Below are 1153433 nucleotides of genomic sequence, written 5' to 3' on the forward strand. Positions count from 1 at the left end.
GATTGTCAGGTGGGGGGGGGCAGGTGCACGGCGCGCCAGGCCAACCCTGTGCGCCCTCTCTGTGCGAATTATAAAGCCGTCAGCCTCCCCCAGAATCTCCCGGAACATTTCTTGTAGGAAGCTCGTGACACTGTCCCCCTCAGCTTTGGATGGAATGTCTCGGACCATAATGTTGTTCATTCTGGACCGGTTTTCAAGGTCCTCCGTGTGCGCCTGAAGATCAACTTGTTGCTCTCGGAGGCGGATGACTTCTTGCTGGAGTAGTTCCACTTCTTCACTTCTGGTCTGTTCCGCCTCCTCCACCGCCGCCACTCGCTCGCCCAGTCCATCCACTTCCTGACGAAGTTCGCGGTGCTCTCCGGCCATTTCCTGCTTTACTGCTTGGAAGTCCTCGCGTAGGGAGTTGAATAAAGTTTCAAGGAACGATTTAGTGATGGGCACCCCCCCATCCCCTGATCTGTGGCCTCCTTTACTGCTGTCGGGGATGGGGGACCCTTGTCTCCCTTAGGGGTGCCCTTAACAAGCATGTCCCTGATGGTGCGCCCGCCTCTACGCCCTGTAGTGGCCATAGTTTGCAGTCAGCACCGGCTGTGGAGGAGCTCAAGGGCCCATACACGCGAGGGTAGTGTGCACCGGCGCGCGTGCCACCAACCAGAGTGTCTCAGCGTCGCTTGGGCGGCAAGGGCCGAACCCCTAGTCTCGCAGCTCCCCCACTGTGCCCTTACACGTTCCTTATTGCGGTGCTCACTGCTTCTTTGCTTCAGCCCCAATGTGGGGACAAGACGCTGTGTAGGCCCGCACCGGTGTAGGGGGCCTAAGCAGGCTTGATGATAATTTGGCTGAGGCTAGTCCTCGCGCCCACAGGGGCATCGCAGGCCTGGTCGGATGTGCCTCTTGGCGGACCCCCCACAAGTCCCAGTCGCCTCTCTTGAAGTCCCCGGGCGAAACACTGCAGGCGCAGGCTGGTAATGACCGCTCCCTCCACTCCTCACCTTCCAGTCGCTTGCAGACCCTCACCGGCCCGGGATGTGCAATCGGCGGGCTCGTCACTCAGGCCCCGCCGCCTCGGACTCAATTTCGCGCCGTCCCGGTGGGCCTTCGCTGGGCCCCCCACCCCCACGTCGTCCCGGCCACACCAGTCCCGCCAGGCCGGCCCCCTCCTACGCCGCACCTTCAGTCTGGGGGTGGCGGACCACCGCACAGGCCTCGCGCTCCACTCTTTGCTGACCCAGCGGGGCCGATGGGTACAGTACGGCGGCAGGCCCCAAAGCCCGGACCTCGATTTTCGCGCCGCCCACGGCCGGGAACTCCCGCGGCCGCCGGTGACCCTCGCTGTAGATCGCCACGACGCCGATGTGCGGCCGCGCCGCCTCACTCCGCCTCGCTCCGCCGACCCCTGGAATTGATTGTGGGCCGGTGTCTTCCGGGCAGGGAGCCCACCTGGTTGCTCGCAGGCGTTGGGGAAGTGCTGCGTCCAGCTCCGCTCACTGGGCCACCATGAAGCGGCAGTGCCACTCGGAGCTCCACGCAGCAGATGAATGGCACCTCGCCCCACTCTTCGTCCCGAGATCAGCCACTCGTTGTGTTAGAGCTTCCGGCCCCGATCCATACCAGAGAGGGGCTCAGGTGCTGAGAAAAGGCCTCAATGGGGGGCCTGGAGTGGGGAGCCTCACGATGTTGCTTCCACTCAGGTCGCCATCCTGGCCACGCCCCCTAAAGTTTATTTTTGAAAATGAAAAAAGCAATGACCCCCTTACTGTGGGAGTTTTCTCCTATAGTGTGGGAATAACTTTGCAAGGTTCACTGCTCCTTATCGCCATGATGTACCTGGCGATGGAGGCCAGTGAAAACTTGCTATTTGTCCACCTACTCAAAAGAGGACTGGCGGACAAATGGCAAAACCTCTGATAGCCATTACCCTGTTGGGCTGTTGGTGGCATATGACACCGGTGGAGATGGACTAGTCTCTGCCGTCGACATATTAAAGGTCTGCCTGACTCTAAATGAGTCGGGTGGACCTTCAGTTTGTCATGGAGGGTACTCTGTTGCAGTTGTGACAGCGTTCCCTCTCCCCCAAACACTAAATTGGGCCGTTAGCCAGAAGTTAAATTGTCTGTCCAGGACTAACGTGGTTGATGTATTCGATCCACCCGCCACCATCGTCAGCCTCAAATTGCACCTAGGTCCTGGTCTAACACTACCATTGACTATCATTGGGTCTTTCAGATTTTTGACGGCGTTCCTACTTAAATATTTAAATGATCATATCTTTGGTTCTTCATTTTGGATTTTTATCATTTTTATGTCATTTTGTTAAATATATTTATTTAACTAATTTGGTTTGGAATACTTATTGTTTTACATTTTTGGCTGTATTACTGTTATGCAATACTTTAAAAATTACTCCAATTTAAGCCTGTCTGCTCTGTGCCATAGCAACCAGAGTGGGCAAGCTCAGGTTAATTTAGCGACTTTAAGAGTTCACTGATTTTTCCATGAGGTGCACAGCCACTCACCCCAAATAATAATCTAATTTCATACATATGTTCTAAAGTATAGGAATTCGTTCTGCCTCGATGGTTAATTGTGACAAAAAGCAATGACAGTTAGGTAATATTATGAAACATACTGCATAATTTGCTTCATTACTCTAAATATATCACTCTTGATTCCAAATGGTGGTGGCAGGAGATGATTAGGAGGAACATTTATTGTTATGCCTTATATCACAGTAGTTTTTCTGTTTTTTATTGCTTTGCTCTTGAAGTGTATTTAGTGTAATACATTGTAAATCCCGTGCCCTCCCTTATTCTTAGTAAGTCATGCATTATATAAGCAAAATAAATAATTCACAGTCGAATAAAGACATAACAGTTCTGACTGCTGCACACGGCTCCAATGTCTGTGGGAGTGTTGACATTTATACGGTATCCGTGAAAGCCTGTGGGCAGAAGGGGAGGTCCCGGATTTAGAACCCGCTCCAGGCGCTTCCTGGATCTTGTTGCAGACAGAGTAAAGGACTCCAACTGAAGCTGCCTCCCAGCTACTCCTCGCGCACGGAAATGGCTGTGGTAAATCTCCTGGCCGAGGTCACCTGCTCCATTTGCCTGGAGTACTTCACAGACCCGGTGGCCATCGAGTGTGGCCACAGCTTCTGCCGCGGGTGCATTAGCCAGTACTGCAGAGGGGTCCAGGGCGAAGCCTCTTGCCCCGAGTGCAGGCAGGGTTTCCAGCGGGACGACCTCAGACCCAGCAGGCAGCTCGCCAGGGTGGTGGAGATCTCCAGGCAGCTGAACTTAAAGCTGAAGCTGCAGCAGGAAGAGGGGAAGTGCGACGAGCACCAAGAGAAGCTGAAACTCTTTTGCGAGGACGACCAGAGGGCAATCTGCGTGGTGTGCCGTGAGTCGCGGGATCACCGGTCCCACAGCGTGGTGACCCTCCTGGAGTCTGTGCAAGAGTATAAGGTACTAAAGCTTGCAGTGTAGATGTCGCTATGTGCGCGCACTCCACCCTTGTTAAGGTACACACATGAGGCCTCATTTATGAGGCCGTGCGTCACTTTTTGCGTAAAAAATGTGCCTTGTTGCACCATATTTACAAAGTGACGCATCTAGGTAGATGCGTCACTTTGTAAACCCCTGCGCTACATTATACCTACGCCAGGTATAATGTATGCAGGGGGGCGTTCCGACGCAAGAAAGGGTCATTGCTGGAGTTGCGTTTCTTTTGTGACACACTCTAGCAATGCGTCACTTTTGCGCCATACAAATACGTCAGAAATACTGACGTATCTGTAACTCCTTGCGCCATGATGCGTCATACTGTAAATATGATGCATCATTGGTGTCGCAAGGAGGGCGCAGTGAAAAGTGACGCATCGCTGTTTTTACGCAGCGATGCGCCACTTTTCATAAATGAGGCCCATGGTTGCCATGTTCCTAGTGTGACTCTGTGTGTCACATTTTCATGTTTTCAGTGCGTTTATGTGTGACATTTCAATTCCATGTGTGACACTTTGAGTGACACTTCATTGTGAGTAAAATAAAGCTGTTCTCTCCATCTAATGAAATAAATATTAGAAAATGCCCCTTTGGCGCGAGTTATGGTCCTCTGAAAATACAGAATGCAATGTGGCATCCGCTATAAAGCTTTGACTGGCCGAGTGTATTGGTCACACAAGTCACAGGGTTGTTTGGTAGCTCTCCAGTGTGCTTATACTTTCCTTTCTCCCTTCCCATTCTCACCCAAGGTAATTTTATTTATGTCTATTTACCTTGTTTATGACAAATATAGGACCGGCAAACAAAATTGATGGACAAAGATAATTTGGTACTTTTGTACAAATGAAGTGACCCAAGACAACAGTTACAGAACTTCAGCACTTCGTTAAATGAGCCCTGAGGACTGGGGCATCCATTTTTCAGTAACATCAGTCATTGTATACTCAAAAGCAATGTTTTCCTTCACCTCAGACAGATGAAAGTCCCTGCAAGTGTTTAAACATTTAGCCTTACGTTTATGGGAAACTCTTCACAGCAATGTCTTAAAGTAGTTAGCTACCTATTCACAAATGGATATTATGTCATGAAACCTTTCAAACGTACTATATCTGCAAATGTGACAAACGCACTCCTCGAAAGAGGGCTTTATACCAGCGTTCAAAAACAAATGCTAAATCTAACTTGTTAGCTGGACCTCGAGTCAGATAATAGCTTCTAAATGACCCCATGTTATGTATAGTAACTACTTTTCCTTACCTTTTTTTTGCCCAATGTTACTTTGCATTCTGGGGCATGTATTTTTCGTGTTCCCTTTTAAGGCCCAGTATGCCTGTTTGCTGAAAATTCAGATCTGTATGTATTTGAATTCCACACCCAACCTTTGAATCAAGAAAATATTCATACCATTTAATCACAACAGAAGACAGGTGAGTGGTGCATACTTCATAAAGAATACTTGTAGGAAGCTGGCTCTCTATATAGTGCACTTAAACTAAGTACGCCGTGAAGAGAGCCCAGTGGATCCCAGATTAGTATATAGAGGCAAAAGTAGATAATACTAATGCTCTATTGTGGTAGTGTTGGCGAGCAGTTAGGCTTATCAGAGGGTAGTGCTTAGCATTTAATGTACTCAGAGAGGCAATAAATGATACACACACTCAAGAATAAATCTGAGACCAATTTGCAGAAAAACAGTTTTTTATATAATTTTATATAATTTTTAAGACCAAGAACCTTGTTTACAGGCAAGTACTTTTTAAGTAATGAATTTTTAAAGTTCGGAAGGTAATGCACAGTTGTTCGCAATTAAGCACAATAGAGGTCAATGGTGAAAAACCACAAAAATGCATATAAAATTGTGCAGTCGGTTGTCAAGGGTTCACCTTCTGGATTCAGGGTAGCATCAGGCCAAGGCCCAATGTTCCACCAGTGGATCGTCTGGAGTGTCCCAGATTCGGTTGGGAGCAGGTTGCTGAGGTCGTTAGTAGCTTGTGTGCTACGAAGAATGGGGGCACTTCAAAACAGGCTGCACAAGGGGACTTACAGATAAGTCCGGGGGACCCCAAATGAGGGATCGGGTCATAAGGGCCTCAGGACCAAAGAAGCACAGCTGGTTCGTTGGCACCCAGGCCGTGTGGGCTGGGTGCAGAGCAGATACGTCAGCCGGGCTCCATGTGTCAAGATGGTCTTAGTGGGCAGGCAGGTTGCAGGGACGATTTCCAGACAGCTGAGCAACTCACAAAGTGGGTCTCAAAGTCCCTTAACTGATGCTTGCTTCCTGGGCAGTTGGAGTCCGAATTGGACTCTTCACCTCGGTGTCAGTTGCTGGTGGTCTGGTACTTTGGGTTTTGCTACAGCATGGCTCTGGTAGACACTGGTATCCTCTCACTTTGTGGGGGGACAGATCTGACCCTCTGGAGCTGGTTTACCACTTTTAGTTCAGTTGCTGCGTCGGCGTCGCCGGAGAGCAGCTAGTCGGTAAGTCAGACTCTGCGGGTTCAGTGCCTTTGGACTGCAGGGAAGTAGCGCCTTTACTGCAAGGAGTTCTCCGGTAGTTTGCAAAGGAATGGATGTATCAAAAGACACCAGAGCACATTATGTTTTGGTTACTCTCATCCTCCGTGCAATTAGCACACTTCTGCAGTGAATGTTCTTGTGTTATAGAGTTCCCAATCAATAAAGATCACGTAGTGTAGATCAATCACGTTTTATTCCATTCTAAGACACAATGTTCCACAGCCGACGCGCGCTTCGCCCTATCAGGGCTTCCTCAAGGCTCGCTGGCAATATGATTCACACCCTATTAGTCGCTGCAGGTAGGAATTTTGAGAATAAAATATCCAATATCCACGATACTTGATGTAAGATTCACTTCTTATTGTCCGCACTAAATCGTGCACTTCTTGTGTCAACTGCTAATCATCCAAATCACCCTCTGTATGGAGCCATGATATGTTCCATCGCATGGTAAACTTTTCCTCAGCATCCGTGCATGTCCAAAATCCAATGTAGGACTGGATGTACTCGGGGTTCTTGGAGGACTCACAGAAACAGGACGAGATAGCACACTACAATGGTTGAGTCCTTGGAGGCAGCAGGCAGGGTTTCGTGCCATAATTCTGCAGCAGGTACTCTGTTCTTGGGTCAGCAGCTCTTCTTTGTTCGGTTTCTGTTTAGATCCATCGAATCTAAAGTTCAGGGTTCAGGGGTGCCACCAAAATACTACATTGAGGCGCATCACAGGCGGAGACAGGTAGTAGCCGATGTGCTACCTACCTTTAGGGTGTCTACACCCTTTATGTGACCACTTGCTTAGGGGAATGGACACAACCCTGACCCTAATTGGCTAATTTACTCTTAAGCAAGATAGAGGAAACGGAGAAGTGGGCACACATTACCTGCCCTACCTTAGGGGTGGTGTTGGCTGAATGGGGACCACCTCCTAAGCTAGCTAATTGTCCCGCCTGTCCGTCCACCAAAAGTAGAGAATGACAGGGGCTTGGCATCCTCCACTATTCCGAGATGTCCGGGTTATATTTCAAAGATGGCATCGCCTTTGATGCTTCCCGCCTTGGAATGCCATTGTAGCCTGGAGGAAGTGTGAAGAACCTCCACCCAGAGTAGGCATTGTTCATGTCTTCTGGGAGCACTGGCTCTGACCCCATGAGGTTAGAAGCATGTTTGGTGGTGGCAGAGACCACACCAGTGTTTGGTAGGTTTTCAGGGTACCCTCTAAGGTGTTCCCTGTCTGCTTTTATTAATAAATCCAATTAACAATAAAGGGGAGTGATTCAGTTGAAGTGCAGAGGCTGGAACCAGTAAAACTATCAAAAAAGAGAAATACCTCTGACACCATCACCATCAATGAGATTTTTCTTTTACCGCAGTGGTCTTTTTAATTAACCCTGATGATGGATTAAACCCAGATCAGTTGGCAGGGTATGCCCAGACGTGGGTCCCTTGCTCACTTTGCCACAGGATTAAAGTTAGCCTGGCTGATGACGGCTGATTAGCCAGAAACCAGTCCCAGGATGCTTGTTTCCGGCCCAGGGAAGACATGGCTTGGCAGCTCGGGCTGGACTGTTCCCATGAGGCACAGGGTCAGACTGATTTGCATATGGCCATGTCTGAACTGGGGTGGCGGAGTGAGCTACAGAATGATGATGGATTAACCCTAGATCAGTTGACTGGGGGTGAGTGCTTGCATTGTTCAACACACTGTCCATCATCCCCTTTGGTTTTACTTTGTTCGCCCTAAGTTGGCAGGGTATGCCCAGACGTGGGTCCCTTGCTCACTTTGCCACTGGATTCAAGCTAGCCTGGCTGATGACGGCTGATTAGCCAGAAACCGGTCCCAGGATGCTAGTTTCCGGTCCAGGGAAGACATGGCTTGGCAGCTCGGGCTGGACTGTTCCCATGAGGCACAGGGTCAGAGTGATTTGCACATGGCCATGTCTGAACTGGGGTGGCGGAGTGAGCTAAAGAATGATGATGGATTAAACCTAGATCAGTTGACTGGGGGTGAGTGCTTGAATTGTTCAACACTCCGTCCATCATCTCCTTTGGTTTTGCTTTGTTCGCCCTAAGTTGGCAGGGTATGCCCAGACGTGGGTCCCTTGCTCACTTTGCCACTGGATTCAAGCTAGCCTGGCTGATGACGGCTGATTAGCCAGAAACCTGTCCCAGGATGCTAGTTTCCGGTCCAGGGAAGACATGGCTTGGCAGCTCCGGCTGGACTGTTCCCATAAGGCACATGGTCAGACTGATTTGCATATGGCCATGTCTGACCTAGGGTGGCGGAGTGAGCTAAAGAATTATGATGGATTAAACCCAGATCAGTTGACTGGGGGTGAGTGCTTGCATTGTTCAACACTCCATTCATCATCCCCTTTGGTTTTGCTTTGTTCGCCCTAAGTTAGCAGGGTATGCCCAGATGTGGGTCCCTTGCTCACTTTGCCACAGGATTAAAGCTAGCCTGGCTGATGATGGCTGATTAGCCAGAAACCAGTCCCAGGATGCTTGTTTCCGGCCCAGGGAAGACATGGCTTGGCAGTTCGGGCTGGACTGTTCCCATGAGGCACAGTGTCAGACTGATTTGCATATGGCCATGTCTGAACTGGGGTGGCGGAGTGAGCTAAAGAATGATGATGGATTAAACCTAGATCAGTTGACTGGGGGTGAGTGCTTGCATTGTTCAACACACCGTCCATCATCTCCTTTGGTTTTGCTTTGTTCGCCCTAAGTTGGCAGGGTATGCTCAGACGTGGGTCCCTTGCTCACTTTGCCACTGGATTCAAGCTAGCCTGGCTGATGACGGCTGATTAGCCAGAAACCGGTCCCAGGATGCTAGTTTCCGGTCCAGGGAAGACATGGCTTGGCAGCTCGGGCTGGACTGTTCCCATGAGGCACAGGGTCAGACTGATTTGCATATGGCCATGTCTGAACTGGGGTGGCGGAGTGAGCTAAAGAATGATGATGAATTAAACCTAGATCAGTTGACTGGGGGTGAGTGCTTGCATTGTTCAACACTCCGTCCATCATCCCCTTTAGTTTTGCTTTGTTCGCCCTAAGTTGGCAGGGTATGCCCAGACGTGGGTCCCTTGCTCACTTTGCCACTGGATTCAAGCTAGCCTGGCTGATGACGGCTGATTAGCCAGAAACCGGTCCCAGGATGCTTGTTTCCGGTCCAGGGAAGACATGGCTTGGCAGTTCGGGCTGGACTGTTCAAATGAGGCACAGGGTCAGACTGATTTGCATATGGCCTTGTCTGAACTGGGGTGGTGGAGTGAGCTAAAGAATGATGATGGATTAAACCCAGATCAGTTGACTGGGGGTGAGTGCTTGCATTGTTCAACACTCCGTCCATCATCCCCTTTGGTTTTGCATCAAAGAGGATGGGCAGACTAATCCTTGTCACCAATCACCAAGTTTTATAGACTTCCGTCCCTGTTTGCTTAAATCTATTGTAATCTACTTTAGTTTGTTCACTTTGAAAAACAACACTACAGTTTCCATGATGTATTGGTTGGTTAAATGTAAGGCCAGGAATGAGCATTTTGGCAATGGAAATTTTAGCTCTTAAAACAAAGGATTTGTAGAACGTCTTGACATGTCTATTGCAAACAATATTTTCAACTGTTTCACTGTCCATGCATTCACACTCTTATTTATTATAACAATCAATTACTTTTGTTATTAAACAGGTATACGTCTGCACTTCATTTAATGTGTTACTGAATTGTACTGTAACTCTGATTCATGTTTTAGATTACATAAGACTTTCCATGGTGATACTCTCCAAGTCTTCAGATGATAAATAAGCATGTTTGTATTACTTACGGTAATGTTCATTCCTCCGATTAGTAGTCTTCCTCATCTTAGTCCTTAATAATGAGGCATTCACATCTAACATAGAACATCAACAATAAAAAAGCATAATTAACCTACATCAGGGTGAGACCCACCCCTTTAATGGTGTTGAGATAAATGAAGGATTAACTCTTCTTCATATCCTGTTACCCCCCAAGCATCATATCAAACAAATCAAGTAGGACCATATAAGTAATTGGGAGAGAGGTCAGGGTTGGAATGTAGGACTTTGACGATGAAGACTATTACTTAGAGTAATTGAGATTACCAGTAGGTAATCCGAGAATTACCACCTCTTCTTTCTTCCTTGTCCCAGTACATACTAATGAGGATATACCCAAGCTTTCTCTCTTATGGGGTCATACAAAGAAGAAAGAACACTAGAGACATGCCATATGCTGCACCCAGTATATTTATTCATGATACAATTCAATCCGACAATGCCGACAGAACCCCTGAGCCCAATGCAGTGGAACTAAACCACCCTCACTGGAGCCTGTAGTATGACACAAATGTATGTGGAGAGGCCCCAGTAGTTGCACACCCTTGTATGCTACTAAAAGTGTCCATTGATTAAAATGAAACATGTATTAACATAGAAATCTAAATGTACAATGAAGAGTGTAAAACCTAATGTTAAACTGACACGCATTTGAAATGTGCTTGACCTTAAAAATGACCTGATTTGAAATGCTGTCTTAACTGCAGATTATTCAGGTTTAACAAATGTATTACTTTATAAGCAACATTTTATTGTGGACTGTAATAAATTTCCTATCTTCTTCTTTCATATAACGTTTGAGTAGACTAACTTGTGCCGTAGGATTCGAATTAGAAAGAATGGATTACCTATGAGTGATTTTGCCTTTTAGTTAGTAGGTCATTGTACTTGCAATGAAAGAAGTTGAGATGTAGAAGATCAATTGGTGTTTAAGGCCTATGGAAACCAAGCCTGATGTTTCCAGAATCTAATTATGCAAGACTGACTGTAGCTAGCCTTGTGTTAAAAAGTATAAGTCGTATGTATTTCCGTGAGAACGAAGGAGCTAAATCTGCTTACCGGAGAACCCTGCTGTCCTATTGGTCATTGGAGAAAAGAGCTAGTTACAATGTTTTCGACGTGTCTTCTTGACTTTTATATTAGTATGTGTTCCTACATAGCAGTTCCTACATAGCAGTGTGTAATTCTTTGGAGTATTTGACACTTATCCTTGATGGTTGTGGCTTCTGCTGCTACTGTTTTCCCTCTCTTCCTTACTTATGCTATTTGACTTGATAAATTGCTACTGCAACTGTATGCTGATGTAATTGAATTTATTGAGCCTTGTCTGAGTCTTATAAACTACTCTTTATGGGGAGTTTTACTACATTAATTTGGCTTTGAAATTCTATGTTCTTTTGATCTCACTCTTTTCCTTGGATTCAAACTCTTCAGGGGTTCTTGAAATCCAAAATTCTGAACCTGATCTATAGATTATTGAACACACTCCTTTATGGAACACACTTAATGCGATCTATATTTTGATGCGTTATTCTAACTATCTTTCTCTGATGAGATTTCTATAAACTTATGTGATTCATGAACTAACTGAAATAAAGGAAAAAATAAAGAAAATAACTTTGCTAATCTATTAATGAGAAATGGAGCTTTGAAAATACAATATAACTCTCATCATTGACTAAACTTAATTGCTAATGAAATTTAAGATTGAGATGTCTGTTTTGCTCCTTGACTCCTAATAAAACTTTCCAATGCCGATCACTGAGAAGAAGTATTTACTGCGGAAAACAGGGCCTAACCCTACAAGATGGTATTTTGGTTTGGATGTTAAGAAATTTTAGGGCCCAGTCTGCGCTATCAGTTTTCTGGTAGCAGAGTAGTGGTCAATGTTTGGAGCAAGGAATTTTAAATAATTACTCAAGTTAGAATAAAATCCCAGAATCCTGAAAACCAATGCCTAGAGCTTGAGGAGCTGACAAGGTACGGTTTTCGAAGGTGGTCGCTGGTTTCGAGGTGGGAGTATTAATAGGGTGATGCGATGTCTATTGTAATTGTAATTGTGTTATTGATGTGTTATTGGGTTGATAAATGCAGATGATTATTGTTATATGTGAAGAAATTGAAGAATTCAGACTTGGCGTAGTCTAAGATCCTAGGATAATAAAACGATTTAGATAAGTGTAAAAGACACTTGAATAAGCCATCGTTGAATGGTATTTCTTGTTTGCAGAGATTTTGTGGTGTAGAGTGTGAGGTATCATGACCTACACAATTGAGATAGAAATACTAATAAACTGTTTTGGCTGTCTAATAATAAATGATGTTAGCAGAACCTAATTGCACACACAGGGGAAGCTGCCTTGATTAGGGTGATTTCACGTAGTTCAAATGAGGATTTCTGGTTGAATGATAAAAGTCGGAATGTGTAAAACCCTTAAATTTCCGGTTGTTGAATTGCTATTGTTTTCCTTTTTCCAAAGCAAAAATTAATTTATATATGTTTTGATTGTTAAAATGTTTTTGTGATCTTTGTTGTGGAAATTGTACAGGAGGGTGAGCTGCTGCAAGGAGTGGGCCACCGGAGTTGTTTTACTACTATTGCTGCCTTTCCTGCAGGGAACTAAATTGACCAGCTACTCAAGACACCAGGAGGCGGTCCTTGGTGCTTATCTCACCTGTGCTGCATCAGCCCTATGACGTGTTTCCTCTAGTCCTGCCGCACAGGTCACTGGAGTTGTTTTACTGCTATTGCTGCCTTTCCTGCAGGGAACTACATTGACCAGCTGCCCAGGACCCCAGGAGGTGGTCCTTGGTGCTTCTCTCACCTGTGCTGCATCAGCGCTTTAAAGCGCATGCACTAGTCCGGCCACGTGGGTCACCGGAGGTATTATACTGGAGAGTTTTCTTGGATAGAGGAATAAGCTCCTGGAGAACTGCCATCATTAGGGGGTTGGATCCCTCCGACCCCAAATGAATTGTAAACTGATAAAGTTTCTGCGATTATGACCAAGCAGTGAAAGCAGAAGGACTGAAATATGATAACCTTAACAGGGGAGGAAAGCTACTCCAATTTGCTACTGTACAGGAGGAGACGACACAGGCGGCCATCATCGATTGCCTGAATTAACAAAGTGGCCCTTTTCAGTAGTAGTGCCAGAACAATTCTGTTAGTTAAGGGACATTGGTCCCGATGTAGGGAAATCTGATTTACCGACTCTAGAATACCGAATTTTACCGATTCGGTAAATCAGATGTAGGAAAAAATTCGGTAATTTTTACCGAATCTGTATGATTCGGTAATTACCGAATTTGTATTTACCGATTCGGTAATTGCCATTGATTTCTATGGGCCATTATTTACCATGACATAGTATGTCATGGTAAATAACGAATTCTTAAGGGCTGGTGGCACTGTTTTCAGTGCCACCTACATCTAGGGTGACCAACTGGCATTGGTGGAAATTCAGGACGGTGAGTGTAAAAATTCAGGACAAAGGGTCAAAATTCAGGACACAAATTCAGGACAGGAGGTCAAAATTCAGGAAAAATCTTCAGGACAATTGGATAAGTTTTACAGACACACCAGAGGTCGCACAATTGTATATAAGTAAGCCCAGCCATATCTAGACCTATTCAGCAATTTGCAAATCTATCCATCATGTATCCTTCCATCTATCATTTCACTCATCCACCCCTTCATTCATCCTTTCACTCATCCATCCGTTTTCCATCCATCCGCCCATTCACCCTATCCATCTGTACACTCATCCATCCACTCTTCTAATCATCCATCCATTCACTAATCCATCCAGCCATTTACCCTTTCACCCATCCAGCCATCCTTTCACTTACTCATCCATTCACCCAGTCACTCATCCTTCCACCCATCCACCCTTTCAGTCATCCATCATCCTCCCTTTCTCTCTCCATCGACTCTTTCACTTAGCAATCCTTCCTTCCATCCATCCACCCATCCATCCATCTACTCATCCGCTCATGAATCCATCATTGACCCTATCACTCATCAATCCTTTCTCTCATCCATTTATCCTTTCACTCCTTCACTCTTCTATTCATCATTGTGTCCATCTACCTTCCCTTTCACTCACTCATCCATCCTTACATCCACCCTTTCACTCATCCGTCCATCTATTCGCCCTTGCACTTATCAATTCATCAATCCATCCATCATTTCACTCATCCATCCACCCACTCACTCATCATCCACCTTTTCACTCATCCATCCATCCTTTTACCCATCCAGCTACCCTTCTACCCATACATACAGCTATTTCCATTTTCTCTCTTACATCCATCCACTCACTCATCAATCCATCCATCCTCTCCCATTATCCATCTATTCAATCTTTCATTCATCCATTTACCCTTTCACTAGTTCATCCACCCATCCCTTCACTTACTCACTCACCCACCTTTTCATATTAATTTTGAGCTGAGCCTTTTTGACAAGAGGCCCATCAAGAGGGGCGGCAGGAGCCACCACATGGGGGGGAACAGGATCCACCAGGGTGGGCACAGGGGTGGGTATGCAGTATTCTAGTATCATCTGGGTCTCTTCCAGGGTGGGGGAGGGCTCCTTACCCCCTCCTGGACAAGACAACGAGAAGACAGGCTCTGTTTCCAAAATGTTAGTTTTGCCCCCCTCCCCCCACAGTGATGTACAGTACTGAAAGGAGATACTCCGAGAGACCGATTTAACTGATTGTCCTCCATACTTTGTTAATCAGTGTGGGTGGGATTGTGCCATTTCTTTATTTTATTACAATACAGACTGCATGTTTGTAAAAAAAACCTCCATTCTTCAATTTAGTGACAGTAATTAAGCCCTGTGAAAAGAACCATGTGCTGCCTCGGTGTAATCGGGGCCGGTTCTAGGATGTTTGGGGCCCTGGGCAGAAAGGGAATGTGTCACACCAATTGCAGATTCATGACGCATTGAGGGCTGTTTGCATCTGAACAGATGCCCCCTGCTCCTGAAGCCACAGCCCCCCGTCTCAGTCACCTTCAAGCACCTCTTAACAGCTCATCAAGGGCTGGAGGTGTGAGGGTTGCCATCCCGCTGTGCCTCTCCAATGCTGCTGGGTATCTGAGCTTTCATACAGCATCAGAGTTACACCCGACCTTAACAGCATTGGAGTCAAGCAGGGAGGTGGAGGCCAGCTGTGCCGGTTGTGTGAACAGTTAAAATTACGGACAAATGGCGTCCGTTAAAGAATCCTTCACGGACAACGGACAGACGGCCGAAATTACGGACTGTCCGTGAAATTTACGGACGGTTGGTCACCCTACCTACATCACAAATTAGCGATTCGGTAAATTTGCCGATTCGGTAATTTACAGAATCGGTAAATTTACCGAATCTGTAAATATACCGAATCGGTAAATTTAAGGCCCCCTACATCTGAAACTCCAAATACCGGTTGGTAACGGCCGAAATCGGCCGTTACCGACCGGTATTTGGCCTCCTACTTCTGGCCCTAAGAGACTTACAGACGTAACTCATAGGTATGTAGGAAATAAATAATTAGACTAACACCGTTAATGTTTATTTATTTATTTAAATCTTTTTATTGATGACATTATGCATATGATACAAACAAATTGACACCGTATTGTAGAGAGCATTACATTGATATGGATTTTGCTTCCCTACGCTCCACACTGTCTATCTCTAATCCGCAAGTGGGCCTGTATTTAGGGTGTACCTATTCATTCTGTGACTGTGGAGGTACGGGGACTTGCAAATATTCCCTTTATAATAATTCCACTGTCCCCATATTTGTGACCACTTTTTAGGACATCAACTAGATTCATATACTGTTCGCTCCATCAACATACACCAATCCATATCCCTTTTCCATGCAGCGATCGTCGGTGCCTCTTGTGCTCCCCATAGCTTAGAAATGTTACGTTTCGCTATCATCAGTCCCAGTGTCACCCAGGTCTTTGCCTTACTACCAATATATTTAGGAGGCACAATCCCGGTTTTAGCTCTATTGGGATTTGTAGAATACCCCCATACATCGAGTTTCTTCAGACCAGTATCGTTGAATGTGTGTACACTCCCAGATGATGTGTATGAATGTGCCCTCTTTACGAAACCCTCTGCCACAATCAGGATCCTCCCCGTAGCCCCTTTTTACCAAAGTTGGATATGACAGGTACGCCCTATGTAAGACCTTGAGTTGTACGAGTCGTAGTTTTGAGAAGATCGCCGTCTCTCGAGGGGAGGATAGGGCTTCCTTCCAGTCCTCTTCTTCCATATCCACTACATCTCACTCCTAATACTCGCGCAATCTCCGTAGGGGATCAGTTATGTTGTTAATTAATTTTTGGTACGTTAACGAGATAGCTTTCTGGGCCATGTACCTATCGAGGATCCGGTCATCGAGAGGGATGGATTCTACCAGAGATTCTTCCTTTGGTATGGCTGCTTGTAGCGCATGTCAAACCTGCAAGTATCTAGAATACTCTGTATCTGCTAGTTCGAATTACGTCTTCAATTGCGCAAAGTCAATCGCTCCCCCTTTTTTCCACAGGTCCCCAACCCTTGAGATACCAATCATGTCCCACCAGTCAAAGCCTTTAGTGTTTCTTAGTGTACCAAATCTGTCTGTGTCCCATAGTGGGGTCATACATGTGATTTGTCCTGTTCTACTCAAGCTTTTGTTTGCAATATGCCTTATTTGAACCGCATGCTCAGTGGGTCCTGTCAAATACAATTTAGTCGGATTGGCATATAATGCTCTGATATAGTCACCGCCTGGGAAAAGCCAGCAGTCCATATTATAACCAGGGTCATCCCGGGGCCTGTATATGCCATGATTTATTGCTGCTAGGTGTGATGCCCAGTAGTACCTTTTAATATCCTGCAGTCCGAAGCCCCCGTCGTAACACCCCTGTTTAACTTTTGGGTTGCTATTCAGGGTGGTTTTCCCTCCCAAAGGAGATCTCTCTGCTCCCTCTCAATTGCCCTGAAGTAGTCAGTGGGAACCAGGGTCGTCGAGTTTTGTAATATGTATAAGAAACAAAGCAATGCTATCATTTTAAATAATGCAGCGCGGCTGAGCGGAAGAGACCTCCAGAGCCGTACATCACTCCTAAGTTGCTGCAGCGGGGGTAATAGGTTACGCTCATAATATGCCGTACGATCTTTGGTGACGTATATTCCTAACTACTTAAAACCTACTTGTGCCTCCTCTATCACGTAGCTTTGGGGCAAGGGGAGGAATTTCTCACTCAGTACATAGAGGACTGAGTTATTCCAATTTATTGTGTATCCGGATTATTTCGCAAAATTTGTAAAAATATGGAGTGCTCTATTAATTGAGGTTCTCGGTGAGGCCAGGTATAGTAATATGTCATCGGCCTACAATGAAATGCTGTCTTCCCAAATTTCCGACCATCGTAGGCCTCTTATAACAGGATCTTTCCGTATCCACAATGCCAACGGCTCCAGCATGAGAGTGAAAAGCAAGGGGGATAGGGGACAACCCTGTCTAGTTCCCCTCTTAAGAGTAAATGTGGGTGATTTTCGGTTATTGACTGCCACCTGTGCTAGGGGCTCCGTGTAGAAAAGTTTTATCCAGCTTAAGAATTCAGGGCCAAAACCCTTTTTTTTTTAGGACTACATACATGTATGGCCATTCTGTAGTGTTGAATGCCATAGTGGCGTCTAAGGAAACCACTACTGCATCTTCATGCAGGGTATTGGCTCTGCACAGCACACCATGAAGCCGCCAGAGGTTAAGTGAGGTATTTCTGGCTGGCATGAAACCCAATTGGTCCGGGTATACCAATTTTGTTATGACTTGGAGCAGGGGGGGTGGCCATCAGTTTTTCCAATATTTTAACCTCTGCGTTAAGCAACTATATCGGTCTATAGCACACGCATTTGTTTTTCAGTTAACCACTCTTTTGGATGACCACAATTTGTGGCAAGTCTCTGGTCAGCTGGAAGTTTCCCTTGTTCTCGACTTTCTACGTACATCTTGGTGAGGTGTGACGCTATTTTACTAGAGGCAATTTTATACAATTCAATGGGCAAGCCGTTGGGGCCCATCGTCTTTCCAGCTTGTAGTTTCCAATGGCTCTCTCAACTTCGGTAACTGTGAGTTCTCTTTCCAGGGCCTCTCGGTCGTCTGGGGACAGATTTGGTAACAGTATATCTGATAGCATGGACATCGACTCCCCTCAGTGGAGGCCACATGGGATCTACAGGTTAGCTTAAAGTGAGTTGCCAACTCGTCTGCAATTTCTTGGGGGTCTGTAATTTGCCTATCCGCTTCGTCGATTATCTCAACAAGTAACCTGTTGGCTTGCTCCCAACCAGACCAATAACTTCCCTGCCTCATAAATTCTACAGTGCGTGGCCCTGTATTAGGACTGTGCTGCATCTGTGCCTAGGTCTTTATATTTTTTCATCTTTAATTTTAATAAGTGTGTATTTTCTCCAGCACTAGGATGTCGGCTTCTAGCTTGGTGAGTTGTGCATTTTTTTCTTTCTGGGCTCCAGCAATCAGGGAGATTGCTTGTTCCCTGGCAACTGTTTTGAAGGCCTCCCAGATGATCAAGGCCGAGCTCACCGAGCCGACATTCTTCTCAAAGTATAGATTAATTTCTTGCTTCACCTTTGTCTTAATTACGGGGTTTTTCAGATACCAAGGGTTAATTGAAGCAACCCGTCCAGCTTGCGGTTCAACTACCCCCATTAAAACCCATACCAGGGAGTTATCCAAAATACCCCTGGCCAGGTGACGTACTTGTGTTATTTGCCCTATCTGACCTGATGGTACTATGATGTAATCAATTCTCGAGAGGCAGTTGTGCGCCCCAGAGTGGAAAGTAAACTGCCTCTCATCCGGGTGAAAGGTGCACCATGTGTCTGTTAGCCCCACCATTCCCATGAAACCATGTATTTGCACTTGTGAAGGTGGCACCTCCCTTGGGGGACTACAGTCTAGCTGACCTGATATTATCGAATTGAAATCTCCACCAATGATGAGCCTATCCTCTGGGAATGTGAGCAGGATATCTCCCTGAACCTTAAAGGCCGATTCCTGCAGGCCCGGTGGGATGTACACAGGCATTAACGTGAGTAGTTTGCCTTCCCCAAGTTCCCGTAACTGCCACATATCAACTAAGTTTATCCGTCCAAATCCAATCAGTAGTCATTATGAAGTTTTTCTTTATCATTATTCTGACTCCTCTTGACCCTGCAGTGAACGCCGAGTGAGCTATCAATCTATATCCCCACTGTGTCATGGCCCCACATGCGTTCCCAACCAAATATGTTTCTTGAAGGAGTACAATGTCCGGGGCATGTCGCTTTATGTATTGGAGCACTATCCCTCTTTTGAGTTTATCTCCTAAACCATTTACATTCCAGGACAACCGCCTAACCCCCCTCGTACAGCCAACTCCACCATTCCCGATTTCCTCTGTCACTCGTGCTGTATGCGGATGAGTTGAAATGGCCTGTGTCCCCGCCCACACATTCAAGCTCTCCTAAAGGGAGGGCCTGCCCTTGTGAGACGTTATGATGATGTGAAGTTGCCATCTCTGCCCTAAAGTGCTGTCATCAAAACTAACCTTAAAACTAAGTAAACTAGTGGGCCGTGAACGGAACCTGAGACGGCCTGATCGCACGACCAGCTTGCAGGAACGGGGGGCAGCGGTTGCCTCCGTTGCATCTGTGACGGTGCCATCGTCACAGGCTAGCTCTGGGGCGGCTTGAGCCTTGCAGCGAAGACCTATGGCGCCTGAGGGGCCCTTCGTCTTCAGGTACTGTGGGTAACATGTACTTTTGGGAAGACACCACAGTCCGGCCCTCGGAGGGCACACACACTGGTGCCCCTTCCCCCACCACAAGGGGGCGACTACACTTGCCCTTGCATGGGAGCTGTTGTTACCCGTTTTGTATCCTTCCTTTGTTCTGCTGGGTTTTGGGTGGGTCGGATCCGGGATGGTGTGTTGAGGGAGTGGGGAGGGCGGTTGTAGGGGAGTTGGTGGGGTTGCACAGGGGGGTGGTGGTGACCGGAATGTGTGGTTGGGTATGACTGTTGCTTTTGGTTTGGTACTACTTCTGGGGTTTGTTGGCGCGAGCCTTGACTATTGTGCCAATTATACTCCTTGTTCAGATGCTGTCGAGCTGGTGCAGACAATGGCAGGACCTTTGGTACAGCCTGGGGATTGGCTCTGGGGGTTGCGTAGGGAGGGGGAGTGGCAGCCTAGCGAGAGGGGAGGTGAGGATGGAGTGCAGGGGGGGTACAGACGTGGGAGGTGGGAGGTATGTTGTGGTTCTTCGACAAGGTGATAGCTGTGCGGCTGGATTTAATGTTTTACGATGCCAGTTAGTATTGGTACTTGGAATGTGAAAGGTCTGAACTCTCCGCAGAAACGCCAGAAAATTTGGAAATACTTAAATGATCACCAGCTGGATGTGGTGGGCCTCCAGGAGACTCATTTAGCGCGCAGAGATGAGCTACGCCTTAAGCACAGGCATTTCCCCCTCATTTACAGATCCTCCGCCTCCACTAAACATAGGGGGGTGGCCCTTTTATTTCGCGCGTCCCTCCACTTCCAGCCAATGGGGGTGAACTGTGATAGGGAGGGCCGCTGGCTGATGGTCAAGAGGCTATTGCATGGTAGGCTCTGCACTTTTGTGGTAGTATATGTCCCCAATGCAGGTCAAAATAGCTTTCTCCAAGATCTGCCGCGTAGGGTGGGGGACTTTGTAGAGGGGCACTTGTTTCTGCTCGGTGACTTTTATATGGTTTGGGACAGGGACCTAGATAGCTCTGGCACTCAGAGGTCCGACGCTGGCCTGTTTTCTACTGAAACACAGCGACTGGTGGGTGAATTGGGCCTGATTGACGGCTGGCGCTCCCTGCATCTCCAGTCCAGAGATTACACCTTCTTTTCGCATGTCCACCATTCCTATTCCCGCCTAGACCATATCTTTTTGAGCCAAGCGCTGAGGGGAGATGTCCGCGACTCCAGCATTTTTCCACCATCTGTGTCTGATCATAGCTTGCTGGTCCTTGGGATACACCGGGCGGCGAAAGGTGACAACCTTCGCAATTGGTACTTTCCGGCCGCGCTGATACGGGACGACACCTCATGCAGGGAACTACGAAAGGCCATTCGGGACTTCCTGCCCCTTAATCCCGTCTCGGACACGTCTGTATTCACCACTTGGGATGCTTGCAAGGCCTCGCTGCGGGGCACTTGCCTGGCCCTCAGTGCTCGACTTAACAAACTGAGGAGGGAAGAGCGGGAAGGGCTGGAGGCGGAACTCGCTGCCTTGGAACAAGCGCACAAGCTCCGCCCGTCTCGACTGACCCTTCGCCCCTTGACAGCGGTTAGGGGGAAATTAAAGGCCCATTACAATAATCGGGCAGAATTCACCCTCCTACGGCTCCGGCACCTCTCGTACGCTCAGGGGAACAAGGTGGGACGACACTTGGCCCGCCAACTTCGGGATAAGAGGGAGAGGGAATACATTGGAGGTCTCCGGGACTCGTCAGGTGACCTGCACCACCGAGACGAGGACAAGGCGGCACTTTTTGGCCGCTTTTATGCCGATCTCTACGCGGGGGATGTCCTCGATTCTGAGGAGCAGACGAGTTATCTAGCAGAGCTCCCTATACCCCAGGTTTCTGCGGAACGGAATGACTTCTTGACTGCCCCCATCTCAAGAACAGAGGTGCTGGACGCCATCAGGGCTCTGAAACTCCACAAGGCGCCGGGTCCCGATGGCTACACCGCCCTTTTCTACCAGACGTTCGCATCGGAGGTGTGTGACTACCTAGTCTCCCTCTTTAATGAAATGGTGTCGACTGGGAGAACTTCGGGATCTATGGCTGAAGCGGTGATCTCCGTTATCCCTAAGATGGGGAAATACCCATCCAAATGCTCTTCATATCGCCCGATAGCCCTCCTCAATATTGACGCTAAATTATACTCTTCTATCCTTGCACGTAGGCTCCAGGACTTAATGCCGGTCCTTGTCCACCCGGACCAGTCCGGATTCATCAAGGGCCGACAGACCCATGATAATATGAGGTGAGTGGTCCACCTGATAGAAAAAGCCAATATGTTTCATATCCCAGCCGTGCTGGTGGGCCTTGACGCCGAGAAGGCCTTTGACCGCATGGACTGGGGGTTTCTATTCCGCACCCTGGCCGCCTTTGGCTTTTCGGATAAGTTTATAACCATGATACGGGCTAACTACAGCGATCCCCGCTCTAGAGTGATGGTCAATGGACACCTGTCCACCTTCTTTTCGCACTCCCGTGGTACCCGACAGGGCTGTCCCCTCTCCCCCCTGCTCTTCGCGCTGAGCATTGAGCCGTTGGCGCTAGCAGTGAGGGAGCATGAGGGAATCCAGGGTCTCCCCTTTACCGGTGAGCAACACAAAATCTCCCTGTTTGCGGATGACGTTATGTTGTCCGTGGGGGACCCAGCGCACTCACTCCCACACGTCCACACGGTCCTCCGTCGCTTCGAGGGGGTGGCCGATTTTAAGGTAAATTTTGATCAATCGTATATCCTCAATCTCACACTGCCTCCTACAGAGATGGAGCGAGTGCGGCTATTGACCCCTCTGTCTTGGGCGACCACCTCCCTCCTGTACCTGGGAGTTCGTCTGACGCCTACCATAGGGAAGTTGTTCTCGGCGAACTACCCACCGCTGCTGGCTTAGGTGCGAGCAGACTTAGATAGTTGGAAACCGAAGTACATCTCGTGGCTGGGTAGAATCCACGCTCTAAAGATGGTCCTCCTCCCCAAATTTCTGTACCTCTTCCAGGCCCTTCCCATTCCGATGGATCTGGACTTCTTCCGGCGCCTTAAGACCTTGATGCTGCGCTTCACCTGGCAGGGGGGTCGAGCGCGTTTCTCCTTCGCTACTCTGCAGCGACCGCGGAAGGAGGGGGGGGGGGGTGGGTTTCCCCGATATACACCTCTATTATAAGGCTGCGCAATTGCGAGTGCTGGTGGAATTGTCTCAACAACTCTCAGAAAAACACTGGCTGCACATGGACAGGAGTGTCGCAGGGAGGTCCATCTGGGACCAGGCTTGGAAACCTAAGGTGGACGAGCACTGTACTGAAAGTATGGGACACAGTCTCTGGTGATGATCGCTAGACTACGTTTCCCTCCCCCTTTACACCGATCCACTTCAATCCGGCTTTCCCGCCGGCATTGCAAGAGGGCCCCTTTCCAACTGTGGAGGGAGGGGGGCTGTAGGGCCCTTACACACCTGTTCCACGGATCTGCCCCACTCACCTTTGCTAATTGCATGAGGGACTATGGCGTCCCGGCCTCGGAGCGGTATCACCACCTCCAGCTTCTCCACTGGGCTACCTCCTCGGGGATAGGCGACGCAGCCACTAGACCCCTGTCCCCATTCGAGGCCTTTATTCTCCGAACCAACACTATGAGAGGCGCTATCTCCTTCCTTTATAATCTGCTGCTTACCACTGCTGTGGCACCCCCTCCCCGCTATATGGGGCACTGGGAGGAACTTCTTTGGAGGAATGGTCGGGTCTTTGGCGCGACATTACGACGCACAACCACTCCGTAGACCTACGTGAAGCCCATCTCAAGACCCTTATAGATTGGTACTTGTACCCGTCCAAGTTACATCACATATTTCTGGCCTCCTCAGATCGGTGTTGGAGGGGCTGTGGTCTCTTAGGTGACTTCCGCCACATCTGGTGGGACTGCCCGATCATCCGCCCATATTGGGAAGAGATTCTGTCCCACATCAAAGACATTCTCGGATATCCGGGGGCTGATTCCATAGCCCATGTCCTGCTGGGTCTCCGGGACCCAGCTCTCGAACATCAAACCAGAGCTGACAAACAAATCTTGTGGCTTTGCCTTGGCGCTGCAAACTCACCCTGGCGGCAGCCTGGAAGAAGCCAGAGGCCCCGGCGATATCTTTGGGGCACGCGAGACTGTGGAGACTATTGAGTGTGGAACGAGTAGCGGACATCTTCCTAGGAGCCTTCAAAAACTTCATGTTTCGATGGGGTCCCCTGGTCCGCTTTCTCTCACGGGGGCTACCATCGGCAGTCTGTCCGTCCTCACTACGCACACTCCACCTCTTCCAGATATAACCATGGCCGTATGAATGAAGGGATGCATGTGTACAAGAGTCACCACCACCTGGGGGGTGGGTAGGGAGGGGGGTGGGGAGGGGTATGGTAGTTCTGTTCACTGTTGCGACGCCCTCAAGGCATCTGGAGGCTTCAAACTTCTTCTGCACTGTATCAATCGCCTTGCTTCGGTACCCCTACTTGGCAGAACCCCTACCCTCCGGGCTTCGGAGGAGGGATTGACTTTGATTGACATCAGAGACTGATCTTTCCAATTGCACTGTGGTACCTGTTATGACGATTACAATGTGCTGTTTGCCTCTTCTTTACTCCCTGTGTGAGAAACACTACGGGGCTGTCGCTTGTATTATTTTCTATGTTCTTCAAAACAAACACAAATAAAAATTTTACAAAAAAAAACTAAGTAAACTTCCCATACCCCCCTCCCTGCCTCCCTGCATTCTGGGCTTGAAACTGCCCCTGTCCCCAACTATGCAGAGTGCCTTTCGCCCCGTTGTGAACTAAGTTAGAAGCGGTGGCGGGGTGACTTCCCTACTCCCATACACTGATGCATTTAAGATATGACATATTAATAAAACGATAATAGGTCAAAGTAGAAAAGTCACTTAGCCAATAGTTTAGGTGATCTGGATACAGCGTCTTTACTCGTGTCAGTTTGGGTTCTTTTACGGTGGCTATATCCTTTTAGTGGTGCAGCTGCCAATGCGAAGAGGCTATCCTTCCGGATCAATGTCTTTGGCTAGTTAGTTGTCTTTGTGGCCCATCTGGTCCAGTACGCTGTCTGGGGGACCGTTCGCTTCTCGATTGGGTACCATGTCCTTTCAAGGGTCTCCACCCATCTAGCCATTCTTGTGTCGCTTTCGGAGTATCGAAAAACCAGGTCTTACCCTCTGCTTCCACTCAAAGTTTGGCAGGAAACAGCATTGAGTACCTAAATTCTTTTTCTCTAAGCCGGGCCATGACCTCTTGGAATGAGTGCCTCAGTCTTTGCGCGTTTGCTGTATAATCAGGGAAGAACTTCACAATGCTATTTTCAAATTTGACCGGTGGAGCAATGCAGGCAGTGTGTAGGACTGCATCTCGATTCCTAAAATTAAACAGTCTCGCCAACAGCGGTCTTGGTCTGCCCCCGGACTTGATGCACCCTTTCCACCGTAAAGAAGTTGGAGAGATTTTTGGGCTGGAGGTATTTGGTGATTAGGTCTTCTACGAAGAGGTCTGGAGTGGGCCCTTCGGCCCGTTCTGGTAGTCCAATTATTCTAATATTATTGCGGCACAACCTGCCTTCATAGTCATCTAGCTTAATTTATATATATTTTTTTTTATTTATTTAAAAGGTTTTATATAGTGCTGCTGGACCCAAGAATATCAGAGCGCTTTACAAGGTAGGTGAACATATTAGGATACAATATACAATTGAAAATGTGCAGAAAATTCACATGAGATAAAACATTGCATTAAATGAGCTACGGGGGCAAAGAAACAGAGGGATAGCTAAGGGGACAATGAATATTGAAGTAAAAGAGAGAGAGGGGGTGTCAGGAAGGGGAGTGAGAATATGAGAAGAGGGCGAGGAGTTGAGTGGAGGTGTGAACAAGTGGAGGGAAAGAGTGAGCAGAGTCAGAATCAGAGACGTTAGGAACCCCAATATTTGTTGAGGAGAAACACTTTGAGTCTTTTTTTGAAGAAAGGGTAAGAGGGGTTGCAGCGAAGATCTTTGGGGAGAGAGTTCCAAATCGTAGGAGCATTACCTGAGAAAGCACGTGATTGGGTCTTTTTACATTATAGTCTAGGGGGGATCAGGACAAGGGAGTGAGTGCTTCTCAGGGACCTGGAGCACCCTGCTTTTTGTAGTTTGCATGAAAGGTAAGAGGGGGTGTTTTGGTGAAGAGCTTTGTGCGTAATACAAGCTATCTTGTAGTTGGATCGTCCTTCAATTGGGAGCCAGTTGAGATTTTTGAGGACGGGAGAGATGTGGTCAAATCTTTTACAATCAGAAATAAGTCTGGCAGCTAGGTTGAGAACAGATTTAATCTGTGAAATATGGACTTTAGAGGTGCCAGCAAGTGTGGCGTTGCCATAGTCGATCCTGGAAAGTACAAGAGATTGGACAAGGATTTTGAAATCGTCAGCTGGAATGAAAGATTTGTTTTTTTTGAGGTGGTGAAGGGTGAAAAGAGCAGCTTTGGCTGCATTTTTAATGTGGGGGATGAGATTAGTATTCTGATCGATGCTGATGCCTAGGGATTTGACAGAATTAGAGGTGGAGAGGGAGCAATTAAGTGCTTTGATATCGTTGATCCAGAGTTTAATGGGAAGGGAATTGTTTTTGGGAGTGAAAGGGATGATTTCAGTTTTTTTAGGATTCAGTTTGAGATGATTGAGATGGAACCAGGCTTGGACTTTAATCAAGGTATCATTGAGGTGAAGCATGTCATTGTGGGATTTGATCTTGTAGTATAGTTGAGTGTCGTCAGCATAGAGGTGGTAACTGATTTTAGCTTGTTTGAGAATGAGGGTGAGTGGTTCCATGAAGAGATTGAATAGGGTTGGGGAGAGGAGAGATCCTTGAGGGACACCGAGAGAGACAGGTTGAGGTTTAGAGAGGCAATGACTGAGCTTAATTTGTTGTGATCTATTTTGGAGGAACGAGGAGAACCATTTGGGTACAGTGCCTTCACAACCAAAGCGATCTTTGAGAGTGTTAAGAAGGGTGGACAGTATCAAATGTAGCCGAGAGGTCAAGGAGGATTAGTAGTGAGGATTCCCCTTTGTCTAAAGAGCGATGAATGTCATCTGTAATGTTGAGCATAGCAGTTTCGGTACTGCATCCCTATCTACAACCGGATTGGAAAACGTCAAGGAGATTGAAGGAGACAATATGGTTATCTAATTAAGACAGGACACATTTTTCAAGATCTTTAGAGAGGAGGGGAAGGTTAGAGATAGGGCGAAGATTGTTAAGGTCATTAGGGGCAGCAGAGGTGTTTTTAAGAATAGGGGAGATATGACCTAGTTGAAGGGAGGCAGGAACACAGCCAGTGGAAAGAGAGGAGTTGATGATATCGGTCCATATTGGGACAATGATGTACAGTGGCGTCACTAGGGGGGTGCGGGGGGTGCGGACCGCACCGGGTGACACCCATCATGGTGTGACACCAATATGGTTTAGGTTACGGAGCTCCTGTAGGGGCTTGCGCCGCGCGCGATGGACGTACAGACGCATAAAGAGAAGACATTGCTTTTTTACTGTCATATTCCCCAAGCTTCAGTCTCTTTAAGAGGGTACAAGTTATGTAAGCATGCATCCGTGAAGTCAGATTGTGAGCCACGGGAACATTAAAGAGAAGAAAAGATGGCGTGATTTTACAAATTAGCTGTCTGTTAAAGCACGTGCACCCTGTTAAAAGAGGCAGGTTTGCCATTTTTTATTTACATCGATTTCTTGCTTGGCATTGTGATACAGGTAGTTTTGCGTTTTGCATTTTTTCAACGAAATGTCCTGGTGCTCCTCAAAGGAACTTGGCAATCACAGACATTTTTAAAGCTGAGTGCCACCTGCTGGCATGCAGATCCGGTAATTTCAGAAGTCAAGAACAATCGTTGTTCTGCAAGAGAGAAACCCATGGGTCGACGACATCACCGAACCACGGAAACCCAAATGAATTCTAAGCTGATTTAACTAGGAAAGCCATGGCCACATTCCACCTATGGCGGATCCTCGAACTTTCAGGTAGAGATGTTGTCGGTACGGGAACCACAGAGGCCCAAAACATGCCACCGGCATTGCGTTACTTTTTGTGGAGCAACTCAGCTGTGAAATACAGCCCTGTCATAGACCCCCTGCCTAATTGTGCCCTGTCCACTTACTGGGACCAGCGTCGAACTGGACCAGAAAGTAGAAGCTGGCACAAAAATGAAAAATGAAAGTGATCCTCATTAGCGAAAGAGATAAATAAATACTAATTGGATCCGTTCTGCAAATCAGGGTAGTTTTGTATCTATAAAGAACATGCTGTATAGGTGGAGTGCATGCATTTGTGCTTGTTTCAGGCAATCTGTGTCATATTGTCAGAGAAATGTAAAGAAAAACTATCCCAGTAACAGTCAAAAAACGGCTCACCCACTGACCTGTCAGACCAGCCCTTCTGGCTGGTCTGACCCGTACAGGTAATGCCCCACCTACCATAAGTAGGTGTTTCAGGAAGTCACGGGTTCTGCCACCGAAATATGATGCACTTTCGGTTCCCTTCGCAGGGAAGAGTAGAGTGACATTATACGCATTACGTATGCCACCTCTGTGCCATCTGCACGCGAACGGAGGGCGAAGATGGGTCACGAGTGAGAATCGATGGGCCTCGGTACCTTCCATTCGTTGCACAACAGAATCTCCCAGTAGGTGTTACTGAGTTTAGGTTTGTTAAATATCACTGAGCTGCATCCGTTTTCCTATAAGGACCCTCAAGTACTGATAGGCACCGAGCGATTGCCAGAAATAGTCCACTCTTTGGGTTTTCCAACAAGAAGACATTTACCACTTCAAAGCCCCAATACCAACCTGTTAATACAAAGGTATTTATTCAAAATCCTGTCCCCCTGAGAGCCTCAGCCCTGCAATCTCCCAACAAAAAAAGTCACAGGCAGGCTCCAAATTCCGCGAAGGCATTCAAATTTGAGTAAGACTTTGCCAGCTTCCAGCCACCGCCCTCCCCTCAGGTGTGCTAGCCCTTCTGGCCAGCTTTGTTCTTTCTAAACTCCTAAACTGTGGTGTGGAAGGGATGCAGCGAGGCGCTGCTGAGATCACAAGACCCCTCAATAGTGATGTAGCCAGGAGAAGGAGCCAGTGCGCCCTTGTCATGGGAGACAAGAAAGGCTCATAGCCTTGCAGTTTTCTGCGTATTAGCATTAGTTAATTGCCTATGCTTGCTGCTTTTGGAGAACAAGAAAAGAGAATAAACAGATTTTCAACACAGATAAGCAGGCTTGGGCCTGGCTCAATGCCTTTGTGTTTTAAGATTGTATTGCCAAGCTGCTTAATGCCTTGGGTGTTTTTGGGGTGCAGTGTGACCCGGCGAGCATGGCATTACCAGCGCCTCCATTGTCCGGGCATTTAGACATTTAGGTAGAGCTGCTAGGTTGGCCTCTCTGTGCACTTTGTGGACACCAGTTGTGCACTGGCGTATTTTTGCCTCCTAATAGATTGATTGGTCGTACTGGCGGTAAGTCAGAGGAAGTGAGGAGGGTGCGGAGAGTGAGTCGCTGCCTCTCATTGACGGTCAGTGTGAGTCACAGGCACTGCACGACAGGCCGCAGGGCACTGGGTTCGTCGGTGGTAAAGAGCGACCCCTTGTGGACACTGATTCAGCCGGGAGGGGGGGTGTATACCCAGAGACCGCGAATTCGGCACTCCATCTGATCTGGGCCACCGTCCACCTCCGTCACTTCTTTCCATTGACGTAAGAAAGCACTTCGGATTAATGCTCCTACTGCAGAGATCCGATGGTCTCAGATTCAAGCTTGGGTGGGCTACCTGTGGCCTAGCGGCTAGAGCTGCAAACTAGGTTCGAATCCCAGCCACAACTCATCAGCCTGTGATTCTGGGAAAATCACTTAACTTTTCCTGCGGAGGAGGTCCTTGCGGTAAGTCGTGAGGGGGGGACACCCATGAGTTCCCCGCACCGGGTGACACCAACCCTAGTGACGCCACTGATGATGTATTTGAATTCTTGAACTGAATGGGCGGGAAGAGGATCTTTGGAGTGTGAGGATGGTTTAAGTTTAGAAATGATGTTGATGGTTTCTGATAATGGGCTAAATTCGCTCCATGAAGCATTGTTTTTAGCAAGGTGACCCGTGAGGGAGGAGTTAGGTTGGGGGAGAGCAGGGATGGGTTGAGAGGGATCGAGATGTGGGGGAAAAGAGGACAAGAGTGGATTAGGAATGTTAGGGGGGCTGTTTTGGTTGAGTAGAGGTTTGAGAGAGAGAGGGGGTGAAGAGAAGGATAGTTCGATCATGTTGACTTTATTCGTAAAGAATGTGGCAATTTCTTCGCATCTTTCCACAGAGGCTACTAATTTAGGAGGGCAGAGGAAGTTTGTTTTTTAACGATGTTAAAGAGTTCTCTGGGGCGGTTTCTAGCCTGGTCAAGTTGTGACCGGAGAAAGGAGTCCTTTTCATTAAAGATATGTTTTTTGTAATGGGCTCTGTTAATTCTCAGGAGAGCCAGGTTATCAGCGGTGGGATGATTCCTCCAAGCACGTTCTGATTGCCTGAGGGCCCGTCTTTCAATATTGAGTTCGGAGTTGAACCAGGACTTGGGAGAGATTTTTTTTGTTTTTTGAGTTTGATTGAGGCAATAAGGTTGAGGGCGTCAAGAACAGAATTATTGTAATGATCAGTTAGGTCGTTGGTATTGTGAGAGGAAGGGGGAGAAGTAAGCGAGTTTTGATTGTGGATTCCAATACGCCAGGTGGAATAAGGTGAAGGTTGCGAGTAGGTTTCATAGATAAAGTGCTGATAGGGGCGGGCCGAGCAATGGGGCTATTCAAGGTGAAGAGGATAAGGTGGTGATCAGACCTTTCAACCGGAAGTATGTTAGAGAGAGGGGCCAGATCCTTGTTCGTCAAAATAGCATCGAGGGTGGCACCTTTGTTGTGAGTGGGGGCATGGCAGAGTTGGGTTAGGTCAGTGATGTCCAAAGCGTCTTTAAATAGGATGACAGCAGGGTCATCATTTTTGTTCCAGTGGATGTTATAATCACCAAGGAAGAGATTCTTGGAGTGGGAGAGTGATGCTTGCATAATAAGATCAGACATCTCTTCAGTAAAGGCAAGACAATTTCCAGGGGGGTGGTAGATAGTGTGAAGCCGAATGGTGGGGGAGCCAGGAATAGTGAGATAGGCGCAAAGGTATTCAAAGGATGAAGGGTCTTGGAGAAGGACAAGTGAGATGTCAAGTTCATCTCTAAAGATAAGGGCAAGGCCTCCTCCTATTTGCTAGATTCTATCTTTCTTAATGATAGAATAGCCTGGGGGAATGAGCAAGTCGAGGATAGGAGTGGAGTGGGCGTTGAGCCAGGTTTCAGTTAGGAATGCGATGTCTATGTTTTCACTGAGAATGGTTTTGGCGATCTCAGTTGCGTGGCGAGAGGCAGATCTGCAGTTTATCAGCATGCAACAAAGGGGAGGGGGTCAGGTAATTGGGTGGGGGGACAAGGGGGATAGGTCTAAGTAGTTGGGAGGATCTAGGTGTTATCGGAAGAGGGGGGAGTCTGTTCGTTCCTAAGAGAACTGGGATAGTAGAATGCGAGATAGAGGGTAGTGGACGAGGATGATGAGGGAGAGACAGGGACATTCCTAGAAAAGTTAGCTCTCAAGGTTATAGGGGGGTCAGGTAATTGGGTGGGCGAACAGGGGGGGATAGGTCTAAGTTGTTGGGCGGTCTAGGTGTTGTCGGAAGAGGGGGGAGTCTGTTCGTTCCTAAGAGAACTGGGATAGGGGGGATAGTGGACGAGGATGATGAGGGAGAGATAGGGGAGTTCCAAGACAAGTTAGCTCTCAAGGCTATGGGGCAAGTATCAAGTTGTGGAGGGGAGGTTGTGTTGTCATTGCAAGGTGGGACAATTAAGGAAGGTTCAGCGTGTTTGGATCGGGTAGTGTAGTTACAAGGGGGGGAGGAGTGTCGGTGTTGGTAAAGACAATTAGTGGGCTGTTTGTGGGTGGATTGAGAAGAGTGTTGATGTGCGAAGATGAAGTGTATTGAGATGAGATCGATGTGTAGGCATGATCTGGGGAGTGGGTTTTTACAAGGAGTGAGATATCACTTCTGAGTGAGGAGAGTTCAAAACGAGGTACAAGTTCAACATTAAGGAGAGATTGAGTAAGAATTGAGGAGTAAAGTTGGTCAGTAGTTATAAGGAAGTTGGTAAGGTTAGAGTTATCTAGTGGGGGATAGTCTGGGGTGTAAGGGGAGGAAAACCTGGAGGAGGGAGGAGGGGGGAATTGGAATGTGGGGGAGGATCATTATTGGGGAGAGGGGGTAAACCAGAGGTAGGTGTGGGGATGGCATTCCTTTTAGGCGAACAGATAGGTGAATGAGGCGGAGGGATAGTAAGGGTTGGTGCACCTGGTGTATTGTGGGTTATTAGAGAGAAAAAGGGAGTGTGAGAAAGGGGTGTCGGTGGAGGAAATGAGGGAGCTGTTGGGGGGGTGTGGGGGACGGATAAGTGAGGGGGGAGTGAATGAAGTGTATCAGAGGGTGAGGGGTCGGAGGAAGGGAGGTGAATAGAGGAGAGAGCATTATTGGAATAGGGGGAAATGAGGGGGTAAGTGGGGGAGGCTGGAGGCGTCGCTGATGAGTAGAATAAGGTGGAGGATGAGGGGAGATTGTTCAAGAGGTGATCAAAAGGAGGGGAGCGTGTAGTCAAGCATAGGGAATTAGGGGTTAAAGAGGGAGTCAGAGAAGGCAAAAGGGTAGCAGGGGAATTAGGCAGTTGAGGGGGGGTGGGAGAGTCATAGGTGGAGGAGGATGGAAGGGAGACATGTACATTAGGGGACTGGGAGACAAGGGTGTCACAACAGGTTGTAATGTTGAGAGCGAGGTTGGTAAGTAGAGATTGAGAATAATCAACTTGATTGGTGGAAGGGGAGTGGGAAATAGTGAGAGAGGATAAAGGTGGTAGGAGGTGAAGGGAATCAGTATTTGAAATAGTGCTGGAGATAGGGGAGGTCGGTTGCGATTGGGAGAGGATAACAGTGTTAGGTGTAAGAGAGGAGGAAGGTAAGTCAGGGAGAAGAGATAGGGGGGTGGGAGACGCGATGGGTGATGAAGGAACTAAGATTTGGGGTACATCCGATAGAAAAGACAGGGGGGCCGGGGACAAGAAGGGAGGAGTTGGGTCTAGGGGTTGAGAGGATTGTGTTAGGGATTGGGATAGAGCGCTCAAGTGGTGTTCAAAGAGGAGGAGGTGGTTTTCATACGCTTGGGTGAGAATGGTTCCCGATTTGAAGATGGAGATATCTATTTCACCCAGAAAGGAAGGGGAGGGAGTGGTGGAGAGTTTCCCTAAGCTTTTGGACATGGCGTAGCGGTCAAGTTTAGTTTGGTGAGTGCTTTTCGCGCCTTTGCTTCCAGACATTATTGGATGTGGTCGCGGAGAAGAGGGGTCGCCGGGGAGGGTCTTTTCTTTTGTCATGGCCGCTGTTACCCCAGGCTACTGCTTGCTGCCTGTCTACAGAGCGCTATCACTGTGCGCCCCACGCGGCCTTTCGGGTTTCACCCAGGGGACGGGGAAGTCTTTGTATGTGCGAGAATACTGTGAGTTGATGCTCCTTCTGAGATGACGATGCACATAGTGGGAGGCCCGGGCGGATCTCCTGCCGGCGCTGAGTGGAAAGGAGCCCCTAGACTCGTCACACACTCTCAAGAATTCACCCCACTGTATGGATAGGGTCCGTGACCCCCAACGCCTCCTTTTATCACCCCGGCTGCAACTCGCGACCCCAACTTCAGGGCAGTAAATTCAGACCCAGTTGGTCCCGCCATTCTGACCACAGGGCGACCTTGTGCCACTCTTCATTACAGCGGTCTTGTCACCGGTAGCGCAGTATCAGGAGACCGCTGCCAGGATGATGTTTTTTGATCCAGTATTAATCTGCCACTGGGGCACCGCCGCGCAGCACAAGGATTCACCTACATCTTCTTTCCGGCAGCTGTATCCACTCCGGGGCAAGCAGCGTTCCTCAACGAAGGCCAGGCGAGGCATTCTATTCAACACACTAAGCGAGCAGGACCAGAGCACCACCTCCAGGCCTCTCGGGAGCTGCTGGCACTCCGCTGTGGTTATGGACCCTCTCACCTTTTCCAAGGTGCTTCCTGTGGGGAAATCAGCCCCTCATCCTCCTTATCTGCGGCCGCCATCCCGGGGGCCTCCACTGCGTGCCGCTGAGGCACCACCCCGCATGCAGCGAGAGTCCTGGCTCGACTCACCCACACCGAACAGCAGTCAAACTGGGCTGCTATGGGCCTTGGTAAGGCGGGTCTGATGATTTGCACTCTCTGGGACCAGGGGAGTACTCTGTGGCCCCCAACTGTCACGGGAGCACCGCTGCCCTCGCGCGGCTCAGTCGACTACGCAAGCCAGCGGTCTCCGTGTGACTCTGGGCCCCGATGCGGGCGCGATGATTCCAGGGCTCCGGAGACAGTCGACTCGCCCTCAACTACTTCTTCAGCTACACACCGTCCTGGGCGTCAATCCCTGGCAGGGATGGAGGATCTGTGGACCGGATTAATTAGCTGCAGGCATTTTACTTGAGCGAAGCTACTCTGACTTGCGTCCTTCCATTTTGCCACGTAGGCACGCCCCCAGCGTAAATGTTTATTTTTATCACATGCACTTTATTGGTATTTTTGCATGGTTAGCTTGTACAACAAGGAAGTAAGAGCAAAGTGGACACGTGTTATATACTGATTTTTATACTTGCTGCTTTCTTACCTGTGTTGCATCAGTGCTTTAATGCATAAAGAACAATTGATGGACAGAATGCAGAACAATGTCATACATTCACCCCAGTACAGAGATCTGGGCCTAAATCCATAGTTTTTTTGCTCCCCATGCCATTCCAGTTTGAACCCAGCCAAATGCAAATCTGTCTTGACCCTGTCCCCAATGGGAACAGTCCAGCCCGAACTGCCAGGGCAGGTTCTCCCTAACAGTGCTATAAAGCGCCTCCTCTAGTTCCACCATGCAGGTCACTGGGACTGTTTTACTGCTATTGCTGCCTTTCCTGCCGGGAACTACATTAACCAGCTGCGGTCCTTGGTATTTCTCTCACCTGTGCTGCATCAGCATTATAAAGCACGTCCTCTAGTCCCGCTGCGTGGGCCGTGCCCAGGCAAAGCATGGGCCCATTCTGCACCCATCAGTGACACAGTATTTGGAGAGTGGTTCTTGCATCCCATCTATGTTGTGTTTGACTGCCCTGACTGGTGTGTGAACTGCAAAAGTCTTATGTGCCTGTGGCGTTGCACAATTTACAGCCCAGGAGATGATGTTTTGCTGGTCCCACTGAGGGAAGAGTGGCTTTGTCCCATGGCCCATAGGAACATTGTCGTTTTTCACTAACTTAGCATGAGCACTCTGCAGCTTGCCTGCTTCTTTGCACGTAACTACACGTCTTTATTTTTGTAATCATTTCCATGACTACTTTCACATGAGAACTCATCGCTGTGTTTGCTCTCTGCATGTTCCTGGGATTTTGACTGAACATTATGTGCAAGGTCAAAGAACAATGCCCTTGTTATTTTGTTCTGACCAGTCCTTAGACCTTAGACAAAACATACTGATGCAGCCGTTGTTTGGACAGTGTACCTTGGTTTTTAGTGGGGTACACAGATAAGTGTCACACCTTTCTAGGGATTAGAGCGAGACAGCGCCTATGATGTAGATCTACCATCTATAGGCTAAGGTATGGGGTCTGCTGACAAAGCCCAGAGATCTTCTCTTATGTAATAAAACTTCTTCTTAGCAAGGGGAGGGAGGTTAGGCACTATTGCCCTTTCTCCATTGTCGTTTTATGATGACATCTCCCTTCTTGATTTATGGACTATCTACCATTCTGACTATATTTGTACTATGCATTTTTCTGCTTGTTGTGAAGGAAGTGACCCAATTAGGGCCACCACTGACTCCATGTCCGTGAAGGGTTATGAGCATTGGAAGGACATAATTGGTTTAAAATACATCTGGAGTACTAGAGATTGGCAAGAGCATGGCACTGAAGCGTTGCATCGTGCATGTCTGATACCGTCTCAAATATTACTTTTTAATTGACACGGTACAACAGACTGCTTGTTTTGGATTGGCCATCTTCAAATAATCTAGAAATTCCATCCATTCCATTATTGCCTCCATATAATACATGGCAGGCACACACTAACTACACAATTGAAGACTTAGCGATCTTATTTCAGAATGGCACACTTAACTCTTCCAATATTAACCCCTTGGGATGGTTAGTATGGCCAACAACTTCAAATGCATGTCAATTAAGTTTTTTTGAATACTACAAAAGGTTTTACACAGAGTAGACCTGATCCACGCTTCCCACATTTGTATGCAGTTACCATACATTCAGTGGTAAATTATGTCAGCAATTGTTGGAACATTCCACACTGTCGTCTGTGAAATAACACCTCCACCATTTGTCAAGTGACATTGATTTGGCTGATTTTCTTTTAGGTCAGAATTCCCCTTGAACAAAATGTTTTATTTATTCTGCACATAATGAATTTTGGGAACTGTCGCAGATGGAAGATGCGGTGCGTATCAACCAAATTGACCAGGCTAATTTAAACAAGCATTTACAATGCAACGGTTTCGCCTTTGCAAAAGTTAGAGCTATTGGTATTGTAAATGACAAAAATGTTATTTATGTGTTGGTTTTGAAATCAGATAAATAAATGGCATTGTCATTTACATTGCCAATAGCTTAATCTCTCGCAAATGTGAGACCTATTGTACCGTACTGGACGAGCTCAGCAGACAGCAATTACTATCACACACACACACCCAGAGCCACAGACACTCAGAGCCACACACACACAGCCAGCCACACACACCCAGAGCCACACACACACACACACACACACACACCCAGAGCCAAACACACACACACACACACCCAAAGCCACACACACACACACACACACAGAGCCACACACACACACACACACAGAGCCACACACACACACCCAGAGCCACACACACACACACACACACACACCCAGAGCCACACACACACACACACCCACACCCAGAGCCACACACACACACACACACACCCAACAGCATTCTGTGAGTCGATGATAACAAAATATGCGTTATCCGATCGGTTGATGCGCCAGATTCAAAGTTGTGCCCCATGAAGTGTGGAATAAAGTGCACAAAGCACTTTGTGACTGGCTTTACCGCATGGTATTCCCTCTACATACTGTTTATGTGTGCATGTCCTTCGGCGTAGGACCTGGAGGAAATCGTGCATGCAAAACCCAAGGTGCTAACCATATGTACTACCACATTGAGTCACGTATTTTACCATAGACACACAATGGGGAAAACCCTTTAATACATCAAGCCCCGAGAACAGATGGAATACCGGATGCAAGCAAGCACTGTTTTACAGCAACCACACTAATCAGCTGGAAACACTGCAGGCCCCTTGCATCAGCAGCAGGGAGTAAGACGGGAAGATGCATGGGCCCGACCAGGGATCTTTGCCTGCCTTCCGGAAAGATAATACATTCTACAAATTATAGATCTGAAGAAGGGAGATGTGCATTTAACCCCCATCCCTTTCAGTCAGTGCTGCCCTGACTCAGGCCCGTCTGAAGTAAAGCAAGACTTGGCAGTTTACATATACAGTTGATAAATCATTCAGACACCGGCTTATTTATTCCCCCTACTAAGCTGCACACTTCCACAGCGAGATGAAAGGATTTGGGCTGCACCGTGCTGGTTGGTGTAAGTGCCATTACAGGCAGCCTTCTGAATTTGCATGAATGGGTAAACAAGGATGGAAGATAAAACAATTTTCCCTTGTCGGAGCAGCGTGCACGGGTGGCAGGGCGAGCACAGCTGCTGTTACGCACCTCCAGGCTGCCTCCCGTCTCCGGTCCTCTGTATCCTTCTTGAGTGCCATGGAAGCAGCGAACTCCATCACTTGGACTTGTGGGACGAAAATAGGTCTTTAGCTCAGCCGGTCAATAATGGCTGAAATTATAGATCTGAAGAAGGGAGATGTGCATTTAACCCCCATCCCTTTCAGTCAGTGCTGCCCTGACTCAGGCCCGTCTGAAGTAAAGCAAGACTTGGCAGTTTACATATACAGTTGATAAATCATTCAGACACCGGCTTATTTACTCCCCCTACTAAGCTGCACACTTCCACAGCGAGATGAAAGGACTTGGGCTGCACCGTGCTGGTTGGTGTAAGTGCCATTACAGGCAGCCTTCTGAATTTGCATGAATGGGTAAACAAGGATGGAATATAAAACAATTTTCCCTTGTCGGAGCAGCGTGCACGGGTGGCAGGGCGAGCACAGCTGCTGTTACGCACCTCCAGGCTGCCTCCCGTCTCCGGTCCTCTGTATCCTTCTTGACTGCCAAGTAAGCAACGAACTCCATCACTTGGACTTGTGGGACGAAAATAGGTCTTTAGCTCAGCCGGTCAATAATGGCTGAAAGCGCATAATACTTGAAAGTCCTGCCTAAAAGCATCCGGAGTGAGTTTTTCCACTGGACTCTGGTCTGCAGTTACACAGTCTCAGAAGAGGGCACGTCGTCGGGGCCCAGGAACGTGGCCTGCTTCCAAGTAGCAAAGTAATGAGACCCCGCCGTAGTTGTACGTTTTCTGCCTCGAGGAGGTACGGGGCTCCGGGCCATTTATTAACTCTCCCCCTTGCGTCCTTGTCGTAGTGCTGTGCGGCAGGGCATAAGTCCTAAAACAAGCTGGAGCAAGGGTCAGTCGGGAGAGCCAACCACATTGGCTCTTCCGACCACGAACAACGTAGGAAAAAAAATAAAAGGCCACGGACAGTGGGGGGGGAGGGAGGAGGCACGGACATTGGGCGGGCGCGCGGGAGGAAGAAGGCACGGACAACGGGAGGGAGGGCGGGAACAAATGGATCGCTGACGGCGGGAGGAGGGCGGGATAACTCCTCGGCGAGAGGAGTGGGCGGGAGGGAGGAGGCACGGACAGTGGGCGGGCGGGCGGGAGGGAGAAGGCACGGACAATGGGAGGGAGGGCGGGGGATAAACAAATGGATCGCTGACGGCGGGATAACTCCTCGGCGAGAGGGAGGGTGTGGGGGGCGGGACTTAAAAAGAGAGTCAGAAACGCCCACGATTCGCGTCGTGACGGGGAAACAGTGATGGACAACCATGTCTTCCAATGGCTAGCCTCCATTTATGGAGCTAGCCAATGGAAGAGCAGGCGGGACAAAGCCCCCGTACTGTTCTAACATTAGATTTCGCCTGCGCGAACGCTGCTGCGCAGCAAACGCCAGGTGAAACCTAAAAACCTCAGTACCACCTCCAAAATGATCTCAGGACTGACAGGAGTGCTGTCAACATATACCAGATTGTGTGCAGTACTAATGCCACTTACATAACTTTGTCATCCAAGGGAATCCGAATCAGAATATTTTATTGTGTGATTCATTTAAAGAATTGCAAAATGAACATTACTGCCCTTATGGAGATGTAAAGCCCAAAACAGAAAAATATTTAATTCAACACTGAAATACACTTTGCTAAGATATTGTTATAAATATTGACAATAAAAATAAAGAATAAAAGGATATAATTAAATCTGATAAAATAATGTGTTCACTCAAACAATAATGAATTAAACCCAAATCTGTGCTTTGACAGAATCTCCAAAGGTGGCACTTGTCCTTAAAAAAAATTAACAAAGTTTGCCATTGGCACAAGATTTTGCTTCAAAAGGCAAAACGCCAGTGCGATGCAAGATTGACCTAAATAGCATGCGAATTAAACTAGGAAGTATACATGTGACCACCTCGTGGCTGGTGAACCTTTACTGTAGGTCACATTCATTGATCCAAATGACGACATTAATGGTTTCTCCGTTGCTTTCAGACACGTTGCGTAAGAGAATGTGTTGTCTTTGTTTTTGTTTTCTCTCACTTTTCTGTGGCAAGGATTAGTAGGAGCATGGCAGACTTACTGAAGGAGTCACCTTTAAAGGGGCTGGGGTCTGTATGTAAACGACCCTTTTGTCTGCTGTTTCCATTAATTAGTTTGTTGTATTATTGTGTTGAAATCATCCCTTTCACTTGACCTGATAAAATTAGCAATTATCTGATAAGAAAGTTACTTAAACAAGTGATGCGGATACACCTGCAGGGCAAAATAAAGCCACACTGGTTTCGGTTATGTGTTTAACATATTTCTACAAGAATGCTTATCGTGTCAGGCCAACTTTTAAGACATGTCCTGATCTGAAAGTTGTCAGCAGTGTGTGTTTCTGTATGCGGGACCCACCCTCATCTCTGCTTGTGCACACCTACTCTCCTGCGAGCCTCGCTCCCTTTAACCCCCCACCCCCTACCCTCTTTATCCAGGGTCGAATCAGGCAGGGCCCAATGGGCTGGCCTGATAAGACTGCGTGGGGTCGGTGTTTCGGCTGTTTTATAGTGCACTGGGTCAGTTTTTACTTCTGAATTCTCCGATATTACTGCAAACATTGCTCAGAGCTGCTGAATTTGGAACTGAGGCACCCATATAATCTCGGCGTCAGCTCAACATCCAGAGATTCTGAACAAATCAGTTCATCTTCCCGTGCCTAAAATAATAATGAATGTGTCCGTGTGTAATGTAGCTGGGCCTCGTGTAAAGCGCTATAACAACTTTGGGTCGAGTGCGCGCTATATAAAACTACAAAAAAAGCTCAAACCCATGCATTCGTCCAAATGTTGTAAAAAGACTTATACAGCGCGTCTTTCAAGCTCAAAACCGCCCCACTATGCAAACATGGGTCACTTTTTATAGCGATCATCTGATCTTTTATTTTGTATCCATGTTAATTTTCAGTCCTAGTCCGACCCTGTCCTTAATCCTTATCTTAAAGCCCTGCCCCCTCTACCTTGAGACCTCCTCCTCCCACTCCTCCAATTCCCTGGTGCCCCTTGCCCTCCCCCACCCCTAAGCCACCCTGCCTGTCCCCTGTGCGGCCGCCCCCTCTCCTCACCCATGTGCATCCTTTTCACTCCTGCCCCACCCCTCCCATACTGCCCCCCGTCCATGCATCTCACCTGTGCCCGCAGAGTCGCGGAGGAACGGGACCCTGGATGGGACGAGCCCGAAGAACAAGGTCAGGAAAAGCAGTCCGAAGAGGCAGCCCAGCTTCACCTGCAGCAGGTAGTCCATGGCGGCGGGCAGCTGTCGGGCGCTCCAGCACACTCTCCGCTGCTGCTGCCGCCAGAGGGAAGCTCCGGCAGGCTCTGTTCCCGGCGGCTTGAAGCTAGTTCGCTTCGGGATCTCCCAGCCGTGTTCTGGGCCTCCCTCGCCGCCCACCTCCCGCAGCGACCGTCCAGTCCAGAGCGCAGGACCCAGCCACGCCCCGCCTCCTCACCGGCCCTGCCTGCAGCCGAGAGTTTCCTCGAGGCGCGCTACTCGCTTCTGAAGCTGCCCTGTGGGTGCACATGGCAGGATTTACCACAGAGACTGCCGCTGTGAAACTCAATTTCACGCAGACTTTCTGAAACCTGTTTTCTCATCACGTATCCTGTAAACCTTAATCACGCTCCTGTTCACGCCCATGCCTGACCCAGCTTCCAACTTTGTAGCCTGGGTATTAGTCACAATCTGGAAACTTTTTCTCGCTTTAGTTTAATTAGTGAGTTAGGGTTTTCGAGTGAAAAATGAAATTTATAGACAATTCTGGTGGATCTTTATTTATTCGTTGCTTTATTCAGCGCGGTCTTCGCCCAGCATGGTTTCAGACACAAAACAAGTCAGGTCCCGGGCCGGCAGCCAATCACAGCGCGGCCCGGGGAATGACGTCAAGGGGGTGTCCCGGCCGGCAGATTCGGGGGCGTGTTTTTCGTGCTCTCCCCTTCCCATTGGCTGGAAGGTAAAATTCCAGCCAATGGGAAGAGGAGAGGGCGGGACTTAAAACAACACACGGAAACGCCCCCGAATCGCGTTTTCACGGGGAAAGCGTGATTGACAGCCAATCTCTTCCAATGGCTAGCCTCCATTTATGGAGCTAGCCAATGGAAGACAGAGGCGGGACGAAAGCCCCATATGTAGGACATAAGATTTCGCCCTGTGCGGGGCACTGCTTACGCAGTGCTACGGCCAGGGCGAAACCTAAAAAGTCCTTGCAGTAGTAGACAATAGTGTTAATACGCTGTCTTCCTGTATATACCCTTTGGATAATATTGTATCATCTTTCATTGACATTGTTCAACATAAAGTGTCTGTTTTGTATCATGGTCAAAATCAGTTATACTTCTGTAATGCAGTGTGCTTGGACATTGCAAAGTCTCAAAAAGGGAAAAGAGCCATGGGATTATTTGAATGCTTCTGCACTGTTTCTGCAGTTTAATTTAACTGATAAATGAAAATAATGTCCATGAAAGATGCCACATACACATCGTAACATGTTGAACAATTAGAACAGTTACTGTTTTCGGTGGCCAAGACTGATTCAGCTAAGTGGTTAACACATCGAGTTATTTTATTGCCTATCTCCCTATTTCAATTCACAGTGTGAATGAAACACCATCATGTTGGGAGATATAGGCCCCACTGCAATAATTATGTTCAGGAAATATGGTTGTTACCTTTCGCTTACAGATGTCAACACGCAGAGAAGGAAGTTTTCCTTAAAAGGGAGGACTGTGATTCCACAGTAGGACTTTTCCTAGTGTGTAAAAAAAGTTAAGCTTCACGGAGCCAGTAACGTTTTGGCCCTTAATATGGCTTGTTTTTTTAAGGGTACCCCCTGTCCCGAGTATTATTCCTGTATTAACTTTGCTTTCTAACGGTAGTTATCTTATTTGGAATAACGATGATTGCTGCGGCTTGAGAGCTGGTGTCCTGTATATAGTAACAGTTTCTCAGCGAGTTACATGTTGCAGCAATGTTCTGTTTCCAACCCCATATGGGATTGTAGATAGTTAGCTTTGGCCTTCCATTCCAACTTTGAAGAAAGATTTCAATAAAATAAGCAGACTCAGAGGGCTATTGTTTCAACAAGAAGAGACTCTCACATCAGCTTTAGAGACCTTCAAATTGCAGGTGACAAAAAGAGCAAGAGAAATACACTGCTAAACACAAATATCCTAATCCAATTTGGAGAATTAATACATCAAATCTTTAATGCGACTGATACGAAGGGCCTGGCTCACTTTTTTAATCTGCTGGTGTGCGGCCTTGTTTCTTCCTTTCAGACTCGGTGGGGGGCCTTAAGTCTATTAAAGGCCACCTCACTGCCAAAATGGACCAAGGTCTGTCCATTAGGGGACTTATTATACATCAAGGGGTTGATACAGCTGTTAGCCAGGCAATTAATGTACCAAAGCAATCTCATATTTCCAATGGGGCAGTTATTAGCGAGGGCCCGTTAGAAGTCCCAACAGCAAGCACCCTGAAAGACCATAAAGAGCCTTTTGAGACCAGCATACTTGACCCAGGCAGTACATGGTAGCCTGCAGTGAGGTGGATCTATGGCAAAACCTATCGTTCCCCAGGTACAAACTGGCAATAGTAACAACAACTTACCACCGACTGTTCCCAAAGACAGGGTAATTCAAAGAAGGCAAAACCACACAAATAGTCCTCTGACTGGGTTTCGTCTGGCTATGACTAATGTTCCAAAATTATCAGGTCCAAGTCGGTTTGAAGACAAGGAGTCCATTAATAACAAAGTCACACATTGGATAAGGTATGTTAGGGGGTGTTGTTCGGTCAGTAGATATAATATCATCAGTGCCAGAAGATGCTCTGAAACAGCTGTGCCCTAAGATAGAATTGAGCTGTTTTTTATGATTGTTTTATTGTACTTTTGTGATTGTCAAATAAAATTGAATAAAGTAATTATTGATTTTGATTGAGCGGTGTCTAAATGATAGGTACAAGACTGATTGCCTGGTTGCTTTGAACATCAGGTCCTGCCCCCCAAATAAATCCAGTATCAACTTCAAATATCTAGGGTCAGGAAACAGCAGGTCCACTGTTATGCGTAACCCAGTTGGCTCGTTAGTAGACCAGTCAGGGTTGAACATTAATGATGGACAAACTGAAGATTCTGGCGCTATTTTGAATTCTCTATCTCCATTGAAAGCTTTCCCTGCGTACCCCCATTCTTGTAAGGATTTTTGTGCCTTAGTTCCAGTAGCTTCCACCAGCAATTCTTCCATAGAAGGTGCCAACCCGAGGGGATCTAGCCCCTTATACAGCGTACAACCATGTAATCCTCTAATGATAGTAGCCAAATGTCACATTTCAGGGTTTACATGATACTGCTATAATGGGCTTATTTGACCGACCCCTTGTTGATGGCATATTATCTCTGTCCTGTGATGTATACAACTCTTCTCAAGTAATGGAGACCACTTTACAATCTCCCACTAACCATACTGCTTCCCAGGTCAACAACATGTCGGGTCTATCTGGTCCACTGTATGCTGCAAATTGATTATTAGAGCCCAATGTCTCCAGTAATTTAGGTACTGAGTTAGAAGGTATTCCACATCCATCGAGGGTAATCTTGAAAATGATTTACCAATCTTGACCTCAGTAGTTTCTTGGAATGTGGCAGGACTTAGGGCTAAGTTGATGCAACCCCAATGGAGTGAATTCATCAACAATTATGATTCCAAGGAACCTGTTGCACTGAACCGTTATTTAAATTGGACTATCTATCATATTAAATCCCAGCCTTGTCGAGCAAGTGCGGGAGGCACACAGGTGCTTTAACAATATGTGTGAAGCCTTCTTCCAATTGTAAGATTAGCCAACTGGCAGTTGACTGCCGGGACATACTAGTCATTGAAGTAAGTAGAGGGAGGGACCTAAGTGTGAAATGTTTTAATATCAAAGCAAGATGGGTTAAGGGTGGTCTTGCTTCTATGACTACACAATGTATTGAGGTTTTCATGGACAAGTACCAGTCACGCTCAAATTTGTTCCTCGCCGGTACTTCGATACCACGTTTGAGCCCCTTGACAAGGAAGATATTGAACTCACAGCATATGATGACAAATTATGAGCTCTCCCCCTACTGGAAGTTAACCCTGTCAAAAGATGGACACAGACCGCTATCCAACTAAAAGCTCATATTGTCGAACTGGGTGTTAGGGCCACTAATGGCCAAACTAAATCAGACTCCAAAGTGGCACACCCATTTAATAACCATTGGTCAAAGAGCTGCCTTGACTCTATTTTGGTTGACTTAACCCCTTCCACGCTCATGACGAGCTGGGCTCGTCATGCAGTAGCCTCCTGCTACACTGATGACGAGCCCAGCTCGTCATGAATAATGGTGTTCCTGGATTTACAGCACAGGGGAAAAATCCCCATAGCGTTCAAGTGGTTAAGATTGTGGTCCTGAGTTGATTACATGGTCGTACGGGAAAGAGTGGCGAGCGATCATAATCCCTTGTGCCTTATGATGCTTGCTTTGTTTGATACATTTTAGGCGATTCTTCAACTTTTATTAGCACTGGCAATGTTGTGTACACACTTGCTAGGCGTCGCCTTAAATGGCGAAAGGTCGTCGCAAGACCAGAAATTCTTTTAAATATTCAGAAAGATGTGATGGCGATACTGCCTAAAATAGCAGAAGGCAGTGAATGTAAATGTAAATGTAAATGAATTTATATAGCGCAAATCACCGAGCGGTTTCTAAGCGCTTGCTTAGGGAACCCATCCTGGTATTCCCCTGTGAGATAACCCCGGCAGGGTATCCGCAAGGTGAAAGCCAGGCATCCCACCGCGAGGGGCCGTTGTGGAGATTAAGCAAGCTATTGCCCAGAGTCGCAGAGTGTGAACCCGTGAATCGAATAGGTACCGGAGCGAGAATTGTCGAGTCCATGGACATTTTAGGACTCAAGACTCCGCCGAGCTGGGAATTGAACCCTGGTCCCAGGCTGACCTCTGCTTCCAGGTCTGCCGCCTCTAACCAGTGAGCCACACTTCTCCACTTCTCCACAGTGAAAAGGAGGGTGACCTATCAGATATTAGAAAGTTGCATAAAGTGTTCTTTGAGAACATGGCAGCTTATTACCAGTAAGAAGTTCCCTCAAAAAAACCAACAGTTGGTTTAATAATGTAAGGTACTGGGGGAGGAGCCAAGCTCGCGAGCGTAATGGTCGTCTTGTAGCTCGGCTCCGTCAGCCCTCTGGCCTGACTCGCCTATCCTGTTGTATATCCTGCCCAGAGACGACACAATTCAGAAGAAATAGCAACGCAACGTTTTGCTCTTACTCACCGTTTGGCCTGGAGACTCCGGCGTGCTGCGGTTCCGAAGTTGTGCCCCCCGAAGGGACCTGGGCCCTCGTGGTGTTGAGACCGGGGCCTCGCCTATCGGATCCGGCCTGGCGTTGTGGTGACCGTCGGCCCCGGCCGAGAGACTGCGCCACTGGTGAGAGCCGTTGGGAGAACATCCCGGTGACCCTGATCCGGGCCCGCCTTGACGGCCGTGAGGCTGTTGCGGGGCGCGGTGCTCCATGGACTGATCGTGGGAAGGGGTCCCCCCGCCGCTGCTCCGTCCATCGACCCTGGACCCTCGTCTTCGGACTCTGTTTGAGAGGAGCGCCAGCGATATTGCAGACGGCCCCCCGCCTTGGGCAAATCTCCTTTTTTCACCGAGGCTGCCATTGCTGGGTCCCCCCGGAAATCTGTAAAGGCCCGCATTTGTGAACTGTTCCGAGAATCGCGGAGGGTGGTGAGGAGGCTGAATTCACAAAATGGCTACCGACGACCTGTGCTGTGGGTCTCCTCGTGATGACGGCCTTGGGTTGCTGGACTGCACGGGGGCCTGGACGTGTGTGCGTGAGCCTACGATTGGAGACGTTCTTGATGCCTTACGATCCTTACGCGCGGCCCTGGCCCCCGGTGCTCCGGAAGACTCGATTCGTTCCACCGCCATCTTGGATGAACGCTCCTTCATGGTCCCCTCTTGCCTCAGTGATGCCACCGCCTCGCCTCCCCAGGTTGCTACGAGGGATACTGTCACTATCCATCGACGGGTCTGCTGGCCGGTGGATTTGGAACCTCCTGCTCTTTGATGTTTGGAGTTTGGGGACTTGGATGTCGTGCGGGGATCCGATCCTCCCCGTGTGCCTGAGACCAATGGTGGACCGCTGCCTGTTGTTGCCTTGATGAGGTCGTGTTTCTATTTTGCAGGGACATCCCCGCTTTTCCTAACGGCGAGACTGAACTCCTGTCTATTATTGCCCTTGTTGCTATTGCTGAGACATTTGAACTGCCTATTTGAACTTTTGCCCGCTTGCTTATTGATTGCCCTCCCTGGCCTACGTTTTGCTCGTACTCTCTTTCAATTGTGTGCTTGCCTCGCATCGTGTTGTTTACCTCACACTGTCCTGTGGTGGGTGGTAACTGTGGTTAGGAAGGGACTGGGGTGAGATGCACGGCTCCCGGTGGTTTATTGATGTACAGATCTGTGGCGACGTTGCTCATAATTGTTGTGCTGTGGGAGACCCCCCCCCCGTACGTTTTTTTTTTTGGCGCTCGAGATTGTGTCGTTCTGGTTCACATGTAATATGATCGTATGGTTGGGTGGAGGGCTGTAGCCGACCGTATTTGTTTCTGCCCTTAATCTCCTCCCTCCCATCTATTTCCTTTGTTTTGATGTCCTTTTTTGTCTCTATATTCTTCCTTTCTCTTGTCTCTACTACATTTCGGGTTCTGGTTTAGGGCGACAGGCGCGCTGTTTGGAGGGTAGGCCGTAGCCTTCTGCAGGGGTGCTGGGTGGGATGGGTGGGTTGGGTCTTATTTGATGTTTTATTTTCCTCAGTTCTATGGCCCTTTTGTATCTCTTTCTTGGAGTGCCGCGTCTGTCCTTGCCTTCCGTGGTATGATTGGGGTGGGGTCTGTAATGTCGCTGTTCTTCTTTTTGTATTTCTGCTGCTTTCCATTGAGACTCCCATGTCCTTCTCATTGTTGATATTATTGCTCTTTTATGTGTTCCTTGCTACGGGGTGCTTGTTTAGGCGCGGCAGTCTTCTCTTTCAGTTTGTGTTTTCCTTTCCCTCTCTTCTTTCCTCTTTCCCCCCCCCCCTCCTCCCTCCCTTTTTCCTTCTCTCCCAAGGTTAGTATGACGGGTTAGTCTTGGTGTTGTCGCTATTCCGGCCCCTTTGTTCTGTTTCCGATGTGCTACTGGGTGGTGGGGATGCAAAGTTGTTCTTAATTATATACTGACTTATGTTCACGGCCCTGTTTTTATACTGATATATACAGTGCTGACATTCCTGCATGGCTGCCCTTTAGCCGTTCTGTTACCGATGGTTTGATTTGGGAATCCGGATTCTTCTATATTGTCGCCGAGCCTGTCATACTCCTTATCGCCCTATTATAAAAAATAACCTTCTTTGCTCCTGTTTGCTGGCCGTTTGGATCCTCTCTCCTCCCCCCCCTTTTTAAGATTGTATTGCTTACGTTTCTCTATGATTGATTCTGTAACTCCATTCTGGACTTCTTGACTGCTTTCACGTATTATGGCCGGCCAGTTTGGTTGTAGGCCCAGATTTGTATATCCTGTCTATACCAATAAAGGTTTACAAAAAAAAATAAAAAAAAAATAATGTAAGGTACCTTGGCCAAGGCTAGAAAGTTGAAATCATTGCCCTGATATCATCTACCAGGAAAGCATCCAGCTCAGCATGTGGAAAGCGAAGAAATAGGGGGAGAATAACAGATGGTGGTATTTAGCAATGCATGATTGTTAAAAGACCGTTCATGCTTCTGGAAGCTGGTTGCCAGGAGTGAGAATTCTTTAGACTTTGAGCCCCAGAACTGTGTTCCCCCTTCTGATTGGTTTACCCATTTTTCAGCTTTATACCATGATGAGGTTACCACCACTACTGAAGGTGCATTGAAAAGCCTTCAAAATGTTAACACCCCACCATTTATTGTGGCAGATGTTATTGACTCTCTGACGACCATTACGAGAGGTAGGGCTTCAGGTCCAGAAGGTCAACCAGTAGACGTTTATGTACACGATATTGATGCCTGTAATGATTATATATTAGCTCTACCTAATGCTATTGCGATGGGTGCCCCTATCCCTGATTTGTGGCAGGTAGCTGAGGTAATACTGGTATATAAAAAGAGCATCTATAGTCTTCCTGGCCAAATACAGGCTCATCAGCCTAATCGATTGTACACAAAAAGTATTTTGCGGTATGGTTATAGTAAAAGTTCAGCACTGGATTTCTGAAAATGATTTCAAAAGCCTGCTTCAAGCTGGGTTTTGAGCAAAAACATCTACCATTGACCAGGTATTTCGATTCATTACAATCTCTTAGAAGACTGTTTTGATCAGCAGGGGCAACTTATATGTTGCCTTTGTCAATCTAAAATCCGCTTTTGACCTAGTTCCTCGCCTGAGGCTGTGGCAGGTTCTTAAAGTGATGGGCATTCCCCACAATATTCTATCTTTATTTTTTTAGGGTTCATGACAAAAAATGTGCTCGGGTTAGATGGGGAGCACAGGGCCACTTGACGGACATGATCTCGGTGTAGAAAAGTGTACACCACGGGTGTGTACTGGCTCCTATTCTTTTTTCTTGTACTTAAATGGTTTAGTAGACGATCTCCCTGAGATCCCGGCTGATGTCCCTTCCATAGCAAATGTCAAGACTCCTATACTGTTATTTGCAGACGACGCCTTATTGATTTTGAAAACTCTGAGAGGTCTGCAAAAACCTCTTAACAGATTTAGTGTCTTCTGTCTGGAATGTGGCTTAGAGTTTAATATAGCCAAAACAAAATTCATGGTACTAAACCACCATAAAAAACTACAAGGGTAGCCTAGCAATAGGGGACAAGACACTGGAGAGGGTTGAATCTTTTGATTATCTGGGCATTAAACTCTCGTCCAATATATCATGGTGCTCACACATCAACATGCCGACTTAAAATATTGACAGATTGTTGGTGCAATTCTAAAAGAACTTTGTGCCTCCTTCACAAAGCTAATTGCACCAGCTCTACAGGTTTGTGAGGCTACGGCTCTGGGATCTGCTTTACATGGTGCACAGTTATGGGGTTCTAGTGATGCCTCTGACCTAGAGAGATCATAGAATATATTTGTAATATCATTATCCTCTCTTTCAACCAGTACACCGTAGTATCCTCTATCTTTTGATATAGGCTTAAAAAGGTAGCTCTTAAGGAATCCTTACATCCTTTGCTATTTTGGCAAATAATTTGGGCTACCCCAGAATTGGTGCACTATGCTGCCGCCCTACAAGATGTCATCAAGGTAGACATATTCATCAAAATTCCTTGGCTGATTTCATTTTAAAAAACTGTTGTTTTTTTCAGCCTTGTTGATTTTTGGTTCCACTCGACTGCAGTCCAAATTCCTCCTAAGGGCATATTGAAAAATCTGAAATGGCTATTTACATTACACAGGGAGGAACACGAAGTTGTGGGCACTACCCTGACGTGGTATTTCTTGAGTTATAAATCTATTTATGGTCTAGGGAATTATTGGGATTTGATCACAGTTCCATTAGACAGGAAATTATACCATCATTTCAGAGTGGGGTAACTCCCCTTTAAGTCATTTACTGCAAAGTGGGCGGCATCAGTGTCTGCTACATACCATTTATGTGATGATCAAACTGAGTCCGTACTGCATGTGTTACTCATGTGTCCGGCATACATCCAGTTTCGCTCTACATGTATGCCACCTATCTGTAAACAACTGGGCACTTCCAGCCATCGTACTGCCTTGAAGATGCTGAGAGATGATTCTCATCCATTGTATGCCTGTGCGGTCACAAACGTTCTGGGTCTGATGTGGGCAAGAAGAAGGACTGTCATTAAATGACTGTAATCATTTTTTTGCGACATCTTGGAACATGCTACTTGGAATCTGTATCATTTAGCGCTTATATGTGAGAAACCTGTGCACTATTTATGACTCGCACAGATATGTGCTGCTAATCAAGACTTCTTACCCTTTTTCAAAGTGTTGTATTTTTCATATTTTGATCTTATTCATTGTATACTTTTATGGCTTTTGTCAAAACAATGTTACAGTTGACTTTGACTTTGGCTCCAAGGAGTGAGATCCTGCATCATAGTAAAGCACTGATATTAGAATGTTGGCGTGCTTTCGTTGCTGGGATTGGTTGTCGACATCAAGGTGGCACGCCGTGATAGGTCAGTGATTTTGTGAATGCTGCATTGGGATTTGTTAACAGGATTTTTATAAATAAATGAGACAACATTGGAAGGAAAATTTTACTTTTGCGGAAAATAATCATGACTTTGAACTGTGAATTGGTTACCTTACAAATCTTGTGAAAGCATGACATTCTTTAAAGGATGCCTGAGGGTATGCCTGCACATTTTATGTTGACTGAAGTGGGATTAGAAACAGGTTTTTGGCTTTGTCACTGGTGCAAAATTACTGAGAAAGATGGTCCACTAAGGTTCCAAAATACAGAAGTTTTGAAATAAGAATAAGTGACAAATTAAGGGAAAAATTATGTGAGATTAAGCCACCATCTAGACCATGGCTACTCACAAACTTTCTCTCGGGGCCCGGGGCCAAATTTAAAGTGTGCTTTGTGGCCGAGGGCCGCACCGGTGGGGGCGAGGTCATTGGGGGCGGGGTCAGTGGAGGCGGGGCTAGAGGGTGGGGGGAAATCACTGCCGTTTCAAAACATTACTAGACAACGCTGTATTTCCAAAGCAGATGTAACTGCATGCAGCACATGTTTATAATATTTTTTTATTAGCAGACAATAGCAATTTTAAGTGGGATTGCAAGACAATTTGCAGCAACCGGATATTCAGCACATGCCCAGTGCAGCACAGGCTTCAGAGTCCCAAAAATAGATATGTTAAAGACAAACACTACGAACTTATTTTACATTTCATGTCACCAATTAGTTTTCTGTAATCTGGTACCAAATTGAAAATGGCAAGCCTTAAGAGCTGCTCCAGATGTATGTCTGTAAGCTTATTTCTGAGTTTGGTCTTCAACAGTCCCATTGTGGAAAATGAACATTCGCAAGCATATGTAATCACAATTTTTAGTATGTTTTTGGCATTTCATTGCCCAGTTACAGCTTATTACGTTATATAATTCAACCAATGCAGTTTCTTAAATATCTCCAGCTAGCTGAAAGTACAAAGAAGGAAGCAAGCATTAGCAAAGCCAAAAGGTCTAGCCTTGGCAAGATTGCAATGAATTAAGAGCTTGCTGCCGTCTTTGGTGCACTCGCCTAAATTCTCAATGTGTTTAGATTTTATAATCATGGCTAGTAACAGTGTTTTCAATATTGTGACACAGCAGTAGCTCACTGATGTCTGTGACACCACTCTCATTTGTCATATGTGAGTTCCTGTTTTGATCTAACATTATTACAATGGCATGTGAGACAGGTGGGGAGAAAGAGAGATGATACCCCAGCCCTAATGGGCAATGAGTTCTGAGGGGCTTTTCGAATCTACATTCTGGGGTTATTATATAGCACCCAGTTGCTCTTTACAGTACCTGAATTCTTAGAGGATGTCATCAGGTAATCCACGTATGCTATCTAACCCCACCCCTGTTAAAAAAAATGTGTTCAACAGAAAAGAAGGATTGGAATGGAACCAACAGAGCCAAGGTTCATGAGATGTTTACCTCATGGTTCCTTCGACTGGTCTGGTCGCATTTTCAATCACTTATCTGTTCCGGCATGGGAGGGGGGATCTCTCGATCCCAATGACCATCCTTTCACCTCACTAAAGACAGGTCAGCATCATTAGAGTTAATTGCAACCTTTATGGGAACGCTCTTTACAGCCCCAGTACATGTGGGCACAAAGTAAGAATTAATCTTGCCACGGCACGAGCCTCTACCTCCATAGCATATATATATATATACAGCACTTCATACCACTAATGAGGCACTGAAGTGCACCGTGGATGGTGTGTATACCTTTTCATTGGCTTTGCTTAGTCTGAAGCCTGTAGGTTTGTAGTGAGGCCCTTGGAGAATGTGTTCCGATATTTGTGGTTTTACCAGACCTTTGATCTTGTTATGTTATTATATGTCAATGAGATTTGATGTGAAAGGTAGCAAATATAAGGCATTTATTTGTTTGGTTGAAAAGGCGACGATGTATGCTTTGACCTATATGAGGATTATTTTGGGGTTGTGTCTGATTGGCTGTTCATATTGTGTCACATCACACTTATAGCAGCACTTGTGCATTAAGTAAATCGAGAGATAGCTTTTTTAAGGGAGTTTTATATGGGGCAAACTCGACCCGAAGGTATCAGAGCGCTTTACACGAACAGCAGTTGCCTCACAGAGGGACACATTCATTTTGTTAGGCACATGAGATTAAGTTACTTGCCCAGAATCACAATATGTTGACCTTCTCAGCCGAGACTCGAACCTGGTTGCTTGACCTGGAGGTCGACAGCTCTAGCCGTTAGGCCACATCAACATGTTTGTATATCACACAATGCACAACTTAAACAGTTCTAGACACTCATGTAATAACTTTTTAACAAAGCCCCCTATCCAGATAAGTGTTTGCGGGGGTGGCAAGGTCTCAGTCTGACAAACAGAAATGTAAAACATTTAAAGCGCATGGAAGGGGTGATTATACCGGACTGGAAACAGAAAGCTGTTCTGCAACATATTTTAATATCGCCTCCTGTGCGCCATACATGTGCTATCTCCTGCCGTTGCCGGGTGCAACTCTCCCTAACATATTGCATATTTGACTATGTGGATCAATTTCAATCACAAGTATCTCACTCTGTGGAATAACGTACCTTCGGATTTACAGGGGTGGTGAAAATACAGGTTTCTTTCTCTTCTTTTGTCCAACCGTATTTCACACAGTAAATGATACCCCGAGTAACAATTAACAAAAGCAGTGGTGACAGCCTGTGTGTTACGGTAATGAATGTCCGTCGGAAGCGGCACACGGGCCGTACTATGAGTACCCCTGATCTAGACCTTTGCAATTTTAAACTTTAAGCATATGGGAAAAGACTGCATGAGACAAAGAAAAATAAAGATATCAGAAAAGGACAAAAAGAGCAATGCATAAGTATGCAGATGCTTGATGGGATGGGAAACAGCGGAGATGGAGGAAAGCCATAGTTGGAGGAATTAGAATATATCCAGCAATTGTACTTAAATGCCGGAAAAAGGGAAATAGAAAAATGCTAATGATATGGAGGGCAAAGAGGACGACAATGAGGCAGACAGTGATTCAGGTTATGAGATATTAGGAGAAATGTTAGCTGCACGAACGCCGCTTTATGCAACCACAGCTGATAGTCCTGGAACTAGTGCCACAGCAAACAGTGCAATAGCGACTGCTCCTATAGAAACTAGAGTGGTACAGATGGAGACACCACTTCAAGTGTTGCAGATTGCCTCACCACAAGTTGCTCAGAGACAGATCGTTTCTCCATCTGTGGTAAATCCACTGGTTATACATATACAGGTGCAAGCACCACAAGTAGCGACTGTACAGACAGTGCCTAGATCAGTAGCAAATTCCCATGTCAATGTTAATTTGATTCCAGACACACAAGGAGCTGTAGGAGGTTTACCAGCAACAGGATTTGTCCTGACTGCAGAATTAACAGTTTGTTGTGTTAAGACCACCTCAGACAGTTCAAGCACTAAGTGTTGAGGGAAGAATTGTCTTTACGACACCAATAACCCAAGAGGAAACTAACCTGTTTGAAGATAGAATTTTCCCACCTTGGTTTGATGAAGTTTTAGGTATTATAAAGACAGAAGACTCAATGCAAGTGACTAGCCCATAACCTGAGAAGGACAAGGCCATTAAATGTCCCAAGATTAAAAATTGAACTAGAAGAAATTATTTGGGGATGTTTGGATTTAGAATTTTTGAGAATGTATCAAGAAAAATAATTGATTTACCTATGTCAGGAAATAACAAGGCAAGCAGCAATTACACATGAGAACCTGACTGAGTTATCTCAGAAATATGAGGTTGAGATTTCAAAATGCTCTCCTTATCAAGATAAGTTATAGGGTACAGTTGGATGATGCTGCAACTGAAAACATGCATCCTACAGTAATGCTGATGCACATTACAGAAAGCAAATGGGCAAAGAAACATGAAAAGAAAAAGAAGCAGCTAGAAATAGGGAAGGAAAATAAGAAGCCCAACGAAGAGGGCTCTTCAGTTTATCCATTTAGGGAAATAGCGGGAGGAGTGTATGTTCATGTGCCTTGGAGCAGAGGTAATCTTACAGCATTTATGAACAATTTCCCAAAACTTAGAGACAATCCTGTGCAGTGGTACATACAAGTTGAACGATTTGTAAAAAATGTCGAAGGTGTTGTGGATTGATGTGGATACCTTATTTGAGATGGTGGTGCCAAGTGATGTGTGGGCTGAGTGTAAGACTACGTACAATGGCCACGTGATGAGCCACCAAGAAATAAATGCACAAATGCACCATCTTCCATAGTTATTGGTGAATATGAAGCAGTGATTACTTTCCTGAAAGTTAGAGTGCCTCCTAAAGATTTAGATTAGTTTAAAATAAATCAGACCACATAGGAAGCAAAGGAATCATTGATGAGTGTTATGAACATTTGTTGCAGGTATTTCACCAGCACTGTGGAAGAGAATAACCTGAAGAGAAGGACATAGGGATTTTTGTATTTCAGTTTATGTTAGGATGAAGACCAGAGAGTAGTTCCTGCACACCGCAAATTATAATATGTTGGCATAATAAATCACTTGATGAGATCCTGCAAGATGCAAAATATTGCAGCGACGTATTGGAAACAAAGCAGAAAAAGATTAAAGAGAAATTTATGTTGGCACAGTCAAAATTGGCTCAGAAAGGTTTCCAGAATTCTTCTTTTGCGGGAAATCCAGGAGGTATGCAAGGTGTTGTTGTTCCATGGACTAGTTTTAGGGAAATTCCGAAGGTTATGGAATTTCACAGAATAGAGGAGTATCTATTAGTCCAGTTTCTGGAATGGAGGTTTCAGTATTAAAGAAAATGACTACTTGTCGCATCTGTCACAAGTTCTGGCATTGGAAGAGGAATCGCAGATTTAATTCTGATAATGCAAACAGAAATGTGCCAATACAGAGAGGACTAGAAATGCAAAATATACCAGTACAGCAGATGCAGGTGACAATGCAAAAACTCGTCCCGGTGATGCAGGTTCCACATGCTCAAATGATCCCACAGAACATGGGAAACACAACATTTTATGTAAATCAGATGCAAAAAGCAAATCCAAATTCTTTCCAGAGTATAAATCAAAATACGTTCCAGCAATCGTCAAAGGCAGGTCGGAATGTTTATGAGCAATTTACTGTTTTTGAGAGTGATGGCTCAAGTTCAGACACTTCTCGATGACGGGGTCTTACAGGGGAGGAAGATGGAGTGATTGGCACAGTCTTAGAGGTAGACAAGAGTGGTCCGTTTGTAGATGGTGAGGTAAATGGCCACCCCTTATAGATACTAGGACTCCCAGATCCACTGTTAGAAATGTGGAAGTCCCAGACCTGCCCTTCTGGGGAAAGACGATCCTAGTTGTAGAAGTTTCAAATAGACAGATTACCAATCCTTTCTTTCTTTAAATACTATATTTCGGTCCAAGACCATAAAAGCAGCAAAATATAAAAACACATTACATCACTCATGAATCAATTCACAGCAGCAGTCTTGGATAACATAATTTAGATATTTTTTCTGATTTAAGCCATATTAGAAATTTGATACTACACATGAGAATTTAAAAGAACTAGATGCTCCAAAAGGGGTGATCAAAGGAACCGAACCAGAGCTGAGAGGAGAGATGCGGAGGCCGCTGCTGAGCACCTGGTGGGCCTGACGCGAGGGCGGTGGTGCTGCATCTACACGCCGCAGGGCTGCCTATGATCTTGAAAACAGCCCGGGGACCAGACTGCGGCTTTCCGGGGGCTTGGCAGCAGACTGATCGTGTGGACGCGGTAGCGGGCAAGAGCAAAGGTACGTGAGCACCCGCCATTTTACCTACTGGCCTGCTGAGGCGGCGTCTCCTTGCCGACGGCCCTGAATAGTGCTTTGGGGCCCCTTTACTTGACCCCTGCTGCACACAAGCCTGTTCCTCCTGCTTGGCTTAGAGTATAAGCATCGATCACATTACGAGCGCCACACCCTCCTGGGACAAACCTGATGTACATCCACCATTTTGAGAGTGGTTCTATAATCCCTGGCCTCCACTAACTCAGCCTAGGAATCGCGCCCGTCTGCGCTACGACCTGCGGTCTGCTGCCCTTACCAGCTACCCCCTAATAGAAGTTGCCACTTACGGCCTTGTGGGATTCTGCCTGGTGCCCGATTGACAGCGTGGTAGAGGCTCCGGGGGCCTGTCCTACTGCTCCTCTCCTTCAGGCCTCTGATACCAACCTGGGCTACTATCAGCAGAGTGGCAACTGTTCTTGCGACAGGACTGGCACCCCGCATCTTCTTTAGTTGCCCCAAATAGCTACATGAGACTTGTCTGGCTTGCGGCCTATCTTGACTCTGAGCCAGCCCTAGTGCCCACCGGAGTAGGGATCGACTGGCCCTCTCAGCGCAGCTTTCCGAGCAAAGAACGCATGCAACTCCCTGGGGCCTCGTGAGTAGATCGATTGTGTTCCACATGAGCATTCAAGCATAGACCATGGAGATGGATGTCATAGAGCGCAGCCGGAGGGGCATATGGAGTGAACACCTCTCCTGATCAGCGGGTTGCCTCTCCGCGGCTCTTGGTTCTCCAGATATCCTGCACTGTGTTTTTTCTCAGGACCATTTTCCCTTTAGGTTATGCCTTACATACAAACTTTTGTCTACTGTTTCTTCTTGGGGTTGAGTTTTTGTGGGTTGTGTTCTTTTATGTATTGGTTGGCTTTCTTTTAGAGGTTTCCTGTACCAGTCTCTGCATTCCCACCCTTCACTCGCAGGCCAGCTCTCCGCTCCGCCCACATACCGTGCTTCACACCCTTTATTCACAATGGGTCCTTTCAGTCTAACTTCCACCTGTTATGCCTAGACACCTACGGATTTTCAGCCTCAATGTGAGGGGCCTTAATCACCCTACAAAACGTGCAGCGTTTCTCTCCCTATTAGACCAGTACGAGCGAGACATATGTCTCCTCCAGGAGACCCATCTGCTTGCCAAAGACACTCCCCGTATGCGCACACGGCGCTTCCCCCGTCAGTATTGGTCTTCTTATTCAACGAAGAAGAATGGGGTAGCTATCCTGCTTGGGGCTAAATTTGAGGGTAAGGTGCTATCGACTCTGTATGAGCTCAAAGGTAGGGTCCTAGCGCTCCGAATTCAATGGGGGTCCACTGTTTTCACACTACTCAACATTTATGCACCTAATGCCCACCAGGAGGCTTTCCTTCACCGTCATATCTCAGAGGGTCTTTCCTCCCCAGACGCTCCTTTAGTGATTGGCGGCGATCTAATATTGGTCATGGATAGTGACTGGGAACGATTGGGCCAACAAAACTCTCAGATGGGAGCCCTCTCTCCAGAAGGCAAACAATGGATGGCCGATAATGACCTTCATAACATGTGCCACATCCAACATATAGCATAAACAATATAGGGTTCTGGCCTAAAATCAGCAAGGCTAGGCCAACTCAATAATCAAAACACAAAAGTGCCAATGGTGATACCACTGCTACAATCAATTATACCAATCACTCGTGTCACTCATAGTGATTGAAGAGGATTTTTGTCGGATTATTTTAATTGATTTCTTTTTATTTAGTATTTTAAATCTATTATTTGAAATCTTTTTCTTTTGATATACAAATAATTCAAGTTCAAAACAGGACCAAATAACAATATTTACATAATACATATAATTACATCCATATACATTTGTACAAAGCAATCAAGCTAAAAACCCACTTTCTCACAATAAATCAAAAAAGAAATGCAAGAAAAAATCAAGAAGAAAAGAGAAAAATAAGGGACTTTAAAGAAAAGATAAAGAAGGAAAAAATCTCAACACTTAATGGCAAAAATAGTATGAGCTTCAGGTTTAACCAATGGAATCCTTTTGATTTAAATATTCTTTAAATAAACCTGACACCGTTATTTTTTTAAAACGTAAGTTTGCCAAACACAAAACAGTCTACGCGTTTCAAACCCTACATATCATTAAACGGGTTCTCCTCAGGACCATGGGAAAAGGGCTGTGAAAATAAAACAGAAAGTGCCTGTGTTACATACATATATCATTCATTCAATCCTACTACCACACCACAGCTTGCTTAAGAGTGGAAGTACCTCAGATATTTCTGCGAGCGCCCATCATATTCAAAGTCTTATGCAGACGCTGTCCTATGACCAAATAGTTCTGCCAAACATAAGAAAACATCAGAAGACCATTTAATTGAAAGCATAACCTTAGTGGCAGTCAACACACCTAGACAACAATCAACCAGACACATTATTCGGGAACACTTACTTCCAACTTCACTCGGCGGGTGCCACCATAAATCTCTGCACCATGCGTGTGAGCAATTCTATTGTAACTACAGGAGAGATAATGCATGTGAGGTTCGAATTACTCAGTTAACCACAGAATCCGTAAAAAAAAAATACAAATACAAACATACTTTTCGGTAGCTTTTTAACGCGAGTAGGGGCATTGAGACTCCCACAAGCCGATACCGCAATATCTGAAAGAAAGCCGGAGAGCGGGTATTTTTAAGAAAGGGAGAGAGGATGGACGTTCGGTCAATACCGCATCCCTTTACCAGCCACAACACACAACAGCAGGCTCAATTACCTTAGTTTTCGCAGCTTCCACCATAAACCGATGTCTTCCGTTCGGCGTTTTACTCCACAAAGGGATCGGGTGTTTAAATCACATGACTCAACGCACGACGTCTGACGTCATCATAACAACACGATCAAAGCCAGCTTTATTGCGATTTTTTTAAGGGACATACACAAAACTGTACAACGTCACTAAAGAAACGGTGACAGTGGAGAATATTAGCCACCAGTAGTCGATCTACGCGGTGCTTGGATTATTGTAACAGCCCTCGATGCTGCATTAATAGCATCCAAGGTTGCATCGGCTTTCAACATGCCTTTTTTTTTTTTTTAAACTCTATCGCAGTCAAGACACACACAACACATTTTTTTGGGGAGCACTTTCCATGCACATAAGAAAAATTCTTTTGAGGGCACATGGTTATTAGAAGGCCCACTGACAATTAACACCAAGCCAATGATCCCAACCTGAAATCAGTGAAGAACACATCCTGCATTCTAAAAGTTCATTTTTTAAAGTTTATAAATTTCAGATAGTTCATTAAGTCCATCCACTGAGGTGTTAAATTTGACAATAAGCATTGCCTCACGTTCTGATAGGACTTTTTCAGGATCACCACTTTTTGGGTTATTTTCAATCTTAGACAATACAGTCCATTTCAAATCTTTAATGGTATGGTTTTTTGTAGCCCAATGATTTACTAAAGGGGCATTGGTCACTGCTCTCCGACTTCTCGACAAATGTTGTGTAATATGTTGTTGTGCTTCTTGGGTGGTTTTGCCAATATAAAGTTTTGGACAAGGACATACGACACCATATACCACATTTTTACTCTTGCAATTGGTGAATAAATCATGTTTCCATCTCAAGCCATTGTACTCTAAAAGAGATCCCTCGATGGTTTGTGAACAGCACGTGCATGTTCCACACTTGTGGTGACCAGTAATGGGAGGTAGATTCAGTTGTGCTCTTAGCGTCTGCTTATTGGTCGGCTGTTGAACTGCTGCACGTATAATCTGATTTCCAACACTCCTATCTTTTTTAAGGGCAAACAAAGGTTTGCTCCAAGTTGTGTGTATTTTTTTGTACCAGGTGCCAGTTTTGGTTAATAGTGTAACAGCACCTTTTGACTAAAACAATAAAAAGATTTGTTCCATAAAAGAACTAGGATAAAATGCAATCAAGTCTAAAATTATTGATTTTGTAGGAATAAAAAAAAAAGACGTGTTAGAAAATGGGGTAACCAATTCTACGGGGGTAGCATGGTGCAGAACGGGCAGGCCAAACTCCTGAGGACATGTGTCAAGCCTCCACGCAGTACACACAGACGACACACAAGGCACACCACAAAAAGAGACACAACACCAGTTTTGGTGAAAAAGAATAACTGTTGTATTGTACCAAATCTGCAACAGAAATCACAGTAATCACAACGCTGCGCCAACTGGCGCCATGGCAATATATACATGGGGATTATTTACAGGGTAAATGAAAAAGAAGAAAAAGGTAAGTCCATTAGTTGCGATGCTGGAATAGAAAACATCAAACGTTATCACTTTGGCATGAGACGTTAGGCTTGAACCCTTCAGGGTGCACCTTAGGGGCAGCATCAACACAGGGTGCATGGCATTACACAGGGCCTAGAAACCCTCCCTAGCATGAGCCCCTCCAACTTGGGGGGCCTAACCACCAGCATGATAATCATGAGTAGGGCATAAGATCCCGTGTAGCATGAGGCAGAAACAACCCTGCCTGGGTGACACTGGCCCACAACCTTTTTAGCATCCAAGTTTAGGCATCACAGGAGCATAGGACTACGCATTTGCCGAAACACCCGGAGCATCTCTCAGGAAGCCTAAGAGCAGGAAACACGCTCAACATGGGGCATTAACCCGGGCCAACAGGACCTTAGTTAAGTCTAAGTAGAACCATTCCTTGGGAACTCAGGTAACCTTTCATTAGGTCGGCATAGATAACAATACGGGTCTTACACAGATTCTTTATAGCCACAGTTCCTAGGATCAGGACCATTAAAACACATGAACTCCAACTTATAGGGCCCCTACAAGATCACAAATCCAAGTACTGTGTGTCCCCAATCGTTGCCACCGCCCACTATCCGATGGGGCAGTGGTGTCCAGCAAATCAGTTTGGGGCCTGGGAGAGCCCCCACAACAAAACACGGGTCCCAGGGGAGGGGACCGACCCTGTGCCCCGACATACCCCCAACCACCACACAGCTGAGCCATACTCACCGGACTCCGGGACTCTTCTCCGATTCCAGGCTCTCCTTGCCGGCCTCCTTGGGGCGTGCGGCAGCAGCAGCGCCTCTCCCGCGGCTTCAGGCCGCCGCCGCTACTTAGCTCTCCACCCGGGCTTCTCCGGGGCTCTTCTTTACTTCCTGCCAGGCACACGGGGCTCCTCTCAGCACACGGGGCCCCGTCTGATGTCTTCTGGCAGGGGACAGGCACCGGTGTGTGCCTCCGCCATCCCCGGCTCACTCCAGGCATCAAAGGGGGCCGCATGCGGGGCTCTCCCCACACTGGGGGCCCCGCCCGCGCTCCGGCAGCCTTCCTCCTGACGGCAGGGCTCCCTCGCCACACACAGCCCTGCAGGTGGCACGCCGCTCCGCTCGCGGGGCACTTGCCGGCGGGGTAGGCTCCCGCTTGGCGTTTCGGTTAACAAGGGGCTCCCTCTTGGTCACGGGAGCTCCGTCTCCTCCGTCGGATGTCTTCTTCTCTCCGATGACTGGCTTCCGTCGCGCAGGCCTCGCCCACCTCCAGGCAGGCGTCCACGCTTCCGCGTCTACGGCGCCTTTTCTCCCCGGGCCGCATAGGTGATCTCGGCGGTTCTGGAATGCGTGGTAGGCTCCCGTCAGTCCCACACAGGCACTATATGTGCGGCACTATGCGGGGTAGGCACCCGCTCAACTTTTACGGCAGTAGTTCTTTTCGTTGCAGCCCGGCCACGGCGGTGATGGTGAGGCAGCCCTAAAGTGCGGGGTAGGCACCCGCTTATCAATTATTTTTTAAGCAGGGTAGGCACCCGCGAAAGGGGGCATTACAACGCGGCAACACGCGGGTTAGGCACCCGCTAAAGGCTGCAACATGCGGGGTAGGCTCCAGCAGCTCTTTCCCATCAGACAGCTCATTTTTGGCCACACAGCGCTTAACAGGCACAGCGCTTGAAAAGGCTAGCGCTTAGGAGACAACAGTCCTTCCCCTCACCCACAGCGCTTTGGAGGCAGCAGTTCTGGACCAAGTAGCGAGTAGGGAGACAGCGCTTCGGGGTTCAGCACTTCAGGTGGGCAGACAGTCCCAAAAGCAAGCCTCAGGGGCCATAGGGTAACGCTCCTCACCTCCTGGGAGGTCCAGTCCAGCCCCAATATAGCCCTCTCCTCTTCAGGGGCTTTTAAGTGTAGCGCTCGCGTGGCGCAAGGTCCCACCAGCCTCAGGGACCTAGGATGGCGCTCCTTCTTCATGGGCCAGGTGGCAGAGCAGCAGGCACTACCGGGCCAGGTCAGCAGTCAGTTGGTACTCATCAAGACAGGGCGGTGGGCTTTCACCATCCTCCACTGTAGCGTGGCACTCCTCCTGTACAGCAGCCTGTACTCCTGCAGTGGGGCTTCCACTCACCAGGGTGCATTCCTACGATGGGTGTTAACAAGTGCGCACACCATTGCATTACATTTAACATGGCGTCTCACACCGCACATGGCCTATACATCTTTCTACCAAGGGGGAGACATCTTAAAACAGGGGGGTGAAAAGCGAAAAATTTGGGAAAAAATGGGCCAAGTCCAACACAACTTCTTCCCAGCCAAAAGCCAGGGTAGACAGATCATTGCCTTGATGGGCTTCCCTGCATGGTGTGTGAAAAGGTGGAAGCAGGCCCGCAACTGCAGGGCATCTGCAGGTTCTTCGCCATTCGGGAACCCGATGGTTCCCTCCCTCAGTCCTCCCTTCACCAACCAAACCATCCCACTGAAGCTCTCTAGCGGGATGTGGCCAGGACTGGCCCTTGCTCTCTTACAGAGTGGGAGGCTTTAGCCCCAGGCCCGTAGTACCCTTTTACCACTCTCCTTCTACCAAACTGCCACTGGTCCTCCCACCTGGGGTCCGCACCCTCAGGCTGACCAGCCACCAGGGGCGAGGCTCTCCTCCCCCTACCTCTCCTTCTGGGTTCCGCCCTCTCCTCCTACGCGGGACACCCTCAGGACACCACTCTCTCCCCAGTCCAGGGCCTTGACCCTGCAACTGATTCCCCAACATAGAGTCTAAACCCTTAGGTTGGACCGGTGACAAGGGCGAGTCCTACCTCCCCCTGCACCCCCTCCCAGAGTTCCGCACCCTCCTAACTGGAGTAGTACCACTGGAAGTCAATTCTGGGGGGACACTGTTTACAGACGTCCCACCCGCCGGGCCAGGCAACCTCTGAACCTGGCACCCCAACCCAGGATCTAAACCCTGCGACTGAGTAGACCCCCGAACCTCTGGAGCGCCAATTACAGATGCTCCGGGTTCTCCTGACACGAGGGGATCCCTTTTACTGGATGGTACATCAGGACAGCCTAGGCTCCCAACCTGGGGTTCCCTTCTGAAACTCTCCAGGCCCTGAGACTGCGGTTGGGGCACCTCGGGACTCCTCCCTGTCTCACTCCTTCCTGTACATAGGATGTGAGGCCCTACAACCCTCTCACTTCCCTGGGACCTAGCTGGGCTATTCCTCACCTTTCCCGCCTCGCTGGGTCGGAAGATTCCTGCGCCACTCCCTTCGGGATCACTCCCCAATGTCCTCTCAGACTCTCTGGCACTTACCCAAAGGTCTGCCTCCCGTGCAAATTCCCTGGGGTCTGAGAACCCACACTGCAACAGGTGGTGACGCAGCCTTGGAAACAACGCCTTAGCATGTGCTCCCTGATAACTGCCTGGCACAGCCCTTCCCAATCCTCCACTGCTCTACTCACCACCCAATCCTCCAATGCAGTCCAACACTCCTCCGCAAACTCCCCCCAGGACTGGTGGGACAGTTTTTCCCTGCCCCTGAACACCAACCCGTCCCCCTCTTCCTGGGTATCAGGCACCGTCTCCTGGGCTCTGGGAGTGGGACTCCCTGCACTGGAACCACTCTCGCTGCCAACACTGGATCCCACCCTCACTGGTGAATCCAGACTCCTGAAACCACTCTCAGGGGACAACCTACCCTCCTGAGCTAGTCTCTCCCTGGCGAAGACCCTCTCTGCCTCCGCCATCCTTTCCTGTGCTAGGACCTTCTTGGTCTCTAGTCTCTTCTCTTCCACCCTCAGCTGCGCTAATTCTTTGGCATGCTCCAACCTGAGCTTCTCCAACGCCAGCTGATGTTCCCTTTCTTCCCTCCTATCTACCCACTCTTCTGGGGACAGGGAAAGGGATGGGGCAGTGCCCCCGGGACTGGACCCAGCGCGGGACTCCCTATCTATGGTGTCCTCATTAGCCACTGGCGTCTCAGCCCTATCAATTTCTTCCTCCTCCTCAGAGACACCACCCTCCAGGGTTATGGACTGGGTGCCCTCCCTCTGGTATCTACCAAATCCACCCTTTACATACGCGGAGAGGTAATCGTACAGGTCCCCACAGGGCTTTAAGTGTTCCCCCCTCTTGAGGGGCCTCATAGAGAAACAGCTTCCTGTGAATTTCACCTACTGGGGGTATCCCTCTCTCTCGGCAGAAATACAACACTTCCTGCTCGGTGTACTCCATGAGGTAATCCTCATCGTATATCAACCCCATCCTGGCAAGGTACACCCGGGACACACCACCCACAGTGCAACAGGGGGACACACTTCAAAAAACACTTTTAGGAGGAATACAATAATCAGAAAAACACAATAATCCCCAAGAAAAACTGTGACTACTTCTCAATGCTCAATTTGCAGTGTAACCTGTGGCCCCTGTGGTACTGCGCAAACACAAGTCCTATCCCACCGCTTGCCAACAATGTTAGAAATGGGGTAACCAATTCTACGGGGGTAGCATGGTGCAGAGCGGGCAGGCCATACTCCTGAGGACATGTCTGAAGCATCCACCCAGTACACACAGACGACAGACAAGGCACACCACAAAAAGAGACACAACACCAGTTTTGGTGAAAAAGAAAAACTGTTGTATTGTACCAAATCTGCAACAGAACTCACAGTAATCACAACGCTGCGCCAACTGGCGCTAGGGCAATATATACACGGGGATTATTTACAGGGTAAATGAAAAAGAAGAAAAAGGTAAGTCCATTAGTTGCGATGCTGGAATAGAAAACATCAAGCGTTATCACTTTGGCATGAGACGTTAGGTTTGAACCCCTCAGTGTGCCCCTGAGGGGCAGCATCAACACAGGGTGCATGACATAACAGAGGGCCTAGAAACCCTCTCTAGCATGAGCCCCTCCAACTTGGGGGGACTAAACCACCAGCATAAATCACATGAGTAGGGCATAAGATCCTGTGTAGCAGGAGGCAGAAAAAGCCCTGCCTGGGTGACACTGGCCCACAACCTTTTTAGCATCGGAGTTTAGGCATCACAGGAGCATAGGACTACTCATTCACTGAAACCCCTGGAGCATCTCGCAGGAAGCCTAACAGCAGGAAACACGCTCAACATGAGGCATTAACCCGGGCCAACAGGACTTTAGTTAGGCCTAAGTAGAACCATTCCTTGGGAACTCAGGTAACCTTTCATTAGGTCGGCATAGATAACAATACGGGTCTTACACAGATTCTTTATAGCCACAGTTCCTAGGATCAGGACCATAAAAACACATAAACTCCAACTTATAGGGCCCCTACAAGATCACAAATCCAAGTACTGTGTGTCCCCAATTGTTGCAACCGCCCAGTATCCGGCGGGGCAGTGGTGTCCAGCAAAATCAGTACGGGGCCTGGGAGAGCCCCCACAACAAAACACGGGTCCCACGGGCGGGCACCGACCCTGTACCCCGACACACCCCCAACAGCTGAGCCCCACTCACCAGGCTCCGGGACTCTGCTCCGATTCCAGGCTCTCCTTGCCGGTCTCCTTGGGGCGTGCGGTAGCAGCAGCGCCTCTCCCGCTACTTGGCTCTCCACCCGGGCTTTTCCGGGGCTCTTCTTTACTTCCTGGCAGGCACATGGGGCTCCTCTCAGCACACGGGGCCCAGCCTGATGTCTTCTGGCAGGGGACAGGCACCGGTGTGTGCCTCGGCCGTCTCCGGCTCACTCCAGGCATCAAAGGCGGCGGCACGCGGGGCTCTCCCCATACCCGGGGCTCCGCCCGCACTCCGGCAGCCTTCCTCCTGATGGCAGGGCTCCCTCACCACACGGAGCCCTGCAGGTGGCACGCCGCTCCTCTCGCGGGGCACTGGCCGGCAGGATAGGCTCCCGCTTGGCGTTTCGGTTAACACGGGGCTCCCTCTTGGTCACGGGAGCTCCGTCTCCTCCCGGCCTCTGTCGGACGTCTTCTTCTCCCCGACAACAGGCTTCCGTCGCGCAGGTCCCGCCCACCTCCAGGCAGACGTCCACGCTTCCGCGTCTACGGCGCCTCTTCTCCCCGGGCCACAGCGGTGATCTCGGCGGTTCTTGAATGCGGGGTAGGCTCCCGTCAGTCCCACACAGGCACTATATGTGCGGCACTATGCGGGGTAGGCACCCGCTCAACTTTCACGGCGGTAGTTCTTTTCGTTGCAGACCGGCCTCTGCAGTGATGGTGCAGCAGCCCTAAAGTGCGGGGTAGGCACCTGCTTATAAATTATTTATGAAGCGGGGTAGGGACCCGACCAAAGGGGGCATTACAACGCGGTAACACGCGGGGTAGGCACCCGCTAAAGGCTGCAACATGCGGGGTAGGCTCCCGCAGCTCTTTCCCATCAGACAGCTCCTTTTTTGCCACACAGCGTAAGCGCTTAAAAAAGCTAGCACTTAGGAGACAACAGTCCTTCCCCTCACCCACAGCGCTTTGGAGGCAGCAGTTCTGGACCAAGTAGCGCGTAGGGAGCACAGCGCTTCGGGGGCTCAGCACTTCAGGTGGGCAGACAGTCCCAAAAGCAAGCCTCTGGGGCCCGAGGGTAACGCTCCTCACCTCCTGGGGGGTCCAGTCCAGCCCCAATATAGCGCTCTCCTCTTCAGGTGCTTTTAAGTGTAGCGCTCGTGTGGCGCAAGGTCCCACCAGCCTCAGGGACCTAGGATGGCTCTCCTTCTTCAGGGGCCAGGTGGCAGAGCAGCAGGCACTACCGGGCCAGGTCAGCAGTCAGTGGGTACTCATCAAGACAGGGCGGTAGGCTTCCACCATCCTCCACTGTAGCGTGGCACTCCTCCTGTACAGCAGCCTGTATTCCTGCAGTGGGGCTTCCACAAGCCCTGGGGGACAGCAGAGGCGTTTTGGTTGGGTGCTGAGTCCAGCACACAGGCCCAAGTGGCGGTATCCCCTGGCAGCAGGTCCCCTCACGTTCATGTCCCTGCTCTGACTGAGCACATGGTGGCACATCCCCCTTATTTATGCGCACCTCACCCCACCACCAGGCAGAGCCAGAAGCTTCTAGAATCCTCTGGGGAACTGGCTCTAACTGGCTCAGGAGGAGGAGTAGAGCATCCTGGGTCCCAGGCTTTCCCTCCAAAAGCTGGGATGGCTCGGAACCGAACATCTAGACTGCTATCCTACCACAACCAGGTGGCACAACACACAGCCACGGCATCCATTTTAAAAGCGACATCTCACCAGGGTGCATTCCTACAATGGGGAACTCACACCACACATGGCCTATACTATACATCTTTCTACCAAGGGGGAGACATCCTAAAACAGGGGGGTGAAAAGCAAAAAATGTTGGGAAAAATGGGCCAAGTCCAGCAACATGTTAATAAACTTAAAAATTGGATAAGTTAAAAACAAGTCAATTGGCTAAGATTTATGACAAGAGTTTTCTTCCATGACAATGAATCAGTAAGGATGCAAAGGTTCAGTATTAAATAATGCTGTTGTACAAACTGGCCACCATAACAAAGCTGTCAATTACTTTTGCCCAGATTATTAATAAATTCTTCTGCGCATCGGAAGTAGCTGCTACTTGTTTTCAAAACTTACAAGGAATATGCCAGGCTGGATCAAGATATTTGGCAACAGAAAATACGATGCCTAACCTGCAGACCCTCAAGGCTAATTTATAATGAGTTTCTACTCAAGGGCACAATCCAGCGCCTTCGTTGTCTCTTGTATATAGGACACAAGAAAATGAGATGGTTGTCCGTTTCGTCAGTTTCCCTACAAGCTTGCCAAAGTGCACTGCCCTCTGGGCGACACCTCCACTTACTAGTGAAAGATGCTAACGGTAGTGTAGCCAGCCTAAATATTATGTACAATGATCTAGTAAATGGTGCGTCAATCCCATCAAGAAGTGTTTCGAATTTTGGTTCATACTTATGATTTAAGAGGTACTCAGCCGTTCTGCCATGGCTTGTGGATTGAAGTAAATTCATCCATTTGCAGTCTCAAAAGACGCTTTACCTTTTTGATGGAGAAAGAGGTAATGGACTCAGGGTGTTGTCAGATGTCAGGCAATCCCAATGTATAGAGGGTCTTTATAAGGTACTTCAGCAGATACCCAAAGGACGTCCACTTGCTATTAAACTGGCTGTCCTATCAGGTGTAGATTATAATTAGGGAAAACAGAGAGTTTTCTTAACATAACCTTCACCCACCAAGGCGACCCAAGGTGGCATGCTTCATCATCGGGTTCTTCCCGCCCCGCTGCCGGAAGGAGCGTGCTACGACCGATGAAGATGTGGGAGCACTTTGTAGGGTGTTGACTATGAAGAGATAGAAGCGGGAGGGCCAAAAATAAGTGTGTATCATTAAAAAGTACCTGGCTAAGTGGAATCTAACTTTTATTAAATCCTTTAGCTGGTGCTGTTAAAAAGGGGGGAATGGAGACTTATACTATGATGGGTGATTATCACCCTTAAGGCTTTTTGTCAGGACCAGATAAATGATCCCTTGTGCCACTCCTAAGAGAACCTTATCGATCTATTATTTATACTGATACTATAATGATGTTGATGAAATGCTAATTCCATGCACATACAATACGTAATCGGTATGTTCTTTGAAACAAGACCTGTGAAGATAGGACAATATAGGAAAGTAACAAGTAAAATACAAATAGTGGAAAAAGTGATATATTTTTCACTCGTACACGACTAGTCATATTGGCTTATACTGATGGCTGTGTCGTGGTGCTCTAAAAACGAACAAGACAATAAATAACATGAAACATGAATCACACAGTCTATAATGAATTTCCTTGACGTTTGCGCAGGAGACTGTGATGGTTTGTCCATATTTATGGGTTTAGAATTTAGAATACAGGCTATGAGAAAAACATAAAAACATACATTACTGTTTGTTTTTTAGAGCCCCATGAGCTCCACACTGGACGGAAGGGGCGCTTGTAGTCACAAAATAGGAGGAAAGTTATACAAATTAGAAAAAAACGATAGTTAACATGAAAACAGAACTCGTAATGCTAGAAAGATGCTCGTTGTCGAGGGGATAACAAGGAAGGTGCGCATCTGTCAGCTTTGGCGCCTATGCCATACTTACGTTATTAAAGCTGCACGCTTGCCTGGCAAAATTGCCTTACCTGTGGCTCAGAAGAATGTGGTCTGAGCAAAAAATGGGTCCAGATAAACCAGGGCCTGCTTACGTCCACATGGAGGTGTGAACTAGACCACTACTTTACTCAACATGGCGGCCTAAGATGGCAACACTTCTTGTGTTTTTCGTTTGGTCATAGAAACTTTGAATAGATCGGATCTTGCTGTAATGAGCTACGCTGGAGTGTGGACTTGCAAAACTGGCCAGTTTGTAAGCATGGATGTAATGTTACTATATTGTTTCAGCATATGAGACTGTGCAGAGACCTGCCTACCTAGGGCGTTTCCTATGTTAGTATCCTCAGTTGGGTCTAGAGAGCAAAAACGACCCAAAATGGCCGCTCACATTGGCAACCAGTGGGATCCTCGTTGCCCTTGCTGAGGTTCAAGCCTACAGGGCGGACCGGAAAAAGATTCATAATAATAAAATTAAAAGAGAAATATAAAAATGAAAGTAAAGAAAAATACCAATGAAGAAAAAAGCTGTTTTGTCATAATAGGAAAATGGAACATACAGATACTGAATAAGCAAAGTTGTCGTCCTATGCAACAATCCATTAGGAGATGTGACTAGGTAGATTCGCACCTCACCTACTCCCAGAAACAAGGCGATCAGTGTTTAAATTGAGAGGCCAAATATATGGTGGCTCAGTGTGCCAATTAAAACTAAGCTGAATGATGCTGTGCAAGGCGCAGAAAGCGGGAACTTGCAAGGTAGGACTCAAACCGAATCTTCACAGTGTAAGAGTTCAGAACTAAGGTGATATGTCAAGAAGTTATATATAAAAATATGAGGTCAGTACATTTTCTCATTACTTTCTCTTCGTTTGTGGGAGAGACAGATGCATGTAAGGTACTGTTAGTACTGTCTTCTTTTGTAAAGAAGCTGTCATGTTGTCAGGTGAAATGACTCCACGGTATATCTTCGTTCAATCCATTGGTATGGGTACCCAGGCGGAACACCCAGCGCTGTTCTTTTTCGAACAGTTGGGATTCATTGGAGACTTGTTTGATGACAGTCCATTGTTGTTCCCATATGGTGTGTCCTGTCTCCATGTAGTGGGTGGACATTTTTGTAGTTGCTCTTTTCGCATCTCAGATTGCTGTGATGTTCACACAGGCGTGTCTTGATCATGCGTTTTGTCATGCCAATGTAGTGCAGCTGGCAGGGACAGGTAATCATGTAGATTACATTCTTTGAGTTACAGTTACTGAAGAGCCGCTGTTCCCAACTCGTGTTGTTATTAAAAGTGATCCTTTTGCTCTTTGTGGTCAGATGGCAAACACTACAATTACCACATGGATGATGACCAGTGATGGGGGGTATGAAGTTGTGTGATATTTCTTTTGTCAGGCTCCGCCACGATTCTCCTTGGGGCAGTGTTGAGAGACCTATACCCACACCCACGCAACCACCCCGCGGCCCGGTATATGTCACAGACCAACAGGATGATTCCGCGAGCGCGGGGAAGGAAGGGAACAGCGGAGAGGGAGATCTGGAATGACAAAGACAAGGTGTTTAGAATCACACCCCTCCCTATCTACTCAATAACTCTGAATCACAATCAGTGTAGGCAAACTCCTTTCTTACCAAGACTCATTCATACCTGAAAAGGAAAATGCATAATCTGTGTATATAGGAGAGGGAGGTAAGGGTCCTAGCTGTGCCAGCAATCAGCTAAACAAAGGAACAAGAATAAACATGAGATTAGATATCCTTCTCACCACATTCCAAAGTTTCTTACAACACCTCACATACCACTTTAAGACAATGTTCTGCCTTGCGCCACCTCTTCCGTGTACGTAGGCACCCCCCTTTGTTGTTCCTCTCCTGCACCGTAAATAAAGCAAAAAAAAAAGAGGTTGTAGGCAAACAGATAATAAACAATATGTTGAAGGTTCACTGCACCTTCATCTCCTGTTTTTTCCCAGCATTCCAAAATGATAACATGTTACACAGGGAAGAGTTTGTACCCCTCAGTCTGGAGTTCTAAATGCACTCTTCCGTTGATACTAATTTGCTCCCACTCGGGTGAGACTTGGTTCGTATGTTTCAATACCCAAAGCGCAATCCTACTTGCTCCAAAGGTTTTCGTTATTGTTCGTGCCAAAATTGAGTCTCCTAAAGGTTTCCCCCCGCAAGAGAACGCAGCCGCAATTCTCCGCAACCGGGGCAAACAGTCACATGTATAACCAGGACTCAGAGGGTCTGACACACACAGCCGTGTATGCCCTCAGAAAGGGACACAGCGCAGTTCCGCTTGTCACGGAGTCCGTGTGCCTCCAGCCGGCAACCACACGGAAAACTTCCTACTCACTGTTACTCCGATGAAACGTCCTCCACCCGCCTCGTCTCACTCTCGGCAAAATTATCGGCACCATTCTTCTCCGGTTCCTGGCTTAAGTTCCGGGGATGTGCGGCTGACGTCCTGCGCAACGTGACCCCATGGCCCTCTGGGAGTTGTGGTTCCGGTAGCAGGGGTTGCCGAGTACCACGCATTGCGCGGACAGCGGCCCACGAAGGTCCCAGCCTTGACAGTACATCCCCCCTCACAAGGGACGCTGTCCAGGGGCTGGACGATCGGGATGTAGCCTGTGGAACCGGGACACCAGACGGGGAGCATGCACCGACCCAGCGGGTTCCCAAGAGTTCTCCTCCGGCCCGAAGCCCTTCCAGGAAAGCAGGTAGTGGAGCCGCCCCCTCACCCTTCTGGAATCCAACACCCTCAAGACCTCGTATTCCCGATCCTGTTGCACCCAGACTGGCACAGGTGGTCTGCGAACAGGAACCCGAGAGGGTTTCAGGAGGGACACATGAAACACGGGGTGGATTTTGAAATGAGCAGGCAGCCTCAACCTCACAGCTACCGGGTTCACCAGTTTCTCCACCCTGTAAGGACCAATGAATCTAGGGTTGAATACGCTCTGTCTCCGGAATCTGATATGTTTAGTGGATAACCACACCAGATCCCCCTTCCTATACACAGGACACGGCCTACGGTGGATATCCGCATGTGTCTTGTACCTAGCCTTGGCCTGAACAAGATTCCTGCGCGTCGCTAGAAGGATCCTGCGAATGCGCATCAATCTTGCCTTTACGTCTGGCAGCCGGACCGTGTTTCTGGGGAGGAGCAATGGATTAACCCTCGGGTGGTGGCCATAATTGCTGAGAAAAGGGGAATGACCAGTTGAGGAATGTTGAGTGCTGTTATATGCCAACTCCGCCACCCATAACCAATCCACCCAGGAATCTGTATCTGCCTGAACATAGCAACGGAGGTACTGTTTCAGTGCCTGATTAAGCCTCTCCGTTTGGCCATCCGACTGGGGGTGAAAACTGGTGCATAGGGAAGATGATATGTGTAACTCCGCACACCATGCTTTCCAAAACCCTGCAGTGCATTGGGCCCCCCTGTCCGACACTATCACTTTCGGGAGTCCGTGTAACCTAACGATGTGCGTCAATAGGAGATGAGCTAAATGCCCCACTGTAGGTACTTGATCACAAGCGATAAAGTGTCCCATTTTTGTGAGAAAGTCCACCACCACTATAATGGCCGTTTTCCCTTGGTCTTTCGGCAGGCCCACTATGAAGTCCACTGAGATGCTTTCCCAAGGCAGTTCAGGAGTGGGTAAAGGGTGCAAGAACCCCTGGGGTCGTTGCCGATCCGATTTCATCCTGGCACATTGCACGCACTGTTTTCCCCAAAGACTCAAATCCTGACGGATAGAGGGCCACCAAAATTGTCTTAACGCTTTTTCCAGAGTTTTCACATGTCCCATATGTCCTGCACTAGGCAATTCGTGGCACCATTGGAACACAGTACGTTGCAGGGCTTTTGTAGGTACGAGCACTTGTTTTCCCTTCATGGCTACCCCTTGTCTCACCTTCCACTCTGGGTGATGACGAAGCCAGGTTCTCCTAACGCATGACTGTATCCCCGAACGTACTGCTTGAACAAAGTCTCCGGATTGTGCCACACACACCACTTTTGCTGGATCTATGATCGATCTATTCGGGGTCATAGTATGCAACACAGGATGTTCTTGCCGGGTCAGAGCGTCCGCCTTCTTGTTGTTTACTCCCGGTCTGTAAGTAACAATGAAACGATACTCTTCAAAGAACAGCATCCAGCGTAATTGTCTGGGCGTAAGATGACGGGCCGCTCTTATAAACTGCAGGTTACGGTGGTCCGTATAGACCGTAACCTGATGGACCGCTCCCAACAACCAATGCCTCCACTCCAAAAAGGCGTCTCGTATTGCCAGCAGCTCCTTTTCGGCAATGGTGTAATTTACCTCCGCCGGGCTGAGTTTCCTTGACATGTAGGCGATGGGGTGCAGGATTCCAGTATTTTCATGTCTTTGTGAGAGAACCGCCCCCAACGCAACTTCAGACGCGTCTGCTTCCACTATAAACGGCAATTCGGGGTCTGCGTGAGTCAATATAGGGGCACTGACAAAGGCTTCTTTCAATCCATCGAACGCCCGCTGCGTATCGTCATTCCAATGAAACGGGACGTTCTTTCTTGTCAGACGGGTTAAGGGGGTCACCAGGGCCGAAAATCCACATATGAACCTTCTATAAAAGTTAGCAAACCCTAAGAGACACTGGATATCCTTAACTGTACGCGGACGAGGCCAGTCCTTTATGGCTTTGACTTTCCTCTCAGCCATTACCTGGCCCGATGGCGTGAGCATCACTCCCAAGAATTCGACGGTGGTCACGTGAAACTCACACTTCGTGATTTTACAGTAAAGATGGTGTTTCATCAGTGCTTCAAGTACTCTGCTCACGTGTCTTCGGTGTTCGTTCGTTGTGTTGGAGTATACCAAGATGTCGTCGATATAGACGACTACAAAGAGGTCTAAGAACTCCCTTAACACCTCGTTAAAAAAAACCTGGAACACGGCTGGGGCGTTACACAGCCCAAAGGGCATCACTAGATACTCAAAGAGCCCATACCGCGTCTTGAATGCCGTCTTCCATTCATCGCCCCTTCTTATGCGAACCAGGTGGTATGCCCCTCGCAGGTCCAACTTGGTGTAGATTGTGGCTGCTCTGACTTGTTCCAATAAAACAGGAATCAGGGGCAAAGGGTACTGATTCTTGATCGTGATGGTGTTTAGGGCGCGATAGTCGATGCAGCACCTTTTGTCGCCGTTGGCCTTCGGTATAAAAAATAACGGCGATGAGGCTGGTGACCTTGAAGGGCGAATGTACCCTAGAGCCAAATACTTGTCCAAATATGCTCTCAAATATTCGGTTTCCGGCACCGTAAGGGCGTAGAGTCTGCCGTTCGGCACGACCGCTCCTGGAACGAGATCGATACGACAATCGAAGGCTCTGTGAGGCGGAAGAGCCTCCGCCTGTTCCTCACTGAACACTGATGAGAAAGCAGAATAACAGGACGGAAGGATCACTTCTTTTTCGGCTGCTGTGGCGATGTTATATACCCTGGCCAGGGTCTGGTATGGACTCTCTGTGTTCACCAAACACCGCTCTTTGCAGTAATCCGAGACAAAATTGATCGTCCTCGATGTCCAATGGATGTACGGTTCGTGTTTTTGAAGCCATGGAAGCCCCAAGATGATGCCATACTGCGGTGCTTGTATGATGTTAAACACGATTGTTTCCTGGTGCAGATTGTTGCATATGCACCGATATTCCGGGGTGTGGTATTTTATGGGTCCTGCAATCAGTTCACTACCATCTACCGCATATACTGGTTCAGGTTGTTTCTTTACTATGAGTGGTATCCCCAACCTTTCTGCTTCAGTATAATCCATAAAACACCCAGTGGCCCCGGAATCCACCATGGCCTTGACTTCCTTTTCTCCGGTCTCCATCACCAATGACATGGACAGGAATACGTGATTCCTTTCTTGATCGCAACAGGGCGTAATAGAAGGGATGATGGTTCTGCTTGAGGGTTCCCCTCCTTCCACTCTCAAGCACTGGAGTTTTCCGACTTCTTCTCTAAGGTTCTGGCTGCGGCTTGACCGGTCCTAAACCTTCCGGGTTTTGGTTTCACTGGACACTCCCGCAGGTAGTGCCCCTTTTTTCCGCAATACAAACAAAGGCCGTTTTTTCTGCGATGCTCTTTTTCGCTGAAAGACAAAGAAGCCCGGACGGCTCCTATCTCCATGGCATCTTGTGCTGAAGCAGATTTCTCGCCACCTCCTCCTCGCTCATGAACCACCACTACCGGTTCTTTCTTTCTTAGTTCGCCTTTGCGCTCCCTTATTCTGTGGTCCAGACGGAGCGCAAGTTCTATAAGCGCAGAACAAGTACGTGGTTGAGGGTCTATATGTGCAAGCACATCTTTCATTTCGTCATTCAATCCTTGGTAGAATAAGGCGGATTGTTTGACCTCAGGCCAGTCTGTTTCCGCAACCAAGCGACGGAAATTGTTCAAATAAGACACCAAGTCCGTTGTGCCTTGTTTAAGAACTAACAACTCACGGTCTGCTGAGAAAGTTTCAGCTCTACGGTCGAATGTCTTTTCGAATTCTACCCTGAATTCGTCCCAATCGTAGAGTAAGGGATCGTCTCTTCTCACTACGGGGACCGCCCATTGTGCTGCCTCCCCACCAAGGTATGATATTTAAAATGCCACCCGGGCCTGATTTGTGGAAAACATTTTCGGTTTGCACATGAAGTGTAGGAGTATTTGCGTCATGAAAACCTGCACCTTTTTGTTATCCCCGTAAAACCTCTCAGGGGGAGCCAGCGTTATTTGTGTGGGCATTTCTACGACTAAGGAAGGGGGGGAAGCAGAGCTAGCCCCAGCGTCAAATGGATTCCCCTGCATCCTATCCATGCGAGCTCTCAATTGAGCATTTTCTGTTCTGGAAGCAGCAACCTCTCTATTGGAGGCAGCCATTTCCGTCTGGACTAAAGCCAAGGCCGCCAGAACGTCGTCAAGTGAGGCCATTCTCCGTCAACACAGCCAAGAGGAGGTCAGTTTCCGTGGGCCGATAATTCTGTCAGGCTCCGCCACGTTTCTCCTCGGGGCTGTGTTGAGAGACCTATACCCAGACCCACGCAACCACCCCGCGGCCCGGTATATGTCACAAACCAACAGGATGATTCCGCGAGCGCCGGGAAGGAAGGGAACAGCGGGGAGGGAGATCTGGAATGACAAAGACAAGGTGTTTAGAATCACACCCCTCCCTATCTACTCTATAACTCTGAATCACAATCATTGTAGGCAAACTCCTTTCTTACCAAGACTCATTCATACCTGAAAAGGAAAATGCATAATCTGTGTATACAGGAGAGGGAGGTAAGGGTCCTAGCTGTGGCAGCAATCAGCTAAACAAAGGAACAAGAATAAACATGAGATTAGATATCCTTCTCACCACATGTCAAAGTTTCTTACAACACCTCACATACCACTTTAAGACAATGTTCTGCCTTGCGCCACCTCTTCCGTGTACGTAGGCACCCCCCTTTGTTGTTCCTCTCCTGCACCGTAAATAAAGCAAAAAAAAAGAGGTTGTAGGCAAACAGATAATAAACAATATGTTTAAGGTTCACTGCACCTTCATCTCCTGTTTTTTCCCAGCATTCCAAAATGATAACATGTTACACAGGGAAGAGTTTGTACCCCTCAGTCTGGACTGGAGTTCTAAATGCACTCTTCCGTTGATACTAATTTGCTCCCACTCGGGTGAGACTTGGTTCGTATGTTTCAATACCCAAAGCGCAATCCTACTTGCTCCAAAGGTTTTCGTTATTGTTCGTGCCAAAAGTGAGTCTCCTAAAGGTTTCCCCCTGCAAGAGAACGCAGCCGCAATTCTCCGCAACCGGGGCAAACAGTCACATGTATAACCAGGACTCAGAGGGTCTGACACACACAGCCGTGTATGTCCTCAGAAAGGGACACAGCACAGTTCCGCTTGTCTCAGAGTCCGTGTGCCTCCAGCCGGCAACCACACGGAAAACTTCCTACTCACTGTTACTCTGATGAAACGTCCTCCACCCACCTCGTCTCACTCTCGGCAAAATTATCGGCACCATTCTTCTCCGGTTCCTGGCTTAAGTTCCGGGGATGTGCGGCTGACGTCCTGCGCAACGTGACCCCATGGCCCTCTGGGAGTTGTGGTTCCGGTAGCAGGGGTTGCCGAGTACCATGCATTGCGCGGACAGCGGCCCACGAAGGTCCCAGCCTTGACATCTTTGTTAGCATTGTGCCGTGATCTCGTGTGGCCAATCATGTCTCTTAAAACTCTGCCCCTTCTGTGGGAGAACATAGGTTTCGGGAATTGTAGAGTTCCACAGTTAAGAAAATGCCAATGTTTATTGATTATTTTGCTCACTTGGTTAGAAGCAGTATTATATGTAGATATACATATTGGTCTTTCCTCTTTTGGTTTTGGTTGTCTTTCTTCTAACAGGGCCTCGCTGTTATTATTTTTTACTAGTTTCATTGCTTTGTTGATGACTCTGGGCGTGTAGTTTCTCTTCACCAACTTGTGACTTAACTCCTCTGTCTGGTCTTTGAAGTCTTGGAGTTCTGAGCAGTTTCTCCTAAGCCTCAGGAACTGGCCAAATGGGAGATTATCCCGTAGGTGTCTGGGGAGGAGTTACATCACAAGTTGGTGAAGAGAAACTACCCGCCCAGAGTCAACAAAGCATGAAACGACAAAAAATAATAACAGTGAGGCCCTGTTAGGTGCAGCTTTGATAACATAAGTACAGCATAGCCGCCACCGCTGACAGATGCGAACCTTCCTTGTCATCCCCTCGACAACGAGCATCTTTCCAGCATTAAGAGTTCTGTTTCATGTTAACCATCCGTTTCTGTAATTTTTATAACCTTCCTCCTAGTGTGTGACTACAAACACCCCTTCCTTCCCGTGTGGAGCTCATGGGGCTCTAAAAAACAAACAGTAATGTACTTTTTCTGTTTTTCTCATAGCCTGTATTCTAAATTCCAAACCCATATATTATGGATAAACCATCACGGTACGGGGCGTGGCCAGGCGCCGATGGAGAAGGAAGCCTAGATCCGCGCTCCTGCCGGCAATCCCCCATCTGGTGCCATCTGACCATTACAGAGGGGCCCTATAGGAACAACCTAGCTCTCCGACTCCCGAAGCACGGGGGAAGCGAGCACCTTGCACCTGACTGGGAAGAAAGAAGCAGAAACGAGCCACAGATCTCCTGACAGCAGGATCGCAAGTGAAGACAAAATGGTGCCCGCAAAGCAAAGCTGAGTCTGGTGGTGGAATCAAGGGGCAGAGATGACCCACAGAGCCTGAAGACTATGCCACCCCCCCGAGGCAGGCTAGAGCGCGGCCACCCAGCAACACACAGCAGCAAGGAAACAGAGACTCCTGGCGAGGATGGGGGGCGAGGATATTACCGGAACGGAGCCAGCATCAGGGCAGGGAGCCCACGACCTAAAGGGGAATAACGGTGGAGTGCATGAGCGAGACCCTCGGAGTGGTGCAGAACTTTCACATGTCAATGCATATGCTCCTTTTACTTCAAGTGGCCTTTTGCCCACGATTTTTCAGGACTCAATCACTTTTGCTTGGGGCACTTCAGGGATTAATGTTTCGGGGGACCTCTTCGTGGGGCGTCAACTTGTCTCATTTTCCGACCTTCAAATTAAGTTTGGTCTTCCCACAAGCCATTTAAAAAAAATATTTACAACTCAGGAGTTATCTGATACAGCACGTGACAACCAGAGCAGACATGTTCAAAAGCATTCCATTAGTGGGGCTCGTAGAGAGGAGATCTAGGATTGGGGCCTTATATCAAACTCTTATTTCTGAGCTGCCTGAAGATTTAACGGATCAGAATGATAAATGGGACAGAAAATTCGCCCATGGAGGGACTGATTTGGGCGTTCCCTTGGAGTTGGCTGATCAGATGTTAATTACTGGTAGTCTGCGGTCCCAATTTTATATGTTCGCTTTTGATTTGTACTATACGCCATCTAAAGTTGCTAAATGGTCTAATCACCGAGGTAATTCATGCAGTAGGTGCGGTGTCCAGGCTGCGGACACAGTACATATGTTCTTTTCTTGCTCTAAACTAGTTAAGTATATAGAAGACATTGAGCAATTTCTTGCTCAAATGACTGGTAAAGCCTTAACTCTTACACCAGCTCTGGTGATCTTAGATTATGATCAATCACAGAAAGACCCTTCTCGTAGTAAACATGAGCAAGGCTTCCTGTTCATTGCAATGTCTATTTTTAGAGCATGTATTACTTTAAACTGGATTAGCCAGGATTCTCCTACTTTTTGTAACTGGAGGACTCGCTTGCTGGCAGCATATAATATGGAGTCTGCTGTATATAGATCCAAAGGTCGTAAAAGACAGGAACTTGGTCGGAGGGACCTTAGAGCTAGTCCAACCCCTAAACTTACCATAAGTATACAACCCCAGTCCCTAGGACTTCAGATTACCCTGGGCAAGACTCTGCAACATATATCTTGGACCTTTGACATTCGTGCGCCCAGACTTTTGCCAGAAGACTGTTGAACTACGCTGGCATTTCAGGCAACTGATCCCTGAGTTCCAGGCAAAGGGGTCTCAGGTATTTCTCCTGAACCCGGCTAAATTGAAGGTGATCTTCAAGGGTCAGACTCAATTTTTCCACACAGAGGGGCAGGCCAAGGAGTATTTATCAATCCTGAAGGCAGGGTAGTGGATCATCACTGATACTGGTCTGGATGGTGGTCTCTTTTCAAATGTATTTTGCATGATGTGGACAACATTTTTTGGTGTCTCTCCCTGTTGGACCTCGATTGGATTTCTGGACTTTTTGCTCCCCCCCCCCCATCTTTTTTGGTTTATGACATTTTTCTATGTGGTTCCTCATTGCTCCTGTTAATCTGTCCTTGAGAAAATGTATGGGTTTAGTGGTGGTTTGAATCGGGATCTCGCAGCTCAACATCACCAGGGACAGTAGTCCCTATGCCTCTGATAATGGGAAGGGGTAGGGGGTGGGGTAGTCAGGGGGGTAAGCAGTGGGGGGAGGAAGGGAAGGCAGGGCACGGTTGTGGGGGGTGGAGGAGGGCACTGCTTAATTACGCACAAGTTAGTTATGGCAATTTACATAAAAAACCTTTTAAGGCTTTTTGCTTGAATCTTATTCTAGGAGCTATCTCAGTCAGTGCTATTGCCAGGTGGAGTTAGAAATGTTTTTTTTCTGGTCAGAATGATATTCAAGAATGGGGGTAGACATGATTTGATTCAGATTTGTTCTCTGAACTGCTGCAGCATAAATGATAGAAGGAAAAAGGGGGTGCTTGCGAAGCTGATTAGACACTGGGATTTAGACGTTTTATGCTTACAGGAGATGCATGCCCCTTGGAATAACCGAGCTTGGTTAAAGCAACTTGGAATGGACCTGATTTCCTGCTCACAGCAAACAACCACTACTAGAGGGGTAGCTATAATGGCCAGGCGGGGAGCTAGCACCATTAAGCAGGTTAAGGTGGATAACTTTGGCAGATGGGCTTTGGCTGACATAACTGTCAGGGGATCAGCATATACCATTTGCTCACTGTACGGCTCCAATTTGGACGACCCCTCTGTTTTGCACTTTTTAAATGTTGAATTTGCCCTTTGGCCCTCCCCATAAATAGTATGTGGATATTTGAATTTACATTTGAATTCAAATGTTGATCTAAACTGCAATATTCCATACCCTCGGAGGAAAGGCAAGACATTTAAGGGCGTACAGGCGCTCGGCCTCGAACACGCCTTGGTAGATGTCTGGCAGAAGCTGTATCCGACTGATCCTGGTTATACTTTTTATGCAGCCCCCAACAGCAAATTAGTCCATTTAGAATATTTCTTGATTTCCGATTTGATTCTCGAAGGGGTCATTTGTGAGCTGCATTCCCGAGTCATCTCTGATCATAATCCACTGATTTTACAACTTCCATTCAAAGGGACAATGTCTCCTGGGTCAGCTTAGTAATTCGAGCGGAAATTCCTGCTCGACCAGGACTATTGCAGCCATATGTCAGCATGGATAAAATATTTTTTCCTGCGGAATAATGTCTCAGCTCCTGTGGCCATTGTATGGGATGCCTTTAAGGCAGCAGCGAGGGGCGAGACTCTTAGCTTTATGGTACATCGTCAAAAGAAAATCAAAGAGAGGGTTAAAGATTGGAATAATCAGCTACGAGAGGCAGAGAAATCACTAATTAGGTTTATCTTTGATGAGGCAAAAAGGAGGAATGTCTCAAACAGATAGCTATCTGTAGGAATAATATCTATCAATAGTTTGCTGAAGAGCTTGAGGCCAATTTTGTTCAGTACAGAACAGAGATCTATGAGTACGGTGAAAACACCGGGAGACTGTTGGCCAAGAGGCTACAGCACAAGGGGGTTCTGAATAGGATTAGTCGGATTAAGGACAGCGCTGGTCGGATACACGATCAACCGGACAAGGTCCTTGAAGTGATTCAGGAATACTATAAATTCCTTTATTCTCCCAATGAGGCTGATGAGCCGGATTCAGGGGAAGAGTACTTATCTGAGTATCCAACTTCGACGGTGACACTGGAACAGGCATCGGCTCTCTCCTCCCCGATCTCTAGGGAGGAGCTCGAACTAGCTTTAACATCATTGGCTGCTGGTAACGCAGCAGGCCCCGACCTGCTACCCTTAGAATTCTATTGCACATTCAGGCATATTCTACTAGGGGAGCTAGAAACCTTATTCACACTGGCCCAGAAGGACAGACTCCTGACTCCTGGCGCAAGACCACAATTGTAATTTTTAGGAAGAAGGACAAACCAGAGCTCAGTCCTTCATCTTACCGTCCGATCTCATTAATTTGTGCGGACAGCAAAATTTATGCTAAGATCATCGCACTTAGATTAGGCAAGGTGATAGCCACTCTAGTTTCAAATCCCCAACATGGCTTTATACCTGGCCGTGACACCACAGATCACATCAGGCGAGCAATCGCCTTATTTGATTGGGCGCAGGTATCCAAACAACACCTGGCCATGATGGTGTTGGACGCCGAAAAGGCGTTCGACAGGGTCTCCTGTTTTTTTTTATGGCAACTACTCAAAGCTAAGGGATTTCCACAGGATTTCATCCGGTCCATACAAACTTTATATGCTTTTCCAGTAGCCTCACTCCGTATCTCCGGGCAAGATTCAGGTCTTCTAGCTGCGATGGAAGCCCTGCCTATGGGTGGACCTGGGGAGGGGCTGGTTACACCCCTTCCCCTTTGTCTAGTTTTGTGCCAGAGCTGGGGCTGAGTGCCCCAGCAACCGGTTTGAACTGGGAAATGCATGGAGTACCTTGTGTGCCCCAGGCATGTCTGATAAGCATTCACTGAATGCAACCCACCCTGCCCCAATACACTAAAGCCTGTCTGGGGAGGTGCCAGCACCTCCCTGGACAGGAAACCTATTGTCCAGGCCTCCCCTGCCGGAGTTTCGTCCAGCAGCAGGAGAGCAGACTTGTGTCTATGGCAGCAGCATCCATTTTGTGATGCTGGGGCTCTGTTTAACTTTAACCGGGTGTACCAGTAACTACATGTCTTCTCCCTCTAGAAGGGTGGAATGCTTCCCCTGCCGCCAGGACTGGCGGGAGGGTAGTATTCCAAAGCGTTTGACACCTTACACGACATGTTTCGGTAAAGCCAAACCAAAGTTAGCATTAATGTCGAGGATTATAATGCACTTAAGAGTATATGGTATGGCTATATCATAGAACAGCTATAAGGAGATGGTTCCGAAAGCTGCAGAGGGGCTCAGCTCATGCTAGGGCACCTTCTCACACAAAACCAAGCACTCTGCCTCCAGTATTGTCAAGGCCTGCCATAGGAGTGACTTATAGGTTGATATGTGTCTATATATATATATATTCACTGAAAAAACCATAGGTTATAGACCATATATAGTTAGGAATTAGCATTTACAAAACCTTGAAAATTCACTGAAAAAACCATAGGTTATAGACCATATATAGTTAGGAATTAGCATTTAGAAAACCTTATTTTACTCACACAAAACCATTGAAATTCCATATATAGTTAGTTGCACTAACTATATATCGCGCACCCGCAATCCACTGCTGATGATGTCACATATTACATCATTCATGACATGGTCAGTGACATCACTGATGACATCACTGATGAAATCTCAAATGACATCACTGATGACATCATCTAGTGTCTGTGTGTTTTTGTAAAGTTTAAATACGTTTTACATATTGAAGAATGACTGGATGTATGGAAGACTGAGTGTGTGTGTGGCTGGCTGGGAGGTGTGTGACTCTGTGCATATCAATGTGTACTTGTATCAGTGATTGTATAAGAGAGTAAGTATGTGTTAGTATATGTGTGAAAAGTATGGTGTTCTGTGTTTAACTATAGATGAGGAAATCGAAGTGTGATTGATTCTTCACAGGACTGACTAGGTGTATGAGTGCATATGATAGTGTTCTAATAATAAGTGACTGTATGTATGAGTAATTGTATGGGTGAATGAGTGAATGTGTGTGTAGACGTACGAATCAGTGAGTGCGTATGTAGTAACTGGTATTGGTGTGTCATGATGTCATCAGTGATGTCATTTGAGATGTCATCAGTGATGTCATTTCAGATGTCATTAGTGATGTCATCAGTGATGTCACTGAAGTATGGTGTTCTGTGTTTAACTGTATAGATGAAGAAATGGAAGTGTGATTGATTCTTTACAGGACTGACTTGGTGTGTGAGTAACTCCATGGATGAGTGGCAGTGTGTGACTGTCTGCATAGGTGTATGAGTGCATATGATAGTGTTGTAATAATGAGTGACTGTATGTATGAGTGATTGTATGGGTGAATGAGTGAATGTGTGTGTAGACGTAGGAATCAGTGAGTGCGTATGTAGTAACTGGTATTGGTGTGTCATGATGTCATCAGTGATGTCATTTGAGATGTCATCAGAGATGTCATCAGTGATGTCATTTGAGATGTCATCAGTGATGTCATCAGTGATGTCACTGACCATGTCATGAATGATGTAATATGTGACATCATCAGCAGTGGATTGCGGGTGCGCGATATATAGTTAGTGCAACTAACTATATATGGAATTTCAATGGTTTTGTGTGAGTAAAATAAGGTTTTCTAAATGCTAATTCCTAACTATATATGGTCTATAACCTATGGTTTTTTCAGTGAATTTTCAAGGTTTTGTAAATGCTAATTCCTAACTATATATGGTCTATAACCTATGTTTTTTTCAGTGAATTTCATTGGTTTTTTAACAGCTAATATCTGTAGCTGTAAAATGAATTCTTCTTTAAATCCAAAAATATATTTTATATGTTTATTAATAACTTTTTTTTAAAATATTTTTTTTTCTTCGTTCCCGCTTCGCGAATCGGGAAGCTTCCCGTTAGCTGACCTTGATGCCGCGAAATAGACCGCGAGCCGGTAAACGTTTCTTTACCGCAACTGCCGCGTTAGAAAACAACATCGTGACGCCTCCCGTCCGCATGACGTTTCGCGTTGTCGCGTGATACGTCATATGACGTGCTACGTTAGCGAACTGGTACGCTTACCGAGTCGCAAAGCACAGGTTTCTGGAAGCAAACCGGGAGGCCCTGCAAAGCGCGTAACGTAAACACAGCAGGTCATGTGACTTGGTAATAACACTTTTCATTGGTTCATTTCACTTTTGGTTTCCTATTGATGTAAGACTAGGTCATATAATCTAAAATGAACACTTTTCATTGGTTGAGAACTATTGTTTTTCCCAAATGATGAAAATCCCTCCTTCTTTCCTCACTCTGACTTTCATCATTGTGAGAGAAAGACCCTTTGTTACCAGTGAGCAATGGCTTCTTTAGTAGCTTCAGCTGGTGCTTCCCCACCACCTCCACCACATCCAAGGAAGAGTGGACCACCTGCTGAAGTTATAATTCAGCAAGAAGAGGAAGAAGAGGAACAGGACGACGAGCACGAAGAGAGGCACTTTTTGCCTGAGGAGCCCAGGACGTCTCACCGGAAAGAAAACTTCATTTGGCAATTTTTTAAAATTCCCAAAGGTCAGAAAAAAGTAAATGCAAGATACGTAACTTGCCTTATATGTCAAGATAGACTGTCCAGAGGGACAGACAAAAAATACAGTTTCGGAAACTACACAATGCATCGCCATATGACTAGGTGGCATCCTAACAACTACAGTGCTGCACAGTTTCGTAACGACCTAGATAATCTCCCTATTATGGCCAGAAGATCTGTTGTACCGGAAGTAACGGGACCAGAGGGCAGGGAGATGGTGCCAAATATACAAACGAGATTTCGTGAAGTAAAACAAGTCTGCGTACATTGCAGTGGATTCATTTGCTACGGAGAAAGTAGCATCACTCTGATCAACAGAGCTATTGACTATCATATGCAAGTTTGTACGAAACGCCCCAAATAATAAATTCTTTTTTTTTGTTTTGTTGCTCCTGTTGAGCCCTTTACAATGAATCGTTTTCGTTGCCCCCTCCGAAAAAACCCCCCAAAAAATATAAAACTGTTCAGAAAAATTAAAAAAAAGTAAAAAAATGTTCAGAAAAATAATAAAAAAAATATAAAACAACAAAAACAATAAAAAAAAAAGTTCTTTTCAGAACTACCTCCCCGTTATTAAAAAATTGGTACAATATTTGGAACTGTGCCAACCTCTATTTCTCTTAGTTCGCTTCCCAGTTCGCTCCCCGGTACGCGAACCGGAAGCGAACCAAAAAATTTTTTTTTTAAAAAAGAACAGTAAGTATAAGGGAAGGAAACAGACAGTTATGTTAAAAGAAAGACAGCTATAGGGGAGTAAACTAGAGATACTATTACCCGTAATCCACTGCTGATGATGTCACATATTACATCATTCATGACATGCTCAGTGACATCATCAGCAGAGGATTGCGGGTAACAGTATCCCTAGTTTATTCCCTATAGCTGTGTTTCTTTTAACACAACTGTCTGTTTCCTTCCCTTATACTTACTGTTCTTTTTAAAAAAATTTTTTTAGATCAGTCAGAAACAGTGAAAGTAATGAAATATAAAAGACTACGTAGAATATGAGCACTGTATGCAACAACTTTGACACTTACAGAAACCTCACCTTCTCCATGCCTCCTACACAGTTCTACATGTACATCATAAATGCAAACAGAACAGAATTAATTATACATGTTAAATGGTTTATTTTTGCTGTTCTCAGAATGTATCAAATTTCACTAAAACAGTGACTTGAAGGTATTCATCATATAACAGCGGGGAAAAAAAACCACAATCAAAATGATTGTGTTTAAAAAACCCATACAACATAACAAATCAGAATTCAGAACTCCTTAAAGTTACCTTACTTTCCATGACGGCCAAGGATGTCCTATGAACAGCTTACACTCTGTTATGCTGTTATTACTTTCAACCCGCCACTTTCTGAAAGAAAACCTCCATCGTTTTCAAAAACATGTTACATACAATAAATGACTTCTCGCTCTCTACCACACGTTTCCACAAGGCCAAATCGTGTCTGAGCCATTTATAACTCTTAGAATTCTTTTAAGCCAATCCCGTCAAGTTGTATTTCCGCAACTTTCACAATTAAAATGTTGAAGATCATTTTCATAATCCTGGACTAGTAATATCTTCCCCTTCTTGCTCAATCATGTTCTACATTTCCTATCACACTGATACTGCTTACTATGAAGCAGACTTACACTACCTTTATGACTAGTACAATTATTTAATTCTCTACATCACTTTTAATCACAAAGCAATGTAAAACAGTAGACAGCATTGCAGACTTACATTCCCTCTACTCCATGTTTTGATTGGCTGCTTCAATTAGCTTATAAAAAGAAACAGTTTTTCTAAACTCATTCAAAGTGCACGTATTTCTCCATGACGTCCAGTGTTATGGTAAGAAGTTATGTCTCTGTACTACACTTATCCTCAAGGCCAAATCGTGTAGGAGCCATTAGAACTTCTTGAAATTCCTCAGAGCACATCCCGAGATTCTTTCCCTAAAATTTTGGTTTTAAATACACCAGGTAAGAGTTTTTAAGGTCATAAGGCAATTTTTTTTTGAAAATTAAAACAGAATCATTGCAGAATGACCAGCCATTTCTACACTTTAAATAAGCTGTATAATGTCCTGATGTTATTGAAGGACCATCATGATATATAATTGCTACAGTTACAAAAGTCCTTCCTGATATTGACAACTGTGAAGCCACAAATTTTTTTATTAAAGTTGTCAATTTTGTTCCATCAGGCCTACATCGTTGGAACATTAAAATGACATACTGGCCATATGTTCGTATAAATAATGTGGACATCATTTCAGATTTACATTGGCTACACTCCATGTTGTGATCAGCTGCTTTTACTAGCTTATTAAAAGAGACTGATTTACTGTCTGGCAAAGTTAAATATATAAATCTTTCTGAGTCTACACTAGTAGTACTTGATACCCTACAGTTCTCGCAGTCATGCTGCCATTGATAAGAAAGCCCAAACAGGTGATCTACATCTACACCTTCATCATGCAATACATCAAGCATATACATTAAAAACTCCTGACAATCTTGCTGACTATTTTGAGAGAATTGTGTTTGGCCTGAACATCTGTCTAACAGATTTCGAATTTCAGACACACTTTCTATGTTTGTTCTATCAGTGCTACATTTCTCTAACACAGAATTTAACAAACTGCAAAATCTTTGATCAGAATTGACCACAATCTCTTCTTTTACATTTTCTAGAGAAAACAAAACATTAACCACTACATTAGCATAGCAGTTGACACCAGAACTGTTTTCAAATTGAAAACCAACAACATCTTCAACAGAATCCTTTTTGTTTCTGCTTATAATTTCAGGTTCATCGACTTTTCGTCTTTTTGCTACAACCTCCCCAGTATTGGTCACATTTCTTCGTTTCCGGCCTACCACACGTTTCTCAAACAAAGGATACTGAGGCAAATGTGGCGCATACTCTCTTCTTAACCTATTGTATTCCTTAACACAATCTAGATCCGCACAAATGTTTGTGACATCACACTCAATCAAGTACAATCCCGATAAAGTACTAACTCGTGACAATGCCACATATGCCATACCCTCCTTGAACACAGAACTGCCAATATTCACCAATGCACAGTCTACACTTAAACCTTGTGATTTATGGATTGTCACCGCATATGCCAAGCAAACAGGAAACTGCTTACGACGAACATATAAGTCTTTTACAAGCAAAAATCTAGCAGAACAACGAGCAATTAGCTGTACTTCCTCAATGCCATCAAATTTAATTTTTAAAAATTCAATTCCATCTCTATTTCTGTATTTCACAAAATCAACAACATTACCCATTGATCCATTTACCAGACCTCTTTCAACATGTAAATTCCTTCTTAAAATTATACGGCAGTTCAAGCACACATTCAGAGTCTTTTCAAAACCCGCAGTTTTAGATATACTCTTCTCTAATGAATCCAATTTTGTTTTCAGATTCTCAGACAAAATAATTGTTGATCCCATATGCTCTACTCTGTCAATAGCTTCCAGTTTCACAATCTCTTGCTTTTCTAAATGCAACATTTTGTTGTTGAATTTGGCACATTCTGCAAGAGTTGGCATCAAACATATTCCAGATTTTTTCTCAGTAACTTTCTGAAAAATATTCTCAGGCACAACATCTTCGTCTGGATATAAATTTGTCAGTAATCGTGCATGTAAAGCTTCTTTCCCATGCTCGGTCACTTTTCCAATTCTAACATCTTGTAGAATAGTCTTGTAAACTTCATCCTTTGCCTGACGCATATTTTCATGCAGTTCAGCATAATTGAAGTTTAACCATATATTGACGTTGCCAATGCTCCCTAAGCACTTCCTGGTATCTTCATGCGTGAGCATTTTGAACACAGGTTGCCCTTTCACTGGTGTCAGCTGCAGAAGATCTCCGAAAACAATGACGTGTTTGCCACCAAATAACACATCATACTCTGTTTTGAGAACTTCTTGCATTCTCAAATGCACAAAGGCAAGCATGACATTGGAAACCATGCTTACTTCGTCAATGATAAGAAGTTTCATTTTTCTCAAGACTCTTGAAACTTCAAAACAAGCATCTCCAGATAGCTTGTGATATTCTAATTTGTTGTCATGCTCCACTGGCAGCATCAGTAAACGATGTAAAGTAATCCCTTTAATGTTATGTGCTGCCAGTCCAGTTGGAGCGGTGACAACACAAGACAGCGATGACTCTGTCCTTTCCTGCAAATAACATGAAATTGCTTTAATAAGGAAACTTTTTCCAGTTCCCGCTTCTCCACTCACGTACAGTCGGACAGGCTTCAACGACGTACATGAGCACTCTTTCTTGTCATGACTTAATCCATGATCAATTTGCATGGTAAGTTCGTCATATATTTTCCTCTGCTCAACGTTGAGTTGTCTTTCCAACTCTTCTAAGTTAACCGCATCCTCCTGAGCATGTGCCATGGCTCTTTCCTCTTCATTCATAGCAGTGGCAGCTTCATTTTCGATAAGAGGTCCTCCTAGTGGATCCTGACTCAATGAAGCAGAACTCTGACTGTCCTGAGAACTGTCTCTGGCAATCTCGGCTGCAATCGTTGCTTCCTGCTCAATTTCCACATTCAACATTTCTACATATTTTGGAAAAGCAGGACATTCTATGGTCTCCTTGGCAGCATTGAATGAGTCTTCGTAACAAAGGAAATCTCCAAGCAGTTCCTCTTCTGCACGCCAAGGCTTAAAAAGTTGCAAAAGTGCTAAATAGAAAAACTCCTTTTTTTCAGGAGATTCGCCACTCAATTTTCGATGGTTTATCAAGTGGCATTTTCTTTGCTTGACCAGACATCCCTCACTTCCTATTACAGCATACACTCCTTTCTCAGTATCTTCTTTGATGTTCCTCTTGAATATGTAATTTTGCAGAACCTCATACAGACAAACATTCTCGAGGTGACTGCTTCGATTTGGATAATATGTATCCAACATGTTGCTCTTCAAAATGTCGGTACTGTTTGGCTCCTTTTCCGCCAAATACTCAATTTCCCGCACAGGTTTCAGAACTCGATTACGCGTTGCAGCAAGACCAACACTCGCCCAAACGATACTCCTGGACTTGGCATAGAGACTTGCTGAAGACAACCGGTCAGAACATTCGTAAGCTCCGATTTCTCGATGCGACAACATCTTCAGACTGAAACTGTACAACTTCTTGCTGAGGCTCTTTTCATGGGAAATGTCCTCCCACATATCCTTCAATTCTGTCTTCTCTTTTTTGGTGATGTAAGATGTCACATACCGAGCCACAGCCATACAGTTATCAGCCACAAACTGTATATCCATGTTAGCATTCCACATGGACAAAATCACCGGGTTGTAGTCGTTGATGTACTTAGACTCTTCGTTCCTCTTCAAATTGTATGTGTTTTTAGGTGATTTCTTCATCACATTATGTCGCAGCGAAGACATCAAACTGTTCACTCTTCCTTTAGAAATCACCGGTCGTGGAAAGCCGAAACGACATTTGGTGTAGAACTTGTCTTTGTTCCGGAATTTACGACGACAGTACTTTCCACATCGATGGCTTTGGAAACGTAGAACTTTTTCTCTTAGGCTTTTTTTCTCCTTTGCGTTTGGAACAGCACACGTAGAATACTGTTCTATGAAACTCATCACTGAGTCTTCTGCATCCGTTCCAAATTTAGGTGCATCCTTGATCCACAGCAACATATGTATATGAGGAGCACCTCTTGCTTGGTACTCCTTCCTCCAGAAGAAATCCAACACCTCTCCAAGAGGTGGATTCTTCTTATTCATGATGAAAGACATCATACCTTCAAATCTATGATTGAAGTACCTACATACATTGACTGGATCCAAAGAGCACAGTTCTCCGGGTGTCTTGAATTCGATGTTTTCTACGTTAGCATTTGCCTCTCGTAGAAATTCAAGTAAGTCTTCCCAGCCATACTCAGCACAGCTCAAAGTGAGGAACCATGTGGGAGTTCCTAAGTTCCTCAGCATACATTTTAAATCACCATGACGACGGTACCAGTACTCATTAGTACCACGCTGACACGCCATGAGATTAATCAGGTGAGAATCCAAAATACTGTCTTGGACATTGACTTTATCCATAAAGTCACTTGCCGAGATGTTTTGCATGTGTATACCACTTTTCAAGATGTGGTTCACTGCATATGACAGTCCAGACAGATCGCTTTCAAACAGGAGATGAAACAAATAAGGAATGCATTGTCGAAACCTAGGATCTCCTGCATACAATCGCAAAGTCCGGTATTCAGAAGCAGGAATTTGATGAGGTCGCTCATCATATCTTCCTCCCTGACCTGTTGGAAAAAGCTGTGGGAAACACCGAGCTTCCAAACTTTCCTCCCAAACACTAATGGGACTCCCTTTCGCTTGTTTCATTTGAAACAACTCAATAGCATTCCCCATGACTTCCTTGGAATGCAAAGGATGAACACTATAATGTTCATATATTTCTTCACTAGTACAGGGTTCTACTTTCTCAATTTGACCAGCACACAAATCGCTATCCTCTTCCTCACTTACTTCCTCTTCTGCAACATATACATTTTTATAGTATTTCTTATATTTTTTCAAATACAATGTTGCCCTTTTGACTTTCCTAACATCTACTAAATCTTGCCATATTTTCTTATTCTTTGTCGGAACCCCATTAACTAAGATAACAAGAGGTTCCTCTTCCACTTTTTCTACTCCAATTGTGTTAATGTTTTTCTTCAAATCTAGAGGCAAATAAACAACTCTTCCCTTTAATTCTCTCTGTAAATCTGATGGAGGCAATTTCCCTGTCTTTGGCTCCATTCTTACAATAGCCTGAAAGGGATGGATACTTTGAATCAAAATAGATTCATAAGTATTTAAATCCTTCAATTCAGAAGGAATCTCAACCAATTCCAGATTATTATGAACTGCTCTAGCAGGCATCTGGTTTTGATTTAATTTGTTACAACAATAAGTACACACACGTTGATCCAATCCCAAATCAAAACAATTTTCTACCATCAAGTATGTTGTAAAATCCTTCCATTCACTATTATTTTCCCTTTCACTTTTTGCATATAAATCCACTAACTTAGTCTGATTCTTATAATAAGTGCGTCGACAACACACACAAGTGAAATTTGGCCTCTCACTTGATTTCACCTCAAACGTCGCAATTTCCCTCTGGAAATTATCTGTACTGGAAACCTGTACACTATCTTCCACATTACTCTCTTCTTCTTGGTCAATTTCAACATTCTCCTCTTTACTTCCAAAGTAACAAAACTCAATTTCTTCACATATATTCTTCACATCTATTTCAGAACCATGCAAAAGAGCAGCGCATAATTGTTTAAGCATAATTGCTGGACTCTTAGCATAATACAACATTCTAACTAATTTCCTCACTTTATTATGATGCACTGCTAGCATCCTGAAATGATGAAAAACACTCTGGCATACTCTCCTGGAAAGACAAGCCAGTGAATGACCATGCAAACCTATCACTTCTCTCACTCTGCAAGGATCTAATTCTTGCAACAACTTCATTTTCTGCTTCAAACTTTTCTTATTAAATGACCGTATAAAATCACAAAGCAAATTGATGGAATCCTGTCGTACACTGCAAATACTACTACACTTCCAGGTGTACACAGGACCCTTAGGACGTCACCCTAAAACCTCATTACCTAACACCTCTTCTATCTCTGTTGTCACAAGTTTTTCTTTTTCAACTGGACAACCATCTTTCACTTCATAAGCTCGACCACTGGTGTCAACTGCATGCACCAAATCATTATCCTGGAAATAACTCTCCTCATTAAAAAATGCCTCAGAGCTTGAACTATGCATCCATTCTCCAGAAAAAACTTCACAAAAATTACTACGATTAACTATTCTCTTCCATCTACTATTTCTTTTGAAATCATAAATTGCCTTGTTTAGCTTCCTAATTCTATTGATTGTCAAAATAAATAACTTACGTTTAATTTCAAATGCCTGATCAATAACTTTCTCAACTATTTTTTTTCTCTTATAAAAAACCACTTTCTGTTGACCTTTCTTAATATTTTTTAACAAATTGCCAATTATCCTGTTGCGGAACATTCGTTTACGAATGTCCCTAAACTGTTGTTTCCTTCTACTTTCATGCATAGAGTTATCTCTTACTCTAGCAGTAACATTTCTCATTGGCCTTTCCTTACCGTTTGAATTGCTTCTCCTTTTCTGGACTGAAACATTTTCTGTAGTAATATTTTTTTTACTAGAGATATTTCTTATGAATGTTTTTGTACTCTTACCCGGTGCTTTCTTGGTGACTTGACAAATCTTTTTGTTAGAGGACTGCTGCTTTTTTTCATTCACCTGCTGTCTTTGACGTTTTGCAGCCTTTCTCACTCTTTCTTTGCTTGGCATCCTAAAATCTTGAAATAATCTGCAGTTGAATCTGTGGTAAAATATAATAAAAAATGTTATTAACCACTATTACCCAACAGTAAATTAATAACAGTCATCAAAAACTTAACACACTACTTAACATTTTTACATAGAAGAATTTATTGTACATGGCAAATTTAGAATACAGAAATAGCAGAAAAGAAATGGAATTTATATTCATTTTACCTGTGCTGTTTTATATATGAATCTGATCTAATTTTATGACCATATTTTAATATTTTATTGAAGACACTACCCATAACCTGTTTTTGAAGGTGTCTTTATTTTTAAATTAAACGGTTTACATATTTACTTTTTATTTATTATAAATTTATAAAATAAATGTTTATAGTTCCATAGGCTCAAGCACGTCAGCTTCCCATCCTATGTCATACACTTCTGACAAATCTGCATCCTCATCACGTTCTTCTTCATCCTCAGGATTGAAATCATCCAAGGGATCAACATCCACTGATGTTTCAATTACGAGTTCAATGATGAGGTCGAAATCAACTGATTGCTGATTGTCGCTCATGTTGATGTTGTCTTTATCTTTAAAGAAAGATAACAACAATGAGATGTTGCACAGTAAGAGACAAATCTCAGAGATTATAATAGTAAAATTGTTTAACAAGAGTAACATTTTGCAGCTATTATTTAACCATGTCCAACGATGCTGAGGAGCAGAGGAGGTGAAGCCTATCTCCAATTTTTCACTGAACAGGACTCATCTCTTCTTAACCTTGGATAAACCTCACCGACTCTGTGTCCCCTGCACATAATTAAATGTAAAGGGGCAGATTTATATTAACTAGCACATCCCCAGGGATGCACCAGTTAACGTGCACCGCTGCTCTGCCACCCACGGTGTGCCGCATTTACAATCAGATAGGACAAAGCTGCATCAAAACCCTGCGCCTGCTTGAAGCAGGCATAGATCTTGACGCAGGTAGGCTGAAAGCTAAAGCAACAACTAAGTGTCGTGTGCAGAAGTTGCAAAAAAGGAAAAATGGCGTTTAAACCAGTAATGAGCCCATGCTAACTTAACACAGTGTAAAGATATCCAGGATCTACATCAGTTTGGGGTTCACGAACCTGGCAGGTACAAGGCACTGAGGCTTTGCACCGTGCATATCTCATCCCAAATCATATGTTGTTTGTGAATGAAACAATTTCCCAGACCAAATGCTTTGGATTGGCTACTTCTAAAAAATTAAACACCCCTACTATCCCGGAGTTAGAGGAATATGATGGTTGGAGTAATTTTACTCGGTTGTCCATTAAAGATTTACAGGCCCTACTCCGTAATTCTTCCTTTAACATTTCCAGTATAAATCCAAAAGGTTGGCTGCTTTGGCAACGTGCCTTATCCACGGTTTAATAACGCTGCCTTTTGCTTTATATAAGTTTTCAAATTGTATGAAATATATACCAATAGGTCGTTATGAACCTTTAGGTAGTGGTTTTCTTCATGAGGTCTGGTCGCTTCCATACACATACAGATTTTCAAAGATGATCAAGAAGTTTATCTGAATGGAGAGGAATGCACTGAGACGCCAGATCATTTACTAATGTGTAGGCACATACAGTTACACGGTTCATGCAACAAACACCGACCAAATATGGCTTGCGTGTTGCAAGGCACGCCAGTTCCTGCTATCATCCCCACGTTCAAGTTGTTGGAAAATGGTAGTTATTTGATGCTCAATAATGAAGATTGTTCTGGGTTAATTAAAAGTATTCCTTTTATCGTAACAGTAAGTGAACGGGTTATTTGCTGCAGAAATGTTCTATTTCCTCCCACACATGAACATAGGGAGTTTTCAATCTGGCCACAAATACCAACCTTGGGAGCACATTTCAACGGCATGGCAAGAATAAGAGCTCTTTTGTCTCAGAGAGAGGTGGCCTTGAGTTCGGCCCGTGAAACTTTCGTGCTTCACATAGCGAACACCCGTACAGAGGTGCAGACCCTTTTAAATACTGATTCGCCTTTGCATTTCAGCGACATGGTTCGGACTATCTTTAACGCGTCCTCCACAAAGGGCCTGGCGCACTTTTTTAAACTTGTTACCAGTGGTCTCGTGACTTCATTTGAGAAAATCTTTGGAGTCATCCCTGCTTTCTTTCATTCTATTTTTTCCACTGTGCTTGGTGGATTCCCATTTTTACTTGCATTACCAACGGACGCTCTTGTGCTTTTTTACATTTTTAAATATGGATGTCCCTCCTGTGCAAGCTCCCGCCCTGCAGCTGCTGACGCTGTTCCGCAATCGCATGCTTGAATATTATGGCACAATGCCGTTGGCGATATTAAGCACGGCATATGGTTTATCTTTTCGATTCTCCTACTTCACCTGTGTCCAGCCTGTATTTCACTGCCTGACCTGTGATTTCGATTGGGCCATTGATTTGTGTCTCTGCGGACCGGTTTCTCCTGACGTCGACTTTAATCAGCTGATGACTCCTATCATTACTCACGAGTTGGTTTGTCCTGGCGAAAGGATTATGGCTGTGGCATTGATGCATGGACTAATTGGTCCTTGGAATTTACTGGCGGCAACACAGTCTTTCTTGGAACAGAGCTTTCTTGAAAACCCACCGAGCTGTCCTCTGATGGTGATAGAGGATCCGGTGCTGGAAGAGCACGTATGTTCTTTTCCGCTTTTAAATTGGATGGCTGAACTCTTTTCGGATGAAGACGGTGACTTCCTATTAGAGGCTGTTGCAGCTTATTTTGCATACACAGTTATGTCATAGACCTTTTTCGTGTTTGATATGCTGAGTACTAGCATTTCATTGACAATTCATTGACTTATTTGTCAAGTTTTTATTATTTAGCTTGCCTATTGGCTTAAGCCTCGATAAAGTAGTTGGCTGTTTTCTTTTTCTTTAGCATTACATTTTCCTAGTTTTTAATGTTTTACCTTGTGGACCGTCCACATATAAAGTTGCAATCTGCTCTCATGAGATGGCACTTCTATTATCTTATTCAGTTCGTTTCCGGATCATGGGGAGGTGTCATGTAGATCCTGGATATCTTTACACCGTGTTAAGTTAGCATGGGCTCATTACCGGTTTAAACGCCATTTTTCCTTTTTTGCAACTTCTGCACACGACACTTAGTTGTTGCTTTAGCTTTCAACCTAATAGTTCATCGTGATTTACATGAGAATAATATGTTATTGCTCTACTATCTGCTTTACTTGTTAAACTATATCTGTACAGCGAGTGCTGAAGTTTCAAGAACAACACGATACAGAATTGTTATGAGGTCTGATCTCCACGACTTCATACTCATAACATAAGTGCAGCTTCTGCCAATTCTGGGCATGAGGCGGGTTTTATATTGCTTTGCCGAACACACATACACAACACTTGATGCGGTTCACATGAAGAGAGAGCTGGTGTATGCTGATGTGATTCCTTCAAATCTAAGACACTAAAGTATGGGCACGCCCTAAACCAACACAAAGAGACCTTCTTAGCAAATAATATAATATGTGTATTAGGGAGGGTGAGATATAAGCAGCCGCGGGCCGTGGAGGGAGTTACGGTGGGGCAGGGAGGCGGGGAGGGGGAGGGGCAGGGTGGAGCCCTCTCCACCCTGCCCCTCCCCCTCCCCGCCTCCCTGCCCCACCGTAACTCCCTCCACGGCCCGCGGCTGCTTATAAGTGTTGCTAACTCTTATTCATTTACAGCATGTTAACATACTGTCACCATTCGCTTTTTATGTACTAGTAACTATGCTGGTAATTTTGCTACTGATAATATGTGTACTTGTATTATCTAAGATACTACGCCTGAGAAGACGGCATTAGTAAATAAACATTTCAAATACACATGTGTTCTTCTTAACTCCATGTTCTGGTTTCTAAGAAATATATAACGACCGACTGTTCATGAGTTCCACGTATCCTGAGGTACTATAAGTTCATATTCTGGATTGTCTAAACATTGAGAGTTTGTTATATCCAATGTGACACTGTACCTAGCTTGCTAACGGGTTTTTGATTACTAAGGTGAGTTTTGGGGCACCCTAATTCGCCGAGGTTCCAATCCTCTGTCCACAGTTCTGTGTGAGAACAGAAACCCTGCGACAGGGGCACCCCTGAGCCTTGCTGGAGCTTCATCACACTTGCGATACAACTCCAGCAATGCGCCACCTTTACGGCACAGATACGTCACGCATCTGTGCTGTTTTTGCCCCATGATGCGCCGCATTGTAAATGCGAACAATAAAGAATTTGCTAGCCCCCACGAAAATAGTTAGATAAAGGATTTTTTAAGAAAAGCACGAACAAAGGAATTCTTCTGCTCGTGCAGGTATTTTATTTAAACCTGTTTCAATTTTTTATCAAATTTGTTTTTTCATGGAAGAGAAAGGTACTTATGAACCACATTTATACATATTTACAACAATTAACCGACAAACATATATACAAATATAAACAATTATTGCACAATCTTCTTTTACAAAAGCTACGTATTCACAAATATTAGTTCTTTGTGAAATATTTCTCACTTGTGATTACCAAAAAATGAAAACAAGAAAAAGCAACCCGATTATTGCAAGGGGAAGATCAAAAACAATTAGTAATGTGATCAGAAATGAATTCCTGTTCCCTTTCTTTAAGTGCCGACGCGTTTCGAATCTGAAGATGAATGACAGATTCTCTTCAGGGCGCTTTCATTGGGGGTAATCTTAATCTATGGGCAACGCGGTCCCGCGGGTCCAATGTATGTAACGAAGCTTATGACTCCTTGGGTCCTTTTGCTGTAACTGTGGACCTCTATTGGTGTCGGAAACGTGGAGGTTTCTTTTTTTCTTTTTTTCGAATTTCTGAGTTTTATTGGAGATGTCCTCCGTACTCGCACTGGGGTTTCAAACTCCTGCGCTGTTTTCTTTTGCTGCACAGAGAATTATTATTATATATATATATATATAACCAATGGGTATTGGTTGATGGTTTACAACGATAGGAATCCATACTGAGTGGAAGATGTACAGAGCGAATTAAAACGCTGCTGATTGTACCGCGAAGTATGCTGGATCACGGTTCTCACCGGTGATAACAACACAGCAGAAATATACGAGGCCCGCGAAGAATAATAATTCTCTGTGCAGCAAAAGAAAACAGCGCAGGAGTTTGAAACCCCAGTGCGAGTACGGAGGACATCTCCAATAAAACTCAGAAATTCGAAAAAAAGAAAAAAAGAAACCTCCACGTTTCCGACACCAATAGAGGTCCACAGTTACAGCAAAAGGACCCAAGGAGTCATAAGCTTCGTTACATACTTTGGACCCGCGGGACCGCGTTGCCCATAGATTAAGATTACCCCCAATGAAAGCGCCCTGAAGAGAATCTGTCATTCATCTTCAGATTCGAAACGCGTCGGCACTTAAAGAAAGGGAACAGGAATTCATTTCTGATCACATTACTAATTGTTTTTGATCTTCCCCTTGCAATAATCGGGTTGCTTTTTCTTGTTTTTATTTTTTGGTAATCACAAGTGAGAAATATTTCACAAAGAACTAATATTTGTGAATACGTAGCTTTTGTAAAAGAAGATTGTGCAATAATTGTTTATATTTGTATATATGTTTGTCGGTTAATTGTTGTAAATATGTATAAATGTGGTTCATAAGTACCTTTCTCTTCCATGAAAAAACAAATTTGATAAAAAATTGAAACAGGTTTAAATAAAATACCTGCACGAGCAGAAGAATTCCTTTGTTCGTGCTTTTCTTAAAAAATCCTTTATCTAACTATTTTCGTGGGGGCTAGCAAATTCTTTATTGTTCACATTTAACTGGTCCAGCTTCCCCTGCATCCCAGGACCACACTCCCCTTTTTCACGCATTGTAAATGCAGCACACCATAGGTGACGGAACAGCGGCACAGAATGACTAACACATCCCTGGTGATGCGCCAGTCATCATAAATCTATCCCTATGCTTCTTATCTTGTTAGAGATGAACCGCCATATGTATCATCAAAGTTTTTTGCATTTCCTAAATAGCGAACTTTAAGGAATAAATAGCGATTCTTTACCATTCCTAGTTTGCGATGAGCTATTTGCTAATTACAAATTACCCATTCATTTCCATGCAGCAGGAGGCCCATAGGAATGAAGGTGCAATTTGCGATTAGCAATTACCTCATCGCAAATTACGAATTTTTCCGAGGGTGCAGGGGTGTCTCAAGAACACCCTGCTGCACCCCTGAAAAAGAAATTTGGGGGCATATGGCGCACATAAATTTTGAAAACATTCCTTTACCTCAAAAACGATTTTCAACTCATAATTTGAAAACACTGCACATGGGGAAATGACTTAAAATGTCCTTAAGACACATAAAAGCGTTTTTTGATTGCCTTTGCAGCATGTTTCAGTCACCTTTAACATGCCTATGTAACGCAAACATTCAAAATCTAAATTTGCCATGCACAGGTGGGAGCATATTTACAAGCAATTTGCTCCACAGACAAACTTCTTACATTGAAATGGGAAAAATAACATCAGAGACTCTCAATTACCTTATAAAGAAACAGACACCATTATGTCCTTGTCATCAATATTAAAACCATTGCTTTTTCTCAAAAACGATTTACAAGTCATAATTTGAAAACACTCCACAGCTACTATGCACATAAAAACCCTGTCAGTACTAATACTTCACATTTTCTCCAATTACAATTTCTCAAAGAAACAAAATCTATTTGTAAAACACTTGAGACAAAGCAACATTTGAAAAACACAACTTTCTTCATAATTTTCTCCTTAAAGCACACTATTTTCTATCTAAATTAAAGAAATCTTTTCTCACCTTAGCAAATACTTTGAGTTTCAAAACAGTCTCAGAAACACACCAATTTGTCTTCAGCAGAGCAAAAGGTATGCACTCCAGAGTCTGCAGCTATCAAAAGCACAGAAATGCTGTAATTCTTCACACATAGCTCTCATGTCACCCAATCAAAACTCTTCCCTCACTTTTTTTCAAATCAAAACCCTTCCCCCCTCTGCCCCCTCTCTGCTTTTTCTGCATAGCAACCACCTCTTGCAAGACCTCTGGTGTTTCCAAGTTCACACAACAATGTTGCAATTGAACTCTGAACTCTCAGTGCACCTGCATATCCAGTGCAATCTTTCATTTAATGATTTTTTCTTCGCCACTCAAAATACATCTTTCAACGAACTCATCCATGCACCCTAACTTTCTGTTTTCAGCAATCAAAATCCACCAATCACTCTTACTGCTTCATTAACACAGAAACTCCTCTGTTTTTTTCATTTTACACTCTCATTTTTTCAACTGCCATTTCATTGCCACACTTCATCTGACTGCAGGAGAACCTTCTCTCGCCATGTTTTCTGTCTGGATTGTTGGACATAGTTACATCTATTGGGCTCAGAGGTACGCTGAAAACAGGAATTTACCTAACCTCAATTTACAAGATGTGGAAATTAAGTGGTTTGGCCACAGAGGATTAAAATGTCACCAATTGATACCATTGGTGAAAACCTTTATGCATTTGCCAAAACCTGACCTGTTAATTGTGCACTGTGGAGGTAATGATTTGGGCACTTTGACTGGGGTAGGTCTGGAAATGCTTTTAAAGGACACCTTTGAGCAATTGATGGCACTTTTTCCTCAGACTGCCTTGGTATATTCAAATATATGCCAAAGACAAAAATGGAGGTGGTCGAACCAATTTTGTCCACAAATTGAGAAATCGAGGAAGCATGTAAACAAATCTGTTTCAGCTTACATGAGAGACCATGGAATGGGCTCCCTGTACAACAATAACTTGCGTTACTACATGCAAGATATCTACAGAGGAGATGGAGTTCACTTCTCAGATGAGGGCAACAGAATTTTCACTCTGAATTTAAGACTGTGCATTGGTACCTACTTATAAGTACCTAAATTTACCATAAACCCAAAAGCTCTTCTCAGAGCTACCCTACATCTGATCACTCACAATTATTATTTTACTCTAACTTTTTTCACTAATTTTCAAGAAAGTACGCTCCCCAGAACGCTTCCCGGTTCGCGAACCGGGCGCACTCCACGCAAAAAAACTAAAAAAACGATATTTTTTTTTTTGCCCTGCGAGACCCTTTTAAAGCCTCCACATCAAACCTAGGGGGTCAGGGAGGATCTACTATGCCCCCTTATGGTCATTTGCCCCTTCGCTTTGGCCTCCTCTTGTCTCTCGATCCTACCGAGAGACAAGATGGCGGCCGCTACGGACTGTTTGGAATGTTTACAGACGCCGAAGAACCAATCAGCTTCGCAAAGCTCCGTAACGCGAAAAGTACGCGAAGCGGAGCGCTGTTACAGATATATATCTTTTTTTGAACGTTAATTTCTCAAAATCCACTGGAGCACATATATTGAGACCTAGCAAAGGCACATCGGGCTACCAGTCCCTACAATTTTGCCAAGTTTCGTGCAAATCCATTCAGCCGTTCGATTATTATTATTATATTTTTTTTTGCCCCGCGGGGCCCTTTTAAAACCTCCACATCAAACCTAGGGGGTCAGCGAGAATCTACTATGCCCCCTTATGGTCATTTGCCCCTTCGCTTTGGCCTCCTCTTGTCTCTCGATCCTACCGAGAGACAAGATGGCGGCCGCTACGGACTGTTTGGAATGTTTACAGACGCCGGAGAACCAATCAGCTTCGCTTCACAAAGCTCCATTGCGCGAAAAGTACGCGAACTGGAGCGCTGCCCGGTCCGCTGTTACAGATATATATCTTTTTTTAAACGTTAATTTCTCAAAATCCACTGGAGCACATATATTGAGACCTACAAAAGGCACATCGGGCTACCAGTCCCTACAATTTTGCCAAGTTTCGTGCAAATCCATTCAGCCGTTCGGGCTAAAAGTGAGGCCAACCGCCCTATGGAAAACTCAATGTTAAAAACACGTTTTGGGACCCCCCTTTTTTCTCGACCCCCCCTGGACGAACCCCACCCCCAATTTTCAGGGGCTGCTCAGAAACAAAATGTGCCATTTTCCTGAAAATTTCAGCCAATTCCGTCCACAAACGCCAAAGTTATTAGACATAGAATTTTCAAAAATCCCATAGAGAAAAAATCCTAACTATATATACCTACTGGCGACCGCCAGTAGGTAATATATAGATATAGGGCAATCACAGGACATGATCAGGCTTATCTGGTTGCCAGGCATTTTGAACTCAAACATACGGGCAATCCTTGCAATCTCCAATATTATCTTATTGATACAGTCTTTCCATCCAAAAGAGGAGGAGGAGGTGAGGCTAAACTCTGTCTCCTCGAGACAAGATATATATTGGAGCTAGATAGTAAAAATCCCAATGGATTGAATGACAGGGAAGATCTATATACCTGTATTTAATAATTTAGGATTAAATTATTCAGAAATGGCCTGTCCGGATAATGTGCTCCCGAGTAAGATTCTTGTAAAGATATGTGTAACTCAGGGAAATTATGAGGTTGAGCTATAAGTTGTTATGGTATTTTTTATGAAATTTCATGGAATTTCAATGGTTAGTAGCAACTCAGTTTCTGCCTCCGCTCGGCTTCTCAATGGATGAAATTAAATATGTGTGTAGAATTAGAAATAATGTTTTATGATTCTTTAATTATATATTTGCACTTTAGGCGGTTTTTGCACATTTTGCACTATCCCAATATATTCGCAAGTGGTGTATCGTGGTGGTTCAATGGTGCTTATCTGCCAGTGTCGTTGCATCGCCCCTGTGATGGCTCTGTGACGTAGGAACTGGCCCTGTGGGATGTCCCAATCTGTAATGAATTCTTCGAATGGAAGAAGCTCCCCGTCTCTATACAAATCCCGAACCTTTGTTGCCCCTGCCTGTACCTAGCCATCGAATCCTCCCCATTGTCCCCCATGTGGTAGCGCCCTAAGCGTCACCAGTGGCAGTTCCGGTGAGTAGGGGTATTTGGTCTGGGTCCTCTGGAGGCATCTGCTCCAGCATCGCTGTATCACTCTATGCTCGTTGGTATGTATGTGTTGTGGCTTTGCAATCCTAATTAGTGTTCAGTGCGCTAAGAGATGCGAACGCCACCACTGCTCTGTCACTTTCCTGTTGAGTTTCCTCGTCTGTAGGCAGGTTCATCGTTTTCCCACCTTTTCCTCCATGTCTGGTCCTGCCTCTATCCTGTCCCTCGCGTCTTTGGTCCCCACCGTCCTGTGGATCATGCTGGTTGATCCACTCCCACACCTCTTGCGGCGTCGTGAAGAACTTGGTCCCACCTGCGATCGACAGTCTTAATTTGGCCGGAAATACCATTGAGTACTGTATGTGCAGCTGTCAGCCTCTGTTTGGCAGAGACATATGACGCTCTTTGTTTCTGGACCTCCCAAGAGATGTCCAGGAAGATCCTGACCACGCTGTTTGCCAACTTGAGCTGCCCTTTCTCCCGAGCCTGCCTCAGCACATGGTCTCTGTCCTGGTAGAAGAGCAAACGTGCCACCACCGGCCTCGGCGGCCTTCCTGGCTGAGTTGCTCTTGCAGGGACCCTGTGTGCTCGCTCTAGCGCAAACTATTGGTATAACCCCTCTTCTGCCACTTTGGTGTGGATCCAGTGTTCCAGGTAGGCCATCATGTTGTTTTCCTCCATCTTCTTCAGAAGGCCTGCTATGTGTAAGTTATTATGCGTGCTCTGTTTTCGGCGTCCTTCGCCCTAAGTTCCAGAACCTGTACTCACTTCTCAATGTCGGAGAGCCTTTGGTTAGACGCGGTCACTTGGGGTTTTAGGTCATGAACCTCACCCTCCATTGCAAAGACTCGATCTGCTAGCTTCCGATGGTTTGCCCTCAATAGGCCCAAGTCTACTCTTAGGGTGTCAATTTTGGTTTCCACTGCTGTCCTTGATGCCTCTATTGCTCAAAGAATGCCCGATAGAGAGGGGTCTTCCAGGGCCTATCTTCCCCCATTTCTGCCCATTGTTCTTGTGGATGTAGACCCCTGGTTCATCCCCCGGCACCTCTTGTTCCTGCTCCTGCTGTTTTGTGCTTTTACTCATGGTGCCCACCTCCTTATGGCGAGATCTGCGTGGTAGTTTTCTTTTGCGTAGTGCGTGGTGGAATCTGACTATATGGTTACCACCACTGTTTGCCTGGTGTTTTGCTGGTTTTCAACTTAGTTGGACTGGGACCCTGCTATTCCGGGCCCCAGTCTATCTGCTTTCTCTATAAAATGGACTCCATGTACTTTAGGTACATACCAGATTGGTTACTGGGTCACCCTTGTGAGCCCCTGTATATGGTACCCTAGGTACCCAGGGCATAGGTGCCCCCTAGGCCTACCAGGGGCTGCAGCATGTATTATGCCACCCCCGGCTGGCCTTCCAAACTGACACCACAGGTCTGCAATTGCAGCCTGGGTAAGGTGGTGTAATCACCCCTTACTTAGATATATAGGCTTTCCTGTTTTCAGTTTCTATTTTTGGTAAATACTGGTGGGGGGTTTTCAGTGTTTTCAAGTGATTTCAATACGTTAAAAATAAAGCAGTTATCAGTGGTTACACATTTTTGCGTCATTAAAAACAGCAGAAACAGTGTTTTTCCATTATTTGCTTTCTGCACTGATAGCGCATGGTATATAGCCACTGTACGTATAGTGTATATGAGATCCAAATAGATTTTTGAAAATTAAACTTATTGAAGTACACCATACAATACTTATTCCGTGAGCCTTGGTCATGTCTGCTCGCTCTTTCCTTCCTAAGTAAACTTCCCTGAAAAGGCCCTCTCAACATTGTCTCTTGAGAAGAGCAACGCCAAAACAGCCAGTAAACAATGTGTTAACTCTGGCCACTAACATAGCTTTCCATGCCAATACTAGTGCACTTGAAGATTGCGATTCTCAAGGCAGGGTCTGCAACAATTGCATTGAGCTGAGTTACTGAAGCGGTCAAAAATGAAGCAGCACCTTTAAAACTACAGAGGAAATTCCTCTTTAAGGAAGAGATCTAGAACTTTTTTTTAATATATCCACTACAGCAGTTATGTTTTCCTGTAAAAAGGAAAGAATGCAGTAGAGTGTACTTTTTTCACATCACTATTAATATGCGACCAAAGATCCTCACATTTCTTGCCTTTGGCATCACTCATCAAAAATTATGTAAATGGTTGCCACATGGGTAATATAGCATTCATAGCCCCTTGGACTGAGAACAATCAGCTAAGGTACACAGTTGGGATGACTCTTTCTTTGAGGCCACACAAAGCATGAAATGATAAATATTTGCATTTTAGTTCCTGTGCATAAGAAAACAGTGCACCAAAATGGACTAAAAGTCAATAGCATTCCTTATTAACTCTGAAGATTATCAAGAAGCTTACAGCATACTATCTAACAAGTGGCAAGGATCTCTTACAGGGAAGCACTGCAGCTCAGCTATCAATTTTGACAGGTCATCACACAAAATGTTCGTATACATAGCAGGAATCACTGCAGATACGAACAATATCACTCCAATCTTTGTTGATCTTGGAAACAACCTTTTTTGCAGAGCATTCCAAGTGACACTGCGTTCCATGTTTTCAAAGTCTGGTGTCAAGTTTTCACCACTATTCGAGATGCTTGGTGATAGTGCTCTTTTCACATATACTTGTCACTTTACCCTGCATTGAATGTTTAAAGCCTGAGGCGTTGGCAATTCACCTACTATCAGTACTGACTCACTAGAAACTGGGGGCTGAAGTATTAAGGGTTTTTACCCACTCTCTGTGGGTAAATGTGATAACACATATTAGGAAAGATTCTTATGAAACCAGCCATTTTACCTATCAGTAAAAGAATCAAACACAGCTAAAATATCAAATAGGATTTTGATATTTCCTGATTCTCTACAGTTTATAAAATAATTAAACAAAACCTAAAACATGCTTCTAAATCCTTCATCTTTAGACCAAAGACAACAAAACTGAAAAAAAGAAAAAGGAAGAAAACAATATTTTTGTGATATCCCTAAACAACAAAACTCAAGCAGAATAATGTTAGCCCAGTCTTTCTTACTGCTAGCATGTATAACAAAGTTACATTGTATTGGCCCCTTCAGGAAGGAAAAAAAAAGACTTACTCTCTTTTTCCTTTCTTTGAATGGCATTTAGTTTGTGGTTGTGCAGGTTTTTTTTCAGTGTTTATATGTTTTCACTGGTGAGGGCTATTTCTCTTTCAGTGGGGTTTTATCAGTTATTTTAGGTTTAAACCTAAAACCGGACATCCTGGATATAGCATACCTATAGCTATATACAAAGAATCGTCACTACTTACAAGCCCTTGGAAGGCAGAAATGACGAGGAGTAGACCCGGAATTTGCTGATGCAAAGTTTAAAGTAGTTTTATTATGCCCAGTGCGTCCACTATGACGCGTTTCGCTTCCTCACAAAGCTTGATCACATGACATACTACGTGCATTACTGAAGGGCTTTTTAAAGTGACAGTGCAACAAAAAAAAATCATCATGACGAATGCATCTACATTGATAGGCATAAAGGTAGAAAGAGTACTGTGCAAAGTACCGCATTGTTACTATATACAATAAAATACTGTTAAGTAATATAAAACATCACGAGAGCAGTGCTATGGGGCTCATAAAATATGTTTAAAAATATATAGTGTATAGAAATAGTTATATCAGCAAGAGCAAAGGTGGAAAAATACAATCCCAGTCACACCTATCTCCAATTCTTTTTGATAGCTGATATCTAGTTACCCATACATATGGCCCACCTACATAGCGCAAAGAAGAAATATTTCTTCCTCCCGAATTGCACAGTACCCGAAAAATACATTGAATTAATGTATCATACAACCTTAATTAAGGCCCGTTGATTTCATAAAGCCCACAGTGGGCAATAGATATGCATAACATTTCTGGAATTCAAATTCCAAATCGTCTGCGGATTTTGTTCCAGACCGAGAAGGCCGAGTGTATAACCTTAAATGTAACTTTCTTGTAGTAGCTTGGTTCGATGTTGCTAACCAAGCGATTACAAGCAGTCTCTCCAAGAAGTAACTCAAAGATTGAGGGTCTTGAGTGTTCTGGCACCAAAGTCTTCCCAGCAGATATTAATGGACACATGTGCTGTAGGAGTGCAGCCCAGTGATACAACAGCAGAGAGGGCATGCCCCAGCCACCCCTTAGTCTAGGGAGTATCATCCACTTCATCTCCCTCTGTGCTTTGTGGTAGCCCCACAAAAACCTTGAACACGCCCTTTCGGCGCTTAAAGTACAGTGTGTTGGGAATTCAATGGGAATAGAGCGGAATAAGTAAAAACAAATCGGGAATATAGTCATTTTGATTACGTTGGAACGCCCATGGAGTGAGAGATGAAGGTGGTCCAATCTCTCCAGTGAGTGAACAGCCCCGAATCGTTCGGGTAGATCGTAAACTGCCGAAAGAGCAGGGCATACCTCTGTTGTGAAAATGGCAACGATGTCGGCGTATGCCAGTGTTTTATAGGCTACTCCGTTGACCGATGCTCCCTTAATCCTTAAGCTATTATCTAGTTTGCTCAGAAAGGGATCAATATAGATTGAGAATAAGAGCGGAGAGCAGGGGCAACCCTGGGGGGTGCCCCTGCATCACTGACGTACACCCTGGGACAGGTCATAAAGTTAAGAACTTCCATCCACATGCGGCGGTGGAGGCAGACATGGCGACCCCCTGGCCACTGCCTACTGTGATCTGTCAGACCTGTAAGCTGCCACTTACAGAGATCAACACAGAAGAGTGTGTCAGGTGGGAATGGGATGGTCTACACCGTTGGGTACGACTGCAATGCTTCTTTGCCCCGTCCATTCCCATGGTGCGCAACCCATTGCTGCCTGCCCTGCAGGATGATGGCGCCAGAGCAAGAGCACACAAGTGGAAACTTGCTCAGACATCCAGTATTCTTCTGAATTTCAAGTCTCCAGGTACCAGCAAAAGGCTGCAGATGCTTGCCTGCCTGCGCAAAGTTTGCCGACCTCTACCCTGATGGGCAATTTCTTCCACCTTTCGCACTGAATGAGTCCTCACTCCTCATGCACTGAAATATTGTTTTATCACCAGATCCACACCACATGCCGTGCACTGCATGACACATTTCTTGAACCTCCGCCCATATTACATGCCATTAAGCACATTTTGACAAATACCTCCTCCTGCAGGCTCCGGTTATGTGGGACAAGAACCCCATCTGCACCCTCAGCAGCCCATGATGTCTGTGCCATGACCTCAGATTCCCCCGTCTCGTGGATGACCAGAGGAAGTACTCCTGCGAACAGACTGCGCCTCTCTCGCCTAATTACGTACTGAGACATTTTAAGTTCCACCATCAAATGTATTGTACTGTGAGAAGATGGCCTGGTATATGCTGTCCACTAATTAAAGTGGGCAGCCTGTACTAGTCCAAACAACCCTTATGGTGATTTAAGAGGTCAAAGATAACCTAAAAAAGCTATCCAAGTGGTAGCTGTGGAGAGCAACCTTCAGGCTTAGTCTTGAAGGAATGTTCAGCAGCTTGTTTTACCAGAATGCAACATTATAGTATTGGTTAAATGTAAGGAGAACCACACAGTAGTTATAAAAATATGTATTTATTTATATAACATGATTTAAGTATGACAGTATCTTCTGCACGAAAATACTCACAAAGCATACAATACTGTAGCTCAGAAACAATAGTAAATAGTACTAATACACAGTTGGCTCCAGGGGGAGACCAAACCATATACTAAAATAGTGGTATAAGAACCACAACTTTAGTCAAGACAGTGTCTAGAGGATGTAGATTCGCTGGGACCCCAAGGAACCACCCAGGGTGAGTAAGTAGGGACCCCACGGAGGACGGGTGCAGTGTGGGAACATGACCGTGTGCACCATACAATTCTATGGGAGAGTCCTGATTGCAGTTTTAAAGTTTAAGGACCCTTCTAAGTGGACTTCGAAGAAACCCTGTGGAACTTAGGAGGCTGGAGGGCCACCCCACCCTTGAAAACCGAGGTACCAGAGTGACCTATCCCAGGAAAGCCAGGTGCATAAGTCTGAAGTGGCGTCAGTACCTGCCGTCGATCTCTATGGAGGACTTCGAAGAAGAGCCACTGCTGGGAAGAAGAAAAGTGTCCATCGGAATCCAAATTTGGATTCTTGGTGAGTACATGAAAGCAGAGGGGACAGAGTCTGGGTCACTCAGGAGTGACCAGGGGCTCGGTAGACGAATGCCCACCGATGTTGTGTGCTTCAAGTGCGTTGAGGGGGTTCTTGACTCTGCAGCCATAGGGATCAGGAGATGTTGAGGACAACCAGGATCCGGATGCGAGCTGTCCCACAAAGGATGTTGAGTGCTGAGGGGTCAGTGTCCGGCTGGAACACCAATAAGACATGGTAGGGGCAAGCCACGCAGAAGGTCAAGGAAGGTTACTGTTCAGACAAACGAGGTCCTGGAGACTCACCAAACACAGGGGAGTCAGAGCAGGCCTGGAGCAACTAGGGGAGCAGTGTTGACCCTCAAGAGAATCCACAGGCTGGAGGCACAGGAGTCGTGAGGGGACCTCGAGCAGTTTCACAAAGCAGCAGCCCACGGAGCACTCTGTGCTAGGAGGCCAGAGTTCTTTTTAGGAAATGGTGCCAGAGTTTAGGGCTACTCGGAGCCCAGTGCACTTGTTTTTAAAACACCAACAAGCATATGCACTTGCAAAAGTACGCAGTGCACAGAGGTACAGGTATTGCAGCCCCCATGAGGGATTCTGACCTCAAACTTGGTAAGAGGGCAGCTCAAACCTCAAGCGACTTGAAAACCACCTCCTGTGTTGCTGGAGCCTTCGGAGTCCGTAAACGGTGAGGAGCAGCAGGCTGGTCAGTTTAAATGTGGTGCCTGCGGTTGCAGGGGAGTGACTAATTCACTCCAAAGGAGATATCTTCTGTTGTCCTTGATGCTCCACAGGTCCGGCACGGAGCCTGTAAGGTGCACTGGAATAGACAATGCTTTGGACGGAGAGGGAGACGAAGTCGGGCCCAAACGAAGTCCAGTGAAGTACAAAGTGTCAAGACAGTCGAAGGTCAGTGGTTTCTTGATTGAAATCTTACCCACCTCGAATCTAGGGTCCTACAGTCAGGTAAGCCCTTTTGTTCCCACTGGAGAGGGTTGGACAGAGTCAGGGGACCCTCCCAGGAGAGGGTCTGGACAGTCGGGAGGTTACTCCCATGTCCTTTGTCCAGTTTCGCGCCAGAGCAGGAGCCAACGGCTCCCAGGACTGGTTTGAACTGGACTTACCACAGAGACACCAAATGTGCCACTCATGCAGATCTTCAGTCTCTGCCAAGCGCACCCACCCAGGCCTAATACACTAAATCTTGTCTGGGAGGTGGTCACACCTCCCTGTGAGAGGATGCCTATTGTTCTGCCTTCCCCTGCTCGAGCTTGGCTAAGCAGCTGGAGGGCAGAAATGTGTCTCTGGTTGGCAGAAATCCTTTTGGGCTGCCCGGGACTAGAAGGCTGGTACCGGGAACACCAGGGACCTCACAAAGCTCATTTCTGAGAGGTGGAGCCATACCTCCCACACTGGTTACCGGTGTGGGGTTATGATTCCACAATGTTTGACACCAAACACAATAGGGTTACTTTCAGCCGTTTTGGAGTTGGACACTACGCAGTCGCATAATTCCACTCTACATGTCGTAAATGGCTGCAGCACTAACAATGCGGGAGAATGGACTCTGTAGGCTGCAGGGGTGTCCTGCTCAAGCAGTGGCACCCTCCCACCTAGAACCAAGCACCCTGTCTTCAGGATTGTCAAGGCCTACTATAAGGGTGACTCATAGGTTTTAAGTGTAGTGACCCTTAGATATAGCAAACCTATATCTTAAGTAAGTGGTGCATGCACCAACTTACACAGGCTGCAATGGCAGGCCTGTAGTTCCATTTTTCATGACCTCTCATGGGTGGCATAATACATGCTTCAGCCCATGTGAGGCCTCTGGGGTACCTTTGCCCTGGGTACATGTGTACCCTATACTAGGGACTGACAAGGGTACCCCAGTATCCAATCTGGCGTGTACCTAAGTTCAAGATATAACAGTTTAGGGAGAAAGCAGATAGACTCAGGTCCTAATTTCCAGGATCCCAGTCAGACTAGTCAAAATAGTATAACATGAAGGAAAAATTGTGTGTAACCATAAGAAGCAGATCCTACTTTCCTACATACACTGATACAGTTACCGAGCCACTTTGTTGACTGGTTGAGGGGACCTGCTCCCATATTTGAGTTCTGGTTGCAAGATGCAGCCTATTGCCAGGAGCAACTGGCCGGCTATTGAGAACTAATAAGGCCGACATCTCGCCCTAAAGACATCTGGGAACCATTGCTATCGTACTTATGACAATGAAACTCCCCACCTTGATCACCTGCAAATGTGGTCTAGCCTGCTGGTACTTGCCCCCTGATCCTGCAGTGGCAACACCTCTATAGGCGTGTAGGAAGGTGGAATCTGACTATATGGTTACCCCCACTTTTTTTCCTGGTGTTTTCCTGGTTTTCGACTTAGTTGGCCTGGGACCCTGCTATTCAGCGCCCCAGTCTGTCTGCTTTCTCTATAAAATGGACTCCATGTACTTTAGATACATACAAGATTGGTTACTGGGTCACCCTTGTGAGCCCCTGTATAGTGTACCATAGGTACCCAGGGCATAGGTGCACCCTAGGCCTACCAGGGGCTGCAGCATGTATTATGCCACCCCTGGTTTGCCTTCCAAACTGACACCACAGGCCTGTTCTCACAGCCTGGGTAAGGTGGTGTAATCACCCCTTACTTAGATATAGTATACCTGATGTTAAAAATTGTCCAAGTATAACTTCTCGAAAAGAATTTTATTCTGAAGCTACTGGACAATGTTAAAAACAGTTGTGGGATACTAGTGTTGGTTCAAATGACCAACAGTATCTAAGTGAATGGAAAATAGCGGTCTGACGATTTTTAACATCACTAATCCTTTTTGTTTTTGCACCACACTCACAAAAAAGAACCCGCTCCACTGTAATCAGGGGTCGCAGCACACCCGGATGGCACTCGGCAGTCCGGGTGGGAACCCGATGATAAAACATGTCACCAACCAGGTTGGTGAGTGAGGGGTCTTTTAACAAAACAATATTTTTCTTTTGTTACATCTCCATCTCCCTACATCCCATTCATGGCCATTGATGTGGTCCAATGGTGATACTCCTTTTGTTGTTTATTTAGCTTAGGGCCCAGGGGACCAGGAGTACCTCCTTCCACCTCCGTGGAAAATCCCTTACTCTCTCCATTTGTTATTTACGCACTGTTCTATGATATAGCCATACCATATACTCTTAAGTGCATTATAATCCTCGCGGTTAATGCTAACTTTGGTTTGGCTTCATCAAAACATGTTGTGTAAGGTGTCAAACACTTTGGAATACTACCCCCCTCCCCCCCGCTAGTTCTGGCGATGAGAGTAGCATGCCACCCTTTAGAGGGAGAAGACATGTAGTTACTGGTTTACCCGGTTAAAGTTAAACAGAGCCTCAGCATCACAAAATGGATGCTGCTGCCACAGACACGAGTCTGACCTCCTGTTGCTGGACGAAACTCCGGCAGGGTAGGCCTGGACAATAGGTTTCCTGTCCAGGGAGGTGCTGGCACCTCCCCAGACAGGGGTTTTGTGTATTGGGGCAGGGAGGGCTGCATTCAGTGAATGCTTCTAGACACTGCCTGGGGCACAGAAGGTGCTCCATGCATAGCCCAGTTCAAACCTGATGCTGGGGCACACAGCCCCAGCTCTGGCGTGAAACTGGACAAAGGGAAAGGGGTGTAATTACCCCCTTCTCAGGTCCACCCATAGGAGGGACCTAGCCAGGCAGTCCAGCCCCCATCCTTAGTATAAGTATAGGAGCTGTGTCCCTAGGACTTTAGATTACCCTGGACGAATCTTTGAAAGACATATCCTGGACCTTCGACATTCCATTTCGACTGGAAGACGGAAGCTATCTCCCTTGTGGTCAAGGAGTGACCACCCTGTGCAAACAGGCACCAACAGCAACTTCGCCGGTCTGTATTGTCGAGGCTCCTCTCGGATCCCGAAGACTCTGTGACTCAAGAACTGGACTTGCAGACTTCTCTGACCACGACCCACATCCACAGCAAAGCTGAGACACGTGGCGGACATGAGAGACGTGGGCCCGGAAATCTTGGAAATCCTGCATTTTGCTACCTGTACTCCCTTCCTGAAGCCTCAGTAAGTTGTGCATTGGGGTACGAGAAGCCTCAGCCTCGAGCACCATTTGCACCGAAGCCCAGGCCCTCACACTCCGCGAGTGTCCCGTGGGCCCCGCCTTTGCATTTGAGCTCGACGCTTCTACCCGGTACCTTGCCCGTTGGCTTGTGAGCCCCCTGAAGACCTTCCTTTGAATTTAACTTGCTTTCCTGGTTGCTCCATGCTTGCTCCAGCTTCCCTGAAAAGGAGAAGCTCCACAGACCTTGCTGGTCTGCAACAGAGCCAATCTCGACATCCTGCGTGGGTTGTGGTTGCCAAGGCTTGTTGGGTCCAATTCAGATACCGACACCGCAGTCATCTAGATCCATCGTGGGACAGCTCGAATCCAGCACCTGGTCATCGCCGATGCCTCCTGGACCTCGTGGCTAAAGAGACAAACTCACCTTCTTCACCTTTAAGCACCCCGACATCGCCTGGTTCCTTCCTGGTACCTTCCTGGTACCTTCCTGGTCACTGGCTAGTGACCCAGACTCTGTCCCCTCTGCTTTCAGGTTCTTCTCATCTCCGATCCACCCTTGGATCCACGTGGACACTTTTCCTCTGGTCGCCTGCAGCACTTCTTTGCAGCTCTCCATAGAAAACAATGACGAAACCCGACACGAAAAGACACCTATGCACCCGGCTTCCTTGGGTGAGGTAACACGAGTACTCCGGTGCTCCCGTGGGTCTTGACTCCCAAAGTGTCCGAGTTTAAAAGGGTTCCATCCTAGTCCATCCGGAAGTGTCCTTAAATTGTATATTTGTAACTTTTACGATCTCCATAGAAAGTCAATGGTAACCCGCTGCTGTGTTTAGACACTGCACGCGTCTCCCGTGGGCTTCCTCCTTCCTAACCTTTGGTTGATTAGTGTAGCCCCAGCGATTCCACAGGCCCAAGGCCTGCTTTCTAATTCTCTCGTGGTACCACTTTCTTAGTATTTGGTTTGTGAGGTCCCTAGGGCATAACGTATACTGTCAACTTATCGTATATTTACTGTGTGACTTGTATTGTATTTTTACCTCTGACCTCATAAAGAGTGCAGAGGGGTTGTGTTTAGATTAAATACATATACATTTGATCTATACCTTGTGTGGTGTCCTTTTATTTGGTATTCAAGGGATTATAAATGGTAAAACAACTTGCTTAACTCGCCTACTGAAGTCTTAGCCTAAAGACTGCTGGTTCATGCTACCACTAGGATAGCTTTCTATAAGGTTGACTTTACAACCACCATCAATAAGGGTTGATTAGACTGGTGCAAGGTGCCCACTAGAACTAGTGGACATCATATGCCAGGCTAACTTCTCACAAGGTGCACCTGTATTATCGAGGAGCGTTTGGCTCCCCCGATGTGTGGTGCTGCATTGGAGGAGTCCTATATAACTTTACATTTTGGAGGGGCCTGGGCTGCACTAAGCTTTTATCTTTAATTCACCGATTCAGTAACATTGTCAGACGATCTCTCTGTTTCTCACCATGGGATACTGTTCTGCTCTTTTTGAACTGACCTTCCACCCCCCCAAACCCTCCTTCCTTCCCCCCATTTATGGTTGATTGTTCAAGGCCCTCGCCTCTATGTTGTTCTTTATATCGCATGCCAATAAACAAATCATTTAAAAGAAAAAGTATTTTTGACTCTCCCATCTTCAATGCTGTTGTCTAAGTTCATTTCACAAGAAGATAAAATGTTGCTGTTTCGATGTTTTCTAGGAAAAGATCCAGAAACGCTTGGACATACTAAAGAAGAGCTTGGGAAATCTTACCAAGTTTAAAAGTGAAGAGGGCATGAGATCTTCAGAAATAAAGGCAGGTGTAATGTACCTTCTTTTTAAACCGCTGAGATACAACTGTATATTTTTAGATTAAATAAACATTACCCGTTGCATGTTGTTACCCTGGATACAGCTCTTTAAAAGCTCCATTAACATAACATAACATTACATAACATCTGATTTATTTTGTGTTACATTAAAGTGAAGGTTCTAGGAGAAATGCCCATGACATATATCAACACTCTGCCTAGGTTTCAAAGATCAGATATTCATTTGTGGTTCATCTGAAGTAGTAATTACATGGATTTCTCTCTATTTCACTGTGTGTATTATTTTTAATCAGGCAAAAATCAAAGCTGAGCGAGAACAAATTGAGTCTGAATTTGAAAAACTTCACCAGTTTCTGATAACGAAGCAGCAAGCCCTTCTTAAAGTACTGGAAGAGGACGAGAAGGAGATAGAGCAGAAAATGGAGGAAAACCAGAGCAGACTGTCAGGTCAGGTGTCAGACCTTAAGGAGCTGATAGCAGAAATGGAGGCAGCGCTTATTAAGCCAGCCTGTGAATTACTGAAGGTAAGGCTCCTCTTTTAATTACACTGCATGCCATTGTATTCAGCTGTGCTTCCTTGGTAGTAACCATTAATGTGGTATCCATGTCAGGTCAGTGGTTTGAACCATTACAAATAGGTAGGAGGAGTTTCATGCATATCCTCTGTAGCTTTCCCCTGCACCCCAAACCCTTTCCAACTATGAGGGCACCCTCTCCTTTCATGAATAAACAGTTCCGCACATGTACACCAATCTATCTCATTACCCCACTGCTAAATGGTAAGAAAGGCGAACGTCAGCGCCTAGCTATATTATAGCAATCCACTACCAAGCCCACATTACAGAACATGTCTGTTGAAGGGCAGTCGGCATAAATGCGTGGGCATAAACGCAGACGCTGGTACCGGAAACCAGGATTCGAGCCTCAAGGTCGCGTCCACATCCAGTGATTCTGGGCAAATCACTTAATCTCCCCGTGCCTGAATGTGTAATGTAAATACGGTGCTCATGTAAAGCGCTCCAATACCTTTGGGTTGAGTTCGCGCTATATAAAACATGCAAAAAAAAAGGGTGCTTCCGTTTCTCCCGCAGACCCCCAGCACCTCCAGTACATTATTAATTATATTCTTGTAAATTTGGGATATGCCGTCCTTACTACAGGCTCTGTCTGTGTTCGATCCTCTAGAGGTTTAATATCTTCCGCCTTCCGGTCTTGTGGAATCCCGCTGCAGCAGGTCTGAGATGTAAGTAACGGAACCACTCATTCCAGCACCGGCATTACATCCTCCTTCCTAAGCATCTGGAACGCCTCATGTGCTGTACTTTTGAGAACATTATCCTCTCCACTTCTGTATTTGGGAGGGAGGAAAGGGGGGCAAGCAGCACCGACAACCATTTGTGTGTGTAAACGGCCGCTTTATTGGAACAGGTGCACATTACACTTTATTAAAAATTGGCACTTTGCCTCACAAAACTAAAACCTCTCTAAACATCGAATTACCTGACCCCTTGACATTTCCTCTCCCCACCCCTACGATCCCCACATGATAAAAAAAAACACCCTGCAACATACAATACATAACTTCCAATACATTAAATAATACAACATTTTATCACATAACATTAGAACTCCTACCCTCCCAAGACCTACAATCCTATCTGCCTTTCTGCAACTGTAACTAACGACCCTCTAATGTAAACTTCCAAACTGCTTGACCTTTCCCCGCTCCTGTTCACCAACTCCCCAAACTTAAGGATAAACTACCAAACTCCAGCCAAACTTTGCAAACTTCAAAAACAATTCCGCCAGCACCTGTTCCAAGTGACAACATTACAATAACATAACCCCTATGTACCTGTTCTAACAGAAGCCCCTATCCAAAAACCTGCTAAAAACGCCTCCCACAAAAACCTTAAGTCCAGGGAGGGTGGGCGGGGCCAGAAAAACCGGACTACAGCGTTCCCAGCCACCAGGTCACCAGAACCTAAAATGGTGGCTGGGACAGCGCTGATACCCTAAAAGCAGCAAAATGGCTGCTCCCTGCTCGCCCCCCCTCCCCCTCCCAAATCTGCCCGGGGGGCAGACCTCGCGATGCTCGACTGACCCCCAAACCCTCCGTGGTAGGGAGGAAAGGGGGGCAAGCAGCACTGACAACCATTTGTGTGTGTAAACGGGCGCTTTATTGAAACAGGTGCACATTACACTTTATTCAAAACTGGCACTTTGCCTTACAAAACTAAAACCTCTCTAAACATCGAATTACCTGACCCCTTGACATTTCCTCCCCCCACCCCTACGATCCCCACATGATAAAACAACCCCACCCTGCAACATACAATACATAACTTCCAATACATTAAATAATACACAATCTTATCACATAACATGAGAACTCCTACCCTCTCAAGACCTACAATCCTATCTGCCTTCCTGCAACTGTAACTAACGACCCTCTAATGTAAACTTCCAAACTGCTTAACCTTTCCCCGCTCATGTTCACTAACTCCCCAAACTTAACGATAAACTACCAAACTCCAGCCAAACTTGGCCAACTTCAAAAACAACTCCGCCACCTAGGAAAAGGCGGAAGGGTAGGTGATTACACCGCCTCCACCTTTTCTTGCCCCCCCGCCTCCATTAACAGTCGCCCTGATGCCTCTCACCCATGGTTCCTCACTCCCGACACACACCCAACAACCTGGACAAAACCTCCCGTAATTCTAACAGATAAAGGTCCATGCCCATGCGGGAAAGGTGAACCCCGTCACCCCGAAACAACTCTGGCGCATCGTACCTAATGTCCCGATGCCAAACCCGTGAAAACCCCAAGTGCCTACAAAAACGAACCATCTCCATATTGATCTTCCTCCTGGCCTGAGGCTTCACCACCCCTCTCCAGACCCTCCGCGGAACAAACTCGGTCCAGACCACCGTACACTCAGACCACCGCCTCTTAATTTCCTCCAAGTCCTTTTTCATGGCCCTCATCAAGACCAACCCCGTCTCCTGAACCATATAATTCTCACCCAAATGGAGAACCAACACATCAGGACATCTACCCGCTACCAACAAACAGTTAAGCATGCCCACCAACTCTTTCCAACGCATACCCCCTCTCTCAAACCAACTAACCTTAAAAACAGTAGGATTAAACCCAAAATTTTCCCCCAAATAACTGTCCCGGGCTTGCACCTGAGCCTGTTTGACAAATCAGTGGCCCACTATCCACACTGCCATATCACGGGGGTGAGGGGACCAGCCACGGAACCTGAAACGAGAAACAAGAGTAAGTACACAGGCCACAAAAACAACCACGCTATTATTGGTCAACCTCGCCGGGCACATATCGCCTGTAACAATCGGACTACCACCTCCCCAAGCGCATGATGTCCCCTCGCCCCCACCCCCGTCTGTGCGCCTCCGACGCTGCGCCAATGCGAAACGAGTACGTGCCGTAATTCCTCCCATCCACCCCCAGCAAAGCCAACGTTTTCCGCAACACTGCCAACAGCTGCGATCCTGTCACCCCCTGCCCATCCGTGTGCCGAAAGACCAACCCCTCCGCTGGTTCCCTCGCCCGCCATAGCAACCCCCACCGTACCGGGCACACCTCCTCCAAGGCCACCTTCCCCAACGATACCCACCTACCAACACTCCTCTGGTCTGTCTTAGACTTCCGCAACCAAAGGTGCACCTCCTCCCCTCCAAAAGCCACCTCTGACCACCTTATCCCAGTACCTTTTCTCGACCCTAGCAACTCAGACACTCGAAAGGCCCCCGCGAACATCCACGCCATTGAGGTAGTGAACAAGCAAGCCTCCCCCACATCCCTGCAAACCAAAGGCAAGGCTCCTACCACCCTCCCCAACATAGCCCACAACAAGGGTAGCCGAACCTGACCCAACTTCCCACACTCCTGGGCCCAACCTTCCAGCATCTGCGACCCGAGCTCGCCTGCGGACGGTGCATAGCCCCACAAGAGTTTGCCCATGAAGGCCATACCCGACAGCTTGCCCGCTATCGTGATCCACGTGAGGCCTTTGCCGATGAGCGTCAGGATAAATTGTATAACATCCTCCTGTCTCTCCTGCCCTGGAGCCCGCCATTGCGCCCCTGACGCCACAAACTCCCCCCATGCAGACACATACGTTGTCCTCGTCGACTCCGCCAAGGAACCTAGAACCAGCTGCAACATCCTGTGTATACCACAGCTGCGGAGGCATGCATGTCGGGTCTCGATCCGCGTCCTTGGCTAACCCACGGAATCTCCCCCACTGCGAACGAGACAAAGCATCCGCTATGTCATTATTGATCCCAGGCACGTGCACCGCGCGAAAAGCAATGTCGTGGCGCAGGCAACCCAACACAAACACCCTCAGCAGTTTCAGCACCTGTTCATCCTTGGCGGACTGGCGATTCACCACCAGCACCACCGCCATGTTATCCACATGAAAGGTCACACGTCTGTGGGCCAACACCTCCCCCCTCAGCGAGACCGCCACCACCAGAGGGAAGAGTTCCAAGAACGCGATGCTCCTCCCTCCCCCCGCCCACTCCGGGGGCCACTTCTCCGCACACCACCGCCACTGCCAGTAGAGCCCAAAACCATTGCTCCCTGCCACATCCCAGTCCAGGTCATCCCCCCTCTGCATGGGGACCCCATTAAAATTCTGCAGAAAAAACTGCCACATCCGCAGTTCTTTGCGAATCCCCGCAGACACCGTGGTCTCCCGCTCATCAATGTAATCATTTACCGAGCCACCCTCAGGCCACGACAAATGTTGAATGATGCGAAACTGCCCCACCTCTTTCTTTGGCACCACCCCAATGGGGGACACATTCAAATCCTCCAACGGCCAGTCCTCAAAGGGCCTGTCATGGTTAAGCATTGATAGACACTGTGAAGTAGGAACATTACACGGTATGACTGCTTACATCTAGCATACTACATCTCCCAGCATCCTCGGGTGAAGAGACAGGTCAGTTGACCTGTGTACATAAACTCCTCCCACGCTTCACTCACGGCTTGTCACTCGAGTATTCCTGTGAGCACGAGAGCGAGCGTTGTATTTTCAAGCTTGCTAAGCCCTTCTCACGTTTAGAATTGGATTCCTTCCTGTTTTCTGCCATCGGATCGTTTCAAGGAAACAGAACTTCAGTTTGCCACCGTATGGACACAGCTGTGGGCGGTAATTGACATCAAGCCCAGGCCGGCGTCTTCGGCTGGGTAATTGTTTACTGCTACGCTGTGAGCACGCTGGGTTGCCTCAAAGACTATAGTGCACATTGAGCATTTTTTACTGGAGCATTCACACTCGCTCTGAGATCATCCTGCAGCTGGAAATACTTTCTCTGCTTCACACGAGCGTCCTAGCTCCTAAAGAACCACCGACCCTGATTCAGGATATATACAACTCGTTGGAAGACAATGCATTTCATTTCATCTAAATAACTATTAACCTCTTGGCATACGCGCTATGGAAGCGCTATTTTTTTGTTCGAATTGAAAGCCTCTGTACATGCTTATCGTGGGCACCAAGAAAGTATGATAATCCCCCGGAACAGTTTAGAGTTATGTCGCTAGATGGCGCTCTAAGCTCATAATTGCCCTACATAGCCTCTTCAGCTTCAGATCTGTTTGGAAGTGTGGGGATATTTTGGAAACGACATCATAGGAAGTCTAGATGTTTAATAGCACCAGAAGAACATACCAGAGGATTATCGGATGTAAAATAAGTGCCTCTAATATTTACAACATCAAGACTATTGTTCATATTTTGATTTTGTTTCTTTATTTTTGCTATTTTTGTGACTTTTACGTTGGGAGATGTGCAGGAGCATGTTATGTAAGTTCTGTAGTAGGGGATCTCTGTGTATAGTCATAACCTAGTGAATAGTCCCGCCCATGTGCGTGGACCCAGTAGCAATCAAAAATAATCTCTTAAGGTGTCGAAAAATGCAGAACTGCACAGACACTTAAGAGAGAATTAAAGACAGATAATGCAGCCTATCCACAGGCTACACTGTCCAGTACTTCAACTAGAAATTCCACCAAAAATCCAGAAACAGCACAGCCTGTCCAGATTTCTCTTGCCTTCACAGCAGAAACCCTCTGGAATGATAGAGAGGAAGACATGGACAGACAAGCCCCATAGGCTGCCATTATGTGGCTCAGAACAGGATACTGTGCCTTTAAGAGAACTTTCCAGAACTTCACAGTATCCCAGAATGCACTGCAGGTCCATTTTACTTTCAGTTCTTTTTTCCGGCTCCTGCAAGCAGGACCCTGGAGCATTGAGCTCTCCCTTTTCAAGGGTTTATTGGTGGTTTTTTCACTTTTTTCAAGTTCTTTGAGTACTTTTCCGAAGTACTTTGGTGTTTTTCTTCCTGTTTTTCTTTTGGTGCACTCTTTGATTGTCAATATGCCTGCATTATTTGACAAATGTCCAGAGTGCTCCAGGAAGAAGGCCAAGTCGGACCCACACGAGGTGTGTATCATCTGCCTTCCCTCATCTCATGTCCCAGAGGAGTGTGACATTTGTCAGGGCTTTTCTAGCAGAACCCTGAGGGATAGAATGAAGATCAGACTTCAGGGCCTAGAGGACAGAAGGCTGAAGGCACAAGGTGGGTCTGGAGAGGCTTCCTCTGCCCGTGCTGAGGCTTCTGGGGGGCTCCCCAGGGGCAGGAAGACCAGCAAGTGTCCCCATTCTCCGTCTGTGTCGATTGCACTGACTACGGCGTCGAGAGGGATGACTGCAGTCTGTTCCCCGTTTCCCCAGGGCTCTGGGTCGAGGCGACGTCGACGTTCGGCGTCGAGGGAACTGAACAGACCGCCGTCGAGATCTCCGGTGACTATTTTGTCGTCGTCCTCGTCGGAGTCGTCGTCGAGTATTCGACGTCGAGAGGCCCGGCGTCGGCGCTCGCCATCGAGGCGACACCGCCGTTCGCCGTCGGCGAACAGGAGAAGGTCGTCGTCGAGGGGATCCTTGACGTCGAGGAGAAGATCGCCGTCGAGGCGAAGGAGGTCGCCGTCGAGGCGAAAGAGGTCGCCGTCGAGGCGAAGGCATTCGCCGTCAAGGGAGAGACGGTCGCCACCGAGGAAAAGACGCTCGTCGTCGAGGGGCCATCGCTCGCCGTCCGGTCGCCGTTCTTCGACGCCCAGAAAGCGCAGAAGGAGTTCTGGCACCAGGAGTCAGTCTAGCAGGCGCCAGGTGACTGTGGGAGACTCACCAACGTCCCAGCCTAGAAAAGAAGGCGGATCAACGGGTTCGGTGTACTCAGTGGTGTATACTGTAGGAAGGTGGATATCTGACTATGGTTACCCCCAACTTTTTGCCTGGTGTTTAGCTGGTTTTCGACCTAGTTGGCCTGGGGCCCTGCTATTCAGGACCCCAGACTAATTGCTCTCTCTGTAAAATGGACTCCATGTACCTTAGGTACCTACCTAATTGGATGCTGGGTCACCTTATCAGCCCCTGTACAGTGTACCTTAGGTACCCAGGGCATAGGTGTACCCAGGGCCTACCAAGGGCTGCAGCATGTATTATGCCACCCCTGGCTGGCCATCCAAACTGACACAACTGGCTGCTAAGACAGCTGGGGCAAGGTGGTGTAATCACCCTTTGCTGTAGATATAGTATACCTATATCTAACCCCAAAATGGACACATATATTCCTATAAGTCACTCCTATGGCAGGCCTTATCAATCCTGGAGGCAGAGTGCTTGGAATTATGTGAGATGGTGCTCTAGCATGAGCTGAGCCTGTCTGCAGCTTGCGGAACCAAGTCCTTATAGCTGTTCCATGATAACGCTATACCATATACTCTTAAGTGCATTATAATCCTCGCGGTTATTGCTAACTTTGGTATAGCATTATCAAAACATGTCGTGTAAGGTGTCATACGCTTTGGAATACTACCCCCTCGCCAGTTCTGGCGACGGGGGTAGCATTCCACCCTTCTAGAGGGATAAGAGATGTATGTAACTGTGAACCCCGGTTAAAGTTAAGCAGAGCCTCAGCATCACAAAATGGATGCTGCCACCACAGACACAAGTCTGACCTCCTGCTGCTGGGAGTCCTTCCAGCGAGGGAGGCTTGGACAAAGGGTTTCCGGCCTTGGGAGGTGCTAGCACCACCCCAGACAGGATTTTGTGTATTGAGGTAGGGAGGGCTGAAAGGAATGAGACATGCCTGGGCACACAAGGTGTCCCTGTGCATACCCCGGTTCAAACCAGTTGCTGGGGCACTTTAGCCCCAGCTCTGGCGCGAAACTGGACAAAGGATAGGGGGTGTAACCACCCCCCTTCCTGGTCCCACCCATGGGAGGGACCTAGTCACTAGTACAGCCCCCTTAAGCAGGATAAAGGTAGGAGCTGGTCCCATTCCAGATTAGATTACCTTGAACAACTCTACAAAGAAGAAACTCTGGACTTCGACGTTCTGCTCCACAAAAGACTGAAGAATCTCCCTTGTGGGCAAGGAGTGTCCACCCTGCAACTGCAGGCACCATCAAGCGTCCTAGCGGTTCACTTTGTCGTCCTTCCTGCCGGAACCAGACTTCAGAGCTCGACGAGACCCGGACTCCCAGACCTCTCCGACCTCTACCCACATCTGCAGCACAGCTGAGACCCGTGGGTGCGACGAGACACGTGGGACCGGCCATCTTGAAGAAACTGCACTTCGCTTGGTTGCTGCTCGACGCATTGTCTGGTCACTTGCCGGCTGGCTAGTGACCTCCTAGACGACGATCCACGAAATCTACACTGCTGGTCTGGTTGCTCCAGACTGGCCCTTGCTCCCTTCAAAAAGAGGAGCACCCCGGACCCTCCTGGTCTGCACCAGACGCCTTTTCCACTCACCGCGTGGGTTGCCTTTGCCAAGACCCGTTGACGCTGAATCCGGAACAGACACCGCCGACAGCGAGAACCTGCGTGGGACAGCTCGTGCCTCCATCCTGGTCGTTGAAGACACCTCCTGGTCCACGTGGCTGCAGAGTCAAGCGTCCACTCTTCACCTGATCGCGACAACAACATCTGGTTCCTTCCTGGTTCCACACCGGTCACTGGCTAGTGACTTTGAACATTGTCCCCTCTGCTTTCAGGTCTTCATCTTCCTCGATCCACCCGTGGATCGCTCCGGACAACTTCCTCCTGGTCGCCTGCAGCATCTTTCTTCAAGGCTCCATAGACTTTGACGCGGAAACCCGACACACTTTGACACCTATGCACCCGCAGCCCGTGGGTGAGGTAACAAGAGCATTTCGGTGCTCAATGGAAGATTGACTCTCCTAGTGTCCAGGTATACTGTCGTTTTAGTCGTAACTAGTAGGAACTGTCTTTTACTTACCTTTTCGTAATTTGTTCTGCCCATTGACTTTGTTCCGCATCTCGCATGTGAGTTCACACTCTGCACACGCGTCCCGTGGGCCTCCTGCTACTTTCCTAAGGTTAGGGTAGTGTAGTCCCAGCGATCCTACAGCCTCTGGGCAGCTCCATTTCCTCTATCGATTTCCTTAACCCATTTACTTAGTATATGGTTTGTCGTGCCCCTAGGGCACCATTGTAATTTGTGCAACTTACTGTGTTTTTCCTAAAGAGTATTGTTATGTGCTTAGCCCTCTGATCTCAAAAAGAGTTCAGAGGTGTTTGTTATTAATAAATATATTGTTTATTTTCATACCAACCTGTGTGGTGTCCTTTCATCTGGTATTCAAGGGGTTATATGTGGTAAAACAGCTGGCTTCACATGCCAAAAGAGTTTAGCCTAAGACTGCTTTGTTCATGCCACCATTAGGATAGCTGGTCTATAAGGTTGACTTACAACCAATCACCATAAGGGTTGTTTGGACTGATACAAGGTGATCACTAGAACTAGTGAGCCTCATATATCAGGCCAACTTCTCACATATACCCCTTCTAGACAGAAGTCGGTTATGCCCCCGCCTCCCTTGCCGAGGGGGCTTCCTCCGCGGGCTACCACTCCTCCTTCGCTTCCACCACTTCCACCGCGTCCTCAACCTCTACCTCAACCTCAGCTGCCGGCAGACAAGCCGCCTCCGGTTCCTCCGAGGTCGGTTTCACGGCCCTGATATCCGTCTCCTCCCAAGGGCACCCCTCGGCCGAGGGCCCCTACCAAGCCAAAGTCGCCCGCCCCTGTGGAACCGGCGGATCGACCGAAGCCAAGGAGGTCGCGATCACGCTCCGGACGGAGGGGGAGATCGAGGAGTCTCCACAGATCCTCTACTAGGTCAAGACGGCGCCATAGGAGGCGCGGATCACTGTCCCGCACGGGCTCTTCCAGGACCAGGACCTATTCACCGACTTTGTCGGAATCCCCGGGGACGAGAGTGTCTCCTGTGGACGACATCAGCACGTTCCAGGATGTTCTCCTGAGGGGTGCAGCAAAATTGGGAATCACGGTGACGGCTCCAACACCCACGACGTCCGTGATTTTTGAGACGCTTCATAAGAAGCATTTGTCTCGCCCTTTACTACCGCTAGTGCCAGGATTGGTAGAGCCTGAGGAGGAGCTGTTCCTCCCGCCAGCAGTGACGAAGGCCGCTCCCTCCCGGCTCCTGAAGAAGTACAGGGCCCCGGATTCTGACCCGGCTTTTCTGCGGATGGATCCGATTCCGGATTCTGTTATAGTGACGGCGGCCAGGAAACAACATTCTACCTCCCTGTCTTCTACCGTGCCTCCGGATAAGGAGAGCCGATGGATCGACTCAGCAGGCAGGAAGGCCTGTGGGACGGCATCTATGACCATGAAGGCTTCTAGCGATGCGGCTCTGCTAGGGCGGTATGATCGTGCCCTGTGGGAATCCCTCCAGCAGTTCACGGAACTCCTGCCACGAGAAAAGAAGGAGGATTTCCAGGAGATCCTGAAGGAGGGGATGCTGGTATCGAACCAGGTCATCAGCGCGGCTGCTGATGTATCTCTTTTGGCGGCCCATGGGTACTGTCATGGGATCAACCAACGGCGCCATGCTTGGCTTAGGCTCACATCACTCAAGCCGGAGGCTCAGCAGCGGGTGGCCAATCTGCCCTTCTCGGGGGAAACCCTGTTCGGCAAGCATGCGGACGATGAGATGGCCCGCATGAAAGCAGAGGCGGAGACCCTGATGGCGGTTGGGTTGGAGAAGCCCAAAGAAAAGAAGGCCTACCGCCCGTTCCAGAGACGGTTCGGGCACAGGGCAGAGGGCGAGGGCAGGCTTCGGGACAGCAGCAGCAACAACAGCAGCAGTTCCGGAGACCCTTCCAGAAGCGCCAGAAGGGTAGAGGCGGCCAGCAGTCCTCTACAGCGAACAAAGGCCCGGCTGGGTCTCGACCTTGAGCGGTTACTTCCCCTACATCCGTTACCTGCTCCGGTGGGGGGAAGCGTTCAATTTTTTCTGGCAGAGTGGAGAAAAATTACTCAGGACAAGTGGGTGCTGAATATTGTTTGCAATGGATACAGTCTTCGGTTCACCAGCCCGCCTCCATCAATTCCACCGGTCAGCTCGCAGTTTTAGCTGCGCGAGCTCCAGGCGGAGGCCGATATCCTGTTAAGGAAAAGGGCGATAGAAGACGTACCTCTGTCTCAAAGAGGAAGAGGTCTGTACTCCCGGGTTCTTTCTGGTTCCCAAGAAGGACAAGAACAAGTTCAGGCCCATTCTGGATTTGCGGCAAGCAAACAAGTGGATTCGCAGAGAGAAATTTCTCTGCTTGTTCAGACGGACAATACGACCACGATGTATTACCTCAACAAGCAGGGGGGGTTGAGATCGCGCACTCTGTCGCAGGAGGCGCAGGCGATCTGGCACTGGCTTCTGGCCAGAGGACTGACGATAACGACTGCCCATCTACCAGGGATGCAGAATGTTCAGGCAGACGCACTGAGCAGACTGATTCAGGAAAACCACGAATGGGTCATAAACGACGAAGTACTAGGAGAAGTCTTCGCAAGGTGGGGGACTCCAGACGTAGATCTGTTCGCCACCGCCGAAAACAGCAAATGCCGAGACTTCGCCTCCAGGTACTACCAGCCAGGGACTCTGGGGAATGCGTTATGGATCAACTGGTCGAACAGCTTTCTGTGCGCTTTTCCACCCATTCCCCTGATTCCGACGGTGCTCATCAAACTGTCCCGCTCAAGGGCGCGGATGATCCTGATTGCCCCAGAATGGCCCAGGCAGTGGTGGTTCACGGACCTGCTTCACCGGTCTCTCCTTCCTCACATACGGCTGCAGTGCAGGCCGGACCTTCTCACGAAGTTCGGGGGGCAGATGTTGCACCCCAACCTCTCGTCTTTGAGTTTGGCGGCATGGCTCCTGAGATAGTGCAATATGGCCATTTGAATCTACCTGAAGATTGCATGGACATACTGAAGGAGGCTAAGCGACCTTCCACTCGGACTTCCTATGCTTACAAGTGGAAGAGATTGTGCATCTGGTGCAAGTCCAAGAACTATGACCCAACGACGTGTAAGGAAGATGTCATCCTTCCGTATCTTCTACATCTGGCCCAGTCTAGCCTTAATGTCCATTCCATTATGGTTCATCTTGCTGCGCTGACTGCCTACAGGAAAGGCCCTTCACAGACTTCCTTCTTTCAGATCCCTGTGATCAAGGATTTTTTGGAAGGCTTGAAGAAAGTGTTCCCTCCTGTCCGGCTTCCTTCGCCTTCATGGGAATTGAATGTGGTGCTGTCCAGACTGATGAAGGAGCCTTTTGAACCCATTCATAAGGCTTCGTTGCAGCACCTGTCCTGGAAGGCGGCGTTCCACGTGGCCATTACATCAGCCCGCAGGGTGAGTGAAATTCAGGCGTTGTGTTGCCAAGAACCTTATACTGTATTTCATGCTGCTAAGGTTGTTATGCGTACTCACCCTAAATTTCTTCCAAAGGTTATATCTGATTTTCATGTTAACCAGACCATAACTTTACCTACGTTTTTTCAGAATCCTTCCTCTCCAGCGGAAAGGTCCCTATATTCCCTGGATGTTAGGAGGGTGTTGAAATTTTATCTGGATAAAACCAAGGATATTCGTAGGTCAGACCAATTGTTTATCAATTATGGATCAGTCAGGATGGGTCTTGCTACCTCCAAACAGTCCATCTCGAGGTGGATTGTGTCCTGTATACAATTGTGTTACCAAAAGGCTAATAAGACCTTAGGGGGTAAACCTAAGGCTCATTCCACCAGGGGCAAGGCTGCCACGACTGCTTTGCTCCGTAATGTTCCAATTGCAGAAATCTGCAAGGCGGCCACTTGGAAGTCGGTCCATACCTTTGCTAAGCATTACTGCCTGGACACTGATGCCAGGGCAGATGCTCAGGTTGGGCAGGCTTCGCTGCGAAATCTGTTCGCACAGTAGTGGTGTTGTTTCTCTTTTCTCCACCGCCGCTTTGGTGTGGGGATGGGCTTCCCATTCTATTCACTAGATTATGACTATACACAGAGATCCCCTACTACAGAAGGAGTAGTTTCTGTCCTGTAACTCCAGTTCTGTAGTAGGGGTATCTCTGTTATAGTCATAAGCGCCCGCCCTCCTCCCCGGTGGAGAGAGATATTCATGTAAGGAATGGTACAGGTCTGGCGTGTTACGCCCTCAAAAAGAGCTGAAAGTAAAAGGGACCTGCAGTGCATTTTGGGATACTGTGAAGTTCTGGAAAGTTCTCTTAAAGGCCCAGTATCCTGTTCTGAGCCACATAATGGCAGCCTATGGGGCTTGTCTGTCCATGTCTTCCTCTCTATCATTCCAGAGGGTTTCTGCTGTGAAGGCAAGAGAAATCTGGACAGGCTGTGCTGTTTGTGGATTTTTGGTGGAATTTCTAGTTGAAGTACTGGACAGTGTAGCCTGTGGATAGGCTGCATTATCTCTCTTTAATTCTCTCTTAAGTGTCTGTGCAGTTCTGCATTTCTCGACACCTTAAGAGATTATTTATGATTGCTCCGGGGTCCACGCACATGGGCGGGACTATTCACTAGATTATGACTATAACAGAGATACCCCTACTACAGAACTGGAGTTACAGGACAGAAACTACTCCTACTACCACACATAGGGGCACAGGGGGTGTGGTTGTTATGGAGAAGTCTTCTTATGCGTGTATTGTGTTTCACTTACAGGGCCAGTGGGGTGGATTGTAGGAGATCCAGGTACAACATCTCTGAAGACATCCCTTATCTGAACCTAGCAGCTGCAACTTTATTGTTTCTTTTGTCCCTTTTTCCCTTTCCCCGGTAGTGGTGTTATCCGTGTAGTGTTACATATTACTCATGGGTAGTACCACGTAGGGGAAGGGATTAATTAGCATCACATCATTCCCGCTGTATCCGGCTATAAGGTTAGCGATAACCATCCTCTCTATACGACAGGGCCCCGCCATGCGGCCCTCACTGACTACTTTATCCAGTTTGCCCTGCACCACCTCCGGGTGCTCCCTGGCAGACCTCAAATTGTTGGCCCATCTCCGAAGCCATGGCCCCTCATAGCCCAAACAAAATCCTTCCAAAAACCCGGTCCGTAATCGATCCGCGGCCCCTGTGTCCGGGTAACCCTGCAGGGCTGCTACCAAGCGATCCACCTTAACTGGAGTACGAGCCCTTCGGCCCAGACCCCTTACCCCCTCTACCGCCTCCAGATTGCTGGGTGTTCCCTGTCGGAACTCCCCCAGCCTGCCCTTGTTGACCCCCTTGGTGCTTCCCCGAGGGCCCCCCAACATCTAACCATGGCTGGCCGTACTTACTGCAACCTGAACATTCATGCCGAAACCGGCAGTGTTCCCTAGCACACACCCTTTATTGTAGTCCCAACAGGACCGCACAGACCCCGACTGAGTTTTGGCCCCTGCCCCCACCCCTCCGCGGGTGGGGCGGCCCTGAAAGGGCTGGTAAATAATGGGCAACCCGTTTGCTGTAAAGATGGTCTTACCTGACCCAGCCAGCCCCATAGTGTGCTGCCATAAATCGGAATCGAGCTCACCCCATTTCACCTCGGGGTCCCACGCCATCCGAGCCCTGAACTCTTCGTCGTACTGGGCCCACGCATACCCACCCCCGTGATATGGGCCTTCCTAATGACGTCCATGTACTTAAACATGGAAACCGACCGCTCTGGGAATTTTTCGCAGTAAACGCTGGCCTAAATTAAAAAGGCTGCCGTCCAATTTTCGATCTTGAGAGGCACCTTCGGCCTCTTCTGGAGTTCATACTCCTCCTCCTTTGAACCCTCCTTTGCCCTCACCTCCCGGTGCAACAGCTTCAGCAACTCCACATACTCCCCCTACCAGATGTGTTCCTTAGTAGACATCATCAAATGCGCACCCAACGGCTTTGTAACCCCCATGTATATCAGCCGCTTAATCTTTAGTTCTTTACTCTCTGGCTTTGCTGCACCTTCTCCAGCCGCCCCGCACCCACCGTGCCAGCCCCGCTTGATGCCCCGCCTGCACCACCATCGCCAGTGCCTTCATTCCCACCGGGCCCCACCACCCCATCCTCCGGGCCCACTCCTTTATCCACCACATACTTCCCCTTCCTCAGACGATCCCTCCCATCCCCCACCTCCCCCGCGCCCCCACTGACACAATGTGCGCCGCCCGATTACCTGATGCCAAGGACGCCACACGCCGATCCTCAACCCTCCGATCCAGGGACGCTGTCCTCGCCTCCCAGTGAGATGTCCGGGCCGTCCTTTCCCGCGGGTCCCGTGACACCTGCAACACACTACCAACACTGTTGTGGACACCCCACCGCCCTCACCATCCCTCAACTCTCCTTCTTCCAAGCTATCCTCATCCTCAATTAACTGCACCCCGCCGTGCACGTAACTCCACCCGGCAAGCGGCACCGACTGCACCCTGCCCGAAACAGCAAACACATCCTGCACTCCTCCTAAACCCGTAAAAACATCTGATGCGGTGCTCCTCTTACGGCGGTGCCCCCCAGCCCTTGTGGCCCTGTGGGTGGAGGGGTCGGCGAGCCCGTCATGGGCCTACTTCTGTCGGCCACAATGGGATCCCCCACCGGTGCCGGGCACGCCGCGGGTGGCTCAGCCCTCCCTACACCTTGGCGCCGAGGGGCCGTCCCTAGCCCTGCCAAGTCCGGAACCCCGCGGAGTACGTCCTCCTGAAAAAGAAACGGTAGGTCTGGTGTGCTGGGTCCCTCAAACTGAACCTGCCCACCGCCTCCGCAACGCCCCCACACCAACTGCACGCCTACCGCCCACGCTCCCCCAACTTCCACCTGACCCCCTGCCTCAACCCCGCCCTCCTCCTCGTCGCTCCAAACCAACCCCCCAACCCCTGCCCCACCCTCATCTGAAGAAACTCTCCCAACCCCTCAATCCCGCCCTGCCGGCGCCCCTCCCACCCCTTCTCCTCCAACCCCGGAATTCCCTCCCCGCCATGAGGGGCCCGCCACCTCACCACCTCGATGCACCTCGCCCCCAGCCGACCCCGCACCTCAAGTACCCCCTCCTCCCAGGTGTCGAAACAGCAAAGGGGACATCCCCCAACCTCCACACGCCCACCTCCCCTTCCCCCAGGCACTTCTCTTAATTCCTCCCCCTGCCGCTCCCCCTGCAACCCACCCCGTTCTCATGCATCCAAATCTGCCCCCCAACCATCTGTGGCAAACTGAGGCCACACCCTTCACTCCCCCACTCTTCCCCCCCGGTCCCCCCGCCTCCTTCTCGCTCTGTACTGAGTTAAATCGCTATGGGGCGGATAGGCTCTCCTTCCTCCCCCGCATGCCCCCTAGGCCTTTCGCCCCCTGTCACAACTGGCCCCTTCCCCCCTCTCCCCCTGGGAGTCCTCCGCTCACCATCACCCCTGCTGGGCCCCGCCCGCTCCCTCACGGCCGTCCCCTTATCACCGGGGCGGCCAGAAACTACAGACTCTTTCCGCGGTGAGACTCCCCTCCCCCTTCCCCCGTCGCGCGCCTCGCAGCCTTGCTGGGGCCCCCGGCCTCTCGCTCCGAGGCCCGAGCGGTCTGACGCAGCGCCCCACGCCCCTACCCCTGCATTCCGACCACCCCTGAAGTACCCGGGCGGTCATCTTCTATTTGGCTCAGCTGCGAGGAGCCGCGGCCTCCTCCCGCCCGCTACCCGGCCTCCTTCCCACCATACCTCTGCCGCCTGCCGACAGCGCTCCTCTGCTGCACCTTCTTCCCGCCAACTACCCGGCCCCCTTCATCGCTCACATTCATAACCAGGGCCGTGCCCCCGGCATCCGCGCGGCCCTGGTCCCTCACCTGAACACGCGCCGTCTTGCGTGGTGGCGAACAGGCCAAAACGGCTGCCGTCACGCCAGCAGAAGCACGCCTCGCCAAGTGCGCCGGGCCCTCAGGGCCTACCAGCAAATCCTTCGGCCATGCTTCACTAAGCAGGCGGGTGGCTTCAAGCACTCTCACGTCGTACAGGCCATCACTAAAAACCACTCGCCAACGCTGAACCAAAAACCAGCAACAAAACGCCACAAGCCTCGCCAGAAAAACCTGACTACAGCGCTCCCAGCCACCAGGTCACCAGAACCTAAAATGGTGGCTGGGACAGCGCTGACCCCCTAGAAATAGCCTTGGGCTAAATTTTCAAATTCGGCTGCCTTTGGGCTACTCCCAAGGCAGCCCAAAGCAGCAAAATGGCTGCTCCCTGCTCGCCCCCTCCCCCTCCCAAATCTGCCCGGGGGCAGACCTCGCGATCCTTGGCTGCCCCCAACCCCCCTTCTTAATCGAGTTTCCGATCTTTGCTCTTAGTGTGCAGTCATTTTGGGAATCCTGACGACACTCTAAACGAGACTTTAAACTTTGCTGCTATTCAGCTTCTTCTGATAAATCACCTACTACGTTCTTTTCTAGAAACTATCCCTACTTAACTATCTTACCGCAGGTTCTTTGAATTTATTTCTGCAATATGAACAAATGTTTGATCCACCTTGCCACCTATGTTGAAAAAACTTTACGAATAAAAATAAATGCATTAAAATACATAACTAACAAGTCTCATTTCATGAGTCAGGAAACCAAAGGTTACCGCTTAATAAAAAACTGAAAAAATAGAATGATACAGATTATTTGAATTTGTAATGTATTTCAGATAATTAACACAATTCCATTCTACACAGTTATACAACAGACGCCGGGTTAAAGGACAGGTTAAAATCACCAAACTTAGGGGACGTGGCTTGGGAAGCCAACATGGCGGACGCAGCCTGATCGGGCTCTGAACGTCCACGCCATTATCCGACCAAAATCCGACAATTATCCTGTCCGGAGGACCTGCTGATGTGTGTTTCCTACTCCTGTCCCCCCAGCCACATTTTCAGAGCTCGGTGGCTGCAGAGTCTCGACGCACGTACTACGCCGACCGAGCGCCGAGGGGAGCTGCGGACCGGGACCTGGCGCACACCTTCCACCTGAAAGCCGGTCCGGCGCTCTGAAGTGCACCGAAGGCTGGGGGCTTGGTTGAGGCCCTGGAGGTGAGCGGGCGGGGGGGTGCGCACAGTGCGTCACTGCTCCCCAACTTTAAGTGGGGCCTGTTGGCGGCGGGTTGCAAAAAACAACAAGTGATGGACTGAATGTGGATCAATGTCACACACTCCCCCAGTCAAAAGATCTGGGCCCAAATCCATCGTTTTTTTGCACTCCCTGATCCCTGATCTTTGGACTGGGTAAGAGTGGTCTGCTTAATTCAGACACTCTGTTCATCACCACCCCCTTTTATGAATCGTTTTTGGCCACTATAGGTGTGGCAGGGTATACTCAGACATGAGTCCCTTTCTCACTGCTCCATCAGGATTCAAGCAAGCCGGGCCGAAGAGGCTGAAATGCCAGAAACCGGTCCCCGGTAGCTTGTCTCCTTTCTGGTGAAGAATTGGCTTGGTAGTTTGGTCTGCCCTGTTCCCATGATGCACTGGGCCAGGGACAGACTAATTTGCATATAGCCAGGTTCTGAGCTGGGATGGGGCAGTGAGATAAATAACGGTGATGGATCAAGCCCTGATCTTTGGACTGGGTAAGAGTGGTCTGCTTAATTCAGACACTCTGTTCATCACCACCCCCTTTTATGAATCGTTTTTTCATACGATTCAAGATAGCCTGGCTGATGAGGATTATGAATCCGAAACCGGTCCCAGGATGCTTGTTTCCGGTCCAGTGAAGACATGGCTTGGCAGTTCGGGCTGGACTGTTCCCACAAGGCACAGGGTCAGACTGATTTGCATATGGCCATGTCTGAACTGGGGTGGCTGAGTGAACTAAAGAATGATGATGGATTAAACCCAGATCAGTTGACTGGGGGTGAGTGTTTGATTTGTTCAACCGCTCCGTCCATCATCCCCTTTTGTATCGCTTTGTTCGCCCTAAGTGTGGCAGGGTATGCTCAGACGTGAGTCCCTTGTTCACTTGGCCACTGGATTCAAGATAGCCTGGCTGATGAGGATTATGAATCCGAAACCGGTCCCAGGATGCTTGTTTCCGGTCCAGTGAAGACATGGCTTGGCAGTTCGGGCTGGACTGTTCCCACAAGGCACAGGGTCAGACTGATTTGCATATGGCCATGTCTGAACTGGGGTGGCTGAGTGAACTAAAGAATGATGATGGATTAAACCCAGATCAGTTGACTGGGGGTGAGTGTTTGATTTGTTCAAGCGCTCCGTCCATCATCCCCTTTTGTATCGCTTTGTTCGCCCTAAGTGTGGCAGGGTATGCTCAGACGTGAGTCCCTTGTTCACTTGGCCACTGGATTCAAGATAGCCTGGCTGATGAGGATTATGTATCCGAAACCGGTCCCAGGATGCTTGTTTCCGGTCCAGTGAAGACATGGCTTGGCAGTTCGGGCTGGACTGTTCCCACAAGGCACAGGGTCAGACTGATTTGCATATGGCCATGTCTGAACTGGGGTGGCTGAGTGAACTAAAGAATGATGATGGATTAAACCCAGATCAGTTGACTGGGGGTGAGTGTTTGATTTGTTCAAGCGCTCCGTCCATCATCCCCTTTTGTATCGCTGTTGGCGGCGGGGCCACCCCTGCCCCCAGGACATGGGGCCTCTGCCTACGGACCCGAGGCACGACCGCGCCACGCAGGGACAGGAGCGGCTGGGCGGCTGGAGACGTGGCCGCAGCTGATCTGTTCCACCATCTGGAGCTCTGCGAGTCACGTCTGAGGCTGCAGTGCCGCTGAGCCACGTACGGCCCTAGCCTTCACTGCAATTATCGTGTGGCCATTCCCCCCAAATACGATGCCATTGATCCAATGAGGCCTACCAACCCTGCATAGCACTTACAAGCTTATGTGATCACGGGCCCGTTAACTGGGGGAATCACACGTGGACGACTTTACTCGCATTCCCGGCTGGAGGAGCCCCACGGGCAGTGATCACAAGGGCCACACAGCCGGCCACGGGGGTCCTCAGCTCCTCCCTCCGGATACGGACAAGATCGCTTGTATACCATCCGCCTCCATCAACGGCATGCCTGCAAGAGGGGTAAGCGAGGTGGACCTTCCAAAACAATACCCCTCGACGGACAGGGGGCCCCCCACCCCCTTTAGCATTCAACCATGGGAACATCTGAGGGCAATGGAATACACCCCGCCCCTAAAGGCTCCACCACACCGCTGAATACCAGAGGCAAGAGGGCCGGTGGGGAGTGCTGTTGGTGGGCGGTCCGGTCCCCTTACCGGGCCTCGGTGGGTGGTTGTGGACTGCAGAAGCGGCCGGGCTAGGCTCGGTGCGGCTAGCGGCCCAGGGACCACCTGATTCCATGAGGACCCGCCGACGGTGCTCCACTACACCGAGCCCAGCAAAACTCCTCGGTCTGGAACCATACGTCCCAGCGACAGAGCAGCCCCGGACCAGGCCTCTCACCCCACGAGTGGCCCCGGCTTACCTGAGCAGTTACTATGGGCAGAGACTCAGGCCCCAAACAAGGCACCGTGGACCAGTTTACTAGCCCTGCCCGTGGGGCCACCGGTGGTGACGGAGGGGGTGCGGTACCCGACATTGCTGTCCTCCTAGCAGCGATCAATGACGCCAGAGACCAACTAGATGCTAAAATAGGTGCAGTGGGGTCAGAGGTCTTGTTCCATCGCTAGGACCTTCAAAAAGCTGTGGACTGCATCACTGAAGAAGAGGCTCGGGTGTCGACGGTGGAAGATTCGGTGTCTACCCTCTAGGACTGATAGGTGGTTTCCCTAGAACTAGCCTCCAGGGTGGAAGATGATGCAGGTCGTGTGAGGTGCAATAACCTGCGCGTCGTAGGCTTGCTGGAGGGGTGCAAAGGATCCTCTATGACCGACTTTGTCGCCTGGTGGCTCGTGGATCTTATGCCAGCGGAATTGCTATCTACATGTTTTGTTGTTGAGCGGGCCAATCGGGCGCTGACAAAGAAACCACCCCGGGCGCGAACCCCAGACCAGTGATTGCAAAACTTCTGAACTACCAATATGCTATCCTGCAGTTCGCCAGGTCTCATAAAGAAAAGTTCCAATACGACTCAAAGCCAATAATGATTTTTCCAGACTACACGCGCCTGGTGTAACAGCAACGCCAGTCCTTTGTGGCCGCAAAGCGTAGGTTATAAGAACTTAACCTGTAGTATATGATCCTGTATCTTTCCAGGATGCGATTCATCTTTTTTTTTTTTGAAAATCTTTTTATTAGCATAGTTTGAGAGCAATAACAGCATACAGTTGCGCATATACAAGTCTGGCGTTGAACTCAGTATTACATGTATACGTTTGCCCAGAGCATATATATAGACATGGTAAGTTCGATTTTTTCATTTCGTTGATGAATCATAACAAACTAACAAACCCCGTTCACGTCCGTTCCCACCCTCCACCCCTGTGAAATCCCACCCTTCACTCTCTAAATAGGCACATGATTGAAATATCGCTAAGTGGGTCACACTCCATTCATTTACACATAGTTGAGGTTAACACACATACTGGGTGGGTAATGTGACAGACGGGTCTGAGCTACCCGTTCCCCCTCGTAGCGCACCGTGGGTAGTGGTCGTGGCAGCGTATAGGAGAATGAGTCGGGGCATAACATCACCCCGATCGGCTATTCACTAACATCCTCTTCATCATTGTCATTGCCAGCCTCGAATACCCCCAAAGTGGCAAACCATTCCAGTGAGATAGGTGTTTTGCGGAGGCCCCTACTCTCCTCCCTTTGTAGTGCCTCGCCCTCAGCCTTACCCCAGCGCACAACTTCCGCCCGCCACAGGTCAGGGTTGGGCGGCTTCGATGATTTCCATCGTATCGTGATGGCACGCTTCGCCAGCAACAGGGCCAGATCCGAGAAGCGCGCCGCCACGGTCCTGGTGCGGGTCGATGGCCCTAGCCCTAGGAGTGTGTGTTCCAGTGTAGGTGATCGGGCCAGTGTACCAGCCTTCTCAAGTGATTCATGGACAGTGGTCCAGAAATACCCCAGTTTGGGGCATTGCCACAGCATATGTACCAGAGATGCGTCGTCTGCATCGCATCGGGGGCAGTTGCTCTTGGATGTAGGGAACATCATATGTAGGCGGTGCGGTGTTAGGTAGGCTCTATGTAGCAACATCAGTTGGATGAACTTGTATTTGGGGTTTCTAGCTACCTTCCTGGGGAATTGCAGTATGCGCTCCCACTCCTTGTCTCGCAATGGCCTCCCAATATCCGCTTCCCATGTCGATCGTAGTGGTGTCAGTGTAAGTGCCCTCCCCGATTTAATGCTAGCAGTGAGCCACTTAGTCAGATGGCCGCCCGTTCCCATGAGGTAGAGCATTGTGACTAGAGGATTCGCAATAGGTTCCCGTCCGTCGGGTGACCAATTGCGTGAGATATAGTGTCGGAGTCCGGCGTGTAGGAGAAAGGAGCCGCCGGGTATGCCTTGCGTGGTTCTGAAGTCGTCGAAGGACAATAAGTGCCCCTCCGTAAACAGGTCACCCACATGTGTCACACCAGCGTCATGCCAGGGCTCCAGTAGAGTCGTCGTGAGTGTGCCCGGGCCTAGTGGAATGCCCAAGAGTGGTATCGTGGGGGCATAAGGTGTCCCAGAGGACGTGTATTTCAATGCCCTCCGCCAGTGTGTGATCGCCAGTTTGAGGAGTGGCGGGGCGTTTCTAGGTAGATCCGAGGCAGGTAGGAGCAAGATGTGTATTTTCCCCTTGGCATGGTCGTCTTGTGATAGATTAATCTCATGAAGATTGCGGCCCGCCACCCAGTAAGCCAGCCATTGTAGCTGACATGCATAATGATAAGCCCTAAAGTCCAGTAAGCCCATGCCTCCCGAGTTGGAGGGGAGCTGTAACTTGGCCAGCCCTATGCGCCTGCGGCCATGTCCCCACACAAGTTCGGTGAGCAGGGAGTCTAGGGTCCTGAATGTTACCGCTGGGATCTGGTACGGCAGGTTGGTGAAGTAGTAGATAAGACGGGGCAGCATCACCATCTTGGAAATTGCCACCCTACCGGGTATGGAGAGCGGCAATGTTAACCAAAATTGAATTTGTGACTTCAGCGTCATAATGGCCCTCCCCAGGTTGCCATCTATCATCATGCTCGCCTCTCTATATATCTGTATTCCAAGGTATCGAAAGGTGGTGTCCGCCATCTGGAATTCATGAGGGGCAAAAGGCAGGGGGGTCGACCCACCTGCAGCTGCAAAGGTGAACCCGTAGGACTTAGACTCGCTGATGGTGAGGCCAGAGATTTCTCTAAAATCCTCAAAAACCTGGGAAACTGGGCCCAGGTCGCCCCTCAGATCTCGGAGATATAATATGATATCATCCGCGTACGCAGAGACAATGTGGTCCGTACCATGTCGCTGTATGCCATAACGGGGGGCCAGCAGCCTAAGTCTACAGAGCAATGGCTCGAGGGCAAGAACGAAGAGGAGAGGGGAAAGTGGGCAGCCCTGCCTGGTGCCCCTGGCAATGGCCATGGGGCCCGAGATTTGGTTGGAGGTGCGCACCCTGGCCGTGGGGACGGTGTATAGTAATCTGACCCAATCGAGGAATTCCGGTGGTATCCCGAATTTTGACAATGTGGTAAACATATAGTCCCACCTTAAGGAATCAAAAGCCTGTTTTAAGTCCAGAGAGATGCACCCCTCGGAGCCCACGTCCGCATCGTCCCTGAGCATAAGTTGGGCCAAGCGCCTAAGGTTCATGGCCGTATTACGGCCTGTGACAAAACCGCATTGGTCCGGGTGGACCAGGTGAGGCACGTATTGCACGAGCCTCGATGCCAGTACCTTGGCCAAAATTTTTGAATCAGTATTAAGAAGGGACAGGGGTCTGTAATCGGCCAACTGCAAACCATCTTTGGCCGGTTTCAAGAGGGACGTAATCAGTGCTTGCATGGATGATTGTGGTAGAGATGCTGTACGTAGGGCTTCCAGATAAACAATGTGTAGCCGTGGGGCCAGGAGATCTATGTAAGTGGCGTAGAAGTCCGCTGGCAGGCCATCCGTTCCAGGGGCCTTACCCTTTGGAAGGGCTCTTATCGCCTGTCTGATTTCCGCCAACGTTACGGTACGCTTTAAGGCTTTGCGCTGATCAGCAGTAAGCTGCGGGAGATCCAGATCCGCCATGAAGGCCACTAGTGCGGGTTCGGACAGGGGTTGTGGGGGGCCGTACAGTGTGGTGTAATAGTCCTTAAACGCCGTATTAATCCCTACTTGGGTGGTAGCTGGTTGGCCAGATTGGTCCAAAACCCGCAGAATGGGCTGGCTGATCGGGGAGTCCCGCAGGATGCGGGCGAGTAGGGGGCCGGCACGGTCGGCCTGTGTATGTTGTCTATTTGTGTACTCCCTATAGTCGATAACCCGCAGCTCTTCCAGCAGCTCCGCATGTCTAATACGTGCCTCCTGCAGTGGTGTAAAGGGAGCGTTGGTGCCCGCTGCCTCGTTCTCTAGGGATGCAAGTGAGCCCTCCACCTCCTTCAGCTGGCTAATCACCTCCCGCCCCCTCCCCACCCTAGTAGTCATCGCAGCCCCCCTCAGACAGACTTTGAAAGTGTCCCATTCTACCTGCCGGGAGCTAGCCGTGCCCGCATTCGTGGAGAAGTATGTATCTATAGTGTCGGACAGGGAGGACCGGAAAACCGAGTCCTCAAGGAGATCAGGGATTAGTCGCCAGGTCGGTATGGGGGCCAGCCTCCTACCCCACTGCCATGTAATTTCCACGGGGCTATGGTCCGATAACGTTTTCCCCATGTGTTGAGTCTGGACAATCAGTGCTGTAAGGGACCTGGAGCAGAAAACATGATCGATTCTGGTGTGAAGCTGGTGGGGAGGGGAGAAAAAGGTGTATTCCCTTTCCATAGGGTAAATGCTACGCCACACATCTGCCAAATCCCAACCCTCAGCCCAATTCGCAAGCGCAGCAGCCTGTTTCCTGCTCTCAGTAGCCTGTAAGGGGGGATGTGACCTATCCAGCAGAACATCAAGTACAGCATTAAAATCACCCCCTATTATCCAGCGAAGGTCAGCCCAGTCTGCAAGCACCCCGTTGACAGTGGACAGAAATTCCGACTGGATCGTATTAGGCGAGTACATACATCCCACGACAACTGCCTCCCCATCCAACAGACCCCGCACAAATACATAGCGACCCTCCTTATCAACCCGTTGCTCCAGCAGCTGAAAGGGGAGAGAGCCACGGATCCAAATTGCCGCCCCCCTGGAGAATGCGGAATATGAGGTAGCATAAAGCTGTCCTCTCCATTTCTTTCGCAATTTCACCGCTTCAGCAGCGTTCAAATGTGTCTCCTGCAAGCAAGCAATCTGTGTCCCCCTCCGGTTGAGTTGTGCAAGGATTCTATGTCGTTTATGCACCGATCCCATGCCACGCACATTCCAGGTGCACAAATGGTAATTGTTAAGAGGTCCCATCCCCATCTGTGCGGTGTGGCAAAGTGTAACAACTGGGTGACCCCACATGTCCTGCTGTGCTAAAATATGAGAGTGTCTCGCAAACAAGTAACCCCTGAACAAAAAGGTCCCTGAGCCAACGTACCCAGGAGCCAAACCATGGTGTCCAACGTGGGCACAATACAGTCAAGTACGTGTGCATACCGGGGGGTGGTGGACCTCCGTCGATTGGCACTGAACTGTCTGCGTGGGCATGAGAGCCCACAATACAATGGATCCCTTCACATACAACCCACCATATGTGAGGGAGGGGATTAGACATACGTTACCACCTGGAGAGAAGTAATCGTATCGTGGTTCAGAACTCTGCAGCCATCTGGGCCGTGATCTTCGGGAAAAGTTGCAGGCTGTCAACTGAACCAGACACCTCAGTGCGAGTGTCAGTGGTGACGGTGAGTCTGTCTCCGGTTGCTCCCGCGTCGTGGGCAGCCAGTGCCGCCTCAGTTAGACGCTGATGTGTGGATGATGACGTTTGGTCTGCCGCCTGGCGTCCGAGTGTATGCGCCGCCTCCGATGCTCCACGTGATGAGTGATGTCCAGGGCTGTGAGCGTCGTTCCGTCGTCCTGGCGAGTCCCCGCAGGTGTCACTGTGGTGGCCTGTGAACTGGTCCCGCGATGCCGCCGGAGTCAGGGCGACCTCCATCCATTCTGTCGCTTCCTCAGGCGAGTCAAAAAATGGGACTTGTTGTTATCTAGGATTTTGAGCCGAGCAGGGAACAAAAGTGCATATTTCATGTTCCTGTCACGCAATTTGCGTTTCACCCCCATGAAGGTGGATCTGGCCCGCTGCACAGTGGGCGTGAAATCAGGGTAGACCGAGATAGTCTTGTCCTCGAAGCGTATTGGCGCTTCCTCCCTGGCCGCCCGGAGGACAGTGTCACGGTCTTTGAAATGGAGGAGACGGGCGATCAGTGGGCGCGGGGGTGCCCCAGTTTGTGGGGGCCGTGATGGCATCCTGTGCGCCCTTTCCACACTGTAGAAGGCGGTGATGTCTCTCTGGCCCACCAGCTTCCTAAGCCAATCCTCCACAAACTGCGTGGGGTCTCTTCCTTCGCTTCTCTCCAGAATGCCCAGGATGCGGACGTTGTTGCGGCGGGCACGTCCTTCCGCCTCGTCCACCCTCCCCCACAGCTGCTTCAGTTGCTTCTCCACGTTTTCTAGTTTCGCGGAGTGTTCCGTTTGCTGCGGGATAATGTCGTCTAGCGCTATTTTTTGCTCCGCCACACGATCCGCCAATTTGTTGTGGTCCGCCTTAAGTAAGGATAGGCCGGTCGCCATATTGTCTATGCGCAATTCTAGCGCTTCGCGCGTCGCGCGTATTTCATTCAGGATCAGATCTAGCTTGGCGTCTTGAGACCCCTTACCGGTCGGCGGGATGATGTCCATATTGGAGGAGGCTAGTGGGTCCTCCGAACCCGTGGACTGCACGTCCGTTCGGGCGCCCCGGTCCTGAGGCTTGCCCTTCGTCCTGCCCATAGACCTTGTTAGCAAGGTGGCGCTGTAGTAGAGGCAGCAGCCCGCCGTGTCCCCTCTGAATGTACGGCAGTGGTTATGGCCTGACCACTATGTACTGCAGAGAGGTAGATGCAGCGTAGATCCCAGAGCTGGCATGGGTGGTGCAGGATACCCAGATGAGGCGTCAACGCAGGGTGGGTCGGTGCGCCACTGGTGCCTCGGTGAGGTCCGCAGAGGCGGTGAGGGGGGCAAGGGTGGTGTGAACCAGATCGTTGCAAAGCGAGTGTGTCGTGGCTGCCGAGAGCGCAGTCAGGTCTGGGCTGCAGCGCTGCAAGAAGGCGCCAAAGCGCGAGGCGCACCACCCCTGCACAGGCCCCCACACCCGTGAGCTGCTGGTCTCCAATGTCCGCCGCCTTGTTTCATGCGGCCGGCTCTGATCCTCTGAATGGCGGGCCCGTGGCAAGTGAGGCAAGACTGCCAGGGTCCGAGGGTCTCCACTTTGCCCCAACGTAATGACAAGATGGCGTCAGGATGTTCTCAATGCCAGCCAGATCCGCTCTGTGACCCTGGTAGCCTGTGCGGGACAATGCTGGTTTGCGGCGCCGGCTGTGCCGTGTGTGCCGCCTGTTCTGCGTTCTTTGACCCAGTGGTGGCAACGCCGGAGCCCCGCTAATCAATTGGACGGGCTGGGGGGACAGCACGGAGGCGCTCCCGCGCCTCGGAGGGGCTGCGCAGCAATGTGGACAGCCTGTGTTGTAGCAGCCGAGGGGAGGGGGGGGCAACGGAGCCCTAGCGGGGGGTGAGGACTCCGTATCGCACCCCGCGGTACTGGTCAGCGAAGCGGCAGCAGTCCAATCCTGGGTCCCGATTGGACCGCGAAGGAGGATGGGGTAGGCCGGTCAGGCCGATCACCCGAGGCCGGGGCTTCACCTCGGTCAGCAGGCCGCAACAGGGTCCGTCGGCAGAACCTTCCACAGGAGCGGTCCCAGAGGGGCTACGTGGCACCGTTACACGCCGCCTGTCACCGGAGACAACCTGGGTGGGAAGCAGGCGGGTTGCAGGCAGGGGATCACAGGATAATCAGCTGGTGTTCAGGGCATAGGACGGAGCTGGCAAACTACACGTCCACCATCAACGGCTCCAGGCCACGCCCCCCCAGGATGCGATTCATCTTTAACTCTAAGTCATTCTTCTTCGACTCACCGGGGGAGGTCTTTGCATGGACTGATGAACACCCACATCTCTGACCACATACACCTCCGTCAAGGGAATCTGACTCTTCCCAGAGCTCACAGCACAACAGGTCTCTCAAGACCAAATCTAAAAGGCGCCACAGATCCAGCTACGACAGGCGGTCCTCAAGCCCAGATTATATCACCTGAGCAGTTAAATTGTGCCATGGCGGCAAAACCTGCTAGTTATAAGCCTCTTCTCACTGAGACTATATTTGTGGTTAATGTCCTTTGAACGGGCGTGGACGCCCAGCCACTGAGTGTCTGCGCCCCAGACTTTTTATCCCTCAACGTTAATGTTTTGTGGGTGGGTTGGGTATTGTTGGCGTAGGGGCCTGGCATCCCCCTGCTGGGGTACGGTGAACCGTACCCCACGACAAATGTTCCTAGTTTTCGGAAGTGTCAGGTAGGGGGAGGCGGTATTTTGGGGAACCAAGTTATAAAGTTGTTGGATATACAGACTTTCTTTCTAGACTCAGACTGTGCCGTCATCTGTGTCTCTGTAGGCATAGTAAGGATACTGTCTGACAGTCCACCTTATGGGGACCTCACAGTGATTTCGTGGAATGTCAGGAGACTTCTCAATAAGATTAAATGAGGCGCGGTCCTACGTCAAGCCAAACGCTTTGGGGCCAACATACTCCTCCAGGAGACTCACCTCCTGGGTACCAAAACCCCCTGTCTTGCCAGATTCGGGTTCCACCAGGTATATCACACAGGATTAACCAGAGGGTCACGAGGCACGGCCATCCTAATTCACCGCAGAGTCCCCTTCCAACACTCACACAGCTGGGTAGATGCTTGGGGCAGGTTTGTCCCGATCACAGGCACACTCCACGGGGAACATATCACCCTAGGCAGTATTTATCCCCTTCCCACCATTAGGAGCCACATTTGTTGACAGGGTCTCCAGACTTTGCGGGGATCTGCCGGGGGTCTTCACCCTCCTGGGCAGCGACTGGAATGACACCATGGGCCCCGCTGACAGGCAGCATAGCACAGACGGTCCTTCACCAGGGGGTCCCTCTAAACTGAATATCCTGGCATCCACCCTAGGCTGGGACGATGTATGGCGGGCAAACCACCCCACTGAGCTCGATTTCAAATTTTTGTCGACGGTGCACAGCTCCCAATCCCACCTTGATCACTTCTTTACGTCTCATCCATTTCTACATAGGGTTTCACAGGTCACACATCTTCCTAGAGGGCTCTCGAATCACTCTCCGATATCTTTAAAATTACACACCACCTCCCGTAGACCCCCCTTTAGGTGGCTGATATCCCCATGGCATCTCAGAAACCCAGACTATCAGGACATGCTACATACGGCAATAGTGGAATATCTCGACACGAACGTCGCTTCCGCTCTCTCTAAATGTATCCTCTGGGAGGCTCTGAAGCCCACTATTCGTGGTGCTGAAATCAGCCATCTGACGAAGGAGAAGCACACACAGCAAGATACAACTCAACTTAGCCCCCAGCCCATCTCTTCGGCGCAATTTGCTACACACGCAATCAGAAATACAACAATATCTACTGGAGGAAGCCAAGGAGATATGGGTGACATCACAAAACAGGATATACCAGTGGGGTGATAAGTTGAGTTAAATGCTCCACAGGTTTTGCCAATCTGACAAATCGCCCGCAGTGGTCCCAACCATACATGATGCGGGAGGAGGCCTATGCTCTTCGCCAGGCCAGGTGGCTCGGGAGTTCGCCCGGCACTTCTCCTCATTATATGACAGTCGCAAGCAACTTTCTGAGCCCAAATAGCTGAATTTCTTACAGACATCCCACCACGTAGACTCGCCGACTGTGTGCAAGACCATTTAGATACCCCTATCACGCTTGATGAGCTGACCGGGGCCTTCCACGCTCTCCATCCAGGGTGGGCCCCTGGACCCAATGGGTTCTCTATGGAGTTCTTAAGACCAAATGTGAATATACTAGGCCCTCACCTACTGGCTGCCTTACAAGATGCACACAAACCGGGTATCATACCTCGGGATTGGAGACATGAGGAGATAGTCTTGTTCCTTAAACAAGGGTGCCCCCCGGAGGACCCATCATCGTATTGCCCAATTTCTCTCATTAACTTTGAGCCCAAGTTACTAGGACAGGTCCTAGCTGATCGTCTTCGGACGTGTGTGACAGACCTAATTCACCCTGACCAATCGGGCTTTATACCCCACAGGGCCACCCGCCATAATATACGGAGAGTACATAACACCCTAGAGATGGCCCCCACATTGGGGCGCCCAGCAGCCCTGTTATTAGCCGACATAGATAAAGTGTTTGACTCACTCAGTTGAGTCTATCTGTTGCAGTTACTCAAGGCGGTAAACTTCGGTCCTCGCTTTCTAGCATATGTCTGGTTACTTTACACTAGCTTAACTGCTTCTGTTTGTATAGCAGGGCATCATTCTGATCCACTCCCCATCCGCAGAGGTTCAAGGCAGGGCTGTACCCTTTCCCCGCTACTGGAACCCTTGGCGGCCTGGCTTCGTGGGAACCCGGTGCTCCATGGGTTTGAATGGTCCCAATCACACTCAGACTGCATCGCGTTATATGCGGACGATGTCCTCTTCTTTATGACGGATCTGTGGTTCTCCAGACCACGTATCCTACAAATCCTTAGATTGTTCGGGGAAACTACTGGCCTACATATCAACCCTGCCAAATCTGTGCTCTTCCCAGTATGCGGCAATCAGGGACGGGGCACCAGGGTGACATTGCTGTCTCACGGGACAGATGGTTTCAAATATTTGGGCATCTTCATATCACCAAGCCCTAAGATCTCGTGGGCCAACAATATCAGCTCACTGCTCACGAGCCTCACTAGTGAAACAACAATATGGTCCTCCCTTCCACTATCATGATATGGTCGATCTGCCATCTTCAAGATGGTCTCCTTACCCAGAATTCTCTATAGACTGCAAAACTTCCCTTACAAGATTCCGCGCTCCTGGTTTGCGCAAGTAAATGCCATACTTAATACATTTCTCTAGAACGGCGGTGTGATAAGAGTAGCGCTACGCAAATGCACAGTTCACATATTGTGAGGGAATTGCAGCGGCAGACGTCTATACGTACTATGTCGCCTCTCATGTCCTGATAAATGAATGGTGGTACAACTCCTCAATTGACCCGGCTTTCGCACTCGAGCAAGCTGCAATGGGGTGGACTCCCCTTCTTCCAGCCCCTCTATCGTCCAGACTCCCTGGAGCTGTTACCCTCAACAAGTAAAGTGGTCATACAGCTCTGATCGGACACGGTCAAGCAGATGGGGTGGCTTGGGACACTAACTCAAAGAATCCCCTGTGGCACGGTACATACCTCCGTCCGGTGGCAGCCTTGCGGGGTTTCCGTGGTAGGGATCTCTAACTGGGTGATGTGATGCGGGGTACTACACTGAAATCCTTCCATCAACTCCAAGTAGATTTTCAACTGCATAAGACCCAGTTCTTCAAATACCTCCAACTCCGCCATGCTCTGACCCCCCCCTGATCCAGAACCTGGAGTCCCTACCGGAATTGCATCCTCTTGAAGGGCACCTTTTAATGGGATATTTAGGCCTACACCAAATCAGACAAATCTATCAAACACTGACCACTCACACCGACTTCCCTCGACAAGACCAGACACGCGTGGCAGGAGGACATTCCCGACCTGACCGGCGACGACTGGGCAGAGGTCCTAGAACACCACAACCGCGCATATTATACTCAAACCAGGCTCTGGAAGATGGGCTCCATCTAATCCCCTGCATGCATACGATGCGACGGAGAAGGAGGGACATTTCTCCAAACAGTCTGTGGCTGCTCTGAGTTGCAACCCTTCTGGCGCAAGGTATCCTCCTGCCTCAGTGAGGTATTATCATGGGAACTCCCATATGTTATGTTATGTTATGTTATTTATTACTTGTAAAGCGCGCATACGCCCAAGGGCTTCTTGGCGCAACTCTTCCTCTTGCATATTACGGATGGGATAGGGGCAATAAATATAAGCAACATTTACTCTTTTTGGCCCTTACTATCGTCAAACGCAAGATCGCACAGCTATGGAAAGGGACCCCCCCCACCCCCGACTTTAGGCAAGTGGAAGGCAGAGCTAGATAAATGTTTGGGTGCGGAGATTGCAGTGTTTCTGGCACATGGTTGCCCCCATAAGCACTGGAAGATCTGGACTCGCTGGGCAGAGTATCGTGGGATCGAGCTCCCTCCCCTACCATCCCTGGACCCCTGACCGAAATTACCACATAGGTATAATCCTCTGGATATAATCACTCTACACTACACAATTGTTTGTCATTCTGTGACCATATCTTAGATATAGAAACGCGTCTCTGAAATTGTATGCATAATGTTTTGGTTGTATTTCCCTGCATCCGGTATAACCAAATAAAATGTGCTTTAAAAAAAAAATCATAACCAAACTTAAAATAAATAGTTTAACAAATACATTTAAAGAGGGCTAGTTACATAAAGTGCATAGTATTGTAGGCAAGATAATTGTTCATTGTTGGCTGCAAGTGCATGAGTCTGATATTAAACAGGCAGGGACATTAATTTCCTTGCAAGTAATCTGTTCACCAAGTCAATAAATTTGATGAACCTAACAACAGCATGACAGAACTCGCCACACTAGCTAAAAAGGAAAAAAACATTCAGTAACATTAGCCTGCGCTCATGGATTTGGCTTGTACAGGTGCAAAGCATCAAACTTCGTGTGTTTCTGGGTAGCCTGAGCAAAGTCGACAAATCTGGTTGACGTGCCTTTCCTTCTATTTGGGCATGAAGTCTAAAGAAGGTAGTAGGCCAAATCAGAGCTGTTTTAGTCTGGTTTTGTAGTGTGCTTTAAAAATCTTGCCTAAATAGTCTTGGATTCCATGGATATTATATGAATGTATTCCTGACCAAAGATGGCTTCTTCTGCTGAGCTTCTGCTTGTCTGTTCATTTGGCAGCTTTTTGGTTGCCTGTGTGGCAGATTCTGATATCATAAGCCTTTCATACCTTCTAGTTTCAGACATGCAGACAACATAATAGCCAATGAGTGTTTTTGTTGGTAAGGCCAGTTTGAATTTCTGCCAAATAAAGTTCTTCAGAGTGAAATTGCGTGCATGTTTCAATGTACACGCGTATTTTAGAAAAGCTGCTTTTTGGGCCACTTGTTCCAGTAAATTGAATTCTTACCTTATTCGTGCTCGTGGAAGTCGGAAGAATGACCAGTGATTTTACTTTGAGTGTTTTAAAGGAGAAAGCTGAATCTGTCAGAGAAGGCTTCCATTCCATATGCCATGGTGGGAATAAGTGCTGCTTTGATTACCTTATCGGTATGAGTGACTAGTTTCTTATTTTCGTAGAGATAAAAAAACAAATCGATAGGAAGAGGCTTTTGGCTTTAGGGAGTTCAAATTTTGGGGGAGCCCCTTTGATCGTCCTACCACACCCTCAAATATTTGCATTTATTATTTTTACTTAGCACCAATTCTCCAAATACCAAGATTCGTTCCTAATTAACTTCCTCCCAAAGATTACTCTATTTGTTTTTTTGAGGTCAACTGCCATTTAATTTGTTGTGCAGTATTAGTTCAGAACCCTAGCAGCCTCCGAAAGCCAAGGGCAGTTTGATTTAAAAAGACCACTTTGTCCGCACGCTAAAGGAGAGCTGATTCTGTACAAGTTGAATAATATCGGGGCATGGACTAATCTTTGTTTTATTTTAGCGGATATCCTCCATTTGCCCCAAGCTTAACGCGTACCTAGGTATCGGAATATAATAATTAAATGGCGTGTAAGAGATGGTTTGGGATATTTTGCCATGCAAATGTTTTTCCATAGTATGTTCCTATTATAATGATGGAATGCTTTACTAAAAGCCACCAAGCAGGAATATAGGAGCTGGCCCTTTATCTACTTTTTGATGGGCATTGATAATGCAACAAAGTTATCAGTCGTCTTGCATTGGTTTAAAGCCAGTTTGATTAAACGGAATCAAGTTATTACTTTGTGCCCATATCTATAGCTCTTTTAGGAGAAGGGAAGCATGGTACTTGCACTCCGCATCCAACAGTGCTGTCAGGCAGTAGCTGTTCGGGCTAACTTTTTTTTATAGATTGGTTGCAAGGGTGAGCCTCGCCATGATAGCGGAATTGTTGAACTCATTGGCAATATTCAAATAGTTTGTTGAAGAATTGTGCCCAATGATCAGAGTTGTGCTTGTAAAAGGCGGGTGGGAGGCCATTAGGACCACGGTGCTGGCCGCTTTACTTCTCTTAATGCACTCTTTGATTTGGTTACTATTATAAAGAAGTTCTTTAGAATCATGTACTGTTCTGAGATATTGGCTTTTGCTGGGTTCTTCAATCTATTTTACGTTGGACGGTGGGCCACTTATGTGATCTCTTCATTTCCCTCCTGTTACTTGGCATTGGCTCTGATAATCCACAAACAGTAAGCTGATATGCTTTATTCAAGCTTCTTGTGGAACAATATTCCCATACAAGTGGCTAGGGCCCTTACTCAGACGTTGAATGGTCAGCCAGAATTGTATTATTTGAATCTGCTCAGAGGTAGCCATAGTGCCACAAATCCAAGATCATACCATACTATGAAAAGAGTGTTACGTTGAGTCATTCATCTTCTTTTCACAAAGCATAGCATAATTTTATTTGTAAGGAGTGAATTCTGCAATATATAGGAGCTGAAGGGTTATTTTTTCTCGACAGTCCTTCAATAAACATTCCCTGCACTTTCGCTGTCAGTTTCTGTTTATCCTTTCTATAAAGTGGGCAGAAAGGTTTTACTTCTTTTCTGTAACAATTCCACCTACCGGTAGGCTCTGATAAGGGCTTATTTTAGTTGATTAAAAATGTTCTGCGCCTTCATATTGGAATGGGTTCTGCTATTCACTGTGGTCAGATGCTTTTTTAAGCTTTAATTCTGGCAGCAAAAACCGTTTCCATAAAATAAATTGTCAACGAAAAACGATAAAGAGTGTACTTGTTGAATATGGAAGCAAAATTGATTACAATGATAAAGAATTACATTTTGATTACTTGCAATCATCAGTTAGAAATTAGAGATACAGTGCATAAGCATCATTAAAGAATAAAAGCGGAAACCGATGGTAATAATGAAAATTTTAAATCAGGTGATCCCACTGCTCCATAATGAAAGTACCTCTGTAGTAGGTGCACAAATGGAGACCTAGATTAACAAAGATGGGTGGTAGTTTGTACACAGATATGAGTTATTATATTAGGATACAACCATGGTATGATGATTATGATTATGGGATTACAAAGGCATATATGCATGATTATGGGATTACAAAGGCATATATGCATTTACATTATCTGCGTTTGAAACTGGGTATAGAAAACAAAATCAGAGAATGAAAAAGACATAGATAACAGCTGATATGAAAGTAACCATGCTAAAATCTGTTAGTGAGAATGGAATTAAAGGAGCATTGGAGCAAAGAAAGATTGATGTTACTGGAGTTTGAAAGCACACTGATTGTGACCAGAGTATAAAGCAAGGACAGATTGAAAGATTAGATTAAAAGTGAAGACACCGAGTGGAATTGTGAAAGTTTAAAAGCAAGAGTAAATTGGACACAGCAGTGTCTGACATTTGGTGTCATGAGAGATTGTATTTACCAAGTGAGGTAAAATATTGGGATAAGAGTAGGTGTGACATATTTTCTGTTGTTGGCATCAAATGTTCTTTAAAATACTAGCAATTCATTTATTTAAGTATTCCACATTTTATATAGCACACCTTTACCCATTATAGGCAGTGGTGAGCTAGGGAGAATAAGTATAATAAGTTAGAACTTACATTATACTCAGCATCAAAGGAAGAACACAAACATGCGTGTCGGCAGACGTTGCATTAAGAGGAAGAGATGGGAATTGAAGGCAGTTGTGGAGGGGGTGAGGAAAGGAGAGAAAGAAAGTAACCATAGTTTGGACTGTGTTAAGTTAGAAGGAGAGCAGTGGAGACAAAGAGGAAAAGGGCAATAGAAAAAGGGAAATTATAGATCGAGTTAGAATTTAAACATGGTTGTTTCAGTGGAAATGAAGGACATCTTCAAGATGCCTGGTGTCTTTCGCGAAATAGTTCCATACTGCTGAGCTGCACCAGAGAAGGACTGTGTGGTAGGTTAGTGGGATTTGCAATTCTTGTAAATCGTCATCCCTTGATTTTCTAGTACAGCAGAAAATGATGGCATATTCCCTCAGAAGTAAATTTAGTCATTATGAATATTTGGGCTATGATATGAAAATACATTTTCCTTATGTTTTTTTCCAGACAGTATCTTAGAATAAATTGACTTTGGTATTGGGAAAGCCAGCCCTGACAAATTTGAAAAAGCCTTTCTGCCCTCTACTTAGGATCTGAGCAGCAGCTGTAAAATGCACACCCTGCTATTTAATTAGAGGAAAAGGCAATTTGCAGTATCAAAGCTGGCAGCATATTGGCAATAAGAGTGTGTGTACCCCTCCCCCATTGTCATTCCCACAGACAGGCAAAGTAGCCCCTTGTATCCATCTTCTTTGTATGCCTGCCTGCAATTGCTTACCTGCAATTATATGCTTTCTGCTTGGGTAAGTAAACATTCAATATGTAGTGCTACTTTTTCTTAGGTACACCTTTGATGTACATTTACATGGAGTCTAAGGTCTGGTCCAGTTAAATACTTTCAGTCCGAGAAAAGGAGAATATCGCCAACAAACGTCTACATTTTGCATGTTCTGTCCTTGGTATAGGATGCCATACCAATAACATATCAAGGGATTCTACTCAATAGACGACTGTCCACGGTAAAATGTTTACATTAGCATTTGTAAAGAATTCCAAAACCAATATTGTTATTTTGTACAATGTACTTACAATATAAATACTTTGAAGATTTGCGTCTTCATTAGTATGAATTGCCATGTTTTTATAGTGAATATTCAGTGATAGAATGGGAACCCTTTGACTGCAGTGAATACCCCTTTGTGACTAGCTTACTGCACATAGAAGGAATATATTGGGGCCTTAGATAGTATTTGAAAATATGTTCATCTTGGTACACAACACCTATGTGTTTGACTTTTCCCATAGATTTCCATCTTGGGAATTTCTTGCACTGTATGAGAGAAACTGTTAGTTGGTTTACAGTTATATGACTCTTGAATAGTTATTATATGGTCATTAATTGTCCTTAAACGAACCAATTCCTTAATTCTAACACATTCAGGTGGCTGAGATGTGCATGTAAGTATATGTGCATAAGAAGAGGAAGAGAAACCTTATGTTCATATGTGGGGGAAAAAGTTATGCCGATCGTTGACTGAATAAAAAAGAAAGAAGGGTAAATAAGAAGAGAGGTAGGACAAGGCTGGAAGAGTGTGCAGAAAATGAAAGATTTAAGTTTTGGGAAAGCAAAGAGAGGCAGGATTCAGACCGTTTCTGTGCCCAGGGTGTTGCCATGGGTAATGGGAAATTATATGCTATCCTTGTTCAAAAACTGGAGATGTCATATGTGTGGTTGTATTTTATGGTGTAGTAGGCTTCAGCCATCTATTGTCCATCAATAAACCTTTCGTTGGAAAAGACAACTCTGATCCTATGCTTATTGAAGGCTGGAGAAACTGATTTATTCCTGCAACCTTCATATCTGGCAGAAAAATGTATTCCATACAACACCGTCCGTACCCTTAGGTCCGGCAATCAGCTTCTCCTTCGAGTGCCCACTGTGAAAAAGACAAGTCAGGGCGGTAAAGCCCTGTCAGTGGTCGGTCCTGCTCTATGGAATAAACTCCCTCTTCAGCTCAGGCAATGTTCGGACCATCTAACTTTCAGGAAAAGGCTGAAAACGTTCCTGTTCCTGATTTAGCTTCCTCTTTTTTATTGTCCTCTTTCCTTCCATCAGCCACTGGCGTGTGAGCGCAGAGATACTCCTTCGGGAGTCAATTCAAGCGCGGTATAAACCCATAAATAAATAAATAAATAAATAAACCAGACAACAGTGCCAGGACATTGTGGGCCTGCACCAGGTAGGGTGCATTTTCTCCATCTTCACCATTTATGCTAGTTCAGAATTGGGGCCTTCCACATCACAGAAGCTTGACATGCATCAGGCATCAGACTTACATTGGGACACCAGACTCATGTGATGAACTCTATTGTGTGGCAGTAAAATATTTATTGTGTGCACTGTTTAAAAGTCCTCATTGGTGGGGGTGGGAATTTCTTTGCACAGCAGATTCCCACTGATGACACGGACCTTCAAAGACCTGCATATAAAATCATCAGTGTGTACCCCACAGTAGATGAACCGAAAGGCATTAAATAAGCATTAGGTCGTACTTTTAAATCCAACTTTTTGGTAGAAGTACATTTAGATCTTATTCAAGACATGGAGGTGAATGCTATTAATTAAACTTCTTATCACTCAGCTCCAAAGTGCAATATGACAATTCAGAATTATTAGGGTAGTTAAAAATAAAACAAATAAAGGCAGATTTGGCAGCATTAATACGGATTCTACCAGTGCCCATATGCTTCTCCTTTGACAAGCCCTTGCTAGTCGCTATGCCATGTTAGATATGCCCACACTGCTCCACATTCACCTTAAACACCAAGTCATGATGTTAATTTTAGACAATATGTGTTCGGAACTCCTTTATAGAGCTGGTAACATGCAGAGTGTCTAGATACAATGGTTTTTAAATGTTCTTTGCCCAATGAAAGTATGTCCTCATAATCTATAAAAGGTAATCTTGGTCTGAATGCTGTGTCCCATTGTGAACAGTTGCATATCATGGGTAAAACAGTACAATTTTTTATGTGGAATGAGTGTGATACTGTTCAACACAGCACCTACCATTGTTACGTTTGGCACTAACCAGTGCTTTTTCCTCACTGCAGGAGCATATTTGGGGGAGGGTGTTTCCATTGCTGAGGCTAAATTAATAACAGCGATCCTATAATCTGACACATAAGAATGTGTAGAAATCCTAATGAGGATTGAGGCTGAGGAATTCCCAATAAGTGTCCTTTGTATTGTGCATCTCCAACTAATGTTTTCTTAAAATAACTATCTGTGATGAACCACAAAACCTGCAGAAGAAGCGGGCGAAAACGATTCAATAATAGGTAATCATTCCTCCGAGGCAAAGAGGATGCGTCTGCATATTAAGACAGTGACTCAGACTGGGTGAAGGATGAGAAAATAACAAATACTGGTCTTTGAGGGGCTGTTTGGATAGTGAATTCCTGCCACAATAACATCTCTAAAATTAAGTTGAATATGATATAAATGGATGGATCAGAAGAAGTTTTTGACACTGTGTGAGAAGTTGGCCTTGTATACACTGTCCACTAATTAAAGTGGGCACCTTGCACCAGTCCAAACAACCCTTATGGTGATTTAAGAGTTCAAAGATAACCTTAGAGAACTATCCAGTTGGTAGCGGTGGAGAGCAGCCTTCAGGCTTAGTCTTGAAGGAATGTTAAGCAGCTTGTTTTACCAGAATGCAACCTTATAGTATTGGTTAAATGAAAGGAGAACCACACAGTAGTTATAAAAATATGTATTTATTAATATAACACTCTCTAGTACGTCACAGTATCTGCTACACACAGATGAACACATAGCACACAATACTGTAGCACAGAAACAATAGTAAATAGCACTAGTACACAGTGGGCTCCAAGGGGACACCAAACCATATACTGAAATAGTGGTATAAGAACACGACCCGAGTCAAGACAGTGTCTAGAGAATGTAGAATCGCTGGGACCCCAAGGAACTACCCAAGGTGAGTAAGTTGGGACCCCACGGAGGATGGATGCAGTGTGGGAATACGACCGCTTGCGCCTTACAATTCTATGGGAGAGTTGCGGTTGAAGTTTTAATGTTTAAGGACCCTTCCCAATGGATTATGAGAAAGCCCTTTGGATCATAGGAGGTTGAAGAGCCACCCCATCTGTGGATACCATAGTACCAGAGCTACCTATCCCAGGGAAGCTGGGTGCATAGGGCTGAAGTGGTGTCGGAAACCGCTGTCGATCTCAATGGAGGACTTCAAGGAAGAGCCACTGCACGCAAGAAGAAAAGTGTCCATTGGAATACAAAGGTGGATTCGGGATGAAGAGTACTTGAAAGCATTGGAGACAAAGTCTGGGTCACTCAGGAGTGACCAGGGGCTCGGTAGACGAATGCCCACTGATGTCGTTTGCATCAGGTGCATTGAGGGGGTTCTTGACTCTGCAGCCACCGGGACTAGGAGACGCCAAGGACAACCAGGAGCTGGATACGAGCTGTCCCACAAACATATTTGAGTGCTGAGGGGTCTGTGTCCAGCTGGAGCAGCAACAAGCCTTGGCAGCGGAAACCCGTGAAGATTTTCAAGAAAAGTTACTGTTCAGACCAGCAAGGTCCAGGCGACTCACCAAACACAGGGGAGTCGGGGCAAGCCTGGAGCAACCAGGGGAGACCAAGAAAAACAGTGTTGACCCTCAAGAGACCCACAGGCCAGCGGCACAGGAGTTGCGAGGGGACCTCAAGCAGATTTACAAAACAACAGTCCAAGGAGGCCCAAATTCTCTGGTGGAAATGATGCCAGAGGTCGGGGTTACTCGGAGCCCAGTACACTTGGTTTGGGAACGCCAACAAGCATATGCACTTGCATAAGTACGCGGTGCACAGGGGTATGGGTATTGCAGCTCCCATGAGGGATTCTGACCTCAAACTTGGTGAGAGGGCAGCTTGGACCTCGAGGGACTTGGAAACCCACCTCCTGTGTTGCTCGAGCCTTTGGAGTCCGTAGGAGCTCAGGAGCAGCAGACTGGTCAATCTCGATGGGGTGCCTGCGGTTGCAGGGGAGGGACTCCTTTATTCCAAGGGAGATATCTTCGGTTGTCCTTGATGCTCCACAGGTCCTACATATGGCCTGTCTGGGTGAGGGTGTTTCCATAGCTGAGGCTAAATTATTAACAGTGATCCTATAATCTGACACATAAGAATGTGTAGAAATCCTAATGAGGATTGAGGCTAAGGAATTCTCAATACGTGTCTTTTGTATTGTGCATCTCCAACTAATGTTTTCTTAAAATAACAATCTGTGCTGAACCACAAAACCTGCAGAAGAAGTGGGCGAAAACAATTCAATAATAGATAATCATTCCTCAGAGGCAAAGCATATTAAGACAGTGACTCAGACTGGGTGAAAGATGAGAAAATAACAAATACTGGTTTTTGAGGGGCTGTTTGGATAGTGAATTCCTGCCACAATAACATCTCTAAAATTAAGTTGAATATGGCGCACGGACACAGACGATGCTGCAGACTGAGTGGGAGACAAAGTCGGCCCAAACGAAGTACAGCAAAGTCCAAAGTGTCCAGACGGTCGAAGTTCATTGGTTTCTGGTTCAGAATCGTATCCACATCGAATCTCGGGTCCTACAGCCAGGTAAGCCCTTATGTACCCACGGGAGAGGGTTGGACAGATTCAGGGGACCCTCCCAGCAGAAGATCTGGACAGTGGGGAGGTAACTCCCATGTTCCTTGTCCAGTTTCACGCCAGAGAAGGAGCCAACGGCTCCCGTGACTGATTTGAACTGGACTATGCACAGGGACACCAAATGTGCCCCTCATGCAGACTTTCGGTCACTGGCAAGTGCACCCACCCAGGCCTAATAAACTAATTCCTGTCTGGAAGGTGGTCACATCTCCCTGTGGCAGGATGCCTATTGTTCTGCTTTCCCCTGCTCTTTCCTAAACACTGTTTTGGCTAATTATGATGGGGGTAAATGACTTAGTTTTCATAGAAAGGATACTTTATCTGGGAGGAATTCAGCATTTTAGGCGGGAGACTGGATTAGACAGATGATTGTAGGGGCTGATGCCAATTAAGGTAGAATCCTTGTCTTGTAGTAGAAAATTTACTTTGTCTAATAGGAGGGAGACTGGGTCTACAAGAAGGTTGAGTCTTAAATGTGCTAGAAGGTGGAAGATGGATCTGATATGTGGAGAGAGTTTGGATCTGACAGGTAAACATTGATTATCAGAAAGCTAGATCTGAAAGAAGGACTGGAGTTAGATCTGACATAGGGAATATGGATCTGATGTCATGATTGTGCCTGGATACAATAAAAGGAAGGCAGTATTGAATAGCAGGAGGGATGCTAAATATCAAAGGTAATACACTGGATGTGATAGAAAACTTGAGTGAGAAGCATAATAGAACCATCTGTTACGAGGGTATATTGCATAGAAGGCAGAACCCTGAATCTGATGAAAGAGGCGAGGCTGTGCTGGATGACATGGAGGAGGCTAGATCTGATATTAGTCAGATATTATGATATTTCTTATTTTATAAGGCAATTTTGTAGGTTGGACCGAGCTCTAAGGGCTATCTAAATTCTTTAAAGAGCATTCTAAACGTGAGAAGGTATATGTAAACCAGTAAGGTGCCTGGGTTCTGCATCAGCAAGAAATACAGAAATTCTTGGAAGGATTTTTTTTGGACTTACACTTTTTATTTGTATTCGGAAATAAAACTTATGAAGATAAAACTATTTGCCTAGAGCCACAAAAAAGCTCGGATAAGAACTTAGATTTCCAGGGTGAAGAGTATAGGCATTAGACTCAATCTCCTTCCATAGCAGACTGGTGGTGGAAGGCTTATTCGGATGGAATATAAGAGGCTGATTAATGTAAAAAAGTCAATTTAGAAGAAACTGCTGAATGACATAGAAGGCTGGATTTGATAATATGTCGGAAGCTGCATTCAGTAAAGGTAAGATATTGAATCTGATAATGACATGATCTGATAGAACACTGAGAAAGTATGAAATTAATGTTCCACCTTTTCTAACCTTTTTTTTCTTGTATATCTTCTGTCATGTTTTTATGTGAAAATGCATGCTTTCTTGAAAATGGGTTGAATTTTTTTAATTGTAAGATATCTATGATAAAAGGTCAATGCTAACCTAAATTTAAAAGTTGTAACTTCCATTTTCTCCTTGTTTTATTTAGGATATTAAAAACACAATGAAAAGGTATGTTTTCTCTTTTATCATTCACTCGCTTTCCTATTTCTTTTCTTTCCTGTTGAGTTTATTCGTACAAATATAGGCATGTGTTTGTGTGTTCATAGAAATAGTTTCAACTTTGGTTTAGATACTGTCAAACATAGACTTACAGTTGATCCAGTGGGTTAACTAGAGTCCCGTGAGACATGAAGGAACATGACAAACTATGAACATTCATGTCTTATGTTACATCCTGTGACCCAGTATAGGAAGTAATGAGTCTGTTATAATGTTGCTGCTTCCTGTGCACTAGAGTGACAGACACAATGAGATTTTATGTATATAAAATAAAGGCAAACCCAATAGAGATCGATTGTGCACTGTTGATGCACACATGTGTAGACTGATTACCAGCACACTCTACATTCACACTAAAGCCCCCCACGCAAGCTGAGCAAAGTAGATTTATGAGTCTATGCATTCAAGCTGACTGCCCTACAGGCAAGCATGCGGTCACACACCCGTGCACACATAAATAACATCTAATACATACATGTCTGTACACAGACAATGCAGAGATGAATATACCGATGCCGACTCCGCAAATAAATAAATGTGTGTCTATATGCGTTAGTTAACATATACAAGTATGGATGGATGCATGCAAACACAAATGTTTCATTGTATGACTTTTTTTTTTGGGCTTTGAATAGAAAGTTATGGCAATACATAGTTCGAAAATTATACAGAAAGTTAACATAAATTGATACACGATACAAATATACACAAAAAAAGAGGAAAAGAAACAGCAAAAAGGGACAAAGAGCAAATAACAAACATAAACGATAATCAAAAACCAGAAATTCATCCTAACCAATCCGTGACAGGAGCCCATATTCTGCGACACATTTCCTGTCTTCTCGGGCCTTTTACTCTGTACATGGCTGACTTCATATTATATGTTGCCAATAGTTGAGCCCTCCAGTTAATAAAAGTGGGATAATCCGGACTAATCCAATGTAAAGTTATACATGCCCTAAAAATAGACATAGCAATGAACAGAAAACCTCGCTCGGGTTTACTACGAAGGAGACCATTTTGTGACTGATCGACCCCCCCCAAATCACTAAAGCAGGTGTTAAAGTTAGGGCTTTATCAGTGATTTGAACAAGAAACCGCTCGACATCTTCAATATACTTTGCTAGCTCAGGACAGGAGAAAAACATATGTATTGTATCCGCCGCCCAGGTCCCACATCTACTACACAAGTTCCCACGATGATTAGACCATTTACCAATTTTGCCAGGAGTATAATACAAGTTGAAAGCGGCCATATAAAATTGGGACCTTAAGCTACCAGTAATTAATGTCTGGTCGGCCAACTCGAAGGAGACCGCCAGATCGGTCCCTTCTTGATCAAATTTCCTGTCCAACTTATCATTTTGAACAATTAAATCATCAGGCAACTCAGAAATGAGAGTTTGATATATAGACCCAATCTTGCATCTCTTCTCAATGTGCCCCACCAGCGGGATACTCTCAAACATATCTGCTCTAACTGTCACATGCTGTAAAAGAAAGCTCCTCAGTTGTAAACATTTTTTAACATGTCTGGTGGGAAGGCCATACTTGGCTTGAAGATCTGAAAAAGAAGCAAATTGGTCCCCCTCAAAAATATCACCCAGACCTTAATCCCCCGAATACCCCAGATGAAAGTAATCGAGTCCTGAAAAATCGAGGGCAAGAGGCCATAGGAGATAAGAGGAGTGTATGCATTAATGGTTGGGATACCAAATCGTCTGCGGATTATTTTCCAGACCGAAAAGGTAGATTGTATAATCTTGAATTTAACTTTCTTGTAATAGCTTGGTTCGATGTTGCTGACCAAGCAATTAGAAGCGCCCCCCCCAAGGAGTAGCTCAAAAATTGAAGGTCTGGCAAATTCTGGCGCCATGGTCTTCCCACCTGATATTAGCAGCCCCATGTGCTGCAGAGGTGCAGCCCAATGATATAACAGCAAAGAGGGCATACCCCATCCGCCCCTTAATCTGGGAAGTATTAGCCACTTCGACGCTCTTCTTGCTTTGTGATAGCCCCACAAAAACCTTGAGCAAGCCCTTTCAGCGCTCGAGATACAATACATTGGGAATTCAATGGGGATAGAGCGAAATAAATATAAGAATTTTGGAAATATTGTCATCTTTATTACATTGGAGCGACCATGGAGTGAGAGATGAAGATGGTCCAGTCTCTCCAATGATTGATTTACCTCTTTAACGATCGGTGGCATATTAATTTGCAAACACAAATGTTTATTGTATGACTCAATAGATGAATATGTGTATATATATATATATATATCATCACACAAAAGTTACCACACTGGAAGAAGCCACAGGTAACTGCAAATTGTTCCGTTTATTTTATGGCATCTGCATTCTATGTAAAATCAGAAATTAACATTCTCACAGTTCAGACTGCCAGACCGGTTTCAAGAATTGTTCTCCCTTCCTCAATGGCGTGCTGTGGATGAAACGCCGAGTTTCACGTGCACTAATGATTATTAAAGATCCTGCCCCCATGGGCGTGGCTGTATGCACAGCCTGCTGGTCTCTGTAGTGCTACGTGTTTTTTTACTCCAGTGAGTTCGTTATTCAAACACAGTCAATGAAATTAATTTTAAACAAACCCATGTGGGTTAGAAGTTCACTCTTCCTTAAACACGAATGTCTCATTCAAATGCCATTTGGAAATCACCTCCCTTTCACGGTGGCACCTTCTATATGCAAAAAAGAAGGAGAGAACTCTGGGTAGTTCCCAAGTTTAGGTGGAAGGCAGCTCCTGTATAGAGCACCCTCAACACCAGTGACACTCTAAATTTGCTCACCTCAAATGTCTGCTTTTCTATGTATGGCTCAATAGATGAATATATATATATATATATATATATATATAAAACGCTACACATCTCCTCTCCTTCCAAGAAAGACACAGCACTCACGGGGGAGAGTCTAGATTTTATTTAGACTCTCAAACGCACCAGACGCGTTTCGGCATTCGCCTTCATCGGTAGTACGAGGGCGCGCCAGAAACGGCCATATTTTATTGTTTACATTGTGATCACATCATAAGCATTAACATAAACGAAGGACTAATGTATTTACACAAAATTAGGCGCCATCTTGGAACAGAGTGAAAAACAGAGTGAAAAACCGAAGTATATACATCAGAGTCCAAATATATACAGTGTCCCAATCGTTTGCCATATTGTTAATAAAACTATAATTCATTATTACGATCACATTCGATATAGGCAAACGGTCCACTCTATTCTCGCCCTAGATGGGCTACTCGATATCGTGCCCCGCTAGTTCATCACGCCCTGGATGGGCATTAGTTCCCATACACAGTCCCACAATTTCAGAAGTGCTACAAATCCTAAATTAAATATACCCCCCCAAAAAATAAATTAAATTAAATAAAAATGATTAATTATTAGTATTCAATCTCGCTGCCAAATGGAAATTACAACCTCACATACAAATCCTATAATCCTATGGATACCGTGCTCATCTCCTCTATTTACATATATGTGTCATCTTATGTTCCTGAACTATGATTACAGTTTGACTAATACCTGGTTCCCTTTCTTTTGTCTCTGCCAAAGGTGAAACCCTTCCTAGGAGTAAAGAGCCCTTTACCCCAAATGCACTGCCATTTCCTCATTACTATTTAATCCCCCAGGCGTTTTAGTACATAAATCGATAATATACCTCGATTCTAACCTTCTTAATCTCATAGTACTATCCCCTCCCCTTACACTTTCTGGGACATGGTCTATGGCAAAGAAGGTTATCAGGTCACTTCTACTTTTATGGAATTTCTCGAAGTGCCTGGCCACTGGGTATGTTGCATCACATTTACTGTTTGCACGTAGATGTTCTAAAATGCGGATTTTAGTCTGATGGATCGTGCTACCGATATACCGCAGCCCACACGGGCAGGTTAAGCAGTATATGGTATAGGGAGTGCTACAGGTCAGAAATTTTCTAATCCACCTAGTTGTCTCGCCTACTTGGTACGATCAGATTTTCTTGCTATTCCTGCAAGCTTTGCACCTTCCACACGGAAAAAATCCGTGGGGTGCTTCACCAAATTGTTTGGGTATCGTACGTATGAAGTGGCTCTTCGTAAGTGTATCCCTTAGGGCTCTCGCTCGTCTAAAGGTCAACATAGGACGTGTAGGTAAATCCGTCCCAATAATGGGATCCGTCTGCAGTAAGTTCCAGTTTTTTCTCAGGACAGTTCTTAACATCCCTACTCCACTGGAGTAAGTTGTTATCATTCTGAACGGATTTTCTTTTTCTGTACCTGTTTTCTGTTTAAAAAGTTCTACTCTGGATTTCTCTTGTACCTTACAGAGAGAGTTACTGAGCGTTTTACTGTAGTAACCCCTAGTTCTAAATCTAGAAATGCTAGCTTCTGCATGGATCTTAAAATCTTCCTCTGTGCTGCAATTTCTTTTAATCATGAGTAGTTCCCTATAGGGAATACTCTGGATTAATCTAGGTGGGTGACTGCTTGTTGAATGCAAGATAGAATTCCCAGCTGTGGGTTTGCGATACAGCCTAGTGTTCAATTGCCCCTCCTTCACTACTATTTCTAGATCCAGAAAGTTCACATTCTTACACCTGATTTCCGCTGTGAATTTCAAATTGTAATCATTTCTGTTCAACTTATTCACATATTGGGTAGCTGACTGTTCTGATCCCCTACATATGACGAAGAGATCGTCTATGTACCTGTACCAGGCCACGATGTTCTGTGTATATTCCCCATTGGTAGCGGCCCAGGCTACTTGCTCCTCCCACCAGCCCACGAAAAGATTCGCGAAACTTGGGGAGAAGCAGGTGCCCATAGCCACGCCCACAAGTTGTTTATAATGTTGCTCCTGGTACAGGAAGATGTTATTCTCCAAGCTGAATGACAAGAATTCTAGCAACATGCAATTATGTTCTGAGAATTTCGCTAATCTTGTGTCAAGAAAGCTCTTTATAGCTCTCAAACCGTCTGCATGCCCTATATTAGTATACAGGCTGGCTATATCTATAACCAGCATGCAACCCCCTTCTCGCCACACAAGTTTCTCTATGTGTACAAGAAAGTCCTTTGTGTCTCTAATATAGCTGCGTAGGGTTTTTACAAAATCTGTCAAAAAATAGTCAATATATACAGACAAATGTTCCAATAAGCTACCTTGTGCACTCACGATAGGCCTTCCCGGGGGTTTAGTGTTGTCCTTATGTACTTTTGGTAGATGGTAAAAACTTGGAGTCAAGGGGTTTACACACCTCAGATATAGATACTCCTCAGTTTCCAATAGACCTTTGTCGTACCACTTCCGCAACATCTGATGGCAATCCGTAATGCTCTTTACATATTCACACTTCTCGATCTTTGCATAACAATTGCCATACCTTAGCTGTCGCATTGCCTCCTCATTGTATGCTTCATAAGTTTGCAACACTATGTTTCCCCCTTTGTCCGAAGGTTTCACAATGATATTTGTGTCATCTTGAATGTTTTTGATTGCTTTCCAATGTCCCAGGGATAGATTGGACTTGTTGTTACTTTCTTTTTTTCTCCATTTGAGTAATTCTTTAGACACTGTATCCACAAACACATCAATATTGTCATTGGGCATCTGGGGGATAAAGGTGGATGCCGGTTTGAATGGACTATCCCCCCCCCACTTGTTCAATTCCTGTGGTGGCCATGATATCACTAGTGTCTTGACTTCCATTCTCCATCCCTAATTCTTTCAAGATCTGCAATGCGGGAAGGTCATGCCCATTCAGGATATCCATTTCGCTTCCAGGTTTGCTCCTCTTAGTGTCTTTCTTCGGAGGCAACTTATACAATTTATGCAATTTCAGTTTTCGTGAGAATTTGAATAGGTTAATTTTAGTCTACATATATTCCAACTGCTTTTGAGGACAGAATGAAAGTCCCAGTTTCAATACATGTTGCTCTTCTTTTGTAAGTGTTCTGGGAGTCAGATTGATAATTGTTAAATTGTTCTTTGGGACACTCCATCGCATCTATCTCCGCTTGTTGTATCGCTTGCTCCTGGTTACGGGTGGTGAGAAGTTGCTTTTTACGCCACTTGCCTCCCCTCCGCGTTGGTCGCCTCTTTGCTGGTCTGGAGGTTTGCCTCTTCCTCCCTTCTGCCATGTCTGCCTTAATATTTGAAATTCCTCGTGAAAAGGGAGTTTCCTTGCCCCTGATGAGCCGGAGGCGCCATTCTTGTCCCGTGTTTGCTCTGTTTCAGATCATTCTGATTCCGTTGTGTCCCCATGTTCACTTACCTGAGTCATGCCTCTTTTATTCACCAACGCTTGTATTGGTGCATCATAGCACTTGGCGAAGGTCAATACCCTCCCCATTTCGTAGTCCCGCTCATCGCGTTCATACTTTTCTTGTTTCCGTTGTCTAATCTTGTCTTCATAGGTTTTCAGCCTTTTACCCATTGCTGCACGATACTCCTCCTGTTTCTGTTTGTCTTCATTTTTACCGATCTCTTTCTCCAGTTCCGCAATTGCCTTTCTTGCTTTGTCATGGTCGCTCCAAGCGAACTTAATCAGGATCTTCAACATCCCCTGACATGAGCCCGCCGTACACTCCGACCATTCCTCCAACAGTTGAGGGTCGTAATTTTCATAAGCGGGGACTGTATAAATGCGGAGCCCCCTCGGGACTCTGCCCACTTCCACATAGTTCTGTAAGGAAGTTGTCTCCCACCACTTCCTTACTTCTCGTTCATACAGACCCTCCAGGCACGTAAACTGGTTTGCTAGCGATGTTCCTCCTTTTGGGTCACCTTCTTTTCTGGTGATGCCACTCTGTGATCGTTTTTTAAATACATTTGAAGCCGCCTCCTGGCGATCCGTGTCACTATACATTGTATAGTGTTGCCCCGCTGGGCATTCCCCGGGGCCTCAATAGCGCTCCCGGTTACCCCCTCGTGTTACCGCCAAACTGTTGTCTGCTCCAGCAGTCCTCATGCGCTCTGGGACTGCCTCTTTCGTAACCTCCTCAGATGTATCTGCTTCGTTTGCGCGGCGGTGCATGAAACATAAATCTTCGCTCCTCCTGCACCTACTCATGCATTCTCACACGGGTGCTGTATGCGGGGGGTGCTCCTGCAAATATAACGCTACACGTCTCCTCTCCTTCCAAGAAAGACACAGCACTCACGGGGGAGAGTCTAGATTTTTTTTTAGACTCTCAAATGCACCAGACGTGTTTCGGCATTCGCCTTCATCGGTAGTACGAGGGCGCGCCAGAAACGGCCATATTTTATTGTTTACATAGTGATCACGTCATAAGCATTAACATAAACGAAGGACTAATGTATTTACGCAAAATTAGGCACCATCTTGGAACAGAGTGAAAAACAGAGTGAAAAACCAAAGTATATACATCAGAGTCCAAATATATACAGTGTCCCAATCGTTTGCCATATTGTTAATAAAACTATAATAAAATGATTACGATCCCTAGATGGGCTACGCGATATCGAGTAGCCCATCTAGGGCGAGAATAGAGTGGACCGTTTGCTTATATCGAATGTGATCGTAATAATGAATTGCCGCTTATTTTCCTAACCATAGAGATATGCGTTTACTTTGATTTCTCTGTCTGCAAAAGTTGGAGGATTTTGTAAATTGAATTATCTGATTATCTTGCTAAGATACAGAAGTTAAAAGGTAAAGCTATGGGATATCAGTATTTTTCTACCACATAACAACATTTAAATTCCTGGAAAATAACTGTACAAATATTTCAAACTATTGGAAAGCCCAAATAAACCACATTTTTTTTAATTCTGAAGAGAGATGGAACCAAAGATTTAATCAGAATCAAAATAAATCAAGAGACATAGGGACTGATTCACAAAGGGGAACTTACATGTTTGTGTACGTTTACTATTTTTTTGCTATTCATAAACTACAAGTTAATAGCAAGTTTATAACTGTGGAGACTCTGCTGTCGGGTCCGAGAAATCAACACCTAAAAAGATAGGCATGTCCTGCTTGTGCACTATGCAGTTTCAGTAGTAAAACTGCTTGTGAGCGTGAATTTTGTGGAAATTTTAATGGAAATGTTTCTGTCTGTAAACGATGTTGCACTACCACACCTTGCTTTAATAATATATTTGTGACATTTTGCTCTAGAATGCACCACTGGCTATACACTCTTACTACTCTTCTGCTGAATGGGTTTGCTGATTTGCATTTGTATGATGCTTGGATTTTTTAAAGGTTCTTTGACTTCAGTGAAATAACATTGATGGCATCACACCCGCTCCGAAATTTGCTCCACCATTACTGTGTGTGTGTGTATGTAGGTGTTCAACAGTATGTAAAATCGAGACCTATTTGCTTTGTCGGTGCTCACTGTACAATGGCATCCAATTGAGCTAACTTTTGTATTCTAAATATAAACAAAAAAGATGATGGCTCTTCCCTAAATGTTCATGATTTCATTTTCACTGATGAAATCCTCATTGTTTTAACCAGATCTAGTCTTTCTCTCTCATGCAGGTTGGTAAACTTACCCACACTTTATACCCAGTCGTTGTCTTTGTAAAGTTCCATGTTTCTCACAGCCTTCAATGTGATGAATGCTAATTTTTTCTTTACATTTTAACATTGTTTTAATAATTGATTACAATACATGTGCACTCTTATGGTGCCCTTTCTAATTTATTTAGTCTTCTAACTTTACTTTCTATAAACTGATATTAAAGTTGCACCACATTCCAATTTGTGTACAATCAACTCAATTTGTATCCAGGCCGTTTTAACAAGGTGACTGAAATGTCGTCTTTATTGCTTTATTTTCTTTCTTTTTAAATAGGCCACAGCCAACGCGTTTCGTTTTGCAAACAGAACTTCTTCAGGCTGTAAATTTAAAACACATATGAAACACTACATATAAAAACAATGATAAACACAAGCATTATATAAATGAAATGAACTGAAAGGAACATTTATAAAGCGCATGGCTACCAGAAGGTCTCCCGGTGCTAGTCATGACTAGAGATCAAATGGAACAGCATAAGTTAGGGGAACAGAAGGGTTTTAAGTTGTTTCCGGAAGGCAAGATGACCAGTCTCTTTCCGGAGGTGGAGGGGCAGTGCATTCCAAATCCTACCGGCATTCAGGGAGAAGAGTCTGCCGCCACTTCTGGCTCCTTTGATTCTAGGGGTGTCAACAAGGTTTAGTTCATCCGAGCGAAGCTCTCTTCTTGCTTTATATGGGTGAATTACAGCCGAGAGAAGAGGAGGACCAATCCCCTGCAAGGATTTATGGATGATACAAAGGGATTTAAAGATGATACGCTCTTTCACTGGGAGCCAATGTAGGAGGCGGAGGGCTGGTTTTGCGGAAAGGAATTTGGGTGTTCCCGTCAACAGTCTGGCTGCACAGTTCTGAGCAATCTGCAATTTATTGATCACTGAGGTCAGGGCTCCCAGATAAAGCACATTGCCATAGTCCAACCTAGAGAGTAATAGAGCTTGAACCATAGTTTTCTTGGCTTGGGAAGGGAGCAGGGGAAGCACTTTCCTGGCCATTCTGATCAGGCCAAAACATGTTGCAACTGTCTTTCTAGCTTCTGTTTTGAATGTCAAATGTTGTTCTATCCAGATGGCCAGAAACGTTATTTCTGGCTTGGGGGTAGGTAGCGGGCCCATGCATGCTGGCCAGATGGTTCTGAGTGTCATATTGTCAAAGTTGCCCAGGGTCATAATCTCGGTCTTTTCTCCATTTAGTTTCAAATGGGATGACCCCATCCAATTTACAACTTCCGTAAGGCATGCTTCCAGGGTCGTGGAGTATTGTGTGGATTGATTTAACGCTACGACCAGTTGGGTATCGTCGGCGTAGGTGCCCATACGGATCCCAAAAAGAGCCACGATTGAGGCCAAATGGGCCATATACGCATTAAAGAGCATAGGGCTCAAAGATGAGCCCTTAGGTACGCCACACAGGAGAGGCCGAGGTATGGAACTCACACCTTCTTCAAAAACCTGGAACGATCGTCCTTTTAGAAAGGAGCGCAGCCAACTCAGGGCAGTTCCGGCTACTCCCATGTTGATGAGACGATGAATCAGAACTTGGTGGTTCACCGTGTCGAATGCCGCGCTCAGGTCCAATAGTATGATGGCAGCTGACCCTCCGGCATCTAGGATTTTCCTGCTTTCCTCCACAACCGCTAGCAGGGCAGTTTCTGTGCTCTGCCGAGGCCAGAAGCCTGTTTGGACAGATGTAGCAGGTTAAAGGTTTCAAGGAAATTTGTAAGGATATGATTAACATATTTTTCAGTGATTTTTGCGATCCCAGGCAGAAGAGTGATATGGCGATAGTTGCCCAGGCCTGCAGGATCCATTTGAGGCTTTTAAGAAGGGTTTTGACCATTGCCTCTTTCCAAAGGGGAGGGACTACCCCTGTGCTAAGTGAGGCATTGATAACATGGGTGATCGTGGGGCCAATAGTAGCTGCTGCTTTTATTAGGATGTTCATGGGAGCTGGGTCTCTTGGTGATCCGCTTTTTACTGTGGACATTAGGGTCAAAAGTGTTTCCAATGGGAGAGGAGGAAAAAGCTCCAGGCGATGATTGATGGAGGGGGGGTCGGGAGGAAAGTTCATGCATGCGGGGTCGATTTGAGGGAGAGTTTTGATGATGTTCTGAATTTTAGTGTAAAAAAACTCGCAGCGAGTGCCATGGGGGTCAGTGGGAGCAAGGGGGAGTGGGCTTTTTTATGATGGAAAATGTCTCTGGGGGAATTGGCGGCTAGCCACATTTTTTCCTCGTAGAAGGATGCCTGAACTTTCTTCATTTTGGCTCTGTATTTGCATATGGCCTTTCTGTAAGTGAGCTTGCTGTTGGAAGCAAAGTCTTTCCTCCAACGTCTTTCTAATATTTTGCAGCTCTGTTTCAGGGTGAGTAGTTTGGAGAAGTACCAGGACGATCTGTGTGAGCTGTTCTTTTTTATGGTTCGAGCTTTAGGGAGGACCTGGTTCAATGAGTTCCCTATGCAACTGCAGAAGTTGTTATACATTATAACTGGGCAGAGAACCAATTGAGGTCTGTTATTTTCCAATTCTTTAATCAATTTCTCCTGAGGGAGCTTAGCCCATGGTCGGATAAGGGTCCGTGAGGGGTGGGCGGGGAAAGTGGGTAATTGGGGATGCCAAGATAAGGGCACCAAGTGGTGGTCAGACCAGGGAATTGGGATAGGGTCATTTCTCTGGAAATTTTCCAGATTAGAGACCACAGGATCAAGACAATGCCCCAGCGCATGTGTGGGGAGAAGAACTTTTTGCACCAGCTGGAGTGTCGCAAGGTCATTTGCTAGCTCGACTGCTGAGGTGACTCCAGGATCATTGAAATGCAAATTAAAATCGCAGAGGAGCGTAAAATTGGCGGATGTGCTAGCTAGATTGATGGCTGTTTCTAAAAGAGAATTACAAAAGGAGCCGACCGCAACTGCGGGGCAGTAGATCAGAATGCCTGAGAGCGAGAGGAGAGGGGAAAATTCTAAGGAGAAGCATACATTCTTGCAGTCCGGGAGAGGACTGCCGAGTAGGTGGCAGGTGAGGTGGTCCTTATAGACGATCGCGATTCCCCCGCCTTTGCCTGTGATTCTGTCAACTCTTTGAATCACATACCCCTGGGGCCGAGCTTGTGCTATGTCAGGCTCAGAGCTAACGTTGAGCCAGGTTTCAGTTAAAAATAGAAGCTCAGGGGCGGAATCTTGTAATAAGATTGACATTTCTGTAGAGTGCTTGGGGAGAGATCTACAGTTTAAAAGCAAAATTCTATAAGTAACCCTTGAAGGGGCAGGTGGCCGAATGTGGGGAGAGAGTGTGAAATGGCAATGAGGACACTTTGATATGGATTTTTCAGCTCATATAAAATGGAGACAGTTGGCCCTGGGATAGTTATTTAACTGGAGCAATTGCGCGCTAGAATACCTGAGGCGAGCTGGAGGAAAAGGTGCAGGGGTCCTGGCCCCTGGCCCCGGTCGGGCGAAGACAGGCTTGCCTTAGGCGTGCCCGCTGCACGCGTCTGCTGGACGGTCGCGTCATGGGCTAAATTTATGCAACTTCCTCCGATGCCGGGAGCAGCAACTAGACCGCTGCCCCGTGCATCTGAAGTGCTTAGACCAGAAGTGGTGCATGGGACCTTCCTACCCGCCGAGCATTGAACACAGCTGATACCGGGAGGTTGGTTCCCACGTGCAAGTGCCCAGAACACACAGTGAAGTAAAAATAGGCAATGTGCAAAGTATAGCAAAGATACAACAGTATTTTTAAAAAGGTCACGAGATCAAAGTCCATTCCCTGTAGGAGAGCTCTGCAAACAGGCTGAGAACATGTCTACAATCAGCATGCTGCTGTATCGTCAGAATGTAAGATAGCTCAAAACCCTCCACTGTACAATCTTGTGGATTTGTGGACAATTAGTCAGCAGGTCACTCTCTTCCTTCTGATCTTCACCAGTGATCATGAGAATGGTCATGTCTTCCCTTTCCTGGTGTGGTTTTAGATGGTTTACATGAAATACTCAACAATTTGGGGTCCTCTCCTCTCATCTACATCAACCATCTGAGAGGCCTGTGGTCAGTTGAATCAGGGCGTGAGTCCCAAACAAGTTGGGCTACAGCAAAGGCTTCCCTCTCAGTGGCATACAATTCTTCTCTGGGGAGAAGTCACCTGTTGATGTAGGCTACTGGCTGATCTTGGCCTTTATTGTTGGTTTGTGCTGCAGTCCCATATTCAGAAGCATCTTTTTGAACAATTAACTGTGTCCCATAGTTTGGTGCTTTTAAGACAGGTGCTGAGCACATGGCTGCTTTACGGTATCAAAGGCATTTTGAAAGCCTATGGTCCAAATTTCCTTCTTGGGTTACTTCTTAGATGCTAACTTCGTGAGAGGGGCAGCAATGGTACTATACCCCTCCACAAACCTCCTATGGTAATTATTCAGGCCAAGGAATGCCCTGACCTCAGTCCGTGTCTTGGGAGTCTCCCAGTCCAGAATGGTTTGGACCTTAGGTTGCAGAGGTCCAACTTGGCCTCCACGTACAAGGTGGTCCAAGTAGACAACAGAGCTCTGCCCTATTTAGCACTTACCTTGATAGTGAGGCCTGCCTGTTGCAGGACCTGCAAAACTTCTCTCATGTGAACCAGGTGTTTCTCCCAGTTGGAGTTAAAGACAGCTATATCGTCCAGATAAGCTGCACTAACGTCATGAAAGAACTCTATTCACCAACCTTTGAAAAGCGTCAGGTGCATTATTTAACCCAAAAGGCATCACTTTGAACTGAAAGTTGCTCTCTGGGTGGAGAATGCAGATCTCTCGTTGGTCCTATCATCCAGTATCCTGATGTTAAATCAAAGGTACTGAGAATCCTGGCAGCCCCTAGCTTATCAAAAAGCTCATCTGCTCTTGATATGGGGTGTGCATCAGTCTTGGTCACTGCATTCTACCCCCCGGAGTCCAAAGAAAAAATGTCATCTCGACCTTGCCACCCTTTGAGTGAGGTTTGGGGACCAGTGCCACTGGGCAAGCCCAGGGACTGCCAGAAGGTTTGATTACCCCAAGATCCAGCATATTATTGACTTCAGTTTTAATGCATGGTTTGACTTGATCAGACAGTCTATAAATCCTGTTTTTGACAGGTAAGCTGTCACTGGTGCCCACATCATCGGGACACTATGTTGGCTGACCGGGGGTCAAAGAAAAGAGCTCCGCAAACAGGCTGAGAACGTGTCTACAATCAGCATGCTGCTGTATCGTCAGAATGTAAGATAGCTCAAAACCCTCCACTGTACAATCTTGTGGATTTGTGGACAATTAGTCAGCAGGTCACTCTCTTCCATCTGATCTTCACCAGTGATCATGAGAATGGTCATGTCTTCCTTTTCCTGGTGTGGTTTCAGATGGTTTACATGAAATACTCTGCAAGGACTTCTAGCTGTACCTAAGTCAACAAAGTAGGTGACTTCCTCTTTCGTTTCCACAATTGGATAGGGCCCATCCACTTGTCCTGGAGGGCCTTGTGAGCCACAGGCTGGAACACCCACACCAACTGTCCTGGTTGGTACTCAACCAAGGCTACCTTCTTTTCATCCCAGTGCTTCACAAGATCCTGACTGGCCTAAAGATTCTTATGTGCTTTCTTCATGCACTCAGACATGTGTGAGCTTAGGCCAAGCACATAGTCAACTGTCTCTTGTTTGGATTGCTAGAGGGGTTTCGCCCAATCTTACCTTACCAGACTTGAAGGGCCCCTTACAGGGTGTCCAAACAGAAATTCAAAGGGATTGAATCCAACCCCCTTCTGAGGAACCTCCCTGTGTGCAAACAGGAGGCATGGCAGTAAGACATCCCATCTTCAAAGTTTATATAGGAGTTCCATAATCATGCCATTAATTGTCTTGTTGAATCTCTCCACCAAGCCATTAGTCTGGGTGTGATGGTGTGGTGAATTTGTAACTCACACCACATTCATCCCACACAGCTTTCAGGTATGCAGACAACTTCCTTAGGGAACCCAATCCTGGTAAAGGTACCAAGGAGGGCATTTGCCACTGCAGGAGCAGATGCAGTCCCAAGAGGCATTGCCTCTGGATACCTAATAGCATGGTCCACTACTACTAAAATAAATCTGTTTCCAAATACATTAGGTGGTTCAAGGGGGCCAACCATGTCCCTCCCTATCCTCTCAATGGGAGTCCTAACCACATGTAATGGGATTCAAGGAGTCTTTGGTGATGCACCTGTCTTGCCACTGACCTGACAGGTTGCACAGGAGTGACAACACTCTTTTACTTTCTCAGACATCTGGTGCCAATAGCAGTGGGCATCTAAACCGTCCAAAGTCCTCGACTAACCAGGGGGATGTCATGAGCTATAGTGACAAATAATTCTCTGTATGCTTGGGGAACCACCACTCTCCTGGCTGTCTCTGGTTTGGGGGCCCTGGCTTCAACATACAGCATTTCCTCCTCCTAATAAACCCTGTGAGTGCCCCTGGCATCTCCCTCTTCTTGCCTGGCAGCATGCTGCCTGAGGCTCTCTGGTGTTGGGCATGTCCTTTCTCATAGCAAAGTTTCTCTCTTTTAAAAAAATCTTTTTATTGAATATTGTGGAAAACACACATATAATTGTATGCATCACTTCAGATCAAAGACAGGAGTTTACAATACGATACTTAACTTCCCTTCAATTATCTCCCTTCCCACCCACATTCAGGATTATGTCATGCGTAAGTCTGGTCCATTTCTGTACTCTACTGGGGAGGTGCAACTATTACCACAATATACATTCCATTTCCCCCATATATTATCCTACTTTTTGGGGCAACCTCTGTTTGTATAGACTGCTCACTCTGCTAGCATACACCAATCTACATCTTGTTTCCATTCTACAACCATTGGTAGGTCTGGAACTCCCCATTTACGGGCAATGTTACGCTTCGCGAGTGCAACCCTGTTGGCCGCCCATAGTTGATCCATGCGGTTAAAATCAGTTGCGTCCCAGATGTTGAGGAGACATGTCTTGGGGGATAGTGCTAAGTCAATTCCACTCACCTCACTACGTGGTTGACTGTCGCCCCATAACTGTTTCAAGGGACATTCACAGAATATGTGGTAGAACGTACCGGTCCGCCCACACTCCTTCCTACAGTTCATTGAACTACTGTGGCCCATCTTGACCAATGTCATGCATGCAATGCATGTGCAGTTGTTAGAAATGGGATTTCTGGTTGGCTAGGGCAAGCGCCTAAGCCAAGCAGAAACCACCACTCTAGTCAGGGTATAGGAGCTACACACCGAAGATAACCCCTGGTCACCCCCTTGGTAGCTTGACACGAGCAGTCAGGCTTCTCCCAGAGACAATGTGTAAAGCATTTGCGCCACACACTCACACAGCAGAGACACACTAGGCACACCACAAAAGAAACTCCTCACAAGGTTATATAATAAATATACTTTGTATTTACAGGGGACTCTATACATTACAGGGCCAATCGGGCTACTGTCAGAACCCTTAGAACACACAAGTAGGGAAAATTGTTTGTAATATGCCAGAGAAGAAATACCCTCGTTAGTTGAGAGACTTCCCTCAGTCCTTTTTTCACCCGAAAAGAGCAATGACCAAAGGGCGACCGCCTGCTACTCCGTGGTACAGCTGCCTCCGTGTAGAGAAGGGGTGGATTTCCCCCTCCGGTCAGCCCCTCCGGACTCACCCTCACTCTGGAGAGCCTGGGAAGCTTCTCCACCTGTCCTTTCCTCGCTGGCCGCTGTTTACTCGTGCTGCCACACTCCGCCAGCCCACGAGGCTCAGCTTCTCCTCGCTGTCCGGTGATCTCTGGGGACCCACCTCTCCCTCTACCAAGTGGGGGAGGCGGGAATGTGGAAAATGGAGCCCGCGAAGCTCTGACGGCTCTCGCTGCCACACAGACTTTGCAATGCGCGGGGCTGTCCTCAGACACGACAGCCCCGCTTACCAACAGGCACTGACTTCGCCTGACTTTAGCTCCTGCTGCATTTCCTTCATCCGGCCCCCAATCAGGCCGCAATCGCCTAACTTCTTCTTTGAGGGCCATGGACGATTCTCGGAGCAAAGTCTCCGTTGCTCCTGCTGCCTTCCCTGCCACACAATACGGAGCGGAGCCTCCGCAACGTCTTGGTTTGAGAGCAGCTGCCCCATGCCCACAGCAAGGCCACACGCTCTCATGGTACAGCTCGAGGGGAAGACCAGGTGAGCTCTTCATGGCACAAAGGCACACTGCACCTGCCGCATCCAGCAATGTTGAGCCCACTTCTAAGGCTCTAGGACAGGAAGCAAAAGCGCTCAGCACGCGCTTTCTGCAGATCACCCCCCTCAAGCCTGGGCAGTGCCCTCCTTGTGCCAAGTGCGCTCTTCAGGGCAATGGCCACCCGCTCCCAAGCAGCATGGGGAACAGTCCAGTGCTCACCACGCTCTAAGTCCCATGCCACCAGGGGCAGAGCTGGGCACAGGCAGGCCAGCACATACGGACCCCCAGGAAACTGCAGCTGGGTACCACAGCAGTTCCACCTGGCAGTCCAGCAGCCTGCCGGCCACCAGTTTCAGGTCAGCACACGCAGCACACGCAGCACATTTTCATGGGTTCACAGCCCCAATACTGTTTGTTCTCGTCCTGGCCCAGGGCTCTGCGCCTGTTCCAAACCAGTTCTGGGGGCACTCACACCTTTCTCCAAAGGTGCACCACCACCTTCTTTGACAGTGTAGGCTCTGGCCCCAGATACACCACAGGGGGCAGAGCCAGCATTGTGGAAGGCAGGCACAGTCCCATTCAGTCCCAGGTGCTACTCCTCCCACAAATGCAGATGGGCCTATTCAACCTATCGCTGACTCACCCAGCCCCTGTCACTCCAGAGCCATGCATGCAATACACATCAGGCAGGCACAAAGATACATAGCACACAGAAATGCCCACTTCTAAAAGTGGCATTTCTAAAATAGTGATAATAAATCTGTGAACACCAATGCACAGCATTTATTACCACCATTCCAAACATACCAAACGTGATCACTCAACTCCTCTCAGATCAGGAATTACCACTGAAGCCCATATCAGGGAATCCCCAATGCATTCCTTTGAGAGGGCAGCCTCACAGTAGTGAGAAATCAAAATGGCTGTTTGTCACTACCAGGACATGCCACACAGTTAATGCACAAGTCCTACCTTTTACCTGCAATCGACCCTGCCCATAGGGCTATCTAGGGCCTACCCTAGGGGTGACTGATATGTAGTAAAAGGGGAGTCACAGACGCGTCACACATTTTATGTCTCACATCACAGTGGCAGTAAATTAAATGCACAGGCCCTGCAATGGCAGAGTTTGAAAGGCTACTTTGGTGGGTGGCGCACTCAGCGTTGCAAGCCCACCAATAACATTTAATTTACTGGCCCTGGGTATTTGGGATACCGCTTTACAAGGAACTGACAGGTAAATTAAATTAGCCAAACAGGTGTAGCCAATCTTACTATGTTTTACCCTAGAAAGCACATGCACTTTATACTGGACAGCACTGATAAAGTGCCCAGAGTCCTAAAACCACCAACACCAGGCCAGAAAAAATACTAGGAGGTAGGTTAAAAGTCCAGGGATGACCCTGCAAAAAGGGCCAAGTCCAACAGCGGTGTAGAACTTTCAATCGTACCAGTCGCAGCCTTGATGGTATGGCTACCTCACGGTGGAGGAAAGTGCATCGCGTCAGTCTTTCTCCTCTAGGTCTCCTACATCAGATTGCCAGCATTTATATAGGGGGGACATCAGGTCAGGTAAATTATTAATTATTTTCCGGTATGTGAGGGAGATTGCTTTACTCTAAATGGGATCTGCCAATAGTCTGTCTTCCAGTGGAGTGGCCTCTAATCCCCTCTACCTTTTTTAGTTTCTTCTAGTAGGGCATGCGTATTTGTAAGTATCAGAAGGTTTCTCCAACGGATAGTTTATACTCTACTTGTAGTTCTGTAAAGGTCAATATTTGACCATTCTTTACTAAGTTGCTGACTTGAGATATTCCAATTGTGTCCCTATTTATAGAACCCTTTAAAACTACTTAAATTACCCAATATATTATGTATTCTTTGAGCCAAGTCTTGTAGTGGCAGTGTGCCATATGGCAACTGTTAGTGCCGTGGGCCCAGTGAGCCATTGGGACCATAATTTTGTGTACAGTGCCTTTCTATACCCTCCATTGTCCATCAGTGATCTGTCCATCTGACACGCTGGGTCCTGTTATTTATAATTGACAGGTGGGCAGCCCAATAATAATGCTGGATGTCCAATAGGGCGTTACCCCCAGCAAAGTTCCTCTCTTGAAGGTCCACCTGCATTGAGAAGCTCCGCCAGATCAGGCCATGCTTCCTCATTAGCAGTTCCCTTCTCAGGCATCAGGGCCTCCTCCTGGGAAGAGAGTACTCCCCCTGATCCTGTGTATCTTTAGAAGCTGGGTAGCAGTCTTCTTGCCCTTTCGTCTTGTTCTTAAAGTGCGTGGTAATTTTTACAGGCTCCAGCTCTTTACGTTTACCCAGATGTGCAGTCTGTGCACTAGTTGTCACACACACCCACTCAGGCAGAGCCAGCATTTCTCCATGAACCGTCTTTTCTACCTCCACCCATGCAGATGTCTCCAGATCGTTGCCTAACAGACAGTCTACTGGTATGGTAGGAGACTCAACCACCTTTTTCTTGCCAGTAACTCTTGCCTAGTTAAAGTTCACCAAAGTCATTGGCTGAAGTTTAGTCTCATTAGCAGCATTGGTAATGTGATGACTGACACGAGGGATCATTTGATCTGGGGAAACCAGTCTTGCTTCTACCATAGTAACACTAGCACACGTATCTCTCAGAGCCTCTACTTCAGTACCATTGATTCTTGGCCTTTGTCTTTACTTCTCCATGCTTGAAGGTAAGACGGCCAAGGCTTTAATGTCCACCCCTGACAGGGAAGCCACATTTTCCTCAGTGTGACCTCTGGCCCCTCCAGAGCACACTTCTACTCTCATCCCAATAATAACAATACCCTTTCATTGTCCACCAGTTGGGGACTTCTTGTTGCATATTGTATCACCTCTCTTGTGCCCTGCCTTCTGCCAGTCAAAGCAAGTCTCAGCCTTCTTGGGATATAATTTTTTACTTTGATACCCCTTTGATTTGGACTGGGAAGAGTCTCTGGGCACACTCTCCCTGGAAATCTTTTGTGGGCCTGGAGAGACCTGTCTTTTTACCCTTGTCAGTGCTCACCTCCTTCCCCTGTTGGGAAGTTTGAGCACCCTTATTGGAGTCACCTTCAATTGGGTCTTGTTCTGGATAACCCTGGATCTGACCAATTTATCTGCAATCTTTCCCAACTCTCTGGGAGAAAATAACTCTGAATCTACAAGATGCTGTTGTAATTCTTCTGTGGAACAATTTGTTAGCATGCACTTTTTTACCACAGGATTATACAGCCCTACATAAGTTTCCACATCATTACCTCTAATCCAACCTTCCAGTACCCTCACTGAAGAGTCAATAAAATACGTTTTATCCTTTATGGTTGTCCCTAAATCATCTGATTCTGTACTCCTCCGTAGTGAGACCAAACCCCTTCCATCAGGGTGTCTTTCATGTGATAATAGGACATAGCAATATCTTCATCTAGGGTCAGACTTCTATCTCTGCCCTTAATTGGTATTAATTCCCACAGTAGTAAGCCCCAGTGTTGGCGACCTACTCTTCTCATGGTGCAGGCTCTCTCAAAAGTTGCAAACCATTTTAAAATTTCATCTCCATCATTGTAACTGGGGACTATGCCCTTTGGAATTTTAGGGTCACAAGATTTTTCCTTGACCCTATTAATTTTGCTGCTACCATCTTTGGGCTCTAGGCTCTGATGAACCCTTCTGTCTTCTAGTACTAGTCTCCTCTCCTCACGTTCACGCTTTCTCTTCTCCAAGGAGATTTGGACAAGCTTGTCCTCAAGGTCTCTTACCACCCTACCCACAGGTTTACCACTAGCGTGACATCTGCCAATACCTGAAGGTGAGGACGGTCTTTGGAAGTTCATGAGATCTTGGCTTCCATCTTCTTCACTTACTTGCTAAGTCAAGATATCTTCCTCTGCATCTGGCTCACCTGATGAGATGTTCCCTGTTCGACCTGGCTCATCCTCATACTCTTGGAGGGCCTGTACTATATCCTCCTTTCTGGCAGTGGCTTTGCAGCTAATGCCCCTAAGTGGGCACAAAGCTCCAGAATCCTGGATCCTGAGAGCTGGGTGAGTGATCACCTCGAGTTCGGGTGCACTCTGCATTGTGCTTATTTTATCTAGAAAGCGGGTAACCTATTTAAAATGATAAAACTTTAAAAATACTTTGGTCTACTTTCTAAAACACCTTTAAACTTTGTACTCTTTAATTTACTCGTGAATAGGAATGTGATAACAGGGCCCTGTCAATTTAAATTTAAATTTTATTAAAAAATTATGAAAATCGGAAAAGTTAACTTTTATGTGTCGAAAGTCAAATTAGCTATTCTCGTACACAACAATATGCTTATGTCTAAGTGGTGAAGTGAAAGACAAGTTCAGGAATCCCACTGCTCAAACAACAATGTTGCAAGGTGAAAGTATTACTTACCATGTAATACTAGCACAGTACACAAAGATGGACCCTGGGTACTCTCATGTACACCTTCTCTCAGTCCCCGTAGAGTGGCAAAGAGCAGACAGGCTACTTAGAGGAACATGTGTTAAACATTTCACATCACCAACATGGATGATAATTGACAGGACTCGAGCGAAATCCGACACAAATTTATACAAATAGAGCTGATTTTTATATTTTTACACATTAAAACAAAGTCGATATATAAAGGATAACCGAAGTTATCAAATTTCAGCCATTAAATAACTTAGTACTTGGCAGTGTAAAACATTAATGTTGCAGTCAATAGGAAAAACACATATATTAAATAGGTTACTTATGGAGTGAGCTCAACAGAACCCACTTTGGGGTTAAGGTCCCATGAGTCCCTAGACCAGTTCACAACAGCTAGCACAATTTTACCTGGATCAGGGGACCGCTTGCAGAGGTGAACTTTAGCTGTTAACCCGAGCAGTCAATCAGGCATTCGGTCTTTAAATGGCTACCTTAGTAAAAGGTACTTGCGGGGCGAGTGGCGCAAAACCCTTTGGAACTTAAGGAAGGAGCTAGCAGAGGTGCTTCTAGCTACCCTTGGTGCTGAACAGGATCCGCAGCAACTAATGCTGACAGGTGTGCCAGGAGAGGGTGAAAACAAATCCAGAATTTTTACGATGGAGCCACAGGAGTGGTTGGTCATTCGTGCAGGTGGATCCCTTCCCCTGAAGCGTTGAATAAAGCAGGTAACAGTTGGCCTGACAACCAACTAGCCTTACTACGTACAAGAACTGTGATTGAGGAAATCTTTCAGCGGACCAGGGGTATGTTGTAGAAAGCTGAGCCTTGCTGAGGGTAGGGACTACAGTTCTCAGAAGCCACCTGCCCATGGACTTTCAAGAGGCCACTCCGAATGGCTTGGTGGACAGTACTTCAAGGTCATGGATTTCGCGGTTTGTGCCTGCTGACTACAGGAGATTAGTTCCTCCAGCCCAAGGGAGTTCTTGTGAAGTCTGGAGTATGCAGAGAGGTTCACCATCATTTTGGTACTGGTCTCCTGCCACAGTTGCAGAGCTTAGCGCCTCTCTTCTTGGAGTCCTGCCTTGTCGTGGAAACGATGTCTTCTTGATATCACGTTGAATCTAAGGTCCTGGGATGCTCCTTAAATCCTGGATTTAGGGGGTGTTGAGGGGCATGAGGACTAGTACCCAATGGGCATCTAGTCCTGCGGCTAATTTGCCCCAGTAGTAACCACATCTGGTGGTTGTAATTCACTGAACCAGTCAGAACCTACTTTTTAGACCACATTCAAGATGGCCCAAACCATCCGCAACTGTGCACTTCAGTTACAGCGCCCTAGAGATATGGCCAGCCTTGTGGACGTGTTCTCCTGAATAGCTATTTGTCCTGCCTGCCTGCGAAAAACAGTGACTGGGGTAGGGGGAGGCTTTGTCCTCGAGTAGGGCACAAGTTCCTTTTTCCAGCAGTGCCAGAGAAGCCTGTAAGGCTCACCGCCATGATGGTTCTATTCACTGGCCATCCTGTGTGGGCAGAAGTGTAATCTCCTGCACACACAGGTCTTTCTTTCTGACCTCTGGGAGTAGCACACACTTCCCAATATGAGATCAGATCTCTGTCTTGGCGGCAAACCCTCGAAAAAGCCCACCAAGGCACGAGAACACTGGTTTAATTTGGTGGGCTCTGTCTAAAGTGACACCTAGGTACATGCTGGTTGAACTTCAACACCACCATTGTATTAGTGGTTAAAAGGCACAGTGTTTGACACCAAACAAGAAGGAAATTGACCGTTCCATAAAGGAGCTTGACATCTGGGGATGTTCAGTGTCCATCCCATGTTATCCTATGGAGCGTCGATCACCACATGCTTGCAAATATATTGCAACATATATAACATGATGCACCCTGCCTCCTGGGCTATAGGAGGACTACCATAGGGTGGCTAACCTATATTAAATGGAGTGAGGTGACCCTGTCACACATGGTGTGTTTAGGGTCGTACTTGAGCAGGCAATCTGCTCGTACAGGGCTGACATGGTATAGTGCCCATTTTACATCCCTTCCCTACCATATGGTAGGGCCTTACAGGGGTGTCAAAGTACTTGCCAATTGGGTGTACCAATTCACATTTACAGTTTAACGGAAAGAGCACTGGTGCTGGGGCCTGATTAGCAGGGCCCAGCACACTTTCAGATCAATTATCACATCATCTAACAGCAAAAAGTGGGAGGATGGCCATCCAAAAACGGCACTTTACAACAAGATAGCATTTTTGTGTTTGGAACATCTCTTCGGGTGATTAATATTTAATGTGCAGTAGTATCGATCATTTCCATAGAGCACACTACACAACAATTACTGGATACATATTATTTGTGAACGTGTCTTGTTATCCTAAAGCTCACAGTATGGATTTAATCTTCATTGTGTTACCATTTGCAAGGGCGGGACCATATCACATGTTCTCCTTTTTGAAAGTCAGAACCTGCTAGTTAATGTTTGTAGTGACGCAGAACAGGGAGCACATATGTGCCACCATTTTCCTATTTGCACAATAAGGAATGGCCCATAATACATAAAGCATTTTGCACCAGATGAGGAAGAAGCGAGCACACAACATTTGTCCTATTTTTGTTTTGTTTGCAGTACAGCAAATAAATGTTTCTTTTTTTGAGTCAAAATTATTTAGCTCATTTTCCTAATATGAAATTGGAAGAAATAGTACAACATTATTTTTCCATTTCTAACAGCTGCCTGAGCTTGATTTTTTTGGTCACAAACATGAAACTAAAATGCTATTAAAGTGTGTTAGATAACTAGATATGGTGTTTTACTCTAGCAGAAGCACAGATGGAAAGAGTGTTGTCAAAAAACTACATGGATTTTAATGTCTGGCTTGACAGTTCAACTATCACAAACCTTCTTGATCAACAAAAATGACCTTTCAGAGATCACCCGAGAGAGTCACTTAGGCTACACTCACATGTTGGTCCCCCGGAGTACAGGGTTTGATTGGACCGAATTTCTGTGGTGCCACCAAAAGGACTGCATGTATTGCAACCTTTACTTGTGGCAAAGTTTCTACTGTATGCAGCAGCCCTGAATTGGTTATGTTGACAAGCCAATAATTATGGCTGCAGGCCTGATCTGTTACGAATTGTTATAGTAAAGGTTCTCGCGCTGATGTATTTATTGTGAAAAGCATATGTTAAAGTCGATCTGCATTTAGGTGTGAATTTTACTGTGTGTTATAATGAGGTATTTTGTTGCATAGAATCTCACAGATTACCATAGTAGGCAAGGGTTTTGACATTGACCATCATCTCTGACAAATCCTAGTGCGTTTCACTGTGATGATTCTTGTAAGGCCCTATTGAGAGGTATTTTATATTGTTTTGCAAGGGTTATTTTTCTACATATTTGTAATTCCTTAGCTGTGTGTAAGTTTATGTGCACTTGAATAGGTTGGTGTTGGATAAAGTGTAAAGCCAATGTTAAAGGCTTCATCAGATTATTGGAAAAGTATGCCAAATTTCATAGGTTTTATCTGTTTATTGTGAACCGTTATGACAAAGCCAGTAAGCTATTCATTGGATGGTTTGTTATTACACTGTGGTAAAGCCTGTAGGCAGGCACTTTATTATATAAAATTTCCCAGATTACTGCAGTAGGCAAGGTTTTTGGTGTTGGTGATATTCCTGAATAAATTGTAGGAATGGAAGAAATGCACTGCAATAATCCTTATTAGGCTGTTTTAGGAGAGATAGTAATTTGTATTCCCAACTGTTATTTTGTATACTTTTATGACTCTTTGCCTGATTGCCCTGTGAAAAGCTTTTGCTCACTTTAATGTGCTCCAGTGGGTTAGGATGACAACCAGTTATGAAGGCTATATGCCTGATTGTTTATTATGAAAAGTTATGATTAAATCAGTGGGCCTGTCGTATTGATTGTGCAAAGCATATGTTAAAGTAAATCGGCATTCAAGGGACGATTGTTATTACTCAGAATTCAAGCCTACATGGAATTTCATAGATTCCCTAGTAGGCAAGGGTTTTGGTGTTGGTTGCCCTGCCCCCGACTAACCGGGAGTTTAGAAGTTTTACACAGTGAGAATCATTATTGAGTGCTGTTAGGAGAGATACTATTTTGCTATGCCAAGGGCAATTTCTATACATTTTTAATTTTATGACTGTGTGCCTGAAGGTTGCTTTGTGGGAAAGGTTACGGTCTGTACAGTAGGCCTGAGTTGGTTATGGTGACAAGCCAATGTTAACAGCTTTAGGCTTGATTGGTATGCATGGAAATGTTATGCCCTATACCATAGGTCTGGCCTGTGTATTATGAAAAGTTGCCTGGCTTATTCATTGTGAAAAACATACGGTAAAGTTAGAAGACCTAAAACAGTGTCAGTCAGTCAAACCACTTTATTCCATTACTTAAAATCATAAAAGTATGCTATACATATTCTAAAAATTTTAACAATTGATAAAAATGTAATATACAAGATAAGAATACAAGTTCATTAGAACAATATTAACAATCATTTCTAAAAATTAAAGCAATTGATTGAACTATAAAGTCATTGTATTAAAAAGGTTGGATTGCTTGTGCGGCTTTCTGTCTATCCCTCTTATTTCTTACAGACGCGGCAAGAAAGCTAGCAACACAAAACATAGTTACTGGAGATTCCAACAATTGTAAAAACAATAAGGCAGGTTTACATTGGATAAAATTCATTTTCTTTAGTAGAGGAAGGATAAACCTTTTCCTGGCCTCATGGTACAAAGGGCAGAAAAACATAAAGTGCATGGTGTCTTGGCGGGAAAAATCATCACATTTACACGGGGCGGCATCTTCAGGTTTTCTCCAACCATCCAGATCCCAGAGTACAAAATGAATTTGGTTAAGCCGGAATTTTGTCAGTAGCCATCTATGAAAAGAATTAGTCACTATAGACAGATAGGGTGACATCGCTAATGACAAAGTAACCAAGGCATGGCCCCTAACCGATATTTTACCTAGTTCTGCTGCTTCCCGCTCTGCCTCCCTTAACCTAAAGAAGTTCATTTTTACCCACTCTAGGTCCGCCTTGCATAAGGATTCTGGATTAGAAAAGATCTCAGGTCGCCCCATATACATGGCTAACATTTTTATATAGGACAACCACTGGATTTCTTTCCTATTGTCAAGGTTGATACAGTCCATTAGGATCTTATGATTTAGGGAAAGGTTCGGATTCAGCCAGATTTTAATCCAAAGCAGTATGGGGGCTATTTTGATTGTATCTACTATGTAACCTATCCCCAATTCAAGATGGACAGAGTGGGTAGCTGTGGATTGAGGGAGGCCTAGGAGGGACCGTAAAAATGTATTTTCCTCTGGTTGTATTAGGTCGGATTTGGTAAATCCCATATTGATGCCCCATACCGTGCTATAGATATGGTCTTGGCTTTATAAATTGCCAAAATCGCCTCAAAAGGTTTCCCCCCCAACCTTTTGGCAAAACCTAACACTGCGGCTGAAGAACTTCTCACAGCATTTACCTTTATTGAGAGCTGTGGGGACCATGAGCCCCTATCATCAAAAACTACTCCCAAGTAGGTAAATACCTTCACTCTGGAGATTACTTCTCCGCCACAGTAAAAGGACTTCACTTTATTCCTTGAGGCCCCCAATGACATGACATGAGATTTGCCATAATTAACTACCAGATCCAGGCTTTTCATAAAGTCCCCGAATGAGTCCAGCAATCTTTGCAGACCCATAGGGGTCCTAGCTAATAAAACAGCGTCATCCGCATATAGGAGCACCGGAACCGGTGTACCTCCCATGCGTGGGATGTCAGGAGTCGCTGTTAACAGGTTTACCTCCAACGAGTTTATATACAGCGTAAACAACATGGGGGCCAAGATGCATCCCTGTCGCACCCCTCTACCGGACTTAAAACTTGACGTGCATTTCCCCTCATTTGTCATCCTAATTGAGGCATTTAAGTCTTTGTGCAAGTCTTTGTGCAACTCGGCCAGAAAATACACAAGAGGCCGATCAAGGCCCAGCTCCAGGAGCATTGTCCACAGCTTTGACCTATTGACTAGGTCAAAGACAGTGGACAGGTCCATAAAACCCCAAAAAATAGAGCCCCTAGCCGCCTTAGTCTATTTGGCTATTATTAGGTGTAGGTTCAGACATTGGTCCTCCGTACTCCTCCCCGCTCTAAAGCCATACTGGGCATCTGACAGTATGTTGTTGTCAGTAGCCCACCCAGTTATCCTTGCTAAAATGACCTTCCCCAGGATTTTTATGGAAGAGTCCAACAAGGATATGGGCCTATAGCATCTGGGGTCTCCCCTTTGGCCCTTCTTGAATACTGGGATTTTTGTCGATCGGGACCAAGATTTAGGGAATCCTACACAGGTCGAGGTATTAAAGACATTAGTCAAGATGTTTGCCCAGTACAACTAGTTTGCCTTGTACATATCTGTGGGAACCCCATCAGGGCCTGGTGCCTTTCGTTCAGCTGAGCCTTCAATTCCTTTAACAACTTCCGCGAGATGAAATCTTACTGGCATGACAGGATGTTCTGAGGCTGGGGCCACAAAGATTTCTAGCTCAAGATGGCTTCCATAGATTTGTTCAAAGTGGCTTAACCAGTCCTCCTCAGCTATATTTACTTCTAAAACGTTATTCTGTGTATTAGAAAACAGGGGCGTATTAATGATAGTCTTTTAAAGTTGCTTTGTCCATAAGCTCCTCCCACGCTTCATGTTTAATTTCCTTTTTCCTTTCATGAACTGCTCTTGTATACTCTCTTCTAAGCTGAGCAACCAAAGCTTTATTCCTTGGTAGTTCCTGAAGAGCTTTTTTGAGGAGATTATGGGATTTAGTGCATTTATGGTCAAACCAGCCTTTTACCGGTTTATTTTTAGTAGGTCGGCTTTTGGACGTAAGTTCTATGGCTACTTGGGAACAAATAGCTTCATAAGAGGTTATTACCTCCTCCGCAGTTAAAAGGGGATCTCCGCAGATGTTTAAATCGTAAGCGGCCTTAACAATAATGGTATTAAAAAAGTCCTCAGGCACCACCTTACTCCACTTTAACCTCCTCCCCAGGTCTCTGGCTTTAACTTCCACTGCAGCCAGTGTCGGAACTGTTTTGTTTAAAAGAAAAAAACCATTTATCAACTCAATTACCACTGGATTGTGGTCACTAAAAGAAGACGGTATGGCATTATAGGAAATAACATATTTTAAAAGTCCTGAGGAAAGAAATATGTAGTCAATTATTGTTTCACAATCCCTACCTATATAGGTGGCAACACGAGTACTTCTGTCGGAAAACCCTGCTTCAAACAGATCGTTATTAGACAGAAGGTTCTCCAGAGCTTCGCCCTTACTGGAATGCTCAAAGTGTTGCGGGGATGTGAAGTCTGGCCCATCATTATCAATTAATAAGCAATTCTGACTACATAAATGCACATTAAAATCACCCAACAAGATATATTGGCAGAAAGTGGTTTGCTTTGCATTATGATCTTTTAAAAATTCAGTCAACCATACCAAATGTTCATTTGGGGAATCCCCTTGCTGCGAATTATAGCAGTTCACTAGAATTAATTTAGTGTTATTTGTGGGATTTAGTTCCAAAATAAGAAAATTATGGGAGGCACAGTCTACTCTTTTAATTTTCCCCCTTACATTCACAGATACCAGTAACACAAGCCCCCCTCTATCTCTCCCGGCTGAAGATCTTAGTGCAGGGACAAAATACGAGGTAAAACCGTCCAACCAAAAATCACAATCCTTATCCCATGTCTCTTGGAGAGCCACAATATCATGTTGCTTGACAAGATTCAGCCAGTTACAGTCCTCTCTCTTGGAACGCAAGCCCGCAACGTTCCAGCTTAACATCTTGACTGTTTCCCCCTCAGAGTTATACATAATTACGGGGTTACAGTGGTTAGTGAGAGGAATCAAAGTGGGGTGATCAGGTGCCGAGGAAACCAAGCCTGTAAAGGACTCTTTTCTTGGTCCCTCGCTAACTTCTCGTCAATCGCACAATTCCAGACCAGAAAGTGCGTCAAATCTATTATGTGTGGCAATGTTAGGCCCATAGTTAAAATAGTTCTCTCCACCAGGTTTTTTAAATGAGCCCGGCGACTGGGCCATGACAGGAGTATGTGGTCTAATTCTCGCACTATGTGGGGGCACTCTTATGGGCTGCTTATAAAAAAAACAAGAGGTCGCACACAGATACTATTAGCATCATACATCAGGGAGGCGGCCCTTAACAGAACTGTGTCCACATGTTGTGGGTGTCTGAAATTTACAATTACACAGTCCCCGTTACACGTCTTTCTGGAGGGCCCTATCCAATTTGCCCTTCTAGTTGTAATAATATCAGGGGCAAATTTTATAGGGAAACCACACTTCATGTTCAACCACGACACGGTTTTGTTTTTAAGGGAGTCTTGCGATTCCTCAGGTGTCTGGGCAGATTGCATATCATGGGCAGGAACATTAGTTAGGACGATTACGTAGGGGATGCACTCCGGCGGAAGGTTTATAGATTTACATCTCCTAGCCGGGTTAATGCTAGGTGTGACGTCAGGCACTGTAGTTGGTCGTGTGGCTACACACACTACAGTAGTAGGGACTGATGTAACTGGGTCAGTTCTAATTGAATGCTGGGTAGAAAGCTGCTGGTTTTCCACTCTCACTACCTGCTCTGTCCCAATACTCTATCTCCTTGCTCTGGCCCTCCTAAGCCCTTTTCCGCCTGTTTAGTGCTGTCAGCCATGGATATATGTTTAGACAGCAACCCTCCTAACCTTTTTACTTCGGCAGAGAGCGAAGTAGTTCAGCAAATTGATCTGGACTTACTGTGTTACTAACCACATTGCATTCATCCTGTTCTTTAGTTGACTCATCAGTGTTATTCTGAACTGCTAAGGGGGTATCTACCCTTCTTTTAGAATGCTTCCCCCCCTTTTTATTTTGTTGTTTCCTACAGTTTCTAACAGGTCTAGTGATAGGCAATGCTTCTTCATTATCATCGCTTACAATATTTAGATCAACTACTGGGGGCTCGGTGTGAACCTGGGCTACCACCATAGTTACCCCAGTAGGATCCAAATCGGGAGTAACGGTCTCAGGGGGGTTCTCCAAAAGGATCGGGGGATCTTGGTTAAGATTGGGAGGACTACCCCTCCCCAAGGAGGCCCTCCTGTCGTTGTTTATTTTATTTACCATCTTCACAAGATAATTATCAATAGGGCCAACCCCCGAAATAAATTTTTCCTTTGTGCCACTTGGCATGGTTTAACCTATGACCTAAGATTAACAATACTGGGGTGACAATACAACCAAATATGTATCCGATGCAGTACAAACAAGTCTATAACTATAATGTAGGTCGGCGCTTTACCGGATTCAAATGTCCTTAGGCTCCGAAGGACCAGATACTATTTTGGCCAGGATATATGGCCCAGCCCTGTCTCTTCCTGTCTATGACTGTCATAGACAGTCCCGCCCTTGTCCCGGGCTTCTCCCAGGCTTCTCCCGCGACGCGGGGGTAGCGCTGGTCTTTATGCGCCTCCTGGCGCGAGATCACGGTGCGCGGCTTCCGGCCGCTGAGGATCCTGGGCAATGGAGTCCCACAAGCTCTGCTCTCCTCAGTGCGACGGCATTTTAGCTGACAAAAAGTGCGGCGGCGAGAGGCTGGCTGTAGCGGCAATTCTACGATGGCAAGGTCCACTGGTGAGGGCGCAGCAATACCCCCGTGGTTATTCTCACTCTCCCCCGCTCTGCCGGGGGTAGCGCTGGTCTTTATGCGCCTCCTGGCACGAGATCATGGTGCGCGGCTTCCGGCCGCTGAGGATCCTGGGCAATGGAGTCCCACAAGCTCTGCTCTCCTCAGTGCGACGGCATTTTAGCTGACAAAAAGTGCGGCGGCGAGAGGCTGGCTGTAGCGGCAATCCTACGATGGCAAGGTCCACTGGTGAGGGCGCAGCAACACCCCGTGGTTATTCTCACTCTCCCCCGCCCTGCCGGGGGTAGCGCTGGTCTTTATGCGCCTCCTGGCGCGAGATCACGGTGCGCGGCTTCCGGCCGCTGAGGATCCTGGGCAATGGAGTCCCACAAGCTCTGCTCTCCGCAGTGCGACGTGACTTTAGCTGACAAAAAGTGCGGCGGCGAGAGGCTGGCTGTAGCGGCAATCCTACGATGGCAAGGTCCACTGGTGAGGGCGCAGCAACACCCCCGTGGTTATTCTCACTCTCCCCCAACAGTGGAGTTTTGTCACATTATGTTACAGTCCATTGAAAGGTATTTGACTACGTGTAATCCCACAGATTAGCCCAATTGGCAAGATTTATAGTGTTGGTCACCCACTCTAACAATCCAGGGAAGTAGAATTTCACTGTGATGATTATTGTTAGGCCATACTAACATAAACTGTCTGTGTGTTTTCTTGCCAACTGTAAACTATTTTCATATTTTAAATGCTATAAATGTATGCCTGATTGTTGCCAGCTTCTGTGCACTTCTGTAGGCCTGTGTTGTGTATAGTGGCAAGCCATTTTTAATTGGTGGGTGCCTTATCAGTGCACTGGGAAAAATTGTCAGATATGTTCATAATTAAAATGCATGACAAAGAAAGTTGGTCTTATGTGCTAAAGGCACACAGCTTTTAAGGGTAGATTGTTATTACACTGTGTTAAACGGTTGTATGATGTTACAACACATTCCGTTGTAATGCATGCCTTAACCACGCATGCTTTACAACGTGAATGCTATTACCATGCATACCCTTTACCACGGAAATGCCTTTACCACGCATACCTTTACAATGATTTTCATTGTAAAGCCATGCATGATAATGGCATTTTCATGGTAAAAGTTATCTCCGATCCCTGCCCCAATTCCTTTCATGCTCCCCTGCACCCTCACCCCTCCAGCTCTTTTTGTTTTTATAATACCCCTTCACTGTACCCTTGTGCGACCCTCTGCCCCCATTCCTTCTAAGAAATACCCCTGCCCGGAACACTAAAACTCTTGCCCTGCGCAATTCCCCCACTCACTAACCCTTCTATCAAATACTCCTCCCCTGAACCCTAAAAATGTACCCCTACGCGACACCACCACCTCATTCCTTTATTTATTTATTTATTTTAACTAAAAGAAACCTTACCTCTCCACTTCCTCTCCTCTTCAAGCTCTTCCGAGGTGCGTTGCACATCATAAAAAGGAAGCGGTAGTGTCTTTCCGTTTCCTCGGACGACGCCGATTACCTCCACATCTTTCAACAACTGAAACAGAAAACGACGGTAACAGGTGTGGGTTTTTTTGGGAGGGGGAGACCCCCCAAGCCCCCTTTTTGAAACACACGTGTTTTTTTTGGTGAGGAGACCCCCCAGGCCCCCTTTTTTAATTGTACCTTTAACACACATGCCTTTACTACATATCTCATAGTAAAGGATTGCGTGGTAAAGGCTATGCGTGGTTGAGGTTATGCGTGAAAACGGCAGCGTTGCAGTGGCTATTTCCCATGCTAAACGCTTTAGACAGGTATTTTGTTACATGGAATCTCACAGACTATACTGTAGTAGGCAATGGTTTTACATCTTACACCTAGACATCTCTCTTCTGCTTCAGTGCAACCTTGATCTCACCTTGCCGTTTTGACTCATGTTGGTGTTTGTCTCCTGCTGTTTTCCTGTTAGCTGCTCATTCTGTCCCCGACTTAGTACATGCACTTTCTTTGTTTATGCCATCTGCTCTGTCTGGCCCCTATCTCTGTTTAAGTGCTCTTTTTTTGCATTATTTGTGCCTCTCAATTGCTCCTTTTTGCATCTTATGATTCTCTTACTGCTCTGTTCTGCATCCTGGGCCCTTCTGTCAGTATTTGACCCCCTCCACTTGCTTCACCAATTGTGTTTTTCCTGCCTTGTTGCTCCTGTTGGACTGTCTTGCTGAGCCTAGCCAACGGCCCCACGCTTCTCCCAATATCCAAGGCCTGACCTAATGGAGACCGTAGGGCGCCCTACCACCGGCGCTCCAAAGTCAAACATGTCTGCATCCATCTGTGCACAGTGGAAATACAAGGACCAACACTCAATTGATAGCTTCCTTCCTCTCCAGAAGAACATGACAAGTTAGGCTCACACCATTCACATCACATCCTAGGGACCTCATCTGAGGAGTCCCAGTGGGATCATCACTCAGCCTTAAACTTTCCAATATGATCATAACTTCTCTGGCTAACATCGATCCCATGGAATTAACATCATCCCCTACTCTGATGACACGCAGCTCATTGTTTCCCTTTCAGACAACACAGTCACCACCAAGACAAACTTCAAACTATGCATGACCAGTGTGGGCTGTTGGATGAAAGAAAACTGCCTCAAGCACAGCACGGACAAAACTGAAATGCTGTTCTTTGGAAATAGGAGCTCAACTTGGGACTCCACCTGGTGGCCCACCAAACTCAGACCCACACCCATCCCAACTGACCACGATAGGAACCTAGGCCTCATCCTGGACACCACCCACATCATGAAGTCCCAGGTCAACGCTGTCACCTCCACATGCTTCCACATCCTCGGTAATTTGCGTAAAATTTTCAAGAGCCTTTCAGTGGACACCAGGCTTTCATCACAAGCAGATTGTAGTACGGCAATGCACTCTACGCCAGCATACCAAACCAACTTCTTCACAGACTTCAAACCATTCAAAACGTCTATCACTGTGCCCTATGCACAAGACGCCATGGTGCCGCCATCGGCGACAAAGCCCTGGAATGGATCCGCTCCTTCTTTGCCGGCCAAACACATAGAGTCAGACTACCTCCGTTCCTCTTGGAACCTAGACAGATCAGCTGTGGAATACCTCAGGGCTCCTCTCTGAGCCCCACGCTTTTCAACATCTACATGGCGCCACTCACTGCCATCCTAAGGAACCACGGGCTCAACATCATCTCTTACGCCGACGACACCCTAATGTTCTCTCCCTCACCAACAAACCCAAAGTCGCCAAGAACAACTTTCACGACAGAATGAAGGCTGTTGCCACCTGGATGAGGAACATCTGCCTCAAGCTCAACTCTGAGAAGACCGAAGTCCTCATCATGGGCTCCACCCTTTCCACCTGGGAGAACCCCTGATGGCCCACATCACTTAGAACTCACCCCACACTGACAGACCACACGCAGAACTCAGCATCATCCTGGACTCCTCGCTCACAATGAACCACCAGATCAACTTTGTCTCATCATCCTGCTTGAATGTATAACGTTACATTGCATACATTCACTACTCATGGCTTTACAAAGCATTAATACACGCGTGCCATACATTGCAAGTCGTTTCATTGACTTGTTGTAGGGGGCGCGCTGGACTTAGGAATAGTATTAATTACTATTCCTGCTGCTGTTTGCGCAACAGCTGGGAAGGTGCTGGATTTAAAATCCAACACATTTCCTGGTGTTGCATGCCCCCTACAGCAAGTCATTGATACGACTTATGATGTAATGGCATGCGTTATAATGACCGTGTTACAAAGTTACCATATTGTGTTTACAGCATTTTAAACGCTGTTTCCCTCCTGCTTCTACACGCTATGCCTGCTCTGAAAAATCTTCACATGGATCCCCACTGAGTCTGGAAAGACGGTCACTCACACACTAGTCAGCAGCAGAATCGACTATGGCAACACACTCTACGCCGGCATCACCCAAAAACTCCTCAAGAAACTGCAAAACATCGAATGCCTCTGCCAGACTCATCCTCAACATCCCCACCCTAGCCACATCTCCAGTCACCTAAAAGACCTCCATTGGCTCACAGTCAACAAAAGAATCACCTTCAAGCTCCTCACACACACACCTACAAAGCCCTACACAACACCTGCATACCTCAATGCCCGGCTCACATTCCACGCCCCCCCCAGAGACCTTCACTCCGCCTAACTGGCCCTGGCTTCCAACCCACATATCCGCAAGACCACAGCCAGAGGAAAATCCTTCTCCTGCCTCGCAGCAAAGACCTGGAACACCCTGCCCCTCCACCTCAGGCAATCTCCGTCAGTGCCTCAATTCAGGAAGAAGCTCTAGACTTGCTCTTCGACTGAACCATAGCGCCCTCGTTGGACCAGCAGCTACTTCCCCCAGCTCCTTGAGACCCTTACAGTTGAGCAGTTGCGCTATGCCAGCCACTGATTGATTGACTAAATTATGAAAATATAGTGTGGTATTTTCATTACATTAATATTATTTTTTTGAATCTATAATATTTATTAAATATGGTCATAAATATGTAATTAGTTTTTTACATAGACATAAATATTTATATTAACATATTTATATTTGTTGTTATTTAATACAGTTCTTAAAATATTTTATGTGTTAGAAGAGAACTATTCTCTCTCGACTGTTGCAGAGACTAGAGTGGGAATAGTACATTGTGACCCCTGCTGAGTCCAACCTTTTCCCTACTGTTGCACACACTGGAGTGGGGATAGTACATTTTACCCCTCTGCAATCCAACACTTTCTCTACTGTTGCACTGACTGGAGTGGGAATAGTAAATGTTACCCCTCCTGAGTCTAGCATTTCCTCTACTGTTGCACAGACTGGAGTGGGAATCGTAAATGTTACCCCTCCACATTCCAACACTTTCCCTACTGTTGCACCAACTGGAGTGGGAATAGTACTTGTCATTTACATTATAAGTTTAAAGAAACAATATTTTTGTGTTAGATATTTTTGACTCAATATTTATATACCATGATAATAATGGATTTGATATTTTGTCAGTGAATCATTATTTTCAATACCTTTTCAAAATGAATGCCTGCTTTTATGTTTTGTTTTGCATGTGTTTTATTGCATTTGTTTGAGAGTGAATGGAAGGATGAGTCAGTAGACTGATGAATGGACATGTGAGTGCAAGGGTTAGTGACCAATTGCATGTTTGATGACTTGTTGAGTTTCTACATTCATCAGTGACATTAGAGGCACTTTCATTCATAAGCCAGACATATTGGAGTTGCCAATGCTTGTCTAATATGGATCTGCACAATCTATATTGCATTGACTGTAAGTAAACTACCTGTCAGGGCAGGGGGCCAAGTGAAGGGAGGAGTTTTCTTTTTTGCTTAATTTCTCGGACAAAGGATTCGTTTTGGACTGCTGCTTATCCCCATGAACATGTTCCAATGGATCCCAGAATCTTGCAGAAGGAACCTAATCCAAGCTTTGATCCTGAGTAGAATTGACTATGGAAATGCATTATATGTTGGCATGGCCTATGGTTTGTTCTCAAGGCTTCAAACCATCCAAAATACAGCTGCCAAACGTATTTCCAATGTAGGTAAATGGAGCTTAGCATCGTCTTGCCTAGACCAGCTTCATTGGCCACCAGTCCGCAGATGAGCCATCTTTAAGTTACTGTGCCAAACACACAGAGCACTTTATGGTAACAACCCAAGGCTGTTGCTAAGTAAAATTAATTTTTACAAATCTACTCGGAATCTCAGATCAGCTAGTAAGGCATTAATATCCTGTAAAAGAATTATGAAATCCCGGCTTGGTGGATGCTCTTTTAATTTTTTTCCCACCACTCATTGGAATAGGCTCCCTCAGGATCACTGTGTGGGATTTGCTGACTTTCAGAAAAAGTTGAAGACATGGCTGTATCCACTTTAGGCTGTTAATCTGAACCAGTTATTGACTCGGTCTAGCACTGGAATATCCCTCTGTGGGTGAGTTGTGTGCTTTACAAATACTAAATACAAGTATTGTCTGTCATGAAGTGATGCAATTGAAAATCATGATGTTTGGCAATGTTGCTAATAATCCCCAATATTGTGTTCTTAGATATGAAGATGCCAACCTGGAACCACCTATGAAGTTTTCTTATGAACTCCAAGCTTTAACATACAGAGCCCCTCAGTTGTGTCCCACTCTGAATAATATGACACAAAAAATGAAAGGTAAAGCTGAATGTGTGCATGTGGTGATGATGCTATCTGTATCCAGAATTAGTAGTGCAGGGAAGCAAAGAAAGTGCACTGTCTGTACACTAAGGACTCACTGTGATTTAGACATTAGCATATTGATGCAATTTTTTTTCTCACCTTCAGTCTTCCCAACATTCTTGAGGAGGTTTAGCCGTTACATCTTTTGTAACAGATACCCTTTCAATTCACGTGGTACTCATTGTGTGTAATGATACTCACTGCGGTAGAACTTCCATCTTCTTGTATTAACCTTACTAGTATTCTAGTGGCATTCATGTCTCTCATATAATATCCTATCTAAAAAGTTTTAGGGGGAACTACACCTTTCCTTTTCTCTAGAACTTATTTTATCATGGCAAGGTGCTTAACGAAATGTCTGAATTAAATAAACAGAATTTAGATGCGTAGTTGTCAATAATAGTGTTAATTTCCACAGAGCGCTTCCAAGCCATATCAAATACACAACAAGGCAAAGCTTGAGTTGTCTATGAGGTTACATGAAGCATCATAGATAACTCCACGTTATTGACAGCTACACCCCTATAGTTTTATATTGTGTATGTCCCAACTCTCTCCCTGTGATCATTTCAGCTGTTCAGTAGTAGAGGCCCCACCGCCCTCATTCCCTGCACTTTAGATACTCCTTTGTGCTGTTCCAAACACCCCCCATATACTTGCCATCACGCTTATCTCCCACTAAAATACATTAAGCAAATTCTGTCATCATACCAAGTTTGACAGTATACCCCATTTACCTATTAAACAAAATTCCTAAAATTCTACCACCGCCACTAACCATCTCCTTCAACATCACAGTATTAAAAACCCCTGTCCTGCCACCATCCCTCGCCAACCCCTTCCACTGTGGCAAGTCTTCCTCTCCCTTAACCACCCAAGCCACACTCTCTGTGCTTGTTACTAGAGCATGCTGACATCAGCTCTCATGCTGTAAGTGGAGACCTGTATTTCCCTGTCAGTTGTGAATCTGCAGACCGGCAGCTGGAATCAGAGGCAGCAGTTGGTCCAACATTCATTAGCTTTCCTCTGGTCTTCAGAGATCCTAGAGAGGAGGCCCATCCGCCTTCATTTCACCTCCTACCTTGGGTCCATAGTAAGATCCTGCTGAAAAAATATTCAGACAGTATTTCTGATTAAAATTGGATAATTCAGGGCCGAAAGAGTCACGTATAAGGTGAGGGGGTGCCCAAAGAAGTTTGGTAGGGTGTGGGGCAAATGGCGCCGTCATCATGGACTGGATGGAGGGCTTTGATTTGGTAAGGGGGCTTGGGTCTCTTTTCTCCATTGAACAGAAATGGGTTTGTAAACTGGGGCTGGTATCAGTGTGGACTTGGGAGAAGGACTTGCCTGAATTATCGGAAAGAAGACACTATGCCTGGTCCTGGAGGTGGGGAGGGGAGGGCGGGGTAAGGGGGGTGGGTGTGTTGCTCGATACTGACATGCTTGTTGTATGATTTCGCACTGGAAAAGTCAATAAAAATGTTTTTTTTTTTTTTAATTGGATAATTCAGAAATATAGGCATCACTATTAGCTTCTGTGCTTGAAGGAATCACAGACAGGTTGTATATGTTCCACTCAGAGAAAACAAGTACATATTCTGTCCTCGTTTTGAACTTTTATCCCAGCCCAACCTTGTACCTAGTTAGGTCATTAACCAGTCTGCATGTGATTAGGCCATAGCACATGGGGGGCGGGGCTCGGGGGTTGGGCATGTGGACGATCAGTAATACACCTATGTAACGATGCCGCAGTTTATCGTTTCTGTTCTGTTACAAACGTTTTTTTTGTAAGTTGTTATATATATATATGATTTGTCACTTTCTACAAGGCTAGGGCGCATTGACCCCTCTATACTGTGGACACTCTCTGGCGCCCAAGGCGGTAGTGCATATTACCTGTGTGTAAAGTCATAATGCATTATGATTATGTCACGGCGATAGGGTAATTCAGGCCTGGCATGGCTGAAGAACTAAACTGTCTATAATGCTGCCCCTACTGCAATGTTGAATTGTTCTCTTTGTTTAAAAAACACATGCCAATAAACAGAGTTGACAAAAAAAAATTAGGCCATAGCACATTTTAGGATCTATGATGACAATGACTGGTGCCAAGGTAATTACTATACCTTAGCATCACCTTTAAGTTCTGCATCAGGCTTCATGGTTTCTTCTCAGAAATATAATCCAGGCTGTTTCACATTACACAATACACCGACCCTCATGAGGCCTGATACTAACATCTATTGATCTGAAACTTGCGATTTCCTTTTGTGCACGATGCTTGACATCTGCCAACTTCATTTGCTTGTAGATAATTCACCCTAACATATCGGTATCACCTCCCCACCATCCGCTCTCACTAGAGGCAGAGTTGCTAATTCCATATAAAGAAAATAGCATAAACTCTTTATGCCATCCTAGTAGCCCAATCACAATGCTGTTGCTAAATGTTCTAGGAGCCTAGAATGCGAGCTTCATAAAGGAAATGAACGATACCAATGTATTTCAATCTTATAAACATAATTTCGTAACATTTTTCACGGGCAAAAATCAAAATCCTCATTTTTTAAATGTTAATAAGATTAACATCAATACATTAATTTAGTAAGCAGTGGTCTCGCGCTGCAGGCTTACTAATAAATTATCCTTTATTACGAAGTTATCACCTTAAATGAGGTTCCCGGTCTATTTTGGACCAACTGCAGGTTGAAGGGTGCCAAACTGAAGATGAGGATAGCAAGCCCACAGCAAAGTTTATAGGCAGTTCTGCCCCTTTAATTGTGTTCCTATTCGGTTGTATGTTTTTTTAACGAACTCCGTTGTAACGCATGCCTTTACCACGCATGCGTTACAACGGAATGCTATTTACACGCCTATCTTTTTCCACGTATTTTAGCGTGGTGACGTCATAAGTAAAAAAAAAACGGCTGTTTCCTTCCTCTGCGATGCCGATCACATCACATCTAAAGGTGAGTGTTTTTTTGGGGGGGGGGGAAGCCCCCCACCCCCTTTTTTTATATGTACCCTTTACCACACATACCTTTACTACGTACCTCGTAGTAAAAGTATGCGTGGTAAAGGCTGTCGTTGTAACCACGCATGCGTTGTAATGCATAAGTTTTCGTTGAAACGGCCTCGTTGTAGTGGCCGTTTCCCACTTTTTGTTCCCTTAAAACAATCTGATTCCATGGAATTATCATATTTTTGATAACCTAGGAAATCAGGCACCGTAATGCCACCTTCGCAAAGCCCTTGTCTACACAGTCCATTAAGGAAATTATCATTAATGCATATGGAATGCTTGTGCTCCCATTTTACATTTGTCCTCTTCCAGGTTTTTGGCCATTCTTCAAGCTCGTACAAATTATAATTATCTTTTGCCTATGACTATCACCTTCTGCTTTCTACATCTCACCATTTCCTGGCAACTTTTTTAAAATACACTTTTTCATCCAAGATTTTTTACTGAGGTTTCCCTGTTTTACATTCAATACGTTTTACATCCTCTAGTATCTTTGAAAACTTTCTTAACTTCATAATAATCAATTATTTAACAGACCGACTCTGCGAGTTATAACACCAAATGTTGGATCAAAAGAGGCATATTAGTCCCTTATACATTTTGTGAGAGACGAGAGGTAGGATACATAGTTGTCATTTACGTATAACTGCCCATAACACATTTGCTGTCATACTTATTCAGTAAACTAAAGTGCTCGTAGGACACCTTTAGTGGTAGAATTATATTGCAAATGTTTTTTCTTAACCTTTAACACCAACTTTAAGAATATTACATTCTACTTGTATAGTAATGAATGCCTTGACCGGAAGGTGTTCCCTACCACTCTGATTAGTTACTCTGAATAATAACGCCCAGTAAATGTGTATAGGTTATTGATAGGATAGGTGGTCAGACCAAAACAAACGGTATTTGTGCTGGTTGGTCCTCACACGATGGAATATTCCGTGCATGTTTAAGTTCCATTGCCTCTAGCTGTTTATTTCCTCAATGTGTTGTATTTTGACAAGTTGTGTGGCCATCTTCTCACTTTGATACTCTCTTTCTCTGATTCCTGTGTGTCAATTTTGTTTCCCTGATGTGCCACTCTAATTCCTTAGTCCTCGTTCTGGCTCTGATTCTTACACACCACCAACTCTCTAAAAGAGTACAGATTCTCATACATGCTCTATACCTCCACCCAGGCGTAAAGATGTGCCTCCACTGATCTTTTTCTCAATCAATTGGCACACTACACGCTCCGGGTTTACACATCGCAATCCTAACAATCTTATCCACATTCAACATACTCGCATTCTTTCCGGCCTCAAACCACATATATGCTCCATGCCTCGTGTATGGGTAATTCTTGCTGTGCCAATATCGCTGATCTCTTACTGATAAGTTAAAGTCCTATGCATTAGAGAAAACTGGCTCATTGCACATTCACAGTTCTTTATGGTGTCTTTAATTACAGAGGCCTACTCCTTAATTTGCAAAGACAACCAAATTAAATATTGGGTGAAGTTGCTAGAAAGCATGCTGACTCAATCGTGTGCTTACAAATTCCCACAATCACATATTTGACTTTTGAATGTCTCAAAACTGCTGTTTTCGTCTCATCTTTCAAAAACGCCCCCTTAGCTGCATATTTCTGACTGCTTCACTATGGGCCACATGCCATAGTTGAATATATTCCTTAATGACGTTAGTACACTTTGAGGAAGTGCAAAATGGAAAACTTCATCTTAATGCCTACATTTCTACACACACACAAAAGGGAGGAATTTTGGTTGCTGACTCCACGGCGATCAAATGTTTCTCCCATTGTGGATTGAGTTGTTTGACCATTTGCAGAAGCCTTACTGGGAGATTCCTTTTCATTTTCGTTCTTTTCATTTACGTTCTTTTCATTTATGTCATTCCGGGGTATTTTTAAATCCTGTTGTTTCTGTCTGGGGGAATCTTTCCTTAGCCTCTTTGGGTATCTCTGATTCCCTTGTGAGAGGCCTTCCCACTGGTCCTGGACCTGGTCCTGGGCGGCTTTATTTTTTCCTGAGCGCATTTTTAATTCCCTTACTGCACCTTTGTTGCACTTCTTGCCGTTACTTTTCCCCTTGCTGGATGTTAAAATGACCCCTGACTTTTGTATCGATTTTTACCCCCTTGCTGTTTTGCTCGATAGCTCCTCCGGCCTTTCATTCTTGGATTTAAGTGACAAAATCTCTGTAAGCAGTACTCAAAACTGTACTCAAGCAGGAACCTCCAGCAGTGATCCGTGCCTGTCTTCTCTATTTTTTTTTAAGTATATGGTGAATATCACTTGCAATACAGATGGCAATGTAACTGAGATTCTATGTCAGGACAGGAGGCTCCGATTATGCTTTCTCATTTCTTTAATGAAATGCTCAGCAGCCAATAAAAAAACAGAACTACAAATCCCATGAATACCTGGGAACAACCATAGAGTATACACTATATAAGCTCCAAACACTAGTCCTTCTTCCTCTTTCTTTGCTGCTCCGCAGCCAGTTAAGTCTATTTACCTTATACTGCTTATATTGTTGTTGTGACTTATTATTGTTGTTGTTTATGCACTTGCCTTATCTTGCGCTGCTTTGTGATACCTGCGCGCGGCTTGTGTATACTGTGTTCCGGTCCGCCCTTCGGTGTGCCGGTAATCTTTTCTCGTCCGTTTGCGGCGTGTTTGTTGGGAGCGCGTTGCTTGCCTCCCAGTGCCTGGCCGCTTGTGCCGGTCGCTTTCAGTGGAGCGGGAGCAGGGGTCCGCGGTTCGCATTGGGAGCGCGAGCGCTCTCGAGCCGGTGTTGTTCTGTGGCTTTGCAGCGTCGCGCATGCGCGCTGCTTTATTTCCGGCTCGAGGCTTTTCTTCTCAGGTCCTCCTGCCGGTTGAGTGAAGGACCGCCGTTTGTCTGCGTTCAAGCCCACAGCCCTGAACTTTTGACCCCACTTGACGCCGGAGCACAGGAAAGTGCTTCGGTTGTATTATTCTTCTGCATAGGCTCTGCCTAGAGTGTTTTTTGTCGGCAGGCTTATCTCCCTCCACATTCAAAATTGTTTTCATTGAGTTTTACCTCAGTTTAAGCCTGCTTGGGGTTCACACTCCCCCTTTACTGGTATTTCAGATACTCCATATTTACTACAGTCTTGTGGGCATTGACTTTTGCATATTGTTGCAATGGCTGAGTATTATGACGCAGATGAAGACTGTTACTATGATGAGGAGGAAGATACTTCTCTTGAATATGACTTAGTGGAGGAGTTGGATAAGGGTGTTCAACTTTCAGTTAACAAGGCACTGGTAAGGGCTATTAATCCCCTTAAACGCCATCTTAATGAATATGCAATTCATCAGGGCTGGTTGCCTCCTTCTCAAAAATCCGCAAAGTCTCCTGGTAACTCTCACTTTCGATCCTGAGGACATTGTCCATCCACATTCCACGTCATGGTTGCCCGCTCCAGCGGTGGCGGCTTATCTGGAGGCGCATGTTCGCCAACCCTTTGAGGCGCCTGTCCGGGCTCGACTTCGCTCTGAGTGCCCGAGACCTGACCTGGCAGACCATATTGCTGAGACCCCGGAGGTGGACCCTATGATGGTCACCTACCTTAAAAAATATTCTAAAGACCCCAAGAAAGGCTTGGACCGCTCCTGGCGGTCTTGTCAAGACAAGCTAATGGACATGTTGGGTCCCCTATCCAAGATCCTGGACCTAGGTTTCAAGGCCAAGGAAGCCTCGGCGACAGTTAACCCTGACGAACTCATCGAATGGGCACAGAGGGCCGTCTGCATGTTTGGGAACGTTAATTGTGCCATTTCAGCAGAACGTCGTCGATCCATTCTCCTGAAACTGGATCCAAAGTTAGCGGAGTTGGCCACCTCTGAGGCAGGTCCGGAGGCGCAGGGCCTTCTTTTCGGAACTGGTAATCGAATCGGATGCCAGTCGATGGGGTTGGGGAGCCCGTTGCGGGTCAGTTTCGACAGGAGGTCGTTGGTCTCCTCAGGAGTTGTCTCTCCATATCAATTGCCTGGAACTCCTAGCGGGTTCCTTTGCGATTCGGTGTTTCTCCCCTCTACAGGCGAATTGTTGCATTCTTCTCAGGATGGACAATGTTTCGGCAGTCCGCTATATCAACAAACTGGGCGGGACACGGTCCAAGATATTAGCGGAGATTGCCAAGGATTTTTGGCATTTTTGCCTCCACCGGAAGATCACGGTTATTGCAGAATATCTCCCGGGCCGCGACAATCAGGTTGCGGATTGGCACTCCCGACATCTTCGGGACTTCAGCGACTGGAGACTTCACCCTCGAGTCTTCCGTGCCATTCTTCGACTTTGGGGCCAGTGTCACCTAGATCTTTTCGCCTCTCGCCTCAATGCACAGCTTCCCCGGTTTTACAGCTGGAGACCGGACCCCTTAGCACTGGCCACGGATGCTTTTCTCCAGCAATGGCCGTCGACTCTATGTTATGCATTTCCCCCGTTCATGATGCTTCCCAGAGTCCTTGCTTACACCAAACGATTTCGAGCGGAGCTGATTCTGATTGCTCCCTTATGGAAGGCTCAAGCGTGGTTCCCGGTTCTCTTGGAAATGTGCTGTGCTCCTCCTCTCCTTCTTCCCCCGAAGAGGAATCTATTGCTGGATCCCCTCGGAGATCCGCATCCCCTCATTCTCGCCGGCACTCTCCAGTTGCTGGCATGGCGAATCTCGGGGAACGTTGGTCAGTCCCAGGCATTTCTAGCGACGCTGCCACCTTCATTAGTAACGCATGGTCTCCCAATACCCACAAGCGGTATCGAGGAGCCTGGAAACGCTGGAGTGATTGGTGCGTTCAACGGGAGGTTGATCCCGTTTCAGCGGATATCAGTTTAGTCATTAATTTTCTGACCTCTCTGGCCACTTCTGGCTTGGCTTACAGAACCGTTAGTAGTTTTCGTTCTGCCATTTCGGCGGGCCATATCCACGTCGATGGTAAACCTGTTGGTGAACACCATTTGCTTTCCAAACTCTTGAAAGGTATTCGCCTCGCGAAACCTCCCACACCGAAATATGTCTCTTTGTGGGATGTTTCGATTGTTCTGAAATTTTTGGAGGCCTGGCCTACTAATCTTTTGTTGTCCCGCAAACAGTTGTCTGCAAAACTGACCATGTTACTGTGTCTTGTTTCTTGCAAACGTGTTTCGGATATTCGTGCTCTAGACCTTGCGGGTCGCTGTTTCACCCCTGAAGGTGTTACTTTCACACTCTCTAGGAGAACTAAAACCAACACCTCTTCCATAACGTATCCTTCTTTTCCGGATCACTCCAATCTTTGTGTTGTCCAGTGTTTGAAGGATTACGAGGTGAGTACTGCTTCTTTACGCTCTGACATGCAGGGTCAGTTGTTGATCGCCTTACAAAAGCCTTTCCGTCCTGTTGCACCGGCTACTCTGTCTCGCTGGGTGCGCTGGCTCATGTCTGAAGCGGGCATCGATGTTTCTGTGTTTGGGGCACATTCTGCTAGGGGAGCAATGGCCTCCAAGGCTTATTCCATGGGTGTTACTCTATTTGACATTATGAAGGCTGCAGACTGGTCTTCGGATTCTGTTTTTAAACAATTTTACTATAAACCAATTGTTAGTATTGCTTCTGTTGTGGTGGACGAGCTTTAAACAAGCATAATCGGAGCCTCCTGTCCTGACATAGAATTAAAAATTTGCAAACATTCGTGACAAGAATTTTCAATTCTATTAAGGACTAGGAGGCGAGGATTATCCCACCCTATTGTTACTATGTTGCATTATCATGTATTGTACAATATTGCATACTGTTGCAGTTGTTATTTCCTTGTTTCTTTCCCCCCCCTGATCTACTTTGATTAGTTTCTCCATTATTCGGATATTACGGCTATATGTCTTTTGCAGGTTCTGACCAGAAGTGATATGGTTATTCTGCCTCGAGAGTTTCCTCTTCCTCCTTGTTCACGGACCCAGGATGCCTCCATCTTCTGCTACAGGATCCTTTGGATTTCGGCAGCTTGTTTGGAACTTTTATTGTTACTGTACCTGGGATTGTTTTTTGATGTGGACCTGATTACCCAAAGAAAGAGGAAGAAGGACTAGTGTTTGGAGCTTATATAGTGTATACTCTATGGTTGTTCCCAGGTATTCATGGGATTTGTAGTTCTGTTTTTTTATTGGCTGCTGAGCATTTCATTAAAGAAATGAGAAAGCATAATCCTCGCCTCCTAGTCCTTAATAGAATTGAAAATTCTTGTCACGAATGTTTGCAAATTTTTAATTATTTACTAATGCCAGTGATAGGCTTCATCCACCGCCACGCCTTTGTTTACATAGACCACCGTCTCCTGTACTCACAGACTCTCCATGAATGCAGCGCAGCTCCTCACCGTGTCTTCACAGGGTACTTGCTCTGCTGCTCTCAAAATGAATTGCAGCAACTGACAGGAAGGAGGGAACTCATGGCTTTTCTGCCACACACGGCAATCTTTTTGCTGCCCCCTTCCGCGATGAGGAGCCCACACGGCTCACACGGTCTGTGCCGCACAAGAAACCTGCAGCTAGCAGAAGGCAACACTCGGCTCCCACCGCACTGTGAGGCACTCAATAACGCCCTGCGATCCTGCCGCGTTGGGGACAAATCGCAGCTTTCTTATATAAACTAAATTGCGGCCCCCGCCGCACTAGGAGGTGACTTGCGGCTCCTGCCGCACATGAAAGCAATTTTCAGCTCCCGCCGCACTAGGCGGCAACTTGCGGCTCCTGCCGCACTGAAAGGCGACTCGTGGCTCCTGCCGCTCTAAAAGGCACATTGCATTGTGGCACTGTGAGGTAACTTGCGGCTTTCTGCCGCGCTCAGAAATGCCCGGCGGGTGTTCCCGCGATGAAGAGTGATTCGCGGCTCCTAAGTCCTGCCGCGTTGGAAAGGCGACTCGTGGCTCCTGCCGCTCTAAAAGGCACTTTGCAATGTGCACTGTGGCACTGTGAGGTAACTTGCGGCTTTCTGCCGCGCTCAGAAATGCCCGGCGGGTGTTACCACGATGAAGAGTGATTCGCGGCTCCAATAGGGTGACCAACTGGCATTGGTGCAAAATCAGGACGGTGAGTGTAAAAATTCAGGACAAAGTGTCAAAATTCAGGACACAAATTCAGGACAGGAGGTCAAAATTCAGGACAAAACTTCAGGACAATAGGTACGTTTTACAGACACATCAGAGGTCGCGCAATAGTATATAAGTAAGCCCAGCCATTTCCAAACAAATTCAACCATTTGCAAACCTATCCATCATGTATCCTTCCATCTATCATTTCACTCATCCATCCCTTCATCCATCCCCTCATCCATCCTTTCACTCATCCTCCATTATCCATCCATCCATCCATCCACCCTTTTACCCTATCCGTCTGTACACTTATCCATCCACTCTTCATCCCATCCATCCATTCACTCATCCATGCAGCCATTTACCCTTTCACCAATCCAGCCATCCTTTCACTTACTAATCCTTCCACCCATCCACTCTTTTAGTCATCCATCCATCCTCCCTTTCTCTCTCCATCGACCCTTTCACTTAGCCATCCTTCCTTCCATCCATCCATCCACTCATCCATCCATCTACTCATCCACTCATGAATCCATCCATTGACCCTATCACTCATCCATCTATCATTTCACTCCTTCACACATCTATTCATCCTTTTGTCCATCTACCCTCCCTTTCACTCACTCATCCATCCTTACATCCACCCTTTCACTCATACGTCCATTCATTCACCCTTGCACTTATCAATCCATCAATCCATCCATCATTTCACTCATCCACCTACCTACCCATCATCCACCCAACCATCCACCCACCCACATCCACCCACCCACTGATCCATCCTTTCACCCACCCACCATCCAATCCACTGATCCATCCTTTCACCCACCCACTCATCATCCATCCTTTCACCCACCCATCATCCATCCATCCTTTCACCCACCCACTCTCCATCCATCCATCCTTTCACCCACCCATCATCCATCCATCCATCCATCCATCCGTCCTTCCCCTCATCATCCATCCATCCTTCCCCTCATCATCCATCCATCCTTTTCCCTCATCATCCATCCATCCTATTCCCTCATCATCCATCCATCCTTCCCCTCATCATCCATCCATCCTTCCCCTCACCATCCATCCATCCTTTCACCCACCCCCTCATCATCCATCCATCCATCCACCCTTCCCCTCATCATCCATCCATCCACCCTTCCCCTCATCATCCATCCATCCTTTCACCCACCCCATAATCATCCATCCATTCCCTCATCATCCATCCATCCATCCTTTCACCCACCCCCTCATCATCCATCCATCCATCCACCCTTCCCCTCATCATTCATCCACCCTTCCCCTCATCATCCATCCACCCTTCCCCTCATCATCCATCCTTTCACCCACCCCCTCATCATCCATCCATCCTTCCCCTCATCATCCATCCATCCATCCATCCATCCTTCCCTTCATCATCCATCCTTCCCCTCATCATCCATCCATCCTTTCACCCACCCATCCATCCATCCTTCCCCTCCATCCATCCCCTCATCCATCCATCCATCCCCTCATCCATCCATCCTTCCCCTCATCCATCCATCCTTCCTTCCCCTCATCCATCCATCCCCTCATCCATCCATCCTTCCCCTCATCATCCATCCTTCCCCTCATCCATTCTTCCTTTCATCCATCATCCATCCTTCCCCTCACCCATCCATCCATCTCATCCATTTATCCTTCCCCTCATCCATCCATCCTTCCCCTCCGTCCATCCATCCATCCATCCTTCTCCTCATTCATCATCCTTCCCCTCATCCATCATCCAGCTACCCTTCCACCCATACATCCAGCTATTTACATTTTCTCTCCATCCTTTCCCTCACTCATCAATCCATCCATCCTCTCTCGTTATCCATTTATTCAATCTTTCATTCAGCCATTCACCCGTTCACTAATTCATCCATCCATTCACCCATCCCTTCACTTACTTACTCGCCCACCTTTTCATATTAATTTTGAGCTGAGCCCTTTTGAGAAGAGGCCCATCAAGAACTTCACCTTCGCTGCAGGGGCCGTTCCAGGACTGGGACAGAAGCCACCCAGGGCGGAGACAGGATCCACCACAGGGGGGACAGGAGCCATCACAGGCAGGGGGTGGACTGGAGCCACCACATGTGGGGGACAGGAGCCATCACAGGCGGGGGATGGACTGGAGCCACCACATGGGGGACACAGGAGCCATCACTGAGGGGAGGGCAGGAGCCATCACAGGAGAGGGAACAGGATCCACCAGGGTGGGCACAGGGGTGGGCATGCAGTATTCTAGTATCATCTTGGACTCCTCGCCCCCTCCTGCACAAGACAACGAGAAGACAGGCTCTCTGTCCAAAATGCCATCCCCCACTGTGATGTACAGTACTTACAGGAGATAGTCTAAGAGAACTGATTGAACTGATTGTCCTCCATACTTTGTTAATCAATGTGGGTGCGATTGTGCCATTTCTTTATTGTATTACATTATAGACTGCATGTTTGAAGAACCGAGGTTTGCTTACAATTTAGTGACAGTAACTAAGCTCGGTGAAGAGAAGCACATGCTGCCTCGGTGTAATCAGGGGTGTAATCTGGCCGAGTCTAGGAGGTTTGGGGCCCTGGGTAGAAATGGAATGTGTGAGCCCCCCTCTAAATAGCAGAGACATGACACATTCAGGGCTGTTTGCATGTGAATAGATGTCGCTGCTCCTGAACCTGCAGCCCCTCCCTCTCAGTCACCTTCGAAGCACCTCTTAACAGGTCATCAAGGGCTGGAGGTGTGAGGGCTGCCATCCCGTTGTGCCTCTCCAGTGCTGCTGAGTATCTGAGGAGCTTTGGTGCAGCATCGAAGTGAAGAAGGGAGGTGGGTGCAAGCTGTGCCGGCTTTAGGGAGGTGCGACAGGTGCCCTGTTAAAATGACGGACAAATGGCGTCCGTTAAAGAATCCTTCATGGACAACGGACAGACGGCCGAAATTACGGACTGTCCGTGAAATTTACGGACGGTTGGTCACCCTAGGCTCCAAAGTCCTGCCACGTTGGAAAGCCCGGCTCACGGGAGAGGACTCTAGCTCAAGCAGCAACAGCGGTAGCTTCTGGCGTCTGTCGTCATTTTTTAGATGAGAATTCTTTTTTCTAATTTACCCCTCAGCAAAATAATTTTAATTTAATATATGTCAGGACTGTCCGGGGATCTGTCTGTCACACAGTCGCAGGGATGTGGGCCAGGACTGGTGGCTGGATAGAAAAAGTAAGCAGAAGGAGATATATAGCACTGCCCAGGATCACACAGAAAGTCAAAGAAGAAAAGGACTGAGTGGGGAAGCCTGCACAAGGGATCAAGACGGGTAAGACTCAGAAGGGACAGGCAAGGCAGTAACAGCAAGGGTGAAGAACTAAATACACAGCCACAATAGACAAGGAGATAGCAAGGAGGAGTGCTTAACAGGAAAGAAGTGAAAACAAAGGGCACTCTTGGCAAAAGGTACAAAACAAAGCCCACAAAGATACAGGAAGCTGTCTAAAGGCACATGAAGACAGCAAGGTAGAAACTGGAACAAAAGGTAAATGGAAAACAGGTGGGGACTGGGAAAGAATAAATACAGAAGGAGATAGTCTACAAGGGTGCACTCAATAGTACTGGTTCAAGAAACAAGGTAGCACTGAAGGTAGAGCTGGACAAGGAACAACTAATTTAGCTACAGCTCAGAAAGCAAGGAATCAAGGTACAAGAAAGAAGGGAAAAGAAAGGGCACGCTTTGCAGAAAGCAGGTAACAAATATACAAATAAGCTAGACGCAAGAAGTAGGAACAGGAATTCAGCAAACTAGGAACTGGAAGAAAGTTAATGGGAAGAAAAGCAGTGACTGGGAAATGGAAATACAGGGGCGAGGTTTCAAGGATGCATTGAACAGTACTGGTTCAGGAATCAGGGGAATAAGAAATAGCTCATTCTGTTATGTTATGTTATGTTATTTTAATTTATAAAGCGCACGTATACCAGGAGGTGCCTTGGCGCTATGGACAGCGGGGATCTACACTGACAGCTAGTTCTGGAATAGCCAGGTCTTCAGGCCCTTTCTAAAGGCGATGAGAGTGGGGGCGCTTCTGAGCTCAAAAGGTAGAGAGTTCCAGAGCTTGGAGGTATAAAAATGGAAGCTGCGACCGCCCCATTATACGGTGCGGATTTTTGGCACCCGCAAAAGTTTAGTGCCTGAGGAACGGAGGTGTCTGGAGGGTTCGTACCAGGTAAACAGCTTCTGCAGAAAGACCGGACATTTTTGGCTCAAGACTTTGTAGGCTAAAGAGAGTGCCTTGAATTTAATCCGTTGCTCCACTGGGAGCCAATGCAGCTTTCGAATTTCAGCGTTGATTGAGTTGGTCCTAGGGATGTTAGAAAGAAGTCGTGCCGCTGAGTTCTGAACGCTTTGGAGTTTTTTTAAGCATTGTTTCTGTGCATTTCCCAATAGTCCGTTACAGTAGTCAAGCTTTGACTGTATTAAGGCTGTCACTACCGTTTTCTTGTTCCTACCGGAAGGTATGGAAGAATCTTCCTTATCTTTTTAATGAGAAAGTGACTGGCTGAAACCGTAGCATTAGTGTGTTGGATAAGAGAGAGTTTATGATCCAACCACACCCCCAGATTCTTAGCTTTTGGCACCGGTTTTGGGGGTTCACTCATCTCCCCTGGCCACCAAAGGTCCCCCAGCTCGGTAGTAAATTGCCAAAGATCAAAATCTCTGTTTTGTCCGAGTTTAACTTGAGACAATGAGTATTCATCCATTGATTGATGGTGCGCATGCAGTTTTGGAATTGTGCGGTAGGAGGTGTCTCATTTTTATGTGATGTTACGACAATCTGGGTATCGTCAGCGTAAGAAGTGAGACAGAAACCAAAGCTCTGAATTAGTGGTGCCAACTCTGAAACGTACACATTGAAGAGTGATGGGCTCAATGAAGAGCCCTGAGGCACTCCACAGGGGAGGGTGTACGAATCTGAGTGGAAGACATCGACCGTGACCGTGAGCCTCCTATCTTTAAGGAAGGAGGATAGCAAACCCAGTGCTGTGCCCCCGACCCCTATTCTCTCAAGCCACGCATGCAAGAGAGAATGGTCAACCATATCAAAGGCGGCTGACAGATCAAGGAGTATCAGTACCGCTGCGCCACCCTGATCCATCACCGCCCTAATCTCTTCCGTGGCTTTGATAAGTGCTGTCTCGGTACTATGTTCGCGGCAAAAGCCAAACTGAGAGGCGTCCAACAGGTAATTCTCATTAATAAATTGGGTCCGTTGAGAATTCATAATTTTGTCGATTATTTTAGCCGGTAAGGGTAACCGAGCAATGGGCCGATAGTTATTGGGGTCTGAAGCCTCCAGTGAAGGTTTTTTCAGTAAAGGTAAGATGGAAGTGTCTTTCCAAATAGACGGAAAGGATCCTGAAATAAACATGGAGTTAAAAATTTCTGTGAGACCTGGACTGCCAGGTTGGCAATTTTTCAAAGAATTTTTGGTGGGCAGGGGTCAGTGGGGGATTCTGATTTAGACTCTTGAATATATCTGGCTACAGTGTCAGAAAAGATAGGTGAGAAAGCAAGCAGAGTGTTGGTGTTGTGCTCTCTAATGGCAGGCTCTCTTGGGAGTGGATGGGTAGAATCCTGAAAGTTATTGAAGATATTGAAACACTTTTGTTTTGAAGGCGAATGCGATGTTGTCGCATAGCTCTCGGTCACTCCTGATCCCTGGAGTCTTAACAGTGGCGAGTTTGTTCACCACTTTGAAAAGTTCTATGGATGAGTTTTTTGCTTCCTCAATTTGTTTGGTGTAGAAATCTTTTTTTCCGGCTATAAGATGGCCTTTGTATTGGGATAGGGCTGTTTTATAAATTCTTTTCTCGTTTGGGCAATAGCTAGCCCGCCAGCGTCTTTCTAGTTGCCGGCAGATCTGTTTTTCTTTCCAAAGATCTTCGGAAAACCAGGGTGCTGAGGGGTTTTTCCTGTTTCCTGAGATTTTTGTAATGGGTACTACGGTATTGAAGGCGTCGTTTAACCATTTAAGGTATTTCGGGGCTGAGCCCTCGGGCGGCCCTAGAAGTTGAGAACGGGACGCCTCTAACAGGGAGGGGAGAGATTGTCTAACCATTAACTCCCAGTTTCTTTTTGTTGCAGCGGGGGTCTTGGATGCCTCGGAGGGTCCCAAGGTGATTATTGGAAGGGTGAATTTAATAAATGAGTGGTCAGACCAAGCTAAAAGCCAGGGTTTCAGTAGGGACAAGGCTGTTAATTGATGTAAAAATGCTGTCTAACGTGTGACCAGCTTCTTGGGTGGGGGTCTGGACTTTTTGCTTAAGACCTACTGCTTCCATGGTCTCCAGAAGAGCCTCAGTCTCTCTGTTATTCCTCTCTTCGAGATAAAAATTAAAATCTCCTAAAATAGTGAATTCGTCATTTTGTAAAGTGGGCTCTAGGAGGCTGTCTAAGTTGGAAATAAAATGGCTCCTGAAGCCAGGTGGCCGATATAGGAGAATACCCTTAAAAGTCTGCTTTGTGTTAAGCTCGATTATAAAGAGTAGGGCCTCATAGAAAGGGGTGGAGGTCGAATAAAATCTAACCGGGAAGTGTTCCCTTAAGATAACGGCCACTCCTCCGCCTCGTTTAAGAGGCCTGTCCACCCTTAGCGCCTGGTAACCTGCTGGGGTAGCGGTTACAAAGTCCGGGTCCTCACCATCAAGGTAGGGCTGAAGACAGTGCTAGTTCAGAAACAAAGATTAGCTACAGCTCAGGAACAGCAACAAGGAATAATTGTATCTCAGGAACTGAGAAAAAAGGAATAGCAAAAGATCAGGAAACAAGGGTCGGCATTATAGGAGCACAGTTACAACCCTGAACTAAATGGAACTGGGGCTTTAAAGAGCTCACAGTGATCACATGCATCAGATGTTAGCAGGCTATCAGCTGCTAGCCACAGGTGTGCTGAATTCTTCCACCCAATCTTGGCCTACAGGGGATTATAGGTAGTGGAGTTTCAAGCCTGAGCAAACTGGCTTCAATAAAACCCGGCATGGATTGGAAAGGATTCGAAATTTCATGATAGCATCCAAATTGCTGGAAATCAGTATACACATACAGAGGGAGGTCTGGAAGCTTATTAGAACACTGGACAATCCCACAATTCAGCCCCCTGATGGTGGGCACGAGAGCGCAGGGAGCGACTTGTGACAATATATTTAATTTAAAGATTTACCGCTAAATATAAGCTAATGGTGCTGTAGCATTTTTTATTTAGTTCTACATTTATAATAAATACATACAATTAATTGGAACAAATATGTAACATAAAGATATTTTGCACTACATTTGTTGAGGTAAATACACTTTTTCCCTATGCTTTACCATAGATGGACTCAACAGTCAGGTTGGAACTCTGCTGCCTTTAGGCAGTAGACACTCAAACACCCTTTTTGCATGCTTCGTTGAAGCATAGGAAAAGTTATGCTAAAGCGTTGCGGAAGGCTCCTCTTCTCTTAAAGCATCAGCTACCTTTCCTCCATGAATATCTCCCCCTCCCTGCATGAACCACTTCACTTCCCAATGTGTCGCTCCTCTTCCCTTTATTTATTTATTTTTTATTTTTTTATTTTGAAAGTTTTGTATAGCGCGAACAAGATCTTCGCAGATATCAGAGCGCTTTACAGAGGAGGGGAGCATGTATACGCAGATACATCAATCATGTTAACAGTACATTGAAGTGATATCATAAAACAATCAAGTAAGTCAATTTCAAAGTCAAGAATAAAAAATATAAGGGTTCGAACAATTAGTACAGATGAGTATCGAGTCTTTGTAGTTATTCCTCAGTAGTCGTTCAAGTGTATTTAGCCATGAGGATCGCTTTTACTTCTCTCTTGAAAAGTATGGTAGAGTTGATAAGCCTTGTTTCAGGGGGGAGCGAGTTCCAAATCCTGGGAGCCATTCCTGAGAAAGAGCGTTTAAAGGTTTTTTCCTTGCGGAATCTTTTAGGCTTTAGCAAAAGGTTGTTTGTGCCTCTAGTGTTTCTGGAGCCTCCAGAAATCGTCAGCTTCTGAGCGAGGTATCTAGGTGAGCTCAGGTGGACAGCCTTGTGGGTCAAACAGGCTATTTTCAGGTGTATTCTGGCTTCAAACGGCAGCCAGTTCAATGATTTGAAGTCAGGGGAAATGTGTGAGTGTTTTTTTGATCCAGTGATAAGTCTCGCTGCGGCGTTTAGAGAGGCTCTTATGGGTGCCGTAGTCGCTAGGGGGAGGCCGCAGAGGGCGGTGCTGCCATATTCTATCCGAGGTATGACTAGTGATTGTACCGCAGTCTGGAAGTCTTTGGCTGGAAGGAAAGGTTTAAGTTTCCTAAGGGTGTTGATTTGGTAGTTTGCTCCCTTAGTTGCTTTGTTGATGTGTTCCTGCATGCTGAGATTGGTGTCAAGTGTTATACCCAAAGATTTAGCTGAGTCCACGATGGTGGGTTGGACATTGAGCGCCGTTAGGTCTTTAAGCCACATTTGTGCGGTAGTGATCTTCGCTGGAGGTGAGATCAGAAGGAACTCTGTTTTTAGGGCATTGAGTTTGAGATGATTAGTGGCCAACCAAGATTGGGTGCTTCTGATCGTTGAGTTCAGGAGTGTGATGTCTTTGGGTGATTATAGTTTGAGATAAAGTTGGGTGTCATCAGCATACATGTGGAAGTGTACATTAGATTCTTGCAGCAAGGTTGTGAGAGGTTCCATAACTAGGTTGAACAAAGTTGGGGATAGGGAGGATCCTTGTGGTACGCCTAGCGATACGGGTCTTGGTGCGGACATCAAGTTATATTCATCAGTAATATTCCCTCCATACATCCATGCCACTTCCCTGATCACCTTAGGGTATTAGTGAAGTGCAACAGCCTTGAGAATTTGCAACAGCTCTTATGTTTCTCTAATTATCGATGACTGGGCTTACCCATCTGTGGAGATGCTCACCCTTAACACGTTCAGAGACTAGTCTCCATAGCTGAAACTGATATGGGGCTCAAAGCCCAACCTTGATTCCACCATGTGTTAGTTTCATGTAAGTTGGGGTGAAGTCATTTGACCCTACTTCACTTTGTGATCAGCTAGGACTGTGAAACCTCAGAGTCAGTGAGAAAGGCTACACTGCCCTCAGAAAGATGAGCAGAGGTTAGGAGCTGTGGTGGGAGGCAGTGAGTCCATCAGTGTCTACCTCCATTTGGAGCCTGTTTGGTGCCTTCATCCTCTCTACCTTCAGCACAGAATGTGGTTAAATGTCATTCAACATTTTGACAAATAAGAGGCAGTGCAGGAACAGGATTGAAGGTAAGTCTCAACTAGCATCTACAGAGGTCCAAAAACCTAACAAACCCAAACCTTGTTTATTGAACATGCCTAGATTCTTTTGCACATCATCACGCCTTACCTACTCATGGAGTCTGAATTCCCTTTAACTGGAACCAATTTAGTTATTGGAAGTGCAAAAGGAGCAACAGATAATGACCTGCCTGCCTTCTAAATGGACCCCAACTCCACATAAAATGCCGAAAATAAGAATAACCCACATGCAGAGTTAAAAAACTGAACATCAAAATGGCTAGCACACAGCACTGTAGTGGCGCCTGTGACTTTAATTCCTTACTTTTGACTGGCCGTGCAGGCCAGCTGTAATAAGGTGACACCGGGAGTCAGAATGATAGAAGTAGTTGGAGGTATTTAATTAACAACCTCAGCCATCACGGTCACAGTAGCAACTGTCAATACCTAGAACCCCCATGTGCAAAGTTCCATGTAGGAACATCAGAATTGGAACCCAGATACATCACATATCTCCATTCCTATATAAACAAATATAAACAAATACATTTAAACTTACAAGAGAAGAAAGTGTCACAAATGACATGTTATCTTACAAAATCTTTCAGATAATCAGGAGCTCTACCAACTCTGAGACTGCTGCGGTTAGTAGCATTACTGGCATCAGAACTGGATGCACCACCACCAGAGGACGCATGAACTTCTTCAGGATCCCGTGTAAGCAGATGCACCACACTTATGATTCCAAATACGCCCATCATCCGTTTTCACAGCATTTTTGAAAAGTTTGATAATAGTTTTAGCATCAGTAAACTTTGACCATTTCTTGCACCCCACCGGAACTCTAATCTTAACCAAGTCCCCTATCTTAAAATTCGAAACCTTTGCAGATTTCCGCACATCATAGTATACTTTTCTCTTTTCTTGTAGTAGTAACTCTCCCTCTCCACTGCCCAATCTTATTATCTTTGAAACCTTTATCCAAATTCATCCAACCTGACACAAACTGGTATTAGAAGACCTCACTCTAAACAATTCAAACAGAGTTCTACCAGTGGTGGAATGAGGTGAAAAGCGATATGCAGAGATTCTATTCTGTAGCTCCACCCTCCAATCAAGGCAATTAACTCTAGCCAACTGAACACACTCTTCAGCGTTTTGTTGAACTTTTCCAAAGAGCCATTTGACTCTGGATGATATAAAGAAATCTTTCTGTGAACAACACCACTAGCAGACAGATAATTCTCCATCTCATCTGAACAAAATTGTGGACCATTATCTGAAAGCAAGGATTTCGGAACGCTCTCTCTCTTAAAGATTGAATCCAAAAACTTAATCACACACCGAGAAGTTACTTCACGCACAGCGCTAACTTCCACCCAACGAGAGTACAAATCCATCAAAACGAACAAGTAAGGAGTTTGCTGTTCACCATGCAAGGGACCCACTATGCATATTACAACTTCATCCCAGGGACACAAAGGCAACTTTCTACAAACCATGGGAGGACGTCTCGGATTAAGAACTTTATCACTCAACTGACAAGGCACACAATCGCGAACCACTCGCTCAACCATTAAATCTAGACCCGGCCACTAAAAATCCTGCCTGATACGTTACTTTGTTTTCGAAATCCCCAAATGTCCTTCATGAGCCATGTTTACAATGTTACTTCTCAAGACTGCTGGAGGAATTAATCTTGTGCCCCTTGCCAGAACACCCTCAACAACGGCCAACTCATGAGCTATCAAAGACCATGGTTTAGACAACTTTTCATTCAAGTTCCTAGACAACAAGTCCATAACTTCCACCAGCTCACCATCCTTAGCTAATTCCTCCTTCCACTCATCCTCTTTTATGGCACCAAGAGTAATATCACACACTCATCAGCACACTCATCACCATTGCCATCTTTAACCATATTTTCAACATTATTCACCAAGCGTGACAAACAATCGGCAGAAACATTACTACTGCCAGGAATATATTCAAATTTAAAGTCAAATTCTTGTAGAGAAATGACCCACCTTCTAATCCTGAAAGACACAGAATCAAGACCTTTTTTCTCCAAAATTTCCCTTAGTGGTTTGTGATCTGATCTTACTACAAAAGGGATACCCCAGACAAACTTTCTAAACTTATTGACAGCCCAAAAAATGGCAAGCGCCTCCTTCTCAATTACCGAATAATTAAGTTCGGCACCCGTCAAACATCTGGAAGCACAAGCTATTAGATCCTCACTACCCTTCCTCACCTGAAACAGTAACACTCGCAGACCTTTACTGCTGGCATCTGTGACAATAAATGAGGGATCACCAGGTCTAAAGGCTTGAAGATTCGGAGCATTTTTAAGTTCTTTCTTAATTTGAACAAATTCCCTGTTACATTCATCCGTCCAAACAAACTCACTTTTCCTACACATCACACTCCTGAGTTTCTCCGTCTTATCTGCAAAATTCTTTATGAATTTATTGTAAAATTCAGCCATCCCCAAGAATGACGAAAGTTCATCTTTTGAACACGTTTACTTCAGCTCTACAATGGTTCTGATCAGATCTTCCTTAGGTCTCATACCCAAACCTGAAATGTGATGTCCCAAATAGTCCAGTTCCGTTACACCAAATCTGCATGTGTCACGTCTGAGAGATAACCCCGCCTTTAACATTTTCCCCAACACGCGTCTCAATCTCACATCATGTTCCTCCTTTGTACTGCCACAAACTAACACATCATCCTGGTAACATCTCACACCAGTCACACCTTTAAACAAATCATTCATAATCCTCTGAAACACTGAGGCAGCGGAAATTAGGCCAAACGGCATCCTTAAAAATGTAAATGATCCAAAAGGAGTTATAAAAGCTGTTAACTCTTGTGACTCCTTGCTGAGTGGGACTTGATGATAGGCTGAAGCCATATCCAATGTTGTAAAAAAACAAGCCCCATCCAATGTGGCAACTAACTCTTCAATATTAGGTAGCGGAAATTAATCTACCACCACCTCCTTGTTCAAAGCACGAAGGTCCACACACAGACGAATTTCGTTATTGGGCTTCCTGGCAACGACAATGGGGGCCAGCCATTCTGTTGCCTCCACAGGCTCTATTACCCCCGCCTTCAACAATTGATCAATTTCTTTCTTTATCTTGCATACAAATTGGGATCCGTCTCACTTTTGCCGCAACAGGGGTTGCACCACACTTTAACCTTATCTGGTGTTTGTACCCTTTCAAACATCCAAGTTTCTCATTAAATAAATCCTTAAAATTCTCCACAAGTTCTTCTCCTACACCCTCTGCCGATTGAACCTGAATGGAGGGTTTAGCATTAGGATTGAGTACCACACCCAAACCTGCTTGATGTGACCAGCTTAATAAGCTATCGTCTTTTTCAGCCACATACATTTTTGCCACCACAAACCTCCCATTATATTCTATGCTTTCACTAAAACATCCCAACATTTTGATGGGCGTTCCCCCATACCCTGTTGGTTTTACATCAGATTTTTTAACACAATGTTCTTAGAGAAAAACTTCAAAAAATCTTGCTTCGAAACAAAAGTCAAGTGAGAGCACGAATCAAATTTCATTTTTATCCTTACACCACCCACATTAACCCACTCAGATGAATGTTCTACCTTATAGTCATTTATTTGAAAGGTGACTTCTTTAGTCTCAACCCTAGCATCTCTTCTGTTTTTTAAACGACAATTCTTCCCAAAATGACCTCTTTTGCCACACACATTGCAAATTACTTTCAAGACCGGAAACTCTTTAGCATTAGCCATATGTCCAAATCTGCCACAGCTAAAGCAGTTGCCTTGAAAAACACCCACATCTTTCTTCTCTATCGATGTTTTACCAGCTAGGTTATCACCCGAACTACTTTTGACATCAGCTGAATCTTTCCTCTTTTTGTCATCTGTAATCTTCACTTCTTGACACTGTACCTCTTCTACCTTTTCACTATTAGTCCCTGTCTTACCCGCTTTACTCAATTCACCTACACATTTGACCATATGTTCAACGCGCTTAGCTATAACCATAACTTCATCCAAAGGTGGCTCATCTTTCAGCCAAAGTTCCTCCCTAATTTTGTCATTCGAGCACCTTAGCACAAACTGGTCACGTATTCTTTCCTCAACTAATTCCCCAAACTTACAGCTCGATGTCAACTTGCATAAAGCAGTGACAAATTGCTCGACTGATTCTTCCTTTCCTTGTTCCCTTAAACCAAATTAATATCTCTCCATAATCGTACTTACTTTCGGTAAGTTCAATTGCTTTATACAAATCTCATATTCATTTAGTCCCCTTTGATCTGCCTGACTTAGCTGAGGTAAGTTCTCCAAAACTTCCTGTCCTTCACCCCCCAGACAATGCATCAAAAGTGCATGCTTCCTTTCTGCACTCAGATTCGTTCCACAGACCCTCGCATAATTTTCAAACATTTTCCTCCATTTTTTCCACCTAATAGGTGGATCACATGGATCAGAAAGAAAGAAGGGCGGTGAAGTCACATTCTGCATTTTCTGTCACAGCTAAAATATTTTTAAATTATATTCCTCCAACACTAATATACCTCAGCTAAACACACTTAAGTTCTAATTGAATTCACTTAAAGGTGTGCCTGTCACCGTTTCTACAAGCACAAAGCTAAATGAATACACCTTAAACTAAAATAAGTTGTACATGTAACCCCAACAGGCTAATGAGCATTCAACATTACTTAAAACAAAATAACACTTGAGGTGTGCCTGTCACCGTGAGCACAAGCACATAAACAACTTTGCTTTCCCACACCAAAACAGAAGTGAGTATGTTCCTCTTATGCCAACGCACAAATTAACTTGTGTCTTCTTCTTATTATTTTTAGTCAATCTTAAAGATTTCTTACAACTTCTCCAACCTTCCTTTACCGCAAAGCGTCCCGTACAATCCCAATGCCTCTTCCTGATGATCTTGTTTTTCTCAAATAGCAGTACCTTTTGAGAAATCTTCTCCCGATTTCCTCACAACCGCTATTAATTCGTTTAGAAGAATAACGCTGGCAACCTTACTCCAACTGTAGCGATAACGATAAAAAAATTCTCACAAAATGTCCGCCGATGACATCATAGCCCCATTAAGACCTCTTTCTGAAAATGATTGGGCTTGTTTCCTCCCATACACCTTTGCAGCTTGCTCCAAAACGAGGTTTGAAACGCGGTAGACACACGCGTCACTCTCAAATCTCAAACGAGGCTTGACTCACACGTAGATCTCGCGTTTCAATGATATAGGCAGCACACTACGCTTCTTGAAACGCAAACGCCAGACTGCGTGTCACACGTGAAACGCAAATGGGGCCTAGTGAACACCACATCCAAATTCCACCTACCGGCTGTCCAGGCACTTACTACGCCACACCGCAGCCAAGGTAGGTCCAGTTCAAGTAGTATTCTTCACCCCACAGCGCTTAAATCGTTGCACAAGTCTCCGTTTTGGCACAAAATTATTCCTCGATGTTGAGGTTGTTTTTTTTTTTCTTCTCCTTATCACCTTGATTATCTGCACATGAACGTCACCAGTGTAATAAGGTGACACCGGGAGTCAGAATGATAGAAGTAGTTGGAGGTATTTAATTAACAACCTCAGCCATCACGGTCACAGCAGCAACTGTCAATACCTAGAACCCCCATGTGCAAGGTTCCATGTAGGAACATCAGAATTGGAACCCAGATACATCACACCAGCTAACAGCCATTCAAACATATTGACCTAGAGGTGCTTACGACCCAGTATGTTAAAATGTAGAAACCAACTTAGACCACTATTTTCATTTCAGTTCTAGACTTTACTTTATCCTACACTGACTGTAAATTTATCGAGAGATTCCTATCCTTCCTGATTAAAAAAAGAGCAGCTTCTAGCTTTTCACATATTTGTTTCCTACCCCAGCTGTTGGTGGAGACGGGGCATCTGCTTTCTCATTTTACTTGCTCTCACAACAGCTTTCTCCACATTTGAAATCTGAACTCTACCTTGGAAAGCAGCATGAGACTTAACGGCTAAGTACTGAGTTGTTTTTTTCTTTTTTTGTGAACACCCGTTCTCCATTGGTGAAGATTGTAAGTTACTCCTGAGGAAGCGCCGCATTGACCTGTGGTGTAGAACATGTCCCAGCTGAACACTGGTTTTGTTCAGCTTGTATCATGGGCCACTAAGTATGTTATTATTAGTGGTAGGGGTCTATGTACATCACAATAAGGGTGTCACTGAAATCTACATAAACCACTTTCCTTAAATGACTTATGTTACGAGCCCCCTAAACTCCAATCTTTTAGGGCTGACAATGTTTAAATGTAATAAACCACGACAGCGGGGAGGTTTGAAAATATCACCAGAATTCCAAGATAGAAATATTGGGCCATATAATACATGTCAGCTGTATATATTTTACATTGTTCATCTTTGTTTTGGTGTAGTTAACTTGAAAAAGTTACTTTATTCAGGTAACCTTAACAATAAACATCGGTTGGAATTAGAATGTTTAGGATTTGTTTATCTTTCACGAATAAATTGTTCATAAAACCATGGACAGTGATTAGCGCTAGTAGATGTATGTGAATCTGTGGATGCTATGTTTACCTCATAACCATGGATTTAGCGCATAATTTGTTTTTAGCTCAAATTGCTAAAAATAATAAAGCCAGAAAATTATTTACATTTTTTGCAAGTGTGTATATACCAAAAGGTGAATGACCTCCGGAATCGATTCAGGAATCACAAATCAGCGCTAATTAATACGAAACTTGACCAACCTGGAACCGATCATTTTACCTTTGTGAACCATTGCTATTAAATTTCAAAATGTTTCTCTGTGGAACATGCCTTAAGGGAAGAACTACTGGACTCCAGGGGAAACTTCTGGATGTACCATTTTAAAATGTTGCCTTCAGATGGACTGGCCATCATTGACAATACCACTCGATCACTGCACATCGCAGGACTGCATTGATTCCACATTCCAAGTCGAATCTTCACTCATGATAATGTTTGAACACCCAGTAGTGTGAGCTGTGCAGCCACTGAGCAAACAATCTTGGTTTACCTGAGCGAGGCAGAAGCTAAAACGTTTTATGGCAATATATGTTTGTTCTCAAGCTCTTTCAGGAATCGAGGAGGATTACAGTTGCTGTCAAGTCAAGATGCTTGTATTTTTTGCCTGGATTTCTCGGTGTAACACATTTCCCTCCGAGGGAAAATGTGATATTTAGGAATCAACGTCTTCCACACGCATGTAGGTTGAATCACTTAGGTTTACTTCTGTACACCTTGGCCATAGTCAGCTAGGCAGTAACTGACTCAGAATGTTTCCTGCTTTACAGTTATGCAACCTTATAGTACAAGTTTCCTAATTCTACTATCCTGCACATGATTCCATATATCTGAGATCCTTTAATTAGCTGGAGCATAGGCAAATTCCCGTGAGACCAGATCATATAGGAAAATTGGTTCATGCTTTTCTGGTGAATTATATAGGGTTTCGTCCTTCTCAGGCTTTTTCAAACACTGTATGTTCTCTGTACCATGATTCTTTAAGAAAGTGCTATGAGCTAAAGGAGCCGTGTTAGGATATGATCCAATATTGTGTGTTCATGATTGTCGGTCAGGATAAGGATTTCCCACAAAGAGTGTGTCTGGACAAGAATGCTGCCAGAGATATCACGTGTAGCCCTATAGGCCAGCTCCCTCTTCCACGGCCAGACTGTGGATATTAATTTACTAACTCTGTGCCTCTCATTCCTCTTTCAGTAGTCCGATTCAACTTAGAATTGATTTAGAGGTGGCGCAGGCTGAGGTCAATGTTTGCTTTATGTTTTTGACAAACCTTAGTGGTCCAGCTGGGCTTAATCCAACAGCTGCAAGAATGTTGGCACTCAGACCACAGCCATCATGATGAAAGGCTAGCCAACCCTATGTTTTGATGTTCTTAGTAATCATTACAGCTTGCATCACAATACTGATGCTATAGTCGAGTCATACCTTATGTTTGTTTGACTTTTCAAGTTTTGTCACATGAATTCTCTGGTTCAGAGCATCAGCCTTTACTTGAGTCTTGGCTGCAGAAAGTGTCCATGTAGCTGTAAAATGTTATTGCTTTGATACTCTTTGGCCTCCAGCTGTTACACTATGGAAGAGAGAGACCATATAAGTAGTGAGTGAACCAGATGCCAGTTAAACAGGAGAACTATCTAATGTCAATGAGTTTCAGTGAGAGTAGAATTGATTTACCTTTGCTAGCTTGGCCTAAATTTACAGAATTTCCACAGAATAAAGCAAAACTCAAGTTCATATAAATCCTCCCCTTGACTATTTCCACATTAACCAAACCAGTAGTCCAAGAGAACATTCCTGATTTTGATCCTGGCTGGCAGCTACTCTCACAGAACAATGAATACAGGGTGGCTCAGATACCCATCTGAGTGAAAGAAACCAAGCAACTTTCACATGCACAGGTTCCCTGCAGAAGCACAGTAATTCTCAACAGTCCTTCCCCTTCTCTTGCTCTTAGTATACAAAAGGCGTTGCACTCTCGTTCTGACAAACCTTAAACTGGTTTATTAGCATCAGCCAATTAACGTTTTCTCCAACCCTGGAGATGCACTTATCCATGTCCTTAATCTCAGTCTGAGAAAAATATTAAAACTTCTGACTCCCATGCTTCAAAAAATACATGTAATATTCTGGAACTAGTTTTTGTTTTGTGTGGTTCAGTCAAACTTATATGTGCACTTAAACTGTTAATTGCCATCACCAAAGTCTATTGATCAGTTTTGACATTGTGTTGAGGCTGAAAAGTCTCTTCCTTCGTGATGGATGTGATAAGTTAGCTAGGCATATGATGTCCACTAGTTCTAGTGGGCACCTTGCACCAGTCTAATCGACCCTTATTGATGGTGGTTGTAAAGTCAACCTTATAGAAAGCTATCCTAGTGGTAGCATGGACCAGCAGTCATCAGACTAAGACTTCAGAGAGCGTATTAAGCAAGTTGTTTTACCAATTATTTGTATTTGTATGTGGATTTATAAAGCGCGATTGCTGCCCAGGGGCGTCCAAGCGCTAAGAACCAACAGAAGGGAGAGATGGCATCAGGGGGGTAGATGGAGTAGTTACTGAGGGGAGTTGAAGAGGAAAGTTTTGAGTTGTTTCCGAAATGAGGAAAGGTTGGAATTGGCTCTCAGATGGAGGGGCAGGGTGTTCCAGGTCTTGGAGGCATTGTGGGAGAAGGTCCTACCGCCGGTTCTGGCCTTCTTTATTCTGGGTGTTGTGGCCATAAAGGCCAGGTTTGATCGAAGATTCCTAGTAGGTTGGTAGTGGGAGACTAGGTTACGGGTGATGAGGGGGCCTGTTTTCCAGAAGGCCTGGTGCGCGATACACATTGCTTTGAAGTGTATTCTTTGGCGGACTGGTAACCAGTGTAATTTGATCAGACCGGCTCTGACAGATTGTCAGCGAGGGAGCTGAAGTAATGTGCGGGCTGCACAATTCTGCACAGTTTGAAGTCTGCGTAGTGTATATTCTGGGGCAGCGAGGTAAAGGGCGTTGTTGAAGTCCAGGCGAGACTGAATCAGGCCCTGGATGGCTACCTGGTTGGCTTCCATGGGTAAAAGATGGAGGATCTTCCATACATCTTAAGGAGGCCAAAACAGGTAGCTGTGAGTTTGGTGGCTTGGGTGCCAAAAGAGAGGGATCTATCCAGCCATACCCCAAGGCTCTTGATGTTGTCCTTGGGGGGCGGGGGAGTGCCCGGGCAGGGTGGCCAAAGAGCATTAAAAGATCTAGGGTCGGCCGGGCCCAGGAGCATGAGCTCTGTTTTGTCCCCGTTCATTTTGAGTGATGAGGAGGCCATCCAGCTCTTTACTTCCTCTAGACATTTTCTGAGCCCTCCTGTCTTAGGCAAGTTAGCTTCCTGCGCCAATGAGACCACCAGCTGAGTGTCGTCAGCGTAGGAATGATCTTAACTCCAAACTGACGGACAACCTCAGCCAGTGGCCTCATATAAATGTTGAAGAGCGCCGGGCTTAATGAGGAGCCTTGTGGTACTCCGCATCTTAATGGTCTGCTGGTAGATATTGCCTCGCCGTCGAATACCCTAAAGGATCTGTCCTTCAAGAAGGACTGGAACCATCTCCATGCTTTGTCTTTTATGCCGATATTCGACATCCGGTCAAGCAAGATGTTATGGCTGACCGTGTCGAAGGCCGCGCTTAAGTCAAGGAGGATCACTGCCACTGATCCTCCTTGGTCCAGAATGGTTCTGGATTCCTCTGTTACCATGAGAAGTGCGGTTTCGGTTCCATTTTTAGGTCTGAAGCCCGTTTGGGTGAGGTGCAACAAATGATGGTTTTCTAGGAAGGCGACGAGTTGTCCGTTGATGTGTCTCTCTAGGATTTTGCTCAGCCAAGGCAACAGAGAGATTGGCCGATAATTGCTGAGGTCTGAAGGGTCCAGGCTAGGTTTCTTTAGCAGGGCCCGGACCATGGCTCGTTTCCATGCAGGCGGGACTATGCCGGTGTTGATGGAAGAGTTCAGGAGGTCCATTATGACGGGCAGAGTGACTTGGGAAGCTGACATGACGACATCTGGTAGGGCTGGGTCATCAGGGGAGCCTGATTTGACTTTCCGGGCCACGGATCGCAAGATTGAGGGGGGGGGAAGTGGTCCAGTGTGGGAGGAGGCTGAGATACAGGGGGTGTCAAGTTGGGCTGAGTTGGGGGGATGGTAGATAGGGGGGAAAGGATTCATAGATTTTATTAATTTTTTGAAGGAAGAAATCTGCCATGTTGTTTCAGTGTTCTGTGGATTTGTTCTCAAGCAGGTTAGGTGGCAGTTTAGAAAGGTGTTTCGCAATTTGGAAAATTTCTCTAGGTCTAGATTTAGCTGAAATAATTTTGTTAGAGAAGTGAGCTGCTTGACTGGCTATGATTTCTTCTTTGTATTCTTTGATTACCTTTCGGTATTGAGTTTTGTTTCCTGGTGAGGAGTCCAGACGCCATTTCCTTTCAGCTTGCCTACACTGGCGTTTCTTTGCCCTGAGGGCTTCTGAATACCAGGGAGCGGACTTGTGGGGACGTTTAATTGTAGTTTTTCTTTTGGGTAGGGAGTGATCGAGTGATTGGGTGATCCAATCTTGATATGTCTGGTTTGCGAGGCAGGGGTCCTCATTACGGGGAGGTAGGTTGCTGGCCAATTTGGTGGTCCATTTTTCGGTTGAGAGGCGAGACCAGGGTCTGGCTATTCTTACTGTGGGTCTGACGGCTAAAGGTCTAGGTGTGGTCCATGAGAAGGGGATCAATAGGTGGTCAGACCATGGAAGGGGGATAGGTAAATCGGTTTCCAGATTTACGCAGTTGCTAAATACTGGATCTAGCAAGTGGCCCTTAACGTGGGTTGGAGAGCTGACAGATTGGAGTAATTGCTGCGCTGCTAGGTCGTCTGTAAGTGTGCTTGCCGTATGGTCTGCTACAGAGTCAAAGTGAAAATTAAAATCTCCTCGCAAGGTGAAGTTAGAGGAGGTGCTGGCTCGTTCGCCCACAATCGAAGCGAGATGGTTGTGGAATTGCTTGGGGGGACCGGGGGGGGCGGTAAATTAGAGTACCTGATAATCCCTCGAGTACCAAATGAAAGTACACCACACAAGGTATATATCAAATATATATGTATTTATTCTAAACACAACCTCTCTGCACTCTTTATGAGGTCAGAGGTCAAAGTACATTACAAGAATCTCAATTAGCATACAATAAGTTGCACAATATACAGTATGCCCTAGCGGCCTCACAAACCATATACTAAAATAGTGGTCTGAGAACCACGTCTGGAATAGAAAGTAGGCATAGGGCCTGTGGAATCGCTGGGGCTACTCTAAACAACCAAAGGTTAGGAAGTAGGAGGCACACGGGAGACGCGTGCAGTGTCTGAACACAGCCGCGGGTTACCTTTGACTTTCTATGGGAAACAAAGAAGTTACAAAAGTACAATTTAAGGACGCTTCCGGATGGACTACGATGGAACCCTTTTAAACTAGGACACTTCGAGAGTCAAGACCCACGGGAGCACCGGAGTACTCGTGTTACCTCACCCAGGGAAGCCGGGTGCATAGGTGCCTTTTGGTGTCGGGTTTCGTCGTCGTTTTCAATGGAGAGCTGCAAAGAAGTGCTGCATGCGACCAGAGGAAAAGTGTCCGGGTGGATCCAAGGGGGGATCGAAGATCTGAAGAACCTGAAAGCAGAAGGGACAGAGTCTGGGTCACTTGCCAGTGACCAGGATGGCGATGGAAAGCTGCCAGCCAATGCCGGGTGATTTCAGGTGAACAAGTGAAGCTTGTCTCTTCAGCCACGAGGTCCAGGAGGCATTGACGATGACCAGGAGCTGGATCCGAGCTGACCCAGAAAGGATCTAGTTGGCTGCAGTGTCGGTATCCGGATTGGACCCAACAAGCCTTGGCAACCGCAACCCACGCAGGATGTCGAGATTGGCTTTGTTGCAAACCAGCAAGGTCTGAGGCGCTTCTCCTTTGAAGAGAAGCTGGAGCAGGCCTGGAGCAACCAGGAAAGCAAGTTAGATGTAAAAGAAAGTCTTGGGGGGGCTCACTAGCCAACGGGCAAGGAACCGGGAAGACACGTCAAGCTGAAATGCAAAAGCGGGGCCCACGGGACACTCGTGGAGTGTGGGGCTCTGAGCTTCAGTGCAAATGGTGCTCGGGGCTGGGGCTTCAAGCACCCCAATGCACAACTTCGAGATGCTTCGGGAAGTGAGTGCAGGTAGCAAAGTGTGGGATGTCCAGGAGTTCCGGTCCCACGTCTCTCGTGTCCGCCATGTGTCTCAGCTTTGCTGTGAGCGAAGGTTGGGGTCAGAGATGTCTGGAAGTCCATGTCCTGTGTCGCAAATTCTTCAGGAACCGTCGGGAGCCTTGAAAATGCAGACCGGCAAAGTTGCTGTTGGTGCCTGTTTGAACAGGGTGGTCACTCCTTGACCACAAGGGAGATGTCTTCCATCTTCCAGTCGAAATGGAACGTCGAAGGTCCAGGATATATGTATTAGAGTTTCGTCCGGGGTAACCTTAAGTCCTAGGGACTGGGGTTCTATCTTTATAGGAAAGATAGGGGATGGACTAACCCTATGGCCCCTCCTATGGGTGGGCCTGGGGAGGGGTGGTTACACCCCTTCCCCTTTGTCCAGTTTCCCGCCAGAGCTGGGGCTGAGTGCCCCGGAAACTGGTTTGAACCGGGCTATGCATGGAGCACCTTGTGTGCCCCAGGCAGTGTCTGAAAAGCATTCCCTGAATGCAACCCTCCCTGCCCCAATACACTAAAGCCTGTCTGGGGAGGTGCCAGCACCTCCCTGGACAGGAAACCTATTGTCCAGGCCTCCTCTGCCAGATTTTTGTCCAGCAGCAGGAGGGCAGACTCATGTCTGTGGCAGCAGCATCCATTTTGTGATGCTGGGGCTCTGTTAAAATTTAACCGGATTTAACAGTAACTACATGTCTTCTCCCTCTAGAAGGGTGGAATACTACCCCCGCCGCCAGGACTGGCAGGGGGTAGTATTCCAAAGTGTTTGACACCTTACACGACATGTTTTGATAAAGCCAAACCAAAGTTAGCATTAACCGTGAGGATTATAATGCACTGAGTATATGGTATGGCTATATCATAGAACAGCTATAAGGAGATGGTTCCGAAAGCTTCAGAGGGGCTCAGCTCATGCTAGGGCACCCTCTCACATAAAACCAATTACTCTGCCTCCAGGATTGTCCAGGCCTGCCATAGGAGCGGCTTATAGGTTCATATGCGTCTATATATATATATATAGATATAGGTATACTATATCTAAGTAAGGGGTGATTACACCACCTTACCCAGGTTGCAATTGCAGACCTGTGTGTCAGTTTGGAGGGCCAGCCAGGGGTGGCATAATACCTGCTGCAGCCCCTGGTAGGCCTTGGATGCACCTATGCCCTGGGTACCTATGGTACACTATACAGGGACTCACAAAGGTGACCCAGTAACCAATCTGGTATGTACCTAAAGTACATGGAGTCCATTTTATAGAGAAAGCAGATAGACTGGGGCCCTGAATAGCAGGGTCCCAGTCCAACTAAGTCGAAAACCAGCAAAACACCAGGAAAAAAGTGGGGGTAACCATATAGTCAGATTCCACCTTCCTACAATGGACACGGATCCCTGTCAGGAGTGCCCCATCTGGGTGGGACACAAATTGGAGGAAGAGAGAGCAAGGCTTTCCTGCGTGTTTCAAAAGTGCTCTTTGATTCTGAAAAGGTCACATGTTAGTGGGACCTGGGGACATCGCAGGAAGGAGGTGTGGCTGATAAGGGAATCATAAAGAGTAGGGATGTGGGCATTTGTAGCCATTTGTCAGGCATATATCAATGAGGCTGATGTTCAGTTGTGGTCCACAAGTAACTCTCATGGCTGTTTTGTAAGGATATCTGGGGTGGAATCGCTCATGCTTTGACAGACTACTTCCGGGGCAAAGGACAGGACAGAAGAGTGGGCACTTCAGAGGAGGCATCACATGCAACACAAACCTCAAAGCATGAAGCACTAAAAAAAAAAATCTTCTGGAAATGGGTTATAAAAAGGGAGCCAGAAGCTCCCAAATGGTCATTTACCAAGCAGCCGGCGTGGGCTGTATTTCGACGTGGAAAAGCTAAGCAAGAGTTCTGCTTTGTGTGACAAGGACCGGGGAATAATGTCTGCCAATCTCCTAGCTGGGTGAGTGGATATCGCCCAGAATAATCAAGATAATCTGCACTGTTGTCTGGAGCACCAGTTCCACCCTCCCTTCCAATACCAGAGGACTCTGTTAGAAGAGCAGAGGACCTGGAGGGAGCAAGATCCAGAGGGAAATCCTGTCAGATCTTTGTAGCGAATAGTGAGAACGTGCGGTTTCATCGATCGTGCTGTTGCCTGTGTGCAGACTAAAAGATGACAACCTCATAAGCCAGAGCGGGCTACCGTGAAGTCAACTGCTGTACTACAGATCGGGCTATTGCCCAAGTGCAAACTAAAATGTGAGACCCTGTATTCTTGAGGAACCTGCCATGAAGAAAAGTGCTGTTGCAAGGTTTGGGCCCTTGCCCATGTGCAGACTAAAGTTGGCGAATCTGTGTGACAGAGGGGGCTGTAGTTGCATCGATTGGGCCGTTGTCTGTTTGTAGACTAAAAGACGGCAACCCCATTTTCCAGAGAGGGTCGCTGTGAAGAGATTTGCTGTTTCCCAATCGGGTTATTGTCCATATGCAGTCTAAAGTTGGCAACCCTGTGTGCCAGATGGGGCATTGTGAAGAAATCTGCTGTGGCAACCAGTTGGGCCGTTGCTCATGTGCGGACTAAAGTTGGTGATCTGCTATGCTAGAGGAGGCCACTGTGAAGTGCAAGGGCTTTTGCCGGGTGTATCGTGTGACCAAGAGGAAACAGGCAGTCTGGATACGTGTGCCCAGAGCCCGATTCACTGCACCAGACCTGCAAGCGGTATTGTAGGAACTTGCTGAACCATCCCAAGGAGTCCAGTGGATGACCAGTAACCTGACCAGCAGAGAAGAGACTGTTGATCTACACTGGCAGCCATTTAAGTCCACTGCGACGCTGAAGTATTGAACTCCCCTGAATAATGCAACACTAGCTAGAGTTGGTAAGACTGATCACAGGGCGGTAGAGCCAGCCCAGGGGAACTTGCTCTGCCTCACATTGCTATAGTGCCAAAATACTTTGATTTTAAAAAGTCATGATGGGACTGCTAGGACTTGGACTTGTAGTTGGACTTAACCTGAATGTTGTCTATTGTAAATGGGAAATAACCACTGCCATTGAACTGAGAAGGAGAATTCGGGGCTCTGCCCAGACAACGCTAGTAAGCTGGCCTTAGGAGGGCTGTGTATATTGTTTGTGCATGTCGTATTTCATTTTGCATCCGTATATAAATAATACGTTTTTCATAAAAGCTAGCATCTGACTGGGCATTCATTTATTGGGGTTGCTAAATGTATTTTTTGTATTGAGTCTGTGTTCCCCTCACACCTACCTCTCCACGGAGAAGCCTTGGACTGCTTGACCCGCACTACCACTGAGGGTCAAATGCCTAAGGGGTACTTGGCCCAGTTGCTCAGGAACCATAGTAGGTCAAGCCCAGGGACATCAGGAGTAAAAGGCCACAACCACCCTGTTTGGGCCCAGTAGTTCTTACATGCTTCGTAGCCCTCTGATAGGGGTCTGTCACATATGGTATGGCTTATATTGGAGAACATTATATCAGGCTAAAAGCCTGCATTGTGACGCTACATGTGAGAAAGATATGCTTCGGGTTTGTGTATATTATATGTTTTGTTTACAGTTGATGAACTCGACTATATATGCAACAGGATTCAGAAATATGTGTAATTTGTACAAGTTTTTAGATTCTGTACAGTTATTATTACTATTTTACCCTTCCCACTGTTAGCCTTATGTTCTGACCTTAGGGTGGAAACAGGAGCTGCATTTGAAGAGGTTAGAAGTGCCATTTGTACAGGGCATAGAGATGAAGAGTCCTACTAGGCATAAGGTAACAGCAGGATACAGAACCTAGCAGTCCAAAAAGTAAAAAAACAGGACAGTGGACTTTTCTAAAGTTGAAATCCTTGTAAAAAAATATAACAAGATTTGCCGTTCAATTTCAGCAATTTAAACCTCAATATTTTTATCCCGCACTTTTTTATTACGTTGTTGTACCACGTGTACGTAGTTTTGCTTTTTGTTATTAGAGAATATTATGGGACTGCTTACAGAGTCCCTTAAATGTTTTTCGAATAGTAATGTGCACAAGAAATCAACTTAACATTGTTGTCAATTTCTACTATTCCCTATCAATTGAGCACTGTCAATTGGATTCAATCTGATGAATTTCAAATTGCATTATCCTTTTATCTGTATTATTATATTTCTCATTCTCTCCTGGGCGTATCTTCCAAACGTAATCCATTCATTGTTTTTCTCCTAGTCTCTGTAGTGGATTTGACGTTAAACCCTAAGACAGCAAACCCTTCGCTTGTCATATCCCAAGACCAGCAATCTGTTCGGCATGGTGGCTCTTGTCAACATCTATCAAATCCAGAGAGATTCTTGACTTCCTGGTGCGTTCTTGCAACTCAAGGCTTCTCATCAGGAAGATGGTGCTGGTTGGTCAAAGTGAATGATTCTGAACGCTGGGCAGTGGGTGTGACTAATCACTCTACAAGGAGGAAGGGAGCAGTCAGACTAGACCCAGAGGAAGGGTTCTGGGCAATTGGTCTTCTAGATGGACAGAACTATGCCCACACCTTTCCAGAGATGACAACCCTAACAAAGGAGAAACTCAACAGAATTAAAATATATCTGGACTATGAAGGAGGATGGCTCTCATTTTTCGATGCTGACACAATGGCTCGCCTGTACACTTTCACGGCCTCATTTCATGAGAAAATATATCCTTTCTTTTGGCTCAGGCACTTGGGAACAGAAATAACACTGAACTCATAACATATTAATTATACAACTGATTCCATATGTCTGTTGCCATTGAACAACATGCATGTAAACATGTCAAATGCATATTATCATTAAAAAAAGTCTCTCAGTTGCAGAAAATATTCAACTATGCAGTGTTTGCATGTATGCTCATGAGGCTCTAATGTTTTTCATTAAGATATTGTGCATTTTAATGTCTCATATTTTCTTTGATTTACAGTTTTTATATTTTGGCATGCTTTTTGCACAGACATTTTTTGTGATTTTACACCTGCCCAACCTAATTTGATTATTCATAGCTGTGTTAATGACATCATGTAACAGCATTCCATCATGGCTCGCTTTCAGTTGTGATGGGGATCGTCTGTTGTTAATCCTAAAAACTTTGCCCCTAAGGCACAGAGTGACTGAATCACTGTGGAGGCAAACGTGGCATGAGCATTCTACGTCTCACTGTGCTTTTGGTTTGGTTTATTAGCCCTCCTCTGTTGGTCTACACGGTGATCTCACCATTAATCCCAAATAGTGATCTCAACAGTTCAGCAGAAGTCAGTGGCAGCTCTCAGCTTTAATTTAGAGCAGGCATGATTATGGCTTAGAGAAGTGGAGGCACACTTGGCGGTGGACAGCTGCTGCACAAGCCGCACCGGTCACTTATCCAGCCGCTTCGGTGCTACCCATAGCCATGGCACTAACTGCACCACAGCATGGCACACTGGAGCTACCTGCAAGACCCCCTCCGCACCTGCTGCACCAGCCGCTCTCTTCTGCCAAATCTGCTGTTACACTGCCTGGAATGGGCCCAAAATAGGCCGCCCAATCAGTCAGAGCATTGGCGCCATATTAAGCAATGAAGCCATGGTGGTGAGTGATGGCAATAGCTGGGTGGTGGTGTATGCAACAGTGGTGGTGGGTGCAGCAGTTGATATCTGAGGTGTTGGCAGCAGGCAGCTAACATTTTTGCCAGTAGGCTTGATGGGGCGGTAGGAGGGATCCCTCACTCCTCTCTCATCTTTTGAGGAGTCACGACCACTAGATATCCTGGGATTCCTGTGATCACTGCTACTGTGCTGTGTCGTTTCCTCAGTGCTCCTCCACTTATGATCCCTTCATGTAGCTGGTGTCCTCATTAGTCTTGCTCCCTTGCTAACGCCTTAAAAAAATTGATGTGCGGCGATTTTCATTTTTGATTTGTATTTTTGTATCATTAGAGAAGTAATTTAGCTTGGGTAGACATTGCTAATCCGGGCTGCATTTTTCTGGATGCCATTTTTCCAGCCCGAACTGCCAGGCCAGGTCATCCCTGGACTGGAAATAAACATGCGGGGACTGGTTTCAGGGTATCACCCCTTATCAGCCAGGCTAGCTTGACTTCAGTGGCATGGTGAGCATGGGACCCACGTCTGGGCATCACCCTTCCCACTTAGGGCGACATATGCAAGAAGAACGATTTATGGACAGAATGCTGAAATAATGTCAAATATTCACCCCCAGTACAGAGATTTGGGCCTAAATCTGTGTCATGTTCTCTCCATGCCACTGGAGTCAAGCTAGCCCGGCTGATAAGGAGTGATACCCTGAAACCGGCTCTAGGATGCTTGTTTCCGGTCCATGGAGGACCTGGCCTGGCAGTTCGGGCTGGACTGTTCCCATGGGAAGCAGGGACAAGACTGATTTGCATATGGCTAGGCTTAAATTTGAATGGCATGAGAGCAAAAAATGATATGTTTAGGCCCAGATCTCTTAACTGTGAATGTTTGAAATTGTTCACGATTCTGTCCATCAATTGTTCTTTTTGCATTTGTCACTCTGAGTGGGACAGGTATGCCCAGACGTGGCTTCCATGCTCTCCATGCCAATGAAGTCAAGCTTGCCTGACTGATGAGGGGTGATACCCTAAAACTGGCCCCTGGATGCTTGATTCTGGTCCAGGGAGGACCTGGCCTGGCAGTTCGTGCTGGACTGTCCCATGGGGAGCAGGGTCAAGACTGGTTTGCATATGGCTGAGCTTAAACTAGAATGGCATGGGGAGAAAAAAAATATGGGTTTAGGCCCAGATCTCTGTTTTAGGGTGAATGTTTGACATTGTTCAGCATTCTGTCTATCAATGGTTCTTTTTGCATTCGACAAGGTGCACATTGCTAATCCGCATTTTTCTGGGTGATACCCTGAAACCAGTCCCCGCATGTTTATTTCCAGTCCAAGGATGACCTGGCCTGGCAGTTCGGGCTGGAAAAATGGCATCCAGAAAAGTGCACAGCAGAATGTGGATGCCCTTGAGGGAGGAGCAGTGTAGAGTCTGTGAAGATATTGAGCTTGCAGTTGCTTTTATCCACATGCTGATGCCTCAGGTAAGTTTTCTGTGTGTATGTAAATGTATTCCCCCAGAAGCTCCAGAGTTATTGGGGTGCCACTAGAAAGAAACGACAAACCAACTAGGTGGTCTGAAGAATTCACTAGACATATAATCATTATAAGTTGAAGATGACCCCCAAAAATGTGAAAATCATAGAAATCTTATACTTGTTATTTTGGATGGCTGTGAAAGAAGGATTTAAAATATGCAATGTCTGCTGTATAAAAAGCAGGAAGAATCTCCGCACCGGGACATACTCTCCAGCTTGGGCCGTGCTCTCTGGCTGGGGCCGTACTCTCCGATGTAGTGTCCAACCACCCTTTTCCCTGCTCAAACTGATTTTCATGACCCCCTATACCATTTATCACACGTTCCTAATGGTCCTTTTTGTAAAACATTTTATTTTGGCCCATTGATTACACTTCATCCGAGCCGGAGTGTACTGCCCCAGCCTGAGAGTACGGCCCGGGTGCAGAGAGTATAGCCCAGGTGCGGAGATTCCATCCTGACTGCGGACGTAAAGATACGACTCGTAAATGACCTCTGTGAATACCAAAAGCCGTAGAGTTAGACTTTTGTCTCAGATTGCTTTCAGCCTTTCAAAAATGAGAACAATATGGAGTTCCTCTGTTGGAAATGATTGTGGTAAACCATGAAAACGAAAAATATTTTTCAGAAAAGATTGATTCATTTTTTCTGAGATAGGTGACTTAGGCAAATTAGCAGTCATTTAAAAAGTATACGCATAGCCCTTATAACTCAAAGCCCCTAAGAGTGTGGAAGATCTATTATAAAGTTTGAGATTAAATGCTACGGTTCGGGAGCCACAGGTAAAAGTTTCAAATGTCCAAAAGGTTTGCAATAAAATTTCTTTTTTTTAGCACAAATGTGAGGCACATGTATTCTTGATGATAAAAATGAACTGCAGGTCACCATACAATTTTCAGAGCTAGATTTGAAGTGGCTAATACTGCTCTTTGGACAGCAATAGCTTCATCTAGCCACATCACATCAAGCAGTAGTTCACAATTAGGAATGAAAATAGCTTTTCGGCTGGAGTGCAATCCATTCGTTTGTGTATGTGGTGGCTTAAAATGAAGATCTGACCCCCTTAAGATATATATTTATTCTTGATTTTATTTAACTCTTTCCAAAAGAGACTGAACAGTTCCAATACCAGTTCCAATACCATCATAAGAAGGAATTAAAGGTTGATCATATGTGGATGCAGACTTGATGGGATGATTCATCTGCTAAAAAAAAAAAAGTTGTAGTATCACTATAAGCAAACACAATTTGCACCTGCCATGATGGCTGTTTCTGCACTGAAACTTTTTTAGACGTAAATTATGAGGACCAATTTGAATTTCAAAAGTTTGTCTGGTCTCCATCTATTTATGTCTCAGTTCAGTACAAGCCATCTTCATAGCCGGTAACTCTCTTTGAAGAACAGAATAGCTCTGTTCATCCTCTGTCAAGATATGAGATGGATAAAAAAGCATTATGTTTCTATCACTTACTTGCATCTGTAATAAAAACAGCCCCATTGAGTTCTTGGAAGTGTCAGGGTCTATTATGAATTTTGTAGAAGTACGTGGATGACACAAAAATGGGTCTTACAATAAACACTCTATTGATTATGGACAATAAAACACCATGGTAGCATCAACACACAAATAGCTTACGTTCTTTTCATGAATTAATTTATTTTATTGGTTATATCTGTAAAATCTTTGATAGAGCCACAGTAAAACTTTGCAATCCAAGGAGACTTTGAGTTTCTTTATCACTGATAGATGAAAACCATTCAAGAATGTCTGATAGTATCTGTGGCTCGATAGCAGAAATTATCAGGAACTGTGACAGCTTCTGGTTCACCTAACATGTCATGTGCTAAGATGAAATATGGACCTCAAACACCCTGAAAGCATTAGTTTACTGTAGAAAAAAATCATAGATCAAACTCTTGAAGAAAAAGGGGATGAGGAAAAGAAAAGAGAACTTCTCAGTAGAGGCAGAGGGTTCTGGTGAAGGATGGAATCTCCACCAGACAAAACATATGAAAGGTAACTCTAATAAATGGTAGCTCTTTACAGTTAAACAAATCCTTCCATATCTCAAATATTTCATTATATTACTTGATAGTCTGTTTTCTCTGTAACATAAATCCGTTGGGCTAAAACGAAATAACAAAATGAAATACAAGTGTTTCTAGATTTCTGTTCTCTTTTAGTGAATATTATTTAAAAAGTCTCATTACCACTACTTAAGTGGTCTTTAAATGTAAAGATACTGATGATATAAATTCACATTCTGAATTCTTCCACAACTTTTCCTTTACCACTGGGGACCATGTTTGAGAAATTATGGGCCAGATGTACTAAGTAGTAGTATTGCTGCGAACACTCCAATTTGGCAGTTGTGACCATTAAAATGCTTTTTCCTATGTTCTAATCTCATTTTAAGAATCATAAATATTTTGCTGACTCCTACAACAAGATTCAGAGTGGATAACCATTCAATGTCTGTGAGGAGTGTGCTGCAGGCATCCCTTCCAAACAATTAATGGGTTTGCTATACTTTTTTACCAACATTTGCTCACAAAACAATAACATTTTAGACACCTCAAATAAGGTGGTAATGCATTCACAAAAGGGAATGTACGCCTTGGGACATGATGGTCTACTGACCCAGCAGGTCACCATCACTGAGATGGCCTCCAGTCGTAGTGAGTCTTATTGTGCAACTTACCACATTAATATTAAGATTATATTCAGATTGTTCAAATTGCGACCCACTACGATTTTAAACTTTAAGAACTGACCAATCAGTACATTGGTCAATTCTAACAATTCTTTACTTGTCTCAAAAATACCAGAAAATTGCAACCAGTAAATATTACTTTTGGCCCTATATCTTTTAAAAACCAACAGAGTCTGAATCATAAATCATTCATGCAGCTCTTTGGGGATAATAGCTTTCTTATCTCCAAGAGAAAAAACAAGATAAAAATGAATAGAGTTCTCCACATTAATTGCTGTTGTCAAACATTCTTTATCGTTGCACTCAATTTCAAAGGATATGTCTGCCCTCAGAATATTTGCCTTATGTAAAAATAATTAGAACATTGGAATGTTGGGAGCTCCATTGAAAACAATGGAGTGCTCTGGGCTTATAATGGCTGGTATAAGCCTGGAGCTCCAACATTCCAATGTTTCTTTGTTCACTGCTCTGGCTGTGAACATAGGCTTCAGGGAACCTGAGGGGATTCCAATCCCCTCACGCTCCCAAAAGGCTTTGTTTTTTTTGTTAGAACATTCTGTCCTCTAGTGACAGAATGTTCTAATAGCCTTATAGCCCTTCGTAGATGGACTATAACGCTATTAAAGTCCCTCTCCAATGTTAAAGGCCCTCGCCTTCGGCTCGGGGCCTTTAACGCTGGAGAGGGCCTTTAATAGCCGGTATAGCCCTCTACGGCGGGCTATAAGGCTATATTAGAACATTGGAATGTTGGGAGCTCCATTGAAAACAATGGAGTGCTCTGGGCTTATAATGGCTGGTATAAGCCTGGAGCTCCAACATTCCAATGTTTCTTTATTCACAGCTCTGGCTGTGGACAAAGGCTTCAGGGAACCTGAGGGAATACTAATCCCCTCACGCTCCCAAAAGGCTTTGTTTTTTTTTGTTAGAACATTCTGTCCTCTAGTGACAGAATGTTCTAATAGCCTTATAGCCCTTCGTAGATAGGCTATACCGCTATTAAAGTCCCTCTCCCTTGTTAAAGGCCCTCGCCTTCGGCTCGGGGCCTTTAACGCTGGAGAGGGCCTTTAATAGCCGGTATAGCCCTCTACGGCGGGCTATAAGGCCATAATAACCGGAAGATTGCAATACCTTTAACGAAAATAGCTGTATCAGAAACTACCAAAAATATCTCTGAGACAGTATTTGAGAAGGTCTGCCTGGCTTCTTCCAGCTTCTGATATATGTCAGTACATGCGAAAATTAGGGGTACTCAGGAGATATATTTGTTCGACTTCCAACATGGCTTCTTCTCGAGAGATGAGCACTTTTGCCTACATTATTTCTTCAGACTATTTATCAATGTAATCATTCTGTGTACAGCTCATTACTGATGGACCTTTACCTTCCTTGAGAGGAATCCACTGAAGAATGTGCTGCAGTTTTCAGATTACGCAGAGGAGAGATCCCACTGAGATCAGAGTGTGGTGACGTCAGCTGAATTTTATGTTAACAAACAATCCTTCAAATGAGTGTGAAAGTTCATCCAATGCACTACAAACTGCCATTCTCTTAATACATGAATAGTGACTAAGGCTTCTAAATGACAGAAAATTCCTTCTAAATCTAAGATATTCAACTGCCTCCTTCTCAGATTCATATTTCTCAGGCTTACAAGTTAAATTATGTTACAGAAAACTGGACAACAAAGGTTCATGTTCTCAACCTCCAATACAGGTTTTAGAAATAAAATTAAATGTTATTCAGATAAAGTAGAAATGAAATAATTCAAGATATCAGAAAAAATTGAATCCATCTTGGACAGTGGTAATTTTCCTTCCCAACCACCCCCAAATAACTTGCCTGGGGTGAAATACAGGTTGAAGACTGTTTTGTAGTGTTGAGCCTTCAAGTTGGTTGAAAGCAATATCTTCTTGGCTAGAGCAATAGACATGCATAAATCCATATTTTTTTCCCTTGCTTCCTGGCCCAAGTAGATTCTACTTCCACTTGATCGTCCGAGGTAGCTTCTAAAATAATGTTATATACGTCTTTTATCTGGCAATCAATATGAATAGCAACTTCTAAAAGAGGAATCTTCTCTGTAGAAAACACTTCGGAATTGAACTGTTTAATAGTTTCTTTAACTTGAATATACGTGAAATAAGACCCGGCATTTATCCCATAGTGCTCCTGTAGCTCGCCAAAAGAAGCAAATGGATCTATAAGAAAGGGTAACAAGACAAAATATTGAATTCAAAATATAGAATTGCCATAATATCGAAGTCAAAATATAGAATGGACAAAATATCGAATGGACAGAATATAGTGGTGAAAAATATCGAATTGAAGGTAAGTAATATAATATCGATTTTTTTAAATATAGAAAGTCAAAATATCGAAGTATATAATATAGGTATTAAAATATATCGAATTTTTAATAATATTGAATTTTGTTAAGTGTTTTGTATGTTAGTATATTTGTGAAAAGTGTATATTTTTTTGTAATTTATTGTAAGTAATGAATTTTATTTTATTTAATTTTTGTGTAATTTAATTCTGTAGCGGGTTGTGGGTTTATAGGGGAATAGGGTGGGAAGTAATTTAATTATATTGAATTAAATATTAATTTTTAGAAATTACAAATTATTTTTAATTTAATTTTGCGTTTTAGTTCTGTAGCGGGTTTTGAGTTTATAGGGGAATAGGTTGGGAAGTAATTTAATTGTAATTAATTCAATATGTTAATTTATTTATTGGTATTCATTTTGAATTAATTAAATATTTTTTTTTTTTTTTTTTTTTTTAAACCTTTATTTGAGCAAGCAGAAATGTACAAGGATGGGCCTACAACCACACGGGCCAGCCGCTAAAAAGGAGTAGACACATATCACATATGCCCGCAGAGGTAACCGTCAATCAACAATGCAATACTCCACATTATATACAGGACCAAAACAGGTTTTATATATATGAAAGAACAAACATACAGAAAGGCGAGAGTGTATCACTGAAGGTCAGCCCAAGGGACGCAAGGGGGGGACAGCAGCGGAGGTGCAGTAGTAATATCCTAAGCACTAAGGAGTATGGAGTGGGGGGGGGGGGGAGGGGGGCAGAGATCAGGAAGAAGAAGGGGGGAAGAGCCGGAGACACCAGCTCAGTCCCTATATGAAGATTCCGGGAACGCTAGCCTAAGGAGATAGGGTAATCTCGATAGTGTCCACAAGGGGAGGAGTACAAATGTCGCCACGGTATTCGTTCCATTGACCCCACACCTTCACCCATGCCCTGGGTCTACCCCTGGCCACATAGACAGTTTTCTCACGGAACATGGACCAATCCATATTATCCTCCCATTGCGAGAGGGCAGGGGGCCTGGAGGCCCCCCAGAGTTGCGCAATATCTCGCTTCGCAATCATATAGCCCAGGGTGGCCCATCTAGTCTGTGCCACCGAATAGTCCGTGGGCTCCCAAACATTCAAAAGACAGCGACGAGGTTCCGGTCGCAAGGATATCCCTGTCACCACAGACATCAGATCAAGCACGGCCACCCAATAAGCAGCCACCATCGGGCACTCCCAAAGAATATGCAGGAAAGTAGCACGCAAACCACATCCACGCTTACACAGTCCATCGGAGGAAAAGCCCATCACCATCAGTCGCGGTCCCGTCACGTACACCCGATGAAGGATCTTCAATTGGACCAGACGGAGTCGAGCCGGTATAGCCACCTCCTTCGGAGAGGAGAGGGCCGATTGCCAATCCTCATCATCAAGTTCCAACCCATCTCCCATCCACTGTTCCCGAAGTCGGGCCAATAAGTCAGTCCGATTGTTAATCAACTTTTTATAGATCAGGGAGATAGTGCTATCAGGAAGATGTTCGTCAAGGATACGGTCTTCAAGTGGGGAAGAGTCAGGCGGAATCTCACCAGGAGCAAACACCGAAACCAAAGCGTGCCTGATCTGTAAATAACGAAAGAATTCCCGACTACTCAGGCCGTAGTCAGCCTGGAGGGCCTGAAACGGGCGCACAGAACCCTTAGAATATACATCCCCCACTTTAGAGATCCCAATCAAGTCCCAACGGTCAAAACCCTTGGAAGACCAAAGACCGCCCAGACGTTCTGAAGCATAAAGCGGCGTCGCCAACGTCAAGCGATCCTCCCAGCCCAGGCTCACATTCGCAGCACGCCACACTGTCAAAGCAGTCAAAGTAGGTCCCACAAGATGGCGCCCAGCGGAGCGAGAATAGAGCACTCTATTAAAGTCACCTCCCGGAAGCTGAAGTTTATCCATCTCAAACGCCGGATTACGACCCGGAGAGAACATAGCGTGATTAATAGCGGACAGATGGGAAGCCCAGTAGTATCTCTTAATATCGGGGAGCGCCATGCCCCCATCGTACCACGGGATGGAAAGTTTCGCGAGAGCAATGCGCGGTCGCCCATCCCAAATAAGTTGCCTCTGAAGGCTCTCAATCTCCCGAAAATAGGTCTTGGGGATAGGATCATAATAATTCTGGAGAGCGTAGAGAAACCGCGGTAGTGACATCATCTTAAACAGGGCCGCCCGACCCAGTGGAGACAGGGGAAGTTTGCGCCAGCGGGCAACGTCCAAACGGAGCCTAAGCAACGGGGGAAGGAGATTACGATCAAAACGAAGGGACGGATCCAAGGTAACGAAAACCCCCAAGTATTTGAAACCATCCCGGACCACCTGAAGAGGAAGTCTACTCGGCAACGGAGGCAAGATACCAGATAAAACGTATACACAGGATTTGGACCAGTTGATGACGAGGCCTGAGTTAGCGCCAAAGGACGCAAGAACGTCAAATAAAACAGATAAAGACTTGCGAGGAGAAGTAAGATACAAGAGGATGTCGTCCGCATAAAGCGAGACGCGGTCTTCGAAGTCCGGGGCCCAACGAATACCTTTAAGGGACGGTTCCCAACGGAGCCAGGCCGCCAACGGTTCAAGAGCGAGCGCGAACAACAGAGGGGACAAGGGGCAACCCTGACGGGTACCCCTGCCCAAGGAGAAGGGGGCCGACACTCTACCGTTCACTACAACTTGCGCCAGAGGTTCCGCGTACAACAGCCTAACCCAGCTAATAAACTCGCACCCGAATCCAAATTTCTCAAGTGTCGCCCATAAATAGGGCCACTCCACAGTATCAAAGGCCATGGAGGCATCCAGGGACGCCAAAATGGCCGGTTCAGTCAAAAGCCCCGCCCTCGCCAGCGCGCCGTGGAGGCGACGTAAATTCAGAGCAGTGTTGCGATGCGGGATAAAGCCAGATTGATCCGGATGGACCAACTCCCCAAGAACCGAAAGGAGACGGGTCGCCAAAAGTTTAGCCAACACCTTAGGTTCAACATTTAATAGGGATATGGGCCTATACGAGGAACAGAGGTCACGCGGTTTACCCTCTTTGGGAATGACGACGATTGTCGCCAGACGCTGATCATAAGGAAGTATGTTCCGCTCACGAGATTCTAGAAACATGGCGCGGAGATACGGCGCCACCTTATCGGGGCGTAATTTGTACAACTCAATAGGCAAACCGTTCGGGCCCAGTGCTTTGCCCGAACGGAGCGATCGAACTGCATTGGCTATCTCATCATTCGTAAAAGGGGAGTCCAAAGCAATACGGTCCAAGTCGGTGACACAGGGCAAAGTGATATCACGCAGAAGAAGGCGGGAGTCGGCAACATCCCTCACAGACACGGGAGCATATACCACACGGAAATATTCCGCAAAACGATCAACAATGGCGGTCGGATCAATCACATTCTCACCACTCGCAGACTGAATCACGGGCACCACACGATTAACTCTTTCTTTCTTGTCCAACCACGCTAGGAGTTTGCCCGCCTTGTCACCCACATCGTACAATCTGCCCTGCTGCTCACGAAACATCACCTTTGCAGCGTCAGTGACCAGAGATTTATATGCAAACTGTTTTAGACCCAGGGCATGGAGTTTCTCAGGCGTGACACCAGATTCCAACTCGTCCTCCAAAGCAGAGATCTCCCCCTCAAGGTCCACCACCTCCTTCCTCCCTGCCCTCTTAGCTTCAACAATCAAGGAAAGGGCCTGTCCACGAATCACAGTTTTAAAAGCTTCCCACAGGGACACAGCCGAAGAGACCGACCCCTCATTTTCCAGGAAATATGCATCCATGGACTTGAGCAAGAGGGTACGAGTCTCAGGGGAGGAAAGATACCAAGGGTTAATGGGAGCCACTCGGCCCGCCGCCTCTACCCCAACCTCGAAACGAAGCCAGAGCGGCGAGTGATCAGAAATACCCCTCGGCAAATGTAAAATCTCGCGAACCGCCGATGATTGGGCTGCGGGCATCAGGAAATAATCCAGCCGAGACAGACTGCCATGGGCCCCAGAATGGAAGGTGTATTGGAGCTGAGTAGGATGCAACAGTCGCCAGCAGTCCACAAGGCCAAAGGTATCTAAAAACCCACCCAACCACTGCTGAGCCTGCGGGGTATCTCTAGGGGGATGGCGATCGTGAGGGCCGGAAAGCACCGAATTAAAATCACCGGCAAGAAAGAGAGTGCTATCAGGGAGATCTAACAAAACACGGCCCAAGTCAGTAAAAGTAGAGGCCTGCAAACCCGGGGGAACATAAACATTGAAGAGAGATAGGGTGCGGCCTTCATATCTACCCACCAGGACAGTATATCTCCCACGGTCATCATGAATCACCTCATCGATAGCCAGGGGGAGGGAGGTTCGAACAAGAATACCCACACCCCTAGATCCGGAGGTAAACCCCGAGTGCGCCACAAGGCGGTAGCCCCATCTATTCATTGCATAACAAACATTACCAATCAAATGGGTTTCTTGCATGAAAACAATGTCCGGTGACAAACGTCGTATACATTTTAAGACCACACTGCGCTTAATACGATCTCCCAGGCCATTAACGTTCCAGGAAAGAAATTTCAACCCTCTACCCCCCATCCCAACCGCCCGAGCCAAGACCCCTCGTCCATGAGCTAGACATCAGAAACAGCAGCAAACACAGGAGCAACTCGCCTTGAAAACAACACACAGAAAAGAAAAAACTTCCCAACCCCCCTCCCCCAAACTGAAGAGAAACACCCCCCACCCTGCACCCCTGCAAAAAGCTAAAGAGCCACCCCAACCTGCAGTGTGCCTGTCGCCCAAGAACCCCTATTCTACACAAAGACCCCGGAGGAGGAAAGGTCTCCGTTCCATCCACCCCCCGACCTCAGCAAGAACAAAAATAACAAACGAAAGACAGAATGATCACAATGTAGAGGGATGCCGGCCAACACTCCTGAGAATGTATTCAAAATAAGACATAAGAGCCGAACAGTTAGATCTCCACACCACCTTCGGCACCACCAGGGTGAGCGGCGGAGTCTGTCTCAGGAGGACGGTCAGGCAATGAGTCCAGCCAGTCATTAACAGCATCTGGCCGATCAAAGAAAAGGGTACGTTCATTGTATTCAACCCGGAGTCTAGTGGGAAAGAGCATGGCGTAACGTAGGCCCCGATCCCGGAGACGTTTCTTGGCACCACGAAACTCCATACGTTGTCTCTGAACCTGTTGGGAAAAGTCCGGGTAAAAGTTCACCGTAGCATTCTCAAAGGCCACCGGGCCCTTCACCCGCGAGGCCTGCAGGATAGCGTCCCGGTCTCTATAATGAAAAAGCTTCGCTACAATGGGTCTCGGCGGGGCTCCCGGCTTGACTTTGCCCCCTGGAACACGATGTGCACGTTCCACCGTGAAAAATTTTGTGAGACCAGAAGGGGCCAAATGGTTCAAGACCAGATCCTCAACCAGGAGATCCACCGAGTGGGGTTCAGGGTTTTCCGGTACACCAACCAGGCGAACATTGCAGCGACGCGCCCTATTTTCAAAGTCCTCCAGGCGACGGGTCATGAAGTCGTTCCCCCGACGGAGATTTCCAATCTCTGTTTGGAGCTCCGAGACGTCATTCGTAAGGCTAGAGGATTTAATATCCAGTGATTGTACCCTCTCATTCGTCTTGCCGAGATCAGCACGAATCAGATTCACCTCAATAGCCACGGTGTCAAGTTTGTGGGCCAAGGCCTCGTACTGTAGGCCGATGGATTCCCTCACACCCGAGATGGCGCCCATGATATCCTGTAGGGAGGGCTCCGCCGACTCTTCCAAAATTCGTTCGGACGCTATACTAGAACCAGGCAGGGCAGCTCCGGGGGACCCCTTAGAATGGGTATAACGGTCCATGACATTTGATTGAACTGGAGCTCCGCGCAGAGGTGTTTTCGTCTTGCGCGTCTCTCTGTCCCCTCTGCCCGCCATTTTGAAGATGCGTCACAGGACAAGCCACCAGGTTCGACGGGCCCGACACCCAAAGTACAGGATCAAAAGTACATAAAAAGGGGGCACAACTCGGGTAGAGGTCGCCAAGCCAGCAAATAGGTCACATGAAAGCCCAACAGCCGATCTGCCTCCAAGTCTCAGTCGCAACACGACATCCACATCCGTGGCCCAAGTCGGAACGGAATCGAAACCGAAACTTAGGAAGGGGGGACCCACAAGGCCAGATCTCCTGCCGTTGTTGTTCAATTGCAGGACGGCTACAGTACCGCACCCCGTCCCGGGCGCACCTCAAGGGCGGAGCCCAAAAGTTCAGAGCACCATATCTCAGGAATACGAGATCCAAATCGATTTCTGAAAAGTGCCAGGGTAATCAGCCAAACGTCCCCTACACGAATTCTTGCAAGAAATCAGGATTCAGCCAGGATAAAATGTCGGGAGCGGCGAGGGTCCGGAGAGCGCTGTGCTCAAGCGGCCATCTAGGATGCCCGCCAAGCTCCTCCTCAATTAAATATTTTTAATTGGTAATTAATTAATTTTCAATTGGTAATTAATTTTTATTAATTGATTAATTAATAATTATGTTAATTCTATTAATTTATTTTCCGTAGCGGGTTGTGGGTTTATAGGGTGGGAAGTAATTTAATTGTAATTAAGTCAATCATTTTTATTTATGTATTATTGGTATTGATTTTTAATTTACTTTCGATTAATTGGTAATTAATTTGTATTAATAGGCAATACATTTTAATAACTAATATTTATTTGTATTTTTAATTGAATAATTATTACATAATATTAAATTGGTAATTACTTTTAATAAATTTTTTATTGCTATTTATAATTAATTTATTTTTATTAATATATTACATCTTTACTTTCCCTACTGTTAAACTCACTAGAGTGGGAATAGTAATTTTTACCCCTAGGCTATCCAACAATTTCACTACGGCTGCACTCTCTGTAGTCATCAGAATAGTAATTTTTACCCCTACGCTATCAAACGCTTTCCCTACTGTTGCATTCTCTGGAGTGGGAATAGTAATTTTTACCCTCACGCTATCCAACGCTTTCCCTACTGTTGCACTCACTGGAGCGGGAATAGTAATTTTTACCCTCCCTCCATCCAACGCTTTCCCTACTGTTGCACTCACTGAAGTGGGAATAGTAATTTTTACCCTCTCACTATCCAACGCTTTCCCTACTGTTGCACTCACTGGAGTGGGAATAGTAATTTTTACCCCTACGCTATCCAACGCTTTCCCTACTGTTGCACTCACTGGAGTGGGAATAGTAATTTTTACCCTCCCGCTATCCAACGCTTTCCCTACTGTTGCACTCACTGGAGTGGGAATAGTAATTTTTACCCCTACGCTATCCAACGCTTTCCCTACTGTTGCACTCACTGGAGTGGTATTAGTAAATGTTACCCTTCCGCTATCCTACCGTAAAATATTGTATATTTTTATTAATATTATGTTAATATATATATATATATATGTTTTAAAAAATAAAATTGTATGTTTTTTATAAATTAATTAATTATTTAATAATTTTACGGTTATTTAAGTATTTATAAGTATGTTTTAGTTAATTATATTTATTATTTCATTAATTTTAAATTACTTTTAAGACATTTTAAAAAAATCGATATTTTGACTAACTATATTTTTTAAAACGATATTTTTGATTCAATATTTTTGTACTTACATGTTTGTAGATAGGAATTCGATATTTTTGCATTCTATTTTTTTTCCTCGATATTTTGGTAATTCTATATTTTTTATCCGATATTATGTCAGTGATCCATAAGAAAGTTACCCCCTGTTTTACTTATGCCACCTTACTCCCATTATCTTCCCATCCCATCATAAAAAGTGGCTGAAAAAACTGATGATCACCACAAGGGTGTATATCTATGATACTGTGGTAGCTTCAGCAGTTTGCCTACGTTATGCCATACATTCCAGGCTCCTTTAATGAACTTGAAGCATATTTATTTGTAATAACTAGTCTCCAGCTATCGTATTAGCACCCGGTGCTGCTCTTTCGACACCGAGCTCATATATAGAGGGGGGAGCATCAGGTGACTGTATTTCTGTATGTCCCTTGTCTGGTGAAAACCGGATTCCCATCTGTTGGAGCATTGTGGCCCAATAGTAGTAGACTAAATTCGGAACTGCCCAAACCCCTCGTTCCTGAGGGAGGGTTAAAAATGTTAATGACCGTCTGATTTTCTTACATTGCCATATGAAATTTGAGAACAATGCATCAAGTTTTTTGATAAAAATAGCTTCGACCTCAAGAGGGATAGAGCTGAATAAATAGAGTATCTCTGGGAACCTAACCATTTAAAGGATGTTACACCTCCCAATTCTTGAGAGGTACAGCTTGTCAACTTGAATTCATTACTGATTTTAGCTATCAGAGGGTCCATGTTCATTTGCCAGATTGAATCCACATTTGAGGTTACCCTGATCCCAAGATATGTGTAGGAGGTTAGGATCTGCTTCTTATAGTTCCCCCCACTTTTTGCTGATGTTTCACTGTTTTCAACTTCGACTGACTGGGATCCTGCTATTCAGGAACCCAGTTAAGCTGCTTTCTCCTCTAAATTGATTGCATGTACTTTAGGTACACTCCGGATTGGATTCTGGGGAACCCTTATAAGTCCCTAGTATATGGTATAATATGTACCCAGCGCATAGGTACCCCAGAGGCCTCCCAGGGGCTGCAGCATGTATTATGCCACCCCTGAGAGACCCTTCAAAATGACACCACTGGTCTGCTACTGCAGCCTGTGTAAGGTGGTGCATGTACCCCTTACTTAGATAAAGGTTCAATATGTCTACCCCCTATCACTGCACATATAAACCTATCAGTCAACCCTATGGCAGGCCTTATCAAACCTGAAGGCAGGGTGCTGGGCTTTATGTGAGAGGGCGCTCCTGCATTAGCAGAGCCCCTGTGCAGCCCTCAGAGCCTATCCTTCAGGGTTGTTTGTGATGTAGTAAACCATATATATTTAAGTGCATTGTAACCTAGCAGTAAATGCTAACTTTAAAACGGCTGCTTGGAAACATGTCGTCTTTGGTGTCAAACACCTTGGAATCATACCTCCCTGCCAGGCACTGGCGGGGAAGGTATGATTCCATCCTCCTAAAGCATTACTTCGCCAGTCCTCAGGATCGGTTTGATGCCAGAATTTGTCAGGTATGCTCCGCAGGATAAAGTTATTGCTAATAGGGGGTCCACCTCCTGATGTCACCAACACCCTGAAGTCATAACACAGGGTGTTGAAACCATCAAGCGAGGGAAAGGAAAGGGAAGGGGACAGCAGGGAAAAGGACCTGAAAAAACACAAATACAATATTATAAACAAAGCAGGTAACAGATAACTACTCTCGTGTGATCTCACTAGAATGGGCTATACCTGTTTTGTATTAAAGTGACCTCTTAAGGTAACAGAGTATCCAAGACCATCCTTCTCCAGGGACAAATCTGTAATCACAGGAGAGACACATGCAAATGTATTAACACACTTCCTGTAAATACAACCACCACTCAGTTTGTTCATAACATGCTCACATACCATAATTAAGGTAGTCACTTTCATGGAATGATAGCCACATATATTGAACTCTGATAAGGGATCCTCCCTATATCATGGATGTCGCTATTAATAAAGTTTGAATCCTTTTCACTTAATGAATATCAAAATATCAGAAAAGAAAAGCATGAGTCTTTAGCTATATACTGTAAGGTTAGGCAAATAGAAAGCCGTAGTCTTTGCCCAGGCTTAAATCAAATAAGAAATCCAGGAATGTGTGGTTACGTCACCACCACGTTCCGCGTAAGACCACTGTGCAAGAGTAAGCAAGTTCTAGCTCCTTCCGCAAACACCTACGGTAATGTGTAGTAGGTTACCACGACGCTCTGTAAATCAGCGAACTCAGAATAGGAAATAAGTGTAAATACGGCAACGCGTGGTTGGAGACCTCACCACCGCGCTCCGCTTCACAACTTCCCCACAGTGCAATAAGTCATTAAAATATACGGCAACACGTGGTTTGAATTACACCACTGCGTTCCGCATTACATACTTCCCCGCGAAGCAATAGTATTTAGATATACGGCAATGCGTGGTTTGAATTACACCACCGCGTTCCGCACTACAATAATCCGAGAAAGGGTGGAGGGGGGGAAACTCTGGCCAGAGTACGGCAGCGTGTGGGGGAATACTCACAGCGCTCCGCACAACGATACAATGAGACGATCATTACCGGAACCTTCAGCCTCCACTGAACAACAGCAGACGTCAGCCCTCCCGCCTAGGAGGCCGAATCCAAGGAAACAGCAACAAAACGAAGGAACGCTGACTAACTTCGTCAGCTGCACAGGGTCGGAATAAGAATTACGCGTGTTAGTCCCAGCGCGACTTCACCATAAGTACCTGCCCTGTAGACAGAGCATCATGGGAATTGTAGTCCATACTATTAGGCATGCGCGACTCAGACCAATCCTGACAGTAGGTCCTCCCTCCTAGCGCCTCCTAGGTCCAGGTTTGCCAGGAAACTGCACATGAAAGTTACGCACAGCTGCAGGAGCATGAACATTGCCACATGGCTCCCAGGTGTCATCCTCGGCTGAATACCCTTTCCACGAGACCAGATACCACAACACACCTCTTCTCCATTTGGAATCACGAATGCGCTTCCCTTCATAATCCAACCCCCCATCGCACAGCACAGGCGGGGTAGCACAACGTCTTGCAGCCAAAGACGGCTTCAGCAAACTACAATGAAATACAGGATGTATCCGGAGAGTATTTGACAGTTTAAGCTTGAAAGCCACAGAATTAATCATCTTCACTATGGTGTCTGACCCTATGTATCTTGGATGGAACACAATGCGTAACTTGAAACGGATGTTACTGATAGACAGCCACACTCTATCACCCAATTGTTATTCCGGCCCATTGATACGATGCCGATCCGCCCATCTTTTGTACTCTTGTTTGGCTTTAATCAAGTGTTTAGTGATCTGTCGATAGACTGCATGTACTGTTTTCATCCTACTCATCACTGACGGTTGATTTGCCACACTCAGGAATACGGATGGGAAGAATGCAGGCATCGAATCCGTAGGTAGTATAAAAAGGAGACACACCCAAAGAACTATGCCAAGCATTGTTGTAAGCCAACACCTGAGATAGCGCTATATCCCTTAGGAGTAACGTCTCCTCGATGCACTCGGAAGGAAAATTTGCTGTGTTTTTCAATAAAAGTCAATATGTTTGATTGAAAAATTCTTGTCTTTATTTCTTATAAGTAGTGTTCATACTTCATATTATTGTCTTCATAATATGTTAAGACATTTTCTTCATGTCTACCCAATGCATTTCGGGCGCCTGCCCTTCATCAGGGCACTTATTTCTGAAAGCAACCAAGTATGGCACATGTTTTAGCGGATCATTCTCAAACAATAATTACATGTATTTACATCTCATGCTTTAAGATCAAGTGGTATCATGTGAACAAATTGTTAGCTCATGAAAAGGGCGGACTTGTGGCAGATGTTTTAAGAGCGGTGACTTGTGTGTTAAGGAAAAAACAGGCGATGAAAGAACGGGTGCGAATGCCGAAGTGAATAAGGATGGTTGTAACTCAGATCCACAAATGAGTACGTGCATCTTTTTAATATATTCAGTGTAAACCGTAGTTTATAAAGGTGCCCAAACGAAATGGTGAAGCGTCAATCATGTGAACATGCATTATTAAAAAGTGTGTTTCCGTCAACAAGGCAATTCCCAGCCTAACCTGTATAATGAACGTGAAGATTCACGTACGGGAATTACGATTTCAAACGACCATCTGTAAAAAAAACATGTGGCGATGGCATTAAATTAAGTACAAAAAACTTCCCTGCTCAACAAATTATCAGAGCTTGTGCAGTTGCGCGTAAGCTTACCGGGGTTATAGTGTAAACGATCTTAATCTCCGGTCCTCGCGACTGGTAGACGTGGTCATCACCGAGTGTACGGCACCATCTTTCAAACGCCGATGTTTTAAAGACAGCCTATTCCGATAGGGGAGTAGGTGTCATGTGACTATAGAATGTGCGATGCATGTAGAGTCACCGCTCTTAAAATTTCTGCCACAAGTCCGCTCTTTTCATGAGCTAACAATTTGTTCACATGATACCACTTGATCTTAAAGCATGAGATGTAAATACATGTAATTATTGTTTGAGAATGATCCGCTAAAACATGTGCCATACTTGGTTGTTTTCAGAAATAAGTCTCCTGATGAAGGGCAGGCGCCCGAAATGCATTGGTCAGACATGAAGAAAATGTCTTGACATATTATGAAGACAATAATATGAAGTATGAACATTACTTATAAGAAATAAAGACAAGAATTTTTCAATCAAACATATTGACTTTTATTGAAAAACAAAGCAAATTTTCCTTCCGAGTGCATTGAGGAGACGTTACTCCTAAGGGATATAGCGCTATCTCAGATTTACACACCCTCAGCACAGGGGTTTACTTCGATGGCACCACCTACCATACGAATCAACATCAGATCACCTCATAATTAAACCCGAGTGCGATTTCCACACTCCGTTTATTGGACACCAAACATCATTGTTCTGTGCAACAGTGGAATCTGCACCAATCACCTATCATGCAATTTGATGACATCATGCAAACCACCGATCAAAGAGCAGAAACACTCGCATTTACAGAGGCTGACTCCCAACGCATATATTCTCTCATCCAGGATGATGTAGGCCCAAGTACCAGCACAGGATCAGCACAAGCTAATATAAAATAGCTTATATACATGTCAAAACGTATAATCAATCAGCGTTTACACGCAAGTACTCTAATAAAATACCACAAGGCACAGAGAATCCCACGTGGCCTTAGGATATCACTCAAATCAACCTTGTGCAAGAATAACGCACATTTCACAGAGAAATGGTTCGCTATACTCAACAAATGTTCGCTAGACTTGATATTACTCAAAATTGAAGAATTGGCCAAACTCATAGAGGAACTCAATATAGAGGCACACCAATTAAAAGAAGAACTTAACACTATGATGAATAAATAAGAATGGGATGAGGTACTTAAAGATATAAACCTGCAACTAGATACATATACGAAAGAAATCAATGATCGCAAACTACGAAAGTTTAAAAGAGATACCACAGACTACCGAACAGGAGAAGTATACACCTGGGCTGACATCTATGCCCGACGCCGACAACAAAGACCGACACAGGATAGATCATCTGATGAAACCTCGTCCAATGACTCTCAACATAACAAAAGATTACCAACATATCAAAGAAAGGAGAGATAGGGTCAGGGTGACTCTCCAACAACTGATAACCAAAAGACAACAATCAACAACACCCGCCTCTTTTTTAGAAAGAGGCCACGGATGACAGGAAGAACCAGGAGGGGCAGGACCAGGAGCAAAAACAGGACCCTTATTAGAACCTGTTGCCAAGAACACAAGGAGTCACAAAATTTGATAATAAACATATCCAAACAAAAAATTACGGAATTTCAAATTCAAACGTTACAAAAAGGTGCCTCATTTGTTCCAACATACCATTCGAATATCGTGGAGACTCAAGTTTGTGTATATAAATTGTTAAGAAGTTTACGCCTCAGGCATTTTTTCACGAACGTCATTGAAACATCTGACAAAGCAGAAACATCAAACCAAGGCGTGCTCATGGGCTTAAGGAATCCCAGTAGATATCAACCTCCCATCAGTCATAAAGTTCTAGATGCATTTGAAAAAGTTGTGAGTAAGGACATTGTTCAAATTTTCTATTCACCGAGATCGAAAACCACGAACATGACACAAAAAGAGAAACAGGCCTTACAAACTCTAGCAAACAACAAAGAAATCACCATACGTCAGGCAGACAAGGGTGGTGCTCTCATAATCATGGACACAGAGTTCTATGCAAAGAATGTGAACAACCATATCAATGACACAGAAATGTATATGAAAATGGAAAGTGATCCTACCAAAGAAATTGTCAAAGTTCTAACTAAAATCATTGATACTGCCATTGACACAGGAATCATAAGCACAAAAGAAAAAGACTTCTTAATCAAAAACAACCCATCAATTCCGTACATCTATATGATCCCGAAAATCCACAAACATCCTACCATTCCGCCATTTCGTCCAATTGTTTCAACTATTAATTCAATCCATGAACCCGTGGGCAAATTTATTGATAAACATTTACAACCTCTGGTGCAAAAGATACCCACATATATCAAAGACACCATGCACTTCCTGAACATCCTGGAAGAACATAAATCATTATTTACCACCGATATGATCATGAGTACCATCGATGTGAAATCATTGTAAACTTCTATTCCCCATAATTTGGGGTTAACGGCAATAGGAAGTGTTTTGATAAACAGTGACAAGGATGAAAAATTAAAACTCCTGCTGATGGAGTTGATGCATTTCACGTTATTTCACAGTTATTTTCAATGGGACAATCAATTTTATGCACAATGCTCAGGATCATCAATGGGAAATTGCGCAGCTCCATCATATGCGAACATTTTTATGCATCACTTTGAAACAGACAACATACTTACCAATTCAGAATGGAAAGACAATCTCATCCTTTACAAATGGTACATTGATGACATTTTCATCTTGTGGAAGGGATCCACCATTACCCTGGAAACAGCGATTCAAAACCTCAACAAAGTCAACGATAGAATTCAATTTACATCAACCATCAGTGAAACGCAGTTATCATTTTTGGATGTCATGGTTACTAACAACAAGGGCATACTACAAACCAGCTTATACCAAAAAACTACGGACAGGAACAATCTTCTTCATTTTCATAGTTTTCAACAACCGTCCTTGAAAAAGTACCTTCCATTTTCCCAGTTACTGCGAATCAGACGTATCGCCTCTTCTCATGAAATTTACGAACAGCACAAAACCATTACCATCTCAAAGTTTAAAGACAGAGGATACCCTGATCCCATTTTGGAACAGGCCGCTGACAGAGTACAAGAACTAAACAGAGAGCAATTGTTATCATCAGCACATGGAAAGGACGAACCCAGGGCAGTGTTTGTCTCCAAATATTCCACAAGAAGTCACCGCATTAAAAACGTTATTTTGAAACACTGGCCTCTACTTGCCTTGGAGGAAGATTTCAAAGGCATATTTACACAGAATCCTAGATTCACTTATGAACGAACGAAAAACATTAAGGAACTTTTAAACTCTAGGATTATTACTTCTACAAAAGCATTCAAAGGAACACTTCCTTGCCACAATTGTGGCAATTGTAACTCCATCATTAAAGGAAATGAAATCACACATCCTTCTTATGGCACCAAAATCAAACTCAACGTAACCGGAACTTGTGACAGTACAAATCTTGTTTCCATGTTGAAATGCCCATGTGGGCTTGCATATGTGGGCAAGACAGCCAGAAAGATAAAAACTCGAATAGTGGAGCACAAAAGCAACATTAGATTAAAAATATCGAAATCAACTGTGGCCACTCATTTCAACACGTTGAACCACAATCCCAGCCAATTACGTTTTTGTATTTTGGAAATGGTACCTGTTTTACCCGGGCGCGACAATGCCCAATATTTACTAAGACGAAAACTATTTTGGATACATCGTCTATCATCGGTACAGCCAAAAGGATTAAATGAACGTTTGGAATTCAGTTGTTATCTTTAATCATTATACTTAATATCATGGTTGTTACCATTAATCTTACAGTTTACTTGCAATTTGCCTCACTGTTGTATTCCTCCCTTCTTTTTTCTCACGTTCCATTCACATTTTTTAATGTAAATTTCATTTTTCTAACACACATTAATTCTCTAGCCACTTGGTTAACACCGTTCGTGGTATGTATTAGTTTTCACGTTAGGTACGTTTACAAACACTTGAACGATAAAGTTTCATATACAAAACCAGCGTTTGGGCTTAACGCGTTCGCACTGCACCACGTGACACTTATTCACCTATCTACATGCGTCACACATTCTATAGTCACATGACACCTACTCCCCTATCGGAATAGGCTGTCTTTAAAACATCGGCGTTTGAAAGATGGGGCCGTACACTCGGTGATGACCACGTCTACCCGTCGCGAGGACCGAAGATTAAGATCGTTTACACTATAACCCCGGTAAGCGTACGCGCAACTGCACAAGCTCTGATAATTTGTTGAGCAGGGCATTTTTTTTGTACTTAATTAACGCCATCGCAATGTGTAGTTTTTTACAGATGATCGTTTGGAATCGTAATTCCCGTATGTGAATCTTCACGTTCATTATACAGGTTAGGCTGGGAATTGCCTTGTTGACGGAAACACACTTTTTAATAATGCATGTTCACATGATTGACGCTTCACCATTTCGTTTGGGCACCTTTATAAACTACGGTTTACCCTGAATATATTAAAAAGATGCACATACTCATTTGTGGATCTGAGTTACAACCATCCTTATTTACTTGGGCATTCCACCCGTTCTTTCATCATCTCTTTTTTCTTTAACACACAAGTCACCGCTCTTAAAACTTCTGCCACAATTCTGCCCTTTTCATGAGCTAACAATTTGTTCACATGATACCACTTGAAGCATGAGATGTAAATACATGTAATTATTGTTTGAGAATGATCCTCTAAAACATGTGCCATACTTGGTTGCTTTCAGAAATAAGTCCCCTGATGAAGGGCAGGCGCCCGAAATGCATTGGGCAGACATGAAGAAAATGTCTTAACATATTATGAAGACAATAATATGAAGTATGAAAACTACTTATCTATACTACTATTATAAAGCGAGAACTGTGAAGCTTTGAGGCGGGTAAACTCAGGAACCACAGCGCCAATCCAAACACCCAATACATCATTGTAATTGTCAGGGTCTGCAGAGTGACATAGGCTATATACCACAAAAAATATACGTTCCTTAAAAAATATACGTTCCAAAAAAAAGTAGTCCCTTGGAAGTAGCGCTGGCCGTGTGTGCTAACGACGTGCGTGCTGACATCATCAGGAGCGCTTGGAGGAGCGGTGGACAGGAGTGCAGGGAGGAGCGGTGAACTTTGGCGGACTGGAGCGGGCTGAGGTAGGTCAAGCAAGGGGAGGAGCGGTTAACTTAGAAGCTCAGGGAGGAGCGGTAAACTTTGGCGGGCCGTTTGGAGCGCGGGGAGGAGCGGTAAAGTTTGGCGGACTGCCTGCGCGATGCCTGATTGCCCCCGGAGGGTCAAACAAAGAGAGGAGCGGTAAACTTTGGTGGACTGGAGCGGGCCGTTTGGAGCGCGGGGAGGAGCGGTAAAGTTTGGCGGACTGCCTGCGCGAAGCCTGATTGCCCCCGGACAACGTCTAGTAAGAAATAAAGACAAGAATTTTTCAATCAAACATATTGACTTTTATTGAAAAACCCAGCAAATTTTCCTTCTGAGTGCATCGAGGAGACGTTACTCCTAAGGGATATAGCGCTATCTCAGATTTACACACCCTCAGCACAGGGGGTTTACTTCGATGGCACCACCTACCATACGAATCAACATCAGATCACCTCATAACTAAACCCGAATGCGATTTCCACACTCCGTTTATTGGACACCAAACATCATTGTTCTGTGCAACAGTGGAATCCGCACCAATCACCCATCATGCAATTTGATGACATCATGCATACCACCGATCAAAGAGCAGAAACCCTCGCATTTACAGAGGCTGACTCCCAACGCATATATTCTCTCATCCAAGATGATGAAGGCCCAAGTACCAGCACAGGATCAGCACAAGCTAATATAAAACAGCTTATATACATGTCAAAACGTATAATCAATCAGCGTTTACACGCAAGTACTCTAATAAAATACCGCAAGGCACAGAGAATCCCATGTGGCCTCAGGATATCACTCAAATAAACCTTGTGCAAGAATAACGCACGTTTCACAGAGAAATGGTTTGCTATACTCAACAAATGTTCACTAGACTTGATATTACTCATAATTGAAGAATTGGCCAAACTCATAGAGGAACTCAATATAGAGGCACACCAATTAAAAGAAGAACTTAACACTATGATGAATAAAGAAGAATGGGATGAGGTACTTAAAGATATAAGCCTGCATCTAGATACATATACGAAATAAATCAATGATCGCAAACTACGAAAGTTTAAAAGAGAAACCACGGACTACCGAACAGGAGAAGTATACACCTGGGCTGACATCTATGCCCGACGCCGACAACAAAGACCGACATAGGACAGATCATCTGATGAAACCGCGTCCGATAACTCTCAACATAACAAAAGATTACCAACATATCAAAGAAAGGAGAGACAGGGTCAGGGTGACTCTTCAACAACTGATAACCAAAGACAACAATCAACAACACCCGCCTCTTTTTTAGAAAGAGGCCACGGACGACAGGAAGAACCAGGAGGGGCAGGACCAGGAGCAAAAACAGGACCCTTATTAGAACCTGTCGCCAAGAACACATGGAGTCACAAAATTTGATAATAAACATATCCAAACAAAAAATTAAGGAATTTCACATTCAAACGTTACAAAAAGGTACCTCATTTGTTCCAACATACCATTTGAATATCTTGGAGACTCAAGTTTGTGTATATACATTTTTAAGAAGTTTACGCCTCAGGCATTTTTTCACGAACGTCATTGAAACATCTGACAAAGCAGAAACATCAAACCAAGGCGTGCTCATGGGCTTAAGGAATCCCAGTAGATATCAACCTCCCATCAGTCATAAAGTTCCAGATGCATTTGAAAAAGTTGTGAGTAAGGGCATTGTTCAAATTTTCAAATCACCGAGATCGAAAACCACGAACATGACACAAAAAGAGAAACAGGCCTTACAAACTCTAGCAAACAACAAAGAAATCACTATACGTCAGGCAGACAAGGGTGGTGCTCTCATAATCATGGACTCAGAGTTCTATGCAAAGAATGTGAACGACCATGTGAAAAATTAAAACTCCTGCTGATGGAGTGGATGCATTTCACGTTATTTCACAGTTATTTTCAATGGGACAATCTATTTTATGCACAATGCTCAGGATCATCAATGGGAAATTGCGCAGCTCCATCATATGCGAACATTTTTATGCATCACTTTGAAACAGACAACATACTTACCAATTCAGAATGGAAAGACAATCTCATCCTTTACAAATGGTACATTGATGACATTTTCATCTTGTGGAAGTGATCCACCATTACCTTGGAAACAGCGATTCAAAACCTCAACAAAGTCAACGATAGAATTCAATTTACATCAACCATCAGTGAAACGCAGTTATCATTTTTGGATGTCATGGTTACTAACAACAAGGGCATACTACAAACCAGCTTATACCAAAAAACTACGGACAGGAACAATCTTCTTCATTTTCATAGTTTTCATCAACTGTCCTCGAAAAAGCACCTTCCATTTTCCCAGTTACTGCGAATCAGACGTATCGCCTCTTCTCATGAAATTTACGAACAGCACAAAACCATTACCATCTCAAAGTTTAAAGACAGAGGATACCCTGATCCCATTTTGGAACAGGCCGCTGACAGAGTACAAGAACTAAACAGAGAGCAATTGTTATCATCAGCACATGGAAAGGACGAACGCAGGGCAGTGTTTGTCTCTAAATATTCCACAAGAAGTCACCGCATTAAAAACGTTATTTTGAAACACTGGCCTCTACTTGCCTTGGAGGAAGATTTCAAAGGCATATTTACACAGAATCCTAGATTCGCTTATGAACGAACGAAAAACATTAAGGAACTATTAAACTTTAGGATTATTACACCTACATAAGCATTCAAAGGAACACTTCCTTGCCACAATTGTGGCAATTGTAAGTCCATCATTAAAGGAAATGAAATCACACATCCTTCTTATGGCACCAAAATCAAACTCAACGTAACCGGAACTTGTGACAGTACAAATCTCGTTTACATGTTGAAATGCCCATGTGGGCTTGCATATGTGGGCAAGACAGCCAGAAAGATAAAAACTCAAATAGTGGAGCACAAAAGCAACATTAGATTAAAAATATCGAAATCAACTGTGGCCACTCATTTCAACACGTTGAACCACAATCCCAGCCAATTACGTTTTTGTATTTTGGAAATGGTACCTGTTTTACCCGGGCGCGACAATGCCCAATATTTACTAAGACGAGAACTATTTTGGATAAATCATCTATCATCGGTACAGCCAAAAGGATTAAATGAACGTTTGGAATTCAGTTGTTATCTTTAATCATTATGCGTAATATCATGGTTGTTACCATTAATCTTACAGTTTACTTGCAATTTGCCTCACTGTTGTATTCCTCCCTTCTTTTTTCACGTTCCATTCACATTTTTTTTTCTAACACACATTCATTCTCTAGCCACTTGGTTAACACCGTTCGTGGTATGTATTAGTTTTCACGTTAGGTATGTTCACAAACACTTGATCGATAAAGTTTCATATACAAAGCCAGCGTTTGGGCTTAACGCGTTCGCACTGCACCACGTGACACTTATTCACCTATCTACATGCGTCGTACATTCTAGAGGGTCACATGACACCTACTCCCCTATCGGAATAGGCTGTCTCTAAAACACGGCGTTTAAAAGATGGCGCTGTACACTCGGTGATGACCACGTCTACCAGTCGCGAGGACCGGAGATTAAGATCGTTTACACTATAAGCCGGTAAGCGTACGCGCAACTGCACAGGCTCTGATAATTTGTTGAGCAGGGCAGTTTTTTGTACTTAATTAACGCCATCGCCACATGTATTCTTTACAGATGGTCATTTGGAATCGTAAGTCCCGTATATGAATCTTCACGTTCATTATACAGGTTTGGCTGGGAATTGCCTTGTTGACGGAAACGCACTTTTTAATAATGCATGTTCATATGATTGACGCTTCACCATTTCGTTTGGGCACCTTTATAAACTACGGTTTACACTGAATATATTAAAAAGATGCACGTACTCATTTGTGGATCTGAGTTACAACCATCCAAATTCACTTGGGCATTCACACCCGTTCTTTCATCGTCTCTTTTTTCTTTAACACACAAGTCACCGCTCTTAAAACTTCTGCCACAATTCCGCCCTTTTCATGAGCTAACAATTTGTTCACATGATACCACTTGATCTTAAAGCATGAGATGTAAATACATGTAATTATTGTTTGGGAATGATCCGCTAAAACATGTGCCATACTTGGTTGCTTTCAGAAATAAGACCCCTGATGAAGGGCAGGCGCCCGAAATGCATTGGGCAGACATGAAGAAAATGTCTTAACATATTATGAAGACAATAATATGAAGTATAATCATAACTTATAAGAAATAAAGACGAGAATTTTTCAATCAAACATATTGACTTTTATTGAAAAACAACGCAAATTTTCCTTCCGAGTGCAACAAGGAGACGTTACTCCTAAGGCATATAGTGCTATCTCAGATTTACACACCCTCAGCACAGGGGGTTTACTTCGATGGCACCACCTACCATACGAATCAACATCAGATCACCTCATAATTAAACCCGAGTGCGATTTCCACACTCCGTTTATTGTAAGCCAACTCCGCCATCCATAACAATGAGACCCATGAGTCCTGAGCCGTAGCAGCATAGCATTGAAGATATTTTTTCAATGTCTGGTTTAATCTTTCAGTTTGCCCATCAGTCTGAGGATGAAAACTCGTGGAAAGCGTCGAAGAGATGTGTAAGGCCTGACACCAGAATTTCTAGAATCTGGCTATGAACTGTGGGCCTCTGTCTGACACATTTACTCCTGACATTTCATACAAACGTATGACATTGGTTATTAACAATTGAGCTGTCTGCCCTGTAGTAGGAAGTTTGACACAGGGAATAAATTGACCTCATTTGGTGAGGCAATCAATAACAACCAAAATTGCAGTTTTGCCTTGATCAGAAGGAAATCCTGTAATAAAATCCAAGCTGATGTTTTGCCAAGGTTTGCGTGGAGTAGGCATGGTCATCAATCTCCCTTTCCTCTTACCGGTGTCATTCTTGGATCTGGCACAGTCTTCACATTGAGCCACCCAAGTGGAAACATCATGTTTTAACGTTTTCCACCAGAAATGTCTTTGTAGTAACTGGACTGTCTTCAGCACTCCTTGATGTCCTGCCACTTGAGAATCATGACACCACGTGAATGCCTTTTTCTGCAAACCCAAGGAGGGCAAAAACAGTTTGTTACTGATGAACGGGAGCCCCTGTTTCATGGCACTACTGTCTACCTATTTAACCCAAGACTCCCATTTGGTATTAGTCTTTGCATTTCTCACATTGTTCAAGAAATTCTCAGCACTTAACCCACAGTTCACTTTTGAAGGTTCAACTATAGATTCTAGTACGGGTTTGATATGAGCTTCTTCAGTATCCTCCTGTCTGGACAATGAGTCAGCCTTTCTGTTGTCAATCCCTGGCCTAAAAGTAATCACAAAGTCATATTATGAAAAAACCAGAATCTACCTCATTTGTCTTTGTGTGAGATGCCAAGCAGTTTTCATGTATTGGAGATTCCTGTAGTCAGAGTACACTGTAACTGGGAAAGCAGCTCCCCACAAATATTGTCTCCACTCTTGGAAGGCCTTCTTGATCGCTAGCAATTCCTTTTCAGATATGGTGTCATTTCTTTTGGCAACACTTAATTTCTTCGATGGGTAAGCCACAGGATGTGTTGACTTGTGGTTTAATCCCTTTGTGACAATATGGCTCCAATCCCGTCATCACAAAAGGCAATTCAGGTTTAGGATGGGCAAGCACTGGTGCTGACGTAAAAGCTTGTTTGAGGTATTCAAAGGCCTCATCCGCCTCACTGGACCAATGGAAAAAGACTCCTTTCCTGAGCAATCGTGTCAGGGGTACAGCAACCTGAGAGAAATTAAGGATGAACCTCCTTTAGTAATTGGCAAACCCCAAAAAACATTGGACTTCCTTCATGCTTTTGGGAGTCGGCCATGTCTGTACTGCCAGCACCTTACGTTCAGACATCCTAAACCCTTCGGGACGAAGCATGACCCCCAAAAATTCCACCTCCATCACACCTAATTCGCACTTACTCAACTTGCAAAACAATTTGTGTTCCCTTAATTTCTGAAGTATCTTGACAACCTGTTCTGTATGTGCCTCGACTTCCTTTGAATAGATAAGGATGTCATCTATGTATACCACTACTCAGATGTCCACATACTCCTTCAAAAGATCATTTAAAAAATACTGGAATGCCGCCGGGGCGTTGCAAAGGCCGAACGGCATTACCATGTATTCATGTAATCCATAGTGAGTCTTAAAGGCAGTTTTCCATTCATCTGCTGCCCTAACGCGCACCAAATGATACGCCCCTCTCTAATCCAGGCTACAATACAATACAATACTATTTGTAAAGCGCGCTACAAACCTGTGGGGGTCTCAAGGCGCTGAGGGGGGGGCTGCTACCGATCGAAGAGCCAGGTCTTGAGGAGTCTCCTGAAGGCCGGCAGGTTCTGGGTCTGTCGCAGGTGGGTAGGGAGAGTGTTCCAGGTCTTGGGGGCGAGGTAGGAGAAGGTTCTGCCGCCGGTGGTGGATTTTCGGGTGTGAGGTACTGTGGCGAGGGCGAGGTTGGCAGAGCGGAGGTTGCGGGTGGGGGTGTGGAAGTTGAGTCGGTGGTTGAGGTATGCTGGTCTGGCGTTGTGGAGGGCCTTGTGTGCGTGGATGAGGAGTTTGAAGGTGATCCTCTTGTTGACGGGGAGCCAGTGCAGGTCTCTCAGGTGGGGTGTGATGGGGTTGCGTCGTGGGATGTTGAGGATGAGTCGTGCCGCGGCGTTCTGGATGCGTTGCAGCCGCTTTAGGAGCTTGGTTGTTGTTCCAGCGTAGTGGGCGTTCCCGTAGTCCAGTCTGCTGGTGACGAGGGTGTGGGTGACGGTCCTTCTAGTGTCGTGGGGGATCCATTTGAAGATTCTGCGGAGCATTCGGAGGGTGTTGAAGCGGGATGCAGAAACTGCGTTGACTTGCTTGGTCATGGAGAGGGCTGAGTCTAGGACGATCCCCAGGTTGCGTGCGTGGTCGGTGGGTTCTGGGGCTGTTCCTAGCGATGATGGCCACCAGGAGACGTCCCAGGCTGAGGGGGCGGAGCCGAGGATGAGGACCTCCGTCTTGTCTGAGTTCAGCTTCAATCTGCTGTGCTTCATCCATTCGGCGACGGCCTTCATTCCTCTGTGGAGGTTGGCTTTGGCGGTGTGGGGGTCTCCGGTGAGGGATATGATCAGTTGGGTGTCGTCGGCGTAGGAGATGATGTTGAGGCTGTGTTGTTGCGCGACGTGGGCGAGTGGTGCCATGTAGATGTTGAACAGCGTCGGGCTGAGGGAGGATCCCTGTGGGACGCCGCAGATGATCTCGGTGGTCTTGGAGAGAAAGGGTGGGAAGCCGACGCTCTTGGTTCTGCCGGTGAGGAAGGATGTGGTCCATGCCAGGACCTTCTCTTGGATTCCGGCGTCATGGAGGAGAGCTGTTAGCGTGCGGTGGCAGACCGCATCGAAGGCTGCTGATAGGTCTAGAAGGATGAGGGCAGCTGTTTCTCCTTTGTCCATCAGGATCCTGATGTCATCGGTGGCAGCGATGAGGGCGGTCTCAGTGCTGTGGTTGCTGCAGAAGCCTGACTGAGATGGGTCCAGGATGTTGTTGTCTTCGAGATAGCGGGACAGTTGCCTGTTGACAATCTTCTCCATGACTTTCGCCGGGAAGGGGAGCAGGGAGATGGGCCGGAAGTTCTTGAGGTCGTTGGGGTCCGCCTTCGGTTTCTTCAGTAGGACGTTGATCTCGGCATACTTCCAGCTCTCCGGGAAGGTTACTGTCTCGAAGGAGGAGTTGATTGTTTTCCAGAGATGGGGTGCGATGATTGCGCTGGCTTTGTTGAAGACGTGGTGAGGGCATGGGTCAGATGGGGATCCGGAGTGTATGGAGTTCATGGTCTTGCTGGTGTCTTCGTCGCTGACGTTGGTCCAGGTGGTCAGGCGGCTGGTGCGGGTGGACGCATTTTCCTCTAGGCTGAATAGGTTACTACTAAGATTATTTAGGACATTTTCCTGCAATAATCTGGGGATGTTGTTATAAAAATGTATTATGATCAGATTTGTATCTCCTCCCCGAGTAACTGTTAATATCTGATAGTACTCTGTTGCCATAAATTTTACAACTGATACTCCTCCTGAGGTCGAGACATAAGTGCATAGCCCCCCTTTATTTCTCCCCTGTGAAGAGATGCTGGCTGCTGTATTAAAGGTTTGGTAACCAATTATATGAATTTCTTGAACGGACCAAGTTTCTTGAAGACATATTATAGTGTGGTCTTTTATTAAATCTAACCACTGGGGAAGACCTACTTTATCCGACAGGCCAGCAATATTCCAGCTCAGGAATTGATTGTTTAGGTTTTTCCTCGTTTGGGAAAGCGCTTTCTAGGATCACCTCTTTATTTCCAGCATTTACTTCCCGAGTTTGTATCAATCCTGCTGTTAAAGGGTCCTGTCTTATGCCCTTGGGATCCTTAAATTTTCCTACCTGTGCCTTCTTCTGATCACTAATAACCTCTAGTGGAGGGATACATATAACGCCATGGTCACAGTGGTAGCTCGCCTCACCTCCCAGAAGGTTATACCTATTAGGTTGTTGCAATGGTAAATTAATTGACTTTGTGGGTGACACCCCCCTCCTGTTCCTTCCCTGTCAATCTTGTTCATCCATAAGTGATAATGACTCGTATCGGTTATACAATGGTATGCTCCACCGTGGAGTGTCTCGCCCACTGGGTACTTTCGTGTTGATTCATAAAAGACCTATCTTTAAGTGAGCTCGGAGGATAAAAGGCCCCCAAGGAAATGACGCTTATGGCGTTATGTTCCTTCACAAAATATCTCATACTTAATTAGATTTTATGGACCAGTTTGGGATCGCTGAATGTCAAGACTATACAGTCTCCGGATGATGTCTTATGTTCCCTCCTGACCCATGCGACCCATCTAGCCATCTTAAGGGATCTGAACAAGATATTAGTAAGACCAGTTTGGTTCCCTAGCCAATGAAGTGACTTATTCCTAAATTCCCTCCATGTTTCCAGCGGCGTGGCCAATAAAACAGGGAAAATTGTAAGGACCACTACATATGGCGTAGCAGCGGGTGGTAGAACAAGGTGGTGTAGATCAGTCAGATTGGATTGACCATTAGAAGTTATACATGGGCTTCTGCTCACGTTAGTATCACGGGCCTCAGTTACGGGATTAAATGTGTCAGGATACGCATTTCCCTTTTTCTTGTTTGCTATATTACTGGGGCCTGGTTCCCTAGTAACTACTTGTGGCTGTTCAGCTATTGATGTTAGTTTGGGAAGAGTAGTATGTGGACCTATAATTACTGTGTCCTGTGTTTTTAACTGTGCCGGCCTATAGTTGTTCACTATATTTGCAGAGTTTTTCCCCTTAACTGCGTCCTCCAGGTTTGTCAATCTATTTGCTAGGGCCTGTATCGCTTCCCCCAGGGTGCAGCGTAGTGTGTCTATGCCTTTGGTAAGATTTTCTATAGCCACTATGCTGCACTCGGATAATGTAGGCAGACTCATTTTTCCAGGATTTGTATAGCCAATTAGTCGAAAAAGGACTTCGAATACAGCAATTTAGTGTGGGTAAGTCTAACTTTGGAAGAGGACTTGCCAGTCATCTTAAAATAAAATGCGTCCGTATTAGATTGATTACAATCAGTAAAATATGTAAACTTTTTCAAAAGAGTCTTTGAGCTTCCCTCAACCGGAGAGGGACAATGTTCCCATTATGTGTAATTAACCACATTTCTAAAGGTGTTTGCTTTGTGCAGAAAATGATTGCCATAGTGCTAGTAGCAAAATAAATCAGCATCATTTGCAGACTCTAAATACAAATCTTCATAATCAAAAGCAGGATAATATTTCAAATCAGAAAACAAAGCCTCTACCGCTTGGACCTCCCAATCATCAGAGAGTATATTTTGTTTAACCACGTCCCCCATTGAAACAAGTAGTACATTGGGAACATTAATAACCTCTGTAGGGCCGTGGATTTGAAATCTGACAGCAACCCATTCAATCCCATCTGATATGGGCCAAGCAGAGATATTAACAAAAGTCTGATCCCTCTTCATGATGTGAGATGAAGAGTGGGGTGCCAAAGTTCCATCAATAAGTCTAATTGTAGATCTTTCTTTAACATAATGACTGTTAACAAAGCGGAAAAAGTATACCACAAATACAATGGACATGAACAAAAAAATTGAGAAAAGCACTAGCCAAATGTAAGTCCAAAGGATTATCAAAAAATGTTTTTTAACAAAACAGCAAAAATAGAAATGCTTGAGGCTGACTTTGATGTGGTCGATCCAGTGTCAAATGAAAAACGTGACTGGTTAACTGTAGATGTTTGCAAATCAGGCATTGAGTCTAGGACGATACCCAGGTTGCGTGCGTGGTTGGTGGGTTCTGGGGCTGTTCCTAGCGATGATGGCCACCAGGAGACATCCCAGGCTGAGGGGGCGGAGCCAAGGATGAGGACCTCCGTCTTGTCTGAGTTCAGCTTCAATCTGCTGTGCTTCATCCATTCGGCGACGGCCTTCGTTCCTTTGTGGAGGTTGGCTTTGGCGGTGTGGGGGTCTCCGGTGAGGGATATGATCAGTTGGGTGTCGTCGGCGTAGGAGATGATGTTGAGGCTGTGTTGTTGCGCGACGTGGGCGAGTGGTGCCATGTAGATGTTGAACAGCGTCGGGCTGAGGGAGGATCCCTGTGGGACGCCGCAGATGATCTCGGTGGTCTTGGAGCGAAAGGGTGGGAAGCGGACGCTCTGGGTTCTGCCGGTGAGGAAGGATGTGGTCCATGCCAGGACCTTCTCTTGGATTCCGGCGTCATGGAGGCGAGCTGTTAGCGAGCGGTGGCAGACCGCATCGAAGGCTGCTGATAGGTCTAGAAGGATGAGGGCAGCTGTTTCTCCTTTGTCCATCAGGATCCTGATGTCATCGGTGGCAGCGATGAGGGCGGTCTCAGTGCTGTGGTTGCTGCAGAAGCCTGACTGAGATGGGTCCAGGATGTTGTTGTCTTCGAGATAGCGGGACAGTTGCCTGTTGACAATCTTCTCCATGACTTTCGCCGGGAAGGGGAGCAGGGAGATGGGCCGGAAGTTCTTGAGGTCGTTGGGGTCCGCCTTCGGTTTCTTCAGTAGGACGTTGATCTCGGCATACTTCCAGCTCTCCGGGAAGGTTACTGTCTCGAAGGAGGAGTTGATTGTTTTCCAGAGATGGGGTGCGATGATTGCGCTGGCTTTGTTGAAGACGTTGTGACGGCATGGGTCAGATGGGGATCCGGAGTGTATGGAGTTCATGGTCTTGCTGGTGTCTTCGTCGCTGACGTTGGTCCAGGTTATCAGGCGGCTGGTGCGGGTGGACGCATTTTCCTCTAGGCTGAATAGGTTACTACTAAGATTATTTAGGACATTTTACTGCAATAATCTGGGGATGTTGTTATAAAAATGTATTATGATCAGATTTGTATCTCCTCCCCGAGTAACTGTTAATATCCGATAGTAATTACCAAAAAGGGGACACTGTTCCTAATACAAGGTGCTGAAAGTCACCAAATGCAAGGGGGTGCAAAAGTCACCCATATGTGAGGAAAGGAAAGTAAAAGAAAGAGAATCCTTAGGTAAGGGAACCCACAAAAAATATGTAAAGGGGAAACCATTTTGTGTCCTCTGTTGCCCTCACACACCTGGAAAGATGTCATGCTTCATCATCGGGCAATTGCTCCTCGTAGGGCCGGCGCTGCAATTCCCTACGGGCCCCCCAAAGGGACTCTTTATCGGAGATCTTTTATAGGACTGCCGGATGGTGCATGCGGGTGTGTGGGGTAGTGGGTAAAAAGAGGGAAATAAAGGGTGCGTGCAAGTGTAAAGTGAACATCATACTGGGTAACCATGCAGCAATTGTTTCAATCATGTACCCAGAGCAGACTCAACTGCTAAATGAAATCTAGCCCCAGTGGCATACTATGCCTGGGTATAGAAGGACAAAGGTCAACATGTTTCGCGCCTGCGTCGCCTTAGGGGTCGTTGGCGCTTCGTCAGGACCAGAATTCTAAAAGGTAAGGTGCACGTGATAAGTGAATTAAAAATACCCTCATAATCGATCAGGGCGGGCAGAAACCCCATTTTAAGAGGTGAGCAGATCTCCCATAAGGGACCCTGATACCGTGAGCGCTCAGTTCTCTTTATATGACTTCCCGTGTTTGGTTGTTAACCCCATGCTGTTATCTTTACAGCTCTTTAAATTGGTTGAGTCCATTGATTGAAGCCAGAGGATCGTTCTCCTCAGCATTGCGAGGTGAGAGCGTATTAATAGATGTCAATTCTCGTGGGCACTGACTCTTGACGAGGTTTTTCGAGAATCATTTTTTAGAGTGGTTGAGACCTACTGTTACAAAATATAGGGGCACATTGGGTCCTACCTCACCCCCTCATTTTAATATTACCTATGTGAGGGTCATGCATCCAATTTTCTGGGCCTACTCATATGCAATCCTTACATCTTACTGGCCCTGCAACCTCCAACTTCCTGGGATGAACCTGTGTCCCATGCGCCTGCTATCCTTGACAATCTTATGTGTGGATGTGTACACAATGTGACACATAATGTGGCATCAAGGTGTTCCTGATGCTTAAATGTAAATTTAATTTAAATATACTTCTTATTTTGTTCTTTCCTAGGTACTGACCAGGAGCGGTTACAAATATGCAGCTGTAGCCAGACTTGGGGTATACAGGTTTCTGCCCGCCCTGATCGATTATGAGGGTATTTTTAATTCACTTATCACGTGCACCTTACCTTTTAGAATTCTGGTCCTGACGAAGCGCCAACGACCCCTAAGGCGACGCAGGCGCGAAACATGTTGACCTTTGTCCTTCTATACCCAGGCATAGTATGCCACTGGGGCTAGATTTCATTTAGCAGTTGAGTCTGCTCTGGGTACATGATTGAAACAATTGCTGCATGGTTACCCAGTATGATGTTCACTTTACACTTGCACGCACCCTTTATTTCCCTCTTTTTACCCACTACCCCACACACCCGCATGCACCATCCGGCAGTCCTATAAAAGATCTCCGATAAAGAGTCCCTTTGGGGGGCCCGTAGGGAATTGCAGCGCCGGCCCTACGAGGAGCAATTGCCCGATGATGAAGCATGACATCTTTCCAGGTGTGTGAGGGCAACAGAGGACACAAAATGGTTTCCCCTTTACATATTTTTTGTGGGTTCCCTTACCTAAGGATTCTCTTTCTTTTACTTTCCTTTCCTCACATATGGGTGACTTTTGCACCCCCTTGCATTTGGTGACTTTCAGCACCTTGTATTAGGAACAGTGTCCCCTTTTTGGTAATTAGTATTATAATAAGGAGCATGGACACTGGACCTGTTAAAAAGCTCCTTGGTCCCCCTCCTCTCCCTTTTGTGTCATATTGAAGTACGGCTTGCCAGCCGAGGGACCATTCTATCTCTTTTTTTCCTTTCTACAGGCGCATTGGACATATTTTGGTTGCCAGTGGGGTTTGCCAATCTATATTCTTAAGGGTGAAACAGGAGATATGAAGATATTCGCATTAGGAGTGACATTTTTACCTGAACCCTCCACATAAATAAGTGTTTCTTAATCCCATGGACAGACATTAATAATTGGGACCCCCATTATATCCACGGGGTTAACATACTGAAAAGCGGGACTTGTACTGATTTGAATAGCTCTCGTCATCTCAAATCTGGTCTCCGAACACGAGTAACTTCCCAAGTCAATTCCCATTACGAACCATTGTTCTACCGTGTTGAACCATTTCATTATTTATAAGTAAATTGAGTAGACGTGAATTTAGAGCACACTTACTGCGCATGTATGGGGGAGTAGTTCGACCGAGGTTTCCGCACATGCGTGGTACGTTTAAACACCTAAGCATGCGCATTGTCGTTTTCTAACTAATAGGATGTCCCGGAAAGGGTATACGCCCAGCACACCTGACCCATCCAATCTGGCTATATAGTTACTGGGGAGTGCCGCGGCAATTCCTGGCCGACACAATGATGGGGTAGGTGTGGAGGAGGGAGCGCCCATTTTAAGAGGTGAGCAGATCTCCCATAAGGGACCCTGATACCGTGAGCGCTCAGTTCTCTTTATATGACTTCCCGTGTTTGGTTGTTAACCCCATGCTGTTATCTTTACAGCTCTTTAAATTGGTTGAGTCCATTGATTGAAGCCAGAGGATCGTTCTCCTCAGCATTGCGAGGTGAGAGCGTATTAATAGATGTCAATTCTCGTGGGCACTGACTCTTGACGAGGTTTTTCGAGAATCATTTTTTAGAGTGGTTGAGACCTTCTGTTACAAAATATAGGGGCACATTGGGTCCTACCTCACCCCCTCATTTTAATATTACCTATGTGAGGGTCATGCATCCAATTTTCTGGGCCTACTCATATGCAATCCTTACATCTTACTGGCCCTGCAACCTCCAACTTCCTGGGATGAACCTGTGTCCCATGCGCCTGCTATCCTTGACAATCTTATGTGTGGATGTGTACACAATGTGACACATAATGTGGCATCAAGGTGTTCCTGATGCTTAAATGTAAATTTAATTTAAATATACTTCTTATTTTGTTCTTTCCTAGGTACTGACCAGGAGCGGTTACAAATATGCAGCTGTAGCCAGACTTGGGGTATACAGGTTTCTGCCCGCCCTGATCGATTATGAGGGTATTTTTAATTCACTTATCACGTGCACCTTACCTTTTAGAATTCTGGTCCTGACGAAGCGCCAACGACCCCTAAGGCGACGCAGGCGCGAAACATGTTGACCTTTGTCCTTCTATACCCAGGCATAGTATGCCACTGGGGCTAGATTTCATTTAGCAGTTGAGTCTGCTCTGGGTACATGATTGAAACAATTGCTGCATGGTTACCCAGTATGATGTTCACTTTACACTTGCACGCACCCTTTATTTCCCTCTTTTTACCCACTACCCCACACACCCGCATGCACCATCCGGCAGTCCTATAAAAGATCTCCGATAAAGAGTCCCTTTGGGGGGCCCGTAGGGAATTGCAGCGCCGGCCCTACGAGGAGCAATTGCCCGATGATGAAGCATGACATCTTTCCAGGTGTGTGAGGGCAACAGAGGACACAAAATGGTTTCCCCTTTACATATTTTTTGTGGGTTCCCTTACCTAAGGATTCTCTTTCTTTTACTTTCCTTTCCTCACATATGGGTGACTTTTGCACCCCCTTGCATTTGGTGACTTTCAGCACCTTGTATTAGGAACAGTGTCCCCTTTTTGGTAATTAGTATTATAATAAGGAGCATGGACACTGGACCTGTTAAAAAGCTCCTTGGTCCCCCTCCTCTCCCTTTTGTGTCATATTGAAGTACGGCTTGCCAGCCGAGGGACCATTCTATCTCTTTTTTTCCTTTCTACAGGCGCATTGGACATATTTTGGTTGCCAGTGGGGTTTGCCAATCTATATTCTTAAGGGTGAAACAGGAGATATGAAGATATTCGCATTAGGAGTGACATTTTTACCTGAACCCTCCACATAAATAAGTGTTTCTTAATCCCATGGACAGACATTAATAATTGGGACCCCCATTATATCCACGGGGTTAACATACTGAAAAGCGGGACTTGTACTGATTTGAATAGCTCTCGTCATCTCAAATCTGGTCTCCGAACACGAGTAACTTCCCAAGTCAATTCCCATTACGAACCATTGTTCTACCGTGTTGAACCATTTCATTATTTATAAGTAAATTGAGTAGACGTGAATTTAGAGCACACTTACTGCGCATGTATGGGGGAGTAGTTCGACCGAGGTTTCCGCACATGCGTGGTACGTTTAAACACCTAAGCATGCGCATTGTCGTTTTCTAACTAATAGGATGTCCCGGAAAGGGTATACGCCCAGCACACCTGACCCATCCAATCTGGCTATATAGTTACTGGGGAGTGCCGCGGCAATTCCTGGCCGACACAATGATGGGGTAGGTGTGGAGGAGGGAGCGCCCATTTTAAGAGGTGAGCAGATCTCCCATAAGGGACCCTGATACCGTGAGCGCTCAGTTCTCTTTATATGACTTCCCGTGTTTGGTTGTTAACCCCATGCTGTTATCTTTACAGCTCTTTAAATTGGTTGAGTCCATTGATTGAAGCCAGAGGATCGTTCTCCTCAGCATTGCGAGGTGAGAGCGTATTAATAGATGTCAATTCTCGTGGGCACTGACTCTTGACGAGGTTTTTCGAGAATCATTTTTTAGAGTGGTTGAGACCTACTGTTACAAAATATAGGGGCACATTGGGTCCTACCTCACCCCCTCATTTTAATATTACCTATGTGAGGGTCATGCATCCAATTTTCTGGGCCTACTCATATGCAATCCTTACATCTTACTGGCCCTGCAACCTCCAACTTCCTGGGATGAACCTGTGTCCCATGCGCCTGCTATCCTTGACAATCTTATGTGTGGATGTGTACACAATGTGACACATAATGTGGCATCAAGGTGTTCCTGATGCTTAAATGTAAATTTAATTTAAATATACTTCTTATTTTGTTCTTTCCTAGGTACTGACCAGGAGCGGTTACAAATATGCAGCTGTAGCCAGACTTGGGGTATACAGGTTTCTGCCCGCCCTGATCGATTATGAGGGTATTTTTAATTCACTTATCACGTGCACCTTACCTTTTAGAATTCTGGTCCTGACGAAGCGCCAACGACCCCTAAGGCGACGCAGGCGCGAAACATGTTGACCTTTGTCCTTCTATACCCAGGCATAGTATGCCACTGGGGCTAGATTTCATTTAGCAGTTGAGTCTGCTCTGGGTACATGATTGAAACAATTGCTGCATGGTTACCCAGTATGATGTTCACTTTACACTTGCACGCACCCTTTATTTCCCTCTTTTTACCCACTACCCCACACACCCGCATGCACCATCCGGCAGTCCTATAAAAGATCTCCGATAAAGAGTCCCTTTGGGGGGCCCGTAGGGAATTGCAGCGCCGGCCCTACGAGGAGCAATTGCCCGATGATGAAGCATGACATCTTTCCAGGTGTGTGAGGGCAACAGAGGACACAAAATGGTTTCCCCTTTACATATTTTTTGTGGGTTCCCTTACCTAAGGATTCTCTTTCTTTTACTTTCCTTTCCTCACATATGGGTGACTTTTGCACCCCCTTGCATTTGGTGACTTTCAGCACCTTGTATTAGGAACAGTGTCCCCTTTTTGGTAATTAGTATTATAATAAGGAGCATGGACACTGGACCTGTTAAAAAGCTCCTTGGTCCCCCTCCTCTCCCTTTTGTGCAATATCCGATAGTACTCTGTTGCCATAAATTTTACAACTGGTACTCCTCCTGAGGTCGAGACATAAGTGCATAGCCCCCCTTTATTTCTCCCCTGTGAAGAGATGCTGGCTGCTGTATTAAAGGTTTGGTACCCAATTATATGAATTTCTTGAACGGACCAAGTTTCTTGAAGACATATTATAGTGTGGTCTTTTATTAAATCTAACCACTGGGGAAGACCTACTTTATCCGACAGGCCAGCAATATTCCAGCTCAGGATTTGATTGTTTAGGTTTTTCCTCGTTGGGGAAAGCGCTTTCTAGGATCAACTCTTTATTTCCAGCATTTACTTCCCGAGTTTGTATCAATTCTGCTGTTAAAGGGTCCTGTCTTATGTCCTTGGGATCCTTAAATTTTCCTACCTGTGCCTTCTTCTGATCACTAATAACCTCTAGTGGAGGGATGCATATAACGCCCTGTTCACAGTGGTAGCTCGCCTCACCTCCCAGAAGGTTATACCTATTAGGTTGTTGCAATGGAAAATTAATTGGCTTTGTGGGTGACACCCCCCTCCTGTTCCTTCCCTGTCAATCTTGTTCATCCATAAGTGATAATGACTCGTATCGGTTATACAATGGTATGCTCCACCTTGGAGTGTGTCTCGCCCACTGGGTACTTTCATGTTGATTCATAAAAGACCTATCTTTAAGTGAGCTCGGAGGATAAAAGGCCCCCAAGGGATTGACGCTCATGGCATTATGTTCCTTCACAAAATATCTCATACTTAATTAGATTTTATGGACCAGTTTGGGATCGCTGAATGTCAAGACTATACAGTCTCCGGATGAAGTCTTATGTTCCCTCCTGACCCATGCGACCCTTCTAGCCATCTTAAGGGATCGGAACAAGATATTAGTAAGACCAGTTTGGTTCCCTAGCCAATGAAGTGACTTATTCCTAAGTTCCCTCCATGTTTCCAGCTTCGTGGCCAATAACACAGAGACATTTGTCAGGACCACTACATATGGCGTAGCAGCGGGTGGTAGATCAGTGTGGTGTAGATCAGTCAGATTGGATTGACCATTAGAAGTTATACCAGGGCTTCTGCTCATGTTAGTATCACGGGCCTCAGTTACGGGATTAAATGTCTCAGGATACGCATTTCCCTTTTTCTTGTTTGCTATATTACTGGGGCCTGGTTCCCTAGTAACTACTTGTGGCTGTTCAGCTATTGATGTTAGTTTGGGAAGAGTAGTATGTGGACCTATAATTACTGTGTCCATGTGTTTTTAACTGTGCCGGCCTATAGTTGTTCACTATATTTGCAGAGTTTTTCCCCTTAACTGCGTCCTCCAGGTTTGTCAATCTATTTGCTAGGGCCTGTATCGCTTCCCCCAGGGTGCAGCGTAGTGTGTCTATGCCTTTGGTAAGATTTTCTATAGTTACTATGCTGCACTCGGATAATGTAGGTAGACTCATTTTTCCAGGATTTTTATAGCCAATTGGTCGATAAAGGACTTCGAATACAGCAATTTAGTGTGGGTAAGTCTAACTTTGGAAGAGGACTTGCCAGTCATCTTAAAATAAAATGCGTCCGTATTAGATTGATTACAATCAGTAAAATATGTAAACTTTTTCAAAAGAGTCTTTGAGCTTCCCTCAACCGGAGAGGGACAATGTTCCCATTATGTGTAATTAACCACATTTCTAAAGGTGTTTGCTTTGTGCAGAAAATGATTGCCATAGTCTAGTAGCAAAATAAATCAGCATCATTTGCAGACTCTAAATACAAATCTTCATAATCAAAAGCAGGATAATATTTCAAATCAGAAAACAGAGCCTCTACCGCTTGGACCTCCCAATCATCAGAGCGTATATTTTGTTTAACCACGTCCCCCATTGAAACAAGTAGTACATTGGGAACATTAATAACCTCTGTAGGGCCGTGGATTTGAAATCTGACAGCAACCCATACAATCCCATCTGATATGGGCCAAGCAGAGATATTAACAAAAGTCTGATCCCTCTTCATGATGTGAGATGAAGAGTGGGGTGCCAAAGTTCCATCAATAAGTCTAATTGTAGATCTTTCTTTAACATAATGACTGTTAACAAAGCGGAAAAAGTATACCACAAATACAATGGACATGAACAAAAAAATTGAGAAAAGCACTAGCCAAATGTAAGTCCAAAGGATTATCAAAAAATGTTTTTTAACAAAACAGCAAAAATAGAAATGCTTGAGGCTGACTTTGATGTGGTCGAGCCAGTGTCAAATGAAAAACGTGACTGGTTAACTGTAGATGTTTGCAAATCAGGCATTGACAAGTCTGTAGGGTAAGTATACTCAGTATCATCAAGGGGATCACCAGCCGGGGAACTCAATAAAGGATTTGTAACTGAAGGCATCTCTATGGCAACTTCAGGACCGGTGTTACTTGACGGAGCCAAAACAGAATTTCGCAGCATCGCTGGACAAGAGACCGCAGGTGTCATACTAAGAAGTATTGGCCACTCACTGTAATTTGACATTGTCAATGGAGATGTACCTGTTTTCCTTGCGACCAGGAAGTGGAGGTAAAATGACTGTTCTTGTGTCCTGCATGCCAAGTACAGGAACTGGTGCTCGATATGAGGGGCCAAACTCCTTCTTGTTCTCCACCTTCTCACGTACCAGATCACCAACTCGGGTTAGCCAGCCAACTACCGGAATCTGAAGAGCAGCATCAGATATGGAGGGCAAATGTTCCTTTGCAAGACTGTCTCTGGTCTTTTGTAGATTCTGTAAAACATTAGAATGTTCATCTACGTCAAAGGATGCGGCAGACGCAGCAATATCTAGACCCTCAAGGTCCGGAACAAACATTTTGATGCCAAAGAGCATTTCGTATGGGGGCTGCCCACCCAGAGACCTTCTATGGAGATTATTTAGTGCACGCTGTATGCTATAGAGATGGGCCAGCCAGTTCCGGCCTGTACCTATAATCTTAGCTGTCAAAGATTGCTTTAACACACTGGGATGGCTGTGGGAAACCACAGCCTGCGTGGAGCACAGTGAAAGACAGTGACGTCTCACCAGAGTATACAAAAAGACATGTGTGCTCTAAGGCAAAACAATTATCTTCAAATCATCCATCATATATTTATTAACAATATTTGAATTGAAAACCATCAGTGTTTGAGATTATGCACTCAATTAAAATATAAACGCAAAAACTTTACCGAGGTCAAATCTCATTAACAAGTAAACATAGAACCACAAATTTTTTGGGAGTATCAGCAAAATTCAAAAAGACAATCCCAATGCATTTCAGGTTCAAATTGAACCCTTCATCAGGGGATAAGTATTAGTAGCAGGTAGAAGCTTTAATCAATCAGCCGCGTCCTCCTCAGGGACCTGCAACACAATGGTTTATATATGCATGAACAAATTGTTCATGCATAGCTCAGCTCAGCTGCTCGAACCCAAAGCATTTTGTGTTTAATTGTGCTACCTTTGGAATCACGATAGTCATTCTGAGTCCAAAAGAACAAGTTGTACACAGTAGTAAGAGTAGCTTACAATAAGAGTAGTCACACTAGGATCAGCGTACTCCACTGCAAGCACCAGAGCACGGAACTCTGCCAATTGGGCGGTACAGTCCCCCAATGTCTGTGTATGCACGACATCGGACTTGAACTCTCCATTCACCATGGTACAAGCCAATATTGCGCAGTCCGCTGAATAAGCATGTTTAGACCTCGTCGCAGGTTGCGCCGATCCGTCTGTGTAAATGATACAATGGAAATCCTCCAGCGGGCACATGGTCAGAGGAGTGGGATGAACAAATTCATACTGCAAGTAATCTTGAGTCTGCAAAGAGGAATCAAAAATGAAGGTGACATCCGGAGACGTCAAAGATGTGGCCCATTGTATCCACCGGGGGTGTAAAGCTTTCGAATTAGGTACACTAGTTTTCGTCACTGCCTCCAAGGCAGGATACAGAGTAACAACCAACATGCGTTTCTCCTGCGACAGCGCACGTTCTTTCAGAATCGGCATCTGCTTTTGCAGTCAAACTTTTACCACAGAGGAAAACCGCATTTCAGCCGAAATGTACAAGTGTGACTTGTAAGCAATAAGGACTGTGTCACCCTCATTAAAAGTCAGGGACGTGAAACCCACCGCCCCAGGACCAATTCTTATTATCAGGTTGGTGTGTTTATCACGAATCATTAAGAATTTAGATTCAAGAAGATCAGACTGCAAAGATCGCAAAATTGCAGAATGTTCAGGCAGCCAGCAAGATTTGGAGAAAGTAGGTTGTACCAAGGCATAAAGCGGTTTGATACGCTGGGCATAATCGGGAATGTAAGTACGCCCCAAATAAAAAACAAAAATAGCAAAGATTGTAGTTTCTTCAGAGTTGTAGGATAGCGCATTTCAGCGTATTTCTCCAGGAAGTGAGGTACCAAACCTCGACCTTCATTGTTGAGCTCATAGCCCAAGAACAACACTGTGTACTCCGCAATGCGTGATTTTGCAAAGTTAAATTTGTAACCGAAGTCCGTAAACATACAGATGATGCGGTCAACACGACAAAGATGCGCCATATTTCGTCGTCTGTGAGATAAATGTCATCGACATATGAACATGCATCAGGGTTAAGCCTCTACAAAAGAGAGGCTGTGCGGGCGGCAAAGACGCCAAGACTGTTCTTATAGCCCATAGCTAATCTTCGGAACTGTTTTTTGTTTACCACCACAGGTGAAAGCTGTCTATTGACTACCACTAGAGAACAGATTATGGCTAAAAAAGCCATTGGATATGTCAAGTGTGGTCTTAAACATTTTACGCACAAGACTCTCCACAAGGGCAAAACTGTGAGTATTCTGTACCGTGCAGGTCCGACAATGGGAGTGCCGGTAATCGAATACCAAACGGTACGAGCCATCAGGCTTGGTCACAGTAAAAAGAGAATTATGCATCGGAGACACACACGTTCCAATCACACCTTGATATTCCAATTGTTCAAGGATTTCTGCCATGGGAGCTTTCACTTCACGTTGTATGGGGTATTGGGGTTGAGGCTGTGGCATAGACCGCAAAGGAATCTCATGTCTGGGCGAAAATTTGTCCCATCCACATTGAGTATGGTACAATGCAGGTGCAAGCACCTTAGCCCACTCTTCTGCAAAATGCAGGGCCTGCTCCTTTCGCACAGTATGTGCAAAAGCAGGGAGGATTACCTCCTCCCCTTGCAGAGCGGCTAGAACGAAAGGCAGGGGCCAATATACTTCCGCTAACAAAATGTCATAGGTGGTCAGTAGATTTTCCCAAAATACCCTTTTATAGTACGTTGTATCCCACCTTCAATTAAAAGGACTTTTTCACAAAGTATTTCAGGGGGAGCCACTCTAGTGTCAGCTGTCTCAACAGCAACGAACGTGTCAGTTGCTGTCACCTTCAGAAATGGACACAATGCTTCCTGCACTACTATAATTTCTGCCGCGCTGTCTAACAGCGTCAGCGCCACATCAGGTTCCGAAGCAGTGTTCTCACTATCCATGGCATGTCTCGCTATTAAGGCAGCAACTTTCTTCTTCTGAAACTGGGGTCGAGGACGTTGAAAGTCGTCTTTCTTGCCTTTACTGTCAGTCTGGCGGGGCTGCTCACGGCTTTGCTGGGTACCCAGACCTTTGCCGCCGTCTCCTCCACCGGTTGGTGAGGCTGATGTATCCTGCAAATAGCGAGGGGAACGTTGATCAGGAACCTGAAAACAATCAGGTGACTTAATAGTAGCGCGGGCACGCAAATCATATGTGCGCTCAGTAGACACAGGTATGGGCGAAGAAGGATGTGACCCCTGGTTCTGCTGCTTTTTCCCCTGTTTCCTATTCCTATTCCAATTCTGCTTTGGAAAATCAGAGCGGTCGTGTTTAGAAGACTTCTGCTCTTGAGATTGCTTCTGCGCTGTTTTAGCAAAAGGCTTAACACCCAAACTATTCCAGCCAATGGTCTTATAAGCCGCTGTAATGATTTTTGGTAATTGATGGGGTTTATCGGAATCGGGGACACCGCGCAAAGCATTAGACACCTGGAAGCTTACAGCATTACCCTTGACATTAGCAAGGACTAGATCAGAAACCACGTCAAACACTCCCACGAGTTTCATTCACAATTCAACAGCCGCCTCCGCTCCGTGTTCATCTTGCACGCACTTAATGACGGAGGGTAGGACAGCCATAGACGAAGTGCCGAAGCACTTAGCATAGACTGTCACAAAAATCTTGCCCCAGGTTTTCCAATCGGGAACCTCTGGTATTAAAGTATTTCTGCAAACTAATGGTGAGAATCCTGTGTTTTTCAACTGGAGTCATGTTAGGAAGCAATGCTTCCAGTTGGTCAAATTTCTCAGCAAGAAGGAAAGGCAATCATCCTTATCTTGGGGGTGCTTGCCCCTAACCAAATTCACCATGACGGGATTCATTTTTATCCCGGCCGGTCCAACTGGACGTGCTGCAGCACCAGGTGCCCCAACCTGGACGTTGCGTGTTACATAGTGCACTAAAGCCTGGTGCACTCTAACCAAAGAGGTATAGAGCACACGCATCTCTTCTATAGTGACTTGTTGATAATGCGGATGTGGTGTGTAAGCGGCCATAACCGGCCACTTGGCCCCGAGAATAGACAAAGGGCCTAACCGAACCGCCGTTAAAGACTGGGGAAGGGCGCCATCAAACCAAACGCGATGCTGCCAAGCATTAATAGGGATCTCCAGTGTCCTATACAGTGTGTAATGCAGAGGCACGGCTGTGGGAGTATAAACGTGAAACAAAAAGGTACCTGCATCTACCGCAGGAAAGGTAACCCATGAGTAGAAGAGCTCAAATGGGTAAGCTGCTTCAGCACTCACCACAAAAACGACTGCCAAGCCATCCACAGTGACGCCATACACCAGCAAGTGATTGCGGATGGCCACCCTACTATGCTGTGGGGTGTCAACGTCAGCCATAAGGACACAGTAGAGAAGAAGTACAAAAAAAATGTAGCACAGCACTAAATGGTAGTAACTCAAAGTTTGAACCTTTTTAAATTATCAAGCTTGAAAAAACCTATGTAACTATAGGTAGGTCAATCCGTCACCACTGTCAACCGGAAACAATAGTGAGGGTGTTGTGGACTGATATAAGCACTACTCGAGAGTCTCAAAAATAAGACCACTACGTTAAGGGCGCCATGTTGCAGGGATTCTGCTCATACACTAGAACTTTGCACAGAGACCCAGGACATCAGTGAATTGTGATAGACCAAAAAACTCACCTCAACACCTAGAACCCCTAACCGACTAGCATCAGTGTCACATTAGCTCTTCTTCTTATATTAAAAGTAACCAATGATTAAACAACCCAGAACATGCGACTTAGGTTACTCTCAGGAATGGTGGGAATCAAGTACACTCTTTTGTTTGTTATTCTTATACTAGTCCACAACATGGGTAAAAAAGAGACACAGTAAAATTTAAAATGTTTATTTTAACAACGTGCTCTAAGATGCAGTATTTTTGCTAACATAAGCAGGCATATGATAAAAAATAATATGATCAGCATTGTTACAATTCCATAAATAACAAAAGAAGAAATCATATTATAATGATGGTGGAAACAGGTCTTATAGCGCCTTGTATGCCACCCTCCCTACCTAGGAACTATGTTTTATAAAATATAGAAGGTCTCTTAGGCTTGAATAGGGGATCCCATGCCTCCAAGATCAGCAGGAGTGAATCACATTAGGATCTGCAAAAGCTCTCTGTCTCTCTGGAAACTGAATTCTTACAGTGCCTAAAATCATGTATGTAAGGCGCCAGAATTTCAGTTAACTGCAGCTGAGTGTATGTTGTGTCTAAGCGTGAGCCGATCAGCCCGAATAACAGCTAACATTTGTTATGATAACCTTGGAGGCTTTAGCACTCACTATGCAGACTAAGGTTGCGGTGTAAGTCTAGAGATGTCGAAAACAAGCCATTCTCATGTGAAGATATTCACGCTGTCAAACTTACAACAACAGCTACCTGCAGTGTCGTGTGCAAAAGTGGCAAAAGGGCAAACTGGCATTTAAACTTCTAATAAGCTTATGCTAACATAGCAATGTGCGCAAGCAAAGGTCTGCCTTCACTACAACATTACCTTTGGAGCTAGAGTCAGAGACCATAACACTTAAGCCTCAGTGACTCATGAGCAGTCTGAACGAAAACTGACATATGACATTCAAATCAAACTCTCCAGTGTATGAAATGCTGTAGGTTAGAGTTTGCCCATATTGACATCATTGACAGTGTTGAATGGAAGGAAAGAGAAAGAGAGAGAGAAAAAGAAAGCAAACCAGGGGGAGAGAAGATTTGTATTCTTTGGGCTAAGACCCAAGGAAAGAGGTAGCGAGATAGAAAAAGAAAGAGAGACAGAGGGATAGAAAAGATTTGTATTCTTTGGAATAAGACAAGCTCATGAAGAGAGATATTCAAACAAGGAGTAAAGAAAAACAGTTGTCAAAGAAAATAAGACTGCCTTTATTTTTGACTGAGAAATCACAACCCGATAAATACCAGGCTTTGAACACATTTATTTTGGAGTAAGAGGCCCACTGTGACTAAATCCATTCTCCACAAAATTTTATATATGACATTCAAATCAAACACTCCAGTGCATGCAGTGCCATAGGTTAGAGTTCACCTATGTTGACATCATTGACAGTGTTGAATGGAAGGAAATAGGGAGAGAGAGCAAAAGAAAGCAAGACAGAGGGAGACAGAAGTATTCTTTATTCTTTGGGGTAAGACATACTTGTAAAGAAAGATAGTCAAACAAGGAGAACGAAAACATTTTCCAAAATGTGTCAGGGAAAGTACCATTGCCTATAACTTTACCTAAAAAACCACAAGTGTTTGAAAGTAGGATCTGCTTCTTCTGGTTACCTCCACTATGCGCTTGATGTTATACTGTTTTTGACTAGTCTGACTGGGATCCTGCTAATCAGGACCCCAGTCTATCTGCTTTTTCCCTAAATGTATTAAAATGTACTTAGGTACACTCCAGATTGAATACTGGGGCCGGCTCATGAGGCACGCAACTTAGACCTGAAAAAGACCAATGTGTCAGTATTTTCACAATTTTTGGGGGAAATTTTACTACGCTTCACCTAGGGCCAACTCATGCCCTGAAGCTCAAACTGACAGCTTATTTTTGCTACCAGTTTGTAGGACTCTAGGCTAATAACTTTAGAACTGAGTATCATTTAGTAGGGACCATCAGAGGTCCTGATGAGCAGGCAGTAGGGGACTGCCTGTGAAACATGTCGACCTGGTAGTTAGCTAATAGCTCTACCTCACAACCCCTTTTTACCATTGCCAGCCAGAGAAGCGAATACATTATTTTTTCTACTAGCCAGGGAATTTTTAACTTTTTACTCACATAAATAGGTCCCTACACTTCACTGACATCACCAACACTGCACCAACACATAGCCTTCTGTCACAAAAACAGTGCTCCCACGTAATCCGTAGGTTGTAGCACGCCCCGCCCCGTAGAGGGACGGGAAGACCCCAATGATGAAGCATGACACTAAGGGATTCTTAGTGTGTGAGAGGTATTTTAAAAGCACATAGTGCCCTCGTCTCACCAATCTGAGAGAGAGCCCAACACCACACTTATAATTTTGCAAAAAAACCAAAAATTAATATTTATCACCATCACACATTGATAGAATCTTTTTGTTTATTTGGATCTGCAAGGAGGGTGATTCTATCATTTCCTCTGTACTTCCTCTATTGTTTTGGAGCACCCTTATAAGTCCCTAGTATATGGGACACATGTACCAAGGGCATAGGTACCCCAGAGGCCTCCCATGGGCTGAAGCATGTACTATGCCACCCATATGAGGCCATGCAAAATGGAACTACAGGACTGCCATTGCAGCCTGTGCAAGATGGTGCATGCATCACTTACGTTAGATATCGTTTTACTATATCTATAGGTCACTACACTTAAAACCTATAAATCACCCCTATAGCAGGCCTTAACAATCCTGAAGGCAAGGTGCTGGGTTGTATGTAAGAAGGTGCTCCTGCATGCTCAGAGTCCTTATGCAGCCTTTGGAGACCATTCTTCCTGGTTGTCTGTGACACAGCCAGTCATATCTGTAGAGGTGCATTATATCCGCGTGGTAAATGCTATCTCGAAAACGGCTGAAACAAAACATGTTGTGCTTGGTATTAAACACCTTGAAATCATACCTCCGCACCGGTAACCGGTATGGGAGGTATGATTCCACCCTTCAGAAGCAAGCTTTGTGCAGTACCAGCCTGCTCGACCCGGAAAGCACAAAATGGTTGCTGTTGACCAGAGACACATTTCTGCCCTCCTGCTGCTGAGCCAAGCTCGAGCAGGGGAAGGCAGCACAATAGGCATCCTGTCACAGGGAGGTGTGAGCACCTCTCAGACAGGATTTAGTGTATTGGAGCTGGGTGGGTGCACTTCCAAAGTGTTTAACACAAAAAGAGCCGCTCCCAGTATGGTGACCTAAGTGCTACAGTGTTATTTTGTGAGTGCAGGTATCTCACAAAAAGTGAAAGACTGGTCTCACACACCACCTGGTGTCATCCTTCATCATTGTCTGAAAAAGGGGGGGAGAGAAGGAGGAACAAAAGACTAGGTCGGCCTCCAGGGACGTAATCAAAACAGTAGGACCCAAAAATATTGGGTTCAGAGACCTAGCTTGTGTAATGGTCCCTGATTTAAATTAATCAGTACTGACCAAAAAAAAAAGAAAAATTTCTTTTTAGTGTCCCCTCACTCACCAGGGTTTCCCCACGGTGACATGCTTCATCATTGGGGCCATCCCGGTTCTCTACGAAAAGGGGCGTGCTGCGACTCACGGACTACGCAGGAGCACTTGATAGTGAAGGACTATGTGTGGTGCAAGTGAGAATGGTGTAGTGAGTGTGAGTGATTAAAAATACCGTGCTAGTGGGCCTCAACAACTTTATTCACTGCTCCTAGGTAGGTATATTAAAAGGGGTGTCACTGTATTTTAACCTGTAATGAAGGTTAAATCAGTGTTTGGTCGACATGTTTCAAGCTCCCCAAGCTTTTCTTCAGGACCATACAGGGACCAGCCCTGTATATGCCACTCCTATCAGTTCTTAAATTAAAGGTGAAAATATTGCATATATTACTTATACTTAACGCTGTTTATACTAAAACATGCGTATCATACATACGTTTTGTACTGTTTTGTTGTCTCTGTAAAAATACCAACACATGGTTAGTTGCAAACCCCCCCCCCCCCATCTCATAAATACGCTGAAGGGTTCCACATTTTTACCTTCATGCTGCATGCTACATTATATGGTGATTGTTTTGCCCCATATTGGTGCGTGCAGACTTTCAGGTCCGGTGCTCAATACATAAAAATAGTGGCGATTGTGGTTTGTGAATTCACACATATAAACTACACAGGACTTAATATGACAGTAGACAAAAGACACACATAAAAGGAACATAGATCTTATTCCAATTTCAAAGATTGCATATTTACATTTTGTAAGGCTTATTCGCACTTCATGATCACTGGAGGGGGGCAGGGTCACCTAATGGAATCATTGCTGTCAAATGGAAAAAGCGATATTAGGCTTCCACCCTTACTCTTACCGCTTGTGTAGACGTCAGTCGGCAGGTCAGAGTTTTCCGTTTCTAAGACGGAAAAAGGATACTTACTTCCTTCGCGGTGAGACCGCACAGAAATACCTATGGGTTCCCCTCCGGACCGCATGTTACTGCGCGGTATGTCTTGGAGTGATTATAAATCGTTGGCACTTCCGGGATGCGTAAGGGCAGCACTAGACTGCGCGTTAAGCGCGGCCATCCTGCTATTATGCTATTCATGCGATTAGTAAAGTTTTGATTGAAAAAAAGGGAAGAAAAGAATCGTTAAGTAGCACGATTCACATCATAATTCAGTTTACCATTAGAGGCAGTTTTTTCATTATAATTTGGCCTCAGTATAAAAAACGATATTAAGAGACGGTATTCAGAGATCAAGTATATACCAAAATTAATTCTGCTTATAATCTTCGTTGGGTTTGTCGGTACATAGAGTCGGAAAGTGTCTTTTGTTAATTTCGTTTTCCACACATTTTTCTGGCTAAGAAAGAGGGCTCCGATATTTGCTATAGGTTACAGGTATTTACTACAAGGAGTCTAAAGTGTTCTTTACCTAGTGCATGGATCAATTTGGCTCCCCTGTTTACTTACTGAATGCACCCCAAGGAATGTCATCGTTGAGTCCTTGTGAATCAGTTTGCAATTTAAAAACCCATCTTTGTTCTCGTTTGTGCAAAACCCTCTCAACATTCTCTTTGTTTTTGACGCACTCCAAAACTACCCAACTGAGGTCGTTTGGTGTATGCTTTTTCTCTATGAAGTGATTCGTCATTCTGGTAGTGGCACGCTTGCTACGGATGTTGCTTCTGTGTTCTACGATGCGGGTACTCACCTTTCTCGTGGTCATGCCCACATAGTGTAGGTTGCATACACAAGTTATTAGGTAAACCACCCGCTTGTATTGCAATTTGAGAAATTGCGTAATTCCCATTTCGTGTTGTCATTGAAGGTTACTGATTTTGTCATGGTAGTCAAATGGCACACACTGCAATTATTACAGGGGTAGTGTCCAGTGGGTAGGGATTGACGTCTCAATGTTGAGACAGTGGGTAGGGGACGGGTATGCACCAGAAAGTCTCTAAGATTTTTACCTCGGCGATGACTAAACATGGGCATTGGTATGTTTAATCCCCCACTGTTAATCATAGGCCAATGTTTTTTCACTATTTTTGTTACATTATCAGAGACCTGGTTGAAAGTTGTGATGCAGATGGGTCTTTGATTTTCTGTTGGGATCTTAACTTTCGGTTATAGCAAAGCATCCCTGTCGTTGTTGCTTGCTCTCTTTTTTGCATCCTTCACCAATTTTTTGGGGTACTTTCTGATTTGTAGTTTTTTACTTAAATCTTCCGCTTGTATGAAGTAGTCCTGCTTGTTGCTACAGTTCCTTCGCAATCGCAAAAGTTGTCCGAAGGGAAGGTTCTGTTTTAGATGTCACGGGTGAAAACTATCATAGACCAGTAGGCAGTTCCGTGCAGTTTCTTTGAAGTGTGTTGTTGTGGTCAGTATGCCTGAGTCTGCCCAGATATTCAAATCTAAGAACACCAAATGTGATCTACTCATGGTGTTAGTGAAGTTGAGGAAATCATCTTGTGCATTGAGCCAGATGAAGAAAACATTGCTTGCTCTTCAGTCCCTTGCCAAATCAATAGGACATTGTCTATATAGCGTTTCCATAATTTTATATGGTGCCTATAGGGGTTTTCGTTGTTCAGTATTTTATTCTTCTCCAAATGATGAACGTACAGTCCAGCTATACTCGGCGCGAAGGTGCTGCCCATGCTGGTCCCATGGCGTTGTTGATACAATGTCTCCTCAAAACGAAAAAAGTTCTCTGTAAGGGCTAAATGACAGCACTCCATCACTACATGGCGTGGATTGTGGTATTTCCAATCGCCATCGAAAAGGACTTCCTCGAGTATTTCGAGGGTTTGTTGGTGTGGAAGGCTTGTATATAGACTCTCCACATCCAGACTGATGAGAATACTGGATGTGGGGTCAAAAGTCTGTTCTTTCAGAAGGCACAGAACGTCCTTAGTATCTTTAAGATAAGTGTCAGTCCCTTGTACTAGTGGTCTTAGAAATGCATCCGCATATTTGGAAAGAGGTTCCAAGATTGATCCAATTCCCGAGACTATAGGTCTCCCAGGAGGTTTTTCCAGTCGCTTGTGGATCTTGGGAATGGTATAAAAATATGGAACTATCGGTTTCTTGTTCACCAGGAAGTCTGCTTCCTTCTTGCTTATCCAGTCATTTGCAAGAGATTCCTCAATTAGGTATGCTATGGATACCCTCAGGCGTTCTGTTGGGTCTTCCTTTATGATGGTGTAGTTTCACAAGGACTCAACGATGACATTCCTTGGGGTGCATTCAGTAAGTAAACAGGGGAGCCGAATTGATCCATGCACTAGGTAAAGAACACTTAAGAGATCAAACCCAGTTTTTATAACAAGGTACTCAGAAAGAACCTCTCCAAGATGGCCGCTGCATTTTAGACTCCTTGTAGTAAATACCTGTAACCTATGGCAAATATCGGAGCCCTCTTTCTTAGCCAGAAAAATGTGTGGAAAACGAAATTAACAAAAGACACTTTCCGACTCTATGTACAGACAAACCCAACGAAGATTATAAGCAGAATTAATTTTGGTATATACTTGATCTCTGAATACCGTCTCTTAATATCGTTTTTAGGTTTCGCCTATTATCATTCGCTTGCGAATGTAATAGGCGAAAATTCAAGGGCTCGATCGACTAGTGAAACCACTGCGGTTTCTTCACAGTGCATGTGAGGTCACGTGGCCACAAAAGCGGGTCACGTGACCACACAAGCACGCGCATCTCCCTAATCCGCCTCCCACCTCCCACGGCCGTCCTTTCTGCCCACCAGCACTTCAGTTCCGTCCCTCCTCCCCCCTAATTACATCCCTGTTCACGGCCCTGTCTCTCTCTGGCTCGCGCTTTACTTTTCTCTCTCTCTCTCTCTCTCTCTTTCTCTCCTTTTGCCCACTCCTGCTCACGCTTTACTTTTTCTTCCAACGCGCATCTCCCTAATCCGCCTCCCACCTCCCACGGCCGTCCTTTCTGCCCACCAGCACTTCAGTTCCGTCCCTCCTCCCCCCTAATTACATCCCTGTTCACGGCCCTGTCTCTCTCTGGCTCGCGCTTTACTTTTCTCTCTCTCTCTTTCTCTCCTTTTGCCCCCTCCTGCTCACGCTTGACTTTTTCTTCCAAATGTGGTACAGCGTGAAACAGCCACCATCTTGTTTTATCCATGTCTCTTCTTGTTACGTTTCGCTGCAAAGCATGGCTTTACATCGCTCTCCATCAGAGCCTCCTCTCCGCCTCCTTCCCTGCTGCTGCTCGCATCGCACTCCCTCCTCCCCCTCCCTTTTCATCAGCTTTAATCAGGCTCATCTGCTGCTGCCTTTCTCCCCTCCCCTCCAGTCCTTCTTGTTATACTTAGCCAGTGAGGATTTGTATTTCTCTCGTGGTTCAGACTCATATATATAAGACTGTAAACATGCTCATTTAAAACACAAACCCAGCTAGCTGCCTTGTACACTTGGGGGTATTACTTTAAATTGATTAGTACTTTCGGGATAAAGGTATTTCTTTCCACCCAATTGCCAAACGCGTTCCCGAGGATGGGGGGGGGGGGCGGGGGCAGTTGGCACTACACCGCAACACACTCCAGCCGCAGGGGCCGGTGCAGATGAAATTAGCTCTGTTCTCGTGTGACTGCAGCGGGAGAGGGAAAGAGGGAAGAAATAAATAACGATGGGGATACAGTACTGATGGTGTCAACAGAAACTAAAATCAAAACATGGTGTCACTGCCGACGGCGCATAGTCAAATAAATCGCAATCCTGATGAGAAAAAAGTTTGAGATGCTACCATCACGCAAAGAATTAGTGTTATAGCAACACCGTTTTGTTTTCACATCTGTAACGCGACAGATATGAATGCCACGGTTTGCGCTACACACAGACTTGGGCAACTTTCAGTGATTAAAAACCAACGCCTCCAATATCCCACATTCGATGTTTACACAGCAACAGCACTAAGAAGTAAATGACAGCATGCTTTCAAACTCAACATCTTTGCAAACATGCTATAGAGAGGCCAGCAGTGCCACTCATATCAAAGCATCTGGTGTGAGCGAAGCAAAGCTTGCCCTTTCATCCAGGCAGAGCTGCGTGACTGGAAGAAGCATCGCACTGGACTGGAGGTAGCCACGAAAATCCATACACAACTGCTTTCCCGCTTCCATCACCCCCCTTCAGACCTGACATGTATGTTCCGCTTCCGCTTCAGACACCCCAGTGTACAGACAATACCACATATCAGAGGGAAGCCATTCTCCTAGCCCTGCCACTGTAGGGACGTGGGGCTTTGCACTGAGGAGACCCGTGGTAACAGAGGGGCTGGTCCAGCCACACAGAAGTGTACATGGCAATATTTTGGAAAAGAAAAATTGAAGATTTTTTTAAAATAATCGGGATTATGTATTTCTCCTATTAACTTCTTTTGCTGCCTACGTCGGTCTATTGGCATGTATGGTGACTTGCAAGTGTGCTGCTGCAGGAGTGGATATCAGAAATACTAATATAGATTTTTTCCTTGCCTGTCAGGAGCACAGAGAAATTGCTATGGCAGGTAGAGAGAACGTGATAAAAAGGGGGCCTGCAGGAGCAGTTTACTGGCAGTTCATAATTCGAGTAAAACAAGACCAGTCCTTGCTGTCTGAAGCCGCCAAGGAATCTGGTTTTTGCAGGCAGCAATCAGCAGGTGGAAGTCTATCCTTGAAATCAGTAGTCTCCCGCCTGATTCGGGGATGTTGACATGTATGCTGAAGTCCGGCACACAAAGGCGTGGTCCAGTTGCACACTCGAGGCCCTTTAAAGCTGTTCGCCCAAACCCGGGAACCCTGCCTAATGTCCCAGCACCAAGCTTGTTATTTTTTAGCGTGCAACTGGCGTAGCGCTCAATTGGCCATAAGACCGGCATCTCCGCGCTTTTGTTTGTCCACCCCTATCCGACTTGTTTCATTTCGCTATTGCTTGTTTTTTGTTTTCCTTGAAGCTCTTTTTTTGCACCCACCCCTTCCCGCTTTGCATTGAGCCCCCGCCACCCTCACTTGGCACAAACACAACCTCACCCTTAATAAGGCGACAATGCCTCTTCAATACTTACTCCTCCCTTGCATCATTTGCTGATTGGCTGTCCGAATGCAGCAGACATTGTACCTCAGATTGCAAACAGATTCGCACCCCTGCTGACTCCGGGAACTCCGCCTCCCTGCCCCCTTAATGCAGCCAGCGCCAGAGCATTCCAAATCCTGTTCCGACAATTGGACAAATAATTAGAGAAACACTCGTTTTTAGGGGGAAAGGTCACATTGGGTTGTTTAAAGGACATGTCTGTCTTTAGAAGAAAGGGCCACTAACCAGATGACTCCCTGTCATCAAGGACACCGTGTTGTAGTCATGGGATTTTAGTTAACTCTGCAATGAATTCTGGGACTTGTAGTCAAGATGCTCATATGGTTGCTCACAATTTTTACTACCTCATGTATTTTGTTTGCTCACAATTGTCACTATTACCTTTACTACCTCATGTATTTTTGGTTGCTCACAATTTTTACTACCTCATGTATTTTGTTTGCTCACAATTGTCACTATTACCTTATGTAACGTAACGTATGCTTTTGTAATCTGTTCTTTTGTAATGTTTCTCATTATGTTTCATTTCTGTTCCTTTTGTGAAGCGCTCTGACACCTTCGGGTAAAGTCCGCGCTATATAAAAATGCATAAATAAATAAATAAATAAATAAAAACATGACCGATAGTGAAACGACGGGGGAGGGGTCGGTGGGGGTATGGGGAGGGGGCCGGTGTTTAGGGAAGGATTGCGTGTCTTTCTTTGCTTCTTAAACTCCAATGTTGCCAGCAACACCTCCGAAAATTGGCCAAATTCGTTCAGTATGCCTACAGGCTTCTAGAAAAATTGGACTGCTGTGTAGCATAATGTGTTCCTAACCCCATTTGCATTGTCCGGTAGTGCTATTTTTAAATTGATATGTTGCAGTAAGCACTGATAAGAAAGTCACATTTTATTCTGTTTTTATTTTCTTTATTTTTTAATCTCTTTTAAGCTGTAAGATTGTATTAACGTGCTGGAAGAATCTTTTAAAGATATGTTTTATATCTAAATAAAGAATTTATTACATTACATTACATTACAAACCTCCGAAGGGGCCTCGGAGACGGAGAGCGCTATCGGCCGCCTCGACAGACGCAGGGCCTCGAAGCATTAGATAAGCGCAGGCCTTCCACAAACAAGGCTAGGATTCCCAGCTGGGACCCATGAGATCAGCATTACCAGCCTCCCCCGGTAAGGAAGCGCCGAAGCTTAGAGGGTGATCAGCAATTAAGGGGGGAGGGGAGGGGTGGGGGCAAATGAATTAGGAAGAAGTCCCACCAGCCTGCTAAAGTGCTCCTTCAAAGTACTGTCACTTTTATCGCAGGGCCACCAAAAGTGCCCTTGGGTGTGACTGGGGGAAGCCAACACCTTCTCCCTTTAATTGGAGCAGGCCGACACAAAGGCAAGCTCTGCACACACCAGTGGGCGCTATAATATCACACCCCCTTCACCAATGAACGGGAAGCCCACAGGGGCCTTGTGAAAAGAAAAGGCAGTGGTGAGAGTTTGGACAGTACTTGTCGCCCAATAAAACTGGTTATTTGGAGAAAGTGTCGAAATAAGACAGCGTCCGCACATTTATTATTACAGTTCAAAGGTCAAAGTGCCTGTTATTACTGGAGTAGTGCCGGGTTAAGAGACCGCGCCTGCCCTCTCACACATTCCTCTCATACATCTCTGCAGAAAGACGCACTTTACAGCACTTTATCTCAACCCTCGAATTTAGCCCCTGCTCTCTGGTTTGACTTCAGCGCCGGATTCAAAATCGAGGCCTAAATGATAAATGCTGTTTATTACAATTGTTGAGGGAGGGGAGAGGCATTACGACCCACCCGCACAAGACACATGTTATAGAGGTTTCCTTACGTTTAAAGTACAAAAACTGTAAGTGCAAAATCAATATTTCACAGCGAATATTTTCATTGTTCATAGGGGCAAACAAAGTCATTGGGGCAATAAAGGGCGCAGAGTAAAACACTCTATAAAGATGCAGCTTCAAAACTTTTAAAATACTTAATTTAAAGAGATTTTTAGGGAAAAAATAAATCAAAACCACTCTTCGACAACAATACCCAGTCCACAAGAACACAGTACACAACAGATTCATGAAGATACACCTTTTGTGCAGTGCCATGGAGTTATTTTTTTATTTAAAAAGAACACATTATTTGATGCGCTTCAGTACTTTAGAGATGTTTTTGTAAGTTTTAAATTCCGTATCAAGACAACTACAGGTTGTTTTTAATTATAAATTAACTAAAGAGCTGGTTTTAATGCCACATTCTAGATATAAATATAAAATGTCATTTACAAAACCAATAGCTCCAACTTTCCAAATGCAAAACCTATTGGCAACGCCAGTGCTTGTTTATACTGAGGCCAAATTATAATGAAAAAACTGCCTCTAATGGTAAACTGAATTATGATGTGAATCGTGCTACTTAACAATTCTTTTCTTCCCTTTTTTTCAATCAAAACTTTACTAATCGCATGAATAGCATACTAGCAGTCTAGTGCTGGCCTTACGCATCCCGGAAGTGCCAACGATTTATAATCACTCCAGACATACCGCGCAGTAACATGCGGTCCAGAGGGGAACCCATAGGTATTTCTGTGCGGTCTCACCGCGAAGGAAGTAAGTATCCTTTTTCCGTCTTAGAAACGGAAAACTCTGACCTGCCGACTCACGTCTACACAAGCAGTAAGAGTAAGGGTGGAAGCCTAATATCGCTTTTTCCATTTGACAGCAATGATTCCATTAGGTGACCCTGCCCCCCTCCAGTGATCATGAAGTGCGAATAAGCCGTACAAAATGTAAATATGCAATCTTTGAAATCGGAATAAGATCTATGTTCCTTTTATGAGTGTCTTTTGTCTACTGTCATATTAAGTCCTGTGTAGTTTATATGTGTGAATTCACAAACCACAATCGCCACTATTTTTATGTATTGAGCACCGGACCTGAAAGTCTGCACGCACCAATATGGGGCAAAACAATCACCATATAATGTAGCATGCAGCATGAAGGTAAAAATGTGGAACCCTTCAGCGTATTTACGAGATGGGGGGGTTTTGCAACTAACCATGTGTTGTTATTTTTACAGAGACAACAAAACAGTACAAAACGTATGTATGATACGCATGTTTTAGTATAAACAGCGTTAAGTATTAGTAATATATGCAATATTTTCACCCTTAATTTAAGAACTGACAGGAGTGGCATATACAGGGCTGGTCCCTGTATGGTCCTGAAGAAAAGCTTGGGGAGCTTGAAACATGTCGACCAAACACTGATTTAACCTTCATTACAGGTTAAAATACGGTGTCACCCCTTTTAATATACCTACCTAGGAGCAGTGAATAAAGTTGTTGAGGCCCACTAGCACGGTATTTTTAATCACTCACACCCACTCCACCATTCTCACTTGCACCACACATAGTCCTACACTATCAAGTGCTCCTGCGTAGTCTGTGAGTCGCAGCACGCCCCTTTTCGTAGAGAACTGGGATGGCCCCAATGATGAAGCATGTCACTGTGGGGAAACCCCGGTGAGTGAGGGGACACTAGAAAGAAAATTTTCTTTCTTTTTTGGTCAGTACTGATTAATTTAAATCAGGGACCATTACACAAGCTAGGTCTCTGAACCCAATATTTTTGGGTCCTCCTGTTTTGATCCTTCATCATTGACCAGTCCTCGCCCTCTAAAAACTTGGTTTGATGGAGGGCGGGCATACACCTGAAAACAGGGATGGACTTCTAAAGCTAAGTGGGGGCCCTTGCAAGAAAATTGAAATTTAAAAGGCCATTACGATGTCAAACTTATTTTTTAATATAACTGGTACCTGTATGGTGGTTAAAAAAAATGTGCGGCTCGAGGAGTTCTGGGGGGAGAACATGGCGGCAGACGGCTGAGCTGCCGTGGTGCTCCGTGATGCGGACCTCTGTTTACCTTACTCGGTGACCTAGCCTGACCGGACCGGGCCTGCATTACTAACGAGAAGCGGTCGTCAAAATAATTTCACCGCCTTCACTATTTTTGCCCGTTTCAATAGGAGAGATGTAAAAACCTGCAGGCTTCGATTTTCGAATTTGAACTGGTTACCTTAGAGCGGGAGTCCTTTCACCGTGTCTATGCCCTGTTACTGCAGCCGCGTAACTGCGGCAGTCTTCCAGGATCCAGCGTCAGCGTCGGGGGTCGGTGACTACGGTACGGCGGTAAATCTTTTTGACCCGGCGTCTGTGTTCGATTACAGCGATGCCGCTGTAATTCCCTTTGATGTGGCTGGAGTCGGCGGAGGCGAGGAGACGCTACACGCGGTTTTGAGGAGCGAGCTTCCTCCTGTGATACCGCGGCGGTGGTCTGTAGCAGCCCTGGAGCTGAGGAGGGGGAGAAGAGCCCGAAACCTGGTGAGAGTTTCTTGTGGGATTTCAACCAGAAGCGGTGAGTTGTCAGCGTCAGTACCTCCTGAGAGAGTGGCTTCCGAAGTGGCGGAAAGGTGTTTCAGCGGTGGTAGGGGGGGCCCTCAAGAGGTAGACAGCCCTGATTTGTGTTCTTCCACTCAGATCAAAACCAGGTCTAAGGGGCAAAGTGGTAAGAGAGGAGGGAAAGTGCCAGCAACTCCATCTATTAAGCAACCAGCACTGAAGGAAAGTGGGTCTTCTTTCTTAACAACTGAGGTGAAGAGTAAGGGGACACGCTCAAACACTGCTAAAGTAAAGGCTAAAACCAAGGCAAACACTAAGAGCGTAATTGCTACAGAACTAGGTTCTAAAATTACACCATCATTACGCTCATATTTTAAGGCTTTGCCGCAAGTGTTACGCCTTTCTAAGAACCAGGAAATGGCAGTCCTCAATTATGGCGTATATGCTGGCCCATCGCTTGCAATGGAGCAGGATACTGCTCTTAACTCTCAACCTACAGTGGGCTTGTCTTTGGCTCCGTATACTAATCCAGATTTGGGCACAACTACCCTCCCGCCCTCAGCATATGAAGGTGTAGTATCTGCAATGCCTACAGTGCCTGTAATACCTCAAACTGAACTCCCGGTTGGTATTTTAGACTCTCTAGGAAGTGGGAGTGAATCATTTGCAGCAAACAGCTTACCATCAGCCTCGAATTTGGTTGAAGAGGGGATGAATATAAATATGAACAGCGCCGGAAGCCCAAGGGGGTACAGGTCCCGATTGGCAAGAACAGATGGTGTTGGAGCCTCCCGTCAGGATTTTTGCTGACACTACAGAGGAGTTGGTAACTGAAACTGGAACAAGAGGCGAATGCCCCATTGTAAGCAAAGTCGGTGATGAGCTCTCATTGCAGACTCCTGCGCAGAGTGCCTCTGCTAGTTTAGCACAAATAGATACCGCAGTTGCATCACAGCAGAGTCGTTGATGGCAATGTTTTCTACACTTTCCCAAGATATAAGGAGGGGGTTTGAGGAGTCCTCGGCTAATCAAGCGGAGATGAGGAGTTATTACGAGTCCCTTGATACCAAACTAGAGGGCCTGGCATCAAGAACAGGCATACTAGAAGAGAATATGGGAGCATTGTCACTGCATGTTGACAAGGCTGAGGAGGACATAGTGAAGTTAAAGAGAGAGGACCAAACCCTTCAGGACAGGATGGAGGTGTTAGAGAATAACGCCAGACGCAGTAACATACGGGTCCTCAATGTGCCTGAAGGATCTGAGGGTTCTGAAATTAAACAGTTCATGGTCCAGCTTTTGAAGGTTTCACTAAGCCTAGGATGTTCAGTAGAGGAGCTCACCACTGACATCCAACGGGTGCACAGAGAACCTTTTAAACATAACCCACAAAGGACTAAACCTCGTAAGATCCTGATTAACTTCCACACATATGCCCTCAAGGAACAAATTCTCAACCAAGCTCTTAAACAGAAATCTCTATCAGGGAAGGGATTCTCTTTTCAAATAAGATCAGACCTGGCCAGTGTCACACTTAAGAGACAGTGGGAACTAGGTAGGCGTTTAGATGCTTTCAGGAGGGCGGGCGCTACAGCAAAGATAACTTTTCCTGCAGCGTTAAAAGTTATGCATAATAATAAAATGTATAACATTAGGACAGTGCAGGCAGCGGATGAGCTTCTGTTGGAGCTGGGTAATAAGGCTTCTGCACTATAGGGGAGAACGGGTTTCAGAGGGCCCTTAGTAATGCAAATTGTGGGGTCTCCCCTTTTTGTTTAGGAATACAGTTAAAGGTTTTGATACTTGATACTAAAAAAATTTTTTAAAAAAAGGAGAGTAAAACGGGGAAAAAACCTGGTAGTTATACATATATATGCACTCAATAGAAAAAAGAAAAAAATATATAAAAAAATAAATAAGTGAGAATAATATTTGGTCATTTCTATTACCTTTATCCTTCCATATCTTCTAGCACATAAAATGGCCTTTACACAAAGGGTTCGGTTCCGGTTTAGGTTGGGACCGGGTGGGTGAGTCGAGGTCCGTAGTGGGGGTGCCATCTACTGGATTTGATCCGGTTAGATACATCTAGGGTTCTCCACGGGAGGGGGGGTGGGAAGGAGCGGGGAGGTCGGGTGGGGGGGTTAAAAATAAAACAAAATCTCATTTGTCACTTTAATACGTTGTTCTATGAAGTTCAGTGGGCATTGTATGGCCTGGAGATGAGTTTGTTCTGGTTAGAGCCCTGGTTCAAGTGGTATAGCGGTATTCCCAGCTCTCAGCACTGCTATATGGTAAGAGCTTGGCTGATTTTTGTTTTTTTCTTCTTCATTGGGGATGGCTAATCTAAAGATATGTTCCTGGAACATAAATGGCCTGCGGACTAAACCCAGAGCTTGAAAATTGTTCCAGTATCTCCGGGATATGGACGTGCAGGTGATTCTGCTCCAGGAAACTCATCTGACCCAACTTGAGTTAGCTGATTGGGTGAAGAAAAATAGGTGGATCGATTTTGCGGTTTCTACCTCCCAAAGTACAAATACAAGGGGAGTATCCTTGATTTTTAAAAAAACAGCTAAAGGAAAGATTGTTAAATTCCATGGTAGACCCTGGGAGTAGATGGGTCATTGCATTATTAAACATCTTGGGGGCTCAATTTACCTTGGTGGGGTACTATGGCCCGAATCAAGATGACCCCACAGTATTAGAGACCATCTTTATTCACCTTTTATCTTTCCCTGAGCCTGTAATATTCGCAGGTGATTTTAACATTGTACTTGATCCAATTTTGGACAAGTCTCAAAACAATCGGTCCCGTATCCCCTCAAAATCTAGGTCTTTTTTGCTTAGTTCGATGAAGCAGTTTGGGTATGTGAACGTCTGGAGGGAAAGGTCTGGGACTCAGCAGGGGGTCTCTTTTAGAAATTATAAATATCATCATCAATCTCGGATTGATTTCGTATTGGTCAGCCAGAGTTTAGTGGCAGCTGTTAAAGATATTCATTATTTACCTATACACCTATCTGATCATGCGGCCGTGGTATTGGATTTATTAGTAGCCCCCAATGCTTCATGTAGAAGATGGACATTTGATCGTTCCCTGCTCTCCCACCCCGATGACATCTTATTTCTTAAAACGGAGGTCCGGCACTTTCTTAATGAGAATGTTGGGTCAGTTGACAATGGTATTGTCTGGGACTCCCTAAAGGCATTCTTATGAGGCCTTATCACCGCTAAGGTGTCCTATAGAAGGAGGGAGTATAGGGAGGCTGTTGCTTCGGTTGAAGCAAACATAGCTAATCTTCAATATGATATTGATACCAACGGGGCCTCATCGGCAACTCTTTTATCAAATTTACAAAATAAACTTCTCTCCTTAAAGGGGCAATTAACCTCAATCTTGAACCAGCGTGTTCAAGAAAGATGGGACGCTAGTAAGATCGCCCATTTTGAATACGGTGAGGGCGCAGGGAAATTATTAGCCTGGAAATCCAAAACCGATCAAATTCGCAACAACATAGATTTGATCACGGTTAACAACATATCAAAAACATCAGATATGGATATAAGACAGGCTTTTAGAGACTGTTTCCAGGAAATTTATCATGAAGATAAAATAACTGAACCTGGCCAAATTAGGAAATGGCTGAATCAAATAGCTTTACCAACTCTATCGAGTGAACAGAGTGAATATATGGATAGTATAATCTCAGAGGGAGAAGTTGAAAAAGCCGTTCAATGTGCAAAAAAAGGGAAGGCTGCAGGACCGGACGGTCTACCAGCAGAAATCTACAGAGCATTAGTGCAAGAACTAGCCCCCTTTTTGACAATTTTATTTAATCAAATTCTACAGGACGGTGTGCGCCCTCCACTATTTTGGGATAATGCCTCTATAACCTTAATCCTAAAGCCTGGAAAGGTGCCTTCCGCATGTGGGTCGTACAGACCCATATCAATTCTGAATGTGGATTATAAGATCTTTACCACAATACTTGCTAAGAGACTAGCAATGGTGGCTCCTGGAATCCTTCATTCAGATCAGAAAGGGTTTGTGAAGGGACGACAATTATACGAATGAACTTATGATCTAATAGGGGCAATAGATATGGCCTCTCTGGAGTCCCTCCCCTTAACGATACTCACGCTGGACGCAACCAAGGCCTTTGACAGGGTGAACTGGGTTTACCTGTCGGAGGCCTTGGCGAAGTTCAGAGTGGGTGAAAAGATGCGGAGAGCAATTACCCTCTTGTACCAGAATCCGAGTGCCTGCATTTTGGTAAATGGTATACTATCTGAGCCTTTGAACATCTTGAGAGGTACCAGGCAGGGCTGCCCTCTCTCCCCACTCCTGTTCGATCTGTACATTGAACCATTTGCCCAGAGTCTAAGGGAGAACATTAACATCAGACCGTTCATGTATAAGGGGTGGGAGAGAAAGGTGGCCCTATATGCCGATGACATTCTGGTATACACCTCAGAGGTACACACCGCGCTTCCAGCAGTTTGAAAGCTTGCCTCGGAGTTTGGTGAAATCTCTGGGTACCAGATCAACCCTGATAAAACAGAGATGTTGATTTGGAATGTAGATCAGATTCCAGCGGATATCACGATACGCCCGGGGAATAAGTTGAGATACCTGGGTATTAACATCATCAAAGATATCAATCAGATAGCCAAGATAAATGTTGCTGCTGTAGCTAAGGAATGCCGTAAATTACTATCGTCATGGGCACAACTTCCCTTATCATTTTTAGGAAGGGTTAATTTAAGTAAAATGTCTATCCTACCTAAGGTTTCTTTTCTTTTTAACACTATTCCGTTATATTTTGATCCCTTATTAATAAATAAACTACAATCTGATATTAACTCCTTCATCTGGAGTAACCGACTTTCGAGGATCTCCTGGAAAAAGCTTAGGAGGGGCAGAGAAAAAGGTGGAATCGCGGCCCCAGATTTCCAATTATATGTATGGGCATTTCAATTATCACATGTCAGAGTGCTTCTTAAAAATCCATCAGGGCACGGGGTCGATTCTTTGTATTCCACACTTCTCACAGGTGAAGGGGTTAGTCATTTAGGGTTTTTGTTTAAGTTTGGGGACCCCAAGTTTTAAAAAAAAATTAAGTTGAAGACTCTGCAAGGATTGGCCAAAATGTGGGCACAGATAACTAAAACTATTAAGGTAGGGTATTACAACAGTAGGACTCCACTGTGGGATCTCCCTGAGACCCCCACCTGGTTGAGAGATAGTCTAGCGACACCAATTAAGGAAGCTGGATTGGTTGTTTGGGGGGATTTGTTTATAGAAGGAGAGCTACTTCCGTGGGAGTATCTTAGAAACATCATTGGCATAAACTTTGCTAGGTTTAAATATTTGCAAATAGACAGCTGGTCCCACGCATATGCTTCCCGTACAACGCGTGGAAATAAATTCCCCATAGGAGGTTACAGCCAATTAATATCATCCTTGGTTGATAAACCTCCTGCTAAAAAGGAAATTTCAACATGGTACAACCTGATTATGGAGGAAAGGGATGGAGCTTTCTCACTACCAGAGGATCTTTGGTCATCAACCATAATGGGGCGTAATCTACAAAGCCTTTGGAGCCTATCCTGTGGAATGTTGTGGGAGGTAGTGAAACCATCCTGGCTCCGTAGAAATCACATCTTTACTATTCACAGGGCCTACTACTCTCCATTAAGACTTTTGAAATTTACACAGGGGAGCCAGGTAGCATGCCCTAAATGTGGTAAGGTAGCTGTTTCGGACTGTCATATGTTTTTTGAGTGTCCCGTTTTGTCAACTTTTTGGGAGGACATAAAAAGAACTGTGTCCCTATCTTTGAACTCAAGGATAGTCCTCGATCTCCCACTGATCATCTTTGGCATTATGGAGGGTCTCCAAAGCTCAGAGAAGAAGCTAGTTTTCTATTCTATCTTGCTTGCTAGGAGGGAGATATGTAGAAGATGGAAAGACCCTTTGCCCCCTACAATAGAAGACTGGTACTCCTCGATCCTATCTGTCCCCAGATTAGACCTGGGTAGGTCTAGTAACTCAAACAAAAAGGCGTTTTGGTATCTACTAAATTGGGCACATTGAGTTTCCGGTTTCCCCCCCGTCCCCCCCCCCCCCCCGGGTCCAATGATTAAGCCACTTGGATATACCCCAGGGCCAGGCATTATTGTGGAATCTTCCACTTTTTTAATGGTTGGTTTCCGTTTGATGAAATAAAGTTGGTTGAGAAGGAGGAGCTGAGGGTTAAGTTTCGATAGTTAAATCTGAACCCCGCCAGCTAAAATAACTGCTGAGACAGCACCCCGCTCGGATACCACTCGACTTCATCATGGAAACAAATCATTGTGGCAAATGAGGACAAAAAAAAAATGTGCGGTGTGTTGGGGATTCTATTGTCCCCCCTCCGTTATGTGAGTGGTCGACATGCTTCTGCCTGTTGGCCCAGTTGGGTCCATGGCATTCACCAGGAGCTAATTTAAACAAAAACGGGCTCCACCCTTACTGTACTATGGGGGGAGGGTTCCACTGAGAATAGGGCCTTGATGGTCCTCACCCATAGCGCAGATTCAAGTGGCCACCCTGCTCCTAAAAAACAATGGAAAGTGAACAGGAAAATAGTTCAAGTAAAAAAGAGGGAGGGAATTGCAAGCATGGAAATTTAGGACTCCAAGGACTTTAAGAAACTGTGGGTGCTCTTGAAACAACATATTTGGGAAGCAGCGCCCGGTCTATTGAATAACTTTTGTAATTAAATCTCTAAAGTTTTGGATGAAACCAGAGTCACACTTGGAAAAGTTGATAATGCACTGTCTACCCTTATTCAGGCCTTGCAGACCTTGGTTTTTCACCATGAGGCTGCTCAACTAATAATCTACCCTGCAGGGGCCCATACCTCTACTCAGGCCCCTCCAGCTAACTCTAGTGCACCAGGGATTGCGGCACAGGTTTTGAACATGGGAAAAAGCCTATCCCGACACCTATTAACCCACAATGGTGGTCCGATTCAGAGGGGACACCAGCCATGGCAACGGCCAGTCAACAGTGATAGTTGGTCCACCCCAAATAGCCCTGACCTACCAGTATTAGACCTCCAAACAATTAGCTGCCCCTATACTGTGGTCCTGGTAGGGGTCCCAGGACTGAATAGCTCAAAGGACGAGTCCACAGACCAGTTGATTAATAAAGCAATTCACTAGCTATGTAAATATGTGAGGTTTAACATGGCTGATCACAGGCATATTTTGATGGCTAGGAGGGTTGCTTGATCGGTAGGACCAAGAAAATATTTAAAGGGGATAGCGTGAATTTCACCCTTAGATACCCAGAATTGGCCCATAAGATCCTGTATTGTACCTCACAATCATTTTCAGTTGAATCTGGGATTAAACCCCTACCTTTGCTTTTTTTTTTAAATAGGCCACCATTTATTCCTACACATCCCCAACGCCTTGTTGATTAAGAAGAGGGATCTACTCTTTGTGGGGGATTTCTGATATCACTTAACTCATTTACCCCCTTGAGGGATCTTAATGATATAGACTGACTATGAGCGGGGGAGGGCACAGGCAAAGTCAGTGATATTTTGGTCAAACCTCCTGTTGAACCCTATGTGACAGGGGAGACCAATTCTGGGCAAAAAACAGGCTCCCCATTCGAGCTTAGGGACCAAAGTTACATGGGGTCAAGCACTTCAGGGAAGGTTTGCACTGCCCCTCCTTTTTTCAGGGTGGGGTCAGGAGGAGTGCCCTAAAAATAGTCTCCTGAATGTGGTTGGTTTAGCTAATACATTTTGGGATGAGCAGTGTCAGTCAGTCAGTCAAAGATACTTTATTCGGCAGCCAAAAGCCATAAAAGTAAACATTTTAAAAAGCACAATTGAGTGAAAGATATTAATACATAAAAACATAGGTCACAATAAAAGTTTGAAATATGCCTGTACAAAAAAATAAAAGGGCATCCGGCTTTACTATTTCATCAATCATGTATAAATCTACAGATAGTGCAACAATATAAAGTGCAAAAGTTCTAAATATAAAACCAAAGACTATAAGGACTATCACATAAAGTGCACATTAGGTGAGAGAACAGACTGGCTCCAGCCATTGCAATTTTTTCCTGTGTCTAATAGCTGCTATTAAAATGCTTGCAAACCCCAGGCAAACCATGGGGGGATAACATTTGAAGATAGATCAAAACCGGCCTCGCTTGGACGAACTAACAGTCTCTAAGCAGTGGTAAAATATGATTTCTGCACTGGGAAATTATCACGGGGCAGGGTTTAAGTGAACCAGGTTTGGAATAGCCTAGATGAAATGCCAGAAGCCAGTTGACCAGATTCAAACGAAATCTGGTCAAAACAAAGCGATGGTGAGCTTTGTTCACATAAGATAAATATGGCTGCATCTGTGGGCCAGAGTTCAATATGGCAAATCTTCTCACAGACGGTTTGGCGAATTCCGCCTCCTCCCTAAACCTCTGCCGCTTGTCCAAAAACTGCTTTTTGAATTCTCCAATGACAGTCTTGCCAAAAGATCCTGGGCTCAAGAACAGGTCAGGACTACTGAGCCATTTAGTCTGTTCCTTTATGTATTTCAGCCAGGGAATAAGTAACACCCCCTCCAGTGAGATGCAGTCAGTATTATGAGTTGATTTAGATTTGGGGTCAGGCTTGCCCAAATTCTGAGCCAGTGCAGCAATAGGGCAACCGCGATCTGGTCTGAAATGCAACACACTCCCAATTCTTCATGTAGGTTAAATACAGGGGTTGCATTGGGGACCGCAAGGAGTTTTTGCATGAAATTATTCTCGGCCACCTTCACATCCTTGTAACCCCAAATGTCACTCCCGTACGTAGCCATTGGGATACATTTTGCATTGTAGACCTTTAATGGTGCGGGTAGTGGCTTTGACCCTAGTCTTTTAGCAAAATTCAGGGTGGCCCCTGCCGCTCGGGCTAGGATATTCTTTTTAAGTAAAAGTTGTGGGCTCGAAGATCCTTGCTCATCAAAAAAATTACCCCTAGGTAGGGAAACATTGGCACGTTGGTTAATTCTGCCCCCTTGCAATACAATTTGGCCTTGGCCGCCTTTACGGAACCTATAGTCATAGTGTGTGATTTCTTATAATTCATAGTTGAATCTAGTGTCCATAAAACGTATAAAACAGTTCAAAAGACATTGTAGACCCAATGCGGTTCTAGCCAGTAGAACCGCGTCATCGGCGTATAGAAGTGCAGGAATCATTTTGGAACTAGCTCTGGGTATATCTTTGCAACAAGCTGCTAAGGATTATCCCAATTTGTTAAAATATAGTGTGAATAGCAAAGGTGCCAAAATGCACCCCTGCCGGAACCCCTTTTTACTTCCCAAGAGCTTGTCAAACTGCCATCTGTGTTGTACCTTACCGCTGCTGTGGTGTTTTCATGGGTAGTATGCAAAAAGGAGACCAGCTCTGCATCTATCCCCAGATCACGTAACACCAGCCATAGCTCAGACCTGTTGACATAGTCAAAAGCTGAGGGTAAGTCCATGAAGGCAAAATGTAAGACTCCCCTCTTGGCGATGGTGTACTTCCTAATGACTAAGTGCAGGTTAAGGCACTGGTCCAGGGTCCCTTTCCCCTGCCTGAAGCCATACTGAAGATCGGAGATGATATTAACCTGATCAAGATAGCCTGTTAGGTGATCCAGAATTACTTTTCCCAGTATTTTAGATGCAGAATCTAGGAGGGAGATTGGTCTCTAACAGGCTGGATCGTCCCGGGCTCCCTTTTTAGGTCTCGCCTAGCGTTGCAACGCGAATTTGCTGCCATTGCTTAGCGAGGCATGCAGTATATACTGTAGCATGGAAGCTTCGTGGAAGCTCCACCCACTCTCTGCCCATTGGTATGTTATGTTATGTTATTATAAGCTTGTAGAGCGCTTTATCACCCAGAGGTATCCAAGCGCTAAGCGTATCTGGCTTTTGTCTTAAATGCTGCCTTCCGATTGGCTTGAGACTTGTTAGTCCCTCTTCATTCATCATTGGTATCCTTCCACAGCTACCAGCCCCTTTACTTCCATCAGTATTTTTCTTCCCCTGCCTTTTTCCCACCCCTCCCGCAGTCCGTGACTGACACCACCCCCCTCACTCCTGTTTGTGCCTTCTTCCCACCCGCACTTCCGATTCTAATGCAATAGGTCCCACGTAAATGTGAGTCCTATTGCATTCTCAATGCTTGCTTATAAAGTCCTTTCTGTGACGTATAAGGCATATTGGATATCCCGGCATGCCTCTGTTTGCACTTACGTCTCACTGTTTTTTTAAACAGCTTGCTTTTTTTTTTTTTTTTTGAGTGCTTGTTTTTTTAATGCAGATTTATATAGTGGGGGTCATGAGGAGATTAAGTGATTTGCCCAGAATCACAGGATGGGATGCAACCCAGAGGCTCCAACCTTGATCACCTACACGGAAATCCTTGCAAGTTACTTTTAAAACTAAATTGTTTAATTTTAACAGCTATCGCGTTAACGATGCCTGTTAGGAAATGCATTACTTTTTTGAGTCAAACTAGGTATCTATACATTCTATAAGTGGTCCCTGCCTCCGCGTGGCTCTGCCTTTCAATTAAGAGCTTGAAAGAGGCTCAGCATGGTGCCCCAGAGTTTCATTATTTATTGTTGGAAGGCGCGCATTTTTTATTTGATCCCCAAGGCGCCCTCATCACGGCCGCCATGCTTCATGTTTTAGCATGGCGGCCAATTGCTTAACTAAATTCTGCAGGCGGCATAGAACAAAACATGATCAGCTATGGGCTGTAACTTATGTTTTCATCTTGTTTCTTGTTTTTATTTACTTTGGCTCTGACTTGCATGTATTTAAGTAACCCGCATCAACGTAATTGACTTCCAAGACAGCTACACCACGTCCCGTGCTAGTGCAAAGTGATTCCCCCCTCAGGAGGTGGGGTTATCATGCCTCTCAAAGGGTGAACACTGTCATTGCATTCCAGAACATTGCAGTGGCTGGTGATGTAAAGTAGATGCTTGTCCAGCTCCTCCTTCGCCCAAATAATCCAGACCACACACATTTTGTAGCAGAAAAGGCCACTTTATTCAAGACAGATGAATTCCCATCAAATAACCATTTTATTATACCGATGCAATTTGGCAATTAAAACCGAAACCATTTGTCATCTTAAATCTGCAAATATATATAACATCGCACCAAAACCATCAATATAATTTTCTTGTGTCACAATACTGATTTAAACTTCCCCAACCTTTTTTCCTTAAATTCTTCCCCTCAATTGTTCTCAATAAACTCCCCTTATCCCCCCCCCACCAAGGACTGGACAAGCCCGCTCTAGACTTATGCTCCCCCGATTTACGCCCTTAAACCTCTGCTAGGGAATATCATGTCTTGAAGTGGCAAAAATAAGCTTTCATATAACATTTTCATCTTTTTTTAATTTTTTTTTGTTTTTTTAGGGTGGGTGGATGGGATCTAACGAGAAACGCACCCTGCCGCCTCAGCCTCGCTCGCGCTCCTAAACACCCTGCCTACGCACCTACGAATTCTCAGCGCGCGCCCCTACCTGACGCTCCCTCAGCCAATCCCCGCATGGCCCGCTCCATGTGCGCGAACATCCCCAGGGGGAGACAGCTCGTGCCGCTCCCCCTGAGGGCCCATTGCAATGTGAGATTCCTTTTGCTCATCAAGTGCCTCACTAACTAGTGCTACATGCTCAAGGAAGTGATGTGCTTTCCGCAAAAGGGCAATTTGCTCCAGAATGCAGCAGACTCGCCGAAGTATTGGGGCCCATCAGACATGTCACTGTGTCTATTTGTCCTTCTTCTATGTCAGTTGTTATCGGTACTGCTCTTCTGTTGACCCACTCAAAAGCCAATGGTTGCTGCCTGCTAAGGCTGTGCACAATGAAAAAAATTGTTAGGCAGCAGGCCGACCAATCGTACGGTGAAGTAATGGGCAGTGCACAATTTGAGCGGGTGCCAGCCATTCCAAAGAGCCACTGGTGAGTGCCATGGAGGTGAGGGTTGCTTTGTCGTGCAGTATTTACATCATGCAGAGAGCCTTCTAAGGTCACGGCAGGGCCCACCTTGGCCTTTCATCTTTTCAAGTCAAGACGGTGCCTGCCAGCCTTGAAGATTCATGCACTGGGAGGGTTATGTGGACTCTTTACCGTCACCTTTCAAACAGTCAGTGCTAATATTCCTTCTCAGAGCGCGTCAAGGAGTGTCTTGTCACTGGGAGAGAAAAAAGTCGTACATGCATTTCAAAATCAGTGCTCTTCTGTTTTTGTCACATGGTGGACCAGGGATGAGTTCTCTTTTAACACAGTTGGCATAAAATAACCATTGTCTGATTTGATCCAGAGGGCATTCACACAGTCTGAGGGCTTCATTGACAACGCACGTTGATTGATGTGCTATTATGTGTGTGTTTTCAGGAAATGTAGCGAGCGTGCTCGCATCTAAGTGTATGTATTTCATAGCAAAAGTCATCAACAGGTCAACTGTTGTGAAGTGGAGCCGATCTCTGAACTGTGTAGATTAGTGAGAGGTAGTTCACACATATTCCCCAGAAACATACTTAGGGGTCCATTACGATGCCGGAGGAAATCCGCCCGACATCATCAGCCCAATTCCCCCCCGCCAGATTTGGATGGCGGGAGGGACCGCGGCGGTGTGAAACACCGCCCGCCTGTTTTCCGCCCAGTCGCCTAGCGGCCGGGGCGGAAAACCAGTAACATGGTGGCGGTGTTTTTTAGACACCGCCCGCCATATTACAATGGGCTTTGCACAATGCATTTCCGTGGCGGCAATACCGCCACGGAAAGGCATGCGGAGGCTCCCGCGGGGCCCTCTTGCGGGCCCCCTGGGAGTCCGTGGCTTGGGGGGTGCACATGGGGGGTACCAATGGTACCCCCCCGCATTTCAAAGTGCAACATGGCAGGCACCGCGCAGTGCCTGTCATGTTGCGCTTTGAAAAGCACAACGTGCACTTTTACCATTGCGGCGGGCGGAGATTCCTGCTCCGCCCGCCGCAATCGTACACATACAGGATGCGCCCGCCTGTGTGGCGGGCGCATCCTAATGCCATTGTCGGGACCCCCGCACTGTTAGCGGGCGGTCCACTTCTCCGTTAGGGTGGCGGGCGGGCAAAGCCCGCCCGCCATCCTAATGGGCCCCTTAGTGTCTTGAGATTTAAGGAGCGCACACCCACTGTCTTGTGTGTGCGCATGCGTGTGTGTGTGCGTGTGTCTAGGTGTGTGTATGTGTGTATAGCGTTAGAGTGATGTCTCCCCTGGTGAATGGTGTATTGCAGAGTGGCTGGTAATTAAAGTGGAAGTGATTTATTTTATTTATGTGTTTTTATATAGCGCGGACTTTACCCGAAGGCGTCAGAGCGCTTCACAATAGAAACAGTAATGATACATGAGGAGAAAATTACAAGTGAGCAAATTACAGAAAACAAACATTAAATTACATGAGGTAAAAGTGACAATTGTGAGCAAACAAAATACATGAGGTAGCAAACGGTGCAATACAAGAGGAGAAAGTGACATGTGTGCGGGTTACAAGAGAAAACAAAGTACAAGTAGAGGTATAATACTGCAATATATGGCAGACACTCACGCACAAGAGCAAACATTACGTAGGCAATGGTGGCACTTGTGCAAGTATCTAAAGCAAACAAAATGTGAGAGGTAGCAAACCTGTTACAAGAGAAAAGTGGCGTGTGCATGTTACAAAAGAGTACCAAACACAGGTACAAGGATAATACTGCAATAAACGACAAACACTCCAAACTCAAGAACACTTCCATAGTCATGGAAGGCACTTCCATAGTCGTGGAGAATACATTTTCCCATTGTGCAGGGTCTTCCTTCAGATAATAGAGAGGGAGTGAATTAAATTTGGAAGTGCCTTTGGAGGTGGAGAACTTTGAGGTAGGTTTTGAAACCTAGGAGGAGGAGGTGGTCCGAAGCTGAGGCGGAAGTGAGTTCCAGATTCTCACTGCGTTGCCTGAAAAGGATTGGGCCATCGATCTTTCCTTCTTGAAAGTGGGAGGTTCAAGCAGTAGATTTTCCGCATTACGTGATGGTCTAGAGCCTCCAGAGAGTTTCAGTTTATTCGCCAGGTAGCGTGGAGAGGAGGAGTGCAAGGCTTTGTGGGTGATACAGGCAGTCTTGTAGATAGCTCTAGCCTCGATGGGAAGCCAGCGGTGGGAGGATAACATTGGTGTGATGTGGTCGCTTCTTTTGGCCCCATAAATGAAATGATCTGCTGAATGGTTAACAGATTTAAGGGGGGACAGGTGTGATCTGGGGAGGCCAGTAAGAAGAGAATTGCAGTAGTCTAGTCTGGAGAGGAACAGCGATTGTACCAGGGTTTTAAGGTCTTCCTCCGGGAAAAAGCGAAAAATTTCCCAAAGAAGGCGCAGTTGGTATCGAGCAGACTTTGCAATGGAATTGATGTGGGAGATTAGATTGAGTTTTTTGTCGAGTATGACACCAAGGGATTTTGCGCTGTCGACAATGATGGGTTTATTGTTAAGTAGATTCATCTGATCCATCCATGATTGAACCGGGGGAGGAGAGGAGGAGGAATTCAGTTTTGGAGGGATTCAGAATCAGTTGATGAGTTGACGTCCAGTTTTGAATGGAGTGGAGAGTGGAGCTTAGGAAGGCGAGATTGTGAGTGGAGGCAACCTTGAGGTAGATTTGAGTGTCATCTGCATAGAGATGATAGTGGATCCCGGATTTACTTAGATTTCCCAGTGGTTCTAAATAGAGATTGAACAATGTGGGTGCAATTATAGAGCCTTGAGGAACACCTTGACCTACCGCGAAAGGCGATGAAAGACTGTTCGCTATTTTGATCATTTGGGATCTATCAGAGAGGAAGGAAGCAAACGGGTCAGGAACATTGACAGCTGAAAGGGGTAGGATGTGTTAAGTGAGGAGCGGGTGTAGGAGGAGCCTAGGCAGATTGGGTGTAGGAGGAGCCTAGGCAGACTGGGTGGAGTCAGAGTGTAGGGGAAAAGGTGAGTGGGTGAGCAAGGGATGATGACCAAGAAGTGGTCATAGATGGAGGAGGGGCTTGGGCACAGCAAGTAAGGGGAAGAGAGGTGGGGGCAAAGGTGGGCACTCATGCAGTGGTTGCTCAGAACACAGGGTGATTACAGAGATCAGGACTTATGGAGGTTTACCCCAGTTTTTTTAACTGCACCCCCTTACACTCTCTAATTTCGGGGGCAATCACATTTGGGGGAGCTAATCAAAAGGGGGTTGGGCTGCACTATGGAGGGAGAAGGGGTCACAGAATGACATGGCTTCCGGGAAATTTTGGGGGGCTATCCTTAGGTTGTATTGCTTCCCTTCTTCCTTATGGGGTGCACTCCAAAAATGATAGGGGCATCAGGGGGAATAGGGGGAGTGAGCAGGTTTGTGACAGTTTAAATTACCAAACACTAGGGGGGTACCATACAATCCTACTGTGGCTATGGTATTGAAAGGTACAACAAGGAGCATGTGGTGGTATTTTTTTCAGGCGGGGCTCACCAAGATTTTATAGACTCCCCTGCATGTGGCAATTAATAGGAACCCTTGGAAAATTTTTATTGCAATCAGACACTACAGAGATTCCCGACATGATATCTGGGAGCACGATTGATTCTCAGTGGGAGGGGCGTGGCTTGGACGCCGACCGGGATGGCGGCGTGAGCCTGAAGCTCCGAGCCTGATCCCGTCAAACATCCTGGAAAAGACAAGCAGCCCGGGAGCCCTGCACAGAGCGCCAGGGGAACAGAAGTTCATTGTCGCGGGCCAGCGCGGGCCTGCCGGCGGTGCCCGGACCCGATTTTGGACCCTGGGAGGGCTGCGAGCCGGACTCAAGATGGCGGCGGCCCGGGGCTGAGAGAGCTCACCTCGGAGGCGAGCGGCGCCGCAGCCGGAACACAGCGACGGTACCAGTGCAGTGGTGTGAGCGGATGGTAGCCCCTGCCGCGGAGAGCTCACTGGTCGTGGGGGCGGCGGGGAGCGGCCCCCGCCGTACCGGAGGTATCGGACCGAGGCGCCCCTCCCCCGGCACCTGGCACGAAGGCCTTGTGCTGAGAGCGTAGCGCCCCGGCAGGACCATCTGACGACTGCAGTGGCGGCGTGCCGAGCCTCTGCTTGGGGCCTGAGGGAGCTGTCTAGAGGTGGCTCTACACGGATGAACACGGAGGAGTTGGGACTGGAGAGCTGGGGGCCAGGGGCGGTGCACGGCCTCGGAACAGATTGTTGACCCCGCACCGAGGCTCCTGGGGGGCATCTGCTGACCGAAGAGGGGGGTGTACCAGGGAAGAGGCCGCGGAACCGGGCGCCCATTGACTGGCGGCAGGACTTAGACGCCGCGCGGTTGCGGTGAGAGCGGTGAGTCGGGGACCTGAGCCGACAGATGATTGGCGAGATAGACTGTTGTGGAATGACGCCCCAGACCTGGTCCAGTTCGGAGTAGCGCTGATCTGGGTGGCCGGGTGCGGACCGCTGGACACCTCACGCCCCTGAGTGGCACCCTGCTTGTCGCTTGCCTGGGATAGAGGGTGCCGGCGCTAAGAATAACGGTGGGCGAAGTAGAGCAAAGCGCTGGAACCGCATTGTGTGCACGACTGGATGGTCGGAGGTGAACGCGGCCTCCCAGCAAAGTGAGGGCCAGACAGCGAGCGGCCATCTTTGATAACCGGTGGGAGCCCGAAGGGTACAGTGGGACGGACTCTTGCTGGTGACCGCGCTTCTGGGGGGAACGCTGAGCCACTGTGTGGATGGGGAGTTCAAGGGGCCTCCTTCGCTGCTCGGATGGACGTTCGGTCCGGGATAACCCTCGGAGGCGGCCTTGGCCCGATTTCCGCAGAGAACAAGATGGCCGCTGAGGGCGGCGAACTGACGCTGCACCGGGGTCGGAAACGGGCGAAAATACCGGACGTCGGTGATGGAGCCCATGAGGACCAGGAAAGCTCGGCGCAGGAAAGGAGGCTGACAGCAAGGCTGGATGGGATACTGGAGGCGATAACCGCGACCATGGAGTCCCTGCATCAAGATATAGCGCAAGTGGCCAAGGGGCCTGGCCTCCTGAAGGCGGGCCACGCTAAACTCAAGGATAGGGTGAAGGAAAATGAACTACTGCTGCAGGAGCTGAAACCGGCGGTGGTGACCGCGGAACATAAACTGTCGGACATCCTCAGTCGCCTAGCGACGCTTGAGAGACGTGCAGAGGACTCCGAAGGCCGCAATAGGAGGAATAACGTGCGGGTGGTGGGCCTGCCGGAGAAAGTGGAGGGGGATGACGCAGTAGTGTACATGGAGACCTGGTTTAAGACTGTTGTGGCCCCGGAGGGACTCTCCCCCTTCTTCTCTCTGGAGCGGGCACACAGGGTCCCGGCCCGTCCGCCTATGCAGGGCCGCCCTCCCAGACCGATGGTGGTCCACCTGCTACACTTTAAAGACCGTGACCTGTTGATACAAAGGGCTCGCTCTGTGGGCCCCTTCCAAGTGGATAACAGCCCGGTCACGGTTTTCCCTGACTACATGCAGGAGGTCCAAAGAAGCAGGGCCTCCTATCTGGCCGTGAAGAAGGAACTGAGAGAGGAGGGCATACAGTATTCTTTGCTCTTCCCGGCAAAGCTGCGAGTGATCCTAGATGGTGCGACCCATTTCTTTCAAACCCCTGACGAAGTGTGGTCGTGGCTCGAGTTGTACCGTGCTGGTACGGATCGTAAAGGTAAAGGAGGTAGAGAGAGGCAGCCATTGGTCAAGGTGAGGAAGTCACAGCGCCTCCGCAAAAAGGATAAACTCAAGAGAGCGCAGCAGGCGGATCAGATGGCGGCGGACAGGAAGGGAGCACTTGCCACGACGGCGATCATCACGGGCTCGCAACAGGAGAGAACGCTGCTGGAATCGGACCCTGGCGAGGACGATGGCAAATCTAAGGGGGACGTTTCGGATGTTGATAGCTCCGGGGGGCCGGCGGTCACCCCACAGACGGCGGATGGTCTATTTAATGAATAACACTGCCAGCAGGCCCTGTGTTCTGGACTCCTGATGGGACGAGCTGCCCTGGTGCTCTGAAACTTGGCAGGTACTGTGCGGAAATGCTGACTGGGGTCAAGGGCTCGGGGCGAGGGCCTCGACTGCTCCAGGTCGGCTCTGACTACCCCTTTTGTGGCCCTTAAGGCCTTCTGTGGTGACGACTACAGACTAAGGGACTGGGTGTTGTGTTACAGGTTTGGATGGGGTCTGATGCAGTGTTGTTAGGTCCTGTTCTGGGGAGTGGGGTTGTGGGGGTTTTTTGGGGTGTTTTGTGTGGGGGGGTTCAACTGCATTGATGTGGGTAGCGGGTTGATTACGAGACAGTGGTTGGGTGATGGCAGCAATGGGGACGTTACCTAGGTTGAAATGCCTCACATGGAATGTTCGCGGACTTCGAACTATGTCTAGACGATATAAGGTGCAGGCCCATTTGGCGAGGCGAGGCGTCCAGATTGCACTGTTACAGGAGACTCACTTGACCAAGCCGGAATGTGCTGCACTGCAGAGGAGGTGGCATGGCCAGGTGTTTGGCACTGTGTATTCGGCGTTTGCCAGAGGGGTGTTGATATGGGTGAGGGTGGGGATCCCGTTTCAGGCTACGAACCAGTTGGTCGACCCTGAGGGACGGTTTGTGGTGGTAGAAGGCAGATTGTATGGCCGTGATGTGGTGTTGTGTAGTGTGTACGCCCCCAATTCTGACCAGGCCCGGTTTTTTGACAGCTTGTCCGGCTCGCTGGCCCACTTTCTGGCGGGCCCCATTATCCATGGTGGTGACTTCAATTCAATTACTGATGTTTCACTAGATAGGTCACATCCCCCACTGTCTGACTCCCCAGTACGCAGGCTAGCAGCCAATAGGAAAGATTGGCAGGAGAGATGGGGCCTTATAGATGTATGGAGGGAACAGCATCTTGAAGTTAGGGATTATTCCTTCTTCTCAGTGCTACATGCGTTACACGTTAGGATAGATTCCATCTTGTGTGGCGGCCCTTTGGCTGCCATGACAGCACATTCGGAATACCTGGCTAGAACAATTTCGGACCATAACCCCCTACTGGTGACGGTGCAGTGGCAGCAGGCAAGATCGGCGGTTCCATCTTGGAGGCTGCAGCCTACTGCATTGGAGGATCCGGTGTTTGGTGACACGGTCCTCCAGGGAATCGAGTATTACTTTGACGAGAATGAAGGTTCTACCACCACGAGATCGGTTGAATGGGATGCACTGAAAGTGGTGGTGAGGGGTGTATGTATGGGCAGGTTTCCGAATGAAAGAGCGACGGTTGTGGCTGATCTGGAGAAGGCGGAAGGGGTGTTGAGGGATCTAGAGCAGCGTAGACCGGAGCGACCGGAGTTGCAGGGACGACCATATCTAGTTCAAGTTCAAGTTCATGCATTTATAAAGCGCACTACTCACCCAGAGGGTCTCAAGGCGCTGGAGGGAGGGGTTTATTGTTTATCGAATAGCCATGTTTTCAGTTCTTTTCTGAAGGAGATGTGATTCTGAGTAAGGCGGAGGTGGGTGGGGAGTGAGTTCCAGGTCTTGGCAGCCAGGAAGGAGAAGGATCTGCCACCCATGGTGGTTTTTCGGATGCGCGGGACTGCGGCGAGGGCTTGGTTGGATGATCTTAGTTGGCGGGTGGGATAGTAGAAGGACAGTCGGGTGTTGAGGCATTCGGGTCCTAGATTATAAAGGACCTTGTGTGCGTGGGTAAGAAGGCGGAAAGTAATTCTTTTGTTGACGGGAAGCCAGTGGAGGTTTTTTAAGTGACCGGTGATGTGCTCTTGGCGCGGGATGTCTAATATGAGTCTCGCTGATGCGTTTTGGATGCGTTGGAGCTTTTTCTGCAATTTTGTTGTAATTCCGGCGTAGAGTGTGTTGCCATAGTCCAGTCGACTCGTGACCAGTGCATGGGTGACAGTCTTTCTTGTTTCGAGGGGGATCCAGCGGAAGATCTTTTTGAGAATGCGAAGGACGTTGAAGCAGGAGGACGATACGGCGTTGACTTGTCTGGACATTGAGAGGGAGGAGTCTAGAATGAAGCCAAGGTTACGTGCATGGTCTGTGGGTGTGGGCGCAGATCCCAAAGCGGAAGGCCACCAGGAGTCGTCCCAAGATGAGGGGGAGGATCCTAGGATGAGCACCTCCGTTTTGTCTGAGTTGAGTTTTAAGCGGCTCTGTTCCATCCATTCGGCTACTTCTTTCATACCTTCGTGAAGGTTGTTTTTGGCGGTGTTGGGGTCGTTGGTGAGGGAAAGGATTAGCTGGGTGTCGTCGGCGTAGGATATGATGTTGAGGTTGTGTTGACGTGCGATGGAGGCGAGGGGACTCATGTAGACGTTGAAGAGGGTGGGACTGAGTGAGGAGCCTTGAGGTACGCCGCAGATGACTTCGGTGGGCTCTGAGTAGAAAGGGGGGAGTCGGACTCTCTGGGTTCTCCCGGCAAGGAACGAGATGATCCAGTCCAAGGCTTTTCCTTGTATGCCGATGTTGTTGAGGCGTTGTATGAGGGTGTTGTGACAGACAGTGTCGAAGGCGGCGGAGAGGTCGAGTAGAATGAGGGCCACTGTTTCACCGTTGTCCAGGAGTGCTCGGATGTCGTCGGTCGCCGCAATGAGGGCGGTTTCGGTGCTGTGTTTGGCTCGAAAGCCGTTCTGTGAGGGATCCAGGGAGTTGTTGGATTCAAGGAAGGCTGCGAGTTGGCTATTGACGGCTTTCTCGATGACTTTGGCCGGGAAAGGGAGGAGGGAAATGGGTCGGTAGTTTTTCAGATCTGAGGGGTCTGCTGTTGGTTTTTTCAGAAGGGCGCTGAGATCGGCGTGTTTCCATATTTCTGGAAAGGTGGCGGAGTTGAAGGAGCAGTTGATAACATCTCGGAGTTGGGGAGCGATGATGGAGTCAGCTTTGTTGAAGATGTAGTGGGGACAGGGGTCAGAAGGTGAACCAGAGTGGATTGAGTTCATGAGGCGAATGGTGTCTTCAATGGTGATTGGGTTCCAGGAGTTGAGGTAGTTAGTTGGAGGGGTGGGATCTGAAGGGGGTGGGGTGAGTTGGTCATTGGGAGTATTCTTGAAGCTGTTGTGGATGTCGGCAATTTTGTTGTAGAAGAAGGAGGATAGCGCATCGCAGAGGTCTTGGGAGTTAGTGATGTCGTTGGATGCTGCGGGAGGGTTGGTGAATTCTTTGACGATATTGAAGAGTTCCTTGCTGTTATGGGAATTGTTGTCGAGACGGTCCTTAAATGCTGATTTCTTGGCGGATCGAATCAGTTGGTGGTGTTTGCGGGTGGCTGTCTTGAGGGATGCCATGTTGTCTGAGGTTGGTTCTTTTCTCCAATTCTTCTCCAGGGTGCGGCATGTCTTCTTGGATTTTTTAAGGTCATCATTGAACCAGGGAGCTTTTTTGCTGGATGATTTTGACTGGTGTTTTTTCAGGGGTGCTAGTTCATCCGCACTGTGGGTAATCCATTGCCTAAGGTTGGTGGCCGCTAGGTCTGGGTCCGTTGCTGGGGTGGGAGTGTTTTGGCTGAGTGATGTGAGGAGTTGGTCGGTGGTGATTTTGTTCCATTTTCTTCGGGGAATGGGTTGTGGACGGTTATGGGTCAGGGTTGTTTTGTAGCTGAAGTGAACACAGCTGTGATCCGTCCAGTGGAGAGCTGTAGTGTGATCGAAGGAGATGTGCTTGCTGGAGGTGAAGATAGGGTCGAGCGTGTGGGTGTGTCAACAAGTTGTTTGAGTCCGAGATTGGACAGGTTGTCCAGAAGGGTGGTGGTGTTGTTGTCGAGAATGTTGTCAAGGTGGTAGTTGAGGTCTCCTAGAAGAATGTAGTTCTCGGAGGCGAGGGCGTGCGGGCTGACGAAGTCAGTGATGTCGTCGCTGAATTGAGATCGGGTGCCTGGGGGCCTGTAAATGAGGGTTCCTCTAAGTGTGGTCCTGGGGTCGGTGTGGATCTGAAAGTGGAGGTGTTCGGCGGTTGCAAGATTGACGTTAGAGCTGGTTGTAATTTTGATGGTGTTTCTATGGACGATGGCGATTCCTCCTCCAGTTTGGTCGGTGCGGTCTTTTCGAATGATCTTGTAAGTGTCCGGTATGGCTATGGCGATGTCGGGGGCAGAAGATGCATTCATCCATGTTTCAGTAAGGAAGGCGATGTCAGGTGACGCAGTGTCGATTAGGTCCCAGAGTTCGGTTGCATGTCTGTGGACCGAGCGGGTGTTCAGTAGGATGCATTTCAAGTCGTTGGGTTCGGAGCTGTGTGTGGATGAAGTGTGTTTGGTGAGGGTCCTGAAGCAGTTGAACTTACAGGAGAGGCAGGAGAATGGGCCGTGGGTACGTCCTGGGGTAGCTTCGCAGCAAAGTGGGGTGCGTCCGGCGTTGAGGGCGAGGAGAGTAGCGGCATTATAAGTTACTCTGGGGGGTTGGGAGCGGCATAGAGCAGGGGGACGGGCGCTGGGCGCGGTCCAGGCGTGGACGGGCGTAGACGGGCTTACCTTTGGTGCACCTTCGGCGCGACCGCAGCGCGTGACCGCTGCACGCGTAGGCATCTGTCATATGTGAATGGTGGAGGGGGGAGGGGCGAGGGCGGGGCAGCTGGGAGGCGGGATCGGGGTCGAGGGCCGGTCTGGGAGGCACAACAGATAAACAAACACAAGATGGCTGCAAGCCACGAGAGGGAACAGGACGAGATTGGTCATATCTCGCTCTACGCGGACGATTTGCTGCTGTACCCCGATTTTGAATTGTATTACCTAGCGGCTCAGTTACAGGTGTTGACGCTAAATGTAGCTAAAGAATTTAGAGGACCGGAACGGGAACGAGGGACCGGTATACAACGGCATGTCCTCTCGTATATAATACTGCGGCAGAAATTAGACTTGAAAGGCTTGTCCGTGGAAGAGAAGACTCTCCGGCTGAGCTGGAATAGAAGTCTGCGGAGGGCGAAAGCAACTCGTCCGTACGCGCCGGAGGTCCCGTTGGGGATGTTGACTGCGCTTCCACATGGGGGCGATTGGTCCCCGTTGTTGGAATGGGAGGAGCTGGGTTTGCTAATGGTGGGGGACTTATTTATCGACGGGATGTTGGTCCCCTTCCGGGTACTGCAGGACCAGTATGGCCTCCAAGATGGACACTACCTATTACATGCGGCGGTGGTGGCAGCGATGCAAAAGTATTGGAAAGGGGGTCTCACAGAACCGGACACAACCTTGGCTTGCCAATACGTGGTGATGGCGGCAGGGACGATTAAGGTGGTGACGTGCCTTCACTCTAGAATGCTACGTGAAGGGTTGGAGCCGCTGACTACCCTCAAAGAAAAGTGGGAAGAGAGTGTGGGCAAACCGATACCAGACACGGTCTGGAGCCAAATATTGGAAAGGACATGGAAGAGTAGCAGGAATGCCCGCTTCCAGCAGGTGCATTTCTTTGTGCTGCATAGGGCTTACCTAACCCCGGGGAAGATTAGACGATACTTTCGGGTGCAGGACGCGGCGTGCCCAAGGTGCTTAGTGCCGGAGGTGGAGTTGGAACACCTATTGTGGGATTGCCCGAAATTAGGAACATATTGGCCCGAGGTGGGAGAGCTTTTGAACACAGTAACTGACAAGGAGGTGGAATTCGACATGGCGACGTGCCTACTGCTTTGGTTCCCCCATACAAAACGGACAAAAATTACGAGTAAATTCATAGACCTGGGACTCGTATTGGCCCAAAGAGAAATTACCTGGCATTGGAAATCCAGGGAGGGCCCGTCGTTCAGGAGATGGTTGAATGAGTTGCTGAAGTGGTCCAGATGCGAGAGTGAGGTTAAAATGCGGTAGGCCGCCAAGACGGGTACTGAGAAGGGCTTGGAAGCAGCGAGAGCTTGGGAGACGATTGTGCAGGCGCTGCGTGACTACCTGACGTTGGATGAAGGGCGAGAGCAATCAGAGAGTGAGGTGGTGTGAAACCTGGAAGTACGATCAGCTGACCTAGCTAAGTAGGGAACCCTAGAGCCGAGTCCCGTGAATATGACCCACATCAACAGCAGTTAGAGGGAGGGGAGGGAGGAGGGCAGGTTTTGGAGTCCCGCTGTAACTCTAGGAGAGGTGCCTGTAGTGGGGACCCGTAGCACGTGCCAGACAGAGCAGAAACTGGGGGTGTAGAATCTTGGGAACAGGCGTAGTGGTCACCGATAGGTTTCAAGACAGCTACCAAGGGGGGGTACTGACGAGGATCTGCAGAGGCGGGCACTGTTGATAATGACGCAGCTGAATAGGCTAGCTAGCTACACTAGGCCGAGCTTCGAGGGGGGGGTTTTGTTGGTTGGAAAATGCAGATACTACATTTGGTTGTTGACCAGGTACCTAAGTGAGAAGGTCACCGTGACACTATGCCGAAATACTGATACGCCACCCAGCCTCCGGGATGTGGGCGAAATGGCTGTGTGCAATTTTGTTGATACTACAAGGCATTAAGGTGACAAGGGTGTAATGGTTGACTTGATTGGATGCTTTGGTTTTTTTTTAATTCTGCAATAAAAACATGTTTAAAAAAAAAAATGATATCTGGGAGCACTAACATTTGCTAAATAAAGGGGGGCAGTGGAATAGACGAATGGGGCAGCGTGTTTGTACCTGTGGCAATTGGTTTGATGGGTCATAGAGAATAATCATGGCATGCAAATACGCAGCAGTGCAATGATTGGCAGCATCTGTAGAGAGATAGATATACTCTTCAATTTATGGGGCGATAATCCACAGAGGGAAGGCCAGGCCTAACTGTTAGGCAGAACATGTTTTTATAATTTAAAGAAATGTAGTCTATGTGTGCTGTGAGGGGATGTACAGAGCGGTAAGTACCTGTATATATACCCAATCAATATGCATTAAAACTGTCACTTGAGACTGAACAGTGACAGAAGCAGCTGGGTTACTGATGGAATGTGAACGTAGGGCAGAAAGGAAGGGTGTTTGTGGTCAATCAAAGTATTGAAACATTGTTGGTGCACTGGACCACCTCCTTCCTCTCCAGCAGTCCGCCTCCCCCATTCCGATCTGAAGCTACCACGATCACCTGCGGTGTACCCCAAGGTTCATCCCTCAGCCCGTACAAAAGGGGGTGGTGATTAATGGAGCATCTGAATCAATCAAACACTCACACCCAGTCAAAAGATCTGGGTTTGATCCATCACCGTTCTTTAGCCCACTCTGCCACCCCAGTTCAGACATGGCTATATGCAAATCAGTCTGACCATGTGCCTAATGGGAACAGTCCAGCCCGAACTGCCAAGCCATGCCTTCCCTGGACCGGAAACAAGCTTCCGAGGACCGGTTTCTGGCATTACAGCCGTCTTCAGCCCGGCTTGCTTGAATCCAGTGGCAAAGTGAGCAAGGGACTCACGTCTGAGCATACCCTGCCACACTTATGGCGGCCAAAGCGGTACAAAAGGGGGTGGTGATGGACGGAGCATCTGAATCAATCAAACACTCACACCCAGTCAAAAGATCTGGGTTTGATCCATCACCGTTCTTTAGCCCACTCTGCCACCCCAGTTCAGACATGGCTATATGCAAATCAGTCTGACCCTGTGCCTAATGGGAACAGTCCAGCCCGAACTGCCAAGCCAATGCTTCCCTGGACCGGAAACAAGCTTCCGAGGACCGGTTTCTGGCATTACAGCCGTCTTCAGCCCGGCTTGCTTGAATCCAGTGGCAAAGTGAGCAAGGGACTCACGTCTGAGCATACCCTGCCACACTTATGGCGGCCAAAGCGGTACAAAAGGGGGTGGTGATGGACGGAGCATCTGAATCAATCAAACACTCACACCCAGTCAAAAGATCTGGGTTTGATCCATCACCGTTCTTTAGCCCACTCTGCCACCCCAGTTCAGACATGGCTATATGCAAATCAGTCTGACCCTGTGCCTAATGGGAACAGTCCAGCCCGAACTGCCAGGCCATGTCTTTCCTAGACCAGAAACAAGCATCCTGACTGACTGACTGATGATATTTCTAAAGCGCACTACTGCCGAGGCGTCTTGGCGCTGAGAGAGGTAGCTAAACCAGGTGCTAACCAGTGAATCATTGAGTGAAAAGCCATGTTTTGATTTCCTTCCTGAAAATCCTCCGGTTAGGGATCAGTCTAATGTGTAGCAGCATTAAATTCCACAGTTTGGAAGCCAAGTGGGAGAAAGCCTTGCCTCCCCAACATAGTCTTTGTATCTTGGAGATATTGACAAGACCCTGAGAAGCAGACCTCAGGGGTCGGGTTGGCTGGTACCGGGAGAATAGGGATTGAAGATCGTATGCTCCTTCTCCAGACAATGCCTTGTGAACTAAGCATAATCCTTTGAAGTCCACCCGCCGTCGTACTGGCAACCAGTGTATTTGTCTGATTGCGTGAGAAGTAGGATGGTGTTTAGGCAATTTGAGAAGTACTCTCGCTGCTGCATTTTTAACTGATTGCAGCTTGGTCAGTTGAGCAGTACCTGTTTCCAAATGTAGGGCATTGCCATAATCAATTCTCGAAAAGATAGTGGCGATTATAACTGTTTTCCTAAGGGGAAAAGGAATAAACGGTAATATCTTTCTAGGTCCTTTTAACATAAAAAAATATGCAGAGGCCACTTGATTTATCTGTGGCTTCCAAGACATGTCTTTATCAAACATTATGCCAAGGTTCCTGACTTTAGCCACTGGAATGGGACAGGCCCCTGCAGATATCGGCCACCAGAGCTGATTCCAGATAGATGCTTTATGGCCGAACTCAAGGACTTCGTTTTTTTCAGTATTCAGCTTTAGAAAGTTATGATTCATCCAAGACATAACCTCAGACATACAAACGGAACAATCAGCTGCCTTGGCTTCCACTGAATGAGAAAGTGACACTATCAGCTGAGTGTCATCAGCATATGACACTAGCTTGAGGCCTAGTTTTTTTATTAATTTTGCCAGAGTGGCAATATAGATGTTGAACGGTGTGGGTGACAATGCAGAACCCTGAGGGACTCCTCCAGGAAGTATAAATGTTTCCGATTGATAGCCATCCCAGAAGATAACTTGTTCTCTATTTGACAGAAAGGAGGTGAGGAGGTTCAGTGCTATGGACTTGACACCCGTGTCCCGAAGCCTTTGAATCAGTACCTCATGGTTTACGGTGTCAAAGGCTGCTGTTAGGTCCAACAGGACCAAAGTAACTCTGCCACCCTCGTCCATGCCCTTCCGTATCTCCTCTGCTGCCATGATCAGTGCCGTTTCCATAGAGTGTTTCCCACGGAAGCCATGTTGAGTATTATCGAGAACGCTGTTGATCTCGAGATAAGATGAAAGCTCCAGGTTCATGGCTTTCTCTAATAGTTTGGCTGGCAGAGGTAGGCAGGATATAGGGCGATAATCTTTTTCCTCAGTGGGATCTAGCTTCATTTTTTTTTTAACAACGGACGGATACATGCCGTTTTCCAAGCTAGCGGGAAAACTCCAGAGGTAAGAGCCTGATTCATAACAGGAGTTAATAAAGAACTAATCTCTATTGGAGCCATGTGCAGAACATAGGGTGGACACGGATCCATAGGTGATCCTGACTTGGTTTGTAGCAACAGATCTGCCACGGTGTCCTCATCAAGTAGAGAGAATTGAGACAGGCCCACTTGAGTGTTGCTAATATCAGGTTGCATAGCTTGGTTGCTTTCTGTGCTCTTTACTGCGTTTAACAGATCGTTGTATACTGATTGTACCTTATTTCGGAAAAAAGAAGCTAGTTTATCCGTAAACAGTTGATCTGGACTAAAATGTACATCCTGTGGGCATTTCAACAGAGAATTGACTGTTAGAAACAGTTCCTTTCCGACTTAGAGCCTGTAGAACTCTGGGGCTATCAGGAACCACCCAAGGTAGGGACGCAGGAGACCCACGGGGGACACGTGCAGTGTCTAAACACAGCCCAGAATCACCATTGACTTCTATGGAGAAAGTTAGAGTTCCAGTTTTAAAGTTTAAGGACACTTAGGAGTGGAATGCGAGGGAACCCCTTCAGTACTGGAAACTTCAAGAGTCAAGACCCACAGGAGCACTGAAGTACTCGTGTTACCTCACCCAGGGAGGCCCGGTGCATAGGTGTCTTTTCGTGTCGGGTTTCGGCGTCAATTCCTAAGGAGAGCTGCAAAGAAGTGCTGCAGGCGACCAGGTGAAAAGTGTCCGGATGGATCCAAGGGTGGATCGGAGATCTGAAGAACCTGAGAGCAGAGGGGACAGAGTCTGGGTCACTAGCCAGTGACCAGGATGGCGACAGGCAGATGCCAGCCGATGTCGGGTGCTTTCAAGGGAAGTAGGTGAAGCTTGACTCTTCAGCCACGAGGTCCAGGAGGTGTTGTCGATGCTGGATTCGAGTTGTCCCACAAAGGATGTCGAGTGCTGCAGCGTCAGTATCTGGATTGGACCCAACAAACCTTGGCAACAGCAACCCATGCAAGATGACAAGATTGGCTTTGGTGCAGACTAGCAAGGTCTGAGGAACTCACCTTTTGGAGGGGGGTCAGGGCACGTCTGGAGCAACCAGGGAAGCCCTAGAAACAAAGTAGATTCTTTCGTGGGGACCCACTAGCCAACGGACTAGGGATCGCGAAGGCACCATGAGTGGAAAGGCTGAAAGCAGGCCCACGAAACACATGTGGAGTGTAGGGCCACAATCTTTGAGGCAAAAGGTGCTCAGGACTTGGACTACAAGTAGCCCAATGCACATTATCGGGAAAGCTCAGGAAATTGATGCGCTAGCAAATGTGCAGAATGTCCAGGAGTTCCGGTCCCACGTCTCTCGTGATAGCTACAGGTCTCAGCTTTGCTGGGGACTCGTGTCAGCCTCGGAGATGTCTGGAAGTCTGTGTCCTGTGTCGCAGATTCTTCGGGATCCGTCGGGAGCCTTGAAAATGCAGACCTGCAAGATGCTTCTTTGGTGCCTGTTTGAACAGGGGAGTCACTCCTTGACCCCAAGGGAGATTTCTTCCGTCTTCCAGTCGATATGGAATGTCGAAGGTCCAAGATTTATGTTGCAGAGTTTTGTCCAGGGTAATCTAAAGTCTCAGTGACTGGGTTCCTATACTTATACTAAGTTTAGGGATTGGACTAACTCTAGGGTCCCACCTATGGGAGGACCTGGGGAGGGGGTGGTTACACCCCTTCCCCTTTGTCCAGTTTCACACCAGAGCTGGGGCTGAGTGCCCCAGCAACTGGTTTGAACTGGGAAATGCATGGGACACCTTGTGTGCCCCGGCAGTGTCTGAAAAGCATTCATTGAATGCAAACCACCCTGCCCCAATACACTAAAGCCTTGCTGGGGAGGGGCTGGCACCTCCCTGGACAGGAAATCTATTGTCCAGGCCTCCCCTGCCGGAGTTTCATCCAGCAGCAGGAGGTCAGACTTGTGTCTGTGGCAGCAGCATCCATTTTGTGATGCTGAGGCTCTTTTAAACATTTACCCGGTATACCAGTGTGTACATGTCTTCTCCCTCTAGAAGGGTGGAATTCTACCCTCGTCGCCAGAACTGGTGGGGAGGTACTATTCCAAAGTGTTTGACACCAAACACGACATGTTTTGATGCAGCCAAACTAAAGTTAGCATTTACTGTGAGATTATAATGCACTTAAGAGTATATGGTATGGCTGTATCATGGAACAGCAATAAGGAAGGGTTTCTGAAAGCTGAAGAGGGGCTCAGCTCATGCTCAGCTCATGCTAGGGCACCCTCTCACACAAAACCAAGCACTCTGCGTTCAGGATTGTCAAGGCCTGCCATAGGCGTGACTTATAGGTTTATATGTGTCTATATATATATATATGTAGATATAGGTATACTATAACTACGTAAGGGGTGCTTACACCACCTTACCCAGGCTGCAAGTGCAGACCTGTGGTGCCATTTTGGAAGGCTTCCCAGGGGCGGCATAATACATGCTTCAGCCCCTAGTAGGCCTCTGGGGTACCTATGCCCTTGGTACCTAAGGTACCATATACTAGGGGCTCACAAGGGTCACCCAGTAATCAATCTGGTATGTACCTAATGTACATGCAATCAATTTAGAGATAGAACAGATAGGCTGTGGTCCTGATTAGCAGTGCCACAGCCAGACTAATGTCGAAAAACCAGTTAAACACAGCAAAAAGTGGGGGTAACCATAGAAAGCAGATCCTACTCTCCTACACGCCCGACTTGCTTTTTCCTGCACTTCTCTTGCTTTTTTTCTGTACCTTTCTTCCTCTTTTTGGCCTTGTGAGAAGTTGGCCTGGTATGTGCTGTCCACTAATTAAAGTGGGCACCTTGTATCAGTCCAAACAACCCTTATTGATGATTAGTTTAAAGGCAACCTTTATAGAAAGCCATCCTAATGGTAGCTGTGGAGAGCAGCCTTTAGGCTAAGCCTCGACGGAATGTGAAGCAGCTTGTTTTACCAGATCATAACCTCCTGAATGACATAATGAAAGGAGAACCACATAAGAGATATATAACATATATGTATTTTTTACTAAACACTCTCTACTGACCTCTTTATGAGGTTAGAGCACAAAGCACACAATATTAAATCACTAGAGCAACAGTAAATAGTACAATACACAGTGGGCTCCACGAATTGACTAGACACAGTGCCTAGAGCATGTAGAATTGCTGGGACCCCAAGGAACCACCCAAAGTAGTGACACAGGGGACCCACGGAGGACGGGTGCAATGTGAGAACATAGACACAAGCTCCGTACAACTCTATTGGAAAGTCGTGGTTGGAATTTTAAAGATTAAGGACACTTCGGAGAGAACTTTAAGCAAACCCTTTCAAACATAGAATGTTCTAAGGCCAGCACCCATATGAGTCCCAGAGTACCTGTGTTACCTATCTCAGGGGAGCCGGGTGCATAGTTGTTGTTAAAACTAGGGTCGGGGACAATCGATATTTGCCCGGCGGTATTGCCTCTCTGTGACCCACGAATTATTAATCAATGAAGAGGCAGGCGCTGGAGACTGGAAAGCAGGAAACAAGGGTTTATTCTCTCCGGAGGAGAACACAGCAAAACAGACAGCAGGTATCGTTCTGAGGTGCTCTAACTACATTTCTGAGGCCTGGCCTCTTATACACTGGGTTATGGTTTTATTGCAGATTACATATTCATGGCAATGCTTTGATGTACGGAAAGACATTCTCGGAATTTCCCCTTTGGGCCCGTTCCCACACACATTTACAGTCGAAGTCCCCACCCTAGTCACAACAGGTGATGAGTATCGCGCAGCTGGATATTCCGCCGATTCACGGAATGTGGGGGGTTTGATCGGATCTCATAGGGTGGGTGCTTTGATCAATTCGGGGGTCCTTTGATGGGGGAAGCTTCCTACTGTACGGGGAGGGGCAATAAACAGTATCGGCAGAGCTAGGTGTCGGCCTGGGAACGAGGAAGGCAAACGGGCACAGGAAAAGGGGGTTTTGCATCAAAAGGGCCGGGGACTATGAATGGAATGAAGGGAGGTGTCGCGCTGGGAACAGGATGGGGTTCTGAGTCGGGGCTGCGCTGAAGAGGGGTTTATGACTCAAAGCAGGTGCGAGCGGGGGGGGGGTTGGTCAGCGTGCAGGCTTGGTGAGGGCGAAGGGCTATGCTGGGGGGGGCCAGTGGCATGCAGAAGAGGCTGTTCTGTTCAAGGCACCTAAAATGGCGGGGCGCGCACGACAAAAAGTGTGGCATCAGGGGAAAAGGCAAGATGGCGCAGATAATGTTCACCAAACCGTACTAATTTTCCACAGTCCTCCCTTTAACATATTCAAGACATCTTGCTGGTTCATTTTCTATTCGGGTCTATTATGGTGGGCATAAGGAAAGCAGTAGAAACCCAGATGAAGGAGTCGTAAACATTTAAGATTTCTAGTTTTAGGAGGCGGGCCTAGTGATAAACTTTGACAAACTTGTTTGCAGGAAAATCATAGAAATGCAATATAAAAACGATTCTGTAGCGAGAGCAGCGAGTACATTTCATACTGTGAACTGATAGGTTATTACATATATCAGATTCGGATTGGAGCATAATCAATACAATGGTGGCTGGGAGAGAAATGAGGCGTAGCAGAAACGGTGATTGAGGATGTCAAATGTTCGAAGTTAACGAGTTCTCAGTGTTCTTTGTTGTCTTTCGTTGGCGCTGTGGAGCACCGGCGGTGGAGCTACGGGTCCAGCTCTATTCTAGGTCTCGCCTTGCAGGGCACGACCTTTCCCTCGCATTCCTGGTCGGAAAGGTCCTTTTCGCCCTGTGTCCTTTGAGGTGATTGTCAAAAAGTTCAGATGGAAGAAGGGTGCGTGTGAGCAGTCCTTTTGGGTAGGTCGGAGGAAAAAGGGGGATGGAGCAGGGCCAGATCGGGTACAGACTAGGGGGATGGAGAATTTCAAATAGGCAGGCTCATGACCGAATTCAAAGAGCGGGGACTTGTCGGCAAACACTGGACATCGAGCAGGGGCATCAGGTCGGCCCTTTCTTCTCATTTTGTCGAAAACAGTGCCTCGTCCTGCAGCTCTTTTCTGTCGCGGTCTCGCCTTGGCCAATGTCGCAGGTGTTCCATAGTCTGCAGTCAGGCCTCGTGCTTCCACATCCGGTCCTCTCTCTCCCGACAGCCGTACCCTTAAACGAGTTTGAAAAGACAGTCTTTAGAGAATTTGCAGAGGAAGGTAATCACAAAAGTCTATTTCTCTCCCAGCTCCAGGCAAAAATGAAAACGTCCGTTATATTAGTGTTCACAACTGACATATGAATGACCGATGACGGGCCTGTTGGATTTACTATGACTTTCCTTCACAATTATTTATTACAGTTACGACAGTTCATCTGATGGAGACCCACCTTCGTAAGACGAGCCTGACAAAGATATGCCGTTCTCTAGGGTTTTATATTTACCAAGGGTACTGTGTGCTATCGACATGGTACTAAACAGGTATTTTGCTGAGGGACGAACATAGGCTAAACATTTCTTTTCTATCAATGCGTCCTGTTTTTCAACTAAACAGTTTCACTTTCAACAGGGTTCATTTCAATGATTTCTTCACTTTGGTCTAGTCTTTTAACCTTGTAAAACATCATTCTGGTTCCTACGTAGCCTCCTACGGCCTGATTTCTTAATTAGAAAAGACAGGGGTTTTATGGGAAACAACTAGGGACATAGAAAACTTGTGGTAAGGGCGTAAATCGACCCATCTCTCACCACCGGGGATGAGGGACAGTTTCATAACTCCCGTCTGGAGCAGCTGATATGGGGACAGGGGCGTTCATGGAACATGAGGATGTTTTGATAATTTTTACTGTTTGGGTATTGCAACAATTCGGGGCGGGGAAGGTCGCGTATTCTGAGGCCTTTTATTATAGCACAGGAGCCGCTGACTTGTAGTTCCCTTATTACGGGTCAGATCAGGGAACCTCAGTCGTCTTACCTGTCCTTTCCCTTACGGCCCAACCTCGGTTTCATCGACTTTTTAGCAGAAAAGGAGAGGTAATGACACGGTCTCAGGGTGATTGTATTAAAGACAAGTTTTGTGCAAATACTGGCGGTATTTGAAGCCAATTGGGTGGTGTGCTAGGGGTGGCGGTTTGCCAATTTTGGTGCTAGTCCTTTAGAAGAGTGAGAGTGTGGAGGGGAGAGAGAGAGAGAGAGAGAGAGAGAGAGAGAGAGAGAGAGAGAGAGAGAGAGAGAGAGAGCAACAATAGGCTAGACAGTACACGTGCAACATAGGGAGCGGCCATGTATTTAAGATAGATTTTATTCAGCGCATTACTCGATACAAGACATTGCGGGTCTGTGTTAGTATTTTGTAAGCATGCGGTTCAGGACGGGCGAGCATTAGGTCGGGTACGGGGGACATGCGTTGAGGAAAAGGAAAAAGGGGGCACCATTGTGTCGCCCTCCTTGCATTCTTGGTCCTTTGACCAGTTGAGTCAGCGCTTCAGTCACACACACAAACGTTCTCTCATAGTCTCATTCACACGCGACATGTGTCCATTCACGCATCATGGCTTAGGTGCCACCTCGCGGCGCTAGTCTGCTTCGTGTATCAGGCATGGCAAGGCTTTAGATCTTCGCCGCGCCTCGGTTGTGATTTCTGGTGTAGCCTGCAGAGGGAGGAAAAAAAGGGAGGGGAAGGGGACAACATACGGGCATATTAAAAGCACGGGTACGAAAGTTTTTTACTTACCTCATACTCGTCTTATCTCCTTGGGATAGAATCCCGGGGGTATGGTTTCTGGGGTCGGGGGGGGAGGGGCAGTGTGCCCTTATAGGTCGGGTGTAGGAAAGCGTTAAGAAGAAAACCAAAGATACCTAGTGCGAGGTATCTAGTTGGTAGATGTATCTAGCTATCGGGGTCCTTAAATCTCCTTCAACGCTGTGACATTCTAAGGTTCATTAGTTCTTCGATCAACTCTGTTCCCTAGTACCTTCGAGCGTTGTACTTCATAACATTTACATCGTTTCATATTACCCATCGTTTACATTACGCCATTTCGTTTTTACCCATCCCCAGAAGTCGGGGTCTTTCTCCATGCGCGAGTCCCGGAGTCAGTCGCATTTTTGACGGCGGGGTGTCGTGTCTCAGATTCGATCCTCCATCCGGGGCTGGGCAACCATCTTCTTTCAACCTTAAAGAGAGAGCAGAGTAGGGTGCACAGAAAAGAATCCTCCCGCCGATCCCACATTTTTAAAATAAAGCATGCAATACCCGTTCATGGTTTCGAAAACCTTTATTTTGCAAAATCATTTCAGCACGTGGATTATGAGGGTGCGGTCATATTTGGCCGGACACGGCAATGGCTAAAGTGCGTACAGTGGGGGGTGTCGTTTTGCAGCAATAAAAACATTAGAAAGTTTTATTCATTCATTTGTAAGAAACTAAAACGTCTATTAATTGGCTGGGGGTTCGGGGGCATTTATTTCATAATTTAGAAGTCTAGTCAGAATAGTTGCAATCAGGTTTCCTATATGCATACCGTATGCGTGCGTCATAAATGAGGTTATACATCAGCTATAAAAATATAATACACCGTACATTTGTAATCAACATTTTTAACGGGATCCTTTTACAATGTTCGTCGAGTGAGCTCTCCTTGTCTTTTCTAGCCAAGTGTACAAAGGATCATATATGTCTCAGAACATCAAGTTTGTATTAGTGCGAAGGAACACCACGAGGTGTTCGTAAGTTCCTATTGATACCAGCGCCATTTTGGGCGGGGCCGGTTCAGTCCGGAAGTAGCATCAGGGGGAAATGTTTCCTATACTGGCAGTTGGACCAGAGTCCTTTTCGGCAGTTCAAGAATTCATGCTAACAGAAGGAGTGGTAATGTCATGCCTGTTTCGTTAGTGATCAAGGCAGTCGTCCCTTACCGGAAGCCTGCAGAGGCCGAGGGCTCCTCCGGGGACTTTTGTAGAATCTTCAAGGCTGCGGAGATGCTGTCGGAGGTGGGGGCTCGTGCCCCGGTGGGCGAGCGATCGAGTTACATTGCTGTTCAAAGTTACTCTAGCGGCCGAGACCCGCCTTCCAGCAGGCCCAGACGCCATTTTGAGGCTCTGCAGGGGTCACCCTTTGCCGAGTCTGCAAGAGTGGAAGAGGCCCTTCGGAGTGAAAGGAAAAGAACTCTGTGTTGTGGAAGCGGGACGTTCGGCTGGGGTGCAGCTGTGGCGCCCTCACCTGGAGGGCGAGGGAGGCTCTTTCGCGCCATCTCCCACTCCCGGTGCATCCCAAGCTGCACTCTTTCATCGGCCTGCACGAGGGTCTCTCCACGTCCTGTGCTCCACAAGCCTCGTGCTCAGTGCTGTGGGAGTATGGCCACCTGCGGTGCACATTCGGTGCTGCACAAGTATGGGCACCGTTGCATGTTCGGTGCTGCGCAAGTATTGGCGTCGCCGCTTGGCTGGAGGAGTTTGGCGTTGGGCCGGGGCTGGGAAGCCTCCTATCTGTGGAGGTGGGAGAGGCTCGTCCGCGTCGCCTCTCCCTCCCAGCCCGACCAGGACAAATTTTTGTGGAGGTATGGACAGGATATCCCGCCGCCCAGAGCTGCTGCGGCTGTCACGGAGGGGAAAAGAAAAAAGTGTCCCGTCTTTTCTCTGGGACGGGCCTCCTTAGGTTATCGGCTGCAGCCGGACTCAGTTGGCCCCGGTCCCTGGCCATTTGGCGGCCGGGCCGGGGGGGACATGTGGCGGGACTACCTGAAACTCCGATGCGCCACCAAGGCCGGGCCGGGAAGGCATGTGGCGGGACTGCCTGCAACTATCCAGGGCCGCTGCGGCCGGACTCTGCTGGCCCCTGCCTCTCCTCCGGCTTCCCCATATGTTAAGATTTCCTGACCGAGAGTTGGCAGCGGGGCCCGCCTTATATGGGTTGCCGCTGGTTGGGCGTGGCCGTAACCCTGCCCTACTTTGGAAGGTTCCAGAATGGGGGGGGGGCGAATGTTCTGTTTGACTTTCATTTTCTACAGTTTACCGTTCTTGTTTCTAGCATTATTGTTTCTTGTTTGTTATGTTAAAATAAAAGTTCAAGTTCATCAATAGCCTACGGATTTTGTTTTACCATTTCTTTCTTTCCAGGTTGTTTTTATGCTAAAGTTTCTGCTAACAGAGGTTAAGTAACACGGAAACACGTGTAGAGGGATGACGCAGATTCGTACATTACATACACACAAACTCAGACGGGGGGACAGTACAAGTACGACATACAAAGACCCAAGACAAATATAAAACAGTTATTGGCCATAATTATCTCTTTCCGTCTGTGAATTTAAAGCGAGGCTGGGTTCCCGTCTTTACATTGTCCGACCTAGGAAAACTCGAGCATGTCGCTGAAATCGTTCTGGCGAAATCTGTGCCATCGGGCATAATCGAACGTGGTGGTTCTATCTGGTCTGTCTATGTGAGTCGGATTCTTCTTTACCTCGCGCTTTTTCTCATTCTGCCGGCCTGTCGTTCCTGTCGGCCCTCTGCCCCTACTCACGCTCAGTAGAGTCGGGCATTGGGCTTTCCAGTGTCCGACATATCTACAAAAAGCGCATTGGTCTTGCCCTAAGTCTGGCCGTCTTTTGCGTAGTGTCGGGGGATAATTTTTGGGTCGTGGTGCCCCGTGGTTGTCCTGTCGATATGTTTCTCTACCTGATTTGTCCTCGTCTTTTCTCTGTCGTTGCATAGCCTCTCTGCGCCACATACCGAGACTGTCGAGCATAATAGGTGTTGTCTTATTATTACGAAGGGCTATTTCTAACGTTTCTATTTTATCAAGGTCGAAGGATCCTACCAGTGGCCACTGTTTGTCTTGACTTTCTTTGGTATACCTGTGCCACAATTTATTATAGGCTATGGTAACTAATCCATAGTTTATGAACATGTCCTTATTAGGGGTGCCTTCCAGCGGAGCTAGATGATCCACCTCTAACAAACGGTCCGGGCTGAACCAATTATCAATCAGTGGGGAGAAGACAGACATGACGGCTCGCGAGCGAGGGACAAAAAGTCAGCACTGCCTATCTTATCACTGGGTGCAAAGACTGGACAGAATATTTCTATTCTACGTTGTTTGCAGGCAGTGAATACCTCATGGATCAAAATAACAAAAGACCAATAAATATTCAATGGGGAGAATAAGTAGGTCCGCAAAGATCTGCGTTACCTACCCCTTTCACTATCTGCAAAAAGGGAGGTCTCTTCCCTGTTTGCAGACAGAGAATCTCCAGAAAACAATAATTTTGCGAACAACAGTTCAGTTTCAAGTAATTTTTCAGTGGGGGAGAAAAAAAAAAATAGGCACGACGGCTGCCTTACCTATCCTCCACTGTTTGCAAAGAGAGAGCCTGTTGTTTCTCCGTTTGCAGACAGCGAATCTCCAAATAAATAAAAGAGTAATACTAGTATTTTTTTCAAACAATCAAGCAATTATTTCGCAACTTGTCGTGTTTACACGACCTTACCCGGACCGCATGGACAGTTTCTTGTCTTCCGAATCCAGCGCCCGTTCGTCCTCTTTTTCTCGTATTTCTCACGGCACTCCTAATGGTTCCCAGTCAGGACCGTAGATCACTCGAGAGAGGTCTGTTCGGAACTAGTGAAGTTCGGATGATCGGCTGCCAGACGAGGGTCTATTGGGCAAGAGCTCTCCCGATCGTTGCAGTCGTTCACTCTGTCGTCGGGACCTCTCCCACTGGATCCACGAGTCGCTGATGGGCCCCACGCTTGGGACGCCAATTGTTAAAACTAGGGTCGGGGACAATCGATATTTGCCCGGCGGTATTGCCTCTCTGTGACCCACGAATTATTAATCAATGAAGAGGCAGGCGCTGGAGACTGGAAAGCAGGAAACAAGGGTTTATTCTCTCCGGAGGAGAACACAGCAAAACAGACAGCAGGTATCGTTCTGAGGTGCTCTAACTACATTTCTGAGGCCTGGCCTCTTATACACTGGGTTATGGTTTTATTGCAGATTACATATTCATGGCAATGCTTTGATGTACGGAAAGACATTCTCGGAATTTCCCCTTTGGGCCCGTTCCCACACACATTTACAGTCGAAGTCCCCACCCTAGTCACAACAGGTGATGAGTATCGCGCAGCTGGATATTCCGCCGATTCACGGAATGTGGGGGGTTTGATCGGATCTCATAGGGTGGGTGCTTTGATCGATTCGGGGGTCCTTTGATGGGGGAAGCTTCCTACTGTACGGGGAGGGGCAATAAACAGTATCGGCAGAGCTAGGTGTCGGCCTGGGAACGAGGAAGGCAAACGGGCACAGGAAAAGGGGGTTTTGCATCAAAAGGGCCGGGGACTATGAATGGAATGAAGGGAGGTGTCGCGCTGGGAACAGGATGGGGTTCTGAGTCGGGGCTGCGCTGAAGAGGGGTTTATGACTCAAAGCAGGTGCGAGCGGGGGGGGTTGGTCAGCGTGCAGGCTTGGTGAGGGCGAAGGGCTATGCTGGGGGGGGGCCAGTGGCATGCAGAAGAGGCTGTTCTGTTCAAGGCACCTAAAATGGCGGGGCGCGCACGACAAAAAGTGTGGCATCAGGGGAAAAGGCAAGATGGCGCAGATAATGTTCACCAAACCGTACTAATTTTCCACATTGTCAAGTGATGTCAGAAACCTTTGTCGTTTTCAATGGCGTGATGCGGAAAAGTGCTGCTGCTGGGAAGATGAAAAGTGTCCGGTGGAATCCAAGCTTGGATTCAAGGTGAGAAGAACCTGAAAGCAGAGGGGACGAAGTCTGGGTCACTTTAGGGTGACCAGGGGCTCGGTAGACAAATGCCCACCGATGTCGAGTGCTTCAGGTGAGCAGACTGGATGCTTGATTCTGCAGCTACGGGGAACAGGAGATGTCGACAATGACCAAAGTCCAGAGGTGAGCTGTCCCAAAAAGGATGTTGAGTACTGACAGGCCAGTGTCTGGATTGAACACCAACAAGCCTTGGCAAATGCAACCCATGCGGGCAGAGGAAACCAGTCACGGTGAGGACTAGCAAGGTCCTGGAGACTCTCCAAGCTATGGGGAGTCAGGGTACATCTGGAGCAACCAGGGAAGCCCAAGATAAATTAAAAGTTACCTTCACAGGGAGCCACAGGCCAACTGACCAGGGATCGTGAAGGGACCTTGAGCTGAATCACCAAGTACAGGCCCACAGAGCACTTGTGGAGTGGAGGCCAGAAATCTTTGGTGGAAATACTGCCTGGGGTCAGGACAATATGTAGCCCAAAAGCACAGCCTCAGGGATTGCCCAAAAAGCATATGTTGCTTCGAAAGTACACATTGCACAGGGGTTCAGGTTGCACGATCCCCACGAGGGATAGAGGTCTCAGAATTGCTGAGAGAGCAGGTCGACCTCCAAGACGCTCAGGAATCCACCTCTTGTGTTGCAGCAATCATCGTAGCCCTCAGGACCTCAGGAGATGCAAACTGGTCAGATGTGTTAAGAAGCCTGCTTCAGCAGGGGAGTAACTCCTTTACTCCAAGGGAGATTCTTCTGTCGTCCAGCGTAGTGTAGATCATCGAAGTACACCAAAAGTTGGAGTGGTGCACTACCCAGGTGATATTCTTAATTAATTATGTTGACTTGTTTTGTTGTATCAAATAAATCCTTTATTTTCAATGTCTTCAGACAATACAAAGTTCCAGCCAATGTGTTTCGTTCATTAAGCAATGAACTTTTTCAGGGCGTTCGCAAGTATTAGGACGGATGAAGAGAAATATTCTTCAGGTCCCTGTGTGATGTACTGTGTGATGTAATAAGCGTGATGCGAGCTTGCTCGAGTATGCTTGTGGTAGTTGTTGCAAGATGTGTCTGTCTAGCAGGTGTGAAGTAATACAATGGATGCGGCCTCCTTGATAAGGGCCAAGATCCGTAGTTCTGTAGTGCAGTACACCTGGGCAATTTTTAATCCGGTCAGTCGGATCAAAATTAGCCCAGGCGTACTGCACTACAGAACTACAGATCATGGCCCTTATCAAGGAGGCCACATCAATTGTATTACTTCGGATCACACTTATTACATCACACGGGGACCAGAAGAATATTTCTCTTCATCCGTCCTAATACTTACGAATGCCCTGAAGAAGTTCATTGCTTAATGAACAAAACGCGTTGGCTGGAACTTTGAATTGTCAGATGACATTGAAAATTAAGGATTCATTTGATACAACAAAACAAGTCAACATATTTTATTGAGAATAACACCTGGGTAGTGTACCACTCCAACTTTTGGTGTAGTTTTCTCTCTGCCTGGCAGCTGGCACCCAACAATGGCAGATGCCGGAGTTGTATGTGCACACCAACTTGAACTATCTTTTGACAAACTATAAAGGGAATATAGCAGGGAAGTGCGGCCATCATGGTCCGCCGTTGTTCGCCTTCTTCCATTTAGATCATCAAAGTACTTGGTTTCTGCTTGCAGAGTTTAGTCCAGGTAAAATCTAAAGTTCTGTAGTAAGAGTTCCTACTTTATACCCAATGAAGGGGTTGGACAAACTCTGGGGATCCACCTATTGGAGGGTCAGGACAGAGGGGTGGTTACACCCATGTCCTTTGTCCAGTTTTGTACCAGAGAGGGAGCAAATGGCGCCTGCAAACGGTTTGAACTGGACTATGCACAGGGACACCAAATGTGCCCCCAGTGCAGACTTTCAGGTACTCTCAGAGAGCACCCACCCAGCTCCAATACAACAAATCCTGTCTGGGAAGTGGTCACACCTCCCTGTGACAGGAAACCTATTGTCAAGCCTTCCCCTGCTCGAGCTCTGCTCAGCAGCAGCAGGACAGACACGTGTCTGTGGCTGGCAGTATCCATTTTGTGATGCCCAGGTCAAGAAAGCTGGTACCGGGTAGACCGGTGACCCATAGTAGTGGTTCTACAAGAGAGGATTCATACCTTCCACACCAGTTACTGGTGTGGAGGTATAATTCCAAGGTGATTGACACCAAACACAACATGTTTCTAAGCAGCCGTTTTAAAAGGTTAGCAATTACCGCGAGGTTGTAAGAAGTTGGCCTGGTATATACTGTCCACTAGTTATAGTGGGCAACTTGCACAAGTCCAAACAACAAAAACACAAAGACCTAGACTATAGAAGCACATGTGAAAAAATTCAACCTTCTTTTTGAAATATTTTGTTCGTTGCTATTCTTTAGCAAACATAACTCCCCTTGTTACATCATTAATTGGGGTAGCCAAAATATCTGGGGTTGGTGCTTAATTCAAAAAATTGCCTGATTCTCATATAACAGTAAAATACAGTTGCGAGACCAATCATACCACACTTAATCTCGTGACAAAAACTAATGTAGTGATAAACCGAAAAAAGTGGGTGAAAGCGAGATGGCACCTCACGGGCGCAACACCAAGCGGGGACCTGACTGGTACTCGTCAGGACTGCCCTGTTGTCATCATCGGTACCATCAAGCTTAGAACAGAAAATAGTGTCCAAATGCACAAAAGATTTGTGCAGGAAAAAGTGCAGTGAACAGAAAACAAAAGGACCAAAATAGTGTCAATCAACACCTTAAAACACTCATAACACAACACAAACACACTACTTTTATTCAATTTCTTGTGTTGTGTATGGAATAGTAAAAGAAAACAAGTAGAGATGGTTATCACCTATTCAACCATTCATACTTGTACTTGCCGACATGTTTCATTGCCTAGTGAACTTGTAGGCAATTTCATCAGGGCATCATATATATTAAAGCCACTGCAGGTGGACCCACATGTCTTCGCAACTGTAAATACATAAAATCCGCACCATTGTGGTTAACATAAAGCATCTAGTCCGTGTCTTACTCTCACACACGGTGACTCTCTGATAATTACCCTCAACAGGCCATAGGTGCTCCTACCAGCCAGACGGGACGAGGTTGTATTTTTTAAAAAATTGATGATAGAACAAATCGCAACAAGTCGATTGTTCACTTCTCCCTTTGCCAGTGCTATGGAGGTGGGAGAGACAAAACACCATACTTAGTTCATATTTAAACATATGTATATCATGCAAACCATTATTCACTTATAACTACGTTGTACACAGTGTGTAGATAAAGGCGGAGTGACAATATGCCATGACCATCTATATTATCCTCCCCAGTTACCAAGACTACACCGAGTCACCAGCGATAGGCAAAAAGCAAGACTGTGCATTGCTCAAGTTACCCAAAACGCCCTGCACGTTCCACACATCGCGTTAGATAAAAAACCTGTTAGATAAAAACGGATCCCCTCTGATGCCTGCACCAAATTGCAGCGTGCATGGAGATCGGTTTCCAGTGCGGACACTGCGTGTCTCCAGACCATCGCCTGTGCCTTCTACGCATATGCGCATAACATCGCTTCCTGACACCCTCCGTTTGAGACCCCCAGTCGCCTTACCGAGCAGTGAAGAAGCGGCTGCTGTATCTCAGCCCGTGTCGTGTTTTCCTTTGCATTAGGAAAGTACTTGTAATGCCGCCCGTGATCTCGCGCGAAACCGCGTCGGCCATTTTGGATTGGGCAAGTTCATATTCAACAAAGCGAAAAGTGCTCGTCAAGGTGGAAACTAACGCGAGATTTCGGCGCGTGTTCTCGATCTCACTTTTTACAGCACATTTAAAACTTTATCCACCTATCTGAAAACAATCACATCTTGTATGTAATTTGCAAATAGCCAGTATGCACATTGCAAAATATATTCAACTGGGATCCATTACCACTGATTCAATTCAAAGGACCTTATGGACCAGCCACAAATGTTAAAATTGGATGGGAACAATTGCAGTTATTTTATCATCAACCCAATTTTTATTTTGTGAATCTAATGAACGTGCTTTCATATCTTAGACAGAATACATATTTCAAGCCCATAGTAAGAACACATTAAGGGTGCTCCAGTTTGTATGCATAAGTGCACCCGGGACATGTCTTACAGCAATAGGAGTGTACAAGCAACCTCATACAGATGCCAAAGCGAAACTTAGTGTATCTTATTCCACTCCAATAAATCATTCAATCCCATCTTATCTGATTTCTCCTGGAAAATCCATTTAGCTTCCTTTCTGGCTAACAAACGTTCCACTGTGTATGTGTCCCCTGTCACCTTCTCGAGAACTACCCACTTGAATGTATGTTTATTTGTGTGGCAGTTTTGTACAAGTTTCGTTGTCAGCTTTCCAGATTTTATGGTGCTTAGGTGTTCTTGGATGCGAGTTTTTATTTTCCGTGTCGTAAGGCCTATATATTGAAGGCCGCATTCGCAACTTAGTTTGTACACCACGCATGTGGTATTGCAATTACTAAATTGCCTGAGCTCCCATTCTCTGCCTGACTGTAGGGTGACCTGAGTTGTTTTTTCAGTAAGGTGACATACAGAGCAGGTGCCACAGGGATGGTGTCCCGTAAGATGTATTTTGCTATTCGCTTTAGTTGTTTGTACACGAGTGTGGACCAATTTGTCTTTTAGATTGCTGGTACGTTTAAAAGCAAAAGTGGGTTGAGGCATTTTGAAGTCTTTATTAGAGAGGATCGCCCAATGTTTTCGTATTGACTGCCGGATTTTGGAGGCTAGAGGGTTAAAAGTCATAACTACCGGTAAGCAGTCCTTTTTCTCTTTTTTATTTACTTCTAACAAAGCACTGCGTGGTGTATTAAGGGCTCTTTTCTTCGCAGTTTTAATAGTCCTTGCAGGGTATTCTCTTTGTAAAAGTTTCTCCCCCAACACCTGTGATTGTTCCACAAAAGTCTCGGTGCTAGAGCAATTCCTCCTGTACCGGAGGAACTGGCCTACCGGCAGATTGTCCCTGAGCGCCCGCGGGTGGTAAGATTGGTAAGATAGCAATGAATTCTTATCCGTGGGTTTCTGGTGCACGCTCGTGGTCAGGGTTTTATCTTTGACAGTAATGTCCAGATCTAGATACACAGCGGAATCCCTGCTGTAAGACCAGGTGAATCTCAGGCTTTGATCTTGACAATTGAGCCAATTAAGAAACTCCAACAAGGTAGTCTCATCTCCGGTCCAGATGCAGAGCACATCATCTATATATCTCCTCCAGAGACGCACATGGTCTCTGAAGGGATTGCTGGTAGGATAGGTTGTTGCAAGATGTGTCTGTCTAGCAGGTGTGAAGTAATACAATGGATGCGGCCTCCTTGATAAGGGCCAGGATCCGTAGTTCTGTAGTGCAGTACACCTGGGCAATTTTTAATCCGGTCAGTCGGATCAAAATTAGCCCAGGCGTACTGCACTACAGAACTACAGATCATGGCCCTTATCAAGGAGGCCACATCAATTGTATTACTTCGGATCACACTTATTACATCACACGGGGACCAGAAGAATATTTCTCTTCATCCGTCCTAATACTTACGAATGCCCTGAAGAAGTTCATTGCTTAATGAACAAAACGCGTTGGCTGGAACTTTGAATTGTCAGATGACATTGAAAATTAAGGATTCATTTGATACAACAAAACAAGTCAACATATTTTATTGAGAATAACACCTGGGTAGTGTACCACTCCAACTTTTGGTGTAGTTTTCTCTCTGCCTGGCAGCTGGCACCCAACAATGGCAGATGCCGGAGTTGTATGTGCACACCAACTTGAACTATCTTTTGACAAACTATAAAGGGAATATAGCAGGGAAGTGCGGCCATCATGGTCCGCCGTTGTTCGCCTTCTTCCATTTAGATCATCAAAGTACTTGGTTACTGCTTGCAGAGTTTAGTCCAGGTAAAATCTAAAGTTCTGTAGTAAGAGTTCCTACTTTATACCCAATGAAGGGGTTGGACAAACTCTGGGGATCCACCTATTGGAGGGTCAGGACAGAGGGGTGGTTACACCCATGTCCTTTGTCCAGTTTTGTACCAGAGAGGGAGCAAATGGCGCCTGCAAACGGTTTGAACTGGACTATGCACAGGGACACCAAATGTGCCCCCAGCGCAGACTTTCAGGTACTCTCAGAGAGCACCCACCCAGCTCCAATACAACAAATCCTGTCTGGGAAGTGGTCACACCTCCCTGTGACAGGAAACCTATTGTCAAGCCTTCCCCTGCTCGAGCTCTGCTCAGCAGCAGCAGGACAGACACGTGTCTGTGGCTGGCAGTATCCATTTTGTGATGCCCAGGTCAAGAAAGCTGGTACCGGGTAGACCGGTGACCCATAGTAGTGGTTCTACAAGAGAGGATTCATACCTTCCACACCAGTTACTGGTGTGGAGGTATAATTCCAAGGTGATTGACACCAAACACAACATGTTTCTAAGCAGCCGTTTTAAAAGGTTAGCAATTACCGCGAGGTTGTAAGAAGTTGGCCTGGTATATACTGTCCACTAGTTATAGTGGGCAACTTGCACAAGTCCAAACAACAAAAACACAAAGACCTAGACTATAGAAGCACATGTGAAAAAATTCAACCTTCTTTTCGAAATATTTAGTTCGTTGCTATTCTTTAGCAAACATAACTCCCCTTGTTACATCATTAATTGGGGTAGCCAAAATATCTGGGGTTGGTGCTTAATTCAAAAAATTGCCTGATTCTCATATAACAGTAAAATACAGTTGCGAGACCAATCATACCACACTTAATCTCGTGACAAAAACTAATGTAGTGATAAACCGAAAAAAGTGGGTGAAAGCGAGATGGCACCTCACGGGCGCAACACCAAGCGGGGACCTGTCTGCCATTGGGGTGGTCGATTGGCAATGGCAGACATACTCCCCAAGACTAACTCGCAGCAGAGGCAGACAACCCCAATAAACAATATTGTGGTCAATCTCTCAGACTACCAGCTTACAGAAAGTGAAGAACGTGTCCTTAATAAAGGGCTGGGTTTTGTTCCGACCCCTACTCATGATCCCTTTCAGTGCAGGGTAGAGTTTTTTGAGACGATCCGAAAAATTAAACTCAAAAAGTTTTTTGCCACTCACCCCCAAGAAAAACAAGGGGGCTATAATACTGATCTTAAAAGACCATCTGGATTTACTCCCTCGAGTGCAGTAGTGGGACCAGAAATTGCTGTGTGTGAAGCAAAAGTCCTAGAGGACATTGAAAAATTGGAATCCCTTAATCAGAATACAGGTTACAAGAACATGTCCAGATCTGATTGGGAAGCAATTAAGTCCCTGCAAAACAACACTAATATCACTATCAAGAGTGCGGACAAGGGGGGAGCGGTGGTGATTCTTAATACCCAAGACTATGAGGCAGAAGTCTTACGACTATTAAATGTCAGGGCCAATTACCAACCGCTAATACGTGACCCCACGCAAGACTTACAGAAACAGATCAAGAAACTGGTGGCAGATGCTAAAGAGAAAAAATGGATCACGAGCAGGGAAGCAGAATTCCTGGTGAATATGAATCCCAGGATGCCTGCATTCTATATCCTACCGAAAATACATAAGCCTGCCCGGCCACCGCCTGGCAGGCCGATTGTATCCGGAATCCAGTCGATCCTTGAGCCTTTGTCTCAGTTTGCCGACTATTTTTTACGGGAATCCGTAATTACACAAAAATCTTTTGTAAAAGATACTATGGATATCCTGAATGTGATCGGGGAAATTTCCTTTGACCCCACGTGTGAGATATTGGTTACCATCGATATCGAATCTCTCTACTCTTGTATCCCTCAGGACGCCACGCTGGTGGCAGCAGCAAGGGCCCTGAGGGACCAGGAGTGGTTTTATGATGCCCCGCAGACATTTGTACTTCAATGCATCGAAATAGCACTCACTCGCAATTTCTTTTGCTATAAGGACAAGATGTATCTGCAAACCACGGGCACCTCGATGGGGGCCACAATGGCACCGAGCCTGGCATGTATATATGTAGGCCAATTCGAAGAGCACATCATCTATCCTACCAGCAATCCCTTCAGAGACCATGTGCGTCTCTGGAGGAGATATATAGATGATGTGCTCTGCATCTGGACCGGAGATGAGACTACCTTGTTGGAGTTTCTTAATTGGCTCAATTGTCAAGATCAAAGCCTGAGATTCACCTGGTCTTACAGCAGGGATTCCGCTGTGTATCTAGATCTGGACATTACTGTCAAAGATAAAACCCTGACCACGAGCGTGCACCAGAAACCCACGGATAAGAATTCATTGCTATCTTACCAATCTTACCACCCGCGGGCGCTCAGGGACAATCTGCCGGTAGGCCAGTTCCTCCGGTACAGGAGGAATTGCTCTAGCACCGAGACTTTTGTGGAACAATCACAGGTGTTGGGGGAGAAACTTTTACAAAGAGAATACCCTGCAAGGACTATTAAAACTGCGAAGAAAAGAGCCCTTAATACACCACGCAGTGCTTTGTTAGAAGTAAATAAAAAAGAGAAAAAGGACTGCTTACCGGTAGTTATGACTTTTAACCCTCTAGCCTCCAAAATCCGGCAGTCAATACGAAAACATTGGGCGATCCTCTCTAATAAAGACTTCAAAATGCCTCAACCCACTTTTGCTTTTAAACGTACCAGCAATCTAAAAGACAAATTGGTCCACACTCGTGTACAAACAACTAAAGCGAATAGCAAAATACATCTTACGGGACACCATCCCTGTGGCACCTGCTCTGTATGTCACCTTACTGAAAAAACAACTCAGGTCACCCTACAGTCAGGCAGAGAATGGGAGCTCAGGCAATTTAGTAATTGCAATACCACATGCGTGGTGTACGAACTAAGTTGCGAATGCGGCCTTCAATATATAGGCCTTACGACACGGAAAATAAAAACTCGCATCCAAGAACACCTAAGCACCATAAAATCTGGAAAGCTGACAACGAAACTTGTACAACACTGCCACACAAATAAACATACATTCAAGTGGGTAGTTCTCGAGAAGGTGACAGGGGACACATACACAGTGGAACGTTTGTTAGCCAGAAAGGAAGCTAAATGGATTTTCCAGGAGAAATCAGATAAGATGGGATTGAATGATTTATTGGAGTGGAATAAGATACACTAAGTTTCGCTTTGGCATCTGTATGAGGTTGCTTGTACACTCCTATTGCTGTAAGACATGTCCCGGGTGCACTTATGCATACAAACTGGAGCACCCTTAATGTGTTCTTACTATGGGCTTGAAATATGTATTCTGTCTAAGATATGAAAGCACGTTCATTAGATTCACAAAATAAAAATTGGGTTGATGATAAAATAACTGCAATTGTTCCCATCCAATTTTAACATTTGTGGCTGGTCCATAAGGTCCTTTGAATTGAATCAGTGGTAATGGATCCCAGTTGAATATATTTAAGCAATGTGCATACTGGCTATTTGCAAATTACATACAAGATGTGATTGTTTTCAGATAGGTGGATAAAGTTTTAAATGTGCTGTAAAAAGTGAGATCGAGAACACGCGCCGAAATCTCGCGTTAGTTTCCACCTTGACGAGCACTTTTCGCTTTGTTGAATATGAACTTGCCCAATCCAAAATGGCCGACGCGGTTTCGCGCGAGATCACGGGCGGCATTACAAGTACTTTCCTAATGCAAAGGAAAACACGGCACGGGCTGAGATACAGCAGCCGCTTCTTCACTGCTCGGTAAGGCGACTGGGGGTCTCAAACGGAGGGTGTCAGGAAGCGATGTTATGCGCATATGCGTAGAAGGCACAGGCGATGGTCTGGAGACACGCAGTGTCCGCACTGGAAACCGATCTCCATGCACGCTGCAATTTGGTGCAGGCATCAGAGGGGATCCGTTTTTATCTAACAGGTTTTTTATCTAACGCGATGTGTGGAACGTGCAGGGCGTTTTGGGTAACTTGAGCAATGCACAGTCTTGCTTTTTGCCTATCGCTGGTGACTCGGTGTAGTCTTGGTAACTGGGGAGGATAATATAGATGGTCATGGCATATTGTCACTCCGCCTTTATCTACACACTGTGTACAACGTAGTTATAAGTGAATAATGGTTTGCATGATATACATATGTTTAAATATGAACTAAGTATGGTGTTTTGTCTCTCCCACCTCCATAGCACTGGCAAAGGGAGAAGTGAACAATCGACTTGTTGCGATTTGTTCTATCATCAATTTTTTAAAAAATACAACCTCGTCCCGTCTGGCTGGTAGGAGCACCTATGGCCTGTTGAGGGTAATTATCAGAGAGTCAACTGTGTGTGAGAGTAAGACACGGACTAGATGCTTTATGTTAACCACAATGGTGCGGATTTTATGTATTTACAGTTGCGAAGACATGTGGGTCCACCTGCAGTGGCTTTAATATATATGATGCCCTGATGAAATTGCCTACAAGTTCACTAGGCAATGAAACATGTCGGCAAGTACAAGTATGAATGGTTGAATAGGTGATAACCATCTCTACTTATTTTCTTTTACTATTCCATACACAACACAAGAAATTGAATAAAAGTAGTGTGTTTGTGTTGTGTTATGAGTGTTTTAAGGTGTTGATTGACACTATTTTGGTCCTTTTGTTTTCTGTTCACTGCACTTTTTCCTGCACAAATCTTTTGTGCATTTGGACACTATTTTCTGTTCTAAGCTTGATGGTACCGATGATGACAACAGGGCAGTCCTGACGAGTACCAGTCAGGTCCCCGCTTGGTGTTGCGCCCGTGAGGTGCCATCTCGCTTTCACCCACTTTTTTCGGTTTATCACTACATTAGTTTTTGTCACGAGATTAAGTGTGGTATGATTGGTCTCGCAACTGTATTTTACTGTTATATGAGAATCAGGCAATTTTTTGAATTAAGCACCAACCCCAGATATTTTGGCTACCCCAATTAATGATGTAACAAGGGGAGTTATGTTTGCTAAAGAATAGCAACGAACAAAATATTTCGAAAAGAAGGTTGAATTTTTTCACATGTGCTTCTATAGTCTAGGTCTTTGTGTTTTTGCTGCATACTGAGTGGAGGGCGACCTATTGACTGACTTTTCCCTCTAAAGCTCCTTCTTTTTCTTTTTTTTAACAAGTCCAAACAACCCTTATTGATGATTAGGTTAAAGACCACCTTTATTGAAAGCTATCCTAGTGGTAGCTATGGAGAGGAGACTTCAGACTAAGTCTCGAAGGAATGTAAAGCAGCTTGGTTTACCAGATTATAACCTCCTGAATGACCAAATGAAAGGAGAACCACACAAGGTATATATAAAATATATGTATTTATCACTAAATACTCTCTACAAACCTCTTTATGAGATTAGAGAACAAGGCACAAAATAATACAGTACTAGAACAACAGTAAATAGCACAATTCACAGCGGGCTCCAGGGGGAGACCGAACCATATACTAAGAAAGTGGTATAACAACCACGACTTGACTAGACACAGTGCTAGAGCACGTAGAATCGCTAGGACCCCAAGGAAGCAAAAGGTAGTGACACGGGACCCACGGGGACGTGTGCAGTGTGAGAACACAGCCGCGAGTTCCCTACAATCCTATGGGAAAGTCACGGTTGGAATTACAAAGTTTAAGGACACCTAAGAGAGGACTTTGAGCAAACCCTTTCAAACTTAGAAGGTTCTAAGGCCAGCACCCACATGAGTACCAGAGTACTCGAGTTACCTAACCCAGGTGCATAGGTGTCAAATGGTTTCGGGAATCTTTGTCGTTTTCAATGGCTTGATGCTGCAAAGTACTGCTGCCATGAAGAGGAAAAGTGTCCAGTGTGATCCAAGGCTGGATCGGAGCTGTGAAGAACCTGAAAGCAGAGGGGACAGGGTCTGTGTCACTTGCCAGTGACCAGGGGCTCGGTAGATGAATTCCCACCGATGTTGTGTATTTCAGGTGCGAAGAGGTAAAGCTTGACTCTGCTGCCATGGGGACCAGGAGATGCCGAGGATGACCAAATTCCACATGCGAGCTGTCCCACGAAGGATGTCAAGTGCAGGGGGGTCGGTGTCAGGATTGGACACCAACAAGCCTAGGCAACTGCAACCCATGCAGTGAGAGAAAAGATGCTTCGGTGAGGACCAGCACGGTTCTGGGGACTCCCCAAGGTATGGAGAGTCAGGGCACATCTGAAGCAACCAGGAAATCCCACGGAAAGTCAAGTTACCTTCACAGGGACCCACAGGTCGACGAACCAGGGGTCGCGAAGGGCCCTTGTGAGGAATCACAAAATACCACCCCACGAAACACTCGTGGAGTGTAGGCTGGTAATCTTCTATGGAAACTCTGCTCGGGCGTGGACTACAAGTAGCCCAAAGCACAGCCTCTGGAATCGCAAAAAACATATGCTGCTGCAAATGTGCATGGTGTCCAGGGGTTCAGGTTGCACGGTCCCCAAGAGGGCTGCGGGTCTCAGGTTTGCTGAGAGCACTGGTCGGCCTCGGGAAGTTTAGGAACCCACCTCCTGTGTTCCAAAATCTTTGGAGTCCGTCAGGAGCTGCATAGATGCAAACCGGTCAGATGCGTCGAGGTGCCTGCCTTGCAGGGGAGTAACTCCTTTCCTCCAACGGAGATTCTTCAGTCATCCAGCAAAGTGTAGATCGTTGAAGGACACTTGGTTTCTGTAGCAGAGTTTAGTCCAGGTAAAATCCAAAGCCCTGTAGTCAGGGGTTCCTACTTTATACCCAAGGAAGGGGTGGGACAAACTCTGGGGACCCACCTATGGGAGGGTCAGGACCGAGGGGTGGCTACACCCATGTCCTTTGTCCAGTTTCGTACCAGAGCAGGGGCTGAGAGCCCCGCAACCGGTTTGAGCTGGACTACACACAGGGAAACGAAATGTGCCCCCAGTGCAGACATCAAAGCACACTAGGAGTGCACCCATCCAGCCCCAATACACTAAAGCCTTTGTGGTAGGTGGTCACACCTCCCTGTGGCAGGAAACCTATTGTCCAGCCTCCCCTGCTGGAGTTTCATCCAGCAGCAGGAGGGTAGATGCGTGTGTGTGGCTGACAGCATTCATCTTGTGATGCCAGGGTCGAAAAAGTTGGTACCTGGTATACCGGTGCTGTCATATTTATCCCTCTAGGAGGGTGGAATCCTACCTCCCCCGCCAGTATTGGCGGGGAGATATGATTCCAATGTGTTTGACACAAAACACAACATGTTTCCTTGCAGCCATTTCAAAGTTAGCATTTACCGTGAGGTTATAATGCACTTAAGAGTATATGGTTGACTGCAACAAAGAACAACCCCAGAGAATAGGTTCCAAAGGCTGCAGAGGGGCTCTGCTCATGCATGGGCACCCTCTCACTCAAAACCTAGAACCCTGCCTTCAGGATTGATAAGGCCTGCCATAGGGGTGACTGATAGGTTTATATGTGCAGTGATATAAGGTAGATATAGGGAACCTATATCTAAGTATGTGGTGCATACACCACCTTACAGAGTCTGCTGTAGAAGACCTGTTGTGTCATTTTGAGTGGTCTCCAAGGGGTGGTATAATACATGCTGCAGCCCCTGAGAGGCCTCTGGGGTACCTATGTCCTGGGTATATAGTATACAATATATACTAGGGACTTATAAGGGTACCCCAGAATCCAATCTGGAGTGTACCTAAAGTACATGCAATCAATTTAGAGGAGAAAGCAGTTAGACTGGGGTCCTGGATAGCAGGATCCCAGCCAGACTTAGTTGAAAACAGTAAAACATCATCAACAAGTGGGGGTAACTATGAGAAGCAGATCCTACTCTTCTACACAGCCCCCCCCCCCCCCAAACGTCAGGACATTAAACTAACCTTGACCAGTTGAGTCTTCATGTTCTAAGTGGAAATATCTGGAAAGTCCTTCTACATTGGCATAGTTACTCCCAGGTATGGTCCACCCCTGAAGGGAATTGGAACCACCTCAAAAGTTTAGGGTTTTCCCTCTTCAACTCGTTTGCCATAAGAGGGGCTTATGGTCTGTCTGAACAATGAAGAGAGTGCCAAACAAGTAAGGCCCCATCTTCTTCAGAGCCCAAACCACATCAAAGGCCTCCCTCTCAATAGCTGACCAACGTTTCTCTCCAGGGGTCAGCCTTCTGCTAATAAAAGCTACTGGCTGATATTGACCTTCATCATTCAATTGTGATAACACAGTCCCTACCCCCAACTCAGATACATCTGTTTGGACAATGAATTGTTTGGAGTAGTCAGGACTTTGCAGAATAGGAGCAGTGCACATGGCCTGCTTCAGGCATCAAATGCCTTTTGACAGCTAACTGTCCACTTACATTTCTTTGGAATTCTCTTGGAAGTTAAGTCATTCAAAGGGATCGCTATGGATCCATATCCTTTGACAACCCTCCTATAGTACCCAGTCAGGCCCAAGAAAGCTCTGATCTGAGTCTGGGTGGTTGGAGCAACCCAGTCCATGATGGTCTGGATTTTGCTCTGCAAAAGTTGAACATGACCTCCACCTACCAGGTGGCCAGGTACACAACTTGGCTCTCCGCTATCTGGCACTTGGTGGCTTTGATAGTGAGGCCTGGTTTCTGCAGGGCCTCCAAAACATTTTTCAGGTGGACCAGGTGATCCACCCAGGTGGTGCTAAAGACAGCAATATCATCTAGCTATGCTGCACTATAGGCTTCCAGGCCTGTAAGGACTTTATTCACCAACCTTTGAAAAGTGGCAGGTGCATTCTTCAAACCAAAAGGCATCACCACAAATTGGTAGTGCCCACTAGGGGTAGAACATGCAGTTTTTGGCTTTGCATCCTCAGTTAATCTGATTTGCCATAAGCCAGCTGTCAGGTCAAATGTGTTCAGAAACTTGGCCGAGGCCAAAGTATCTATAAGCTCATCTGCCCTTGGGATTGGGTGAACATCAGTCCTAGTGACTGCATTGAGACCTCTGTAGTCAACACAAAACCTCATCTCTCTCTTACCATTCTGGATATGCGGTTTGGGTACCAAGACTACTGGACTAGCCCAAGGGATATCTGAGGGTTCAATCACTCCCAAATCCAACATCTTCTGGACTTCAGTCCTGATACAGTCCCTGACATGGTCCGATTGCCTGTAAATCTCACTTTTAAGAGGCAGACTGACCCCAGTTTCCACTTCATGAGTGCACCAGGTAGTCTGATTTGGAGTCAGTGAAAACATATGTCTAAACTGCTTAAGAACTTTTCTGCAATCAGTTTGTTGCTGGACAGTGAGGCTGTCTGCCAAGGCTACACCATCAACTGAACCATCATCAGGGTTCTGTGAGAGTAGGTCAGGGAGTGGATCACTCTCTTCCTCCTGTCCCTCATCAGTAGCCATGAGCAAGCCCAGGTCTGGCCTGTCAACATATGGTTTGAGCCTATTGACATGGAGCACCCTATGGGGGCGCCTGGGAGTTCCAAGGTCCACCAAGTAGGTAACCTCTCCCTTCTGCTCAACTATGGTATGAGGGCAACTCCACTTGTCTTGGAGGGCTGCAGGGGCCATAGGCTCCAACACCCATACTTTCTGTCCTGGCTGATAAACAGTCAACACAACCTTTTGGTCATGCCAGACCTTTTGCAATTCCTGGCTAGCCTCAAGTTTTTTGAACGCCTTCTTCATTTACTCATCCATCCTGGAGCGGAGACCAAGTACATTGTCCACAATATCCTATTTGGGAGTTTGAGAGGTAACACCCATCCCTCCTTCACTAAACATAAAGGACCCCTAACTGGATGTCCAAACAGACGTTCAAAAGGGCTGTAACCAACCCTCTTCTGATGAACCTCTCTGTAGGCAAAGAAAAGGCAGGGCAAAAAGAAGTCTCATCTATGCCTGAGCTTTTCGGGAGACCTTTAATCATGCCCTTGATGGTTTTGTTGAATCTCTCAACTAACCCATTGCATTGTGGATGATAAGAGGTGGTAATTGTGTAATAGCACTTAAGTAACCAGACATAAAGTTTACAACTCTGTCTGATACTACCTCCTTGGGAAAAAACACTCTGGAAATTATTCCCATGAGGGCTCTAGCCACAACAGCAGCTGTAGTATTCCTAAGTGGAATTGCTTTTGGATACCTAGTGGCATGGTCCACAACAACTAGTATGAATCAGTGCCCAGATGCAGTTTGAGGATCTTTGGGACCAACAATGTCAACCCCCACCCTCTCAAAGGGAACCCCACCACAGGTAGTGGTATCTGGGGGGCCTTTGTAGTACCACCTACCTTACCACTGGCTTGACAAGTGATTCTGGAGCGACAAAACTCCTTCGTGTCCTCTGACATATGAGGCCAATGAAAGCGAGGAACAAGTCTGTCCCATGTCTTGTTTTGGCCTAAGTGCCCTGCTAATGGGATATCATGTGCCAGTGTCAATAGGAAGCCCCTAAACTTCAGAGGTATAACCAACCTCCTGGTGGCACCAGGTTTGGGGTCTCTACCCTCTGAGTACAAGAGTCCATCATACCAGTAGATCCTGTGGCACCCATTGGCACTCCCAGCTTCCTCAGCAGCAGCTTGCTATCTGAGGGGTTCAAGAGAGGGGCAGTTCAACTGCTCCTGGCTCAGATCTGCCCTGGAAGGGCCTCCTGTCCCCAATAACTCAAACTGATCAGGTTCAAGTTCCTCTGATACAGTTCCTTCTCCAGGAATAAGATCATCTCCCTCAAGAGACTGATCTGTATTCTGAGGCAGGAGGGAAGACACCGCCTTATCCCTACTGCTCCTTCTCTTGGAAGGCACCTGGTCCATTATTCCAAGATCCAGGGCCTGTTCACTGGAAGACATTTTTGCCTGTGACCTAGTCATGGCAAACACATCTGCAGGGATGACCAACATTTCTGCATGAGTCCTGAGTTCCACTTCAGTCCAAGCTGAAGTTTCTAAATCATTGCCCAACAAGCATTCAACAGGGAGGTCTGCACTTACCACTACCTTCTTAGAGACAGTTACCCCTCCCCAGGTGAAATTAACAACTGCCAAGGAATGGTCTATCCTGACATTGCTAGCATTGGTCACTTGGTACATCTCCCCAAGTATGATTTGCTCAGTAGCCACAAGATCTTTTGTCACCATTGTGACACTTTCTCATGTGTCCCTGAATTCCAAGGCTTCTTTGCTATTTATCAAAGGCTGCTGTCTGAATTTGCCCAGATTACTAGGACTGACAAATAAGGAGGCCATATCCATGCCTCCGTCACAGATCAGTACAGCCTGAGTAGGAACTCTGACTAGGCCAGAGTCCATCTCAGATCCCAGGGTTAACCCGACTGCACCCTTATTCTGAGTACCACCACTTGGAGCTGAACTAGGGGGAACAGTTACCTTAGGGGCAGTGGTGGTTGGAGTTGAGTCCTTGGACTTGTTACAGTCACTTGTCCAATGGGTCTTCTGTTTACAGATTTGACACCATGGTTTCTTCCTGCCTTGTCCCTTGTTGGATTGAGACTCCCCACGAGTAGAAGATTTTTGGGGCCCTTGAGAAGACTTCTGGTCTTTACCCTTCGCCCCACCCTTGTCTGAGGCTTCTTGGAGTCACCACCTTGGTTCTGAACCTTCTGTCTCACCCTGGTTCTGACCCATTTGACTGCCATATGACCCATTCTTGGGAGAGGTCAGATCAGAGTCCACCAGGTACTGATGCAACAACTGATTTTGACAATTATTAAGGATCTGCTCCCTCATAATTAAACTGTTTAATCCTTTAAAATCACACACTTTACTGCCAAGTGACCAGCCTTCCAGGGCCTTAGTAGCACAATCTACAAAGTCAACCCAGTCTTAAATCTGTGCCTTCTGGGTGTCTCTGAACTTAATCCTGTATTGTTCAGTGGTTAAGCCAAACCCATCAATCAGAGCACTCCTCAAGACTTTGTAATTATCAGCATCCTCTTATCTACCAGTGAGTAGCTTGTCTCTACCTTTATCAGCATAGGAGAGCCACGAGATTGCTGCCCACTGCTCCTGAGGGGCCTTCTGTACTTTACAGGCCCTCTCCAGTGCAGTTATCCATTTGTGGGTGTCATCCCTACTCTGGTAGTGAGGGACAATCTTGTTCAGGTTCCTATGGTCATGAGTATGTTGCCTACCTCTAGGGACACTGTTGCTGCCACCATGGGGCTCTAGCCCCAACCTTCTGGAAGCTCTCTGGAGCTCTAGGGATTCCCTGTATAAGGCAAACTGTTCTCTCTTGATTCTAAGCTTAGCTTTTTCAAACTCAAGCAGTCTGCACTTCTTATCATAGGAGGATTCTCTCCTGTGAGATGTAGAGGTCCTATGAGAAACAGAGGTCCCCACAGAATTACCAGAATGATTAGATTACTGAGAAGGAGATCTGGATCTTCTTGGTAAACTGCTAACCCTTCCAGGTGGAGTAAAGAGAGGGCAACTGGGGCCTTCTCCCCCATCTATAGGAAGAATTGGTTTGTCCGGGTTAGAATCATCTTGATCATCCTGATCAGCTTCAGAGTCTAGGTCCTGGATGTTTTCACTTCCAAGCCTTTCCTCCTCTGCTGACCTACCCAACTTGCCTGCCTCATCAGACCCTGGGGTCTTTCCATGGTCACATAAAAGCAAAGCCTCTATGAGGTGTTGAGTTCTAGGGTTATTCCCTGTCTTCAGTTTTCTAGATGCACACATATTCCGCAGTTCCTGAAATGGAAGATGGTCATACTTAGTTAGCATAGAGCCACTGGCTTCTGCCTTTGAAGACATACTAGTATTATGTGGTGTAGGCACCTACCTAACCTAGTGGGAACTACTAAACTCTCTTGAGTTGGAGAAAGGGTGTGCTAGAACCTTGACTTACCCAACTCTAAGTTCAGTAGAACTTACTTTATTCTAGACTTGATTTATATGTACCTATGCACCTTTAGTGGTTTTCAGTTAGTAACTCAATGAGATTATCTGGTAAAGCAATGACAAGCTTGAATCCCAACCGCTGCACACCAATGTGAGAATTTTGGCCTGGTATATGCTGTCCACTAGTTATAGTGGACATCTTGCACCAGTCCAAATGACCCTTATTGATGATTAGGTTAAAGATAACCTTTATTGAAAGGTATCCTAGTGTAGCTATGGAGAGCAACATCAGGCTAAGTCTCGAAGGAATGAAAAGCAGCTTGGTTTACCAGATTATAACCTCCTGAATGACCAAATGAAAGGAGAACCACACAAGGTATACATAAAATATATGTATGTATTACTAAATACTCTCTACTAACCTCTTTACAAGGCACACAATAATACGCGAAACAACCTTCACAACGCAACCATTACATCACACTACATCGCAACATCCTTTACAACACATGACATTACAATGCATACCATTACAACGCATACCATTGGAGTTAGAATAGTAATTTTCAACACCTACACTATCCAACATTTACCCTACTGTTGCACCCCCTGGTGTTAGAATAGTAATTTTTACCCCTACATTATACCACACTTACCCTACTGTTGCACCACCAGGAGTTAGAATAGTAATTTTTATCCCTAGACTATCCAATACTTACCTTAAATGCAATGTAATGGTATGCGTTGTAATGGTATGCCTTGTAAAGGTAGTATGCGATGTAATGGAATGCGTTGTAAAGGTAGTTTTTAAAATGCAATGTAGTGTCATGCGATGTAATGGAATGCGTTGTAGTAGATGTTGCGATGTAAAAACTGCATTGTAAGTGCGTGCGTTGTAAATGTATGCAGTATAACATCATACATTCCAATAATAAAGTACTAGAACGACAGTAAATAGCACAATACACAGCAGTATAACAACCACGACTTGACTAGACACAGTGCCTAGAGCATGTAGAATCGCTGAGACCCCAAGGAACCACCCAAAGTAGTGACACAGGGGACCCACGGGGGATGCTTGCAGTGTGAGAACACAGCCGCGAGCTCCGTACAACCCTATGGGAAAGTCGTGGTTGGAATTTCAAAAATTAAGGACACTTAGGAGAGGACTTTGAGCAAACCCTTTCAAACTTAGAAGGTTCTAAGGCCAGCACCCACATGAGCACCAGAGTACTCGAGTTACCTATCCCAGGGAAGCCGGGTGCCTAGGTGTCAAATGGTGTCAGGAATCTTCGTTGTTCTCAATGGCGTGATGCTGCAAAGTACTACTGCCGTGAAGAGGAAAAGTGTTCAGTGTGATCCAAGCCTGGATCAGAGCTGTGAAGAACCTGAAAGCAGAGGGGACAGAGTCTGGGTCGCTTGCCAGTGACCAGGGGCTCGGTAGACGAATGTCCACCGATGTCCGATGTTTTAGGTGCGAAGAGATGAAGCTTGACTCTGTTGCCACGGGGACCAGAGACATGCCAATGGTGACCAAAGTCCGCTGGTGAGCTGTCCCCCAAAGGATGTCGAGTGCTGGGGGGTCGGTGTCTGGATTGGAGACCAACAAGGTGAGAGATAAGATGCTTCGGTGAGGACCAGCAAGGTCCTGGGGACTCCCCAAGCTATGTAGAGTCAGGGCACGTCGGGTGCAACCAGGAAAGCCCACGGAACACCAAAGTTACCTTCACAGGGACCCACAGGTCGACGGACCAGGGATTGCAAAGGAATCACAAAATACCAGCCCATGGAACACTCGTGGAGTGTAGGCCAGTATTCTTTGGTGGAAACACTGCTTGGGGCATGGACTATAAGTAGCTCAAAGCACAGCCTCGTAAGCACCAAAACGCATATGCTGCTGCAAATGTGCACTGTGTCCAGGGGTTCGGGTTGCACGGTCCCCATGAGGGCTGCGGGTCTCAGGTTTGCTGAGAGTACTGGTCTGCCTCAGGGAAGCAAAGGAATCAACCTCCTGTGGTGCAAAATCTTCGGAGTCCTTCAGGAGCTGCGTAGATGCAAGCCGGTCAGATGCGTTGAGGTGCCTGCCTTGCAGGGGAGTAACTCCTTTACTCCAATGGAGATTCTTCAGTCATCCAGCAAAGTGTAGATCATCAATGGATACTTGGTTTCTGTAGCAGAGTTTAGTCCAGGTAAAATCTAAAGTCCTGTAGTCAGGGGTTCCTACTTCATACCCAAGAAAGGGGTGGGACAAACTCTGGGGACCCACCTATAGGAGGGGCAGGACAGAGGGGTGTCTACACCCATGTCCTTTGTCCAGCTTCACACCAGAGCAGGGGCTGAGAGCCCCTGCAACCGGTTTGAGCTGGACTAAGCACAAGGACACCAAATGTGCCCCCAGTACAGACATCAAAGCACTCTTGGAATGCACCCACTCAGCTCGAATATACACTAAAGCCTGTCTGGGAGGTGGTCCCACCTCCCTGTGACAAGAAACCTATTGTCAAGCCTACCCTGCCGGAGTTTCATCCAGCAGCAGGAGGGCAGACACATGTCTGTGGCTGGCAGCAGCCATCTTGTCATGCCAGGGTCAAGAACGCTGGTACTGGGTGTACCTTTCCTTTCACTACCACCACCTTCAGAACCCCTCCCCCAAGGCCCTCTCCTCTCTCCAGCAACCTCCTCTCGTCAGCACTCTTTTCCAGGACCCCTTCCCCCACACCTACTGTCACTTCCGAGGAGCGCCTCTTCTAGCGCCCCATCCTAACACCTTCCTACACCAGCAATTCTAACCAAGCAGCTCTCCACCTAGCAACACCCCTGCACCTCTGTACACCCACTCTTTTCACCTGTACCCCTTCTTCTCCAGCCCCTTCTACTTACCACTAACCCCATCCCACAGAGCCTGCCCACTCACCAGCACTCCCCTTCCCGAGTATTGCTTTCCTCAGCACCCCTTCTATTCATAACCCCATCAGTAGCACTATTCCTCCACAAGCACCCCTACTCTCACCAGCACCCTTTGTCAATTAACACTCCTAGTCTCACCGGCACCCCGCTTCTGACCAGCACCGCACCCCCACACCCCTTGGTCTTGGGCGGGAACACCCCGCTGTCTGCCGACTGCCACTGCCTCCTGGACTGGTGGCTTGTCCTAGCACCCTCATCGTGGGTCTGCGACGTATTTAAACAATGTTTAACCCCTTCCCCCTGTCCACCTTTCGCATTTCTCTCCCCTCTTAAACTATTTTTTCTGTTTCCCCTTTTGTAGCCCGCTCACCTCTTCTATACCTCTCGCCCAAGAGCCTGTACAACCCCACTCTTCCATCCTGCCCGCTTTTAGTTATGCTTTAAAGTCATCGCATATCTCCGTTGTCCTCACTCAAACTCCCTCGTGTGTACTGTCTACCCCCATGCCCTCCCCCCACCCCCATATTTCCCCATCCCTCACAGTTCCTTTTCCACCCAATCCTTCATTGTCCCGTTACACTATGCTCGGGATGTCCACCGGTGAAGCCCCGGCGCAACTTAGCTCCCTGAAGCCTGCTAGTGCTATCTCAAGGGTAAAGGGGACTCATTTCCTACACATCTTTCCTACTCTATCCCTTCTGGGTGGCATTGATCTAGCTGAACACAAGCTGTGCCCCCTCCACGCCTGACACAGCAGGGGGGTGTCTGCCACCGGCACTTAACCCTGAACACACTGGGTTGCAGCGAGCGAGGATGCTCTGGCCGGTGCAGTGTGAGGGTCGGGACCCAACGCTCCTCAGTTGTGTCTGCGCACTGCATGTGTCGCTGGTGCTCTTCATTACCAGAGCCTCTGAGGACGCCTGTGAGCAAACACGAGACGGTAGCGGTGACGTAGGGGGTGGCACGAGACGACAGCGGTGACGTAGGGGAGGCAGGAGAGGCGCAGCAGTGACGCAGGAGATGGCATGGCTTGTAAGAAGCAGCTGTGGTTGAGCCCTAGTTCAGCTCCACCACCGCCACCCCAAAACAAAGCAGCGATGCCGTGAAAACACCAGATGCGGCAGCAGCCCTGCAGCCACATTCGAATGAAAGAAACTATGCCACTGACTCTCCTGGACTTCTTTACTTTTCTTTTATCCTGGCCGCCATTGTGCTGCTGCTCGCTGCCGCTTTTCTCTGGACCCTGACCCGCCACCTTGTCCATTCCCTCGTCCTTTAACCTTTTCCCTAGTTTCCCCCTTGGCGATCCTCAAATGTTTCTTCCCTTTTCTGATTTGCCTTTTCTCCATACCCTTGTATCCCTCCCACCCTCCCTTGGTGCTGTGACTGCATCCCCCCTCTGACCCCACTTAATGGAACTCTGCTCTTCTGTTTTTCCTTTGGATCTTGACCTGAGAAAATCCACTTTGTGTGTATATGTATATAGAGATAACTCTAATCACTAGTATATGCAGTAGACCTTTGTAGTCTCTACCATTCCTATGTGACTCTTAGAGTATATCCATTCGTATCCCTTCCCTATGTATATAGAGATAACTCTAATCACAAGTATATGCAGTAGAACTTTGTACTCTCTACCATTCCTATGTGACTCTTAGAGTATATCCATTCGTATCCCTTCCTTATGTATATAGAGATAACTCTAATCACTAGTACATGCAGTAGACCTTTGTACTCTCTACCATTCCTATGTGACTTTTAGAGTATATCCATTTGTATCTCTTACTTGAGTGACTCTACTTTTTGTACATTTGCAATTTTTCTATCTGTTTGTATCTCTTCCATGTGTGACTTTACATCTTGTACATTTGCATTTTTTTTCTGTTTGTATCTTTTATGTAACGCATGTAATCCTAAGTCCTTATGTTTTGCAACTGGTTCTTATGTAAAGCGCTCTGACACCTTCAGGTAAAGTTTGCGCTATATAAAATCACATTAAATAAAATAAATAAAAATACAGGCGGGGAGGGATGATTCCAAGGTGTTTGACACCAAACACAACATGTTTCCTTGTAGCCATTTCAAAGTTAGCATTTACTGCGAGGTTATAATGCACTTAAGAGTATATGGATGACTGCATCACAGAACAATCCCAGAGAATAGATTCCAAAGGCTGCAGAGGGGCTCTGCTCATGCATGGGCACCCTTGTGAGAAGTTGGCCTGGTATATGATGTCCACTATTCTAGTGGGCACTTTGCACCAGTCCAAACGACCCTTATTGATGGTAGGTTGTGTAAAGTCAACCTTATAGAAAGCTAACCCAGTGGTAGCTGTGGAGAGCAGCCTTCAGGCTAAGACGTAGAGGCGAGTTAAGCAAGTTGTTTTACCAAATATAATCTCTTGAATGATCAAATGAAAGCACACCACACAAGGTATATATCAAATATTTATGTATTTATTCTAAACACAACCCCTCTGGACTCTTTATGAGGTCAGAGGTAAAAGTACAATACAAGGAAGTTAATTAGCATACGATAAGTTGCACAGTATACGTTATGCCCTAGGGGCCTCCCAAACCATATAATAAAATAGTGGTATAAGAACCATGTCTGGAATAGAAAGCAGGCCTAGGGCCTGTGGAATCGCTGGGGCTATCTAGAACAACCAAAGGTTAGGATGTAGAAGGCCCACGGGAGACGCATGCAGTGTCTAAACACAGCCGCTGGTTACCATTGACTTTCCATGGGAAACGAACAAGTTAAAAATTTACAGTTTAAGGACACTTCTAGGTTAACTACAATGGAACCCTTTTAGACTAGGACACTTTGAGAGTCAAGACCCACTGTAGCACCGGAGTACTCGTGTTACCTCACCCAGGGAAGCCGGGTGCATAGGTGTCTTTTGGTGTCGGGTTTCGTTGTCGATTCCAATGGAGAGCTGCAAAGAAGTGCTGCAGGTGATGGGAGGAAAAGTGTCCGGGTGGATCCAAGGGTGGGTCGAAGATCTGAAGAACATGAAAGCAGAAGGGACAGAGTCTGGGTCACTTGCCGGTGACCAGGATGGCGATGGGAAGCTGCCAGCCAAAGTCGGGTGATTTCAGGTGAAAGAGGTGAGGCGTCGACGATAACCAGGAGCTGGATTCAAGCTGTCCCACGAAGGATCTAGTTGACTGTGGTGTCAGAATCAGGATTAGACCCAACAAGCCTTGGCAAATGCAATCCACGCAAGATATCAAGATTGGCTTCGGTGCAGACCAGCAAGGTCTGAGGAACTTCTCCTTTGGGGAGAAGTTGGAGCAAGCCTGGAGGAACCAAGAAAGCAAAGTAAATGAAGGATTGGTCTTCGAGGGGGTTCAGTAGCCAATGGACCTGGAACCGCAAAGACGCGTCAAGCTGAAATGCACAAAGCAGGCCCACGGGACACTCGTGGAGGGTGGGCCTCTGAGTTTCGGTGCAAAAGGTGCTCGGGGCTGGGACTTCAAACACCCTAATGCACAACTTCGGGATACCTCGGGAAGTAGGTGCAGCTTGCAAAATGCAGGATGTCCAGGAGTTCCGGTCCCACGTCTCTCGTGTCAGCTACGGGTCTCAGCTTTGCTGGGACCTCGGGTAAACTTCAGAGATGTCTGGAAGTCCATGTCCTGTGTCGCAGATTATTCAGGATCTGGCGGGAGCCTTAAAATGCAGACCGGCAAAGATGCAGTTTGTGCCTGTTTGAACAGAGTGGTCACTCCTTGACCACAAGGGAGATTTCTTCCATCTTCCAGTCGATATCGAATGTCGAAGGTCCAAGATATATTTTGCAGAGCTTCGCCCAGGGTAATCTAAAGTCCTAGGACCTGGGATCCTATTCTTATAGCAAGATTAGGGGTTGGGCTACCTCTAAGGTCCTTCCTATGGGTGGACCTTGGGAGGGGGTGGTTACACCCCTTCCCCTTTGTCCAGTTTTGCACCAGAGTTGGGGCTGAGTGCCCCAGTAACCGGTTTGAAGTGGGATATACATGGAGCACCTTGTGTGCCCCAGGCAGTGTCTGGAAAGCATTCACTGAATGCAACCCGCCCTGCCCCAATACACTAAAGCCTGTCTGGGGAGGTGCCAGCACCTCCCTGGACAGGAAACCTATTGTTCAGGCCTTCCCTGCCAGAGTTTCATCCAGCAGGAGGAGGGCAGACTTGTGTCTGTGGCTGCAGCATCCATTTTGTGATGCTGGGGCTCTTAACTTTAACTGGGTTTAACAGTAACTACATGTCTTCTCCCTCTAGAAGGGTGGAATGCTACCCCCGCTGCCAGAACTGGCGGGGGGGGGGTAGTATTCCAAAGTGTTTGACACCTTACACAACATGTTTTGATAAAGCCAAACCAAAGTTAGCATTAACCGTGAGGATTATAATGCACTTAAGAGTATATTTTATGGCTATATCATAGAACAGCTATAAGGAGATGGTTCAGAAAGCTGCAGAGGGGCTCAGCTCATGCTAGGGCACCCTCTCACACAAAACCAAGCACTCTGCCTCCAGGATTGTCAAGGCCTGCCTTAGGAGTGACTTATAGATTAATATGTGTCTATATATATATTTAGATATAGGTATACTATATCTAAGTAAGGGGTGATTACATCACCTTACCCAGGTTGCAATTGCAGACCTGTGGTGTCAGTTTGGAAGGCTAACCAGGGGTGGAATAATACATGCTCCAGCCCCTGGTAGGCCTGGGGTGCACCTATGCCCTGGGTACCTAAGGTACATTATACAGGGGCTCACAAAGGGGACCCAGTAACCAACCTGGTATGTACCTAAAGTACATGCTATCAATTTAGAGAGAGGACAGCTAGGCTGTGGGCCTGATTAGCAGGACCACAGCCATACTAAAGTCGAAAAACCAGTGAATCTCCGCAAAAATTGGGGGTAACCATAGGAAGCAGACCCTACTCTCCTACAACCCTCTCACACAAAACCCAGCACCCTGCCTTCAGGATTGATAAGGCCTGCCATAGGGGTGAATGATAGGTTTATATGTGCAGTGATATAAGGTAGATATAGGGAACCTATATCTAAGTAAGGGTGCATACACCTCCTTACACAGGCTGCTGTAGCCGACCTGTTGTGTAATTTTGAGTGGTCTCCCAGGGGTGGCATAATACATGCTGCAGCCCCTGAGAGGCCTCTGGGTTACCTATGCCCTGGGTATATGGTATAAAATATATACTAGGGACGTATAAGGGTACCCCAGAATCCAATCTGGAGTGTACCTAAAGTACATTGAATCAATTTAGAGGAGAAAGCAGCTAGGTTGGGATCCTGGATAGCAAGATCCCAGCCAGACTAGTCGAAAACAGTGAAACAGCAAAAAGTGGGGGCAACTATTGTATTGTATTGTAATTGCATTTGTATAGCCTTACTACCCCTGACAAGGCGTCAAATCGCTTTTTCGACAAGTAGCAAGGTACTGCGGGACCCATAGAGGATTAGTGTTGAATTAGCATAGTGAAACATGCAAGTAAACTTTAAGTGGTGGATATGTTAATCAGTTATTTGGACTCGGAAGGATAGCAGAAGGATAGAAGAGGAAATAAGGTTTGTATTAATATAACGCTTCTTACCCCTGATGGGGTCTTGAAGCGCTTTTTTGGAGAGTAGCACGCTACTCTGGAAACCCATAAAGGATTACGGGTGAATAAGTATGGTGAAGTATGAAAGTAATTTGAGTGGTGGATATTAGTCAGTTATTTGGAGTGAGGAGGATAGCGGAGGGATAGAAGGGAAAGAAAGGTTTGCATTCATATAGCGCATGTTACCCCTGATGGGGTGTTGAAGCGCTTTTCTGGTGAGTAGCAGGCTACTCCGGAACCCATAAAGGAATAGTGTTGAACATTAGTATAGTCAGTCAGTCATAATGGCTTTATTTCGATAAAAACATATCTTAAAAGCTGTGGAACAAGAATAAAAAGCTATACAGTTAAAAACAGGGTACTTTCTAATAAATAATAAATATATCCAAATCATTTGACTAAGAAAATACATCAACGGTCTGATAATAGGTGTTTAAAAACAGCATCTCGAACATAAGAAAGGTTCAACGTGCAAAAAACAGGAAACACATATCAGGGGAACTGTTTAGGGTTTGGCGTTCAGGATTCTTGATCTAATGCTCCATACCCATCTCAGGAATTTGGCCAGACCACAAGCATAGAGATCCCGCGCATCAGTTCTTAAAATGCGCAGTGCATCAGAGTGGCTGCGTGTGCCCAACTCTCTACAGAGTGGTCTGAGCCAACGCTCCCTTGGCGCTTTGTAGGCTGGGCAAGCGAACATGATATGCGCCGTTGACGCGATAGTAGCCTCACAAGTCGGGCAGAAAGCTAATGTTTGATGGGGAGGCTTCCATTTTGCAGTCAACTCTCGTGTGAGGAGTGAACCTACCCTGAACTCAAAACACAGGGCTCTGGCATATGGCTTTTGTATGACATCTAAGTACGGTTCATAACTGGTAAGGTTCTTATGGTGCGTAAACTCCTCTGTCAGCCTACCTGCTTTGGGGTTAAGGAGACCCTTGTTATTGACTCAAGCCCAATAGATCTTCTTTAGTTCTGCCTTTGGCGGAGCTGTTCTATTTAGCCATACCTCTTTAAGGTCAAGATCATACAGAAGTGATTTTAGGTCCTTTAACCATTTGATCTTATGCCACCCATCCATGTTCATTACTTCGCTTAGCCCCTCAGCATACCTGGACAGTTCTGGTGTCTGCCACAAGCGGGCCCACAACAGGAGGGGGCGGAGTCTTGCTAGATCTTTGATTGAGTGGCACCCTAGATCTTGCAGTAGAGGCTTGGTGGGGGTCCTTTTGGGAAGCATCATTAGCTCTTTTAAGAACTTGTTTTCAGATCTCACAATTTGGTCCGAGTTGGTGAAACCCCAGAGTGCGGCACCGTAAAGGGCCAAACTCACTCCTCTAGCCTTATAAATTGTGATAGCGGGGGCAATAGGTCTGCTTGTCGAAGAGCGATGCTCTTTAGATATTGCCCCCACGACCCTTTTATGGTTCAGGAGCATTTTTTGCATGTTAGAACTCCAGAGCATAGAGTCGGAGATGCGAATACCCAGATAATCAAATGTAGAGACCCTCTCTAGTGGGACAGAATTTAGTGTAGGTGGGGTCCTAAGATTTTTCGGGGGGTTTAATTCTAGGTACTTGGTTTTCTCGGTATTAATAACCAGCCCTCTGTTTGTACAAAATGACTGGAAACTGTCTAAGAGACTCTGTAGGCCCCTCTGGGTCTTTGAGATGAGGAGGGTGTCATCAGCGAACAGGAGAGTTGGAATTTTTTCGTCCGCCAGGATTGGAGCGTCAGATGGTATACGCTGTAAATGTTCAACCACCCCATTCACATACAAGGAGAATAGGATGGAAGCTAGTACACAGCCCTGGCGGACACCCCTGTTCACTGGCATTCTGGAAGTTTTCTGCCCTTGAGAGCCCCATCTCACTTGGGCATAATTGCCCTCATGGAGGCAAACTAACAAGTTTAGGATGTACCTAGGGACCTATAATACACACTACATAGAAGGGGATCCAAGGGCTGGTTTAAAGACTCACAACTAGATACACGCCCCTACTTATAACAACTACACACACAGAGTATCTAGGAGTCAAGCAATGAAAGAGGAAAGAAAAGGAGAAGCTCAATTCATCAAAGACCCATGACAAAACAGAAGAGATTTTTTATATTTTAGATAACACCACGTGATATGTTGTGATCGAAATACATGTGATAAATCAACTGGGAAAAAGAAAACCCAAGGGTAGGTGAAAATATTCCCATCAGTTGTCGATCTGTACCGCCACTTTTTTCATCATGTGGGTTCTCCTTACCCAGGAGTCAGTGCAATCACAGTCAAAAAGATGTGGAAAAGACTGCGAGAGCCAGAAGACTCTTGTATCTACAAATTTGGCAGTGCAGATTAAAGAATCAGTGTGGGAGGACAACTGAAAAAAAAGCAGTGCAAAAAGTGTGAATAGTGATAAGATAAAATTGGATAAGGCTGAGTAGAAGTGTGATTTTAATGATTTCTCTCAGCTCTCCAAGAGTAAAAACACTTGAAACAAACAGATTTAACAGAATATCTGTTCAGCAAATAATGGTCGACATGTTTCTGCATAGATGGATAGTGCCAATGCATTCATCAGGACCTAAATATTGCTACTGCTATTCAATAAGTGAAAGAAGGAATTATATCACCTGAGTTTGAGGTTGAATACTCCACCACAATCTAAGGTATCGTCATGTCAATGGGAAGAAGAATGAAAGGAGACAGAACAAAAGTTAAATTAGATCATAATAAACTCATATGTAGTTTATATTTCATTTAAAAGATTATACATATCAATGTTTCGCCACTCACCCTATATTTGTGGGAATAGCGCCTCACCTCACCTGGCTGCAGCTCAGGTAATGAGGAGCACCGCTCTGTTTGAAAAAGAAATATATCTGTAAATGTTCCGCTGCTAGTTTTATCCGGAAATTATGACCATATAGTCAGAAAAGTACTCATTAGGGGGTGTTACTAGTTAAGTTTGCAAAACCACAAGTAAGCAGTATGAGCGTGGGGTTTGGTCTGCGTATTAATTAAACCGACACCCCTGCACTGACAGCGTAAAAATTTGTGGTCTCTTATGTGTTTATACTATAAAATCAAAGTTTCAGAAGACAATTCTCGATGGGCAGGTTAATACTAATCTTTTGAACCTGATTTGACTTAGTGTGGAAGGTGTTGACAAATGTTATCCTTTCAGTCTTCTCTTTTGGTACTGCTACTTCAAGGAGGGCGTCAGGGTTGTTATTGGACGCCCTTTTCTTGGACTGGCGTATAATCTTAGTAGGATACTTCTTCTCACGCAGTTGTTCAGTCAGTTTTGCAGAATGTACCTCAAATGCCTCTTTCGTAGAGCAATTCCTTTTAACCCTTAGAAATTGACCAAAGGGCAAGTTGTTTCTAAGTGCTCTAGGGTGACAGCTTTCATAGCTTAAAAGTGCATTACGGGCCATGGGCTTTCTGTACAATTCTGAACCCAGGCCTTCTGCGGTGGCCAAGATGGTGAGGTCTAAGAAGGGTAATTGTGTTCTGCTGGATTCAACTGTGAACTTCAAGTAGATGTCGCATTACATCGTGACAATTACTGATCACTCTTCTGAGTTTTTCCATCGATCTCAGACATTAAAATCACAACGATACACCTGGACTACAATTTCCATAATACCTAATTGTGGTCACGTGTGAGGAAAGGCGTTTCCCAAACAAATAGTCCTCCCGAGAGACGTTCGGTGCCTCCCCAGTTAGTGCAGAGGAACGCCGGGAGACACCGACGGAGAGGTAAGGAATGGCGCTGCTCGAACGCTAGCTGACACTAGCGGTGCCTTGCCTGATATGGCCCACGACAAGCGCCGCTAGAGCTCTAACTTACGTTAGCGGTGTATTGCCAGACATGTTTAAGAATGGCCTACGACAAGCGGCCACCTCTACAAGTTCCACCACGATTCAGCGAGCCGTTTTTCGGAAGTAACTTTTCATTTACGGACACCTTTTTTTTCCCAAGTTCTTTCCTAAACGAAGGAACTGATGGAAAGCACTTTTGGTGACAAACCCCTGCCTTAGTATTAACCTGCCCATCGAGAATTGTCTTCTGAAACTTTGATTTTATAGTATAAACACATAAGAGACTACAAATTTTTTCGCTGTCAGTGCAGGGGTGTCGGTTTGATTAATACGCAGACCAAACCCCACGCTGATACTGCTTACTTGTGGTTTTGCAAACTTAACTAGTAACACCCCCTAATGAGTATTCTTCTGACTATATGGTCATAATTTCCGGATAAAACTAGCAGCGGAACATTAACAGATATATTTCTTTTTCAAACAGAGCGGTGCTCCTCATTACCTGAGCTGCAGCCAGGTGAGGTGAGGCGCTATTCCCACAAATATAGGGTACGTGGCGAAACATTGATATGTATAATCTTTGAAATGAAATATAAACTACATATGAGTTTATTATGATCTAATTTAACTTTTGTTCTGTCTCCTTTCATTCTTCTTCCCATTGACATGACGATACCTTAGATTGTGGTGGAGTATTCAACCTCAAACTCAGGTGATATAATTCCTTCTTTCACTTATTTTGAATAGCAGTAGCCATATTTAGGTCCTGATGAATGCATTGGCACTATCCATCTATGCAGAAACATGTCGACCATTATTTGCTGAACAGATATTCTGTTAAATCTGTTTGTTTTTACTCTTGGAGAGCTCAGAGAAATCATTAAAATCACACTTCTACTCAGCCTTATCCAATTTTTATCTTATCACTATTCACACTTTTGCACTGCTTTTTTTCAGTTGTCCTCCCACACTGATTCTTTAATCTGCACTGCCAAATTTGTAGATACAAGAGTCTTCTGGCTCTCGCAGTCTTTTCCACATCTTTTTGACTGTGATTGCACTGACTCCTGGGTAAGGAGAACCCACATGATGAAAAAAGAGGCGGTACAGATCGACAACTGATGGGAATATTTTCACCTACCCTTGGGTTTGTTTTTCCCAGTTGATTTATCACGTGTATTTCGATCACAACATGTTACGTGGTGTTATCTAAAATATAAAAAATCTCTTCTGTTTTGTCATGGGTCTTTGATAAATTGAGCTTCTCCTTTTCTTTCCTCTTTCATTGCTTGACTCCTAGATACTCTGTGTGTGTAGTTGTACCTAGGGACCCCCTGCTCAGCTAACACCTGCCATAGGCGCTCCCGGCCGACTAGGTCAAAGGCAGTCATTAGGTCGATAAATGCAAGAAAAAGACTGCCTTTGCCTATCTGAACCACCTTCCAGTGGAGGAGGACTAGCTTAAACACCTGTTCGATTGTCCCGGTTCCAGCCCTAAAACCTGCTTGGTAATCGGAGAGGACCCTGTTTTCATCAGCCCATGCCAAGATCCTCTCCAACACCACCCTCCCGACGATCTTTTGAACTGAATCAATCAAACTTATTGGTCGATAATTAGCGGGATCATCCCTGGCCCCCTTTTTGAAAATGGGGACGACCTCGGCTCCCTTCCAAGAATCAGGGATAGGGGAGCCGGTGTCGATAGCATTAATTAGAATAGTAGTAAATTTTGCCCATTTTGTAATATCTGCACGGAGAAGATCCCCAGGAAGGTCATCTGGGCCCGCTGCCTTTGCTGGAACAATATGCCGAATGGTGGATGACACTTCTAATTCAGAGAAGGGATATCTATTAGGTTTCCCAGAGCCTATTCTAAAGTCAATGGCTAAGCCTTCACACGGGGCTTCCCCAGCGTTAGAATAGAGTTTAAAGAAGTGGCCATACCAGGTTTGGCTTAAGATATTATTAGTGATTGATTCACAATCGGGTCGCACCTTAGTTCTAATCAAATTCCTTCTCCAAACTGGCCATTTTCAGGGCTTGCCAATGCTGCTCATTCCATTCTTTCTTAGCCTAGGATACTACCATCTTGTACTCCCTTCTTGCTGACCGGATCATGGAAGGAGACTTGCTTTTCACGGCCAGGACCAGAGCGGATTTCTTGCGTCTACAAGTATTCGTATACCACATATCATTACCATCGGACTTCTTACAGGATGTGGACTGCCCAGTCCCAACAGTTATGCGGAAAAAAGCTCCCAAGGTGCTGATGTTTTTTTCGTATATTTTGGTTAGCATAGCAGTGGCATCTAAGTCTGAAAGGGCCCCTCCCATTTCTGCTAGGGCCTCTGCAAGGGTCCCTCTAATGCAACACATTTTATTTTCATATAATACAACTCTATTCCATTTCAAGTATCTACCGCAGTTTGAGGGAATTACCTCCCTTGATGACATTGGGATTCCTATATCTGTGGGTCCGGGATTGGGCAGCCTTAGAGATTTTAAAATTAGACATAGCGGGTTATGGTCGCTATCGACAGTCGGTGTTATTGCCATGTCTATTAGGTGCCTCCACAGTTTATATTTTAATAAAATATAGTCTATTCGCGAGGAACAACCCACCCTATTATAGGTGTGTGCCCCTAGCGGATCAGACTGCGACCTGCCATTGGTAGCCCTTAGCCCATATTCTAGAGTCAGAGAGTTCAGCTGAACAGCCAGTTGGGTCCACCTTTTTATCAGGGAGATGCTTAGCGGGGGGATTCCCCGCTTTGCATCGTCCTCTTCAATGTCTAAAACATCCCCGGCAGCGAGAGGTTCATAGGTACAATTGAAATCTCCCGCTACCAGGGTGTTCGAGTCATGGGGACAGTTGGAAAGTTTGGCTTCCAAGGAAGCAACTATAGGTGATTGTGCTCCACCCTTTGTTCCTCGAAAATAGATGTTAAAAATGTGCAGCGTTCTGCCTCCTTTATTATCCCTGATAGTTAATCCTAAGAGATCAGGGGAATCGCATTGGATCTGTTTCAATGAGCAATGTAGAGCAATGCTGATCCATATTAACAGGCCACCGGAAGGGCGCCCCTTCCCTGATAATGATGGTACTGCTGAGACATAGTAAGACACAAAGCCTACTTTGTGGTGGGGTATCGTGCTCCAAGTCTCTTGAAAGATACAGATAGTGTAGCCTTCAACAAAGTTGTTCCAATCTGGGAGAGACAGTTTCTTAGAGAGGCCGGCTATATTCCCACACAGAATCTTTAAATTTAGGCTATCCGCTTTAGGGTTCCCTGACACATTGGATGGTTTGGTCTGAGTGCGGTTAGATTCAAGGGAATGATTAGTCAAAAAGGGGCTTGCAACTATATGCATGGGATCTAAAATCCTTCGAGGTGGGTCTGAGAATTCTGTTTGAGTTAGCCTTGGCTGGTTAAGTGCACACTGTAAGGCAGTGGAAGCAGTAAAGGCAATAGGGGTCGTGTCTGTAGCATCTAATACTCATTCATATATGTGCTCCATTTGTGTTTGGGGAGTTGTTAACAGTCAATCATTATCGCCTAGCAGCGACCCTCTGGATAACTCAAAGGCCCCATCCTTCATGGCTATGTTAGAAGCCAATGGGGAACACCTGCATTGGATGCCTGAGGTACCAGCGGGACAAGTTCTATACTCTAAAGCAAGTAAACCCTCAGCCAAGTTAGGGGAAGTCCGCAAAAGTTCGATAGTGTCTAATCGTTGGGCTCGAGAAGAATGCCTTGTTGCCCTAATGATGTCCTCTCTTATTATGGATCGGCACCCTCTAGCGTGTCGAATCCAATGTGTGACTTTATTAGTCAATGAATACACATATTCATGGACCATAGGCTTAGGGACGTTTACCATAAAGACTGTCTGGTTTGTGGGCAAAGGACGGGAAGGGCGTCCGATAAGGCGTGGGCCGCGCACTGCTGCTTTACATGCGGGGGCCTGAGATAGAGAGGGATTTTGAGAAATATGGTTAGTATGATTGAACCCAGAATGGACGCTAGGTTGCTTCCTACACTGTGCTGATGTGATGGACTCGCTAGGTGGTACTGGCTTGTAGGTTGGAATAGTATGTGTGACATGGTTTTTTACAGTACCTGTTCTATCTGCTAGGTTGATGTTTCTTGGCAGTGGGTTAGAGGGCTGGGGGACTGCTATAGATTTGTGTGGGACATGATGCAACATTAATGCTTCCACAGATGCCCTTAAGTCTGTATCCAGAGATTTTAGGTCCCTCACCTCCATTTTCAAAAAGTTTATGATTGATAATAGAATTGGAGTCCTAACACTTGGGTCCTCTACGCCCCCCACTTGTAGCTCAACTGGGACTTCCATTGGGCCTTGAGTGGGTAGGTCGGGAGAGGAAGCTGATTCATTAGCCAGAGCGGAAAAACGATTGGAACAGACTATAACAGTGGGTTCCAAATAACTCGACCTATGCTGTGTCAGAGGCTGAGATGGTATTTGTGAGAGTGAGGGAATTTCTAGATCAGAGCTAGATTGCCTCGAGGGCCAATCCTTGGTGACATTAGGGGTGTTCAAACAAGGCGATTTGCGGAACATCGGAGGTATATGGATGTGGGTTGACTGGGAACTTTTGCCAGATTCATCAGTCCGAGTTTTGGTGGTATCTAGATTTATAGCAGAGTCTCCAGCTAATATGCTCCCACACTCATCTACGAGCACCTCTTTACGGTCCATAATGTCAGTTTTATGAGTTTTTTAATTATTATTTTTCTTGACTTTCTTTGCTCTCCTCGGGCCTTGTGTTGAGTTCACTCCTGATCCCCCCCCCCGCCATAGCTTTTCTTTTTCCCATAGAAAAAGGCCTGGAAGGCCGTATTGTCACTTTCGCAATTGTTTGTGGGCTTTATAGCCTTGAGATAGAAACAATACCTTCAATGGCAGTCGCGGGACAGTGCGACTCAGTCCGTCGAGTGGCCGTTATCGGATGTAAGAGGGGTGGCCCTGACCTGGCTCTTCCTGGCTATGACGGGCTTAGACGTGCCCGCCCTTGGCCCGGGCTTCGCCCGGCGCGCGCCCGTGCGTGTCCCGCGGGCGGGAACAAACAGGTTAGCTAAATCCTCCTGGTGAGAGTGAGGGAGGGGCTGACACTCCACACAGTGCCCCGCTGGCTCCTGGGGCTTGGTGTCCGTCCGTCTGCCTCTAGCGCTGGCCCCCTGCTGCAACAACAAACAACGCGGCATCTCCCGCGAAGCGGGAGGCGCAAGGAGTTCTTATGTGCCTGGTGGGAGTGAGGGAGGGGCTGACACTCCACACAGTGCCCCGCTGGCTACTGGGGCTTGGTGTCCGTCCGTCTGCCTCTAGCGCTGGCCCCCTGCTGCAACAGCAAACAACGCGGCGTCTCCCGCGAAGCGGGAGGCGCAAGGGGTTCTTATGTGCCTGGTGGGAGTGAGGGAGGGGCTGACACTCCACACAGTGCCCCGCTGGCTCCTGGGGCTTGGTGTCTGTCCGTCTGCCTCTAGCGCTGGCCCCCTGCTGCAACAACAAACAACGCGGCATCTCCCACAAAGCGGGAGGCGCAAGGAGTTCTTATGTGCCTGGTGGGAGTGAGGGGCTGACACTCCACACAGTGCCCCGCTGGCTCCTGGGGCTTGGTGTCCGTCCGTCTGCCTCTAGCGCTGGCCCCCTGCTGCAACAACAAATAACGCGGCGTCTCCACAAAGCGGGAGGCGCAAGGAGTTCTTATGTGCCTGGTGGGAGTGAGGGGCTGACACTCCACACAGTGCCCCGCTGGCTCCTGGGGCTTGGTGTCCGTCCGTCTGCCTCTAGCGCTGGCCCCCTGCTGCAACACCAAACAACGCGGTGTCTCCCGCGAAGCGGGAGGCGCAAGGAGTTCTTATGTGCCTGGTGGGAGTGAGGGAGGGGCTGACACTCCACACAGTGCCCCGCTGGCTCCTGGGGCTTGGTGTCCGTCTGTCTGCCTCTAGCGCTGGCTCCCTGCTGCAACAACAAACAACGCGGCATCTCCCGAAAATTAGTATAGTGAAATATGAAGTCATTTGAGTGGCGGATATGGTAGTCAGTTGTTTGAATTGAGAAGGGTTGGGAAGGAGTAAAAAAGGAAAAAAGGTTTGCATTTATATAGCGCTTGTAACCCTGTAAGAAGCAGATCCTACTCTCCTACACAGGTTATAATGCACTTAAGCATATATGGTTTGGCTGCATCACAGACAACTCCGGAGAATAGATTCTGACAGCTGCAGAGGGGCTCAGCTCATGCAGGGGCACCCTTTCACACAAAACCCAGCACCCTGCCTTCAGGATTGATAAGGCCTGCCATAGGGGTGACAGATAGGTTTATATGTCTATTGATTTAGAATAGATATAGGTAACCTATATCTAAGTAAGGGGAGCATGCAACACCTTACTCAGGCTGCAGTAGAAGACCTGTGGTGTCAGTTAGAATGGTCTCTCAGGGGTGCCATAATACATGCTGAAGCCCCTGGGAGCCCTCTGGGGTACCTATGCCCTGGGTACATGGTGTACCATATACTAGGGACTGATAAGGGTACCCCAGTATCCAATCTGAAGTGTACCTAAAGTACATGCGATCAATTTAGGGGAGAATGCAGCTTGACTGGGGTCCTGAATAGCAGGATCCCAGTCAGTCTAAGTTGAAAATCAATCAATCAATCATTACCATTTATAGAGTGTGCTACTCACCCGTGAGGGTCTCAAGGAGCTAGGAGTGGGGGGTGGGGGGGCGCTGCTACTTCTCAAAGAGCCAGGTCTTGAGGTGCTTCCTGAAGCTGAGATGGTCCTGGGTCGTAGGTAAGTGGGGAGGGAGTTCCAGGTCTTCGCTGCTAGGTAGGAGAATGATCTTCCCCCGGTGGTGGTTCTGCAAATCCATGGGACGATGCCGAGGGCGAGGCTGGCGGGTGGAAGTGTAGAACGAGAGGCGGCCGTTGAGGTATGCGGGTCCCATGTTGTGGAGCTCTTTGTGTGTGTGGGTGAGCAGTCTGAACGTGATTGTTTTGTTGACTGGGAGCCAGTGGAGGTTCCTCAGGTGGGTGGATATGTGGCTGTGGCGAGGGATGTTGAGGATGAGTCGTGCGGAGGAGTTCTGTATGCGCTGGAGGCGATTCTGAAGTTTGGTGGTGGTTCCTGCGTATAGGGCGTTCCCGTAGTCCAGCCGGCTGGTGACGAGGGCCTGGGTGACTGTTCTTCTGGTTTCTGTGGGGATCCATCGGAAGATCTTTCGAAGCATGCGCAGGATGTTGAAGCATGAGGATGAGACGGCGTTGACTTATTTGGAGGGAGTAGTCCAGTATGAATCCCAGGTTGCGTGCGTGGTCCGTGGGTGTTGGTGCGGTGCCAAGCACCGAGGGCCACCAGGAGTCGTCCCAGGCAGATGGGGATTGTCCGAGGATGAGGACCTCCGTCTTGTCCGAGTTGAGCTTGAGACGGCTGTGCTTCATCCATTCTGCTACCTCTTTCATAACTTCCTGAAGGTTGGTTTTGGCGATGGCTGGGTCCTTGGTGAGGGAGAGTATCAGCTGGGTGTCGTCGGCGTAGGAGATGATGTTGATGTTGTGTTTTCGTGCGATGGTGGCGAGGGGGCTCATGTAGATATTGAAGAGCGTTGGACTGAGTGAGGATCATTGAGGTACGCCGCAGATGATCTAGGTGGCCGCGGAGCGGAAGGGGGGGAGGCGGACTCTCTGGGTTCTACCGGAGAGGAACAAAGTGACCCATTCCAGGGCCTTACCTTGGATTCCAGTGTTGTTGAGGCGGTGCATTAGGGTGCGGTGGCAGACGGTGTCAAAGGCTGCTGAGAGGTCTAGGAGGATGAGGGCGGCTGTTTCTCCGTTGTCCATCAGGGTTCTGATGTCGTCAGTGGCTGCGATAAGGGCTGTTTCGGTGCTGTGGTTGGCTCGAAATCCGGACTGGGAAGGGTCGAGCGAGTTGTTTGCCTCGAGGAAAGCAGTCAACTGTTTGTTGACGGTCTTCTCGATGACTTTAGCCGGGAAGGGGAGAAGAGAGATGGGGCGGAAGTTCTTGAGGTCCTTGGGGTCCGCTGTGGGTTTCTTCAGGAGGGCGTAGATCTCTGCGTGTTTCCAGCTCTTAGGGAAGGTTGCTGACTTGAAGGAGCTGTTTATGACGTTCCGCAGGTGGGGTACGATGATGGTGTATGCTTTGTTGAGGATGTGATGGGGCGATACAAAAGGGGATGATGGACGGAGCGTTTGTACAAATCAAACACTCACCCCCAGTCAACTGATCTGGGTTTAATCCATCACCATTCTTTAGTTCACTCAGCCACCCCAGTTCAGACATGGCTATATGCAAATCAGTCTGACCCTGTGCCTCCTGGGAACAGTCCAGCCCGAACTACCAAGCCATGTCTTCCCTGGACCGGAAACAAGCATCCTGGGACCGGTTTCGGATTCATAATCCTCATCAGCCAGGCTATCTTGAATCCAGTGGCCAAGTGAACAAGGGACTCACGTCTGAGCATACCCTGCCACACTTAGGGCGAACAAAGCGATACAAAAGGGGATGATGGACGGAGCGTTTGTACAAATCAAACACTCACCCCCAGTCAACTGATCTGGGTTTAATCCATCACCATTCTTTAGTTCACTCAGCCACCCCAGTTCAGACATGGCTATATGCAAATCAGTCTGACCCTGTGCCTCCTGGGAACATTCCAGCACGAAATGCCAAGCCATGTCTTCCCTGGACCGGAAACAAGCATCCTGGGACCGGTTTCAGATTCATAATCCTCATCAGCCAGGCTATCTTGAATCCAGTGGCCAAGTGAACAACATCACCACCCCCTTTTGTACCGCTTTTGGCCGCCATAAGTGTGGCAGGGTATGCTCAGACGTGGGTCCCTTGCTCACTTTGCCACTGGATTCAAGCAAGCCGGGCTGAAGACGGCTGTAATGCCAGAAAACGGTCCTCGGAAGCTTGTTTCCGGTCCAGGTAAGGCATGGCTTGGCAGTTCGGGCTGGGGACTGTTCCCATGAGGCACAGGGTCAGACTGATTTGCATATAGCCATGTCTGAACTGGGGTGGCAGAGTGGGCTAAAGAAAGGTGATGGATTAAACCCAGATCTTTTAACTGGGTGTGAGTGTTTGATTGGTTCAGATGCTCTGTCCATCACCACCCCCTTTTGTACCGCTTTTGGCCGCCATAAGTGTGGCAGGGTATGCTCAGACGTGAGTCCCTTGCTCACTTTGCCACTGGATTCAAGCAAGCCGGGCTGAAGACGGCTGTAATGCCAGAAACCGGTCCTCGGAAGCTTGTTTCCGGTCCAGGGAAGGCATGGCTTGGCAGTTCGGGCTGGACTGTTCCCATGAGGCACAGGGTCAGACTGATTTGCATATAGCCATGTCTGAACTGGGGTGGCAGAGTGGGCTAAAGAACGGTGATGGATTAAACCCAGATCTTTTGACTGGGTGTGAGTGTTTGATTGGTTCAGATGCTCTGTCCATCACCACCCCCTTTTGTACCGCTTTTGGCCGCCATAAGTGTGGCAGGGTATGCTCAGACGTGAGTCCCTTGCTCACTTTGCCACTGGATTCAAGCAAGCCGGGCTGAAGACGGCTGTAATGCCAGAAACCGGTCCTCGGAAGCTTGTTTCCGGTCCAGGGAAGGCATGGCTTGGCAGTTCGGGCTGGACTGTTCCCATGAGGCACAGGGTCAGACTGATTTGCATATAGCCATGTCTGAACTGGGGTGGCAGAGTGGGATAAAGAACGGTGATGGATTAAACCCAGATCTTTTGACTGGGTGTGAGTGTTTGATTGGTTCAGATGCTCTGTCCATCACCACCCCCTTTTGTACCGAGGATGTGATGGGGGCATGGGTTGGAGGGGGAGCCGGAGTGGATGGTGTTCATGACGTGGATGGTGTCTTCACTGCTGATGGGGGTCCAAGAGCTGATGGTGGTGAGGGTCGCTGGTTTGGTGTCTGGAGGTGGAGTTTGGGGTCCGAAGCTGTCATGTATATCTGCAATCTTGCGGTGGAAGAACGCGGCGAGGGAGTTGCAGAGGTCTTGCGAAGGGGTGATGTCGTTGTTGCGGGCGTTGGGGTTGGAGAGCTCTTTGACGATGCTGAAGAGTTCCTTGCTGTCATGGGTGTTGTTGTCCAGTCGCTCTTTGAACGATGTCCTCTTGGTGGCCCGGATCTGCTGATGGTATTTGCGGGTGGCGTTTTTGAGGGCTGTCATGTTTTCTGTTGTCCGTTTGTGGCGCCAGGTCTTTGAGTGTTCGGCAGGATCTCTTTGCGGTTTTGAGGGCGCCTGTGAACCATGAGGGTTTTCTGGTGGCGGTCTTACCATGGGGGTTCTTCAGTGTGGCGAGGTCATTGGCGCAGCTGGTGTTCCACTGTGCAAGGTTGTGGGCTGCGTCGTCGGTGTCGGGTATGCTGGTGTTCTGGTGGGTTCTGGCTCAGTGATGTGGTAAGTTGGTCTGTGGTGATTTTGCTCCAGCACCTGCGGGGGATCTGGTGCGTGAGGTGGTGAGATGTAGTCTTCTTGAAAGTGAAGTGTATGCAGCTGTGGTAGGTCCAGTGTAGTCCGGTGTAGTGGCTGAAGGTGACTTGGTTACTGGCGGAGAAGATGGCGTCGAGAGTGTGGCCAGCGAGGTTGGTGGGGGTGTCCACCAGTTGCTTGAGTTCGAGGTTAGCGAGTTAAGTTGTCGAGCAGGGTGGTGGTGGTACTGTCGTTGTTTTTCTCCAGGTGAAAGTTCAGGCCTCCTAGGAGGATGTATTCTGGTGAGGCTAGGGCGTGCGGGCTGATGAGGTCGGCGATGGTTTCGCTGAATTGTGTGCGCGGGCCCGGGGGTCTGTAGATGAGTGTTCCTTTGAGGGTGGTCTGGGGGTCGGTGTGGATCTGGAAGTGTAGGTGTTCGGCGGTGGAGAAGGTCTCTTCAGTGTTGGTCATGATGCTGATGGTGTTTCTGTGGATGATGGCGATCCCTCCTCCTGTTTTGTTGACGCGGTCCTTCCGGGTGATTTTGTAGCCATCCGGGATGGCTATGACAATGTCGGGGGCTGAGGAGGCCTTCATCCAGGTTTCCATGAGGAAGGCGATGACAGGTGCTGTTGTGTCGAGGAGGTCCCAGAGTTCGATGGCGTGCTTCTGAACGGAGCGGGTGTTGAGGAGGATGCACTTGAGGTGGTTGTTGTGGTGTGGTTTGGTGGGCAGGGTGCGGGGTCAGAGGCAGGTGAATTTGCAGGCTTGACAGGTGAAGGGTCCGTGGGTGCGCCTTGGGGTGGCTTGATAGCAGGCAGGTGGTCGTCCGGTGTTGAATGCATTGAGGACGGCGGTGTCGTACTTCGGTCGGGCGTCCTGGTTCCTGCGGGGGCCAGGGGTTCTGGTGCTGGGCGTGGTCCAGGCACGGACGGGCGCAGACAGGCTTGCCTTTGGCGCGCCTTCGGCGCGTCCGCGCGGTCTCCTCCATAAATGGCGAAGTGGGAGGGAGGAGCAGCTGGGAGGTGGGAGCGGGGCAGCGAATGGGCATCCGGAGCGGGTACAGAAGAGAAAAAGGGGCGGGGCCACCGGGGAGCAGCGGCGGGAAGCGGGGAGTGGGGGGGGCACAGAGCGGGAGAAATAGGTTCACGGGGGTGCAGAAAACAGAAAAGAGCTAAACACAGGGCAAAAAGTAAATACAATAATGAGCACAGTAAAACACAAAATACTCAGAGCAGACGGAGCACAGGAGCAGCGGCGAACTCGCGGCAGCAGCGGTGAAGGTCCTGGTCACACACGGGGAGCCGTGCAGTGCGTGGTGCGACCGGCCCTGCGAGCAGGGTCAAGGGTCACATCTCACCACTGCGCGGTCTCCTCCATAAATGGCCAAGTGGGAGGGAGGAGCAGCTGGGAGGCGGGAGCGGGGCGGCGAATGGGCGTCGGGAGCAGGTACAGAAGAGAAAAAGGGGCGGGGCCGCAGGGGAGCAGCGGCGGGAAGCGGGGAGCGGGGGGGGAACAGAGCGGGAGAAATACGGTCACGGGGGTGCAGAAAACAGAAAATAGCTAAACACAGGGCACAAAGTAAATACAATAATGGACACAGTAAAATACAAAATACTCAGAGCAGACGGAGCACAGTGTGAGAAGTTGGCCTGGTATATGATGTTCACTATTCTAGTGAGCACCTTGCACCAGTCCAAACAACCCTTATGGTGATGGTTGTAAAGTCAACGTTATAGACCAGCTATCCTAGTGGTAGCATGGACAAAAGCAGTCTTAGGCTAAACTCAAGAGGGCATGTGAAGCCAGCTGTTTTACCATATGCAAACCTTTTAATACCAAATCAAAGGACACCACACAGGTTATATATTCAAAATATATATGTGTTTATTTCTAAATAGATCCCCTTAACTCTTTATGAGCACGGGAGCACAAGCGTATAACAAGTAACTTAATATAACATACAAAAGTTGCACAAATATGGATTGGCCCTGGTGGCCCGTAAAACCATATACTAAAATAGTGGTATAAGTCCCACGTCATGAACAATGGTAAGGCCTAGGGCCTTGGGAATCGCTGGGGCTACACTGGACTAACAGCAGTTAGGACGTGGGAGGCCCACAGGATGCGGGTGCAGTGTCTAAATGCACACGCGTGCACCAATAGAAGTCAACGGGTGCGTAAAGTTAGAAAGTTGCAGATTTGGAAGTCTTCCGACTGGACTAGAACTTAACCACTTAAAACTAGGACACTAGGGATGTAAATCTCTACAGGAGCACCGCAGTACTCGCGTTACCTTACCCACAGGAAGCGGGTGCATAGGTGTCAAAGTGTGTCAGGTTTCGTCGTGGAGTTCTATGGAGCCTTGGTGAAAAGATGCTGCAGGCGACCAGGAGAGAAGAGTCCGGTTGGATCCAAGAGTGGATCGAAGATGTAGAGTACCTGAAAGCAGAGGGGACAGAGTCTGGGTCACTAGCCAGTGACCAGGAAGGAGCCATGCGATGTCGGGTTGCAATCAGGTGATGTTGTGAAGCTTGTCTCCACTGCCACGTGGACCAGGAGGTGTCGACGATGACCAGGAACTGGGCATGGACTGTCCCACGAAGGCTCTCGCTGTCGGCGGTGTCGGATCTCGATTCGGAGTCAACAGGCCTTGGCAAATGCAACCCACGCAGGAATCGAAGATGGCTTCTGGATCAGACCAGCAAGGTCTGATGGGCTGCTCCTTTTCAGGGGAGCAAGGGCCAGTCTGGAGCAACCAGAACAGCGTTGAAAATTTGAAGGTTCATCGTCACAGAGGCCACTAGCCAACGGGCAAGTGACAGATGCGTCAAGCAGGAAAATGCAAAAGGGCCCCACGCAGCACTCGGTGAGTGTGGAGAGGTGATCTTTGTTGCAAAGGATGCTCGGGGCTGGGGCTTCTCAATCCCCAATGCACAGCTTCGAGGGTGCCTCAGGAGCTGCACAGAAAACACTTCGCTGGCTTTCCAAGATGGCCGGTCCCACGTCTCTCGTCGCCTCCACGGGTCTCAGCTTTGCTGTGGTTGTGGATCGGGCTGTTGGATGTCTGGAAATCTGGTTCTTGTCGGTCGTTCGAGCTCCGGCGGGAGCAACAACAAAGCAAACTGTTGAGCGCTTGATGGTGCCTGCTTGCACAGGGTGGTCACTCCTTGACCACAAGGGAGATTCTTCAGTCTTCTACGTCGAGTAGGATGTCGAAGGGTCCAGAGTTTCATATCAGAGTTTCAGTCAGGATTACCTAAAGTCTTGGGACACAGCTCCTACCTTTATTCCAAATCAAGGGGCTGGATTATCTGCTAGGTTGCTCCTATAGGTGGGACCCAGGAAGGGGGTGGTTACACCCCTTTCCCTTTGTCCAGTTTCGCGACAGAGCTGGGGCTGGAGTGCCCCACCACCGGTTTGAACTGGACTATGCATGGGACACCTTGTGTGCCCCAGGCAATGTCTCGTTTCATTCAGCCCTCCCTGCCCCAATCCACTATCTCCTGTCTGGGGTGGTGCTAGCACCTCCCTGTGACAGGAAACCTATTGTCCAAGCCTCCCACGCTGGAAGGGCTCCCAGCAGCAGGAGGTCAGACTTGTGTCTGTGGCAGCAGCATCCATTTTGTGATGCTGAGGCTCTGGTTAACTTTAACCGGGATTAATGGAAGTAACATGTCTTCTCCCTCTAGAAGGGTGGAATGCTACCCCCGTCGCCAGAACTGGCGAGGGGGTAGTATTCCAAAGCGTATGACACCTTACACGACATGTTTTGATAAAGCCAAACCAAAGTTAGCAATAACCGCGAGGATTATAATGCACTTAAGAGTAAATGGTATGGCAATATCCTGGAACAGCTATAAGGACATGGTTCCGAAAGCTGCAGACACGCTCAGCACAGAGCGGGAGAAATACGGTCACGGGGTGCAGAAAACAGAAAAGAGCTAAACACAGGGCACAAAGTAAATACAATAATGGGCACAGTAAAACACAAAATACTCAGAGCAGACGGAGCACAGTAGCAGCGGCGAACTCGTGGCAGCAGCGGTGAAGGTCCTGGTCACACACGGGGCGCCTTGCGGTGCGTGGAGCGACCGGCCCTGTGAGCAGGGTCAAGGGTCACCTTGACTCTGACCCTTGAAAACAATGATACATCAGCAAAAAGTGGGGGTTACTATAAGAAGCAGATCCTATACTCCTATAGCACTTCTCTAGCTTCTTCCTGCACCCTTCTTCCTTCTTCTGCACTTTTCTTGTCTCTTTGTGCACTTGTCTTGCTTCTTTCTGCACCTCTCTTGCCTCTTTGAGCACCTCTCTTGCCTCTTTGTGCACCTCTCTTGCTTCTTTCTGCACCCCTCTTGCCTCTTTCTGCAACTCTCTTTTTTCTTTCTGTACCTCTCTTACTTTTTTCTGCACGTTTCTTGCTTCTTTCTGCACCTTTCTGCACCTTTCTTCCTCTTTCTGTACCTTGCTTCCTCTTTTGGCACCTTTCTTCCTCTTTCTGTACTTCTCTTTCCTCTTTCTACATCTCTCTTGCCTCTTTCTGCACATCTCATGCCCCTTTCTGAACCTCTTTTGCTTCTATCTGTATCCTTCTTGCTTCTTTCTGTACCTCTCTTGCTTCTTTCTTTACCTTTCTACTATTTCTGCACTTCTCTTGCCTCTTTCTGCACTTCTCTTGCTCTTTCTGCGCCTCTCTTGTATCTTTCTGCACTTCTCCTACCTCTTTCTGTACATTTCTTGTCTCTTTCTGCCCCTCTCTTGCTTTTTTTCTGCACTTCTCTTGCTTCTTGCAGCACCTCTCTTGTTTCTTTCTGCACTTCTGTTACCTCTTTCTGCACACCTATTGCCTCTTTCTGCACTTCCCTTCTTTCTTTCTGCACCATGCTTCCTCTTTATGCACTTCTCTTGCCTCTTTCTGTACCTCTCTTGCCTCTTTCTGCACCTCAGTTGCTTATTGTTGCATCCCACTCTCCTTTTTGCACCTCTCTTGCTTTTTTCTGCACCTCTATTGCTTCTTTTTGCATTTTGCATTTCTCTTACTTCTTTCTGTGCTTTTCTTTCTCTTTCTTTCCCATTTCAATCTACCTCAGTCTCCCCCACTACATTCTAATCTATCCTACTCTATTCCACCCAATCTACTCCACTTCAATGTCCCCCACTTCACCGTAATAAACCCCTCCACTCCAATCTATCCTACTTCAATCAATCTACCACAATATACCCCAAGCCAAACTACCACAATCTACCCCATCTACTTCACTCAACTCTAATCTACCCCACTCCAATACACCCACTCTACTACACTCCAGTCTACCCCACTCAAATCTCCACTCCACTCTATCCAACTCCTCTCTGCCCCACTCCACTTTAACCATATCTACCACACTCCAGTCTACCCTACTCCAATGCACCCACTCTACCCCATTAAAATTGTGTCCACTCCAATGCACTCTCCCCGATCTACTGTGCTCCTCTCTATCCCATTCTACTCCACTTCATCCCAGTCTATCCCACTCCGATTTAATCCACTTCACCCCAATCCACCCCACTCCAGTCTAGCCCAATGTACTTCACTCCAATCTAGTCCACTCTACTCCACCCCACTCCAATCTACCCAAACCATTCCAACCTACCCATCACACTCTACCTCACTCCTATCTATTTTACTCCACTCCATCCCACTTCAAACTATCTCATTTCAATCTACCACAATCTACCCCACTCCAATATACCCCAAACTAACCCACTCCATTCCAATCTACCCTACTCTAATCCCGACAATCTACCCCACTCCAAGTACCCCACTCTACTAGACCCAAATCCATTCCTATCTAACCTACTCTAATCTATCTAATATACTGTACTCCAATTACTGCACTCCACTCCAACCTGCCGCACTCAAATCTAACTCAATCCACCCCACAGCAGTGTACCTCATTCCACTCCAATATAGCCCACTCAAATCTACCCCACCCCGCTCTGATCTACCCCACTCCAATCTGACCTGCTTCAGTCTATGCCACTCTAATCTACTGCACCCCACTCAATTCTACCCCCCCTACTCCAATCTACCCAACTACACTCCAATCTACACCACTCTACCAGCCGCGGCCGCTGAAGGTGAGAGCAGTGGTGCGTGGATGATTTCAAGAAAAGACCACAAGGGAAAATTAAATAAATAATTCATTTTCCCTCGTGGGCGTCTCTTAAAATCCCCCCAGCCCGCTCCACCACTCTTACCTGCAGCAGCGGCACTCTACTCCACTGCAATCTTCCCCACTGCAGTCTACCTCACACTACCCCAATGTACTCCACAACAATCTACCCCATTCTATCCTACACCAATCTACTCTAAATCAATCTAACCCACTCTGTGCTACCCCAATCTACCCCACTCTACTCCACCCCATGCTACCCCACTCCAATATTCCCCACCCAATTCCAATCTAACCTACCCACTCCATTGGACCCCACTCCAATCTATCCCACTAAAACCTATCCCATTATAATCTACCCAATCTACCCTAGTCCCCTCCAATCTATCATAATCCATTACAATCTACCTAACTCTAATCCACACAATCTACCCCCTCCATTCCAATCTACCCCACTCCTTTCCAATCTACCCTACTATAATCCAGCAAATTGACCTCACTCCACGTACCCCACTCCCCTCCAATCTGCCCTACCCTACTATACCACACCCCACTCCAATCTACCCCAACCCACTCTACTCTTCCTGAGTCTACCTGACTCCACTCCAATCTACCCCAATATACCTCACTCCACTCTGTCCCAATTTACCCTGATCTACCCCATTCCTATGTACCCCAATCCACCCAAATATACCTCATTCCACTTCAATATCTCTCACTCCATTCCACATCAATCTACCCCTCAACTCCAGTCTACCCCACTTCACTGCAATCTACCAAAGTTAAAGGTACCCCACTCAACTACAATCTGCTACACTCTGGTGTACTTACTCTATCTAGTCCAATATACCCCACAACAATCTAACTGTTGTATTCTCAATTAGTTTATGTTGTTCTTTCCCTTTAAGGGTGGTGTTCTTTATAGATCTTTTGTTGTAAGGGTGTTCTATGTCCTGGCTTGAATGGGCAGTTGCCTGCTAGCCTGGAGGGGAACACCAACTTATCTCTGCTATGCTGAATAAATAATCTATATTTTTATAACAATTTATTGTGGACCTTATGTCCTCCTTTACAACAACTGGCGACGATCGGCTAGCAGGAGGTGAAAAAGAAGCAGGGAGAGTGGAGCAACTCAGTTGGTGTAGAGAACCCGCGTGAAAAGAAGAAGAAGTGATGAAATCAATTCACGCTACAGAAAAAAAAAAGAAAAGAAGTTATTCCCGCAATTTAAGTGAGTGTCGGAAAGAAGAAGAGTAACTTTGAAGGAAGAAGGGAATGTGCTTGAAGTTAGAAGTATCATCCTTTTAAATAATGGATTAAAGGAGGTGAAATCAAGAACGGATGAAAGAAGAACAACGAACGATTTCGACCGAGTGAGTAAAAGGAAAAATTGGGAAGGAAGAAATATTGTCGAAAATGCAATGTTTGGTTGCAAACTGATGTGCGACTTTTGAAAGTTCTTAAAATGCTTACCGCGAGCCTAATGGGTGACGTTGCAGCTCGCGTGTGAGGAGTAGGAACGTAACTGCTGAATAACAAGTGGTGACGTAGTGAGCGAGGACAACGTCGGAAGGCAGCAGAAGGTTGTGATACACTGCGTATGGAACGTGCGCAACATGGGCAACGTAACAGTACGTAGTGGCCATTTTAAGTGCAGAGAGAGTGTTGCTTAGCAACAGGAAAAGTCACGCAAGCGAGGTACGGAGAAATCAAAAAGAAAGGAACTAACAGGTGTTGGTTCTAGGCGTAGAAGGGATAACTAGAGTTAAAAAAGAGGACAAGCAGCGGAATTAGTAGCTGATTAACAAAGAGCGGAGCCTGCGAGCAAAGGTAAAGAACTTCAAGCAATATTAAACAAGCATTTACAATGCAACGGTTTCGCCTTTGGAAAAGTTACAGCTATTGGGAATGTAAATGACAATGCCATTTATTTATCTGTTTTCAAAACCAACACATAAATACAAATTTTGTCATTTACAATGCCAATAGCTCAAACTTTTCCAAAGGCGAAACCGTTGCATTGTAAATGCTTGTTTTTCATGGTAACGTAATAAAATGCATAATAAGAAGGTGTTAAGAGTCATGAAGACTGAAAAAATGAATGATTAGGAGGGTGAACATAATGAGGGTAAAACAGCAATGCAATTATTGGGGCGAGGATCTCTAATTACAGATGAGAATAATGTTATGAAGGTTTTTATTAAGAGTTGCCCAGCATCATTAAATGCAATATTTATTAGAGCTGATAAGTTTCTCAAATGATCAGGTACAACAGCTATCACCTATTTTATGCTGAACCCTGAAAAATGGACATAATGTAGATTTTGATGTTTTCTAGACTGTAATCTGCATGTTCCAGTTGGTACCGAGCCTTATTCCCCCCGTTACAGTCTGGCAGGTTTCACCTGCTGAAAATTAATGCAGGTAGTGGGCTTTATTGCACCCACTACTAGGTGTCATACAGTCCACACAATTTATACTTCTAACTCTTGCACAGATAGGAGTTTCTGCAAGGGTCCAAATCTACCAGTCCATTCGTAATCAAGACCTAAGGAAAAGCATTAACAGCTATAAGGATTATTGTAGAAAATAAATACAATTATATGGTAGAGATTGCATGAAGGAATACTTAATACACTGAGAGACATAATCAAGGAGTTTGCATCTCTGCAAACAATCTTGAATTAAAACTTAATTACCATGTTTATCATGATGAACGTTAGATCATACTTCTTACAAGGGAACGAAAATCTCATGCGGTTGTATGTGTGTCATTTTTCATGCCGCATCTGTTTTCCTTTTCTGCAGGGCCCACTGTGGATTCCTGGTACACTCCCTCAGCCCTCCATGGCCATTAATCAGTCACAATTTCCAGGATATCTTTAGCACCATAACTAGTTGGTTAAGATGATGACTTTCTGCAGTCTCCTCGCTCCCCTTCCAAACGTAACATATTACCTACGCCACAGTTGAATTTTCCATTACACTTCTTTAGGTACTACTCCGAGTATGTCTACTGCCGTTGGTCGTCATCACATCCAGCTTCCGTACATCCCAGCCTAGATGACTTTGTGCCTCTTCATGGAAGTCGAACCTTTTTCTTATAGCTCAGAAATGAGAAAATAAATTATTTTGACTTAGATTAGGCAATTGGCAGTGTAACTGGGGAGGGTGGGAGTAATGTTGTGGGCTGGAGCGAATTGGCATGTTAAGCAATGCGAGCATAACATATTTTTGGGAGGTCATTGCTTCAGCTCTGTGCTTTCCCCAAAAATGTTTAATTGAATCAAGCCCAAATTTTGCTAAAGAACCGTTACATGGTCCTTCCTTTATTTAACCATATTGTTTTGAGTTGTGCATAAAAAATAAAAAAATAATCAACAAGAACATTCTTGCGGCGATCGACATACAGTATATGTGCAACAAGTTGAAATATATTTCTTCAATCCATTTACTCCTGGCAAGAATGCAGGTAAAGTATAAGATGGGTCATGCCATTTTCTTATCCGTGGTCACCATTGAGATGGGAGGTCCAGCAACAGAGACAACTCATGTTTTAAATTGACAAGAGCCTTTCGCTGTGGCACCTGTGTGTGGGTAATTCACGTGTCTTTAGATTCTATACATCATGGTATACACGCCACTAACTGCGGTCATGTATGTATTAAATTCCACAGACCTATCACCCAAATAATACCTTGCTATCTTCCTTATCCATTATGTTCCCGTAATTACTTATGTATCAAGGACTTAGCATGCTTGTTTGATGTAGGGAGAGGCGGGGCGGTTTAAGTCATTTCCGGTTAAAGTTTTGTATGATCAAATATTTACGGACTTTGAAGTGCAAACGGTGCTGTGTAAAGCCAGCAGGTGACATCAAAACAACAACATTCCATGCCTTTGTGGAGTTAACAATTCGACACTAACATAACATAATCATGTGCATCTCATGGTTCGCTTGATGAAAGGCATAGCGTAAGGCGCCGACACGTGCATGTAAATTTGCCAGGAGATGATAAATGTCACCAGGAGCTTCTCGTGCGGAAGCCAGTAGCGAGGCAGCGCTCGCGCATTACTGCGGCTTCAGAAGCCTGAGTCACCCGAGACAGACACAGGCTGCAGTCCAGTAGCGAGGCAGCGTTCGCGCATTACTGCGGCTTCAGAAGCCTGAGTCACCCGAGACAGACACAGGCTGCAGTCCAGTAGCGAGGCAGCGCTCGCGCATTACTGCGGCTTCAGAAGCCTGAGTCACCCGAGAAAGACACAGGCTGCAGTCCCAGCCGCTGACGCAAGCACTCGAACAGCTTGTTTTCGCGGTGGTCGTCTTTCTGTGCGCTTCGGTTTCTTTTCAATTCTCAAAATGAGTAGGCAATTTTACTGAGATGGGACAAAAATATTCACTACTTGAATGTATTCTGGGAGTCAAAAGACATGTCAACAGCGCACAAGAAGTAACAAGAAACAACGGCACAAACAGGGGGGGCAGAGGCTTACCTCATGGCCTTGGTAGACGCTGCTCGGAAAGCACAGCGTCCTGTAGAGATTCGGGGGCGTGCTCTCCCCTTCCCATTGGCTGGAAGGTAAAATTCCAGCCAATGGGAAGAGGAGAGGGCGTGACTTAAAAAAAGACACGGAAACACCCCCGAATCGCGTCAAGGCGGGCCCGAAACTCAGTGACGCTCCTCTCCTCCAATGGCTGGCCAGCATTTACGAGGCCAGCCAATGGAGAAGAGGGGCGTGTTCAGGCCCCCATACTACTAACAAAAGATTTCGGCTCCGCCCACCCACTGCTTACGCAGTGGGACGGTAGCCGAAACCTAAAAATATATATATTTATAAGGAGGAAAATATAATCGAGGTAAACAGACGTATGGAGGGTTGTCATTGGAATTAAGGAGTGCTGTTGGAAAATTGTACCGCTTTGCTAGAGACTGAAGAGTAGAGTAGATTTGGAGTTAAGAAGGGAAACCTCAGTCACTGCATAAGGCTTGTTTACATTTCTGAGGTGTGACACTGTGTTGGCATTATGGAGAACCACAATATGATGATGCCACCACTATTTTTACAGCAGAGTGGTGATCCGCCCATTGAATGGGAAGAATGGATCGAGATCTTCGAAAATTATATTGAGGCCCTGGATGGAAAGGACTTCAGTGCAACAAGGAAGAGGGCTCTATTATTGAGTACTTTAGGAAAGGAAGGACAGCACGCGTTCAAGTTTTTACCTCATGGCACAAATGCAGAGGGTAGAGTCATAACGAATGTTTATTTGGAGGCTAAAGCGCACCTTAAGAAACAATATTCAAAGGAAGTTAACATCGTAATGGCAAGACATAAGTTCTACACCCAACCACAGTGGCAAGATGAGACAGTTGATCAGTTCGTCACTCGTTTGCGGGAATTGTCTATTAAATGCAATTTTTGGGAACATCAGGGATGAGATGATAAGAGATCAACTCATTGTACAGTGCAGAAATAAGAAGATGCAGGAGAAACTATGGGCTGCAAAGAACCCATCTCTTCAAAATGCGATAGATATCGCGAAGGTGGTTGAGGAGTCGAGTGCGTGTATGAAGGAAATGGAACGCAAGGAGGGTTTGAAGGAGAATGTGTCGTGTGTGGAACAGGTTGAGGGGGTTGCGGCTGTAGGTAGTAAAAAAGTGTATGAGAGAAGTGAGAAGAGTGTGGGGAGAACGTTTGGGAATCTTTCGAATAGCGTTGATCAGTATAGGAGTAGGGACAAAATATGTTCAAGGTGCGGCAGTACTTACCACACTGAAGAGTACAAGAAGTGCTTTGCATTGGATAAAGATTGTAAAAAATGTGGAAAGAGGGGCCATTTCTACAAAATGTGCAGGAATGTGAATAAAGGGAAAGTCGCCATCATTCAAGACGAGGTTGCGTGTGTCAGCTTGAGTGCCGGTGTAGAGGGAGCAAAGAAAATTTTGTGTGTGAGCGATGATGAATCTGACATGGAACCTGGGAGAAGAGTGAGACCTAAAGCAATGTTTGTGATCAAAGGGAAAGAGACAGAGTTGATGGTGGACTCTGGCTCATTCTGGACTATTATACCAGAGCGTTTGTTTAAGGAGAAGTGTCCGGAAGTTGTTTTAGAACCTAAGGATATTAATCCAAGTGGGTACCAAGGGGAGAGGATCGACATTATAGGTAACATGCTTTCCAACATTATATTTAAGAGCAGATCAGTTAAAGGAAAGGTTTATGTGGTGCAATCTGGTCCACCAATTCTAGGGTGGGGACATCAGTACGACTTACACATCATCATTAACCCGAGGGCTAAGGATCAGGTGATGGTGGTGGAAGAGATTTCGACGGAGTCTATTGTTGATGGGATGCCTGAACTGTTTAAGGAAGAGATAGGAGAACTAAAGGGATACATGCACAAGGACATGCTCAAGCCTGATGCAGTCCCCTTGCAGCATAAGGTTAGGAAGGTGTCCATAATAGCTAGAGCTGAGGTAAGGAAGATGGTGTGTGAAATGTTAGAACAGGGTGTGATTGAGGAGATCGAGACATCGAGTTGGATTTCGCCAGTGGTGATCACGACGAAGTCGGACAGCAAGTACAGGTTCTGTGTTGATTTGCGCAGCTTGAACAGAAACATAATAGTGGATAGTTTTCCCCTACCAAACATTAATGAGTTAGTTTTGTTGTTAAAAGGTGGTACGTTTTTCACGAAATTGGATCTACGCAGCGCGTATCACCAGATTAGATTGCATGACGAGTCAAAACCGTTGACGGCTTTTATTATTTCGGAGGGTGTCTTCCAGTTTACCCGCATGCCGTTTGGCCTGGCTTCGGCCGCTAGGGTTTTTCTGCGCATGATGGGTTTGGTTCTGAAAGGAATAAAGAACGTAGTCTATTTTCAGGATGATGTATTGTTGTTTGGGAAATATAAAGAAGAACATGATGTGATTCTAAAAGAAGTGTTGAGCAAAATGGAGTGTGCTGGATTGACATTGAAGAGAGAGAAGTGTAAGTTTGCGGTTGAGGAAGTTGAGTATTTGGGTTACACTTTGTCGGCGGAGGGGGTCAGACCTAAGCGTGATTTGTTAGAGTCAATAAGGAGAGCACCTGCGCCGGTTGACAGAGACCAGCTAAGGTCATTCTTGGGACTCATAGAGTACTATGCAAAGTTTGTGAGGAATTTTGCAGACAAAACAGAGAAGATAAGAGAGTTACTAAGGAAAGGTTGCAGGTTTATGTGGGGAGAAGAACAGGAGAGAGTGTTTATTGGGATAAAGAAGGAGATTTGTGGAGCAGGAATTTTAACACCGTTTGACACAGGGTTGGAGTCTGTCTTGACCGTTGATGCGAGCGCTGTAGGAGGGTTGGGTGCGGTGCTTGCACAGGTGCACTCATCAGGTGTCAAGACTGTGGCCTTTGCTTCAAGATCCCTTACTGGGTCTGGAAGGAACTACTCCATTATTGAGAGGGAGGCACTGGCGGCAGCCTGGGGCTGTGAGTACTTCAGGATGTATTTGTGGGGGTTTCATTTTAGGTTACAGATGGATCACAAACCGCTAGTAAGGATATTGTCACAGGGTGGTGCAGGAAAAGGTTCGGCAAGGTTGGCAAGATTGGCTGCCAGGATGCAGGAGTTTTTGTACAAAGTGGAATATATTCCAGGTTGGAAGAATAATCAGGCGGATGGTCTGTCTAGGCTTCCGTTGCCTTGGGAGGAAGTGGATCCATCAGGTGTGGAGTCACTTTTGTGTGAGGGCTCAGTCGCGGCGGTAGATGATGTTGTGGAATTTTGTTCTGGTGCAATTGGAGGGGAACAGTGGAATGAGAGTATGTCTAAGGATGGAGTGTTGCGCTGTGTGAATGATTTGATTGTAAAGGGTGTGAGGCGTGAAAGCACTCTTGAGGTTGGAATAAGACAGTTTGTGAAGGTTTTGGATGAACTCTCAATTTTTGATAAAGAGGAGAATATAATAATGAAAGGGGACAAATTTATACCGCCGGATGATTTGAGATTTGTGTTATTCAAGTTGGCACACGAGGGGCATTTAGGTCAGTCTCTTACTAAGAGGAGGTTGAGGGAGTACTTCTGGTGGCCTGCAATGGATCAGAATGTTTCTGATTGGGTTGAGAGGTGTGTCGATTGCTTAGAGAGTGAAAAGAGGTTGAAGGTAGGCAGCCAAGTATCGCAGGGGACAATTGGGGATCCTCAATCTCCTTGGCACTCGGTGTGCATGGATTTCATTGGACCGTTTAGTGGTTTGAATATTGATATGAAGTTTGCCTTAGTGATGAATGATGTAACTTCTAAATGGCTTATTGTAAAGTTGTGTAGGGAGATAACAACTAGGTCCACCATTCGTTTCTTATCTGACATTTTTAGGAGGAAGGTTTTCCAGTCAAATTGATAACTGATAACGGGACTCAGCTAACTTCTGATGAGATGGTGAGGTTCTTGAGTGATTGTGGGATTGTTCATTGTAGGACATCGTTGTACAACCCACAGGGGAATGAAATGGTGGAAAGAGCGAATCGCATGGTGAAGGGGGCAATCCAGATGGCTATGAGCAGTGGTGGTGCAGTCAAAAAAATGGTGGAAGATTTAGTATGGGCGTATTGCACTACCGAAAACAATGTGACAGGAAAGGTTCCTTTTAGTGTGATGAGGGGGCGTTCGGCTGGAACGAAGCTTATTTCTGCCTGGATGAAGGATTGCATTGGTTTGGCTAATTTAGAAAATGTCAAGGATGGCGATGGAGTAGCACAGGATGGGAGGAACAAGATAATGGTGAATGAATGGGTGAAAGTTAAACCGGGATGCATTTCTAGTGGGTTGACAAAATTTAGGGGCCCATTTAGAGTGAAGTCTGTTCATAATAGATTTGTTACATTGAATAACGGAGAACATTGGAACCTCAGGAGGGTGGCCTTGTACAAGAAGTATAAGGATGTTGGGATGGATAGTATGCATCTGAGGGGGAAGGATGTGGTTGATGTTGACTCTAGGGAAAGAAGTGTGGGTGGTAATTTAGAATCTGCGGAGAAAGTTATTGACTTTTCTACTTCAAGTCGGAGGAGCAGAAGACCGCCTACTTATCTTCAGGACTATTATTGTGATGATGCATGAGCTTTTGGTTTCATTTCATCTTATTGTTTTTTTTATTTTTAATTTAGTAAAGTGAAGGGAAGAGTATAACTTGTATTCTCAATTAGTTTATGTTGTTCTTTCCCTTTAAGGGTGGTGTTCTTTATAGATCTTTCGTTGTAAGGGTGTTCTATGTCCTGGCTTGAATGGGCAGTTGCCTGCTAGCCTGGAGGGGAACACCAATTTATCTCTGCTATGCTGAATAAATAATCTATGTTTTTATAACAATTTATTGTGGACCTTATATCCTCCTTTACAACACTAACCCATTCTTCCCCACTCCTTACTAAGTCATTCTACCCCACTCTATGTTGCTCTACTGTAATCCAACCTACAACACTCCACGGTACCCCAATACACGCTACTACTGTAAACCAATCTACCCACTCCACACTACTCCAATCTGCCCTTTTCCACTCCACCCCAATCTACCCCACCCCATCCCACACCATTAACATTCAGACATGAACAGCAGCCAGTGTACAACATGGCTAAACACATTGCTAACGCAGATAGCTCGCTCACATAGACGAGACCTATTGGATTTGCAAATGCTTGTTATTCTCTTTTCCTCGTGATCGTTTTGTTCCATTTAGTTAAACTAATCTTTACATTGTGTTTAGCATTCGATATCTTCCGTTTATGTTTCTCTTATGCTTTACATTTATATTAATATTTTGAGACTCAGTGCAAATAGTCAGAGGTCAGCACAGGATAAATAAACAGCAGTTACTCAATTTATTGAGACGCTTTCTGTGTGTCCCAAGTGTAGGCAGAATGATGATGAGTGCATTTCTAGCAGCAGGTCAGCTCGGAGCGCTGCTGTTTCTGCCTGCTGAAACCGATACAGAGCCGAGGTTTTGTGAGCTGCGAGCACAATAATGCTTTTACTGCGCTTGCGTGCGGGTTTTAACTGTATGCGCAATACTTGAATACACATTGGCAACAAGAACAGTGTCGTCTTTCTGCTCATGCGCTGTGTGGAAGAACCCGCGCGCACATTATCTTATGTAGGTAGTACGCATGCGTTGAGATTCTGTTGTGCACGAAGATGGTGCAAAGCTCCGGAATTTAAAGCATCTTGAGGTGTTGAGAAGGGGCCCTAGAAGCTTCAACCAAGCTGCAAATTTCAGTGCGAAACAGGTCAGCATCAGTTTTATTTTTATTTTCCCCTCATCTTACATCAGCAAAAGGCATATGTGTAAGTAAGTGCAGGTTGGTGTTATTAACTCCAAGGATGTCTTAAGTACGAGGACACAGACTGGTGACACAAAGAGTATGATTAGCCTTAAAAAGATGCTTTGTCACCCAGTCGTGTCGCTTTTGTTTAATAAAGCCGTCTTGAATCTATACTCACAAGTTGCTCCAAGACATAGCATACGATGTGACTCTTAGAGTATATCCATTCATATCCCTTCACTATGTATATAGAGATAACTCTAATCACTAGTATATGCAGTAGACCATTGTACTCTCTACCATTCCTATGTGACTCTTAGAGTATATCCATTCATATCCCTTCCCTATGTATATAGAGATAACTCTAATCACTAGTATATGCAGTAGACCATTGTACTCTCTACCATTCCTATGTGACTCTTAGAGCATATCCATTCATATCCCTTCCCTATGTATATAGAGATAACGCTAATCACTAATATATGCAGTAGACTTTTATACTATCTACCATTCCTATGTGACTCTTAGAGTATATCCATTCATATCCCTTCCTTATGTATATAGACATATCTATAATCACCAGTCTCTTCTTTGTGTGACTTTACTTCTTGTACATTTGCAATTTTTTTCTGTGTGTATTGTTTATGTAACACATGTAATCCTAAATCCTTATGTTTTGCAACTGGTTCTTATGTAAAGTGCTCTGACACCTTCGGGTAAAGTTCGCGCTATATAAAATCGCATTAAATAAAATAAATAAATAAAATAAATAAATACGTAAATATATTACATTAAACACGAGTAGCAGTATTTTCGACAGCAGGTTCACAGTGGTAGCGAAACAGCACATTGTTTTCAGTATTTATATGGCGCGTGCTCGATTGGATCCTGTACATGAGCACCAGTGATGAATCAGGTGCCCCCCCCCCCAAGTTGGAGTAATGGCAGTGCTTTAAATGGGCCGGTTCTCACCGGTACTGAGTACCGGCACTTCTTATTTTAATCCCTTCAAGCACCGGCACTCCCCCCCCCCTCCCGCCAAGGAAAGTACCGGTACTATAGTCTGATGCATTGCTCAGGGTGGCGCCTGCCTCTGATATTCTGACAGCCAAAGTGCCCTTGTAGCCCTGTGCTGAGCCGCTGCGGAACTGAAAAAGTTCATCAGCAGCTCAGTTGCATTATGTATTTCAGTTGAAGGTGTCGATAATTTCACCTTCACGCTGAGCTTGACAGAGCAGTGTCCATACCATTCAGACACTGCTCTGTCAATCACATTTACACTTTGATGTGCATTGTGTGCACCCTGAAATCCAGATGACCCACTGAGAGCGGCAATTAAGGAAGCCACGGGAGGTAAGGAGGTAAAAGGGTCCTTTATCCTGTGATCCTTTTGTGCGAGTGTGTGACGGATTGTTAGTGTTTAACGGCTTGTGTGTGCCGTTAGGTGTAAGGGAAAGAGGAAGATATAGAATCTAGGTAGAATGGGTGACATCATTATCCCAGAACTAAAGAAACTGCAACAGTTGGAATTTAAAACAGAGATTTTGGAAAATAATTTAAGACGCAGTAATTTGAGGTTTATTGGTATTCAAGAAGGAAGTGAGTCGCAGGGGCAGAATCAGATCGCCTCCAGTTCAATCAATCAATCAAGTAATTTGTAAAGCGCGCTACCTACCCGCTAGAGTCTCAAGGCGCTTGGGGGGTGTGGGGGGGGCTGCAGTCAGTGGTCAAAGAGCCAGGTCTTGAGCAGTCTTCTGAATGCCGGGTGGTCTGTAGTCTGTCGTAGGTGGAGGGGTAGGGTGTTCCAGGTCTTGGCGGCGCGGTGGGAGAAGGATCTGCCCCCGGAGGTGTTCTGTGGATGCGCGGGACGGCGGCCAGGGAAAGGGCGGCGGAGCGGAGTTTCCTGTTGGGTGCGTAGAAGGAGAGTCTGTTGTTGAGGTAGGCTGGGCCGGTCTTGTGGAGTGCTTTGTGTGCGTGGATCATGAGTTTGAAGGTGGTTCTTTTGTCGATGGGGAGCCAATGCAGGTCTCTCAAGTGGGGGGTGATGTGGTCTCTGTGAGGGACGTCTAGGACCAGGCGTGCGGAGGCATTCAGGATTCTTTGGAGTCTGCTAATGAGTATGGCCGGGGCTCCGGCGTAGAGGGCGTTTCCGTAGTCGAGTCGGCTGCTGATGAGGGCGTGGGTGACTGTTTTCCGTGTGTTCGTTGGGATCCATCTGTAGATCTTGCGGATCATATGGAGGGTGTGGAAACATGAGGAGGAGACTGCGTTGACTTTGTTGGTCATGCTGAGCGTGGAGTCGAGGATGATCCCTAGGTTGCGTGCGTGGTTGGTCGGTGTCGGGGGGGGGTTCCCCAGGGAAGGAGGCCACCAGGAGTCGTCCCACGCCGATGGGTTGGGCCCAAGGATGAGGATCTCCGTCTTGTCCGAGTTCAGCTTGAGCCGGCTTGCCTCCATCCAGTCGGCGACGGCCTTCATCCCCTGGTGCAGGTTGGATTTGGTGGTGAGGGGGTCCTTGGTGAGGTAAAGGATCAGCTGGGTGTCGTCGGCATAGGAGATTATGTTGAGGTCGTGTAGTCTGGCGATGCGGGCCATGTAGATGTTGAACAGCGTCGGGCTGAGGGAAGATCCCTGAGGGACGCCGCAGATGCTTTTGGTGGTTGATGAACTCTCTTCTTAAAAAATTCATATTGCCAAATGCCCTGAGTGATTTATCCATCATGAGAGCACATAGTGTCCCGCCCAGTATCCTGTCAACGCCAAGTACCCTTGGACAATATCAGTTAATTTTGCAGACTTCCGTATTAGAAAACAAGTCTTGGCTACGGCAATCCATCAAAAATCGTTCCTTATTTCTGAAACGGTCCCTATGAGGGTTTTCCAGGATCTGGCTGCACTAACTGCCAGATGCCGCAAGGCTATCCTGGGCCTGATCCAAGAATTCAAAAGCCTGGGGGGGCAAGCCTCCAAGATACAACAAGCTAAACTAAAAGTATTGGTGCAGGGTCAATTTAATTACTTTTCGTCAGTACAAGATGCAAAGGTTTTTCTATCAAACTTATCTCAAGATAAGATGTATTGCATGAGTGGTCACATAATCTTTGATTATTATTGTAGGAATTTGCTTTTTTCTTCCTTTTTTTATCTTTCTTTGTGGGAGGGTAGCGTCTTTTGGGGGTATAGTCAAAATATCGAGTTTTTAATATCGACTAGACACAATATCGAGTAAAAAATATAGAATGGACATAATATCGACTAGACATAATATAGACTACAAAAATATCAAATTTAAGGTAAGTTAATATTATTTTTTATTTTTTGTGTAATATAATTCTGTAGCGGGTTGTGGGTTTATAGGGGAATAGGGTGGGAAGTAATTTAATTATAATTAATTAAATATGTTAATTTATTTGTTATTTATTTAGAATTAATTGTTTATTAATTATGAATTGGTAATTAAAATATAATTGGTAATTAATTATAATTGATTAATTGATAAATATGTTAATTTTAGTTATTTATTTTCTGTAGCGGGTTATGGGTTTATAGGTGACTAGGGTGGGAAGTAATGTAATTATAATTAATTAAATATGTTAATTTATTTATTGGTATTTATTTAGAATTAATTGTTAATTAATTATTAATTGGTAATTAATTAAAATATAATTGGTAATTAATTATAATTGATTAATTGATAAATATGTTAATTTTAGTTATTTATTTTCTGTAGTGGGTTGTGGGTTTATAGGGGAATAGGGTGGGAAGTAATTTAATTATAATTAATTAAATATGTTAATTTATTTATTGGTATTTATTTAGAATTAATTGTAAATTAATTATTAATTGGTAATTAATTAAAATATAATTGTTGAGGGATCTGAACAGGGGTTATCCGTTGGTTTAAATGATGACAAAGCCATCCCTGGTGTTTTATTACCTCCAGTCTTGCCTGTAAGTTTCCAACTTTCTCACTTTGACGCCGGCCCCACTCTTTGTCCACCATGCCATGCCACATCTGGCCCGGCAGGAGCGGGGAAGGAGGTATCCAATTTGTGTTTGTTGAAGTTACGGATAAGTTCTTGGAACATTGCTGGACTTGAATCAAAGCTTGACTTGCCGGATTGGGGGACCTTTATTGACCACTCTGACATTTGGACATTTCAGGAAACCTGGGCCCTCGGGCCTATTTTTCGTGCTGGGTTTCTGAATTACTCTAGACCAGCTGTGAAGGGTGCAAGGGGCAGACCAGTGGGTGGCCTAGCTATCTGGGTACGCCAACATGCAGGTGTAACGGTGGAGGAGTTCCCATTGGATAATCCCGACATATTGGCCATACGGGTAATCTCGTCTTCTGGACTAAATATGGTGATTGTAAACATCTACATGCGGGGTATCCAAGGGGGAAAATGCTCTCCTGTTGCTTTGGTGTTGGACGGATTCCTAAGCTCACTACCGGTGAACACAAACAGGGTGGTATTGGGGGATTTCAATACCGGTTTCGAACCTATGGGGTTGGACGATGGTATGCTCACCGAGGACGAGGATTCCCTGTGGGGCATCCCGGGTCTGGAATTACAACCCATCAAGAAATGGTCTCAATCAGCCATATTTTTGAAGGGTCTCTGTTTGAATCAAGGATTGCGTGCAGTCAATGGGCGTCTGAAGTCCGATAGGACGGGGGCAATGACTTTTGATAATGGCAGATCCGGCTCTCGCATTGACTATATCCTGGTGAATGTGGAAATGTGGCCCAGTTTGCTGGATATGGTGGTTGGAAATAGAGCTGAAAGTGACCATAATCCTTTGGTTCTATCAATCAAAGAAGGTGCTTTCGTAGTGCCCACGGTGGCAGAGGCGTCCCTGCCACAGGTTTTAATAACCAACAATGGAAGAAGGGTTAGTTGGCCCAAAATAGCCCTGGATGAGGAGGTTCTGTTAAGGATTAGAACCATGCTGAGGGATACAATGACCCAAATCAGCGGGTTTAGTCAGGAGTCGGCCTTACTGGACAATATCACTTCACGACATAGGGATCTTTTCTTAAATCTCAAAACCTTTTTCATTAAATCTACTGGCCCTAGTAGGAACAAGCCAAAGCCCCTAACCTGGTATGACAGCGCCTGCAGGGATTCACAAAAGGCGCTACACGCAGCTTTAAGGTCAAGAGACCAGACCTTAATCCGCTGCTGCAGGGCCACCTATAAAGTTGTGCAGGCCATTGCTAAGAAGAATTGGGATGAGGCCCGTTGGAAGGAATTGCTGGAGGCTTGCCAGAGTAATAATATGACCAAATTCTGGCGGCAGCTTAAATGGGGCAATCGCCCACATGATAGATCCCCCACAAATAGTGTTGAGCCAAGGGAATGGGTTGAGTACTACGGGAACCAATTCAAAGAGAATGTTTCCAGCCCCGCCAATCTGATGCACATTACCACCAACGAAGCTTTGGTTTTTACGCCTACAGAAGTGAGGGCGGTGTTAAGGGTTATTCCGGGAGGCAAAGAACCAGGTCCCGACTGCATACCAGCTGACATGTTTAAGCAGGAACAGGACCTCTGGGTCCCATATATTGTTCTCTTGGCGAATGCATTGGCAAGGGGTGCGAAAGTCCCCGAATCATGGCTTGGGGCGGAGATCCTCCCCATTCATAAGAAGGGTGACCGCTCAGTAACGGCCAACTATCGACCCATAAGCCTCATCGATGTATTACAAAAGATTGTGGCCCGCCTTCTTTTGGGTAGGATTCAGACTTGGATTTCTGACCATGATGTTTTAAGTCCTCTCCAGGCGGGTTTTCGGCAACATATGGGGACCCTAGAGCAAGTTTTTAGATTTATGTTATTATATTGGAAGGTGGTCCTTCTTGGGGGAGGCCTGTTGTTTGCGGCATTCGTGGACCTCAGGTCAGCCTTCGACCTTGTACCCAGGAGTAAGCTATGGGAAGTTTTGCTGGATCTAGGCATGCCGAAAGAGCTGGTGGTGCTGTTGATTAATTTGCATACAAATACCTACGCCAAAGTAAGATGGGGTGGTCCAGGGGAAGTCACTGATAGCTTTAAAGTTGCTAAGGGGGTTAGACAAGGGTGTGTGTTGGCCCCGACCCTTTTCTCTTTGTTTATTAATCGGGTGACCAAGTATTTCTCTAATTTCCCAACGGACGCGCCCACTGTTGCTGGAAGGAAAATTCCCCTCCTCATGTTCGCGGACGACACTCTTATTATTTCTAAAACGAGGCAGGGACTGCAGTCCGCCCTTGCTTGTTTTGAGTGTTTTTGCAGCGAGCATGAGTTAGAGGTGAATGTCAATAAGACCAAATTTATGGTTCTGCGAGGCCCCAAGGCTGTGAAGGCCAAGGTGTCAATGTGCGGTGCCATTTTGGATCAAACGGAGGTCTTCACATACTTGGGTGTCACACTAAGTGAGAATTTGAGCTGGAAACCACAAATGGATCTTATGACCTTGAAACATGGGCAACTTGGGGGAGCCTTATTGAAGGAGTACGCTAAATCTCTCACCAAACCCATGGCACCGTTGGTTAAAATTTATGGTTCCAAGGTAATTCCTGCAACTATCTATGGGGCCGAATTGTGGGGGTATAGTGATCTATCCTCTCTGAGGGTGGCTCAGAACAGGTTCCTGAGAATGGCAAGTGGCCTCCCACAATCGACACCCTGCTTACCCATGCAGTTAGATCTAGGTGTCAAATCCATTGAGGATGAGGTACGGTACAGACCACTGGCGTTTTGGCGGCGTCTGTGGACTACACCGGAATTATCCCTGTTTGCTGAGGCCATCGATGATGTGAGGGGTCTTGAAGGGTCTCACAGGGTACCCTGGTTCTGTCACCTCAGGACGCTCCTGAAAAATTTAAACCTGGAGGCACTATGGGTAGATCCAGCCTGCGCGACCTTTCCTACAAAAAAGGCACTTAAGGATATTTATTGGCACTGGATCACTGAGAGGAGATCTGTTATGGTTGATGGTCCGACCATGACACTGGAATTTTTGGTTGTAAAAGATGTCCCTAAATACAAAGCTTATTGGGACTTAATCACCAAGCCAAACGATCGCAAACTGTACCACCAATTACGAATAGGCTCGCTACCTGTGCGGGGGCTCACGCACTCTTGGACAATTGGTGGTAGTGATAAGTGCCCCTTCTGTGTAACTGCAGTAGAGAACATTGAACACTTTTTTTTCTGCTGCCCCATGTGTTTGCTACCCAGGAAAGTTTGGCTTCTACCAGTTTGTCGGTTATTAGGCACCAGATCTGCTGTTGCAGCGTTTAGAATTCTTAAAACTGATACCTCCCCCTCTATCGCTATTGGTGTAGCAAAATTTGTGAGCTGGGCATGGTCAATTCGAACCCGTAACCTTGGCAAATGAAGTTCCCATTGTACAGTTTTTTATGATTATTAGTTTTAAAGTAACATTGTTCTTATGTAGCAAGGGGTCATTTCGTCCATCATTGTCTAAAGAATTTAATATTTTTTTAACATGGTTTTAAATTGTAATGTATTTATTATCTTATATGCAAAACGAATTATTTTTTATATGTATATGTATTTGTCTTTTATGATGTAAATCGAATAAAGACCTCTTGACTGACTGACTGGTATTTATTTAGAATTAATTGTTAATTAATTATTAATTGGTAATTAATTAAAATATAATTGGTAATTAATTTTAATTGATTAATTGATAAATATGTTAATTTTATTAATTTATTTTCTGTAGCGGGTTGTGGGTTTAGAGGGGAATAGGGTGGGAAGTAATTTAATTATAATTAATTAAATATGTTAATTTATTTATTGTTAATTAATTTGAATTAATTGTTAGTTAATTATTAATTGGTAATTAATTAAAATAAAATTGGTAAATAATCTTAATTGATTAATTGATAAATTTGTTAATTTTAGTAATTTATTTTCTGTAGCGGGTTGTGTGTTTATAGGGGAATAGGGTGAGAAGTAATTTAATTGTAAGTAATTATATTTATTAAATATTTTTTGTGTCTCATTTTTATTTATTTTTATATTGTAAATTAATTTATTGGTAATTGGTAAATAATTAGTATTAGTAGGTAATTTTTATTATTAGTTAATTTTTATTTGTAATTTTAATTGAATAATTAATATATTTTATACAATTTTAAAATAAATTAATTATTTTGTAATTGAAAATAATAATTATGTTATTTATATTTATATACGAAGTATTTACTTTCCCTACTATTGCACTCACTGGAGTGGGAATAGTAATTTTTACCCCTACGCTATCCAACGCTTTCCCTACTGCTGAACTCACTGGAGGGGGAATAGTAATTTTTACCCCTACGCTATCCAACGCTTTCCCTACTGTTACACTCTCTGGAGTAGGAATAGTAATTTTTACCCCTACGCTATCCAACGCTTTCCCTACTGTTGCACTCACTGGAGAGGGAATAGTAATTTTTACCCTCTCACTATCCAACGCTTGCCCTACTGTTGCACTCTCTGGAGTTGGAATAGTAACTTTTACCCCTACGCTATCCAACGCTTTCCCTACTGTTGCACTCACTGGAGTGGGAATAGTATTTTTTACCCTTACGCTATCCAATGCTTTCCCTACTGTTGCGCTCACTGGAGTGGGAATAGTAAATTTTAACCTTACGCTATCCAACGCTTTCCCTACTGTTGCGCTCTCTGGAGTGGGAATAGTAATCTTTATCCCTACGCTATCCAACGCTTTCCCTACTGTTGCACTCTCTGGAGTCTGAATGGTAAATTTAACCCTCTCGCTATCCTACGGAAAAAATATTGTATATGTTTTGTTAATAATATGTTTATATATATTTTTAGTATTTATATTTAAAGTTAAATTAATTATTCATGAATTGTAAGTTTATTTAAGTATTTTAAGTATGTTTAAATTAATTATATTTATTAATATATTACTTTAAAATTACTTTTAAGATATTTAAAAAATTCGATATTTTGACTGTCTATATTTTTTCCTATCGATATTTTGGAGTCGATATTTTTGTACTTACCTGTCGATATTCTGGCATTCTATATTTTTACCTCGATATTTTGGCAAGTCGATATTTTGTCGATATTATGTCAGTGATCCTCTTTTGGGACAGGTGTGGCAGCATGGCACCAATAGATGACGGGAGGGTCCATGGCTGGTTGGTGTGGAGGTCCCCAGCGCTGGGAAGAGGGCAGGGGAAGGTTTAGGAGTATGGAGGACGAAGGAGAATTGGCAGACGAAAAATTAGCAGGGCAAGAGCTAATGTGCTACAATGTATGTCCAGTAGAATAGTAAAAGATAGTGAGAGTAAAGACGCAATCCGGCAGATAAAACTGGTGCTAGTCTATACTGGCCGTGTCTGGTGGCTCAGTGGACTAAAGCAGCCACTGCAGAGGCCTGTGTTCGACCTCATGGTCACAGGTTAAAATCCCGGTGGGTCCACTCAACCTTTCATCCATTTAATGTCGATAAAATGAGTACCATTGAGTTGGGTAACAATAAACATCTGTTATTCAGCGCCAGGACACCTTCGGGTAATCGTGCGCTTTACAAATACACCTGTTATGTTACTACAAAAAATAAAAGGGATGTCACAATATATTAAAATAATTTCATGTAATGAGAATGGGCTCTTGAATCCATGTAAAGGTAGTGCTCTTCTGAAATGGCTAGTGTCATTTGCCCTGGAAGTAATTTTTCTGCAATAAACTCATTTTAGCACTATTGTTCCTAAGATTAGCCTGCAAAAGCAATATTCAATATAAGCTTACTTCTCTTCTGCTACTATTCCGGTTCAAGAAGGTGTTTTAAAGAATGTGTGCGGACTGCTTTGTACATACATGTGTGCTCAGGCCTGTGTGAGTGTGTGCTCGGCCTGTGTATGTGTGTCTGCACACGAGAATTTGAGTACTAAGCACAATGCAAATAAATAATAATAATCGGAGCCACTGTAATTATGCATCAGGGTTGATTCATTTTTGCAGCAGGAAAAGGCAACTTATGCTGCGTAATGCAGAATAGTTCCTGATTGTATTACGTCATTATTTTGTAATTTGACTTGTTAACACTGTCTGGGCATAGGTTGCACTTCAGTTTAAACATTGCAATAAGCAACAGGAAGGTGAGAAGTCAACTTTTGGAAAGGGCCTTCCACTGCGCAGAAGCACGTGTGGGTACGATTTTACTAACTTTTGAACTGTTAGTGGTAGATGATGTGCCAAATGCGGTAGATCCATAAATGATGTGAAAAGGAATCACATAATTCCACTTTCCTGACAATAACAGTGTGGCATCAAGAAGCTGCACTAGATAAACAAGTATTGGCAAAGCCATTAGCTGTGGTCTTGGTAACGCTGGTGCAATCTGGCCTCCATGTCTGGGACCACCTCCAACACCTAAACCTTATATAAAGAGTTTGGGCGTATGGCTTGACGATAAACTTAATCTAGGTCACCAAGCCACTGTCTTAGCATCAACATGCTATGGATTGTTAAGAATGTTGCGGAAAGTTCTTCCTCTCCTACCATTTGAAGCACGCAGGACCATGATCCAGGCGTTGATTCTGTCCCGGCTGGATTATGGGAACTCCCTGTACCTTGGAGCCCCATTATCCACAATAAAAAAACTTCAAGTGGTACAGAACAGCGCTGCAAGATTACTCCTGCAAGTCCCGAGGAGGCAATCTGCTAGGCCCGCCCTTCATCAACTGCACTGGCTTCCTATGGGAGCCAGGATCCAGTTTAAAGCACTATGCATAGCCCATAAGGCCATCTGGAAGACAGGTCCTACCATCCTTCACTCAATGGTAGTACTTTACCAACCTTCCAGATCCCTTCGTTCTAGTAACCAAATCCTAGCCACGACCAGGAAGATAAAAAAAGCTAGGTGGGGAGGCCGCTCTTTTTCATACTCAGCGGCCAAACTATGGAATGCCCTCCCTCAATTAATAAGAGACACCCGTAGTTTAATTGCCTTCCGCAAACTTTTGAAGACCCACCTATTCGAGCGATAGCCTTGTTACATCTTGGGATCGCCACTTCTTGGATCTGAAGCGCTGCGAGGCCTCCGGGTAGCATGGGCGCTATATAAATATTCTTTCAATTCAATTCAATTCAATTGTTAAGTCAAAAAAGATTGTTGCACTAATATGCCACAAAAAATGAAAACATGCCTCCTATATGTGGTAAGCTTAAGCATCCAAAAATATATTTAAATAAAAAATTATTTACCATTGCATATAATTTAACAGTATCAGTGCGCCCTATCAGGCATGTGACTTAGAATTGTTTTTTGATTGGGGCAGGGAGTTTTATACAATGCGAACTAGGCTCCAAGGTATCAGAGCACTTTACATGAGCACCAGTTGTATTACAGATGGACACATTAATTCTTCTGCAAGGCACAGGGAGATTCATTGATTTGCCCAAAATCACAGGATGTTGAGCATCCTTGTCGAGACTTGAACCCGGTTCTCCAGCTTCAAGGTCAACTGCTCTAGTTTTTCGGCAACATCCTCTCCTCAACTGGTTTAGAACCCCTTTTTAGTTTTAATACACATCACATGGAAGTATGATTCTTATTGGTGCAAGGAAAAGCTACATTGGCCCTTAATTACTGTGACTTGGAGACCTATTTTAAACAAACACAATGACTAAAAATGGATAAAAACGGGAAAGAAAAAAAGAATTGCCAAACTAAAGTCCTGGCCCACCAGCCTGGCAGTGAAGTGCACTTTTTAAGGCAAATTTGCTCATGTGATTAGGAAAAATGTCGTCAGTCACAGTGCAAGGTGGTTAGTTGCCTTCATGGGCTGCCGCTGTACCCCATGCAATTTGCTGTGGTGAGTGGGCGCAGAATGTAAATGATAGCTGAACAGACCCAGGGATGCAGGCGACTTAGTGAAATTCCCCTCTACATGTTTATTTTTTATTTATGGAAATTAATTTCATAAGGCTGATGAGACAGCTAAAGCGTTTTCTGACCAGACCTTAAAATGAAAAGGGGGTTAGCTGGGATGAATTTTTCTGCAGGATCTGAAAAAGGACAGATCTGTGATGTTCTTTTGCTGCATTAATTGTTTTCTATTGTCCTGAGTTAAGATGAGAGGACTAGGGGCGTATGTGTGTGCATGTGTGTGTGGGATGGTGGGTAGGGGACAGCAATTTTTTTTTTTTTTTTTTTTTTTTGGGGTTATAAACTTTTATTCGTCATCAATTCACACACACAGCTTTCCGCCTACAACCCTGGGGCCGGCAGCAAACTAGGACTATGTCAGTACAGTAAACAAGACAAACTCATAAAAATTTGCACATCACCATCGTCCTAGGGACCAGTTGACCAAGTCTCAAAAATAGTACAGCCCCATTAGTGTTGTGTGTATGCCTACGCCCCGAGTCCGTACCCCTCAATCCTTGGTGCGTGTGAATTTGGCGGTCGCCAGGGAGAGGTAGGTATTAACATCAAGTGTGTGTGTCCAACAACGAGATCTAGGTCCAACCTTCCTATCGCAACAATCCCACTAAACCCCCCACCCTCCTCCCCCGACTGCCTGCGTGCCTTCCACTATTATTACACTGCCTTTCCAATGCTATTTGTCATTCCGCCCGCGCCTATGCTGTCCTATGTTATGTTATGTTATGTTATTGATTTTTGTATCGCGCACAGCTGCCCCAGCGAAGGGGCGTCCTGGCGCGTGAACAGGTACTGAACATAACAGAATAAAAAGGAAGGAGTCCTAGACAAGAGCAGGGAACAGAAAAGTTTTAATCATACGTCTAAAAACAGTAAGATTATTCAGTGCACGAATATGCACCGGTAGAGCATTCCACAGGCCAGCGGCCAGTACTCGGTAAGATCGACCACCCATCCTACTGAGCTTAAAACGGGGACAAAGCGCCAAATGAAGCGCCTCCGAACTTAGAGACCTCAGAGGTACATACGGAGTTAGCAAATTCGCTAAAGCCGGCGGCGAGGAAAGCTTCAGAATTTTGAAGGCCAAACATAGTGACTTAAACTGAATTCTTTGCCTGACCGGCAGCCAATGAAGAGCGGAGATCGTGCTGGACACAGAGCAATATTTAGGAAGGCCAACTATCGCCCTTGCTGCAGCGTTCTGCACCCTTTGGAGTCTAGATGCTTCGGCCTGATTGACCCCCAGCAGCAACACACTGCCGTAGTCCAGCCGAGATAGAACCGTGGCTTGAACCGCGATTTGCCGAGTAGAAGAATCGAAAAACTTGAGGATGGGTCTAAGGCCCCGCAAAATGCCATAGCAGGTTGCTGCGACCTTCTTCGTGTGACTCGAGAAGGATAGGGCAGAGTCCATCCAGGCTCCTAGGTTCTTTACCTCGGAGACAGGGACGGGAGTAACGCCCAATTCCGGCGGCCACCACTGATCGCCCCAGAGCTCTGCGTGTTTCCCCAACACCATAACTTCCGTTTTTTTGGCGTTCAGTTGTAGGCAGTTAGATCTTAGCCAGTCTGCCACGGCCAAAAGTCCTGCTCGGAATCTGGGGGCATCTATCTCAGGGTCACTGCTCAGAGTCACCCACCCAAGTGCCTCGCCCATCCTGACCTCCCGTCTAATGTGTCTCCCAGTGTTTGCAGCCTATATGTCTACGTCTTCTAGCTTCCGTGTATACCCCTGTGTCCCGCCCGTGTGCCCCCACATGCCCCAGTACCATGTATCTAATCCTCTTGGCCCTCCTCCCTTTCCCGTTGTACCTCTGTCTCCTCCTGATCCTCTTCCGCGGTGTTTCTATTGGAATCGTAGGTCAGATACAGGTCCCAAAAGTTTTTCGGCCTACTAACAGGGGGAAGGAGTTCACTATATAGCTGTGATTGGGTACAACTGTACAACATATCCCTGTCCCATTTTCGTTTCGTTGGTAGCGGTCCTCGCATCCAACACTGTGCCACCGCTCGTCTAGCCAAAATTAGCCCTATGTCTGCCAAGCGACGCGTCGCCAGAGGAAGAACTCTGGTGTGTCCCAACAGTGCCAACGCAGGATCTACCGGAAACTCAATCTCGAGTATTCGACCCAGCTCTAGAAAAACGCCCTCCCAGAAGTTATTAATACCTGGGCAGGACCATGCCAGATGTAGGAAGTCCGCCACTGGCGCATGGCAGCGTTCACATTCGGGCGTCTGTCGGAGCCCGTATCTGTGCAAGCGTTCTGGAGTGTAGTACACACTCTGTAGGAATTTAAACTGGATGAGTCTGTGCCTAGCATTCAGCGACACCTTTTTCGTGTTTTGGCAGCAATACTTCCACATTGCATCACTGATCTCCGTCTGTAAGTCTCGTTGCCACGCCAGTCTGGCCTTCGAGGGTGCCTGTTCCCGGTGACACTGCCCCATCTTGTATAATCGCGATATCAAATTGCGCGATGATGGCGTTTTATGACGTACGTCAGTTCAGGCAGTTCGGGGGGTTCCTCCAGGTTTGGCTCCAGCAGTTCCAGCAGCGCCGTGCGGACCCTATGCAGGTGAAAGCGGTGCAGCAACGTCGCCGGGGCCTGGGAGGTAGCGACCCGCACCCAGGAAACCACCCTCCCCTCCCTGAACAATAGGGGACAGCAATTAATAGAATCTGGCATGGCTGCATAAAATGCATTAAAATGATTCAGTAGGTTGTAAGAGAAGGATACTCTGCTCTATATTATCAATGTACCAATCTTTAAGATGGGGAATGGATGAATTGGGTATGATTCCAAGACATGTCCGTCAAGCAGAGAGACTTGCAGAATCCGTCCGTTGTACTTAGTGAGTTCTTTTAGGCTGTCCTTTCACTGTAGGCAACACACCCCTGTTAAATCACAAATCTGAAAAGGAAATGTGGGTTGTGAGCTGAGATTCCTTCTGATCCAGAAGACACCACAAGTCAGTCAGTCTTGATTATCTGAAGCCTCAAACATGTTATGTAGGATAGGTAGAACCAGGACCCTAGAAGTTCCTAGATGCTTGTTGTCTTCAAGCAGAGGGTGGCAGATGCTAAGTATTCTAAAGTGTGGTGGCTGTAATGTATGAATAGTAATACTGTTCAAAGAATGTAATGTCATCTTTAGGGATAACCAAGCTAAAATAATGAGATGTCCATAGTGTTACAAAGAATCTGCCCTAGAATATTTATCTACTCATCTTCTGATACCAACTAACAACGATGTAAGAAGACCAGGTGTGAGGAAGATACGATTGCACATCTGCCGATTGCACATCTGCCTTCATGCTTGGCTGTGCCACACCTGAGCTGGGGGATTCACGACTCATAAAGAGGGATGATTGAGATGTTTGACATCCCCCTTCCAGAAGCTAAACATGTTTGTCATCGATTTGTTTCCATAGCGCTTAAAAACCATTAACTAACACAGGTCCCACCCATCACTGCCTCTACTCTGCTCCGCACACCCGCTGCAGACCCAGTATGACAGTGCTAAATTAACAGACTAAACTACCAACATCCAGTACCCCACATTGCTGAGATCTCATTGCATATAAGAAGAAATGAAGATGAGCCCTTTAAATGAGGATCTCTTGAAAACTATGGTGCTAAAGGAGGGACGATGCCCAGGACTGTACAAATACGGTTTGGTGTTACCTAGTTTAAAAGAAAAAAAAATGGTAAAGCAGTAGTCTAGGAGTGTGCATATTGATGCTGCTGGGCCAGGGTTTTCTCCTGCAATCTCCTTTCATGTAGTAAAGATAGGTGGAAGGACCATGGCCACTTACATTACAGACCACCAATGTATACATGTCAACATATTGGGAAAACCTAATAGTTATTAGAGAGATACATTTCAATTTTATTTTCTGTTAGCTTTCTTGAGAATGAAAGAAAAGGGATGAGAAAGTTAAATTATAATTTAAAGCTAAAAGTCTCCCCTGTTTCACAGGTTTTTGCATGCATGCCAATATGAACTAAGTGCTATTCTTTGTGAGCTCATCCTGATCTTTTCGTAGTCTGTGTTCTCTGTGAAAAGCACGGTACCGAGCAAAGATCTGAAAGTTCAGAGGCAAGGTCTGATAGGGCTGAACCAGGACCCCACATCACTGGCACAAGATAGTACAGTGGTGGCCCAACATCACTCAGTGCTGGCCTAATTCACAGCAATGGCTCATGATCAGACAAGGAAGGTTTAAAAATTACAGTGTTGAGCAGTGTGAAAAGATTTCTGGCCAAGGACCACACAGAATATGTGAAGAACACTTTAAGTGCAATGGGCTGCATACTTATTTTAGTGGATCATAACAGCAAAATGGCTATTCATTACTAAGCATGTATTATGTCACATTTGTAGAAGGAATCTGTACATATGGGGCATTTAAGATTACTAACAAGGACAATGCAAGTACAAAATGAATACACATCAGATGGAAGAAGTGCCAGTGTATCATATCCCATCCCTAGCCCCGCCCACTAGCCACACCCCTAACTTAATTTGATGAGTACCTGCACTTATTTTTTTCCATTTAAAGCACCGAGTAATGGCCTCTTTGTTTCAAAGGAATACTGCATCTCTTTTGTGATAACAGATTTCTTGCAAATATTACCTTTTTATTTTAGTTTATTTTTTCTGTTTAAGTCCAAGTTTCATCTACAGAAATAAGCAGCTCTGGGTTTATTGAACAATAGTTGCAAAATAATGACCGGTTACTTACTGTTTATCTTCATTACTCTGAGTTCTACTCTTCTCCATAGTCCTTACATATTAAGTGTCTGCTCCTCTCATCAGACAAGCCACCAAGTTTCAAAGAATATTTATTTATTTATTGCAGATTGATATAGCTTGAACTCGACCCGGAGGCAGTGGCGCACTTTACATGAGCAATCACAAAAAATGACTTGCTCTAATATGGGACAGCCTTCGTGAGCATACCCAAAGCCATATCTTGGCTCTAATATTTTGGTACCAGCTTATATAATGCTGTCCAGGTGCTCCTATCCCTAGTTTAAATATTGTTTAGTGTCATTTACCAGTATACAACCAAACATATATATTTCACAACAAAAGTCGATGTGCATATCACAACAAAGAAACACGCTTTGGCATAGCAAATAGGTCTCGCTTTTGGGACCTTATAAGTAATTAGTTATGCAGCAGAATATCCTTGGTGCAACAACACCAACTGTTGCATGGTTAAACACTTATAAGTGTCACTTATAACACTGGAAGGGGAATAATGCTGGGGAAGGCGGAGGTGGTTTGTGGGGGTGGGGCGGATGGTCAGCACGGAGCGGCATAATGGGGCTCCACTCCCGGATTCGCCGGGATGCCACCTTGCATTTGATTACAACAAATGCATTTGTAAACGGTGATTGGAACAGACGCAATGTCTTGCTGAGCAATAGTGCGGCTGAGCGCAATACACAAATAGTGTCCTCATTCCATTAGCGGTTGGTAGCGGCTTTTGCAAGATTTGGTATTACCAATGAATAATGAATGAATACACAGCTCCTAGCGACAATGTGGTTTACTCTCTGATGGGTTGCATCCGCGGCCGCCTATGCCGGTCGGAGGAGTCGGATGTGGAGTGTGCGCATCTGGTTGCGAGGGGCCGTGGGTGGTCGTGGTGCTTGGATGTGGCATATGAATGCAATCGTTCAGGGATGAAGTGCGACAGAGGGATGGGGAGGACCACAATGAAATTGGCAGTGAAGTTGTGGATGGGTGGGCTTCGGGGTGCACACAGGAATGCTTGAGTGCAGGAAAGGGCCCTCTAGAAAGGGGGTGGGTCTCGGGCTGTGGGATGCTCAGTTGAGGGTTGCGGAGGTGTAGATGGTGGTGCTTTGGAGCACAGGGTGGCGTAACAAGACAGACGGAATGGCGGGTGGGGGCTTATGCTCGGAGCTGCTGATCTTGGAGGGGGGTGGGGGCTGGGTTTGGGTCTCGGCGTGGTTCAATGTCCTAGGCAGGGTGATTGGTCTCGTCGGCGGGCTCAGCTGGAAGGGTCAAGGAGGGGATACCGTGATTGGGCAGCCTGGGGAAGGGGCAGCGAGGGGTTTCATTGCGAAGTTAAGGAGAGCGCTAGGAATGCCGGATGGGAAAGCGGCGGAGCGCAGGAGCAACGGGGGGGCTTGCAGGAGGGGACGTATGCATGAGCTGGGTAGTCTTCATGCCATAACCTTTCATACTTCTGAGCCCGGTGTGGTTGGTTACAGTTTCTGTGGGCGCTCGGGAGACATGGTGAGGGGGCCGGGCATGGTCATGGGAGGGGTGAAGGGGTGTATTGCAAGGGAGGATGCGGGGAGGGCCGAGGGTGATGGGTGCAGGGGTGCTGGGAAGACTGTCACCCTCAAAGGTGGGAGTTAATAGAGCCTGGCTGGGTGGAACTTGGGGGCTGTGGGGCAGAGGGTGTGCGGTTTCCAAGGGGAGGTTGGGTGCGGCTGCACCCGAATCTGGGCCCAGGGCCACCTGACGGACCTTGCAGCGGTGCACATGGAGGATGGTGGTATGGTTTGGTTGCCATTCAGGAGGATGGAGGTGTTTCCGGGCTCGATCTGCTAGCAGGGGGCTAGTTGTGGAGAGTTGGGAAGGAAGCAGAGGTTTCAGTGAGCGGGGGAGGGGGGTTTGGGGGGCAAATTAAGGATGGGTGACTCGCATGGCTTGGGAGGTGGCGGAAGGGGGAAAGGGTACAGGGGGGCGCCCAATAGGGGGGATTGTGTCCCGGACTGCGGGAGGTTTCAATGGAGGGAAGGAATGCTGGGAGGGGGGTCGGGAGCAAGAGGTGGTGGAAGCAAGTAACAGTGGGCGGGGTCGCTGTCTCAGGGGAGGAGACAAGCTTGTGGGCAAGGCTGGGTAATCCAAAAAATCAAAAACACATACACGCTGACTAGGGTTATAAGGCAACAAAAGCGCGCCGGGGGCACCAATTTAAGTGGCTAGTGAAGAGGCGGCAACGGGTCGGATTACAGGGTAAAGGAGGGAGGGACCGGATTGGGGGGCTGAGGCCTTCCAAAAGGAGGAATTTCTCGATTAAGGAGATCAGGGCGGGCGGGGGATGACCAGTTGGGTGGTCCGTTAAAGCTGGGCAGTAACAAACGCTATGCTCTCCTTCCATGGGTGAAGCGGACGGTCTTGCATTTTAACAATTGTGGCGAAGCATGGTGGCTTTTATAACAACTTCAAACTTGATTTGTGTTTAATGCTAGACTGGCATGTACATACTATGGTACGTCTGCATTAAAAATACATGCAGTTACGGTTGGAAGGCAAAGTTGTGTGGCCTCGAGCACGGCATGTGGGAAGGCCATGTAGGGGAGTTAGGAAGCCACATCCGTCCACGTCTGGAATGGTTGGATCCAGCGCATGAATGGTTGCAATGAATGAGCTTGTCCTTTTAAGCGGGGCCAGGCTTTGTCAGGACAGTGCTGCCGAGTGTTAATACTGCCGTGTTTGGAAGCCTCTCTAGCAATCCCTCTTATGAGAAAAATGAAGGATGTTGAGCCTGTGTAGCGAGGGGGTCATGTCCGGTCAACGTCTGTGTTGAAGCGCACGCTTGGGAGAGCAAGCCCGCGAGGAATGCACATGCGGCCGTGAAAGTAAAAGACAAGACAAGACAAGCCCGGCCTCAAAAGTGGTGCACGCGCAAGCGCCAGCCACGGCGAAAGTGATAGCACCGCGTTTTAATGAACCGTGAGGAGGAAAAACAGATGGCGACTGTGCGCATGACCGCAAGCTTGAGGCCACCAAAAGCCTGTGGAAACACTTTCAAAACCTGCTTACTAAATGTCTCGCAGAGCAGCGCATGCACTGGCTCAGGCGAGTCCTAAAAATGTGTGAGAATTTTGAAGGTACCTCATGGGAACACCACCATGGGAGCTGCTGGTTGGTTCTCACCAGTGTGCTCTGGTTCTCATCATTAGCAAAATCAAAACCATAAAGAAATAGTGTGAAAAAAGTGCACAAATAATTTGAAAGTGTGAAAAAGGTAAAACACGCACTTGAAAAAACTTCTGCGTGCAACCCAATTCTGACCCCCTACTATCGAAGCAAAAATTCCACAGGTTTTTTGCTTCTACAAACTATAAACGAGCTAAACGACTGTGAGAAGGTGGCCTGGTATATGATGTCCACTATTCTAGTGGGCACCTTGCACCAGTCCAAAAGACCCTTATTGATGGTAGGTTGTAAAGTCAATCTTATAGAAAGCTATGCTAATGGTACCTGTGGAAAGCAGCCTTCAGGCTAAGACTTGGAGGCGAGTTAAGCAAGTTGTTTTACCAATTATAATCTCTTGAATGATCAAATGAAAGAACACCACACAAGGTATATATGAAATATATATGTATTTAATCTAAACACAACCCCTTTGGTCTCTTTGAGGTCAGAGGTAAAAGTACAATACAAGGAACTTAATTAGCATACAATAAGTTGCACAGTATACGTTATGCCCTAGGGGCCTCACAAACCATATACTAAAATAGTGGTATAAGAACCACATGAGAGTTAGAAAGCAGGCCTAGGGCCTGTAGAACCGCTGGGGCTACCTAGAACCACCCAAGGTTAGGATGTAGGAGGCCCACGGGGACGCGTGCAGTGTCTAAACACAGCTGCAGATCACCATTGACTTTCTATGGAGAACGAACAAGTTATAATTTTAAAGATTAAGGGCACTTCTAGGTGAACTACGATGGAACCCTTTTAGACTTAGACACTTCGAAAGTCAAGACCCACGGGAGCACCGGAGTACTCGAGTTACCTCACCCACGGAAGCCGGGTGCATAGGTGTCTTTTGGTGTTGGGTTTCGTCGTCAATTCCAGTGGAGAGCTGTGAAGAAATGCTGCAGGCGACCAGAGGAAGAGTGTCCGGGTGGATCCAAGGGTGGATTGGAGATCTGAAGAACCTGAAAGCTGAAGGGACAGAGTCTGGGTCACTAGCCAGTGACCCGGATAACGAGGGGAAGATGCCAGCCTATGTTGGTGTTTTCAGGTGAAAGAGGTGAAGCTTGACTCTTCAGCCACGAGGTCCAGGTGGCATCGATGACGACCAGGAGCTGGATTCAAGCTGTCCCACGAAGGACCTCGAGTGCTGCAGCCTCGTAATCCGGATTGGACCCAACAAGTCTTGGCAACAGCAATCCACGCAAGATGACAAGATTGGCTTCGGTTCAGACCAGCAAGGTCTGAGGGACTCCTCCTTTGGAGAGGAGTGAGAGCATGTCTGGAGCAATCAGGAAAGCTCAAGAAACAAGTGATTGCCCTTTGTGGGAGCTCACTAGCCAACGGACTAGGAACCGCGATGGAGCCTCGAGCAGAAATGCACAGAGCAGGCCCACGGGACATTCGTGGAGTGTGGGCCTCTGAGCTTTGGTGCAAAAGGTGCTGGGGGCAGGGGCTTCAAATACCCCAATGCACAACTTCGGGATACCTTGGGAAGAAAGGTGCAGTTGCAAAAATGCAGGATGTCCAGGAGTTCCGGTCCCACGTCTCTCGTGTCCGCTACAGGTCTCATCTTTGCTGGGAGCGCAGGTCAGCGTCAGAGATGTCTGTAAGTCCATGTCCTGTGTTGCAGATTCTTCGGGATCCGGCGGGAGCCTCGAAAATGCAGACCAGCCAAGATGGAGTTGGTGCCTGTTTGGACAGGGTGGTCACTCCTTGACCACAAGGGAGATTTCTTCCGTCTTCCACTCGATATGGAATGTCGAAGGTCCAAGATATATGTTGCAGAGTTTCGTCCAGGGTAATCTAAAGTCCTAGGGACTGGGATCCTATTCTTATAGCAAGATTAGGTGTTCAGCTAACTCTAGGGTCCCACCTATGGGTAGACCTGGGGAGGGGGTGGTTACACCCCTTCCCCTTTGTCCAGTTTCGCGCTGGAGCTGGGGCTGAGTGCCCAAGCAACCGCTTTGAACTGGGAAATGCATGGAGCACCTTGTGTGCCCCAGGTAGTTACAAGCTACAGAACATCCAGAACGCCGCCGCAAGACTGGTCCTCAACCTGCCAAAACACTGCCACATCTCCCAGCACCTGCGCACACTCCACTGGCTCCCCGTCGAGGCGAGAATCACCTTTAAGATGCTCACCCACGCACACAAGGCCCTCCACGGCACCGGACCAGCATACCTGAACAGCCGACTCAAATTCCACGCACCCCAAAGGACCCTACGATCAGCCCAGCTTTCCTACGCTGTGGTCCCCCGCACCAGAAAGACCAGATCGGGAGGCCGCCCCTTCTCCTTCCTCGTGGCCAAAGAATGGAACGCCCTTCCGCTCCACCTCAGACAGACAACATCGCTCCCCATCTTCCCAAGAAACCTCAAAACATGGCTCTTCGACAGACCCCCTCCTTGATGGAATGGAACCTGCACCCCCCCAACCCCCCCCACCCCTAGCGCCTTGAGACCCTTACGGGTGAGTAGTCGCGCTTTAACAAACTCCTGATTGATTGAGGTAGTGTCTGAAAAGCATTCACTGAATGCAACCCACCCTGCCCCAATACACTAGAGTCCATCAGGGGAGGTGCTGGCACCTCCCTGGACAGGAAACCTATTGTCCAGGCCTCCCCTGCTGGAGTTTCGTCCGTCCAGCAGCAGGAGGGCAGAATCATGTCTGTGGCAGCAGCATCCATTTTGTGATGCTGGGGCTCTGTTTAACTTTAACCGGGTTTAACAGTAACTACATATCTTCTCCCTCTAGAAAGGTGGAATACAACCCCCGCCGCCAGAACTGACGGGGGGGGGGTAGTATTCCAAAGTGTTTGACACCTCACATGACATGTTTTGATAAAGCCAAAGCAAAGTTGTCATTAGCCGCGAGGATTATAATGCGCTTAAGAGTATATGGTTTGGCTATATCTGTAAGGATCCCCAAGCAGTTTCCGCAGGAGTGCCAGGAACCGAAGACAGACCCAACCCTTCCCCTCTACCCGGATTGTGTCTATCAAACCCTAGAACACAATGGTGATATGAAGGGAAAGGAGGGAACAAAACAAAGGAAGGCAGGGAAAGAAACAAGACTCCACGGACTGGTACCCTCCAAGTGGAAGCAGCAGCTAGAAAGAATAGGTGCAGGTTAATAAATAACAATAGACAATGATGCACAATAATTGGTATGATGTCTGTATATTCACCTCAATACTTGTATGAAGTGCAATGACCAACTCAAACTTAAGTGTGATATTCCTCTCTCCTCTGTGACACAATACATGCTGCAGCCCCTGGTAAGCCTCTGGGGTCCCTATCCCCAGGGTACCTAAAGTACCATATAAAGGGGCTCACAAGGGTGCCTCAGTAACCAATCTGGTATGTACCTAAAGTACATGGTATCAATTTAGAGAGAGAACAGCTAGGCTGTGGTCCTGATTAGCAGGGCCACAGCCATACTAAAGTCGAAAAACCAGTGAAGCACAGCAAAAAGTAGGGGTAACCATAGGAAGCAGACCCTACTCTCCTACAACGACCACTGGCAAAACCATCAATGTTTAATGACTGCCGTGTGTCTGCTCAATTTAAAACCAAGACCTACTCTCGCACTCCATCAGTTTTTATGGAAAGCCATAAAAACTGATGGAGTGCGACAGTATTGGGTTGCACGCGGAAGTCTTTCCAAGTGCGTGTTTTACCTTTTTCACACTTTCAAATTATTCGTGCACTTTTTTCACACTATTTCTTTATGGTTCTGGAGGTTGCCAGTAATGAGAACCTACCAGCAGCTCCCATGGTGGTGTTTCCGTGAGGCACCTTCAAAATTCTCACACATTATTTCTTTGTTGTGATATGCACATTGACTTTTGTTGTGAAATGTATATGTTTGGTTGTATACTGGGGAATGACACTAAACAATTTTTAAACTAGGGATAGGAGCACCTAGATTGGACAGCATTATATAAGTTGGTACCAAAATATTAGAGCCAAGATATGGCTTTAGGTATGCTCAGGAAGACTGTCCCATATTAGAGCAGGTCATTTTTTGTGACTGTACATTTTTTTTGATTGTATTCTTTGAGTGGAGGGCGACTTGTTCTAGATCCTTCTGAAGCTCCTTTTTGCGCATGGCACGTTACCTGAGCACCAGTTACGTTACACAAGGACACATTCATTTTGTTTTGTGGTAGGCACGGGGAGATTAAGTGATTTGCTCAGAATCACAGGATGGTGAGCCAATGCTGAGACTTAAACCTTGTTCCCAAGTGCCAAAGTCTGCAGCTCTGGAGGTAAGGCCACATCCTCTCTCCAAAGAATAGTTCCCCGTCCTCCTAAAAAGGCCCCAGCACGAATCCTATGTTCAAAAGGGCTGGGGGCACTACCTCACATCCTGCAATACGAAAGAAGTAAGACGAACCAAAAGGAGTAGGAGGGTTGGAAACCTAGACTGTGATGGGAAAGAGTAGAATTACAAGTAAGTAACTGAGAATTAACTTTACGCCCTTCTTCCCTGTCGCAGTCCTTCTATATTGCGTGGCTACCCATGCAGTGAAGCAGCTTTACTCCAGGATGTTTAAACACAAACAGAAACCAAGGAATACAGAAACTGATTACATAACTCATTCAGTCATGAACCAAAACTGATTTGAACACTGATGTTCCATATGCAGTTGAACCAGATCCTCCTAACACTATCTATGTCTTATGTAATTGCTAGGTGAGGCCCATGTGCCTACGTTACAGGTTTCACACAAGTTCTATCATTTGGATGCAACTCAGGAAGTAGCAACTATCTGGGGGATCTCCATGAACCATCCCTGGCGCCTGTTTATGTACTTTTGTAAAAAGGTTAAGTGCGTCCTCCCATTCAGATAAAACAATATGAGTTCCTTACTATGTTCTTTCAGTTGTTCATTTTGTTTACAGTGAATGTTTCAATGTATCCATCAATATTGAAGTGTTGCACAGGGTAACAAATACAAAAGCAGCTGAATCATGTTTTGCCCCGTATTGCCTGGGGCTTTCTCAAGGCTCATAATTAGAAGTGCAAAATCAACTGTTTAAGTTCCATATGGTTCATGTTTATATCCAGTGGTAATCAAATGAACCAACAGGCTAAACATCTTGATATATTTTGTCTAGATAAAACAAGTAACTATGTGCAGCAAGTAAACATTGCATTTAGGTGTTTAGTACAATTAGCATGCTGGTATTCAAGATGGCATATAAATGTTGGCATGTCATGGAAAGGCAAAGCATCTGCCATAGTGACCGCTCTTAAACACCTGAACCAGATTTTTTTAGAATCAAAGGCAGAATAAAGTAACAGTATGCTGTTCTATAAACTTAAGTGTCCAGTATTATGGTACAGGTAAATATTTAGAGGATTTGCGTAAGGTAGTACACCAGGGTGACATTCTGTATAGGGAACGTGCAGAGTGAAACTTGGAGTAAGTTACATCCAAAAATAAAGACAAGAGGCGACCCTCCATCTTTTCAAATCACATCACTGTTTCATCAGGCTGCACTAGAATGACAGTCCCTGAGATCGTACTGCAATCATGACAGGTTATACTGCGACATGACAAGGTTTAGGACCCCCCACATTACCGTCTTTTATTGGATAACGTATATAGCTGCTGTCAGACAATATGGAAAGCGAGGTACATATGCTGTATTCCCGTTCTATTGTACAGCGTCATGCATTCAAATACAGTTAGGTAAAGGTTTTTTCCCCACGTAGTCTGTAGCTACGTGATCAAACATTGGGGGAATATATAAAATTTAGTTACGATGAGTACTCAAAGGAATGCTGTTGGGAAGAGGATCACTTTAGGGACACCCAGTAAATCGAGGCATAAGTGGGACTGGTATTGGGTTCTTGATAGAGCACAAAGTTCTCTTATCTCGTCCTGGGTTAAGTCCCAAATAATGATTTGCTAGCATTTCATCGGCGTGGTGCTTTAGCACCATTTTTAGGGTGTATGACAGTCGCTTTTTAGTTTTTAGTAACACGTGCTGGACCCAGAGGTAAAATAGGTATGGGAGGCCGCCATCTTAGAATATGTGACAGATGACATTTTTACTTTGGGTGAAGTGAAACACCCATGGATTCACGTAACCGTGGTATCTATTAAATTGATTTTGTACGAATTTAGCAGGAAATGTTAGTTTAACACTGTATGTTAGTGGAGGTCACACCAGGCCAAGTAATATCCTAAACTGTGTGGGCTTAATTTCCAGTCCATGCAGCTGATGGGAGCCCGCATTCTTGAAATGGAGAATTAGATACAACATTTAATAAATTCAAGAAAGAGAAGTGGCCTTATTATGTGGCAGATTCAATATATGTCCTTATTCCAATTAGAAGGCAAGGATACGCAGCGTATAAGGGCTATGGGAGGCCAAGAGATATTGTGCAAGCTTAATCCAGAGTCTATGCGGTGGATGGGAGGTCGCCGTCTTGAAATTGAGAATTGGATACAAAATAAAATAAATACAGGAAAGAGAATTTGCCTCGTTAGGTTTTAGATTCAAAAGATATCCCTAATTCCAATTGGAAGGCTAGGATATGCAGGGTATAGGGGCTATGGAAGGCCCAGAGATACTGTGCTAGCCTAATCCTGAGTCTATATGGGCGACCGGAGCCCTCCATCTTGAAATGGAGGATTAGATAGAAAATGAAATAAATATGTCGGGGGGTAATCCTTTAAGTATCTAAAATCCTTAATCACCACATCTGCAACAAAGGGAGGACAAGCAAGTTTATTGCATATGCACAGAATATGACAGCTGGAAGAGTGACCGCACCATAAGAGAAGCACAATTCAGTCTCAAATTACACAGGCTGTGAGTCCATTCTTATAATATAGTATTGTTGGCAAAAAGCCATACCTTCAATACAATATTTAGAATAGAAAACGCTTCCTCCTTTTCCGTTCTGTCCCACCCAGTCTGCACATATTTCCTCTAAAAGTGCAGCTTTCCTCTATTCTTGACTGTAGCAGTCACGCTACCTATATAAATCTAAGTTTGGAACATCCTCTGCTGCTCTGAATTTCCTGCAACATATTCAAGTCACAAAGGTTCCCTGTAACACACCCTAAGAAGAAAGAACTCTTGAAAGTCAGACCGCATTTAGACCTTTTTTCAAAGCAGGCTGTATATTATTACCAGATAAAATGTGTAATTTATACATGCACTTTAACCATACATTTAAACATCCTCATACAAAATTTCCTTCGTTACACGATAATAATGCTTTTCTGTTTCTGGGTGAGAGACGGGTAAAGCAGAATAGTGAACAGAATGATTAGGGCCTAAAGCTAAATTATGGTTTTGATTCCTTTCATTTCCCTCTCTAGTCGATTCTTCGACTGTTTCTTCAGTATGCCTGTACATTTCTACAAGTTGTGTATTATGCATCTCTTTATTTCTTATTATAGGAAACATACCTCCCACTTTAGCTGTAACCCTCTTGCAACATACTAAAATAATCTGAATTACTAGGCACATCAATAGAAACAGAATTATTATAGGTAACAAGGCCTTAAACAACCCTGACATCCAGGACGGCACCCAGTCGAACCAGCCAGGCAACCACTCGTTTGGGCATTCCCTTCTTTCTTTATCTGTATGCAAATTATGCAAAGTCAATAGGGCCTGAGGCAGGTTTCCTTCATCTTCATCATTTGCTGGTATAAAAGTACAGCATACAGAATTAATCTTTTTACATACCCCTCTTTTGATTGTTGTCGTCAAGTCAAATATATATCTTTGTTCCTTTACCTTAAGTCTAATTCAACGCAGTTCCTCTTTAATGGTATTAAAGTCAGTCGCATTAATGGTCTTTATTAACTCCCACTCGGTAATTTGGACCCAGCGAGCAGCTGCTTTTGCTTGAAACACGTGTAACAGACTCCCAAAAAAATGCTTGGGCGTCATTGAACAGCCTATACTCCTTGGGCACATCCTGCCACACTGAGGTTCCAAAGTACTCAGCCATCCTTTTTCTTCTGTGACGATGCAGCAAAGTTAATGCTTTACTCATAGAAAGCAAATGCAAATCATTTATTTCTTTTGTTGGTATTACCATAGATGGGGTTTGTAGAGTCACAAAAGAGCAGATTCCACTCAAGTCAGGGGGTAGATAAATGTATATTCAAGCGCCATACTGCCAGGAAATATCCATTAGGCTGGCGGTGCCACCCTACATATCGGCATTGTATATAGTTGAGCTACAGTTCCCACGTTAGCAATTCTATTTCCCTGAAAGCAAAGAGAAAATCTCATTAGTTTTGCAGCCAGTTTAGGATGACTTTTAGTTCCAGTCAATGTATATCTCTGTATGTTTTCATCTCTCATACTTGCTGACATGATCCTTTTATATCATCAAATCTCAAAGGACTATTAGTTTCTGTGTCATTCCATAAAGATATGGCCCTACATGTGAACCTTGCTCCAGTAAACCATTTATTATTGGTAAATACCGATGCTTCAATACCTAATACTGGCCTGACAGCACAATCTAGGAGTAGTGGTTTTTCAGAATAATTACTACAGGTGAATGATGGATTAGATCTCCATAGAATACCTCAATCTAAAGCCGCTTTCTCCCAATTTAAGTAAGTATAATTCTGCCGTGCTCCCTTCATTCTGGTTATCTCTTTCTTTATCTGTCCGAATTTGAAAAATTTCAGGGGTTGTATCAAATCTAATTATATTAACTCAGGCAGTCACAGGACTAACATGAGTTGGCTGTAACTGTGCTTTTATCCTACACAAGAAAAGTTGCAATAAACAGTTTGTTTTGTTAACAGGCACTTCTTTAGTATACATTAAAGGTGGTGTTTCTATGGCATGGCGAATAAGAGAACATACATGACAACTATCATTTTGTGTATTGGTACCAATATTATGCATACTTTTATACCACAAATTATCAAGTAAAGAATCATGCAAAGGAAGTACATCTGTTTCATTAAGAACAGCTCTGCGAAAGCTTAATATTTCTTCCCTATGGGTGTGGTCTTTTGCATCTACATAACACATAATACAATAGCAAATTATAAAAGTAATAATCATAACCACTGAGCTCATTTTCGTAATACGAAAAATATCATTTAACTGTCTCTTCTTTGTGTCATTTATTCTTTGACCATTGCCCCCTCCCCTCTATGTGGGAGTGACACCAGAAAGGGAATAAGGTCAGTTACGTGCACCCAGTTTCGCATCACCCCCACTTTTACTGCTCTGTGTTACTTAGAAGGGGCCTAGAAACTTGGGGTCTTTCCATGTCCTTACGAAGTGGCGCACGGAGACCCAGGAACCAATGCTTATTGCTGTAGAAAAAGGCAGGGGTGGTGCAGTAGTACTGTTGGCCTGTTGCAGCTGAACCTGTTTACAATAAACCTGCACAGCTTTGGTTAAGGCAGACATGTATGCATTCATTTCTTGCCAAACACTTTCTGATGCAGACTTCGTATCAGAACAAATCATTTGATTTTGTTTGAAGGAAAAATTAGAATGCCTACCTGTTACGACTTGGTGAGGGGTCAAATGATGATCCTTTGAAGGGGCATTTCTCAACGCAATACAGAGCAAGGGGAAGGCAGTAAAGCCAATTCTTTTTCTTGCGCCGTGACACTCCTCTGAGTAGCCGCGCGCGTTATAAATCACCACGAACATAACATTTTTCAGTGTCTCACACATTTTTGACAATTTGCTTTTTAAGAAGCCAGTCTTGACTATTCCATTACTTTCAGGGTGGTAAACTGAGGTAAACTGGTGTTCTACTCTTAATATTTTAGTAATTTGCTGAAATACTGCATTAGCGAAGTGTTTGCCATTATCGCTGCTCATTGCTGCTTGAGCCCCCCACCTCAGTAAGACATCTCTCCCGAGGAATTTGGCTGCCTGGTCAGCATCACACCTGGAACAGGGTCCCCCTTCAATCCATCTTGAAAACAGACACACCAATACTAACAAGTACCTATATCCGTTACATTTTTGTATTATATCGACAAAGTCTATGTGTAACTCTTTGAAGGACCTATTGGTCTTGGAATGAAGGAGGATGAAGCCATTTTTGGTTATCTCGTATTGGAGTACTGATAACACATATGACATGAAGCTAGGATACATTAACTAATGGTCCTAGATTAGAGATAAACCAGTTTTTATTTAATTCATCCATCATTTCTCTTTTAGAATTGAATGTTGGTAAATGAAGTTGTTGAAGGGCTGTTATTAGTAGGGACTCGGGCATTATAACTTTATTTGAAGTTGCTGATCTATAAAGGAGATCTATAAATCCAGGCACTCCCTCCCCCTTGATTTTCAGCGATGTTTCTCATGTTGTGGTACTGCATTTTGAATGTCTAATAATGCTCGTGTAGAAATATTCTCATAGTGTTTTATCTCAACTTCATCATCTGCATCTGAAGTGTGCATACTGCATGTTTTCATTTCATATAAATTAGCTTCCTTCATTGCTGTATCAGCAGCTTCATTTCCCTTTAACACCAGTTCTGTTCCTTTTGTATGTGCCTGGCACTTAAGCATTGCTACTTGACAAGGTATGTGCAATGCAGCAATAAGGTCAGCATGAAATCTTTGTCATTCCCATCTCTTCAGTCCTGAGTGAACAGTGGAAGCTACATATGCTGAATCAGTGTATATCATTACTGGCTGCCCCTGACAAGCCTGTAGGGCCGTTATAAATTTTAACTCAGCCACTTGGGCTGAGTCTTGGGATGGCAAGGGTAAGAGGTGCAATGTGTGTAAGATATAATCAGTAGATGTACCAATAGCCTCAACAACAGCTGCACCTCTATGCTGTCGCCTGGTCTATCCATCAGGAACCATCAATAAACAATTGTCGGCCATCAGACAAGGGGTCCTTATGTGCCTGGTGAACATCCTCCTCCAATGTTACGCTACAGTCATAATCAATGGGCTCTAGTGTGCGCATTAAAAAAAGTTGCACGATTGACTGAGTGCACTCGCTCAATGCAGATAGAAGGATTTGACACTATTACTTCATAACCTTTCACTCTTTGAGTGGTCAGTGTACTTTTGCTTTTCTGCAGCACAGCAAATGGAGAGTGCTCAACATACAGTGTGATTGGGCATCCTACCTTGATAGTACTACTCTGTTCTACAGCAAAAGCTGCTGCAGCAAGTGCTCACTCATAAGGAAAGTGACCTTTCATTACTGTATCTAATAGTCCACTAAAATAGGCAACAGGTTTGTGACCCATTGGGTACTTTTGAATAAGGACTGTTATGGAATCCTCTGTGGCAACGGATAAAGAACCCAAGACACAGAAGCAAGGGAAAATGGACAAGTTCACCAAGCAATCCCGCCGCTGGCTGAATCTGGCAAGGCGGATCTACCGGGCACCACTACCATTCTTCAGGCGATCCATGCCTCAAGGGAAGCCATCGAGGGCAGGATGGCTGAGATCAGATCAGAGGTGACCCTCCTGCGGCAGGATGTCCGCAATATTGTGGACCGAGTAACACAGGCGGAAAAACACATCTCGGAAGTAGAAGATACGTCACATGCATTCCAAAAAGACATTAAGGAATTTCAAGCAGATATGCGGGAAAAGGCCTGGCGGGTGGACAATGCTGAAAATAGGACTAGGAGAAATAATCTTCGCTTCATTGGGTTTCCAGAGGGACAGGAAGGATCCGACCCGGTCGCCTTCCTTGCGAAGTGGCTGCAAAATATTCTCCCATTCTCCGCCTGTTTTATCATCGAAAGGGCACATAGGATGCCCAATGTGAGGCCCCCCCAGGAGCCCTGCCACGCCTCCTGAATCCAAAATTCTTGAATTATTAGAATTGAGATATGATCCTCAGTGAGACAAGAAAAGTAGGGGAACTCAAACTGGCCAATGCCAACATTATGATTTTCCCCCGACTTCTCCAGGGATGTGCAGAAGATGCGGCAAACCTTCGATTCCATGAAAAGCAAACTTCGAATCATGAAACTTCAATATATACTCCTCTTTCTGGCTAAATTGAAGGTCCTATTCCAGGGAACCGCCCAGAACAAGGCTGCTGCGAGACACAGTTGGGACAGAGGGTCCGTCCAGGGAAACCCCCCAGGTGGGAACCTAGACCACAGAGGATGAAATTGAGGAGGTAGCTAACAGGGAATCTCAAGAAGCCCGGTGGTACCACATTGCCGACCACCCTGTATGGGAGACAGTGGGCGGCCTCGGAGGATGGTACTGGCCGAACCAGAAACCCTGATGGGGACTCTAACCAAGAGGACAATGCGGAGACTGTCCACTCCGATAGTGCCTCACTAGCTGAGACCAATAGTGATCATCCGTTACTTAAGGCCATCAACAATGCAGAGAAATCGGGCAATGTGATTCAAGAGAAAGAAGATGTTCCCCAAATGCAACACAAGGAGGGTGGTGAAAAGGACTAAGCTACGGGTGTGCGATGAGAGCAGAACCGCAACAGACTACTGCTGAGGAGGCCCGCCCCCCCACCCCCTCTCCCCATCCTCCCGATGGGCCAAATTTGAGAGTCTGAACTCCTTTCTCTCCAACACCATATATCCTTTTGTTGTTTGTTGGTAATTTGGAGTTGGGGGGGGGGGGTGAGAGGCGAGATCAACAGACTTCTCGATGGATACATAAACAGAGTTGTCATGTTGACATTTTGGGGAATAGGAGTACTGTGTGGGAGTAAGTGGGAAGGGAGTTCGGAATGGGGAGAAAGGTAATCCTAGTTTAAGGATTAGTTTTGTTCTTCAGTTAAATTGCCACAGAATATCCCATGACAAACTATTGAGACAGATGGGCTGGGGGAGGGAGGGAGGGGGTGCGATTGACACCTACGGTATCACTGCCAAACACATACATTATGGCTGACCTACCCTATACAATTATGACCTGGCATGTCAATGGTCTGGGTTTTACAGAGAGTATTGGTTAATCAGTACCTTAAGAGGACCAGGCCCGACGTGGTTCTCCTCCAAGAAACCCATCTCCGGGGCACGCAGTGTACATTTATAGGTAGAGGGACATAAGTCACAATAGTACACGCTGGATTCTCCCGAGGGGTTGCGATCCTCATCAGGAAAACCTTGCCATTCCGCATTGATAGGTCCTGGATAGATCCCAATGGCACTTATGCAGCTGTCCGGGGGGTGTGGGGAAGGAGGGAGATCACACTGATTAGCGTATATGCCCGCCTAAACTACAACCCCAAACGCTGGAGCAGTTGCTAAGATATTGTTGGATTCAGATTCCCCGATACACATTATCGGGGGTGACTTTAATGATGTTATGGACCCGTCTTGTGATCGGTCCAGAATGACAGAGGGGACCCGAGTCCCCACCCCGCTGGCCGAATTTGTGCGGTCAATGGGGCTGACAGACTTGTGGCGTAGGCAACACATGCTTGCACGCACCTACTCATACTTCTCTGGGGCACATAAGACTTTTTCAAGATTAGACTAATTGTTTGCTCCTGCAGGGGAAGTACGGACAGTTGAGGAGGCAGAATACCTGGCTAGAGGCATCTCTAATCACTCACCATTAAGACTACGTATAGGTGGGACCCCACGTGGAGCATCATCAGATTGCCGGCTGGCCGCATGCGAACTGCGGGATGTTGCAGTGTTGAGGGTGATCAAACAAGTCACTGATTCGTTCTTTCAAGAAACCGATGGCTCGGTCCTCTCCACGGTTACCCTATGGGAAGCCTACGAAGCAGTTATTCGAGGCAGGCTACAGGACACAATAGCGAGGAAACTCAGAGCGGAAGCCCTTGAGATAGAAGCCTTAGAAAGCCAACTTCTCGACCTCAAGCAAAATGTCACCCCTGAAAATGAGGCTATCCTACTTAGATAGCTGGAGATTACCTGCCGACTGCTCCGGGCGATAACCGAAAGGGAAGTTCAGTCTCAAATACTGGTAACACAACACAAACTTTATGAGTCAGTTGACAGGGCAGGGAAATTCCTAGCATGGCTGAGCTGGAAAGAGAGGGAGGCAAATTTGTTCAGCCAGATTGTGCATGCAGACACACACCATATCACTGCAGTAGGCACAGTTGGGGCGTTTGAGTGATACTACACTAATCTCTACCTTGCAAAGATAACTGTCGATGAGACTGATATAAGCGGTTACCTCAGTGCTATCGACATGCCAACCCTGAGCCAAGAGGATACTGATGCCCTGGAAGCAGACCTTACTTTGGAGGAGGTGCAGGCAGCCATTGCCAAGCAAAAGTCTGGGAAAACCCTGGGTCCTAATCGGCTACCGAGCGAGTTTTTCAAACTACATGGTGGTCTACTGGCCCCACACATCCTCCGAATGTTTCTGGACGCCAAGAAAGAGGGGACATTGTCCCCAGACCTCTGTCAGGCCACAGTGGTCGTAATATCAAAACCTGGCAAAGCCCTAGATGATTACGGGTCCTACCGCCCAATCTCGCTTTGAGACCAAAATCCTGGCTTCCATCCTGGCTACGCGGTTGCTGATGGTCATCAGGTCATTGATTCATAAGGACCTGTCAGGCTTCATTCCCGGCGTTCTACGTGCTTTAACCTGCACTGACTAGCACATTAGATGACACGGCCTAAAGAGGAGATAGGCCTTGGAAACTCCTGTCACTTGACGCCGAAAAGGCATTTGACACGGTCCACTGGCCTTTCATGCGACTGTGCTCCAAAAAACTGGGGTTGGGGATAATTTTCGGTAATGGATGGATTTATTATACACTAACCCGACCGCCAGAATTAAGGTCAACCGAGTCAAATCAGTGACTTTTCCCATCTAGCCAGGGGCTCAACAGTGTTGCCCCCTGTCCCCTCTGCTCTTTGCACTAGTCCTTGAGCCATTAGCATGTCTAATCAGAGCACTTCCGGCGCTGAAGGGGTTTCAAGACACAGAGGGGCAGGTGAGGGAGGAGCTTCTCTCCCTCTACACAGACAATATCTTATTATACGCTGCAAGCCCGGACACAACACTACCTGGGGTCTTCGAACTAATCACGGAGTATGGTAAACGAGCTGGATATAATAGTATTTGGGGGGAAATCCACCATCTACCCCATTGGCGGCCCCACGGGCATACAATTTGTACCGCTCCGTCTCTCGATTGCAGCCAAGGGCTTTTAATATCTTGGACTGCTTTTCTCCCTTAATGATGTGGGCTCTCTTACCCACAATATTCAACATGTCCTGCAAGAATTTCGAGAGTACGTGGCCAGATGGCGGCACCTTCCATTGACGTTGCTTGGAAGGGCTTCCATGTACAAAATGATCACTCTCCTAAAGCTCCTATATATTTTTCAAAATACGTTTCATAAGATCCCGGAGACAGTTTTCAGGGCTATAAATGATCAAGTCCGTTCACTGCTGTGGGATGGAGGCACTCCAGACACTCCAATGCAGTAAAACTGTGAGGGTTTAGAGGATGGGACATTATCGGAATAACTAGCCTGGGAGACATAGTCAGACAAGGAGACTTGATGACTTTTCCACAACCGCAAGAGGACTACGACCGGGCAAGCAATATTACAAATATAAACAGCTCCGCCATGCATGGGCGGCGCAGAAACCCGACGTTGTCGATCTTCCCGAATATGCTCCTTTGGAAGGTAGGCTGCTCCAAGAGGAGATATTTAAGAAGGCAGTTTTGTGGACATATAAGACCCTAATCAATAATATGTCCGATAACTTATTGGCATTGAGACGTAAGTGGGAGGCCATGACGGGGCGAGGTAGAGGACATAGATTGGGAGATGGCCCTAATGCACCCTAGAGAAGTGCCAATAAAACTCAGGCTCTGATTGATTCAATTTAAAATATTGCACAGAGTGTACTATGATAGGGCAAGACTCCACACCATGGGCAGAGCTGAAACACCTGAATGCCTACGATGTAAAACTGAGAGGGGCTCCTACATTCACACGTTATAATAAATATAATTCACCAATACTCGACACGGGTGATACAATAACTAACTAATATACTTGAGACACAAAGCCCATTAGACCCTAAATATGCCCTGTTTGGTATACATACTGATTTTGACTTGCCTAGATATAAGCTTTTTTTAGTAACTTTGGCCTCATAGTGGCAAAAGGCGACACAGCCAGGAATTGGGGAAGAGTAGACCCCCCCCAACTATGAAAGAATGGAGGGCTTGCATGGATATGTACATGGGAGCTGAAAGAACAGTATACCAGGCAAGGGGGGGCCCAACAATTTTGGAAGATTTGGCAACCATGGTTGAGATACTACAGGCTAGAGATTGAGGATGGGGACATGGACATAATGCAATTGTTTTTCACGGGAGAGGGCGGATGTAGAGCATCATTGTTATGTAGTCCACACAGGACTGTCCTGGAGACATAGTTTGCGTCTTCAATGTCCCAATGTCTTGTCGGTCTGGATACCTATTCCTTAATTTAGTTCACACCCTAGAGCACACTACTCCAAAAGCAGACCCATCATGTTTTCCTTTAGTAATAGTTACTCTTTGTATCCTTGCACATCTCATTATACTGTCCACCGAATCCCCTACTATGTAGCTCAACAACCTCTGTAAATCTCCAAGAGCTAAAGGTATCCCAGCCGTTGCATTTTCAAATGCTTTTATGCTTTTCCCTGCTCCTTCATGTAATGGAGGCAGGCCCTTTTATAGATTTTCTTTATCCAAGTGTTGCCAAGGAACATAGACAGGCTGTGCTCCCTGTGTCTTATACACCAGTGGTATCTGCATTACAACAATATCCCTGCCACCATGTCCCTCCTATGGTGTCTCAGACCTTATAGCATATTTCTTCCACACACACAGACTTTGTTGCATGTAATCTTAATCCCCCTCTAGGTCCCCATAACCTTGAAAAGTACATAAATCAGCCATATTTATCAATTCAGGGTCAAAGGATCCTGCTCTTGGCCACGCTTTTCATCCACGGCACCATACCTTCTGTCCACCCTGCAAGGTTATTAGTAAATGGGACAACATTATACCAACAGTTTTCTCCTATTCCCTGTATATTTCGTGCATGTAGCGTTCGCACACCAGCTGGAGGGGAACTTTGTCCTAACTCTATCATATCCTCTGCTAGAAATGGACGCCCGGTACTTGTTATACTAGTGGTAAACATCTGCTCTCCTCTTGTTTGTTCCCTTAAAGCACTTTGTTCCTCTAATCTTCTTTTATTTAATTCAGCATTTCTGTTTTCACGGTCAAGAACCCTTCTAACTTCACTCCCAACTGAGTTTATTTCTTCCTCGTCTTTCTCATCTTCTTCTGTCACATTCTCAATTTCTATATCATATCCTGTATCCCTTACAACTGGCTTTTCATCTGTGTTATATAATATAGATTTACATATATTTGAACAGTCATCAGCAATATGGCTTAGTCTCTCATCGTGTTCTGTCATCCCTTTACACTGGTGGTCATGTCACGATAACCCTTATCCTCTTCCTGATACACCTTTGATCGTGACCCTTAGTCAAACTTCACCTGTGGGGTACCAGTATAGTATCCATTTCCTTCACTTGAGTTTTGGGGAATCTTGCTAGCCCATTCCAATATGTCTTTTGACTTTTGTTCCATCAATTTTTCATTATTGTCATGTCTTAATTATACTGAAATGTCTCCTGTTAGGGACACTGTTACCTCTTATACTTTTTCAGTTTTAGGAGAATCTAATAATTGTTTGAGCAAGATCAACCTCCCCCTTGTTTAACAAGTCAAGTTCAAGTTCAAAGTTCATTGTGTGATTACTTAAAATCATTACAATTTACAAAAAAATAAAATATCATGAAATGCTCAACAAAAATAGTCACTGAACCATAACAATCAATGTTCACGAGGCTGTGCCAGACAACATATGATAAATAAAATACCAATAGTATAAAATGTAATACACAAATGGGTCTTTGGCTAAAGTGCTGACTGCTCTACCGCAGGCGAGAGTTCTTCCGAGTTCTTCAAGTATCATATTAGCGCTTTCTGAACAGACATGGATGTCTTTCTGAGTGCCATATAGCCTTATAAGAATTTGTAAACAGCAGCCATTGGCGTTCGCTGCTTAGTGGAGCTTAGTCGGCACAGTTAATCTGAAGATTTTGCAGTGACTCAAGCCATTTATTTAAAGTGCTGAAGTGCCTAGAAGAATTGGGCCTGTAAAGTGTAAGCTACCACAATGATACTTATGTCTATCTGTATTTGAAAACTTTAAAACAGGAAGTTCAGTGCGTTTGGAAGTTAATAAAAATATTGGTCATACGACAAGATCCTGCTGTAAGTTTTATCCAGTTTAAAAATTGTGCCTGGGACCCTTGCTTGTGTGAATGTATAAAGTGCAACAGAATTTGGGCCATGTCCTGAAGCTATTCTATCTTTCCGTTTTTCTCTGAGTCTGCTTGCCGCAGAAGTTTCCTTAATTCCGCAAAATATTTTATGCCCCGGCAGGACTAAATGATTGAGGAACCTTCCATCCAGCTTATCACAGCTTGCCTGCATGTACGGATGTTCGACTCGTTAAAAATAGATTTTAAAAGCAGTTTCCTCAAATCCTTGACTTCAGGGCATGTGCATAACAATGAGTTATTGTTTCGTTAGCGTAGCCACATAATCGACAGTGTGCTGCTTGGTCTTTACTTTTCCACGATGGCTGTGGGTCCTTTGAGTTGTGCATTCCTAAGCGATGATGAATAAAGCTCTTTTTTATCTCAATGCTGAAATGCGCAGACAGATAAGCTTGAGGCTTTATATGAGTGTAGGAATTAATCCCTGTCCATGGGTGAAGTCGTTTGGACAATGTTTTTTTGTCTTCCGAGAGAGTTTTTTTTCTTTGCTGAATCGTTGCTGGATTTGTTAAAGTTCGCCTGATCTACCCTGCGGTCCTATGCTGGTTTGATATAGAGTTTGGTCAAGGATTTTCTTGATCCATCTGGCCTTTGATCTCTTCCCAGCATAAACTGTTCAATGTGCCAGGCTCGGATTATCTAAATCTATGGCACAGCTTCGCAAAGGAATTCATGCCCCGGAATTTCTGATTCTGGAGGCCGAATTCCAGCCATAACTGTGCAGGGGATGCCGACTTAGGGAGATTGAAAACGGCCTTATAGACCTTTGTCTGGAGCTCGTTTTATAATTCAGACTCCTTTCCACACCATGTCTCTAGACCATATGACAGGGTGGGTAGGGTTTGAGCTGCCATCACTTTTAAAAGGTGGTTGTGGGCCAGGTTGCCCAGTTTTTTATTCAGTAGTCTGTAGGCGAAGATTAACGATTGTGCTTTAGCTCTTAAGTCCATTTTTTGTTCCTTATGGGAAGTTCCCCGCCCCAGTTTTATACCAAGATATTTATAAGATGCTACAATTTAAACGTAGTTTTTTGGGGTTCCACTAGGCTTACCACCTTGGTTTTCTTTTTGTTCAACTCAAGGTTTTCCTGGTCCAGGTAAATTGCTAGCTTGTTAATTGCTCGTTGCAGGCCAATCGGACTTTGACTCAACACCACAATGTCGTCAGCGTACTGTATAAAGGGAATTTGTTCTTAGGCCAAATTTGGCGGGTGACACTTGGCCGATTGCATGTGTTTAGTTATGTCCGCAAGAAACAAATTGAATAAGCTTGGAGCCAGGACGTAGCCTTGTTTTAGGCTGTGCTCTGTTTTTATGCTGGCTGTTACTCTACTCCCGTAGACTTGCCCAGGTTTCGGTATATAGAATGATCATTGCTTCCAGTAATTTGCTCAGTAACCCCCAGGTTTTTAGTTTTTCCCAAAGTTGGTTTCTGGTTACTCTATCGAACGCTGATTTCAGGTTGATAAAGCACGCATATAGTCGAGTTTTCCTTTTTGCTGCTTTTTCTATTAAGAGTGCCAGATTTGTAGTTGTTCCCATTCCAGGCCGGAAGCCTGTTTGAAACTTTGGAATTATGTTCTTTTCGTCTACCCAGTCTCGACGATGAACTAGGCGACATGATGCATATAGTTTAGCCTCCCCATCGATCAAGGATATCAATCTGTAATTTTCTGGCTTACTATGGTTTCCTTGTTTAAATATAGGATGAATTATGTTCCTTTTCCAGGAATTGGGGACCTTATTCTGGCTATAGATGTAGGTAAAGAGGGACGTAAGATGGTCTGCCCAAAAATCTGGAGCTTGCTTGAAAAGTGCATTGGCGAGCCCGCTTGGTCCCGCTGTCCCCTCCGTTTTAAGTTTTTCTATTATTCCTCTTAATTGTTTGGTGTCGGTTAGGTTGTTTTGTTCGTTGCTACTTACCTCTTGTTCTTTTTGATTACATTCTTCCTGAGGCTGGGGAGTGATTTTTTCTGCTCCAAAGATCTGTCCACTGGGTGTTTCTGAAATAACTGTCGCTTTGGCACACTTTTTATGCCCTACCTTGTTGTACATGTTTTGTACGTGTTGTGTCCAGGTCTCTTCACTAATTCCTGTTTCTTGCCAGAGTCTTGTTTCCTTGGTAAATTTATTCATGATTCCACAGAATTCCCTGCTTTTTGGCAATTTGCTTACCCACAGTAATTTTTTCCAGATGGTTTGTACTCTTTTTTTTGCATCCTCTAATTTTTTCTTGTATATTTTTCGCATTTCCTTGAGATTACCATTGTCTCTTTTTTTCCAATTCTTGCTGCTTGAAGTTGGACCTCTCTCGTGATCCTTCTTTTTTGATATCGGAGTTCAATATTAAGCCATGGCTCCTCCAGGTTTCTATTTACTTTTGGCGTCCGGGAATGACTGGAAATTTTTTGATAAGAACTTGACCCAAGTGTTCTCAGTTTTTTAGAAAATCTGTTTTCTCTGTCCCTGTTTGGTTCACGTAATGCTGGATTGTATCCATTATTAGCTTCGTGTCTGATCCTCACCCCTTCAATCTCCTGAGATTATACTTTTCTGGATATTGTAGTAAGGATTTTCATTTTTGTGCCTGTGCCAATTTGATGTTAATTTTCGTAATATGCGGGAAGTGGTGGCTTTCTAGGCGTGGGCATGAAATGAATCTATTATTGGATAAGGTTACTGCTGGTGATGGTGAAGTCTATGGTTGACTGACTTTTTCTGCTCAAGTGCGTGATGGCCGCTGCTCTATCTCCGGTTACGTTGCCGTTCAGAATAGTCAGGCCTTGGGCATCCAACTCACGAATTATAGTTTGGTTTCCCTGGTCTCCCTGCCTCTTTCTTTTTTTCAGTTTATTTAATATGAGGTTGCTATTGAAGTCTCCAGAGATAATCAGATAGCTTTGTTTGTCAGTCATTTGCAGTACCTTTATCAGGTTCATTAGTGTTAGGGATTTTTCCTTCTGCGTCTTTTTTTCCGGATGGATATAGACATTAATTAATATTAGTTGCCAACTTGAAGTATTAGAGTGAAGCCTACCAGTAAGTTTTAAAACATGCAACCAATTTTCTCCGGCATCTAGTTCTTCTGTTAGCCAGCCATATTTTACCGTTGCGTTAGTTGATAGTCCTCCTCTAGGATGCCCGAAGCTTGAGAATTTTTCTGCGAGAATATGATGTTCTATATATCCCGAAATTGGAACGGGTTTCATGTTCCATGTTTCTTGAAGCAAGATGAGATCTTGTTTTTTCAAGAAGGACAGGGTTTCATGGTCTTGGCCCATTTATTTGAAGCCCGTGGACGTTCCATGAACAGATCTTGATAAATTCCAGACCAGAAACTCCAGAATCGCGGTTGTTCCTAGTGCCATTCTTAAATTCCTCCCCGTTGTTCCAGCCTGGATGCACCCGCATGGTGTCATTAGGTTTTCATCAGGTACGTTTTTTGGCACCCAGGACCAGTCCAAACTGTTATCTGTCTGATGTTCAGAATTTAATGGACTTGCTATAACCTTGTCCTGTGTTGAATTATTTTGATTGAGCAGCGTGTTGTTCCGAGAACCTCGTAGACACATTTTTTGGCCCTTACTGATGGTTTTTTCCATTTGTGGAATTGCTGTACTTTTTAAAAGGGGATATGGGTACTATGGGGGTTTAGAAAGCCTCAAAGTAATTCCCCAGGCTTCAAATGTTGTTCTAGTTCCATAGATCCTGTCCACTAGTTCCTTAGATGTCCAAGTTGTCAAGGACTCTTCAATGTCTGGGGCAGATGCTGTTTGCCGGAATTCTACGGCTAGAAGATTTTGTGATGTTATCCGCTTTAGTTCTGGTATCTCTTTGAACAGCGTTAGTAGGTTCCCTTAATTAAGGATATCTTGTCTTCCTTTGGTGGAGAATTCCCGAATAAATGTCAGTTTTGATGTTGTCTCTGTGGTGATGTTTTGGAAATTGGCAATTTCATTTTTGCTTGTTGTTGTATTAGTGTGTCACATGTTTCGAGGCCGGTTTGAGTTTCTTGGCCAACCAGTTTGTTAATAGCTCTTTCTTGTGATGTGGCCATGAAGTAGTGTTCTTTTATTTCTGGCTCAGGGTTCCCAGGGTTTTCAAGTGTTGGTAGCCATGAAGTTTTGATTTTTAGCTCTGTGGGGGAAAGCCTACATGTACTGCCCATTCTGTTTATTGTGACTGTTATCAGGATTTGAGTGCTTTGTTCCTTGTTTTTTGTCTTGTCATTAGCCTTTTCCCCTGTTTCTTCCATGTTTTCTGGTTTAATCGGTATGTGCTCCAGCTCTTTCATGCTGGTTCTTTGTGCCCCCTTAGCTGGACTTGGGCCTCTAAGATCTAAGGGTGCCTTTACGGACAAGACCTGTGGGATTGTTGCTTCCCCTTCTCCATTGTTTATCTATTTATTTGGGGCTGGTCTCTGCTTTTCCGGTCCAGGCTTTTGTGCCACTTTGTTGGCCGTTTGATAGTTCGTGATTGTGTGATGTTCCTGGCTCGTATTGTCTTGGTTACCGGGGGCTTGAGAGCGAGGAGCACTTGGGTTTTATTTGATTTGTTGAGGTCGACCTGGTTGTTTAACGAGACTGACTCTGCAGTTGAGGTATCTGACAGTGCGTCTTTATGTGACCTGTTTTTTTTTCTATGTGTTGTTTAGTTAGTGAAAATTGAGTAGATTTTCCCAGGACCTATAATTGTTTGATTATTGTGCTTTAGCCTAGCCTTCCTGGCGCGTTTTTGTTGCCTTTTTGTAGGTTTTCCGATTGGCGTTGGGTTGACAGTAGTCTGTATTGCCTCTGCTTGGATGTCTCCGAGATCCAACTTGTCCTCTGTTTCCTCTTTCTCTACTTCCTCTTGGTTTATACTGCTTGTCACTTTTATTGTTTTTGTTTCCTTCAGGGACTCTTCTTTGTCCTTATTCTTATCATTCTTTTGCGTGCCAACTGTTGCATATTTTTTGATGGTTGTACTGCCCCTAGTATGTCTGTTAGTATTTCAGGGAGTTTTGCCCATTTGGCGATTATTTTACCACAACCGCAGTCAAGCTGCGGTTGAGGATTGCTTATGTGTGGCTCTGTGCTACCCCTGCTTTTAAGGAGAGTCGTGATTAGGTCCGATTTGATGTTTATGCCTTAAATGTGTTCTGCAATTAGGTTGATGAGGTCTAGCTGCACCTCCAGCTTGTCCAATTGAAAATTCAGTACCCTTATTTCTTGCTCCAAAGTGACTAACAGGGATTTACTCCATGGGGCTGTTGGTATCTCTTGGGAGGACTGTCCTGATGACCCTGTCCCTAGTTCAATCCGGCTTACTGATGAGATTGTTATTGGGGATGACAGGATTGTCTGGTTTGTTTTTATTGAAAAGCTTCCATCATTTGATTCTCTCACTTGGGGATCGATTCTGTGGAGCGAATTTAGGGGGGGTGGAGGCTACCCCCGCTCCGCCCGGTTCCCGTTGCGGTGTGGTGAGGAATGGAGGTAGTTTTCCTTGAATGGCTGTTTCTCGTGTGTCTTGTTTTAGCGTGTTGGTTTCCAAAATTTGGAGGAGGTTGGCATTGTTAGATAAGGAAAAAGAGCAAGACCAAGCTTCATCCGAAGGGGCTACCTGTTTGGCAGCATTGTCTAATAGATCTTCCCTGAGCTTGTTTTTGTTGCCCGAGTTTGATCTCCTTCCGATTTCTTTATTATGCCTTGCTAAGGAAGTATTCTGGTGCACCTGTGCCGTTGTGATTAACCGTCTTTTTTCTGAAGTTACTGGAGTTGTTCCCTGTGGGGCTGGGTTCTCTTTTTGAGCTTTGCTACTATCCAACTGTGTAAGAAGAGAACTAGTTTTAACCGAAATGGAAGTACACATGTCTTGCTGTTCAGATGTTCCTAAATTAGGGTGACTTTTTTGTCCATATTGTTTGGAATTATTGAGCTTGGCAGACCTGAAATGTCTTCTGTTGGAGTGCAGATTGCAGCCATTGGCTCCTGTAAAAAGATAAAATGTCTGTTTTCCGGCTTTAATACCAATGTTAAAAAGTGTTGGTTCTGGCGTTGGTGCCGAAACAAGCCTCTCTCTCAGCCCGAGCGTTTTCCCTTTTTTTCTTGTCGAGGCGGTTAGTGCCATTAAGGAGGTATTTTTTTGGGTTTTCTTATTACCGCCTGACGAACTCTTCCTGGTCTCATTTTCCCTGAGTGGGTTGTTTTCCCTTGAAGTAGACTTGTTTATTTTATTTTTGTGGTTGCTTGATCCTTGTTTGTAATATATTTTAATGTTTTCTTTTCCTTTCTTTTCTTCCCTCTTCTTTTTTCTTTTTCTCTTTGGGGTGTTCGCGACTGGTAGCTGTTACCACCGCAGCTTGGGAACCCCCTGCTGTCCCTTCTCCTCTGCTTCGCCTTGCCTGCCGTTGCAATCTCAGCAGGATCTGAGTTTTTCAGGGGTGTCAGGAGACCTGATGCCGGGTAGCAGCCAGATAGGAGGGAGCGTAGTTATAATGGAGACCAAGCGATCTGCTGTCGCCTACGACATACTGTTCCTTATGGGTTTTCTTTTGGATGTGAGCTATGGGTTAAGCCGGGGCTGCGTCTGGGGGTGAAGCTGGGACTAAGCTGGAAAAAATGATAATATTTGGGGGAGAAGAGCGTTGGGGGAGAGTGCAAGGACACGGCCTGGGATTTAGGGACTCGCCCAGTCTCGTGTCCAGTCAGCTTCCCTCTGCCTGAGTCAAACCGAGTTAGGTGTCCTCCACTACCTATGCAGGCTCTGTGCAGGCTCAGCTCGGCACCTCTCGTTCACCTCTCGCTCTACTTGTAGTCTGAGATCGGGAGCCGGCAACTTGCGTCTCTCTCACGTCTCTCACCCGCCCTGCAATCAGCTAATCCACGCCGGGGGGGCCATGAATCTGGAGCCCGGAGTCTCGCACAGCCAGCAGCCTCGCCCAGCCTCACAGCAGCCTGAGGCCAGGGGCCGTCAACTTGCGTCTCTCTCATGTCTCTCACACCCCCCTGCAATCAGCAAATCGGCACATCTGGCCCACCGGGGGAGGGGGGCGTGAATCGGGAGCCTCGCACAAACAGCAGCAGCCAGCAGCTTCGCACAGCTTCACAGCAGCCTCTCACACTTCCGGTTAGCAAGTCATCAACCTTTGGTGGAACTTTGTTTATGTCAGTTAGGGGTATTAATGTCGGGTCTTTGTAGCCTACAGATAGAACATCAGTGTCCACTGAGTCTCTTGAGGTAGTGGATTTCTCATCTTCCACTGACAATGATGGACAATGATGGATCATAGCGCATACCTGCACTATAATCGTCACACCCACCGCTGCTTTAGCGGGTCTTACGGCAGGTATACACGCTTCGCGGCCATCTTGGGGGTAGGTAGGGACGTGTTGTGGCGCCATTTTGGTGAGCGCTCCAGTGCTCATGCGTGCAGGCGAGTCCCCTACTTAAGACAAACTTTTCTGGCAGTTCGGCCTTGGATAAGGTATGTGTGTGTAACGCTGGACATTTAGACACCACGCTCTGGGCGATTTAATTTGCGAAAGCGAGATCGCTTTTTTAAAACTCCCTGTTCTGTCAAATCTTTATTTAAATTCCTTTATTATACCCTGTTTTTAATCGGAATCATAGCGCATACCCGCACTATAATCGTCACACCCACCGCTGCTTTAGCGGGTCTTTCGGCAGGTATACACGCTTCGCGGCCATCTTGGGGGTAGGTAGGGACGTGTTGTGGCGCCATTTTGGTGAGCGCTCCAGTGCTCATGCGTGCAGGCGAGTCCCCTACTTAAGACAAACTTTTCTGGCAGTTCGGCCTTCGATAAGGTATGTGTGTGTAACGCTGGACATTTAGACACCACGCTCTGGGCGATTTAATTTGCGAAAGCGAGCGCGCTTTTTTAAAACTCTCTGTTCTGTCAAATCTTTATTTAAATTCCTTTATTATACCCTGTTTTTAATCGGAATCATAGCGCATACCTGCACTATAATCGTCACACCCACCGCTGCTTTAGCGGGTCTTTCGGCAGGTATACACGCTTCGCGGCCATTTTGGGGGTAGGTAGGGACGTGTTGTGGCGCCATTTTGGTGAGCGCTCCAGTGCTCATGCGTGCAGGCGAGTCCCCTACTTAAATCTGTCATGGAGACGCGCAGCCCCTATCTCAGCCTTAGCTGGACTTCCCTCGGAGGTATCTTTGCATACAGAGTCGAAGGCCCCTCGTGATCTTATAGTCCGGAGTCTTAATGTCAGATCCTTGGCTAAACATCATTCCGGTATTTATGATCTTATTACCGACGGGGCCCGGATATTTTCTTCATGACTGAAACATGGTTACAGGATGAAGCGACGGCTATAGTGAATCTTGCTATTCCTCCGGAATACTCCATTTACACCCATAATCGCAATTATAGCGATGGGGGTATTGCCGTTATAGTTAAATCTTGCTTTCCCTGTACTTGGAAGGTTTTGAAGGTGGATGGCTGTGAGTGTGCACATTTTAGCATAACGGTTAACCATCACTTCTCTTTTTCGGGACTTTTGATCTATTGACCTCCCGGAAATGATACTGCTTTCAGGAAGGCTCTCCCAGAACTGGTGAGTTCTCTTGCGATAAGCTCTGCTCATTTTAGTGTTCTTGGAGACCTTAATCTCCACTTCGACCTTTGCTATACTCCAGCTATCAGTAGCATTCTTGCAGACCTGGAGGCACTACAGCTTAGCCAGCCGGTGATCCACCCTACGCATGAGGGCGGACATATTCTGGACCCCATATTTACAAATCTAACAGGAGCTAAGGTGTCGCGGCCCAGCCCAGTAGCCTGGTCTGACCACTTTCTTGTGAAACTTCATCTCATGCTCAAGGGCCCCCTCTTTAAACCCTTAGAGAAAGTTGCTTTGAAACGTCCCCGGAAAAAATTAAAGCTTGTAGATTTTCATAGATTACTTGATGAAAATCCGCTTGGTCCTTTTACTGATGTGGAACTTGGCTATGATCTATTTTGCGATTGGATTACTCGGGCTCTTGATCTTTTGATCCCTGCCACTTGGAGTAAATGTCGCTCCCAAGAGCCCAGCCCATGGTACAATAGTACCTTACTGCCTCTGAAAAAAGCTTGTAAACAAGCGGAAAGGTGCTGGCGTAAAACCTACGAGGCTGAGAAGAAAGTATTGTATCTTTCTAAAGTTAAAATCTATCATAGAGCCATTTGCAGAGTCCATGCGGCCTACTACGCTCTAGAGTTCAAACCTTGCTCCAATACCTCGAAGCTGATTTTTAAAGTTCTTAAAGACCTGACTGCCAAGAGAGCCCCAGCAGCTGAAATCTGCTCGGTGGCTCATTGTGAAGACTTAGCGGCCTTCTTTCTTGAAAAGATACAGACCATTTACCGCTCCTTCCCTAGCTCCATCTCACTGAGTGAGGCCTTGAGGCCTAGCTGTACCACCGATGTGGTCCTTTCGATCCTCCCTGACATGTCGGGGGAAGTATTCGACAGCTTGGCAACTAAGGTAAAATCTGGGTCCCCTGCTGACCCACTTAGACGGCACAGTTGAGAGAATCCTCTACCCGATGTCTGCCCCATGTGCGCCATCTTATAAACCTATCTTTTTCAGCAGGCATAGTCCCATCTAAATGGAAACAGGCCTATGTCACTCCCATCTTGAAGAAATCCACATTGGATCCCCTCAAATTAGAGAATTATCGACCTATTTCTCTTCTTCCATGGGCCGCGAAGGTCGCTGAGGCCCATGTAAATAACATCTTATCTGAACATCTGCAGAGGGTCAATATTTTGGATTCTTCCCAGAATGGATTTCGTGCTGGCCACAGCACCGAGACAGCTCTACTCTCGATGACGGAATATCTGCGGACTGTGGTGGATTCTAGTCAAACTGCGGCACTGGTGTTACTTGACCTCAGTGTCGCGTTTGACACAGTCTCCCACACGATACTGTTGCAACGGTTGGGAGATGCAGGTGTCTCTGGCAGAGCTCTCGAATGGTTCCGGTCTTTTCTGACAGATCGCTCATTCAGGGTTGCCACTTTGCCCTTTGAGTCTAAACCTTACCCTTTGGAATTGGGAGTGCCTCAGGGATCGGCATTGAGTCCCACGTTATTTAATCTTTATGTGCAGCCGCTGGCTGTGGTCGCCAAGCTTTGGGGTATGACTGTTGTCTCCTACGCTGACGACACGCAGCTGGCGGTTACTCTTAGTGGGAACTCCGACATCGATGCCCTTAGGCTTCGAAATGGTCTCCTGGCAGTGGCCGGCTGGATGACAGCTAACTGTCTTCAGCTCAATGCCAAGAAAACGGAGGTCCAGATCGTGGGCAAGCAGAGCAACCTCTGGGGTGATAATTGGTGGCCCCCAGAGTTAGGTATCACTCCTACCCCGGTCTCGGAGGTTAAAAACCTAGGTGTCTGGCTAGACCCGGCCCTTACTTTCTGTGGCCATACAAAAAAAGTAGCAGCGACCTGCTTTGGGATTCTACGTGGTTTGAGGCCCGTATTAATTTTTTTTGATGCCCCTACTAGGCAGTTGATTATTCAGGCAAGCATCCTATCCCGACTTGACTACGCCAGTTCACTCCTGTTAGGAGCCAATCAAGCGGAAGTTGCCCGGTTACAGCGTGCACAGAATGCTGCGGCTAGGGCCGTGGTAGGTCTACCGAGGTTCTGCTCTGCAAAAGGAACTATTCGTGCACTCCACTGGCTACCGATGGCGCAAAGGATTGACTTTAAGACCTTATGTCTCTCCTTTAAGATTCTCAAATTGTCCTCCCCTCGGATTCTTAAGAATCTTCTTACCCCCTACGTCCCCTCTCGATCTCTGAGGTCTTTTGGCCAAAATCTGGTTGTTGTCCCACGGTTTAAGCTCTGCAGAGCAGGTGGACGATCCTTTCGTGTTGTAGCTGCTAAAACTCTGGAATTCACTTCCATGTCATATGCCTGCTCTCAATGACTTGCTTGAGTTCAGGAGGGCTATTAAAACTTTTTTGTTCCCTCCCGCACCTTAGTATTTTGTCCCTTCTGGTTTTTCCTCTTGTTCTCTGTAGTGTTGTGTTTCTTCTGCCTATCCTAAGCGCCGGGACGCCCCTTTGCTGGGGCAGCTGTGCGCTATAGAAGTCTTTTTAACATAACATAACATAACATAACATACCCTGATGGCATATCACAATATGTTGGGGTGCTGTGGATTCTACATGGGAATCCTGACTGAATATCTTCCACATGTCTGATGACTAATCTTTTTGTTCTTTTATCTCCTTTATATGCTCCTAAAATATACAGTATTACATGGGCTATCACTGTATTATCAAAAAAACATCTGGGGGCAATGGAACCAGCAAAGTCCTTGTACCTTATGCCCGCTCCTGACAATGTCTTTTTATCCTATCGGAGTCTCCTGGAAATGTGGAAATTATGTGTCATAAAGGAGTCCCTTTCTCTCCCTGTGTAAGATTTCTTGAGGAATAGCATGAGCTCACAGTTTTTTTTATTATTATCTACCGGAAATTCTTACTATTACTGCTTGTGCAGAAAAAATACTCATGGACTATAAGACAGACTACTCCCTTTTGTTTAGGCTCGTCTTCAGTTATCCCTAAATGAGCAAGTTGTTGGAGAATTCCAGAGTTTTCCACGACACACCTACACTCAAATCAGATGGATATATATTACACAGAATAAATCTACCTGGTATCCTAGTAGACCTAACTCTTACAATTCTTAAAGGCTCCTATTCTAATGGAGTTAACGGTAAAAAAATGTTGGTACCTCTGATAATGCAAGAGAACTCATGATCTATTACACATGCTATAATAATCACAAATCTATCATATATATATATTTACGTTGCATACTGGGAGGCGAAGTCCGTAATATGTCTTCCTCCCAGTATGCAACGTAAATCTCATCCTGAGGCGACCAATCATGGCGTACGATATTGCTTAATTGGCAGGTAAAGACGATTGTGCGCTTGTAACTGCATGACCCCCGGAAGAAGAGGGTAACTCTAAACGCGTGGGCTGCGGTTTTATGCTTGTAATAACTGGAAAGTGCAACTGCCTGTACCTGAAATAAAAGCTTTATGGGAAAAGCATTCCTGTGCCGAGTGCGGCTCTACTGTTGGACCTACCCCAATGAGCGTGATATTTAGCGGCCGTCCTGCCGCTGAGTCCGCAACACCCCTAGGCAAGGGGGCCACGGAGTTCCAAGATCGAGGGGCTCCTTGTATGGGATACAGGAAAAGGATTAATGGCAGTACCGCTTTCCGGGGCTCATGGAGAGCTTTGAAGTAGCAGAAAATAAAAAGCGCATCCATTTGTGGACATATTACGGACTTCGCCTCCTTGTATGCAACGTAAATCTCATCCTGAGGCAACCAATCATGGCGTACGATATCGCTTAATTGGCAGGTGAAGACGATTGTGCGCTTGTAACTGCATGACACCCGGAAGAAGAGGGTAACTCGAAACGCGTGTGCTGCGGTTTTATGCTTGTAATAACTGGAAAGTGCAACTGCCTGTACCTGAAATAAAAGCTTTATGGGGAAAAGCATTCCTGTGTCAAGTGCGGCTCTACTGTTGGACCTACTCCACGGAGCGTGATATTTAGCGGCCGTCCTGCCGCTGAGTCCGCAACACCCCTAGGCAAGGGGGCCACGGAGTTCCGAGATCGAGGTGCTCCTTGTGTGGGATACAGGAAAAGGATTAATGGCAGTACCACTTTCCGGGGCTCATGGAGAGCTTTGAAGTAGCAGAAAATGAAAAGCGCATCCATTTGTAGACATATTACTGACTTCGCCTCCCAATATGCAACGTAAATCTCAACCTGAGGCGATCAATCATGGCGTACGATATCGCTTAATTGGCAGGTGAAGACGATTGTGCGCTTGTAACTGCATGACCCCCGGAAGAAGAGGGTAACTCGAAACGCGTGTGCTGCGGTTTTATGCTTGTAATAACTGGAAAGTGCAACTGCCTGTACCTGAAATAAAAGCTTTATGGGGAAAAGCATTCCTGTGTCAAGTGCGGCTCTACTGTTGGACCTACTCCACGGAGCGTGATATTTAGGGCCGTCCTGCCGCTGAGTCCGCAACACCCCTAGGCAAGGGGGCCACGGAGTTCCGAGATCGAGGTGCTCCTTGTGTGGGATACAGGAAAAGGATTAATGGCAGTACCACTTTCCGGGGCTCATGGAGAGCTTTGAAGTAGCAGAAAATGAAAAGCGCATCCATTTGTAGACATATTACTGACTTCGCCTCCCAATATGCAACGTAAATCTCAACCTGAGGCGACCAATCATGGCGTACGATATCGCTTAATTGGCAGGTGAAGACGATTGTGCACTTGTAACTGCATGACCCCCAGAAGAAGAGGGTAACTCGAAACGCCTGGGCTGCGGTTTTATGCTTGTAATAACTGGAAAGTGCAACTGTCTGTATCTGAAATAAAAGCCTTATGGGGAAAAGCATTCCTGTGTCAAGTGCGGCTTTACTGAGCGTGATATATATATATCCAAAATACGATTGCAGTGCTTCAGCAGAAATCAGCCGTCACTCCAGAGAGTAAGTCACTCTGCTTTTTATTACGTGATGATTACATCGACGCGTTTCAACAGCTTCTCGCTGCCTTGTTCACGATGTAGGTGAACCATCTGTTTCAGTTAAAATAGGCATTTAGAAAAAGTAAACATGGGCGACAGACTAAATGCAAACATAGAGTAAATGCTGTGCAGTACATAGCGGCCATCTTAGAACATTCGGTTCAAAGAGAAATAACACTTGGAATTACGATATATAACAATATTGAACACTTTTCAGCATTTCAGAGTGCTTACTTGGATAAAAAATGTCTACCAAAATTACAGCAGTAGGAAATAATTACAGCAGGAAAAGTAATTCCTTGCATTTTTCATTACATTTCCTTAGATACCTGCATCATATTTTAGAAACATGTTGGAACATTCATTTGTCAATTTTATTTAAACATTGAATTGATTCTGATTAATAAAAGGGCCAGTGCCTCATTATTAATATTTACAATTATACAAAGTGCAAGTGCTTTATTTGCCTTCCTTTCCTCCAAACTACAGTACTAAATGTTATAAAGTGGTAATGCTTTCTATACATCACCTTCCTTATGTTTCTTTTGGCAGTTACTAGACATGCCAATGATTCTCACTGTTCACAATAGTGAAAAAGTGCAAGTGCTTATTAAGTGCTATTATATCTCAATTGCCTTTTTGTTTGCTTCAGCAATTCTAGAAAGTGCAAGTGCTTGTTTTTTCACAGTACTAAATATCATATTTTAATCTCTCTACTCAAAGTGTAAGTGCATTATAGTATATTACTTCTGTAGAGAAGAAACCCAGGATATAGTCATATACCTCACTATAAACACTCCATATTTTTTTACTATTATAGCAACGATTTAATAAATATATCTTTGTTAAAATCACAATAAATATATAAATACCCTGCATTCTTAAAAATCAATATACGGAAAAACACGGGGGAACATTATTATTTTTCTTCTAGTGGATGTTTTACCTCCCTTGTTTTACTATCCATTTAACCACAAAATAATACTCTTCCAAAAAAATATAAATTTGCATTTATACAATGTACTGTTTCATTTAATCAATTTTAAACTTTCATCTTCGCTTTATGATTCGTCTGTTCCATCCCATGCCCACTTCTTCTAGCAAAATTTTAAAACAAATTCTTCATTCTCATGTGCAGCAATTTTACATTATCTCCAATATCATCTTTTCTTTAATTCAGGCAGGTATACAAATCCTCATCAATATTTAGACTATAGGGCTCTTTACTATTAAATTCTCAGATAAAAAAAGTTTCGAGTCTCCTAGTTCTTTTTCCCTGTCTCCTCCTCTCTTCTCTTTGGAAATTTCTGCTACACAGCTGTACTGTAAGCTAGAGGGATTACTCTCATGATATGTTTCGAAGTGCCTTGCAACTGGGTATGTTCTATCCTTATTGATTATCGCTCTGCGGTGCTGTAAAATTCTTTGATGTACAGATAGAGTGGTACTTCCTATATATACCTTCATACATGGGCATTGTAACAAATACACTAGAAAACTCGATTTGCAGGTTAGATAGCCTTTAACTGCGATAGTTTTGTTAAAAAATGTCTTAAAATGCGTGTGGTTCAACCCATGTTGGCACGCCTTACATTTAAAACATTTTTTAAAACCCATCTTTTGTTGGAGCCAAGTAGCAGTTTCTTTCTTCCTTTCCTGAAACTCGCTCCTTACCATCAGATCTTTCAATGATTTTGATTTCCTGAACGTTATGTCTGGGTGTTTATTCATTTTTGGGCCCAAAATCGGATCATCCCTTATCAGATGCCAATGCTTATTTAGGATTGATCTGATTTCTTTATGTTCAGTGTTAAAGGTTGTTATAAACCTCTGACCATCCCACCCCTTGTTCAATTTCTTCATCTAGGTTTTTGATGGATCAAATAACAATTTTTGTCTCTCTGGGATTCTTGCTTTCTTAGCTGCCCCATTAATGACACTAGCTGAGTAACCCCTTTGAATAAATCTAGTAGTCATTTCCTGTTCAATTTTAGAGTATTCATCCAGACTGCTGCACGCCCTTCTAGGTCTATAAAATTCCCCAAAATGTATACTTCTTATTAGTGGTGCGGGGTGAGAGCTATGGGCGTGCAGTATGGTGTTCCCAGCGTCGGCTTTCTAATAACAGTGGTTTCCAACCTATCTTCCTGTGGTGTAACTTTAATATCCAGGAACTCTATAGATGCTCGACTGGAATGCCCCACAAATTTCAGATCCAGGGTATTCTGATTCAGGTCATTTATGAATAGTTCTACCTCGTCTTCCGTGCCCTGCCACAGCAGAAAGACGTCGTCTATAAACCTGACCCACAGTAGTATATGTTCCGACCACTGTTCCAGGGGGGGGCCCCTGACCACCTGCTCCTCCCACCAGCCGAGATGTAAATTGGCATAACTGGGGGCGAAGCAGGTGCCCATCGCCGTCCCCTGCTCCTGCTGGAACAATTCATCACTGAACAAAACTATGTTCTTTGTTAAACACCATTCCATCAATTCCAAAATCATAGAATTCTGTTTCGCAAATCTTATGGACCTCCTATTTAAAAACATACTCGGTTGCTTTAATGCCATCTCTGTGTCTTATACTCGTGTATAATGTGGCAATATCTAGGGTCACCAATACCATGCTATTCTTGTCCCACTGTACATCATATATACACTTTAGGAAATCCGTTGAATCTTTAATGAACGATGTTAATGTCCGTACAATGGGGTTAAGAAAGTAATCTATATATTTTGAAGCGTTCTCAAATAAACTGTCACAAGAGGAAATAATAGGTCTACCTGGTGGATTAGTGGTGCTCTTATGCACCTTTGGGAGCATATAAAATACTGGTAAAACAGGTTTTTCTTTTTTAATGAGCTTGAACTCATCTCAACTGAGTAGCTCTTCCTGTTTCCATGCTTCCAACCTTGTGTAGAATTGTTCCTTCATTTTCTCATGATTCACTGTGCTAATTCTGGAATCGTATTCACTGTTGTTTAGTTGACTTAGAGCTTCCTTTTTGTATAGTTCTCGCCCCCATAAAACAACATTCCCCCCCTTATCTGAGGGTTTAACCAGTATACAGTCCTCTTTCTGTATTTTTGTCACTGTTTTATGTAGCATTGATTTCCTAGGATTGTACTTTTTTTTCTTTGAAGAGTCTTACCATATAATTGTTTAAGATCTTTAATTACATTTTCCCCAAAGATATCCAAGTTATCTTGTGCTCCCTGTGGTGTAAATTTGGAAGGTAGACGGAATGGGGTATGATCTTCTCTCCCTAATTTCTCAGAATTGGCTTCTCCTGCATCAGCATTTCCCATTGCTTCATTATTAATCACTATTTCTTGACTATTATTATTCCATAATGCCAACAGATCTCCAAAGACAGGTACATCATTCACAGTTAAACCACTGGGTTCTTTGGGTGCATTCGGATGGGCTATTTCTCCAGAAAAGGTCTGAGCATTTCTGTTCATATGGATTTTGGACAGTTTCAACTTCCTAATGAATCGGTATAGATCCATCCTACTGTTTGGATAAACAAAATTATTCTCATCACAGTAGCTAAGTCCGAGTTCTAACACTGATTGATCCTCTTTAGTTAAAACCATTGTACTCAGATTGATCACTGTCTTACCATCAATTATTTCTTCATTGATTTCTTGTCTTGGGAGCGCATGGATCTGTTTATTTGCTTTTTCTAATTATCCTCCTATAACCTTCTCCTCCTCTTCTCTGTTTCCTCTTCCTCCGCTTCTTCCCCTCCCCTGGCCTCTCGTTATGCGATGATGGGTTTGTTGTTCCAATTGCATAAAACGGTACTCATCTGTGACTGCAAGTCTTACATCTTTTGTCCCTCTTCTCCTTTGGTCATCCTGTTCTTGTTCCGAGCCCGTATCTGAGCTTACTTCACTCTGTGACATCACTTGTTGTTCCATTGCCCCACTCTGGATTTTCTCTCTTCTGATAGAATCATACTTTTTAGCAAAAGTGTAAATTCGCCCAGATTCATAATCAAGGCGGTCACGTATAAACTTTGTAGCTTTTCTATCTTTAATACGCTTTTCGTATTTATCCAGTCTGATTTTCATGTCACTTTTAAATTTAGTTATCTTGGCCTGGTCATCGCATTTCTCGAAAATTGCATTTAATTCCTTTATTCTTTTCACTATTTCCTGTCTTTCCAGTTCTGCATATTTCACCAAGATATGCAGCATATTGGTGCAGCTTGTGGCACTATTTTCTGCCCATTCAGATAGCATTTCAGCCATAGGATTTTCATATTTGGGGGTAATCATTATACGTAGTCCTCGTGGGACTCTCCCCACCTGCAGATAATGGCGCAGTGATGCAACTTCCCACCATCGTGAGATTTCCCTTTTCTTTAGTTTTTCAAATTCATGTAACTGATTTCCCAAGTCACTTAATCCAGAAGGGGCAGCCGCCCCTCTATCACGCTGCACCGGTAGCGTTACTTCATCAAAGAGTTTCAAAGCTTCCTGTTGCCTCGCTGCACATTCCTCATCATTAATTTTTCCCCGTTTGGTGACTCTCCTCTAATACGGGTAGTAGCTTTATAAAACCACGAGTTTACACTTCGTAGCATTGCCGCTCCCCAATCCAGCTCCCGCTGCTCTCCTCTCCTGCTTCGCTTACCGGAGTTAGCCGCGAGCAGTTTTCTTCGTTTCGGTGATCCTCCGGACGCCGGTCCCATATTCACCCTCGCGAAAATATATATATTCACTGAAAAAACCATAGGTTTCAGACATGTTATAGTTAGGAATTAGCATTTAAAAAAAACTTTGAAATTCACTGAAAAAACATAATTTTCAGACATGTTCTAGTTACGAATTAGCATTTAAAAAACCTTAGAAATTCACTGAAAAAACCATAGGTTTGAGGGGTGTTATAGTTAGCTGGACATTTCACTCGTACAAAACCATTGAAATTCCTCCGTTATAGTTAGTTGTACTGAGTATAACTTGCGCGCACGCAATCCACTGCTGATGATGTCACATGATACATCATTCATGACATGGTCAGTGACATCACTGATGACATCATCCAGTGAATGTGGTTTGGTTTGATATTTAACCCCTTCCATGCTCATGACGGAACGGTTCCGTCATGAGCGTCGGTGGTCCTGTGCTCATGACGGAACCGTTCCGTCATGAGCCCATAGGTTCTTTAGAACCTTCAGCACTGCAGCGGAATTCGCGCAGCGCTGAAGGGGTTAAATAAGTATTATATATATATAGCAATCTGCAATGAAGACTGAGTGGATGTATAAGTGTATGAATGGAGGATTTAGTAGCAATGTGATTGACTGTTTAAATGACTAATTTAAAGTGTCTCACTAAATATATGTGATAGAGTGATACAGGTATTCACACAGTTTAATCACTATCTCTTGTGTAAACTACTACATAAGTTGGTTACTAGCTATGTGAAAGTCTATATTAGTATTAACTAGTTAAGTGAGTATTTGTATGGGATAGTGAATGTGTGTGTGGTTGGGTGGGAGGTGTGTGACTGTCCAAAGATGTGTAAATAGTTGATTTACTAGGTATATGAGGTTAAGACTGTATGTGGAAACAGTTGTTTGGGTGGGTGAATCTCTTTATGGGTGTGGTGATGAGTAAATATATTTCTCAATGATACATGTCCAACAAACTAGAAATATAAAAGGCAGTGTATGTGACAGTTGTTGTATATAAATAAGTATACATAAGCCTCAGTGATTATATGAGTGACTGTATCGAAAACTGTATACTTGTAATAGTGATTTTATAACACACTAAGTATGAGTTACTATCTATACGAATAAATAAAGTGGTGTTTGTATAAGTGTGTAGCTTAGTAAATGTAAGTATGATCAATTGTTTGCATAAGTGAGTAGGATGTCTGCATAAGTGAATAGGATGTGTGCTGGTCTGTAATGTCGATGTAGGTGTATAAGTATATTTAATAGTGTTCTATTGATCTTTGTTAGCATGTATGAGTGAATCTAAAGGTAAGTGTTTAGATGTGTGTGTAGATGTAGGAATCACTGAGTGGGTTTTTAGAAACTGGTATTGGTGTGTCAATGGTTTCAAATATGGTACTCCATATTTTATAATGAGTGTTGAAAGGTTATACTAGTGTATGATAAGATGTACCAGATTGTCACGTGGATGATGTCATCAGTGATGTCATTTGACATGTCATCAGTGATGTCTCTGACCATGTCATGAATGATGTAATATGTGACATCATCAGCGCGAGTTATACTTAGTACAACTAACTATAACAGAGGAATTTCAATGGTTTTGTACGAGTGAAATGTCCAGCTAACTATAACACCCCTCAAACCTATGTTTTTTTCAGTGAATTTCTAAGGTTTTTTTAAATGCTAATTCCTAACTATAACATGTCTGAAACCTATGTTTTTTTCAGTGAATTTCAAAGGTTTTTTAAATGCTAATTCCTAACTATAACATGTCTGAAACCTATGGGGTTTTTAGTGAATTTCAAAGGTTTTTTCAATGACAATTTTTAAATGTATTAATTGTTGATTTTTTTTTATACGGATTTACTAATTTTTTTAAAACTATTTATTTTTAGATATTTTATTTTTTTAATTACATTATAATTACATTACAAAATATACTTTCTCAGAATGAATTACTTTAGTTTAAATACTTTGCAAATAGGCAATAGAAAGTACAGTAGTTACAGTTGTTGCAATGGGCAACACAATTTCAAACACAATGCAACATTGAGCTCAATGTGAATTTCTAGTTAAATGCAATTAGTTAGCAGGTAAGTAGTGTTATCATTACTTTTTCTTAATCAGTGGTGGATCCTGGATCCAGCACTGCTGCATCTCCTGTAAACAATTGAAAGAATGCATTTAAGTCATACAGGCGATTATTTAGGAATATTTTTAGTTTGTGAAAATAGACACTTCGAAACTTTTCTGGTGAAAACCAGACAGTGGATTCCTATGGAAGGAAATACAAGTTACTGGTAAGTACGGTTAGAATTACTTTTCAGGGTCAGTGCTGGGCTAAACGATGCAGCACTGGGTTCTCTCCTTATAACAGGTAATTAAATCGGAATTTGTTGTTTGGATGATTTTAGGTGAATATTTTAAAGTTCCAAAACTCCACACTTAGAAGAATTTCCAAGTTAAACAAGTCAATGTTAGCCTATTGAAGGAAATTCAAGTTACTGGTAAGTATGGTTAGAATTACTTTTCTGGATTAGTTCTGGGCTCAAGATGCATCACTGGGGTCTCTCCTGATAACAGGTGAGTAAATCGGAATTCGTAGTTCTGCTGATTTTATAGGAATATTTTAAAGTTCCAAAACTCCACACTTAGAAGAATTTCCAAGTTAAACAAGTCAATGTTAGCCTATTGAAGGAAATTCAAGTTACTGGTAAGTATTGTTAGAATTACTTTTCAGGATCAGCACTGGGCTCACAGATGCAGCACTGAGGTCTCTCCTGATAACAGGTGAGTAAATCGGAATTTGTAGTACATCCAGTAAGCGCCACAGAGCTGCGTAGCAGAGAGATGTAAAAAGGGGCACGGCCTGCACCACGTCTCTGCAACGCAGCGCAGCGCAGTGGCGCTACCTGGAAGCACCTGGGCGGCTACTTGGCCCCCATGGTCCCTAAGGATTGAAGTGGAATTTTTTCCCCAACTTAAAATGCGCCACAGGACGTGTTTGCACACATCACGTCAGGCCCCCTCCTCTCCCTTTACCACTGTGTAAACGCGCCCTGTCAACGTTCTAAGTTGAGAGATTAAGTCCCCTTCAATCCTAAGGGTCCCTAGGGTCAAACTAGCCCACTAGGTACCGCCAGTGAGCGCCACAGAGCTGTATTGCAGAGAGGTGTAAAAAGGGGCGTGGCCTCAGAACACCTCTCTGCAACGCAGCTTCCTGGCGCATAATGGAGGTGCCTGGTGGGCTAGTTGGCCCCCAGGGACCCTCAAGATTGAATAGGAATTAATTCCTCAATTTAAAACGCACCACAGGGCACGTTTGCACAATGGTAAAGGAAGGGGGCAGAGCCTGAGGATTGACGAGGAATTAATTCCCCAACTTAAAAAGTGCCACACGGCGTGTTTGCACACATATCACCTCAGGCCCCGCCCCTTACCTTCACCACTCTGCAAACGCGCTTGTGGTGAGTTTTAAGTTGGGGGATTAAGTCCCCTTGAATCCTAAAGTCCCCTGGGGGCCCACTAGGTCACCAGGTACCTCCAGTAAGCGCCACGGAGCTGCCTTGCAGAGAGGTGTAACAGGGGCGTGGCCTCAGAACACCTCTCTGCAACGCAGCCCCCTGACACATACTGGAGGTTCCTGGTGGGCTAGTTGGCCCCCAGGGACCCCCAGTATTCAAGGGGAATTTGTTCCCCCTCTGCAATGCGCCAGGGGGCGCGTTTGCAGAGTGGTGCAATGAAGGGACGTGGCCTCTGGCTATGATCCCGTTTAAATAAAAAAAAATTAAGAAGAGGGGCTGTATAGCCCCCCTTCTTTTTCTAATGTTTTGGCCCCCCCCTCCTGAGGCCAAAATTGCCCCGGGGACCTCATCCCCCGGGGCATGGGCCTTTTTTAAAAATATTTTTTATTTGGAGGGGGGCTGCCTTGCCCCCCTCCTGTGGCCACTTATGGCCCCGGGGACCCCATGCCCTGGGGCCGGCCCTCTTTTATTATTTAAAAAAAATTTTGGGGGGGGAAGGGGGCTGCTTGGGGACCCCATCCCCCGGGGATGGCCCACTCCGTTGGGGACCGTGGGGGGGTTACCAATCCCCCCACGGTCCCAGCCGGCTCCCCGCATCCTGCGGGAACCAGCATTGCTTTTTCACATGGGGAGCAGCTAACATGCTGCTCCCCATGTGGAAAAGCAATCTGCTTTGCTATTTGGAAGAGAGTATGTTTCTTGCTCTCTCTTCCAGATAGCAAAGCAGTTTGCAATGGCAGGGTGGGAGCCGCGGCAGTGTCCCGGGGTGGGCACCTCAGGACACTGCAGGAGCCGGACCTGGGCGGTGGCGGTCCCCAGGGCCATCAAGGGCTCCAGGAGGGGGGGCCGTGCAGCTCCCCTCCCACCATTTGAAAAGCCCCGGGGGGTGGTGGGGGGTCTCAAGCCCCCCATGTGGCTGCGGGGGGGGCCTGAGCACCCCGCATATATTAGCCCACGCTTAGTTTTTTTTTCATCGGCAACATCCGCGCACCCTGCGCGGATTTTGCACAAAAAAATGTTGTTTTTTTTTTTACTCTGGGGGTCCTTGTGGGACCCCCTGAGAAGGCCTAGGGGGTCAGGGTGTTTCTACCCTGCCCCCTTTCTGCGTTTTTCGCATTTGTTTCTTAGTTTTCTTGTGCCTCGGTTCTACCGAGGCACAAGATGGCTGCCAACACTTCCCGATTTGGAGTGTTGACAGCCAATTAGAATACAGCTCGTGCACGGCAGGGTGCGCTTAGGGTGCGTAGATCCTGCGCTGCTATAGATATATATATATGTACTTTTAAATGTCATTTTCTCAGGAACTACTGAACGGATTTACACCATTTAAGCAAAAGTCTGAACTAAGGACTACCTCTTTGCCAAACTTAGTGTAATTCCGTTCAGCAGTTCGGGCTGTAGCTGCGGCAAAAGGTCCCTATGGAAAATTGCATGGGGAAACTATGTTTTGGGACCCCCCTTTTTTATCGGCCCCCACTACACGAATCAGCCCGAGACTTTCAGGATAGGAGCGGACCAGAGCACAAGTGTTTGGCAAGCAATGCTCCTTTGTCTCCTTCTCAACCCTCCTTGCTCCCTCTGACTCCCTCCCGGTTCCTGCAAACCCCAGGCCCGGCTCGCTTACGGCGTCCCTCACTGTCCAAGCCGCAACTCTCCTGAGTTCTCATCCTTCCTGGGGGGAATCCACCACTCCTCAGACCACTCCTCGCCCTCATCTTCACCGTCCTGGACTCCACCGGCTTCCTCGATTCCCCGCAGTGCCTTTTTTGGATCCTTCTTCGGTTTCGGTGTTCTGCAACTCCTCCGAGTTCCGCCTTCCGGGCTCCCTCGTATGATGTCCTCCTTCTTTCTGTTCCGCCTTTTCTTTACCCAACAGCCCGACTGATTGGTTCCCTTCTTACGTACCGCCTCCGCTTGACTGCAGGAAAGAGTTCCCGGACCATGGATTAACCAGACTATCTCCTGAGCGATTTCTGCTTTTATGGCTGATACTTCCCTACAAGGTATGATCTGTACATTGGGGTGTACGTCGTTGGGATCCACCCGACAGAAGATTAGTTACATTAAGTGATGTGAAAAGCCTTACATAATGACCCTTTCTCTCCACAGTCTTGACTCCAGAATTCGAATTGACATTTTTAAACATATACACATAATCTAAAAGCAAGCCACCAGTTAGGATAATATTATTCATAGCAACCTCATTGATAAAAGAGACTCCTAGAATGTTAACGCTCAGGTCAGTGTTCATTGGTGGTCTGTCACACCACCTGCAGGAGTGCAGTGTAAACATGTGCAAAAATAACAGTCCCAAGATCCCATAACTCTGGAATATTCCTGTTACAGTCTGAAAAAAACATTCTCTGAAAAAGTGCCCTCAGAATCACTTTTATACAGAATCTTCATGTTAAATATACATTGCCCTTCTAAATAGGCCAAGACAGGTTTAGTTTTGGTTAAAGCATGCCTGACAGCAGAGTTGAGAACCACTAATAAACTAACCATTAGTATGTTTATGGCAAACACTGCTACCAATATTTGCGCTCTACAACTTTGCGGTGTAATTGAAACAAAAGGAAAAAAAGATATATCAAAAATCTAAATTCTACTTGTCTCTACTGTGCAATCACCATAACTTTCAGTTTGTTTTCAGTGTAAGTCTGTTTGTTCAGCTGACTTCAGGACTAGAACTCTATAATCTACAGCATGATATTCCTAAAGGGACAAAAGTCCTATAAGGTTCTTCTGGAGTCTAGGGGCCTAATATCTTTACAGGATACTTAGGATATAAAACATGAATCTTCAGTGTCTGGCCTTATGTCACTTGAATTTAGTCAATAAAATATTAATCTTCACTGAGGTAGAAGTTGTTCACGGGGGTTTCTCAAAAGCTTTTTGATGATGTTCACTCTAAAGCGACATCAGATCATGCTCACTTTCAGCAAAGCATATCTACTCAGAAACTGAGTATCTTCAACTAGGCACACTTTGTCACTTTGATCTTCTGCCTACTGGTTGCTCACTGTCAATTTATTTTTATTAGCTTGGCTCAGTTTCTTCTCTGATTGTTTCTGGAATGTGTTCTGATGATGCAACAGCTCTCAGCCTCTCACCACTCTTCGTCCATCTCCCTCTCTCCTTTGCTATCCCCTGGCCAAAGTGCTTGCACCTTCTTCCAGCTCAAGTGCACACTTGTTCTCAGCAGCTTGGTTCACTATGGTTACTCTAGGCTCACTCAACTCAGGCGGTGCACTTATCTCATTTGGACTTTGAGGCACTTGTGTGCAAACTTCTCCTCCCTCTGAACGTTCCTGTGCTTGAGATTTGACTGTGCAAATCAGTGGTTGTTGTCTCCACTTCTTCACCGGTTTGTCTCACTCTCCTGGTGAGGGATTTATAGATCCAATCCGAGAGACCCCACATTTCACTGTAGTGTTTGTCACACGGATGACCTGGAAAGATCCCGCCAGTGGGGTTCGAAGCACAACTTTCTTTTGTGGTTCTACATCTGCATTCAGTCTCATGGGTGAAGGTATGACACTGTTCTTGCGTTGGAAATGGGGTCTCCAAGTCAATCTGATGAGATACAGAACAAGTTAAAAAGGAAAACCGCTGCACTCCTTCTTAAACAAAGTTATCCACAGGCAATATAAAATGTTGAGGTTTGGGTGTTCGAGATGTTCACCTCCTGACCATGAGGTGCTGGACTAAGAACCTGGAAAGTGAACCTTACGCAGTGTAAGGTAACAATCTTGAATCCTCCATGTGCGATGAAATCGCTTTGTCGATAATCACAAAATAATCAAGATTTACTCCGGTGTATTTGAAATTTATTGCAACTGGTATTCAAATCATGTTACGTCATATGATGAACCGTTTATAATTGATACATTTGAATCCGGAGATGGATGGAATCCATATTAATAACTAGGGGCCAGATGTAGGTGGCCGTTTCAGGCCATTTACCGACCGGTAACGGCCGATTTTGGCCGTTACCGATCGGTAAATGGGTGACAGGTATGTAGGGGGCATTTTTTTACCGATTCGGGAAAATTACAGATTCGGTAATTTTACCGATTCGGTAAAATAAAAATTCGGTAAATATACCGAATCTGAGGCACCCAGATGTAGGTGGGACTCTTCTGAGTGCCAGAGGCCTTACCGAATCGGTATTTTACCATCAAATCCAATTTGATGGTAAAATACCGATTCCAGGGTGCATGCACATGTGTGCATGCACACCTATGCCATGTGACAGGCAGACCTGCCCTTAGGGCATGTATGCCTGCCACATGGCACCCGAGCCTGTTTTGGGGGGGCCAGAGGGTGTCAAAGTGACACCCCCTGCACCCTTGTGAAAATCGGTATTTACCGATTCGGTAAATACCGAATCGGTAATGCCCATTCATTCCTATGGGCTTCAAAGCCCATAGGAATGAATGGGCATTACCGATTCGGTATTTACCGAATCGGTAAATACCGAATTTTTCAGATTCGTTATTCCAGCACATCTGGAATACCTACATATCCACCCCTCAGATTTACCGATTCTTAATTACCGAATCGGTAAAATTCGGTAATTTTCGGTAATTAAGAATTGGTAAATCTATTCTACCTACATCTGGCCCAAAGCTCCAACATTGTAGAATCAGTAAACTCAATAGCAGATGCGTCCCCAATGCATTTCGAGCGAAGGCTCTTCTTCAGGGGAAGAATTCGCGAGGTAAATGAGTCATGGGCAGCTCTGTGTTAGGGCGTCGGGTCGGCGTCTTGGAGTACATCTTGATTATTTTGTGATTATCGGCAAAGCGATCGGTCCATTCAGAACGGGATATCCTTGGGGTTCTCCAATCTCACTTACAACGGGTATATACCGCAGACCCAGATATTTCCGAGGCCTCTTACCTTCCTTATTTACAGGGAATGACCCTGCCTACTCTTCCTGAGTCAGCCCAGGAGGAATTGGATGGGGTCCTGACACTGGCCGAGGTTCGTGTGGCCTTGGCCCGCTTGCCATGTGCAAAGTCGCCGGGGAGTGATGGGTTCCCACCGCAATTTTATCACGAGTTCGGGGATACACTGTCTCGTCTCCTCCTACAGGTATTTCTCGAAGTGTTCGAGAGCGGGTCTCTCCCACCGAGTATGACGCGGGGGGAAATTTGCCTGATCCTTAAACGGGGGGAGACAAATATGACCCTTCATCATACCGGCCGATCACTATGATAAATACCGACGTAAAGATCTAAACCAAGCTATTGGCAGAAGCAGAGCGGCTATCTACTTGCCCAAAGCCCAGCTGATGCGAGTGCCGAAGGAAGCCGCCCCTCCCTTTTGACGCACTGAGAAAGACGCTGTCTTTTTCTCCAGCTGAGAAAATCCAGCTCCGGTGTTTCCGGTCACCCTTGCGGGTTGCTGGGAGATCGAGTCCTGAGAGAGAGATACAAGACCTCCTACATTCTATTACCAAGGTACGGAGCTGACTAAACCCTTAATAGAATTCTTGATTCAGATTCTTGGCAAAACAAACCAACTTAACTTAAGCTGCAACTTACTTACTCCTTCCCAAGTATTAGGCTAAGGTCAGGTACACCGGGGTAGGCGTATCTTAGAAGCACCAGTTGAGTACGTTAGTCAATGTTTTTATGTATGTATATATTTTATCCGTTTTAAAGTATCATATGGCTAAGAAACCATATCAATGCTTTTACAGTATTATTTTATAATACTCCTTTTACTGTACGCACTTTACTTCATGATAAGTATTGCAATTGTGGCAACTCATTTCTCTTGCATGAGAAAGAAGACTGCTCAATAAATAACAACTTTTATTGAAAACGCCCGTCTCTCTATTTCTCTGCACTCTGGTGAAACTAAGTATGCACGATTGACTGATTGAAATAACCGTCTATTGTTTTCACACGACTCTAGAGATACACTCTTTATTCTGAGGGAGCAAAGTTGTCATGTTTATGCGGTTGTCAGAAACTAATCCCTTCTTGTCTAAATCAAGAGAGTTCACTCTTTCCTGAACAATCGAGAAAGTTGCTAGTGACCTCTGAGCTAGCTGGCAAAACTAATTAAGTCTAATATAGTCAGTAGAGACCTAGATGACCTCAGTCCTACGTCTACACTGCTGATTATATTATTCCAATGCGCAGAGCCTATTGGGAATATAGGAACTACACTACATGGCTCTCTGGAGTCCTATTTTTGAGTTGCCGAGGAGGACGAGGTCGTCCGCGTATTGCAATATTGTGATCTTTGTGTTACCGACTTTTGGGGAGATTAAATTAGCGTTGGTAAGTGCCCATGACATGTCTGCTGTGTATAAATTAAACAACATTGGAGCAAGGACGCACTCTTGCTTTAACCCTTGGGTGGTGTTGATGTTCTTGGTTGGCGCAGTGTCTGACAGCTTGACCCTCACCCAGGTAGTTGTGTATAGCGATATGATGGCATTGAGGAGGCCGCTGGGAATACCCCACGCCTGCAGTTTTCTCCAAAGAATACCTCTGTCCACCAGATCGAATGCAGATGAATAGTCCACGAAACATGCGTAGAGTGCTGGTGTCTTCTGGTTTTTTGCCTGGTGGGCGAGGTAGGATAGGGTTATGTTGTCCAGTGTGGAAGAATTGTGTCTAAAGCCAGTTTGGCAGAAAGGAATTATTGCGTTTGTTGTTGCCCAAGCCTCTAGATCTTTTAGGAACACAGCTGCATAGATCTTAGCCTCAATATCCAACAAGGCTATCAGCCGATGATTACAGGGATTCTGTTGCATGCTCATGACGAGCACAGCTCATCATAAGGCACGGTTGCGCTGAGCTCATGACAAACTGAGCTCATCATGAGCCACGCGGCGCTCACACGCTGGGCTAATTCCCCCGCTGTGCTGAGCGTTCCATTAAAACGGGCGTGGTCATGACAAGCTCAGCTTGTCTTGAGCACAGCGCCACCATGCTGCATGACGAGCCGAGCTCGTCATGAGCACCGGGGCGCTGAGTGCGCCCCCCTACACAGCGGGGTAATTAGCCCCGTGGGGGAGGGGTTAAAAATTGGGTGCAATATTGAACCTCTCCAGCTGTCGGGCACTTGATGGAGTTTAGTGCAGGTTGTAAACAATGAGAAAAGTATTGCGGACCATAATGGCAGGTCTTCTTTGAACAGTTGGGCCAGGAGGCCATTAGGACCAGGTGCACCTGAAGATCTTATTTTGCTTAGTACTTTTCGAATACTATTAGTCATAAATATGGAGGCATGGTCCTCTGAGTCATCCGAAGGATCTGAGTATTCAGGCTGAGAGGCTCCTCATTGATCAACTACATAGAGGTTATTTCCGTGCGAAGACCACATTGCTTCAGTGATGAAGTTGCTCCTTACAAGTTCTTGGCTTGTTTTGTTCTTGATGAATCTCCATAGGTCTGCCTGATTATGGTTGCTCATGATTGAGGGAACATATTGCCAATTCTTTTCCCTCTGCTGTTTTTTTTCTGCCATATCCATTGCCTATGCTTTTTTCTTGGGCCTTGGAGTTCTAATGACAGGTCGACTTTGACTTGTTCATTGCAAGTTTTCTTACGTGCCATTATCAGCTTACGAATGTGCCGTGAGCTCGCCAAAATCATTTGATTATTGTTGATTGGTTTTAACTGATGCCGCCTGGGGCCTATTTGAGGATCAAGTAATTCATGGATGCCCTTCATAATGGGAGTCCAGTGAGATAGTAGGTATTCGCAGCTTTGGGCTTGCAGGGACTGTCCAGTGGCAGCTTTCCAAAATGCTAAATTCCGTAAATTGACATGGCCCCATTTTATCCGCCGGATTAGATGAAATCTTTCATCGTTGCATGAAGTACCCAACACCTTATGACCTTTGTGTTTCGGGAGATTTATGTTAAACGTTGTACAAAGTGGTAGATGATCGCTATCTTTAGAAAAAAGCACTTTAAAACTCGCAAGATGATTAATAAGGTTCGCAGTGGCAAAAACATAGTCGATGTTACTTATTCCTTTTAAGGTCTTCAGGGATTGAGATGAAGATTCTTGGCAGTTTGCTAAGAGCTGTAGAAATTGTAGTCTATGTTTACTTAAGATGTTATTCATTTGGGTACTTAAAGGATTTAGAGATAAGAAGGTAGTGTTAAATAATCCTAATTGTCGCAGGTTAAAGTCTCCGCAGATTATTATGTCGTGGTTAACATGATCACAGAGGATTTGGTCCAGATTATCGCACAACTGGCGAAGGCGTCTTGCTCGATCTGAGCCGAAACTGTTAAAATAGACATTGATCAGGAGGATTTTAAAGCAGGGCGCGAACGGTTTACTGCTCTCCAGTACGAACGCTTGAAGCATCTCATCTTGGATTGAAATTGAGTGTGTTTTTATTTTCATGTTCAAGTTGAGATATATTGACAGGCCTCCGAAGGGCCTCCCAAAGTTTTTTTTTTTCTTAGCTACGTGGTGGATCCCTTGGAAGCCAACAATTGTTAAAGGTGTTGGAGCCCATGTTTCTTGAAAACAAAGAACATCAGATGCCAATAGCAGTGATTTTGCTGTGTTTCAGCTAAGAAGTCTTGATAGTCCAGCTACATTCCATGACAGGAGGGTTATCTGTTGTTGTGGCAATAGTGCAAGCTTCTCACTGCTAGGAGTAGGCTGCGACTTCACTCGGTCAAATGTGGGAAACTGGTTTCTGGTCAGGTTGGTGGGCACTCCCTGGTTGTGCTGTTACTATTTTCCTAGTCATACCCCTTGATGATGAGTGGAAGCAGGATATATTTATATTGTCTATCTGTGGCTGGCAGAGGAAGGGCCCTGTCCCCTTCAATATACTCTAGGGGTGGGCTTTTGGAATCGGTGAGTCATATGGCTTTCCTAACAGAGCTGGGTATTTCAGTGCTTATATTTTTGAAATTCTTATGCCCCATTCCTCGAGGATGTCCTTTCAGTCTAGTATTTCTTCTGCCAGTGAAGTTGTTTTTAGTGTTAAAAAAGTGGTTTCCCTCCCATTTTGGCACTCTACAAATTTTTTAAAACTATGTTGTTTTTATATTAATCTCTGATGTATTTACTATGTTTACTTCTTTGTATTTCATGTTATATTTTATACATTTTATGTTATATTTGTGGTCCTCTGTCGAGTACCAACACAAATAAAAAACTTTTGACTTTGGCACTCCGGGGTAAATTTAAATTCCACACTCAGTATGTCATCTGAGGTTAGCTTTGACTGGATAGGAGTAGCCTGAAGTAGCCTTAGTATGTTGGAACGATTCAACACATCGTGCCTCCCTTCCGACGGATAGTATGGGAAGAAGGCCAACTTGACCGATTGCTCCTCTCCTTGGCGTCTTTTAGTATGGCCTTCATTATTAGGGTGAGCTAGGGGATAATGATTATTGATCACTGGTCTAATCAATTCACGCACTAGCGCTGATCTCCGCGGGTCACCACTTTCTGTTGCAGATGGGAGAACTTCTTGTGGGACTAAAGTCACTACCCATCCTGGGGGTTGCTGTGCCCTTTGTGAGTGAATTGAGGGCTCTAAGTTTCGAAGTACGGGGCTTTGATCAGTGGTGGAACCTGGGTCTTTCTTGGTTATAGAATGAACTAATCTCTCAGTGCATTCAGATGAGAATGCCAGCCGTTGTTCTACTTCTGGATCTTTTGTTATGTTACCACTATTGCCGGGCAGAGGTTCCTTATGGTTTTTCATGATTGAGGGTGAATACCCGGGCAGGTATATTCCTGATGAAATAGACTGTGATGTTATGCTTTGTACCACGGTAAGAGCTGTATTTGGAATAGGCATTGTCGAATCCAAGGGTGCCTGGGGTAAGAGAGCAGGTGGTTGTGCAGTTCGTGATGAATTCTTCGAATTGCCACAACCTTTAACTCCTTGGCCGCTGGGGTAATTCCCCCGCTGTGCTGGGGTGCAGGGGTGGAGGCGCGCACAGCACCCCGGTGCTCATGACGAGCTCAGCTCGTCATGAGCCACGGTGCTTGTGTGCTCATGGCGAGCTGAGCTCGTCAGGGCCACACCCGTTTGTGTGGAACGCTCAGCATAGCGGGGGAATTAGCTCCGCGTGCGAGCGTTGGAACCGTAATGATGAGCTCAGCTCGTCATGAGCCACGGTGCTCGTGTGCTCATGAGCATATTTTTAGAAGCAGATGATATTAGACTTTCCGTAATACTCGAGCTTAGCGTAGAGCTACAAACCACTGGGGGGGGGGGAGCTTGTGCTGCTTGAGTGCTTGCCAGGACTCTGTAGATTTTATTGTACATTTGCCCATAGTGCGAAAAGGGGCACCAGGCGAGACCGGGCCGGTGTGAGGACCCCTTTGGCTACCTTTGAAAGTTTCATAGGCTGCTTGATCAGTGGGCCATAGACTGCAGCCTGCGATTGCCTGTTGTCCTGTAGCTCCTGCGTCTATTTCCGTGGAGCTATGACTCTGTGCAACCGTAGTTATGCGATTTAGTTTGGGATAGGATAGTGCTTTCTCCGGACTATCCTTGGATATTGGAAGGTAGGTCCCTTTTTTGGCTCCTGTGTCTTTCTCCGTCATACTGGTTGTTAGGTCAATGACCGCCCACAGGCTGTCCGAGGGGCTTCCAGAGGAAATATCAATAACTGTGCTATTTATTAAGTGTGGTTGCACCTGGTTGTGCATACTAATTGTTGTGGGAGACGGAGTTATAAGAGATGTTATACCCACAGGGTGGGCCGGAGTAACTACTAGGTCACCGTTGGGTACTTTTTTCTTAATTGAGTCCAAGATATCCATGATGCCCAGTTGGGCTGACTGAGTAATATGAGGGGACTTTTTGAAGAAAAAATCCGTTATCGAGGTTTTTTTCCTTGCTGGAGGACTTCCGCAACTAGAATAGCTGGTTCTTTTGTTATCCATACGTACCTTTACTCTAGATGAATATTTAGGTTTTAATGGAGTTACACTATCTCCATATTTGTTGGATTTGGAGGCTGCTGTGGTCTCCAAAGGTGGTTGGTTTTTCTGGTTGGGGCTAAGGCTGGATAGATCACCGAGGGAGGGGGATGCGCAAGATCCATCTTCCGCTAATTTAGATGTTTTTTGTGTTGAACTCCTTATATTAGATTTTTGGTCCTTCCATTTTTCAAGAGCATTAGCTCGCCGTTGATGGAATGCTCTGTGAGACAACTTCCATCCTTGAAGAAAAGGAAGTGCCCTCCTTGATGCCTCATAGATTGGGCCCTTGGCGGCTCTGTGGAGATAGCGATTTCTCCGAGTCGGCAGAGCCTCGGGCCGGGGCTCATGTGAAGGCATTAGAGCTACCTGATTTAGCTCTATTTAAACACACGCAAAGCGGGTGTCCTCCCCTCCAGATGGCCTTCAGGAGTTCTCCAGTTGATGATTCTTTTCTGGGGTATCAGAATCAGATTCTGCACCAGCAGGAGTTCTACATGTCGGACTCTGATTAAAAGTTAAATCAGGCATCATCATTGTTTTTTCTCGGTGAATTTCTGATAAATCTGAGTAAAATTTCTCAGCCACTTTTTGAATTTCCGCATTTAATGGAACAGTTAAAGCTGAATGTCTAACTTCCTTTTGATCAAATACTGGTAGAACAGGTCCAATCGTTACTGGTACTGTTACTGCTTCCATGCTTTTTAACTGTTGTATTAATTCATCTTTTGATCGATGATAATCTGAGGTACTTGGTGTTTCCTTACATCTTTCTGTTCTCATTACATTTATTGGGGCTTCATTTCTCTGGGCTGGGGTTTCAGGATAATTTCTATTTTCTCCTGATGTACTAGAATTAGTTCTGGTTTCTACTCTTTCGGGAGTTTTTGCTTTATTCTGATTTAATCTGGGTGATGTCTCATCAATTATTTCTCTAGGAGGAGCACTCGGAGAAGTTCCAGGAGGAATTCTCGGGGAAGAAAATGAACAAACTGGTTGATAAGGTGGCGGTTTCTGTTTTGTCATATAAATTTCTTCTAAAACCGGATCTTCTAAATCATTATCCTCAGCATTATTATTTTTCTTTTGGGTACACTTTTGACCAGTAGGCTCACTAAATCTTGCTGGATACAGACCATCACACATGTCTGCTTGTCTTCATCGACGCATTCTATCCTCATGGGTTTCCCTATTTATGTCCAATCTAGTGCCTCTTGTTACTCCTCTATTCTCTCGTTTCAATTCAAACATCTCATCCTCCCACTCCGCTAAAGCCTCAAATTGGGTAGGTCTAGGCTTTGGTACAAGTGCCATCATTTTTTCTCTTAAGTTTTTCATAACCTTAACGTTAAAAGAACCATCTTCCGGCCATGCCAATACACCATCATCTTTGGTATATTCCATCCAATTCTCAATCCAAAGGCAAGTATGATAACCATATTCACCTAACATATAAGCTGCAGGTGTTTTGTATTTATGAATTAATCTTCCAACACGCGTTTCAATTTTCTTTTCAGGTTTAAATACATTTTTCAATTTATGAAATCTTCTTTTCCTCTTTCATGTAGTAATAACTCATGTTTAAATCAATTCCGCTTGCTTAAGAAAAGATCGTAAATATTTCCTTGTTGTTCCGCGAAACCAACCAATCCGTGCGTGAAACTCACCAACAAGCCAATCAGGTTAAGCTACGTCACTATTCTTTTGAACCAATAGAATTGCTGCTTTTCTGGATAAGCCAATCAGCTGCAAGCTTGACTAGTCACATGAGCCAATCAGTGCGCGAATACTGTGACGTATGCTAGCCAATCACAGCGCGACACTAGTGACGTACAATGCCGCTGCAGCTTCAGACAGAGAGATTCTACTCCGAAAACTCACCCCTCCTTTACAAAATATTTTCACAGCGCCATTTTTTTTTTTACAATACTTTTCAATGGAATTCAGTTAGTAACTACAGAAAAACAAAACATTTATCTGCTTCGCTATAATAAAGTGATAGCTTTTACAGTCATTCAAGTATTCTTTTGCGTGGAATAGACAACGCTATTCTCACAGAATATTCAATCGTTGATAAAGTAAGACTACTCTACCCTTCTAACAGGTAATAACGAACTCGTTTCCCTCTGAATGCACATAAAGTAACAATTCAAAATTTTACTTGAGCGTAATTACAAAATCATTTACGCACATTCAAACGGAGAAAACCTAAACATACATACATGAATCTTGGTAGGACTTTAACCAACCATAGAAATCCACAATCGCCACTAGGAATAGACAACGCTATCTTACCCTTCACTCAAGCTTGGATAAATTCTACTATTCTTTTCGTGAGTTTTAAAACAGGACAGTTGTCCCTATACTCGAAAAGCTCGAAAGCTACGATTTCATAGACAACCCTCACTATACATTACTATACATTTTACCTAGCACACCTAAAATCCCTAATCTTGTGTTGTACGTCCACAACACTAGTGATATATGTCAATACCACTACTTTGAAACAGAACAAATGCACTGTGCAACTTCACCTGTCACACTACTCGTATGCCGGCAAACCAGGAATCTTCACACTGCTGGAAAAAACCTTTCAACAACATATAACAACTGGACAAACTTAACATGTTTTAGTCATCAATCCTATGTAACTACCATGTAGCATGTCCGTTACCATAGTAACCGTAACTCTGCTACCAAGTAATTGATCCAGCGCGCCTAATGAAAAACTGTCTCACCAACGCTACCTAACTCCACAATACTCACCATTAATCAAGAATCACTTACCAAGGCCCATAAACCAACAAGACAATTTTTGAGCGACTGAATCATGTGATCTAATTAATCAGATCTATTCACAAAACTATTTACACATTTATATACAACTGCAGTATAACGTTTCTTACCACGGTTTTTAAAACATTTATCATTTTAATTAAGTCGCTAAGGCAAATGGATCAACTGATGGTAACAAGACCATGAATAAACAAGACCAGCTTGTCGTTTCAAAATCTCATTTATTAACTATTTATTCATAGAAAGAGCATTTTGATTAAATCTTTATTTATTAGCAATTTATTAGCATCTTTATTTGAGAAAAGACATATTAGTCTGGCAATTCAAAGCAAAGTTGATCAGCATGATTTAAGCAAAATAAACAGTTTCCATCCCCTAAGTTCTATTTTCCCTGTCTAAACTCGCTCCACCTAAAAAGAAATAGTCATTTAGTCCATTATCCTTACGTGCGCCAACAAGTCCTTCAGCACGTCACGCCCTTCAGGAATCGGAAAGCGAGAAGCGCCCTCCTGCCCATGGGGGCAATTTTTATACCTTTCTGCCTAGCTAATCTCACTAAAAGTATATTTTTCTCTGCCATCCAGTGTCCTTATTGGCTGACTGATGTCAGCTCAGGTGATGTCATCACCGTTTTCAATCCAAAGTTGAGCTTTTCAAAAACTCCATTGTCCTTTCACTCACGCGACTTTCGGCTTCCTTAAAAGCGAAACATTTCTTTCAAGATACAGTCCTCGACATCCTAACCTTGGCAATGTCGCCTGACTTCCTGCCCTTGAGCCATCTTCACTGAGAACACGTTCTGCACAGTTAATAGTCTGCGTTTTCTTGTCAAAATCAACAACATGGTAAAAGTTTTCCATTGCTGTGCAAATAAAAGGCTCCATTCTGGACAAGTTTCACGACCACTGCCATTTCTTTATAGGCCTTAGGCCTCTCTTCCGAAACTATTATTTAAACAAACACAAGACATCAATTAATTAAAGAATTGAGATTTATTCTGTTACCCTCCCCCTTTGCTAATTATTAACCCATTAATTTATGTTACCTAGCAGAGCACACAAAGCTGCATTTCATATCTACCTTCTTCTTATAGGCCGCAGGAACTACTGGAACTCTTTTATGCGTTTTTATCACAAAAAGACATAACATAAGCACACAAAATAAGCACATGCCATTAATTAAATAGCCGCATTAATACTGACAAAGACAATAGACAAAGTTAGTTTATTATTTTTCACGAACCTGCAGTTTGCAACATAGAGCACATAAATTAGTCCCTCATGTCGTGTAATGCATTTTTAAACTAGGTGGATTAGTACATTTTATAACAAACTTATTAATACGGTTATAGTATTATGGAAGTTTAACTTTGCAAGTCAGAACAAAATATCATTCTGAACCTTGTTCCATCACCCTTTTTCCCGGTCTGCTTGTCTGAATTTGCAGGTAACAACATTGTGCTTTCCCCACACGAGAGGTTGAGCGCACCTGGTACGTTACAAACATACCGGCTGAGGAACCGATGATGAAGCATGCCACATAGAAACCTATGGATGAGCATAGGCTAAGAAACAGGAGTCCTGCTTTTCAGATAGTGAATCAGTGTTATCTGCAGGTTATCTCTTTTTAGATTAATAGGAACCTAGTCCACACGAGAAATGACTTGCCTCTTAGTTGAATAATGGCAGTTTAGTGAGGGCGGGGGCATAAATATTGATATGTCCATGTTTAAAAACGATCACATTTAATAAATACCTTGCAATGCTGTGATGTACTCTGATGTACTATTGTAATGCACCTTTGCATTTAACAGAAATACTTGTTTTTTTGAAATTTTGACTTTATCATATTTTTGGATGATGATGTTTTGTGCATGATTTACATGCCAACTATTTTCATGGCTCTGTTTGTGCATGGGCTTTTAGAGCCAAGCCAAACCCTTGGCTCATTTATCCTTCTTAATTTGTTGTCTCGCCCACCTCTTATACCTATGCTGATGTTTTTGCTGGCTGTCACGTGTCTGGAAGAAGAGATATCAACTTGTGGTACATATGATTTGTTTTTGTTTACAGAAGCGTGTTGTGGGACAGAACATTGGTCCGCTGAACAGTGATTCCATTACAGCCTGTACACATCTGAAATACGAACTTCTAAATCTACTAGAAATCCTACCTGTAGACTTTGTTAGCAAAACAACCGAAGAAATGTCAGAGAAGATTTTTCATCAGGTGAGAATTTCTGTGAGCACAATTTAATGTTAATGTATGTTGTATAGTAGCAAACCCTTACAGAAACTATGCTTATTTTCATCTGAAACATTGTGACTGAAGTTAGAGGCATATTACTTAGCTTACTGTCGGAAAGCACTTGGGCATGAAACTCAACGTTACAAATATTTAGTTGAAGGGCAAAAATTGTGACTGCAAACGAATTTCAATATAGTTTCATGCACACAGTTGCCGTGGTTGTTGCAATCAAATTCATAAAAGTATATTTATTGAAGTGTGAAAAACGAAGTGTAACATGTGAAAGAATGGACTGTGACTACAAAGAACACTACACATTTTTAAGGCTGTATATCAGCCACTTTGCTAGAGAAACGTAAGGAGAAATGCAAAGAAGTCCCATAATCCAGCGCTCACCTTTTACTGCAAGGGAACATTTCCCATTTGCAGGCTTTTTTGACATAGTAGTTCCAATACTCTGTAAAGTGCAGAAGGGAGTCATATGTTCACAAATTCATAGTTGATTTTTATCAGCTATAATATAATTTCAGACATGGCCACAGTGTTGTCATTGTAAACTCTCCAACAGTAAAAAGAAAATCATTCAGAAGCGATTTCCTAAGGTGATAAAGCAAGAGAGAGAGTAGCCACTTCAGTACCCCCCCCCGAACAAAAGTTCGGGCAAACAGCCCAATTAATATTCATAAGTCCTTGCAAACTTACACAAGAATTTAAGGCAAATCTTGCTGATTTTCTTCTACAAACTATTCTTGATTTCTCTTTAGCTTCTAATCAACACGTTTTGTCCGGCCTCATCACCAAGAGTTCCTCAGGGTTAGAAAGTATACATATACATTCTTAGCCCTTAACTAAGTACCATTTATGATAGTATGTCCAACACCCATTCATAAAAAAATCCAAATGTTATGAATTGTGAATAAGAAGTTCAGTACAAACAAGACAAACAAGAAAATATCCCTTCGGTACCAAATTCCCAGTGCACAACCAGATCCAAGATTATATTCCAGTTGTGTATACCACATAAGGTACATTAGCAATCCTAATATCAAGGTAAAAAGTTCTTACGTCTCAAAAAAAGTACATGGTAATAATATCCCATGCCTATAGGAAAATGGTAACAAGTATCGTAGTGAGACAGTGCATTAGGAGTAAGTTACCATAGTTTGAAAAGGGATTCACAGCAACAATAGAGTCTACGTCCCAAGTTCCAAATAATGCAGTCTTCTAACCAAAAGGAAAAATTCAGAAAGCCTAAATAAAAAATGCCATAGATTTAGTTGTGGAAAGGTCCAATTCTATTAAGGTCTCTGAGGCGAGGATTATGCATTCATTTTTTCTATAAATGTCGCAGCAGCCATGTTAACAATAACAAAAGACACACATTTCATGGACGGAATGCAGAACAAATCAAAACATTCACCCCCAGTCAATCGCTCTGGGTTAAATCCTTCATTCTTTTGCTCACCATGCCACCCCAGTTAAGACCTGGCCATATACAAATCAGTCTTGACCCTGTGCCTCATGGGAACAGTCCAGCCCAAACTGCTAAGCCAGGTCGTCTCTGAACCAGAAACAAGCATCCTAGGAGGGGTTTCGGGGTTTTACCCCTCATCTGCCAGGATAGCTTGAATCCAGTGGCACAGTGAGCCCGGGACCCACGTCTGGGCATACCCAGTGCACTTAGGGCGAGAAAGCAAAAGACACACAATTGATGGATGGAATGCAGAACAAATCAAAACATTCACCCCCCAGTCAAGAGATCTGGGTTAAATCCATCATTCTTTTGCTCACAATGCCACCCCAGTCAAGACCTGGCCATATGCAAAGCAGTCATGACCCTGTGCCTCATGGGAACAGTCCAGCCAGAACGGCCAAGCTAGGTTCTCCCTGGACCGGAAACAAGCATCCTAGGACCGGTTTCGGGGTTTCACCCCTCAAAGTGCCCTCCTCATCACATCCCCTCCAGCAAGTAGGACTACGGGCAGGGTTGCCCTTATTTAACCTGACCGGAGTCAAGTACCAGTATGTCGCGACCTTTACCGCTGTTTGCTTGCTGGCAGTGTTCCTGGCCGTGTGGTTGGCCCTATAATATATAGCTTGCCATTCCTTTACGGTGAGGCTTCTCCCCAGCTCTCTTTCCCAACACTTCTGACTGGCCCAGGGACGCGTAGCGACAGGCGGGCAGATCATCTTGTACAATTCAGTGATCAGCTTGCGGTCCGACTCTTTGGTAAGAAGCCATTTTTCAAAAGTTGTCAGTTTCCTACCGACTAAAGGGCGTATTTCAGGCTGCTTCAACCAATGTTGAAATTGAAAATATTGATACCGTTGCGGAGCTTTGATGCCATAAAGCTGTGGTAAATCAGAGAGCTGAATGAATCCCTCAAGATCGAATAGGTGGCCTGCGGATCTACAGTCTGACATCCACCACTGCTGAAACTCCCCACTCTCTAATCCCAGAATAAAGTCAGGGTTATCAAACAAAGGTGTGAGCGGCGAGGGAAAAGTGGTGAGTCCCCTCTTAACCGCATCACTGTGCGAGTGATGGGGGAATTCTGAAGGTAGGCCGGTCTATCGGGGCGCTTTAGGAAGGGTATCTTCGAAAACGATGTTTGCGCCATCGCCCTGTCCTGAAAGAGCCATCTCTTTTCCGACTCGGGCCGGCTCCATTCCACCAAATATCTCAATTGCACTGTCTTAAAGTATTGCTGTAGGTTTGGGATCCCCAGGCCTCCCTCGTCTGGGGGTCGGAAGGATAGGTCTCTGCGCATATGTGGCCTTTTCCCGGCCTATATGAAGTGTTCCACTGCTTCTTGTAGCTTTTTTATGGTGCCCAGGGGAGGGATCACCAGGATGGTCTGAAAGATATAGAGGAGTTTGGGTAATATGGACATCTTCACCGCAGCAATGCGTCCAAGTAGTGATAGGGGTTGTTTCTGCCATCTCCTTAGGTCACCCTGTAACTGGGAGGTGATATTCGTGTAGTTCAGAGTAAGCGCCCGCTCGGTGGATGGGGTTAGGGTTATCCTCAAGTATGGGATTGAAGCCTGGATTTGTAGACCCTCGTATTCAGAAGATGCATCACAGACTGTGTGTGTGTTGCGGCCCAATGGGAGGAGCACTGATTTCCCCCTATTCATTTTGAAGCCAGATACCCTCCCAAAGGTCTCGAGCTCCCTCAAGAAGGCAGGCACTGATTGTTTAGGCTTGTCCAGCATAGCCAGGATATCATCTGCATATAGGCTAAGTGTATGATGTTCCCCCCAAAGGTGATGCCCGTGATGTCGGGGTTATCTCGGATCCTCTGCGCTAGGGGGTCTACGTAGAGCGCAAAGAGAAGGGGGCGAAAGCGGGCATCTCTGCCTCATGCCTCTTTGTCGAAGGGCCTGGAATGAATCATTGCTCTAGGTTTGTCGTAACAGCTGGAAACCCATGCCCTAAAGCGATCGCCGATTCCAAAGTGTGCCATAGTTTTATCTAAATAAAAAACAGTCCACCCTGTCAAACGCCTTCTCGGCGTCTATTGACAGGAGCATGGCATCCATCCCCTGGTAGTGAGCTTTGTCTATTAAGTGCACAAGGCGTTTGGTATTATCACTGCATTGTCTGTTGGGTATGAAGCCAGATTGGTCCGGCTCGATGATGCCAGGGAGCCGTGGTCCAAGTCTGGAAGCGAGAACCCCTGTGAAGAGTTTACGGCCTAGGTTAAGTAGGGAGATAGGCCTATAAGCGGCGCATTGGGTGGCTTCTTTACCTGGCTTAGGTAGTACAATAATGTCTGCTTCCAACTATCAGGGGGTGTCGAGCCAGGCCCCTGAAATGAGTTGAAAAGTCGAGTTAGAAGTGGTGCTAGTACCGGGCAAAAAGTTTTATAGAAGCCAGCTGAGAAGCCGTCTGGCCCAGGCGACTTCAAGGGCTTAAGGCGAGAGATCGCCCCGACCACCTCCTCTATCCTGATAGGCGCGTCTAACGCGGCGACCCCAGCTGTGTTGAGTGCCGTCGTCGCCGCCCACCTAAGGTAGGCCTCTCTGTCAGGGTCAAGAGACCGATCCACGCTGTACAGCGATGCTTAAAACTCTCTAAAGCCCTCAGCTATCTGGTTGTTGCTGTCCAACTTCTCTCCTCGGGCTTTGTAAAGGGTTGTGATTTTAGACCGCTGGGCCCTAGCTCTAAGCACGTTGGCGAGGAGACGCCCCGTTTTATCACCTCCCACATAGTATGTGTGGCGGAGCCGCAGGGCGGCTTACTCGCGCGGTCGAGGTCTAGGCCAGCTAGTTGCGCCCTGGCAGCTTTCAATTGCCCTCATATCCTGGGAGCCCCCGTGCGGCTGTGTACCCGCTCGAGTTTGACCACTTTGGCTGTTAAGGATTCCCGCTTTTCCCTACGCTTTTTGGCTTCTGCCGCCGAGATGGCTATCAGCTCCCCCTTTATTACTGCCTTAAGTGCCCCCAAACTGCTGTCAAGGGTGTGTCCGGTTTATCGTTAAGTGTGAGATAATCAGTGATGCTTTTGTGCAATTGTTGGGCTACCCCCTTCCATTGTAGCAGGCCCTCCCTGGGTCGCCATCTTCTCCCCCACCGTCTTGGTCCGGGGACCTCAATAGTCACTACCACTGCGTCGTGATCTGAAATGGCAGCAGGAATAATATCAATTTTCTCCTGCTTGTGTTTGTAACTCCGAGGATCCTATAAAGTGGTCTAGCCTGGCATAAGTGTGGTGCACATGCGAGTAAAATGTGTAGTGCGTGCTTTGAGGGTGCGCCTCCTGCCACAAGTCCACCAGTCCCCTTTGAGCCATCCAGTCCCTCCCCTCTGGTGAGATCGCTCCTGTTAAACCAATGCAATGGCCTGATCTATCTGTCTCCCGAACCATGACCAGGTTGATGTCGCCTCCCACGAGTGTGTATCTGTCTTGGGGACTTAGAATCTCCGACAGGGCACTCTTGAGAAAGGATTCTTGACCCAAGTTGGGGGCATATAGGGACCCTACGATCATGGACATCCCGCCCACCCATATGTTGTGAGCTAGCAGCCTACCTTTGATTTCCGCTACCTTATCTCCCACCTGGCCGTGAAAGTGCCTAGCAAATAATATAGCTACCCCCGCTTTCTTATCAGTGGTAGAGGAGTAGAACGTTTGAGGGAATGCCAAGACCTCATCCAGTGCCAGTCTTTGGATAGGAGGTGTGTTTCCTGCAATAGACATATCGAGGCGCCGGAGTTCTCTAGATACGATAAAATGGCGCATCTTTTAATGGGGTTATTGTGTTGTAAATGAATCAAGGACCCTAGTGTAATTTTCCCGATTCATGCCCTTATATAGGTACAAATTACCCGATCCTTATATAGACATAGAAATCATTACCATTTTTATACTGAGCCTATGCAGCCCAAATACGGCATGGCTACTTCCACTAAGTATAATTCACAAAGGAGCCAAGAGGGAATTACGGGTAACAGCAGGGTGGCCCTCCACTCAACAAACATCAATATCAAGAAACCCCAGTACCCTGGACGTTGGCTAGCACTCCTCTGATAAATATAAAAACTTCTATAGCCTGGAACAGTACAATATCTGCATCCAGTTTCAGATCCCCTCAATATGTAGCCGGGTATGCTATATCTAGATCTATACCGTCCAAATCAAACCATTGTTTGCATGTAAAAGGAGAGATTCCGGACGGAATTCAACTCGACAAATCCTTTATGAATAAACTGATGTCTGTTCCACTGAAACAGTACATCCACCCACACTTAATATATAAGTGAAAGAATGCACAAAATGTGTGGCGAAAAAGGATGACACCTCACGGGCGAACAACCCTCGGGGCAATTGGCAGATGTTACCAATTTATAGCCCCTTTCTCATCATCGGTTGTCATTCCTTTTCAGAAAAAGAAAGGAAAAAATAGAATGTCCAAAACAAACCATACGTGTTAAAAGTGAGACGGGTGCAAATTTGGAGCTCAATTAATCGCTCCCTGATGTGACACAATAAGTGATTAAAATCAACAGGCACACCAATGGCACAACGTTATTCCTAAATGTGGTGTGTACTGGTGAACTAAAAAGGCTGGTAGCTTAGTTTCGCATACCAATACCTGCAGCCGACATGTTTAACTGCCTTTTATACCTTATGGCAGATTCGTCAGGGCTCACCACTCGGTCACTGCACCAATGTTGGACATCATAACTCTGGGAACTGTCGAGTTGAAAACACAATTTGGGTTTAAAAACACATAAGGACTCCACTCCTGGCTTTCTCAATGTATATGCATAATATGTATAAAAAAATACTTAAAACAGGGGATAGATTACCCTCAGCCAGCCACGTCATCTCATACCAGCTGGTGAGGGAAGATGTGGCTCTCAATATAAGCCTGTTTCAAAGATTGAAACTCATCTCCTGTCGATTGTCGCATCAATCTATAAATGGTAAGACACTGTAAGAATACTGTGCACTACTCCACTGCACACGCTGTCACGACCCAACCATTATCATTACTAGTGAACTAGTCTAAGCCACCAAAACTCCTGTGTATCTTTTCAACAGGGGCACACGTTGCGTGGTTAAAGCACCTTGCTGGCTGCCATCAGCGTAAAGTGTTTACATCAAATATCTTTGCACTGAAGCCTGGTAATTCGTCCCAGAGCTCACAACACTGTTACACAAATCTACTTGTCTCCCTTGTTGCAGCGCGTCTCTCAATCCCACTGAACAGTGCTCCACTGCAAACTCTCCCGCAACTCGTCTGTTACCGTAAACAGTAACGCCTTTCTCAATGCGGCATGCACTTTCATTCGCACCGCTACCCCACTCCTCACCGTACACGGACTCTACCGCATTTTGAATCATCCCAGGAGCGATGCAGTTCCCGTGCGTCCGCTACTTAAAGGAAGTTCGTCGGACCCTAACAGGGCCACCGGGTTAGACACCACGTGACCCTGCAAGTTACTGCGGGGCCATCTTGGAGTGGGATTGTATCGGCCGGGCACCCACAGATGATGATCCATGTGAACTGCCTAAAGGCGGTTAGATATCATGCCGTGGTCTCGCCTGGCCATATACAACACAATAATGCCAAATAAAATCATGACAAGTACCCTGAAGTTTAAACAAACAAAACTGTCAGAGCAAAGAGAGTGCTCGGTACTGTGTACAAAGACTTCGCTACGAAGTTGTTGTACCTAATATGACTACAGTGAAGTGTGCTAGCACATAGTGTAGTATGATAAGTGGTGGTCATGGCCAAATTTTCTTTTATCATATCACGTGGTTACTTACACAAGCAACCATTCTCTTGTAAAAAAAAAATTAAAACCACAAATTTTTAATAGAGAATGTTTGTAGAACAGTTGGTGTCGGTCGTAGTGTCTATCTAATCCCATGCCCCAATATAACATTAAGGGCACGGGTCAGCACGGGTCAGCACACCTTATAGATGTTTACATTCCGTGATCATAGGGACTGGGGTGGCGGATAGATGTTTACATTCCGTGATCATAGGGACTGGGGTGGCGGATGCTAATCCCATTAACGCAAAGGAGGCTGGGCTAGGAACACACGACCAAACCACTCTAGGGACACAAAAGAGCACAGGTTGCAGGAAGATGAATACTGTAGGATACTCAGGGTTATTTCACTCTATTCCATTCTAGTATTTCATTCAGGCCCTGTGTGTCACTCCTTTCTCTAAAAATCCATCTGGCTTCCTTCGATAGTAACACACCCTCTATGTTGTTGGGGTTACCCTTGACCCTTTCAAGCACAGTCCACGTGAAACTGTGTTTCTCCTGAAAGCAATGTTGGACCAATTTGGTTGTCAATTTGCCTGCCTTGATAGTACTGAGATGTTCCTGTACCCGGACTTTTATTTTTCTAGAGGTTAGCCCGATATATTGGAGGCCACAGCTACACAGCAGTCTGTATACCACATTGGTGGTGTTGCAGTTACTGAAGTGGTTCAGGAACCACTCCTTTCCCGATGCCAACGTCACACTGCTACATTTCTTGGTGAGAGGGCACACAGAGCACATACCACAAGGGTAGTGCCCATTGGGGACGGTAGTTAATTCTTTGTTGGGCCCCAAACGTTCAAGGGTATGGACAAGCCTGTCCTTTAAATTGCCCGACCGTTTAAAGGCAAATCTGGGTGGTGGCATAGAAAAGTCTTTATTGGATAAAAGTGCCCAGTGCTTCCTTATCGATTGCCTAATTTTGGTTGCCATGGGAACAAACGTCATCACCACTGGTACACAGTCCTGTTTCTCTTTCCTATTCTGTTCCAAAAGGACACTACAAGGGGTATTCAGTGCTCTTTTCCTAGCATTCCTAACCACCTTACGTGGATAATTGCAGTGTTCCAGCTTCTCGGTCAGGTCTAGGGACTGTTCCAAGAACACGTCCGTGGAGGAACAATTCTTTCTATACCTGAGAAACTGTCCCACCGGGAGATTATCCCGGAGGGCTCTGGGATGGTATGAATTGTACAAGAGTAGTGAGTTCCTGTCGGTCAATTTTTGATGTTCCTGGGTACTCAGACCCCCCTCCCCCGCCTCATTTACAAGGTCTAGATAGGTGGCGTTGGTATGGCTGTAAGTCCAGGTGAACTTGAGACTTTGGTCCTGCGAGTTCAACCAAGTGAGGAAGTCGCACAGGGTGTCCTCCGTCCCTGACCAAATACAGAGCACGTCGTCAATATATCTCTTCCAGAGGCATATGTTCCTCTGGAAGGGATTAGTGGCTGGGTAGAGGACGTGCTCTTCACATTGGCCCACATATATGCAAGCCAAACTGGGGCCATAGTGGCCCCCATGGAAGTACCAGAGGTCTGCAAGTATAGTTGGTCCTTGTAGCTGAAATAGTTTCTGGTGAGGGCGAGCTCCACACATTCCAGTACAAATGATTGCGGGGTGTCGTAGAACCATTGTAACTCACCCAGGGCGCGTGCTGCTGCCACCAGCGTCGCGTCCTGGGGAATGCTCGTATACAATGATTCGATGTCAATCGTAACCAGCAACTCATTCACTGGATCAAACGAGACATCCTCCAGGATATTCAAAACGTCGGTGGTGTCCTTAACGAAGGACTGTTGATTGACCACCGATTCACGGAGGAAAAAGTCTGCGTATTGGGAAAGGGGTTCGAGGACCCATTGGATCCCCGACACTATAGGCCTGCCTGGAGGTGGACGGGTAGGCTTATGAATTTTTGGCAAAATATAGAAAGCGGGGGTCCTGGGGGTGCCGTTCACCAGGAACTATGCTTCCTTGGTGGAAATCCATTTGTTTGCATTTGCCTTGCTAAACATCTCACGGATGGTTTTCAAAAGATCCTTAACTGGATCCCGACTGAGGGGTCTGTAGTTGGTACGTACACAGAGCAGACGCTGTACCTCTGCATCATAGTCATGCGTATTAGGCACAACCACCGCACCCCCTTTATCCGCTGACTTGATAGTGAGCAGTGCGTTGTCTTCCAATCCCTTGATAGCGTCCCAATCATTTTTAGTCATATTATTGTGTTTACACTGTTCCTGGGATTTCTCAAATGCTTCAATGTCCTGTAGGACCTTCTCCTCAAACACATCTACCTCGGGGCCAACCGCAGAAGCAGGAGGACAGAAGATAGACGGTCTTTTTAAGATTAGTGCCATGAAAAGAGTCGTTGTCTTGTTCTTTTTTTTTTTAATGTACTTTTTCGCACTGTTTCATGAAATTCCACACAACATTTAAAAGGGTCATGCTTAGGCATTGGGACAAACCCCAGACCTTTGTTAAGAACTTTCTCCTTATTCATCGTTAGGATGTGGTCAGACAAGTTGACTACAATGCTGTCCCTTACTTCAGTGTTCGACCCCGACTGCGGGTCACTCTGGGCGAGTAGGTTTGCCATGGGGGTGGTTGGTTGCCTCTCCCTCTGCCTCTTCCTGGAGCCCCTCCCCCCCTGTTGTGGTTGGTCCTCTGACCCTGTCCTAAAAAAGAACGTAAGAGGGCCCCTAGATCTTCGTTTTGATGGTCCTGCTGGTTGAACCTCACCCTATTACTGCTGGGGTTCTTCCTCTTCCTCACTTGAGGTGTTCTCAAAGGTCCAGTTGTTGGGTGTGCGTCTGGATTGTTGTCTGCCACCCCTCCCTCTTTGACGTGATCCTGCACTTTGTTGGTCAGGCCCTGTTTGATAATACTCCTCCTTTACATAAGGAAAAGCCCACTCATGTGAGTATTTTTCTAAATTGCAGGTCAACCCTTTGATCTTTTGGTTCACCATATAATTTTTGTAATCGGTAAGATCTTCCTGGATCCTCTGAAGGTGCTCCTTTGTGTCGACCAGAGTAGTATCACTGGTTATACTTTCCTCCAACTCGAGGATCTCTTTCAAGAGTTCCTCACTCAGTCGCTTAGCAGTGCTAATTATCAAAATGAGCCAATCCCTGGTGCACTTATTGGCGATAAAGCTCCAATCGAGCCTAAACTTGCTATCATCCAGGAATATGCGTGGCTCGATCCTCACCAACAGGCTAGCCGGAGCTGCTCCTGCCGTGTAATATTCAGTCATCAAAGCACCATGTAGCGCAATCCTAACTTGTTTCTTTTTAAGTGTTGTTAATTTTTCCCATTCCTCCCTAGCAGAGGTGGTCCCCCGCAAAGGGGCACCCGGGAACAATGATGGACCAGACAGAATTGCTGCTATCTGTTCATCAGTAAACGCTAGACAGTTTCTATCCATCTATAAATATCCTCTGATACAGGGACACACTGGCCGAATGCCACCTGGCACTGTGGGCGCCCTGATGGTACACAGCGTTTAGTCAGAAAATCGACTCAGCAAGTATGCCACAATCAAAACATTCGATAAAGCAAGAGTGGTCCAAAGGTGTACACACACCCAAGTGTAAAAGGAATCTCCTAATTCTTAAAACAGGCTCTCACGGCTGAGCCGCCGTACATAACGTCTAATTCACAAAGGAGCCAAGAGGGAATTACGGGTAACAGCAGGGTGGCCCTCCACTCAACAAACATCAATATCAAGAAACCCCTGTACCCTGGACGTTGGCTAGCACTCCTCTGATAAATATAAAAACTTCTATAGCCTGGAACAGTACAATATCTGCATCCAATTTTACATCCCCTCAATATGTAGCCGGGTATGCTATATCTATTTCTATACCGTCCAAATCAAGCCATTGTTTGCATGTAAAAGGGGAGATTCCGGACGGACCCAACAAAGAATTAACTACCGTCCCCAATGGGCACTACCCTTGTGGTATGTGCTCTGTGTGTCCTCTCACCAAGAAATGTAGCAGTGTGACGTTGGCATCTGGAAAGGAGTGGTTCCTGAACCACTTCAGTAACTGCAACACCACCAATGTGGTATACAGACTACTGTGTAGCTGTGGCCTCCAATATATCGGGCTAACCTCTAGAAAAATAAAAGTCCGGGTACAGGAACATCTCAGTACTATCAAGGCAGGCAAATTGACAACCAAATTAGTCCAACATTGCTTTCAGGAGCAACACAGTTTCAAGTGGACTGTGCTTGAAAGGGTCAAGGGTAACCCCAACAACATAGAGGGTGTGTTACTATCGAAGGAAGCCAGATGTATTTTTAGAGAAAGGAGTGACACACAGGGCCTGAATGAAATACTAGAATGGAATAGAGTGAAATAACCCTGAGCATCCTACAGTATTCATCTTCCTGCAACCTGTGCTCTTTTGTGTCCCCAGAGTGGTTTGGTCGTGTGTTCCTAGCCCAGCCTCCTTTGCGTTAATGGGATTAGCATCCGCCACCCCAGTCCCTATGATCACGGAATGTAAACATCTATAAGGTGTGCTGACCCGTGCTGACCCGTGCCCTTAATGTTATATTGGGGCATGGAATTAGATAGACACTACGACCGACACCAACTGTTCTACAAACATTCTCTATTAAAAATTTGTGGTTTTATTTATTTTTTTACAAGAGAATGGTTGCTTGTGTAAGTAACCACGTGATACGATAAAAGAAAATTTGGCCATGACCACTACTTGTCAAACTACACTATGTGCTAGCACACTTCACTGTAGTCATATTAGGTACAACAACTTCGTAGCGAAGTCTTTGTACACAGTACCGAGCACTCTCTTTGCTCTGACAGTTTTGTTTGTTTAAACTTCACGGTACTCGCCATGATTTTATTAGGCATTATTGTGTTGTATATGGCCAGGCGAGACCACGGCATGATATCTAACTGCCTTTTAGGCAGTTCACATGGATTATCATCTGTGGGTGCCCGGCCGATACAATCCCACTCCAAGATGGCCCCGCAGTAACTTGCAGGGTCACGTGGTGTCTAACCCGGTGGCCCTGTTAGGGTCCGACAAACTTCCTTCAAGTAGCGGACGCACGGGAACTGCATCGCTCCTGGGATGATTCAAAATGCGGTAGAGTCCGTGTACGGTGAGGAGTGGGGTAGCGATGCGAATGAAAGTGCATGCCGCATTGAGAAACGTGTTACTGTTTACTGTTTAAGGTGACAGCCGAGTTGCGGGAGAGTTTGCAGTGGAGTACTGTTCAGTGGGATTGAGAGACGCGCTGCAACAAGGGAGACAAGTAGATTTGTGTAACAGTGTTGTGAGCTCTGGGACTAATTACCAGGCTTTTGTGGAAAGATATTTGATGTAAACATGTTACGTTTTGGTGGCTTAGACTAGTTTACTAGTAATGATAATAGTTGGGCCGTGACAGCGTGTGCAGTGGAGTAGTGCACAGTATTCTTACAGTGTCTTACCATTTATAGATTGATGCGACAATCGACAGGAGATGAGTTTGAAATCTTTGAAACAGGCTTATAGTGACAGCCACATCTTCCCTCACCAGCTGGTATGAGATGACGTGGCTGGCTGAGGGTAATCTATCCTCTGTTTTAAGTATTTTTTGATACATATTATGCATATATATTGAGAAAGCCAGGAGTGGTGTCCTTATGTGTTTTTAAACCCAAATTGTGTTTTCAACTCAACAGTTCCCAGAGTTATGATGTCCAACATTGGTGCAGTGACCGAGTGGTGAGCCCTGACAAATCTGCCATAAGGTATAAAAGGCAGTGAAACATGTCGCCTGCAGGTATTGGTATGCGAAACTAAGCAACCAGCCTTTTTAGTTCACCAGTACACACCAGATTTAGGAATAAAGTTGTGCCTGTTGATTTGAATCACTTATTGTGTCACATCAGGGAGCGATTGTTTGAGCTCCAAATGTGCACCTGTCTCACTTTTAACACGTATGGTTTGTTTTGGACACTCTATTTTTTCCTTTCTTTTTCTGAAAAGGAATGACAACCGATGATGAGAAAGGGGCTATAAATCGGTAACATCTGCCAATCGCCTCGAGGGTTGTTCGCCCGTGAGGTGTCATCCTTTTTCGCCACACATTTTGTGCATTATTTCACTTCTATATCAAGTGTGGGTGGATGTACTGTTTCAGTGGAGCAGACATCAGTTTATTCATAAAGGATTTGTCGAGTTGAATTCCGTCTGGAATCTCCCCTTTTACATGCAAACCATGGTTTTATTTGGACGGTATAGATATAGATATAGCATACCCGGCTACATATTAAGGGGATGTAAAACTGGATGCAGATATTGTACTGTTCCAGGCTATAGAAGTTTTTATATTTATCAGAGGAGTGCTAGCCAACTTCCAGGGTACAGGGGTTTCTTGTTATTGATACTTCCACTAAGTTCCAAGAATCACCAACGATTTCTTAGAAAAACCCGCCTTCAGCAGCTAGGGACTACCCCTTGCCTGAATACTAATTTATTTAGGAAATCATGGAGTTTTCGAAGAACTGAGTCTTTGATGACGTTATTAAGTCCAATCATACGTCAAACTCGGCACCTTCAAAGTATAAATATGCCTACATTTGCCCAGACAAACACAAGGTGGTTTGGAGCAGATCGACTAACTACTTGCCCGACGCCCTGCAGCAAGTGCCGAAGGAAGCCAGCCCTCCAGCTGACGCACTGAGAGACGCTGTCTTTTCTCCTGCCGAGAAATCCAGCTCCAGTGTTTCGAGGTTACCCTTGCGGGTTGCTGGGAAATCGAGTCCTGAGAGAGAGATACAAGACCTCCTTCATTCTAAACCAAGGTAGGGAGCTGATTAGACTCTTAGAGAATTCTTGGATAGATCCTTGGCAGATGAAATACTAAACTTAAGCTACTCCTCACTTAGTTCTTCCCTTGTACTAGACTTAGGTTAGGTACATAGTGGTAGGCGTATTTTAGAAGCACCAGTTGAGTACTTTTAGACATTATTTTATCACTGTATGTATTTTATATGTTTTAAAGCGATTTATGGCTTAGAAACCATATCATGCTTTTACAGTACTACTTTATAATACTTTTCGTATTATATGCCTTGTACTTTATAACCAGTATTACGATTGTAGCAGTACATTTCGTATGCTTGAGAAAGAAGACTGTTCAATAAATACTTTTTATTGAAAACGCCCGTCTCTCTATTTTCTCAGCACCTCTGGTGAAACGAAGCATGCACGATTGACTGAGTAAAATAGTTATCTATGGTTTCCGTGACTCTAGAGATTGATTTCTTATTCTTGGGAAACAAAGTTGTCATGTTTATGCGGTTGTCAGAAACTAATCCCTTCTTGTGAATTCGAGAAAGTTTCTAGTGACCTCTGAGCTAGCTGGCACTCACAATTAAGTCTAATAGATTCGGTAGAGACCTAGTCGACCTCATTCCTACGTCTAAACTACAGGATATATTATTCCAATGTGCAGAGCCTATTGGGAATATATGAACGACACTACAATTGACCCCTCTCACATTTAGGTTAATAACTTTCGGAGTGGCCCCTGTCATTTTGCCTGCATACCGGGGGATAGTATTGCCAGAGGCAGCCTACCCCTGTGTGGCATCTCACTTGCCTCTCCCCCTTATGGCACATCGGTCCCCCCCCTGCTGCACGCAGGTCTCCCCCCAATCCCCCCACAACCCCAACCCCCCCAGTCCAAAACTCTCTTACCAAACAGTTCCCCCTCCTACCCACACCCAAGTCAACCCCCCCCTTTATCTTTCCCACCTCTCCCCCTACCCCCCACTACCCTAACCCCAACCAAACAATCCCAATCAGTCATTATAGTCCTCAGCCTGTTGTCCCAAACTGCAGCCCCGTGGACCCTCCCCCCCCCCCCCCAGGCAGCTTCAGTCCTGTGCTATGAGATCCCCTTGTGCGCATTTTCTTTCACTCTGGAAACAAAGTGTCTTGCAGCACCGTTTCCAGGGCCGATGCCCTCTATTGAGTTACAGTGTCTGGGTCTGGCTTCATTGCAGCTGTGGGTGAGCGACGACGTCGCGCTCTTTGCCACCCATTTCCCGTCGCCCGCTGCAAGGGGCTGGGGGACGTTGCAAGGAGCTGGGGGACGTTGCCTGGCTATGGTTTGGTAGGCCCAAAAGTTTGCAGGTTTCTTGGAGTGAGCGTAGTTGCTGTATCTTGTCATTCCATTTAAAGATTAGGCGGAAGGGGTGTCCCTATGAGTACGGCCCCCCTTTATCTTTCAAGTATGTTGTCACTTCCTTGAACGCTTTCCTCTTCTGCAGAGTGATGGCTGCCAGATCCTGGTAGAGCGCCACTGGGTGATCTTGGTATTTGAGAGGTTGTTTCCACCTTGCCTCCCGCAGTATGCGTTCTTTCAATGGGAAGGCCGGCAGGAAGGCAAGACTATCTGGTGGCGGGGCCGGCGCTCGTCTCCCAGTACCCACTCTGTGTGACCGATCAATGCGAATCTCGAAATCCGTCGACTCACCCAGGATGTCTCTGAAGGGGGCCTGGAGGTATCCGGTCACGTCCTCCCCTTCCTCTCGCAACGGAATTACTCTAACTCGGATGTTATTGCGCCTGTAGGTCCACCTGCTGGTCTTTGAGGCGGATGACTTCTTGCTGTAGGAGTTCTATTTCCTAGTTTTTGGACTGTTCTCCATTCTCGATGGCTTCTACACGCTCCCAGAGGTCGTTGACATCCCGGCGTATTTCTCTGACTTCGCCTGCAACCTCCTGGTTCAGTGTCTGGAAGTCGTCCCTGAGCGTGTTAAAAAGCATTTCCAAAAACTCTTTGGGGATAGGTGCGCCTTTAGTCTCCTGTTCAGGAGGAAGTTGTGGTGCCGGAGAAACATGACCCCCTTTGTCTCCTGTGGAAGAGGTCTTGGTGAGCATTTCTCAGAGCGATCTCTCGCCCTTTTTCCTCACGTACGCAATCTTACGGCCTCCCACCAGCTTTGTTGGTCCGCCGGTTCACACCACGCAAGGGACGACAGGGTCCAGTCCCCCACTCTGTACTGACCTGCCAGCGCCATCCTGTGTCACCACCTCGGGATTATCCACTCTCCGCAGACCTCCCCATCTGGGCCCACTAGCACTAGTATGTCTTAACAAGCCCACCGCGTTATAATACAGGGGGTCAAGTGCCCCCCCGCCCTCATCCCGGGCTCTAGTGTCTGGTCTAGTTGGGATGTGCAATCAGCAAGAGCCTTCCAGTCCGAGTCTCCTCCAGGCCTCACCGCGTGTCTGCTCGCTGAATCTGCGGCCCTACGGTTGCGGCAACTCTGCAAGGGCTGTGTAGAAGACTTCATGGGCCCCAGCCAGCTGGGCTTTCAGTTACAGCGTGGTGATGTCCCTGCCGATGGTGCGGTTTGCGCCTTTTCCGGGCTCCAGGTGGGCTCTGAGTCTCTGCGGCCCGCTACAGGTAAAGCAGCCCAGCCTTGAAACACCCCATAGCGGCCGACGTCACCCTTTGCTAAGGCCAGCCCTGTCCGTCCAGGCATTAGAATACCTCATGGGCCGCTCTACGTTGCCCAGCCCCAAGCTGCCAAGTTGCTATTTAATGTGGCTCACTCACGAAGCCCACCACTCATGGGGGCCGCGCTGTGCTTACAGCTGGGGGGCCCCCGGGACCGTCTCCTCTCCTCCCAGTCGGTGAGCACTGAGTCTGTATTTAGGCCACTAATCCTCCCCCTCGGTCTCTCTCGTCATCAAAGGGGGCCTCCGTTTGCTATTATGTGGGCACCCCAGAGAGTTAGTGTCCTCACGCCCCCGTTAGCCTTCCTACTGCATGCCCATGGGGCGCCGCCAACATGAAGCGCCGCTCCTGCCTCTCTTCCTTGTCGATGTGATAGCTCTTGCCTGAGGCAATCTGCCAGGGATGTGCAGGCCCCTGTCTGCTCCCACGTCGCCTGTGCTGATCGCGTACCTTTTCAGGCGCCTACGTTGCTGGGGTAGCTATATCCACTCCTCTGCTGCCCTCGCCAATGTGCGCCTGTCGTGAGTTAACTCTGGGGTCCCCGGTGCAGCGCCAAAGCAGGCGGCGTCCATCCGCTCCTGTGTAGGCCTGACAGCCCCGGCCTCTATTTTCGCGCCTCCGTGCAAGCGCGCCGCTCCGCACAGCTTCACTCGCATCACACGCTCCGCAGGATCTGTCGCCCCGCCACTCCGCTGTTATTGCCCACTCCCTGTCCAGTAGATCTAACTGACGCCGGGCAGCGGGTGGTCAGTCAGATCTATTGGTGGTCCACCAAATTCAGCGCATATCAGGGGAGTTTTATGTGCAAATTTGCCGAGGAGGGAGGACCATTCCGAGGAGCCTCAGGTTCCCACGTCCTCTTAGGTCGCCATCTTGGCCACGCCCCCATCCCTCATTATTTTGACAAATGTCCCTTGCCCATGACACCAAGTTGGCTAATGTTTCTAGATTGTTTTCTCTTGCTTTGACCGGTGTGCCCTCCAAATGGCTTTGCCTTTCCTCACTGTCCTATGTCCCACACTGGGCCGGCTCACCTGAGTTCACTTTCAGTCTCATGACGCAGCGAGAGAGCTATGCAAATGTATCCTACAGCCCGAGGATCCTGTGGCAAGGGCTTTCTCTTCCAGTAACTGTGCTCCCTGTGCTCCCCAATAGTCTCCTATTTTCATTTATATGTATATTTATAGCCCAGTTGTGTAGTTGTGGTCCAGCAAAAATTATTGCTAGACAATGAACAGCTGCCCCATGCAGAAGTAGTATTTTCCCTAGGCTGTCACTGCTAGTCTCAAGCTGTACACTGCCCCCCCCCCCCAAAAAATGCTCTCCACTTGTTTCCCAGGCCGCCCACTTGTCCAGACGCGTGCAGGGTGAGGCAGATGGATCTGGCACAAAGCTCAATGTTGATGGTATCTCTCAGTCCTGTGCACGTGCCCACCTGGAAAGCACCAATTCATCATGAGCCGACTTGTGTGGCCCTCATCATTCACTGCTTTCATTCAGCAGGGCTTAATATTTCTTGGCAAATGCCCTACCTCCCTCTGCTTTCCTATCTGCTCCAGGCAGGCCTTTGAGTACCATCAGCACCCCTTTTAGCTAGAAATAATCCCCAGAATGCTCATATTCATTAGTTGCTTAGCTTGCCACATTAAGACTGGTACTTCCTTTAGATATTTCAGGCCACTCTGTAGCTTGCAAGAATGTAATATGGAGGGGTGCACAGCTATTATTTATTCAATGTTAATTGTCTTTGTGGGTTCTCCGCAGGTGGCGTTGTAGCCCCCAAACACCCTGTGAAACAAAATAGAAGTGGTACCAGTGGGTCACTGGGACCATCCCTGGGGGAACTCCGTTTTTCCTCTCACTGAAATAAGAGGATTCCACACAAATTTTCTCCGTAGTGTAAATCGGAATTTGTTTATTCTTTAATGTTATTTTTCAAAAAAGTTCATATTGTATTTATCAATACTTTTGTTTAATGAGGCATCATTGTTTTATCATGATATCCAATGCATTTCGGGCCAGCATATAGCATATAGCCCTTCATCAGGGAAAACACTGTGAAAAAGTAATAAATCGTAAAGTCATGATGTCATTTGTAATGATATACATTGTATTACAATTCTTATCTGGGCGCAATGCGCAATGACTTAGACATGATATTGTTGTATGGTTTGAAAATGGTCAACATTTAATGAGACATTTATCACATTTAAAAAAAAATTAAATACAAAAAAACGCTCTGTAGCGTACAACTTACATATCTGCCTTTACTTGTGGTTATCTGTGTGCTGTGGGTGGAGATAAGGGAACAATCGTTGGTGACCGTTTATAGTTTTGAATGTTTACATCAGATGGAGTTCGGTGATTAACTGACCTGTTTGCGGCTTGTAAAACCTCTTTATCGCAGCCTCATGAGTTCACCATTGTGTGAAGACGCCACTAAATGTGGTGTTCGCCATTTAATTTCCCCGGTCCGGGTTGTTCGCGATCACGTGGTGCGTAACAACTGAGGAAAGACTATATTGTCGGCATTTGCGCGGATATGGTGTTGGTGTTTGTATTATATTTACAAACTATTAAATCTGACATGGTGTTGTGTTGGTATTATTTAGGTAACGAAAAAACGGAAGGATAAAATTAGGTAAATAAAATTACGGGTACCACATTAAGGCATTTCACTTCATTCCCACCATGGGGTTCGAATCGACCTTTTTAATACTACTTTGGTACCCATCATTTTATAAAGAATGCAGATGGTGAGCAAAATGTGTGCTTTTGCTAGGTAACATTTAACAGGGACAATTAGAGGTATGGGAGGTAAACAGAAGGGTTAAAATTCTAAATCTGATTTTTGTTGTGTTCATTTTCACATTAGTTCCCATTGAGGCCTGCGCAGCCTAGTCTGAAAATGGCTGATTAAGTGAAACGAGAAAAAGAACTCCGAAAGATGGCCCCCACCCATGCGCAGTGTTTATAAGAAGTGTGAGTGAACGGCCTATGCTCGGAGCGAGAGATGTCAAGGTCAGCTTGGCCTATGAACGGGAGATATGCCAAAGGATGCTTGCATCTAAAAGCCTGGGAAAGGAAATCAAATAATCTTTATTATGAACAAAAAAATACAAGGATTGAACGACAAGTACAAACATTAAGTATGAAATCATGAGAACGCCTTGAGGGTGACATGGCAAATTTTGAACTGGTTTGAACAAGGAGGACATGAGGTGATAATCACCACCCCTGTAATGGACCCATAAGAAATGATTATGGACCCTAAATGTTTCAAATTTGAATTAGATAGTTAGGAAAAAGGGTATAAAAGAGCTTGCGCGAAGGAGGGAAAAAGTTGGTTCCATGGATTTTATTTAGCACCACGACATGCTGTCGGTTTGAACGATTTTTATGGTGCAAAAGACTTTGAAATATTTTTGGACTTTAACTTTGATGGGGCAAAGAAGATAATTGATTGCAGAGATTTTATGTGTGAAGGGAGAATAGAAAGACAGTCAGCTTAAGAACCTGTTTAATGCAGCTCTGCCATTCACTTATGACAGATTGGTAATATGCTTTTCTAAATTTTATTTCTTAAAAGTGCTAAATAAATGCTTAAATTTGTGCTTGTCTAATAGTATATGTTTAATTTCTTTCCTAAATCATAGTAGATAAACTATTATAAATATACACTCGAGTCTGTTTTTCTTTTTTTAGAATAAAAGTCATGACAAAATTTAAAGTTAAAAGTTATAGGAATACTATGATTGAGCTGGTCTTAATCGCCATCAACTGACTTCTACTAGTTGGTCCATCGATCAAATAGTGGAGTATCTTGATGTTTTGTTTTCCTTATAACAAGTTAAATGATTTTTTGAAATGTATATAATGTATAGAATATAGAATTTAGGTTAATAAGATACCCCGCTATCCAGCAGCTCGCCTTCTTTTTCACTGATTTAGGGGCAGTGTGGTGTGTGAATGTGTGACTCGCGGTAATTGGGCCCCACAGATGAGTAGAAATAAATTGCTCCTGAGTCAAGTGAGATGAGTTTGAGGGTTTGTTGGAGAGCTTTGCTACATCAGATTTCTTGATAGCAGAGGTATGGTTATTATAGGTCAGTTTGGAGATTATTAATGTTTTATGTTTGACACTATATGTTGAGTTTGCATTATGTTATATGTAGTCGGAATTGAAAGACTTCCGGGAAGTAGGAAGTTGTTTGCCCTGTATGTAGGCAGGGGAATGTGTGACAAGTGAAGTCGAACAGTGCATTGTCTGATTTAAAAGTGGTAACATCGTCGTGTGTTATATTTAGGGACATTTTTCCGTGTGAGAGTGGTGAATGTATAGCAAAGAATACCTATAAAATCCCAGCCTTAAGAATAGGAGCCAATTGTGAGCTCTGATTAACTCTTATCACTGGGAGAGTAACAGGTTTCCCGCTAAGCTTGAAAGAAGGGTAAGGTAGAGGGAAGTGCTACTTTATCAGCAAAACCAAATTCTGTGGTTGGGAAGAGGTAAGCGCTGCCTACTGGAAATACAGAATTCTTGTAAGTTTGGATAAACTATCTCTTTGGTTTTAGTGAAACAGACAATGAAATTGTGTTTTATGTGGTAACTAACAGATTTAGGTTGTGTAAAATATATAAATATTTTGTTGATAAATTTTGTAAAGGAGGGGTCAGCAGAAGCAGGAGTGAAGCTGAAATCAGCAAGAGTCGCACTGCGATAGGTCCATATGACTATGACATATGAAATCTTGATTGGTGCGTTAGTGTGAGATGCGCTGGAATAGGTCAGTAAGATTGTGACGTAGATTTCTCTGATTGATGCGTTAGTGTGAGACGAGCTGGGATAGGACAGAATATATGTACAGATTGAAAAGAAGTATACAATCGTATTGCAGAGAAAGAATGTGTGAAAAATGGATTAATATTATGAGCAAGACAGGGAGAAACCTTCATGGTTCAAGAAAATCAAGAATCTATTTAAGAAAGACAAAGAAATAGTTACTAGAGCGAGAAAGTTACTTTCTCCACCGAAAACGCCAGCATCATACATGATGATGAAATATGGCTATCATACTTGCATATGGTTGGAAAATTGGGCAAAATATACAAAAGACGACGGAGTATTGACATTTCCAGAAACAGGTTAGTTTAGCACGGCAGTGTTACGAAACTTAAAAGAAAAAATGATGAAACTTGAGCCGAGACCTAGGCCAACACAATTTGAAGCTTTAATGGAATGGGAAAATGAGATGTACGAAAAAGAAAAAGAGAGATTTCAAAATGTAAAAGAAAATCGAGGTAGTTTGAGAGGATTATGAAAAATACTCATGAGAGTAGCATGAAAAGATGGAGGTGTGCTGATATGTGGGATGGTATGTATCCAATGCGAACAGTAGATGAAACAGTAGGGACAAAATGTACAGAGAAAAGAAAAGCCTAGGGGTCCATAAGGATGGCGGGTGGACAAAGTCGTGAAATGGGACTGCCCGCCATAAGGGCGGAGGTCCCGTGGGGGCCATTAGGATGCGCCCGCCTCAGTGGCGGGCGCATCCTGCATTCCTGACATTGTGGCAGGCGGTGCACTCAGCACCGCCCACCACAATGCCAGGAAGGCATGTTGTGCACTTCCATGCACAACATGACAGGCAATGCGCGGTGCCTGCCATGTTGTGCATGGCACTGGATGGGGGTACCATAGGTACCCCCCATGTGTACCCCCCACCGTCCCCCCTGGAGTCCCTGGGGGCCCGCAACGGCCCCGCAGGAAGACTCTGCATGTCTTTCCGTGGCGGCAATGCCGCCAAGGAAAGGCATGTTGTAGGCCACATCCTAATATGGATGGCGGTGTCTAACAGACACCGCCACCATATTAAACCCTTTTCCGCCCGGTAGACTTTGTCGACCGGGTGGAAAAGCGGCGGACAGTCTTTCCATCTGCTGCGGAGCCCCCAGCCATTGTAATATGGCGGGGGTCTTTGCTGAGAGGATGGTGGGCGGGTCGGCGTTGGCTACCGCCGGCCCTGCGGGGGCGATCTGCCAACCATCCTAATGGGGCCCCAGGTATCAGAAAAGAGTGGATGTGGAATGAGTGATACGGAGGACGAGGTGTTGGAGAGCATTCTAAATAGGAGACCCCCTCCATATCAACCAACTTCTGCAGTGATGACCCCGAATGCACTGTCAACGGAGATTGGAATAACAGAAACCCCAAAACTAAATTTAGAAGTAAACAGTGTTCTTGAAAAACAAGAGTTAGTACAGATTGAAAAATCAAGTACCTCTGAATTAGAGAGCTCTACAGAAGGATTGGCAGAGAAAATTAAAGAATTAACTAAAAATGTAGAAGCTGTAACTGTACCAGTAACCATAGGTCCTGAAATACCGTTTTTTGAAAATCAGAAAATAGATGAGCATTTGTTAACTATTCCATTAAACTCTAGTATGCAAAAGGTAAGAGATAAAATGTATCTAGATTTGAATGAAACAAAGAGTATGATTAGAACGAGACCACCAGATTTAACTATGAATCAGAGTCCAATATATAGGATTCCTATGGGAGCAGAATCAGCAACTGAAACTCCAGAGAAAAGTGTAGCTAGCATAGATTTGACTAAAACTCCAGTAGGACCAACAGCAGAAGAACTAAGCGATTGGGTTAAAACATTACAAAAGAAAGATTCAGAACCTAAACTTTTAGATGTGGTTAGACTAAAAATAGATATGGAAGAACTAATTATCGGAACCATTGGAACAGAAAAATTAAAAACATATCAGGATGATGAATTGATGTTCATGTGTAAGAGCATAACATGGATAGCTAAAAATCTACATGTTAAACTAGAAGAAACAGGAAACGAATTAGGAGTAGAATTTGTAAAAGTAAAATCATTACAGAAACCTTACCGAGTGGATTTCACTGAAAAAGACATAGCTAATTTGAACACAGCAGGGAGATTAACTCAGATAAAAGAATTAATTGTATTACTAAGTAAATGGGGAGATGTAGACCGAAGAAGAAGTAGGTGGATAAAGAAAAAGGAAGAGGCCAAAGATAAAATATCCTTGGCCTTCCCTGTTAAAAAAAAGAACCAGTAGCAACATAATCTCCCATGAGAGAAATACCAGGAGGAGGTTATGTACATGTACCATGTACCATGGATCAGATAGGATATATCATCATTTACAAAGGATTTTCCAAGATTACGAGAAAAACCTGTAGAATGGTATAGAAAAGTAGACAGATTTGTAAAAGTTTCAAAGGTGTTGTGGGGAGATTTAGATGGATTGTTTGATATAGTTGTACCTGCAGATTTATGGACTGAATGTAAAATTACTGTTGATTGGCCAAAAGAAGAATATCCAAGAGATGCAAAAACAGGTGCTTCAGGTCCAGAGGTAATGAAGAAATATGACCAAGTCATAAAATTTTTGAAAAATAAAATTCCACCAAAAGAGACGGATTGGCTAAAAATTGATAGGACTACACACGAACCTATAGAATCTGTACATGCTTATTATGACAGATTGCTTCTAGTTTTTAAACAATACAGTGGATATGAAAAACTGAGTGAGAAAGATATGAGTCATTTTGTATATAATGATATAGGTCAGACAAAGATGAAAGGTAATATGAATAAAGGAAAAGGACAAATGAATTTAGATGAGGCTAAAAAGAAATGGCCATGTCATAATTGCGGAAAGATAAGGCATTGGAAGAACGAGTGTAAGTTACCCCCAAAAGTTAATCCTGAAAATAAAACAATAAATCCACAGGTGCAGAATGAGGTAAATCAATAATCACCACTACAGCAACAAGTAGTCACACAGCAGAACCAGATGCCATTACCACATCTCCCACAGAGTGTTAATCTCCTGAAATACAGTGCAGAGACAGGATTCTACATCAGGAGAGCAGGTAAAAAGATCGCCGCGTGTGGCCGCTGTTCCACAGTATTTGTTGAGATCGGATGGAAATGAATCCAATGAGAGTTATTGACGGTGCCTAGGAGAGGAAGTGGAGTGCGTGCTTGGCGCAACTCTGGAGGTAGATCAATCTGGTCCTTTTGTGAATGGAAAGGTGAATGGTGTAAATGTTACTTTCCTAGTGGACACAGGTGCTACCCTTTCTACAGTTAGATCAGTAGAAATTCAAAACCTTCCTCTCTCTGGAGATGTTATCCAAGTTGTAGGTGTAACAAACAGACAGATTAAAACCCTACTCACACAGCCCGTGGAAGTGGAAATTGTCTCTTTTAAAGAAATGCATTGCTTTGTAGTATGTGATAGCAGTCCTGTAAATCTGCTTGGACGCGACATACTCTGTTAAATGAATTGTGCCATTTACTGTTCACCAGATGGCATTGCTTTCCAAACAGCAGATGATGATATTCTATATAAAATGACAATGTCAATAATAGATTCAGAAAAGAGTGAAACGTTCCCTGTGTTTGACAAGGAGAAAATCCCTATTTAATTAAAAGAAACAGTTAAAGAGGAGGTGTGGGACTTCACAGGAGAAGAGATAGGTCTAATGAAAGGAGTGAGTCCTGTCAGAATTACTGTAAAGGAAGATGCCATATACGCAAATGTCCCGCAGTATAAACTAACACCAGAATGAATTGAAGGAGTAACTCCGGTAATTAACAAAATGATTGAGCAAGGAATCCTGAAAGAGATAATGAGCAGTCCATGTACTTCACCAATTATGGGGCTGAAAAAGCCAAACGGCACTTTTAGGATAGTGCAAGATTTGAGAAAAGTCAATAAAATAGTCGTTCCATGTTGTCCAATTGTACCAAATCCAGCTGTGATACTATATCAAATTCCACATGATGCATAATAGTACACAGTTAATGATTTATGTAATGCGTTCTTTACAGTTCCATTGCACCCTGACAGCCAGCCAATATTTGCATTTAGGTTTGGCAAGTGTATTTTGGCATGGTGATGAATTCCTCAAGGGTATACTGTTCCCATTGAGGCCTGCGCGGCCTTGTCTGAAAATGACTGATTAAGTGAAACGAGAAAAAGAACTCTGAAAGATGGCCCTCACGCATGCGCAGTGTTTATAAGAAGTGTGAATGAACGGCCTTTGCCCAGAGCGAGAGATGCCAAGGTCAGCTTGGCCTATGAACGGGAGCTGTGCCAAAGGATGCTTGCATCTAAAAGCCTGGGAAAGGAAGTCAAAGAATCTTTATTATGAACAAAATGATAAAAGGATTGAACGACAAGTACAACCTTTAAGTATGAAATCATGAGAAAGACTTGAGGGTGACATGGCAAATTTTGAACTGGTTTGAACAAGGAGGATATGAAGTGATCATCACCACCCCTCTAATGGACCAATAAGAAATGATTATGGATCCTAAATGTTTCAAATTTGAGTTAGATAGTTAGGAAAAAGGATATATAACAGCGTGTGCGAAGGAGGGAAAAAATTGGTTCCATGGATTTTATTCAGCACCACGACATGCTGTCGTTTTGAACGATTTTTATGGTGCAAAAGACTTTGAAATATTTTTGGACTTTAACTTTGATGGGGCAAAGAAGATAATTGATTGCAGAGATTTTATGTGTGAAGGGAGATGTTAGGGAGAATAGAAAGACAGTCAGCTTAAGAACCTGTTTAATGCAGCTCTGCCATTCATTTATGACAGATTGGTAATATGCTTTTCTAAATTTTATTTCTTAAAAGTGCTAAATAAATGCTTAAATTTGTGCTTGTCTAATAGTATATGTTTAATTTCTTTCCTAAATCATAGTAGATCAACTATTATAAATATAAACTCGTGTCTGTTTTTCTTTTATTAGAATAAAAGTAATGACAAAATTTAATGTTAAAAGTTATAGGAATACTGTGATTGAGCTGGTCTTAATCGCCATCAACTGACTTCTACTAGTTGGTCCATCGATCAAATAGTGGAGTATCTTGATGTTTTGTTTTCCTTATAACAAGTTAAATGATTTTTTGAAATGTATATAATGTATAGAATATAGAATTTAGGTTAATAAGATACCCCGCTATCCAGCAGCTCGCCTTCTTTTTCACTGATTTAGGGGTAGTGTGGTGTGTGAATGTGTGACTCGCGGTGCTTGGGCCCCACAGATGAGTAGAAATAAATTGCTCCTGAATCAAGTGAGATGAGTTTGAGGATTTGTTGGAGAGCTTTGCTGCATCAGATTTCTTGGAAGCAGAGGTATGGTTACTATAGGTCAGTTTGGAGATTATTAATGTTTTATGTTTGACACTATATGTTGAGTTTGCATTATGTTATATGTAGTCGAATTGAAAGACTTCCGGGAAGTAGGAAGTTGTTTGCCCTGTATGTAGGCAGGGGAATGTGTGACAAGTGAAGTCGAACAGTGCATTGTCTGATTTAAAAGTGGTAACATCGTCGTGTGTTATCTTTAGGGAAATTTTTCCGTGTGAGAGTGGTGAATGTATAGCAAAGGATACCTACAAAATACCAGCCTTAAGAATCGGAGCCAATTGTGAGCTCTGATTAACTCTTATCACTGGGAGAGTAACAGGTTTCCCGCTAAGCTTGAAAGAAGGGTAAGGTAGAGGGAAGTGCTACTTTATCAGCAAAACCAAATTCTGTGGTTGGGAAGAGGTAAGCGCTGCCTACTGGAAATACAGAATTCTTGTAAGTTTGGATAAACTATCTCTTTGGTTTTAGTGAAACAGACAATGAAATTGTGTTTTATGTGGTAACTAACAGATTTAGGTAGTGTAAAATATATAAATATTGTGTTGATAAATTTTGTAAAGGAGGGGTCAGCAGAAGCAGGAGTGAAGCTGAAATCAGCAAGAGTCGCACTGCGTTAGGTCCATGGACTATGACATATGACATTTTTTTTTATTTTTTTTTTATAAACTTTTTATTGAAGATGCAAGTACACATTACAATCACAAGAGTCCTTTCAGGGTGATAATTCGCCATCTTACATACGTGCAGCTGTAAACCATAACAGTCACCATTTAGTCTTACGAATATTATGCTACTATTGCATGAGTGTGCCAAATCTTTTGACCATACATCCTAATGTCTGTCTTTGCGCATAATCTTAAGAATCTTCAGCTTTCAGTGCGTGTGCTATAACCATCAGCAATATAAAAATGAAAAAAAGAAAAAAACCTTTAAAACAGTAGAGAGAGTCATCCTAAGTAAGTACATTTGAAACATCGACAGTGGTCTATAGCCGTCCCCAACACCCCATGCCGCTTCATAGTAGGATCTACATTGGAACTACATTGCGTCCGCCACGTCAATTGCAGTAACCACCTCCCCGCCCTCTATTCGTCCTCTCCCTCAGAGTCCAGGTCCTCTTCTTCTGGTAGTGGTTCACAGATGTCCCCTCTATAAGTGTTCCATGCTGTCCATACCTTATTCCATTTGCGGGGGCAAGCCCTCATTACGTAGACTGCTCTTTCGGTAATCATCAGCTTGTCCATGTTGTTACCCCACCTATAAGCTGTAGGCAAATCTGGTGCTCCCCACTTTTGCGCAATGTCTCGCTTAGCCACCATCATGGCCAGGGTAGCCCATATCAATCCATGCCTATTCAGGTCATTAGGGTCCCAAATATTTAACAAGCATTTCCGAGGTTCTGGCAAAATTGAGACCTTAAGCGTTTGCGAGATGGTACGCATAACCTGTCTCCAGAATTCTCGTATATATGTGCATTCCCAGATTGTATGATATAGTGTCCCCTCCTCCCCGCACCCCCGGAGACAGAAGGGATGTGGTGCCCGATGTATTCTGTGAAGTAGGGTCCTAGTGTAATAAACACGGTGTAAGATTTTCAGTTGCACCAATCTGAATTTTGCTGAGACGCCGACCTCTTTCGGGGAGGCCAGCGCCTCATTCCACTCCGAGTCAGTAACTTCACCTATTTCCCCCACCCATCCATCTTTCAGCTTTTCCGTTGGGTCCCCCAGGTTGTTGATCAATTTTTTATATGTGAGGGAAGTAGCGCTTTGTGGCATGAAGTCAGTTACGAGTCTGTCCTCTAGTGGCGAGGAGTCTGGTATGTCTGTTCCCGCTGGGATCGCTTGAAGTAGTGCGTGTCTTATCTGCACATATCTAAATGTCTCGGTCGGGCTCAGGCTATATTGTTGTTGTAGGTGCGGAAACTCGATCACCGTGCCTTTGTCCCATAGGTCCCCGATTGTGGAGATTCCTATACAGTCCCACTGCGTGAATCCCTTGCATGATCGTAGGGCCCCCAGTGCTTTTATGTCCCATAGCGGTGTCTGTTTGGTGATTTTTCCTTGCCAGCCTAGTCGTTTTTGTGCAACGTGCCACAGGGTCACAGTGTGGTGCGTCGGGCCCAGTAGTCTCCGTACCTGCGGCTTGTTATATAGTACTGCAAGCATGCATTCCGACCCCAGTTGTGACCAGTCAGCTTTGTACGCTGGGTCGGTCCTCGGCGCATGTATCCATTGGTTTATCGTTTTAAGATGTGCTGCCCAGTAATATAGCTGTATGTTAGGCAGAGCTATGCCTCCTTCATACCAGCTTCTTGTCAACTTGTCGTAAGCTATACGCGCCGGGCCATTGCTCCAGAGCAGGTTTGAGCCTAGTGCCGCGATTTGTTTGAAGTATCTCGGTTCCACCAAATATGAGGTATTCTCCAGCACATAGAGGAACCTGGGAAGTGCCATCATTTTATAGAGCGCTGCGCGCCCTAGGAGAGTCAGCGGCAAGGCGGGCCAGTGCTTAACATCCGCCCGAAGGCGTTCCATGGGTGGCTTCAAGTTTTTTTCGAAAAAGTCTGCTGCGCTGTTCGCAATAACAATGCCCAGGTATTTAAAGGAGTCTCGTGTTAACTTTAGGGGGCAGTTCTCCTGCAGCACCGGGTCCGGACCGTGTAGTGTGTACACCACCGATTTAGACCAGTTCAGGGTGTACCCTGACGCTTTACCTTGTGTGTTACATAGATCCAGTAGCGCTGGGATTCCGCTGTCAGGCTCTACCATATAAATCAGCATGTCATCTGCATAAAGGGATAGTCTATCTTCCCATCCATCTTCCCATGTGATCCCTTTTATCAATGGTGTAGTTCTGATTAGGATTGCCAGTGGTTCTATCACCAGAGCGAAGAGCAAGGGCGATAGCGGGCATCCCTGCCTAGTCCCTCTACCCAGTGGGAATGTCTGCGAGATGTGGCCATTCGCTACTACTTGAGTATAAAGTAATCTCACCCAGGCTATAAATTTCGGGCCAAAGTCCATACGTCTTAACACCGCAAACAGATATTCCCATTCCACCAGATCAAAGGCCATTTTGGCATCAAGGGAGAGAATAGCTGCCTTTTCGGGGATAAGGTGCGCTCGTGCCAGCACCCCATGGATTCGCCTGAGATTCAGAGTCGTACTTCTGTGAGGCATAAAGCCTGACTGGTCAGGGTGTATCAGTGACTGTAGGTGCTGTATTAAACGGGTGGCCAGCAGTTTCGCTAGCACCTTAGCCTCCACATTAATCAGGGAAATGGGGCGGTATGAGGAGCATTGGGACGGAGGTTTGCCCGGCTTTGGAATGGCCGCAATCGTGGCTGTGCGTTGGTTCAAAGCTAGTATTGCCTTGTCCCGGCACTCCAGATACATTTTCCGCAGTGGCTTACTCAGTGTTTCTGCCCGCGATTTGTACCACTCTAAAGGTATTCCATTGGGGCCCAACGCTTTACCTGAGTGCAGTGCCTGAATTGCAAGTTGAATTTCGTCTTCTGTCGGGTCTAGTTCTAATTCTTGTACTGCCTCTTGAGCGAGCTTGGGGATGTCAATGTTTTCAAGTGCGAGTGTTGCCTCTTGAGCAGTAACCTCTCGCTCAGGGGTGTATATTTCTTGAAAGTGACGCGCCAAGGTGCATACGATGTCTTCCGGGTGCGTCTGCAATTGACCATCGTGTGAGTATAGTCGCTGTATACCTTTATTACCTCCCCCCTCTTGTCTAGCCAAGCTAGCATTTTCCCAGCTTTGTCTCCAACATCGTATACCCTGTTGGCTGTATCTGTGATATGGCCCTGGACTGTCACCGTGAGATGGGCTCGATGTTGTTGCTGCCGTAATTGTAGTGCGTGTGTTGTTTCTGGTGAGGGGTCTGCCATGTGGACGACGTTCGCGGCGTGGAGCGCCAGTTATAGCTCCGTGAGGTCCCTCCTGCATTCCCTTTTATGCCCCGTTATTGCTGGCATTGCCCCCTCCCCCCCGCAGGACCGTTTTGTATGCCTCCCAGAGTACCGAGGAAGAGGACAACGATCCCGTGTTTTCTTCAAAATATCGCGTGGTCACTAACTGAAGTTCCTTCCTGATTTTTGGGATGGTGAGGTAATTCGGGTATATTGGATAAATTCTCGTACGTCTCTTTTCGTTTGTGGTGAGTGACAGAGACACCGGTGAGTGATCAGAGATTCCTCTGGGCAGGATGTCAATTTTGTCTAACTTTCCCACTCCCGCCCCTAGAAACAGAAAGTAGTCAATGCGGGTTAAGCTGTTGTGTACGGCGGAGTAGTATGTGTATTGTGCCTCCGTGGGGTGCAAGTGACGCCACACGTCCGTAATGCCCAGTGCCTCTAGAAATCCCGGGAGAGCTGGAGTCCCTCTATGGCGTTCTCTAGTGGGAAATGTGTCTAGTGTTGGATCCATTATTGCATTGAGGTCACCCCCTATGATCGTGTCACCATCTGGGAGGTCTAAAAGGAAGCTGCCTAGTGCAGGTAATGCCACAGAGTGGAGTGCCGGGGGGATGTAGACCGATACTACGTTGAGAGGCTTCCCCTCCCACTGCCCATGTAGTGCCGCGAAACGACCCTGGTCGTCCGTTTTGCGGTGTAGCACCATGAAGGGTGACGTTTTTTTCATTAGTATCCCCACCCCTCGGGAGCCAGACGTGAACTCTGCATGCGCCGCCATGACATAACCACGTCTGTCAAGTGCCTTACATGCTGGTCCCGTGAGGTGCGTCTCCTGAAGTAGGATAAGGTCAGGGCCTTGGCGTTTGGTTGCTTGTAGTACCAACCCCCGCTTTATTTTATCTCCCAACCCTCTGACGTTCCAAGTAAGTAGTCGCAGGGGGGGCACTTCAAGGGTCGTACGTACACCCTCAGCGGGTGTAGTGTGTAATCGTTGGGCCATTGGATCGCCTGTGTAGTTCTCTGTATATCATAGTACTGGTCTTAATGTACATGGGCTGTGCAATGTTGAGGTGTAGAAGTAGCGTGTTGTCCAGACCATTCATGCATTGTACGGTGCGAGGGACGACCGCCACTACTAACGGCCCTTGTGAGGACTTACTGTAGTTCCAGTGCTTCGCTACGGTGCGAGGGAATCACTTAGTGCCTTGTGTGTTCGTGTATCCTGTGGTGTGAGTGATGACTGCTAACAATAACAATAACTGTGTAACTCCCCTTCCAACCCCCCTCCCTGCTCCCCTGCGCCACGGACAAACCCCCGCCCGCTTCCCCAACTGTGCAGAGTGCTTTATCCCATCCCAAACTATCTTACTTGCTTGTGGGGGTTGGTGAGTCCCCTACAGGCACCGGCTCTGCCCACCTTACTTCGCTTCACCAGGTCCAGGTCCATCGCCCACATCCGGCCCCACGGTCCAACTTCAGATAGGGCCCAGTTGACCAGAGTCAAGTGGATTCCGTTCCACGTCGGATTCTGCTCCCACTGAGTTCTCACGCTGTGTTAATAATTGGTCGGTCTGCTTGCCCGCTTGATCTCCGTTACGATGGTTTGGCCGATCCCTGTGCGACCGGCGAGGTTGGCCCACCTGTCTCCAGTCGTCAAGCCAGTCTTGTGCCACCTCCGGCTTGTCGAAGAACCATGTCTTCCCGTTGGCTACAATTCGTAGTTTGGCAGGGAACAACATTGAGTTTAGCAGTTCTCTGTCTCGCAACGCCTTTTTCACCTCGGTAAATGATTTCCGGCGTCTGGCTACTTCCGCCGTGTAATCTGGAAAGAATGCCAAGGTCGAGTTTTGAAGTTTAATGGGCGGTGAGACTCTTGCCGCTTGCAAAATCGCATCCCTGTCCCTAAAATTGAACAGTCTAGCCAGCACAGGCCTTGGCGCCGCTCCTGGTTTGGGTTCGCCTCCGGGCACCCTGTGCGCCCTTTCCACTGAGAAGAAGTGCGATAGCCCTTTAGGCTGGAGTTTATTTTTGATGAGATCTTCTACGTAGAGGTCCATTGCTCTTTTCCCTTCTGTCTCCGGAAGGCCAAGGATGCGTACATTATTTCTTCGGGAACGCCCTTCTTGGTCGTCCAGCTTGTCCTGCAGGTGTCGAGTGACCTTTTCCATACGCTCCATAGCTATTTGCAGTTCCGAAGTGTCCTCAACAAGAGATTTCGTAACCACCTCCACCTGTGACACTCTTTCCGTCATTTTTTGGAAATCGGCTCGCAGCAGAGTAACTTCGGAGGAAATAGAGCCCACTGTTGTTCGCACTTCGGAGAGGGTTTTCATGATGTCTTCTAGTGTGACTTTCTTGGTGCCCTCTGCTTCCTGATTGGCGCCTGTGGAATTTCGGCCATTCATTTGCGACTGTCCCTGTTGACCATATGCAAATTTATCTAATTTGGCTTGTGTCGATCCACTCCTTGGTCCCCTGCTCGCCATGATTCGTGGCTTTCGGATAACGGTCCCGGTTCTGGCAATCGCTATGGCCACTATACTACTGGTGGCTCTTCCCGCTCGTCGTGGTTCAGGGGGGAGTAGGTCGGCGTGTACCCAGTTGTAAGTCAAGAGGAATCCCCCGCTCCGGAGATCTCTGTACCCCGCTCACAGGGGCTCCCTGCCCTCCTAATCCGGTACTTGCCGTGGATAGTGACTTACTGCGTCTCTCCCCATACACCGCTGCCCCTCCACCGGCCGTGCAGAGCGTCTATGGCATGTGTCCTCGTGAGTTATGCCCGCCAATAGCCTCTATGGCTTTCCTGGGTGCTTGCGGTCTGTAGCGCTGCTATTTGTAGATATTTGCTGCGTCGTGCCGCGTCAGGGATTCAAGTGCGCTCTGGCGGTGTCTACCTCGGTGCGTGTCCACAGTCCCTTTCGGTGTAGCTGAAGCCTTGCCTCACCCCACCTTAGTGCGTTCCACACTCACAAGTTCGGGCTCGATCTGTCTTCTGTTGGCGGTGTCAGGCGCAGCGGCCCCTCAAGGTCCTGTTGCAGACGCTGGCTCTGTGGGGTGTCACCTGTCCGGGGCGTCTCTCACTATTCTGCTGCCCGGCCTGGACCGGCACTACCCCTGTGACCGCCACTGTCTCTGCTGGCTCCTCAGAATTCTTCTCGCCGCCTCTGCTCTTAATGGGACCCCGGGGGGACCCGCAGGCAGCCCCGATGTCTAGCTTCACGTGTGGCCATGTATGTCCCGGCCGGGGGTGAAGGGGTTCTATCGTGCCGGGCACTGCAGTGCCACTGTCTCCCTAATTGCCCCGAGGAGATCTTACCTCCCCCGGGGGGGGCCACAGTCTTGCAGGGCGCCGTTCTCCGTCCGGTCGCAGGCACGGCTCCTCAGTCGCCGAGACCTTCCGGCTCTACTTCCAGGCTTTGGTGGGCTTTTCTGCCGGTCTGTGCACCGGCGGCAGCTCAGGAGCCCCCCCCCAGTCGTACGTGGTGCTGGGTCGTCCTTTATGTTGCCTCAGTCGGGGGGAGCGGGGGACGTCTCAGGATCAGCCCGGCCAGCCCTCACTTCCGCCGGGGTCGGAAAATCACTAGAGGCCGGTGCTGCACTCTGGCTGTAGGCCCAGCGACGCCGGGGCAAAACGATGCTGCTCTCGGCCTCGGATGAGCGCCGGGGTAGGACCGGACGATGCCGCTCTTTCACCGGACCCGGTTACCGCTCCTTCGGGTGGGGAATTACACGGATGAGTATGTCGGATTTTACCAAAGGCCGAGTTGCATCAGGGAGCTCCCACTTCACACAGCCGCCATTCTCGGCTGCTAGCCACGCCCCCCCGACATATGAAATCTTGATTGGTGCGTTAGTGTGAGATGCGCTGGAATAGGTCAGTAAGATTGTGACGTAGATTGCTCTAATTGATGCGTTAGTGTGAGACGAGCTGGGATAGGACAGAATATCGGTACAGATTGAAAAGAAGTATACGATCGTATTGCAGAGACTCCTGAGTCAAGTGAGATGACTTTGAGGGTTGGTTGGGGAGCTTCGCTGCATCACCAGCTACATAATTGGCCAGTGCATGCCACACATAGTTTCCGGTTATTTTGGTGAAGCAGGGAGTAAGCACACATTGATTAAAGGTAATCTGTGCCCCTCTGCTGTTCCTGATTTGATTGAGGTATTAGTTCTCCCCCCCACACACACACTCCCGTCTGCTGCTCCTTCCATATTACTTGCACCTTTGTGTCTTGTTTTTCATGGGGTTTATGGTGTATACGATAGCCAGCACTTAGAAAAATGTAATGTACACATCAGTGATGTGAAAGATAGGACTGAGACGCAAGAAGCGTTTCTTTCACTAGCGAAAATGCGGTAGCTGTTTTACAATACACTGAGTACCGCTTAAGTACGCTGTCGCTTTTGTTCTACAGGAATCGTTTTAAAATGTATATTTTAGATGGAAAGAATAGATAAGTTGTAATGGACTCTCTGTTACATCGAAATTTCATGAATCTTCTGGTGAAGTATAACTTTATTTAGATATAAAACATCTATAAAAGTACAGGTCAGAAGATACCAACGACAGTACAAATTATTAAAATAGCACAGCATAAAAACAGTAGGTACATTAAAACTTTCGAATTCCATTTACGGACTTCAGTAATGTTATGTGTTAAAAAAGGCAAAATATACACAGCAACTGTAACCAGAATGGCGTTTGGGCAAAAAAGAAATTTGAAGACTTAACAATAGCGGTGTTATGCTGATGGGTACAGTCAGAAGACAACTATTAGCAGCTAGTTCTAGGAAAACGCAGTCAAGTATAACCAGTTATAGCAGCATTTAATAGAAGTGCGGTTTAGAGTAGACTGTATACCTTTAAGATAGAAACGTTGACCAGCACTGCCCGTTATTGAGTAAAATTGCGGTATGCGTAGCGTATAAGAGTTGTGAGGCCTATGTTTAAAACTGTGTTCTCTGGATTCAGGGCTGCAATTACTGCCTGCCTGCAGGTCCTGATTCCCAGCCTATTCCACTCGACTTTCAATGTTCGTCTGCGCTGTAGCGCAATTGCGGGACAAGGACAGACCACATGCTCTAAAGTCTCAGCCACCTTACCACACCCCCTGCATATTACATCCTCTGACGCACGACACCAGTGAGGTAAATCCTTTAGAAATTGCCAGTCACCCAGTTTAAGAGCCAAGAAGCTAAGCTTTAAATACAAGGGATAAGTGCAAGACAGATAGGGGAGGGGAGTGGCCGGCCCATAAGAATTCATTATTGCCCAGGCATGCTTGCGTTTAGAAAAATGAGCTTTGTCAGCCATTCGAGACCTCAGTCGGGTACGTTTCTTGATACTGGTTTTAAAAACAGCCTTGCTAGGGTTGAGATCCCATAGTTCGCCCACTGATAGTTGGTTAACTGCATCCCTGAAGAAACAGCCATATGACCCCCCTGGGTTTTTCTGAGAAATGTCTGACCAGAGTAGTGACTCCAGAGTACCTGGCTCTGCTTGCCTTAGTTTGTGGCACAGATTCAAATAAGAGCCAGTATTCAAAAATTCGTAGTTTAAAAGACCCAGTTCTAATCTGATCTGTGCTGCAGAAGCAGATTTGGGCATGTGGAATTTTTTTTTATAGATTTTGGTCACATGTTGATTTAGGTTAGCATTGAGTTTTCCTCTAAATATTTCAATGCCATACGACAAAGTTGGCCCGATTTTTGCTCTCATAACTTCCAGTAATGGAGATAGACTTGGACCGGACAATTTTTTTGAGAGCCTAGAAAAAGTCACCTGAAGGTTCATGGCTTTTAGTGATATTTCACTGCGTTGTTTAGCAAAAGAACCCCTGGAGTCAAAATTGACCCATAAGTATTTGTATGTTTTTCCAATTGTAAGGTTCATCTTATTATATAGCCATCCGCCTCCCAAGTTGCGTTTTCTCCCGAAGATTACCACTTGGGTTTTCTTTAGGTTTACCTCTAAGGAATTCATAGTGGTGTAGCTGTTTAATTTGTTAAGTAGCCTTTGCAGACCTACCCGGGTGAGACTAAATAGAACCAAGTCGTCTGCATATAGGAGATTACTAATTGACTCGCCACCAATCTTGGGTGGGTGGCTATTTGTTTCCTCGAGGGTGGCTGGTAAGTCTGCTATAAACAGGTTAAAAAGTAATGGGGCCAGCACACATCCCTGTTTGACGCCTCTAGTCGTCATGATTTTCCGAGAGATATGTGTGCCAGACCCCAGCTTCACTTGTATCCATGTGCCTGAATGTAATTGTATTATGGCGTCCAGAAGTTTAGCCGGGATCCCCCATTTCTTTAACTTTACCCATAGAGCAGCCCTGGGGACCCGATCAAAGGCGGCTTTAAAATCTACAAAGCAGCTGAAAACAGCCCTAGATGTAGTAAGTGCTTTCTCAATGATTATAGACAGTGTCAATAAGTTGGTCGTGGTGCCCGAATTTGCAGTAAAGCCTGTCTGGTTCCTTGGAATCAGGTTATTCAGGTCTGCCCAAGATCGCAGTTCCTCCAGTAGAATGCATGCATATTGTTTTGCCTCAATGTCTAAAAGAGCAATTAATCGATAATTGTTTGGAGAGGCATGCGACCCTGACTTGTAGATAGGATGGATTATCGCGCCCCGCCAAGAGTCCGGTATGGTTGAGTTGCTTAGTGCACAGTTAAAAAGCTTGGTTAGGTACCCCGACCAAAGGGTTATATTTGTTTTAAATAAGATTTGTGGTAGGCCATTTGGGCCAGGTGCTCCATCAGATCTTGCTTTGAGTAGAACTTTAGTCACCGTTTCTTCCGATATCATCAAGTCTACCCTCGGAAGTTCAGAAAATTCAGTGGGGGTATTCCATCTATTACTCTGACTTACCATTGTCGCATCGGAAATGCCTGAGTCAGTGGAGGCCGTTCCCTCTGTAGCCCTAAAGTGGTTGGTCAAGAAAGCAGCCCAGTCCGCTTCTGAAATGTTTGCGCTCCCGGAAGTAAGCGGACCCGAGTTTTGGCGATGGATTAAGGCCCAAAATTTTCTTGAATTGCGGTTTTTACTCTCCCATAGTAATTGGCACCAAAATTGATCCAAGTGGAGGCGTTGGTCTTTTTGTTGAGCCAGCCTAAATGACTTTTGGACTGCTTTATACGTGTTCAGGAGCTCGAAGTTCTCTGGGAATTTCTTGGAAGAGCGCAGGGCTTTGTTTCTCATTTTCTTTAATGCCATAGTTTGACTGGAGATCGAAAACTGAGGGCCTATGTAGGCCTTGTGGGGGTGCTGTTTAGACGGAAAAAGGCTTATCAAGTGGGAGCAGAAAGTGGGCCATGTTTCGGTGGGGGGTGCCGCCAAGTCTGGGTCTCCTGCTGTAAAGGTCACACATTCCTTCATTACATTGACGGAAATAACTTCGCTCCATCTAAGTCGTTTTAGATTTTCCATGTAGGTTCCTGTATATGTTGATGGGGCAGTATTGTGATAGGTTGGCTTCACATTAAGAGTAACGACTTGTGGGCGATGGTCGCTTTCCGTTCGATGGTGAATGCTGTAATTGCCCAAGTGTTGCAACAGGGCTGCATTACAAATGGTGTAGTCAAGATAAGATTGTTTGCTACCATTTGTCCAGGTCCACTTTGGTGGGGTGTCTTCCAAAGATCTCCCATTCATTACCAAAAAACCTGCATATGAATCTTAATTTATTCTAAATTTGAAAAAGAAGTACTGTTTCCTAAGTAATTTAACTGTAATGAATTTGCTTTAAAATGATTTGACGTGCTTTCCAATTTTCCATATCTGCGATGGTCTTTCTTCTATGTTGGTGTTCTGTTTTATGTTGCAACATTTTCTCAGTGCTCTGCTTAGGGTCCACGTGTCATCGGTTCATGACGTACTCTGAGTGTGCGTGGAAACCCTGTAGGAACTGTGCGATCAACAGGCATGATCCTCGGCGTGAAAAGGATCGCTAGATGGGCGGGGGAGGTAGATACACCTGCCCCCCGCCCACTGACGTGCTGTAAATGACTCAGTAGTGCCCTAATGTAGCACTAAGGTGGCCTCCAAGCCTCCCTCCTATGGGGGCCTCCTGCGTGGGCCGCAGGCAGCCTCATTTTCTAGCTCCGGGGTTAGCATTTGCGGTTTCAATGTGGTTGTGAGGGTTGAATGATCAGCAAGACTAAAACAAGCAATTAGCAAAGCCTATAGGTCTCTCCTATACGATCTCTGTTGGCTTGTTCTAGATTTTATTGTAGGCATTTTGAACAGCACTGCTTCTATAAGAGAAAATAAAAGCGCCTATGACGCAACCGTGTCATAGTGCTATTATTTTCTGTGCTTTCAATCATATTGCACAGCAGATGTGCGGTGCAACATGTGTAGTCAAACACTCACGAAGCCAATAGATCTTGCTTAAGCGAGACATATTGGCTTCGCCAATGCTTGTTCATTTTTACTTCATAACCGTCCCAAGACAGTCAGTTAAAGTGAAACTTAAAATGTCAAATTCCTGTCTAATTGTCCCTAAGACACAATAGACAGGGCATGGAAACGCTATTATGGCATGCTAGAATGGGGAAGTCTTGTGACAGCAGTAGCAAGTCAAGCACATTTACACAATGGTAATTAATAGAGCTTACGTTGTTTTTCCTGTCCCTTCTCTGGTTACATGCTTTTTGTGTTTCTTATGATGCTTAGACGTTGACACATGGTGCTCACACCCAAGCTTGGCTAGTAGTTTTGTCGAGTGATTTAAAGGACCCTTGACCTATAATTTTAACTTGCAAGTTATTTCCTTGTTTGCCCCTTCATACTTTCTCATTAGATTACTGTGGCAGCAGGAGCTGTGTACTGCTTTTTCATGCCTGAGTTTGGTCTTATGAGGTTATCTTTTAAGTTATTTCTCTCCAGTCAGCAGCGTCCTCCTCACAATGGTTATGTAATGGCCAACCCTTGTTTTATGCCTTTTTTAGGTTTCGGCCTGCAGTCTCGCTGGCGAGAAATTTTGTTTTTCAGTATGGGGGCTTGAACCCGCCCCTCTTCTCCATTGGCTGGCTTCCTAAACGGAGGCCAGTCATTGGAGGAGAGAGGCGTCATTCCGTTCAAGCCCGGATTCGGGGGGTGTTTTTTAGGTTACTCCAGTATTGGAGCTTTCATAGATTCACATCCCTGAATCATTTCCCCGTCGTCGAGACGGGAGTCTCCGGTACATAAAAAAGCAATGGTTAGCAGTATAGCTAACTGTAAAAAAGGGCTAGACCCATTTTTCTTTTGCAACCCATACCTTTCGTTATGTAAAAAAGGACCAAACTTTTCTCTTAGCCAATCAGAAGCACTCACCCTCTAGAACCCTCCTGAGAGAACCTCTTGCCCCTCAGATTTTCTACCGGCACGTTGTGCTAGGGAGTCTACTTTGAGCTCTGCTCAAAATCTGGATTTCCAACTGTGTTGAAGCTTCATATTCAGGCTATTTCTTCTGGATTAGAGAAATTATAATCTATTTCTCATCTACATTCCTGAAAATGACTGGAAAGGAGAAAAAGGGTCTGTTTAGAGCCTGTGCCACCTGCTCTAAAAAGAGACTCTACACAGATGACCCACATGAAGACTGTATATATTGTCTTTACCCAGACCACCAAGCAAAGGATTGCAAGGTATGTCGCACTTTCTCTAGTAAGACCCTTAGAGATCGTGAAGGACGCCTTCTAATTTGGCTTCAGAAGATCAAGGCCAGAAAGGAGGTGGTTTCTAGCGATAGTGACCAGGAATCCTCCACTTCTTCCAGGAGATCTCAAAAAAGATCAAGATCTCCTCAGGCTCATTCCTCAGGGAACCGTCCTGAGAAGGCCCTAAAAAAGACCAACCAAGGGTCTTCCGGGCGTAGTCCTTCAAAATCTCCTCAGAAAAAATCAAAAGAGAGTAAAGGACTCACTTTAAAAGAGAAAGAATCCAAAAGAGCTTCTTCTGAGCCTTGAAATACACCACCATTGGCTCTGGCATCTTTCAAGCAGCCATCCTCTAGTATTCCTGAGGAGAAGGTGAAAAAATCCACATCGTCGACGGGAGCGTCGACGAGACCGTCGATGTAGAAATCATCGACTACGGCGACGACTAAGGTACAAGAGTTACCATTAGTGGTATTGCGATGAGATCGTCGACGGCGGAGGCGTCGACTGCGAAGGCGTCGATGACGGGAGTGTGGACAATGGGAGCGTCGACGACGACAGTGTCGACGCCGGTGACATTGTCGACGACGGTGAGGACGACGACGGCAGTGTCGACGACGGGATCGTCGTCGACGGTGATGACAATGAGGTCGTCGACGGGAACGTCGACGACTATTACTATGTCGTCGGCGAGGAGTGGATCAATGGCGTTGACAACAGCTTTGTCGACGGTGGTATTGACTACGATCTCGTCGACGTGCTTGTCGACAAGACAAACCCCGGAAAAGAGCAGGAAGAAGATCACGCCAGCAGTAACTTCTCCAAGTAAAATTACTCCATTGGTCCCGTCGCACCTTTTGGAGGAAGAAGAATCAGAAGATGAGGAGGATGATGGGCCCTTTGGGTATGCCACATGCCCATCGGAGCTCCATGTAAAATGTCAAGATGAGGATGATGAGGAAGGGTATGAAGAATACCACAGTATCACATACCACCGCTACCAACAAGAAACTCAGGAACAGATGGTAGCAATGCCATCATCCATGTTGACGGATTTGCAATCTATGTTGGCGGATTATAAACGGAGATTTCCTACGTCAGGAGTTTCTCAAGACATTTCACCTTCACGTCCTCGTTCAATTTCGGCACTCCAGTCCGCAGTACAGAAAACCTGCTGGACACTGCTCCGCTGACATCTCAGGTCCGATAGCAGCAGGATCCTGTGACAACAGATGAGGATGATGACCACGAAGAAGGGGAGCTACCAGAACCCCACAGAGAATGGAATGATTATCTGATTCCTTCTCCGCCTTCGCCCACCCAAGTACCAGCAGATTCTCCACCGGTGGATATTGGTGGATTCCACAACTTAATGGAGAGGGCGGCGAAAAGATTCCAACTGCCAATGAAAACAACTCAAGCAGAATGTTTTCTTTATGACTTTAAAGAGCCATATCAAAGATCAATCAGGTCTATACCAATTATTGACCACATATGGAAGGAAGGATTGCAGGTCATGACAGCTCCAGCAACGGTTACACCGGTACTAGCGAGGCTGGATACAAAATATAAGGCACCTGCGGACGCTCCAGTGTGTTTACTGGGCCATCCTAAACCGGACTCAATCATCTCGCAAGCAGCGCAGCAGTTGCAAAAAAATCCAGCAGCACCTATTTCGGCACCTCCGGACAGGGAGGGACGGCGTTTAGATAACGCAGGAAAAGATTCTCCTCCATGTCAGCGCTCCTGGTCAGAGCTGCTAATGCCCTTGCCATCCTGGGCAGATATGACAGACAGGTGTGGTGCGATGTAGCACCCTATATCGACCTCCTCCCGGAAGACTCTAAGCAGGAGGCGAAGAAGGTTTTACAGGAAGGAGAGAGACTTCGGCTGAAGTTATTGATTGCGCTATGGACATAGCTACCACAGCGTTTCGTTCCCTCAGAGGAGCAGCAGTTTTGAGGCGCCAAGGTTGGCTGAGGGCCACTTCCTTTAGACCAGAGGTCCCAAATAAGATTCTGGACCTACCCTTTGATGGGGAGGATCTCTTTCGGCGCATGGTGGATGACACCCTTCAAAATATTAAAAAAGACACGGATACAGCGAGATCCTTAGGTGCATTACAGTACCGGAAGGGGCCCTTTCGAGGCCCCCGTGGCAGAGGACAACCCTCGTATAGAGGTGGATACCAGCAAGGAAGATATACATCCTATCCTTCCTCTTCGCAGCCCAATAGGTAGCAATATGGGCAGAAACAATCGGGAGGCTACTCTAAGTCCACTCCCAGAGGACGAGGAGGTCGTTCGGGAAGAGATAATAATAAAAGACAATGACAACCTACAGATTGCGGATCCTTCTCCTCCTATCCTGTCAAATATTCCCCTGGGTGGAAGAGTGACTCATTATTTACCACAGTGGCAGAAGATAACATCGGACAAATGGGTTCTCCACGTAATACAATTCAGACATACATTAGAATTCCTCCACTTCCCTCCTCCCACGCCACCGACATATCAAGAAGCAAAACACCTACCCCAGATGCGTCGGGAGATTCGGGCAATGCTCCGAAAGGGAGCAATAGAACCGGTGCCGAACTCCCAAAGAGGAAGAGGATTTTATTCCCGTTTCTTCTTGATCAGAAAAGATGCCCTCAGGTGGCGTCCGATCTTGGACTTAAGGTCCCTAAATACCTACCTCAAGAAACCCAGTCATTCAGAATGGTAACCCTGCAGGATATTCTGCTGCTCTTAAACCCAGGGGATCAGATGACCTCCCTCGATTTACAAGATGCATATTTCCATATCCCCATCCATCAGTCCCACAGAAAGTTCCTTCGTTTTGCAGTGGCGAAAGACCATTACCAATTCAAGGTGCTACCATTCGGCCTAAAGTCTGCACCGAGAATATTTACAAAATGTCTTGCGCCGGTGGCGGCCTATCTAAGAAGACAAAAACACCAGATATTTCCATACCTGGACGACTGGTTGATAAAGGCACCGTCGCAGGAAGCAGCTCACGCTTCCACCGTAGCATGCATGGAGCTGTTTGCGGATCTGGACCTGACCTTGAATGTAGAAATATCATCTCTACAGCCATCCAGGACGATCAAGTTTCTAGGTGCAATCCTGGATACAGCACAAAACAAAGCATTCCAGTCAGTGGAGAGACAGTTGGGACTCGTACATCTAGCCAAGGGATTCGGCAAAAGAAAGTCTCTTTCAGTCAGAAGATACAAGTCGCTTCTGGGAACAATGTCCTCATGCATACCACTCATTCCCCTATGTCGCTTACGAATGCGACCGTTACAAGAAGAACTGGATCTTCAGTGGTGCCAAGCAAAGGGATCCTTTGAGGACAAGATAAAAATCACGCGTCCAATGTTGCAGGCAGCAAAGTGGTGGACTCGCAGGAACAATATCTCTGTGGGTCTCACCTACCTGACCGAACCAGCTCAGTTGGTGGTCACCACGGATGCCTCTCTCGAGGGATGGAGAGCCGTCCTACAGGAGTTACAGGTCAGTGGCCGATGGCGCAGACAAGAACAACAACTTCACATAAACCTATTGGAGTTAAGGACAATAGGATTAGCGTTGTTAGCATTCCTGCCAAGAATAGAAGGAAGATCAGTGTTAGTGCGGACAGACAACACAACTGCAATGCACTACATAAACAAACAGGGAGGAACAAGTTCTCTCTCTGTCAAAAGAGGCACAGAAAATATGGAAATGGGCGATAGATCACGGAGTGACTCTGAAAGCCATACATCTTCCAGGAAATCAAAACACAACAGTGGACACCCTCAGCAGGCAGAAGACGACCTGTCACGAGTGGGAGCTGGATCAGGACACACTGATGACCATCTTTGCCAAGTGGGGAATACCAACGGTGGATGTATTTGCCACAGCCCAGAACAAGAAATGTTGATTCTTTGCAAGTTGGCGTCACCAAAGGGGATCATGGGGGAATGCGTTTTCGATGGCATTTCAGCCGATTCCCCTCCTGCCACGAGTACTCACGAAGATGAAGAAAGAACCATGCAGGATAATACTGATAGCTCCTTGGTGACCCAGGCAGCATTGGTTCACAGAGTTGCTCCTTTTATCGGAGACCAACCCAATACGTCTTCGACCAATTCCAACACTACTGACTATGGAGAAGGGACAAGTGCGGCATCCAGACCCGCCATCATTGCAATTAGCGGCCTGGCTCCTGACTATGGAGAATTTCAGTGCTTGAACATTCCAGCAAAATGCAGGGAAATTCTGTCAAAAGCAAAAGCGGAAAGCACTGATAGAACATACAGGATGAAATGGAAGAGATTCTGCTTATGGTGTCAGAAGAATGCCTTACATCCTCTGTGGGCAGAGGCACATCAGATTATCCCATATTTGCTAAAACTAGCGAAATCGGGATTAGCCCATGCATCTATTAAGGTGCATTTGGCGGCAATTTCACGATACAGGAGAAATTCAGCACGTCCTTCTCTGTGGTCGGAGAGAATTGTGAAGCAATTCATGAAGGGGTTATTTCGAGTTTACCCACCCATCAGGCCTCCACCACCTGTATCGCAACTGAACGTTGTCTTGTCACAACTTATGAAACCACCATTTGAGCCAATACACAAAGCGGATTTAAAATTCCTCTCCTGGAAGGTGGCTCTTTTAATAGCTCTAACATCAGCCAGAAGGGTAGGAGAAATACAAGCCCTTACAATGCAAGAGTCATTTCTCCAATTCAGGGAAGACCGATTAGTCCTCAGAACGAATCCAAGATTCATTCCGAAAGTACCAACAGGTTTCCATTTAAATGAGCCCTTAATCTTGAAAAGAGTTTTTCCTCAACCATCGACGGCGGCAGAGAGGACTCTCCACACTCTGGATGTCCAGCGTTGCCTGAAGTTCTATTTGCAAAGGACAAAGCCGTTTAGAAAGTCTACACAATTGTTTGTGGCGTTTAGTGCCCCCAGAAAAGGTTTACCGTTGTCAAAACGAGGCATCTCAAGATGGATCTCAAGTGCTATCCAGTTCTGTTACCAAGCAGCGGGAAAGCCATTGACTGCACGTGTTCGTGCGCATTCCACAAGAGCGGTATCAACCTCAACTGCTCTATTTTCAGGCGTTTCCATACAGGACATCTGCAGAGCAGCCACCTGGAGGAGTACGCATACCTTCACCAGGCATTACTGCCTAGATGCTCATGCAAGAAGCGATGTAGCAGTGGGACAAGCAGTGCTGCGGAACCTTTTCCAATAACGGTGAGCCTCTTTCTCATCCCTCCTTCCTTTCTTGGGTAAGGAAAGCACATTTTATTGTTGATTGATATTGGATATGTCATTGAGAGGCAATATGTCTATGTATATATTGATACTGTTACTACTATGTGCAAGTATCATGTGTTGCCTGTTAATGTAAACAAGGTGACAAAGACAAAATGTGCTATAATTTACTGCTCGCTATTCTGATTCAGGTATTGTGAATCTATGAAAGCTCCAATACTGGAGTAAGAAACAAGTTACTTACCTGTAACTGTAGTTCTCCAGTATTGGAAGCTTTCATAGATTCACATACGCCCACCCTCCTGCCCTGAGAGGCTCACCTCGGATTGGGTACGGAAAGTATTATAGCACAAGTGCCCGAAAATCTGAGGGGCAAGAGGTTCTCTCAGGAGGTTTCTAGAGGGTGAGTGCTTCTGATTGGCCAAGAGAAAAGTTTGGTCCTTTTTTACATAACGAAAGTTATGGGTTGCAAAAGAAAAATGGGCCTTTTTTACAGTTAGCTATAGTGCTAACCATTGCTTTTTTATGTACCGGAGACTCCCGTCTCGGCGACGGGGAAATGATTCAGGTATGTGAGTCTATGAAAGCTTCCAATACTGGAGAACTACAGGTAAGTAACTTGTTTTCTTCTTTCTCTCCTCTTCCCATTGGCTGGAATTTTACCTTCCAGCCAATGGGAAGAGGAGAGAAAGAAAAGCACGCCCCTGAATCCCAAAATGACCGTGCGTTTCTCCGAGGCATTTCTGCCTCGCCTCGGAGAAACGTGGTGGTGTTTCCATTTTGTGGTTGAGGGAAAGAATGTGCTTTGAGGTGACAGCAATACTTTGGACGTCGAAGCCATCCTGAGGTGGGTGGAGTCCTGCTTTGGTGTGACAGGGCCACGCTTGGCATGAGTGAGAGAGATGCGTTGCTCAAGGTTGCAGCCCAACTTGAGAGAACGGAGCCGCCTTGGTCACGCGCGGAGGGAGTCTGCTCCGTGGGTGCTGCCTCCCTGGTCACCCTGCGCTTGCGCCGCGTTTTTGTTTGAGGTGGTGTGCGCGGGGGGGGGGGGGGGGCCCATGCGCTGTGGTGATGGCATGTTTGAGGCCGTGCTCGGCGTGCTGTGCAGCGCAGTGAGATGATAAAACTGGGCTCCGGAGCCGCACACCGCGCTCTGGGGATGGGATGTCTGCAGTCGCCCAGGGTGGGAGATCGCCGCACAAGCTCTCCTCCGTGGGTGAGGATGGTGTGGGAGCTGCGCTGTAAACAGGCTTCCGAGCTCCTTCAGGTGGAGCTGGGGGCGGCTTCTGCTCTATCCCCGCGGTTGTCCTCTCTGGGAGGGGCCGGCAGCAGCTGAGGGGCTTTCCGAGGCCTGCTGGTCTGTCTTCCTGCGCCCTCAACTCTTGCTTCTGGGGCGGCAGTAACGTCGTCTCTCTCTCTCGACTGCACACCCTCACGGTTCCCAGCATGAACTTCAGCCCTGCCTACACTTGGGACTGCCCCCGCCACCCCCGGCTGAGCTCTCTCGCTGCGGGTCTTCAAACCTCCCCCGTCTCCGCCTCTCAATAGTCTGCACAGTGTGACAGTGTTGTTAAGGGTTCAGGAAATGCTGGTCTTCCGCCGTGCCTCCTCCAGGTATCTATCCCGTGGCCCCACAGTGCCTCCTCAGCAGCCCCCGGGCAGCTGCCTGCCTTCGGCGGCAGGCGCCATGGACTTCAACCAGGGATAGCATCTGCTACCCCTGCCATGCTCTTTTGTACCTCTGACACTGTGTGTGCTACCGCTGGCTTCGAGAGTAACAAAGGAAAATTGAGGAGCAGAAAGTAAACAGCAGCACAATTACATAGAGCTCCAAGATTTCTGTTTACTTTACGCACTTTACGCGTTTTGCATATCCCCTAACTCTTAAGCTTCACAGGGTAGGCTGTTGAGGGGTAGGCTGGTGGTGGAACAGGAGTCAATCCTGTGATCGCACCCTCAGTGTAGGGATCGCTGATATTACTTCAGTCATCCTTGGTGGTTTGGTGAAACCAATGTCCAAGGACAGACCAGTTTACAGGGTACTTATATTAAAAAAAGGTGTCTGTACTTAAGTATGGCCATAGAAAATTCGCTCCTGATACCCAGGATAGTTTTTATTTTTATTTTTTAAAGTCTGAGAAGTGTACCATCAGCATTACATTTTATTTACGTACTCGATGACCTGGTCCTTATGTTAATGTTTGAAAATAATTTGGTATCAAGTAAACACGATTTATTTTAGAAGGGCGTGTAACCTAAATGAAGAATTAACAAGCTTGCCCCGAAACATCTACTTAAGTCTTTTATTCATAATTCAAATAGAACATTGTTTCGCCACTGTATTACTAACTGTATAAATAGCCTTTTGAATGTGTCCACTCACTTGTAATGTGTTCCCCATGCACTTAATTTTTCTTTCTAGCAGGGTGCAGATCATGTTGATTTTAGATTGGGAATACTGTGTTAACCGTGCCCCTCCATTTTCAGGAAGTTAGTAACCCAGATTATTGCTCAAGTCTTTGGTGATCATACCGTGCAGCCGTGTGTGTGGCTCTCTGTGTGTGTGTGTGTGTGTGGCTTTCTGTGTGTGAGTGTGGCTCTGTGTGGCTCTGTGTGTGTGTGTGGGGCTCTGTGTGTGTGTGGGGGGGGCTCTGTGTGTGTGGGGGGGCTGTGTGTGTGTGTGGGGGGGGGCTCTCTTTGTGTGTGGGACTCTGTGTGTGTGTCTCTGTGTGTATGTGTGTGTCTGTGTGTGTGTGTGGCTCTGTGTGTGTGTGGCTCTGTGTGTGTGTGGCTCTGTGTGTGTGTGGCTCTGTGTGTGTGGCTCTGTGTGTGTGTGTGTGTGTGCATCTGTGTGTGTGTGGCTCTGTGTGTGTGTGGCTGTCTGTGTGTGTGGCTGTGTGTGTGTGTGGTTCTCTGTGTGTGTGGCTCTCTGTGTGTGTGTTTGTGTGGGGCTCTGTGTGTGTGTGTTTGTGTGGCTCTCTGTGTGTACTCTAATGCTCACCTATTGCCATTGTAAATGACAATACCATTTATTTATGTTTAAAAAAAACAAAAAATGAAAAAAATGCCATTTGCAATGCCAATAGCTCTAACTTTAACAAAGCCGAGGCCATTGCATTGTAAATGCTTGTTTTCAGATGTGTGTAAGTGTTAGAATGAAGTTTTTTTTAACCTGCAGTGTCTGTGTTTATTTCTTTTCCTTTAATGCAAGGGGCAAAAGGTGAGAATACTTCACATAGGATGTTGATGGCATCCTTTATGTGTTTTTAGGTCTCGCCCATAAACACAGTTTATGTTATCCAAATGTGCAGGTCCTGATTGGGTACTATAGGAACTACACAACAGCTTCTCTTGCTTGAAATTTGGAACAAGTTGTAAAATGAAATTCTCATCGGACAGATATTCTACTAGTTTGTGTAGGGGTGTTTATGATAACAGCAGGCTGTATGGTATCTTTGCAGGATTTAAAATCCACAGATAATTCAGGTTTTTTTCCAATTACTATTAACCACCTCAGCATATGCCTTGAGTTTCCTGGTAAGAGATTTAAAGATAATGCTTTGATTGCATTGATTTCAGGTATCAATTACATTCAGCGATGTTGCTGCCTACTTTTATGAAGAAGAGTGGAAGAGATTGGAAACCTGGCAGAAACAGCTTTACAAGGATGTCATGAAGGAAATTCACAAAACTATCTTTTCAATGGGTAAGGACAAGGAGCAGTCATCGTCTCCATCCTTTACTTGTTCTTTAAGTACTTTGTAGCAAACGTAGAAGTGAATGGTTGTCTTGAAATAAGTTATTTGTGCTTCATACATAAGTGCCCCAGCTCTTGCCATCTGTTTCTGTTTATACACAATCGGCCCAGACCTAGACACTTATGCAAGTATCAGGCCCATTGCTGATATTAATTGCAATGTTGCTGTATAGAATTGGCACAGCCCATGTTAGAATAGTTTCTGGAATTGTGGCCGGATTTCAGGAAGCAGTGTGTAAATGGGCAACGTAATTGGTGCATAAAGAAACAGATAGATGCCTCTAAGTAGCGTTCGTTTTTTTTTCTCCATAATTACATGACATATTTTACATTTTGAGGCACAGGAGATAAATTGATTTGAAGATAATTACATGACTATTGCTATAGTGCCACAGCTAGAATTCGAACCTAGGCCCCAGGTTCGAAGGGCAGAACCATAACCACTGGGTTTAATCGCCCTACCACTTCCTCTCTTTATCAACCGAACGTTCTCAGCCTGTGTGTGATCCTCATTTTATCTGGAGAATAGGCGCACTGCTCGAAATAGACCCATAGAAAAGGCCCATCCTAGCACTGAAACCCGTATTTAAGAAACAAAAAAATACCCAGTTCTGATATCAAAGTTTTTTTTTTGTCCCCAGGCTTGGCCCACAACCTTTGCTGTTCCATGGACTAAGGGTTCTGAAATGAATTCCTCATTATTTGCATAATAGGCTAATTTTCATCTTGGGCCTAATGTAGGTAATAGGGAAATACCGAATTCTAAATACCGAATTTTGCTGATTCGGTATTTAGAAATCGGTATTACAGATGTAGGTAAGAATTCGGTAAAAAATACTGAATCCTTAATATACGTTATTACCGAATCTGTAATTGAGATTAGGTAATAACGAATACCTACCCATTCATTCCTATGGGCTTGAAAGCCCATAGGAATGAATGTGAAGACATTCGGTATTACCGATTCGGTATTACCGAACCGGTAATACTGGGAGGTATTTCAAGGGTGCTGTTGCACCCCTGAAATGTGCATGTGTGCACATGTGGCACACATGCATGCCCTAAAGGCATGGATGTGTGCCACATGGCACTTAAAAAAAAGCAAGAAAGTGCTTTTTTAAAGGAATTCGGTAATTACCATCAACTTGAAGTTGGTGGTAATTACCGATTCCTTAAGAGACAAAAGCACTCTTTTATGTGCCTTCTACATTGCATTTAAGGGATCAGTATTATCGATTCCTTAAATGCAAGGCCAATAAGGAATCGGTATTAAGAAATCGGTATTTACCGATTCCTTATTTCCGATTCCTTCCCTACATCAGGGATGGCTAAATACCAGTCGGTAATGGTGAAATTTACCAAATTTCACAGTTACCAACTAGTGTTTGGGCCACCTACATCAGGCCCCTTGTGTACTATTTGCACTCAAATTAGATTCACTCATGGCACTGGTCATTCTGTACATACAGTATCAATTCCATTTATATTTTTCATAGAAATTCCTAAATATAAAAACATACCTGAATTTCTTTTAGTATAATATGTTTATAAATACACTCAGTTCATAGAGCATCATAAAATAAATCTTTCACCACAAACTACCATATTTTACTGCTTGTTCGATTTTGTGCAGCATATAAATTATCTTTTTTTTGTATCAGAATAGTTTCATTCGTACCATAAACAGTACAGAAAGGAGGGTAAGTATTCCATAGCTGCAGAAGGTTTTAATATCAGACCCCCCCCCCCCCAATTTGTGCATCTAAGTTAACGAAAAACAAAACTTTGCATAAGCTTATAAAACTAATCTCTCAGCTCATCCCTTCTGTTCATCTTTTCCCTTACAAATTCTGAGCATTAACATGTACATGTCAAGTTGCTAATATTTTTTGTTTTGGAGTTTCTAAGATTCCTAGATATTTATTTATTTGATTTATTTGAAAGGTTTTATATGGCGCTGGCTAGACCCGAAGGTATCAGAGCGCTTTACATGAGTATCAGACCATAGTTTCAGGTTACATCATTATAAAATTACACAGTTTCAGAGCATAGTTACATGTTAGAACAAGAAAAACTATAAGGACATATACGTAAGGGAAAGTTCAGGCATGGGGGAGATTCAGGGGAGAGGGGGTAGGAGCAGGGAAGTAGACAAAGAATGAAGGAGGGTGAGAGGTGGGGAGGGAGAGAGACAGAGTATGAAGGAGGAGGGGAGGGTGAAGGGGGCACAAACCGGAGGACAAGTAAAAGCTGCATGCAGAGTCCGGTAAGCTGTGATCCCAGGGGAAGTGGAATCATTCCCACATCTCCGTTGCATGAGGCTCCCTTGACTCAGTGGACTCTCTCAGAGGGGTCTCTCAGATGCCAAAGCCTAACTGTATCCTTTCCCAACAAGGGGAGAGGGAGTGCTTTGGCAAGGGTGGCCATACCATAACCTCAACTGTGAGTGGCTCCCTTGACGCTGTGGACTCTCTCAGAAGGGTAACTGAGACTCCAGAGTCAGGGGAAGCAGACGCTACACCAGGGAACACCGGACCAGGCATTGAAAACCGCCATACCTGCAATACCGGCCAGCCGCTCCTGGGGCCCTGGCGCCCTGGCGCTGTTGGTCTCCCCTGCCGCCGACGCTGCCATCACCGCACGGCCGCAGAGGGGGGAGACTACAGCTCCCAGGCTGCTTAGCGGCCGCACCACCTATTTCCGCAACGCAGAGCGCCCGGAGGCGCATAAAGATCTGCAGCTCCCTCCGCGTCGTGGGACGTGCGCGGGCGGCGCGGGAGAAGCCTGGGACAAGGGCGGGACAGTCTGTGGCAGTCCGGGGCAGGACGAGGCTGGGCTGGGCCACAGACTTTGATCCGTTGTATCAGAGGGTATTTATACCTGTAAAGTGAGACTTTTGATTCCCATGACTGTGACTGTCCACTATTCTTATTAATTCTTTTAAGCCATAAGATTATGAGCTGATTTTATTTTCATAGTACTTAACAATTCATGAAAGTCTTTGTTTTTTTAAAACATATTAGATCTTGCTGCTGGTGTCAAAAATGTCTAAACAGAAAACCCTAAATACCCCACCTGATTTTGAAGTTTACTATATATGTGCCCAAGCGCACTACGCTTATCATTGGATGACTCCCACACCTTTTATGCCTCAGCTGGCAGTTGAGGATTGGATTGCAAATCCTCTCCCTCTGAGTGGCCTCATACACTGCCCTGTGACGGCCATAGAAACGCCGCCTACAACGGTCACATGTACCATCGACGCCTGGCGTCGTATAGCTAAGATGCTGAGGTGTGCTTTGCCATATTCAGCGCAGATGCCTCTGACATACCACCCTAAATTGACACTCCTACAGGAAAAGGGATTTCAGCTGCTTTGTCGGCATCTGCAAGTGGCTAGGTGGGGAGACCTCTTTACCGATGGCCAATTCAACACTGTCGATCTGTTTTTTTAAAACCTATAGCCCCACTCTGCTTGATACGTTTTACTATATGCGATTGTGCCAAGGGATGAAAGCGATTTAGCCGGAATTCCCTGGGGAACCCGAAGCTCTGACCCCACTGCACTTTATGCTATGCTCACAAGATGGCTCACACCTAGTGTCGGGTATGTATCGTCAAGTCAGGGCGACAAGACGGGGGCTAGAACACTCGGCCCGCTCACAATGGGCTGACAACCTGGCGTCAGAGATCACCGATGAGCAGTGGTTTTACTGCTGTGACATTACTGCTAGGATATCTGCCAGCTGTAGGCTCAAGATGATTCATTACAAGTTCTTACAGAGATTATACTATACGCCGGTTAAGAAATATAGATTTTGCTTATCTGATGACGACAGATGTGAAACCTGTCACGCTGAGCATGCTGGTTTCCTTCACCTGTCCTGGGAATGCCCCTCAGTTCAAGATTACTGGCATCAGGTACATGGTGCTCTGGAGACCATGGTTGGAGAGACTATAGATCTTGACCCCATATTGATGCTTCTGGGGTACACGCCGCGCATCCCTAAGACTTGCAGAAAACTCATCGATGTAGCGTTACTCCTCGCAAAACGATGAGTGGCATGCCGCTGGGGTCGCGGCAGAGCTCCAAAGTTTAAGGACTGGCTCACGGATGTAATTTACTGTCAGGAGCAGTCTGCTATTTTTGCTGAGACGCAGCCGATATCCAGTAGACCTAGGGACATCTGGGGACCATTGACCACATATTTGCTTTCTCGCGGGAGCGGGGATGATGACCAAAATTGTGGAGGGGTGCAGGCCGGTGGCAGCGGGACTGCAGGAACCTAACTGTACTTGCACATGACAGTTACTGATCATTGTTATTATGGTTGGAGACTAACTCTCCAATAAGGACGGGGTTCGGGCACCTCCCAACCTCTGAAATTGCTAACTTTACTACACCAGGGGCTCCGCTGGGGACTTCAGGGAGCTTCGCGAAAGTAGAACTATGATGCTCGTTTTATATATCGATGCTCTTTAGAGGCAGACCTATTTGTTGTGCTATATGTTCGACCTGTCACCTGCCTCTACCTATACAATAATGCTGTCATACTATGTATTATTTGTGATATGATATGTAGATAGTAATGCGATACCCCATACTGCTTGTGTTTTTGTACTTGAAAATGTGGGAAAAAAAGGTATGTCAGACAGCACAGCATTAAAAAGTAACACTGGGAGCAGAGTCACAGTTGTATTAGGCATCTTTTACAGTGGCATTTGGTAGCATGAATGGTATGCGATAGGTCAACCACATGTACAGTGCATCACAGTGACTTTAGACTGGAGGACCTTAAACAGAAAGCGTGTGGCACTGTTTTATCAGTCATAAGGTACAGTGGCTGTCCATTGTATGAGGGAGCTTGCACAGTGTGTGGCACAGCTATGTACATCTACATGCACAGTATCTGTTGTCATTATGTCAGACCACATACACGGTATGAGCTTACAATATATAAGTCAGAAGCAGTATGCATTAAAGGTATGCCTGGATTTTTACCAAAAACACCACGCATCTCATTTGTGTCCGGATCTAGAATTATAGCATGAGTAAAATAAGTGACCAAATATTCACAGTGATAGATGAGCTGAATATGCTACATCCACGTATACGAAAAAAAAATACGTTGTACTATACCAATGTTTTTCTAACAGTTGATGAGAACACAGTTACCAGTCTGAAATATGCCAGACTACAGACTGTTCTGAGCAATAGTTATGTCAAGGCTACTGAAGAAATGACCCTAACACATAATGTAATACATTATTACACTGTCAACTCAAAATTGTGAATTTGATAAAACCTCTCAAGATAACTATCATCCTCAAACCTTTATCCTCAGGTTCTACTACCTTCTAAACCCAATGCATTTTCTCGTTTCACTCATGTCTCTCTCCCCCAACCCTAACTTTCTCCAGTCTCTACGATCTTTGTCCCCAGCTCTTTGCGGACGACGTACTCCTCTCCCTTTCTGATCCGGCCCACTCTCTTCCCCATGTGCAAGCCACGCTGGAGCGCTATGAGGTGGTGGCGGGGCTAAAAAAATTAACTACGACAAATCTTATGTCCTCAACCTCACGATCCCCCCGGTGGAACTTCCCCATATTAAGTCGCTAACTCCTTTACCGTGGACAGATTCCTCTATTCAATACCTGGGGATCCATCTGACACCCACGCTGGGGAAACTGTATTCTGCTAACTTCTCTCCACTCCTTGCTAGGATCCAGTCCGACCTGGCCCGATGGAAACCTATGTTCATTTCCTGGCTAGGGAGGATCCATGAGATCAAAATGACCCTCCTCCCCAAGCTCCTATACCTGTTCCAGGCCCTTCCTATAGATCTTGACGGAGAATTCTTCAGGCGAGTGAAGTCCATGATGCTGCGCTTCGTCTGGCAGGGAGGCCGTGCACGCTTCTCCTTCGCCGTCCTTCGCAAACCAAGGAAAGAGGGAGGCCTGGGGCTGCCTGACATTCATCTGTATTATAAAGCTGCACAACTCCGTATACTAGTTGAGTGGTCACAACAAGAATCGGAAAAACACTGGCTACATATGGATAGGAGCGTGGCTGGGAGAACGATTTGGGACTTGGCGTGGCGGCCCAAGTGCGATGGACCCAGAAATGTTTGTTAGTACCCCTACTAGCACCACTCTGAAGGTTTGGGACTCTGTCTCTAATGATGACAGGTGGACCACCTTCCCCTCCCCCTTCACGCCCATACACTTCAACTCCGCTTTCCCCCCGGCGTCACTCGAGGGCCCCTTCAGGGCTTGGAAGGAAGGAGGCTGCCTAGCGCTCACAAACCTATTTCACAATTCTGATCCGCTTACCTTTGGAAACTGTAGGAGGGATTACGGGGTGCCGGAGAGTGAGCGATACCATCACGCACAACTGCTACACTGGGCGCTCTCCCCCCAGGTGAGGGAGGTGGGAGAATTTTGAGTTTCGTTGGGGCCCGCTGGTCACATTCCTCTCCAAGGGCCTGCCATCCGCGGTCTGTCCACCTAGCGTTCGAGCTCTCCACTTGTTTCAACTCTGAATCCCTGCCGCTACACATCAGGTTCCCTGCCCTGTGCTTAGTGCTACCACCACTGGGGAGAGCGGTGGGTGGTGGGGGGGAGGGGGAGGGAGGGGGAGGGTGTTTTCTGCTTGTTTCTTTGTTCGTTATGACATCTCTCTTAATGCTCAATTATAGTACTGCATGTCAGGTCACCTGCTTGCGGAAGAGGCTAATAGCACTATTGCAAACTCTTTGTGATCAACTTTCCGGGAGGATGAGCCGTTTGAATGCATTGTAATGACTCTGTATAACCGAGACTTTTAGCTGGCCTCTTCCTCCATACCGATTGATGGCTCACATGCTGGTTGACCGGCACATCCTAGGACACTACGCTATGTGTAAGAAGCTTGACCACGGGGTCCCTTCCCCAGTCTCCCAGGTTGTCTGCAGGCGATTACTCTGGCTACCCCCTGTGTGGGATGAAGTGCGGGATTGTCGCATGTTTATTTCTACTTTTTTTTATTAAACTGTCAATAAAAATACTTTTGACAAAAAAAAGATCTGTGTTTTGGAAATATTTAGCTTATACCCCAAAAAGGACCCAAACTTAAATGCCATTTCGTCTATTGCCGGTAATGCGGTGACAATATCACTAGTAACAACAACAATGTCGTCCGCATATGCCAGAGCTCTATAATCTATGTACCGCAATTGGACAGGTGTGATGTCAATAGCCTGATTTAACTTATTATTTGCTTTATATAGAGATTTTTTTTTTTAATAAGGGTGAGCACGGGCATCCTTGCCATGTACCGCGACTAATTGTGAACAAACCCGACTCTTGGCCAGCTATTCGAATACAAGCAACTGGGAACAAGTATAATGACTTCCGCACCTGCTGAATCGTGGGGCCAAATCCCTTCAGTCTTAAAACCTCCCACATGTATGGCCGGGAAACCCTGTCGAATGCCTTCTCGGCATCCAACAGGGTTATCCCCATTGTGGAATTGGTTGCTTGTGCCCAATCCACAAATGATATTAGACGCCGAACATGATCTGCAGTATCACGCCCGGGAATGAACCCATGTTGGAATTGTGAAACCGACATTGGTTTAAAACGAAACACTTCTATCCATACTAATATTATAAAGAGAGAGCCCAAACCTTTGAGGCGGGTAATCTCAGTAACCACAGCACCAATCACAACACCCAATACAGCGTTGGAAAGGGCAGTTGCAACAGAAGGACATAGTCTATAAAGACAGCCACCATATACATTCTTTTAGGTCGAGCTGGAGTTGCATCCGATAGGATGCTCCAGTTCGACAACTTTAGTCAGCCGTCTCGGGGGAATTAGGGACAGGAGGGTGCCACGCGCTTCTGTTGCCGATTTTGCTGGATTTGGGTGCGTGAACGCGCACGCTTTCGCGTTGGTGAACAGGCACGCACACACACACACGGGCGCAGGCAGGCACACACACACGCAGGCACACTGACATACAGGCAAACACCCCCCCCCCCCCCCCTTACCAGGCTCGCACCACTGTGGCCAGCGTGTCCAGGTCTTCCAGCCGGGCGGACGCCACGCATCCCCACATAAAGAACCTACCAGCAACAGCAGCCGAGCAGCAGCTGGGGATCCAAAAGCAGCGTGCCGTCCAGCATCATGGCAGGAGGGAGCGGCTACGTGTCCAGCCCCGGTCGCCGAGGGAGCGGCTACGTGTCCAGGCCCGGTCGCCGATCCCAGGAGCGCGAGCCTCTGACGAAGCACGGTGGGTACGGGCTCCTGGCGCACGCCGAAACAAGCGCAACCGCAGGGTGAAATAGCTTGAAAACAAGCCGCGCCCCTAGTGTGATGGGGAGGGGCAGGAGCCAACCGATGTGCACACTCTTATTGCTGCAGCTGCTTCTGCTAATCAGCCCATGTATGTCTGGTTTTGTTTAGGGCCGGGACATTAAGAGATTTGCCCAGAATCACGTTATGCTTGTTCCTTGAGTTGCTCCATTAGAACCATATACAGATAAACCAGCATTGGCAAAGCCAACAGGTCTCGCCTATACAAGAGCTATTATTGGCTTTCGCAATGTGTTTTTGTGATGTTGTACACAGTGTTTTTTTCTGATTCTAGAATCAATTACGGGCGTGATACAAGCTAACAGTTGGTATACTGGAATGAATGAAGGAATGAATGAATAATTTGTACAGGGTGAATATGTTCTCCAAGGCGTGTCCCAGCGCTCAGGGTGATGGGATGTATAACATTTTGCAATATGGATGAAGGTGCTTGGATAAAAAAGTTATTTCTTGATTGTAGGGTATCTGGACTTGGAGTTTGTCCAGAGTGGTTTAGCTTTGGGGCGGCTCCAGACACAGGTCTGCTTCTAGGGACTCTCTTCTAGCCTTGAGATTCATACCACAGGTACACGCCCTGAGATGGGAACTGCCAGGGAAGTAAGTATTGTCCATGTGACAAAACCCACAAAAGACACATTGTCACGGATATCACAAAAGACCAAAAAAGGCAGCCATCATTTACTCTGCCATAGACAGTCCTGGCCCTTGCTGCTCTGAGAACATACTCCTGTTGTCGCGCCACCATACTGTGAAGGATGAGAAAACACCAGGTGGGGTCTGAGATTACAAGACCTCTTGGTCTATTAGCCTGGATAAGAGGCAAGAAAGCCATGCAGGGATGCTGCTGCTTATTCCAGCGGTCTGTCAGGAGTAATGAAGACTCCATGACAGGGGAAGAATGGCACTACCACGCATTTAGTAATGCACAAAAGGAGGCGGGTTCTCTACTCAGACATCGCAAGAAAGACCAAACAAGCCTTTGCAATGCAAGAGGTCTCGCAGTTTACACAAGTTTAAGCTTTTGGCATTGTAAAATACAATGACTTTTATTAATGTTCTTAAAAAGAAAACAAAAATAAAAGGCATTGTTTTTTGCAATGCCAATAGCTCAAACTCGCGTCAATGCGAGACCTATTGCATTGTAAATGCTTGTTTTATATTGTTTTTATTACATTTTCAAGAAACAGTGGTGTTCATCACAATCATACAGTGCAAGACATACAATTGTACCGTAGGACACCATATACATTTAAAAGGTAAAAGAACCGTGCCAGCAAAGTAGTCCCTTGTGGGCGTGTCTGCGTTGCGCTGTGGGCGTGGGCTGGGGGCGTGACTAACGCTGGGGGAGTGTGGTACGGCCATCACATCGTGGGCTGTGGGCGTGTGCTGGGGGCGTAACAAATGCTGGCGGCGTGACAAACGCTGGGGGCGTGTGTCCGCCCGTCATGCCATGTGAGTCGTACATACAAGCGCCAATTACGTTGCTGCGCAGCATCAAGTGGCACGCTGGGGGCGTGAGAAATGCTGGGGGCGTGTGTCCGGCCTTCATGCCATGTGAACGCAATTGCGCCGCATCAAGGGGCACGCTGGGGGCGTGAGAAACGCCTGGGGCGTGTGCTACGTTCCGCCCTTCATGCCATGTGGGTCGTACATTAATCAGAAGATCGTCTGCTGTGGCCGTATGCTGGGGGCATGACAAACGCGCTCAGCTGGAGGCCTGGTAAGTAACATCACTGCAGCCTCTCCTGCGTGCTGTTGCTGAACTCTCTCATTCAACGAAATTAGATGCGCCTGCTACCATCAACCAGGGCTCTAGCCGGGCTCAGGCGGCGGATCAGTACACTAATTACACGGGCCTGATAACATCAACCAGGGCTGCATCTGGGCCTCAAGCGGGGGAACATGCAAATGAGCGTGTCTGCGGGGACAATTACTGCAGCCTCTCCTACTCGCTGTCACTGAACTCTCTCATTAAACGTATTTATCCGCGGCTGATAACTCTCTCATTCAACGACATTACACGCGCCTGCTAACATCAACCAGGGCTGTAGCCGGACTCAGGCGGCGGATCACCCTCACCAATTTCACGCGCCTACTAACATCAACCAGGGCTGCAGCTGGCCCTTCTCCTGTCACTATTCTAATAAAACAAAAAATGTTGTCTACCCCGAGATTTTAAAATAAATTGCCCTTGCCAAATACACACATTACACACATTCTATTTCATACCCGAACAACGTCGGGACGGGCTGCTAGTTGCTTTATAAAATAAGTGCCATTAAACAGCAGTGCAGCATCTAAGTCACATTGCCATACCTCGTAAGGATGTATTATAAATGTCCTCACATAATAAACGCAATTGTCTACATATTGCTGTACAACAGTGACCCACAAAAGGCGCAGGCGCATATCGATATGTGGACTTACAGTCTACTATGAACATTTCCATAATGTACCCGCTCTGCTCACCTTAGGAACCGTGACCCCAGTAAACGATCCTCTCTTCTCGTCCAGCACCATCAAGCCGAGTCTCACACGAGGCCGGCTTGTAAATGTACCCGCCATATCCGTGCATGCTCAGTTTCACTGGCTATGAGAGCCAGCGCTCCGCCATCTTGTAATGTAGCTTTTATAAAGGAATCACATAGTTCCTGATGTACGGAGACTCTAAGAGACTCTACATTAGGTCTCTAAAGGCTTAATCAGTGAAAAAACACAAAAAACCAATGTGTGATCCTTTCAGGAAAGACAAGGAAAATCAGATCGAAGCAATTTCTTCGTTTTTTCAATGACTTGCTCACATGTATCTTCTCCGGCGCATGCGTAGCTGTCACAAGAACATAATAAGGAAGCATCCATCTTGTAAAGTGGCCTGTTATATAAATAGTCAATCTTACAAATAATCAGTTCCTGATATCAATGTAAAGTTGCCCCATATTCCATCTCTAAGATCCTAGTGAATAAACAGGATAAAAAAGGCAGTGAATGATCCTTTGAAGAGAACAATCGATAATCGGATCGAAACAATTTCTAAATTCTATTATAACCGGCGCAAGAATATATTGTATCTTGCACTTGTGTAATTCGCATCAGAATGTAATAACTTCTCGGCTGTCACAAAGCAGCCTGTTATATACATAAATCAAACTGCTTTATGGCACCAGAAAAGTCTGCACCAAGAGCGACGCTTAAAAGCAGCTATAGACACACAAGGGCTACCGTGATGATTCGTGTCTTGAACATTAGCGGGATTATCTTATTAAAAGTCTAATCAGTTGACAATGGTAATGTAACCACAGCAATGCATATATATCATGTATATTTCTTATAAAAAATCTAATCAGTTGACAAAAGTAATGACCACAACCATGCCTGCTAGAATTACAAGATACCCATGAGAAAATCCAATAAAATACAATGTGCAGATGGCATGACTCTGTACATGCTTCTTATAATATATCATGGTGTATACAAGTCAATAATCATTCCCATCCACATAATGTTTCAGTCAGAGTGGAATATGAAGTCTAACAGTGACTTATACCAAGCAAATTACATTATGAGTTTTCACAAATCACAATTCATTTTTCTTTCTTGGCCAATTTCTCAAATGTTTATGGTGATATTCTATAAAGCAATAACGCATGTCCAGGCTTAGATTACATAATACCATTTTACAGGAAGTAATGCATGTCCAGGCTTATATTACACAACTGCAGTTTATAGTAAGTAATGCATATCCGAATGACTATTTAGTCCCTGCTACATTGTACGTAACTTGCATATCCATTTCGCCTCCCTCTGACGTAGAGCAAGTTCCCTGTTACCTCCTCTCTCACTGCTGACAATGTGTTCTATAGCATGGAACCAAACATCTCGGTTTTCAGAATGCTCTTCCTTTAAATGCCCTGCAATCGGATATCTTTCATTCAGATTTTTTATTGCACGAACATGTTCTTGTATCCTTACCTTTCTACAGCTTATGCTACTTCCCACATAGATTTTCCCACACGCACAGCCAATGACATATATTGTATACGTGGTGTTGCAATTAATGCAAGTGAGTTTTGTTGGTGTTATACATAAACTCTTTGGTTTTGTTCTTTCCTAATCGACACACAGAGAAATTACCACAAACATGAAAACCATTAGGTTTAGTTGGTAGCCAGGTTTTCCCTGTCTGAATAGTGTCCTTATTTTTTACATAGCTTGGACAGAGCTTTTGTTTGATAGTGTTACCCTTACAATACATGACCTTCGGTTTGCTCGTAGCTATATCTGAAAGGTGTGCATCTGTACTTAAAATTGGCCACATTTTTCTCAATGCATTGTAAATGTGATTACTGTGTTGGTTATACTGTGTGATAAACAACACATTATTTGTTAAGTCAGTGCCCACCTTGTTTTTCTGTGGCTTAGCCTTATTGGCAGTCAGGGTCTGTTTCCTGTCTAGTCCTTTAGCTTTTGTCTCTGCTTTATCTAGACAATTCGTATCATAGCCACAATCCTTAAAGTTGATTTTGATGTCCTAAATGGTCTGGAGAAACTGCATTTCCTCTCTGCAGTTTCTTCGTGCACCTACCATTTCGCCATAAGGTATGGTGTTAATGGTGCTCCGGGGATGGAAACTCGAAGCATGCAGCACACTATTGCATGCAGTTGGTTTCCTAAAGATCTTACTTTCAATTTTGCCTTCTTTAACATATAGCCTAAGGTCAAGGAAATCAATTTCTCTTTTGTTGTTAGTCATTGTTAGATTTACATTAAATCTATTCATGTTGAGATAGGCATGATATTCCCTGAGAATCTCAACACTACCATTCCAGATCATTAGAATGTTGTCAATATAACAACCATAAAAGATTATTTTATCAATTCATTTTTGGACTCCTTTGCCATAGGTCTGCTCCACCTCATACAAACCCATGAACAGGTTTGCATAAGATGGAGCAAACCTTGAGCCCATAGCAGTTCCCTGTATTTGAAGGAACCAAGTTCCATCATGTAAGAATACATTATTGGTCAATACCATTTCTGCAATTTCTATCAACATGTGAGTGTGATCATGATTACTAGCACTTCTTCTATATAGGAAGCATCTTGGTGCTTCTAGACCATTCCTTAATTGAATACACTTATACAGACTTTCAACGTCCATGGATACGAAAAACATATCTTCACTGTCCCAAATAAAATGCTCTAACTTATCCAAGACGTCATGGCTATCCTTTATATAGGATGGAAGGTTTTTTACATGTGGTTCGAGAAATTCATCTATGTACTCTGCCAGACACTCAGTTGGTCCCCCATTACCCAATATTATGGGCCTACCAGGGGCATTTGTTAGGGTTTTATGGATTTTCGGGAGCGAGTAGATACATGGGAACCGCAAGTTTTCTGCTTTTAAATACATATACTCTTTATCAGATAAAAGACAAATTTCATGCCATTCCCTCAAATGTGCATTGATATTGCATTCTATTTCGGGAATGGGGTTCCCTCTCAATTTCTCATAATATATTTCGTTATTTAGTTGTCTATTCAGTCCCCCCAAGTAATCCTCAGTGTTTAAAATGACAACATGACCCCCTTTGTGTGCTTCACGTATAACGATATTTGTATCATTTTTCAGACCTGTGAGGGCATCTATTTCCTTTTTAGAAAGGTTAGACTGGCGTGTATAGAGTTTATTTTGCAAATATTTATCCTCTAACAGATGAAGATCTGCTGTTACCTTTCTATAAAATGTTTCAATAGCAGTGTCATTATGTGAGGGTGGAATAAACTTGGACGAAGGTCTTAAACCGCTGTCCAAGGATAGATCTTCTTCTATGTCCAAATCTTTCACCAACTCCCTTAAATTACCATATGTATCTTCCTCTTCTATCGTGGTGAGTGTGTGTATCGCATTCTCATCTTTTATGGACAGCGAGGATTGTAGACATGCATTAGGTGTATTAACAATGGTGGTCTGTAAGTCTTTGAAAAATTGTTTTAATTTTAATTTACGGACAAATTTAAACAAATCAATAAGTGCACTTGAGAAATCACATGATTCAGATGGACAAAATTCAAACCATTGCTTAGTACATTTTCTTCAATGGTGGACAAAGTGCGTTTAGACAAGTTTACAGTCTTGAGGCTGGTGGTGTTATTGTCATAATTTGCTGTCCTTAGAATGCCTATTTGATTCTGGAGATCTATCTCCTGTTCAGATTGAATTTGGTTTGAACGCCTGATTTTGTGTTTGCATCCACCCCTCCTTGTCCTCCCCGATTTCCATTGGTTTCTTTTTGTTGTCCAGGCGATATCTTTGAACCTCTTTTAAAAAATGGGAAGCTGGTTGTTCCAAGGTATCTGAGCCTGACACACCTCCTTGCTCACTCTCAACTGAGGAGAGGGAGATACTGCTGGAAAACACACTTTGATCCATAGATCTATTCAAAACACTAGTTGCTTGTCTAACTGGAATATCGTCATATTTCTTGGCGAAGGTGAAGATCCTTCCCTTCTTGTAGTCACCTTCGTCTCTCAAGATCTTCTTTTGCTTTTTATTTCCTATATTGATCTGGTGGTTGCTAGTTCATATTTTAAAATTTCATAGTTCTTTTTCGTCATCCAACTTCATTTCTCTGATCTCTCTTTCCAGTTTATCAATCTCATCTCTTAATTTGTCAACTTTCCTCAGCATTTTTAACTAAAAGCTCCATAATTTTATATGATACATCGTATATCCCTTCCTCCCAATCTTTGAGTAAATCTGCATCAAGAACCTCAAAGTAGGGGAATATAATTATACGAAGTCCCCTAGGGATCCTTCTATTCTCCAAGTACTTGCACATGGTGTTCCCATCCCACCACTTGCTAAGCTCTTGCTTTCTTAGGTGCTCGAGTTTAATGAATTTTTCTTTTAGTCCCTCACTTCTCTGGACCCGTGAGTCCATAATATTGGCTGCCACCGGGTTTTTGCTAAATAGATCGCCAAGTATGGCCTCCCGATTATCTTTAAAGTTCATGATGGTGTATTATAAAATGTAATCCCAAAATAGGGCCAGGTGAACCAAAAACAGCAAATGATTTATAAAGAAGGGTCTAAGGTATGATGCCGCACTTATTTATACTGTGAGAATATTGTTACATATGGTGCACTGATCAAAGAAAACAAGGCGCTTTTAGTTTCCTATGATGTAGAAAAAGCTTTCCACAACAGGCATTTACATTAATGATTTGATCCGCACTCATTAAGGACAAGAAGTCAATTCCAACAAATAAAATATCTGATACAGTTGTTTTATTCTTTAAATCTGTATTTTCTTTTCTTCAAAGCCAGTAGCCAACGCGTTTCGTCCTATTGAAGGACTTCTTCAGGGCTACAAGACATGGATAAAATAAAGTAATTTAAAATCTGTTTTAAAACATTTAATGTTTAAATAACCTAAATTATTTACACAGTTTAGATATCAATCCATACCTCTTCTACTTTCATATTTACATTTATTTCAAAATAGTCAGCTGGTATTGAGGCCATGTTCATTTTTGGAAACTCAACCCCATATATTCGTATATACAACATAAAATCATAAATGTAACAGTTCATATTTACAATATTAAGTCATCTGGTGCTAAATTTGCGCTAGATTCACAAGAGAAAGACAGTATGGGAGGCTTATTATATATTTAACAAACTACATAGAAGGAGGTCTAAGGGCTAGTTTACCGACTCATACTAGATACATGCCCCTAACAGTAACCTAATTATACACAAAAGAACATCTAGGAGTCTAAAAGTGAAATCAAATCACAACCAACTGTTGACGTGACAACTAAGAGAGGGGTGACAGCTACATTAACCAATTGCACCACGTGATATAATATCACCACATTCACGTGAGGCACATACTCAAGGTGAGAATTTTCCCATCAGTTGTCTACCTGTACCGCCACTTTTACATCATTTGGGTTCTCCTTACCCAGGAGTCAGTGCAATCACAGTCACACAAAACGGAAAAGAGGACTGTGAGAGTAAGAAGACCCACCGTTCTTATCTGGTGAGCGGTATCAGTGTGATAGGACAACTGACAAAAAGCAGTGCAAGTGAGAGATTAGTGAGAATATAAAATTAGGTGAGACTGAGTAGAGGAAAGACTTTTAATGTTTTCTCTCAGCTCCCTAACTCTAAAAGCAAAAGTGTGTTAACAGATTTGACGGAATATCTGCTCAGCGAGTGGTCGACATGTTTCTGCATCAAAAGGAAGTGCCTATGCATTCATCAGGACCTAGTTAGTGCTACTGCTGTAAAATTAGTGACAAGAGTAAAAAGGAATCATATCACCTGATTGTCAGGTTCAGATGCTCCACCACAATCTACAAAATAAAATCACATCAACAGAAGGGGAGAGTGAAAAGAGACACATAGTGTTATAAGAAAATACACTCATCAGTAGTGTTATTTAGGTGACTTGTCAATACATATTTCATGACATGTTCACACTCACCCAATTAATGTGGGGATCGCGCCTCACCTCACCTGGCTGCATCTCAGGTAAATGAGGAGCACCGCTCTGTTTAGAAAAAACACAAGTAAACATAAGCATTCAACTGTTAATCCCGTAAGGTACCGAAAATGACATCACTGACCAGAGTCACAGGCGCTATCAAAGGTACAAGGTATCTTATTATGCCGCGTGATAGCTTCGACAATTCTGGAGACACTGTCCAGTGACCCTGGTTTCGAGTTACAAATGATCTATGCATTGCATGCACTCAAGACTATCGATGGTATATATAGTAACTTATTGTGCCGCATGCTTGTGTCGGCAGTTCTGAAGTCACTGCTCATTATCCCTGATTTCAAGTTACCCGTGATCTATACATTGCGTGCCCTCAAGAATGCCGGTGATGTTAAGATATCCGCATTTGGGAATCGCCAGATGAATTGCACACACCCCCCCAATGTATCGCCAGCACGGGACCCAGTACCCGTAACTACGCCTACCACAGTAGCTCGAAGAATGCAGAAGTTTGTAGGCTGGGAAATGTTCCACGCGTGACCCCCAAGTATTCAGAAATGCCGTGATCAGGCACTCTACATTAGCTCAAGTATGGCCGATCTTAGTACGCCATGAAGACTTGGCTACATACAATCAAACTCACAGAAATGCCGTGATCAGGCACTCCACATTAACTCAAGTATGGCCGATATTAGTACGCCACGAAAAAACTTAGCTATATTCAGTCAAACTCCGTGCGTGAGCATACGGAGCAGTAGGCGCTCACCTCTCCGTCGGTGTCTCCAGGCGTTCCTCTGCGCTGGACTTGGGGAGGCACCGAACGGAGGAGGCGCCGTCTATTTGATGACTCGTGTTCTCGATGCGCTCACGTGATAGCGCAAGGGATGATGGTTATTGTAGTACATGCAACGTACTGACGCTTGATCTTGGAAAACTACACTCTCTTAAATGCAATGGCTATGATGGAATATGCTCATGCACATTTGCCAACGCGCCACTTTGTGTATACCTGATGTGGCCCTCGCTAGAAGCCATTTAGACAGTAATATTTAAAGCGACCCTCTAGACTACACAAATGAAACTGTCGTTGTAAAATAGTAGGCTTGATCTCTAAACTCCAGTAACCTTCCATAACTACGATATTATCACAAGAGAGATATATGGAAGCAATACATACAAGAAATATAAACAATATACAGCGATCCACTATGCCATACAACTGATACCAATCTCTGTCTCTATATCAGCAGTGTGTATATTTGAGAGGATAACAGTCTTGGTATCATTATGGTAACTATTGCTCAAAAAACTTGATCATTTTTTATGATGATACCCCACAGCCTATTTTTCAGATCATAGCGACATCCAGGGAATTGGTTCGTTTAGGCCCTCCTTGTCGCTATTAAGCTTGTATACCCATTTCTGTTCTTTTTTTAACAAAAATTTGCTTACATCTGGGCAATGGTCAGGTATGGTTGGCTGTTCTAGTATAGTCCACATGAAATCATTGGGGCCATGTCCCACTTCTAGGAAGTGGGCTGTTAGGCGCGTCGCTTGTTTGCGGCATCGAACTGTGCTTTTATGTTCACAAATGCGAGTTCTTGTTTTTCTTGTCGTCATGCCCACATATCTTTTAGAGCATGGGCAAGTAATGAGATAGATGGTATTCTCACTGTTGCAATTTGTGAATTTTAGCTGTTGCCACGGACGGCCTGTTCCTATCTCAACTGTGGTCGATTTAGTTGTCTGCGGACAGACAGAACAGTTTCCGTAGGGATGATGTCCTTGTACAGGTGGGAGATCCCATAGGGTCCCCAACTGTCGAGTCATCCTGTTTTTTGGCCTGGTATGTACCAGCTGATCTTTTATATTTTGGCCTCTCTTGAAGGCAAAAAGTGGTAAAGGCAGTGTATCCCCGCCGGTATTCAGAATAGACCAGTGTTTTTTATGATCTTTTGAACATGATTCGATCTGGTGTGGAAAGTGGTCACAAAAGTCATCCTGTCTGATTTCTCTTTCGGGACCGCTATATCTAGGAGGGCTTCGCGGTTGTTGTTCGACGCCCTTTTCTTAGATTGGCGTATAATTGTAGAAGGATAATTCTTCTCACGCAGTTGTTCTGACAATTTGGCCGAATGGGCCTAGAAAGCCTCTTTGGTAGAACAGTTCCTTTTAAGCCTGAGGAACTGTCCAAAGGGCAAGTTGTTTCTGAGTGCTCTAGGGTGGCAACTCTCATAGTTAAGGAGCGCATTCCTTGCCATGGGCTTCCTGTATAGTTCTGAAATTAGACCATCTGTGGTGGCCAATATCATGAGGTCTAAAAAAGGTAGGTGGGTTCTGCTGAATTCAATTGTGAATTTCAAATAGATATTACAAGAATTTAGCCAGCGATGGAAGTCCATAAGATCTGATTCTGAACCTCTCCAGACTACGAAGATGTCATCTATGTATCGCTTCCAGACTCGGAGCGATACATAGTAAGGATTGTCATGGTTGAGCACCTTCGCCTGTTCAAATACATGAACGTAAAGATTAGCTAAACTAGGAGCAAAGACACTACCCATGCTCGTGCCAGATGTTTGGAGATAGGTAGTGTCTTCAAATTTGAAATAATTCTCACACACTAATTGGGTGAGTGTGAACATGTCATGAAATATGTATTGACAAGTCACCTAAACAACACTACTGATGAGTGTATTTTCTTATAACACTATGTGTCTCTTTTCACTCTCCCCTTCTGTTGATGTGATTTTATTTTGTAGATTGTGGTGGAGCATCTGAACCTGACAATCAGGTGATATGATTCCTTTTTACTCTTGTCACTAATTTTACAGCAGTAGCACCAACTAGGTCCTGATGAATGCATAGGCACTTCCTTTGGATGCAGAAACATGTCGACCACTCGCTGAGCAGATATTCTGTCAAATCTGTTATCACACTTTTGCTTTTAGAGTTAGGGAGCTGAGAGAAAACATTAAAAGTCTTTCCTCTACTCAGTCTCACCTAATTTTATATTCTCACTAATCTCTCACTTGCACTGCTTTTTTCAGTTGTCCTATCACACTGATACCGCTCACCAGATAAGAACGGTGGGTCTTCTTACTCTCACAGTCCTCTTTTCCGTTTTGTGTGACTGTGATTGCACTGACTCCTGGGTAAGGAGAACCCAAATGATGTAAAAGTGGTACAGGTAGACAACTGATGGGAAAATTCTCACTTTGAGTATGTGCCTCACGTGAATGTGGTGATATTATATCACGTGGTGCAATTGGTTAATGTAGCTGTCACCCCTCTCTTAGTTGTCACGTCAACAGTTGGTTGTGATTTGATTTCACTTTTAGACTCCTAGATATTCTTTTGTGTATAATTAGGCTTATTATATATGCACTGTCTTGTGCTTGCAAAATGACTCTTAATGTAGAATCTTTAAACAAATGTGCTAATGCTACCTAATAACACCCAATATTGTGGAGAAGTGTGGCTCACTGGTTAGAGCAGGCAGACCCTGAAGCAGAGGTCAGACCCAGGACCAGGGTTCAATTCCCGACGCGGCAGGGTCTCGAGCTCAAATGTCCACGGACTCGATAATTCTCGCTTTGGTGCCTGACCTAATCATGGGTTCACACTCTGCAACTCTGGGCATTAAGCTTGCTTAATCTCCACAACGGCCCCCCGCGGCGGGATGCCTGGCTTTCACCTTGGGGATGCCCTGTAGGGGCTATCTCACAGGGAAAAGCCAGGACGGGTTCCCAAGGCAAAGCACTTAGAGACCCCTGGGTTATAAGCGCTATATAAATCCAAACATACATACATACATACATACATACAAAATAAGCAAAGTTTATAAAAAATATCAACATTTGGAGAGAACTATGCCTGATGTAATCATTTATAATGAGACAGTCTATTGACACATAGGGTGATGCACAATCTTATATATACTATCATTATGAGATCAGAGAACTTACTTCAGTGCCTGCAAGGCCCCTTAGGATAATAAGCAATAAATTGAACCAAACCTTTTGCCATTATGTGGTTACCTCATCAGTTATCCGTTTAGTCGTATGAGCGTCTCTTCCTCTCAACCGATCATTTAATCTTTATTCTAGGAAATAATCAGATATTTTGATCACTTGACCATCATTGTATTAGTTGATGCGTCTTATTTTTAAACTTAAGGGAATTATTAACGACAGAACCATACCTGTAGCGCTACGGTATTAGGACCCACAGATGGAGGAACACTGTTCTCTTTTTTTTGTATGGTTATTTTGTACCCCTAAAAAGTTCAGTTGGTGCAGTAACAGCCACAGGCGCTACAATATAGAATAAATGTATATATTTTTGTTCCTATACATACAAGAACTATTAGTACCTTCAAAGTTCATAAAGCAATGTCTATGGAGAACTGGATTCGATAAGTCTCATCGATTTCATCAAAAACATCCCTGATCGGTCTTTATAAAATTCATAGAGACAATTCTGTAGATACTCAAATCTTTATATGTCTCATCAGTTTCATCAGAACTGCCCCCGACTAGTCTGTATAATGACATATCAGGTCGAAAGTTTATAGGTGATCCCAATCATATCTTTTCATCCTTGTGTGGGGACTTTAGTCAGGAGAATGTTACAAGATAAAAATCCTTGAACAGTATACGGTCAATGTAGACCCATAGCTATAACAAAACATAAGAGCACAGTTTGTAATTGTTCATCCAGAACATAGGTATAAACATATTTGGTTACAAGGTTATTTTACATCAACTTTTAATCAAGATTTTCTCACCATCAATTCTTTTTATATATTAATCCTAAGCTATGCTTAATGTACCTCCAAAATACTATAATGCCTGGATACTCTTATCTAATAGCCACCAAGCTTCAGACAAGATAAGCAACCTTTTTCAAAATTACCCTTGTGAATATAATTCAAAGTAAGGGCCAGTAGCAGACTTTTGGGAATACGTCCCAGCTCAGTCGCACAGCTATTATACATGAAACGCCATATTTTTATCGCAGTTTAAAAAAAGGGTGCCACGCAACATGCGCGGAGCAATCTCAGTAATATTTTGATGGGTCTCTCCCTTAACCAACGCCATAATTAAGAGAGTATTACATTTCACCCTTATGTCCAGTTTTCCAAATGCGTCATCGAATAATCGCACGGCATGGAGCCAAAAAAACAGCGCTCCTGTCATTAATAGGAAAGAGTAATACTACTCGGTTATGCAGTAACCCAGTTAAGCAGTGTGTCGTAAATATGAAGTCTTACTAATCTTGCGGTTTAAGAAAAAGGTGCCACACAACGTTAGCGGAGCAATCATAAAAATATTTTGGTCTCCTAGATTTCCAAAGTCAACTTGGACAGAGTGTACAAGGATATAAGTGTACTTTTACATCGATGGTCGGGACTGCCATTAAACATTTTCGGGAGGGTAAACCTAATTAAAATGGTTATTTTGCCAAAGATCACATTCCTTTTTAACTCGATACCTCTGTCATTTAATCCCAAGGATATTGCCAAATTGCAGGGACGAATAGGATCTTTCATCTGGAACTCTAAATCGCCCAGAATTTCCCTGAAAAAACTGAGAAGAAAGCTGAAGACAGGTGGACTTGCTATGCCTGACATCCTTCATTATTGCCATGCTTTTCACTTTAAAAATTTTAGACTAATGGCCGATAAAGCTGATACATCTTGCTTGGGTCGGCTATTTCAGGCGCTATTACATAGTATCCCCCTAGGGCATGAATCCTTTTTATTTAAGTTTGGAGACCCAAAATTCTACAAGAAGGTCAGACTTAAGGTATTGGGCACGGCCCTGAGAAATTGGGTGTTTCTGAGAAAAAACTAGATATCCCTTATTATACACCTCTGGCCCCTATATGGGACTCTCAGGGAACACCCGAATGTCTCAGGGATCAATTATCACTCCCCCTCAGAACAGCTGGTATCATGCAGTGGAAGGATCTCCTTGATGACTCAGAGTTACTGGGGTGGGATTCACTCTCCCGTCTGACAAACTGAACTCTTACCAGGTTCAAATTTAATCAGTTATCTAGCTGGTGGAGTACTAAAGCTTGGGGTTTAACAGCTAATCCTAAGTTTGATCTGGTAAAGAAAAAAGGGAGCTGGAAAAAAGAGATCTCCTTCTGGTACGAGGCTTTAAATGAGAAGGATGAGGTCACAGAACTTGAACTTAATAAACTATGGGGAGAAGCAGCAGCTTTGCAGGGTGATAAATTACCAGCTCTATGGGGAGATTCTTTTAAATTACTACATACAGTCGTGAAATCAGCCCCCTTAAAACGAAATCATCTGTTCACCCTGTACAGAGTGTATATATCCCCTAAGAAACTGGTTAAGTTTACGAATCTTGAACATTGCTGCCCGCGTTGTAAGGCTTCTGCTGCGGACGATTTGCATATGTTTGTTGAGTGCCCAACACTATCGCTTTTCTGGACTAAAATCGAAGAATTTATAACAGAAGTTTTGGGTACACATATAGTCATTACAACTATGATTATCCTTTTTGGCCTAGGGGAAGAGTACCAGCTTAATGAGATGAGGACCAAATTCTTATTTTATATAATGGTATTAGCTAGACGGGAAATATGTAAGTCCTGGCAATCAGAGAATGCTCCCACCTTTGCTGATTGCCTAAGTTATATTATATATGTCAGCGAGTCTGATATTGCTTGTGATGGCTCAAGCCTTGTTAAGATCTGGGCGGCCCTGGTGGCTTGGCGGAACAGATGAGAGTATTCCTATGATTTTACCTGGGTACTGTCGGTGCTTTGTCGGTGCTTTGTCTCCTACCCAACCAAGGGTCTTCCAGATTAAAGGGTATGGAGTGGACATAGCAAACAGTCCAGCCTGGAGGGGGATTCTCTTTTCTCTCCTATTTTTGGATTGAATTATTCAAATGTAATCCTGGTGGCCGGTACATCGTAATGGCGAGAGGAGGAGATACCCTATCTAGAATACCCATCATTGGTATATGAGGAATAATAAAAAAAAATTGTAGTAAAAAAAAAATGCTTGATTCCGGTCCAGGAAAGACATTGCTTGGCAGTTCGGGCTGGACTGTTCCCATGAGGCACAGGGTCAAGGCTGATTTGCATATGGCCATGTCTGAACTGGGGTGGTGTGGAGTGCAAAAAACGATGGATTTAGGCCCAGATCTCTGTACTGGGGTAAATGTATGATATTGTTTTGCATTCTGTCCATCAACTGTTGTTTTTGCATTTGTCACCCTGAGTGGGATGGGTATGCTCAGACGTGAGTCCCATGCTCTCCACACCACTGGAGTCAAGCTATCCTGGCTGAAGACGGCTGATAGCCAGAAACCGGTCCTAGGATGCTTGATTCCGGTCCAAGAAAGACATGGCTTGGCAGTTCGGGCTGGACTGTTCCCATGAGGCACAGGGTCAAGGCTGATTTGCATATGGCCATGTCTGAACTGGGGTGGTGTGGAGTGCAAAAAAACGATGGATTTAGGCCCAGATCTCTGTACTGGGGTGAATGTATAACATTGTTCTGCATTCTGTCCATCAACTGTTGTTTTTGCCTAATACCGTAGGGCTACAGGTATGGTTCTGTCGTTAATAATTCTCTTAAGTTTAAAAATAAGACGCATCAACTAATACAATGATGGTCAAGTGATCAAAATATCTGATTATTTCCTAGAATAAAGATTAAATGATCGGTTGAGAAGAAGAGACGCTCACACGACTAAACAGATAATTGATGAGGTAACCAAAAAATGACAAAAAGCTTTGGTTCAATGTATTGCTTATTCTCCTTAGGTGCCTTGCAGGCACTGAAGTCAGTTCTCTGATCTCATAATGATAGTATATATAGGATTGTGTATCACCCTATGTGTCAATAGACTGTCTCATTATAATTGATTACATCAGGCATACTTCTCTCCAAATGTTGTTATTTTTAATAAACTTTGTTTATTTTGTATTGGGTCTTATTAGGTAGCATTAACACATTTGTTTAAAGATGCTACATTAAGAGTCATGTTGCAAGCACAAGATAGTGCTTTTATAATAAGCCTCCCATACTGTCTTTCTCTTGTGAATCTAGCACAAATTTAGCACCAGATGACTTAAAATTATAAATATGAACTGTTTCATTTATGATTTTATATTGTATATACGAATATATGAGGTTGAGTTTACAAAAAAGATCATGACCTCAGTACCAACTGACTGTTTTGAAATCAATGTAAATATGAAAGTAGAAGAGTTATGGGTTGATATCTGAACTATGTAAATAATTTAGGTTATTTAAACATTAAATGTTTTTAAACTGATTTTAAATCACTTTATGTTATCCATGTCTTGTTTTCAAGTTTGTTCATTTCGAACTCCTTAGAGCCTATTGGGATTTTGGCACTTGAATAAAACAAAACCTCCATATTTTGACCTTCAGTCATCCAATGCACACTTAATTCTACTTCCTGTCACTTGCAACACAATTTGACCACAGTCAAAATCCTTTTCCACATCACTGTCATCATCACATCCGTCATTGATTTCACTCACTTTTTAATAAAAATATTTTAGCCTTACAGACAGTGGCAAAATGCCCCATTTTGTTACAGTTATTCCACACCTTAGTATTTAGCCTGAAATTAACCGTTCTTTTTGACTCCTTCCTTTTACCTCTTATCTCTTGTCTCTATCCCTTGAAGTGTATCCTATTAAGTGAACAGTCTCACCTTTCACCTCATCCTTTTTAATGACTTCTACACGCTTACGAGAATGTTCTATTTGTTTAGCAAATGCAAGGACCTCGTTCAAAGAGGGTTCTTCTTTCTTTCTGCCACAAATCATTCCTCACTCTCTCAGTATTGCAACCAAACACAAATTGGTCATGTATTCTTTCTTCAACCAACGCCCAAACCTACAGGAAGAGGCTAACTTCCTTTTTTTTAAAACTTTATTTAGCATTTTACATATAACAATGTGATACATATTCATGAATGCAGTCATTGTCAGGTATCATTGAAGAAGATTATACATGCTTCAGTTGATCTAGGGCCAGATGTAGATGTCCAAATACCGGTCGGAAACGGCCGAAAATACCGATTTTCGGCCGTTTCCGACCGGTATTTGGACATTGGTATGTAGGGGCATGTAAAATTACAGAATCGGTAATTTTACCGAATCTGTAATTTTACCGATTCGGTAAAATACCGAATTGGTAAAATTACCGATTCTGTAATTTCAGATGTAGGTAGCACTGTTTTCAGTGCTACAAGGGTTTAAGAATTCTTAATTTACCACCAACTAGTAGTTGGTGGTAAATTAAGAAAACCATTTAAAAAGCATTTTTTTTGCTTTTTAAACAGTGCCATGTTGCAGACTTACATGCCCTAAGGGCATGTATGTCAGCAACATGTGCACCCATGCACAATTGAAGGGTGCAACAGGGTGTCAAAGTGACACCCTGCCACCCTTCACTATTTCCCCCAATTACCGAATCGGTATTTACCGATTCGGTAATTGACATTGATTCCTATGGGCCTCAAGGCCCATAGGAAACAATGGCAGTTATAGACTCGGTAAATACCGATTCATTAATTACCGAATCCTACAGATTCGGTAATTAATTCGGTAAATATACCTACATCCCGATTGCCAGTTCTTAAATACCGAATCGGTATGATTCGGTATTTAAGAATTGGTAATCAGGGATTACCTACATCTGGCCCCTAGTCAGGAAACACAACGTTAGTATGCTTTGAATAGGAATCTGTTTTCAAAATGCAGTGGCAAATCCCTGGGTGTATACTGTTGTCCATATTATACAAATACGACCCATGGCGTTATTGACTATATGCATAGTGTACCACATAGGTGATTTAAATGACAAAGAGGTGTTGTAGTGGTATCCTGTATATTTGCTGGAATTATTTACCCCACTCCGGTGCGCACATTTGTGTGGGGGGTCGCGCTGTCGTGTTTCAAGGTAGGCTTGGAAAGGGTCCCATATGACCCTGGGTCTAGAGGTGGGAGGGAGCGTGGTCGCATATATTTCACTTCTCGTGTTGCAAAGGGCCAGGCTACCCAACCATCCCTTCACCAAGGGTGCAGACCTGCCACCCTAGTGGAAGGCAACTTCTCTTTTGGCTAACAACAGACCAATGGCTGCAAATGTATGAACTTTTAGGGGAAACTGTACCACGTACCCTAGGAGGGCAATCTCGGGCAGGGCATCTATTGACAACTTAACCATACTGCTCAGTGTCCTATGTATCTGTACCCAGTATGAGTGAATGCGTGGGCAGGTCCAAGCAAGGTGGGAGAAGTCTGCATGTGGGGCATTGCATCTGCGGCAGTTGTGTGGTTTGGAGGGATCTATTTGATGGACTGTGGCTGGAGTAACATATATTATACGAAGAAATTTGAAATGTATCAATTTGTGGCGGCTAAGGGAGACATTCTTAGTAACTGCGCAGCATGCTGCTCATTGTTCATCTGTTATTGGGTTACCTAAATCGCTCTCCCAATCCCTGAGGACCTTGTCATCAGTAAATGGGATAATATCTGCGCACGCCTTGTAGAGCTTGGAGTTAAGGTGCACACCCTGAGTGCTCTCAATAACCATGGATAGTGCGGAGAGGGACGGGGGTTCACGGGGAAAATCAGTGAAAGTGGTTCGTAACACCGAACAAATTCGCAATAGCACAAATTTATCCATGAACGTTGCATCGGGGAATCAGGTCATGTCATCTGGGTCGAATGCATGGCCATCCGGAAACAGATCGCCCATTTTGACAATGTTAAATTTAGTGCATGTACGTTGTATGAGTTTCTCACCCGTAATCGGTAGCCATCTGGATTTGGGAGTGGAAGGGATGCAGCATATACGGGCGTGTTAGTGAGCAGTCTTAGTTTCTCCCATGCCCAACTGGTAGTGGAAACCGTTTGGATGTCTTTAGGGTCCCTGGGAAGGCCTTTGGGCAAGACGGTAGCTAGTGTCCCAGGGAAAACTAGATCTGACCCCGGACGTAAATGAGGGATTCTGGTATCTGAGTGATACCATGCCTGTGCGTAGCTGCACTGGGCAACCAAATAATACAGCTGTAGATCAGGGACACCATATCCCCCTCTGCCATAGGATAATGTCATAACGCGCCAGCGGACTCGGGCCGGTTTATCACCCCACACCAATCGTAGTAAATGGGTATAGAAAGTCAAAAGAACCTGTTTGGAAGGGGGATCGGAATGTTATGAAATAAATATAAGAACTTAGGGAGAACGACCATCTTGACAAGAGCCACACGGCCTGCTATGGAAAGTGGAGGTTTGAGCCATTTGTCTATCTGAGCCTCTAATGCGTGGATCGACTGCCTGTAGTTAAGGCGAATAATCTGTTCAGTGTTGAGGTGTATGTGTATGCCTAAATATTTTACAGAGGCCGTGCACCACTCCAGCGGGAACTCAAGGTCCCACTTTTCTGTGCTGGTTGTAAGGGGAAAAATCACGGACTTTTGCCAATTGATGCCAAGGGCGGAATATATGCAAAAACTGAGAATTTCGGGGATGAGGTGATCTAAATTAATATGCGGATTGCGTACATTGAGGATTGTATCATCTGCATGTAACGATACTAATAACGGACCTGTGGTAAATTGTAGGCCTCTGTGAAGGTGTTTGTCTTGAAAATGCCGAATCAGAAGGTCCATGGCCAAAATAAATAATAAAGGCGAAAGTGGGCAGCCCTGCCTTGTGCCACGCAATAGGGTAAAGGGAGTAGACAGGGTACCATTCAGTCTGAACCGAGCGGTTGGCTGGCTATACAGCAGTGCTGTGGTAGCAATAAAACCAATCAGCATTCCCATGCGTTGCATAATGGATAAAAAGAATGGCCATTCCAGGTATTCAAAAGCTTTTTCAATGTCGAGTAAAATCGCGGCCGCAGGCACCTCAGGACTTATCCAGTGTAAGGCAGAGAACAGGGTTCGCAGATTGAAAGCTGTGGAGCAATGTGGAATGAAATCGGATTGTGCCGGGGATACTATGGATTCCATTAAGAGGGAGAGACAACGTGCGAGAACCTTGGCCAGAATTTTATAGTCTAGGTTCATCAGGGAAAGGGGACGATACGAGTCACAAAGCCGGGGATCCTTACCCGGTTTGGGAAGGAGAATTATAACTGCTTCAGGTAGAGTGGGAGGCAAAACTTGCCTTTCCAAGGCCTCCGCATACACCTCCAGGAGCTGCGGTATCAATAAGTCCTTAAAGGCCTTGTAAAATTCACCCGTGAAGCCGTCTATGGCTTAGATAATGTCTGCCTCCGAGATCGGTTCCACCAGAAAGTCTTGCATATACTTCTCGAGGTAGACAAGCGCAATCTCCGATAGATAAGTTTCCTAGTCGGAGTGATCATGCCCAACTCTGGATGTGTATAAACCTTTAAAATAGGACAGAGTAACTGTTCAGGGCAACAAGTTAGATAGGTGCGTATCACTGACTATCTTAATGACACGCTGCCAGTACATGAAGATCGTGTGTCACTGGCGAAATCCAGAGCACACACACTCCTGGCAAGGACAAGAGTGTGTGACTCTGCTAAGTACCCAGTCAATTGCTCCTCACCGCATGCGTATGTGACACTGTGCCTTGTAGCAGCTTGAAGTGCAGAAGCGCAATCCTCACCAATACTCCGAACTCACAGCAATCTCAAGTGAGCGTTTCACTGCCGTAAGTGTACGCATTAGAGGCACTCACGTCGCGTCACTTCAGATGAAGATGTGATGACTGCTCTAAGTGTACGCGCTGAACAGCACAGCTGTTTCATGTGTGCGTATCATTGTTGCAGGCTTACGCAGTACAGGGCATTTTAGGACAAAATGGCATCCACGTTGCTACATGTTAAATGAAAACATGTGACGTGACGGCTTCAAGTGTGCGTATCAAGTGCTGGAAGTACACGCACCAACACCGACATCCCAATCAAAAATGGCATCCAGGTCATGTCACATCCAACGAAGACACGTTGACATAGCGTCACTCCTCTTCACAGGGCTCTCTCGACTTCCATGTCAGGAGGAGAAACAGCTGGTGGTGCACAAGAGCTCCAGAGACCCACAAGAGGAAGCACCGGTAGATTCCTGTGCAACTTGGTCTAGAGTGTGAGAAGTTGGCCTGGTATATGCTGACCACTAATTATAGTAGGCACCTTGTACCAGTCCAAACACCCTTATTGATGATTAGGTTAAAGACAACCTTTATTGAAAGCTACCCTAGTGGTAGCCTTGGAGAGCAGCCTTCAGGCTAAGTCTTGAAGGACTGTAAAGCAGCTTGTTCTACCAGATCATAACCTCCTGAATGACCAAATGAAAGGAGAACCACACAAGGAATATATACAATATATGTATTTATTACTAAACACTCTCTACTAACCTCTTTATGAGATTAGAGAACAAAGCACGCAATATTAAATCACTAGAATGACAGTAAATAGCACAATACACAGCGGGCTCCGGGGTAGACCTAACCATATACTAAGAAAGTGGTATAACAACCACGACTTGACTAGACACAGTGCCTAGAGCACGTAGAATCGCTGGGACCCCAAGGAACCCACCCGAGGTAGTGACACACACTGAACACAGGCGCGAGCTCTGTACAATTCTATGGGAAAGTCGCCGTTGGAATTTTAAGGATTAAGGACACTTCGGAGAGGACTTTGAGCAAACCCTTTCAAACATAGAATGGTCTAATGCCAGCACCCTTGTGAGTACCGGAGTACCCGTGTTACCTAACCCAGGGAAGCCGGGTGCATAGGTGTCAAGTGATGTCGGGAATCTTCATCGTTTTCAATGGCGTGGTGCTGAAAAGTGCTGCTGCCGGGAAGATGAAAAGTGTCCGGTGTGATCCAAGCATGGATCAGAGATGAGAAGAACCTGAAAGCAGAGGGGACAGAGTCTGGGTCACTTCAGGGTGATCAGGGGCTCTGTAGACGAATGCCCACCAATGCCGGGTGCTTCCGGTGAGTTGATGTGATGCTTGACTCTGCAGCCACGGGGACCAGGAGACGTCGACGATGACCAAAGTCTAGAGGTGAACTGCCCCACGAAGGATGTCAAGTGCTGGGGGGTCAGTGTTTGGATGGTACACCAACAAGCCTTGGCAGCTGCAACCCACGCGGTCAGAGGAAATCGGCTTCGGTGAGGACCAGCAAGGTCCTGGGGACTCTCCAAGCAATGGAGAGTCAGGGCACATCTGGAGCAACCAGGAAAGCCCATGGAAAGATAAAGTTACCTTCACAGGGACACACAGGCCAACGGACCAGAGATCGCGAAGGGACCTCGAGAGGAATCACAAAATACCAGCCCAGGGAACACTCGTGGATTGTAGGCCGGAAATCTTCGGTGGAAACACTGCTCGGTTTCAGGACTACAAGTAGCTCAGAGCACAGCCTCAGGGGTCACCGGAAAGCATATCTGCTGCAAATGAGCACAGTGCACAGGGGTTCAGGTTGCTCGGTCCCCATGAGGGATACAGGCCTCAGAATTGCTGAGAGCGCAAATCAACCTTGGAGACCTCAGGAACCCACCTCCTGTGTTGCATAAATCTTTGGAGTCCTCAGGAGCTTCGGAGAAGCAAACCAGCCAGATGCCTTTAGGTGCCTGTTTAGCAGAGTAGTAACTCCTTTACTCCAAGGGAGATTCTTCATTTGTGCAGATCGTCGAAGTACTTGGTTTCTGTAGCAGAATTTAGTCCAGGTAAAATCTAAAGTCCTGTAGTCAGGGTTCCTACTTTATACCCAAAGAAGGGGTGGGACAAACTCTGGGGACCCGCCTACGGGAGGCGCAGGACAGAGGGGTGGCTACACCCATGTCTTTTGTCCAGTTTCACGCCAGAGCAGGAGCAAATGGCTCCTGCAACCGATTTGAACTAGACAATGCACAGGGACACCAAGTGTGCTCCCAGTGCAGACTTCAAACACTCTCAGAGTGCACCCACCCTACCCCAATACACTAAACATATTGTCAAGCCTTCCCAATCTACAAGGGAGGAATCATACCTCCCACACCAGTTACTGGTGTGAAGGTATGATTCTAAGGTGTTTGACACCAAACACGACATGTTTCTAAGCATCCGTTTTAAAGTTCGCATTTACCGGGGGGTTATAATGCACTTAAATATATATGGTTGGCTGCATCACAAACAACCCCGGAAAATAGGTTCCGAAGGCTGCAGAGGGGCTCTGCTCATGCAGGTGCACCCTTTCACATAAAATCCAGCACCCTGCCTTCATGATTGATGAGGCCTGCCATAGGGCTGACTGATAGGTTTATATGTGCAATGATTTAGAATAGATATAGTGAACCTATATCTAAGTAAGGGGTGCAAGCACCACCTTACACAGGCTGCAGTAGTAGACCTGGGGTGTCAGTTTGAATGGTCTCTGAGGGGTGGCACAATACATGCTGCAGCCCCTGGGAGGCCACTGGGGTACCTATGCCCTAGATATATAGTATACCATATACTAGGGACTTATAAGGGTATCCCAGAATCCAATATGGAGTTTACCTAAAGTAGATGCAATCAATTTAGGGAGAAAGCAGATAAACGGGGTCCAGATTTGCAGGATCCCTGTCAGACTAGTCAAAAACCAGCTAAACACCAGGAAAAAAGTGGGGGTAACCATGCAGTCAGATTCTACCTTCCTACATAGAGTGTAAGAAACTGCCCTCTTTTTTGCATGGTCACCCCCACGTTTCGCCAAACTGTTGATGTACTCTGACTGAGTGTGCCCTGGGTCCCTGCTAAACAGGTATCCAGGGCCTATGTTCTTTTTCCTTAAAACTGTATTAAAAAGAAAACCCAATTGGCACTCTTTGGCCACAGGTCAGTCCCTTGTAAAAAAGGTACCCTAGGCACCAAGGGCACTGTGGCCAGGGAAGGTCTCTAAGGGCTGCAGCACTTATTGTGCCACCCTTAGAGGCCCTGCACCTTTACACACACACACTGCCCTTGCAGGCTGCGTGTTTTAGTACAGAACAAAGGGAAGAGTCGACATGGCACACATCCCTGTGTGCCATGCCTACAACCCACTGCCCTGGCATAGGTGAGTCACCCCTCTAGCTGGGTGCACTATACCACGGGTGAGGGTACAGGTGCCTGAGCCCTGTAGCCCTACATTCACAGTAGCCTAGTCCTCCCTCTATATATATCTGGGGTGATCCACAGTGTTCTTACTTGTCTGAATACCCGGAAACACCAATACACTTACGTGGGGGCACCATTTGGCCCCTCTGAACAAGGTTTTGTAAATGGCACTAATCCCTGGCCTCTCCTTTGGGGATGATATTGTCACCGACATTCTAGCAGGACCCTCTCTATTGGGCGATAGTACAGTCACTGCAGTACTAGCTCAAGAGGAGGGATGGGACACCTTATTGGAACTAAAGAAGAATCAGGTTAAAACTATTCTTCATGGTGCAATACTCACTGAATATTTGAGGGTAAATGCCACTCCCAGGGGCTTACTTGTGACCAATGAGCCTCTAATCTTCTTGGATGATGAAGAATTTAGACGGGACTGGACTCTGGTGTCATGGAAATGCACCAGAGACTGGCTCGTACTAATCATCCGAACTGCCAAGAGATTGGCGGATGCTTTGCTAATCAAAATCCAGACGACTGAAAGGGGTTTACAAACTGATATCGTCATGGCAACATTCGACCATAAATTAGACCAGATCAATACTCAACTTGCGGAGTATAGGGATCATTTGATACATTCGAAGATCTCCAAACTACAAAAAGATTTGAAGAATTTCTCACGGGAGAAGGCTTACCCATATACTTCAGATGAGTATGCGAAACAAAAAATGGCGGAAGGGAATAAGACCAACCAACAAGGCCGACCTCGCCAGTATACCACCAGCAGTTCCAGTGAAGGGAGTGATAATGAATCCTACCCCAGGAGAAGGGGTCGAGGACGTGGAAACTGGAGGGGTCCAAGACCCCAATTTTTCCAACAACCTTTCCAGCAATTTCCCACCCAAGCATTCAATTGGCCTATGATGGGTTTTCCCACAACAGGACAATATCCAAATCAAGGATTTGGTAATCCACTGTTCCAGAACTCCGATTTTCAGAATCCGCAGTTCCAAAACTTTCAGGGACCTTTTTTAGGGGGAGGCCGCGGAAGGGGTCGAGGCAAGCAGAAGACACCCGCGAGGGTCAACTGGTCAGATCAGGATCCGGAAATTACCCAACGCATCACCAGGAGCATGGCACAGGGAACCACACCGAGCACCAGTAGCGACAATCATTAGTGGTCAATTTGTCTTCCCACCAGTTGACAGACCTCCAGGAACAGATCCTAAATAAGGGTCTGGGCTTTGTTCCTACGAATTATCCTGATTTATTTAAATTGCGACAGGATTTGGCCATATTTTTCAGGAATGTGAGATTGAGAGTTTTCTTTGAACAGCAAGACCCTCTCGAGAGACATAGGGACGATACACCCTTCCGTCTAAAATCATCCTTCACACCACAATTAGCAGCCCTCCCGCCACAGATTGCGGCTTTTGAGGCAGCAGTGATCCATGATTTGGAAGCGGCCAATTTGGCAAATTTTGGCAATTTTTCCAACCTCTCAAATAAAGAAAAGGAATCTCTAAAGACTCTGGCGTCTAACAAAAATATCATTCTGAAGCCTGCAGACAAAGGCGGGGCCACCGTAATCATGGATACCGAGGCCTACCGCGGAGAATGTTTACGCTTGCTGGCAGACCCACGAACGTATCAAAAATTAAGACAGGATCCTACAGAGGAGATCACCACAGCGATTGGTATCATGGTAGAGGAAGCGAGGGTTAATGATTGGATCACCCAACAAGAAGCGGAGTTCCTTGTACAAAAATCACCAAGGACTCCGTACTTCTACATTTTGCCCAAAATCCATAAAGCAGTGCGACCCCCTCCTGGGAGACCTATTGTCTCCGGGATGGGGTCCCTGCTAGAACCCCTTTCGGAGTTTTGCGATTTCTACCTGAAACCCATGGTCCAGAAATTACTCACTTACTTGAGGGATACCCTAGATGTCCTTAATCTATTGAAGGAAACTCAGTTCAACCCTGAGGAGGAATTCCTAATAGGGCTTGACATCGAAGCCCTATATACGAACATTCCGCAGCGGGAAACCCTCAGGGTATTGGAAACATTACTTTTTGAATGTGAGTGGCCGTATGAAACACCACAAACCTTCATCCTACATTTGGCTGAAATTGCCTTAACTAGGAACTTTTTTGAATTTGAGGGGTCCATCTACCTCCAAACCCATGGTACCTCAATGGGGAGTGTTTTCGCCCCCAGCCTGGCAGGGCTATATGTAGGCGCGTTTGAACATCTAACCGTCTTGGACATTAATGGACCTTGGTGTGACAACCTCCGACTATGGTGTCGTTACATCGATGACGTCCTTATAATCTGGAGGGGTGATAAATCATCAGTAGATCGCTTTTTGGAATGGCTCAATGCCCAAAATCCTTTCTTACATTTTACCTCTACCATCACTACAACACAATTACCTTTCCTAGATCTTATGATTGAAGCCTCCAATGGGACACTTAAGACAAAGGTGTTTCACAAACCCACGGATAAGAATTCCCTATTGGAATTTGGGAGCTTCCACCCCCGCTCCCTGCGGGAGAACTTACCCGTGGGACAATTTTTCCGGATCCGGAGAAATTGTTCAGAAATAGAAGATTTCCAATCTGAATCAGAGATATTGACTAAAAAACTCCAACAGAGAGGATACCCACCCAAAATAATCAAAAAAGCTAAGAAAAGAGCCCTCAATACGAACCGAGAGGTATTACTTGTGAAAACGGTGAAACCAGAAATGAACAAACCAGTTTTTGTATCAACCTTTAATACGGCCTCACATCATATTAAACGCCTGGTAATGCAAAATTGGAAAATCTTGAACACAGGGGGAATGAACATTCCACCACCTCTTTTTTTCATTCAGACGGAGCCAGAATCTAAAAGATTTACTGGTACACACCAGACCCAGGGAGCTGGGGGGAGCAAAGGAGACCAACACACTACCAGGTCTACCAAAACTGACTGGCCACACGAGGTGTGGGTCATGTAGCGTTTGCCATCTCACACGTAACTCCAAAACCATAGATCTAGGCCTCCGTACCCCCTGGGAACAACGAACTCATACCAACTGTAATTCCCAGGGGGTAATATACTTGATCACATGCCCTTGTCATTTAATGTATGTAGGGATGACAAGTAGGAAGGTACGTGTGAGAATCACTGAACATCGCAGTACCATCAGGTGCGGGAAGACCAATACCCGCCTTACAGCCCACTTCCAGGAAAAAGGACATGGGATAGATGACCTGGAGTGGACTGTTATAGAAAAAATCCAATTGGGGAGGTACCAAGTAGACGATCAGAATCTATTGCTCCGGAGGGAGCAAAGATGGGTATATCGATTAAAAAGTCACCTGGTAGGACTGAATGATGATATCCCATGGCAAGCGCTGAGTAGGCAATAGCTCCGAATACAGTGATTAAGCTACTGATGCCCCAACATATGAATCTGCCAATTCCAGCAATAGGGTTGGCTTTAGAACCAGAGGGGCCTAGATATCCTAGAAAAATCCACATAGGGCTCTCGGAATATGTTAAAGCACTCTTTAGAACTGACTATAGCTTCTGCACTGAGACCAATGTTTAACCATGAAAGACGAAGAGGGAGTTTGATCTGACCAAAGGGTTCTATCATCGTGTGTATTTTCCCTGATTGGAACCTCTATATAGGTTTATCCAGATGTATAAGAGCGGAGGCATGGGTTACCACTAAGGGGGAATTTTTTGATCCCTTTTGTTCATTTCCCCACGTTACTCGCCTTCTTGCATATTCAAGGAGGAATATGGTACATAAAGTGCGCCTAACTAATTGTGCACGTAATAACTATAACCTCTTCCTTAGGGACTCATTTGGTTAATTTTCTGACTTTTCCTGATTTTCTTACAAGTATTTTGTATTTTCTCTAACATCTCATACGCCATTATTTGGGGAATGTTGGTAAACAACATCATATTATCTGAGAATAATCATGCCATATTATTAAGGGTAATATCAGGGAATTTTTCCATACTATCACGCTATTTTAGCAATAAGGTATTTTTTGTTCCCACAGCAGCCTTGAACCCTGGGGACGGTGTGCTATGGGCGCGTTAAACCACACTTCCCAGGATCCTCGGGTCACACACGGGAGACGCGATGACGTCCTTAGACGTGGTCACGTGGGACGCGGGTGCATCCCAGAACAACAAGAAGGCGGGTGCACCACCGCGTATTCCATCTACGCGGTGCCACGGCTTGTACCAGAATTGCGGAGGACAAGCCTTCAGAACGGTATCATGGGGGCCTCACTAGTAGGAAGGGGAGAATCGCTTCAGGCATAAGCGGCTGCTTATTCACTGACGAGGGCAATTCTGAGTGCACGTTTATGAAGGGGTGAACGCTTCTGGCGTAAGCGGTTTTCACGGTTTGACGAGGGCAATCTGAGCGCTAATTTGTGAGTGGGGATCGCTCCTGGCATAGGCGATTTCTCCACTCGTTAAAAGAGGACAACTATAGTGGAATAGAACACAAGAGTGTTTTGACATATACGAGGGACATATACTTTTCACCTCATTGTTCCCTCTATATGTTTATTTGCAGATTGTGTTCTCTGGCGTCCTGTACACCGGACACCAGTGCGAGTGTTTGTAATACATAAACTCGGTAAGTGAAACGACTTTGTGTTACACCTACAGTGGGTACATTACAACAGTTTTGGATACTGTTGGTTGGAATCGGTTTTTGGACTGTATATAGTGTTTCTAAGTACTTGGGACTGCTGTCTGCATCAAGACAGATAAATGGCTTATTATAAGGGATGCATGCCTAAGATTCTCAGACTACATAGGGACTCTTAAGGTTGTTATTAAAGTAGCCCATGCACGACAATGCATCTGGAGCTTTCTAAAACTTATCAGACACACCACTTAGTGGCTAAAAATCAAACTAAGTATATTTTTGAAAGTTGGAAGGGGTGGATATACATAAGGGTCCTTATCCGCCCCCTCTGTTCTTCTTTCTTTGCCACAGTGATTGTTTTCCCGCACTTAGGGGGACACTCTCCAGAGATTACACAGGATTGGTAAGGATTTCTTGGACCTACCTCCCTGTAGGGGTAATAACTTTCGCGCAGATCACGGGGGGACCCCGATAGAAACCGAATGCGACGGTCCTGACGAAGACCGGAGTGACCATACAGGCGCATCAAGAGCGGTCGAAACATGTTGACTCTGGCAGTGGTAGGAGGGAAGCCTTGAGGTTACTAATTATCTCCTGAAGGCATTTTCCCATCCTCTGTTCTTTCATCTTTTTAATCCTGGTAGAGGTGCCAAATAACGTTTAATAAAGTTGGTTTTCTAGTTGACACCTTTAATCAGTCTTAAATCACTCCTCATACTGCACAATTTCTTTGTCGCACTTTTCGGTTTGAAACACATGGTGTTTGCACTATTTTCACCACAGTGGATGTGTTAAGTGTTGTGTCTGTTTAGTTTGTTTGACTATATGTTGTGTTAAGTGGAATTTATTATTTTTTCCCCCTCCCTTATGCTCCGTCCTGTGTGGGGTACACCAGGGCGTATTGTAAGCAGGCCCAATGATGAAGCATGTCACATACCTCGGTGTGTGAGTGAGGGCAGTTTTTCCAAATAGAGTGATTTGCCCTATTGGGGCTGGCTCTATCTTTTACCACATTAGTACATATGGTATTATTATTTACTCTTCCCACCCCTTTCGTGTGTATACTAGTGTTATCTCGGGGGGTTCGGGGTGGCAGAGTATAAATTGTCCTTAACCCTCGCCCCTTCTTTGTGATTATAGCCCTGTAGCCCTACACATTGTAAGTGCAGTGATGCCATTACGATTATATGGTGCTGGGAGTTTGTCATTATGAACTCCACAGCACCACAATAGCTTTACTGAAAACTGGGAAGTTTGGTATCAAACTTCTCAGCACATTAAATCCGCACTGATGCCAGTGTGGTATTTTATGAAAAATGCACACAGAGGGCGGCATCTTAGAGATGCCCCCTGAAAAATTACCTAACACTAGTGTCCTGGCTGAGTGGCTGCTTGCCAGCTGCCATCACCAGACATGTTTTTTCAACCCCCCGGGTCCAGAGCCTGCTGCTCTCGGGGGTCCGGAACAATGCACATCCCGGGATGAGGTGCCAAGCCTCCTCCCCTAGGATGGGCGGGGTCCACGAAGGGGAAGCTTCAAAGGCCTGCTGCCTTTGTGAGCTACTCCAGCCCTTTGCTGCTTCCAGCAACTGGTTCCCACCGGTTCTTACCCCCACTAAGGGAGGAAGAATCAGCAGGAAAACCAAGTGAGGAAGGGAGGTGTGCCCACCTTTGCCAATCCCACCCCTCAGGTGGGGAGGCGAGGTGAAGGCATATGCCCCCTCCCACTGGAGGATGGCATAATAGGGGGTGTACCCACCCCAAGGAAGGGACCCATTGGCCCTAACCTTTACTTACCTGTAACACCCCTAAATCTAGTATTTAGGGCACCCCTGAACCTTGCCTCCCCAGACCAGAACCGACCAAGAAGGAAAGAAGAAGGACCGAAGAAGCTGTGCTGAAGCTAAGAAGACAACACCCACTGACCAGGCCCCAGCCCTACAGACCTGTTCCCACCTTGAACCTGCAACAGCGAAATCCCGGTGAGTCCAGCAGTCAGCAACCTCAAGAACCCGATGGACCTGCCCTTCCTTCCAAACCCAAGACTTTGTCTCCCATGAACACAGGATTTGCTCACTAAACAGACTCTGGCCAAAACCCAGAGTCTGCAACACTCTGCACCTGATACCTATGGCCTGAGTTCGAGTGGACCAACACCACAAGGAGGTCTACCCAGCAATTCTTACCTGAGATCTGGCCTGCCTCGACACTCCAAACAACGCTTGCAGTCTCTTTCTGGGGGACCCCCACAAACGCAACCGGAGCTGGTAAGAAAACCTGTTGCCTGAAGATACCCCTGCACCCGACGTCCCACCGCCTTGGGTGGCCCAACCGACTGTTTCTCAGCATCCCAAGGCATCCCAACTTACCTCTCCAACTGGTGATCCCCTCCAGAAGATCTTCGTCCCCGAGCCTGCAGTCTTTCTGCAACCGGAGAATCAACATTGAAAACAATAGGGCACCTGACGCCAAAACAGCATCCTGCACCCAGCCGCCCTTGCGCCGCTGCGGTTGTACTTTGGGTGCTAACTTAGATCCCGCTTTTCCTTGAGCCTAACACCGGGAGCTTTGCTCCCAGAACCCTGTGGCTTACTCATGAGCAGCTACCTGCCAGAGGCCCCCTATCCCCCATTGGATAACATTTAGGCCTTAGCACTCTGCACCCGATCGCCCCAGTGCAGCTGAGGGTGTTTCAGGAGTGGACCATTGATCCTGGGGGAACCCTGGTTCTAACCCCAGAATACCAACCCCCACACACGTGTACTTACCTTGCACTTACCTGCAAACTGTTAACTTAATTTCTCTCCATAGGAATACATTGACTGTTTATCCTTGAAAAGTGTGGAGTTGGAGTTGGTTTGTATGAAACATTAAAAAACTGCATATGTACAAAAAGTGAATTACTTACCTTTTGTCTAGGAGATGTCTAAGTGTGATGTCTTGGAATATCAAATTGATTAGCAAAAGTGGTCTGAAAAGTAATTTCAAAAGTAACATACATAGTAATCTACAAAGTAACTGAAAAGTAATTTCGACATATTGACTACCTGTTTTCGGCGCGATAAGAGCTCCACCGGCCTCCCGCAGCGCGGACGGGCCCGTCTGCACCCGTCAGAGGCTGAAGGAGGCCGGGCTGGGCCACACCACTGAAATATATCATGGTTCTGGAGCTTCCTGGTCCTGGCTATTTAAGGATAAGGTAGTGAAACACTGTCATATTTGAACATTGATATTGACACTAACATTGACATTAGCTGTAGAGTGTTGAAAATGAGCAGGCAGAGACGTGGAAATGGGCAAGGGGTCGTGGGGACTTTAGACGCTTTTTTTACTCAGGGCTGAGTCTGCATTCATTCATGAAAAAAAAAGTGCAGACTGTCCCTGGAACCCCAACACCCACGTAATCGACTCACTCCCACTACCCAGAGCCACGACTTAATGTAGAAATGAATTCATTGCATACTAGCTCACTGCATGCAACAGTTTCGGATTTAGAAGGTACCAATGCTTCAAATGTCTTTAATGTATCTAATGCCTCTGATATTGTTGATGTAATTGACAATCCTGTAAAATCCAGTGTGTCAATTGTGCCAAACGTGGTGACATGGGGTCAGATGGGGGGTCAGAAAACAAAATCCACATATGGAAATAGCCAGGCAGCTCCGGCTAAGAAAAGGAAAGGGCAGGCCTCTAATAAACAAAATTACCTCTTGCCTAAACCATTGGGGTGTAGGAGCAAACCAGCCGATAAAGAGTGCAACCCGGGGCCTACCCCAAACCTAAAAAAAACTACATCCAAAGGGGTTCTTCAAGAGGGGGAAGTCTTTTGGAAAAAACTGGAGCTATCAATGTCAGTTTTATTAAACCAATATTGCAAAAGCTAATTGGAATTGAAGAGAGATTAAGTAAACTGGAAAAGAAAGAGACTAATAGCACCTATGCACCCTTGCATGTTTATTCCCAAAAAAGAGCAGATGCCATTCCCCCATTGCTGCTTCTAAGAGTACTGCAGTGAGAGGAGATGTGTACCCCCCTGATTCACAAACCCCCGGGGTAACATGCACCTTGCTAAATGGCATTGATATTACACAGCAGACACAAGGTCTGACTACCAAGCAGTGTCTGAATACGCATGCACCTGGTAGCGCCTACACTGATAAGCCTAGCCGTACCCAGGGTGGGAGATCCCAGCTCACAAGTGTAATAGAAGGTCAGATCCCTGATCAAAGATGCCTTACTGTCCCCCATACTAATCTACACTTACCCCCAGAAGCAACTCCATATACCCTGGTATTAGCCAACGTCCCCCCATTATCGCCCGATGAGTCAGTACACTGGCCATCGTTGAAGAATAAATCGTTGCACTTTTTAAATAAGAGGACAGGGAAAACCAATAATGTGCTATTTTCAGAATTTAAGATGGTGCGTCGAATTGGGTGGGTGGGCCGATTTACTAAGAACCTCCCGGGAGATTGTATAGTTTTATCATTCAGATACCTAGCTCTGGTTAAGATGATACTAGACAGAATGGATAACTGGTCTGTAGATACAAGGGGAATATCCCTTCTACCCCTGGGGTTCTTTTACCAACCGCCCAGACTTCCATGGCAAGTTGTAGAGGAAGATAGGCTTATTCCGGAAAACAAGCATCTTCTGCAACCTGTCTGGCATCACCCAAATCGCTTTGAGCTACTGAGTGGGCTTGCATATATGGATTGACAAACCTCCGCTCAGAGAAATGTAGGGAAATCGGATATTCCCTTGAATGATGTAGATAAAGCCCAAGATTCAGCAGAAAGTGTTGTCGCCTCCACTTCTATATATGATTATGACCCTGCTAATAGCTCATGCCCTTTACCAGTGCCAGTAATTACTGATATTATTGGGGAAGTCAAAGTAGAGTATGATGTTAATATCTGCCCTCTTAGACTTATGTCTTGGAATTTTGCAGGTATTTCATTAAAATTAACTGATGAGACGTGGGTTCAATATATTAAGACATTTGTCATAAGTGTGTCCAAGAAACTTGGAGTATGAATGATATTGATATATATGGATACTGTTCTTTCAATGTCCAGGCAACACCTTCAATTGCAGGGAAAGCAAAGGGAAGACTGGTAACATGGATTTCTGTTAAATATGGGTCCCTAACGGTAGGGAATATAATTGTCCCCCCTGGTACCAGCTCATTATGATTTCAAATTTGATTGATGCCACAATACTTTTGGTGCACTGATACTATAATATTTCTGATCCAAATAACTGTGAGTTCATTAACACCCTCAAAGAGGAAATCAATAAGGTTGCAGGGAAATATCATCCTTTATGTATAATTTGGGCAGGTGATTATAATTGCACATTATGTGGCTGTAGTTCAACCAATGTTTGCGGGCTCACTTATACTGAGAATCAGCCCTTGCCACATTATAAGCACACCGCGCAGGGAGAAGCGTTTAACTCTATTAATGTGGTTAATGATTTATGTCTAGCTGATACTTTGGTTAGTACCCTGTCAATACAATATCCAACTTACCAGGGTGGGGTAATACTAGTACAATTGATTTTCTGTTAATATCTAGAAAATTCGTCAGCCTTGTAGTGAGGTTTAAGGTTGAACCAAACCCAGCTATTGACCACAATCCCCTCACTATTTCTGTGTATGTAACGGCACAGGAGGGCAAGGGCGATGAGTTTCTACTTAAGTATAACCGTAACCAGGGAGTAAGACTAAAATGGAGTAAAATAAATCCCTCTCAGTTTGAAGAGAACATTGTTAAAACCAATGATATCATGTTTAACTCATGATTCCCACCGAGATGTAGTTATACGGGATTTTGAATTCATTTGTAAAAATGTTGCTAAAGTCTTGACCAAGCTCGTGAAAAGGAGGGCCCCTTAAGAAACAAGATGGTTTGATGCCGAGTGCGCATAAGGATCTTAAGAATGCCTTGCATGCAATCCCGTGTGACCGAACTTTAATCAAGAAAGCAAGGCAAACTTATAAACGAGTAATTAAGCAGAGAAAGAATGATCTGAAAAGACAAGCATGGGAAGATCTTGAAAGAGCTAGTGCTCTCAGGGATTCTTTACGTTACTGGGAGGTTATCAATCGCCCCCTTTTCACTAACGAGGTGAAGAGCATGGAGTCAACAATACTAGTGGAAGCCTGGGAACTTAATTTTACAATTTTTTTTAACCCAAACTGTGTCTCTCCTGATGAACAAAGGGATGGACTAGTAATTAATTTAGATACAGTATATCACCGTAGCTCCTCCCTGACAGTTAATGAGGTTAAATACTCTCTAACAAAGGGTATTTCCTCGAAAGCACCAGGCCCAGATGGGGTGCCCCTCGACTTATTTAAAAGTAACCACAAACTATGGGCTCCTTATTGGTTAATGTTTTTAAAGCTGTAATAGTGGGACAGATCCCCTCATCATGGAAAGAGGCTGTAGTGGTGCAGATCTACAAAAATGGTAATAGAAACGATCCAGCATGCTACAGGCCCATATCCCAAATGGATGCGACGTGTAAAGTCTTGGGAGGGTAATTCTAGCACGCTTGGAATCTTGGGCTAATGACTCTGGTCTCATATCCAACACTCAATATAGCTTCAGAAGGGGCATGGGAAAAACGAATAGTGCTTCAGCCTGTCCCTGATCATGGGTAAGTACATGAAGGCGAGGAGGGGGTCAATCCACCTTGACTTCATGGACTTATCCAGCGCATTTGTTACAGTGAACAGGGGGAAGTTATGAAATTTAATGGAAACAGTGTGCTGCGTGGAGCCCCTTGTAACCCTGTTGCGGAGGTTGCAGGCCTCTACTACTGTTTCTGTCCGTTATGGTCCCGGGGTGAGAAGACCAGGTCAATTGTTTCAACAGAGGGGGTTCATCAAGGGTGCATCTTGGCCCCTTTTTTATTCCTTTTATATACAAATGGTCTGGAGGCTTTTCTTTTGGAGTAACAACTAGACTTTCCCAGCATAGGAGGTAAATCAGTACCCCTGCTGTCATATGCAGACAGCACTGTCCTGATGGCCTTGACGGCCAATAGCCTTCAAAAAGCCTTGAATGCCTTTACTGACTTTATGTTGGTACTAGACTTGAGAGTAAATTTTAGGAAATCTTTTATTATGGTGTGTGGTCCTAAACAAACAAAAACAAGGACATTTGTGGTGAAGGGTAAGATAATAGACAAGATGCCCGATTTTACTTATTTAGGGAATGTTTTTAATAACAAATTAAATTGGGAGCAACTGATTGTGACCAGTGTCCAACACACTAGCAGAACAGTGGAGTGACTGTTCCGCTTTGCTTGTAAACTAGGACATAAGCCAGTAGCGGAGATGATAACCCTATACAAATCTAAATGTTTATCAGTAGCCACTTTCGGGGCAGGAGTATGGGGACATCACAAAAGCAACCAGCTACAAATCCTTGAAAATAGATTTTTTTAAAGATTGTTAATGATCCCTGTTAGTTCCGCCAATGTTTTTAGTCATCTAGAAGTGGGGTTGGACTTTGTAAGGGATAGAATAAATATTGCACCGTTGATCCTCTGGGGAAAAGTGTGGACATCAGAGGACTTATCATTTTCAAGGATTGTTCTTGGAGACTCCATGTCCCTCGAAAAGGCTCTTGCCATTCCCTGGCTCCGATATGTCAAAGAAAATCTTTTTAAGATCAGGTTAGGGCATTATTATGATAATCCCGACTGTATTCAACCTAATATGAAATTGATGATAAAAAATGCCTATTATGCTGAATTAAGTATGTCTAGTTGGGATTGTGAAATACGCAACTGTGTAGATGGACGCCCAAGCCATCCGCAATTTTATCTGTCCTTTACTCTCCAAGTTCATTCACGTTTCCTTTTGACCAGATTTCGACTCTGCACATTGCACCTTTTTGTGGCTTTCCCTAAACAGATGAGTTGGTGTGAGATACTAACTCCCTGTCCGTGCAACAATTTAGCCGAACAAAGCACCATGCACTTTGTATTGTTCTGCAATCTCTACAAAGATCCAAGGACACGTTTTATCAAACCTGTTTTGCGTGATATTAGACCCTGTTCCTATCAGGAGGGTTTTAATTTCTTACGTTCTGTATCTACTGCTGCTATTTATATTGCCATGCTTAACTTTACTTGAACTGCCTTATCAATTAGGAAACGGTATGAATCGTAATATGAAATTACACTTTTAAATGATTTTATAGCATTATCTATTTATTATTCATGTGTGGAACACTAATATGATTCATTAATTTTATTAATGATGACATTTTTGCAGGGTGAGTTAGAATGATGCTGGAGGATGAGATATGTGTTGAAATCTTAAATTTGTAAAGCTTGATCATGTATTTTGTGACTGTCTTTTTGTATAGGTTTTCTTTTAAGAACTATAATATGTATTCATGTTAACTTTTATGATTCTTAAGAATCGACTAAAGTTATTTTGACTGACTGACTTATCTGTATTTCAATCAACTGCATTTTAACCTGCATTCAATTGTAAAACACTGCCTAAGATTTTGCAAAACATTTATTTCACTTACCTGCACCAGGCTTGGCTTAGTTCTAGAAATAAAACAACTAAAGACATTTTTATGCAAATCAAATTGGTCTGAGTTCAGTCTTTGAGTGTGACATCATTTGCTGATTGAGTGTGTACAACAAATGCTTAACACTACCCTTTGATAAAACCTTACTGCTCGCCCACACTACCACAAATAGAGCGTAAGGTGCTATCTACTTTTACCTCTTCCTACCTTTGGGGTTCCACTGGACTCTGTGCACACTATACCTCATTTTGGTATAATATAAACAGAACCGGTTTCCTACATCAAGGCCACACAAACAGCTCCCGGTACGCTCGAGCCGTGTAAGAAATGAAATGCAAATATTTCAATAAACTTTAAGATTTGCTCCAAGCTGTGTCACAATGTACTCACGAGCACCAACTTGCTGTAGGACCAGTAAAGTCTCCCGTTATTAAATGTTCAAGATCATTAAAATCAAAGGCAAAACATGGATTATGAAAGTAGACTGTCAAGATCGCTTTCTGTGTTCCTCCTCTTGTTTACTTCTCTTTAGTTTCTTGAGGTTGAACCGAAGAAGAATAAAAAAAAATCCTTTCCTCACAAAAATATTGACTGTGTAAGTAAAATGTTGAGACCTTTGAATAAAATGTTCTCTCTTAAAGTGTTTGAGGTATCCCTTACTCATCGCCAGTGTAACTGATATTATTTCCAGGAGTCCAAAGGAGAGTTCCTCAAATAAAGGTCCCATCCATCTACAGCAACTGCTCTTCAAAAACCCTACCTCTCCTTCCAGACTATGACCTCACACTCATTCCATCAATCAATCACTCAATCGGGCTTTTTAAAGCGCGTTACTCACCCGTGAGGGTCTCAAGGTGCTGGGGGGTTACAGCTCCAGGTCAGCCGAAAAGCCAGGTTTTGAGGCTCTTCCTGAAGGTGTGCAGGGTAGGGGAGTGTCTGATGTTGACTGGGAGCTTGTTCAAGGCCTTAGCTGCAAAGTAGGAGAAGGTTCTGCGGATGCATAGGGTCTCTGCTAGGGCGAGGTTTGCGGAGTGGAGGTTTCTTTTGGGTACCTGGAAAGAGATTCGCTCATTGAGGTATTGAGGTATTTGGATCGGATGTTGTGGAGGGATTTGTAGGGATGGGTGAGTAGCTTGAAGGTTACTCGCTTCTTGACGGGTAGCCAGTGGAGGTCTTGCAGGTATTGGGTCATGTGCTCATGCGGTGGGATGCCGAGGACGAGTCTGGCTGCAGTGTTCTGGATGGTCTGGAGTTTGTGTAGCAGAGATTTGTTGATTCCAGCATAGAGGGTGTTTCCGTAGTCCAGACTGCTAGTTATGAGTGCGTGTGTGATGGTCTTCATGGCCTCTGGGGGATCCACTTGAAGGACTTACGAAGTATGCGGAGGGAGTTTAAACAGGTGGAGGCGGAGACGTTGATTTGGCGGATCATGGTTCGTGAGGAGTCTAAGATGATGCTGAAGTTATGGGCATGGTTCATCGGGTTGGGTGGGTTTTCGAGGACAGTGGGCCACCAGGTGTTGTTCCAAGGGGTAGGGGAGGGTCCAAGGATGAGGGCCTCTGTCTTCTCAGAGTTATGTTTTAGGCAGCTGTTGTTCATCCAGGCTATGCCGTCTATTATTCATTCCTGGTGTCTTCGGGGTTTTTCGTGAGGGAGAGGAGGAGCTGGGTGCTGTCTGACGATGGCGGCGAGGGGGGCCATGTAGATGTTGAAGAGTGTAGGGCTGAGTGGGCGATGATCCTTGGGGTACTCCACAGTTGATCTCTGTGGGTTCAGAGAGGAAAGGTGGGAGTCTGATCCTTTGGGTTCTGCCGGCAAGAAAGGAGCGGATTCAGTCGAGGACAGTTCCCCGTATGCCAGCGCCATGGAGTCTGGCTGTTAGAGTGCAGTGGGAGACGGTGTCGCAGGCTGCGGAGAGGTCTAGTATGAGGATTGCGGTGTGGCCCTGGTCGAGTAGTACGCGGATGTCGTCGGTGGCGGTGAGGAGAGCGGGCTCAGTGCTGTGGTTGCTGCGAAATCCAGACTGGGAGGAGTCGAGGATGGTGTTCTCTTTGATCAGCTGGGCGTTGACGAATTTCTCGGTGACTTTGGCTGCGAAGGGAAGGAGGGAGATGGTCCGTCAGGTCAGCCAAGGGTCTCTTGAGACGGGGTTTGACCTCTGCCCGCTTCCAGTCATCCGGGAAGTGGCTGGATTCGAAGGTGACATTAATGGTGCGGCGTATTTTGGACACAATGGTGGCGAAGGCTCTGTGGAAGATGTGAGGCGGGCAGGGGTGCTTGGGGGCTCCTGAGTGGGTGCTCTTCATGGTCGTGGTGGTGTCTTCGGTGGTGACCGGTGTCCAGGTGGTGATGGTGGGCTTGCTGTAATTGCTGGAAGGGAGGGTGGTTTCTGGAGTCTTTTCGCTGAAGTTGTTATAGAGGGCCTTGATTTTCAGGAGCCAAGCTTGTTGCAGAGGTCCTGGGAGGGTGTGATGTCAGTGGCTTCCCAGGGGGGGTTTGGTGAACTGCTGGATGATGTTGAAGAACTCCTTTGAGTTGTGGCATCGGTGAGGATTTTGTTCCGGGTGAAGGTCCTCGTAGTGTCTCCAATGAGTTGCTTAAATTCTGTCATGGCATGCTTGTAGGTTGTCTGGTCTTTGGTGGTTTTACTGTTTCTCTATTGTTACTCGAGACGTCTGCATAAGTGTCTGGCTTCTTGGAGGTCGGTGGTGAATCAGGCGGCCTTCAGGGGGCATTTTCTGACGGGGTGGCGGAGGGAGGCGAGCTTGTCTGCGCAGCTGGTGATCCAGTGGTGTGGTTCAGTGGCTGCAGAGTTGGCATCAGTCATGGCAGAGGGTGGGTTGTGGAAGAGGGTGGAGTTGAGGTGCTCCTCTGTGACCTTGCTCCAATTCCTCCGTGGAGGGTGAGGGGCTGACTTGTGTGCGGTGGTGGTGCTGAAGGAGAAGTGTATGCAGTGGTGGTCTGTCCAGAGGGACTGCAAGGTGTGGCTGGAGTGGATGTTGGTCCCCCCTGCAATAATGGGATTGAGGATGTGTCCAGCCTTGTGGGTGGGGGTGGTGACGAGCTTCTTCACTCACAGGTTTGCGCGGTTGTCCAGGCGGGCGGTGGAGTCGGGGTCGCTGTGGTTGTCGAGGTGGAAGTTCAGGTGTCTGATGAGTATGTAGTCTGTGGAGGTGAATGGGGTGGGGTGCAATGTAGTCGGCAATGGCAGTGGTGAAAGGAGAGCGAGGCCCTGGGGGGTCTGTAGGCGAGGGTGCCGCGAAGCGTGGGTCTATGGCTGGTCTGGATCTGGAAGTGGTGGTGTTGGAGAGGGAATCACTCGTGCTGGAGGTGGAGAGATGGAGGGAACTCTTGTGTGCGATGGCGAGTCCTCCTCCTGGGCGGTGGGGGCGGTCTTTCCACTGGATCTTGTAGCCATCCGGAACGGCGGTGGCGATGTCGGGGGCAGAAGAGGCGTTTGTCCAGGTTTCCGTAAAGAAGGCGACGTCTGGCGAGAGGTTGGTGAGGAGGTCCCAAATATCTACGGCGTGTCCGTGCAGGGAGTGCACGTTGAGGAGGATGCACTTTAGGGCTTCGGTGGTGTGGGCGTTCAGAGTGGTGCAGCGGTCTTGGGGGTGCAGTGGATGGTGAAGGAGTGTCTGTAGGAAAACTGGCCGTGGGTGGTGTTCGGCGTCGACACCAGGCAGTTGTTGTTCTTTCCGGGGTTGAGTGCGAGGAGGGCAGCTGGGTCATAGCGGTGGATGGTTGGAGAGCCAGGGTCCCTGGTGCTGGTCACCGTCTGGTCGCGAACGGGGGCAGACGGGCTTGCCTTTGGCGCGTCATTTGCACGTCCGCTGTGTGGTCGTTTAGGGGCCGCACAGTGGCCGCCATTAAATAGGGAAGGTGCAGCTGGGAGGCGGGAGCGGGAATTGGCAGGGGGGAGTGGCCACCGGGGCAGCAGCGACAGAAAAGGGAAGCAGGAAACAGGCAGAGAGCACAATAAACAGAGAATGGCACAATAAGGCAAAACAGAGAATGGCACAATAAGGCAGGGAAACAATATAGTCAAAAAATAAAGGGCACAGTAAATGTAAGGCAACAAATATTAAGTAAGGTTAAGGGCACGATTGCAGAGGGACCAAAAACGAGCACAATACGATCTAGACAGAAGCTCGAACCCCTACCTGCACCGAGCACTGCACAGGGCAGCGGCACAGCACAGCAGCAGAGCTGCAGAGGGAGAGAGCAGGTCTCTGGACGTGAGGTCAGAGGTCTTGCTCGCGCTCCCTCGCAGCAGCCTTCATTTTCCCGCTGTGCTGGGGGGGAGGGGGGCGCGCACAGCGCCCCGGTGCTCATGACGAGCTCAGCTCGTCATGAGCCACGGTTCTCGTGTGCTCATGACGAGCTGAGCTTGTCATGACCACGCCCGTTCCTTAGAACGCCCAGCACAACGGGGGAATTAGCCCCGCGTGTGAGCGTTCTAACGGTCATGACGAGCTCAGCTCGTCATGAGCACACGAGAACCGTGGCTCATGACGAGCTGAGCTCGCCATGAGCGTGGGAGGGGTTAAATAGGGAAGGGAGGCGGAGGTGGGAGCAGGAATCGGCAGGGCGGATGGGCCGTGGGGGCAGCTGAGGTGGGAAATGAAGCGGGAAATAGGCATAGAGCGCAACAAACAGAGAATGGCACAATAAGGCAAAACAGAATGGCACAATAAGGCAAGGCAACAATACAGTCAACCCCTACCTGACCTGAGCACTGCGCAGGGCAGCGGCATAGCACAGCAGCGGAGCTGCAGAGGGAGAGAGCAGGTCTCTGGCTGTGAGGTCAGACGTCTTGCTCTACCATGGAACCCACCAAGGCTGGTTTGTACATACACCAACCTATAAGATACCACAACTACACTATGAATAGATGTTTGCAGGGTAAGTACCATACCCCTTATCTATTGGATAGAGTTGCAATTGCAATTTTGTGATATTACTTCTGCTCTGAAGTATAGGTGTATATATGCACTATACACATGAACATTGCTTCCTAAGATATCAAACAGTTTGTTAAACCATATTGAAAGACTGCCAAGTCGTGAATCACGCCATATTTGTATTGATATTTACAATTGCAAATCTATCAGGGAATCAGCCAACAGCTTTTCAGAGGAAGTCCGATATTGAAACATGCAGAAGGAACTAATTTGGGTCAAGTACGAGTTCAGCAGTTATTTACATGCTAATAAATTCAAGTTTAGAATTCTTGTCTTGGTTGGGATTTTCGAAATTCATTTGAATCTAAAAGATATTGGCGCTTGTGAATCAATATTAGATTACCGTAATTAAATTGTTTTTCAGCCGCTTACTTACTTGATGAAGAATGATTTATTTTATTTTAAAGTACAAAGTTGATATGTTCATACCCTATCGAAACTTCTTTCACGCACTGTAGCTAAATAGGTTGTATTAGTTGTTAAATGGTTATTATTTTAATTTCGACCATACATTTTATTTACAGGTTACAAAATTGTGAACTCTGACATTCTGTTGAGAATTAAAGATGACGAAGAATCCTATTTCACTACGGGTCACATCCCTGAAAAAAAAAAGTGTCTTCACAGTAACAAGTTGAGTAAGTAGGCAATAATATGAACTGTATTGTATTGTAATTTCATTTATATATTGTTTAGGACCACTGACAAGGCGTTGAAGTGCTTTTTCAGTGAGTAGCATGCTACTCGGGAACCCATAAAGAATTAGTGGTGAAATATTATAATGAAATATGAAATTAATTTAAGCGGTGGATATGTTAGTGTGTTATTTGGATTGAGAAGGATAGTGGAGGGATAGAAGAGGGACTAGGTTTGCATTTATATGGCGCTTGCTAAACCTAATCAGGGGTTGAAGCGCTTTTAGGCGAGTAGCATGCCACTCCGGAACTAAAAAATAATTATTGGTGAATTAGTCTGGGGAAATATGAAATTAATTTGAGCTGTGGACATGTTAGTCTGTTATTTGGTTTGAAAAGGATAGTAGAGGGATAGAAGAGGGAAGGAACTCAATTTTTTTTTTTATTTACGTTTAACCACACCTTTACCACTTTAACAAAATATGCTGATAATAAACCCTGCATTAAAATCTGGTCTTGGCCGCCAACAGTGTCATACCCCTGGGGACAGCCTTCTTTGCATCTCACTATCAGAACAACACCCACATCAGGAATCTAGTGGGCATTTTGGAAACTGTGGAACCAGGGGGAATGGTGTGTGATCCTGGTCTCTGAATAGGACTAAGTTGTGAAATCTTAGACATTCATTTTCTGTCTTTGGTTATCTTCACAAGATTGGACAAATTTAGAATTTGCTTAGAGTTTGTAGTAGTGTGTGATAATAAAAATGGATTGGAACCCAACACCTGTTCATTGGATATTATGTATTTGAAGACTGAACCCAGTCTTTTGGTTCACTCATCAAAATGAAGTAGGAAAACCAAGATCCTGGGAACAAGTAACAATTATAGTTTTGGTTCTTTAGCTTCACCAAACTATCTGACCTTGTGCAGATATGAAGCAAGTTGTATAAATGCTTTTATGGTCGCAAACGGTCCAAATAGCTGTGTACACCTGCAGAAATGTTTTCTGCTATCTACTAAACCCATTTTAGGAATCAGTAATATTTTAACAGCTTCCAAAATGGGTTTGGACTCCATATTGATTTAAAAAAAAATCATAATCTTCATTTGAAAAGCTATCAGCGACATGGTGGTCTGCTGACCCTTGTAGATCATTATCCCTGTGATTGTGTCGCTATTTGCGACCTACCTCGTGAATATTAATTGTGACTCATTCAGATTTGGAATTTGTACATAGTTTGGGTCCACACAGGTAGGAAAAATATTGGTCGCAAATTGAGGCTACGTTATGCAGTGTAATAGTACACCTGACCTTTAGTCATCCCAATGCCTTTGCTCCTTTACCTTTTGATGAGAAGCTTGAGACAGACTCACTACCAAATCTGAGTAGCAAGGACAAGCACAGTTTTAAAATGACGCATGTTTAGAATGTAGTTTTGTATAGCTAAAAGGGAACTAATGGCAAATAATGACTATCTGGTACACCACTGTCCCTGGATAATGAATCACCATGTGTAGGAAAGTGCCCTTTCTGCATGGTTGCCCCCTAACTTTTTGCTAGTTACGTGATCAAATTTGACTGAGTGTGCCTTGGTTCCCTGCCAATCAGTTCCCCAAGGCATGTGTTCTTTCCCTAACCTGTACCATTGTTTCCCCAATTGGCACAACTCTGTCTGGCCTACCTGCAAGTCCCTAGTAAGGGGTACCTATGGTACCAAGGGCATGGTACCCAGGAAAAGGCCACTGAGGCATGTATTATTCCAGCCTCAGACCTCTCTCAACAAACAAGCACACCTGCCAGTGTAGCCTGCTTGTTGTGGTGCAGCTAAAAGTGAAGAGTCAACATGGCACACATTTCTGCATAAGCAGACAGGTCTCTTTAATATCTAAGGCCATTCTAAGATAATATAAGTGCCCAGTAAAGCCATCCCGAGTATATGTGCCAGAAACTGGTCATTACTAGTTTCCTAGCACCAAAATGGCTTAACTGAATCCTGGGATGTTTGGTATCAAACATCTGAGAATAATAAACCTGCACCGATTCCAGTGTCATATTTATTATTCCATGCACTCATAGGTCCCTTCTAAAGGGAACCCCTGAACCAAACCAACCGCTGATGGGTTCCTGACTGGTGAACACCAGCCTGACACCACAAGACAAGTTTCTGGACCCCCGGGGTGGGATCCTTCCCTTCCCGGGCCCAGAAATAAACACTTGCCTGGGAGAAGGTCAATGATTTTGTTATCAGATTGGCCAATGTTCAAAATCTACTCTAGTCAATTCCACACCATGACATCGTACAAAACAGCAGACTAATAACTATAATTCACCAACCTAACACTGACTATCTCCAAAATAGCAACCTCGCACAGAAGATTTTTCAATCCATTCTGTCAAGATTAACCTAGTACTTATTCACTACATTTGACATTGCTGGTAAAATAATACACACTGAGTTCTATTAACATGGAAGGTACACACTCACGACTCATTCCACCATGATCAGATGGGTACGACTAAGACTCACCAACTATGCTATGACAGCCTCAAATAGAATATCACACTCTCTAGTACCACCAAAATGGTGTTCATATTTGTTGCGTATTTTGTCATGCAATAACTGATGTTTCTCATGAATAACTATACATCCTGATACAATTTATACTACTTTATGGGTGCTCTGCCTATTCCGAAAGAGGCTCACATATAGAGGTGAGCAAGCAAAAAACGTAACTGTACAAGCAGAGTCAAGGAATTGGTTTGGCGCTAAGAGGCTGTCCTCAAGCATAGACATGAGAATATTTGGCATGTAAGTCATTCATCAAACATGTAAAAATATGATAAAGTCAATAAAAAAAATTGGAGCTTGGTGAAATCAAAATCAGTGGACCACAAATCTATAATATAATATAGGCTATGCCCGAAGTCCTACAGGCTCAGAATACGAACTAGGAGAAACGGCTAGGGTCAGAAGCTGATACTACAGAGGTCATTTGAGGCTAGGGCTGAGACACTGCTAACCGCAGGATTTAGGAGTTAGCATTTCAAATCAGTATTTGATTTATATTACACTCCAGCCTGAGCCAAGCTATATAGATGGAGTCGGAAGCCTGATGCTAAATGCAAGCGATGTGGAGCTACTTATGCTGAAATTATGCATATGTTATGCACATGCCCTGGGCTATGCTCATATGTAGGGAACATCTGGTCCTTTATTTGCATGATACTAAAGGTTCAGATTGAGATCACTCCCCAGCTGATGCTGTTAGGGATTGAGGAAGGCTATGGATACTCGAAAGAGCATTCATAGTTTGTATTTGTTGCCATGGCAGTGGCCCGTATAGGTTAGCTGAGTTCGACCCCCCCAACTTTTCCAGAATGGAAGATGGATTTTAGCAATATATAATATGGAGATGTAAAGGCAGGAATGCATGAAAACGTGGAGCTCTGATGTGGTCTCCATTGTCTTACTGGATTGAGGGCATTGGTTACGAAGAGAATTTGGTGGTATTGTGGGCAGATCTTAATGATTTTCTCCCCTGCCCCCCCCTCACCCCCCCCCACCCACCGGGTGGGGGGTTGTATTCGCAATTTCTCTCTTCTCTTGTTTTTTAATCACTGACCTGTATTTTACTCCGATTTCTATGGACTTCATTTTTATTGTTGAAACTTTAAGCATCCACCTTCATATTCTTGCTGATAATATTGTTTGAAATTCAAGATGTAGAGGACTATGGATAGCTCAAGTTCAAGTTAATTTACGTTTATTTAGACCTTTGGTCCTCAAACATTACATATAATAAAATACATCTAAAGTTACATAATCTTAAATACACTTAACACATCTTAAAATACGATACAATTAAAACACCCTCCATTAATTAATTAAATCTGGGTGGGTTAAAAACTCATTTAAAACCATTAAGAAGAAGTGCCTTCACTCTTTGCATGAACTTCCCAATAGCAACAACAATATCTAAGTGGCTCATTTGAGTTACCAAAATTACAGCCTGGGCCCTAGACTTAATCTCATATTTACTAAAAATCGTTCTTAAAAACATGATTCGAATATCAAGAAACTTCTGGCAATCTATTAAAATATGTAACAAATCACATGAAGAGCTCAAAGTGCAAATACATCTTCCCATCTTATCAATCATTGAGCTTTTTACCACATTATTTACATAACACGGGTTTACCCCAATTCTTGTCCTTAGAACCTCTCTTCTCAACCAACAATCGGGTAACCTATCAACATAGGGAAAACATTGTTCATTTTTCCATGCCACAGTCATAAAGTGTACTAAGGTTTTATTTGCAAGGTACTTTTGATCCTGTGCCTGCAATATTTTATTTCCCAATGCCCTTAATACCTTCTTATCACAATTAATCATGTAAGTAATGGGACACAATTTAACCTTCATTGTGCTACATAGCTTCGTCATGATAGCTCTAGTCTCTTTTGCCCATTCTAATTCACTAATCCAAATTTCGTTTTTACACCATTGTGATATTTTGGTGTTCTCGCCTACTCCTAGGCTATGCCAAAAACGAAGAAGGGCCATACTGGCTAAGATGCCCCATGCGGTCAGTCCTAGTTCAAGTATTATGGCCTGTACCATAGCTGACGAGGGGAGTGAGAATAGATTTTTTTGATTTTTACCTTCCTCAACATCCCAACCGTTTTTGCCACTCAAGCATAAAAGTTCCGCACCATACAGAAACTGCGGAGGTGCCATGGAGAGTAAGCTTTTAACACTGGTCTATCTGACATTGCACCATAAGTTATCCTCTTTTCTATGTCCGTCCCCTCCTTTCCTTTCGATGTTGTTACCAAGTTACTTTTACTAATCTTTTTTCTTTCTAGCGGATTCCAGTATTCTTTTTATTTAACTTGGGGCTTTGCCTTATTCTCCTTTGCTCTTTGCATCGCTTGTCTCTCTTGATCTTCTTTTCTGTTCCTTTCTACTTTCCCTCTTCTCTCCTTCCTTTCTAGTTGTTTTAAATGCTGTCTATTTCCAGGGGCGACCACCTCCCCCCTAGACCTCAGGAGGCCCTTCGTATTATATCTTCTTTCGTCCAATTTTCTCACAATCATAGGCTGTCGTGATATGTAAACACTTGGTTCCTCATTTTCTCACAATCATAGGCTGTCGTGATATGTAAACACTTGGTTCCTCTTTCTGTAGGTTCGGAGCCCTAAGCCTCTTTCTGTAGGTTCGGAGCCCTAAGCACATCTTCCTCTTCCTCTATACCACCTACTCCATCCTGTTCTTCACCAACTGGTCTAACTAATGCTGGCATTAATCCTTTAATTTGTGTCAACTCACCCAACATAGCTTTAAACTGCTCCCCTTGTGTTTTAAAGGTTCATTATTTACTACAGATACCTCCAATAAGCCTTGCAGGGTTTTTTGGAGGATCCACATAACCTCAAGCATGGAAGTGCGCGAGGCTCCTGTGACCTCCAGCCCATGCAGTGGAGAGTGCAATAGTTCACTCCCTATACCAAAAGAGCACTCTGCGCCATCATTCGCCTTGGTTTGGGCGATTGTTCCATCTTTGCCTTTATTACTCAGATCCTTGCTGCTTAGGGTTCCATCTTCGCCCTCGCTCTCAGGTTTGTGCTGAAGCGACTGCTGAAACAGTCTTGGTGAGGAGGACAGCTGGGGGTTCAAGGAAACTCCAGCGATATTAAAGCTGGTCTGAATTGAAGAGGCTAGCTCCACCACGCCTATGGACTCTGAAATTGGATGCACCACGGCACTTGTCTCCTTTTCCGTCATATCCTTCCCCTTAAAATGTCTTCCCAAAAAATCTTTATTTTCGATTTTGCTGACTGTGGTGTTAACGTCAAGGATTGGGTATTTCTTGATACTAATTTTTTCTTTCCGGTTGGCTCGCTTGTCGCCCCCTTTGGCTTACAGACACTGCTCACTTCGCCTACCGCTTGAACGTTCATTTAATTCTTTTTCCCATTTTTTGGAGCCTTACAGGCTCTTGCTTTGGCTGGTGCCATCTTTTTGCTCCTTTCTTTGTTACTCGCCCTCCGTTCACCAATCCTATATGTAGCCTATTCAAAGCTTCCTCCCTGTTAAAGCCTCCACAGGGATTTTCCGGGCCCCCTTTACCAACTCAGTAGCTTATGGCTGCCACAGTCACTTTTAGGTCACTTTTTGGATTTGATGACCTTGATTATTTAAAGAGCAAGAACATCCCTCACTCAGAATTTCTTACACGCGCTCAACTACTCCTCACTTACCTCTGTTCCACGGTTACCGCTGTGCTCTTCACTCTCCCAGCCCATTGCTACTCACCTGTTGATAAGGTGCTGTCACAAGCTCTGAGACTGCTAGTACCGACAGCACTCTTTTAGGTCAGCATTGTTTTTTTTTTAGGTTTAAAGTTTGGCCATTTTGAATTGCCGGGCTTCGGGGGAAGCACAGTCGCAGACTAGTCTTCCCCCGGGGTCTTTCGCGCAGGATAGGACAGGCAGGGGAAGGGGAGGAGTTAGGGGGTGGGTATATAGGCGCAGGGGAGGAAGGGAACTTCCTCTTCCTGCGCCTGGCACCATCGGGAGGGGAAAAAGAAAGGAGGTTAGTGTAGGGATAGTGATAGGTGTAGTTTTGGTCGAGTTTGGTTTCTGCTGGGTATCGTCGAGGGCTGTTTCACGGCAGCCGGTTTCATAGTTTCACGCCGGAAGCGTGAGTTCCAGCACAATGTCGGGCGTCTCGGCCGAGGAGGTCCGGGCGGCCTTGCTGCTGCTGGCCAGGGCCGGTCGGGAAGATCTTCTCCAACCGGGTGTGTTGGGACAGGCGTGGGTGGGGGCCACGAGGGGCACACGCGCGGCCTCGGCGGGGGTCATGGCTGCTGTGATCGCGTGCCAGGACGATGAGCCTGGCACACGGGGACATGCGGGGAGCGGAGGGAGGGGCGGAGCGCCCAGAGACTCGGCGAGGGGCGGGAAGCGCAAGAGCCTGCCCCCGCGAGCCTTCCCCCCGCTCGACTTCGTGCCAGGGGCTTCTGGGACTGCTGTGGGGGGCGAGGCCCCCTCTGGCTATTTGCTGCAGCAGGTAGTGGCGGAGGAGGTGGGGGCAGGTGGGGTGAGCCGGGGGGTGAGTCAGGTTTTGGCCCCTGGGGTGTCTGTGGGTGCCGGTGGGGTGCCTGGGGTCACCGGGGACGGGAGGCAACCGGAGGACCTCTCGGCCGGGAGGATCTGTGGGGAGGGGGCTGTGTCCGTGGACGCGGAGCAAGGGGATGATGCTCCCATCGACCTGTCCACAAGCTCCAAGGCGCCCACACCTGCCCTGGTTGGGCGGGGGTCGCCTGGGGTCCCCGGTGGATCTGCGTTACCTGTTCCCCTGGGTGGTGGGGGGGGGGTTGGACCCCGGGGCCTGGCCAGGTGGGCTTCGCCCCCCCGGGGGCTGAATTTTTTGGCTACTGCCCGCCCCCGCCCCCTATGATCTGGGGCTCCCTGTCCTGGGAGGATAGGGCCAGACAGGAGCGGATCCTTGAGCAGATTCGGGAGGCTAGATGGGCAGAACAGGCTGGGGCCAGAGTGGGGGCGGTGTGGAGCCATGAGATTGAGGGGCCCCCTACCCCGACTTCTGAGGAGGAACGGGAGGCGGAGCGGGAGGAAGAGCAGAGGCGAGTCAGGGCCAAGAAGGCCGTGGAGGACCCCTCCACCCCCCAGAGAGTGATGGCAGGTGTAGGGACGGCCAGGACGGCTCTGAGGCCCGATGGTGCTTGGGCCCGCTCAGGTTGGAGCGACATGAGGGGCGGGTGGGGATCCAAGCCGGCGGCTGTCGGCAGAGCCCGGGGGTGCCTGGCGGGGCGCAAGACGGCTCCAAAACGCAGGCCTGAAGCAGCAGGGCAGTCTGCGGCGGCTGTCCCTCCGCCGAGGGCTCGGTCTCCTGCGGCGCGTGTGGTGACTGGGATGCGTGGCCGTGGGGGTGTGCAGAAGGGTGTGAAGAGAGCGGTGAAAGAGGTGGAGAGTGTGCGTCTGAATCCGGAACTGGTGCTTGAGCTGGATTATGGTGATGAGAGTGACGAGTTGGAAGACGGAGAGGTGCGGGATGACGCAGCGGGCTTTGGGAGTGCTGCGGACAACGTCGACATTGGTGTTTTACAGGCCCCGGCGGTGACAAAGTCCAAAGCTAGGACGGCAGCGGTCCTGGTGGCGGCGCCCAGAGGAAGGCCCAGGGAGCGGACTTCGGCACTCACAGGTGAGGGTTCCTGGTGGGCGGCCTGGGAAGACGGTTCCCGGGGGGGGGAGGGGCGTAAGAGGACTTGCAGGTCAGTGGGAGTGGGAGACGGGTCAGTCCGGGAGCCGGAGAAGCCATCGGGCAGTACACTTGAGGATGGTGAGAAGGTGGACGGTAAGTCGGTGACTACGGGGGTGCAGATGGACAAAGGGGATGGTAAGGAGGAAAAAGGGTGAAGGTCCCGAAGAAACTGCCATACATGAGGTTGGCGATGCCATTGGGCTCACATCTCTCTGAGAAACTCAGGGCTCGGATTTGGAGGCACGAGTTCGTGGATGTGTTTAAGTTACTCCATAGGGAGGTGCAGGCTAAGGAGGGCTCGAAAGAGGAAGAGTGGGAGCTGACTAGGCGACCCAGGGTGCCAGTGACAATGGAGAACTGGACATCAGCGTTTTTAGGTTTTGCTGGCAATGCGTACGAAGTACGCATGCGCTAGCAAAATCCTTATGTTTCTCTGTTGGGTCGGGTATCCGCCCCCTCCTCGCCCCCTGCTCCCATTGGCTAGCTCCATAAATGGAGGCTAGCCATTGGGAGCCGGATCTGTCCGTCAAGGCCGGACCAGATTCGGGGGCGTTCCCGAGAATTTTTCCCTTTTGTCAACGTCATGCGGCGGTGGGCGGGGCTTTTTTTTGGGCTCGTCGAGGTTTGTTTATGCCATTTGGCGGCCGACCGCCGGCCGAGGAAGAGGTTTTGCCCTAAAACCGTGTAAGAATGCCGTTTTAATTACCCCATCTACCGTCTTGCCGCCATCGAAGAGTGCCCAGGAGAGGAAAGCTGGCCCCTGCCGGGGCAGGGAAAGTCGGAACATGTCGGACGGAGGCCGAGGTTGAGAGAGGCAGGCATGACCCCCAGCCAGCATGTGAAGGAGAAGGCCACCGGCAGCCGGCGCCGAACGCAGCGATAAGGTACGGTCTCCAAGAGCGAGATGGGGCGGCGTGGCATGCCACTTTCTCCTAGAACTGTGTGGGAGAGCGAGGTTATGGTGCGGAAATAGTTACAGCTATTCCTAATAGCTAGAGGCTACTTAAATGTCGCTGCCGCCATTGCCGGGGCAGGGAAAGTCGGAACATGTCGGACGGAGGCCGAGGTTGAGAGAGGCAGGCATGACCCCCAGCCAGCATGTGAAGGAGAAGGCCACCGGCAGCCGGCGCCGAACGCAGCGATAAGGTACGGTCTCCAAGAGCGAGATGGGGCGGCGTGGCATGCCACTTTCTCCTAGAACTGTGTGGGAGAGTGAGGTTATGGTGCGGAAATAGTTACAGCTATTCCTAATAGCTAGAGGCTACTTAAATGTCGCTGCCGCCATTGCCGGGGCAGGGAAAGTCGGAACATGTCGGACGGAGGCCGAGGTTGAGAGAGGCAGGCATGACCCCCAGCCAGCATGTGAAGGAGAAGGCCACCGGCAGCCGGCGCCGAACGCAGCGATAAGGTACGGTCTCCAAGAGCGAGATGGGGCAGCGTGGCATGCCACTTTCTCCTAGAACTGTGTGGGAGAGTGAGGTTATGGTGCGGAAATAGTTACAGCTATTCCTAATAGCTAGAGGCTACTTAAATGTCGCTGCCGCCATTGGTATTCTAAGAGGACCCCTGAAAGGCCTCTGTACACAAGTAGGTTTGAGGCAATTCGGAATTATTGTGGCCAGGAAGATCTGTGATGAGATTTGATTCTAAGCGTGTCTGTAAGCAGCCGAGTTCACCGGGCCCGCCACGGCACTCCTCCCCCCAGCCTCCAATGATCTGCATTTATGTTCTTGGCAGGGCTCCAGCGTTTGCAAATATTGATAGCCAGCTTGAAGTTTTAATTTAATTGCTTCCCTGGTGCAGGACAGAATATCCCTGGTGTTTTAAGAATGTCTTATTTTCAGGGATCGTGTCACTCTGACGCTACTGAATGCAACAGATAACGGACTAGGAAAGCATGAAATAGAATAATGCTTGTAAATATGTTCTGTTAATTCGCGACACTGGTGTATAAAACACGGAGATTTAATTTCTCGGAAGCTCGTGCTCTTTCATTTAAGTGTCGCTTATTTCTCTTACGGTGACTCAGATTTCCTGTTCTAGTTGCGAGATATCTCACAGACTTACTTTAGTGAGCGCATAAGGTGGTTATGTGAGGCAAATTTTCAAGAAGTGTTTGAATTGTAAACGAGTGCCTCGGCGTTATCAAATCTGTGTGACAACATCTTCCTCTAGGCAGCTGACCTGGCATTCAAGTAAACATCAAAAGAGGGACCAAGCCAGGCAGTTAAACATTTAACAAAGAAAATTCTTTAATTTTTCCCCATCTCATTGAGGCCATTAAATTCCTGTCTGGAACAAGAAAAGCGAAGTTAATGGTAACTGTGTCACACAGCGGTCCTGTGCGCAGATTCCAACTGCCCCACTCATGTCATTGCATGCAAATATCCTTCATTGTCCCTTTCGTCCCTCTCAAAGGCCAGATGAGGTTGGTTTCTCTCTTGGCCTCTTTCCCGTAGTTGTGCAAGCAGCAAGTGTTGTACTGCACCACAGTTGTTCCCTCTGAATAAACTATTCACAGCCTCGCATGCCTAAGAACCCCACTGCAGTGCAGGTGGCTAAGGCGGAAGAATGTGTGCTTAGGCATTCACTGAAACGGCACCTTGCAAAGCCATAAACGACAACAGACCATGCAAAGAATCAACTAGCTTGGTTTTGGTCGTCAGGGAGTGCACGTGATGAAAGGTAGAAATAGATTGTTTCTACACGTGATGAAAGGTGACCAAGGGGTAGAAGTTATAGCCTTGCATGCAGCGCTCCGAGCTTTAGAAACGCAAGGCCAATGCTTGACTCTCGGCTCCAGGGGCAGAGTCGGCGCAACATCCGGTGATTCTGAGTGCATCGCAATCTCTCCCTGCCTACAAAAGATTAAAGTGCCCTGTGGAAAAAAGGTGGTTTTAGTGCGCTGCCTGATATAAATAAGCCTTTCATCTGACCTAAATAGAGCATGCTCAGAGACGGAAATTAACGCATTTTCGTTCGTTGGTTTCTATTGTATTACTTCTATGATGATACTTTGTGAATGTTTGTGCCTTGAATGACAGTTTGGGAGTTCCTATAGCTTAAAGCGGGAATATGAGGGGCACGAGGACAGAAGGCAGAATTTTAAAAACCGCTATAGCGTGAAAGATGTGCGATTCGGAAGCAGATGAGGAGGCAGTTGTTAGTACCCGTTTCCCACTATAGAGCGCAGACAAAGGGAAAAAATGCACAGATGCCACCGACACCCTAAAGAAAAACTATGGTCAAATCACTATCCCCAGTGCCTAACGTAGAAGGCCCCCAGCATGTAACACAACCGGGGCTCATGTAAAGCGCTACGGAATCTTGAGGCCTAGTAAATAACGAAAGTGACATTCCTATCAGTTGAGACCGAACACGCCCTGGCTTCACGCATGCTGCTGCTCAGCTCAGGGCCGGCTCTGGGGGGGGGCCGACCGCACCGGGTACTGATCTGTCATGGGGGTGCCTGTTCTGCCACTATATATGGGAACAAAAGGCCCTGCTGCCACTTCCATATCCAGAAATTTGTGGGGAACAATGTTCAGGGAACAGTGATTAACATTACGCCTGTCTAGAGCAGAGGTTTGTCTAATAAAGACTTTGACTCTGGAAGTTTCTATTCGTGGTATGCAGCAGTGAGGGTTAAGATGCCTGCTGCAAAGAACAGGTAACATGCAGACAGATCCGTCTTCATGTTAGTAGCGATTAACAAGCAACGAACTGCGTGCCCCCTCGCATTACACTTTGGATTCAGAGTTTGGGGCTCCGCCAGAACAAGCACCCTTACTAGGGCAGCTTTAAATGATGGGGAGCAACTCAATGTATTGACAAGGGCCTGACAATGCCATTTATTTATGTTAAAAAAAACATAAATAAAAATAATGTCAAGAGCAATGCCAATAGCTCTAACTTTAACAAAGGCAAAACCATTGCATTGTAAATGCTTGTTGATTTATGCCAGTATCTACTGTGAAAAGTATCTGGACCGGGCGATTGCGTTGTTCAAGTACATGGACATCATTCGCAAGGCTCAGATGCAGTTTGGGGGATTTGCATGGCTGAGTTATGACGAGGAGTTTAGGGCCAGGGTCAGTGCGAATCCGGAAAAAAGCTGGGGGGAGGTGGATCAGGAGCTCTGGGTGCAGTGGATGGCGTCCACGCACTCCACTGCATCCACACACACGGCCAGCGGTTTGCCGGTAGTGTATCGGTCCTTTCCGCCGCGTCCCGCCCAAAGCGGGGCGGGAGGAGGCGCAGTGCCCAGCACCATCGTATCGGGGCAACAGACTAAGCCTGGGGGATATTCCACAGGGGCCTGTTGGAGCTACAATAGGGGGTACTGTTCCCGGTACCCCTGTAAGTTCAAACATGAGTGCTCGAAGTGCGGAGGGAAGCATGCACTCACTCAGTGTCTCACACTTGCCACGCCCTCAGAACAGTGGAGGAACGCCCGAGGGCGGGGCCACCCTGGACAGAAGGGCGCCTACACCGGTTAGGGTGGAGGCGATGGCCCCCTGGCTCTCGTGCTACCCGGATCAGGAGGCGGCGGCGCGGCTTTTCTGGGGTTTCACAGAGGGTTTTAGAGTGGGCTATCAGGGCCCCAGGGAGCGCCGATGGGCCGACAACTTGCGATCTGCTAAAGAATTGCCTGGTGTGGTGGCCGCTAATTTGAGGAAGGAGGTTGAGGAAGGAAGGGTGGCTGGCCCGTTTACTGACTGGCCTTTGGACGATCTGATCATCTCTCCGTTGGGTGTGGTACCGAAGAAGGAGGAAGGGGAGTTTAGGATGATACACCATCTGTCGTGGCCGAAGGGCCAGTCAGTGAACGATTTCATTGCGGAGGAAGATTCTAGGGTGCTCGGTGGACGATGCGATCCGTCTGGCGAGGTTGTGTGGGGCGGGGGCTGAATTGGCGAAATGTGACATCAAGTCAGCTTTCCGTCTACTGCCCATTCATCCGGCGGATTTCTCGCTCTTGGGAATGCAGTTTGGGGGGGCCGTCTACGTGGACAAGGTTTTGCCCATGGGGTGCGCCATCTCCTGCGCTCTGTTTGAGCTATTCAGCACCTTCCTGCAGTGGGTCATGGTGCGAGTCAGTGGGTGCCGAGAGGTCACTCATTACTTGGATGATTTCCTCTTCCTGGGGAGGGCGGATTCTGGGGATTGCGGCAGGGCCCTGTCGCGGTTCCAAGAACTGGCCCTTCATTTTGGGGTGCCTCTGGCACCGGAGAAGACGGCTGGTCCCAGCTGTTGCTTGACATTCCTGGGGATCGAGCTGGACTCAGTACAGTGGCTAGCGCGCCTTCCTGATGCCAAAGTGGCGGAAATACTGGCTTGTTTGGAGTGGGCGATTGAAGAAAAGCGGATCCCTTTGAGAGCGGTTCAGAAGCTCCTTGGTTTCCTTAACTTTGCATGTAGAGTGGTGAGAGCAGGGCGGACGTTCTGTAGGCGGCTCGGCATGGCCATGTCGGGGGCGGTACTCCCACATCACAGGGTCAGGGTTTCCATGGGGGTGCGTGCTGATTTGAGGACCTGGATTGCATTCCTGAAGGAGTTCAATGGTGTGCCCCTGGAATTTGATGAGGAAAGGGCGGTCTGGCAATGCCAAATTTTCTCTGATGCAGCTGGGTCAGCGGGGTTTGGTGTTTTCTGGGACGGGAGGTGGTGCGCGGAGAGCTGGCGGGCTCACTGGCTCAAACAGGGGAGAAGCATTGCTTTCTTGGATTTTTTTCCTCTGCTGGTGGCTTTGGAGGTGTGGGGGGGAATTTCGGAACAGGTCAGTGCTTTTCCATGTGGACAACATGACGGTGGTGGAGCTGGTGAATCGTCAGAGGGCGAGGGACCTGAGAGTGCTGCGGCTTTTGCGGAGGTTCATGTTGGCTTGTCTGCAGCTGAATGTGGTGTTTCGGGCGAAGCATGTCCCTGGGGCGAATAATGACATTGCGGATGCTTTGTCTCGTTCACAGTGGCAGCGGTTCCGGCACCTGGCACCGGGAGCGGATGCGTGCAAGACCGAGCTGCCGGCCGGCATCTGGGCCTTGGGGGAGTGAGGATGATTGGCCTGGTGGAAGGGTCTGTTGCAGAAACAACGAGGAGGACGTATCGCTTGGCATGGTCTGAATTTAGTGCTTTCATGGGTTGGAGTCTGAATGGTGTCGTTGGTGTTGAGTCTGTGGTGGAACAGGGACTGAGGCATTTTGTGCTGGATTGTATTGACAGGGGCTTGACTGCGGCTACGATTTCTGGTAAATTGGCGGGGATATCCTTTTACTGTGCTTTGTTTTTGGGTTTTGATCCGACCAAAGATGTGATTGTGAGCAGGATGTTGCGGGGTTGGGGCAGGGAATGTAGGAGTGGGGGGGGGGGCAGGCTACGGGAAGCAGTTACTTTTGAGTTATTGGTCCGGCTGGTTGGGGAGTTGCCGGAATGTTGTTATGACCTGTTTGAGGTGGGCCTTTTCCGTTTGTGTATGGTGTGGATGTTTTTCGGGGCGTTCAGGGTGTCTGAGCTGCTGGGTACCAGGGGCATGGCTGGCAGGTTGTTTGAGGAAGTTCGGGTGGATGGTGGTCGCCTGGGTATTTGGTTGCGGTGCTCGAAGACTGATCAGTTGGGCAGGGGTAAATGGGTATGGCTGAATGAGACGGAGGGTGGGCCCGTGTGCCCTCTGATTGAATGGAGGACTTTCCTGGGAACGGCGTGAGTGGCGCGTGGGGAAATCTTTTGTCACGCTTCAGGCGCGAGGTTGACGGCGGGCCAGTTGTTGGCGGTGTTGCGCAAGGCTTTGCGACGATTGGGGATGGATGCGTCTGGTTTCGGGACTCACTCTTTCAGAATCGGGGCTGCGACAGCTGCGGCCCGGTTGGGGAGGTCTTGGGATAGGATTCGGCGGATTGGGCGCTGGAAGTCCCGTTGTTGTGAGAGATATGTGAGGAAATGAGATGGTCCCAGGCAGGGTGTTGGTTGATTCATTGTTGTTGTTTCTTGTTCTAACATCTTTTTCTTCGTAGGTTGCGTGGGTGGACCGGGAAAAAAGACGGTGACATGGATTGTTGGGCACTCCTTCGTGCTTTGGGCATCCAAATATGCGGAGCAACAGGTTTACGGCCGTAACCTGGGACTGAAAGGACACTTGCACGAGGTACAATGGTGGGGCAAAGGCGCCATGCGATGGGGGGCACTACTGCCCTGGCTCGCGAAGATGGTCCCGCAGAGGGGATGCCCTGATTTGCTAATAATACATCTTGGTGAAAATTATCTGGTGCAGCTGTCAGGTTTGGCGCTTTTACAGCTCATGCAGAGGGACTTGGAGGTGCTGAAATCTAGGCTTGCAGGGACCTGCATTGCCTGGACAGAGTTGGTCCCCAGGAAAGTGTGGAGAGGGGCGATGAAGCATGGGGCGATCGAAAAGGCACGACGGAAGCTCAACAGGGCAATGAGACTATACTGTGCTGACAAGGACATTAAAGTGATTGCTCATGGAGGGATTCGACTGGAGGAACCTTTAGCTTTTAGGGACGACGGAGTACACTTGTCACGGCTGGGCAATGCTTGGTACATGATGGAGATGCGTGATGTTGTGAGCAAATTATGGAATGAGAATATCTGGTGTGTCAGGGAGTGATTGCGGGTGTGCTGGAGCGGGCGATCTGACCTGGGTAGGAGGGGTGGGGCTGGGAACCGCCCTACAAGGGGTTTCCCTGGTTGGCGGTACTTTGAAGGGACAGGGGGGTCAAGAGCAGGCACACCCATACCTTGGGGGGGGAGTTCGAATGGCGGATAGAGGCATGATTGGAAGGACGCAAGGAGCGGGCTGGATGACAAGTGATTGATGGGCAGGAATAAGGCATGGTATGGAGCTTGTAGGGGTTTGTGATGAGGTGGAACGGGTGAAACGAATGAGGGGGAAGTGTGAGTGGGGGTATGATGTTATTTACTTGTTGATGTTTATTGTTATGTACAGATCACGCAGCCTGGTCTAATAAAATGGCCTTTTACGCTTACACACTGCGTGGTCTGTTTATTGCGCGATGCCGGGCCCCGGGGAAGCACAGTCTCAGACTAGTCTTCCCCCGGGGTCTTTCGCGCAGGATAGGACAGGCAGGGGAAGGGGAGGAGTTAGGGGGTGGGTATATAGGTGCAGGGGAGATGGGGAACTGCCTCTTCCTGCGTCTGGCCCCATCGGGAGGGGAAAAAGAAAGGCCACCCACCCACCCGGCAGTTGGAGGTGGTTTTTGGGTAGGTCCTTGGCGTTGCCAGTTTAGGCCAGAGCTGCTTTAGGCGGTACTTTGAAGGGACAGGGGGGTCAAGAGCGGGCACACCCATCCCTTGGGGGGGGGGAGTTCGAATGGCGGATAGAGGCATGATTGGAAGGATGCAAGGAGCGGGCTGGATGACAAGTGATTGATGGGCAGGAATAAGGCATGGTATGGAGTTTGTAGGGGTTTGTGAGGAGGTGGAACGGGTGAAACGAATGAGGGGGAAGTGTGAGTGGGGGTATGATGTTATTTACTTGTTGATGTTTATTGTTATGTACAGATCACGCAGCCTGGTCTAATAAAATGGCCTTTTACGCTTACACACTGCGTGGTCTGTTTATTGCGCGATTATGAATGCTCCTCTCGGAGCTAGGCCTCACAGGCTCTCAGGCTCTGCCGGTAAAATCCTGCTTTCACCAAGCTCCCAGGCTGCACCTTCTCCTGCTTTCACCACACTGCCCTCTTCTGCTCATCGGGGGCTCATCTGGGCCTCCCGCTAACCTCCCGCAGGGCACCTCGGGCGTTCAGTGGTGATCCTCAGGTTGATTCTCGACATGATCCTCGGGTGCGCGCGTGCATGTGTGCCTGCGTGACCACGTCCAACTAGGCGTCTGACGTCTCCAGTGGTTCTCGGGTAGCGCTGGGGCTGTGCGCGCAATCAGCAGACGGCAGACCGGGAACAGAGGCTCTCAATTGGAGTGTCAATGAATAGCTATTTTTGTTTTACTTATTTATCTTCATATATATGTGATGCCAATATTACAATGAATATAAGGCAAAGGGGGTTTGAATGTTTTTTCTATTGTTCAATTCCTCTCTAGGGTAGGAAATGGCATTTGCTAGTTATTATTTTTCATATAAATATTGCAACTGTGGTATTAATTAGACTTAACACTTTATTATCACGCACAATCTAGGCACAGCTAATTGCGCTCTTATATATTACTTTATCTGATTTACTTTGGTAATAACTGAGACCAGAAACTTTATTACTGTATAATTCATATCAATTATGCTTGCTGCCAAATGCTACATGAACTGTAAAGTATACTGGCCTGAATGCGATATTTACTTTTATATGTGATTTATAAAATCTTATTATTATGGTTATGAATAGTACTATACACTTCATCATTATGTACTAATTTGCAACACCATTTTTTTAAACATATATACCTGCTGTCAGTGTTGCATGAACTGTGCAAATGCATATCTGCAACTCCTAAAAAAATAACAAAATAAAAACACAAACCTTCCAATACCAAATGTTTGTGTAGGCAACTCGGTCATTACGAGAAAACCGCATACTTCATCAACACCCCAGAAGATGCTCGCTATACTCCGCACAGAGAATACCTGCTCAATTTTCTGTCACAGAAGTAGAAAAAATAACACTTTGCAATCTTAGTATAGCCTAGCTCCTACTTGTGACCTACATTCGCAGATTACTTTAACAATCGTTGTCACTTCATGTTGGAGGCAGGGCTGCACTGGGAACGCAAACTGGCCCTTGCAATTGAGTCAGATCGGCCAGGGAGTGGGATGGGGATGGGGGGGAGGCGTTGCTTGCATGGAAAACACTGCAGCTGCTCTTGTTACAGGGGGCCTGTATGCTGCAAAACTGGCCCCTGGTAACAACAAGCATTGGCATAGCCAATAGTTCTCGCTTTCGGGACCTTATAAGTATTTAGTTATGCAGCACAATATGCTTGGTGCAACAACATCAACTGTTGCATGGCTAGACTTTTATAAGGTCACAAAAGCTAGACCTATTGGCTATGCCAATGCTTGTTTTTCAAGTCTTCAAGAGTCTGTTGCGTATTTTAAATTCAGCAAGATGGGATATTTCAGTAAGAGTTTTAAGCAACAGGGATGTAACTGTCATTATCGTTTGCTACACCTGGCCACTGCTGCGTAATACTCATGCCACACATCGACATGCATATAACTGTGATCTTTATAAGTCTGTCTGTTTATGCCACTGTGGCCATATATATTGTAAATAATTCAGCAGAACTACTGAGACCAAGTAAATCGCTTAAGGAGAGAGGGATTTAAAGTTCTCTCGCTCTACTGATTTTTAGTACTCAAACAGGGAGGGTGTTTCAGTAGAGGTCTTTACTGTCCTAGTTTAAGAGAAACAAGGAAAGAGATCTCAACTTCATGTTCTCAGGTTGCTCATTTCTGGGCAAGTTTACCTGATGTTTAAGTAAGTGTATGTCACGCCTTTCAGCCAGAGGACTCGGTGTTTGTTGTTCAAATCCTGGGATTTAAACAGGTTTACACCGTGCAGAGTGCATTCAGAAGAGCTGATGCTTTGGGGCTGAAAAAACGTCTGATGCTAGTTATATTTATCAAATTATATAGTAAGGTATTCCAATACATTCATATGTGACGCAACACCGCTTCAAGCAAAATTAATTTGCGGCGGTATTGAATAATTTTATTTATGTGTTGTTTGCTGTTGTTTTTTTACAAAACAATACTTTAACAGAAAGATGTTAAGGTGCTGTACTCTGAAACAACTCTAACCACGTGTAGCATCACTTACAGAAAATCAGGCCATAAAACATCCGTTATAAAAGGAACTGACATGTGGATATGGGCAAGCATCCGGAAATCCAGGGAGTGAAATGATTAAACAAGCTACAAAATACAGCGGAATATATGGGGTTAAACTTCATGTTATGATAAGGAGAGGCATAGACTCGCAGAATTCAGGGATCAAGAAGTTCTGAGGATACTGATGCTAGGAAGAGAAGAGAGAGGTGTGAGATGAGTAACAGCAAAAGGTGAAAAAGGTTTAGACTCCAAGAGATGGGAGAATTTGGTAAACTGCAGGCATGGCAGGATGGGTAGTAGAGCGGCATGAGATCCTAACGGAAAGGAAAAGAGAGAAAAGGCACATGAGTTGACAGACAGCAGGTGCATGGACTAGTCAATGTAAAATTTAAACAGGTGGGTATACATTCATTTTGCCCACGAGGGTCTATATTCCCACAAAGCTATATGGGTCTCAAGGGCAGCCTTACGAGACGCTGCGTAAACTGAATCCTTTCCTTGTCCAAAAGCTTGTTCCTCTATTTCTGCAGTAACTAGAGCTTTAGTTCTTTTTAGATTGAGAATGTAAACAAAACTCACTTGGGACAGTTTCCCTCTTTTTACAAATGGCACAGTGCTCTTCCTTGAGCCTTTTTAAGGTGGGCGTGTATGAGTCTGAGTTGGAGGGAGTAATAAGAAACAGACATCAGTCATTAATTCTGATATTTATCCAAAGGCTGATTTGAAGGATTCCCTGTCATATCTCACTTGTGAGGTATTTCACCTTCGTTACTTCATTTTACTTGTGGTAGAGGCTAAAACCAAGAACAATCCAGGGAAAGGGAACCACAAATTATGCTTTTAGAGATAGGAGAGTACAACTGAGCGTGTAGGAGAAAAACAAGCGTTTTAACAAGTGTGTGTGTAGGATAAAGGGCGAGGGTGCTAGAGAGATAAAAGAAAAATCAGTGAAATATCAAAAAAGAGTGAGAAGTGAGTCGTAGAAGAGTGAGAGATGGGCGGTTGCCGAGAAAGGTAAATCAGCGAGAAATGCAAGTATTGCAGAATATATTGAAAAAGGCATAGGCCGTGTGGCCATAAAAGTAACGGCCCGCGCGGCCGTGAAAGGGGACTCGTTCTGTGGTGTGGGAGAAGCGGAGTGAGAAAAGGCAGATGGCGGCGCCGCGAAAGAGAAAGTAATCACGGCTGTAAGGGTGCCCGCGAGATGGCGCCTGTGTTCGTAAGCACACGCCCGTGTGTGAAACCGCTCGCTGGTGGCCGGAGAAAGCCTTTTGGTAGCACTTCAAAAAGCCAGTTACTAAATGTCTTTCCTGACCGGCGCATGCGCTGGCTCTAGCGAGACCTAAAAACGGCCCCCAGGGGTCCAAAACCATCCCCCACCCTGGCAGCCCACCCGGTAACTGCTCGGTGCCCACTACAGACCAGGCCGGCCCTTGTTGGAGGTCATCACCATTTCCATCCTGCTTTTTTGATTATGAGAGTAAAATACGGGAGTACAAATTTAAAATGATAAAAGTATGAAAGGTTAAGCATGATCTGGACAATAGCTTTAAGATAATCCGGTATCATACTAACCAGCAATGTTGAAAACTGTTGTAAAGGCAGATACCAAGTTCTGTTCACAAGTCTAAAACCTCACTCTTTAACCAAATAGCAATACATACAGTGAGAAAGGAATTTCAGAAATTAATAAATAATATGTTGGAGAGACTACGACTCCCAAATATGGAAATCCAGTTTAATGCACCAGTGGCTCTTGTACAACACAAAAACTGTAAAGACAAGTGAAGAGGAAGTCAGGGTTGGTCACGAAAGAGCTCGCTGTCTCCAAATCTGTGTCAAACTCTATGAGTCCACCCCCTCCCACACAGAGGCAGTCCTGAAGTTCGCCATTGCAGCCTAGCTGTTGTAATGGTGCTCGGCCCTAGGCCCCATACACTATTAGTAATCACATGGACACTGTATCTTAGTGTGTAGAACTGGCCCAGGGAACGTGCGCCCGACCCTTTTATTGGCAGGGTCACATGTCCTGTGAAACCTGTGTTGGATGGGTGTGGGGTGGGGTGTAAGTCATCCCTCTAGGAGTGGCTGATGCTGATAACAACTAGAACAGTGACCAGCAGGTCACTACATCCCTCCAAAACATTATTCAAAATGGAACAACAAAGTCCAACCTGTTGGAAAAAATAAAACAATAAATATGTACTTCCACTGAGTCTGTTCAGCTGCTTGCAGAAACAAGACAATGGTACAACTGCAGCTAGGATCACCAGTTCTGCTTGGCACAGTTCAGTGTTGCCCTGTGGGTCCGGTACTCCTTAGATTCCAAACATGGAAGTTGACACCAAAGTCTCTCTATGTCCACTTCTCTGTGACGATGCAGGTAGTGATGGTGGATCTGGTAGATGTCACATTTTCACCAATCAGTCCTAATTGTTGTTGCATCTTCACAAAGGCAGCATTGTTCCTCGCTACGCAATGGTGGAGTACATGCAAACATCCCTCGCTCACTAGGATGCCCCTCTCCTGGGTATTCCCCTCTGACTGGATGTCCTGAAGGCCCTATTAACCAGGCTTTCACTGGACTGGGTGTTCTTCGCCATGTCACTTCAACGCCACTCCTTAGGTGTGTGGAGGAACCACTACGAGTCCCACCTTCAAGTCCCTATCTCCACCTGAAGGGTAGTTGTTTACTCCTGCCACTTCGCACAAGATCTTCCTCTTCCTGGGTCCTGTGGAAAAACGGCTGTAGACTCATCTCTCGTGGCGGGACCCACTCTCACCGGTGTGAGAAGTTAGCCTGGCATATGATGTCCACTAGTTCTAGTGGGCACCTTGCACCAGTCTAATCGACCCTTATTGATGGTGGTTGTAAAGTACACCTTATAGAAAGCTATCCTAGTGGTAGCATGGACCAGCAGTCATCAGGCTAAGACTTCAGAGAGCGTATTAAGCAAGTTGTTTTTACCAATTATAGTCCCTTGAGTGCCAAATGAAAGGACACCACACAAGGTATATATCAAATATATATATGTATTTAATCTAAACACAACCCCTCTGTACTCTTTATGAGGTCAGAGGTCAAAGTACATTCGAAGAATCTCAATTAGCATACGATAAGTTGCACAATATACAGTATGCCCTGGGGGCCTCACAAACCATATACTAAAATAGTGGTATAAGAACATGGTGTGGAATAGAAAGCGGGCCTGGGGCCTGTGGAATCGCTGGGGCTACTCTAAACAACCAAAGGTTAGGAAGTAGGAGGCCCACGGGAGACACGTGCAGTGTCTAAACACAGCCGCGATTTACTATTGACTTTCTATGGGAAACGAAGAAGTTACAAAAGTACAATTTAAGGACACTTCCGGATGGACTAGGATGGAACCCTTTTAAACTAGGACACTAAGAGAGTCAAGACCCACAGGATCACCGGAGTACTCGTGTTACCTCACCCAGGGAAGCCGGGTGCATAGGTGCCTTTTCGTGTCGGGTTTCATCATTGTTTTCAATGGAGAGCTGCAAAGAAGTGCTGCAGGCGACCAGAGGAAAAGTGTCCATGTGGATCCAAGGGTGGATCGAAGATCTGAAGAACCTGAAAGCAGAGGGGACAGAGTCTGGGTCACTTGCCAGTGACCAGGATGGAACCAGGAAGGAACCAGGCGATGTCGGGTGCTTGCAGGTGAAGAAGTGAAGCTTGTCTCTTCAGCCACGAGGTCCAGGAGGCATCGACGATGACCAGGCGCTGGATTCGAGCTGTCCCACAAAGGATCTAGTTGACTGCGGTGTCGGTATCCGGATTGGACCCAACAAGCCTTGACAATCGCAACCCACGCAGGATGTCGAGATTGGCTCTGTTGTAGACCAGCAAGGTCTGTGGTGCTTCTCCTTTGTAGGGAAGCTTGAGCAAGCCTGGAGCAACCAGGAAAGCAAGTTTGTTGTAAAGAAAAGTCTTCAGGGGGCTCACTAGCCAACGGGGAAGGAACCGGAAAGACGCGTCGAGCTCAAATGCAAAAGCGGAGCCCACGGGACACTCGTGGAGTGTGGGGGCCTGTGCTTTGGTGCAAATGGGGCTTGGGACTGGGGCTTCTCATACCCCAATGCACAACTGCGAGATACCTCAGGAGTCGATGCAGTTACCAAATGCAGGATGTTCAGGAGTTCCGGTCCAGCGTCTCTCGTGTCCGCCACTTATCTCAGCTTTGCTGTGGATGTGGGTCGGGTCAGAGATGTCTGGAAGTCCATGTCCTGTGTCGCAGATCCTTCGGGATCCGGCGGGAGCCTTGAAAATCCAGACCGGCAAAGTTGCTGTTGGTGCCTGTTTGAAAAGGGTGGTCACTCCTTGACCACTAGGGAGTTGTCTTCCGTCTTCCAGTCGAAATGGAATGTCGAAGGTCCAGGATATGTCTTGCAAAGATTCGTCCAGGATAATCTTAAGTCCTAGGGACACAGCTCCTATACTTATACTAAGGTTGTGGGCTGGATTACCTGAAAAGGTCCCTCCTATGGGTGGACCAGGAGAGGGGGTGGTTACACCCCCTTTCCTTTGTCCAGTTTCGCGCCAGAGCTGGGGCTGAGTGCCCCAGCATCCGGTTTGGACTGGACTATGCATGGAGCACCTTGTGTGCCCCAGGCAGTGTCTGGAAAGCATTCACTGAATGCAGCCCTCCCTGCTTCAATACACTACAGCCTGTCTGGGGAGGAGGTAGCACCTCCCTGGACAGGAAACCTATTGTCTAAGCCTCCCCTGCCGGAGTTTCGTCCAGCAGCAGGAGGTCAGACTCGTGTCTGTGGCAGCAGCATCCATTTTGTGATGCTGGGGCTCTGTTAAACTTTTACCGGGTTTAACAGTAACTACATGTCTTCTCCCTCTAGAAGGTTTGCAGAGGCCTACCATAGGAGTAGCTTATAGGTGTATATGTGTCTATATATATATATATATATATATATATATATATATATATATATATATGTGTATATATATATATATATATATATATATATATATATATGTATATGTATATGTATATATATATATATATATATATATGTATATGTAGATATTGGTATACTATATCTAAGTAAGGGGTGATTACACCACCTCACTCAGGCTGTGTGAACAGACCTGTGGTGTCAGTTTGGAGGGCCAGCCAGGGGTGGCATAATACATGCTGCAGCCCCTGGTAGGCCATGGGGGCACCTATGCCCTGGGTATCTATGGTACACTATACAGGGTCTCACAGAGGTGACCCAATACCCAATCTGGTATATACCTAAAGTACATGGTTACAATTTAGAGAGAGAACAGCTAGGCTGTGGTCCTGTTTAGCAGGGCCACCGCCAGTCTAAAGTAAAAAAAACAGAGAATCACAGCAAAAAGTGTGGGTAACCGTAGGAAGCAGACCCTACTCTCCTACACAAAGCCCCCCCCCCCAAAAAAACGCAGGGACATCAAACTAACCTTGACCAGTTGAGTCTTCATGTTCTAAGTGGAAATATCTGAAGAGTCCATCTGCATTGGCATGGTTACTCCCAAGTCTATGTTCCACGGTATAGTCCATCCCCTGTAGGGAAATGGACCACCTGAGCAGTTTGGGATTTTCACCCTTCATCTGTTTTAGCCACAAGAGGAGCTTATGGTCTATCTGAACTTTGAAGTGAGTGCCAAACAAGTATGGCCTCAGCTTCTTCAGTGCCCACACCACAGCAAAGGCCTCCCTCTCAATAGCTGACCAACGTTTCTCTCTAGGGGTCAGCCTTCTGCTAATAAAAGCTACTGGCTGGTCTTTGCCATCTTTATTCAATTGTGATAGCACAGCCCCTACCCCCAACTCAGAAGCATCTGTTTGAACAATGAATTCTTTGGAGTTGTCTGGACTTTGAAGAATTGGTGCAGTGCACATGGCCTGCTTCAGGTCATCAAATGCCTTTTGACAGCTGACTGTCCACTGAACTTTCTTTGGCATTTTCTTGGAAGTTAAGTCATTAAGGGGTGTCACAATGGAACCATACCCCTTGACAAATTTCCTGTAGTACCCAGTCAGACCCAAGAAAGCTCTGACCTGAGTCGGGGTGGTTGGAGCAGTCCAGTCCATTATGGCCTGGATCTTGCTCTGCAATGGTTAAACCTGGCCCCCACCTACACGGTGGCCCAGGTATACAACCTGGCTCTGCCCTATCTGGCACTTGGTAGCCTTGATAGTTAGGCCTGCCTTTTGCAGGGCCTCCAAAACACTTTTCAGGTCGATCAGGTGATCTTCCCAGGTAGAACTTAAGACAGCAATATCATCTAGATAAGCTGCACAGTAGTCATCCAGGCCTGAGAGGACTTGGTTCACTAACCATTGAAATAATGCAAGTGCATTTTTCAGACCAAAGGGCATTACCACAACCACAAACTGATAATGTCCACCAGGGGATGAAAATGCTGTCTTTGGCTTTGCATCATCAGCTAGTCTGATCTGCCAGTAGCCAGCTGTCAGGTCAAATGTGCTCAAAAACTTGGCAGATGCCAATCTGTCTATGAGCTCATCTGCCCTGGGTATTGGGTGGGCATCTGTCCTAGTGACAGCATTGAGACCTCTGTAATCCATGCAAAACCTCATCTCTCTCTTACCATCTTGGGTGTGAGGTTTAGGCACCAGGACTACTGGACTGGCCTAAGGGCTCTCTGAGGGCTCAATGACTCCCAATTCCAACATCTTTTGGACCTCTGTCCTGATACAGTGCTTTACATGATCAGGTTGCCTGTAAATCTTACTTTTAACAGGCCGACTATCCCCAGTGTCCACTTCATGCTTGCACCAGGTAGTCTGACTTAGAGTCAGTGAAAACATATTTCTGTAGGTCTGCAGAACTTGTCTGCAGTCTCTCTCCTGTTGGTCAGTGAGGCTGCCTGTCAAGGCTACACCATCAACTGAACCATCATCAGGGTTCTGAGAGAGCAGGTCTGGGAGAGGATCACTCTCTTTCTCCTGTCCTTCATCAGTAGCCATGTGCAAGCCCATGTCTGCCCTGCCAACATATGGTTTCAGTCTTTTTGACATGAAGCACACTGTGGGGGCTCCTGGGAGTTCCAAGGTCAACCAAATAGGTGACTTCTCCCTTCTGTTCAACAATAGTGTGGGGTCCACTCCACTTGTCTTGGAGAGCTGCTGGGGCCACAGGCTCCAACACCCACACTTTCTGTCCTTCCTGGTAAACAGTCAGTACAGTCTTTTGGTCATGCCAGGCCTTTTGTAATTCCTGACTTGCCTCAAGGTGTTTGGATGCCTTTTTCATGTACTCAGACATCCTGGAGCTGAGACCAAGTACATAGTCCACAATGTCTTGTTTGGCAAGTTTGAGAGGTAACTCCCATCCTTCCTTCACCAGACAAAGGGGTCCTCTTACAGGATGCCCAAACAAATGTTCAAAAGTGGTGTAACCAACCCCCTTTTGTGGGACTTCTCTGTAAGCAAACAAAAGGCAGGGCAGCAGGATGTCCAATCTCCGCCTGAGCTTTTCAGGGAGGCCCTTGATCATGCCCTTTGAGGTCTTGTTGAACCTTTCAACTAGACCATTGCATTGTGGGTTATAGGGTGTGGTAAACGTATAGTTTACTCCACACTCCTTCCACATTGCAGTCAAGTAACTAGACATGAAGTTTGCACCTCTGTCTGATACAACCTCCTTAGGGAAACCCACTCTTGAGAACACTCCCAAAAGAGCTCTTGCCACCTCAGGTGCTGTAGTGGTCCTAGGGGGAATAGCCTCTGGGTATCTGGTGGCATGGCCCACTACCACCAGAAAAAAACCTGTGCCCAGATGCTGTTTGGGGATCCATTGGTCCAACAATGTCAATTCCTACTCTTTCAAAGGGAACCTCCACCACAGGTAGTGGTATAAAGGGGGCCTTTGTAGTGCCACCTGATTTGCCACTGGCTTGGCAGGTGACACAGGAGCGACAAAACTCCTTGGTGTCTTCTGACATGTGGGGCCAGTGAAAGTGTCTGTCCCAAGTCTTGTTCTGGCCAAGATGTCCTACAAGGGGAATATCATGGGCTAGTGTCAAAAGGAAGCCCCTGAATGCCAACGGTATGATCAACTTCCTGGATGCTCCAGGCTTGGGGTCTCTAGCCTCTGAATACAGGAGCCCTTCATCCCAGTAAACCTTATGGGTTCCACTAGCATTCCCTGCAGCCTCAGCAGCAGCTAGCTGTCTGAGGGGTTCAAGAGAAGGGCAGTCCAACTGGGCCTTCCTCAGATCTGCCCTGGAAGGTCCCCCTGTCCCAAGAAACTCAACCTGATCAGGTTCAAGCTCTTCTATGACAGTTCTTTCTTCAGGCCCACAATCAGCTTCCTCAGAAGGCTGATCCTCATCCTGAGGCAAGGGGGAAGGCGCTGCCTTAGCCCTACTGCTTCTCCTCCTGGTAGGCAACTGGTCCATTATTCCAGAATCCAGTGCCTTTTCAGTGTTGCAATTTCTGACCTGTGACCTAGTCATAGCAAGGACATGTGCTGAGATTCCTAACATTTCTGCATGGGTCCTATACTCCACTTCAGGCCAGGCTGAAGTCTCTAGGTCATTGCCAAGCAAACATTCTACAGGGAGGTCTGAGCTAACCACAACCTTCTTTAGGGCAGTTACCCCTCCCCAGGAGAAATTAACAACTCCCATCTCATGAGTGGTAGTGACATTGCTAGCTTTGGTCACTAGGTAATTTTTACCTATTATGATCCTTCCAGGGCTCACATAGCTGGGTGTCACCATTGTGACACTAGCACGTGTCCCTGTAGGCCTGAGCCACTTTATCATTAATTAAAGGAGTTTGTCTGTACTTGCCCAAGGTATTGGGACTCACAGTAGAGGACATGGCTATGTCCCCATCACAGATCAAAACAGCTTGAGTTGGTATTCTGACTAGGCCAGAATCTATCTCAGTTCCCAGGGTTAACCCTACTACACCCTTCTGTTGAGAACCACCACTTGTAGCTGAACTAGGGGGAACAGTTGCGTTAGGGGCAATGATGGCTGGAGCTGTCTCCTTTTTGGTGCAATCACTGGTCCAGTGAGTATTTACTTTACAAACTTTGCACCATGGTTTCTTAGGACCTTCTTTCTTTTTGGATTGTTGGGAACCCCCACCATTAGAAGCTTTTTGGGGACCTTGAGAATACTACTGTTCTTTTGCATTCTCCCCAACCTTTTGGTCTTGCTTCTTCTGATCACCAACTTGGTTCTATACCTTCTGCTTCACCATGGTTCTGACCCATGTGTCTGCCTTCTTACCCAATTCTTGGGGAGAGGCCAAATCAGAGTCAACCAAGTGCTGATGCAATAACTGGTTTTGACAATTGTTAAGAATCTGTTCTCTCATAATAAGATTATACAATCCTGTATAGTCACTTACTTTACTGCCCAGTAACCAGCCTTCCAGAGCCTTAGTAGAATAATCTACAAAGTCAGTCCAGTCCTGAGTCTGTGTCTTCTGCGTGTCTCTGAACAGCAACCTGTACTGTTCAGTGGTTAAAGCCAAACCCATCAATCAGAGCACTCTTCAGGGCTGTGTAGTTGTTAGCATCCTCATCACGAACTGTGAGGAGCGTATCTCTGCCTTTTTCTGAAAAGGAGAGCCATAAGATTGCTGCCCACTCCTTTGGGGTACCTGCTGTACTTTGCAAGCTCTCTCCAAAGCAGTAATCCACTTGTGGATGTCATCCCCAACTTTGTAGGGTGGGACAATCTTTCTTAGGTTTCTATTATCATAGGACCTATCTTTATCCTTAGGGATAGTGCTGCCACCAGTGGGTTCTAACCCACTCAACTTTTGCTCTCTGGCAAGGGCAAGTTTCTCCTTGGCGAGGGCAAGTTCTTTTCTGGACTGTTAGCACCTTTTGAAGCAGTCCTAGGAATACTTCCAAACTTTGTGCACTCTGTTTGGTGGATTGCCTCTCATGTTGGGACTCGCTGCAGGGATACTATTATTGCTCCTACTGCTGTGATATGGCAAGTCATTTCACAAGCGACACCCAGTTCTCCATGGAGACAACTCTACTGGTGATGAAGTGTCGTGAGCGCATTGTCCACATTTTGGGACTCCCTCGTCTAAGAGAATGAAATACCACATGGTTTCTTTCATTCAGACCAATTTAGCAAGATTACATCTTACCTGTTCTACGCTGCCTGCTATGTGGAGAAGAATGCGTGTTAGACACATGTCTCACACTCCCATCAGTCATGCCAACGGATGTTGATACTTTGCTTGAACCAGTAACGGCCCATTCACTGTGTTGTTCCCAGCGGCTACCAATTCTGATGACGGCCTTCATTGAGATCTCACAGATGCAAAATGCTACTGCTGAGGTTCGAGAAACAACAGGCGCACAGGTACCATCTGATTCGAACATTGCTAATGCGACCAATGCTGACGGGGATGCTTCACATCTATGTGCGGTTGATCTTCTTAACGAGGTAATCCAACTTTCACCTACAATGGTAGACCACATTTTTTACAGACTTAGAAGATTTAATGTTTCTCCAAACACTAACACTGACTTTTGATTTGGCACACAGTGTTCTGAGAGACTGTGAATTCGACCTTCATTTTTTCAAAACAAAGTTCTAACTTTGGAAATCCTTTTTTTCTATGATTATTATTTTTTTCCCAAATTTGTATTTTTTGTTTTGGGCACAGAGCATTCTTCTTAAAGTAGAACTATTCATAGAGAACTAGAATTCTTTGAAAAACTTCCAGAGACAATATTTGACCTCGTCCACATACAAACAGTTTTATGTAATCTGACATGAAATGGTTTAGGCACCTTTTTATTCTGTATTTACGAGCCTTTTTCATAAATGTATATTTTCATGATTCATCCAGTTAGCATTTCAAATGTCAACTATATGCTTAGAATGAAACCTTGCTTTATATGCGTACAGCACCAATTCTCTTTTGTATACAAACCAGTACCAATGCATTTATTATGTATTTTGGGTGGTTTTTTAAACACTTTTTGTATAGATAGTTTTTAGATACGTGTATACATGTTTAGAACTTAGTATTCAGTAGAAGTCTTACATAAGAAAGTGGAGTGGGTGTTGTATGGCGTTTTAGATTCCGAATGAATTTTCCCGATTCATGCCCTTATATAGGTACAATTCACATTGCCCTTATATAGGCATAGAAATCAAGCCCTTATTTAGGCATAGCCCACGCTACCCAAATACAGGCATGGCTCCTTCCATCCGTTCACCAAACGTCACAACGATTTCTTGGAAAACCAGACTCTTAAGCAGAAGGGACTTCCCCCAGCCTGGATATTGATTTCTCCAATAACTCATTTATTATGCATGAACATCTATTCCTTAGGGGTTCATTCATGACGTTCATATGCCCGACTTTACGTCAAATATGGCATTCCTAAACACCTTCAAGGTATGAATATACCTTCACTTGCTATGGCAAAGCACGGTGTGGTTCGGTGCAGTTTGATGACCTACTTGCCCGACGCAGCTCGCTACAGCAAGTGCCGAAGGAAGCAGACTGTCCAGCTGAAGCACTGATCAGGAAGCTGTTCTCCTCTGCAGAGAGATCCAGCTCCAGTGTTTCTGACTCCCCTTGTGGGGTGTTAGGAAATCGAGTCCCGAGACAGAGGTACCAGACCTCCTTCATTCTAAGGTATGGAGCTGATTAGGACCTAGAGAAACCTTTGGCAAATTCTTGGCAAAACTAAACCTATGCTAAAGACCATACTTACTTCTTCCCTCGTACTAGACTTAGGTTAGGTACGTTGGGGTAGGCGTATTTTAGAAGCACCAGTTGAGTATTTTAGCCTGTGTTATTTAAGTATGTATTTTTATATGGTTTAGAAACCATACAATGCTATTACAGTATTATTTCATATTACTGTTCACGCTGTACACATTATACTTTGCATTCTGTTTAACGATTGTAGCAGTTCACCTCTCTTGCATGAGTACGAAGACTGTTCAATAAATCCTTTTATTGAAACGCTCGTTTCTCTATTTTTCTCTGCAACTCTGTAGAAACGAAGCATGCACGATTGATGGAGTAAAATAGTTATCTATTGTTTCCACGACTCTGAAGATAGTTATTCCAGTCCTAGGGAAACAAAGATGTCATGTATATGCGGTTGTCAGAAACGAATCCCTTCTTGTGTATTCGAGAAAGTTTCGAGTGACCTCTGAGCTAGCTGGCACTCACTATTAAGTTTAACATATTCGATAGAGACCTACTGACCTAAGTCCTACGTCATATCTATAGGATATATTATTCCAATGCGCAGAGCCTATTGGGAATATAGGAACTACACTACACCTTGTGTAGTGTAAGAATATTTTTTAAAGCTCAAGGAGTTTAAAAGGCAGTTTTTGACAGAAGGCATGGATCAAAAGCTGTACTTTTAAAGTTGGAGAAATGGTATATGTTTGATCAGTCGCCCACTTATACTGTGTACCACTCACCAACATCACAACTTCCACATTCACCAATCTCAAAACGTTCCTCCTCCTGCTTTTCATTGGTTTACGCCACTTACTATGCTATTATTCTGTTCTTAGAGTGCTGTCCAGGGAAGCGCCTGTTTCTTCCACAAAACATGCATCAGTCATTTGCACAAATGACCTATGATGGACTTCAAAACACACTGTCTGATGGAATAGCTGGGTCCATTGTGATAGGGCAACATGACTTGTTGATGTTGACGGGGCGGGCAGGGAACGCCTACCTGCTTCTCTCATAGCCACTTACCCAGCAGCTACATGGCTGCTTTCCGTCACGTTGTAATGCATTTTGTGTGCGGGTCAGACTATGAACAATTACTGGAGATTTAAAACAACATGTCCGCAACCAGTTGGGCCTTCAAAGCATCCTTTAGGTGTACTTACTATTTTTCTTTCCTAGACCTCTCTCCCTACCCTATGCAATTCTTCAGTTGACCAAGTTTCTCTGAAGGATAAATGCATATCCAAATTGATGAATAAATAATATAAATGATTTTTTGTTTTGTTACAGGTTCACAGGAAGTGAAGCCTGACATTCTATTTAGAATTAAGGAGGCTCATAAAATGTATATAATGAACCCTTCAAACTCCGGGGAACGCAAAGCTCGAAAGGTTCCTACAGCAAGTAAGTATGAAGACTTCTATTAGGGAACTGCATTGCAAATGTGGGCTGTTCTTAATCAAGGGATAATAGCTAAACCTCCTGAATGTGGACGGGGTGAGGAATTTCACGTTGTTTTTGGTGTTCAATGACAACTGGTTCATATTAATGTTGTGCTGTTTGTAAGTAGCCCCAACTCTCTGCAGCACAAACCGCTTAGCTGCCAGGTTAGTGCCACAGCGTGGTTGTGGGAAAGAGTATTGCTTGTTGCTGCTGAGGCAAGTTATATATATCCCAATACATAAAGTGTTCAAACGTGTATATACGATTAATAGTTAACGCAAAACCTTTACTGTTAGGGTTAACGCTCTTAGGAAACACAGTAAATTGTAAGTTCATCTTGCTCATCTGATACCAGTCCAATATGAAAATGTTTGCCTAATGTAACTATTTGTGGCTGTTTATAATGTTTCTGTATAGTATGCAGACACATGATGAAGGATGGAACCAAGATTGATGTTGTTTGAGCTCAAAATAAAATGCACACACAAATATTTGCAATTTGAAAAAAAACGGATCATAGGTGTGGACAAATGTGCTAAATGACTGTCCAATTTATTTGCTTTCAAAATGAATGTTCACCCAAAAACAGATGCAACATTTAAAAATAGATTAAAGTTACTGACAGTTGTAGTTTTTATTGATAAATGTATGTGCCATTTTTCTAAGGCCCCGTTCAATAAAACAAATTTGATTATTGCCTTTATGGTTGAAAATAATAATACAAATAAAAACCCGGACCTAGAGTGGCTATCTCTAAGCTGTATACCATATTATTGGAGTCTAAGACAACCTCCACTTGGTTGTGTAGGATGAAATATAAACGTTATCTTGGTAAACTGATTTCTAACAAAGACTCAGTCATGATACACATAGACATTGTCAAAAGCTCAACAACTGTACAGAATAAAGACATCCATTTCAGACTGCTCTATGACAAGTACTTTGTAATTCTGAAACTATACTGCTTGTACCCTAATGTTACTCCCAGATGTTGGTAAGAGTGTTGTCAAATAGGAGTTTGCTACACATCTGGGGGATCTTTCCCAGATAGTTTTTAGGGGGAATTGCTTTTGGCTATCACAGGGAAGTACTCTGACCTAGGTGTGAGCCTTTTGGGTATGAATAATACCCCCTAATGGAGTAGTTTTAAAGGGTGCTGAGCATCTTGGCACTCTGCATCTCCAGATTTAACCTCCCCTCTTGGACGATCTTAAAGCTATGGCCCTAAGCATCAAGTCAGGTTCACCGAGGGATCCCAGAAACCTAAAAATATGAGGGAGAGCATGGACATCATCGCCCCATATATCAGTCCCCTCCTCAAACTTTTATTTGAATCAGGGGTGGTTCCCCAAAGGTGGAAAGAAGCAGTGGTTATCCCCATCAAGAAAAAGCCGGAGGTGAACATAAGTCAGCTGGAAAGCTACCGGTTTCGCTTCTGCCGTACTTTGCTAAAATTGCAGAGAAAACGGTCAACATTCAATTAACAACACATATGAACCAGCTCAGTCTACTCCACCCCACGCAATCGGGTTTTCGGGCAACATATTCCACAGAATCGGCGTTGCTCCTGTCCACAGAAACCATTCGTAGACTTGCAGATGAGGGGCAGATGGTGGCACTGATCCTGTTAGATCTCAGTGTGGCCTTCGACACCGTCACCCATCCACTTCTCTTACAACTTCTCAAGGAAGGAGGATTAACCAAGCTGGCCCTTAATTGGTTAAGATCTTTCTTACAGGACAGAAGCTTCCAAGTGTCTCAAAGGCCATACTTTTCGAAGAGCATTAGGCTGGCTCAAGGAGTCCCGCAGGGCTCGATATTGAGCCCCACTCATTTCAATCTTTATATGGCCTCTCTGGCAGACTCGTTGAGAAATATGGCATTAGTGTTGTGTCATATGCTGATGACACGCAACTAGTGGTATCCCTTTTTTTTTCTTTTTTTTATTCTTTTTATTAAAAATTTTGGTTGTTGCATACAGGACACGGCATTATTACAAAAAACAACTTATAACACATTGAGAGAGAAAACAAAAGTACAAGTAGAGTAATCTCCTAATTAAAGAATAATCACAGAAATAAAAAAAAAATTCTGTTCTACAATGTTCCATACTCTTACTTATACACCATTTATTCAGGCTCATCTATTTAGTCTCACTCTTTTATGTCCCTCATAATAATACAATAATATTCTTTAATACCCTATATGATGTCCTTGCTGAGTCTCATTTCATTCAGATGAGGTTTTTAATCTATTTCACCCTCTTTCCATCTTGTAATAGGGCCCCAGATTAACTCACCCAGCTTCCTACCCCTTTTCCCTTTCCGTGCATATATCTCTTTCTCCACATTGTATGTTGTTATTAATTTGGCCAACCAGTTATGAAAAGTAGGGGGAATAGGATCGATCCATGCAGAGGCTATGCATAGTCTCATAACTGATAGTGCTACAAATAAGAATTCCCTCCCGGTTGATAGTTGTTGTTCCTCCTCCATAATCACTCCTAGTAATATAGTTCCGGGAGTTAGCACAATTTCAGTTCCTAATATGCTATTTATAAAACCTTCTATTTCTTTTTTCAGTGTATCTAGATTAGGGCATGTTGCAAATACATGTTTTAAATCTGCATCCAAGCTTCCACACCTATAGCAAGTGATACCCACAGTGCCCCCCCATTGTGCTATTTTAGCAGGAGTATAGTATAAATGATATAGCGTTTTATAATGTTGCGCCTGCAATGGTGCCGAGCATAAAAGAGAATATCCATATTGCAAAGAGGTGCCAAAGCTTTCCCCAATAATATTAAGGTTTTGTTTCCATTTTCCATTCCATTTATCATAATCATCCTGTTTTGATTTTATCAATTCAGCGTAGAGCCTCTTGATAGTACAATCTTCCCCCAATTGAATCAATTCCATAATCGGATCTTGCATAAATCCCAGTGGACCTCCCTTTTTGGTCTGCAAGAAACTCCTAATTTGTAAGTATTTAAAAAATTGCCTGGTGTGTAGGTTGAATCTGCTCTGCAGTTCTGAAAATTGAGGTACCCCCTGAGGTCCCATTACGTCCCCTATGCTTGTAATTCCCGTTCTTGCCCACTCACCAAATGTAAAACCCGAAAAAATCTCTTGTGAGAGATTTGGATTATCTATAAGTCTAGTATATAGATTATATTTCCCCAAACCAACTCTTTTACTGAAGCTTTTCCAAATTATATTTGCTGTTATAAGCGTCTTGAATTTTGTCTTTTTGTAGTAACTTGACTCTGTAAATTTCAACAATACATTCTCCACTTCTATTCCAAGGGTTAGTCCATATATTGCCAATGTTCCAAATTCACACCAACCTTCTAATTCTGCCCCTCCCAACAAGCCGGTCAGGTTTTGAAGAGCTGCCGCCCAGTAATAGAGCTTTAATTCTGGTACTGCCCAGCCTCCCCTCTCTCTCGAAAGTGTCATAAATCTAAGGGCTCTTCTAGTTTTCCCCTTAGCCCAAATAAATCTATTTATAATATACTCTAGTTTTTTAAAAAATTTGACATCAAATAACAAAGGTATGGCTCTAAATAAATATAAAAATTTTGGAAGGATCAACATTTTTATTATATTCGTCCTCCCTACAATTGACATGTGTAGATTATCCCATCTGTCTAAATCTCTCTCCACTTTCTTAATTAATGAGGAAGTATTCTTAACTACTAACGATTCCAGATCTGCCAAGATAGTTACCCCTAAATATATGCCTGACTGCACCACTCGGTTATCTGTGCAAATAGTATAGGAATTTTTAATTATCTGTGTTTTTGATATGTTTAATTTATAGCCCGATATCTTTCCAAATTTTTCCGCCTCGCTTTCAACGTGTACTATAGATTCAGTAGGATTAGGAGTGATTACAGCAAGGTCGTCTGCATAGGCTAAAATTTTACAGTGCCCAATGAGAGTGGTTAGAGGTGTAATCATCTCAGACGCCTCTATTCTGCGGATTAATGGATCCATATATATAGCGAACAATAGCGGTGAGCAGGTACACCCCTGTCTTGTACCCCTTTTTATTCGGAATTGTCGCGTATTACCAGCATTCACACGTACAGTTGCTACCGGGTTTAAATATAAGGTCTTTATTGCTTTAAGGTATCCCTGTTTTACACCTGTTCTCTCTAATACACACCAAAGGTACTCCCAGGAGACCCGATCAAATGCTTTTTCAGCATCAAGTAACATTACTGCCATCGGGTCTCCTGTGACTGTTGTAACATCAAATAGAGTTATTACTTTGCGTATGTGATGAGTAGTCCCTCTTCCAGGTATAAATCCATGTTGAACACAGCTAACTATTTTATGTATTACTCTGGCGAGTCTTGACGCTAGTGCCTTGGAGAATACTTTTACATCTGCATTCATTAAGGCGATGGGCCTGTAAGAGCCTGGTTCCTCCGGATTTTTCTCTTTTTTTAATATTACTACCACCTCAGCACTCCCCCATGATTTGGGTACTGAGTCACCCAACTGTGCGCACTGCATGGTCTTCATTAAGCCTTTCTCCAAGATATCCCAAGATACTTTATAGAACTCTATAGGTATTTGGTCAGGGCCCGCTGATTTCCCTGAGGGAAGTTTCCATACTGCCTCCTTAATTTCTTCTGTCAACAATGCCCCCTCTAAGCCATCTGCATCATCCTCATCCAGTATATCTGCCCGGATCTGCTGTAAGTACTCCTGTATATCCTCTGTAATTCTCTCTGTGTCTCACCCCGATAATTTGTCATCATATAGCTTCTCATAGAAAGTCCTAAACACTTCCCTTATTTCATTCGAATCTGTATGACCTCTGCCCGATGTGTCTCTAATTTCTCTCACTATTCCCATTGCTTCTTCCTGTCTTGTCCGTGTAGCCAAAATTCTCCCTACTGACTCACTCAGTTCATGACACTTCTCTCTTTTAGTAGTGTAAATTTTTGCTGCTTTGCTAGCTATGTGACTCTCTGCCTCGCCTTTTACTTTCACCAATTTTATCAAGGCATTATCCAATGGAGCCCCAGTTAATACACATTTTTCTAAATCCTCCTCTGCTTTGAATACCTTTTCATATAACTCTGCGTTCCTCAGTTGCTCCTGCTTCCGTTTATAAGAATTAAAGCTCTTTGTTTCCCCCCGTACCCCTGCTTTAAAAGCGTCCCATACCACTCCCTGTTCAGCACTATCCCTGTTAATGACGAAAAAATCACTAACCCACTTATTCATGTGTTCTATATATTTCTCCTCTTTTAGTAGATCTCTTTCGAAAGTCCAGTTCGTGTATTGTCTAGCATTAGTATTTGTTGCTATTGTGAGTATTAAAGGATTATGGTCGCTAAGAATACGTGGCAGCCTTTCAATATTTACATTCGATATGTTGGTACTTGAAACAAAAAAATAATCTAATCTTACACAAATTTGGTGGGGGGCTGAATAATATGTGAAACCTTTATTGTCCGGTCTTTTTTTCCCCCATACATCTGAGAGAGCATTGTTCAAGATTAAACTATGTAGTGCCTGGTTAACCCTCCTTTTCCGGCCTTTATATTTTCCAAAAGAGCCCAATCCTAATCCGTCTGCACCATTTATATTGAAATCTCCAGCCAGTATAATTTTCGGTGCCCAGGTGGCTAACTCCACATCTAAAAATTTAAAAATTTCGGGGTCATCTTCCGTTGAGCCATAAACGCTTACGAGCGTTGTCCACTCCCCATCTATCAGACACTCGACCATAGCCCATCTTCCCCATTTATCCTGTGCTTTCTTCCTAATCAAGGTATTTTTATTTCTAGCTAGAATAGCTACCCCTCTTTTTTTTACCCCTTGACTAGAATCTACTAATAAATGAAATCCTAGATGTTTAAGAAAGTGTATTTGTGTTGTCATAACATGTGTTTCTTGAATACATACAAAATCCACATTCATTTGTTTTAAGGCTACTGATATTTTTGATCTTTTTTGAGCATCATTCAAACCACACACATTCCATGTTAAGCACCTAACACCCATACCTTGGCTTATAGTATACCTTTTCCCACATCTAATCTCCTACTCACCCTAATTATCCACCATCCTATAGCCACTCTATCTTCGTTATTCCTTATCTTTCTTTCTTCAGATTTTCGCTTGCCGGCCCATTCTCTCAGTTCAGTTGTTTCCGTTGCTAAGATACTTCTCTCTTTTATGTGCAACTAGTGGTATCCCTATCTCAATCTCATGAAGAGGCAGTCACCAACTTCTCGACATGTCTTCAGGAGCTGGCAGTTTGGATGTCGAACAACTGCCTAATGCTGCATGGATGCAAGACACAGGTCCTGATTGTAGGTTTGTAGGTAGGGCTCCCTAGATGTGGTCTCCGAGATGGTGGCCGCAGACTCTTGGCACCACCCCCACTCCTAGTGATCAGGTGAAGAACTTAGGGATGTGGCTAGACCGTAAGCTCTCTTATAACCACCACACTAGGACGGTGGCAGGGAAGTGCTTCGGTATAATGAAAGACCTTAGAAAATTTTTAGATGTGCTCCCTGTAGCGGCCAGGAGAACTTTAGTCCATGCACTGGTAACCTTCCGCCTGGACTATGGGAATGCGCTATACATAGGAGCCAGTGGTAAGAGCATCCAGAGACTACAATGTATCCAGAACGCGGCAGCCCGTCTAGTTCTGTTGCTTCCCAGTAGAGCCTCCTCCAAGAACGCCCAAGCCACTCTCACTGGCTCCTGGTGAAGGAGAGAATTCTCTTTAAGGCTCTATGCATCCGTCAATGTATCCTGCGGGGAAAGGGTCCAAAGTACGTACACAACCTATTGTCCCCCTACACTCCTAACAGGGCCTTATGATCCCAGGGTTCGGGACAGGTTCATATCCCAGTAAAATAAAAGAGCAAGAATGGGAGGTCGATCCTTTTGCTTCCTAGCCGCTAAACACTGGAACGCTCTTCCACAGGACTCCCGGATAGAACAATCCGAAAATCGATTCCGGAATAAATTAAAGACATGGTTCTTTCAGATATAAAGCCAAACTACCTGCCCTGATCAGGTTGCCACTGACAGCATCAATAGCCGCAGCGTGGGGACACACTAGTTAGTGTAACCAGGCGCTTTACAAGCTAATTTATTATTATTAATATTATTATTATTATTATTATTATTATATAAAACAGCCAGTAATGTCAGAGGCGGGGTATTGCCTGATTCAACCTAATGTGGAGACCAATGTTAGATCATTTATGTGTTGGCATGCCACACTTTGTATGCTCCCCAATACTTAGAGCACCAGGACTCTTTCAATGAAACGATAAGATCAGACTATGGTTTTTGAGCAGATAATGAGAGAGGTGTGTGTGTATGTATGTGTTGTGTGTGTGTGTGTGTGTGTGTGTGTGTGTGTATAGATACCAGGTGACTGTGGGTGTTAGGGTAATGTTTTTTTAAATAATGATTTTGTGGTTATAAACCTCTCATGATGGCATATTATGTATGGAAGGTTTTTAGGGTGCCCCTTCCCTGCTGATGTTGTACAATGGAAATAAAAATAGAGTTTATAAAAACACAGTTTATTTTACCAGTTAGTTAAATGAATTAATTATGGTAAGGCTACACATAAAAAACAGGAGGTGCTTACCTTCTGGGGTTGGGACACAACCTCAAATGTTTTTCTTGCTACAACTCACTAAGCATAGTTTCCTATACAATTGACCCTATACTTATTTAGTTTGGAACTACACAATGGTTGAGTGGGAGATCTTTAGAAATGTTCAGGTCTGAAGCCTTTTCCGAGAGCTTTTCCATTCAAGGGATTGAAGTTTGTGTTAGGGACTCTTGCTGCACTCTATACCCAGATCTGAGACTGATCCAACCTTTATTACCACAGTAGACAACTCATTGAACATAAAGCCTCAGTTCCTTAACCTCCAAGTACCCATGAAAAATGCAACTTGTCCAACACAAATTCACTAAGTTCCAAATTCCACCACCTAAAGAGCAAGGTCTAAACACTGGTAAAGTAAGCATGCTCCTTTAAAGATTCTTCAATGAAGTCAAGAGTGGCTAGTGGTGAACGGTGTCTAACTGGGGCAAATTAGAAAAAAATTGCTGAATCCCTCAACAAGTTATGGACTTGTCTTATTAGTAGGTTTTACAGTGGGACTTTTCAAACGCATCCTTTTGATCGAAGAAGACCATTCGAGATCGAAGAGCTTGTCGACATATCATGCAGAGATCAGCTCCGGAACCAGTGGACATCTTCGACAAGGGCCCAGATGTCCCAGAAGAAGATTCCGAAGATCTCCAAATCCTATCGGAGGCAGAAGACTCAGACGACTCCATCACTCCTGGTCAAACAGTGAGTACTACTGCCCCTACCCCAACCCTCCCACCAAAACCAAAGGCAATGGTCAAGACTTCGCCGGCTGGCCCCTGTCGTGACCGAAAACACTCTTCAAAAGCCCCGTCTCCAGGCCCGGCTCCGAAGAAAAAAGAAAAGCCTTACAGTAGCTCGGGACTGAGCAAACCGCATGTACTAATCCCACCGGCACCTTTGGCACCGAAACCAAAAAAACTCTCTGCTCCGAAATCGGTTCCGATGCCTTCCACCTCCAAAGATAAATCGGCACTGAAAACCTCAAAGCCCGTGGATAAGCCGGCTTCGAACGCTTCCAAGCCTAAAAATCCCGCTTCGGCTCCGAAACCAAGAGCCTCGAACCAAAAGCTAAGCCTAAGGACTCTACCACTACTCCTGAGGCCAAAGACAATAAAAGTCAACACCAACCCTGCTCGGAACCGAAACAAATCGGCGCCTAAAGCGGTTCCTGAGGAAGAGGAACTTTTTCATCCAGATCCTGTCGATCATACACAAAAAATGATTTTTATTAATCCAGAAACAGGACATGTCACCACTGTGCCATATAAGAAGAGGAAGTCAGACACAGCACCTACTCCTCCAGTGCCTATAAAGAAGAAGGACTCTGCCACATCACCTATGCATCCTTCTTCTATACTTCCTTCTAACCCACTTCCTCTCCCTAAATCTATTACATCACCTCAAATTGAGACTTCTCCACCTCATACATCCCCAGATGAGGATGATGATGAGGACCTAGGGTTGGGGGATGACCCAGAGGACCCTTTCACATATCCAACTGACCCACATGATTGGGAGTACCCTATCCCAACAAATATACCAGACGTCCAAAGCCCACACATATACCCCTGGAAACCATCTCCCCCAGCAGATAATATTGGTTTTGGGCAGTTAATTAATAGGGCTGCCATTTATCATGACGTCACAATGCACTCAGATGCAGCAGAGGAAGATTTTCTGTTGGATACATTTGAACAGTCCCAAAAGACAGTGCAAATCTTATCAATGATTAAGGGAGTCATTAAACAGGCTCCAGAAGTGTTTAAAGATCCTGTACGTGCCAGAATTCCTAACCCTAGAATAGAAAAAAAGTATAAACCTGCCCCTGCAGATCCTGCTTACATTAAAGGACAACTGCCTTTGGATTCTCTAGTAGTTTACAACGCTAGAAAGCGCGTCAACTCCCAAACCTCCAGGAAGCGCTACCTCCTAATAAAGAATCAAAATTGCTAGACGCTTCTGGCAAAAGGGTAGCTGCAAAAGCAGCCAATCACTGGCACATAGCCAACACGCAAGCACTGCTCGCAAGATATGATAGGGCTCACTACGACCACTTGGAAACCCTACTACAACATTTGCCTGACCGATATAAAACCCAAGCAAATGATCTCATCCAAGAGGGCAAGCTAATTTCAAATGTGTCAATAAAATGCACACTTGACGCAGCAGACACTGCCTCTACATCCATCAATAGCAGTGTGCTACTGAGGCGACATGCCTGGCTGCGCATCTCAGACTTTAAGCAGGAAGTCCAGACTAGTATCCTCAACCAGCCGTTCAACTAACAACAACCTTTTGGCCCGGCTGTGGACAGGGCCGGACTGGGAACTGAAAGCAGCCCTGTCAAATTTCTGCAGGCCAGCCCCCGTCCGGCACGTAGCGAGCGAGCGAGCGCAGCGAGCAAGCCCGACCGCTACTAGGGGGATTTGGGGGCGTTCTCCCCCCAAGAAAATTTTGGAAAACGACAGACCAATATGGTGAATGCTACAGCACATATTTCATTACATATTCAATTGTATCAACTTTCAAAGCACAGTAAATAGTAGATGATGACCTTAAAGAGCACCAGGTTACCCACCCAGTCATATGTACCCATAGACATTATTTCAGAGAGCAACAAACATAGACACAAGTAGTGAATCAGAGAGAACAAAGTAAAAGTGAGACCAGCCCTCCACATGGTGTGTAGCGAGCAAGCGCAGTGAGCAACCACTACTAGGGGGAGTCTGGGGGGTTGAACTTGTCCCCCCAAGAAAATTTGAGAGACAGAAAGGCCAAAACAAAGCATTTTTCAAACATTTTTTTTTACATATTAGATTGTATTAACTTTTAAAGCATATTAAATTGTCACTCATGTTATCACATGTTAAACACTGACGTGATGTCACACATGAGCACACAGGCCACTGACTGAGGCCAGAATACTGTGGAAATGTCACACATAAGCACCTAGGCACTGACCCAAGCCTAGAAACACCACCAGGCCAGTAAGCATGCACACGTCACACATAAGCACCCAGGCCAGTAAGCATGGAAATGTCACACATGAGCCTCCAGCTCCAGGTCACTGAGGCCAGAAACTATGGAAATAGCACACATAATTAGCACCCAGGCCAGATAGCATGGAAACGTCACACATAACCACCCAGGCTGAAAGAAGGAATGGAAATGTCTCAAATCTCACCCTGGCCAGAAAGCATGAAAAATTAACACAAAGGCCCTGGCCTTGACATGACACCTCTTTAAATAGCCTACTTAAGTGGGTGGCACAATAAGTGTTGCAGGCCCACTAGCAGCATTTAATGTACAGTCCCTGGGTACATGTAGAACCACATTTCTAGGGACTTACAAGTAAATTAAAATTGCCAATTCGGTGTAAGCCACTTTTACCATGTTTGAAAGGAAAGAGCGCAAGCACTTTAGCACTGGTTAGTGGTGGTAAAGTGCTCTGAGCCCTAAGAGCCAACGAAAATGGTCTTTCTTGATGTATTAAAGCAGATGAAACTGGATTTTAATTTGGAGGAATCGGAGGCCAACAGGGACTTATCTAACCTTGTCTCAGCAGTCAGTATGTACAATATGTATCTAAAAAACATTTTACAAGTGCTAATGGTGCTGGAACTTTTTCTGTAGCTAGATCTAAACAAGAGTGCATTAATTGTGCAGGGACTATCAGGTACTTGCTACCTGCACTTTAATTATGAAGGAATAGTACGGGCACTTCTCAGCACTGCCCTCAATTCTTTTAATGGGAGAGTACCAGCACATCTCAGCAGCAAACAGGCATTCTGAGACGAGGAGTACCTACAATTCTATATTTCCATTTTGAGCACTAGTAAAAACTCTCCCTTTGGTGCAAGCTACTTTGGATGTTGCAATATTTTAAGGCCTTCCCTTCAACTAACCTCACCTCATCACACTAAGGGTGTGGGTTTGCTTGTACACTGATTCACTGGAGAAACTTCTCACCACATGATGCATGGAAGGAACCTTGGTTACTATAGACGGGCGATAACCACTCACTTGCAACAGCGCATCCCTCCTTGTCTCTGTGCATTTTAGGACACTCTTTACCCAATGATCCTTCCTCATTTCTTATCCACAATATCTAACGCCTGCCCTCTGCAGAGCTATGTCCCTCTTCAAACCAACAAGTATAGCGTTACCTACGTCCTGTTAAACAAACTTACTAGCACATTCACAGGGAAGCTACATGGTGTTGGGTTGTTCCTCTTAGCAGTAGCAACTCATTGGTCCTGTGGGGGTTGAAGCCAGCAGTCTGATGGGGGGGAGCTTGCTCATGGTGGTTCTGCAACGGAGCACCAGCACACAACAGCAGAGCACTCCTTGGACTGGGCTAATTGTAGGGCAAAGGTGCACCATCGGCCGAGGGGCGTGACTTTCCACCACTATGCCATCCGCCGACAGAACGCACATTTGTTTTAGGTCCAGGCGTGGCGTACACGCGCCAACGACTCTTCTCATTACTTCTGTAAAATTGACCGCATCAACATCAGTGACACAAAAACTGGACTATAAGGCCACCACCCCCTTTGGACTGAGATTGTTGAAAGAGCAGAGGTACACAGGATACAGACGCTAGTACCATGTGCTCATAATGGCCAAACACAAGCTCAGAATTCCAGACTGCACCGTGGTCCTTTGAGTACTTGGTGTTTGATATAGTAAGTAAGTCTGGTCAGTCGATCTCTAGGAGACGGGTGTAGGTTCAAAGTTGGCTAATTTATTGTCCAGTATCCGTTTTCTGTTCCCAGTATTTCCTTGTGATTGTTTGTAGGGATCTTCCTCGGTGTGGGACAGTGGAAGTCAGTGGATTGCATTTATTTATTTATGCATTTCAACCCTCGGGAACAACTTTCATGGATCTCCTTGAAAACGAGGGAGGACGCAAACAGTCACTATGGCACCGTAGACTAAAAGCAGAGGGCTGCCTGTGAAGATCGGCGAGGAGCTAAGGATTTACACACTTGAAGGAAATATCATTCAGTTGGAAGGCTATGATACAGGTTGTGTGAAAAAGAATCACAAGTAGTGGCACCCGGTGGTACAAAATACATTTACCAATGTTAAAATCTTACCTATAGTTGTAAAAAGGACCCTACAGGCTTCTGAAGAGGAACAGACAGGTAGAATGTTACACAACGGTGCTAAATGGCTGCTGTAATGATTTAGCAGTTGAAGTCAAGCATCTGGCGTCCCTTGTTAATTGCTGGTACCACAGTCTGTGGAGCACATGTGCGGCACAGGGAGGATTAAGTCGTACCGTGCAATAAGCAGAGTGAATCTGCTTGTGTGCAGGGCCGGACAGTAGTCTCTGGTGAGGTCTCAAATTAATCATGGCGTGTCCAGATGGAGAGGGTGTCAGGATTCTGAAGGCAATTGTTGGTGCCAGAATGAGACGCCGGGGCTAGACGAGGCCTAAGATTTGCTGCAGAGGCACGAGAACGGGCACAAGGGTCAGTTCGGGCCCAGGCCCATACAAACTAGTGCATGTGAGGTGCAGGGATATCCACACGTCTGTGCTCTGAGTCTGAACCGGGGGCAGTTGCGGTATGCAGGGCAATGCTCCAACTGACATGAAAGACTAGAGGGCAGCCCAGAGCAGCTTGCCCTGTCAGTCAGGCAGTAAGTGACGCTCTAATTTGAATATATAACAGATGCAGCCACGTCCTGTATTAGTTATATTTACCACGCGCCAGGCTGTGAAACTACGTGTTACAGTCAGTGGAGGCTGGAACAAAAACCGATGCAGGGTTCGGCTGAACCGCCCAGCCCAGGCCCAAAACTAAAATAATGTTGTTGCCGCCTATTTGAGATACCGGCATTTGTAACAGATGGAGCGCGCACGCTGGCTACTTAAATGCACAGCTCCTTGGTGTGAGGCGCCTTGCAGGAGTCACAATCAATTAATCCATGCATCACTGCGTCCGACCAGGTAGCCTCTGTCCACGTGTGACCGACTAAGTAGGCTGAGAGGCACCAGCGCAGATCTCAGTTGCTGCCTTTTAACCAATATTTAACTAACATTTCCGCTGCACCAGCTGAGAGCACAGCTGAGAGTTACAGAATCAGGCTGACTGTAAAAGTAAGCATTTACAACAATACAATCAGAATTCACACACACCTGTTAACGAGGCCAGACTGTGCTTACATAACTTCATCATCGCAATGGGAAGCATTAGAATCTGTAGGGACTACTGATATTTTATGAAGAAAAAACACACAGAAAGTTGCAAATGTTGATTATCTTAACCTCTGCAGAAGCGGGCTGTGACTATCAACCCTTCAAATTTCAGATCACCTAAAAACCTTCAGCAGGGCCACCTGTTTAAAAAGTAAATGCTTACTGTAAAAAACAAAATAATAATGACTTCACTATTGTTGAATGGTGCACAACAGCAGCATAAACTTTGCACTCTTTTCACTCTATGCCCGTGCTATAATGAGAAATGAGTTGTATGCACAGTCTGATGTCAACCCAGGATATGACTCAAGATTGTTTACAGTGAGGAAGATAATATGTAGATGCCTATCATGATACTAAATATATCGACTTTGAAACAAAAGCAAGATTAGTTGGAACTGCCAGGATTTGAGACTGGGACCTACGGGTTAAACACAGAACTCTGCTGCGAGCACCTAACCTGCTGTGCTACCTCACTAGCTTCCAGGACTGCTCATCCAACAGAGAGCCAAGGCTCATATCAGCATCCGACCAATCACAGCAATGGAGCTATAAAACAGAACGCAGAGCAAACAGAGATCAGGCCTGTGCTTATAGTTGAACATGTTTCTATCACTATAAATTTCCTCAAGAAATGTTTGCCAAAGCCTGGACATTTGAAGTACCCAGGCAGTGTATCAATTCTAAACCAAGTTTTTATAATCTGAGCAGCAAGAAATTCAACCTCCCAACAGTAAAGCATTAGATTTAGAATTTGTAACTGTATTTTCACCTCTGTAAGTATTGCTTGTATGCACTTCTCTTGCCTATTTCTGATGTATATAATAGTGGTTCATAATAACAAGCCCATTAGTCTGTGCAGAGAAAATCAATATTTAATTTATTACAAGCAGTAGGCAGCTGTAACAGAGAGAACGTTAAAAAAAACAATTCAATAAAGGTAATTCAACATAAATGAAAAAAAAATATTTGAAAAAGGAATCCTGGCTACACCCTTGTAATGTGTGCACTTAAATTGTTGCACTAGAGGACGCCCTAAAGCTGGTGAAGATAATGGGTTTAGAAGAACTTCATTGGCGACGATGCATAAGCACTCAATTTAATTTAATAAATCGTCACCCTGGGTATGTTTCCCAACAGACCAACAACCATCTGCCTGCAGGACCCAACCGACTCCTGCGGAGTTAGAAATTTACTAAACAGAACTGTGACAGCCTGTCTGAGCACAGATAATTTCCACAACTATGAAACTGGTGTTATTCCCACAGAGGCAGCATCCCCAAAACACAGAACAAAGACCTAATATAGGGGACTGCAGAATCTGGCTCAGGCGAAATACTTGCCTTTTATCTTTCAAGCACACGTAAACAAGGGTTAGTGTTGGATTAAGGGTTTCGGTGTTTTTCTGATGGCAGCAGTTCAAATTGTAGCTGGCATTTTAGGACACAGTAATCTCCTGTGTGTTAGTAAATGTGGTACCTGTTTCATTAACATAACATTTATGCATAGCTGCCAAGGTATCGGATTGCTGTGTGTGACATCTTCTTAATTTCAGTGTAATTATGAGTGACATTTCAAGGACTATGAGAGACTTTCTCGCACGCAAACTCAAGCAGTGAAGATGAGGGAAACATAAATATAAGAAATTAAACCCATGTGAGCAACAAGGAACTCTAAGACAAGTCACATCATAAGCCACAACCTGCATTACTTTGTTGTGCGCCCCAGTCCTGCATGCTGCCCACTACCAGCGAAGCCATGCTGGTGCCACCATCACACCAGTCGCAGCCTGTCACACAGAGCTACACAACAGGCTCTTCTGACTCAATGATGCTTGGCGCGCTGATAAGTTACATTGGTAAGCACCACAGTGGCTCTCACAGTCACCTGACCCAAAACGAGGTAGTGCGAGTGACTACTAACACAGCCTACAGTCAGTGAGAAGACAGACTGCTGTGTGATGTACAGTTCGCAGCTGTAACAGGGCACACGGGCTGCTCAGAAGATAATCATGACTGTGGCACAAGAAAAACAAAACAATCAGGGGTGTTATCAAGGAGGCCTGCGCAAATGAAATATGACAAGAAAAATGAAGATCGGCAGTGAAATTCGGCCCAAAAGTTGAAAAATGCACTTCATGCAAACTTCTCAGGAAAGAGTTGCTCAACGAGTCCCTTGGAGGCCTCTGCACCACGTTATGAGATAACTTGCATTCATAACGTGATGTGAATACAGCCTGCACACTGCCCAGATGAACAGAGGCCCTTGCACACATTTGTTTTTAGATATATAATGGGCTCTATCCCCTCTCCAACCTTCTGGTTCTCCTTCATTTTTATGAAGGTCAGTTGTAACGCCATGGGCGTAGGAAGTGTGGGGGACGAGGGGGATATACCCCCCCCAGATTTTAAAGTGGGGGGGACACGGGGGACAAAATAATTTCCCCTCTCCCTTCTGTTATTGACAGAGCCATTAGCGCGCGAAAGCGCTACCTAATGGCCCTGTACTTGACCTGCCCGGAGTCAAAGAGGACCCCTGCCCTCTGCCCTTTGTTATGCTGCAGGAAGGCTGGGCGTCCTGGGAAGGGCAGAGAAGGAAGACACCTCTGTCTCTTTTCTTTCATGCCCAGAGAAGGCAAGCACAGTGTCAACTTCTCCCGAGTCCTGATCTGCCTCTGGCAGCGGCCCTCCTCCCCCTCTCTCTTTCTTTTTCCTCTATCTCTTTCTATCTCTGTCTTCCTCCTCGTTAAGTTCTGATTCCGAGACAGCTCTTACGTTCTCTCTCTTGCCTCTCTTTGTCTTTATTTGTTTCCCTGTGAAATGGATCCAAAATAGGAAGAACACTTTGGCTGGAAATCTCCCCATTTGCTGATGGTTTTATAATTCTAAAGAAAAACCTTAGGACGGAGAGAAAAAATTATTAAATACCTAAATAAAGCGATACAGAGTGGTCAGCAGACAGGCCAGATTGTTATTCACACCCACACACATTAGCACCACTTTACAGAGTTTGCCAGTGAAAGCGCTACTTTCTTTTTTTCTTCTTTCTTTGAAGAACATTGTTTTCCCAGGGTGGGGAAGTGCACCATCCCTATAGGGACTGCAATACCTGGTTGATGAGTGGAGTAGAAAGGTTTAATATGATCGTTTTCAACTGTTTTAATAATTTTAGCGTATAAAATGTGTACTGCAGCTCTGTGTTCGGGGATGTGGTCTCTTTTTAAACCAAACTGCTTACATTGTAAAAGGATATAAGCAATGGATATTGAAACGGGTCCCTTCCTGACTGGTCCTGTAGCCATGTCCTGAAATTTACAGGCAAAATCACTTACTGATTTCTGAATAATGAGTTTAAAACTGTTAAGGTAACCATGTTGTTCCTGATTACATTTCACATGCTTTGCTTATTCTTGCATTCCTTATGAGTGTTTGCTTTTTCCAGGGTTTTTTTTCAGGCAGCATTTTACTGTTGTCTAGTGCATACTTTAAATTTAGTTGCAGCACAATTGAGTTGTGGCTTAAGGCAGTGCAAGTTTCTCTCAGTGGGGCAGTATGGTGTTCAATGTGGGAGAGGATGTGGTACTCTGGCCAGAGCTGCTGAATTTGGAACTTGAGCACCATTTTCAGCCTTCATGACCAGTCCACCAGACCGCACTCCTGACAGAGCTCATTCCGATGCTACACCTTAGAAGGCCCGATAGACCTTAGAAGCCCTGGTGTCTTAGCACCCATAGGTGGACCCTAATGGCGGCAAGTGTGAGTTAACCTTGAAGGCCTGTCAACCACAATCCATACTGCAGTTCACCTCCAGTCTTGCGAGCAGGCATACAAAGAAGCACACCCTAGACACACCATCGATAGTGACTGTCACTGAAGTCACAAGATCCTTGAGGCCAGTCCACCGCACCCATTGGTACCTCTATTCGCCTTTTTTAGCAGTAGTGGTGCAACTCACCAGCGATCAGTAATGAAGGATTTGCATGCACACCAAACTTATGCGGTGATTATAATGGAGGTGGGACCACCCCGTCACCCCGTCATTGGCAGTTTCACCGCCATCGTTGACTGCATTACCGCCAGCAATATTACAAAGGCGGGTGTTTCCCTGGCAGTCGGAAAGACCACCGCCACACACCCAACTGGCGCCTTGAGCCCGCCAGTGCGGCGGAGGAGCTCGTGGTTCCTACAATGCTGGTGGTGCCTACCAGCCACCACAGTAGGGATTACGATACCCCTTACCCGCCAGCCTATCCATGGCCATTCACCCGCCATGGAAAAGTTGGTGGAAAGGGACATTGGGGGCCCGCAGCAGGCCCCTGTCCCCTCAGCCCCCAGACATGGGACCCAGGGGATATCTAAGATGCACCCCTACATATCACTGCAACATGTGGCAGGCACCTGATTGTGCCTGCCATGTAGTGCAGTGATATATGTAACATGTCCTTTTTCACATTGCGGCGGATGATGCAGCCAGCAGCACCTGCTGCACTGTAAAAGATAGGCACTGCGAATGCCATAGTGGCGGTCACATTGTAATGCCTATCGTGGGGCCGCCACCTTGAAGGCCAGTGGTCCCATTCCCCGATTCGATGGCGGATGGACTGAAGTCCTCCTGCCATCGTAATCAGCTTCTAAGTGTGCAAACTTCATGGTCTCTGCTTCATGCACAAACACTTTTAACATGTGCAGCCTTCTTTCGGGCCACTGGAATTATGCAGCAATGGAGGCCAAAAAGATGTTGCAGTGTTGATTAAATTATGCAACAATAAAAAGGCTGCAGCGTAATGCAGTGCATTTTATGATACTTTATTATTTTGACATATTTATACATACTAACAGCCTCTGCAAAGCTTTTGCCTCATTAGTACCTGTGTAACATACAAATGCAGCAGTGGGAAAGGTGACCAGTCAACCTTTGCAAAGGGCCCTACACTTCACAGCAACATAAGTCACATTTCTCTTAGTAATTTTTGATCCGTTTGAGCAACAAAATTGTTTTTGGTCAAATCGTTAGATTATGCAGCAGATGATGTATTATGTGGCAAATATGACACAGCCATATTTAAGTGGAAAACATTTTTCCACGTAACTGATTTTTGCCCCAGCATTGTAGTTGATCAATTTGCAAGTTCCCCAAACCGAAAAGTCGAGTTTGGGCACAATTTTCATGTTAAAAGCAGTCCTACAACACAGGGCTACTTTTAAACTGACCCCAGGCTTCAGCAGTGCACACATGCAAATGCAGAAAGGGCTACTGGCCTCAAAACTGCCATGCCCTATTATATTCTAGGGACATAAAGGTAGTTCTAATCCCCCTGCCCTATTATGTACTAGGGCCTTATAGGAGAGGCCATGCCAATCATAGGGGTACCCTAACCCATAGTGCACCCTAGTGTATGTAGGTGTTTTCACAGTATCTTTAGGTCTCTTTCAGAATAACACTGTTCAGGCAGAGGCCAGGGTCAATCAGGTACCACCAGTACCAGTCAGCAAAACGTTGGAGAGGGCCCAGGGCAGAGGATGGCTTTGCAACACTAAAGAAACACAAACTCAGAATTTAAAACATAACACCATGGTTGTGGGATTCTCCTTAATAATCAGAATTGATTTCTATCCTAATGAACCCATTTTCTAACATTAGGATAAGGAAAGACTGGGGAAAAATCATAACGTTCTAATCTATACCTTGAAGTTTTCGTGCAGTTCTTTGATGATGGTTAATAGCTCACTGTTCTATGTTAGGATTTTAACTTATAAACTGCAAATACAAAAAGAATCTCTCAGACAAAAGCAGTAACTCACTGACCTATTTACATGATATGCATTTTGTGATCTGCGTGGTACACGTTCTTTGCAGCAGGTATATCACCCCACAGTGGCTACCTTACCATGAGTCAAAACTTCCACTACACAAACCTCCGATCTCTCTCAATAAAGGACATTAATCACCAAAGTTATCTTCACATTTTTATTGTTGCCTGAAAATTGCTGGAGACCAGGAATGCAGCAGCAGGTATTTTTCAAACCATAATGCACTTGCAAACACGACGCCCCACCCTAAGTCCGTGACCTTTGTTTTCTTGGTGCATGAAGATGCAAGATTCATATACATTGTTTTTTTAACATTTGGTCTGATTACTATATGAAATAACAAACAAGCATACATGCAAACTGTGACAACATGCCTGCTTTTCTCGATATTTCACTTCGAAAGTATGCGATTGTATTTGTTTAACGAGCGGTGATTTGTATAGTGTCACTGGGAAGTCCACAAGGTTGTCCCTGTCCCCCCCAGAATTTTAGTGTCTCCTACGCCCCTGTTGTAACCCTTTGTCAGTGCCGCACGCTCCCAAATTAGTTATGTTTTATTTACACCTGTGCTTAGTCCCTTTACGACGGATTGCATGACTGAAAGCGAAACAAATCTCCATCCAGAATTGCCCACTATTCTGTGAACTTCACGAACTGTACATTCCGTTTCGATCATCGGTATGTTCAAAGCGTCTCTCTGTTGTCTGACTGTAGCAACCCCTGCTCAATACAGACCTTCTTACCCCCTACTGCTGCATGCTGGAGGCAGAGGGTGAACAGTCACTCTTGCAGAGCCGCCCCATCACGTCAACTGATCATCGCTCACGGCCTCATTTTTCCTAGACCTGCTCTATTGCTGCATGCAGTTATCCATGCTTAATCATCGTAAAAAGCAGGCAGTCGGACCAGCAGCACTGCGGCACGCTATAATTAATAAGACTGCAGAGAGAGAATAAAGAATCATCACAAGGTACTACTTAGTAACTTTGAGATACGGGCCGCATCTTACTTTAACGACTCCCGCCGCAGCAAACATTGGTCTGGGTATGGTGGGGTGGCTCAGCAACTCCAACTGCTGTCGCTGAGCGTTCGGGGGTCAGCTGAGCCGCCGGTCGTGTCAGTCTCCTGTTTGGTAAATGAATGTGAATGACAGGTGACTCCCACGACGACCACTGCACTCTCCCTCGGCAGGCGGCAAGATTGGATTCACAGCGGGCGCCAGTTATTATTTTGACAAAAAGGAGCGTTATTTAAGCAACATACCTGCCCCTCACTCAGCATGAGTAATGGATACACTGGTTGCATTCACGTGACCCCACCATGTCACGTGAATGCCGTGCCGGCTGGTCAGCAGCAGCAGGTCTAATAATGAGTGCTCATTGCTGCAGCCAGTGCAGCAATGAGCAGTGACTACTGTACTGAGAGTGCAGTACAAAAAATCGTCCCCCCGCTCCACCCAGCAACAAAACCGGCCCCCGGCCCAAAAACCGGCCCCCCACCCCTGGCTGCCTACCGGGGGATTGCCCGGTGCCCGGCATTGCCAGTCCGGCCCTGGCTGTGGACACTGCACTTGAAAAAATGCAAAAAGACACTGAGACTGCTAAGTCCATGGGAGCTTTACAGTCTCCACAAACACGGGGCTCCTTTTGTCGCTCCTTCTATAGAGGGGCCTCCAAAAACATGGGAGCAGACAACTGATCTTCATTTAAAACCGCTACACAAACATCCCCCAATAGAGGATACTTTGGAGGCGGATCTAGAGGAAATAACAATAAAGGAAGAGGTCGAGCTAATAACAACACTCGTACCTCCCCCACCACAAAACAATGCATTCCCTCCACTGCCCCAAGGCCATTCCACTCCAGTCGGGGAGAGATTATCACAGTTCCTACCTCTCTGGGATTCCATCACAATAGACAAGTGGGTAAGACCAATTATCCAGTATGGTTACTGCCTAGAACCTACAGCTATCCCACACACATACCACCCAAGCAGCATCCAATGTCCACAGATCATCTCACACTCCTCAAACAAGAGGTTCTATCACTGCTTCAAAAGCACACAATAGAGCCTGTTCCCTCACAACATCAAGGAACAGGGGTTTACTCGCTGTACTTCCTAATACCCAAAAAGGACAGGACTCTAAGACCAATACTGGACCTCAGACCCCTCAACCTTTATATGCACTCAGATAATTTTCATATGATCACTCTCCAACAAGTGCTCCTGTATTGTATTGTATTGTATTGTATTGTATTTATTATTTGTAACGCGCAACTGTCACCCTACGGGTATCCTGGCGCCCAAACAGGAAGTAGTCAGATGGTACGACAATACACTAGCTGTTATAGCTTATATAAAACAGCCGCCGGAACTATTAGATAGAATCACGGGGGTTAGACTTTGGCGAACAGCCATGTTTTCAGGCTCTTTCTGAATCCCAGTAGGGTGTCAATTTGCCTGATGTTCTGAGGAAGCTCGTTCCACAGCCTAGATGCAGAGGTGCAAAAGGCTCTGCCTCCCATCCTCGATCTCTTGATCCTGGTAGTTACTGCCAGACCCTGACTAGAGGAACGCAGGGACCTGATGGGCTTATACCATGAAAGCCTTTCCTGTAAAGGAATGGGTCCCGTATTGTGCAGGGCTCTATATACAATACATAGGGACTTAAAAGCGACTCTACTCCCAATTGGCAGCCAATGTAGGTCTCTGAGCGCCAGCGTAGTGGAGGAACTACGTGGTCTTTTTAGTGCCAGCTTGGCCGCTATAGACTGGACCCTCTGGAGGTGATTTCCTTGCCACACTAGATCTCAAGGACGCCTACTTCCACATTCCCATACATCCTTCTCACAGGAAGTATCTAAGGTTTGTAGTGGATGGACAACACTATCAGTTCAAAGTATTGCATTCGGAGTCACAACGGCACCCAGAGTGTTCACAAAGTGTCTTGCAGTAGTAGCAGCACATCTCAGAAGACAACACATTCATGTCTTCCCATATCTAGACGACTGGCTGATAAAAGCCACGTCACTCTATCAGTGTGTTCAACACACTCATCAAACCATTCGGACATTACACAACTTGGGGTTCACAATCAACTACACCAAGTGGCATCTCCAGCCCTCTAATATACACCAATATCTGGGGGCCACGATAAACACCTCCACAGCTCTGGCATATCCCAGTCCAGCCAGGATAGCCAGCATACAAGCCCTGGTCACAACATTTCAAGTCCAACACTCTCTCCCAACCAGAGTGTTCATGCAACTCATAGGCATGATGTCATCTTGCATTTTTATTGTACCATATGCAAGACTTCAATTCAATTCAATTCAATTCAATATCAACTTTATTCGGTAGTTTTGTAAAACACCATAAAAGTTCAGTAAAGATAAAAACACAGTTACAATTTTATCAGAAAAAATTAAAAAGTTGTTGAATGTACATTTTGTTAAAAAAGATACATAAAAGTGACAAGTGCATCTCAGTTTCATTAGCGCAGATTTTTACCACATGTGCGAAGACATTCAGTTTTTCTGTTATCTCAGTCCCTTCGTTAATATGTAAGAGCGATGTCGTTCGAGGTTATAAATTTGTGCGATGGCGTATACAAAATTTAAGGTAAGATACAATCGCTTTGGCATAATTTTCATTTTCAAGGTACTGTAGTGCCAGATACGCTGGGCGACATTGACGAAAACCCCAGAACTTCAAAATGGGGAGTATCCAGCGCTTCCGGGGCTCAGTAAAGAATTTGCAAAATAGCATTGTGTGTATCGTTGATTGTGGGGACACCAAATCACAAGGGCACATAGAAGCGGTAGATGTCCTGACATTTTGCTCAGGAAATGCAACTAATAAATGAAACAAGTCGAGTCTAAAGCGGGTAAGCAGCATTCTTTCGAACTGTGTTATTTTAAAATTCAGGTAGGGTTCAGCAGAGAGCACAGTTTGAACTAGCAAGGAGTGTTGGACTGATGGCTTATGGACCTCGGATAATATACGTAGCTGACGTAGATGAATTAAACACTCCCTTTTTAAGTTCTTTTTTGGGATTTCCTCTATCAGCGATGGGTGGTCAAAGTACTTTCTATATCCAAGATCTGTTAATAACGCTTTGACGTATGACAGCCATTTGATTTTCTTAGCATGGTCTAGCGTTAAAATGTCTTGAATAATCGTCCTAGTCAAATGGCATTGCTCGGTAGCCCATATTCTGCGCCACAACATTATTGGTTGTAGTTTTATGATGTCTGTGATGTAATCAATGCCCAGCTCAATGTGGCAGGCATAGGTGGAACAGGTTTTGGGCACCGCCAGCAAATATCTCAAAAAAGAGTTCTCTATTGTTTGTATTGAGTCCACATTTAAAAAACCCCAGATCCCCGCCCCGTATGTTGCAGTGCTTACACATTTTGCATTATATATTTGCACTAGTTCTTTAATTGGTCTCTGCCCCAATCTCTGCGAGAAGGTTTTTAGCGACGATGTCTCTCGGAGGAAAACCAGTTTTCTTGCGTTAATGGCTGGGGTCCATTTGAATTTATCGTCAATGACGATCCCTAAATAGGGATAGGTTTTAGTCCTGTCCAGGCATTCGCCCAGCACCATTATCTTCCTATATCTTGCATTTCTTTTCTCCCCTGCGTACATAGTATACGTTTTTTTTGCGTTTAGTTTCAGGTTTAGACTTGCCATAAAATCACAGGATCTGTTCAGGGCCCTTTGTAGTTCATTTGGTGTTCTTGCTAAAATAACAGCATCGTCGGCATATAAGAGTGCTGGTATCTGCCGACGAGCTGTTAACGGGAGGTCCTTGCTGCCTTGTAGCATGGCAGCCTCTAAGCCATTCGTATAGAGGGTGAATAGAAAGGGGGCCAGTACGCACCCCTGCCTGACCCCCTTTTCCACCCTAAAAGAGTTAGTGAGCTCACCCTTTGTCCCGAATCTTACCCTGCCTGTGGTACCTGTATATAGTTCACGGAGGAAATCCACAATTGGCGTGGGAACACCCATTTTCAAGATTGTAATCCACAGCGTTGAGTGTGCCACGCAGTCAAACGCTGCGGAAAGATCAACATAGGCCATGTGAAATGGGGACCCTTTGACATCCAGATATTTGCTCGCCAGTAGGGACAGGTTTAGGGCCTGATCAACTGTTCCTAGTCCCTCCCGGAAGCCATATTGTAGGTCTGAAATAATTTTGTGATCGGTGGCCCATTCCTGGAGGCGGTCAAGGAGTATTCGTCCTGCCATTTTGCCTAGTGAGTCCAAGAGGGAGATCGGCCTGTAGCATGTTGGGCTATTTCTATCTCCTTTCTTAAAAATAGGTACCAACGTTGATGTTTTCCAAGACTCCAAAATGCCTACTTCGATGGTAGCATTCAGGACGTTGGTTAATAACGGGGTCCAGAGAACTGGGAGGTGTTTAAAAACGTCAAACTGAACGCCGTCCGGTCCTGGTGCTTTCGCTGATTTTGAGGAATTTAGAGCTTTTTGGACCTCTTCGTGGGAAAACTGAAGGTTTAACGGATAGGCAATGTGTGGCAGAAGTTCAAGCTGGTCTGTCTCTTTAGTCGGATCTTTCGCAAAGACTTTGGTAAAATGGCTCACCCATTCATGTTGACTTATGGCTACATCAATTGATGGAGAGTTGGCTTTCTCTGTTAGGAATGGGGAACGGACTATCTGCCAGAACAAGGCACTGTTATTTAGTTCCGAGCTTTGGGTCAGTTTTGACCATAATTCAGCTTTTACTTCCTTTTTCCTGTTATTTATGGTAGCTGTATACTCTTTTCTGAGTCTGATGATTTCGACTCTGTCCCTGTGATCACTATTCAGAGCTTCCTTTAGGCGTGTAGATGCTTTGGTGCATGCTGAATCAAACCATCCTTTCTTTGATTGGGGCCTTTGTTTGTGCTTTTTGGTTAGTTCTTTTTGTATGGTTGTTGTAATTGAGAGGAAGCTTACTATAGTTTCAGTGGGGTGGATGGTGGGGTCCAAGCAATTTATAATATCCGTTTGGTTATTTGTGACTATTTTTTTTGTTATTATTTCTTTGTCAATATTGCCCCACTTTAATGTAAAGCCATTCAAAGAGCCTAGTTCTAGATCACTTTGATTTAGAGCGGTCAAAATATCATATGGTTTATTCTTTGTTATTTCAGCAAGGACCATAGTAATGGGAAAGTGGTCGCTTAGAGGATTGTTAATGACCTTGAAATCTTCTACGGTAAATCCTATGGGTGATGAGATCAATATGAAGTCAATTAGGCTTGTTAGACCTCTTCCGTTAAATGTGGGCTGAAATTGAACAGGTGGATTCTTTATTTCATTAGCGAAACTTAGTTCTAGTTCAGCCATGATTTCATTCATTATTTCCCCCCCATTAGAATGTGTAAAATGCGTGAGGTTTGTGTCGGGCTCGTCACTAATACCGCATTTATTGTTATCACTATTGCTGCATAGATGTAGATTGAAATCTCCGCCCCAGATTGTTGTGCATGTCTTTTTGATGTGATTAGTTCGTTGCTCTTGTATTATTGCGGATATCTCTGGGAGTAGCGTACTCATATCGGAGTTGGAGAGATTGTTATAAAAGTTTGTAATAAAGTATAGTCTTTGTTTAGTGACCTTTACCGCTATGATCTGGAAATTTGTATCTAAACTTATGGGGATTATCTCCTCCACCGGAAGGGTATTTTTGATGTAAGTAACTAAGCCTCCGCTATTTCTGCCAGAGGTTGATTTCGTCGCAGGTGACCAAAAAGTTTTAAAGCCTAGTATGTGTATAGGCCTTATGGCCCACGTCTCCTGAAGACAGGTACAACCGCTCAAATTGATCTGGCTTAGGAAATCGGGGTCAGTCTTCTTTGCGGAAAGACCTGCGATGTTCCAGAAAGTAAAATGGATCTGCAAAATTTCTGAGATGGAGTCAACAGGATTGCCTTTATTAGCCCTCCGGTCAATGATTTCCTGATTGGTTTGGGTCGCTGTTATAGTTGTGATGACTTCGTGATTGATTTTTGGACACTCGGGTTTAATAGGAGAAAGAGGGAGATGCGTTGGAGTTGTTGCAAGGATAGGATATGAGTTAGGTGATGAGGTAGGGTCCGTTTTGGGTAATTGTGAGAGTTCCCTGGTGGTATAGGTATTGGGAAGTCAATCGTTAAAATCTAGGCCAGAAAAGGCATTAAATCTGTTATATGTTGGAATGTTAAAAGGAGTAGCTAGCGGGGGAACTGGTTGTCTCCATCGATTGTCTCCATTCTCTTGACGGGGGGTTTCAGCGAGATAAGGATGGGTGGGTGGCGGTATGGACGTTTGGCTCTGATGCCACTGTACCGAGCCTATTGGGTATAGGAACTTAGTGTTCTGGTAGGGGATGGAAGGATAAGAGATAGTAGGATAAGGTCTTTCTGAGAAAGGATTCGTAGGGGCAGGCGGGATGTTGGAGGTTGTATTTAATAAATGTCTATAGAAATAGCCTAACGGAAGAAGGGTTGTGTTAAATTCCCATGTAGAGGGTGGTGGTGCCTTAGCTAATGTCTTTTCGGCCCACTGGGGGTTTTTAAAAGTGATAGCTACACAATCCCCCTCAAATTTTTTACGTAAGGGGCCTATCCAACCTACTCTTTGCGTATGGGAAATTTCCCCTGCACATTCTATTGGGAAGTTAGAATTCAAGCTTAACCAATGAAGTACCTTGTTTTTCAGAGATGTTGTTGTTTCACTCTGTTCTTGTTTAAGTGTTGGGACGTTTACCAATACAAGGACGTAGGCTCCGCATTCGGGTGGAAGGGTGATGCGTGCCGGTATCTGTCTAAACTTATATGGTTGTTCGTATGGTGTCTTTGGTTGCTGAGATTTTGCGTTAGGCTGATTGAGTTGTGTGGGTTTTTGTATTGATTTCTGTGATCCTTTCTGAGATGGTTTGCGAGTGCTCACCGGTTGTAGGTTAGTTGATTGGGTGTTTATGTTAGTAGTAGGTGATATAGTATTGAGCGTGGAAGGTTTGCTTGCAGCGATTGTACTGTTGCTGTGGGGATTTTGTTTCGGGAGAGTTATTGGCGTCGGTATGGATTTCTTGACTGTGGCTGTCTTAGAATGGGTGGCAGTCGTGGGAGCCAAAGGAGCTAAGGTGGTAGTGGATGGTGTAAGATGGCTAGTATTGTTGATTAGTCTTGCCATCTGTTTTTCGATGTTGTTTAGGGTTCGCTCTATTGGTGTTAATTGGGTTTTTATAAGGTCCTTAATTATATCTAGTACTTGTGAGTTAAGCTCAAGATAGTTTGAGTTGGTAGCGCCATGACCCCTATGATCGTCATCAGACGGTACATCTGGAACAGAGGGGTCATCCGCGTTTACCGATGATGAGTAGCTTACATTATTCCGGAAATTATTGCGGGACGTCTTTTTGGACCTTGTGCGCCTTGGTATATTTTTTTGCTTAATCTTGTTCTTAACTGCTGGTCTTGTACTATCTTGATTAAGAAAAGGACCCTCCCTTATCTCCTTGTCAATTATTGTTGGAGGAGCTGCTATTAGAAGTGGGGACTGGGTTAAAGATTGTGACCCGGTCAGGGTTAGTTGGGGAGTTTGGGTTATTTGGGTGGGACTAATCACCAAAGTTGGTGTTTTTTCAAGATCATCCAGGGTATCTTCTCCAAGTGATATATGGGTAACAGATAGGTCAACGCTTGTTGGTATAGTGTGGAGTTCTGCACGGATTTCGCGCAATAATGGGACATTTGTTTCCTGTTGAGTGGGTGTTTTAGCTAGGGCCAAAAGGCCCATTGAAGATCTACGTGCTGCTGCGAGGTCCTGGGAGACGCGTCTCTCTAGGAGCACTATCCCCTGATTGATCGCGTCGTTAGCTTTATTGATGAATTGGTCAATCGGCCCAATTATGGGACCCGCTCCTTGTGCTGTTTTATTCCTCATTGCCCTAGTTGTCATAGTGGCACTATAGCACAGATGTAGTTGTAGGTATTATGATCTACCCGGGACCAAGTTACAAGATGGATAGCGGTGTGTAAGTGGGGGTGTAAATGGGTTGGCCCAGACCAGACTTGCCCAGGCTTGAACGGGCCCGCCCTTTGCCCGGGCTTCGCCCCGGGCTCCGACCCGCGCGCGTCCCGCTTCGCGGAGGAAGTGATAGCAGTGAAATACGTGTAGGCGGTGGGCGCGGCCGCCGGGGGAAGAGGCACCAGCTGGGCTGACTCTGGAATGCTGGTCCTCGCAGTCCCCCGGTCGGTGCGCTCCGCGGTAGAGATTGCCTCTAAGCCTCAACCCACCGGACTCCAGCTGGGAGCGATGACCAGTCTTGCCGATTGCAAGACGCGCTCACACCAGCGAGTCCGCTGCTGCGGGGAGGCTCGGTTCCCAAAACTGTTACAGGCGGAGTAGAGTATGTCCGTGGCAGGCAAAGGAGCAGAAACAAATCGCTGTGAGCGGCACCCGCGGAGCGGGTGTCGCGAAAGGTAATGAGGTGGAAAGCGGTGGGCGCGGCCGCCGGGGGAAGAGGCACCAGCTGGGCTGACTCTGGAATGCTGGTCCTCGCAGTCCCCCGGTCGGTGCGCTCCGCGGTAGAGATTGCCTCTAAGCCTCAACCCACCGGACTCCAGCTGGGAGCGATGACCAGTCTTGCCGATTGCAAGACGCGCTCACACCAGCGAGTCCGCTGCTGCGGGGAGGCTCGGTTCCCAAAACTGTTACAGGCGGAGTAGAGTATGTCCGTGGCAGGCAAAGGAGCAGAAACAAATCGCTGTGAGCGGCAAGACTTCAAATGCGTCTATTACAGGAATGTCTAGCATATCAGTGGAATCGGGCTCAAGGACAACTAAGATCTGGTTTTGGTGGACAGCCGCACACATCGCTCTCTGCAATGGTAGAACACAAAAAACTTGTCCAAAGGGTGGCCGTTCCTCGAACCTGTTCCACAGATAGTACTCACAACAGATGCATCACTCACAGGATGGGGAGACCATCTCCTCGGACATACAACTCAGGGCAAATGGACCAATCAACAAAAAGTGTTCCACATCAATCACCTGCTACTAGCAATTGTCCTAGCACTAAAAGCTTTCCTAGTACATGTACAGAACAAAGCTGTCTTAATCCGGACAGACAACATGACAGCCATGTACTACATACAAAAACAAGGAGGCACACATTTTCTGCAGCTGTCCCAGCTTGCACAGAACATTTGGAGATGGGCCATCCCAATAAATATATATCAGCTAGCCGAACACCTTCCAGGAGTTCACAATCAGATTGCAGATCTTTTAAGTCAACAGACACAACAGGTTCATGAATGGGAACTACATCCCCAAGCCCTTCTACCATTTTTCTGCATGTGGTGCCAACCAGACATAGATCTGTTCGCCACACACGACAATGCAAAAAGCCCAACTTTCGCCACCAGGTTCCCACACCCGTTGTCCAAGGGCAATGCGATATGGATGAACTGGTCAGGCAGATTTGCTTACGCTTTTCCATCACTCCCACTGATTCCACTAGTGGTACGCAAGCTTTGACAACAGTCTCTCAAACTAAGCTTGGTAGCTCACAACACTGCTGGAACTCTCACTAGTTCCACACCAAAAACGACACCTCTCCCCATAACTGCTAATGCAGAACCATGGAGAGATCAGACATCCAGATCCAAGTCAGCTGAATATGGCGATCTGGCTCCTGAAGTCCTAGAGTTCGGTTATCTTAACCTACCACCGGACTGTATGAACATTATTAAAGAAGCCAGACGACCTACTACTAGAGCTTGCTATGCTGCAAAATTGAAAAGGTTTGCCATTTACTGCACCAATAATCAAATTGACCCACTAGATGTTTCCATCCAGAATATCATTTGCTATCTTCTGCACTTGCAAAGATGTAATCTAGCATATTCATCCATACGTTTACATCTAGCAGCACTCGCTGCTTATTTACAAAACAGACATTTGTCACTATTTAGAGTCCCTACAATTAAAGCCTTTATGGAGGGCCTAAAAAGAATCATTCCTCTTAGGTTACCACCCTCTCCAGATTGGAACCTAAATATCGTTTTTACCAGGCACATGGAACCCCCATTTGAGCCTTTACACAAATGCGTACTACAGTTCCTCACATGGAAAGTAGCTTTCCTTGTTGCCATTACCTCTCTTAGAAGAGTAAGTGAAATCCAAGCTTTCACTATACAGGAACCATTCTTACAATTACATCGTAACAAAGTGGTCCTCAGAACAAACCCAAAATTCCTTCCTAAAGTCATATCTCCATTTCATCTTACTCAATCAGTGGAGTTACCAGTCTTTTTTCAAAACCCAGACTCCGTAGCAGAGAGAGCTCTACATACCCTAGATGTTAAGAGAGCCCTACTTTATTACATTTACAGAACTAAATCCTTTCGGAAGACAAAACAATTGTTTGTAGCTTTCTCCCCACCGCATAAGGGAAATCCCGTCTCTAAAGCTGGCATTGCAAGGTGGATCGTTAAATGTATCCAAATATGCTACCAAAAAGCAAAACGCACTTTAACAATTCCTCCTAGAGTGCACTCCACACGCAAACTAGGAGCCTCTATGGCTTTCTTAGGAAACATTCCCCTAGAAGACATCTGTAAAGCAGCAACATGGTCTACAACTCACACCTTCACTAAACACTATTGTGTTGACGTGCAAGCAAAGCAGCAAGCTGCTGTAGGCCAAGCTGTTCTTAAAACTCTCTTTCCAAACTACTGCAACTGATACAGGTGATCACTGCTAGGGGAGTTACTGCTGTATAGTCTATGCTAAGTGTGAGATCTGCAGCTCATATGCCTCGAATGGAAAATGCTACTTACCAGTATGCATCTGTTCTTGGCATGTAGAGCTGCAGATTCTCACAAGCCCACCTGCCTCCCCGGGACCTGTATCTGTTCCAGTTCTATCTTAATTAGATATACATACATGGACATCTTTCTTCTTTCTATTAACTCCATCATTTCCCATCATGGCGAAAAACAATCTAAGGATGGAGTCGATGCCCATGCGCACTATCTTCCAAGGGATGAGTCACCTATCTGATGACTAAAGACTTCTTCCTAGACAACAACAACCTGCAAGCATCCAAGCCCAACACCAGATGGCGATCTAATGCTAAGTGTGAGAATCTGCAGCTCTACATGCCAAGAACTGATGCATACATTTTCCGTTCGAGGCATATGAGCTGCAGATCACACTCTGTGCATAGATCGCCATTTGGTGTTGGGCCCGGATGTTTGCACTTTATTGTTGTCCTGGAAAGGTCTTTAGAAGTCACGAGATAGGTGACTCCTCCTTTGGACCATAGTGCGCATGGGCATCGGCTCCATCTTCGGATTGTTTTTTTCCACCATCGGGCTCGGATTTGTTTATTGCGCTCCAGTTCAGTGCCGTTACCGATCCAACTCCGGTATTGTTTTCAAACGCGATTCCTAGTCGACGCGTATCTCTAGAAGCCGAAGACTTTGTTTCCGGTCGTCGGCGAAGACCTTCGGGCCTACCTAGGCCAACATATCTGGCTCATGGAAAGGACTCCATTTAAGAGGTGTCCTCAATGTGGATCCAAATTTCTACACACAGATCTTCATGAGGTGTGTAACCTCTGCCTTTCTCCAGAGCACGAGGCCAGAGACAAACAAAAGCGCAAACCAGGCTTGGCAAAAGTAAAGTAAAGTAAAGTCCACATTTGTAAAGCGCACAATCACCTGTAAGGGTCTCTAGGCGCTGGGGGCCGTCGGGAAGATTAAGCGAGCTATTGCCCAGAGTCACATGGTGCTGGGCTAACCTGCCGCCGGAGCCGGGGATCGAACCGTGGTCCCCAGATTCCAGCGTCAGTCGCCCTGGCCGCGGCGCCACACCTCTCCCACCAAGAACCATTGTGAGAGAAAAGAAGAGGAATAAAAGGTGTTCCTCCCTTCTTCTGGTGAGCAGGTATCGTCCCACACACCCAACAGTCAGTAGTATTTGTGGCCTTGTGAGTATGATGTAACATCTGAATAAACATGTTGTTCAGGTAGGATTGTCGATGCTTTTGATCATGGTATGAAAGTGTAAAGTAATGATGTTCAGCTGGTACAAGGGTAGTGGCGATCAGAAGCTGCCGAGCAGGAGCCACTTTCTCAACAAACCAGGTTATCACTGCTACAACTACCATAGCAACAACAAATCCTACAGCACATATGGCCTTTTTATTACAGATCTTAGCAACAGTTGATCTCCCTGCAGACATGATCACTTCGTCGTTGGATTAATCGTTGGAGCTCTAAAGTCCTGGGCAGCCGTTGGTTTCTTCACCGAGGGTCAAGATGGGTGTCACTATGTAGGACTGATCCCCCCTTGCCAAATCAGCTCCATTTCACAAACCCAGGACTGTAGCTCAACCAGTCTTTTTCAACAATGCAGACTCTTTCCGTGGTCTCAGTTGGTACCGGGATACTTCACGGATCGTTTTGTCCTGGAAGACACCCTCAGATTCGTCAGGTGAGATGGCGTGGCCTTTTCCTGTTTCTAGAATCTCTCGATGGTCAGTCAGCACAGCAGGTTCCACCAAGGTAGGCAACACTCGCGTTCAATCTTACTCTGTTTTATTTTAGTTAATTTATGCTAGTTGCCTTTTCTAGCTGTTTGTCCCCAGCGCAGGAGAGTCCCTTGCCAAGCCACAAGACATAATAAGAACACACGTGGGAGCAGTTTCTGCCATTCATCAGTTTATCGTTTCTGGGTTTTGATTGGGGTGGGGGTGCTGAAATAATCAGAAAAACAGGCTTGAGCCTGTTAGACCAGGCATCTTTGGCGTGGTTGTCCCCTATCTTTTTGCCTCTTCCCCTATCTTTTTGCCTGTACCTCCTGTATTTTTGATGCTGTGCTGGATTTCGTTTTTGCTGGTTTAGATGCTTTGGACACTCTGCCACTGCTGATCAGTGCCAGAGTGTAAGTGCTCCCTATGTAAATTGTTATGATGATTGGATATACATGATTGGCATATTTGTATCACCATGAAGTCCCTAGTAAAGTGCACTGGGTGTGCCAGGGCTGGTGATGATAAATGCTACTAGTGGGCCTGCAGCACTGATTGTGCCACCCACACAGGAGTAGCCCTAAGATGGTGTCTCAGGCCTGCCACCGCAGTGCCTGTGTGCAGTCTGTGAACTGCCATGTCCTCCTGGTCAGTGTCCCCACTGACCAGGCCTAACCCTTCTCTTTTTGTGCACATTAGTCACCCCTATGGAAGGCCCAAGGTACCCCCCTCGGCAGGGTGCAGTGTATGTGAAAGGTAGAGCATGTACTGGTGCAGGTGACATGCTCTGGTAGTGAATGGAAGGCATTTTCGTTTTTCACTATTGTAAGGCTATCTTGCTCTATAGATTAACGTGGGGGATGCTGGCTACAGTGGCTACCAGCATTTCTTCTCATAGGAACAAGATAGGACATAAGAGTCTAGTATCCCTGAACTCAGAATTTAATAACACATCCTTTAGGAAAGGTTGTTTTAAAGTCCTGTGTTTGAGAACAGCACTTTTAGAAAGTTGTTGTTCTCTTGTCTGACCCTTCTGTGTGCTTTGGCCTGTTTGTGTATTGACTGTCTGGTTTGAGAGTGACAGGGGCAGGGGATTCCCCAGGAGGCTGGCTGAGTCATCCCTAGGCTGAATGACTGGATTTGCAACTTGAATGGTGGGAGGAGTTAGCACCTGGGCCTGAATAGGGCTGTGCCTGCCTTTCACAATGCTGGCTCCACCTCCTGCTGGGCGGCTGACGACCCTGCCCCTCAATCTGAAAGGAAAGGAGAAGCCAGGCAAACAAAGTGCTCAAGCAACACCCAGAACTGGTTCAGACCGGGCCCAGGGCCCACTTGCACAAAGAGAACAAAGACTTTTAGGGGTATAAGTACAGGACCCCATACAACAGAAAATTAGATCATCCTGGAATCAAGAAGGAACCTCTGCCAAGGAGAAAGCTGAAACTGAAGAAGGAAGATTGTCCAGCTGTTGCTCTGCTGGATTGCCCTGCTGTTGCTTTGCTGCCAAGGAGAGGGGAAGGACTTCGCTTTGTGCTGTGTCCCCTTGCTTGAAGGAATCTCCAAGAGCCTGAGAAGAGCTGGCTCCCTGTTCTGAAGTCCCAGGAACAAAAGGACTTCACCCCCAGCTTCCCCTGAGCTCTACTGAGAGAGTTCTGTCCTTCCTGGAGTGCTTGGCCCATGTGTGGTGCCTCTGGAAGTTGTACCTGTGTTGGAAAGCTGGAAACTAAGCTTGAGAGACTTTGCTAAAGAAAAGTTATCACCTCGCTCGCTGTGGAGCGCATCCGCGACAGTGCGAGAAGATTCCCGCTGCTACGAAGGTCGAGATCGTCGCAGCGCCTGTTGCCGCTGTCAGAGCCGTCGCATCCTTCATTTGCGGGACGCACCCGATTGGTGCGGGAAGTCTAACATCGCTGTGAGTGTCGTCGAGAGCCTGTCGTCGCTGGGTGAGATCGCCGCACCGCCTGCTTGCGGACTGCATCACGTCGCTGCGAGAGTCATCGCCGAAGCCAACGCATCGAGGAGCTGCGAGAGAGAAGATCACCGCTGGTCCGCGCATCGTCGCCCCGGAGATCGTCGCACCTCCAAAGATCGTCACATCGTGCCTTTGCGAGAACAAACTTCCTACGGAACCTACGCACCGGAATCCATACAAGTGGCCTTCCTCCCCATACAGACCGGATTCGTCACCACACGCCCGCTGCAGCAGCGGGGCTGTCGCAAACGCCTCCCCAGGGTCTCAGGAGCAACGCATCGCTTGTTTTCCACCGCACCAGCTTCTGCTTTTGGAACTTTCTCGCAACTAAAGGTACTTTGAGCTAAACGTGACGCAACTGTGAACTTTTCACGTAACTGTGGATTATTTTATCGCAACCTAAAGAATTTTAACGCAACCTGAAGAATTTTTATCGCAACCTTAAGAACTCTTTGGAAACCATATTCTTGAACTGTGTATGTTGGATTTTTGTCGTTTTGGTCTTGTGTAGTTTAGATTAAATATCTTTATTTTTCTAAAACTGTTGTGGAATCAGTTTGTGGTGTTTTCACTGTGTTACTGTGAGTGTTGGTACAAATACTTTACACATTGCCTCTGGTTAGCCTAGACTGCTCGTGCCAAGCTACCTAGAGGGTGACCAGGGGTTATCTCAGAGGGTTTCCTCCTTGCCCTGACTAGAAGCAAGGGTCCCTATTTGGACAATGGTACCTACCTCTGCCAACTAGAGACCCCCAGTTCTAACATTGTTGGTCAGCGGTGGGAAATTGAACTTGTATTTGTACTAGACCCACAGTGATTGGTGTACATCACTAGTGACCACTACGCCACCGCATACTACTGGTTTTTGATTTTTGATTCTATTTTTGAGTAAACTCTTCCAAGCATCATGTCTGTGAATGGAAAGGCACCCAGTAAGGAGGCAGAAGTAGAGTTGGAATTTGTCATTGAGGATTTGTATTCCTACAAAGTTGATGACCTTAGGAAATTCTGCCACAAGTTTGAGTGCCCCATAAAAACCGCCTACAGGAAGGAGGAACTACAGAGAAGCTTGAAGGCTCATTGAAAGGCACAAGAGGGAAATGATTATGTGGATGCAGGGAATGGTTTTCAAGTCACAGATCTGCCAGTGGGCAGAGTAGGCTCAGGAGCTTGCAGCAACCATTCTGGTAGGGGCCTCAACCCAGAAGAGTTACAAGAAAATCAGAGAGTGAGAGAATATGACTTGGAAGTCATGAAAATGAAAATGAAGCAATTAGACGTAGAGAAGGCGGCGGAGGAGAGCAAAAATGCCCGTGCCTTAGAGGAGAAGAAATTGCTTTTGGCTCATGAGTTTAGCATGAGAGAACTGGATCTTAAAGCCAAGGAGGTGGATGCCAGTTCAAATGGTGGCAGCGCGCAGCCAGTGCATGGGGGTAAAGTATACATTCCCAAGGATCTGGTACAGAATTACAATAGGAGTGAGGATATTTATGCCTGGTTTACTTCCTATGAGATTGCATTGAGGATGAATGGTGTGCCTGAACAACATTGGGGGGCGGGCCTGTGGAAACATTTTGAGGCTTCTGGGAGGAGTGCTCTAGAGCCCTTAGAATTAGCAGGTGCCATGACCTACCCCAATATGAAGGTGGCCCTATGTCTCAGGTATGGACTTACTCCAGAGCAGTACAGACTGCAGTTTATAAATTCTAAGAAGAAGGAATCTGAGACTTGGATTGAGTGTGTGAATTTGTACTCGCGTGCACTGGAGGGTTGGATGAAGGGCAGCAAAGTAACTGATTTTAAGGGGTTCTTGCATTTGATCAGTTGGGAGCACTTCAGTAGTCTTTGTGTTCCAGAGCTGCGCCAGCATCTTTTAGACAGCAAGCTGACAGACCCCAATTGAGCTTGCTAAGGAGGCGGACCGCTGGACAAGTACCAGGGTCCACTGAGGAATTGTGGGTACCGCAGCCAAAGGTGGGCAGGGTCCCCAGCAGAAGAGGGGGGGGGCAAGGGCAATCAAAAGGAGTCCACACCTGGGCCCCAAAATAATTCCCAGGAGAAGGAATCCCAACCCCCCAAAGCTAGGCAGCCGTAGCCCCCTAGGGGCAGGCGGGACTACAGAGATCCCAGGGACAACAGGGGCCCACCTACCTCCTTTCACTGCAATGAGGTGGGACATGTTATCAGCCGGTGCCCCAAGAGACCCCCAGCACCCACTGGTGCTCCAGCCCCAGGGTTAGCAAGTGTAGCTTTGGGAGGGGATTTGGTTTCTAGTGGGGAGGTGGGGCTAGCAGTTATATCCCTTGTCTCTCTAGGAGACCAAGAGATGGTCCAGGAAACCTTACTGCCCATGAACATTAAGAAATATGGGCAGAAGGTGACTGTCAATGGGAGGGAGATAGAGGCTCTGAGAGACACAGGGGCCAGCGTCACATCTGTGAGGTGTCAGTGGGTGTCTGAAGAGCAGTGTCTCCCTAATGTACTCCGCCCTGTAATAGCAGCTGACAGTTCAGTGCGCCTCTGCAAAGTGGCACGTGTTCCGTTTGAGTGGGGGGAGTCTCTGGTCTTTTGGAAGTTGTTGTCAGTGATACCTTGCCTGTAGACTGTCTGCTAGGTAATGACCTGGAGAGTTCTCCATGGAAAGATGTAGAACACAAAACTCATTTGGAGATGTTGGGATTGCCTGCGTGGATCTGTGTGACCACGCGTGCAATGGCAGCCAGTAGGGGTGATTCAGCAGAACTGGAGCCTGAAACAGTGGCCCAGAGACCTGCCAGGAGAGGACAGGGCAGAGGGCGCGGGAAACCAGCCCCAGCCATTCCCACGGTCCAGGAGGGAGCAGACCCTGAGGTGGATGCCCTGGAACCTACAGGGGAGCAGGAAGCCGAACTGGGCGACCTACCTGAGCTGACCCATTGGCAGCAAGAAGGTGGGCCCTCCAGGGAGGAATTCTGCCAGGAGCAGAAAGAGTGCCCTTCCCTCGTGGGTCTGCGGCAACAGGCTGCAGACCAGGCAGCAGGAGGAGCAGCCAGAGATCACTTTATCTACTGGGAAGATGACTTATTGTATAGTGAGCCTAAGTTTGCTGAGCCCGGTGCAGCCCGTGTGCTGGTGGTACCCGAGCGCTTCAGAAACTTCCTTATGGGTCTGGCTCATGACGTGCCTCTCACAGGACATCTGGGGCAAGACAAGACCCTAAACAGGCTTGTCGCCCATTTCCACTGGCCCCAGATAAAGAAACACGTTGCTTCCTTTTGTAGGTCTTGCCAAACCTGTCAAGCCAGTGGCAAGACTGGAATGAAGTTGAAGGCACCCCTCCAACCCTTCCCAGTGGTGAGCACCCCTTTCGAGCCGGTGGGCATAGACATTGTAGGGCCCCTGGACCCCAAGACAGCCTTAGGCAACAGGTTCATCCTGGTCTTGGTGGACCATGCCACCCGGTACCCGGAAGCAGTCCCCCTCAGGACAATCACAGCACCCGTGGTGGGCCGTGCATTGATGGGGATCTTTTCCCGTGTGGGGTTCCCCAGAGAGGTGGTCTCCAACCGGGGTACCAACTTCATCTCTAGGTACTCCTCTGTGGGAGGAGTGTGGGGTAACTTATAAGTTCACCACTCCTTACCACCCTCAAGGAAATGGGTTGGTTGAAAGGTTCAACCGGACCCTAAAAGGTATGATTATGGGCCTAGCGGAGCCCATGAGGCGGATGTGGGACGTCTTGTTACCATGCCTGTTGTTTGCCTACAGGGAGGTGCCTCAGAAGTCCTTAGGGTTCAGTCCCTTTGAACTCCTGTATGGCCACCCTGTTAGAGGACCTCTCACACTGGTGAAGGAGGGGTGGGAGAAATCCCGTGGGAAAACCCCCCAGGATGTGTTCAGCTATGTGCTAGCCATTCGCAACCAGACGCAACGCTTCAGGAAGCTCGCTCAGGAGAACCTAGAAGCTAGCCAGGAAGAAATGAAAAGATGGTACGACCAGAATACCACTCTGGTCGAATTTCAACCTGGGCAGAAAGTGTGGGTGATGGCGCCAGTGGAGCCTTGTGCGTTCCAGGACAAGTGGACTGGGCCATATGAGGTGGTGGAAAGGAAAAGTGAAGTAACCTACCTGGTTAACCTGAGGACTCCCAGGCAACCCCTGCGAGTCTTGCATGTGAACCGCATCAAACCACACTTTGAGAGGTCTGAAGTGACAATGCTTCTGGCTACAGATGCAGGAGGGGAGGAGGATAGTGATCCTCTCCCTGACCTCCTGGCAGCTAAGGAGCAAAACGGGTCAGTGGATGGTGTGGTCCTCTCGCCCACCCTGACCCCAGAACAGCAAAGGAACTGTCGCCAGGTGTTGGGTCAGTTCTCCTCTCTGTTCTCCCTGACCCCAAGTGTCACCAATTGGTGCGTCCATGATGTGGACACTGGAGACAGTCTTCCTGTGAAACAGAAATTTTACAGGGTAGCTGATAAGGTCAGGGCCAGAATTAAGGAAGAAGTTTCCAAGATGTTGGCGCTACGGGTGATTGAGCCCTCCAGCAGCCCCTGGGCTAGCCCAGTGGTCTTGGTACCCAAAGCTGCTGCGCCCGGTGCCACTCCAGAACTCCGGTTTTGCGTGGACTACCGTGGGCTCAATGCGGTCACGAAGACTGACGCACACCCCATCCCCAGAGCTGATGAGCTCGTGGATCGGTTAGGAGCTGCCCAGTACCTCAGTACCTTTGATTTGACTTCTGGGTACTGGCAGATTGCCTTAACTGATGGGGCCAAAGAGAGGTCTGCGTTCTCAACGCCAAAGGGGCACTTCCAGTTCCGAGTCGTGCCCTTTGGGTTGAAGAACGCCCCTGCCACCTTCCAGAGACTGGTTAATCAGGTAGTGTCTGGGCTGGAGGAATTCAGCGCCGCATTCCTGGATGACATTGCTGTGTTCAGCTCCACGTGGGAGGAACACTTGCAACACCTCTGTGAAGTGTTGAAAAGGCAGGCCTCACTATCAAGGCCAGCAAGTGCTAGATAGGGCAGGGATCTGTGGTGTATTTGGGACACCAGGTGGGGAGCGGCCAGGTGGTGCCCCTCCGAGCAAAGATTGATACCATTCTGGCTTGGGAGCCCCCCAATACCCTGACAGAGGTGAGAGCCTTCTTAGGACTCACCGGGTATTACAGACGGTTTGTCAAGGGATATGGCACCATTGTCGCCCCCTTGACAGAACTCACTTCCAAGAAGTTGCCCAAAAGAGTTGACTGGACTGAAGCCTGCCAAACTGCTTTTGAGGCCCTGAAAACTGCCATGTGCACAGCACCGGTGCTCAAGGCACCTGACTTTTTCAGTGAGTTCATAGTGCAGACAGACGCTTCAGAGCATGGTGTGGGAGCAGTACTCTAACAGGTCACTGAGGATGGTGGAGACCAGCCAGTAGCTTTCATTAGTAGGAGGCTACTCCCCAGGGAACAGAAGTGGAATGCGATTGAAAGGGAAGCTTTTGCTGTGGTCTGGGCTCTGAAGAAGCTGAAGCCCTACCTGTTTGGGACCCACTTCCGTGTTCAGACAAACCACAGGCCCCTCAGGTGGTTAATGCAGATGAGGGGTGAGAACCCAAAACAGTTGAGGTGGTCCATCCCCCTACAGGGAATGGACTTTACGGTGGAACATCGCCCTGGTACAGAACATGCCAATGCTGATGGTCTGTCCAGATTTCTCCGCCTTAGTGAAGAGGACTCCCAAGTGGGTGGGTAGTTCTCCCCACTTTCAGCTGGAGGGGACACATGTTAGACCTGGCATCTTTGGCGTGGTTGTCCCCTATCTTTTTGCCTCTTCCCCTATATTTTTGCCTCTACCTCCTGTATTTTTGATGCTGTGCTGGATTTCGTTTTTGCTGGTTTAGATGCTTTGGACACTCTGCCACTGCTGATCAGTGCCAGAGTGTAAGTGCTCCCTATGTAAATCGTTATGATGATTGGATGTACATGATTGGCATATTTGTATCACCATGAAGTCCCTAGTAAGGTGCACTGGGTGTGCCAGGGCTGGTGATGACAAATGCTACTAGTGGGCCTGCAGCACTGATTGTGCCACCCACACAGGAGTAGCCCTAAGATGGTGTCTCAGGCCTGCCACCGCAGTGCTTGTGTGCAGTCTGTGAACTGCCATGTCCTCCTGGTCAGTGTCTCCACTGACCAGGCCTAACCCTTCCCTTTTTGTGCACATTAGTCACCCCTATGGAAGGCCCAAGGTACTCCCCTGGGCAGGGTGCAGTGTATGTGAAAGGTAGAGCATGTACTGGTGCAGGTGACATGCTCTGGTAGTGAATGGCAGCCATTTTCGTTTTTCACTATTGTAAGGCTATCTTGCTCCATAGATTAACATGGGGGAGGCTGGCTACAGTGGCTACCAGCATTTCTTCTCATAGGAACAAGATAGGACATAAGAGTCTAGTATCCCTGAACTCAGAATTTAATAACACATCTTTTAGGAAAGGTTGTTTTTAAGTCCTGTGTTTGAGAACAGCACTTTTAGAAAGTTGCTGTTCTCTTGTCTGACCCTTCTGTGTGCCTTGGCCTGTTTGTGTATTGACTGTCTGGTTTGAGAGTGACAGGGGCTGGGATTCCCCAGGAGGCTGGCTGAGTCAGCCCTAGGCTGAATGACTGCATTTGCAACTTGAGTGGTGGGAGGAGTTAGCACCTGGGCCGGAATAGGGCTGTGCCTGCCTTCCACAATGCTGGCTCCACCTCCTGCTGGGCGGCTGACGACCCTGCCCCTCACTCTGAAAGGAAAGGAGAAGCCAGGCAAACAAAGTGCTCAAGCAACACCCAGAACTGGTTCAGACCGGGCCCAGGGCCCACTTGCACAAAGAGAACAAAGACTTGCTTGAATGAATCTCCAAGAGCCTGAGAAGAGCTGGCTCCCTGTTCTGAAGTCCCAGGAACAAAAGGACTTCACCCCCAGCATCCCCTGAGCTCTACTGAGAGAGTTCTGTCCTTCCTGGAGTGCTTGGCCCATGTGTGGTGCCTCTGGAAGTTGTACCTGTGTTGGGAAGCTGGAAACTAAGCTTGAGAGACTTTGCTAAAGAAAAGTTATCGCATCGCTCGCTGCGGAGCGCATCCCCGACAGTGCGAGAAGATTCCCGCCTCTACGAAGGTCGAGATCGTCGCAGCGCCTGTTGCCGCTGTCAGAACCGTCGCATCCTTCGTTTGCGGGACGCACCCGATCGGTGCGGGAAGTCTAACATCGCTGCGAGTGTCGTCGCAGAGCCTGTCGTCGCTGGGTGAGATCGCGGCACCGCCTGCTTGCGGACTGCATCACGTCGCTGCAAGAGTCATCGCCGAAGCCAACGCATCGAGGAGCTGCGAGAGAGAAGATCACCGCTGGTCCGCGCATCGTCGCCCCGGAGATCGTCGCACCTCCAAAGATCGTCACATCGTGCCTTTGCGAGAACAAACTTCCTACGTAACCTACGCACCGGAATCCATACAAGTGGCCTTCCTCCCCATACAGACCGGATTCCTCGCAACACGCCCGCTGCTGCAGCGGGGCTGTCGCAAACGCCTCCCCAGGGTCTCAGGAGCAACGCATCGCTTGTTTTCCACCGCGCCAGCTTCTGCTTTTGGAACTTTCTCGCAACTAAAGGTACTGTGAGCTAAACGTGACGCAACTGTGAAGTTTTCACGTAACTGTGGATTATTTTATCGCAACCTAAAGAATTTTAACGCAACCTGAAGAATTTTTAGCGCAACCTTAAGAACTCTTTGGAAACCCTATTCTTGAACTGTGTATGTTGGATTTTTGTCATTTTGGTCTTGTGTAGTTTAGATTAATTATCTTTATTTTTCTAAAACTGTTGTGGACTCAGTTTGTGGTGTTTTCACTGTGTTACTGTGAGTGTTGGTACAAATACTTTACACATTGCCTCTGGTTAGCCTAGACTGCTCGTGCCAAGCTACCTAGAGGGTGAGCAGGGGTTATCTCAGAGGGTTTCCCCCTTGCCCTGACTAGAAGCAAGGGTCCCTATTTGGACAGTGTTACCTACCTCTGCCACTAGAGACCCCCAGTTCTAACAGAGCCCAACAGATGGGAATCCACAAGTGAAGTGTTGTTAAAAGCTATCTAGCATACGCTTCAGTGTTTGCAGTAGGCTGAATCCTGTTGTTTTATTTTGCATGGTTTCCACAGAAACGGCATGCACGACTGCGCGTAGCACCATATTAATTTAGGTGGGGCTAAGATTATTGCCCCCTGTAAGGTCCTTAGGAGACATTTTATTCTCTTGCAAACAGCCTGGTTAATGTGTCATCCTGAAAGAGTTTTTATCCCTCCGCTCGGTTTAGCTAATGGCCAGTGTCATGGATTAATCAGGAAGCACCAGAATGTGTTGTGTATGAACTATTTAATTATTTATTAGGTTTTTTTTGTTCGTCACACGCATGGCCTAAGTTTCTCCAGAACACTGTGCATAAGGCAAAAAAGAGCATGTTAGATGAAACTATGAAATTAAAGCCGTTGATTGCCTAATTGTCATCTTGATGCCAGTTGGCCTTGGGTTCATTAGCCATGCTATGCTGCCTCTATGCCTTCTGGGACAAAGTTACAGTTTGGTAGAAAAAGGAATGTTCGAGGCCTTGCGCAGGGTTGGACCCAGTCCGTGGAGAGTTTATTTACCTGGGAAGCACATGTACCATATGCTAGGGTGCAGAGCAGGGTTTGCGACACGATGAAAGAATTTGTGAGTCTGAATCTCCTATATACATTTTATGGGGTGTTTGATGCTCAATGTCCTGGGCACTTGTGATTTGTTTGTCCTGCCATGCTGCACGCTCCATTAGAGACACAGTACTACTTACTCTTTACTACTGAAACTAAAAATACACTTTGTATATGTAAGGGTGTGGCTGTGCATGTAAATGTGTGTGGCTGTAGGACTCTTTACTACTCACTCTCTCTCTATTTAATACTCACTCTTTTGCTTTTTACTACTCGCTCTCTAATACTCCCTTTACTAATAACTCTCTCCTACTCACTATCAACTACTCACTCTACTACTCTACTACTTACTCTGTGTGTGGGTGCTAATGCAATAGGTCTCGCATATGCAAGCGATTAAGCTATTGGCAATATAAATGACAATGCCATTTATTTATGATTTAAAAAAAAAAAAAGAAATATCATGAGCAATGCCAATAGCTCTACCTTTAATAATGCCGAGACCATTCCTTTGTAAATGCTTGTTTATAGATGTCACTCTGTATGGTGTTCTTAGATATGTACAGCTTTGGATCCAGGAGATCTATAGACTCCCTAGAATAGTTAATGGACATTTTAACATTGAACCTGTTCAGATTGAGTTATCTATGGTATGCGAGCAACTCATCAACCCCTCCATTCCAAATCAACAAAACATTGTCTATGTATCTTCCATAGAATAAGATGTTGTCACTCCAATCTTGTGAACCTGGTCCCCAGGCAAGCTCCGTCTCATACAAACCCATAATAAAGTTTACATAAGACGGAGCAGACCTGGATCCCATGTCTGTCCCTTGCTTCTGCAAAAACCACATGTCATCATATAGAAAAACATTCATGGTCAAGATCATGCGGGCCATCTCAAGTAACATAAGTGTGTGTTCCAAGTGCTGTGCACTGCGCTTGTACAGAAAGTGTTTTAAGGCACCCAGCCAGGCCACATTCTGTATGGATGCACGTATATAACCTCTTCACATCCATGCTGACAGACATTTAATCACTGCTGTCCCAAACAAAATCCTCCAGTTTACATAAAACATCCCCACTGTCCTTCAGGTATGATGGCAAGTGTGTGTTTTTCAAAGGGCTGCAGGAAGCCAACCACATATTGAGAGAGATGTTCTGTAGGGCCCCCGTTCCCTGATATGATAGGTCTTCCGGGGGGGAAATGTCCCCCCTTTGTTGATCTTGGGGAGTATAAAGATACATGGGTATCTAGAGTCATGTGCCTGCAAATATTTATACTCCTGATCTGTAATTAGACATGATCCATGGCAGTCTCGTAGTCTGGCATTAATACTTTTTTCTATATTGTCTATCGGATGTTCTCTCAATTTGGCATAGCAATAAGTGTTTTGTAATTGCCTTTCAATTTTCCCAGAGAACAACTAATTTGCTAAAATAAGTAAGGGCAATGGTTCTCTTTCTATTATAGAGCTACAAATGGGGTGACACGGATGTCAATGTCACCATGGATTTCGTAAATCTGATGGTGACCTTTTTACGACTTGTTATATGACTAAAAAGTGTTTGACTAAATCGCCTTTCAATCACCCGACATTACAGGTATAAACACACTCACTTTCATTCTTTTTGGATTACCTGTCCACTTCTTTAGATTCTCATGGGACTCTTTTTCCAATTGTGTCTAATAGATAAAATCGTAAATCACTACACAATAGGAGGAGAAATTGAACAACGCTAAAATCTTTTCCAGGATAGGAGACTGTATACACCTTTTTTGGTAAGAACTGTTACATTACTGGTAATGTTAGGGAGTATCACTTTGGGATATAAGGTGAAGACACATATTATCTCATGGGAATATGAGTTTGTGTACAATAAAGGTATTGGTGCCCCTCCCCATCAGGGACACTTGACAGTGCTGAGGAACATAAGAAGGGAACAGTGTTTACATGATATAATATTCACTTTTAAGACTATATGAAATGTGGTAAATTCAGAAGAAATTTCTAATGAATGTAGTATGGCAATGAGGACTGCATCTGAAAGATTTTGTCTGATATAGAGATGTGCTAAAGGAAATGAAATGTAACATGAAGTTTGTATAACACAATGGGTGCGTTTTTAGAATAAATGGAGTGTATATTTTTATAATGTTTGTTAAGAAAAGATGTAATTGTTGATAAGTAATTTGTATATATGTACATTGTTTGTAGCCCTGAAGAAGTCCGCAAGGACGAAATGCTTTGGCTACGGTTTTACCTTTGTGAAAAAAAAGTCATCAATAAAGAAATTGAGAACAAACCTGCTGAATTGCCCTTTTGTTGATCATGAGATTTAATCACGTCAAATGAATTTTTAAACTGTAAAAAGGCTTTTCTTTGTGAAATTACCGTCTATTACACGCATGAACTTGAACTAAGTGTGCTGGACCACTGTGTGGCTTTAATTTAGGATTAGGTTGTACTCTGTGTGGAGCTAATGAAGGGAAATGTATAGATGGTCTAATATAAATGTGGGATGTTCTAGTGAGTGAATTAACCACTGCCAGTCTAGCTTAGGACCACGTGTGTGTCCTGCCTGAAGCCTTTCAAGAAAATAGTGCCTTGTGGCTGTAATTAAAACCTAGGGAGTAACAACACATGTAACAGGGAGGTTCCTCATGAGAGGTTACAAGAAGAGACAAGGTGGTACTAAGGAGGGACTGCTAAGCCCATTGACCAATGAAAAGCCACCATTTACAAAGGACAGGGACAGGAGACAAATAAAAAGATGGGTGGAAAGTGGTCAGAGATTTATGCCCATATCCTGAATACAGCATGTCTCGAAGAGACAGTGCAAGCGCTGTCTAGGCGAAACCTAAAAAAACAATGTGACGTGATCAAATTAGGGTGACCAGATGCTGAGAAGCAAAAACCAGGACCGGCCAGTCTCAAAAGTAGGACTAAGCCTTCAACCTTACTTCTGTATCTGGCCTATCCCGGTTTTTGCTTTTACGTAGCCTTCTAAAAAAAAAGAATGTAAATATATATACATATATATTTATATATACAAGGTACACTCAACATAGCAATGGCCAGACTTCTAGCTTCTACCCTGAGTCCCCCTTCCCTACTCTCTATCTCCCCTCTACTGCATCAAATGCATTCAGCCGACATCAACATGCAGCGCTTTCTGAAACAGAAATTATTTCACAAAAACACACCTTTCAGTTCTCCTTTGCTGGCTGAATTAACCTTTGTCCCAAATACCGTAAGATGTATTTAAAATTAAGGAAAGCGTCGGGACACTAGGACAGTCCTCTAAAAACTCGGACTGTCCGGGGAAATCCGGGACATCTGGTCACCCTAGACCAGTGATACTCAAAGTATGGGCCGGGGCCCACTAGCGGCCCTCCCGACCTTTACATGCAGCCCCTGGTCAAAAGCAGCGGTGGGCTGGTGTTTACTGAGCACTAACATTCAGAATGATGTTAAATAAACTGGCAAACATTCATTTACATGTTACCTGCAGTTATAAGAAAAGAGTGTAACTAGGGTGTCCAGAACTGCTTTCATTTTTAAAGACATCTTAAAACATATGTGCAAAAAATAAGATGAAGTCTCTTCAAAGTTTAAAAAAGTTGGTCAAGTGGGGAAGCCCGGATTGATCTCAGGTTTTATGATTTAACATTGAGCAATCCAGCCACTAGATGTGCATGCTTCGGTTCCCCTACACCCACCTTACACACATGCTGGCATCAGTGCGGCCCTTAGCCACTTCATACACCATACTTTGTGGCCCCTAGAGAAATTTTTGTGAGTACCTATGCCCTAGACCAAGACAAGCGCTAAGGGCAGTATTGCCCATGAAACCTAGTATGCACATTAAACTGGGCAGCACCGTATTAAAAAATCAATGAGGGAGAATGAACCACTTGTCATGTGTTCCAGGGTCTATGATCACGTGGGACGGGCCATCGTTGTAAAAAACCCTCATATGCGAACACAGGCGTAAGCCGGTATATCTTGGTTCTCCGCCATTCAGTGTCGCAACAGCATTATCATTGGGTTTTTTCCTTAGTATGTTATGCTGACCTCCACAAGGAGGAAGACCAACTGGTGTAATAGTAGTGGCCAGAAATAAAAAAGTGGGTGTGCTGGTGCTCAGGTGAGTGTGAAATAAAATTCCTTATACCATGACTCTCGTGTTTTATTCTGCAGATCGTTGGTATAGGAAGCTAAAAACAAAAACGTGCGTCTTCAGGCCTAGTTACTAGCCTTACGCACTGGTGAAAACGGTCAACATGTTTCAGCCTCCTGGTATCTCTAGAGGCTTTCGTTAAGACCAATCTTTTAAGAGCCAATTGTGGTTCCTAATTGCATAAAAATGGTCTACTCACCACCTTTATAGTTTGTATGAAGATACATTTTATCTGTACCTAAAAGGAAAAGAGAAGTGTGCAGTAATATCAACATTTGTTAACATAGCTGTTGCAGTTTCAATTGTACTGATTTCAAATCACATTGTTCATTCTGCGAACACGGTGCGTGTTTTTACGCTGTCTAGCTGCATGGGAGAGGAAATAGGGTTTAGCTGTGGTATTCTGAAGGCAGATTGAGAAATTATGGAAGCCCTAATGAAGTCGAGTGGTTTTCTCAACAAGGTATATATACTGAATAAGAGGATACGGAAATAAATTAATAAATCCCTAGAACTATTCAGAGCTGTGTATATGAGATGTTTGCATTAAGATAATTGTGTGCCTCAATTCTGATGGTCGTTTAGTCTAAACTTGAACTCATGCTTCAAGGGAAGGTTTGTTGGTAAATGAAAAAGCCGTGTGAAAGATGGCGGTTTTTATTACCGTTGCCGTGCCTTCTGTGCAGTTTTATTCAGATATGACGCGTTTGTGCTGGCCTCATGGTGTTAAACAGTTGGACCATATCTTAAGTCAGTGGTTTGAAAGAAGTAATCATAGCAAATGCGAGGGAACAGCATCGTTATGTATATGCGATCGGAAGTGGCTGTCTTACAAAATTCACGTGCATGTTCTAAGTAAATCATCGTGCATTGTGTTTCTGAACAATCAAGGTTCGCAAGCCTGAGACCGCATTATCTAGGTCTAAATCGTAGTATATAATTATTTTAAGACATGAGACACCATTGAGCTCCGCGGTCGGTAGCGGATTTTCTGTTAGAGATAGACTCATAAGCACAGTGATTCTACATATGGTGATGACGAACCTATTCCATTAAAGAAATGTTAAGTTTGTGGTTTCAAAAGCGCCCTTGGTCTGACTGAAAGGAGCGCTTGCATGTTAAATGAAGACGTAACAAATGCTCGCCGCTGTTATTACCTTAAATCATTTAGACTCTCGGCATCATCGGGGAATACAGCCAGCTTGGCAGACCTGTTTCTGATGTTCAGAAAAACAAATATAAAGCAGCGTTTACTTACAGTTTGTGTTGAAAGCGGACAGCCATTTCATGTCTTACCGGTGCTGCCTTCACTGGGACTTGTGCTGGCTCTGGTTCCTCGGGTGACGCGCTCCCGTTTCAGACTGATTTTAACAACTCGGAGTTGACAGTAAAGAGAGACTATGCGTGATTAGTGGTTGGCATAGAAGTTTTCGAAAGATTTTGGATATGTTTAAATTGGTGAAATATTACTACAGTTAGTGGTATATTATTAGCAACCATATTGTTTATATTGAGAAATGGATGTTCCAATTATAGTGCGATGTGGAGCAAAATAAAAGGATCGAGTTTTGATCTATGTATTCGGCTCATGCTGTCTGTCAATAAAGTTATATTTGTGGAGCAACATAAAAGGATCAAGTTTTGATCTATGTATTCGGCTCATGCTGTCTGTCAATAAAGTCATAGGATCAAAAGTGATCATATACTTAAGTCAATGTGTGATAATCATTGTTGTTTATCAGGGTTGATTTTATGCAAGGGAATGCCAAGAGATGTTATCGTTCATGCCTTCCCTATCTGTTTTTAAACGGTGGACCCAGCGTTGTTCTTTCTCATATAGAACCCGTTCTGCGTTGTGGTTTTTGGCAGTTAGGGTCTCCAAAACGACCCAGTTGATGTGTTCAGTGGAGTGGTTAACCCAACACAAGGGATGAGTGGTTGAAATTTACTTACACCGCTAATAAGAACAACTTAGATTTTCTTGACATCACCATCTTTGAACAGGAAGGCTGTTTGCATCCCAAAACCTTCTACAAGCCCACAGCCCGTAACAGTATACTTTCATACAACAGCTTTCACCCTCGACCACTGAGGGACAACTTACCTTACAGTCAGTTTCTACAAATAAAACGAAACTGTAGCAACCTTAGAGACTAGAAACAACAAGCAAGAGGTCTGGAAGACAGACTAGTGATGAGAGACTACCCTATCAAAACTGTAAAGAGATGTCAAAAGAGAGCACTGAACCAACGTAGAGAAAACCTGTTACAAACAACGACTCGCGAGGTCCCTGAGGATTTACTAACCTGCGTAACTATGTACAATACAGTATCCAACACGGTGAAAAAAATCATCAATAAGAACTGGAGAATACTCACCTCACATACCCTAAAATGGCCAAAACCAAGGTTTGCACATAAGAGAACCAAAAACCTAAAAGAAATGCTAGTACATACGAGACCCAACACAACAAAGAGGAACACCACCATTTTGACAACATGGAACTTAAACCCAATAAAAGGACACTATCCTTGTGGAGGTTGCTCGGTATGTAAACTCACACATGTGAGCAAGAATCTCCAACTCCTCCCCAACTTGAATTGGGAATTAGGCAGTCACACAAACTGCAATACCACACATGTGGTGTATATGATCGTTTGCCCCTGCAACCTAAAATATATAGGGATGACCTGTCGCATCATCGAGCACAGGAGCAACATCGCGTGCAAAAAAGGCCACCACGAAGATGAGCAGACACTTCACTGAAGACATCACCTGGGTTGTTTTGGAGACCCTTACGGCCAAAAACCACAACGCAGAACGGGTTCTATATGAGAAAGAACAACGCTGGGTCCACCGTTTAAAAACAGATAGGGAAGGCATGAACAATAACATCTCTTGGCATTCCCTTGCATAAAATCAACCCTGATAAACAACAATGATTATGACACATTGACTTAAGTATATGATCACTTTTGATCCTATGACTTTATTGACAGACAGCATGAGACGAATACATAGATCAAAATTCGATCCTTTTATTTTGCTCCACAAATATGACTTTATTGACAGACAGCATGAGCCGAATACATAGATCAAAACTCAATCCTCTAATTTTGCTCCACATCGCACTATAATTGGAACATCCATTTCTCAATATAAACAATATCGTTGCTAATAATATATCAGTAACTGTAGTAATATTTCACCAATTTAAACATATCCAAAATCTTTCGAAAAATTCTATGCCAACCAATAATGCCAACCACTAATCACGCATAGTCTCTCTTTACTGTCAACTCTGAGTTGTTAAAATCAGTCTGAAACGGGAGCGCGTCACCCGAGGAACCAGAGCCAGCACAAGTCCCAGTGACGGCAGCATCGGTAAGACATGAAATGGCTGTCCGCTTTCAACACAAACTGTAAGTAAACGCTGCCCGATTGATAGCTTTATATTTGTTTTTCTAAACATCCGAAACAGGTCTGCCAAGCTGGCTGTATTCCCCGATGATGCCGAGAGTCTAAATGAATTAAGGTAATAACAGCGGAGAGCATTTGTTACGTCTTCATTTAACATGCAAGCGCTCCTTTCAGTCAGACCAAAGGCGCTTTTGAAACCACAAACTTAACATTTCTTTAATGGAATAGGTTCGTCATCACCATTTGTAGAATCACTGTGCTTATGAGTCTACCTCTAACAGAAAATTTGCTACCGACCGCGGAGCTCAATGGCGTCTCATGTCTCAAAATAATTATATACTACGATTGAGACCTAGATAATGCGATCTCAGGCTTGCGAACCTCGATAGTTCAGAAACACAATGCACTATGATTTACTTAGAACGTGCAAGTGAATCTTTGTAAGACAGCCACTTCCGATCGCATATACATAACGATGCTGTTCCCTCCCATTTGCTATGATTACTTCTTTCAAACCACTGACTTAAGATATGGCCCAACTGTTTAACACCATGAGGCCGGCACAAACGCGTCATATCTGAATAAAACCGCACAGAAGGCACGGCAACTGTAATATAAGCCGCCATCTTTCACACGGCTTTTTCATTTACCAACAACCCTTTCCTTGAAGCATGAGTTCATGTTTAGACTAAACGACCATCAGAATTGAGGCGCACAATCATCTTAATGCAAACATCTCATATACACGGCTCTGAATAGTTCTAGGGATTTATTAATTTATTTCCGTATCCTCTTATTCAGTATATATACCTTATTGAGAAAACCACTCAACTTCATCAGGCCTTCCATACTTTATCAATCTGCCTTTAGAATATCACAGCTAAACCCTATTTCCTCTCCTTTGCAGCTAGACAACGTAAAAACACGCACCATGTTTGCAGAATGAACAATGTGAATTGAAATCAGTACAATTGAAACTGCAACAGCTATGTTAACAAATGTTGATATTACTTCACACTTCTCTTTTCCTTTTAGGTACAGATAAAATGTATCTTCATACAAACTATAAAGGTGGTGAGTAGACCATTTTTATGCAATTAGGAACCACAATTGGCTCTTAAAAGATTGGTCCTAACGAAAGCCTCTAGAGATACCAGGAAGCTGACATATGTTGACTGTTTTCACCAGTGCGTAAGGCTAGTAACTAGGCCTGAAGACGCACGTTTTTGTTTTTAGCTTCCTATACCAACGATCTGCAGAATAAAACATGAGAGTCATGATATAAGGAATTTTATTTCACACTCACCTGAGCACCAGCACACCCTCTTTTTTATTTCTGGCCACTACTGTCACATCAGTTGGTCTTCCTCCTTGTGGAGGTCAGCATAACATACTAAGGAAAAGACCCAATGATAATGCTGTTGCGACACTGAATGGCGGGGAACCAAGATATACCGCCTTACGCCTTTGTTCGCATATGAGGGTTTTTTACAACGATGGCCCGTCCCACGTGATCATAGACCCTGGAAACACAGGACAAGTGGTTCATTCTCCCTCATTGATTTTTTGCTCTAGCCTAAGGAAGCAGAATGGACTTTAATTTCTTTTCCCTCTTCATTGATTTTTGAGTCAGCATATTAGCAAGCCATAATGAAGGAAAAACACTTATCTGGCTGCTGAGCAGTGAAGAATGAGAACGTGATTTTCCTTGAAGATGGCTTTCTCCTGTGCCTTAGCTGCCTGATTGGTTGATTCTTTTCTTCTTTTCTCAAGTTGCTTGGACTCATGAGAGTTGACTACCTTCGCAGTTGTGGTTATTTGATGTTGGTTGCTGTGCTAAAATAATTAAGAAAGTAAAACATAATCTGAAGCGTCTAGTCCTGACAGAATTCTGCAGTTTCGAAGTGAAGTAGAAAAAGTGTGTTTAATTATCCAGTTTAAAGGTACTGCGGACACCTAAGTGTATTTTTATTTCTTTTGAAGGCCATCCTGTTTTCAACAAGGACATGTCAATATGGATTAAACAAGTAGAAGAACCACATTTCAGCAATCATCACGTTGTGGCAAGGCGTACCGCTAATCCCTATGTGAAGAATAAGTTATATGGGACCTCAATGCCTGGTAACATAAATTAGTAATTGATGTGCAAAACTAGAAACGTCTTTTCCTCAAGGATTGGTGGAGGGATAGCTTATCGTGTCTTGTTCCCCCTCAATCAGGAAACTTGAAACATGTTGGAGTTCAACAGAGATGCCACTTGCTAGCCGTTTTTTAAGCGTCAATGCATGCTCCACAAGGCACTATTTCATTGAGAAATGCAGCACTCATGGGCCTCAAATCCCGTTCACTCACCCCCTTAAAAGGGAAGTTCCAAACTGCAGACTAGCCAGTTCACTTGCTTTGCATCAATTGAGGTTCGGCTCTTCGCATGAATTGTGGTATTGCAATTATGCCAGATGTGCTGATAAGAAGTGATATTGTGTATTGTTGTACTTTTTGTCAAGCAGTACAATTCTTATCCAGCGTGCAAAGTAAATTTTGCATTTAGAGCAGTTCCCAAGTTGACCCAGAAAAATTATCAGTGCTGAATTTCGCTATTGTAGTGACATTCCACTTTATTGCATGTTATTTTTTTATTATTATTTTGGTTCGACATACCCTTCAGTTGGTTTTCGAAGATATGATGCCCCTCACATTTTGTGTATATTTTTAAATATTTTCTATTACTCTTGGCTCAGTCATAATGTATGAAACACTGGAGTGTCGGGGCTACTAGGAGGGTGCAGAAGTGGCATGGCTTTTAAGATTATCTAGGGATTTAAATTCCATTGCATTTTATATCCCAATTAGGCATCCAAGTTCAGTTGTTGGTTTGCTTTTCTAAAAGGGATATTAAGGTGCAACCATTTTCTGCTAGTGGATGACAGCATTCAAGCCTGTGACCTTAAATATACAGGGTTTTAATTCTATGGTTAAAAGTAAGACTTTGTTAAACTGGCTCTACACAAAAGAAGTGATCCTGACATGATCCGGGAATCCCATTTGAGGCCGGAGGTTTTCACTACAGCTTCACTCTTGAGAAGTCAACAAGACTAAAGGTTGTTATATTGTTGAAAATAAAGTGTTATACATAACATTTCTAACATGTTTGCTGCATACAAAACTGGCTCGTATGTGGCATCCAGAGACTTTTAAACTGCACTCGGATTACATTCTTCTCTGTCTATGGACCTGTAAGAAATGACTATCTTGTGCACCCCCAGAATTTTGTCTTAACTGTTTTGCTGGCTGTAGATCTCTGTTCACTTTACCCCTATTAATTGGAGATAAAGTGCCTGAGCCCTTCCTTTCAACTTGATGAAAATATTATACCCCTTTTGGCATATTTAACTTACCTACAAGTCCCTAATATACGGGACAAAATGTATCCAGGGCAGTGCTTAATTTGTGTAAAAAAAAAAAAGTGTGAGGGCTCTTGTCAGGAGGCCACTGCAGCTTCCACCACACATTGCACTGCTATGCTGCCAATGATAGTAACAACACAAGTACTAACCATCACATTCCTACAAGTGCGACAGTTCAGAATATTTCAGGACCCAAAGCTATAAGAATTGCTCGGGTGGCAGGTAACCGTCATTTTTAATGTAAATAGCATTTATAATTAACTTTTGTTGTGGTCATCTCTAAATTAGCTAGACAATGCCATCTTGTGGCAGGCTGTCACATACACCGGTGCTGGCAATTAAGTGCCGGTGCCGGGCACTGGAAACCACCGGGTCAAATTAAGCACCGATCCAGGGCCTGTTGTTGTGTTGCGTTTTAGGCTCCGATGGATTTTTCCTGATTCATGCCCATATATAGGTGCAATTCACATTGCCCTAATATAGGCATAGAAATCAATCCTTTATTTAGGCATAGTTAATGCGAACCAAATACAGGCATGGCTACTTCCACCCGTACCAAAGTCACAACGATTTCTTGGAAAATCGGCTTAAGATGTTAGGGAACTTCCCCTTGCTTGAATATTGATTTGTCCAAGAACTCATGTACTTTGCAAAGAACAACTATTCCCTTATGGTTCTTTCCTGACATTATTATGTCTGACTTTACGTCAAACTTTGGCATTCCTAGATACCTTCAAGGTATAAATATACCTTCACTTGCTCTAGCAAGACACAGTGGTTCGGAGCAGTTCGACTATCTACTTGCCCGACGGAGTTCGCTACAGCAAGTGCAGAAGGAAGCCGACTCTCCAGCTGACGCACTGATCAAGAGGCTGCCCTTTCTCCTGCCAAAAATCCAGCTCCAGTGTTTCCAAGCTCCCCTTGCGGGGTGTTGGGAAATCGAGTCCTGAGTCAGAGATACCAGACCTCTTTCATTCTAAACTAATGTATGGAGCTGATTAGAACCTAGAGAAACCTTTGGTAGATTCTTGGCAAAAACAACTAAACCTATGTTACACAATACTTACTTCTTCCCGCGTACTAGACTTAGGTTAGGTACATTGCATTGGGGTAGGCGTATTTTACAAACACCAGTTGAGTATTTTTAGTCTATGTTATTTATGTATGTATTTTTATATGGCTTAGAAACCATACAATGCTCTTACAGTATTATTTCATATTACTGTTTACGCTGTACGCATTATACTTTACAGTCTGCCTATTGATTGTAGCAGTTCACTTCTCTTGCATGAGAAAGAAGACTGTTCAATAAACCTTTTTATTGAAAACGCCCGTCTCTATATTTCTCTGCAACTCTGTAGAAACAAAGCATACAAGATTAACTGAGTGAAATACTTATCTATTGTTTCCGCGACTCTAGAGATATATTTCTTATTCTTGGGAAACAAAGTTGTCATGTTTATGCGGTTGTCAGAAACTAATCCCTTCTTGTGAATTGGAGAACGTTTCTAGTGACCTCTGAGCTAGCTGGCACTCACTATTAAGTTTAGTATATTCGATAGAAACCTAGTCGACCTCAGTCCTACGTCTAATCTATAGGATATATTATTCCAATGGGCAGGGAATATAGGAACTACACTACATGGTGCCCAACGTTTGGTAGGCACGAATTTAACGTTAGATACTAAAGTAACTCAGTCGTGCTTTTCTCATAGACCCCTTTTTCCTGTAAAAATACTCCAATAGACGTCTGGAGTGGGTAAAAGGATGAAATATCCACCATAGCTGAGTAGGACGAAAATCCTATGTATTAGGCTTTGGTTTGTTCAACGTTGAAGGATACAGTGTTCCAAAATATTGTGCACCTTATCTTTGTTTCCTTGAAACTTGCTCTGCAAACTTTCAGTCAACAAAATGTCCCTAAACTGGGATAACAACCCCGGGGCCGGTGGAGCTGCAGCCGATCCACTCGTTGCAGCTTTTGACGTAACAGGCTTTAATGAAGCTGACGATGATGCTATAATCATCCCAGAAAATGTAAGGAAAGCCTTCACTATAAAACTTATAAAAAATGGCCTATCATCAAGAGGTGGTAGGGTAATTTTTGTAATAGAGGCACACGAATAGCATCAGACAGAGGTATTCTATTCATGGATTATCTTCCCTGAAGCAAATCCATGTGTTTCACTTCTACAAAGAAGAGGAACCTCCGACGGAATGCATTCCTTTCGAGGATGTTGAAATTCCACTAACATACCAAGAGCATGCGCTCTGGTTTAAAGGCGCCCTACAACATATAAACAACATTACCAGGCTCGGTCCACTAGGTAGACCAGGAGCAGCATGGCCGGTATTATCCAGCTATACACCACATCCTGCCATTGAAGAAATGTCAGGGGCTGAACTACTAGTTCAACTAAAACAACTAATCAGGATCCACAGACAATTGGTTCAATATGTCATGCGGACTCTAACAGTCCAACCTCCTATAAGGATTCCACAACACATCCCTTACCAGGGGAACACAAATAAAATTACACCACAGACTATACAATTGGTAATTGGTAAATTACCCGCAAAACGGGAACAAATTCCATTCTGGATAGCTCAAGAAATTACTCAAATTGAGGCAGTATTTCCTGATACTACTCCTCATGAGAAACACAGAATTCTAAAATCTGTTTGCCAATGGGAATCGCACCACACCTAGAGGACTGCGACACTTGGGGTACAGTCTTTGTTGCAATCTACACTAAAACACATGGGGTTTCGTCTATGGTAGTAATACAAGCCGTCCTGAAACAGATTTAAAATGAATACGGGGCAGAGCCTGCTTTAAATCTAGCTATGAAATTACTGAAGGATTTCAAACAGGTCTCAACAATAATATTAGCTAATATTAAAGGTGAAGCAGCATCCGTGGCGATCCGCCGAAAGTTAAGAGAATTTGATGTAACTGAGCAACCACAAGAACTGGCCAGAATAATTGAAAAATCCTATGAAGAACTAGGTAGAGACAGTTTGGGTGGCAAACCCGTAAAACCCCAACTGACTGAAAGTCCGGAAAAGGCCTTTATTAAAAACACTCTTACTCTTCCTAAAAAGAAGTGAGAGAACACTAAACAAACTCCTAAAGAGAAACGTTCTCAATCCAGAGGTAGGTCTCCTCAAAAGAAGCCCTCTGAAAGGAGGTACAACCTCAGAAATATGGATAATTTGTGAAAACCTGATCCCAACCTATCAGGTTTTCTCAAATTATCCCTATTCCTGAGGTTGTACCTCCTTTCAGAGGGCTCCTTTTGAGGAGACCTACCTCTGGACTGAGAACGTTTCTCTTTAGGAGTTTGTTTAGTGTTCTACCTGATATCATGATACTGATACACGTTCCTCTCGTACCTTTCAGACTTCGTCACAGAAAATCGAAAGAAGAGGACGGTCATAACAAAAGTAAGAACGCGTGAAGTCCAAAGACGATCAACACGTTCAGAAAAATAAGAAAACTCAATTCACCAAAAAGAAGGTAGCAGGACTAAAGATTAGACATGCCGAGGATCTTGAGGACACAACTCAAGAACGGGGAATGGGCTCAAACGATGTTGGACAGCGCAGCAGAAGTCACCATAGCTCGCAAGAACTTGAAGGATCATCTGGAGACAGTGGACTTGAATGAGTACATCCAAGTTGAAACTGCATATACCAGGGTTAGCGTCCCACATAAGTTATATGAAGTAACACTCCGGATGGAGGGGGACATAACTAGAACAAGCATTTGCAGTGCAATAGGTCTCGCATTATTAAAGTTTGAGCTATTGGCATTGCTAAATAATGCAACACCAATAGCTCAAACTTTAATAATGCGATACCTATTGCATTGCAAATGCTTGTTTCAAAAGGCATTGCCATTTACAATAGCAATAGCTCTAAAACTCGCAGTTGCGAGACCTATTGCCCTGTAAATGCTTGTTTTATAGGCACCTAATTCTAATGTCAGCCACGCACCGTTTAGACTCGCCTCCTACATTAGCGCCTCCTCTCAGGCATGGGTGCACAGTGGCATTGAACCCACCCTACCAAGACCAGCTCATCCTGTTCTTCCCCATTCTCAAAACGTGCAGAGAAGCCCTCTTTCGTTCTTTAGAACGCCAAATAATCAAACGTCTGTTATTAGCTCTTGAAGTAATCCCACATATATTCGACTGGAGAATGTATATATCGCTTTATCTCGCCTCAGGAGGCAGGAGCCGCTCCAATTCACACCAGTTACTGCCGCTCTTTTTGGTGTGCGTGTTTGTAAAAACAAGTGAATGGTTGTATAGTTACAGAGGCGTGGGTTGCAGTTGGGCCTGCAGGGAGGAGTGTGATGCAGTGAAGCCATGTTAGCTATGATGGTGGATGCATTGAGTCCTGGACTTCCCCTTCCCATTGGTAAACGAATGTCTTACAGTCTGTGTGACATCTCCAGCGTACAATAAAAATAATCATAATGTTCAGTGTTGCGTGTTATCAGAATTTAGCGTTTATTTTATCGACCTTAGAAGGCAAACGGACTGAGATAGCCCTGCAAGGAAATAAGAATACGACTGATTGGGTTAGGTAGCTAGGAGAAACACTCACCCTCTTAGGTGACTGGGATGTCTCATTAGTATCGTAAGAGTGCAGTTATCAGCGAAGACTCAAGGCGCTGTAAGAATTCAACATTGCTCCTTTCCCACCCACTGCAGTGAGGACATGAGTCCCCTGAGCTATATTGTGGGTCCGCACTGGGCATAGCGTCACCTTGTCCTGTTATTTTGGGCACTAGGGGTGACTGCGTATTCCACGCGCCTCGAGACATCCACGCCTGCCTGTGAGCACTAGCTTAGGTGATTGTGAGTCCTCAGCCCAAGGGTGCTGGTGTGGGGGGGAGGGGGCAGTAGGCAGCATCGAGAGTCACACGCCCTGGACACAGAGCCTTGAAGCGTGGAAGGTCAGGGTTCTCAGTAAACAAGTCACCCAAAGACAGGCCCAGGGACAGCGCCTTGAGGTGCAAACTCTATTAGGGAAGGGCAGGAGTCTGGTTTGCATCACCTATTTATTTTTTTATTTAGGAGGTTTGTAAAGCGCATGGTTACGCACACCGGCGTGTCCCCGCGCTGAGAGTATACAAGTGAGAAGACATGAGTTTACAGCAATGCCAGGCGGAAGAGATGGGTTTTAAGGGCTCGACGGAATTTGGTCTCAGAGGGTTCAAGCCGTAATTCGGAGGGTAGCATATTCCAATTCTTGGCTGCAAGGAGCCTGAATGATCTGCCCCCCATTCGAGCTTTATGTATTTTGGGGACAACAGCCAGACCCGTCCCAGAGGATCTGAGCATCCGCTCTGGTCTGTAAGGGGTGATGAGGCTGTTCAAAGGGCTGGGTGCTCTACCTCCAAAGATGCGATGGCACATGCATAGAGCTTTGAAAGTAATCCTTTCACGGATTGGAAGCCAGTGAAGGGACCTTAGCGCAGCTTTGGAGGGTGCTCTCCTGGGAAGCCTCAGCACCAGGCGGGCTGTGGCATTTTGCAGTACCTGGAGACGATTGAGATTTTTGGCCGTGTTACCCAGGTAAAGTAGGTTGGCATAATCAAGTCTCGATGTGACCAAGGCATGCACAAGCGTTTGTCTGGCACCAACTGGAAGCAGATCAAGAACTTTGCGTAGGCTTTTAAGTATCCCGAAACACATTCCAACCACCCTGTTTACTTGAGGGGTAAAAGACAGGTCAGAATCAAATAGAACCCCAAGGTTTTTAGCCTGTTGACCTGGTACGGGAATAGGACCGAGGCAGTCCGGCCACCATGCCGAGGTCCACACAGAAGGGCCCCCCCCCCCATCACAAGCACTTCCGTTTTGGAGCCGTTCAACTTCAGGCAGTTGTTAGACATCCAGGAGACAAGCTCCTGCATGCAAGCACTGAAGTTGAGTGCCGCAATTTCGGGTGCCCGCGATAGAGAGATGACCAGTTGTCTGTCGTCGGCGTAAGATACCAGTTAGATGCCGTACCTTTCAACAATGGTGGCTACCGGGGAGGCGTAAAGGTTAAACAGGGTGGGGCTGAGGGCTGAGCCCTGAGGGACCCCTTGACCGAGATTGAACACACGAGAGTAGTGTTCTCTCTGTCTAGCCTGAAAACCCCTCTCAGTCAGAAAGGATTGCATCCAGCTGAGTGCCATCCCCTTCACTCCACCACTGTTGAGACACTGTAGCAAGGTGGAATGTGCTACAGTGTCAAATGCGGCACTTAGGTCGAGTAGGACAAGAGCCATAGTATGCCCCTCATCTACCCCTTGCCTAATGGTTTCGGTGGCCAGGAGCATCGCAGACTCCGTGGAGTGACGTGCACGAAAACCAAACTGCGTAGGATGAAGAAGGTTGGCTTCCTCCACAAAAGTCATAAGTTGGCGATTGGCCACCTAATACCGATATTTGCCCATAATTTGAAAGACAGAAAAGAGACACAAAGAGAGAGGAAGGAGAGAGTAGCAGAGAGAGTTTGAAAGTGCCTCGGAACAGTGACAGGTAAGGAAGTGTAATGTCCTCACGCTACAGGGAGGTAAACGTGCCTGTGAATAGTGACAATTGCCAGCGAGGTGAAAGCGCACAAAAACACACAAAGGTACATTTCAATAGAAGTGAAAGTGGCTGTCAACAGTGACTTGTGAAATGGCTTTGCGAAGGTGCAGACGTGAAATGGGCGAAGCAAAGGCTGATTAAAGTGCCCCATGTCCTGTGGTTGGCGAGAGTGAAGCGAGTGTGACTCACGAAAATGACGCAGCATCGCTTGATTATGCAGCGTTCTCAGCAAAGTTACCGCACGTGCAGTGGGGGAGGCCACTGTGCCAGTGCTCAGTACCAGCACGAACCGCCAGCACATAAGCAGACGTTGCTCACACCACTTGTGTTTCGTGTTGTTTACTGGGACATGCACCCATGCTCTGCGTCCGGGGGTGGGCTGCGCGGAGCGTGCGATGGGTAACAAATGGCAGAGTAATGAGAGGGCCTCCGCTCTCCTGTGCATAGACGCACGTGCACCGTGTGAATACCGCTTGTATTTACCGAATAACGGCTGCAAGCAACCTGGGTCCTTCAGTCTGGGAAGGCCCGTGGGGGCACAGCATGCCTGGTGAGTGCGGTAGAGCTCTACAGTAAAGCTGAACAGGGTTCCCGAGCTGGTCATTGCAGGGGTTAGACTTGTAGAGTGCACCCAGCAGAGCTTTCCACAGAGAGACACAATCTAAAATCTAAATATGTGATAGAGGCAATGACGGATGACCTCAAGAGCCGCATTAAATCAAAGAGAAAGAAGTACACGGTATGGGATGCTGGCTAAAAAAAGCAATTTCTTACTGTCATTCGGATAGGCACGGGGCACCAAGTCTGCACGACCTTACTGAGGATGACATTTCAAGGCGTCAGGGTTTATGGAACAAATGCCCACAGCCACCGGTGCGTTTCCTAGCGAGAACCACGCCGCACTGGTCTTACTTGTAACACTCTGAACTTGCACTCCGGAGCTTTCTTACCAGTAATATTTCTTTTCTTACGGAATTGAACTATTTCCCACTACAAACAGCACAATAACAGTGGATTTTCCAATTTCCGAGGAGCACAACAGCATCCAGGCTTCCTGTCGTGAAACACCGGTTCAGCACCGTATTTTATAATCATTTTTTTAAATGCTCAATGTTTTATTTTAGGTCGAGGGGCAATTCAAACCACTATCCGAACTGACGTGAGGCACTTTCTATCATGTCATCACAGAGCTGTACAAGAGGCAGAACTGCCATGGGCCGTGAGCACAGCCAGGGCCGGCTTTTGGGCAGTGCGACCCGGTGCCAAGAGCATGCCCCTCAGCCTCGAAAATGGGAAGAGCTGGGAGGGAGTTGTTGTATGCTCGGTTGCTTTTCGACTAGGTTTGTTGCACCTGAGTGCTTCCGGTCCCCAGCACTCAGTCCCAAACTAGCCCCAGTGCGAGCAGCGGTAGGGATCCTACGCCCGGCACTCAGTGCAAGACTGGACCGCATGCCCAACTGCAGGTTCAGAGCAGAAGCCCCAAAACGGCAGCTTGCTCCTGCTTCGGCCCCTCGGCGCCGCGCCCGCAAACTGTCCCAAAGTTGGCTTGAAAGGGAGCGATTCTGAGCTGGAAGCGCTCACACACCCGGGAAAGAGCAGAGGCGGGCCGGCGCATTGCTTGCAGGAGTGACTCACTTGACTGAGGCCAGCTCGCCCCTCCCACGGAGACCCGGCCCGGTGGAGCGAAGAACACTCCAGACTCCAGAGAAAAGTACTGCGGGCCCAAGTGCGTCCTGGTCCTGTCCGGGTGTGAGAGGAGGCACCAGGCAACAACAAAGTAGTCCCTACATTGAAAGATGATGCCCGGCAGCGTGAGGTAACTGTGGTTGGTCGATGCTGCTTTCTCCGAAAACGGAAGAAAACTAAAGTGACGCATCGGCCAACCAGGCAATAAGGAAGTAGATAAAAAGAGCAATGCCAGATGTAAGCCAATGGCAAGGGACAAAATAAAATAAAACGCAATGGGTGGAGTTTCACCCTTAATACTAATTACTTTATGCCTCGTAGAGGCAGCGCATGCGCTGCCTTATACGAGACCTAAAAATAAGAGCACTCTTTTGGGAGAAGCTCTCTAAGGGTTATGACATTCTTCGAGCTGAACAAGACTGGCCACCTGAATTTGTCAGAGAGTGCCCACATGGCAAAGACATCATTATGCCAGCCTTCTCTAATCATATTCTGATTCATAAAAAATATACCTATGCCAGGAAATGGGCAGTAGCCCAGGCTCCTGCATTATATAAAAAAATCATGTAGGATGGGATGAGGATTCTCCTCACCACAAAATCTAATTAAAAACCCAACCGACTGCACAAGGCAGTATCCAGTTAAGCAAGAAGCTAAAAGACAAGTCAGGGAGATCTTAGATCAACTTGAATACCATGGGTTGATTGAAACATGCACCTCGTCTATGAACAATCCTTTGTTTCCTGTCTCCAAACCAGACAATACATACCATCTAGTATTGGATTACAGACATTTAAACTCTCGTTGCAAAACACTTGCAGTACAAAATGCACACAGTACAGCACTAATGAATAACATTGTAAAAAATAAAAAAACCACAGATATTTCTAACAGTTTCTTCTGTCAAAACATCGCATATGAAAGTAGGTATTTGACCGCTTTCTCAATTATGGGGAACAGCATCAATTCTGTCGTCTCCCACAGGGATTCAAGAATAGTCCACGGTTATTTTCAGCCAGGGTAACAGAGTAACTACAGACGTATGATGACGAAGCTTTATCATATATAGATGACATCTATCTAACAGACTATGACTTGGTTAGGCACTTGAACAGAGTGAATACCAGTATACTTGGATTTGCCTCTGAAGGGTATAAATTCAATTTTAAGAAATCAAGAATTGCCCACCTCTACGTCCTTTTTCTAGGATACGAGTTATCAAGTGAAGGCAAAAGCCTGGCAGCCCACTTTTTAGAAGTGTGCGCTGCTCCAACCTCCAAAAACGCTGAAAAACGTAGTCAATTCTAGGTTTCCTACATTTCGGAAGAACTTACATTCTGAATTATACAGAAAGGGTTAAACCTCTCTACGAATTAATCAAACCTGATTTCAAAACAGTTAATTGGACTCAAAAACACACAGAAATTTTGCGTTCAGTCCAAACGGATATGTTGGCAACAACACATCTGCAAACTTGCGTAAACGTACGCAACTCAGTCACCAGAATCATTCCAGGAAGATGCGGATTCACGTACTTAACCTTTAATGAAGGAGAAAAAGTACCAATAGCTTACAAATCACACTTGCACACACCAGCAGAAATGAAATTTACTTCTACCGAAAAAATCCTGACAGCGGTTCAAACTGCAGTAGCAAAAGAGAGAGCATTTGCACAGGGTAAACGCATAATGGATGTTACGCCTGTACCTGCTTTGGAGGCAGTGACAAAAGCAAGCATTCCGAATGCTAAAGCACTGCATCCAAGATGGATACAATGGGTTAATTCTCTTGCTGCAACAGACGTTGAATACATTTTTGACCCCTATTTAAAAACACAAGAATTTCTACAATACGAACAAGAATGTCCTCTGCCTACTGAAATTCTGCCTCTAGAAAAATATGAATATATAATTTATACTGACGGATCAGCGCAACCCGCTATTGGGGGGTAAACAAGCTTATAATGCTGCATGCGCGATCGTTAAAGGTCGCTGGTGAGATGGCAAATTCCGACCTATGGTTACTAAAACTCAATCTCTAGGAGATTACACAGCTCAGCGAGCTGAACTACAAGCATTCACGATGTCGCTTGAGAATACTGATCGCGAATTCCCCACACTCATAGTGTGCGATTTGTATTATTACGTTCAATCTTACAATGAATACTTGCAGAACTGGATTCAAAACGGTTTCAAAGATGCAAAAGGTGGCATAATCAAGCGTAAATTGCTTTGGGAACAGGTAGTTTAGTTACAGAAAGAACCACAAAATACTCACGTGATTCATACACTGAGTCATCAATGTGATGGCGTTCACGTTGCCGGGAATTCATTGGCCGATGAAGCCGCAAAGGCAGCTGTGCAAACGGCTTCTGTAGCTACAATCACTCGTTCAAAAACGAAAATAGAAGGAGAACTAATGCAAGCTGTGAATGCTTCAAGCAAATTCAGTGGTAAAACATTACCAAAAGGCTTGCCACTCAAATACTCATACATAACTGATGCAAATAATGTTCCTTTTGCTCGAATCCCTGGAGTGGGGTTAGAGTAATTTCAAACATGGAACACAGATTAGGACTAATTTTAGCAGCATACAAAGGGCTTGCCTCTACACACGCAGATGTTTCCGCCACAGTGTCATTACTAAAATAAAGATACTGGTGGCCGAGCATGAGAAAACAAACCAGAAATTATGTTTTGGAATGTGAAATCTGCCAAAAGATGAAAGTCTCTACTGTGAAACGTCCTGCGCAGATGCCCCTGTTCATTTCAGATAAACCATTAGCTTGTGTTTACCTGGACCACTGTGGTCCCTTACAGAGGGATGGTAACTACAAATATATCATGGTCGCAGTGGATTTATGCTCAAGATTCATTTGGATGTGGCCTCAGCGCTCGGCTGACGCACAAACTGTTATAAAAGATTTGCGAGTCTTTATCGGCACATACGCAGTCGGCACGCTACATTCTGACCAGGGTCCTGCGTTTAGCTCAAAAGCTTACAAGGAGGCCATGGCCAATCTGGGCGTTGCATTGCGGTACTCTCGTCCATTCCATCCTGAGGGAAATTCGGTAGTGGAGAGAAAAAAAACAGGACATAAAGCAATCTATAACAGCTAAGGTATTAGGCTTGGGTGACGGGTGGGTCAAACATCTAATAAGTGCCCAACGTAATCTTAGCAATCTGCCAAGAAGTTCTCTAGGGGGAATCACTCCAAATGAAATCCTTTTTGGAACTAGAATGATTGTGCAGGACCTCGATTGTCACACTTCAGTGGTAGAACAAAACCCTTTGATATCAAAGACCATTTGGCTGTTTTACAAGACTTAAATGAAATAAGAAAAAAACAAAGTAACGTGTTCCTGAAGCAAACAAACACTGAAGAGAAACCATCTGTCCCAACAAGACCTGTCTGGATTCCAAAGATTGGGGATCTAGTCAGAGAAAAGATTGCGGACCAGAAAGAATTTGGGCCTTTTTCCAGACAAGCAGTACATGTCCTAGCCATTCAAGGATCAAGAACAGTGATACTTCCGCCCCTTGCTGGTAAAAAGGAGAACAGGTTTGTGTCCATCGACCTGGTCAAACCACATCATGTGGCCGATCATAAGTAGTAGGCCAAGTGGACTCCAAAGATGTAGCAGACGCCCTAATCTAGCTACTATCCAAGACGTTCAAACTGAGAGACTCATCACCTTTGAGGAATCTACAGTGCGAAAAGAAGGACTATGCAACAAAGCCATGGAACTTGAACCTCTCGAGAACCAAATAACAGTTCTTCAAGAAACACCTGTCTACAATGATATAGCAACAGACTATACAAATGTAACAAGTGATCAAGTGGTTCCAGTGATTTCAGCAAATCCTGAAGCAATCCCAACAATTTACAGAACTGCCTCTGGCTATTTCAATAACTTTGATATGTTTTCTGAGGATCCCAGTGAACCTGAAACGACGCCAGCAAAAATAACTTTTAAAGAACAAGGAAAATAACTTTTTCATCAACTAGAAAATACTTTTATGGTTTCACCATGGATTGAACTTTGGAATGTGTTGGGTGTACTTTTTCTTCTACTTTGGTTGACTCTTGTATTTACTTTGGGAATGCTGATAAATGGAAGGTATGTTAAAAAGGACACAGCAAGTAAGAACATCAACTTACTCCTCAAGCCACACAAATCATCTCATCATGAACAAAGAGACTTGTCATCAGTGAACATCACAGCCATTCCTATACCTGGTGGTATAGCTTGGAACAGAACTGATTATGACATCTTTGGTCCTGCAGAGCTGTTAAAGATTCTATACCAATTCAAGATTTTCTTGAGTGACTTTGTTTCATCTAGTACCTTTTCTGATGATTGGGACTTCAAGACTGTTAATAATATGATGTCAGACTTAGAAATGTCTGCAAAATTAACAAATCATGAATACTTAGAGGGTTCATCACATTATGAACAAATGTATTGTAATAATCACTATGGTCATCATTTTTTGCACAAATCTGCAAATCCTAGAAATGTATTAACTTATAACCAATGGGAACATTGTCCTACGCCACCAAAGGATAGCTCAAAAACATTTTATGACTAATTTCCATACTTTTCACGTTTTAATGTCTCTGGTCCAGGATCATTTTACTTTAAAAATGTTAATAAGACAGGAATGAAAAGTATGTTGACAAATACAAAGCAAATTTATAGTGCATTCTTTCATGCTCAACTGTCTACATTGGGTTTTGACTTTTGGAAAGACAACATTGAGACAAAAACTGTCTGGGACACAAAAGAATGGCAGGTGCAGGGATTAGAAGCTTTATTTAGAGCCTGCATCATCCCGGAGCAAATAATGTTTTTGAATGACACTGTTCAACAAACATCTTGTCTTGGGTTAACCAAGATAAAAGATTTAAACAATATGTCTATACTTAAACCTACACCTGATAGTAACAACACTTCAGAGGGGGAGGTCGACGTACATACTATTTTAGAACAAAACAGAACAGATCCAGATTGGAAAAGATGGTTAATCTGGCCCACAGACACAAACAAGTGTCAAGATCGATTCCTGAACAAAAGCCAGGGTTTCAAATTCAGCAGGCCAGATCCAAGATATGTTCAGAGACAACATCCAGGAATAGTAACATCATACAGTGTAGGGAAACTGTGCTTTGAGTGGCTACAAAAATCTACATTGAAGGAAGTAAAACAGCACTTATCTTTACTTAAAGAAGGCGTTGATCTTCCTACAAGGACCTACTAAACCACGTCATAAACGTTTTATATACGCCGGTATCTATGCTGCTTATAATGAAGCATGGAAGATTACGTAAGCAGAGACTGCAGAACGTATACGAGAAATTGATCGTATTAATTTAGAGAAATCTCTCTCTGTAGTTGACAATGGGTTAATGACTCTGTCATCCAGAATATATTCTTTGGACAGCATAGTATCCTCTGCCATAGACATAATGGAACAGGACTTGGTCATGTTGCAACATGGTCAGTCGCAACTACGTTCTATAATGCTATTAGGCTGGACGTACCAAAACCTTTGTTCAGACTATGTGCCTTGGCGTCTAATCAACACCACGTCATTGTTTTCTGAATTCAATCTCACAGATAAACAAATCATACTGGCACAGAGGGGAGCAGACTATACGGTGCTGAGCATTGAAATACTGGAAAGATTGCCATTAACTGTTTCTGAGAAACCAGCAACAGAATGGATAATACACGGTACAATCACTCTGCCCGTTACAATTTTCCATTTTCAGTATTGCTTAAAACGTATAACAGCAGGCGTGTATGAAAGTTTGGGTTAAGATTACATCAAGACATCCTGGGAATTACCTTACACACACAGATGTTGGAGTGGGGAGAAAGAAGTGTTTCATAGTGGTAAAAATTGTGAAAACGCACTTAGCGGTTCTCTCCTTTGTCAGGGTATTAACTTACACGGGGCCTGTGATGGTTCCTCGAACAACTTATCCTGCCACCTGCAAGGTTCACCAGCTGCGGTGATTGATCCACTTTTTGGGCAACTTTCTAATGGAAGTTACATTATGTTGAATGATCACAGCTGCTGTGGCATGTTGCCAGGAATACCCTATCTCGTAACTGTGTCAGCCAGGGTCACTTGCTGTATGCAAGTATTGTTTCCAAAAACCAAGTCAGACAGGGATTCGCCGTTATGGCCTTCACTGAACATCTCTTCTATATGAATTGATACTTTAAGGAGACTAACAGCCATTCTTTTACAGAAAACTGTGCCACTGACTTCGGCCAAAGAGACGTATGATCTGCAAGTTGCAAGGACTTCTGCAGAGATACATGCCCTTTTATTCACAAATTGCCCTATACATGTTAGGTCGTATCTTAAACATGTCTGATACGAGTGGTATTTAAGACAGTTTTTTTCTGGACTGTTAGCACCTTTCCAAGCAGTCCTAGGCATATTTCCAAACTTCGTGCACTCTGTGTTAGGCGGACTGCCTCTCGTTTTGGGACTCGCAGCAGGGATACTATTTTTACTCCTACTGCTCCGATATGGCAAGCCAAATCACCAGCGATACCCAATTCACCGCAGAGAACACTCTTCTGGCGATGAAGTGTTGTGAGCGCATAATGCAAATTTTGGGATTAACTTGTTTAAGAGAATTGAATGTCACTTGGTTTATGTCATTTAGACCAATATGGCAAGATTGCATCTTACCTTTTCTACGAAGCCTGCTATGCGGAGAAGAATGCGTGATAGACGTCTGTCTTACACTACCTTCATTCCTACCAACGGATGTTGATACTTTGCTTGGACCAGTAACGGCTCATGCACAGTTTATTTATTTATTTTTATTTATTTAAAGAGTTTTATATAGCGCTGGCTATACCCGGAGGTATCAGAGCACTTTACATGAGAATCAACAATGTAACAGAAAAAGTTCAACAATTACACAATAAATCCCCGAAAATAGGCAATACACTTCGGAGAGGAGAGAAAGGAGTGAGAAAAGTAGTGGAGGGGCAGGGGAGGTGAGAAAGGGAGGATAAGGGAAGAGACAGTACGGAGAGACGAAGAGAAGTCTGTCTTAGACCGACTGGGTAGGTGAAGACCAAGGAGGGAATCCACGCCCCATCTCACCTATAACTAAACTAGGTAGCTCCATCGGGTATTAGACAGAAAAGTTCAGTCTCAATACAATGAGAGCGGGGAGAAGGAGAGCCATAAATAGAGGGAGAATGCGGGAGGAGACGACAGGAGGGACGAAAGGAAGTGTAACAATGTGGTTTAAAAGTATACCAGAAAAAGATCAACAATTACTCGTTACATCAAACAATCAGCAATACATTAGGAGAGGAGAGAAAGGAGAAAAGAAGTGGGGGTAGGTGAGGTAAGAACGTGAGGATAAGGGAAGAGACAACCGTAGAGACGAGAGGAAGTCTGTCTAAAGACCGACTGGGTAGGTGACGACCAAGGAGGGAATCCACATTCCATCTCCCCTATAGCTAAACCAGGTTGCTCCATCGGGCATCAGACAAAGTAGTTCGGTCTCGGGTGTCAAGGGAAGAGGTTCGCAGAAAAACAGGATGGGAGGGAGAAACGGCAGAAAGACGAAGGAAAGTCTGCCCAAAGACCGGCTGGGTAGGTGACGGTCGAGGGGGAAGTCCCAAAGCCCATCTCCTCTATAACTATAAGGTAGCTCCACCGGGCTTTGGCCAAATAGCTAGGTCTAAATGGGAAACAATTAAATAACATGGAGGGCAAAATAAATGGAGCGTAGAGGGGAGGGAACAGGGAAACTGAGAAAGGGAGGATAAGGGAAGAGACAAACAAAGAGAGATGAAATGAAATCTGTCTAAAGGCCGACTGGGTAGGTGATGACCAAGGAGGGAATCCACGGCCCATCTCCCCTATAGCTAAACCAGGTAGCTCCATCGGGCATCAGACAGAATAGTTCAGTCTCAATACATTGAGAGAGGAGAGAAGTAGAGATATAAATAGAGGGAGGGAGCGGGAAGAGACGACAGGAGAGACGAAAAGAAGTCTGGCTAAAGACCGACTGGGTAGGTGACGTCCAAGGAGGGAATCCCCGACCTGTCTCCCCTATAGCTAAACCAGGTAGCTCCATCGGGCATCAGACAAAATAGCTAGCTCTCAGATGATGCTGGAAATTCACAGGTAAACAGGGTTGGGACTAGTGCAAGGACAGGTGAGGGCAGAGGTTAGTAGCAGGGAAGAGAAGAGGAGTAGAGCAGGGAGGGGTAGGTACCTCACAGACTCAAAATGCTTCTGTGAGGTACGAGAGGAAAGCGGCACACAGGTTCCTTCCAATTTGAACATTGCTAACGTGACCAACGCTGACGACGATGCTTCTCATCTATGTGCAGTTAATCTTCTGAACGAGGTACAATGGTAGACAAATTCTTTACAGACTTAGAAGACTAGATGTTTTCTCCAAACAATAACGCTGACTTGAAATTGGCACGCAGTGTTCTGAGAGACTCTGAATTTTTTAAAAACAAAGTTTCTAATTTTGGAATTTTTTTTTCTCTATGATTAATTTTTTGTTTTCCAGATTTTTATTTTTTCATCCTTATTGGCACAGAGTAATCTGCTTAAAGTAGAACTATTCATAGAGAACTAGAATTCTTTGATACATTTCCAAGAGACAATATTTGACCTTGTCCACATTCAACCAGTTTACATAATCTGCAATGAAATGGTCTCGACTTTTCTTCTGTATTCAAGAGCCATTTCATAAATGTATTTTCGTGATTCATTCAGGTTAGCATTTCGGAAATGTCAAACTATATGCTTTGACTGAAACATTGCTTTGAAATGCGTACAGCACAAATACTCTTTTCGTGTACAACCAGTACCAATGCGTTTTTTATGTATTTTAGGTGGGTTTTTAACACATCGTTTAAACATGTTTAATGTGTTTTGAACTTAGTAATGTTGTACATAATAAAGTGGAGTGGGTGTTGTGTGGCGTTTTAGGCTCCGAGTGAATTTTCCCGATTCATGCCCATATATAGGTACAATTCACATTGCCCTAATATAGACATAGAAATCAATCCCTTATTTGGGCATAGTTCATGCGAACCAAATACAGGCATGGCTACTTCCACCCGTACCAAACGTCACAACGATTTTGGCTTAAGCAGTTAGGGAACTTCCCCTTGCTTGAATATTGATTTGTCCAAGAACTCATGTACTTTGCAAAGAACAACTATTCCCTTGGGGTTCTTTCCTGATGTTATTATGCCCGACTTTATGTCAAACTATGGCATTCCTAGATACCTTAAAGGTATAAATATACCTTCACTTGCTTTAGAAAGACACAGTGGTTCGGAGCAGTTCGACTATCTACTTGCCCGACGGAGCTCGCTACAGCAAGTGCCGAAGGAAGCCGACTCTCCAGCTGACGCACTGATCAAGAGGCTGCCCTTTCTACTGCCGAGAATCCAGCTCCAGTGTTTCCAAGCTCCCCTTGCGGGGTGTTGGGAAATCGAGTCCTGAGCCAGAGATACCAGACCTCCTTCATTGTAAACTAAGGTACGGAGCTGATTAGAACCTAGAGAAACCTTTGGTAGATTCTTGACAAAAACAACTAAGCCTATGTTACACAATACTTCTTCCCGCGTACTAGACTTGGGTTAGGTACATTGGGGTAGGCATATTTTAGAAACACCAGTTGAGTATTTTTAGTCTGTTATTTATGTATGTATTTTTATATGGCTTAGAAACCATACAATGCTCTTACAGTATTATTTCATATTACTGTTTACGCTGTACGCATTATACTTTACAGTCTGCCTATAGATTGTAGCAGTTCACTTCTCTTGCATGAGAAAGAAGACTGTTCATTAAACCTTTTTATTGAAAACCCTGTCTCTCTATTTCTCTGCAACTCTATAGAAACGAAGCTTGCACGATTGACTGAGTGAAATACTTATCTATTGTTTCCGCGACTCTGGAGATATATTTCTTATTCTTGGGAAACAAAGTTGTCATTTTTATGCGGTTGTCAGAAACTAATCACTTCTTGTGAATTCGAGAAAGTTTCTAGTGACCTCTGAGCTAGCTGGCACTCACTCTTAAGTTTAGTATATTCGACAGAGACCTAGTCGACCTTAGTCCTACGTCTAATCTATAGGATATATTATCCCAATGCGTAGAGCCTATTGGGAATATAGGAACTACACTACACTGTGTAGGAGAGTAGGGTCTGCTTTCCTAGAGGCACAGATTTATTCTGGTGGTAGTGGATCATGCCACCAGATACCCAGAAGCAATTCCCCTAAGGACCACAACAGCACCTGTTGTGGCAAGAGCCCTCCTGGGAGTTTTCTCAAGAGTGGGCTTTCCGAAGGAGGTTGTCTCAGATAGAGGTGCAAACCTTACGTCTGGGTACCTAACTGCAATGTGGAAGGAGTGTGTTGTAAATTACAAATTCACTACAACCTTTCATCCACCGTGCAGCAGTGGCCTTGTTGAAAGATTTAACAAGACTGTGAAGGGTATGATTAAGGGTTTACCTGAAAAGCTTAGGCGAAGATGGGACATCCTTCTACCGTGCCTTCTGTTTGCTTACAGAGAGGTCCCACAAAAGGGGGTTGGCTACAGCCCTTTTGAACCTTTGTTTGGGCATCCTGTAAGGGGACCCCTATGTCTGGTGAAGGAAGGATGGGAGTTACCTCTCAAAAAGCCTAAACAAGACATAGTGGACTATGTACTTGGTCTCCGCTCCAGGATGGCGGAGTACATGAAGAAGGCTTCTAAAAACCTTGAGGCTAGCCAAGAACTTCAAAAAGCTTGGCATGCCCAAAAGGCTGTGCTGACTGTGTACCAGAAGAAGAATTCTTAACAAGACTCAAAAGTGTAATATGGCAAAGTGACATAAGAGTTTATGTGTGTGGATTCCCATCATTCACCAAGCCTGGTGATAAGCTTCATCATTTGGGTATCCTTTTGTATCAGATGACATTCAAGCTCTATAAATATCAGAGCTCACGAGTGTCAAAAGGTATGACTACCAAGATGAGCAAAATAGAATATGTGGGAACACGTTATTAAGTGCAGTGCAGAATGTGAAGTGAAAGAAATATATTAAATTGATGCGTGAACAGACTGTAAATTTTATTAGTGTCTGTCGCGATCAAAGGTTAAAAACACAACTCAAGGACCAGTTTTAACAAATAGCTGTCCTCAACAGAAGTGATCAACATGTTTCAGCACTTAAAGGCAAAAGGTTAAACCATGTGTTTTCATCAGGACCTCTAAAAATAATAAAGCTACTGCTATTTACAACATTACAAAAAGGATATAGTGTGAGTATTACGTCTCACATTCCAGAATTCCTCATGGGATCAACAATTTTCTGAAAGATAAAATAGCACAACACACAAATGAATCTTGAAAAAGAATAACTTGATAGTTCTCTAATTATATGTGGTAAGAAAGTATTAAACCATCACATACACACCCAATCAATGGGGCAATACTCCATATTACCTTATTGATATGGAGGACAAAACCTCACCCCACCTGGCAACAGCTCAGGATAAAGGAGGCACCGCTCTAAAAAGAAAGATTCACCAAACTAAAACTTTTGTGGTGTTCAGACTTTAACGTTAAAAACAGAGACAACTGTCACAGGTACACGATACAGTAAGACCAACATGTACATCTATACACTCACTCTCACTAATTAGACATCACTAGTTGTGTCCAAATACAGGAAGGCAAAGCAGCCCTAAGTGTCAACGGTAATGGCCATCTTACTCGCAAGGATGCTATGACCCAACAATGAGATCGAATTTTAGTAAGATGCAGAAGCCATCATCTAATATACACGCTTAAGTATATGGAAGTTGTTTGTCAACATGCAAGAGAACTACTCCTGGCTTTACAACTATTCTGCTAGACACTGATGTAATACAACATACACTAGAATAAACGCCCGATAGAGTCCTGAGACAAGCCGCACTCGCCCCAAGTCTAACAGACGTGTGCGTTGAAAATCACACTCTTACCTCTCCATCGGTACCTCTGCCGGTCTTCAGAGCCGTCGGGGAGGTACCGAACGGGGAGTCAAATGTTGCTAAATATGCCCGAGTCTTAAATGGCAGTCTTCCGGGTTCCATGGTGAAGTCCCAGAGTACGCAAAATATCACGAGACTACACCAGGAACTGTCGGGTGACCTGGGATATGTAGTTCAATACCTTCCCGCTCGTACCAGGATTTGTAGTTTTAACCATGTAAGCAAGCCATATGTATGAAAGCTATTATATCGTCAAGTGCTGAAATTCACAGAAAGTCAAAAATTGTTAAATACACTCGAGTAATCAGTGGCGGTAGTTCGGGCTCCCGAACCGGGTCCCGGAGTACACAAAATCTCATCAGACTTCCACTGGGAACTACCGGTTGACATGGGAAGTGTAGTTCAATGTCTTCCCGCTGGTACAAAAAAAAAAAATAATAATAATAATTTTTGAAACTTTAATCATGTATGCACACAGAGTGCATGTAAGCTATTGTGTCATCAAGTGCTGAAATTCACTCAGTAAAATTGAATAGGTCGAACATACCTTCCAGGTTATATCACATGGGTACAATACTTGCGTGAAGCCCATATTCGAGTAAGTATCAACAATGTTCCCACAGAAATATCGCACTATACCGGCGTGGGATTTCCAACTCACTAAGATCAGTTTCATGTTTGAAAAAAAGTGCCAAGATCAATCAGCGACAGATATGCTCATAGTGCGTGCTAAATATTCAATGAAGAATCATCACTCAGCTCACAATGCATAATAGTCATAATGAAAGATAGATAGAATATCGTCACTTAGCATAGACCCCAGACACTCATATCCATAAACCAAAGGGATTGTTGTCCATGGCTGGGTAACCAAGGGTTCTAGAGACATCACTCTGGACCACCAAACATGGACAACTATTATACAACTGAACAATAGACAAAAAGCTAGTCAAGCTACATGTAGGTATATAGGCTTACAAAGAGGACCAGGGAATAGAGCCATTAAGTCCTTGTGTGTCACTTTTAAGTCTAAAAACCCACCGCTGTTCTCTAAGGAGTTGTAATTTAGATATATCAGTGACATGTTGTGGAATGTAAGGTTGTTCTAAAACAGTCCACAACATGTCCTCAGGTTTATGGTTCAACTCTAGGAAGTGGGCCGTCAGTCTCGTAGCTTGTTTCTTGCACCTCACTGTGCTCATATGTTCCATGATCCGTAACTTCACTTTGCGTGCCGTCATGCCCACATAGTTAAGTTTACATGGGCAGGAAATCAAGTAGACCACCCTTTCGCTGTTGCAATTGGTCATCCTCTTCTGTACCCATGGGCGGTCTGTGCCTATGTCTACTGTTTTAGATTTCTTCGTCAGAGGGCACGCCTTACAGGTACCACAAGGAAAATGTCCTTGTAGAATGGATGTGCCCCAGATGGTGTCTTGGGTAGCTGCTTTAATAGCAAGTGGTCTAGTGTGCACCAATTTGTCACGTAAATTGCTGTTTCTTTTAAAAGCAAAAAGAGGAGTAGGTAGGTTGTCACCTTCAATACTGAGAATTTTCCAATTCTTCAGAATAGACTTTTTAACATTGTTAGACACTGTACTGTATGTGTTAACAAATGTCAATCTCGGGGTCAAAGTCTGTTTGGTATTATCTTCAAGTAAACTTTCTCGATTGTTATTGCTGGCCCGTTTGACTGCTTGCCTCACAACTTTTCTCGGGTAGTTTCTATCAATCAGATTGGATGAAAGAGTTTTTGCATGCTTCAGGAAACTCTCTTTTGTTGAGCAGTTCCTTCGGATACAAAGAAACTGCCCATAGGGCAAGTTGTCCCTGAGAGCTACCGGATGATGACTATTGTAGCTCAACAGGGAGTTTCTTGCCATAGGTTTGATATAGAGTTCAGTTTCGAGGCCATTGGACGAGGCAGTGATCAGAAGATCCAGAAAAGGCAGCTTATGTTTGTCCATCTCTACTGTAAATTTCAAAAAATTGTTCCTGCTGTTTAGCCACACTAGGAACTCGTTCACGCTATTGGTAAACCCCTGTCCAAATAACCAAAATATCATCGATATATCGCCTCCATAGGCGGATGGAATTACGATGAGGGTTATTGGAATTCAGGACATGCTCCTGCTCAAAAACGTGAACGTAGAGATTAGCAATGCTTGGAGCAAAAATGCTTCCCATGCTCGTACCTGATGTTTGTTCCACCTGAGTTTAACAATAAAGGACGCAGACTGGGGTCTAGCTATGGCTCATCATCTGATGACAAAGCTGACTCTAGCGATTCTGATTCATCTGCCCAAGTCTATTCTGAAGAATTGGAAAATTCTCAATATTGAAGGTGACAACCTACCTACTCCTCTTTTTGCTTTTAAAAGAAACAGCAAATTACGCGACAAATTGGTGCACACTAGACCACTTGCTATTAAAGCAGCTACCCAAGACACCATCTGGGGCACATCCATTCTACAAGGACATTTTCCTTGTGGTACCTGTAAGGCGTGCCCTCTGATGAAGAAATCTAAAACAGTAGACATAGGCACAGACCGCCCATGGGTACAGAAGAGGATGACCAATTGCAACAGAGAAAGGGTGGTCTACTTGATTTCCTGCCCATGTAAACTTAACTATGTGGGCATGACGGCACGCAAAGTGAAGTTACGGATCATGGAACATATGAGCACCGTGAGGTGCAAGAAACAAGCTACGAGACTGACGACCCACTTCCTAGAGTTGAACCATAAACCTGAGGACATGTTGTGGACTGTTTTAGAACAACCTTACATTCCACAACATGTCACTGATATCTCTAAATTCCTACTCCTTAGAGAACAGCGATGGGTTTTTAGACTTAAAAGTGACACACAAGGACTTAATGACTCTATTGCCTGGTCCTCTTTGTAAGCCTATATACCTACATCTAGCTTCACTAGATTTTTGTCTATTGTTCAGTTGTATAATAGTTGTCCATGTTTGGTGGTCCAGAGTGATGTCTCTAGAACCCTTGGTTACCCAGCCATGGACAACAATCCCTTTGGTTTATGGATATGAGTGTCTGGGGTCTATGCTAAGTGACGATATTCTATCTATCTTTCATTATGACTATTATGCATTGTGAGCTGAGTGATGATTCTTCATTGAGTATTTAGCACGCACTATGAGCATATCTGTCGCTGATTGATCTTGGCACTTTTTTTCAAACATGAAACTGATCTTAGTGAGTTTGAAATCCCACGCCGTTATAGTGCGATATTTCTGTGGGAACATTGTTGATACTTACTCGAATATGGGCTTCACGCAAGTATTGTACCCATGTGATATAACCTGGAAGGTATGTTCGACCTATTCAATTTTACTGAGTGAATTTCAGCACTTGATGACACAATAGCTTACATGCACTCTGTTTGCATACATGATTAAAGTTTAAAAAAAATATATATATATTTTTTTTTGTACCAGCGGGAAGACATTGAACTACACTTCTCATGTCAACCGGTAGTTCCCAGTGGAAGTCTGACGAGATTTTGTGTACTCCGGGACCCGGTTCGGGAGCCCGAACTACCGCCACTGATTACTCGAGTGTATTTAACAATTTTTGACTTCCCGTGAATTTCAGCACTTGACGATATAATAGCTTTCATACATATGGCTTGCTTACATGGTTAAAACTACAAATCCTGGTACGAGCGGGAAGGTATTGAACTACATATCCCAGGTCACCCGACAGTTCCTGGCGTAGTCTCGTGCTATTTTGTGTACTCTGGGACTTCACCATGGAACCCGGAAGACTGCCATTGAAGACTCGGGCGTATTTAGCAACCTTTGACTCCCTGTTCGGTACCTCCCCGACGGCTCTGAAGACCGTCAGAGGTACCGACGGAGAGGTAAGAGTGTGATTTTCAACGCACACGTCTGTTAGACTTGGTGCGAGTGAGGCTTGTTTTCCTAGTCTCGGGACTCTATTGGGCGTTTATTCTAGTGTATGTTGTATTACATCAGTGTCTAGCAGAATAGTTGTAAAGCCAGGAGTAGTTCTCTTGCATGTTGACAAACAACTTCCATATACTTAAGCGTGTATATTAGATGATGGCTTCTGCATCTTACTAAAATTCGATCTCATTGTTGGGTCATAGCATCCTTGCGAGTAAGATGGCCATTACCGTTGACACTTAGGGCTGCTTTGCCTTCCTGTATTTGGACACAACTAGTGATGTCTAATTAGTGAGAGTGAGTGTATAGATGTACATGTTGGTCTTGCTGTATCGTGTACCTGTGACAGTTGTCTCTGTTTTTAACGTTAAAGTCTGATACACCACAAAAATTTTAGTTTGGTGAATCTTTCTTTTTAGAGCAGTGCCTCCTTTATCCTGAGCTGTTGCCAGGTGGGGTGAGGTTTTGTCCTCCATATCAATAAGGTAAGATGGAGTATTGCCCCATTGATTGGGTGTGTATGTGATGGTTTAATACTTTCTTACCACATATAATTAGAGAACTATCAAGTTATTCTTTTTCAAGATTCATTTGTGTGTTGTGCTATTTTATCTTTCAGAAAATTGTTGATCCCATGAAGAATTCTGGAATGTGAGACGTAATACTCACACTATATCCTTTTTGTAATGTTGTAAATAGCAGTAGCTTTATTATCTTTAGAGGTCCTGATGAAAGCACATGGTTTAACCTTTTGCCTTTAAGTGCTGGAACATGTTGACCACTTCTGTTGAGGACAGCTATTTGTTAAAACTGGTCCTTGAGTTGTGTTTTTAACCTTTGATCGCGACAGACTGTAATAAAATTTACAGTCTGTTCACGCATCAATTTTATATATTTCTTTCACTTCACATTCTGCACTGCACTTAATAACGTGTTCCCACATATTCTATTTTGCTCATCTTGGTAGTCATACCTTTTGACACTTGTGAGCTCTGATATTTATAGAGCTTGAATGTCATCTGATACAAAAGGATACCCAAATGATGACGCTGATCACCAGGCTTGGTGAATGATGGGAATCCACACACATAAACTCTTATGTCACTTTGCCATATTACACTTTTGAGTCTTGTTAAGAATTCTTCTTCTGTTCTCTTATCATATAGACGCTGGTATATATTTTGTATTTACATGTCATTTTGGGGCTGCATATTTCAGTTGGTCTTTAAACCTTGGCCTCTGACCCTTTCTTATCTTTTTTGTGTGTCCTGACTGTGTACCAGCCAGGACAGAAAGTGTTGGTGTTGGAGCCAGTGGCCCCAGCAGCACTCCAAGACAAATGGTCTGGACCCCACACAATTGTTGAGCAAAAGGGAGAGGTCACCTACCTGGTGGACCTTGGAACTCCCAGAAGCCCCCACAGGGTGCTCCATGTCAACAGACTCAAGGCATATTTTGACAGGGCAGACATGGGCTTGCTTATGGCTACAGATGAGGGGCAGGAGGAAGAGAGTGACCCTCTCCCAGACCTGCTGACTCAGAACCCTGATGATGGTTCAGTTGACGGTGTTGCCTTAGCTGCAGCCTCACTGGCCAGAAGCAACAGGACTGCAGACAAGTTCTCCAGTCCTTCAGACATATGTTTTCCTTGACACCTAGTCAGACAAACTGGTGCACCCATGAGGTGGACACTGGTGACAGTCTGCCTGTGAAGAGTAAAATCTACAGGCAACCTGACCTCTTCAGGGACTGCATTAAGACCGAGGTACAGAAGATGTTGGAGCTGGGAATTATTGAGCCCTCAGAGAGCCCCTGGGCCAGTCCAGTAGTCCTTGTGCCAAAGCCTCACACCCAAGATGGCAAGAGAGAGATGAGGTTTTGTGTGGACTACAGAGGTCTCAATGCTGTCACTAGGACAGATGCCCACCCAATTCCAAGGGCAGATGAGCTCATAGACAGATTGGCTTCTGCCAAGTTTTTGAGCACATTTGACCTGACAGCAGGCTACTGGCAGATCAGACTAGCTGAGGATGCAAAAGCCCAAACTGCTTTCTCAACCCTAGGAGGTCATTACCAATTTGTGGTGATGCCCTTTGGCTTGAAGAATGCACCTGCCACTTTCCAAAGGTTGGTGAACCAAGTTCTCACTGGGTTGGATGACTTTTGTGCAGCTTATCTAGATGATATTGCAGTCTTCAGCTCCACCTGGGAGTATCACCTAATCCCCCTGAAAAAGGTTTTGGAGGCCCTGCAGAAGGCATTGCTAACTATCATGGCCACTAAGTGCCAGATAGGGCAGAGTAACGTTGTGTAGGTGGGGGTCAGGTTCAACCACTGGAGAGCAAGATCCAGACCATAAAGGACTGGGCTCCTCCAACCATCCAGACACATGTCAGAGCTTTCTGAGGCCTGTCTGGTTATTACAGAAAGTTTGTTAAGAATTATGGGTCCATTGTGACACCACTTAATGACTTGACCTCAAAGAAGATGCCAAAGAAAGTTCAATGGACAGTAAGCTGTCAGAAGGCATTTGATAACCTAAAGAAGGCCATGTGCTCTGCACCTATTCTGAAGAGTCCAGATTACTCCAAAGAGTTCATTGTCCAAACAGATTCTTCTGAGTTGAGGGTGGGAACTGTACTTTCACAACTGAATGTAGATGGTCAAGACCAGCCCATTGCTTTTATTAGCAGAAGGCTGACCCCTAGAGAGAAACGTTGGTCAGCTATTTAGAGGGATGCCTTTGCTGTGGTTTGGGCCCTGAAGAAGCTGAGGCCATACTTGTTTGGCACTCACTTCAAGATCCAGACAGACCATAAGCCCCTCTTGTGGCTAAATCAGACAAAGGGTGAACATCCCAAACTACGCAGGTGGTCCATGTCCCTACAGGGGATGGACTTTACAGTGGAACATAGACCTGGGATTGACCATGGCAATCCAGATGGCCTCTCCAGATATTTCCACTTAGAACATGAAGACTCAACTGGTCACGGTTAGTTTAATGTCGTTTGGGGGGGGGTTGTGTAGAAGAGTAGGGTCTGCTTTCCTATGGTCACCCCACTTTTTGCTTTTTGCTTTACTGGTTTTCGACTTAATGTGGCTGTGGGCCTGCTAATCAGACCCACAGCCCAGCTGTTCTCTCTCTAAATTCATACCATGTACTTTAGGTACATAGCCAATTGGGAAATGGGTCACCTTCGTGAGCCCCTGTATAGTGTACTATAGGCACCCAGGGCATAGGTGCATCCAAGGCCTACCAGGGGCTGCAACATATATTATGCCACCCCTGGCTGGCCATCCAAACTGACACAACTGGCTGATCACTCAGCTGGGGCAAGGTCGTGTAATCACCCCTTGCTTAGATATAGTATTCCTATATCTAACCTTATATAAATGTAAATGTAAATGTCATGGTACTTACAGAGCGCACTGTCACCAGACGGTCACCTTGCGGTGTCGCCTATGCGGTTTCCTGGCACTGATACTCATACCGCTGTGGAACCCCTCCTGGCTTTCCCTGTGATGTGTCCACTCCTGGGCACCCCCAGGGTGAAGCCAGGCATCCTTAGCGCTGTTGGGGCTGGTGTGGAGGCTAAGCAGGCTATTGCCCAGAGTTGCAGCGTGGGGCCCGTGATTAGAATAGGCACCAAGGCGAGAATTAACAGGTCCGAGGAAATTGAGCCCGAGACCCCTCCGAGGCAGGAATCGAACCCTGGTGCCTGGCGAGAACTCTGCAACAGGGTCTGCCGCTCTAACCATTGAGGCACACTCCTCCACAGACACATATGCACCTATAAGTCACTCCTATATCAGGCCTTAACAATCCTGAAGGCAGAGTGCTTAGTTTTATGTGAGATGATGCTCTAGCATGAGCTCAGCCTGTCTGCAGCTTTCGGAACCATGTGCTTATAGCTGTTCTATGATATAGCCATACCATATACTCTTAAGTGCATTATAATCCTCGTGGTTGAATGCTAACTTTGGTTTGGCTTTATCAAAACATGTTGTGTAAGGTGTCTTACGCTTTGGAATACTACCCCCTCGCCAGTTCTGGCGATGGGGGTAGCATTCCACCCTTCTAGAGGGAGAAGACCTGTTGTTCCTGTTAATCCCGTTAAAGTTAACCAGAGCCTCAGCATCACAAAATGGATGCTGCTGCCACAGACACAAGTCTGACCTCCTGCTGCTGGGATTCCTTCCAGCGAGGGAGGCTTGGACAACAGATTTCCTGCCTTGTGAGGTGCTAGCACCTCCCCAGACAGGCTATAGTGTATTGGGGCAGGGTGGGTTGAAAGGAATGAGACACTACCTGGGGCACACAAGGTGCTCCATGCATAGCCCGGTTCAAACCAGTTGCTGGGGCACTCCAGCCCTAGCTCTGGCGCAAAACTGGACAAAGAGAAAGGGGTGTAACCACCCCCTTCCCAGGTTCCACCCATAGGAGGGACCTAGCAGGTAATCCAGCCCCTTTAATTTGTATAAAGCTAGGAGCTGAGTCTAGAGACTTTAGATTATCCTGAACTGAAACTCTGAAACGAAACTCTGAACCTTCGACATTCTACTGCAACTAGAAGACTGAAGAATCTCCCTTGTGGTCAAGGAGTGAACACCCTGTGCAAACAGGCACTATCAGTGACTTGCCGGTTTGCTTTGTCGAAGCTCCCGCTGGAACCCGAAGACTTAGCGACACAGCCTCTGGACTTCCAGACTTCTCTGACTACGTCCCACATCCACAGCAAAGCTGAGACCCGTGGCGGACACAAGAGACATGGGACCGGACAACCTGCAGTACCTGCTTTTTGCTAACTGTGCAGCTTCTGAGGTGTCCTTGAAGTTGTGCATTGGGACCTGAGAAGCCCAAACCCCGAGCAGTAAGTGCACCGAAGCTCAGCCTTCCACACTCCACGAGTGCCGCATGGGGCCTCTGCCTGCATTTCTCCCCGACGCGTCTTCGCGGTTGCTAGCCCGTTGGCTTGTGGCCCTCCTAAAGACACCCTATTGAATCAACGCTGCTTGCCTGGTTGCTCTGGGCTTGCTCCTGCTTTCCTGTAAAGGGGAATCTCCACAGACCTTGCTGGTCTGAACTAGAAGCCGATCTTCCCTTCCTGCGTGGGTTGACTTTGCCAAGGCTTGTTTACTCCAATCCGGAAGCCGACACCGCCAACAGAGAGATCCTTCGTGGGACAGTCCGAATCCAGCTCCTGGTCATCGTCGTCGTACGCCTCCTGGTCCATGTAGCTGCAGAGACAACCTTCACTTCTTCACCTGATTGCATCTCGACATCGCCTGGTTCCTTCCTGGTTCCTTCCTGGTCACTGGCTAGTGACCCAGACTCTGTCCCCCCTGCTTTCTGGTTCTTCACTGCTCCGATTCACCCTTGGATCCACCCGGACATCTTCCTCCTGGTCGCCTGCAGCATCTTCTTGCAGCTATCCATAGGATTCGACGATGAAACCCGACACGAAAGAACACCTATGCACCCGGCTTTCCTGGGTGAGGTAACTCGAGTACTCCGGTGCTCCCGTAGGTAATAACTATCCAAGTGTCCTACTTTAATTGGGTTTTCCCGTAGTCCACCCGGAAGTGTCTGAAATCAACTACTTTGTAAACTTTACGTTCCCATTGAAAGTCTATGACAATCCGCGTGTGTGTTTAAACACAGCACACGCATCCTGTGGGACTCCTGCTTCCTAACCTTTGGTTATTCAGTGTAGCCCCAACGATTTCCAAGGCCCTAGGCCTACTCACCTTTTCTGAAGTGGCTCTTATACCACTTACTTAGTATATGGTTCGTGAGGCCCCTAGGACGGAATTGTATTTGTGCAACTTATAGTATGCTTATTGAGTAACTTGTGCTGTATCTCGAACTCTGACCTCATAAAGAGTGCAGAGAGGTTGTGTTAGAAATAAATACATATATATTTGATATATACCTTGTGTGGTGTCCTTTCATTTGGTATTCAAGGGATTAATGTTGGTAAAACAATTGGCCTAAAATTCTCTCTGCAGTGTTAGCCTAAGACTGCTTTGTCCATGCTACCACTAGGATAGCTGGTCGATAAGGTTGACTTTACAACCATCACCATAAGGGTTGCTTGGACTGATACAGGGTGCCCACTAGAACAGTGGACATCACATATCAGGCCAACATCTCACATTGGTGTGCAGTGGTTGGGATAAGAGCTTGCTGATTGTTTTACCATAATATCTTGAGATATCATTTGAAAGATCACAGTAAGGTACCTAGAGGTACATATAAATCAAGTCTTAAAATGCTTAAGTTCTACTGAACTTAGTTGTTGTAGAGCAAAGGGCCTAGCACACCCTGACTACAACTCCTAGAGAGGTTTTAGTAGATAACACTTAGTTTAGGTAGGTGAACACACCACACCTCACTTGATCATGTCTCTGAGAGCAGAACCAAGTGGATCTCTCCCAGTGGAGGTAGATCCTGCAAGGATATCTTCCAGATATGATACCCTAACCTTCCATGATTTGAGGCACTTGTGCACATCTAGGAGGTTAAAACATGGTTCAAACCCTACCCTCAAGCACCCGATAGAGCTCATGGAAGAATATGATGCTCAGAAAGCCTCTAACACAGGTCCTTCAGGTAATGCAGATGAGGGTCAGCCCTCAGCAGAGGCTTCCCCTGATCACAATCTAATTGATGAGAGTGAAGTAGAGGAGGACTCTGTGGAGGATGACAATGGCCAGGTCCAAGTGGGAGTACTTAGCCAGGCCAACCTAAGCCTACATGGGACTGGAGAGGGCCTAGTACCTTACAGACCCCCAAGCAGGTTTAACTCTGGGCACAGGAGGAGGAGATCCCTATCCAGGGAATCTCACCACTCTGGAATCTCAGTAGGGTCAGATGCTATCAGGAGAATGTCTTCCCCTGAGAGAAGAGAAAACATCAGGCCAGAATGAAAGAAGTCATTTCATTTCATTTCAAGAATCTTTATTCGGTGAATAAAAAAACACCATAAAAGCACACATATATATACATAGATAGGAAAAACATTAAATCTTAATCAAGATCATAACACCATAAAAAAACACAAATATATACATAGCTAAGAAAAGCATTAAATCTTAGTCAAGATCCTTGTACATGAATAATACAGTAAAAATCCCAACATACAGGGCCGTAGATTTAAAACATAAAATCCCAGGTCGTTCATTCCTCTCCCTTCGTCATCCTTAAACGAACCGCCACCTTGATAAAATTCATAACACAACATAAGGTTAGCGGATCGGTAGCTTGTTGCAAATAGATTAAAGCATCCCTGGCATGTTCCAATTGGGCTTTTTTTAATATGTCTACTAGAAATCTACGCCTAGGCATAGAAAAATAGGGGCAAAGCAAAATGAGATGAAGGGAGTCCTGCGGAGACCGATTGTCGCAGCCGCAGGGTCCCTTCTGCTCAATTGACATGGTGAAACCTGATGGAGAAGCCAGAATAAAAGGAAGTAAATTCAGTCTGAAACGACACATATGAAATCTATCCTGTGCGTTATGTACAAGATACAGATAGGGCTCCATACCCTCCACACTCTTGACCAAGTTATAAGCCCTCACGGACTTTTTCTCTCCTTCAACCTCCGCACGACGTTGGGTTTTCCGCTCTAGGAAAATTTCCCCTACTTGTTTCTTGTGCTGTGCTAAGATGGTTGTGGGGTTCCTGAAAAAATTTCCGAACCCTAACTCTTCAAGAGTGTTTCTCACATATTTGAGCCAGGGGATGCGCATACAGTGAGTCCTACCTAAGCAGTCCAATAAAATTTCTCTGCTTAAATGTGCGTCTGGATTTGCCCAAATTTTTAGCCATGCTACAATTGGCCTTAGTTTTAGCGAGTCCACCAAATGTGGCCTCCCTAACTCCCTATGAGCTATATATCCAGCAGTACTGGGTGGTACCCTCAGAATAGATTTCATGTGTCTGTTTTCTTCCTGTTCAATTCTAGCGGTGTTCACGAAGCCCCAGACTTCTGCCCCATAGCTTACTTTGGAACATGTTATGGAGCCGTACAGGATCATCATCTGTTCCGGGCTCCACCTGCCCAGCCTCCTGCCATAACCGGCTATAGCCCCATTGGAGGCGATCATTTTATTGCAGCGTTCTTCCACCAAGGGCTTAAATTGTAGAGCACCATCGAAGGTTACTCCGAGATAGGAGAACGTTTTAACCTCCTCTAAGCGATGGGTACCTATTGTGTAGACGGATTTAGAGGAGGGTTTTTTCCCTGCCAGGAGCACATAAGACTTGCTTAAGTTGACAGATAGGTCCAGATCGCTCATAAACTGAACGAACCCATCTATCAAAATTTGCAAACTTCGGGGTGTACGCGCAAGCAAGACCGCGTCATCTGCATAGAGCAGGACGGGGATATGCCGCGACCCGACCCTTGGAGAATCTGCATTTAAACCCAAGAGAGACTGTTCTAAATTATTAATATAAAGGGAGAACAAAAAAGGGGCAAGGATACAACCCTGTCTGACTCCACTTTTACATGGAAAGGACTCAGACAATCCCCCCTCCCTGTTAAATCTTACTGTAGCCGTGGTGTCACTGTGCAGCTCTCTTAAAATAGTAATTAGACCACTCTCGATCCCCAAACCTGCCATCATGTCCCACAATTTCCCTCTATTGACGTGGTCGAATGCTGCTGCCAGGTCCATGAATCCCATATAGATGGGTTCATCACTGGCCAGAGTGTATTTGGCAGTCAGCATATATAGGTTCAGGCATTGATCGCTAGTGGACCTCCCTGCCCTGAACCCATATTGGGTGTCCGAGAAGATGTTATTCTCTTCGGTCCACTCTGACAATCTGTTCAAAATTGCCCTTCCCAAAAGTTTAGCTGAAACGTCAATGAGGGAGATAGGCCGATAACATCTAGGCTCGTCCTTATTGCCCTTTTTAAAAATTGGCACAATAATCGCTTTGGACCATGATGGGGGGAGACCACAGGAAATAGCGGCATTTAGGACCCTAGTCATCAAGGGGGCCCATAGGTCTATGTTACTAAGAAAGAGGTCAGGGGGAATTCCATCCGGACCCGGGGCTTTATTCTTGGTTAGGCTTTCCATCCCTACAATAATCTCTTTAAGAGTAAACGCTACCGGGGGAGCATGGCTTTGAATTGCTGGTAACTCTGCAAAGGTACCAGGATCGTGATTGTACAAACTCCTAAAGTGGGTAACCCACTGCTCCGGAAGGATATTGGCCCCTATTTCCGGGGAATCATTTTCTAAAAAGGTTGGATTATTAATGATTCTCCAGAACCCCGCTAGGTCCCTTCTTTCCCCAGCCTCTCTCAGATCTGCCCAGGCCTCTGCCTGCAATGCGAGTTTCCTCCTTTTGGTCTCTATTCTGTATTTCTCTCTGCTTGCCCTGATTTTTTGTGGGTCCCGTGGTTTTGACTTAAGAGAGCATTTCAGTTCCCTCAGTGCTTTAGAGCAATTCTGATCAAACCACCGGGGATTGACCAAGTTACGTGTGGGCACATTGGTCCTCAATAGCCCATCTATCAGATTTACAATGTGGTCAAACGTTTCTAATAATCTTGCGCCCTGTACTTCCAGGTCCAAGCAGTCGTTTATGGCCCGCAAGCCCTTATTGCTCAGGTTTTTATAAAATTTTGCCCCATCTATTCTGGACCACTTCAGTCTCCTGCCTTGGTCAGTGACCCTTTCCCCTATTAAGTGATGTACATTGGGTCCTGGTTCCGCCCTATATGTAAGCGTTAAAACAAGCGGGTTATGGTCACTGAAGCTGTTCCAGTCTATCCCTACACTAATTACTTTGTTAACCAGGGATCTCGAGACCAAAATGTAATCTATAATAGATGAACAGCCCCTGCCTTTAAAAGTTGGTGGGAGTGTGCCGTCCGGCTGTGGGCCTATCATATTGATGGTATGCTCTAGGTCATACTTCAGCCGAAGCAACCTGAGAGCGCCCCCAGTCGATGAGTGAGAAAAATGAGGCCCCTTCTGGATTGGGCATTGCTCCCAATCTGTATTTGCTTTAATTAGTGCCGGACAGAGATGACAATTAAAATCCCCCACCACCACCAACCCATGGGATGGGCCCTTGTTCTGAGATCCGATTTCTTGTCCCAGCCTTTGGTCGAGTTCAGTCAATACCGGGGTGAGGTTATTAGCTGACTCGGTATTATACAAATTAAAAACCGAAAACCGTAGCCCCTTTCCATGGAACCGAACTGCCTGGATCCCATTTGAGGACCAGTCTGGGAAGGACCAAGTGCCTGGAAGAGCTAAATCTACATAAAGGGACAGGCCACCCATAGCTCTCCCAGAACTAGACTTCCGGGCGGGAACAAAAAAACACTTGTAACCCTGCAGATGATAGTTATTCTCCACAGCCCATGTCTCCTGTACACATATAATATTAAATTTCCTAATGTACTCGGCCCACTCCTTGTTATAAAATTTGCCCACTATACCGGCTATGTTCCATGAGATAAATCTCACCCCCTCACCCCTCCATTCGACTCCCTCCTGGTCCCTTGATCTTATTTCCAACAATGGCCTTTGCATTGCCTGTTCATGTACCCCTCCTATATTGTTTTTAACTATTGCCTCAGGTTCAACACACATTGAATCCCCCACCCCAATCGCCAAGGTATGTGCAGCCTTTAAACTTGGCTCCTCCAATATCTCTGCCAGCTCGCCCATTTCAGTACAGCCCTGGGGGGTGTTATCTGTATGTCAATCGACCCCCTCTAGTCCATACAGACAATTGAACTGGTTGTGAGTATAAAAGGGTTGTTCCGGTCGACCAACTATCGGTCTAGGGTGTGAGGCCTGATGTCTCCCCCTCCTCCCAACCCTCTCCCAAGTGTCATGAGTTTGAGGTTGCTGAAATGGGACCGGGCTAATTGGGAAAAAGAACGACACATGGAGGGTTTGGATGGTGGATTCCCTAGAGCTATTTTTGCCCTGACATATAAACTCCACCGTACCTGTATCCCTGAAACTCACTAATATACAGTCCCCTTTTATGGATTTTTGTGTTCTCCCCACCCATGGTACCCTTCTTACCATTATGATTTCACTATTGAAATGTGTCGGAAGGGGTCTGTTTATATTTAACCACTTAATTACCCTACTTTTCAGGGCACAAAAGTCCTCCCTTTCCCCTACCTCAAGTGGGGGGACACCCGCCATGACTACCGTAAGAGCGTTAGTCTCTGGGGGTAGGTTAGGTCTGCGTGGTCTCAGGTTGAGCTTCATTAAAGGGGTTGGGATGGTATTACCTACCGGGTGTACCAGGGGTACAGGGCCTGGCGATTGGATGGGCATATTGGCAGGGGGGGGTTTAGATGCAACAGGCTTTGGCCTTAAGAGTTGTTGTTGTGAGGTTGCCACATTCGCGGCTTGTGAAGGGACTGGATTGACAACACTATTTGCCGTCAGTTGGGGCACTACGATAGGGAGAGTGGGATCTGATTGCACTCCCTGTCGACCAGCTTGAGTTTTCAGACTACCTAATGTCGCCTCCAGAATAGTTAGTCTGATCTCTATCTTTTTAATACTCTCGCTGATCGGCAATAACAGGGACCTTAGCAGGAATTCTACATTTCCAAGCGGGACAACAGACAAGGGGATATTAGCAATGACTGCTCCTGTATCCTTTATCGTACCAGGAGCTGGATCCTTATAAACAGTGGGTTTTGGGTGTGAAACCACCGGTGGTTTTCCTACTAGCGTTGGGATTTTTAGGGACTTGCCAAAGTCCGAATGTAGAACCTTGGGTTGACTCTTTCCTTGATTACCTTTAGATTTCCTCCTGCGTTTATTGGGGGGGGGGTCCAAAAACTACTTGAGTGTTAGACGACTTAGATGTGGCTTTCCTAGGTTTGGGCGCTGGGGGAAGTTGAGACACTAAGTCAATTCTCGTCCTAGTTGGACTCGGGCTATTGGCTGGGGCTAAACTCATAACTGCCCCTGGTGAGATATTGGTGCAATCCCTCAGTAATATTGGGACATCATCAATTCTAGACAACTCTTCCCTGGGTGTGAGAACTTGATCTCCAAGGAGGGTGTTTTTCATGTTGTCGATTGAGCGTCTCCGTTCGGCCCTTAGCCTGGACAGATTACACTCTTTATCCCCCTCCCCTACTTGCCGGGTAAAATAGTTTTCAAGAGTCCTGTTTTTAGCTACACCCGGTTTCGATGGGGTACTCTCTCTTACCGGGGACGGCATGATGGTCGTAGTAAGTTCCGCTCAGCCAGGGGCTCTTAGTCAATAATTGAGCTAAAAAGGTAATAGTCACAATCCAAGAGAGTGGGCCCAGCCCGGCCTCCTTCGGCCCCGGACGGCCACAGACGGTCCCGCCCTTGTCCCGGGCTTCTCCCGGGCGCGCTCCCGCGCGCTCCCGCGCAGCGGCTCTTCCCACTCCTGTTATGGGGAAGAGGCGCTCAGGGGCGGGACAAACAGGGAGAGCGACCAGGTGCAGGTGATGACAGCGCAGGGACTCCTGGGCAATGGAGTCCCTGTACCTCACCTGGCGCTCGCAGCCCTGTTGTCCGCCTTCAATCCAGGGGGTGATAGACCGGAAAGCAAAGCAGCCGCCCAGGCACACGGGCGAAGCGGGACCCGCGCAGCGGGTACCGCGAGGTCTCCAAGAAAGAAAGAGGGAGCAGTCTTTAAGGCAAACAGCACGCAGAGGGCTCTCCCACCTCCGGCCAGCAAACAGCAAGTGTCTCCCCAAGAAAGAAGTCAATCTGAGGATTGAGAGGCAAGAACTTGCCCTAGCTAAAGAGAGACTTGCTCTTGCAAAAGAACAAATGTTGAGTGGGTTAGAACACCCTGGTGGCAGCAATATCCCTAAGGATAAGGATAGGTCCTATGATACTAGAAACCTAAGCAAGATTGTCCCTCCCTACAAAGTTGGGGATGACATCCACAAATGAATAACTGCTTTGGAGAGGGCTTGCAAAGTACAGCAGGTACCCCAATGTCAATGGGCAGCAATCTTATGGCTCTCCTTTTCAGAAAAAGGTAGATACAAGCTCCTCACAGTTAGTGATGAGGATGCTAACAAGTACACAGTCCTGAAGAGTGCTCTGATTGATGGGTTTGGCCTAACCACTGAACAGTATAGGTTTCTGTTCAGAGATACCCAGAAGACACAGACTCAGGACTGGACTGATTTTGTTGATTGTGCCACTAAGGCTCTGGAAGGCTGGTTACTGGGCAGTAAAGTTAAGGGCTATACAGGATTGTATAATTTGATCATGAGAGAACAAATACTTAATAATTGTCAGAACCAGTTGTTGCATCAACACCTAATTGACTCTGATCTGACCTCTCCCCAAGAATTGGAAAGAAGGCAGACAAATGGGTCAGAACCAGGGTGAAGCAGAAAAACCAGAACCAAGGTGGTGATCAGAAGAAGCCAGACCAAAAGGGTGGGGATCAGAAAGTAAAAGACCAGAAGTCTTCAACAGGTCCCGAAAAAGCTTCTACTGAGGGGGTTTCCAAGAAATCCAAGAAGAAAGAAGGCCAAAGAAAACCCTTGTGCAATATCTGTAAAAGTAATACTCACTGGACCAGTGATTGCACCAAAACGGAGACAGCTCCAGCCACCATTGCCCCTAAGGCAACTGTTCCCCCTAGTGCAGATAATAGTGGTGGTTCTCAACAGAAGGGTGTAATAGGGTTAACCCTGGGAACTGAGATGGACTCTGGCCTAGTCAAAGTACCAACTCAAGCTGTTCTTGTCTGTGATGTGGACATGGCTATGTCCTCTACTGTGAGCCCCAATAATGTGCTCAAGTACAGACAGACACCTTTAATTAATAATAAAGTGGCTCAGGCCTACAGGGACACATGTGCCAGTGTCACCATGGTGACGCCTAACTTTGTGGACCCTGGACAGATCATACTAGGTGAGAATTACCTAGGGACCAATGCTAGCAATGCCACTACCACCCATCGTATGGCAATTGGGTACTGAGATGGATTCTTGCCTAGTCAGGATTCCAACTCAGGCTGTTCTTGTCTGTGATGTGGACATGGCTATGTCCTCTACTGTGAGTCCCAGTACTCTGGGCAAGTACAGGCAAACACCTTTGATCAATGATAAAGTGGCTCAGGCCTACAAGGACACATGTGCCAGTGTCACCATGGTGACGCCTAGCTTTGTGGACCCTGGACAGATTATACTGGGTGATAATTACCTGGTGACCAATGCAAGCAATGTCACTACTACACATAGTGTGGCAGTTGTTAACTTCTCCTGGGGAGGGGTAACTGGCCTCAAAAGAGTTGTTGTAAGTTCAGACCTCCCTGTAGAATGTTTGTTGGGCAATGATTTAGAATCTTCAGTCTGGTCTGAAGTGGAGTATAGGACTCATGCAGAGATGCTGGGCATATCAGCACATGTCCTTGCTGTGACCAGGTGACAGGCCAAAAATTGCCAAACTGAACAGGCACTGGATCCTGATACTATGGACCAGTTGCCTTCCAAGAGAAAGAGCAAAAGGCTTAAGGCAGTGTCTTCCCCCTTGCCTCAGGTTGAGGATCAGTCTTCCCCGGAAGCTAAGTGTGAGACCCAAGAAGGAACTGTCCTAGAAGAACTGGGACCTGATCAGGTTGAGTTTCTTGGGACAGGGGGACCTTCAAGGGCAGACCTGGGGCAGGCACAATTAGATTGCCCCTCTCTTGAACCCCTCAGACAGCAAGCTGCTGCTGAGGCTGCTGGAAATGCTACAGGTACCCATTAAGTGTATTGGGATGAAGGGCACCTTTATTCAGAGGCTAGAGACCCCAAGCCTGGTGCTTCCAGGAGGTTGGTCATACCTTTGGCATTCAGGGGCTTCCTTCTTACCTTATCCCATGATATTCCCTTAGCAGGACATCTTGGCCAGAACAAGAATTGGGACAGGCTTGTCCCTCACTTTCACTGGCCCCACATGTCAGAAGATACCAAGTAGTTTTTTCGCTCCTGTGACACCTGTCAAACCAGTGGCAAATCATGTGGAACCACAAAGGCCCCCCCTTATACCACTACCTGTGGTGGGGGTTCCCTTTGAAAGAGTTGGGACAGACATTGTTGGACCAATGGATCCCCAAACAGCATCTGGGCACAGGTTTATTCTGGTGGTAGTGGATCATGCCACCAGATACCCAGAAGCTATTCCCCCAAGGACCACAACAGCACCTGTTGTGGCAAGAGCCCTCCTGGGAGTTTTTCTCAAGAGTGGACTTTCCTAAGCAGGTTGTCTCAGATAGAGATGCAAACTTCATGTCTGGGTACCTAACTGCTAGGTGGAAGGAGTGTGGTGTGAACTACAAGTTCACCACACCCTATCATCCACAATGCAATGGCCTTGTGGAAAGATTCAACAAGACCTTAAAGGGCATGATCAAGGGTTTACCTGAAAAGCTTAGGCGAAGATGAGACATCCTTCTGCCCTGCCTTTTGTTCACCTACAGAGAGGTCCCACAAAAGGGGTTGGCTACAGCCCTTTTGAACATTTGTTTGGGCATCCTATAAGAGGACCTCTGTGTCTTGTGAAGGAAGGATGGGAGTTACCGCTCAAAAAGCCTAAGCAAGACATAGTGGACTATGTACTTGGTCTCCGCACCAGGATGGCCGAATTCATGAAAAAGGCTTCTAAAAACCTTGAGGCTAGCCAGGAACCTCAAAAAGCCTGGCATGACCAAAAGGCTGTAATGACAGTGTACCAGCCAGGACAGAAAGTGTGGGTGTTGGAGCCAGTGGCCCCAGTAGCACTCCAAGACAAATGGTCTGGACCCCACACTATTGTTGAGCAAAAGAGAGAGGTAACCTATTTGGTTGATCTTGGGACTCACAGAAGCCCCCACAGGGTGCTTCATGTCAACAGACTGAAGGCATATGTTGACAGGGCAAACATAGGCTTGCTCATGGCTACAGATGAGGGACAGGAGGAGGAGAGTGACCCTCTCCCAGACCTGCTTCCTCAGAACCCTGATGATGGTTCAGTTGATGGAGTGGCCTTGGCAGGCAGCCTCACGGACCAGCAGCAACAGGACTGCAGACAAGTTCTACAGGCCTATAGGCATATGTTTTCCCTGACCCCAAGTCAGACAAGCTGGTGCACCCATGAGGTGGACACTGGTGACAGTCTGCCTGTGAAGAGTAAAATCTACAGGCAACCTGACCATGTCCGGGACTGTATAAGGACAGAGGTCCAAAAGATGTTGGAACTGGGAGTTATTGAGCCCTCAGAGAGCCCCTGGGCCAGTCCAGTAGTCCTTGTGCCAAAGCCTCACACCCAAGATGGTAAGAGAGAGATGAGGTTTTGTGTGTATTACAGGTCTCAATGCTGTCACTAGGACAGATGCCCCTCCAATACACAGGGCAGATGAGCTCATTGACAGATTGGCTTCTGTCAAGTTTTTGAGCACATTTGACCTGACAGCAGGCTACTGGCAAATCAGACTAGCTGATGATGCAAAAGCCAAAACAGCATTTTCAACCCCAGGAGGTCATTACCAATTTGTGGTGATGCTCTTTGGCTTGAAGAATGCACCTGCCACTTTCCAAAGGTTGGTGAACCAAGTCCTTTCTGGGCTGGATGACTTTTGTGCAGCTTATCTGGATGATATTGCTGTCTTTAGCTCCACCTGGGAGGATCACCTGATCCACCTGAAGAAGGTTTTGGAGGCCCTGCAAAAGGCAGGCCTAACTATCTAGGCCACTAAGTGCCAGATAGGGCAGAGTAAGGTTGTGTACCTGGGCCACCTTGTAGGTGGGGGTCAGTTTCAACCACTGTAGAGCAAGATCCAGACCATCAAGGACTGGACTCCTCCAACCACCCAGACGCAGGTCAGAGCTTTCTTGGGCCTGTCTGGTTATTACAGAAAGTTTGTTAAGAACTATGGGTCCATTGTGACACCACTTAATGACTTAACCTCAAAGAAAATGCCAAAAAAGGTTCAGTGGACAGTAAGCTGTCAAAAGGCATTTGATGACCTGAAGCAGGCCATGTGCTCTGCACCTATTCTGAAAAGTCCAGATTACTCCAAGGAATTCATTGTTCAAACAGATGCTTCTGAGTTGGATGTGAGAGCTGTTCTTTCACAATTGAATAAAGATGGTCAAGACCAGCCCATTGCTTTTATTAGCAGAAGGCTGACCCCTAGAGAGAAACGTTGGTCAGCTATTGAGAGGGAGGCCTTTGCTGTGGTTTGGGCCCTGAAGAATCTGAGGCCATACTTGTTTGGTACTCACTTCAAGATTCAGACAGACCATAAGCCCCTCTTGTGGCTAAATCAGATGAAGGGTGAAAATACCAAACTACTCAGGTGGTCCATTTCCCTACAGGGTATGTACTTTACAGTGGAACATAGACCTGGAACTGACCATGGCAATGCAGATGGACTCTCCAGATATTTCGACTTAGAACATGAAGATTCAACTGGTCAAGGTTAGTTTAATGTCCCTGCGTTTGGGGGGGGGTTGTGTAGGAGAGTAGGGTCTGCTTCCTATGGTCACCCCCACTTTTTGCTCTGATACACTGGTTTTTGGACTGTAGTGTGGCTGTGGGCCTGCTAATCAGACCCACAGCCCAGCTGTTCTCTCTCTAAATTCATATCCTGTACTTTAGGTACATATCCAATTGGGTATTGGGTCACCTTTGTGAGCCCTTGTATAGTGTACCATAGGTACCCAGGGCATAGGTGCATCCAAGGCCTACCAGGGGCTGCAGCATGTATTATGAGACCCCTGGCTGGCCATCTAAACTGACACAACTGGCTGATCACTCAGCTGGGGCAAGGTCGTGTAATCACCCCTTGCTTAGGTATAGTATCCCTATACCTACCATTACATATAGACACATATATACCTATAAGTCACTCCTATGGCAGGCCTTAACAATCCTGGAGGCAGAGTGCTTGGTGAGATGGTGCTCAAGCATGAGCTGAGCCTGTCTGCAGCGTTCGGAACCATGTCCTTATAGCTGTTCTATGATCTAGCCATACCATATACTCTTAAGGGCATTATAATCCTCACGGTTAATGCTAACTTTGGTTTGGCTTTATCAAAACATGTCATGTAAGGTGTCATACGCTTTGGAATACTACCCCCCCCCCCCGCCAGTCCTGGCGGCAGGGGTAGCATTCCACCCTTCTAGAAGGAGAAGACATGTAGTTGTAGCTTTACCCGGTTAAAGTTAAACAGAGCCTCAGCATCACAAAATGGATGCTGCTGCCACAGACACGAGTCTGACCTCCTGCTGCTGGACGAAACTCCGGCAGGGGAGACCTGGACAATAGGTTTCCTGCCTTGGGAGGTGCTAGCACCTCCCCAGACAGGCTATAGTGTATTGGGGCAGGGTGGGTTGAATGAAATGAGACACTGCCTGGGGCACACAAGGTGCTCCATGCATAGCCCGGTTCAAACCAGTTGCTGGGGCACTCCAGCCCCAGCTCTGGCGCGAAACTGGACAAAGGGAAAGGGGTGTAACCACCCCCTTCCCAGGTTCCACCCATAGGAGGGACATAGCAGGTAATCCAGCCCCTTAGATTAGTATAAAGCTAGGAGCTGAGTCTAGAGACTTTAGGTTATCCTGAACTGAAACTCTGAAACAAAACTCTAGACCTTCGACATTCTACTGCAACTAGAAAACTGAAGAATCTCCCTTTTGGTCAAGGAGTGACCACCCTGTGTAAACAGGCACCATCAGTGACTTGCCGGTTTGCTTTGTTGACGCTCCCGCTGGAACCCGAAGACTTAGCGACGCAGCCTCTGGACTTCCAGACTTGTCTGACTCCGACCCACATCCACAGCAAAGCTGAGACCCGTGGCCGACATGAGAGACGTGGGACCGGACAACCTGCAGTACCTGCTTTTTGCTAACTGTGCAGCTTCTGAGGTGTCCTCGAAGTTGTGCATTGGGACCTGAGAAGCCCAAACACCGAGCAGTAAGTGCACCGAAGCTCAGCCCTCCACGAGTGCCGCTTGGGGCCTCATCCTGCATTTCTGCCCGACGCGTCTTCGCGGTTGCTAGCCCATTGGCTAGTGGCCCTCCTGAAGATACCCTATTGAATCAACACTGCTTGCCTGGTTGCTCTGGGCTTGCTCCTCCTTTCCTGTAAAGGGGAAGCTCCACAGACCTTGCTGGTCTGAACTAGAAGCCGATCTTCCCTTCCTGCGTGGGTTGCCTTTGCCAAGCCTTGTTGACTCAAGTCCGGAAGCCGACACCGCCAACAGCGAGATCCTTCGTGGTACAGTCCGTATCCAGCTCGTGGTCATCGTCGACGCCTCCTGGTCCACGTGGCTGCAGAGACAAGCTTCACTTCTTCACCTGATTGTATCTCGACATCGCCTGGTTCCTTCCTGGTGCCTTCCTGGTCACTGGGTAGTGACCCAGACTCTGTCCCCTCTGCTTTCAGGTTCTTCACTGCTCCGATCCACCCTTGCATCCACCCGGACATCTTCCTCCTGGTCGCCTGCAGCATCTTCTTGCAGCTCTCCATAGGATTCGACGACGAAACCCATACACGAAAGAACACCTATGCACCAGGCTTCCCTGGGTGAGGTAACTCGAGTACTCCGGTGCTCCCGTGGGTAATAACTATCCAAGTGTCCTACTTTAACTGGGTTTTCCCGTAGTCCACCCGGAAGTGTCCGAAATTAACTACTTTGTAAACTCTACGTTCCCATTGAAAGTCTATGAGAACCCGCGTGTGTGTTTAAACACAGCACACGCATCCTGTGGGACTCCTTCTTCCTAACCTTTGGTTATTCAGTGTAGCCCCAACGATTTCCAAGGTCCTAGGCCTACTCACCTTTTCTGAAGTGGCTCTTATACCACTTACTTAGTATATGGTTTGTGAGGCCCCTAGGGCAGAATTGTATTTGTGCAACTTATAGTATGCTTATTGAGTAACTTGTGCTGTATCTCGAACTCTGACCTCATAAAGAGTGCAGAGGGGTTGTGTTAGAAATAAATACATATATATTTGATATATACCTTGTGTGGTGTCCTTTCATTTGGTATTCAAGGGATTATTGTTGGTAAAACAATTGGCTTCACATGCTCTCTGCAGTGTTAGCCTAAGACTGCTTTGTCCATGCTACCACTAGGATAGCTGGTCTATAAGGTTGACTTTACAACCATCACCATAAGGGTTGTTTGGACTGATACAGAGCGCCCACTAGAATAGTGGACATCACATATCAGGCCAACTTCTCACAGTCCCTTCTTTTACTTTTAGAGATTGCCATGTTATAATTTGTGAATATTCCATGGCATACGATAAGATCGGAGGGATTTTCATACTGTAGACCTCCAGCATTGAAGTAAAGTGTCGACTTCCTGTGGAAAGGTACAATCTCTGTAAAGCCCCAACATGGGAATCTGCCTTCCGGTTCAGGTGGCGAAGGTGGGCTTTATCTAGGAGGTTAGAAGTGAATGTACGACCTAAATACACATACTCTCTTACATTCTCTATTGGTTTGTCTCCTAAAGACCAAGTATAGGTTAAAGGTTTCCTACTGCCACTAAAGGGGAGTTCTTTAGTTTTATTAATATTTGGCATTAGGAATTTTTCGGTTGCAGATTTAGTTCATTCAAAGATCTTTGTAAACCTATCGGGGTCTGGTCAAGAATTACAATATCATCTGCATACATTAAACAAATTATATCTACTTGAGCTAATTTTGGAGGAAAATTTTTACTTTGAGAGAGACGCCCTGGGAGATCGCTCATATAAATAAAAAATAATAAGGGAGCTAATAAGCATCCTTGTCTTAGCCCATTCCGCGAATTTGGTTAGGCCTTTTTCGCCCCCCATTTGAACTCTGCACCATGTAGATGTATGAAGGGAGATTATTATTGTTAAGAGATCTTTGGGTATCCCTAATTTAGCCAATTTTCTCCATAATGTCGGACGATCTACACTATCGAACGCCGTCTAAAAATCGATAAAAGCACAATATAAAATTTGGCCGTTTGACTTCACAAACTTATCAAGCACAGTTTGGAACACAGCAATATTGTCCAATGTAGAATGTTTTGGGCGAAACCCAGCCTGATACATAGGAATTACTTTCCTGGAAAAAGCCCAGTCTTTTAAGTGTTCCAAAATACAAGCAGCGAAGATCTTACCGGAGGCGTCTAGGAGAGCTATTTGTCTATAGTTTGCAGGGTTTGTTCTGACGCCTTTTTTTAAAAGGGGGACAACCACGCTCCCTCGCCAATATTCAGGAATTTCACCACTTTCCAGGCAATATTGGAAAAGAGGGGCTAAAAATTTTCCCCAGTCATCAGCGTTTTTTTGTAAAACTTTAATAGGAATCTTATCTGGACCCATTTCCGCTGAAGACCTGGCAGAGGAAATCAAAGTAGAGATCTGAACGGCTGAGATTTCCATTGTATTCTGTTCGGGAAGTTTCATCGATGCCTGATCCAGTCCAGGGGAAATAGGGACTTGATGGTTGGATATATAGAGTCTTAAGATATACTTTTCCAAATCTGATGATGATACAGGAGAAGCTTCAACAGATTTTGGTATCCCCATCTGCGCGGAGATTATTTTCCAGAATGCTTTTTTGTTATTGTGTTTTACTGCTTGTTAGATCTCTACTCCGACACAATCTCTCAGAGCTTGTCTTTCTTTTGCCTTTTTCCGTTGGTGTAGTTTTTTCAATTTCCTTCTTTCTTCGTCTTAGTACGCAAAAAGAACGAAATTGCGTTCTAGTCAATTTATTTAATTGTCGAGAATTATTATTCTCCAGAGTTTTTCGCGTCTGGCATGTTTTACAAGTTCTCATCTCGGACTGATACCTTGGAGAGAGGCAACTACTGTCTGTGAGGTTACCTCGAATCTGTTAATTGGATTACCAATATTACTCATTGATGTTAACAAATTTTGTAAGATCATATGATTTATTTTACTAATTGCTTTAGAGTTCCAATGGATCCTTCCTGTTTTCTGATTTACAACTGCCTGGCCTTCATAGGAGTGGAGAGACCGCAGAAAGGGGTGCTGGGTATAGATTTCGATTCCACAGTAAGTAGTGCATGATCGCTTTCATGTGAATGTCTAGTAGAGAACAATTGAACCTTTGAGAATAAGTCTAGACTGCAGATGAAATATTCTTTAATTGAAGACTTAGTTGGGCCCAATCTGGTAAATGCCCCCGGGATATCGCCATTTTTTCTCCCATTAATTATTACGCCATTAATTGCTTCAATGGATGACAAAAGCATTTTCCCCCTTTTGTCTGCTTTTAATTCATCGGGGAGGACAGGAGTTGGGATCTGGCAGGCTTCTTCATATGGAGATTTCCCCCTGTTATAGATTAGTGAATTTGAGATCTTACCATTGAAGTCCCCAGCCATAATCATCATTGGGTATCCCCTTACTTCTAGTATTGATTCAAATTCCTTGAATGCTTTAATCAGGATTTCATCTTTTGAGGTACCTGGTGGAAAATAAATATTGAAAAGTAAGAGGTCGGATAGAGACTCCAATCTTTATTTCCGGCACTTAATGCTGATGCATTGAACATTTGGGAGTGATAGCTTGATTTCCTCCGGGTCCCAATTTATCTCTCCTCTCAATAGCATTTCTTTTGCGTGACCTCTTCTGGCAGCCTCTGCTGCTTTAGCGAACACCAAGTAATCTTTTTGCCCGAAAGTTGTCGTAGACCACGTTTCTTGGAGTAATATGATAGACGGCGGATGTTCTAGAATAAAAAGCAATTTTTCAGTTGTCTTTCCCACAATGTCCCATGACGTAATAACATGCCTAGGGCTAAAAAGGCAGTTTCAAATCTTTGCCCAACTTATTCCTGTTTAGAGCACCCGCAATCCAAGCCCAGGAATTTTCATCCAGGTACGGCTTTTGTCGTGAGTCTGATCCGTCTGAAATTTGCCGAACACCATCTTTTATAGAGATCTGCAAGGGAATATCTTGCGCATATTTCCTTTCTTTTTCTTCCGTTCTCTGTTGTTTGAAGTTATTAATAGAGGTGCCTTTTATTCCTTTGGCTTCCCTTATCCCTTTACATATGGAACTGGCCTTTTTAACCATAGCAATATCGAAACCATTTTTATGAAGAGTACTTTGTTCTTTAATTATGATAGCTGGGACGACATTAAACCAAAACTCAACACGGGCCACCCAGCAGGTTGTTTTGTCTGGAAAAGAGACTGATTTTATTTCACCTGAGGTTAACGAATGAAGCAGTCCAATCTTATTTAACAATTCAACTATTCTTCCTCGATTTAATGGACATTTACCACTGGGGAATATATCTGTGAAATCTAGTACGTTTTGGAGTGAGACCTCGAGATCCTCCTTAGAATCTAGGATGTCACCATTACCCTCTGTTATATGTTCTTTTGGATTTGGGCAGTTTGAAGAGTAATTCAAAGCTAGCGGATTTAATGCTTTACTGCCTTTTGTTTCCATTAGGATGATTTTTGGAGAGGTCTGCTGACAAGTATTGTATGATCCATTACTCTTGGGGAAGTTAGTTTCTTCCTCAACATGTCCTGCTTGACTTACTTGGAGAAATGTTATTGTTCGCGATGCTCTTTTCGATATTCTCAGTTTTGCTCTTTTCTTCAACAATTTTCGTTTATTCTTTTTCCCGGACTTATGTTTCTCCTTTTCTTGGGTCGTTCTTATTGGTTCCAGAGGAATTCGTTTGATCCGAGGAGACACTTCCCCTTTTCTTTCAGTTGGTCGAGAAGGGGAGAGACCTGTTTTTTGTTTTTTGGCTATGAAGATCGGAAAAAAAGATATTGGTTTTTGGATAACATTCCCCTTATCTCTTCCTGGTCCTGGTTCTTTAAATAGTTTTCTAAGCAAATAAATCTCATCACCATTTGGGGGATTCATTTTTTGATTTTGCCTGGAGGCCCATAGGAATGAATGTCAATTACCGAATCGGTAAATACCGATTCAGTAAAAGGAGGAAAACATTGGAGGGTGGCAGGGTGTCACTTTGACACCCTGTTGCACCCCTCAATTGTGTATGGGTGCATATGTTGCAGACATACATGCCCTAAGGGCATGTATGTCTGCAACATGGCACTGAAGCAATTTGCATAAAATAGTTTTTTGGGGTGTTTTCGTTATTTACCACCAACTTGTAGTTGGTGGTAAATAACGAATACTAACATGGGATAAGCACTCATTTAAGTGCTCCCTACATTAGGAATTCGGTAATTTACCGAATCGGTATTTAAGAAATCGGTAATTTACCGATTCCTTAAATTACCAATTCGGTAAATTACCGAATCGTTAATTTCGGCCCCTACATCAGAAAAGCCTATTACCGGTCGGTAACGGCCGAAATTTGTTAATTTCGTCCGTTACCGACCGGTAATACCCTTCCTACATCTGGCCCTTTGTATACAAATAGTCTGAAGCATTTCAAATCAGATCATGTTTATGACCTTCAAGTAATCCTATATAACCTATGAGAAAATCTACAAATGTAAACAATATTTTTTTCTTACACGTGCCTGCTGCTGACTGTTATTACAGGATTTCCAAATCACCTGTTAAGTCGATGAGAAGAACTGCAGGTATTATGAAATGATCCTTTCAACTACTAAACATTATCACACAGCTAAGATCATATTTTATCCATTAGCTTTGAACTTACACCTTTCACGAGTGGATATAATTACCTAAGAAGTAAAAAGGTCTCTTTGGCGCCATAGCCTTAGTTGCGGTAATCAAAGACAATACTAGCAAATTGTATGTATAGACTATATTGGAAGGAGTTGCTCAATGTTGTTTCAAACATATGAAAATAATAAACAGGGTCCCTGACAGCTGTCACAAGTGCTTCCGTTTATATTTGAGAGAGCTCATCTCTTACACTACTGTTTTAGATCATGATTACTGGTCTGTTTCCGGTGTGGAAAGATAGGCAGAACTGGTATTTTTATGCTTTATCATATTTGAAGCCAATGGAAGTATTCCTTGTTTAGTTTCAGAGTTATTTTTCACACATAAATAGCTTCTTTAGAAGAAAGCTTTTAATGATGGTTATATTTATTTCGAAACCTTTTATCTCTGCATATAGAACATCCTGTTGTTGCACCTGCCCAGAGATTTTGCATAAAGACAGAGGAAGAGCCCATGGACATTGCTACCACAACACAAGGAAGGCAAAGCGTCAGTTATGGTCCACTCATGTGTAAGTATACTGTTAAAGATCAATTCAAAATGGTCAGGCGATTTCAGTAGATGTTTCCTAAGTTAAATTTGCCCGGCGTAAAACGCCTCTAATACCATACGAAGTTATTCAATAAAGAGGCAGGCGCTGGAGACAGGAAGACAGGAAACAAGTTTATTCCGTCGGAGTGGAACACATCAGATCAGACAACAAGGTATCGTCTCGAGGTGCTCCCTTAACCTCTCTGAGACCTGGTCTTTTATACACTGGTTTAAGACATGTGAACGTCCTTTATTACAACAGGGACATTGTGAAGTATGAGAACGACATCACCGGCACCCCCCCAGTTCCGGCCCATTCCAACACATGACAACAGTAGAGGCCCTCTCCCCTCATATGATTGGAAGGGGCTATCACGCAGCTGAGTGTTCTGCCGATTCCTTTGGAATGTGTGCGCCTGATCGAATCTCAGGGGATGGGGAGGTCGTGATCAATAGTGGCTCCTTTCAAGAGAGGCGAGTGCATACAGTAGTGGGCAATAAACTGTATCCTCGGGCTAAAGGATGACCAGCGGTTCGTACAGGCAGTCGGGCTCAGAGGAAGGGGTCATCGAAGGAGGGGTATTCATGGACGGAAAGGAGGTGTTGGTCAGGCGCGGGGTGTGATTCCCTGGGACGGAGTCATGGGGGGGGTTTCATGGCTTGTGCATGTGAGCGCGGGGGCAGCCAGGGTGCGCGGGGAAGGCATGCAAGGTTCAGGGAAGTGTGCTGACGGGCGATCGTGAACAGGGAGACCATGGTACCTAAAATGGCTGTCGTGTATATTCATACGTGAGTCTGCAAGATGGCGTACATAATGTTTAGTACACGAACTAAAATTCCACAGTCCTCCCTTTAACATGTCTCGCCAGCTTGTCAGTTCGGATCGATCCCCATGAGACCACGCACCTCTATCTCATATAGGGGACTCATGTGCTCAGGTTTAAAGTTCAAAGTCTTTGGGCACATACAGTTGGAAATGAGTGCACATAAAGATGGTAAACATTGAATACCTAAGCAACACCCACACCGTATCATGATTGGTATCAATAAAAACGTGAACAATCTCCACCCCCAGCTCTTCAAAGTGTCCCAGAACCAGCCTCCAAGCGACCATCCTTCCTGCTCCTGGTGATCCTCCGAGGACAGTCTGTGGAGGTGTTCGATTGCTTTGTAGACTGAAGGTGAGTTATCTGGCACGTAGGTGCAACAGCTGGAGCCGATGATGCGGCATGCACCTCCGCGGTCGGCCAGAACCACATCTAGAACAAGACGGTTTTGGAGAGCCACCAGGCGGACGGCCTGAAGCTCAGCCGTGTTGTTAGCAAGGATGCCAGCGATGATGTTAATGGTTGTTTCTAATGCGTGAGTCAGGTGTCGGATAGCGCGGCTATTTGCCATTGGTCCCCACAGAGGAACAAGTCCCTTTGCTGCATCCAGGAACTGTGCTTCGGTGGAGTCGGCTTGTTCAACATCTCCGGCGCGCTTTTGCCGGTGGTGGTTGGCTGGAGCCACATACGTGGGAGGAAGAATGAAGGCGATGTAGCACGTACCCCTCCAGCCTCTTGGGAGCCAAGTGTAAGCTTTGGTGCCACAAACAAAGTACATATTCGGGGAAGCAACAAAGGAGGGGGGGTCAGCTGAGACCAATGTTTTGGTGATGCGACAAGAGCTGTGACCCACCAGCTGCGTTCCTTGTCCTTCGAGGCATATGAGTCCTGTGACATTGATGACAGACAGGGCCACGTCAGGGTAGCAGCCGTTTGTTTCCGCAGGTGGGAGAAGGTGGGTCTGGCTGTATTGTGGAGCACTTGCATTTCGACCCTTTCTTTGGCAGGGATGTTCGTAAGGAAGGTTGAACCCGAAATTGCTGGACAAAAGGGCTTTCCTGTCTTGTTCAGCCAGAACCCATAGTAGAAGTGTGACACGGTCTGACCAGAAGTGGCGTTGTCCTTGTGGCTTTCCTGCATGAGGATCAACCAGGCGAGGCAGGAGCCGTGAACTGAGAAAGGAGAAGGGATGAAGGGGATGGAGTGTCCGGTAGCATGTGGGAGCAACCCACAGATCCAGCAGTTCGTGGCATTCGCAGCAAGGTTGTGCTGGTGCAACAGTTGTACGAAGGAATTGTTCCAGAACTCCCTACGCCTTTCTCGGAGCTGAGGTGAAAGGGTGATCAGGTGGTGTTCTTTCGTGGTTGGCTGGACAGTGGTTGGCAACATCTGGTGAGCGGGTGTGCTTTCCTCCAAGATCCAGAAGGAAGTCATGAGGAGGAGGCAAAAGAGGAAGACAATGAAGAAAGCGATTGTCTTTGATTTGTGCAAATTGTCAGTCTTTGGGTTCCTGTAGTGGGTATTTCCTGTTGCTTCCGACGTCTTCTTATCTGGCGCTTCCATCATCTTCTTATCTGGCGCTTCCATCATCTTCATCTTCAAGGTGCTCGGTAGTGGGCAGAACCACAGACTTTGTTTAGCTTCTCTCCGGGTAACCCTTGGTTGCTTTGGGTTACCTTTCTGAGATTTTTAACTTAGTCAGTGACCTACTTAGCCGAAGCTCCCTCCTTTCGACGCAGGAAATACCCTTCTCGAGATGGCACAGTGGGATCAGAGTGTTTTGCAAGTTCAAGTGCCTCAGTATCAAGATAGCAGTTCAGTGATGGTCGGTCTTTGTTCAGGAGCTCTTCTTGGGTGCTGACGTTGTCTGTCGTGGCCAGGGTCGAGGAAACCTTCTTGCAGTGGTGCGCATGTAGCCAGTTCTTTTTCCCCTCCACTCGAAGAGCCGTCCGAGTGGTGATCAGTACTTGCCAGGGGCCCGTCCACCGGGGTTCCAGACTCTTCGCTCGTTGGAAGTTCCGGATTAGGATGTAGTCCCCCGGTTGGATATCGTGACCGGGACCCCTGGAAGCATCGGGGATGGCCTGCTGCACCTGTTGATGAATGACAGACAACGTTTTAGTTAATTTGCATAAATAATCTGACAGCAGGACGTCGGGGACGTCGTGAATGGAGGTCGGTTTGGGGGCAGTCCAGAGGTTCATAGGCCGCCCAAACACAACTTCGTAGGGGGTCAAGTGGTGCTTAGTGGGAGTGGAGCGCATCGATAGTAAGGCCAGTGGAAGGGCATCTGGCCACTTAAGTCCTGTGGTGGCCACTATTTTTGACAGTTTCAGTTTCAGTGTAGCGTTGTGTCGTTCAACCAGGCCAGCGGATTGGGGATGGAAGACCGCATGGAACCTTTGTTTTACCCCCAACCCCTTCAGGATTAGCTGGATAACTTCAGCTATGAAGTGGGGGCCATTGTCGCTCCATAAAATTCGACAAAGGCCGTAGCGAGGGAAAAACTCTTTCAGTAGTACTTTGGCAGTAGTCATGGCAGTGTTATCACGGGTCGGATAGGCTTCCACCCATTTGCTGAAGGCACATACAATGACTAAAACGTACTTCAAGCCTTGGCATCTCTCCAGCTGGATGTAATCCATCTGGAGGACCTCAAAGGGGTGGTCGGGGATCCCAAACCCTCCCCGGGGTACCACAGTTCCTTTCCCGGGGTTGTGTTGTAAGCAGATAAGGCACTGCTGGACTAGGCGTTTGGCCGAGTCGGGGATCTTGTTGTTGTGCCAAACTTTGGAAATGAGCTCAATCATGGGGGCAGAGCCTATGTGTGCAGGGGAATGTGCCATTGTCAGTATGGGGATCAAATATGCATCAGGCAACAACCATTTGTTCGTGTCTTTTGTTCGCCAGCAGCCTTCATCGTCCCTTAGACCCACCCGTGCCCACTCAGTCAATTCGTGTGGTGTGCTGGCCGATTGGATGTCCCTGATCGTTTCCCTAGCGTCAGTCCATTTTTCTGCTTGTGACCTGGTCACATACATGCGTGTTGCTGTCCTATTCTCAGCTGTGGTTCGAGCAGTGATGTCGGCTAGTGCGTTTCCCTGTCCAACTAAATCTGTTACCTTCTTGTGTGCCTGGCATTTGATTACTGCTAATCGTTTGGGGAGAAGAACTGCTTCAATCAGGGCGGAGACTAAATCTCCGTGGAGGATGGGCGTACCGTGGGACGTCAGGAATCCCCTTTCCCTCCACAGGAGCCCAAAATGATGAACCACCCCGAAGGCGTACTGGCTGTCCGTGTAAATGTTTGCCGTGGTTCCTGCTGCTATGATACATGCTCGTGTGAGGGCAATTAGTTCTGCTGCCTGTGCGGATCGTTGTGTGATGCGAGCGGTTTCAACTACTGTTCGAGCTGTCGTCACCGCATAGGCAGCAGAAGTGGTGCCGTCTGGGAGTTTGATACAAGAGCCATCTACCCATAGTTCTCCATCAGGATCTGTAAAAGCAATGTCTCGGAGGTCAACTCTACTCCTGGTCTGTTCGTCCGTGAGGGTCACACAGTCGTGTATAGGGGGCACATCGGGGTCATTTTCGGGCAAGGGTAACAGTGTAGCAGGGTTCAATGTCGTGCATCTCTTCAGGGTGATGTGGGGTGCAAGTAGAGTCAATTCGTACCCTGTTAGTCGTGCGCTAGTCAGATGTTGAGTCTTAGTCTGGTTCAAAAGGGTGTCAACTGCATGGGGTACTAATACCGTGAGGGAGTTTGAAAGCACAATTCCCTCACTCTGGCGGATAGAGACAGCAGCAGCGGCTACTGCTCGAAGGCAGGTAGGTAGAGCTCTGGCGACTGGATCAAGAGTGGCAGAAAAGTAGGCACAAGGGCGTTGTTTGGTGCCGATGGGCTGAGTTAGAACAGACAATGCGCATCCCTCCCTTTCGTGAGTGAAGAGGGAGAAGGGCTTGGAGTAATCTGGTGTTCCTAGAACGGGTGCCGAGCAAAGGGCATTCCGCAACTCCTTAAAGGATGCTTGGCATTCGGGAGTCCAAGGGAGTGGGGACGGAACATCTTTGGCCAACAAGGAAAGTAGGGGTTTTATAATGAGGCTGAAATTTGGTAACCATTGTCGGCAGAAAGAAGTAAGGCCCACTAATGACCGGACTTGCTTCTGCGTTTTTGGAATGGGGGTGTCTAGAATTGTTTGGATTCGGTCGGGCGTAAGTTTCCTCCCTTCTTTGGACAGGAGGTGGCCTAGGTATGTTACTTGGGGCTGACAGAACTGCAGTTTCTTTTTGGAGACTTTGTGGCCATTCTCCGCAAGAAAGTGCAAGAGTTGGATAGTGGCTGTGATTGCAAGTGGAGTGGTGTCGGCCGCCAAAAGGATATCGTCAACATATTGGATTAACACCACTCCATCTGGTAGCTGGACAGCGTCCAGCTGTCTTTTGAGGGCCTGGCTGTAAATGCTGGGACTTTCAGTGTAGCCCTGGGGAGCTCTACAAAATCGGTACGAATGGTTTTTTAAAGTGAAGCCGAAGAGATAACGGCTGTCTGGATGGATGGGGATAGAGAAAAATGCATTTTTAAGATCAATAACGGTGAAGGTGGTGGCAGTGGACGGGATGAGAGTCAGAATGGTGGCGATGTCTGAGACTACGGGGTACTGTGGCACCACCACTTTGTTGACTTCTCGCAGGTCGATGATGAAGCGGTACGCTTTCTCATCTCCCTCACCTTGTTTCTTGACAATGGGTAGGATAGGGCTGTTGCAGACATTACTAACCACTTCCTCTACCACTCCTGCGTCTACCAAGGACTGAATAATTGCTACCAATGCCTTCTCGCCTTCGGGCGATATCCGGTACTGTGGGAGTTTCGGGAGTATTGCATCTGGTCGAACAGTTATGTGTACAGGATCGATCATCATTCGTCCTACATCCGAGTCGTTTCTGGCCCATAGGTACAAGGGTAGGGTATCGAGCAAGGATAGGTCAGCATCTGTTATGGCGTACATATGTCGTGCGGGGTAGGATCTGGACATGCTCGGGTTGTCGTACAGGATGACTCGGACTCCATCCGGGGAACACCTAATAGTAGCTCGGAAATGTTTCAGTAAATCAATACCCATAATGGCGTCAGGGGAGTTGGAGGAGAGCAGAAATGTTGTGTCAGTGGGATTGTTTCCTAGGTCAAAGGAGATAGGTACAGACAGGGGATTAGTGGAAGGCGTTCCATCGAAACCTATCGAGGTAATGTGTGAGCCAGACAAGGGTGCCCTTGGAATCAGTCGCTTTGATAATACACTACGTGTCGCTCCAGTGTCTACCAAAAATGGAGACTTTGTACCCAGGACCTTAGCAGTGACGTAAGGACCTTGCTGGTCAACACAGAGCTCAACTGGATCCCTCCCTTGCCCCTGGCCGTCCTATGCAGAGTCGTGAGCATTGTTGCAGTCGGACTGTTGGCACTGATTCTGTCGGGGGCGGTCAAATGTGTTTGGTCTGTCAGATCGGTCATTGGTGGTGTCGCGGGTCTGCCCTCGTCCCTGCCCTCCAGTTTTGGAGCCGTTGGTCATGTCCCTTGTTTCTTTATTTTTTATATATATATATTTTTTTTTTGGGGAAGCAAAAACTTTTATTGCATCATTTACAGTACACTGCGGAGTGCCTACAACCCGATGGGCCGGCCGCTATGGTGCATTCGAGTCATCAATATAACATTACAGTGAAATCAAAGGGTTATCCCTCAATGCAGAATACAGTACATGCGTCTCAACGGTAGGGTGTGGCAATGAATCGCAATTCACAAGAGATAAGCGGTTTTTGATTTCCCATTTTCGTAACCAAGAAAACAAACAAATTAACTGCGTGGAACACAAGTGTGGTCATTTCCATTTGAATAGTGATCAGCTATAATTTAACTTCCCTAGGTTTCCCATGCTATAACCCGGTGGCTGCACCTTAAGCCCTGTAAGGGTTTAGCCCATAACTAGACCTGTATGCTTTGAAATCAACATCTCGTGTGTTTCCGGCCTCAAAACCTGGCAAGGCCACCCAGGAAGGGCGTCTTCCTCCAAATCCCATCCCTCTTGCCCTCCCGGAATTAGTCACCATACGTCACTCCTCCCCGTCTTCGTCGGAGTCATCCAGATCAGTTTCTGGCAACGGGTCACATATCTCACCTCTATACACATTCCATTTAGACCAGATCTTATTCCACTTCCCCGGGCATGCACGGTTGGAATATACCGCCCTTTCCGTCACCATCACCTTGTCCATATTTGCACACCAGTGTGACATGGTTGGTATCTCTGGCACCCCCCAGCGCTGCGCAATATCTCTCTTTGCCACCATCAACCCCACCGTAACCCAAATTCGTCCGGATCTGGAGACATCTGTAGGTTCCCACACATTAATAAGGCACCTCTTCGGGTCAGGCAACAGTGTAGTTTCTAGTGTTTGTGAGATCGTGCGAAGTATCTGTTTCCAGTATTCTTGGATCCTGGGGCAGTCCCATATAGTATGGAAGAATGTGCCTTCTTCCCCACATCCACGCAGGCAGTAAGGGTGCTCTATCCTGTGGATGCGGTGTAGCAGTGTTCTAGTGTAGTATACCCTATGCAGTATTTTCAATTGCACTAATCGTAATCTCGCTGTGATGCCTACCTCTCTAGGCGATGCCAGTGCCTCATTCCATTCATTTTCATCCATCTCGCTAGTGTCGTCCTCCCACTTCAACTTTAACGGCAATGTAGGGTCTGGGAAATTGTTTATTAGTTTGCGATATGTGAGGGATGTTGCGCGCTCGACCATGAATTCTGTAAGAAGGCGATCCTCCAGTGGGGATGCTTCGGGCAGGTCGGTGTCTGCGGGCAAAACTGCTAGTAGGGCATGCCTGACCTGGATGTATCTATACAATTCCCTCTCATTGAGATCATACAGCTCTTTCAGTCTGTTGAAGGGTAGTATCCCTCCCTTTTCCCAAAGATCTCCCACTGTGGAGATCCCTATAGTGTCCCAGTGGGAAAACCCTTGGCTGTTTCGTAGGTGCCCGAGGACTCGAGAGTCCCACAGTGGAGTTAACTTGGTGATTGTCCCTTTCCAGCCCAGTGCAGCGGTCGCTGTGTGCCAGATTGTGACCGTTAACCTGGTGGGTCCCACCAAAGCTCGAATTTTACGGCGGTCATAGAGCGGAGTCAACATGTTGACCATGCCCAGTTGTCCCCTGTCGGCCTGAAAGGCTGGCTCGCCTTGTGAGGCGTGAAGCCAGTGGTTGATGGGCTTAAGGTGCGCTGCCCAGTAGTATAGCTTTAGGTTGGGCAGAGCAATGCCACCCTCAAACCATCCTCTATGTAGTTTCGATTGGGCGATGCGAGCCGGGTGGGTCCCCCATAGGAGGTTGGAGACTGACGCCGCGACCGTCTGAAAGAATTTAGGGGCCACCGGGTAAGGCGTGTTTTCTAGGACATATAAAAATCTGGGCAGAGCCATCATCTTGTAAAGTGCAGCCCGTCCCAGGAGTGTCAGTGGAAGTTCCGCCCAGAATTTGACATCACGCCTGAGTCTATCCAAGTGGGGTTTCAAATTTTTGTCAACAAATTCTGCAGGGTTTCTAGTGATGTGGATGCCTAAATATTTAAATGATGAGCCTGCCATCCGTAAAGGACAAGTCAGGTCGAGGGCTGGTGGCTGCCCCTTCAGAACATAAAGTTCCGATTTAGTCCAATTCAGGGTGTATCCTGAGATCTTGCCATGAGCGTCGCAGAGCTGTAATAGGGCTGGCACTCCTTCTTCGGGGTTAGTTAGATAGATCAGCATGTCGTCTGCGTACAGCGACAGCCGATCCTCCCAGCCCTCCTTCCAGCAGATGCCCTTAAGCAAAGGGGAGGTCCTAATGAGCGTGGCGAGTGGTTCCAGTGAGATCGCAAATAGCAAGGGGGAGAGGGGACATCCTTGCCTCGTGCCTCTTCCCAGCGGAAATATTCGCGAGGTATGGCCATTAGCCACTACTCTAGCCACCGGGCCAGCATACAACAGTCTGACCCAAGCAATAAACCGGGGACCAAACCCCAGGCGGGACAATGCCTCAAACAGGTACGGCCATTCCACCAGGTCAAATGCCATTTTGGCATCAAGGGCTAATATCACTGCCTGGGACGGGACCGAATCCGCTCTGGCTAGGACCCCGTGTAGGCGTCGTAAATTCAGCGCGGTGTTTCTGTGTGGCATGAACCCCGATTGGTCCGGGTGTATCAGAGAGGCCAAATGAGGCAGGAGTCTCATCGCCAGGAGTTTAGCGAGTATTTTCGCTTCTGCGTTGAGCAGCGAAATGGGGCGGTACGATGAACAGTCATCCGGCGGTTTGCCTGGTTTGGGGATAGTCACTATGGTCGCTATTCTCTGGTCTGGCGGGAGCGTGCCATTCTCCTGACATTCCCGAAACATTTCCAGCAGAAATGGACTGAGAGTCTCCGACAGTGCTTGATACCATTCTATCGGTATTCCGTTAGGCCCCATCGCCTTACCCGGGTTCAAGGCACGAATAGCCAACTGGATTTCTTCTGCGGTGATATCGGCCTCTAGTTCACTGGACACCTCCGGGGACAATGTTTGGACCTCGACCTAGCACCTCGACCTAGCACCTCGACCTAGCACCTCTCTGGCCATTTCCGGGGTGACTACCCGGTCAGGGGTATATACCTGTTCAAAGTGGTCTGCTAGCAGCCCCACAATTTGGTCCGGGTCAGTATATAGCGTACCATATTGGTCCCTGAGATGTGGGATTCCCCTAGAGTTTCCTTCCCGTTTGTCGAGCCACGCCAATAGTTTCCCGGCCTTATCACCCACCTCATAGATCTTGTTCTGTGTGGCATTCAGACACCCCCTAACATGCATACGTAGGTGGTCATTATAAAGCTGTTTTTGCAGAGTCCGTGCATGTAGAGTGGAAGGAGTGGGGCCCTGTTCGTGTACCTTTGTTAACTCCTGCAACGTCAGGTCTATTCCATCTAGTTCCCGAGAACGTTCGCGCCGGTGGCCTGTGATCGCGTGTATGGCTTCCCCCCGCAGGACTGTCTTGTATGCCTCCCACAGTACCTCGGCTGAGCTTACTGAGTTTGCATTTTCAGCGAAGTACCGCGTCGTCGCCTTCTTCAGAGCCTTACGGATCTGGGGAATCTTGAGGTAGGAGGCCTGTATGGGGTACATGCGCCTGTGTGTCCGTGTCCGTGAGGAGAGTGTAAGTGTAAGCGGGGCGTGATCTGAGATCCCTCTTGGGTGAATTACCATTGTATCAATCTGTTGGAGACCGTCCCCCAGAGTCAAAAAATGGTCAATTCTCGACAGACTCCCGTGTGCCGTAGAGTGAAAAGTGTATTGTTTGGTGCTGGGGTGGAGGTGCCTCCAGACATCCGTCATGCCTAGGGCTGTCAAGAACTGTTGGAGGCGGGGGATTCCTCCCGTGGAGGCCGGTACGGGGAACCTGTCGAGTTGGGCGTCCAGAATCGCGTTGAAATCTCCTCCCAAGATAACATCCCCTTCGGGGAGGGCCAGAATAAAATCTCCTAATTTAGGGAGTTGTACTGAGTGTAGTGCTGGTGGGATGTACACTGAAACCAAGTTCAGTAGTTTCCCCTCCCACTGCCCCTGAAGGGCTGCAAAACAGCCTTGGTCATCAGTTTTCATAAGCAGGGGGATAAAGCTTGTGTTTTTTTGCATTAGGATACCGGTCCCCCTGGATCCCGATGTGAAGTCTGAATGGACTACCATCTTGTAACCTCGCCTGTCTAAGGCTTTAACCGTACCCCCAGTCAAATGTGTTTCTTGTAATAATACCACCGTGGGTTTCTGTCTCCTAATTGCGGTAAGGACCAACCCCCGCTTAACCTTGTCCCCTAGCCCTCTCACGTTCCAGGACATAATACTCAAAGCAGGGCAGCGTGTCTCTACATCCACCTCATCCCTTTCCGGCAGCAAAGCATTCGCCATTGGAAATCCCTGTGCAAACAATGTAGTGACGGGGACGTGTGGTGCGGGGGTCGGGTATCAAACTGTCCCCAAGTGATTCTGAAGGCCAGATGAGATAGTCATCCACCCGATTCTTCTTTCCACCCCGGGCAGATCCATTTTCTAACATCCCGCTGGGAGTCGTACCCTCCTGTCCGTAGCCTTTGCTTAATCCAGATTCGCCTGGGAGTCTAGGTACTTCTCGTGACCGTGAAAGTGTGTTCCTAACTGTAACAAAACCCATCCCTCCCCAATTCCCCCTCCCTGCATCCCTGCCTAACGGACCTTCAACTCCCCGCCTCCCCAACTGAGCAGAGCGCTTTACCCCTCCCGCAACCAGAGTACTTGCGTGTAAGGGGGAGAGTGTCTCCCCGAGCAGAAGGCATCCCCGCTTGCTTCCGGGATAGTGTCGCCAGAGTCCAACTGCAGCCGCCGAGCGATGCGTCGATGATGATCAGCAATCTTCACCCGTGCCTATCGTCCGGGGCCATTCCTCACCGCCAGTCCCTGCAAATCCATGTGAGGGTGATCCTTCTGCTCCACCTCGACTGGAAGACTGTGAGCCCGATCCGGCGTTCCCTCCACGTTCGTGCTGTTGTCTTGGCGGTTTCCTCTGTTTGCCCACAGTATGCCATCCCTCCAACCAGTCCCGGGCAGCCTCGGGGGTGTCGAGAAACCACACTTTTTTGTCCGCCACCACTCGCAATCGGGCTGGAAATTGCATCGAGTATTGTAACTCCTTGTCCCGCAATGTTTTTTTGACCTCCAAAAATGTCTTCCTCCTCCTAGCGACCTCCGCCGTGTAGTCTGGGAAGAACGCTATCTTTGAGTTTTGGACTTGGATGGCCGGTGCCACTCTTGCGGCTTGAAGGATGGCATCGCGGTCTCTGAAATTGAATAGTCTAGCCAATATCGGCCGAGGTGGCCCTCCAGTCTTAGGCTTCCCCCCCGGCACCCTGTGTGCCCGTTCCACTGAGAAGAAATGGGAGAGCCCTTAGGTTGGAGCCTGGTTTTAATTAAGTCCTCCACATAGAGGTCCATGGCCCCAGTGTCTTCCGATTCCGGTACCCCCAAAATTCGGACGTTGTTGCGCCGAGAGCGCCCTTCCTGGTCATCCAGCTTGTCACGAAGCCACTTATTGTCCGTCTGCAGACGTTCCATCGCTGTCTGCAGTTCCGACACATCCTCGACCAGGGATTTAGTCACAACTTCTACCTGCTTGACCCTTTCGGACATTTTGTGGAGGTCCGCCCGGATCAGGGTGACTTCGGTAGCTGTAGCCCCCACTGTCGCTTGCACTTGTGCCAGTGCCGCCAAGACGTCTACGATAGTGGCCTTCTTGGCTCCTTCCGTCTCCGTCAGTTTCCCGGCTGTCTTGCGTTGATCCTGGGGTGGAGAGTGCCGTTCATATGCGAATTTATCAAGTTTGGCCTGTGCGGCAGTTTGTCGGGGGCCTCTGTTCGACATCCTCTGGAGCGTATCCTGGGCAGGGCAGCCCGATTATGCCTCGAGTAGTGTGGCCTGGTCTGAGGGTGTCTGGTGCTCTCTCGCTTGTCCGTGGCTGCTGGCCCCGTCCTCCGCCTCCAACCTGGGCAATGCAGGGCGTCTACAACCGCGAATGACGCGGTTTCTTTCTCCCCCCCCGGGTAAGGCCCGGTCATCTACTGCTTCTGCGGCCAGCTGGACGAAGTGGATCTGAACCGGTGTAGGCGAGGGACCTGGGGTGTCGCTAGTAGGAGGTGTACCCCTTGGCGTTTGCACCGCCTTCGGAATCAGCGCCCCGGATAGAGTCACAGTAGAAGGGAGGGGGGTGGGGGGGGGGGGGGGTGGGTTTTGCTCTGCCCCCGCTGCCCGCGTCCACCGCCGTATTCCCGCTGACAAGGTGCAGTAATTGTAGTGGCAGAGTCTTGTGTAGGTGCCTGCGAACCCGCCCGGTCACTGCCAAGCCGGGGCTGCCGTCACTGGACCGTGATGCATTAACGGCGCAATGAAATGGCGGCGCCCGTTTTGATCATTCCGGACCGCGGCTAAGGCAGAAGCCGTGGGTCTGGTGCTGCTGTCCCCTCGGTCGGCGCCGGGGGTCGCGGGGCTCCGTCCAAGTCTTTGGATCCCAGGGTGAAGGCCACGTATGTTGCGGCAGCTCTCCCGGCGAGCCGGCACTTCCGGCTAGATGCGGCCGGCGAGGGGTAATTTCCGGCCGGTCTACGGGATCACCACAGCTCCGCCGCCTCCCGGCTGTCGTCAAGCCCCACCTCTCCTCCGGCCGTGTCCGTCCTCCGAGCCTGCCGCTTCGCCGGATCTGTCTTAAGAGTACAGCGCTGAACGCCTCTGGGACTCCGGGACTATTCCACCCCTTCAGCCACAATTCAGAGCAGGATAGGTGATTCGGATGGGTGCGGGAAGCCGCTTCTGCTCGGGAGCCTCTTTAGTCTGCGGCCGCCATCAACGAGCGCTAGCCACGCCCCCTGTTTCTTTATTTTTAATCATTTCCCGAAGGGCCAGGCATTGAGATTTCCAATGCCCAAATTCTTTGCAAAATGCACACTGGTTCTCATCGAGGTCGGTTCGTGGAGCGCCAGGTGTGGGGTTGCGGTCTCTAGGGGCCGAATTCCTAGGGGCATTTGACTGGTAGTTCCCCCTATACCGTTCCCTTCCTGTAGTCACTCCCTGCAATTGAGCAATCATTACTCGTTCCTTTAAGTCCTTTTTCTTTTTCTCAGTTGCCCTTTCGTTCTCGTTCTTTTGGTGCTCGTAATACTGAGCCATCTGAAGGATAGCTGCAGGTTTAGAGGCTCCCCAACTACTCTCGCTAGTCTGTAACTTTTGGGAGACCTCTTGCGTTAGCCCCTTTACGTAGTTTTGCACGAATAGGTGTGTCCGGTTGCGGTGGTCATATCTTGGCCACTGTAGTCGGAGAACACTGTTTCGAATCGTGAGAAGTATTCTGATACATCTTCCTGAGGTTTCTGGCGACAAGCCGTGACTATCGACCAGTCTACCTTCTTTTCTGGGATCAACGTCTTTAGCTTCTGCACTATTTTGTCGGGGAGTTCCAGTATGTCTTTTACAGGTTTCTTTCCGGGCTCTCGCTGCCTATCTAGGTCATCGAGTTGTTTCCAGGTGTGTCCGAACAGGTCCGTGTGGTCGGCTTTCCGGATTTGCTTCCACACATCAGCCGGCAGACACAACCCGAAAAACAAATCCATGTCCGCTAGAGTCATTATGGTTGAGCCCAAGGCTGTGCCTAGTTCTGTATAAAATGCTGTAGGGTTTTTTCGTAAATCGGGCAGGGTTTGCCTAAAAGTTAAAATATCTTGCCGATCCCATGGTTGGTAAACCCAGTTGTACACAACCCTCCCTTTTGCATCTGCGTGGTTGATATCATCGTTTGTTCCCTGACCTCTTGGGGGAACCCAATAGGGGGCGGCTTCTCTGATAGGCATCATCGTGTTGGCTGCTTCTAATGAGGGCTCAATCGTCTCAGGGACTGTGATCTTGACCTCTGGCTTCTGTTCCGCGAGGTGGCGGAAGACCTCAAGCGTTTGCATGAAGAGGTCCGTCACATCGCTCTCAGTTCCATCTCCAACATCGACCCTTCTATATAGAGCCGTCAATTTAGTTGGACCCTTATTCTGGTACCTATCCTCATATGCGTTCAGGGTGTGATAGCTGAACCGTAAAATGAAATGCCGTCTATGACTGCCGGCATGCGAATTGTGCATATTCATCGTATATTCTTCGCTCTCCTTCCGTTCTACCAATGTTTTTGCTATCTTGTCGATTCCATCCCGCTCATCTTTGCTCAACCTATTTGGTCTGGCTGTTAGGTGCCTGCTAGTCTCATGTTCATCTGCTGTTGTTACTAATGCGGCTGGTGCGAAGGCCTTAAGAGCCGGGGCACTAGCGCTAGGGTCACCCATACCTGCACTTTGAGCTGGTGAGGGTTGTGCTAGAGGCTGGCTGGGAGCATAAGGAGGAGGCATGTGGATAATTGGAGGTCCGAGCAGTAACTCGTCATTCGCCCGTTGTTTGGAGGGTATCTCCGGGTAGAGCGCAGAGGTGGTCCTGACAGGGCATTGGCCTGCCAGTCCTGATTCTTGCGTTTGTCTAACTTCCTCTCTCCTTCTTATTTCTTCATCTAGTTCCTTTGCGGCCAGATGGGCGTTTTTTCGTAACTCTTTCACTATTTTCGCTTCCTCTCTTTTCCTGCGATGTTCTGCTTCTTTGCGCCACATGCCAATACTATCAAGCATAGTGGGCGTTACCTTGTTTATTTTTACAGCTGCTTCTAGTGTTTTTATTTTATTTTTATCAAATGAACCTATCAGTGGCCATTGATTTTTAGGATCCTTTTTTGTATATTTATGCCATAACTTACTATAAGCTATAGCGACTAGTCCTTGCTTAGTAAACATGTCCTTATTAGGGGTGCATTCCAGTGGAGCTGGATGGTTCATCTCTAATAAGCGGTCCGGGTTGACCCAACTATGAACCAATGGGGAGAAGATAGGCATGACGGATTACAATGGGGGGCAAAAGCCTGCACTACCTATCTTTTCACTACTTGCAAAGACTGGACAGAATATTCTATTCTACGCTATTTGCAAATAGAGAATACCTCCGAAAAGAACCAATTCCCAAAACAGTCAATGTTCGGGCAAACAATCAATCAATGAGGAACGACATAGGTACGACGTGTTAAAGGTTTGCGTTACCTACCCTTCACTATCGGCAAAGGGAGAGAGAATATTCCTATTCTTCCCCGTTTGCGGACAGAGAAGATCCTTAAGAGAACCAACTTCGAACAATTCAATGCTCGATTCAATCAATCAATCAATCAATGAGGAGAAAAGTAGGCACGACGTGTTAAAAGCTTGCGTTGCCTACCCTTCACTATCTGCAAAGATTAAACAGAGTATGGCGATTCTGTGCTTGTTTGCAAATAGAGAATTTCTCAGAAACAGTCAATAAGTAATACTAGTATTTTCAAACAATCAATCAATCAATTTCGCAATTTGTCGTGTGTCACGACCTTACCCGGACCGCATGGACAGTTTCTCGTCTTCCGCTTCCAGCGCCCGATCGTCCTCTATTCTCTTGTTATCGCGGCACTCCTGGTGGTTCCCAGTCAGGACCATAGATCACTCGGGAGAGGTCTGCTCGGAATCAGTGAAGTTCAGATGATCGGCTGTCAGACAAGGGTCTATCGGACAGGAGCTCTTCCGATCGTTGCAGTTGTTCACTCTGTCGTCGGGACCTCTCCCACTGGATCCACGTGTCACTGATGGGCCCCGCGTTTGGGACGCCAATTGTTAAAGATCAATTCAAAATGGTCAGGCGATTTCAGTAGATGTTTCCTAAGTTAAATTTGCCCGGCGTAAAACGCCTCTAATACCATACGAAGTTATTCAATAAAGAGGCAGGCGCTGGAGACAGGAAGACAGGAAACAAGTTTATTCCGTCGGAGTGGAACACATCAGATCAGACAACAAGGTATCGTCTCGAGGTGCTCCCTTAACCTCTCTGAGACCTGGTCTTTTATACACTGGTTTAAGACATGTGAACGTCCTTTATTACAACAGGGACATTGTGAAGTATGAGAACGACATCACCGGCACCCCCCCAGTTCCGGCCCATTCCAACACATGACAACAGTAGAGGCCCTCTCCCCTCATATGATTGGAAGAGGCTATCACGCAGCTGAGTGTTCTGCCGATTCCTTTGGAATGTGTGCGCCTGATCGAATCTCAGGGGATGGGGAGGTCGTGATCAATAGTGGCTCCTTTCAAGAGAGGCGAGTGCATACAGTAGTGGGCAATAAACTGTATCCTCGGGCTAAAGGATGACCAGCGGTTCGTACAGGCAGTCGGGCTCAGAGGAAGGGGTCATCGAAGGAGGGGTATTCATGGACGGAAAGGAGGTGTTGGTCAGGTGATTCCCTGGGACGGAGTCATGGGGGGGTTTTCATGGCTTGTGCATGTGAGCGCGGGGGCAGCCAGGGTGCGCGGGGAAGGCATGCAAGGTTCAGGGAAGTGTGCTGACGGGCGATCGTGAACAGGGAGACCATGGTACCTAAAATGGCTGTCGTGTATATTCATACGTGAGTCTGCAAGATGGCGTAGATAATGTTTAGTACACAAACTAAAATTCCACAATACCATTCTTGGTGTTTGACAGCATTTGGATGTTAAAGAGGATGACTTTTAAAATGGAGATTTCTTTTTTCTCCAGTTTTTTTACACATCCAGATATTGACTATGATGTAGTGTTACATCATTTTCATATGAAGAATGGGGATTTCAGTTAAAGCATCATGATCTTTTGTCAGTGTCTACAGAAGGTGCTGATCTTTTAAGTTTTAAGGCATGGTACAAGAATATCGTCAATATTTCATCTGACAAAAATATTGTGTCCTAAATATCGTTTGCAAAAATAACTTCCTATTGGAGTAAATAATTGAAAATCAGCACCCTATGAGTATGTATTATAGTAAATGATATTTAGGACATTATATTTGTCAGTGTCTTGTTTCGCCTTCCAGATTATACATAATCTCCCACATGGTGGCTCAAAACACACCCTGCGAAGCAGGTGACGCAAACACAGTAACACCTTTAGAAAAGGGTTTTATTTTACAAAATGCAAAGATTCTCTTTTTAGAATAAGGCTTGGGGTTTTATTTTACGAAATGCTCTCTAACAGAAAGGCTTTCCCAGATGCCAAAATAACATTCAAATACACATAGAGATATATATGTTTATATGCATGCAATAATAACACACTCGATAAATGCAACAGTTAAATGCATGAATAATACCATGAATAAACAAGCAGCAAATAATATGAGATAAGACTCAAGCAAATATAATCAGACGTCCTGCAAGAGATCAGAAATATATTTATGTACACTAAATACATCTAATGATTACTTTGGATGTGCACCTCGACTCACTCACACATCCCAAAGAAAACTCTTCAAATGACCAAAGCCACTGACCACACATCACAATGGCAATAATCAAAACTCAACACTTCACCTGGTGCAAACACTGCATCTTAGCCCACTCCTGATCGGGGGATTAACAGCCAGCGATAAGACCCTCAGCAAACAGGGTTCCGCCGTACCGAAGTAGACGCGTCGACCCCATTCGGATTCCAAAATCCCACTTTATAAGTCAACAACCCTCAGCTTTATAATCTCAAAACACACACTAGAAGGTTTGAGAATGTCCTCCCCATGCCAAAGGAATTTTACTAGGACTGGCCAGCTTCCAAGCAAGCATTCCATGGCAGGAAGGAGTTCCCACGTCCCCTCTAGAATCTTGCTTGTTCCAGCCTTTATCGTGACAAAGCCCACAAAAGCTCTTCAGGGTACATTAAACAATCTCTCACAAAAACAATACTTGAATGTGATTAACCCAAACAACTTGCAAGTGTGGCTCTGCACGCAGATAAAGCTCAAGCCAGGCAGAGTCAGAATTCAGGATGACATGAGGCCATGTGAAAGCAAATAGTATGAACTTTATAAAACTTATCAATGTACAACACATTGCACATTTATGCACCACTGCTTATAGCATCACATACTTCATCTCTCAATGTACAACACAGTGCACACTTTTGCACCACTGCTCATAACACTGCATTTCGAGACCTAAATGTACATTTCACACACCTCTCTCTCTCATTCTTTCAAAATGCACATCCCACATGTTCTGTTCTTGGCAAGTCTGTTCCACTCCGTGACAGCTCCCACTGAAAGTATTTACAAGAAATAAACCTTTAAGAGAAGCAAGGCATATGCAGGACATCGTAAATTTAGGCTAGGATAAAATAACACACCAAAGTCAATTAAAATAATGGTAGTCAAAGGTCATCACAGGCTGTCAGACCACAAGAGTGCCTCTAGCACTACATTCCATCCCATGACCTTTGACTATCAGTACATACATATATAAAAAAAACTGAATGCACAACTATGATTGAAGCACATATTAAAACAGTGACATTATAGACTCATGTGCTGAACTGAAAGCACAAATATAATTGAAACACATTAAAACAGTGAAATCATGAAAGCATGTAATAATCATTTCAAAGCATGTAAACATAGCTCATGCATATCTGGATATTCAGCAAAAATAAATGTTTGATGGATACACAAATGAATGCACAAAAAGAATCAAGCATATGAGCTCAGTAATGCCCCTAATGTCACAAATGGCTAATACTGGAACTTCTACTGTTGAAGCAGCCAAACATATATTTTGTGCTAGAAATTTAAAGGCTTTAAACTAAAAACATCTTCTTCAATTTCAATTGCACAATTATTTTTCTCTTCAAATTGACCAGCAATTGCAGAACAAATAATGTCCTTTTGTGTGAAAGACACACAGCCTTCTTGCATTCAAAATTACAACTTTGAACATTTTACTTCATTTTTATGATATCAGTCCATGATCAGTCAATTGGTTAGTTTGTCTGGTTTGTATAGCCAAAGGATGTCCGCTTTCACCGTTCGGTGATCACTCCAGGTTTGGGGGAGGGCAGAGGTCACACACCATCACCGGCACACTCAGACACAGGCACCCACTCGCAGGACAGGGACATCAGGTACACCAACATGTCGCAGTGTAATCTGGAAAAAAAACAAGCATCACTCTTCTGGCAAAAAATATTTTTCAAAAAGCGCACTTTTTCCTTTCTCTGCTTCGGGTCTGATGGCAAAATATTATCATTCCTGACTGCACGGTTCTCTGCTGGCTCTGGGGAAGTATCTGAGAATTCTTGGTATTGGAGTGAAACTCTCTTTTTCCCTGCACAGTAAGAAGGGCTGGGGCAGTCTCCTTCCTGACAATTTTTTCCACTCACTGCTGAATACGTGCACCCTTTATCATTCAGCATAAGCCCAAGGCACTCCATCTGCTCTGTCTGCTCTGGTAATTTTCCTTTCTTCAACTGGCCCCTCACCTTCTGTGGGACTGGTCTGCGCTGTGCATACTGACACATAGGAATCACAGTTCTAAGTAAGTCTAGGGGAATATGCATCCCTTCATTCTCTGCCCAGCTGTTTGTATGGTCTTTCTCTCCTAGGTTCTCGCACTTTGTCATGCACACCAAATCAAAATTGTGTGTCACCACTGTAGGAGAGTAGGGTCTGCTTCCTACGGTCACCCCCACTTTTTGCTGTGATTCACTGGTTTTTCGACTTTAGTGTGGCTGTGGGCCTGATAATCAGACCCACAGCCCAGCTGTGCTCTCTCTAAATTCATACCATGTACTTTAGGTACATACCAAATTCGGTATTGGGTCACCTTTGTGAGCTTCTGTATAGTGTACCATAGGTACCCAGGGCATAGGTGCATCCAAGGCCTACCAGGGGCTGCAGCATGTATTATGCCACCCCTGGCTGGCCATCCAAACTGACACCACTGGCTGAACACTCAGCTGGGGCAAGGTCCTGTAATCACCCCTTGCTTAGGTATAGTATTCCTATACCTACCCTTATATATAGACACATATATACCTATAAGTCACTCCTATGGCGGGCCTTGACAATCCTGAAGGCAGAGTGCTTGGTTTTATGTGAGATGGTGCTCTAGCATGAGCTGAGCCTGTCTGCAGCTTTCGGAACCATGTCCTTATAGCTGTTCTATGATATAGCCATACCATATACTCTTAAGTGCATTATAATCCTCGCGGTTAATGCTAACTTTGGTTTGGCTTTATCGAAACATGTCGTGTAAGGTGTCAAACACTTTGGAATACTACCCCTTCGCCAGTTCTGGCGACGGGCGTAGCATTCCACCCTTCTAGAGGGAGAAGACATGTAGTTGTAGCTTTACCCGGTTAAAGTTAAACAGAGCCTCAGCATCACAAAATGGATGCTGCTGCCACAGACACGAGTTAGACCCCCTGCTGCTGGACGAAACTCTGGCAGGGGAGGCCTGGACAATAGGTTTCCTGCCTTGGGAGGTGCTAGCACCTCCCCACACATACTTTTACTGTATTGGGGCAGGGAGGGCTGAGAAATGAGACACTGCCTAGGGCACACAAGGTGCTCCATGCATAGCCCGGTTCAAACCAGTTGCTGGGGCACTCCAGCCCCAGCTCTGGCATGAAACTAGACAAAGGGAAAGGGGTGTAACCACCCCCTTCCCAGGTTCCACCCATAGGAGGGACCTAGCAGGTAATCCAGCCCCTTAGTTTGGTATTAAGTTAGGAGCTGTGTCTAGAGACATTCGATTATTCTGGAAAGAAACTCTGAAACGAACTCTTGGACCTTCGACCTTCCATTTCGACTGGAAGACTGAAGACATCTCCCTTGTGGTCAAGGAGTGACCACCCTGTGCAAACAGGTTCCAACAGTAACTTGCCGGTTTGCTTTGTCGACGCTCCCGCCGGAACCCGAAGACTCAGCGACGCAGAATCTGGACGTCCAGACTTTTCTGACTCCGACCCACATCCACAGCAAAGCTGAGACCCGCGGCGGACACGAGAGACGTGGGACCGGACATCCTGCTGTACCTGCTTTTTGCTACCTGTGCAGCTTCTGAGGCTCCCTCGAAGTTGTGCATTGGGGTTTGAGAAGCCCCAACCCTGAGCAGTAAGTGCACCGAAGCTCAGCCCTCCACACTCCACGAGTGCCGTGTGTGGCCTGCGCCTGCATTTATCCTCGACGCGTCTTCGCGGTTGCTAGCTCGTTGGCTAGTGGCCCCTCTGAAGACATCCTTTTGATACCACACCACTTGCCTGGTTGCTCTGGGCTTGCTGCAGCTTCCCTGTGAAGGAGAAGCTCCCCAGACCTTGCTGGTCTGAACTGAAGCCGATCTTCCCTTCCTGCGTGGATCGCCTTTGCCAAGGCTTGTTGGGTCCAATCCGGATACCGGCACCCCCATCAGCTAGATCCTTCGTGGGACGGTCAGTATCCAGCTCCTGGTCGTCATCGACGCCTCCTGGTCCACGTGGCTGCAGAGACAAGCTTCACCTCTTCACCTGATTGCATCTCGACATCGCCTGGTTCCTTCCTGGTTCCTTCCTGGTCACTGACTAGTGACCCAGACTCTGTCCCCTCTGCTTTCAGGTTCTTCACTGCTCCGATCCACCCTTGGATCCATCCGGACACTTTCCTCCTGGTCGCCTGTAGCACTTTCTTGCAGCTCTCCATAGGAGTGATCGACGAAACCCGACACGAAAGAACACCTATGCACCCGGCTTCCCTGGGTGAGGTAACTCGAGTACTCCGGTGCTCCCGTGGGTAACAACTATCCAAGTGTCCTAGTTTAACTGGGTTTTCCCGTAGTCCACCTGGAAGGGTCCGAAATCTACTACCTTGTAACTTTTACGTTCCCATTGAAACTCTATTGTAACTCGCGTGTGTTTAGACACTGCACACGCATCCTCTGAGACTCCTACTTCCTAACCTTTGGTTGATCAGTGTAGCCCCTTTCCTGAAGTGGTCCTTCTCCCACTTACTTAGTATATGGTTCGTGAGGCCCCTATGGCAGAATTGTATTTGTGCAACTTATAATAGACTTAAATGAATTAGGAACGCAAATCAGAGGCCATGTCTGAACTGGGGTGGTGGAGTGAGCTAAAGAATGGTGATGGATTAAACCCAGATCAGTTGACTGGAGGTGAGTGTTTGATTTGTTCAAATGCTCCGTCCATCATCCCCTTTGGTATCGCTTTGTTCGCCTGAGTTGGCAGGGTATGTCCAGACGTGGGTCTCTTGCTAACTCTACCACTGGATTCACGATAGCCTGGCTGATGAGGATTATGAATACGAAACCGGTCCCAGGATGCTTTTTTCCGGTCCAGGAGAGACATGGCTTGGCAGTTCAGGCTGGACTGTTCCCATGAGGCACAGGGTCAGACTGATTTGCATATGGCCATGTCTGAACTGGGGTGGTGGAGTGAGCTAAAGAATGGTGATGGATTAAACCCAGATCAGTTGACTGGGGGTCGGTGTTTGATTTGTTCAAACGCTCCGTCCATCATCCCTTTTGGCATTTCACTTTAATTAGTGGACAGCAGATACCAAGCCAACTTCTCACACCAGGCCCATTCGCTGAGTCGTTCCCGTTGCTCATCTTTGTGCTCCATGTCGTCGTCAAGTAAGTCGCACAAGAAATCTAAAAACTCTAAGATGACGAAGTGCTGTTCGACTTCACTGCACCAGTGCAAGTCTTTAGACGAGGCACAAGAATGACCAATTTAGGTCCCACTCCCACATGTCAGTCGCAGCAGCTGAGTCTGGGTCTGTTTCATGCTTCCCTGAATTTCCCGGAAGCAGAGCGACCTCCGCTCAAATAAGAGTTTTATAAGGTCATGCACCTCGTATTTTGGCAGTCCCACACCTCTAGAGCGCCTAGGGCACCACAGGTTTGGCAGGTGCCTCCACTGGATTCCTGCCAGGTCCCCCCTCAGTGGCTGTTGTGCCCCTTGTATCAGTTTCTGGACACGGCTTGGCTCCAATTGCGAAACAGCAACCTTCCCCTGTCCGCATTCCAGTGATGTTGTTCCTGGTCCCTCTGATGCAGACGTCGGCACTGACCCCATTGTTATACCTTACTCTGATATGGAGCCGGATTATTGTCGCTAGGCTTAGGCTGCGGCACCAGCTGGAACTTGGCCTTCTGAGTGAGAGCCAGGAGGCTGGACACTTTTAGCAAGAGGATGTTCTCTTCTGCCATCCTTGCACTACATATTCCTCTTGTGCTGGTATTCCCACACAGTTTGTAGTTCAGCTGTGCAGGTGCTGCCCATGGTCTCGGAGGAGGCCCGAACAGTCCTGACTCAGGCTATTTCTGATGGTAGTGAGGAAGCAAAGTTCACCATGCACTGCGGACTGGATACATCTGAATTGTTATCCAGAGTGATGGCGTATCCAGTGGCACTCATACACCACCCCTGCTTGAGATATACCAGCTTTTTGGGGAATACCCAGGATCCCGTATTGACATATCCTTCGACAGAAATGAGATAGATTCAGTGCTCAAGCGCTTTATGGACAGCAGAGCCACTGCCTGGTTGTTAGGACTATACACTGCCCCACAGCGGCTCCATTCTGCTTTTTGTCCCTTCCATGGTCAAGGTAGGGGCTGTCATTTGTGTCCATTCCCTCCCAGCCACCAGCGCCAACAGGCTTCGCAGCCTTTCTCGGTTGCTGCTTCCACAAGCCCAGTGGGACCCAAGGCCAGAAGTCTGCCCAGCCCTCTACCCTCAATAGCCGAAGCCTCCAAGCTCTGGCTGTCCATAATATTGGACAAATGGGTGCTCCAAACTATTCAGCAGGGTTACATCCTACCATTCACCGAAACACAGCGCCCATGCTACCATCCTCAGACCAGCTGATGGAGGATTACTTCTCCCTGCCCCATCAGAACTTCAGCTTCTTTTGCCCAAATAAGCCATTGGAATGGTGCCTGCATCAGAAGTGGATCATGGTTGCTATTCCCACTACTTTCTGGTGCACCAAAAAGATGGAGACCTCCCCCTATACTAGGTCTGCACCCTCTCAACTTCTTCCTCAAGAAGGAGAAATTCAAGATGATCACGTTAGCTCAGGTCCTATCTGCCCTGGACTATGGGGACTGGATGTTAGCATTGAACTTGCAGGACGCCTATTTTTTGTATACCTGTCATGCCTGCCTATAGACGTGTTTCACAATGCGCCACAAGCACTTTCTGTTCGCTGTGCTTCCTTTCTGCTTTACCAGCGCCCCTCGGGTTTACACAAAGTTGATGGCTGTTGTTGCAGTGCATCTGTGGGAGTTCATGGGTTCCAATCTTCCCCCTACCTCGATGACTGACGGTTGAAGGCGTGCCCTCCCCAGGCCGTCATCTCCTACCTCCAGACTACAGCGGACCTCCTGCATTCGCTGGGGTTTAATATCAATGTGCCAAAGTCACACTTGACCCCCTCTCAGGTGCTCCCTTATATTTGAGCTAATCTGGACACAATGCAGTTTTGAGCATATCTTCCACAGTGACAAGTCCAGGACATTCAGGCTGTGATTCTGATCTTTCAGCCTCTGTTGTGGCTTCGGTGAGACTAACTCTGAGAATGGTGCATCTCATAGCCTATTGCTGGTAATACATGCTTGCTGTCATATGTGGGCTCGGCAGTAGAAGCAGAAGCCCCAGTGGGTGCAGCATCAGGGAAATCTCTTCCACCTGGTCGACATATCAGACGGACAACAGAAGACCTGCTGTGGTGGCTGACAAACTGCGATTGGGTCAGCATCAAACCCCTCTCCCTTCCCCATCCAGAGATAAATGTGGTGACTGATGTGTCACTTCTGGTTTGGGGCAGCCATCTGGGAGTGGGGAGATCAAAGGATTCTGGTCTCTGGTAGAGTCTCGGTTTCACATCAGCCTGTCGGATTTGTGAGCGATTCACCTAGCATTGAAACCCTTTCTTCCTTCCATCAAGGAAATTCTAGTTTGGGTGTTCGCGGACAACACCACTGCTATGTGGGCTTTCATCAAGAAGTCCGGGGTGAGGTCCTGGACCGATGCCAAGAGACCATGCATCTATGGAACATATTCTTGGTCATACAACACGTGGCGGTATCTCTGAACGCAAGGGTGGATAAACTCAGCTGCCTATGCCGTGTGGATCACAAATTTTATCTCCTCCAGGAGATGGTGCAAAGTCTCTTCTGCAAGTGGGGATAGCCTTGGCTAGATCTAGTCGCCACTGCAGAGAAAGCACTTCTGTGTATTGGAGTTTCCAAGGCGTCTCTTATTTAGAGACGTACTTCGTCTTGAGTGAACTTCAGGCCTCCTGAATGCCTTTCAGCTGATACCACTCCTTCCCAGAGTTTTCAAGATTAGGATGACCAGGCCCAAGTCATTCTATTGCTCCAGATTGGACATGGGGAGCATGGTATCCCAAACTCTTCAGCATGAGCATCGGTCCTCTGATCAGGCTGCCCTTTCCTGGTGCAGAAACAGGGCAGGGTCCTGCACCCGAACCTGATCACACTCAGCCTTCATGCATCGAGATTGAGAGGCGGCAACTGACAGTCTTTAACCTCCATTCAGAAGTCTGCAGTATCATTCTGGCAGCCAGGCGTCCGTCAACCAAGACAGTATATGTCTGCTGTTAAACAAGTTTGTGGCTTGAGGAACTACCAAAAATGATGATTTCTCTCTCTGCCCTTTTCTCCTCTGTGTTGTAATTTGTTCTATTGTTAGACCGCAAGGCATTGCTTCAGGCAAAGTTAAAGGATATCTTTCGGCCATCAGCTCTCCCTGTTCAAGTTTCATGTTGTGTTTTATAAAAGGACTGCAACACATATTTCCTCCAAAGCCGTTCATCATGTCCCATTATGACGTGAACTTAAATTTGACATTTTTGAGGTACTCGCCCTTCGAGCCTATGCAAAGCTTCGATCCATTGGTGTGACTGGAATTGCCTTGGGATGGATTGCTAATTTTTTGTCTGGTCGTACATTTCAGGTTTCCTATTCTAAAGCAGTTTCTAAAGTCCATGCTTCCCCTTACGGGGTGCTACAGGGCTCGATTCTTAGCCCTTTATTGTCAAACATTTATGTTAAACCATTGGCTGCCATTGCTGAGGAGGCAGGACTGTCAAATAGTCTTCTCCCTTTTTGCCAAAGGAGCCTTCAGGCCCTCTTCTCTTCAAGTTGGATTGAGTAAAATCATGCAGTGGATGCAAGTCAACTCACTGAAGCTTAATGGGGAGAAGACAGAGGTGCTCCTCCTAGGGACACTGGCCTCCTGAATTGGGTGTCACCCCCTAAGCCTACTAAACAAGCACGTAATTTCGGATTTATAATCGATGATCATCTCTCGATGAAGCCTCAAGCCATAAAGGTGGCTGCAACATGCTTTTCCATTCTTAGATGGCTCAAAAAGATTTTATGGATGTTGCCAGATTCTACAAAAAGAACGGTAATCCAGGCTTTGGTCACCTCTTGCCTGGACTACGGCAACATCCTTTTTCTTGGAGCCAATAAGGAGGTTATTCATAAGTTGCAAATTGTCCAAAATGCTGCTGCTCGCCTGCTCTGCCAGATTCCCAAATGTACGTCTGTTTCTAGTTCCTTGCGCGATCTCCACTGGTTGAAAGTGGAGAATCGCATTAAATTTAAGACTTTAACCTTTATGCATACGATTAAAATAGGTAAGGCCCCTCAATATGTGAGATCCATTGCTCAATTGTATGTCCCTTCTCGTCCTCTTCGCTCAGCCAATCAGACAAAATTTGTGGTCCCAAGGTATAGATTATCAAGGGTAGGCGGTCGATCCTTTTCTTATTTGGGGCCTACTTTGTGGAATTCTCTCCCTTTGCCTTTAAGCAATGAGCCTAGCTTTGTGCACTTTCCTAGGATGTTGAAAACCTGGCTTTTTAATCAATAGGCTTCCATCCTTTAGTTGTTTTCAGACCTTTTTCAGGTGGTGCCGGGAAACCCTTGGGTAGCTGAGCGCCTTATAAAATTAAATAACATAACATAACATTCGCAGTTCTTGACCACCAAAACAGCCTTTCTAGTGGCCATTACATCGGCCAGGAGGGTTTGCGATCTTTAAGTACTCTCTGTGCACCCTCCATGCACCAACTTTTTTCCAGACTAACTATTTCGGTGCCAATGGACAAGGTTCCACAAGACCAGTCCTTAATTTCAAAGTCGGATAGTCAGCAAGTATCAATGCCGGGATGCTAGGAGCCTTCAACCGCAATAGTAAGTCCATAAGACCTAATCCCTTCGCCCCATGAAGTTTATGTATTTCTCCTCATTGTGGATTTTCTGAATACTTCCTTGATAAATTGCCTCTTTAAGATTTCGTGACATACCCCCCTTCATGACGTTTTCCAGACATTGTGATAGGTGTTCTTGAATATACTGAAGATGTCAGTAAAGACATTTATTTATTTGTATCTATTGTTTAATTACCTTAATCATGACAATTGGGATACAAAAAGAAAGGCAACACAATTCATCTTAAATGCAAAAGAGAAAAGGCTAACTGTTTTAAGAGATAAACATTAATACAAAGTATTTTTTAAATGGGTGAGAGAATTACTAAAATACGTTGGAGAGTAAACAGCATGTACCTGAATGCGCAACTCTCTTGTCCTAGATGTCGGGAGGCAGACGCGAACCTGCTCCATATATTATGGGAGTGCCCGTGACTGCGATTATTTTGGCACACAGTCAGTCACAGAGTACAAGAGATTACTGGCACGGTTGTCTGGACGAGGGCAGTTAGTTGTCTGTTGGGACTGCATAAAAGCCCAAAGGGGCAGAATGTCCAGTTTAGATTTGCGGACATGGCAGTGCTACTGGCAAAACATGCCATCACCATGAGATGGAAATCTACTTCTCTGCCTACACCACTTTCTTGGCACACAGAACTGACACGTCGGAGCACTGCAGAGAGTGCAATTCTTAGGCAAGAAGAATTTCGTGGTCTGCGTAGGATCCCTATCTCTATGGAGTGGGATCAAATGTTGGAGGCATTTAAAGCCATTGATCCCTTGACTCCGCCGGCATCTCTGGTCAGGCCCATTGTACTCACACCTTGTGTGTCCCTAGTTGCTCATCTGACTCAACCTCTATATTATTATATTATTGTTTTCTCATGCCTAGGGAATTATAAATGTGTATGCTTTGTATATGTATTTGATTTCACACAAGCAAGCACAATTTGCTGTTACAGTCATATGTAATCAGGACTCCAGGGAACTGGGGGATGGGGGGTAGTTTTTGTTTTATTGTAATAAGTTATAGACAACTACGTGGATATGAATCCTACAATATTTGGCTGTTTTATCTATATGAGCGATCCAACAATCCTACATCGCATTGACCGCTATATCATTTGGAGTCATTATGTATAAGGAACCATAATTATGCTCATAACCTGGCTGTACCATTTGTATGATGGATTGCTCTTTCAATACTGTATCCTTCATTGCCAAACTATATTTTACAAATGCCCTAAAAGATTTGAAAATTCAATAAAATTGTGTTTAAAAAAAATATATATTGGAGCGTAATGTCCTTATTGTTAAATATACAACCCAGCAGTGACATTCAGGAAAGACGGGTGGGAGCAGCATCGACTAGAGAACACATAAGACCAGGTATGTTCGTAGGCATACAAGTTACGACGCTGTTACTTGCAGACCTTCCGTTGTGAGCTTTTTTGCCGTTCTAATGATGAATTTAGTAAACCGGATGTTGAGCATCGTGTTTTCGGGATTTAAAGCTGCTATGATGGCTTGCCGGCATGATCGGGCTCCGTGTTTAATCCATTCGCCCCGCATCAAGATCCTTCTATCATTATGAAAGGCGGGGCAAACACACACCACATGCTCAACTGATTCTGAGTGGTGCTCGCACCTCCAGCACTTGGTGTCGTCACGTGGGCGGTGCCATGCTGGCAGATGTTTTAGAAAGGGCCATTTGCCCATCCTCAGTGCCATAAATCTTTTCTTACAAAAAAGTGCATAAGTGCTTGAAAAATAAGGGGCCTCAGATCTAGGTCTGAGCACTGCTATTATAGTCCAGGCATGTTTTCTTTTGGACAATTGAGCCCTGTCGAAATGGAAGGACCAAAGTCGGACACCTCTTTTGATGGACAGATTTAATGCCTGCTGGGGTGGGTTGGTGTTCCAGTAATCTACAACATCAAGCAGCTGCAAGGAGTGTTCAAGGTAAAGTTTATGTTTTTGACTAGTTTGGCCAGCTGATATTTCTTGCCACACTCGAGTTGCGCAATCTGTGACACAACTTAATGAATGCCCCGGCTCCGACACCCTGATGATTCAAGAGACCAAACTCAAGCCTGATCTGGGCTGGTGATGCAGATTTTGGCAAATGCCAGGCTCGTTTGAAAATTCTAGTTGTTAATTTTATTAAACATTGTAAAATTGCTCCCCAACATTGTCTCTTGACCATAGGTTAAATAGTTTGTGACCTTAGCCTTCATAACTGTCTAGGCTAGGGCGGAGTAGCTGTCTTGAGAGTTTCGTTAATGCTGCTTCAAAAAAGACAGTGCTTTCGCTTTAACCACTTCCTTCTGTTTTAGGAAGGATCCCTTAGAGTCCACATAGGTGCTCAATTCTTTATACGATGTAACTGTTTCGATATTTTTACCATTTAAAAAACACCCGCCGTTCTGCTGCTTCTGTTTCCCAAAGGTGATGGCCTTCATTTTTGAAAAATATAATTCCAGGGCATTATTTGTTGTATAAGAAAGCAGCTGGTCAAGCAGATTACTAATTTGGGATCCACCAAGTTGAGGGAGTAGGAATTGACATTATCCAATAGGTGAGATAAATCTGAAATAAATAGATTAAATAGGAGGGGGGCCAGCACACATCCTTGTTTATCCCCACAGGAGGGCTTTATTTTTCTTGAAACGTGTGACCCCTCACCCAGCTTTATGCGGAACCAAGTATATGAGTGAAGTTGGATTATGGACTTTAACAGGTCACGGGGTATTCCCCATTTTTGCAGTTTGTGTCATACAGGCCCCAGGGCATCCGTTTCGAAGGCCGCTTTAAAATCGACAAAGCAGCAGTATAATGGCATTTTTGAAGATGCTGCTTTCTCCATAAGTACAGATAAGGCAAGTAAGTTACTAGTGGTGCCTGATGTAGCCACAAAACCAGTCTAGTTAAATGTCAAACGCTGAGCTTTTAATGCTCAGGGCGATAGCTCTTCCCGCAATAAGCTAGCATAATATTTAGAATCTACATCTAAAAGAGCTATCATCCTGTAGTTTTTGGGATCAGTTCTCCTACCTCCTTTAAAGACAGGGTGAATTATAGCTCCTTTCCACGACTTTGGTTTGTTGTGAGTGAGCTGACAATGCAAAAATAGAGGGGCCAGATGTTCAGACCAAAGCTTAGGGTCAGCTTTAAACAGGGCCTGCAGAAGCCCATTAGGACCTGGAGTCCCATCTGACCGGACATTGCTAATGGTACGAGCGATATTTTGTCTCAGGCCTTCCTGGGCTATCCGGGACTTTGGAAGAAGATCGTCTTGCTGGTTTACGCTTTCTATAGTGTTGGTGGCTAAAATGGAGGTGACAGGTTTATTTTGCATGATTAGTGTACTGTTACTCATTGTTTCCAGTGTTACCTGCATGGAATCCCGTGGTGAATAGATGTTCAATTGATCCCCTCCTTTGTTATGGGCTTTAAAATGCTCTGTTAAAAAAAAGAGCTCATTCAACTTCACTTATGATTGCACTGCATTGCCCGCTTACACCCAGTGACCTCCTATACACAAGTGACCAAAAAACCTTTGGGTTAGAATTTTTATTGCCATGTTCTAGTTTCAACCAGAACTGATCAACTGCTCTTTGTTTGCCACTATTGATGGATATCCTAAATGCTTTTTGAGCTTGCTTATAGTTGTAAAATTCATGAACATCTCCTGGGCATTTCCTAGCGAGGCGTAGAGCAGAGTTGCGTTGGGTCTTTAGGTTTATTGGCTAGGTTGTAAAGCGTATTTGATTAAGACTTAATGAACTGAACTGATTGAGTATTGGTGAATTATGTGCCGAGGACGGGAATTGGCTAAATAATTGTTGAACAAGAGAATCCCATAATTTGGTTGGCGCGACCTCTACTGTGCGCCATTTACCTAGGAGAACTTTACATTTATCCATTATTGAGGGGATTAAATGATCAGTCATTTTCAATCTTTTAAGATTCTCTGTACAGGTGACAGTTGCAGTGTGGATAACTGCTGAGTGATGGGCGACGTTGAAGGATATACTTATTATTTGAGGGCAATGATCGCTGACACCCGGTGGTGCAATGTAGAAATTCTCTATCAGGGGAAGCATTTCATTATTGCTTAGCGTAAAATCTAGAAATGAGTGGATATGACCGTTTGATCGTGTCAAAGCTGGTGGTGAGTCTGTAGGAAAACGCCTGTTCAATACAATGTAACCCATGCTGTTAAGTTGTAAGACTACGTATTCTCCCAATTTGCTCAACCTGTTGCCTGAGGGTTTGGATTGAGGTGCTAGATGCAATGGGACAGCTGAGGTGCTTAAAAATATATTTGCATTAAAGTCTACAGAAATTAAGCAGGGAACAGCACCATGCTCACTTATCAAGTTGGACGTGATTTCAATCAGGCGATCAAATTTGGCCTTTTTCTCGGTGGAATAAGGTGAGACGTAAATATTAAGCAGAAGTAATTGTCCATCCGTGTTTGGACTTCTGACTCTGATACCGGTGATCCAATCTTCGTCGAATTCTATGACGTTGATATTTAAAGATAATTTACAGGCGACATAGATCGAGACGCCGCCTCGAGGTCTGCCGTACTTGTGCACTCTTGTTGCTGATGACCTAAATTCAAGATAGCCTTCTATCGGGGTACTTGTTGCAGACCAATTTTCCTGAAGAAGTACGATGTTGTATCTTTTCAGGAATTCAAGAATATCGGGAGTTTGAAGTTTCGTGGCAAGGCCATTAATGTTCCAAGCGTACGAAAATCAAAGAGGGCCTTGACTCCTTACTCTGGAAGGCTGAGTCCAGCTGTACTAATTAAACAAAACAAAAGCCAATCCTGGGACTTTATTCCAACAACACTAGAGTTTCTAAGACAAGCTGTTTTGATTCAAGCAAAAACAACCTATTTATATTTAAACAAATTTATTCATTTTTGTGAAAATGTCACTTTTCTTGTAAGCACCTTGTTTATCGTGCATGGAAAATACAAAATACAAAAAGCATACAATTATATATACATTATATACAAACAGTTAAATCAACAGTTTCAAACACACTTGGCCGTTCATTCATACACCATCCATTCACAACAATAAAACAAAAAATATTAGATAACAGTGCGTCCAAGCAACGGAAAGCAATTCAGTCCAAAATATTTCTTTTCATATTTTTGCAAACTTATTGAAGTTGAAGTTCTCACAAGGTCTCTTGTGAACCCAATTAAATGCAAAAAAAGGAATTGGCCAGATGCTGGACGCAAAAATGGTCGACGCGTTTCAAACCCCTATAATTAGGGTGGGGTTCTCCTCAGGACCGGGTAGGTTCTGAAACAATAAAAAATGCCTGGCTTTAGCGCATATGTATGGAGCATAGACAACTGCAAGAAAGAAGGGATCAACTCCCTGTGTTCAACTGGGGCTTCCTACCTTATTCCAAGATAAGCAACGGTATCAATGGTGAATAGTAAAGATTCCAATCAAGTTGTAATTTCCCAAAAGGATGTAATGCCAGCAACTGTGCGGAAAAAACAACAAACGCAACAGCATTTACTCCTGTGTCACACTTCGCAATCATACGAGACATTCATGTGCATTTGCGAGCTGATGCGGGCAGCCTTTGTACTTACCCGCTGTAGCTCAGTTCTTCGTCTGCCGCTTAGTCATTAGTGTTCAGGGCGTCGGCTCCTGTTCTGTGAACGTGGAACGAAATAAATGTTAGCTGTGTGACGCCTAAAGAGCTGGCTTCACAGTTAACAGCAGCGCGGTAACACGTACCAATGCGGGACGGAGGGAGCAGTCCTTCTCCTTAGGCGATTTCCATGTTTGGCACAACAGAAGTCCTCGGACTGAGGCGTGTCCTCAGTACTTCCTGGTTATTCACCACTGCCTGGGGTTTCTGGGACTTGTAGTTTCAAAGGCGGTTATAGCACAAAGGTGGAGGAAAACCCGGGTTCGGATAGAGGCGTGTCCTCAGTACTTCCTGGTTATTCACCACTGCTTGAGATTTGTAGTTTCAAAGGGGGTTATGGCACAAAAGTGAAGCAAAACCCGGGCTGGACTCAACAGTGTATTAGTCAGTGAGACTTTATACAGTAGGCTTGTAAATCTCAGAAATCTCATTTAAACCCCGCGTTGCGGTGTTGAACTTCATTATAAGCATTGCCTCACGTCGGGACAATTGGGCATCAATGTCCCCTCCTCTGGGGTCTTTTTCAATTTTAGACAGTACTGTCCAACGCAAGTCTGTATTTTCGTGCTTACACTTCGCCCAATGGTTGACTAATGGGGCATTTTCAACTTTCCTGCGGATGCGCGATTTATGTTGCGTAATCCTATTTCTGATTTCCTGTGATGTTTTTCCGATATAGACTAAAGGGCATGGGCACACAATTGCATAAACGACGTTTTTTGATTTGGAATTAGTGAAGATGTCGTGCTTCCAATGGATATTTTCGAATGAAAACACTGAGTCCTCAATAGTCTCAACACAACAAGTGCAAGTGCCGCACTTGTGGTGTCCTTTAGGAGGAGGTAATCCAAACAGGCTTTGTAATGTGGGGGCCTTCATAGTTGGTAATGCCGCCCTTACAACAAAATTGGCCACACTTTTGTCCTTTTTGTATGCAAATAGTGGTGGCACAGAGAAATCTTCATGCAGATTTTTTAGCAAATGCCAGTTAGATGTAATGAGCTTCCTGTGTAAGTTAGTTGCAGGACAGAAAGTGGTAACACACACCATCCTTTTAACATCTGGCTTGTTTCTTTTTTCAAGCAGAGTCTCACGAGGAGTCCACCAGGCTCGTTTGAGTGAGTTTTTCAATAGTTGCACTTCTCTAGCAACCACCCTCGCAGCCTGAAACAAAATCTGCCGTTTGGGCAATTTCTGAGAATTCACAGAAATTGTTCCAACAAGGAAGAATATTTCAGACACGCAGAGCAATTGAAGCATCGACTCATGCAGAGAGGGTACCCCAAAAAATCTATTGAAAAACTCACTCAAACGAGCCTGGTGGACTCCTCGTGAGACTCTGCTTGAAAAAAGAAACAAGCCAGATGTTAAAAGGATGGTGTGTGTTACCACTTTCTGTCCTGCAACTAACTTACACAGGAAGCTCATTACATCTAACTGGCATTTGCTAAAAAATCTGCATGAAGATTTCTCTGTGCCACCACTATTTGCATACAAAAAGGACAAAAGTGTGGCCAATTTTGTTGTAAGGGCGGCATTACCAACTATGAAGGCCCCCACATTACAAAGCCTGTTTGGATTACCTCCTCCTAAAGGACACCACAAGTGCGGCACTTGCACTTGTTGTGTTGAGACTATTGAGGACTCAGTGTTTTCATTCGAAAATATCCATTGGAAGCACGACATCTTCACTAATTCCAAATAAAAAAACGTCGTTTATGCAATTGTGTGCCCATGCCCTTTAGTCTATATCGGAAAAACATCACAGGAAATCAGAAATAGGATTACGCAACATAAATCGCGCATCCGCAGGAAAGTTGAAAATGCCCCATTAGTCAACCATTGGGCGAAGTGTAAGCACGAAAATACAGACTTGCGTTGGACAGTACTGTCTAAAATTGAAAAAGACCCCAGAGGAGGGGACATTGATGCCCAATTGTCCCGACGTGAGGCAATGCTTATAATGAAGTTCAACACCGCAACGCGGGGTTTAAATGAGATTTCTGAGATTTACAAGCCTACTGTATAAAGTCACACTGACTAATACACTGTTGAGTCCAGCCCGGGTTTTGCTTCACTTTTGTGCCATAACCCCCTTTGAAACTACAAATCTCAAGCAGTGGTGAATAACCAGGAAGTACTGAGGACACGCCTCTATCCGAACCCGGGTTTTCCTCCACCTTTGTGCTATAACCGCCTTTGAAACTACAAGTCCCAGAAACCCCAGGCAGTGGTGAATAACCAGGAAGTACTGAGGACACGCCTCAGTCCGAGGACTTCTGTTGTGCCAAACATGGAAATCGCCTAAGGAGAAGGACTGCTCCCTCCGTCCCGCATTGGTACGTGTTACCGCGCTGCTGTTAACTGTGAAGCCAGCTCTTTAGGCGTCACACAGCTAACATTTATTTTGTTCCACGTTCACAGAACAGGAGCCGACGCCCTGAACACTAATGACTAAGCGGCAGACGAAGAACTGAGCTACAGCGGGTAAGTACAAAGGCTGCCCGCATCAGCTCGCAAATGCACATGAATGTCTTGTATGATTGCGAAGTGTGACACAGGAGTAAATGCTGTTGCGTTTGTTGTTTTTTCCGCACAGTTGCTGGCATTACATCCTTTTGGGAAAATACAACTTGATTGGAATCTTTACTATTCACCATTGATACCGTTGCTTATCTTGGAATAAGGTAGGAAGCCCCAGTTGAACACAGGGAGTTGATCCCTTCTTTCTTGCAGTTGTCTATGCTCCATACATATGCGCTAAAGCCAGGCATTTTTTATTGTTTCAGAACCTACCCGGTCCTGAGGAGAACCCCACCCTAATTATAGGGGTTTGAAACGCGTCGACCATTTTTGCGTCCAGCATCTGGCCAATTCCTTTTTTTGCATTTAATTGGGTTCACAAGAGACCTTGTGAGAACTTCAACTTCAATAAGTTTGCAAAAATATGAAAAGAAATATTTTGGACTGAATTGCTTTCCGTTGCTTGGACGCACTGTTATCTAATATTTTTTGTTTTATTGTTGTGAATGGATGGTGTATGAATGAACGGCCAAGTGTGTTTGAAACTGTTGATTTAACTGTTTGTATATAATGTATATATAATTGTATGCTTTTTGTATTTTGTATTTTCCATGCACGATAAACAAGGTGCTTACAAGAAAAGTGACATTTTCACAAAAATGAATAAATTTGTTTAAATATAAATAGGTTGTTTTTGCTTGAATCAAAACAGCTTGTCTTAGAAACTCTAGTGTTGTTGGAATAAAGTCCCAGGATTGGCTTTTGTTTTGTTTAATTATTAATGTTCCAAGAGCATATTGCCAGACTAGGATAAATAGTATTTCAATCTATAAGACCTCGGGACAAGGCCGCTGGCAGCCAGGCCCAGCCGGGCCTTATAGTGGATTGACCCTCTGTGGCGAGCTCATCGAGATCTGATGGGAAGCTGTTTTGAGCTGATCTTAGTATTGAAAATGGTGGGTTTCCTGATTGAATGGAAGGGGCCAGAGCTATTGCTAAAATTGTGGGGTACCGGAGTTCGCTGAGTGTTACTAATTTAATGCCCCAGCTATTGAATTGATCTTTCTGCGATTGTACCAGTTCCTTTATTGCCTTGGAAGCCAGAGTTATCAGAGTTGTTTCAGTTGATTGATTGCTGTTACTGGGTTTAAATTCAATTGATATTATATCTTCGGATTCCAAATTACTTAATTCTGGTATTGATTTAAAAAGTCTGAGGACGTTCCTGTGGTTTAAGATGTCGTGCGGGCCTTGGGAAATATACTCCGGTACTATCAACAATTTGGTCTGAGTGCTGTCACTAGACAAGTTTTTCTCTGTAGGCGCAGTGGAAAACTGTTGGCTTTAAAGTATGTTGTAAAGAGAGAGAGGAACCCCTTGAGTTGGTCAAGGGAAATAGGGTATTGGACCCAAAAAATAAACTAATTCCCTTGAGACATATACAGGATAAGCTAAGACTTAGCTAAGACTTAGCTATAAAACAACCAAGGATAAAATCACGAACTAATACAATTCTAAACATAAGATACACATAAATTTATTGAAATGACAGAAATAAAAACAGTTTACATTTATACATCACACAATTCCTAAAATGACAATTGAAATTTAAACTAACAAAACAATTGTATATTGTGCAGGTCACAAGAAATTGTTTTATTAGTTTAAATTTCAATTGTCATTTTAGGAATTGTATGATGTATAAATGTAAACTGTTTTTATTTCTGTCATTTCAATAAATTTATGTGTATCTTATGTTTAGAATTGTATTAGTTCGTGATTTTATCCTTGGTTGTTTTATAGCTAAGTCTTAGCTTATCCTGTATAGGTCTCAAGGGAATTAGTTTATTTTTTGGCTTTAAAGTATGGTCTGGTCTCCATTGATTTGTAAATGTTTGTTGCAGAGGAGCTGCATGATCGCTGATGGAATTTAGAATCCCTTTATTAGAGATTGTTTTACGCTTGATCACAGGGTCCGGTATCGTGGTTGGTGTCAATGGAGACCTTGCCTCAACGTCGGTACTTGAATTACCTATGGGGTGTTCTAGATCCACCAAGTACTTCCCTGGTCTCGGCTTGCGTGCTGGTGTCAGGGTAAATGGACTAGTTCCTCTGGGGATCGTGCCTGATCTGCTTCGTACTCCATGTTGGATTGAGGGTGACCGGTTTTTTACGTTGTTTGAGGAGTACACTTAGGTGCTTGAATTGGCTCGGACCGAATATGTGATGCTAGTTGTAAATTACTTATTGGTAGTACGTTTTGGTGTGTGGTTAGTTGATGAGGCGGGGACTTACTACTGGTGATACTAGTTGTACCCGGAGATGTGATGGGTCTATTTTTTTTAAAAGTAATTGCTAATTGTATTTCGAGCTTTGTCTACTTGTCTGTTACGGTTTTTTCGAAGTCCTTTTTTTTCCCGCTTGCTCATCCTGTGAATTTGCACAGTGTTAGCTATTTTACCGGTTGCGTGCAGGTACATTCAGACGCCCTGTTGCCTATTGAAGGTGTTCTCTTTTGCGCAATCGCCTGAGCTGGCCTTGAAGTGTTCAAATCCACATTAGCTAGTGAATGTTGGCGGGTAAAGGAGCTCTTTGTGTTGGCATTTTGGATTTCGAGTATAGGATTAACTGCTTCGGAGACTATTTGCTTGACTGACATCAGACATTCAGGTAGGGCTTTGTTGCTGACAAGGCCTTGATTCCTGTTGTTTGACTTCTGAGCAACTAAGTCGGTTACATCAGATGAACGGTGGGCCTGTTGTGGGATACAGATCTGCCCTGATAACGGAGGTTTCTTGACTTCAGTTAAGACTGACGAGAGTAATTCAGGTAACGCTGAAAGACTGTTGATTATTGGAGAGCAGCAGCATACTGCCTGTGCTACATATGCTATAGATTGTGCTTTTATAATCAGTGTGTTGAGACCCTCTAGTTTTTGATTGACCCAGTGGTGTACACGGCAAGTGTGTTTAAAAGATAAACCTGCAAATCCAGTTTATCAGAATGATAATTTAACGCTGAGACTGTTGATTGGAGGGTTTGCAAAAGTTGAGACCAAAGTATGTTCTCGTTATTCGAACAGCAACTCACCAGATTTGGAGGCTTATTATGATCAACATTGAAAAAAGATAGATCAAGTGAATTATTGATGTTACAGCCACCATCTGGTGAGACCATACAGTTACACTGGTCGAATGGGTTTGATATGGTTTTTGTGGTCGACGATTGGACCTTGCATGGAGATGTCCTTATCAGTTGTTCGATTTGAGCGGTTAATGCTGGTTTGCTCCCTGCCAGGTCTTCTGTGGTGATTTGTACATTAGGTGTTCAAGGCGGATGCAAGCTTGGGTTGATGAAGGGCTGGGAGCCCTCCCTTGAAGTGGTATTTATAGGCGTGACTGATGCTGTCGCTACATCGACTGGTAGCAGGTTGTAGGGTAACTCATCAGATCCCTGTGATGGTGAACAGCACTCGGTGACATTTTGAACAAGATGTTCGTCCTTTGTTAGGGCGCTCAGTGGAGGTGGGCTTTAGCCTAGCCTACTGGGGCCATCATGAATCATGGCCTCGACTCGTGTTAAATTCCGGTCTGATGGCGGGCAGGCCTGGGTAGTATCCAACGTTGCACTATGTGAGATTAACCCTGGCTTTTGTATTACAGCAACGTTCTTGAAAAAGTCCCTCAATGTCACCTCTTTGGAGGCAGTCGCCACTGAGACTGACACGCCGGGTTTTAAGTCGGGGAGATTGGGACTGATAGAGGAAGACACCCCCAAAGATGTTTCTAAGGCTGAAGTGCCATGGGAGGTCTGGGGATGTATTAAAGGTAGCTGAGCATGTCCCTGTGTCCCACAGGTCTGAGATGTATCCAAAAGTGGGGCTTACTCCATGTCCAGGTTATCACGGGGGGACTCTGTCCTTGCGTTTTTGGTATGAGTTTTAGATTGCTCCTTCCTGACTCTCCCTGACCTCATTGCAGAGTTGAATTCGGTTGAGATGGGTAGATATTACGCTTCACCTCTGTGGTGTAACAGAAGGCCAGAGGATAGGTGCCGTCCACCTTAACAGCTTCCCAACCTTTCCCCTACAGTAAGAGGATTAGGAGGTGATTGGGGGAGCGAAGGGGCATTCTCTACAATGAGAGGTAGGGGCAATACCCCTGTGGTGCCCCACTGGTATTCACTGGTGGAGTGCCCCTCCTCCACACCACACACCCCATCTCAGCTCTACACACGTACACCCTCACTGGGTGCCTTGAGGTGCCCTGGGGGTCTTGACGACTTGGTCGAGCTGTGGTGCGGTAGATTGCAGAGAAATGCTGGCGACTATTAATTGCCACCGATCTGGCCCCCATGTTCTGTGCAGCTGAGATGCAGGCGGAACCGGTGATGCTGAAAGGAAAGTGGGGACTCACTGGAGGACTGCAAACCGCACTCGGGCTGACTGAGCCGTCTCCGTGGACTCCTGGGCACGCTCTTTCACAGCAGCCCGCTGCGGCTGCAGGAATTGGCAATGGTTTTTGCATGCGGAGGAGTAGCAGGGGGAGGGGGGCAGGGGACCACACTTGTGCAGCGCTGCACAACACAGCAGACCCCCAGCTGACTCCGCCAGCTTAGCCTTTGCCACTCGATGTTCTTTGGCTCCAGGGGACCAAACGCCAACACCTTTGACTCCGGCTTTGGCTTAGCTCCTCTACTCCACCAGGCTCTGCTCTGCTCCGCTGTGTGTGGTGCGTCACTAGATGTATTTGCACACTAATGATAATCAAGCATGTAGTTTGAAAACCTGATGATGATCCTGCATTAATCATTAAGTGAAACGTGGTTAACCTTAAACCCTGGCCCTCTAAATATGTGGGTATGATTTCTGGGTACAGAAGTGTTCTCCTTATTGTAAATAAGTGACCCTCCATTGTGGATGGTCATTTAACGTGTCGTGCCTGTTTGTTTTCATGTTTTTAACAACCTTTGAGGATTACCCCAGTAGGGTTGATCTTCCATATATATATGTTTGATTAAAAGTGTACTATATATCCATTTTGATTACTCCTGGATATTATCCTTCTCTCCAGAGCATTATTATCTATCTATTGTCTTTAGGACCTTTGTTCCTGAAAATGAATGTCTGGATATCGATGTCAAGAATATCGAAGTCCTATCCTCATTTTAAGAATAAGAATAATAATAATAATAATAACTTTATTGCGTGATTAATAAAAATCTTTGCAATGACTCTTTGAAAAAACATTGGAGTAGATACATGATCAAGAGTTTTACAAAAACAGTTAAAAACAGTAAAAGAGAGTTAAAAATATGGGCGAAAAATCCGTGCAAACTGATCCAATACATTGTGGTTGAGAAAGAAAAGAAAAGAGCAGTTCACGGTTTACTGAGTCTTTGATAATCGAAAGAGAGTTTTCTTAAGATGCAAAAGCAGGTCTTTTTGAGTCAAGTTCGATCACTGGCCTCTGGGTTTTGGATCGTGTTAACTGTTTTCATGAAGCGCACTAAACTGCAGGCTAGTTGGATGTCTTCTCCCTTGAAGCTGATCAACAGGGCTTGTCTGCGAGTTCGCACACCATTTTGATTCCAGAGCTGTGTTAGTTGGCCCCTTCGGGCACTGTCTAGAGCTTTGCAGCTACAGAACAAGTGCAGAACGTCCTCCTTTGGATTTTCGCAAAGCCTGCACTTGGAGTTCGTTTCCAAGCATTTCCATGGGGGAAGATGTACTTTTGACGGAATTACCCCCATCCTTAGCCGCAGGAAATCTTCCTTCACCTTCCTTGAGAAGCTGGTTCTGAGGTATGGCTGGGGTAGGGCGCTAGTGTAGCCTTGGATCACGAACCACCCGTGTGATCTCCTGGTTAGTGCAGCTTTGTCTTCTTCCATGGAAAGAATTTTCACGGACTTGTTGACAAGTCGCTTGAAGCACTTGTGTGAACAGCTCGAATGCCAAAGGTCTTTTAATGCAAGGGATTTTATAGCTGCTTGAAGGTACACCGTTGCTGGGGGTCCCTTGTTTGTCTGCTGCTCTTTCCAAAGGTGGGCGTTCAAGGAGTCTGGTTCAGCATTCTTTATTTTGTGCCAGCATTTAGCATATGCGCCTTTACGTGCGATTTGCTGCTTCTGTAAGCCAAACTCCAGCCTTAACTGTGCTGGGGAGGTGTAGGGGGGGAGTGAGAAGAGTATTCGGAGCGTTTTACTGACCACATTGTCTAGAGTGTCCTCGTCTCTCCCTCTCATGCATTCACTGCCATATGTTATTGATGGTAGCAGTTTTGCGCAAAATATGTCCAGCAAGGGGATTAAGTTTGGGCCTGCTATTTTATTCTTGATGTTTTTTTTTTTTTTTTTAAATTCTTTATTGTCAGGAATTCAAAAGAAATATTCATACTTTCATTCGTTAGTCGCATTTACATGACAGTAGCATGCGTAAGCAGGAGCAATGAACAAAACATATTATATGTCCTTAACTATCTCGGCCTGCCATGGTCATGTATTAGAGCAGTCAGTAGTAACAAGCCTATTCGGATCGTGACACAATTCCGCTTCTTGCCCAGAGGACATTCCCTGACATTACATATCCGATATATGTATCTGAGACCTACAATGTGTAACATTTGAAAAAACTAAAACATTAAAACCCAACTATGGTCATCATTGAGCAATTGTGTGTGTTCATCCACAGACAGTCCTCTGCAGGTACATTTGTTTAACATTGCGCCTAAGGTAGTGTTGCGGTCCCGCATGGCCCCGGCCTCCCCCATCATTGTACTCGCATACCCTTTTCGGCTAGTCCTCGTCTTCCTCCGAGTCTGAGTCCTCACCCTCCGGCAGGGGCTCACATGGTTCTCCCCTATATTTGTTCCACGGCGTCCATACCTTATTCCACTTGCGGGGGCACGCCCTCATCACATAAACTGCTCTCTCTTTTACCATTAGTAGGTCCATATTCCTTATCCACCCGGCTATCGTTGGCAACTCCGGAGCACCCCACCTCTGTGCAATGTCTCTTTTGGCCACCACCACCGCCAGTGTGACCCATAGTTGTCCATATCTGTCTAGATCTGTAGGGTCCCAAACGTTCAACAGGCACTTACGTGGTTCAGGCAGCACAGACACTTTAATGGCCTGAGAGACTGTGCGCATAATCTGCCTCCATACTTCCCGGATCTGAGGACACTCCCATAACGTATGGAGCAGAGTTCCCTCCTCCCCGCAGCCCCTGAGGCAGTATGGGTGCGTCGCCCTTTGTATTCTGTGAAGTAGTGTACGAGTGTAGTAGGTGCGATGTAAAATCTTGAGCTGCACTAGGCGGAATCTGGCTGAGATGCCCACCTCACGCGGTGAAGCAAGCGCCTCGTTCCACTCCGTATCATCCATCTCACCCATTTCCCCCACCCACTTCTCTTTGAGTTTCTGTGTGGGGTCTGGCAGGTTGTTAATCAGTTTCCTGTACGTGAGTGAGGTTGCCTTTTGCTCCATAAACTCGGTCAGTAACCTGTCTTCCAGTGGTGACGATTCTGGGAGTGTGGTGTCAGGTGGGATTGAGTGTAGCAGGGCATGTCGTATTTGCACATACCGGTATGTTTCCGTGGGGGCCAGGCCGTATTGTTGTTGGAGCTGCGGGAAAGGAATAACCGTCCCCTTGTCCCAAAGATCCCCCACCACTGAGATTCCTATTGTGTCCCATCGCGCGAACCCCTTACATGTCCGCAAGTTTCCTAGTGCTACAGTGTCCCACAGCGGAGTTGACCTGGTATTCTTGATGTTTTTTAAAGCGATGGCCAGTGAAATCCCTCTGTTTTTATTGTTGTTGCGTGTCGCTGGAATGAGCCGTTGGAATCAAAAATTATCCCCAGATATTTATATTCTTTAACTGTTTCCATTTTGAGGTCATGCAGAGACCATCGAAATATTTGCTTTTTTGATTTTTGATTGAAAAGCATCACCTTCGATTTTTCCATGTTTATGGTCAGGCCGTTTTTATCAGAGAATGTACTTGTTGCGTTAATAAGATGTTGCAGGCCTACTGGGGTGTGGCTGATTAGTATCAGGTCGTCTGCATATAATACGTTCGACAGTGTAAGACCCCCTAGCTTTGGGGCGTGATGGTTGCAGTTGTCCAGATCTTTAGAAAGGTCAGACTTAAAAAGGCTGAACAGGGTCGGTGCGAGGACGCACCCCTGTTTCAGCCCTTTTGAGGTCGGAATTTCTTTTGATAAGCAATTGCCAGCCCCCAGTTTTGAGGCCGATTAGGATCGCGGACGGAAACGTGTCCCATCCGCCAAGGAAGCGGGCAAGATACTCCGGACCGCTCCGCGGATAAACCGCCGTAGCGATTAGGAAAATAATGGAACGAACCTCGACCGCGGCGGACGGAGAACACCAAACTCCGTCCGCGGCGGACGGAGTACACCAGAGCCCGCCGCAAGCGGACGGAACCGACGAAACCCCGTCCGCCGCGGACGCACATGACCGCGGGAACAGCCACATCTACCGCCATACCTGCGAAGGCTCCGTGTCCGCGATTAGGATAACGCCGCCTGTACCCCGGTACGCACCGCCATCCACGGCCGCGCCGGAAAGAATGCAACGAGAAACAGTGCATCACAGCGGAAGCCCAACACGAACAACATCCCTACCGTCAAACCAATGTTAAAAAGTGTGACGGAAGTTACGGTTATGAAAAAAAAAAGTGTGACGGAAGTAAATTGCAAACACACGAAAAAGGACTACCCCCCACCTGAAACACCAACACCAATCACAAGCCACAATGACACCCCCCCAAGTACCCAATAATGCACACTAGTCAACACACCCACCTACCACCTGACTGCCAACAACCATTGAGACACGACTATAAAATGACTCACACCCACTACCACAATCCTTTGCATCACAGCATAGCTGCTAGCAAGAGGCCCAATACGACCGACAGCATACACCAATTGAAGACACACAACCACCACCCTACCACACCCACCACACAAACACCCACCACACCATTCCTACACACCACACAACACACACCTGCACCCCCCAACTCACTCAACCCACACCCTGAGCACCACACACCATGGCACCCAAAAAAAAACCTAAATTCACGGAGACCGGGTTGAAGGTAATGGTGGATGAAATTATCCATGTTGAGCCCCACATATTCGGGGCCCAAGTCCAGCAGACCACTGTGGCGCAAAAAAAATCACATGTGGGACAGGATCGTCAGTCGGGTGAATGCGTCAGGGACCGTGTCAAGGACAAAGCACGAGATACAGAGGCGGTGGCATGACCTGAAAACCAGGGTGAAAGGCATCCGTGCCAGAAACCATGTGAGAGCAAATCACACTGGCGGCGGCACACCCCTGGAGCCCATACCCTACACTGATTGGGAGGAAAAGGTGCTGGGCATACTGCACCCAGAGAGCCTGGAAGTACTAGAGGAAGGAGAAGAGGCTGGTAAGTACAAACCAAGCACCACGATCAGAACGACATGGTCAGCCTCACACAACTGAGAAGACACATCTCCCAGGCCCCAACCCATGCACGTGGGCCACATACTCACCAAAATGTAAATGGCTACCAGCAGGCCCCCATGTCCACAGGGAGGGCGGTGGTGGTGGGTGGGGTGTGTGAGAGGTCACTACTATAACTCCCAACAGGCCCCTATGTCCACAGGGAGGGCGGTGGTGGTGGGTGGGGTGTGTGCGACAGGACACTGAAATGTAATCAAATTGATATGAGCATGTAATGTCCACAGTACTGATCAGCACAATCTTGTCCCTCAGGTGATCGTAATCTGACTGGTGAAACCAGCAACCGGCCGCAAGACTCGCCTCACACCCATACCGGACTCTCTGGGGACGATGCCACAGCCAGCTCCGGTGCGGAGGATGGTGCGGGCCAAAGCAGACTGCCAGGGCCAACTGGCTCACAGGAAATCCCGGCCCCGACAACCGTCGCCTGTGTAACTCCTGCAACACCGGCCACAGTGAGCTGCAGACCCACCACCACCACCACCACCACCACCACCACCACCACTCCTGCCTGTGCCACCCTGCCTAACCCACCGCACGACGCAGGGCCATCGGCCTCCCACCCAAGCAGGGAGAGTAGGCCAGAAAGGAGAGAGGCGAGGCCACATCAGCCAATCAGGAGATCCACACTCCGTCGCGCTGAGGAAGGACACCCACCCCATCCTGTGGCAGAGTCACTTGAAGCCCTAGCCAGGTGCCAGGCTTCCTACGAGCGTGGCCAGGAACAGGCAGATCGTGCCACCAGGACTCGGTGGACAACACTAACATGTTGCGGGCCATTGACCGCCGCCTTGGCCAGATAGTGGACATCATGGGCCAGCAGACAACAATGTGGAGGGAATGGATAGCCCGCAACAACCCCACCCCCCCTCAACCAAGTGTCCAGACGCCACGGCCAGCAACCCCACCGCCACCTGTGCCCCTGGCGACGGATGTGGCCCCTGAGCAACCTGCCCCCCCAGCTGACTCCGTTCCACCTCAAAGACGGAGGGGCCGTCCGAGGCTGGAAGTGGGTGAGAGCAGTGGGGGTGCTCCATCCACACGCTCCAAGATTGGCCGACAATGACTCTGACACTGCCTGAGCCAGCCATTCACCCTGCCAACTATCCTGTCCCACATAGCCAATCATTGGCACAGGTCTGCAGGACTAGCCTGACATCACCCAATGTGGTGTCAGCACGGACATTTCATCTGCCATTACCTTCAACTCACACTCCCCCACCCCACACTTACTTGTAAATATTCACCAGCACCAATGCACAACCTGTAAATAAATGCCACTTACACACTCAATGATGTGTTGCCTCCATGTTTAATCACATGATTGCCTCAGAAACAGACGTAACCAGGTGCAGGGATCCAAGTCGTACATAATCATGCCGCTGCGGGAGTGACCTAGGGAAAATCAGAGACAGCAAACACACGTCAGGAAACAGATTCACACCCATCACAACACACTGCACAGCAACATTCCACAAACCACACTCATCACAAAATCATTGGATGAGAGGACACACATCATGGAGACTTGCATGTCCAAATAAATGAACACACACATATGCAACCATCACATAGCAGAACACCCAGCTGATGCACACCACATCCACACAACACCAGCAAACATACATAAGGCATTGTCAACCGGCACAAGAGGTAGTTACTCACATTCAAGGGAAGTAGCGATCAATGAGCTGGCGCCTCTGGTCCACACCTTCCTCCTCACCACTATCCTCATCAGTCGACATGGGTGGGATGGGAGGCCGAGGAACTTGTTGGTCTTCAGGGTCCAAGAGCAGTTCAATGTCATTGCGCACGGCCAGGTTGTGGAGCATGCAGCAGGCAATCACGATCCTGCATACTTTGCCTGGTGAGTAAGGCAGGGCCCCTCCGGTCTTATCCAGGCACCGAAACCTAGACTTTAGCAGTCCAAAAGTACGTTCCACCACTCTACGTGTCCTTCCATGTGCATCATTGTAGCGCATTTCACCCGCTGTAGTAGGATTACGTATGGGACTCAGGAGCCAGGGCCGGTTTGGGTACGCCGAGTCGCCTATGTAGGGGGATGACAGACACAAATATCACAACCAGAATTGGTGGGTACCCCATGCCACACAGAAATCACAATTGTCCCCACAGCATACTCACCAACAAGCCACGCATGACCTGGACGCAGATTTGCCATCAGTTGGGGGACAATGCTGCTCCGCATGATGTGGGCGTCATGTGCGGAGCCTGGAAATCTTGCACAAACATGGGAGATGATGTCGTCGGCCAGGCACACCACCTGCACGTTCAGCGAATGAAAGTGCTTCCGATTCCTATAAACCTGCTCACGTGCCCGTGGTGGAATGAGAGCGATATGTGTGCCATCAATGGAACCCACTACGTGTGGTATCTGGCCCAGTGCATAGAAGTCTGCTTTGACTGCTGCCAACTCTGCCGGCCGTGGGAAATGGATGTAGTCATCCTTGTACAGCATCATAGCTTTTAGAACATCCCGAAGTACCATGCTGAACATGGACTGTGACATCCCCCCGGCATGTCCAACTGTGTACTGAAAGGTGCCAGTAGCAAAAAAGTGTAGTGCCGCCATCACCTTTGCTGTGGGTGTAATGGAACCAGGATACGTCCTTCTTGGCTGCAGATGAGGAGACAATTGGGCAACAAGCTCCATCAATCTACGTCGATCTAGCCGGAATTTCCTGATCACCTCCTCGTCAACCATATCCTCCAGCACAGTGTATGGCCGATGCACATTTGGAGCCCTCCTGTGTGGGAGAGAGATGTAACTTGAGTCAACTTACAAACAACGCATAGGTGTGCAACTCCATCACATGTAAGCCAACATTAGCAAGAAGATAAATGTTGTGGACAATGGTCATATGTGTGACATCTCTGAACGTAACTACAATACGGAGTGCCCCATTAACAATGTTCAGCCCCTAGCAACAGGAAGTGTGTCAAGACGTACAACGCAACTTAGTCACATGTCAACATTACTGACAAGACGTGTGTCATGACCCTAATGTGTAGAAGCCACATCACAGACACACATGCAAGTGCATGCACACAAACGATAATGATACACACACACCATGTAATCATGCACCAATGCCAACACCAATGATGGTGAGCATACGGACATTACATGCATGGTGACACAACAGGCAACACACATACACTGAATGCATGTGTACCCCCACCATTGTAGTGACCTCACATGAACCACACACTGACAACAGATTCAGAATGTGGCGATACAGCCGTGATGTACTGTGTAGATGTGAAGAAGTTAAAACGTCTGTAGGGTAACACCCGACGTCAACACGTCGACATGCACATGTGTTGCACATTGTGTGCACACCGATGGGCATAGTATGGACACACATGGAATAGTGCATGACATATGAAGTTTCCCTATCACGCTCACAACCCTCATGACGCAACTGCTTCCGCTATTTTCGAATGGGCATACGCGGGCCGTGTTCCCTCTCCCCATTGTCTGCATGTGCACGGACCGTCACAGTCACACATCGGCAACCGCATGTGCAAGCTTCCGGGACGGATGCTTCTTTTGCAACAATGTTCTATCACTGGCGCCACCATGGCGGCGCACGTATTCGGCAGGGGAGGTGCAGGCCAACACATCCTTTAGATGTAGTCAATGGACATGGCAGTTCATGACCCCCCTTACAGTCACATTGCATCATCCACCGTACACCGGCCGGCCCCGCCCGGCCTAGGACCGCCGTGCCGGCCATGTCCACAACCGCCGTGCCCGGCCCAGCCTAGAACCGCCGTGCCGGCCATGTCCACAACCGCCGTGCCAGGCCCGGCCTAGGGCCGCCGTGCCGGCCATGTCCACAACCGCCGTGCCAGGCCCGGCCTAGGACCGCCGTGCCGGCCATGTCAGCCACCGCCGTGCCCGACCCGGCCTAGGACCGCCATGCCGGCCATGTCCTCAACCGCCGTGCCAGGCCCGGCCTAGGACCGCCGTGCCGGCCATGTCCACAACCGCCGTGCCGGCCATGTCCACAACCGCCATGCCAGGCCCGGCCTAGGACCGGCGTGCCGGCCATGTCAGCCACCGCCGTGCCCGGCCCGGCCTAGGACCGCCGTGCCGGCCATGTCAGCCACCACCGTGCCCGGCCCGGCCTTGGACCGCCGTGCCGGCCATGTCAGCCACCGCCGTGCCAGGCGAGTGAACACCCGTCGGTGGCTGACATGGCCGGCACGGCGGTCCTAGGCCGGGCCGGGCACGGCGGTAGCTGACATGGCCGGCACGGCGGTCCTAGGCCGGGTCGGGCACGGCGGTGGCTGACATGGCCGGCACGCCGGTCCTAGGCCGGGCCTGGCACGGCGGTTGTGGACATGGCCGGCACGGCGGTCCTAGGCTGGGCCGGGCCGGCCTGTGTACGGTGGATGATGCAATGTGACTGTAAGGGGGGTCATGAACTGCCATGTCCATTGACTACATCTAAAGGGTGTGTTGGCCTGCACCTCCCCCGCCGAATACGTGCACCGCCATGGTGGCGCCAGTGATAGAACATTGTTGCAAAAGAAGCATCCGTCCCGGAAGCTTGCACATGCGGTTGCCGATGTGTGACCGTGACGGTCCGTGCACATGCAGCCAATGGGAAGAGGGAACGCTGGCCGCGTATGGCCAATCGAAAGTAGCGGAAGCAGTGCACCGCAACACCAGGGCCAGTCATTGGCCCTTTTACAAACACGCATCCAGGGCTGACCAATTGCTGGCGACGTATGCCACTGACATGTGCTCAGGGCCCTATATGTGTGTGATGTCAAAAAGCACACATCCTACCCTGGGAACCAGTGCTGCCTGTTCACCTCGACCTGCTGCTGCTGAGCTGACCACCGACTGCTGCCTGTGACCATCACCTCGACCTGCTGCTGCTGAGCTGACCACCGACTGCTGCCTGTGACCATCACCTCGACCTGCTGCTGCTGAGCTGACCACCGACTGCTGCCTGTGACCATCACCTCAACCTGCTGCTGCTGAGCTGACCACCGACTGCTGCCTGTGACCATCACCTCGACCTGACCACCGACTGCTGCTCTAGTGCCATACTCCGTGATCTTGCCATGTCGAGAGTCAAAGAGATCCGGTCTCGTCCCTTCACCGCCGCGGAGCTTGATGTCTTCGTGGACGGTGTGCTCCGCAACTTTGGACGTCTCTACGGCGCACCCGGACAGGTGGTAAGTGCAGTGTGGGACATGTTGGTGTGCATGAGGTGGTCAATGACTCCTGGCTTCTGCAATCTTGGCTGTGTACTGTGGGCCCGACATATTTGTCGGAATGTGCATGGCTGCTGACAGATACGTGTTGCCCCTATCTGTGTGACAGGCCAACTGTCCACTGACTTGCACCCTTTTGTCTCCCATCATGGTAGGTCAAGCTGCACCTTCGCAAGGACGTGTGGAGGAGCATAGCACGTGATGTACGGGCATTGGGGGTGTGCAATAGACGACATACACACTGCCACAAACGCTGGGACGACATTTCCAGGCTGAGCAAGAATGTAGCGGAAGTGACACTGGGGATGATTCCAAGGACGCCACGTCTGGCCCGACGCTCCATGACCCCTCTCATGCACCGTATCATTGCTGTGACGCATCCTGACCTGTCCGAACGGCTGAGTGTGGATCAACAGCAAACTAGCGGTGAGCAGACTGTTTGTGTATGTTACTTGGGAGTGCAATGCATGTATTGGTGCCCAGACACAGTAGTGACTTCCGTGGTGCGTATGTATCGCTGCAATGCCATGTTGGTGCCATTGGGTGAGTGTAATTTGACATCCAGATCCGGCATGTTGACACGCCACTTGCTTAGTAGTTGAGTGTTGAAGCACATGCCGTAGTGGTCCGTGGCCCCATGGCAAGACATGTGTGCAGATGTACATGCTCCTGCCCTGTCCGCATGCTGTACATGTGTCACGGCCAACAACGCTTATGTCATGTGAGGATGACTGGTAGAGGTGGGCCGTGTGCAGGATGGGGGCTAGATAAACTTTGTCAGCAATGGAATTAGGGATTCCTTGTCCTTCTGTACGTGTGTGTGCCCATGACTTACACCTCTTTTCTGTGCATTTCAGCTTTGGCAGAGGGCACTCAGCCACAGACGGCTGAGATGAGTGGAGGCAATGCATCCGGATCAGACTTCGCGCACACGCAGACTGACACAGAGGAGGGCAGCGCCGGAGAGGGGGACAGGACCGTCCCTGAGGACTCGCATGTGGAGGCACCATCGTCCTCATCTTCCGACAGTGTTGGTGAGCCAGCACTGTTGTCACAGACTGGGAGTGGGCAATCAACACCTTCGGTCAGGACACAGCACACAGGGCCCACACTGCAGCCAACTGCACCATGTAGTGTTCGTGCACGCAGGAGTAGGGGGAGCAGAGTGGCGTTCGGTGCAGGCACCGCTGCCCCTGCCACGGTGACCCAAAATGCACTTTGTACTGAGGCTGTTGATCTGCTGCGACAGCTGTGTGTGGGGCAAACCAATATGACAAATGCATTCCAAGACCATGATAGGAAGTTGGGGCAGGTGGTGGCATTCATGGAAGGGATGCATGGCGATCTTGCTGGTCTACACAGGACAGTTCAGTCATTGGCAAGCAGTGTGTCGTCTGCCATTGTACAGTCGCATGGACAGGGTGCTACTTCTGTTTCCCCATCTACACCACTGGATGTCTCAGGGGGGAGTGAATATTCTGACCAGGACTCTAATACAGGTTATTGCACTAGAAGCAGCGTCAGACAGCACGTCAGGGCACGGAGGGCACAGACACCATCCCCTAGGTCAGCAAAATCTGTTCACAAAGACGTCAGATACACTGGAGTACACACACAGGATCCACAAGTGGTGTTGGGGGACATGCCTTCACATGCTACACAGGCATTCCACACAAAAGGTACTCCCAAGGCAAGGGATACTCCCAAGTCCATGGACACTCCCAAGGACAAGGACAATACTAAGGAAGGGGCCACTCCCAAGGGCAGGGACAAGGACAGTCAAAAGACAATGGCACCTCCAAAGAGCAGGGAGAGTGCCAAGGGCAGGCACACAACAGAGGAAGGGCCATCTCCCAAGGGCAGGGACAAGGACAGTCAAAAGACAATGGCACCTCCAAAGAGCAGGGAGAGTGCCAAGGGCAGGCACACAACGGAGGAAGGGCCATCTCCCAAGGGCAGGCACAAGGACAGTCAAAAGACAATGGCACCTCCAAAGAGCAGGGAGAGTGCCAAGGGCAGGCACACAACGGAGGAAGGGCCATCTCCCAAGGGCAGGGACAAGGACAGTCAAAAGACAATGGCACCTCCAAAAAGCAGGGAGAGTGCCAAGGGCAGGCACACAACAGAGCAAGGGCCATCTCCCAAGGGAAGGGACACACACAGGGAGAAGGTGTCTTCTGGAGACAGGTACACCACAGACGACAAGTCTGCTGCCAGGAACAGGGCACCGTCCAGGGCACAGGGAAAGTCCAGAGACAACACTCCTCCTACGGATAAGGCACATCCTAGGGACAAGGCTTCTCCCATGGACACTGGTGCAATCGAGGACAGGCATACATCACCCCTGGCTGCACTGAGGCTGATGTTGTCGAAGGAACGGAAAACAGATGTCTCCGCGGCGGAGTCCCCCCATACCTCCACTCCCAACCAGGCCCGTCAGAAGCAGAGGAGGGAGTCCCCTGTTGTTGCATCCCCCATTGCACATGATTCTGAGTCCAGGCGGCAGGCACACAGCAAACGACAAGCAGGCTCCAGCACGTCCCCAGAAAGCCGACCCCCGGCAGCAGATGCTCCACCTATGGTGGGTGATAATTCATTTGAGTCCCCACCACTTGCCAGTCCTGTCCTGTCCAGGGTGCACTCACATATCCCTAAGAAACGCAGACACACACCATTGACACCTGCCCACCCCGATGTCGCTCAAGTACAGCTATCCCCAGCTCCCAGGGCCACCCTGCCTCCTGGCCCATACAGCCCTGTGGCTCATCATTTCAGTGGTCCCAGTGGCGCAGGTGCAGTTGACTCTCATGTATCAGATAGTGGCACTGTGTCTGTTGTTTGCTGTCATGCATCATGTAGTAGCACAGTCTCAGTTGTGCCCTCTCCTGTTTCAGGTGCTGGCAGTGTATCTGGGTCTATGGCTCATGTGTCAGTCAGTAGATCTGTGGCTGTGTCTCACACTCCTGTTTCTGGTGCTGGCAGTGTGTCTGGGTCTGTGGCTCACGTGTCAGTCACTACATCTGTGGCTGTGTCTCACACTCCTGTTTCATGTGCTGGCAGTGTATCTGGGTCTATGGCTCATGTGTCAGTCACTCGAGCTGTGGCTGTGTCTCACATTCCTGTTTCTGGTGCTGGCAGTGTGTCTGGGTCTGTGGCCCATGTGTCAGTCACTCGGGCTGTGGCTGTGTCTCACATTCCTGTTTCTGGTGCTGGCAGTGTGTCTGGGTCTGTGGCCCATGTGTCAGTCACTCGGGCTGTGGCTGTGTCTCACATTCCTGTTTCTGGTGCTGGCAGTGTGTCTGGGTCTGTGGCCCATGTGTCAGTCACTCGGGCTGTGACTGTGTCTCACATTCCTGTTTCTGGTGCTGGCAGTGTGTCTGGGTCTGTGGCCCATGTGTCAGTCAGTAGATCTGTGGCTGTGTCTCACACTCCTGTTTCTGGTGCTGGCAGTGTGTCCGAGGCAGGTAGTTCACGCAGTCCACCTGATTCTGTGATGTGAGGTGCTGTTCACTTCACTCACATGTTATTGCACATGGTGTGTACATTGTCCATTGATAACAGCCTTGCACTGTTGTGGTCCTTGGGACGGGTTGCTTGGAACACGTACTTGTGCTGCCTCTGATGTACCAGCTCTGTTGGGCACAATGCCTTGTTGCTGTTCTGATACTGCATTCTGCCCTCTGCCGTGCTGCCTCTGATATACCTGCTGTGTTGTCCACAATGCCCTGTTGCTGTTCTGATACTGCATTCTGGCCTCTGACGTGCTGCCAATGATGTACCTGCTTTTTTGGGCACAATGCCCTGTTGCTGTTCTGATACTGCATTCTGCCCTCTCGTTTACTGCCTCTGATGGACCTGTCCAGTGCAATGGACTGTTGATGCACTTAGCCCCTCTCACGTGCTGCCTCTGATGGACATGTTCAGTGCAATGGACTGTTGATGCACTTGGCCCCTCTCATGTGCTGCCTCTGATGGACCTGTCCAGTGCAATGGACTGTTGATGCACTTAGCCCCTCTCACGTGCTGCCTCTGATGTACCTGCTCTGTTGGGCACAATGCCCTGTTGATGCTCTGATACTGCATTCTGCCCTCTGATGTGCTGCCTCTGATGTACCTGCTCTGTTACGAACAATGCCCTGTTGATGCTCTGATACTGCATTCTGCCCTCTGATGTGCTGCCTCTGATGTACCTGCTCTGTTGTCCACAATGCCCTGTTGATGCTCTGATACTGCATTCTGCCCTCTGATGTGCTGCCTCTGATGTACCTGCTCTGTTACGAACACTGCCCTGTTGATGCTCTGATACTGCATTCTGCCCTCTGATGTGCTGCCTCTGATGTACCTGCTCTGTTGTCCACAATGCCCTGTTGCTGTTCTGATACTGCATTCTGCCCTCTGATGTGCTGCCTCTGATGTACCTGCTCTGTTACGAACAATGCCCTGTTGATGCTCTGATACTGCATTCTGCCCTCCGATGTGCTGCCTCTGATGTTCATGCTCTGGTGCCCACTTTGCCCATGCTCACGCATACACTGTGATTATACCCCTATTATGTGTAATAAAGGTAGTCAATCATGTGTCGTGGTTTGTCGTAGTCATTCCTGCTTGCGTGCTACAATTGTGTATTTGTATTTGCTTCTAATCAGTGGTTTCGGTAACATGACACTCCCCCTCCCAACGTCACGACCCTTGCAGGTATTCCCCTCCAGACAGCGAATGGTTTGTGCCTTACCTGCGTCGTCGTCGATAGTGGGCCAAGACTTGGACGTGGTGGATCGCGAAGAGCATCGGGAAAGCGTGTTGCGCTGGGTCCATGGTGGCGAGCAGCTTGCGTTGGGTATCTCTGCTATGTATGGTATCTTCGCTGTGGGGAATCCGCCGTGTTCAGACAGGTTGTTTTTCCGCAGCGGTTTTATGTGTATTTTCCGCCATCTTGTTTTGGGGGACGGTCGTAGACGTCAGTCCGTACGGCGGAGTCTCTGGATTGGTTACGTCCGCCGCGTGGTCGGGTGTAGTTGGGCGGCGGTGCGTGCTCTTCCCTCGCGGACGGAATTTTGACACTCTTTCCTATCCTGATATGGCGGACGGAGTGTCCGCGGCAGGCGGACACGGAAAAGGCATTTTCCGCTTACTCCAGGGCTGCGGTCGCACTTCCGTCCGCCATCCTAATGAGCCCCTATTTGGATCCAGGTGTCTGAATGTAATAAGATCAGTAAGTTAAGCAATTTGGGGTCCACATCCCACTTTGAAAGTTTTGACCACAGTTTCCCTCTATCAATGCTATCAAAAGCGGCTGAGAAGTCGATGTAGCACGCATATAATGTTTTTTATGTTTAGTGGCAGCATCTATCAGCAAGGAGAGGGCTAGGATGTTAGTCGAGGTCCCTAGATTTTTTTGGAATCCAGTCTGGTTGATAGGGATACATTTTTTATTTGATGCTGTGGAAAAGTAAATTTTGCCATGTTCTGTGTCCCTACGCGTCCTCCATCATATGTTATCTGTGCATGATTAATATGCATATGTATTCCCTATGTTCGATTAAAGACGCAATTACAGTTGTGTCCACCTCTAGTATGTCAGTTTCCAGTTCTCGTGAATACTACGAATATCAGGCCTATGTAAAGTTACGTTGCCACGTTTCTCAGTGTGCACGTTATTCCATTGTAAAGTCCCCGTTTCTAGGCCTCAAAAGGGCCTGGACACCAGATTCAGCTCCTGACTCCTGAAGCCTCGCTGAGGAGCGATACAGCCCCCACCTGTATCCTCGACCCTTCACTTACTTCCTGCCTCGCAGTGCCCGGCTCAGCCTGGCTCTGCCTCTGAGTCTGCCAAGAGTATGTTATGATTCCAGTTATCAGTTCAGTCCTCCTTCTCTGCATTCCTAAAGCTACTGAATCGCATCAATAGTTTCCGTCATTGTCTAGCCTTTACGTCTCCATGTAAGAGAAATACTGCATTTAATGGTCATTTAATATTCTTCATCACGCACTACATGTAGAATAATGCATGCTCCAGTCTTAGAGTCTGTTCGCCTTTACCCCGATAACTTTTGGATCCTATCAACATGTTCTCTAAACATCAGATACTAGATACTGCTTAGGTACATGTCGCCCTGACTCTCCAGACTTCAGTCTCTGCTCCTAGCACAGAGTTCGTAGCCCCCAGCTTCTCCTAGTAACACGTCATTGCCAGTTTGCGCGCACCATTAGGTCAGAGGTCCCGGCTCCTCAGGTAGCCCCCTCCATGTTTCCGCCCCATTCATGACATATTCTGTTACGTTTGCATCACATGTCTATGTATACGCCTCTGTTACACCTACTTTCACCCTTATCTTTCGCGACTGCTATTGACCACACCCACTGCTCCGCCTATCGTATGTATTGTAATGCAACTGTTTTAGTATATATGATCATGTCTTGTTATTTAATGTTACGCCGATTTCCGACCCTGCCCCCGGCAGCGCTGCCATCCTATTCCTGTGCAGGTCGTCCTGTTCCTGTCCTTATGCTGTATTAAACCTGCAAAACTCCTACTACCTCGAATCTTGACTCTTATTTATTGAGCTATCTGTTATTCATTTATCCATTCAAAAATAGAGGTATTATTTATTTATTTACCACATAATGGCGCCCGAACAGGGACTTGCCCTTTCCCCACGCGTCGGTGAAGCCACGCCGACCCCCTGACCCTCTGCAGTCGTGACGGAACTCTTCTGCGCACCGGCAGATATTTCTGCTTTAAGTATCCCTCAGGCCCACGGAGGAGACGGAGGAGGCGGTCCAGCATCCAGACGAGACGGTGGAGGAAACGCGGCGAGTCCCGACCAGAGCCCAAGCCGAGAGTCCAAGGTCCGAGGTATCCGGAGGCCCACCTGTAACAGAAGTCCGAAGTTCGTCCGTCCGGCGTCGAAGCAGTCCAGTCCAGTCTGAGGCCTTCCGTTCTTGCTGCCCGGTGAGTACCGTTGCTGGGGTAGTATCTAGACAGGGTCAATCTAATTGACTCTGGTCCGTGGGTTGGTGGTACACAGACCCACAAAACGAAGTGTCCACTTCGGTGGATGCGGGTCCTGACGTGTCTCTGTATGGGACCGGTAAGTTTCGTACTGTTTCAGCAGTGCATCTAGTTTCTGTTCTAGTCAGTTCTGTTCTCGAGAAAATTCATGTATTCTGTTTTCCGTATTCCAGGTAGTATTCTGTTCGAACTGGTATTCTGAATGTTATTCATGTATTTTAATGTCGTGGTATGAGTGTGAAGTAATTATTGTGTTTATTGTGTATTGTGTTGTGTCCAGATTATAGTTCAGTCATGCCGCTATTTTCAAAACTGCGTCAGTTAAAAACCAGAAAAGGTCTGCTAGAAGCAGCAGTTCCTGTTCCGCCTAGGGACAGTCCAGGTCATTTTATGTATCAAAAGCATGGCATAAGTGCCATACTATATCTAGATTTATGGGTAGAGTATACCAAACAGTTAGAAGAAAAGTATAGATGGCCCGTATCGGGTACATGGGATGCCGAGTGCATCATGAGAGTAGAAGAAGCATTATGGAAAAAGAAAGCCAGACAGTCACAGAAAGATGCCATTGAGTTATGGCGCAAAGAATCTCATAAAAGAACCGAAAAAGAAATCAGAAAGTCAGAACTAAGTAGAGAATCCTTGGAACGAGCCCAGGAAAGGGAACTAATCGAGATAGGTGAACGAGTCAAAACCGAACAGTCAGACAGACAGAGGCATGCTCTCATTAAGGGTATGTATCCTCTTCTTGCCGAGGGCTTGCCAAAAGCGACCCCAGAGGCATCCAGTAATTTTCCGCCACCATTAGTTCCGACCAAGCTACGTCACAAACCGACCGCAGCTGATATTTTCATTTCGTCCTATTTGGACGACACAGTCCCAGAATATGCGAATCCCGCTCCGCCAGTCCCTGTAAATCAGGCACTTCCCGCTCCTCCAGACACCGGAGTACCTGTTACGGTACCCCCGGTCCAGCCTGCCATACAAGTCCAGCCTACATTTCCATTTCCCACTCTGCCAGGACGAAGAGCATCAGTAGACGACTCTAGTTTAGGGGCCGCAGGGGGAGGTCCTCCTCAAACCCCGCCGCCACACAAGCGTTTAACGTTAGCCGAATTACATGCACAAGCGTCACAGCGTACGCCCAGGTATCAGTCTGTTGCAGAAATAAGAAAAGCCCTTACCGAATGTGGCTATGATCCAGTCCCAGGCGAGGATAATATGGTTTTATATTCATTACGCGTAAGAAAGGTGACCGAGTATCTAGTCACCCTACCAGATATGAAAGAAGATCTAGACAGAATATATCGTTTCATCCGTACAGGGAATGATCCAGAAAGTGTTAGTGACGTCATGAGCCAAAGAAAAGTTGAAGTCCAGCTCATGATATTAAAGTTTCTGATTAATTGTCTAATAAGGGAACAAGATTATCCGACCAAAGATCGAGCCGAAATGAAAATCCTGACAAGGTGGAGTGATAATATAGCCGAGGGTAAGCACAAGACTATCAGTAGTATAGAGAGTATGTACAAGAAAATCCGTAAAGAAATAATAAGGGTACACGAACAACGTAAAGAAGCACAAGTAAGCGAGAAAGAAAATGACTCTTCTACAGAAGAGGTAGAGGACGAGAATCCCGCCAGAATAGCGTATGTAGGAAAATCTAGATTTCCAGATCGCCATTTACGCTTAGAACACAAGTCAATTTTTCATCATCCAGCACCAGAACAAGGTTCTCTGGAACAAGTATTTCAAGCTACCGATCACATTCTGAAATCACGAATCGGTTATAGTGAGTTAAGTACCATGCATGAACAAGAACTAGTCCGATCAGCAGTCCGATGGATTACTGATTCTACCACTTTTCCAGACGAAATAGTGGCACAAATGTTTCTGAAATTGCCCCCAGCCGAGCAGCGACTGGTGGGTATGTATATGATCCAGCACCTCATTACATTGTATGAGGGTCAACATTCTGATCCAGGTCCGTTACACGATGTCCTGAACGAGTTACTCCAGTATAGATGGAAAGGTTTAGGTACCGATTTAATTAGTGTCATTCTAGAACAGCGCCACAAATATAGTATGTTTTTGAACCCGCATTTTGTTCATGTCTCACCCCCAGAAAGTAAACCCTTTTACATAGACAGACAGAATCCGTTACGAGAAGTGCATCCAGTTAAGACAGACGGTGGTGAAATGCAACGAGTGTTTGTTTACACCCCGATCACAAAGATGGAACTCTTAGAGATGAAAAAGTTAATTCCCTGTCATGATAAAGATCCAGCAGGGTTCCACCGAGAATTAAAAGACATGCTCCGTATGGGAGAATACACGTATCCAGATATTATTAAAATGTTAAAGGTCTTGTTGCCCGCAGGGGTATATGAGAAACTCAAAGAAAAAGAATGGGAGGTGGGAGAGAAAAAGATCGATTGGGCAGTTCTAGAAGCTGAAGATAAGGCACGAGTACCAGGTACCGGTCTTGGAGATAAATGTAAAGAATTACCAGAATTATTAATACAAGTTTTGCCCAGACTATTAGCAACTAAAAAGGAAGACTGGGATGCAATCTCAGCCTGTAAACAGAAACAAGATGAAGATATTAGTGATTACTATTCCAGATTTGAAAAATGTTTTATTATAAACAGTGGCCTCAAGACGAGTAGCGAGTCATACCCTCATCTTTTTGTTACTAAACTAGTCGAGAATTCAAGTCCACAAGTTAAGAATCGAGTTTTGAAAGTCGAAAGTACCTGGCAAGCTAATACCCCGTCCCAGATGTTACAGATGCTTCAATATCACCAGAATAGAATCAGAGAAGAACAAGATCACGAGAGAAAACGTATGAAAGACACGAAAATGAAAGTACTAGTTGCACAATCTGTTCCTCAAGACAGTCAGAAGAGGGGTCCAAATCAAGCCAGTCATCCTGCAGCTCCCGTTAAAGGAAACTGCAATTATTGTAAACAGCCAGGTCATTTTATAAACGAGTGTGCAGTTCTGAAACACAACATAGCTACCGGTAAGACTAAAGAAAGACCACGTCCGCCTAGACAGGAACAAGTTACACAGACTCCTCAGTCACAGAATGCACAACAGACAGTTCCAGCACCGCAGCCTATTGCTGCAACACAGCATGTTACACAGCAGATGTACCAGTATGCACAGTCTGAGTATCCAGAGTATCAGCCATATTCATGAAACAGCCTAGAGAGGGAGGTAGGCTTGCCTCTCATCGAGATACCTGTAGATCAAGAAGGTCCCTATGTTCACAGTCAAGTACTAGGGAAAGACAGAAAGTTTTTGATTGATACAGGGGCAAGTAGGACCACCATCAGTCACGCCGAAGTTCCAGGGGCTCCGCTCTCAGGCTCAAGAAATGTTTCCCTTGGATTTTCAGGAAAACCTATTGTAAATGAAATATCAAAGCCAGTTACTCTAGAAGTAGGTCCATTGTCCCGCACTACTGATCTGCTACTTACTAAGTCATGTCCAGAAAATCTATTAGGCATTAAAACACTGAAAGAGTTAGGTGCAGTTATATGCTGTTCCCCAGAGGGAATACGATTGTTCCTACGTGACTTCAAGGGTCACTATGTATTACGAGATTTTGATCCCAGATTGTCTAATGTTCCGCAGCATCTATGGGCGCAAGGTCCAACTGATGTTGGCTTTATGCAAATCACACCCCATCGTGTGACTCTCAAGCCAGGTGTAGTCCTGCCACGAATCAGACAGTACAGATTGCCACCTGAGGCTGTAGCAGCCTTATCCAAAATTATTGACGAGCTCATGGCTCAAGGAGTAGTTGTAGAAACTGACTCCAATGTATGTAATTCTCCGATCATTCCAGTCATGAAACGTACTGATCCAAATGCACCTCCAGTATATCGTTTAGTGATTGATCTCCGAGAGCTTAATAAATGTATTATTCCCCAGTACCCAGTTGTCCCAGATATCTCTTCCCTATTGACAGCCATTGATTCCAAAGCCTCATTTTTTACTGTCATAGACCTCAAGAACGCGTTTTTCAGTGTCCCCATTCATCCAGACAGCCAGTTTCTTTTCGGATTTTGTTTAAATGGAAGGAGCTATATGTTCACACGCGCTCCTCAAGGTTTCACAGAAAGTCCTAGTATTTACAGTCAAGCACTCAAGAGACAACTAGACAACATTCACATGCCAACTGACACTGCCCTGCTCCAGTATGTCGATGATCTCCTGATCACAGCCCGTTCTGAACGTGCTTGCGAGCGAGCATCCCTTACAGTCTTGTATTTCCTAGCCGAGATGGGACACAAGGTGTCCCCTTCTAAGCTTCAATTCTGTGTCCAGCAAGTGGTCTACTTAGGACACTTACTGTCCAAGAGGGGTAGGCAGTTGACACCAGACCGTATCCAGTTAATAGCGAGTCTTCCTCAGCCCAAGACCCAGAAGGAGGTACGTGCTTTTATCGGCCTTACTTCTTATTGTAGACAATGGATTCCTCAGTATGCATTTCTAGCCAAGCCACTGATACAGTTAACGACACAGGAGGCAGCCGTATCGACTGTCCTCCCTTGGACATCTGAACATACACTTAGTTTCAATGAGTTAAAGAAAGCCCTATGTCAAGCCCCAGTTCTAGCAACACCGAACTACAGCAAGCCTTTTACACTTTTTGTCACTGAACGCGAAGGTACAGCATTATCTGTCCTCACACAAGATCAAGCAGGACAATACAAGCCTTGTGCTTATTTTTCGAGCACATTAGATCCTGTAGCCCAGGCTCTGCCTGCGTGCCTCAAGTCAGTTGCAGCCACAGCACTAGCTATCAGACAAAGTGATTCCATAGTATTAGGACATTCCTTGACAGTACAAGTCCCACACTCCGTGGAAGTTCTTTTAAACCGAACACAAACTCAGCACTTGACAATTGCACGTTTAACAGGTTATGAATTGACACTGTTCCAGCCACACATAGAAATCAGACGCTGCAACGTTTTAAATCCTGCTACATTGTTACCATCAGTTACTTCGAATTCTGCCACACACGACTGTGTGGAAGTAGTTAACATCATGACAAAGCCAAGACAAGATCTGACAGATATTCCATTACCAGATCCAGACCTGACACTTTATGTGGATGGTTCATGTATGAGAACAAGTACAGGAGAACTAGTCGCCGCGTATGCAGTGACTACCGACACCGACGTTATAGAGACACACCGCATTGACACCCTGTCTGCTCAAGCAGCAGAGCTAGTTGCTCTGACACAAGCCTGCATTCACGCCAAGAACCTGAAAGTTAATATTTACACAGATTCACGTTACGCATTTGGAGTTGTACACGACTTCGGAGTGCTCTGGCAAGAGAGAGGTTTCATGACTTCTCATGGAACCAAGATTCAGCATGGTCTCCTCATTCAAGCTCTGTTAGATGCCATACATTTACCGACATCCATTGCTATCATGAAGTGCAAAGCACATACGAAAGTTACTGACATTATTTCCCAGGGTAATGATCTAGCAGATCGCACAGCCAAGCTGACAGCACAGACACCAGACGTTCCAGTAAATAAGACACCGACATACACTCCAGATCCAACTACCTGTATGACAGTTAAAGACCCTACTCAAGATGTCATAGATATCCAGTTACATGCTACTCCCGATGAAATCAAGAAATGGTCCGAACAAGGAGGGGTCCAGACAGATCAGGGATGGTTAACAAAGGGTAGAGCCACATGGTTTCTCCCCGACTCTATGGTTCAAGTCATTATTAATACCGCACATAGTCCAGCACATTTAGGAGAAAAAGCTATGTTAGGCAGTATCCAGAATATTTGGTTCAACAAGCATTTACGAGCTGCAGCCAAGCAGAAAGTCCGTACCTGTATGATATGTTGTCAGTTTAATCCAGGTAAAAGTGTCCCGGTGGAACAAGGTGGTTTCCAGCCCCCTGACCACCCTTTTGAAGTCCTCCAGATGGATTACATTCAGATGGAGCGATGTCGAGGTTTCAAGTATGTCCTTGTAGTTGTATGCGCTTTGTCCAGGTGGACAGAAGCATATCCAGTTCCAGACTACACAGCCGCGACCACTGCCAAGCAGTTGGTTCGTGAGTTCTTCCCCCGTTACGGACTCCCTAGGGTCGTATATTCTGACAACGGCCAGCCATTCTCATCCGAGTTAATGAAGCATGTTTCCCTTTTGTTAGGGTACCAGTGGAAGTTCCATTGTGTACGCCATCCTGAAGCAGCCGGTCTCGTAGAGAGACATAATCAGACCCTGAAAATCCGAATTGCAAAGGTTTGTCAAGAGAAAGGTGTGGACTGGCTCATAGCTCTGCCGGTCGCTTTGTTTTATATGCGCATGGTCGCACATTCCAGATCAGGTCTGTCCCCGTATGAGGTCGTTTTCGGCCGCCCCCCTAACATGTGGGGTACTCCTAGACCCCGAAGTATTACCGATGTTTCAAGTAATATGCTGACAGATTACCTAGCTTCCTTGATGTCTGCCCTCAACTCTTGTCGTTCACAGGTTGCCGCCGCATTTCCAGACAATACCGAGGTGGCACCGCATGAAATTGTTCCCGGATCCATGGTCCTAGTGCGAAATTTCGATCGCTCAAGTCCGCTGGAGCCTCGCTGGAAGGAGCCCCGACAGGTCCTCTTGGCCACCCGTACAGCCGTGAAGTTGGAGGGACGCAAAGGCTGGGTGCATCTTTCGCATATTAAAAAATTTTATGGACTGGCACCTGTCTCAAAGAACATTTCCGAACATTTAAAAGACTGCCAAAGTACTATTCTTAAGGACTGTCCCGCAAAAGACAATGATACTGCACCCTCCCTGTTAGAGAAAACTCCGCAACAGGAGTATAAACTCAAGTTAAGGTCTAGTAAAATAAGTCAGCCAGTTTGATTGTCTAAGTCCTCCCCTAGGTGAAACGGTTAGACCGGTTTCTGACATGTATAAAATAGACCCCCATAGTGAGAGAGTTAGTCAAAACTCAATCCGATGTATCGTTTTTCTAAGTTTCATATTATTTCTCAGTGTTATGATTTCCTGCACCAGTTATGCGTTTTATCTGTATTTTCCAGTTTCTCATGTAAATAAGTCCTCTAATGCTACAGTAGAGCACACGTTTAGTGATCTGCCTCCTCATGAACTCTCTTACCGCCTCGCTATGCGTAATAATTCTTTTATCCGCATGTTACATTATTCACACCAGACCAGCAATGCCACAAATTGCTGGGTGTGTGGTCGACTCCCCCCTTTCCAGACACCGAAGGGAGTTCTGCCACTCTTTCCTTATCCATTTTCACATAATGGTTCGTGTGGAGCATGGTCCACGTTAACATCATCCTCAACAGATATGTCTTTTCTTAACAGTACATGTTTCCCAGACAAGCAAGGTCTTCCCCACAGAACAGGGTTAGATCTAGAAAACGAAGTTTACAACTTAGGTAATTATTCTTCGAATTTCATGGTCCTGAATGTTCAGTCTGATTCCACTCCAGACTTACCTGCTATTTCAGTACTACCAGTCAAAGGCGAATTATGTGTTAGAAATAATGGTTCCGTACATGTAGGCCATAGTGATTGTACTACTATTGTCAAATATAGTGACAGTGGGAAATCTATTTTCAAAGCTTCACGTCATTCTTATTTTATTTGTGGTCAGACCGCATATGTTCGTCTGCCCCTCGATTGGGAGGGAACCTGTTACATTGCCTTCCTACTGCCACCTGTTTTCCTAGCCCCATCTGATTATCATAGAAACACACATCTAGTACACATTAGGCATAGAAGGGAGTCCCCCATTGTCGATTATACTGAAACTGCTCTAGAACAGTATACAGATTTCAATAGAGGTTTCTTCTTCTTTATAGGACCTATCCAGAATAGTAAGCTAATTCGTAGGTTAACCAGAACCCTTGAAGCTGTAGTTAATGAGACTGCCTCTGCTCTAGGTAACTTAACTGAAGAGCAATCTGCTATGAGATTTGTCGTTTTACAGAATCGTCTCGTCCTTGACGTCATATTGGCCGATAGGGGCGGGGCCTGTAGAGTCATCGGATCTAGTTGCTGCATTTTCATTCCAAATAACGCGCCGTCTGTTTATTCAGCTATAACCAGACTCCATAAAATTGCCCATCTGTTACACCAAGATCCAGGCACCTGGACATGGTCCGGTTGGTTCTGGAATATAATTTCCGCTTGGGGATGGAAAGTCTTGTCCTTTCTAGGTATTGCAGTAGCGATCATATTCAGCTGCTGCCTCTGTATACAATGTGGCCCTGCGATTTGCGGCATTTGTGCTACCTCTTGTATTCCTAGTCCCAAGCCCCGTTCTAAATCCCGTTCCAAGAAAATTCGAGACGAGCAAATGATACTGTATGAAATGATAGATGGTATCATGAATATTGATGTTTCCTGATGGAAACGTAGTGACAAGGAGGGAATGTGGAAAAGTAAATTTTGCCATGTTCTGTGTCCCTACGCGTCCTCCATCATATGTTATCTGTGCATGATTAATATGCATATGTATTCCCTATGTTCGATTAAAGACGCAATTACAGTTGTGTCCACCTCTAGTATGTCAGTTTCCAGTTCTCGTGAATACTACGAATATCAGGCCTATGTAAAGTTACGTTGCCACGTTTCTCAGTGTGCACGTTATTCCATTGTAAAGTCCCCGTTTCTAGGCCTCAAAAGGGCCTGGACACCAGATTCAGCTCCTGACTCCTGAAGCCTCGCTGAGGAGCGATACAGCCCCCACCTGTATCCTCGACCCTTCACTTACTTCCTGCCTCGCAGTGCCCGGCTCAGCCTGGCTCTGCCTCTGAGTCTGCCAAGAGTATGTTATGATTCCAGTTATCAGTTCAGTCCTCCTTCTCTGCATTCCTAAAGCTACTGAATCGCATCAATAGTTTCCGTCATTGTCTAGCCTTTACGTCTCCATGTAAGAGAAATACTGCATTTAATGGTCATTTAATATTCTTCATCACGCACTACATGTAGAATAATGCATGCTCCAGTCTTAGAGTCTGTTCGCCTTTACCCCGATAACTTTTGGATCCTATCAACATGTTCTCTAAACATCAGATACTAGATACTGCTTAGGTACATGTCGCCCTGACTCTCCAGACTTCAGTCTCTGCTCCTAGCACAGAGTTCGTAGCCCCCAGCTTCTCCTAGTAACACGTCATTGCCAGTTTGCGCGCACCATTAGGTCAGAGGTCCCGGCTCCTCAGGTAGCCCCCTCCATGTTTCCGCCCCATTCATGACATATTCTGTTACGTTTGCATCACATGTCTATGTATACGCCTCTGTTACACCTACTTTCACCCTTATCTTTCGCGACTGCTATTGACCACACCCACTGCTCCGCCTATCGTATGTATTGTAATGCAACTGTTTTAGTATATATGATCATGTCTTGTTATTTAATGTTACGCCGATTTCCGACCCTGCCCCCGGCAGCGCTGCCATCCTATTCCTGTGCAGGTCGTCCTGTTCCTGTCCTTATGCTGTATTAAACCTGCAAAACTCCTACTACCTCGAATCTTGACTCTTATTTATTGAGCTATCTGTTATTCATTTATCCATTCAAAAATAGAGGTATTATTTATTTATTTACCACAATGCCCAGGAGAGGTTAGTTCTTCCAAGAGTAGCCCTGAAAAATATTTTGCATCTATATCTATAAGTTCTATGAGTCTGTAGTTCTTAGCCTCGTTCTTGTTGCCTTTTTTATAGATTGGAGCTATTATTGAACCCCTCCAAAAGGACGGAAATTGTTCAGCTTTCCAGGTTTTTACGAAGAGCGGGAGGAGTTCATCCCAATAGGTTGGATCTTGTTTGTATACAATGGGAGGGATTCCATTTGGGCCTGGGGCTCCCTCCTTCCGTCCTTTCGTAATTCGTCCCTTCAGTTGTTCAATCGAACTTGGGAAGTTGGAGTCCGCAGCTAGGGGCTTTAGGGGCGTCGCAATTGGCTTACAGAATTCCGGATTTCGATGGCCCATGCTTGGTACTTCATCATTAAAGTGTTTGAGCAGGTAGTTTACCCAGGGTGCCTCTGTGATGTGGGAGTTCACTCCAGGGGCATTCGGATTATCTATTTTATTGACAGTTTTCCAAAATCTTGCACTGTTTTTATTTTTTGAATCATAGAGAAGTTTTGCCTAAGTTTTTTCCGCGGCTTCTTGTTTGATTCGCCACAGGATTTTATTCTTTTTGCAACTTAGTGATCTCAATTTAGACACTGAGTCGTTGTCACTCCCATTTTTCCGCAGCTCGCGAAGTGTTCTATTGATGGCTGTTTTTACTGCCCTTAGAATAGGCGTTTGAGAGGATTGAGGGTAATATTTTTGGTTGCTTGTCGTGCTAGGCGATGTTTTATTTTGGCTTGTCAGTACGTCGGTTTCTTTAGCGACATTATGGTAAGTACAAAAATATAGAGAAAAAAAATATTGTCAAAAATATCGTTGTTAAAAATATCATTTTTTACAAAATGTTTAAAAATAATGTAAATTAAATAAATAATAGTTGAGAATATGTTTAAAGTTATCAGTAATATATATAATGTAAACAAAATTAAACATATACATATAAAATATAATATAGATACTTAATAATATTTGCAATTAATTATTCTAATAAGTCATAAATTGTTACAAAACCGTTTATAAATACATACATACACATACAACAATAATATAAATAAAAATATAAATAAATATAAAAATTATATATAACAAATTATAAAAAAAAAAAAATTATACACTACATTAACTAAAACAGTAAATATTGGATAGCGTAGGGGTAAAAATTACTATTCCAACTTCAAAGAGTGCACCAGTAGGCAAAGTGTTGGATAGCGTAAGGGGAAAAAATACTATTCCAACTGCAGAGAGTGCAACAGTAGGGAAAGTGTTGGAGCGTAGGGGTAAAAATTACTATTCCAACTCCAAAGAGTGCACCAGTAGGCAAAGTGTTGGATAGCGTAGGGGTAAAAAGTACTATTCCAACTGCTGAGAGTGCAACAGTAGGGAAAGTGTTGGAGCGTAGGGGTAACATTACTATTCCAACTCGAGAGTGCAACAGTAGGGAAAGTGTTGGATAGCGTAAAAGTTACAATTACTATTCTAACTCCAGAGAGTACAACAGTAGGGAAGTGTTGGATAGCGTAGGGGTTAAAATAACTTACTGATAATTAAAATATTTTTTTGTAAAAAATAATGATGTAATTATTAAATTACAATAAATTAATTAACAATACCAATAAATAATTATTTAAAAATAATTACCAATAAATAATCAAATAATTAAATTGATTATAAATACAATTAAATAATAATTATTATAAATGGATCACCAAATAATAAAAAAATTAAAAAATCAATAACAAAAAAATCATAATTATTCAAAAACATTTAGCAATTAATTAATTAACAATACATTATTGATAAATATCAATACATTATAAATAATCCAATTTAATGACCAATTAATAATTAATTACCAATAAATTAATGTCCCCCCAAAAAGATTAATTATTAAAAAGTTATTACCAATTAATAATTGATTAACAATCAATTATCAATACTCAACACTAAAATAAATAATTACTTAATTACAATTAAATTACTTCCCACCCTATTGCCCTATAACCTCACAACACACTTCAATAATAAATTAATATAATTACCAATTAATCAATGAATAAAAATGAATTACCAATTAATAAAAAATAATTACCAATTAATAATTATTTAACATAAAATTAATTATCAATACCAATAGATAAAAATTAAATAATTACTTAATTACAATTAAATTACTTCCCACCCTATTCCCCTATAAACCCACAACCAGATACAGAACTAAAACGCAAAATGTATTAAAAAATATTTACTAATTCCTATTTTTTTTTAAATTAATTTACTTTAATTAAATTACTTCTCACCCTATTCCCCTATAAACCCACAACCCGCTACGGTACTAAAACGCATAATTTACTAAAAAAAAATATTACTAACTTTTAAAATGTAATACATATATTATAAAACTAGTACAATAATTAACAAATTATACAAATAAACATATAAAATACATAATAAAATACATAACACTAATATTAATATCGATATTAGTAACATTAATATTTTTGCTATCGATATTACTAACTGCGATATTAACAAAAATTATATTTCTTACCTTCAGGTCGATATTCTGGTCATCGATATTCTTGATTTCGATATTCTTTCCCAACGATATTTCCAACATAATATTCTTGTAGGTCGAAATAAAAAACTCGATATTTATTATGTTTACCCCTGAAAATAGTTACTGCCCTTGGCCCCTATCGATTCTTGGGTTCCCTTGTTCTTATTAATTACCAATACACACAGCATTGGGTTCACCAGAGCAAAGAAAGGGAAAGCTGTGCAGAAACAGACCATCTCCAGATGGATTGTATTCATGGTATGCACTGGCCATAAGGCAACCCCAAGAAGGCTTGCAGGCTCATTTTACCAGAGCCATGGCTGCGACCACTGTGTTAACTTGGGAGTCCCCATCCTGGACATCTTCCAGGCTGTGACATGGGCATCTCTGCACACGTTTACCTAACACTACTGCCTGGACAGTCAGGACCCATTCGGTCCTCCATGGCTTCCTGTCCCGAATCTGATTGCAGACCCACCTCTGAGGAAGTATTGCTTGGGTATGTATTCTAAGGTGATGAATCTGCAGCTAGAAGTCTCTATCAGATGAAAAAGTTTCTTACCTTCAGTAATGCCTTATCTGGTAAAGACTATATCTAGCCGCAGATTCCTTACCCACCCTCCCAAACTCTCCACTTATGCGATTGGATATTTCCAACTAGTGTGGCTCCTGTGGGTTCGTAGTCTCTGCATATTGGTCCATCAGCATTCTGTTGTGGCTCCATGATTCTGGCACAGAAATGTCACGAAAAGAAACTGATGTTAGCGAACTAGGGTGGTGCCTATATATGCACCATGCATGTCACATCCAGTATGGACGGTGCCGTTGTGGAGTCGATCAACACCACCTACCAATGCGCAGAGGTACTGTTCAAGATTTTCCGGATCCAGCCTGACGCCTGAAGAATATTCAGAGGTGAAGAATTTGCGACTAGATAGAGTCTTTACCAGATAGGGCATTTCCGAAGATAAGTAACTTGTTCGATTAGGATTGTGTTGAACATCAAATGGGCTCGGTGAATATCACTTGTTGATACTTGATTGGTACTTTGCTATCACTACAGGGGAGCATTAGACTTTAGTAGGCATACTCTGTAGAGAAATCAGCATAATTTACACAGTAGCCAGGATAGATATCTCTTTATTTTTGTGTGTGCAACAGTTGGTTTACGGTATTAAATTGAAAGTCCGCATTTAATGATCCCTTATGTACTGCATAATCTCTGGATTCCCTTTATGCCCAACTAATCTCTTTTTTTTAAATTTCTTTTTTAAAGTAAGTCATGTTTCACTAAGTAGGTCCATGCCCTCATTCTGGTACATAATACCCAAACAAATTAAAGTCTGAAGATGTTAATCTAGATGATTTTGGGCGCTCAAAAGCAGTGTGGCACAATCAGATACAGTATGTCTCTGCTTTTCAATACATACTTGTGTCTTTCACTCTTAGATGAGTAATTATGTATGTTTTTTATTTAAAAAATCTGTTTTTAATTCCATTTAACATTACACGATTCCTTTATTACGTAATGATAATCCATGGATTTCAACATGGCCGTGGGAGGATCAGGCTCCGTCACTGATATCCCTATATATGAACAGGAACTTGGATACTTGAAAACTTAGAGCATGCAGATTTACAAAACCAGGACCATGGAAACTCAGGTGCCCACATTGCTAAAGTCTGAGTTTTCATAAAATTATTCCCAAAATCTACAGTTGTACCATTGTTGCATTTGATTGAATAAGAGTATTGTATTACAAAGATTTTCCTTGAATCAGGTATGACTATGGCTGAAAGGATGTAAACGACATTATATTTACTTTTTATACTATTATAGTCATATTTTCAATCATTTGTGAATAATAGCTGTACTCTTTTAAGTTTTAAGGGATTCATTGAAACTGGTTTCAAGCTGCTAAATAAATGTTAATAATGAGTGTTGGCCAGGTTTCTACTGGACCATCATAATGACCCTTCCCTCTGTTTTTCATATGTGATAATGCCATTGAAATTCATCATCAGGCTCACAATTTGAATATTTGTGATGATTTGATCATCTGGAAAAAATGTGTTCTGCATTTGGTGTTTGATTTCAGATTGATGTGGCAAATTTAATTATTGTGTTTGTCAGCACGTTGGTGCTCCTGTGCTTTAGCGAGTCATGGTAGTTATGAATTTCAGGTTGACTCATATTCTTGAAGTGCCCTGGACAGAGTATATGATTCCCACATGTTTCCTGTACACACCCAATATCATTCCATCTCAGTTTGTGCTGAAATAAAATGTTTGTTGCAAAAACTATGCATCTGATTAATTAAGATGACCTTTGCATTTCAATAGCAGCCTACAAAGAGACCAGTGCTGACCTTTCTTTGTGTATAAAGCAAGAGGAAGAATTTTGCCCCGTGAAAATTGAGGGCTCTAAGAAGGTAGAATTGCTTCATGGTCCACTTGCAGGTGAGAGTTACACTCTTGGTGTCTGTATGGCATGTTAATGTTATACTGGTGAGATGCTAAATCTTCTTGGACAAGCCATACTATGAAGTAATCTAGGAATAAGACTGTAATCAGACTGGTGTCTTGGAAAAGTGACTCTTGGATGTAGATTGTGCAAGTAAAATTGTGTATGTATGTTATACTAAGCTTGAAATAGAGGTAGTTTAATGACACACCATCATGCATATTGCCTATTTTGATAATTCTTCAGCATAGGACCTCTCTCCCATACAAACGCAACTTTCTTTACCACCACCACCTTCACCAATATTGCCTTCGTCATCACCACAACCTTCGCATTCCTGACTTCATTTTTTGGGGGTTAAAATCTGTTTATTGATTTTTTAGATGAGGAAACAAATGAAGACACTTACAAATACAGAGTAACACCATGGATGGCCCCTGGAGTAGGGGGTGATTCGAATCTGCAGGACATTACATTACAGATACAGTAGACCTAAGGAACAATAGTGTATTATGATGAGATAAGGGTACTGACAACAGTGTAAATACCCTTCAATATCACATGTGAACGCATACATTGCGAGATTAATCTATAACAGATTCTACACAGATGGAATGGGGTACAACAAAATGAGGACAAAAAAGCATAATATAGGACTAATTGTTAGTGGTATGCCGCCGCAATTCTCACCCATATTAAATCCCCCACGTAAGCAACGTTAGCGAATAAGTGTTACATGTGATATGAGTAACAGCTGACTGATTGTGAAAGAGACCATTAGTGGTCGTACACCCTAGCTCTGTAGGGATGAGTTAAAACCCCCAATGTATGTTGCCTCAATGGCCAGTTTCCCTTCTAGGGATGAACCTCCCGAATCCATGCCACTGTCTCTGCAGGTCCATTAATATTGCGTCCCAACTGGCAGCCAGTGGGAGTTTGTGGAGACCTAGCAAATCTTCCTGGTGTAGGGCAATACTCTCTGCTTTAGCCCATGTCACTAAAGAGCGATGCCACACCAGTGCGTGAGGGGACTCAGGGGATTTCCATCTCCTAGTGATCAGTCGCTTGGCAGTTGCTAAGCCCAGATCCAGAAAGGGGGATATAACCTTGTGTCTTTTGCTTCTTATGAAGAGATGCAAATTATAGGTTTCCCCATGTAAGGGAATGTCGCGTTCGGTGCAGCGGGCAAGGTGCTGGCCACCGTGTACTAGTATCCGCTAAGGGCAGGACTTTGCCACAGCATATGTAAAAGGTCTGCGTCAACCAACTGGCAACGAGGGCAGGCAGTGCCTGTGAGGCAAAACTACCTATTGATTTTAGCTGGGGTAAGGTACACTCTGTGTATGACATAAAATTGGATCTTAAATTGACGGTTGTACCCCGGCACTCTTATTATTTAACATCTCATTTTTACTCACTCCCTCTGGTCCTTACGTGGACCAGATGGAAGTGCGTTTCTTTTGGTCCACGGCAAGACTATGCCAGTGGCTTAGACATAGTCTCTTACTGACGTTACAATTTGGATCTTCAAGGACTTATTACAGCTCCTCTTAGTGATGGGCAGACCCATCAGTCACACCCGCTACTATATTTGACGGTTGAATATATACAGGCTAATAACAGCCCACTTCCCGGTTCTGATTTACATTTGTTTCAATCAGACATCAAGAAATAATTATATTTACACTTTGTACCTGGAACCGATTGGTCACTTTACGATTGTACTTCAGCATTGACCTAGCTGATCTTTTAGTTCTTCCAGGTCTTCGGATACTATATTAACATATAAGACTGTATTTCTTTGAACGTCTATGGACCATCTAATTTTGGAGGACCTATATATTTACACGTTTCAAACCTTGAAAAAGTTTCCTTCTTAACGAAACACGTGTTTGCTGTTGTGTTGCTTAATTTTTTCATCATCGGACCATATTATTCTTCATGTACAAATGTTTATAAATATATGCTTTATCTCAATGAATAAACTTCCATGCAATGATTCACTTTATTAAAAATGTATGCAAATCTTGAATGTAAAGATCTGTCTTTCCTGTGATTAGAGCTGTTTGGAATGTATGCATAACTGTGGCTCTTAAATTGAGTAAAATTGACATGTTAAATAATAGGAGTGCCGGGGTACACCCGTCAATTTAAGCTTTAGCACGGGGATCTATTTAGATTTCCTTGTAACAACACCCTAGGTAGTGGGGTGTCCTGATACCTCGAGTGGCAACAAAACCAGTGCTGTATAGAACCCGAACTTTTTCTGTTACCCACACCACAAAAAGTACCCGTATTCTTATGTGCGGCTCCTTATGCCACCACTACACTTTTCTTATATAATAAAATTGGATCTGTCGGAAGTGCTGATTGTGGTGTATGCGAGTGGGACTCTCCAAGGCCGACGCCCATTAAGAGTCTGTGAAGGTACGTTCCAAGTCCGTCTCCCTCCCAATGAAGGTTCAGAGGTACTAACGAGGTTGCAGCGTGTTGTCTAATGAAGGTGGCGAACCACCAAGTCAGGTGCCCACTGGTACCCATTACATGCAGGTACTGGGGAGCTCAATGGTCAAGTCGCCCCATCGAGTCGTTAGGGCTGTTTTAAGGGAACAGTGTAGCCGGAAGCGACCCGGGTGTGGCCCCTCCTCCGAGACAAGAACAGTGTAAGTTATGAGCACCCCGTCTCAGAAGAGATCTCCAGTGTCATGAATGTCGGCCTCCTCCCAATTTTGTAGCTCGGCGCTGTGGTGACCTCCAGCCCTCTGGGTGTTCCCTGGAGTGGTATAGCGTGGGCATATGGTATTGTGGATCGGGTGATAAAAGGGCTTCTTCTGTAGTATTTGTGTGCTACTTTGAGCAATAGGGAGTCTATGGACCCAGGCTTCAAGCAAGGGTAGAAAAGGTGAAGTAGGGAAAGATGTGGTAGGTGCGGGTGTAGTCTGCCCGAGTCAGTGAGCTGGCGAGAGGCCAGCCATTTGGCAATCCATTGTAATTGTGCAGCGAGGTAATAATGCTCTAAGTTAGGAGCTGCAAGGCCACCGCGATCTGTAGATAAGTAAAGCTTTTTGGTAGAAACATGGTGCCCCAGATAAAATCTATGATCGTTCTCTCCAACATTTTAAATAAACGGGGGGCATAGAGGGGCAGGTTAGTGAAGTAATAGAGGATACGAGGACGGATCACCATTTTGGTGAGTGTGTTCCTACCAGTGACAGATAGCGGGAGGGTACCCCAAAAGGTGAACTTGGCACGGATAGCAGTCGTCACTGTACCTACGTTTCCGTCGAAGAGGTTAGCTTCTCGACGATAAATGCGGATTCCCAGGTATCGAAAGGAATCAGCACACCACATTACTTGGTTCCTGTTAAGGGCATACATAGGGTCCCTGGTGGAGTCTGAAAAAGGCTATCAAGTGGATTTTGCCGCATTGATAAGCAGCCCAGACACATTGGCAAGGGACTTCAGGGTGTGAGCTAAAGAGGATAGGATAGAGTGAACATCTCTCACGTACATCAAAATATCATCTGCATACAGCGATATTGTGTGTTTTCAATCGCCTAGCGGTATGCCTACAGCTACCTGGGTGAGATCGCATACCGCCAACGGCTCCATTGATAGGGAGAAAAGAAGAGGGGGCAAGGGGCTGTCCTGCCTAGTCCCACGTCCTACAGCAATGGGTTCAAAGATATAAGGACCTATTTTCACTTGGACAGTCAGGTGTTTATAAAGCAACCTGACCATGCCGATGAATGTGGACCCAAAACCGTACTTGACCAAAACTGCAAAAAGTCATACGTTGCAACTCAAACCGACGAAGATTGAGGGAATGCTGGCAAACCCGTTCTGGTCTGGGTGAGCCAAGGCAGGGATGGGGGCGTGAGACGGTCTGGGAGTATTTTCGCCAGGATTTTATAGTCTGGGCTTGGAATGGCTAAAGGTCAATAGGAGCCTAGGGCTATGCGCTCTTTGCCCAGGCTTCAATAAGGAGACTAAACTGGCTGAGGGTAATGAAGCAGGCAACAAAGAATGTTTTAGTGCAGAGGTATAGAGGGCATTTAATTATGGTATCAGTGTATCGGCGTACATCTTGAAGAACTCCGCTGCAAGCCCGTCAGGGCCCGGTGCCTTCCCTGATGCTAGTGTTGTTAAAGCTTCATGCACTTTATCAATGGTGATGGGGGATTCAAGCGCCATGTATTGATCGAGGGATATCGCAGGTAGTTCTATCGAATCCAGGAAGGCGCTGATCTGGCTGGTGGACTTATAGAGTGCTGCATAATGTCTGGTCATGGCGTATGAATGTCAAGCTGCGTGTGGTGTATGCAGTCCCGGTCATCGCTAATGGTGTGGATTGGCCTGTGAGGGTGTTCCTTACGCAATAGATAGGCTAAAAGTCTACCTTCCCTGTCAGATGTGGAATGCGTATGTGCTGAGTGAGCCAGGTAGTTGTGGCAACGCACTCTGTCCAGTAGTCCAACGTGTTCGCCACACAGCTCATCCAAGCGGACCTCAGCCTCGGATTGTGTAACTGAGGCAGTTTGGTAAGGAAGAAGTTTGTGCTCGATGGCACTGAGAGAGGCATTCAGCTGTTTACTGATGTTCCAAGTGTGGCCTAGACAGTGCCATCTAATGGTAACCTTGAAGGCCTCCCAACCAACATTAAGGGTGATATAGCCTGAGATTGCCGCTCCCAGTGAACCTCGAAATGCTTGGTCGTCCAGTGGCGCCGGTTGGAGACGCCAGGTAGGTATCGGTGGGGGCCCTATGTTCCAACTAAGCCCAGGAGCTTGGAATTATGATCAGAGTGGTTGTGACCCGGGAAGCCAGGTGATTTTGTGTGAAGTGACGTAGGAACCTGTTGTAGATGACAATGCGAGACTTCGGAGAAGATGCCTCTGAAGAAGACTGTGAAGGAATCCCGGGGTATACAAGGGTGAATTTGTGAAGTCAAGAACCTTCAAGCAGGGAGGACAGAGTTTATGCCACTCGGAGGTGACCAGGAGGCATGGAAACACAATGCTTACCAATGTCGAGAGGTTCATAAGAAACAACGGAGACCTTGTTGATGCAGCCGTGAGGACCAGGTAATGCTGAGGAAGATCAGGAGCTGTGCACGAGCTGACCCATCGAATGTTGGTATCTAGGCAGTCAGTGTCCGGCAGAAGCACCAAAAGCCGTGGAGCCGCAGCCGGCGTGGAGAGCGAAAAGATGCTGTTGTTGGGACCAGCAAGGTCAAAAGGACTCACCAAGTCAGAGCAGGGCACAAGACAAATTTGTTGGTTTTTGTTGTGGCCTCGAGTCTGCGTTCTTCCACTCCCTTTGCAAGAAGATCTTTCGACACACATTATCCACTTGTGGCGCCGATTCCATCCTTCGGTCCCATCGATGACGATCATCTGGCCCTTTGGACCACTGTGTGCTCTGGCCTTCCTTCGGAGAATCAAGACACTCTCAAGGTAATGGAATGGACAATCTTTAAAAGATGCCTGAGTGTCTCTATATAGATATCCTTGGGCCAACCTTTCTGCTGTGTGCAACTTGTGCCTCTCGCTGGACCAGGATGCTAGCCACTGCAACTGCTATATGGTGCTCCACAGCAAGAAGATTGACAGTGAACATACAGAATGATGGCCCAGTCTTATTCAAAGACGCCTGACATCTTCAGTGAAGCCAATCCCCTGGACGCCAATGAAGAGTAAGAAGAGGTGCCAAGTCACCTGAAGCACCGACCCATCAGCCCAGCCTTAAATCTATCAACCCTGACGCCTTGGAGTATGGCAAACAGATAGTCCAGGAGGAGGAAGAAGATGCCCCTACGGGTGCTCAATCCTCTTCCTTCGGCTCCAGACCATGGGTAATGATCACACATGAGTACTGTCGACGTCTCTACCACCTCTTAAAAGCGGTCGCAAGCCAGAGCAGAACACCGCTCCCCTGGGGGTAACTGCAGCCATCTTCAGGTGCGCCCCCGCCCTTCAGTGCTGGTTGACACTAAAACACGCCTCAGAGCTGAGGGCTGACCCAGTCAGAGCCCTCAACCGACCCCGAAGGCGCACGAAACTCCAGAGGCACCTTCGAAGCCAAAGGCTTACTGGCTTCAGCCACCCTATTAGCCGAACACATAATCATCGCTGAAGCCTGTCATCCTTGATGCAGAGAAACTCCCCATCCTGAAGAAGCTTTAGCACAAGCTGAATGTGAAACAAAGGAAGATTGTCATCTATTCATGCACTGGCAAGATTGTGGTGGTCGACAAGAGTATGCCCTTGAAACGCAAGCTGGCTGGCAAGGACATCCAGCCATGCTATTATCATCGCCCCCCCCCTCCCAAAGAACCCTAAGAACAAACATTTTCCTTCTCCATCACCACCTCCTCCACATTCACCTCCACCGCCTCCACCTCCTCCTCCCTCATCTGTCATACTCTCTCCTCCAAGGTCCCTAGAGTCTTACACCGACACTAGCTACCCAAGCCCTTATTCGCAAGCTAACAATTTTACACCAGTGTACCCTGGTGCTTCATGTGAGCCCTGGGAGGATTATAAAGTGACCCACACTGACCCTGACTCCTCGCCAGACGGTACTAGGACCTTACCACAGTGTTATTCAATGTGCAGCAGTCTTCCATATAGTGGAGTTGTACGCTACCCCTGAGGAGGTCAACTTTCTAGTGGAGAAGATGTCTAAGACAGAGTGATCTGTCCAGTATCTTCCGATGCTCAAAGGGATAATAAAGACTGCCCCTGAGATATTTAAAAAAAAGTCTATTCTTGCATGGTCACTCTACTCATTAAGAAAAAGTACAAACTGGCCCCTTCGGACCCTCTCTGCCACAGGGCCACCACCACAAGGAAGAGAGCAGCAGTCCTGGCCACCGGGGACGCACCTCCTCTTGACAAGGAGAGCAAGCGGGTCAACACTGTGGGGAGGAGAGTAGCGGTGTGTGCGCCTACACACTGACAAATCGCCAAGTCCATAGGCCTCCTCTTCTGATACGATGGGCCCACTGGGAAGAGATTGAGGTGCTCTTGCATCAACTCCCTTACTAGCATTGCAGGAAGAGAGAAGAGCAGGTTCAAGAAGACAAAGGCATCTCCAATGCCACCATTGGGTGTGCTGTAGATGCAGCTGACACTGCAGCCAGGGTTGTTAAATCGTCAGTTATCCTGCGGTGCCATTCTTAGCTCTGCTTGTGTGAATTCAAGCCAGAGGTGCAACAGTATCTTTTTAACCTGCTGTTCAATGGAAAGCACCTCTTCGGACCGAAGGATGACACCATGCTTCAAAAAGTCAAAAATGACACAGAGACCGCAAAGGCGATGGATCTCTTATGGGTTCCCCCATCCTCCGATAGGGGCTCCATTCAGAGACAACAGTCCATAGGGGCCCAAAATACACTTCCCCAGTTACAAGCTGATCATCAGCAGGGTAGTTGAAGTTTTACCAAGGGGTCTTTCGCAGGGAACAGATCTAAGGGCAGAGGCAGATGCACCCTCAGTAAAGGAGTCTCTGTCTCCAAAAACTGACTTCCTACACATCCCCCTAATCACACAACACCCATTGGGGGAAGACTTAAGAAATGTCTTCCCTGTAGGGAGGAAACCACCTCTGACTTTTGGGTCTTGTCCATCCTCAAGAACAGCTACTGCCTGGAGCTCCTTGCCATCCCATCTAACATCCCCCTGCACTCACATCCTCACCCCCGTTCATCTCTCAGTTTTCCATGAGCAGGATGAGGTGCTCCTGTTAAAGGGGTTCATAGAGCTAGTACCTCTGCAATGTCATGGCCAGGGCGTTCACTATACTTCCTTATCCCCAAGAATAACAGATCTCTTGGATTAATCCTTGTCCCCGGTCCTCTCAACAGATACATCCTGTCAGAGCATTTCCACATGCAGTAAGGCTACTTCATGGCCGCTCTCAATCTGAAGGACGCCTACTTTCACATCTCAATTCAAGCAGCACATTGGTGCTACCTCCAATTCATGGTATGTGGTCAATACCACCAGTTCAAAGAGTGATCTTTGGAGTCATCACAGATCTGAGGTTCTTCACCAGGTGCTTAGCAATGGAGGGCGCTTACTTAAGGAGGAAAGTAATCCACGTGTTGCCCTACCTCAGTGACTGGCTGATCAAGAGTGCAAGCAAACAAGAATGCCTGGCTTAAACCCACGCCAATTTCCCTCTTTCATAGCTTGGAGTTCATTGTAAAAACCACAAAGTCCCATTTTGAACCACTTTTGGTCCAACCCTTCCTAGGGGCAGTCCTCAATTCCATAGTTGGAAAAGCTCAGTGTTCAGCTACTCAGTCACCTTGCAGTTTGCACTGTTATGCGCCTCATCGGAATGATGGCTTTATTCATTGCTCATCTACAGGGTTTCTATATCAACCACTTGGAATTGTTAGCCATGCCTCTAGCTCTCAAGGCATTTCTCTTTCAGATTCAAGGCAAGGTAATCTTGGTGCATACCTACAACATAACTGCCATGCTCTGTCAGCAGAAGTAATGACACACTCACTCTCCTTCCCAGTTGACCTTCGCACAGCAGATTTGGAGCTGGGCCATCCATCACCGGCTTCATCTACTGGCAAAGTACCTGCCAGGTGTTGACAACAACTTTTCAGACCTGCTCAGCAGAATGCAGCAACATATACACGAGTGCAACTTCATCCACAACTCATTCTTCCCTACTTCCGCGTGTGGGGCACCCAGACATAGATCTGTTCGCAATGGCAGAAAACCCCAAATGACAAAACTTAGCCATCAGCCTTCCACACCACCATTCCATGGTCAGTGCTCTGTGGATAGCTTTGACAGGGACCTTTGCCAGCGTTTCCACCTCTCCTACTGATTCCATACATGGGTCAGGAAGCTCAGGCAAACATCCCTCATACTCATCCTGATAATTCTGACATGGCCAACCATGGTTCTTCACCCACCTCGAAAGGTCTATTGTCCCACATGAGAAGCTACCCAAAAGGCCAGAAGTTTTTACATACGATCACTGCAAGGTCAGGCACCCAGAAGCCAGACAGTTCAACCAAGCGGTTTGACTCCTGAAGTCAGAGTTTGGTTACCTTGGGTTGCCTCAAGTCTATAAGAGCATACTCAGAGAAGACCTTAGACCCACCACACTCACCTCCTGCACTCCTAAGTGGAAAGCATTTGTCAATGAATGTACTCTAAACAACATCAATCCACTTGCCCTTACAGTGCAGGACATCATTTGTTACTTGTAAACTTGGGAGGATGAGGAGAGTTCCGGTCAAGTATACAGACGCCTGTGGAATCATATAGTGAAAATTCAGGTAAGCTGTTCCGCACTGACTAGACAGACTCACACTTGGGGTCTGGTCAAAATCACTGAAAGCGTGTGCCCATAGGAGCAAGTGCCCTCATCCACCCGAAGGTGGCAGGCTTTATCATTGGGCTTGCTCTGCAATGCCCAACGGGCCCCACGAGAGTGCACTTTACCGAAGATCTTTTAATCGCCAATGAAGGATTGGAAAGTTAGCGATATTGGTTGGTGTGTTAGAAGATTGGACTGAGTGATTTAAAATCAGCTATCAATCAATCAATCAATCAAGTATTTGTAAAGTGCACTATTCACCCATGAGTGTCTCAAGGCACTGAGGAGTGGGGGGCAGCTACTAGTCGAACAGCCAGGTCTTAAGGCGTCTCCTGAAGGTCAGTAGGTCCTGGGTGTGGTGCAGGTGGGAGGGCCGGGTGTTCCATATCTTTGCGGCGAGGTGGGAGAATGATCTGCTGCCGGTGGTCGTTTGGTGGATGCGCGTCGTGGCGAGGGCGAGGTCGGCGGAGCGAAGCTGGCGGTTTGGGGCGTAGAAGGACAGTCGTTCATTGAGGTATGCTGGTCTGGCGTTGTGGAGTGCTTTGTGAGCGTGGGTGAGGATTTTGATGGTGATCCTCTTGCTGATCGGGAGCCAGTGCAAGTCTCTTAGGTGGGTGGTAATGTGGCTGTGGCGAGGGAGTCCAAGGATGAGGCATGCAGAGGCATTCTTTATGCGTTTGAGTCTCTTCTGGAGTGTAGTCATGGTTCATGTGAAGAGGGCTTTGCTGTAGTCCAGCCTGCTGCTGATGGGTGCTTGGATGACCGTTTCGGTGGGGATCCATCTGTAGATCTTGCAGAGCATTCAGAAGGTGTTGAAGCAGGAGGAGAAAACAGTGTTGACTTGCTGGGTCATAGAGAGCGTTGAGTCCAGAGTGGACCCCAGATTGCGTGCGTGGTTTGTGGGTGTCGGGGCAGCTCCCAGCGAGGTCAGCCAAAAAGAGTCATCCCATGTGGTGGGGGTGGAGCCGAGGGTGAGGACCTCCGTTTTGTCTGAGTTCAGTTTCGTTCGGCTGGTCTTCATCCAATCTGTGTCTTTGGTGAGGGAGAGGATCAGCTGGGTGTCGTCGGCGTTCGAGATGATGTTAAGGTGGTGTGCTCGGACGATGTTGGCGAGCGGTGGCATGTAAATGTGAACAGGGTCGGGCTGAGGGATGATCCTTTGGGTACTCCGCAGGGGATCGTGGTGGATCCGGATTGGAACGTGGAGGCGGACTCTCTCGGTTATGCCTGTGAGGAAATAGGTTATCCAGTCCAGGGTTTTGCCTCAGATCCCGGCGTCGTGGAGGCCTGTGCACAGGGTGTGGTGGCAGACGGTGTCGAAGGCAGCCGAGAGGTCCAGGAGGATGAGGGCCGCGGTTTCGCCCTTTTCCAGTATGGTCCTAATGTCGTCAGTGGCGGCGATGAGGGCGGCCTCCGTGCTGTGTTCGCTGCGGGACCCGAATTGGGAGGAGTCCAGGACGTTGTTCTTCTCCAGGAAGTGGTTCAGATGTCTGTTGGCAGTCTTCTCAATGACTTTTGCCGGAAATTTGATTAATTGGTAATTATATTAAGTGTATTAATTTATTATTGAAGTTTTTTATTATTTAAATATAAATTATTTATCTGAAGTACTGGATATGACCAAGGCCATTGAATGCTCAGAGGTTTCCCAAATTAACTGTCATCATGTGACCTATCCACCCAATAAACGTGCTTCATGTCTCAAACATTCTGTCGATGAACTCAATTCCCCATAATGCACTTCCCATTGCCTAAACGAAAGCATTTAAATGATAATCCATCCTATCATGCTCAACCCCATGTAACATAAAAAACCCAAATGACATATGACACAATCGCAAAACTAGCTCTGATTCGTGAAACCATAAGGTTATCTTTGTAAAATAAAAAACACAATATTGTCTCGGAAAAAATAAATGTTTGCGCCGAAAAGAGAAAAATGTCCACTGACACATAAACAAAATCCGGACTACTTAAAGAAACCAAACAAAATAAAAGTAACTGTCACTTGAATCACCTGCTGTTGTTCCCGCTCAGTGTTATCTCGATCGTACAATCCACTCCAGTTTTTCACTGTCTCCGAGGTGATGAGATACTTTCACTCAACATTTTAACAAAACTCAACTTTCTCCATGGGGTGCAATCCTTTTTGGGACGATATTAATTGCGAAGCAAAAAAAGTTTCATACAACGTTGCACTCCTTCCCTTATTATCTATTATCGTTAATGAACAGACTGTAGTAATTTGTAGATGCGTGCGATATGCTGCTGTGAAGCTTCCCAGTCACAGTTTTTAAAGAAAAGTTCCAAAAGGGCATATTGCTCATGCACCCAACTGTAGCCCTGCAGTGTGCGGAATGTTCCTAACAATAAACCACTCATTACTGAGTAGTCCATTTTTACCATGTGACACCAATGTTTTCATAATTCATTGTTTCTACAATTATCCTCGTGTTTTAAATCACTGCGGGGGATAGTGGGATTTCACCAAGATTCGTTATTAAACTTTTCTCATGCCTACTGCATGTCCATCAGGCTTTTTAACAGTGACATGTCTGGGTCAACCATACGACAGAGTAGGGTCATAAGGTCATACCCAATGCATTTCAAGCCATACGGCTCTTCGTCAGGGGTCTCTAGAACAGATATAGGAGACTATTTAACTGACTGTGCAAATAAAACCTTCAATATGCTAAACTGTGTCCCATCGATCATGCCCGACACCCACATCACCCATTAACCAGCAGTCTCTCACTCTGATCTTAAAAAAACTCCTGTGTTCTAACCAAATACACATCCTAAGCCCCACCTTACTCAACCCCTTCTACCCCAAACTCACTTCTGAGACGTCTAATACACAAACTAGTGTGATTCAACCAAACTCCTATACAATACTGTCCTTCCCCATGCCAGTACTCCCTGATTCCCAATACTGTTAAACTAATACCTTGTGATACCCCTACATCAGTAAAACATTTCCCCTCTTGCAAACCCCATAATTTTAATTGGCACCTGTTACTGTCTGTTGTAAATAGTGGCTTTTCATTGGTTAATAGGCTTAGGGCCATATGTATCACCCCAAATTGTGATCGCAGATGATGAAAAGTGATATGTATGAAAGCAAAACTTCCTCGCAAAATAAAGAATCGCTAAATTTGCAATTCCTTATTTTGCGATTGCATTTAAGAAATCGCAAATTGCTCTTCCTTAAATGCAATGTAAGAAGCACAGAAAAAGTGCAATTTGGCCTTAAGGAATCGCAAATTACCACCAACTTTCTTTGAAAAATGCCCTTTTTTGCATTTTTTAAAGTGCCATGTGGCGCACATACATGCGCTTAGGGCATGTATGTGTGCCACTTGTGCACACAGGTAAATTTCTGGGGTGCAACAGGGTGTCCTTTTGACACCCTTGAAATTGCATTCTCAATTTGCGATTCTCTAATTGAGAATCGAATTGCAAATTGAGAATGTCTTCCCTTTCATTCATATGGGCCTCTAGGCCCATAGGAATGAATGGGGAGGTATTCCTTGAATTGCAATTTGAGATTCGCAATTAAGGAATATGTAGGATTCGCTACATTATTTGCAAATCCTACATACATAGCAGTTTGCGATTCTCAAATAGCAATTCTCTAAAAATTGCTATTTGAGAATCGCAAAACCAAAGTTTCATACATTTGGCCCTTAGTAGTCCCTCTGTAGTACCACCTTTTCTCTTATTGTAACCTCCCATGTTGGCTGCCCTTGTTACAAATGTTATTTTGCTACATGTGTTAATTATAGCCTGTGAGCCCTATTTTCTTAAATTACTGTGTCCTGCCTGCAAGATACTCTTTTTAACCAGCACGGCGGTCACGCATGTATGCACAGCGTGCCAAACTCTTTACCACTTCCTCCTGTCTTATTTTACTGTCACACTTTATAGAGTTTGCGCTATAACTTTTAAATATGTTCCTCCCCCTCCAACCCCTGCTTCATAGTTGCCAATATTCAGGGTTCCTGAAGCGGCCACAGTGTTGAAATCTGCAGACGCTTTCTCTGTGTGCCGTTGTTCCCCCTCCCTCCCCATGTTGCCCAATTCAAAATCAGCAGACTTAACAAAATAGTTAACACTCAAACAAGAGTACAGTACAACACTATAAATACATTTACAATGCAATTCACACCAAAAGCAATCAAAACTAAAAGACGATACAATGAAAAACGGCTTTTCCTCTGTGGCGTCATAATGCATTTTAAATTTATTATGTGTCTTTTACTAACTCAGCACGACGCACCCTTTATGGACATCGTGCTATAACTCTTAAATATGCTGGTTCTTTTTATCAAAGTGGGGTACAGGCAGCATGCGGTGCTGCTTCCAGACAACTTATTATATAGCAGCTTGCCTTTCTGCACCATGAGGTGCTGGTTCCTAGCTCAGTAGGGACCGCTAGTAGCAGCTTGCGGACAGCCAGAGATATGCAGTCCTAGTGCCTAGCTCACTAGAGACCTCTAGGAGCAGCTTGCGGTATTGCACCCAGGCATGCAGTGCTGTGTTCCTGGCTCACTAGAGACATCTAGGAGCAGCTTGTGGTACTACTCCGAAACATACAGTGCTGGTGCCTGGCTCACTAGGGACTTCTAGGAGCAGCTTGCCATACTACACCCAGTGGAGTAGTGTGGCTCAGTGGAGTAGTGTGGCTCACTGGTTAGAGGCGGCAGGCCTGAGAGCAGAAGTCAGCCTGGGACCAGGGTTCAATTCCCGAAGCGGCAGGGTCGTGGACCTTGGTCTGCGGACTCGATAATTCTCGCTTCGGTGCTTACTCTAATCAGGGGTTCCACTCGGCAACTCTGGGCATTAGCTTGCCTAATCTCCACAACGGCCCCACCAATTCCGGGGATGCCTGGCTCCACCTTGGGGACTCCCAGCAAGGGACCATCCCACAGGGAAAGCCAGGACGGGTTCCCCAGAGTTATACAGCGCCGGGACGCCCCGTTGCTGGGGCAGCTGTGCGCTTTACAAGTATACTACATTTACATGCAGTGCTGGTGTCTGGCTCACTACGCAAGCAATTTGTAATGCAATAGGTCTTGCATTTTTGAAAGTTTGAGCTATTAGCGTTGCCTTATTATTTGCAATGGCAATACCTCAAACTTTCAGTAATGCGAGATCTATTCCATTGCAAGGCTTGTTGAATTTGAGTTGTTGCCCACGAACCGATTGCTAAGGCAAACTGTTGTCTTTCCATTTGTGTCTGCTAGTGTGTGAATAGTTGTAGCTACATCTTTGCCCCGCCAGTAATTCTTTAAATTGTATACAATTCAAGTTTGACCAGTTTATGCAATGACTTCTGATTTGTTCTTATTCTTTTCCTTCAAGGGATAGTGTCAGGAACAAGCTTACCACTGAAGCTTGGAAGCGAACGGCTTCCCACTGAAGACGCCAAAAACACCCAAATACTCATCAAAACCTCTTTGGCGATATTTAAATATTACCTCAGTGCCCGTCACATGGATTTAAGACTAGTGGAGCAGTACAACAAAAATCAGTTGAATCGCCTCCTTTGTATGTTTTATGCTGGAATGCGTAAACCAAATGGGGACTACTATGCGAAGAAATCAATTACCTCCTTCCGATATGGCCTCCAAAGGCATTTTGCCCAGGTAAAAGGTTTCGATATCATTCACGATCCAGCATTCCGGGATGCAAACACCACTATGGCCGCAATGTTTGCCAGGATGAAAAGTGAAGGCTGGGCTGACGTTCAGCACAAAGAACCCTTAACTAAAGAAGACTTCAAAAAACTGTACTATAGCTGCAACATCAACACACCAGCTGGTCTCCAGCATAAAGTCTTCATCGATGTGATGCTTCATCTGTGCAGCAGGGGGAGAGAGAAGCTGCGGGAATTCAACAAGGATGAATTCCTAATTGCCGTTGATGCCAGAGGTCACAAGTATGTTTCCGCCAGAAAGTCTTGTTTTCCCAAGAATAACCAAGGGGTGCCGGTAGAACTTGATCGTGGACCACGCATGTATGAATTGAGAGGTAGCGTTCAACCTGTTGCTAATGCTGTTTAATGTACATTTCTAACCATCGTCTACTGTTGAGTTATTGCTATGTAAAAATACTTCATATATTTATAGCCTGGACGCATTTATCCAATAATGTATCCTTCTTACCAGATGATTTAGAAAATGTACTCAAGCTTTGCGTTCCTAGTTCTTAATTTAGGGCCATATGTATCAACATACCGTTTTGCGATTCCTAAATAGCGATTTTTAAGGAATCGCTATTTAGAAATCGTAAAATGGTATGTATGTAGGAAATCGCTTCTTTTTAGCGATTCCTTAAATTCCTTAATTGCGATTAGCAAATTGCTAATCGCAATTAAGGAATAATTTCCCATTCATTTCTATGGGCCAGGAGGCCCATAGGAATGAAGGGGAAATTTGCGATTCGCAATTTGCTAATCGCAAATTGTGAATATTTTCAAGGGTGCAGGGGTGTCTTAAGAACACCCTGCTGCACCCCTGATAATGACATGTGTGCGCATATGGCGCCTATACATGCCCTAAGGGCATGTATGAGCGTCACATGGCACCTTTTGATGTTTAAAAAACTGCTTTTTTAAAAGAATTCGCAACTTCCCACCAACTAGAAGTTGGTGGTAATTTGCGATTCCTTAATGGCATTTTGGAATGTTTTTTCCTTGATACATTGCATTTAAGGAATCGCAAAATTTGCAATTCCTTAAATGCAATCGTAAAATAAGGAATGGCAAATTTAGCGATTCCTTATTTTGCACCAAAAATGTTTCATACATACCATTTAGCGAAAATGGGTTCGCAAACGCCGGAATTCTGCGAATTTCGGCGTTTACGAACCCATTTTGCTTTGATACATATGGCCCTTAGTGTTTGTTGTGTGAGCAGACATGTTAGACTGACTTGTAAGAGGTGCTTGTGACATGGAAACAACTTGTAGCGCGTGAGGCATATGCCTGAGGTCTTGCAGTTCTTATTTTTAGTGTTGTATTTCAAGCTTTAACATCACTGTGGCTGGATGACTGCTTGGAGTACAGAAGCTAATGACACTTGCAATTAATGGTAAGTTTGATCTAATCAATCCTTTGCTTGGCATTTTACTTACGTGTTTTCTCTCCCTACACCCCTTATGCCTCATTCTTAACGCTCTTTGTGGGCCGCAGATGGGAGCTATAACTGGTACTTTTTGAACTGATCTATTTTATTTTTATTTTATTGGTTAAATATGATTAGACCGAGGCCAATTTCATCTCCTAACTATATGGTTCTAAAAAGCGTAGTCCCTTGTAGTTCACACCACTGACTTCCATGACCTTTGCTTGAACTCAATAAAGAATGGCCTTTTGGCCACATCGGGTGGAATCCAGGACCAGGCACTCCATTCCCCAGGCTCCCCCGCACCCCTGATGCTGCGTACCTGCACAGAGGCGCATAAATGAACTTGAGAGCTCGCGCTGCGCGGAACGCTCTTTTGGCCACACCAAGGTAAGAGCCATGACCAGGTAGTCCATTCCCCACGCTCCCAGGCACAGATGATGCTGCTTTCTGCATCTGGAGGCGCATAACTCAACTCGAGAGCTCCCACTGCACCTGACGCGCGCGGGCCGCGCCCGGGTAAAGCAAGGGCCAAGAGCGGGCCCGTCCTTGCCAGGAGGATGCAGGACAGGGCCACCCCTCTTACGTCTGGCCGCCGGACTACATTGTTGGTCGTAACCTGCGCCTTGAGGTACTGTGTCCATTGTCCTCTTTATTTTCCTGTTTGCCCTGTGCAGAAAGCGATCTGGACCTCACTGATCACAAGCGATCTGGGACTGTCTGGGTACTGTTTGTATAACACTGCGCGCCTGCCTGCTAAGATACCTTAAGTAATTGATTTGAGACCCTGACAGTTGCCTGTTGACTTCTACCCTGTCTCTGGCCGCTGCTGCTATCGCTGCAAATTTATCATCTCCATGTGACAGTTTCCCTTCTCTGCCCTACAACTGGCCCAATTAGTGGGCATAAGAGCCACTTGGCACATACCATTTGAATAGCCTGGAGAACAGATCTTATCACCCAGATATAATTTTTTTGCTATTTAGCGACCGGGCTGCGGTTTGCTAAGTTTATGCTAACTGTGCAACCAAGCAGGCTAACCTTTATACTAAAGCACTTGTTTCATTATTATTATTACTATTACTCGCTAGGTTTGATACGCTTTGGTCCGCGTGTCCTGCCATGCGCGGGATGGGGAAGAGGAAAAGGAAAACCATGGAGGGTAATGGTGGTGGACAAGTCGGGAAAGGGAAAAAGGTCAGAAAATCGCTGAAACATCTAGGTAGCAATTGCGTTCTTGACCGCTTTGACAGCCTGATTAGCGAGTGTGAAGGCATCTTAGTGGAGGAACCAGCCGCTGCGCCGTGCACCATTTTCGGCCAATTTCCTCCCCGAATTCCTAGTCCAAGCCGTTCACCCACCATCCCAGCAATATTTTAAAATAAATGCCTTAAAGGGACCCCCTTACCTAACCAGGAGTCACCATTAGATACTGTGAGGGCCTGCTCACCCACCATCAACCACATAACACCTCTAGTAACAACACCTCGAAGCCAGAATCCACTATTCCTTGCACAAACAGGTTCACTCCCCTACTGGACCTGTCTGATGACCCTAAGGAAACACTCCCCATCCCCCTCTTGCATGTATTGCTTTGATTACACCAGCATTTAATTAGGAACCCCAGGGCACGCACCAACTTAAAAATATGCTTAGGGCAGAAATAGGGACCATGATATCCATGATTGAAGGCCTAACCACGTTAGTTAAAACACTACTGCAGAACGTCTCACCCCCCACCCCCCTGCCAACAGTTTGGCACTCCTGTGTTAGGAACTCACTTGTAGCCGCCTCGTAATTACTGCACGTCATACCAGGCAACCACCCATGGTAGGGGTACCGTCCATTACGGCCCGACCCAGCCCCCCCGCTACCCTGGCTCACAGTCCAGCTTCACTTGAATACACTGCCAATCGAACTAATAATACTCATAAAATAGTGGCTGTGCAGGATCCCCTTAACAACCCTAGACCCTCCCTCTTATCCCAGGGTCAGCAACTGCTATGCCACGGCCAACACCAGCCTACCCATCCAGCCACTTTATACGTATTACATGCCCAGAAAATGTATAGGGTCAATGTTCCTAAACTCAATAGAAAGAAGGGGAATGAGGGCGAAGACTCTTTGACCAACAAAGTGATCCATTGGATCCTTCACATCAGGGGTTGTCGCTCAGTAATCTGAGATGACATTACTAGGTCTCAGAGGTGTTCTCTTCCTGCCCAACCTTTTGATTGCATCAAACTACCCTTAAAGGGTCTGATCTGGCAGAGAACCTCCTTGCCCTGGAATTTCAAACCTGTCCCCGTGAAGCCTCTGCAATCCAGTTTAGGTGCTTTATATCTTGTGACCAGAGCAGACAATTTGCCCCCCAATCACTTATTCTGGTTTTGCAGACTGTGCTCCAACCAAAGGAAGATAGCTCCGGGGGGGAAGTAGAAATAAGCAGCTCACTTATTAACACTTGTGAGGCGGTGGGTGAAGTCGGGCTAAATATCCTATTGTAGTGTAGTTCCTATATTCCCAATAGGCTCTGCGCATTGGAATAATATAAACAGCAGTGTAGACGCAGGACTGAGGTCATCTAGGTCTCTACTGACTATATTAGACTTAAGGTTTGCCAGCTAGCTCAGAGGTCACTAGAAACTTTCTCGAATAAACGAGGAGTTTAACCTCCCTGGATAGACAAGAAGGGATTAGCTTCTGACAACCATAAAACATGACAACTTTGCTCCCTCAGAATAAGAGTGTATCTCTAGAGTCGTGTGAAAACAATAGACAGCTATTTCACTCAGTCAAATGTGCATACTTAGTTTCACCAGAGTGCAGAGAAAAGAGAGACGGGCGTTTTCAATAAAAGGTGTTATTTATTGAGCAGTCTTCTTTCTCATGCAAGAGAAATGAATAGCCACAATTGCAATACTCATAGTAAAGTAAAGTGCGTACAGTAAAAGGAGGATTATAAAATAATACTGTAAAAGCATTGATATGGTTTCTTAGCCATATGATACTTTAAAATAGATAAAATATATACATACATATATACATTGACTAACGTACTCAACTGGTGCTTCTAAATACGCCTACCCCGGTGTACCTGACCTAAGCCTAATACGTGGGAAGGAGTAAGTAAGTAGCAGTTTAAGTTAAGTTTGTTTTGCCAAGAATCTGACTCAAGAATTCTCTTTAAGGGTTTAGTCAGCTCGTACCTGGGTAATAGAAAGCAGGAGGTCTTGTATCTCTCTCTCAGGACCCGACATCCCAGTAACCCACGAAGGTATCTGGAAACACCGGAGCTGGATTTCTCGGCAGGAGAAAAGACAGCGTCTCTCTCAGTGCGTCAAAGGGGAGGGGCAGCGTCCGTGGGCTCTCGCATCAGCTGGGCTCTCGGGCAAGTAGATAGCTGCTCCAAAACCACCACCGTGTGTTTGCTTAAGGCAACGTTGGTATATTTATACCTGAAAGGTGCCGGGTTTGACGTAAGGTTGGACATAAGACGTCAATAAAGATGTCATTAAGAACTGCCAGTTCTTACAGTGCTTAACAGGAGTTCTAGGATGAAATCAAAACAAAAGCATGGGGGATTTCCCAGGTTGCTGGAGGTTTGTTTTGTTTAGAGAACTCGTTGGGCTTTCTAGGAGTCCGGGGAAGTAGCCTTGCTTAATGTGACTGCATGGGCTACGACTAAATATTGATATGATTCTTATGCCTTTATAGGGATATTATTGATTATAATCGTACAAGGGCATAAAAATAGAAATATCGATTTAGGTTCCTAGATAAAAACACAGTACTATCATTTACACAGATCCCAGTTAGTCACCGCACTCTTGACACCTGTTTCGTTCAGGAGGCCTGGAGTTTTGTTCCCTTACACAAATCAGGTTTTGTTTCCTTCTGCTCACCTCCAACAACCACAGGGGTGAATATCGCTCTGGACTATCGAATTAACTGTCTTTCAAGCTCCAGCTCTGATATCTTGGGGGTCAGCATTAGGGGGCCAGGAGGGGAGTCATAATCGATCTGTTAAATGTCTATGCAAGGTGGACCAAAGGGGCAGACCCTCGCTTACCATTTCTGCACTGGAAAAGAGCCTAGCTATCTGTTCACCCCACTCTAAAGCAGTTAACTGCACTTTTGAATCACTGGATAAAGATCTGTTGGGAATCGAGGATGACAGCACCAAATGAGCTGACTCCTTACATAACCTACCACCAGTCAAAAGGTGGACGCAGATGGTGCTCAAACTTAATGCCCTTATCGTAGAGTTTGGTTTGAGGGCAGCTAACGGCAGAACACCCTCGGACAGACAGGGTGCAAACACGTATATTTGAGCTAGATGCGCATCCCGTATTGACTATATACTTCTCGATGTGAGGCTCTGGGGAGACTTGATCAATATGAGTGTGGGCACCACTACAGAGAGTGATCACAATCCTCTCTGCTTACGTACAAACCTTCTGTGGGAAGCCCCTACTATCCTGTGAGCAGCTTACCCCTGACTTCCACTAGAGAGATCGTCCCTTCGAAGTGCAATAGATTTTTAAAATGGCGGAAGGTATCCTTGCAAGAATCTAAGATTCTAGGTATATGACATGACCTGGCTGTAGGCACATTTGAGCTCTAGGCCATAACCACTAGCGCAAGAGGGCTGGCTGATGTAGCTATTGTTCTCTCTCGTAATATCGACAGACTTAATGTACATTTTCTAGCTCCTGAGTTGGACAATAAGCCTAGCTTTCCTTCAAAAGGGCCCTATTTGTGGTGCACAAAAGACTGTAGGCGCGAACGATTACTTTTAGCCGCAGCAATCAAAGATAAGAATTGCCCCCCTGATCAAAGCTGACAAGAAGGGCTACAGAGCTGCTCTGCACCAGGCAAAGATATCATGGGATGAATCCTGCTAGCGGCAACTTGAGGAAGCAAGTTCAGCAAAGGACGTCAAGTTATTCTGGACTCTAGTTACCTGAGGTAGTAAGTCAGGAGCATGCTCGCCCCCCAACCACATCACAGGCCAGGGATGGTATAACCATTTTCAGAGGCTTTATTCAACTCACAAGGCCATACCCCCTGTGGAGCTAGATGTATTTTATGGGCACCACAAGGAGGATGAGCTTGTTGACCTGGCCGAGATAGAGACTGCAATAGGTAGAATAGTGCTGTCTCATGCAGCAGGACCTCATGGCTTAGCAGGTGACCTATTTCTTGCAGACACTCCAAATTGGGTACGTTATATTCTCCTTTTGGTAAATGCTATTGCCAGTGTGGCCAAAAATATTTACAACAAGGGGTGGTGAGGGACAGAGTCTCTGAATTAAGCAGAATACTCTCACCCAGTCAAGAGATCAGGGCTAGATCCAACACCGTTTTTTAGCTCACTGCACCATCCCAGTTTCAGAACCTGGCTGTATGCAAATTAGTCTGTTCCTGTCCCAGTGCATGATGGGAACAGGGCAAACCTCTGAAACTGGGATGGTGCAATGAGCTAAAAAACGGTGTTGGATCTAGCCCTGATCTCTTGACTGGGTGAGAGTACTCTGCTTAATTCAGAGACTCTGTCCATCACCACCCCTTGTTGTAAATAATTTTGTCCACCCTAAGCGTGGAAGGGTATAATCAGATGTGAGTCCCTTGCTCATTGCACCATCAGGATTCAAGCAAGCCGGGCCGAAGACGGCTGTAATGCCAGAAACCGGTCCCCGGAAGCTTGTTTCCTTCCCAGTGTAAGAATTGGCTTTTGTAGTCTGGTCTGCCCTGTTCCCATGATGCACTGGGCCAGGGACAGACTAATTTGCATACAGCCAGGTTCTGAAACTGGGATGGTGCAATGAGCTAAAAAACGGTGTTGGATCTAGCCCTGATCTCTTGACTGGGTGAGAGTACTCTGCTTAATTCAGAGACTCTGTCCATCACCACCCCTTGTTGTAAATAATTTTGTCCACCCTAAGCGTGGAAGGGTATACTCAGATGTGAGTCCCTTGCTCATTGCACCATCAGGATTCAAGCAAGCCGGGCCGAAGACGGCTGTAATGCCAGAAACCGGTCCCCGGAAGCTTGTTTCCTTCCCAGTGTAAGAATTGGCTTTTGTAGTCTGGTCTGCCCTGTTCCCATGATGCACTGGGCCAGGGACAGACTAATTTGCATACAGCCAGGTTCTGAAACTGGGATGGTGCAATGAGCTAAAAAACGGTGTTGGATCTAGCCCTGATCTCTTGACTGGGTGAGAGTACTCTGCTTAATTCAGAGACTCTGTCCATCACCACCCCTTGTTGTAAATAATTTTGTCCACCCTAAGCGTGGAAGGGTATACTCAGATGTGAGTCCCTTGCTCATTGCACCATCAGGATTCAAGCAAGCCGGGCCGAAGACGGCTGTAATGCCAGAAACCGGTCCCCGGAAGCTTGTTTCCTTCCCAGTGTAAGAATTGGCTTTTGTAGTCTGGTCTGCCCTGTTCCCATGATGCACTGGGCCAGGGACAGACTAATTTGCATACAGCCAGGTTCTGAAACTGGGATGGTGCAATGAGCTAAAAAACGGTGTTGGATCTAGCCCTGATCTCTTGACTGGGTGAGAGTACTCTGCTTAATTCAGAGACTCTGTCCATCACCACCCCTTGTTGTAAATAATTTTGTCCACCCTAAGCGTGGAAGGGTATACTCAGATGTGAGTCCCTTGCTCATTGCACCATCAGGATTCAAGCAAGCCGGGCCGAAGACGGCTGTAATGCCAGAAACCGGTCCCCGGAAGCTTGTTTCCTTCCCAGTGTAAGAATTGGCTTTTGTAGTCTGGTCTGCCCTGTTCCCATGATGCACTGGGCCAGGGACAGACTAATTTGCATACAGCCAGGTTCTGAAACTGGGATGGTGCAATGAGCTAAAAAACGGTGTTGGATCTAGCCCTGATCTCTTGACTGGGTGAGAGTACTCTGCTTAATTCAGAGACTCTGTCCATCACCACCCCTTGTTGTAAATAATTGCCAGTGTGGCAGCAGTTGCTGGGTCTTGGAAGGATGCAAAGGTCGTTTGATTTATATAGTGTGATGTATTCCTATAGGTTCTGTATCGATCCCCCTATTCCTGACCCTGTTCTGGTTAACAAGTTAACTAGCAGCCATCCCATGATGCAGAAACCGTTATCTGATTAAGCCACACCACGGCACAGGAACGTGTTATCTGATTAGGTCATAACGCTTGCCATCTAATTAGACAAGCAATATTCCTCCAGCCCCTGATAAGGCATACGGAGTTCTCAAAACAAATCAAACCTATGACAACCTGGGAAAAACCCTGCGGCCATTGTTTTGATTTCACCGAGAACTTCAGCAAAAGAATGTGCTAACGACCAGTTCGTATGACATCCTTATTGACGTATCTATGACCATCCTTACGTCAATCTCGGCACCTTACAGGTATAAATATTACCGGTATTGCCTTAAGCAAACACACGCTGTGGTGACGAGATCGGAGCAGCCAGACTTGCCGAAGCCCAGAGCAGAGCAGACCCCGCTGGCGCAGCCCCGCCTTCCTGACGCGCTGAGAATGAGACGCTGCTTTCTCCTGCCGAGAAATCCAGCTCCGGCGCTTCCGAGCAGCCCTCGCAGGCAGCTTGGAATATCGAGACCAGAGACGAGAGATACCATCCCTCATTCATCCTAAATTCCAGGTACAGAACTGAATAACCCCTTGCAGAGAATTCTTGAGTCAGTCACTTGGCAAAACAAACTTAACTTAAACTGCTACTTTCTATTCCCGCCCACGTATTAGGCTTAGGTCAGGTACACCGGGGTAGGCGTAGTTAGAAGCACCAGTTGAGTACGATTAGTCAAATGTATATGTGTATGTATCTATTTTATCCATTTTAAACCACCTTATGGCTTAGAAACCATATAAATGTTTTTACAGTATTATTTTATACTTCTGCTTTTATTGTATGCACTTTACTTAACCATAAGTATTGCGATAATATCGATCCATTTCTCTTGTACGAGAAAAGAGACTGATCAATAAATACCATCTTTTATTGAACACGCCCGTCTCTTCCTTTTCTCTACAATCTGGTGAGACTAATAATGCACGTACTGACTGAGTAAAATAAGTTGTCTTTTGTTTTCACACGACTCTAGAGATACACTCTTGATTAGGGGAGAGCAAAGTTGTCATGTTCTATGGTTGTCAGAAACTAAATCCCTTCTTGTCTATCCAGGGAGGTTCAACTCCTCCTTGCCTATTCGAGAAAGTTTCTAGTGAACTCTGAGCTAGCTGGCAAACCCAAAACTTTAAGTCTAATATCGACAATAGAAGACCTAGTTAACGTCTGGTCTAGGCCTATACTATTGAAGGTATTATTCCAATGCGCAGAGCCTATTGGGATAATAGGAACTACACTACATGGCGCCCAACGTTTGGAAAGGCGATAAAACTAACGCAAGACATTAGAGTAACTCAGTCGTGCTTTTTCACTCAGACCCCTTTTTTCCCATAATACTCCAAAGACGTCTGGAGTGGGTGAAAGGTAATATCCGCCAAACCTCGCAGGAGGAAACTCCTATGTATGGTTCTTGGTTTAGTCAACGTTGAAGGATACACTGTTCCAAAATATTGTGCATCTAATCTTTGTTTCCATAAGAAACCTGATCTGCAAACAAACGGAAAAACCTTCCTGTCGGTAAAATGGTAGACAGTGATGAAGAAAGAGAGACAGCTAGATTAGCAGCTGAACTCGTAGCAGCTGATAATACTATGCAAGGAGCAGACCCGGATATAATACTCATCCCGGTCAACAAAAGGAAATCTATAACTTTAAAACTTATAGAAAATGGACTGACACCTAGAGGTGGCACAGTCATATTCATAATAGAGGCACACGAATATCGGCAGACAGGGGTATTCTATTCATGGATAAACTTTCCAGCAGCTAACGCTGTAACAAAGCACTTCCACTATTACAAAACAGAGGAACCTCCTGATGAATACACTCCTTTCGAGGAAGTGGAAGTACCACTTAAATTTCAAGAGCACGTGCTCTTGTTTAATGGCGCCCTAAAACACAATAATCACATCACCAGGCTCGGTCCATTAGGTAGACCAGGAGCAACGTGGCCGGTCCTAGCCGGATACACACCACATCCAGACATCGAAATAATGTCTGCAGCAGATCTTTTAATACAACTAAAACAATTAATAAAAGTACATAGACAATTAGTCCAATATGTAATGCGGACTTCAACAATCCAACCAGCAGTTAAAATTCCACAGCTGACCCCTCATCAGGGGAACACAAATAAAATTACATCACAGAACATACAATCCTGCCTAGGTAAAGTACCAGCTAAACGGGAACAAATACCATTCTGGTTAGCACAAAAAATCACCCAAATAGAGGCGGTGTTTCCAGACACCACCCCGTTAGAAAAACAAAGGATTCTGACTATCTGTCTTCCAATGGTAATCGCACCACACGTGGAGGACTGTGACACTTGGGGTACAGTCTTTGCTTCCATCTACACAAAAACGCATGGTGTTCCATCCATCTCGGTAATACCAGATGTGCTAAAACAAATTCAAGATGAATACGGTCCAGAACCCGCTTTAACTCTTGGTATGAAATTACTGAAAAACTTCAAGCAGGTCTCGGCTATATTACTAGCCAATATAAAGGGAGAAGCAGCAAACGTGGCGATCCGCCAAAGGTTAAAAGAAACAGATATAGCAGACCAACCAGCTGAAATTGCCAGAATTATAGAAAAATCCTATGAGGAACTAGGTAGAGATAGTTTAGGTGGAATACCAGTAAAACCCCAACTGATTGAAAGTCCTGAAAAAATATTTATTAAAAATAATCTAAACTGTCAAAAGAAGAACTGGGATGGAAACAAACAATCCAAAAGAAAAGAGATTCCAGTCCAGAGGAAGGTCTCCTCGGCGGAGAGAAAGATCTCCGGACCAAGGACCCAAGTCTCCCCAAAGGGAGCCCTCTGTGAAAAAATACAACCTTAGAAATAGGGATAACATAAAGAAACCGGATAGATATCAAGATTTTGATACACGTCCCTCTCAATCTTTTCAGACTTCCTCGCAGAAATCGGAAAGAAGAGGACGATCGGAACCCAGGGAAGGGCACGTCAAGTCCAAAGACAAGGAACCTGCTCATCCAAATAAAAAATTACAGTTTCCAAAGAAGAAGGTAGCCAGTATTAAAGTATTTAACAATGCCGAGAATACTGAGGACACAACTGAAAAACGGAGAGTGGGCTCAGACAATGCTAGACAGCGCAGCAGAAGTGAGCATAGCACGCAAAGTCCTTATGAATCATCTGGAGACAGTGGACACGAATGAATACCTTCAAGTGGAAACTGCAGACACCAGAGTTAGCAAACCTCACAAAATATATGAAATAACATTACGTATAGAGGGGGATAAGACTAGGAAAATAAGGGGACTATTTTGGGATAATCTCTCCAAGGGCTATGACATCCTTCTAGCTGAAAAAGACTGGCCACCAGAGTTTGTCAGGGACTGCCCTCATGGCGAAGAAATAATTATGCCTGCCTTCTCAAATCATATCCCAATTCATAAAAAATACACACTTGCTAGAAAGTGGGCAGTAGCTCAAGCTCCTGCTTTATATAAAAATCACGTAGGATGGGATGAGGACTCTCCTCCTCACAAAATCCAGTTAAAAACACAACCTACTGCACAAAGACAGTACCCAATTAAGCAAGAAGCTAAAAAACAGGTAAAAGAAATCCTAGATCAACTAGAATACCAGGGGGTGATTGAAACTTGCACCTCACAAATGAACAACCCTTTGTTTCCGGTTTCCAAACCAGACAATTCATATCGTCTAGTTTTAGATTACAGACACCTTAACTCATGTTGCAAAACTTTTGCAGTGCAAAACTCGCATAGTGCTGCACTAATGAATAACATAGTGCGCAAAAAATACAAAACAACATTAGACATCTCTAATGGATTCTTTTGTCAAAAAATAGCACCAGAGAGCAGATATTTATCCGCGTTCTCAATAAATGGCGCTCAAAAACAATTCTGTCGGTTACCCCAGGGGTTCAAGAACAGCCCAGGATTATTCTCAGCGAGGGTAACAGAGTTACTACAAACATATGATAACGAAGCATTATCTTATGTCGACGACATATACCTAACAGATGATGACTTGGATACTCACTTGAAGAGAGTGAACACCATAATACTTGGGTTCGCAGCAGAGGGTTACAAATTCAACTTTAAAAAATCTAGAATTGCCCATCTAACAGTCCTGTTCTTAGGATATGAATTATCAAGTGAAGGCAAAAGCCTGGCTGACAATTTCCTAGAGAAATGTGCCGTACTCCAAGCACCTAGAACACTAAAAAACCTACAGTCAATTCTAGGCTTCCTAAATTTCGGAAGAACATACATTGCAAATTACGCAGAAAGGGTCAAACCCCTTTATGATCTAATAAAACCAGATTTTAAAAGAACCAATTGGACTCAAAAACACACAGAAATTTTGAGATCTTTACTAACAGATATGTTAATTAAAACAAAATTAGAAACACGTGATAACACACGCAACCTTGTGATTCGAGTCATCCCAGGAAGATGCGGATTCACATACCTGACCTCTAATGAGGGAGAAAAGGTACCAATTGCATTCAAATCACACTTGTACACTAAAGCGGAAATGAAATTTAGCCCAACGGAAAAAATTCTAACTGCAACACAGACAGCTATAGCAAAAGAACGAGCCCTGGCACAAGGTAAACGAATAATAATCGTGACACCGATACCAGCCCTAGAGGCTGTAACAAAAGCAAGCATTCCGAATGCTAAAGCGCTCCATCCGAGATGGATACAATGGGCTAATTCTCTTGCTGCAACAGACGTGGCATACGAATTTGATCCTAACTTAAAAACACAAGAATTTCTCCAATATGAATTTGAATGTCCTCCGCCGACCGAAATTCTGCCTCTAGAACATTACGGCTGTATAATATATACAGATGGATCAGCACAACCCGCAGTGGGGGGTAAACAAGCTTACAGTGCTGCGTGCGCGATTGTTAAAGGTCATTGGCACGAAGGAAAATTTAGACCACTGGTCACTAAAACACAATCTCTAGGAGATTGTACAGCTCAGCGAGCTGAACTACTAGCATTCAAGATGGCGCTTGAAAATATCGATCGAGAATTCCCCACACTCATAGTGTGCGATTCGTATTATTGCGTTCAGTCTTACAATGAATACTTACAGATCTGGCTTCAGAATGGTTTTAAGGATGCAAAAGGAGGCACAATCAAGCATAAAATGCTTTGGGAACAAGTAGCTCTTTTACAAAAAGAACTACCAAAGACTCACGTGATACATACACTGAGTCATCAACGTGATGGCGTTCACGTTGCAGGGAATTCATTGGCTGATGAGGCCGCGAAGGCAGCTGTGCAAACGGCTTCCGTAGCTGCCATCACACGGTCAAAAACAAAAATAGACAGCGATATATTACAAGCTGTCAGCGCTACAGAAAAGGATTCAATAGAAACACTCCCGAAAGGCTTTCCAGTAAAGTACTCATACATAACTGATGCAAACAATGTTCCGTTTGCTCGAATCCCTGGAGTGGGGGATAGGGCAATTCCAAACATGGAACATAGGTTAGGACTAATCATAGCGGCACATGAAGGGCTTGCTTCTGTACATGCTGGCGTCTCAGCCACAGTATCGTTATTAAAACAGAGATACTGGTGGCCACAAATGAGAAGACAAACACAGAACTATGTTCTAGAATGTGAAATATGTCAAAGAATGAAAGTATCAACGGTGAGACGACCAGCACAGACGCCCCTTCTAATCTCAGATAAACCATTAGCCTGTGTTTATCTGGACCACTGTGGTCCCTTACAAAGGGATGGTAACTATAAATATATCCTGGTCGCAGTGGATTCATGCACGAGATTCATATGGATGTGGCCCCAGCGATCGGCTGACGCCAGAACTGTTATAAAAGATTTGCGAGTCTTTATCGGCACATACGCAATTGGCATGCTGCATTCTGACCAGGGTCCTGCTTTTATCTCTCGAGCTTATAAGGAGGCCATGACCAGCATGGGCACTGCATTGCGGTACTCTTGTCCATTTCATCCCGAGGGAAACGGAATCGTAGAAAGAAAAAAACGTGACATAAAGCAATCTATAACAGCAAAGGTATTAGGTTCAGGAGCTGGGTGGGTCAAACATCTAATAAGTGTCCAACGTAGTCTAAACAACCTGCCAAGAAATTCTCTGAAGGGATTCAGTCCGTACGAATTATTGTTTGGAACTAGGATGTTGGTCTTAGATCTTGACAGTCAGACTTCAGTGGTAAAGGAAAAAAGCTTTGATATCAAAGATCGTTTGGCAATTTTGCAGGACTTAAACGAAACAATAAAAGACCTGAGCAACATAAAGTTGAAACGGCAGCCAACAACCACTGAAGAACCACCACCTGTCCCAGCAAGACCTGTCTGGATTCCAAAAGTCGGGGATCTAGTCAGAGAAAAGATCGCGGTAAAGAAGGAATTTGGGCCTTCTTACAGAAAAGCAATTCCTGTCTTGTCTATCAACGGGACAAGATCAGTTGTACTACCGCCGCTTGCTGGTAAAAAGGAGAACCGAGTGTATCCATCGACCTGGTAAAACCACAATCATGTGGCCGATAACAAACAGTAGGCCAAGTGGACTCCCGATAAGTAGTAGAACACCAAGGTTTGCTACCAATACAGAGGTCCTAACTAAGAGGCTAATCACATTCGAAACGCCTACAGAAGAACAACAAGGACTGTGCAACAATGCAATGGAACTTAAACCTCTGAAAACCCAAATAAAAACATTTAGTACAGACACACCAACCTACAATGAAGTAACAAACGAATATGCAAGAAACAGTAATCCTGAAGCAATTGGAACAAATGACAGAACTGCATCCGGCTACTTCATAAACTTCGATGATTCCTCTGAAGACCTCATTGAATCAAAAACACAGCCATCAACAAAAACCTTTAAAGATAAAGCTAAAGAACTTTTGAAACAACTTAAAGAAACCTATCTGATTTCTCCATGGATTGAATTTTGGGTGGCCTTTGGTGCATTTATCCTCATACTTTGGCTCATCATGGTACTATGCTTGGGACGCTTCATTGAGGGAAAATATGCTAAAATGGACACAGCAAGTCAGAAAATCAACTTGATCCTCAAGCCACACACATCTTCACACGTCGAGAAAAGAGAACTTTCTTCAGTCAACTTCACAGCCAATCCTATACCGGGTGGGGTAGCATGGGACACTACTGACTACGAAATTTATGGTCCGGTTGAGATCCTGAAATATCCACACCAAATCAAGATCTCGTTGAGTGACTTTGTAAAACCAAGCTCATTTGCTGATGATTGGGACTTTGAAAACGTTAATAATATGATGTCTGACTTAGTGATGTCTGCTAAATTTACCAAACATGATTATTTGCAGGGTTCGACTAATTATGATAGTATGTACTGTTACAACCACTATGGTAACCATTTTCTACATAAATCGGCACAACCTAGAAATGTTTTAAATTATATTCAATGGGAATATTGTGCAACCCCTCCAAAAGGAAGCTCAAGAACCTTTTATAACAAATATTCATACTTTTCAGGGTTCAACACAAGTAATGCTGAAACATTTTATTTCAAATTGTCAAATAAGACAGGGACAAAGAACATGCTAACAAACACGAAATTGATATATTCAGACTCATTTTTTGAACAAATGAATACTTTTGGTTTTGATTATTGGGACAAAAATGTTGAAGTAAAAAGTGTTTGGGGTACAAAAGAATGGCAAGTACAAGGTATAGAATCATTGTTTAGAGCCTGCATGATCCCAGAACAAATTATATTTTTGAATGAGACTGTTCAACAAACTACCTGTCTTGGCCTAGCCAAAATCAAAGACTTAAATAAACCGTCTATTCCAAAGCCAACTATGAACAGCAATAGCTCTACAGATGAAGAGATAGACGTAAACTATGTATTAAACCAAAACAGAACACATCCTGATTGGAAACAATGGTTAATCTGGCCCACAGATACTAATAACTGTCAAGACAGATTCCTGAACAAAACACAGGGGTTCACATTGACCAGGCCAGACCCTAGATATTCCCAAAGACAACACCCAGGGATAATCACCACCTACAGTGTGGGCAAACTCTGCCTTCAATGGCTACAAACTTCCAAACTGGCAGAAATTAAGCAACACCTAACTTTACTTACTGATGGTGCTGACTTGCGTGATTTCATTATGGGACCGCGCAAACAGCGTCAAAAACTTTTCATAGCAGCCTCTGTATATGCAGCTTACAACGAGGCCTGGAAGGTGACTCAAATTGAGACAGCAGAAAGTATACGGGAAATTGACCGTATTAATTTGGAAAGATCACTTTCTGTAGTGGACAATGGGTTAATGACTCTGTCCTCCAGAATTTTTTCTCTGGACAGCATTGTGTCTTCAGCAATCGACATAATATCGCAAGACTTACTGTTGTTACAACACGGTCAGTCTCAATTGCGTTCTATTGTACAGCTTGGCTGGACGTTACAAAATCTGCGTTCAGGCTATGTGCCTTGGCGTTTAATCAACACAACGTCACTATTCAATATCTTTAACCTTACTGATAAACAAATCAGTATGGCACAGAAGGGTGCTGATTATACAATCCTGAGCATTGAGAAACTCAAGAGATTACCAGTGACAATGTCAGAACGACCTGTCAGTGAATGGATAATACATGGGATAATTAATATTCCAATATCAACCTTCAGGTTTCAATACTGCCAAAAATATATACAGGCTGGCATGTACGAAAAATTGGGAAAAGGGTACATTAAGTCAACTTGGAACTTGCCCTATTCACATGCATGTGTCAGTAATAAAGGACAGAAAGTGTTTCTTAGTGGCAATAATTGTGCGATGTCACTAAGCGGTACACTTCTGTGTAATGGAATTAGTTTGCATGGAGCCTGTGAAGGGAACTCAAATAACCTTTCATGTCACCAGCTAGGCGCACCTGCAACAGAGATAGAACCATTCTTTAAAAGACTCTATAATGGGAGTTACATTCTAATTGTGGATCGCAGATGTTGTAGTCTTCTACCCGGGATTCCTTATCTCATAACTACGACTGCGAAGGTCATGTGCTGTGGACACTCATTGTTCCCCAGCTCCTTTCCAGACAGGGAGGCAAGGGCATGGCCTAACTTGAAAATTACTTCTATACGAATAGATACTTTAAGCAGAATGAAAACAGTGCTTCTTCAGACGCCGACCAGACTCACGTCATCAAAAGAAACGTATGATCTCCTGGTCGCAAGGACGACTGCAGAGATTCACTCGTTGTTATCAACTAATTCCCCCATACATTTCGCAGAAATCCTGAATGAAATCTTAAATATTTCTGATACCAGTGGAGTCTCAAAAGTATTTAAGACAGTATTTTCGATGGCATTAACACCATTCAAAGCCATACTGGGTATTTTTCCAGATTTCGTCCATTCGATTTTTGGCGGACTCCCCTCATTTTGGGACTAATTGCAGGAATCCTATTCTTGGTCCTTATATTTCGTTATGGCAAACCATGTCACAGACAAAACACCTGCGACAAGGGAAGAAACAATCCGAGCCATTGGATACCGGGACCGGATATCAAAAATCCTGGGACTATCCCGGCTTAGAGACCTGAACATGACTTGGTTTCTTTCATTTCGACCAATGTGGCATCGATGTGTTTTACCTGTATTAAGGTGCTTGCTGTGCGGAGAAGAATGCGTGTTGGATACCTGTCTGACGCTACAATCGGATGCGCCTATGGATGCAGAAACATTGTTGGGTCCGATAACGGCTCATGCTTTGTGCTGCCCTCAACGGCTGCCAATCCTGATGACGGCATTCGTGGAAACTTCACCACTACGATTAAGGGGTAGTGAAGTTCAAGATGAAAGCAGCATCGATCAGGTACGACCTTCTGTCAGCAATACTAATCAAAACGTCAATGGAGACAATCATGCACACGAATGCATGGTTACACCTTTTTCCGAGTTAGTGGAACTTTCACAGGAAGCTGTTGACAACTTTTTCGAAAGTCTCAATGATATGATGTTCTCACCAGAGCAGAAATAACGACTTTTGAGCAAGCTAGCACACGGCGTTCCCAACACCCTGAATTTGGCCTTCAACTTTAATAATAAAGTAGCTTGAACAATTTTCCCTCCAGTTCACGGACAGCGATTTTTTTTTTTGAGCAGCCCCAAAATATTTTTACGATTTTTCGGGACACTTATCTTCTGCTTAAAGTAAGAACTATTCTTAGAGAACTAAAATTTCTATTTTTAGATACTTTATAGACATTAGCTGCCCGCTGGTATGTTCATAATTATTTTTATTCTGTGATGAAATGGTCTCGAACTTTTTCTTCTGTATTAAGAGCCATTTCATGTGTTATTCTCATATTCAAATAGTAATAATGTATACATGTGCATGATTACTTTAGCATTATTCTACAGCTTGAGTGCATATAGTACATGTGACTATTTTCGAAATGCATTATATGTATTTTGGGGTGGTAAGGTATACACGATACTCTACAGTATGTTTTACTATGCCTAGATTCGTAAACATGCCATAGTTAGCGTGGAGTGGGTGTGATGTATTCCTATAGTTTCTGTATCGATCCCCCTATTCCTGACCCTGTTCTGGTTAACAAGTTAACTAGCAGCCATCCCATGATGCAGAAACCGTTATCTGATTAAGCCACACCACGGCACAGGAACGTGTTATCTGATTAGGTCATAACGCTTGCCATCTAATTAGACAAGCAATATTCCTCCAGCCCCTGATAAGGCATAAGGAGTTCTCAAAACAAATCAAACCTATGACAACCTGGGAAAAACCCTGCGGCCATTGTTTTGATTTCACCGAGAACTTCAGCAATAGAATGTGCTAACGACCAGTTCGTATGACATCCTTATTGACGTATCTATGTCCATCCTTACGTCAATCTCGGCACCTTACAGGTATAAATATTACCGGTTTTGCCTTAAGCAAACACACGCGGTGGTGACGAGATCGGAGCAGCCAGACTTGCCGAAGCCCAGAGCAGAGCAGACCCCGCTGGCGCAGCCTCGCCTTCCTGACGCGCTGAGAACGAGACGCTGCTTTCTCCTGCCGAGAAATCCAGCTCCGGCGCTTCCGAGCAGCCCTCGCAGGCAGCTTGGAATATCGAGACCAGAGACGAGAGATACCATCCCTCATTCATCCTAAATTCCAGGTACAGAACTGAATAACCCCTTGCAGAGAATTCTTGAGTCAGTCACTTGGCAAAACAAACTTAACTTAAACTGCTACTTTCTATTCCCGCCCACGTATTAGGCTTAGGTCAGGTACACCGGGGTAGGCGTAGTTAGAAGCACCAGTTAGGTACGATTAGTCAAATGTATATGTGTATGTATCTATTTTATCCATTTTAAACCACCTTATGGCTTAGAAACCATATAAATGTTTTTACAGTATTATTTTATACTTCTGCTTTTATTGTATGCACTTTACTTAACCATAAGTATTGCGATAATATCGATCCATTTCTCTTGTACGAGAAAAGAGACTGATCAATAAATACCATCTTTTATTGAACACGCCCGTCTCTTCCTTTTCTCTACAATCTGGTGAGACTAAGAATGCACGTACTGACTGAGTAAAATAAGTTGTCTTTTGTTTTCACACGACTCTAGAGATACACTCTTGATTAGGGGAGAGCAAAGTTGTCATGTTCTATGGTTGTCAGAAACTAAATCCCTTCTTGTCTATCCAGGGAGGTTCAACTCCTCCTTGCCTATTCGAGAAAGTTTCTAGTGAACTCTGAGCTAGCTGGCAAACCCAAAACTTTAAGTCTAATATCGACAATAGAAGACCTAGTTAACGTCTGGTCTAGGCCTATACTATTGAAGGTATTATTCCAATGCGCAGAGCCTATTGGGATAACAGGAACTACACTACAATAGGAGGTGCTAGAGACAACCCCTCAAACTACAGGCCCATTAGTCTGATAGATGCCCTGCAGAAGACCTTCAGTAGAGTTCTTCTGCAGAGGATATAGCTATGGGCAGATGACAGTGCTATCCTTTCACAGTACCAGGCCGGCTTTAGGGTTAGGACAGGAACAATTGACCAGATGTTTTGGTTACTACTTATCTATTGGAAAGTAGTGGTGAGCGGCAAGGGCAATCTTGTGTTTATCGATTTAAGGCTGCCTTTGACCCAGTCCCAAGGAGCAAATTGTAGCTGACACTTAAAGATATGGGCATCCCACCATTTATTCTCAACCTACTGGTCCGGCTACACAAAGAGAACTATGCCCTGGTTCAATCAATCAATCAGTCATTTGTTAAGCGCACTACATACCCGCGAGGGTCTCAAGGCGCTGGGGGGGGGAGGTGGGGGCCGCTACTGATCGAACAGCCAGGTCTTTAGTATCCTCCTGAAGGTCAGCAGGTCTTGGGTCTGTTGTGGGGTCAGTGGAAGGGTGTTCCATGTCTTGGCGGCGAGGTGGGAGAAGGATCTCCCGCCGGTGGTTGTTCTTCGGATGCGCGGGACGGTGACGAGTGAGAGGTCGGCGGAGCGGAGCTGGCGGTTGGGGGTGTAGAAGGAGAGCCGTCTGTTGAGGTAGGCTGGGCCGGTCTTGTGGAGTGCCTTATGTGCATGGATGAGGAGCTTGAAGGATATCCTCTTGTTGACGGGGAGCCAATGCAGGTTTCTCAGGTGGGGGGTGATGTGGCCGTGTCGTGGTACATCGAGGATCAGTCGTGCCGAGGCGTTTTGGATGCGTTGTAGTCGATTGATGAGCTTGGCCGGGGCTCCCGTGTAGAGGGCGTTTCCGTAGTCGAGTCTGCCGCTGACGAGGGCCTGGGTGACTGTCTTTCTTGTATCTGTCGGGATCCATCTGTAGATCTTGCGGAGCATGCGGAGGGTGTTGAAGCAGGAGGAGGAGACTGCTTTGACTTGCTTGGTGGTTGAGAGCGTTGAGTCGAGGATGATTCCCAGGTTGCATGCGTGGTCAGTGGGGGTCGCAATGGCAACTGACAGAGCGTATCCCTGTCAATAGGGGAGTCTGGCAGGGTTGTGTTTTGGCTCCCACTCTATTCTCTCTCTATATGTATGGCGTGGTCAGCTTTTTGCAAGAAGACCCAGCTGGCCCACCAACCCTGGGGGGGGGGGGGGGGGGGGGGTGTGATAAGGTACTGACCCTTTTTGTCCGCAGAAGGCATCCTGCTGGTGTTCAAGACCCCAGCAGGGTTGCAGCGACTACTCAACAGGTTCCAACTCTTTTGCTACAATCGGGGGCTGGGTATTAACACCTTAAAAACTACATTTATGTCCTTCAATCCTCACTAGTCCTATAAAGGAAACCCTTTGCTAGGTGGAACATCTCTGGAAAGAGTCGGCACTTTTGACTATCTTGGTTTTCCGACTAAAATGTCATGGAAGACCCACCTAGCAAAGAGGCTGATGGGGCATATGCAAGAAGCTGGAGCATTTGGGAGGGGACACTGTTGCTCACATAGCAGAAGGGTAGCCCCAGCCACCCAGGTTTATGACGCCAAAGCAGTTAGCAAAACACTGTACGGAGCAGAGCTATGGGGATTGGATTCGATAAGGCTCATGATCTTTGTAGATCTGAGTATAAGTTTTATAGGGATTTAGTGATGTTGCCCCAAAGCATTCCCCTTACCCCCTAATGCTTGATATGGGTATGCGATCAATTGGTGACATAGCAAGGTTGTGCCCGTTCCTTTATTGGGCTTGTATCAGGCGGACCCCAGAGCTCCTTCCTTACGCTGAAGCCCTCACAGAGGTTATACAGATAGACACCGGCAATAAAATAGGTCGGATTGCCAACGCTAGGAAAATTATGTCAATATTGGGGCTTAAAGCGCATTGGGAAAGCAGGACGCACCGAGGAAAAAAGAGCTCAAACAGTTGTATTGGAAATGGGTGGAACAACAAGAAACCTGTAAAGCAAATGTGGGCAGATTAACAGCAGAATTGTACCTCCATAAACAGACCAGATACTTAGAGCCCTTTTTAGATATAATTCAGATCCCGTGGGATAGGATGTTATACATCCACTTTAGGTTTGTCACGCTTCCTGTCAGCGAGACAGCCGCAAAATGGCATCCATGGAATCAAACACCGAAGGACTGCCAGGTTGCAGGATCCCAATAGAAAGTGTTGCCCACGTTATGTTTGCTTGCACGGCATACAACACTCCGAGGGCCAAGTGGCTAAAACCGATCTGCCGGGAACTGGGCACACAGGACTATCAGGTCGCCCTGCGCATCCTTAGGTTAGATCCCAGACCTCTCTTTGCGTGTTGTGTGGCAAAGTACCATAGTCATGCATGGCTTATTAGACGGAAGACCCTGACAGGGAGATCACTGCATTCAGCCGAATTATGCTGGCACGTAATTGTTGTAGGGCTCACAGGCTGGTTATTTCAGATCTAAACACACGTTACGCAAACAAATGATGGATGGAATGCTGATTTAAGCATACATTCACCCCCAGTCAAGAGATCTGGGTTAAATCCATAGTTCTTTTGCTCACCATGCCACCCCAGTTGAGACCCAGCCATATGCAAATCAGTCTTGACCCTGTGCCTCATGGGAACAGTCCAGACCGAACTGCCAAGCCAGGTTCTCCCTGGACTGGAAACAAGCATCCTGGGACGGGCTCATTGGTATAAGCGGATGTATGACGTTACAACGCATACTTTTACAATGCATACCTTTACAACACATTTTTTACCACACAACATCCATTACAACGCATGCCATTACAACGGATTTTGAAAAACTACCTTTACAACGCATTCCATTACAATGCATACTACCTTTACAACGCATACCATTACAATGCATAAAATTACATAGCATGTATGGTAAGTATTGGCTAGTGTAGGGGTAAAAATTACTATTCTAACTCCAGGGGGTGCAACAGTAGGGTAAGTGTTGGATAGTGTAGGGGTAAAAATTACTATTCTAACTCCAGGGGGTGCAACAGTAGGGTAAGTGTTAGATGGTAATGTTATGCATTGTAATGGTATGCGTTGTAATGACTGCGTTGTAATGACGTGCTGTAGTGGTATGCGTTGTAGTGTCATGCGTTGTAATGGTTGCGTTGTAATGGTATGCGATGTGATGGATGTTGCGTTGTAAAAGTTTCGTTGTAATGGTAGTGCGTTGTAAAAGTTGCGTTGTAAAGGTTTTTTCCCGTTATAAGCATTATTAGAATGGTGAAAAACATTAAGAATTTAACTATGTTAAGTGTTCATAATATAACTCCTATCTATAACTATTAATCCTACACCAGTGAGAGCGTTGCCGTAGTAAACATCTGCCAGAACCAGTTGAAATGATCTAAACCCATACCTTGGTTTAATGTCTCAGAAAGCTGTCCATTTCTGCTTGAGCAGCTATCTTCCTTCTAACTTTGATTTTTGGTACCTGTGGGGTTTTATGCCATTAACAGCACTCTACAACATTCATTATAACTCCAGTACCTCTCACTGAAGTGAAAATGGACGTGGTTTAAATAATAAAACACCAGTCATATATGATTCTGCTAGAGAGATGCGGAATAACATTTTTACTTAGTCTGGACGAAGAGACTTCTCCAATTAACATATAATAAAACAAAGACATCACCTTCTAGTATGTGTGTCCCTGGAGCAAACAGTAAAGACTACGGAACACCAATGCCTACCAAAAATGAATGCTTGCATGGCATATTCTCATATTAATGAAAAACGTGCAGACCACCATGTTAAAAAGGCGGTAAGTTAAAAAGGAAAACTGAATTTGAGACTAAATACAATCCCTATAACACTATTAGACCTACCTTTCTGAGAGATTAGATTTCGTATATATGTTTGGACTTTTACCCTAAATGCCAGATTTAAAGCTTGAAACATTGGGAGCTTTTTGTCTTTGGGTGCCCATGCCACTTGAAAGTTTCAGCAGCACCCTGGGCTTGCCTTGAATGTCTCAATAGTCTATATCTGACATTCACATAAAGCCTTAAGCAACGCTTCAAAAAGCTTAAAATGAAGGCAGACAATTGCCAGATGCCCCTCCCCGAAACTGCCATATTGCAATGGCTCTGCAAAATCTCCCCTGCCTCCTGGTGCAGATTAGATTGACTTTTATGTCTCTTTTTGATTTTCAGACTTCTTCCATGCTTTCTATACTGAAGAATTACCTGTAGCAGAATAGACAAACCTTTTGTTTTGCAATCAGAAATATTAGCATTCTTGCCTTGTTTCTTTTTCATCAATGATCAACCACTGGCTATCTAACATGGTGGATACCCCTCTGACAGGGCATTGAAGCGCTTTGCAGCAAGTATCTCACTGGTCCGGAACCGAAGATTAGCGTTAAATAGTTAGTAGATTTGTAATATATGCTTCCGTTTTTTCATTGTGGATTAGTTGTTATATGTTTGTACTCGTGCGGTTAGTAGTGTTCTAGTAAGGATAGAATAATGGAAGTGGATTAGAAAAGGAAAGTTGTGAGTTGTTATGGGAGCAGTGAACATATGTGCTTGTTTGTGGGATTAATTGGATAAAAAGGAGGGGTGAGCTTTAAAAGGATGCTTGGGGGTTTATAGTAGTTAAAAAGGTTTGGCACAAGATAGAGGGATGAGGGATCGGACCAACAATGAAGGAAATTGGATTTTTGTATTTTCTTTTTTGAACAAATAACTGACATTAACATATATATGTGTATGTAGCGACATACCCACACATTTAAATATGTACTGCTATGCATATATATATATGTATATATATTTATAGTCACTGGAAAAGCCAAAGGTTAAAGTAATATTAGATAGGTGAATTTCTCAGTAACATTAAAGTTTCGAACTAAAAAAACTGAAATTTACCAGTTATAAGTAGCAGTGTTAACTATATCTTGCGCCCTGCCATGCACTGCTTATGAACTCACAAATGATATCACTCATGACATGTTATATGACATCTTGTATGACATCACTGATGAGATCGCAAATGACATAATTGATGACATCACTGATGGCATCTTCCAATAACCGTGTTAGTTTGTTGTATAGTTTGCATAGTGGTGGGTAAGTATCATGTTAATTGTCTACCTAATTTTGTACAGACGGGCTCAGCTAATATGTGCTCCTAATGCACCAATGGTGTGTAGAGATGTGTACACGTTATAAAGTATGAAGGGTGCAGGTCGTATTATTTTTAGCATCTTCAGATCATGGTTATTTTTAGCAAATACTGTATTTTTTCACAACTGTTGCACACAGTATACACTGTTCTTATTAGATTCTTTTTTAAACTCTGTGGCATATATTTCTCATGAGTTTCACTGATTGAAACAGTGTGTTATATAATAAACTCTCTCTCTAGAGTAAACACTGTTTACAGAACCGAGCCCTCCTGGTATCAGCTTAATTTGTCAATATACATTCTGTAAGTGTCAGGGTTTTGATACAGATAAAAGTTGTCCGTTGTAGTAAATTTGTTTTGGAACTGACATTCACTATTTTTAGGTACTTAACTTTCTGTGAAGAGTTGGATACAGAGTGAACACCATACTGAATGAGGGTTTCCCATATATCTCTGGTTGTTTGTTAAAGTGAACTATGCTACCTGTAAAGTGTATGGTATAGGGTCAATGTTGCACATAATGCTTGTTTTCTACACCTAAGGGATCAGTATCTGTGATGGATGTCACTAATGATGGTTGATATTTTCTGAGCTATTTTGTACATACTGTCAATTTAAATGTATTTGTTTATTGTTTTTTTAATTAAAACCATTGGGATGCACATGTACCTTGCTGCACCTAAAATACACAGAACAAATCGAATACAGAACATTAAAACCGCGCATCAAATCAAATCAAATCAGGGACATTTAAACAGCGCGCATATCACTCGGAAGTCTCATGGCGCTTGCAGACTGCTCTGATACTACTCGATTAGTTGTCAAATAGCCATGTCTTCAGCTTCTTGCGAAAGTAGTTGGGATCAGTGATAGTACGTACGTTTAAGGAGATTTTGTTCCAGGACGCAGGGGCAAGAAAGGAAAAAAGACCTTCCTCCTTTTCTGGCAGTATGAATTCTAAGAGGTGTAAGCAGTGATTCGTTGTTAGATCTTAACATCCTATGAGGCTGGTACCAAAATAATTTTTTGAACCAGTACGCCAGGCTTTTTCCATACATATTTTTGTGTGTCAGACAGAGAATCTTGAATAGGATTCGCTTTTTAACCGGAAGCCAGTGTAGAGATCTCAAACAGGAGGCCGAAGGTGATCTTGGCGGAAGATTCAGGACCAGCCTGGCCGCGGTATTCTGCAGAATCTGAAGTCTTGCGAGGAGGTTTTCATTAATTGAGTACAGCAGGGCATTTCCGTAGTCTATGCGATTTATTATCAGTCCCTGTACAAATGGTTTCCTGGCCTCAATAGGAATCCATTTGAAGACCTTTGGTAAGCTACGCATGATTCCGAAACAGGAGCTGGTTATATGGTTAATCTGGCTTTTCATTGACAATTGTTTGTTCATATGGAAGCCGAGGTTCTGTACAGTTGGTTTGGGAGTTTGACAAGGCCCAAGGTTTGGGGGCCACCAGTCCTCGGACCAGTGCTCCTGGGCCTTGCCAAAGAGCATGATCTCCGACTTGCCTCAGTTTAGTTGAAGTTTAGTTGGTACTCATCCACCTGTCAACATAGGACATGCATTCTTTGAAACGCTGCTTTGTTTCTGATGGGTCTGTTCCAAGGGTGACCAAGATCTGCGTGTCGTCAGCATAAGACATGACATCAAAACCATACTATCTGATCACCTTGGCCAGAGGTGTCATATATAGATTGAAGAGAGTCAGGCTCAGAATAGAGCACTGTGGCACTCCCATCTTGACCGGTCTGTTACATGAGACAATGTTACCCATCTGTACTGCTGTAACTCGGTCTGTTAGGTAATTCTTGAACCATTTTAGGACGTTTGCTCTGACAGAAATCTCCCAGAGCCGATGTTCTAAAATGCTATGGGAGATGGTGTCATAGGCCGCGGACCGGTCAAGCTGGACAAGGATGGCTTGCCATTTGTGTGGTTACTAGCCATTACACCTAAAGTGTGGTATTTTCGTGCTAGGCCAAGATAGCTATTCAAAAACAAATGATTACAGATAAGTGAGTCTATATAAGCACCAGATACAATATTAACAATGTTTCCCACAAATTCTGTGATCAATTGAATGCTTCCGGGATGATCCCAGGCCAAGCTCTGGTTGCGGCCAGATAACGCATTTTGACAAAATAAACTCTGCTTACCCGCCACTGCCAGGCTTGGGCCTACACTTCTTACATGAGTTGCAGCTTACTACCCCCAGCTACAACAGTAGAACCCTCTAGGTTGGTTGTGCCAAATTCACGGGTCCTTAGCAGCTTCATCCCGTTTTTTGACCAGCATCCTTTTTTCCACCCTCTGGTAGAATTTCACCAACGCACAGTTCAGTCAAAGATCAGTTGGGGTGAAGCAGACTACCGCCCCCTCCCGGCATCGTCTTATTCGTATTTCTTTAAATTTCCTGCATAAGAGTGTGTTGCGTTCTTCCATGGTAGCTTTGCACAGATTTAACTTGTGGAAAATGTCCCCAGAGCCTTGACCACATAACCTGCAATTTCCATGGCCTTTAATTCTAGAACAGGCAGTTTTCCCAGTCTGTGTTTTAGGAACTTTTCCTTCATTCGATTACTGAAGGGTGCATCTGGATAGCTTAGGGATGTTGTTTTGGTACAGTTGCTAAGTGTTTGACATCCATGGCTGCCCCTAGCCTGAGTAGCTTTGTCCTCCAGAAGGGATTAAGGCTTTAGTATTGGATTCATGCTGAGGACAGACCGATTCCGTCCTCAACCACGGTGGTCATGTGCTGAGGATGTTTACAGCAGCGGGATTTCCCTTTTTATTTTTCAGCCTCTGGAGCTGAAAAAGAGCTTCCACAAACGCGAGGCATTTTTTTTAATGCAATGTAATGACGATCGATGTGCATGGTGCGCTGACGTCATTATATTGAAAGTGAGATGAGCCGATCGGTTCATTTTCACTTAACTACTTCGTTTCTCGTGGGGCTATCTCGGCCCGAGCACCGAAACAGAGAGGTATCATTGGAAAGGAGAGCATCTCCCCTTTTAAATGGTACCCTTCTCTAATGGATCACCTCAGGAGGGCGGTCCCTGAACAGGGATCCATCACTAGACAACAGGGAGGGGGAGCGGCCCCTTGGGCAAGGGCTTTTGCTCCCCCAAAATATTTGTGGGCCTATTCATTCTTACTGCATTCACTAGGGGGCAGTTGCCCCCAATCTGCTCCTTTGGGGGGGCAGAAAACACACTCGTTACTAGTGCTTATTTCATTTTGTTTTAATATGTGGGGGTGGTGGCTGCCCACAAAAGGGATGGTATTTCTGCCCCTCTGGGGGCAGATGGGGGTTCCTAGACACCAGGGTGTGTGTGAATATATATATTCACTGAAAAAACCATAGGTTTCAGACATGTTATAGTTAGGGATTAGCATTTAAAAAACCTTTGAAATTCACTGAAATCAACGTCTAGAGTGCCTTTTCTGTCTTAAACATGGAAGTATTTTTTTAAGTGTGTGTGTGTGTATATATATATATATATATTCACTGAAAAAACCATAGGTTTCAGGCCTTATATAGTTAGGAATTAGCATTTAAAAAAACCTTTGAAATTCACTGAAAAAACCATAGGTTTAAGGCCTTATATAGTTAGGAATTAGCATTTTAAAAAACCTTTGAAATTCACAGAAAAAACCATAGGTTTCAGGAGTTATATAGTTAGGAATTAGCTTTTACAAAACCTTTGAAATTCACTCAAAAAACTATAAGTTTTAGTGGTGTTATAGTTAGCTGGACATTTTACTCATACAAAACCATTAAAATTGCTCCTATATAGTTAGTTGTACTAACTATATATCGCGCACCCGCAATCCACTGCTGATGATGTCACATATTAGATCATTCATGACATGGTCAGTGACATCACTGATGACATCTCAAATGACATCACTGATGACATCACTGATGACATCATCCAGTGAATGTGGTTTGCTTCGTTATTTAAATATGCATTATATATATAGCAATTTGCATTGAAGAATGAGTGGATATATATAAATAAATATTTGGATGGAGGATTTAGTAGCAGTGTAATTGACTGTTTACTTGACCAATTTATAATGTCTCACTAAATATAGTGGATAGTGACTAAACTGTGTGAATATCTGTATCACTTTGTCAGCTGTTGTGTAAACTGATTCTACAGTTGGTTACTAGCTATGTGAAAGTCTATATTAGTTATTGATTAGTTTACTGAGTATTTGTATGGGAGTGTGAAAGTGTGTGTGGTTCGGTGGGGGGTGTGTGACTGTGCAAAGATGTGTGAATAGTTGATTCAGTAGATATATGAAGTTAAAACTACATGTTCTAACAGTTTGGGTGAGGGAATCTCTTTATGGGTATGGTGATGAGCAAATATATTTCTCAAAGGTACAGGTCCAACAAACTAGAAAAATAAAAGGCAGTGTATGTGTCAGTTGTTGTATATAAATAAGTATACATAAGACACAATGATTGTGTGAGTGACTGTATGGATAACTGTATACTTGTAATAATGATTTTATAATTCACTAAGTATGACTTACTATCTAAATGAATAGAAGAAGTGGTGTTTGTATAAGTGTTTTGCTAAGTAAATATGTAAGTATGATCCATTGTTTGCATAAGTGAGTAGGATGACTTCATATGTGAATAGGATGCGTGCTGTTGTTTAATGTCGATATAGATATATAAGTATTTTTGATAGTCTTCTATTGTTCATTGACAGCATATATGAGTGAATCCATAGGTAAGGAATTAGATGTGTGTATACATCTATGAATCACTGAGTGGATTTTTAGATACTTGTATTGCTGTGACAATAGATTTAAATATGATACTCTGTATTTTACAAAGAGTGATGAAAAATTGTAATAGTGTATGAAAAGGTGTATGTGATTGTCACGTGGATGATGTCATCAGTAATGTCATCAGTGATGTCACTGACCATGTCATGAATGATCTAATATGTAACATCATCAGCAGTGGATTGCGGGTACGCGATATATAGTTAGTACAACTAACTATATAGGAGCAATTTCAATGGTTTTGTATGAGTAAAATGTCCAGCTAACTATAACACCACTAAAACTTATAGTTTTTTGAGTGAATTTCAAAGGTTTTGTAAAAGCTAATTCCTAACTATATAACTCCTGAAACCTATGGCTTTTTTCAGTGAATTTCAAAGGTTTTTTTAAATGCTAATTCCTAACTATATAAGGCCTGAAACCTATGGTTTTTTCAGTGTATTTCAAAGGTTTTTTTAAATGCTAATTCCTAACTATATAAGGCCTGAAACCTATGGTTTTTCAGTGAATTTCAAAGGTTTTTTAAATGCTAATTTCTAACTATATAACGCCTGAAACCTATGGTTTTTTCAGAGAATTTGCAAGGTTTTTTAAATGCTAATTTCCTAACTATATAAGGCCTGAAACCGATGTTTTTTTCAGTGAATTTGCAAGGTTTTTTAAATGCTAATTCCTAACTATATAAGGCCTGAAACCTATGGTTTTTTCAGTGAATTTCAAAGGTTTTTTAAATGCTAATTCCTAACTATATAAGACCTGAAAGCCCACCAGGAATCTCCAGTATGCACCAGGGGACTGCATTGCAGAGAGGTGTAATTAAGGCACGGCCCTTTTTACACCTCTCTGCAACGCAGCCCCCGTGCATGTTTGGAGAGGGGGAACTCATTCCCCTTGCATACTGGGGGCCCCTGGGGGCCAACTAGCCCACCTGGAACCTCCAGTATGCGCCAGGGGGCTGCATTGCAGAGGTGTCATGAGGCTATGCCCCTTGTTACACCTCTCTGCAACACAGCCGCCTGGCGCGTTTGCAGAGGGGGAACTAATTCCCCTTGCATAATGGGGGTCCCTGGGGGGCCAACTACCCCACCAGGAGCCTCCAGTATGCGCCAGATGGCTGCATTGCATACAGGTGTAATGAGGCCACACCCTTTTTTACACCTCTCTGCAACGCAGCCCCCGTGCATGTTTGAAGAGGGGGAACTAATTCCCCTTGCATACTGGGGGTCCCTGGCAGCCATCTTGTGCCTTGTTAGAACCAAGGCACAAGAAAGCAGTGAAACAAAGGTGTGAAACTCGCAAAGGGGCCAGAGTAGAAACACCCTGACCCCCTAGGCCTGCTCAGGGGGTCCCACAAGGACCCCCAAGGCAAAAAAAATATATATTTTTTTTTAAAGTTGCGGAGTACAAAAAACCAAAAAAAATATAAAACAACAATAAGAATAAAAAACAGTTTTTTTTCAGAACGACCTCCAATTTATATAAAAATGCTACATTTTTTAAAAACTCTGTATTTCTTTTTTTCTCCAGGGTACGCGTACTGGTACGTGTACCGATACGTGTACCGGGGCGCGCACCCCCTCAAAAAAAATAATAATAATGAGTGTGTGTGTGTGGTGTGTGTGTGTGTGGGGGGGGTGTGGGGGGGTATGTGTGTGGGGTGTGTGTGTAGGATGTGTGGGTGTGTGTGTGGGGTGTGTGTGTGTGTGGGTGTGTGTGTGTGGGGGTGTGTGTGGGTGTGTGTGGGTGTGTGTGGGGGTGAGGAGGGTGTGTGTGTGTGTGTGAGGGTGTGTGTGGTGTGTGTGTGTGTGTGTGTGGGGGGGGTGTGTGTCAGAGGTGTGTGTGGGGGATGTGTGGGGTGTGTCTGTGAGGTGTGTGTGTGTGTGTGGGGGGAGGAGTGAGGTGTGTGTGGGTGGGGGTGTGTGGGGTGTGTGGGTGTAGGTGGGGGTGTGGGTGTGTATGGTGTGTGTGTGGGTGCGGGTGTGGGGGGTGTTTGGGTGTGGGTGGAGGTGTGGGTGTATGAGGTATGTGTGGGGTGTGTGTGTAGGGGGGTGGGTGTGGGTGTGTGTGTGGGGGGTATGTGTGTGGGGCACCCCCTCAAAAAAATAAAAAAAATAATGAGTATGTGTGTGTGTGGTGTGTGTGTGGGGGGGTGGGTGGGTGTGGGGTGTGTGTGTGGGGGGTATGTGTGTGGGGTGTGTGTGTGTAGGATGTGTGGGTGTGTGTGTGGGGTGTGTGTGTGGGTGTGTGTGTGTGTGTGAGAGGAGTGTGTGCATGTGTGTGTGAGGTGTGAGGTGTGTGTGTGGTGTGTGTGTGTGTGTGCGTGTGTGGGGGGGGTGTGTGTCAGAGGTGTGTGTGTGTGGGGAAGGGGTGAGGTGTGTGTCGGGGATGTGTGGGGTGTGTCTGTGAGGTGTGTGTGTGGGGGGGGGAGTGAGGTGTGTGTGGGTGGGGGGGTGTGGGGTGTGTGGGTGTAGGTGGGGGTGTGGGTGTGTAAGGTGTGTGTGTGGGTGTGTGGGGTGTTTGGGTGTGGGTGGAGGTGTGGGTGTATGAGGTATGTGTGGGGGGAGTGAGTGTGGGGTGTGTGTGTGGGGGGGTATGTGTGTGGGGCACCCCCTCAAAAAAAGAACAAAAAAATAATGAGTGTGTGTGTGTGTGGTGTGTGTGTGTGGGGGGTATGTGTGTAGGATGTGTGGGTGTGTGTGTGGGGTGTGTGTGTGGGTGTCTGTGTGTGTGTGTGTGTGTGTGAGGAGTGTGTGGGCGTGTGTGTGTGTGTGTGAGGTGTGTGTGTGGTGTGTGTGTGGGGGGGGGTGTGTCAGAGGTGTGTGTGTGTGGGGGAGGGGTGAGGTATGTGTGGGGTGTGTCTGTGAGGTGTGTGTGTCTGTGTGTGTGGGGGGGGAGTGAGGTGTGTGTGGGTAGGGGTGTGTGGGTGTAGGTGGGGGTGTGGGTGTGTAAGGTGTGTGCGTGGGTGTGGGTGTGTGGGGTGTTTGGGTGTGGGTGGAGGTGTGGGTGGGTGAGGTATGTGTGGGGTGTGTGTGGGAGGGGTGGGTGTGAGGTGTGTGTATGTGGGGGTATGTGTGTGGGGTGTGTGTGTGTATGAGTAAAATGTTCAGCTAACTATAACTGGTGTCAAACCTACGGTTTTCTCAGTGAATTTAATAGGTTTTTAAATGCTAATTCCTAACTATAACTGGTGTGAAACCTATGGTTTTTTCAGAGAATTTCATAGGTTTTTTAAATGCTAATTCCTAACTATAACTGGTGTGAAACCTATGGTTTTTTCAGTGAATTTCAAAGGTTTTTTAAATGCTAATTCCTAACTATATAAGGCCTGAAACCTTTGTTTTTTTTCAGTGAACTCGCAAGGTTTTTTAAATGCTAATTCTATTAGCGGATAACATTTATTTATGTTAATATCCGTATGGGACCACCTGAACAGCCCTAGGGGGGTCAGAGTGTTTCTACAAGGCCCCCAAATATTTTTTTTTTCTTGTAAAAAAATTAGGTACGCACACCGTGCGCGTACCGGTACGCGTACCGTAAGCGTACCCCGCGATTTCCCGAATTTTCTTTTTTTTTTTGGGCCTTGGGGGTCCTTGTGGGACCCCCTGAGCAGGCCTAGGGGGTCAGGATGCTTCTAACCTGCCCCCTTTTTGAGTTCTACACGTTTGTTTTTCTGCTTTCCTGTGCCTCAGTCTACCGAGGCACAAGATGGCTGCCAACAGTTTCTGTTTTGGAGTGTTGACAGACATTGGCAGCCAATCAGAATGCAGCTCGCGCACTAGAGGTACGCGTACCGTACGCGCACGTACGCGTACCGTAAGCGTACCGGTAAGCTCACTGGTAAGCTGCCATAGATATATACATTTTTTTGAACCTAAATTACTCAAAATCCACTGGAGCACATATCTTGAGACATAGCAAAGGCACATCGGGCTACCAGTCCCTACAATTTTGCCAAGTTTGGTGGAAATCCATTCAGCCGTTCGGGCTAAAAGTGAGTTCGACCGCCCTATGGAAATTAACATTGAGAAAACACATTTTGGGACCCCCCTTTTATCTCGGCACCCGCTTGACGAATCCCCCCCAAACTTTCAGGGAAGGACCGGAGCGTCGCGAGGCAAAGTTAAGGAAAATTTCAGGAAGATTCCTCAACCGGCCCCAAAGTTATTCCCAATAGAATGTTGCGATTTCCCTATGGAAAACAATCCTAACTATATATACCTACGGGCGACCGCCAGTAGGTAATATAGATATATATGTTGTGAAGCATGTCAGTATTTTATCTATGTTTATGCTATACTGACCTGGTCTACTGTCTAGTGTGTCCCTGTGTACTGAGGTACATAGGGAGCACTATACACAGTGTAAAAGTGCGCATTCTAGAACATCAAAGAGCAATAATGAATAAGGATACGAACTACCCAGTGGCCAGGCACTTTGCCCAAAAGCATCATAGCAACAGGGATCTGTTGCAGTACTTTGGGCTTGATTCTACACCAGTACACCCGAGGGGGGGAGATAGAGTATCAAGACTACGTAGACTAGAATCACGCACCATCATTGATTTACAAACCAAGATGCCCGGGGGATTGAATCGGGGGGAGAAACTAGCAGTACACTTAGGAAAATGAATTTACGATGTGTGTAACAAAATGTCTTTTTATACATTCGTTTTTGGATATTTTATCCAGCTTGATAATGTATACCCCTCACTGTAAATATGTGCACTTATTAGGGAACCGCCACTTTATGAATATAATTTTTGGGCCTTTAATGTATGAAATTTGTGAGCCGATTCACGGCATTATTTACACTCTCTGAGGGCCGGCCTGAAATCCACCAATCAGTGCCCTTGATTCTCGGCATTCAGGTTACGTAGCATTATAGCCGTGTCTGCAGTCTAAATGGTAAATATTCATTGTGACCGGCAGAGTATGAATTTTTAAGATAGAATACCACGTTTTGGACACCGCAATTGCAATTGTATATCTTCTGCTTTTAATATGTCTGCAATGTTTACGATATATTCGTCTATAATTTAACTTACACGGTAATGTACATAAGTTACGTACTGAAGGCCCAGATGATTGCCCCCGTTTTCATTTATGAAATAATTGTTTATTGAGGCATATTTTGATTGGATTGTGGCATTATGACATGAAATTCACTATATGCTGTAGTATAATTTTAATGTGTTAAGATGGTTGCCAGTTTTTGGCACAAACTGAGTGTTCCTTGAGCCGTCATCGAGCTTGATGCTCGTGTGGCATGAGAAGGTGTTTAAAATGGCGTCTCTCGCAGTATTGACTTTTGACACTGACAAAGGAAACGAAACGCATCTGTCTTGAAGTACTGCTGGCGAAATAAACAATCTGCTATGCTACCCGACTTGAGTGCTTTTGACTTCTTGGGAGCATACAAGGTAGTCATTTGGAGCGATTTTATATATATATATATATATATATATATATATATATATATATATCATCTCCTCATGGCTCCCTCCTTTCCCAAATCGGCGCTACAAGTGTGGTCGCGTCGCTCCTGCAGTTGAGCCCAACTGCTATCTATTCCACAAAGTTTCTCCCCCTCGAGGTAAAAAACATGGAGTCGCACTCAGAAAACCAATTCCAGTACAGCGCAGCGGTTATAATTCCATCATGGTTTTATTCATCCATGGGGTCAGAAAAACAAAAACCAACGCGTTTCGACAGCGTCCGCTGTCTTGATCACGCTGTCGAAACGCGTTGGTTTTTGTTTTTCTGACCCCATGGATGAATAAAACCATGATGGAATTATAACCGCTGTGCTGTACTGGAATTGGTTTTCTGAGTGCGACTCCATGTTTTTTACCTCGAGGGGGAGAAACTTTGTGGAATATATATATATATATATATATATATATCCAAAAGAAAGTTGCCTTCCGAGTGAGTGGCCCACACAGATAAGTTGATTTCGTTCAATTTTATTGAAGGTTTGCACATGAAAAGGGCATGGTGCCTTGCAGCATTCTTCGTCCTTCCCAGACGCGTTTCATGCCCTGACAGCACTTCCTCATGGGGCTCTGGACTTCAAACAAGAACACAGCAGTTTCTTGGCGGCATTACCAGACGATTTATTCCCCACCCATATGGGCGTGGCCACCCCCGTGGGCTGTTGGTTCTTGTAGTGCCGTCACTTTTCCTTCAGTGAGTTGATGTGCCTTGCATGAAATAATGTCAAAAAAGATGTTACCCCAGTGGGTTCTGCAGAAAGCATTTCTGCCGTTTTCTGTGCCTCAATGCGCCTTCAAAGACACTTTTCTGTCCCAATGCCGAGAGCCGCTTGACATCTCAGCGGGGCTGCACCACCGGCGCAGCAGGGCTCTTCTCACGGCCAAGGCGATGCCGCTTAACATCCAAAAGAAAGTTGCCTTCCGAGTGAGTGGCCCACACAGATAAGTTGATTTCGTTCAATTTTATTGAAGGTTTGCACATGAAAAAGGCATGGTGCCTTGCAGCAATCTTCGTCCTTCCCCGACGCGTTTCATGCCCTGACAGCACTTCCTCATGGGGCTCTGGACTTCAAACAAGAACACGGCCGTTTCTTGGCGGCATTACCAGACGATTTATTCCCCACCCATATGGGCGGGGCCACCCACGTGGCCTGTTGGTTCTTGTAGTGCCGTCACTTTTCCTTCAGTGAGTTGACGTGCCTTGCATGAAATAATGTGAAAAAAAATGTTACCCCAGTGGGTTCTGCAGAAAGCATTTCTGCCGTTTTCTGTGCCTCAATGCGCCTTCAAAGACACTTTTCTGTCCCAATGCCGAGAGCCGCTTGACATCTCAGCGGGGCTGCACCACCGGCGCAGCAGGGCTCTTCTCGCGGTCAAGGCGATGCCGCTTAACATCCAAAAGAAAGTTGCCTTCCGAGTGAGTGGCCCACACAGATAAGTTGATTTTGTTCAATTTTATTGAAGGTTTGCACATGAAAAAGGCATGGTGCCTTGCAGCAATCTTTGTCCTTCCCCGACGCGTTTCATGCCCTGACAGCACTTCCTCATGGGGCTCTGGACTTCAAACAAGAACACGGCAGTTTCTTGGCGGCATTATCAGACGATTTATTCCCCACCCATATGGGCGTGGCCACCCGCGTGGCCTGTTGGTTCTTGTAGTGGGTTGAACCTAGCCTCCACCAACAAGGTGGCCCAAGTATACAACCTTTCCTTGCCCTATCTGGTGCATGCTTGCCTTGATAGCGAGGCCTGCACTTCTCAGAGCCACTAATACTTTCCCAAGGTGGATCAGGTTATCCTGGCCGGTGGCGCTGAAGATTGCAGTATCATCTAGATAAGATTCACTGTAGGATTCCAAGCTAGCAAGGACTTTGTCCACCAACCTTTAAAAAGTGGCAGGTTCATTTTTCAGCCCAACAATAATCACAGTAAACTGATAATGCCCACCTGGGGTTGTAAATGCAGATCTTTCTTTTGTTCCTGTAGTCAGACCTATCTACCAGTACCCAGATGTGAGATCAAAGGTACTCAAATATTTGGCTTCTCTCAACCTGCCAATTAATTTATCTGCCCTTGGTATTGGGAGTACATTGGTTTAGCTCACACCATTGATGCCCCTATAGTCCACATAGATCTCTTCTCTTTCTTACCACTCTGGGTATGAGATTGGTAGACTAACACCACTGGGCCGGCCCAGGGGCTCTCAGTTGGCTCAATGAGTTCCAATATCTTACTTACTTCAGCTTTGATGCTCTCTTTTACTTGATCAAACTGCCTGTAGATTTTGTTTTTGACAGGTATGCTTTTACCAGTGTCCACATCATGGGTACAGCAGCTAATCTGACTAGGGGTCAAAGAGAAAAGCTCATCAAACTGATTCAAGACTTGCCAGCAATGAGTCTTCTGCTGGGCAGTGAGGGTGTCTGACAAGACCACTCCTTCCACAGACCCTTCTTTGGGTTGTTGTACAGGAGGTCAGGGAGAAGTTCACTCTCTGCTTTCTGATCCTCATCTGTAACCATGAGCATGGTAACATCTGCCCGGTCATAGTAGGGTTTAAGGCGGTTTACAATGTTGACCCTCTTGGGGTTCCTGCAAGAGCCAAGGTCCACCAGATAGGTGATCTCCTCTAATCTTTCTAGGGTAGGGTAGTGCCGACGCCACTTATCTTGTAGAGCCCTACGGATCACAGGCTCCAAAACCCACACCTTCTGCCCTGGTTGGAATTCCATCATGGCAGCCTGTTGGTCATACCATTACTTCGGGAGGGAAAATAGCCATTACAATGAAAGTTTTACAATGCATGCCAACACAGCGCAACTGCCATTACATCGCATGGCATTGTAATTAGGGCTCCTTTCCGTTTTTACTGATTTTTACAGATAAATACAGACAGAAAACCATTTATTTTCTTGTCTGTATTTATTTTTAAATGTGGATAAAAATGGAAATTGGGTTGTTTTTTGAGTCATTTTAAATGTTGTCATTCATGACTACCAGACCAATAGCTCTGTCGATCAAAAGGTAAGGGGGTTAAAAAAATAAAGGAATTTTAGTAAAGTGCCTTAAAAATCAATAGATATGCACAACCTTGATATTAAAATGTGCCTGTTTGCTTATAAGAGCATAGTTTATCATCTGAGTGTGTTTATATCCCTGAAACCTGTCAGTCGTTCAGGCATGAGTGCATATTTATCCGTCATAAATGTAGAGATATACTAATTTCAGATTAATTTTTTCACAAAACTTAAAACAAACATGGATAAATACAGATAAAATTTGCAAAAAATAAATATGGATAAATACAGACGGAAAAGTAAAAAAAGAAAAAAAAAAAGAAAACCGGGAGCCCTGATTACAATGCATATGCTTTTACCATGCATGCCTTTACATAGAATGTTGTTGTAAAGGCATAAATGGTAAAGGCAAATGTATTTTACATGTATGTATAGGGTTTAGGGTGGGTATGGGTTTTGGGGATGTAGGGGTATAGGTTTTGGGGTGCCAAGTTTAAATTTAGGGTTCACGGTGGATTTTGGTTTAATGGGTTTTGGGGTGCCAAGGGTAATTTTAAGTTTTAGGGTTGGTATGTGTTTTAGGGTAGTAAGGGTCATTTTAGGGTTCAGGGTTAGTTTGGGTTTTGGGGATCCCATGGTAATTTTAGGGTTCACGGTGGATTTGGTTTTGGGGTGCCTAGGGTAAGTTTAAGTTTTAGGGTGGGTATCGGTTTTGGGATAGCAAGGGTATTTTAAGGGTTCATGGTGGGTTATTAGAAAACTAACACACACATTCCGGCCACCTGGCGAAGGCCCGGTGGCCGGAATGCGTGTGTTAGCTTTCTCATTTCTGGAGCTGGAAATAAAGTAAACTAAGTATATTGAGCCCAAGTACGCAACCTTTTGTTTCTTGTGTGGAGACATCTGTGGTGAAATATATATATATATATATATCAAAGAGCAAGTCCTGGCGGCTGCATGAACAACGTCACCAAGTAGGTACCGACCTCTTGCCCAGAATCAAAACGTTCAATGACGAGCCATCAAACACCAGAAAGTTTAAGCAGTTGCAGAGTATTTATTGTGAAAGTTCAGGCGGCTGCCCTCCATGACGCGTTTCGCTCCATGGGCGGAGCTTGATCACATGACGCGTTGGACTCCTCTCTCTCGATGTCCAGACAAGTCAACGCCGTCTCGTCCTCTTGCTTCAACATTCTTCGCATTCTCAAAAAGATCTTCCGCTGGATCCCACTCGAGACAAGAAAGACTGTCACCCATGCTCTGGTCACGAGCCGACTGGACTATGGTAACACACTTTACGCCGGAATCACAACAAAATTACAGAAAAAACTCCAGCGTATTCAAAACGCATCAGCGAGACTCATACTAGACATCCCGCGCCAAGATCATATCTCCGGACATCTAAAAGACCTTCATTGGCTCCCCGTCAACAAAAGAATTACTTTCCGCCTTCTTACCCCCGCACACAAAGCCCTCCACAATATAGGACCCGAATGCCTCAACACTCGACTATCCTTCTACAAACCCAACCGCCAACTAAGATCGTCCAATCAAGCCCTCGCCACAGTTCCACGCATCCGGAAATCCCCCATGGGTGGCAGGTTCTTCTCCTTCCTGGCTGCCAAGACCTGGAACTCACTCCCAACACACCTCCGCCTTACTCAAAACCACATCTCCTTCAGAAAAGAACTGAAAACCTGGCTATTCGACAAACAATGAACCCCTTCCCCAAGCGCCTTGAGACCCTCTGGGTGAGTAGCGCGCTATACAAATGCCCGAACTTGAACTTGAACTGTAGGCTGTGCCATTTTATGTGCAATAAAAGCCTATCAGCCAAAGAAAATGGACTGAGAGGCGATAATAAAGTGAAAAGTGAAACATAAACAATGTACAGACAGTGAGAGGTTAAACAATGAACTCCAATAACGAGATGAAGATATAGCAAACCACGTATGGAGCTTAATAAATTGTACAGTGCAACGCTGAATACGTCAAACTATATAAAGAAATGATGGCCAGTGCCAGATATCTCAACATGATTAATTAATTCAAAAACGGATGACTATTCAACATCTCCATGGTTGGAGAAACAACAGGACATAAATGCATAAATGGCACATATAATAAATGAAATGAAGAAATCTTCAATTACTCATTGTACCACCCATGCTTGATTTTCCAAAAAACGTTTGCTCATCATATAAAGTTCATAACCTCTACCTCAAAAACAATTATAAATATAAACATTGCATATATTAAAAAAAATTATTCTGTACAAAGCAATATTAGTGAAAAATAAAAGAAAAAGAGAGTATAAATAATATTGACAAAGGGCACTAAAACAGTTTAGCAAAGGCACCCAGGTGGGTAACCTACCGAAAGATATCATGAATGTATACTGTAAATAGTGCACATAAAAACTGATTAGACTTCATAGGCCACGAGCTATGTAGAAATCAATTAAACAAGCCAATGAAAGACATTCAGTCTCATCACAGATTTACAAACAATTATTACAGAAAATTGCTGAGCCCTTCATTGATGTTTAACCCATTGGGGACTTTGGTGTCGAGCAATAAAATGAATTGCGTTTCCTTCTGCCTGCCAGCATTATATTACTTAAGTGTGGACCTTTTTATTGAAGTCACAAAACAATAAATATTCACTGAATATTCTGTCCTAACTAAATCACAAACTTTAACATTTCTAATCACTTACTTTCAGGGACTTAACCCAGACCCTAGCGGTTCATTTTTTAGAAATTTAGAAAAAAATAGACCAATCAAAAATGTGACTGTCTAAACACAATTTTGGGATTTATTAATTTAGTCACTTATTGACAAAGTGGTCCCAGCAAATGCCAAGTCTTTTATGCCACCGCTGAACCATCAATCTAGGAAACTGACTAGCTGAACAGTGTACAAAAATGAAGTACACTAAGGAGAGAGTCCGGGGAATCCCCAATGGGTATGGAGAGGTATGAGGAGATAATACTAGCTCTCTTTTTGGGGTAGTGTGGGCGAGCAGTTCGGCCTATCAGAGGGTAATGCTAAGCATTTGTTGTACTCACAGTGGCAATAAATGAGACACATGCTCAAGAATATATACAAGGCCAATTTGTAAATATAATATCGATTTTTATATAACTTTTAAGACCAAGAATGCAGTTCTAAGGCAAGTACTTTTAGAGATACGATTTTGCAAAGTTCGATACAAATATCACTTCTATGCGCAATTGGGCACCATAGAAGAACAATGAGGGAAAAGAATAAAAATGCATAGAAATTCAAGCAAGGCTTTCACGAAGTTCGCCTACTTTTTTTAGGTTGATGTCTGGAACAGGTCAAAAGTTCCAGCATGAGAAGTTCAGGATTGTTCCAGCTCAGCCGGGAGCAAAATACAGACATTCCGGAAGCTGGTGCCCAAAGACAAAGGGGGCCTCTTGAAAATGTAGTGCACAGAGGACTTACAGCTAAGTCCGGTGGGTCTCCTTACAGAGAGGAGGTTGTAAGTGCCTGGGCTCCATGGGAGCATTGCTGATTGGTCGGTGCTGGGCCAGTGGAGCCAAGTGCAGAGCGAACAGGTCAGCTGGGCGTTGATTGTCTTGAGGTCCTCGCAGTCAGGAGCAGGCAACTTGGAGAGGCGATCTTGGGACAGCCTGGCCACTCAGGAAGTGGAGCTCTGGAGTCTCAATGGGTGCTTGCTTCTGGTGCTTTGGGAGTCAGCAATGGACTCTTCTCAATGTTTGCTGTTGAGTGTCCGACACTCTTGGTTTTGATACGATGCGGCTCCGGTAGGTCCTGGTGTCTCCAAACTTGGTGGGGAGATAGATCTGACCCTCCGGAGCTCTTGTACCTTCTCTTGTTTCAGTGCTGCGTTGGGGTAGTTGGGGAGCAGCAAGTCGACAAACTGGACTTCTCAGGATTGTTGCCAGCGGTGTGCTCCAAGGGAGCTGGAGGTGCTTCGGGGTTCTTGGAGTCCTCTCAGGTTTCAGGACTACACAGCTGCAGCGATTGTCGAGTCCTTAGGCAGCAGGAGGGGTTTGGCGCCTTTTCCGTTTGTAGCAGCACTTCAGTTCCCATGCAGTGCGTCATCTTTGTCCTGGTCATCTCTTGTCCATCAAATCTGATTTTCAGGTCTTTGGATTCCACCTAAATACTGAATTAAGGGGCATTACAAGGGGAGACAGGTACCAGCCAATGGACTGCCTACCTTTAGGGTGGCTACATCCTCTAGTGACCACTTCCTGTATGAAGAGGCTCTACCCCAGCCATATGAGGATATTTTCCCACCATCTCAAGCTATTTGAATTTAAGTCTAGGGGTTCCATTGCCTGCCCGTCCTAGGGGTGGTATAGACTAAGTGGGGACCCTCATCCTAATCTAACACATTGTTCCACATTTCCTCCTGCATAAAGTGGAGCAGGAAAGGGGTCTTGGGGTCACCTACTATCTGGAGGTTCATGGTTTGGATTTCAAAGACGGCATCACCTTTGTAGCTTTGCACCCACAAGGCCATCCTGTCCTGTAAGAGGTATGAAGCACCTTCGCCCAGAGCAGGCTTTGTCTCTGTCCTCTGAGAGCGCAGGCTCTCACCCCATGAGGTCAGACACATATCTGGTAGTGGCAGGCTGGCAAAAACAAGTCTTGAACAACACCAGTGCTTGGTAGGTTTTCAGGGTACCCTCTAAAAGGGTCTCCTTTGTAAATGTATTAATAAGTCCAACACTGGTATCAGTGAGAATTTTCTAAGGCAAGTTGTTTGATACTAAACACTTTAGGAATCCGTGAAGCCATCATGGAGCTATGGAATTTGAGGTGACAAGTATCTTGCCCATGTGCCCTTTCTGACTTCCCTGTGTACTTACAACATCTCAGAATAGACTGGACATTGTAGGGGCATATCTGCTCATGCTGTTATGCTCACATATAGGATATAGTGTACCCTGCCTTAGGGCTAAAGGCCTGCAGTAGGGGTGACTTACCTATATCTTATGCAGTGTTATGGGTGGCATGGTACACAGGGCTGTGCACCATGTCGACTCTTTGGATTTCTCTGCACCAAGACACAGCCTGCAAAGGCTGAAACAGAGCCTTGGTGAGGGGTCGCTGGGGTGGCCCAACCAGTGCTGCAGCCCCAGACGACCCTCCTCAGTACCCATGCCCTAAGTACCAGGGGTACCAACTACTAGGGACCTACAGGGGTAACTAAAGTTGTGCCAATCGTGTTACAGGTTTTGGGAAAGATCAGGCACTGGTGATCTGGTTAGCAGGGGCTCAGCGCACTTACAGTTCGAAATAACATCAGGCAAAAAGTGGGGGCTATCCAAGTCAAAAGAAGCACTTTCCTACACTCCCCAAATGCGCTTCCTGACATTTCACCTTTGCCCGTTCATGTGTCGTAACCGTCTTTCAATCATGTTGCTTCAGTGGCAACCATTCTGGCCACTCATTTACTGTTGACTCAAAGAACTATTCCCCCCACCGAAAGTCTCATCACTATTATGGACAGATATGAACTATGTATATGTTTTGTGGAAAGATGTTATGTGGTGTGGATTCTGTCACTGACAAGCGTCCTCCCTCACAGCTCGGTGATACATGTCTGTTCTCCAAGCTGGGAGTGGAGATGTGTGTGCAGAATGGGTCCTTCACTTGGCATGTGTCCACCGATGAAGGTCGATCAGCAAGGTCACACCAGTGTAAATAAATTGCAGCAAATTTCTCAGATGGTCCTTTCAAAGTAAAATGTCAAATATGCTCTAGTGATATTCTGAGAGTTTGTCAAAAGTGGCGGAACAGTCACTTGGCAGAGTCTCAGTAGGTTCCTTCTCATTTTGTATCACATTCTGTTTTTTATGCTAATACTTATGTTTCACAGAGTTGCCACACACAACTCGCCACACCAAATCCACTTTATCCCTTATTGTTTCCACAACCCAGGCTGCAGGTACGCATCACAACACTTGTATTTATGCATATTGTCAAAAAAGGTTGTACTGAAATTTATCCGATTTTGTCAGATTACGGCACCCGAACTCGTCACAACACCCCGTTTGTCGCACACCACGCCGCCAGCTTCCCAACGAGCGATGAAACATTTCACCGATGGCTAACTCCAACTCAATTAAAGACGATCTTAAAGTGATTTCACTAAATGTCAAAGGACTTAACCACCCGGTGAAAAAGGCGGAAAGTGTTCGACTATCTAGCAAAAACGAAAGGAGATATCGTTCTTCTACAGGAAACAAAACTTTCTGAGGGGGACTTGCGATTCCTTAACATACACTGGTCATCCCACGTCCTGTCCTCTCCTGCGCTAAAAAAGAAAGGTGGTGTAATCACACTCTTGTCTAAGAATGCCAATCTGACACTGCTGTCACACACTCACGATACAGATGGTAGGTTACTAGTGACTCATCTACGCAGAGAGGACGATCCCATACATGTAGTGAATATATATGGCCCTAATTCCGACGATCCCACATTCTGGGATTCAGTCTCTCGGTCCATTGAACATATCTCCCAAGATGAACTACTAATAGTGGGGGGCGACTTTAACCTACCCCTAGACCCCTTACTAGACCGACAATCCAAGTGCTCATTCCACCCCTCACGGTCACATGGGGCCCTTCTCCGTCTCTGTGAGCGCTACTGTCTCAAAGATTCTTGGCGACTACAGAACCCCGATGGGAGAGACTACACCTTCTACTCTGCCCCACATAACTCCTATTCACATATTGATTTCATCCTATTATCCACCTCATTCGCACACCTGATTGAAGAAACTGGTATTGCCCCCAAACTGGTGTCCGATCATGCATGTATTCACACCAAACTTGCAGGCTCCCGCTCGATTCGCCCGCCTAGAAGGTGGCGTTTTAACGACGAAATCCTTACCAACATAGAGGACAAACTCAAGATAGCGGATGCCATCGAGGAATACTTACTCCTAAACGATACCGCTGATACCAAACCTAACACTCTATGGGACGCCCTTAAGGCCACAATCCGTGGAGTCATTATAAATATTAGAGCTAAAACCAATAAAAAATTAAACAAAGACCTGGAACAACTGGAACGAGATATCACAATCCTAGAAGACCAACCCTCAAGACCTCAATCCCCTCGACCTTCTCACTAAAAAGAAGTATGAGTACAATGCCATAACTAGTAAAAGAGCGGGCGTTTGGATTAACCGCTTCAAAGCCCTAAAACTTTGTGAAGGAAATAAAGCAGGTAAACTGCTGGCTTCGTATCTCAAACATAAGCAAAAGCTGTCTACCATTTCATCAATAAAAGACGCCACAAACACTACCCACACAAATCAAACTAAAATCCTTGATACATTCAAATCCTTCTACGAAGAGCTTTACAAGAATGACAAATCACTGGACATAGCAGCTTGCACCGAATACCTTGAGTCTCTAGACCTTCCTAAACTTTCAGAATCTGACAAAACACGATTAGGTTCCACCATCAGTAAAACAGAGATCGCAGAGGCCATCAAATCTCTAAAAAATAACAAAGCCCCCGGCCCAGATGGCTTCACTGCTTCTTTTTATAAAGCCTTTGAAAACCAACTTACCCCCACGCTCCACACTGTTCTCAACTCTACGGCGTCCAGTGGATGTATCTCACCCTCTATGAGCGAAGCCAACATAGTCGTGATCCCTAAAGAGGGAAAAGACCCGCTCCACACCAAAAACTACCGCCCCATCTCTTTGATAAATCTTGATTGCAAGATATATGCCAAAATCCTAGCGAACCGACTAAACGCTGTTCTTCCCAAATTAATAAGCCCGTCGCAAGTTGGCTTTCTGAAACATAGGATGTCAAATGACAACACCAGACTTCTGTGCCACATTTTAGAGAAAGCTAACAACTCCCAATCCCCGATGGTTGCGATCACCCTGGACGCTGAAAAGGCCTTCGATAAGGTTTCGTGGTCTTTTCTTCAATACTGTATGCGCTCATTCAATCTCGGACAATCGTTCATCACAATGGTGATGGCCCTGTACGCCTCCCCCTCGGCTCGGATAGCAATTAATGGCACCCTCTCTGACCCATTTCGCCTCTACCAAGGTACCAGACAGGGCTGCCCACTCTCTCCGGCACTCTTCCTTTTGGCCCTTGAACCCCTTCTAACTGACATCAAAAAGAATGAAGATATTCAGGGAGTCTCCTTTGGAGATACTCAGATAAAATTGGCAGCGTATGCTGATGATATATTAATTGCAACAGAAAACCCGGCCAAATCGATCGAGGGTCTCATGACCTCAATCAGCAAGTACTCGTACCTGTCGGGATACAAGTTAAACAAAGATAAGTCCGAAGTTAAACCACTAAACATCTTCACCACCAAAGAAGTTCTTGGTACCTCAGGTCTAGCTTGGCAGACAGGAGCTATAAAATATCTAGGAATAGAGTTTACCGACAAATTAATGAGCACCATCACACACAACGAAACGTTGACATTGACAAAAGTTAAAAGAATCCTTGACGGCTGGTCCCCACGATTTATCACTTGGTGGGGAAGGATTGAAGCTATAAAAATGATGATATCACCGCTAATCAACTACCTGAGCACTATGCTGCCCCTCACATTCTCAAAGGATTTCCTTTCCAAACTTGATAAATTAATTTCCTCCTTCCTTTGGCAAGGGAAAAAAGCCAGAATTAGCATAAAAAAACTAAGGCTGGATAAATCCCTAGGAGGCATCAATCTAGCCGACTTTAAGCTCTATCAAACCGCGTTCTTAGCTAGACAAGGGGCTTTTTGGCTCATTCCACACCCAGACTACACCCCAGTGTGGCTGATGGTGGAAAAATCCATTCTGCATGGCCTTCCCCCTTCCACCCTCCTCACTACCAAACCACAACCCACTGTATCCTCAGGTACCATCTTCAGAAACACGAAGGCTGCCCTTCTTCACGTAAGCAAATTTTTACCGCACCAATTTTGTAAATCAAGATGGGAATCACTGTGGAACAACACCAGACTGCTATACAAAGGGAAACCAATGAATAATCCTACTTGGATAGAGAAGGGTATACACTTCCCTCATCAGCTGTTTGATGGTCCGTTGCCACTCACTTTCAACGACCTACAAAACAAGTTTCAACTCCAGAACATAGACTTCTATTACTTCTTACACATCAAAGTGGCCCTCTCCAAAACAGACTTATCCAACATCACCCCCTCCCTTCCTGGCTACCTACACACGATTAATAGACTGGGTCATCAGGTGTCCAGAATATACAAACTGATCCGCCCACAGTCCACAAAGCTGACAACATCCACACAGTCCTTCTGGGACTCATACTCTTCCACACCAACCTCGGAAGCAGAGTGGGCCAGAATATGGGAATCTGCCTCACGACACAAAATCAGCCCTACATTATCCCAATCTAAATTCTGGCTTCTCCACAAAGCTTTTTGGACTCCTAGGAGACTCTTCCTGCACAACATCAAGGAAGATGACTCCTGCTGGAACTGCATGGCAGAGGGTGGGGACCTTGAACATCTAATATTCAAATGCCCCTGTGTATCCGAATACTGGGATAGAATTTTCGAATTTATCACCAAAGTGCTGCATGTCTCGCTCCCGAGGGAATTTGCAACCTTAGTCATGGGTTTCACCAAAGCTGTTAACCTCAATGAAAATGATAAAGCCCTACTTGACTTACTTTTGACAGCAGCGGTCAAACTCATACTGAATAACTGGAAGGACACTGGCAAAGCTTCTTTCCCCCACTGGCTCAACTGGGTCTCGAACCTCAGAGGAGCCGACAATATTGCGCTGGCAGCTACACCTTGGCGCCCCCCCTATAGGAACCTATGGTCCTCGCTGGACGCTCACTTCGACCTATTTAAACCACCATGATTATGCACATATACACCCTGCCCATGGTTCGGGCTGCCTACCTGCCCAGGCGACTAACCTCATTGACTTATATGGCTACCTTGCTCCACCTATGACTGTAACCTTGTAAATGTACTGATGCAATGCCTGTGCTTTACATTATTATTTTTGTTTAAATTGATTATTGTTTTTCGTTTCTTATGTTAATTTAATTTACCCCTCCTTTGTTCCCGTTACACTTGCATACTTGCTCTTGTTGATACCGGAACCATGCATGATTTCTGCTCACGTCTGTAATGCTTACTCATCTCTCTCAATAAAAAATTTTGTGAAATAAAAAAGTGGCGGTTCAGCTTGGAGAGCTATTTCAAAATAAGGGAATGATACAAATTCTAAACAGGCATTTCCTGTTCCCTACATGGGCTACTGCTTGATATGGTGATGCCAGCTCATTACTGAGAGCAGCTAATCAAAGTTGAGACCTAACATTGTGGTATGTTCATGCTTGTTTGTAATGGAATTCTGTTAATAAAGTATTGCAACGCCTTGGTTTGTAAACTGCTATGAAATGCTGTTCCAGTTATTCAGTTTTCAGTGAAGTAACGTTATAATGTGGGAAAATGCATCTTATCGCAACATCTTATTTTACAAGCAAATTAATACGTGTTTTTTTCCCCCCAGGAAATCCAAAATGTCCAGTCTTGTCTTTTGAGAAGTATGTGATGAAGCTGCACCCTGGGCATAATGCCTTTTGGCAAAGACCAAAGCTGGCTACTCCCTCCAACTCAAGTCCCTGGTACAGCAACACTCCTGTGGGGAAGAACACATTGGGAAACTACATGAAGACTTTGTCCCAAGACTATGGTCTCTCCAGGCTCTATACAAATCATTGTCTCCGTGTCACCTGCAACATGACTTTGGTAGACATGTGTATGCTGAAGTCAGGCTTACAGTGATGATCCCTGACCAACCATCCCTGTGTGGTTTACCTCTTCATAGCAGTTTGTGTCTTCCTGCCCTGTGCATACAGGAACAAAATTGTCACTCTCTTCAATGTGGCTAGACAGCACCTAACTTCATTTAAATGACCACAATTGTGGTTTTCAATCTCTAGCCCTAGTTTTTATTTTTAATAGAAGAATTAGTTTCTGTTACTAAGGATTAAAGAAAATAGTGCTTCTCTGTTGTGGTCTATCATTTAGTGTTAAAGAGCATCATTTAGTGTAAAAGAGTGAAATTAAAGTTCAGGATGTGTCTCTTCCAGTAAGTATTACATTTGTCTTTTTTTCTTTTTAGGTGCGACAGTGTTCAGTGCTGCAGGTTTGAGCTGCTCGGTAGCTATACCGCAATATTTAGCCCCCAATCCCAGTGTGTTTTGTAGAGTAAGCAGCCTCTGTAATGTTTGCGCGTATATCTGCTCGGCAAAGAAGAATTTGGTGACCTGCTTTAGCTACATCTTGAAAGAAGACGAACACTTAGACCATAACCCCCCACCTCCTCACACATGCCGAGACCATCCACACTGAGACTAATCATCTCACCTTCAAAAGAAACTCTGAACCCCTGAGTTCGAGGCATGTGTAGCTTTAGATGCAGATGCTTTGCATACTCCCGTCATCTAGTTTTGGATCCGGATGTGTGCAAGTTGTTTTTTTCCGTAGAAGTCGTATGAGTCACAAGTTTGAGTGACTCCTCCTCTTAGTGATGATGTGCATGGGCATCAATACCATTGTTATATGGTTTTCTTTCTGCCATCAGGTTCAGGCATGTGTGCTTGCCTCTGGGTTGAGACTATTACAGTTCTCTCTTTGGTTCCTAATACACTCAAACCCTCATCTGTATTTTTTGATTGTACTTTACTATCTTGCAGTCGAGGGGCCTCATTTATGAAAAGTGACGCATCGCTGCGTCAAAACAGCGATGCATCACTTTTCATTGCGCCCTCCTTGCGACACCAATGATGCATCATATTTACAATATGACGCATCATTGTGCAAGGAGTTACAGATACGTCAGTATTTCTGACGTATCTGTAAGCGCAAAAGTGACGCATTGCTGGAGTGTGTCATAAAAGTGACGCAACTCCAGCAATGTGTCCTTTAACATGGGGCAAGCCCCATGTGAAAAGGCCTGTGTCAGTCTTACGCCTGCTGTGAGGTAAGCGTAAGAAATGCCTGCGTCGTTTTCTGTGTTGCCTGCGTGCATATACTAACCTGTTATTTTGCTTCAGTTAGGAGAAGCTATGTGATATGGAAGTAGTATATTCTAGCGTGCCTATACACGAGGGTCTCATGCTGGATACAGAACCGTAGGATGGGCTACTGTTTGTGATATCAGGGGATGCTGAAAAGAAGCGTAATGCCTTACATTAAAGGTCAGTCAATTCCCAGTAGTATAACTTAGGCCTTATGGGTTGATGGATTACGCATCAGAGTAATGATGTACTTGGACATGGGCAACAATGTAGCCATAGGGTAATGAGCAAAAGAATATTTGATCTCTCTGTTTGTGAACATGATATGTGATGTCTCACTTAGTGGCTATTGTCAAGCTAGAAAGGAAATTTCCCTCTCTTGTGAATTTGCTTAATATTTGAATTTCCCCAATGTCAAAATGCTATTTCGTCTCACACAATATGGTAATGTTTAGCAATATAACAATATGAACTAACAAATGGAAGCAGCTTACTGCTGTAAGGATTCTGCCCAGAAACAGAACTATGCTTGGAACCACGGAACATTAGTAGACAAGAGCTGAGACACCTTACAATCTCAGTATCATGAGCCTGAGTCAGACTAGCAAAAGAGTCTGACTTGCTCTCCTAACCAGACCAGAGAGACAAGTGAATTGACACCCCAGAACACAACACTCCCAACCCCCTCAGGGATCGTGGTGAAAGGACACCGCTTTCACTCACACACTCCTACTCTTCCACATAAAATATGAAAGAGACACGAAGGATGTTTGAAATGTTTATTTAAACGATTGTGCTCTAAAATGCCGTATATGTACCACAATTAGAAAACAACTGCCTAACAAAAATACCATTAACATAGTCAGCAAACCGTATATTATAAAAAGCCCTGTCCTATAATAAGACAGTTCAGCCTATCCACCCTCCCCTTCCTACAGAAGCAAACGGATTATATAATGAAGATCTCTGGGAGTAGCATCAGACCACTTACCTTAGCATACACAGATGGACGTTCTACATCACATATACAGCCATGATCTTCTCAGAAAATTCTGTTACATTACTGTGTGTACCTATATGACCACGCTCACATATCCATAAACAACAGCTGTATTTCTGTGTTGTGTCTAGGTGCTAGTGCCTGACCGGAACAGAATAACAAGGAGCATTGTGTTGAGCCTTGTCTGCTGTGTTCAGGCTAAATCCAAGGAAAGAACAGAACAAGAAAACAATTGCAGGTTCTGTATGAAAGTAGATTGTGGCACAAAAGCAAACATGTTTATATAGTAACGTGTGCAAAGCAAATGCAGCCTGTGTCGTGAACAGTTAGGCTTATGGAGGGAAAACAACAATGGGCCATGGAGGAGACACATGACACCATCCCCTTGGTCAGGATTATAGCATGTAAAGGGATAGTAAATATAGAAAGATAAGCAAACTCAAAGATCACTACTATCAGCATGCTACACAGATGGGTTGAAATTGGATAATTTAACAAAAATAACCAACCAGTGTGTGTCAGAGTAATCCAGTATATAATTAGCCATTATAATAATAATAATAATAAAAGCTTCTTATATAGCGCCTGGTTACACTAGTGAACAGTGTGTCCCCGCGCTTTATGAACATGGACTGGGCTGTTTCCGGGAGAGAAGAGGGAGTAGACTGATGTGGGGAGAGAAAAGGGGCTCATATCTTCGGGAACAGATAGGTTTTTAGTTTTTGGCGGAAAAGTTTCTCTGATGGTTCCATTCTGAGTTCAGTGGGAAGTGAGTTCCATTGTTTGCTGGCCAAGTATTTAAAAGACCTACCGCCCATACGCGCCCGGTAAATTCTGGGCACTTGAAAGAGCATGCGGCCTTGGGATCTTAAGAATCGTTTGGGTTGATACTTGGTCAGTAGTTTTTGGAGGTATATTGGTCCTTTTTCTTGGGCAATGCGGTGAGTCATGCACATTGTTTTGGAAACAATGCGCTCACGTATGGGCAGCCAGTGGAGGGTGGCTAAGGCAAGTTTCCCGGAGGACCTTCTAGATAGGTTAAGTGCCAGTCGGGCAGCTGCGTTTTGAACGCATTGCAGACGCTGAAGACCTTTTTTGCTCAAGCCCATATATAGTGAATAGTCAGTTACTGTAATCAAGATGGGGTGTTACCAGAGCATGGATCAGAGTTTTCCTATTGGTTGCAGGGAGGGAATCCAGGGTTTTGCGTAGAGTCTTAAGGATCCCGTAACATTTGCCTGCAATCCCTCTAGTGTGGTGTTCAAGGGAAAGGGTAGAATCTAATCTGATCCCTAAGTTTTTCACCTGCTCGGAGGGCTTTGGTATGGCGCCCAGTTCTGATGGCCACCATGCAGACGACCAGATGGACGGAGTTTTCCCCAACACGAGAAGTTCTGTTTTATTTGCGTTAAGGCATAGACAGTTGGTATTCATCCATCTAGCTAGGTCACTGAGGCATGCCGAGAAACTAGCTGAGGCCTCCTCGGGCGGTCGAGATTGTGTCACCACCAGCTGAGTGTCATCTGCATATGACACTATCTCGACCCCATATGCCTCGACAATCTTGGCCAGGGATGCCATGTACAGATTGAATAGTGTAGGGCTCAAGATTGAGCCCTGCGGCACCCCATGTCTGAGTGCTCGAACTTAGGATTTGAAAGGAGGGCAATGGACTTGAAATTGCCTATTAGCCAGGAACGCGCACATCCATTCGTGAGCCAGGCCATCAATTCCAGCCTCGCTAAGGCGTGAGAGTAGTATGGGATGGGAGACGGTGTCAAATGCCGCGCTCAGATCTAATAGGAGGAGTGCAGCTGTCATCCCCTCATCTACTCTACCTCTTAATTGCTCCGTGGAAAAGAGAAGAGCTGATTCAGTAGAATGATACACTCTGAATCCTGACTGCGAGGGGTGGAGGTGGTGACCTTCTTCTAAATGCCTTATCAGCTGGGCATTGACTATCTTTTCCACCACCTTAGCGCAGAATGGTAGAAGCGATATAGGACGATAGTTGTCCAGTTGGGTTATACTAAGATTGGCCTTTTTCTTGATAGGAATAACCTGCGCTGTTTTCCAGTCTTGTGGTACATGGCTCGTCTGGAAAGATAATTTAGCCATATGGCTTATATGATTTACCAGTAGTTCAGCTTGGTTTTTGAAGATCTTAGGGCGAGCTACATCTTTGGGGGAGCCTGATTGGATGCCACGGATGATTCTCAGCACCTCAGTGTTATCTGGCACTGAAAATTGATTTAGATGACAGGTGTTAGTTGATTCAGCATTAGTAGCATGGTTAGTAATTGGGCCGTCCATGATCTTCCGAAAGGATTTGTAGATATTCTCTACTTTTTGGACGAAGAAATCCGCTATCGCTTCACAAGTTGCTGTGGAGTGAATATCTGGGGATATAGTCCTATCAGATGAAGTGAGTTCTTTGTAGATAACAAAGAGTTCTTTGGTGGAGTTATCAGCTGATTCAATTCTTTTGCAGAAAGTTTCTTTTGGCTATTCTAATCCTTTTATGATAATTTTTTATACTAATTTTGTAGTCAAGTTTGGCTGTTTCATCATATTTACTTCGCCAGATGCGCTCTAGCTTTTTGCATTTTGATTTGATAGCTTTTAAGTCAGCATCAAAACATTGTGCCGATTTAAGACATCTTACAGGTGTCTTGGTAGTCCAAGGTGCAGTTGTGTCCAACGCTCTTGTTAGCCAATTCTCGTAGTCTGTCCAGGCTTCTTCTATATTTTCTTTCAAAGGGGGGGTACCTGCCTTAAGGGCGAGTTCTAAATCAACTTGTCTAAGTTTCCCTCATTGTCTGCGCTTAGATGTCATCTGCTTGGTTTGTTGGGGTTGTTTATGTCCTCCTAGGATTGTGAATTTAATCAAAAAGTGGTCTGACCATAGTACCTGGATAGGAGGTTGGGCCACTAATCCCTCCCAGTTCGCAAAGATTGGGTCAAGAAGGTGACCCGCCTTATGGGTAGATTTTAGGGATTGTAATTTAAGATTAAACATTTCTAAGGATGCAAGTAATCCTTGGGCATCTTTATTATTTTCATCTTCAAGATGGAGGTTTAGATCCCCTAGGATAAGGAGTTTGTTGTAACGTAGAGGAGACTGGGTAATTACCTCTGTCAGACTCTCTATAAAATTTGTGGCCCCTCCCGGCGGGCGGTAGATTAGGTAGCCATTGAAGGTTATATTAGGCCTGTATTTAATCGCGAAGAAAGCGGCTTCGCAGTCTTTAATCGTAACCATTTCCAGGGTGCATGTCAATTCGAGTTTATGGATAATAGCAATACCCCCTCCCCTCTGTTTATCTCGGTTCAATTTTAGTATGCCATAGTTTTCGGGTAGAGCCTCTAGAATATCTGGGGTGGATTCATCATCTAGCCACGTCTCAGTCAAGAAAAGAACTTCTGGTTGTTGTTCTGTTAATAGATCAAATATTTCAAATTTGTGTTTTCTTAGTGAACGACAGTTGATCTGAAACATTGTCAGAAATTTAGTCTTGTATTCGGAATCATTGTTATTCTTAGGATTTTGAGAGCAGGTCCTACAACTTAAGGGCATCATTTGCGCTTTCCATGAATGCCTGCATATTTTCCTGATAGGTGGACAGAGGCTTTCTAGCTGCTCTTTAGAATATGTGATCATTCTTGGGGAGTCTGGAGGAATTTGAGCAGGGGTTTGTGCCCCTGTCCCCGGTCGGCCACGGCGCGCCAGCGGCGCGCCCGCTGCGCGTGCGGGAAGGGGTGTTCATTTTATAGTGTCTGGGCCCAAATCGTCCAAACACTAGAGCGCTGTCCTCGTCCTTCCCCAAGATGGCACCCGAAGTCTGCGCCTGGAGGGAATGAGGTCGATAATCAACAGGAGCCCGAAATCGGCATCCTGAGGTTACAGGGGACTCAGGGGACTCTGGAGGTGAGATGCGGCAGTGGGGGGTGATTAAAAACAGCACAAAACAATTCTGTGAAGTTGGGAGAATATCGGCGCTAAATATAAAATACAGTGATGAATTTTAAAAATGAGAGCCCTAAACTCCCGGCTTCCGCCTCAGGAGTCCTTGTTCAAGTAGTGGACAGATATTAGTGTGCTCTTTTATAGTGTCTGGGCCCAAATCGCCCAAACACTAGAGCGCTGTCCTCGTCCTCCCCCAAGATGGAGCCCGAAGTCTGCGCCTGGAGGGAATGAGGTCGATAATCAACAGGAGCCCGAAATCGGCATCCTGAGGTTACAGGGGACTCTGGAGGTAAGATGCGGCAGTGGGGGGTGATTAAAAACAGCACAAAACAATTCTGTGAAGTTGGGAGAATATCGGCGCTAAATAAAAAATACAGTGATAAATTTTAAAAATGAGAGCCCTAAACTCCCGGCTTCCGCCTCAGGAGTCCTTGTTCAAGTAGTGGACAGATATTAGTGTGCTCTTTTATAGTGTCTGGGCCCAAATCGCCCAAACACTAGAGCGCGGTCCTCGTCCTCCCCCAAGATGGCGCTCGAAGTCTGCGCCTGGAGGGAATGAGGTCGATAATCAACAGGAGCCCGAAATCGGCATCCTGAGGTTACAGGGGACTCTGGAGGTGAGATGCTGCAAGATGCGGCAGTGGGGGGTGATTAAAAACAGCACAAAACAATTCTGTGAAGTTGGGAGAATATCGGTGCTAAATAAAAAATACAGTGATGAATTTTAAAAATGAGAGCCCTAAACTCCCGGCTTCCGCCTCAGGAGTCCTTGTTCAAGTAGTGGACAGATATTAGTGTGCTCCTTTATAGTGTCTGGGCCCAAATCGCCCAAACACTAGAGCGCTGTCCTCCCCCAAGATGGCGCCCGAAGTCTGCGCCTGGAGGGAATGAGGTCGATAATCAACAGGAGCCCGTAATCGGCATCCTGAGGTTACAGGGGACTCTGGAGGTGAGATGCGGCAAGATGCGGCAGTGGGGGGTTATTAAAAACAGCACAAAACAATTCTTTGAAGTTGGGAGAATATCGGCACTTAATAAAAAATACAGTGATGAATTTTAAAAATGAGAGCCCTAAACTCCCGGCTTCTGCCTCAGGAGTCCTTGTTCAAGTAGTGGACAGATATTAGTGTGCTCTTTTATAGTGTCTGGGCCCAAATCGCCCAAACACTAGAGCGCTGTCCTCGTCCTCCCCCAAGATGGCGCCCGAAGTCTGCGCCTGGAGGGAATGAGGTTGATAATCAACAGGAGCCCGAAATCGGCATCCTGAGGTTACAGGGGACTCTGGAGGTGAGATGCGGCAAGATGCGGCAGTGGGGGGTGATTAAAAACAGCATAAAACAATTCTGTGAAGTTGGGAGAATATCGGCGCTAAATAAAAAATACAGTGATGAATTTTAAAAATGAGAGCCCTAAACTCCCGGCTTCTGCCTCAGGAGTCCTTGTTCAAGTAGTGGACAGATATTAGTGTGCTCTTTTATAGTGTCTGGGCCCAAATCGCCCAAACACTAGAGCGCTGTCCTCGTCCTCCCCCAAGATGGCGCCCAAAGTCTGCGCCTGGAGGGAATGAGGTCGATAATCAACAGGAGCCCGATATCGGCATCCTGAGGTTACAGGGGACTCTGGAGGTGAGATGCGGCAAGATGCGGCAGTGGGAGGTGATTAAAAACAGCACAAAACAATTCTGTGAAGTTGGGAGAATATCGGCGCTAAATAAAAAATACAGTGATGAATTTTAAAAATGAGAACCCTAAACTCCCGGCTTCTGCCTCAGGAGTCCTTGTTCAAGTAGTGGACAGATATTAGTGTGCTCTTTTATAGTGTCTGGGCCCAAATCGCCCAAACACTAGAGCGCTGTCCTCGTCCTCCCCCAAGATGGCACCCGAAGTCTGCGCCTGGAGGGAATGAGGTCGATAATCAACAGGAGCCCGAAATCGGCATCCTGAGGTTACAGGGGACTCTGGAGGTGAGATGCGGCAAGATGCGGCAGTGGGGGGTGATTAAAAACAGCACAAAACAATTCTGTGAAGTTGGGAGAATATCGGCGCTAAATAAAAAATACAGTGATGAATTTTAAAAATGAGAACCCTAAACTCCCGGCTTCTGCCTCAGGAGTCCTTGTTCAAGTAGTGGACAGATATTAGTGTGCTCTTTTATAGTGTCTGGGCCCAAATCGCCCAAACACTAGAGCGCTGTCCTCGTCCTCCCCCAAGATGGCGCCCAAAGTCTGCGCCTGGAGGGAATGCGGTCGATAATCAACAGGAGCCCGAAATCCGCACCCTGAGGTTACAGGGGACTCTGGAGGTGAGATGCGGCAAGATGCGGCAGTGGGGGGTGATTAAAAACAGCACAAAACAATTCTGTGAAGTTGGGAGAATATCGGCGCTAAATAAAAAATACAGTGATGAATTTTAAAAATGAGCGCTCTAAACTCCCGGCTTCCGCCTCAGGAGTCCTTGTTCAAGTAGTGGACAGATATTAGTGTGCTCTTTTATAGTGTCTGGGCCCAAATCACCCAAACACTAGAGCGCTGTCCTCGTCCTCCCCCAAGATGGCGCCCAAAGTCTGCGCCTGGAGGGAATGAGGTCGATAATCAACAGGAGCCCGAAATCGGCATCCTGAGGTTACAGGGGACTCTGGAGGTGAGATGCGGCAAGATGCGGCAGTGGGGGTGATTAAAAACAGCACAAAACAATTCTGTGAAGTTGGGAGAATATCGGTGCTAAATACAAAATACAGTGACGAATTTTAAAAATGAGAGCCCTAAACTCCTGGCTTCCGCCTCAGGAGTCCTTGTTCAAGTAGTGGACAGATATTAGTGTACTCTTTTATAGTGTCTGGGCCCAAATCGCCCAAACACTAGAGCGCTGTCCTCGTCCTCCCCCAAGATGGCGCCCGAAGTCTGCGCCTGGAGGGAATGAGGTCGATAATCAACAGGAGCCCGAAATCGGCATCCTGAGGTTACAGGGGACTCTGGAGGTGAGATGCTGCAAGATGCGGCAGTGGGGGGTGATTAAAAACAGCACAAAACAATTCTGTGAAGTTGGGAGAATATCGGTGCTAAATAAAAAATACAGTGATGAATTTTAAAAATGAGAGCCCTGGAGGAGCTTGGCGGGCATCCGTGATGGCCGCGTGAGCACAGCGCTCTCCGGACCCCCGCCACTCCCGGCATGATATCCTGAACATATCCTGATTCTTCACGAGGATTTGTATAGAGGACACCGGGCTGATCTTCCTGTGGTTTTTGGAATTTGATTTGGACCAGGGGCGCCGAAGATACGACGACTCAAACTTTCAGGGTCCGCCCTCGAGGTGCGCCCGGGTCTGGGTGAGGCACTGTGGCCGACTCTGAGTTGAACAACAGCGGCAGGGGGATTCGACTCGTGGGTCCCCCTCTTAAGTTTCGGTTTCGTTTCTGCCTCAGACTGAGACATCTGGCAGAGGAGTCTGGCCCTTGCTGGGTCCAGCGCACGAGACTGCTGTTGTGCCTTTGGCTAGCTTATTGTCCTTCCGGGTTGGTTCACACCTAGTGGTACCCTCGCCGCTGCCTTTTGGTCTCAACGCCCTACTCTCCTGCGGCCGTTCCCATCGGGTCGAGTGTGTCCCTTGTGACGCGGTCTCCAACATGGCGGGCAGAGGGGACCGAGAGACACGAAAGACCAAAACGCCCCTGCGTGGGGGCCCGGTCCAGTCTAACGTTATGGACCGGTACACCCATTCGAAGGGGTCCCCTGGAGCCGCCTTGCCTGGCCCGAGTGCAGTTGACCACACTGTGGACTCGTCGACGGAGCCGTCCTTGCAGGACATCATGGGCGCCATTTCTGGCATGAAGGAAACAATAGGCCAACAGTATGAAGCTTTGGCCCACAAAATCGACACCGTGGCCATTGATGTGAACTTGATTCGGGCCGACCTATCTAAAACCAATGAGAAGGTGAAGTCATTGGATCTCAAGTCATCCAGCCTCACGGCCGACGTCTCGGAGATACAGACGGAGATTGGCAATCTCCGAAGGGTGAACGATTTCATGACCCGGCGCTTGGAGGACTTTGAAAACAGGGCACGTCGTTGTAACGTGCGTGTGGTTGGCGTTCCGGAAAATCCAGACCCGCATTCTGTTGATCTCCTGGTCGAGGACCTGATACAGAACTACCTCTCTCCGTCTGGGTTGAGTAAATTCTTCGCAGTGGAACGTGCCCATCGTGTTCCGGGAGGCCAGGGCAAGCCGGGCGCCCCGCCGAGGCCTATTGTTGCGAAACTCTTTCACTATAGGGACCGGGACGCTATCCTGCAGGCATCGCGTGTGAAGGGCCCGGTGGCCTTTGAGAATGCCACGGTGAACTTCTACCCGGACTTTTCTCAATTGGTGCAGAAACAGCGTATGGGCTTCCGTGGAGTCAAGAAGCGTCTCCGGGACATGGGACTGCGCTACGCTATGCTTTTTCCGACCAGGCTGCGAGTTGAGTACAATGACCGGACCTTTTTCTTTGATCGGCCTGAGTCAGTGAATGACTGGCTAGACTCTCTGCCGGACCGACCTCCTGGGACTGAGCCTGCTGAACACCCGGGTGGTGCCGAGGGTGGTATAGAGAGCTGAACTACTTGTCTATGCCCGGGTTTCCTTGCAGCGTAACTTCTTCTGGGATTTTATGCCTAAGTGCCTCTGTTTTCTGTGTGTTCTCCTCGTTATTTGTCTTGATCGGGGTGGCGGGTGGGACAGGGCCTTTCCTCCTCCGGGGTCTTTTTGTAGAATGGGGGTTCTTGGGCGACAGGCACACTGCATGTTGGGGTGGCTCTTTAGCTTCTTGCAGGGGTGCAGGGTGGGGGGTGTTTTCTTGTTCGTTGGGGGGTGGGTTGCTGGGAAGTTTGATGTTTATGTTTTGTTTTCTCAAGGCGATTCTATTTTGCTAATGATGTTTTCTGTGTCATGCTCATTGGGGGGGGGGTTTCGGCATTACCGTGTGGGATGGGGGGTAGCGGGTTGAGGTTTATTTCGTGGAATGTCAATGGTCTGGGGGATCGTATAAAGCGGGGTGTGGTGTTGCGATGTCTACGACGTTTGTCTCCTGATATTGTTTTTCTACAGGAGACCCATCTGGTGGGCAATACATGTCGTGCAATGAATAGGTGGGGCTATCGCCTCGTCGCACATTCGGGGTTTACCACGGGTTCCAGGGGGGTGGGTATCCTTGTTCGTGCTTCCCTCCCCCTGGCAATTGATGATGTGATCCTTGATGATCGGGGGCGTTACGCCGTCCTCGTGGGACGCTATGAGGGTCGGACCCTTTCCCTGTTTGCCGTTTATGTGCCCCCCGGTCTACAGACCTCTACCTTTTCCGATTTGGGTCGAGTGTTGTTGAACCTCCCTGATAGTACTCTCTTCATAGCAGGTGACTTTAATTCTGTGTTCTCCGGTCTACATGATCGTCACTCCCCTAGGGACACTCCTTCGGCCCAACAATGGCTGGGTGGGTTTCTGGATACTTTTGGTTTGGTGGATTGTTGGAGACTCATGCACCCTACTCAGCTTCAATACACTTTCCATTCCGGGGCCCATGGGAGTCTGTCTAGACTGGATTATTTCCTGATGCCTGCGGCGCAGTCGCCGGCTGTTCGGGAGATTAGACACCTCCCCCGGGGCATCTCGGACCATTCTCCGCTCTGGCTTTGTTTTGAGGTGGGGGTGGAGGCGGCGGGCCGGGTGGCTCCTATCAATCCATGGTACCTCACCTCCCCCAAGACCCGTGGTCTCTTGATCAAGTCGTTGGACAATTACTTTCTAGACAACGAGGGGTCTGTCTCCTCTGCGGTGTCCCTATGCGAGGCATTTAAGACAGTGATCCGTGGGCAGGCCCTTTCCCTTATTGCTGAATCCAAGAAGGCGAGGAATCGGGAGGTGGTGGACCTTGAGAGGGAATTTGTTGAGATAGAGGCTGACCTGGAGTCGAATGTTACTCCTGGTAAACTCCACGCCCTGGGTCTGAAACAATTTGCTTATAGGTCTCTGGTTACGGACGCGGCTAAAATGATGTTTCGGGAACAACAGGGTCGTTTGTATGATGTGGGGGACAAAGCGGGTAAATTGCTGGCGTGGTTGGACAAGAAGGAAAGGGCGAATCGTGTGGTACCAGTGATTCAGACTTTGAATGGTGTGAGAGTGACTGACCCGGTTGGGATTGTGGAATGTTTTGCGGACTATTTTCGTGTGGTTTATTCCCCTGTGTCTGAACGTGATGTTGATGACTCTCGCCTCTTGTTGCGCGATATAGCTCTGCCCTGTGTCTCCGATTTAGACCGAGTCTCTTTGGAGTCCCCTTTCTCTACGGACGAGATAGCGACTGCCATTCGCTCACTCCGTTCGGGCAAGGCTTTGGGCCCGAATGGATTGCCAATTGAGTTGTACAAGCTACGTCCTGATAAGGTGGCGCCCTATCTTCGTACCATGTTTTTGGAGTCCCGGGATCGGGGTATTCTCCCATATGATCAGCGTCTGGCTACGATCGTTGTTATTCCCAAAGAAGGTAAACCCCGGGACCTTTGTTCGTCTTATAGGCCCATTTCCCTGTTGAATGTCGAACCCAAGGTTCTGGCTAAGCTCCTGGCTACCCGCCTCCTGACGGTTATCAGCAGCTTGATTCATCCGGATCAATCCGGATTTATCCCGCATCGCAACACGGCTCTTAACCTACGTCGTCTCCACGGAGCCATTGCGAGGGCGGGGCTTCTGACGGAGCCAGCCATTTTGGCTTCGCTGGATGCCTCGATGGCCTTTGATACAGTAGAATGGCCCTATCTTTGGGCGGCTCTTGAGAAATTTGGTTTCGGCCCTGGGTTTATTGGTTGGGTGAAATTGTTATATGCCGAACCCTTGGCACAGGTTGTGGTCAATGGTCGAGTTTCTGTCCCCTTTTGTCTTGGTAGGGGGACCCGACAGGGGTGCCCCTTGTCTCCGTTGCTTTTTGCGCTTGCCTTGGAGCCGTTAGCTGCGTGGCTTCGATGGGAACCTTCCCTCAAAGGGATCCGTTGGTCACCAGATTTTGAGGACCGCGTCTCCCTTTACGCGGATGACATTCTTCTCTACCTTACTTCCCCACGCAAATCTTTACACGTCTTATTTGACGTTCTCACTTCGTTTGGCGCTAACTCTGGTCTGGTTATTAATTGGGCTAAGTCCTGTGTGTATGTTCTCTCGGGTGTTCTGCCCCCATTGCCGGATAGATTTCCTATTCAGGTTGTCCAGTCTGGCTTCAAATATTTGGGGATCTTTATTACGCTGGATTCTTCACTCCGGTTCGAGCGTAATCTCCTCCCCCCGCTTCTTAGACTGCCACTGGATGTGGCCCGCTGGCGTAAGTTACCCCTGTCTCCTCTGGGCAGGGCTGCCCTTTTTAAAATGATGTCTTTGCCACGATTCTTATACGCCCTTCAGAATTCCTATGACGACGTTCCCGCAACCTATTTCCGAGAGATCGAGAGTCTCCAAAGGCAACTGATTTGGGACGGGCGTCCGCGTATTGCCCTTGCGAAACTTACCATCCCTTGGTATGACGGGGGCATGGCGCTCCCTGATATCAAAAGATATTATTGGGCTACCCAGCTGTCTGCCATTAATCATGCAATGTATTCCCCGGGTCGGGATCCGGCCTTCGAGATGGATAGACTCCAGCTGCCGGGAGGGGATTTTAATAGAGCGCTTTATTCCAGATCGGCCGGGCGCCATCTTACGGGCCCGTCCAGGATCGCAGTCAGTATGTGGCGCGCCGCGAATGTGAGTCTGGGATGGGAGAATCGACTGACAATGGCGACTCCGCTTTATGCTTCCGAACGTTTGGGATGTCTCTGGTCTACTAAGGGCTTTGACCGCTGGGATATGATTGGAATATGTAAAGTGGGTGATGTCTGTGTAAAAGGTGAAGAAGTCCTTCGAGGCCCTTCAGGCGGAATATGACTTGAGTGATAGAGAATTTTTTCGATATCTGCAGGTCCGACATGCTCTGGCCTCTGTTCTGACTCCTGGTGTGACCCTGCCCGAGTCCTCCCCCCTCGAGGATCGCATACTGGATGGCCACCTTCCCGATAGCACTATCTCCCTGATTTACAAGAAACTGATTAATAATCGCGCTGACTTACTGGTCCGACTTAGGGAGGTTTGGGTCGGTGACGGGCTGGACTTGGATGACGAAGATTGGCAATCGGCACTCTCTTCTCCGAAAGAGGTCGCCATCCCCGCCCGTCTCCGCTTGGTTCAGCTTAAGATCCTCCACCGGGTGTATGTAACTGGTCCGCGTCTGGTAGTGATGGGTTTTTCCCCGGATGGTTTATGCAAACGTGGTTGTGGGATGAGTGCTACATTTCTGCATATTATTTGGGAGTGCCCTGCGGTGGCGGCCTACTGGACTGATGTGCTTGCGGTGATGACTGTTGTGACTGGAATTGCCCTGCGGCCTGAGGCCCGACGGTGTCTGTTGAATGTGTGGGAACCCACCGACTATTCTGTGGCCCAAACTAGATGGGCGACCTTGGGATACATGGTCGCAAAGCGGGACATTGCGCAACTCTGGGGCGCCTCTAAACCTCCCGATGCTTCGGTGTGGGAGGATAACATGGACTGGTCCATGTTCCGCGAGAAGACCGTCTATGTAGCTAGGGGCAGGCCCAGGGCGTGGACGAAGATTTGGGGTCAGTGGAACGACTATCGTGGGAATATTTGTACCCCTCCCTTGGTTGACGCACCCGATATTACCCTGTCTACCTAGGCTGATGTTCCCGAAATCTCTCATGCTGTTCTGTGATTTTCCTATCCTCCCCGCTGTCCCCCCCCCCCACCTTGCCGAGTCCCATTGATTGTGCTTTTGTGTTCCTGATTGGTAGCTTCCCCTCCGCCTTCTGGGCTGACTTTGATTAGTATGCATTCGCCTTTTTGTAGTTCGTTGTTTTTATATGTATAAAATGGAAAATTGTTGTGTCCTATCCGATAATTTGAGTAACAGTTGGAGTTTGACTTATGCCTGACCACGGGAGAGATCGTATGCTTCTTACGTTGTGCTTTGCTGTTAGCGGCCAGCCCGTGTGGTTGTAGGCTCATCTTTGTAACTCTTATTTGATTGCTCAATAAAAGTTTTTAATCCCCAAAAAAAAAATGAGAGCCCTAAACTCCTGGCTTCCGCCTCAGGAGTCCTTGTTCAAGTAGTGGACAGATATTAGTGTGCTCCTTTATAGTGTCTGGGCCCAAATCGCCCAAACACTAGAGCGCTGTCCTCCCCCAAGATGGCGCCCGAAGTCTGCGCCTGGAGGGAATGAGGTCGATAATCAACAGGAGCCCGAAATCGGCATCCTGAGGTTACAGGGGACTCTGGAGGTGAGATGCGGCAAGATGCGGCAGTGGGAGGTGATTAAAAACAGCACAAAACAATTCTGTGAAGTTGGGAGAATATCGGCGCTAAATAAAAAATACAGTGATGAATTTTAAAAATGAGAGACCTAAACTCCCGGCTTCCGCCTCAGGAGTCCTTGTTCAAGTAGTGGACAGATATTAGTGTGCTCTTTTATAGTGTCTGGGCCCAAATCGCCCAAACACTAGAGCGCTGTCCTCGTCCTCCCCCAAGATGGCACCCGAAGTCTGCGCCTGGAGGGAATGAGGTCGATAATCAACAGGAGCCCGAAATCGGCATCCTGAGGTTACAGGGGACTCTGGAGGTGAGATGCGGCAAGATGCGGCAGTGGGGGGTGATTAAAAACAGCACAAAACAATTCTGTGAAGTTGGGAGAATATCGGCGCTAAATAAAAAATACAGTGATGAATTTTAAAAATGAGAACCCTAAACTCCCGGCTTCTGCCTCAGGAGTCCTTGTTCAAGTAGTGGACAGATATTAGTGTGCTCTTTTATAGTGTCTGGGCCCAAATCGCCCAAACACTAGAGCGCTGTCCTCGTCCTCCCCCAAGATGGCGCCCAAAGTCTGCGCCTGGAGGGAATGAGGTCGATAATCAACAGGAGCCCGAAATCGGCATCCTGAGGTTACAGGGGACTCTGGAGGTGAGATGCGGCAAGATGCGGCAGTGGGGGGTGATTAAAAACAGCACAAAACAATTCTGTGAAGTTGGGAGAATATCGGCGCTAAATAAAAAATACAGTGATGAATTTTAAAAATGAGAGCCCTAAACTCCCGGCTTCCGCCTCAGGAGTCCTTGTTCAAGTAGTGGACAGATATTAGTGTGCTCTTTTATAGTGTCTGGGCCCAAATCACCCAAACACTAGAGCGCTGTCCTCGTCCTCCCCCAAGATGGCGCCCAAAGTCTGCGCCTGGAGGGAATGAGGTCGATAATCAACAGGAGCCCGAAATCGGCATCCTGAGGTTACAGGGGACTCTGGAGGTGAGATGCGGCAAGATGCGGCAGTGGGGGTGATTAAAAACAGCACAAAACAATTCTGTGAAGTTGGGAGAATATCGGTGCTAAATACAAAATACAGTGACGAATTTTAAAAATGAGAGCCCTAAACTCCTGGCTTCCGCCTCAGGAGTCCTTGTTCAAGTAGTGGACAGATATTAGTGTACTCTTTTATAGTGTCTGGGCCCAAATCGCCCAAACACTAGAGCGCTGTCCTCGTCCTCCCCCAAGATGGCGCCCGAAGTCTGCGCCTGGAGGGAATGAGGTCGATAATCAACAGGAGCCCGAAATCGGCATCCTGAGGTTACAGGGGACTCTGGAGGTGAGATGCTGCAAGATGCGGCAGTGGGGGGTGATTAAAAACAGCACAAAACAATTCTGTGAAGTTGGGAGAATATCGGTGCTAAATAAAAAATACAGTGATGAATTTTAAAAATGAGAGCCCTGGAGGAGCTTGGCGGGCATCCGTGATGGCCGCGTGAGCACAGCGCTCTCCGGACCCCCGCCACTCCCGGCATGATATCCTGAACATATCCTGATTCTTCACGAGGATTTGTATAGAGGACACCGGGCTGATCTTCCTGTGGTTTTTGGAATTTGATTTGGACCAGGGGCGCCGAAGATACGACGACTCAAACTTTCGGGGTCCGCCCTCGAGGTGCGCCCGGGTCTGGGTGAGGCACTGTGGCCGACTCTGAGTTGAACAACAGCGGCAGGGGGATTCGACTCGTGGGTCCCCCTCTTAAGTTTCGGTTTTGTTTCTGCCTCAGACTGAGACATCTGGCAGAGGAGTCTGGCCCTTGCTGGGTCCAGCGCACGAGACTGCTGTTGTGCCTTTGGCTAGCTTATTGTCCTTCCGGGCTGGTTCACACCTAGTGGTACCCTCGCCGCTGCCTTTTGGTCTCAATGCCCTACTCTCCTGCGGCCGTTCCCATCGGGTCGAGTGTGTCCCTTGTGACGCGGTCTCCAACATGGCGGGCAGAGGGGACCGAGAGACACGAAAGACCAAAACGCCCCTGCGTGGGGGCCCGGTCCAGTCTAACGTTATGGACCGGTACACCCATTCGAAGGGGTCCCCTGGAGCCGCCTTGCCTGGCCCGAGTGCAGTTGACCACACTGTGGACTCGTCGACGGAGCCGTCCTTGCAGGACATCATGGGCGCCATTTCTGGCATGAAGGAAACAATAGGCCAACAGTATGAAGCTTTGGCCCACAAAATCGACACCGTGGCCATTGATGTGAACTTGATTCGGGCCGACCTATCTAAAACCAATGAGAAGGTGAAGTCATTGGATCTCAAGTCATCCAGCCTCACGGCCGACGTCTCGGAGATACAGACGGAGATTGGCAATCTCCGAAGGGTGAACGATTTCATGACCCGGCGCTTGGAGGACTTTGAAAACAGGGCACGTCGTTGTAACGTGCGTGTGGTTGGCGTTCCGGAAAATCCAGACCCGCATTCTGTTGATCTCCTGGTCGAGGACCTGATACAGAACTACCTCTCTCCGTCTGGGTTGAGTAAATTCTTCGCAGTGGAACGTGCCCATCGTGTTCCGGGAGGCCAGGGCAAGCCGGGCGCCCCGCCGAGGCCTATTGTTGCGAAACTCTTTCACTATAGGGACCGGGACGCTATCCTGCAGGCATCGCGTGTGAAGGGCCCGGTGGCCTTTGAGAATGCCACGGTGAACTTCTACCCGGACTTTTCTCAATTGGTGCAGAAACAGCGTATGGGCTTCCGTGGAGTCAAGAAGCGTCTCCGGGACATGGGACTGCGCTACGCTATGCTTTTTCCGACCAGGCTGCGAGTTGAGTACAATGACCGGACCTTTTTCTTTGATCGGCCTGAGTCAGTGAATGACTGGCTAGACTCTCTGCCGGACCGACCTCCTGGGACTGAGCCTGCTGAACACCCGGGTGGTGCCGAGGGTGGTATAGAGAGCTGAACTACTTGTCTATGCCCGGGTTTCCTTGCAGCGTAACTTCTTCTGGGATTTTATGCCTAAGTGCCTCTGTTTTCTGTGTGTTCTCCTCGTTATTTGTCTTGATCGGGGTGGCGGGTGGGACAGGGCCTTTCCTCCTCTGGGGTCTTTTTGTAGAATGGGGGCTCTTGGGCGACAGGCACACTGCATGTTGGGGTGGCTCTTTAGCTTCTTGCAGGGGTGCAGGGTGGGGGGTGTTTTCTTGTTCGTTGGGGGGTGGGTTGCTGGGAAGTTTGATGTTTATGTTTTGTTTTCTCAAGGCGATTCTATTTTGCTAATGATGTTTTCTGTGTCATGCTCATTGGGGGGGGGTTTCGGCATTACCGTGTGGGATGGGGGTAGCGGGTTGAGGTTTATTTCGTGGAATGTCAATGGTCTGGGGGATCGTATAAAGCGGGGTGTGGTGTTGCGATGTCTACGACGTTTGTCTCCTGATATTGTTTTTCTACAGGAGACCCATCTGGTGGGCAATACATGTCGTGCAATGAATAGGTGGGGCTATCGCCTCGTCGCACATTCGGGGTTTACCACGGGTTCCAGGGGGGTGGGTATCCTTGTTCGGGCTTTCCTCCCCCTGGCAATTGATGATGTGATCCTTGATGATTGGGGGCGTTACGCCGTCCTCGTGGGACGCTATGAGGGTCGGACCCTTTCCCTGTTTGCCGTTTATGTGCCCCCCGGTCTACAGACCTCTACCTTTTCCGATTTGGGTCGAGTGTTGTTGAACCTCCCTGATAGTACTCTCTTCATAGCAGGTGACTTTAATTCTGTGTTCTCCGGTCTACATGATCGTCACTCCCCTAGGGACACTCCTTCGGCCCAACAATGGCTGGGTGGGTTTCTGGATACTTTTGGTTTGGTGGATTGTTGGAGACTCATGCACCCTACTCAGCTTCAATACACTTTCCATTCCGGGGCCCATGGGAGTCTGTCTAGACTGGATTATTTCCTGATGCCTGTGGCGCAGTCGCCGGCTGTTCGGGAGATTAGACACCTCCCCCGGGGCATCTCGGACCATTCTCCGCTCTGGCTTTGTTTTGAGGTGGGGGTGGAGGCGGCGGGCCGGGTGGCTCCTATCAATCCATGGTACCTCACCTCCCCCAAGACCCGTGGTCTCTTGATCAAGTCGTTGGACAATTACTTTCTAGACAACGAGGGGTCTGTCTCCTCTGCGGTGTCCCTATGCGAGGCATTTAAGACAGTGATCCGTGGGCAGGCCCTTTCCCTTATTGCTGAATCCAAGAAGGCGAGGAATCGGGAGGTGGTGGACCTTGAGAGGGAAATTGTTGAGATAGAGGCTGACCTGGAGTCGAATGTTACTCCTGGTAAACTCCACGCCCTGGGTCTGAAACAATTTGCTTATAGGTCTCTGGTTACGGACGCGGCTAAAATGATGTTTCGGGAACAACAGGGTCGTTTGTATGATGTGGGGGACAAAGCGGGTAAATTGCTGGCGTGGTTGGACAAGAAGGAGAGGGCGAATCGTGTGGTACCAGTGATTCAGACTTTGAATGGTGTGAGAGTGACTGACCCGGTTGGGATTGTGGAATGTTTTGCGGACTATTTTCGTGTGGTTTATTCCCCTGTGTCTGAACGTGATGTTGATGACTCTCGCCTCTTGTTGCGCGATATAGCTCTGCCCTGTGTCTCCGATTTAGACCGAGTCTCTTTGGAGTCCCCTTTCTCTACGGACGAGATAGCGACTGCCATTCGCTCACTCCGTTCGGGCAAGGCTTTGGGCCCGAATGGATTGCCAATTGAGTTGTACAAGCTACGTCCTGATAAGGTGGCGCCCTATCTTCGTACCATGTTTTTGGAGTCCCGGGATCGGGGTATTCTCCCATATGATCAGCGTCTGGCTACGATCGTTGTTATTCCCAAAGAAGGTAAACCCCGGGACCTTTGTTCGTCTTATAGGCCCATTTCCCTGTTGAATGTCGAACCCAAGGTTCTGGCTAAGCTCCTGGCTACCCGCCTCCTGACGGTTATCAGCAGCTTGATTCATCCGGATCAATCCGGATTTATCCCGCATCGCAACACGGCTCTTAACCTACGTCGTCTCCACGGAGCCATTGCGAGGGCGGGGCTTCTGACGGAGCCAGCCATTTTGGCTTCGCTGGATGCCTCGATGGCCTTTGATACAGTAGAATGGCCCTATCTTTGGGCGGCTCTTGAGAAATTTGGTTTCGGCCCTGGGTTTATTGGTTGGGTGAAATTGTTATATGCCGAACCCTTGGCACAGGTTGTGGTCAATGGTCGAGTTTCTGTCCCCTTTTGTCTTGGTAGGGGGACCCGACAGGGGTGCCCCTTGTCTCCGTTGCTTTTTGCGCTTGCCTTGGAGCCGTTAGCTGCGTGGCTTCGATGGGAACCTTCCCTCAAAGGGATCCGTTGGTCACCAGATTTTGAGGACCGCGTCTCGCTTTACGCGGATGACATTCTTCTCTACCTTACTTCCCCACGCAAATCTTTACACGTCTTATTTGACGTTCTCACTTCGTTTGGCGCTAACTCTGGTCTGGTTATTAATTGGGCTAAGTCCTGTGTGTATGTTCTCTCGGGTGTTCTGCCCCCATTGCCGGATAGATTTCCTATTCAGGTTGTCCAGTCTGGCTTCAAATATTTGGGGATCTTTATTACGCTGGATTCTTCACTCCGGTTCGAGCGTAATCTCCTCCCCCCGCTTCTTAGACTGCCACTGGATGTGGCCCGCTGGCGTAAGTTACCCCTGTCTCCTCTGGGCAGGGCTGCCCTTTTTAAAATGATGTCTTTGCCACGATTCTTATACGCCCTTCAGAATTCCTATGACGACGTTCCCGCAACCTATTTCCGAGAGATCGAGAGTCTCCAAAGGCAACTGATTTGGGACGGGCGTCCGCGTATTGCCCTTGCGAAACTTACCATCCCTTGGTATGACGGGGGCATGGCGCTCCCTGATATCAAAAGATATTATTGGGCTACCCAGCTGTCTGCCATTAATCATGCAATGTATTCCCCGGGTCGGGATCCGGCCTTCGAGATGGATAGACTCCAGCTGCCGGGAGGGGATTTTAATAGAGCGCTTTATTCCAGATCGGCCGGGCGCCATCTTACGGGCCCGTCCAGGATCGCAGTCAGTGTGTGGCGCGCCGCGAATGTGAGTCTGGGATGGGAGAATCGACTGACAATGGCGACTCCGCTTTATGCTTCCGAACGTTTGGGATGTCTCTGGTCTACTAAGGGCTTTGACCGCTGGGATATGATTGGAATATGTAAAGTGGGTGATGTCTGTGTAAAAGGTGAAGTGAAGTCCTTCGAGGCCCTTCAGGCGGAATATGACTTGAGTGATAGAGAATTTTTTCGATATCTGCAGGTCCGACATGCTCTGGCCTCTGTTCTGACTCCTGGTGTGACCCTGCCCGAGTCCTCCCCCTCGAGGATCGCATACTGGATGGCCACCTTCCCGATAGCACTATCTCCCTGATTTACAAGAAACTGATTAATAATCGCGCTGACTTACTGGTCCGACTTAGGGAGGTTTGGGTCGGTGACGGGCTGGACTTGGATGACGAAGATTGGCAATCGGCACTCTCTTCTCCGAAAGAGGTCGCCATCCCCGCCCGTCTCCGCTTGGTTCAGCTTAAGATCCTCCACCGGGTGTATGTAACTGGTCCGCGTCTGGTAGTGATGGGTTTTTCCCCGGATGGTTTATGCAAACGTGGTTGTGGGATGAGTGCTACATTTCTGCATATTATTTGGGAGTGCCCTGCGGTGGCGGCCTACTGGACTGATGTGCTTGCGGTGATGACTGTTGTGACTGGAATTGCCCTGCGGCCTGAGGCCCGACGGTGTCTGTTGAATGTGTGGGAACCCACCGACTATTCTGTGGCCCAAACTAGATGGGCGACCTTGGGATACATGGTCGCAAAGCGGGACATTGCGCAACTCTGGGGCGCCTCTAAACCTCCCGATGCTTCGGTGTGGGAGGATAACATGGACTGGTCCATGTTCCGCGAGAAGACCGTCTATGTAGCTAGGGGCAGGCCCAGGGCGTGGACGAAGATTTGGGGTCAGTGGAACGACTATCGTGGGAATATTTGTACCCCTCCCTTGGTTGACGCACCCGATATTACCCTGTCTCCCTAGGCTGATGTTCCCGAAATCTCTCATGCTGTTCTGTGATTTTCCTATCCTCCCCGCTGTCCCCCCCCCCACCTTGCCGAGTCCCATTGATTGTGCTTTTGTGTTCCTGATTGGTAGCTTCCCCTCCGCCTTCTGGGCTGACTTTGATTAGTATGCATTCGCCTTTTTGTAGTTCGTTGTTTTTATATGTATAAAATGGAAAATTGTTGTGTCCTATCCGATAATTTGAGTAACAGTTGGAGTTTGACTTATGCCTGACCATGGGAGAGATCGTATGCTTCTTACGTTGTGCTTTGCTGTTAGCGGCCAGCCCGTGTGGTTGTAGGCCCATCTTTGTAACTCTTATTTGATTGCTCAATAAAAGTTTTTAATCCAAAAAAAAAAAATGAGAGCCCTAAACTCCTGGCTTCCGCCTCAGGAGTCCTTGTTCAAGTAGTGGACAGATATTAGTGTGCTCCTTTATAGTGTCTGGGCCCAAATCGCCCAAACACTAGAGCGCTGTCCTCCCCCAAGATGGCGCCCGAAGTCTGCGCCTGGAGGGAATGAGGTCGATAATCAACAGGAGCCCGAAATCGGCATCCTGAGGTTACAGGGGACTCTGGAGGTGAGATGCGGCAAGATGCGGCAGTGGGAGGTGATTAAAAACAGCACAAAACAATTCTGTGAAGTTGGGAGAATATCGGCGCTAAATAAAAAATACAGTGATGAATTTTAAAAATGAGAGCCCTAAACTCCCGGCTTCTGCCTCAGGAGTCCTTGTTCAAGTAGTGGACAGATATTAGTGTGCTCTTTTATAGTGTCTGGGCCCAAATCGCCCAAACACTAGAGCGCTGTCCTCGTCCTCCCCCAAGATGGCGCCCAAAGTCTGCGCCTGGAGGGAATGCGGTCGATAATCAACAGGAGCCCGAAATCCGCACCCTGAGGTTACAGGGGACTCTGGAGGTGAGATGCGGCAAGATGCGGCAGTGGGGGGTGATTAAAAACAGCACAAAACAATTCTGTGAAGTTGGGAGAATATCGGCGCTAAATAAAAAATACAGTGATGAATTTTAAAAATGAGAGCCCTAAACTCCCGGCTTCCGCCTCAGGAGTCCTTGTTCAAGTAGTGGACAGATATTAGTGTGCTCTTTTATAGTGTCTGGGCCCAAATCACCCAAACACTAGAGCGCTGTCCTCGTCCTCCCCCAAGATGGCGCCCAAAGTCTGCGCCTGGAGGGAATGAGGTCGATAATCAACAGGAGCCCGAAATCGGCATCCTGAGGTTACAGGGGACTCTGGAGGTGAGATGCGGCAAGATGCGGCAGTGGGGGTGATTAAAAACAGCACAAAACAATTCTGTGAAGTTGGGAGAATATCGGTGCTAAATACAAAATACAGTGACGAATTTTTAAAATGAGAGCCCTAAACTCCTGGCTTCCGCCTCAGGAGTCCTTGTTCAAGTAGTGGACAGATATTAGTGTACTCTTTTATAGTGTCTGGGCCCAAATCGCCCAAACACTAGAGCGCTGTCCTCGTCCTCCCCCAAGATGGCGCCCGAAGTCTGCGCCTGGAGGGAATGAGGTCGATAATCAACAGGAGCCCGAAATCGGCATCCTGAGGTTACAGGGGACTCTGGAGGTGAGATGCTGCAAGATGCGGCAGTGGGGGGTGATTAAAAACAGCACAAAACAATTCTGTGAAGTTGGGAGAATATCGGTGCTAAATAAAAAATACAGTGATGAATTTTAAAAATGAGAGCCCTGGAGGAGCTTGGCGGGCATCCGTGATGGCCGCGTGAGCACAGCGCTCTCCGGACCCCCGCCACTCCCGGCATGATATCCTGAACATATCCTGATTCTTCACGAGGATTTGTATAGAGGACACCGGGCTGATCTTCCTGTGGTTTTTGGAATTTGATTTGGACCAGGGGCGCCGAAGATACGACGACTCAAACTTTCGGGGTCCGCCCTCGAGGTGCGCCCGGGTCTGGGTGAGGCACTGTGGCCGACTCTGAGTTGAACAACAGCGGCAGGGGGATTCGACTCGTGGGTCCCCCTCTTAAGTTTCGGTTTCGTTTCTGCCTCAGACTGAGACATCTGGCAGAGGAGTCTGGCCCTTGCTGGGTCCAGCGCACGAGACTGCTGGTGTGCCTTTGGCTAGCTTATTGTCCTTCCGGGCTGGTTCACACCTAGTGGTACCCTCGCCGCTGCCTTTTGGTCTCAACGCCCTACTCTCCTGCGGCCGTTCCCATCGGGTCGAGTGTGTCCCTTGTGACGCGGTCTCCAACATGGCGGGCAGAGGGGACCGAGAAACACGAAAGACCAAAACGCCCCTGCGTGGGGGCCCGGTCCAGTCTAACGTTATGGACCGGTACACCCATTCGAAGGGGTCCCCTGGAGCCGCCTTGCCTGGCCCGAGTGCAGTTGACCACACTGTGGACTCGTCGACGGAGCCGTCCTTGCAGGACATCATGGGCGCCATTTCTGGCATGAAGGAAACAATAGGCCAACAGTATGAAGCTTTGGCCCACAAAATCGACACCGTGGCCATTGTTGTGAACTTGATTCAGGCCAACCTATCTAAAACCAATGAGAAGGTGAAGTCATTGGATCTCAAGTCATCCAGCCTCACGGCCGACGTCTCGGAGATACAGACGGAGATTGGCAATCTCCGAAGGGTGAACGATTTCATGACCCGGCGCTTGGAGGACTTTGAAAACAGGGCACGTCGTTGTAACGTGCGTGTGGTTGGCGTTCCGGAAAATCCAGACCCGCATTCTGTTGATCTCCTGGTCGAGGACCTGATACAGAACTACCTCTCTCCGTCTGGGTTGAGTAAATTCTTCGCAGTGGAACGTGCCCATCGTGTTCCGGGAGGCCAGGGCAAGCCGGGCGCCCCGCCGAGGCCTATTGTTGCGAAACTCTTTCACTATAGGGACCGGGACGCTATCCTGCAGGCATCGCGTGTGAAGGGCCCGGTGGCCTTTGAGAATGCCACGGTGAACTTCTACCCGGACTTTTCTCAATTGGTGCAGAAACAGCGTATGGGCTTCCGTGGAGTCAAGAAGCGTCTCCGGGACATGGGACTGCGCTACGCTATGCTTTTTCCGACCAGGCTGCGAGTTGAGTACAATGACCGGACCTTTTTCTTTGATCGGCCTGAGTCAGTGAATGACTGGCTAGACTCTCTGCCGGACCGACCTCCTGGGACTGAGCCTGCTGAACACCCGGGTGGTGCCGAGGGTGGTATAGAGAGCTGAACTACTTGTCTATGCCCGGGTTTCCTTGCAGCGTAACTTCTTCTGGGATTTTATGCCTAAGTGCCTCTGTTTTCTGTGTGTTCTCCTCGTTATTTGTCTTGATCGGGGTGGCGGGTGGGACAGGGCCTTTCCTCCTCCGGGGTCTTTTTGTAGAATGGGGGTTCTTGGGCGACAGGCACACTGCATGTTGGGGTGGCTCTTTAGCTTCTTGCAGGGGTGCAGGGTGGGGGGTGTTTTCTTGTTCGTTGGGGGGTGGGTTGCTGGGAAGTTTGATGTTTATGTTTTGTTTTCTCAAGGCGATTCTATTTTGCTAATGATGTTTTCTGTGTCATGCTCATTGGGGGGGGGGGTTTCGGCATTACCGTGTGGGATGGGGGGTAGCGGGTTGAGGTTTATTTCGTGGAATGTCAATGGTCTGGGGGATCGTATAAAGCGGGGTGTGGTGTTGCGATGTCTACGACGTTTGTCTCCTGATATTGTTTTTCTACAGGAGACCCATCTGGTGGGCAATACATGTCGTGCAATGAATAGGTGGGGCTATCGCCTCGTCGCACATTCGGGGTTTACCACGGGTTCCAGGGGGGTGGGTATCCTTGTTCGGGCTTCCCTCCCCCTGGCAATTGATGATGTGATCCTTGATGATCGGGGGCGTTACGCCGTCCTCGTGGGACGCTATGAGGGTCGGACCCTTTCCCTGTTTGCCGTTTATGTGCCCCCCGGTCTACAGACCTCTACCTTTTCCGATTTGGGTCGAGTGTTGTTGAACCTCCCTGATAGTACTCTCTTCATAGCAGGTGACTTTAATTCTGTGTTCTCCGGTCTACATGATCGTCACTCCCCTAGGGACACTCCTTCGGCCCAACAATGGCTGGGTGGGTTTCTGGATACTTTTGGTTTGGTGGATTGTTGGAGACTCATGCACCCTACTCAGCTTCAATACACTTTCCATTCCGGGGCCCATGGGAGTCTGTCTAGACTGGATTATTTCCTGATGCCTGCGGCGCAGTCGCCGGCTGTTCGGGAGATTAGACACCTCCCCCGGGGCATCTCGGACCATTCTCCGCTCTGGCTTTGTTTTGAGGTGGGGGTGGAGGCGGCGGGCCGGGTGGCTCCTATCAATCCATGGTACCTCACCTCCCCCAAGACCCGTGGTCTCTTGATCAAGTCGTTGGACAATTACTTTCTAGACAACGAGGGGTCTGTCTCCTCTGCGGTGTCCCTATGCGAGGCATTTAAGACAGTGATCCGTGGGCAGGCCCTTTCCCTTATTGCTGAATCCAAGAAGGCGAGGAATCGGGAGGTGGTGGACCTTGAGAGGGAAATTGTTGAGATAGAGGCTGACCTGGAGTCTAATGTTACTCCTGGTAAACTCCACGCCCTGGGTCTGAAACAATTTGCTTATAGGTCTCTGGTTACGGACGCGGCTAAAATGATGTTTCGGGAACAACAGGGTCGTTTGTATGATGTGGGGGACAAAGCGGGTAAATTGCTGGCGTGGTTGGACAAGAAGGAAAGGGCGAATCGTGTGGTACCAGTGATTCAGACTTTGAATGGTGTGAGAGTGACTGACCCGGTTGGGATTGTGGAATGTTTTGCGGACTATTTTCGTGTGGTTTATTCCCCTGTGTCTGAACGTGATGTTGATGACTCTCGCCTCTTGTTGCGCGATATAGCTCTGCCCTGTGTCTCCGATTTAGACCGAGTCTCTTTGGAGTCCCCTTTCTCTACGGACGAGATAGCGACTGCCATTCGCTCACTCCGTTCGGGCAAGGCTTTGGGCCCGAATGGATTGCCAATTGAGTTGTACAAGCTACGTCCTGATAAGGTGGCGCCCTATCTTCGTACCATGTTTTTGGAGTCCCGGGATCGGGGTATTCTCCCATATGATCAGCGTCTGGCTATGATCGTTGTTATTCCCAAAGAAGGTAAACCCCGGGACCTTTGTTCGTCTTATAGGCCCATTTCCCTGTTGAATGTCGAACCCAAGGTTCTGGCTAAGCTCCTGGCTACCCGCCTCCTGACGGTTATCAGCAGCTTGATTCATCCGGATCAATCCGGATTTATCCCGCATCGCAACACGGCTCTTAACCTACGTCGTCTCCACGGAGCCATTGCGAGGGCGGGGCTTCTGACGGAGCCAGCCATTTTGGCTTCGCTGGATGCCTCGATGGCCTTTGATACAGTAGAATGGCCCTATCTTTGGGCGGCTCTTGAGAAATTTGGTTTCGGCCCTGGGTTTATTGGTTGGGTGAAATTGTTATATGCCGAACCCTTGGCACAGGTTGTGGTCAATGGTCGAGTTTCTGTCCCCTTTTGTCTTGGTAGGGGGACCCGACAGGGGTGCCCCTTGTCTCCGTTGCTTTTTGCGCTTGCCTTGGAGCCGTTAGCTGCGTGGCTTCGATGGGAACCAGATTTTGAGGACCGCGTCTCGCTTTACGCGGATGACATTCTTCTCTACCTTACTTCCCCACGCAAATCTTTACACGTCTTATTTGACGTTCTCACTTCGTTTGGCGCTAACTCTGGTCTGGTTATTAATTGGGCTAAGTCCTGTGTGTATGTTCTCTCGGGTGTTCTGCCCCCATTGCCGGATAGATTTCCTATTCAGGTTGTCCAGTCTGGCTTCAAATATTTGGGGATCTTTATTACGCTGGATTCTTCACTCCGGTTCGAGCGTAATCTCCTCCCCCCGCTTCTTAGACTGCGACTGGATGTGGCCCGCTGGCGTAAGTTACCCCTGTCTCCTCTGGGCAGGGCTGCCCTTTTTAAAATGATGTCTTTGCCACGATTCTTATACGCCCTTCAGAATTCCTATGACGACGTTCCCGCAACCTATTTCCGAGAGATCGAGAGTCTCCAAAGGCAACTGATTTGGGACGGGCGTCCGCGTATTGCCCTTGCGAAACTTACCATCCCTTGGTATGACGGGGGCATGGCGCTCCCTGATATCAAAAGATATTATTGGGCTACCCAGCTGTCTGCCATTAATCATGCAATGTATTCCCCGGGTCGGGATCCGGCCTTCGAGATGGATAGACTCCAGCTGCCGGGAGGGGATTTTAATAGAGCGCTTTATTCCAGATCGGCCGGGCGCCATCTTACGGGCCCGTCCAGGATCGCAGTCAGTGTGTGGCGCGCCGCGAATGTGAGTCTGGGATGGGAGAATCGACTGACAATGGCGACTCCGCTTTATGCTTCCGAACGTTTGGGATGTCTCTGGTCTACTAAGGGCTTTGACCGCTGGGATATGATTGGAATATGTAAAGTGGGTGATGTCTGTGTAAAAGGTGAAGTGAAGTCCTTCGAGGCCCTTCAGGCGGAATATGACTTGAGTGATAGAGAATTTTTTCGATATCTGCAGGTCCGACATGCTCTGGCCTCTGTTCTGACTCCTGGTGTGACCCTGCCCGAGTCCTCCCCCCTCGAGGATCGCATACTGGATGGCCACCTTCCCGATAGCACTATCTCCCTGATTTACAAGAAACTGATTAATAATCGCGCTGACTTACTGGTCCGACTTAGGGAGGTTTGGGTCGGTGACGGGCTGGACTTGGATGACGAAGATTGGCAATCGGCACTCTCTTCTCCGAAAGAGGTCGCCATCCCCGCCCGTCTCCGCTTGGTTCAGCTTAAGATCCTCCACCGGGTGTATGTAACTGGTCCGCGTCTGGTAGTGATGGGTTTTTCCCCGGATGGTTTATGCAAACGTGGTTGTGGGATGAGTGCTACATTTCTGCATATTATTTGGGAGTGCCCTGCGGAGTGCCCTGCGGTGGCGGCCTACTGGACTGATGTGCTTGCGGTGATGACTGTTGTGACTGGAATTGCCCTGCGGCCTGAGGCCCGACGGTGTCTGTTGAATGTGTGGGAACCCACCGACTATTCTGTGGCCCAAACTAGATGGGCGACCTTGGGATACATGGTCGCAAAGCGGGACATTGCGCAACTCTGGGGCGCCTCTAAACCTCCCGATGCTTCGGTGTGGGAGGATAACATGGACTGGTCCATGTTCCGCGAGAAGACCGTCTATGTAGCTAGGGGCAGGCCCAGGGCGTGGACGAAGATTTGGGGTCAGTGGAACGACTATCGTGGGAATATTTGTACCCCTCCCTTGGTTGACGCACCCGATAATACCCTGTCTCCCTAGGCTGATGTTCCCGAAATCTCTCATGCTGTTCTGTGATTTTCCTATCCTCCCCGCTGTCCCCCCCCCCACCTTGCCGAGTCCCATTGATTGTGCTTTTGTGTTCCTGATTGGTAGCTTCCCCTCCGCCTTCTGGGCTGACTTTGATTAGTATGCATTCGCCTTTTTGTAGTTCGTTGTTTTTATATGTATAAAATGGAAAATTGTTGTGTCCTATCCGATAATTTGAGTAACAGTTGGAGTTTGACTTATGCCTGACCACGGGAGAGATCGTATGCTTCTTACGTTGTGCTTTGCTGTTAGCGGCCAGCCCGTGTGGTTGTAGGCCCATCTTTGTAACTCTTATTTGATTGCTCAATAAAAGTTTTTAATCCAAAAAAAATAAATGAGAGCCCCAAACTCCTGGCTTCCGCCTCAGGAGTCCTTGTTCAAGTAGTGGACAGATATTAGTGTGCTCCTTTATAGTGTCTGGGCCCAAATCGCCCAAACACTAGAGCGCTGTCCTCCCCCAAGATGGCGCCCGAAGTCTGCGCCTGGAGGGAATGAGGTCGATAATCAACAGGAGCCCGAAATCGGCATCCTGAGGTTACAGGGGACTCTGGAGGTGAGATGCGGCAAGATGCGGCAGTGGGAGGTGATTAAAAACAGCACAAAACAATTCTGTGAAGTTGGGAGAATATCGGCGCTAAATAAAAAATACAGTGATGAATTTTAAAAATGAGAGCCCTAAACTCCCGGCTTCCGCCTCAGGAGTCCTTGTTCAAGTAGTGGACAGATATTAGTGTGCTCTTTTATAGTGTCTGGGCCCAAATCGCCCAAACACTAGAGCGCTGTCCTCGTCCTCCCCCAAGATGGCACCCGAAGTCTGCGCCTGGAGGGAATGAGGTCGATAATCAACAGGAGCCCGAAATCGGCATCCTGAGGTTACAGGGGACTCTGGAGGTGAGATGCGGCAAGATGCGGCAGTGGGGGGTGATTAAAAACAGCACAAAACAATTCTGTGAAGTTGGGAGAATATCGGCGCTAAATAAAAAATACAGTGATGAATTTTAAAAATGAGAACCCTAAACTCCCGGCTTCTGCCTCAGGAGTCCTTGTTCAAGTAGTGGACAGATATTAGTGTGCTCTTTTATAGTGTCTGGGCCCAAATCGCCCAAACACTAGAGCGCTGTCCTCGTCCTCCCCCAAGATGGCGCCCAAAGTCTGCGCCTGGAGGGAATGAGGTCGATAATCAACAGGAGCCCGAAATCGGCATCCTGAGGTTACAGGGGACTCTGGAGGTGAGATGCGGCAAGATGCGGCAGTGGGGGTGATTAAAAACAGCACAAAACAATTCTGTGAAGTTGGGAGAATATCGGTGCTAAATACAAAATACAGTGACGAATTTTAAAAATGAGAGCCCTAAACTCCTGGCTTCCGCCTCAGGAGTCCTTGTTCAAGTAGTGGACAGATATTAGTGTACTCTTTTATAGTGTCTGGGCCCAAATCGCCCAAACACTAGAGCGCTGTCCTCGTCCTCCCCCAAGATGGCGCCCGAAGTCTGCGCCTGGAGGGAATGAGGTCGATAATCAACAGGAGCCCGAAATCGGCATCCTGAGGTTACAGGGGACTCTGGAGGTGAGATGCTGCAAGATGCGGCAGTGGGGGGTGATTAAAAACAGCACAAAACAATTCTGTGAAGTTGGGAGAATATCGGTGCTAAATAAAAAATACAGTGATGAATTTTAAAAATGAGAGCCCTGGAGGAGCTTGGCGGGCATCCGTGATGGCCGCGTGAGCACAGCGCTCTCCGGACCCCCGCCACTCCCGGCATGATATCCTGAACATATCCTGATTCTTCACGAGGATTTGTATAGAGGACACCGGGCTGATCTTCCTGTGGTTTTTGGAATTTGATTTGGACCAGGGGCGCCGAAGATACGACGACTCAAACTTTCGGGGTCCGCCCTCGAGGTGCGCCCGGGTCTGGGTGAGGCACTGTGGCCGACTCTGAGTTGAACAACAGCGGCAGGGGGATTCGACTCGTGGGTCCCCCTCTTAAGTTTCGGTTTCGTTTCTGCCTCAGACTGAGACATCTGGCAGAGGAGTCTGGCCCTTGCTGGGTCCAGCGCACGAGACTGCTGGTGTGCCTTTGGCTAGCTTATTGTCCTTCCGGGCTGGTTCACACCTAGTGGTACCCTCGCCGCTGCCTTTTGGTCTCAACGCCCTACTCTCCTGCGGCCGTTCCCATCGGGTCGAGTGTGTCCCTTGTGACGCGGTCTCCAACATGGCGGGCAGAGGGGACCGAGAAACACGAAAGACCAAAACGCCCCTGCGTGGGGGCCCGGTCCAGTCTAACGTTATGGACCGGTACACCCATTCGAAGGGGTCCCCTGGAGCCGCCTTGCCTGGCCCGAGTGCAGTTGACCACACTGTGGACTCGTCGACGGAGCCGTCCTTGCAGGACATCATGGGCGCCATTTCTGGCATGAAGGAAACAATAGGCCAACAGTATGAAGCTTTGGCCCACAAAATCGACACCGTGGCCATTGTTGTGAACTTGATTCAGGCCAACCTATCTAAAACCAATGAGAAGGTGAAGTCATTGGATCTCAAGTCATCCAGCCTCACGGCCGACGTCTCGGAGATACAGACGGAGATTGGCAATCTCCGAAGGGTGAACGATTTCATGACCCGGCGCTTGGAGGACTTTGAAAACAGGGCACGTCGTTGTAACGTGCGTGTGGTTGGCGTTCCGGAAAATCCAGACCCGCATTCTGTTGATCTCCTGGTCGAGGACCTGATACAGAACTACCTCTCTCCGTCTGGGTTGAGTAAATTCTTCGCAGTGGAACGTGCCCATCGTGTTCCGGGAGGCCAGGGCAAGCCGGGCGCCCCGCCGAGGCCTATTGTTGCGAAACTCTTTCACTATAGGGACCGGGACGCTATCCTGCAGGCATCGCGTGTGAAGGGCCCGGTGGCCTTTGAGAATGCCACAGTGAACTTCTACCCGGACTTTTCTCAATTGGTGCAGAAACAGCGTATGGGCTTCCGTGGAGTCAAGAAGCGTCTCCGGGACATGGGACTGCGCTACGCTATGCTTTTTCCGACCAGGCTGCGAGTTGAGTACAATGACCGGACCTTTTTCTTTGATCGGCCTGAGTCAGTGAATGACTGGCTAGACTCTCTGCCGGACCGACCTCCTGGGACTGAGCCTGCTGAACACCCGGGTGGTGCCGAGGGTGGTATAGAGAGCTGAACTACTTGTCTATGCCCGGGTTTCCTTGCAGCGTAACTTCTTCTGGGATTTTATGCCTAAGTGCCTCTGTTTTCTGTGTGTTCTCCTCGTTATTTGTCTTGATCGGGGTGGCGGGTGGGACAGGGCCTTTCCTCCTCCGGGGTCTTTTTGTAGAATGGGGGTTCTTGGGCGACAGGCACACTGCATGTTGGGGTGGCTCTTTAGCTTCTTGCAGGGGTGCAGGGTGGGGGGTGTTATGTTGTTCGTTGGGGGGTGGGTTGCTGGGAAGTTTGATGTTTATGTTTTGTTTTCTCAAGGCGATTCTATTTTGCTAATGATGTTTTCTGTGTCATGCTCATTGGGGGGGGGGGTTTCGGCATTACCGTGTGGGATGGGGGGTAGCGGGTTGAGGTTTATTTCGTGGAATGTCAATGGTCTGGGGGATCGTATAAAGCGGGGTGTGGTGTTGCGATGTCTACGACGTTTGTCTCCTGATATTGTTTTTCTACAGGAGACCCATCTGGTGGGCAATACATGTCGTGCAATGAATAGGTGGGGCTATCGCCTCGTCGCACATTCGGGGTTTACCACGGGTTCCAGGGGGGTGGGTATCCTTGTTCGGGCTTCCCTCCCCCTGGCAATTGATGATGTGATCCTTGATGATCGGGGGCGTTACGCCGTCCTCGTGGGACGCTATGAGGGTCGGACCCTTTCCCTGTTTGCCGTTTATGTGCCCCCCGGTCTACAGACCTCTACCTTTTCCGATTTGGGTCGAGTGTTGTTGAACCTCCCTGATAGTACTCTCTTCATAGCAGGTGACTTTAATTCTGTGTTCTCCGGTCTACATGATCGTCACTCCCCTAGGGACACTCCTTCGGCCCAACAATGGCTGGGTGGGTTTCTGGATACTTTTGGTTTGGTGGATTGTTGGAGACTCATGCACCCTACTCAGCTTCAATACACTTTCCATTCCGGGGCCCATGGGAGTCTGTCTAGACTGGATTATTTCCTGATGCCTGCGGCGCAGTCGCCGGCTGTTCGGGAGATTAGACACCTCCCCCGGGGCATCTCGGACCATTCTCCGCTCTGGCTTTGTTTTGAGGTGGGGGTGGAGGCGGCGGGCCGGGTGGCTCCTATCAATCCATGGTACCTCACCTCCCCCAAGACCCGTGGTCTCTTGATCAAGTCGTTGGACAATTACTTTCTAGACAACGAGGGGTCTGTCTCCTCTGCGGTGTCCCTATGCGAGGCATTTAAGACAGTGATCCGTGGGCAGGCCCTTTCCCTTATTGCTGAATCCAAGAAGGCGAGGAATCGGGAGGTGGTGGACCTTGAGAGGGAAATTGTTGAGATAGAGGCTGACCTGGAGTCTAATGTTACTCCTGGTAAACTCCACGCCCTGGGTCTGAAACAATTTGCTTATAGGTCTCTGGTTACGGACGCGGCTAAAATGATGTTTCGGGAACAACAGGGTCGTTTGTATGATGTGGGGGACAAAGCGGGTAAATTGCTGGCGTGGTTGGACAAGAAGGAAAGGGCGAATCGTGTGGTACCAGTGATTCAGACTTTGAATGGTGTGAGAGTGACTGACCCGGTTGGGATTGTGGAATGTTTTGCGGACTATTTTCGTGTGGTTTATTCCCCTGTGTCTGAACGTGATGTTGATGACTCTCGCCTCTTGTTGCGCGATATAGCTCTGCCCTGTGTCTCCGATTTAGACCGAGTCTCTTTGGAGTCCCCTTTCTCTACGGACGAGATAGCGACTGCCATTCGCTCACTCCGTTCGGGCAAGGCTTTGGGCCCGAATGGATTGCCAATTGAGTTGTACAAGCTACGTCCTGATAAGGTGGCGCCCTATCTTCGTACCATGTTTTTGGAGTCCCGGGATCGGGGTATTCTCCCATATGATCAGCGTCTGGCTATGATCGTTGTTATTCCCAAAGAAGGTAAACCCCGGGACCTTTGTTCGTCTTATAGGCCCATTTCCCTGTTGAATGTCGAACCCAAGGTTCTGGCTAAGCTCCTGGCTACCCGCCTCCTGACGGTTATCAGCAGCTTGATTCATCCGGATCAATCCGGATTTATCCCGCATCGCAACACGGCTCTTAACCTACGTCGTCTCCACGGAGCCATTGCGAGGGCGGGGCTTCTGACGGAGCCAGCCATTTTGGCTTCGCTGGATGCCTCGATGGCCTTTGATACAGTAGAATGGCCCTATCTTTGGGCGGCTCTTGAGAAATTTGGTTTCGGCCCTGGGTTTATTGGTTGGGTGAAATTGTTATATGCCGAACCCTTGGCACAGGTTGTGGTCAATGGTCGAGTTTCTGTCCCCTTTTGTCTTGGTAGGGGGACCCGACAGGGGTGCCCCTTGTCTCCGTTGCTTTTTGCGCTTGCCTTGGAGCCGTTAGCTGCGTGGCTTCGATGGGAACCAGATTTTGAGGACCGCGTCTCGCTTTACGCGGATGACATTCTTCTCTACCTTACTTCCCCACGCAAATCTTTACACGTCTTATTTGACGTTCTCACTTCGTTTGGCGCTAACTCTGGTCTGGTTATTAATTGGGCTAAGTCCTGTGTGTATGTTCTCTCGGGTGTTCTGCCCCCATTGCCGGATAGATTTCCTATTCAGGTTGTCCAGTCTGGCTTCAAATATTTGGGGATCTTTATTACGCTGGATTCTTCACTCCGGTTCGAGCGTAATCTCCTCCCCCCGCTTCTTAGACTGCGACTGGATGTGGCCCGCTGGCGTAAGTTACCCCTGTCTCCTCTGGGCAGGGCTGCCCTTTTTAAAATGATGTCTTTGCCACGATTCTTATACGCCCTTCAGAATTCCTATGACGACGTTCCCGCAACCTATTTCCGAGAGATCGAGAGTCTCCAAAGGCAACTGATTTGGGACGGGCGTCCGCGTATTGCCCTTGCGAAACTTACCATCCCTTGGTATGACGGGGGCATGGCGCTCCCTGATATCAAAAGATATTATTGGGCTACCCAGCTGTCTGCCATTAATCATGCAATGTATTCCCCGGGTCGGGATCCGGCCTTCGAGATGGATAGACTCCAGCTGCCGGGAGGGGATTTTAATAGAGCGCTTTATTCCAGATCGGCCGGGCGCCATCTTACGGGCCCGTCCAGGATCGCAGTCAGTGTGTGGCGCGCCGCGAATGTGAGTCTGGGATGGGAGAATCGACTGACAATGGCGACTCCGCTTTATGCTTCCGAACGTTTGGGATGTCTCTGGTCTACTAAGGGCTTTGACCGCTGGGATATGATTGGAATATGTAAAGTGGGTGATGTCTGTGTAAAAGGTGAAGTGAAGTCCTTCGAGGCCCTTCAGGCGGAATATGACTTGAGTGATAGAGAATTTTTTCGATATCTGCAGGTCCGACATGCTCTGGCCTCTGTTCTGACTCCTGGTGTGACCCTGCCCGAGTCCTCCCCCCTCGAGGATCGCATACTGGATGGCCACCTTCCCGATAGCACTATCTCCCTGATTTACAAGAAACTGATTAATAATCGCGCTGACTTACTGGTCCGACTTAGGGAGGTTTGGGTCGGTGACGGGCTGGACTTGGATGACGAAGATTGGCAATCGGCACTCTCTTCTCCGAAAGAGGTCGCCATCCCCGCCCGTCTCCGCTTGGTTCAGCTTAAGATCCTCCACCGGGTGTATGTAACTGGTCCGCGTCTGGTAGTGATGGGTTTTTCCCCGGATGGTTTATGCAAACGTGGTTGTGGGATGAGTGCTACATTTCTGCATATTATTTGGGAGTGCCCTGCGGAGTGCCCTGCGGTGGCGGCCTACTGGACTGATGTGCTTGCGGTGATGACTGTTGTGACTGGAATTGCCCTGCGGCCTGAGGCCCGACGGTGTCTGTTGAATGTGTGGGAACCCACCGACTATTCTGTGGCCCAAACTAGATGGGCGACCTTGGGATACATGGTCGCAAAGCGGGACATTGCGCAACTCTGGGGCGCCTCTAAACCTCCCGATGCTTCGGTGTGGGAGGATAACATGGACTGGTCCATGTTCCGCGAGAAGACCGTCTATGTAGCTAGGGGCAGGCCCAGGGCGTGGACGAAGATTTGGGGTCAGTGGAACGACTATCGTGGGAATATTTGTACCCCTCCCTTGGTTGACGCACCCGATAATACCCTGTCTCCCTAGGCTGATGTTCCCGAAATCTCTCATGCTGTTCTGTGATTTTCCTATCCTCCCCGCTGTCCCCCCCCCCACCTTGCCGAGTCCCATTGATTGTGCTTTTGTGTTCCTGATTGGTAGCTTCCCCTCCGCCTTCTGGGCTGACTTTGATTAGTATGCATTCGCCTTTTTGTAGTTCGTTGTTTTTATATGTATAAAATGGAAAATTGTTGTGTCCTATCCGATAATTTGAGTAACAGTTGGAGTTTGACTTATGCCTGACCACGGGAGAGATCGTATGCTTCTTACGTTGTGCTTTGCTGTTAGCGGCCAGCCCGTGTGGTTGTAGGCCCATCTTTGTAACTCTTATTTGATTGCTCAATAAAAGTTTTTAATCCAAAAAAAATAAATGAGAGCCCCAAACTCCTGGCTTCCGCCTCAGGAGTCCTTGTTCAAGTAGTGGACAGATATTAGTGTGCTCCTTTATAGTGTCTGGGCCCAAATCGCCCAAACACTAGAGCGCTGTCCTCCCCCAAGATGGCGCCCGAAGTCTGCGCCTGGAGGGAATGAGGTCGATAATCAACAGGAGCCCGAAATCGGCATCCTGAGGTTACAGGGGACTCTGGAGGTGAGATGCGGCAAGATGCGGCAGTGGGAGGTGATTAAAAACAGCACAAAACAATTCTGTGAAGTTGGGAGAATATCGGCGCTAAATAAAAAATACAGTGATGAATTTTAAAAATGAGAGCCCTAAACTCCCGGCTTCCGCCTCAGGAGTCCTTGTTCAAGTAGTGGACAGATATTAGTGTGCTCTTTTATAGTGTCTGGGCCCAAATCGCCCAAACACTAGAGCGCTGTCCTCGTCCTCCCCCAAGATGGCACCCGAAGTCTGCGCCTGGAGGGAATGAGGTCGATAATCAACAGGAGCCCGAAATCGGCATCCTGAGGTTACAGGGGACTCTGGAGGTGAGATGCGGCAAGATGCGGCAGTGGGGGGTGATTAAAAACAGCACAAAACAATTCTGTGAAGTTGGGAGAATATCGGCGCTAAATAAAAAATACAGTGATGAATTTTAAAAATGAGAACCCTAAACTCCCGGCTTCTGCCTCAGGAGTCCTTGTTCAAGTAGTGGACAGATATTAGTGTGCTCTTTTATAGTGTCTGGGCCCAAATCGCCCAAACACTAGAGCGCTGTCCTCGTCCTCCCCCAAGATGGCGCCCAAAGTCTGCGCCTGGAGGGAATGAGGTCGATAATCAACAGGAGCCCGAAATCGGCATCCTGAGGTTACAGGGGACTCTGGAGGTGAGATGCGGCAAGATGCGGCAGTGGGGGTGATTAAAAACAGCACAAAACAATTCTGTGAAGTTGGGAGAATATCGGTGCTAAATACAAAATACAGTGACGAATTTTAAAAATGAGAGCCCTAAACTCCTGGCTTCCGCCTCAGGAGTCCTTGTTCAAGTAGTGGACAGATATTAGTGTACTCTTTTATAGTGTCTGGGCCCAAATCGCCCAAACACTAGAGCGCTGTCCTCGTCCTCCCCCAAGATGGCGCCCGAAGTCTGCGCCTGGAGGGAATGAGGTCGATAATCAACAGGAGCCCGAAATCGGCATCCTGAGGTTACAGGGGACTCTGGAGGTGAGATGCTGCAAGATGCGGCAGTGGGGGGTGATTAAAAACAGCACAAAACAATTCTGTGAAGTTGGGAGAATATCGGTGCTAAATAAAAAATACAGTGATGAATTTTAAAAATGAGAGCCCTGGAGGAGCTTGGCGGGCATCCGTGATGGCCGCGTGAGCACAGCGCTCTCCGGACCCCCGCCACTCCCGGCATGATATCCTGAACATATCCTGATTCTTCACGAGGATTTGTATAGAGGACACCGGGCTGATCTTCCTGTGGTTTTTGGAATTTGATTTGGACCAGGGGCGCCGAAGATACGACGACTCAAACTTTTGGGGTCCGCCCTCGAGGTGCGCCCGGGTCTGGGTGAGGCACTGTGGCCGACTCTGAGTTGAACAACAGCGGCAGGGGGATTCGACTCGTGGGTCCCCCTCTTAAGTTTCGGTTTCGTTTCTGCCTCAGACTGAGACATCTGGCAGAGGAGTCTGGCCCTTGCTGGGTCCAGCGCACGAGACTGCTGTTGTGCCTTTGGCTAGCTTATTGTCATTCCGGGCTGGTTCACACCTAGTGGTACCCTCGCCGCTGCCTTTTGGTCTCAACGCCCTACTCTCCTGCGGCCGTTCCCATCGGGTCGAGTGTGTCCCTTGTGACGCGGTCTCCAACATGGCGGGCAGAGGGGACCGAGAGACACGAAAGACCAAAACGCCCCTGCGTGGGGGCCCGGTCCAGTCTAACGTTATGGACCGGTACACCCATTCGAAGGGGTCCCCTGGAGCCGCCTTGCCTGGCCCGAGTGCAGTTGACCACACTGTGGACTCGTCGACGGAGCCGTCCTTGCAGGACATCATAGGCGCCATTTCTGGCATGAAGGAAACAATAGGCCAACAGTATGAAGCTTTGGCCCACAAAATCGACACCGTGGCCATTGATGTGAACTTGATTCGGGCCGACCTATCTAAAACCAATGAGAAGGTGAAGTCATTGGATCTCAAGTCATCCAGCCTCACGGCCGACGTCTCGGAGATACAGACGGAGATTGGCAATCTCCGAAGGGTGAACGATTTCATGACCCGGCGCTTGGAGGACTTTGAAAACAGGGCACGTCGTTGTAACGTGCGTGTGGTTGGCGTTCCGGGAAATCCAGACCCGCATTCTGTTGATCTCCTGGTCGAGGACCTGATACAGAACTACCTCTCTCCGTCTGGGTTGAGTAAATTCTTCGCAGTGGAACGTGCCCATCGTGTTCCGGGAGGCCAGGGCAAGCCGGGCGCCCCGCCGAGGCCTATTGTTGCGAAACTCTTTCACTATAGGGACCGGGACGCTATCCTGCAGGCATCGCGTGTGAAGGGCCCGGTGGCCTTTGAGAATGCCACGGTGAACTTCTACCCGGACTTTTCTCAATTGGTGCAGAAACAGCGTATGGGCTTCCGTGGAGTCAAGAAGCGTCTCCGGGACATGGGACTGCGCTACGCTATGCTTTTTCCGACCAGGCTGCGAGTTGAGTACAATGACCGGACCTTTTTCTTTGATCGGCCTGAGTCAGTGAATGACTGGCTAGACTCTCTGCCGGACCGACCTCCTGGGACTGAGCCTGCTGAACACCCGGGTGGTGCCGAGGGTGGTATAGAGAGCTGAACTACTTGTCTATGCCCGGGTTTCCTTGCAGCGTAACTTCTTCTGGGATTTTATGCCTAAGTGCCTCTGTTTTCTGTGTGTTCTCCTCGTTATTTGTCTTGATCGGGGTGGCGGGTGGGACAGGGCCTTTCCTCCTCCGGGGTCTTTTTGTAGAATGGGGGTTCTTGGGCGACAGGCACACTGCATGTTGGGGTGGCTCTTTAGCTTCTTGCAGGGGTGCAGGGTGGGGGGTGTTTTCTTGTTCGTTGGGGGGTGGGTTGCTGGGAAGTTTGATGTTTATGTTTTGTTTTCTCAAGGCGATTCTATTTTGCTAATGATGTTTTCTGTGTCATGCTCATTGGGGGGGGGGTTTCGGCATTACCGTGTGGGATGGGGGTAGCGGGTTGAGGTTTATTTCGTGGAATGTCAATGGTCTGGGGGATCGTATAAAGCGGGGTGTGGTGTTGCGATGTCTATGACGTTTGTCTCCTGATATTGTTTTTCTACAGGAGACCCATCTGGTGGGCAATACATGTCGTGCAATGAATAGGTGGGGCTATCGCCTCGTCGCACATTCGGGGTTTACCACGGGTTCCAGGGGGGTGGGTATCCTTGTTCGGGCTTCCCTCCCCCTGGCAATTGATGATGTGATCCTTGATGATTGGGGGCGTTACGCCGTCCTCGTGGGACGCTATGAGGGTCGGACCCTTTCCCTGTTTGCCGTTTATGTGCCCCCCGGTCTACAGACCTCTACCTTTTCCGATTTGGGTCGAGTGTTGTTGAACCTCCCTGATAGTACTCTCTTCATAGCAGGTGACTTTAATTCTGTGTTCTCCGGTCTACATGATCGTCACTCCCCTAGGGACACTCCTTCGGCCCAACAATGGCTGGGTGGGTTTCTGGATACTTTTGGTTTGGTGGATTGTTGGAGACTCATGCACCCTACTCAGCTTCAATACACTTTCCATTCCGGGGCCCATGGGAGTCTGTCTAGACTGGATTATTTCCTGATGCCTGCGGCGCAGTCACCGGCTGTTCGGGAGATTAGACACCTCCCCCGGGGCATCTCGGACCATTCTCCGCTCTGGCTTTGTTTTGAGGTGGGGGTGGAGGCGGCGGGCCGGGTGGCTCCTATCAATCCATGGTACCTCACCTCCCCCAAGACCCGTGGTCTCTTGATCAAGTCGTTGGACAATTACTTTCTAGACAACGAGGGGTCTGTCTCCTCTGCGGTGTCCCTATGCGAGGCATTTAAGACAGTGATCCGTGGGCAGGCCCTTTCCCTTATTGCTGAATCCAAGAAGGCGAGGAATCGGGAGGTGGTGGACCTTGAGAGGGAAATTGTTGAGATAGAGGCTGACCTGGAGTCGAATGTTACTCCTGGTAAACTCCACGCCCTGGGTCTGAAACAATTTGCTTATAGGTCTCTGGTTACGGACGCGGCTAAAATGATGTTTCGGGAACAACAGGGTCGTTTGTATGATGTGGGGGACAAAGCGGGTAAATTGCTGGCGTGGTTGGACAAGAAGGAGAGGGCGAATCGTGTGGTACCAGTGATTCAGACTTTGAATGGTGTGAGAGTGACTGACCCGGTTGGGATTGTGGAATGTTTTGCGGACTATTTTCGTGTGGTTTATTCCCCTGTGTCTGAACGTGATGTTGATGACTCTCGCCTCTTGTTGCGCGATATAGCTCTGCCCTGTGTCTCCGATTTAGACCGAGTCTCTTTGGAGTCCCCTTTCTCTACGGACGAGATAGCGACTGCCATTCGCTCACTCCGTTCGGGCAAGGCTTTGGGCCCGAATGGATTGCCAATTGAGTTGTACAAGCTACGTCCTGATAAGGTGGCGCCCTATCTTCGTACCATGTTTTTGGAGTCCCGGGATCGGGGTATTCTCCCATATGATCAGCGTCTGGCTACGATCGTTGTTATTCCCAAAGAAGGTAAACCCCGGGACCTTTGTTCGTCTTATAGGCCCATTTCCCTGTTGAATGTCGAACCCAAGGTTCTGGCTAAGCTCCTGGCTACCCGCCTCCTGACGGTTATCAGCAGCTTGATTCATCCGGATCAATCCGGATTTATCCCGCATCGCAACACGGCTCTTAACCTACGTCGTCTCCACGGAGCCATTGCGAGGGCGGGGCTTCTGACGGAGCCAGCCATTTTGGCTTCGCTGGATGCCTCGATGGCCTTTGATACAGTAGAATGGCCCTATCTTTGGGCGGCTCTTGAGAAATTTGGTTTCGGCCCTGGGTTTATTGGTTGGGTGAAATTGTTATATGCCGAACCCTTGGCACAGGTTGTGGTCAATGGTCGAGTTTCTGTCCCCTTTTGTCTTGGTAGGGGGACCCGACAGGGGTGCCCCTTGTCTCCGTTGCTTTTTGCGCTTGCCTTGGAGCCGTTAGCTGCGTGGCTTCGATGGGAACCTTCCCTCAAAGGGATCCGTTGGTCACCAGATTTTGAGGACCGCGTCTCGCTTTACGCGGATGACATTCTTCTCTACCTTACTTCCCCACGCAAATCTTTACACGTCTTATTTGACGTTCTCACTTCGTTTGGCGCTAACTCTGGTCTGGTTATTAATTGGGCTAAGTCCTGTGTGTATGTTCTCTCGGGTGTTCTGCCCCCATTGCCGGATAGATTTCCTATTCAGGTTGTCCAGTCTGGCTTCAAATATTTGGGGATCTTTATTACGCTGGATTCTTCACTCCGGTTCGAGCGTAATCTCCTCCCCCCGCTTCTTAGACTGCCACTGGATGTGGCCCGCTGGCGTAAGTTACCCCTGTCTCCTCTGGGCAGGGCTGCCCTTTTTAAAATGATGTCTTTGCCACGATTCTTATACGCCCTTCAGAATTCCTATGACGACGTTCCCGCAACCTATTTCCGAGAGATCGAGAGTCTCCAAAGGCAACTGATTTGGGACGGGCGTCCGCGTATTGCCCTTGCGAAACTTACCATCCCTTGGTATGACGGGGGCATGGCGCTCCCTGATATCAAAAGATATTATTGGGCTACCCAGCTGTCTGCCATTAATCATGCAATGTATTCCCCGGGTCGGGATCCGGCCTTCGAGATGGATAGACTCCAGCTGCCGGGAGGGGATTTTAATAGAGCGCTTTATTCCAGATCGGCCGGGCGCCATCTTACGGGCCCGTCCAGGATCGCAGTCAGTGTGTGGCGCGCCGCGAATGTGAGTCTGGGATGGGAGAATCGACTGACAATGGCGACTCCGCTTTATGCTTCCGAACGTTTGGGATGTCTCTGGTCTACTAAGGGCTTTGACCGCTGGGATATGATTGGAATATGTAAAGTGGGTGATGTCTGTGTAAAAGGTGAAGTGAAGTCCTTCGAGGCCCTTCAGGCGGAATATGACTTGAGTGATAGAGAATTTTTTCGATATCTGCAGGTCCGACATGCTCTGGCCTCTGTTCTGACTCCTGGTGTGACCCTGCCCGAGTCCTCCCCCTCGAGGATCGCATACTGGATGGCCACCTTCCCGATAGCACTATCTCCCTGATTTACAAGAAACTGATTAATAATCGCGCTGACTTACTGGTCCGACTTAGGGAGGTTTGGGTCGGTGACGGGCTGGACTTGGATGACGAAGATTGGCAATCGGCACTCTCTTCTCCGAAAGAGGTCGCCATCCCCGCCCGTCTCCGCTTGGTTCAGCTTAAGATCCTCCACCGGGTGTATGTAACTGGTCCGCGTCTGGTAGTGATGGGTTTTTCCCCGGATGGTTTATGCAAACGTGGTTGTGGGATGAGTGCTACATTTCTGCATATTATTTGGGAGTGCCCTGCGGTGGCGGCCTACTGGACTGATGTGCTTGCGGTGATGACTGTTGTGACTGGAATTGCCCTGCGGCCTGAGGCCCGACGGTGTCTGTTGAATGTGTGGGAACCCACCGACTATTCTGTGGCCCAAACTAGATGGGCGACCTTGGGATACATGGTCGCAAAGCGGGACATTGCGCAACTCTGGGGCGCCTCTAAACCTCCCGATGCTTCGGTGTGGGAGGATAACATGGACTGGTCCATGTTCCGCGAGAAGACCGTCTATGTAGCTAGGGGCAGGCCCAGGGCGTGGACGAAGATTTGGGGTCAGTGGAACGACTATCGTGGGAATATTTGTACCCCTCCCTTGGTTGACGCACCCGATATTACCCTGTCTCCCTAGGCTGATGTTCCCGAAATCTCTCATGCTGTTCTGTGATTTTCCTATCCTCCCCGCTGTCCCCCCCCCCCACCTTGCCGAGTCCCATTGATTGTGCTTTTGTGTTCCTGATTGGTAGCTTCCCCTCCGCCTTCTGGGCTGACTTTGATTAGTATGCATTCGCCTTTTTGTAGTTCGTTGTTTTTATATGTATAAAATGGAAAATTGTTGTGTCCTATCCGTAGGCTGTGGGGTTTTAGGTTTAAACCTATAATAACTGATAAAACCCCACTGAAAGAAAAATAGCCCTCACCGGTGAAAACATATAAACACTGAAAAAACACCTGCACAACCACAAACTAAATGCCATTTAAAGAAAGGAAAAAGAAAGTGAAAGATTCATTTTGTTCTTACTGAAGGGGTCAATAAAATGTAACTGTGTTATACAAGCTAGCAGTAAGAAAGACTGGCTAACATTATTCTGCTTGAGTTTTGTTCTTTTACTTTTTTCAGTTTTATGGCCTTTGGTCTAAAGATGCAGGGTTTAGTTTCACGTTTTAGGTTTAGTTTAATTATTTTATAAACTGTAGAGAATCAAGACATATCAAGCTCCTATTTGATATTTTGGCTGCATTTGATTCTTTCACTGATAGGTAAAATGGCTAGTTTCATAAAAATCTTTCCTAATATGTGTCATCACATTTACCCACAGAGAATGGGTAAAAACCCTTAATACATCAGACCATAGTTTCTAGTGGGTCAGTATTGATAGTAGGTGAATTGCCAACACATCAGGCTTTAAACATTAAATGCAAGGTATAGTGACAAGTATATATATCACCAAGCATCTGGGATAGTGGTGAAAACGTGACACCAGACTTTTGGAAAACATGGAATGCAGTGTCACTTGTTATGCTCTGCAAAAAAGGTTCTTTCCAAGTTCAACAAAGATTGGAGTGATATTGTTTGTATTTGTAGTGATTCAGCTACGTATATAAAAACCTTGTGTGATGACCTGTCAAAATTGATACCCGAGCTGAAGTGATTCCCTGTAGGAGATCCTTTCCACTTGTTAGATGGTATGCTGAAAGCATGTTTACAATCTTCAGAGTTAATGAGGGATGCTATTGACTTTTTAGTCCATTCTGGTGCACTGTTTTCTTATGCCCAGGAACTAAAACGCAAATATCTATCATTTTGTGCTTTATGTGGCATCAAAGAAAGAGTCATCCCAACTGTGCCCCTTAGCTGACGGTTCTCAGCCCAAGGGGCTATGAATGCTGAGAGGGCCTTTTCACAGAAGTTTACATGGGAAGCAAAGCGCGAGCGCACATGACTAAAGACTCACTGAAGAAGTATTGTATGGTGTACTACAATAAAATTAATTTGCAAAAATCTCTTTGGACCTCATAAACACTATATGTACACTGTCTATATACCATGTTCTTTCAGTACAGAAAGCAAGCAATCATAAAAGCAAAACGTTCCATAAACACCGGAAAAACACTTTTTCTGTTGTTTTTAGTGGCGGGAAAATGTGTAACCACTGATAACAACTGTTTTTTAAGATATTGAAAACACTGACAAAACCCCACCAGAATTTACCAAAAATAGAAACTGAAAACAGGACAGCCTACCTATCCGATAATTTGAGTAACAGTTGGAGTTTGACTTATGCCTGACCACGGGAGAGATCGTATGCTTCTTACGTTGTGCTTTGCTGTTAGCGGCCAGCCCGTGTGGTTGTAGGCCCATCTTTGTAACTCTTATTTGATTGCTCAATAAAAGTTTTTAATCCCAAAAAAAAAAATGAGAGCCCTAAACTCCTGGCTTCCACCTCAGGAGTCCTTGTTCAAGTAGTGGACAGATATTAGTGTGCTCCTTTATAGTGTCTGGGCCCAAATCGCCCAAACACTAGAGCGCTGTCCTCCCCCAAGATGGCGCCCGAAGTCTGCGCCTGGAGGGAATGAGGTCGATAATCAACAGGAGCCCGAAATCGGCATCCTGAGGTTACAGGGGACTCTGGAGGTGAGATGCGGCAAGATGCGGCAGTGGGGGGTGATTAAAAACAGCACAAAACAATTCTGTGAAGTTGGGAGAATATCGGCACTAAATAAAAAATACAGTGATGAATTTTAAAAATGAGAGCCCTAAACTCCCGGCTTCCACCTCAGGAGTCCTTGTTCAAGTAGTGGACAGATATTAGTGTGCTCTTTTATAGTGTCTGGGCCCAAATCGCCCAAACTCTAGAGCGCTGTCCTCGTCCTCCCCCAAGATGGCGCCCGAAGTCTGCGCCTGGAGGGAATGAGGTCGATAATCAACAGGAGCCCGAAATCGGCATCCTGAGGTTACAGGGGACTCTGGAGGTGAGATGCGGCAAGATGCGGCAGTGGGGGGTGATTAAAAACAGCACAAAACAATTCTGTGAAGTTGGGAGAATATCGGTGCTAAATAAAAAATACAGTGACGAATTTTTAAAATGAGAGCCCTAAACTCCTGGCTTCCGCCTCAGGAGTCCTTGTTCAAGTAGTGGACAGATATTAGTGTACTCTTTTGTAGTGTCTGGGCCCAAATCGCCCAAACACTAGAGCGCTATCCTCGTCCTCCCCCAAGATGGCGCCCGAAGTCTGCGCCTGGAGGGAATGAGGTCGATAATCAACAGGAGCCCGAAATCGGCATCCTGAGGTTACAGGGGACTCTGGAGGTGAGATGCGGCAGTGGGGGGTGATTAAAAACAGCACAAAACAATTCTGTGAAGTTGGGAGAATATCGGCGCTAAATAAAAAATACAGTGATGAATTTTAAAAATGAGAGCCCTAAACTCCCGGCTTCCGCCTCAGGAGTCCTTGTTCAAGTAGTGGACAGATATTAGTGTGCTCTTTTATAGTGTCTGGGCCCAAATCGCCCAAACACTAGAGCGCTGTCCTCGTCCACCCCCAAGATGGCGCCCGAAGTCTGCGTCTGGAGGGAATGAGGTCGATAATCAACAGGAGCCCGAAATCGGCATCCTGAGGTTACAGGGGACTCTGGAGGTGAGATGCGGCAAGATGCGGCACTGGGGGGTGATTAAAAACAGCACAAAACAATTCTGTGAAGTTGGGAGAATATCGGCGCTAAATAAAAAATACAGTGATGAATTTTAAAAATGAGAGCCCTAAACTCCCGGCTTCCGCCTCAGGAGTCCTTGTTCATTATAGAGGTGTACGACTCAATGTTGAGGGTCTGATCCATGACCCAATCAAGACTCTCCAAAGTGCAGCTATGATCTCCAGCTCCAGCAGATGCTGGCATTATCACCGGGCAACCTGCATGAACTTTGATGAAATTGTGCTCCAATAAATGCTGTGCCGATGCTGTGGAACTAATGTTGGCCATTTGCTCCAGACTCTGATTTTGTAACGATTGTAAACCCAAGAAACAGTCCTGATAATGCGTCACTAAGGGTCTCATCAACAGGTTGATATCCAGGGCAACGGGCATCAGTAGAGCCAGGAAACCATTCAGTGCCCATTGAAAGGTGCACCTGATGCAGTGAAATACAGGTTGCACGCAGGTGAAGTAAATATGGCAGAAGGTTAGACACCAATACACATCTAATGCATGTAACGGGACCATTCCAGATAGCTGATGCATACTCTCACAATAGTTCTGGAGCAATGCCAGGTCCAGGGCAGCCACAGAAGGAACAGCCATTACGGAACAGCAGCAACAGGATGAGAAATGCCGCAGTTTAGGAAAAGCAAAAGCGGGAACCCACCAAACACGCTGGAAAATGGACGGTATAAAAGCCTGAATTATTCCAAAGATAGTTTGGAAAGATGTCACAGGCCAGAGCCTATACGCTTTAAAAAATGGGCTACATCCGCAGTGTCAGAAGCATTAAATATTTGATGTATTAGTTTCCCGAAATACTGGGGAAGATTTGTATTCTTCAAAGACTGTATTTCAACAGTCGTTCTAGCCACCTGCAATTTGAAAGTAGCAGGCAGACTTCTTGTTGGAACAATAATGCTTTGAGTCTGCTTTGCCTGTTACAATCAGCCTTCAAAGTTGGAATGGAAGGTGGCAATTCCATGTGGAGGGGGAAACAAGACTTTTTTGCAACAAGTGACCAGCTGGGAAACAGAGACTATATATGGGACTCCCGCCCGCATACCACAACGGTCTTGATTATTAAGCATGAGATAGCTTCTATTGAAAAGTACTATAATAAAAAGGAGATTAGAGGGAACAGGAGTTCCTTTCAAATAGCAAGCCAGATTAGGCGCAGAGGCATTACAAGCGTATCTTAACGTGCTGGATAGCAAGGGAATGTCCGGCAGTGGACTCACACTCTTCTCCCGTAAGAAACCCCCCCCCTATCAGCATGTTCACAGCGATAGGTAAAAGGCAGGGACCAAAACTCATGTATGTAGCTACTTCCCAGAGGTTCTTCTCTACCTATTGGGGAATGTTTCATGCAAGCTATAAATTGAAAAGTCGATATGGGCAATGAAATAGCTCCATGTATTAACCATACGGACGAAGGTGTTTCGGCTATAGTGAATGAGAGCCTTTCTAATTTCTCTAATGTTGCATGGTGTATGTTTCATCTTTCATAGCCATTGTTTGTTGCTTTTGTGTTAAATTAAAAGGCAGAAACAAAGCCCTGCAGTTGAGGTAATACCAAGGAACGCATCCATTTTTAAAAATGTGTAGCGTTCAACTAAACTGCATAATGGATCTGAGCTGATTCTGACCATGATACAGTTTTGACATATCTTTCTGCATCACTTCAATAACAGATGAAACAATGCTAATCCAATTATAACTACAAGATGATAACATAGTAATACTGTTGCCTACTACAGGAAGCGCTTTATCCAGATTATCTTGATCAATTTGTCCCAAACGTACAGCAGCTTCCATCTGCAATAATTTCCAAATTTCATTATAAGCAGCATACAAAAATCTTTTAGAACGAGGTCGCATTGGACCTAACTGAAATTAGATAGATTCATGTCCTCGGGAAGGGGAGAAAGATGTTGTTTGACTGCAGATACTGTAGAATGTTCTAGCCATTGCTGGCATAGCTTCCCCACTGAATAGGTGGTAAATATGTTAGAGTGGACTGACTGTGAGTACCGTGGATCTTGTCTGTTTGATTTGAACTCATGTGGAGTTAACAAAAACGAGTGTGAAACCCATTTGTGTCCACTGGCCACGATAACCACCCATCTGGATTAGAAAATGATGAGTTAACTGAACCGTTTTGTAATATGTCATTTAACTGAGCTTCGGTATAATTTGTATAAAATTGCCAATCATCAAAGCAGGAAAATACAGGAATAGCAGGGGAATCTGGGGCCAGATGTACAACTGTTTTTTTGCAGGCGCAATGGGGTGTTGAGCCCGTTTGCAACTGCAAAAAAAGTGTGGGCCATGTACCAACCCTATTTTGCAAGTCGCTAATCAATTAGCGACTCACAAAATAGGGTTAGTGACTCACTATTACAAAAGGGTGTTCCAAGGGCATCCTTTCCTGATAGGACTCCAAACCCCATGTTTGAATGTTTTGCAACCGCAATTGCTGTCGCGAAACACTCGCTGTTTACTACCCTTCTCAGAAGGGTGGTAAGGTACTCGCAACCAGGAAGGGGTCCCAAGGGGGCTCCCTCCTCTTTGGGAATGCATGTGCAAATATATTTTAAGGGCAGGCAGTGGTCACAGGGACCACTGCCTGCCCTTAAAAAATTAAACTGAAAAGTTTACTTTTTATTTTATAAATGCATCCTGTTTTACGTTAAAGAAAACGGGCTGCATTTAAAAAAAAAAAAAATACTGCTTCATTTAAAAGCAGTCCCAGACATGGCGGTCTGCTGACCCCAGTGGCCACCATCCCCGGGAATGCTATGCATTCCCAATGGAGACGCAAATTGCAACAGCCTCATTAATATTCATGAGGCATGCAATTTGCGATCCCATTGGGAATCACAAGCAGTGTCTCAGACACTGTTGTACATAGCATTTTGCAATTTAACGCAATTTGCTAGTCGCGAAATGCTATGTTCGTACATCTGGCCCTTGATTCTTTAATTTTTGCTAAATCCAGACAAGTAGTCTGTTGAATTGGTTTGTTAAGGAAAATAATCTGTGTGGGAATCAGACAAGCTCTAAATGAAACTTATGTGCCCTGGACTTGTCAGGACTTTGTACCCCAAATAGATTTCAGGTCAATTTTGTCTTTCCAGTAATCCTAGCCTTTCAGGGCCAGCTGGTCGACAGATGAAGCCACATATATTAGCTTGGTCTGAGTAAAGTATATATTTTTTAGGTTGCGTTGGGACCAATTAGAAATAATATGACAGTGGGTCTGAAATATCATAGCTCGTGAAATATGTGTACTTGTCTGTCTGTGTTTTCGAACTTTCTTGTGGTGGAGTTGGACAGTGTTCCCACAGTGTGTAATTTTAATGCGGACGCTATCTACTTGTCTTATACAAAAAATGATGTCCAGAACATTTCAGCATAATTAGCTAAATTAAGATATAAATCTTCGGATTCACACAAAGTATAATATTCTAGTTCAGAAAGCATTGAATTCAGTTTCAACATCCCAATCATCTGATTGTAACCCCGTGTTAGACCCGGGATCCCTAGTTGGCTGAGGTAGGTTTCTTGAAAACAAGGAGAGGGCTCTAACGTACCAAAGGGACAGAGCACCAAAGACCGAAAGGTAAAAAATAATAGTTCCCTTTGGAGGTATTGCACATCTGAGTCACTAACAGATTTTTACACAGGAAGCTAAAGCACTTATTCAAAGATATAATATTTTATTCCTCAATAACCTATACGTTAAAACAAGTGTAAATGAACAATTTAAATTAAAAAGTTTTTTCAAGACATTAAAATCCATCAGTATTACTTTAGTAACACAATTTATTTTATATACTCATTACTCTACAAAGATTCCTGGAAAGGAAAATAGTGGGACACTTATATTTGTGTTAGTCCTGGAGTAATAAACAGCACAACCCAAAAGAGTAAAATGTTTGTATTGCTGCTGTCTTTCCACAGATCTAGCACATTTCTTAGGCGTCAACGCATTTCAGTGGCACAACATCATTAAAGCCACCTTCTTCAGGACAAGGGGTTTAGTTCATTCCTTTCCACAATTAAATGTTACACATACCTAGGTTGAAAAAAATGTATATAATAAAAAACATATAGATATTTCTGAAAGAAGATTATATCTAACATAGTTGATAATCCCTACCTAAAACAAATTGTTTCATACTATTTAAAAGTATTGTACAGTTACATGCATGTATTACATTTTTTTGACCATAACAATTTTTTCATGAGCTAAACATTTTATATATACTATATTTAGCTCTGGGGGTCCATAAGTACTCTAAACATCCCAGCAGAGGTCTGTCTCATATGACAAAATACATTCACCACTAATTATAACCCATTCAACCATACATTCCTACAATTCTTAGTCGACTTATCGGTGCAAAGCACTCAATTGGATTACATTCAATAAGGTTATATATATCTTCTCTTTTTTTAAACCTTTTATTTAAGATTTTCCCTCATATGTAACAAACATTACAGCTTCTGATAACCATAGTAGTGACATGCATTTGTCTGGCCTAGTGATCTCTCTCATCTCCGTGTAATAACAATACAGCAGGTGAACATATCCTGGATAACATACAATTACATCATAGCAACACAGTTTGTGAATGTTACAATAGAAGTACATTTGGAACATCAGGGATACACTACTGCAGCATGCGGCACCATATTACTTACATGTCTCGTATGTTGTGCGGCCTAAAATTTCAAGTAGCAGCGACACAGCAGAAGAACCCATATCGTGATACAATGATAATGAAATATATGTCATAAATCTTAGCAGAGAGGAGGTGGAGCATGGTAGATAAGGGGAAATATATGTCATGCATCAGTTAAGCATCTTTTCCCGAAACGGGGGGAATTTCCGCCCCACCTGAGTCTTGCATGAGGAGGTAGCCTTGGAGAGTACCCCATATATCCTTGGGCCTAGAGGCATATGGAAGCATTTCAGCATAAGTAGTCTTGCTCCTGACAGTAGATAAAATCTTCCAGCCATACCTTAAATTTCAGAGCCTGTCCCCTGCCCCATTTGCACGTTATTCTGCGCTTGGCCAGTAGAAACGACATGGCAATGAACTTGCGGTGTGACTTGGGTATCTGTGCGGTATAGCCTAGAGGTGCCATCAAGGAATCTCTCTCCAATGTGTTATTTGTCATCTTCTCAAGCACCTCAAAAACTTGCTCCCAGAGAACTTCCGTATTGTAGGACATTCCCGTACTAAATGAAGGAATCCGACCCCGGCCTTCTACATCTCTCACAGCGATCATTATCAGATAGATTAAATCTGTATTTTTTGGCAGGTGTATAATACAGGCGATGTAGGAATTTATAGTGTATGACCCTCATTCTACAGCTAGCGGAAATGTGTGAGGTTTGAAGACAACAGTATGTCCAGTGTTCGTCAGTCACCTCTCTCCCTGGGTCCACATTCCAGTGTGTGCGGGCTGGACTGGAAGCCTCAGTTTGTTGAGTGCGCATGCTGTTATAGAGTCCGGATACCAAGGGGTCCATTAGGATGTCGGGCAGTGGCACCACCGCGGTGCTAGCAGTGTGGAAAAACAAATGTTTCTGCCCGCGACCAGCGGGAAACACGTCCGCCAAATTAGTACAGCAAAACATAGGTCAATTCCCGTCTGCCGCGGTGCGATGTGCACCGGCATCAAAGTGCGCCCGCCACCGCGGCGGTGTGAGCCAATGGAGACTCACCGTCGTGCGGAATGACGTCCGCCCCGCTCCACAAATTAGGATGGCCCAAATAATCAGACGCACTGCAGCGGAGACACCGCCTAACCAGACACTGCGGAAACTCGACATCGTGCAATAGCAGAGTCCCGGTCCACATCACCCTGTCACAAGCGCCATGGACCCAGCTTTACAAGTGTTCCTGGTGCTGTACCTGCTACAGCACTATCACCTAATGGGCTGTCGCGGACGCCGCCGCAGGTACGCAACTACACAAAAACAACACACAACATACAAGCTGACACAGGGTCTAAATCTACTGCAGACACCCTGCTGGGGGCAACAACACATTCACAAGGGCACCCACACATGACCTACCTGCCACCAAGTCACCCCTCTGCATCCTGGACACACATCGACCGCAAACTTGCTGCAATGTCCCAGTCACGTCACTGTAGCGGTGAACACATGCGCACAATGCAGAAGGCAGGGCCACTCCAAAGCATGGACGGGGCACAAAGACCCCAGGGACACACCTCCTCCCACCACACATCAGCACACCCCATGAAGTCACAGGCCATGTGCCCATCCTGTGCACACCCATGCCCAACAACAAGCCAGGTCAATCCACACCCTGCACCACACAACAAACAAACAGGGAGACAGCCACTACAGGAGTGGCTGCACAGGAACACACAACACACAGCACAGTGCCAGGCAAACACACACACCACAACACCACCACACACATGGAAACAAACATGAGTACAAGCACCAAATTAACACATACAAGGAACAAACATGCAAATGGATACACAGCCTGCATAGTCACACATACATACCACACACTCACACACAGGCACCCAAAATCCCAACAGCAATTGAGCACTACAAATCTGCAAGCCAAAGTGCGATGGACACAAATGGAAGGCCATGTAGACACACACTAAGCATGGGCACTTCACATGCAAGGCAAGGAACACAGAACACCCCCCTCAGACCATCAAACCTCACATGGGTGGTACAGACAGTGAAGTTAAACCACAGTCACCACAGTTCAACAACACAGTGAGACAGCAAGGCATACCAGGCAAAGGCACAAGGAAGAAAGCAAGGCATGGAAGTCTAACTGGGAACAGCCACACATGCATACAACCACCTCACAGGAGTACACCAGGAGCACAACACACAGGGCCCATATGCATACTCCATTACTGACAAACACCAGGAGGAATGTACACACATACCCCCTTCACAACAGCAGCACACAACACCAGTGCTACACACACTGAAGGCTTGCCAGTCCATACACACACAAACAAACACACACCCTGGGTGTAGCCACAAACATCACACTTAAATAGTAACAATTCCTAGGCAACTGAGTACCTGTCTGAAATCAGGTAAAACACATGAAACTTTGATAAACAACAACTCAGTGTACTCACAAACAAGAACATTATAAATTAAAAAATTGTTTGATTTTTATTATCACAGATAGAAATTGTAAAACAATGTCCGTATTAAATATATATCGTAAAGTGACAATACATAACAATGATTACAAAAGTCAAAAATAACCACATTAATTAAGAAAATAATACAAGGGTTTCAAAGAATGAAGGAGATGAGATGGTGTTCTCTACGTGCGTTTCGGCATGACATATGCCTTCTTCAGGAGACCACTTGAATTTCTATACATAAAAAATATACATGCATAAGTTCACAAGTTCGATATAACAAAAAAGTACACTGAGGTTATTAACAGATGTAACAAGATGCATGCTGTGGTAAGCCATCTGAAACCATTCAACTAATACTGAGAACACGAAAGGGAGCTGCAAGAATTACATCAACCTCTCAAGAGAGAATGCATTGGAAATAGACTAACTCAGAAGGCATATAAAGAAAAAGTCATAGTACCCAAATTGACCAAAGCAAAGGAAGGGGTGCAGAATAGGAACCCGGATCAGTGATGCAAAGGTGGAATTGTGACAAGAAAAGAACATGATAAGGGAAAGAACCCAGTGGTATCCCATGATTGAATGAAAATGTGTCCAAAGAATGGAGGGTTAGAGTGCCCCTTTATTCGAATATGTCTAAGCCTTACCTAAAAATGTAGGTAATTAGAAACAACTGGGGAACCTGGACATCAAATATAACAGAATGAAAACAGCTGTAGGATGAAATGAAAAAAACAATTTAAGGCAACCTGATCAGCAAAATTTCCAACACCAAGGGCTGTGTAGATAGTTTTTAATTACCTATTTATTGAGTGGAGTATGCGGTATCGGGGATAAATGATAACGCAAAAAACTACTCTCAGTGCTGCAACGACTAAAATCTGTAAGAGTATATATGATATGGTTAAATACCTAGGAATGCAAGAGTTACCTAATATAAATATAATGAAAGCCATATAGAAACTACCTGATCATGTGTGATGGTACGAACAGAAGTCAAGACCGTCCGCCAAGGGTATAGGGCTAGGTCTGTCCAGTTAAAAAACTTTAAAAAGCCATGTAGAAAAGACAATGAGGCTGAAATGCAAAAACAGCGTAGATGGTGATCAATAGAAAATATATTGAATTAGGGTGAGTGATGTTATCTTAGTCATGCACTGTTGCCACTATGTATGCAACATTACCTGTATTAGAAAGTGGCACTCGAGATCTTAAGTCTTGGATGGACTGTAAGATATATAGGTTTCAAATGGTAAGTGACGTCGAAGGCATCTGCAAAGGATGATCTGGAACGGAAAACCACAAAGAACTATAATGTGACAGCATGTGAGAGTCGATGTCACGATGAAAAATGAAAATAGTAAAAATATGAGGGCCAGGAAAAGGTGTGCAGCTAATCTATTCATAGAAAAAACAAGATAAGGCAGGGCCCACGGTGGGATGCAGGGCCAACGGTGGGTATGCAAATATGCAGTACCAAATGCGGGGGAAGTGATACAGAAATAGCGGGCCCCACAAGGGAAGGGAAAATCTGTTCAAAATGGAGCAGACTTAAAAATGTGGAATTTATAGAGAGGTACCATAGTGAAGGGGCACCACTCATGGAAAACGGAAACTAGATCCAACGGGGAACCGAGGGGTCCTGTACTCTGCAGACAATACAAAATACGAGGGCAAAAAGTGTCAACTTACCGATAGCCTCGCGTCAATGGTTCTGCCCACGGTCCGCGGCCTGTAAATGAGACTCAAGAATGCTACGAACGCGGTGATTTAAAAGGCAAGCCGCGCCTCAAAACGTCATGACGCAGTGCGTAGGATCCCGGCGTTAGGTACTAACGTTGTTAGTGGGTGTAGCCGGAGGGGAACACAGCGAACAGTTGGTGTGCTACCTAGAACAAAGCCTATCTAGATCTGACGACTAATAGAGAATAAAGAAAGACTGCAAGTCGCGGCGCGCGCAGTGGTAAGATTGCCAATGTGATATGAGAAGAGAGGAGCGATACACAGAGCTAATCTGTAACATGGCAGAAAATAATGACGGGCAAGGCGTGGGAGAGTCTGTCCGGGCCAAAGAATTATAAGGATAAGGAAAAGTTGCAACAATAATCACAAATGGAGATTTCTGTGTGAAGTAGGATGAACCTGGGGAGGGAGCTCAATTCCATGAATCAGCTAAAGGATAAAACATCCAGTGAAAAGGCAAAAAGGATGAAAAAGAAACAACAATGATAACAAATGGGGATTATATAAGTAAAGTAAACTAGACTTGGGGATGAAACTAAAATACATGAAGCAGTCTCTGATGCATGCTCTGTGGTTGAATTGTATATGACTTTGTTATCATTCACTCTGAGATAGTCTCACTTATACTCTTTTTGTTCTTACCTCCTCTCCTCTTTTCTTTCTTGTTAGCTATATCTATTTGGTTGGCTTAGTCTTTTTCTAGATGGAGTCTCTTAAAACGTTTGGCTTCACAGATGAGGAGTTTGCTGCCCTTGTTGGGTCCAGTTCCACTTTTAGTATTAAATGTTTTTATTGACCAAAAAGGAAGAGAGCTGTAAAAAGGACCGCTGTCCACTCCGCCTACAACCCAACGGGCCGGCATGGAGGGGACAATGCACATACAGTTCACAAAGCAGGGGGAACCATTGTTAAACACAGCAAGCCGCCTACAACCCAGCATGGGCCGGCCGCGTCATAAGCAAGCTGAATACACTAGAAGTCCCCACAGGTGTGTCATCGGTCCAGCATCCCTGGGCAGGTGCAGGCCAATCACCCCCACCAAACCCCAAGGGGCTATCCAGCCGCCCCCTCGGAACAGCACTGCTGCTGCACCACCCTCCAACCAGCCTGAGCTAAGTTGCACCTCCTCCTGTTGAAGTGAACGAAGAAAAGGAACCCCCCAATCAAACCCCCATCCCGCCCGGAACCCAACAAACCCCCACCCGCACCCTTAGCCCTCGCCCTCCCCCTCCCCTCTCCCTTCCCCATGGTCCATGGTCCTCGCCTACCCCCCCATGTCATTACCCATCCTTCGGAGCTGCACCTGTCCCCCTCCCTTCCTCCCCCACTTCCGTCAACCTCAATAATCGGAGGTATTTAGGACATGTCACCTCAATGAACTCAGATGCCAGCAAGGACAAGAAGGGTCTCCACAATTCTGCATATTTAGCTCCCTCTCCCACTCTAGACAACGAAAGCTTTTCCATGCCAAGTATCATCCAAAGGCGATGAAGCCAGCCCTGGTAGGTAGGAATCTGCGCCGAGCGCCAATGTGCCAGTATGTTCTGCATTGCGGACCCCAACGCGATAGCAAGCAGGCGACCCCTTCGAGACCTCAATGGGTAGGTTAGTGCATTAGGAAGCCCCAGGAGGACATAGGAGGGAAAGCGTGGGATCTCCGTGTCGAAGTGGGTGTCTATATCCGTTAGAATCTGACTCCAGTATTCCTGTAGGAACTTACACTCCCAGAGTATATGAACTAGCGTTGCCAACTTGACCACAGCCGCGCCAGCACAGGTGGTCGTTAGCACGGTCCATCTCATACAGGCGCTCAGGGGTATAGTACCAGTAGGTCGCTACCTTCGTGAGGGTGTCAGTGAGTCCCATGTGGTATGCCGAATGACGCGCCCTATAGTATATCCCCTCCCATTCCTTTTGTGTAAGGGACCTCCCCAGCTCCCGCTCCCATCGCACCCTGCCTGCGTTATAGGTGTACATGTGTGTGTGCATGAGCATTTTATAAAGATCCGAGATCAGCTGTCTATCTGTGGTGCGGGTAATCAACCACCGTTCGAATGGTGTCAAGCGTCTATCCGCCGAGGACCTCACCCCGTCGTTGAGCGCCCAGTGCCTCACCAGCAGATATCTGAGTCTTTCGGATTCCGGCAGTCCGAACTCCTGACGGAACTGCAGGAAGGGGATGACACCCTCCGGGCCATAGATGTGGTAGAGAGCTCGGCAGCCTGCAGGCTTCCAGTGTGCAAAGGCCCGTTCGTCCATTCCCGGCTGGAAGTCTGGGTTCCCCACAATGGGGGTAAGGGGCGATGGGAGAGTAGTGAGGTCCTGGCTAACCCCCACTGGGTCCCAGACCTCCAATGGCGCCCGTGTAATAAAGGAAGCATAGAGATTAGGGGGCCTGTGTTCCCGACGCATGAAGGGGATCTCCTGCAAGGTTCTCCCAGCGATGGCTTGGTCCTGGAACAACCAGTGTTTCTCGGACTGCCACCTAGTCCACTCCACCAGGAAGTGCAGTTGGGTCGCTTGAAAATATGTAGCCAGATCCGGGATCCCTATCCCGCCCTGCTCCGGGGCCAACATCGCTATCCGCATCTTCAGGCGTGGCATCCTCCCATTCCATATAAACTGCGACAACTCAGATTGCATCAGTTTTATCCCGCCCCGCAGGGGCCCAAGGGGAATCATGCGGAAGAGGTATAAAATTTGAGGGAGGGCGGTCATCTTGACAGCCGCAACCCTACCCAGCCAGGACAGCGGGTAATATTTCCACTGCCCCAACTCGCGCCTAATTTTCTGTTGCAATTTGGAATAGTTGATATCTACCGAGGTCGCAAGGGAAGGAGCCAGTTGTATCCCAAGGTACGGCACCGCCTCTGAGGCCCACTGAATGGGAAACGCCGCCTGCAGACCGGCACAATGGTCGCCTCTAGTGACAAGTCAAGGGCCACCGATTTGGTCATGTTAACTTTGAAGCCCGAGACCCGTCCAAGCTTCGCGAGGTCTTCAAAGCATGCAGGGAGGGAGTCCCTGGGGTTGGGAAGCGAGATCAGTACGTCATCGACATACAGACTTATGGTATGAATATCGCCCCCAAACCTGATTCCCTGCACATTCGAGTCCAACCTCAGTAGCTGTGCAAGGGGTTCCATATAGAGGGCGAACAGTAGGGGGGACAACGGGCATCCCTGTCTGGTACCCTGTTCAATCGCAATTCGGGGCGACGTACATCCGTTGACCTGGACCGTGGCCGAGGGGGACTTACAGCAATTCATCACCCGGGTCCGAAATTTCGGGCCCACACCCGCCTTCTCTAGAACCCTCTCCAGGTAGGGCCAGTGTACCCTATCGAATGCCTTCTCGGCATCGATGGCCAGCATCATATATTCGCCCTCTGTACGCGCGGCCTTTTCGAGGAGGTGGAAGGCTCTTTTGGTATTATCAGAGGTCTGGCGTTCCGGGATGAACCCGGACTGGTCCGGGTCAACCAGCCCCCCCATGTACGGGCCCAAACGTGAGGCGAGGATCCCGGTATAAAGCTTAAGATCCACGTTTAGGAGAGAGATAGGTCTGTACGCTCCACACTCGGTATGATCCTTGCCCGGTTTGGGTATCACGGCGATAGATGCCTCTAGCAGGTCTCCCGTTATCGCCCCCTCCTCCGAAACGGAGGTGAAAAGTCGAGCAAGCAGCGGGGCCACCTGGGCACAGAAGGTCTTGTAGAAGCTTGCCGGAAAGCCGTCCGGCCCAGGAGCTTTTAGCTATCTTGAGGCGAGAGATGGCAGAGATAACCTCCTCCGTTCGAATGTCTCTCCAGACACTCCATCTGGTCCTGTGACAGTGCTGGCAGGGGAACAGAAGCTAGAAAGTCCGCCTCTGCCTCGGGCGCCGGGGGGTCGGCAGAGTATAGCTCTGCATAAAATGAGCTAAAGGCACTTGCTATAGCATGATCTGCAGTAACCGGAGAGCCATCTTTCCTGCCGATCTCCTGAACCTCCCGTCGCCTTGTGACTTCTCGTAGTTTATGCGCCAATAGGCGCCCGCATCTGTTCCCGCCGGTATAGTATGCATGACGCAACCGCAAGGCCGCGAATTCTGCCCGGTCTAAGTCTAATGCCGCGAGTTGCTGGCACACCGCTTTCAGTTGCCTCCATATCCTCGGGGCCCCTGTCCTCCTATGTATTTGTTCCAGCTGCCTGGTCTGTTGTGTAAGCTCGTCTCGTTTAGCCCGACGTTCCACATTCTCCGCCGTCGAGATGTAGATGAACTCCCCCCTAAGAACTGTCTTCAGAGCGGCCCACTGCATAGCCAGCGTAGTTTCAGCATTGCTATTTTGGGAAAGGTAGTCCGCTATTGCGCGCTGAATTTTAGAGACCACCTCCTTCCTGTACAGCAATAACTCCCGTAACCGCCAGACCCTACGTGAGCCCTGCGCTGCAGGCACAGAGAGGACCGCCGTAACTGGTGCATGGTTGGAAAGCGAGGCCGTGCCTATGTCAACACTAGTGACGTGTGCCTGAGTGGGTGTAGAGACAAGCAGGTAGTCTAAGCGCGCGTACGTTTTATGTGCAGCAGAAAAGTATGTGTAGTCCCTCTCCCCTGGGTGGAACATGCGCCACGAATCCATGAGGCCCAGGTCCGTCAAGCGGGCCAAGCCCTCCGGTGTGAAAGCCCCCACCTGCGAGGTATGCTGACAAGATCTGTCCAGTACATTGTCAAAAACTAAGTTCAAATCTCCACCCAGCAGGATGTAGTGGTCAGTCGTGTCTGTGATTTCAGTGAGAGCCTTGTGCAGAAACTTTTCTTGACCTTCATTGGGCCCATATATTGTGCCAATCGTGTAAGTAGTGTCTACCACTGCAAACCTGTACACCAGGAGCCTCCCCTTAATTTCAGCAGCTTTACCTAATACCTTGTCCCTGAACTTTTGAGCCACCAAAATTGCCACCCCTGCCTTTTTAGTGGGGCACGAGGAGAAAAATTGGAAGGGGAACTTACAGGAACGAAGCCGCTGACAATCTTTAGTGAGGAGATGTGTCTCCTGGAGGAGGCAAATGTCTGCTTGAGACTGCTCTGAGCTAAGCAGGATCGCTTTACGTTTGACTGGATTATTCAGTCCCCTTACGTTTAGTGTGAGGACAATCAAATCATCTGGCGTCATCTAACTGGTGTAACCATGTTCCATCCATCGCAGCATCCCAAAGGACCCCTCCCCCAGCATACCCTAACCCCACCACCCCCACAAGCTCCGAATCACAGGGCCAAACACAATCCCACACAACGAGTGAACCATGGACCATACCTCCCCCCGCCCAACCCCCAACCCCTCCCCTGAACTCCACACACAAGTAGTCCTTCATCCAGAGACGAAAGGAAAAAAGTAGCACGGGGTAATCCAACGAGTCTATCCGGGAGCTCCCTCCTGCCGACGGCTTTGCATCCAATCCGGGCAATCAGGCCCACCTTGAAGCTCCCGGCCCCTCACCCCGTAGGATCTGCACCACCATCTATGGCTACAGCTTCCACCGCCGCCCGTTGGCCCGCTGCGATCTCCGTCGCTGGGGGTTTCTTCACCCGCCGCGGCCTCTGTATGTTATGTCTTCTAGAGCGGTTCTCTAGATCCTCCATGTGCAGCTGAAGATCCACCTGTTGATCATGGAGGCGGATGATTTCCTGCTGCAGGGCCGCCAGCTCAGTGTCTTTGTTATCACTTTTGGACTCCAGGTCCGCCACTCGCTCCCCTATCGCGTCCATCTCTCGCCACACCTCTTTGATTGAGCTAACAAAATCAGCCTTTAAGGTTTGAATGTCTTCCCTTAAGGATGTGAAGAGGGACTCCAAAAACGCCTTCGTAATGGGCTCTGAGCCCCCCTCTGCTTCCGGCCCCATCTTCCTCGAACTTGGCGTCGCAGTGTCCTTGGTCTGGGCGGCTTGCGTTTTCGCAAAAGGTTCCGTCACTGTCTTGCCTCGGGGGGCTCTGGTAGTGGACATTCCCCGTGGCGATTATCCGCTCTGAGTCCGGCAGACCACTCTGTTCCCCCTGCCAGCCAGACACGGGCAGACTCTGTACTCTAGGCCAGGGACCCCTTCCTGCTGTCTGTGTGGTGCTGATCAGGACTGCAGCGGCGTCGCGAGCTCTGTCCCACTTACGCTGGCACAGCCTCTTCCCGGACACCTATGCCACCAAGCCGGCACAGTCCTCTAGTTAGGGGCCTCCTCCGCTCCCCGTGATGCAAGCAGCCCTCCGGTCGCCTCCGTTGGGTCCAGCAGACGGCCTCGTCTCCCCGCTGCCGTGGTTGCACGCCTTCCCAGCCCCGGCCGCTAGTCCAGTAGTGTCCCCCTCACCTCCTCATAGCCTCCGGGCTTGGCCCTCGCGCTCCTGTCTCTCGTTTCCGCTGGTCGTCTGGCTCCCTCTCTGCCGGATCGCGGCTCACAGGCTCCGTTCGCTAGGCCAGGCAGCAGCGTGGTGACCCACAGGCGCCATCAAGATGGCGTCGCTGCCCTCACCAGGCGGCCGGGTCGCAGTCCCCGGTCTCCTTCACCAGCTCGTCGTTCTCAGACAGTTCTTGTACACCGGAGAGGCTCTCCTTCGCCAGACACTCTGCCACCAAGCCTAGCCTCTCCTTCGCCAGCCACCCAGCCACCTAGCCCGTAGACCGCTGCTCCACCGGCCGGCCCCGGGGAACCGCAACGCCGCAGCCGGTCACCACTCAGCCGCCACCGCTCCGCTGCCCAGCTCCTCCGCTCACCAGGCCTCACGCCGCTGCCCTTTCCTCCGTTGCCAAACTCCGGCCGTCCGCGGCTGTAGGACCGCCCGCCGACTTCTCTGGACCGCCGGGGCCTCCACTCAATGCCCGGTGCGCCGTGCCTCGCTGTGCCTCAGTCCTGGCGGCACACAATCATCGTCTGCTGGGAGAGCCTGCTCTGCGGAGTCCCGGGGCCCCAGGAGCGCACAGTCACCCCGGGTCAGTCAGCCGTGACCGCCAGAGGCCCCTCTATAAATCCACCTTGTCATACAAGCCCCTTTCAGCCACCTCAAAATTGGAGACTACAATGGGCTGTCATTCACTGCCCCCTCAGTGTCCCAGCTGTCCGCACCTGCCACCGCCAAAGCACTGCACCAGGCACTTGCCCCGCAAGTCTCCAAGCCCGGGCGGTCTTCGCTATGTACTCCCCTCCGCCGCGCCGCTCAAAGTCTGCCAACGGGGCCCCCTTACTCCTCACCGTGCCTCAGGCGCTCATCTAACATGGCAGGGCGGCCCCAGCCAACTCCTCGCTATCGCCACAAGCTCCAGCCGGTCCAGAAGGGCAGCCAGTGGTAACTCCGGCGTCCCCAGCCGCCAAGGGTCTCCGGCTGTCCTCGCGGTGCAGTGGTGCGCCTCGCTACCGCCTCCTCTCCTCTGTCCCCGCGCCTGGGGGGTCAGGCCGGCTTGGGCCCGTGGATGCCGCCCTGCTCCCTCGTAGGCCTTGCACTGCTCTCTGCACCACGTGGTGTAGCCCCGAAGCAGGTCTCTGCAGCACTGCTCCCAGCTCCACTTCCCTTCGGCACCCCAAAGCCTCCGTGGCCCCCAGGGCCCAACCCGGCTGCTAGGGGACCCCCCGAGTCCACTGGGGCACCCCGGCCTGCATCACTCGCCCGCCGCTGGGACCGCTGCTCCGCCCGATCCAAGATAGCGTCCGGCACTTTCCTCGCGGTCCCCGGGCCCGTACACCTCGGTCCTCCACCTCGCAGCGCAGGCACCCACCGACAATGGCTTCCGCCAAGCACCGCAATCGAGGGCACACACTGGATTTGGCTTCTGGGCGCTCCGGCGCCTCTCAACGGCTCCGTCCACCGCCTCTTTCTCCTCTCTGATTGCCCCAGACAGGCCGCAGTACCACCGCACCGCACTCTGCTGTCTAGCGACTCTGGAACGTTGCGCCGGCAGCAGCGGAGGCACCACCGGACCTCCGGAGCCCCTGCGGCTCCCGGGCACCCAAGCTAGGCACCCCGGGTAGACCGGGGTTAGCTGCTTTCACGGCCGTCGGCAGGAGCACGGGAAAACTCCGGCTGCTCACGTCGCCATCTTGGCCACGCCCCCCCAGTTCCACTTTTAGAAATTGTTCTGCAACCAACGTACGTGGAAATGATGAGGTAAATGAATTGATTTTTCTCAAAAAGAAACTAGTCAGAATGGAGGCCCATGGAGACTTCATGTTGGCATACCTCAAAGTTGGAGTCATTCCACAAGGCTTACGTATACGTAACATTCCAGGACTTTTTGTACATGTCAAACAGTTCCTATTCAAATGGAGTCTGATCGCGAACCGGTGTTCACGAGACTTCATGATCCTCATCGTGGAAACAGCTAAAGAACTCATAGCGGCCCTCAAAAATGAACTTTTAGAATTAGAAGAAAAAGTTAAAAAAAATAATGCTCTAGAAGAGGCAAAAAAGAAAACCGAACAAGCAGATAAAGAACTTTTATCTTTCAAAGACTATTTATTTAAACGTAAACTTGAAAAACTACAAAAAGATATTAGATACAATACTAAAGAAAAAACGTATCCCTATTTAGCAGATGACTTTTATAAACAAAATCATTATTTGAATGAGGACAATTCGAAACAATCTCGAGTGCATACATTTTCTGATACCTCTGACTCCGATAGAGAATATTGCACACCAGTACGAACAACCAGGGCAACATAGACATTTTAATCCCAACCATAATGCCCCACAGCCTTTTTTAGGGAAGCGCAGCTCCCGAAGGGGAAGGCCCAGAGTGAAATTCCAGAACCCGACTCGGGGCAACTATCAGAATACTTATCACCCTCAGAACAGCAATCAAATGTTGGAAACCCGCAATGCCCAATATTGGCGGAGAGGAACATAATTCCGATCTTTAACCTCTCTGCTCAACCTCTGGACACTGCTAGCACCAATTTACTTTCTAAAGGTCTTTCCTTCGTTCCTCATTCCACCGCTAATATTTTTGAATTGTATCAAGACATCATAACTTTTTTTCGTAAGGTCAGACTTAAAAAATGTTTTTAAAGATAAAGAAGAGTTCGCCAATGATACCACCAATCTTTCGGGCATGACCAATCCGTCTGTGTTCACTCCGCCTTTAGATATATTAGGACTGAAAGTTCAGGTGTTCGAACACACTGTTCTCAACTGCTTAAAGAAAGCGACCATATTCGTTCCCAAACCTGTGTACAATTTGAACTGTGAAGAATTCCAATCTCTCCCAAAAATTATCCCTCACTATCAAAAGTTGTGACAAAGGGGGCGGCATAGTTGTCATTGATACCTTCATTTATGAACACAAAATGAAATCCCTTCTAAATGATACCAACATTTACTCGTTGTTACAAAAAGATCCCACACCTCTAGTAAAGTCCAGAATTCAGATTTTAACAAAACTAGCTCCTGACGATGGAGATATCTGTAACAAAGAGTATGACTATCTTAATCAATCTCAATCCACCATGCCATGCATATATGGAATTCCCAAGATTCATAAAGATGTTTTAGATCCCCCGTATCGTCCGATAGTGTCCACCATTGGTTCTATTACAGAACCCCTTTCAAAATACTCAGATGCCCATTTAAGACAGTTTACATCTCACATACCATCATATATCATGGACACCACTGCGATCATCAACAAAATTGAATACCTTCCTTTCAATCAGGCCACGAGTATCCTCGTCACTCTTGACATTGCGGCTTTATACAGTAACATACCGCAAGATAAAGCTCTCACAGCCATCGCTTGGTTCATTGATAAATACGGTGGGGCATATTATCAAGGAGGGCGATAGGAAATTATTGCCGCTTTTGTGGCCGTTTTCGGCCGCTAAGCGGCAATAATTCTATCGCCCTATTAGCAAGCTGTCGTTAACAGCAGTTAGCGAGAGCTTGTAGGCGATAGCGAGCGGTTTGGGGCCCGCTTTGCATGTCAGCGATATTTAGCGCTAATGACATGCAAAGTGGGCGTACCCAACCTGTTAGGGACTGAAAGCAGTCGTTAACATCGCTATCGCCTATCACCAACACAGGCGTAGCGATGGAAATATTCACGCTAAGCGCGAATATCTCCAAAAACTAACGCCTGCTCAGACCAGTTCTTAGCCATTATATCCAATGGGAGGTGGATGTAATGGCTAAGACCCTGTTAGCGATAATGGGTGAATATCGCTGTATTCTCAGCGATATTCACGGACTTTGCCGCTATCGCCGGGAATTTTATCGCTTTTGAGATAAACGTTGCTAATAGCACATTATCTCAGCGATAAAATCCGGTGATGCGCGGCAATAAAAAATTGCTGCTAAGCCTACTTAGCGATAAATATCGCTATTTGTTGATAATATGCCCCCAGATTCCCTGCACTAAAATATTCCTGCTCCAATGTATAGAAATAGTTCTAACAGAAAACACCTTCGAGTTTGGTAAAAGTTTAAATAAGCAGACAAAGGGCGTCAGTATGGGAGCCTCTGTTGCTCCATAAGTGACCAATATTTATATGGCCGCATTTGAGATGACACATATACATAATGAAGTGGCTCCTTTTTTCAAATCTATTTCCACCTGGTCAAGGTACATTGACGATATTTTCTTTATTTGGACCGATACAGAGCAAGCACTCACTGAATGCTTGGAGTGGCTGAACATGTGTGATAGTTATCTCCATTTCACATCACACACTAGTAGAAATCAAGTAGAGTTTTTAGATATTCTTATCAGACACAATGATGGGGACCTTGAAGTAGATTTGTTCATCAAACCCACCGCACGGAACACTTTACTTCATTTCGACAGTTACAGTCCTAGGACCCAGAAAGAAGGGATTCCCTTTAGCCAATTTTTCCGCCTTCGACGGAATTGTTCTAATATTCAAGATTTTGATATCCAACCAGGCTCATTGAAGGCTAAATTTCTCTCCCGGGGATACCCCCACAGACTCGTTTGTGAATCTTTCAAACATGCCCGTTTCTACGATCGTGACTCTCTCCTTCAGCCTAAATCCGAATTTACCAAAAATCAACTAGTATGCATTACCAGACATTCAACTATGAATAATACGGTTCGGAAGATTGTTAATTCTAACTGGCACATCCTTAACAGCAATTCAGAGGAAAATGACAAAATGACAAAACCCATCTTCGCCCACAGATGAAACAAGAATATTAAGGATTATATTACCCGCTCAAGATATGTTGAAGGTGTTCCATTTGTCCAAAAAACAATCGATGGCAACTCGCCCATCACAGGCACATATAAATGTAATACCTGCAAAGCGTGTGAAACGGCATTGTTGGTACGCATTTAACATACCGAGGCTATACTATCGCCCCGCAAGTTTTCTAATTGCCAGACCAAAAACGTAATTTACCTCTTTGTTTGCCCTTGCGGTCTTGGTTATGTGGGTGAGGCAGCCAGATCCTTTTATACCTGCCTGACTGAACATCGCTCAGCCATTCATACCTCCAAAATGAATGCCCCCCTCGTCAAACATTACCTTGAATGCCACTATTAATTTGGACAGCAATGGCAATAACAATACGAATGACATCGAAAAAAATGTGAGGTCTTCTGGATTTTTTCCTTGGCAGCAAACACCAAAGGGCTTAATAACGATATCCTGTGGGAGAATGACATCAAGTACAATACCAGATGACTGGCCCCCACCTCGCTGCTCGATATCTATACCACGTTTTCAGGGTCATTCCCTATTTCTCATTTAGGTGCAATTTCCAATTATAATTAGTCCCTTTTCACTTTTCATTCCATCCTCTCACTGCTTCATGTATCACAAATTTGCTAGCATTCGCGACAAGAATTTGCAATTCTATTAAGGACACGGAGGCGAGGATTATGCTTCTCAATCTTTACTGCATAAAACACAGCAGCCAATGAAAATGTATATTTTCAGTAAACAATAACAATAAAACTTCATTACCCATGAACACCCATGAGTATAGGCACGCCCCCACAGTCCATAAGAACCCCTTGCGTGCTCCCATCATCCTCTTTCTTTGAGGCGAAACAAGTCCAACAAAACTTGAACAATCACAATCCTCCAACGTGGAAGAACAGCTTCAGGCGGAACATCCTGACCTCCGGAGTCGATTAGTCCGACTTCTTATCAGAACCTGAAATAAAGGAAACAACACCACCGTAATCCTTGCATAAAAGGGTGGGTAAGCTTAATACATACAGTACATTAAGCCGGGTGGGATAATCCTCGCCTCCGTGTCCTTAATAGAATTGCAAATTCTTGTCGCGAATGCTAGCAAATTTGTGATTCTATGGCAGGACCGGAGGCTTCAGATTATGCTAGTTTAACGCTGATTAAATACCACAGAAGTAATGTCTCCCACCGGCTTGTAATAAAACGTCTTAAACGTTGAATCAGAGGACCAATCTGCACAATGCATAATATCTTGGATACTGGATCCTAAACCATATGACTTGGACGCCATCGCGCCTCTAACTGAATGAGCACCAAAAACATTTGTATCAACACCTGCTTCCTTCATAATGAACCGAAGCCATCTAGCAATAGTGGCAGCCGCCACTGGTTTAAAGGGCTTCTGAATAGCAATCAATAATTGTGAACAGCCCTGCGGCCGCAAGGCCTTCGTACATTCCTCGTAGGTCTTCAAACAATGGACCACACATAGTTTTTCATTGTCAGGAAAAGCATTATAAGATATATGTCTAGACATTGTTTTAGTACGACCTGTAATATGAAAGGAGACCCCTTCCGGGGTAAACACTCTACCTGTTACGTCGAGCGCTCTGACGTCTGAAGATCTTCTGCAAGAGGATAGACAAAGCAACATGGCCAATTTAGCCCACAATTGCTTCCTGGACAGGAGAGAATTAACCGGCCATCTGTCGAGCAAAGAAATCACAACTGAGACATCCCACAAACCCGTATACTTGGGTTTGGGAGGGTTAGCCACCCTGATGCCCTTCAACAACTTACAAACTACCGGATGCATGCCCACCGGTTTACCATCCACCAGGGCATGCCCCGCTGAGATGGCTGAGCGAAAGTTGTTGACCGAACGATACGCTAGGCCACCTGTCGCCTTCTCGGATAAAAAGTTCAACACTTGGGATAACTCTGCCCCCACGGGATCCAGATGTCGTCCCACGCACCAATCCACCCAGTTCTTCCAGGCAGCGGAGTATCGCTTCCTGGTGGAAGGTGCCCAAGCCTGCTTGATAAAGTCTGCAGTCTTGTCCGAAATTCCAGGCATTTGCCACTGTTCCCTGAAAGCCTCCATGCCATCAGGGATAACCTGCCCTCCAACAGCAATGGGTGCTGTTCCTGACGAGGGCCCTGCAACAACCACTTCAAATCCGGCAGCAGCCGGGGGCGGTCGCAGCTCCACTGCAACAACTTGGGAAACCACGCTTGTGATGTCCACCACGGAGTCACCATGACAATCTCCGCCGCTTGCCGTATCACATGAGTCATAACTCTGGGAATCAACAGGAAGGGGGGAAACGCATATTGGATCCCCACCGACCAATCCTGGAGAAACGCGTCCGTCGCTGCCGCCATCGGATCCGGTCTCCAGCTGAAGAACCGGGGAAGTTGATATGTCAACCTGGACGCGAACAGGTCCGTCTGAAACGGACCCCAAACTGCCTGCAACCAGAGGAAGACCTGGGGAAGCAGCTTCCAGTCGCTGTAATCCCTCAAGTGTCTGGAATGCCAATCCGCCACTTGGTTGGCCTGACCCGGGATGTACTCTGCTAAGACTGATATCTGGTTCTGTAGACAGTAATGCCAAAACTCTTTGGCTATCTGGACCAGAAGAGACGACCTCGTGCCGCCCAACTTGTTGATATACCTCACTGCGGACACATTGTCCAGGCGCAGGAGGATGCAACATGATGTCTGCTTCGGGGATAACGTGCGGACCGCGAACGATCCTGCCAGCAATTCCAAACAGTTTATGTGGAGTTCCAGATCCTGAGATGACCATCTGCCGCCTGTGGAAACCTCTCCACAGCGCGCGCCCCAGCCCCATCTGCTGGCGTCCGACTCGATTACCACATCTGGTCGCGACCCGAAGATCGCTCTGCCGTTCCAGGCATCCACGTGGCCTAGCCACCATTGGAGTTCGTGCCGAACCTCGTCCGTAAGCGGAACCGAGTCCGTATACGAGAGACCCTTCTGAAGATGTCTGATCTTCAGACGTTGGAGGGCTCTGTAGTGCAAAGGACCTGGAAATATCGCCTGGATAGATGACGCCAGGACTCCTACAATCCTGGCCAGGGTTCTGAGCGAGACCAATTGACTGTCCAGTAGTTTCCTGATCTCCTTCTTCAGGTCCCTCAACTTCGCTTGCGGAAGAAGCAGCTGCGCCGTGAGGGAATTGACCGTGAACCCCAGAAAATCTATCACCTGAGCCGGGGTCACCACTGACTTTGCTAGATTTATCACAAACCCCAGGCTTTGTAACAAGGATATAGTCATGGTCAAGTGTTGCTGCAACACTGACCTGTCCTGCGCCATGATCAGAATGTCGTCTAGGTAAATGATCATGCGCACTCCCCTCTCCCTGAGGAAAGCTACCACTGGCTTCATTACCTTGGTGAAACACCAGGGAGCCGAGGAGAGACCGAAAGGAAGAGCTAAATACTCGTACCACCGGCCGTTCCACTGAAACTGCAGGAATCTGCGGTGTGGAGGAAAAATAGGAATAGAAAGATAAGCATCTTTCAGATCTAATCGCACTAACCAATCTCCTTCTTGTAACAAATCCGCTAACATGTGGATACCCTCCATTTTGAAATGGTTGTACACCAGATGCTGGTTGAAGTCTCTGAGGTTGAGTACAAGCCTGTTGCCACCTCCCTTCTTTTGGACCAGAAAGACATTGCTGGCGAAGCCGCGAGGACTTCTTTGACAAAAAGCGATCGCGCCCTTCCTCAGCAAGTCTGCCACCTCTGCCTCTATAAAACTGTGATCTAGTTGGGAAAAATGGAGAGGTGGCGGGGGAAACGCTTGCGCCGGCTGGGAGTAGAAATCCAGCCTGAATCCCTGAACAGTCTGCAAGACCCAAACATCCTGGGTCAACACTCGCCACTGAGGCAGGCAATGTTGCGTGCGACCCCCCAAAGGAAGGAAAGACACATTTGTCAGACTCACCGGAACTTTGATGGGCCTTGAAATTCGCCCTGTTGTTTCCCGACTGGAAACGGCCCTTGTTGAAGCCTCTTCTCGATGGGTAGAAGGTTCCTCCGCGGGTAGAGTCCCACTCGCCGCGGCCACGGCCGAAATCACCTCTCTGGGAGCCTCTCTGGAACCCTCGGCCTGACGAGCGACCCCCGCCTCGCCCGGCCCGGTTGAAAACACCCTGCGTTAGAGCTCGTTTAATACCACTCTGGGCCTTATCCAATGCGGTGAAGGTGCCTACATATTTGGTGACATCCTTCACGAACCTGTCTCCAAAGAGACACCCCCCCGCCAGAGGGCCCGGTTCTGCCTCCGCCAGCTCCGTTAAATTGCTATCCATGCGCATCAGCAAGGACTTGCGCCGCTCCGAAGAAACAGCGCAATTCGCATTGCCCAGGAAACAAATGGCGCGCTGAGTCCATTCCGCCAGGATGTCAGGATCTACTGGATCCGCCCCTTGTTTGGCCGCCAAGGCCATTTCTAGGATCTTCGCTAGGGGCCCTATGACATCGAGCATCTTGTCCTGACAGCCCCGCCAGGCCCTGTCGAGCCCTCTTTTAGGATCCTTTGAAAATTTTTTAAGGAATGTCAGCATACTTGCGTCAATTTCCGGCGTGTCAGCGACGCAGTCCGGAATATCAGGACGCGGGCATTCCGACCGCAGCCGGTTGCGCACCTCCCGGGTGAAGCTCTTCCGGAGGTGGTCATGAATATAATCCGACACATCCGGTGGAGGAACCCAGTCCGAAGACCGAGGGTGAACAATATTCGAAGGATCGAAGTGAAAAGCCTTAGGGGTCTTATCCTCCACCACTTTGGGAGCCGGTCTGGCCTTCTTAGGGGGCGGAGGTTGCTCCTCCGAAGTATCAGTATCCGTATCGGTACCTGTAGTCGTGGTGGTGGTGGTATCCGTGTCCACCACTACCCGGCGCTTACTAGTAGCCTTGCCTCCAGAACTTGGCTGGCTAGGGACATCTTTGACCGGCAGGGCAGCTAAGGACTGCGCATGCGGCCACATCTGCCGCTCCTCAGGAACTGAAGCCGAGGTAGAGGGAACATCGCGTTTCTGCTGCTTGCGCTTCCCATACCCATGGCGCTTAGCAAAGCCTTTCAATTGCTTTTGAATGGGGCGTAGGGCCACTGCCAGTGCCTGCTGCACAGTCTGGGGGACCTTCCGGTCCAAGGCCTTATCCACAGAAGCTTGGACCGAGGCATCCAAGGCTTCTACAATGTTATCCTCGAGGACAGCCTCCTGCTGCCCCTCATTAGTTACCTCCCCATCTGCCTCACCATCTTCAGGGTACTGAACCCATTCTTCCATGGTGTTGAAAATTAAGATAACAGGGAACAACCCTGGCAGTATATGGGGGTGGTGGGGGGGGTCAGCCCACTGCACACAACTAGATAATATCACCACCTGTACCCAAACCCCCTCAGCAAAGCTGTAGTCAATGCAGCCAGTGGCCAAAGTCCTTAATCTAGAGAGCGTGTGCTCACTCTGGACGCTCAAAATAATACACCCAGCACAGGCGATCAAACGTGAGGCAAACCGGTTTGTAGAACGCGCAAAACGCGCGTTCTAGAAAGTCAGGGAGACGTGCCGAGGCGCGCCGCCCAAAACGCGACCAAATCCAACTAAAAACCAGCCCAAATGGTCAGCGTTTCTGGGCGCGCGCGTCGGCCGTGAGCCACCCGGCCTGAACGCAGGGCGCATTAGGGAAGCCTCCGCGCGCCCTCAGGCAGCCGGTACCGGGCCCCAGTGGAGTAAGCGGAATGCCCCTCGCCGGTCAAAGACCGTGAAAACACGCGCTGAAAGTCGCGCACTCCCCAGGGAAGCCGCGCGCTGACAGGCGCTCGCTCCACCGCGGGAGCAGCCCCTGGGAAAAGACGGCCCAATCGAGGGAGCGCAAGGTGAGCGCTCGCACCTGCTAAAGCACACAAATTAAATAAAAATCACACCAGAGAGCACCCCAGTCCTCAATCCATAAGCGGAACCACCCGCATCAGTCAGTCAACACATACACGTCTCCCAAGACACCCCCAAAGCGACAAGCAGAGTGAGGGGACAGGGAAGGTACACTTAACTCTGGCTTGTGAGCAGCAAAGAAAGAGGATGATGGGAGCACGCAAGGGGTTCTTATGGACTGTGGGGGCGTGCCTATACTCATGGGTGTTCATGGGTAATGAAGTTTTATTGTTATTGTTTACTGAAAATATACATTTTCATTGGCTGCTGTGTTTTATGCAGTAAAGATTGAGAAGCATAATCTGAAGCCTCCGGTCCTGCCATAGAATTTTAGTTTCATCCCCAAGTCTAGTTTACTTTACATATATAATCCCCATTTGTTATCATTGTTGTTTCTTTTTCATCCTTTTTACCTTTTCACTGGATGTTTTATCCTTTCGCTGCTTCATGGAATTGAGCTCCCTCCCCTGGTTCATCCTACTTCACACATATAATCTCCATTTGTGATTATTGTTGCAACTTTTCCTCATCCTTATTATTCTTTGGCCCGGACAGACTCTCCCACGCCTTGCCCTTCCGCAATCTTTGTTCATTATTTTCTGTCATGTTACAGATTAGCTCTGTGTATCGCTCCTCTCTTCTCTTATATCACATTTGCAATCTTACCACTGCGCGCGCCGCGATTTGCAGTCTTTCTTTATTCTCTATTAGTCATCAGATCTAGATAGGCTTTGTTCTAGGTAGCGCTAGCGCACCAACTGTTCGCTGTGTTCCCCTCCAGCTACACCCACTAGCAACGTTAGTACCTAACGCCGGCATCCTACGCACTGCGTTGTGACGTTTTGAGAGGCGGCTTGCCTTTTAAATCACCGCGTTCATAGCATTCTCGAGTCTCATTTACAGGCTGCGGACCGTGGGCAGAACCATTGACTCGAGGCTATCGGTATGTTGACACTTTTTGCCCTCGTATTTTGTATTGTCTGCAGAGTACAGGACCCCTCGGTTCCCCATTTTCTTTGGATCTAGTTTCCAATTTCCATGACTAGTGCCCCTTCACCATGGTACCTCTCTATATATTCCACATTTTTTAAGTCTGCTCCATTTTGAACAGCTTTTCCCTTCCCTTGTGGGGCCCGCTATTTCTGTATCACTTCCCCCACATTCGGTACTGCATACCCACCGTTGGCGCTGCCTCCCACCGTTGGCCCTGCCTTATCTCGTTTTTTCTATGAATAAATTAGCTGTACACCTTTTCCTGGCCCTCATATTTTTACTATTTTCATTTTTCATAGTGACATCGACTCTCACATGCTGTCACCTTATAGTTCTTTGTGGTTTTCCGTTCCAGATCATCCTCTGCAGATGCCTTCGACATCAATTACCATTTGAAACCTATATATCTTACAGTACATCCAAGACTCAAGATCTCGAGTGCCCCTTTCTAATACAGGTAATGTTGCATACATAGTGGCAACAGTGCATGAGTAAGATAACATCACTCGCCCTAATTCAATATATTTTCTATTGATCACCATCTACTTTGTTTTTGCATTTCAGACTCATTGTCTTTTCTACATGGCTTTTTAAAGTTTTTAAACTGGACAGACCTAGCCCTTTACCCTTGGCGGACTGTCTTGACTTCTGTTCGTACCATCACACACGATCAGGTAGTTTCTATATGGCTTTCAGTATATTTATATAGGTAACTCTTGCATTCCTAGGTATTTAACCATATCATATATACTCTTCCAGATTTTTGTCGTTGCAGCACTGAGAGTATTTGTTTGCGTTATCATTTATCCTCGATACCGCATACTCCACGCAATAAATAGGTGATTAAAAACTATCTACACAGCCCTTGGAGTTGGAAATTTAGCTGACCAGGTTGCCTTAAATTGTTTTTTCATTTCATCCTACAGCTGTTTTCATTCTGTTATATTTGATGTCCAGGTTCCCCAGTTGTTTCAAATTACCTGCATTTTTAGGTAAGGCTTAGACATATTCGAATAAAGGGGCACTCTAACCCTCCATTCTTTGGACACATTTTCATTCAATCATGGGATACCACTGGGTTCTTCCTCTTATGTTGTTTTCTTGTCACAATTCCACCTTTGCATCACTGATCCGGGTTCCTATTCTGCACCCCTTCCTTTGCATTGGTCAATTTGGGAACTATGACTTTTTCTCTATATGCCTTCTGAGTCAGTCTATTTCAAATGTATTCTCTCTTGAGAGGCTGATGTAATTCTTGCAGCTCCCTTTCGTGTTCTCAGTATTAGTTGAATGGTTTCTGATGTCTTACCACAGCATGCATCTTGTTACATCTGTTAACAACCTCAGTGTACTTTTTTGTTATATCGAACTTGTGAACTTATGCATGTATATTTTTTATGTATAGAAATTAAAGTGGTGCTCCTGAAGAAGGCATATGCATGCCGAAAATGCTTGTAGAGAACGCCATCTCATCTACTTCATTCCTTGAAACCCTTGTATGATTTTATTAATTAATGTGGTTATTTTGACTTAATGTAATCACTTTTATGTATTGTCACTTTACGATATGTATTTAATACTGACACTGTTTTATCATTTTTATCTGTGATAATAAAAATAATCAAACAATTTTTTAATATATTAATATATATTTTTCTTGTTTGTCAGTACACTGAGTTGTTGTTTATCAAAGTTTCATGTGTTACACCTGATTTCAGACAGGTACTCCGTTGCCTAGGAATTGTTACTAGTCAGTCAGAATATCTTTATTCGACTTATTCCAAGTCATACAAAGAAACACAGAACAATAAAACATGACATGCAATACATATACCTACATTTTCCTAAAAAGCATCAATCTAGATGCGCATATAAAAATACTATATACAGAATTAAAAAATAGATTTTACATTTCATGTCAAGAAAACCATAATAACCATTAAATTTTAAGGCGAAATTTGGCCAACAGCTTTCGCCCTAGCAGCGGCCACTAAGAAGTTAGCAATGCAAAAAGTTATGCGAGGATTTGACAGGAGCTGTAAATAGAGCAGCGCCGGACGCACCTGAGTGAATCCCGCTTCTTTCAGGATGGGGAGCAAATATTTTTTCCTCTGCTCATGATACAAGCTACAAAACATGACAAAGTGCATTGTGTCCTGCACGGAAAAATGATCGCATCTGCAAGGAGGGGCTAGGTCTGGCTTCTGCCAGCACTTAAAAGAACCTGAATAAAAATGTAAGAGGTTAAACCTGAACTTCGTTAATAAAAACCTGTGATAAGGGAATGTGACGAAACTAAGATAAGGTGCGAGAGAGGGTACGCTAACCAAAAGGCTGTGTGCCCTAACTGCTGGTTTCAACAGTTCGTCTTCCTCGCGGCGCGCTTCCTTCCTTTCCCTAAATGACTTTTTTATATAGTCTATGTCCTGAGCTCTGATTTTTTCTGGGCATGAAAAAAGTTCTGGACGACCCAGATCTGTAAATGATTTAACTAAATAGGCAAGCCATGGAATACGGCTGTGTTTGTCAAGGGATAAGACATTGTTTAAAATTTTGTGGTTCAAAGGGAGCTCTTCATTCAGCCACATTTTCATCCACAGGGTCAAGGGGGCTAGGCTCAGTAAATCTGGCAGGTAGGGTAGACCCACCTCTTTATGGATGGAATAGGTTGGGGTTGACTGGGGTACAGAGAGGAGAGATCTAATAAATCTATTTTCTGCTCTCTGAATAGGGTCAAGATTTACATACCCCCACAGAGGGGATCCATATAGTGCAATAGCCACGGGCTTACACTTATAGATTTTTAAAAGGGCTTCCATGGGCCTGGCTCCCAACTTGCCGGCAAAACCCAAGAGCGCTGAGGATGATCTGATTACCGCCAGCCTCTTTGCTCTTATCTGTGGCCCCCACGATCCTTTTTGATCAAACAGTACACCCAAGTAGGGGAATGTGGTTACCTTAGAGACAGGGACCCCTCTGCAAACGAATGATTTATGTCTTTTTTTAGTACACTCACGCCCCATTACCATCGTGTGTGACTTAGAGACATTAACCTTAAGGTCCAAATTGTCCATGAAAGAACCAAAGGCGTCCAGAAGGAGCTGGAGACCAACGCCAGTACGAGCGATCAACACAGCGTCGTCCGCATACAGGAGTGCCGGAATTTGGACATCTCCTGCACGCGGAACGTCCGCTTCCTGGCCTCGCAGGTGTGCCCCCAGGCCATTAATGTAGATGGTAAAAAGCGAGGGGGCTAAGATACAACCTTGCCGTACCCCCTTTAAAGATTTAAACAGTGGGGTACATCTGCCATTATTTGACACTCGGACGGCTGCAAAAAGCTCCTGATGCAAAGTGGCCATAAACGCGACCAAGGCTTCATCGATACCCATCTCCAACAGGATCAACCATAGTTTTGACCTATTGACCAGGTCGAAAGCCGAGGAGAGGTCCATAAATGCAAGAAACACGGAACCCTCCTTGGCCACCGTATATTTAGAGATGAGTAAATGCAGATTGATACATTGTTCAATGGTCCCTTTTCTTTCTCTGAAGCCATATTGCAATTCGGACAGCCCACCACAACCCTCAACGTTCTCCCTCAATCTGGATAAGAGGACTCTGCCCAAGATTTTTATGGTTGAGTCCAAAAGGGATATGGGCCTGTAAAACGCGGGATCGTCCCGCTGACCTTTATTTTTAAAAATAAGGACGATGGTGGATATGGCCCACGAGGCGGGGGGTGAATTGCCATTAACTGCGTTAAACACATTTGACATAACCTCCGCCCACAGTTTAGGTGAATACATAAAAAAGTCAGCGGGAACTCCATCGGGACCAGGTGCCTTATGTTTGGTAGTTGCCAAAAGAGCTTTTTCCACTTCTTGGGGGTTAAAGGTGATAGGATGTACAACTGCGTTGAGCAGTGGGACCTTTTTGATTCCCTCATCGTCACCCCCATAGACATTTTTGAAAAAAGACAGCCATTTTTCATCGGTAATCACGCAATCCATGGGTGCATTACTATCTTCAGAAAATAGGGGCTGTTTGATGATCTCCCAAAATCTCCTGCTGTCCCTCAGCACTGCCGCTGAAAGGAGATTATCCCAAGTTTCGCGTTTGATGGTATCTTTGCGATTCTTTATGGCTGCCTTATAAGTTTTCCTTAGTCTCGAGATATCCTCTTTGACCCTAGGAACATTTTTTAGGGCTGCCAACAGTTCTCTATGGGCTTTCGAACATGCAGAGTCGAACCATCGCTTGTGTCCTGGGGCTCCCTGGATGGGTTTGGCTAGAAGATCCTTTGAGACCTGGTCGCATATTGCCTCATAAGCTGCTACTATTTGTTTCCCTTGGATGCCCGGTTTTTTACAGAGCTCTACCTGGTCTTTAATTTTAGGGAAGCATTTTTCATAAAAGTTTTCCGGGATCACTTTAGCCCACTTCACTCGTCTATCTTGATCAGTGGTCCTCAGGGGATGTGCAAGTTTTGCAGTTGTTGGTGGCGGCCCCATCTGAACTCCCCAGGCCACTTCAAGTAGTACGGGGTTATGATCGCTATAGTGTGTTGAAACTGTACGATAGACCGTGGTCCGATTTAGAATGCCTGGTGAGACAAAAATGTAATCGATCACCGTTCCATGTTGGGCGCCAGTAAAAGTTGGCAATCTCAGGCCGCAGTCAGGCTCGTATAGGTCATAGTTAGCGAGTAGATCTTCAAGCTCCTGCCCCGCTGCGGAATGTTCGAAGTGAGGTCCCTGTAAGGCCGCGTCGTCGACCTCGTTAACACTTCTTCCCTTGCAGGCTAGGTTACATAAATGAATGTTAAAATCGCCTAATAAAATAAACTCAAAAGCTAACTTGATATTCTGAGATACTGTGTTTAAAATACTGTCCAGGCAGGCGATATTGCGACCTCTATAGTCGCTGTTCCCAGAATTATAAAAGTTAACATATAAGGTCCTGCTAGTTTTATTGATCACCCTTTCAACCATTAAGATGTTATCAGAATCAGTGCTGATCTGCCTATAACTTCCTTTTAAGTCCAAGGAAAACAGAATAACCAAACCACCTTTAGCTCTGTCCATTCTGCTAGGGACTGCAGGTTTGGTGAAACTGGTGAACCCATCCCACCAAAGATTGTCGGATGTGTCCCAAGTTTCTTGCAGGGCAATGATGTGATGGTTTGAGACAAAGCTCAACCAAGCATGATCCTGACGTTTTGCGTTTAAACCTGCCACGTTCCAGCTTATGATCTTGCAAGAGTCAGTGGGTGCCCTTGAATCGTTTACACCTTCTGAGTCCCCTTCAGATATTTGTTGCGTTAATGATCCCTCACTAGATTCCACATGAGGGAGGCTCTGTGTATCCTCACCAATCGTACTCGATTTAGCACAAGCCTCTGACCGATATAAAATCGGTAAATGGTCGGGATTTGTTGACGCTTGAGACTCTGGTGCTTCATTGGGAGTAGGATCACTAAAGTGTTCGACAATGTTATGACCACCACTTTTTAATATTGGGTTATTCAGCGCCTCCCTTTCTTGGTCGACTCCTACTTCAAGTCAATCACAGGTATTTAGATCAGATAAAGGACCAAACCTATTTCCTGTTCCAAAACCCCACTCAAAGGGAGTAGCTACCTGACCCTGTCCATATAGGGCTGAGTTCCACATAGGTTGTGGGGTGTTTGGGCGTGTCGGAAACTGATCATTTCTCAGCCAGTGAGTCAGCCTGTTGCCCCGCGCGCTATGATCGTAACCCAGGAGACCAGGACCCCAACCGTTTATTCTTGGCTCATGTGCCAGGGCAGGCCTGATGTTTAGCTCATTCGGATAGTTAAGTCTACCTGGCTCCCGGTTTGCTATGGGCTGAAAACAGTCATTAGAATATCGAGGTCTGGTGCCCCCTCCCCAGCTGCTGGTGTTAGTATATTTTTTATATCTGGGGATATTAGGTAAGGTTGCAAGCTGAGTCTCATTATAGAAAAACTTGAGAGTAAGGGGAATAATGGAACCACTGCGACGTTGGGGTGGGAAAACGTTACTCAAAATATCTGGGAGAACCTCCGCATTAGCAAAGTTTAGAATAACACAGTCCCCTTTAAACTTTTTTGGCTTACTTCCAATCCAAGATACCCTCCTGGTCATGACGATATCCCCTGCCAGTTTATCGAACCCTTGGTGTGCCATGTGCATGTTATTAGTGAGCCAATGTAACGCTTTATCTTTCAGACCCTGATTGGACTCTATTTTATCTTGTGATAGAACAGGGACGTTTGCCAGTACCAGTACTACTGGTGAGGCTTCCAAAATGAATTGGGCTGAAACATCCTCTTGATGTAATTCCGCTGTAGCAGCAGTTGTGCTGATGTGGGAGTCTCCGACTTCTACATCCTGTCCAGGTGCAGGTAGTAATGGAGATGGTAGCGGTAGCAGCGGCCCTTGTTGGGTGGACTGTGGATTGCTTTCGGTTGGGATAACCTCCACGTCCGTGACTGCTAGATTTGTAACAAGGGAAGATAAATTCTCTACCTCGTCAGCCAACTTGCTGTGTACCCCGCCCAACTTTTTGACCTCAGATGTTAATTTATCCAGTTTCCCGATCAGGGGTTTAATTATGGTCCTGATTTTAATGTCTATCATGTCTTGAATCCTATTGAATAGGTCGTCGTCAATAATGCGTCTTGACTCTACATCAATGTCGAGCTCTGCATGTTTCCCTTCCCGTCTTGGGGGTGGGGTGGCGGGCTTTTTCCTACCTAGTTGTTTCCCCCCCCCGCTTTGCTGGGAATTTTCTACATGCTCTAACAGCCCGTCTAGCAGGCTGCAGGGGTGGCAGGGCTTCGTCCGTGACGGATATCTGATGGTTTGAATCAGCGGCAGTGTTATCTGATAAGTCTATTAGATCTATTAGTGGGTCAGAGTCGTCAGCAGCCTCAATACCATTATCTTGAGGAATGGAATCTGCTAGGTTTATCGGGGGATTTTCAAGCAATGTTTCAGATGTCGCTGCGCTTAGTACGCTTGTAGAAGGGCTTTCTGGAGGCAGAATGGGTGATTGGCTCAAGCCAAGGGAATGCCTTCTCTTGTTGTTAATGTTACTGACCACTTGTACTAAATAAGAGTCTAAGGTATTCAGTGGCTCAGTGGGGGCAGGTACCAGTTTTTTCCCCATGTTTACTGCAGACTATTGAAAGTTGTCTGAGGCTGAAGCTGGACAGTCTATCAGAACTAAGCTCAAATGGGTTCAATATATATTAACTGTGAGATGTGATATAAATGTCAATCAGCGGCGGCGAGATGGCAGGCCAATGTCATCAATACAGAATTATGTGCAAAAATATCGAACAGGGAACAGTACCTTATAGTCTCCGTATGGTAGGTATCAGGGGGGTGGCCTTGCCTGGCCTTTTTGTGCCTCTGAGGGCCACAGAGGGCCCGCCCTTTGCCCGGGCTTAGCCCCGGGCGTCCCGCTCGCGTCCCGCGTAGCTGAGGGCTTAATGGTTTTATACGCCCCTCCTGGCGCCTTGGTCAGGCGTCAGGGAACGCGCCTCTGCCGCAAAGGCTGCCGGGACCTGGAGTCCCGGGGCGGCGGTGGCGTGCCTGGTGTTCGCGGTCTCTGGGCTGGTTCCTCCGGGTAAGGATGCGGCGTGGCGTGGGACAGCTGCTTTCCCCAAGTTTGTATTGGCTCTTAAAACGCTCCGCCAGACAGTATCACAAAAATGCTCCCCCCCGCTCCACCGAGGGCTTAATGGTTTTATACGCCCCTCCTGGCGCCTTGGTCAGGCGTCAGGGAACGCGCCTCCGCCGCAAAGGCTGCCGGGACCTGGAGTCCCGGGGCGGCGGTGGCGTGCCTGGTGTTCGCGGTCTCTGGGCTGGTTCCTCCGGGTAAGGATGCGGCGTGGCGTGGGACAGCTGCTTTCCCCAAGTTTGTATTGGCTCTTAAAACGCTCATGCACATGGCACACCAAGGGTTCGATAAACTGGCAGGGGATATCGTCATGACCAGGAGGGTATCTTGGATTGGAAGTAAGCCAAAAAAGTTTAAAGGGGACTGTGTTATTCTAAACTTTGCTAATGCGGAGGTTCTCCCAGATATTTTGAGTAACGTTTTCCCACCCCAACGTCGCAGTGGTTCCATTATTCCCCTTACTCTCAAGTTTTTCTATAATGAGACTCAGCTTGCAACCTTACCTAATATCCCCAGATATAAAAAATATACTAACACCAGCAGCTGGGGAGGGGGCACCAGACCTCGATATTCTAATGACTGTTTTCAGCCCATAGCAAACCGGGAGCCAGGTAGACTTAACTATCCGAATGAGCTAAACATCAGGCCTGCCCTGGCACATGAGCCAAGAATAAACGGTTGGGGTCCTGGTCTCCTGGGTTACGATCATAGCGCGCGGGGCAACAGGCCGACTCACTGGCTGAGAAATGATCAGTTTCCGACACGCCCAAACACCCCACAACCTATGTGGAACTCAGCCCTATATGGACAGGGTCAGGTAGCTACTCCCTTTGAGTGGGGTTTTGGAACAGGAAATAGGTTTGGTCCTTTATCTGATCTAAATACCTGTGATTGACTTGAAGTAGGAGTCGACCAAGAAAGGGAGGCGCTGAATAACCCAATATTAAAAAGTGGTGGTCATAACATTGTCGAACACTTTAGTGATCCTACTCCCAATGAAGCACCAGAGTCTTAAGCGTCAACAAATCCCGACCATTTACCGATTTTATATCGGTCAGAGGCTTGTGCTAAATCGAGTACGATTGGTGAGGATACACAGAGCCTCCCTCATGTGGAATCTAGTGAGGGATCATTAACGCAACAAATATCTGAAGGGGACTCAGAGGGTGTAAACGATTCAAGGGCACCCACTGACTCTTGCAAGATCATAAGCTGGAACGTAGCAGGTTTAAACGCAAAACGTCAGGATCATGCTTGGTTGAGCTTTGTCTCAAACCATCACATCATTGCCCTGCAAGAAACTTGGGACACATACGACAATCTTTGGTGGGATGGGTTCACCAGTTTCACCAAACCTGCAGTCCCTAGCAGAATGGGCAGAGCTAAAGGTGGTTTGGTTATTCTGTTTTCCTTGGACTTAAAAGGAAGTTATAGGCAGATCAGCACTGATTCTGATAACATCTTAATGGTTGAAAGGGTGATCAATAAAACTAGCAGGACCTTATATGTTAACTTTTATAATTCTGGGAACAGCGACTATAGAGGTCGCAATATCGCCTGCCTGGACAGTATTTTAAACACAGTATCTCAGAATATCAAGTTAGCTTTTGAGTTTATTTTATTAGGCGATTTTAACATTCATTTATGTAACCTAGCCTGCAAGGGAAGAAGTGTTAACGAGGTCGACGACGCGGCCTTACAGGGACCTCACTTCGAACATTCCGCAGAGGGGCAGGAGCTTGAAGATCTACTCGCTAACTATGACCTATACGAGCCTGACTGCGGCCTGAGATTGTCAACTTTTACTGGCGCCAAACATGGAACGGTGATCGATTACATTTTTGTCTCACCAGGCATTCTAAATCGGACCACGGTCTATCGTACAGTTTCAACACACTATAGCGATCATAACCCCGTACTACTTGAAGTGGCCTGGGGAGTTCAGATGGGGCCGCCACCAACAACTGCAAAACTTGCACATCCCCTGAGGACCACTGATCAAGATAGACGAGTGAAGTGGGCTAAAGTGATCCCGGAAAACTTTTATGAAAAATGCTTCCCTAAAATTAAAGACCAGGTAGAGCTCTGTAAAAAACCGGGCATCCAAGGGAAACAAATAGTATCAGCTTATGAGGCAATATGCGACCAGGTCTCAAAGGATCTTCTAGCCAAACCCATCCAGGGAGCCCCAGGACACAAGCGATGGTTCGACTCTGCATGTTCGAAAGCCCATAGAGAACTGTTGGCAGCCCTAAAAAATGTTCCTAGGGTCAAAGAGGATATCTCGAGACTAAGGAAAACTTATAAGGCAGCCATAAAGAATCGCAAAGATACCATCAAACGCGAAACTTGGGATAATCTCCTTTCAGCGGCAGTGCTGAGGGACAGCAGGAGATTTTGGGACATCATCAAACAGCCCCTAATTTCTGAAGATAGTAATGCACCCATGGATTGCGTGATTACCGATGAAAAATTGCTGTCTTTTTTCAAAAATGTCTATGGGGGTGACGATGAGGGAATCAAAAAGGTCCCACTGCTCAACGCAGTTGTACATCCTATCACCTTTAACCCCCAAGAAGTGGAAAAAGCTCTTTTGGCAACTACCAAACATAAGGCACCTGGTCCCGATGGAGTTCCCGCTGACTTTTTTATGTATTCACCTAAACTGTGGGCGGAGGTTATGTCAAATGTGTTTAACGCAGTTAATGGCAATTCACCCCCCGCCTCGTGGGCCATATCCACCATCGTCCCTATTTTTAAAAATAAAGGTCAGCGGGACGATCCCGCGTTTTACAGGCCCATATCCCTTTTGGACTCAACCATAAAAATCTTGGGCAGAGTCCTCTTATCCAGATTGAGGGAGAACGTTGAGGGTTGTGGTGGGCTGTCCGAATTGCAATATGGCTTTAGAGAAAGAAAAGGGACCATTGAACAATGTATCAATCTGCATTTACTCATCTCTAAATATACGGTGGCCAAGGAGGGTTCCGTGTTTCTTGCATTTATGGACCTCTCCTCGGCTTTCGACCTGGTCAATAGGTCAAAACTATGGTTGATCCTGTTGGAGATGGGTATCGATGAAGCCTTGGTCGCGTTTATGGCCACTTTGCATCAGGAGCTTTTTGCAGCCGTCCGAGTGTCAAATAATGGCAGATGTACCCCACTGTTTAAATCTTTAAAGGGGGTACGGCAAGGTTGTATCTTAGCCCCCTCGCTTTTTACCATCTACATTAATGGCCTGGGGGCACACCTGCGAGGCCAGGAAGCGTATGCGGACGACGCTGTGTTGATCGCTCGTACTGGCGTTGGTCTCCAGCTCCTTCTGGACGCCTTTGGTTCTTTCATGGACAATTTGGACCTTAGGTTAATGTCTCTAAGTCACACACGATGGTAATGGGGCGTGAGTGTACTAAAAAAAGACATAAATCATTCGTTTGCAGAGGGGTCCCTGTCTCTAAGGTAACCACATTCCCCTACTTGGGTGTACTGTTTGATCAAAAAGGATCGTGGGGGCCACAGATAAGAGCAAAGAGGCTGGCGGTAATCAGATCATCCTCAGCGCTCTTGGGTTTTGCCGGCAAGTTGGGAGCCAGGCCCATGGAAGCCCTTTTAAAAATCTATAAGTGTAAGCCTGTGGCTATTGCACTATATGGATCCCCTCTGTGGGGGTATGTAAATCTTGACCCTATTCAGAGAGCAGAAAATAGATTTATTAGATCTCTCCTCTCTGTACCCCAGTCAACCCCAACCTATTCCATCCATAAAGAGGTGGGTCTACCCTACCTGTCAGATTTACTGAGCCTAGCCCCCTTGACCCTGTGGATGAAAATGTGGCTGAATGAAGATCTCCCTTTGAACCACAAAATTTTAAACGATGTCTTATCCCTTGACAAACACAGCAGTATTCCATGGCTTGCCTATTTAGTTAAATCATTTACAGATCTGGGTCGTCCAGAACTTTTTTCATGCCCAGAAAAAATCAGAGCTCAGGACATAGACTATATAAAAAAGTCATTTAGGGAAAGGAAGGAAGCGCGCCGCGAGGAAGACGAACTGTTGAAACCAGCAGTTAGGGCACACAGCCTTTTGGTTAGCGTACCCTCTCTCGCACCTTATCTTAGTTTCGTCACATTCCCTTATCACAGGTTTTTATTAACGAAGTTCAGGTTTAACCTGTTACATTTTTATTTAGGTTCTTTTAAGTGCTGGCAGAAGCCAGACCTAGCCCCTCCTTGCAGATGCGATCATTTTTCCGTGCATGACACAATGCACTTTGTCATGTTTTGTAGCTTGTATCATGAGCAGAGGAAAAAATATTTGCTCCCCATCCTGAAAGAAGCGGGATTCACTCAGGTGCGTCCGGCGCTGCTCTATTTACAGCTCCTGTCAAATCCTCGCATAACTTTTTGCATTGCTAACTTCTTAGTGGCCGCTGCTAGGGCGAAAGCTGTTGGCCAAATTTCGCCTTAAAATTTAATGGTTATTATGGTTTTCTTGACATGAAATGTAAAATCTATTTTTTAATTCTGTATATAGTATTTTTATATGCGCATCTAGATTGATGCTTTTTAGGAAAATGTAGGTATATGTATCGCATGTCATGTTTTATTGTTCTGTGTTTCTTTGTATGACTTGGAATAAGTCGAATAAAGATATTCTGACTGACTGACTGACTGACTGACACTGCTTGGGATATCCCTGATCTAATTGTTGACAAAAGGGCTAAAGCAACAGAGGCGGCAGTGAATTGGATGGCATTCTGCCTAAATAGGGGTTTCCGAGCTTGCAATGGCCGCACAATCTCGGATAAACTAGCCAATTGTACCTTCGATAATGGGCTAAGGCAGAGCCGCATTGACTACTTCTTGTTAAAATTGGAATATTGGCCTTTATTAATTGACATGGTAGTTATACAGCGCCCGGAAAGTGACCACAATCCGCTGTTACTATCATTGAAACTGCCAGATCTAAAGAGACAAGAGGAGTCCACCACTTCACATACAGGGGACGTTTTGCTAACCAATGATAGGAGGAGATTGAAATGGTCCCGGGTTTTGGAGGACAAATCACTATGGGACAATGTTAATACAATGGCCTACAATGTGTATAATGAGATGTCGAAAATTGATCTGCTGGGGGCAAACCCGGGATTGGCAAATCATGTTATGAATCTTCACACTAGATGTTTTGACCAGTTAAAGTCCCTTCTCACCCTCCCGTGCCGAAGTGCTTCTACCAAAACTATCCCCTTGCCCCAAAAATGGTACAACAAAAAATGTAGGGAGGCACACTCGGATCTTATCTCAACTATTAAATCTAGGGACATGGTCGCAGTTAAGGCGGCTAGGCTCCAGTACAGAAAAATCCTCTGGGAATCCAAACGGGAGTGGGAGGATAGGTTCTGGACAGATCTTCTGGAGGCGTCCACCTCAAACAACCAAAAAAAGTTCTGGGATCTAGTCAAATGGGGGAAGGACCCGGACTCATCCACCCCGGCCAACCATGTACCCCTTGATGAATGGGTAATATTCTACTCCGCCCAATTTAGAGCCGATGACCCCAAAGCTATAAAACCCCTGGGCAGGTCATCCCCGTTAAGCACCCTCGGGGAGAAACTCATTTTCTCAGTTCCAGAGGCCGAGCTGGCCCTGGGCCTGACCCTGCGAGGGAAAGCTCCTGGCATGGATCTGATACCGGCGGACCTATTTAAATCTAATCTAGCCTTATGGCTCCCATACATAACCATGATTGCTAACTCCTTAGCTAATGGAGCCACGATCCCAAAATCATGGAAGGGAGCTGAGATAATTCCGATATACAAAAAGGACGATAAGTCTAAGCCAGGGAATTACCGTCCCATTAGCTTAATCAATTCCATACAAAAAATAATCGCACGTATGGTCTTGGGACGGGTCCAGGGCTGGATCGAAACAGAGGCCATATTATCTCCCATGCAGGCGGGCTTTAGATCGGGAATAAGCACCATAGATCAGGTGTTTAGACTCTGCCTGATCTATTGGAAGGTGGTTTGGCTTGGCGGCGGTACCATCTTTGCTGCATTCATTGATCTAAAGTCCGCCTTCGACTTGGTGCCAAGGGACAAATTGTGGGGTGTGTTGGAAAACTTAGGATGTCCACCAGAACTTCTGGACCTCATTATTAGATTCCATGAGGATAACTACGCGAGGGTGAGGTGGGGAGGTCAGGGGCAAGTGATGGAAACATTTCCCGTAACCAGAGGTGTCCGTCAGGGGTGCGTCCTGGCACCCACACTTTTCCTTTTATTCATCGACCAAGTGGTGAAATTCTTCATGGATACCCCCACCGACGCCCCAATGTTGGCGGGGAAGAGATTCCCGCTTCTCATCTTCGCCGACGACACCTTACTCCTCTCCAGAACACGCAGCGGGCTCCAGCGGGCCTTGGACCGCTTTGAGGAGTTTTGTGCCATTAACAACTTGGTGGTAAATGTGGGGAAAACGAAATTTATGGTTTTTACTAGAAACCATCCAGTCCGGAGTTCTGTGAGGTTGAACGGAGTTAATCTCGAGCAAGTTGAGACCATGACCTACCTGGGGGTCACCCTTGACAGCCGCTTGAGATGGAAAGATCAAACTAACATCCAACATCTCAAGCTTGCACGTTTGTCTGGCTGTCTTATAAAAGAGCAAAAAGGATTTTCCACCAAGCGGGTTCTCCCTGCCCTTAGGATTTATGACGCCAAAATTACCACCGCTATTCTTTATGGCGCAGATCTTTGGGGCTACATGGACCTGCTTAACCTTTTTAGAACCCAATGTAAGTTCCTTCAGAACTTAGTAGGTCTCCCACAGTCGACTCCCTCAATCCCCCTATGTCTGGACCTAGGGTGCCCTCCGATCAACGAGATGGTTTAGAATTAGGTTGGTGGCCCTGTGGAAACGAATATGGATCTCACCTGACCTGTCTCTCTTCGCTAAAGAATTGGCTGAAGTCCGGCCAATTAGCGGGTCCGGACAAATCCCATGGTTCTTAGCTGTGAAAACCATTCTCACTGACATGGGCTTGGAACAACTCTGGTCATCCCCCTCATCCAATGTTTTCCCCTCCAAACAAGAGTTCAAATCCCTGTACTGGGCCTCGATTCGTTTAAAAAGAGTCTCATTCTCTAGTAATATCAGCCTCACAGGCAGGTTTCTAACTTTTAAGCTAGATCTATCCCGAGAGCTCTATTGGGATGTAATAACCAAACCGTTAGACAAGAAACTGTACCACCAATTCAGAGTGGGGTCATTGCCTTTGAACTCTTTTGTTAACAAATGGACCACAGGGACATCGATCTATTGTAAAGGTTGCCCGGGACAGAGAGAATCAGAGGGACATTTTCTTTTTGCTTGTCCTAGATATACTGTACCCCGAAAGAAATGGCTAAAACCACTGTTCCAGAGATTACCATTTAAAACATCTGCTGAAGCCATTTGGGCGCTAAAGACCAACACTTCCGAGCTCTTTGTTGTAAGTCTGGCTAAATATTTGGGCTGGGCCTGGCTTTTAAGGTTAAAACATACGTCTTAGTTGCCAGAGCCCACATATAGTGTCTCGTAAAGTGACAAACCTGTACATTGTTGAAACCATCTGTTTTTAGATTTTTTCATCTGCATCCATCAGGCAAGAAATGGTTTCCCGTTAATCGATATGTTTCGTAATGTACTGCTAAAACACCATGTGTTTTTTATTTACTCAGGTTTCCTCCTTATTGATATTTAATGCTTTTTTAATGTATCCAGTTTCTGTTTATTGATGTTTTGTATTTTTTTTTTTTCTTAAAGTCTTATGTGTGATTTATTATCGTATTTTAATGTGTCTTTTATGATTTGTTAAAAATCGAAATAAAGACATGAAACCTGAACCTGAAATAAAGAAATTACTACTTGTTAGGCCTCACCTCAGGAGGCATAAGGATTTTGCACTTCCCCAGGTTTTTTGCAATCATGTGTTAATCTGGGGCAGCGTCAAAATCCAAGGGTGCTGTTGGAAACACCCACTGCCAACTCCCATGGAAGATATCCCAACCACAGAGTAAGGCAAGGCACCGATTGGCACTGCTTTGCCTTAATCAACATTTATGAAGACACTCAAAGCCATGCAGGGTAACTTTGCTTAGTTTAGGAAATATGATTTAGAGCCCTGCGCCACTGATGTACCTCTTCACATGGTACAAAGATGATGCAAGGCTCTCAATAATAAGCCCCCATGTGTGTGTGTGTGTGTGTTTTTTTTAAAGAATAGATGGTGTGTGAGCCCGGTGTGCCCCTGGAGTACATTGAACTGGTACAGTGTTTGAATGGAGAGACATTGCACGGCAAGGAGATTAGAAGTGACATGAGTGCTGCAAGATTGCCTGAGCAAAACACATGCACTGCTGTGTGTGATAGTGTCACACTTGTGTCGCAGCTGTAAATGAATTACAAAGATGAGGTCATTGGTGTTCTACATCCTAAATGTGATGTGGACCTGGGTGAAGATATTGCACGTGTCAGGAGGGTGCTGAAAAAATAAATATCTTACCTTGCTACATATGTCAAAGCAGTAGCATGTGTAAATGGGAATTGTGAAGTGACAGGATGAGCTAGGTTGCCACAACTAGGGGCTGGATTTGTGGATGGTTGGAGGGTGAGGTGTATGGGCCTAGTTGTGTGGCAACCCTGGGTAGGTACATCTCACAGAATATCATGACTACTAGCATGTGGGGTACAGCTTGACCCATAACCCTCAAATATCGGCAGCCTTGTCAGTCAATTAGATATGTTAACTCACTATGTTGGTGTTGAATTCACATGAGAGTCAATGTATGATATGGGTGCCATCAGTGTGTGACAGTAAAGGGAGTCCCAGGGACAAACTGAGGGTTGCCAGGGGAGTTTTGTACATGTACAAGTGAGCAGGTCTCAGTCAAATGATGTTTAATACTCTGCGGATAACCACATTTTGTAATGATGAAATAGGTGGGCATCAGTGCTAGCAACCTGCCTAGTCTGACTGGGCCTAACACTTCAGAGTTCGTACACACTGCATACTGTTCTGAACTATGGAGCGGAGTGTGTTAGTAATTACATCACATGAGTAAACAAACATTGGAAAACCATGGTAAGTGCATGCCCTAACACATCCCTGCAGTATGGCAAGGTTGCTAACTGTGTAGTGAGTTGTGTGTGCGCACTTGAAATATGAGACGTGGGCCACATGTATGCACAATGTACATGCAAGACAGTAGAACAATGCAGAATGCAGTGGTGTAGTGTGTGAAAGGCAGAGTGCAGGATCAAATCAAATACATGACCAAACCCACATCTCTTTCCCTGGAGCTGTGGGCTGAGTAGTGCCTAGAGGAAATGCAGGTACCCGGGAGCCGTGGTGCAATGTGCACAGGGGTGGTGTCAATATGTGAAACCGCATTCAGAATAGCCATCAAGAAAAACAAATACTAATCTAATCAGCAAGGCAGATTTGGATCTCACATCAACATAGCAGCACAGACAGGACAGGCCAGCAAGCTGTTTATCTATGTTTCAAAGTCTGGTCTAAAAAGTCACCCTTGTCACACAGTGATAGTGTGACCAAAGCTAAGATCCTGCCATCTGCAAGGCAACTAGAGTGCAACTTGACAATATTTCCTAAGAGTCATACATGTCCTACACATCAATGTAGACATCGAAGTTAATGAGAATAAAGTCTGTATGTCACCCAGATTACTCATGTCAACATTTAGCATAGATCACTATTAACATATTTCTATTTCATTGCAGAGGGAGAAACAACACAACCTGAACAGTTGCCTGTCCTGGATGAGCAGCCTGTTGGTGATGACATCCTGCTCCCAATGGACAATTACACCTTTCGGCAACTCTTCTATGCCATTGGAACACCTTCTCTGGTAGCGAGAGGGGATAACAGAGGGTCATGGTATCCAGAGGAACTGCCCACATCTGGACATACCCCATCTGCCAACCCAAGCCAGCCCTGGACTCCAAGGACCCCATTGTTATCTTCTTACAGCAGGCGGTAGGAGTTCAGTAGTAGCTGGTGGATGAGGTGCGAGTGGGTATGGAGACCATCACAGGCAGCCTAGAGGGGGTTTGTGAGTGCCTCAGTCCAGATAAGGACACCCCTGAGGCAATAAGAGGCATCTACCTTCAACTCGACAGATTGGAACAGTCCCTGGCTGACATCGCTGGTGTCATGAGATAAGAACAACAGATCTGCTGATGTAACACCAGTGGTGTTAGCACCCAGTTGGGGGCTATATGCACCATCCTTGAATCTTTGGAGCAGAAGAAGGACTCCTATATTGTTACAATGGGTGCCTTCCACCGCAGCATTGTTGCTGTGCTGACAAGTCAATAGTCCCTTTTCTGCACTCTACTGCCTTCCTTGCTGGCACAGGTAAATGCTGCAGGAGTCAGGGTAACCACATCTTCTGCCCCTGATGTATGTGTGCCTCAGATGCCTCTAGCACTACAAATACAAGGCTCAGGTGAGGCATCACAAACATCATTGGACAAAGATGGGGACTTCAACCTTCTCCGATGGAGCAATTTCCGCTAACATTTGTCTGTGCCACTTGGCCCATTTCTCATTGGACCCATGTTTAGGATCATGCCACCGCCCTTTTCACCTGGTTCTGTCCCCTTTTTGAATGCCCTCCTGTTGATCAAATCCATTGGTGGACTGCTGATGTGGCCTACCTTTCCTAATGGCAATATGGACCTCCTCCTCACTGAAACACTCTCTTCTCAGCATGGCACAGGACATGTCTCCCCCTTTAACTCTGTCTGGACATCCCCTGGCTCTCAAACAATGTTGGGGTTGTTGCTGCAAGGAATGGTACTTGCAAATTGCTCAGTTAAACACTTGAATATAAAAGCACTTACATGAACCCATGTGTTGTACTTATTTTGCAGGTACAACTAACTAGACAATGGCGGATGTGTGAATACAAAACACACTTCTCAGCATTTGAAGGAAATTGCACTACAGTCCCTATTACATGGTCTGTTTGGACACAGCCAAGCATCAAGTACCTCCAATGTCATGGCATCAAGTTAAAAGTCTTCTTGAACTACTGAACTTCCTGGCATTACAATAGGCATCAGTACCTAGAAGGACAGTTAATAATTCCAACCAATTATGCATTTGAATACATGCACAAATTGGGTCCTGTGAGGCATATGAGCAACTAATACATTCCCAGACAACCACAGATAACTCGCTCAGTAATCATGACAATATAATAATGCACACATGTCAGCCCATTAAAGATATCACATATTTACTATATTAATACATGCAATGATAACAACAAGATACCAATGGCCAGACTCTTTATCATTTGGTATCATACCTGTGCCACTGAAGGATATGGAAGCTCCATATTACCCCCTAGATGTCTTTAAGCATCACCTGCAACTATTAGCAATGTGGTTCCTGTGTTAAATGATGTATGGTGTAGTAAGGCACACTGGCATACACATGGTCAATGTGTTACTCTGTCCCTGAGAGCCCTCACATGCAATGAGTGTGAGTGTAACCACACAAGACATACACTTTACTATATACACACATGAAATATTAGGAGCTAGGTTACAGAACCATGGAACAAGCTACACATGCCCAGGGGAAGAGGAATTGTGTGACCAATGTTCATCTAACCTAGAAAGTGGTTGCATAAAATCACAAGCAAGAAGTGCCACACTTAGCAAGTTGTCGATGACAAGTATGATTGGAGTTTCTGGCCAGGTGGGGGCCACTCCAATAGATACTAGTCACCAATAAAAACTGATGTCATAGTAAAATGGTGCAAGGGTGAGTGCGTAAGTGGCAGGCACCAGTGTGTGTCCCAAAATAGCAATCAATGGTAACTATTGGTTGAGAAATTCATCCGTACAATACATGTAGCATAAAGGTACACACACAGTGCAACAGTAGGTGACTACCTGTGTTGGGCAGTGCATCCATTCACACAAAGAGTCCCACTTACAGCGGGCAAAGATTGTTGAAGATCCCTTGAAATGCTGCATTGCAAATTTGATGACTCTTGTACATAGGTATCTCAAAGTTGCACATATGTACAAACACAGCAGGGAATTCCTACATCATGTGCTCAAATTGACATAACCTAATATGACAACTCCTCCGCAGTAAAACACCAAGCATTCGTGGAAGCCGAAACCATTATTTCAAATCAAAGAAATGTAAAGTACCTATGAATAAAAACAGCTACCCTACACTAACTACTGTTAAGTAAACTAAACTAAGCCTTACCTAACTTAAACTATCCTATCCTACACTAACTTAACTCTACCTTAGCATACCTAATCTCATCTTAACCTATGCTACACATATACTACAACAGACATGTTAAGCATCAACCCCCACCCCCTTTAACACACATAGTCACACATTGCAAAATTCAACTACACCTATAAATAAACTACATACACATCAAATCCTAATCAAAGAAATTTTTGGGGGTATTTCTGTTCTTTCTTTCTTTATTTTTTCTTAAAGCCTAAACATTTCCCCTACCCACTAAATCCTCATAAAAATGTAAAAACTAAAACCTATTACAAAATATATAAAAATCTAAAAGCTACCTTAAATAAACAAACCCTATCTAAAACCTACCTAAAATACTATGCAAAATACAAAACTGTCAAAAAAAACAACAAATGTTCACATCAGCTGTGCAAGCTATCTATTCAATAGCCATCTTGAGGTTTGTCAACAGGGTTTCCTGCTGGTGATGCTTCTCAAGGACAGTGCCCACTTTTCTGTTGACTTTTTTTAGTTTCTGGATAATGATGTATTGGAACCCTTAGTCCTGAGAAGGTGGGCTCCTGGCCTATGTGGGCTGACATGGGGCTGCTGGGGAAGTGGGCGGAGCTACACGTAGGGGTGACTGTGTATCAGTGACGTAACAAAACTTGAGGGGACTCCCTGCAAAGTACATGAGGAGGCCCCCCTTGCTCTGGACACAGTCAGGAGCTCTCAGGCCAGGGCCAGACTGGGAAACCAAAGCAGCCCTGGCATAGTTTGTCAGAGCAGTCCCTCTATGCTCTATAGTACGTAGTAAGCTGGCTTGACTCTTGCAAGTGGGCTTGGGGGTTAGGGGGTGGTCCTCCCCTAATAATGTTTTTTTAAAAGGCAAGAGCGGTGCAAAAGTTGTGTATTATACAACATATTCTTCATTGTATATTCAAATGTATTAACTTTTAAAACATAGTAAATTATGACCTTACAGTGCACCGGGATATCCAGTCATACCCACGTTCTTACAGGGAACATAGAAAATAAACCAGAGGAGCACCACTAAATCTGTATCTCTTTCTTTTGCACGTTTTCCATCAAAGGTCACTGCTTTGTCTGTAATGTTTGGCACCTGAGGGCAGAATGTGGGTGTTAGACAGAAGCCACACGGAAGTCTGGCTCATTTTGGTCTCGAGGTTCCGACCAAGAAGACCCAGAGTAATCAACTGCACGGAGGGTCCGATCTAGCTGCTGTGCCGGAGCTGGTTAAGCCCCTTCACCCAACTGAAAGCAGGATATCAGGAGAAAGGAAACAGGCCAGGCTGAGCCGACCTCCCATCAAGCCTCATTTGGAAAGCAGCCTGTGCAACTGGGGGTTGCCAGACACTGTAAACATCCCAATAGAAGGAACGCTTTCCCACCACCTCTCCCTGATAAGAGAAATACAGAACCCACGAAAGAGGAAGAATATAAAGAGGTTCTGGGTCTACTCCCTGCTCAGGTGAAAATATGCCTCAGAGGAGCTGGCACTACCCACGAAGTTTGTGGCGATGCAACTCTAAAACTGCTGGATGGTGCCCTTCACCTACGCAAGGGAGCTGGCTGTATAAACCTTCTTGCGCCCACCCCCTTCCCTCTTGTGTCTTAGTGCACTTAAGGAGACCTATATCTGCCTGCAGCACTCTTTAAATCAGCAATGGTATGGCGTATCACAGCCCGGTAACAAAACACAATGTAAAAGCATGACAACATAACACATAGAGAAATGTGGCACACCATACTATTGAACAACATAACATAACATATCATGCAATTTAATTATTCCATAAGCCAAAATACATGACAAAGCAGCTCTTATAAGGTGGTGCAATTCTTACAATGTTGCTCTTGTAGTTTTATGTTTACTATAACCTTTCATTTAAAACAGCAGGATAACAGATTTTTAACATTTTCAAAATCATCTTTAGAGTCACACGTTCATCAAACAATCCACGACACTCTGTCTCGTGTTAAAAACACTAATGGTGCAAAATCAAACAGGGCTGGTCTAAGGCATGCACTCAAATAAGGAGTCCTGCCCCTTATAGGGTCATCCAAGAAATCAAGCATCCAAAAGCCCTGCCAAGCTAACTAACACATAAGTCAGCCTCACCCATGCAACCCAGGGCATTACAGTCAGGATTTTGAAAAAACAGCTTTTCTGAAAAATTGTCACTTTTTTTATCTAATAAGATGTCAATAAAATTCATTTTACTATTGTGCTTCTTACTATTATGACCTCATTCTCAATAGTTTTAGCCAGTGTAAAACTAGATCATAAATATACCCACCCACACTTTCTGTCAATGACATGGGCAGTACTGGCAATGTGGGGTCAAGGACACACACATGCTGGAGAAGTATTTCTTTCTAATAAATATCACAGTCAATGGTGGCTTGCGTATTTGAACTGACATGTTACTAACTTGGTAGCAAACCATAGTATCCTTAGTCATTTGTTCTCAAAATAGCTACATTGTGTATTTTGTAATCCTTAGCACATTAGCAAGGACAAGGGGTGCTTTTCTGCCTGCAGATGCACTCTTTTTGTGTAATCTAAGTATATTTGTTCATTTCAGAGTCAAAGAGAGGGGGGAGATCTATCTTGAACAACGTTCCAAAGGTTTTTCATTTTTTTATTTAATCAAAATAATGTCCACAGTTTTGTTAAGAAAATATTGTTCCTGCAGTCTGACGAAGGCAGACAACAATTAGCAAAGGTGCTGAGGGCATGTTGTGTGGACAGGCAGGAGAGCAGAGTCGCAGAAACTTGTCATGGACAGGTAGACTGGCTCACAGGAGTCAGCTCCTTAACACTGAGGAGTCAACACTGGGGTGGCACTTCGTTATAGTGCGGCTGGGTCTCGGATTAAGGCTCATGGTCTCATACTGTACAGAAGAGCTGCAGAAGTGCAGAAGCAGGGGACTCTACCCCAGGTTCATCCTCCACCTTAGCTATAGAATATACAGTTAGATGATCCAGCCAGTGCCAGATCAGTGAAAAGATGTAGCATACAGGCTCTCACCACTACAAGCATACATCAATGGCTGAAATAGCAAATACATCCAACTCATACAGTGCATGTTGCACTCATTGAGTAGTGGTTTCTTCTGAATCTGTATTCAACTTAATATCATGGCCTATGACACAGTAATGTTGCTCAAAAAGTAAAACATACTAAGACGACTTTCTTCATACTGCTGCCCTTTGCTGCAAGTCTCTTTTATTATCCTGAGAGGCATGAAGTCTTTATGGAAGAAGCATGCATGCCAACAGCTGCAACAACATAAGACGCCGGCCAACTTTGTGTGGCCTCTGCCAAACAATGATGTACATATTAGCATGTTTAATTAATATTTCAAGGAGGAAATCAGCAGGTGATTAGGCTGCATCTGATTTCTCCCTGGCCTTAAAAGTTTGCTTGTAATGCTTATCCGGTCTAACTCGGTACAGATGCGCGCTAAACTCCTTCATATAAATAACTGGGACTGCTTACATTTTGCTGTTATGATGACACAGGGCCTGGCCGTCCTTGTGCTCAACCTTGCCTTGCAGTGCGTGCCCATTTACTAAGCCCACCGCAAGACCTTCTACTGCGGCAGCCTACTAAACACCTTTCATCCTGCAAATCCAACAAGCGCAATGACCTTTTACAGGGCTAGACTGGCGCTCCACTCCGCTACAGGTTGTGCCATGTGCTATCGTGAGTGAGCGCAGAGCGACGTTGTCTTTCTTTTATTTCCGTGATGACTGACTTGGAAATAAAAGAGGGACAATGGCGTTTAGTTTAACCCCAGTGCTGCTACTTCTAAAGCTGGCATTTAGGCCACGCCAAACACCTTTGATGGGTCGGGTGGCCTGATGTAATATAGATCCCCAAAAGGAAAATCGCCCCGTAACAAAACCGGCCCCAGGAAAACCCCAGGTACTGCCAGTCTAGGCATGTCTCAGGGCAAGGGCCTGCTGCACATGCACAGTGCCAGAGGTGGGCCCCTGGAGCTCGGAGCCTGCCGCGCTGTAGGGGCTATTATAACGCCCCTGCCATTAAGCACAGTGACAGTTAACTGGCACACTCATTTATTCCGCAACCCTCCAGACACCAATTAGATGAGCCAAGGAACTAATACAAGGGAATAGAGTGGGGGAGGGGAGACAAAAATGAACAATCAAGGTAACATAATGAGAGATATATGGCAGCGCATGAGTTAGAATCATAGTTAGATCAAACACATTCATAAAGAGGAGGCTGCTGTAAGACAGGTGGAGAGAGTGATCGTCATTGACGAGAAACAATACAGGAGGAAAGAGGCAGCAAGAAAATAAGAGCAGTCAAACAGCGATAGACAGCAGGCCATAATGGATGTATAAGAGGAAAGAGAGACTGAAAGAGGATGCAAGATGATACAGTCAAAGAAAGAGAAAGAAAAGGAGATCGAGAAGGACAGTCATAACAAAAAGTGGGTAGAGAGATTCTGAGTAATGGAGGAGAACTCTTAAATAATGTGTATGAGACAGAGTAACTGAAAGAGTTAGGGATGAAGGGAGAGAAAGAATACTTAGAAAGTCAGGAATGTTGGCAAAGAGATAAAGGAATGAGTGCGAGAAACAGGTCAGAGAGCTAAGGGCAGAAAGGAGGGACATTTATGAAAAAGAGAAGAAAACAAGAAAGGAAAAAAACAGAGAAAGAAACAAAAGAGCTAGAAAGAGAATGGGAATATGGAGGGTTAAGAGTGACCATCTCTGAGCAGATGTTGACTAGAGAGTAAGATTGCCTGAAATGAGGGTCATTCACAGTGCATGAAGGGGACTATGTGGAAGAATGAGGAACAGAAGAACAGGACATCATAGTAGAAGCTAGACAGAGGGGAGGAAAGAAAGCAGGATGAAAACTACACGTTAGGAGATAGCGGAGATCAAGTAACCCAAAGAATAAAAAGTGAGGCAACCAACAGGGAAAAAGAGAGATATTGTGTTGGGCGCAGAAATTTGCAAGGTGATGGGAAGACACTAGTAATAAGTACATTGAATGCAGCGTGACTATGGCAGTTTAAATGTTTGCTTTATTCTGAGTAGCAGAGCTGTAAGAGCTTTTACACAAGTTTTCAGTGCTTTCCTACAACTTGAAAAGCAAACATTTTAAGAAAGTGCAGTGCACTCATTTTAATGCCGCTTGAAAAACAGAAAAGCTATCCCTTATTTTTCACCCAGCTTTCAATATTTATGAAGGAGCAATGCCAACTATTCAGTGGATCATTGGGATAGAGCTGCAGGCCAGGGCTTTGAGCCAAAAGGCCACCTTGCTACAATACCTAGACACTGACAGTCTGAGCTGAGAGCGCCACTGCCAGAGTCACAGGATCCGAACCTGGCTTGGTTCTCGTCTCCCTCCCAAAGCAACATGTGCAATCCACATATGTGGTAAATGTTATTCTGCTTGAGGTTGGAAATCCTAATGCAGGTGCATTTACTTGGTCAGATCTCACTTTTGGGGGCGGGGCAGAACCTATCGCTGAAAAGCAGACCAAGCAATGCAAGAAGTCACTCATACCCAGATTCCACCCGCTATCAGGCATTGTTAGAACAGTTGCCTTTGTTCAGTACTTGCAGGGGCCCCAGTGGGGGCTTCTGAGGTTTTTGTTAAGTCTGGTGTGACCAGGTGGTGAGGCATAATGATTGCTATGGTATCGGCCCAGTACCCCCAGGGCCTGTCAGTTACTCCATGCCTCCCTTTATTACATCACGGTAGAAAGAAAAGGGCTGTCGGTGGACTCACCTGTTTGGGTGACCCCAGTTAGTCCAGCGCTAGCCTCACTGCTTCTTTAACCCCCAGGAATCATAGCCCTTCAGCAGCTGAAGGATGCCAACATGGCCGGGTGAAAGCCTGCTGCTCTGTGCTGCTTGCCACCTCTGTAGTCTGACTCCGATACTGGACTCTTACTGAGGCTGAAGGCTGGATGTGGGAGGGTCCACAGACAATCACTGAATCCTGCTTTAGTCATCCATCCCGGCCTTCTGCAAGAGCCCTCCACCCTCTCCTGCAATTACAAAACCCCTGGCCTGGCTTTCTGTGGAATCAGTGGCTTCCTAAAATGTAACAATAAAGTGTTACTTACATTTCTTCAGGGCAGTGTCAACTTATTGCACTCTGCACAAAGAAAAGAGCAAGTTGCTGTCTGCTGAATATCAGGACAAGCAAGGTGCATGACTGAGGGGTCCCTGGGCCTCCTGCAGGGGAGGGGTGGGCAGGGTAAGCCCCTTTGTGCGCACACACATTTACACACAGAGTTCTATCACCTGCCTCTCCCTCTCAGGATTGCTTCTTCATTTGAACTTCCTTCTGACCTTTTTCTTTGCTGCTCTGACCACTATTTCTTTCTCCTCCCCAGTTCTCAGATTCACTGATAAATCCTGGGGTGCCTCTCATTCCAGGCCTCTGTACAGCAGAAAGAAACAAAAGCTATAAATTGCAATTGTTTATTTTTTGTGTGGAGACCTTCCAGAACACAGCTACCTGCCCAAAGAAAGGCTGAAGCTAAACAGAACTGATGCATTGCTCAGGCCTGTGCTTCAGCACTCTCTTCAGTGTGGGGCTGAGGGGGCCCGTCAAGTGTAGAGAATCCTGCAGCTGCAAACTGTCTTATTACCTACCGGTAATCTTCATTACCCCGATTAGGGTCCTCCCCGTCCCAGTCCTAACAACGTGAGGCAGTCCTGCCTCCACCCAGCCAATCACAACGCCAGTATTTCCATAGTACATAAGCCCCGCCCACATGCCTGTTATCAACAAGACTCCGACACAAACACAGTGGGAGGGTGGGAGGGAAGAGGACTGGGACGGGGAGGACCCTAATCGGGGTAATGAAGATTACCGGTAAGTAATAAGACATTACCCCCTCACGGGTCCTCCCCGTCCCATTCCTAACAACGTGAGGAACTCACAAGCAGAGAACCAATAAAGAAAACAAGCAGGACACCAGGGATCCATGCAGAGTACAAAACTTTAATCAATAAAAGATCAATGAACAACAGCGTTCAAGACGCCAGCAGAAAAACTGTCAGCAGAGGCATGTAAAACATCAAGCCGATAATGTCGCACAAATGTGTGATGAGACTGCCAGGTGGGTGCTCTACAAATCTCCTGGATAGAGACCCCCGCCGCCTCAGCCCAGGAAGCAGACACAGAATGCATCGACCGACCCTGTACATGAGTCGGAGGAGGCAAATCCAAAGACTTGTAAGATTGAGAGACCGCCAAACTGACCCACCGACTGATCCTGGAAGTGGAAACCTTCTTCCTTTTAGCCACACCCCCACAGGAGACAAACAGGGCAGGAGAACTCCGGAACCCCAGGGAACATTGGACGTAAATCTGGAGAGCCCTGCGAACATCCAAAGAATGGGGAACAAGGGAATCCCCCTCAGCAGGCAAATCAGGAAGAATCACCTCCTGCTGCAAATGAAAACTTGAAGAAACCTTAGGCATAAAAGCCGGATCAAGCAGCAAAACGACCCGATCCGGGAGGATCTGTAAATAGGGAAACGAAACGAGCAAGGCACCCAACTCACCCAACCTGCGAGCGGAGGTAATAGCCAACAGGAAAGCCACTTTAGCGGACAGCCACAACAAATCCGCCTCCATCAAAGGCTCAAAAGGGGGCAACTGCAGACCACGAAAAACAGTAGGCAAATCCCAAGAAGGAATGAGAACAGGAGAAACCGGCCGACGAAGACGAAAGCTCCGAAGAAGCCGACTAGCCAAAGGGGCAACACCATCCAAGGAGGCCCCAGGACCCCGACAAGCACGAACCGCTGCCCACTGAGCAGACAATGTGGAAGGGGAAAGGCCTTTCAAAAAACCATCCCGGAGAAACTCCAACACAGAAGTAGGAACCCCCAGTACAGGATCCACCCCATGAGAAGAACACCAAAAAACAAATTAACCCCAATGGCGGCCATAGCACTTAAGGGTCGAAGGGCGGCGAGACAACTGGATGTCACGAGCCACCACCGACGAACAACCCAAAGACTCCAAAGTCAACCGCTCAAGAGCCAAGCCATCAGCTGCAAATGACGAAGACAAGGCAGAGACAGGAGTGGAAACTGAAGAGGAGACGGACGCAAAGGAAGCCGGACAAACCGACCCTCCGCCAGCATCAGCAGGAGAGGAAACCAAATGCGGCGAGGCCAGAAAGGAGCAATCAACAGGACCGAAACCTTCTCCCTCCGAATCTTCTGCTGCACCCTCGGGAGAAGGGGAATGGGAAGGAATGCATACAGAAGGCCCGAAGGCCAGGGAATCGAAAGAGCATCCACCGCCCAAGCCTGAGGACACAGCACCTCCGAACAAAACCGGGGCAGGAGAGAGTTGTGAGGGGATGCAAAAAGAATGATCCAAGGAGTCAAGGCAAAGGGACAGGAACAGAGGAAGAGAGAGATGGTACAGAACAGAAGATGGAAGGTCGCGGCTCAAAGCGTCCGCATGAAAATTCAACCGTCCCGGAATTTACACCGCCCTCAAGGCCAACAGATGAGATTCCGCCCACGCACAAATCATGGAGGCCAACATGTTCATAGACACGCACCTGGTCCCCCCCTGACGGTTCAAGTAACAATGAGCCACCTGGTTGTCGGTACGAACCAACAGATTCGCCCCCAGGAGAGGAACCTGAAAGAACTGCACCGCCTCGCAGACAGCCGCCAACTCCCGCCAGTTCGAGGAACGGGTGCTGTCCCCCTGAGACCACCGACCCTTGACTTCCAAGGAGCCCAAAGTGGCCCCCCAACCCCAGAGACTGGCATCCGTCGTCAACAAAAGGGGAGGAGGAAGACAAAACCGCACCCCTTCTCCAGGTTGGGAGTGCAAAGCCACCAGTCCAAGTCCTGAATCAGAGCAGGAGAGAGAGGAATCAGAGTCTCGTAATCCGCCCGGGAGGGGTCCCACCGAGCTAACAGATGAGTCACCAAGGGCTTGAGATGGAGGCGAGCCCAAGGAACCACAGCAGTGGTCGCAGCCATCAACCCCTGGACCCGCAACCAAGCACGAGCTGGGGCGGAGGGACGACTCAACAGATCCCGCCGCAGAGTCTGTAAGGAAAGGATCCGAACAGGAGGGAGAAACACCGCCCCCAGAGAGGTGTCGAACAGACCCCCGATGAACTGAAGTCTCTGAACAGGATCCAGATGAGACTTGGCCAAATTCACCTTGAACCCCAGCTCCTGGAACAGGGACAACGTAGCTTCCACCGCCAGAAGAGCCTGAGGGAAAGAGGAAGCAGAGACCAAACAATCATCAATATAGGGAAACACGGAGAAACCCTGATGTTGCAAAACCCCCACAGCAGGAGCCAATACCTTGGTAAAAGTCCTGGGAGCAGTGGAGAGGCCGAGCAGCAGAACCAGAAACTGGAAATGCATCCCCTGGACCACAAACCTCAGGAACCGCTGACTGGCAGGATGGACCGGAACGTGAAAATAGGCGTCCTCCAAGTCTAGGGAAGCCAAAAAATCTCCCTCCTGGATGAGGAGAATGACGGACTGCAATGTGACCATCCGAAAATGATCCAACCGCACCAACTTGTTCAGGGAACGGAGATTCAATATGTGGCAGAAGGAACCATCGGGCTTTGGAACAGAAACAGACGGGAATAGAACCCCAGGCCTACTTCCTCCACTGGAACCGGCACCACCGCCCCTTTCTGGAACAACATGGTGACACCGGACAACATGGCAGACCGCCGCACGGGGTCGCTTGACAACGGGGTAACCAGAAGACAAGCCAGAGGGGGAGGGCCTCGGAAGGGAATCGGGTTACCCTACCTGATGATATCCAAGACCCATTGATCGGAGATCAGAGCTGACCAAAGGTCCAGAAACAAATGGAGACGAGCCCCCACAGCGACATAGTCACTTTTGTCCAGCACCCGAGGGAGGCTGCGGCAGCTGCTGCTGCTGTTGCTGCTGAGGCCGGGATTTATAATGGAACGCGGCCCCCCGACCACGGGCCCGATCACGAAAGGGCTGAGAGGACAAAACCCCCTGAAAAAAGACCTATTCTTAGGAGCAGGCTAAAAAGGCTTCAACAACTTCTTCTCCTCCGCAGAGCGCTGCACCATCGAATTCAAGGCATCCCCAAAGAGACGAGGACCCTCAAAAGGCAGTTTATGGACCAAAGACTTCTGCGCAGCATCAAGACGCCATGGCTTTGTCCACAGAGACCTCCTACCAGCCACCGCCGCCCCCAGCAGCCGTGGAGAAAGAAGACAAGGAATCAAAAGTGACATCTGACAGGAATTGCGCCAGAACCTCCATTTGAGCCAACACAGGAGTAGGGTCCCCATGATCCTGAAGACAGTCAAACAGCCTCTCAAAATCCTTGAGCAGGACCTGTGACGCATAGGCCGCATAAGTGCTAGCACGCACCCCAAAGTGAGAAGCGGCGTAAGAACGCTTGAGAGCAGATTCCACCTTACGCTCCACCGGATCAGACAGGGAAGCCTCCTCCGAAGATAAAGAGGAAGAGGAGGAAGCCATAGAAGACAAAAGAGAATTAACCTTCGGAATCGCAGGAAACTGGGAATCAAAGTCCGCCAGGCGATATCGCTTCCCCAGGAATCGCGGAATACCCCGCTTATCCACCTCCAGCCACTCTTTCGTGAGGATATCCTTCAGGACATCATGGAAGTGGAGGTCATCCACCACAGAGGAACTATACTGTGCCGAAAACCCATCTTCAGTCAGGGATTTAGGGTCAAATCCAAGAACCTCTCGAATATGCACCAGCATGTCTGAAAACCCCTTGCCCTGGATGTACTTTCCCTTAGGGGAATTGTCCAGTTCTTCCTCATCATCCTTAGCCCGCTTAGCCGCAGGCTCCAGCAGCGCAGACTGGACCGCAGAATCAATCAAGTCCCGTAAATCAGCCCTACAAATCTGCAAGACGTCGTCCTCCTGCAGATCCTGAACATTATGCTGCTTGGAAACAGCCTTAGCCGGCACAGGAGAAGAAGCCCCCTCACTGATGGTGAAAAAACCCAGAAGTAACCAAACAGGAAATCAGCACAACAAAGGAAGTGCCCAGCAACCTCCAATAAATACTGCCCCCAATCAACCAATCACGCAAAGGTGTGTAGAACAATGAAATAAAAAGAGGGCAGCCCTGACGTCTCCACCCACAGCCACAGGTCAAAAGAGAATGGCCACGGGGGCCAGACGCTGCGATAGTGCAGCAGCGCCGGAACGACCCGAGGCCAGGACACCATCAAAACTCCCGCCCCAGCCCAGCACATGAGCGGGGAGCGCACCTGACCCCAGAACAGGAGCTCGGCCGACCGGAAAACTGGAGCGGCCGAGCCGTGCATTACAAGAAACACAACAGAATTAATCAAACATACAAGAAAAACTCACGGAACCGCCACCAAAGGAAACTGGATCCAGGGAACGGAACCGGGAGCACCAGCGTTCCGACAGCCGTCGGAGCAGAAAAAAAACAGGCATGGGGGTAGGAGGTGGGCGGGGCTTATGTACTATGGAAATACTGGCGTTGTGATTGGCTGGGTGGAGGCAGGACTGCCTCACATTGTTAGGACTGGGACGGGGAGGACCCATGAGGAGGTAATGTCTCTGGGCCAAGTTAGCTCTGTGCATGCCTCCTGCCCTCTCTGGGGCCCCCACCCTCATCCTCCTTCGGGCCTGGCCCTGACCGAAGAGAAATATTGTAACTTTACTTTGTTTCTCTTCAGTCAGCGCGAGGAGCTCAGCGAAGGCTCAGACTGCAGCTGCTGCTTTAGAGCCGGTCTCTGTCACAGCTCTGCAGATGAGCTGAGGGGGCCCCCTTCATGTACTGGACACTGCCCTCCCCCGCACTGCGGGAGCTGCGGGGTATTTGTTACGCCCCTGCTATGTATGTCATGGCCCTGGCCTGGCTTGGCCCTAGTCTGGCCTGGTTTGACCATAGTCTGGCATGGCCTGTGACATACTAGGGTTTGACTGTGTGCTGGGTCTGGCAATGTTCCAAGTACCAGAGACTTTAGCACATGTCTACAATTTCTGCATCTTCCGGTATGCTTTGCGGACATTCCCTACATGCTGGTGACTTTCCTTGCACAGCTTGAAGGTGCAGGTCTCATCAGCAGTCATGTTGGCTAGGGAGAAAATATAAATACATTGTTAACATAGTCTAGACATGTACATGATGTCTGACATAATTAGTCTGACATTGTAAGACAATTACTCTGTACCTGACCATAACAACACCAGCAATAGGGATGAAGATATATAAAATATGTTGTCACTACATAGACATCACCAACTAGTACCAGTTAAGTTGAGTCAAGTGCCATCTGTGTATTTGCACAGACTGTAACAGAACTCACAATGAGATAGAACCCATATCATATGGGCCAGTTGTTCACACTCATGTAGATGTCCAGATCGACAAATTTGACACATGGGCCTGGTTACACTAAATTGGGAGTTGGAGTGGCGGCCAGCATAAGTTTAGATCATTGATCATAAACATAAGTGTACATGGATTAGGTGATACAGTACAGACAATGTGGCTATCTTGGCATACCCCATTCGGGCTTTCACAAGGCTGCACACGTTGCAGCTCTCACTCAGGGGTTTATTGATGAGAGCCCTGCAACACTTTTGCCCCACATAAAGTGGTACATGCATGACACAGAACTCTGAATAAAATTCATGAACCAACACTAATCCATCCTGCGTGCGTTTGAGTGGCCTCATAAATATATACAGACCAAATAGGAATATGTCTCATTACAACTAATGCGTTTTTCACGCATTCCATTCCGTTTCAACGCGAACCAGTACATCGCTAGTCGTTACAGCGACTTGCTGTAGGGGGCGCACTGGACTTAGGAATAGTATTATTTATGTGCTGTATCTTCATTTCTCCTCGTCTTTATCTCTTTCTATGTGCTCTGTATTCTGCAGCACTCATAGAAAGAGGAAAAGGCCTCCTGGGATTGTTGCAGTGCAGGAAGGTACACCTTTCTGCACAGTAACAATTCTGGTGACAGCACAGGCACCTTTGCACCATGGTGCAAGTGTGCTTGCATTTGCACTAGTTTGCTGAAACTGTGCCAGTGGAGGGAGAATGGACAGTATTGCATAATACGGTGCATTCACACCCTTTCACATTGGTGTAGGGCAGTGCAGTAAGGTGACTTGCTGTGCTGTGCTAAGCCAATTCCCTGTTACTAAGGGCCTAGGTACATATTTAGAGATGTGTATTTCCTGTGGCCAGCTTACATGTACCTTACTGTAAAAACAGTGGTCTTTGTCTGTGAGAATTTCTAAAGACAGTTTCGCCCAGTGATGCGCTGAATCACTGACAGCTCATTGATGGTAGCTGGGTGTTACCTCCCGCCACATATTGCAATAGCTCATTCCTACATCAATCAGACACATACATCAAAATAGTACCATTTACTATTGACACTTACTAGTAGCATTGGGGTCCTGGAATAATTGCACCTCTCCCCATGAGAATGGAAGATGGCCAACTAAAAGACATGAAAGAGGATATGGCATTGTGAATTTTGCATTTTAGCCTGTCAACATATTTATAAACTATACCATAAGATAACAGTATTGATGAAGTGCACACCTTGGGAAACGCATTTGGCAATATGCCCAGCTCATTGCATGCATCGAGTCCATTTGCACACCAGAACATCTGGGATGCTGGATTTCAGGGGTACTGATGATGACATGCCTGAAGCATGCGTCCAGGATGGGTTAGATTGAGTAATGCTGGCCAGCACAACGGTAGAGTCCAGTGTGCCAAGGCACATGGGTGACACGATTTACCCTGGAAGTATCTAAGGAGCAAGTTAATGAACACCTTGCACCGCACAAGCATAACCTGTTTAAATGCTCCAGTGGGCCAAATTGATATGTCACATAAATTTGATGTGACGCAAAGCCACTTTGGGTGGGTTAGTATTGCCTAATACATATGGAGTACGGCAACGCAGGCAAAATCACTCCCTTGCCAGACTCAGCACTAGGTAGGTATTCCATGGGCCTTGTGGGGGCTTTAATCACACAACACCCAGGTCGATTGATGGCTGCCCAGATTTATGACACATTGCTGACCTGAGAATGTGCAAAGACCATATGGCTCCCCAGGGGAGGCAAAAGGAGGAGACATGATTGGAGTTCTCCTCGTTTTCTCATGTATGCATGTATGCTGCATTCTGCAATACATATAGAAAGAGGAGAAAGGGTCTCAGGTTTTACATTTGTGCAAGCAGTTGTGCCTTCCTGCGCAAACACAATCCTTGTAACAACACAGGCACACTTGCACCATTGTGCAAGGGTGCCTGTGTTTGGGCCAGTCTGCCAATACAGCACCAGTGGAGGGTGAAGGAACAGGAATGCACCATGGTCCCTATATTGTTGGAAAAGATAAATGTAGTACTAATCATGTTTCCGTTTAGTGTTCCAGATAAAGGTACATCACTATATACAGACATGACATACATACATACTGACAGGTCCACCGATCTCCAGCCACAGGAAGTCTATTAGATCGGTCTCCACAGAGACGATATCTGCTCACACTTCTTTAGCTGGTGTGTACTAAGGGACTAAGAAAGAGAAGAGAGAGACACCTTCATGCAACCAGGGGAGTAGGGTACTATTGCGAGAGCAAAATCGGAAAAGGGAAGTATAAGAGATCCTCAAAAGATTTCTTTTAAAGGTAGATGAAGGGTAGGACTAACGAGGGTCTGTCATTCAAAAAGGAACTAATGAAGGGTAAAAAGTAATGTGGGACCCTTTTACCCAAACAGATAGAAGTGGAAGAAAATATGTTTTTACTAAAAGGAAGTTAAACCAGGGAACAGACAAAGCGATAAGACTCGACAAAAAGGAGAGGGAAAAAAAGGGTTTCCAACAAGAAGGTGAGAAGGAGAACCTCATATTCAGTCATGCAGTAAGAGCAGCATGAAAGTGTGTTAATTAGGTTACTTATTGTAAATTTAATTACATTCCCCAGAATCGTGTAAACCCCCCAAAAAGAGGAGTATGTCCAATTAAAAAGGAGTGCTAATACAACAGTAAGATGAGATAAGGTAATACATCTACTGTTTGTTGCAAATTAAGCAGAAATGTACACTTTTGATACAAAGCGATGGGGCATGGTGAAATTATCACCTATAGGCTATGCATAAATCAAAATACATGACTTAGAATACTATACCGGGGTGTTTACCAGGGTTGTAAATGAATCAGATTGTGAGAAGTATTCAACCATAGAGCAGAATTAATCTTTGGACTAAAATGTTGCTAGTCTAAGATGTTAAGTCATTACAGGAATTGAATGATGCTAAATGGAATACAAAATAGAGAATTAATATGATGTATCTCCAACAGGCATAACCCCAGCAGGCAACCAATCAGTGCCTAAAAAAGAGAGACATATCCTGGTCTTGAAAAAGATGGAACAATAAGAGAAAGCCATCGAAACGCGTCGACGCCATTAACAGGCACGATCTTTTTGGGGACTGTGACCAATTCTTAAACACAAGCTAAAGGCATATGCTAAGAGGATTGGTGTCGTAGGATGACAAATTTAATTGTCTGTGTTTTTGTCTCTCTGTTTATTGTGGTGTGGTTAAATAGCAGAAGGGGTAATAGTGGGGTGTTCAGTCTACACATTTGAAAAATGTATTTGTATTTCCCTCTTATGTGAATATTGATTTTTATGTAATTTTATGATGAAGTGTTTTTTATGATATATGTAGAGAGCATTATAAATTGTGTTTTTTTCACAAATATATGTTTTTAACTGCAGATTATGCAACACAAAAATTTTTTTAAATAAAGAAATTATTTTATAATATTCTAATTCGGATTTGGATTGTGTATGTTTTGAGGTAACAGGTATAGGGCCATATCCAATACTGTGTAGTAAGGGACACCATGAAAATATTTTTGTGGTGCCAGCGCACCTGCTCCCATCGGTCATGTTTGTCCTTTGCAGCATAGCCCTTGCTCATCCTGCCACCAGCCTCAAGCATCCTTGAGAGGTAATGTGGTATGAGCCAGACCAGCCATCCCAGCTGTGGCTCACTGAAGTTCCACCCCCTCCCCTCCCAGACATACCCCAACCCTCAACAATCCCCCAAAAATGGTCTACTCTAAATCTAAAACCCCTACCAACTATACCTACCCACAGTACCCCAAAACACAAACACCAACAGTACAATGACAATACAAAATACATAACAATGACACTACACAATATATGACAGCAACAGGGCCCTGGACACAACACACACTCTCAATATCAACTAACACACTTCTCCAACAGATACCCTCAGGCAACCTCCTCCACAATGCACTGACTAACAGAGAAGTGAAGGCGTAAGCAAATTCACATTTCCTAGTTAGCAGGTTGTCACACCCAATGCATCACTTCCTGCCTGTATCCCGCCCTTTTTTACAAATGCATTGGTTTTTTAATGCATTGGTACTGGAATAGACGGTTTAATGTTATGCCAATTTAATGTATGACTCACTCGAATCGCCCCAAGGGGTATCTCGGTGCAACCAAGAGACAGGGCAACAAGAGCAGCTAGATAAGAACAACATTGTCTTAAGTACTTTCCTAAATCGAGAATGATCTGAATAGATCCAAATATGGTGTGACAGTTTGTTCTAATAATAAGGAGCCGGATAGGAATAAGACATGCTGCCCGAACGGGCGCTTTTGACACGTGGAATGAGTAACAATGCTTTATCACTCGGTCTCAAAAATCTCAGCGGGTTGTAGTGCCTACGTTTGGTAGCTATTTAACCAGGACAGTTTCTAGTTAGAGCTTTAGGCGTAAGACAACACATTAAAAAAATTATTCTCTTCCGAACCGGGAGTCAATGCAAGGTCTGCAGATGGGGAGCTGAGGCAGCCCCAGGTGACAAATTGCAAAGGCAATCCACGGTGTTCTGTACCACCTGTAATTTTGATAGCAATGTCTAATTTGCAAAACAAACGTTGCAATAATCCAGGTGGCTAACCACAAGGGCCTGGACCGCCATTTTCCTTGCAATGAGTGGAAGGAAGAGAAACGCTCTTCTCAATAAGTGCCTGATATGGAAACAAGAACCTGAATTTGACATCACCTGCTCTTTCATGGTAAGAGGTTGGTCAAGGTGGACTCCCAAGTTCTTGACCACCCGCTTGGGTGTTGGCACAATCCCAAGTTCTGATGGACACCAGTTAACAGTCCATAGTTGGTGGGCCTTGCCAAACAGTCGTTTTTTCTGCATTCAACTTGAGAATTTTTTCTGTAATCCATGTGCCAATTGATGTCATCTGTCTAAAAAGCTTTGTTTAGTTTTGGCTAAATCTTTCTCAAAGTAAATTACAAGCTGTGTATAGTCTGCATATATTATGATCTCAAAGCCAAAGGCTCTTACAATCTTGGTGAGTGGTGCAAAATATATGTTGAAGAGCAGAGGGTCAAGACAAGAGCCCTGGGGCACCCCCTTGTCCAGCGACATCGTGCGAGATTTAAAAGAGCATCAAATAATGGTTTGGGTTCTGTTGGACAGGAAACTGCCAAGCCAATTTAGCTCTGTCCCATGAATGCCAATCTATTGTAACCTATAGAGTAATTTGGGATGGGACACTGCATGGAACATGGCGGACAAGTCGAGCAATACTAGCATAGATGGTATATTGCCATCTAGAGAACCTCTGATATGGTCTGTGACCACTACCAAGGCTTTCTCAGTGCTGTAAGACGGTCTGAAACCCGCTGTGATGGGTCTAGGATGTAGGTAACCTCAAGTTACTCTAAAAGTTGTTTGTTAATTAATCCTTCCAAGAGCTCACCTAATTAATAAAGCAATGAGATTGGGAAATAATTAGAGAGATTCAAATGTGTTAAACTAGCCTTTTTTTGGATTGGCCTAACCTAGGCAGCCTTCCATATGGTAGGGATTTTTCCAGTGTTAACCAAAAGATTGAATAACAACGGAGATATTGGCGGGACAAATATCTAAAGGAGATCCGGATTTGTCTGAAGCAAGTGTTACCTGAATTTCATCCAAGGGAAGCTTCTTGAACTTTTCCAAGTTTGATACCCCATGGGCGAGGGGAGGCAAGGAAAAGTCACCTCCAGATAGTAGGGGAATTTCTGATAGATTTTGTTTAGTTTTTCTTCACAGTGATTAGCCAGAGAATCTCAAAGAGGCTGAGATGGCTGGGTGACTAGAGTACATTTTCTAGGGTTTACAGAATAATTTTGAACTCTAAATAACATTTGAATGAGTTTTTTGCCTGTGAAAATTGATCCGAGATGTATAGTTTCCGAGATGTATAGTTTCCGAGCAGCATTTGCGGTGGTAGCATGTATGTGCTGCTCTATACAGCTCTCTGTCACAAGTATTATTAGAGCACCTCCACTGTCTTTCTAATTTTTTACAAGATGATTTCTCCATTCTAAGAGCCAACGTATGCCAAGGGGCTTGGGCACCATGTGAAGGAATATGATCCCTTTGAAGAAGGGTAATCTTATCAGAGGCACAATTTAGAGCATTATGATATTTAGAAAGAGCTTGATCCACATCTGGGGTACGTGATGGGATGATTAAATGCTAAAGCAAAGGACTCAGGAATGATTTTGCGCCAATGTCTACTTAGGTTTTTACCTACTTTAGATGATTTATGCATTTCTGTTGTCGTAGGAATCCTAAAATTGATCAAAGAGTGGTCCGTCCAAAGTAAAAATTGTTGATGTTCACAAACCAGAGGAATAGAGATGGTGAAAACTAGATCTAATATATGCCCTGTGACCTGCGTGGACCCGTTTACTCTTTGATGCAGTCCGAGAGAGGCCATGTCAGCAATAAACAGGCTTGCCTCCTCGTTGTCTGGGTCTTCCGGGTAGCAATTAAAATCACCTGATAAAAAAAACAGTTTTGCTGACAGGACATGAGGAGCCATGTATTCAATTAGGTGCTGAATAAACTCCATTTTAGGCCCTGTGATCGATATACTAAGGCACATCTCCAGTGATCCTTGGGAAAAAGTTCCAGTTTGAATATGCAAATCTCTGCCCAATCAACCGTGTCAGCATCTATAATAGACATTTTAATCGTGTTTTTGAAAATAATATTAATACCTCCCCCTATCCTGAGCTCCCTATCCAATCTAAACATGGAGTCATTTAGTGGGAGGGCCGTTGTTTTAGCTGATGACGAGGCTGGGGTCAACCAGTTTCAGTAAGGAAACCTACCTCCAGAAGGCTTGCAGAGTTCTGTCGTATGTTTAGGCAGTGACCTAACATTAAGAAGGAAACAATCTAAGCCCTGCAGAGTTGAAACAAGGCATGCTTGACACACGACGCATTAACCGCAATGCCTTTTTCAGCGCATTGGCACCGATGTGTGACTTACGAGCAAAACTACGTTTGCAATGCAATGCACAAAAGGATGAATGTTTGAGTTTTGGCCCCGCACGCAACTGGCCTATTGTCTGCGATACACTGTTTAGTAATTTGTACATTGCAGGTGAACACAGCTTGAGCCTCACTTACCTTTCTCCTCTCATCCCACCTGACAGGCTTGATATCATCAGATGGCTGCATTGTCATTGTAAAAATAGTGCCTATGGGTGGATTTATGTCTTTCTTGTGCTGACATATTGGTTGACAATATGTTTATGTGAGGAACACATCCATGGTGTGATGTGTAGGGACAATACAAACCATTTGCTGTTTTGTGGGTTGCAGTATGTTTGGTGAGATGTGGGTAGCTGCGGAGTAGTCATCTTTTTGCTCTATTATATAGAATTGCTATGCCTATGAAATACAATGTTGTATAAACTATCATGCACCACATCAATATTCATACATTCTGTCAGCATTGCAGACATAGATTTGTTTACGGATGCAATTGATACTAAGGGAGGCACAGAGACTGACTCAGCCCTGCAAAGTACCACGCATCAGGCGTTGGACTAACGCATTATAGTGTGGTGGTTCGCATCACCGCACTAATATGCGTAGTCACACTTTTATAACAGCTCCTGAAGCTGTCAAGCCAAAGCACTATAACTGACCAAAGCAGCGCACAGCCCATTTCGCTGCTCTTACCGAATTTGACTGCTGCAGGAACTGGGGGCTGCCTCAGCTGCGCTCGCTGGCTTCATTCAGCATTGCATTCACATGATAAAGAGTCATGAAAAGTCATTGCAACAATGTGTCCATGTTTATTTTGCCCAGTAATGCCGGCCAGGATGCAAACTATAAATGGTGCAGGCCACACGGGGAGCGGGAGTGGACACCAGTTATCACATTTTCTTTAAGTTAAATTCTGGCTGGAGTCACCTTGCCGGTACCATAGGCAGTAATTGGTGCGTACCTGCTGTCTCTCGAGTGAGTACCGCCTCATGGGCTTCTGGATAGACTGTGGTTGGTGCCTGCAGCCTGTTATGATCTTGTTGTGTGAGTTTGGACCGGACACAGCTGCCAGAGAATATTTGGCGCCTGCGGCCTCTCATAACCCTGGCCCCGACAGTACTCCTTAGATCGCTCTGCCAGAGCAAGACTATCAGAAGTCTCAACAAGGTTATTTAATACTATTATATTAATTTTTGAGCATCAATAATCCCTGTGCTGTGCCTGTTACAGAGCTTACTGCTTGACTTTGTACTCTGTGTTTTAATAGGATATAGTATGAGAAACAGAAGGAGAAGGAGGATTAGAGAGACTAGGTCGACCTCCTTAAGGGTTCAGTACAAGAGTGGGGATCCCACATGTAGGATCCTTGAACCTAGCTCTAGTGTAGGTATGTGACTTACTGGATCAGTGTACCCTTCGAGAAAGAAAATTTTCTTTCTAGTGTCCCCTCACTCACTGGGGTTGCCCCACGGTGACATGCTTCATCATTGGGGCCATCCCAGTTCTCTACGAAAAGGGGCGTGCTGCGACTCACGAACTTCGCAGGAGCACTTAAGAGTGAAAGACTATGTGTGGTGCAAAGAAATATAGTGGTGGAGTGGGTGTGAGTGAGTTAAAAATACCGTGCTTAGTGGGCCTATCCAATTTATTTAGCTCCTATGCAGGTATGTTAAAAGTGGGGTTAGTGTCACTGTGGGTCAACCAATAATGCGGTTGATTCAGTGAGCGATTTTGGCCGACATGTTTCATGCTACCCCTAGCATTTCTTCGGGACCATGCAGGGACCAGCCCTGCATATGCCACTCCTATGTCCCAAGATATGGGAGCAGTGAATATACAACAATACAAATAATAATCTTAGCATGCATTCATATTGGAAATAGATACGTTTGTCTTAAGTAGATGGTGCTGAAAACATAAAGCATATCATTAGTAACATACCTTCCCTAGTGGAAGGGACACATAGTGTATTCTCATGCCGCTTGCATTCCGTGCTTAGATTGATGGTTGCACCATATTGGCGAGTGCAGGCTTGCCAATCTCTGTCCATATAGTTTGTGCTGCATGTTCGTGAATTCACACACAGAAACAAGACAGGACTTAATGTGACCAAGACGTTAGACACACATAACATATATTAAGTACACAAAAAATACGAAATGGAAAAGGGTTTCCAATATTTACTTAGTAAAGTGCGAAATGACACTTCATGGTCTCGCTGGGGGGTCAATTTCACTTATGGGACTCACTGCTGTAAAATGATGCACAGATGTGTTACCGGTTAGATCGATAGTCAAATGGTTATAAAGTTCGAACTCGTTTTAGTTTAGCCATATAAAGGACCTGCTTCGTCCGTAATCGGCGCCAACAGTGTACTTACTTCCTGGCTGGTGAAATCGCTCGAAAGTACCTACTCGGACACCTCCCCGGGACCGCATCTTACCCGTCTGCTGCTCGTGTGCTGTTTTTAATCCTCTACGACTTCCGGGAACCTCCTCTGACCGCTAGACTGTGCCGTTGCGGCGGCCATCTTGGAAGTATGCAATTGGAGGGTTTAATAAAGTATTGAAAAAGCCTGTGATTATTCGAGGAGTTTGTAAAAGAATATTAACATGTAGCGATTAAAAAGGCAAACGATGGGTCTCATGGGGTCCTTATATTTTTATCCGATCTCTGGTCACTTAATTCTACGGTAAAAATCTGTAAAATTAATAATATCATGTAGACACCATGCGGAAGGTGGTTAGTTTGCTTAGGAATCATTTGTCAACTGATATGGTGGTGGTTAATATTCAAGGCAGTGAGGGTCCCCTTTAAGCTATTTATTGCGAAAAAAACAACATTGAAATTATTATTGTGGGGTAAGGAGACTACAGTCGTGCAGTTGATACCATGGTTGTAAGTCAGTAAGAGTCCCCCTATGGCTCACCAAAATAGGGACAAAAAGAAAATTATTACCAAAGTGATCGAGATAGAAAAACAATTGTGATCGAGATAGAAAAACAATTGTAATTGTACAGTCTATATTCTTGATCAGCATTCTAAATAGGGCAGGTATTTCCCCGATTTTGTCATGACTTTTCAGGTCTGTGTTAAAGTTTTCTTTTGTGCCTGGAGAGTATCTATTATATAAACGCACCCCAAGGGATATCATCGTTGAGACCTTGGGAATCCGTGCGTAGTTTGAACACCCATCTTTGTTCACGTTCGTGAAGTATCTTTTCTTGATTTTCCTTGGTTTTGACAGTTTCTAACACTACCCATCTCATATCATTGGGAGTGTGATTCATCTCAATGAAATGGTTCGTCATTCGTGTAGTGGCCCTTTTGCACCTGATGGTACTCCTATGTTCCACTATTCTCGTACTGATTTTGCGTGTGGTCATTCCAATGTCATGTAAATTACAAGTGCAGGTGATCAAATATACTACTCCACTAGCAGTGGCGTAACGAAACTTGAGGGGGCCTCCCTGCAAAGTACATGCAGGGGGCCCCCCATGCTCTAGACCCAGTCCAGATCTCTCAGGTCAGGTACCTGCCAGGGCCAAAGGGGGCCTCTCAAGCTTGTCCCCCGCCCATCGCGGGAGCTTTCGTTATGCCACTGTGGGCAACTCTTCATCAGCTGTTCCTCTTTGAAAGGGGGGCTTTTTATCTTTTTCAGTGTAGGCAGAGGGCACACTCAGTACTATTGACAAATAGTTGCACATAAATGTACGAATCTAAACTTAGCTGCCTGTGTAATGCTTGACACCTTCAACGAGTTTTGCCTTTTTAGCGAGTGTAAGTGCTGAAGTTGCACCTGTATTGTGAACAGTGAGATTTCATATCCCAGAATTCAAAGTGGTGATACCTGTGAAGGCATTGCAGAAAACCTAACCACTATATTCAATTTAGCACGAGTCAGCCACTTGGACTAGCGACCCTGTGCTGATAAAGGAAAGAAAGAAAAAGGGAAACTGAGGATGGCAAAATATTAATTCATAATAGAACAAAAAGCCTAGTGTATAGGTTTGACTGGTGGGCTGCGCCCTCAGAGTATGATCAGAGGAGAAGGATTTCTCACCCCATTTGAAAAATTTACTGAATTCTAAGAGAAGGAAAGTCAAGGTTAGAAATCTCTACATTGAGTGAAAAGGCACCCTCAAAAATATATCACTATCCAAGTAAGACATGTACATGGGCCTAAATTAGAGTATCTGCTTTTATTGTACCCAATAAAATTCATATATGATACAAATATAACCTTGTGGCACCCATAACCAATACATAATATGCAGGGCTGGATTTAGTGCTGTTGGCATCCTGTTTGACAATCTTTGTTGGCGACCCCCCAATGTCCTCCCTCTCCACAGATTCAATGAATACCTTCCTCCCACATTGCCTACTGGGCATTTCGGGGGCTGGCAGGGTGGTGTCCTTTTTTACTGCCATGGGGGCCATTTTTGTTGCTAGGGACCTGCCGGCCACATTTGTACTTGCAGCGCTTATAAATAATGCAAAAGCAAGTGGTTTTAAAGGGTGCTTATTACTTACTTTAAAACCATTTGTTTTTGCATTGTTTATGTAGAAGCGCTGCAACATGGCCGGCATGTCCTCAGCAACAAAACTGCCGCCCACGTTCAGTGAATCTGGCTCCTACCCTGCCATCCCACTGAAACACCTGGTGCTGGGTAAGCCAGTCTGGTCCTCCTCAGAAGTTCAACTCTCTATATCCCATCAAAAACAAATATTTCCTTTATTTTATAGCACTACTCATACCACTGTAGGACATCAGAGAACATTTCTCCACACATACATCATACAGCGACAATCATACAAGTATGTAAATCAATGTATAGGGAGTGTTAAATATGACAAAGAAGACTACAAGGTGAGGAGCCACATGTCACCCATACTGGTAGGCAGTACATTTTGGGAGTGCTTGGCCTGGAGAAGGAGGAACTCAGGATTTACAACTTAACACAGGGGTTATGTATGGCTTTACTAAAACAGATTTCTTGCTATCTAAACTCATTTTTAGCAACATTAGCGTAACGAACAACATACTTTTCTAACTTATAGGTTGCAGTATGCCTTCAGCGATTTGATAAATGCAAAAAGAACAATTGATGGACAGAATGCAGAACAATGTTATACATTCACCCCGGTACAGAGATCTGGGCCTAAATCCATTGTTTTTTTGCTCCCTGTGCCATTCCATTTTGAACCCAGCCATATGCAAATCAGTTTTGAGCCTGTGCCCACTTTGTCACTGGATTCAAGCTAGCCTGGCTGATGAGGGGTGTTACTCCGAAACTGCGCCCAAGATGCTTGTGTCTGGTACAGGGAAGACCTGGCTTGGCAGTTCTGGCTCGAACGTTCCCATGTAGAACAGGGTCAGACTGATTTGCATATGGCTGGGTCTGAACTGGGGTGGGGAAGTGAGTTAAAAAACAATGATGGATTCAACCAAGAAGATCTGTGACTGGGGAGAGTGTCTGAAACGTTTCAGCTCTCCATCCATCATATACTTGTGTTTGCTTTGTTCAGCTATATGATGATAGTACATAGCTCACGGTGCTATATTAGGATTTTAGTTCAAAATCTGCAAGTAACACAAGGATGTCTCCGAAGGAAGCAGTAACCCATGGAGCTAACTTAATAATATGCAATTCAATGATCTACATAGTACACATGCTTTGCAGCATGTAAATGGATTAGGATGGAGCTAGTGAGAGTTGCTAACCCCACCCTACTCTGTGACGAAGTGCAGTGATAGACAACCGACCCTGGGCACTTTAGGGCTTCAAACTGAAGCACCCAGGTCTGAGGCTACCAATGAAGCGCCCCCTCATTATGAGGGTAGAGCATTGAGGTGCTTTGCCAGGCTGAAAGGGTCATGCCGACAGGAGCTGTGACATCTTCAGCCTGGCAAAGTTCAGCTCAGGCAGCCAGGTGCCTGGGCATTTAGCGCATGTTTAACTCCTGGCTAGCTTACCTGAACAGGAAGAGCGTCTTTCAGGCTGACCTTTGCTCAGCCTGACAGAAAATCTTCTTGTAAAAAAAAAAAAAAGTGGGGGAGCATGGCCCTTCCACCAGTAAAGATGGGCAGCAGCTGCCGATGCACTATTTAATGATAAGTCAAAAGTGCCACTAGACAAAACTGCAGTATCTCTCCAGTAGGTACATTAATCACCAGAGTTATCTTGACATCTTTATTGTTGCCTGAAAATTGCTGAACACACAAACTCTGAAACAGGTGCCTTTAGAACCATAAGATATTTAAAAACACAGTCCTCCCCCTTGAGTTCGGCTCCTGATGTGGTGGCACCAGCTGGACATCCCTAAAGCCAGCCTTGATCTTACTCAGTACAGTGACAATATGCACCCAAGAGAAGAGCTTGGCCTTCAGGTTGACCATGGAAGCATTTGCATAATTATTCAACTGTAAGTAACTGATGATCTGTTAAATATAAGTTGGGCTTCCATTCTGCAACTCAATGCATTTTGGGTAATACGCAGTTAAGTGACCCCGTTCCTAACTTGTGAGATGCAAGGATTCAACAGCACCTATAAAATAAAATACCACTTTTGTGTCTTTGAAAGTACAAAATATGAAAACTTAATAGCTATTAAAATGTGAGTATGTTTATTTTCGATCTTCATTGAACTGGAATTTTGGAACTCCCTGCTATTTCATTGTGTTAGGCTTAAATCATGCCTCTCATATTGGCTATTGAAGTAAGATAATAATAAGCATTCTTTTAAGTACTTCAATACCTTACTGTTCCTTAGACTGATCCTTATCTTGGAGTAAATGTCATGCCTTTTTGGAAATCACAATGTAAATAATTAACAAACGATTTTCTGCAGGTCAAAAACAGGTAACATCCTCAAATGCACTATATCCACCGAGTTAAAATAAAAAAAGAAAGAAAAGCAGTGGTTCATCACAATCGCCTTAGGAATCCCGCCCCACCCTGTCCCGCCCTAGCAGGACCGGAGTCACTGGACCCATTTAAAAAAAACATCAATCAATCCAATGCCCTTTTCAGGCTGCATGCAGGCTCGCAATACATTCCTAATATTGCGCGGTAAGGCAACAGTGTTATGGCTCGAGTCTCACAGCACATGCAGCAGGACCGCTCCGGGGACCTGAACTAAGCTGCCCCCACCGCAGAGAAATTAAGAGATACTAAGGAGAACATTAGTGCTTACAACCAACCCTTGGCGAGGCGCTAAATAAAGTTTAAACCACACTACAAGCCAAGTGTAAGAGTGAATGGCCTCTGTTGCAAAAGAGCATCCAGGTGGGTGCTTGTGTGCTCTTCTCTTCGACAGGGGCTGTTACATCCACTGGGTAATGGCAGGGAGAATGGCACAAAGGGCGGCCCAGAAGTGTAGATGCATCAGATTAGGCCACAATGCGCATTCAGGTGCTGGTGAAAGGCGTGTGTGAGGGAGTGAAAGTGAGTTGGTTTCGGTCCTGGGGATACTTTTTTAGGGCTCGGCCTACGTCACCACGAAGTGGGGCGGAGCTCCGAGCTCCTATTGTTAAAGAAAAAAAAAAAGTTTCTTTAGGGCTCGGGAAAGAAACATTCCTTAGTGCGCGAGATTTTTTTAATTATCTGAACGGTGATTGGTCGGCGCTGTGCTGTTTTTGTAGTAGTCTTGATGCCATAGGGCATATGTAATGTTAGGCGGCCATGTTGGCATATTCTGTGCGGTTACGCGCACGGCAGACTATTAATCTTAATTAGGAGCTGTCAGAGTGCCCGTGTAATGCCATCCAGATGGTCTGAGCGGTGAGCGCGTTCAATGTAAAATGACGAGAGGAGAGGCAGCAGGCGAGGCTCACAGAAGATGACTCATACATGCTCGTCCACACTGTAGTTCTTGTGTTTCCTGAATACTCTCATTTCCAAAGGGCGCCATTTCCTTCTTTTCCTCGCACGCTGCGCTGCACTATTTTTGTCTGTGGTTTAAAAAACGGGCTTTAAAGCCGTTTTATTATAAAACATTTGGATTCTGGGTCTGTAAGCTTTGTTTTCCGAATTTTAATAAGTGCTGACATGCAGACTACTGGTTGAATAAATGATGAGGGTTAAAAGTGACCTTCGTGACACGTGCTGTCGAGCCTGACTCGCAGAGTTAACATGCAGTCATCATTCTTGTAAAGTTTTTGGAAAAAACGTGAATACGCAATAATCAGGGAAAACAGAGCCTTCCCGCGGTTACAATGGGAATTCACAAATGTCTTGTGTGTCTCACGTAATGCCAATGGCTATTTCATTAGGAAAAATTAGACTGATTGATACATGCACCACCACCAGCAGTACTACCATTACTACAGCCCCCAGTACTACCACTACCACCACCACCAGTACTAACAGTACCACGACCACCAGTACTACCACTAACACCACCACCAGTACTACCAGTACCACCACCACCAGTACTACCACTACCAGTACTACCACTACCAGTACTACCATTACCATTACCACTACCACCACCACCAGTACCACCACCACCAGTACTACCACCACCAGTACTACCAGTACCACCACCACCACCAGTACCACCACCACCACCAGTACTACCACTACCAGTACCACCAACACCAGTACTACCAGTACTACCACCACCACCAGTACCACCACCACCACCAGTACTACCACTACCAGTACCACCAACACCACCAGTACTACCAGTACTACAGCCACCAGTACTACAACTACCACCACCACCAGTACTAACAGTACCACGACCACCAGTACTACCACTACCAGTACTACCAATACCAGTACCACTACCACCACCAGTACTACCACCACCAGTACCACCACCACCAGTACTACCACTACCAGTACTACGGGCAGCAGTACCACCACCACTAGCACTACCACTACCGGTACCACCACCAGTACTACCACTACCAGTACCACCACCACCAGTACTACCACTACCAGTACCACCAGTACTACCACCACCAGTACTACCACCACCAGTACTACCACTACCAGTACCACCACCACCACCAGTACTACCAGTAACACCACCACCAGTACTACCACTACCAGTACCACCAGCACCACCAGTACTTCCAGTACTACCACCATCAGTACTACCAGTTCTACCACCACCAGTACTACCACTACTACAGCCACCAGTACTACCACTACTTCAGCCACCAGTACTACCACTACCACCACCACCAGTACTACCACTACCAGTACCACCACTACCACCAGTAATACCAGTACTACCACCATCAATACTACCAGTACTACCACCACCAGTACTACCACTACTACAGCCACCAGTACTACCACTACTACAGCCACCAGTACTACCACCACCACCAGTACTACCAGTACCACCACCACCAGTACTACCACTACCAGTACTACCACTACCAGTACTAGCAGTACCACCACCACCACCAGTACTGCCACTACCAGTACCACCACCACCACCAGTACGACCAGTACTGTGAGTAGTGAGTAGTGAGTAGTGAGTAGTGAGTAGAGTAGTGAGTAGTGAGTGCAGAGTAGTGAGTAGTGAGTGCAGAGTAGTGAGTAGTGAGTGTAGAGTAGTGAGTAGAGTAGTGAGTAGAGTAGTGAGTAAAGTAGTGAGTAGAGTAGTGAGTGCAGAGTAGTGAGTAGTGAGTTGAGTAGTTAGTGCAGAGTAGTGAGTAGTGAGTAGAGTAGTGAGTAGTGAGTAGTGAGTAGTGAGTAGTGAGTAGAGTAGTGAGTAGAGAGTGCAGAGTAGTGAGTGCAGAGTAGTGAGTAGTGAGTAGTGAGTGCAGAGTAGTGAGTAGTGAGTGTAGAGTAGTGAGTAGAGTAGTGAGTAGAGTAGTGAGTAGAGTAGTGAGTAGAGTAGTGAGTGCAGAGTAGTGAGTAGAGTAGTGAGTGCAGAGTAGTGAGTAGAGTAGTGAGTAGAGTAGTGAGTAGAGAGTGCAGAGTAGTGAGTAGTGAGTGCAGAGTAGTGAGTAGAGTAGTGAGTATTGAGTGCAGAGTAGTGAGTAGTGAGTAGTGAGAAGAGTAGTGAGTAGAGTAGTGAGTAGAGAGTGCAGAGTAGTGAGTAGAGTAGTGAGTAGAGTAGTGAGTAGTGAGTGCAGAGTAGTGAGTAGAGTAGTGAGTAGAGTAGTGAGTAGTGAGTGCAGAGTAGTGAGTAGAGTAGTGAGTAGTGAGTCGAGTAGTGAGTAGAGTAGTGAGTAGTGAGTGCAGAGTAGTGAGTAGTGAGTAGAGTAGTGAGTAGAGTAGTGAGTAGTGAGTAGAGTAGTGAGTAGTGAGTAGAGTAGTGAGTAGAGTAGTGAGTAGAGTAGTGAGTAGTGAGTGCATAGTAGTGAGAAGAGTAGTGAGTAGTGAGTAGAGTAGTGAGTAGTGAGTAGAGTAGTGAGTAGAGTAGTGAGTAGAGTAGTGAGTAGTGACTGCAGAGTAGTGAGTAGAGTAGTGAGTAGTGAGTAGTGAGTAGAGTAGTGAGTAGAGTAGTGAGTAGTGAGTGCAGAGTAGTGAGTAGTGAGTAGAGTAGTGAGTAGATTAGTGAGTAGTGAGTGCAGAGTAGTGAGTAGTGAGTAGTGAGTGCAGTGTAGTGAGTAGTGAGTAGTGAGTAGTGAGTAGAGTAGTGTAGTGAGTAGAGTAGTGAGTAGTGAGTAGAGTAGTGAGTAGAGTAGTGAGTAGAGTAGTGAGTAGGGTAGTGAGTAGTGAGTAGAGTAGTGAGTAGAGTAGTGAGTAGAGTAGTGAGTAGAGTAGTGAGTAGTGAGTGCAGAGTAGTGAGTAGTGAGTAGAGTAGTGAGTAGAGTAGTGAGTAGAGTAGTGAGTGCAGATTAGTGAGTAGTGAGTGCAGAGTAGTGAGTAGTGAGTAGAGTAGTGAGTAGAGTAGTGAGTAGTGAGTGCAGAGTAGTGAGTAGTGAGTAGTGAGTGCAGAGTAGTGAGTAGAGTAGTGAGTAGTGAGTAGTGAGTAGAGGAGTGAGTAGAGTAGTGAGTAATGAGTAGAGTAGTGAGTAGAGTAGTGAGTAGTGAGTGCAGAGTAGTGAGTAGAGTAGTGAGTAGTGAGTGCAGAGTAGTGAGTAGTGAGTGCAGAGTGAGTGTGCAGAGTAGTGAGTAGTGAGTAGAGTAGTGAGTAGAGTAGTGAGTAGAGTAGTGAGTAGTGAGTAGAGTAGTGAGTGCAGAGTAGTGAGTAGTGAGTAGAGTAGTGAGTAGAGTAGTGAGTAGTGAGTCAGAGTAGTGAGTAGAGTAGTGAGTAGTGAGTAGAGTAGTGAGTAGTGAGTGCAGAGTAGTGAGTAGAGTAGTGAGTAGAGTAGTGAGTATTGAGTGCAGAGTAGTGAGTAGAGTAGTGAGTAGAGTAGGGAGTAGAGTAGAGTAGTGAGTAGGACATCACAGGCAGCAGCTGTGCAAGCTTCTTACACTCACAAGGAGACCACAGGTAGCTGAGGTGCAATCTTCTCCCACTCACAAGAACGACATCACAGGCAGCAGCAGTGCAAGCTTCGTACACTCACAAGGAGACCACAGGCGGCAGAGGTGCAAGCTTCTCACACTCACAAGAAGGACATCACAGGCAGTAACGGTGCAATATTCTCACACTCACAAGGAGATCACTGGCAGTACACACCACATGAACACACTCCATAACACATAGCAACAATACATTGGCATTTACAATGCCATTAGCTCAAACTCAAATAAATCCGAGCCCGATTGCATTTCTAATGCTTGTTTCTTGACGCCACATTCCGAAGGCCTGATTTTTTGCTGACACAGAGAGTACAAAAGGCGGGGCGGGAAAAGAGGGGAGGTCGGGAAGGAGGACAGTCAGGGGAAGGCTGTGATGCTGTCAATGGATCCAGCACAGCTCCCTGCACACAATAGGGACACACACGTCGAAGGGGGGATCAGTGTAATAATCTGTTTAATTACTACACAAAAAGTCGCCCGGGTGAAGTGCTACAAAGAAGACAATATGCAACCACGTACTTCATAGTCACCTGCAGGTTCGGTGGCAGCATGCACATGTGGGCGGCAGAATACCATGGCTAGCAATTTTAATTGTGGCCTCACAGTCTCAGTGCTCCGAACGCCTCACGTGTATCTTACCCTGCGCATGACAATCCCACAGTCCTGCCAAGTACCACGCATCAGGCGTGAGACTAACGCATTTCAGTGTGGTGATCCGCATCACCGCACTGAAGTGCATTGTCGCGCATTACAGGCATAGCGTCTCTGCTGTCAAAGCCGTTAGGGCTGCCTACTAAATGCCTGCCTGCATAATTACTATGCTAAACTATAGCTGCTGATGTGGCTGGCAGCGTGCCCTGGCGAGCATGCCCTGCTCTCGCAGGTTTGCAGGCTTCATTTGCTGATTCATTGTATCAATAAAGAGATTCCCGCCTTGCTGTCCCTGATATTTGGTAGTCAGCGCAGCGCCTCCTACTGCCGCTTGCATAGCTGCCAAGGTTTCAGATTCCTATGTGTGACATTTTCATAATTTCAGACTAATGAGTGACATTTCAATGACAATGAGTGACACTTTCTTGCACGCAAAATCAAGCAACAAAGATGAGGGAAGCATATAAATATCAGAAATTACACCCTTTTGAGCAATGAGAAATTCGAAGAAGATCTTGCCCCAAGAATAAATTGTCCTATATAGAATCTGGAAACCTCATTGTTCTAATTGTAGTCTCTCCACTTAATATTGTGCGATCATTGCCAAATCACTGACCTTCATGCACTCAGCTCCGTAACCTACAGAATAGGATTGCTTAGAAACAGGTTGCCTGCCCGATATGTAAACAAGCATCTGCAATGCAACAGGTCTCGCATTTACGCAAGTTTGAGCTATTGGCATGGTAAATGACAATGCCTTTTATTTATGTTTTGGTTCTTAAAACATAAATAAAAGGCATTGTCATTTACAATGCCAATAGCTTAAACTCTCCCAAATGCAAGACCTACTGCATTCCAAATGCTTAAAGGCATTGCTGAGGTTCCCGCTTCTGTCTCCCTATACCCCCTGTAGACAGCAGCGGTGCGTCCATTGGGGCGTAGGGGCGTAGCCCCACTAAGCCTGTGGACGCACCTGCTGCGGCACAACAAGCTCCTAAATAAATATTAATATAAGCGCTTCCAGCGGGGGTTCCGGCCGGGACACACCCGCTGGAATAGGGAGTGCGCAGGGGGTGGGGCCGGGTTGGCTGGCTGGCATTTAAACGACGTAAACAAACGAGTTTCCGAGTCGGAGTTGCGCATTATGGGCAGAAACTTGCCTGAGCATGCGCGTCAGCGTCATGCAGACGCTGAGACCGAACGAAGGGGCCAGGGGGTGCGGCTTTAGCCGGCCCCGTCGTTTAGAAGGCGAGAGGGCGAGTGCTGTGTGTGCCCCCCTAGCCAATCCTGGTGCTTATACAGCGCCAGGATTGGCTGGTCCAGTGCGCCAAGGACAGGCAATCCATCATTGGATGCCGCGCGTGGGTGGCTCAGGCAGGCCGCTCAGCACTATATCCTGCTGGCCAATCACTGTGACTTCAGCATATGAAGCCATTCAGTGATTGGCCATGCGCGCCTTTAGTGTTACTTGTGTTCTGGAATCATCCCTGGCCTCTGACTGTGAGACACGAGACGAGAGTCGCACTCGCAGATGAAGAGAAGAGATCGTCGATTCCCTGTTCGTCAGTTCGTGCCGGTATTAAAGTAGGTACGTACCAGATACTGATTTAATAAAGTGACCCCAGAAAACCTGTCAAATTTGCGGCTTCCCCGTTTTAATGGTGTGATCTTAGGCCAATATTTAATTTCACATTTATTAAAGTACTTCTCAGTGCAGTACTATAAAGTGGCGTATTTGCCAAAGCTTCCACATGATAAAGAGATAAACTTTTTTAATTTGGAGAACTGTTATAATTTACTGTGATCTGTGATGTGAAGGACTTCGGCTCAGACAACTACCTGGATTTTAGGAGAAAAAAAAAAACGCATCTGTTCCTTAAAGCCTGAGCTATCACCTAGGGACCCTCAGAACCCCTCATTTAGGATGTGACCACTCACCCTCCTCGGGCCTCTCACTCTCCAGCAGGGCTGTCATCTCGGCCTCGTCGTCGGAGGCCACCACGTCGTCCACATCCACCACAGTGGAGGCCGAGGCCTTGCCGTCGCCGTCCAGAGTCACCTGCGTGTCCCGCGCCCTCGCAGCCTTGGGCGTGCCCGGTGCCCCTACGGGAACCGGGCCTCTTTACTGGAGGCCCGGCTGAGGCTCGGCGGCCCGGCCCTCTTTGGACGGGGGCTCTCTGGGCCTCCGCTGGGACTCCCTGGCGGGGCTCCGGGACCGCTTGTCCATGTTGCTGGGGCAGTGGGCGCTCGCTGGCATGCAGTGGCTGGGAGGGCAGTTGGGTGTCCAACTGAGGCCGTACTCATGGTAGCACCGAAGCGAAACATAAATTAACAAAAGCAAACCGCCGTGGTGATTCATCGCCTGTGTGGCGCATAGATTGGGGCCTCGTTTTTGCTCTCATAAGTAGACTTTATTCTGGCACCTCTCAGACTTCTCAGAGGAGATGAGCCAAGAACGATGACCAGGGCGGATGCCTGCTTTTCATCTCAGCAGGGACAGTGAGCCAGCACACTGCCCACCAGGCTCTCCTGCAGCAGTTTATTTTCTAAACATGTGCCTGGAGGCATCCAGAGTGACACCTTGGGTCAGTCCTAGCTTTTTAAGACAGGGCAGTTATTTAGCCGGGCTCCAGGTAACTAGAATTTTCTCTAATATTTAACCACCCGGGGTGACACAGAAGGAGTGAGTGACACAGAAGGAGGGGGTGACACAGAGGGAAGGAGTGACACAGAGGGGGGAGTGACACAGAAGGAGTGAGTGACACAGAAGGAGGGGGTTACACAGAGGGAGGGGTGACACAGAGGGAGGGAGTGACACAGAGGGAGGGAGTGACACAGAAGGAGTGAGTGACACAGAGGGAGGGGTGACACAGAGGGAGGTAGTGACACAGAAGGAGGGGGTGACACAGAGGGAGGGGTGACACAGAGGGAGGGAGTGACACAGAGGGAGGGAGTGACACAGAGGGGGGAGTGACACAGAAGGAGGGGGTGACACAGGGAGGGGTGACACAGAGGAAGGGAGTGACACAGAAGGTGGAGGTGACACAGAAGGAGGGGGTGACACAGAGGGAGGGAGTGACACAGAAGGAGGGGGTGACAGAGAAGGAGGGGGTGACACAGAGAAGGAGGGGGTGACACAGAGGGAGGGAGTGACACAGACGGAGGGGGTGACACAGAGGGAGGGAGGGAGTGACACAGAAGGAGGGGGTGACACAGAGGGAAGGGGTGACAGAGAAGGAGGGAGTGACACAGAAGGAGGGGGTGACACAGAGGGATGGAGTGACATGGAGGGAGGAGTGACACAGAGGGAGGGAGTGACACAGCGGGAGGGACTGACACAGAAGGAGGGGGTGACACCAAGGGAGGGTGTGACACAGAAGGAGGGGGTGACACAGAGGGAGGGGGTGACACACAGGGATGGAGTGACACATAGGGAGGGAGTGAGGGATGGAGTGACACAGAGGGAGGGAGATGCAGTTGTTGCAACGCCAATACGTTGATTGCTATTGGGCAGTACTTAACTTCGCAGACCACGAAATCGCACGCCCCGACAACGTGTTCTGTTTTTTGTAGCCCTCTGTTTCATGTGTGAACTGCTCTTTTATCCTACTGAAATGAAATTGTTGTAAAAAAGACAAGAATACATATCCCATATCGGTCCGTATTTAGCCAGCCGCGCATTTCCCAGAGTGTGCTTGCTGCCCGTCCTATAAGGCACCTGGATGCCACCCAAAGCGTTATGAAGCGCTATGTAAATATCATTACTGTTGGGGATAGTCTGGCCCGCTGTGCATGAATTGTGATTGGCGTTAAAATCTGTTCCCTAAAATGCAATTTATATCGGTGCATATTTTGTCAGCCACGCATTTCGCAGATTGCGCTTGCTACCCGTTCGATAAGGCACCTGTACGCCACCCAAAGCGGTACGAAGCGCTATGTAAATACCATTAGTGTTCGGGATAGTCTGGTTCGCTGTGCATAAAATGTGATCAGCTTTATAATCCGATTTCTAACGTGCATTTTTCTTTTCTGCTGTGTACGTTTCTTTCGCTTGCAATTACATTTTTGAGGCACAGTGTTTTCTATGGGAACGCAAACTGGCACTGACTGTACATGATTTACGACCTGATTCTTTAAACATGGCTAGTTTTTCTTTTTAAACCTAGTTCATGTACGTAATGGAACAACAGAGGTATTTGTGAATACATTTATTGCAGCTCGCTCCTCCCTTCTACAAAAGGCCCTGAAATGATTATGCCTGCAATTCCATCCATCCACCCTGTACAGACTTACATGAAGCAATTATTAAGTATTTGTTTGCGAACTATCCACCCATTCATCCATCCACCCACCCTTTGATCCATCCACATACCCATCCAGCCATCCTTCACCCATCCACCCTTTGAAACATCCATTCATCCATGCACCATTTCATCTAGCCATCCACCAATCCTTCACGCACCCACCCTTTCATCCGTCCATGCATCCAGCCACCCTTTCATTCAGCCAGCAAGCCATCCGTCATCCACCCACCCTTTCATCCATCCAGCCAGCCTTTCACCAGTCCTACCATACACCCTTCATCCATCCACCCACCCTCTCCCCATCAATCCACCCATCGCATTAACAAAGGAATGATGATATTGACATTGCGCCCGATTTACGTTATTTGTAGCTTTGTTGAGCGTTTGCAGTATTAATGAATGCATTACAAACAATTCAGTCAACTGGCATTAAGTATATGACCGTTATTAAGTATATGAGCGTTATTAATACGTGCGTCAATAAGCTAAGGTGACATAGCTGCTGTTTAAAATAACCATGTCTTCAGCTCTTTCTGAAATTAAAGAAATGAGGTACACTTTCTCAGAGATTTAGGAACAGCGGTCCACAATTTGACTTTGACAAGGAAGTTTTTAGGTCTTGTGGTAGCCAAGACATTTTGATTTTCCTAAAATTGTATACAATATACTTACCTATTGGGGCTTTCAGCCAACCGAATTGGTCTGTTGTTGACCCATGTGCACCCTTGACTTGTGCCTGATTTCAAAGCCATGTACTTCAACATGGCTAATGTCCATCTCGGTGGCCATGTTTAGGTCACCAAGTACTTCATAAGTACCTGAGTAAGAGAGACAGTGGAGGATGTGGGGCTATTTAATACATGTCCTGGGGCCCAGTTCCACTTTTCAGGTATTGGGTGACCTGGGAACTGAGAGGTTAAATCACAGGAGGGGATGGGAAAGATTGGAAATCATGGGAAGGAAGGCGCATTTATCATGTGGAGGACAAAAGAAAAGTAACTGAGACCTCGAAACAATAAGGGAGTGGAAGGATGAAAAATAATGAAACAGGAAAAAAAAAAGAAAAACAAGCAGTGGCTCTGTGTTGAGTAATGTAGTCTTTTTAAACCATACTGCTCACGGTTCACAGGATATAAGCAATACACCGTGATACTGGTTCCCCCAGGGATCTGTAGTGGTGCTTAAAGTTTCAGTAAAAAACACTCTTGATTTCTGAATAATAAGTATAAAAGTGTTAAGGTAGCCATGTTGTTCTACTTACATTTCATATGCTTTACTTAATCTTGCATCCATATGAGGGTTTGCTTTTTCCAGGAAGGTACTTTTTTTCCAGGCAGCATATCACTCTTGTGCATAATTTAAATTGCGCCGCATCCAGGTATATGTAGCAGGGCACAACTGGGTTGTAGCTGAAGACAGTGTGGGTGTCTCAGTGGGATAGTATGGTGTTCATTGGGGGATGTGGCACTACGCCAGAGCTGCAGAATTTCGTTCTGGGGAACCAGGTTCAGCCTTCATGAACAGTCCACCAGACCACTCTCCTGGATTCCTGGAGTACCTCTGACTTCGTTCTGTTTCTTTACTTTTTGTGACTGTTGGTCCTGCTGGGAAACATTTTCAATTTATGTTGTCTTGTTTACTGGGAGCATTGCTTTTATTTTCCTTTAGTGTAATAGGCTGGCTGGTGAAGTGCACTTCCCATAGTGTGCAGTCACTTCAATTTGCCTTTAGGTGACTACCTGGCTTGATGGTGGTTTTCTATTTGATTTCATGTAACTCCCTGTCTTGATGAGTGCATTGGTTTTAGTTTGTTTGAGGTAACTGCTTCACATGCTGGTTTCATCACACAGCTGACACCCACCCTGAGAAAGCCAGAGCTGCCCTGTTATTGGTATCACCACCAGTGCGCTTAGGTTCCTTACAGCTCCTTCACTTGAAGTGGGTTACCACCTACTCGTTTACTTTTTTTATCCTGCTCGTACCAAGTCAGATCCAGACCCAGACCAGTCATTTTTCTTTCATTAAACTGTTTGACTTGCTTGGTGCTTTTATGTTGGTGCCTGCATGCTGAGGTGTACTCTTCTTCAGTTTAAATGTATGTGACTGGCCTGTTGACTAGCACCCTGCTTTCAAAGTGAAGGTTCACAGGTTCACACTTGCTTTAGTTTACTTTTGTATGGTTGACTGCATGCACTGTTTTGCTGGATGCATTGCTTTAAGTTACTACTTGATGCATTGCTTTCAGTTTGCTTTCAAGTAATTGCCTCTCATTTTCCTAATGCTTTGTGAAGGCTGTTTCCCAACTGCTGTGCAACTTCTTCTACTCTTAGAGCTGAGATTTTCATGGAAGTCTTATAGTCTGAATTCAGCACCTGAGCGTAATAGGACGGAATGAATGAAGCTCTGTGGTTATACTGAATAAGCAGCTACCTATGTTATGCCATCTATTAATGTAATAACTGCACTTTCACAATTGCTTTATTAACCTTCCTGCTTTCTCAAATTTGCTTGAAAATGCACGATTTTTCTTCTTTTTTTTCAAAATTTTCTTGGGTGGGGTAATCCCCCCAAACCCCCCTTTTGGGGTTCGGGCTCGCTCGCTGCGCTCGCTCCCTGCGGTGCTGTATGCAAATCACTTGGCGCCTCACCACTTTGAAATGTCACCCACCGCCCCTGCCTGTAGAGCTCCCCATTTGCTACGAGTTAAATAAACAAGCCAGTGGTCACAACTACGCAGGAGAGACCCTCCTGCAGTGAGAGAAAATCATTAAAGAAAATAGTGCTTACAGACTAAAGAAGACATACTTTGTAGCAACCGAAGTAAAAGGGCCAGTCCTCAAGGGAGATTACAAATGAAGATAAGGCAGTACTAAGGAGGGACAAACAAGCCAAATAGCGAATCAGAAGCCAGCATTTGTGAAGGACAATGACACATGCCAATGACAAACATGGGCAGAGAGTTGGCTGGGCTTCAAATACATACTGCAATACAGAATGGCTCGCAGAGCAGCGCATGCGCTGCCCAGGCTCCAACTAAAAACACACACCCTCCCATATTTAGCGATTATTATTTCTGAAAAGCTCATCTTTCTGTGGAGCCACTTCTAGGGTGCTGTATGCATGAAAATATTTTAAAGGGGCTACCTAAGAAACATGTTTCTAAGAGTGGCTATCTCACTAGGTTTGAAGATGTCTTTTTCGTGAGCTACTTCATTCTGATCTGTGTTTTACGTCACAAAAACAGACTTGAGCTATGTGTAAAAGTTGCACGGGCAACATTCGGATGTTAGATCCGCCCCCGTTGGCAGCCTAACGATGCCTCTGACATCAGCTTTGGGTTACAGAATGCTATGAGATCAGTTCTGTATTGGCCTACTTGACAAGCGGCAGCCAAATTATGCCTCTGACGTTAGTTTTGGGCTGGAGATCAGCTCTGTATGTTACATGCTAAAGTAGAAACTTGCAATCTTTACACATTAATTTTTCACCACTTTAATTAGCGCAAACCTTGTCCAGGTACAAAAGAGTGCTTCACCACTAATGCAAACTACATTAGAGGTTTATTGTATAGCATCTCTCCCACCCAAAGAGAGCTCATTTAACCAGGCATAGGGGCTGATCCCACGAGCATCGAGACTTTTACACAGGTCTGCTTTGTGTCATCCAGCAGGTCAGGTTCCAATTTAACTGAGACAGCTTGTGGACCACTTTGTCTAGGAACCACAGGAAGAAAATACTATGTTTTAAGCAACAATGCACTGTGCAGTCTAACTCCAGCAAAGAGGGTCAACGTGATGTGGGGGCCAGGCACAAGCAGAAATTACTGTGTGCAATGTCAACCACAGTCACCTCTTCAAACCTGGGCCCAGCTTATGGTCTGGCTGCCAGCGCCTCATTTAGCAGGGCTATTCAGTGTTGGGCGCTAAAGCTGCATGGACAAAAGAGCGGTAACTCCTAAGGGCACTAATGCCTGGTATTTAATGCCAGTGCTGCAATGCGGGAATAGGCATTAAAATATGCTAGCCTATCCCGCAATGTGTGGCACTTGGCTGGGCTGTCCAGCTTATATCCCATTCATTAGCTTAATATCCCTGGGGATCACCCCTGACAAACAACTGAATCTTTGAATACCTGTCATCATAAACAGTATAAGAAAGAGCTCGCAATTCTGATTCTGGCATCCAAAAATCATTAAATCTTAAATTTAAGGCGCATACCTTTAGATATCTTGACTGGACTATGACAATGCGCTCATCAGAATTCACACATCTCACCTGGCAGTCATACACTCTGCTGTACGACTTATCCCAGGAACAAGACGGTACAATCATTCTACACATTTATCATGTAATTCGACTAGTGCCTATCACCACTAGAAACATCATATTTGCATGCATTACTCACAGCGTGGCACCCCGAAATACTTGGCCCAAAAAACTCACCCCTCTTCTTGTGGATGCAGGTCATAAAGAAACAAACTCCCTTCTGTCACAACCACTAAGGCTTAATAAACAAAGCACAATGTCTCCTCGGGAAGCAGGCCCAAAAAAGGGAAGTTTATCCCCAGAGGAATTTGAACAAACTGCTCGTACAACACTTTCAAGGAACAAAAAAACTCCGGATCCAGAAACACCCTGCGAACAAAGCACTGCATCCCAATATGTACATTTTATTAAAACATTATACTGTGAGGGCACACTGCAATTTGACCTAGAGTGTCGCTAATGTTCATCCTCTGTTACGCGTCAGACCCATTCTGGTATGCTGGCTTTCACCCTCACGTTTTCTTCACAGTAATCTGCTACTTTTATAGTATGTAACTTGTAAGCAGTACTGTAAAGTGCTCTGACACTCGGCTCGGGTCTAGTTTGCGCTATACATTACAAAACAAAGCAAACAAAAAAGGTCGGCCATGCTATATTTCAAAACCGAAATTAAAAATCAGAAGCTCACATCTCCATGGAAAGTGGTAACTGTACAGCTGAAAATAATGTTAAAGGGTGGCTAAAGAATGCTCTGTTTAAAGAACAATTATCTTGTAAGGTAATTGGCGAGTAAGAGGCAAAGTCACACCAGGGTTTAAATACCGCACTTGAAAATTAACAGGGGACAGGAGGGGGCCCACTGAGTCTTTACCTGCTGTGCTAGGGAGTCACTTCGCCCCCGGCTACCCCCTCGCAGGGCCCTTATACTCGGCAATGACTGACTGTGTACCCTAGAAAATCCGCATGGGGCAATTATTAATTAATCACCTCAGGTCGGTGCGATGATGCGATCTAACCGAAGTCTGAGGCTCGGGTGACTCCGGTGCATGCCTGTACTTTAAATGTATGATTTACATTACCTGCTCTCACGAGGGTTTGTTTACTGCGGCGCGAGGCACTTTTGCCGCCTCTGAATTCAGTCCTGAATGAAACGTCACACCCACGCAATTAGAAGGAGAGCTGTGACGCACATAATTTTAAAGTAAAGTCACGCCCAGCCCAGCCCAGCCCCTCCCTAGCTGAAGACCACTAAGCTGCGTGCCCTGCGCACGATGCAGACTGGAAAATAACCTATTTTAAACTACATCCCATGGGCCCTGCTGTCTGTCCATGACTGCGGGGCAGGGCCCCTGGAGTTGGGGGGCCCCCGCAACGCGTGGGCTGCGGGGGCCTGTGTTACGCCCCTGTCCACTAGTGTTGCAATTTGACATCTGTCTCAATTCCCACTTGGTTCCGTTGATAAATACCACACTTTTAGTACTGGCTGTGAGGTGACAAACACTACAGTTGTTACACGGGCAGTGGCCCATGGGCAAAGGTTGCTGTCTGGTAGTTGTGTAGTTGAACTTTGGACGGGTATGGACCAAATGATCTCGTAAGTTCCTCGCACGGCGGTGGCTGAACATTGGGATAGGTATGTTCAACTCACCACTGTTAACGATAGGCCAATGTTTCTTGACTATTTTCCTTACCTGATCCAATACTTTTGTGAATGTCATGATACAAATGGGTTGTGTGTTCTCAGTTGGATTTTTTACTTTTGGTTCCAGGAGAGCATCCCTGTGGTTGTTCGCTGCCCGTTTTGTTGCATTCTTTACTAACTTGTTGGGATAGTTTCTTGCTTGTAGTTTTTTGCACAGATCATCTGCTTGTGATAGGTAGTCCTCTTTACTGGTACAGTTTCTCCTTAACCTTAGGAACTGTCCGAAGGAAAGGTTCTGTTTCAAATGTCTCGGATGGAAACTGTCATAGGTCAGTAGGCAGTTACGTGCAGTGGCCTTGAAGTGTGTCGTCGTCTTTAGACATCCGTCCTCTGCCATGATGTTGAGGTCTAAGAACACTAGATGAGATCTACTCAAGGTGTTGGTGAATTTGAGGAACCTGTCCTGCTGGTTAAGCCACTTGAAGAAAGCATGTGCCTCATTTTCGTTGCCATTCCATATTACCAGGACGTCATCAATGTAACATTTCCATAATGTAATGTGTTGTCTGTGAGGATTGCTCTCGTGCAGTATTTTTGTCTTCTCTAGATGGAGCACATATAGTCCTGCTATGCTCGGCGCAAAAGTGCTGCCCATACTGGTCCCGTGTTGCTGGCGGTAGAGGGTCTCCTCAAACCGGAAGAAGTTCTCGGTAAGTGCCAAGCGACAACATTCCAGTACTACATGTCTCGGTGTTTTGTAATTCCATTGGGAATCAAAAAGGACTTCTTCAAGAATTTCGAGGGTTTCTTTGTGGGGGAGGCTGGCATATAAACTCTCCACATCAAGACTTATAAGAATGCTTGATGTGGGGTCGAAGGTCTGTTCATTCAGTAAGCAAAGGACATCTTTCGTGTCTCGTAAGTAGGTGTCAGTTTTTTGTACTAATGGTCTTAGGAAGGCATCGGCGCATTTGGAAAGTGGCTCGAGGATTGATCCTATGCCAGAGACTATGGGTCTTCCCGGTGGTTTTTCCAGGCGTTTATGAATTTTAGGAATTGCGTAAAAATAGGGAGTGACTGGTTTGTTGTTTACAAGGAACTCCGTTTCCTTTTTACTTATCCAATCATTTGCCAGAGATTCTTCGATGAGGTAGGCAATAGATATCCTCAGTCGTTCAGTAGGGTCATCTTTTATGATGGTGTAGTTCCGGGTATCTGCTAGAAGGCGTAGGCAGTCTTCTCTGTAATCAGCAGTATTCTGTAACACAATGACTCCTCCCTTGTCAGCAGGTTTTATTGTCAAGGAACTTAGATTAGATAGTTCCTGTATGGCTTGGAATTCCTGGTTGCTGGTATTTTGGAACACTTTCACTGTTCGTGGATCTAATTCTTTCACTTCCTTCATGATAGCCTTTTCAAAAGTCAAAATCTCAACTGGTAGGTTGCCAGGAGGTGGAACAAAGGTCGACTTCTTCCTAAGTCCTGTATCTGATTCAATCAGGTCATTACTTTGCTTCTCTTTGAAAAAGACCTGGAGTTTCAGTTTTCTTAAAAACTCCTTGAGTTTGCAGCACAATCTAAATTTGTCAGTGTTAGCGGTAGGTACAAAACCCAAGCCTTTATTGAGAATTTGAGTTTGGGTTGGTGTCAGTACAGTGTTGGATAGATTAACTACTAGGTCTGGTGCTCGCTCATGGATGGCTCCGGAGGTCCCTTGCTGCGAGTGTGTGGTCCCTCGGTCACTAGAGGTTGCGCCCAATGGAGTTGCTGTCCAGATTTGTTTTTCACCCGTTGTTGGGTTTTGCCCCTGCCTAAAAAAGGGCGACCTGGGTTATTTTGATTTCCTTGGTTATTCCCCCAGTTTGGGAAAGGCTGTTGAGGATACATCGGTGGGCCGTAATAGAAAGGTCCTGGTGGAGGCGGGCCAAACGGTGGGCCAAATTGCTGTGGACATTGATATGGTGGCCACGGGGGGGGGGTGTTGGTACCCCCTATATCTACCCGAATTTCCTCTTCCCCTTCTTGGTCTCCTGTTTATGGAGTGGTTGTAGTTGGACGAAGATCCTGAACTATTGGAACCCGTGTCGGATCCGTCACTGTCCGTATTGTATCCCGGATTTCTGTTGCTTACTTTGTAGTCCACTTTGATATAAGGATACACTTTCTCATTTGAAAAGGCTTTTTGGTCTTTTGACAATTTCTCATACTTAGTGTCTTTCAAGGAGATTTCGAACTCCGTCATGCTTTTGTTTAATTCATCTAGTCTCTTTTTTAGCTCACTTGGAGTTTGGTAAGATTTTAAGCGTATCTCTAAAGAATGGATTTCCTCCAGAAGTGTCTCTGAAAGGCGGGCTGCTGTTTTCACTATGAGCACTAACCAGTCCCTGGTACAGTGCCATGAAATGAGAGACCAATCCTTTTTAAATTGTTGGTCTTGTTGGAAGATAAATGGTTCATTTCTGACAATGATACCTCTCGGAGCTGCACTGATCTTAAGATGTTCTGCCATCATGACACCATGAATCAGTGTTTTGATTTGATTTCTTTTAAGTTCAGTTAGTTCATCCCAAATCTGGGTCGCATCACTGTTTTCCCTGTTGGGAGCCCCTGTGTGTGGTAGAATGGAGGCAATAATTCTGTCTACCTCCTCTTCTGAAAAGGATAGACCCGTGATTTCAGCCATCATATGGACCGAAGGTAAATTTTGTGTACTGCTTTATGGAGAGTGTCTGTTGTTAGGTCATGGACTAAAAATAACAGATAATACCAGGTGTCGACCTGTATTATTGTCAAAAAACTCCCGCAGCCAAACTGCTGCCAGATAACTATGAGAAACAGAAGGAGAAGGAGGATTAGAGAGACTAGGTCGACCTCCTTAAGGGTTCAGTACAAGAGTGGGGATCCCACGTGTAGGATCCTTGGACCTTGCTCTAGTGTAGGTATGTGACTTACTGGATCAGTGTACCCTTCGAGAAAGAACATTTTCTTTCTAGTGTCCCCTCACTCACCGGGGTTGCCCCACGGTGACATGCTTCATCATTGGGGCCATCCCAGTTCTCTACAAAAAGGGGCGTGCTGCGGCTCACGAACTACGCAGGAGCACTTAAGAGTGAAAGACTATGTGTGGTGCAAAGAAATATAGTGGTGGAGTGGGTGTGAGTGAGTTAAAAAAATACCGTGCTTAGTGGGCCTATCCAATTTATTTAGCTCCTATGCAGGTATGTTAAAAGTGGGGTTAGTGTCACTGTGGGTCAACCAATAATGCAGTTGATTCAGTGAGTGATTTTGGTCGACATGTTTCATGCTACCCCTAGCATTTCTTCGGGACCATGCAGGGACCAGCCCTGCATATGCCACTCCTAGGTCCCAAGATATGGGAGCAGTGAATATACAACAATACAAATAATAATCTTAGCATGCATTCATATTGGAAATAGATACGTTTGTCTTAAATAGATGGTGCTGAAAAAATAAAGCATATCGTTAGTAACATACCTTCCCTAGTGGAAGGGACACATAGTGTATTCTCATGCCGCTCGCATTCCGTGCTTAGATTGATGGTTGCACCATATTGGCGCGTGCAGGCTTGCCAATCTCTGTCCATATAGTTTCTGCTGCATGTTCGTGAATTCACACACAGAAACAAGACAGGACTTAATGTGACCAAGACGTTAGACACACATAACATATATTAAGTACACAAAAAATATGAAATGGAAAAGGGTTTCCAATATTTACTTAGTAAAGTGCGAAATGACACTTCATGGTCTCGCTGGGGGGGTCAATTTCACTTATGGGACTCACTGCTGTAAAATGATGCACAGATGTGCTACCGGTTAGATCGATAGTCAAATGGTTATAAAGTTCGAACTCGTTTAAGTTTAGCCATATAAAGGACCTGCTTCGTCCGTAATCGGCGCCAACAGTGTACTTACTTCCTGGCTGGTAAAATCGCTCGAAAGTACCTACTCAGATACCTCCCCGGTACCGCATCTTGTTTTTAATTCATTTATATATATAAATAATTAATTCAATTCCCAATGCACCAGGTCTCTCTTGAGATGCTCCGGGGGGGGTGCCAGGTTTTAGGAGACGAAATCTGCAGTGTCAGTCGTGATGTGTATGCCTAGGTATTTAGAGGAATCCTGCGAGATTACAAGTGGGCAACGGTCTGGGAGCTGTGGTGCGGGGCCCTGTAGTACATATAGGACCGACTTTGACCAATTTATAGTGTACCCCGATATCCTTCAGAAGCTGTCACATGTCTTAAGGAGCACTGATATGGAGTTTTCGGGATCTGTGAGGTACACCAGAATATCATCAGCATACAGGGAAAGACGGTCCTCCCACCCTTCCTCCCATCGGATGCCTTTTAATAATGGAGCTCCTCTAATTCACGTCGCAAGGGGTTCTAATACTAACGCGAAAATGAGTGGCAACAGGGGCATCCCTGGCGCGTCCCTCTCGCCAGTGGTATAGCATCCGATAGGTACCCATTAGCTGTCACATATGCCAGGGGCCCTGTGTAAGGAGACGGATCCACGTGCAAAACCTAGGGCCAAACCCTAAATGTGGAAGGACCGCAAAGAGGTAATTCCATTCCACCATTGCAAAAGACATCCTCGCATCCAGGAATATGATAAATGCCAGCTCTGACAGGGATGGTGCCTTAGCCTGTGCTCCCTGCAAGTGCCTGAGGGTTAGTGCGGTGTTTCTATTTGGCATGAAGCCGGATTGATCAGGGTGGATTAAGTGTGGGAGGTGCACCATCAATCTGTTCGCTAGTAGTTTGGCCAGAATGTTAGCCTCCGCATTTTACAGAGATATTGGGCGGTAGGAGGTGCATTCGGATGGGGGCTTATCGGACTTCGGGATAGCCACTAATGTGGCCAGCCGTTGGTCCAGCGGCAGCTCGCCTTTCTCGAGACTGTCAGTGTACATCTTTAGTAAGTGTGGACTAATCATTTCCGCCATTTGTTTGTACAATTCTATCGGGATCCCGTTGGGTCCCATGCCCGCCTAAGGTGATGCAGCTTTTTCCCGAGCTACTGAGCAAACAGCTGGAAAAACTGTTTAGGCATATCATTTGATAAGGAGTTTTCCCTGAAGCATGGAAATCTACATCAGTAATGCCACTCCTAAAAAAAAAACCTAGACCCGGAGGACCCTGGCAATTTTAGACCCATAACAAGGATTCCCTTTGCAGCGAAGGTGTGGAAAGACTTTTGAACAAACAACTTGCCCAGTACCTCTCAGATGGAAACATCCTAGACCACTCTCAGTTCGGGTTTCGAGAGGGACATGGGACCGAAACGGCACTGCTAACGGAAGTGGAAGAGCTCAGGATCGTGCTTGACCCCGGAGGGAAGGCCGCCTTGGTCCTTTAAGACCTCTCGGCGGCCTTCGACACGGTCAACCACGAGACACTCCTGAATCGTCTGGCCGGAGTAGGAGTTCAGGGCTCAGCACGCACACTGCTAGCCTCATACCTGAGCAATATATCCTTCACAGTAGAGCTGGGAGAAGCAAGATCCAAACTTTTCAAATCACCATGTGGGGTGCCACAAGGGTCCTCCCTAAGTCCCACGCTTTTCAATCTTTACGTGGCACCTCTAACGGCGATCATAAGGGAAAGTGGGTTTGTGGCTGTCTCCTATGCCGACGACACACTAATAGTTGTTTCCTTAGCCAGCGATGTTGACCAAACCGCAAAAAAAGTCAAGTCCTGTATGTCACAAATCAAGCAGTGGATGCCGAGTAACTGCCTAAAACTGAATGGAGATAAAAGGGAAGTAATGCTGCTTGGATCTGACGCCAATGTATGGACACCAGAATGGTGGCCAGATAGCCTGGGCAATTGCCTTTCTCCAGTTCAGAAGGTAAGGAACCTAGGTGTTACTTTGGAAAGTAAGCTTTCCTTCGATGCTCAGGCCAGCAAACTAACATCGGCGGTATGGTATATTCTGAAAATGATAAGGAAGCTCCAACCCTATATCCCGCTGGACACCAGGAAAACGGTTGTAACAGCACTGGCATTATCAAGGCTAGATTACGGAAACGCGCTGTATACTGGGGCCCAGGTCCAAATCATGGCTGAACTCCAACGTTTACAGAACGCAGCAGCCAGATTGGTGTTGGACATCCCCAAGCACGATCCAATAGCCCACAGACTGGAGCACCTCCACTGGCTCCCGATTCCCAAAAGAGTGGTGTTTAAATGACTTTGCCTGGCCTATAAGGCCCTTCATTGCTCTGGCCCTTTGTTCCTTAGAACACGGCTTAAACCCTATGAACCATCCAGAACCCTCAGATCTAGCCAGTCTCAACTGCTCCAGGTCCCAAGGTTTAGACAGGCTATGTGGGGAGGAAATAGTTTCATACTGCACAAGGCCAGGACTTGGAACCTACTCCCAGTCACTATTAAAAATAGCACTTCTCTGCTCACCTTCCGGAAGGAAGTAAAAACCTGGCTGTTCAAAGCAAGATAGACCTGAGCAAACTGGACCATGTGTCTCCTGAAACAGATCCAGCGCCAACATGCCCACGGGCAATCGCGCGCTTTACAAAAATAAAAATCATATCAAATCAAATCAGTGACTTGCCTGACTGCAGAGAACGGATTGCTACTTGCAACTCCTCCTCTGTAAGATCCGCCTCCAGTTCCAGAGAAGTCTCCTGCGAGAGCCTTGGAATTTCTATATGTGTTATGGCTGCCGTGGCCTCAGCCTCTGATATGCCCGATGTCGACGTGTAAACCTCTTGGAAATGCCCTGCTAGTGTACTTACTATGGTCCGAGGGTCCATCGTAAGCCGCCCCTCCGCTGTCCGTATCTGCACTATGCCCCTAGTACTCCTTTCACGACTGTCTACCCACGCCAGTAGTTTCCCTGCCTTGTCCCCTACATCATATATCCTATGCCTGGTTGCCGTAAGCTTAAACACTGTTTCGTTTCGCAATTAATAATCCCTGTATCGTTGCTGTTTGAGGTGCAGAGCGTGCGCTGTGTCAGGTGTAGGGTCTGCCGAGTGATCTGTTTCAGCCGAGTGCAAGTCTAGCTCCAAGTCCTTTAGCTCTTTCTGTTTTTCTTGGTTATGCCCTGTGATGGATACTATTGCTTGCCCCCTAATGACAGTTTTGTAGGCTTCCCAAACCACTGACGGGGAATTAACAGACGCAGCGTTTTCCACAAAAAAGTATTTTGTGGCTTTGTGGAGTTCTTTTCAAATTTTTGGGACTTTTAGGTACCCGGGGTATATAGGGTAAATCCTCAGCCGGGACTTATGGTGGTAGGAGAAGGTCTATACAATCGGTGCGTGGTCGGATATGCCCCTGGGTTTGATCACAATATTTACAACATTCTGCAGGGTGGTGCCTAATGTTAGGAAATAGTCTATTCTAGACAGACTGTTGTGCGCATTAGAGTGGAACGTGTATTGGTGTGCTGCGGGATGGGCATGTCTCCAGACGTCGATAAATCCCAGTGCCTCCGCGAAGCTCTGCAACCAAGAGACCCCAGGTGTCTGTGTCTTGACTGGATATCTATCTAAGTTAGCCTCCATTGTGGCATTGAAGCCCCCCCAATAATAAGGTCCCCTTCCGGTAGTGTGAGTAGAAATTCGCTAAGTGCTGGGAGCGCCACCGCATGGTGCGCCGGGGGGATGTATACAGATATCACGTTGATAAGCCTTCCTTCCCATTGTCCCTGTAGTGCTGCAAATCTACCCTGATCATCTTTCCTGGTTTGGAGTATTATGAAGGAAGAATTTTTCCGCACCAGGATGCCTGTTCCCCTGGAGCCCGTCGAAAATTCGGAGTGCACCACCATCTTATACCCCCATCTGTCTAGTGCCTTACTTGCCGTTCCCGTGAGATGTGTTTCCTGCAAGAGCGCCAACGTGGGAGCCTGACGTTTCAAGGCCTGTAATACCAGTCCCCTCTTAATTTTGTCCCCTAGCCCATGGACATTCCAAGTTAAGAGCGTGAGGGGGGTCACCTGAGCTTCAGGGGTTGCGCCCAGGTCATGGTCAGCTGAGGTATGTGTTGCCATGGAGTCGGTGCTTGCGAAGCATAATCTGTTTCCTGACCATGTTATGCGGAGAGCTGCCAGCCAGAAGGCTGTGTGCTTTGTAATTCGCGCCGTTACAAAATAGAACAAAAACAATCGGAACCCAAACTTCCCCACCCCATATCCCGCCCTCACACCCTGCCTCCCTGCCTGACGGACTAGAAACCGCCCGCCACCCCAACTCAGCAGAGTGCTTCATCCCAGCCCCGAACAGTGTACTTGCTTGGCGGGGTAAGAAGTCCAAGGGGGAGCGCAGCCCTTCCCTTCCTTCCAGATCCTGCGTCAGCCCAGTGTCCAAAGTCGGAGTGTCTGTGGCTCTTTCCTACATGGGCGCCTAGTGCCCGGTTGTTATTTTACTGGTAGTTCTAGCCATGGCCCAGATCGTCTGCTTCTGACCATTGCGAGAAGTCCGGGTCTGATTGTCGCGGATCTTGGCTGCTGGTATCAGTATTCTCGTCCTTTCGGCGCTGACTTCTGTTTCCGCTGCGCGGCCTGTCCACTCGTCGCAACCCTTCAAGCCAGTTGTGCGCCTCTTCCGGCATTTAAAAAAACCACGTTTTGCCCTCCGCCACCACCCTATGTTTTGCAGGGAATAACATTGAGTATAGTAGTTCCTGAGCCCGTAGTGCTTTTTGACCTCCAGGAAACTTCGTCTGCGCCATGAGACCGCTGCGTGTAGTCCGGAAAAAAGGAGACCGTTGAGTTTTGGATTCGAATCGGTGGGGAGACTCTCGCAGTTTAATAGTCTCTATCGCGGAAGTTGAACAGGCGGGCAAGCACCGGTCTAGGGGGTGCCCCCGGTTTGGATTTGCCGCCCGGGACTCTATGGGCCCTTTCTACAGAAAAAAAATTTGAAAGGCCTTTGGGCTGCAGCTGGGTCTTGATCAGGTCTTCAACATAGAGATCCATTGCAGGAGCGCCTTCATTCTCTGGAATTCCAAGAGTGCGAACATTGTTTCTGCGGGAGCACCCTTCTTGGTCGTCAAGCCTTTCCGTCAGCAACTTATTGTCATTTTCGAGTCGGGACACCGCCTTCTGCAGTGCAACTGTGTCCGTCACTAAAGTTTTGGTGACTTGTTCGACTTCTGTGACTCTGGCCGTCATTTTCTGGAAGTCGGCCCTTACTAGGGAAACATCCGTGGAGATCAACCCCACTGTAGCCTGGACACTCGTAAGGGCCGCCATGATATCTTCCAGTGTCACTTTCTTGGACCCATCGCCATCTGCAGCCTTCCCTGAGGAGTTGCGTCCCTCAGGAAGTGGCGGAAAGTCTTTGCCATAGGCATATTTGTCCAGTTTGGTTTGCGTGTTCTGAGTCCGCGGGCCCCTGCCTGCCATGGAGTCGCTTGATGTTGCCAAGGTAGGCCTCTATTCGGTGTTGCCGTCTCGCTCGGGATCTTGGTCCCTGTGGTCCGCAGATTATTAGGGGCCCCTTACTCGATATGGCAAGTTCTGCTAGGGCTTATCTAGGTGCGCAATGTCTGCAGGTGGGCCTGACTGCCTGTTAGTATGTCCGGTGCAACTCACAGCCACCGGAGTTAACTATGTGTCCATTGACCAAGAGTGCGCTCCGCCCCAGCTACGTGTTGCCGTGCCGCTCAGGCTCCCAGGGTCTCTTAAGGTGCCGGAGTTTGCTTTATGGATGGGCAGTTAGAGGGCGGGGCGGTGCCTCGCGTAATATAGTCCCCGGCTCTGCCCCAGTCACCAGGCCTCACCTCGCCTCCGCCTCTCCATTTGTTGCTGCCCCTGTATTGCGGGCAGACACTAGCTCCTCAGTGCACTCGTGGGTCCCACCTTCTCCCATTGGTACCTGGGGTGGTTCTGGCACCTCCTTCACTGTGCGATCCGCCGTCTGTGCATCATGCACCGGGATCACCCAGTAATTTATGCCCCGGTTGCTGCGCAGGATGTAGGCCGCTGTGGCTCGTCGTCTGGTGATGCTGGAACCCGGTGTCGAATGTCAACCGGAGTTGCGCCTACCGCTGCTGCTCAGTCCTGGGCCCCAGCGCAGGCCCCTGGGATATACCTGTTCATCGGATAATTGGCCAGATTGACGTGGAAGTCTACGGCTTCCCCGGAGCTCCTTCACTCAGCAGCCATCTTACTCGGCCGCTAGCCTCGCCCCCAAGAGGTAACATATTTAAAGTGTTATGTTGGATACTGTACAAATCTTGCAATGTACTTGTAAACATAGCTGTGGCATAGGGAGACTATCTGTGTGGCCTTGTGTGGCCATTGCCAATATACGCTCCTCTATTTCTAACCTCAGGACATCATGTAGACTATACAGTGTTCCACCTATGTAAGACCAAAAGTATTGTCATTGCCATGACCCCCTCATGCGCCCTAAGGGCAGTGGGCTTAACTTGCAGGGATTATGTTGTATTACCCATGTGGTGCTTCATGGACTGCAACTATGCCATGACTGAGTTTTCATAATCCCTCAAATTCCTTGACACTTGAGTCTGTTATTTTACCCCTGTGCTGATCTATCACGCTTAAGATTCCATCACCATTGTTCCCCTTTACCCGTGATACCATTGTGCTTCAGTCACATTAAGCGCCCCCCACAACCCATGACCATATAGGTACCTTGCAACCACTGCCACTAGAGTCTTGGTTTTGTGTTCCTTTGTGCAGGTTTGAGCTGAACAGAAACATTAGTTTCTTGGCTGATTGGATCCAAACATCAGTTTGCACCTGCCCTGCCTGTAAGATGGAAGCCAGTGCAGCAACACATTTATCCTTCTAGAGTCACGGGGAATCTTCCAGGCTGCAACATGATGCATGTGTCACATGTGAACTGCTACATCTGTTGGATTCTCAACTTGGTATGTCTACCAGCCCTAAAACACCAGGACCTTGTTTGTCCTTTGCACCTTGCAAAACAATCTTCACTCGTCCCAAGCACCTGAATAATCTGCCAGACCCATTCTGTTATTTGGTCTTCAGTAGTATAAGTTGGGCTGGTGATTCCCATGTGTGCCCAGCTCCCTCAACTCCGCCTTCTTCTCAGCCTCCTGCAGAGCTACTCCAGCTACTGTAGCATGATGTGGTATATGTGACAATGTAACCAGAAAATAGTTCACATTTGCTGTGTTTTGTAGAAAGCCACACATGTGTTTATGCGTTGTTTACAAGTGACAGTTGTTACATTTTCGCATGACCAACAACCACAACACTTTGCATCATCTGCCAATGTAGAAAAAGCTAGAGGTTTGCGAAGTTTCATGGAGATTCATCACAGAGAAGCCAACTTATTAATGTTCAAAAACCCAGGAAATTCATAACTCTGGAAATCCTAACTATAGCTACAGTGTGTGTGTGGGTGTGTGTGTGTGTGTGTGTGTGTGTGTGTGTTTTTTTTAATTAGGATTATAGCAAACAGATTTGGGGCTGTCGAAAGGTGGACCCTTTTAAGCAATGACTCGATCTTGAGGAATTTGTCGGGTCAAGGCTCAGAGTACCATTATATCCGGCAAAATATTCTGCTTCCACTTTCTAATGCTTGGTCCAAAGAAGCTCAACTAATTTGTTTGAACATTCCTTTGGGGAGCGCTGACACAGGGCATCGCCTGGGATGCTCGCGTCAATCAGCGTTCACTGGTGACTTGGGGCTGGTGGACATCTGGCTATACTATATACGGCATTGTAGCTCTTGGTCACCAATGATTGGATGGGCGAGGGTCGGAGAGGACTTAGCCTAGAGGGCAGAGTTGGCCTTGTTGAGCCTGGACAATGGCCTAGGTATCTTATATGATGGTCCCATCCCCACACACACACACACACACACACACTGGCACCTACAAAGGCGGTACTCCTGTGCTGGCGAGACTCGCTCTTCTTCCCAGAATGAGACAAGAGGTTAACCCAATAAACATCACTGTGGGATGGGCAGTATCATGTCGGATTTTCTTACCCGCTCTGGTCGCGGTGGGGGGGTCTCTGAATTGAGGCTGCCAGCGACATCTGGAGGCTTGAGGCAGGTCAGGAGTCGCCGGATCTTGAGTCACGATCGCTGGGGGGACCTCTTCGTGGAGTTTGTTCACTCAAACAGGGGCCGGGCTCGGCGGTTGCAGAGGGTGCTGGATTCGCGGTTTCTGGCTGGCACCAGAAGCTGCAGTTTAAACATGGCCGGTGTTCACAGGAGAAACAGCTTGGAAAGTGAATGCAGGTAGGCCTTCCGGGGTTTTTGAGGTTGCTCCCTGGACACACCGGGGTTTCGCAGGAGCAGATTCGAGGGGAGGCAGGCCTCTAGAACTGGGGTCAAGTCAGTGGACGTCATCCTCTTGTTAGCTCTGCACGGCTTCTCATCCTTCTTCTTTTCTTGTGGTTGCTGGATCTGAGGAAGGAAGGTTCAGGGTGCCCCTAAATACTAAATTTAGGGGTGTTACAGGTAGGTAAAGGGCAGGGACCAATGGGTCCCTTCCCTGGGGTGGGTACACCCCCTATTCTGCCATTTTTCCAGTGGGAGGGAGGTAGGAGCCTGTTCCTGGTTGGCTGGGTCCCCCCATCCTCAAGATGGTGGGGACTCGAGGTTGTGCTTCACCTCACCTCCTCCACCTTAGGGGTGGAGTTGGCAGAGGTGGGCACACCTCTCTTCCTCTCTTGCTTTTCCCGCCGGGTCCCCCGCCCAAAGTGGGGGGTAGAACTAGTGGGAACCAGTTGCTGAGAGCAGCAATTGGTCTGGAGAGGCTCACAAAGGCGGTATGCCTTTGAAGCTTGAACCCCGCCCACCCTGGGGGAGGAGGCTTGGCACTTCGTCCCAGGATGTGCATTGTTTCAGACTCCCTAGAGTGGCAAGCTCTCGACCCAGGGGTCCAGAAACATGTCTGGTGGTGGCAGCCTAGGCAGCCACTCAGTCAGGTCACTGGAAGTTGGTCGAGTTTCAGGGGGCATCTCTAAGATGCCCTCTGTCATGCATTTTACATTAAATCCCACACTGGTATCCGTGTGGGTTTAATGTGCTGAGAAGTTTGATAGCAAACTTCCCAGTCTTCAGTGCAGCCATTATGGTGCTGTGGAGTTCGTAAAGACACCCTCCCAGCACCATATACTCTTAATGGCAGTACTGCTATTACAGTGCCCAGGAATGGACCTGGGTACTGTAGGAGTACAGGGCTCATGCACCTGAACCCTCATCACTGGCATAGGGCACCCAGCTAGAGGGGTGACTGATGTATGCCAGGGCAGTGTTTTGTGGGCATGGCACACCATGTGCCATGTCGACTCTTCACTTTGTTCTGCACCAAGACATGCAGCCTGCAACGTCAGTGTGTGAGTGTCAGGGTGCAGGACCTCTAAGGGTGGCACAATAAGTGCTGAAGCCCATAGGGCATTTTCTGGTCACAGTGCCCTGGGTACCTGTGGTACCATTTACCAGGGGCTGATATGTGGCCAGAGATGTCAATTGGGTTAGTTTTGGGGAAGGAACACAGGCCCTGGGCACCTGATTGGCAGTGACCCAGGGCACACCAAGGAAAAGTGCATCAGTAGTCTGGCAAAAAGTGGGGGGGTTACTGCAACAGAAACCCACTTTCCTACACCTGGAGACTCACATATTTGACAATGAGTCTAGGATGACCTGGGCACCACTGAGACACTCACCCACCAACTCAATATAGACAAGTCCACGCAACAGCAACTATCCCTATGTGAAGCACATCGTTGTTGGAGGGCAGCCACCCAACGTATCTACGAACACAGCAACAAAAATGGTGTGCTCCTGTATCAACTGGTGACTCAAGAAGAACAAGAACAAACCTCTCCTAGGTATCACATCAATATCTCAGTAATATATCCTTCATTGAATATATATTAACATTGTCCCACAGCAATACTTATTTGAAAAACATATTTTCTTTTTTATTGTTATAATTTTCTGACATGAAAAACATAAACATAGCACAGTGACATTATCAACATACTTATTCTATATGTACAATATTTACAAAGCATACAAACATACTATATACAGTAATCCCCAAACACATAGGCAAACAATATCATTCATTCATCTAATCACACCAAATATCCAAACACAATTAAGCCACAGTGAAACAATAAAGACAAGACCTAACAGTGAAAGATTACATAGAATTTACACATACAACATAGAAACAAAAGGAAGGCGCCGACGCCTGTTTCGGAAAAGGATCCGGGTCCTCAGTTCCTTTGTCAGGGCGCAGTAGATCAAGTTCTTATTTGGCATAAATTGTCCTTTAAATATTGCGAAATAAGTCAAATCAAAGCACAATAACACGGGGGCTCAATCTTGAATTTGTATCAGACATGATAATATCATCCTGTGTTCCGCTACCATCCAAAGATATAACAGGACAGAAGGCTTGTACCACACTGACCGACCTTTACAGGGTACCTAACTCCTGAAAACTAAATCCTGGTAAATGTAATGCCAGAACCTATCAACGTATCCAGGGTGTGATTGACGGTGGGGCAACTGCCCCGGAGAATGGCAGGACAGCCAATGTTCCAAACACGCTATGAAAATAGCTGACAATAGTAACCCAGGCACAAAACTTCAAAGTAGACTGGCGGGGTCCCTCCAGAGTTAGACCTCCATGGAATTTTCGTAGGCACTGAATGCGCAACACGGCTCCTCGTCTGGTTCGACGTCCTCAGGTGGCGAGAGTGGATCAACTGGTGACTCAAGACATTGCCTCACGATTTATACCCGAGGTTACTGATGTCTCAGGAAGTATAGCCACCTAAGCCCCGAGATTGCGGAGGCGTTTGCAGCCTACTACAGGCAGCTTTACACTCACAGCCCGCGGCCTCTTTAACAATATACCAACTCCTTCTTTGAGCCAGACCTAGTGTAGCGCCCTCGAGGAACCGATTGATGAAGATGAAATTCACCTGAAGGCTGGGAAAACCCCTGGCCCAGATGGTTTCTCCCTGGAGTATTACTCCACATTTTGCAATATTCTGGTTCCCCGTCTACTTCGGCTCTACAAGAAGGCCATCAGAAAGGGATCGTTCCAGAGACCTGGCGACTATTGTTATCATTCCTAAAACCAATCCGCCTTCGCTGGACCGCGGGTCCTATAGCCCCATTTCCTTAATCAATGCAGGTATTAAAGTATATGCCAAGATACTGGCGACTAGGCTCCACCCAATTCTCACCTCCCTAATACATCCTGGCCAATGTGGCTTTATGCCAAATTGCAGTACCCCTCATTGCATCCGACTATTGCAATGTGCCCTTGCTGACGCAGAGAAACTGACATGTGACTTAGTGTTGTTCCTTGTTGATTGTGAAAAAGCCTATGAGACTCTTGACTGCGATTATCTAGTAGAAGGGTTGCATGGTATGGGCCACATTTCCGCACAATGGTGCCACTTCTTTTCTCATGCCTGACAGCTCAGTCCGAATCAACGGGATGCCATCCTGCGATTGTATCCAATTGAACGGGGAACCCAGCAAGGCTGTACCCTTTCCCCACTGCTCTTTGCCATGGTGATTAAGTCCTTGCACAGCTCGAGGGCTGGCACTGGGCGAATGCCTTTGAGGAAAAAAGTCATGTTATACACTGACGATGTTCTTGTTCTTTATTTTGCAAACCTGGTGGTCTTGGGCCCTCAATCACCTTTGTCTTTTTGAGGAGGTCTCCACCCTGCGCCTTAACAGGTCAAAGCCTCTCCTTGTCCTTCTGAGGGGTGCTAGTGCATTGACCAATGGGAGGACAGATGCCTCCCTTCGCCCGCTTAGTTTAAAGGACTTGGAAATGAACGTGGAAACTGTACTGGATCTCATCTGTGCCCTTAACCTGACACCTCTCTTGAGTAGTCTAAAGGCCAGCTTAAATGCACGGTCGGACTTTTCATTAAATCTTCTTTGTAGAGTTACATTGATAAAAATTATACTTCCCCATTTTCTCTACATATTACATACTTTTCTGCTCTACATTCCAAACACTTTGTTTACAGAGGTGGCATCGCTGTTTCGCTCCTTCCTCTGGTGGTGGGCGCCCTGCCTGTATAGCTAAGGGCACATGTAGTGACTCGGTCTGTGAGGGAGAGATTGAGGCAGTGGATGGATATTAGTGTATACTATTGGGCCTCCCATCTTCTAGCTATGAATGGCTGGTTGATAGGCGGTTGGAGCGACCCAGCATATTGGCTGGAGCTAAGTGGTTTGGGCCAAAATAGTGTAATGCACTACATGTATAGTTGCCCGTTCCCTCTATCACTTCCAGAGGTCACCAGGGTGGTCTTCTTGATATGGAGGGGGGCTTCTGATTTATGGGCTAGAAGGGGTGCTTGACAGGGCAGACTCCCATTTGGAGAGGTTGTTGACTTGCACAATTGACACGACTTAAGTGGTTTCATCGATGGGACCTGATTGGTATTTCCACACTGTCAGACGTTGGGAAAGGGTTCACCATGTACTCTTTCGCTGACCTTCAGACACAGTTCTCTCTTTCAAATACCCAGTTTTACCAGTACTTGCAAATACACCAAGCCCTTGAATCTTACAGTGAGGATCTATGTGACCTCATAGACTTTAATCCTCCTGAAGCCCAATGTTGTTGAGGAAGTGGGGTAAGGGCAGGATTTCTCAACTATACAGAGCCCTGGTTCATAATGCATTCATTGGAATTACTGCATCAAAAGTGGGAGGGTTGGATTTGGGAATTAGATGAGGTTGAGTGGTGAGAGCTTCCTGGGAGCTAGTGATATCTGCCCGACTATGATTAATTCAACTGCACTATCTCCACCACACCTATATGACTCCCCCGAGACAGGCCAGCATGCAGATCCTCACTGATACCAGCTGCACGCGCTGCCAATCCCCAGAGGCCAACTTCTTTCATATGGTATAGCTGTGCCCACGGATTGCCCCTTAAGGTCACCAGGTTGGTGCTACCCTATCAGCGGTTCTGGGAACTTCCATATATTTATTGCCTAGAGTGGCACGCTGGGGGTACTTGATGGGATGGGAGGGTCTTGTAGGGACAGAATATTAATTGGACTGGTAACTCTGGTAGCCAAGAGAGACATTGCTCGCGCTTGGAGGCAAACCTCCCCACCAACACTGAAACAATGGCGCGCTGAAATGGATTTGTGTGCTAAACTGGAGGAACCTATCTACAATGCCCTACAAAATTTTCCAACATTTTGAGTTAATGGTGGGAATACAATAGATTATCTTTAACACTGAATTTTTTGGCAAGTCATGTAATTTAATCTTAGGGGGGATGGGGACTGATGACTTGGAGCACATTTACTGTTGCTTTTTCATTGTTCTCGTCTTGTTACTTTGTATTTGAAATCTAATAAAATCTGTTTATTAAAAAAAAAATTGACCACCCTGGCTGTGTGTGTGTGTGACAGTCGTCCAGGGCACAATACCTTTTACATTTATTTATCTTACACCCTCTTAAAGGGACATTGGCTATATTGTGTTGTAACCCTCCACACGTAATATGATGGCAGGAAAAACTATTACATTTATACCCAAAATATCGGTTTCTTGTAGACGGTCGACAATTTTCACATACTGAGAGCATCCATTTTATAAGGAAATGTATTTATCTTAACATGTCATTAGGAACCTACAATATATATCACACACCATATGTAAGTGCAAACATTGCACAGATATGTGCCTAACTTTGCCTTAGAAATATTGCTTTGGGGCAACATTTCTGTTATTCCCATCTCACAGACCATCATCATAGTTTGGAAATCACTTTGACATGACTTACTATACAATTTTAGGTACAACAATTCAATAAAATTGCATATGCTATATTTACAACGCCATTAAAAAATGTGTCCTAAATGTTCTGATGTCACCACAAATACTCCTACTTATGTAGTTGGTCTACAAAAAAAAAGGTTCTTTCATACAACGGTCCACACACAGAACATCATACTTACCCCCTTAATGCTGCTCTCTGACCTTCAGCTCCCATCAAGCAGGGGATAGGCCAAAAGCAATAGCGGCCCATTCAGCGGTTAAAGGTGCGCCGCCCCCATTTGCCCGGGGGACTTTCCCACTTGGACCTCTGCTATCACCTTGGTCCAATGACGCAGGTCATCCCAACACTTGCAGCAATACAGGTTACAGCGCCTATGGGTCCCTAAAGTCTTCACTTTAGACGTGATGGCCCTGTAGATAGCTTCATCAAATGGGGTTGACCTAATATATGACAAAACATTTTTTTTTTATTAAATATGTTAAAGGTCTCAGTCCAAAAATATTTATAAATTATAAAGAAAAATGTGTTGAACAACTTTTTAGAATAACATTTGTAAGTGTTTTGTAAACATGAATGAGGTCTCTAAATCTAATTTAAGTTTACAAGCATTATTTTTGTGTATCGATGTACACAAAAATTGAACTAAATGACTCATCATTCTGGAATGTTAACTATATGCAGGGCTTTAAGTGGGCCAGGTCTCACCGGCTCTGAGCACCAGCTGTTTAGGTCTTGCTGAAGCCATCCCGTTAGGGATGTTTTGCCGAGATTAAAGTAAGGGCTTTCAAAAGTGCACCCAAAGTGTGGATCGAGTACAGTGCATGTGAGCACAACCACGCGCATTGTGCACAGCTTCCATTTGCCACCAGACACTACGTGCGCGCGCGCCTTGCTCTGCCTGTGCTGCCACGCGCATTCAGCTCACCAGGCTGCGCACCCCTCACCCCCCATATGCTTGCTTGCTAATGTCCCTCCCACCCTTCCTTTCATCTCCCCCGCGAGTTCTCACAGGCTCCTCTCCGCCCCCTTCCTTTAATGGTCCTCCCCCTCCCCCAGCACAGAGAGAACATCGTGGAGCATCATTAAGGTAGGCCTCTGCCAGCGCCAGCATTCTTTTTCCCCTCCCCTTTTAACATGATTGCATGGATGACAGGTTTTCTCCGTCGTGTCCTCCATTTCACTCCTCCGCAGGAACCATTCGTTCTCCGGTTCAGTTCACCTGAGGCTCTACACGGCCTTTGCTTCATCTTTCACCATCTTTTCACTTTAGATACTGAGGCCAATTCTGACCCGTTTTTGGCCTCAACCACACAGTGTGTTGCCACACTACCATACAGGTAATATTCCGCCAACTCCATTTTCTCCACTTTTATCCTGTTTTTCGCATTTTCATGTTGAATGGTGCTCTGTTTCCTTTTAACTTTAGAGAGACTGGCATTTTCATATGTTCATATCTACCAACATACGCATGCTGGACAGTCCCTTCACCAAGTCTCTCATTAGGTTTTATCCTCAGCTTGTCACAATCCCTCTTTTCTCTAGTTGTGACCCGGATTACTGGTCAGCAGCTGCATCTACCTACGGGATGTTTGATTACAATATTGATTTCGTAGTGCTGGTGTTTGTATATATTTGAGTGAAAACTTTATGTGTGTTTGGATTATAACACTAAGTTTAGACCACGTCAGCACCATCAGTCACCATTGTGTGGTTTATGCCAATTTGTGCCCCGTGGTCCTTCGATTCCTACAGCCACAGTGTAGTTGGATCATTCCTTTTTACTTTTTTTTTTTTTTAGCCTCCCATTCAAACAGTCGCTGTTCATGCCACAAGGTTTCTTTACATGTACATACCAAGTCAACCTGTATATATGCTTTCGTCACAGTGCGCCACCTAGGGTTTCCACTAATTAAGGGTGATACGAATCCACATGTCTTTTGATGTTTTATTTTGGTTCCCACCAGCAACAAAAGTGTTACTTAAGTATTTATTTGGGTACTAGTTTATTTTATTTCAAAGCTTTTCACATTTTTAAAGGCACTTTGTCGTTTTTTTGTGGGTTTTCTCAAGGTGTGGCACCCATCAGTCTCCACAAACACTATTTTTTGCTGTCAATACTGTTCTTACAGGGGCGTGGCTAGCCGTCGAAGGAAATAGTCCCTTGCTGAAGCGGCTCCTTAACCCTCGCCTATAAATCTGCATCATTGATCTGATTCGAATAATAAAGAGCTCCCCACACACGGGGGATCTCTCATACTACCAGTCAGGGCACCCAATCCTGCTTTTACAGCTGACTTGGCGACCTGCCCCGCAGAAGAATCTCTTCCGAAGTACGAGCTTCGCGGATCCAAGATGGTGGTCGGGAGCGGAGAGAGCATCTGATATGAAGCATTAGCTGTGATGCCGTGGTTTCTCAGGAGCACCACCCACCAGCAGCGGAGTCAAAGGGATACACAGGAGCCCGATCGGAGGTGAGGTGGACAATACGGCGAGGATTGTAGCACCGGGGACCTGAGAGGTGGCTGCAGCGGAGGTGTGCGGCTGGCCGGGCTTGTGCTGGGGATCATCTGCACAAGGTCCCCGGCTTTGAGGCCTACCCGCATATCACTGGATCCCTCGGGAGACCCGGGGACTGACCGGAAACAGTAAGGTGAGGCGACGGAACGCAGAGCAGCAGGGCTTCTTGGAGATCGCTGCCCCCGATATCGCTGAGGACCCTCGTTGCCCGCAATTAGGGGCGGGGGGCCGTCGCCCGTATCTGGTGCCCAAGCTTACGGCCTCTGCGGCAGACGTCTATGAATTTGAATTTGAATTTTTAAAAATGTATAAAGCGCTCGTACACAATGCAGTTTCATGGCGCTAGTGGAGTAACCTGGGCATGAGGAAAGGGGAGGATTATAGGCCGAACGCCTGCTGGAACAAGAAGGTCTTGAGGGCTCTGCGAAACTCTATGTAGGAGGAAAAGAGTCTGATGTGGAGCGGAAGGGTGTTCCAGAAAGTGGGCGCAAGAACCATGAATTTCTGGCCTCCCGATCTAGATTTCTTGAAACGGGGGATGACTAGTAAGGATTTGGTGGATGAGCGAAGATCTCTAGAAGGGCAATAGTTAGTGATGGCGGAATTGATGAATGTGGGGGCCGTGCCCATCTGGGCTTGAAAAGTGAGGCAGCTGCCTGGTTCTGCACAAGCTGGAGGCGTTGGAGTGCGTAAGCGGGGGCACCATTATAAATAATGTTCCCGTAGTCGATTTTGGATAAGACCATGGCCATAACGATTAGTTCAAGTGCAGAAGGGGAGAAAAAACGAGATACTTTCCTAATGGTGCGAAGGGTAAAGAAGCAGGAGGATACTACAGAACTAATGTTGGAGTGCAGAGTCAATTGATGATTAAGTGTGATGCCGAGAGTCTTAACGGCATAGGAGGGAGTAGGGGATGGGCCAAGGGGAGGGGGCCAATATGAGGGAGACCAGGGGTGGCCACTGCCTCCAGTCAAAATCAGCTCCGTTTTATCCGGGTTGAGTTTCAGATGGTTAGCATTCATCCAATCCCGGATAAAAAGCATGACCGACTGGAAGGCAGTGACACCGGATGAGAGAGAGGAAAAATTAAAAATGAGTTGGAGGTCATCAGCGTAGTTGTAGACTGTGACCTCCATTTGCTGTAGTGCAAAAATAAGAGGGAAAATGTAAAGGTTAAACAAAAGGGGGGAAAGAGAGGAGCCTTGGGGGACACCGCATTGCACCCTGCGCGGCGGGGCAGTAAATTCGGCCAGGTGGACGGCCTGGGTGCGGTCTGCTAGGAAGGAGCCAATCCAGGTCAGTGCTTGCCCTCCTATGCTCGCCGCCTCGACACGGGACAAAAGGATGGAGTGGTCCACCGTGTCGAAAGTGGCGGACAAATCTAGGAGAACAAGGGCCTGGGGGGTATTAGTATCGAGCCCCTCCCTAAGTTGGTCCATGACCGAGATGACCACCTTCTCGGTGGAGTGACGGGGGTGAAAGCCCGCCTGGCAGGGTGAAAGGTAGTTGCTGTCCTCGATAAAAGCGCTAAGTGCCTGGGTGGCATGGGACTCAGCTACCTTGCCCAGGTAGGGAAGAAGGGAGATCGGGCGATAGTTAGCCGGGGAGGAGGAATCAGCCCCCGTTTTTTTTAGAATGGGGAGGATTATGGCAGTCTTGAAAGTAACAGGGACGGAACTATTCGTAAAACAATCATTGAGAAGGGTAAGAGCAGGGGATGGGCATTCGAGAAAGATCTGACGGAGAATGCGTGCCGGGCAGATGTCAGCTGGGGAGCCCGACTTGACGCGGCTAAGTAAAGGGGGCAAGGATTTACTGGTGAGTGCAGGGATGGAGGTGAGGGACGCATTGTTGACGGGAGACTGGGGGTGGGAAAAAGTGAGCGAAGGGGGGGAATGTTGGCTTTGATACGAGCAATTTTATCAATGAAAAATTCATTGAGTGAGTCGCATAAAGCCTGAGAAGGGGGGAGGATGCCAGCTCGTGGACGGTGGCAAAGATCTCACGCGGCTGACTTTCTGCGGCAAGGATGCGCTTTGAGAAATAATCTGTCTTGGCCGCCAGGATGGCTTGTTTGTATTCGCTAAGGGTGGAGATATAATGTTTTTGCCGGGAAGGGCAGTAGGCTCTTCGCCAAGCTCGCTCAGCCTGCCGTAGCTCCAGTTTCTTAGCTTTGAGAGCGGGGCTGAACCACTTGTTGGCATTATGGGTGCGGTTGATGGTGATCCGCTTCAGGGGAGCCACTGGGTCACAGGCTTTAGTAAGCCAGTGGTCAAGGGTGGCAACCTTGGAGTGTGAGGTCAGCCCCGATAGATACAGGCAGGTGGCGACTAACGAGTTGCATAGGGCTGGAATATCGACTCGGTTCCAATTTCTTGCCCGGATGTTCTTGGGACAGGGGGGTGCAATTTTTTGACTCCGAACCAAGGAAAAGGCGAGTATGGAGTGATCTGACCATGAGCAGGGCGAGATGGTTGGAGTGGAAATCGGGATGTTTAAAGTCCAGATCTGGTCGGGAATATGGCCCCGGGTGTGGGTGGGACCTTGGACATGATGGGTGAAGTTGAGGCTGAGTAGCAATTGCGTGAAGTCCTTGGATTTCGTGTCCTCGGCGGGGTCGGTGGGCCATCTATCAACCCCAGACCCGGGATTTGTGCCCGAGACAGCCAACAGTGGACACAGGTTTCTATACTTAGTGTCACATGCAAGCGCTCTCCCCCTGGTTGCTGGGAACGGGTGGATTTGACCGCAGCCCCGGGGGAGCTCTGCCTGAGAGTGGAACACAGAGCACATTGTTCTCAAACCTGAGGGCTTTGTGGCTGCGATCCATTTCCAACGGGGACCCTCTTGGACGGTCTCTGCGTGGGCCTCCCAATTCTCAGACCAGTTTGAGCCCTCCTGCCCTGGACTTGGCCTGAAGAGCCTTGGACGCAGTGCCTGGCGCTCGGACACTCTGTCGTGTGGCAGGGGTGGAAGGGTAATTCGAGATCGGCCACATGATACGGAGCACCCAACATTGAAACGGCAGAGAGAGACGGAGAATAACGGGTGGTGACCCCATTGCAGCGGCTCCCGGAGCTACCTAAGAGTGCTCTGTGTAGTTGGACTCCATAAAATGGACGGCCATAGTTAGTTGGATTCCCAGTGTACCCTCCCTACTGGACCCGCGGATCGTGGTGGCCTTTGGCCTTCAAGTATACGCCTGGGTGGAATTTAGGATCGGGTTCCCCCTTTGGATGTGAACTCTGGTGACGACGTGCTAAGTCAGCATCAAGGGAGACGGTAGGGGTACGGACAGTAGACCACCAAGCCGGACGCCGTGTGGTATTCGCCTGGCTGGGGAGGTGGACTCCCTCACAATCCCTGCAGGACCTCTTCAGTCAACCAGCTAGTACGAACTAAGAGGTATCCCCTCCCATAAATAGGTGGTGACCATTACAAGTTGGTTTTCAGGTGGAAGTCTCTCCACCTCCGGTACAAATGGCCACGAACAGAGGGAACAAGCTGAACACGCAAAAACAAATCACTAAGTTCTCCTGGAATTCCAGAGGAGAGAATAAGGAGATGGTTTCTGAAGGAGACCCAAACGCCTCACCCTCCGCACCCGTGGCAAAGACTCTGACACTGGAGGATGTCATGGAGGCTATAGCTGGAGTGCGGACATCTCTGGAAATGCGAATAGACTCAGTAAATATCAAGGTCACCCTCGAGCAGACCTGCGAAAGATGGACTACAAGTTCAAAGTTTTCGAGATTAAAACAACAGCAGTCATAGTTGATATCTCCACTCTCCAGCAGCAAGTGGCTCAAGTCCAAAAACAACAGGAAAAGATGGGTGAGCTCTTGGATGACTACGAAGGAAGGGCAAGACGGAACAACATCCGTATTCTCGGGGTCCCGGAATGATTGGAGGGGCCCTCAGTCAACCTGTTCATAGAAGACCTCATACTTAAGACCCTCCAGCCAAAACGTCTCTCTAGTTACTTCTCCATCTAGCGGGCGCATAGGGTCCCGGGGGCTAGGCCAAGGCCTGGGGCCCCCCCATGACCTATCATAGCTAGAGTGTTCAACTTCCGTGATAGGGATGTGATTTTACAAACTGCACGTGAGGGGCCACCAACGAAACTAGAAGACGCACACATTACATTCTTTTCGGCTTTCACCGTGAAGGTGCAGGCACGCCGACGCAGATTTATAGAGGTCAAAAAAGCACTGAAGGACAAAAATATAAAATATTCTATGCTGTTTCCGGCAAAACTACATGTGGAAACAGAGGGCAAGGCCTGGTTTTTCCTGTCCCCGGAGGAGGCATGGGAAAGGATAGAAGGATGGCGCAGGGTGGAGAAGCCACCAGACAATCGGAGAACGGAAGGTACGGACAATAACCACAGGAATCCGCCGACAACGAGAGAACAGAACTCCGGTGCCGACCATGGTGGTTCGCAATGAAAGTAATCCAAGACAAAGCCGAAGGACAGACAACTGGTACTGTTGGACTAACGACGACACGGATCAAGTGCACTCTCCTCACCTTTGGATATGAATCAATGCGCTGGACTCTCTCTCGGACCCTCATATCAGCTTTTTCCGGATTAAGACAGATGCGTAAGCCAAGCTGAATGACTTATTTTTGTGCTGAAATATGGACTGGAATGTTATGTTTTAAGTTTCACTGCGCTACAATCTTACTACGTTGCTTTATGGCGAGGGGTGCAGGCGGTTAACCAGGTACCCCGCAATGGTTGGGAGGGCGACGGGCACTCTGCCGAGTTGGGGTGTGGATAGTTTAAAGTCCGCTGGCAGGGGGGCAGGGAGGGAGGGAGACGGGGGGAGGTGGGTGTTGTATGGTTTGTGGTTATTGTATTTGTTTTCGTAAGCAGAGCATTTTGCATTTTAAGGTCACTTCAGCAGCAGAGTCCAGGTATTGGGAGCCGTGGTTGGCTGAGGCGGGGAGCTGTTCACTCCCTCCAAGTGGTAACTCAGTGTACATTCGTGAATATAGCTGCAATTGTCGGGGGAGGGGGCGGGTCTCCCTGGTGGCTGGGACCACTCCCTCCTCAGTGTTGAAATTACATACCATAGGCAGTTTACCAGGGGACCAATTATTATCAACCCATTGCTCCTCAAAATCCCCGACATCAAAGAAGACTTGATTGAACACACAGATCATTATTTTAATGAAAATGTAGGCTCGGTAGACTCTTCCGTTACAATATGGGAAGCTTATAAAGCCGTTATTAAGGGAAGGGCCCTGGCCCTTAAAGTTGGGTACCTACGCAAACACAACGAACAATTGATCAAGGTTGAAAGTGACCTACTTCGTATTGAATCTGCACACAATACCAACCCCACGGAGGATACGGCTAGTCAGCTCCGGACTAAACAACTGGAATATAAGGCTATGGCTCAAGAGATGGCCCAATCCAGGTTGCTTCAGACTCAGCACCAAGTCTATGAACTGGGGGACCGGGCCGGAAAAATGCTAGCATGGCTGGAAAAGCGTGAACAGGGAACAAAATGGGTCCCATTACTTATTCGATCAGATAGTACACGAGTTACAGATCCCCGAGATATAGCAGAAACATTTAAGGACCATTTAGAAGTGGGTCTATACGGACAGGGCACAGTACACCTCGGAAGAATCTCGTCAGCTTCTGGAGGAATGAATTTGCCCACACTTTCCGAGGCTGATAGAGAAGCTTTAGACGCAGACATCATGGCTGATGAGATCTGCAATGCCATCTTTGCTATTAAGTCGGGAAAAGTCATGGGACCCAATGGCGTCCCCATCGAATTCCAGAAGGGGATGGCCCTTGGAATAGCCCCCCATTTAAAAAACATGTTTGAGGAGAGCCGAGATAGGGGCATTCTAACCCTAGACCAAAGACTGGCCTCCATAGTTGTCCTCCTTAAACCAAATAAGCCGGCTAATGAGTGTAGTTCATATAGACCGATCTCATTGATCAGTGCAGAAGCTAAAGTCCTAGCCAAGCTTTTGGCGACTAGACTTCTTGCAGTCCTCCCGTCCTTGATTCATGACGATCAATCAGGCTTTCTCCCGGGTCACTATATGGCTTTGAATATCCGCAGGGTACATAATGTTATGGGTAGGCAGTCACATTTGCAGGAAGATGGCGCAATACTATCCCTCGACGCCACAATGGCGTTTGACTCGATGGAGTGGTCTTATCTCTTCGAAGTCTTGGCAAGATTCGAATTTGAGCCTAAATTTAATCAATGGATTAGACTGTTGTATACAGATTTATTGGGACAGGTAAGGGTCAACAATCATACATCACGATTGTTCGCATTACATAGGGGGACTAGGCAGGGCTGCCCCCTGTCACCTTTATTGTTTGCACTGAGGCTAGAACCGTTGGCCCATTGGATCCGAACTGATGCATCTATTAGAGGTCTCAAATGGAGTGATGATACGATAGATAAGATCTCTCTATATGCTGACGACGTCCTTATCTATGTGACTTTTCCCCGTGCATCCATTAACAGCCTGCTCCACGTCATCACTAACTTCGGGAAATACTCTGGGTATTCGATTAATTGGTCCAAATCTGTATTGTATGTGTTGCACGGCCCACCACCCATTCTGCCATGAGGATATTCAATCACCATGGCTCCGGACGGTTTTAAATACCTGGGGATTTTCCTTACTCCAGATCCTAAAATGTTTCACGACTGCAATCTGGTGGGCCCTCTAAAAAGACTACATGATGACGTTACACACAGGAGATTACTGTCTTTGACCCTCCCCGGCAGAGCAGCCCTGTTTAAAATGCTGGCACTCCCTAAATTTTTATATGCTCTTCAAAATTACCCCTTCCCCATCGCGGACACTTACTTCAACACTCTAGAGGGAGAACTTCGCCTTTTGTTATGGGATGGGAAAGCACTTCCAATAGCCCTTCAGAAGCTCACAAAGGGGTAGTATGATGGAGGCATTGCCCCTCCAGAGATGCGCTTATATTATTGGGCATTCCAGTTGGTCGCCACGAATCATTGGATCTACGGATCACCTTCGAATCCAGCCTTTCATCTAGAGAGATATCAAACGGGCCGTGAGGGGTACCTGGGCGCACTCTATAGTAAGAATACACAGAAAGGCTACCTGGTACCAATGGCACAGACAGTGGCCGTGCAGCACAGGGCTAATAACCATCTGTGCTGGGCCAACAAATTCATGGATGCCACGCCACTGTGGTCCTCACGGAGGCTCGGCTCCCTTTGCTTTCAATTAGGATTTGATAAATGGGACACAATTGGCATATCAACACTGAGGGACCTGGTCCACAGGGGGAAACTTTTAACATTTTCAGACCTCCAACAGAAATATGCTCTCGCTCAAGGAGAGGTTTTTCGCTATTTACAGATTAAACATGCTATTCACACAAAAATACCTGACCTCTCCTCCCTCCCTGATGCCTCTCCCCTTGAGGACAGACTGCTTTCCGAACCTCTCCAGACGAAGGCCATATCATGTACTTATCGTGAACTGTGTAAGAATCTGCCAGATTCTTTTCAAACTCTACGTGATTAGCGGCAGGGCGACCTGGGGCACCTGGAAGATGAGGAATGGCAGATGGCACTGATGTCCCGCAGAGAAATGGCCCTTGTTTCCGTCTGATACAAATGAAAGTATTGCACAGAGCCTATATGTCCGGTCCCCTCCTGGCCAGGATAGGTAAACGCCCTAATGACCTGTGCCTACGGGGATGCGGCCAAACAGGTACCTTTTACCACATTTTATGGGACTGTCCTGTGATTCAAGTATTGTGGAGGGGGCGACCCGGAAAATGACGGATGCACTAGGGAAACCCATTCCATTGTCACCTCAGGGAGGGATCCTTAATATCTGGGAAGCCACAGATTTAACAGAGATCGAACATCAGTGGGTGGCATTGGGGTACCTACTGGTGAAGCGTTCAGTGGCGATGCACTGGGGAGCCCATACACGACCACTGACAATTGGATGGGTGGCAGAAATGGACAGATGTATGATTGCAGAGAAGACCGTCTACAAGCTCAGGGGCTGCCCCAAAAAGTGGGACAAGAAGTAGGGGTGATGGAACGCATACAAGGGGGAGATCTATAGTTCCCCCACCACTGAAATGGCTATGGACAGTGCTGGACCTTTACACCGCCGTACCCGCTGATATAATTTGTTTATTGCATAATATGCCTGCTTTATTGATTCCTGAATACCATTGTGCCACTGTATTGAGGACTCTGCTTTGCTTTATTTCAATAAAATGTTATATTAAAAAAAATACTGTTCTTACTTTCCTTTATTAAGTTCAAGGCGTTATTGCCGCTTTTTATTTGGCCTAGTGCACAACATTACAGTGGCAACAAGTAGGAAGTATTTACTGCCCTGTTTGATTGAGGCCTTCGTCATAGACCCATCTTTTTCTGAAGTCCATCTGTGTCTCCTCTTAATCGCGTCTATCTTACCTTTCTTTCCCTTGCCTTCGATCCCTTCATGCCCTCTCTATTATTCCCGCCACTTTGCTTCCCCTCACTTCTTCTCTCCTCTCTCCTCCTTTCTCGCCTCCTTTTACACCCCTGCCGTTTAGCTTGCTTCCTTACCTTCCCATGCATGTTTTCCGTCTTTTCCCATGACTCACTGCAGCGTTTCATTCGTACTTTTCTGCATCGGTTCCTCCGTTCACTCTCTTTGCTATATTTCTTTGTTCCACTGTCCGACCTCCCTTCTAACACCCTCTGGCTCTGTGTATTTTGCCGCTGGCATTCTTTAGTGAAATGTAGCGCACATTGCCCATATATATTTCATCTTCTTTGTATGGCGTCTTCCCAGCTCTTATTCTGTTGTTCTTGTTCTTGTTATTCATGAAAGCAAGATACTTAGTCTAGTGTCACACTCCAATCCCTTTCATGGTCCAATTTGCACATATATTTCAATATATACATATTTCCCTGCCACACTGACCCACCTCTCTTTGGTCTTCCCTCGCCGTACATTTCCCAGAAAGTCAAGGTATATCTGAGGTTGCTCCTGCCTCCTATCCACTTCTGTCTGGGTGTGTCTCCTCCTTCCTTTATGAGGGCTGTGCTTTTGTTCTCTGTGAGAGTGAAGTGAGCAGGCATAGTGCTTTCAGTGGTTGTTACAATGGCTTGATGGTGAGTGTGATAGAAATCCACCATCTACTGAAGGTCCATGTAGACGGCTCGGAGACAGAGAACATGACAACACCAGCCACACACACAACCACACACACAACCACACAGACAACCATACACACAACCACACACACAACCACACACACACACAACCACACATACACACACACAATCACCCACACAACCACACAGACAGACACACACAACCACAACCACACATACACACACACAATCACCCACACAACCACACAGACAGACACACACAACCACACACAACCACACACACAACCACACACACAACCACAAACACAACACACACAACTCCACACCCACAACCACAGACACAACCACACACACACAACCTCAACCACACACACAACCACACACACACAACCACACACATACAACCACACACACAACCACACACACACAACCACACACACACAACCACACCCACAACTACACACACACAGCCAATAAACACACAACCACACACACAACCTCACACACCCAACCATACCCACAACCACACACAACCACACACAACCACACACACAACTACACACACAACCACACACACAACTACACACACAAGCACACACACACAAGCACACACACAACCAATAAACACACAACCACACACAACCACACACACACAGCCACACACACACAACCACACAAACACACACACAATCACACACACACACACAACCACAACCACACACACAACCACAACCACACACACAACCACACCATCAGTGCACACTTTCACCAGGCACAAACGCCATCAGTCGTCAGTGTACGCTTTCACCAGGCACAAACACCACCAGCCATCAGTGCACGTTTTCACTGGGCACAAACACCACCAGCCGTCAGTGCACGCTTCCACCAGGCACACACCACCAGACATCAGTGCACGCTTTCACCAGGCACACACACCACCAGCCATCAGTGCACGCTTTCACCAGGCAGACACACACCACCAGCCGTTAGTGCACGCTTTCACCAGGCACACATATACCACCAGCCATCAGTGCACACTTTCACCAGGCACACACACCACCAGCCAGCAGTGCACAATTCCACCAGGCACACACACCACCAGCCATCAGTGCCCAATTTCTACAGCACACACACCACCAGCCATCAGTGCACACATCAATTGTTAACGCATCCAGAATTAACTATTGTAGCAATCGCAGTATGGTGCACTGTACTTTTAAACATATTCATCTCAAGCGCAGCATGCCACCCTTGCTACAAATATAAATACACATTTTTTTGGCCTACAATTTAGACTTTTGTTGCAATAGGTGTTGCAATATTTAGCAATGCCAATAGCTTAAACTTAATTAATGCGAGACCTATTGCATTGCAAATGCTTGTTTTTTAAGGGGGCCTCGAAAAGGGTCACTATCGGGCTCTATTTTGTGCCCTGGCACAGTCGGTCCATTTCTTCCAGACTGCAGTGACCGCAGGCACATTGATGTGCGCTGCTCACACTGCTCTTCTCGCTAGTGGAGAAGTTACGGCATAAGAAGTTACGGCATGACGTCATGCCATGTGAGCGTTGTAAGAGAAGGGAAATCCTTTAAAGAGAGTCATTTGCTCTCTGGATTTCCCTTTTTAGAATTCAGGAGCAGCAACATCGTCAGAGTGTCACCAGGGCTTTAAGTGGAAGCTTTTTCAATATTATATACAAGCCATAGTTGCTGCTTATTTAGCTGATGCAACTAACAACTATTGACAAAGTCAATAGTCCTGCCTTGTTGTAGGTATGATGTTACTTGTTTTATCATATATCTGGATGCAATGACAGAAACAGCAAAATACAAGTCAGAGGGCACACTATGCTAATCGCAGATTTTTAGCTTATGTGTTTTTAAGCCACACCCTTAATTACATTGTCCACGCCCCTTTAAGAGACCCCCCAGTGTTTTCATCCCACTTAAAGCCCTAACTATATATATATATGGAAGGCAGGAGCCGAAACGCGTAGACCGTCCTTTTTTGATGCACGTTATGTTTGCACTGGTGTGTAAATAATAATAAAACGCTTAAAACTACTGTTGCTGTGCCGTGTCCTTTGATCTACAAGAAGTGGAGAGAAGAAGCTGTGGCAATTTCGAGCGCGCAAGCTGGGACGCGCATCACAGGCACTCCGAGACGAGGTGAAGTGGCCGTAAACTGATCTTGAGATCAGAAACCAGCTGACTACAATTTTTTGTGATAACGACCGACGCCTCTGCTGCAAGACCTGGCGATCCGTGGAAGAACTGCTGAGGGGAGACTCGAAGCAAGAAAAGCAAACGGAAGAGTACGGAGGCGACCAAAGCTGGGGTGAGTAGAGCGTCGTGGTGGTTGTCAGACCACCTAACTCTGTGACACAGCGGAGGTTGTGTACGGGTGGGGTGGGAGGTAACCGCCCTTCGGCTTCAACAACCCCCGGCGAGGGAAGCCTTGGTGTGGTGCAGTAAGCGTGTGAGGAAAAGGGAGACAGAGCCCAAGATAAACGCATTTACACTCACCGTAACACCAACGTACAGCCTGGTCACAACTCCCGAGAGCATTGGGAAGAAGGATTAACTAACTGCCCGGCAAGGAAAATTGAAAGTACATCGTCATCGGGAAGATCGACGGACTGAAATTCCTTAAAGGGGCAATGCAGCATTTTCGGATAAATGTGTGAACACGAAGGTGTTTCACAGACAAGCGATAGTAAGCGTGGAATTGGGTCCGGCCAAGACCTGGGATCAGGAGAGCAGGATAACCCAATCTTATCACAACCAATTAACACACCGTCCAAGTATAACAGTGTATCAAATAGATAATAAATAATAACCCAACCCAGCTATAGTGAATACATGGCTGATAAAACAAAGAACCGCCAGCAGAGGGCGAGTGAGCTTCTAAATGATGACGAAATACCAACAACGTCCTCCAATGCAAGGAAAGATGGGAAAGATGGGGGAGATAAAACAAAGGAGAGAACAGTTGCCAATATAATTCGGGAATTACAATTTAAGCGTATCCAGGAAATAAATAAGTGGTGGGAGAAAACATCATTGGAGAAATATATTGAATATAAAAGAGTACCACGAGGATTGAGGATCCTAATAATGCCTACCCTAAATGACCTGGACGCTGATCTAATAAAACTTTGGCAAACAGATACAAACGAATGTTCTTACAAACGCATGAGGACCCTGATCATCCATGCAGAGAGGAAACTTGAAAAGATTTTAAGCACAATAGTGGCCTTGGAAGCAGAACTCGAAGACATGCCCGTATCGGAAGAAAGCAAGGAAGCATTGGAGGCTATGGAAAAAAAGATAGCAAAGCATGAAATGGAGGTAGAAAAAAGGAAGGCCAATAAATTTATGAGAGACAGACTTGATTATATGAATGGTCGAATTTATACCTTCGCCAGAAAATACGATACACTAAGGAGCCACGTCAGTATGGATAAAACTGTGGATAAATCAAACGATCCAACTGAGGAGGTAGACAGCTCAGAAGTAAGCTCAGTCGAAGGAGATCCAAATGTAACCCCTTTGGATTTTCAGGGGGAGATAAAACTTGCGCACATGATAACGCGACAAAGAGGAAGAGGCAGAGCCAGCACTTGGGGAAGAGAACAACGTCCTCCAAAGAAACCACCGGTAAACCAAAAACCAGAAGGGGCGGAAAAAGAAGTAAAACCAAAACGAGGCAAAGGGAAGGGAACAAAGAAAAATTAAAGGCTAAGAAGCAACTGTCTGTGCCCAACATAGTAGTGAATCTATCAAACAAACAATTATCAGACAGTCACCTAAAACTTTTGAATAAAGGTCTCTCCTTTTGCCCAATGAAGACAATGAACACACCAAATGCCCGCATCGACCTCTACAAATTTTGCAGAAAGGTAAAACTTAAAAAACACTTTGCTGAGAGAACCCAATCTAATAAAAATAAGAAAACATGTGCCTTGGATAGTTATACAAGAACAGCAGTTACACAGAAAGATTTAACTGCCATGATCACTTTAACATCTATCAAAGAGACCCCCTCTGAAAGTCAAAGAGATAATACGATCACTCCGGAAATGGAAATAGATTTCTGTGAAAATATTGGTCTACCCACTAACATATGTGGAAATAGTGGACTAAAGAGAGCTTCCAAATTCTGTCCACAACTGCCTCCGGGGAATAAGGTCGACTTATTCCAAGAACTGATGGTGGAGGAAATAATGAAGATTTCAGATAGATCTATGAAACGCGGACAAGGTGAAAAACAAAAACAAAATCTATCCTTGGAGGAACAGAGAGCGATGGTTGACCTAAGAAAAGACACTTCTATAATTATAAAGCCCTCTGATAAAGGGGGTAATCTTGTTATTCAAAATGTTGTGGATTATATTGAAGAAGCCAATCGGCAACTCCTCATCCAGGATCATTATGAGAAATTAAATACAAATCCACTAGAGAGATGGACAAATGAATACCACACAAAACTGCTAAACTGGAAAGATAGGGGTCTCCTTGACTTCGATGAGTACAACTATTTGAAAACAAACAACCCGATTATGGCCACCATATATTTCTTACCAAAAATCCACAAGTCACTAGATAAACCACCAGGAAGACCCATTGTGAGCTCGATAGGGTCCCTACTAGAATCCACATCGAGATTCATTGACATCTTTTTGATGCACTATGTGACCACTCTGCCATCCTTTTTAAGGGACACAATGGATTTCTTGCAGAAAATATCTACCTGTGAATGGAAACCGACTTATCAAATGACAACAATTGATGTCACATCACTATACACCTCAATACGCCATGAGGATGGCATTGAGGCTGTGAAAGAGATCCTCAAGACACGGTCTGTAAATTTTCTGGAACATTCAATAATGTTATTGGACATGCTCCAATATTGTCTAACACACAACGCATTCCTCTTCCTGGGAGACACATATCTCCAGAAGCAGGGCACAGCTATGGGGACATCTTTTGCACCAACATACGCAAACATCGTGATGGGGGCATGGGAAACTGAGGTGATCAGGAAAGACCAGGAAGATCCGGAAGGACCAAAAATTCAACTATGGTGTCGTTTCATAGACGACTTGTTCGTCGTATGGGACGGAGATGAGGAATCACTAACAAAATTCTCAGAAACTTTGAATAACAACCGATTCACTCTGAAATTCACATCAACAATACGTTCCCAATCATTGATATTCCTGGATGTAGAAGTATTTATCAAGAACAACAAACTCTGCTCCAAAATCCACAGGAAGCCAACAGCATGCAATAGCATCCTACATGCTAATAGTGGACACCCGACTAGGTTGAAATGGAGCATTCCCTACGGACAAATGCTAAGGGCAAAAAGGAATTGCTCTGAAGTAGAGGATCTGGAAAAAGAGATAAACAACATGAGCCTCAGATTCCTCGAAAGGGGATACCCAAAGGAAGTCATCATCACTGCCAAAAATCGGATGCATTTAAAGAAGAGAGAAGAATTGCTAACACCTAAGGATAAGAGACTGCGAAGAGATCAAGAACATGACACAGATTCGAGTAGTGCACCAACTAGAATCATTGTGGAATACGACGATCAGAGCACACAAATGAAGAAAGCCTATAAAAAATATTGGCCGATTCTTCGCTTGGACAAAACTTTGAATGAAAGCCTGTCAGCCAACCCGAGCATAACATACCGAAAGACTTCCTCTTTAAGAGACATATTAACACAAAGTCATTTGGAAGTCCGCAAGGAGAAGAAACAGATATGGCTGACAACACCGGGCTTCTGGAAATGTCATAAGTGCAAAGCCTGTGAACATGGAGAGAACATCAAGCACTATGAACTTCAGAATGGAAGAAAAGAAACTATCTATGACCACATCACATGCGAATCCAAATGTGTTGTCTATCGACTCAAATGTCCTTGTGACAAGTACTACATTGGGAGCACTATAAACAAACTAAAGTTAAGGATACTACAACACCTAAGGGCGATCAAGAACAAGGACCCATGCTACCCAATGGCCTCCCATTTCACCGAGTACCATCAAAGTGACACCTCTCTTTTGAAATATTCGGGAATCAAACTATGCAAAACACCAGAACGAGGTGGAGACCAAATGCAACTTTTAAGACGTCTAGAATCCCGAATGATATTGAGTATGGGAACGGAGGCACCGTTTGGTCATAATCTGGATGCTGAACTGCATGTACATTTGTGACTTTCTGAAGAACCAATGACAATGTTGCCATTTGATTATATAGTTTTCCAAGGGAATGAAGTCTTTACCTAAATTGATGCTGGAAGTTGTACATGTTGCGATTAATATAGACATTGAACCGGTTAATGCTGATGGTCCTACACATACAAAGTTTTCATTAAGAGGGAGAAATTGTGGCCTACTACAAAATTGGGATTATATGGAATAATGAAAAGGAGATGTGATAATTTTGGTACTTCACCATAGGAATTTTTTAAATCTTTTTAGATTATAAATTTTTTTTTTTTAAGTTGGATGGGATGAAATAATGCACTTAGAAACCTGATTTTGTTAAATACAGAAACCTCACCCAATCCTTCACTTGATCCCAATATCATCATCCCGCATTATAATTACCATACAATCCCTGTCCCACTTTCAAGTTCAAATAATCTTTACTCCCTTAATTAAAATTAAAATTGGTATGGATGAAAACCTTACACCATTAGAAGGATCATGTTGTGAATAATTGTTAATACTTTATTTAAATTACCGGTTCAACTCTTTTCTTTTCTCAATGGGTATTTCACAATAAAATTTTTTTGCAAAAAAAAGAAAAATATTTTTGCAAAAAATAAATGTACGAAAGGTGATATATTGTAAATACTTTATCTCAATAATGTTTTGATCTGAAAATGTAGTAGAGTACTTTACGTTGATTGTACATAAAATTTGTGTATATACCTTTAACATGTACAAGCCATGTATATACTGCTGGGTGGGTTGGTCAAGATGACCATGGAAATGGTAGAGGGTACTTACACTGAAATACACTATTTAAACAAGGTCTAGACCTAGGGACTCTATGGTCCAGTGGAAGGCAGGAGCCGAAACGCGTAGACCGTCCTTTTTTGATGCACGTTATGTTTGCACTGGTGTGTAAATAATAATAAAACGCTTAAAACTACTGTTGCTGTGCCGTGTCCTTTGATCTACAAGAAGTGGAGAGAAGAAGCTGTGGCAATATATATATATATATATATTATTTTATTTTATTTTTTATCCAAAAGCACCCTCGAATGAAAGCGCACTCAAATGCAAGCTTCAATAACGATGGCAAACAGCATTTATTGTGCATGAAGTCAACGGAAGCGCACCCCCCCTGATGTCTGGAGGCCCCAAGGGGGACAATTGAACTATTCGAAGTTCCCCGCCTGTGGAATGCCAGCTGGCCTCAAAAGAAACAGCAAGTTGTGCCGAAGGCCTACTGAAAGGTTTTTACTTAGACAAATTAATACAATGGGACAGAGCCTACTAAGGTAACAAGATATGAGAATGCATTCGTAACGTTACTATAACATTATGGACTACTTCTTCCAGCATGCAACACTACGTTGTAATGAACTGTGACCAATTGGAGAACTGTTAAGAGTCACGTGCTGTGTAATGCGTTCTTAAATGAAAATTCTTTCCCATTGTATGTCGATGCCTGTGACCAAGGGGATTGAAGCCCTGAAACGCGTAAGGCGAGGAAATTGACTTCATGCACAATAAATGCTGTTTGCCATCGTTATTGAAGCTGGCATTTGAGTGCGCTTTAATTCGAGGGTGCTTTTGGATAAAAAACAAAAAATATATATATATATATATATATATATATCCAAGCAAATCTTGCCCGTCCCTCCTCGTCAAGGAACAGTTGCAGATTTTTTTTCATTGCGTCTCGAGGGATTCCACTCAGTGCTTTCGCTGCTGCCGCCCTTGCTTTGACTCTGCTTTCTGCTCAGCTTTTCACTGCTCCGCAGCGCTGGTCCTCCCTGAGGCACCGAGGAGATCTTTTCTCCGTGAAGCTGTCTGCTATGACCGCTCCACCCTAGCCCCCGTGCCGCCACTTGCAGCCGCATTGAGAGGCTCCTGTGCTGCCGGTCGTGCCTGCCTGCTTTGCCGTGTGCGGTCACGGTGAGACCGAGGCGGGCGGGGTAGGTGAACCGAGGCGAGGCGGGGAAGGCAGGCGAGGTGTGATTCGGCAGGCAGGCAGGCTGTGGCCAAGTTGGACCCTGTGCCCCCCGGGAGCAACTTGTGGTGTGCTTGCAGACTACAGCTGAAGGGTGCTGACTGCCCAGGAGGGTCGTAGGCACCCCAGACCTGCTTTTGGAGGTTTGGTCAGCATGGTGGGCATCGGTAGTGCAGTGAGGAGAGTCAAGTGAGCGGTAGTGCCGAGGAGCCAGAGCAGCTGCAGAGGCACCTGAGCAGCCGCTGGCCACCTGTGAATTGTGTTCAGGATTTGGCATTTGGCATCTGCTGCGTTTGGTGCAGTTTGGTTTGGCACGGCTAGCGGTACTACGAGAGGCAACTGGAGGAGGGGGTGCGGTGTAGCCTATACTGTGCAGCAAAGAACTAGCAGGAGCGGTGATCACAGCTGCTGAAGTCTACCAGAACCTGGGAGTTGGAGCCGATAGTAGGAGGTGAGGGATTCCTTGTGAAACGTGTAACACAATTTTCAGAGGCAAGTTGGAGGCAAATAATTCCAGCCCCAGTGATATTTAGCAAAATTACAAGTCGGTTCTTCTGGGATATAAAAGCGTGAGTGTGAACCTCCTCTTATAAACCTGCAATTTGGAGGCAAATAATTCCAGATCCAGTGATATAAGTGAAATGAGATCAGGACGGGTTAGGCAGGTGCCCCCGCTACAAAAAACACATAAGCAAAAGAAATCACAAACAAATTCAACTATAACAAGGGGGACATCCCCAATAAGACCACAATGGACTGGAAATTATCTTTCCTCAACACCATCTCAAATGGAAACTAATCCTGGGAAAAACAAGAGGCTGGAACAAAAAATAAGCAAATTGTTTTTCCTGAAGGACCCAGGAGCAGCTATCTTTTCAGAAACAGGGAACATCAAGGGTCTGCTTACGCCCCTTGCTCCACAAAAATTAAAAGTCACTGCATTGCAAGTAGTCCCGCAACAAGTATAACATGCAATGGCAACCCAAATAGCACCAGGACTAAATGAAAGTGTGGGAACAACGGATCTAATAACAACAGAGTTAAGAAATGATAACAATTCGCCAGCAGTCCATCAGACAAAAAGTGCAAAAAAAACTATAGTCCAGGCAATTATACATTCAGTTAATAACAATAAAAATTATTTGGGAGACACTAAGCCAATATCCATTGAGATGAATATGGAATCAGATAAAAGAAATCACCACAGGATGATACAACTACAAACAAACTAAAAGTATCGGAGCATTTTCATTTGACCGCTAATAGGGATAACCTAAGACAAGATAATCAATGTTAAGATCCCCTTGTAATTCCGTGCGAAATAAAGGCTTCATCTTCCTGGTTACATTCAACACTAATAATGAGAATATGGAATTGGTTGAAGCTTTGGAAACAAAAACATCGAAACAACCAAATTCTGGAGTTAACTCTCCAAATATGCAAACAGAAATAGTAAAGCAAAAAAATTAAAAACAAAAATGAAATAAAAAACATAAGGTCTCTGTATTAAGAACTAGTGGTGCTGAATCAAACCAGGATCTTAGCTCAATTATAGAAATATCAAGTCATTGTTCTACCCAGATCTCTATGGAGGGAAAGCATGATTTATCATATGGTCTGCCAGGTACTATAAGAGAGGATCCAAATGATCAATTCAAAATTCAAACAGAAATAAATGTTAGTCCTTCAGCACTTCAGCAGGATAATTCAATAGCGAGAGGATTATATGCAAGTAAGCCAAAAAAATGAACTAACGGAATGGAGATAGATAACTTATCCTCCCTGCACTCCTCATTATTAAATACCTTGCAAACATCAATATCGGTCCTAAATATGCAATCAGACAAATTAGACGTCCAGATTGATCTTATGAATCTTATGGCAACTCACGTTTCTAGCATTAATTCCAAAATAGATATATTGACCAATCAAATGAGGAAATTTAAATTACCGAAGAATCCAGATCCACAGTGCATCTGTAAATGTGATCAAATAATAGATAAACTAAGTACATTACCAGCTATACTAATTGATATATTGAAATAAATAAAATACAGGCCAACAATAGAGAATAATCAGCTGGAAGATAAGCAGGAGCAATTACAGCCAATCGGTAATCCAACAACAAAAATGACATTAAAAAACAACAGGCTGGGCTGCTGAAGGAGCAAATTACTGAAAATATACAGGAAACTCAAAATGATGGGTCATTGATCCTTTTATCAAATAGTGCTGAAGAATCCACTGTCACAAAATCCAAATTGGTTCTTACTCAAGTTTTAACAAAAAGGCAAAAAAAAGTGCTAGAAAAGGAAGGCAGTAAATAAATGGCCCTACACGAAATGATGGAGAGCTCAATACGTGTTACCCATTATTTAGCGCCATGAAACAAAAGAAATCTCTCCCAGAATTAGATACCACTAAAAGAAAGTGTACTTCGGTAGATCAATTGTTGGACGGCACCAGGCACCCTGGTTCAAATTGTATAGAAAGTAAGGTCAGTGAAATTATTATGAAAACCGGGCACGTTAATCTGAAGGGTAAAGACAAATTCACCCGAGCGAAATTAGCCTCGGTTATGGAAAAAAGTGATACAAATGCAAAAATAGATGAAAAGGGTATACATTCAGAAAGTCCACAGACAGAAAAATTGATGACAAATAGAAAACAGGATACATTAACAGAAAATCCAATAGGGCAAGATCAGATCAAATGCCCTCAGATACAATTTTGTAAATGTTTGGAACAGAAACAAATGGAAAGCCGAAGAATTCCTAATAACAATCCTCCAGAAGTCCTAACAAACAATTGCTGTAAGAAAATAACTTTTCCAAACGCACAGTAACTGCATGCGTGGATAAAGAAATAGTGATCACGTGTCCTTTAGCAGACAGTAACAACCAACATGAGCCTCATTTCATACCACCTAATATACAGTTTAAAGAGATAGCTAAAGGTAAAAATCTCTCCTACAATCAGTGCCAAACAAAACATAATATACCAACTCAGAATCAAGGAGGAGCAATTTGAAACTTGGGGTATAAAAATAATAAAATCAGCATCGCAGCGCTACCCTGCTCCATTGGCACAAGGAGTCAATAAGCTGAGCGCACATCCTCCAGTGTATTCGATTCTGCACAATGCCAGAGGACCAACAAGTACAGATACGGTGTCCCCAACAAGAGGGAGGAATAACTATAGGTATTGGTCTCCCTTAACAAATAGTAGGCATTGACCAGTTACTGAAGTAAAACATGCTTGTCAAAATGAGAAATTAAATATACTTTCCTGGAACATTGCAGGTGCAATTACAAAACTTACGGATAGACCCTTTTTGGAAACCTGGGCTTCATATGATATTATAGTACTTCAAGAAACCTGGTTGACAGAACTAATTCAGCTACCTGGATTCACAGTACATCAGGTGGATGCAGTAAAAACGAGTAATTATGGAAGAGCAAAGGGTGGTCTTTCGGTATACATATCAAATAATTTCAACTCAGAATCCGAAGAAATGTCGACAACTTCAAATAATATACAGATAATAAAACTTAAATTTGCAAGCGGTCACTGGGTAATTCTGTTTAATATATATGCTCACCCAAATGCTCAAGAAAAACTAAAAACATTCAAAAAGCTAATCCAGGAAATCCAGGAAATAATTGAACTAAGATATAATACTCCAACTTGGGATATCGTCATAACAGGTGACTTTAATACTCATCTCATCTTTACACCAGAAGAAGACGATCAGTTAACTGTTGAAAATGAATTATGGTCAATAAAACATCAAACTGCCCATCAATGGAGGAAGCCAAATAAAGTGGGCAAGGAACTAGTGACAACCCTGTAACACCTGGGACTGAGATTAATCAACGGGCGAACGTTGGATGATAGCCCACCAAGCATAACATACTATGGCCCAACCACGGGGTCCGTTATTGATTACACAATTCTAAGCCTGCCATTAATTCAGCAATTAAGTTTGTTCAAAATAAAGTGTACCACGGAAAGTGATAACTTGATGCAGCAAATAGCAATAAACATTAATCTGGATAGATTTCAACCAGCACCAACATTAAATGAGGGAGGTTTAGTAACGGCCTATAAAAGAGTGAACTGGTCAAGGGAACGACTACCGGATAGTCAAAGCCAAAACAATACTGGAGGACTATATAGAGTTACTACCTTCAATGTTAAAAGCTTGGAATAAAATTGTGCTCGAAGCAACGAAAGAAAACACAATAGTAATTATTAGACGGATCACCCGGATAGAGGTTGAATGCAAAATTCTTGATTTCTTAGCATACTCTCTTCTGTTTTTGTATTTTTTTCAGGTTTCTTCTTTTGGTAAATGGTGTTAAATGATGGCTATACCATGGCTAGAGATATGGTGGGGCTGGTGGAGGGGTGAGGGGTGAGGGAGCGGGAGGGGGAGGGCAGGGAGCGGGGTGTTATTCCAAGACACCTCTATGGTTGGGGGGGAGACCCGGTGGCGAGCGTGGGGGAGAGTAGTAGGAGGAGGGCCATGGGTAAAAGGGGGGAGGGGAAAAAATGGAAAAATTGAGGTTGTTTTCAGTGGATTTGAATGTGGCAAGATCCTGCATTTCTGGTACTCTCGTTTGCTTTTTTGCATATATATATGTAATTTAAGTATTTTTGAGTTTAAAACTTCTGTGTTTCTTTGTGTTTCTTTGTGCAAATTAATGATGGCCCATGTCGTCTAGGATGGAGCTGAAATTGATATCCTTTAATGTGAATGGTCTGAATAATGCCAGAAAATTGCGTGCAATAGAGTCTTGGATTAGAACTGAAAATCCTACAGTGATTATGTTACAGGAGACTCATATAGCGGCTGCTAAGAAAGAGGATTTTAAGATGTTTAAAACGTGGGCTTCTTTTCGGGGGTTTTCGTGCGCCATGGGTTCACAACGAGGCGTTGCTCTATTCATAAATAAAAATTTTGAGATTGAGATAGTCCAGACGGAAAATGATTCTTCAGGTCGTTGGTGTTGGGTTTCATGTAAAGTCAAAAATCATCACTCTTTGATTACTTTTGTTTGTTTTTATGCACCTATAGAAGATAACCCCCAGATTTACGACGCTCTGTTTCAATCTCTTTTATTGGTAGGTGGAGATATCATTATAGGTGGCGATTTTAATATACTTATGAACCCTAGTTTAGATTCTACATCAACTCTTAAGAGGCAGTCTAAGCCTAGATCTCTTAAGACTATCCTAAATTATATATCTTTATTTGGTTTATGTGACCCATGGCGTGTGAGAAACCCTCTGAAAATGGAGTACACCTGCTGGTCCGGAAGGTTTAAATCCTCATCTCGTATAGATTTTTTTCTAACATCCAGACAGCTTAAATTTAGTTCGCAGAGATTCTACCATAATGGCTTTTCAGACCATGCTATGATAGTGATTAATTTCGATTATGTAGAGACTATAAAGGCTTCGAAAAGATGGATGTTTAATAAAATGTATTTACAGAATTTGAATTGGATATCAGCATTAAAGGTGGAGATAGCAGAGTACATTAACCGAAATATAGGCACGGCCCCTCTTCATGTTATCTGGGACTCGTTAAAGGCTTTTTTACGGGGGGTACTTATTAGTAAGGATGCGGCGGAGTGGAGCGCTGTGAAAAGTAAAAGGAACTCCTTGCTCCAAAAAATTCAGGATATAACATTTAGCTATCAATGTCAACCAAATTACGAAGTGGCAATCCAACTGAGGGAAGCTAAGCAAGCGCTTAGCGCTTATTATTATGAGCAAAGTGAATTGGTGTTCCAGAAACAATCACAAAAAGTGTACGAAGAGAGTAATTTCTCAGGGAAATTCCTAGCCTGGCAAGTAAGAGAACAAGCGGCTTCAAACTTGATTCATTCCTTAAAAGACCCTCTTACTCATTTCGAAACATCTGATCAGGTTGAAATAAATAATATTATGTTTAAACATTATGAGCGTATTTACGCAGTAAAACATAATTTTAATCATCAAAAACTATCAGAGTTTTTGGACCATTATGAGATTCCGAATCCACCGCTCGAAGATCAGCGGCATATGCAGAGACCTTTTACTAAAGCAGAATTGGAAGAAGTTGTTAAAAATCTACCATTAGGCAAGGCTTGTGGTCCTGACGGCTTCCCTTCTGAATTCTTTAAAGTTTTTTTTTGCTCCTTAAGTGACTTATTTCTACTTTTGTTGAATTCTATGCTGGAAGGAGGACAAGTCCCGGAGTCCTTCCATGAAGGTACAGTCATTAGTTTTTTTAAAAAAGGGAAAGAATCCAAAGATCCGAATTCATACAGGCCAATCACTTTATTAAACTCCGATTATAAAATAACCACTAAGATGTTATCATTACGTCTTAATGATCAAGCGGTGGATTTGATCCATCCAGATCAAAATGGCTTTATAAGCGGCAGACAATTATTTACTAACACACATTTTTTAGTTGAAGCATTAGATTATTTTGAAGCACGTGGGATACAGGCCTTGGTCTTACTGTTAGATGCAGAAAAAGCTTTTGATTTGGTGGTTTGGGACACCCTTTTCATTATTTTATCTAAGTTTGCCATTCCCCAATGTATCATTAATTTGATAAAGAATTTGTATGTAGGCGCTAGAGCAAACATAATTGTTAACAAGTCATTAGCAGGTTCAATTTTAGTTCAACGCGGCACTAGGCAAGGCTGCCCTTTATCTCCTATTCTTTTTGCCTTTTTTATCGAACCATTAACTATTGCTATCAGGAATTGTTTCCAGATCAAACCTCCAGTTACCTCAATGGCCAAAATTAAACTATACGCAGATGACATTATGCTACTTATTAAACCTGATTTGGAATCACAGACCCATATTTTTCAAATTTTTGAAGAGTTTGAATCTCTAGGAGGTTATCGGATTAACAAAAAAAAGACAGAAATATTGGTTTGTGGGGGTGGAAACCCAGTGTTACACATAGATTTACAAGGCTGCATTAATTTAAAACCTAAAAGATATCTAGGAATTTTGTTCTCTTCAAATATTTTGGATTTATATACACTTAATTTTGTTCCATTAATTAAAAAAGTCCAATCAATGTTCACTCGCTGGGATCCTCTGCCCTTAACTATTCTCGGACGCATCAATTTAATTAAAATGTCAATCCTCCCTCTTTTTAATTTTTTGTTTGCATCAATTCCAGTCTATTTGTCGGGTACTTTTTTTTCCAAAATAGAATCTATGTTCTCTATATTTATTTGGGCAAAAAAAACACCTAGATTAGATATACGGACATTAAATGCAGAAACTAATTACGGCGGTCTTTCTTTACCAAATTTGAAAGATTACTATTTTGCTTACTTTGCACAGTACTTAGAGAGATTTAAGAACAGGAATGCAGTAACTAGTTGTTTTATAAATTTTTTTTTTGATTTGATATGCTCAGAAATACAAATACCATCCCCGTTGTTTGTATTGAAATCCCCCAAATTTGTGCGGTATAAAATCCTAAATTGGTTTTTTAAACGGCGTAATGCAATGCTTAAGAGATATTCACTTCCACACTTTCATTTACTAACTCCCTTAATCGGAGTGTTTTCTTTTTTAAAGATTAAAATCAATCCCATTGTAATAAAAAACTGGGGTAGGTCTGGGTTTAAAACATTATCTGATTTTTTGGTAAGCGGGACTTGGCTCTCAGTTACGGAGATGTCAGCTCGAATTGGTGGCAATTTTTTGCTAATTGGTTCCTACTCTAATTTAATTTATCCTATGTTGGCGCAATTAGATCCCGGTACCATTGCGAATGATACTTCTAATCTTGTTTTAGATCTTTTTATTAATAATGTGGAGAAGAAACCAGGAGTATGGAAACAGTGTCTGACTCAAAGTCGGGAGGTAGAGTTGACTGCTAAAGTTATCCGAAAATGGTACACTCAAGAAAATTTTATATTGTCGCCAGAAATCTGGAAAACCATTAATCAATTTAATTTCTGCGTATTGCGTGGGGCCAATTGGCGTCGCATGTTGTATTTTAGCAAGTGGCTATTATATCGTACACCAGTAATAATTGCTAAAATGTATAACGATGCGTCTGCTTTTTGTTTCAGACATTGCAATTGTGAACAAGCAAATTGGTCTCACATTATTATGTCTTGTCCTAAAATTAAGCATTTCTGGGAAGAAATTATTAGTTTTTTAAAGACTTATTGTTTGTTATCTGTCCCATGCAATGCAAGAATGTTATTATTTGGATATGACCCTGATTGTATATTTTCCAGTCACTTGGCAAAATTGATTTATATTATAATGGCTGTGGCTAGATGTTTATTACTGCAGAATTGGCTTTCATCCTATATCCCGACGCTGCAGGAATGGTTGGAAAAAATGAAAAGGGTCAGGAAAAGCGAAATCTTATATGCTCAAAGAGTTGGGGGTATTAGAAAATTTGATCAAATTTGGGGATGCTATTTTGAGTAAATGGGTTTAACATTTTGTTGAGTCGAAACTAAATGTAATTGTTATTTTTCTGTGTTTTCTTATTTTTTATGTACGCTGTATATAATCTGAATACAACTTCAATAAAAAAAAAAAAAAAAAAAAAAAAAAGTTGGTTCAAAATAAAGTGTACCACGGAAAGTGATAACTTGATGCAGCAAATAGCAATAAACATTAATCTGGATAGATTTCAACCAGCACCAACATTAAATGAGGGAAGTTTAGTAACGGCCTATAAAAGAGTGAACTGGTCAAAGGAACGACTACCGGATAGTCAAAGCCAAAACAATACTGGAGGACTATATAGAGTTACTACCTTCAATGTTAAAAGCTTGGAATAAATTTGTGCTCGAAGCAACGAAAGAAAACACAATAGTAATTATTAGACGGATCACAAATCATAATTGCTTACCAGCACATAAAATTAAAGGGTTCAAAAAGGAATTGAGAAGAGAAATAAGGAAGGTAAAAAAACAAGGCAATAGATCAAATGCTTGGGATAAGCTAAAGATTCTGAAAAAAGAGTTTAAGAAACGCGTCTGGTTAGAAAAAAGAAAAATAACCGATGAGTTTTGGGCAAAGATGGTCGATAATTGCAAACATTTTGGAAAATAATAAATGGCCTAAATAAGTCTCTTAACACAAAAATATCAACAAATGTAACAGAAGAAACTTGGGCTGTGTATTTAACAAACCTCTTTGTAGCTGAGAACCAATTAAGGACTAATGAAAATAACAAAACTAATCAAATGATTGAACCATCATTCCACTATGCCCATGTGCCCGAAATGGATGATACATTGAGTATTAAAATCGAAAAAAGGTTATTAAATCAGGAAGAAGTGATAGTGCTCCCGGTCCAAATGGCATTCCACCAGCCTTATTTAAAACTGACCCAAAGTATTGGGCTAATCGCATAATGCCATTGTTCAAAGAGGTGGAAAATACAGGTTCAATTCCTGATAGTTAGAGAGGATCGATAATAAACCCTATTTATAAGGGAGGTGATAAAACAAATCCATCCAACTATAGGTTAATAGCCCTTACTGATACAGAAGCAAAATATTATGCATCAATATTATTGGAAGAGCTAATAGAGTGGTCAAATGACAAGAATCTGATTCCATCTCAGCAAACAGGATTCCAGAAGGGATATGGTACCACAATTAACATGCTAGCAGTATCAGTTATTGAGGAAAAAAGCAAACGTCTAAGGAAAAAAGTTACAACTCTGTTTCATAGACCTGAAGGCTGCCTTCGACCGGGTGGATCGTTCACTTCTTTGGGCCAAATTAAGAAGTTGGGGCATACAAACAAAGTTACTAAGAGCAATCAAATCACTATATACAGATATGTGGATTCAAATTAAAGTAGGGGATGGAACCAAATTGTCAAGGAAAATACCAATGGCTAGGGGGCCTAAGCAAGGCTGTGTGCTAGCCCCACACCTGTTTAATCTATTTATGGCGGATTTGTCTCTCCAATTGGATTCTGTCAACGCACATGCACCAAGACTAGGACCATTGACGATATCCCATTTAGCCTATGCTGAGGATATTGTACTGTTGAGTCACACAGAAATTGGTCTTCAAAGACTACTTCAAATAACAGCGACCTATACAAAACATAACAATTTGGAAATAAATATCTCTAAAACAAAAGCTATGCGTATAGGAAGGAATACTGGTGCATCTCTAAAGATCAAGCTGGAAGATCAAATCATAGAAGAATTTACTACCTAGAAGTACCTGGGGTTTCACTTCGATAAAAATGTTAATTTTCAAGCACAACATAATTACATGGCTGGGAAAAGCAAAGCTCTGATACATGTGTTTAGCTTGTTGGCAAGAAAATTAGATGGACCCTCCTATCAACCACTGCTTGCAGTAAATAAAGCAAAGTTTCCTTCCTTCGCTAACTTATGTAAGTGTGGTGATGTATGGTAGGGATGCTAAATTATTAGACAGTTTACAAATGAAAACATATAAACAGGTATTCCATCTTCCATCTAATGCCTCCCCAGCCCAAATCCATTTAGAATTTGGCTTATTGCAGCAAAGTATAGCAAGAAGGTATCACTTTATCAAAACTATGCATAAAATACGAAATAATGATTCAAGTGTGTTAGTTAAAGCACAATGGGAAACCATAATCCTTGATGCTAAGTCAACCTATAGTAAATACTTATATTCCTCCATATGTCTAATACATGTGGGTGATTTGTGGGCCCTAAAACTGTCTCATCACACGTTCTGCCAGGCTATGAATAAAGCAGCTAAAAATCACTTACTGATCGAGGATAAAAGTCTCTTTTCACGACGAGCTCATGCATGGATGACAATTCAAACATATGTCACATTACAGCCTGCAATTTATTTTCAATTAACGTATCCAGTGTGCTTTAAGAAGCAATTAATCGCTATGCGCCTAGGGGACCTGCCGTATTTATCTGAAAAACCGTCTTGTCGATATAATGGACCAAAAACATGTAGATTATGTGATGCTGCGGAAGAAGATTTTGTGCATTTGGTTTGTATATGCCCCGAAATGATGAATGCACGCCGATTACTTTTAAAGTTTTTATTTAATGAGCGAGGGATCCGTACATGTAGAACAGCAATCATGAGAAGCTTGGACTCTACTGATCCTCGCCTAAATTGCAACTTGCTGAAATATTTGGAAATCCACGGCAAAGCAGTAAAAGAGACAGTAGAAGGCATCCATAAAGGCAGGCTCTAATTGTATCTTATTGTTAAGGTAGCAAAAGTTATAGTAATTGATGCCATCATGAACAACAGAATCATGCTTGTCATCTCCTATGCATCCCCATACAAATCTGTCGAAATACTGTAAAGTACTTATAACCCCGCTCTGATGATATTTTATAAAGTTGGAATATAACTGTTATTGATGTATTAATATAGATAACATTTTTATGAGATGGAGTGACATCCTTTTTAAAGGAAAAAAATGTATTTAACTGTATTTTGTATTGTGATGGTTTTTATTAACTAAAAACAGTAAACATTTCATATCCAGTTGCACATAGCTCGCAGGCACGGACCTCAGAAAATCTACACCAGCAAATAAAAGGACCTCCACACAAAAATATGTGGTGAAGCAGTGCAGAGTATTTATTTCGGCATAGAATAACACAGGCAAGTGCCCTCCATGATGCGTTTTGCTCCTCGTGGGAGCTTGGTCACATGATGCATCCATTAGCTATGACGACATTTAAAGTGATCTAAGGTGAGTAAAGTGCACTAATAGCCTTAGAAACAAGGTTTAATGTTTTCCACACACATAAAAATAACTTATCCTCCCTACATTCCTCATTATTAAATACCTTGCAAACATCAATATTGGTCCTAAATATGCAATAAGACAAATTAGACGTCCAGATTGATCTTATGAATCTTATGGCAACTCACGTTTCTAGCATTAATTCCAATATAGATATATTGACCAATCAAATGAGGAAATTTAAATTATCGAAGAATCCAGATCCACAGTGCATCTGTAAATGTGATCAAATAATAGATAAACTAAGTACATTACCAGCTATACTAATTGATATATTGAAAGAAATAAAATACAGGCCAACAATAGAGAATAATCAGCTGGAAGATAAGCAGGAGCAATTACAGCCAATCGGTAATCCAACAACAAAAATGACATTAAAAAACAACAGGCTGGGCTGCTGAAGGAGCAAATTACTGAAAATATACAGGAAACTCAAAATGATGGGTCAATGGTCCTTTTATCAAATAGTGCTGAAGAATCCACTGTCACAAAATCCAAATTGGTTCTTACTCAAGTTTTAACAAAAAGGCAAAAAAAAGTGCTAGAAAAGGAAGGCAGTAAATAAATGGCCCTACACGAAATGATGGAGAGCTCAATACGTGTTACCCATTATTTAGCGCCATGAAACAAAAGAAATCTCTCCCAGAATTAGATACCACTAAAAGAAAGTGTACTTCGGTAGATCAATTGTTGGACGGCACCAGGCACCCTGGTTCAAATTGTATAGAAAGTAAGGTCAGTGAAATTATTATGAAAACCGGGCACGTTAATCTGAAGGGTAAAGACAAATTCACCCGAGCGAAATTAGCCTCGGTTATGGAAAAAAGTGATACAAATGCAAAAATAGATGAAAAGGGTATACATTCAGAAAGTCCACAGACAGAAAAATTGATGACAAATAGAAAACAGGATACATTAACAGAAAATCCAATAGGGCAAGATCAGATCAAATGCCCTCAGATACAATTTTGTAAATGTTTGGAACAGAAACAAATGGAAAGCCGAAGAATTCCTAATAACAATCCTCCAGAAGTCCTAACAAACAATTGCTGTAAGAAAATAACTTTTCCAAACGCACAGTAACTGCAAGCGCGGATAAAGAAATAGTGATCACGTGTCCTTTAGCAGACAGTAACAACCAACATGAGCCTCATTTCATACCACCTAATATACAGTTTAAAGAGATAGCTAAAGGTAAAAATCTCTCCTACAATCAGTGCCAAACAAAACATAATATACCAACTCAGAATCAAGGAGGAGCAATTTGAAACTTGGGGTATAAAAATAATAAAATCAGCATCGCAGCGCTACCCTGCTCCATTGGCACAAGGAGTCAATAAGCTGAGCGCACATCCTCCAGTGTATTCGATTCTGCACAATGCCAGAGGACCAACAAGTACAGATACGGTGTCCCCAACAAGAGGGAGGAATAACTATAGGTATTGGTCTCCCTTAACAAATAGTAGGCATTGACCAGTTACTGAAGTAAAACATGCTTGTCAAAATGAGAAATTAAATATACTTTCCTGGAACATTGCAGGTGCAATTACAAAACTTACGGATAGACCCTTTTTGGAAACCTGGGCTTCATATGATATTATAGTACTTCAAGAAACCTGGTTGACAGAACTAATTCAGCTACCTGGATTCACAGTACATCAGGTGGATGCAGTAAAAACGAGTAATTATGGAAGAGCAAAGGGTGGTCTTTCGGTATACATATCAAATAATTTCAACTCAGAATCCGAAGAAATGTCGACAACTTCAAATAATATACAGATAATAAAACTTAAATTTGCAAGCGGTCACTGGGTAATTCTGTTTAATATATATGCTCACCCAAATGCTCAAGAAAAACTAAAAACATTCAAAAAGCTAATCCAGGAAATCCAGGAAATAATTGAACTAAGATATAATACTCCAACTTGGAATATCGTCATAACAGGTGACTTTAATACTCATCTAATCTTTACACCAGAAGAAGACGATCAGTTAACTGTTGAAAATGAATTATGGTCAATAAAACATCAAACTGCCCATCAATGGAGGAAGCCAAATAAAGTGGGCAAGGAACTAGTGACAACCCTGTAACACCTGGGACTGAGATTAATCAACGTGCGAACGTTGGATGATAGCCCACCAAGCATAACATACTATGGCCCAACCACGGGGTCCGTTATTGATTACACAATTCTAAGCCTGCCATTAATTCAGCAATTAAGTTTGTTCAAAATAAAGTGTACCACGGAAAGTGATAACTTGATGCAGCAAATAGCAATAAACATTAATCTGGATAGATTTCAACCAGCACCAACATTAAATGAGGGAGGTTTAGTAACGGCCTATAAAAGAGTGAACTGGTCAAGGGAACGACTACCGGATAGTCAAAGCCAAAACAATACTGGAGGACTATATAGAGTTACTACCTTCAATGTTAAAAGCTTGGAATAAAATTGTGCTCGAAGCAACGAAAGAAAACACAATAGTAATTATTAGACGGATCACAAATCATAATTGCTTACCAGCACATAAAATTAAAGGGTTCAAAAAGGAATTGAGAAGAGAAATAAGGAAGGTAAAAAAACAAGGCAATAGATCAAATGCTTGGGATAAGCTAAAGATTCTGAAAAAAGAGTTTAAGAAACGCGTCAGGTTAGAAAAAAGAAAAATAACCGATGAGTTTTGGGCAAAGATGGTCGATAATTGCAAACATTTTGGAAAATAATAAATGGCCTAAATAAGTCTCTTAACACAAAAATATCAACAAATGTAACAGAAGAAACTTGGGCTGTGTATTTAACAAACCTCTTTGTAGCTGAGAACCAATTAAGGACTAATGAAAATAACAAAACTAATCAAATGATTGAACCATCATTCCACTATGCCCATGTGCCCGAAATGGATGATACATTGAGTATTAAAATCGAAAAAAGGTTATTAAATCAGGAAGAAGTGATAGTGCTCCCGGTCCAAATGGCATTCCACCAGCCTTATTTAAAACTGACCCAAAGTATTGGGCTAATCGCATAATGCCATTGTTCAAAGAGGTGGAAAATACAGGTTCAATTCCTGATAGTTAGAGAGGATCGATAATAAACCCTATTTATAAGGGAGGTGATAAAACAAATCCATCCAACTATAGGTTAATAGCCCTTACTGATACAGAAGCAAAATATTATGCATCAATATTATTGGAAGAGCTAATAGAGTGGTCAAATGACAAGAATCTGATTCCATCTCAGCAAACAGGATTCCGGAAGGGATATGGTACCACAATTAACATGCTAGCAGTATCAGTTGTTGAGGAAAAAAGCAAACGTCTAAGGAAAAAAGTTACAACTCTGTTTCATAGACCTGAAGGCTGCCTTCGACCGGGTGGATCGTTCACTTCTTTGGGCGAAATTAAGAAGTTGGGGCATACAAACAAAGTTACTAAGAGCAATCAAATCACTATATACAGATATGTGGATTCAAATTAAAGTAGGGGATGGAACCAAATTGTCAAGGAAAATACCAAGGGCTAGGGGGCCTAAGCAAGGCTGTGTGCTAGCCCCACACCTGTTTAATCTATTTATGGCGGATTTGTCTCTCCAATTGGATTCTGTCAACGCACATGCACCAAGACTAGGACCATTGACGATATCCCATTTAGCCTATGCTGAGGATATTGTACTGTTGAGTCACACAGAAATTGGTCTTCAAAGACTACTTCAAATAACTGCGAACTATACAAAACATAACAATTTGGAAATAAATATCTCTAAAACAAAAGCTATGCGAATAGGGAGGAATACTGGTGCATCTCTAAAGATCAAGCTGGAAGATCAAATCATAGAAGAATTCACTACCTAGAAGTACCTGGGGTTTCACTTCGATAAAAATGTTAATTTTCAAGCACAACATAATTACATGGCTGGGAAAAGCAAAGCTCTGATACATGTGTTTAGCTTGTTGGCAAGAAAATTAGATGGACCCTCCTATCAACCACTGCTTGCAGTAAATAAAGCAAAGTTTCCTTCCTTCGCTAACTTATGTAAGTGTGGTGATGTATGGTAGGGATGCTAAATTATTAGACAGTTTACAAATGCAAACATATAAACAGGTATTCCATCTTCCATCTAATGCCTCCCCAGCCCAAATCCGTTTAGAATTTGGCTTATTGCAGCAAAGTATAGCAAGAAGGTATCACTTTATCAAAACTATGCATAAAATACGAAATAATGATTCAAGTGTTTTAGTTAAAGCACTATGGGAAACCATAATCCTTGATGCTAAGTCAACCTATAGTAAATACTTATATTCCTCCATATGTCTAATACATGTGGGTGATTTGTGGGCCCTAAAACTGTCTCATCACACGTTCTGCCAGGCTATGAATAAAGCAGCTAAAAATCACTCACTGATCGAGGATAAAAGTCTCTTTTCACGACAAGCTCATGCATGGATGACAATTCAAACATATGTCACATTACAGCCTGCAATTTATTTTCAATTAACGTATCCAGTGCGCTTTAAGAAGCAATTAATCGCTATGCGCCTAGGGGACGTGCCGTATTTATCTGAAAAACCGTCTTGTCGATATAATGGACCAAAAACATGTAGATTATGTGATGCTGCGGAAGAAGATTTTGTGCATTTGGTTTGTATATGCCCCGAAATGATGAATGCACGCCGATTACTTTTAAAGTTTTTATTTAATGAGCGAGGGATCCGTACATGTAGAACAGCAATCATGAGAAGCTTGGACTCTACTGATCCTTGCCTAAATTGCAACTTGCTGAAATATTTGGAAATCCACGGCAAAGCAGTAAAAGAGACAGTAGAAGGCATCCATAAAGGCAGACTCTAATTGTATCTTATTGTTAAGGTAGCAAAAGTTATAGTAATTGATGCCATCATGAACAACAGAATCATGCTTGTCATCTCCTATGTACCCCCATACAAATCTGTTGAAATACTGTAAAGTACTTATAACCCCCCTCTGATGATATTTTATAAAGTTGAAATATAACTGTTATTGATGTATTAATATAGATAACGTTTTTATGAGATGGAGTGACATCCTTTTTAAAGGAAAAAAAATGTATTTAACTGTATTTTGTATTGTGATGGTTTTTATTAACTAAAAACAATAAACATTTCATATCCAGTTGCACATAGCTCGCAGGCACGGACCTCAGAAAATCTACACCAGCAAATAAAAGGACCTCCACACAAAAATATGTGGTGAAGCAGTGCAGAGTATTTATTTCGGCATAGAATAACACAGGCAAGTGCCCTCCATGATGCGTTTTGCTCCTCGTGGGAGCTTGGTCACATGATGCATCCATTAGCTATGACGACATTTAAAGTGATCTAAGGTGAATAAAGTGCACGAATAGCCTTAGAAACAAGGTTTAATGTTTTCCACACACATAAAAACACAAAGCAAGAAGGCAATACCGAAAAAATGCACAATGGTAATAACGTTCTTAATAGACATACATATTATAATAATTGAACTCATGTTGGTCTCAATGTGCAAAAATACGTTGATGGAAAAAAGTGCTATGTCCTGAATCTAACACAGTATTTGAAATTGTAACATAATCAGAGCAGTCATAATGCAATTTAGAAATGCTAAAAAGACTGATAAAATCCAGTTCTAAAATTCAAATCAAATAACTGTTTAAAATATTGCATCAGCAACACTTATGTTCAAATGGATGTGCAAATACGCTACTTTATAAAGTGCCTAATGCATACAACGATATCAACAATGGATATTTCATCAGCAACACATATGTTCATATAAATGTGCAAATACGCTAATCAATTCAATTCAATTTGACTTTATTCGGTTAAAAGAATAATAACCATAAAAGTACATAAAAAACAGTTCATAAAAATACAGTATCAAGTAAAACATGAATTAAATTTAAGTACAAATTGATTTACGTAATCTAAAAACATTACTAAAAAATTCCGAGATGCAGGCGTCATTAAAGATAACGTCTAATTTCTGGTGTTCCAGAAAGGCAACCCTACAGCGTCTCACCCCCATTTCCCTTAAAATTGGTATAATCAATCTTTTCCTGGGTAAAGTATAGTATTTGCAGAAAAATAAGATATGGATGTCAGACTGTTCCGATAGGTCATCACATGGGCATTTGATCAAATTACAGGACCAACAATTCATTGCGGGGAAACTTAGGGCCCTAAAGAGGATACCTAACCTGAATCGGGTCAAAATAAACCGCGAGAATTCAGTCAAAGAAAGGGTTACGTATGGTTGGATTTTCCCTTGAATTGATACAGGTAGGTGGGCTAAGACAGTGTTCTTCTTATATTCCACTGTCATTCTACGTTCTTCCAGGTGTTTCATACATTTTGTTTTTAGTGCCTTTCTCGTGATGTTACACATAGACAAAGGATTGTCATAATAGCTCGTACAGTCCATATCTCCAAAAAAGTCCCTAATGTATGTAAACCACCTTATCCTCCCAACATAATCCAAACGTAATCCATCCATTAGAATAGCACAGTTCAATACACATCCATCACTAGTCCAAGCCCTATGCCACAGCAGTATTGGTCAAATTCTAATTGTGTCTTCAATATAACATTGGCCCAGTTCCATATGACAAATGTAGCTTGAGGCACTCTCAGGTACAGCTAAGATGTATCTCAAGAATTTGTTTTCAACAACTTGTATAGATTTAACATTGTCATACCCCCAAAGTCCCGCGCCATAAACTGCGATAGAGACACAAGTGGCATTATAAATTTTCTAAAGTTCTACAGTGGGTTTTTTCCCCATCTTTTTTGCAAAGTTTTTAAGGGCAGTGATAGATTTGCAGAGCAGGGCTTTCCTTGCTTTTATCGCATCTGTCCAAATCCCTGCTTCATGGAATAAAATGCCAAGATAGGAAAAGGTGGCAGTATAATCTATAGGGCTAGCTTTAATAAACACCCGCCTCCTTCTTCTACTAGAACCAGGGCCACAGTTCATGGTGAATGTCTTGGAGCAGTTGATTTGCAAATCCAGATTAGTCATAAATGCATTAAAAGATGTTACAAGGCGTTGTAGAGCCACCGGCGTGCGAGCCATTAGGACCGCATCGTCTGCGTATAATAACGCAGGGATCGGTCTTTTAGCTACCCTAGGCATATCACAAGTTGTTTCCACTAGGGCATTCTCTATTCCATTTATATATACCAGGAATAGGAATGGTGCTAAAACGCAGCCCTGGCGTACCCCACGCCCTATATCAAAAGATCTAGTACATTCACCTTTTTTGCCATAACGCAAAGTTGCGATGGCACCCGAATACAAGTCCTTAAGAAAGGAGATTTTATTTCCCTCAACACCAAGAGATTCCATAATGACCCATAATTTGCTGTGTGAAACACAGTCAAACGCTGACGTCAAGTCAACGAAGGTGAAATAAATGGGTTCACGTCGTGCCTTGATATACTTCTGCTGGAGGATAAATAAATTCAAGCCCTGATCTACTGTCCCCTGCCCCTTTTGAAACCCATATTGAAGATCACTGATTATAGAGTTATCTTCCGACCATTTTTGTAGCCTACCTAGGATCACGCTTCCTAATATTTTTACAGTGCTGTCCAATAGGGAGATGGGGCGATAGCAGATAGGGTTTTGCCTATCCCCTTTTTTAAAAATTGGGACAATAACAGACATAAACCATGATGGAAGTAGGCTCGTCTTTAGGGATGCATTAAATAATTGCACTAGAAGTGGGCCCCATAAATCGATATTATTTTTAAACAGGTCTGGAGGTATGCCATCTGGACCTGGGGTTTTACCGCCCCTGTTGCTTTGAGGCTCTCATTTATTTCTTTTAGGGTAACTTTTAATTCCGAGCCATTCGCTCTCACTTCCCCCTGGTGAAGCATTAGTAATTGCGATGGAGGAATCTGCTCGCCAATTGAGGTACTATACAGGCTAGAAAAATGGTCCACCCAAGAGTCCTCGGTAATGGCAATTTCAATGCGTGCTTTTCCTGCATCAAAGAAGGGAGCATTTACTGCTTTCCAAAAAGCACAAACATCCTTGCTCAATGAGGCCTCACAGAGCGTCTCCCAGGCCTCAATTTTAATTGCCATCTTCCTTCTTTTCAATGCATTCTGATAAGATTTCCGCACGTCCCTGACCCTTAAAGAATTACGGGGGACAGCATGTAAAGCTCTCTTGAGCTCAGAATGAGCCTTTGTACATGTGGAATCAAACCATTTTCCCACCTTTTCCTTGCTTGATTTAGAAACCACCCAAAGGTTGCCCTTAATTTGAGAAGCAATGACCTCAAACTGCTTAAGAATCTCCTGACTAGTCACACTTTCATCCAGAATGGTCAAGAAGCTAGGCAAACATTCGGTTACTAGATCACGTAGAAAGTCACTTGGAACCACCCTATCCCACTTTAGTGCATAACCATTTTGTTTTGCCATACTAATATCAGAGACATTCTGCACAGATCTTCCTTCTATGGCCAATGCCTGAAAGGGATTTATGATCTTCATGATTGTCGGGTAGTGGTCACTAAGTGGGATATCGAGGGTCCAATACCTTTTGACCATATGCCTATGCCTAACAGAAGTTATTATAAAGTCTATAGTAGACAGTACGCCCCTACCATTGAACGTAGGGGCAAAGGGGAGCTGTACTTGACCAATTTCAGTTGCATATCCTAGATCTTCAGAGTGAAGAATCTCATTTAATAAGTCTCCACAGGTGGAATGCTTAAAGTGTGTTAAGTCAGTATCAAGGTCCAACATGAACCCACATGCTCCTTTCTGGCTTTTCTTGCATATGGTACAATTAAAATCTCCCCCCCAAACAACCCAAACATCCTTAACATTTTTATCTGTTTCTTTACCTAAGTCATTACCTAACATCCTAAGGGTCAATTCCAGGTCTGCAGGAGGAATATTATTTTAGAAATTTATAATTAAAAGACACAATTCCTTACTTGCATCAATCCGCACTAACTGATAATAAGGGTTGTGGGAAATAATTGAATCTTCTGGCAGTTTAGGGAATTAGATATACATGTCATCAGTCCCCCTTTAGGCCTACCATGGTGAACCTTTACTGCTGATGTAAACAAGGTTTTGTAGCCTGGAAGATGGAGGGGTTCTAAGGTCCAAGTTTCCTGTAAACATGGAATTTCCATCTCTTCTATTGTTTCTAACCAGATGGGATTCAGTATTTTGGACCTAAGCCCTGCCACGTTCCAGAACATTACACAAACAGTTTCCCTGCTTGATGAGTCAACTACTGGGCATTGGCCCATATCTGAGACCTGAATTATTATTGGTGGTTCCTATTCCCTGAAAGGGTAAGTACACCGGAGCAATAATAAGAGGCGTTACAGGGGTGGGAATGAGAGAAGAACTGGTGTCAGATGTTACATCAGAACCATTGCCAGAAATGACTGGGATGGGATCTAAGACTAAGGGCAGTCAATCAACCCCATCCAGTCTATTAAGACAGTTAAATCGGTTGTAATCATAGAAGGGTGTCTCCGGGGTCGGAAAACTGGTCGTGCAGCATACCCCCGATATCTACCCCTCCGTTCAACCCTCATCCATTACCTTGGGCTAAATCATGGTGCATATGGGTAGGGGGAAGAAAAAGGACACTGGCAAAGTCTGAATGGTAGAGTCGAGAGATCTATTGGACCCAGCACATATATGTGAAACAGTCCTAGGATCTCGAAAACTCACCATAATACAGTCCCCAATTATAGATTTTCTGGTTTTCCCCAGCCAGGGTACCCTTCTCACCATGGTAATTTCATTGTTAAAAAAGGCCGGGAGGGGTCTGTTCCAATTCAGCCATTTGATAATTTTACTTTTAAGTGAGTGAAAGTTCTCACCTTCACCCGCTTCAAGAGGGGGAGCACCAGCCATAACTACCATAAAGCTATTAGCCTCAGGGGGCAGGTCGGGTCTCCGTGGTCTGGGGGCAGGTTTATCAGGGGGTGGGGGAGCAATACTGTCATTAGGTATGGCCCCATCGGAGGTTGTCACAGGGGGGACTGGGCCTACTAGTTGTAAAGATGGAATATTGGATTTGCTAAGTTGTGTCGGGGCTAAGTTGGCCATAAGAGGTTGCGGAAGGGGGGCAGCAGTAGTCACCAAGGGAAGTCCCAAGTTAACTGAAGGGATTTGGGGGTTAAGGGGAGGATTAGAAAGGGGATTAGACTCAGAGGGTCTACCCTGGATAATAGCCGAGGTTTTCATACTGCTTATAGTTGTCTCCAAGATAGTGAGTCTAATCTCTACTTTCTTTAAGCTCTCACTGATGGGCAGGAGCAGTGACCTAAGTAAAAATTCCAAGTTCCCTATAGAGGTAACGGGGGGTGATGCGTTGGATAAATTATCCCCAGGGGCATTAACAAGATCAGTAATATTAGTACCCTTAACAGGAGGAGCTTTATGCACATCTGCTATTATCCTATCAGAGGTGGATGGGAGCTTAGGGGCATTCCCGAAATCGGAGTGGCAAATTTTGGTTTTACCCTGCCCTCCCCTCAACTTCCTTCTACGCTTGTTTGGAGGTGGGCCATGCATCTCTGCCACAACTACTTGCTTCGGCTTTGTTTTCCTTGGTTTAACTACGGGGGGGTCTGAGTAATTAAATCAATAGCCATACTGCTAGGACTGGGGGGGGTGACTCTAGAAACCTGTTCAGTGGGTGAACAGAGATTAGGAGTACGATCCCGCAATAAAAGAGGGACGCCTTCCTGGGATGCTAACTCTCGACTAGTGTTAAGAGAACCTCCCTCTTGGGAGATAGAGTAGGGAATAATATCACCAGGAGGCCTGTTTTTCATGTTCTCAATAGAGCGGCGGCGCTCCGCCCTACGCTCCGCCAGAGAGGTTTCCTTATCCCCATCACCCGGTGCTTGAGAAAAATAGTTGTCCAAAGTCCCAATCCTAACTCCCCCCGCCTTCACTGATGTTCCCTCCATAGCCGGTGATGGCATGTCCGACACCTATATCAAGGTCCACAGAAAACCAATACAATGCAGGCGAAAGAGAGTAGGCCCAGCCCGGCCTCCTTCGGCCACAGACGGTCCCGCCCTTGTCCCGGGCTTCTCCCGGTTGCTCCCGCGCGCTCCCGCGCAGCGAGACCAAACCGTTGTATGTGTGCAATCAGGGTGAGAGGGGAGGAGCCTGCAGGGAGAGCGTCCAGGTGCTGTCAATGGAAGCGGGCGGGCGCTCCTGGGACTTGGAGTCCTGCGCCCACCCTTTCTCGCAGCCCTGCTCCAGCAAACGCCCCACAAGGTCAGTTCCAGCACACAAAGTGCTTCCTCGGCCAAACGTCGTAGACAGTCAGGTGACAAGAGCCCTACAACGAAGCGGGACCCGCGCAGCGGGTTCCGCAAGAGGTGAAGTGAAGAACAAAGCTGCTCGCTGTCCCAGAGCGTAAGAGCCAAAAGAGCTAATCAATAAAGTGCCTAGTGCATACAACAATATCAACAATAGATTCCAGCACTGTAGGTTAAACCTTCACACTGAAACTGATTATAAGCATAGACCAAACTCATAAGATCATGTTCAATATTACAAACGAAAACAACTTCTAAAATCGACCTATATCACAATCATATTTGCAGAAGATACATGCCACACAATTGTGATCATTGCAAAAAACACAGTTGATGGACAGAATGTAGAACAATGTCATACATTCACCCCAGTACAAGGATCTGGGCCTAAATCCATCGTTTTTTTGCACTCCACACCACCCTGGGTTAGACACTGGCTATATGCAAATCAGCTCTGACCCTGTGCCTCATGGGAACAGTCCAGTCCGAACTACCAAGCCATGTCTTTCCCAGACCGGAATCAAGCATCCAAGGACCGGTTTCTGGCTATCAGCCTTCATCAGCCTGGATAGCTTGACTCCAGTGGTGTGGAGAGCCTGGGACTCACGTCTGAGCATCCCCAGCACACTTGGGGTGAAAATTGCAAAAAACACAGTTGATGGACAGAATGTAGAACAATGTCATACATTCACCCCAGTACAAGGATCTGGGCCTAAATCCATCGTTTTTTTTGCACTCCACACCACCCTGGGTTAGACACTGGCTATATGCAAATCAGCTCTGACCCTGTGCCTCATGGGAACAGTCCAGTCCGAACTACCAAGCCATGTCTTTCCCAGACCGGAATCAAGCATCCAAGGACCGGTTTCTGGCTATCAGCCTTCATCAGCCTGGATTGCTTGACTCCAGTGGTGTGGAGAGCCTGGGACTCACGTCTGAGCATCCCCAGCACACTCGGGGTGAAAATTGCAAAAAACACAGTTGATGGACAGAATGTAGAACAATGTCATACATTCACCCCAGTACAAGGATCTGGGCCTAAATCCATCGTTTTTTTGCACTCCACACCACCCTGGGTTAGACACTGGCTATATGCAAATCAGCTCTGACCCTGTGCCTCATGGGAACAGTCCAGTCCGAACTACCAAGCCATGTCTTTCCCAGACCGGAATCAAGCATCCAAGGACCGGTTTCTGGCTATCAGCCTTCATCAGCCTGGATAGCTTGACTCCAGTGGTGTGAAGAGCCTGGGACTCACGTCTGAGCATCCCCAGCACACTCGGGGTGAAAATTGCAAAAAACACAGTTGATGGACAGAATGTAGAACAATGTCATACATTCACCCCAGTACAAGGATCTGGGTCTAAATCCATCGTTTTTTTGCACTCCACACCACCCTGGGTTAGACACTGGCTATATGCAAATCAGCTCTGACCCTGTGCCTCATGGGAACAGTCCAGTCCGAACTACCAAGCCATGTCTTTCCCAGACCGGAATCAAGCATCCAAGGACCAGTTTCTGGCTATCAGCCTTCATCAGCCTGGATAGCTTGACTCCAGTGGTGTGGAGAGCCTGGGACTCACGTCTGAGCATCCCCAGCACACTCGGGGTGAAAATTGCAAAAAACACAGTTGATGGACAGAATGTAGAACAATGTCATACATTCACCCCAGTACAAGGATCTGGGACTAATTCCATCGTTTTTTTGCACTCCACACCACCCTGGGTTAGACACTGGCTATGTGCAAATCAGCTCTGACCCTGTGCCTCATGGGAACAGTCCAGTCCGAACTACCAAGCAATTCTTTCCCAGACCGGAATCAAGCATCCAAGGACCGGTTTCTGGCTATCAGCCTTCATCAGCCTGGATAGCTTGACTCCAGTGGTGTGGAGAGCCTGGGACTCACGTCTGAGCATCCCCAGCACACTCGGGGTGAAAATTGCAAAAAACACAGTTGAGGGACAGAATGTAGAACAATGTCATACATTCACCCCAGTACACGGATCTGGGCCTAAATCCATCGTTTTGTTGCACTCCACACCACCCTGGGTTAGACACTGGCTATATGCAAATCAGCTCTGACCCTGTGCCTCATGGGAACAGTCCAGTCCGAACTACCAAGCCATGTCTTTCCCAGACCGGAATCAAGCATCCAAGGACCGGTTTCTGGCTATCAGCCTCCATCAGCCTGGATAGCTTGACTCCAGTGGTGTGGAGAGCCTGGGACTCACGTCTGAGCATCCCCAGCACACTCGGGGTGAAAATTGCAAAAAACACAGTTGATGGACAGAATGTAGAACAATGTCATACATTCACCCCAGTACAAGGATCTGGGCCTAAATCCATCGTTTTTTTGCACTCCACACCACCCTGGGTTAGACACTGGCTATATGCAAATCAGCTCTGACCCTGTGCCTCATGGGAACAGTCCAGTCCGAACTACCAAGCCATGTCTTTCCCAGACCGGAATCAAGCATCCAAGGACCGGTTTCTGGCTATCAGCCTTCATCAGCCTGCATAGCTTGACTCCAGTGGTGTGGAGAGCCTGGGACTCACGTCTGAGCATCCCCAGCACACTCGGGGTGAAAATTGCAAAAAACACAGTTGATGGACAGAATGTAGAACAATGTCATACATTCACCCCAGTACAAGGATCTGGGCCTAAATCCATCATTTTTTTGCACTCCACACCACCCTGGGTTAGACACTGGCTATATGCAAATCAGCTCTGACCCTGTGCCTCATGGGAACAGTCCAGTCCGAACTACCAAGCCATGTCTTTCCCAGACCGGAATCAAGCATCCAAGGACCGGTTTCTGGCTATCAGCCTTCATCAGCCTGGATAGCTTGACTCCAGTGGTGTGGAGAGCCTGGGACTCACGTCTGAGCATCCCCAGCACACTCGGGGTGAAAATTGCAAACAACACAGTTGATGGACAGAATGTAGAACAATGTCATACATTCACCCCAGTACAAGGATCTGGGCCTAAATCCATCGTTTTTTTGCACTCCACACCACCCTGGGTTAGACACTGGCTATATGCAAATCAGCTCTGACCCTGTGCCTCATGGGAACAGTCCAGTCCGAACTACCAAGCCATGTCTTTCCCAGATCGGAATCAAGCATCCAAGGACCGGTTTCTGGCTATCAGCCTTCATCAGCCTGGATAGCTTGACTCCAGTGGTGTGGAGAGCCTGGGACTCACGTCTGAGCATCCCCAGCACACTCGGGGTGAAAATTGCAAAAAACACAGTTGATGGACAGAATGTAGAACAATGTCATACATTCACCCCAGTACAAGGATCTGGGCCTAAATCCATCGTTTTTTTGCACTCCACACCACCCTGGGTTAGACACTGGCTATGTGCAAATCAGCTCTGACCCTGTGCCTCATGGGAACAGTCCAGTCCGAACTACCAAGCAATTCTTTCCCAGACCGGAATCAAGCATCCAAGGACCGGTTTCTGGCTATCAGCCTTCATCAGCCTGGATAGCTTGACTCCAGTGGTGTGGAGAGCCTGGGACTCACGTCTGAGCATCCCCAGCACACTCGGGGTGAAAATTGCAAAAAACACAGTTGAGGGACAGAATGTAGAACAATGTCATACATTCACCCCAGTACACGGATCTGGGCCTAAATCCATCGTTTTGTTGCACTCCACACCACCCTGGGTTAGACACTGGCTATATGCAAATCAGCTCTGACCCTGTGCCTCATGGGAACAGTCCAGTCCGAACTACCAAGCCATGTCTTTCCCAGACTGGAATCAAGCATCCAAGGACCGGTTTCTGGCTATCAGCCTCCATCAGCCTGGATAGCTTGACTCCAGTGGTGTGGAGAGCCTGGGACTCACGTCTGAGCATCCCCAGCACACTCGGGGTGAAAATTCCAAAAAACACAGTTGATGGACAGAATGTAGAACAATGTCATACATTCACCCCAGTACAAGGATCTGGGCCTAAATCCATCGTTTTTTTGCACTCCACACCACCCTGGGTTAGACACTGGCTATATGCAAATCAGCTCTGACCCTGTGCCTCATGGGAACAGTCCAGTCCGAACTACCAAGCCATGTCTTTCCCAGACCGGAATCAAGCATCCAAGGACCGGTTTCTGGCTATCAGCCTTCATCAGCCTGCATAGCTTGACTCCAGTGGTGTGGAGAGCCTGGGACTCACGTCTGAGCATCCCCAGCACACTCGGGGTGAAAATTGCAAAAAACACAGTTGATGGACAGAATGTAGAACAATGTCATACATTCACCCCAGTACAAGGATCTGGGCCTAAATCCATCATTTTTTTGCACTCCACACCACCCTGGGTTAGACACTGGCTATATGCAAATCAGCTCTGACCCTGTGCCTCATGGGAACAGTCCAGTCCGAACTACCAAGCCATGTCTTTCCCAGACCGGAATCAAGCATCCAAGGACCGGTTTCTGGCTATCAGCCTTCATCAGCCTGGATAGCTTGACTCCAGTGGTGTGGAGAGCCTGGGACTCACGTCTGAGCATCCCCAGCACACTCGGGGTGAAAATTGCAAAAAACACAGTTGATGGACAGAATGTAGAACAATGTCATACATTCACCCCAGTACAAGGATCTGGGCCTAAATCCATCATTTTTTTGCACTCCACACCACCCTGGGTTAGACACTGGCTATATGCAAATCAGCTCTGACCCTGTGCCTCATGGGAACAGTCCAGTCCGAACTACCAAGCCATGTCTTTCCCAGATCGGAATCAAGCATCCAAGGAACGGTTTCTGGCTATCAGCCTTCATCAGCAGCCTGGATAGCTTGACTCCAGTGGTGTGGAGAGCCTGGGACTCACGTCTGAGCATCCCCAGCACACTCGGGGTGAAAATTGCAAAAAACACAGTTGATGGACAGAATGTAGAACAATGTCATACATTCACCCCAGTACAAGGATCTGGGCCTAAATCCATCGTTTTTTTGCACTCCACACCACCCTGGGTTAGACACTGGCTATATGCAAATCAGCTCTGACCCTGTGCCTCATGGGAACAGTCGAGTCCGAACTACCAAGCCATGTCTTTCCCAGACCGGAATCAAGCATCCAAGGACCGGTTTCTGGCTATCAGCCTTCATCAGCCTGGATAGCTTGACTCCAGTGGTGTGGAGAGCCTGGGACTCACGTCTGAGCATCCCCAGCACACTCGGGGTGAAAATTGCAAAAAACACAGTTGATGGACAGAATGTAGAACAATGTCATACATTCACCCCAGTACAAGGATCTGGGCCTAAATCCATCGTTTTTTTGCACTCCACACCACCCTGGGTTAGACACTGGCTATATGCAAATCAGCTCTGACCCTGTGCCTCATGGGAACAGTCCAGTCCGAACTACCAAGCCATGTCTTTCCCAGACCGGAATCAAGCATCCAAGGACCGGTTTCTGGCTATCAGCCTTCATCAGCCTGGATAGCTTGACTCCAGTGGTGTGGAGAGCCTGGGACTCACGTCTGAGCATCCCCAGCACACTCGGGGTGAAAATTGCAAAAAACACAGTTGATGGACAGAATGTGGAACAATGTCATACATTCACCCCAGTACAAGGATCTGGGCCTAAATCCATCGTTTTTTTGCACTCCACACCACCCTGGGTTAGACACTGGCTATATGCAAATCAGCTCTGACCCTGTGCCTCATGGGAACAGTCCAGTCCGAACTACCAAGCCATGTCTTTCCCAGACCGGAATCAAGCATCCAAGGACCGGTTTCTGGCTATCAGCCTCCATCAGCCTGGATAGCTTGACTCCAGTGGTGTGGAGAGCCTGGGACTCACGTCTGAGCATCCCCAGCACACTCGGGGTGAAAATTGCAAAAAACACAGTTGATGGACAGAATGTAGAACAATGTCATACATTCACCCCAGTACAAGGATCTGGGCCTAAATCCATCGTTTTTTTGCACTCCACACCACCCTGGGTTAGACACTGGCTATATGCAAATCAGCTCTGACCCTGTGCCTCATGGGAACAGTCCAGTCCGAACTACCAAGCCATGTCTTTCCCAGACCGGAATCAAGCATCCAAGGACCGGTTTCTGGCTATCAGCCTTCATCAGCCTGCATAGCTTGACTCCAGTGGTGTGGAGAGCCTGGGACTCACGTCTGAGCATCCCCAGCACACTTGGGGTGAAAATTGCAAAAAACACAGTTGATGGACAGAATGTAGAACAATGTCATACATTCACCCCAGTACAAGGATCTGGGCCTAAATCCATCATTTTTTTGCACTCCACACCACCCTGGGTTAGACACTGGCTATATGCAAATCAGCTCTGACCCTGTGCCTCATGGGAACAGTCCAGTCCGAACTACCAAGCCATGTCTTTCCCAGACCGGAATCAAGCATCCAAGGACCGGTTTCTGGCTATCAGCCTTCATCAGCCTGGATAGCTTGACTCCAGTGGTGTGGAGAGCCTGGGACTCACGTCTGAGCATCCCCAGCACACTCGGGGTGAAAATTGCAAAAAACACAGTTGATGGACAGAATGTAGAACAATGTCATACATTCACCCCAGTACAAGGATCTGGGCCTAAATCCATCGTTTTTTTGCACTCCACACCACCCTGGGTTAGACACTGGCTATATGCAAATCAGCTCTGACCCTGTGCCTCATGGGAACAGTCCAGTCCGAACTACCAAGCCATGTCTTTCCCAGATCGGAATCAAGCATCCAAGGACCGGTTTCTGGCTATCAGCCTTCATCAGCCTGGATAGCTTGACTCCAGTGGTGTGGAGAGCCTGGGACTCACGTCTGAGCATCCCCAGCACACTCGGGGTGAAAATTGCAAAAAACACAGTTGATGGACAGAATGTAGAACAATGTCATACATTCACCCCAGTACAAGGATCTGGGCCTAAATCCATCGTTTTTTTGCACTCCACACCACCCTGGGTTAGACACTGGCTATATGCAAATCAGCTCTGACCCTGTGCCTCATGGGAACAGTCCAGTCCGAACTACCAAGCCATGTCTTTCTCAGACCGGAATCAAGCATCCAAGGACCGGTTTCTGGCTATCAGCCTTCATCAGCCTGGATAGCTTGACTCCAGTGGTGTGGAGAGCCTGGGACTCACGTCTGAGCATCCCCAGCACACTCGGGGTGAAAATTGCAAAAAACACAGTTGATGGACAGAATGTAGAACAATGTCATACATTCACCCCAGTACAAGGATCTGGGCCTAAATCCATCGTTTTTTTGCACTCCACACCACCCTGGGTTAGACACTGGCTATATGCAAATCAGCTCTGACCCTGTGCCTCATGGGAACAGTCCAGTCCGAACTACCAAGCCATGTCTTTCCCAGACCGGAATCAAGCATCCAAGGACCGGTTTCTGGCTATCAGCCTCCATCAGCCTGGATAGCTTGACTCCAGTGGTGTGGAGAGCCTGGGACTCACGTCTGAGCATCCCCAGCACACTCGGGGTGAAAATTGCAAAAAACACAGTTGATGGACAGAATGTAGAACAATGTCATACATTCACCCCAGTACAAGGATCTGGGCCTAAATCCATCGTTTTTTTGCACTCCACACCACCCTGGGTTAGACACTGGCTATATGCAAATCAGCTCTGACCCTGTGCCTCATGGGAACAGTCCAGTCCGAACTACCAAGCCATGTCTTTCCCAGACCGGAATCAAGCATCCAAGGACCGGTTTCTGGCTATCAGCCTTCATCAGCCTGCATAGCTTGACTCCAGTGGTGTGGAGAGCCTGGGACTCACGTCTGAGCATCCCCAGCACACTCGGGGTGAAAATTGCAAAAAACACAGTTGATGGACAGAATGTAGAACAATGTCATACATTCACCCCAGTACAAGGATCTGGGCCTAAATCCATCATTTTTTTGCACTCCACACCACCCTGGGTTAGACACTGGCTATATGCAAATCAGCTCTGACCCTGTGCCTCATGGGAACAGTCCAGTCCGAACTACCAAGCCATGTCTTTCCCAGACCGGAATCAAGCATCCAAGGACCGGTTTCTGGCTATCAGCCTTCATCAGCCTGGATAGCTTGACTCCAGTGGTGTGGAGAGCCTGGGACTCACGTCTGAGCATCCCCAGCACACTCGGGGTGAAAATTGCAAAAAACACAGTTGATGGACAGAATGTAGAACAATGTCATACATTCACCCCAGTACAAGGATCTGGGCCTAAATCCATCGTTTTTTTGCACTCCACACCACCCTGGGTTAGACACTGGCTATATGCAAATCAGCTCTGACCCTGTGCCTCATGGGAACAGTCCAGTCCGAACTACCAAGCCATGTCTTTCCCAGATCGGAATCAAGCATCCAAGGACCGGTTTCTGGCTATCAGCCTTCATCAGCCTGGATAGCTTGACTCCAGTGGTGTGGAGAGCCTGAGACTCACGTCTGAGCATCCCCAGCACACTCGGGGTGAAAATTGCAAAAAACACAGTTGATGGACAGAATGTAGAACAATGTCATACATTCACCCCAGTACAAGGATCTGGGCCTAAATCCATCGTTTTTTTGCACTCCACACCACCCTGGGTTAGACACTGGCTATATGCAAATCAGCTCTGACCCTGTGCCTCATGGGAACAGTCCAGTCCGAACTACCAAGCCATGTCTTTCTCAGACCGGAATCAAGCATCCAAGGACCGGTTTCTGGCTATCAGCCTTCATCAGCCTGGATAGCTTGACTCCAGTGGTGTGGAGAGCCTGGGACTCACGTCTGAGCATCCCCAGCACACTCGGGGTGAAAATTGCAAAAAACACAGTTGATGGACAGAATGTAGAACAATGTCATACATTCACCCCAGTACAAGGATCTGGGCCTAAATCCATCGTTTTTTTGCACTCCACACCACCCTGGGTTAGACACTGGCTATATGCAAATCAGTTCTGACCCTGTGCCTCATGGGAACAGTCCAGTCCAAACTACCAAGCCATATCTTTCCCAGACCGGAATCAAGCATCCAAGGACCGGTTTCTGGCTATCAGCCTTCATCAGCCTGGATAGCTTGACTCCAGTGGTGTGGAGAGCCTGGGACTCACGTCTGAGCATCCCCAGCACACTCGGGGTGAAAATTGCAAAAAACACAGTTGATGGACAGAATGTAGAACAATGTCATACATTCACCCCCGTACAAGGATCTGGGCCTAAATCCATCGTTTTTTTGCACTCCACACCACCCTGAGTTAGACACTGGCTATATGCAAATCAGCTCTGACCCTGTGCCTCATGGGAACAGTCCAGTCCGAACTACCAAGCCATGTCTTTCCCAGATCGGAATCAAGCATCCAAGGAACGGTTTCTGGCTATCAGCCTTCATCAGCAGCCTGGATAGCTTGACTCCAGTGGTGTGGAGAGCCTGGGACTCACGTCTGAGCATCCCCAGCACACTCGGGGTGAAAATTGCAAAAAACACAGTTGATGGACAGAATGTAGAACAATGTCATACATTCACCCCAGTACAAGGATCTGGGCCTAAATCCATCGTTTTTTTGCACTCCACACCACCCTGGGTTAGACACTGGCTATATGCAAATCAGCTCTGACCCTGTGCCTCATGGGAACAGTCCAGTCCGAACTACCAAGCCATGTCTTTCCCAGACCGGAATCAAGCATCCAAGGACCGGTTTCTGGCTATCAGCCTCCATCAGCCTGGATAGCTTGACTCCAGTGGTGTGGAGAGCCTGGGACTCACGTCTGAGCATCCCCAGCACACTCGGGGTGAAAATTGCAAAAAACACAGTTGATGGACAGAATGTAGAACAATGTCATACATTCACCCCAGTACAAGGATCTGGGCCTAAATCCATCGTTTTTTTGCACTCCACACCACCCTGGGTTAGACACTGGCTATATGCAAATCAGCTCTGACCCTGTGCCTCATGGGAACAGTCCAGTCCGAACTACCAAGCCATGTCTTTCCCAGACCGGAATCAAGCATCCAAGGACCGGTTTCTGGCTATCAGCCTTCATCAGCCTGCATAGCTTGACTCCAGTGGTGTGGAGAGCCTGGGACTCACGTCTGAGCATCCCCAGCACACTCGGGGTGAAAATTGCAAAAAACACAGTTGATGGACAGAATGTAGAACAATGTCATACATTCACCCCAGTACAAGGATCTGGGCCTAAATCCATCATTTTTTTGCACTCCACACCACCCTGGGTTAGACACTGGCTATATGCAAATCAGCTCTGACCCTGTGCCTCATGGGAACAGTCCAGTCCGAACTACCAAGCCATGTCTTTCCCAGACCGGAATCAAGCATCCAAGGACCGGTTTCTGGCTATCAGCCTTCATCAGCCTGGATAGCTTGACTCCAGTGGTGTGGAGAGCCTGGGACTCACGTCTGAGCATCCCCAGCACACTCGGGGTGAAAATTGCAAAAACACAGTTGATGGACAGAATGTAGAACAATGTCATACATTCACCCCAGTACAAGGATCTGGGCCTAAATCCATCGTTTTTTTGCACTCCACACCACCCTGGGTTAGACACTGGCTATATGCAAATCAGCTCTGACCCTGTGCCTCATGGGAACAGTCCAGTCCGAACTACCAAGCCATGTCTTTCCCAGATCGGAATCAAGCATCCAAGGACCGGTTTCTGGCTATCAGCCTTCATCAGCCTGGATAGCTTGACTCCAGTGGTGTGGAGAGCCTGGGACTCACGTCTGAGCATCCCCAGCACACTCGGGGTGAAAATTGCAAAAAACACAGTTGATGGACAGAATGTAGAATAATGTCATACATTCACCCCAGTACAAGGATCTGGGCCTAAATCCATCGTTTTTTTGCACTCCACACCACCCTGGGTTAGACACTGGCTATATGCAAATCAGCTCTGACCCTGTGCCTCATGGGAACAGTCCAGTCCAAACTACCAAGCCATGTCTTTCTCAGACCGGAATCAAGCATCCAAGGACCGGTTTCTGGCTATCAGCCTTCATCAGCCTGGATAGCTTGACTCCAGTGGTGTGGAGAGCCTGGGACTCACGTCTGAGCATCCCCAGCACACTCGGGGTGAAAATTGCAAAAAACACAGTTGATGGACAGAATGTAGAACAATGTCATACATTCACCCCCGTACAAGGATCTGGGCCTAAATCCATCGTTTTTTTGCACTCCACACCACCCTGAGTTAGACACTGGCTATATGCAAATCAGCTCTGACCCTGTGCCTCATGGGAACAGTCCAGTCCGAACTACCAAGCCATGTCTTTCCCAGATCGGAATCAAGCATCCAAGGAACGGTTTCTGGCTATCAGCCTTCATCAGCAGCCTGGATAGCTTGACTCCAGTGGTGTGGAGAGCCTGGGACTCACGTCTGAGCATCCCCAGCACACTCGGGGTGAAAATTGCAAAAAACACAGTTGATGGACAGAATGTAGAACAATGTCATACATTCACCCCAGTACAAGGATCTGGGCCTAAATCCATCGTTTTTTTGCACTCCACACCACCCTGGGTTAGACACTGGCTATATGCAAATCAGCTCTGACCCTGTGCCTCATGGGAACAGTCGAGTCCGAACTACCAAGCCATGTCTTTCCCAGACCGGAATCAAGCATCCAAGGACCGGTTTCTGGCTATCAGCCTTCATCAGCCTGGATAGCTTGACTCCAGTGGTGTGGAGAGCCTGGGACTCACGTCTGAGCATCCCCAGCACACTCGGGGTGAAAATTGCAAAAAACACAGTTGATGGACAGAATGTAGAACAATGTCATACATTCACCCCAGTACAAGGATCTGGGCCTAAATCCATCGTTTTTTTGCACTCCACACCACCCTGGGTTAGACACTGGCTATATGCAAATCAGCTCTGACCCTGTGCCTCATGGGAACAGTCCAGTCCGAACTACCAAGCCATGTCTTTCCCAGACCGGAATCAAGCATCCAAGGACCGGTTTCTGGCTATCAGCCTTCATCAGCCTGGATAGCTTGACTCCAGTGGTGTGGAGAGCCTGGGACTCACGTCTGAGCATCCCCAGCACACTCGGGGTGAAAATTGCAAAAAACACAGTTGATGGACAGAATGTGGAACAATGTCGTACATTCACCCCAGTACAAGGATCTGGGCCTAAATCCATCGTTTTTTTGCACTCCACACCACCCTGGGTTAGACACTGGCTATATGCAAATCAGCTCTGACCCTGTGCCTCATGGGAACAGTCCAGTCCGAACTACCAAGCCATGTCTTTCCCAGACCGGAATCAAGCATCAAAGGACCGGTTTCTGGCTATCAGCCTTCATCAGCCTGGATAGCTTGACTCCAGTGGTGTGGAGAGCCTGGGACTCACGTCTGAGCATCCCCAGCACACTCGGGGTGAAAATTGCAAAAAACACAGTTGATGGACAGAATGTAGAACAATGTCATACATTCACCCCAGTACAAGGATCTGGGCCTAAATCCATTGTTTTTTTGCACTCCACACCACCCTGGGTTAGACACTGGCTATATGCAAATCAGCTCTGACCCTGTGCCTCATGGGAACAGTCCAGTCCGAACTACCAAGCCATGTCTTTCCCAGACCGGAATCAAGCATCCAAGGACCGGTTTCTGGCTATCAGCCTCCATCAGCCTGGATAGCTTGACTCCAGTGGTGTGGAGAGCCTGGGACTCACGTCTGAGCATCCCCAGCACACTCGGGGTGAAAATTGCAAAAAACACAGTTGATGGACAGAATGTAGAACAATGTCATACATTCACCCCAGTACAATGATCTGGGCCTAAATCCATCGTTTTTTTGCACTCCACACCACCCTGGGTTAGACACTGGCTATATGCAAATCATCTCTGACCCTGTGCCTCATGGGAACAGTCCAGTCCGAACTACCAAGCCATGTCTTTCCCAGACCGGAATCAAGCATCCAAGGACTGGTTTCTGGCTATCAGCCTTCATCAGCCTGCATAGCTTGACTCCAGTGGTGTGGAGAGCCTGGGACTCACGTCTGAGCATCCCCAGCACACTCGGGGTGAAAATTGCAAAAAACACAGTTGATGGACAGAATGTAGAACAATGTCATACATTCACCCCAGTACAAGGATCTGGGCCTAAATCCATCGTTTTTTTGCAATCCACACCACCCTGGGTTAGACACTGGCTATATGCAAATCAGCTCTGACCCTGTGCCTCATGGGAACAGTCCAGTCCGAACTACCAAGCCATGTCTTTCCCAGATCGGAATCAAGCATCCAAGGAACGGTTTCTGGCTATCAGCCTTCATCAGCAGCCTGGATAGCTTGACTCCAGTGGTGTGGAGAGCCTGGGACTCACGTCTGAGCATCCCCAGCACACTCGGGGTGAAAATTGCAAAAAACACAGTTGATGGACAGAATGTAGAACAATGTCATACATTCACCCCAGTACAAGGATCTGGGCCTAAATCCATCGTTTTTTTGCACTCCACACCACCCTGGGTTAGACACTGGCTATATGCAAATCAGCTCTGACCCTGTGCCTCATGGGAACAGTCGAGTCCGAACTACCAAGCCATGTCTTTCCCAGACCGGAATCAAGCATCCAAGGACCGGTTTCTGGCTATCAGCCTTCATCAGCCTGGATAGCTTGACTCCAGTGGTGTGGAGAGCCTGGGACTCACGTCTGAGCATCCCCAGCACACTCGGGGTGAAAATTGCAAAAAACACAGTTGATGGACAGAATGTAGAACAATGTCATACATTCACCCCAGTACAAGGATCTGGGTCTAAATCCATCGTTTTTTTGCACTCCACACCACCCTGGGTTAGACACTGGCTATATGCAAATCAGCTCTGACCCTGTGCCTCATGGGAACAGTCCAGTCCGAACTACCAAGCCATGTCTTTCCCAGACCGGAATCAAGCATCCAAGGACCGGTTTCTGGCTATCAGCCTTCATCAGCCTGGATAGCTTGACTCCAGTGGTGTGGAGAGCCTGGGACTCACGTCTGAGCATCCCCAGCACACTCGGGGTGAAAATTGCAAAAAACACAGTTGATGGACAGAATGTAGAACAATGTCATACATTCACCCCAGTACAAGGATCTGGGCCTAAATCCATCGTTTTTTTGCACTCCACACCACCCTGGGTTAGACACTGGCTATGTGCAAATCAGCTCTGACCCTGTGCCTCATGGGAACAGTCCAGTCCGAACTACCAAGCAATTCTTTCCCAGACCGGAATCAAGCATCCAAGGACCGGTTTCTGGCTATCAGCCTTCATCAGCCTGGATAGCTTGACTCCAGTGGTGTGGAGAGCCTGGGACTCACGTCTGAGCATCCCCAGCACACTCGGGGTGAAAATTACAAAAAACACAGTTGAGTGACAGAATGTAGAACAATGTCATACATTCACCCCAGTACACGGATCTGGGCCTAAATCCATCGTTTTGTTGCACTCCACACCACCCTGGGTTAGACACTGGCTATATGCAAATCAGCTCTGACCCTGTGCCTCATGGGAACAGTCCAGTCCGAACTACCAAGCCATGTCTTTCCCAGACCGGAATCAAGCATCCAAGGACCGGTTTCTGGCTATCAGCCTCCATCAGCCTGGATAGCTTGACTCCAGTGGTGTGGAGAGCCTGGGACTCACGTCTGAGCATCCCCAGCACACTCGGGGTGAAAATTGCAAAAAACACAGTTGATGGACAGAATGTAGAACAATGTCATACATTCACCCCAGTACAAGGATCTGGGCCTAAATCCATCGTTTTTTTGCACTCCACACCACCCTGGGTTAGACACTGGCTATATGCAAATCAGCTCTGACCCTGTGCCTCATGGGAACAGTCCAGTCCGAACTACCAAGCCATGTCTTTCCCAGACCGGAATCAAGCATCCAAGGACCGGTTTCTGGCTATCAGCCTTCATCAGCCTGCATAGCTTGACTCCAGTGGTGTGGAGAGCCTGGGACTCACGTCTGAGCATCCCCAGCACACTCGGGGTGAAAATTGCAAAAAACACAGTTGATGGACAGAATGTAGAACAATGTCATACATTCACCCCAGTACAAGGATCTGGGCCTAAATCCATCATTTTTTTGCACTCCACACCACCCTGGGTTAGACACTGGCTATATGCAAATCAGCTCTGACCCTGTGCCTCATGGGAACAGTCCAGTCCGAACTACCAAGCCATGTCTTTCCCAGACCGGAATCAAGCATCCAAGGACCGGTTTCTGGCTATCAGCCTTCATCAGCCTGGATAGCTTGACTCCAGTGGTGTGGAGAGCCTGGGACTCACGTCTGAGCATCCCCAGCACACTCGGGGTGAAAATTGCAAAAAACACAGTTGATGGACAGAATGTAGAACAATGTCATACATTCACCCCAGTACAAGGATCTGGGCCTAAATCCATCGTTTTTTTGCACTCCACACCACCCTGGGTTAGACACTGGCTATATGCAAATCAGCTCTGACCCTGTGCCTCATGGGAACAGTCCAGTCCGAACTACCAAGCCATGTCTTTCCCAGACCGGAATCAAGCATCCAAGGACCGGTTTCTGGCTATCAGCCTTCATCAGCCTGGATAGCTTGACTCCAGTGGTGTGGAGAGCCTGGGACTCACGTCTGAGCATCCCCAGCACACTCGGGGTGAAAATTGCAAAAAACACAGTTGATGGACAGAATGTAGAACAATGTCATACATTCACCCCAGTACAAGGATCTGGGCCTAAATCCATCGTTTTTTTGCACTCCACACCACCCTGGGTTAGACACTGGCTATATGCAAATCAGCTCTGACCCTGTGCCTCATGGGAACAGTCCAGTCCAAACTACCAAGCCATATCTTTCCCAGACCGGAATCAAGCATCCAAGGACCGGTTTCTGGCTATCAGCCTTCATCAGCCTGGATAGCTTGACTCCAGTGGTGTGGAGAGCCTGGGACTCACGTCTGAGCATCCCCAGCACACTCGGGGTGAAAATTGCAAAAAACACAGTTGATGGACAGAATGTAGAACAATGTCATACATTCACCCCCGTACAAGGATCTGGGCCTAAATCCATCGTTTTTTTGCACTCCACACCACCCTGAGTTAGACACTGGCTATATGCAAATCAGCTCTGACCCTGTGCCTCATGGGAACAGTCCAGTCCGAACTACCAAGCCATGTCTTTCCCAGATCGGAATCAAGCATCCAAGGAACGGTTTCTGGCTATCAGCCTTCATCAGCAGCCTGGATAGCTTGACTCCAGTGGTGTGGAGAGCCTGGGACTCACGTCTGAGCATCCCCAGCACACTCGGGGTGAAAATTGCAAAAAACACAGTTGATGGACAGAATGTAGAACAATGTCATACATTCACCCCAGTACAAGGATCTGGGCCTAAATCCATCGTTTTTTTGCACTCCACACCACCCTGGGTTAGACACTGGCTGTATGCAAATCAGCTCTGACCCTGTGCCTCATGGGAACAGTCGAGTCCGAACTACCAAGCCATGTCTTTCCCAGACCGGAATCAAGCATCCAAGGACCGGTTTCTGGCTATCAGCCTTCATCAGCCTGGATAGCTTGACTCCAGTGGTGTGGAGAGCCTGGGACTCACGTCTGAGCATCCCCAGCACACTCGGGGTGAAAATTGCAAAAAACACAGTTGATGGACAGAATGTAGAACAATGTCATACATTCACCCCAGTACAAGGATCTGGGCCTAAATCCATCATTTTTTCGCACTCCACACCACCCTGGGTTAGACACTGGCTATATGCAAATCAGCTCTGACCCTGTGCCTCATGGGAACAGTCCAGTCCGAACTACCAAGCCATGTCTTTCCCAGACCGGAATCAAGCATCCAAGGACCGGTTTCTGGCTATCAGCCTTCATCAGCCTGGATAGCTTGACTCCAGTGGTGTGGAGAGCTTGGGACTCACGTCTGAGCATCCCCAGCACACTCGGGGTGAAAATTGCAAAAAACACAGTTGATGGACAGAATGTAGAACAATGTCATACATTCAACCCAGTACAAGGATCTGGGCCTAAATCCATCGTTTTTTTGCACTCCACACCACCCTGGGTTAGACACTGGCTATATGCAAATCAGCTCTGACCCTGTGCCTCATGGGAACAGTCCAGTCCGAACTACCAAGCCATGTCTTTCCCAGACCGGAATCAAGCATCCAAGGACCGGTTTCTGGCTATCAGCCTTCATCAGCCTGGATAGCTTGACTCCAGTGGTGTGGAGAGCCTGGGACTCACGTCTGAGCATCCCCAGCACACTCGGGGTGAAAATTGCAAAAAACACAGTTGATGGACAGAATGTAGAACAATGTCATACATTCACCCCAGTACAAGGATCAGGGCCTAAATCCATCGTTTTTTTGCACTCCACACCACCCTGGGTTAGACACTGGCTATATGCAAATCAGCTCTGACCCTGTGCCTCATGGGAACAGTCCAGTCCGAACTACCAAGCCATGTCTTTCCCAGACCGGAATCAAGCATCCAAGGACCGGTTTCTGGCTATCAGCCTTCATCAGCCTGGATAGCTTGACTCCAGTGGTGTGGAGAGCCTGGGACTCACGTCTGAGCATCCCCAGCACACTCGGGGTGAAAATTGCAAAAAACACAGTTGATGGACAGAATGTAGAACAATGTCATACATTCACCCCAGTACAAGGATCTGGGCCTCAATCCATCGTTTTTTTGCACTCCACACCACCCTGGGTTAGACACTGGCTATATGCAAATCAGCTCTGACCCTGTGCCTCATGGGAACAGTCCAGTCCGAACTACCAAGCCATGTCTTTCCCAGACCGGAATCAAGCATCCAAGGACCGGTTTCTGGCTATCAGCCTTCATCAGCCTGGCTAGCTTGACTCCAGTGGTGTGGAGAGCCTGGGACTCACGTCTGAGCATCCCCAGCACACTCGGGGTGAAAATTGCAAAAAACACAGTTGATGGACAGAATGTAGAACAATGTCATACATTCACCCCAGTACAAGAATCTGGGCCTAAATCCATCGTTTTTTTGCACTCCACACCACCCTGGGTTAGACACTGGCTATATGCAAATCAGCTCTGACCCTGTGCCTCATGGGAACAGTCCAGTCCGAACTACCAAGCCATGTCTTTCCCAGACCGGAATCAAGCATCCAAGGACCGGTTTCTGGCTATCAGCCTTCATCAGCCTGGATAGCTTGACTCCAGTGGTGTGGAGAGCCTGGGACTCACGTCTGAGCATACCCAGCCCACTCGGGGTGAAAATTGCAAAAAACACAGTTGATGGACAGAATGTAGAACAATGTCATACATTCACCCCAGTACAAGGATCTGGGCCTAAATCCATCGTTTTTTTGCACTCCACACCACCCTGGGTTAGACACTGGCTATATGCAAATCAGCTCTGACCCTGTGCCTCATGGGAACAGTCCAGTCCGAACTACCAAGCCATGTCTTTCCCAGACCGGAATCAAGCATCCAAGGACCGGTTTCTCGCTATCAGCCTTCATCAGCCTGGATAGGTTGACTCCAGTGGTGTGGAGAGCCTGGGACTCACGTCTGAGCATCCCCAGCACACTCGGGGTGAAAATTGCAAAAAACACAGTTGATGGACAGAATGTAGAACAATGTCATACATTCACCCCAGTACACGGATCTGGGCCTAAATCCATCGTTTTTTTGCACTCCACACCACCCTGGGTTAGACACTGGCTATATGCAAATCAGCTCTGACCCTGTGCCTCATGGGAACAGTCCAGTCCGAACTACCAAGCCATGTCTTTCCCAGACCGGAATCAAGCATCCCAGGACTGGTTTCTGGCTATCAGCCTTCATCAGCCTGGATAGCTTGACTCCAGTGGTGTGGAGAGCCTGGGACTCACGTCTGAGCATCCCCAGCACACTCGGGGTGAAAATTGCAAAAAACACAGTTGATGGACAGAATCTAGAACAATGTCATACATTCACCCCAGTACAAGGATCTGGGCCTAAATCCATCGTTTTTTTGCACTCCACACCACCCTGGGTTAGACACTGGCTATATGCAAATCAGCTCTGACCCTGTGCCTCATGGGAACAGTCCAGTCCGAACTACCAAGCCATGTCTTTCCCAGACCGGAATCAAGCATCCAAGGACCGGTTTCTGGCTATCAGCCTTCATCAGCCTGGATAGCTTGACTCCAGTGGTGTGGAGAGCCTGGGACTCACGTCTGAGCATCCCCAGCACACTCGAGGTGAAAATTGCAAAAAACACAGTTGATGGACAGAATGTAGAACAATGTCATACATTCACCCCAGTACAAGGATCTGGGCCTAAATCCATTGTTTTTTTTGCACTCCACACCACCCTGGGTTAGACACTGGCTATATGCAAATCAGCTCTGACCCTGTGCCTCATGGGAACAGTCCAGTCCGAACTACCAAGCCATGTCTTTCCCAGACCGGAATCAAGCATCCAAGGACCGGTTTCTGGCTATCAGCCTTCATCAGCCTGGATAGCTTGACTCCAGTGGTGTGGAGAGCCTGGGACTCACGTCTGAGCATCCCCAGCACACTCGGGGTGAAAATTGCAAAAAACACAGTTGATGGACAGAATGTAGAACAATGTCATACATTCACCCCAGTACAAGGATCTGGGCCTAAATCCATCGTTTTTTTGCACTCCACACCACCCTGGGTTAGACACTGGCTATATGCAAATCAGCTCTGACCCTGTGCCTCATGGGAACAGTCCAGTCCGAACTACCAAGCCATGTCTTTCCCAGACCGGAATCAAGCATCAAAGGACCGGTTTCTGGCTATCAGCCTTCATCAGCCTGGATAGCTTGACTCCAGTGGTGTGGAGAGCCTGGGACTCACGTCTGAGCATCCCCAGCACACTCGGGGTGAAAATTGCAAAAAACACAGTTGATGGACAGAATGTAGAACAATGTCATACATTCACCCCAGTACAAGGATCTGGGCCTAAATCCATCGTTTTTTTGCACTCCACACCACCCTGGGTTAGACACTGGCTATATGCAAATCAGCTCTGACCCTGTGCCTCATGGGAACAGTCCAGTCCGAACTACCAAGCCATGTCTTTCCCAGACCGGAATCAAGCATCCAAGGACCGGTTTCTGGCTATCAGCCTTCATCAGCCTGGATAGCTTGACTCCAGTGGTGTGGAGAGCTTGGGACTCACGTCTGAGCATCCCCAGCACACTCGGGGTGAAAATTGCAAAAAACACAGTTGATGGACAGAATGTAGAACAATGTAATACATTCACCCCAGTACAAGGATCTGGGCCTAAATCCATCGTTTTTTTGCACTCCACACCACCCTGAGTTAGACACTGGCTATATGCAAATCAGCTCTGACCCTGTGCCTCATGGGAACAGTCCAGTCCGAACTACCAAGCCATGTCTTTCCCAGATCGGAATCAAGCATCCAAGGAACGGTTTCTGGCTATCAGCCTTCATCAGCCTGGATAGCTTGACTCCAGTGGTGTGGAGAGCCTGGGACTCACGTCTGAGCATCCCCAGCACACTCGGGGTGAAAATTGCAAAAAACACAGTTGATGGACAGAATGTAGAACAATGTCATACATTCACCCCAGTACAAGGATCTGGGCCTAAATCCATCGTTTTTTTGCACTCCACACCACCCTGGGTTAGACACTGGCTATATGCAAATCAGCTCTGACCCTGTGCCTCATGGGAACAGTCCAGTCCGAACTACCAAGCCATGTCTTTCCCAGACCGGAATCAAGCATCCAAGGACCGGTTTCTGGCTATCAGCCTTCATCAGCCTGGATAGCTTGACTCCAGTGGTGTGGAGAGCCTGGGACTCACGTCTGAGCATCCCCAGCACACTCGGGGTGAAAATTGCAAAAAACACAGTTGATGGACAGAATGTAGAAAAATGTCATACATTCACCCCCGTACAAGGATCTGGGCCTAAATCCATCGTTTTTTTGCACTCCACACCACCCTGAGTTAGACACTGGCTATATGCAAATCAGCTCTGACCCTGTGCCTCATGGGAACAGTCCAGTCCGAACTACCAAGCCATGTCTTTCCCAGATCGGAATCAAGCATCCAAGGAACGGTTTCTGGCTATCAGCCTTCATCAGCAGCCTGGATAGCTTGACTCCAGTGGTGTGGAGAGCCTGGGACTCACGTCTGAGCATCCCCAGCACACTCGGGGTGAAAATTGCAAAAAACACAGTTGATGGACAGAATGTAGAACAATGTCATACATTCACCCCAGTACAAGGATCTGGGCCTAAATCCATCGTTTTTTTGCACTCCACACCACCCTGGGTTAGACACTGGCTATATGCAAATCAGCTCTGATCCTGTGCCTCATGGGAACAGTCGAGTCCGAACTACCAAGCCATGTCTTTCCCAGACCGGAATCAAGCATCCAAGGACCGGTTTCTGGCTATCAGCCTTCATCAGCCTGGATAGCTTGACTCCAGTGGTGTGGAGAGCCTGGGACTCACGTCTGAGCATCCCCAGCACACTCGGGGTGAAAATTGCAAAAAACACAGTTGATGGACAGAATGTAGAACAATGTCATACATTCACCCCAGTACAAGGATCTGGGCCTAAATCCATTGTTTTTTTTGCACTCCACACCACCCTGGGTTAGACACTGGCTATATGCAAATCAGCTCTGACCCTGTGCCTCATGGGAACAGTCCAGTCCGAACTACCAAGCCATGTCTTTCCCAGACCGGAATCAAGCATCCAAGGACCGGTTTCTGGCTATCAGCCTTCATCAGCCTGGATAGCTTGACTCCAGTGGTGTGGAGAGCCTGGGACTCACGTCTGAGCATCCCCAGCACACTCGGGGTGAAAATTGCAAAAAACACAGTTGATGGACAGAATGTAGAACAATGTCATACATTCACCCCAGTACAAGGATCTGGGCCTAAATCCATCGTTTTTTTGCACTCCACACCACCCTGGGTTAGACACTGGCTATATGCAAATCAGCTCTGACCCTGTGCCTCATGGGAACAGTCCAGTCCGAACTACCAAGCCATGTCTTTCCCAGACCGGAATCAAGCATCAAAGGACCGGTTTCTGGCTATCAGCCTTCATCAGCCTGGATAGCTTGACTCCAGTGGTGTGGAGAGCCTGGGACTCACGTCTGAGCATCCCCAGCACACTCGGGGTGAAAATTGCAAAAAACACAGTTGATGGACAGAATGTAGAACTATGTCATACATTCACCCCAGTACAAGGATCTGGGCCTAAATCCATCGTTTTTTTGCACTCCACACCACCCTGGGTTAGACACTGGCTATATGCAAATCAGCTCTGACCCTGTGCCTCATGGGAACAGTCCAGTCCGAACTACCAAGCCATGTCTTTCCCAGACCGGAATCAAGCATCCAAGGACCGGTTTCTGGCTATCAGCCTTCATCAGCCTGGATAGCTTGACTCCAGTGGTGTGGAGAGCTTGGGACTCACGTCTGAGCATCCCCAGCACACTCGGGGTGAAAATTGCAAAAAACACAGTTGATGGACAGAATGTAGAACAATGTAATATATTCACCCCAGTACAAGGATCTGGGCCTAAATCCATCGTTTTTTTGCACTCCACACCACCCTGAGTTAGACACTGGCTATATGCAAATCAGCTCTGACCCTGTGCCTCATGGGAACAGTCCAGTCCGAACTACCAAGCCATGTCTTTCCCAGATCGGAATCAAGCATCCAAGGAACGGTTTCTGGCTATCAGCCTTCATCAGCCTGGATAGCTTGACTCCAGTGGTGTGGAGAGCCTGGGACTCACGTCTGAGCATCCCCAGCACACTCGGGGTGAAAATTGCAAAAAACACAGTTGATGGACAGAATGTAGAACAATGTCATACATTCACCCCAGTACAAGGATCTGGGCCTAAATCCATCGTTTTTTTGCACTCCACACCACCCTGGGTTAGACACTGGCTATATGCAAATCAGCTCTGACCCTGTGCCTCATGGGAACAGTCCAGTCCGAACTACCAAGCCATGTCTTTCCCAGACCGGAATCAAGCATCCAAGGACCGGTTTCTGGCTATCAGCCTTCATCAGCCTGGATAGCTTGACTCCAGTGGTGTGGAGAGCCTGGGACTCACGTCTGAGCATCCCCAGCACACTCGGGGTGAAAATTGCAAAAAACACAGTTGATGGACAGAATGTAGAAAAATGTCATACATTCACCCCAGTACAAGGATCTGGGCCTAAATCCATCGTTTTTTTGCACTCCACACCACCCTGGGTTAGACACTGGCTATATGCAAATCAGCTCTGACCCTGTGCCTCATGGGAACAGTCCAGTCCGAACTACCAAGCCATATCTTTCCCAGACCGGAATCAAGCATCCAAGGACCGGTTTCTGGCTATCAGCCTTCATCAGCCTGGATAGCTTGACTCCAGTGGTGTGGAGAGCCTGGGACTCACGTCTGAGCATCCCCAGCACACTCGGGGTGAAAATTGCAAAAAACACAGTTGATGGACAGAATGTAGAACAATGTCATACATTCACCCCAGTACAAGGATCTGGGCCTAAATCCATCATTTTTTTGCACTCCACACCACCCTGGGTTAGACACTGGCTATATGCAAATCAGCTCTGACCCTGTGCCTCATGGGAACAGTCCAGTCCGAACTACCAAGCCATGTCTTTCCCAGACCGGAATCAAGCATCCAAGGACCGGTTTCTGGCTATCAGCCTTCATCAGCCTGGATAGCTTGACTCCAGTGGTGTGGAGAGCTTGGGACTCACGTCTGAGCATCCCCAGCACACTCGGGGTGAAAATTGCAAAAAACACAGTTGATGGACAGAATGTAGAACAATGTCATACATTCAACCCAGTACAAGGATCTGGGCCTAAATCCATCGTTTTTTTGCACTCCACACCACCCTGGGTTAGACACTGGCTATATGCAAATCAGCTCTGACCCTGTGCCTCATGGGAACAGTCCAGTCCGAACTACCAAGCCATGTCTTTCCCAGACCGGAATCAAGCATCCAAGGACCGGTTTCTGGCTATCAGCCTTCATCAGCCTGGATAGCTTGACTCCAGTGGTGTGGAGAGCCTGGGACTCACGTCTGAGCATCCCCAGCACACTCGGGGTGAAAATTGCAAAAAACACAGTTGATGGACAGAATGTAGAACAATGTCATACATTCACCCCAGTACAAGGATCAGGGCCTAAATCCATCGTTTTTTTGCACTCCACACCACCCTGGGTTAGACACTGGCTATATGCAAATCAGCTCTGACCCTGTGCCTCATGGGAACAGTCCAGTCCGAACTACCAAGCCATGTCTTTCCCAGACCGGAATCAAGCATCCAAGGACCGGTTTCTGGCTATCAGCCTTCATCAGCCTGGATAGCTTGACTCCAGTGGTGTGGAGAGCCTGGGACTCACGTCTGAGCATCCCCAGCACACTCGGGGTGAAAATTGCAAAAAACACAGTTGATGGACAGAATGTAGAACAATGTCATACATTCACCCCAGTACAAGGATCTGGGCCTCAATCCATCGTTTTTTTGCACTCCACACCACCCTGGGTTAGACACTGGCTATATGCAAATCAGCTCTGACCCTGTGCCTCATGGGAACAGTCCAGTCCGAACTACCAAGCCATGGCTTTCCCAGACCGGAATCAAGCATCCAAGGACCGGTTTCTGGCTATCAGCCTTCATCAGCCTGGATAGCTTGACTCCAGTGGTGTGGAGAGCCTGGGACTCACGTCTGAGCATCCCCAGCACACTCGGTGTGAAAATTGCAAAAAACACAGTTGATGGACAGAATGTAGAACAATGTCATACATTGACCCCAGTACAAGGATCTGGGCCTAAATCCATCGTTTTTTTGCACTCCTCACCACCCTGGGTTAGACACTGGCTGTATGCAAATCAGCTCTGACCCTGTGCCTCATGGGAACAGTCCAGTCCGAACTACCAAGCCATGTCTTTCCCAGACCGGAATCAAGCATCCAAGGACCGGTTTCTGGCTATCAGCCTTCATCAGCCTGGCTAGCTTGACTCCAGTGGTGTGGAGAGCCTGGGACTCACGTCTGAGCATCCCCAGCACACTCGGGGTGAAAATTGCAAAAAACACAGTTGATGGACAGAATGTAGAACAATGTCATACATTCACCCCAGTACAAGAATCTGGGCCTAAATCCATCGTTTTTTTGCACTCCACACCACCCTGGGTTAGACACTGGCTATATGCAAATCAGCTCTGACCCTGTGCCTCATGGGAACAGTCCAGTCCGAACTACCAAGCCATGTCTTTCCCAGACCGGAATCAAGCATCCAAGGACCGGTTTCTGGCTATCAGCCTTCATCAGCCTGGATAGCTTGACTCCAGTGGTGTGGAGAGCCTGGGACTCACGTCTGAGCATACCCAGCCCACTCGGGGTGAAAATTGCAAAAAACACAGTTGATGGACAGAATGTAGAACAATGTCATACATTCACCCCAGTACAAGGATCTGGGCCTAAATCCATCGTTTTTTTGCACTCCACACCACCCTGGGTTAGACACTGGCTATATGCAAATCAGCTCTGACCCTGTGCCTCATGGGAACAGTCCAGTCCGAACTACCAAGCCATGTCTTTCCCAGACCGGAATCAAGCATCCAAGGACCGGTTTCTCGCTATCAGCCTTCATCAGCCTGGATAGGTTGACCCAAGTGGTGTGGAGAGCCTGGGACTCACGTCTGAGCATCCCCAGCACACTCGGGGTGAAAATTGCAAAAAACACAGTTGATGGACAGAATGTAGAACAATGTCATACATTCACCCCAGTACACGGATCTGGGCCTAAATCCATCGTTTTTTTGCACTCCACACCACCCTGGGTTAGACACTGGCTATATGCAAATCAGCTCTGACCCTGTGCCTCATGGGAACAGTCCAGTCCGAACTACCAAGCCATGTCTTTCCCAGACCGGAATCAAGCATCCCAGGACTGGTTTCTGGCTATCAGCCTTCATCAGCCTGGATAGCTTGACTCCAGTGGTGTGGAGAGCCTGGGACTCACGTCTGAGCATCCCCAGCACACTCGGGGTGAAAATTGCAAAAAACACAGTTGATGGACAGAATCTAGAACAATGTCATACATTCACCCCAGTACAAGGATCTGGGCCTAAATCCATCGTTTTTTTGCACTCCACACCACCCTGGGTTAGACACTGGCTATATGCAAATCAGCTCTGACCCTGTGCCTCATGGGAACAGTCCAGTCCGAACTACCAAGCCATGTCTTTCCCAGACCGGAATCAAGCATCCAAGGACCGGTTTCTGGCTATCAGCCTTCATCAGCCTGGATAGCTTGACTCCAGTGGTGTGGAGAGCCTGGGGCTCACGTCTGAGCATCCCCAGCACACTCGAGGTGAAAATTGCAAAAACACAGTTGATGGACAGAATGTAGAACAATGTCATACAGAATCCTTGTACTGGGGTGAATGTATGACATTGTTCTACATTCTGTCCATCAACTGTGTTTTTTGCAATTTTCACCCCGAGTGGGCTGGGTATGCTCAGACGTGAGTCCCAGGCTCTCCACACCACTGGAGTCAAGCTATCCAGGCTGATGAAGGCTGATAGCCAGAAACCGGTCCTTGGATGCTTGATTCCGGTCTGGGAAAGACATGGCTTGGTAGTTCGGACTGGACTGTTCCCATGAGGCGCAGGGTCAGAGCTGATTTGCATATAGCCAGTGTCTAACCCAGGGTGGTGTGGAGTGCAAAAAACCGATGGATTTAGGCCCAGATCCTTGTACTGGAGTGAATGTATGACATTGTTCTACATTCTGTCCATCAACTGTGTTTTTTGCAATTTTCACCCCGAGTGGGCTGGGTATGCTCAGACGTGAGTCCCAGGCTCTCCACACCACTGGAGTCAAGCTATCCAGGCTGATGAAGGCTGATAGCCAGAAACCGGTCCTTGGATGCTTGATTCCGGTCTGGGAAAGACATGGCTTGGTAGTTCGGACTGGACTGTTCCCATGAGGCGCAGGGTCAGAGCTGATTTGCATATAGCCAGTGGCTAACCCAGGGTGGTGTGGAGTGCAAAAAACCGATGGATTTAGGCCCAGATCCTTGTACTGGGGTGAATGTATGACATTGTTCTACATTCTGTCCATCAACTGTGTTTTTGCAATTTTCACCCCGAGTGGGCTGGGTATGCTCAGACGTGAGTCCCAGGCTCTCCACACCACTGGAGTCAAGCTATCCAGGCTGATGAAGGCTGATAGCCAGAAACCGGTCCTTGGATGCTTGATTCCGGTCTGGGAAAGACATGGCTTGGTAGTTCGGACTGGACTGTTCCCATGAGGCGCAGGGTCAGAGCTGATTTGCATATAGCCAGTGTCTAACCCAGGGTGGTGTGGAGTGCAAAAAACCAATGGATTTAGGCCCAGATCCTTGTACTGGGGTGAATGTATGACATTGTTCTACATTCTGTCCATCAACTGTGTTTTTTGCAATTTTCACCCCGAGTGGGCTGGGTATGCTCAGACGTGAGTCCCAGGCTCTCCACACCACTGGAGTCAAGCTATCCAGGCTGATGAAGGCTGATAGCCAGAAACCGGTCCTTGGATGCTTGATTCCGGTCTGGGAAAGACATGGCTTGGTAGTTCGGACTGGACTGTTCCCATGAGGCGCAGGGTCAGAGCTGATTTGCATATAGCCAGTGTCTAACCCAGGGTGGTGTGGAGTGCAAAAAACCGATGGATTTAGGCCCAGATCCTTGTACTGGGGTGAATGTATGACATTGTTCTACATTCTGTCCATCAACTGTGTTTTTTGCAATTTTCACCCCGAGTGGGCTGGGTATGCTCAGACGTGAGTCCCAGGCTCTCCACACCACTGGAGTCAAGCTATCCAGGCTGATGAAGGCTGATAGCCAGAAACCGGTCCTTGGATGCTTGATTCCGGTCTGGGAAAGACATGGCTTGGTAGTTCGGACTGGACTGTTCCCATGAGGCGCAGGGTCAGAGCTGATTTGCATATAGCCAGTGTCTAACCCAGGGTGGTGTGGAGTGCAACAACCTATGGATTTAGGCCCAGATCCTTGTACTGGGGTGAATGTATGACATTGTTCTACATTCTGTCCATCAACTGTGTTTTTTGCAATTTTCACCCCGAGTGGGCTGGGTATGCTCAGACGTGAGTCCCAGGCTCTCCACACCACTGGAGTCAAGCTATCCAGGCTGATGAAGGCTGATAGCCAGAAACCGGTCCTTGGATGCTTGATTCCGGTCTGGGAAAGACATGGCTTGGTAGTTCGGACTGGACTGTTTCCATGAGGCGCAGGGTCAGAGCTGATTTGCATATAGCCAGTGTCTAACCCAGGGTGGTGTGGAGTGCACAAAACCGATGGATTTAGGCCCAGATCCTTGTACTGGGGTGAATGTATGACATTGTTCTACATTCTGTCCATCAACTGTGTTTTTTGCAATTTTCACCCCGAGTGGGCTGGGTATGCTCAGACGTGAGTCCCAGGCTCTCCACACCACTGGAGTCAAGCTATCCAGGCTGATGAAGGCTGATAGCCAGAAACCGGTCCTTGGATGCTTGATTCCGGTCTGGGAAAGACATGGCTTGGTAGTTCGGACTGGACTGTTCCCATGAGGCGCAGGGTCAGAGCTGATTTGCATATAGCCAGTGTCTAACCCAGGGTGGTTTGGAGTGCAAAAAACCGATGGATTTAGGCCCAGATCCTTGTACGGGGGTGAATGTATGACATTGTTCTACATTCTGTCCATCAACTGTGTTTTTTGCAATTTTCACCCCGAGTGCGCTGGGTATGCTCAGACGTGAGTCCCAGGCTCTCCACACCACTGGAGTCAAGCTATCCAGGCTGATGAAGGCTGATAGCCAGAAACCAGTCCTTGGATGCTTGATTCCGGTCTGGGAAAGACATGGCTTGGTAGTTCGGACTGGACTGTTCCCATGAGGCGCAGGGTCAGAGCTGATTTGCATATAGCCAGTGTCTAACCCAGGGTGGTGTGGAGTGCAAAAAAACGATGGATTTAGGCCCAGATCCTTGTACTGGGGTGAATGTATGACATTGTTCTACATTCTGTCCATCAACTGTGTTTTTTGCAATTTTCACCCCGAGTGGGCTGGGTATGCTCAGACGTGAGTCCCAGGCTCTCCACACCACTGGAGTCAAGCTATCCAGGCTGATGAAGGCTGATAGCCAGAAACCGGTCCTTGGATGCTTGATTCCGGTCTGGGAAAGACATGGCTTGGTAGTTCGGACTGGACTGTTCCCATGAGGCGCAGGGTCAGAGCTGATTTGCATATAGCCAGTGTCTAACCCAGGGTGGTGTGGAGTGCAAAAAACCGATGGATTTAGGCCCAGATCCTTGTACTGGGGTGAATGTATGACATTGTTCTACATTCTGTCCATCAACTGTGTTTTTTGCGACACAATTGTGATCATCAGTCCATTCAAAACATCAGTGCTTAGAAATAATGTGCTAAGATTAAAGTGCTAATACATGCTCATCTTTTCGCAAATGCTCTATACACCTAGACCAGGGATCACTGAAAGAGTATCGATGGCAAAAATATAGACCTACAAAAATATTGAATAAAAAGTATATAATGCCAAAATATCGACTTCCTATCTTTAAACGGGTAAGTACAAAAATATCGAATCAAAAATGTAGACCTACAAAAATATAGATAGTCAAAATATCGAATTTTTTAAATAGTTAAAAGTACTTTTAAATTAATGAAATAATAAATATAACTAACTTAAACATACTTAAAATACTTTAATAACATTAAAATAAATAAATAATTAATATAAATAAAAATATATTTCTTTAAATACATATATATATATATATATATATGTATAAACATAGTATTAATAAAAAATATACAATATATTTACTGTACGATAGCGAGAGTGTTAAATGTACTATTCCCACTCCAGTGAGTGCAACAGTAGGGAAAGCGTTGCATAGCGGGAGGGTAAAAATTACTATTCCCACTCCAGAGAGTGCAACAGTAGGGAAAGCGTTGGATAGCGTAGGGGTAAAAATTACTATTCCCACTCCAATGAGTGCAACAGTAGGGAAAGCGTTGGATAGCGTGAGGGTAAAAATTACTATTCCCACTCCAGAGAGTGCAACAGTAGGGAAAGCGTTGGATAGCGTAGGGGTAAAAATTACTATTCCAACTCCAGTGAGTGCAACAGTAAGGAAAGCGTTGGATAGCGTAGGGGTAAAAATTACTATTCCCACTCCAGAGAGTGCAACAGTAGGGAAAGCGTTGGATAGCGTAGGGGTAAAAATTACTATTCCCACTCAAGTGAATGCAACAGTAGGGAAAGCGTTGGATAGCGGGAGGGAAAAATTACTATTCCCACTCCAGAAAGTGCAACAGTAGGGAAAGCGTTGGATAGCGTAGGGGTAAAAATTACTATTCCAACTCCAGTGAGTGCAACAGTAGGGAAAACGTTGGCTAGCGTAGGCATAAAATGTACCATTCGCACTCCAGTGAGTGCAACAGTAGGGAAAGCATTGGATACCGGAAAGGTAAAAATTACTATTCCCACTCCAAAGAGTGCAACAGTAGGGAAAGCGTTGGATAGCGTAGAGGTAAAAATTACTATTCCCACTCCTGAGAGTGCAACAGTAGGGAAAGCGTTGGATAGCGTAGGGGTAAAAATTACTATTCCCACTCCAAAGAATGCAACAGTAGGGAAAGCGTTGGATAGCGGGAGGGTAAAAATTACTATTCCCACTCCAGTGAGTGCAACAGTAGGGAAAGCGTTGGATAGCGTTGGTGTAAAAACCCACTCCAGAGAGTGCAACAGTAAGGTAAGCGTTGGATAGCGTAGAGGTAAAATTACTATTCCCACTCCAGTGAGTGCAACAGTAGGGAAAGCGTTGGATAGCGTAGGGGTAAAAATTACTATTCCCACTCCAGAGAGTGCAACAGTAGGGAAAGAGTTAGATAGCGTAGGAGTAAAAATTACTATTCCAATTCCAGAGAGTGCAACAGTAGGGTAAGCGTTGGATAGCAGGAAGGTAAAAATTACTATTCCCACTCCAAATAGAGCAACAGTAGGGAAAGTAAATACTTCATATATAATTAAAAATAAATTAAATATGAATACCAATTACAAATTATTTAAAATTAATTCCCAATTTAAGATATTATAATAATTATTCAATTAAAATAATAAAATTAATTTAATTACTAAAAAAGAATTACCTATTAATACAAAATATTTACCAATAACAATAAATTATTAAACAAATTAAAAATAATTAACAATGAATTCAAAATAAATACCAATTTATATATTACAATTTTTAATTAATTACAGCTAAAAAAGAATTACCTATTAATACAAAATATTTACCAATAACAATAAATTATTAAACAAATTAAAAATAATTAACAATTAATTCAAAATAAATACCAATTTATATATTACAATTTTTAATTAATTACAATTAAATGGCTTCACACCCAATTCCCCTATAAACCCACAACCCACTACAAAAATTAAATAAATGCATTTCACAGAATTATCAATTAATCAATTCATAAAAATTAATTACCAATTATATATTATTTAAATACCAATTAAAACATTAAATAACAATTAATTGTAAATAAGTAGCAATAAATAATTTAACATATTTAATTAATTATAATTAAATTACTTCCCACCCTATTCCCCTATAAACCCACAACCCGCTCCAGAAAATAAATAAATAAAATTAACATAATTATCAATTAATCAATTAAAAAAAAATTAATTACCAATTATAATTTAATTAATTACCAATTAAAATTTAATTAACAATTATTTTTTAATAAATAGCAATATAAAAAATTAGGATATTTAATTAATTATAATTAAATTACTTCCCACCCTATTACCCTATAAACCCACAACCCGCTCCAGAAAATAAATGAATAAAATTAACATAATTATCAATCAATAAAAATTAATTACCAATTATATTTTAATTAATTGCCAATTAAAAATTAATTAACAATTAATTGTAAATAAATACCAATACATTAAAATATTTAATTATTTATAATTACATTACTTCCCACCCTATTCCCCTATAAACCCACAACCTGCTCCAGAATTATATTACGCAAAAATTAAATAACATACATTTACTTACTTACTTACCTAAAATTCAATATTTTTGCTGTCTGTATTCTGTCCCTCGATATTTTTGTTGTCTATATTCTGTCCATTCGATATTCTGTCCATTCTATATTTTTGATTCGATATTATTGTCATTCTATTCGATATTTTTGTAGTCTATAGTCTGTCTTATCTATATTCTGTCTACTCGATTTTTAAACTCGATATTTGGCTACCTCGATATTTTTGTGGTCAATATTATGTCTGTATACCCTAGACCAGGTCATACAATATATATAATGACAGATGCAAGTGCCAATTTATATGTACACACCGGTTCATGGCATGTATGCAGAACACAGCTATAGAACTGGGTATTATACAGAATAAATGGGTAAAAACAGATACATCCGTTTCCCCACTAGCTTCTATGCAGGCAGGCACTGATGCAAAAACAGAAGGATTAAATCATCCCTAGCGGTTAATTAACTCGCCAGCAAGGTTGGAAAAAAGGTCGGTGTTGTGCAAAATACAGCTAAGCCTAATGTCTAATGTGTGCAAAAAGTGATGTGCAAAAAAAGCTAAAATACAGTGCATATAAAATCTTAACTACATAGCAGCGGAAGCAAAAAAAATATATTTATAAATGTACACAGAGTAGCTTGAGCCCAAGCAATACTATACAGTACAAAAAATCTCTATCTATATAAATATTTGCAAACAGTTGAATTAAAACCAAGGAGACGTCAGAATAATCATGACGCTTGGCAGACTGACTTAAGATATTAAAGAAAGTTGTGCAAATCTTCATTCATATTTAACCCGTTAGGAACTCGAGTATCTAAAGCAAGAATAAATTGGGATTCTCCTTGTCTAAGCAATTTATCATGGTTCCACCCCCGTCCGGGGTTTGGAACCGATCCCAAGACAGTATATTCGAGATCCTTAAGTTTGTTGGCATGGACTGATCCAAAATGCCTGGCCACCGGGTAATTATTGTCTGAATTCACAATCGCCCTGACATACATGTATACGCTTATGTACAGGAAGCTTTGTGCTACCTATATATTCCAAATTACATGTACAGCCTAGTTTGTACACAGCGTACTCAGTACCGCATGTCAGGTGTTCCTTAATAGCAATCCGCTTCTCACTAAAAGCTTTTACATAGTGAGTTGAGTTTTTTGCAAAAGTACAGGCTTGGCACGACTTACATTTAAAAAACCTGGTTTCATCAACCAAGTACTTTTTTATATTACCTCAGGCATCGATTTAACCAGGGCATCCCTCATAGAGGGAGCCCTTCTGAAGGTGATAGCTGGCAGATCTGGTAGAATAGGCCTCAAAATATTGTCTGTCATAATTATTGGCCACTCAGAGTATATAAATCTACGGATAGACTGCTCCTGTACATTAAAAGTAGTAATGAGCCTGACTGGCTGTACTGCATTATCAGCTGCCATAGTTACAGATATTGGAGTCGACTTCGGTTGAAGAAGAATTACCCTTTGAATGGCATTAGCTTTGTTTAGGGCCGAGGTCAGTTGATTTTTAGTATAAACTCTGTTTAGAAACCGTTGGAATGCCTCCATTTGACACTGTCTAGATACCTGTTCTGAGCTACAGATACGACGTATACGAATAAATTCGCCATATGGTATGCTATTTATTAAGTGCCTAGGATGTGAATTCTGGGCATGCAGGATGGAGTTCCCGGCAGTAGACGTACGATGTAACATAGTCTGCAGTACTCCCTCTTCCACATATAGCAATACGTCCAGGAATTCTACCTTTGTTTTGTTAATGTATATATATATATATATATATATATATATATATATATATATATATATATATATATTCACTGAAAAAACCATAGGTTATAGACCATATATAGTTAGGAATTAGCATTTACAAAACCTTATTTTACTCACACAAAACCATTGAAATTCGCATATATAGTTAGTTGCACTAACTATATATCGCGCACCCGCAATCCACTGCTGATCATGTCACATATTACATCATTCATGACATGGTCAGTGACATCACTGATGACATCACTGATGACATCTCAAATGACATCACTGATGACATCACTGATGACATCTCAAATGACATCACTGATGACATCACTGATGACATCTCATTTGACATTACTGATCACATCACTGATGACATCATTCATGTGATAATACGATGAACCTCTTCAGACTCTAATATAATCTTAGATACACTCAGTGTAAACATACACTCACAGACTGTCACTCATCCATGGAGTTACTCACACACCTAGTCAGTCATGCAAAGAATCAATCACACCTCCATTTCCTCAACTATACAGTTATACACACCTTACTTATTCAAACATATACTAACACATATTTACTCTCTTATACAATCCCTGATACAAGTTCACAATGATCCATACAGCCACTCACACATTCACTGGCTCTTATGCACAGTTATTTATATATGTCAACTCTCACATGTACTGTGTTTTACATATGTACTTACTTTGACATGTAGCACTGAGATATCCATTCACTCACCAATACACTCATGCACACAGTCAACCGCCCATACAGTTGTTTCCACATGCACTTTTGAACCCATACATCTAGGGAATCAACTGCTCACACATCTATGCACAGAGTCATACACCTCCCAGCCACCCATACACACTCTCAGTCTCCCATACAAATACTTGGGCAACCAATCAATAACCCATATAGTTAATCATATAGCTAATGATCAACACATGCAGCAGTTTACAGAACAACAGACATAATGATGCACAAATTGAGACAGTTTAGTCACTAACCCATGCACTCAGTGAGACACATTTAATCACTCACTCATACAGTCAGTCATGCACCTACTAAATCCTTCATCCAGACACTTATACATCCACTCATTCTTCAATATGTAAGACATATTTTAACTTTACAGAAACATACAGTCACTGGATGTTGTCATCAGTGATGTCATCAGTGATGTCATTTGAGATGTCATCAGTGATGTCATCAGTGATGTCACTGACCATGTCATGAATGATGTAATATGTGACATGATCAGCAGTGGATTGCGGGTGCGCGATATATAGTTAGTGCAACTAACTATATATGCGAATTTCAATGGTTTTGTGTGAGTAAAATAAGGTTTTGTAAATGCTAATTCCTAACTATATATGGTCTATAACCTTTTTTTTTTTCAGTGAATTTTCAAGGTTTTGTAAATGCTAATTCCTAACTATATATGGTCTATAACCTATGGTTTTTTTCAGTGAATTTCAATGGTTTTTTAATAGCAAATATCAAAAGCTGTACAATGTATTCTTCTTTTAAAGGAAAAATATATTTTATATGTATTTAATATAATTTTTTTATGTATATACATTTTTTGAGGGAACGAATTTATCAACTATCATGCTGAAGAAGAGTGTGGGGAAAAAAAACAAAGAGGAGGACTAAGAGGAAAGAACAATCAGTTCAAAAATACAATTGCTTTAAAGCATGAAGTGCTTTTCCACACATTTACATTTAAATAACCCATATTAGAACATACAAAATATCTACAGAGCAGACGGTGTACATTGAATTTTAGACTCTTCATTGGTACCCACATGTTGGTACTTATATCACCCACACAACACAACAGCTCTATTCAGAGCTACCCTACCTCAAAGCACTCTAAAATATTATTTTACTATTTCCCTTGGTTTTCCCCTTGTTACGCTTTACGGAACGCTACCCGGTGCGCGGTCCGGGCGCTAACCGTGCGAAAATTTGGGAAAAAATGTGTTTATTTTTTAACATATATGGGCCTCCTCAGCCACCCTCAGAAAACCTAGGGGGTCAGGATATGTCTCCCGTGCCCCCTTATACCCATTCCCAACATTGTTTATCCTCCATCTTGTGACTAAATTCGTCCGAAACACAAGATGGCGGACTCCCGTTACGCTACCGGTGAGCTACCCGGTTCGCGTACCGGGTAGCGCTTCCACCGCGAAAAATCGAAAAAAAATGTATTTTATTCTTTTGCCCCGCGGGGCCCTTTAATAGCCCCCACATCAATCCTAGAGGGTCAGGAGGGGTCTACCTTGCCCCTTTCATTCATTTCCCCCTTCGTTTATTTCCACCTCTTGTCTCTCGATCCTACCGAGAGACAAGATGGCGGCCGCTCCGGACTGTTTAGAATGTTGAGAGTCACCGGAGAGCCAATCCGCTTCTCCTCGCGAAGTTCCGTTACGCGTCTGGTACGCGAACCGGGGCGCTAACCGGGACGCTGTCACAGATATATATATTTTTTTGAACGTTAATTTCTCAAACTCCACTGGAGCACATATCTTGAGACCTAGCAAAGGCACATCGGGCAAACAGTCTATACAATTTTGCCAAGTTTCATAGAAATCCATTCAGCCGTTCGAGCTAAAAGTGAGTCCAACCGCCCTATGGAAAACTCAATGTTAAAAACACGTTTTGGGACCCCCTTTTTCTCGGTCCCCGCTTGACGAAACCCCCCCAAACTTTCAGGGGACGCTCAGAAACAAAATGTGCCATTTTCCCGAAAATTTCAGCCAATTCCGTCCATCAACGCCAAAGTTATTCAACATAGAATTTTCAGAAATCCCTATTCAAAAAAATCCTAACTATATATACCTACTGGCGACCGCCAGTAGGTAATATATATATATATATATATATATATATATATATATATATATTTATATATATATATATATATATATATATATATTCACTGAAAAAACCATAGGTTATAGACCATATATAGTTAGGAATTAGCATTTACAAAACCTTGAAAATTCACTGAAAAAACCATAGGTTATAGACCATATATAGTTAGGAATTAGCATTTACAAAACCTTGAAAATTCACTGAAAAAACCATAGTCATTTGAGATGTCATCAGTGATGTCATCAGTGATGTCACTGACCATGTCATGAATGATGTAATATGTGACATCATCAGCAGTGGATTGCGGGTGCGCGATATATAGTTAGTGCAACTAACTATATATGGAATTTCATTGGTTTTATGTCAATAAAATGTCCAGCTAACTATATATATATGGTCTCTAACCTATGGTTTTTTCAGTGAATTTTCAAGGTTTTGTAAATGCTAATTCCTAACTATATATGGTCTATAACCTATGGTTTTTTCAGTGAATTTTCAAGGTTTTGTAAATGCTAGTTCCTAAATATATATGGTCTATAACCTATGGTTTTTTCAGTGAATTTCAATGGTTTTTTAATAGCAAATATCATAAGCTGTCGAATGTCAAGTACGTGGTAAGTAAAAACATTTTCGTGTTTATGCACACTGATCTGCTTTGAATGCTGCCCCCCACCCCTCATTTCTATTAGGAGTACTCTCTCTTTGCAGATAGTGAAGGGTAGTTAACGCAGGCCTTTGCCCCCGTTGTAATCCGTCGTGCCTGCTTCTCTCTCCATTTGATTGATTGTTCTCTTTGGTTCATTCTCTATTTACAAACAAGCACAGAGTCGCAATACTCTGTTTAGTCTTTGCAGATAGCGAAAAATCGTGTAAAAAAACAAAAGGAATCGAGCAAAATCAGTAGGCCACTAATGGGATCTCTTTTTGACCTCGCTAAAATAGAAACATTAGGAACAACCTGTTGAAAATAGCAATGTGTATGTACATAAGCGGCGTTCATTTGTGTTCACAGTACCCCTTGTTGATTGTTTGAATCGAGCATTGAATTGTTCGAAGTTGGTTCTCTTAAGGATCTTCTCTGCCTGCAAACAAGGAAGAATAGGAATATTCTCTCTCCCTTTGCAGATAGTGAAGGGTAGGTAACGCAAGCCTTTAACACGTCGTACCTATTTCATTCCTCATTGATTGATTGATTGTCCGAACATTGACTGTTTGGGAATTAGTTCTTTTTGGAGGTATTCCCTGTTTGCAAATAAACGTAGGAAAATCTTTGCAAGTAGTGAAAGGGTAGGTAATGCGGACCTTTCTCCCCCGTTGTAATCTGTCATGCCTATCTACTCCCCACTGATTGATGCACCTGTTTCACCCGGACCATTTACTAGAGATATCTGGCCCAACAAGAGAGCACCCCTAGTGAAAAGGACATATGCAATAATAACGAAGTGATCACTGTATCCTGTTAACAGAAACTTTAGCATGAAACAACCTGGAAAGAAAAGAATAGGAAAACGAAAATCAGTAGGCCACTGATGAACTTTTTATTAAATAACAAACAAAGAAACGATAACAATACGTAATGATAAAACCTATTATTGTCCTAGAAACAAGAAACGTTAGAAGTAAGCCCGTAATAAGAAACCTGAAAACATCGCCCCTCACTGCCCCAAAACGTGTCTGTCCCACCGCCTGCCACGGCCAAATAACGGCAAACTGGGAAAGATAGAAGTCAGCAGACATCCGCCCCATTCTAGAAACTTCCAAAGGGCAACAGGTTTTCGGCTACGCCCAGCCGGAAGCAACACATATAAGGCGGGTCCTGCTGCCACGCCTCGGAGATCATCACGTAGGGTGTAGCCGGAGGAGAGGCCGAGGCCGAGGCCAGCGGGACCCGGCCAGGGGGATTGACAACGCTGGAGAGTTGCAGGGGGGGGAATGTCCGTGTCCTCGACCCTCCCCTCTCTCTCCCAGTCCGGCCGCGGTGGCCCTTGACAGTTTCAGGTAGTCCCGCCACATTCTCTACCAGTCCGGCCACCAACGGCCGGGGCCGATGGGATCCGGCTGCAGCCGATAAACCAAGGAACCCGTTCATGGGGCCAGAGCAAGGGGCGTCCGGCCGACATCCACCGGAAGCCCGGCCCGAAGACGGACGGGACACTTCTTCTTTCTTGAATAATGGCTTTGACAACACTGGGGGGGATGTCTTGCACATGCCTCCGACCCCCCCCCCCTCGTCCTCATCGCCTGGTCCGGCCATAACAAATCTCAAGCGAGACGCCGTGGGGTGCACTGGGAGGGAGAGACGGTGCGAACAGGCCTCTCCCGCCTCCCCAGTGGAGGCTTCCCACCTGCACCCTCAGCGCTCCAGGCGCCCGGAAAAGGGTTCTTCCACTGTGGCGATGCTAAAACGTCTCGCCCGGCAGGGTGGAGCCCGTCCGCTCATTTGACCCCGCGATCGCCAGTAGCTACCGAACTCTCAAAATGGCGATCGACCTGGCAAGAGCGGGCCCAGCATAAAGAAATGGCCCGGTCACTGGTTGACTCCACCACAGTAGTCCTCCACGACCTTGAAGATTCTAGAGGAGCCGCGGGAGTCTCCGACCCCCGCAGACACCCCCGATGGGGAATGACTGCCATGATCGCCCGTGGAGTGACGAAACTGTATCCGCGGGACGTCGGCGCTCCCATGCTGGCGCCAGCCTCACTTTGAATTACTAGAATCCTGCAAACCTCAGTTCCGGTGAAAGCACACTGTGACCCGGTAGGAAAAATTGTTGCACCTCCTCCCCTTTTTGACTGATAGTTCAAACCACCGATCCTTTCCTTTGCCCTTTTACCAGAACTTTGGACTGCCTCCCCCTCTTTTACATTTTCTAGAGAAAACAAAACATTAACCACTACATTAGCATAGCAGTTGACACCAGAACTGTTTTCAAATTGAAAACCAACAACATCTTCAACAGAATCCTTTTTGTTTCTGCTGTGACCCTGCTACAGCACAGGCATTGTCCCCAGCAGTAATTCTGCAATGCCGGTAAGAATACCTGTGGTGCCTACTGGACTCACTCACCCCCGCGGCGCCCCACGCCGTTATTTGCTGGGCGGCAACTTACTAGACATCACCTTCGTGCCATCTAGATTTCAGCGCGTTCTGCTGCCTTGGAACTATTCGCACAACAGACTGCTACTGACGACCCACCCCCAGGCAACATCTTCTGAATTTTCATAATTTGAAAGAACTAGTAACATGTCCTCATCAGGAATTTCCTCATGAAAAGTCTGCAATGATGATTCTTGTAACTCTATGGTCTCCAAACATTCGATAAATTCGCCATCAAGAGATTGATCAAAAAAATCATTCAAGTCATCTCCTCCTTGTGAGAAAATTTCATTATTGGTGCTGTCAATTTCAATAAATGTATTGGATAATTCAAAAGAAATTGCCACGGTCTCTTCGTTGTTTAAATGTTTTTACTGTTTTTGTTTTGTTGTATATATTTATAAGTTATTAAAGTTTTATAATCCTACTACTTTGTTGGAGTGCTATATATTTTTAATGTGACACATAAATGTAAAAACTTTGATGTACAAAGAGTCATCCCTGGAATCTTCCGCTTCAGGCTCGGTCCCCTCCCCAATCACAATACAGGATGGTTTTCAGATAGTAGGAACACGTGTGGTGTGACGGATCTCATCGGGTGTGGGCCTTGATCTACTATAACTCCTTTGAAGAGGGGTGATTCTTTACAGCTGGGGCCATAAACTACATCTGCAGGGCTAGCTGATAGCCTGGACAATCGGACACAGAGGAAGAGGAGTGTCAGAGGGTGCGGTAGTGAATAGGGCGAAAGGGAGGTGTCGGGCGGGCACAGAGTGTGATTCTCAGGGAAGAGCAGCGCAGATGGGGAGAGGTTTATTGCCCATGCATAACACAGAGAGCGGGGGTGACCAGTGCCTGGGGAAGATGCTTGCGAGGGTGGGGAGCCATGCTACGAATCGACAGCGTGCAGAGAGTGGGTCTGGTCAAGGCATCTAAAATGGCTGCCGTGCACGACAAAAGTGTGGCATTTCAAAAAAGGCAAGATGGCGCAAACAATGTTTTTCAACACTTCCTCATTTCCTTCGAATCGAACGTTAACAGACGTTGGTGCATATTACCAAAGTTAAGCGATATTTATCGCTAACGATGCTTACCAACGAATTTTTTACCGCTAAGCATCGTCAGAAATTATCGAAGATAAACCTTGCTATTATCAAGGTTTATCGCAAATGCGATAAAAAACGACCGCAATGCATTAATATCGCTGAAAACTCAGCGATATTCATGCATTACCGAGCTAATGCTCTTAGCCATGTTATCCACCTCCCATTGGATAACATGGCTAAGAACTGCTCAGGGCAGGTGTTAGTTTTTGGAGATATTCGCGCTTAGCGCGAATATCTCCAAAAGTTGGTAATAGGAGATATATATCTTGCATGTTGTAATGCAAATTATTGTGGTATATGGAACTCATACCATAATCTCTCAGGAAAGCAGAAACTGATCCTTTTGGGACCGCCTGAGAAGGCCTAGGGGGTGAGGGGTACTCTACTTTGCCCCCTTTTCACGTTCCGAACTATTTTATTTTACTCTCTTCTGTAATTACACAAAATAGCAGCGATAAGATGCATCAGAGACACACAGTGAGAGAAAGGAGGCCGGAGATGAAGAAGAGATGTCAAATACACATTGGAGATAATATAGTGGGAGAAGGGAAGTAAATATGAGTAAACTTACCATGTAACATAAAAATGTTGCACTCTATACTGTAAGTCTCATTTTATACTACAATCACTTCGCTACAACCTCATAAATTTAAAATAAAAATGAATAATGTCTCAAACAATTTTTGATTTCTAAATATAAATTTATTCTTCTGAATTTTCTAAATTTGAAAGAACTAGTAACATGTCCTCATCAGTAATTTCCTCTTCAATCATCTCATCTGGAATCTCCTCATTAAAAGTCTGCAATGATGATTCTTGTAACTCTATGGTCTCCAAACATTCGATAAATTCGCCATCAACAGATTGATCAAAAAAATCATTCAAGTCATCTCCTCCTTGTGACAATATTTCATTATTGGTGCTGTCAATTTCAATCAATGTAGTGGAATCATTCAAGTCATCTCCTCCTTGTGACAATATTTCATTATTGGTGCTGTCAATTTCAATCAATGTAGTGGACAATTCAAAAGAAATTGCCACGGTCTCTTCATTGTGAGCCATTTTATTTTGAAATTGCTTGCTGTAAATTGCAGAAAAAAATAATCACTTTCATTTATCGTTTTTAGTAATACATAATATAAAACTAACTTTATCAAGTATTTAGTATAACAGAAGGACTGCAAATAAATAACAGAAAACATTTTTCAAATTATCTTCAAGTGTACAACATAGTTCCCCTTACAAATTAACAACTCACCTTTTTAAAAGTAGGAGAAGTGTTAGTACTGTGTAAATCAAACACCAGAAATTCACCACCAAAAATTCCTCACAAATGTACCTCAGACAGTAGTATCACAAAATGGCTGTGGTTTCCTCTCATTTGAGATATATACATAACCAATTAACTTTCATCACACACAAATACAAAACCAAAGTAACATTTTAATTGGTTCTAAATTTCAACACTTTCAAATGTGTTTTCCCCATGCAATTTTCCATAGGACATTTACATACGTCTACAGCCTGAATGGCTAAACGGAATTACACCATACTTGGCAAAATGGTACATCAAACCTAAGAGGTCAGGAAGGATCTACTATGCCCCCTTATGGTCATTTGCCCCTTCGCTTTGGCCTCCTCTTGTCTCTCGATCCTACCGAGAGACAAGATGGCGGCCGCTACGGACTGTTTGGAATGTTTACAGACGCCGGAGAACCAATCAGCTTCGCAAAGCTCCGTAACGCGAAAAGTACGCAAAGCGGAGCGCTGTTACAGATATATATCTTTTTTTGAACGTTAATTTCTCAAAATCCACTGGAGCACATATATTGAGACCTAGCAAAGGCACATCGGGCTACCAGTCCCTAATATTTTACCAAGTTTCGTGCAAATCCATTCAGCCGTTCGATTATTATTATTATTTTTTTTTTTTGCCCCGCGGGGCCCTTTTAAAACCTCCACATCAAACCTAGAGGGTCAGGGAGGATCTACTATGCCCCCTTATGGTCATTTGCCCCCTCGCTTTGGCCTCCGCTTGTCTCTCGATCCTACCGAGAGACAAGATGGCGGCCGCTACGGACTGTTTGGAATGTTCACAGATGCCAGAGAACCAATCAGCTTCGCTTCACAAAGCTCCGTAACGCGTAAAGTCCGCGAACCGGAGCGCTGCCCGGTCCGCTGTTACAGATATATATCTTTTTTTGAACGTTAATTTCTCAAAATCCACTGAAGCACATATATTGAGACCTAGCAAAGGCACATCGGGCTACCAGTCCCTACAATTTTGCCAAGTTTCGTGCAAATCCATTCAGCCGTTCGGGCTAAAAGTGAGGCCAACCGCCCTATGGAAACCTCAATGTTAAAAACACGTTTTGGGACCCCCCTTTTTTCTCGGCCCCCCCTTGACGAATCCCCCCCAAATTTTCAAGGGCTGCTCAGAAACAAAATGTGCCATTTTCCTGAAAATTTCAGCCAATTCCGTCCACAAACGCCAAAGTTATTAGACATAGAATTTTCAAAAATCCCATAGAGAAAAAATCCTAACTATATATACCTACTGGCGACCGCCAGTAGGTAATATATATATATATATATATATATATTCACTGAAAAAACCATAGGTTATAGACCATATATAGTTAGGAATTAGCATTTGAAAAACCTTATTTTACTCACACAAAACCATTGAAATTCCATATATAGTTAGTTGCACTAACTATATATCGCGCACCCGCAATCCACTGCTGATCATGTCACATATTACATCATTCATGACATGGTCAGTGACATCACTGATGACATCACTGATGACATCTCAAATGACATCACTGATGACATCACTGATGACATCATCCAGTGACTGTGTGTTTCTGTAAAGTTTAAATATGTTTTAGATATTGAAGAATGAGTAGATGTATAACTGTCTGGACGAAGGATTTAGTAGGTGCATGACTGAATGTATGAGTGAGTGATTAAATGTGTCTCACTGAGTGCATGGGTTAGTGACTAAACTGTCTTAATTTGTGCATCATTATGTCTGTTGTTCTGTAAACTACTGCATGTGTTGATCAGTAGCTATATGATTAACTATATGGGTTATTGATTGATTGTCCAAGTATTTGTATGGGAGACTGAGTGTGTGTGTGGCTGGCTGGGAGGTGTGTGACTCTGTGCAGATCAATGTGTACTTGTATCAATGATTGTATAAGAAAGTAAGTATGTGTTACTATATGTTTGAAAATGTAAGGTGCTCTATGTTTAACTGTATAGACAAGAAAATGGAAGTGTGATTGATTCTTTACAGGACTGACTAGGTGTGTGAGTAACTCCATGGATGAGTGGCAGAGTGTGAGTGTCTGTATAGGTGTATGAGTGCATATGATAGTGTTGTAAAGATGAGTGATTGTATGTATGAATGATTGTATGGGTGAATGAGTGAATGTGTGTGTAGACGTAGGAATCAGTGAGTACGTATGTAGTAACTAGTATTGGTGTGTCAATGGTTTCAAAAATTATACTCTGTATTTAACACTGGGTGAAACAGAGGTTATATTAAAATGTGAGGAGATGCATTGTATTGTCACATGAATGATATCATCAGTGATGTGGTCATTGATGTCAAATGAGATGTCATCAGTGATGTCATCAGTGATGTCATTTGAGATGTCATCAGTGATGTCATCAGTGATGTCACTGACCATGTCATGAATGATGTAATATGTGACATGATCAGCAGTGGATTGCGGGTGCGCGATATATAGTTAGTGCAACTAACTATATATGGAATTTCAATGGTTTTGTGTGAGTAAAATAAGGTTTTTCAAATGCTAATTCCTAACTATATATGGTCTATAACCTATGGTTTTTTCAGTGAATTTTCAAGGTTTTGTAAATGCTAATTCCTAACTATATATGGTCTATAACCTATGGTTTTTTCAGTGAATTTCAATGGTTTTTTAATAGCAAATATCATAAGCTGTCGAATGTCAAGTACGTGGTAAGTGAAAACATTTTCGTGTTTATGCACACTGATCTGCTTTGAATGGTGCCCCCCCCCCCTCATTTCTATTAGGAGTACTCTCTCTTTGCAGATAGTGAAAGGTAGTTAACGCAGGCCTTTGCCCCCGTTGTAATCCGTCGTGCCTGCTTCTCTCTCCATTTGATTGATTGTTATCCAAGTATTTACTGTTTTAGAATTAGTTCTCTTTGGTTCATTCTCTATTTACAAACAAACACAGAGTCGCAATACTCTGTTTAGTCTTTGCAGATAACGAAAAATCGTGTAAAAAAAAAGAAAAGGAATCGAGCAAAATCAGTAGGCCACTAATGGGATCTCTTTTTGACCTCGCTAAAATAGAAACATTAGGAACAACCCCTCATGACAAATACAAAACTAGTGAGATGAACTGAACTCCACACAATGATGGCTGCAAAACAGCTCGGCTCCGCCACCCACCCCGCCCAAAATAACGATAAAGAGCGGCTGCCATGATTGGTTGCGGAATGGCCACAACGGAGCTACGAAATGGTGCTGCTCTCATGCTAACCCCAGCTTCGGTCTGAAACATCCAGAAACACTGTAGACTACCAATTCGATCAGTTCCGGTAGCGCCCCAATGTAACCCGGTAGAGAAGAACTAGCCCTCCCCTCTTTGACTGATGGTTCTTGTTGCCTGTCCTTTCTGTTGTCATTTAACAGAACTATTTAGCCTGCTGAAAGGGGTTGTGTTCCGACCGCTGGTTGGTGGAGACATTTTGACTATATTCTGGACCTGCGTTGTCGCGTAATGCGTCATATGACGCGCCGCGTTAGCGCATCCGGAAGTCATCCGGGGCGCGCAGCGCGTAATGTAAGCATAACAAGTCATGTGACTTGTTAATAAAACTTTTCATTGGTTCATTTTACTTTTCTTATTCTAATGATGAAAGCCTTGGTCATATCACCTAAAAATTACGCTTTTAATTACTTCCGAACATTATTTTCTCTTAAATATATGTTATAATGTTCCAGGCTAATGTACTTTCCCGGAAATTTTACAACTGTCCTGCAAGTAAAATATATTCTTTTTTCGAGAAAAAGAGCGTTTCTTCGTCCCATGACGGAGCCGTTGAGCAAAAGAGGGTCGACCTGCTGTCTTAGTCGCCGATACGCCTGAATATGAGATTCTTATCGATCACTTTATGTTGCAGGAATAGAAAACACAACAGCCCTTGACCATTTATCTTTACTGCGTTCCTTCGTATTATACCTTTTACCCTTCATGTAATTGGTCTGCTTTATTTCACTTGCCTTTTAATGATTCTAAAACAGTGACTATTATTAAAAACTTTACCAATGTATACACTACTACCATGTTTTCTTTTAAAAACCTTTATTGTGAAAATTTCATTATACAAATACGAGCCTATAACCACGTGGGCCTGCCACGGAGCAAACTGTAATCGTATATGATGAATAGACATTTACACTGTAGAGGAACGTAACGGGCGGGCCATTAGGTTGCAAAAACTAAGGTGTCTAACAGTTACGGAATCGGTGGACGTACATTTTATAATTAAAATACGACAGGGCCAGTTACAATAAAATTATCTAGATATACATTTGCGGGCAAGTACCATGGGTGACGTTAATTCGAATTTTCAACAGTACAGTAATCAATAACACATCAGAACTTAATATCAATAGGGATGTCGAAATATTCAATCAATTCTCGTCCCCGCCCGCCATGTGCTTCAAAACTGCATACGTATCTCGTGATTTCAAGGTTCTGCAACCAGTACACAACAAGGAGTTACGAGTCCCATTTATTCCGGCGCCATTTTGGGCGAGGACGGGCAGGTCCAGGATATAGTCAAAATGTCTCTACCAACCATCGACTATGATGATGTTCATATGCTGTATTTATTAGAGTAACACTCATCTGCCCACATGAAATTAATTTACCACAATCTAAACATGTCATTTTAATCTTTCCAAAGTTCTTCTAAATATTTGGGACCGTTTCCCTTGCCTCTGAAGCTCTCAGTGCCACTTCTTTGATGAATGTACTAGCAGGTCAGGGGTTCTCCTCCAAATCTCTCTTTTATGCAGCACTATAATTAATTGGTGCCACCTCTCCATATGACGATGCATGGTATAGTTACCACAACTATATATTTTTTCGGTTCCTCTGGAGAGTTCATCGTGGCAGATGAAGCGTGTAACATACCGGGCATTTACCTTTTTTTGCATGTACAGGAAAGGAAAAAAAAATCGAGCGTTCGAGTTCTTAGGTGTCCCAGGGCCATTTTAGTGGACCAGGCCCAAATCCAAAGAACAGCTATCTCACAGGCTAATGGGGCGACCCACGCCGAGTTTCAGCATTGTAGGATGACCACACAAGTACAGCAACTTGCTAGACATCACCTCGGTGCCATCCGGATCTCGGCGCCCCACTGCAGATGAAGTGCCTCTCAACTATGAAACCACCACGGTGACATCCGGATCTTGGCGCGTTGTGCTGCCTTCGGCCTATTCGCACATCGGTCCGCTACTGACGCCATCTCACAGGCTAATGGGGTGACCCACGCCGAGTTTCAGCATTGTAGGATGACCACACCAACTTGCTAGACATCACCTCGGTGCCATCCGAATCTTGGCATCTCAACGCCTAGTGGTATCTTCCATACAGAAAATATTGTTACGCTGCCTTTGGCCCCATTCGCACATCAGTCCGCAACTTAGACATCACCTCGATGCCATCCGGATCTTGGCATCTCAGCGCCTTGTGGTGTCAGTCAGAAAATATTGTTGCGCTGCCTTTGGCCCCATTCGCACATCAGTCCGCTACTGACACCATCTCACAGGCCAATAGGGCGCCCCACGCCAACTTTTACCATTGTACGATGGCCACACCAGTAGCACAACTTCCTAGACATCACCTCGGTGCCATCCGAATCTTGGCATCTCAACGCCTAGTGGTATCTTCCATACAGAAAATCTTGTTACGCTACCTTTGGCCCCATTCGCACATCGGTCCGCAACTTAGACATCACCTCGGTGCCATCCGGATCTTGGCATCTCAGCGCCTTGTGGTGTATTCTCTTCAGAAAATATTGTTGAGCTGCCTTTGGCCCCATTCGCACATCCGTCCGCAACTTACACATCACCTCGGTGCCATCCGGATCTTGGCATCTCAGCGCCTTGTGGTGTCTTCTACTCCGAAAATATAGTAGAAAATATTGTTGCGCTGCCTTTGGCCCCATTCACACATCAGTCCGCTACTGACACCATCTCACAGGCCAACAGGGCGCCCCACGCCGACTTTTACCATTGTACGATGGCCACACCAGTGCCACAACTTGCTAGACACCACCTCGGTGCCATCCGGATCTTGGCATCTCAGCGCCTTGTGGTGTCTTCAAATCAGAAAATATTGTTGCGCTGCCTTTGGCCCCATTCGCACATCGGTCCGCTACTGACGCCATCTCACAGGCCAACGGGGCGCCCCACGCCGACTTTCAACATTGTAGGATGGCCACAGAAGTGCGACAACTTACTAGACACCACCTCGGTGCCATCCGGATCTTGGCGCGTTGTGCTGCCTTCGACCTATTCGCACATCGGTCCGCTACTGACGCAAACTCACAGGCCAACGGGGCGCCCCACGCCGACTTTCAGCATTGTAGGATGGCCACACCAGTGCGGCAACTTACTAGACACCACCTCGGTGCCATCCGGATCTTGGCGCGTTGTGCTGCCTTCGGCCTATTCGCACATCGGTCCGCTACTGACGCAAACTCACAGGCCAACGGGGCGCCCCACGCCGACTTTCAGCATTGTTGGATGGCCACACCAGTGCGACAACTTACTAGACACCACCTCGGTGCCATCCGGATCTTGGCGCGTTGTGCTGCCTTCGGCCTATTCGCACATCGGTCCGCTACTGACGCAAACTCACAGGCCAACGGGGCGCCCCACGCCGACTTTCAGCATTGTTGGATGGCCACACCAGTGCGGCAACTTACTAGACACCACCTCGGTGCCATCCGGATCTTGGCGCGTTGTGCTGTCTTCGGCCTATTCGCACATCGGTCCGCTACTGACGCAAACTCACAGGCCAACGGGGCGCCCCATGCCGACTTTCAGCATTGTTGGATGGCCACACCAGTGCGACAACTTACTAGACACCACCTCGGTGCCATCCGGATCTTGGCGCGTTGTGCTGCCTTCGGCCTATTCGCACATCGGTCCGCTACTGACGCAAACTCACAGGCCAACGGGGCGCCCACGCCGACTTTCAGCATTGTAGGATGGCCACACCAGTGCTGCAACTTGCTGGACACCACCTCGGTGCCATCCAGATCTTGGCGCGTTGTGTTGCCTTCGGCCTATTCGCACATCGGTCCGCTACTGACGCCGCCTCACGTGCCAACGTATTTTCTCCTAATTTTACACCCTATGCCGCATAACAGGTCATGTGACTTGTTTATAAAACTTTTCATTGGTTCATTTTACTTTTGGTTTCCTAATGATGGAAGGCTTGATCATGTGACCTAAAAACAACACTTTTCATAGGATGAAAACTTTTTTTTTCCCCAAACGATGAAAGCCCCACCTTGTTTCTGGATGTTTCAGACTGAAGCTGGCGTCAGCATGAAAGCACCACCATCTCGTAGCTCAGTCGTGGTCATTCCGCGAGCAATCATGGCAGCCGCTCCCCACCAGAAGCCTGCAGGAGTCGGAGCCCCCAAAACTTTTGATGAATTCTCAAGGCGGAGGGGACGCTTTCGAGAATGAGGTCCAAGACCTAGCAGACAAGCGTCCGATTTCCAAGGTGTCCCAGGGCCATTTCAGTGGACCAGGCCCAAAAAGGAAACAGCCTGCCGCCATTTTGAGAGTCCTGTGACAGCCGCCTATCGCTGCACCGCAAGAGTGGGCGCAACTCAGCTGAATTGCGGCTTTTGACACAGTGGACCAAAAACGGACGGAATGGCAACTGAAACGGTAAAGGGGCGCCCCACTACAACAGATGACACTCCACCTGGAGAGGCCCGTTCACGCCGCCTCCCCCGGGGCGCTCCACGCCGTTATTCGGAGCAGCATTGTAGGATACCAAAACCAGTGCGGCAACTTACTGGACATCACCTTGGTGCCATCGTTCTGCTGCCTTGGAACTATTCGCGCAACAGTTTGCTACTGATGACCCACCCCCCGCGACGCCCCATGCCGTTATTTGCTGGGTGGCAACTTACTAGACATCACTTTCGTGTCATCTAGATTTCAACGCGTTCTGCTGCCTTGGAACTATTCGCACAACAGTTTGCTACTGATGACCCACCCCCCGCGACGCCCCACGCCGGAAATCTGGACGTTGTGCTGCGTTGGGACTATTCGCACAGCCGACCGCTACTTCGTTGTTTTTCCCTAAAAATGTTTATATGTTATTACTATTTTTGTTTTCTTGTATATATTTATAAATTATTAAAGTTTTATAATCTTACTACTTTGTCGGAGTGCTATATATTTTTAATGTGACACATAATTGTAAAAACTTTGATGTACAAACAGTCATCCCTGGAATCTTCCGCTTCAGGCTCGGTCCCCTCCCCAATCACAATACAGGATGGTTTTCAGATAATAGCAACGCTTCTGCTGTGACGAATCTCATCGAGTGTGGGCCTTGATCTACTATAACTCCTTTGAAGAGGGGTGATTCTTTACAGCTGTGGCCATAAACTACATCTGCAGGGCTAGCTGATACCCTAGGACCAGCCTGGACAATCGGACACAGAGGAAAAGGAGTGTCAGAGGGTGCGGTAGTGAATAGGGCGAAAGGGAGGTGTCGGGCGGGCACAGGGTGTGATTCTCAGGGAACAGCAGCGCAGATGGGGGAGGTTTATTACCCATGCATAAGACAGAGAGCGGGGGTGACCACTGCCTGGGGGAGATGTTTGCGAGGGTGGGGAGCCATGCTAAGGATCGACAGCGTGCACAGAGTGGGTCTGGTCAAGGCATCTAAAATGGCTGCCGTGCACGACAAAAGTGTGGCATTTGAAAAAAGACAAGATGGCGCAGACAATGTTTTTCAACACTTCCTGATTTCCTTCGAATCGAACGTTAACAGACGTTGGGGCATATTACCAAAGTTAAGCGATATTTATCCCTAACGATGCTTAGCAACGATTTTTTTACCGTCAGAAATTATCGCAGATAAACCTTGCTATTATCAAGGTTTATCGGAAATACGATAAAAAACGACCGCAATGCATTAATATCGCTGAAAACTCAGCGATATTCATGCATTACCGAGCTAATGCTCTTAGCCATGTTATCCACCTCCCATTGGATAACATGGCTAAGAACTGCTCAGGGCAGGTGGTAGCTTTTAGAGATATTCGCCCTTATCTCGAATATTTCCAAAAGTTGATAATAGGAGATAGCGATGTTAGCGACTGTTTCCAGTCGCTAACATCTTGGCATGCCCACTTTGCATGTCATTAGTGATAAATATCACTCACATGCAAAGTGGGGCCCAAGATGGTCGCTATCTTCTACTAGCCGTCGCTAACTGGTGTTAGCAACAGCTAGGTAATACACATATAATTTTATCTCCGCGAAGCGGAGCGCTGTTACAGATATATATCTTGTTTCTGAACGTTAATTTCTCAAAATGCACTGAAGCACATATATTGAGACCTAGCAAAGGCACATCGGGCTACCAGTCCCTACAATTTTGCCAAGTTTCGTGCAAATCCATTCAGCTGTTCGATCCTACCGAGAGACAAGATGGCGGCCGCTACGGACTGTTTGGAATGTTTACAGACACCGGAGAGCCAATCAGCTTCGCTTCGCAAAGCTCCGTAACGCGAAAAGTACGCGAAGCGGTGCGCTGTTACAGATATATACCTTTTTTTGAACGTTAATTTCTCAAAATCCACTGGAGCACATATATTGAGATCTAGCAAAGGCACATCGGGCTACCAGTCCCTACAATTTTGCCAAGTTTCGTGCAAATCCATTCAGCTGTTCGATTATTATTATTTTTATTTTTTTTTGCCCCGCGGGGCCCTTTTAAAACCTCCACATCAAACCTAGGGGGTGAGCGACAATGTACTATGCCCCCTTATGGTCATTTGCCCCTTCGCTTCGGCCTCCTCTTGTCTCTCGATCCTACCGAGAGACAAGATGGCGGCCGCTACGGACTGTTTGGAATGTTGACAGACGCCGGAGAACCAATCAGCTTCGCTTCACAAAGCTCCGTTGCGCGAAAAGTCCGCGAACCAGAGCGCTGCCCGGTCCGCTGTTACAGATATATATCTTTTTTTAAACGTTAATTTCTCAAAATCCACTGGAGCACATATATTGAGACCTACAAAAGGCACATCGGGCTACCAGTCCCTACAATTTTGCCAAGTTTCGTGCAAATCCATTCAGCCGTTCGGGCTAAAAGTGAGGCCAACCGCCCTATGGAAAACTCAATGTTAAAAACACGTTTTGGGACCCCCCTTTTTTCTCGGCCCCCACTGGACGAACCCCCCCCAAATTTTCAAGGGCTGCTCAGAAACAAAATGTGCCATTTTCCTGAAAATTTCAGCCAATTCCGTCTACAAACGCCAAAGTTATTAGACATAGAATTTTCAAAAAACCCATAGAGAAAAAATCCTAACTATATATACCTACTGGCGACCGCCAGTAGGTAATATATATATATATATATATATATATATATATATAAATATATAACATTTCTATGGCAAAATGAAACCCCTCATTTTGTTCCTTTGCAAATTAAATGTTTTAAGTGTTAACACTTTATTCCAATCAAGATGACTGCAGGTGTGCCATACTTTTGTCATAAGTAAGACTGTTAACGCTCTAGTTGTTCTTTAGAACACTCTGGGACATTCTGTCTGGGCTATAGTTGGGCTACATCTGGCTGATATTTGGGCTACATTTGGGCTCTTTTGTCTCTGGTGGCCATCTTTGGGCTACATTGGGCTACATTGGGCTACATTGGGCTACATTGGGCTCCAACATATATATAGCCCAATGTAGCCCAATATATATTTTTCAAAGTTAATTTTCGTAAAAACCACTGGAGCATATATCTTGAGACATAGCAAAGGCACATCGGGCTACCAGTCCCTACAATTTTGCCAAGTTTTGTGGAAATCCATTCAGCCGTTCGAGCTAAAAGTGAGTCCAACCGCCCTATGGAAAACTCAATGTTAAAAACACGTTTTGGGACCCCCCTTTTTTCTTGGCCCCTGCTTGACGAAACCCCCCCAAAGTTTCAGGGGCTGCTTAGAAACAAAATGTACCATTTTCCAGAAAATTTCAGCCACTTCCGTCCACAAACGCCAAAGTTATTAGACATAGAATTTTCAGAAATCCCATAGAGAAAAAATCCTAACTATATATACCTACTGGCTATCGCCAGTAGGTAATATATATATATATATATATATATATATATATATATATATATATATATTTATATATAAATATGTAACAAAAAACGCCCAGAAGCTGGAGGCCGCACAGCACTGCAGGTGAGTAACAACTCTATTTAAACCAAGCAGGCAGCTTAACATCCCTTTGAACTTCATGGCCTGACGCGTTTCGATGCCGCTGTTTGCATCTCGTCAGAGGCCGTGTCAGCTGAGGTGAGTTGTGGCTACCGCATCTCCCCTGTGTGTTTCTGTAATAGGGGGCTTCAGTGCTCCTCCTTTGGTGGCAGTTCATTTTTAAATGCACACTGGGATTTTAGGTCTCATTTTGCCAATTAACGCCCTCTAGTGGGTTACCTCCGCTGCAGCTAATTATGGACAATTTTTTTCGTCCCTCTATTGAGCCTTGGATGAGACTCTGCCGGCTTCATTAAAGGTGCCCTGCAGCTTCGGAAAGAGGAAACCTCCTCTCTCCTAATGTCCATTAGTTTCGGGCAGTGCGATCCCTCTGCGGCCTGGAACCGCCGCATAGTATGTAACCAAAAACACCCAGAAGCTTGAGGCCGCACAGCATTGCAGGTGAGTAACAACTCTATTTAAATCAAGCAGGCAGCTTAACATCCCTTTGAAGTCCATGGCCTGACGCGTTTCGATGCCGCTGTTTGCATCTCCTCAGAGGCCGTGTCAGCGGAGGTGATTTGTGGCTACCGCATCTCCCCTGCGTGTTTCCGTAATAGGGGGCTTCAGTGCTCCTGCTTTGGCGGCAGTTCATTTTTAAATGCACGCTGGGATTTGAGGTCTCATTTTGCCAATTAACGCCCTCTAGTGGGTTACCTCCGCTGCAGCTAATTATGGACAATTTTTCTCGGCCCTCCATTGAGCCTTGGATGAGACTCTGCCGGCTTCATTAAAGGTGCCCTGCAGCTTCGGAAAGAGGAAACCTCCTCTCTCCTAATGCCCATTAGTTTCGGGCAGTGCGATCCCTCTGCGGCCTGGAACCGCCGCATAGTATGTAACCAAAAACGCCCAGAAGCTTGAGGCCGCACAGCACTGCAGGTGAGTAACAACTCTATTTAAATCAAGCAGGCAGCTTAACATCCCTTTGAAGTCCATGGCCTGACGCGTTTCGATGCCGCTGTTTGCATCTCCTCAGAGGCCGTGTCAGCGGAGGTGATGTGTGGCTACCGCATCTCCCCTGCGTGTTTCCGTAATAAGGGGCTTCAGTGCTCCTCCTTTTATTGGCAGTTCATTTTTAAATGCACGCTGGGATTTGAGGTCTCATTTTGCCAATTAACGCCCTCTAGTGGGTTACCTGGGCATTTTTGGTTACATATATATATATATTTAATAATACATTTATTCTACTCCCTTTGAGTGACTGTCAGATCAAATTATGAGACGCTATTTTTACATGCTACTAGAGCACTGAGCTCTTAATATTGTCTTTTTATACAACGATTAGAACCACAATTGATTGGTATTATTGCTTTAAAGCATGATTTGTTGGCCTATTTGCTGTGTTGCAACCCTTGCGTCCTGTTTCTTTAGGCGCTTGGGCTTTTAAAGTGAATTTATTGCACTGCCTACTCCTGACGCGTCATGTGATCAAGCTCCGCCTGCGGAGCGAAACGCGTCAGGGAGGGCACTCGCTCTTGCACTTTATGAAAATAAAAATGGATTGCTGGCACTAAGATTCTGTGATGTGGCTTCATCGGTGTTTTTCACTGGACTAAACACCTGGCATTGGAGTGGAGGTCCGCGCCTGGTGTAACCGCTATCTCTGGCGGTCAGGTTTCTACGTCTAATATATATATATATATACATATATATTAGACGTAGAAACCTAAGAAATTAGAAATCTAATATATATATATATATATAAAAGCTCCTTTTGCCCCACAGCGGCTGGGAATTCATCGAGCCGTTAATATGGAAATTCAGCTTTTGGGATTATGGGCTGTCAGACTCAGCGAGGCCCATCCAGGGTTTTGGAAACTTTTAAAACTTTGCAGAAGCTAAACGCACTACAAAGCCCAGGAATCAATGCGGGCTATCAAGTTAAAAGTGCGTGGCAGTATGGACACTCAATTCTGTCGAGCCTCTGAAGAAAGCGCATCAAGCGCTGAAATGCGTCAGGCTATATCGACTTTTTGGGACTGCAAACTGCAAATAATATTGCTTTGCCTGTTCTCGTCCTTACTCATTAAAGACCTGGCTGTCAGCTGTTGTGGTGTGAGTTCCTGTTGCTGTGGGGCAAAAGGAGCTTTCATTCATATATATATATATATATATATATATATATATATATATATATATATATATATATATATGTATATATATATTACCTACTGGCGGTCGCCAGTAGGTATATATAGTTAGGATTTTTTCTCTATGGGATTTTTGAAAATTCTATGTCTAATAACTTTGGCGTTTGTGGACGGAATTGGCTGAAATTTTCAGGAAAATGGAACATTTTGTTTCTGAGCAGCCCTTGAAAATTTGGGGGGGGGTTCGTCAAGGGGGGGCCGAGAAAAAAGGGGGGTCCCAAAACGCGTTTTTCCCATGTTAATTTCCATAGGGCGGTTGGACTCACTTTTAGCTCGAACGGCTGAATGGATTTGCACGAAACTTGGCAAAATTGTAGGGACTGGTAGCCCGATGTGCCTTTGCTAGGTCTCAATATATGTGCTCCAGTGGATTTTGAGAAATTAACATTCAAAAAAAGATATATATCTGTGACAGCGCTCCGCTTCGCGTACTTTTCGCGTTACGGAGCTTTGCGAAGCGAAGCTGATTGGTTCTCCGGCGTCTGTAAACATTCCAAACAGTCCGTAGCGGCCGCCATCTTGTCTCTCGGTAGGATCGAGAGACAAGAGGAGGCCAAAGCAAAGGGGCAAATGACCATAAGGGGGCATAGTAGATCCTCCCTGACCCCCTAGGTTTGATGTGGAGGTTTTAAAAGGGCCCCGCGGGGCAAAAATAAAAAAAAATAAAAATCGAACGGGTGAATGGATTTGCATGAAACTTGGCAAAATTGTAGGGACCGGTAGCCCGATGTGCCTTTGCTGGGTCTCAATATATGTGCTGCAGTGGATTTTGAGAAGTTAACGTTCAAAAAAAGATATATATCTGTGACAGCGTCCCGGGTAGCGCTCCGTTTCGCGTACTTTTCGCGTTACGGAGCTTTGCGAAGCGAAGCTGATTGGCTCTCCGGTGTCTGTAAACATTCCAAACAGTACGGAGCGGCCGCCATCTTGTCTCTCGGTAGGATCGAGAGACAAGAGGAGGCCAAAGCGAGAAGCGGACTGGGGAGCGTACTACAAGGAAACAAGAATGATTGACTTTTAACTTATTGTATGTTTATAGACTTTTTTTAAACTTTTTTTTCTGCTGAGTGACGTCTCGGCCTATCTCCACGGGATGCAGTCCCTACCATCTCGGCGTTTAAGCCCAGGGGGACCGGTAGTGTGGGAGAGATAACGTCTGTTAACGTTCGATTCGAAGGAAATCAGGAAGTGTTGAAAAACATTGTCTGCGCCATCTTGCCTTTTTTCAAATGCCACACTTTTGTCGTGCACGGCAGCCATTTTAGATGCCTTGACCAGACCCACTCTCTGCACGCTGTCGATCCTTAGCATGGCTCCCCACCCTCGCAAGCATCTCCCCCAGGCACTGGTCACCCCCGCTCTCTGTCTTATGCATGGGCAATAAACCTCCCCCCATCTGCGCTGCTCTTCCCTGAGAATCACACTCTGTGCCCGCCCGACACCTCCCTTTCGCCCTATTCACTACCGCACCCTCTGACACTCCTCTTCCTCTGTGTCCGATTGTCCAGGCCGGTCCCAGGCTATCAGGTAGCCCTGCAGATGTACTTTATGGCCCCAGCTGTAAAGAATCACCCCTCTTCAAAGGAGTTACAGTAGATCAAGGCCCCCACCCGATGAGATCCGTCACACCACACACGTTCCTACTATCTGAAAACTATCCTGTATTGTGATTGGGAAGGGGACCGAGCCTGAAGCGGCAGATTCCAGGGATGCCTCTTTGTACATCAAAGTTTTTACAATTATGTGTCACATTAAAAATATATAGCACTCCAACAAAGTAGTAGGATTATAAAACTTTAATAACTTATAAATATATACAACGCAACAAAAACAGTAAAAACATTTAAACATTTTTAGGAAAAAAGAAGGAAAAATGGTCAGTAGCGGTCGGTTGTGCGAATAGTCCCAAGGCAGCACAACGTCCTGAGTTCTGGACGGCACCCAGGTGATGTTGCCTGGGTGCCGCACTGGTTTTGGGTATCCTACAATGCTGCTCCGAATAGCGGCGTGGGGCGTCCCGGGGGGTGGCTCGTCAGTAGCGGTCTGTTGTGCGAATAGTCCCATGGCAGCAGAACGCGCTGAGATGTGGATGGCACCCAGGTGATGTCAAGTAAGTTGCCGCACTGGTTTTGGTATCCCACAATGCTGCTCCGAATAACGGCGTGGGGCGCCCCGGGGGGGGGGGCTGAGGCGGCGTGAACGGGCCTCCCCAGGTGGAGGCTCGTCTGCTGTAGTGGGGCGCCCCTTTACCGTTTCAGTTGCCATTCCGCCCGCTTTTGGTACACTGTGTCAAAATCCGCCATTCAGCTGAGTTGCGCCCACTCTTGCGGTGCAGCGATAGGCGGCTGCCACAGGACTCTCAAAATGGCGGCAGGCTCTTTCCTTTTTGGGCCTGGTCCACTGAAATGGCCCTGGGACACCTTGGAAATCGGACGCTTGTCTGCTAGGTCTTGGACCCCATTCTCGAAAGCGTCCCCTCAGCCTTGAGGATTCTACAAAAGTCTTGGGGGCCCCCGACTCCTGCAGACTTCCGGTGGGGAGCAGCTGCCATGATTGCTCGCGGAATGACCACGACGGAGCCACGAGATGGTGGTGCTCTCATGCTGACGCCAGCTTCAGTCTGAAACATCCAGAAACAAGGTGGGGCTTTCATCGTTTGGGGAAAAAAAAAGTTTTCATCCAATGAAAAGTGTTATTTTTAGGTCATATGATCAAGCCTTCCATCATTAGGAAACCAAAAGTAAAATGAACCAATGAAAAGTTTTTATAAACAAGTCACATGACCTGTTATGCGGCATAGGGTATAAAAAGCGTAGAAAATCCGTTTGCACGTGAGGCGGCGTCAGTAGCGGATCGATGTGCGAATAGGCCGAAGGCAGCACAACGCGCCAAGATCCGGATGGCACCGAGGTGGTGTCTAGCAAGTTGCCGCACTGGTGTGGCCATCCTACAATGCTGAAAGTCGGCGTGGGGCGCCCCGTTGGCCTGTGAGTTCGCGTCAGTAGCGGACCGATGTGCGAATAGGCCGAAGGCAGCACAACGCGCCAAGATCCGGATGGCACCGAGGTGGTGTCTAGCAAGTTGCCGCAGTGGTGTGGCCATCCTACAATGCTGAAAGTCGGCGTGGGGCGCCCCGTTGGCCTGTGAGTTCGCGTCAGTAGCGGACTGATGTGCGAATAGGCCGAAGGCAGCACAACGCGCCAAGATCCGGATGGCACCGAGGTGGTGTCTAGCAAGTTGCCGCACTGGTGTGGCCATCCTACAATGCTGAAAGTCGGCGTGGGGCGCCCCGTTGGCCTGTGAGATGGCGTCAGTAGCGGACCGATGTGCGAATAGGGCCAAAGGCAGCGCAACGCGCCAAGATCCGGATGGCAACGAGGTGGTGTCTAGCAAGTTGCCGCACTGGTGTGGCCATCCTACAATGCTGCGCCGAAAGTCGGCGTGGGGCGCTCCGTTGGCCTGTGAGTTTGCGTCAGTCAGTGGGGGTTGTTTGAGGATCTGACTGCATTGGAAAGCAATGTGATGCTGTGCGTCGCGCCCAAGATGAAGGTTCCTCGGCTGCAGTGGGGCGCCCCTTGGTGTTTCACTCGCTATGCAGCTGAGTTGCGTGCGCACTTGCGGCGAATAGGCCGAAGGCAGCACAACAATATTTTCCGAATAGAAGACACCACAAGGCGCTGAGATTCGGTTGGCACCGAGGTGGTGCCTAGCAAGTTGCCGCACTGGTGTGGCCATCCTACAATCCTGCTCCGAATAACGGCGTGGGGTGCCCGAAGGGGGGGGGGGAGGCGGCGTGAACGGGCCTTCCCAGGTGGAGGCTCGTCTGCTGTAGTGGGGCGCCCCTTTACCGTTTCAGTTGCCATTCAGCTGAGTTTCGGCCGCTCTTGATGCTACAGCGACAGGCGGCTGCAACAGGACTCTCAAAATGGCGGCCTGTTCTTTGGATTTGGGCCTGGTCCACTAAAATGGCCCTGGGACACCTTAGAACTCGGACGCTCAAATTTTTTTTCCTTTCCTCTACATGCAAAAAGGGTAAATGCCCGGTACGTTACCTGCCTCATCTGCCACGATGTACTCTCCAGAGGAACCGAAAAAAAATATAGTTATGGTAACTATACCATGCATCGTCATATGGAGAGGTGGCACCGATTAATTATAGTGCTGCACAAAAGAGAGATTTGGAGGAGAACCCCCGACCTGCCAGTACATTCACCAAAGAAGTGGCACTGACAGCATCAGAGGCAAGGGAAACGGTCCCAAATATTTAGAAGAACTTTGGAAAGATTAAAATGACATGTTTAGATTGTGGCAAATTAATTTCATGTGGACAGATGAGTGTTACTCTAATAAATACAGCATATGAACATCATCATAGTCGATGGTTGGTAGAGACATTTTGACTATATCCTGGACCTGCCCGTCCTCGCCCAAAATGGCGCCGGAATAAATGGGACTCGTAACTCCTTGTTGTGTACTGGTTGCAGAACCTTGAAATCACGAGATACGTATGCAGTTTTGAAGCACATGGCGGGCGGGGATGAGAATTGATTGAATATTTCAACATCCCTATTGATATTAAGTTCTGATGTGTTATTGATTACTGTACTATTGAAAGTTCGAATTAACGTCACCCATGGTACTTGCCCGCAAATGTATATCTAGATAATTTTATTGTAACTGGCTCTGTCGTATTTTAATTATAAAATGTACGTCCACCGATTCCGCAACTGTTAGACACCTTAGTTCTTGCAACCTAATGGCCCGCCCGTTACGTTCCTCTACAGTGTAAATGTCTACTCATCATATACGATTACAGTTTGCTCCGTGGCAGGCCCACGTGGTTATAGGCCCGTATTTGTATACTGACATTTTCACAATAAAGGTTTTTAAAAGAAAACATGGTAGTAGTATTTACATTGGTAAAGTTTTTAATAATAGTCACTGTTTTAGAATCAGTAAAAGGCAAGTGAAATAAAGCAGTCCAATTACATGAAGGGTAAAAGGTATAATACGCAGGAACGCAGTAAAGATAAATGGTCAAGGGCTGTTGTGTTTCTACTTCTGCAACATAAAGTGATCGATAAGAATCTGATATTCAGGCGTATCGGCGACTAAGACAGCAGGCCGAGCCTCTTTTGCTCAACGGCTCCGTCATGGGACGAAGAAACGCCCTTTTTCTCGAAAAAGGAATATATTTTACTTGCAGGACAGTTGTAAATTTTCCGGGAAAGTACATTAGCCTGGAACATTATAACATATGTTTAAGAAAAAATAATGTTCGAAAGTAATAAAAAGCGTAATTTTTAGGTCATATGACCAAGCCTTTCATCATTAGAATAAGAAAAGTAAAATGAACCAATGAAAAGTTTTATTAACAAGTCACATGACCTGTTATGCTTACGTTACGCGCTGCGCGCCGCGCCCCGGATCGCTTCCGGGAAGCTGCGCTTCGCGCACCGGAGCACTTCCGGATGCGCTAACGCGGCGCGTCATATGACGCATTACGCGACAACGCAGGTCCAGAATATAGTCAAAATGTCTCCACCAACCAGCGGTCGGAACACAACCCCTTTCAGCAGGCTAAATAGTTCTGTTAAATGACAACAGAAGGGACAGGCAACAAGAACCATCAGTCAAAGAGGGGAGGGCAAGTTCTTCTCTACCGGGTCACGTTGGGGCGCTACCGGAACTGATCGAATTGGTAGTCTACAGTGTTTCTGGATGTTTCAGACTGAAGCTGGCGTTAGCATGAGAGCACCACCATTTCGTAGCTCCGTCGTGGCCATTCCACGAGCAATCATGCTAGCCGCTCCCCACCAGAAGCCTGCGGGAGTCGGGGGCCCCCAAGACTTTTGTAGAATCTTCAAGGCTGAGGGGACGCTTTCGAGAATGGAGCCCAAGCTCTAGCAGACAAGCGTCCGAGTTCCAAGGTGTCGCAGGCCCATTTTAGTGGACCACGCCCAAATCTGAAGAGCCGGCCGCCATTTTGAGAGTCCTGTGGCAGCCGCCTATCGCTGCACCGCAAGAGCGGGAGCAACTCAAGTACATGGTGAGCGAGACGCTGTAGTCGAAAGAGCGGGCGGTAAACAGCTGAATAGCGGAAGAGGCACAGTGTAGCAAAAGCGGGCGAAATGGCAACTGAAACGGTAAAGGGGCGCCCCACTACAGCGTGTCTTTAGGTGAAAGAGATTGTGGGACAAGGTCAAGAATGGAAGAGTCACCAAAAGGCAAAAAGTTCCGCTTGACCCGGGGAGCCGGGCACCTATGTCGGGGGCGATCTCAGGCCACACCAGGGCAACATGACTTGCGAAGGGGGCCGGAGCCAAGCGCCCCCTCCGAGTCCGCGCCATGACACCGTCCCTCGGGGGCCTCCGTCAAGCGGTTCAGGGTGGCACCGCATCACATTGTTTTCAAATGCAGTCACGTCCTCAAACAGCCCCCACTTACATTGAGAATAGTGAAGCTGTAGCAAGTGCAAATAGGCTTCAGACAGTGTTACAAGCACTCCTCAAAACTTTGAACTATCAGAGTGCATGAGTTTCATGCTCGATCGATTGAGCTAGCCGGATCGGGCAACAAAAAGTATAAAATAGTTATGTAAATAGTTATTTAATAAAATGTTTTACCCTGTTACTTTGCTGGTGTGTTGTATATATTTGTAATATTTGCATAGAGTTTATCGTTATTTTGGGCGGGGTGGGTGGCGGAGCCGAGCTGTCTTGCAGCCATCATGGTGTGGAGTTCAGTTCATCTCACTAGTTTCGTATTTCTCATGAGGGGTTGTTCCTAATGTTTCTATTTTAGCGAGGTCAAAAAGAGATTCCATTAGTGGCCTACTGATTTTGCTCGATTCCTTTTGTTTTTTTACACGATTTTTCGCTATCTGCAAAGACTAAACAGAGTATTGCGACTCTGTGCTTGTTTGTAAATAGAGAATGAACCAAAGAGAACCAATTCTAAAACAGTAAATGCTTGGATAACAATCAATCAAATGGAGAGAGAAGCAGGCACGACGGATTACAACGGGGGCAAAGGCCTGCGTTAACTACCCTTCACTATCTGCAAAGAGAGAGTACTCCTAATAGAAATGAGGGGGGGGCAGCATTCAAAGCAGATCAGTGTGCATAAACACGAAAATGTTTTTTCTTACCACGTACTTGACATTCGACAGCTTATGATATTTGCTATTAAAAAACCATTGAAATTCACTGAAAAAACCATAGGTTATACACCATATATAGTTAGGAATTAGCATTTACAAAACCTTGAAAATTCACTGAAAAAACCATAGGTTATAGACCATATATAGTTAGGAATTAGCATTTAAAAAACCTTTTTTTACTCATACAAAACCATTGAAATTCCATATATAGTTAGTAGTACTAACTATATATCGCGCACCCGCAATCCACTGCTGATCATGTCACATATTACATCATTCATGACATGGTCAGTGACATCACTGATGACATCACTGATGACATCTCAAATGACATCACTGATGACATCACTGATGACATCTCAAATGACATCACTGATGACAACATCCAGTGACTGTGTATTTCTGTAAAGTTAAAATATGTCTTACATATTGAAGAATGAGTGGATGTAGAAGTGTCTGGATGAAGGATTTAGTAGGTGCATGACTGACTGTATGAGTGAGTGGTTAAATGTGTCTCACTGAGTGCATGGGTTAGTGACTGAACTGTCTTAATTTGTGCATCATTATGTTTGTTGTTCTGTAAACTGCTGCATGTGTTGATCAGTAGCTATATGAGTAAGTATATGGGTTATTGATTGGTTGCTCAAGTATTTGTATGGGAGGAGACTGAGTGTGTGTGTGGGTGGCTGGGAGGTGTATGACTCTGTGCATAGATGTGTGAGCAGTTGATTCACTAGATGTATGGGTTCAAAAGTGCATGTGGAAACAGCTGTATGGGTGGTTGACTGTGTGCATGAGTGCATTGGTGAGTGAATGGATATCTCAGTGCTACATGTCAAAGTAAGTACATATGTAAAACACAGTACATGTGAGAGTTGGCATATATAAATAACTGTGCATAAGAGCCAGTGAATGTGTGAGTGGCTGTATGGATCATTGTGAACTTGTATCAGGGATTGTAAAAGAGAGTAAATATGTGTTAGTATATGTTTGAATAAGTAAGGTGTGTATAACTGTATAGTTGAGGAAATGGAGGTGTGATTGATTCTTTGCATGACTGACTAGGTGTGTAAGTAACTCCATGGATGAGTGACAGTCTGTGAGTGTCTGTTTACACTGAGTGTATCTAAGGTTATATTAGAGTCTGAAGAGGTTCATCGTATTATCATATGAATGATGTCATCAGTGATGTGATCAGTAATGTCAAATGAGATGTCATCAGTGATGTCATCAGTGATGTCATTTGAGATGTCATCAGTGATGTCATCAGTGATGTCATTTGAGATGTCATCAGTGATGTCATCAGTGATGTCATTTGAGATGTCATCAGTGATGTCATCAGTGATGTCACTGACCATGTCATGAATGATGTAATATGTGACATGATCAGCAGTGGATTGCGGGTGCGCGATATATAGTTAGTACTACTAACTATATATGGAATTTCAATGGTTTTGTGTGAGTAAAAAAAGGTTTTTTAAATGCTAATTCCTAACTATATATGGTCTATAACCTATGGTTTTTTCAGTGAATTTTCAAGGTTTTGTAAATGCTAATTCCTAACTATATATGGTGTATAACCTATGGTTTTTTCAGTGAATATATATATATATATATATATATATATATATATATATATATATATATATATATATGTATATATATATAATATATATATATATATATGTGTGTGTGTATATATATTTCTGAATTGAGGAATTCGGAGTGTTTGGTAACATTAACGCGGCTCACCACCGCGAGACAGAGCACCCGGGAGAAGGAGGAGCGACGGCGGTGGAGGAGCGGTGCATAAAGTGTATATATATATATATATATATTCCAACCTTTCGTCCACGCTTCGAAGAACGACGTCCAAGCCACAAATGTAATTCAAACTGGATTTATTTCACATCCCACAAGAGTGGGATGTGAAATAAATCCAGTTTGAATTACATTTGTGGCTTGGACGTCGTTCTTCGAAGCGTGGACGAAAGGTTGGAGTATTTAGGGACTGGCGATCCCGTCCAAAGCTCGCCGCTGTAAGGCGCCAACACAGCTTAGCGCCAAAAACTTGGCTGGGATATATATATATATATATATATATATATATATATATATATATGTATATACAGGTCTTGATCTTTATCGTTATGCATTCTGTAAGTATATGTTATGCTAAAAAGGAAAGTTATCCATGATAATGCTTCTATATATGAAAGCTACAACAGAGGTTCTGATCCTATAGCATGTGCCTAAAAATAGCTATCTACAGCATATGTGTATGTATGTTTTCAGATTATACCCATAATATATTGAACACAACTATTGATACAGGTGTCCATAACATAGTTATCTGTATTTCTAGCCCATATTGTCTGTGTATACCTTACACTCTTCCTTTGTGTATGTATCAGTAAAAGTGTGTTTGTTGTATAATAATATATGTAATATAAATGTTAGAAATGTATCATTATAGCTAACATTTTATTATATGTATAGTGTAGTTATATCTGCATTGTAATGTTAGCAAACACTTTTAATGTATATGCAAGCTAATATTACATAAGCATGACATACCATCCTGTACCCATATTGTGAATAAAACACTCCCAAATGTTCTTTTTTTGACAGTTGTATCATTATTCTTGCCACAAGTACAACCCATCCGACACAGCAGATCCTTACAACAATAGAAAAAAATGAAAAAGGACCTAAAACAGGTAATAAAGGCGGCCAAGCAAACATACAAGAAATAACTCGAGATCAACATGCTCCACGCTAGTAAGCAGAGAAACTCTAAACAGTTTTGGGCAAACATCAACTTTCTGCTAAACGTCAAACATCGCCACTTCAACTCGGTTATAATGGAGCAAACCTGGAGAGCTCACACTGAAGCAACATATAATACCACAGCCCCCTCAAATTCAGCTAGCACTGCCGATGCTTCAAACAAGATCGGAATGCATATTAGTTCGAGCACAAAGTCCGAAGACGATTTGTTGTGGTATATATATATCAATGTACTGCAAATGAAATTTGGTTCCACAGCATTGAAATTTTACTGACTTCCAACATAGGGTAGTAAGTTAATCGCAAAAGGGAAGGAGTCCTCGGAACTTTGCTCCCCTTGGTCAATGTAAAAATAAATACATGAATAGATAAATAGTGGTTCAGGGAACCACTGTACTTTCAAACAAGCAAAAAGTACAAAAAATAAATAATAAAAAAACACTTTAAAACACAGTAAAGCAGCTACATTTTATGGAAAACAGGCTAAGAGAAAATGATTAAAAAACACAATCACAGAGATGATGTTCTGCTGACCCCAGCAGGACACCATCTCTGTCATGGCCACCAATCATAATTTGTTACCGTTTGTGACCTCTCTCATGAATATTGATGACGTAAATCAGATTGCGACCCATTACAATCTGGACCTTAGTGAAGTGATTTTATAGTACGTAGGCTGGTTGGCAACATCCCACACTTGTCACACTATTAGCCCCGTATTCCAGTCATGGCCCTAACCTGTGTATTCTTGTTAGTAGCATAGTTTCACAACACTTCTAAACTGTGAACATGATATATTCATGATGATAGTGTAAAAGCACAATATTCCTAAATTGTGCAATTTGATGCCAAGTGATTACTTGCTCTCATTATTGAAGTGTAGGTTTACCGTGACATGTAGTGTCAGCAGTCGTTGCCTATGCAGGTAAGAGAGGTGAGGCCAGATGGGAGGGTGGAGGTGGATGGCGGGATTTCTACAGACGATTATGAAAAATTATTTATTTCATTTTCCCTCATCGTCGTCTGTCGAAATCGCCCCCCCCACCTCTAACCCAGCCCCTCTGCCTCTCAGCTCTATCTGCACAGGGTTTCAGGTTTCTCTTTCAGATGCCGCTGCTCCGTTAGCCATTACTGACAAGAAAGGTATAACAGCACTCAGCTTCTTACTGATTGTGGATTACAAATGCCTCTGACTGGCATTGGAATGTTAACAGCAAAGCAGCACAAAACTTTGGAAGTCCAGATCTGCAATCAGTGGCAAGAAACATTGCTGTTCATGTGGCAAGCTTTGCATCAAATTGGCGGGCAGTGAATCACTGTGGTTTCACCATGCTAAGAAAAAAACACCCTTCTCACACCCTCAAGCCCATTTTAGCCAAATGGAAATCCAGGAATCTAGGGACCTAGCTAGCTGCACCCCTTACAAAGCGGGATGTGGGAAGTATGGGATATTTAAATCCGGAGCTGCTACACAGGAATGGCAGGGTAACTTAAGGGCACGGGCAAGGGTAAGCTATTGGTGCAATCTCCTCCTACCACAGGTTATTCTCATAATAGATTAGGGAAGCAGTTCTTAAACGTTTAACTTCTGTGGACCCCTACTGAATCATTACTGGAATGTGGGGAACCCACTGAGTCATTATTGGAAGTTAGGGACCCTCTGCCTAAGAAAATTATGTGATCTGGACCTCAAACACTACACATAAATATGTATACACCAAACAAATACTCAAATGTTGAAATATTCTGTAAATTCAAGGTCAAACATAGAAAAAGTTTTTAAATGTTCAATTTCGCCTCAATATTTGTATGTACTATATTAATTGATAAATATGATTTAATTTTGTAAAACAGTTGCGCAACCCCTGAGTAAGCCTCTCAAACCCCCAAGCGTTCTTGGACCACAGGTTAAGAACTATTGAATGAGGGTGTCCAGGTAACCAGTCTTAAAGGAAATACTTCACAGGGAAAAGGTAATAATGCGGTGGAGCAATTTTTTTTTTAGTATTTTTTTTTCCTTCTGACCAGCAACTACACAGCATGTTTCATCATGTACAGTCATTTACAAAAAAGAAACAATCAGTTGACACTCCTGGATCACATTGCAGGGTACATACAAACAGTCATTCTTTACACTATGCAGTGCGTTGAATCTCATTAAACATAATCTTCGTACTCCTGAAGTCCCCCATCTCGACTTCACGCCCTGTCCCACATCTCCTCCGGTCCTCAGCATGCCTCTTTTACTACAAACACCACCTCTCTACGTGAAGAAATCAAGCGTCTTGCAAGTATTGCAGGAGTGGCTCCCAGAAGTCTCTGGGTCTGGACGCCAGTGGTATGTCTTCAGCATAGGTCTCTAGTGTCGTCTTGCAATATGTCATATCTTTGATCCAGTCTTTTAGTCTAGGTGGTCTCTTGCTGCCCCATCTAATCGCCACTCGTCGTTTCGCAAGAAGTAGCGCCACTGCCAAGAACTTCCTACGTCTAGTGTATTTGAGTTTTTTGATTTCCAATAGGCATGTCAAAGGGGTGTTTGGGATGGTTTCCGATAGCATGGGGCTTAATGCATCGGTAACTGCATTCCAGTAGGTCAGCAAGCCAGGGCAGGACCATGCCACATGTAAGAAATCTGCACCTGCTGCATTGCATCGGTAGCAAGAGCCAGTGTCCCTAAGCACTAGTTTGTGTAATTTAGCTGGCGTGTAGTATATCTGGTGAAGGAATTTAAAATGTATAATGCGCAAGTTACAGTTGGATGTAAGAAGTGTGAGTTGCGTACAACTATATTGCCAATCCTGTTCATCAACTGGTATGCCCAGTGACCTCTCCCATCTACCCTTCGCTGCCATGGGACCTTCAGCCTGTTCACTTTGAGTTGCGCTGTATAGTCGTGTTACTACATTCTGGCGAGTTGGGGCAGTTAGCAGCACTTGTAACGATGATAGCTGCTCAGGTTCAGCGGGGAACATATTGTATAGTGCCCTCATAGCCATACGTAAGCGTAGGTATACAAAATTATTCATTGGGGTCTGAGGTGCGCATAAGGCGGGATCCGACCATTTGAGAAATGTGTTATGAGGGAACACTTGACCCAAAGTCCGGAAACCCATATCCTCGAGGAGCTTCTGTATTTTGGGTACTTGGCTCACTGCGAGGTGAGGGTGGTTTGTTGTTGGCAGGGCCCGTGCATATACTGGCAATTTTTTTGCTCTACACGCCAATGCGTGCCATGCTCTCGAAGTGTTCTTGGCGGGATGTATAGTATCATGTTGTATATACCGTACGGGGTTGGCTAGTAGCGCCATCAGCGGCACAGGAGAGACGCTGTCGCTCTCCACTGCAACGTGTGGTATAGATGCGTGGGGCCTCGTCTAATAATGTGCGTGCTGAGCTTGTGCGAAAAGATAGTATAATTGAAAATCAGGAGCCTCAAAGCCGCCTAGGTGGTATGGTTGGGTAAGGACCCTTCAGCATACTCTAGCCTGTTTTCCGGCCCATGTTAGTTTCTGGAGTGTAGAACGTAATCTGTCAAAAAAGGCTTTTGTCAGCCAAATTGGAACATTCCAGAACAAATACAGGAATCTGGATAACATTAGCATCTTTTGAAGGGCTATCCTGTCCGCCATTGAAAAGGGCATTTTTATCCACCTGTCGACCTGATCCTCCAATCTAGACATTGCCTTGCCATAGTTTTCCCTAATGACTACCTCTGGATCTCTGTGTATCCATATCCCCAAGTACCGGGTCGGTGCACCATCTTAGGGGGTAGTCCAACTCTGGCTCCTCTGTAGCTGTGGTGAGTGGGATCACTACCGATTTGTCCCAATGGATGCAGAGGCCGGCGAATTGTTCGTATTGAACATACTCTCTGATGAGTGGGTTCAAATTATTTTCCGAATGCGTAGTGTAGAGGACCATGTCATCGGCATATAGTGAAATGCCAATTGGTCGTAGACTGAATTGTAAAGCTGTGGTGGAATGTTTTTGCCGAATTTTGCAAGCTAGCGGCTCAAGTATCAAGGCAAAGAGCATTGGTGACAGTGGGCACCCTTGTCTCGTGCCTCTTGTAATTAATATAGGGTCAGACGTCAAGCCATTTATTCGTACTCGTGCCTTGGGTGTCATGTATAACAGTGAAATCCACTTCAAAAAAGGGTCGAGGAACCCCATTTTCCGCAGAGTCACAAACATGAACCTCCACTCCACTCTTAGCGGTGTCTAGCAGGGCAGCAGCCGCTGGCTCCTCCGGGTCCAATTGATGATAGAGGGAGAATATATTGCGCAAATTTTGGGCAGTAGACCACGTCGGCATGAAGTCTGCTTGGTCCGGTAGGATTAAGTTGCAAAGGAGTGGTTGTATCCTGTTCGCTATTATTTTTGCCAAAAATCTTCACGTCTATGTCAATTAAGGATAAAGGCCTATAGGAGTCACACCGTTGGGGATCTTTACCCGGCTTTGGTAGTGCTATCAGTAACGCTTCAGTGGGAGTGGTTGGTAGTGTACCTTCCTCATACGCTTCCTCTAGCATTTCTGCAAAGTGTGGCACAAGTATATCTCGGTATTCTTTGTAAAACTCTCCTGGGAGCCCATCCAGGCCAGGAGCCTTATTATTGGGAAGGGAGTTAAAGGCCTCTATTATTTCATCCCTGGAGATTGGGAGACAGAAATATTGTCTATGAGTATTGGACAGCCATGCAAGTCCTATATCGTCTAGGTATAGCCATATATCTGGAGTGCGGGGGTGACGCGGGCCGTATACAATTGTATGTAGAATTCGGTAAAGCAGTTTAGTGGGGTCGGCGTGTCATACACAGGAAGATTCAGAGCGTTTTTAATTTCAGTGATATGTGTCATGGAGTGTGAGGGTCTAACTTTGTATGACAGTGCCCTACCAGGTCTGCCTCCCTCGTCATAGTTCCGCGCTACATATTTGCATGACATGTATTTGACTTTGTCAGCTGCATATTCGTCATATATGTCAATGTGTTTCCTTATGTCAGCTAGCAAAGAGTCAGATGGGTTCTCCTCATACCTGCGTTCTAGTGCAAGAATGTCTCTTTCAATTTTCGCCAATTGTTCCTGTATGTCCCGCAATATACCCGCGTGTGTGCCTATACAGTGTCCACGTATAGTAACCTTAAATGCCTCCCAGAGGGTTCTTGTACTCTGGACAGAGCCAGTATTGTGTTGGAAAAAGGTCAGTATGGCTTGACGCAGTCCCTCTCTGAACACCTAATCCTTTAATGCCGTTTGTCTCAGTCTCCATGTGAATTGTCGTGGAGTATGCGTTGGTATGTCTAGTCTGAGTTTGACCGGTGCATGGTCAGATAGTGTCTTAGGCATGTGTAATATCTCTGTAGCCCATGTACATACATCTTGTGTTACCAACCAGTAATCAAGTCTGGACCATGTGAGGTGTGTTGACGAAAAGCACGTTCCCTCCCGTTTATCTCGGTTCCTCTGCCTCCATATATCCACCAAGTTCCAATCAGACAACCCATCCCGCAGGACTTTGGCCGAACGTTTGCCATACCTATCCAGCTCAGTTGACCTATCCATCGCGGGGTCCAAATATGTGTTAAAGTCCCCCCCCAAATTATAGTGCCTGGTTGCATGTCCCTCAGTGTCGACCAGATTTTGGCATAGAATGAAGGGTCGTCTGTATTTGGGCCATAGACGTTCACTATAGTCAAGATGGAACCCCCGTAGTTGCCTTGCAGCATCACAAAGCGTCCCTGGTCATCCCACACTGATTTAAGGTGAGTGAAGGGTATAGTGCTTTTTACCCATATTAAGACACCTCTAGCGTAGGACGAATAAGAGGACGTCAGTCGAAGGGATGCCCACCGTGTTCCAATATGTTGTGCCCTAAGATCAGAAAAATGTTTTTCCTGTAGACAAGCTACATCAATTTTGTGTCTGTCTAAGTACGCTACCACCTTGCGTATTTTCTGTGGGTTGTGTAGGCCTCGTACATTCCAGGAGAGGAAAGTCAGAGGTCTTCGATCTGTAAGGGGATCACTCATAGTGTGCGTCTTAGTCAGGTATCACCCCCAAATGCACGTGCTTTCGAAGAGTGTCAGTCTCTAGTATTTCAGTCATCAAGCTGCTGGTCAGATTTTCCTAATTACCCAGAACCACCCCCACCCACTTCACTACCCTAAACCAAGTGGAGACATCCTTTTCAACAGTACCCATCATGCCCCACAACAACAACATAACAAGAAACAAAGAAAAATCATAAAACAGTAAACTGTGCAGTTCACGCATGGCGGTCAGAGCTGCCTACCCTTTACCTGCAACCTAAGCTACATGAGTTTGAGCCCACTGCAACATAGCATCATCATACCCACACCCATTATTGTCCTTCCCCATTTATGTGGCCATTTGGGTAGCATCCTTGAACATCTCTACGGGCCCAGAGTCAGCCATGTCATATCTTCACATAACAAACATGACTTATAAAATACTTTAGCATTTGTCCACTTATCTGGAGTCGCAGTCTGAGGCAAGCATATGCATAGATCACCAGTGTACATCACCCTGTAGTCCCCGGGTCGCACCCACAGACACAGCACTCCATCAGTCAACATGTAGTCCTGCAACCAAATCATTCCACATCTGACATTGTGGGCTATTCGCCCTGTTCGCTTCGTGGTGATCTTCTCTGCACTCCTGGTTTCCCTTTTTGTTTTAGGAATTTCTGCACCACTGCTGAGTCAGTGAAGATCCACGTTTTGCCTTCAATAGTGATTTTGAGTCTTGCCGGATATAGCATTGCGTAGGGTATGTTAAGCTCCCGCAATTTTTGCTTGGCATCCATGAATTTCTTCTGCGCTTCTTGTACCGCTGAGGTAAAATCGGGGTATATGGAGATGTCCATTCCTTCGTGGGTTAGCTTCCCCAGTTCTCTGGCCTTCCGCAGCGCCGCGCCGCGATCTCTGTAATTTAATAGTTTGGCTATGATGGGCCTCGGTCTGGACCCGGTGGGCGGTTTCGGAGCCAGTGTCCAATGTGCTCTTTCGACAATGAACACTTCCGAAAAAGTGTCTCGTCCCAGCATGGAGATCAGCAATTTCTCAACATATTGTTCCATTGTGCCTGTCTTTGTGGTTTCCGAAACGCGCTTCAGACGGAGGTTACTTCTCCTGGACCTGGCTTCCAAATCTTCCGTCTTCGACGCCATTGCCACCAGCTGTTTTTCTACCTTTGTTTGCTTCGCTTCCATTTGTACCTGAGAGTCTTCGGCCTCTGAGAGCCGCCGTTCTGCCATATCCAAACGTTCGGTGTGCTTATCTAGGCGTTCTGACATTCTGTCCACCCTGTATGTCACGGAATTAATCTTTCCGTCTATATTCGTAAGTGAGGTTTGTATGGTGTGGAACATGGATTGTATGGCGTAATTCGTAATCACTCCAGCATCTGTGGGTGTAGGCGGAAGCGGATTCTGTGTCTCCGTGGTGTTGTCCTGCTGTTTCTTGGCCTGGTAGAAGGTTATCTTTGGTTGATTGCGATCCGGCTTCCCCATCCTGTAGCAGTTATTTGGTGTAAACGTCTGGCTCAGATGGTCGAGGTACAGGAAGGCACTGAAGGAGTGAGATCCCCTTTTGGGATTAGGTACGGGCTCCGTTTCGAGCAGTGCCACTAGCGTGTAGGGTATGTATTGCAGCCCAGTGGTAGTGGTGCCGCGCCCTCTGTTCCAGCGCCAATCCACAATCTTCCACCCCACGGCCACCTGGTGTTCTGTCGGGCTGCCCCACGTCTCGGCAGTTTCCGACTATCTTTGTGTGTGTTCTGTTGGCGCGGTCCCGGCAACAGGCCTGGCAACGCACAGCTGATGGTCTGTAGTAGATGCAGGTGAATGCGGCAGTAATGCGCACCAGCAGCGTTAGTATCAGTTGGGCAGGGCAGCCTGGGCGCTCGTCGCCACACACAGTACACTGCCGCTGCATGCCACACCACTGGTGGTTGAACAGTAAGCAACGGGGTGCCTCATGCGCGCCACTTGCCCAGCGTCAGATATTCACTCCTCTGCGCTGTGGAGGCAGGGTCGTCTCGCCTCACTCCCCACCAGACAGCCCTGCAGCCTTGTATGCAGGCCTCGGCCCACCGTATAGACCCCGGGGACCGAGCCCAACTGTGGCCCCAATTCGCCGCCGGGCCAGGCTAAAGCTCTCGAGTGCCCAGGTGTGTACTCGGCGGGGGGGGCGCCGCATCATCCGCAAGTCATTCTGGCCCACTGCCGACAGCCGATCCCACAGGCCTCTGCGTTGCTCCCACCCTCTCAGGTCCTCCACGTAGCCCACACTCTCCCCGGGCTCGCAGCCGCTGCGCAGGGCGATACACCGCCTTCCCAGGCTCCGGCGCCCACCTCGACCTCCGCACTTGAGGTCGGGACTTCACTCACGCTCTGGCGCTCCTAGGCCTCCGACTTCCGGCCAGTGTCACAGGGCTCGGCCCGCGTTCGTCCTCCAGCATCCAGCCGCTCGATCCCTCAGCGCTCCCAACGGCCCGCGGTATGCGACAGTGCAGGTGTAGATGAATAAAAGGATGGTTTTTGAAGGATTACATGGGCTCAGGCGAGGAGCTCGCTTAAGCAGCGGCCATCTCGCTTCCCGGCTAGCTCGCCCCCCGCGGTAGAGCAATTACATGTGCTGCAGGTGCAGGTAGATCTTATTCAGTGCACTTTAAAACCTGCAGTGGAATGGATAGAGCACCAATGCAAAAGGAATTTTAGGGGGCTTTATTGCCTACAGTTGCCACACCCCAAGAAGACTTGATGGCGTTACAGGACGACACAACAAACTTCAGGCAAGAAAGCATCCACATTAAGCCGCTCAAAGGAGACTTTTAGCCAGTATTGGTATGGCAGGCCCTTGAATGGAAGCAACAGCACTCAGTTATTCCTAAGGCAGCTGGAAGCCTAACCAAATGTGGGTGGGCTCGCATGGCTTCGATGTGCACAGGAATCACATTTAGCCAGGCTACAGGGTCCAGAAGTGGGCACAGCTCCAAGAGTTTGACACCAGATGACGGCAAGTCCTCGTGACTACCGGTAAATCAGACAGGTCATTTCATTGGCTACTCTTGGACGTCTTGTACGTTAACCCATTACCTTATTGAATAAACCTCCAATATAATTGTCCCCAATGGAAATTGGCGTGGTTTCAATTATTTCATTGTTTTGTCATTCATTCTTGACTGCATGTATATCTGCTGACTTCGCTATGGGATCTCTATGCTATGCATCCTGCAAACTTTTAGGTATGTTATACACCACATTAAGGCAGAGGCATACAGAGCTTGTCATAGCAAGGTATATGCCAGTTGGCAATGGTGAACAGAGCAGGCACTTCAAGAACGCAGGCAAGGAACACAGTACAGGCAGGGACGAGAAGCCACAAATTAGGTGCCTCCCCCAGCAGCAAATGGGGTACAAGAGGCAAAATGAGGCATAGGCAGAAATGCACAACCAGGTTATGGAGACACAGGAAAAATAATAGCAAGTAAATAGGCAAATAAGGAGCATCCAGAATCAGACTTCGAACCCCAATTCGGCCCAAAAGCCACCTGTCCCCTAGTTTTCTTCTTTGCCTAAAAAAATAACTTCTTGCTTCTCAACGCTATGATAGTACACTAAACCCCAGCAGCACTGGCATAACAAACCTTGAAGGGGCCTCCCTGCAAGGCAGCTCGGGGGCCCCCCTCCGGGCTCAATCAGGAGCCCTGCTGCCAGAGTGCTGTGCTGATGGGGCCCCCTGGAGCTTGAGGCCCCCCCACACTGCAGGGGCGGCGGGGGCCTGTGTTACGCCCGTGCCCAGCAGGGTAAAGTCCTTCACTGACATCTGGCACCTTACGCCTGCTTCCAAAAGCAGTTAATAGTTCCGTAGAGAAAGTTACGGAAAAATGTTAAACGTGAACTGGACATTAGGCTTATGTGAGTGTCCTCAGGGTGCAGAAGCAGGAGAAGGAAAGAGAAGGTCTACTGGACAGAACATGCCAGCACTAAATGGAAAACTGAGATTTCATGCACTGTGGGTGCAAGAGTAACTAACAGCTTGATTAGGGATAACATAGCTACATTTAGAACTAGGTAACCAATTGGCCACTGTTGACAACCAAACCGTTCAGTGTTGCATCCTGGGATAGTGGGACTTGTAGTTTCATAGGCCTTTAAAGGGTGAGGGGTTAAACCGGCAACATGATTACAGCTTTTGAGTAAAAAAAAAAAAGTCACGCTGAATGAACTTCGAAGCAACTGGCAGCCATACAGAAAGAGACGCTTTAGGCAAACTTGTTAAAGACACAGTAAAATCATGAGTGCCAGTTACACCAGTAAATCTGAACATAAACTCTGACCTGTGCATCCACTGCTGTCACATATCTGCCAACCTATAAACAAACTTCACCGTGTGAGGAGGCGGCTTGGTCTAGGAAGTTGTCTAACTCAGGACGACGCTCCCAAGTTGGGAAATACCCCAATAGTTAGCCTGCAATGTGCGGACAACATCATGTTGCTCTCCCAAATGCCTCTTGGTTTGCAGCGGCTGACCTCCCAACTAGCGCTATGCACCTCAAAAGAACAACTAATAATCAATGTTTTAAAATCGAACATTTTGTGCTTCTCCAGTACCCATAAAAACATCCTAAATTTGTTGGTAGGATAAATTCCAGCATCTTATCTCAGGTGGACGTATAGAAATATTTGGGGGTTCATTTAGATTGACCACTCAGCTACAAACAACATCAAGACCTTGGGTAAACAAAAGCAAACAAATACTATTTGTCTTTAAAACTCTGCAGAAAAAACTAAGCAGCAGTTCAACATACCACCTATTAAAGGTCGTAGCAGCTACATTTTTGCCATCTATTACGTACAGCCTGCAAATGCTAAACACCAAGAACTGGACAACTTTAAACCTAATCCAACCCAGATTATTCAAAAAGCTGTTCACAATCCCGTCTCACATCTCCCAGGTTCAGATACGTCTGGAATACGGTCTAAAAAACCAGATACTGGCTAGAAAAGGAGACCTAGCCAAAACTACTAGAGAATGAGGGCAGCTGAAGAAAACACGATAGCCCATCATTGCTTGGAGGAGGTTGAAAAACAATCAAGGCAGAACAAGTCAAAATTTTGAATTTTAAAACAAGCTCTTTCAACAATAAAGCTCGAGAAAGCCTGGCACACACCAATGCCATATTCTGCATTTAAACAAATCACCAATAAAGCAATCAAACAACTATTGCTGCAAACAGATAAAGACTTACTGGCCAACAAAAGGCATGCATGGATGGTGAGGCCCACTTACAAACAGCTGATACTGCAATCATATTGACAAGAGTGCTTCACAGATCACAAGTGGAAACTGACCCTATTGAGACTGGGGTTCTTTCCGACAAAAGATCTTACTCCAAAATGGCTAGGGACCTGGTTGACCACGGATTGCTGCCTCTGTGGTAACAGAGCAGAGTCTCTATTACACTTACTATGCATCTGTCCAGCTCTACACAATACGAGGAAGATCCTTTTACAGCCAATCCTGAGAGAAGAACAAATAAGGACTTGCAGAGCGGTAGTCATAACATTTCTCAGTGGTTCCTCTGTTCAATTGTCTTGCAAGACAAAACAATTCTTGAATTTAGCAGCAAAAGAACTTGAAAAGAAGGACTTGGCGATAAAACAACTTGAAAAGAAGGACAGATGACCAGTATTCCATCATGCAGTCGGGTTGAGTCCTCCCCAGAACTTTTAATCCGTTATTTTCTTCTCTCCCCTTCCCATTTTCAGCACAAGAACTTTACCCGCTTTACCCACTTTAAAATTAATTTTAAAGACCTCTGGTTGAGGTATTTTATCACAAAATATTAGACCTTGGAATTAATTACATTACGTGTGGCACATTACTTATAAAAATTGTTTTACTGTAATTTTAATTCAGTCTAATCACGTTTACATTGTATATCTCCTGGCGGTAGGATCCACATTTTTATGATTTTCAGAAATCGAATAAAAGTATATTCTTCTTCTTAACCCAATGGAAGCATGTATCATTGTATTTTTTTGCAACATGTCTTAAGTACATGTATATACATCATTTACCATATTGTTCCTCGTTGGTTAACTTACCACATGTTACATCAACACAATGATGAAAGAACACATTATTGTTGTTCTATCCGTGAACAAAATATTGTGTTACTAGCCAGATACATACAATAAAAAAATTTTCTACCTGTTGCCTTGGCATGCCATACAGTTGTGTATACTGGGATGAGACCTCATCAGTGACAATCTCAAGCTCATCAGGTGTGAAGTTAGGGGCTGTCTCCAGCACTTTTCATCATGGCCACCACCAGTTCAGGAGAAGCAACAAAATCTGAGGCGGTCTGAACTTTGCCAATGCTAGGAGGCAAGTGAAAAACCATTACAGAATGCAGACATTACTGTGACTTATACATGTGTCAAATGACATATTAAAAAACATTGATGGGGTCAAATCCATCGGCACACGTTCACCTGTCGATGTGTACTCCTTTGGTGGATGTTACATCTCCAAGACATAATATTTATGTCTGTCATGACGCAGAAGTCAGGCAGTCAGGCAGTCAGGCAGTCATCATTTGCAGAGACCACAACCACTTTAATATAAACCTCACTAGCAATAGCTAAAATGGAGGCTTATGTGAAAAAAACACTGTTAACATCATAAATGTCAGACATATAATTGAAAAAGTTGTAATAATGGAAGTCATCATTAAACATATATTGTGTAACCACCTAGGTTTCAAGTACTGTAGAAGTAGTGAACAATGTGAAGGCATATTGTTATGCTTAGGGAGGTATTCCCATGTTATTGGTGATATTGATGGGACACACATTGCCTTTTGTCCACCACACAACAGAAAACAAGTATACCGTAACAGGAAATATTTTCATTCTGTAAATGTGCATATTTTTTGCAGTCCCAGTCTATATATCACAAGAGTCTGTGCACACTTCCCTGGATCCACCCATGATTTTTGCTGCTACGCAATAGCAGCATAAAACAGCAAATGACACAACTTGGAAATGTGAATGCCTAGCTTGTTGGTAAGTGCTCAGTGTAAATATATTTTAAAATGCCTACAATTGCTATCTCAACATTGCAGTCTAAAAACATGTTATCTTACTTTATACTCATATTTGATATGTTGTAGGAGACACAGCTTAACCTAATAGACCATGGTTGTTATCATCTCTGAGAATTCCAACTACTCCAGGTGAAGTCTGCTTCAGTGAGGCACAAGTTAAAACTCGGAGACAAGGGAACGGGCTTTTTGGTTCCTGATAGCAAGATTGTGTTGTTTGGATAAGTCTGGCAGAGCCATCTTTTACTCACCTGATGAGGTGTATAAAATTACCATTCTCTGTTGGATGCTGCACTACATTGCCCTGCAGTGGAACATTCCTTTCTTCCCAGATGATGTCTACAATGAGGAGGTCCTGGGTGATGTTGAAGAATTGCCAAATAAATATGACAGTGGTGAAGAAGTAAATTACTTGCATCAAGATGTAATTGACAGCTTCATCTCATGAGGGTAACTATAAGTTAATTGAAATTAATGTAAATGTAACCGTTTTTATATACAGGTGACAGATTGCTGCAGTCTTTCATGAAGTAGTAAGTTTAGATATATGGCCACCTAAGGTGGTTGTAGATGGTGATGTTTTCCACTGTCTTCACTACCAGGCAGAGTGGAATTCCTTGTATATGATAGAGTAATTTTGTTAATTGCTACATGGAAAGGTGACCTTTTTAAGTGGTAGCATTGTGGTCCAGTCCTTTTGAGTGTATTTAACTATTGTTTTAGCATCATTTATTGTTTTTAAACATTCATCTTTTCCCATAGGTCACCACACACTGCCATCTTCAGTAGTACAAATAAATCGTCGGTGACTTACTGAATGGGTAAGTTACCTAGCTTGTAATGTACAGATGTAAAATTATATGAATGTGTTTCCTGTTGTTGTACTTTGAATGCTCTTACTTTAAAAAATGAAATCACTGCTGACATAATTGCAGTGTGTGTTTATAGGAATTCCTCTGTGTGAGTATGTACTTATGAAATGTGATGGTCATAGTATATACTTCAAATTGTAAATCACCATGTATTAAAATGCATGAAGGACAAACAATGATGATTATTGTTTTGTATGTAATAAATGGAATTTTCATCCCAAGAACATCAATGTTTGTGTCATTTTGTGAGATAAGCCACAAACATATTAGTAAATATCACTAATAACTATGGTTATTGTAAAATTCTGTATGTGGGGTATCTTTAGAATTTGACACAATATGAACATTTCCTATCACAACATTTTGGCAATCCAGCAAAAAGTAGAACAAAAAACTGTTTAAATGTATTAAAGAACAAATTGTATTCTAATTCACACATATATTGAATAAGGTGGGATACAATGACAAGAGAAATTATGGAAGATTAAATGAAAAATTATATTTATATCAGACACCGGAGACAGAATTGACCCAAGAGTTAATATTACTGTTTCACAGGAGGAAATTACTTGCGCCTCTCGGTAGTGGTTTTGATGTAATCCACTCCCACTGGCCTTGATGAGCGACTCCATGTCAGGTTGACTGTTGGCTCCGCAGTTGCAGGGTTAGAGGTGATGGCAGGAGGATTTTTGTGGAGGAACCTGGTGGATGGTACATAGATATTGAGGATGCACAGAAAAGGGTAGAGGATTGACTAATAGCCCTGCATATGTCCCTCAAGCCACCTTGCACCACCCGAGACAGATATCTGCCTCTCAATGAGGTCATTGTACTCCCCAGACAACTGTTTGATGTCACCCATGAGCCAGTTGTTGTCAGTGGCCTCACTCTGCTGTCCAGATGATTGCCTACCCCACCCACACTACTCTGTGGCGTTTGCACAGTTGGCACAACCACATTGGGTCCTAGCTCAATTGCAGATGTTGTTGCCAATACGGGAGCCAGGTCTGGGTTGTGTACTGAACAAGATGGGTGGTATTACTGCTGGTAGGCATAGTGAGGATCAGCCTAGCAGCCTGTCCAGGCACTGGCACACTTGACGGACCAAGCTGCTCCTCATCCCGAACAGGACCAGCAGGAGCTGTGCCCTCCATGAAGGCTTATGCGGTAGTTGAGACTGTGGTTGGAGTTGTACGTGTTGTTTCAGGAACTTCTGCTCTGGGAGCTGGTCAACAATATGTAATAAAATGATGATTATTAGTATACATCTGTGTGTAATAGTGTAATGTTAATTGTAAGTGTTTTCCTTTTTACACTCATAATAAAAATATTCTGAAAGTTGAATACAACATTCCTAAACATTTGACTTTCTGTGTTTCTTAGGGAGAGGGGAGTAAAATAAACCTTTGAGTGTATCTTAAATTCTGATAGATACACGTGCCTGTGGATTTCTAACCTTTTTGAATGACCCCTTACTCGTCATTCCACAGAAACTTTTTTCGTAGCTCTCCCATGTCAACAAGGATGTGACAATAGAACGGCTCCGCTCGCGACTGCATGACGTCATCGGAACCATAGAAGACCTCGTCGGTGTGCTGACGTCAGTTCCCTTTTTCCGTGCCGTCGACGTGTATCGTTTTTTCTAGGAATCCATATTCCTTTGTGGTTAACGTTGTAACAGTCTATCTGTAATTGTAGCAGTGTGATGGCTACGCAGAAAAAGTCAGGGTTCAAACCTCAGTTCAGTTGAGGAGTGTGGCTCAATGGTTAGAGCGGCAGACCATGATGCAGAGTTCTGGCCAGGGACCAGGGTTCGATTCCCGCCTCGGCGGGGTCTCGGGCTCAATTTCCTCGGACCTGTTAATTCTCGCCTCGGTGCCTATTCTAATCACGGGCCCCACGCTGAAACTCTGGGCAATAGCTTGCTTAGCCTCCACACCGGCCCCAACAGCGCTAAGGATGCCTGGCTTCAACCTGGGGGTGCCCAGGAGTGGACACTTCACAGGGAAAGCCAGGAGGGGTTCCACAGCGGTATGAGTATCAGCGCCAGGAAGCCACATATGCGACACCGCAAGGTGACGTCTGGGGACAGTGCGCTCTATAAGTACCATGACATGACATGAAACCTTGTAGGGAATGTGGGGGACATATGTTCATCACGGAACCCCACAATGATTGCCTTTGTTGCCTAGAGTCGGACCATGACGTCGAGGGACGCTCTTCGTTTCGCCGGATGAACTCAAAGGCCCTAAAGGAGCGGGATGCGAAACTGTTCATGGCTTGTGCGAAGAAGTAGAAGAGGGGTCGGAAGAGGCTAAATTTGAGGTCGAAGTCACCGACTCCACACACTTCAAAATCATTGAGGAAACATAAGAAGAAGCGCAGTCATGGTTCCAAGTGTCACTCTTTGAAAGGCAAATCGTCGAAGTCGAGTCCCCAGCTCCACAGCATCACAGGAAGGATGATATCTCACCTTCCTCTTCAACGCAGGTGACTCCGGTGCATTCTCTGACTCCTAGGGACTCTCTGTTGCCTAGGGAAGCGAGTCCTTTGCTTTCGGCCACTCCGCCCCAGGCTCTGGTGTCTCCGGCGTCGCAGCGAGAACCAGCCTTGCGACCTCGGGCAGTTCCAGATCAGGCGGTTCCAGATCCGTACCCACCCTTACCAGCTCCAAGTACGGATCCTTCACATTTTTTTATAATTCTTTTTTATTAACAATCATCGACAACAGAAACACATTACAGCAAAACACTCTTATTGGCCAGGCACAGTCACATTTTACAAGAATAATGCAAATTTTTCCACTTTTAGGACAAATCAAGGAGAAAGCAAGTCAGCTGCCTCTCAAGCCTGGGCTATGTTCCTTTTAGCCACCATGAATCCAAGTGTGGCCCACTGTGTTTGGTGTGTGTTTAGGTCGGTTGACTCCCATATATTCAGCAAACATCTGCGTGCCTCCGGGAGTAGGGGCACCACCAGGACCGTCCCCACCACTCCATGAATCTCCCTCCAGTAGGACTGGATGAGAGAGCATTCCCAGATGATATGCAGGAATGTGCCCAGCTGGCCACATCGCCTACGACAGTCCCCGGTGGTTGCCCTTCCCATTTGCACTGGTCTACGCCCCGTCATGTATATCCTGTGCAGGATTTTAAGTTGAACCAATCGCAGTCTTGCTGGGATAGCCACCATGCTGGGAGAGGACACAGACTCCTGCCAGTCTTCGTCGTCAGTTCAATACCGTCCGCCACCCATTTTTGTCGAAGCAGTGCAAGAGGGTCATCCATGTTATGAATTAATTTATTGTAAATCAGAGAAATAGTCTTTTCTGGGAGGAGTCCATCTAATATCCTGATTTCCATTGGAGAGGACTCGGGGGTGGGTAGGAACCCGTAGGAAAGGCTGAGCGTAAAGCATGCCGTATTTGCATGTAGCAGAAATGTTCTGAGTCAGCCAGCTCATGTTGATCCTGAACCCTTTGTCTGCCACAGGGTCCCCAGTGTCGCGAAATCCCATAAGAGGTTGGCCAACGTCAGTTTACCCTCCCATCCCAGGGATCTGTTGGCAGCGTGCCAGAAGATTATTGAGTGCCCGTTGGGGACAGACAGTGGAGGTCGAGCCGGTCTGGAATACAATGCCCTATTGCAGTTCCCACCCAGGAGAAGCCACCTGCTCATTCGATAACCTGGGTCTTCAGGGGCCCCGTAGGTGCCAGAATTGATGGCAGCCAGGTGAGCAACCCAATAATATTTTTTAATGTCGGGAAGAGCGATACCTCCCTCATACCATTTTAAGGTTAGATTGCTGAGAGCTATACATGGTGGTCTATTCCATAATAGCTCCCTCTGGAGTTGCTCAATTTCTTTAAAGTAAGCAATGGGGTCAGCATCAAGTGAGTTTTGCCAGGCGTAGAGGAAGCGGGGGAGGGACATCATTTTAAAAAGTACGGCCCTTCCGAGGAGGGACAACGGGAGGGTTCGCCAGCTGGCTATGTCATGTTGTAGGCGCTGGAGCTGGGGAAGAAGATTGTTGGGGACCAGGGAGACGAATATCCCTAAATATTTGAACCCTGATGCACTGACTTGGATTGGGCAGTTACGGGGCAAGGCTGGTATACCCCCATGAAGGGGAAACAGACGAGACTTTTCCAGTTAATCTTGAATCTGGAATATCTCCCAAACAGCGCTAAGATGTCCAGTAAAACAATTAAAGATTTTTGGGGGTCTGTGAGATTGAGTATTACGTCATCAGTGTAAAGTGATATCTGGTCTTCCCAGTCTGATGTCCAGGGGAATCACTAGGTCCTGACAGATCCAGGACGCTAACGGTTCTAGTGCCAAGGTGAATAAGAGAGGGGAAAGCGGGCAGCCCTGACGGGTGTCCCGGCTCAAGGTAAAGGTGTCTGATTGTTTGTTGTTAACTATGACTTTCGCTAATGGTGTCCCATATAAGAGGCGGACCCATCTGAAAAAATTGGGGCCAAGCCCCAGCTTCTGGAGCACCACGAAGAGATAAGGCCATTCGACCATGTTGAACGCCATAGTTGCGTCTAGGTTGACCAAAAACGCTGGTTCGCGTATGGTGTCTGCCCTACCAAGTACCCCATGAACGTGGCGCAGGTTCAACGCTGTATTCCGGCACAGGATAAAGCCAGACTGGTCAGGGTGAATGAGAGTTGGTATGATTTTAACTAGGCGGTTGGCTAGGACATTCGCTAGAATTTTAGGTTCGCATTAAGAAGAGAAATAGGTCAAAACGAGGTACAGTCTGTTTTAGGTTTGCCGTCTTTATGGATGAAAACAATGTTAGCTATGTGCTGATCCCACGATAGTTAAACTGACTCCCTGCTCTCTTCAAACATGACTTTAAGGTGGGCTGCCATTTTATCCGGGTAGAGTTTATACAGTTCTATAGGGATCCCATTAGGGCCGGAGGCCTTACCCGATTGAAGCGATTTAATTGCCTGAGCAATTTCGTCTGTAGGCAGAAAACTGTCCATTAGTTGCTTGTCAGTCAAGGAGAGGGAGGGCAGAACAATGTCTCTCAACAGTTCAGCAGATTCGTCTTCAGTATAGGATGTTCATGCATTATACACTGCCTTGAAATGGATGGCGAATTGACGAGCTAAGTCTTGAGGGGTCCACTATGCTAGTATTAGTAGCGCCATATAGGACGGGGACCAGTGTACTTGCCCATTCCCGTTTATCCAGCGAAGCTATCAGTTTCCCAGCTTTGTCACCCAAATCAAAAATTCTCCCTAGTTTCTCTCTCTCCAGAGTCCGAGCTGTCTCTGTAACAAGCGCCTTATATTCGTCCTGTTTAAGTTGCAGTAGATGGAGTATCTCAGGAGTATCCTGCCCCTCCAGTTCCCCCTCAAATCTGTGAATATCGTCCTCTATGTCAGATATCGCTTTCTGTTGCTCCCGTTTGTGACCTGATATTAGGGATAAGGCTTCCCCCCGATCACCGTTTTAAAGGCCTCCCAGAGCGTTTGGGCAGAGGTCACAGTATCCACATTTTCTTTGAAATAGCTGTCTGTTGTGGCTAGAAGCCCTATACGAATTTTGGGGTTACGAAGGTACCAGGGGTTGATTGGTGCGATTCTGCCCACGTGAATGTGATCCAGAAGTATATGTGCCCATAGCGGTGAGTGATTGGAGATGCCCCTAGCTAAGTGTCGAACCTCATGAACGTGTGAGGTTTGAGAGCTGGGAACCAAAATATAGTCAAGGCGGGAGAAGCTGTGGTGGGCTCCGGAGTGGAATGTGTATTGCTTTGTCTCAGGATTGAACGTGCACCAGGTATCTATTAGCCCCATGGCCTCAAGGAAGTCAGGTAACCAGCAAGAAGCGGGCCCCAACTCGCGAGGGGGATGTCGGTCCAGCCCGCCAGAGCATACAGAGTTAAAGTCGCCCCCAGCACCGGAAGAGAGAGAAGGTTAGTACGGAGGTCTTGGTACGTGGTGGTTTTGAGGCCCGGTGGAACATAAACAGACAACAGTGTGAGGACCCGTCCCTCCCAGGACCCAGTGATGCCTACATATTGACCCCTGTCATCAGTCCAGTGGAGTCTACGCTAAGCGGAAATGTGTTCTTTACCATAATGCCCACCCCTCTGGAGCCAGCCGTGAATCCTGCGTGCACCACTAGTTTATATCCGCTCCTGTTCATCGCTCTACAGGAGAAACCCATAAGATGTGTCTCTTGAAGAAGCACGACATCCGGGCCCTGTTTCTTAATATATTGCAGAACAATGCTCCGCTTAACTTTGTCCCCAAGCCCGTTGACATTCCAACTTAAAATGTTAATGCTTTTATCCCAGTGTGTGTGCATTGGTAATGTAGAAAGTCTTTTGTGCATTCGCCGTGCCTGCAATTGTGCGTAAATGAGAAGAACTAACAAAGAAAAACCACTTCAAACCCCCCACCAACAACCCGCTTCCCTGCCCTCTGGACTTTTAACTGCCCATACCAAACTGGCAGAGTGCCTGTCGCCCAAATTCTGATACTAAGACACAACTAAAAGTAGAAAAGAGGAGGGACGCCAACACTCCATTTCCCCATCCCCTGGATAATTCTTTGAATCAATTGTCCCCAATTGGGCCGTCTACGAAACTTCCCCTGAGTGAGGCGGAAAATGGTGAGACTATGTCCATCTGTGGGGCCACCAGGACCCCGTTACCTGAGTGAGTTTGTGTGGAAGACAACGGCACCTAGCAATTCTCATCCTCGGTCTTGCGACTCCAGATCGCCAGCCCGCTCCTCCCTCCGGGACCGCTGTCGATTCGGCTGTCGAGCCAGTCCGAAGCCACTGCCGGATTATCAAACAACCATGACCGTCCCTCTACTTCCACACGGAGACGAGCCAGAAATATCATTGCATATTTAAGTCCCCTTTCCCTGAGCTTCTTCTTGACAGCTATGAACGTTTGACGCTGTCTTTGCAACAATTGCGTAAAGTCCGGGAAAAAGGATATAACCGCATTCTCATAGTGCAGAGGGGGTGCGGTCTGCGCATGAAGTTCAGGAAAGGTGCTATTAGCGGGCACTGTGGTGTGCCAGGCTTGGGTCATCCGCCCGGGATTCTATGTGCATGCTTGATGATGAAAAATGTCCCCTATCCCTTAGGTTAGAGGTAGTTCAAGATGAGGTCCTCTCTAAACAAGTCTGGCGCTGGTCCTTCCGCTTTTTCGGGCACACCTAGGATGCGGACATTGTTGCATCGCGTACGACCTTCGCGATCATCCAGTTTGTGTTCGGCCGTCTCACAGAAGGATTTAAGATCTTGTACTTCTCGTTGGAGTAGGGCTACATCGTCTATTAGACTGGCTGTCTTTATATCCAAAGTTTTTACCTTCTCGTTCATTTTCGTGAGGTCAGCCTGAATGAGGTTCACATCGATGGAGATAGTTCCCATTTTATGTTCTAAAGATGATTTGACTCCATTGATGGCTGCCACAATGTCCTGCAGGGTCAGGTCAAGGGTGGTGCCCTCAAGTTCATCCACTGCCTTAGGAGTGTGGCCCAGGTCTGTTGGTGAGCCCTTGGGAAGAGTGTACCAGTTGAGTTTATTTGACTGGACTTGTTTCATGCTTTTGGGACCCTGGGCTGGGCCCTTTTCTGCTTCATGTCTCCCTGTCATCGCGCTTTAAAAGCATCCAGACCCGCTTGCCACGCCTGAGCCGAAAGTCACTCTGTGGGTGTGGAGGGGAGAGGGGAGGAGGGAAAAGTCAGTTACTTAGAGATGTCAACTTATCAGAGGTACCAGGGTCAGATGGAGGGGATGCAAAAGGTGAGCGGCCCCATTTGTGTCCACGACCGGCTGGTCAGCCAGCGTCTGTGCACTCCACCCCAGGGAATTACAGTCTCTCTGTAGCAGCTCCCGCACAGCCCAGGGTGGGTGGAATGCAAGGACGAGGTGGGTGCGTGGTTGAGTAGGAGATGATCGCTGGCAGGAAGGCAAGGGTTTCAATGCGCTCTCTCTCATGAGTTGCCGCAACTTACTGTGGTTATGTCGCACCAGTGTTTGCGCGTTTAAGGGGCGGCACGGACAGATGCTAGGTCACGGGGGAGACTCCTCCATCTATACTGCGCACCGGTGCTTCAAGGAGGAACAGCGGTGCTGGTCGCTATGCACTCGGCAGCCGCAGGCTCACAGGCACTTGCAGGCGGAGGAGTGCGCTCTTCCCAGCTCCCGGGCGCACCTCGCTGGCTGATATGGCAGGGCCACAGGAGAAACGCTGAGGGTAGCCTCCACCCCCAGGTCAGGCTGACTGGTGAAGCGAAGGCATTATCAGGCAGGCGATCCGGCCCTCGGGCGTGATCCGAGTCATATACAGGCCGGTGTAAATACCTCCGCGCGAGGCCCAAGGGGATTTCATGATGGCAGCGACACTCCAGTCAGAGGCACTTCGGCCGAGTGTCCTGAAGGGAACGATCCAAAAGTTTCCCGCTGACAGGCGAACTTCCAGCCCGAGCGGCTGGCTCTACTCCACACTTTTGCGGTGAGCCGCAGTACTCCAGTCCCCGGCGTGAGACGTTCATCCAGGCCCAAAAAGACAGGACCTGTATCTCCGGTTCTGGGCGCTGCTCGGAGCTACATGGATCGGCACCGCTCGCTGTTGGCTGTCATTTGGGGAACCATTGAGGCAGGATTACTGGCAGGATATGGGTGTCAGGGAGACGAGCAGAGGTCTTAAGCGGCCATCTTGGTCCGACTCTTGGCCACTTCCTCCTTCGCATTTTTTAAGTGCAATGTATGGCATGTTTGCCAGGGCGGTTAACTCATCTGGTGCGCCTGGTGGCCCCGTGGGACTGTTTTCCTTTAACATGGACATACCCAAACATTATGCCCAGGCACCTTTTATGCCTTTCATGCCAATGACTCCAACTTGGCCTCTCCCGACACTGAGATTCTCGATGCCAATCCAGTCACAGGAAAGGATAGACTAATCGCCGGCACTGTTGGGCTCCAGTCCAGCACCTTCTCGACTTCTTATGGTGCCTCCAGCTGCACCTGAAGGGCCTCCGTCGACGCCGGCTCCGAAGTCACCGGTGCCGCGTCTTGCACTACAGATGCCGATAGCAAAGATACGATTCAGAAGGGAAGCTCAGAGGCTTCTGGAAGAGGAGGAATTCCAGGAGCAAAAGGAAGAAGCGGAGGAAGGGGGGATACTGGATCCCATGAATGATTTTGAAGGGCTTCAGGAAGCTAGTGGGCTGGACACATCACCAGAGTGGGAGCTCTCTTCTCCCAAAGCAATTCATTCTCAGGAGGTTTCTTCCTACCATTTTATTATAAGGAAGGCTGCTGACCTCCTGAATTTACAGTTGCCCACTGCAGAGGTCAAATCAAACATTCTGACGGAGGTTCTTCACTCCCCTTCATCAGTGATGGAACCTTTACTTCTGCTCAATGAAGCCTTGAAGAAATCCATCTTGGAAGTTTGGCAGAAGGCTCTGTCTGCCCCAGCTGTTTCCAGAATGGTGGCAAGGCAATACAAAGTTGCATCTGGGGATCCAGCTTTTTTGTCAACACACCCTTCACCTGAGAGCTTGGTGTTTTAAGCTTCATATTCCTCAAAACAATCCTCAGGTTCCATTCCTTCCACTCCGGGAGATAGGGATTCAAAAAAACTAGAACAGTTGGTTAAACAGGTATTTTCATCGGCCAGTTTGGCTTTGAAGTCGACTAATGCCATGTGCCTGTTGGGAGGCTACATCCATGCGTTGATGGACTCAGCTAAGGGTGTGATTCCTAAACTGCCAGAGGATATCCAGGGCCACTTCACGGAGATGCTGTAGCGGAGATGCTGTCGGACACTCAAGCTGCAGCCGGTCAGGTGATTCACTTCGGGCTTGATACGGCTGAATCAGTTACTAGGGTGATGGGCTCATTGTTGGCAACTAGGAGGCACGCCTGGTTCAGAGGATCAGGATTCTGTCCGTATGTTCAGGCCACACTGTTGGATCTTCCCTGTGATGGCTCTAGACTATTTGGGACCAAGGTGGACTCTGCTCTACAAAGTTTTAAAGATAGTAGAGCTACCTCTAGATCTTTAGGTGTGCAATGCCAGCCTAGGGGCTTTGGATACTGGAGATTTCAGGGTTTTAGGAAGGCTGCTCCATTTCGGGCCCGACAGCAGCAGCAGCAACAGCAGCAGCAACAACAGGACCCGCTGTTTAGAACATGCAGAGGGAAGGGAAGAGGTCGTCTGCAAGGGTCTGCTCGCCAACAAGTCTCCTCCTCCTCCTCCTCCCCATCCTCCTCCTCCTCATCCTCCTCCTCCTCTCCTGTTCGCCCAACTGGCTCCGCAGGGAAGCAGCTCTAGATCCCCCACCTTAAAGCACTGTTGGACCCATTGGAGGTTGGATGTTCCATTTTCTACAAATCTGTTATGTCAGATCTTTAGGTTTTGAATCTTGTGGAAAATGGGTATGCCTTTCCTTTCCGGGAGTTTTCCCATCCTTTCCCTCGTTGCCAGGGCTGAAATTCAGAGGACCATCTGTTGATCCTGCAAAAGAGGTCATTTCCTTGCTACAGAAAGGTGCAACAGGGGTTGTTCCGGAGCAGGAAAGGGGTCAGGGATGCTACTCCCAGTATTTCCTGAACCCCAAAAAGGACGGGTGATTGAGACTGATCCTAGACCTCAGGATCTTGAATTTTTGCCTCATACATGAGAAATTCAAGATGTTGACCATAGCTCAGGTTCTGATGGCGCTGCAGCAGGTAGACTGGATGGTGTCGATCAATTTACAGGATGTGTATTTTCACATTCCCATCCTAGAGTCGCATCGGAAGTATCTCCGTTTTACGGTGGGGTCTCAACAGTACCAGTTTGCGGTCCTCCCGTTTCGGTGGTGCATCATTTGCAAGAGACAACGTGTCTTGTTCGACTTGGGTTTTTCGATAAATGTACCCAAATCTCACCTGGTGCCCTCTCAGCACAACATGTTCATAGGGGCAGTACTGGACACTACTGTTAGTCGTGCTTTCCCGCCTCCTCAAAGGATTATAGACATACAAACCATGATTCAAATGTTTCAAGATGGAGCAACTGGTTCAGTCCTGAAGGTTTTGAGCCTACTCGATCTGTTCACTTTCTGTTTACTGTTGGTCAATCATGCACGCTGGCACATGAGGACACTAGAGTGGTGCCTCTGCAGGCAGTGGTTTCAACACAATGGGAATCTCAGGAAGGTGGTCAGAATCTCCAGAGACACTGCAGCGGAGCTGTTATGGTGGAATTTTCCAGGCAACCTGTCTCTGGGGTAAGCCATTTCAACCTCCTTTTCCAGTTGCCATAGTGATCACGGATGCCTCCACTCTGGGGTGGGAGCTCATCTTAGGGATCTGGATATCAAGATACTTTGGTCTACAGAGGAAAGATTGCTTTAATTCAATCTTCTACAATTGTGGGTGATACATTTGGCTCTCAAGGTCTTTCTTCCCTACCTTCATGGTCAGTCAGTTCAGGTCCTGACGGCCAATGCTAACGTAACATAAACAAACAGGGAGGAGTATGGTCGCATTGTCTCTGCAGAGACGCTCTGCGGCTCTGGTCCTGGGCCCAAGACCATCAGATTTGAGTGAATGCTAATCATCTGGCCAGACTGCTGAATGTGCGTGTGGATAGTCTCAGTCTGCAGTTCTCGGTCGATCACGAGTGGCATCTTCTCCGAGGTGTTCCATCACATTTTCAGGATGTGGGGGTTGCCTCAGTTGGACCTGTTTGCCACTCACGAGAAAGTTCACTGCCCGTCATTCTGCAGTCTCTAATATCCAATGCGCGGAGCGTTGGGGGACACATTTCAGTTAAATTTGGGGTCACAGCTTCTTTGCAGGTTTCCTCCCATACCCTTGATTCCTCCGGTTCTAAGGAAGATTCGCCAAGACCGGGCCCAAGTCATATTGATCACCCCAGATTGGCCAAGAAGGGTGTGGTACACAGACCTCCTTCACCTCTCATCGCACCCTCCGCTCCGTCTCCCTCTCAGGGCAGACCTTCTTTCACCGTCTCAGGGGCAGTTACTACATCCCCACCTCCAGAGTCTGCACCTTCATGCCTGGATATTGAATGGGACTACCTGAGTGTTTTCTCTCTCCCACCAGATGTGATAGATGTTATTTTATCGGCAAGAAGACACTCCACCAAATCTGCCTATTCTGGTAGGTGGGCCAAGTTTGTTAAATGATGCATAGAGAGATCAATTGATCCTTTGCAGGCCCACTTGCTGATAGTCTGAGTTTCGCTCTTTCCCTGGCTCAACAGGGTTGTGCTGTAGCAACTTTAAAGGCTACTTGTGTACCTTTCTTTGCTTACCATACCAACCCTCTTTGTTTAAGTCTCCTATAGTTATGAGATCCATTAAGGGTCTCACTAACAGGTTTCCCCCCACTACATTTATCATGCCTCAGTGGGATTTAAATTTAGTTATTACTTTCCTGATGGGGTCCACTTTTTGCCTCTACATAGTTGTCCGTTGAGGCTCTGTCATTCAAGACAATTTTTCTGATTGCGATTAATCCGGCCAGGAGGATTAGTGGGCTACAGGCTCTTAGTTATAAGCCTCCTTTCACCTTTTATTCATGTAGATAAGATGGTTCTTAGGAACAGAGCTGTGTTCCTGCCTAAGGTGGTCATTCCTTTCCAATAGGGCAATCTATAACTATACCCCTTTCCTATCCTCCCCTCACCCTTCTATGAAGGAGGAAAGACTTCACCTAAGAGGGCGGTCAGCTTCTACCTGGTTAGGGCTGAAGTCTTCAGGTTGGATAACCAACTCTTCATTGGATACATGGAAAAAATGAAGGGCAAGGCTGTCCACAGGTGGTTTATCCTCTGCATCAAGATCTGCTACGCCTTGGCCAAGAAGGTGCCTCCTGAAGGTATTCAAGATCATTCTAACAGAGCTATGTCTTTTTCTGCTTTGGCTAGAGGTGTCCCTGTTGTAGACATCTGCAAGGCAGCAACTTGGGCCTCCTTCAACAATTTTGGGAAGCATTACTGCTTAGATTCAGAGGTGAGGAGGGACGGTCACTTTGCACGTTCTGTGCTGCAGGATTTTTTGGTATAGGTAAGCGGACACCTTCCTCCGGGAGCAGGACTGCTTGGGGATTCAATTCAAAAGGTGAGGAATCTACAGGCAGATGTATCCATCAGAAGAACAAGTTACCTACCTTCGGTACTGCTTTTTCTGGTGGATACAGTATCTGCCTGTGGATTCCTCACTGACCCACCCGCCTCCCCATTGTCTGCCTACTTATACCGAAAATAATTTTGGGTATGACATTCTTGTATTTCATTGTCAATAGAAATGATATGATGCTTGTTTCTGGGAAATGTCTATATTTTAGAATTTCCAGTTTCCTTTCTTCTTTGAATCATATACTGTGTATATTTGTGCTTATGTTGCATACTGTGTTACTTGTGAAATATTGTTGGTTCACCCGTTTGCCTCAAAGGCACGGAAAAAAGGGGTGGAACTGATCTAAGCACACCGACGAGGTCTTCTTATGGCTCCAATGACGTCACGCGGAGTCGCAAACGGAGCCGTACCATTGTGAGTCCTCGTCGACGTGGGAGAGCTATGAAAAACGTTTCTGTCGAATGCTGCATAAGGGGTAATTCAAAAGGTGAGGAATCCACAGGCAGATACTGTATCCATCAGAAAAAGCGTTTCCTAAGGTAAGTAACTTGTTCTTTACACTTCTTTAGGCAGACTTAGAAACTCAAACATTGCATTACTAACATCAAGTAACATGGTCAGTATTTCTATCACATCACACTTCTAAGTCATCTTCCTAGAGTTATATCCAGTCCTTTATCATGTTGAGCTTCCTTAAACATCCAGATATTGTCATCGACAAATTATATATCAGCCACTACATCATGTTAATTTCACATATGCATCACATTATCGATAACTTGAAAAGGGGAACAAGCACATGTAAATACTTAAGAATGTTTTTACACAATAGCTCCACTGGAGAATATAAAAACAATCATGAACAATGCAATGGTCTCGGCATTATTAAAGGTAGAGCTATTGGTACTGCTTATTAATTTATTTTTTTAAAATCATAAATAAATAGCATTGTCTTTTTAATTTGCAATGGTTTAATCGTCCAATAAATGGCATTGTCATTTACAATGCTAATAGCTTAATCTTTTGCATATGCATGACCTATTGAATTTACACATACATAGCCACACACACATACACATACAGAGCTACCTAGGCAGAGTTGTTCACAGTCACCTAGTGGAGAAGTGTGGCTCAATGGTTAGAGCGGCAGACCTTGATGCAGAGGTCTAGCCCAGGACCAGGGTTCAATTCCCTGCCTCGGCGGGTCTTGGGCTCAAAATTCCACGGATCTGATAATTCTCGCCTCGGTGCCTATTTCAATCATGGAGTCCCACTCTGCAACACTGGGCAATAGCTTGCTTAATCTCCACAACGGCCCCCACAATGCTAAGGATGCCTGGCCTCCACCTTGGGGGTGCCCAGGAGTGGACACCTCACAGGTAAAGCCAGGATGGGTTCCAAATTGGTATTCGTACAAGCGCCTTGAGACCCCTGCGGGTGAGTAGTGCGCTATACAAGTATCAATTTACAATTTTACCTACACACACAGAGCCACTTACACAGACCCATCCTCACACAGACATTGGCACTTACAGATAGAGTCACCTTCAAAAAAGGCTATTTATACAGAGTTACATACCTACACATAGGCACACACACAGAGCCACACACACAGACAGAGCTACACACACATAGAGCCACTTACTTAAAAAGCTATCTACATAGAGTCACACACAGAGCCATACACATTCACACAGAGCCGCACACATACACACACAGAGCCACACACACAGAGAAACACACATATAGAGCTACACACAGCCACACTCATATCCACACATACACAGAGGTATACACACACACATACAGAGCCACACACAGACAGAGCCACACACACACGGACAGAGCCACACACACACGGACAGAGCCACACACACACAGAGCCACACACACAGACAGAGCCACACACACATGGACAGAGCCACACACACACAGAGCCACACACACAGACAGAGCCACACACACACGGACACGGACAGAGCCATACACACACAGACAGAGCCACACACACACAGACAGAGACACACACAGACAGAGCCACACACACAGACAGAGCCACACACACACAGACAGAGCCACACACACACACAGACAGAGCCACACACAGACAGAGCCACACACATTCTCAAGAGACAATACAAGGAAGAAGAAAGGACAAAGGCATACCTTTTTGAGACAAAGGCATAGCTCACACGAGGAGACGAAATAGGACTACACAAAAGGAGATGACAAAGGATACCACACATGAGGAGACAAAGGAGCCCCACAAGAGGAGAGGAAAACGGCATACCTCACAGAAATGAAGGAAATACCTCAACCCCAAACAGCTTACCTCCCTTAACACCTTCAATGCTACAGGGTATTTTTCTGCTGCACTGGACCTTCTTTTTTCCCATTGTTCATGACAAGGTCAGCTCGTCATAAGCACAGCTCCAGTGGTACTTCATGACGAGCTGACCTTGTCATTAGCATAGAAGGGGTTAAGGAAAGAAAGGAGCCCCATACAAGGGGAAAGAACAAATGCATATCTTCAATTGGACGAAAAAGCAGCCTCACACCAGGAAAGAAGACAAAGGATGCCTCACAGAAAGAAAAGATATACCTCCCATAAGGACACAAAGGAGAGAGGACAAAGGCAACCCAATGCATTCTGGGAGTGCTAATCGTGGCTAAATCAGCCACATTAAATTTCAACGCTTCAATTGTTAAAAGTAGGAAACAGTAAACTGGAAGGTTTAATCCAAGGAGCAGAAAGCCGAAAAACACCTGAGGCCACAAAGCAGAGCCACTCAGACAGAAAAGGATCATTTGTGCAAGTGGGCGGGGTGAGGTGCCAGAAATGATAGTTGGAAAGAAAAGATGCAAAAACTTACAAGAGACAACAAAATATTTAAAAACTAAAAGCAGGTTTTAAGTAAAAACAGGGTTAGGGCTAACAAGCAAGACTAGAACTGACGATGTTTCCACTTTTTTTTTATTCAAATAGGACTAATGTACCAGCTGCTTTATACAGTGTATCATGGTCAATATTCTAATGAAGCATTATTGTTCACCAGAGTTGGTGCTTACGTGAAAATTGCAGGTTCTTGTATTTAAACAGCAAAACTCATCAAGTTTGCTCTTACAGGAGGCATTCATTATGCGCACTCTCAGTGACATCTTTTAGACACTTATTTTGCATGCAGGTTCATCTTTGCCAGCTTTGGGGCATGCCCCCCTGTTCCGCCCAGGAGACTTCGGTCAGCGCCAGGTGCTCAACACAGCGGACGCAGCCCTAGCTAATTAAATCTTTTAAAACATGATTTCAGCATCATCTACGTTGTTAAAACTGGGTGGCATTTTTTGGGCTTAGCACTCAATATTACTAATGACCCATTATTTTTTCACTAGTATGACTAAAGTCAGTACTGTATGTGTCTCCTCACTTTTAAAACTAGGCAAATAGAGCACCAAACGAGTCAAGTTACAATGAAAAGTAAAAGGTGAATTGATGCTTTTGATGAAGCAAGATTTCACATACGTGACTTGCTTAAATCAAGAACCTCGAATAACTTATAATCCTGTAATTCAACTTGTATGTCTTACTAATTTTCTTTTATTTTGGATGTGCGTGTATATTAGTGATGCTTGCCTATGTGTTTTACTAATACGAATAACCCTTGTCCTTAAAATGGCCGCCGCTTGGGGATTTTCTACTGCGCATGCGTTAGTCACACTCACGTGACGTGACGTAGTTGCAGTTCTGGTGGGTAAATGTGCGCATGCGTATTTACCTCTTAAATGGCTGTCTGTATACTCACATGGTGAAGCTTGCGCTGATGCTCTCGTGTTATTGTCTGTTGCACTAAATTCATAATCGCATAGTATATTTTTATAGTAAGAAGTATAAAGTGGCTACTCATGGTATATAGTACATTCATTTATTTCTATGTTTTTAATTTGTTTTCACTTACTTTCCATGTACCGCGGTTTTGAGGGTCTGATGCAGTGCTCAAAGACTCCATATTGATGTGAGGTCCTGCGCATGTCCATATTCCGGTGGCATTGACCAAGTGCCAACTGAAGGTCCCTGCCAAGACGTGCCTGGGAAGATGCACCTTCACCCAGCCGGAGAAACTGAAATGTACTGCATTGGATACAATTGTATATTTTCCTATTGTGTTCTGTAGAATAGGTCATGGGAACCCCAAATCTGCTAGGCGGTTCCATAACATGCAAATACGAGCTTGTAGAAGTTTGTTCTGATTGGTGTGTTAACCTATCCTACCTAAGGACCAATCGAAATTGGGGATTCTGACACTTGCAACATTTGGGGGGTGGTACACTGACCCGAAAACAGTATATCTAGCCTAGGTTTAGCTAGAGAAATTGTCCGACTTGTCTGAATAGCTGACCTGTCACTGACCCAACACACTCAATAGGTGACTGAATACAGAGCGCTGCGGAGCACTCTGTCCGAATTTAGCTATAGACTCAAAGGTTTTACTAAACCTTAAGTGCTGGCGGAGCACTTTGCTGGGGAGTTCGCTAACCCAATCGGGGTTCTGACTGATAGCTGCAGAGATGGTGGAGCGCAGGCGTTGCTTCCAAACTGCGGGTGCTGGTCGTGCTTTGGTGGTCCTGTCCTGATCCTAATCTGGTTTTCCTGTCCTGTCCTGGGGTGTCCATTCTGCACCTGCTGTCCCATTGATGACTGTCCTTCCTTGGGGTATTTCCTGTCCTTGACTGATCCGTGGCCAGGGTTGGTCTTCACACCATTCTAGGTAAATATAGTGTTAGACTCTAAACCGCACCTTCTATTTTTCTGTCTTTGCTTCAATAAAGACATACCTTTGCATAATTGATTTCCATGCTTTCGCAGAGCTTCTGAATGAAAGCTCATACGTTATTGCTGTTTTTCTTAGCATGTTCCTATGTTACCCTACCTTTTAGAGCACATTCTCTCCATACTGTTTTGAATCATAGATGTGGTTTATAATTTTCTCCTGCAAGCTGACTTGAAGTAATTGTTGCTATAATTTAGCATGCTCCATTTTTCCCCTTCCTATAGGTGTATAAAAATTTTCTAAGTTCTCTCCCTACCCCTGAAGTATTTTCCCAGTAACAAAATTCTAGTTTGTGCATAAGTTTACCCACCCATAGCTATACTTCGTGAATTTCCATTCCTGAAATCTGTTTAGCATATTCCTTGTTCTTATTCTCCCATTAGACTCATAAATGGTTGCCCTGATTTACTTTTTGTATGGTTATGTGATCTTCATAATCTTGATCGTTGACTGTCTCTTGGTCGTGAACTGTTTGCTGTCAGAATCTGAAATCTAGATAAAACTTTTAAAACTTCCCAGTAGTCTGTGGTTATTTGATGAATACAAAGAAATAAAGTCGATATTGTATTTTGCCTGCTTTTCTTTTACAGCTAGCTCCCTGATCCATTGTGGTCATAGATACCCGTAACGGTGGATTGGTAAGTCGGGTACACTAGAAATAAATAGGAAGGAATCAGGGTTACTGGTAGTAGAGTGTTAGGTCACCTGATCAAGGTATATGATAAATTGGAAATATATGGGCCTGGTACGTGTAATGGTGAAATTATTTGGCCGGGTGACCTGCGATCTCTATCAGTAATTTTCTGGTAGCAGAGATATGGTTAGGGACTAGTTAAAGTTAGGTAGGACTAGTTAAGCTAGATAAGTTGGATGCTGCTAGAATTTATTGCTGCTAGTCGAAAAAAATTATTGCTGCTAAAGAGGTAAACATTTTGGTGAACTGATCACTCACGTGAAATGCTTTGCTTTGAAAAATTATGAAATGTTTTAAACTGTTTTTCTTATTGATATACTGATATATGTATTAACCCACTCATTAGTAAGTGTTTTATGTTTGTAGGGAATCCCCGGGGAATTGAATAGTGAGTGGTGAAGAGAATCCACTTGCTTTGAGGTCATTGGCCCAAGGAAAATTGGTGCAGGTTAGGCAGAACTGGAAGCACTGATTAGGGTTTTCTGAATACATAGTTGAATAAATGATAGCAACGAGTTCGCTGGCAAAACTTCTATTGTGATATAAACCTAGTGAGGGTCACACCAGAAGGAGTAGCAGGTTCGTCGGAGCTTGGGTGATAGCAAAAGGGGGTCGCTGGTGAAACTTTGGGCTCTGTATATATCCCGAAAAGAAGTGGATGAGTCAAAGAAGTAGCAGGTTCCCTAATGCTTGAGTGAAGGGTAGGCAGAAGAGATCTATCCGTAGTGTGTGAAAGGTAAATGGAAGTAGTTTACTTGCAGTGAAACAAACCTTTACTGTCTAGACACTTGAGTACAGTGGCGAATGTGTATTCGTTGTTAAATAACCAAGCACTAGCACTTTAGAAAAAAATAAAGTTTCCGTTACCTTGTAAAGGAGGGAGTCAGTTGCGAAGCTGCTCTGACGTCACTCCGTGCCGCGCTGGGATTGGTAGACGCAGCGGGTGTGTAGTGGAGCTGGAATTGTAAAGGAGGGGTGAGTGCCGAAGCGTGAGAACTGTCTCGCGAAAAGGCCGCGCACCCATTGGTCGAAATTATTTGAAACCGTGCACCTCATTGGTCGCACGAAAATAAAAGACGCATTTAGATTGGAAGTGATTTTTTAAGCAAAGTCACTCGCAGTAATCGTATGTGGCATTCGTATAGACCTGCGACTAGACCCGATCCAAGACTGTTAGGGTTTGAGAACGATCAGTGGAAAGGTCATAAAACAGACATTATGTACGGAAATAGGAGAAAATTGTCCCTTGTAAACAAAGTGAAGAATTATTTCAAGAAAGACAAACCTATTAGAACTCGAGAAGGTGTTGTCATTCCGCCACCGAATACTCCTGCCTCTTTCATGATGTTTGATAAAGGGTACCACTCGTGTGTATGGTTGGAAAACTGGGTGGAATACACCAAGGATGACGGAATTTTGGCTTTTCTGTTAGACGGTACATTTAATGGCAGGATTCTATTTAATTTGAGAACCCGGATGAATGATTTACATCCCAGACCTAGATTAACGCAGTACGAAGCACTAGAGGAATGGGAGATTGAGGCTTTTGAGAGAGACAAGCCCCGCATGGATAAAGGGTTAACAAAATGGTATCCGAAACTGAAACAGGAGACCCGAGACAAAAAGATGAAACAGTGGAGACAGAATATGATTGTAGAAGGACTGTTTCCAATGATGCCAATGGGTGGTCCTCCGGCGGGGGAGAAGAAGACGGAAAAGTGCAAACATTGGGTGCCCATTGGGGAGTCGGATGATGAATTGTTAGATGACATGTTTATGAGAAGTCCGCCCCCTTATAATGAAAGAAATAGACCTTCTAGTGAAGGGGATAATTCTCGAAGACCTCCTCCCCAGGATGAGGCCAGATCTGCAAGTATGGGAGGGGGTTGTCAGATACCTCCCTATAACGAGGGTTTAGGACCCCTAGGTACGAGAGATGTATATCCAAGAATGCCAGATAGTGGGGAGTCGAGAAACTCACGAGAAAGAGACTTTTGCTCTAGACCTCCCTACGAAGGTGAGGCAAGATTTTCCGTTTTCAAGACCCCCGTATGAGGAACAACCAAGATCCCTAGGCACAGGAAGTTTGTTCCCAAAACCTAATTATGGTGAAGGACCAAGTGAAACGCATCCCACTGCCCCGAGTTATGCTCCCACTTTGACCCCGCAGGTATTACATGAAAAATCCCTAGACAGATTATTGGAGGAAAAGGAGCGAGAGGCTTTAGCTAAACAGAGAGCCGAGATAATTCAGAAAATCTCCCAGTTAAATACAAGCCCTGAAGCATTAACAATCCCGGTAACTATCGGACCAGTGGTTCCGGTGTATGGGGACCGACAAGGGAGTCCAAAAACTCCAGTTATTACCCCAGTTATAGCACAGCCGAGACCAGAACTCTTAATCGTAGATGACCAGACCAGTGAATGCGAATCTGAGGTCTCGCTAATGGATCTGCCCATTAGGGATGCAGGGAAAAGATTACAGAAAAGGCATAATCCTTTCAATACGAGAGAGATTCAAATGGAATCGACTTCGGGTACTAAGAGTGTCACGTTGGTGACTCCTGAGGAAATTGAAAGATGGAGTCGAGCATTAGAAAAACAAACTCCTCAGTCGTAACCTCTAGATCTCTACAAACTGAGAGTAGAAATGGAAGAACTGATGGCAGGAAACGTAGGATTAGACAGATTAAATACCTACTCTGAGGAAGAGCTGCTGTTTATCTGCAAGAGCCTTACCCAGAATGCCAGAATACTCCATGAAAAGTTGACAGACACTGCAGCTAGTATGGGAATAGATATTTCAAAATCAAAACCATTGCAAAAACCGTACAAAGCAGATTTCTCAGACAAAGATTTGGAAAACCTGAATGTGTCCGGGAAAAAGGCCCAGGTCAAAGAATTATTGACAGTGTTGCAAAAATGGGGAGACGTAGAAAAGTGGAAAGCCAGATGGGCCAAAAAGAAAGATGAGGCTAGATCCAAACAAGCGAAACTTTCTAAATGGAATCCGCGCCCTCTATGACAATCCAACCGCACACATTAGTTATTGCGGTCTTACGTCAAACTATTTTGCAATCAGGAGAGGCACACGTCAAGGGTGCCCCTTATCCCCTTTATTATTCGCCTTATCATTAGAACCGTTTTTAAAGGCATTGGATAATCAATCAGAAATAACTCCCTTTAAAACCAGTGGGCAGAGCCTAAAAATAACTGCATACGCGGATGACATTGCCATTTATGCGACTGAGGCTACCGACTCCCTGAAAGTAATTATCTTAGAGGCATCCAAATTTGGCAATGTATCTGGTTATAAATTAAACACTCACAAAACCCAAATAATAGCTAACTTTGTCCCTCCCCAACCAATGTCTGAAATTTGTAAGACTGCGACTTATTTAGGAGTACAAATCACCTCAAATATTAAAGAGCTCAACAAGATCAACTACAATAAACTTATGAAAACCACCATTGCGAATCTAATAAAATGGCACCGACTTCCATTAAACTTAATTGGCAGAATAAATTTAATAAAAATGAAAATCATACCCAAATATTTATATTTATTTAGATCAATCCCGTTGGCACAAAATAAGCTTTTTTTCAAACAACTAGATAGCGCTTTCTGTAACTTTGTTTGGGGATATAAGAAAGCCAGGAGATCATTAAAGATGTTAAAAAACCAAATCGGATCAGGCGGTCTCAATTTCCCTGATTTGAAACTCTACTTCTGGGCCTCATTTATAAGGCGTATCAGATCTGTATTAGACTCAGAGAATCTGCTGTTTTACCACCATTTACTCTTAAAAGGAGATTCCAAACAATTCTTACTTTGTATCACCGACCCCAACTTCTATAAAAGAGTTAAATTTAAGACTGCACGGGATTTAGTAAAGATCTGGAAAGAGATACTTATTTACTGTAAAAGTAACATATATCATACCCAATTAACTTTATGGGATAATCCTGGACTACCTAACATATTTAGCGATGGGGAATCCCGAAGGTGGCAATCGAAAGGTATCAAGGTACTAGGCGACTTATATACTTCTCAAGGTATAATGGACTTCCGTACTTTAAAACAAATATATGGACTGTCCGACACACACGAGTTTAAATATAGGCAAATATACGACTTTTTAGTACGGAAGAACGGCATTAAAGTCTTATCGAGCGGGGGCATCTGGGATATCTTAAATTCAAAAAAGGAGAAATCATTAATTAGCTTGACATACAAGATCTTTACAGACTTAAGAACGGACGATAATGAAACAATAGCTAATAAATGGAATGTAAAACTGGGAATCAACGTAACAGGAAAACAAATAAGCAACTCGTACATTAACATTCATTATCATGTAAGATCTTCTAGTTTACGTTTACAGCAATTTAGAACCGTATATATGCTATACTACACACCAGAAAGGATCTCTAAATGGGCCCCCAATAACAATCTGGGAGAGAAAACCAAATGCTCAAAATGCGATGCGTATGCAGTAGATCTTATACATATGCTGTTCACATGCCCAAAACTTGGGAAGTTCTGGGAAGAAGTGGGGAAAATATTGGTTATAAAAAAGGTTTCCAGCACTCCAATAACAGCCCCTATGGTAATATTAGGCCTATATACTACTAATCAACCACACTCTGTATTGCTATCTATTTTACTTTCCTGTGCCAAATTGACTCTAGCTAGAGCTTGGGTCAGCCCAAACCCACCCAACGCCTTGGAATGGTGGTATCTGGTTAACGAAATTAAAACTATGGAATGTGCGTTAGCAGAACTCAGAGGGGTCAAATCATTGCAGAAATATGAGAAAATCTGGGGGAAATTAGAATTGAATTGTACTGGCACTTAGTTTCGATTTATGTTGGGTACTGTTATTTTATGAGATGAGAACAAACTATGTATGTATATCATGAATCTGCTTACTTTGAAATAATATCGAATGTTCTTGTAACTTTATACCAGGTGAAAATAAATAAAAATAATTTAAAAAAAAAGGATATTGTGTCCTTTACCAATGACTTTCCAAAATTACGAGAAAAACCTGTGGATTGGTACAGGCAAGTGGAAAGGTTTGTAAAGGTGCAAAAATGCCTATGGAAAGACCTGGATAGTTTTTTCGATATAGTGGTTCCTGTGGACTTATGGACAGAGTGTAAGATTGCCATTGGGTGGCCTAGTGAGGAATACCCGAGGGACTCTAAAACAGGAGCTCCTTCTGATGAGGTAATGAAAAAATATGAGCAGGTAATGTTACACCTGAAGCAAAAGGTGCCTGCGAAGGAAACTGATTGGACCAAGATAGATAGGACCACGCAGAAAAGGGATGAGACTGTGCACTCCTTTTATGAAAGACTGTTACAGGTGTTTAAAACATACAGTGGTATAGATAACATCGAGATGAAGGATATGACCCACTTCATTTACAGGTTTGTAAACGGTTTAAGACCCGAAATTTGCCAGTGGATCAAAGATAACAAAATTTGTTGGCAGTCTAAGAAAATGGATGAAGTATTGCGTTATGCAAAGTATTGCGAGGATGAGATGGCAGACAAACGAAAGGCCCTGAAAGAGAAAGTGATGTGGGCACAGCTGAAATTGGCAGAACAACAGGAAAAGCAATTGAATAAAATGAATAAGAATACCCAAAATCAAGGCTCTGGGGGTGGAGGGAAGCCCAAGGTAAAAATGAGCAGAGAAGAAGCTAAAAAGAAATTTCCCTGCCACCAGTGCGGAGAAATTGGGCACTGGAGAGACGAGTGTCCATATTTACAGCATGATAATACCCAAACCCCTGATTTAACTCCACAGACTCAGAATGAAAAATCAAGAAAGACCCAGCATCAGGTAAAGGCAAGTCAATTGCCCCGAGTGCCAAAACCAAATTATAAGGGAAAGTCGCCACAGGGTGATGACATAGAGATCTGGGGAGGCAACGAGAATAGAAATGCAGCAACTTCGCAGTTTCTGTTGTATGATACTTTTCTCTGTGACGATCAATACTGACGGGGCCTGAGAGGGGAGGACGAGGAGTGCGTACTTGGCGCCTCCTTGCCGGTAGACCAGTCAGGGCCATACATTGAAGGAAAGGTTGACGGAAATGATTTCACCTTTCTATTGGACACTGGTGCTACCCGTTCTACTGTGAGAACAGCGGACGTTCCAAACCTACCCCTCTCGGGAGAAGCAATCCAAGTAGTGGGTGTGTCTAATCAATTGATTAGTACCCCAGTTACTGAGCCCATGGAGATCACAATAGGGAACTTCAAAGAAATGCATAGATTTGTAGTGTGTGATACCAGTCCAGTAAACTTACTGGGACGTGATTTGTTGTGCAAAATGAACTGCACCATCTTTTGCTCACCAAAGGGCGTCGAAATTCAAACCCCAGATGAAGATGGCATATATAAACTAATGCTAATCAGACCTGACTCAGAAATTAAACAAATGACTATACAAGACTTACCCGAAGAACTCCAAAAGACAGTGAAACCAGAAATATGGGACTTTACTGGAAAGGATGTAGGATTAATGGCAAATGTAGACCCAACCCAAATAGCTATGAAAGAAAACGCAGTTTACCCCAATACCAAACCTTACAAAATGAGCGCAGAAGTGAGAGCAGGAGTTGCCATTGAAATAAAAAGGTTGCTAGAAGCAAATATCATACAAGAAGTGATGAGTAGCCCATGTAATTCACCCATAATTGGAATCAAGAAACCTAGTGGCAAGTACAGGGTAGCGCAGGACCTGAGAAAGGTAAACATGATCGTTGTTCCTTGCTGTCCTATTGTCCCGAACCCAGCAGTGATCCTGTATCAGATCCCCTGGGATGCTGAGTGGTTCACTGTGATTGACTTGTGTCATGCATTCTTTTCGATCCCATTGCATCCATACAGCAAATTTCTTTTCTCATTTGCTTTCGACAGTCACGTGTACGTTTGGAATCGTTTCCCCCAAGGGTACACAGAAAGCCCCTCGATCTTTAATCAGATTCTGAAAAAGTGCCTTGAATCCTTAGTTTTACCTGGAAACACTGTTTTGGTGCAATATATAGACGACCTCTTGGTGGAGTCTAAAAGTCATAGAGATTGTGCGATTGACACCATTGCTTTACTGAATCACCTAGGTGGAAAAGGACATAAAGTATCCCCTTACAAATTGCAGTTCTGTACAAAGTCAGTGAAATATCTGGGGCACCAGATAGAAAAAGGCATCAGAAAAGTCACCTCAGAGAGAGTCAGAATAATTCAAAAGATGCAGTTACCCCGTACTCAGAAAGAAGTCAGAATGTTCCTTGGGGTGGTAGGTTACTGCAGGCAATGGATTGTGGGATTCGCAGTCCTGGCAAAGGCTTTAATAAAGATGACCAAGAAAGGAGCAAAAGACCCAGTGGAATGGGATGATGAAAGCTTAACAGCATTTACTAAATTACGTGATTGTCTGTGTACAGCCCCTGCTTTAGGGATGCCTGACTATTCTAAGGAGTTTGGTCTGTTCTGTGACACCCGTGACAATTGTGCATTGTCAGTCCTAACTCAGGAGCATGGGTTGACTAGACGCCCGGTGGCATATTTTTCTGCCACTTTGGATCCAGTGGCTGCTGGATTACCTGGGTGTCTGAAAGTAGTAGCTGCAACCTGCACGAGTTTAGAACAGAGTGAATCCATTGTTATGGGACATCCTGTAACTGTGTATGTTCCACATGCAGTTGTAATTTTGCTGACCTGAACTAAGACCCAGTATCTCACCCCTAGTCGGCTGACTAAGTACGAAAGCATTGGTGCCAGACGACCGCATGCTTCATGGAACGCCGATACTTTATTCGCGGCTTATAACAAAACTTTGCCTATTTCAAAATATACATGTACTGGAAATCAACTGACCAGGATCTTAATAACAAGTTGACATATGGAAAACACTTACTTCTCAAGCTAGAAGACCATTGTACAGCATCACAAATAAGAGAATTCGAGATAAAAGCCCTGAAGAAGTCCGGTCACGGACGAAACGCGTTGGCTATTGCTCTTAAAAGTGTTTGTGAAAATAAAGAATTTTTCTACTGAAGATTACCTGACTTTGGAATTCTTGGGAGAATGACTGAAGAGATACTGGACCGTTGCAGATAATGTTAATGATTTTGTGATATCTATTACTTAAGTGTGCGGAGTCAATTTGTGTTAATAAAAGAATAACAGTATATACTGACAGTCAGTACTGTTATGGGGTTGTGCATGACTTCGGCCAATTGTGGCTACAGAGGGAGTTTCTGACTTCTTCAGGTACTCCCATCAGAAATGGAAACATTGTACAAGACTTACTGGAGGCAATCCAGTTACCAAAAGAATTGGCAGTGGTCAAATGTGCGGCTCATAAATCTGGCTTTGATCATGTAACTTTGGGAAACCAATTTGCTGATGAGGTGGCCAAACATTGTGCCAGAAATCGCATGTCTGTAAATATTAAACTGGGGGGACCTGGAAACAGCTGCCAACTTATGGTGTTTGAAGAGGTGCCTACCTGGGAAGAGTTGAGAGATTGGCAGCATGCTGTGCCATCAAAAGAGAAGGAAAAATGGAGGAAACTTGGTTGTCGACAGAGAAGTGAGGATGGTGTCATTGTGGGCCCAAATGGTATGCCTGTGTTGCCTAGACATCTGCTTGCTTCTATGGCCAGACTGATACATGGAGATTCACACACTGGTAGGGACGCCATGGTTCTGGTTTTCCAACAAACATGGTACAATCCGAAGTTCAGGAAGGTAGCAGAGTCACTCTGCCAGAGGTGCTTGATATGTCAGCAGTTCAACGCTGGGAAAAGAACAGTAGTTGAATTGGGGAAAATTGGAAAATCAGGGGGTCCCTTTGTAAGAGTACAGATTGACTTCATCACCCTGCCTTATTGTGAGGGAATGAGATATGTCCTTGTCATTGTCTGCTTGTTTTCAAAATGGGTGGAAGCCTACCCTGCAAAAAAGAATGATGCCATAACTGTAGCCAAACTGCTACTGCGAGAACTGATACCTAGGTTCGGGGTGCCAGTCACAATTGAATCAGATAGAGGCAAACATTTTCAGAATGAGGTAATCGATCAGCTTTGTAAAGCATTCAAGATCACACAAATACTGCACTGTGCATATCATCCAGAGGCTTCTGGAGTGGTGGAACAGATAAATGGCACTATAAAATCAAGATTAGGAAAGATGTGTGAATCTACTGGCATGAACTGGATAAATGCTTTACCTCTTGTTCTGATGGGACTCAGAAGTATTCCAGACCGAAAAACAGGCCTGAGCCCTCACGAAATCCTGATGGGAAGAGTAATGAGACAGGCATGGGTACCAGGATACAAACTGTTAAGCATTTCTGATGATTTGGTACTTGAGTACTGCAAGCAACTGGGTGACCAAGTGTGTTCTATCTCTCGCCAGATTGGGGAAGACGCCGTTGCCAATCCAACAACTCCAGTCCACAAATTGGTTCCTGGCGACTGGGTTGTACTCAAGAAACATACTCGTTCAAGTTGCCTGGCACCAAGGTGGGGAAGGAAACGCCAAGTGATACTGGTGACCACGACAGCGGTGAAGTGTGCCGGCGTTCCAAAGTGGATCCATGCCAGCCATACACAAAAAGTGCTTTCAGACGAGAAAACTGACGCTGAAGGTTGTCCAGCTGAGGGGTCTGCAGACGTTGGTCCTGAAGTAGCTGACGACGAACAAGCGAGCACCAGTCGAGATGAGTGGATACCTATAATCGACCTGACTGACGACCCCATCAGAACAAGAAGTCGAACACGAGCAGACAGAGAGTGGGATAGAGAGGAAGAGATAGGCACAGGCGAAGATCCTCAGATTATTGAGATTCACGTCAAGTCTGAGGAAGAAGAAGGTCAGACAGGGACAGAGCAAGTAATCGACACACCTCCACAAACTCCTGAAATTGAAAAGGGACAGACTATAACTAGTGAAATGGTTCGAGCAGAAGAAAATCAAGGGATCGAAGTGCTTGAACAGGATCAGATAGGACTAGAAGAACATGTTCAGGACACAGAAATAGAGACACCTGAAAGCCAAAACCAGAATTCACCTGAACAAGGCCAGCTTAGTAACCAGGCAGAAGAAACAGAGATAAGACCTGGAACTAGTCAGACAGGAAGGGAAGAAAGAGAAGTAAAAGTGCCACAAACAAACAAAAATAAAAGAACATTAGAAGAAAGTCAAATCACAGTGCCAGCTAAAAGACTCAAGAAAAAGATATATATCGAACCAAAATATATTAAGAGACTGAGACTGAGAATAAAAACAGTAGAAGAGAAACTTGCAGAAAGAAGAAAAAGTCCTCGTATTACAGAGCAAGCTGGAGAAAGCTCCAAAAGAAGAAGTGATCGAATAAAAAGACTGAACGAAAAATACCAAGATCCTGAATGGACATATTTAATTCTGGAGGAGTTTGAGGATCTTGATATAACTGACGAAAGTGACGAAGAACCGATTGCTGATCAGCCTGCGGAAGAAGAAGACGAACTAACCTGAAGTTGCGCAGAGTAAGCTACCTGTGCAAAGTTACAAAGAGGGGTTGAAAACTTCTTCTGAGCAAAAATGTCTGATTCAAGTGTGAATGGAAGGCCTAGACGCAGTAGTTGCAAAACATGCAGCAAAGTATGTATATGTAGTGTAGCTATAGTGTTAATAGTTTGGATAGGACTAACAGTTTCCATTCCTTATATGGTAAGCAAAAATACTAATATTGACCCTAC

General features: G+C 45.9%; 2 protein-coding genes across 7 annotated transcripts; both read left to right on the forward strand.

Annotated features, from left to right (window-relative positions):
* The first annotated feature begins 2988 nt into the window (after positions 1 to 2988).
* LOC144798389 (E3 ubiquitin-protein ligase TRIM39-like) lies at positions 2989 to 234869 on the forward strand. Its single transcript, XM_078669229.1, has 6 exons — positions 2989 to 3464; positions 116728 to 116823; positions 117133 to 117363; positions 160470 to 160492; positions 197617 to 197732; positions 234244 to 234869. The coding sequence occupies exons 1-6, from the start codon at positions 3063 to 3065 to the stop codon at positions 234759 to 234761; spliced, it is 1386 nt and encodes a 461-aa protein (XP_078525355.1). The 5' UTR covers positions 2989 to 3062; the 3' UTR covers positions 234762 to 234869.
* Positions 234870 to 297476: 62607 nt separating this feature from the next.
* On the forward strand, positions 297477 to 846989 carry LOC144798453 (uncharacterized). 6 transcript variants are annotated; one of them, XM_078669336.1, is made up of 10 exons: positions 297477 to 297995; positions 471337 to 471492; positions 520949 to 521075; positions 572859 to 572972; positions 605094 to 605207; positions 658702 to 658839; positions 709459 to 709572; positions 781734 to 781850; positions 796570 to 797146; positions 846474 to 846638. In XM_078669336.1, the coding sequence occupies exons 1-10, from the start codon at positions 297720 to 297722 to the stop codon at positions 846502 to 846504; spliced, it is 1764 nt and encodes a 587-aa protein (XP_078525462.1). In that variant the 5' UTR covers positions 297477 to 297719; the 3' UTR covers positions 846505 to 846638. The 6 variants fall into 6 exon arrangements, with proteins under 6 accessions (XP_078525462.1, XP_078525461.1, XP_078525460.1 ...); XM_078669334.1 differs by having other exon boundaries at positions 297479 to 297995; positions 781737 to 781850; positions 796570 to 797238; positions 846474 to 846989; XM_078669333.1 differs by having other exon boundaries at positions 297481 to 297995; positions 796570 to 797238; positions 846474 to 846989.
* The last annotated feature ends 306444 nt before the right edge of the window (positions 846990 to 1153433 follow it).

Source organism: Lissotriton helveticus, chromosome 12 (assembly GCF_964261635.1).
Source record: "Lissotriton helveticus chromosome 12, aLisHel1.1, whole genome shotgun sequence".
In the NCBI taxonomy this organism is placed as follows: domain Eukaryota; kingdom Metazoa; phylum Chordata; class Amphibia; order Caudata; family Salamandridae; genus Lissotriton; species Lissotriton helveticus.

What these genes read in the sequence shown, in the direction of transcription:
- LOC144798453 (XM_078669333.1), top strand. Translation starts at nt 297,720, where the DNA reads ATGCCCTGTTACTGCAGCCGCGTAACTGCGGCAGTCTTCCAGGATCCA. An exon ending in CAAAACTATCTTTTCAATGG is followed by an intron (nt 521,076 to 572,858) that starts GTAAGGACAAGG and finishes TTTTATTTACAG; the next exon opens with GTTACAAAATTGTGAACTCT. An exon ending in GCTTCATGGTCCACTTGCAG is followed by an intron (nt 781,851 to 796,569) that starts GTGAGAGTTACA and finishes TTTTCCTTCAAG; the next exon opens with GGATAGTGTCAGGAACAAGC.
- LOC144798389 (XM_078669229.1), top strand. Translation starts at nt 3,063, where the DNA reads ATGGCTGTGGTAAATCTCCTGGCCGAGGTCACCTGCTCCATTTGCCTG. An exon ending in AGTCTGTGCAAGAGTATAAG is followed by an intron (nt 3,465 to 116,727) that starts GTACTAAAGCTT and finishes GATGTTTTCTAG; the next exon opens with GAAAAGATCCAGAAACGCTT. An exon ending in TGAGATCTTCAGAAATAAAG is followed by an intron (nt 116,824 to 117,132) that starts GCAGGTGTAATG and finishes ATTTTTAATCAG; the next exon opens with GCAAAAATCAAAGCTGAGCG.